General features: G+C 46.1%; 1 protein-coding gene across 1 annotated transcript; it reads right to left on the bottom strand.

The window, feature by feature from the left end:
- Positions 1–213,462: 213,462 nt before the first annotated feature.
- gsg1l (gsg1-like) lies at positions 213,463–722,257 on the bottom strand. Its single transcript, XM_041207077.1, has 5 exons — positions 721,954–722,257; positions 592,192–592,239; positions 305,957–306,109; positions 272,019–272,130; positions 213,463–213,763 (listed from the first exon to the last, which is right to left on the bottom strand). Exons 1-5 carry the CDS (start codon positions 722,255–722,257, stop codon positions 213,463–213,465), a joined length of 918 nt encoding a protein of 305 aa, XP_041063011.1.
- Positions 722,258–1,153,433: the final 431,176 nt, after the last annotated feature.

The following is a 1,153,433-nucleotide window of genomic DNA, read 5'->3' as shown; positions in this document are numbered from 1 at the left end:
ATCAGCCGAGTGTAAATAGAGCAGGTGAAAATTAAATGGGTGTAAATAGTCGGTGTGGAAATCAACTGGGTGTAAATAGACCCGGTGTAAATCGACACGTTTAAATCAACCAGATATAAATAAAATGGGTGTAAATCGACTGGGTGTAAATCAAGTGTACATGAGAGGTTTGTTAATGGATTGGGTGTAAATGTGCCAAATGTAAATGAGACGAGTGTAAATGGGCTGGTTGTAAACGTGGCAGGTGTAAGAGGGCCAGGTGTAAATGGGTCGGATGTAAATGTGTCGGGTGTAAATGAGGTGGGTGTAAATGAGGTGGGTGTAAATGAGGCGGGTGTAAATGAGGCAGGTGTAAATGAGGCGTGGGGTAAATGAGGCGGGTGTAAATGAGGCAGGTGTAAATGAGGTGGGTGTAAATGGGGCGGGTGTAAATGAGGCGGGTGTAAATGGGGCAGGTGTAAATGGGACAGGTGTAAATGGGTCGGGATGAAATAAGGCAGGAGTAAATAAGGCGGGTGTAAATGAGGCAGGAGTAAATGAGGCAGGTGTGAATGAGGCGGGTCTAAATGAGGTGGGAGTAATGAGGCGGGTCTAAATGAGGTAGGTGTAATGAGGTGGGTGTAAATGAGACAGGAGTAAATGAGGAAGTGTAAATGAGGTGGGTGTAAATGAGGCAGGAGTAAATGAGGAGGTGTAAATGAGGTGGGTGTAAATGAGGCAGGAATAAATGAGGAGGGTGTAAATGAGGTAGGTGTAAATGAAGCAGGAGTAAATGAGGCGGGTGTAAATGAGGCGGGTATAAATGTGCCTGGTGTAAATGAATTGGGTGAAAATGAGGTGAGTGTAAATGGGGCGGGGGTAAATGAGGCGGGTGAAAATGAGATGGGTGTAATTGTGCTGGGTGTAAATGAGGTGGGTGTAAATGAGATGGGTGTAATTGTGCCGGGTGTAAATCAGGTGGGTGTAAATGAGGTGGGTGTAATTGTGCGTGGTGTAAATGAGGTGGGTGTAAATGAGGTGGGTGTAATTGTGCCGGGTGTAAATCAGGTGGGTGTAAATGAGGTGGGTGTAATTGTGCCGGGTGTAAATGAGGTGGGTGTAAATGAGGCAGGTGTAAATCAGGTGGGTGTAAATGAGGCGCGTGTAAATGAAGCGGGTGTAAATGAGGCAGGAGTAAATGAGGTGGGTGTAAATGAGGTTGGTGAAAATGAGGTGGGTGTAATTGTGCCGGGTGTAAATGAGGTGGGTGTAAATGAGGTGGGTGTAAATGAGGTGGGTGTAATTGTGCGGGGTGTAAATGAGGTTGGTGTAAATGAGGTGGGTGTAATTGTGCCGGGTGTAAATCAGGTGGGTGTAAATGAGGTGGGTGTAATTGTGCCGGGTGTAAATGAGGTGGGTGTAAATGAGGTGGGTGTAATTGTGCCGGGTGTAAATGAGGTGGGTGTAAATGAGGTGGGTGTAATTGTGCCGGGTGCAAATGTCTGGGTGTAAATGAGGCAGGTGTAAATCAGGTGGGTGTAAATGAGGCACGTGTAAATGAGGCACGTGTAAATCAGGTGGGTGTAAATGAGGTGCGTGTAAATGAAGCGGGTGTAAATGAGGCATGAGTAAATGAGGTGGGTGTAAATGAGGTTGGTGAAAATGAGGTGGGTGTAATTGTGCCGGGTGTAAATGAGGTGGGTGTAAATGAGATGGGAGTAAATGAGGTGGCTGTAATTGTGCTGCGTGTAAATGAAGTGGGTGTAATTGTGCCGGGTGTAAATGAGATGGGTTTAAATGAGGTGGGTGTAAATGAGGTGGGTGTAATTGTGCCGGGTGTAAATGAGAAGGGTGTAAATGAGGTGGGTGTAATTGTGCCGGGTGTAAATGAGGCGTGTGTAAAAGATGCGGGTGCAAATGATGTGGGTGTTAATGAGGAGGGTGTAAATGGGTCGGGTTGAAATGAGGCAGGAGTAAATGAGGCGGGTGTAAATGAGACAGGAGTAAATGCGGCAGGTGTAAATGAGGCGGGCCTAAATGAGGTGGGTGTAATGATGCGGGTCTAAATGAGGTCCTTGTAAAGAGGCAGGTGTAAACGAGGCAGTAGGAAATGAGGAGGGTCTAAATGAGGTGGGTGTCAATGAGGCAGGAGTAAATGAGGCAGGTGTAAATGAGGGAGGTGTAAATGAGGCAGGAATAAATGAGGCGGCTGTAAATGAGGTAGGTGTAAATGAAGCCGGAGTAAATGAGGCGGGTGTAAATGAGGCGGGTGTAAATGTACCGGGGGTAAATGAAGTGGGTGAAAATGAGGTGAGTGTAAATGGGGCGGGTGTAAATGAGGTGGGTGTAATCATGCCGGGTGTAAATGAGGTGGTTGTAAATGAGGTGGGTGTAAATGAGGTGGGTGTAAATGAGGTGGATGTAAATGAGGTGGGTGTAAATGAGGTGGGTGTAATCATGCCGGGTGTAAATGAGGTGGTTGTAAATGAGGTGGGTGTAAATGAGGTGGGTGTAATTGTGCCGCATGTAAATGAGGTGGGTGTAAATGAGGCGGGTGCAATTGTGCTGGGTGTAAATGAGGTGAGAGAAAATGAGGCGGGTGTAATTTTGCCGGGTGTAAATGAGGTGGGTTTAATTGTGCCGGGTGTAAATGAGGTGGGTGTAAATGAGGTGGGTGTCATTGTGCCGGGTGTAAATGAGGTGGGTGTAAATGAGGTGGGTGTAATTGTGCCGGGTGTAAATGAGGTGGGTGTAATTTTGCCTGGTGCAAATGAGGTGGGTGTAAATGCGGTGGATGTAAATGAGATGTGTGTAAATGAGGCAGGTGTAAATCAGGTGGCTGTAAATGAGGCAGGTGTAAATGATGCGGGTGTAAATGAGGCGAGTGTAAATGGGGCAGGTCCAAATGGGATGGGTTGAAATGAGGCAGGAGTAAATGAGGCAGGTGTAAATGAGGCGGGTCTAAATGTGGCAGGAGTAAATGAGGCAGGTGTAATTGAGGCTGGTCTAAATGAGGTGGGTGTAATGAGGCGGGTCTAAATGAGGTGGGTGTAAATAGGCAGGTGTAAATGAGGCAGGAGAAAATAAGGAGGGTCTAAATGAGGTGGGAATCAATGAGGCAGGAGTAAATGAGGTGGGTGTAAATGAGGCAGGTGTAAATGAGGCAGGAATAAATGAGGAGGGTGTAAATGAGGTAGGTGTAAATGAAGCAGGAGTAAATGAGGCGGGTGTAAATGAGGCGGGTGTAAATGTGCCGGGTGTAAATGAAGTGGGTGTAAATAAGGTGGGTGTAATTGTGCCGGGTGTAAATGAAGTGGGTGTAAATGAGATGGGTGTAAATGTGCCGGGTGTAAATGAAGCGGGTGTAAATGAGGTGGGTGTAATTGTGCCGGGTGTAAATGAGGTGGGTGTAATTGTGCCGGGTGTAAATGAGGTGGGTGTAAATGAGGTGGGTGTAACTGTGTCGGGTGTAAATGAGGTGGGTGTAAATGAGTTGAGTGTAATTGTGCTGGGTGTAAATACGGTGGGTGAAAATGAGGTGGGTGTAATTGTGCCGGGTGTAACTGAGGTGGGTGTAAATGAGGTGGGTGTAATTGTGCTGGGTGTAAATGAGGTGGGAGTAATTGTGCTGGGTGTAAATGAGGTGGGTGAAAATGAGGTGGGTGTAATTGTGCGGGGTGTAAATGAGGTGGGTGTAAATGAGGTGGGTTTAATTGTGCCGGGTGTAAATGAGGGGGGTGTAAATGAGGTGGGTGTAAATGAGGTGGGTGTAATTGTGCCGGGTGTAAATGAGGTGGGTGAAAATGAGTTGGGTGTAATTGTGCGGGGTGTAAATGAGGTGGGTGTAAATGAGGTGGGTATAAATGAGGTGGGTGTAATTGTGCCGGGTGTAAATGAGGTGGGCGTTATTGTGTCGGGGGTAAATGAGGTGTGTGCAGATGAGGTGGTTGTAATTGTGCCGGTTGTAAATGAGGTGGGTGCAAATGCGGTGGGTGTAAATGACGTGTGTGTAAATGAGGCAGGTGTAAATCAGGTGGCTATAAATGAGGCGGGTGTAAATGAGGCGGGCTTAAATGAGGTGGGAGTAAATGAGGCGCGTGTAAATGAAGCGGGTGTAAATGAGGCAGGAGTAAATGAGGAGGGTGTAAATGTGCTGGTTTTAAAGAAGAGGGTGTAAATGAGGTGGGTGTGAATGAGGCAGGAATAAATGAGGCAGGTGTAAATGAGGCGGGTCTAAATGAGGTGGGTGTAATTGTGCCGGGTGTACCTGAAGTCGATGTAAATGAGGTGGGTGTAATTGTGCCGGGTGTAAATGAGGTGGGTGAAAATGAGGTGGGTGTAAATATGGTGGGTGTAAATGAGTTGAGTGTAATTGTGCTGGGTGTAAATGAGGTGGTTGAAAATGAGGTGGGTGTAATTCTGCCGGGTGTAAATGAGGTGGGTGTAAATGAGGCGCGTGTAAATGAAGCGGGTGTAAATGAGGCAGGAGTAAATGAAGCAGGTGTAAATGAGGCGGGTCTAAATGAGGTGGGTGTAATTGTGCGGGGTGTAAATGAAGTGGGTGTAATTGTGCCGGGTGTAAATGAGATGGGTGTAAATGAGGTGGGTGTAAATGAGGTGGGTGTAATTGTGCCGGGTGTAAATGAGATGGGTGTAAATGAGGTGGGTGTAAATGAGTTGGGTGTAATTGTGCCGGGTGTAAATGAGGCGTGTGTAAATGATGCAGGTGTAAATGATCTGGGCGTCAATGAGGCGGGTATAAATGGGTTGGGTTGAAATGAGGCAGGAGTAAATGAGGTAGGTGTAAATGAGACAGGAGTGAATGAGGCAGGTGTAAATGAGGCAGGCATAAATGAGGTGGGTATAATGATGCGGGTCTAAATGAGGTGGTTGTAAAGAGGCAGGTGTAAATGAGGCACGAGTAAATGAGGAGGGTCTAAATGAGGTGGGTGTCAATGAGGCAGGAGTAAATGAGGCAGGTGCAAATGAGGGAGGTGTAAATGAGGCAGGAATAAATGAGGAGGGTGTAAATGAGGTAGGTGTAAATGAAGCAGGAGTAAATGAGGCGGGTGTAAATGAGGCGGGTGTAAATGTGCCGGGTGTAAATGAAGTGGGTGTAAATGAGGTGAGTGTAAATGGGGCGGGTATAAATGAGGTGGGTGTAAATGAGGTGGGTGTGAATGAGGTGGGTGTAATTGTGCCACATGTAAATGAGGTGGGTGTAAATGAGATGGGTGTAATTGTGCTGGGTGTAAATGAGGTGAGTGAAAATGAAGCGGGTGTAATTGTGCCCGGTGTAAATGAGGTGGGTTTAATTGTGCATGGTGTAAATGAGGTGGGTGTAAATGAGGTGGGTTTAATTGTGCCGGGTGTAAATGAGGGGGGTGTAAATGAGGTGGGTGTAAATGAGGTGGGTGTAATTGTGCCAGGTGTAAATGAAGGGGGTGTAAATGAGGTGGGTGTAAATGTGGCGGGTGTAAATGAGGTGGGTGTAATTGTGCCGGGGGCAAATGAGATGGGTGTAAATGAGGTGGGTGTAATTGAGCTGGGTGTAATTGAAGTGGGTGTAATGGTGCCGGGTGTAAATGAGATGGGTGTAAATGAGGCGGGTGTAAATGGGTCGGGTTGAAATGAGGCAGGAGTAAATGAGGTGGGTGTAAATGAGACAGGAGTAAATGAGGCAGGAGTAAATGAGGTGGGCCTAAATGAGGTGGGTGTAATGATGCGGGTCTAAATGAGGTGGTAGTAAATAGGCAGGTGTAAATGAGGCAGGAGTAAATGAGGAGGGTCTAAATGAGTTGGGTGTCAATGAGGCAGGATTTAATGAGGCAGGTGTAAATGAGGGAGGTGTAAATGAGGCAGGAATAAATGAGGTGGGTGTAAATGAAGTGGGTGTAATTGTGCCACATGTAAATGAGGTGGGTTTAATTGTGCCGGGTGTAAATGAGGTGGGTGTAAATGCGGTGGGTTTAATTGTGCCGGGTGTAAATGAGGGGGGTGTAAAAGAGGTGGGTGTAAATGAGGTGGGTGTAATTGTGCCGGGTGTAAATGAGGTGGGTGAAAATGAGCTGGGTGTAATTGTGCGGGGTGTAAATGAGGTGGGTGTAAATGAGGTGGGTGTAAATGAGGTGGGTGTAATTGTGCCGAGTGTAAATGAGGTGGGTTTAAATGAGGTGGGTGTAAATATGGTGGGTGTAAATGAGTTGAGTGTAATTGTGCTGGGTGTAAATGAGGTGGTTGAAAATGAGGTGGGTGTAATTCTGCCGGGTGTAAATGAGGTGGTTGTAAATGAGGCGCGTGTAAATGAAGCGGGTGTAAATGAGGCAGGAGTAAATGAAGCAGGTGTAAATGAGGCGGGTCTAAATGAGGTGGGTGTAATTGTGCGGGGTGTAAATGAAGTGGGTGTAATTGTGCCGGGTGTAAATGAGATGGGTGTAAATGAGGTGGGTGTAAATGAGGTGGGTGTAATTGTGCCGGGTGTAAATGAGATGGGTGTAAATGAGGTGGGTGTAAATGAGTTGGGTGTAATTGTGCCGGGTGTAAATGAGGCGTGTGTAAATGATGCAGGTGTAAATGATCTGGGCGTCAATGAGGCGGGTATAAATGGGTTGGGTTGAAATGAGGCAGGAGTAAATGAGGTAGGTGTAAATGAGACAGGAGTGAATGAGGCAGGTGTAAATGAGGCGGGCATAAATGAGGTGGGTATAATGATGCGGGTCTAAATGAGGTGGTTGTAAAGAGGCAGGTGTAAATGAGGCACGAGTAAATGAGGAGGGTCTAAATGAGGTGGGTGTCAATGAGGCAGGAGTAAATGAGGCAGGTGCAAATGAGGGAGGTGTAAATGAGGCAGGAATAAATGAGGAGGGTGTAAATGAGGTAGGTGTAAATGAAGCAGGAGTAAATGAGGCGGGTGTAAATGAGGCGGGTGTAAATGTGCCGGGTGTAAATGAAGTGGGTGTAAATGAGGTGAGTGTAAATGGGGCGGGTATAAATGAGGTGGGTGTAAATGAGGTGGGTGTAATGGTGCCGGGTGTAAATGAGGTGGGTGTAAATGAGATGGGTGTAATTGTGCTGGGTGTAAATGAGGTGAGTGAAAATAAAGCGGGTGTAATTGTGCCCGGTGTAAATGAGGTGGGTTTAATTGTGCATGGTGTAAATGAGGGGGTGTAAATGAGGTGGGTGTAAATGAGGTGGGTGTAATTGTGCCGAGTGTAAATGAGGTGGGTTTAAATGAGGTGGGTGTATTTGTGCTGAGTGTAAATGAGGTGGGTGAAAATGAGCTGGGTGTAATTGTGCCGTGTGTAAATGAGGTGGGAGTAAAGGGGGTGGGTGTAAATGACGTGTGTGTAATTGTGCCGGGTTTAAATCAGGTGTGTGTAAATGAGGTGTGTGTAATAGTGATGGGTGTAAATGAGGTGGGTGTAAATGAGGTGGGTGTAATTGTGCCGGGTGTAAATGAGGTGGGTGTAAATGAGGTGGGTGTAATTGTGCCGGGTGTAAATGAGGTGGCTGTAAATGAGGTGGGTGTAATTGTGCTGGGTGTAAATGAGGTGGGTGTAAATGAGGCGCGTGTAAACGAGGCGGGTGTAAATCAGGTGGGCGTAAATGAGGCGCGTGTAAACGAGGCGGGTGTAAATCAGATGGGTGTAAATGAAGCGCGTGTAAATGAAGCGGGTGTTAATGAGGCAGGAGTAAATGAGGCAGGTGTAAATGAGGTGGGCGTGAATGAGGCAGGAGTAAATGAAGCAGGTGTAAATGAGGTGGGTTGAAATGAGGTGGGTGTAATTGTGCCAGGTGTAAATGAAGGGGGTGTAAATGAGGTGGGTGTAAATGGAGCGGGTGTAAATGAGGTGGGTGTAATTGTGCCGGGGGTAAATGAGATGGGTGTAAATGAGGTGGGTGTAATCGAGCTGGGTGTAAAGGAAGTGGGTGTAATGGTGCCGGGTGTAAATGAGATGGGTGTAAATGAGGCGGGTGTAAATGGGTCGGGTTGAAATGAGGCAGGAGTAAATGAGGTGGGTGTAAATGAGACAGGAGTAAATGAGGCAGGAGTAAATGAGGCGGGTCTAAATGAGGTGGGTGTAATGATGCGGTTCTAAATGAGGTGGTTGTAAAGAGGCAGGTGTAAATGAGGCAGGATTTAGTGAGTCAGGTGTAAATGAGGGAGGTGTAAATGAGGCAGGAATAAATGAGGTGGGTGTAAATGAGGTGGGTGTAATTGTGCCACATGTAAATGAGGTGGGTTTAATTGTGCCGGGTGTATATGAGGTGGGTGTAAATGAGGTGGGATTAATTGTGCCGGGTGTAAATGAGGGGGTGTAAATGAGGTGGGTGTAAATGAGGTGGGTGTAATTGTGCCGGGTGTAAATGAGGTGGGTGAAAATGAGTTGGGTGTAATTGTGCGGGGTGTAAATGAGGTGGGTGTAAATGAGGTGGGTGTAATTGTGCCGAGTGTAAATGAGGTGGGTTTAAATGAGGTGCGTGTAATTGTGCTGGGTGTAAATGAGGTGGGTGAAAATGAGCTGGGTGTAATTGTGCCGTGTGTAAATGAGGTGGGAGTAAATGAGGTGGGTGTAAATGAGGTGTGTGTAATTGTGCCCGGTTTAAATCAGGTGGGTGTAAATGAGGTGTGTGTAATTGTGATGGGTGTAAATGAGGTGGGTGTAAATGAGGTGGGTGTAATTTTGCCGGGTGTAAATGAGGTGGCTGTAAATGAGGTGGGTGTAATTGTGCTGGGTGTAAATGAGGTGGGTGTAAATGAGGCGCGTGTAAACGAGGCGGGTGTAAATCAGGTGGGCGTAAATAAGGCGCGTGTAAACAAGGCGGGTGTAAATCAGGTGGGTGTAAATGAGGCGCGTGTAAATGAAGCGGGTGTAATGAGGCAGGAGTAAATGAGGCAGGTGTAAATGAGGTGGGCGTGAATGAGGCAGGAGTAAATGAAGCAGGTGTAAATGAGGTGGGTCTAAATGAGGTGGGTGTAATTGTGCCAGGTGTAAATGAAGGGGGTGTAAATGAGGTGGGTGTAAATGTGGCGGGTGTAAATGAGGTGGGTGTAATTGTGCCGGGGGCAAATGAGATGGGTGTAAATGAGGTGGGTGTAATTGAGCTGGGTGTAATTGAAGTGGGTGTAATGGTGCCGGGTGTAAATGAGATGGGTGTAAATGAGGCGGGTGTAAATGGGTCGGGTTGAAATGAGGCAGGAGTAAATGAGGTGGGTGTAAATGAGACAGGAGTAAATGAGGCAGGAGTAAATGAGGTGGGCCTAAATGAGGTGGGTGTAATGATGCGGGTCTAAATGAGGTGGTTGTAAATAGGCAGGTGTAAATGAGGCAGGAGTAAATGAGGAGGGTCTAAATGAGTTGGGTGTCAATGAGGCAGGATTTAATGAGGCAGGTGTAAATGAGGGAGGTGTAAATGAGGCAGGAATAAATGAGGTGGGTGTAAATGAGGTGGGTGTAATTGTGCCACATGTAAATGAGGTGGGTTTAATTGTGCCGGGTGTAAATGAGGTGGGTGTAAATGCGGTGGGTGTAATTGTGCCGGGTGTAAATGAGGTGGGTGAAAATGAGCTGGGTGTAATTGTGCGGGGTGTAAATGAGGTGGGTGTAAATGAGGTGGGTGTAAATGAGGTGGGTGTAATTGTGCCGAGTGTAAATGAGGTGGGTTTAAATGAGGTGGGTGTAATTGTGCTGGGTGTAAATGAGGTGGGTGAAAATGAGCTGGGTGTAATTGTGCCGTGTGTAAATGAGGTGGGAGTAAATGAGGTGGGTGTAAATGTGGTGTGTGTAATTGTGCCAGGTTTAAATCAGGTGGGTGTAAATGAGGTGTGTGTAATAGTGATGGGTGTAAATGAGGTGGGTGTAAATGAGGTGGGTATAATTGTGCCGGGTGTAAATGAGGTGGGTGTAAATGAGGTGGGTGTAATTGTGCCGGGTGTAAATGAGGTGGCTGTAAATGAGGTGGGTGTAATTGTGCTGGGTGTAAATGAGGTGGGTGTAAATGAGGCGCGTGTAAACGAGGCGGGTGTAAATCAGGTGGGCGTAAATGAGGCGCGTGTAAACAAGGCTGGTGTAAATCAGGTGGGTGTAAATGAGGCGCGTGGAAATGAAGCGGGTGTTAATGAGGCAGGAGTAAATGAGGCAGGTGTAAATGAGGTGGGCGTGAATGAGGCAGGAGTAAATGAAGCAGGTGTAAATGAGGCGGGTCGAAATGAGGTGGGTGTAATTGTGCCAGGTGCAAATGAAGGGGGTGTAAATGAGTTGGGTGTAAATGGGGCGGGTGTAAATGAGGTGGGTGTAATTGTGCCGGGGGCAAATGAGATGGGTGTAAATGAGGTGGGTGTAATTGAGCTGGGTGTAAATGAAGTGGGTGTAATGGTGCCGGGTGTAAATGAGATGGGTGTAAATGAGGCGGGTGTAAATGGGTCGGGTTGAAATGAGGCAGGAGTAAATGAGGTGGGTGTAAATGAGACAGGAGTAAATGAGGCAGGAGTAAATGAGGCGGGCCTAAATGAGGTGGGTGTAATGATGCGGGTCTAAATGAGGTGGTTGTAAAGAGGCAGGTGTAAATGAGGCAGGAGTAAATGAGGAGGGTCTAAATGAGTTGGGTGTCAATGAGGCAGGATTTAATGAGGCAGGTGTAAATGAGGGAGGTGTAAATGAGGCAGGAATAAATGAGGTGGGTGTAAATGAGGTGAGTGTAATTGTGCCACATGTAAATGAGGTGGGTTTAATTGTGCCGGGTGTAAATGAGGTGGGTGTAAATGAGGTGGGTTTAATTGTGCCGGGTGTAAATGAGGGGGGTGTAAATGAGGTGGGTGTAAATGAGGGGGGTGTAATTGTGCCGGGTGTAAATGAGGTGGGTGAAAATGAGTTGGGTGTAAATGAGGTGGGTGTAAATGAGGTGGGTTTAAATGAGGTGGGTGTAATTGTGCTGGGTGTAAATGAGGTGGGTGAAAATGAGCTGGGTGTAATTGTGCCTTGTGTAAATGAGGTGGGAGTAAATGAGGTGGATGTTAATGAGGTGTGTGTAATTGTGCCGGGTTTAAATCAGGTGGGTGTAAATGAGGTGTGTGTAATTGTGATGGGTGTAAATGAAGCAGGAGTAAATGAGGCGGGTGTAAATGAGGCGGGTGTAAATGTGCCGGGTGTAAATGAAGTGGCTGAAAATGAGGTGAGTGTAAATGGGGCGGGTATAAGTGAGGCGGGTGTAAATGAGGTGGGTGTAAATGAGGTGGGTGTAAATGAGGCGGGTGTAAATGTGCCGGGTGTAAATGAAGTGGCTGAAAATGAGGTGAGTGTAAATGGGGCGGGTATAAGTGAGGCGGGTGTAAATGAGGTGGGTGTAAATGAGGTGGGTGTAATTGTGTCGTGTGTAAATGAGGTGGGTTTAAATGAGGTGGGTGTAATTGTGCCGTGTGTAAATGAGGTGGGAGTAAATGAGGTGGGTGTAAATGAGGTGTGTGTAATTGTGCCCGGTTTAAATCAGGTGGGTGTAAATGAGGCTTATGTAATTGTGATGGGTGTAAATGAGGTGGGTGTAAATGAGGTGGGTGTAATTGTGCCGGGTGTAAATGAGGTGGGTGTAAATGAGGTGGGTGTAATTGTGCCGGGTGTAAATGAGGTGGCTGTAAATGAGTTGAGTGTAATTGTGCTGGGTGTAAATGAGGTGGGTGAAAATGAGTTGGGTGCAATTGTGCGGGGTGTAAATGAGGTGGGTGTAAATGAGGTGGGTTTAAATGAGGTGGGTGTAATTGTGCTGGGTGTAAATGAGGTGGGTGTAAATGAGGTGGGTGTAATTGTGCCGGGTGTAAATGAGGTGGCTGTAAATGAGTTGAGTGTAATTGTGCTGGGTGTAAATGATGTGGGTGTAAATGAGGTGGGTGTAATTGTGCCGGGTGTAAATGAGGTGGGTGTAAATGAGATGGGAGTAAGTGAGGTGGGTGTTAATGAGGTGTGTGTAATTGTGCCGGGTTTAAATCAGGTGGGTGTAAATGAGGTGTGTGTGATTGTGCCGGGTGTAAATGAGGTGGGTGAAAATGAGTTGGGTGTAATTGTGCGGGGTGTAAATGAGGTGGGTGTAAATGAGGTGGGTGTAATTGTGCCGAGTGTAAATGAGGTGGGTTTAAATGAGGTGGGTGTAATTGTGCCGTGTGTAAATGAGGTGGGAGTAAATGAGGTGGGTGTAAATGAGGTGTGTGTAATTGTGCCGGGTTTAAATCAGGTGGGTGTAAATGAGGTGTGTGTAATTGTGATGGGTGTAAATGAAGCAGGAGTAAATGAGGCGGGTGTAAATGAGGCGGGTGTAAATGTGCCGGGTGTAAATGAAGTGGCTGAAAATGAGGTGAGTGTAAATGGGGCGGGTATAAGTGAGGCGGGTGTAAATGAGGTGGGTGTAAATGAGGTGGGTGTAATTGTGCCACATGTAAATGAGGTGGGTGTAAATGAGGTGGGTGTAATTGTGCTGGGTGTAAATGAGGTGAGTGAAAATGAAGCGGGTGTAATGGTGCCCAGTGTAAATGAGGTGGGTTTAATTGTGCTGGGTGTAATTGTGCCGGGTGTAAATGAGGTGGGTGAAAATGAGTTGGGTGTAATTGTGCGGGGTGTAAATGAGGTGGGTGTAAATGAGGTGGGTGTAAATGAGGTGGGTGTAATTGTGCCGAGTGTAAATGAGGTGGGTTTAAATGAGGTGGGTGTAATTGTGCCGTGTGTAAATGAGGTGGGAGTAAATGAGGTGGGTGTAAATGAGGTGTGTGTAATTGTGCCCGGTTTAAATCAGGTGGGTGTAAATGAGGTGTGTGTAATTGTGATGGGTGTAAATGAGGTGGGTGTAAATGAGGTGGGTGTAATTGTGCTGGGTGTAAATGAGGTGGGAGTAAATGAGGTGGGTGTAAATGAGGTGTGTGTAATTGTGCTGGGTTTAAATCAGGTGGGTGTAAATGAGGCTTATGTAATTGTGATGGGTGTAAATGAGGTGGGTGTAAATGAGGTGGGTGTAATTGTGCCGGGTGTAAATGAGGTGGGTGTAAATGAGGTGGGTGTAATTGTGCCGGGTGTAAATGAGGTGGCTGTAAATGAGTTGAGTGTAATTGTGCTGGGTGTAAATGAGGTGGGTGTAAAGGAGGCGCGTGTAAACGAGGCGGGTGTAAATCAGGTGGGCGTAAATGAGGTGCGTGTAAACGAGGCGGGTGTAAATCAGGTGGGTGTAAATGAGGTGCGTGTAAATGAAGCGGGTGTTAATGAGGCAGGAGTAAATGAGGCAGGTGTAAATGAGGTGGGCGTGAATGAGGCAGGAGTAAATGAAGCAGGTGTAAATGAGGCGGGTCGAAATGAGGTGGGTGTAATTGTGCCACATGTAAATGAGGTGGGTTTAATTGTGCCGGGTGTAAATGAGGTGGGTGTAAATGAGGTGGGTTTAATTGTGCCGGGTGTAAATGAGGGGGGTGTAAATGAGGTGGGTGTAAATGAGATGGGTGTAATTGTGCCGGGTGTAAATGAGGTGGGTGAAAATGAGTTGGGTGTAATTGTGCGGGGTGTAAATGAGGTGGGTGTAAATGAGGTGGGTGTAAATGAGGTGGGTGTAATTGTGCCGAGTGTAAATGAGGTGGGTTTAAATGAGGTGGGTGTAATTGTGCTGGGTGTAAATGAGGTGGGTGAAAATGAGCTGGGTGTAATTGTGCCGTGTGTAAATGAGGTGGGAGTAAATGAGGTGGGTGTAAATGAGGTGTGTGTAATTGTGCCGGTTTACATCAGGTGTGTCTAAATGAGGTGTGTGTAATTGTGATGGGTGTAAATGAGGTGGGTGTAAATGAGGTGGGTGTAAATGAGGTGGGTGTAATTGTGCCGGGTGTAAATGAGGTGGGTGAAAATGAGTTGGGTGTAATTGTGCGGGGTGTAAGTGAGGTGGGTGTAAATGAGGTGGGTGTAAATGAGGTGGGTGTAATTGTGCCGAGTGTAAATGAGGTGGGTTTAAATGAGGCTTATGTAATTGTGATGGGTGTAAATGAGGTGGGTGTAAATGAGGTGGGTGTAATTGTGCCGGGTGTAAATGAGGTGGGTGTAAATGAGGTGGGTGTAATTGTGCCGGGTGTAAATGAGGTGGCTGTAAATGAGTTGAGTGTAATTGTGCTGGGTGTAAATGAGGTGGGTGTAAATGAGGCGCGTGTAAACGAGGCGGGTGTAAATCAGGTGGGCGTAAATGAGGTGCGTGTAAACGAGGCGGGTGTAAATCAGGTGGGTGTAAATGAGGTGCGTGTAAATGAAGCGGGTGTTAATGAGGCAGGAGTAAATGAGGCAGGTGTAAATGAGGTGGGCGTGAATGAGGCAGGAGTAAATGAAGCAGGTGTAAATGAGGCGGGTCGAAATGAGGTGGGTGTAATTGTGCCACATGTAAATGAGGTGGGTTTAATTGTGCCGGGTGTAAATGAGGTGGGTGTAAATGAGGTGGGTTTAATTGTGCCGGGTGTAAATGAGGGGGGTGTAAATGAGGTGGGTGTAAATGAGATGGGTGTAATTGTGCCGGGTGTAAATGAGGTGGGTGAAAATGAGTTGGGTGTAATTGTGCGGGGTGTAAATGAGGTGGGTGTAAATGAGGTGGGTGTAAATGAGGTGGGTGTAATTGTGCCGAGTGTAAATGAGGTGGGTTTAAATGAGGTGGGTGTAATTGTGCTGGGTGTAAATGAGGTGGGTGAAAATGAGCTGGGTGTAATTGTGCCGTGTGTAAATGAGGTGGGAGTAAATGAGGTGGGTGTAAATGAGGTGTGTGTAATTGTGCCGGTTTAAATCAGGTGTGTCTAAATGAGGTGTGTGTAATTGTGATGGGTGTAAATGAGGTGGGTGTAAATGAGGTGGGTGTAAATGAGGTGGGTGTAATTGTGCCGGGTGTAAATGAGGTGGGTGAAAATGAGTTGGGTGTAATTGTGCGGGGTGTAAGTGAGGTGGGTGTAAATGAGGTGGGTGTAAATGAGGTGGGTGTAATTGTGCCGAGTGTAAATGAGGTGGGTTTAAATGAGGTGGGTGTAATTGTGCCGTGTGTAAATGAGGTGGGAGTAAATGAGGTGGGTGTAAATGAGGTGTGTGTAATTGTGCCCGGTTTAAATCAGGTGGGTGTAAATGAGGTGTGTGTAATTGTGCTGGGTGTAAATGAGGTGGGTGTAAATGAGGTGGGTGTAATTGTGCTGGGTGTAAATGAGGTGGGAGTAAATGAGGTGGGTGTAAATGAGGTGTGTGTAATTGTGCTGGGTTTAAATCAGGTGGGTGTAAATGAGGCTTATGTAATTGTGATGGGTGTAAATGAGGTGGGTGTAAATGAGGTGGGTGTAATTGTGCCGGGTGTAAATGAGGTGGGTGTAAATGAGGTGGGTGTAATTGTGCCGGGTGTAAATGAGGTGGCTGTAAATGAGTTGAGTGTAATTGTGCTGGGTGTAAATGAGGTGGGTGTAAATGAGGCGCGTGTAAACGAGGCGGGTGTAAATCAGGTGGGCGTAAATGAGGCGCGTGTAAACGAGGCGGGTGTAAATCAGGTGGGTGTAAATGAGGTGCGTGTAAATGAAGCGGGTGTTAATGAGGCAGGAGTAAATGAGGCAGGTGTAAATGAGGTGGGCGTGAATGAGGCAGGAGTAAATGAAGCAGGTGTAAATGAGGCGGGTCGAAATGAGGTGGGTGTAATTGTGCCAGGTGTAAATGAAGGGGGTGTAAATGAGGTGGGTGTAAATGGGGCGGGTGTAAATGAGGAGGGTGTAATTGTGCCGGGGGCAAATGAGATGGGTGTAAATGAAGTGGGTGTAATTGAGCTGGGTGTAAATGAAGTGGGTGTAATGGTGCCGGGTGTAAGTGAGATGGGTGTAAATGAGGCGGGTGTAAATGGGTCGGGTTGAAATGAGGCAGGAGTAAATGAGGTGGGTGTAAATGAGACAGGAGTAAATGAGGCAGGAGTAAATGAGGCGGGTCTAAATGAGGTGGGTGTAATGATGCGGGTCTAAATGAGGTGGTTGTAAAGAGGCAGGTGTAAATGAGGCAGGAGTAAATGAGGAGGGTCTAAATGAGTTGGGTGTCAATGAGGCAGGATTTAATGAGGCAGGTGTAAATGAGGGAGGTGTAAATGAGGCAGGAATAAATGAGGTGGGTGTAAATGAGGTGGGTGTAATTGTGCCACATGTAAATGAGGTGGGTTTAATTGTGCCGGGTGTAAATGAGGTGGGTGTAAATGAGGTGGGTTTAATTGTGCCGGGTGTAAATGAGGGGGGTGTAAATGAGGTGGGTGTAAATGAGGTGGGTGTAATTGTGCCGGGTGTAAATGAGGTGGGTGAAAATGAGTTGGGTGTAATTGTGTGGGGTGTAAATGAGGTGGGTGTAAATGAGGTGGGTGTAAATGAGGTGGGTGTAATTGTGCCGAGTGTAAATGAGGTGGGTTTAAATGAGGTGGGTGTAATTGTGCTGGGTGTAAATGAGGTGGGTGAAAATGAGCTGGGTGTAATTGTGCCGTGTGTAAATGAGGTGGGAGTAAATGAGGTGGGTGTAAATGAGGTGTGTGTAATTGTGCCGGTTTAATTCAGGTGTGTCTAAATGAGGTGTGTGTAATTGTGATGGGTGTAAATGAGGTGGGTGTAAATGAGGTGGGTGTAGTTGTGCCGGGTGTAAATGAGGTGGGTGTAAATGAGGTGGGTGTAATTGTGCCGGGTGTAAATGAGGTGGCTGTAAATGAGGTGGGTGTAATTGTGCTGGGTGTAAATGAGGTGGGTGTAAATGAGGCGCGTGTAAACGAGGCGGGTGTAAATCAGGTGGGCGTAAATGAGGCGCGTGTAAACAAGGCGGGTGTAAATCAGCTGGGTGTAAATGAGGCGCGTGTAAATGAAGCAGGTGTTAATGAGGCAGGAGTAAATGAGGCAGGTGTAAATGAGGTGGGCGTGAATGAGGCAGGAGTAAATGAAGCAGGTGTAAATGAGGCGGGTCGAAATGAGGTGGGTGTAATTGTGCCAGGTGTAAATGAAGGGGGTGTAAATGAGGTGGGTGTAAATGTGGCGGGTGTAAATGAGGTGGGTATAATTGTGCCGGGGGCAAATGAGATGGGTGTAAATGAGGTGGGTGTAGTTGAGCTGGGTGTAAATGAAGTGGGTGTAATGGTGCCGGGTGTAAATGAGATGGGTGTAAATGAGGCGGGTGTAAATGGGTCGGGTTGAAATGAGGCAGGAGTAAATGAGGTGGGTGTAAATGAGACAGGAGTAAATGAGGCAGGAGTAAATGAGGCGGGCCTAAATGAGGTGGGTGTAATGATGCGGGTCTAAATGAGGTGGTTGTAAAGAGGCAGGTGTAAATGAGGCAGGAGTAAATGAGGAGGGTCTAAATGAGTTGGGTGTCAATGAGGCAGGATTTAATGAGGCAGGTGTAAATGAGGGAGGTGTAAATGAGGCAGGAATAAATGAGGTGGGTGTAAATGAGGTGGGTGTAATTGTGCCACATGTAAATGAGGTGGGTTTAATTGTGCCGGGTGTAAATGAGGTGGCTGTAAATGAGGTGGGTTTAATTGTGCTGGGTGTAAATGAGGGGGGTGTAAATGAGGTGGGTGTAAATGAGGTGGGTGTAATTGTGCCGGGTGTAAATGAGGTGGGTGAAAATGAGTTGGGTGTAATTGTGCGGGGTGTAAATGAGGTGGGTGTAAATGAGGTGGGTGTAAATGAGGTGGGTGTAATTGTGCCGAGTGTAAATGAGGTGGGTTTAAATGAGGTGGGTGTAATTGTGCCGTGTGTAAATGAGGTGGGAGTAAATGAGGTGGGTGTAAATGAGGTGTGTGTAATTGTGCCCGGTTTAAATCAGGTGGGTGTAAATGAGGTGTGTGTAATTGTGATGGGTGTAAATGAGGTGGGTGTAAATGAGGTGGGTGTAATTGTGCTGGGTGTAAATGAGGTGGGAGTAAATGAGGTGGGTGTAAATGAGGTGTGTGTAATTGTGCTGGGTTTAAATCAGGTGGGTGTAAATGAGGCTTATGTAATTGTGATGGGTGTAAATGAGGTGGGTGTAAATGAGGTGGGTGTAATTGTGCCGGGTGTAAATGAGGTGGCTGTAAATGAGGTGGGTGTAATTGTGCTGGGTGTAAATGAGGTGGGTGTAAATGAGGCGCGTGTAAACGAGGCGGGTGTAAATCAGGTGGGCGTAAATGAGGCGCGTGTAAACAAGGCGGGTGTAAATCAGCTGGGTGTAAATGAGGCGCGTGTAAATGAAGCAGGTGTTAATGAGGCAGGAGTAAATGAGGCAGGTGTAAATGAGGTGGGCGTGAATGAGGCAGGAGTAAATGAAGCAGGTGTAAATGAGGCGGGTCGAAATGAGGTGGGTGTAATTGTGCCAGGTGTAAATGAAGGGGGTGTAAATGAGGTGGGTGTAAATGTGGCGGGTGTAAATGAGGTGGGTATAATTGTGCCGGGGGCAAATGAGATGGGTGTAAATGAGGTGGGTGTAATTGAGCTGGGTGTAAATGAAGTGGGTGTAATGGTGCCGGGTGTAAATGAGATGGGTGTAAATGAGGCGGGTGTAAATGGGTCGGGTTGAAATGAGGCAGGAGTAAATGAGGTGGGTGTAAATGAGACAGGAGTAAATGAGGCAGGAGTAAATGAGGCGGGCCTAAATGAGGTGGGTGTAATGATGCGGGTCTAAATGAGGTGGTTGTAAAGAGGCAGGTGTAAATGAGGCAGGAGTAAATGAGGAGGGTCTAAATGAGTTGGGTGTCAATGAGGCAGGATTTAATGAGGCAGGTGTAAATGAGGGAGGTGTAAATGAGGCAGGAATAAATGAGGTGGGTGTAAATGAGGTGGGTGTAATTGTGCCACATGTAAATGAGGTGGGTTTAATTGTGCCGGGTGTAAATGAGGTGGCTGTAAATGAGGTGGGTTTAATTGTGCTGGGTGTAAATGAGGGGGGTGTAAATGAGGTGGGTGTAAATGAGGTGGGTGTAATTGTGCCGGGTGTAAATGAGGTGGGTGAAAATGAGTTGGATGTAATTGTGCGGGGTGTAAATGAGGTGGGTGTAAATGAGGTGGGTGTAAATGAGGTGGGTGTAATTGTGCCGAGTGTAAATGAGGTGGGTTTAAATGAGGTGGGTGTAATTGTGCCGTGTGTAAATGAGGTGGGAGTAAATGAGGTGGGTGTAAATGAGGTGTGTGTAATTGTGCCCGGTTTAAATCAGGTGGGTGTAAATGAGGTGTGTGTAATTGTGATGGGTGTAAATGAGGTGGGTGTAAATGAGGTGGGTGTAATTGTGCTGGGTGTAAATGAGGTGGGAGTAAATGAGGTGGGTGTAAATGAGGTGTGTTTAATTGTGCTGGGTTTAAATCAGGTGGGTGTAAATGAGGCTTATGTAATTGTGATGGGTGTAAATGAGGTGGGTGTAAATGAGGTGGGTGTAATTGTGCCGGGTGTAAATGAGGTGGGTGTAAATGAGGTGGGTGTAATTGTGCCGGGTGTAAATGAGGTGGCTGTAAATGAGTTGAGTGTAATTGTGCTGGGTGTAAATGAGGTGGGTGTAAATGAGGCGCGTGTAAACGAGGCGGGTGTAAATCAGGTGGGCGTAAATGAGGCGCGTGTAAACGAGGCGGGTGTAAATCAGGTGGGTGTAAATGAGGTGCGTGTAAATGAAGCGGGTGTTAATGAGGCAGGAGTAAATGAGGCAGGTGTAAATGAGGTGGGCGTGAATGAGGCAGGAGTAAATGAAGCAGGTGTAAATGAGGCGGGTCTAAATGAGGTGGGTGTAATTGTGCCAGGTGTAAATGAAGGGGGTGTAAATGAGGTGGGTGTAAATGGGGCGGGTGTAAATGAGGAGGGTGTAATTGTGCCGGGGGCAAATGAGATGGGTGTAAATGAAGTGGGTGTAATTGAGCTGGGTGTAAATGAAGTGGGTGTAATGGTGCCGGGTGTTAATGAGATGTGTGTAAATGAGGCGGGTGTAAATGGGTCGGGTTGAAATGAGGCAGGAGTAAATGAGGTGGGTGTAAATGAGACAGGAGTAAATGAGGCAGGAGTAAATGAGGCGGGTCTAAATGAGGTGGGTGTAATGATGCGGGTCTAAATGAGGTGGTTGTAAAGAGGCAGGTTTAAATGAGGCAGGAGTAAATGAGGAGGGTCTAAATGAGTTGGGTGTCAATGAGGCAGGATTTAATGAGGCAGGTGTAAATGAGGGAGGTGTAAATGAGGCAGGAATAAATGAGGTGGGTGTAAATGAGGTGGGTGTAATTGTGCCACATGTAAATGAGGTGGGTTTAATTGTGCCGGGTGTAAATGAGGTGGGTGTAAATGAGGTGGGTTTAATTGTGCCGGGTGTAAATGAGGGGGGTGTAAATGAGGTGGGTGTAATTGTGCCGGGTGTAAATGAGGTGGGTGAAAATGAGTTGGGTGTAATTGTGCGGGGTGCAAATGAGGTGGGTGTAAATGAGGTGGGTGTAAATGAGGTGGGTGTAATTGTGCCGAGTGTAAATGAGGTGGGTTTAAATGAGGTGGGTGTAATTGTGCTGGGTGTAAATGAGGTGGGTGAAAATGAGCTGGGTGTAATTGTGCCGTGTGTAAATGAGGTGGGAGTAAATGAGGTGGGTGTAAATGAGTTGTGTGTAATTGTGCCGGGTTTAAATGAGGTGGGTGTAAATGAGGTGTGTGTAATTGTGATGGGTGTAAATGAGGTGGGTGTAAATGAGGTGGGTATAATTGTGCCGGGTGTAAATGAGGTGGGTGTAAATGAGGTGCGTTTAATTGTGCCGGGTGTAAATGAGGTGGCTGTAAATGAGGTGGGTGTAATTGTGCTGGGTGTAAATGAGGTGGGTGTAAATGAGGCGCGTGTAAACGAGGCGGGTGTAAATCAGGTGGGCGTAAATGAGGCGCGTGTAAACGAGGCGGGTGTAAATCAGGTGGGTGTAAATGAGGCGCGTGTAAATGAAGCGGGTGTTAATGAGGCAGTAGTAAATGAGGTAGGGGTAAATGAGGTGGGCGTGAATGAGGCAGGAGTAAATGAAGCAGGTGTAAATGAGGCGGGTCTAAATGAGGTGGTTGTAATTGTGCCAGGTGTAAATGAAGTGTGTGTAAATGAGGTGGGTGTAAATGGGGTGGGTGTAAATGAGGAGGGTGTAATTGTGCCGGGGGCAAATGAGATGGGTGTAAATGAGGTGGGTGTAATTGAGCTGGGTGTAAATGAAGTGGGTGTAATGGTGCCGAGTGTAAATGAGATGGGTGTAAATGAGGCGGGTGTAAATGGATCGGGTTGAAATGAGGCAGGAGTAAATGAGGTAGGTGTAAATGAGACAGGAGTAAATGAGGCAGGAGTAAATGAGGCGGGTCTAAATGAGGTGGGTGTAATGATGCGGGTTTAAATGAGACAGGTGTAAATGAGGGAGGTGTAAATGAGGCAGGAATAAATGAGGTGGGTGTAAATGAGGTGGGTGTAATTGTGCCACATGTAAATGATGTGGGTTTAATTGTGCCGGGTGTAAATGAGGTGGGTGTAAATGAGGTGGGTTTAATTGTGCCGGGTGTAAATGAGGGGGGTGTAAATGAGGTGGGTGTAAATGAGGTGGGTGTAATTGTGCCGGGTGTAAATGAGGTGGGTGAAAATGAGTTGGGTGTAATTGTGCGGGGTGTAAATGAGCTGGGTGTAAATGAGGTGGGTATAAATGAGGTGGGTGTAATTGTGCCGAGTGTAAATGAGTTGGGTTTAAATGAGGTGGGTGTAATTGTGCTGGGTGTAAATGAGGTGGGTGAAAATGAGCTGGGTGTAATTGTGCCGTGTGTAAATGAGGTGGGAGTAAATGAGGTGGGTGTAAATGAGGTGTGTGTAATTGTGCTGGGTTTAAATCAGGTGGGTGTAAATGAGGTGTGTGTAATTGTAATGGGTGTAAATGAGGTGGGTGTAAATGAGGTGGGTGTAATTGTGCCGGGTGTAAATGAGGTGGGTGTAAATGAAATGGGTGTAATTGTGCCGGGTGTAAATCAGGTGGGCGTAAATGAGGCGCATGTAAACGAGGCGGGTGTAAATCAGGTGGGTGTAAATGAGGCGCTTGTAAATGACGCGGGTGTTAATGAGGCAGGAGTAAATGAGGCAGGTGTAAATGAGGTGGGCGTGAATGAGGCAGGAGTAAATGAAGCAGGTGTAAATGAGGCGGGTCTAAATGAGGTGGGTGTAATTGTGCCAGGTGTAAATGAAAGGGTGTAAATGAGGTGGGTGTAAATGGGGCGGGTGTAAATGAGGTGGGTGTAATTGTGCCGGGGGCAAATGAGATGGGTGTAAATGAGGTGGGTGTAATTGAGCTGGGTGTAAATGAAGTGGGTGTAATGCTGCCGGGTGTAAATTAGATAGGTGTAAATGAGGAGGGTGTAAATGGGTCGGGTTGAAATGAGGCAGGAGTAAATGAGGTGGGTGTAAATGAGACAGGAGTAAATGAGGCAGGAGTAAATGAGGCGGGTCTAAATGAGGTGGGTGTAATGATGCGGGTCTAAATGAGGTGGTTGTAAAGAGGCAGGTGTAAATGAGGCAGGAGTAAATGAGGAGGGTCTAAATGAGTTGGGTGTCAATGAGGCAGGATTTAATGAGGCAGTTGTAAATGTGGGAGGTGTAAATGAGGCAGGATTAAATGAGGTGGGTGTAAATGAGGTGGGTGTAAATGAGGTGGGTTTAATTGTGCGGGGTGTAAATGAGGTGGGAGTAAATGAGGTGGGTTTAATTGTGCGGGGTGTAAATGAGGTGGGAGTAAATGAGGTGGGTGTAAATGAGGTGGGTGTATTTATGCCGCGTGTTAATGAGGTGGGTGAAAATGAGTTGGGTGTAATTGTGCGGGGTGTAAATGAGCTGGGTGTAAAGGAGGTGGGTGTAATTATGCCGGGTGTAAATGAGGTGTGTTTAAATGAGGTGGGTGTAATTGTGCTGTCTGAAAATGAGGTTGGTGAAAATGAGCTGGGTGTAATTGTGCCGTGTGTAAATGCGGTGGGAGTAAATGAGGAGGGTGTAAATGAGGTGTGTGTAATTGTGCCGGCTTTAAATCAGATGGGTGTAAATGAGGTGGGTGTAAATGAGGTGAGTGTAATTGTGCCGGGTGTAAATGATGTGCGTGTAAATGAGGTTCGTTTAATTGTGCCGGGTGTAAATGAGGTGGCTGTAAATGAGGTGGGTGTAATTGTGCCGGGTGTAAATGAGGTGGGTATAAATGAGTCGCGTGTAAACGAGGCGGGTGTAAATCAGGTTGGTGTAAATGAGACGCGTGTAAATGTAGCGAGTATAAATGAGGCAGGAGTAAATGAGGCAGGTGTAAATGAGGTGGGCGTAAATGAGGCAGGAGGAAATGAAGCAGGTGTAAATGCGGCGGGTCTAAATGAGGAGGGTGTAATTTTGCCGGGTGTAAATGAAGTGGGTGTAAATGATTGGGTGTAAATGGGGCGGGTGTAAATGAGGTGGGTGTAATTGTGCTGGGTGTAAATGAAGTGGGTGTAATTGTGCCGAGTGTAAATGAGAGGGGTGTAAATGAGGCGGGTGTAAATGGGTTGGTTTGAAATGAGGCAGGAGTAAATGAGGTGGGTGTAAATGAGACAGTAGTAAATGTGGCAGGGGTAAATGAGGCGGGTCTAAATGAGGTGGGTGTAATGATGCGGGTCTAAATGATGTGGTTGTAAATAGGCAGGTGTAAATGAGGCAGGAGTAAATGAGGAGCGTCTAAATGAGTTGGGTGTCAATGAGGAAGGATTAAATGAGGCAGGTGTAAATGAGGGAGGTGTAAATGAGGCAGGAATAAATGAGGAGGGTGTAAATGAGGTAGGTGTAAATGAAGCAGGAGTAAATGAGTCGGGTGTAAATGAGGCGTGTCTAAAAGTGCCGGGTGTAAATGAAGTGGGTGAAAATGAGTTGAGTGAAAATGGGGCGGGTGTAAATGAGGTGGGTGTAAATGAGGTGGGTGTAAATGAGGTGGGTGTAATTGTGCCACATGTAAATGAGGTGGGTGTAAATGAGGTGGGAGTAATTGTGCTGGGTGTAAATGAGGTGAGTGAAAATGAGGCGGGTGTAATTGTGCCCGGTGTAAATGAGGTGGGTGTAATTGTGCCGGTTGTAAATGAGGTGGGTGTAAATGAGGTGGGTTTAATTGTGCCGGGTGTAAATGAGGTGGGTGTAAATTAGGTGGATGTAAATGAGGTGGGTATAGTTGTGCCGCGTGTAAATGAGGTGTGTGTAAATGAGGTGGGTGTAAATGAGGTGGGTGTAATTGTGCCGGGTGTAAATGAGGTGGGTGTAAATGAGGGGTTGTAATTGTGCCGTGTGTAAATGAGGTGGGTGAAAAAGAGGTGGGTGTAATTGTGCGCGGCGTAAATGAGGTGGGTGTAATTGTGCCGGGTGTAAATGAGGTTGGTGTAAATGAGGTGGGTGTAATTGTGCCGGGTGTAAGTGAGGTGCGTGTAAATGAGGTGGGAGTAAATGAGGCGCGTGTAAATGAAGCGGTTGTAAATGAGGCAGGAGTAAATGAGGAGGGTGTAAATGTGCCGGTTGTAAATGAAGTGGATGTAAATGAGGTGGGTGTAAATGAGGCAGGAATAAATGAGGCAGGTGTAAATGAGGCGGGTCTAAATGAGGTGGGTGTAATTGTGCTGGGTGTACCTGAAGTGGATGTAAATGAGGTGGGTGTAATTGTGCCGGGTGTAAATTAGGTGGGTGAAAATGAGGTGGGTGTAAATGAGGTGCGTGTAAATGAGTTGAGTGTAATTGTGCTGGGTGTAAATGAGGTGGGTGAAAATGAGGTGGGTGTAATTGTGCCGGGTGAAAATGAGGTGGGTTTAAATGAGGTGGGAGTAAATGAGGTAGGTGTAAATGAAGCAGGAGGAAATGAGGAGTTGTAAATGAGGTGGGTGTAAATGAGGCAGGAGTAAATGAGGTGGGTGTAAATGAGGTGGGTGTAAATGAGGTGGGTGTAATTGTGCCACATGGAAATGAGGTGGGTGTAAATGAGGTGGGAGTAATTGTGCTGGGTGTAAATGAGGTGAGTGAAAATGATGCGGGTGTAATTGTGCCCGGTGTAAATGAGGTGGGTGTAATTGTGCCGGTTGTAAATGAGGTGGGTGTAAATGAGGTGGGTTTAATTGTGCCCGGTGTAAATGATGGGGGTGTAAATTAGGTGGTTGTAAATGAGGTGGGTGTAGTTGTGCCGCGTGTAAATGAGGTGTGTGTAAATGAGGTGGGTGTAAATGAGGTGGGTGTAATTGTGCCGGGTGTAAATGAGGTGGGTGTAAATGAGGGGTTGTAATTGTGCCGTGTGTAAATGAGGTGGGTGAAAAAGAGGTGGGTGTAATTGTGCGGGGCGTAAATGAGCTGGGTGTAATTGTGCCGGGTGTAAATGAGGTTGGTGTAAATGAGGTGGGTGTAATCGTGCCGGGTGTAAGTGAGGTGCGTGTAAATGAGGTGGGAGTAAATGAGGCGCGTGTAAATGAAGCGGTTGTAAATGAGGCAGGAGTAAATGAGGAGGGTGTAAATGTGCCGGTTGTAAATGAAGTGGATGTAAATGAGGTGGGTGTAATTGAGGCAGGAATAAATGAGGCAGGTGTAAATGAGGCGGGTCTAAATGAGGTGGGTGTAATTGTGCCGGGTGTAACTGAAGTGGATGTAAATGAGGTGGGTGTAATTGTGCCGGGTGTAAATTAGGTGGGTGAAAATGAGGTGGGTGTAAATGAGGTGGGTGTAAATGAGTTGAGTGTAATTGTGCTGGGTGTAAATGAGGTGGGTGAAAATGAGGTGGGTGTAATTGTGCCAGGTGAAAATGAGGTGGGTTTAAATGAGGTGGGAGTAAATGAGGTAGGTGCAAATGAAGCAGGAGGAAATGAGGAGTTGTAAATGAGGTGGGTGTAAATGAGGCAGGAGTAAATGAGGTGGGTGTAAATGAGGCGGGTGTAAATGAGGCAGGAATAAATGAGGCTGGTGTAAATGAGGTAGATGTAAAGGAAGCAGGAGTAAATGAGGTGGGTGTAAACGAGGTGGGTGTAATTGTGGCGGGTGTAAATGAGGTGGGTGAAAATGAGGTGGGTGAATTTCTGCCGGGTGTAAATGAGGTGGGTGTAAATGAGGTTGGTGAAAATGAGGTGGGTGTAATTGTGCCGGGTTTAAATGAGGTGGGTGTAAATGAGGTGGGTGTAAATGCGGTGGGTGTAATTGTGCTGGGTGTAAATGAGGTGGGTGTAATTGTGCTGGGTTTAAATGAGGTGGGTGAAAATGAGCTGGGTGTAATTGTGCGGGGTGTAAATGAGGTGGGTGTAAATGAGGTGGGTGTAATTGTGCCGGGTGTAAATGTGGTGGTTGTAAATGAGGCAGGTGTAAATCAAGTGGGTGTAAATGAGTCGCGTGTAAATGAGGTGTGTGTAAATCAGGTGGGTGTAAATGAGGCGCGTGTAAATGAAGCGGTTGTAAATGAGGCAGGAGTAAATGATGCAGGTGTAAATGAGGTGGGTGTAAATGAGGCGGGTGTAAATGAAGTGGGTGAAAATGTGGTGGGTGTAAATGGGGCGGGTATAAATGAGGTGGATGTAAATGAGGTGGGTGTAAATGAGGTGGGTGTAATTGTGCCACATGTAAATGAGGTGTGTGTAAATGAGGTGGGTGTAATTGTGCCGGGTGTAAATGAGGTGAGTGAAAATGAAGCAGGTGTAATTGTGGCCGGTTTAAATGAGGTGGGTGTAATTGTGCCGGGGGTAAATGAGATGGGTGTAAATGAGGTGGGTGTAATTGTGCTGGGTGTAAATGATTTGGGTGTAATTGTGCCGGGTGTAAATGAGATGGGTGTAAATGAGGCGGGTGTAAATGGGTCGGGTTGAAATGAGGCAGGAGTAAATGAGGTGGGTGTAAATGAGACAGTAGTAAATGTGGCAGGGGTAAATGAGGCGGGTCTAAATGAGGTGGGTGTAATGATGCGGGTCTAAATGATGTGGTTGTAAATAGGCAGGTGTAAATGAGGCAGGAGTAAATGAGGAGGGTCTAAAGGAGTTGGGTGTCAATGAGGAAGGATTAAATGAGGCAGGTGTAAATGAGGGAGGTGTAAATGAGGCAGGAATAAATGAGGAGGGTGTAAATGAGGTAGGTGTAAATGAAGCAGGAGTAAATGAGGCGGGTGTAAATGAGGCGGGTCTAAAAGTGCCGGGTGTAAATGAAGTGGGTGAAAATGAGTTGAGTGAAAATGGGGCGGGTGTAAATGAGGTGGGTGTAAATGAGGTGGGTGTAAATGAGGTGGGTGTAATTGTGCCGCGTGTAAATGAGGAGGGTGTAAATGAAGTGGGTGTAATTGTGCCGGGTGTAAATGAGGTGGGTGTAAATGAGGTGGGTGTAATTGTGCCGGGTGTAAGTGAGGTGGGTGTAATTGGGCCTGGGGTAAATGATGTGGGTGTAATTGTGCCGGGTGTAAATGACGTGGGTGAAAATGAGGCGGGTGTAAATGAGGTGAGTGAAAATGAGGAAGGTGTAATTGTGCCGGGTGTAAATGGGGTGGGTGTAAACGAGGTGGGTTTAATTGTGCAGGGTTTAAATGAGGTGGGTGTAAACGAGGCTGGTTTAATTCTGCCGGCTGTGAATGAGGTGCGTGTAAATGAGGTGGGTGTAAATGAGGTGGGTGTAATTGTGCCGGGTGTAAATTAGGTGGGGGAAAATGAGGTGGGTGTAATTGTGCCGGGTTTAAATGAGGTGGGTGTAAACGAGGCGGGTTTAATTGTGCCGGCTGTAAATGAGGTGCGTGTAAATGAGGTGGGTGTAAATGAGGTGGGTGTAATTGTGCCGGGTGTAAATCAGGTGGGTGTAAATGTGCCGGGTGTAAATTTGGTGGGTGTAAATGCGGTGGCTGTAACTGAGGTGTGTGTAAAGGAGGCAGGTTTAAATCAGGTGGCTGTAAATGAGGCGTGTGTAAATGAGACGGTTGTAAATGAAGCGGGTGTAAATGATGCGGGTGTAAATGAGGCGAGTGTAAATGGGGCAGGTCTAAATGGGTCGAGTTGAAATGAGGCAGGAGTAAATGAGGTGGGTGTAAATGAGGCGGGTCTAAATGAGGCAGGAGTAATTGAGGCAGGTGTAATTGAGGCGGGTCTAAATGAGGTGGGTGTAAAGAGGCAGTGTAAATGAGGCAGGAGTAAATAAGGAGGGTCTAAATGAGGTGGGATTCAATGAGGCAGGTGTAAATGAGGTGGGTGTAAATGAGGCAGGTGTAAATGAGGCAGGAGTAAATGAGGCAGGTGTAAATGAGGCGGGTGTAAATGTGCCGGGTGTAAATGAAGTGGGTGTAAATGAGGTGGGTGTAATTGTGCGGGGTGTAAATGAAGTGGGTGTAAATGAGGTGGGTGTAAATGTGCCGGGTGTAAATGAGGTGGGTGTAAATGAGGTGGGTGTAATTGTGCCGGGTGTAAATGAGGTGGGTGTAATTGTGCCAGGTGTAAATGAGGTGGGTGTAAATGAGGTGGGTGTAACTGTGCCGGGCGTAAATGAGGCGGGGGTAAATGAGTTGAGAGTAATTGTGCTGGGTGTAAATGAGGTGGGTGAAAATGAGGTGTGTGTACTTGTGCCGGGTGTAAATTTGGTTGGTGTAAATGAGGTGGGTGTAATTGTGCCGGGTTTAAATGAGGTGGGTGAAAATGAGGTGGGTGTAATTGTGCCGGGTGTAAATGAGGTGGGTGTAAATGAGGTGGGTGTAATTGTGCCGGGTGTAAATGAGGTGGGTGTAAATGAGTCCCGTGTTAATGAAGCGGGTGTAAATGAGGCAGGAGTAAATGAGGAGGGTGTAAATGTGCCGGTTGTAAATGAAGTGTGTGTATTTGAGGTGGGTGTGAATGAGGCAGTAATAATTGAGGCAGGTGTAAATTAGGCGTGTCTAAATGAGGTGGGTGTAATTGTGCGGTGTGTAACTGAAGTGGGTGGAAATGAGGTGGGTGTAATTGTGCGGGGTGTAAATGAGGTGTTTGAAAATGAGGTGGGTGTAAATGAGGTGGGTGTAAATGAGGTGGGTGTAAATGAGGTGGGTGTAATTGTGCCGCGTGTAAATGAGGAGGGTGTCAATGAGGTGGGTGTAATTGTGCCGGGTGTAAATGAGGTGGGTGTAAATGAGGTGGGTGTAATTGTGCCGGGTGTAAGTGAGGTAGGTGTAATTGGGCCTGGGGTAAATGATGTGGGTGTAATTGTGCCGGGTATAAATGACGTGGGTGAAAATGAGGCGGGTGTAAATGAGGTGAGTGAAAATGAGGAAGGTGTAATTGTGCCGGGTGTAAATGGGGTGGGTGTAAACGAGGTGGGTTTAATTGTGCAGGGTTTAAATGAGGTGGGTGTAAACGAGGCTTGTTTAATTCTGCCGGCTGTGAATGAGGTGCGTGTAAATGAGGTGGGTGTAAATGAGGTGGGTGTAATTGTGCCGGGTGTAAATTAGGTGGGGGAAAATGAGGTGGGTGTAATTGTGCCGGGTTTAAATGAGGTGGGTGTAAACGAGGCGGGTTTAATTGTGCCGGCTGTAAATGAGGTGCGTGTAAATGAGGTGGGTGTAAATGAGGTGGGTGTAATTGTGCCTGGTGTAAATCAGGTGGGTGTAAATGTGCCGGGTGTAAATTTGGTGGGTGTAAATGCGGTGGCTGTAAATGAGGTGTGTGTAAAGGAGGCAGGTTTAAATCAGGTGGCTGTAAATGAGGCGTGCGTAAATGAGACGGTTGTAAATGAAGCGGGTGTAAAGGATGCGGGTGTAAATGAGGCGAGTGTAAATGGGGCAGGTCTAAATGGGTCGAGTTGAAATGAGGCAGGAGTAAATGAGGTGGGTGTAAATGAGGCGGGTCTAAATGAGGCAGGAGTAATTGAGGCAGGTGTAATTGAGGCGGGTCTAAATGAGGTGGGTGTAAAGAGGCAGTGTAAATGAGGCAGGAGTAAATAAGGAGGGTCTAAATGAGGTGGGATTCAATGAGGCAGGTGTAAATGAGGTGGGTGTAAATGAGGCAGGTGTAAATGAGGCAGGAGTAAATGAGGCGGGTGTAAATGAGGCGGGTGTAATTGTGCCGGGTGTAAATGAAGTGGGTGTAAATGAGGTGGGTGTAATTGTGCTGGGTGTAAATGAAGTGGGTGTAAATGAGGTGGGTGTAATTGTGCCTGGTGTAAATCAGGTGGGTGTAAATGTGCCGGGTGTAAATTTGGTGGGTGTAAATGCGGTGGGTGTAAATGAGGTGTGTGTAAAGGAGGCAGGTTTAAATCAGGTGGCTGTAAATGAGGCGTGCGTAAATGAGACGGTTGTAAATGAAGCGGGTGTAAATGATGCGGGTGTAAATGAGGCGAGTGTAAATGGGGCAGGTCTAAATGGGTCGAGTTGAAATGAGGCAGGAGTAAATGAGGTGGGTGTAAATGAGGCGGGTCTAAATGAGGCAGGAGTAATTGAGGCAGGTGTAATTGAGGCGGGTCTAAATGAGGTGGGTGTAAAGAGGCAGTGTAAATGAGGCAGGAGTAAATAAGGAGGGTCTAAATGAGGTGGGATTCAATGAGGCAGGTGTAAATGAGGTGGGTGTAAATGAGGCAGGTGTAAATGAGGCAGGAGTAAATGAGGCAGGTGTAAATGAGGCGGGTGTAAATGTGCCGGGTGTAAATGAAGTGGGTGTAAATGAGGTGGGTGTAATTGTGCTGGGTGTAAATGAAGTGGGTGTAAATGAGGTGGGTGTAAATGTGCCGGGTGTAAATGAGGTGGGTGTAAATGAGGTGGGTTTAATTGTGCCGGGTGTAAATGAGGTGGGTGTAATTGTGCCAGGGGTAAATGAGGTGGGTGTAAATGAGGTGGGTGTAACTGTGCCGGGTGTAAATGAGGCGGGGGTAAATGAGTTGAGAGTAATTGTGCTGGGTGTAAATGAGGTGGGTGAAAATGAGGTGTGTGTACTTGTGCCGGGTGTAAATTTGGTTGGTGTAAATGAGGTGGGTGTAATTGTGCCGGGTGTAAACGAGGTGGGTGAAATTGTGCCGGGTGTAAATGAGGTGGGTGTAAATGAGGCAGGTGTAAATCAGGTGGCTGTAAATGATGCGGGTGTAAATGAGGCGAGTGTAAATGGGGCAGGTCTAAATGGGTCGGGATGAAATGAGGCAGGAGTAAATGAGGTGGGTGTAAATGAGGCGGGTCTAAATGAGGCAGTACTAAATGAGGCAGGTGTAGTTGAGGCGGGTCTAAATGAGGTGGGTGTAAAGAGGCAGGTGTAAATGAGGCAGGAGTAAATAAGGAGGGTCTAAATGAGGTGGGATTCAATGAGGCAGGGGTAAATGAGGCAGGAGTAAATGAGGCGGGTGTAAATGAGGCGGGTGTAAATGTGCCGGGTGTAAATGAAGTGGGTGTAAATGAGGTGGGTGTAATTGTGCTGGGTGTAAATGAAGTGGGTGTAAATGAGGTGGGTGTAAATGTGCCGGGTGTAAATGAGGTGTGTGTAAATGAGGTGGGTGTAATTGTGCCGGGTGTAAATGAGGTGGGTGTAATTGTGCCGGGTGTAAATGAGGTGGGTGTAAGTGAGGTGGGTGTAATTGTGCCGGGTGTAAATTAGGTGGGGGAAAATGAGGTGGGTGTAATTGTGCCGGGTTTAAATGAGGTGGGTGTAAACGAGGCGGGTTTAATTGTGCCGGCTGTAAATGAGGTGCGTGTAAATGAGGTGGGTGTAAATGAGGTGGGTGTAATTGTGCCTGGTGTAAATCAGGTGGGTGTAAATGTGCCGGGTGTAAATTTGGTGGGTGTAAATGCGGTGGGTGTAAATGAGGTGTGTGTAAAGGAGGCTTTAAATCAGGTGGCTGTAAATGAGGCGTGCGTAAATGAGACGGTTGTAAATGAAGTGGGTGTAAATGATGCGGGTGTAAATGAGGCGAGTGTAAATGGGGCAGGTCTAAATGGGTCGAGTTGAAATGAGGCAGGAGTAAATGAGGTGGGTGTAAATGAGGTGGGTCTAAATGAGGCAGGAGTAATTGAGGCAGGTGTAATTGAGGCGGGTCTAAATGAGGTGGGTGTAAAGAGGCAGTGTAAATGAGGCAGGAGTAAATAAGGAGGGTCTAAATGAGGTGGGATTCAATGAGGCAGGTGTAAATGAGGTGGGTGTAAATGAGGCAGGTGTAAATGAGGCAGGAGTAAATGAGGCAGGTGTAAATGAGGCGGGTGTAAATGTGCCGGGTGTAAATGAAGTGGGTGTAAATGAGGTGGGTGTAATTGTGCTGGGTGTAAATGAAGTGGGTGTAAATGAGGTGGGTGTAAATGTGCCGGGTGTAAATGAGGTGGGTGTAAATGAGGTGGGTGTAATTGTGCCGGGTGTAAATGAGGTGGGTGTAATTGTGCCAGGTGTAAATGAGGTGGGTGTAAATGAGGTGGGTGTAACTGTGCTGGGTGTAAATGAGGCGGGGGTAAATGAGTTGAGAGTAATTGTGCTGGGTGTAAATGAGGTGGGTGAAAATGAGGTGTGTGTACTTGTGCCGGGTGTAAATTTGGTTGGTGTAAATGAGGTGGGTGTAATTGTGCCGGGTGTAAATGAGGTGGGTGAAATTGTGCCGGGTGTAAATGAGGTGGGTGTAAATGAGGCAGGTGTAAATCAGGTGGCTGTAAATGATGCGGGTGTAAATGAGGCGAGTGTAAATGGGGCAGGTCTAAATGGGTCGGGATGAAATGAGGCAGGAGTAAATGAGGTGGGTGTAAATGAGGCGGGTCTAAATGAGGCAGGACTAAATGAGGCAGGTGTAGTTGAGGCGGGTCTAAATGAGGTGGGTGTAAAGAGACAGGTGTAAATGAGGCAGGAGTAAATAAGGAGGGTCTAAATGAGGTGGGATTCAATGAGGCAGGGGTAAATGAGGCAGGAGTAAATGAGGCGGGTGTAAATGAGGCGGGTGTAAATGTGCCGGGTGTAAATGAAGTGGGTGTAAATGAGGTGGGTGTAATTGTGCTGGGTGTAAATGAAGTGGGTGTAAATGAGGTGGGTGTAAATGTGCCGGGTGTAAATGAGGTGTGTGTAAATGAGGTGGGTGTAATTGTGCCGGGTGTAAATGAGGTGGGTGTAATTGTGCCGGGTGTAAATGAGGTGGGTGTAAATGAGGTGGGTGTAACTATGCCGATGTAAATGAGGTGGGGGTAAATGAGTTGAGAGTAATTGTGCTGGGTGTAAATGAGGTGGGTGAAAATGAGGTGTGTGTAATTGTGCCGGGTGTAAATTTGGTTGGTGTAAATGAGGTGGGTGTAATTGTGCCGGGTTTAAATGAGGTGGGTGAAAATGAGGTGGGCGTAATTGTGCCGGGTGTAAATGAGGTGGGTGTAAATGAGGTGGGTGTAATTGTGCCGGGTGTAAATGAGGTGGGTGAAATTGTGCCGGGTGTAAATGAGGTGGGTGTAAATGAGGCAGGTGTAAATCAGGTGGCTGTAAATGAGGCGGGTGTAAATGAGACGGGTGTAAATGAAGCGGGTGTAAATGATGCGGGTGTAAATGAGGCGAGTGTAAATGGGGCAGGTCTAAATGGGTAGGGTTGAAATGAGGCAGGAGTAAATGAGGCGGGTGTAAATGAGGCGGGTCTAAATGAGGCAGGAGTAAATGAGGCAGGTGTAATTGAGGCGGGTCTAAATGAGGTGGGTGTAAATGAGGCAGGTGTAAATGAGGCAGCAATAATTGAGGAGGGTGTAAATGAGGTAGGTGTAAATGAAGCAGGAGTAAATGAGGCGGGTGTAAATGAGGCGAATGTAAATGTGCCGGGTGTAAATGAAGTGGGTGTAAATGAGGTGGGTGTAATTGTGCCGGGTGCAAATGAAGTGGGTGTAAATGAGGTGGTTGTAATTGTGCCGGGTGTAAATGAGGTGGGTGTAATTGTGCCGGGTGTAAATGAAGTGGGTGTAAATGAGGTGGTTGTAATTGTGCCGGGTGTAAATGAGGTGGGTGTAAATGAGGTGGGTGTAATTGTGCCGGGTGTAAATGAAGTGGGTGTAAATGAGGGGTTCGTAATTGTGCCGGGTGTAAATGAGGTGGGTTTAATTGTGCCGGGTGTAAATGAGGTGGGTGTAAATGAGGTGGGTGTAACTGTGCCGGGTGTAAATGAGGTGGGTGTAAATGAGTTGAGTGTAATTGTGCTGGGTGTAAATGAGGTGGGTGTAAATGAGGTGGGTGTTATTGTGCCGTGTGTAACTGAGGTGGGTGTAAATGAGGTGGGTGTAATTGTGTTGGGTGTAAATTAGGTGGGTGTAAATCAGGTGGGTGTAAATGTGGTGGGTGTAATTGTGCTGGGTTTAAATGAGGTGTGTTTAATTGTGCTGGGTGTAAATGAGGTGGATGAAATGAGGCGGGTGAAATTGTGCAGCGTATAAATGAGGTGGGTGTAAATGAGGTGGGTGTAATTGTTCCGGGTGTAAATTAGGCGTGTCTAAATGAGGTGGGTGTAATTGTGCGGTGTGTAACTGAAGTGGGTGGAAATGAGGTGGGTGTAATTGTGCGGGGTGTAAATGAGGTGGGTGAAAATGAGGTGGGTGTAAATGAGGTGGGTGTAAATGAGGTGGGTGTAAATGAGGTGGGTGTAATTGTGCCGCGTGTAAATGAGGAGGGTGTAAATGAGGTGGGTGTAATTGTGCCGGGTGTAAATGAGGTGGGTATAAATGAGGTGGGTGTAATTGTGCCGGGTGTAAGTGAGGTGGGTGTAATTGGGCCTGGGGTAAATGATGTGGGTGTAATTGTGCCGGGTGTAAATGACGTGGGTGAAAATGAGGCGGGTGTAAATGAGGTGAGTGAAAATGAGGAAGGTGTAATTGTGCCGGGTGTAAATGGGGTGGGTGTAAACGAGGTGGGTTTAATTGTGCAGGGTTTAAATGAGGTGGGTGTAAACGAGGCTGGTTTAATTCTGCCGGCTGTGAATGAGGTGCGTGTAAATGAGGTGGGTGTAAATGAGGTGGGTGTAAATGTGCCGGGTGTAAATTAGGTGGGGGAAAATGAGGTGGGTATAATTGTGCCGGGTTTAAATGAGGTGGGTGTAAACGAGGCGGGTTTAATTGTGCCGGCTGTAAATGAGGTGCGTGTAAATGAGGTGGGTGTAAATGAGGTGGGTGTAATTGTGCCTGGTGTAAATCAGGTGGGTGTAAATGTGCCGGGTGTAAATTTGGTGGGTGTAAATGCGATGGCTGTAAATGAGGTGTGTGTAAAGGAGGCAGGTTTAAATCAGGTGGCTGTAAATGAGGCGTGCGTAAATGAGACGGTTGTAAATGAAGCGGGTGTAAAGGATGCGGGTGTAAATGAGGCGAGTGTAAATGGGGCAGGTCTAAATGGGTCGAGTTGAAATGAGGCAGGAGTAAATGAGGTGGGTGTAAATGAGGCGGGTCTAAATGAGGCAGGCGTAATTGAGGCAGGTGTAATTGAGGCGGGTCTAAATGAGGTGGGTGTAAAGAGGCAGTGTAAATGAGGCAGGAGTAAATAAGGAGGGTCTAAATGAGGTGGGATTCAATGAGGCAGGTGTAAATGAGGTGGGTGTAAATGAGGCAGGTGTAAATGAGGCAGGAGTAAATGAGGCGGGTGTAAATGAGGCGGGTGTAAATGTGCCGGGTGTAAATGAAGTGGGTGTAAATGAGGTGGGTGTAATTGTGCTGGGTGTAAATGAAGTGGGTGTAAATGAGGTGGGTGTAAATGTGCCGGGTGTAAATGAGGTGGGTGTAAATGAGGTGGGTTTAATTGTGCCGGGTGTAAATGAGGTGGGTGTAATTGTGCCAGGTGTAAATGAGGTGGGTGTAAATGAGGTGGGTGTAACTGTGCCGGGTGTAAATGAGGCGGTAGTAAATGAGTTGAGAGTAATTGTGCTGGGTGTAAATGAGGTGGGTGAAAATGAGGTGTGTGTACTTGTGCCGGGTGTAAATTTGGTTGGTGTAAATGAGGTGGGTGTAATTGTGCCGGGTGTAAATGAGGTGGGTGAAATTGTGCCGGGTGTAAATGAGGTGGGTGTAAATGAGGCAGGTGTAAATCAGGTGGCTGTAAATGATGCGGGTGTAAATGAGGCGAGTGTAAATGGGGCAGGTCTAAATGGGTCGGGATGAAATGAGGCAGGAGTAAATGAGGTGGGTGTAAATGAGGCGGGTCTAAATGAGGCAGGACTAAATGAGGCAGGTGTAGTTGAGGCGGGTCTAAATGAGGTGGGTGTAAAGAGGCAGGTATAAATGAGGCAGGAGTAAATAAGGAGGGTCTAAATGAGGTGGGATTCAATGAGGCAGGGGTAAATGAGGCAGGAGTAAATGAGGCGGGTGTAAATGAGGCGGGTGTAAATGTGCCGGGTGTAAATGAAGTGGGTGTAAATGAGGTGGGTGTAAATGTGCCGGGTGTAAATGAGGTGTGTGTAAATGAGGTGGGTGTAATTGTGCCGGGTGTAAATGAGGTGGGTGTAATTGTGCCGGGTGTAAATGAGGTGGGTGTAAATGAGGTGGGTGTAACTGTGCCGGGTGTAAATGAGGTGGGGGTAAATGAGTTGAGAGTAATTGTGCTGGGTGTAAATGAGGTGGGTGAAAATGAGGTGTGTGTAATTGTGCCGGGTGTACATTTGGTTGGTGTAAATGAGGTGGGTGTAATTGTGCCGGGTTTAAATGAGGTGGGTGAAAATGAGGTGGGCGTAATTGTGCCGGGTGTAAATGAGGTGGGTGTTAATGAGGCAGGTGTAAATCAGGTGGCTGTAAATGAGGCGGGTGTAAATGAGACAGGTGTAAATGAAGCGGGTGTAAATGATGCGGGTGTAAATGAGGCGAGTGTAAATGGGGCAGGTCTAAATGGGTAGGGTTGAAATGAGGCAGGAGTAAATGAGGCGGGTGTAAATGAGGCGGGTCTAAATGAGGCAGGAGTAAATGAGGCAGGTGTAATTGAGGCGGGTCTAAATGAGGTGGGTGTAAATGAGGCAGGTGTAAATGAGGCAGCAATAATTGAGGAGGGTGTAAATGAGGTAGGTGTAAATGAAGCAGGAGTAAATGAGGCGGGTGTAAATGAGGCGAATGTAAATGTGCCGGGTGTAAATGAAGTGGGTGTAAATGAGGTGGGTGTAATTGTGCCGGGTGCAAATGAAGTGGGTGTAAATGAGGTGGTTGTAATTGTGCCGGGTGTAAATGAGGTGGGTGTAATTGTGCCGGGTGTAAATGAAGTGGGTGTAAATGAGGTGGTTGTAATTGTGCCGGGTGTAAATGAGGTGGGTGTAAATGAGGTGGGTGTAATTGTGCCGGGTGTAAATGAAGTGGGTGTAAATGAGGGGTTTGTAATTGTGCCGGGTTTAAATGAGGTGGGTGTAATTGTGCCGGGTCTAAATGAGGTGGGTGTAAATGAGGTGGGTGTAACTGTGCCGGGTGTAAATGAGGTGGGTGTAAATGAGTTGAGTGTAATTGTGCTGGGTGTAAATGAGGTGGGTGTAAATGAGGTGGGTGTTATTGTGCCGTGTGTAACTGAGGTGGGTGTAAATGAGGTGGGTGAAATTGTGTTGGGTGTAAAATAGGTGGGTGTAAATCAGGTGGGTGTAAATGTGGTGGGTGTAATTGTGCCGGGTTTAAATGAGGTGTGTTTAATTGTGCTGGGTGTAAATGAGGTGGATGAAATGAGGCGGGTGTAATTGTGCAGCGTATAAATGAGGTGGGTGTAAATGAGGTGGGTGTAATTGTTCCGGGTGTAAATGAGGTTTGTTTAAATGAGGTGGGTGTAATTGTGCCGGGTGTAAATGAGGTGGGTGTAATTGTGCCGGGTGTAAATGAGGTGGGTGTAAATGCGTTGGGTGAAAATGACGTGTGTTAGTGAGGCAGGTGTAAATCAGGTGGCTATAAATGAGGCGGGTGTAAATGAGGCCGGCGTAAATGAGGTGGGTGTAAATGAGTCCCGTGTAAATGAAGCGGGTGTAAATGAGGCAGGAGTAAATGAGGAGGGTGTAAATGTGCCGGTTGTAAATGAAGTGTGTGTATTTGAGGTGGGTGTGAAAGAGGCAGGAATAATTGAGGCAGGTGTAAATTAGGCGTGTCTAAATGAGGTGGGTGTAATTGTGCGGTGTGTAACTGAAGTGGGTGGAAATGAGGTGGGTGTAATTGTGCGGGGTGTAAATGAGGTGTGTGTAAATGCGTTGAGTGTAATTGTGCTGGGTGTAAATGAGGTGGGTGAAAATGAGGTGGGTGTAATTGTGCCGGGTGTAAAAGAGGTGGGTGTAAATGAGTTGGGTGTAATTGTGCCGGGTGTAAATGAGGTGGGTGTAAATGAGTTGGGTGTAAATGAGGTGGGTGTAAATGGGGTGGGTGTAATTGTGCCGGGTGTAAAAGAGGTGGGTGTAAATGAGGTGGGTGTAATTATGCCGGGTGTAAATGAGGTGGGTGTAAATGAGTTGGGTGTAAATGAGGTGGGTGTAAATGGGGTGGGTGTAATTGTGCCGGTTGTAAATGAGGTAGGTGTAACGAGGAGGGTGTAATTGTGCCGGATGTAAATGAGGTTGGTGAAAATGAGGTGAGTGCAAATGGAGCGCGTGTAAATGAGGCTGGTGAAAATGAGATGGGTGTAAATGAGGCGGGTGTAAAAGAGGTGGTGTAATTGTGTCGGGTGTAAATGAGGTGAGTGTAAATGAGGTGGGTGTAATTGTGCTGGGTGTAAATGAGGTAGGTGTAAATGAGGTGGGTGTAATTGTGCCGGGTGTAAATGAGGTGGGTGTAAATGAGGTGGGTGTAATTGTGCCGGGTGTAAATGAGGTGACTGTAAATGAGGTGGGTGCAATTGTGCCGGGTGTAAATGAGGTGGGTGTAAATGAGGCGCGTATAAATGAGGCGGGTTTAAATCAGGTGGGTGTAAATGAGTCGCGTGTAAATGAGGTGTGTGTAAATCAGGTGGGTGTAAATGAGGCGCGTGTAAATGAAGCGGTTGTAAATGAGGCAGGAGTAAATGATGCAGGTGTAAATGAGGTGGGTGTAAATGTGCTGGGTGTAAATGAAGTGGGTGAAAATGAGGTGAGTGTAAATGGGGCGGGTATAAATGAGGTGGATGTAAATGAGGTGGGTGTAAATGAGGTGGGTGTAATTGTGCCACATGTAAATGAGGTGGGTGTAAATGAGATGGGTGTAATTGTGCTGGGTGTAAATGAGGTGAGTGAAATTGAAGCAGGTGTAATTGTGCCCGGTGTAAATGAGGTGGGTGTAATTGTGCCGGGGGTAAATGAGATGGGTGTAAATGAGGTGGGTGTTATTGTGCTGGGTGTAAATGATTTGGGTGTAATTGTGCCGGGTGTAAATGAGATGGGTGTAAATGAGGCGGGTGTAAATGGGTCGGGTTGAAATGAGGCAGGAGTAAATGAGGTGGGTGTAAATGAGACAGTAGTAAATGTGGCAGGGGTAAATGAGGCGGGTCTAAATGAGGTGGGTGTAATGATGCGGGTCTAAATGATGTGGTTGTAAATAGGCAGGTGTAAATGAGGCAGGAGTAAATGAGGAGGGTCTAAAGGAGTTGGGTGTCAATGAGGAAGGATTAAATGAGGCAGGTGTAAATGAGGGAGGTGTAAATGAGGCAGGAATAAATGAGGAGGGTGTAAATGAGGTAGGTGTAAATGAAGAGGAGTAAATGAGGCGGGTGTAAATGAGGCGGGTCTAAAAGTGCCGGGTGTAAATGAAGTGGGTGAAAATGAGTTGAGTGAAAATGGGGCGGGTGTAAATGAGGTGGGTGTAAATGAGGTGGGTGTAAATGAGGTGGGTGTAATTGTGCCGCGTGTAAATGAGGAGGGTGTAAATGAGGTGGGTGTAATTGTGCCGGGTGTAATGAGGTGAGTGTAAATGAGGTGGGTGTAATTGTGCCGGGTGTAAGTGAGGTGGGTGTAATTGGGCCTGGGGTAAATGATGTGGGTGTAATTGTGCCGGGTGTAAATGACGTGGGTGAAAATGAGGCGGGTGTAAATGAGGTGAGTGAAAATGAGGAAGGTGTAATTGTGCCGGGTGTAAATGGGGTGGGTTTAAACGAGGTGGGTTTAATTCTGCCGGCTATGAATGAGGTGCGTGTAAATGAGGTGGGTGTAAATGAGGTGGGTGTAATTGTGCCGGGTGTAAATTAGGTGGGGGAAAATGAGGTGGTTGTAATTGTGCCACGTTTAAATGAGGTGGGTGTAAACGAAGCGGGTTTAATTGTGCCGGCTGTAAATGAGGTGCGTGTAAAAGAGGTGGGTGTAAATGAGGTGGGTGTAATTGTGCCGGGTGTAAATCAGGTGGGTGTAAATGTGCCGGGTGTAAATGTGGTGGGTGTAAATGCGGTGGCTGTAAATGAGGTGTGTGTAAAGGAGGCAGGTTTAAATCAGGTGGCTGTAAATGAGGCATGCGTAAATGAGACGGTTGTAAATGAAGCGGGTGTAAATGATGCGGGTGTAAATGAGGCGAGTGTAAATGGGGCAGGTCTAAATGGGTCGAGTTGAAATGAGGCAGGAGTAAATGAGGTGGGTGTAAGTGAGGCGGGTCTAAATGAGGCAGGAATAAATGAGGCAGGTGTAATTGAGGCGGGTCTAAATGAGGTGGGTGTAAAGAGGCAGTGTAAATGAGGCAGGAGTAAATAAGGAGGGTCTAAATGAGGTGGGATTCAATGAGGCAGGTGTAAATGAGGTGGGTATAAATGAGGCAGGTGTAAATGAGGCAGGAGTAAATGAGGCGGGTGTAAATGAGGCGGGTGTAAATGTGCCGGGTGTAAATGAAGTGGGTGTAAATGAGGTGGGTGTAATTGTGCTGGGTGTAAATGAAGTGGGTGTAAATGAGGTGGGTGTAAATGTGCCGGGTGTAAATGAGGTGGGTGTAAATGAGGTGGGTGTAATTGTGCCGGGTGTAAATGAGGTGGGTGTAATTGTGCCGGGTGTAAATGAGGTGGGTGTAAATGAGGTGGGTGTAACTGTGCCGGGTTTAAATGAGGCGGGGGTAAATGAGTTGAGAGTAATTGTGCTGGGTGTAAATGAGGTGGGTGAAAATGAGGTGTGTGTACTTGTGCCGGGTGTAAATTTGGTTGGTGTAAATGAGGTGGGTGTAATTGTGCCGGGTTTAAATGAGGTGGGTGAAAATGAGGTGGGTGTAATTGTGCCGGGTGTAAATGAGGTGGGTGTAAATGAGGTGGGTGTAATTGTGCCGGGTGTAAATGAGGTGGGTGAAATTGTGCCGGGTGTAAATGAGGTGGGTGTAAATGAGGCAGGTGTAAATCAGGTGGCTGTAAATGATGCGGATGTAAATGAGGCGAGTGTAAATGGGGCAGGTCTAATTGGGTCGGGTTGAAATGAGGAAGGAGTAAATGAGGTGGGTGTAAATGAGGCGGGTCTAAATGAGGCAGGACTAAATGAGGCAGGTGTAATTGAGACGGGTCTAAATGAGGTGGGTGTAAAGAGGCAGGTGTAAATGAGGCAGGAGTAAATAAGGAGGGTCTAAATGAGGTGGGATTCAATGAGGCAGGGGTAAATGAGGCAGGAGTAAATGAGGCGGGTGTAAATGAGGCGGGTGTAAATGTGCCGGGTGTAAATGAAGTGGGTGTAAATGAGGTGGGTGTAATTGTGCTGGGTGTAAATGAAGTGGGTGTAAATGAGGTGGGTGTAAATGTGCCGGGTGTAAATGAGGTGTGTGTAAATGAGGTGGGTGTAATTGTGCCGGGTGTAAATGAGGTGGGTGTAATTGTGCCGGGTGTAAATGAGGTGGGTGTAAATGAGGTTGGTGTAACTGTGCTGGGTGTAAATGAGGTGGGGGTAAATGAGGCGGGTCTAAATGAGGCAGGAATAAATGAGGCAGGTGTAATTGAGGCGGGTCTAAATGAGGTGGGTGTAAAGAGGCAGTGTAAATGAGGCAGGAGTAAATAAGGAGGTTCTAAATGAGGTGGGATTCAATGAGGCAGGTGTAAATGAGGTGGGTGTAAATGAGGCAGGTGTAAATGAGGCAGGAGTAAATGAGGCGGGTGTAAATGAGGCGGGTGTAAATGTGCCGGGTGTAAATGAAGTGGCTGTAAATGAGGTGGGTGTAATTGTGCTGGGTGTAAATGAAGTGGGTGTAAATGAGGTGGGTGTAAATGAGGTGGGTGTAAATGAGGTGGGTGTAATTGTGCCAGGTGTAAATGAGGTGGGTGTAAATGAGGTGGGTGTAACTGTGCCGGGTGTAAATGAGGCGGGGGTAAATGAGTTGAGAGTAATTGTGCTGGGTGTAAATGAGTTGGGTGAAAATGAGGTGTGTGTACTTTTGCCGGGTGTAAATTTGGTTGGTGTAAATGAGGTGGGTGTAATTGTGCCGGGTTTAAATGAGGTGGGTGAAAATGAGGTGGGTGTAATTGTGCCGGGTGTGAATGAGTTGGGAGTAAATGAGGTGGGTGTAAATGAGACAGTAGTAAATGTGGCAGGGGTAAATGAGGCGGGTCTAAATGAGGTGGGTGTAATGATGCGGGTCTAAATGATGTGGTTGTAAATAGGCAGGTGTAAATGAGGCAGGAGTAAATGAGGAGGGTCTAAAGGAGTTGGGTGTCAATGAGGAAGGATTAAATGAGGCACGTGTAAATGAGGGAGGTGTAAATGAGGCAGGAATAAATGAGGAGGGTGTAAATGAGGTAGGTGTAAATGAAGCAGGAGTAAATGAGGCGGGTGTAAATGAGGCGGGTCTAAAAGTGCCGGGTGTAAATGAAGTGGGTGAAAATGAGTTGAGTGAAAATGGGGCGGGTGTAAATGAGGTGGGTGTAAATGAGGTGGGTGTAAAGGAGGCAGGTTTAAATCAGGTGGCTGTAAATGAGGCATGCGTAAATGAGACGGTTGTAAATGAAGCGGGTGTAAATGATGCGGGTGTAAATGAGGCGAGTGTAAATGGGGCAGGTCTAAATGGGTCGAGTTGAAATGAGGCAGGAGTAAATGAGGTGGGTGTAAGTGAGGCGGGTCTAAATGAGGCAGGAATAAATGAGGCAGGTGTAATTGAGGCGGGTCTAAATGAGGTGGGTGTAAAGAGGCAGTGTAAATGAGGCAGGAGTAAATAAGGAGGGTCTAAATGAGGTGGGATTCAATGAGGCAGGTGTAAATGAGGTGGGTGTAAATGAGGCAGGTGTAAATGAGGCAGGAGTAAATGAGGCGGGTGTAAATGAGGCGGGTGTAAATGTGCCGGGTGTAAATGAAGTGGGTGTAAATGAGGTGGGTGTAATTGTGCTGGGTGTAAATGAAGTGGGTGTAAATGAGGTGGGTGTAAATGTGCCGGGTGTAAATGAGGTGGGTGTAAATGAGGTGGGTGTAATTGTGCCGGGTGTAAATGAGGTGGGTGTAATTGTGCCGGGTGTAAATGAGGTGGGTGTAAATGAGGTGGGTGTAACTGTGCCGGGTGTAAATGAGGCGGGGGTAAATGAGTTGAGAGTAATTGTGCTGGGTGTAAATAAGGTGGGTGAAAATGAGGTGTGTGTACTTGTGCCGGGTGTAAATTTGGTTGGTGTAAATGAGGTGGGTGTAATTGTGCCGGGTTTAAATGAGGTGGGTGAAAATGAGGTGGGTGTAATTGTGCCGGGTGTAAATGAGGTGGGTGTAAATGAGGTGGGTGTAATTGTGCCGGGTGTAAATGAGGTGGGTGAAATTGTGCCGGGTGTAAATGAGGTGGGTGTAAATGAGGCAGGTGTAAATCAGGTGGCTGTAAATGATGCGGATGTAAATGAGGCGAGTGTAAATGGGGCAGGTCTAATTGGGTCGGGTTGAAATGAGGAAGGAGTAAATGAGGTGGGTGTAAATGAGGCGGGTCTAAATGAGGCAGGACTAAATGAGGCAGGTGTAATTGAGACGGGTCTAAATGAGGTGGGTGTAAAGAGGCAGGTGTAAATGAGGCAGGAGTAAATAAGGAGGGTCTAAATGAGGTGGGATTCAATGAGGCAGGGGTAAATGAGGCAGGAGTAAATGAGGCGGGTGTAAATGAGGCGGGTGTAAATGTGCCGGGTGTAAATGAAGTGGGTGTAAATGAGGTGGGTGTAATTGTGCTGGGTGTAAATGAAGTGGGTGTAAATGAGGTGGGTGTAAATGTGCCGGGTGTAAATGAGGTGTGTGTAAATGAGGTGGGTGTAATTGTGCCGGGTGTAAATGAGGTGGGTGTAATTGTGCCGGGTGTAAATGAGGTGGGTGTAAATGAGGTTGGTGTAACTGTGCTGGGTGTAAATGAGGTGGGGGTAAATGAGGCGGGTCTAAATGAGGCAGGAATAAATGAGGCAGGTGTAATTGAGGCGGGTCTAAATGAGGTGGGTGTAAAGAGGCAGTGTAAATGAGGCAGGAGTAAATAAGGAGGGTCTAAATGAGGTGGGATTCAATGAGGCAGGTGTAAATGAGGTGGGTGTAAATGAGGCAGGTGTAAATGAGGCAGGAGTAAATGAGGCGGGTGTAAATGAGGCGGGTGTAAATGTGCCGGGTGTAAATGAAGTGGCTGTAAATGAGGTGGGTGTAATTGTGCTGGGTGTAAATGAAGTGGGTGTAAATGAGGTGGGTGTAAATGTGCCGGGTGTAAATGAGGTGGGTGGAAATGAGGTGGGTGTAATTGTGCCGGGTGTAAATGAGGTGGGTGTAATTGTGCCAGGTGTAAATGAGGTGGGTGTAAATGAGGTGGGTGTAACTGTGCCGGGTGTAAATGAGGCGGGGGTAAGTGAGTTGAGAGTAATTGTGCTGGGTGTAAATGAGTTGGGTGAAAATGAGGTGTGTGTACTTGTGCCGGGTGTAAATTTGGTTGGTGTAAATGAGGTGGGTGTAATTGTGCCGGGTTTAAATGAGGTGGGTGAAAATGAGGTGGGTGTAATTGTGCCGGGTGTGAATGAGGTGGGTGTAAATGAGGTGGGTGTAATTGTGCCGGGTGTAAATGAGGTGTGTGAAATTGTGCCGGGTGTAAATGAGGTGGGTGTAAATGAGGCAGGTGTAAATCTGGTGGCTGTAAATGATGCGGGTGTAAATGAGGCGAGTGTAAATGGGGCAGGTCTAAATGGGTCGGGATGAAATGAGGAAGGAGTAAATGAGGTGGGTGTAAATGAGGCGGCTCTAAATGAGGCAGGACTAAATGAGGCAGGTGTAATTGAGGCGGGTCTAAATGAGGTGGGTGTAAAGAGGCAGGTGTAAATGAGGCAGGAGTAAATAAGGAGGGTCTAAATGAGGTGGGATTCAATGAGGCAGGGGTAAATGAGGCAGGAGTAAATGAGGCGGGTGTAAATGAGGCGGGTGTAAATGTGCCGGGTGTAAATGAAGTGGGTGTAAATGAGGTGGGTGTAATTGTGCTGGGTGTAAATGAAGTGGGTGTAAATGAGGTGAGTGTAAATGTGCCGGGTGTAAATGAGGTGTGTGTAAATGAGGTGGGTGTAATTGTGCCGGCTGTAAATGAGGTGGGTGTAATTGTGCCGGGTGTAAATGAGGTGGGTGTAAATGAGGTGGGTGTAACTGTGCCGGGTGTAAATGAGGTGGGGGTAAATGAGTTGAGAGTAATTGTGCTGGGTGTAAATGAGGTGGGTGAAAATGAGGTGTGTGTAATTGTGCCGGGTGTAAATTTGGTTGGTGTAAATGAGGTGGGTGTAATTGTGCCGGGTTTAAATGAGGTGGGTGAAAATGAGGTGGGCGTAATTGTGCCGGGTGTAATTGAGGTGGGTGTAAATGAGGTGGGTGTAATTGTGCCGGTTGTAAATGAGGTGGGTGAAATTGTGCCGGGTGTAAATGAGGTGGGTGTAAATGAGGCAGGTGTAAATCAGGTGGCTGTAAATGAGGCGGGTGTAAATGAGACGGGTGTAAATGAAGCGGGTGTAAATGATGCGGGTGTAAATGAGGCGAGTGTAAATGGGGCAGGTCTAAATGGGAAGGGTTGAAATGAGGCAGGAGTAAACGAGGCGGGTGTAAATGAGGCAGGTCTAAATGAGGCAGGACTAAATGAGGCAGGTGTAATTGAGGCGGGTCTAAATGAGGTGGGTGTAAATGAGGCAGGTGTAAATGAGGCAGCAATAATTGAGGAGGGTGTAAATGAGGTAGGTGTAAATGAAGCAGGAGTAAATGAGGCGGGTGTAAATGAGGCGAATGTAAATGTGCCGGGTGTAAATGAAGTGGGTGTAAATGAGGTGGGTGTAACTGTGCCGGGTGCAAATGAAGTGGGTGTAAATGAGGTGGTTGTAATTGTGCCGGGTGTAAATGAGGTGGGTGTAATTGTGCCGGGTGTAAATGAAGTGGGTGTAAATGAGGTGGTTGTAATTGTGCCGGGTGTAAATGAGGTGGGTGTAAATGAGGTGGGTGTAATTGTGCCGGGTGTAAATGAAGTGGGTGTAAATGAGGGGTTTGTAATTGTGCCGGGTGTAAATGAGGTGGGTGTAATTGTGCCGGGTGTAAGTGAGGTGGGTGTAAATGAGGTGGGTGTAACTGTGCCGGGTGTAAATGAGCTGGGTGTAAATGAGTTGAGTGTAATTGTGCTGGGTGTAAATGAGGTGGGTGAAAATGAGGTTGGTGTTATTGTGCCGGGTGTAACTGAGGTGGGTGTAAATGAGGTGGGTGTAATTGTGTTGGGTGTAATTGAGGTGGGTGTAAATCAGGTGGGTGTAAATGTGGTGGGTGTAATTGTGCCGGGTTTAAATGAGGTGTGTTTAATTGTGCTGGGTGTAAATGAGGTGGATGAAATGAGGCGGGTGTAATTGTGCAGCGTATAAATGAGGTGGGTTTAAATGAGGTGGGTGTAATTGTTCCGGGTGTAAATGAGGTTTGTTTAAATGAGGTGGGTGTAATTGTGCCGGGTGTAAATGAGGTGGGTGTAATTGTGCCGGGTGTAAATGAGGTGGGTGTAAATGCGTTGGGTGAAAATGACGTGTGTTAGTGAGGCAGGTGTAAATCAGGTGGCTATAAATGAGGCGGGTGTAAATGAGGCGGGCGTAAATGAGGTGGGTGTAAATGAGTCCCGTGTAAATGAAGCGGGTGTAAATGAGGCAGGAGTAAATGAGGAGGGTGTAAATGTGCCGGTTGTAAATGAAGTGTGTGTATTTGAGGTGGGTGTGAATGAGGCAGGAATAATTGAGGCAGGTGTAAATTAGGCGTGTCTAAATGAGGTGGGTGTAATTGTGCGGTGTGTAACTGAAGTGGGTGTAAATGAGGTGGGTGTAATTGTGCGGGGTGTAAATGAGGTTGGTGAAAATGAGGTGGGTGTAAATGAGGTGTTTGTAAATGATTTGAGTGTAATTGTGCTGGGTGTAAATGAGGTGGGTGAAAATGAGGTGGGTGTAATTGTGCCGGGTGTAAAAGAGGTGGGTGTAAATGAGGTGGGTGTAATTGTGCCGGGTGTAAATGAGGTGGGTGTAAATGGGGTGGGTGTAATTGTGCCGGTTGTAAATGAGGTGGGTGTAATGAGGAGGGTCTAATTGTGCCGGATGTAAATGAGGTTGGTGAAAATGAGGTGAGTGTAAATGGGGCGCGTGTAAATTAGGCTGGTGAAAATGAGGTGGGTGTAAATGAGGTGGGTGTAATTGTGCTGGGTGTAAATGAGGTGGGTGTAAATGAGGTGGGTGTAATTGTGCCGGGTGTAAATGAGGTGGGTGTAAATGAGGTGGGTGTAATTGTGGCGGGTGTAAATGAGGTGACTGTAAATGAGGTGGGTGCAATTGTGCCGGGTGTAAATGAGGTGGGTGTAAATGAGGCGCGTATAAATGAGGCGGGTTTAAATCAGTTGGGTGTAAATGAGTCGCGTGTAAATGATGTGTGTGTAAATCAGGTGGGTGTAAATGAGGCGCGTGTAAATGAAGCGGTTGTAAATGAGGCAGGAGTAAATGATGCAGGTGTAAATGAGGTGGGTGTAAATTTGCCGGGTGTAAATGAAGTGGGTGAAAATGAGATGAGTGTAAATGGGGCGGGTATAAATGTGGTGGATGTAAATGAGGTGGGTGTAAATGAGGTGGGTGTACTTGTTCCACATGTAAATGAGGTGGGTGTAAATGAGGTGGGTGTAATTGTGCTGGGTGTAAATGAGGTGAGTGAAAATGAAGCAGGTGTAATTGTGCCCGGTGTAAATGAGGTGGGTGTAATTGTGCCGGGGGTAAATGAGATGGGTGTAAATGAGGTGGGTGTAATTGTGCTGGGTGTAAATGATTTGGGTGTAATTGTGCCGGGTGTAAAGGAGATGGGTGTAAATGAGGCGGGTGTAAATGGGTCGGGTTGAAATGAGGCAGGAGTAAATGAGGTGGGTGTAAATGAGACAGTAGTAAATGTGGCAGGGGTAAATGAGGCGGGTCTAAATGAGGTGGGTGTAATGATGCGGGTCTAAATGATGTGGTTGTAAATAGGCAGGTGTAAATGAGGCAGGAGTAAATGAGGAGGGTCTAAAGGATTTGGGTGTCAATGAGGAAGGATTAAATGAGGCAGGTGTAAATGAGGGAGGTGTAAATGAGGCAGGAATAAACGAGGAGGGTGTAAATGAGGTAGGTGTAAATGAAGCAGGAGTAAATGAGGTGGGTGTAAATGAGGAGGGTCTAAAAGTGCCGGGTGTAAATGAAGTGGGTGAAAATGAGTTGAGTGAAAATGGGGCGGGTGTAAATGAGGTGGGTGTAAATGAGGTGGGTGTAATTGTGCCGTGTGTAAATGAGGAGGGTGTAAATGAAGTGGGTGTAATTGTGCCAGGTGTAAATGAGGTGAGTGTAAATGAGGTGGGTGTAATTGTGCCGGGTGTAAGTGAGGTGGGTGTAATTGGGCCTGGGGTAAATGATGTGGGTGTAATTGTGCCGGGTGTAAATGACGTGGGTGAAAATGAGGCTGGTGTAAATGAGGTGAGTGAAAATGAGGAAGGTGTAATTGTGCCGGGTGTAAATGGGGTGGGTGTAAACGAGGTGGGTTTAATTGTGCAGGGTTTAAATGAGGTGGGTGTAAACGAGGCTGGTTTAATTCTGCCGGCTGTGAATGAGGTGCGTGTAAATGAGGTGGGTGTGAATGAGGTGGGTGTAATTGTGCCGGGTGTAAATTAGGTGGGGGAAAATGAGGTGGGTGTAATTGTGCCGGGTTTAAATGAGGTGGGTGTAAACGAAGCGGGTTTAATTGTGCCGGCTGTAAATGAGGTGCGTGTAAATGAGGTGGGTGTAAATGAGGTGGGTGTAATTGTGCCGGGTGTAAATCAGGTGGGTGTAAATGTGCCGGGTGTAAATGTGGTGGGTGTAAATGCGGTGGCTGTAAATGAGGTGTGTGTAAAGGAGGCAGGTTTAAATCAGGTGGCTGTAAATGAGGCGTGCGTAAATGAGACGGTTGTAAATGAAGCGGGTGTAAATGATGCGGGTGTAAATGAGGCGAGTGTAAATGGGGCAGGTCTAAATGGGTCGAGTTGAAATGAGGCAGGAGTAAATGAGGTGGGTGTAAATGAGGCGGGTCTAAATGAGGCAGGAGTAAATGAGGCAGCTGTAATTGAGGCGGGTCTAAATGAGGTGGGTGTAAAGAGGCAGTGTAAATGAGGCAGGAGTAAATAAGGAGGGTCTAAATGAGGTGGGATTCAATGAGGCAGGTGTAAATGAGGTGGGTGTAAATGAGGCAGGTGTAAATGAGGCAGGAGTAAATGAGGCGGGTGTAAATGAGGCGGGAGTAAATGTGCCGGGTGTAAATGAAGTGGGTGTAAATGAGGTGGGTGTAATTGTGCCGGGTGTAAATGAGGTGGGTGTAAATGAGGTGGGTGTAATTGTGCCGGGTGTAAATGAGGTGACTGTAAATGAGGTGGGTGCAATTGTGCCGGGTGTAAATGAGGTGGGTGTAAATGAGGCGCGTATAAATGAGGCGGGTTTAAATCAGGTGGGTGTAAATGAGTCGCGTGTAAATGATGTGTGTGTAAATCAGGTGGGTGTAAATGAGGCGCGTGTAAATGAAGCGGTTGTAAATGAGGCAGGAGTAAATGATGCAGGTGTAAATGAGGTTGGTGTAAATGTGCCGTGTGTAAATGAAGTGGGTGAAAATGAGGTGAGTGTAAATGGGGCGGGTATAAATGAGGTGGATGTAAATGAGGTGGGTGTAAATGAGGTGGGTGTAATTGTGCCACATGTAAATGAGGTGGGTGTAAATGAGGTGGGTGTAATTGTGCTGGCTGTAAATGAGGTGAGTGAAAATGAAGCGGGTGTAATTGTGCCCGGTGTAAATGAGGTGGGTGTAATTGTGCCGGGGGTAAATGAGATGGGTGTAAATGAGGTGGGTGTAATTGTGCTGGGTGTAAATGATTTGGGTGTAATTGTGCCGGGTGTAAATGAGATGGGTGTAAATGAGGCGGGTGTAAATGGGTCGGGTTGAAATGAGGCAGGAGTAAATGAGGTGGGTGTAAATGAGACAGTAGTAAATGTGGCAGGGGTAAATGAGGCGGGTCTAAATGAGGTGGGTGTAATGATGTGGGTCTAAATGATGTGGTTGTAAATAGGCAGGTGTAAATGAGGTAGGAGTAAATGAGGAGGGTCTAAAGGAGTTGGGTGTCAATGAGGAAGGATTAAATGAGGCAGGTGTAAATGAGGGAGGTGTAAATGAGGCAGGAATAAATGAGGAGGGTGTAAATGAGGTAGGTGTAAATGAAGCAGGAGTAAATGAGGCGGGTGTAAATGAGGCGGGTCTAAAAGTGCCGGGTGTAAATGAAGTGGGTGAAAATGAGTTGAGTGAAAATGGGGCGGGTGTAAATGAGGTGGGTGTAAATGAGGTGGGTGTAATTGTGCCGCGTGTAAATGAGGAGGGTGTAAATGAGGTGGGTGTAATTGTGCCGGGTGTAAATGAGGTGAGTGTAAATGAGGTGGGTGTAATTGTGCCGGGTGTAAGTGAGGTGGGTGTAATTGGGCCTGGGGTAAATGATGTGGGTGTAATTGTGCCGGGTGTAAATGACGTGGGTGAAAATGAGGCGGGTGTAAATGAGGTGAGTGAAAATGAGGAAGGTGTAATTGTGCCGGGTGTAAATGGGGTGGGTGTAGACGAGGTGGGTTTAATTGTGCAGGGTTTAAATGAGGTGGGTGTAAACGAGGCTGGTTTAATTCTGCCGGCTGTGAATGAGGTGCGTGTAAATGAGGTGGGTGTAAATGAGGTGGGTGTAATTGTGCCGGGTGTAAATGAGGTGGGTGAAATTGTGCCGGGTGTAAATGAGGTGAGTGTAAATGAGGCAGGTGTAAATCAGGTGGCTGTAAATGATGCGGGTGTAAATGAGGCGAGTGTAAATGGGGCAGGTCTAAATGGGTCGGGTTGAAATGAGGCAGGAGTAAATGAGGTGGGTGTAAATGAGGCGGATCTAAATGAGGCAGGACTAAATGAGGCAGGTGTAATTGAGGCAGGTCTAAATGAGGTGGGTGTAAAGAGGCAGGTGTAAATGAGGCAGGAGTAAATAAGGAGGGTCTAAATGAGGTGGGATTCAATGAGGCAGGGGTAAATGAGGCAGGAGTAAATGAGGCGGGTGTAAATGAGGCGGGTGTAAATGTGCCGGGTGTAAATGAAGTGGGTGTAAATGAGGTGGGTGTAATTGTGCTGGGTGTAAATGAAGTGGGTGTAAATGAGGTGGGTGTAAATGTGCCGGGTGTAAATGAGGTGTGTGTAAATGAGGTGGGTGTAATTGTGCCGGGTGTAAATGAGGTGGGTGTAATTGTGCCGGGTGTAAATGAGGTGCGTGTAAATGAGGTGGGTGTAACTGTGCAGGGTGTAAATGAGGTGGGGGTAAATGAGGCGGGTCTAAATGAGGCAGGAGTAATTGAGGCAGGTGTAATTGAGGCGGGTCTAAATGAGGTGGGTGTAAAGAGGCAGTGTAAATGAGGCCGGAGTAAATAAGGAGGGTCTAAATGAGGTGGGATTCAATGAGGCAGGTGTAAATGAGGTGGGTGTAAATGAGGCAGGTGTAAATGAGGCAGGAGTAAATGAGGCGGGTGTAAATGAGGCGGGTGTAATTGTGCCGGGTGTAAATGAAGTGGGTGTAAATGAGGTGGGTGTAATTGTGCTGGGTGTAAATGAAGTGGGTGTAAATGAGGTGGGTGTAAATGTGCCGGGTGTAAATGAGGTGGGTGGAAATGAGGTGGGTGTAATTGTGCCGGGTGTAAATGAGGTGGGTGTAATTGTGCCAGGTGTAAATGAGGTGGGTGTAAATGAGGTGGGTGTAACTGTGCCGGGTGTAAATGAGGCGGGGGTAAATGAGTTGAGAGTAATTGTGCTGGGTGTAAATGAGGTGGGTGAAAATGAGGTGTGTGTACTTGTGCCGGGTGTAAATTTGGTTGGTGTAAATGAGGTGGGTGTAATTGTGCCGGATTTAAATGAGGTGGGTGAAAATGAGGTGGGTGTAATTGTGCCGGGTGTAAATGAGGTGGGTGCAAATGAGGTGGGTGTAACTGTGCGGGGTGTAAATGAGGTGGGTGTAAATGAGTTGAGTGTAATTGTGCTGGGTGTAAATGAGGTGGATGAAAATGAGGTGGGTGTTATTGTGCCGGGTGTAACTGAGGTGGGTGTAAATGAGGTGGGTGTAATTGTGATGGGTGTAAATGAGGTGGGTGTAAATCAGGTGGGTGTAAATGTGGTGGGTGTAATTGTGCCGGGTTTAAATGAGGTGGGTTTAATTGTGCTGGGTGTAAATGAGGTGGATGAAATGAGGCGGGTGTAATTGTGCAGCGTATAAATGAGGTGGTTGTAAATGAGGTGGGTGTAATTGTGCCGGGTGTAAATGAGGTGTGTTTAAATGAGGTGGGTGTAATTGTGCCGGGTGTAAATGAGGTGGGTGTAATTGTGCCGGGTGTAAATGAGTTGGGTGTAAATGCGTTGGGTGAAAATGACGTGTGTTAGTGAGGCAGGTGTAAATCAGTTGGCTATAAATGAGGCGGGTGTAAATGAGGCGGGCGTAAATGAGGTGGGTGTAAATGAGTCCCGTGTAAATGAAGCGGGTGTAAATGACGCAGGAGTAAATGAGGAGGGTGTAAATGTGCCGGTTGTAAATGAAGTGTGTGTATTTGAGGTGGGTGTGAATGAGGCAGGAATAATTGAGGCAGGTGTAAATTAGGCGTGTCTAAATGAGGTGGGTGTAATTGTGCGGGGTGTAACTGAAGTGGGTGTAAATGAGGTGGGTGTAATTGTGCGGGGTGTAAATGAGGTGGGTGAAAATGAGGTGGGTGTAAATGAGGTGTGTGTAAATGAGTTGAGTGTAATTGTGCTGGGTGTAAATGAGGTGGGTGAAAATGAGGTGGGTGTAATTGTGCCGGGTGTAAAAGAGGTGGGTGTAAATGAGGTGGGTGTAATTGTGCCGGGTGTAAATGAGGTGGGTGTAAATGAGTTGGGTGTAAATGAGGTGGGTGTAAATGGGGTGGGTGTAATTGTGCCGGTTGTAAATGAGGTGGGTGTAATGAGGAGGGTGTAATTGTGCCGGATGTAAATGAGGTTGGTGAAAATGAGGTGAGTGTAAATGGGGCGCGTGTAAATGAGGCTGGTGAAAATGAGTTGGGTGTAAATGAAGCGGGTGTAAAAGAGGTGGTGTAATTGTGCCGGGTGTAAATGAGGTGAGTGTAAATGAGGTGGGTGTAATTGTGCTGGGTGTAAATGAGGTGGGTGTAATTGTGCCGGGTGTAAATGAGGTGGGTGTAAATGAGGTGGGTGTAATTGTGCCGGGTGTAAATGAGGTTACTGTAAATGAGGTGGGTGTAATTGTGCCGGGTGTAAATGAGGTGGGTGTAAATGAGGCGCGTATAAATGAGGCGGGTTTAAATCAGGTGTGTGTAAATGAGGCGCGTGTACATGAAGCGGGTGTAAATGAGGCAGGAGTAAATGAGGCAGGTGTAAATGAGTTGGGCGTAAATGAGGCAGGTGTAAATGAAGCAGGTCTAAATGAGGCGGGTCTAAGTGAGGTGGGTGTAATTGTGCCGGGTTTAAATGAAGTGGGTGTAAATGAGGTGGGTTTAAATGGGGTGGGTGTAAATGAGGTGGGTGTAATTGTGCCGGGGGTAAATGAGATGGGTGTAAATGAGGAGGGTGTAATTGTGCTGGGTGTAAATGAAGTGGGTGTAATTGTGCCGGGTGTAAATGAGATGGGTGTAAATGAGGTGGGTGTAAATGAGATGGGAATAATTGTGCCGAGTGTAAATGAGATGGGTGTAAATGAGGTGGGTGTAAATGAGTTGGGTGTAATTGTGCCGGGTGTAAATGAGGCGTGTGTAAATGATGCGGGTGTAAATGATCTGGGTGTTAATGAGGCGGGTATAAATGGGTTGGGTTGAAATGAGGCAGGAGTAAATGAGGTGGGTGTAAATGAGACAGGAGTGAATGAGGCAGGTGTAAATGAGGTGGGCCTAAATGAGGTGGGTGTAATGATGCGGGTCTAAATGAGGTGGTTGTAAAGAGGCAGGTGTAAATGAGGCAGGAGTAAATGAGGAGGGTCTATATGAGGTGGGTGTCAATGAGGCAGGAGTAAATGAGGCAGGTGTAAATGAGGAGGGTGTAAATGAGGTAGGTGTAAATGAAGCAGGAGTAAATGAGGCGTGTGTAAATGAGGCGGGTATAATTGAAGTGGGTGAAAATGAGGTGAGTGTAAATGGGGCGGGTATAAATGAGGTGGGTGTAAATGAGGTGGGTGTAAATGAGGTGGGTGTAATTGTGCGGGGTGTAAATGAGGTGGGTGTAAATGAGCTGGGCGTAATTGTGAGGGGTGTAAATGAGGTGATTGAAAATGAAGCGGGTGTAATTGTGCCCGGTGTAAATGAGGGGGGTGTAGATGAGGTGGGTTTAATTGTGCCGGGAGTAAATGAGGTGGGTGTAAATGAGGTGGGTTTAATTGTGCCGGGTGTAAATGAGGTGTGTGTAAATGAGGTGGGTGTAAATGAGGTGGGTGTAATTGTGCGGGGTGTAAATGAGGTGTGTGTAAATGAGGTGGGTGTAAATGAGGTGGGTGTAAATGTGCCGGGTGTAAATGAGGTGGGTGTGAATGAGGTGGTTGTAATTGTTCCGAGTGTAAATGAGGTGGGTTTAAATGAGGTGGGTGTAATTGTGCTGGGTGTAAATGAGGTGGGTGGAAATGAGCTGGGTGTAATTGTTCCGGGTGTAAATGAAGTGGGTGTAAATGAGGTGGGTGTAAATGGGGCGGGGGTAAATGAGATTGGTGTAAATGAGATGGGTGTAATTGTGCCGGGTGTAAATGAGATGGGTGTAAATGAGGCGGGTGTAAATGGGTCGGGTTGAAATGAGGCAGGAGTAAATGAGGTGGGTGTAAATGAAACAGTGTGAATGTGGCAGGGGTAAATGAGGCGGGTCTAAATGAGGTGGGTGTAATGATGCGGGTCTAAATGATGTGGTTGTAAATAGGCAGGTGTAAATGAGGCAGGAGTAAATGAGGAGGGTCTAAATGAGATGGGTGTCAATGAGGAAGGATTAAATGAGGCAGGTGTAAATGAGGGAGGTGTAAATGAGGCAGGAAAAAATGAGGAGGGTGTAAATGAGGTAGGTGTAAATGAAGCAGGAGTAAATGAGGCGGGTGTAAATGAGACGGGTCAAAATGTGCCGGGTGTAAATGAAGTGGGTGAAAATGAGTTGAGTGAAAATGGGGCGGGTGTAAATGAGGTGGGTGTAAATGAGGTGGGTGTAAATGAGGTGGGTGTAATTGTGCCACATGTAAATGAGGTGGGTGTAAATGAGGTGGGAGTAATTGTGCTGGGTATAAATGAGGTGAGTGAAAATGAGGCGGGTGTAATTGTGCCCGGTGTAAATGAGGTGGGTGTAATTGTGCCGGGTGTAAATGAGGTGGGTTTAATTCTGCCGGGTGTAAATGAGGGGGTGTAAATGAGGTGGATGTAAATGAGGTGGGTGTAATTGTGCCGGGTGCAAATGAGGTGGGTGAAAATGAGGTGGGTGTAATTGTGCCGGGTGTAAATGAGGTTACTGTAAATGAGGTGGGTGTAATTGTGCCGGGTGTAAATGAGGTGGGTGTAAATGAGGCGCGTATAAATGAGGCTGGTTTAAATCAGGTGTGTGTAAATGAGGCGCGTGTAAATGAAGCGGGTGTAAATGAGGCAGGAGTAAATGAGGCAGGTGTAAATGAGTTGGGCGTAAATGAGGCAGGTGTAAATGAAGCAGGTCTAAATGAGGCGGGTCTAAGTGAGGTGGGTGTAATTGTGCCGGGTTTAAATGAAGTGGGTGTAAATGAGGTGGGTTTAAATGGGGTGGGTGTAAATGAGGTGGGTGTAATTGTGCCGGGGGTAAATGAGATGGGTGTAAATGAGGAGGGTGTAATTGTGCTGGGTGTAAATGAAGTGGGTGTAATGGTGCCGGGTGTAAATGAGATGGGTGTAAATGAGGTGGGTGTAAATGAGATGGGAATAATTGTGCCGAGTGTAAATGAGATGGGTGTAAATGAGGTGGGTGTAAATGAGTTGGGTGTAATTGTGCCGGGTGTAAATGAGGCGTGTGTAAATGATGCGGGTGTAAATGATCTGGGTGTTAATGAGGCGGGTATAAATGGGTTGGGTTGAAATGAGGCAGGAGTAAATGAGGTGGGTGTAAATGAGACAGGAGTGAATGAGGCAGGTGTAAATGAGGTGGGCCTAAATGAGGTGGGTGTAATGATGCGGGTCTAAATGAGGTGGTTGTAAAGAGGCAGGTGTAAATGAGGCAGGAGTAAATGAGGAGGGTCTATATGAGGTGGGTGTCAATGAGGCAGGAGTAAATGAGGCAGGTGTAAATGAGGGAGGTGTAAATGAGGCAGGAATAAATGAGGAGGGTGTAAATGAGGTAGGTGTAAATGAAGCAGGAGTAAATGAGGCGTGTGTAAATGAGGCGGGTATAAATGAAGTGGGAGAAAATGAGGTGAGTGTAAATGGGGCGGGTATAAATGAGGTGGGTGTAAATGAGGTGGGTGTAAATGAGGTGGGTGTAATTGTGCGGGGTGTAAATGAGGTGGGTGTAAATGAGCTGGGCGTAATTGTGAGGGGTGTAAATGAGGTGATTGAAAATGAAGCGGGTGTAATTGTGCCCGGTGTAAATGAGGGGGGTGTAAATGAGGTGGGTTTAATTGTGCCGGGAGTAAATGAGGTGGGTGTAAATGAGGTGGGTTTAATTGTGCCGGGTGTAAATGAGGTGTGTGTAAATGAGGTGGGTGTAAATGAGGTGGGTGTAATTGTGCGGGGTGTAAATGAGGTGTGTGTAAATGAGGTGGGTGTAAATGAGGTGGGTGTAATTGTGCCGGGTGTAAATGAGGTGGGTGTGAATGAGGTGGTTGTAATTGTTCCGAGTGTAAATGAGGTGGGTTTAAATGAGGTGGGTGTAATTGTGCTGGGTGTAAATGAGGTGGGTGGAAATGAGCTGGGTGTAATTGTTCCGGGTGTAAATGAAGTGGGTGTAAATGAGGTGGGTGTAAATGGGGCGGGTTTAAATGAGGTGGGTGTAATTGTGCCGGGGGTAAATGAGATTGGTGTAAATGAGATGGGTGTAATTGTGCCGGGTGTAAATGAGATGGGTGTAAATGAGGCGGGTGTAAATGGGTCGGGTTGAAATGAGGCAGGAGTAAATGAGGTGGGTGTAAATGAGACAGTGTAAATGTGGCAGGGGTAAATGAGGCGGGTCTAAATGAGGTGGGTGTAATGATGCGGGTCTAAATGATGTGGTTGTAAATAGGCAGGTGTAAATGAGGCAGGAGTAAATGAGGAGGGTCTAAATGAGATGGGTGTCAATGAGGAAGGATTAAATGAGGCAGGTGTAAATGAGGGAGGTGTAAATGAGGCTGGAAAAAATGAGGAGGGTGTAAATGAGGTAGGTGTAAATGAAGCAGGAGTAAATGAGGCGGGTGTAAATGAGACGGGTCAAAATGTGCCGGGTGTAAATGAAGTGGGTGAAAATGAGTTGAGTGAAAATGGGGCGGGTGTAAATGAGGTGGGTGTAAATGAGGTGGGTGTAAATGAGATGGGTGTAATTGTGCCACATGTAAATGAGGTGGGTGTAAATGAGGTGGGAGTAATTGTGCTGGGTGTAAATGAGGTGAGTGAAAATGAGGCGGGTGTAATTGTGCCCGGTGTAAATGAGGTGGGTGTAATTCTGCCGGGTGTAAATGAGGTGGGTTTAATTCTGCCGGGTGTAAATGAGGGGGTGTAAATGAGGTGGATGTAAATGAGGTGGGTGTAATTGTGCGGGGTGTAAATGAGGTGGGTGAAAATGAGTTGGGTGTAATTGTGCGGGGTGTAAATGAGGTGTGTGTAAATGAGGTGGGTGTAAATGAGGTGGGTGTAATTGTGCCGGGTGTAAATGAGCTGGCTGTAAATGAGGGGTTGTAATTGTGCCGGGTGTAAATGAGGTCGGTGAAAATAAGGTGGGTGTAATTCTGCGGGGCGTAAATGAGGTGGTTGTAAATGAGGAGGGTGTAAATGAGGTGGGTGTAATTGTGCCGAGTGTAAATGAGGTGGGTGTAAATGAGGTGGGTGTAATTGTGCCGGGTGTAAGTGAGGTGGGTGTAAGTGGGCCGGGGGTAAATGATGTGGGTGTAATTGTGCCGGGTGTAAATGACGTGGGTGAAAATGAGGTGGGTGTAAATGAGGTGAGTGATAATGAGGCGGGTGTAATTGTGCCGGGTGTAAATGAGGTGGGTGTAAACGAGGCTGGTTTAATTGTGCCGGCTGTAAATGAGGTGCGTGTAAATGAGGTGGGTGTAAATAAGGTGGGTGTAATTGTGCCGGTTGTAAATTAGGTGGGGGAAAATGAGGTGGGTGTAATTGTGCCGGGTTTAAATGAGGTGGGTGTAAATGAGGGGGGTGTAATTGTGCCGGTTGTAAATCAGGTGGGTGTAAATGTGCCGGGTGTAAATGTGGTGGGTCTAAATGCGGTGGCTGTAAATGAGGTGTGTGTAAATGAGGCAGGTTTAAATCAGGTGGGTGTAAATGAGGCGTGTGTAAATGAGACGGTTGTAAATGAAGTGGTTGTAAATGATACGGGTGTAAATGAGGCGAGTGTAAATGGGGCAGGTCTAAATGGGTCGGGTTGAAATGAGGCAGGAGTAAATGAGGCAGGTGTAATTGAGGCGGGTCTAAATGAGGTGGGTGTCAAGAGGCAGGTGTAAATGAGGCAGGAGAAAATAAGGAGGGTCTAAATGAGGTGGGATTCAATGAGGCAGGAGTAAATGAGGTGGTTGTAAATGAGGCAGGTGTAAATGAGGCAGGAGTAAATGAGGCGGATGTAAATGAGGCGGGTGTAAATGTGCCGGGTGTAAATGAAGTGGGTGTAAGCGAGGTGGGTGTAATTGTGCTGGGTGTAAATGAAGTGGGTGTAAATGAGGTGGGTGTAAATGTGCCGGGTGTAAATGAGGTGGGTGTAAATGAGGTGGGTGTAATTGTGCCGGGAGTAAATGAGTTGGGTGTAATTGTGCCGGGTGTAAATGAGGTGGGTGTTAATGAGGTGGGTGTAACTGTGCCGGGTGTAAATTAGGTGTGGGTAAATGGGGTGGGGGTAATTGTGCTGGGTGTAAATGAAGTGGGTGTAAATGAGATGGGTGTAAATGTGCCGGGTGTAACTGAGGTGGGTGTAAATGAGGTGGGTGTAATTGTGTTGGGTGTAGATGAGGTGGGTGTAAATCAGGTGGGTGTAAATGTGGTGGGTGTAATTGTGCCGGGTTTAAATGAGGTGGGTTTAATTGTGCTGGGTGTAAATGAGGTGGATGAAATGAGGCGGGTGTAATTGTGCAGCGTATAAATGAGGTGGGTGTAGATGAGGTGGGTGTAATTGTGCCGAGTGTAAATGAGGTTTGTTTAAATGAGGTGGGTGTAATTGTGCCGGGTGTAAATGAGGTGGGTGTAATTGTGCCGGGTGTAAATGAGGTGGGTGTAAATGCGTTGGGTGAAAATGACGTGTGTTAGTGAGGCAGGTGTAAATCAGGTGGCTATAAATGAGGCGGGTGTAAATGAGGCGGGCGTAAATGAGGTGGGTGTAAATGAGTCCCCTGTAAATGAAGCGGGTGTAAATGAGGCAGGAGTAAATGAGGAGGGTGTAAATCTGCCGGTTGTAAATGAAGTGGGTGTAAATGAGGTGGGTGTGAATGAGGCAGGAATAAATGAGGCAGGTGTAAATTAGGCGTGTCTAAATGAGGTGGGTGTAATTGTGCGGGGTGTAACTGAAGTGGGTGTAAATGAGGTGGGTGTAATTGTGCGGGGTGTAAATGAGGTGGGTGAAAATGAGGTGGGTGTAAATGAGGTGTGGGTAAATGAGTTGAGTGTAATTGTGCTGGGTGTAAATGAGGAGGGTGAAAATGAGGTGGGTGTAATTGTGCCGGGTGTAAAAGAGGTGGGTGTAAATGAGGTGGGTGTAATTGTGCCGGGTGTAAAAGAGGTGGGTGTAAATGAGGTGGGTGTAATTGTGCCGGGTGTAAATGAGGTGGGTGTAAATGAGTTGGGTGTAAATGAGGTGGGTGTAAATGGGGTGGGTGTAATTGTGCCGGTTGTAAATGAGGTGGGTGTAATGAGGATGGTGTAATTGTGCCGGATGTAAATGAGGTTGGTGTAAATGAGGTGAGTGTAAATGGGGCGCGTGTAAATGAGGCTGGTGAAAATGAGGTGGGTGTAAATGAGGCGGGTGTAAAAGAGGTGGTGAAATTGTGCCGGGTGTAAATGAGGTGAGTGTAAATGAGGTGTGTGTAATTGTGCTGGGTGTAAATGAGGTGGATGTAAATGAGGTGGGTGTAATTGTGCCGGGTGTAAATGAGGTGGGTGTAAATGAGGTGGGTGTAATTGTGCCGGGTGTAAATGAGGTGGGTGTAAATGAGGCGCGTATAAATGAGGCGGGTTTAAATCAGGTGGGTGTAAATGAGGCGCGTGTAAATGAAGCGGGTGTAAATGAGGCAGGAGTAAATGAGGCAGGTGTAAATGAGTTGGGCGTAAATGAGGCAGGTGTAAATGAAGCAGGTCTAAATGAGGTGGATGAAATGAGGCGGGTGTAATTGTGCAGCGTATAAATGAGGTGGGTGTAGATGAGGTGGGTGTAATTGTGCCGGGTGTAAATGAGGTTTGTTTAAATGAGGTGGGTGTAATTGTGCCGGGTGTAAATGAGGTGGGTGTAATTGTGCCGGGTGTAAATGAGGTGGGTGTAAATGCGTTGGGTGAAAATGACGTGTGTTAGTGAGGCAGGTGTAAATCAGGTGGCTATAAATGAGGCGGGTGTAAATGAGGCGGGCGTAAATGAGGTGGGTGTAAATGAGTCCCCTGTAAATGAAGCGGGTGTAAATGAGGCAGGAGTAAATGAGGCGGATGTAAATGAGACGGGTGTAAATGTGCCGGGTGTAAATGAAGTGGGCGTAAATGAGGTGGGTGTAATTGTGCTGGGTGTAAATGAAGTGGGTGTAAATGAGGTGGGTGTAAATGTGCCGGGTGTAAATGAGGTGGGTTTAAATGAGGTGGGTGTAATTGTGCCGGGTGTAAATGAGGTGCGTGTAATTGTGCCGGGTGTAAATGAGGTGGGTGTAAATGAGGTGGGTGTAACTGTGCCGGGTGTAAATGAGGTGGGGGTAAATGAGGTGGGTGTAATTGTGCTGGGTGTAAATGAAGTGGGTGTAAATGAGGTGGGTGTAAATGTGCCGGGCGTAAATGAGGTGGGTGTAATTGTGCCGGGTTTAAATGAGGTGGGTGAAAATGAGGTGGGTGTAATTGTGCCGGGTGTAAATGAGGTGGGTGTAAATGAGGTGGGTGTAATTGTGCCGGGTGTAAATGAGGTGGGTGAAATTGTGCCGGGTGTAAATGAGGTGGGTGTAAATGAGGCAGGTGTAAATCAGGTGGCTGTAAATGAGGCGGGTGTAAATGAGACGGGTGTAAATGAAGCGGGTGTAAATGATGCGGGTGTAAATGAGGCGGGTCTAAATGAGGCAGGAGTAAATGAGGCAGGTGTAAATGAGGCAGCAATAATTGAGGAGGGCGTAAATGAGGTAGGTGTAAATGAAGCAGGAGTAAATGATGCGGGTGTAAATGAGGCGAATGTAAATGTGCCGGGTGTAAATCAAGTGGGTGTAAATGAGGTGGGTGTAATTGTGCCGGGTGCAAATGAAGTGGGTGTAAATGAGGTGGTTGTAATTGTGCCGGGTGTAAATGAGGTGGGTGTAATTGTGCCGGGTGTAAATGAGGTGGGTGTAAATGAGGTGGTTGTAATTGTGCCGGGTGTAAATGAGGTGGGTGTAAATGAGGTGGGTGTAATTGTGCCGGGTGTAAATGAAGTGGGTGTAAATGAGGTGGTTGTAATTGTGCCGGGTGTAAATGAGGTGGGTGTAATTGTGCCGGGTGTAAATGAGGTGGGTGTAAATGAGGTGGATGTAACTGTGCCGGGTGTAAATGCGGTGGGTGTAAATGAGTTGAGTTTAATTGTGCTGAGTGTAAATGAGGTGGGTGAAAATGATGTGTGTGTTATTGTGCCGGGTGTAACTGAGGTGGTTGTAAATGAGGTGGGTGTAATTGTGGTGGGTGTAATTGTGCCGGGTTTAAATGAGGTGGGTGTAATTGTGCTGGGTGTAAATGAGGTGGGTGTAAATGAGGTGGGTGTAATTGTGCCGGGTGTAAATGAGGTGTATTTAAATGAGGTGGGTTTAATTGTGCCGGGTGTAAATGAGGTGGGTGTAATTGTGCCGGGTATAATTGAGGTGTGGGGAAATGAGATGGTTTTAATTGTGCCGGGTGTAAATGAGGTGGGTGTAAATGCGGTGGGTGAAAATGACGTGAGTGTTAATGAGGCAGGTGTAAATCAGGTGGCTATAAATGAGGCGGGTGTAAATGAGGCGGGCGTAAATGCGGTGGGTGTAAATGAGGCGCGTGTAAATGAAGCGGGTGTAAATGATGCAGGTGTAAATGAGGTGGGTGTAAATGTGCAGGTTGTAAATGAGGTGGGTGTAAATGAGTTGGGTGTAAATGAGGCAGGAATAAATGAGGCAGGTGTAAAAGAGGCGTGTCTAAATGAGGTGGGTGTAATTGTGCCGGGTGTAAATGAAGTGGGTGTAAATGAGGGGTTTGTAATTGTGCCGGGAGTAAATGAGGTGGGTGTAATTGTGCCGGGTGTAAATGAGGTGGGTGTAAATGAGGTGGGTGTAACTGTGCCGGGTGTAAATGAGGTGGGTGTAAATGAGTTGAGTGTAATTGTGCTGGGTGTAAATGAGGTGGGTGAAAATGAGGTGGGTGTTATTGTGCCGGGTGTAACTGAGGTGGGTTTAAATGAGGTGGGTGTAATTGTGTTGTCTGTAAATGAGGTGGGTGTAATTCAGGTGGGTGTAAATGTGGTGGGTGTAATTGTGCCGGGTGTAAATTAGGTGGGGAAAATGAGGTGGGTGTAATTGTGCCGGTTTTAAATGAGGTGGGTGTAAATGTGCCGGGTGTAAATGTGGTGGGTGTAAATACGGTGGCTGTAAATGAGGTGTGTGTAAATGAGGCAGGTTTAAATCAGGTGGCTGTAAAGGAGGCGTGTGTAAATGAGACGGTTGTAAATGAAGCGGGTGTAAATGATGCGGGTGCAAATGAGGCGAGTGTAAATGGGGCAGGTCTAAATGGGTCGGGTTCAAATGAGGCAGGAGTAAATGAGGTGGGTGTAAATGAGGCGGGTCTAAATGAGGCAGGAGTAAATGAGGCAGGTGTAATTGAGGCGGGTCTAAATGAGGTGGGTGTAAAGAGGCAGGTGTAAACGAGGCATGAGTAAATAAGGAGGGTCTAAATGCGGTGGGATTCAATGAGGCAGGAGTAAATGAGGTGGGAGTAAATGAGGCAGGTGTAAATGAGGCAGGAGTAAATGAGGCGGATGTAAATGAGGCGGGTGTAAATGTGCCGGCTGTAAATGAAGTGGGCGTAAATGAGGTGGGTGTAATTGTGCTGGGTGTAAATGAAGTGGGTGTAAATGAGGTGGGTGTAAATGTGCCGGGTGTAAATGAGGTGGGTGTAAATGAGGTGGGTGTAATTGTGCCGGGTGTAAATGAGGTGGGTGTAATTGTGCCGGGTGTAAATGAGGTGGGTGTAAATGAGGTGGGTGTAACTGTGCCGGGTGTAAATGAGGTGGGGGTAAATGAGGTGGGTGTAATTGTGCTGGGTGTAAATGAAGTGGGTGTAAATGAGGTGGGTGTAAATGTGCCGGGTGTAAATGAGGTGGGTGTAATTGTGCCGGGTGTAAATGAGGTGGGTGTAATTGTGCCGGGTGTAAATGAGGTGGGTGTAAATGCGGTGGGTGTAACTGTGCCGGGTGTAAATGAGGTGGGGGTAAATGAGTTGAGAGTAATTGTGCTGGGTGTAAATGAGGTGGGTGAAAATGAGGTGTGTGTAATTGTGCCGGGTGTAAATTTGATTGGTGTAAATGAGGTGGGTGTAATTGTGCCGGGTTTAAATGAGGTGGGTGAAAATGAGGTGGGTGTAATTGTGCCGGGTGTAAATGAGGTGCGTGTAAATGAGGTGGGTGTAAATGAGGTGGGTGTAATTGTGCCGGCTGTACATTAGGTGGGGGAAAATGAGGTGGGTGTAATTGTGCTGGGTGTAAATGAAGTGGGTGTAAATGAGGTGGGTGTAAATGTGCCAGGTGTAAATGAGGTGGGTGTAATTGTGCTGGGTGTAAATGAGGTGGTTGTAATTGTGCCGGGTGTAAATGAGGTGGGGGTAAATGAGTTGAGAGTAATTGTGCTGGGTGCAAATGAGGTGGGTGAAAATGAGGTGTGTGTAATTAGCCGGGTGTAAATTTGATTGGTGTAAATGAGGTGGGTGTAATTGTGCCGGGTTTAAATGAGGTGGGTGAAAATGAGGTGGGTGTAATTGTGCCGGGTGTAAATGAGGTGGGTGTAAATGAGGTGGGTGTAATTGTGCCGGGTGTAAATGAGGTGGGTGAAATTTTGCCGGGTGTAAATGAGGTGGGTGTAAATGAGGCAGGTGTAAATCAGGTGGCTGTAATTGAGGCGGGTGTAAATGAGACGGGTGTAAATGAAGCGGGTGTAAATGATGCGGGTGTAAATGAGGCGGGTCTAAATGAGGCAGGAGTAAATGAGGCAGGTGTAATTGAGGCGGGTCTAAATGAGGTGGGTGTAAATGAGGCAGGTGTAAATGAGGCAGCAATAATTGAGGAGGGCGTAAATGAGGTAGGTGTAAATGAAGCAGGAGTAAATGATGCGGGTGTAAATGAGGCGAATGTAAATGTGCCGGGTGTAAATCAAGTGGGTGTAAATGAGGTGGGTGTAATTGTGCCGGGTGCAAATGAAGTGGGTGTAAATGAGGTGGTTGTAATTGTGCCGGGTGTAAATGAGGTGGGTGTAATTGTGCCGGGTGTAAATGAGGTGGGTGTAAATGAGGTGGTTGTAATTGTGCCGGGTGTAAATGAGGTGGGTGTAAATGAGGTGGGTGTAATTGTGCCGGGTGTAAATGAAGTGGGTGTAAATGAGGTGGTTGTAATTGTGCCGGGTGTAAAAGAGGTGGGTGTAATTGTGCCGGGTGTAAATGAGGTGGGTGTAAATGAGGTGGATGTAACTGTGCCGGGTGTAAATGCGGTGGGTGTAAATGAGTTGAGTTTATTTGTGCTGAGTGTAAATGAGGTGGGTGAAAATGAGGTGTGTGTTATTGTGCCGGGTGTAACTGAGGTGGTTGTAAATGAGGTGGGTGTAATTGTGCTGGGTTTAAATGAGGTGGGTGTAAATGAGGTGTGTGTAAATGTGGTGGGTGTAATTGTGCCGGGTTTAAATGAGGTGGGTGTAATTGTGCTGGGTGTAAATGAGGTGGGTGTAAATGAGGTGGGTGTAATTGTGCCGGGTGTAAATGAGGTGTATTTAAATGAGGTGGGTTTAATTGTGCCGGGTGTAAATGAGGTGGGTGTAATTGTGCCGGGTATAAATGAGGTGTGGGGAAATGAGATGGTTGTAATTGTGCCGGGTGTAAATGAGGTAGGTGTAAATGCGGTGGGTGAAAATGACGTGAGTGTTAATGAGGCAGGTGTAAATCAGGTGGCTATAAATGAGGCGGGTGTAAATGAGGCGGGCGTAAATGCGGTGGGAGTAAATGAGGCGCGTGTAAATGAAGCGGGTGTAAATGATGCAGGAATAAATGAGTTGGGTGTAAATGTGCAGGTTGTAAATGAGGTGGGTGTAAATGAGTTGGGTGTAAATGAGGCAGGAATAAATGAGGCAGGTGTAAAAGAGGTGTGTCTAAATGAGGTGGGTGTAATTGTGCCGGGTGTAAATGAAGTGGGTGTAAATGAGGGGTTTGTAATTGTGCCGGGTGTAAATGAGGTGGGTGTAACTGTGCCGGGTGTAAATGAGGTGGGTGTAAATGAGTTGAGTGTAATTGTGCTGGGTGTAAATGAGGTGGGTGAAAATGAGGTGGGTGTTATTGTGCCGGGTGTAACTGAGGTGGGTTTAAATGAGGTGGGTGTAATTGTGTTGGCTGTAAATGAGGTGGGTGTAATTAAGGTGGGTGTAAATGTGGTGGGTGTAATTGTGCCGGTTGTAAATTAGGTGGGGAAAATGAGGTGGGTGTAATTGTGCCGGGTTTAAATGAGGTGGGTGTAAATGTGCCGGGTGTAAATGTGGTGGGTGTAAATACGGTGGCTGTAAATGAGGTGTGTGTAAATGAGGCAGGTTTAAATCAGGTGGCTGTAAAGGAGGCATGTGTAAATGAGACGGTTGTAAATGAAGCGGGTGTAAATGATGCGGGTGCAAATGAGGCGAGTGTAAATGGGGCAGGTCTAAATGGGTCGGGTTCAAATGAGGCAGGAGTAAATGAGGTGGGTGTAAATGAGGCGGGTCTAAATAAAGGCAGGAGTAAATGAGGCATGTGTAATTGAGGCGGGTCTAAATGAGGTGGGTGTAAAGAGGCAGGTGTAAACGAGGCATGAGTAAATAAGGAGGGTCTAAATGCGGTGGGATTCAATGAGGCAGGAGTAAATGAGGTGGGAGTAAATGAGGCAGGTGTAAATGAGGCAGGAGTAAATGAGGCGGATGTAAATGAGGCGGGTGTAAATGTGCCGGGTGTAAATGAAGTGGGCGTAAATGAGGTGGGTGTAATTGTGCTGGGTGTAAATGAAGTGGGTGTAAATGAGGTGGGTGTAAATGTGCCGGGTGTAAATGAGGTGGGTGTAAATGAGGTGGGTGTAATTGTGCCGGGTGTAAATGAGGTGGGTGTAATTGTGCCAGGTGTAAATGAGGTGGGTGTAAATGAGGTGGGTGTAACTGTGCCGGGTGTAAATGAGGTGGGGGTAAATGAGGTGGGTGTAATTGTGCTGGGTGTAAATGAAGTGGGTGTAAATGAGGTGGGTGTAAATGTGCCGGGTGTAAATGAGGTGGGTGTAATTGTGCCGGGTGTAAATGAGGTGGGTGTAATTGTGCCGGGTGTAAATGAGGTGGGTGTAAATGCGGTGGGTGTAACTGTGCCGGGTGTAAATGAGGTGGGGGTAAATGAGTTGAGAGTAATTGTGCTGGGTGTAAATGAGGTGGGTGAAAATGAGGTGTGTGTAATTGTGCCGGGTGTAAATTTGATTGGTGTAAATGAGGTGGGTGTAATTGTGCCGGGTTTAAATGAGGTGGGTGAAAATGAGGTGGGTGTAATTGTGCCGGGTGTAAATGAGGTGCGTGTAAATGAGGTGGGTGTAAATGAGGTGGGTGTAATTGTGCCGGCTGTACATTAGGTGGGGGAAAATGAGGTGGGTGTTGTTGTGCTGGGTGTAAATGAAGTGGGTGTAAATGAGGTGGGTGTAAATGTGCCGGGTGTAAATGAGGTGGGTGTAATTGTGCTGGGTGTAAATGAGGTGGTTGTAATTGTGCCGGGTGTAAATGAGGTGGGGGTAAATGAGTTGAGAGTAATTGTGCGGGGTGCAAATGAGGTGGGTGAAAATGAGGTGTGTGTAATTGTGCCGGGTGTAAATTTGATTGGTGTAAATGAGGTGGGTGTGATTGTGCCGGGTTTAAATGAGGTGGGTGAAAATGAGGTGGGTGTAATTGTGCCGGGTGTAAATGAGGTGGGTGTAAATGAGGTGGGTGTAATTGTGCCGGGTGTAAATGAGGTGGGTGAAATTGTGCCGGGTGTAAATGAGGTGGGTGTAAATGAGGCAGGTGTAAATCAGGTGGCTGTAAATGAGGTGGGTGTAAATGAGACGGGTGTAAATGAAGCGGGTGTAAATGATGCGGGTGTAAATGAGGCGGGTCTAAATGAGGCAGGAGTAAATGAGGCAGGTGTAATTGAGGCGGGTCTAAATGAGGTGGGTGTAAATGAGGCAGGTGTAAATGAGGCAGCAATAATTGAGGAGGGCGTAAATGAGGTAGGTGTAAATGAAGCAGGAGTAAATGATGCGGGTGTAAATGAGGCGAATGTAAATGTGCCGGGTGTAAATCAAGTGGGTGTAAATGAGGTGGGTGTAATTGTGCCGGGTGCAAATGAAGTGGGTGTAAATGAGGTGGTTGTAATTGTGCCGGGTGTAAATGAGGTGGGTGTAATTGTGCCGGGTGTAAATGAGGTGGGTGTAAATGAGGTGGTTGTAATTGTGCCGGGTGTAAATGAGGTGGGTGTAAATGAGGTGGGTGTAAATGAGGTGGGTGTAATTGTGCCGGGTGTAAATGAAGTGGGTGTAAATGAGGTGGTTGTAATTGTGCCGGGTGTAAATGAGGTGGGTGTAATTGTGCCGGGTGTAAATGAGGGGGGTGTAAATGAGGTGGATGTAACTGTGCCGGGTGTAAATGCGGTGGGTGTAAATGAGTTGAGTTTAATTGTGCTGAGTGTAAATGAGGTGGGTGAAAATGAGGTGTGTGTTATTGTGCCGGGTGTAACTGAGGTGGTTGTAAATGAGGTGGGTGTAATTGTGCTGGGTTTAAATGAGGTGGGTGTAAATGAGGTGGGTGTAAATGTGGTGGGTGTAATTGTGCCGGGTTTAAATGAGGTGGGTGTAATTGTGCTGGGTGTAAATGAGGTGGGTGTAAATGAGGTGGGTGTAATTGTGCCGGGTGTAAATGAGGTGTATTTAAATGAGGTGGGTTTAATTGTGCCGGGTGTAAATGAGGTGGGTGTAATTGTGCCGGGTATAAATGAGGTGTGGGGAAATGAGATGGTTGTAATTGTGCCGGGTGTAAATGAGGTGGGTGTAAATGCTGTGGGTGAAAATGACGTGAGTGTTAATGAGGCAGGTGTAAATCAGGTGGCTATAAATGAGGCGGGTGTAAATGAGGCGGGCGTAAATGCGGTGGGAGTAAATGAGGCGCGTGTAAATGAAGCGGGTGTAAATAATGCAGGAGTAAATGAGGTGGGTGTAAATGTGCAGGTTGTAAATGAGGTGGGTGTAAATGAGTTGGGTGTAAATGAGGCAGGAATAAATGAGGCAGGTGTAAAAGAGGTGTGTCTAAATGAGGTGGGTGTAATTGTGCCGGGTGTAAATGAAGTGGGTGTAAATGAGGGGTTTGTAATTGTGCCGGGTGTAAATGAGGTGGGTGTAATTGTGCCGGGTGTAAATGAGGTGGGTGTAAATGAGTTGAGTGTAATTGTGCTGGGTGTAAATGAGGTGGGTGAAAATGAGGTGGGTGTTATTGTGCCGGGTGTAACTGAGGTGGGTTTAAATGAGGTGGGTGTAATTGTGTTGGCTGTAAATGAGGTGGGTGTAAATGAGGTGGGTGTAATTGTGCTGGCTGTAAATGAGGTGAGTGAAAATGAAGCGGGTGTAATTGTGCCCGGTGTAAATGAGGTGGGTGTAATTGTGCCGGGGGTAAATGAGATGGGTGTAAATGAGGTGGGTGTAATTGTGCCGGGTTTAAATGAGGTGGGTGAAAATGAGGTGGGTGTAATTGTGCCGGGTGTAAATGAGGTGCGTGTAAATGAGGTGGGTGTAAATGAGGTGGGTGTAATTGTGCCGGCTGTAAATTAGGTGGGGGAAAATGAGGTGGGTGTAATTGTGCCGGGTTTAAATGAGGTGGGTGTAAATGAGGGGTGTGTAATTGTGCCAGGTGTAAATGAGGTGGGTGTAAATGTGCCGGGTGTGAATGTCGTGTGTGTAAATGCCGTGGCTGTAAATGAGGTGTGTGTAAATGAGGCAGGTTTAAATAAGGTGGCTGCAAAGGAGGCGTGTGTGAATGAGACGGTTGTAAATGAAGCGGTTGTAAATGATGCGGGTGCAAATGAGGCGAGTGTAAATGGGGCAGGTCTAAATGGGTCGGGTTCAAATGAGGCAGGTGTAAATGAGGTGGGTGTAAATGAGACGGGTCTAAATGAGGCAGGAGTAAATGAGGCAGGTGTAATTGAGGCGGGTCTAAATGAGGTGGGTGTAAAGAGACAGGTGTAAACGAGGCAGGAGTAAATAAGGAGGGTCTAAATGAGGTGGGATTCAATGAGGCAGGATTAAATGAGGCAGGAGTAAATGAGGCGGATGTAAATGAGGCGGGTGTAAATGTGCCGGGTGTAAAAGAAGTGGGCGTAAATGAGGTGGGTGTAATTGTGCTGGGTGTAAATGAAGTGGGTGTAAATGAGGTGGGTGTAAATGTGCCGGGTGTAAATCAGGTGGGTGTAAATGAGGTGGGTGTAATTGTGCCGGGTGTAAATGAGGTGGGTGTAATTGTGCCGGGTGTAAATGAGGTGGGTGTAAATGAGGTGGGTGTAACTGTGCCGGGTGTAAATGAGGTGGGGGTAAATGAGGTGGGTGTAATTGTGCTGGGTTTAAATGAAGTGGGTGTAAATGAGGTGGGTGTAAATGTGCCGGGTTTAAATGAGGTGGGTGTAATTGTGCTGGGTGTAAATGAGGTGGGTGTAATTGTGCCGGGTGTAAATGAGGTGGGTGTAAATGAGGTGGGTGTAACTGTGCCGGGTGTAAATGTGGTGGGGGTAAATGAGTTGAGAGTAATTGTGCTGGGTGCAAATGAGGTGGGTGAAAATGAGGTGTGTGTAATTGTGCCGGGTGTAAATTTGATTGGTGTAAATGAGGTGGGTGTAATTGTGCCGGGTTTAAATGAGGTGGGTGAAAATGAGGTGGGTGTAATTGTGCCGGGTGTAAATGAGGTGGGTGTAAATGAGGTGGGTGTAATTGTGCCGGGTGTAAATAAGGTGGGTGAAATTGTGCCGGGTGTAAATGAGGTGGGTGTAAATGAGGCAGGTGTAAATCAGGTGGCTTTAAATGAGACGGGTGTAAATGAGACGGGTGTAAATGAAGCGGGTGTAAATGATGCGGGTGTAAATGAGGCGGGTCTAAATGAGGCAGGAGTAAATGAGGCAGGTGTAATTGAGGCGGGTCTAAATGAGGTGGGTGTAAATGAGGCAGGTGTAAATGAGGCAGCAATAATTGAGTAGGGCGTAAATGAGGTAGGTGTAAATGAAGCAGGAGTAAATGAGGCGGGTGTAAATAAGGCGAATGTAAATTTGCCGGGTGTAAATGAAGTGCGTGTAAATGAGGTGGGTGTAATTGTGCCGGGTGCAAATGAAGTGGGTGTAAATGAGGTGGTTGTAATTGTGCCGGGTGTAAATGAGGTGGGTGTAATTGTGCCGGGTGTAAATGAGGTGGGTGTAAATGAGGTGGTTGTAATTGTGCCGGGTGTAAATGAGGTGGGTGTAAATGAGGTGGGTGTAATTGTGCCGGGTGTAAATGAAGTGGGTGTAAATGAGGTGGTTGTAATTGTGCCGGATGTAAATGAGGTGGGTGTAATTGTGCCGGGTGTAAATGATGTGGGTGTAAATGAGGTGGATGTAACTGTGCCGGGTGTAAATGCGGTGGGTGTAAATGAGTTGAGTTTAATTGTGCTGGGTGTAAATGAGGTGGGTGAAAATGAGGTGTGTGTTATTTAGCCGGGTGTAACTGAGGTGGTTGTAAATGAGGTGGGTGTAATTGTGCTGGGTGTAAATGAGGTGGGTGTAAATGAGGTGGGTGTAAATGTGGTGGGTGTAATTGTGCCGGGTTTAAATGAGGTGGGTGTAATTGTGCTGGGTGTAAATGAGGTGGGTGTAAATGAGGTGGGTGTAATTGTGCCGGGTGTAAATGAGGTGTATTTAAATGAGGTGGGTTTAATTGTGCCGGGTGTAAATGAGGTGGGTGTAATTGTGCCGGGTATAAATGAGGTGTGGGGAAATGAGATGGTTGTAATGATGCAGGAGTAAATGAGGTGGGTGTAAATGTGCAGGTTGTAAATGAAGTGCGTGTAAATGAGTTGGGTGTAAATGAGGCAGGAATAAATGAGGCAGGTGTAAAAGAGGTGTGTCTAAATGAGGTGGGTGTAATTGTGCCGGGTGTAAATGAAGTGGGTGTAAATGAGGGGTTTGTAATTGTGCCGGGTGTAAATGAGGTGGGTGTAATGGTGCCGGTTGTAAATGAGGTGGGTGTAAATGAGGTGGGTGTAACTGTGCCGGGTGTAAATGAGGTGGGTGTAAATGAGTTGAGTGTAATTGTGCTGGGTGTAAATGAGGTGGGTGAAAATGAGGTGGGTGTTATTGTGCCGGGTGTAACTGAGGTGGGTTTAAATGAGGTGGGTGTAATTGTGTTGGGTGTAAATGAGGTGGGTGTAATTCAGGTATGTGTAAATGTGGTGGGTGTAATTGTGCCGGGTTTAAATGAGGTGGGTGTAATTGTGCTGGGTGTAAATGAGGTGGATGAAATGAGGCGGGTGTAATTGTGCAGCGTATAAATGAGGTGGGTGTAAATGAGGTGGGTGTAATTGTGCCGGGTGTAAATGAGGTGTGTTTAAATGAGGTGGGTGTAATTGTGCCGGGTGTAAATGAGGTGGGTGTAATTGTGCCGGGTGTAAATGAGGTGGGTGCAAATGCGTTGGGTGAAAATGACGTGTGTTAGTGAGGCAGGTGTAAATCAGGTGGCTATAAATGAGGCGGGTGTAAATGAGGCGGGCGTAAATGAGGTGGGTGTAAATGAGTCCCGTGTAAATGAAGCGGGTGTAAATGAGGCAGGAGTAAATGAGGAGGGTGTAAATGTGCCGGTTGTAAATGAAGTGTGTGTAAATGAGGTGGGTGTGAATGAGGCAGGAATAAATGAGGCAGGTGTAAATTAGGCATGTCTAAATGAGGTGGGTGTAATTTTGCGCGGTGTAACTGAAGTGGGTGTAAATGAGGTGGGTGTAATTGTGCGGGGTGTAAATGAGGTGGGTGAAAATGAGGTGGGTGTAAATGCGGTGTGTGTAAATGAGTTGAGTGTAATTGTGCTGGGTGTAAATGAGGTGGGTGAAAATGAGGTGGGTGTAATTGTGCCGGGTGTAAAAGAGGTGGGTGTAAATGAGGTGGGTGTAATTGTGCCGGGTGTAAATGAGGTGGGTGTAAATGAGTTGGGTGTAAAGGAGGTGGGTGTAAATGGGGTGGGTGTAATTGTGCCGGTTGTAAATGAGGTGGGTGTAATGAGGAGGGTGTAATTGTGCCGGATGTAAATGAGGTTGGTGAAAATGAGGTGAGTGTAAATGGGGCGCGTGTAAATGAGGCTGGTGAAAATGAGGTGGGTGTAAATGAGGCGGGTGTAAAAGAGGTGGTGTAATTGTGCCGGGTGTAAATGAGGTGAGTGTAAATGAGGTGTGTGTAATTGTGCTGGGTGTAAATGAGGTGGGTGTAAATGAGGTGGGTGTAATTGTGCCGGGTGTAAATGAGGTGGGTGTAAATGAGGTGGGTGTAATTGTGCTGGGTGTAAATGAGGTGACTGTAAATGAGGTGGGTGTAATTGTGCCGGGTGTAAATGAGGTGGGTGTAAATGAGGCGCGTGTAAATGAGGCTGGTTGAAATCAGTTGGGTGTAAATGAGGCACATGTAAATGAAGCGGGTCTAAATGAGGCAGGAGTAAATGAGGCAGATGTAAATGAGTTGGGCGTAAATGAGGCAGGTGTAAATGAAGCAGGTCTAAATGAGGCGGGTCTAAATGAGGTGGGTGTAATTGTGCCGGGTGTAAATGAAGTGGGTGTAAATGAGGTGGGTTTAAATGGGGTGGGTGTAAATGAGGTGGGTGTAATTGTGCCGGGGGTAAATGAGATGGGTGTAAATGAGGAGGGTGTAATTGTGCTGGGTGTAAATGAAGTGGGTGTAATTGTGCCGGGTGTAAATGAGATGGCTGTAAATGAGGTGGGTGTAAATGAGATGGGTGTAATTGTGCCGAGTGTAAATAAGATGGGTGTAAATGAGGTGGGTGTAAATGAGTTGGGTGTAATTGTGCCGGGTGTAAATGAGGCGTGTGTAAATGATGCGGGTGTAAATGATCTGGGTGTTAATGAGGCGGGTATAAATGGGTTGGGTTGAAATGAGGCAGGAGTAAATGAGGTGGGTGTAAATGAGACTGGAGTGAATGAGGCAGGTGTAAATGAGGTGGGCCTAAATGAGGTGGGTGTAATGATGCGGGTCTAAATGAGGTGGTTGTAAAGAGGCAGGTGTAAATGAGGCAGGAGTAAATGAGGAGGGTCTAAATGAGGTGGGTGTCAATGAGGCAGGAGTAAATGAGGCAGGTGTAAATGAGGGAGGTGTAAATGAGGCAGGAATAAATGAGGAGGGTGTAAATGAGGTAGGTGTAAATGAAGCAGGGGTAAATGAGGCGGGTGTAAATGAGGCGGGTGTAAATGTGCCGGGTGTAAATGAAGTGGGTGAAAATGAGGTGAGTGTAAATGGGGCGGGTATAAATGAGGTGGGTGTAAATGAGGTGGGTGTAAATGAGGTGGGTGTAATTGTGCCACATGTAAATGAGGTGTGTGTAAATGAGGTGGGCGTAATTGTGCTGGGTGTAAATGAGGTGATTGAAAATGAAGCGGGTGTAATTGTGCCCGGTGTAAATGAGGGGGGTGTAAATGAGGTGGGTTTAATTGTGCCGGGAGTAAATGAGGTGGGTGTAAATGAGGTGGGTTTAATTGTGCCGGGTGTAAATGAGGGGTGTGTAAATGAGGTGGGTGTAAATGAGGTGGGTGTAATTGTGCGGGGTGTAAATGAGGTGTGTGTAAATGAGGTGGGTGTAAATGAGGTGGGTGTAATTGTGCCGGGTGTAAATGAGGTGGGTGTAAATGAGGTGGGTGTAATTGTGCCGAGTTTAAATGAGGTGGGTTTAAATGAGGTGGGTGTAATTGTGCTGGGTTTAAATGAGGTGGGTGGAAATGAGCTGGGTGTAATTGTGCCGGGTGTAAATGAAGTGGGTGTAAATGAGGTGGGTGTAAATGGGGCGGGTGTAAATGAAGTGTGTGTAATTGTGCCGGGTGTAAATGAGATGGGTGTAAATGAGGCGGGTGTAAATGGGTCGGGTTGAAATGAGGCAGGACTAAATGAGGTGGGTGTAAATGAGACAGTGTAAATGTGGCAGGGGTAAATGAGGCGGGTCTAAATGAGCTGGGTGTAATGATGCGGGTCTAAATGATGTGGTTGTAAATAGGCAGGCGTAAATGAGGCAGGAGTAAATGAGGAGGGTCTAAATGAGATGGGTGTCAATGAGGAAGGATTAAATGAGGCAGGTGTAAATGAGGGAGGTGTAAATAAGGCAGGAATAAATGAGGAGGGTGTAAATGAGGTAGGTGTAAATGAAGCAGGTGTAAATGAGGCGGGTGTAAATGAGGCGGGTCAAAATGTGCCGGGTGTAAATCAAGTGGGTGAAAATGAGTTGAGTGAAAATGGGGCGGGTGTAAATGAGGTGGGTGTAAATGAGGTGGGTGTAAATGAGGTGGGTGTAATTGTGCCACATGTAAATGAGGTGGGTGTAAATGAGGTGGGAGTAATTGTGCTGGGTGTAAATGAGGTGAGTGACAATGAGGCGGGTGTAATTGTGCCCGGTGTAAATGAGGTGGGTGTAATTGTGCCGGGTGTAAATGAGGTGGGTTTAATTGTGCCGGGTGTAAATGAGGTTGGTGAAAAAGAGGTGGGTGTAATTGTGCGGGGCGTAAATGAGGTGGGTGTAAATGAGGAGGGTGTCAATGAGGTGGGTGTAATTGTGCGGGGTGTAAATGAGGTGGGTGTAATTGGGCCGGGGGTAAATGATGTGGGTGTAATTGTGCCGGGTGTAAATGACGTGGGTGAAAATGAGGTGGGTGTAAATGAGGTGAGTGATAATGAGGCGGGTGTAATTGTGCCGGGTGTAAATGAGGTGGGTGTAAACGAGGCGGGTTTAATTGTGCCGGCTGTAAATGAGGTGCGTGTAAATGAGGTGGGTGTAAATAAGGTGGGTGTAATTGTGCCATTTGTAAATTAGGTGGGGGAAAATGAGGTGGGTGTAATTGTGCCGGGTTTAAATGAGGTGGGTGTAAATGAGGGGGGTGTAATTGTGCCGGGTGTAAATGAGGTGGGTGTAAATGTGCCGGGTGTAAATGTGGTGGGTGTAAATGCGGTGGCTGTAAATGAGGTGTGTGTAAATGTGGCGAGTTTAAATCAGGTGGGTGTAAATGAGGCGTGTGTAAATGAGACGGTTGTAAATGAAGTGGGTGTAAATGATACGGGAGTAAATGAGGCGAGTGTAAATGGGGCAGGTCTAAATGGGTCGGGTTGAAATGAGGCAGGAGTAAATGAGGCGGGTTAAATGAGGCAGGTCTAAATGAGGCAGGAGTAAATGAGGCAGGTGTAGTTGAGGTGGGTCTAAATGAGGTGGGTGTCAAGAGGCAGGTGTAAATGAGGCAGGATTAAATAAGGAGGGTCTAAATGAGGTGGGATTCAATGAGGCAGGAGTAAATGAGGTGGTTGTAAATGAGGCAGGTGTAAATGAGGCAGGAGTAAATGAGGCGGATGTAAATGAGGAGGGTGTAAATGTGCCGGGTGTAAATGAAGTGTGTGTAAACGAGGTGGGTGTAATTGTGCTGGGTGTAAATGAAGTGGGTGAAAATGAGGTGGGTGTAAATGAGGTGGGTGTAATTTTGCCGGGTGTAAATGAGGTGGGTGTAATTGTGCCGGGTGTTAATGAGGTGGGTGTAAATGAGGTGGGTGTAACTGTGCCGGGTGTAAATGAGGTGGGGGTAAATGAGGTGGGTGTAATTGTGCTGGGTGTAAATGAAGGGGGTGTAAATGAGGTGGGTGTAAATGTGCCGGGTGTAAATGAGGTGGGTGTAATTGTGCCGGGTGTAAATGAGGTGGGTGTAATTGTGCCGGGTGTAAATGAGGTGGGTGTAAATGAGGTGGGTGTAACTGTGCCAGGTGTAAATGAGGTGGGGGTAAATGAGTTGAGAGTAATTGTGCTGGGTGTAAATGAGGTGGGTGAAAATGAGGTGTGCGTAATTGTGCCGGGTGTAAATTTGGTTGGTGTAAATGAGGTGGGTGTAATTGTGCCGGGTTTAAATGAGGTGGGTGAAAATGAGGTGGGTGTAATTGAGCCGGGTTTAAATGAGGTGGGTGTAAATGAGGTGGGTGTAATTGTGCCGGGTGTAAATGAGGTGGGTGAAATTGTGCCGGGTGTAAATGAGGTGGGTGTTAATGAGGCAGGTGTAAATCAGGTGGCTGTAAATGAGGCGGGTGTAAATGAGACGGGTGTAAATGAAGCGGGTGTAAATGAGGTGAGTGTAAATGGGGCAGGTCTAAATGGGTCGGGTTGAAATGAGGCAGGAGTAAATGAGGCGGGTGTAAATGAGGCGTGTCTAAATGAGGCAGGAGTAAATGAGGCAGGTGTAATTGAGGCAGGACTAAATGAGGTGGGTGTAAATGAGGCAGGTGTAAATGAGGCAGCAATAATTGAGGAGGGCGTAAATGAGGAAGGTGTAAATGAAGCAGGAGTAAATGAGGCGGGTGTAAATGAGGCGAATGTAAATGTGCCTGGTGTAAATGAAGTGGGTGTAAATGAGGTGGGTGTAATTGTGCCGGGTGCCAATGAAGTGGGTGTAAATGAGGTGGTTGTAATTGTGCCGGGTGTAAATGAGGTGGGTGTAATTGTGCCGGGTGTAAATGTAGTGGGTGTAAATGAGGTGGTTATAATTGTGCCGGGTGTAAATGAGGTGGGTGTAAATGAGGTGGGTGTAATTGTGCCGGGTGTAAATGAAGTGGGTGTAAATGAGGTGGTTTTAATTGTGCCGGGTTTAAATGAGGTGGGTGTAATTGTGCCGGGTGTAAATGAGGTGGGTGTAAATGAGGTGGGTGTAACTGTGCCGGTTGTAAATGAGGTGGGTGTAAATGAGTTGAGTGTAATTGTGCTGGGTGTAAATGAGGTGGGTGAAAATGAGGTGGGTGTTATTGTGCCGGGTGTAACTGAGGTGGGTGTAAATGAGGTGGTTGTAATTGTGCCGGGTGTAAACGATGTGGGTTTAGTTGTGCCGGGTGTAAATGAGGTGGGTGTAAATGAGATGGGTGTAAATGAGGTGGGCATAATTGTGCCAGGTGTAAATTAGGTGGGGGAAAATGTGCCGGGTGTAAATGTGGTGGGTGTAAAAGCGGTGGCTGAAAATGAGGTGTGTGTAAATGAGGCAGTTTTAAATCAGGTGGCTGTAAATGAGGCGTGTGTAAATGAGACGGTTGTAAATGAAGTGGGTGTAAATGATGCGGGTGTAAATGAGGTGAGTGTAAATGGGGCAGGTCTAAATGGGTCGGGTTGAAATGAGGCAGGAGTAAATGAGGCGGGTGTAAAAGAGGCGTGTCTAAATGAGGCAGGAGTAAATGAGGCAGGTGTAATTGAGGCGGGTCTAAATGAGGTGGGTGTAAAGAGGCAGGTGTAAATGAGGCAGGAGTAAATAAGGAGGGTCTAAATGAGGTGGGATTCAATGGGGCAGGAGTAAATGAGGTGGGTGTAAATGAGGCAGGTGTAAATGAGGCAGGAGTAAATGAGGCGGATGTAAATGAGGCGGGTATAATTTTGCGGGGTGTAAATGAAGTGGGTGTAAATGAGGTGGGTGTAATTGTGCTGGGTGTAAATGAAGTGGGTGTAAATGAGGTGGGTGTAAATGTGCCGGGTGTAAATGAGGTGGGTGTAAATGAGGTGGGTGTAATTGTGCCGGGTGTAAATGAGGTGGGTGTAAACGAGGTGGGTTTAACTGTGCCGGGTGTAAATGAGGTGGGGGTAAATGAGGTGGGTGTAATTGTGCCGGGTGTAAATGAGGTGGGTGTAATTGTGCCGGGTGTAAATGAGGTGGGTGTAAATGAGGTGGGTGTAACTGGGCCGGGTGTAAATGAGGTGGGGGTAAATGAGTTGAGAGTAATTGTGCTGGGTGTAAATGAGCTGGGTGAAAATGAGGTGTGTGTAATTGTGCCGGGTGTAAATTTGGTTGGTGTAAGTGAGGTGGGTGTAATTGTGCCGGGTGTAAATGAGGTGGGTGAAAATGTGCCGTTTGTAAATGAGGTGGGTGTAAATGAGGCAGGTGTAAATCAGGTGGCTGTAAATGAGGCGGGTGTAAATGAGACGGGTGTAAATGAAGCGGCTGTAAATGCTGCGGGTGTAAATGAGGCGAGTGTAAATGGGGCAGGTCTAAATGGGTCGGGTTGAAATGAGGCAGGAGTAAATGAGGCGGGTGTAAAGGAGGTGGGTCTAAATGAGGCAGGAGTAAATGAGGCAGCAATAATTGAGGAGGGCGTAAATGAGGTAGGTGTAAATGAAGCAGGAGTAAATGAGGCGGGTGTAAATGAGGCGAATGTTAATGTGCCGGGTGTAAATGAAGTGGGTGTAAATGAGATGGGTATAATTGTGCCGGGTGCAAATCAAGTGGGTGTAAATGAGGTGGGTGTAATTGTGCCGGGTGTAAATGTAGTGGGTGTAAATGAGGTGGTTGTAATTGTGCCGGGTGTAAATGAGGTGGGTGTAAATGAGGTGGGTGTAATTGTGCCGGGTGTAAATGAAGTGGGTGTAAATGAGGTCGTTGTAATTGTGCTGGGTGTAAATGAGGTGGGTTTAATTGTGCCGGGTGTAAATGAGGTGGGTGTAAATGAGGTGGGTGTAACTGTGCCGGGTGTAAATGAGGTGGGTGTAAATGAGTTGAGTGTAATTGTGCTGGGTGTAAATGAGGTTGGTCAAAATGAGGTGTGTGTTATTGTGCCAGGTGCAACTGAGGTGGGTGTAAATGAGGTGGGTGTAATTGTGCTGGGTGTAAATGAGTTGGGTGTAAATCAGGTGGGTGTAAATGTGGTGGGTGTAAATGTGCCGGGTTTAAATGAGGTGGGTGTAATTGTGCTGGGTGTAAATGAGGTGTATGAAATGAGGCGGGTGTAATTGTGCGGCGTATAAATGAGGTGGGTGTAAATCAGGTGGGTGTAATTGTGCCGGGTGTAAATGAGGTGTGTTTAAATGAGGTGGGTGTAATTGTGCCGAGTGTAAATGAGGTGGGTGTAATTGTGCCGGGTATAAATGAGGTGTGGGGAAATGAGGTGGTTGTAATTGTGCCGGGTGTACACGAGGTGGGTGTAAATGCGGTGGGTGAAAATGACGTGTGTGTCAATGAGGCAGGTGTAAATCAGGTGGCTATAAATGAGGCGGGTGTAAATGAGGCGGGCGTAAATGCGGTGGGTGTAAACGAGGCGGGTTTAATTGTGCCGGCTGTAAATGAGGTGCGTGTAAATGAGGTGGGTGTAAATGAGGTGGGTGTAATTGTGCCGGGTTTAAATGAGGTGGGTGTAAATGAGGGGGGTGTAATTGTGCCGGATGTAAATGAGGTGGGTGTAAATGTGCCGCGTGTAAATGTGGTGGGTGTAAATGAGGTGGCTGTAAATGAGGTGTGTGTAAATGAGGCAGGTTTAAATCAGGTGGCTGTAAATGAGGCATGTGTAAATGAGACGGTTGTAAATGAAGCGGGTGTAAATGATGCGGGTGTAAATGTGGCGAGTGTAAATGAGGTGGGTCTAAATGGGTCTGGTTGAAATGAGGCAGGAGTAAATGAGGCGGGTGTAAATGAGGCGTGTCTAAATGAGGCAGGAGTAAATGAGACAGGTGTAACTGAGGCGGGTCTAAATGAGGTGGGTGTAAAGAAGCAGGTGTAAATGAGGCAGGAGTAAATAAGGAGGGTCTAAATGAGGTGGGATTCAATGAGGCAGGAGTAAATGAGGTGGGTGTAAATGAGGCAGGTGTAAATGAGGCAGGAGTAAATGAGGCGGATGTAAATGAGGCGGGTGTAAATGTGCCGGGTGTAAATGAAGTGGGTGTAAATGAGGTGGGTGTAATTGTGCTGGGTGTAAATGAAGTGGGTGTAAATGAGGTGGGTGTAAATGTGCTGGGTGTAAATGAAGTGGTTGTGAATGAGGTGGGTGTAATTGTGCCGGGTGCATATGAAGTGGGTGTAAATGAGGTGGTTGTAATTGTGCCGGGTGTAAATGAGGTGGGTGTAAATGAGGTGGGTGTAATTGTGCCGGGTGTAAATGAGGTGGGTGTAATTGTGCCGTGTGTAAATGAGGTGGGTGTAAATGATTTGGGTGTAACTGTGCCGGGTGTAAATGCGGTGGGTGTAAATGAGGTGGGTGTAATTGTGCTGGGTCTAAATGAGGTGGGTGTAAATGAGGTGGGTGTAATTGTGCCGGGTGTAAATGAGGTGCGTTTAAATGAGGTGGGTTTAATTGTGCCGGGTGTAAATAAGGTGGGTGTAAATGCCGTGGGTGAAAATGACGTCTGTGTTAATGAGGCAGGTGTAAATCAGGTGGCTATAAATGAGACGGGTGTAAATGAGGCGGGCGTAAATGCGGTGGGTGTAAATGTGCAGGTTGTAAATGAAGTGGGTGTAAATGAGGTGGGTGTAAATGAGGCAGGAATAAATGAGGCAGGTGTAAATGAGGCGTGTCTAAATGAGGTGGGTGTAATTGTGCGGGGTGTAACTGAAGTGGGTGTAAATGAGGTGGGTGTAATTGTGTGGGGTGTAAATGAGGTGGGTGAAAATGAGGTGGGTGTAAATGAGGTGGGTGTAATTGTGCTGGGTGTAAATGAGGTGGGTGAAAATGAGATGGGTGTAACTGTGCCGGGTGTAAAAGAGGTGGGTGTAAATGAGGTGGGTGTAATTGTGCCGGCCGTAAATGAGGTGGGTGTAAATGAGTTGGGTGTAAATGAGGTTGGTGTAAATGGGGTGGGTGTAATTGTGCCTGTTGTAAATGAGGTGGGTGTAATGAGGAGGGTGTAATTGTGCCGGATGTAAATGAGGTTGGTGAAAATGAGGTGAGTTTAAATGGGGCGCGTGTAAATGAGGCTGGTGAAAATGAGGTGGGTGTAAATGAGGCGGGTGTAAAAGAGGTGGTGTAATTGTGCCGGGTGTATATGAGGTGAGTGTAAATGAGGTGGGTGTAATTGTGCTGGGCGTAAATGAAGTGCGTGTCAATGAGTTGGGAGTAATTGTGCTGGGTGTAAATGAGGTGGGTGTCAATGAGGTGGGTGTAATTGTGCCGGGTTTAAATGAGGTGGGTGTAAATGAGGTGGGTGTAATTGTGCCGGATGTAAATGAGGTGGCTGTAAATGATGTGAGTGTAATTGTGCCAGATGTAAATGAGGTGGGTGTAAATGAGGTGGCTGTAAATGAGGTGGGTGTAAATGAGGAATGTGTAAATGAGGCAGTTTTAAATCAGGTGGCTTTAAATGGGGCGGGTGTAAATGAAGTCGGTGTAAATAAGTTGGGTGTAAATGAGGCGGGTGTAAATGAGGCGGGTGTAAATGAGGCAGGAGTAAATGAGGCAGGTGTAAAAGAGGCGGTGTAATGAGGCGGGTCTAAATGAGGTGGGTGTAAAGAGGCAGGTGTAAATAAGGCAGGAGTAAAAGAGGAGGGTCTAAATGAGGTGGGTGTCAATGAGGCAGGAGTAAATGAGGCAGGTGTAAATGAGGCAGGTTTAAATGAGGCAGGAATAAATGAGGAGGGTGTAAATGAGGTAGGTGTAAATGAAGCAGGAGTAAATGAGGCGGGTCAAAATGAGGCGGGTGTAAATGTGCCGGGTTTAAATGAATTGGGTGAAAATAAGGTGAGTGTACATGGGGCGGGTGTAAATGAGGTGGGTGAAAATGAGGTGGGTGTAATTGTGCGGGGTGTAAATGAGGTGGTTGTAAATGAGGTGGGTGTAAATGAGAAGGGTGTAATTGTGCCGGGAGTAAATGAGGTGGGTGTAAATGATCTGGGTGTAATTGTGCTGGGTATAAATGAGGTTGGTGTAATTGTACCGGGTGTAAATGAGGTGGGTGTAAATGAGGTGGGTATAATTGTGCCGGGTGTAAATAAGGTGGGTGTAAATGAGGCGGGTGTAAATGAGGCAGGTGTAAATCATTTGGCTTTAAATGAGGCGGGTGTAAATGAGGCGGGTGTAAATGAAGCGGGTGAAAATGATGCGGGTGTAAATGAGGCAAGTGTAAATGGGGCAGGTGCAAATGGCTCGGGTTGAAATGAGGAAGGAGTAACTGAGGCGTGTGTAAATGAGGCGTGTGTAAATGAGGCAGGAGTAAATGAGGCAGGTGTAAATGATGCGGGTCTAAATGAGGTGAGTGTAATGAGGCGGGTCTAAATTAGGTGGGTGTAAAGAGGCAGGTGTTAATGAGGCAGGAGTAAATGAGGAGGGTCTAAATGAGGTGGGTGTAAATGAGGCAGGTGTAAATCAGGTGGCTGTAAATGAGGCGAGTGTAAATGAGACGGGTGGAAATGAAGCGGGTGTAAATGATCCGGGTGTAAATGAGGCGAGTGTAAATGGGGCCGGTCTAAATGGGTCGGGTTGAAATGAGGCAGGAGTAAATGAGGCGGGTGTAAAGGAGGTGGGTCTAAATGAGGCAGGAGTAAATGAGGCAGGTGTAATTGAGGCGGGTCTAAATGAGGTGGGTGTAAATGAGGCAGGCATAAATGAGGCAGCAATAATTGAGGAGGGCGTAAATGAAGTAGTTGTAAATGAAGCAGGATTAAATGAGGCGGGTGTAAATGAGGCGAATGTAAATGTGCCGGGTGTAAATGAAGTGGGTGTAAATGAGGTGGGTGTAATTGTGCCGGGTGCAAATGAAGTGGGTGTAAATGAGGTGGTTGTAATTGTGCCGGGTGTAAATGAGGTGGGTGCAATTGTGCCGGGTGTAAATGTATTGGGTGTAAATGAGGTGGTTGTAATTGTGCCGGGTGTAAATGAGGTGGGTGTAATTGTGCCGGGTGTAAATGAGGTGGGCGTAATTGTGCTGGGTCTAAATGAGGTGGATAAAATGAGGCGGATGTAATTGTGTGGCGTATAAATGAGGTGGGTGTAAATCAGGTGGGTGTAATTGTGCCGGGTGTAAATGAGGTGTGTTTAAATGAGATGGGTGTAATTGTGCCGGGTGTAAATGAGGTGGGTGAAAATGCGGTGGGTGAAACTGACGTGTGTGTTAATGAGGCAGGTGTAAATCAAGTGGCTATAAAGAGGCGGGTGTAAATGAGGCGGGCGTAAATGCGGTGGGTGTAAACGAGGCGGGGTAATTGTGCCGGCTGTAAATGAGGGGCGTGTAAATGAGGTGGGTGTAAATGAGGTGGGTGTAATTGTGCCGGGTGTAAATTAGGTGGGGGAAAATGAGGTGGGTGTATTTGTGCCGGGTTTAAATGAGGTGGGTGTAAATGAGGGGGGTGTAATTGTGCCGGGTGTAAATGAGGTGGGTGTAAATGTGCCGGGTGTAAATGTGGTGGGTGTAAATACGGTGGCTGTAAATGAGGTGTGTGTAAATGAGGCAGGTTTAAATCAGGTGGCTGTAAAGCAGGCGTGTGTAGATGAGACGGTTGTAAATGAAGCGGGTGTAAATGATGCGGGTGCAAATGAGGCGAGTGTAAATGGGGCAGGTCTAAATGGGTCGGGATCAAATGAGGCAGGAGTAAATGAGGCGGGTGTAAATGAGGCGGGTCAAAATGAGGCAGGAGTAAATGAGGCAGGTGTAATTGAGGCGGGTCTAAATGAGGTGGGTGTAAAGAGGCAGGTGTAAACGAGGCAGGAGTAAATGAGGAGGGTCTAAATGAGGTGGGATTCAATGAGGCAGGATTAAATGAGGTGGGTGTAAATGAGGCAGGTGTAAATGAGGCAGGAGTAAATGAGGCGGATGTAAATGAGGCGGGTGTAAATGTGCCGGGTGTAAATGAAGTGGGCGTAAATGAGGTGGGTGTAATTGTGCTGGGTGTAAATGAATTGTGTGTAAATGAGGTGGGTGTCAATGTGCCGGGTTTAAATGAGGTGGGTGTAAATGAGGTGGGTGTAATTGTGCCGGGTGTAAATGAGGTGGGTGTAATTGTGCCGGGTGTAAATGAGGTGGGTGTAAATGAGATGGGTGTAACTGTGCCGGGTGTAAATGAGGTGGGGGTAAATGAGGTGGGTGTAATTGTGATGGGTGTAAATGAAGTGGGTGTAAATGAGGTGGGTGTAAATGTGCCGGGTGTAAATGAGGTGGGTGTAATTGTGCCGGGTGTAAATGAGGTGGGTGTAATTGTGCCGGGTGTAAATGAGGTGGGTGTAAATGAGGTGGGTGTAACTGTGCCGGGTGTAAATGAGGTGGGGGTAAATGAGTTGAGAGTAATTGTGCTGGGTGTAAATGAGGTGGGTGAAAATGAGGTGTGTGTAATTGTGCCGGGTGTAAATGAAGTGGGTGTAAATGAGGTGGGTGTAAATGTGCCGGGTTTAAATGAGGTGGGTGTAAATGAGGTGGGTGTAAATGAGGTGGGTGTAACTGTGCCGGGTGTAAATGAGGTGGGGGTAAATGAGGTGGGTGTAATTGTGCTGGGTGTAAATGAAGTGGGTGTAAATGAGGTGGGTGTAAATGTGCCGGGTGTAAATGAGGTGGGTGTAATTGTGCCGGGTGTAAATGACGTGGGTGTAATTGTGCCGGGTGTAAATGAGGTGGGTGTAAATGAGGTGGGTGTAACTGTGCTGGGTGTAAGTGAGCTGGGGGTAAATGAGTTGAGAGTAATTGTGCTGGGTGTAAATGAGGTGGGTGAAAATGAGGTGTGTGTAATTGTGCCGGGTGTAAATTTGATTGGTGTAAATGAGGTGGGTGTAATTGTGCCGGGTTTAAATGAGGTGGGTGAAAATGAGGTGGGTGTAATTGAGCCGGGTGTAAATGAGGTGGGTGTAAATGAGGTGGGTGTAATTGTGCCGGGTGTAAATGAGGTGGGTGAAATTGTGCCGGGTGTAAATGAGGTGGGTTTAAATGAGGCAGGTGTAAATCAGGTGGCTGTAAATGAGGCGGGTGTAAATGAGACGGGTGTAAATGAAGCGGGTGTAAATGATGCGGGTGTAAATGAGGCGAATGTAAATGGGGCAGGTCTAAATGGGTCGGGTTGAAATGAGGCAGGAGTAAATGAGGCGGGTGTAAATGAGGCGGGTCTAAATGAGGCAGGAGTAAATGAGGCAGGTGTAATTGAGGCGGGTCTAAATGAGGTGGGTGTAAAGAGGCAGGTGTAAATGAGGCAGGAGTAAATAAGGAGGGTCTAAATGAGGTGGGATTCAATGAGGCAGGAGTAAATGAGGTGGGTGTAAACGAGGCATGTGTAAATGAGGCAGGAGTAAATGAGGCGGATGTAAATGAGGCGGGTGTAAATGTGCCGGGTGTAAATGAAGTGGGTGTAAATGAGGTGGGTGTAATTGTGCTGGATGTAAATGAAGTGGGTGTAAATGAGATGGGTGTAAATGTGCCGGGTGTTAATGAGTTGGGTGTAAATGAGGTGGGTGTAATTGTGCCGGGTGTAAATGAGGTGGGTGTAATTGTGCCGGGTGCAAATGAGGTGGGTGTAAATGAGGTGGCTGTAACTGTGCCGGGTGTAATTGTGCTGGGTGTAAATGAAGTGGGTGTAAATGAGGTGGGTGTAAATGTGCCGGGTGTAAATGAGGTGGGTGTAATTGTGCCGGGTGTAAATGAGGTGGGTTTAAATGAGGTGGGTGTAACTGTGCCGGGTGTGAATGAAGTGGGCGTAAATGAGGTGGGTGTAATTGTGCTGGGTGTAAATGAAGTGGGTGTAAATGAGGTGGGTGTCAATGTGCCGGGTTTAAATGAGGTGGGTGTAAATGAGGTGGGTGTAATTGTGCCGGGTGTAAATGAGGTGGGTGTAATTGTGCCGGGTGTAAATGAGGTGGGTGTAAATGAGGTGGGTGTAACTGTGCCGTGTGTAAATGAGGTGGGGGTAAATGAGGTGGGTGTAATTGTGATGGGTGTAAATGAAGTGGGTGTAAATGAGGTGGGTGTAAATGTGCCGGGTGTAAATGAGGTGGGTGTAATTGTGCCGGGTGTAAATGAGGTGAGTGTAATTGTGCCGGGTGTAAATGAGGTGGGTGTAAATGAGGTGGGTGTAACTGTGCCGGGTGTAAATAAGGTGGGGGTAAATGAGTTGAGAGTAATTGTGCTGGGTGTAAATGAGGTGGTTGAAAATGAGGTGTGTGTAATTGTGCCGGGTGTAAATGAAGTGGGTGTAAATGAGGTGGGTGTAAATGTGCCGGGTTTAAATGAGGTGGGTGTAAATGAGGTGGGTGTAAATGAGGTGGGTGTAACTGTGCCGGGTGTAAATGAGGTGGGGGTAAATGAGGTGGGTGTAATTGTGCTGGGTGTAAATGAAGTGGGTGTAAATGAGGAGGGTGTAAATGTGCCGGGTGTAAATGAGGTGGGTGTAATTGTGCCGGGTGTAAATGACGTGGGTGTAATTGTGCCGGGTGTAAATGAGGTGGGTGTAAATGAGGTGGGTGTAACTGTGCCGGGTTTAAATGAGGTGGGTGAAAATGAGGTGGGTGTAATTGAGCCGGGTGTAAATGAGGTGGGTGTAAATGAGGTGGGTGTAATTGTGCCGGGTGTAAATGAGGTGGGTGAAATTGTGCCGGGTGTAAATGAGGTGGGTTTAAATGAGGCAGGTGTAAATCAGGTGGCTGTAAATGAGGCGGGTGTAAATGAGACGGGTGTAAATGAAGCGGGTGTAAATGATGCGGGTGTAAATGAGGCGAGTGTAAATGGGGCAGGTCTAAATGGGTCGGGTTGAAATGAGGCAGGAGTAAATGAGGCGGGTGTAAATGAGGCGGGTCTAAATGAGGCAGGAGTAAATGAGGCAGGTGTAATTGAGGCGGGTCTAAATGAGGTGGGTGTAAAGAGGCAGGTGTAAATGAGGCAGGAGTAAATAAGGAGGGTCTAAATGAGGTGGGATTCAATGAGGCAGGAGTAAATGAGGTGGGTGTAAACGAGGCAGTTGTAAATGAGGCAGGAGGAAATGAGGCGGATGTAAATGAGGCGGGTGTAAATGTGCCGGGTGTAAATGCATTGGGTGTAAATGAGGTGGGTGTAATTGTGCTGGATGTAAATGAAGTGGGTGTAAATGAGGTGGGTGTAAATGTGCCGGGTGTTAATGAGTTGGGTGTAAATGAGGTGGGTGTAATTGTGCCGGGTGTAAATGAGGTGGGTGTAATTGTGCCGGGTGTAAATGAAGTGGGTGTAAATGAGGTGGGTGTAAATGTGCCGGGTGTAAATGAGGTGGGTGTAATTGTGCCGGGTGTAAATGAGGTGGCTTTAAATGAGGTGGGTGTAACTGTGCCGGGTGTGAATGAGGTGGGGGTAAATGAGTTGAGAGTAATTGTGCTGGGTGTAAATGAGGTGGGTGTCAATGAGGTGGGTGTAATTGTGCCGGGTTTAAATGAGGTGGGTGTAAATGAGGTGGTTGTAATTGTGCCGGATGTAAATGAGGTGGCTGTAAATGATGTGGGTGTAATTGTGCCAGATGTAAATGAGGTGGGTGTAAATGAGGTGGCTGTAAATGAGGTGGGTGTAAATGAGGAATGTGTAAATGAGGCAGTTTTAAATCAGGTGGCTTTAAATGGGGCGGGTGTAAATGAAGTCGGTGTAAATAAGTTGGGTGTAAATGAGGCGGGTGTAAATGAGGCGGGTGTAAATCATTTGGCTTTAAATGATGCGGGTGTAAATGAGGCAAGTGTTAATGGGGCAGGTGTAAATGGCTCGGGTTGAAATGAGGAAGGAGTAATTGAGGCGTGTGTAAATGAGGCGGGTGTAAATGAGGCAGGAGTAAATGAGGCAGGTGTAAATGAGGCGGGTGTAAATGAGGTGAGTGTAATGAGGCGGGTCTAAATTAGGTGGGTGTAAAGAGGCAGGTGTTAATGAGGCAGGAGTAAATGAGGAGGGTCTAAATGAGGTGGGAGTCAACGACGCAGGAGTAAATGAGGTGGGTTTAAATGAGGCAGGTGTAAATGAGGCAGGAATAAATGAGGAGGGTGTAAATGAGGTAGGTGTAAATGAAGCAGGAGTAAATGAGACGGGTGTAAATGAGGCGGGTGTAAATGAGGCGGGTGTAAATGAGGCAAGTGTAAATGTGCCAGGTGTAAATGAAGTGGGTGTAAATGAGGTCGGTGTAAATGAGGCAGGTGTAAATCAGGTGGCTGTAAATGAGGCGAGTGTAAATGAGACGGGTGGAAATGAAGCGGGTGTAAATGATGCGGGTGTAAATGAGGCGAGTGTAAATGGGGCCGGTCTAAATGGGTCGGGTTGAAATGAGGCAGGAGTAAATGAGGCGGGTGTAAAGGAGGTGGGTCTAAATGAGGCAGGAGTAAATGAGGCAGGTGTAATTGAGGCGGGTCTAAATGAGGTGGGTGTAAATGAGGCAGGTGTAAATGAGGCAGCAATAATTGAGGAGGGCGTAAATGAGGTAGGTGTAAATAAAGCAGGAGTAAATGAGGCGGGTGTAAATGAGGCGAATGTAAATGTGCCGGGTGTAAATGAAGTGGGTGTAAATGAGGTGGGTGTAATTGTGCCGGGTGCAAATGAGGTCGGTGTAAATGAGATGGTTGTAATTGTGCCGGGTGTAAATGAGGTGGGTGTAATTGTGCCGGGTGTAAATGAGATGGTTGTAATTGTGCCGGGTGTAAATGAGGTGGTTGTAATTGTGCCAGGTGAAAATGAGGTGGGTGCAAATGAAGTGGGTGTAAATGAGATGGTTGTAATTGTGCCGGGTGTAAATGAGGTGGGTGAAAATGAGGTGGGTGTTATTGTGCCGGGTGTAACTGAGGTGGGTGTAAATGAGGTGGGTGTAATTGTGCCGGGTTTAAATGAGGTGGGTGTAATTGTGCCGGGTGTAAATGAGGTGTGTTTAAATGAGGTGGGTGTAATTGTGCCGGGTATAAAAGAGGTGTGGGGAAAAGAGGTGGTTGTAATTGTGCCGGGTGTAAATGAGGTGGGTGTAATTGTGCCGGGTGTAAATGTAGTGGGTGTAAATGAGGTGGTTGTAATTGTGCCGGGTGTAAATGAGGTGGGTGTAAATGAGGTGGGTGTAATTGTGCAGGGTGTAAATGAAGCGGGTGTAAATGAGGTGGTTGTAATTGTGCCGGGTGTAAATGAGGTGGGTGTAATTGTGCCGGGTATAAATGAGGTGGGTGTAAATGAGGTGGGTGTAACTGTGCCGGGTGTAAATGAGGTGGGTTTAAATGAGTTGAGTGTAATTGTGCTGGGTGTAAATGAGGTGGGTGAAAATGAGGTGGGTGTTATTGTGCCGGGTGTAACTGAGGTGGGTGTAAATGAGGTGGGTGCAATTGTGCCGGGTTTAAATGAGGTGGGAGTAATTGTGCTGGGTGTAAATGAGGTGGATGAAATGAGGCGGGTGTAATTGTGCGGCGTATAAATGAGGTGGGTGTAAATCTGGAGGGTGTAATTGTGCCGGGTGTAAATGAGGTGTGTTTAAATGAGGTGGGTGTAATTGTGCCGGGTGTAAATGTGGTGGGTGTAATTGTGCCGGGTATAAATGAGGTGTGGGGAAATGAGGTGGTTTTAATTGTGCCGGATGTAAATGAGGTGGGTGTAAATGCGGTGGGTGAAACTGACGTGTGTGTTAATGAGGCAGGTGTAAATCAGGTGGCTATAAGTGAGGTGGGTGTAAATGAGGTGGGTGTAATTGTGCCGGGTGTAAATTAGGTGGGGGAAAATGAAGTGGGTGTAATTGTGCCGGGTTTCAATGAGGTATGTGTAAATGAGGGGGGTGTAATTGTGCCGGGTGTAAATGAGGTGGGTGTAAATGTGCCGGGTGTAAATGTGGTGGGTGTAAATGCGGTGGCTGTAAATGAGGTGTGTGTAAATGAGGCAGGTTTAAATCAGGTGGCTGTAAATGAGGCGTGTGTAAATGAGGCGAGTGTAAATGCGGCAGGTCTAAATGGGTCGGGTTGAAATGAGGCAGGAGTAAATGAGGCGGGTGTAAATGAGGTGGGTCTAAATGAGGCAGGAGTAAATGAGGCAGGTGTAATTGAGGCGGGTCTAAATGAGGTGGGTGTAAAGAGGCAGGTGTAAATGAGGCAGGAGTAAATAAGGAGGGTCGAAATGAGGTGGGATTCAATGAGGCAGGAGTAAATGAGGTGGGTGTAAATGAGGCAGGTGTAAATGAGGCAGCAGTAAATGAGGCGGATGTAAATGAGGTGGGTGAAAATGTGCCGGGTGTTAATGAGGTGGGTGTAAATGAGGTGGGTGTAATTGTGCCGGGTGTAAATGAAGTGGGTGTAATTGTGCCGGGTGCAAATGCGGTGGATGTAAATGAGGTGGGTGTAAATGTGCCGGGTGTAAATGAGGTAGGGGTAAATGAGGTGGGTGTAATTGTGCTGGGTGTAAATGAAGTGGGTGTAAATGAGGTGGTTGTAAATGTGCCGGGTGTAAATGAGGTGGGTGTAATTGTGCCGGGTGTAAATGAGGTGGGTGTAAATGAGGAGGGTGTAACTGTGGCGGGTGTAAATGAGGTGGGGGTAAATGAGTTGAGAGTAATTGTGCTGGGTGTAAATGAGGTGGGTGAAAATCAGGTGTGTGTAATTGTGCCGGGTGTAAATTTGGTTGGTGTAAATGAGGTGGGTGTAATTTTGCCGGGTTTAAATGAGGTGGGTGAAAATGAGGTGGGTGTAATTGTGCCGGGTGTAAATGAGGTGGGTGTAAATGAGGTGGGTGTAATTGTGCCGGGTGTAAATGAGGTGGGTGAAATTGTGCCGGGTGTAAATGCGGTGGGTGTAAATGAGGCAGGTTTAAATCAGGTGGCTGTAAATGAGGCGGGTGTAAATGAGACGGGTGTAAATGAAGCGGGTGTAAATGATGCGGGTGTAAATGAGGCGAGTGTAAATGGGGCAGGTCTAAATGGGTCGGGTTGAAATGAGGCAGGAGTAAATGAGGCGGGTGTAAATGAGGCGGGTCTAAATGAGGCAGGAGTAAATGAGGCAGGTGTAATTGAGGCGGGTCTAAATGAGGTGGGTGTAAATGAGGCAGGTGTAAATGAGGCAGCAATAATTGAGGAGGGCGTAAATGAGGTAGGTGTAAATGAAGCAGGAGTAAATGAGGCAGGTGTAAATGAGGCGAATGTAAATGTGCCGGGTGTAAATGAAGTGGGTGTAAATGAGGTGGGTGTAATTGTGCCGGGTGCAAATGAAGTGGGTGTAAATGAGGTGGTTGTAATTGTGCCGGGTGTAAATGAGGTGGGTGTAATTGTGCCGGGTGTAAATGTAGTGGGTGTAAATGAGGTGGTTGTAATTGTGCCGGGTGTAAATGAGGTGGGTGTAATTGTGCCGGGTGTAAATGTAGTGGGTGTAAATGAGGTGGTTGTAATTGTGCCGGGTGTAAATGAGGTGGGCGTAAATGAGGTGGGTGTAATTGTGCCGGGTGTAAATGAAGTGGGTGTAAATGAGGTGGTTGTAATTGTGCCGGGTGTAAATGAGGTGGGTGTAATTGTGCCGGGTGTAAATGAGGTGGCTGTAAATGAGGAGGGTTTAACTGTGCCGGGTGTAAATGCGGTGGGTGTAAATGAGTTGAGTGTAATTGTGCTGGGTGTAAATGAGGTGGGTGAAAATGAGCTGTGTGTTATTGTGCCGGGTGTAACTGAGGTGGGTGTAAATGAGGTGGGTGTAATTGTGCTGGGTGTAAATGAGGTGGGTGTAAATCAGGTGGCTGTAAATGAGGCGGGTGTAAATGAGACGGGTGTAAATGAAGCGGGTGTAAATGATGCGGGTGTAAATGAGGCGAGTGTAAATGGGGCAGGTCTAAATGGGTCGGGTTGAAATGAGGCAGGAGTAAATGAGGCGGGTGTAAATGAGGCGGGTCTAAATGAGGCAGGAGTAAATGAGGCAGGTGTAATTGAGGCGGGTCTAAATGAGGTGGGTGTAAATGAGGCAGGTGTAAATGAGGCAGCAATAATTGAGGAGGGCGTAAATGAGGTAGGTGTAAATGAAGCAGGAGTAAATGAGGCGGGTGTAAATGAGGCGAATGTAAATGTGCCGGGTGTAAATGAAGTGGGTGTAAATGAGGTGGGTGTAATTGTGCCGGGTGCAAATGAAGTGGGTGTAAATGAGGTGGTTGTAATTGTGCCGGGTGTAAATGAGGTGGGTGTAATTGTGCCGGGTGTAAATGTAGTGGGTGTAAATGAGGTGGTTGTAATTGTGCCGGGTGTAAATGAGGTGGGCGTAAATGAGGTGGGTGTAATTGTGCCGGGTGTAAATGAAGTGGGTGTAAATGAGGTGGTTGTAATTGTGCCGGGTGTAAATGAGGTGGGTGTAATTGTGCCGGGTGTAAATGAGGTGGGTGTAAATGAGGTTGGTGTAACTGTGCCGGGTGTAAATGCGGTGGGTGTAAATGAGTTGAGTGTAATTGTGCTGGGTTTAAATGAGGTGGGTGAAAATGAGGTGTGTGTTATTGTGCCGGGTGTAACTGAGGTGGGTGTAAATGAGGTGGGTGTAATTGTGCTGGGTGTAAATGAGGTGGGTGTAAATGAGGTGGGTGTAAATGTGGTGGGTGTAATTGTGCCGGGTTTAAATGAGGTGGGTGTAATTGTGCCGGGTGTAAATGAGGTGGGTGTAAATGAGGTGGGTGTAATTGTGCCGGGTGTAAATGAGGTGGGTGAAATTGTGCCGGGTGTAAATGCGGTGGGTGTAAATGAGGCAGGTGTAAATCAGGTGGCTGTAAATGAGGCGGGTGTAAATGAGACGGGTGTAAATGAAGCGGGTGTAAATGATGCGGGTGTAAATGAGGCGAGTGTAAATGGGGCAGGTCTAAATGGGTCGGGTTGAAATGAGGCAGGAGTAAATGAGGCGGGTGTAAATGAGGCGGTTCTAAATGAGGCAGGAGTAAATGAGGCAGGTGTAATTGAGGCGGGTCTAAAGGAGGTGGGTGTAAATGAGGCAGGTGTAAATGAGGCAGCAATAATTGAGGAGGGCGTAAATGAGGTAGGTGTAAATGAAGCAGGAGTAAATGAGGCGGGTGTAAATGAGGCGAATGTAAATGTGCCGGGTGTAAATGAAGTGGGTGTAAATGAGGTGGTTGTAATTGTGCCGGGTGTAAATGAGGTGGGTGTAATTGTGCCGGGTGTAAATGTAGTGGGTGTAAATGAGGTGGTTGTAATTGTGCCGGGTGTAAATGAGGTGGGCGTAAATGAGGTGGGTGTAATTGTGCCGGGTGTAAATGAAGTGGGTGTAAATGAGGTGGTTGTAATTGTGCCGGGTGTAAATGAGGTGGGTGTAATTGTGCCGGGTGTAAATGAGGTGGCTGTAAATGAGGTGGGTTTAACTGTGCCGGGTGTAAATGCGGTGGGTGTAAATGAGTTGAGTGTAATTGTGCTGGGTGTAAATGAGGTGGGTGAAAATGAGCTGTGTGTTATTGTGCCGGGTGTAACTGAGGTGGGTGTAAATGAGGTGGGTGTAATTGTGCTGGGTGTAAATGAGGTGGGTGTAAATCAGGTGGGTGTAAATGTGGTGGCTGTAATTGTGCCGGGTTTAAATGAGGTGGGTGTAATTGTACTGGGTGTAAATGAGGTGGGTGTAAATGAGGTGGGTGTAATTGTGCCGGGTGTAAATGAGGTGTGTTTAAATGAGGTGGGTTTAATTGTGCCGGGTGTAAATGAGGTGGGTGTAATTTTGCCGGGTATAAATGAGGTGTGGGTAAATGAGATGGTTGTAATTGTGCCGGGTGTAAATGAGGTGGGTGTAAATGCGCTAGGTGAAAATGACGTGTGTGTTAATGAGGCAGGTGTAAATCAGGTGGCTATAAATGAGGCGGGTGTAAATGAGGCGGGCGTAAATGCGGTGGGTGTAAATGAGCCGCGTGTAAATGAAGCGGGTGTAAATGATGCAGGAGTAAATGAGGTTGGTGTAAATGTGCAGGTTGTAAATGAAGTGGGTGTAAATGAGGTGGGTGTAAATGAGGCAGGAATAAATGAGGCAGGTGTAAATGAGGCGTGTCTAAATGAGGTGGGTGTAATTGTGCGGGGTGTAACTGAAGTGGGTGTAAATGAGGTGGGTGTAATTGTGCAGGGTGTAAATGAGGTGGGTGAAAATGAGGTGGGTGTAAATGAGGTGGGTGTAAATGAGTTGAGTGTAATTGTGCTGGTTGTAAATGAGGTGTTTGAAAATGAGGTGGGTGTAATTGTGCCGGGTGTAAAAGAGGTGGGTGTAAATGAGGTGGGTGTAATAGTGCCGGCCGTAAATGAGGTGGTTGTAAATGAGTTGGGTGTAAATGAGTTGGGTGTAAATGAGGTGGGTGTAAATGGGGTGGGTGTAATTGTGCCGGTTGTAAATGAGGTGGGTGTAATGAGGAGGGTGTAATTGTGCCAGATGTAAATGAGGTTGGCGAAAATGAGGTGAGTGTAAATGGGGCGCGTGTAAATGAGGCTGGTGAAAATGAGGTGGGTGTAAATGAGGCGGGTGTAAAAGAGGTGGTGTAATTGTGCCGGGTGTATATGAGGTGAGTGTAAATGAGGTGGGTGTAATTGTGCTGGGTGTAAATGAGGTAGGTGTCAATGAGGTGGGTGTAATTGTGCTGGGTGTAAATGAGGTGGGTGTCAATGAGGTGGGTGTAATTGTGCCGGGTTTAAATGAGGTGGGTGTAAATGAGGTGGGTGTAATTGTGCCGGATGTAAATGAGGTGGCTTTAAATGATGTGGGTGTAATTGTGCCAGATGTAAATGAGGTGGGTGTAAATGAGGTGGCTGTAAATGAGGTGGATGTAAATGAGGAATGTGTAAATGAGGCAGTTTTAAATCAGGTGGCTTTAAATGGGGCGGGTGTAAATGAAGTCGGTGTAAATAAGTTGGGTGTAAATGAGGTGGGTGTAAATGAGGCAGGTGTAAATGAGGTAGGAGTAAATGAGGCAGGTGTAAAAGAGGCGGTGTAATGAGGCGGTTCTAAATGAGGTGGGTGTAAAGAGGCAGGTGTAAATAAGGCAGGTGTAAATGAGGAGGGTCTAAATGAGGTGGGTGTCAATGAGGCAGGAGTAAATGAGGCAGGTGTAAATGAGGCAGGTGTAAATGAGGCAGGAATAAATGAGGAGGGTGTAAATGAGGTAGGTGTAAATGAAGCAGGAGTAAATGAGGCGGGTCTAAATGAGGTGGGTGTAAATGTGCCGGGTGTAAATGAATTGGGTGAAAATAAGGTGAGTGTACATGGGGCGGGTGTAAATGAGGTGGGTGAAAATGAGGTGGGTGTAATTGTGCGGGGTGTAAATGAGGTGGTTGTAAATGAGGTGGGTGTAAATGAGGTGGTGTAATTGTGCCGGGAGTAAATGAGGTGGATGTAAATGATCTGGGTGTAATTGTGCCGGGATTAAATGAGGTGGGTGTAAATGAGGTGTGTGTAATTTTGCCGGGTTTAAATGAGGTGGGTGTAAATGAGGTGGGTATAATTGTGCTGGGTATAAATGAGGTTGGTGTAATTGTGCCGGGTGTAAATGAGGTGGATGTAAATGCGGTGGGTATAATTGTGCCGGGTGTAAATAAGGTGGGTGTAAATGAGGCGGGTGTAAATGAAGCAGGTGTAAAACATTTGGCTTTAAATGAGGCGGGTGTAAATGAGGCGGGTGTAAATGAAGTGGGTGAAAATGATGCGGGTGTAAATGAGGCAAGTGTAAATGGGGCAGGTGTAAATGGCTTGGGTTGAAATGAGGAAGGAGTAACTGAGGCGTGTGTAAATGAGGCGGGTGTAAATGAGGCAGGAGTAAATGAGGCAGGTGTAAATGAGGCGGGTGTAAATGAGGTGAGTGTAATGAGGCGGGTCTAAATTAGGTGGGTGTAAAGAGGCAGGTGTTAATGAGGCAGGAGTAAATGAGGAGGGTCTAAATGAGGTGGGAGTCAACGACGCAGGAGTAAATGAGGTGGGTTTAAATGAGGCAGGTGTAAATGAGGCAGGAATAAATGAGGAGGGTGTAAATGAGGTAGGTGTAAATGAAGCAGGAGTAAATGAGACGGGTGTAAATGAGGCGGGTGTAAATGAGGCGAGTGTAAATGTGCCAGGTGTAAATGAAGTGGGTGTAAATGAGGTGGGTGTAATTGTGCCGGGTGTAAATGAGGTGGGTGTAAATGAGGAGGGTTTAAATGAAGCAGGAGTAAATGAGACGGGTGTAAAAGTGCCCGGTGTAAATGAAGTGGGTGTAAATGAGGTGGGTGTAAATGAGTAGAGTGTAATTGTGCTGGGTGTAAATGAGGTGGGTGAAAATGAGGTGGGTGTAATTTTGCCGGTTGTAAAGGAGGTGGGTGAAAATGAGGTGGGTGTAATTGTGCCTGGTGTAAATGAGGTGGTTGTAAATGAGGTGGGTGTAAATGAGGTGAGTGTAATTGTGCCAGGTTTAAATGATTTGGGTGTAATTGTGCTGCGTCTAAATGAGGTGCGTGATAATGAGGTGGCTGTAATTGTGCCGGGTGTAAATGAGGTGGGTGTAAATGAGGTGGGTGTAATTGTGCCGGGTGTAAATGAGGTGGGTGTAAATGAGGTGGGTGTAATTGTGCTGGGTGTAAATGATGTTGGTGTAATTGTGCCGGGTGTAAATGAGGTGGGTGTAAATGCGGTGGGTATAATTGTGCCGGGTGTAAATAAGGTGGGTGTAAATGAGGCGGGTGTAAATGAAGCAGGTGTAAAACATTTGGCTTTAAATGAGGCGGGTGTAAATGAGGCGGGTGTAAATGAAGTGGGTGAAAATGATGCGGGTGTAAATGAGGCAAGTGTAAATGGGGCAGGTGTAAATGGCTTGGGTTGAAATGAGGAAGGAGTAACTGAGGCGTGTGTAAATGAGGCGGGTGTAAATGAGGCAGGAGTAAATGAGGCAGGTGTAAATGAGGCGGGTGTAAATGAGGTGAGTGTAATGAGGCGGGTCTAAATTAGGTGGGTGTAAAGAGGCAGGTGTTAATGAGGCAGGAGTAAATGAGGAGGGTCTAAATGAGGTGGGAGTCAACGACGCAGGAGTAAATGAGGTGGGTTTAAATGAGGCAGGTGTAAATGAGGCAGGAATAAATGAGGAGGGTGTAAATGAGGTAGGTGTAAATGAAGCAGGAGTAAATGAGACGGGTGTAAATGAGGCGGGTGTAAATGAGGCGAGTGTAAATGTGCCAGGTGTAAATGAAGTGGGTGTAAATGAGGTGGGTGTAATTGTGCCGGGTGTAAATGAGGTGGGTGTAAATGAGGAGGGTTTAAATGAAGCAGGAGTAAATGAGACGGGTGTAAATGTGCCCGGTGTAAATGAAGTGGGTGTAAATGAGGTGGGTGTAAATGAGTAGAGTGTAATTGTGCTGGGTGTAAATGAGGTGGGTGAAAATGAGGTGGGTGTAATTTTGCCGGTTGTAAAGGAGGTGGGTGAAAATGAGGTGGGTGTAATTGTGCCTGGTGTAAATGAGGTGGTTGTAAATGAGGTGGGTGTAAATGAGGTGAGTGTAATTGTGCCAGGTTTAAATGATTTGGGTGTAATTGTGCTGGGTCTAAATGAGGTGCGTGATAATGAGGTGGCTGTAATTGTGCCGGGTGTAAATGAGGTGGGTGTAAATGAGGTGGGTGTAATTGTGCCGGGTGTAAATGAGGTGGGTGTAAATGAGGTGGGTGTAATTGTGCTGGGTGTAAATGAGGTGGGTGTAAACGAGGTGGGTTTAATGGTGCCGGGTGTAAATGAGGTGGGTGTAAACGAGGCGGGTTTAATTGTGCCGGCTGTAAATGAGGTGCATGTAAATGAGGTGGGTGTAAATGAGGTGGGTGTAAATGAGGTGGGTGTAATTGTGCCGGTTGTAAATGAGGTGGGTGTAATGAGGAGGGTTTAATTGTGCCGGATGTAAATGAGGTTGGTGAAAATGAGGTCAGTGTAAATGGGGCGCGTGTAAATGAGGCTGGTGAAAATGAGGTGTGTGTAAATGAGGCGGGTGTAAAAGAGGTGGTGTAATTGTGCCGGGTGTAAATGAGGTTAGTGTAAATGAGGTGGGTGTAATTGTGCTGGGTGTAAATGAGGTGGGTGTCAATGAGGTGGGTGTAATTGTGCTGGGTGTAAATGAGGTGGGTGTCAATGAGGTGGGTGTAATTGTGCCGGGTTTAAATGAGGTGGGTGTAAATGAGGTGGGTCTAATTGTGCTGTGTGTAAATGAGGTGGGTGTAAATGAGGTGCGTGTAATTGTGCCGGATGTAAATGAGGTGGGTGTAAATGAGGTGGTTGTAAATGAGGTTGGTGTAAATGAGGAATGTGTAAATGAGGCAGTTTTAAATCAGGAGGGTGTAAATGGGGCGGGTGTAAATGAAGTGGGTGTAAATAAGGTGGGTGTAAATGAGGCGGGTGTAAATGAGACGGGTGTAAATGAGGCAGGAGGAAATGAGGCAGGTGTAAAAGAGGCGGTGTAATGAGGCGGGTCTAAATGAGGTGGGTATAAAGAGGCAGGTGTAAATGAGGCAGGAGTAAATGAGGAGGGTCTCAATGAGGTGGGTGTCAATGAGGCAGGAGTAAATGAGGCAGGTGTAAATGAGGCAGGTGTAAATGAGGCAGGAATAAATGAGGAGGGTGTAAATGAGGTAGGTGTAAATGAAGCAGGAGTAAATGAGGCGGGTCTAAATGAAACGGGTGTAAATGTGCTGGTTGTAAATGAATTGGGTGAAAATGAGGTGAGTGTACATGGGGCGGGTGTAAATGAGGAGGGTGAAAATGAGGTGGGTGTAATTGTGCAGGGTGTAAATGAGGTGGGTGTAAATGAGGTGGGTGTAATAGTGCCGGGCTTAAATGAGGTGGGTGTAAATGATCTGGGTGTAATTGTGCCGGGAGTAAATGAGGTGGGTGTAAATGAGGTGGGTGTAATTGTGCTGGGTGTAAATGAGGTGGGTGTAAATGAGGTGGGTATAATTGTGCCGGGTATAAATGTGGTGGGTGTAATTGTGCCGCGTGTAAATGAGGTGGGTGTAAATGAGGTGGGTATAATTGTGCCGGGTGTAAATAAGGTGGGTGTAAATGAGGCGGGTGTAAATGAGGCAGGTGTAAATCATTTGGCTTTAAATGAGGCGGGTGTAAATGAGGCGGGTGTAAATGAAGCGGGTCAAAATGATGCTGGTGTAAATGAGGCATTTGTAAATGGGGCAGGTGTAAATGGCTCGGGTTGAAATTAGGAAGGAGTAACTGAGGCGTGTGTAAATGAGGCGTGTGTAAATGAGGCAGGAGTAAATGAGGCAGGTGTAAATGAGGCGGGTGTAAATGAGGTGAGTGTAATGAGGCGGGTCTAAATTAGGTGGGTGAAAAGAGGCAGGTGTAAATGAGGCAGGAGTAAATGAGAAGGGTCTAAATGAGGTGGGAGTCAATGACGCAGGAGTAAATGAGGTGGGTGTAAATGAGTTGAGTGTAAATGAGGTGGATGAAATGAGGTGTGTGTAATTGTGCGGGGTATAAATGAGGTGGGTGTAAATGAGGTGGGTGTAATTGTGCCGGGCTTAAATGAGGTGTGTTTAAATGAGGTGGGTGTAATTGTGCTGGGTGTAAATGAGGTGTGTGCAAATGAGGTGGGTGTAAATGTGCCGGGTGTAAATGAAATGGGCGTAAATGAGGTGGTTGTAATTGTGCCGGGTGTAAATGAGGTGGTTGTAATTGTGCCGGGTGTAAATGAGGTGGGTGTAAATGAGGTGTGTGTAATTGTGCCGGGTGTAAATTTGTTTGGTGTAATTGAGGTGGGTGTAATTGTGCCGGGTTTAAATGAGGTGGTTGAAAATGTGTTGGGTGTAATTGTGCCGGGTGTAAATGAGGCGGGTGTAAATGAGGCGGGTCTAAATGATGCAGGAGTAAATGAGGCAGGTGTAATTGAGGTGGGTATAAATGAGGTGGGTGTAAAGAGGCAGGTGTAAATGAGGCAGGAGTAAATAAGGAGGGTCTAAATGAGGTGGGATTCAATGAGGCTGGAGTAAATGAGGCGGGTGTAAATGAGGCGGGTGTGAATGTGCCGGGTGTAAATGAAGTGGGTGTAAATGAGGTGGGTGTAATTGTGCCGGGTGTAAATGAGGTGGGTGTAAATGAGGTGGGTGTAAATGTGCCGGGCGTAAATGAGGTGGGTGTAAATGAGGTGGGTTTAATTGTGCCTGGTGTAAATGAGGTGGGTGTAATTGTGCCGGGTGTAAATGAGGTGGGTGTAAATGAGGTGGGTGTAACTGTGCCAGGTGTAGTTGAGGTGGGGGTAAATGAGTTGAGTGTAATTATGCTGGGTGGAAATGAGGTGGGTGAAAATGAGGTGTGTGTAATTGTGCCGGGTGTAAATTTGTTTGGTGTAATTGAGGTGGGTGTAATTGTGCCGGGTTTAAATGAGGTGGTTGTAAATGAGGTGGGTGTAATTGGGCCAGGTGTAAATGAGGTGGGTGTAAATGAGGTGGGTGTAATTGTGCCGGATGTAAATGAGGTGGGTGTAAATGCGGTGGCTGTAAATGATGTGTGTGTAAATGAGGCAGGTGTAAATCAGGTGGCTGTAAATGAGGCGGGTGTAAATGAGATGGGTGTAAATGAAGCGGGTGTAAATGAAGCGGGTGTAAATGAGGCGAGTGTAAATGGGGCAGGTCTAAATGGGTCGGGTTGAAATGAGGCAGGAGTAAATGAGGCGGGTGTAAATGAGGCAGGTCGAAATGATGCAGGAGTAAATGAGGCAGGTGTAAATGAGGTGGGTCGAAATGAGGTGGGTGTAAATGAGGCAGGTGTAAATGAGGCAGCAATAATTGAGGAGGGTGTAAATGAGGTAGGTGTAAATGAAGCAGGAGTAAATGAGGCGGGTGTAAATGAGGCGAATGTAAATGTGCCGGGTGTAAATGAAGTGGGTGTAAATGAGGTGGGTGTAATTGTGCCGGGTGCAAATGAAGTGGGTGTAAATGAGGTGGGTGTAAATGTGCCGGGTGTAAATGAAATGGGTCTAAATGAGGTGGTTGTAATTGTGCCGGGTGCAAATGAGGTGGGTGTAATTGTGCCGGGTGTAAATGAGGTGGGTGTAAATGAGGTGGGTGTAACTGTGCCGGGTGTAAATGCGGTGGGTGTACATGAGTTGAGTGTAATTGTGCTGGGTGTAAATGATGTGGGTGAAAATGAGGTGGGTGTAATTGTGCTGGGTGTTAATGAGGTGGGTGTCAATGAGGTGGGTGTAATTGTGCTGGGTGTAAATGAGGTGGGTGTCAATGAGGTGGGTGTAATTGTGCCGGGTTTAAATGAGGTGGGTGTAAATGAGGTGGGTCTAATTGTGCTGTGTGCAAATGAGGTGGGTGTAAATGAGGTGGGTGTAATTGTGCCGGATGGAAATGAGGTGGGTGTAAATGATGTGGGTGTAATTGTGCCAGATGTAAATGAGGTGGGTGTAAATGAGGTGGTTGTAAATGAGGTTGGTGTAAATGAGGATTGTGTAAATGAGGCAGTTTTAAATCAGGTGGCTGTAAATGGGGCGGGTGTAAATGAAGTGGGTGTAAATAAGGTGGGTGTAAATGAGGCGGGTGTAAATGAGACGGGTGTGAATGAGGCAGGAGTAAATGAGGCAGGTGTAAAAGAGGCGGTGTAATGAGGCGGGTCTAAATGAGGTGGGTATAAAGAGGCAGGTGTAAATGAGGCAGGAGTAAATGAGGAGGGTCTAAATGAGGTGGGTGTCAATGAGGCAGGAGTAAATGAGGAGGGTCTAAATGAGGTGGGTGTCAATGAGGCAGGAGTAAATGAGGCAGGTGTAAATGAGGCAGGTGTAAATGAGGCAGGAATAAATGAGGAGGGTGTAAATGAGGTAGGTGTAAATGAAGCAGGAGTAAATGAGGCGGGTCTAAATGAAACGGGTGTAAATGTGCTGGGTGTAAATGAATTGGGTGAAAATGAGGTGATTGTAAATGGGGCGGGTGTAAATGAGGAGGGTGAAAATGAGGTGGGTGTAATTGTGCGGGGTGTAAATGAGGTGGGTGTAAATGAGGTGGGTGTAATTGTGCCGGGAGTAAATGAGGCGGGTGTAAATGATCTGGGTGTAATTGTGCCGGGAGTAAATGAGGTGGGAGTAAACGAGGTGGGTGTAAATGAGGTGGGTGTAATTGTGCTGGGTGTAAATGAGGTGGGTGTAAATGAGGTGGGTATAATTGTGCCGGGTATAAATGTGGTGGGTGTAATTGTGCCGGGTGTAAATGAGGTGGGTGTAAATGAGGTGGGTATAATTGTGCCGGGTGTAAATAAGGTGGGTGTAAATGAGGCGGGTGTAAATGAGGCAGGTCTAAATCATTTGGCTTTAAATGAGGCGGGTGTAAATAAGGCAGGTGTAAATGAAGCGTGTCAAAATGATGCTGGTGTAAATGAGGCATGTGTAAATGGGGCAGGTGTAAATGGCTCGGGTTGAAATGAGGAAGGAGTAACTGAGGCGTGTGTAAATGAGGCGTGTGTAAATGAGGCAGGAGTAAATGAGGCAGGTGTAAATGAGGCAGGTGTAAATGAGGTGAGTGTAATGAGGCGGGTCTAAATTAGGTGGGTGAAAAGAGGCAGGTGTAAATGAGGCAGGAGTAAATGAAAAGGGTCTAAATGAGGTGGGAGTCAATGACGCAGGAGTAAATGAGGTGGGTGTAAATGAGTTGACTGTAATTGTGCTGGGTGTAAATGAGGTGGGTGAAAATGAGGTGGGTGTAATTGTGCCGGGTGTAACTGAGGTGTGTTTAAATGAGGTGGGTGTAATTGTGCTGGGTGTAAATGAGGTGGGTGTAAATGCGATGGGTGTAAATGTGGTGGGTGTAATTGTGCCAGGTTTAAATGAGGTGGGTGTAATTGTGCTGGGTGTAAATGAGGTGGATGAAATGAGGTGTGTGTAATTGTGCGGGGTATAAATGAGGTGCATGTAAATGAGGTGGGTGTAAATGAGGTGGGTGTAAATGAGGTGGGTGTAATTGTGCCGGTTGTAAATGAGGTGGGTGTAATGAGGAGGGTTTAATTGTGCCGGATGTAAATGAGGTTGGTGAAAATGAGGTCAGTGTAAATGGGGCGCGTGTAAATGAGGCTGGTGAAAATGAGGTGTGTGTAAATGAGGCGGGTGTAAAAGAGGTGGTGTAATTGTGCCGGGTGTAAATGAGGTGGGTGTCAATGAGATGGGTGTAATTGTGCCGGGTTTAAATGAGGTGGGTGTAAATGAGGTGGGTCTAATTGTGCTGTGTGTAAATGAGGTGGGTGTAAATGAGGTGGGTGTAATTGTGCCGGATGTAAATGAGGTGGGTGTAAATGATGTGGGTGTAATTGTGCCAGATGTAAATGAGGTGGGTGTAAATGAGGTGGTTGTAAATGAGGTTGGTGTAAATGAGGAATGTGTAAATGAGGCAGTTTTAAATCAGGTGGCTGTAAATGGGGCGGGTGTAAATGAAGTGGGTGTAAATAAGGTGGGTTTAAATGAGGCGGGTGTAAATGAGACGGGTGTAAATGAGGCAGGAGTAAATGAGGCAGGTGTAAAAGAGGCGGTGTAATGAGGCGGGTCTAAATGCGGTGGGTATAAAGAGGCAGGTGTAAATGAGGCAGGAGTAAATGAGGAGGGTCTCAATGAGGTGGGTGTCAATGAGGCAGGAGTAAATGAGGCAGGTGTAAATGAGGCAGGTGTAAATGAGGCAGGAATAAATGAGGCGGGTCTAAATGAAGCGGGTGTAAATGTGCTGGGTGTAAATGAATTGGGTGAAAATGAGGTGAGTGTACATGGGGCGGGTGTAAATGAGGAGGGTGAAAATGAGGTGGGTGTAATTGTGCGGGGTGTAAATGAGGTGGGTGTAAATGAGGTGGGTGTAATTGTGCCGGGAGTAAATGAGGCGGGTGTAAATGATCTGGGTGTAATTGTGCCGGGAGTAAATGAGGTGGGTGTAATTGTGCCGGGTGTAAATGAGGTGGGTGTAAATGAGGTGGGTATAATTGTGCCGGGTATAAATGAGGTGGGTGTAATTGTGCCGGGTGTAAATGAGGTGGGTGTAAATGAGGTGGGTATAATTGTGCCGGGTGTAAATAAGGTGGGTGTAAATGAGGTGGGTGTAAATGAGGCAGGTGTAAATCATTTGGCTTTAAATGAGGCGGGTGTAAATGAGGCGGGTGTAAATGAAGCGGGTCAAAATGATGCTGGTGTAAATGAGGCATGTGTAAATGGGGCAGGTGTAAATGGCTCGGGTTGAAATGAGGAAGGAGTAACTGAGGCGTGTGTAAATGAGGCGTGTGTAAATGAGGCAGGAGCAAATGAGGCAGGTGTAAATGAGGCGGGTGTAAATGAGGTGAGTGTAATGAGGCGGGTCTAAATTAGGTGGGTGAAAAGAGGCAGGTGTAAATGAGGCAGGAGTAAATGAGAAGGGTCTAAATGAGGTGGGAGTCAATGACGCAGGAGTAAATGAGGTGGGTGTAAATGAGTTGAGTGTAATTGTGCTTGGTGTAAATGAGGTGGGTGAAAATGAGGTGGGTGTAATTGTGCCGGGTGTAACTGAGGTGTGTGTAAATGAGGTGGGTGTAATTGTGCTGGGTGCAAATGAGGTGGGTGTAAATGCGGTGGGTGTAAATGTGGTGGGTGTAATTGTGCCAGGTTTAAATGAGGTGGGTGTAATTGTGCTGGGTGTAAATGAGGTGGATGAAATGAGGTGTGTGTAATTGTGCGGGGTATAAATGAGGTGGGTGTAAATGAGGTGGGTGTAATTGTGCCGGGCGTAAATGAGGTGTGTTTAAATGAGGTGGGTGTATTTGTGCCGGTTGTAAATGAGGTGGGTGTAATTGTGCCTGGTGTAAATGAGGTGCATGTAAATGCGGTGGATGAAAATGAAGTGTGTGTTAATGAGGCAGGTGTAAATCAGGTGGCTATAAATGAGGCGGGTGTAAATGAGGCGCGTGTAAATGAAGCGGGTGTAAATGAGGCAGGAGTAAATGAGGAGGGTGTAAATGTGCCGGTTGTAAATGAAGTGGGTGTAAATGAGGTGGGTGTAAATGAGGCAGGAATAAATGAGGCAGGTGTAAATGAGGCGTGTCTAAATGAGGTGGGTTTAATTGTGTGGGGTGTAACTGAAGTGGGTGTAAATGAGGTGGGTGTAATTGTGCAGGGTGAAAATGAGGTGGGTGAAAATGAGGTGGGTGTAAATGACGTGGGTGTAAATGAGTTGAGTGTAATTGTGCTGGTTGTAAATGAGGTGGGTGAAAATGAGGTGGGTGTAATTGTGCCAGGTGTAAAAGAGGTGGGTGTAAATGAGGTGGGTGTAATTGTGCCGGGTTTAAATGAGGTGGGTGTAAATGAGGTGGGTGTAAATGAGGTGGGTGTAATTGTGCCGGTTGTAAATGAGGTGGCTGTAATGAGGAGGGTGTAATTGTGCCGGATGTAAATGAGGTTGGTGAAAATGAGGTGAGTGTAAATGGGGCGCGTGTAAATGAGGCTGGTGAAAATGAGGTGGGTGTAAATGAGGCGGGTGTAAAAGAGGTGGTGTAATTGTGCCGGGTGTAAATGAGGTGAGTGTAAATGAGGTGGGTGTAATTGTGCTGGGTGTAAATGAGGTGGGTGTCAATGAGGTGGGTGTAATTGTGCCGGGTTTAAATGAGGTGGGTGTAATTGAGGTGGGTCTAATTGTGCTGGGTGTAAATGAGTTGGGTGTAAATGAGGTGGGTGTAGTTTTGCCGGATGTAAATGAGGTGGGTGTAAATGATGTGGGTGTAATTGTGCCAGATGTAAATGAGGTGGGTGAAAATGAGGTGGCTGTAAATGAGGTGGGTGTAAATGAGGAATGTGTAAATGAGGCAGTTTTAAATCAGGTGGCTGTAAATGGGGCGGGTGTGAATGAAGTGGGTGTAAATAAGGTGGGTGTAAATGAGGCGGGTGTAAATGAGACGGGTGTAAATGAGGCAGGAGTAAATGAGGCAGGTGTAAAAGAGGCGGTGTAATGAGGCGGGTCTAAATGAGGTGGGTGTAAAGAGGCAGGTGTAAATGAGGCAGGAGTAAATGAGGAGGGTCTAAATGAGGTGGGTGTCAATGAGGCAGGAGTAAATGAGGCAGGTGTAAATGAGGCAGGTGTAAATGAGGCAGGAATAAATGAGGAGTGTGTAAATGAGGTATGTGTAAATGAAGCAGGAGTAAATGAGGGGGTCTAAATGAGGCGGGTGTAAATGTGCCGGGTGTAAATGAATTGGGTGAAAATAAGGTGAGTGTACATGGGGCGGGTGTAAATGAGGTGGGTGAAAATGAGGTGGGTGTAATTGTGCGGGGTGTAAATGAGGTGGGTGTAAATGAGGTGGGTGTAATTGTGCCGGGAGTAAATGAGGTGGGTGTAAATGAGGTGGGTGTAATTGTGCCGGGTGTAAATGAGGTGGGTGTAAATGAGGTGGGTATAATTGTGCCGGGTATAAATGAGGTGGGTGTAATTGTGCCGGGTGTAAATGAGGTGGGTGTAAATGAGGTGGGTATAATTGTGCCGGGTGTAAATAAGGTGGGTGTAAATGAGGCGGGTGTAAATGAGGCAGGTGTAAATCATTTGGCTTTAAATGAGGCGGGTGTAAATGAGGCGGGTGTAAATGAAGCGGGTGAAAATGATGCGGGTGTAAATGAGGCAAGTGTAAATGGGGCCGGTGTAAATGGCTCGGGTTGAAATGAGGAAGGAGTAACTGAGGCGTGTGTAAATGAGGCGTGTGTAAATGAGGCAGGAGTAAATGAGGCAGGTGTAAATGAGGTGGGTGTAAATGAGGTGAGTGTAATGAGGCTGGTCTAAATTAGGTGGGTGAAAAGAGGCAGGTGTAAATGAGCAGGAGTAAATGAGAAGGGTCTAAGTGAGGTGGGAGTCAATGACGCAGGAGTAAATGAGGTGAGTTTAAATGAGGCAGGTGTAAATGAGGCAGGAATAAATGAGGAGGGTGTAAATGAGGTAGGTGTAAATGAAGCAGGAGTAAATGAGACGGGTGTAAATAAGGCGGGTGTAAATGAGGCGAGTGTAAATGTGCCAGGTGTAAATGAAGTGGGTGTAAATGAGGTGGGTGTAATTGTGCCGGGTGTAAATGAGGTGGGTGTAAATGAGGAGGGTTTAAATGAAGCAGGAGTAAATGAGGCGGGTGTAAATGTGCCAGGTGTAAATGAAGTGGGTGTAAATGAGGTGGGTGTAATTGTGCTGGGTGTAAATGAGGTGGGTCTAAATGAGGTGGGTGTAATTGTGCCGGGTGTAAATGAGGTGGGTGTAAATGAGTAGAGTGTAATTGTGCTGGGTGTAAATGAGGTGGGTGAAAATGAGGTGGGTGTAATTTTGCCGGTTCTAAAGGAGGTGGGTGAAAATGAGGTGGGTGTAATTGTGCCTGGTGTAAATGAGGTGGCTGTAAATGAGGTGGGTGTAAATGAGGTGAGTGTAACTGTGCCGGGTTTAAATGATTTGGGTGTAATTGTGCTGGGTCTAAATGAGGTGCGTGATAATGAGGTGGCTGTAATTGTGCCGGGTGTAAATGAGGTGGGTGTAAATGAGGTGGGTGTAATTGTGCCGGGTGTAAATGAGGTGTGTGTAACTGTGCCGGGTGTAAATGAGGTGGGTGTAATTGTGCCGGGTGTAAATGAGAGGGGTGTAAATAAGGTGGTTGTAATTGTGCCGGGTGTAAATGAGGTGGGTGTGAATGAGGTGTGTGTAACTGTGCCGGGTGTAAATGAGGTGGGTGTAATTGTGCCGGGTGTAAATGAGAGGGGTGTAAATAAGGTGGTTGTAATTGTGCCGGGTGTAAATGAGGTGGGTGTGAATGAGGTGAGTGTAATTGTGCCGGGTGTAAATGAGGTGGCTGTAAATGAGGCGTGTGTAAATGAGGCTGGTGTAAATGAGGTGGTTGTAAAAGATGCGCGTGTAAATGAAACGGGTTTAAATGAGGCAGGAGTAAATGAGGCAGGTGTAAATGAGGTGGGTGTAAATGAGGCAGGAGTAAAGGAGGCAGGAGTAAATGAGGCGGGTCTAAATGAGGTGGTTGTAATTTTGCGGGATGTAACTGAAGTTGGTGTAAATGAGGTGGGTGTAATTGTGCGGGGTGTAACTGAAGTGGTTGTAAATGATGTGGGTGTAATTGTGCCGGGTATAAATGAGATGGGTGTAAATGAGGTTGGTGTAAAAGAGGTGGGTGTAAATGAGGTGGGTGTAATTGTGCGGGGAGTAAATGAGGTGGGTGTAAATGAGTTGAGAGTAATTGTGCTGGGTGTAAATGAGGTGGGTGTGAATGAGGCAGGAATAAATGAGGCTGGTGTAAATGAGGTAGATGTAAATGAAGCAGGAGTAAATGAGGTGGATGTAAATGAGGCGGGTGTAAATGTGCCGGATGTAAATGAAGTTGGTGTAAATGGGGCGGGTGTAAATGAGGTGATTGTAATTGAGGTGGGGGTAAATGAGGTGGGTGTAAATGAGGTGGGTGTAATTGGGCCGGTTGTAAATGAGGTGGGTGTAAATGAGGTGGGTGTAATAGTGCCGGGTGGAAATGAGGTGGGTGTAAATGAGGTGGGTGTAAATGACGTGGGTGTAAATGAAGCAGGAGCAAATAAGGAGTTGTAAATGAGGCAGGAGTAAATGAGGTGGGTGTAAATGAGGCAGGTGTAAATGAGGCAGGAATAAATGAGGCTGGTGTAAATGAGGTAGGTGTAAATGAAGCAGGAGTAAATGAGGAGGGTGTAAGTGAGGCGAGTGTAAATGTGCCAGTTGAAAATGAAGAGGGTGTAAAAGGGACGGGTTTAAATTAGGTGAGTGTAAATGAGGTGGGTGTAAAAGAGGTGGGTGTAATTGAGGTGGGTGCAAATGAGATGGGTGTAATTTTGCCAGATGTAAATGAGGTGGGTGAAAATGAGGTGAGTGTAAAGGGGGCGCGTGTAAACGAGGTGGGTGTAAATGAGATGGGTGTAATGGTGCCGAGTGTAAATGAGGTGGATGTAAATGAGGTGGGTGTAATTGTGCTGGGTGTAAATGAGGTGGTTGAAAATGAGGTGGTTGTAATCGTGCCGGGTTTAAATGAGGTGGGTGTAAATGAGGTGGGTGTAATTCTGCCAGGTGTAAATGAGGTGGGTTTAAATGAGGTGGGTGTAATTGTGCCGGATGTACATAAGGTTACTGCAAATGAGGTGTGTGTAAATGAGGCAGGTGTAAATCGGGTGGCTGTAAATGAGGCGAGTGTAAATGAGGCGGGTGTAAATGAAGCAGGTGTAAATGATGCGGGTTTAATTGAGGCGGGTGTAAATGGGGCAGGTGTAAATGAAGCGGGTCTAAAAGAGGTGCGTGTAATGAGGCGGGTCTAAATGAGGTGGGTGTAACGAGGCAGGTGTAAATGAGGCAGGAGTAAATGAGGAGGGTCTAAATGAGGTGGTGTCAATGAGGAAGGAGTAAATGAGGCATGTGTAAATGAGGCAGGTGTAAATGAGACAGGAATAAATGAGGAGGGTGTAAATGAGGCAGGTGTAAATGAAGCAGGAGTAAATGAGGCGGGTGTAAATGTGCCGGGTGTAAATGAAGTGGGTGTAAATGAAGTGAGTGTAAATGAGGTGGGTGTAAATGAGGTGGGTGTGAATGAGGTGGGTGTAATTGTGCGAGGTGTAATTGAGGTGGGTGTAAATGAGGTGGGTGTAATTGTGCCGGATGTAAATGAGGTGGGTGTAAATGAGGTGAGTGTAAATGAGGTCAGTGAAAATGAGGCGGGCGTAATTTTGCCGGGAGTAAATGAGGTGGGTCTAAATGAGGTGGGTGCAAATGAGGTGGGTTTAATTGTGCCGGGCGTAAATGAGGTGGGTATAAATGAGGTGGGTGTAATTGTGCCGGGTGTAAATGAGGTGGGTGTAAATGAGGTGGATGTAAATGAAGTGAGTGAAAATGAGGCGGGTGTAATTGTGCCGGGTGTAAATGAGGTGGGTGTAAATGAGGTGGGTGTAAATAAGGTGAGTGAAAATGAGGCGGGTGTAATTGTGCCGGGTGTTAATGAGGTGGGTGTAGTTGTGCCGGGTGAAAATGAGATGGGTGAAATGAGATGAGTGTAATTGTGCTGGGTGTAAATGAGGTGGGTGTAAATGAGGTGGGTGTAATTGTGCCGGGTGTAAATGAGGTGGGTGTAAATGAGATGGGTGTAAATGAAGTGGGTCTAATTGTGCCGGTTTTAAATGAGGTGGGTGTAAATGAGGTGGGTGTAATTTTGACGGGTGTAAATGAGGTGGCTGTAAATGTGGTGTGTGTAAATGAGGCAGGTGTATATCAGGTGGCTTAAATGAGGTGGGTGAAAATGAGGTGGGTGTAAATGAAGCGGGTGTAAATGATGCGGGTGTAAATGGGGCGGGTCTAAATGAGGTGGGTGTGAATGAGGCAGGAGTAAATGAGGTGGGTGTAAATGTGCCGGGTGTAAATGAGGCAGGAATAAATGAGGCTGGTGTAAATGAGGTAGGTGTAAATGAAGCAGGAGTAAATGAGGAGGGTGTAAATGAGGCGAGTGTAAATGTGCCAGTTGAAAATGAAGAGGGTGTAAAAGGGACGGGTGTAAATTAGGTGAGTGTAAATGAGGTGGGTGTAAATGAGGTGGGTGTAAATGAGGTGGGTGCAAATGAGATGGGTGTAATTGTGCCAGATGTAAATGAGGTGGGTGAAAATGAGGTGAGTGTAAAGGGGGCGCGTGTAAACGAGGTGGGTGTAAATGAGATGGGTGTAATGGTGCCGAGTGTAAATGAGGTGGATGTAAATGAGGTGGGTGTAATTGTGCTGGGTGTAAATGAGGTGGTTGAAAATGAGGTGGTTGTAATCGTGCCGGGTTTAAAAGAGGTGGGTGTAAATGAGGTGGGTGTAATTCTGCCAGGTGTAAATGAGGTGGGTTTAAATGAGGTGGGTGTAATTGTGCCGGATGTAAATGAGGTTACTGCAAATGAGGTGTGTGTAAATGAGGCAGGTGTAAATCGGGTGTCTGTAAATGAGGCGAGTGTAAATGAGGCGGGTGTAAATGAAGCAGGTGTAAATGATGCGGGTGTAAATGAGGCGGGTGTAAATGGGGCAGGTGTAAATGAAGCGGGTCTAAAAGAGGTGCGTGTAATGAGGAGGGTCTAAATGAGGTGGGTGTAAAGAGGCAGGTGTAAATGAGGCAGGAGTAAATGAGGAGGGTCTAAATGAGGTGGTGTCAATGAGGAAGGAGTAAATGAGGCATGTGTAAATGAGGCAGGTGTAAATGAGACAGGAATAAATGAGGAGGGTGTAAATGAGGTAGGTGTAAATGAAGCAGGAGTAAATGAGGCGGGTGTAAATGTGCCGGGTGTAAATGAAGTGGGTGTAAATGAAGTGAGTGTAAATGAGGTGGGTGTAAATGAGGTGGGTGTAAATGAGGTGGGTGTGAATGAGGTGGGTGTAATTGTGCGAGGTGTAATTGAGGTGGGTGTAAATGAGGTGGGTGTAATTGTGCCGGGTGTAAATGAGGTGGGTGTAAATGAGGTGGGTGTAAATGAGGTCAGTGAAAATGAGGCGGGTGTAATTTTGCCGGGAGTAAATGAGGTGGGACTAAATGAGGTGGGTGCAAATGAGGTGGGTTTAATTCTGCCGGGCGTAAATGAGGTGGGTGTAAATGAGGTGGGTGTAATTGTGCCGGGTGTAAATGAGGTGGGTGTAAATGAGGTGGATGTAAATGAGGTGAGTGAAAATGAGGCGGGTGTAATTGTGCCGGGTGTAAATGAGGTGGGTGCAAATGAGGTGGGTGGAAATGAGGTGAGTGAAAATGTGGCGGGTGTAATTGTGCCGGGTGTTAATGAGATGGGTGTAGTTGTGCCGGGTGAAAATGAGATGGGTGAAAATGAGATGAGTGTAATTGTGCTGGGTGTAAATGAGGTGGGTGTAAATGAGGTGGGTGTAATTGTGCCGGGTGTAAATGAGGTGGGTGTAAATGAGATGGGTGTAAATGAAGTGGGTCTAATTGTGCCGGGTTTAAATGAGGTGGGTGTAAATGAGGTGGGTGTAATTCTGCCAGGTGTAAATGAGGTGAGTTTAAATGAGGCAGGTGTATATCAGGTGGCTTAAATGAGGTGGGTGTAAATGAGGTGGGTGTAAATGAAGCGGGTGTAAATGATGCGGGTGTAAATGGGGCGGGTCTAAATGAGGTGGGTGTGAATGAGGCAGGATTAAATGAGGTGGGTGTAAATGTGCCGGGTGTAAATGAGGTGGGTGTAAAGGAGGCGGGTGTAAATGAGGCAGGAATAAATGAGGCTGGTGTAAATGAGGTAGATGTAAATGAAGCAGGAGTAAATGAGGTGGATGTAAATGAGGCGTGTGTAAATGTGCCGAATGTAAATGAAGTTGGTGTAAAAGGAGCGGGTGTAAATGAGGTGAGTGTAAATGACGTTGGGGTAAATGAGGTGGGTGTAAATGAGGTGGGTGTAATTTTGCCAGGTGTAAATGAGGTGGGTTTAAATGAGGTGGTTGTAATTGTGCCGGATGTAACTGAGGTGGCTGTAAATGAGGTGTGTATAAATGAGGCAGGTGTAAATCGGGTGGCTGTAAATGAGGCGAGTGTAAATGAGGCGGGTGTAAATGAAGCAGGTGTAAATGAGGTGGGGGTAAATGAGGTGGGTTTAAATGAGGTTGGTGTAATTGTGCCGGTTGTAAATGAGGTGGGTGTAAATGAGGTGGTTGTAATAGTGCCGGGTGGAAATGAGGTGGGTGTAAATGAGGTGGGTGTAAATGACGTGGGTGTAAATGAAGCAGGAGCAAATGAGGAGGTGTAAATGAGGCAGGAGTAAATGAGGTGGGTGTAAATGAGGCAGGTGTAAATGAGGCAGGAATAAATGAGGCTGGTGTAAATGAGGTAGGTGTAAATGAAGCAGGAGTAAATGAGGAGGGTGTAAATGAGGCGAGTGTAAATGTGCCAGTTGAAAATGAAGAGGGTGTAAAAGGGGCGGGTGTAAATTAGGTGAGTGTAAATGAGGTGGGTGTAAATGAGGTGGGTGTAAATGAGATGGGTGTAATTGTGCCGAGTGTAAATGAGGTGGATGTAAATGAGGTGGGTGTAATTGTGCTGGGTGTAAATGAGGTGGTTGAAAATGAGGTGGTTGTAATCGTGCCGGGTTTAAATGAGGTGGGTGTAAATGAGGTGGGTGTAATTCTGCCAGGTGTAAATGAGGTGGGTTTAAATGAGGTGGGTGTAATTGTGCCGGATGTAAATGAGGTTACTGCAAATGAGGTGTGTGTAAATGAGGCAGGTGTAAATCGGGTGGCTGTAAATGAGGCGAGTGTAAATAAGGCGGGTGTAACTGAAGCAGGTGTAAATGAAGCGGGTCTAAAAGAGGTGCGTGTAATGAAGCGGGTCTAAATGAGGTGGGTGTAAATAGGCAGGTGTAAATGAGGCAGGAGTAAATGAGGAGGGTCTAAATGAGGTGGTGTCAATGAGGAAGGAGTAAATGAGGCATGTGTCAATGAGGCAGGTGTAAATGAGGCAGGAATAAATGAGGAGGGTGTAAATGAGGTAGGTGTAAATGAAGCAGGAGTAAATGAGGCGGGTGTAAATGTGCCGGGTGTAAATGAAGTGGGTGTAAATGAAGTGAGTGTAAATGAGGTGGGTGTAAATGAGGTGGGTGTGAATGAGGTGGGTGTAATTGTGCGAGGTGTAATTGAGGTGGGTGTAAATGAGATGGGTGTAATTGTGCCGGATGTAAATGAGGTGGGTGTAAATGAGGTGGGTGTAAATGAGGTCAGTGAAAATGAGGCGGGTGTAATTTTGCCGGGAGTAAACGAGGTGGGTCTAAATGAGGTGGGTGCAAATGAGGTGGGTTTAATTGTGCCGGGTGTAAATGAGGTGGGTGTAAATGAGGTGGGTGTAATTGTGCTGGGTGTAAATGAGGTGGGTGTAAATGAGGTGGATGTAAATGAGGTGAGTGAAAATGAGGTGGGTGTAATTGTGCCGGGTGTAAATGAGGTGGGTGTAAATGAGGTGGGTGTAAATGAGGTGAGTGAAAATGAGGCGGGTGTAATTGTGCCGGGTGTTAATGAGGTGGGTGTAGTTGTGCCGGGTGAAAATGAGATGGGTGAAAATGAGATGAGTGTAATTGTGCTGGGTGTAAATGAGGTGGGTGTAATTGTGCCGGGTGTAAATGAGGTGGGTGTAAATGAGATGGGTGTATATGAAGTGGGTGTAATTGTGCCGGGTTTAAATGAGGTGGGTGTAAATGAAGCAGGAGTAAATGAGGAGGGTGTAAATGAGGCGAGTGTAAATGTGCCAGTTGAAAATGAAGAGGGTGTAAAAGGGGCGGGTTTAAATTAGGTGAGTGTAAATGAGGTGGGTGTAAATGAGGTGGGTGTAAATGAGGTGGGTGTAAATGAGATGGGTGTAATTGTGCCGGATGTCAATGAGGTGGGTGAAAATGAGGTGAGTGTAAAGGGGGCGCGTGTAAACGAGGTGGGTGTAAATGAGATGGGTGTAATGGTGCCGAGTGTAAATGAGGTGGATGTAAATGAGGTGGGTGTAATTGTGCTGGGTGTAAATGAGGTGGTTGAAAATGAGGTGGTTGTAATCGTGCCGGGTGTAAATGAGGTGGGTGTAAATGAGGTGGGTGTAATTCTGCCAGGTATAAATGAGGTGGGTTTAAATGAGGTGGGTGTAATTGTGCCGGATGTAAATGAGGTTACTGCAAATGAGGTGTGTGTAAATGAGGCAGGTGTAAATCGGGTGGCTGTAAATGAGGCGAGTGTAAATGAGGCGGGTGTAAATGAAGCAGGTGTAAATGATGCGGGTGTAAATGAGGCGGGTGTAAATGGGGCAGGTGTAAATGAAGCGGGTCTAAAAGAGGTGCGTGTAATGAGGCGGGTCTAAATGAGGTGGGTGTGAAGAGGCAAGTATAAATGAGGCAGGAGTAAATGAGGAGGGTCTAAATGAGGTGGTGTCAATGAGGAAGGAGTAAATGTGGCATGTGTAAATGAGGCAGGTGTAAATGAGGCAGGAATAAATGAGGAGGGTGTAAATGAGGTAGGCGTAAATGAAGCAGGAGTAAATGAGGCGGATGTAAATGTGCCGGGTGTAAATGAAGTGGGTGTAAATAAAGTGAGTGTAAATGAGGTGGGTGTAAATGAGGTGGGTGTGAATGAGGTGGGTGTGAATGAGGTGGGTGTAATTGTGCGAGGTGTAACTGAGGTGGGTGTAAATGAGGTGGGTGTAATTGTGCCGGGTGTAAATGAGGTGGGTGTAAATGAGGTCAGTGAAAATGAGGCGGGTGTAATTTTGCCGGGAGTAAACGAGGTGGGTCTAAATGAGGTGGGTGCAAATGAGGTGGGTGTGAATGAGGTGGGTGTGAATGAGGTGGGTTTAATTGTGCCGGGTGTAAATGCGGTGGGTGTAAATGAGGTGGGTGTAATTGTGCTGGGTGTAAATGAGGTGGGTGTAAATGAGGTGGATGTAAATGAGGTGAGTGAAAATGAGGCGGGTGTAATTGTGCAGGGTGTAAATGAGGTGGGTGTAAATGAGGTGGGTGTAAATGAGGTGAGTGAAAATGAGGCGGGTGTAATTGTGCCGGGTGTTAATGAGGTAGGTGTAGTTGTGCCGGGTGAAAATGAGATGGGTGAAAATGAGATGAGTGTAAATGAAGTGGGTGTAATTGTGCCGGGTTTAAATGAGGTGGGTGTAAATGAGGTGGGTGTAAATGAGGTGGGTGTAAATGACGTGGGTGTAAATGAAGCAGGAGCAAATGAGGAGGTGTAAATGAGGCAGGAGTAAATGAGGTGGGTGTAAATGAGGCAGGTGTAAATGAGGCAGGAATAAATGAGGCTGGTGTAAATGAGGTAGGTGTAAATGAAGCAGGAGTAAATGAGGAGGGTGTAAATGAGGCGAGTGTAAATGTGCCAGTTGAAAATGAAGAGGGTGTAAAAGGGGCGGGTGTAAATTAGGTGAGTGTAAATGAGGTGGGTGTAAATGAGGTGGGTGTAAATGAGATGGGTGTAATTGTGCCGGATGTAAATGAGGTGAGTGAAAATGAGGTGAGTGTAAAGGGGGTGTGTGTAAACGAGGTGGGTGTAAATGAGATGGGTGTAATGGTGCCGAGTGTAAATGAGGTGGATGTAAATGAGGTGGGTGTAATTGTGCTGGGTGTAAATGAGGTGGTTGATAATGAGGTGGTTGTAATCGTGCCGGGTTTAAATGAGGTGGCTGTAAATGAGGTGGGTGTAATTCTGCCAGGTGTAAATGAGGTGGGTTTAAATGAGGTGGGTGTAATTGTGCCGGATGTAAATGAGGTTACTGCAAATGAGGTGTGTGTAAATGAGGCAGGTGTAAATCGGGTGGCTGTAAATGAGGCGAGTGTAAATAAGGCGGGTGTAACTGAAGCAGGTGTAAATGAAGCGGGTCTAAAAGAGGTGCGTGTAATGAAGCGGGTCTAAATGAGGTGGGTGTAAATAGGCAGGTGTAAATGAGGCAGGAGTAAATGAGGAGGGTCTAAATGAGGTGGTGTCAATGAGGAAGGAGTAAATGAGGCATGTGTCAATGAGGCAGGTGTAAATGAGGCAGGAATAAATGAGGAGGGTGTAAATGAGGTAGGTGTAAATGAAGCAGGAGTAAATGAGGCGGGTGTAAATGTGCCGGGTGTAAATGAAGTGGGTGTAAATGAAGTGAGTGTAAATGAGGTGGGTGTAAATGAGGTGGGTGTGAATGAGGTGGGTGTAATTGTGCGAGGTGTAATTGAGGTGGGTGTAAATGAGATGGGTGTAATTGTGCAGGATGTAAATGAGGTGGGTGTAAATGAGGTGGGTGTAAATGAGGTCAGTGAAAATGAGGCGGGTGTAATTTTGCCGGGAGTAAACGAGGTGGGTCTAAATGAGGTGGGTGCAAATGAGGTGGGTTTAATTGTGCCGGGTGTAAATGAGGTGGGTGTAAATGAGGTGGGTGTAATTGTGCTGGGTGTAAATGAGGTGGGTGTAAATGAGGTGGGTGTAAATGAGGTGGATGTAAATGAGGTGAGTGAAAATGAGGTGGGTGTAATTGTGCCGGGTGTAAATGAGGTGGGTGTAAATGAGGTGGGTGTAAATGAGGTGAGTGAAAATGAGGCGGGTGTAATTGTGCCGGGTGTTAATGAGGTGGGTGTAGTTGTGCCGGGTGAAAATGAGATGGGTGAAAATGAGATGAGTGTAATTGTGCTGGGTGTAAATGAGGTGGGTGTAATTGTGCCGGGTGTAAATGAGGTGGGTGTAAATGAGATGGGTGTATATGAAGTGGGTGTAATTGTGCCGGGTTTAAATGAGGTGGGTGTAAATGAAGCAGGAGTAAATGAGGAGGGTGTAAATGAGGCGAGTGTAAATGTGCCAGTTGAAAATGAAGAGGGTGTAAAAGGGGCGGGTTTAAATTAGGTGAGTGTAAATGAGGTGGGTGTAAATGAGGTGGGTGTAAATGAGGTGGGTGTAAATGAGATGGGTGTAATTGTGCCGGATGTCAATGAGGTGGGTGAAAATGAGGTGAGTGTAAAGGGGGCGCGTGTAAACGAGGTGGGTGTAAATGAGATGGGTGTAATGGTGCCGAGTGTAAATGAGGTGGATGTAAATGAGGTGGGTGTAATTGTGCTGGGTGTAAATGAGGTGGTTGAAAATGAGGTGGTTGTAATCGTGCCGGGTGTAAATGAGGTGGGTGTAAATGAGGTGGGTGTAATTCTGCCAGGTATAAATGAGGTGGGTTTAAATGAGGTGGGTGTAATTGTGCCGGATGTAAATGAGGTTACTGCAAATGAGGTGTGTGTAAATGAGGCAGGTGTAAATCGGGTGGCTGTAAATGAGGCGAGTGTAAATGAGGCGGGTGTAAATGAAGCAGGTGTAAGTGATGCGGGTGTAAATGAGGCGGGTGTAAATGGGGCAGGTGTAAATGAAGCGGGTCTAAAAGAGGTGCGTGTAATGAGGCGGGTCTAAATGAGGTGGGTGTAAAGAGGCAAGTATAAATGAGGCAGGAGTAAATGAGGAGGGTCTAAATGAGGTGGTGTCAATGAGGAAGGAGTAAATGTGGCATGTGTAAATGAGGCAGGTGTAAATGAGGCAGGAATAAATGAGGAGGGTGTAAATGAGGTAGGCATAAATGAAGCAGGAGTAAATGAGGCGGATGTAAATGTGCCGGGTGTAAATGAAGTGGGTGTAAATAAAGTGAGTGTAAATGAGGTGGGTGTAAATGAGGTGGGTGTGAATGAGGTGGGTGTGAATGAGGTGGGTGTAATTGTGCGAGGTGTAACTGAGGTGGGTGTAAATGAGGTGGGTGTAATTGTGCCGGGTGTAAATGAGGTGGGTGTAAATGAGGTCAGTGAAAATGAGGCGGGTGTAATTTTGCCGGGAGTAAACGAGGTGGGTCTAAATGAGGTGGGTGCAAATGAGGTGGGTTTAATTGTGCCGGGTGTAAATGAGGTGGGTGTAAATGAGGTGGGTGTAATTGTGCTGGGTGTAAATGAGGTGGGTGTAAATGAGGTGGATGTAAATGAGGTGAGTGAAAATGAGGCGGGTGTAATTGTGCAGGGTGTAAATGAGGTGGGTGTAAATGAGGTGGGTGTAAATGAGGTGAGTGAAAATGAGGCGGGTGTAATTGTGCCGGGTGTTAATGAGGTAGGTGTAGTTGTGCCGGGTGAAAATGAGATGGGTGAAAATGAGATGAGTGTAATTGTGCTGGGTGTAAATGAGGTGGGTGTAAATGAGGTGGGTGTAATTGTGCCGGGTGTAAATGAGGTGGGTGTAAATGAGATGGGTGTAAATGAAGTGGGTGTAATTGTGCCGGGTTTAAATGAGGTGGGTGTAAATGAGATGGGTGTAAATGAAGTGGGTGTAATTGTGCCGGGTTTAAATGAGGTGGGTGTAAATGAGGTGGGTGTAAATGAAGCGGGTGTAAATGATGCGGGTGTAAATGAGGCGGGTCTAAATGAGGTGGGTGTAATGAGGTGGGTCTAAATGAGGTGGGTGTAAAGAGGCAGTTGTCAATGAGGCAGGTGTAAATGAGGAGGGTGTAAACGAGGCGAGTGTAAATGTGCCAGTTGAAAATGAAGAGGGTGTAAAAGGGGCGGGTTTAAATTAGGTGAGTGTAAATGAGGTGGGTGTAAATGAGGTGGGTGTAAATGAGGTGGGTGTAAATGAGATGGGTGTAATTGTGCCGGATGTCAATGAGGTGGGTGAAAATGAGGTGAGTGTAAAGGGGGCGCGTGTAAACGAGGTGGGTGTAAATGAGATGGGTGTAATGGTGCCGAGTGTAAATGAGGTGGATGTAAATGAGGTGGGTGTAATTGTGCTGGGTGTAAATGAGGTGGTTGAAAATGAGGTGGTTGTAATCGTGCCGGGTGTAAATGAGGTGGGTGTAAATGAGGTGGGTGTAATTCTGCCAGGTGTAAATGAGGTGGGTTTAAATGAGGTGGGTGTAATTGTGCCGGATGTAAATGAGGTTACTGCAAATGAGGTGTGTGTAAATGAGGCAGGTGTAAATCGGGTGGCTGTAAATGAGGCGAGTGTAAATGAGGCGGGTGTAAATGAAGCAGGTGTAAATGATGCGGGTGTAAATGAGGCGGGTGTAAATGGGGCAGGTGTAAATGAAGCGGGTCTAAAAGAGGTGCGTGTAATGAGGCGGGTCTAAATGAGGTGGGTGTAAAGAGGCAAGTATAAATGAGGCAGGAGTAAATGAGGAGGGTCTAAATGAGGTGGTGTCAATGAGGAAGGAGTAAATGTGGCATGTGTAAATGAGGCAGGTGTAAATGAGGCAGGAATAAATGAGGAGGGTGTAAATGAGGTAGGCGTAAATGAAGCAGGAGTAAATGAGGCGGATGTAAATGTGCCGGGTGTAAATGAAGTGGGTGTAAATAAAGTGAGTGTAAATGAGGTGGGTGTAAATGAGGTGGGTGTGAATGAGGTGGGTGTGAATGAGGTGGGTGTAATTGTGCGAGGTGTAACTGAGGTGGGTGTAAATGAGGTGGGTGTAATTGTGCCGGGTGTAAATGAGGTGGGTGTAAATGAGGTCAGTGAAAATGAGGCGGGTGTAATTTTGCCGGGATTAAACGAGGTGGGTCTAAATGAGGTTGGTGCAAATGAGGTGGGTTTAATTGTGCCGGGTGTAAATGAGGTGGGTGTAAATGAGGTGGGTGTAATTGTGCTGGGTGTAAATGAGGTGGGTGTAAATGAGGTGGATGTAAATGAGGTGAGTGAAAATGAGGCGGGTGTAATTGTGCAGGGTGTAAATGAGGTGGGTGTAAATGAGGTGGGTGTAAATGAGGTGAGTGAAAATGAGGCAGGTGTAATTGTGCCGGGTGTTAATGAGGTAGGTGTAGTTGTGCCGGGTGAAAATGAGATGGGTGAAAATGAGATGAGTGTAATTGTGCTGGGTGTAAATGAGGTGGGTGTAAATGAGGTGGGTGTAATTGTGCCGGATGTAAATGAGGTGGGTGTAAATGAGATGGGTGTAAATGAAGTGGGTGTAATTGTGCCGGGTTTAAATGAGGTGGGTGTAAATGAGATGGGTGTAAATGAAGTGGGTGTAATTGTGCCGGGTTTAAATGAGGTGGGTGTAAATGATGCGGGTGTAAATGAGGCGGGTCTAAATGAGGTGGGTGTAATGAGGCGGGTCTAAATGAGGTGGGTGTAAAGAGGCAGTTGTCAATGAGGCAGGAGTAAATGAGGAGGGTCTAAATGAGGTGGGTGTGAATGAGGCAGGAGTAAATGAGGTGGGTGTAAATGTGCCTGGTGTAAATGAGGTGGGTGTAAAGGAGGCGGGTGTAAATGAGGCAGGAATAAATGAGGCTGGTGTAAATGAGGTAGATGTAAATGAAGCAGGAGTAAATGAGGTGGATGTGAATGAGGCGGGTGCAAATGTGCCGGATGTAAATGAAGTTGGTGTAAATGGGGCGGGTGTAAATGAGCTGAGTGTAAATGAGGTGGGGGTAAATGAGGTGGGTGTAAATGAGGTGGGTGTAATTTTGCCAGGTGTAAATGAGGTGGGTTTAAATGAGGTGGTTGTAATTGTGCCGGATGTAAATGAGGTTGCTGTAAATGAGGTGTGTGTAAATGTGGCAGGTGTAAATCGGGTGGCTGTAAATGAGGCGAGTGTAAATGAGGCGGGTGTAAATGAAGCATGTGTAAATGATGCGGGTGTAAATGAGACGGGTGTAAATGGGGCAGGTGTAAATGAGGCGGGACTAAATGAGGTGCGTGTAATGAGGCGGGTCTAAATGAGGTGGGTGTAAAGAGGCAGGTGTAAATGAGGCAGGAGTAAATGAGGAGGGTCTAAATGAGGTGGTGACAATGAGGCAGGAGTAAATGAGGCAGGTGTAAATGAGGCAGTTGTAAATGAGGCAGGAATAAATGAGGAGGGTGTAAATGAGGTAGGTGTAAATGAAGAAGGAGTAAATGAGGCGGGTGTAAATGTGCCGGGTGTAAATGAAGTGGGTGAAAATGAAGTGAGTGTAAATGAAGCGGGTGTAAATGAGGCAGGAGTAAATGAGGAGGGTGTAAATGTGCCGGTTGTAAATGAAGTGGGTGTAAATGAGGTGGGTGTAAATGAAGTGGGTGTAAATGAGGCAGGAATAAATGAGGCAGGTGTAAATGAGGCGTGTCTAAATGAGGTGGGTGTAATTGTGCGGGGTGTAACTGAAGTGGGTGTAAATGAGGTGGGTGTAATTGTGCGGGGTGTAAATGAGGTGGGTGAAAATGAGGTGGGTGTAAATGAGGTGGGTGTAAATGAGTTGAGTGTAATTGTGCTGGGTGAAAATGAGGTGGGTGTAATTGTGCCAGGTGTAAAAGAGGTGGGTGTAAATGAGGTGGGTGTAAATGAGGTGGGTGTAATTGTGCCGGTTGTAAATGAGGTGGCTGTAATGAGGAGGGTGTAATTGTGCCTGATGTAAATGAGGTTGGTGAAAATGAGGTGAGTGTAAATGGGGCGCGTGTAAATGAGGCTGGTGAAAATGAGGTGGGTGTAAATGAGGCGGGTGTAAAAGAGGTGGTGTAATTGTGCCAGGTGTAAATGAGGTGGGTGTCAATGAGGTGGGTGTAATTGTGCTGGGTGTAAATGAGGTGGGTGTCAATGAGGTGGGTGTAATTGTGCCGGGTTTAAATGAGGTGGGTATAATTGAGGTGGATCTAATTGTGCTGGGTGTAAATGAGGTGGGTATAATTGTGCCGGGTGTAAATAAGGTGGATGTAAATGAGGCGGGTGTAAATGAGGCAGGTGTAAATCATTTGGCTTTAAATGAGGCGGGTGTTAATGAGGCGGGTGTAAATGAAGCGGGTGAAAATGATACGGGTGTAAATGAGGCAAGTGTAAATGGGGCCGGTGTAAATGGCTCGGGTTGAAATGAGGAAGGAGTAACTGAGGCGTGTGTAAATGAGGCGGGTATAAATGAGGCAGGAGTAAATGTGGCAGCTGTAAATGAGGCGGGTCTAAATGAGGTGAGTGTAATGAGGCGGGTCTAAATTAGGTGGGTGAAAAGAGGCAGGTGTAAATGAGGCAGGAGTAAATGAGAAGGGTCTAAGTGAGGTGGGAGTCAATGACGCAGGAGTAAATGAGGTGGGTTTAAATGAGGCAGGTGTAAATGAGGCAGGAATAAATGAGGAGGGTGTAAATGAGGTAGGTGTAAATGAAGCAGGAGTAAATGAGACGGGTGTAAATGAGGCGGGTGTAAATGAGGCTGGTGTAAATCTGCCAGGTGTAAATGAAGTGGGTGTAAATGAGGTGGGTGTAATTGTGCCGGGTTTAAATGAGGTGGGTGTAAATGAGGAGGGTTTAAATGAAGCAGGAGTAAATGAGGCGAGTGTAAATGTGCCAGGTGTAAATGAAGTGGGTGTAAATGAGGTGGGTGTAATTGTGCTGGGTGTAAATGAGCTGGGTGTAAATGAGGTGGGTGTAATTGTGCCGGGTGTAAATGAGGTGGGTGTAAATGAGTAGAGTGTAATTGTGCTGGGTGTATATGAGGTGGGTGAAAATGAGGTGGGTGTAATTTTGCCGGTTCTAAAGGAGGTGGGTGAAAATGAGGTGGGTGTAATTGTGCCTGGTGTAAATGAGGTGGCTGTAAATGAAGTGGGTGTAAATGAGGTGGGTGTAATTGTGCTGGGTGTAAATGAGGTGTGTGTAAATGATTTGGGTGTAATTGTGCTGGGTCTAAATGAGGTGCGTGATAATGAGGTGGCTGTAATTGTGCCGGGTGTAAATGAGGTGGGTGTAAATGTGGTGGGTGTAATTATGCCGGGTGTAAATGAGGTGGGTGTAAATGAGGTGGGTGTAATTGTGCCGGGTGTAAATGAGGTGTGTGTAACTGTGCCGGGTGTAAATGAGGTGGGTGTAATTGTGCCGGGTGTAAATGAGGTGGGTGTAAATGAGGTGCGTGTAATTGTGCCAGGTGTAAATGAGGTGGCTGTAAATGAGGCGTGTGTAAATGAGGATGGTGTAAATGAGGTGGTTGTAAATGATGCGCGTGTAAATGAAACGGGTTTAAATGAGGCAGGAGTAAATGAGGCAGGTGTAAATGAGGTGGGTGTAAATGAGGCAGGTGTAAATGAGGCAGGAGTAAATGAGGCGGGTCTAAATGAGGTGGTTGTAATTTTGCGGGATGTAACTGAAGTGGGTGTAAATGAGGTGGGTGTAATTGTGCCGGGTGTAAATGAGATGGGTGTAAATGAGGTTGGTGTAAAAGAGGTGGGTGTAAATGAGGTGGGTGTAATTGTGCGGGGTGTAAATGAGTTGGGTGTAAATGAGTTGAGAGTAATTGTGCTGGGTGTAAATGAGGTGGGTGAAAATGAGGTGGGTGTAATTGTGACGGGTGTAAATGAGGTGTGTGTAACTGTGCCGGGTGTAAATGAGGTGGGTGTAATTGTGCCGGGTGTAAATGAGGTGGGTGTAAATGAGGTGCGTGTAACTGTGCCAGGTGTAAATGAGGTGGCTGTAAATGAGGCGTGTGTAAATGAGGCTGGTGTAAATGAGGTGGTTGTAAATGATGCGCGTGTAAATGAAACGGGTTTAAATGAGGCAGGAGTAAATGAGGCAGGTGTAAATGAGGTGGGTGTAAATGAGGCAGGTGTAAATGAGGCAGGAGTAAATGAGGCGGGTCTAAATGAGGTGGTTGTAATTTTGCGGGATGTAACTGAAGTGGGTGTAAATGAGGTGGGTGTAATTGTGCCGGGTGTAAATGAGATGGGTGTAAATGAGGTTGGTGTAAAAGAGGTGGGTGTAAATGAGGTGGGTGTAATTGTGCGGGGTGTAAATGAGTTGGGTGTAAATGAGTTGAGAGTAATTGTGCTGGGTGTAAATGAGGTGGGTGAAAATGAGGTGGGTGTAATTGTGCCGGGTGTAAATGAGGTTGGTGTAAATGAGGCAGGAGTAAATGAGGTGGGTGTAAAGGAGGCGGGTGTAAATGAGGCAGGAATAAATGAGGCTGGTGTAAATGAGGTAGATGTAAATGAAGCAGGAGTAAATGAGGTGGATGTAAATGAGGCGGGTGTAAATGTGCCGGATTTAAATGAAGTTGGTGTAAATAGGACGGGTGTAAATGAGGTGAGTGTAAATGAGGTGGGGGTAAATGAGGTGGGTGTAAATGAGGTGGGTGTAATTGTGCCGGTTGTAAATGAGGTGGGTGTAAATGAGGTGGGTGTAATAGTGCCGGGTGGAAATGAGGTGGGTGTAAATGAGGTGGGTGTAAATGACGTGGGTGTAAATGAAGCAGGAGCAAATGAGGAGGTGTAAATGAGGCAGGAGTAAATGAGGTGGGTGTAAATGAGGCAGGTGTAAATGAGGCAGGAATAAATGAGGCTGGTGTAAATGAGGTAGGTGTAAATGAAGCAGGAGTAAATGAGGAGGGTGTAAATGAGGCGAGTGTAAATGTGCCAGTTGAAAATGAAGAGGGTGTAAAAGGGGCGGGTGTAAATTAGGTGAGTGTAAATGAGGTGGGTGTAAATGAGGTGGGTGTAAGTGAGGTGGGTGTAAATGAGATGGGTGTAATTGTGCCGGATGTAAATGAGGTGGGTGAAAATGAGGTGAGTGTAAAGGGGGCGCGTGTAAACGAGGTGGGTGTAAATGAGATGGGTGTAATGGTGCCGAGTGTAAATGAGGTGGATGTAAATGAGGTGGGTGTAATTGTGCTGGGTGTAAATGAGGTGTGTGTAAATGAGGCAGGTGTAAATCGGGTGTCTGTAAATGAGGCGAGTGTAAATGAGGCGGGTGTAAATGAAGCAGGTGTAAATGATGCGGGTGTAAATGAGGCGGGTGTAAATGGGGCAGGTGTAAATGAAGCGGGTCTAAAAGAGGTGCGTGTAATGAGGCGGGTCTAAATGAGGTGGGTGTAAAGAGGCAGGTGTAAATGAAGCAGGAGTAAATGAGGAGGGTCTAAATGAGGTGGTGTCAATGAGGAAGGAGTAAATGAGGCATGTGTAAATGAGGCAGGGGTAAATGAGGCAGGAATAAATGAGGAGGGTGTAAATGAGGTAGGTGTAAATGAAGCAGGAGTAAATGAGGCGGGTGTAAATGTGCCGGGTGTAAATGAAGTGGGTGTAAATGAAGTGAGTGTAAATGAGGTGGGTGTTTAATGAGGTGGGTGTAAATGAGGTGGGTGTGAATGAGGTGGGTGTAATTGTGCGAGGTGTAATTGAGGTGGGTGTAAATGAGGTGGGTGTAATTGTGCCGGGTGTAAATGAGGTGGGTGTAAATGAGGTGGGTGTAAATGAGGTCAGTGAAAATGAGGCGGGTGTAATTTTGCCGGGAGTAAATGAGGTGGGTGTAAATGAGGTGTGTGTAAATGAGGCAGGTGTAAATCGGGTGGCTGTAAATGAGGCGAGTGTAAATGAGGCGGGTGTAAATGAAGCAGGTGTAAATGACGCGGGTGTAAATGAGGTGGGTTTAAATGGGGCAGGTGTAAATGAGGCGGGACTAAATGAGGTGCGTGTAATGAGGTGGGTCTAAATGAGGAGGGTGTAAAGAGGCAGGTGTAAATGAGGCAGGAGTAAATGAGGAGGGTCTAAATGAGGTGGTGACAATGAGGCAGGAGTAAATGAGGCAGGTGTAAATGAGGCAGGAATAAATGAGGAGGGTGTAAATGAGGTAGGTGTAAATGAAGAAGGAGTAAATGAGGTGGGTGTAAATGTGCCGGGTGTAAATGAAGTGGGTGTAAATGAAGTGAGTGTAAATGAGGTGGGTGTAAATGAGGTGGGTGTAAATGAGGTTGGTGTAATTGTGCGAGATGTAATTGAGGTGGTTGTAAATGATGCGGGTGTAATTGTGCCGGGTGTAAATGAGGTGGGTCTAAATGAGGTGGGTGCAAATGATGTGGGTTTAATTGTGCCGGGTGTAAATGAGGTGGGTGTAAATGAGGTGGGTGTAATTGTGCCGGGTGTAAATGAGGTGGGTGTAAATGAGGTGGATGTAAATGAGGTGAGTGAAAATGAGGCGGGTGTAATTGTGCCGGGTGTAAATGAGGTGTGTGTAAATGAGGTGGGTGTAAATGAGGTGAGTGAAAATGAGGTGGGTGTAATTGTGCCGGGTGTAAATGAGGTGGGTGTAATTGTGCCGGGTGTAAATGAGATGGGTGAAAATGAGATGAGTGTAATTGTGCTGGGTGTAAATGAGGTGGGTGTAAATGAGGTGGGTGTAATTGTGCCGGGTGTAAATGAGGTGGGTGAAAATGAGATGAGTGTAATTGTGCTGGGTGTAAATGAGGTGGGTGTAAATGAGGTGGGTGTAAATGAAGTGGGTGTAATTGTGCCGGGCTTAAATGAGGTGGGTGTAAATGAGGTGGGTGTAATTGTGCCGGGTGTAAATGAGGTGGCTGTAAATGAGGTGTGTGTAAATGAGGCAGGTGTATATCAGGTGGCTTTAAATGAGGCGGGTGTAAATGAGGCGGGTGTAAATGAGGCGGGTGTAAATGAAGCGGGTGTAAATGATGCCGGTGTAAATGAGGCGGGTCTAAATGAGGTGGGTGTAATGAGGCGGGTCTAAATGAGGTGGGTGTAAAGAGGCAGTTGTCAATGAGGCAGGAGTAAATGAGGAGGGTCTAAATGAGGTGGGTGTCAATGAGGCAGGAGTAAATGAGGTGGGTGTAAATGTGCCGTGTGTAAATGAGGTGGGTGAAAATGAAGCAGGTGTAATTGTGCCGGGTGTAAATGAGGTGGGTGTAAATGAGGTGGGTTTAATTGTGCCCGTTTTAAATGAGGTGGGTGTAAATGAGGAGGGTGTAAATGAGGTGGGTGTAATTGTGCCGGGTGTAAGTGAGTTCGGTGAAAATGAGGTGAGTGTAATTGTGCTGGGTGTAAATGAGTTGGGTGAAAATGAGGTGGGTGTAATTGTGCTGGGCGTAAATGAGGCGGGTCTAAATGAGGTGTGTGTAATGAGGCGGGTCTAAATGATGTGGGTATAAAGAGGCAGGAGTAAATGAGGAGGGTCTAAATGAGGTGGGTGTCAATGGGGCAGGAGTAAATGAGGCGCGTGTAAATGTCCCGGGTGTAAATGAAGTGGGTGAAAATGAGGTGAGTGTAAATGGGGCGGGTGTAAACCAGGTGGCTCTAAATGAGGTGGTTTTAAATGAGGTGGGTGTAATTGTACCGGGTGTAATTGCGGTGGGTGTAAATGAGGTGGGTGTAAATGAGGTGGGTGTAATTGTGCTGGGTGTAAATGAGGTGGGTGTAAATGAGGTGGGTTTAATTCTGCCCGGTGTAAATGAGGTGGGTGTAAATGAGGCAGGAGTAAATGAGGCAGGTGTAAATGAGGCTGGTCTAAATGAGCTGGGTGTAATGAGCCGGGTCGAAATGATGTGGGTGTAATGAGGCTGGTGTAAATAAGGCAGGAGAAACTGAGGAAGGTATAAATGAGGTGTGTGTAAATGAGGCAGGAGTAAATGAGGTGGGTGTAATTGTGCCGGGTGTAAATGAGGTGGGTGTAAATGAGGTGGGTGTAATTGTGCGGGGTGTCAATGAGGTGGGTCTAAATGAGGTTTGGGTGTAAATTAGGTGGGTGTTATTGTGCAGGGTGTAAATGATGCAGGTGTAAATGAGGCAGGTGTAAATGGGGCAGGTGTAAATGAGGCGGGTCTAAATGAGGTGGGTGTAATGAGGCGGGTCTAATTGAGGTGGCTATCAATGAGGCAGGAGTAAATGAGGCAGATGTAAATGAGGCTGGTGTAAATGAGGCAGGAATAAATGAGGAGGGTGTAAATGAGGTAGGTGTAAATGAAGCAGGAGTAAATGATGCGGGTGTAAATGAGGCGGGTGTAAATGTGTCGGGTATAAATGAAGTGGGTGAAAATGAGGTGAGTGTCAATGGGGCGGGTGTAAATGAGGTGGGTGTAAATGAGGTGGGTGAAAATGAGGTGAGTGTAATTGTGCCGGGTGTAAATGAGGTTGGTGTAAATGAGGTGGGTGTAATTGTGCCGGGTGTAAATGAGGTGGGTGTAAATAATGTGGGTGTAATTGGTCCGGGTGTAAATGAGGTGGTGTAATTGTGCCGGGTGTAAATGAGGTGTGTGTAAATGAGGCAGGTGTAAATAAGGTGGCTGTAAATGAGGCGGGTCTAAATGAGGCGGATGTAAATGAGGCGCCTGTAAATGAATTGGGTTTAAATGAAGCAGGAGTAAATGAGGCAGGTGTAAATGAGGCTGGAGTAAATGATTCAGGTGTAAATGAGGCAGGTGTAAATGACGCGGGTCTCTATGAGGTGGGTGTAATTGTGCGGGGTTTAAATGAAATGGGTGTACATGAGGTGGGTTTAAATGAGGTGAGTGTAATTGGGCCGAGTGTAAATGAGGTTGGTGTAAATTATTTGAGTGTAATTGTGCTGGGTGTAAATGAGGTGGGTGAAAATGAGGTGGGTGTAATTGTGCCGGGTGTAAAAGAGGTGGGTGTAAATGCGGTGGGTATAAATGAGGTAGGTTTAAATGAAGCAGGAGTAAAAGAAGTGGTGTAAATGAGGTGGGTGTAAATGAGTTGGGTGTAATTGTGCCGGTTGTAAATGAGGTGGGTGTAAATGAGGTGGGTGTAATTGTACTGGGTGTAAATGAGGTGGGTCTAAATGAGTTGGGTGTAATTGTGCCGGCTGTAAATGAGGTGAGTGAAAATGAGGTGGGTGTAATTGTGCCGGGTTTAAATGAGGTGGGTGTAAATGAGGTGGGTGTAATTGTGCCAGGTGTAAATGAGGTGGGTGTCAATGAGGTGGGTGTAAATGAGGTGGGTGTAAATGAGGCAGGTCTAAATCAGGAGGCTGTAAATGAGGCGTGTGTAAATGAGGCGGATGTAAATGAAGCGGGTGTAAATGAGGTGCTTGTAAATGAGGTGGGTGTAATTGTGCCGGATGTAAATGAGGTGGGTGAAAATGAGGTGAGTGTAAAGGGGGCGCGTGTAATGAGGTGGGTGTAAATGAGATGGGTGTAATTGTGCCGGGTGTTAAAAAGGTGGTGTAATTGTGCCGAGTGTAAATGAGATGGGTGTAAATGAGATGGGTGCAATTGTGCTGGGTGTAAATGAGGTGGGTGAAAAAGAGGTGGTTGTAATCGTGCCGGGTTTAAATGAGGTGGGTGTAAATGAGGTGGGTGTAATTCTGCCAGGTGTAAATGAGGTGGGTGTAAATGAGGCAGGTGTAAATCGGGTGGCTGTAAATGAGGCGAGTGTAAGTGAGGCGGGTGTAAATGAAGCAGGTGTAAATGATGTGGGTGTAAATGAGGCGGGTGTAAATGGGGCAGGTGTAAATGAGGCGGGTCTAAATGAGGTGCGTGTAATGAGGCGGGTCTAAATGAGGTGGGTGTATAGAGGCAGGTGTAAATGAGGCAGGAGTAAATGAGGAGGGTCTAAATGAGGTGGTGTCAATGAGGCAGGAGTAAATGAGCCAGGTGCAAATGAGGCAGGAATAAATGAGGAGGGTGTAAATGAGATAGGTGTAAATGAAGAAGGAGTAAATGAGGCGGGTGTAAATGTGCCGGGTGTAAATGAAGTGGGTGTAAATGAAGTGAGTGTAAATGAGGTGGGTGCAAATGAGGTGGGTGTAAATGAGGTGGGTGTGAATGAGGTGGGTGTAATTGTGCGAGGTGTAATTGAGGTGGGTGTAAATGACGTGGGTGTAATTGTGCCGAATGTAAGATTGGTGTATATGAGGTATGTGTAATTGTGCCATGTGTAAATGAGGTGGGTTTAAATGCGGTGGGTATAAAAGAGGTAGGTTTAAATGAAGCTGGAGTAAATGAAGTGGTGTAAATGAGGTGGCTGTAAATAAGGTGGGTGTAATTGTGCCACTTGTAAATGAGGTGGGTGTAATTGTGCTGGGTGTAAATGAGGTGGGTCTAAATGAGTTGGGTGTAATTGTGCCGGGTGTAAATGAGGTGAGTCAAAATGAGGTGGGTGTAATTGTGCCGGGTTTAAATGAGGTGGGTGTAAATGAGGTGGGTGTAATTGTGCCAGGTGTAAATGAGGTGGGTGTCAATGAGGTGGGTGCAAATGCGGTGGGTGTAAATGAGGCAGGTCTAAATCAGGAGGCTGTAAATGAGGCATGTGTAAATGAGGCGGGTGTAAATGAAGCGGGTGTAAATGAGATGGGTGTAAATGGGGCAGGTGTTAATGGGTCGGGTTGAAATGAGGCAGTCGTAAATGAGGCGGGTGTAAATGAGGCAGGAGTAAATGAGGCAGGTGTAAATGAGGCGGGTCGAAATGAGGTGGGTGTAATGAGGCATGTGTAATTAATGCAGGAGTAAATGAGGAGGGTGTAAATGGGGTGGGTGTAAATGAGGCAGGAGTAAATGAGGTGGGTGTAATTGTGCTGGGTGTAAATGAGGTGGCTGAAATTGAGGTGGGTGTAATTGTGCTGGGTGTAATTGAGGTGGGTGTAAATGAGGTGGGTGTAATTGTGCCGGTTGTAAATGAGGTGGGTTTAAATGAGGTGGGTGTAATTGTGATGCGTGTAAATGAGGTGGGTGTAAATGAGGTGGGTGTAAGTGCGCTGGGTGTAAATGAGGTGGGTGTAAATGTGATGGGTTTAATTGTGCCAGGTTTAAATGAGGTGTGTTTAAATGAGGCAGGTGTAAAGCAGGAGGCTGTAAATGAGGCGGGTGTAAATGAGGCGGGTGTAAATGAAGCTGGTGTAAATGAGATGGGTGTAAATGGGGCAGGTGTTAATGAGGCGGATCTAAAAGAGGTGGGTGTAATGAGGCGGGTTGAAATGAGCTGGGTGTAATGAGGCAGGTGTAAATAAGGCAGGTGTAAATGAGGAGGCTGTAAATGAGGTGGGTGTAATTGTGCTGGGTGTAAAAGAGGTGGAAGTAAATGAGGTGGGTTTAATTGTGCTGGTTGTAAATGAGGTGGGTGTAAATGAGGTGGGTGTAATTGTGCTGGGTGTAAATGAGGTGGGTGTAAATGAGATGGGTGTAACTGTGCCGGGTGTAAATGAGACGGATGTAAATGGAGCAGGTCTAAATGAGGCGGGTCTATATGAGGTGGGTGTAATGAGGCGGGTCTAAATGAGGTGGGTGTAAAGAGGCAGGTGTAAATGAGGCAGGAGTAAATCAGGAGGGTCTAAATGAGGTGGGTGTCAATGAGGCAGGTGTAAATGAGGCAGGTGTAAATGAGGCAGGAATAAAAGAGGATGGTGTAAATGAGGTAGGTGTAAATGAAGCAGGAGTAAATGAGACGGTTGTAAATGAGGTGGGTGTAATTGTGCTGGGTGTAAATGAGGTGGGTGTAAATGAGGTGGGTGTAATTGTGCCGGGTGAAAATGAGCTGGGTGTAAATGAGGTGGGTTAAATTGTGCCGGGTGTAAATGAGGTGGGTGTAAATGAGGTGGCTGTAAATGAGGTGGGTGTAATTGTACCGGGTGTAAATTAGTTGGGTGAAAATGAGGTGAGTGTAATTGTGCTGGGTGTAAATGAGGTGGGTGAAAATGAGGTGGGTGTAATTGTGCTGGGTGTAAATGAGGTGGGTTTAAATGAGGTGGGTGTAATTGTGCCGGGTGTAAATGAGGTGGGTGAAAATGAGGTGAGTGTAATTCTGCCGGGTGTAAATGAGGTGGGTGTAAATGAGGTGGGTGTAATTGTGCCGGGTGTAAATGAGGTGGGTGTAAATGAGGTGGGTGTAATTGTGCCGGGTGTAAATGATGTGGGTGTAAATGAGGTGGGTGTAATTGTGCTGGGTGAAAATGAGGTGGGTGTAAATGAGGTGGGTTAAATTGTGCCGGGTGTAAATGAGGTGGGTGTAAATGAGATGGGAGTAAATGAGGTGGGAGTAATTGTGCCGGGTGTAAATGAGGCAGGTGTAAATGAAGCAGGAGTAAATGAGACGGTTGTAAATGAGGTGGGTGTAATTGTGTTGGGTGTAAATGAGGTGGGTGTAAATGAGGTGGGTGTAATTGTGCTGGGTGTAAATGAGGTGGGTCTAAATGAGTTGGGTGTAATTGTGCCGGGTGTAAATGAGGTGAGTCAAAATGAGGTGGGTGTAATTGTGCCGGGTTTAAATGAGGTGGGTGTAAATGAGGTGGGTGTAATTGTGCCAGGTGTAAATGAGGTGGGTGTCAATGAGGTGGGTGCAAATGAGGTGGGTGTAAATGAGGCAGGTCTAAATCAGGAGGCTGTAAATGAGGCATGTGTAAATGAGGCGGGTGTAAATGAAGCGGGTGTAAATGAGATGGGTGTAAATGGGGCAGGTGTTAATGGGTCGGGTTGAAATGAGGCAGTCGTAAATGAGGCGGGTGTAAATGAGGCAGGAGTAAATGAGGCAGGTGTAAATGAGGCGGGTCGAAATGAGGTGGGTGTAATGAGGCATGTGTAATTAATGCAGGAGTAAATGAGGAGGGTGTAAATGGGGTGGGTGTAAATGAGGCAGGAGTAAATGAGGTGGGTGTAATTGTGCTGGGTGTAAATGAGGTGGCTGAAATTGAGGTGGGTGTAATTGTGCTGGGTGTAATTGAGGTGGGTGTAAATGAGGTGGGTGTAATTGTGCCGGTTGTAAATGAGGTGGGTTTAAATGAGGTGGGTGTAATTGTGATGCGTGTAAATGAGGTGGGTGTAAATGAGGTGGGTGTAAGTGCGGTGGGTGTAAATGAGGTGGGTGTAAATGTGGTGGGTCTAATTGAGCCTGGTGTAAATGAGGTGGGTGTGAATGTGATGGGTTTAATTGTGCCAGGTTTAAATGAGGTGTGTTTAAATGAGGCAGGTGTAAAGCAGGAGGCTGTAAATGAGGCGGGTGTAAATGAGGCGGGTGTAAATGAAGCTGGTGTAAATGAGATGGGTGTAAATGGGGCAGGTGTTAATGAGGCGGATCTAAAAGAGGTGGGTGTAATGAGGCGGGTTGAAATGAGCTGGGTGTAATGAGGCAGGTGTAAATAAGGCAGGTGTAAATGAGGAGGCTGTAAATGAGGTGGGTGTAATTGTGCTGGGTGTAAAAGAGGTGGAAGTAAATGAGGTGGGTTTAATTGTGCTGGTTGTAAATGAGGTGGGTGTAAATGAGGTGGGTGTAATTGTGCTGGGTGTAAATGAGGTGGGTGTAAATGAGATGGGTGTAACTGTGCCGGGTGTAAATGAGACGGATGTAAATGGAGCAGGTCTAAATGAGGCGGGTCTATATGAGGTGGGTGTAATGAGGCGGGTCTAAATGAGGTGGGTGTAAAGAGGCAGGTGTAAATGAGGCAGGAGTAAATCAGGAGGGTCTAAATGAGGTGGGTGTCAATGAGGCTGGTGTAAATCTGCCAGGTGTAAATGAGGCAGGTGTAAATGAGGCAGGAATAAAAGAGGATGGTGTAAATGAGGTAGGTGTAAATGAAGCAGGAGTAAATGAGACGGTTGTAAATGAGGTGGGTGTAATTGTGCTGGGTGTAAATGAGGTGGGTGTAAATGAGGTGGGTGTAATTGTGCCGGGTGAAAATGAGCTGGGTGTAAATGAGGTGGGTTAAATTGTGCCGGGTGTAAATGAGGTGGGTGTAAATGAGGTGGCTGTAAATGAGGTGGGTGTAATTGTACCGGGTGTAAATTAGTTGGGTGAAAATGAGGTGAGTGTAATTGTGCTGGGTGTAAATGAGGTGGGTGAAAATGAGGTGGGTGTAATTGTGCTGGGTGTAAATGAGGTGGGTTTAAATGAGGTGGGTGTAATTGTGCCGGGTGTAAATGAGGTGGGTGAAAATGAGGTGAGTGTAATTCTGCCGGGTGTAAATGAGGTGGGTGTAAATGAGGTGGGTGTAATTGTGCCGGGTGTAAATGAGGTGGGTGTAAATGAGGTGGGTGTAATTGTGCCGGGTGTAAATGATGTGGGTGTAAATGAGGTGGGTGTAATTGCGCTGGGTGAAAATGAGGTGGGTGTAAATGAGGTGGGTTAAATTGTGCCGGGTGTAAATGAGGTGGGTGTAAATGAGATGGGAGTAAATGAGGTGGGAGTAATTGTGCCGGGTGTAAATGAGGCAGGTGTAAATGAAGCAGGAGTAAATGAGACGGTTGTAACTGAGGTGGGTGTAATTGTGTTGGGTGTAAATGAGGTGGGTGTAAATGAGGTGGGTGTAATTGTGCCGGGTGTAAATGATGTGGGTGTAAATGAGGTGGGTGTAATTGTGCCGGATGAAAATGAGCTGGGTGTAAATGAGGTGCGTTAAATTGTGCCGGGTGTAAATGAGGTGGGTGTAAATGAGATGGGAGTAAATGAGGTGGGAGTAATTGTGCCGGGTGTAAATGAGGTGGGTGAAAATGAGGTGAGTGTAATTGTGCTGCGTGTAAATGAGTTGGGTGGAAATGAGGTGGGTGGAAATGTGCCAGTTGTAAATGAAGTGGGTGTAAATTAGGTGGGTGTAAATGAGGTGGGTGTAATTGTGCCGGGTGTAAATGAGGTGGGTTTAAATGAGGTGGGTGTAAATGAGGCGATTGTAAATGGGGCAGGTATAAATAGGTCGGGTTGAAATGAGTAAGGAGTAAATGAGGCGGGTGGAAATGAGGCGTGTGTAAATGAGGCAGGAGTAAATGAAGCAGGAGTAAATGAGGCGGGTCTAAATGAGGTGGGTGTAATGAGGCGGGTCTAAATGAGGTCGGTGTAAAGAGGCAGGTGTAAATGAGGCAGGAGTAAATGAGGAGGGTCTAAATGAGGTGGGTGTCAATGAGGCACGAATAAATGAGGTGGGTGTAAATGAGGCAGGTGTAAATGAAGCAGCATTAAATGAGGCGGGTGTAAATGTGTCGGGTGTAAATAAAGTGGGTGAAAATGAGATGAGTGTAAATGGGGCGAGTGTAAATGAGGTGGGTGTAAATGAGGTGGGTGTAACTGTGCTGGGTGTAAATGAGGTGGGTGTAAATGAGATGGATGTAATTGTGCTGGGTGTAAATGAGGTGGATGTAAATGAGGTGGGTGTAATTGTGCCGGGTGTAAATGATGCAGTTGTAAATGAGACGGATGTAAATGGGGCAGGTCTAAATGAGGCGTGTCTAAATGAGATGGGTGTAAAGACGCAGGTGTAAATGAGGCAGGAGTAAATCAGGAGGCTCTAAATGAGGTGGGTGTCAATGAGGCAGTAGTAAATGAGGCAGGTGTAAATGAGGCAGGTGTAAATGAGGCAGGAATAAATGAGGAGGGTGTAAATGAGGTGGTGTAATTGTGCTGGATGTAAATGAGGTGGGTGTAAATGAGGTGGGTGTAATTGTGCTGGGTGTAAATGATGTGGGTGTAAATGAGGTGGGTGTAATTGTGCCTGGTGAAAATGAGGTGAGTGTAAATGAGGTGGGTTAAATTGTGCCGGGTGCAAATGAGGTGGGTGTAAATCATATGGGAGTAAATGAGGTGGGAGTAATTGTGCCGGGTGTAAATGATGTGGGTGAAAATGAGGTGAGTGTAATTGTGCTGCGTGTAAATGTGTTGGGTGGAAATGAGGTGGGTGTAAATGTGCCAGTTGTAAATGAAGTGGGTGTAAATGGGGCGGGTGTAAATGAGGTGATTGTAGATGAGGTGGGTGTAAATGAGGTGGGTGTAAATGAGGTGGGTGTAAATGATGTGGGTGTAATTGTGCCGGGTGTAAATGATGTGGGTGTAAATGAGGTGGGTGTAATTGTGCCGGGTGAAAATGAGGTGGGTGTAAATGAGGTGGGTTAAATTGTGCCGGGTGTAAATGAGGAGGGTGTAAATGAGATGGGAGTAAATGAGGTGGGAGTAATTGTGCCGGGTGTAAATCAGGTGGGTGTAAATGAGGTGGGTGTAAATGAGGTGGGTGTAAATGAGGTGGGTGTAATTGTACGGGTGTAAATGAGGTGGGTGTAAATGATGTGGGTGTAATTGTGCCGGGTGTAAATGATGTGGGTGTAAATGATGTGGGTGTAATTGTGCCAGGTGTAAATGATGTGGGTGTAAATGAGGTGGGTGTAATTGTGCCGGGTGAAAATGAGGTGGGTGTAAATGAGGTGGGTTAAATTGTGCCGGGTGTAAATGAGGAGGGTGTAAATGAGATGGGAGTAAATGAGGTGGGAGTAATTGTGCCGGGTGTAAATCAGGTGGGTGTAAATGAGGTGACTGTAAATGAGGTGGGTGTAATTGTGCCAGGCGTAAATGAGGTGGGTGTTAATGAGGTGGTCGTAATTGTGCCGGGTTTAAATGAGCTGGGTGTAAATGAGGCGGGCGTAAATGAAGCAGGAGTAAATGAGGCAGGTGTAAATGAGGCGGATCTAAATGAGGTGGGTGTAATGGGCCGGGTGGAAATGAGGTGGGTGTAATGAGGCAGGTGTAAATAAGGCAGGTGTAAATGAGGAGGCCGTAAATGAGGTGGGTGTAAATGAGGCAGGAGTAAATGAGTTGGGTGTAATTGTGCCGGGTCTAAATGAGGTAGGTGTAAATTAGGTGGGTGTAATTGTGCCGCGTGTAAATGAGGTCGGTGTAAATGAGGTGGGTGTATTTCTGTCGGGTGTAAATGAGGTGGGGGAAAATGATGTGGGTAATTTTGTGCTGGGTGTAAATGAGGTGGATGTAAATGAGGTGGGTGTAATTGTGCCGGGTGGAAATGAGGTGGGTGTAAATGAGATGGGAGTAAATGAGGTGGGAGTAATTGTGCCGGGCGTAAATGAGGCAGGTGTAAATGAAGCAGGAGTAAATGAGACGGTTGTAAATGAGGTGGGTGTAAATGAGGTGGGTGTAATTGTGCCGGGTGTAAATGATGTGGGTGTAAATGAGGTGGGTGTAATTGTGCCGGGTGAAAATGAGCTGGGTGTAAATGAGGTGGGTTAAATTGTGCCGTGTGTAAATGAGGTGGGTGTAAATGAGATGGGAGTAAATGAGGTGGGAGTAATTGTGCCAGGTGTAAATGAAGTGGGGGTAAATTAGGTGGGTGTAAAGGAGGAAGGTGGAATTGTGCCGGGTGTAAATGAGGTGGGTGAAAATGAGGTGAGTGTAATTGTGCTGCGTGTAAATGTGTTGGGTGGAAATGAGGTGGGTGTAAATGTGCCAGTTGTAAATGAAGTGGGTGTAAATGGGGCGGGTGTAAATGAGGTGATTGTAGATGACGTGGGTGTAAATGAGGTGGGTGTAAATGAGGTGGGTGTAATTGTACGGGTGTAAATGAGGTGGGTGTAATTGTGCCGGGTGTAAATGATGTGGATGTAAATGAGGTGGGTGTAATTGTGCCTGGTTAAAATGAGGTGGGTGTAAATGAGGTGGATTAAATTGTGCCGGGTGTAAATGAGGAGGGTGTAAATGAGATGGGAGTAAATGAGGTGGGAGTAATAGTGCCGGGTGTAAATCAGGTGGGTGTAAATGAGGTGGGTGTAATTGTGCCGGGTGTAAATGAGGTGACTGTAAATGAGGTGGGTGTAATTGTGCCAGGCGTAAATGAGATGGGTGTAAATGAGGTGGTTGTAATTGTGCCGGGTTTAAATGAGCTGGGTGTAAATGAGGCGGGCGTAAATGAAGCAGGAGTAAATGAGGCAGGTGTAAATGAGGCGGATCTAAATGAGGTGGGTGTAATGAGCCGGGTGGAAATGAGGTGGGTGTAATGAGGCAGGTGTGAATAAGGCAGGTGTAAATGAGGAGGCCGTAAATGAGGTGGGTGTAAATGAGGCAGGAGTAAATGAGTTGGGTGTAATTGTGCCGGGTCTAAATGAGGTAGGTGTAAATTAGGTGGGTGTAATTGTGCCGCGTGTAAATGAGGTCGGTGTAAATGAGGTGGGTGTATTTCTGTCGGGTGTAAATGAGGTGGGTGTAAATGAGGTGGGTGTAATTGTGCTGGGCGTAAATGAGGTGGGTGTAAATGAGGTGGGTGTAATTGTGCCGGGTGTAAATGATGTGGGTGTAAATGGGACGGGTGTAAATGGGGCATGTGTAAATGAGGCGGGTCTAAATGAGGTAGGGGTAATCAGGCGGGTCTAAATGAGGTGGGTGTAAAGAGGATGGTGCAAATGAGGCAGGAGTAAATCAGGAGGGTCTAAATGAGGTGGGTGTCAATGAGGCAGAAGTAAATGAGGCAGGTGTAAATGAGGCAGGTGTAAATGAGGCAGGAATAAATGAGGAAGGTGTAAATGAGGTAGGTGTAAATGAAGCAGGAGTAAATGAGGCTGGTGTAAATGAGGCGGGTGTAAATGTGCCGGTTGTAAATGAAGTGGGTGAAAATGGGGCCGGTGTAAATGAGGTGAGTGTAGATGAGGTGGGTGTAAATGAGGTGGGTGTAAATGAGGTGGGTGTAATTGTGCTGTGTGTAAATGAGGTGGGTGTAAATGAGGAGGGTGTAATTGTGCCAGGTGTAAATGATGTGGGTGTAAATGAGGTGGGTGTAATTGTGCCGGGTGAAAATGAGGTGGGTGTAAATGAGGTGGGTTAAATTGTGTTGGGTGTAAATGAGGTGGGTGTAAATGAGATGGGAGTAAATGAGGTGGGAGTAATTGTGCCGGGTTTAAATGAGGTTGGTGAAAATGAGGTGAGTGTAATTGTGCTGGGTGTAAATGAGTTGGGTGAAAATGAGGTGAGTGTAATTGTGCGGGGTGTAAATGAGGTGGGTGTAAATGAGGTGGGTGTAAATAAGGTGGGTGTAATTGTGCTGGGTGTAAATGAGGCGGGTGTAAATGAGGCGGGTGTAAATGAAGCGGGTGTAAATGGGGCATGTGTTAATGGGTTGGGTTGAAATGAGGCAGTCGTAAATGAGGCGGGTGTAAATGAGGCAGGAGTAAATGAGGGAGGTGTAAATGAGTCGGGTCTAAATGAGGTGGGTGTAATGAGCCGGGTCAAAATGAGGTGGGTGTAATGAGGCAGGTGTAAATAAGGCAGGTGTAAATGGGTTGGGTGTAATTGTGCCGGGTGTAAATGAGGTGGGTGTAAATGAGGTGGGTGTATTTCTGTTGGGTGTAAATAAGGTGGGGGAAAATGTTGTGGGTATTTTTGTGCTGGGTGTAAATGTGGTGGATGTAAATGAGGTGGGTGTAATTGTGCCGGGTGTAAATGAGGTGGGTGTAAATGAGGTGGGTGTAATTGTGCTGGGTGTAAATGACGTCAGTGTAAATGAGGTAGGTTTAATTGTGCTGGGTGTAAATGAGGTGGGTGTAATTGTGCTGGGCTTAAATGAGGTGGGTGTAAATGAGGTGGGTGTAATTGTGCCGGGTGTAAATGATGCGGGTGCAAATGGGACGGGTGTAAATGGGGCAGGTGTAAATGAGGCGGGTCTAAATGAGGTGGGTGTAATGAGGCGGGTCTAAATGAGGTGGGTGTAGAGAGGCAGGTGTAACTGAGGCAAGAGTAAATCAGGAGGGTCTAAATGAGGTAGGTGTAAATGAAGCAGGAGTAAATGAGACGAGTGTAAATGAGGCGGGTGTAAATGAGGCAGGAATATATGAGGCTGGTGTAAATGAGGTTTTTGTAAATGAAGCATGAGTAAATGAGGCTGGTGTAAATGAGGCGGGTGTAAATGTGCCGGTTGTAAATGAAGTGGGTGTAAATGGGACGGGTGTAAATGAGGTGAGTGTAGATGAGGTGGGTGTAAATGAGGTGGGTGTAAATGAGGTGGGTGTAATTGTGATGGGTGTAAATGAGGTGGGTGTTAATGAGGTGGGTGTAATTGTGCCAGGTGTAAATGATGTGGGTGTAAATGAGGTGGGTGTAATTGTGCCGGGTGAAAATGAGGTGGGTGTAAATGAGGTGGGTTAAATTGTGCCCGCTGTAAATGAGGTGGGTGTAAATGAGATGGGAGTAAATGAGGAGGGAGTAATTGTGCCGGGTGTAAATGAGGTTGGTGAAAATGAGGTGAGCGTAATTGTGCTGGGTGTAAATGAGTTTGGTGAAAATGAGGTGGGTGTAGTTGTGCGGGGTGTAAATGAGGTGGGTGTAAATGAGGTAGGGGTAAATGAGGTGGGTGTAATTGTGCCGGGGGTAAATGAGGTGATTGAAAATGAGGTGAGTGTAATTGTGCTGGGTGTAAATGAGTTGTGTGAAAATGAGGTAGGTGTAAATGTGCCGGTTGTACATGAAGTGGGTGTAAATGGGGTGGGTGTAAATGAGGTGTGTGTAGATGAGCTGGGTGTAAATGAGGTGCGTGTAAATGAGGTGGGTGTAATTGTGCTGGGTGTAAATGAGGTGGGTGTAAATGAGGTGGATCTAACTGTGCCGGGTGTAAATGATGTGGGTGTAAATGAGGTGGGTGTAATTGTGCCGCGTGCAAATGAGATGGGTGTAAATGAGGTGGGTTAAATTGTGCTGGGTGTAAAAGAGGTGGATGTAAATGAGGTGGGAGTAATTGTGCCGGGTGTAAATGAGTTGGGTGAAAATGAGGTGAGTGTAATGGTGCTGGGTGTAAATGAGTTGGGTGAAAATGAGGTGGGTGTAATTGTGCGCGGTATAAATGAGGTGGGTGTAAATGAGGTGGGTGTAACTGAGGTCGGTGTAATTGTGCCGGGTGTAATTGAGGTGAGTGCAAATGAGGTGGGTGTAATTGTGCCGTGTGTAAATGAGGTGGGTGTAAATGAGGTGTTTGTAATTGTGCCGGGTTTAAATGAGGTGGGTGTAAAGAGGCAGGTGTAAATGAGGCAGGAGTAAATCAGGAGGGTCTAAATGAGGTGGATGTCAATGAGTCAGGAGTAAATGAGGCAGGTGTAAATGAGGCAGGTGTAAATGAGGCAGGAATAAATGAGGAGGGTGTAAATGAGGTAGGTGTAAATGAAGCAGGAGTAAATGAGACGGGTGTAAATGAGGCGGGTGTAAATGAGGCAGGAATATATGAGGCTGGTGTAAATGAGGTAGTTGTAAATGAAGCAGGAGTAAATGAGGCTGGTGTAAATGAGGAGGGTGTAAATGTGCCGGTTGTAAATGAACTGGGTGTAAATGGGGCAGGTGTAAATGAGGTGAGTGTAGATGAGGTCGGTGTAAATGAGGTGGGTGTAAATGAGGTGGGTGTAATTGTGCTGGGTGTAAATGAGGTGGGTGTAAATGAGGTGGGTGTAATTGTGCCGGGTGTAAATGATGTGGGTGTAAATGAGGTGGGTTTAATTGTGCTGGGTGTAAATGATGTGGGTGTAAATGAGGTGGGTGTAATTGTGCCGGGTGTAAATGAGGTGGGTGTAAATGAGATGGGAGTAAGTGAGGTGGGAGTAACTGTGCCGGGTGTAAATGAGGTGGGTGAAAATGAGGTGAGTGTAATTGTGCAGGGTGTAAATGAGGTGGGTGTAAATGAGGTGGGTGTAATTGTGCCGGGTGTAAATGATGTGGGTGTAAATGAGGTGGGTTTAATTGTGCTGGGTGTAAATGACGTGGGTGTAAATGAGGTGGGTGTAATTGTGCCGGGTGTAAATGAGGTGGGTGTAAATGAGATGGGAGTAAGTGAGGTGGGAGTAACTGTGCCGGGTGTAAATGAGGTGGGTGAAAATGAGGTGAGTGTAATTGTGCAGGGTGTAAATGAGGTGGGTGAAAATGTGGTGGGTGTAAATGTGCCGGTTGTAAATGAAGTGGGTGTAAATGGGGCGGGAATAAAAGAGGTGTGTGTAGATGAGGTGGGTGTAAATGAGGTGGGTGTAAATGAGGTGGGTGTAATTGTGCTGGGTGTAAATGAGGTGGGTGTAAATTAGGTGGGTGTAATTGTGCCGGGTGTAAATGATGTGGATGTAAATGAGGTGGGTGTAATTGTGCCGGGTGAAAATGAGGTGGTTGTAAATGAGATGGGTTTAATTGTGCTGGGCGTAAAAGAGGTGGATATAAATGAGTTGGGAGTAATTGTGCCGGGTGTAAATGAGGTGGGTGAAAAGGAGGTGATCGTAATTCTGCTGGGTGTAAATGAGTTGGGTGAAAATGAGTTGGGTGTAGTTGTGCGGGGTGTAAATGAGGTGGGTGTAAATGAGGTGGGGGTAAATGAGGTGGGTGTAATTGTGCCGGAGTTAAATGAGGCGATTGAAAATGAGGTGAGTGTAATTGTGCTGGGTGTAAATGAGTTGGGTGAAAATGAGATAGGTGTTAATGTGCCGGTTGTACAGGAAGTGGGTGTAAATGGGGCGGGTGTAAATGAGGTGTGTGTAGATGAGGTGGGTGTAAATGAGGTGGGTGCAAATGAGGTGGGTGTAATTGTGCCGTGTGTAAATGAGGTGGGTGTAAATGAGGTGTTTGTAATTGTGCCGGGTTTAAATGAGGTGGGTGTAAAGAGGCAGGTGTAAATGAGGCAGGAATAAATCAGGAGGGTCTAAATGAGGTGGGTGTCAATGAGTCAGGAGTAAATGAGGCAGGTGTAAATGTGGCAGGTGTAAATGAGGCAGGAATAAATCAGGAGGGTGTAAATGAGGTAGGTGTAAATGAAGCAGGAGTAATTGAGACGGGTGTAAATGAGGCGGGTGTAAATGAGGCAGGAATATATGAGGCTGGTGTAAATGAGGTAGTTGTAAATGAAGCAGGAGTAAATGAGGCTGGTGTAAATGAGGCGGGTGTAAATGAGGCGGATCTAAATGAGGTGGGTGTAATGAGCCGGGTGGAAATGAGGTGGGTGTAATGAGGCAGGTGTGAATAAGGCAGGTGTAAATGAGGAGGCCGTAAATGAGGTGGGTGTAAATGAGGCAGGAGTAAATGAGTTGGGTGTAATTGTGCCGGGTCTAAATGAGGTAGGTGTAAATTAGGTGGGTGTAATTGTGCCGCGTGTAAATGAGGTCGGTGTAAATGAGGTGGGTGTATTTCTGTCGGGTGTAAATGAGGTGGGTGTAAATGAGGTGGGTGTAATTGTGCTGGGTGTAAATGAGGTGGGTGTAATTGTGCTGGGCGTAAATGAGGTGGGTGTAAATGAGGTGGGTGTAATTGTGCCGGGTGTAAATGATGTGGGTGTAAATGGGACGGGTGTAAATGGGGCATGTGTAAATGAGGCGGGTCTAAATGAGGTAGGGGTAATCAGGCGGGTCTAAATGAGGTGGGTGTAAAGAGGATGGTGCAAATGAGGCAGGAGTAAATCAGGAGGGTCTAAATGAGGTGGGTGTCAATGAGGCAGAAGTAAATGAGGCAGGTGTAAATGAGGCAGGTGTAAATGAGGCAGGAATAAATGAGGAAGGTGTAAATGAGGTAGGTGTAAATGAAGCAGGAGTAAATGAGGCTGGTGTAAATGAGGCGGGTGTAAATGTGCCGGTTGTAAATGAAGTGGGTGAAAATGGGGCCGGTGTAAATGAGGTGAGTGTAGATGAGGTGGGTGTAAATGAGGTGGGTGTAAATGAGGTGGGTGTAATTGTGCTGTGTGTAAATGAGGTGGGTGTAAATGAGGAGGGTGTAATTGTGCCAGGTGTAAATGATGTGGGTGTAAATGAGGTGGGTGTAATTGTGCCGGGTGAAAATGAGGTGGGTGTAAATGAGGTGGGTTAAATTGTGTTGGGTGTAAATGAGGTGGGTGTAAATGAGATGGGAGTAAATGAGGTGGGAGTAATTGTGCCGGGTTTAAATGAGGTTGGTGAAAATGAGGTGAGTGTAATTGTGCTGGGTGTAAATGAGTTGGGTGAAAATGAGGTGAGTGTAATTGTGCGGGGTGTAAATGAGGTGGGTGTAAATGAGGTGGGTGTAAATAAGGTGGGTGTAATTGTGCTGGGTGTAAATGAGGCGGGTGTAAATGAGGCGGGTGTAAATGAAGCGGGTGTAAATGGGGCATGTGTTAATGGGTTGGGTTGAAATGAGGCAGTCGTAAATGAGGCGGGTGTAAATGAGGCAGGAGTAAATGAGGGAGGTGTAAATGAGTCGGGTCTAAATGAGGTGGGTGTAATGAGCCGGGTCAAAATGAGGTGGGTGTAATGAGGCAGGTGTAAATAAGGCAGGTGTAAATGGGTTGGGTGTAATTGTGCCGGGTGTAAATGAGGTGGGTGTAAATGAGGTGGGTGTATTTCTGTTGGGTGTAAATAAGGTGGGGGAAAATGTTGTGGGTATTTTTGTGCTGGGTGTAAATGTGGTGGATGTAAATGAGGTGGGTGTAATTGTGCCGGGTGTAAATGAGGTGGGTGTAAATGAGGTGGGTGTAATTGTGCTGGGTGTAAATGACGTCAGTGTAAATGAGGTAGGTTTAATTGTGCTGGGTGTAAATGAGGTGGGTGTAATTGTGCTGGGCTTAAATGAGGTGGGTGTAAATGAGGTGGGTGTAATTGTGCCGGGTGTAAATGATGCGGGTGCAAATGGGACGGGTGTAAATGGGGCAGGTGTAAATGAGGCGGGTCTAAATGAGGTGGGTGTAATGAGGCGGGTCTAAATGAGGTGGGTGTAGAGAGGCAGGTGTAACTGAGGCAAGAGTAAATCAGGAGGGTCTAAATGAGGTAGGTGTAAATGAAGCAGGAGTAAATGAGACGAGTGTAAATGAGGCGGGTGTAAATGAGGCAGGAATATATGAGGCTGGTGTAAATGAGGTTTTTGTAAATGAAGCATGAGTAAATGAGGCTGGTGTAAATGAGGCGGGTGTAAATGTGCCGGTTGTAAATGAAGTGGGTGTAAATGGGACGGGTGTAAATGAGGTGAGTGTAGATGAGGTGGGTGTAAATGAGGTGGGTGTAAATGAGGTGGGTGTAATTGTGATGGGTGTAAATGAGGTGGGTGTTAATGAGGTGGGTGTAATTGTGCCAGGTGTAAATGATGTGGGTGTAAATGAGGTGGGTGTAATTGTGCCGGGTGAAAATGAGGTGGGTGTAAATGAGGTGGGTTAAATTGTGCCCGCTGTAAATGAGGTGGGTGTAAATGAGATGGGAGTAAATGAGGAGGGAGTAATTGTGCCGGGTGTAAATGAGGTTGGTGAAAATGAGGTGAGCGTAATTGTGCTGGGTGTAAATGAGTTTGGTGAAAATGAGGTGGGTGTAGTTGTGCGGGGTGTAAATGAGGTGGGTGTAAATGAGGTAGGGGTAAATGAGGTGGGTGTAATTGTGCCGGGGGTAAATGAGGTGATTGAAAATGAGGTGAGTGTAATTGTGCTGGGTGTAAATGAGTTGTGTGAAAATGAGGTAGGTATAAATGTGCCGGTTGTACATGAAGTGGGTGTAAATGGGGTGGGTGTAAATGAGGTGTGTGTAGATGAGCTGGGTGTAAATGAGGTGCGTGTAAATGAGGTGGGTGTAATTGTGCTGGGTGTAAATGAGGTGGGTGTAAATGAGGTGGATCTAACTGTGCCGGGTGTAAATGATGTGGGTGTAAATGAGGTGGGTGTAATTGTGCCGCGTGCAAATGAGATGGGTGTAAATGAGGTGGGTTAAATTGTGCTGGGTGTAAAAGAGGTGGATGTAAATGAGGTGGGAGTAATTGTGCCGGGTGTAAATGAGTTGGGTGAAAATGAGGTGAGTGTAATGGTGCTGGGTGTAAATGAGTTGGGTGAAAATGAGGTGGGTGTAATTGTGCGCGGTATAAATGAGGTGGGTGTAAATGAGGTGGGTGTAACTGAGGTCGGTGTAATTGTGCCGGGTGTAATTGAGGTGAGTGCAAATGAGGTGGGTGTAATTGTGCCGTGTGTAAATGAGGTGGGTGTAAATGAGGTGTTTGTAATTGTGCCGGGTTTAAATGAGGTGGGTGTAAAGAGGCAGGTGTAAATGAGGCAGGAGTAAATCAGGAGGGTCTAAATGAGGTGGATGTCAATGAGTCAGGAGTAAATGAGGCAGGTGTAAATGAGGCAGGTGTAAATGAGGCAGGAATAAATGAGGAGGGTGTAAATGAGGTAGGTGTAAATGAAGCAGGAGTAAATGAGACGGGTGTAAATGAGGCGGGTGTAAATCAGGCAGGAATATATGAGGCTGGTGTAAATGAGGTAGTTGTAAATGAAGCAGGAGTAAATGAGGCTGGTGTAAATGAGGAGGGTGTAAATGTGCCGGTTGTAAATGAACTGGGTGTAAATGGGGCAGGTGTAAATGAGGTGAGTGTAGATGAGGTCGGTGTAAATGAGGTGGGTGTAAATGAGGTGGGTGTAATTGTGCTGGGTGTAAATGAGGTGGGTGTAAATGAGGTGGGTGTAATTGTGCCGGGTGTAAATGATGTGGGTGTAAATGAGGTGGGTTTAATTGTGCTGGGTGTAAATGATGTGGGTGTAAATGAGGTGGGTGTAATTGTGCCGGGTGTAAATGAGGTGGGTGTAAATGAGATGGGAGTAAGTGAGGTGGGAGTAACTGTGCCGGGTGTAAATGAGGTGGGTGAAAATGAGGTGAGTGTAATTGTGCAGGGTGTAAATGAGGTGGGTGTAAATGAGGTGGGTGTAATTGTGCCGGGTGTAAATGATGTGGGTGTAAATGAGGTGGGTTTAATTGTGCTGGGTGTAAATGGCGTGGGTGTAAATGAGGTGGGTGTAATTGTGCCGGGTGTAAATGAGGTGGGTGTAAATGAGATGGGAGTAAGTGAGGTGGGAGTAACTGTGCCGGGTGTAAATGAGGTGGGTGAAAATGAGGTGAGTGTAATTGTGCAGGGTGTAAATGAGGTGGGTGAAAATGTGGTGGGTGTAAATGTGCCGGTTGTAAATGAAGTGGGTGTAAATGGGGCGGGAATAAAAGAGGTGTGTGTAGATGAGGTGGGTGTAAATGAGGTGGGTGTAAATGAGGTGGGTGTAATTGTGCTGGGTGTAAATGAGGTGGGTGTAAATTAGGTGGGTGTAATTGTGCCGGGTGTAAATGATGTGGATGTAAATGAGGTGGGTGTAATTGTGCCGGGTGAAAATGAGGTGGGTGTAAATGAGATGGGTTTAATTGTGCTGGGCGTAAAAGAGGTGGATATAAATGAGTTGGGAGTAATTGTGCCGGGTGTAAATGAGGTGGGTGAAAAGGAGGTGATCGTAATTCTGCTGGGTGTAAATGAGTTGGGTGAAAATGAGTTGGGTGTAGTTGTGCGGGGTGTAAATGAGGTGGGTGTAAATGAGGTGGGGGTAAATGAGGTGGGTGTAATTGTGCCGGAGTTAAATGAGGCGATTGAAAATGAGGTGAGTGTAATTGTGCTGGGTGTAAATGAGTTGGGTGAAAATGAGATAGGTGTTAATGTGCCGGTTGTACAGGAAGTGGGTGTAAATGGGGCGGGTGTAAATGAGGTGTGTGTAGATGAGGTGGGTGTAAATGAGGTGGGTGCAAATGAGGTGGGTGTAATTGTGCCGTGTGTAAATGAGGTGGGTGTAAATGAGGTGTTTGTAATTGTGCCGGGTTTAAATGAGGTGGGTGTAAAGAGGCAGGTGTAAATGAGGCAGGAGTAAATCAGGAGGGTCTAAATGAGGTGGGTGTCAATGAGTCAGGAGTAAATGAGGCAGGTGTAAATGTGGCAGGTGTAAATGAGGCAGGAATAAATCAGGAGGGTGTAAATGAGGTAGGTGTAAATGAAGCAGGAGTAATTGAGACGGGTGTAAATGAGGCGGGTGTAAATGAGGCAGGAATATATGAGGCTGGTGTAAATGAGGTAGTTGTAAATGAAGCAGGAGTAAATGAGGCTGGTGTAAATGAGGCGGGTGTAAATGTGCCGGTTGTAAATGAACTGGGTGTAAATGGGGCAGGTGTAAATGAGGTGAGTGTAGATGAGGTCGGTGTAAATGAGGTGGGTGTAAATGAGGTGGGTGTAATTGTGCTGGGTGTAAATGAGGTGGGTGTAAATGAGGTGGGTGTAATTGTGCCGGGTGTAAATGATGTGGGTGTAAATGAGGTGGGTTTAATTGTGCTGGGTGTAAATGATGTGGGTGTAAATGAGGTGGGTGTAATTGTGCCGGGTGTAAATGAGGTGGGTGTAAATGAGATGGGAGTAAGTGAGGTGGGAGTAACTGTGCCGGGTGTAAATGAGGTGGGTGAAAATGAGGTGAGTGTAATTGTGCTGGGTGTAAATGAGTTGGGTGAAAATGTGGTGGGTGTAAATGTGCCGGTTGTAAATGAAGTGGGTGTAAATGGGGCGGGAATAAAAGAGGTGTGTGTAGATGAGGTGGGTGTAAATGAGGTGGGTGTAAATGAGGTGGGTGTAATTGTGCCGGGTGTAAATGAGGTGGGTGTAAATGAGGTGGGTGTAATTGTGCCGGGTGTAAATGATGTGGATGTAAATGAGGTGGGTGTAATTGTGCCGGGAGAAAATGAGGTGGGTGTAAATGAGGTGGGTTTAATTGTGCTGGGCGTAAAAGAGGTGGATGTAAATGAGTTGGGAGTAATTGTGCCGGGTGTAAATGAGGTGGGTGAAAAGGAGGTGATCGTAATTCTGCTGGGTGTAAATGAGTTGGGTGAAAATGAGTTGGGTGTAGTTGTGCGGGGTGTAAATGAGGTGGGTGTAAATGAGGTGGGGGTAAATGAGGTGGGTGTAATTGTGCCGGAGTTAAATGAGGCGATTGAAAATGAGGTGAGTGTAATTGTGCTGGGTGTAAATGAGTTGGGTGAAAATGAGATAGGTGTTAATGTGCCGGTTGTACAGGAAGTGGGTGTAAATGGGGCGGGTGTAAATGAGGTGTGTGTAGATGAGCTGGGTGTAAATGAGGTGGGTGCAAATGAGGTGGGTGTAATTGTGCCGTGTGTAAATGAGGTGGGTGTAAATGAGGTGTTTGTAATTGTGCCGGGTTTAAATGAGGTGGGTGTAAAGAGGCAGGTGTAAATGAGGCAGGAGTAAATCAGGAGGGTCTAAATGAGGTGGGTGTCAATGAGTCAGGAGTAAATGAGGCAGGTGTAAATGAGGCAGGTGTAAATGAGGCAGGAATAAATGAGGAGGGTGTAAATGAGGTAGGTGTAAATGAAGCAGGAGTAAATGAGACGGGTATAAATGAGGCGGGTGTAAATGAGGCAGGAATATATGAGGCTGGTGTAAATGAGGTAGTTGTAAATGAAGCAGGAGTAAATGAGGCTGGTGTAAATGAGGCGGGTGTAAATGTGCCGGTTGTAAATGAACTGGGTGTAAATGGGGCGGGTGTAAATGAGGTGAGTGTAGATGAGGTCGGTGTAAATGAGGTGGGTGTAAATGAGGTGGGTGTAATTGTGCTGGGTGTAAATGAGGTGGGTGTAAATGAGGTGGGTGTAATTGTGCCGGGTGTAAATGATGTGGGTGTAAATGAGGTGGGTTTAATTGTGCTGGGTGTAAATGATGTGGGTGTAAATGAGGTGGGTGTAATTGTGCCGGGTGTAAATGAGGTGGGTGTAAATGAGATGTGAGTAAGTGAGGTGGGAGTAACTGTGCCGGGTGTAAATGAGGTGGGTGAAAATGAGGTGAGTGTAATTGTGCTGGCTGTAAATGAGTTGGGTGAAAATGTGGTGGGTGTAAATGTGCCGGTTGTAAATGAAGTGGGTGTAAATGGGGCGGGAATAAAAGAGGTGTGTGTAGATGAGGTGGGTGTAAATGAGGTGGGTGTAAATGAGGTGGGTGTAATTGTCCTGGGTGTAAATGAGGTGGGTGTAAATTAGGTGGGTGTAATTGTGCCGGGTGTAAATGATGTGGATGTAAATGAGGTGGGTGTAATTGTGCCGGGTGAAAATGAGGTGGGTGTAAATGAGGTGGGTTTAATTGTGCTGGGCGTAAAAGAGGTGGATGTAAATGAGTTGGGAGTAATTGTGCCGGGTGTAAATGAGGTGGGTGAAAAGGAGGTGATCGTAATTCTGCTGGGTGTAAATGAGTTGGGTGAAAATGAGTTGGGTATAGTTGTGCGGGGTGTAAATGAGATGGGTGTAAATGAGGTGGGGGTAAATGAGGTGGGTGTAATTGTGCCGGAGTTAAATGAGGCGATTGAAAATGAGGTGAGTGTAATTGTGCTGGGTGTAAATGAGTTGGGTGAAAATGAGATAGGTGTTAACGTGCCGGTTGTACAGGAAGTGGGTGTAAATGGGGCGGGTGTAAATGAGGTGTGTGTAGATGAGGTGGGTGTAAATGAGGTGGGTGCAAATGAGGTGGGTGTAATTGTGCCGTGTGTAAATGAGGTGGGTGTAAATGAGGTGTTTGTAATTGTGCCGGGTTTAAATGAGGTGGGTGTAAAGAGGCAGGTGTAAATGAGGCAGGAGTAAATCAGGAGGGTCTAAATGAGGTGGGTGTCAATGAGTCAGGAGTAAATGAGGCAGGTGTAAATGAGGCAGGTGTAAATGAGGCAGGAATAAATGAGGAGGGTGTAAATGAGGTAGGTGTAAATGAAGCAGGAGTAAATGAGACGGGTGTAAATGAGGCGGGTGTAAATGAGGCAGGAATATATGAGGCTGGTGTAAATGAGGTAGTTGTAAATGAAGCAGGAGTAAATGAGGCTGGTGTAAATGAGGCGGGTGTAAATGTGCCGGTTGTAAATGAACTGGGTGTAAATGGGGCGGGTGTAAATGAGGTGAGTGTAGATGAGGTCGGTGTAAATGAGGTGGGTGTAAATGAGGTGGGTGTAATTGTGCTGGGTGTAAATGAGGTGGGTGTAAATGAGGTGGGTGTAATTGTGCTGGGTGTAAATGAGGTGGGTGTAAATGATGTGGGTGTAATTGTGCCGGGTGTAAATGATGTGGGTGTAAATGAGGTGGGTTTAATTGTGCTGGGTGTAAATGATGTGGGTGTAAATGAGGTGGGTGTAATTGTGCCGGGTGTAAATGAGGTGGGTGTAAATGAGATGGGAGTAAGTGAGGTGGGAGTAACTGTGCCGGGTGTAAATGAGGTGGGTGAAAATGAGGTGAGTGTAATTGTGCTGGGTGTAAATGAGTTGGGTGAAAATGTGGTGGGTGTAAATGTGCCGGTTGTAAATGAAGTGGGTGTAAATGGGGCGGGAATAAAAGAGGTGTGTGTAGATGAGGTGGGTGTAAATGAGGTGGGTGTAAATGAGGTGGGTGTAATTGTGCTGGGTGTAAATGAGGTGGGTGTAAATGAGGTGGGTGTAATTGTGCCGGGTGTAAATGATGTGGATGTAAATGAGGTGGGTGTAATTGTGCCGGGTGAAAATGAGGTGGGTGTAAATGAGGTGGGTTTAATTGTGCTGGGCGTAAAAGAGGTGGATGTAAATGAGTTGGGAGTAATTGTGCCGGGTGTAAATGAGGTGGGTGAAAAGGAGGTGATCGTAATTCTGCTGGGTGTAAATGAGTTGGGTGAAAATGAGTTGGGTGTAGTTGTGCGGGGTGTAAATGAGGTGGGTGTAAATGAGGTGGGGGTAAATGAGGTGGGTGTAATTGTGCCGGAGTTAAATGAGGCGATTGAAAATGAGGTGAGTGTAATTGTGCTGGGTGTAAATGAGTTGGGTGCAAATGAGATAGGTGTTAACGTGCCGGTTGTACAGGAAGTGGGTGTAAATGGGGCGGGTGTAAATGAGGTGTGTGTAGATGAGGTGGGTGTAAATGAGGTGGGTGTAAATGAGGTGGGTGTAATTGTGCTGGGTGTAAATGAGGTGGTTGTAAATGAGGTGGGTGTAATTGTGCCGGGTGTAAATGATGTGGGTGTAAATGAGGTGGGAGTAATTGTGCCGCGTGAAAATGAGGTGGGTGTAAATGAGGTGGATAAAATTGTGCTGGGTGTAAAAGAGGTGGATGTAAATGAGGTGGGAGTAATTGTGCCGTGTGTAAATGAGTTGGGTGAAAATGAGTTGGGTGTAATTGTGCGCGTTATAAATGAGGTGGGTGTAAATGAGGTGTGTGTAACTGAGGTCGGTGTAATTGTGCCGGGTGTAATTGAGGTGAGTGCAAATGAGGTGGGTGTAATTGTGCCGGGTGTAAATGTGGTGCGTGTAAATGAGGTGGGTGTAAATGAGGCAGGAGTAAATCAGGAGGGTCTAAATGAGGTGGGTGTCAATGAGGCAGGAGTAAATGAGGCAGGTGTAAATGAGGCAGGTGTAAATGAGGCAGGAATAAATGAGGAGGGTGTAAATGAGTTAGGTGTAAATGAAGCAGGAGTAAATGAGATGGGTGTAAATGAGGCGGGTGTAAATGAGATGTGAGTAAGTGAGGTGGGAGTAACTGTGCCGGGTGTAAATGAGGTGGGTGAAAATGAGGTGAGTGTAATTGTGCTGGGTGTAAATGAGTTGGGTGAAAATGTGGTGGGTGTAAATGTGCCGGTTGTAAATGAAGTGGGTGTAAATGGGGCGGGAATAAAAGAGGTGTGTGTAGATGAGGTGGGTGTAAATGAGGTGGGTGTAAATGAGGTGGGTGTAATTGTCCTGGGTGTAAATGAGGTGGGTGTAAATTAGGTGGGTGTAATTGTGCCGGGTGTAAATGATGTGGATGTAAATGAGGTGGGTGTAATTGTGCCGGGTGAAAATGAGGTGGGTGTAAATGAGGTGTGTTTAATTGTGCTGGGCGTAAAAGAGGTGGATGTAAATGAGTTGGGAGTAATTGTGCCGGGTGTAAATGAGGTGGGTGAAAAGGAGGTGATCGTAATTCTGCTGGGTGTAAATGAGTTGGGTGAAAATGAGTTGGGTATAGTTGTGCGGGGTGTAAATGAGATGGGTGTAAATGAGGTGGGGGTAAATGAGGTGGGTGTAATTGTGCCGGAGTTAAATGAGGCGATTGAAAATGAGGTGAGTGTAATTGTGCTGGGTGTAAATGAGTTGGGTGAAAATGAGATAGGTGTTAACGTGCCGGTTGTACAGGAAGTGGGTGTAAATGGGGCGGGTGTAAATGAGGTGTGTGTAGATGAGGTGGGTGTAAATGAGGTGGGTGCAAATGAGGTGGGTGTAATTGTGCCGTGTGTAAATGAGTGGGTGTAAATGAGGTGTTTGTAATTGTGCCGGGTTTAAATGAGGTGGGTGTAAAGAGGCAGGTGTAAATGAGGCAGGAGTAAATCAGGAGGGTCTAAATGAGGTGGGTGTCAATGAGTCAGGAGTAAATGAGGCAGGTGTAAATGAGGCAGGTGTAAATGAGGCAGGAATAAATGAGGAGGGTGTAAATGAGGTAGGTGTAAATGAAGCAGGAGTAAATGAGACGGGTGTAAATGAGACGGGTGTAAATGAGGCAGGAATATATGAGGCTGGTGTAAATGAGGTAGTTGTAAATGAAGCAGGAGTAAATGAGGCTGGTGTAAATGAGGCGGGTGTAAATGTGCCGGTTGTAAATGAACTGGGTGTAAATGGGGCGGGTGTAAATGAGGTGAGTGTAGATGAGGTCGGTGTAAATGAGGTGGGTGTAAATGAGGTGGGTGTAATTGTGCTGGGTGTAAATGAGGTGGGTGTAAATGAGGTGGGTGTAATTGTGCTGGGTGTAAATGAGGTGGGTGTAAATGAGGTGGGTGTAATTGTGCCGGGTGTAAATGATGTGGGTGTAAATGAGGTGGGTTTAATTGTGCTGGGTGTAAATGATGTGGGTGTAAATGAGGTGGGTGTAATTGTGCCGGGTGTAAATGAGGTGGGTGTAAATGAGATGGGAGTAAGTGAGGTGGGAGTAACTGTGCCGGGTGTAAATGAGGTGGGTGAAAATGAGGTGAGTGTAATTGTGCTGGGTGTAAATGAGTTGGGTGAAAATGTGGTGGGTGTAAATGTGCCGGTTGTAAATGAAGTGGGTGTAAATGGGGCGGGAATAAAAGAGGTGTGTGTAGATGAGGTGGGTGTAAATGAGGTGGGTGTAAATGAGGTGGGTGTAATTGTGCTGGGTGTAAATGAGGTGGGTGTAAATGAGGTGGGTGTAATTGTGCCGGGTGTAAATGATGTGGATGTAAATGAGGTGGGTGTAATTGTGCCGGGTGAAAATGAGGTGGGTGTAAATGAGGTGGGTTTAATTGTGCTGGGCGTAAAAGAGGTGGATGTAAATGAGTTGGGAGTAATTGTGCCGGGTGTAAGTGAGGTGGGTGAAAAGGAGGTGATCGTAATTCTGCTGGGTGTAAATGAGTTGGGTGAAAATGAGTTGGGTGTAGTTGTGCGGGGTGTAAATGAGGTGGGTGTAAATGAGGTGGGGGTAAATGAGGTGGGTGTAATTGTGCCGGAGTTAAATGAGGCGATTGAAAATGAGGTGAGTGTAATTGTGCTGGGTGTAAATGAGTTGGGTGCAAATGAGATAGGTGTTAACGTGCCGGTTGTACAGGAAGTGGGTGTAAATGGGGCGGGTGTAAATGAGGTGTTTGTAGATGAGGTGGGTGTAAATGAGGTGGGTGTAAATGAGGTGGGTGTAATTGTGCTGGGTGTAAATGAGGTGGTTGTAAATGAGGTGGGTGTAATTGTGCCGGGTGTAAATGATGTGGGTGTAAATGAGGTGGGAGTAATTGTGCCGCGTGAAAATGAGGTGGGTGTAAATGAGGTGGATAAAATTGTGCTGGGTGTAAAAGAGGTGGATGTAAATGAGGTGGGAGTAATTGTGCCGTGTGTAAATGAGTTGGGTGAAAATGAGTTGGGTGTAATTGTGCGCGCTATAAATGAGGTGGGTGTAAATGAGGTGTGTGTAACTGAGGTCGGTGTAATTGTGCCGGGTGTAATTGAGGTGATTGCAAATGAGGTGGGTGTAATTGTGCCGGGTGTAAATGTGGTGCGTGTAAATGAGGTGGGTGTAAATGAGGCAGGAGTAAATCAGGAGGGTCTAAATGAGGTGGGTGTCAATGAGGCAGGAGTAAATGAGGCAGGTGTAAATGAGGCAGGTGTAAATAAGGCAGGAATAAATGAGGAGGGTGTAAATGAGTTAGGTGTAAATGAAGCAGGAGTAAATGAGATGGGTGTAAATGAGGCGGGTGTAAATGAGGCAGGAATATGTGAGGCTGGTGTAAATGAGGGAGTTGTTAAAGAGGCAGGAGTAAATGAGGCTGGTGTAAATGAGGCGGGTGTAAATATGCCGGTTGTAAATGAACTGGGTGTAAATGGGGCGGGTGTAAATGAGGTGATTGTAGATGAGGTAGGTTTAAATGAGGTGGGTGTAAATGAGGTGGTTGTAATTGTGCTGTTTGTAAATGAGGTGGGTGTAAATGAGGTGGGTGTAATTGTGCCGGGTGAAAATGAGGTGGGTGTAAATGAGGTGGGTTAGTTTGTGCCGGGTGAAAATGAGGTGAGTGTAATTGTGCTGGGTGTAAATGAGTTGGGTGAAAATGAGGTGGGTGTAATTGTGCGGGGTGTAAATGAGGTGGGTGTAAATGAGGTGGGTGTAAATGAGGTGGGTGTAATTGTGCCGGGTGTAAATGAGGTGGTTGAAAATGAGGTGAGTGCAATTGTGCTGGGTTTAAATGAGTTGGGTGAAAATGAGGTGGGTGTAAATGTGCCGCTTGTAAATGAAGTGGGTGTAAATGGGGCGGGTGTAAATGAGGTGTGTGTAGATGAGGTGGGTGTAAATGAGGTGGGTGTAAATGAGATGGGTGTAATTGTGCTGGGTGTAAATGAAGTGGGTGTAAATGAGGTGGGTGTAATTGTGCCGGGTGTAAATGATGTGGATGTAAATGAGGTGGGTGTAATTGTGCCGCGTGAAAATGAGGTGGGTGTAAATGAGGTGGGTTAAATTGTGCTGGGCGTAATAGAGGTGGATGTAAATGAGTGGGGAGTAACTTGCCGGGTGTAAATGAGGTGGGTGAAAATGAGGTGAGTGTAATTGTGCTGGGTGTAAATGAGTTGGGTGAAAATGAGGTGTGTGTAATTGTGCGGGGTTTAAATGTGGTGGGTGTAAATGAGGTGGGTGTAATTGTGCCGTGTGTAAATGAGGTGGTGCAAATGAGGTGGGTGTAATTGTGCCGGGAGAAAATGAGGTGGGTGTAATTGAGGTGGGTTTAATTGTGCCGTGTTTAAATGAGGTGGATGTAAAGAGGCAGGTGTAAATGAGGCAGGAGTAAATCAGGAGGGTCTAAATGAGGTGGGTGTCAATGAGGCAGGAGTAAATGAGGCAGGTGTAAATGAGGCAGGTGTAAATGAGGCAGGAATAAATGAGGAGGGTGTAAATGAGGTTGGTGTAAATGAAGCAGGAGTAAATGAGACGGGTCTAAATGAGGCGGGTTTAAATGAGGCAGGAATATATGAGGCTGGTGTAAACGATGTAGGTGTAAATGAACCAGGAGTAAATGAGGCTGGTGTAAATGAGGCGGGTGTAAATGTGCCGGTTGTAAATGAAGTGGGTGTAAATGGGACGTGTGTAAATGAGATGAGTGTAGATGAGGTGGGTGTAAATGAAGTGGGTTTAGTTGTGCCAGTTGTAAATGAGGTGGGTGTCAATGAGATGGGTGTAAATGAGGTTTGTTTAAATGAGGCAGGTGTATAGCAGGAAGCTGTAAATGAGGCGGGTGTAAATGAGGCGGGTATAAATGAAGCGGGTGTAAATGAGATTGGTGTAAATGGGGCAGGTGTTACTGGGCAGGGTTGAAATGAGGCAGGAGTAAATGAGGCGGGTGTAAATGAAGCAGGAATAAATGAGGCAGGTGTAAATGAGGCGGATCTAAATCAGGTTGGTGTAATGAGCCGGCTCGAATTGAGGTGGGTGTAATGGGGCAGGTGTAAATAAGGCAGGTGTAAATGAGAAGGCTGTAAATGAGGTGGGTGTAAATGAGGCAGGAGTAAATGAGTTGGGTCTAATAGTGCCGGGTGTAAATGAGGTGGGTGTAAATGAGGTGGGTGTATTTCTGTCGGGTGTAAATGAGGTGGGGGAAAATGATTTGGGAATTTTTGTGTTGGGAGTAAATGAGGTGGTTGTAAATGAGGTGTGTGTAATTGTGCGGGGTGTAAATGAGGTGGGTGTAAATGAGGTGTGTGTAATTGTGCTTGGTGTAAATGAGATGCGTGTAATTGTGCTGGGCGTAAATGAGGTGGGTGTAAATGAGGTGGGTGTAATTGTGCCGTGTGTAACTGATGCGGGTGTAAATGTAACGGGTGTAAATGAGGTGGGTGTAAATGAGGTGGTTGTAATTGTGCCGTGTTTAAATAAGGTGGGCGTAAAGAGGCAGGTGTAAATGAGGCAGGAGTAAATGAGGCAGGTGTAAATGAGGCAGGTGTAAATGAGGCAGGAATAAATGAGGAGGGTGTAAATGAGGTTGGTGTAAATGAAGCAGGAGTAAATGAGACGGGTGTAAATGAGGCGGGTTTAAATGAGGCAGGAATATATGAGGCTGGTGTAAATGAGGTAGTTGTAAATGAAGTAGGAGTAAATGAGGCTGGTGTAAATGAGGCGGGTGTAAATGTGCCGCTTGTAAATGAAGTGGGTGTAAATGGGGCGTGTGTAAATGAGATGAGTGTAGTTGAGGTGGCTGTAAATGAGGCGGGTGTAAATGAAGCGGGTGTAAATGATGCTGGTGTAAATGAGGCGATTGTAAATGGGGCAAGTTTAAATGGGTCGGGTTGAAATGAGGCAGGAGTAAATGAGGCGGGAGCAAATGAGGCGTGTGTAAATGAGGCAGGAATAAATGAGGCAGGTGTAATTGAGACGGTTCTAAATGAGGTGGGTGTAATGAGGCGGGTCTAAATGAGATGGGTGTAAAGAAGCAGGTGTAAATGAGGCAGGAGTAAATGAGGAGGATCTAAATGAGGTGGGAGTCAATGAGGCAGGAGTAAATGAGGTGGGTGTAAATGAGGCAGGTGTAAATAAGGCAGGAATAAATGAGGTGGGTGTAAATGAGGTGGGTGTAATTGTGCCGGGTGTAAATGAGGTGGTTGAAAATGAGGTGAGTGTAATTGTGCTGGGTTTAAATGAGTTGGGTGAAAATGAGGTGGGTGTAAATGTGCCTGTTGTAAATGAAGTGGGTGTAAATGGGGCGGGTGTAAATGAGGTGTGTGTGGATGAGGTGGGTGTAAATGAGGTGGGTGTAAATGAAGTGGGTGTAATTGTGCTGGGTGTAAATGAGGTGGGTGTAAATGAGGTGGGTGTAATTGCGCCGGGTGTAAATGATGTGTGTGTAAATGAGGTGGGTGTAATTGTGCCGGGTGAAAATGAGGTGGGTGTAAATGAGGTGGGTTAAATTGTGCTGGGTGTAAAAGAGGTGGATGTAAATGAGGTGGGAGTTATTGTGCCGGGTGTAAATGAGGTGGGTGAAAATGAGGTGAGTGTAATTGTGCTGGGTGTAAATGGGTTGGGTGAAAATGAGGTGGGTGTAACTGTGCGGGGTTTAAATGAGGTGGGTGTAAATGAGGTGGGTGTAATTGTGTCGGTTGTAAATGAGGTGGGTGCAAATGAGATGGGTGTAATTGTGCCGGTTGTAAATGAGGTGGGTGTAAATGAGGTGGTTGTAATTATGCCGGGTTTAAATGAGGTGGGTGTAAATGAGGCGGGTGTAAATCAGGTGGCTGTAAATGAGGCGGGTGTAAATGAAGCTGGTGTAAATGATGCTGGTGTAAATGAGGCGATTGTAAATGGGGCAGGTTTAAATGGGTCGGGTTGAAATGAGGCAGGAGTAAATGAGGCGGGTGCAAATGAGGCGTGTGTAAATGAGGCAGGAATAAATGAGGCAGGTGTAATTGAGGCGGGTCTAAATGAGGTGGGTGTAATGAGGCGGGTCTAAATGAGATGGGTGTAAAGAAGCAGGTGTAAATGAGGCAGGAGTAAATGAGGAGGGTCTAAATGAGGTGGGTGTCAATGAGGCAGGAGTAAATGAGGCAGGTGTAAATGAGGCAGGTGTAAATGAGGCAGGAATAAATGAGGAGGGTGTAAATGAGGTTGGTGTAAATGAAGCAGGAGTAAATGAGACGGGTCTAAATGAGGCGGGTTTAAATGATGCAGGAATATATGAGGCTGGTGTAAATGAGGTAGGTGTAAATGAAGCAGGAGTAAATGAGGCTGGTGTAAATGAGGCGGGTGTAAATGTGCCGGTTGTAAATGAAGTGGGTGTAAATGGGGCGTGTGTAAATGAGAAGAGTGTAGATGAGATGGGTGTAAATGAAGTGGGTTGAATTGTGCCAGTTGTAAATGAGGTGGGTGTCAATGAGATGGGTGTAAATGAGGTGTGTTTAAATGAGGCGGGTATAAATGAAGCGGGTGTAAATGAGATTGGTGTAAATGGGGCAGGTGTTACTGGGTTGGGTTGAAATGAGGCAGGAGTAAATGAGGCGGGTGTAAATGAAGTAGGAATAAATGAGGCAGGTGTAAATGAGGCGGATCTAAATCAGGTTGGTGTAATGAGCCGGCTCGAATTGAGGTGGGTGTAATGAGGCAGGTGTAAATAAGGCAGGTGTAAATGAGAAGGCTGTAAATGAGGTGGGTGTAAATAAGGCAGGAGTAAATGAGTTGGGTCTAATAGTGCCGGGTGTAAATGAGGTGGGTGTAAATAAGGTGGGTGTATTTCTGTCGGGTGTAAATGAGGTGGGGGAAAATGATTTGGGTATTTTTGTGTTGGGTGTAAATGAGGTGGTTGTAAATGAGGTGGGTGTAATTGTGCTGGGCGTAAATGAGGTGGGTGTAAATGAGGTGGGTGTAATTGTGCCGTGTGTAACTGATGCGGGTGTAAATGTAACGGGTGTAAATGAGGTGGGTGTAAATGAGGTGGTTGTAATTGTGCCGTGTTTAAATAAGGTGGGCGTAAAGAGGCAGGTGTAAATGAGGCAGGAGTAAATGAGGCAGGTGTAAATGAGGCAGGTGTAAATGAGGCAGGAATAAATGAGGAGGGTGCAAATGAGGCGGATCTAAATGAGGTGGGTGCAATGAGCCGGCTCGAAATGAGGTGGGTGTAATGAGGCAGGTGTAAATAAGGCAGGTATAAATGAGGAGACTGTAAATGAGGTGGGTGTAAATGAGGCAGGAGTAAATGAGTTGGGTCTAATAGTGCCGGGTGTAAATGAGGTGGGTGTAAATGAGGTGGGTGTATTTCTGTCGGGTGTAAATGAGGTGGGGGAAAATGATGTGGGTATTTTTGTGTTGGGTGTAAATGAGGTGGTTGTAAATGAGGTGGGTGTAATTGTGTTGGGTGTAAATGAGGTGGGTGTAAATGAGGTGTGTGTAATTGTGCTGGGCATAAATGAGGTGGGTGTAAATGAGGTGGGTGTAATTGTGCCGGGTGTAACTGATGCGGGTGTAAATGTAACGGGTGTAAATGGGGCAGGTGTAAATGAGGCGGGTCTAAATGAGGTAGGGGTAATGAGGCAGGTCTAAATGAGGTGGGTGTAAAGAGGCAGGTGTAAATGAGGCAGGAGAAAATCAGGAGGGTCTAAATGAGGTGGGTGTCAATGAGGCAGGAGTAAATGAGGCAGGTGTAAATGAGGCAGGTGTAAATGAGGCAGGAATAAATGAGGAGGGTGTAAATGAGGTTGGTGTAAATGAAGCAGGAGTAAATGAGACGGGTGTAAATGAGGCGGGTGTAAATGAGGCAGGAATATATGAGGCTGGTGTAAATGAGGTAGTTGTAAATGAATCAGGAGTAAATGAGGCTGGTGTAAATGAGGCGGGTGTAAATGTGCCGGTGGTAAATGAAGTGGGTGTAAATGCGTCGGGTGTAAATGAGGTGAGTGTAGATGAGGTGGGTGTAAATGAGATGGGTGTAAATGAGGTGGGTGTAATTGTGCTGGTGTAAATGAGGTGGGTGTAAATGAGATGGGTGTAATTGTGCCGGGTGTAAATGATGTGGGTGCAAATGAGGTGGGTGTAATTGTGCTGGGTGAAAATGAGGTGGGTGTAAATGAGCTGGGTTAAATTGTGCCCGCTGTAAATGAGGTGGGTGTAAATGAGATGTTGGTAAATGAGGTGGGAGTAATTGTGCCGGGTGTAAATGAGGTGGGTGTAAATGAGGCGGGTGTAAATCAGGTGGCTGTAAATGAGGCGGGTGTAAATGAAGCGGGTGTAAATGATGCTGGTGTAAATGAGGTGATTGTAAATGGGGCAGGTTTAAATGGGTCGGGTTGAAATGAGGCAGGAGTAAATGAGGCGGGTGCAAATGAGGCGTGTGTAAATGAGGCAGGAATAAATGAGGCAGGTGTAATTGAGGCATGTCTAAATGTGGTGGGTGTAATGAGGCGGGTCTAAATGAGATGGGTGTAAAGAAGCAGGTGAAAATGAGGCAGGAGTAAATGAGGAGGGTCTAAATGAGGTGGGAGTCAATGAGGCAGGAGTAAATGAGGTGGGTGTAAATGAGGCAGGTGTAAATAAGGCAGGAATAAATGAGGTGGGTGTAAATGAGGTGGGTATTATTGTGCCGGGTGTAAAAGAGGTGGTTGAAAATGTGATGAGTGTAATTGTGCTGGGTTTAAATGAGTTGGGTGAAAATGAGATGGGTGTAATTGTGCCGGGTGTAAAATGATGTGGGTGTAAATGAGGTGGATGTAATTGTGCTGGGTGAAAATGAGGTGGTTGTAAATGAGGTGGGTTAAATTGTGCCCGCTGTAAATGAGGTGGGTGTAAATGAGATGGGAGTAAAGGAGGTGGGAGTAATTGTGCCGGGTGTAAATGAGGTGGGTGTAAATGAGGTGGGTGTAATTGTGCCGGGTGTAAATGAGGTGGTTGAAAATGAGGTGAGTGCAATTGTGCTGCGTTTAAATGAGTTGGGTGAAAATGAGGTGGGTGTAAATGTGCCGGTTGTAAATGAAGTGGGTGTAAATGGGGCGGGTGTAAATGAGGTGTGTGTGGATGAGGTGGGTGTAAATGAGGTGGGTGTAATTGTGCTGGGTGTAAATGAGGTGGGTGTAAATGAGGTGGGTGTAATTGTGCCGGGTGTAAATGATGTGTGTGTAAATGAGGTGGGTGCAATTGTGCTGGGTGAAAATGAGGTGGGTGTAAATGAGGTGGGTTAAATTGTGCTGGTGTAAAAGAGGTAGATGTAAATGAGGTGGGAGTTATTGTGCCGGGTGTAAATGAGGTGGGTGAAAATGAGGTGAGTGTAATTGTGCTGGGTGTAAATGGGTTGGGTGAAAATGAGGTGGGTGTAATTGTGCGGGGTATAAATGAGGTGGGTGTAAATGAGGTGGGTGTAATTGTGCCGGGTGTAAATGAGGTGGGTGCAAATGAGGTGGGTGTAATTGTGCCGGTTGTAAATGAGGTGGGTGTAAATGAGGTGGTTGTAATTATGCCGGGTTTAAATGAGGTGGGTGTAAATGAGGCGGGTGTAAATCAGGTGGCTGTAAATGAGACGGGTGTAAATGAAGCGGGTGTAAATGATGCTGGTGTAAATGAGGCGATTGTAAATGGGGCAGGTTTAAATGGGTCGGGTTGAAATGAGGCAGGAGTAAATGAGGCGGGTGCAAATGAGGCGTGTGTAAATGAGGCAGGAATAAATGAGGCAGGTGTAATTGAGACGGGTCTAAATGAGGTGGGTGTAATGAGGCGGGTCTAAATGAGATGGGTGTAAAGAAGCAGGTGTAAATGAGGCAGGAGTAAATGAGGAGGGTCTAAATGAGGTGGGAGTCAATGAGGCAGGAGTAAATGAGGTGGGTGTAAATGAGGCAGGTGTAAATAAGGCAGGAATAAATGAGGTGGGTGTAAATGAGGTGGGTGTAATTATGCCGGGTGTAAATGAGGTGGGTGAAAATGAGGTGAGTGTAATTGTGCTGGGTTTAAATGAGTTGGGTGAAAATGAGGTGGGTGTAAATGTGCCTGTTGTAAATGAAGTGGGTGTAAATGGGGCGGGTGTAAATGAGGTGTGTGTGGATGAGGTGGGTATAAATGAGGTGGGTGTAAATGAAGTGGGTGTAATTGTGCTGGGTGTAAATGAGGTGGGTGTAAATGAGGTGGGTTAAATTGTGCTGGGTGTAAAAGAGGTGGATGTAAATGAGGTGGGATTTATTGTGCCGGGTGTAAATGGGTTGGGTGAAAATGAGGTGGGTGTAATTGTGCGGGGTTTAAATGAGGTGGGTGTAAATGAGGTGGGTGTAATTGTGTCGGTTGTAAATGAGGTGGGTGCAAATGAGGTGGGTGTAAATGAGGTGGTTGTAATTATGCCGGGTTTAAATGAGGTGGGTGTAAATGAGGCGGGTGTAAATCAGGTGGCTGTAAATGAGGCGGGTGTAAATGAAGCGGGTGTAAATGATGCTGGTGTAAATGAGGCGATTGTAAATGGGGCAGGTTTAAATGGGTCGGGTTGAAATGAGGCAGGAGTAAATGAGGCGGGTGCAAATGAGGCGTGTGTAAATGAGGCAGGAATAAATGAGGCAGGTGTAATTGAGGCGGGTCTAAATGAGGTGGGTGTAATGAGTTGGGTCTAAATGAGATGGGTGTAAAGAAGCAGGTGTAAATGAGGCAGGAGTAAATGAGGAGGGTCTAAATGAGGTGGGTGTCAATGAGGCAGGAGTAAATGAGGCAGGTGTAAATGAGGCAGGTGTAAATGAGGCAGGAATAAATGAGGAGGGTGTAAATGAGGTTGGTGTAAATGAAGCAGGAGTAAATGAGACGGGTCTAAATGAGGCGGGTTTAAATGATGCAGGAATATATGAGGCTGGTGTAAATGAGGTAGGTGTAAATGAAGCAGGAGTAAATGAGGCTGGTGTAAATGAGGCGGGTGTAAATGTGCCGGTTGTAAATGAAGTGGGTGTAAATGGGGCGTGTGTAAATGAGATGAGTGTAGATGAGGTGGGTGTAAATGAAGTGGGTTTAATTGTGCCAGTTGTAAATGAGGTGGGTGTCAATGAGATGGGTGTAAATGAGGTGTGTTTAAATGAGGCAGGTGTATAGCAGGAAGCTGTAAATGAGGCGGGTGTAAATGAGGCGGGTATAAATGAAGTGGGTGTAAATGAGATTGGTGTAAATGGGGCAGGTGTTACTGGGTTGGGTTGAAATGAGGCAGGAGTAAATGAGGCGGGTGTAAATGAAGTAGGAATAAATGAGGCAGGTGTAAATGAGGCGGATCTAAATCAGGTTGGTGTAATGAGCCGACTCGAATTGAGGTGGGTGTAATGAGGCAGGTGTAAATAAGGCAGGTGTAAATGAGAAGGCTGTAAATGAGGTGGGTGTAAATGAGGCAGGAGTAAATGAGTTGGGTCTAATAGTGCCGGGTGTAAATGAGGTGATGTAAATGAGGTGGGGGAAAATGATTTGTGTATTTTTGTGTTGGGTGTAAATGAGGTGGTTGTAAATGAGGTGGGTGTAATTGTGCGGGGTGTAAATGAGGTGGGTGTAAATGAGGTGTGTGTAATTGTGCTGGGTGTAAATGAGATGCGTGTAATTGTGCTGGGCGTAAATGAGGTGGGTGTAAATGAGGTGGGTGTAATTGTGCCGTGTGTAACTGATGCGGGTGTAAATGTAACGGGTGTAAACGAGGTGGGTGTAAATGAGGTGGTTGTAATTGTGCCGTGTTTAAATAAGGTGGGCGTAAAGAGGCAGGTGTAAATGAGGCAGGAGTAAATGAGGCAGGTGTAAATGAGGCAGGTGTAAATGAGGCAGGAATAAATGAGGAGGGTGTAAATGAGGTTGGTGTAAATGAAGCAGGAGTAAATGAGACGGGTGTAAATGAGGCGGGTTTAAATGAGGCAGGAATATATGAGGCTGGTGTAAATGATGTAGTTGTAAATGAAACAGGAGTAAATGAGGCTGGTGTAAATGAGGCGGGTGTAAATGTGCCGGTTGTAAATGAAGTGGGTGTAAATGGGGCGTGTGTAAATGAGATGAGTGTAGTTGAGGTGGGTGTAAATGAGGTGGGTGTAAATGAGGTGGGTGTAATTGTGCTCGGTGAAAATGAGGTGGGTGTAATTGTGCCGGGTGTAAATGATGTGGGTGTAAATGAGGTGGGTGTAATTGTGCCTGGTGAAAATGAGGTGGGTGTAAATGAGGTGGGTTAAATTGTGCCGGGTGTAAATGAGGTGGGTGTAAATGAGATGGGAGTAAATGAGGTGGGAGTAATTGTGCCAAGTGTAAATGAGGTGGGTGAAAATGAGGTGAGTGTAATTGTGCTGGGTGTAAATGAGTTGGGTGAAAATGAGGTGGGTGTAATTGTGTGGGGTGTAAATGAGTTGGGTGAAAATGAGGTGGGTGTAAGTGTGCTGGGTGTAAATCAGGTGGGTGTAAATGAGGTGGGTGTAAATGAGTTGGGTGTAATTGTGCTGGGTGTACCTGAGGTAGGAGAAAATGAGGTGGGTGTAATTGTGCCGGGTGTAAATGAGGTTGGTGTGAATGAGGTGGGTTTAATTGTGCCAGTTGTAAATGAGGTGGGTGTCAATGAGATGGGTGTAAATGAGGTGTGTTTAAATTAGGCAGGTGTATAGCAGGAAGCTGTAAATGAGGCGGGTGTAAAAGAGGCGGGTATAAATGAAGCGGGTGTAAATGAGATGGGTGTAAATGGGGCAGGTGTTAGTGGGTTGGGTTGAAATGAGGCAGGAGTAAATGAGGCGGGTGCAAATGAGGCGTGTGTAAATGAGGCAGGAATAAATGAGGCAGGTGTAATTGAGGCGGGTCTAAATGAGATGGGTGTAAAGAAGCAGGTGTAAATGAGGAAGGAGTAAATGAGGAGGGTCTAAATGAGGTGGGAGTCAATGAGGCAGGAGTAAATGAGGTGGGTGTAAATGAGGCAGGTGTAAATAAGGCAGGAATAAATGAAGTGGGTGTAAATGAGGTGGGTGTAATTGTGCCGGGTGTAAAAGAGGTGGTTGAAAATGAGATGAGTGTAATTGTGCTGGGCTTAAATGAGTTGGGTGAAAATGAGATGGGTGTAAATGTGCCGATTGTAAATGAAGTGGGTGTAAATGGGGCGGGTGTAAATGAGGTGTGTGTGGATGAGGTGGGTGTAAATGAGGTGGGTGTAAATGAGGTGGGTGTAATTGTGCCGGGTGTAAATGATGTGAGTGTAAATGAGGTGGGTGTAATTGTGCCGGGTAAAAATGAGGTGGGTGTAAATGAGATGGGTTAAATTGTGCTGGGTGTAAAAGAGGTGGATGTAAATGAGGTGGGAGTTATTGTGCCGGGTGTAAATGAGTTGGGTGAAAATGAGGTGAGTGTAATTGTGCTGGGTGTAAATGGGTTGGGTGAAAATGAGGTGGGTGTAATTGTGCGGGGTATAAATGAGGTGGGTGCAAATGAGGTGGGTGTAATTGTGCCGGGTGTAAATGAGGTGGGTGCAAATGAGGTGGGTGTAATTGTGCCGGTTGTAAATGAGGTGGGTGTAAATGAGGTGGTTGTAATTATGCCGGGTTTAAATTAGGTGGGTGTAAATGAGGCGGGTGTTAATCAGGTGGCTGTAAATGAGGCGGGTGTAAATGAAGCGGGTGTAAATGATGCGGTTGTAAATGAGGCGATTGTAAATGGGGCTGGTTTAAATGGGTCGGGTTGAAATGAGGCAGGAGTAAATGAGGCGGGTGTAAATGAGGCATGTGTAAATGAGGCAGGAATAAATTAGGCAGGTGTAATTGAGGCAGGTCTAAATGAGGTGGGTGTAATGAGGCGGGTCTAAATGAGATGGGTGTAAAGAAGCAGGTGTAAATGAGGCAGGAGTAAATGAGGAGGGTCTAAATGAGGTGGGAGTCAATGAGGCAGGAGTAAATGAGGTAGGTGTAAATGAGGCAGGTGTAAATAAGGCAGGAATAAATGAGGAGGGTGTAAATGAGGTAGTTGTAAATGAAGCAGGAGTAAAGAGGCGGGTGTAAATGAGGCGGGTGTAAATGTGCCGGGTGTAAATGAAGTCGGTGTAAATGAGGTGGGTGTAAATGCGATGGGTGTAAATGAGGTGGGTGTAATTGTGCCGGGTATAATTGAGGTGGGTGTAACTGAGGTGGGTGAAAATGAGGTGGGTGTAATTTTACCGGGTGTAAATGAGGTGGGTGTAAATGCGGTGGGTGTAATTGTGCTGGGTGTAAATCTGGTGGGTGAAAATGATGCAGGTTTAATTGTACCCGGGTGTAAATGAGGTGGGTGTAAATGAGGTGGTTTAACTGTGCCGGGTGTAAATGAGGTGGGTGTAAATGAGGTGCGTGTAAATGATGTAGGTGTAATTTTGCCGGGTTTAAACGAGGTGGGTGAAAATGAGGTGGGTCTAGTTGTGCGGAGTGTAAATGAGGTGGGTGTAAATGAGTTGGGTGTAATTGTGTCGGGTGTAAATGAGGTGGGTGCAAATGAGGTGGGTGTAATTGTGCCGGGAGTAAATGAGGTGGGTGTAAATGAGTTGAGTTTAATTGTGCTGGGTGTAAATGAGGTGGGTGAAAATGAGGTGGTTGTAATTGTGCCGGGTGTAAAAGAGGTGGGTGTAAATGAGGTGGGTTTAATTGTGCCTGGTGTAAATGAGTTGGGTGTAAATGAGGTAGGTGTAAATAAAGCAGGAGTAAATGAGTAGGTGTAAATGAGGTGGGTGTAAATTTGGCAGGATTAAATGAGGTGGGTGTAAATGAGGCGGGTGTAAATGAGGCAGGAATATGTGAGGCTGGTGTAAATGAGGTAGTTGTAAATGAAGCAGGATTAAATGAGGCGGGTGTAAGTGTGTCGGTTGTAAATGAAGTGGGTGCAAATGGGGCGGGTGTAAATGAGGTGAGTGTAGATGAGGTGGGTGTAGATGAGGTGGGTGTAAATGAGGTGGGTGTAAATGACGTGGGTGTAATTGTGCCGGTTGTAAATGAGGTTGGTGTAAATGAGGTGGGTGTAATTGTGCCGGATGTAAATGAGGTGGGTGACAAATGAGGTGAGTGTAAATGGGGCGCATTTAAATGAGTTTGGTGTAAATGAGGTTGGTGTAATTGTGCCGGGTGTAAATGAGGTGGTGTAATTGTGCCGGTTGTAAATGAGGTGGGAGTAAATGAGGTGGGTGTAATTGTGCCGGGTGTAAATGAAGTCGGTGTAAATGAGGTGGGTGTAAATGCGATGGGTGTAAATGAGGTGGGTGTAATTGTGCCGGGTGTAATTGAGGTGGGTGTAACTGAGGTGGGTGAAAATGAGGTGGGTGTAATTTTACCGGGTGTAAATGAGGTGGGTGTAAATGCGGTGGGTGTAATTGTGCTGGGTGTAAATCTGGTGGGTGAAAATGATGCAGGTTTAATTGTACCCGGGTGTAAATGAGGTGGGTGTAAATGAGGTGGTTAAACTGTGCCGGGTGTAAATGAGGTGGGTGTAAATGAGGTGCGTGTAAATGATGTAGGTGTAATTTTTCCGGGTTTAAACGAGGTGGGCGAAAATGAGGTGGGTCTAGTTGTGCGGAGTGTAAATGAGGTGGGTGTAAATGAGTTGGGTGTAATTGTGTCGGGTGTAAATGAGGTGGGTGCAAATGAGGTGGGTGTAATTGTGCCGGGAGTAAATGAGGTGGGTGTAAATGAGTTGAGTTTAATTGTGCTGGGTGTAAATGAGGTGGGTGAAAATGAGGTGGTTGTAATTGTGCCGGGTGTAAAAGAGGTGGGTGTAAATGAGGTGGGTTTAATTGTGCCTGGTGTAAATGAGTTGGGTGTAAATGAGGTAGGTGTAAATAAAGCAGGAGTAAATGAGTAGGTGTAAATGAGGTGGGTGTAAATTTGGCAGGATTAAATGAGGTGGGTGTAAATGAGGTGGGTGTAAATGAGGCAGGAATATGTGAGGCTGGTGTAAATGAGGTAGTTGTAAATGAAGCAGGATTAAATGAGGCGGGTGTAAGTGTGTCGGTTGTAAATGAAGTGGGTGCAAATGGGGCGGGTGTAAATGAGGTGAGTGTAGATGAGGTGGGTGTAGATGAGGTGGGTGTAAATGAGGTGGGTGTAAATGACGTGGGTGTAATTGTGCCGGTTGTAAATGAGGTTGGTGTAAATGAGGTGGGTGTAATTGTGCCGGATGTAAATGAGGTGGGTGACAAATGAGGTGAGTGTAAATGGGGCGCATTTAAATGAGTTTGGTGTAAATGACGTTGGTGTAATTGTGCCGGGTGTAAATGAGGTGGTGTAATTGTGCCGGTTGTAAATGAGGTGGGAGTAAATGAGGTGGGTGTAATTGCGCTGGGTGTAAATGAGGTGGGTGTAAATGAGGTGGGTGGTATTGTGCTGGGTGTAAATGAGGTGGGTGTAAATGAGGTAGGTGTAATTGTGCCGGGAGTAAATGAGGTGGGTGTAAATGAGTTGAGTTTAATTGTGCTGGGTGTAAATGAGGTGGGTGAAAATGAGGTGGTTGTAATTGTGCCGGGTGTAAAAGAGGTGGGTGTAAATGAGGTAGGTGTAAATAAAGCAGGAGTAAATGAGGAGGTGTAAATGAGGTGGGTGTAAATGTGGCAGGATTAAATGAGGTGGGTGTAAATGAGGCGGGTGTAAATGAGGCAGGAATATGTGAGGCTGGTGTAAATGAGGTAGGTGTAAATGAAGCAGGATTAAATGAGGCTTGTGTAAATGAGGCGGGTGTAAGTGTGTCGGTTGTAAATGAAGTGTGTGCAAATGGGGCGTGTGTAAATGAGGTGAGTGTAGATGAGGTGGGTGTAAATGAGGTGGGTGTAAATGACGTGGGTGTAATTGTGCCGGTTGTAAATGAGGTGGGTGTAAATGACGTGGGTGTAATTGTGCCGGTTGTAAATGAGGTGGGTGTAAATGAGGTGGGTGTAATTGTGCCAGATGTAAATGAGTTGGGTGACAAATGAGGCGGGTGTAAATGAGGCGGTTTTAAATGAGGTGTGTGTAATGAGGCGTTTGTAAATGAGGTGGGTGTAATGAGGCAGGTGTAAATGAGGCAGGAGTAAATGAGGAGGATCTAAATGAGGTGGGTGTCAATGAGGCAGGATTAAATGAGGTGGGCATAAATGAGGCTGGCGTAAATGTGCCGGGTGTAAATGTGGTGAGTGTAAATGGGGCGGGTGTAAATGAGGTGGGTGTAAATGAGGTGGGTGTAAATTTGCCGGGTGTAAATGAGGTGGGTGTAAATGAGGTGGGTGTAATTGTGCCTGGTGTAAATGCGGTGGCTGTAAATGAGGTGTGTGTAAATGAGGCAGGTGTAAATCAGGAGGCTGTAAATGAGGCGATGGTAAATGAGGCGGTTGCAAATGAAGCGGGTGTAAATGAGATGTGTGTAAATGGGGCAGATGTTAATGCGTCAGGTTGAAATGAGGCAGGAGTAAATGAGGCAGGTGTAAATAAGGCAGGAGTAAATGAGGAGGGTGTAAATAAGGTGGGTGTATGTGAGGCAGGAGTAAATGAGGTGGTGTAATTGTGCGGGGTGTCAATGAGGTGGGTGTAAATGAGTTGGGAGTAATTGTGCCGTGTGTAAATGAGGTGGGTGTAAATTAGGTGGGTGTAATTGTGCCGGGTGTAAATGAGGTGCGTGTAATTGTGCCGGATGTAAATGAGGTGGTGTAATTGTGCCGGGTGTAAATGAGGTGGGTGTAAATGAGGTGGGTTTAATTGTGCCGGGTGTAAATGAGGTGGGTGTAAATGAGGTGGGTGAAAATGAGGTGGGTGTAATTGTGCGGAGAGTCAATGAGGTGGGTGTAAATGAGCTGGGTGTAAATGAGGTGGGTGTAATTGTGCTGGGTGTAAATGAGGTGGCTGTAAATGAGGTGGGTGTAATTGGGCCAGGTGTAAATGAGGTGGGTGAAAATGAGGTGGGTGTAAATGACGTGGGTGTATATGAGTTAGGTTTAAATAAAGCAGGAGTAAAAGAGGAGGTGTAAATGAGGTGGTTGTAAATGAGGCAGGAGTAAATGAGGTGGGTGTAAATGAGGCGGGTGTAAATGAGGCAGGAATATATGAGGCTGGTGTAAATGAGGTAGGTGTAAATGAAGAAGGTGTAAATGAGGCTGGTGTAAATGAGGTGGGTGTAAATGTGCCGGTTGTAAATGAAGTGGATGTAAATGGGGAGGGTGAAAATGAGGTGAGTGTAGATGAGGTGGGTGTAAATGAGGCTTGTGTAAATGAGGTTGGTGTAAATGAGGTGTGTGTAATTGTGCCGGTAGTAAATGAGGTGGGTGTAAATGAAGTGGATGTAAATGTGCTGTGTATAAATGGGGCTCGTGTAAATGAGGTGGGTGTAATTGTGCCGGGTCTAAATGAGGTGGGTGAAAATGAGGCGTGTTTAATTGTGCCGGGTGTAAATGAGGTGGGTGTAAATGAGGTGGGTGTAAATGAGCTGTGTGTAAATGAGGCAGGTGTAAATCAGAAGGCTGTAAATGAGGCGGGTGTAAATAAGGCGGGTGTAAATAAGGCGTGTGTAAATGAAGGGGGTGTAAATGAGGCAGGAGTAAATGAGGCGGGTGTAATGAGGCATTTGTAAATGAGGTGGGTGTAATGAGGCAGGTGTAAATGAGGCAGGAGTAAATGAGGAGGATCTAAATGAGGTGGGTGTCCATGAGGCAGGATTAAATGAGGTGGGCGTAAATGAGGCTGGCGTAAATGTGCTGTGTGTAAATGAAGTGGGAAAAATGTGGTGAGTTTAAATGGGGCGGGTGTAAATGAGGTGGGTGTAAATGAGGTGGGTGTAATTGTGCCAGGTGGAATTGAGGTGGGTGTAAATGAAGTGGGTGTAATTGTGCCGGATGTAAATGAGGTGGGTGTAAATGAGGTTCGTGTAATTGTGCTGGGTGTAAATGATGTGGGTGAAGATGAGGTGGGTGTCATTGTGCCGGGTGTAAATGAGGAGGTTTTAATTGTGCCGGGTGTAAATGAGGTGGGTATAAATGAGGTGGGTGTAATTGTGCCGGGTGTAAATGAGGTGGGTGAAAATGAGGTGGGTGTAAATGAGGTGAGTGTAAATGAGGTGGGTGTAAATGAGGTGGGTGTAATTGTGCCGGGTGTAAATGAGGTGAGTGTAAATGAGGTGGGTGTAATTGTGCCGGGTGTAAATGAGGTGGGTGTAAATGAGGTGGGTGTAATTGTGCCGGGTGCAAATGAGGTGGGTGAAAATGAGGTGAGTGTAATTGTGCTGGGTGTAAATGAGGTGGGTGAAAATGAGGTGGGTGTAATTGTGCAGTGTGTAAATGAGGTGGGTGTAAATGAGGTGGGTGTAATTGTGCCGGGTGTAAATGAGGTGGGTGTAAATGAGGTGGGTGTAATTGTGCCGGGTGTAAATGAGGTGAGTGTAAATGAGGTGGGTGTAATTGTGCCGGGTGTAAATGAGGTGGGTGTAAATGAGGTGGGTGTAATTGTGCCGGGTGTAAATGAGGTGGGTGAAAATGAGGTGAGTGTAATTGTGCTGGGTGTAAATGAGGTGGGTGAAAATGAGGTGGGTGTAATTGTGCAGTGTGTAAATGAGGTGGGTGTAAATGAGGTGTGTGTAATTGTGCCGGGTGTAAATGAGGTGGGTGAAAATGAGGTGGATGTAATTGTGCCGGTTGTAAATGAGGTTCGTTTAATTGTGCTGGGTGTAAATGAGGTGGGTGTAAATGAGGTGGGTGTAATTGTGCCGGGTGTAAATGAGGTGTGTGTAATTGTGCTGGGTGCAATTGAGGTGGGTGGAAATGAGGTGGGTGTAATTGTGTCGGGTGTAAATTAGGTGGGTGTAAATGAGGTGGGTGTAATTGTGCCGGGTGTAAATGAGGTTGGTGAAAATGAGGTGGGTGTAATTGTGCCGGCTGTAAATGAGGTGGCTTTAAATGAGGTGGGTGTAAATGAAGTGTGTGTAAATGAGGCAGGTGTAAATCAGGTGGCTGTAAATGAGGCGAGTGTAAATGAGGCGTGTGTAAATGAAGCGGGTGTAAATAAAGTGGGTGTAAATGAGGCGTGTGTAAATGAAGCGGGTGTAAAAGAGGCAGGAGTAAATGAGGCGGGTGTAAATGAGGCGGTTCTAAATGAGGTGGGTGTAATGAGGCATGTGTAAATGAGGTGGGTGTAATGAGGCAGGTGTAAATGAGGCATGAGTAAATGAGGAGGCTCTAAATGAGGTGGGCCTAAATGAGGCGGGTGTAAATGTGCCGGGTGTAAATGAAGTGGGTGAAAATGTGACGCGTGTAAATGGGGCGGGTCTAAATGAGGTGGGTGTAAATGAGGTAGGTGTAATTGTGCCGGGTGTAATTGAGGTGGTGTAAAAGAGGTGGGTGTAATTGTGCCGGGAGTAAATGAGGTGGGTGTAAATGAGGTGCGTGTAATTGTGCCGGGTGTAAATGAGGTGGGCGAAAATGAGGTGGGTGTAAATGAGGCAGGAATATATGAGGCTGGTGTAAATGAGGTAGGTGTAAATGAAGAAGGTGTAAATGAGGCTGGTGTAAATGAGGTGGGTGTAAATGTGCCGGTTGTAAATGAAGTGGATGTAAATGGGGAGGGTGAAAATGAGGTGAGTGTAGATGGGGTGGGTGTAAATGAGGCTTGTGTAAATGAGGTTGGTGTAAATGAGGTGTGTGTAATTGTGCCGGTAGTAAATGAGGTGGGTGTAAATGAAGTGGATGTAAATGTGCTGTGTATAAATGGGGCTCGTGTAAATGAGGTGGGTGTAATTGTGCCGGGTCTAAATGAGGTGGGTGAAAATGGGGAGTGTTTAATTGTGCCGGGTGTAAATGAGGTGGGTGTAAATGAGGTGGGTGTAAATGAGCTGTTTGTAAATGAGGCAGGTGTAAATCAGAAGGCTGTAAATGAGGCGGGTGTAAATAAGGCGGGTGTAAATAAGGCGTGTGTAAATGAAGGGGGTGTAAATGAGGCAGGAGTAAATGAGGTGGGTGTAATGAGGCATTTGTAAATGAGGTGGGTGTAATGAGGCAGGTGTAAATGAGGCAGGAGTAAATGAGGAGGATCTAAATGAGGTGGGTGTCCATGAGGCAGGATTAAATGAGGTGGGCGTAAATGAGGCTGGCGTAAATGTGCTGTGTGTAAATGAAGTGGGAAAAATGTGGTGAGTTTAAATGGGGCGGGTGTAAATGAGGTGGGTGTAAATGAGGTGGGTGTAACTGTGCCAGGTGGAATTGAGGTGGGTGTAAATGAGGTGGGTGTAATTGTGCCGGATGTAAATGAGGTGGGTGTAAATGAGGTTCGTGTAATTGTGCTGGGTGTAAATGATGTGGGTGAAGATGAGGTGGGTGTCATTGTGCCGGGTGTAAATGAGGAGGTTTCAATTGTGCCGGGTGTAAATGAGGTGGGTATAAATGAGGTGGGTGTAATTGTGCCGGGTGTAAATGAGGTGGGTGAAAATGAGGTGGGTGTAAATGAGGTGAGTGTAAATGAGGTGGGTGTAAATGAGGTGGGTGTAATTGTGCCGGGTGTAAATGAGGTGAGTGTAAATGAGGTGGGTGTAATTGTGCCGGGTGTAAATGAGGTGGGTGTAAATGAGGTGGGTGTAATTGTGCCGGGTGCAAATGAGGTGGGTGAAAATGAGGTGAGTGTAATTGTGCTGGGTGTAAATGAGGTGGGTGAAAATGAGGTGGGTGTAATTGTGCAGTGTGTAAATGAGGTGGGTGTAAATGAGGTGGGTGTAATTGTGCCGGGTGTAAATGAGGTGGGTGTAAATGAGGTGGGTGTAATTGTGCCGGGTGTAAATGAGTTGAGTGTAAATGAGGTGGGTGTAATTGTGCCGGGTGTAAATGAGGTGGGTGTAAATGAGGTGGGTGTAATTGTGCCGGGTGTAAATGAGGTGGGTGAAAATGAGGTGAGTGTAATTGTGCTGGGTGTAAATGAGGTGGGTGAAAATGAGGTGGGTGTAATTGTGCAGTGTGTAAATGAGGTGGGTGTAAATGAGGTGTGTGTAATTGTGCCGGGTGTAAATGAGGTGGGTGAAAGTGAGGTGGATGTAATTGTGCCGGGTGTAAATGAGGTTCGTTTAATTGTGCTGGGTGTAAATGAGGTGGGTGTAAATGAGGTGGGTGTAATTGTGCCGGGTGTAAATGAGGTGTGTGTAATTGTGCTGGGTGCAATTGAGGTGGGTGGAAATGAGGTGGGTGTAATTGTGTCGGGTGTAAATTAGGTGGGTGTAAATGAGGTGGGTGTAATTGTGCCGGGTGTAAATGAGGTTGGTGAAAATGAGGTGGGTGTAATTGTGCCGGCTGTAAATGAGGTGGCTTTAAATGAGGTGGGTGTAAATGAAGTGTGTGTAAATGAGGCAGGTGTAAATCAGGTGGCTGTAAATGAGGCGAGTGTAAATGAGGCGTGTGTAAATGAAGCGGGTGTAAATAAAGTGGGTGTAAATGAGGCGTGTGTAAATGAAGCGGGTGTAAAAGAGGCAGGAGTAAATGAGGCGGGTGTAAATGAGGCGGTTCTAAATGAGGTGGGTGTAATGAGGCATGTGTAAATGAGGTGGGTGTAATGAGGCAGGTGTAAATGAGGCATGAGTAAATGAGGAGGCTCTAAATGAGGTGGGCCTAAATGAGGCGGGTGTAAATGTGCCGGGTGTAAATGAAGTGGGTGAAAATGTGACGCGTGTAAATGGGGCGGGTCTAAATGAGGTGGGTGTAAATGAGGTAGGTGTAATTGTGCTGGGTGTAATTGAGGTGGTGTAAAAGAGGTGGGTGTAATTGTGCCGGGAGTAAATGAGGTGGGTGTAAATGAGGTGCGTGTAATTGTGCCGGGTGTAAATGAGGTGGGCGAAAATGAGGTGGGTGTAATTGTGCCGGGTGTAAATGAGTTTTGTTTAATTGTGCTGGGTGTAAATGAGGTGGGTGTAAATGAGGTGGGAGTAAATGAGGTGGGTGTAATTTTCTCGGGTGTAAATGAGGTGGGTGAAAATGAGGTGAGTGTAATTGTGCTGGGTGTAAATGAGGTGGGTGTAAATGAGGTGGGTGTAATTGTGCCGGGTGTAAATGAGGTGGGTGTAAATGAGGTGGTTGTAAATGAGGTGGGTGTAATTGTGCCGGGTGTAAATGAGGTGGGTGTAAATGAGGTGTGTGTAATTGTGCCGGGTGTAAATGAGGTGGGTGTAATTGTGACGTGTGTAATTGTGGCGGGTGTAAATGAGGTGGGTGTAAATGAGGTGGGTGTAATTGTGTCTGGTGTAAATGAGGTGGCTGTAAATGAGGTGTGTGTAAATGTGCCGGGTGTAAATGAAGTGGGTGAAAATGTGACGAGTGTAAATGGGGCGGGTCTAAATGAGGTGGGTGTAAATGAGGTAGGTGTAATTGTGCCGGGTGTAATTGAGGTGGTGTAAAAGAGGTGGGTGTAATTGTGCCGGGAGTAAATGAGGTGGGTGTAAATGAGGTGCGTGTAATTGTGCCGGGTGTAAATGAGGTGGGCGAAAATGAGGTGGGTGTAATTGTGCCGGGTGTAAATGAGTTTTGTTTAATTGTGCTGGGTGTAAATGAGGTGGGTGTAAATGAGGTGGGAGTAAATGAGGTGGGTGTAATTTTCTCGGGTGTAAATGAGTGGGGGAAAATGAGGTGAGTGTAATTGTGCTGGGTGTAAATGAGGTGGGTGTAAATGAGGTGGGTGTAATTGTGCCGGGTGTAAATGAGGTGGGTGTAAATGAGGTGGTTGTAAATGAGGTGGGTGTAATTGTGCCGGGTGTAAATGAGGTGGGTGTAAATGAGGTGTGTGTAATTGTGCCGGGTGTAAATGAGGTGGGTGTAATTGTGACATGTGTAATTGTGCCGGGTGTAAATGAGGTGTGTGTAAATGAGGTGGGTGTAATTGTGTCTGGTGTAAATGAGGTGGCTGTAAATGAGGTGTGTGTAAATGAGTCGGGTGTAAATGAAGCGGGTGGAAATGATGCGGGTGGAAATGAGGCAAGTGTAAATGGGTCAGGTGTAAATGGGACGGGCTGAAATGAAGCAGGAGTAAATGAGGCGGGTGTAAATAAAGCAGGAATAAATGAGGCAGGTTTAAATGAGGTGTGTCTAAATGAGGTGTGTGTAATGAGGCGGGTCTAAATGACGTGGGTGTAAAGAAGCAGGTGTAAATGAGGCAGGTCTAAATGAGGTGTGTGTAATGAGGAGGGTCTAAATGAGGTGGGTGTCAATGAGGAAGGAATAAATGAGGATAGTGTAAATGAGGTAGGTGTAAATGAAGCAGGGGTAAATGAGGCGGGTGTAAATGAGGCGGGTGTAAATGCGGTGGGTGTAAATGAGGTGGGTGTAATTGTGCCGGGTGTAAATGAGCTGGGTGTAAATGAGGTGGGTGTAATTGTGCTGGGTGTAAATGAGGTGGGTGAAAATGAAGCGGGTGTAATTGTGCCGGGTTTAAATGAGGTGGGTGTAATTGGGCCGGGTGTAAATGAGGTGGGTGTAAATGAGGTGGGTGTAAATGAGTTGAGTATAATTGTGCTGGGTTTAAATGAGGTGGGTGAAAATGGGGTGGGTGTAAATGTGCCGGGTGTAAAAGAGGTGGCTGTAAATGAGGTGGGTGTAATTGTGCCGGGTGTAAATGAGGTGGGTGTAATTGAGGTGGGTGTAAATGAGGTAGGTGTAAATGAAGCAGGAGTAAATGAGGAGGTGTAAATGAGGTGGGTGTAAATGAGGCAGGAGTAAATGAGGTGTGTGTAAATGAGGCGGATGTAAATGAGGCAGGAATATATGAGGCTGGTGTAAATGAGGTAGGTTTAAATGAAGCAGGAATAAATGAGGCTGGTGTAAATGAGGTGGGTGTAAATGTGCCGGTTGTAAATGAAGTGGATGTAAATGGGGAGGGCGAAAATGAGGTGAGTGTAGATGAGGTGGGTGTAAATGAGGTGGGTGTAAATGAGGTGGGTGTAATTGTGCCGGTTGTAAATGAGGTGGGTGTAAATGAAGTGGGTGGAATTGTGCCAGGTCTAAATGAGTTGAGTGAAAATGAGGTGTGTTTAATTGTGCCGGGTGTAAATGAGGTGGGTGTAAGTAAACTGTGTGTAAACGAGGCAGGTGTAAATCAGGAGGCTGTAAATGAGGCGGGTGTAAATAAGGCGGGTGTAAATGAGATTGGTGTAAATGAAGCGGGTTTAAATGAGATGGGTTTAAATGGGGCAGTTGTAAAAGGGTCGGGTTGAAATCAGACAGGAGTAAATGAGGCGGGTGTAAATGAGGCAGGAGTAAATGAGGCAGGAGTAAATGAGGCGGGTGTAAATGAGGCAGGAGTAAACGAGGTGGGTGTAAATGAGGCTGGTCTAAATGAGTTGGGTGTAATGAGCCAGGTCGAAATGAGGTGGGTGTAATGAAGAAGGTGTAAATTAGGCAGGAGTAAATGAGGAGGGTGTAAATGAGGTGGGTGTAAATGAGGTGGGTGTAATTGTGCCGGGTTATAATGAGGTGGGTGAAAATGAGGTGGGTGTAATTGTGCTGGGTGTAAATGAGGTGGGTGTAAATGAGGAGGGTGTAATTGTGCCGGATGTAAATGAGGTTGGTGAAAATGAGGTGGGTGTAATTGTGCCGGCTGTAAATGAGGTGGCTTTAAATGAGGTGGGTGTAAATGAGGTGTGTGTAAATGAGGCAGGTGTAAATCAGGTGGCTGTAAATGAGGCGAGTGTAAATGAGGCGTGTGTAAATGAAGCGGGTGTAAATAAAGTGGGTGTAAATGAGGCGTGTGTAAATGAAGCGGGTGTAAATGAGGCAGGAGTAAATGAGGTGGGTGAAAATGAGGCGGTTCTAAATGAGGTGGGTGTAATGAGGCATGTGTAAATGAGGTGGGTGTAATGAGGGAGGTGTAAATGAGGCAGGAGTAAATGAGGAGGCTCTAAATGAGGTGGGCCTAAATGAGACGGGTGTAAATGTGCCGGGTGCAAATGAAGTGGGTGAAAATGTGACGAGTGTAAATGGGGCAGGTCTAAATGAGGTGGGTGTAAATGAAGTGGGTGTAATTGTGCCGGGTGTAATTGAGGTGGTGTAAAAGAGGTGGGTGTAATTGTGCCGGGTGTAAATGAGGTGGGTGTAAATGAGGTGCGTGTAATTGTGCTGGGTGTAAATGATGTGGGTGAAAATGAGGTGGGTGTCATTGTGCCGGGTGTAAATGAGGTGGGTGTAAATGAGGAGGGTTTAATTGTGCCGAGTGTAAATGAGGTGGGTGTAAATGAGGTGGGTGTAATTGTGCCGGGTGTAAATGAGGTGGGTGAAAATGAGGTGAGTGTAATTGTGCTGGGTGTAAATGAGCTGGGTGAAAATGATTTGGGTGTAATTGTGCCGGGTGTAAATGAGGTGGGTGTAATTGGGCCTGGTGTAAATGAGGTGGGTGTAAATGAGGTGGGTGTAAATGAGTTGAGTATAATTGTGCTGGGTTTAAATGAGGTGGGTGAAAATGGGGTGGATGTAAATGTGCCGGGTGTAAAAGAGGTGGCTGTAAATGAGGTGGGTGTAATTGTGCCGGGTGTAAATGAGGTGGGTGTAATTGAGGTGGGTGTAAATGAGGTAGGTGTAAATGAAGCAGGAGTAAATGAGGAGGTGTAAATGAGGTGGGTGTAAATGAGGCAGTAGTAAATGAGGTGTGTGTAAATGAGGCGGATGTAAATGAGGCAGGAATATATGAGGCTGGTGTAAATGAGGTAGGTGTAAATGAAGCAGGAGTAAATGAGGCTGGTGTAAATGAGGTGGGTGTAAATGTGACGGTTGTAAATGAAGTGGATGTAAATGGGGAGGGCGAAAATGAGCTGAGTGTAGATGAGGTGGGTGTAAATGAGGTGGGTGTAAATGAGGTGGGTGTAATTGTGCCGGTTGTAAATGAGGTGGGTGTAAATGAAGTGGATGTAATTGTGCCGGGTCTAAATGAGTTGAGTGAAAATGAGGTGTGTTTAATTGTGCCGGGTGTAAATGAGGTGGGTGTAAATGAGGCAGGTGTAAATCAGGAGGCTGTAAATGAGGCGGGTGTAAATAAGGCGGGTGTAAATGAGATTGGTGTAAATGAAGCGGGTTTAAATGAGATGTGTTTAAATGGGGCAGTTGTAAATGGGTCGGGTTGAAATCAGACAGGAGTAAATGAGGCGGGTGTAAATGAGGCAGGAGTAAATGAGGCAGGAGTAAATGAGGCGGGTGTAAATGAGGCAGGAGTAAACGAGGTGGGTGTAAATGAGGCTGGTCTAAATGAGTTGGGTGTAATGAGCCAGGTCGAAATGAGGTGGGTGTAATGAGGAAGGTGTAAATTAGGCAGGAGTAAATGAGGAGGGTGTAAATGAGGTGGGTGTAAATGAGGCAGGAGTAAATGAGGTAGGTGTAATTGTGCGGGGTGTCAATGAGGTCGGAGTAAATGAGGTGGGTGTAATTGTGCCGGGTTATAATGAGGTGGGTGAAAATGTGGTGGGTGTAATTGTGCTGGGTGTAAATGAGGTGGGTGTAAATGAGGTGGGTGTAATTGTACCGGGTGTACATGAGGTTTGTTTAATTGTGCTGGGTGTAAATGAGGTGGGTGTAATTGTGCCGGATGTAAATGAGGTTGGTGAAAATGAGGCAGGTGTAATTGTGCCGGCTGTAAATGAGGTGGCTTTAAATGAGGTGGGTGTAAATGAGGTGTGTGTAAATGAGGCAGGTGTAAATCAGGTGGCTGTAAATGAGGCGAGTGTAAATGAGGCGTGTGTAAATGAAGCGGGTGTAAATAAAGTGGGTGTAAATGAGGCGTGTGTAAATGAAGCGGGTGTAAATGAGGCAGGAGTAAATGAGATGGGTGAAAATGAGGCGGTTCTAAATGAGGTGGGTGTAATGAGGCATGTGTAAATGAGGTGGGTGTAATGAGGCAGGTGTAAATGAGGCAGGAGTAAATGAGGAGGCTCTAAATGAGGTGGGCCTAAATGAGACGGGTGTAAATGTGCCGGGTGTAAATGAAGTGGGTGAAAATGTGACGAGTGTAAATGGGGCGGGTCTAAATGAGGTGGGTGTAAATGAAGTGGGTGTAATTGTGCCGGGTGTAATTGAGGTGGTGTAAAAGAGGTGGGTGTAATTGTGCCGGGTGTAAATGAGGTGGGTGTAAATGAGGTGCGTGTAATTGTGCTGGGTGTAAATGATGTGGGTGAAAATGAGGTGGGTGTCATTGTGCCGGGTGTAAATGAGGTGGGTGTAAATGAGGAGGGTTTAATTGTGCCGAGTGTAAATGAGGTGGGTGTAAATGAGGTGGGTGTAATTGTTCCGGGTGTAAATGAGGTGGGTGAAAATGAGGTGAGTGTAATTGTGCTGGGTGTAAATGAGCTGGGTGAAAATGATTTGGGTGTAATTGTGCCGGGTGTAAATGAGGTGAGTGTAATTGGGCCGGGTGTAAATGAGGTGGGTGTAAATGAGGTGGGTGTAAATGAGTTGAGTATAATTGTGCTGGGTTTAAATGAGGTGGGTGAAAATGGGGTGGGTGTAAATGTGCCGGGTGTAAAAGAGGTGGCTGTAAATGAGGTGGGTGTAATTGTGCCGGGTGTAAATGAGGTGGGTGTAATTGAGGTGGGTGTAAATGAGGTAGGTGTAAATGAAGCAGGAGTAAATGAGGAGGTGTAAATGAGGTGGGTGTAAATGAGGCAGTAGTAAATGAGGTGTGTGTAAATGAGGCGGATGTAAATGAGGCAGGAATATATGAGGCTGGTGTAAATGAGGTAGGTGTAAATGAAGCAGGAGTAAATGAGGCTGGTGTAAATGAGGTGGGTGTAAATGTGACGGTTGTAAATGAAGTGGATGTAAATGGGGAGGGCGAAAATGAGCTGAGTGTAGATGAGGTGGGTGTAAATGAGGTGGGTGTAAATGAGGTGGGTGTAATTGTGCCGGTTGTAAATGAGGTGGGTGTAAATGAAGTGGATGTAATTGTGCCGGGTCTAAATGAGTTGAGTGAAAATGAGGTGTGTTTAATTGTGCCGGGTGTAAATGAGGTGGGTGTAAATGAGGCAGGTGTAAATCAGGAGGCTGTAAATGAGGCGGGTGTAAATAAGGCGGGTGTAAATGAGATTGGTGTAAATGAAGCGGGTTTAAAAGAGATGTGTTTAAATGGGGCAGTTGTAAATGGGTCGGGTTGAAATCAGACAGGAGTAAATGAGGCGGGTGTAAATGAGGGAGGAGTAAATGAGGTGGGTGTAATGAGCCATTTCGAAATGAGGTGGGTGTAATGAGGCAGGTATAAATAAGGCAGGAGTAAATGAGGAGGGTGTAAATGAGGTGGGTGTAAATGAGGCAGGAGTAAATGAGGTGGGTGTAATTGTGTGGGGTGTCAATGAGGTGGGTGTAAATGAGGTGGGTGTAATTGTGCCGGGTTTTAATGAGGTGGGTGTAAATGAGGTGGGTTTAATTGTACCGGGTGTAGACGAGGTGGGTGAAAATGAGGTGGGTGTAATTGTGCTGGGTGCAAATGAGGTGGATGTAAATGATGTGGGTGTAATTGTGCCGGGTGTAAATGAGGTGGGTGTAAATGAGGTGGGTGTAATTGTACCGGCTGTACATGAGGTTTGTTTAATTGTGCTGGGTGTAAATGAGGTGGGTGTAATTGTGCCGGATGTAAATGAGGTTGGTGAAAATGAGGTGGGTGTAATTGTGCCGGGTGTAAATGAGGTGGCTTTAAATGAGGTGGGTGTAAATGAGGTGTGTGTAAATGAGGCAGGTGTAAATCAGGTGGCTGTAAATGAGGCGGGTGTAAATAAAGTGGGTGTAAATGAGGCGTGTGTAAATGAAGCGGGTGTAAATGAGGCAGGAGTAAATGAGGCGGGTGTAAATGAGGCGGTTCAAAATGAGGTGGGTGTAATGAGGCGAGTGTAAATGAGGCGGGTGTAATGAGGCAGGTGTAAATGAGGCAGGATTAAATGAGGTGGGCCTAAATAAGGCGGGTGTAAATGTGCCGGGTGTAAATGATGTGGGTGAAAATGTGGCAAGTGTAAATGGGGCGGGTGTAAATGAGGTGGGTGTAAATGAGGTGGGTGTAATTGTGCCGGGTGTAATTGAGGTGGGTGTAAATGAGGTGGGTGTAATTGTGCCGGGTGGAAATGAGGTGGGTGTAAATGAGGTGTGTGTAATTGCGCTGGGTGTAAATGATGTGGGTGAAAATGAGGTGGGTGTCATTGTGCCGGGTGTAAATGAGATGGGTGTAAATGAGGAGGGTTTAATTGTGCCGAGTGTAAATGAGGTGGGTGAAAATGAGGTGAGTGTAAATGGGGCGGGTGTAAATGAGGTGGGTGTAAATGAGGTGGGTGTAATTGTGCCGGGTGTAAATGAAGTGGGTGAAAATGAGGTGAGCATAATTGTGCTGGGTGTAAATGAGCTGGGTGAAAATGATTTGGGTGTAATTGTGCCGGGTGTAAATGAGGTGGGTGTAATTGGGCCGGGTGTAAATGAGGTGGGTGTAAATGAGGTGGGTGTAAATGAGTTAAGTATAATTGTGCTGGGTTTTAATGAGGTGGGTGAAAATGGGGTGGGTGTAAATGTGCCGGGTGTAAAAGAGGTGGCTGTAAATGAGGTGGGTGTAATTGTGCCGGGTGTAAATGAGGTGGGTGTAATTGAGGTGGGTGTAAATGAGGTAGGTGTAAATGAAGCAGGAGTAAATGAGGAGGTGTAAATGAGGTGGGTGTAAATGAGGCAGGAGTAAATGAGGTGTGTGTAAATGAGGCGGATGTAAATGAGGCAGGAATATATGAGGCTGGTGTAAATGAGGTAGGTGTAAATGAAGCAGGAGCAAATGAGGCTGGTGTAAATGAGGTGGGTGTAAATGTGACGGTTGTAAATGAAGTGGATGTAAATGGGGAGGGCGAAAATGAGGTGAGTGTAGATGAGGTGGGTGTAAATGAGGTGGGTGTAAATGAGGTGGGTGTAATTGTGCCGGTTGTAAATGAGGTGGGTGTAAATGAAGTGGATGTAATTGTGCCGGGTCTAAATGAGTTGAGTGAAAATGAGGTGTGTTTAATTGTGCCGGGTGTAAATGAGGTGGGTGTAAATGAGGCAGGTGTAAATCAGGAGGCTGTAAATGAGGCGGGTGTAAATAAGGCGGGTGTAAATGAGACTGGTGTAAATGAAGCGGGTTTAAATGAGATGTGTTTAAATGGGGCAGTTGTAAATGGGTCGGGTTGAAATCAGACAGGAGTAAATGAGGCGGGTGTAAATGAGAGAGGAGTAAATGAGGAGGGTGTAAATGAGGTGGGTGTAAATGAAGCAGGACTAAATGAGGCGGGTGTAAATGAGGCGTGTGTAAATGTGCCGGGTGTAAATGCAATGGGTGTAAATGAGGTGGGTGTAAATGGGGCGGGTGTAAATGAGGTGGGTGTAAATGAGGTGGGTGTAATTGTGCCGGATGTAATTGAGGTGGGTGTAAATGAGTTGGGTGAAAATGAGGTGGGTGTAATTGTGCCGGGTGTAAATGAGGCGGGTGTTAATGAGTTGAGTGTAAATGGGGCGCGTGTAAATGAGGTGGTTGTAAATGAGGTGGGTGTAATTTTGCGTGGTGTAAATGAGGTGAGTGTAATTGTGCCGGGTGTAAATGAGGTGGTTTTAAATGAGGTGGGTGTAATTGTGCCGGGTGTAAATGAGGTGGGTGAAAATGAGTTTGGTGTAATTGTGCTGGGTGTAAATGAGGTGCATGGAAATGAGGTAGGTGTAATTGTGCTGGGTGTAAATGATGCGGGTGTAAATGAGGCGGGTGTAAATGGGGCAGGTGTAAATGAGGCGGGTCTAAATGAGGTGGGTGTAATGACGCGGCTCTGAATGAGGTGGGTGTAAAGAGGCATGTGTAAATGAGGCAGGAGTAAATGAGGAGGGTCTAAATGAGGTGGTTGTCAATGAGGCAAGAGTAAATGAGGCAGGTGTAAATGAGGCAGGTGTAAAAGAGGCAGGAATAAATGAGGTTGTAAACGAGGTAGGTGTAAATGAAGCAGGAGTAAATGAGGCAGGTGAAAATGAGGCGGGTGTAAGTGCGCCGGGTGTAAATGAAGTGGGTAAAAATGAGGTGAGAGTAAATGGGGTGGGTGTAAATGAGGTGGGTGTAAATGAGGTGGGTGTAAATGAGGAAGGTGTAAATGAGGTGGGAGTAAATGAGGTGGGTGTAAATGAGGTGGGTGTAGTTTTGCCGGGTGTAAATGAGGTGGGTGTAAATGAGGTGGGTTTAATTGTGCCTGGTGTAAATGAGGTGGGTGTAAATGAGGTGGGTGTAATTGTGCCGGGTGTAAATGAGGTTGGTGTAAATGAGGTGCATGTAATTGTGCTGGGTGTAAATGAAGTGGGTGAAAATGTGACGAGTGTAAATGGGGCGGGTGTAAATGAGTTGGGTGTAAATGAGGTGGGTGTAAATGTGCCGGGTGTAATTGAGGTGGTGTAAAAGAGGTGGGTGTAATTGTGCCGGGTGTAAATGAGGTGGGTGTAAATGAGGTGCGTGTAATTGTGCTGGGTGTAAATGATGTGGGTGAAAATGAGGTGGATGTCATTGTGCCGGGTGTAAATGAGGTGGGTGTAAATGAGGTGGGTGTAATTGTGCCGGGTGTAAATGAGGTGGGTGAAAATGAGGTGAGTGTAATTTGGCTGGGTGTAAATGAGCTGGGTGAAAATGATTTGGGTGTAATTGTGCCGGGTGTAAATGAGGTGGGTGTAATTGGGCCGGGTGTAAATGAGGTGGGTGTAAATGAGGTGGTTTAAATGAGTTGAGTATAATTGTGCTGGGTTTAAATGAGGTGGGTGAAAATGGGGTGGGTGTAAATGTGCCGGGTGTAAAAGAGGTGGCTGTAAATGAGGTGGGTGTAAATGTGCCGGGTGTAAAAGAGGTGGCTGTAAATGAGGTGGGTGTAATTGTGCCGGGTGTAAATGAGGTGGGTGTAATTGAGGTGGGTGTAAATGATGTAGGTGTAAATGAAGCAGGAGTAAATGAGGAGGTGTAAATGAGGTGGGTGTAAATGAGGCAGGAGTAAATGAGGTGTGTGTAAATGAGGCGGATGTAAATGAGGCAGGAATATATGAGGCTGGTGTAAATGAGGTAGGTGTAATTGAAGCAGGAGTAAATGAGGCTGGTGTAAATGAGGTGGGTGTAAATGTGACGGTTGTAAATGAAGTGGATGTAAATGGGGAGGGCGAAAATGAGGTGAGTGTAGATGAGGTGGGTGTAAATGAGGTGGGTGTAAATGAGGTGGGTGTAAATGAGGTGGGTGTAATTGTGCCAGTTGTAAATGAGGTGGGTGTAAATGAAGTGGATGTAATTGTGCCGGGTCTAAATGAGTTGAGTGAAAATGAGGTGTGTTTAATTGTGCCGGGTGTAAATGAGGTGGGTGTAAATGAGGCAGGTGTAAATCAGGAGGCTGTAAATGAGGCGGGTGTAAATAAGGCGGGTGTAAATGAGATTGGTGTAATTGAAGCGGGTTTAAAAGAGATGTGTTTAAATGGGGCAGTTGTAAATGGGTCGGGTTGAAATCAGACAGGAGTAAATGAGGCGGTTGTAAATGAGGGAGGAGTAAATAAGGAGGGTGTAAATAAGGTGGGTGTAAATGAGGCAGGAGTAAATGAGGTGGGTGTAATGAGCCATTTCGAAATGAGGTGGGTGTAATGAGGCAGGTATAAATAAATCAGGAGTAAATGAGGAGGGTGTAAATGAGGTGGGTGTAAATGAGGCAGGAGTAAATGAGGTGGGTGTAATTGTGCGGGGTGTCAATGAGGTGGTTGTAAATGAGGTGGGTGTAATTGTGCCGGGTTTTAATGAGGTGGGTGTAAATGAGGTGGGTTTAATTGTACCGGGTGTAAACGAGGTGGGTGAAAATGAGGTGGGTGTAATTGTGCTGGGTGCAAATGAGGTGGATGTAAATGATGTGGGTGTAATTGTGCCGGGTGTAAATGAGGTGGGTGTAAATGAGGTGGGTGTAATTGTACCGGCTGTACATGAGGTTTGTTTAATTGTGCTGGGTGTAAATGAGGTGGGTGTAATTGTGCCGGGTGTAAATGAGGTGGCTTTAAATGAGGTGGGTGTAAATGAGGTGTGTGTAAATGAGGCAGGTGTAAATCAGGTGGCTGTAAATGAGGCGAGTGTAAATGAGGCGGGTGTAAATAAAGTGGGTGTAAATGAGGCGTGTGTAAATGAAGCGGGTGTAAATGAGGCAGGAGTAAATGAGGCGGGTGTAAATGAGGCGGTTCAAAATGAGGTGGGTGTAATGAGGCGAGTGTAAATGAGGTGGGTGTAATGAGGCAGGTGTAAATGAGGCAGGATTAAATGAGGTGGGCCTAAATAAGGCGGGTGTAAATGTGCCGGGTGTAAATGAGGTGGGTGAAAATGTAGCGAGTGTAAATGGGCGGGTGTAAATGAAGTGGGTGTAAATGAGGTGGGTGTAATTGTGCCGGGTGTAATTGAGGTGGGTGTAAATGAGGTGGGTGTAATTGTGCCGGGTGTAAATGAGGTGGGTGTAAATGAGGTGTGTGTAATTGTGCTGGGTGTAAATGATGTGGGTGAAAATGAGGTGGGTGTCATTGTGCCGGGTGTAAATGAGATGGGTGTAAGTGAGGAGGGTTTAATTGTGCCGAGTGTAAATGAGGTGGGTGAAAATGAGGTGAGTGTAAATGCGGCGGGTGTAAATGAGGTGGTTGTAAATGAAGTCGGTGTAATTTTGCATGGTGTAAATGAGGTGGGTGTAATTGTGCCGTTTGTAAATGAGGTGATTTTTATTGAGGTGGGTGTAATTGTGCCGGGTGTAAATGAGGTGGGTGTAAATGAGGTGGGTGTAATTGTGCCGGGTGTAAATGAGGTGGGTGAAAATGAGGTGGGTGTAATTGTGCCGGGTGTAAATGAGGTGGGTGAAAATGAGGTGGGTGTAATTGTGCGTGGTGTAAATGAGGTGGGTGTAAATGAGGTGGGTGTAAATGAGGTGGGTGTAATTGTGCCGGGTGTAAATGAGGTGGATGTAAATGAGGTGGGTGTAATTGTGCCGTGTGTAAATGAGGTGGGTGTAAATGAGATGGGTGTAATTGTGCCGGGTGTAAATGAGGTGGGTGAAAATCAGGTGGGTGTAATTGTGCCGTGTGTAAATGAGGTTTGTTTAATTGTGCTGGGTGTAAATGAGGTGCGTGTAATTGTTCCGGATGTAAGTGATGTTGGTGAAAATAAGGTGGGTGTAATTGTGCGGGGTGTAAATCAGGTGTGTGTAATTGAGGTGGGTGTCATTGTGCCGGGTGTAAATGAGATGGGTGTAAATGAGGATGGTTTAATTGTGCCGAGTGTAAATGAGGTGGGTGAAAATGAGGTGAGTGTAAATGGGGCGGGTGTAAATGAGTTGGTTGTAAATGAAGTCGGTGTAATTTTGCGTGGTGTAAATGAGGTGGGTGTAATTGTGCCGTTTGTAAATGAGGTGATTTTAATTGAGGTGGGTGTAATTGTGCCAGGTGTAAATGAGGTGGGTGTAAATGAGGTGGGTGTAATTGTGCCAGGTGTAAATGAGGTGGGTGAAAATGAGGTGAGTGTAATTGTGCTGGGTGTAAATGAGGTGGGTGAAAATGAGGTGGGTGTAATTGTGCCGGGTGTTAATGAGGTGGGTGAAAATGAGGTGGGTGTAATTGTGCGTGGTGTAAATGAGGTGGGTGTAAATGAGGTGGGTGTAAATGAGGTGGGTGTAATTGTGCCGGGTGTAAATGAGGTGGATGTAAATGAGGTGGGTGTAATTGTGCCGTGTGTAAATGAGGTGGGTGTAAATGAGGTGGGTGTAATTGTGCCGGGTGTAAATGAGGTGGGTGAAAATCAGGTGGGTGTAATTGTGCAGTGTGTAAATGAGGTTTGTTTAATTGTGCTGGGTGTAAATGAGGTGCGTGTAATTGTTCCGGATGTAAGTGATGTTGGTGAAAATAAGATGGGTGTAATTGTGCGCGGTGTAAATGAGGTGGGTGTAAATGAGGTGGGTGTAATTGTGCCGGGTGTAAATGAGGTGGGTGAAAATGAGGTGGGTGTAATTGTGCTGGGTGTAAATGAAGTGGGTGTAAATGAGGTGCGTGTAATTGTGCCGGATGTAAGTGATGTTGGTGAAAATGAGGTGGGTGTAATTGTGCTGTGTGTAAATGAGGTTGCTTTAAATGATGTGGGTGTAAATGAGGTGTGTGTAAATGAGGCAGGTGAAAATGAGGTGGCTCTAAATGAGGCGAGTGTAAATGAGGCGTGTGTAAATGAAGCTGGTGTAAATAAAGTGGGTGTAAATGAGGCGAGTGTAAATGAGGCGTGTGTAAATGAAGCTGGTGTAAATAAAGTGGGTATAAATGAGGCGGGTGTAAATGAGGCGGGTGTAAATGAAGCGGGTGTAAATGAGGCGGGTGTAAATGGGGCAGGTGTAAATAAGTCGGGTGTAAATGAGGCAGGAGTAAATGAGGCAGCTGTAAATGAGGCGGTTCTAAATGAGGTGGGTGTAATGAGGCAGGTGTAAATGTGGCAGGATTAAATGAGGAGGGTCTAAATGAGGTGGGTGTCAATGAGGCAGGAGTAAATAAGGTGGGTGTAAATGAGGCAGGTGTAAATGAAGCAGGAGTAAATGAGGCGGGTGTAAATGAGGCGGGTGTAAATGTGCCGGGTGTAAATGCAATGGGTGTAAATGAGGTGAGTGTAAATGGGGCGGGTGTAAATGAGGTGGGTGTAAATGAGGTGGGTCTAATTGTGCCGGGTGTAATTGAGGTGGGTGTAAATGAGTTGGGTGAAAATGAGGTGGGTGTAATTGTGCCGGGTGTAAATGAGGCGGTTGTTAATGAGTTGAGTGTAAATGGGGCGCGTGTAAATGAGGTGGTTGTAAATGAGGTGGGTGTAATTTTGCGTGGTGTAAATGAGGTGAGTGTAATTGTGCCGGGTGTAAATGAGGTGGTTTTAAATGAGGTGGGTGTAATTGTGCCGGGTGTAAATGAGGTGGGTGAAAATGAGGTGGGTGTAATTGTGCTGGAGGTAAATGAGGTGCATGGAAATGAGGTAGGTGTAATTGTGCTGGGTGTAAATGATGCGGGTGTAAATGAGGCGGGTGTAAATGGGGAAGGTGTAAATGAGGCGGGTCTAAATGAGGTGGGTGTAATGACGCGGCTCTGAATGAGGGGGGTGTAAAGAGGCAGGTGTAAATGAGGCAGGAGTAAATGAGGAGGGTCTAAATGAGGTGGTTGTCAATGAGGCAAGAGTAAATGAGGCAGGTGTAAATGCGGCAGGTGTAAAAGAGGCAGGAATAAATGAGGTTGTAAACGAGGTAGGTGTAAATGAAGCAGGAGTAAATGAGGCAGGTGTAAATGAGGCGGGTGTAAATGCGCCGGGCGTAAATGAAGTGGGTAAAAATGAGGTGAGAGTAAATGGGGTGGGTGTAAATGAGGTGGGTGTAAATGAGGTGGGTGTAAATGAGGAAGATGTAAATGAGGTGGGTGTAAATGAGGTGGGTGTAAATGAGGTGGGTGTAGTTGTGCCGGGTGTAATTGAGGTGGGTTTAAATGAGGTGGGTGTAAATGAGTTGGGTGTAATTTTGCCGGGTGTAAATGAGGTGGGTGTAAATGAGGTGGGTTTAATTGTGCCTGGTGTAAATGAGGTGGGTGTAAATGAGGTGGGTGTAATTGTGCCGGGTGTAAATGAGGTTGGTGTAAATGAGGTGCATGTAATTGTGCTGGGTGTAAATGATGTGGCTGAAAATGAGGTGGGTGTCATTGTGCCGGGTGTAAATGAGGTGGGTGTAAATGAGAAGGGTTTAATTGTGCCGGGTGTAAATGAGGTGGGTGAAAATGAGGTGAGTGTAAATGGGGCGAGTGTAAATGAGGTGGTTGTAAATGAAGTCGGTGTAATTTTGCGTGGTGTAAATGAGATGGGTGTAATTGTGCCGTTTGTAAATGAGGTGAGTTTAAATGAGGTGGGTGTAATTGTGCCGGGTGTAAATGAGGTGGGCGTAAATGAGGTGGTTGTAATTGTGCCGGGTGTAAATGAGGTGGGTGAAAATGAGGTGAGTGTAATTGTGCTGGGTGTAAGTGAGGTGGGTGAAAATGAGGCGGGTGTAATTGTGCGCGGTGTAAATGAGGTGGGTGTAAATGAGGTGGGTGTAAATGAGGTGGGTGTAATTGTGCCAGGTGTAAATGAGGTGGGTGTAAATGAGGTGGGTGTAATTGTGTCGGGTTTAAATGAGGTGGGTATAAATGAGGTGGGTGTAATTGTGCCGGTTGTAAATGAGGTGGGTGAAAATCAGGTGGGTGTAATTGTGCCGGGTGTAAATGAGGTTTGTTTAATTGTGCTGGGTGTAAATGAGGTGGGTGTAAATGAGGTGCGTGTAATTGTTCCGGATGTAAGTGATGTTGGTGAAAATGAGGTGGGTGTAATTGTGCCGGGTGTAAATCAGGTGGGTGTAAATGAGGTAGGTGTAATTGTGCCGGGTGTAAATGAGGTGGGTGAAAATGAGGTGGGTGTAATTGTGCCGGGTGTAAATGAGGTTTGTTTAATTGTGCTGGGTTTAAATGAGGTGGGTGTAAATGAGGTGGGTGTAATTGTGCCGTTTGTAAATGAGGTGAGTTTAAATGAGGTGGGTGTAATTGTGCCGGGTGTAAATGAGGTGGGCGTAAATGAGGTGGTTGTAATTGTGCCGGGTGTAAATGAGGTGGGTGAAAATGAGGTGTGTGTAATTGTGCTGGGTGTAAATGAGGTGGGTGAAAATGAGTTGAGTGTAATTGTGCTGGGTGTAAATGAGGTGGGTGAAAATGACGCGGGTGTAATTGTGCGAGGTGTAAATGAGGTGGGTGTAAATGAGGTGGGTGTAAATGAGGTGGGTGTAATTGTGCCGGTTGTAAATAAGGTGGGTGTAAATGAAGTGGATGTAATTTTGCCGGGTCTAAATGAGTTGAGTGAAAATGAGGTGTGTTTAATTGTGCCGGGTGTAAATGAGGTGGGTGTAAATGAGGCAGGTGTAAATCAGGAGGCTGTAAATGAGGCGGGTGTAAATAAAGCGGGTGTAAATGAGATTGGTGTAAATGAAGCGGGTTTAAATGAGATGTGTTTAAATGGGGCAGTTGTAAATGGGTCGGGTTGAAATCAGACAGGAGTAAATGAGGCGGGTGTAAATGAGGGAGGAGTAAATGAGGAGGGTGTAAATGAGGTGGGTGTAAATGAGGCAGGAGTAAATGAGGTGGGTGTAATTGTGCGGGGTGTCAATGAGGTGGGTGTAAATGAGGTGGGTGTAATTGTGCCGGGTTTTAATGAGGTGGGTGTAAATGAGGTGGGTTTAATTGTACCGGGTGTAAACGAGGTGGGTGAAAATGAGGTGGGTGTAATTGTGCTGGGTGCAAATGAGGTGGATGTAAATGATGTGGATGTAATTGTGCCGGGTGTAAATGAGGTGGGTGTAAATGAGGTGGGTGTAATTGTACCAGCTGTACATGAGGTTTGTTTAATTGTGCTGGGTGTAAATGAGTTGGGTGTAATTGTGCCGGATGTAAATGAGGTTGGTGAAAATGAGGTGGGTGTAATTGTGCCGGGTGTAAATGAGGTGGCTTTAAATGAGGTGGGTGTAAATGAGGTGTGTGTAAATGAGGCAGGTGTAAATCAGGTGGCTGTAAATGAGGCGAGTGTAAATGAGGCGGGTGTAAATAAAGTGGGTGTAAATGAGGCGTGTGTAAATGAAGCGGGTGTAAATGAGGCAGGAGTAAATGAGGCGGGTGTAAATGAGGCGGTTCAAAATGAGGTGGGTGTAATGAGGCGAGTGTAAATGAGGTGGGTGTAATGAGGCAGGTGTAAATGAGGCAGGATTAAATGAGGTGGGCCTAAATAATGCGGGTGTAAATGTGCCGGGTGTAAATGAGGTGGGTGAAAATGTAGCGAGTGTAAATGGGCGGGTGTAAATGAAGTGGGTGTAAATGAGGTGGGTGTAATTGTGCCGGGTGTAATTGAGGTGGGTGTAAATGAGGTGGGTGTAATTGTGCCGGGTGTAAATGAGGTGGGTGTAAATGAGGTGTGTGTAATTGTGCTGGGTGTAAATGATGTGGGTGAAAATGAGGTGGGTGTCATTGTGCCGGGTGTAAATGAGATGGGTGTAAATGAGGAGGGTTTAATTGTGCCGAGTGTAAATGAGGTGGGTGAAAATGAGGTGAGTGTAAATGCGGCGGGTGTAAATGAGGTGGTTGTAAATGAAGTCGGTGTAATTTTGCGTGGTGTAAATGAGGTGGGTGTAATTGTGCCGTGTGTAAATGAGGTGATTTTTATTGAGGTGGGTGTAATTGTGCCGGGTGTAAATGAGGTGGGTGTAAATGAGGTGGGTGTAATTGTGCCGGGTGTAAATGAGGTGGGTGAAAATGAGGTGGGTCTAATTGTGCCGGGAGTAAATGAGGTGGGTGAAAATGAGGTGGGTGTAATTGTGCGTGGTGTAAATGAGGTGGGTGTAAATGAGGTGGGTGTAAATGAGGTTTGTTTAATTGTGCCGGGTTTAAATGAGGTGGATGTAAATGAGGTGGGTGTAATTGTGCCGTGTGTAAATGAGGTGGGTGTAAATGAGGTGGGTGTAATTGTGCCGGGTGTAAATGAGGTGGGTGAAATTCAGGTGGGTGTAATTGTGCCGTGTGTAAATGAGGTTTGTTTAATTGTGCTGGGTGTAAATGAGGTGCGTGTAATTGTTCCGGATGTAAGTGATGTTGGTGAAAATAAGGTGGGTGTAATTGTGCGGGGTTTAAATCAGGTGGGTGTAAATGAGGTGGGTGTCATTGTGCCGGGTGTAAATGAGATGGGTGTAAATGAGGAGGGTTTAATTGTGCCGAGTGTAAATGAGGTGGGTGAAAATGAGGTGAGTGTAAATGGGGCGGGTGTAAATGAGGTGGTTGTAAATGAAGTCGGTGTAATTTTGCGTGGTGTAAATGAGGTGGGTGTAATTGTGCCGTTTGTAAATGAGGTGAATTTAATTGAGGTGGGTGTAATTGTGCCAGGTGTAAATGAGGTGGGTGTAAATGAGGTGGGTGTAATTGTGCCAGGTGTAAATGAGGTGGGTGAAAATGAGGTGAGTGTAATTGTGCTGGGTGTAAATGAGGTGGGTGAAAATGAGGTGGGTGTAATTGTGCCGGGTGTTAATGAGGTGGGTGAAAATGAGGTGGGTGTAATTGTGCGTGGTGTAAATGAGGTGGGTGTAAATGAGGTGGGTGTAATTGTGCCGGGTGTAAATGAGGTGGATGTAAATGAGGTGGGTGTAATTGTGCCGTGTGTAAATGAGGTGGGTGTAAATGAGGTGGGTGAAAATGTGGCGAGTGTAAATGGGCGGGTGTAAATGAAGTGGGTGTAAATGAGGTGGGTGTAATTGTGCTGGGTGTAATTGAGGTGGGTGTAAATGAGGTGGGTGTAATTGTGCTGGGTGTAAATGAGGTGGGTGTAAATGAGGTGTGTGTAATTGTGCTGGGTGTAAATGATGTGGGTGAAAATGAGGTGGGTGTCATTGTGCCGGGTGTAAATGAGATGGGTGTAAATGAGGAGGGTTTAATTGTGCCGAGTGTAAATGAGGTGGGTGAAAATGAGGTGAGTGTAAATGCGGCGGGTGTAAATGAGGTGGTTGTAAATGAAGTCGGTGTAATTTTGCGTGGTGTAAATGAGGTGGGTGTAATTGTGCCGTTTGTAAATGAGGTGATTTTTATTGAGGTGGGTGTAATTGTGCCGGGTGTAAATGAGGTGGGTGTAAATGAGGTGGGTGTAATTGTGCCGGGTGTAAATGAGGTGGGTGAAAATGAGGTGGGTCTAATTGTGCCGGGAGTAAATGAGGTGGGTGAAAATGAGGTGGGTGTAATTGTGCGTGGTGTAAATGAGGTGGGTGTAAATGAGGTGGGTGTAAATGAGGTTTGTTTAATTGTGCCGGGTTTAAATGAGGTGGATGTAAATGAGGTGGGTGTAATTGTGCCGTGTGTAAATGAGGTGGGTGTAAATGAGGTGGGTGTAATTGTGCCGGGTGTAAATGAGGTGGGTGAAATTCAGGTGGGTGTAATTGTGCCGTGTGTAAATGAGGTTTGTTTAATTGTGCTGGGTGTAAATGAGGTGCGTGTAATTGTTCCGGATGTAAGTGATGTTGGTGAAAATAAGGTGGGTGTAATTGTGCGGGGTTTAAATCAGGTGGGTGTAAATGAGGTGGGTGTCATTGTGCCGGGTGTAAATGAGATGGGTGTAAATGAGGAGGGTTTAATTGTGCCGAGTGTAAATGAGGTGGGTGAAAATGAGGTGAGTGTAAATGGGGCGGGTGTAAATGAGGTGGTTGTAAATGAAGTCGGTGTAATTTTGCGTGGTGTAAATGAGGTGGGTGTAATTGTGCCGTTTGTAAATGAGGTGATTTTAATTGAGGTGGGTGTAATTGTGCCAGGTGTAAATGAGGTGGGTGTAAATGAGGTGGGTGTAATTGTGCCAGGTGTAAATGAGGTGGGTGAAAATGAGGTGAGTGTAATTGTGCTGGGTGTAAATGAGGTGGGTGAAAATGAGGTGGGTGTAATTGTGCGTGGTGTAAATGAGGTGGGTGTAAATGAGGTGGGTGTAATTGTGCCGGGTGTAAATGAGGTGGATGTAAATGAGGTGGGTGTAATTGTGCCGTGTGTAAATGAGGTGGGTGTAAATGAGGTGGGTGAAAATGTGGCGAGTGTAAATGGGCGGGTGTAAATGAAGTGGGTGTAAATGAGGTGGGTGTAATTGTGCCGGGTGTAATTGAGGTGGGTGTAAATGAGGTGGGTGTAATTGTGCTGGGTGTAAATGAGGTGGGTGTAAATGAGGTGTGTGTAATTGTGCTGGGTGTAAATGATGTGGGTGAAAATGAGGTGGGTGTCATTGTGCCGGGTGTAAATGAGATGGGTGTAAATGAGGAGGGTTTAATTGTGCCGAGTGTAAATGAGGTGGGTGAAAATGAGGTGAGTGTAAATGCGGCGGGTGTAAATGAGGTGGTTGTAAATGAAGTCGGTGTAATTTTGCGTGGTGTAAATGAGGTGGGTGTAATTGTGCCGTTTGTAAATGAGGTGATTTTTATTGAGGTGGGTGTAATTGTGCCGGGTGTAAATGAGGTGGGTGTAAATGAGGTGGGTGTAATTGTGCCGGGTGTAAATGAGGTGGGTGAAAATGAGGTGGGTCTAATTGTGCCGGGAGTAAATGAGGTGGGTGAAAATGAGGTGGGTGTAATTGTGCGTGGTGTAAATGAGGTGGGTGTAAATGAGGTGGGTGTAAATGAGGTTTGTTTAATTGTGCCGGGTTTAAATGAGGTGGATGTAAATGAGGTGGGTGTAATTGTGCCGTGTGTAAATGAGGTGGGTGTAAATGAGGTGGGTGTAATTGTGCCGGGTGTAAATGAGGTGGGTGAAATTCAGGTGGGTGTAATTGTGCCGTGTGTAAATGAGGTTTGTTTAATTGTGCTGGGTGTAAATGAGGTGCGTGTAATTGTTCCGGATGTAAGTGATGTTGGTGAAAATAAGGTGGGTGTAATTGTGCGGGGTTTAAATCAGGTGGGTGTAAATGAGGTGGGTGTCATTGTGCCGGGTGTAAATGAGATGGGTGTAAATGAGGAGGGTTTAATTGTGCCGAGTGTAAATGAGGTGGGTGAAAATGAGGTGAGTGTAAATGGGGCGGGTGTAAATGAGGTGGTTGTAAATGAAGTCGGTGTAATTTTGCGTGGTGTAAATGAGGTGGGTGTAATTGTGCCGTTTGTAAATGAGGTGATTTTAATTGAGGTGGGTGTAATTGTGCCAGGTGTAAATGAGGTGGGTGTAAATGAGGTGGGTGTAATTGTGCCAGGTGTAAATGAGGTGGGTGAAAATGAGGTGAGTGTAATTGTGCTGGGTGTAAATGAGGTGGGTGAAAATGAGGTGGGTGTAATTGTGCCGGGTGTTAATGAGGTGGGTGAAAATGAGGTGGGTGTAATTGTGCGTGGTGTAAATGAGGTGGGTGTAAATGAGGTGGGTGTAATTGTGCCGGGTGTAAATGAGGTGGATGTAAATGAGGTGGGTGTAATTGTGCCGTGTGTAAATGAGGTGGGTGTAAATGAGGTGGGTGAAAATGTGGCGAGTGTAAATGGGCGGGTGTAAATGAAGTGGGTGTAAATGAGGTGGGTGTAATTGTGCCGGGTGTAATTGAGGTGGGTGTAAATGAGGTGGGTGTAATTGTGCTGGGTGTAAATGAGGTGGGTGTAAATGAGGTGTGTGTAATTGTGCTGGGTGTAAATGATGTGGGTGAAAATGAGGTGGGTGTCATTGTGCCGGGTGTAAATGAGATGGGTGTAAATGAGGAGGGTTTAATTGTGCCGAGTGTAAATGAGGTGGGTGAAAATGAGGTGAGTGTAAATGCGGCGGGTGTAAATGAGGTGGTTGTAAATGAAGTCGGTGTAATTTTGCGTGGTGTAAATGAGGTGGGTGTAATTGTGCCGTTTGTAAATGAGGTGATTTTTATTGAGGTGGGTGTAATTGTGCCGGGTGTAAATCAGGTGGGTGTAAATGAGGTGGGTGTAATTGTGCCGGGTGTAAATGAGGTGGGTGAAAATGAGGTGGGTGTAATTGTGCCGGGTGTAAATGAGGTGGGTGAAAATGAGGTGGGTGTAATTGTGCGTTGTGTAAATGAGGTGGGTGTAAATGAGGTGGGTGTAAATGAGGTTTGTTTAATTGTGCCGGGTTTAAATGAGGTGGATGTAAATGAGGTGGGTGTAATTGTGCCGTGTGTAAATGAGGTGGGTGTAAATGAGGTGGGTGTAATTGTGCCGGGTGTAAATGAGGTGGGTGAAATTCAGGTGGGTGTAATTGTGCCGTGTGTAAATGAGGGTTGTTTAATTGTGCTGGGTGTAAATGAGGTGCGTGTAATTGTTCCGGATGTAAGTGATGTTGGTGAAAATAAGGTGGGTGTAATTGTGCGGGGTGTAAATCAGGTGGGTGTAAATGAGGTGGGTGTCATTGTGCCGGGTGTAAATGAGATGGGTGTAAATGAGGAGGGTTTAATTGTGCCGAGTGTAAATGAGGTGGGTGAAAATGAGGTGAGTGTAAATGGGGCGGGTGTAAATGAGGTGGTTGTAAATGAAGTCGGTGTAATTTTGCGTGGTGTAAATGAGGTGGGTGTAATTGTGCCGTTTGTAAATGAGGGGATTTTAATTGAGGTGGGTGTAATTGTGCCGGGTGTAAATGAGGTGGGTGTAAATGAGGTGGGTGTAATTGTGCCAGGTGTAAATGAGGTGGGTGAAAATGAGGTGAGTGTAATTGTGCTGGGTGTAAATGAGGTGGGTGAAAATGAGGTGGGTGTAATTGTGCCGGGTGTTAATGAGGTGGGTGAAAATGAGGTGGGTGTAATTGTGCGTGGTGTAAATGAGGTGGGTGTAAATGAGGTGGGTGTAAATGAGGTTGGTGTAATTGTGCCGGGTGTAAATGAGGTGGATGTAAATGAGGTGGGTGTAATTGTGCCGTGTGTAAATGAGGTGGGTGTAAATGATGTGGGTGTAATTGTGCCGGGTGTAAATGAGGTGGGTAAAAATCAGGTGGGTGTAATTGTGCCGTGTGTAAATGAGGTTTGTTTAATTGTGCTGGGTGTAAATGAGGTGCGTGTAATTGTTCCGGATGTAAGTGATGTTGGTGAAAATAAGATGGGTGTAATTGTGCGCGGTGTAAATCAGGTGGGTGTAAATGAGGTGGGTGTAATTGTGCCGGGTGTAAATGAGGTGGGTGAAAATGAGGTGGGTGTAATTGTGCTGGGTGTAAATGAAGTGGGTGTAAATGAGGTGCGTGTAATTGTGCCGGATGTAAGTGATGTTGGTGAAAATGAGGTGGGTGTAATTGTGCTGTGTGTAAATGAGGTTGCTTTAAATGATGTGGGTGTAAATGAGGTGTGTGTAAATGAGGCAGGTGTAAATGAGGTGGCTCTAAATGAGGCGAGTGTAAATGAGGCGTGTGTAAATGAAGCTGGTGTAAATAAAGTGGGTGTAAATGAGGCGGGTGTAAATGAGGCGGGTGTAAATGAAGCGGGTGTAAATGAGGCGGGTGTAAATGGGGCAGGTGTAAATAAGTCGGGTGTAAATGAGGCAGGAGTAAATGAGGCAGCTGTAAATGAGGCGGTTCTAAATGAGGTGGGTGTAATGAGGCAGGTGTAAATGTGGCAGGATTAAATGAGGAGGGTCTAAATGAGGTGGGTGTCAATGAGGCAGGAGTAAATAAGGTGGGTGTAAATGAGGTAGGTGTAAATGAAGCAGGAGTAAATGAGGCGGGTGTAAATGAGGCGGGTGTAAATGTGCCGGGTGTAAATGCAATGGGTGTAAATGAGGTGAGTGTAAATGGGTCGGGTGTAAATGAGGTGGGTGTAAATGAGGTGGGTCTAATTGTGCCGGGTGTAATTGAGGTGGGTGTAAATGAGTTGGGTGAAAATGAGGTGGGTGTAATTGTGCCGGGTGTAAATGAGGCGGATGTTAATGAGTTGAGTGTAAATGGGGCGCGTGTAAATGAGGTGGTTGTAAATGAGGTGGGTGTAATTTTGCGTGGTGTAAATGAGGTGAGTGTAATTGTGCCGGGTGTAAATGAGGTGGTTTTAAATGAGGTGGGTGTAATTGTGCCGGGTGTAAATGAGGTGGGTGAAAATGAGGTGGGTGTAATTGTGCTGGGTGTAAATGAGGTGCATGGAAATGAGGTAGGTGTAATTGTGCTGGGTGTAAATGATGCGGGTGTAAATGAGGCGGGTGTAAATGGGGCAGGTGTAAATGAGGCGGGTCTAAATGAGGTGGGTGTAATGACGCGGCTCTGAATGAGGTGGGTGTAAAGAGGCAGGTGTAAATGAGGCAGGAGTAAATGAGGAGGGTCTAAATGAGGTGGTTGTCAATGAGGCAAGAGTAAATGAGGCAGGTGTAAATGCGGCAGGTGTAAAAGAGGCAGGAATAAATGAGGTTGTAAACGAGGTAGGTGTAAATGAAGCAGGAGTAAATGAGGCAGGTGTAAATGAGGCGGGTGTAAATGCGCTGGGCGTAAATGAAGTGGGTAAAAATGAGGTGAGAGTAAATGGGGTGGGTGTAAATGAGGTGGGTGTAAATGAGGTGGGTGTAAATGAGGAAGATGTAAATGAGGTGGGTGTAAATGAGGTGGGTGTAAATGAGGTGGGTGTAGTTGTGCCGGGTGTAATTGAGGTGGGTTTAAATGAGGTGGGTGTAAATGAGTTGGGTGTAATTTTGCCGGGTGTAAATGAGGTGGGTGTAAATGAGGTGGGTTTAATTGTGCCTGGTGTAAATGAGGTGGGTGTAAATGAGGTGGGTGTAATTGTGCCGGGTGTAAATGAGGTTGATGTAAATGAGGTGCATGTAATTGTGCTGGGTGTAAATGAGGTTGGTGTAAATGAGGTGCATGTAATTGTGCTGGGTGTAAATGATGTGGCTGAAAATGAGGTGGGTGTCATTGTGCCGGGTGTAAATGAGGTGGGTGTAAATGAGAAGGGTTTAATTGTGCCGGGTGTAAATGAGGTGGGTGAAAATGAGGTGAGTGTAAATGGGGCGGGTGTAAATGAGGTGGTTGTAAATGAAGTCGGTGTAATTTTGCGTGGTGTAAATGAGATGGGTGTAATTGTGCCGTTTGTAAATGAGGTGAGTTTAAATGAGGTGGGTGTAATTGTGCCGGGTGTAAATGAGGTGGGCGTAAATGAGGTGGTTGTAATTGTGCCGGGTGTAAATGAGGTGGGTGAAAATGAGGTGAGTGTAATTGTGCTGGGTGTAAATGAGGTGGGTGAAAATGAGGCGGGTGTAATTGTGCGAGGTGTAAATGAGGTGGGTGTAAATGAGGTGGGTGTAAATGAGGTGGGTGTAATTGTGCCAGGTGTAAATGAGGTGGGTGTAAATGAGGTGGGTGTAATTTTGCCGGGTTTAAATGAGGTGGGTATAAATGAGGTGGGTGTAATTGTGCCGGGTGTAAATGAGGTGGGTGAAAATCAGGTGGGTGTAATTGTGCCGGGTGTAAATGAGGTTTGTTTAATTGTGCTGGGTGTAAATGAGGTGGGTGTAAATGAGGTGCGTGTAATTGTTCCGGATGTAAGTGATGTTGGTGAAAATGAGGTGGGTGTAATTGTGCCGTTTGTAAATGAGGTGAGTTTAAATGAGGTGGGTGTAATTGTGCCGGGTGTAAATGAGGTGGGCGTAAATGAGGTGGTTGTAATTGTGCCGGGTGTAAATGAGGTGGGTGAAAATGAGTTGAGTGTAATTGTGCTGGGTGTAAATGAGGTGGGTGAAAATGAGGCGGGTGTAATTGTGCGAGGTGTAAATGAGGTGGGTTTAAATGAGTTTGGTGTAAATGAGGTGGGTGTAATTGTGCCAGGTGTAAATGAGGTGGGTGTAAATGAGGTGGGTGTAATTGTGCCGGGTTTAAATGAGGTGGGTATAAATGAGGTGGGTGTAATTGTGCCGGGTGTAAATGAGGTTTGTTTAATTGTGCTGGGTGTAAATGAGGTGGGTGTAAATGAGGTGCGTGTAATTGTTCCGGATGTAAGTGATGTTGGTGAAAATGAGGTGGGTGTAATTGTGCCGGGTGTAAATCAGGTGGGTGTAAATGAGGTAGGTGTAAATGTGCCGGGTGTAAATGAGGTGGGTGAAAATGAGGTGGGTGTAATTGTGCCGGGTGTAAATGAGGTTTGTTTAATTGTGCTGGGTTTAAATGAGGTGGGTGTAAATGAGGTGCGTGTAATTGTGCCGGATGTAAATGATGTTGGAGAAAATGAGGTGGGTGTAATTGTGCCGGGTGTAAATGAGGTTGCTTTAAATGAGGTGGGTGTAAATGAGGTGTGTGTAAATGAGGCAGGCGTAAATGAGGTGGCTGTAAATGAGGCGAGTGTAAATGAGGCGTTTGTAAATGAAGCGGGTGTAAATAAAGTGGGTGTAAATGAGGCGGGTGTAAATGAGGTGGGTGTAAATGAAGCGGGTGTAAATGAGGCAGGTGTTAATGGGGCAGGTGTAAATGAGGCGGGTGTAAATGAGGCAGGAGTAAATGAGGCAGGTGTAAATGAGGCGGGTGTAAATGTGCCGGGTGTAAATGAAGTGGGTGAAAATGAGGTGAGTGTAAATGGGGCGGGTGTAAATGAGGTGGGTTTAAATGAGGTGGGTGTAATTGTGCCGGGTGTAATTGAGGTGGGTATAAATGAGTTGGGTGAAAATGAGGTGGGTGTAATTGTGCTGGGTGTAAATGAGGTGGGTGAAAATGAGTTTGGTGTAATTGTGCTGGGTGTAAATGAGGTGCATGTAAATGAGGTAGGTGTAATTGTGCTGGGTGTAAATGAGGCAGGAGTAAATGAGGCGGGTGTAAATGAGGTGGTTGTCAATGAGGCAGGAGTAAATGAGGCAGGTGTAAATGAGGCAGGTGTAAAAGAGGCAGGAATAAATGAGGTTGTAAATGAGGTAGGTGTAAATGAAGCAGGAGTAAATGAGGCTGGTGTAAATGAGGCGGGTGTAAATGTGCCGGGTGTAAATGAAATGGGTGAAAATGAGGTCAGAGTAAATGGGGCGGGTGTAAATGAGGTGGGTGTAAATGAGGTGGGTGTAAATGAGGAAGGTGTAAATGAGGTGGGTGTAAATGAGGTGGGTGTAAATGAGGTGGGTGTAGTTGTGCCGGGTGTAATTGAGGTGGGTTTAGATGAGGTGAGTGTAAATGAGTTGGGTGTTATTTTGCTGGGTGTAAATGAGGTGGGTGTAAATGAGGTGGGTGTAATTGTGCTGGGTGTAAATGAGGTGCATGGAAATGAGGTAGGTGTAATTGTGCTGGGTGTAAATGATGCGGGTGTAAATGAGGCGGGTGTAAATGGGGCAGGTGTAAATGAGGCGGGTCTAAATGAGGTGGGTGTAATGACGCGGCTCTGAATGAGGTGGGTGTAAAGAGGCAGGTGTAAATGAGGCAGGAGTAAATGAGGAGGGTCTAAATGAGGTGGTTGTCAATGAGGCAAGAGTAAATGAGGCAGGTGTAAATGCGGCAGGTGTAAAAGAGGCAGGAATAAATGAGGTTGTAAACGAGGTAGGTGTAAATGAAGCAGGAGTAAATGAGGCAGGTGTAAATGAGGCGGGTGTAAATGCGCCGGGCGTAAATGAAGTGGGTAAAAATGAGGTGAGAGTAAATGGGGTGGGTGTAAATGAGGTGGGTGTAAATGAGGAAGGTGTAAATGAGGTGGGTGTAAATGAGGTGGGTGTAGTTGTGCCGGGTGTAATTGAGGTGGGTTTAAATGAGGTGGGTGTAAATGAGTTGGGTGTAATTTTGCCGGGTGTAAAGGAGGTGGGTGTAAATGAGGTGGGTTTAATTGTGCCTGGTGTAAATGAGGTGGGTGTAAATGAGGTGGGTGTAATTGTGCCGGGTGTAAATGAGGTTGGTGTAAATGAGGTGCATGTAATTGTGCTGGGTGTAAATGATGTGGCTGAAAATGAGGTGGGTGTCATTGTGCCGGGTGTAAATGAGGTGGGTGTAAATGAGAAGGGTTTAATTGTGCCGGGTGTAAATGAGGTGGGTGAAAATGAGGTGAGTGTAAATGGGGCGGGTGTAAATGAGGTGGTTGTAAATGAAGTCGGTGTAATTTTGCGTGGTGTAAATGAGATGGGTGTAATTGTGCCGTTTGTAAATGAGGTGAGTTTAAATGAGGTGGGTGTAATTGTGCCGGGTGTAAATGAGGTGGGCGTAAATGAGGTGGTTGTAATTGTGCCGGGTGTAAATGAGGTGGGTGAAAATGAGGTGAGTGTAATTGTGCTGGGTGTAAATGAGGTGGGTGAAAATGAGGCGGGTGTAATTGTGCGAGGTGTAAATGAGGTGGGTGTAAATGAGGTGGGTGTAAATGAGGTGGGTGTAATTGTGCCAGGTTTAAATGAGGTGGGTGTAAATGAGGTGGGTGTAATTGTGCCGGGTTAAATGAGGTGGGTATAAATGAGGTGGGCGTAATTGTGCCGGGTGTAAATGAGGTGGGTGAAAATCAGGTGGGTGTAATTGTGCCGAGTGTAAATGAGGTTTGTTTAATTGTGCTGGGTGTAAATGAGGTGGGTGTAAATGAGGTGCGTGTAATTGTTCCGGATGTAAGTGATGTTGGTGAAAATGAGGTATGTGTAATTGTGCCGGGTGTAAATCAGGTGGGTGTAAATGAGGTAGGTGTAATTGTGCCGGGTGTAAATGAGGTGGGTGAAAATGAGGTGGGTGTAATTGTGCCGGGTGTAAATGAGGTTTGTTTAATTGTGCTGGGTTTAAATGAGGTGGGTGTAAATGAGGTGCGTGTAATTGTGCCGGATGTAAATGATGTTGGTGAAAATGAGGTGGGTGTAATTGTGCCGGGTGTAAATGAGGTTGCTTTAAATGATGTGGGTGTAAATGAGGTGTGTGTAAATGAGGCAGGCGTAAATGAGGTGGCTGTAAATGAGGCGAGTTTAAATGAGGCGTTTGTAAATGAAGCGGGTGTAAGTAAAGTGGGTGTAAATGAGGCAGGTGTAAATGAGGCGGGTGTAAATGAGGCGGGTGTAAATGAGACAGGAGTAAATGAGGCAGGTGTAAATGAGGCGGGTGTAAATGTGCCGGGTGTAAATGAAGTGGGTGAAAATGAGGTGAGTGTAAATGGGGCGGGTGTAAATGAGGTGGGTTTAAATGAGGTAGATGTAATTGTGCCGGGTGTAATTGAGGTGGGTATAAATGAGTTGGGTGAAAATGAGGTGGGTGTAATTGTGCCGGGTGTAAATGAGGTGGGTGTAAATGAGTTGAGTGTAAATGGGGCAAGTGTAAATGAGGTGGTTGTAAATGAGGTGGGTGTAATTTTGCGTGGTGTAAATGAGGTGGGTGTAATTGTGCCGGTTGCAAATGAGGTGGTTTTAAATGAGGTGGGTGTAATTGTGCTGGGAGTAAATGAGGTGGGTGAAAATGAGTTTCGTGTAATTGTGCTGGGTGTAAATGAGGTGCATGTAAATGAGGTAGGTGTAATTGTGCTGGGTGTAAATGAGGCAGGTGTAAATGAGGAGGGTGTAAATGAGGTGGTTGTCAATGAGGCAGGAGTAAATGAGGCAGGTGTAAATGAGGCAGGTGTAAAAGAGGCAGGAATAAATGAGGTTGTAAATGAGGTAGGTGTAAATGAAGCAGGAGTAAATGAGGCAGCTGTAAATGAGGCGGGTGTAAATGTGCCGGGTGTAAATGAAATGGGTGAAAATGAGGTGAGAGTAAATGGGGTGGGTGTAAATGAGGTGGGTGTAAATGAGGTGGGTGTAAATGAGGAAGGTGTAAATGAGGTGGGTGTAAATGAGGTGGGTGTAAATGAGGTGGGTGTAGTTGTGCCGGGTGTAATTGAGGTGGGTTTAGATGAGGTGAGTGTAAATGAGGCGGGTGTAAATGAGGTGGTTGTAAATGAGGTGGGTGTAATTTTGCGTGGTATAAATGAGGTGGGTGAAAATGAGTTTGGTGTAATTGTGCTGGGTGTAAATGAGGTGCATGGAAATGAGGTAGGTTTAATTGTGCTGGGTGGAAATGATGCGGGTGTAAATGAGGCGGGTGTAAATGGGGCAGGTGTAAATGAGGCACGTCTAAATGAGGTGGGTGTAATGAGGCAGCTCTGAATGAGGTGGGTGTAAAGAGGCAGGCGTAAATGAGGCAGGAGTAAATGAGGAGAGTCTAAATGAGGTGGTTGTCAATGAGGCAGGAGTAAATGAGGCAGGTGTAAATGAGGCAGGTGTAAAAGAGGCAGGAATAAATGAGGCTGTAAATGAGGTAGGTGTAAATGAAGCAGGAGTAAATGAGGCAGGTGTAAATGAGGCGGGTGTAAATGCGCCGGGTGTAAATGAAGTGGGTAAAAATGAGGTGAGAGTAAATGGGGCGGGTGTAAATGAGATGGGTGTAAATGAGTTGGGTGTAAATGAGGAAGATGTAAATGAGGTGTGTGTAAATGAGGTGGGTTTAATTGTGCCTGGTGTAAATGAGGTGGGTATAAATGAGGTGCGTGTAATTGTGCCGGGTGTAAATGAGGTTGGTGTAAATGAGGTGCGTGTAATTGTGCTGGGTGTAAATGATGTGGGTGAAAATGATGTGGGTGTCATTGTGCCGGGTGTAAATGAGGTGGGTGTAAATGAGGTGGGTGTAATTGTGCCGGGTGTAAATGAGGTGGGTGTAAATGAGGTGGGTGTAATTGTGCCGGGTGTAAATGAGGTGGGTGAAAATGAGGTGGGTGTAATTGTGCCGTGTGTAAATGAGGTTTGTTTAATTGTGCTGGGTGTAAATGAGGTTGGTGTAAATGAGATGCGTGTAATTGTTCCGGACGTTAGTGATGTTGTTGAAAATGACGTGGGTGTAATTGTGCCGGGTGTAAATGAGGTGGGTGTAAATGAGGTGGGTGTAATTGTGCCGCGTGTAAATGAGGTGGGTGAAAATGAGGTGGGTGTAATTGTGCCGGGTGTAAATGAGGTTTGTTTAATTGTGCTGGGTGTAAATGAGGTGGGTGTAAATGAGGTGCTTGTAATTGTGCCGGATGTAAGTGATGTTGGTGAAAATGAGGTGGGTGTAATTGTGCCGGGTGTAAATGAGGTTGCTTTAAATGAGGTGGGTGTAAATGAGGTGTGTGTAAATGAGGCAGGTGTAAATGAGGTGGCTCTAAATGAGGCGAGTGTAAATGAGGAGTTTGTAAATGAAGCGGGTGTAAATAAAGTGGGTGTAAATGAGGCGGGTGTAAATGAGGCGGGTGTAAATGAAGCGGGTGTAAATGAGGCAGGTGTAAATGGGGCAGGTGTAAATGAGTCGGGTGTAAATGAGGCAGGAGTAAATGAGGCAGGTGTAAATGAGGCGGGTGTAAATGTGCCGGGTGTAAATGAAGTGGGTGAAAATGAGGTGAGTGTAAATGGGGCGGGTGTAAATGAGGTGGGTGTAAATGAGGTGGGTGTAATTGTGCCGGGTGTAATTGAGGTGGGTGTAAATGAGTTGGGTGAAAATGAGGTGGGTGTAATTGTGCCGGGTGTAAATGAGGTGGGTGTAAATGAGTTGAGTGTAAATGGGGCGGGTGTAAATGAGGTGGTTGTAAATGAGGTGGGTGTAATTTTGCGTGGTGTAAATGAGGTGGGTGTAATTGTGCCAGGTGTAAATGAGGTGGTTTTAAATGAGGTGGGTGTAATTGTGCCGGGTGTAAATGAGGTGGGTGAAAATGAGTTTGGTGTAATTGAGCTGGGTGTAAATGCGGTGCATGTAAATGAGGTAGGTGTAATTGTGCTGGGTGTAAATGATGCGGGTGTAAATGAGGCGGGTGTAAATGGGGCAGGTGTAAATGAGGTGGGTCTAAATGAGGTGGGTGTAATGAGGCGGCTCTAAATGAGGTGGGTGTAAAGAGGCAGGCGTAAATGAGGCAGGAGTAAATGAGGAGGGTCTAAATGACGTGGTTGTCAATGAGGCAGGAGTAAATGAGGCAGGTGTAAATGAGGCAGGTGTAAAAGAGGCAGGAATAAATGAGGTTGTAAATGAGGTAGGTGTAAATGTAGCAGGAGTAAATGAGGCAGGTGTAAATAAGGCGGGTGTAAATGTGCCGGGTGTAAATGAAGTGGGTGAAAATGAGGAAGGTGTAAATGAGGTGGGTGTAAATGAGGTGGGTGTAAATGAGGAAGGTGTAAATGAGGTGTGTGTAAATGAGGTGGGTGTAAATGAGGTGGGTGTAGTTGTGCCGGGTGTAATTGAGGTGGGTTTAAATGAGGTGGGTCTAAACGAGTTGGGTGTAATTTTGCCGGGTGTAAATGAGGTGGGTGTAAATGAGGTGGGTGTAATTGTGCTGGGTGTAAATGAGGTGAGTGAAAATGAGGCAGCTGTAATTGTGCCGGGTGAAAATGAGGTGGGTGTAAATGAGGTGGGAGTAAATGAGGTGGGTGAAAATGAGGTGAGTGCAATTATGCTGGGTGTAAATGAGACGGGTGTAAATGAGGTGGGTGTAATTGTGCCGGGTGTAAATGAGGTGGGTGTAAATGAGGTGGGTGTAATTGTGCCGGGTGTAAATGCGGTGGGTGTAAATGAGGTGGGTGTAATTGTGCCGGGTGTAAATGAGGTGGCTGTAAATGAGGTGTGTGTAAATGAGTCGGGTGTAAATGAAGCGGGTGTAAATTATGCGGTTGGAAATGAGGCGAGTGTAAATTGGTCAGGTGTAAATGGGTCGGGTTGAAATGAAGCAGGAGTAAATGAGGCGGGTGTAAATAAGGCAGGAGTAAATGAGGCAGGTTTAAATGAGGCGTGTCTAAATGAGGTGTGTGTAATGAGGCGGGTCTAAATGACGTGGGTGTAAAGAAGCAGGTGTAAATGAGGCAGGTCTAAATGAGGTGTGTGTAATGAGGAGGGTCTAAATGAGGTGGGTGTCAATGAGGAAGGAATAAATGAGGATAGTGTAAATGAGGTAGGTGTAAATGAAGCAGGAGTAAATGAGGCGGGTGTAAATGAGGCGGGTGTAAATGTGCCGGGTGTAAATGAAGTGGGTGAAAATGAGGTGATTGTAAATGGGGCGGGTGTAAATGAGCTGGGTGTAAATGCGTGGGTGTAAATGAGGTGGGTGTAATTGTGCCAGGTTTAAATGAGGTGGGTGTAAATGATGTGGGTTTAATTGTGCCTGGTGTAAATGAGGTGGGTGTAAATGAGGTGGGTGTAATTGTGCCGGGTGTAAATGAGGTGGGAGAAAATGAGGTGAGTGTAATTGTGCTGGGTGTAAATGAGCTGGGTGAAAATGGTTTGGGTGTAATTGTGCTGGGTGTAAATGAAGTGGGTATAAATGAGGTGGGTGTAATTGTGCCGGGTGTAAATGAGGTGGGTGTAAATGAGGTGGGTGTAAATGAGTTGAGTATAATTGTGCTGGGTTTAAATGAGGTGGGTGAAAATGAGGTGGGTGTAAATGTGCCGGGTGTAAAAGAGGTGGCTGTAAATGAGGTGGGTGTAATTGTGCCGGGTGTAAATGAGGTGGGTGTAATTGAGGTGGGTGTAAATGAAGTAGGTGTAAATGAAGCAGGAGTAAATGAGGAGGTGTAAATGAGGTGGGTGTAAATGAGGCAGGAGTAAATGAGGTGGGTGTAAATGAGGCGGGCGTAAATGAGGTAGGTGTAAATGAAGCAGGAGTAAATGAGGCTGGTGTAAATGAGGTGGGTGTAAATGTGCCAGTTGTAAATGAAGTGGATGTAAATGGGGAGGGTGAAAATGAGGTGAGTGTAGATGACGTGGGTGTAAATGAGGTGGGTGTAAATGAGGTGGGTGTAATTGTGCTGGTTGTAAATGAGGTGGGTGTAAATGAGGTGGGTGTAATTGTGCCGGATGTAAATGAGGTGGGTGAGAAATGAGGTGAGTGTAAATGGGGCGCATGTAAATGAGATGGGTGTAAATGAGGTGGGTATAATTGTGCTGGGTGTAAATGAGGTGCTGTAATTGTGCCGGGTGTAAATGTGGTGGGTGTAAATGAGGTTGGTGTAATTGTGCTGCGTGCAAATGAGGTGGGTGTAAATGAGGTGGGTGCAATTGTGCCGGGTGTAAATGAGGTGGGTGAAAATGAGGTGGGTGTAATTAGCCGTGTGTAAATGAGGTGGGTGCAATTGTGCCGTGTGTAAATGAGGTGCGTGTCAATGAGGTGGGTTTAATTGTGCCGGGTGTAAATGAATTGGGTGTAAATGAGGTGGTTGTAAATGAGGTGTGTGTAACTGAGGCAGGTGTAAATCAGGACGCTGTAAATGAGGCGGGTGTAAATGAGGCAGGTGTAAATCAGGACGCTGTAAATGAGGCGGGTGTAAATGATGCGGGTGTAAATGAGATGGTTGTAAATGGGGCAGTTGTAAATGGGTCGGGTTGAAATGAGACAGGAGTCAATGAGGCGGGTTTAAATGAGTCAGGAGTAAATGAGGCAGGTGTAACTGAGGCGGGTCTCAATGAGGTGGGTTCAATGAGCCGGGTCGAAATGAGGTGGGTGTAATGAGGCAGGTGTAAATAGGGCAGGAGTAAATGAGGAGGGTGTAAATGAGGTGGGTGTAAATGAGGCAGGAGTAAATGAGATAGGTGTAAATGAGGCAGGAGTAAATGAGGGGGGTGTAATTGTGCAGGGTGTCAATGAGGTGGGTGTAAATGAGGTGGGTGTAATTGTGCCGGGTGTAAATGAGGCGGGTGTAAATGAAGCGGGGGTAAATGAGGTGGGTGTAAATGAGGCAGGAGTAAATAAGGTGGGTGTAAATGAGGCAGGAGTAAATGAGGTGGGTGTAATTGTGCACGGTGTCAATGAGGTGGGTGTAAATGAGGTGGGTGTAAATGTGCCGGGTGTAAATGAGGCGGGTGTAAATGAGGCGGGTGTAAATGAAGCAGGTGTAAATGAGATGGCTGTAAATGGGGCAGTTGTAAATGGGTCGGGTTGAAATGAGACAGGAGTAAATGAGGCGGGTTTAAATGAGGCAGGAGTAAATGAGGCAGGTGTAAATGAGGCGGGTCTCAATGAGGTGGGTGTAATGAGCCGGGTCGAAATGAGGTGGGTGTAATGAGGCTGGTGTAAATAGGGCAGGAGTAAATGAGTAGGGTGTAAATGAGGTGGCTGTAATTGTGCTGGGTGTAAATGAGGTGGGTGAAAATCAGGTGGTTGTAATTTTGCTGGGTGTAAATGAGGTGGATGTAGATGAGGTTGGTGTAATTGTGCCAGGTGTAAATGAGGTGGGTGTAATTGTGCCAGGTGTAAATGAGGTGGGTGTAAATGAGGTGGGTGTAATTATGCGGGATGTAAATGAGGTTGGTGAATGTGAGGTGTGTGTAATTGTGCTGGGTGTAAATGAGGTGGGTGAAAGTGAGGTGTGTGTAATTGTGCCAGGTGTAAATGAGGTGGCTGTAAATGAGGTGGTTGTCAATGAGGCAGGAGTAAATGAGGCAGGTGTAAATGAGGCAGGTGTAAAAGAGGTAGGAATAAATGAGGTTGTAAATGAGGTAGGTGTAAATGAAGCAGGAGTAAATGAGGCAGGTGTAAATGAGGCGGGTGTAAATGTGCCGGGTGTAAATGAAATGGGTGAAAATGAGGTGAGAGTAAATGGGGCGGGTGTAAATGAGGTGGGTGTAAATGAGGTGGGTGTAAATGAGGAAGGTGTAAATGAGGTGGGTGTAAATGAGGTGGGTGTAAATGAGGTGGGTGTAGTTGTGCCGGGTGTAATTGAGGTGGGTTTAGATGAGGTGAGTGTAAATGAGTTGGGTGTAATTTTGCTGGGTGTAAATGAGGTGGGTGTAAATGAGGTGGGTGTAATTGTGCTGGGTGTAAATGAGTAGGGTGTAAATGAGGTGGGTGTAATTGTGCCGGGTGTAAATGAGGTGGGTGAAAATCAGGTGGTTGTAATTTTGCTGGGTGTAAATGAGGTGGATGTAGATGAGGTGGGTGTAATTGTGCCAGGTGTAAATGAGGTGGGTGTAATTGTGCCAGGTGTAAATGAGATGGGTGTAAATGAGGTGGGTGTAATTGTGCGGGATGTAAATGAGGTTGGTGAATGTGAGGTGTGTGTAATTGTGCTGGGTGTAAATGAGGTGGGTGAAAGTGAGGTGTGTGTAATTGTGCCGGGTGTAAATGAGGTGGCTGTAAATGAGGTGGGTGTAAATGAGGCGGGTGTAAATGAAGCGGGTGTAAATAAAGTGTGTGTAAATGAGGCGTGTGTAAATGAAGCGGGTGTAAATGATGCAGGTGTAAATGGGCGGGTGTAAATGGGGCCGTTGTAAATGAGGTGTGTGTAAATGAGGCAGGAGTAAATGAGGCATGTGTAAATGAGGTGGGTGTAATGAGGCGGGTCTAAAGGAGGTGGGTGTAATGAGGCAGGTGTAAATGATGCAGGAGTAAATGAGGAGGGTCTAAATGAGGTGGGTGTCAATGAGGCAGGAGTAAATGAGGTGGGTGTAAATGAAGCAAGTGTAAATGAAGCAGGAATAAATGAGGAGGGTGTAAATGAGGTAGGTGTAAATGAAGCAGGAGTAAATGAGGCGGGTGTAAATGTGCCGGGTGTAAATGAAGTGGGTGAAAATGAGGTGAGTGTAAATATGACGGGTGTAAATGAGGTGGGTGTAAATGAGGTGGGTGTAATTGTGCTGGGTGTAAATGAGGTGGGTGAAAATGAGTTGTGTGTAAATGGGACGGGTGTAAATGAGGTGGGTGTAAATGAGGTGGGTGTAATTGTGCCGGGTGTAAATGAGGTGGGTGTAAATGAGGTGGGTGTAATTGTGCCGGGTGTAAATGAGGTGAGTGTAAATGAGGTGGGTGTAATTGTGCCGGTTGTAAATGAGATGGGTGTAAATGAGGTGGGTGTAAATGAGGTGGGTGAAAATGAGGTGAGTGTAAATGGGACGGGTGTAAATGAGGTGGTTGTAAATGAGGTGGGTGTACTTTTGCGGGGTGTAAATGAGGTGGGTGTAATTGTGCCGGGTGTAAATGAGGTGGGTGTAAATGAGGTGGGTGTAATTGTGCCGGGTGTAAATGAGGTTGGTGTAATTGGGGCAGGTGCAAACGAGGCGGGTGTAAATTAGGCCATTTTATGACGCCGACTTTTCTGCTGTGATCCCTGTTGAGTTCTAATTGTTGAAGTCTTTTATCTCATGAAAGTACGTAGATCAATTACTGGTTGATATAAGTTACTAAGACTTTGCGACTTGCCTTCCCATTTTGTCACCATTCTTCCAATCTGATTCTGGCTGGCTAATTTTTTTGAGATTGGGGTTAAATCTTTCCCAGGTTTCTAAATACCTATTTGTTTCCAGAACAATTTTGTGTAGCCATTCTGCTCTCTGGTCACACATTGTTAAACAACATCCTTAGCGTGAAAGTTCACTGAGAAGAATATTAGTCAGGAATTTGAGTCAATTAAGCAACTGGGATAACTATTTTGAGCAAGACCAAAAAAATTGATGACCCATTAGCATCTCCAATCATTGAGTATACACCAAACTCTCTGTGTGGTTCAGAATTTCATCAACAATTTAACTAAGAGCATAAAGAAAGTTGGATGTTTATTTAAGGATCAACATTAAAAATGTTGATGTGCATTAAGCATATTGGAATGATATAATTTAGGACATACATTAATATGTTTGGTTGACAGTAATATAAATAGTATCACACTAGAATAATATGCTACAGAGCCTTATTAAAAATGTACATGTTCTTGGGTGTAAGCATTTTCTACATTGACATTGTTTCATGATTTCCCAGTGAACAAATAATTTTAAACAACAATTCAGCTGATGTACACCGACAAATAGTTCAGTCCCATCTTTTTGCTTGTTCAATGTACACGTGGAATAGACTGTTTACGGTGAACACATTGGCTGTCCTCCTATCAGGGTCAGATGGAAGTCAGTAAAAGCTGCTTTAACATTGGTCCTCGCCTAATACTTCCGGGATTTCACTCAAGTCCAATGATGTTTCTGGCATCAGTGATTTTGCTGTGCTTGTGGTAGGATCTTCAAAGACTTCAACTGAACTAGATATTGACTGAATCGATCTTTCTCGGAAATAGTTGATAGCCTCACGATCGATGAACATCTGCTCTTCTCTGAGGCTTTGCTCAAAGAGTTTCCGCTTGTGCCGGAACTCGATGACTGTTTTAGTATATGAGTTCAGTGTGGTGACAGAGGCTGCCATGCAACAAGTAAACGAGCCCCATGCGAGACTGTGGAGAGACAAAGAGTGAGAGATATAACACATTCATTTACTATTTCAAATTCTTAAGCAAATACTTCATATTTTTGGAAGGCAGTTTGAACTTAGTGACATAAAACATGTCAATTTCGTAGAAGGGAACAATTTTCCACTTTTCTATTCAGTATCAGTTAATCCCATATCATATCTGATAAAGATTGTTGCACCTTCTGCTATTTCCCAGTAAAATTCAAGTAAACTGGGTTTTAGTTCTCGTTCTGACAATTATGATCCTTATTTTGAGCCTGAGTGAGTAAAGTCAGCTTGTGTCGATTTTTAACAGAATTGCACTGTGTGTTCACTGACACTGTGTTGACGTTTCCAAAACCTATTTCATCTAGGATCTATACACCTCTCGGAGAGAGGGAACTCAAATCCCCATTGGTAACCCATCACATCCAAACATTGCTGATGTGATTGATAGTAAAGGAGAAAGCTGCAGACTGCAGGAAAATATCGATCGACTGATCAGTGGGTAAAAAAGTGACAAATGGAGCTTTTTTCATTCTTTCACAAGATGTGGGCATCATTGGCTAGGCCAGCATTTTCATTGCCCATCCATAATTGCCCTTGGGAAGGGGGTCTCAATCTAGAGAAGTATGAGATAATGATTTGCAGAGGACTAAGAGGGCAAGGGAACACACCATAAGTTGTCAGATAATGAGCAGTGTAGGAGGAGAGAAAGACCTTGGAGTGTATATCCACAGATCCCAATAGGTAGCAGGTCAGTTAAGGTTTATGGGATACTTTCCTCTATTAGCCAAGGTAGGTTATGCTAGAACTATATAAAACATTCGTTAGGCTACAGCTAGAGGAGTGCATGCAGTTCTGGTCACTGCATTACAGCAAGGATGTGATCATACTAGAGAGGTTTCAAAGGACATTTAGAAGGACATTGCCAGGAATGGAGGATTTTAGCTTTGAGGAAAGATTGGATAGGCTGGGATTGTTTGGAATAGAGGAGGCTGAGGGGAGATTTAATTGAGATGCATAAATTTATGAGGGACCTAGACAGAGTGAATAGGAAGGATTTATTTCCATTAGCAGAGCAGTCAAGAATGAATGGTCATTGATTTAAGGTAAGTGGCAAATGGATTAGAGGGGAGCTGAGGAGTAACGTATTCACCCAGAGGGTGTAAGGGGATCTGGAATTCACTGTCTGATAGGATAGTAGGTGCAGAAATACTCACTGTTTTAAAACAAAAAGCTTGGGAATGCACCTCAAACACTGCAAACTTACTGGACTGCAGACCAAGAATTGGAAAGTAGGACATGGCTCAATAGATCATTTTTAGCTGGTACAAACATGATGGGCTGAATGGCCTCCTTATCTATTGTAAATTATCTATGGGCAGAATTTTCCAGCACACCCACAGCGGGTTCCCCTGCAGAGGGGCCGGTGAGCCACTGAAAACCCTGTTCAGATTGGCGGGATCGGAAGATCCCACTGGTGTGAAGGGATGGGAGAATTCGCCCTATGTTTCTATGTTTCAATCTGGCCTGGATTCAAGCTCTGGTGACATAGGTGAATAGGTTGTGTAATATTCACCACACTCTTCCTGTTCCCAAGTACATTCTGATTGCTGTCTTTGAGTTCTACACACAAAGGGACTGCCAGCGTTCAATTTTCAGATGTAATCTTTGATAATTTCATGGAGTCACAGAAACTTGGAGCGCAGAAGGCAAACATTCTGCTTGCTTGCCTTGGATCTTTGAATGAATTGTCATGCTTAATCCCACGCCCCCATTCTAAATTAATCACTGGAATGGCAAAATGGGAAGATAAATGTAATCAGTTAGGCCTTTTTGTTCTCTGATTGTTTGCTGGTGAATTCATGTCACTATTTGCTGGGAAGTTAGTTAGAATAGGGTGCTGAGGGTGTCGTGGACAATTAGGAACAATTTGGTCAATGGTTAGTTAAAGAATCATTTCAATTGTTGATTTCTGCATGAATTTCAAAAGAGTTTTTAAAAAAGAGAATTAGTTGTAACCTTTACAAAAATGTATTTTCACTCTGCTGACTGTAAAACAGACCAAATCATTAATAAATTTCTCATGGATTCATGAAAATACAGCAGTGTTTAATTCTATTAGCTTGCTGCCTCTAGCCAACATTAACAAGGGCAAATGTAGAATAAATGCTGCAACATGAACAAACATGTTTTTGTAGCTCTCATGTTGCATCATGAAGTTGTGGATTTCAAATGTTTCCTTGCAGATTCCGGTATACTCATCCAACCAACATTATTCTGTGATGGTCAAAATGACTTTAATTCGGCAAACTGGATTTTGCCATTGATTTTAATGGAGACGGGACTATGATAATTGCTTGTTAACTGTTTAAGTTGGAGTGGTACAAAAGTCACAGGAAATTTTGGCATGGCATGTGTAAAGTAATGAACCACTCACACCAAAATTTCCAGCAGTGATGGTATGTGCTGTTCATGTAGCATTACAATGATACAACTTTCCAGCAATTTGTATTAGTCATCACTCTGGCCATTCTTTAACATTTGGATTGCAAAGTCTTTTCTTATATGGTTTAACTGGTGAAACATTAGAAGCATGAAGCAAATCGCTGAGAGAGTGAGGTGGGCAGGCAATTAGGCTCATTAAGAGCCTTGATAAGCGTAAATAATGGAGGCTGACTGGGATTTTTCAGTCGGCTTTCAGTTTCCCTACAAGACTCGGGGGGGCGTGAGGAAGGTGATGGTTGTGGAGGGGCAGGTTAACTGTGTGGAGGCAAGAGCTCAGCAGCAGCTGGGGTAGCCAGTGCTCCAGGCAGGGCCTACATACACTCCCTGTCTGTCTGGTTGTGGGTCTAGCCAAAAGTTGCTCCGTAGAAGGGTTCCACCTCCTCACTACGCACCCCCCTCGTCCCCCCCAGCACCCCACCCTCCCACCTCCCCTGCTGCACCCCTCCCCGCCCTAGTGACAGTGGTGGCCTGGATGCTTTTGGTATGTTTTAATTAACATTTTAAATAAGTGGCTGACAGGCTCCTTCTTGTTGAAATACCCTCTCAAATCACTTACCTTGTCCCGCAGCTGGGTGCACCTGTGAAAATGGAAAGCCTTTGCCTGGCCTTCCAGCTTTGAAAGCTAGCCCTTTCACTCTTAAATGCACAGAGAACCTGCTTTCCTGCTGATTGAGGGTTGTCCTGGTCAAAACCCCAGGTCAGTATCTGTTTCACCCCAGGGTGGGTTTGGATTAGGAAACAGTAATGGCTCCTGTTCCCTGGCCCCAAAGGAAATGTTAGTCCCATGTTTCAGCAAAAAAAACTGCTTCAATGTGAAAATTCAGCTCCCACAGAGGCTGTGGGCCCAGATTTCAATTTCCTGCTATAAGTGAAGAAACCGGTAAGGAGCATTGAGCAGCCTAGGTCACAGCCCTGGAAAGGATCACTGGAGGCAGCTCACAAAACAGCTGAGCAAGTTTTCAAATAAAAATATCAAATTCTAGAAACACCCAGCAGGTCTGGCAGCATCTGTGGAGAGAGAATCAGAGTTACCATTTCACATCTCTGACCTTGCACAGGTGCTACCTGATCTGCTGAGGATTTCCAGCATTTTTCTACTTATTTCAGATTTCCAGTATTTTACTTTTGGATTCGAGTAAATGTTCAACATTTATTTCCTTTTGGTTCAGGATCACTCCACTCAGGCCCACAAAAAACTCCAGTCCACTGCTTCTCTCCCTTGTTCAGGACTGATTGGCCAGACCAGTTCATACAGGAGCCAGCCAATTCTTCGCCAACTCATGGCCGGCAAGATGCAGCAGGCTGTTTGTTTACTGTCCCAGATCAACAATTCCATTTAAGTGAGGCCCATTCTGAAAAGGGCTTTGGCCTCCTAACAACGGCCGTGGGCAAGTGAGTGGAAGTTGAATGCCACTTCCAGAAGTGGTTCAATGACCTTGCAAGGGTAGCTAAGGTAAGCCAAGGCACTGGTGTCACTAAAAATCTCACATCATTGATACAGCTTTCACTTACCTCCTTAACTTTACTCTGCCAGTATCTGGGCATCAGGGAAATTCCCACTATGAAGTGCCATACTGTTATTAGAGTTGACAACAACAGGCGGCAAATGTCACGACTGAAGCCTCAAATTTAAATAAGGTGATATCTGGACAAAGTAACATCAAAGTAGGAGCACAGAAAACAGGCTTCTCAATGTTGAATTCCTGAGAGATATTCTGCTGTAGCTCACACTGCCACTTCCACTTATATAGTAGCAATGATTATCTTGGAGAAATTTGGAGAAGAAGTTAGGATCATATCGGGGGGGGGGTTAATGATTCTTTGTTCATTCTATTTAAATTCAGTGCAGTGGGCTCCTTTGATTATTCTGGTCTGATTATTTAAATGGACTGGAGGCAGTAGCCTCCATAAGGCCATGTTGCTTCAGTCGGCATCCCAAAATCAACAACATGTATATATATAAAACACCTAGAACACATTAAAATGTCCAAACACATTTTACTACAGCATAATCAGACATGAATTGACGCAAAGCCAAAGGAATGGGCATTAGAATAGATAAACTAGAATCAGATTTTAAGGAACATCTGAAAGGAAGAAAGGGAGAGATGGGCCGGGTGAGGGGTTTTGGGAGGGATCCAGAGATTAGGGTTTAAATCAAAAACAAAAATTGTTGGAAAAACTCAGCAGCTCTGACAGCAACTGTGGAGAGAAAGACAGAGTTAATGTTTCGAGTCTGTATGACTCTTCTTAGGGTTTAAATGGCTGAAGGCATTGCTCACAATGGTGGATCAAAAGTAATAATGGATGCACAAGAGGCAGAATTGGAGGAACACAGAGCTCCCTGAGGGTTGGTGAGACTGTAGATTAGAGAGACAGGAAGGAGTGAGGCCATGGGGGGGATTTGAACACAAGGGTGAGAATTTTAAAATTGAGACATCCTAGAGTCAGAATCAACCTAGCTTAGTGAGCACAGAAGGTAATGGGTGAATGAGACTTGGGGTGGAATTTTCCGTGCCCGTTGGTATCAGGTATGTTTGGCGGCGTGAGCAGACAATATGGTGAGAAGGCCAAAAATTGTTTTTTAGATGTCGTGAAACCAGTTTGTGATCAGCCGGTCAATGGCAGGCCGCATTTCCCACCATCAGACATTGGGAACCTCATTGCAATAAATCTGCATATCATTATAAGGCCTGCCCCCCGGAAGCCCCACCCCCACCAACTGGCTGGATCGCCCAGGTGTGTTTCACAACAGCACATATAAGGTGTGCACTTGGCGGGCTGCACTTTGAGGGGAACTCGGAGGTGAGTGCACAGTAACATAGCGCAGCACTCACCCGGGTTGCCTGTTGGACTTCAAGGTTGAGGTGTGTTGGGGGCTGGAGGCAAGGGCTTGCCCAGTGGTTGAGGTGAGTTGGGGGGATGGTTAAGAACTGCACTGCAGTTGATGGTAGTGCCCAAGCACATGCGGGTCAGGGGGAGGGAAGTGGCCACACATTAGGGACACCTTGTAGAAAGTGATTATTCCTCTGCAGCTCAGACAGTTGAGGAGCAGCCACATTGACATGCTTGGAGTTTTATCTACCCACTCAAGCAATGCAGATGCATGAATGTGCCACGAAGTAATCCGAAGTTTTACACCCCTCGTGCACAGGCTGCAAACTAATGAGCATTTCAGTGGACTGAAGAACAGTTGGATGACTACACATGTTGTACATTCTCCTTTCTAAAGATGGCCGTGGAGTAGTCACTGGTGGAGACGCTCACAGCCCCTTGCAATGTCATCATCTCGGTTTGGACCAGTCTCCCCCATAGTTCAAGCTAACAGTGCAGCCTTACAATGTGGGTTAGGAGAATGTCTGTGCCTGAGCTGAGAGCACAGCATGCAGTCCAGTGGGCAAGGCTGCTGCCAATCGGTCAGGTGGAGTGGGGAGGAGGTGAGTGGGGTTTCAGGCAGCCATGCAGCGCACTAAACTCTGGCCATCCAAGTGGTGGCCCGCACTCTCCAGGAAGCGTTAAGGGGCCATCACACTTAACTAAAGAGAGATTCTTAGTACACCCATGCTAACCCACGTGTCTCTCTTTCATTCTGGGGGAGGAGTACAGAAGCAGCATGGAGCCTGGTGACCTAGCTGTATGCCTCGTGATGTACAGAGAGTAAAGACGTTGGAGAAGAGAGTGACGGACGCACCTGGCTGGACAGAGGGAGGAGCATCACCCTCAGCAAGAAGGGGTGGCTGGAGCTCCCACACATACTGCTGAAGACCCACAGCGAGCCATCGCTGGTCGGTGCCTAGCTAGACGCAGGATCTATAGTCAACGTCTTTCATTCCTGCAGATGACCAAGAACCAGTGTCGCTGAAGACTGCACATGTCTAGGGAACTGGTCAGTCATAAACCAGCTACTGCAGGATTTGGTGCCACAGGGACAAGGAGGGCATCCACTGCCAGTAGCTGTGAAAGTGACTATGGTGCTCAATTTCTATGCCAGTGGCTCCTTTCAGGGCGCCACAGCTGACCTCTGTGGGATCTCACAAGCCCCACCCACAAATACATCCATGAGGTCACAGATGCCATCGTCACAAGGTGGGACACGACTTTGTGCATTTCACCTGGTACCAGGAAAGCCAGGATGCAAGAGCGATTGGATTTGCCCAGATCTCTGGATTGCCACAGGTGCAGGGTGCCATCAACTGCACTCATATGGCCTAAGATCTGAGTCGCAACCCAAAGTGAACCATGTCAACTGCAAGGGCTTCCATTCGCTGAATATGCAGCTGGTGTGCAACCACCACAAACACATCCTGCAGGTCTGCACACGGTTCCCAGGGAGTGCCCATGACTCCTACATTCTCAGTCGGTCTCAGATCCCTGACATCCACAGAGTTTGCAGTGATTACTCCTAGAGTTCAAGGGCTTCTCGCAGAGAATGTGGCTGATGACACCCGTGTAGTGGCCTCAGACTGCAGCAGAGCGACGCTATAATGAGGCTCATGCTGCAACTAGCAATTTGGTGGAGCAGACCATTGGGATGTTGGAAATGCCGTTCCGGTGCCTGGACCTGTCTGGTGCAGCCCTGCAATACAGTCTGCAGAGGGTGTCACACATTGTCGTCATCTGCTTTACAACCTGGCGCTGCAACGGAGAGAGAAGCTGGTTGAGGAGGAGATGGAGGTCTCCTCTAATGAGGAGAGTGTCAATGCGGATGAGGGTGAGGAGGTCCTTGAAGACAACGATGACAGGGATGAGGCTCTCACACTGGCTCGGGAGGCCCTCATAGTTCCGAGATTTGTGGAGGATGATGACAACATGCAGTGAGGAGACACCAGAGGTCCTCACATTGCATCTGTGAATGTTTGACTTCATCCTGGCTTATGGCAGCACGAATACCCTCTGTGATAATGCTTCTGTCATGGAGTTGCAGCAGAGACCATAATGGTCACTCAATTGCAAGAGGATGATGCTGAGATGCAGTGAGGACACTCCATAGATCTTCACATAGCCCCTGAGAATGTCCGACTCCTGTCTGGCCAAGGGCAGGTCGCTTGTGCTCTATGATCAGGGTCATATCATGGAGATGCAGCCATGAAACTTTAAATGCACCTGATCCTTTGTCCGCCTTCAGCACCTGAGCCCTTCAGGAGCACAGTGTCACTGGTCACAGATGCTGAAGAGATGGGGGCCAGCCCCACCTTAAAGGTGCTGAGAGAGAATGAGTGAACTCTGTCTGAAGGCTTAAAAAGCACTGAGGAGAGGCCCTGGACTGAGACACCTGCCTTTATCTTGTGCAGAAAGGTTTCATATCTGAACAAGGAGCCATAGGCAGGGAGACATTCTTGGGAGTTTATTGACAACAATGAACAGTTTGAACAAGTAATTAACACCTATGCCCAGGCTGTGCAAAACATCTTCTTAACTTTCCTAACCCTTTCTTGGTGCTCCCTGAATATCTAGAGTGGAGGTGGAGGCAGCCTGCTGACTGCAGCACCCTGTCTGTGATGACCTTGATGGGTGTTCTCTGGAGACCCAAGACCTGGGGGCCCTCGCCCTGCTTTCAGGGTCCTGCTGTGTAGCAGTGGCTCCCTCCTCAGCCTGTGGAGCTGGAGCTGCTGGGTTCACAGGAAGAGATGATTCTAATCAGAGTCACCTGAGTGGATGGTCCCAGGGTGTGCACCTGCTGATCCTCCTCCCTATGAGGGCCGCTGGCTAACTCTGTGAGTGGAAGGGGTAGCTGGAGTGAGATTAGGCTGCCCAGCACCCTGCTTGGGAGACCAACTATGGCGTCAGTGATGGAGTTCAGCCCACACAGCAATGCAGGAGCGACGTCCTGGACCAAGGTCTCCATGGCAGTCGCCATCCTACTAGTGTTGACCTCAGTGCATTGCAATGTCAGCGCTATCACCTCAGCCTGAAGACAGATAGACTCCTCCATCCTGCCTTGCAATCTGAGGAGTGCAGTGGACATCCCGAGTTTGCCTTTGCAGCTCCAGCAACTGTGACATGACCGAGTCCAGAGGCTCCTCATCTGACTTGGACTCAGCAAATTCCTGGCCTCCAGCAGTCCCCTGAGTGCCAGACACCTGGGAAGTCCCAGCCACCGCCTGCTGTGGATCAGACAGTGCGATGTGCTCACCAGATTGTGATCCCAAGTCCACTCTAAAGCTAGGTCCCACCAAGGTGTGTGTCTCTGCACTGGTGGAGGGTGTGGGTGAGCACTGTGATGGGACTTCAGGGAAGGTGCCTTCAGATTCCCCTTCAGAGGTTTCTTCAGGGCTTGATTGGAGGCCCTGGGTCATGGACTGCATTGGCTGTTTCCCAGATGTGTCTGCAAAAGCAAGGGGAGATAATTAGTGCATGGCAGTGGCCTGTGAAACAGGACACATCACTCACAGCATGGTTGTCTGATGGATGTTGCTGGATCCTCACTTAGTAGAGCAGCACCGACCTCACCATCAGCACAGGACCAGTCCTGGTCATCGCCGGCCAGCTCGATGGCTCTGTTATCAAAGTCCATGAGGATCTTGATTTCAGGCATTCCTCCGCTGGTCTGTGACCTCTCCCTCTTGTAGCGTGCCAGCTTGTCCTCCACAATTAGAGATGGGGTGAAATTTTCTGTCCCCACTGGCACTGAGCATGCTCGGCACCATGATCGGATTGGCAGGAAGGCCACAAACCGGTTTCACAATGTTGTGAAATCTGTTTGCAATCGCCCACTCAGCCCATCAATGGCAGGCCGTGTGTCTGGCCATTGGATGTCAGGAACCTCACTGTAATACATCTGCATTTCATTATAAGTCCAGCCTGCTGGAATCATCCCCCCCAATGCTGAATTGTCAGCCCGCATAAGTGGGCAAACACAGCAATACAGAACACGTCTTGACATGTGTGATGTGCAGGAGTCGGGACTTACCGCCAGGGCCTTGCTCGCATCGCGGAGCAGAAGATGCTGGAGCCTGACAGCAGTGACACACTGGAGGAAAATCCATGGCATGCTGGGTGTATGCTCATGGACATGGCTCTGCTGTGAAACAGCTCAGGGAAGGTGAAAGGTCACCATTGAGGGTCTGCTCACAAAGAGTGATGGTCAAGGGGGTGGAGAGGAAGGTCCAGCTGTGTTTGGGAGGGGAAGATGTACTGGGGGGTGGGAAAGGGAGGTCTTGGATCAACTGGGAGAGGAAGAGGTGTCGGGGGGTGAGGTTGGGATGGGGGAGAGAGTACAGGGAAGGCAGAGGTTAGCAGAGGAGAAGGCAGCAACTGGGGAGGTAGGTATAAGGGGGGGTGGAAGATGTAAGGGAAGGAGTTTGGAGAGGGGAGGAGTGCAGAGAGGCGAGGGAGTCTGAGAAGGAGGAAGGAGTGCGGGGAGAGGAGCGTTTGAGGGTAGAGGAAGAAGTAAGGCTGGATGAAAGAGTCGAAAGGGGGGAAGGACTAACCGGGGGTGGGGGTGGAGGCCCTCGCCCACCTCCATCCCCCCGCTCCTTCACCCTCCTCCGTACCCCCGCTCACTCGCCCTCCTCCATCCCTCCGCTCCCTCACTCTCCTCCGTCCCCTGCACGCTCGCCCTCCTCCGTCCCCCCACTCCTTTGCCCTCCTCCATCCCCTGCACGCTCGCCCCTCCGTCCCCCCACTCCCTCACCCTCCTCCATCCCCCCACTCCCTCACCCTCCTCCACCCCCCTGCTCCCTCGCCCTCCACCGTCCCACGCTCCCTCACCCTCCTCCACCCTCTGCACATTTGCCGTCCTCCGTCCCCTGTACGCTCACCCTCCTCCACCCCCCCAGTGCCTCGCCCTCCTCCATCCCCACACACAGGCAGCACTTTAGTTGGCCGGCCAGCATGAAATTGCGGTCAGGCCCTAACCATGGGCAGCAGTCAGCTTCCCAAATGCTCCCACTCACCCTCACAAAGCCTGCCTGATGAGGGCAAAATTCTGCCCATGGATGGGATGAGGACACAAGCTCAAGAGGGTATGAGCTTGATGGAGATATGAGGGTGTGTGTGAAAGTTAGTGGCGTTCTCCCTTGAGGTGTGAGATCCCTGTAGATGTCACTGGTTTGTGAGTGTGTGAGTTGAGAGTGATGAGAAGAGTGAGTTACCCTGCCAGAACAGATGAGACCATTCATTCTGTAGTGGCACTGGGTGTCTGTCCTCTTTTGCAGGGCATTGGCGCTGACCACTACTGCCAGCGCCTCCCATGATGCTGCTGCTCATCCTGCGGCCAGAGCAGGAGCAGAATGGTCAGCCTCCATAGCGTCCAGAGGGCCTCACGAAACCGAGGGTGGGAGCAGATTGCAGTCTTTTTTCCTTTCGGGGCCGTCCTGTCTTCTGTGTGTAGTCCTGGGCTGGAAGCACTGAGAGGTGTGCACGCGGCTGCACTTTAAATATGGTGTCTGGCGTGAGGAAGCAGTGAGGTGATGGTGTGGCAGATGATTGGGAGGCTGCCTGCCATTGAAACAGCATGTTTCCTGGGAATGTATAATTAACGCGGTGTGTTTAGAATGATACGATGTGAAAAGACACCATTGCGGCCGACGGGTAAAATGTCTGTGTTCCCCAACCGCTACCGCACTTAGCGCAACTCTGGGACAAATCCATCCTTGGTGTGAGATAGAAAATGGGTAACAGAGCTTTGGATAAGCTTAAGTTAAGACAGTAAGTTAGCCTGGAGACCATCGGAACAAGTGGATTTGGATGTAACAGAAACATAGGTGAGGATTTCAGCAGTAGATCAGCTGAGGTAAGGATGAGCATAGGTGATAATACACAGGTTAAATAGATGGTCTTCGTCATGGAGAGGATATGGGGTCAGAAGTTCAGCTCAGGATCTAACAGGATGCTAAGGTTGGGGGTTGTTCCTGGGACAATGACTGGGCCTGCATTCAGTGACAAAGTAATGGAATTTGTAGCAGGAACTCAAGGCAATGGCTCCCGTCTTTCAAATGGCAGGAAATTGAAAGAAATTTTGGCTCATCCAGGACTGGAGGTAGGACAATCGGTCTGACAACACAGGGACAGTGTGGTGGGGGTGGGGGTCAGGGGGGAGGAGGAGAGGCGTGAAGAGAGGTGGAGGGGAGGTAGAACTGGGTGCCATCAGATTGATGGTCTCCACCTGAACCGCTCTGGGACCAATGTTCTAGTGAAAAGGGTAAATAGGGTGGTCAACAGGACTTTAAACTAGAAAGTGGGGGGGAAGGGAAGGGTAAAACTCCAAGAAGTATGGCTAATGGGAAACAAAGCAGAAGGTTAGTTAATGTGTTGGGGGGGGTGGATTCAACTTCATGGAAAATTATGAAAAAACTGAAAAGAAAGGAGAGCCCAGGAGAGTCTATTAAAATCTCCAGGACACAAAATAGGACAGAGTGTTTGGAAAGGGCTAGGAATCTAACTTCAAGCACATCAGATAAAGGGACGACAATGAGAAAGGGGAAGGGAAATACAGGACTGAACGTGTTGTATCTGAATGCACGTAGTATACGAAATAAGGTAAATGAGCTTGTGACGCAGATTGAAATTGGCAGGTATGATGTGGGGGCATCATGGAGACATGGCTGCAAGAGGATCAGGACTGGGAGCTAAATATCCAAGGATATACATCCTATCGAAAAGATAATTGCTAATGTAACCCCCCCACCCCGTTTAAGAAGGGAGTGGGGCAAAAGACGGGAAATTACAAGCCGATTAGCCTGACCTCGGTCGTTGGTAAGATTTTAGAGTTCATTATTAAGGATGACATTTCAGAATACTTGGAAGTGCATGATAAAATGGGGCAAAATCAGCATGGTTTCATCAACGGGAGGTCATGCCTGTCAAATCTGTTAGAATTCTTTAAGGAGGTAATGAGTAGTTTAGACAAAGGAGAGCCAATGGATGTTATCTACTTGGACTTCCAGAAGGCATTTGACAAGGTGCCACACAGGATGCTGCTCAGTAAGATAAGAGCCCATGGTGTTACAGGCAAGGTACTAGCATGGATAGAAGATTGGCTGTCTGGCAGGAGGCAGAGAGTGGGGATAAGGGGGTCCTTCTCAGGATGGCGGCCGGTGGCTAGTGGAGTTCCACAGGGGTCAGTGTTGGGACCACAACTTTTCACTTTAGACGTTAATGTTCTAGATGAAGGAACTGAGGGCATTCTGGCTAAGTTTTCAGATGATACAAAGATAGGTGAAGGGACAGGTAGTATTGAGGAGGCGGGGAGGCTGCAGAAGGATTTGGACAGGTTAGGAGAATGGGCAAAGAAGTGGCAGATGGAATACAACGTGGGGAACTGTGAGGTCATGCACTTTGGTAGGAAGGATAGAGGCATAGACTATTTTCTAAATGGGGAGAGAATTCAGAAATCTAGAGTGCAAAGGGACTTAAGAGTCCTAGTCCAGGATTCTCTTAAGGTTAACTTGCAGGTTGAGTCGGTAGTTAGGAAGGCAAATGCAATGTTGGCATTTATTTTGAGAGGACTAGAATATAATAGCAGGGATGTGCTGCTGAGGCTTTATAAGGCTCTGGTCAGACCACATTTAGAATATTCTGAGCAATTTTGGGCCCCGTATCTCAGGAAGGATGTGCTGGCCCTGGAGAGGTTCCACAGGAGGTTCACGAGAATGATCCCAGGAATGAAAGGCTTTACATATGAGGAACGTTTGAGGACTCTGGGTCTATAATCGATGGAGTTTAGAAGGATGAAGGGGGATCTGATTGAAACTTACAGAATACTGAAAGGCCTGGATAGAGTGGACGTGGGGAAGATGTTTCCATTAGTAGGAGAGACCAGGACCAGAGGGCATAGCCTCAGAGTAAAGGGAAGACCTTTTAGAACAGAGATTAGGAGAAACTTCTTTAGCCAGAGAGTGGTGAATCTATGGAATTCATTACCACAGAAGGCTGTGGAGGATAGGTCATTGAGTATATTTAAGACCGAGATGGATAGTTTCTTGATTGGTAAGGGTATCAAAGGTTACAGGGCGAAGGCGGGAGAATGGGGTTGAGAAACTTATCAGCCATGATTGAATGGCGGAGCAGACTCGATGGGCCGAATGGCCTAATTTCTGCTCCTATGTCTTATGGTATGTAGAATCTGGTACTGTGTTTTCAAAGATGCTGCTGAGGCCCAGCATGTAATTGGGCAAGATAAGGAATCCAAGGTATATCGTTGAAAGACTCCTGAAGTAATATCACAGGGATGAGAAGAGAAGCCATTGCAAAAGATTCCCTGTTACAACTGGATAGGGAACAGTGAAATCAGGCTACAACATTCAAACTCATCTGGACAATAGAGAAGATGTAATAGAGGAGATTGGTGTGACTAAACAAGTAAAAGTCAGTAGGCAGGTTGAGGATGAGGAGTGATTGTTTGATTATTATTATTTTAGTGATGTATGGCAGGTCGAAAACCTGATTGGATACATTCAAACATTGGGTTATGGGAACGATGAATAAGAAGGTGGTAGTTTGCAAGGATAGAAGGATCAAAGGTGGGGATTTTGAAGAGAAGGGTGATTGTGGAAAATTTGATATGGTGAAGGACAATACCTGAGGAGAGGAGACCGTTTGCAATATCAGCTCAAACAGAGGTAGGAAAGGAAGTTGGGTGATGAATAGTTTAGTGGGAATAGGGGCAAGAAAGCAGAAGGTGGCTCTCATGCACAAGACAGTGTGTAAGATTTGAGCTGGGTTAAGGAGGTGGGGGAGGCAGAGATTTTTGCTTGGTGGGCAAAGCGGAGGGATCGTGTAGCACAGGCAGTTGAATAGATAATCTCAATCTTACTGACAACAAGCGGAGCGCCACAGAGATCAATGTTGGGGCCTCAACTACTTACATAGTAATGAATTGGATGAAGGGACTGATTGTGTTGTTGCCAAATATGCTAATAATATAAAGAAAGGTAGTAAAGCAAGTTGTGAGGAGGATACAAAGTGCCTGCGAAGGGATATAGATAGGTTAAGTATTGGGCAAAGATGTGGCAAATGGAGTACAATGTGACAAAATGTGAGGTTGTCCACTTTGGTGGGAAAAATAGAAAAGCAGGATTATATTTAAATGGAGAGAGACAGCAGAATGTTAGAAAGAAAGAAAAGAAAAGTACAGCACAGGAACAGGCCCTTCGGCCCTCCAAGCCTGCGCTGATCATATTGCCTGTCAACTAAACATTTTGCACTTCTGGGGTCCGTATCCCTCTATTCCCATCCTATTCATGTATTTGTCAAGCTGCCTCTTAAACACCACTATCGTACCTGCTTCCACTACCTCCTCTGGCAGCGAATTCCAGACATTCACTACCCACTGCGTAAAAAACTTGTCCCACACATCACCTTTATAGTTTTCTCCTCTCACCTTAAATCTACGTCCCCTAGTAATTGACTCTTCTACTCTGGGAAAAGCTTCTGACTATCTACTCTGTCCATGCCACTCATGATTTTGTAAACTATCAAGTCGCCCCTCCATCTCCATCACTCTAGTGAGAACAATCCGAGTTTCTCCAATGTCTCCTCGTAGCTAATAAGCTCCAGACCAGGCAGCATCCTGGTAAACGTCCTCTGTACCCTCTCCAATGCCTCCATATCCTTCTGGTAATGTGGTGACCAGAATTGCACGCAATATTCCAAGTGTGGCCTAACCAAGGTTCTATACAGCTGCAGCATGACTTCCCAGATTTATACTCAATACCCCTGCCAATGAAGGCAAGCATGCCATATGCCTTCCTGACTACCTTATCCACCTGCGTTGTCACTTTCAGTGACCTGTGGACCTGTACACCCAGATCTGTTGTGCAAAAGAGAGATCTGGGTGGCTTTCTACATAATCACAAAAAGTTAGTATACAGCAAGTAATTAGGAAAGCAAATAGAATGTTCGTCTTTATTGCAGGGGGAATGGAATATAAAAATAGGGAAGTCTTGCCACAACTGTACAAGACATTGGTGAGACCACACCTAGAGTACGGTGTACAGTTTTGGTCTCCTTGTTTAAGGAGTGATATATTTACATTGGAAACAGTACAGAAAGGGGTCACTAGTCTGATTCCAGGGATAAAGTGTTTATCTTCAGAGGAAAGGTTGAGCAGATTGGGCCTATACCCAATGGAGTTTAGAAGAATGAGAGGTGATCTTGTTGAAACATATAAAATTCTGAGGGGTCTTGACAGGGTAGATACTGAGAGGATGTTTCCCCTTGTGGGGGGATCTGGAACAAAGGGCCACAGTTACAAAATAAGGGGTGTCTCATTTAAGATGGAGGTGAGGAGGAATTTCTTGTGTCAGAGGGTTGTTAATCTTTCGAATTCTCTTCCACAGAGATCAGTGGAGGCTGCATCTATTCAAGGCTGAGTTAGACAGATTTTTGACCTATAAGGGAGCCAAGGGTTATGGGGCAGGCAGGAGAGTGGGGTTAAGGCCATAGTCAGCTCAGCCATGATCATATTCAATGGCAAAGCAGGCTTGAAGGACTGAATGGCCTCCTGGTGCTCGTATTTCTTATGATCTTATTATCAGGTGGCAAAGAAGGCCATTAAGCTCATCACACTTGTTGGAGGGTATGTGGAGTGGCCAGCATCTCGGGGTTTAAAGAGACAAAAATTCAGGTGAGAATCGAGCCCTGTATGTCAAAAGTCAGACGTCTTGATGAATCCAGGGCAAAATCTATTCTATCTGCTGCAGCACATAACCTTGAACACGTCAAAGTCAATTGTACCCTTCAGTTTTGAATTTTAATAGGTCTAGCATGCATTCATTGGATGAGAGATTATGTGCTTCGATTTTAATGTAGTATTTTGTGCTTCAGGTTTAATAGTATGTGGTTCCTTTTTAAAGCAATGTGTACACGCCACTCATTCAACAGCTTCCACAATCCCTCAGAGGAAAAACTGTAGGCACAAATACATCAATGTATTGCTATTTATCTTCTTAATGAATCAGGCAGGTGTTGTGCTCCAAGCATACTAATAAGGTGAATGAACAGGTTGAGGAGGTAAAGGAGCTCCTCAGACTGGCTGATGTCCAATATTCAAAGTTTGACTTTGACATTTCTGAATTCTATTTCTGTTTGTCAGTATAAGAATCACAACAAATTGAGTGCACTGTAAAATGAAGGGTAATCATAGAATAGTACAGAATGGAGGGAGACCATTTAGCCCATTGAATCTGTGTCAACTCTTTTGGAAAGCAATCCAGTTTGGCCCTTTCCTAATACTTTCCCGTAATCTCTTCCCCTTCAAGTATTTATCCAATTCCTTTTTGAAAGGTACAGCTGAATTTGTATCAAGCCTGTACCCTATCAAGTGGTGCATTTAAAATCCTAACCATTCATTGCTAAAAAGGTTTACTTATGTTGCCTTTGAATCCTTTGCTAATCACTTTAAACCTATAGCCTCTGACTATGGATTCTTCAGCCATTTGAACAATTTATTTATCTAAATCCATCATGATTTTAACATCTCTATCACAGGATCAGCTTTACAGTGAGTCAGGAGGTACAAGGCAGGAGGTTACACCACCTCCAATGCAAAGAAAATAAGAGAGTCCAAAGGGAGAGCATGAGAAGAGACTGGCAGCTAACATGAAAGGGAATCCAGGAGCATTTCATAGGCATATAAATAGTAAAAGTGTACTGAGAGGAGGTGTCGTATGACTAGGGATCAAAAAGGGGATCTACCCATGTAGACAGAGGGCATGGCTGGGGTACTAAGTGAATACTTTGTTTATTGTGACTTTTGTAGTTTCTGTTTCCTTGCTAAAGACAGATACAAAAGAGACACTGAATGGGATAAAAATTGATAAAGAGGAAGGGAGGTTGTTAATTAAAGTTGATAAATTACCAGAACCATTGGGATACTTGTGAGGAATGCTGCCTGAAATGAGGGTGAAAACTGTGTAGGCACTGGCTACAATCTTCCTATCCTCCTTCGACACAGAAGTGGTGTTAATGCTCTGGAAAAATACAAATGTTACACCTTTGTTCAAAAAAACATGTAAGGATTAACCCAGTCAGTTTAATCTCAATGGTGGGAATGCTTTAATAATCTGGGTCAAAACTAACAGTAAATTGGACAAATGTGGATTAATTAAGGAAAGTCAGCATCAACTTTTAAAGGCAAAATTGTGTTTATGTAACTTGATTGAGTTTTTGATGAGGTAACAGAGTTGGCGAAGTTGACTGGGTGACAGGAAATGCAATGTAGTAATGATCAGTTGCTTTACAGACTGGAGGAGGTAAACAGTGATGTTTTATAGGGGTCGGTGCTATGTATACAATATATATTAATGATTTGAACTTAGATATACCAGGCACAATTTCAAAATTTTCAGATGACACAAAACTTGGGAGTATTGTGAACTGTGAGGGGGATGGTGTAGAACTTTAAAAGGACATAGACAGGCTGGTAGAATGAGGAGACAAGTGGCAGATGAAATTTAATGTTGAGAATTGTGAAGTGATTTATTTTGGTAGGAAGAGTGCAGAGAGACAATATAAACTCAAGGGTACAAGTCTAAAGGGGGTTCAGGGATAGAGGGACCTGATGCACAAATCATTGAAGGGGGGAGGACATGTTGAGAAAGTGATTAAAAAGGCATACCGGATCCTGGAGTCTACAAGCTGAGTTAGAGTACAAAAAGAAGGAAGTTATGAGAAACCTGTCTCAAGCACTCGTTCAGCCTCAGCTGGAGTATTGTATCCAATTCTGGGCACTACACTGTAGGAAGGATGTGAAGGCTTTCAAGAGGATGGCAAAAGTTTTACAGGAATTGTTCCAGGGATGAGAGACTTCAGTTACATAGATAGATTGGAGAAGTTTTTCTTGGAGAAGGGGAGGTTGAGAGGAGATTTAACAGAGATATTCAAAATCATGAGGGGTCTGGACAGAGTAGATAGGGAGAAAGTGTTCCCATTGGAGGAGAGGTCATGAACCAGAGGTCATTGATTTAAGGTTAATGACAAAAGAATCATGAGGAAAAACTTCATTAGTGAGGACAGATGCAAAGTATTCATTCAGTACCTCAACTATTCCCTCTGCCTAGACAAAATGATTTATTTTTTAGTCCCTAATCAGCACTAATGTTCCTTTATATGCTCATTAAATATTTTCGGTTCCATATTATATTACCCACTATACCTTTTCTCATGCCCCATCTCTACCTTTCTCTCATAATTTTTCAATTTCCCCCTGCTTACTTTATATTCTGCCAGGCTTTCTGCTTCATTTCCTATGTGAAATTCATAAACCTCCTTTCTCTATTTTAATTTTCTTTGTTATACAGGAAGCTCCAGTTTTTGATGCTCCATCTTTCTTATGAAATTACAGAGTTTGATGAGAAGTAATTTCTATGGCTGTTCTCTGCTTGTGGTCCTTTCTTGAGATCAAATTATAGCCAGGGCCAGTGATTGGTTGTTAATATTTGGTTTTGCTTAGAAACCAGCACTTTCACTGCCTCTGGCATTCTTTGGGTGAGGTTGCATTATCTGTTAGCAAATTCCACAACCTTATTTTTATCCATTTCTGAGAGGCGAGCATTGCTGGAAAAACCAACACTTGTTGCTTAATTGTCCTTGAGACGACCATAGTAGTCAGCCACTTTTTGAACCGCACACCCATAGTGCTGTCAGCGAAGGCATTCCAGGATTTTGATCTAACGACAGTAATGGAAAGGCGATACAGTCCCAAGTCAAGATGGTGCATGATTTTGAGGAGAACTGCTGCTCTTGTCCTTCTAGGTGGTGGAGATCACAGGTTTGGAAGGCGCTGTCAAAGAAGGCTGCAGTGCATGTTGCATATTGCGCACACTGCTGCCACTGAGCACTGGTGGTGGAGTGAGTGGTGTAAATACAGGCCAGGAGGAGCAGCTAGGTGTGCTCCACCAAGCTTGACAGGGAAGCCTAGAAGTCTTAAGCCTCCCTTTCCATGCCCCACCACCACCCGCCGACCTCTAGCCAATCCCTGACACCTTCCCCACCCATCCCAACCCACTCCTGCATCCCGCACCACCATGCACCTGACTGCCAGGGATCACTCTATTCCAATTTACAAAAAGAGGCCTGATCATTAGGAACAGTCCTGACTCCATGTCGTTGAGCTCCCCACTTTTTGTAAGAAGTAATGATATACAGAGTCAAAAGATGTAAGTTTCTCCAGGTAATAAGATTCTTTCACACTCTTCCTGAGCTGACACTGAACACTGCTAGGCATGATAACAGACAAGGGTTTGTTATCTGACAAGGACATAGCGTAGAAATAGACCTTTCTGTAGGCATAGCTGGGCCTGCTAAGAGGGAGCCTCGTGATCCGCATATCTAAACAAACTGTCTGAAAACAAGTAACAAGATGTTCATCCAGGTGATAAGCGAATGAATGGTCTCATGGGGCTGGATGCTAAGATAGGAAGAGTCTGTCTTGAGTATCGATTCTGCAGTAATTGGACAATTGAATGGGCAAAAACAATTAAATGAATGATGGATGTTAGATATCGAATGGCTCCTAAAGTATGGCACACCAATAAAGTTGAGAAAGGGAAATGTAGGCAAACAAGGAAGGGGTCCAAGGAGGATCCATGCAAGCTTCAGCTTAATAACTCAGCCAGCTTGAGACATAGCAGAATTAGAGATCATCACTGAGGCTACAACAATCAAACTGTTCTGCCTCATCATCTGTCCATCCAATCCACAATCAATAAATCTTCTTACCAGTTCCAAGTCATATGTCTATATGGCCATTCTAATTATGCGTTGTATTTGAAACTTGCACCTCAAAAGCTTTAAATACTGCTAGTGACTCCTCCATCCAATTGGATAAATCTGTGACTCTTGGTCAAATCACTTTGGTTCTTGCTTTAGCCCCCCCGGCCAATAAAATCACAGATAAGGTTCCTGTATTGGTTTTCAGTGTCACAGCTGCAAGTTATAAAAAACTGAAACTTTTTCCCTTTGTACATATAAAGAGATAGCCTGTGTTTGCTGCCAAAGCGGGTGTATACGCAGTTCTACTGCTTTCACTCAGTGATGTCATTGTGAGTGATGGAGATCAGAACTCTACTTATTCCCCTAACCTCATCATGGTGCTTATTCTCTCCATTTAGTTTCTCGTCTTTTGTTTTAGGGTTTTTGGAACCAGAAAGGGCTATCTTATTCAGAACAAAATACAACACCCATTTTTGTCTGGGTAATTTCCTTTAACTTTATCTTTTTCTACACATGCACCCATTTCAGACAAGTGAGCTGGAGACATAGAGGCTGGAGACTTCAAACTCCCTTTAAAATGCAAGACAGCAGATTATCACGTTCCTGCTTCTGAAGCTGAACACAGCCACAAAGATTAAAAATGGGTTGGGAAATTGGCTGGTTCCTTTGTGGTTATGTGATCCTCCTCACCTGATTTCTCTTGATAATCTGTACCTGGATGATTCAATATGCCTAAGTTAGGAACACAAGAAATCTGCACCAAATTTTTAAAAATTCAAAGGGAATACTAAAGATATAGATCATGTTTTCTAACCTCAAATTCTGACTGGCAGTTTAAATTTGTACATCAGTTTTCCGTTGTCAGCAAGATTCATCTTTAAGGCCAGGATTTTTCAATTGGCATGTGGGGGTGGGCCTGACTCGCCATGTTTCGTTCGGTGGTGCACGTCTGACTCCGGCGCACGCCAGCAGATAAGTTAAAGGCCTATTAAGGCCATTAAGGAACTAATTAAGTTCAAATTCACACTGCCTATCCAACCTTATTGTTGGCGGGCAGGCGAAAAGGCCAAGTGGCCTTTACGTTTTTTAGGAAACCTCATCCACGACCGGGATGAGGTTTCCTAAAGCTTTTATAAATTGAATGAAAACTTCTTTTGAAAAATAAAAACATGTCCCATCTCATGTGACACAGTCACATGAGGGGACATGTTTCATTCAATTTTTGTTGCATTTATTTCTTTTTTTCAAAAGTGCTTCAATCTCCCTGAGGCAGCTCCGCACTTTTTTGCATGCATATATGAAAGCGCTGGCCCCGACTCTCCCTCCTCCCCCCATCTGCACAGGTAGCACTGAGTGCTACCACTTGCGTATTGTGCTGGGCGGGCCTTAATTGGTCCGCCCGCGCAAAATGGCAGTGCAGAGATATTTGCGGGCAGGAACTGGCTCTGCGACTTCCCCCGCACACTTCTGCCGAGCCCTCCCAGTGCAGGAAAAATTCAGGCCTAAATGTCCTGTGCATGCACAGACAGGTGTACAAGCACAGATGGGTATCGGTGGCCATCTTGCATTAGCAGGAGACACCATGAAAGAGGCAATGGTGCTAAAAAATACCTCAAAATAGACAGTGGTTCCAATGTGAAGGTAATTCGCCCTGGAGCTTAAGTCTAGACAAGTCTAAGAAATAGCATCCAAAACAGCACTGAGGTATACACTGGCAAATGCCATAATTAAATTTCAGGCACTCCAAATGTATCTCTATAACCATGTCAACAAACAAAAAGCCAGCGAACCAATACAGAGGATTTTTAAAATATAATTCATTCACAGGATGTGAATATTGCCCATCCCTAATTGTCCTTGAGAAGTGGGTGGTATGTCATCTTCTTGAATACAGCTGAATGACTTGCTAGGTCATTTCAAAAGGCAATTAAGACTCAACCACAATGGGTGGGTCTCAAGTCACATAAAGGTCAGACCAGGTGAAGACAGAAGAATTCCTCTCCTAATGGAGATTTCTGCCAAACCCAGAAGCAGATTCTAGGCAGCCATGGGGGAATGAGTGCTATGGTGGGCTGGTTAGAAGGTTCGCCTTGGTTCCATGGGATTTTGCTCCAGTTGTTTTAGTAGCTGTTAAGTCCTCCGGCCCTCAGCCCTTACAACTCCTCAGACACCCTTATGCCCCTACATACCCTGAATGGCCCATCAATGCAAACTCATGCCCTGACCCACCCATGCCTCCGCATCTCTCATGCCACCACATACCTCCATGCCACCTCCATAGCCATTCACCCAGTATCCACCATGGGCAGACCTCAAAAGCTATGAGTTGATGAAAAAAAGATGAACTTCTAACAATCTCTTACATGCACACCATGAAAGTGAAAAAAACTCCTATTCTTAAAAGGAAAGCTTTTAAATTTTTATAAAAACATAGATGTCTATTCAGCCCCCAGATCAAAGACACCTAATCCTCTAACAAGCACTTTAACCTATCAATAAATCTAAACTCAGGATGAGCTTTTGAAACTCAGACAAACATTCACAATGATAATTCAACGAAGTACCATACTGAAACTGCATGGACAGATGGTAATGTCTTTTCCTAGCCTACACCAGATGGACTGTCAATCAAAGCAGTCTAGCACCTCTCACTGACAGCTTAAACCTGCTTTTAAAAAAGGTTTAAAGAGCAGAGGAATTTAAAAAATCAGATAATGTTGCTTAAACAAACCTTTTCTACCTTTCAACAGTGTTTATGTCTACTCTATCAATTTGTGACTCCCACATTGTGGATTAAGGCCCTTGGAACATCCAAAGTGGGTTCTGTTTGAACTCAGCACTAAGTTCAACTGGCCCTGCTGTGTTGAGGTTTCCCTGGTGTGAATCAGACCTGCCCCCATCTCTCTGCTGGTAAAAATTGCATCTGTCAGAAATGAATCACAGGATCAAAGAATACTTGCAGCACAAAGGAGGCCATTTGACCTCTCATGTCTATACTGACCCTCTGAAAGAGCAATTCACCTGGTGCCACTCCCTTGCCTTTGCCCTGCAGTCATGCAAATTTTCCTTTTCTGATAATAATCAAATTATCTTTTGAAAGCCTCAGTTGAATCTGCCTCCTCCACAATCTCAGGCAGTGCATTCCAGACCCTAACCACTTGCTGCATGAACAAGATTTTCCTCATGTTGCTATTGCTTCTTTTGCCAATTACCTTAAATCTGTGCTGCCCTCTGGATCGTGATCCTTCCACCATTGGGAACAGTTTCTCCCTATCTACTCTATCCAGACCTCTCATGATTTTGAATACCTCTATCTCCTGTCTTTGGTTCACTAAACCTCTGGATTAGTCCAGTAACAGAGTCACTGTGCCACCATACCCTATAATGCGGCCTGAATATGTCTACCTGAGAAGCAACTTGTTATAATAACTTAAATCCAATAGTTCCTCAAGAGATTATGAATGGCAAAAAGTAGCAAGAATATTTACCACTTTACTCCTTTCTTCCCAATCTCTGCAATATTGCAATAGTTATAGCAAATAAATACAAACTCATTCATGACTTGTTTATACAGAAAGATCTCTGCACAGCCCAAAGGCTTGGTCAACTTTGTGCACAAGTATAATTTATATATGAATTTATATATGCAAATATCATCAACCTTTGGGAGTAGAGTTTGTGTTAAAACAGACATTCAATCACCAATTTTTCAATCTCATGTTAGAAGAATTTGACTGCTGTGTTTTCAATTCCATATTTCAATATGTAAAAGCCAATAGGATATACATTATCATATCCCCCATTGTCACCATAGCTGACAGCTTTAGGCATTTTACTTCAATATCTTTAAATATGCAATGTCAAAAAAATTGTTGAACTAAATCAAGAAGAGAATTTTTGACAAACTCTCTCCTCTCTCGTGAAATTGGTAATTCATTGGTGCACCATAATCATTCATTGGCGTTTTGTTATTCCTATTGTCTCAATAGGGATAATACTTCAAGATGATTTTATGTAGGGGAATCTCTATGGAATTTTATTTAGGCTCAAATGAATTACAATTTGGAAGAGCATTAGGTAAATAGCAGTGGAGGAAGGTGATTTAACCCATTTTAAAACAATCATTCAGAAAAAACTGCAGCATCCCATCACACTGCCAACTGCTTGCTAAACGAATCTAAGGTTTCTGTCCATACTTCCCAAGCCAGAAGGAGGTCTTGTGGTGCAATGGGTAGTGTTGCTGCCTCTGAGATGAAGGCTTTGGTTTTGAGTGCCACTCCAGTGCTTCCTAACCAAACAGGTCGATTAACAACCTACAAATGGCTACTATGGTTCCCTGCATCAACACTGACTGAATTTCAAAAGAATTTCATTAGCTTTGAAGAACTTTAGTATGTACGAGGATGCATAGAGTGCTATATAAATGCAAACTTTTTCTTCCTTTATTGGCACATTTTAATGTGGTTGATAATGAAGCAGAAAGCTGTAGACTGGAGGAGGATATTAATGGATTAGTCAGCTGGATGGTACAGTAGCCAAAAGAGTTCATTCTGGAGAAGTGTGAGGTAATGCATTTGTGGAAGACTAACAAGGCAAAGGAATCCACAATAAATGGGCAGATACTGAGAAGTGCAGAGGAACCTTGAAGTGCATGTTCACAGATCCCTGAAGGTTGCAGGACAGGTAAATAAAATGGTTAGGAAGGTATTCAGAAACCAAGGGGTAGCAAATAAGATCAGGGTGCTCATATAAGAATTCCATTTACCATTTTTCAAAGTTGCCCCTGTTTCTTCAACAAGCGCACACACACAAACAAACAATACTAACTGTAATGGTGGCATCTGATTGAGAGACTGATAAGAACCCAGATGTAAATACAATTGAAACAAGCTTGGAGTTAATTACACTTAAAGGCAAACCTATGTTATTCGTACAAGGTCATGGGTAGAGTTGCAAAGGCAATAAAAATAGTGGGGGTGTCATCTACCTTAGCACAATAGAGGCAGAAGGCCTGTTTTTACTTCAATAAAAATTGAAACTATGTATGTAGTTCCCAGATCAAAAGAAGGTGAAACCAAAGTGTAACACAAGAATAAAAGCAAAATACTGTGGATGCTGGAAATCTGACGTAAAGAATAGTTATATGGACTTGAAACATTAACTCTGTTTCTCTCTCCACAAATGCTGCCAGACCTGCTGAGTTTTTCCAGCATTTTCTACTTATATTATTATAATCAAGAGTGTTCCTTAACAGGGCCAGCAATTCTAGGAGAGAAATTTGTAACGCTTCATTAGCAATATAAATTATTCATATGGATTACAGAATCAAAGAGTAGCATGGAAGGTAAAATGATTCATTTACATCTCTGTTTGAAAGCACCCAATAGCATGGCACTATGGTATTTAAATTGGCACAGGAAAACAACAGGCATAAGCTAGCAACAAACATTTTTCTTCAAAATATCTGACACACGCAACACATACACACACACACTTCTACACACAAAAAGTCATCACCCTAAACACTCTGAAGGTTTTTCTGTAGAATATCATCAGGGATTTGATCATCTACACACCAAATGCAGGACAGTCACTGCCCTGGATGTGGTGTATGTCCTGTAATGACAGGACGGACACTGTTGAGATGCAATGGTTGAGAAAAAAAACTGAGCTAAAATAGCTAATTCCCCTAGATTATATAACCCCAACTGTAAATCCCAAACAAAAACCTGAACCTAATTCACCTAGATTATCAAATACTAACAGCAGAAACCATTTCTTAACTCCCTTCAAAGTGGCTTCAATGGCAGCAGTGGCACCAACCAGAATAACTGCACCATCTCATCCAATCATAGTTTCTGCCTCTCCCACCCTTGCTGCTCCTCCAATCATGTATTCTGTCTCTCTCATTTATGGGAGTGGCTTTTATCTCATTTGTTCCCCCCACTCATTGATTGTTTCATGGGATTTTGGGGGGCTTTTGAGATGTCATAGACAAAAGAACAAAAGAACACAGAGGTGTTGCAGGTAGTGATATTATCTAAACGAATGTGCTAATGACAAAGAGGGGGCTTTGATGAAACACAAACAGCCTTGAGTTGTGAGAACCAAGGTCTTTGTGCATATGTTTTAATTTTGATTGGATAATATAATCACAGATACCTCCTTTAGAATAATTAGTTAGCAAAATCACATGTTTATGTACTCAATAGGCTAGAGTTAGCATGGGACCGGAGTGTCGGTTACCGACTGGATGTATTCAAATGTACTCAAATGTATTATAGAATGAAGAACAAAGAAAAGTACAGCACAGGAACAGGCCCTTCAGTCCTCCAAGCCTGCGCCGATCATATTGCCTGTCAAATTAAAACATTTTGCACTTCCGGGTTCCGTATCCCTCTATTCCCATCCTATTCATGTATTTGTCAAGCTGCCTCTTAAACACTACTATCGTACCTGCTTCCACCACCTCCTCTGGCAGCGAATTCCAGACATTCACTACCCTCTGCGTAAAAAACTAGCCCCACACATCTCCTCTAAAGTTTTCACCTTTCACCTTAAATCTATGTCCCCTAGTAATTGACTCTTTCACCCTGGGAAAAAGCTTCTGACTATCTACTCTGTCCATGCCACTCATAATTTTGTAAACTTCTATCAAGTTGCCTCTCAATCTCCATCGCTCTAGTGAGAACAATCCGAGTTTCTCCAACAGCTCCACATAACTAATAACCTTCAGACCAGGCAGCATCCTGGTAAACCTCCACTGAACCCTCTCCAATGCCTCCATATCCTTCTGTTAATGTGGCGACCAGAATTGTACACAATATTCCAAGTGTGGTCTAACCAAGATTCTATACAGCTGCAGCATGACTTTCCTGCTTTTATACTCAATAACCCAGCTGATGAAAGCAAGCATGCCATATGCCTTCCTGGCTACCTTATCCACCTGCATTGCCGCTTTCAGTGACCTGTGGACCTGTACACCCAGATCCCTCTGCCCGTCAATGCACTTAACGGTTCTGCCATTTACTGTATAATTCCTACCTGTATTAGACCTTCCAAAATGCATTACCTCACGTTTGTCCGGATTAAACTCAATCTGCCATTTCTCTGCCCAAGTCTCCAACTGATCTATATCCCGTTGTATCCTTTGAGAATCCTCTTCCCTATCTGCAACTCCTCCAACCTTAGTGTCATCTGCAAACTTACTAATTAGCCCAGTTACATTTTCCTCCAAATCATTTATGTATACTACAAACAGCAAAGGTCCCAGCACTGATCCCTGCGGAACACCAGTAGTCACAGCTCCCCATTCAGAAAGAGCACCCTTCCACTGCTACCCTCTATCTTCTATGACCAAGCCAATTTTGTATCCATCTTGCCAGCTCACCTCTGATCCCGTGCGACTTTACCTTCTGTACCAGTCTGCCATGAGGGACCTTGTCAAAGGCCTTACTGAAATCCATGTATATAACATCCACTGCCCTTCCAGCGTCGATCATCTTTGTCACTTCCTCGAAAAACTCAATCAAGTTAGCGAGACATGACCTCCCCTTCACAAAACCATGCTGCCTCTCACTAATACGCCCATTTGCTTCCAAATGGTAGTAAATCCTGTCACGAAGATTCTTCTCTAATAACTTCCCTACCACTGATGTAAAGTTCACTGACATGTAATTTCCTGGATTATCCCTGCTCCCCTTCTTAAACAATGGAACAACACTGGCCATTCTCCAGTCCTCTGGGACCTCACCCATAGCCAGTGAGGATACAAAGATTTCTGTCAAGGCCACTTTTGATAAGAAAATGTACAAAAGTAATGGAGCTGGTTCTTCATTCTTAGGAATGATTGCGGCTCCCTTGCATATGCTTGAATAAAATGGATTAAAAGGAAGCCTGAGTCTCTGTGGTCGTTGCGGGATTGGAGGGTGTACCATCTTCAGAATCAAGGACCCCTGGCAAAATTGAAGTCAATGGGAATCAGGGGGAAAGCTCTCCACTGGTTGGAGTCACACTTGGCACAATGGAAGACTGAAGCAATTGTTGGAGGTCAATCATCTCAAATAAGGATGTCACTGCAGAATAAAAGCAAAATATTGTGGATATTGGAAATCTGAAATAAAAACAGAAAATGCTAGAACTAAAGAAGAGTCATACCAACTCAAAATGTTAACTCTCTTCCTCTTTCTACATCACTGCAGGGGTTCCTCAGTGTAGTGGTCTAATCTCAACAGCTCCAGGTGCTTCATCAATGACCTTCCACCACCAAAAGTTCAGAAGCGTGGATATTCACTGATGATTGAAGTGTTCAATACCATATGCAATTCCTCAGATAATGAGCACTCCGTGCCAGGATACAGCAACACCTGGTCAACATTCAGGCTTGGGCTGATAAGTAGAAAGTTACATTTATACCACACAAGTACCGGGCAATGACCATCTCCAATGAGAGAGAATCTAACTTGCTCTCTTGACATTCAATGGCATTACAATCACTAAATCCCTCACAATTAACATCCTGGGGGTTACCATAAGCTTCAGAGGGACATGTGTATCCTAGTCCATGAATCACAAAAGGTTATTATGCAGGTATAGAAAGTAATTAGGAAAGCTAATAAAATGTTATTGCTTATTGTGAGGAGAATTGATTACACAAGTGGGAAGGTTATGCTTCTGTTGTACAGGACACTGGTGAGACCACATCTGGAGTACTGTGTACAGTATTGGTCTCCTTATTTAAGGAAAGATGTAAATGCGTTAGAAGCAGTTTACCAGACTAATGCCTGGATTGGGCAGGTTGTCTTATGAGGCAAGGTTGGATGGGCTAGGCTTGTATCCGCTGGAGTTTAGCAGAGTAAAAGGTGACTTGATTGAAACCTTTAAGATCCCTGAGGGCTCTTGACAGGGTGGATATGGAGAGGATGTGGGAGAATCTAGAACTAGGGATCACTGTTTAAAAATAAGGGGTCACCCATTTAAGACAGATTAGCAGAATTTCTTTTCCCTCAGAGGATCATGAAACTTTGGAACTCTCTTCCTCAAAAGGCAGTGGAAGCAGAGTCTTTGAATATTTTTAAGGCAGAGCTAGAAAGATTCTTCATTAACAGGGAGTGAAAGGTTATTGGGGGTGGGCAGGAATGTGGGGTTGAGGTTACCTTCAGATCAGCCACAATCTTATTGAATGGCGGAGCAGCCTCAAGGGACCAAATGACCTACTCCTGCTCCTAGTTCATATGTTCATATATTCGCATATAAACACTGTGGCTACAAGAGGTCAGAGGTTGGGAGTTCTGTGGAGCGTAACTCACCTCCTGACTCCCCAAAGCCTGTCCGCCATCTACAAGGCACAAGTCAGCGGTGTGATGGAATATTCCCCACTTATGTGGATGAGTGCAGCTCCGATAACACTCAAGAAGCTCGACGTTGTCCAGGGAACTGCATCTCTCATCAAGCTGGATCAGGTTTCTCCAGATGCATGTCAGTACTATTTAAAACAATAAATAACTATGCCAATCAGCCTCCTAGGCTTGTTTGAGGACTCTTCTGATTTTGCTATGTTCTAGTGCATGACCTTCTCAGCAAGGTGTGGCACTAATTGTCAAGTAAGTGTTGTTCATGAGGGGGTTAGACAGTGCTTATATTTGAGTAAATAGCCTGTTGTTTCTGAGTGCTGATTAACTTCTATACATTCTTTTCTGGCCTATTCTTCAAATATGAAAACTGAATTCTGACACTGGGAAGAGAATTTTCTTCTGTTGCATTGCTGCCATAATAACAGTTTGACTACAGCCAATGGTAGCTCTGACTTCACAGCTGGAGGATGAGAGAGTACAAGAAGGAAAACAGTAGAGAGCAGGAGCAGCGGTGACAAGAGGAAGGAGGAGGATACACCGCAGGAGGCCATCCTCACAGCGGGTATTCATGGAGCACTTCTCTGACATTCACTTCACCAAGGAGCAATGTATGAGGCACCTCCACTTCACCATCGAGGCTACCAGCCAGCCAACAATGTCACCACCTCCAGCTGCAACTCAACTGCCAGGGCATGGGCAGCATTGCCAGTGGCTGTCTTTAATATTTATGGCATTGGCACATATTAGACTGCACCAGGTAACATCAGCAATGCATCATCGTATACATGTCCACCAAGATATCAGGGAGTTCACTGAAGCCAAAAGAAATTAGGGCAAGAGAGGGTGCAAGATACTATAGACTGAACTCACATTGACTTCTGATACCATAGACTGAACTCACATTGACTTCTATGAACCCAATCACAAACTTGGCGTGTTTATCAAACAAAAGTGATTCCACACCATTAGTTTACAGCTAGTTTGTGAGCACAGGCAGCACATTATGCAGGTCTGTGCCAGGGCAATGAAGACTCATTTATCTTGTGGTTGCTTCTGCGCCAACTTTATTCAGCCAACTGCCAAGTTATAGGCTAGCTTCTGGTGGCAAAGTTTGTCCACTCCAGACTTAGCTCATGATGCTCATTAGGAACCCAAGCATAGCTACAAGGTACATCCACAATAAGAACCAGGAACAGAATGGAAAAACAGCTGGCATGATTAAACAATGGCTCAGCTGCATGGACAGTACTGAGAGGAGCTTTGAAGCCTGAATGGGTATCTAGATTTATTGTCGCCTGCTGCATGCTCCATAAATTTAACATCATGAGATCAGCCCTTGCCATCACCTGGGCACCAAGTAGTGGAGCAAGAAGGAAGAAAGGGAGAAGAAGAAATATGAAGAAAAGAGTGAAGAGCAGGAAGAGCAGGAGAAGCATTAACAATCATTGCCCCTCACTGCCCTCAGCTGTCTCAGCTACCATAACAGCTTTCGGAGCAGGATTTATAACATGTGCCACTGTCATGTCGATGGAGATAACTGTTCAGTCTGTGTTGGACAGAATGGTCTCTGTACTCTAAGCCTTGACACAAGTTGGAGCTGGACTAATCCAAGGTTTGTGAAATTTTGCTGGCAGGGTACCCAACGTACCTAGCCTTTCCAAGTAAATGTCACCCTTCCTCAGAAGGCTGGGCCTTCGGAATCAGCATTTAAATCCTCTTCAGCAGAGTGAATACGTGATCTTGCCTTTTGGCGATCTGGCACTTGTGACGTACTATTCTCCTTCCTTAGCTCCTGTGCACTAACCACGTACAATGTGAAAATCCATCCCTTATTCTGACCTTTATTCTCAGCAGTATCTGAGTGAAGGCTTGCAAGGTGAGAAGTCTGACCACGTCTTTCTTGCACCAAATCTTCAGCACCTCAAATCAAAAAGAGGGACAAGAGTTAGCTTATAGTTTGAAGCTAGTGTGAAGAAATAGCTGATGAATAAATCTGCAGTTTGTCATGTGGACTGTGTAGGGTGAGATTGAAGTAATGAAGAAGGTGCAGAGTGAAGAAACTCACTTGATGTCTGCTCAAGTGTTGCCAGTTACTCTGCCCCAGACTGTTATTGCTAATATTAAGGGAGAGATCATGTGTAGGAGGGCTCCTCCTTTGCTGTTTACTGCTGTTGGAGTCATGGGCAGCCTTCTCCTGCAAGAAAGAAGGAAGTATGCTTGTGATAGTTTTGTGAGTTGATTAGGGAATGTATAGATCAGAGTAGTTGTTTGCTAGTTCAGAACTTGAGCAATGCTGAAAAACGAGACACTTTTTGTCAAAAATTTTCATCTTGCACTCATCAGGACAATGGTAAGAAATGCCAATGTCAAATGGCATCAAAGACATCTTGTGGGATAATGGCTACCCTGGTCAGATCATTTCACGTTGTATATCACACAAACACATGAATGGACCTAAGGCCGTCACTTTCAGCCCCGAAATGTGCCCAGTCAACCCCAGATTACCCTGGAAGGGCAAGGTGTCTCAAAAATTTGAGCAACAGGTGAAGCTAGCTATTTCACGCTGCTACAATGCAATAGCAACACGAGTGGTATTCACTACTAACAGGATGCTGCTGTCAAGCCAAAAAGATGTCCTGCCTATCACACAAATGAGTAATGTGGTATGTGAATTTCAATGCCAGTGTGATGCTAGGTATATCGGCCGTACATCCCAAAGACTGGCGGATCATATCAAACAGCATGACCCAGCCGCTGTTCACATGGGCGAGGTATAGACCGTACCCGACCAGCCCGTGCTTGCAAAACTCAAAACACAGTGCCCAACATTAGATGAGATTCCGCGATTGGTCAACGTTTGCTAAATAATCCTTAGTGTGCTAAGAATTACGCTGACAACAAATTTAAGATTGTCAGTTGGGCTTTCAACATGGTGCATTGGCCTGTACTGGAAGCTGCATGTAGTAATACACAGGGCCCTGTTCTTTGCAGACAGAACATGTACACACATTGTGCCTGTTTGAGCTAAACAAAATAAGTGACAGCCATTCACTGGTTCATGCCCCAGGATGATGTCTTGACCAATCAGAGTCAAGCGGCCTGGTTTAAATTTCAAATAATGCTAGGCAGTTAACTGTCAGTCACAATCAACCAGTGCATTCTCCATGGCAATGCCTCTACCAATCAGAGCCCACTTGCCAACCAGTCATCACTCTCTTCTAATATAGTATAAATTTGTAATTTCCCCGACATTGGTATTTTCTTGCAAATTGCCCTGATGAGTGCAAGATGAAAAGCTTCTACAAAAAATGTTCCCCTTTTCAGCAATACATATGAGAGTATAATAGCTGATATGTAGTGTGTCAGATATTTGGTATGGAGAAGTCAGGTTTACAATAGTGGTGAATGCATGAGTCAGAGGAGCAGGGGATAAAGTATGATGCCGTGATCGTAGGAAAGTCAATGGGAGCAGAAGAGGGGACTATTATGAGTACTGAGGCTGTAGGTAATTGAAATGTGGCCAGAGGGTAGCATTCTCACCTTGAAAATGGGCCATTGAGGATTTTCCTACGTTGCAGCCATGTCTTTGGAGGTATGCACCTGGAATTGACCTCCTCAATCACCCTTTCCACTGGTTCTGAACTTGATAGTTGGAGACTTTTCAACCACATAAGGGGGTGGAGGACCTCCTCCTCCTGTCCACTGCTTCCACCAGGGCCTCCAAGGCAGTTTCCAAGAATCTTGTGACTTGATCCTACAGATATTGCAGTGATTTCTCCCCTGACCTCTTGGCTGCTGCCAGAATGCTCCTCTCCTGTAAGAGGAGTTGGTTGACTTTATGTGGTGCCAGAAATACCCAAACTTCACCCCCCCAACTAGGCTTGCAAACAATGAATAGTGTAGATAATGCTGGCTGCGTATCAGACACTAATGCTGGAGTAACCAAGTCACAACCACAAACGTGGCTTTGAACTTGCAAAGAACAAGATAACAGTAAATGGTATAGTCAGCAAAGAACATTCTGGAACATTGCTATTGTGATGTTATAAAAATTTAACCTCAAACAGTTGGAATAACATCATTCACTTTAATAGAGGTAAGTTAAGATATTTGAGTCAGAAACTCTCATAACATTTAGGAAGTATTTAGATATTCTCTAGCCTCCATGGCTATGGGCCAAGCACTGGAAAATGGGATTAGCATAGTCAGATCTTTGTTGAGTGATGAGAACATGATGGGCTGAATGGCCTCCTTCTGTGCTGTAAATCTCCATGAGTTTATAAGTTAGGTTTTGTAAAATAATACTAAGCAGAAATGAAATACAGTTTAATTCTACAGCTTGAATCATATTATTCCTTGATTGGATTATCCCAGGCAATTAACCAGAATTAATGAACTGTGTTGTTTGCTGCAGATACATTTCTCAGAGAGCACGACCTTTGTCATCTTTGTTACTTAAGTCTCTACACATCATTGGTAAGCTCATCAGAATGCAGCGTTTTATGAACTGCCTAATTATTTGAGAATAATGAGTGTTATAGCATCACAATCGAGTGGTATTTGTGATGTGGATGATCAATAGAGCAGAAATCATAAATGAGGAAACATTATAAAGAATGCTGATTGTAAAACAGTGATTGAAGTAATGTTAAGCTAATAAAATATTCCATCATGTTATAAATAAGTTGCAATCTAAGATCATGCAAAAAGAACTTCAAGATTCAAGGCATTTTAAGAAATGTTATTACTAATCTTGTTAATGCTTAAAAGCATATATCTTTATTTAGCAAAGATCTTACAGTGTTCTAGGAACTAAAAGTTAGAACTTGAAATTAAAGGAGTAGCTATAAAAGACTGGAGGCATTTTTGCATCCCTACCATCCTGTTTGTGTTTAATCATAGAGCAGTAGTGGGATCAAAGTAACACTTAAGAACATAGGAACAGGAGTAGGCCATTCAACTTTCAAGCCATTCAATTAGATCACGGCTGATCTGTGTCTCAACTTCATCTACCTGCCTTGATTTTGTAACCCATTACAATTTCTCTCCCTCTCTTGGGGTAACCATAGGCTTCCTTGTGTTAGTCCATGGTTATGCTTGGCAAGGTGTTGCAACAGTTTGCCATTGCCTTCTGTAGGTTCTGCCTGTCCAGGAGACTCTTCACTCTTACAGCCAGCCATAGGCATATTGGAAAGATTTGCAAGTTGTTAATCAACCTGTTTGGTCATGTTATGAATGCACCTTCCTTGGCCATCAAGTCCCAGAATGGGACACGAACCCAGAGCTTCTGCCTCAGAGATAGGGACACTACCCACTGCACTACATGACCTCTCATAACAATCCTACTTAACAACTATCTATCAATCTCAGTTTTGAAATTTTCAATTGACTCTGAGACTGAACTGTTTTCAGTAGGAGAGAATTTTAGATTTCCATTACCCTTTGTGGAGGAATTATTTCCTGATATCCTCTCTGAACAGCCTAGCTCCAATTTAACACTTGTTCTGGCCTTTGTTCCCTCCACTAGAGGAAATTGTTTCTCTCCATCTACCCTATACATTACAGCACTTCAAATGAATATCCAAGTTTTTTTTAGATACAATGAGGGTTTCTGCCTCTGCCACCCTTTCAGGGATAGTGGATTCTAGGCTACACCATCCTGTGGATGGAAAAAAAAAAGCTCTTCAATTTCCCTCTAATCCTCCTGCCAAATAGTTTAAATTTATGCCCCCTGGTTATTGACCTCTCTGCTAAGGAAAATAGGTCCTTCCTATCCACTCTATCGATGCCACTCAATTTTTTTTACATCTCAGTTAAATCTCTCATCAGTCTCCTCTGTTCCAAACAAAACAGCCCCAGCCTATCCTAATAAAAGCAAAATACTGCGGATGTTAGAGATCTGAAACAAAAGCAGAAAATGCTGGAACAACTCAGTAGATCTGGCAGCGTGGGTGGGGTGAGAAACAGAGGCCAGGATTTTACATTGTTTGAGTGGGTTATTAGAATGCCCGACCCAACAGTGCGTGAAATTGCGCGAGAAGGCGTTGGGCGCGCATCCCAATTGGGATGCAGACCCAATGCCTTCTCGCGCAGTTTCGTGTGATATTTCATTGCACATTCGCACGCTATTTCTCTCGGAGAGTGCACGAGCCAGTCAGAAGCACACCCACTGACAATTAAACGGGCAAATAAGCCCATTAAAGAGTCAATTGAAAATGATTTTTACGTGGCCTGTCCACTTTTATGGTTAGCGGATGGGCCAATCGGCCAGGCAGCCTTCATGTTTTCACTACAACCTCAATCCAGGGATGAAATGTCCGAGGTGAAATATAATTAAAAAAGATGTCTGGGGATGTCTTGAGTTCTACTGCCAGGTGCTTCAATGTGCTGCATAGATAGTTTGCTGCATTTTTTTTCTCCCCATTTAATTTGTGCCAAAATTGGGAGAGTTGTCCCACAGGTTAGTTATACCTCACAGCCATTGTTCCAACTTCCTCCATCACCATCCCTGGGTATGTCCTGTCCCACCGGCAGGACAGTCCCAGAGGAGGTGGTGGTACAGTGGTATACAGTCAGGAGGGAGTTTCCCTGGGAGTCCTCAAAATTAACTCCAGACCCCATGAAGTCTCATGGCATCAGGTCAAATATGGCCAAGGAAATCTCCTGCTGATTAACACCTACTACATCCCCCAACCCCCACCCCCACCCACTCTCAGATAATGATTGAGTACTCCTCCACGTTGAACACCACTTGGAAGAAGCAGTGAGGTAGCAAGGGCACAGAATGCATTCTGTGTGGGAACTTCAAGGTCCATCACCAAGAGTGCCTTGGTAGCACAATCTGGTTTCTGGATACTAGCAGCTGTTAATTGGAATCCATATCGTTTCTTACTCTCTGGATTCAGCAATTTCCTTTGTTCTTTTTTAAAGCCAGACATTAAATTACCATCAGGGTTTCTACTTTTAAAACAGGCTCTGAATCAATCTATTCAGTTTTTAACTCCTGATCATTTTCTTCCACTTCTGCATGATTTTAATGTCCAAGTCTTTGAAAAATTTTCAACCGGCTAAACACCTGAATCATCCTTTAGAACAACTGAATTCACCTCATCGTGTTTAAAGTTGGGGTAAATTTTAACTTTAGGTTTGCCACCATGATTTTCTTCAATATTCTTTTCTAGGAGATGCGTATTTGACACTGTCTGCTCTGGTGCATGCAGTACATTCTTCCCTCAATCCTCATCACCTGCTTTAAGAACTTCATCCAGGTTATGTCAATGTTCAGCTAAGAAAGCTTGACTCCCCTTTTCATTTAGTTCACAAATTTTCTTAATTTGTTTTTGCTTTTCTTCTTCCAACTACACCCAAGCTTTGTTTAATTCTGTTCTAGCAAGAGTGATTGCTTCTTTGTTTTGAAGGTTTAATTTACATTCAAGAATCACAGAATCACACAGTGTAGAAGAGGCCCTTCGGCCCATCAAGTCTGCACTGACATGTGAGAAACACCTGACCAACCTACCTAACCCCATTTACCAGAACTTGGCCCATAGCCTTGAATGTTATGATGTGCCAAGTGCTCATCCAGGTACTTTTTAAAGGATGTGAGGCAACCCGCCTCCACCACCCTCCCAGGCAGTGCATTCCAGACCGTCACCACCCTCGGTAAAAAAGTTTTTCTTCACATCCCTCCTAAACCTCCTGTCCCTCATCTTGAACTTATGTCCCCTCGTGACTGACCCTTCAACTAAGAACATGTGTCTTTTCTTACAGCTCTATAGTGTCAGCATTGGACTCAACTTTTCCACTCTCTTTCAGTGTATCTTTTCCCTCTGCTTCATCAACTGGTTGCTACTTGCTTTTTTTTATTCATTCATGGGAAGTGGGCTTTGCTGACGGGGTCAGCATTTATTGCCTATCCCTTGTTGCCCTTGAGAAGATGGTGGTGAGCTGCCTTCTTGAACCGCGACAATTCATGTGGTGTAGGTACACCCCAGTGCTGTTAGGAAGGGAGTTCCAGGATTTTGACCCAATGACTGTGAAGGAACGGTAATATATTTCCAAGTCAGGATAGTGAGTGACTTGGAAGGGAACATCTAGGTGGTAGTGTTCCCATCTATGTCTTTGTCTCATTTTGCTCATACGTTTTCTGCCTTTTTAATTCAGATGGCTTTAACTCATCTCCAACTGCCATTAATTTTTCCTTTCAGCTGCATCCTCCAATGTCCCTTTAAAATTAGCAGGCGAGCTTCTGACTCATTTTATTCATCTTTAGTCACAACATTTATCCTTGCAGCAGATGTACACAAAGTCATGGATTATTTAAAGTCCCTCAGTTTTTCCCGTATGATTTCTATTAATGGGCTTCCTAAGCCACTGGGGACATCGATACCTTATCCCCAGCCAAGTTGTTTCCTAATGAGATATCAACACCTTCAATGGGTAAAGTCAAAACGACAGACACAGTAACAGGAGCAGGGACTAAACCACATTTTAAAGTAACCTTACTCAAATGAACAGGTAAACAATTTTCATCAATACCCAGAATCATTAGCTTTTCATTCAGCTAACCTTTTGGTTATCTACCAACATCAGTGACTGTGCTGATCCTGTACCTCTAAGGATAATAATCAATTTTTATGCCTCACCAGATGAACATGGGAACACTTTATCCTCAAGCAAAAAATGCCTAGCTTTCCATCTCATGATTCATCCTCCCCATGAATGTGGGGGATTCCCTACTTGTTGCAAACTTTACCCATCAGGACCTTATCACTGAAGAACACATATTGACTGGACAAATGCAATAGGCTTGGATTTTAACTTCCAGCATTCACATTCACATGCCCTTTCTTGGGACAGAAGTAGCAGCTCAATCCCCTTCACCAAACCTTTCCTCAGAACCAATCCGGGAAGCAGCTAGGTCATTACCTTCACCCCCTTCCTTAGCAGGGCTTGGCCTCTTCTTATCAGCCACCTTCCTCTCATTTCAGTTTTTCTGGAAGGTTCCAAAGTGAGGATTGTTACTAATCAAATTATGGGTTAATATATAATCATCTGCCATTACCAAAGCTTCTTGTATCTTATCAGCTTTGTGGTCTTCCAGGTGGGATCATAACCCCTAAGGGACATTATTTTTAACTTCTTCCACCGACATCTTTTCCCTGAGGTTATCGAAGGTCTATTGCATCTTCTCTGTCACTACCTCATAAACATCCAGGGTAAGTCTCTTTACTTCCTCATAATCACAGGAGTGTGCTGCTGAAAGAGGTGAGCACACCTTTAAAACCTTCCCTACCAAAATACTTTGTAGGAGCACAGTCCAATCTTCTTTCAGCTAATTCAGATTTGTGGCAATTTTCTCAAAGGACAAGATATATATCTTCACTCCCTCCTCACTAAATTCTTCACCAAATCAAAATTAAGAGGCGTTCTCTCTAAATCAGTCTTCTTCTCATCAGCTCAAGTGTGCATAATGGGAACTTATGCTCTATTTTGAGTTTTTTCATCTCTCTTTCTCTTTACCTCTTTCCTTTCTTTCCCTATTTCTCTACTTATCTCTTTTATCTCCTGCTAATTTCTCTCTTTCTAAGTCAATTTTTCTGAATTCTATTTCTTTTTCAATTCTGGCCAATTTTAATTGATCATTAACAGAACTAGCACTTTCTTCTTTGAGCTGCAGGTGCCAAGCCAATTCCTCAAGGATCCTACCCCTCTTTGCTCCTGATCCATGGGAGACTTATAAAGAAGGCAAAGGCACATGGGATACAGGGTAATTTGATAAGGTGGATTCAAAATTGGCTTAGTTGTAGGAGGCAGAGGGTGATGGCAGAAGGATGCTTTAGTGTCTGGAAGCCAGTGACCAGTGGCATACCACTGGGATCTGTGCTGGGTCCTCTATTATTTGTCATTCATATAAACAATATAGATCACTATGTGGGGGGTAGGATTGCAGATGACGCAAAGATTGGCCAGGTGGTTAACTGAGGTTGAGTGTCTTGGGCTACAGGAAGATATAGACAGGATGGTCAAATGGGCAGATAAGTGGCAGATGGAATTTAACCTTGAAAAGTGTGAGGTGATACACTTTGGAAGGAATAATTTGACAAGGAAGTATTCAATGAATGGCATGGCACTAGGAAGTTATGAGGAACAAAGGGACCTTGGCGTGTGTGTCCATAGATCTCTGAAGGCAGACAGACACGTTAGTGGGGTGGTGAAAAATGCATATGGGACACTTGCCTTTATCAGTCAAGGCACAGATTACAAAAGTAGGGAGGTCATGTTGGAGTTGTATAGAACCTTGGTGAGGCCACAGCTGGAGTACTGTGTGCAGTTCTGGTCGCCACATTATAGGAAGGATGTGATTGCACTGGAGGGGGTGCAGAGGAGATTCACCAGGATGTTGCCTGGGATGAAACATTTAAGTTATGAAGAGAGGTTGGATAGACTTGGGTTGTTTTCGTTGGAGCCGAGAAGACTGAGGGGCGACTTGATCGAGGTGTACAAGATCATGAGGGGCATGGACAGGGTGGATAGGGAGCAGCAGTTCCCTTTAGTTGAAGGGTCAGTCACAGGGGGACATAAGTTCAAGGTGAGGCGCAGGAGGTTTAGGGGGGATGTGAGAAAAAACTTTTTTACCCAGAGGGTGGTGACGGTTTGGAATGCGCTGCCTGGGAGGGTGGTAGAGATGGGTTGCCTCACATCCTTTAAAAAGTACCTGGATGAGCACTTGGAACATCATAACATTCAAGGCTATGGGCCAAGTGCTGGTAATTGGGATTAGTTAAGTAGGTCAGGTGTTTCTCATGTGTCAGTGCAGACTTGATGGGCCAAGCGGCCTCTTCTACACTGTGATTCTGTGATTCTGTGATGTTACATTAATCCCCGTGTGCTCTGCTACAGCATAAAGTCACCTTTTCTCAATTGTTTCAAGTCTCCGTGCATCTGATAGTCTCTTTCAACAAAGGTCTGAGCCTCAAAGGCACTCATGTTGATTTCGTACAATTATAAAAAAAGCAAATGTGAAATCTTGTTTCTTTAAATGCAGGAACACTCCAGTGAACCCCTTTTAAAGTCTTTGAGTTCAATCCTGATCTCAAGCCTTCAATTCTGTTACAATCCCTGTGGCAAAACTATGAGTCAAAATAACCAAATTTACAGAATGACCCCCAAATGAAGAGATTACCAACGAGATTAAATTTTTTGTAGCTTTCACTTTAAAATGAATCAGAACTAATGGAACTTGCACATGAATTAACAGGCAAGTGATACTTCAAATAAATTATACAACCACAAGCATTTTTATTATTCCCACACAAATGTGGCACTACCTGGACACACAGTTCCACAGTATGTTGGTTTTTATTCACAGAAGGTAGGTCAGGAGTCCTATCCGACAACAACTTTCATCTTCAAGTTTCATGGGTATGATTGTCATCAGCAAGGCACACTTGTACAAACTTTCTCTCCCTCAGGTCACAACATGCTGATGGTGCAGCTTTCCAGAATTCCCTTTTAACTGTCCAACCAATAGCACCATGGTTTATGGTTTGACCACTTCCAAGGAAATACACTGCTCTTTAGCTTCTCCGAGCTTTTCTAGATTTTAAAACTTTTTATCCAGCTCACATATTGCCTCCAAGAACTTCTGTCTCTTTTGCTGCCAAACAGAAAAACTTACCTCAGCCTGAGAGTGATTTGTTTCTTTACCTTCCATGAACTCTGTGTTCCTACTTCTGTCTCCATCTGTTTTCTTTTTGTGCCGACATCTGTGTGCTGATCAACGTCACTGCAGCTCCTCTGCTTGTAGCTCTTCTTTATGTCTGTAGCTCTCCATTGTGTATGCCACCCACATGGCTAATTTTTAAATTTCCTTCCTGTTGGTAATGCTTACAGGTCATGGGTTGCAGGTCACATGGTCCAATATTTTTTATCATGTAAGGAAATTACAATTAATTCCTTTGTAATCCATGCAAGCTCTTAGACGTCCTTTTCAAGATTCTTAAAATCAGTTACAGATTCCACAGTGATTAAATAAATCACAAATTTTCCTTACTGTATTGCTTCTGGGTCAAGTATGATTAGATGGAGCCAAGAAACCCCACAACAAACAGTCAGATCCAAGCTCTGTGTTCCAGCCACATCCAGTCATGAATGGTGGTGGACAATTAGACAACAAAATGGAGGAGGAGGCTCCGCAAGCGTCCCAATCCCAAATGATGTGGGGGAGACCAAAATGTCAGAGTAAAAGACAAGGTTGAAGCATGTGCAACCCTCTTCAGCCAGAAGTGTCATGTGGATGATTTAGCATGAGACAGTGGTGTAGTGGTAATGTCACTGGATGAGTAATCCAGAGGCCCAGGCTAATGCCATGGGGACATGGGTTCAAACCCCACCGCAGTAGCTGGTGGAATTTAAATTTAATTAATGAAACTGCAATTAAAGCTAGTGTCAGTATTGGTGACCATGACAATTGATTGTTTTAAAAAACCATTTGGTTCACTAATGTCCTTTAGGGAAGGGAATCTGCCATCTTTACTTGACTTGGGCTACATGTGACTTCAGACTTACAGCAATATGGTTGACTCATAACTGGCCTCTCAAATGGCCTAACAAGCCATTGAGTCAAAGGGCAATTAGGATGGACAATAAATGCAGCATCCACATCTCATGGAAGAATAAAGAAAAAAATCCATCTCAGCCCCCTCCTGGTGTTCCCACTATCACAGATGCCAGTCTTCAGCCAATTCAATTTACTCCATGCGATAGCAAGAAATGGCTGAAGGCACGGGATACTGCAAAGGCTATTGGCCCTGACAATATTCCGGCAATAACAATGATGACTTATGCTCCAGAACTTGCTGTGCCCTTATTCAAGCTATTCCAGTATAGCTACAACACTGGCATCTACCCGGCTATGTGGAAAACTGCCCAGGTATGTCCTGTAGACAAAAAGGACAAATTCAACCCAGTCAATTACCGCCTCATCAATCTACTCTCCACTATCAGTAAAGCAATGGAAGGGATCATCAACAGTGCTATCAAGCTGCACTTGCTTATCAATAACCTGCTCACTGATGCCCAGTTTGTGTTCCGCCAGTGAAACTCAGCTCCTGACCTCATTACAGTCTTGGTTCAAACATGGACAAAAGAGCTGAACTTCTGACGTGAGGTGAGAGTGACTGCCCTTAACATCAAGGTTGCATTTGACCAAGTGTGGCATCAAGGAGCCCTAGCAAAACTGGAGTCAATGGGAATCAGCTGGTTGGAGTCATAACTAGCACAAAGGAAGATGGTTGTGGTTGTTGAAGGTCAATCATCTCAGTTCCAGGACATCACCACAGGAGTCCCTCAGGGTAGTGTCCTAGGCCCAAGCATCTTCAGCTACTTTATCATGACCTTCCTTTCAGCATAAGGTCAGGAGTGGGGATGTTCACTGATGATTGCGCAATGTTCAGAATTGATTAGGAGAGCTGGTGAAGAATTGTGTGAGAGAACATGGGAAGAAAAGTCTGGAAATTAAACCTGGTGATGGAATGAAGGCACAGAACGTACAGTAAAAGAAGCAACTGTTAAAGAAACTTGGGCAGCATCAAGAATAGCAGAACAATGACTGGATACCAATGAGAGGTGGACACTGAGATGAATGAATGGAGTGAACAGAAAGGATTAAGTCAGGAACCAGTGAGTCAGAGAATCAGTGAATATTGTGAAAGTATTGAAGAAAGATGAGATTGAAATGAAATAATCATCTGTTGCGGAGAGAGAGAGGAAATGTGGTGAGGCAATTGTTGAAGATAGGATGGCCAGGAAAAGGGAGAAGAGGAAGGCCTAAGACAAGATGGAAAGTTGCGCTGATGAGAGACTTAAACACAGCAGGATTGGAAGAAGAATGTGTAACTGACAGGTGGAGATGGAGAAAGGAGAATCAAGCAGCATTGTGGTGATCCAAAGTAAAATGGGAGAAGGTGAAAGAAGAAGAAGATTGCAGAGTGTTCAGTATCACTCACAACTCCTCAGATATTGAAGCAGTCCATGTCCAAATGCAGCAAGACATGGAAAATATCCAGGTTTGGGCTAGTAGGTGACAAGTAACACTTGTGCCACACAAGGGCCAGGCAATGACCATCTCCAACAAGAGAGAATCCAACCATTGCCCTTTGATGTTCAGTGGCATTTCCATCACTGAATCCCCCACTATCAACATCCTGGGGTTACCATTGACCAGAAACTGAACTGGATTAGTCATATAAATACTGTGGTTACAAGAGCAGGTCAGAGGCTGGGAATTCCATAGTGAGTAACTCATCTCCTGACTCCCTAAAGCCTGTCCACCATCTACAAAGGCACACACGAGGAGTGTAGTGGAATACTCTCCATTCGGCTGGATGACTGCAGCTCCATGTCAGGAAGATATAATAATTCTCATAATGTTATTGGAATTTATTTTAAAATAGAGTAATAGTGGGTTGTGCCTATGTGTCTATATAGGCAAGATATTGAGGTTGGAGAGCAGGGGGCCCACTCGCTGACTTGTAAAATGGTACAGGATGATGTCGGGCAGAACTCCCCACATCATCCCACGTCTTTTCAATTTTCAGGTTGGTGGAGGTGCAGCTGAATCAGCTGTGCACCCGTCGGCCTGTCAACGGCTTATTGAGGCCATTTAAAAAGTAATTGGAGTAATTAATGGACTTGCCCATTCAACCTTAAGGTTGGTGAGCAGGCTGGGATCCCTAGCGGGCTTAAGAAAAGGCATGAAACCTCATCCACGGGTGGGATGAGGTTTCATGAGGGTTTTTCAAAATTTAATAAAAGCTTAATTAAAAGTGATGGACATGTCCCAATTCACGTGACAGTGTCACATGAAGGGTCAGGGCATTTTTGTTTTTTTATATTTCACATTTTTGAATTTGGCACTGATTTCCCTGAGGCAGCACTTAGCCTCAGGGAGATGAGTGTGCTCTTTTGTGTGCATGCATGAAAGCGTGCACTATCGGCTTAAGGAGACTCCCCCCAAGCCCGTGCAGGGAGCGCATAGCACTTCCTGGAGGATGTCACGCTAGGTGGGCCTTAATTGGCCCGCCCACGTAAATTGGTGGCACCCCCCAATTGGGGGCGCCGATTGGAGTCGCGCCCGCACACACCTGCTTCTGAACTTCCGCCCCGCCATGAGGAAAATTCTTCCTTATTTGTCTTGGCATGTGTGAGAGACTTAATTGAATTAGAGGCAACTAATCTGGATGCTTTGGTGTAAGAAGAAAAGTTAGGTTTGAAATGTTAATTAGGTAAACATGGGCAAGTTTAGAAACATAGGTGTCAAAGGACATTTGCATTTTTAAATAAAAGATCATTTCCAAAGAAGGAATGGAATGTGCCACCGAGCCAGGTGAAGTTTAGAAAGAGTGTGTTTATTTTTCACAAAGATTACTGATAAAACTTAGTGCTATGAGAGATTTTCATGGTCAGAAAGATAAAGTCCAAAGACATAGTGAAACAATGGGAATTTGCATTCAAAGGGGAAATGTATGAAGGAGCGAAGGCCATGTGCAAGGGTAGGCAGTTTAAGATCCAACAAAGGTGAAAAGTCTGCAGTCTGTATATACCAAACTGCTGGCTCCAGGGACTGAAGTTAAGAAAACTCACTTTGAGTCCAACTGTTCAGGGTTTCGTTTACTTTGCCTGGGCCTTTTAAATCGATGTGTCTTATTGTTGCCTTAAAGAAAGTGTAACTGGGAGTTAAATTAATTAGGGAATTTAGAAGTTATTATAGTAGTTATTTGTGAACATATGTATGTGCTGACAATCTTTTCTTTTATTATAAATGTTTAATTTACTTTTATAAAAACTCGTAAGACTTGGTGGTCTTATAACTGAATTCAAAGCCGCATCTCGAAACATACAAACTGAATATCAGTTGTGATAGTTGTTTCAAGTTTCCCTCTGGGATTTGAACAGCTCAGCATTTACTATCTGCTGTGTCGTAACATTCCAACAACATTAGAGAAGCAACACACCAAAAGCAGCCCGCTTGATCGGCATCCCATCCACCACCTGAGGCATTCACTCCCTCCACCACTGCCAGACAGTGGGAGCAGTGTGTACCATTTACAAGATGCACTGCAGCAACACCCCAAGGCTCCTTCAATTGCACCTTCGAAACCAGCGGTCTGTATGCCTAGAAAGACAAGGGCAGCAGATAGATGGGAACACCACCACCTGCAAGTTCCCCTCCAAGCCACTCATCATCCTGACTTGGAAATATATCGCTGTTCCTTCACTGTCACTGGGTCAAAATCCTGGAACTCCCTCCCTAACAGCAACGCGGGTGTACCTACACCACATGGACTGCAGTGGTTCAAGAAGGCGGCTCACCACCACCTTCTCAAGGGCAACTAGGGATGGACAATAAATGTTGGCTGAGCCAGCAATGACCATCTGCCCTGAAAAAATGTAAAAGCAAATATTCTGTAGACTCCTATCTGACAGATTGGTCAGCAGATGGTCGTGAACACAATAGTCAGGATGCCACAGCTGAGACCCAATGGGACAGTCTGCAGAGGTAGAAATCTCTGAACCTTTAACTGAGCTGTGGGTTGTGGTGTGCCAAGAGGATATTAGTCCTGCTAATGAAGGGAGACAAAGGGGGCTTCTTTATCAGACCTGGAGGAACATTCCTGTACCGCCTTGCTCACATGCAGTACTAAAAGGATCAGATCTTTAGCACTTAGAATGGTCTTATAATCATACTCTCCCTTGGGATATTCTGTGGGGAATCACACAGTTCAGGCCTCCCACTGTTAACGTTAAATTGCAGATAAATGTTATCAGGCTTCAGCATTTGAATGTTAATTAGGCTCCGGGCAGTCTTTTGTGGGGGGTTTCGTCAACAGCCTGATTGGTGCTTGTTAAATTTTAAAAAATGTCCAGTTATTTAATCCTAACACTTTATCTCCCCCGACCATCTCCCACACTCTGGAGGGTTAAACTGGAAGCCATGGTATTAAAATGCGCAATTTTATTTTTCAATTTTCTGATCAAACCTTAGAATGTGCTCCTAATTAGAGTACCTGAAAGAATGTTCTCTAAAATGATTAAAAAACTGCATTAATATCAATTACTCGGGATAACAAAACAAAATGACAGTTTTTCCACTCCTTGGGGCATATTTACAGGAAGACAATTTTAGATCCATTGATTTAATTGCAAAACAATTTAATCACATAGAGCTGGACATGAAACAAAGAAAATCTGGAGGGTTTCTGTCTTATAAATTCAGACAGTAAAACCTGAGGAGCTGATGCTAGTATAATTACCAAGTGTTCTTATTTTATCAGGTTTCATTGATGTCGACTGTTCTGGGATCACCCAGCAATGAAAAGTGTTGTTCAGGTCAATTAAAACAATGTTAATAAAATGCCATGTAAATGATAAATTGAGGATAAATAATTGTTTTGAAATTCTGGGCGGAGGGAAAGCTGTTAAGTCGCAATGGCACACCAGGGGTTGTGTTTATTTTGATGCCTGTTAGGTTGCAGCAAAAAGTACAGAAAACGAAGGGAGTAATATTAAAGTGTAGTCTATAAATTTTATTTTACTTTAATGTTATTGATCTAAACTACCCACACACTCCATAAAATCTTCAAAGGGTGCACATTTTCAATTAGATTGAATGCACAATTACTCAAAATTGGCAGTAATGATATCTGTGATTAGTTTTACAAGTTATGCATTTTTCCAAATTATTCAAGAATAATCATAAAGCTTATTCAATAGTTTTGCTCATTTTCCCATTGTCTCTAATGTTCATCAGACACTGCTACCTATTCCATTCCTGTTTTTTATAAAGCAGCTGTTTCCATTTCATTTGTGACCATGGACAAATATATTGCTCTACGTGTTTTTGAGCCTCAGTTTGCAGCCTGCTCGGCTATCCAACATTGCTGGAGCTGAGATTTATTTTGTTCCCTTACTTATGTCTTTTACGCAATAGAAATCAAGATAATGCTACGGGTTAGGAAGTGGTTGGTTATTCCTCATTAGAAGTGACTAGTTGGGTCCCACAAGGATCCATGTTGGGATGTCAACTATTCAGTACACAGTAGTTATTAATGATTTAGATAGTGCAGTAAAGAGCCATATATCCTAGTTTGCTGATGGCACAAAGATTGGTAGCATAGTAAGCAGTGTGGAGAGCAGGATAATATTACTAAAAGACCTTGATAGATTAACAGAGTGGATAAAACTGTGACAGATGGGTTTCAATGCGGGTATGTGTGAGGTCACCCATATTGAACCAAAAAAAAGAATAGATCTCTGCATCTTATAAATGGTGAAAGATTGGAAACAGTGGAGGTCCATAGACATTTAGGAGTCTATGTACACACATCATTAAAATGGAGCAGACAGGTGCAAACACAATCAAAATGGCACAGAGATGAAGTTTTGCTACTGTTAAACATGTAGAGTACTGTGATAAAAACAAAAAAACTGCGGATGCTGGAAATCCAAAACAAAAACAAAAACAGAATTACCTGGAAAAACTCAGCAGGTCTGGCAGCATCGGCGGAGAAGAAAAGAGTTGACGTTTCGAGTCCTCATGACCCTTCAACAGAACTTGAGTTCGAGTCCAAGAAAGAATTGAAATATAAGCTGGTTTAAGGTGTGTGTGTGGGGGGCGGAGAGAGAGAGAGAGGTGGAGTGGGGGTGTGGTTGTAGGGACAAGGCTATCACTGCTTGTTTGTCCCTACAACCAAACCCCCACTCCACCTCTCTCTCTCTCTCTCTCTCTCCGCCCCCCCCACACACACCTTAAACCAGCTTATATTTCAACTCTTTCTTGGACTCGAACTCAAGTTCTGTCGAAGGGTCATGAGGACTCGAAACGTCAACTCTTTTCTTCTCCGCCGATGCTGCCAGACCTGCTGAGTTTTTCCAGGTAATTCTGTTTTTGTTTTTGATGTAGAGTACTGTGTCCAGTTCCAGGCACTGCACCTTTGAAAGGTTATATTAATTTTGGAGGGGTGCAGTGCAGTTTCACCAGAATATTACCAGAACTACAAGGGTTTAATTATACAGAGAGAATACAGAAAGTAGGTTTGTATTACACTGAATATAGAAGATTAAGGGCTGATTTGATTGAGGTTTTTAGGATTTTGAAAATAATTGATAGGGCAAATAGAGAGAAACCTTTCTGCTGGTTGGGGCATCTCAGGCAAAAGGACTTGACCTTTAAAAAGAGCCAGGAGTGAAGTTAGAAAGCACTCCTACAAACATAAGGATCTCCCACAGAAAGCAATGGATGTTCCCTCAACCAAAAATTTCAAATTTGAGATTGATATATGTTTTGCTGGACGAGGATATAAAATGATATGGAGCCAAGACACGTGGATAGAATTAAAATACAGATCAGCCATAAACTTATTGAGTGGGGGAATAAGCCCTAGGGACTGAAAGACTTCTGTTTCAGTGTTCTATTTTCCTGTGGTCCAGAGAATGATGTTGGAGTCTTCAGGCAAGTGGACAGGCAGCAGGGGTTGGAGGTGATAGAGGGAGTCAATTCCAGGAGCCTTAGGCCCACTATAATGCTGAAATGTTGAAAGCACTTGAATAATCTCAATGGGATTCCTAATTCAGATCTCTCTCATCAGCTATATGCAACCTGTGGACACACTATTGCAAACCTTTCCCTGCCTTGCTTCCCTTCACTTTCTTTCACTCTCCCTCAATCACTACATTGAACTTTAGTACACCTCTTTCTGCTAGAACACACACACTCCACATCTGCAACTCTCCATGCTATTACTTCTCTCACTTGCCTGCACCTCTTCATCTTTCATATGTACTTTTGTATAGCCTCTCATTAGGCTAACACTTCTTTCTCACAGGACAGGTTGATGCATAATACAAAGGGGGTTGAATGCATAGGCGGAAGCAAATTCTGCGTCCATGTCCTGTCCCCACTCAAGGAGGAGATCCTGAACATTGTGGGCAGGGGACAAATCTGGCCCACAATCACTAGCCAGGGTGGAAGGTGTGTCCCACAGGGTTCTTATGTAATCCACCTTCTCCACTCCAATATCAGTCTGCACACTCTGAAGAATTATGTATCAATGCCCCAATAACTGTCGCTCTCTTCCATTTCCAATCAAGTAGCTATACAGAGCCCTGGGAAAGCCGAGGGAGAGAAGGGCAGCACAATGGAGGAAGAACAATCACTCAACTGTAGACATCAGTTCAAATGTTAGCACGCTGCATAATTCAGAGCTTTGTTAAGGTAGGTTTTCACAGGTCGGTGCATTAGCTTTAGTGCGCTAGAGTAAGAGCAAGGGAATCAGAGGGCCTAGGAAGCAGGCCACCCAAGCGAAACCTTTCATGTGAGCCCCATTGACACCAAAGAAGGTCACTTTGAAGTTATTAATGTTGGCGGGTGTAGGAATCTTAGTGAGATGGAAGCAGAGAGAGTTGTTGGTGAGGGGATAAAGTGTTCATGTGAACACGTCCTTGATTAATTGCTGGCTGACAGCTCCGGCAGATGGCGTTTTGCAGAACTGTTCCTGAGCAGTTGAGGCAGCAGAATGTCTACTTGAGAAAGCCATTGGTTTACTCAATCATATGTGGCTGTGGCTATGGTGTTTTTTCCAGGCTCAGGTTCATGACAGGACTCATGGATCCTTCAGTACACAACAGCCGTGTTCTCCAAAATGATCATGGTTTGCACTGCTCTGCACAACATTGCATAGCCATGAGGATTGGTGTTATAGAATGAGCTTTGTGCACGGCACATAAAATCCATGGGCAAAGCAGAGAAGGAGGAGGAGGAAGAGAAGGCAGACAATGAAGATAGTGTCCAAATGCCCACCATGCACACACATTTTAGTGTGGGTTGTCAGAGATTCCTGTAGAGCTGGAAGGTTTAGTTCAATGGACTGATGAAACAATCAGAGCCAACAGCTAGTCTCACTTATTACAACAGCATCCCCTCCTCCTTAAATTCTACTAGCACCCAGCAGTCCTCTAAGCAACAATCCACCCATTGCACATTGCCTCATTAGTTCCAATCAATCCATGTCTTCACATTCACCCATTGTAATTAAACAGGAAGGTTGCAAAGAATGGGCAACATGGAACAGTGGTGAGAGTGATGAATTTTCCATGATTCTAGTAAACAATGGGAATCTAACAACGTAACATTTTGCCAGATAACCATGCGTGTACACTTGGTGAATGACAAAGCTTTTCTCTTCCTTTTCCTCTTACAAGCTGTAACTCTCATTGCTTCAGCGGAGCTAGAGGCAGCTGCTCTGATTACTGAGCTGCTGTTTCTTAGTTTATTCTTTTATGGGATGTGGGTGGGCATTGCTAGCAAGGCCAGCATTTGTTATCCATTCCTAAATTGTGCTTACCCTGAGTGACTTGCTATGCCATTTCAGAGGGCATTTAAGAGTCAACCACATTGGAGTCACACGTAGGCCAGTCCAGGTAAGGATGGTAGATATCCTTCCCTAAAGGGCATTAGTGAACCAGATGGGTTTTTACAATTGATGACAGTTGTCAATGATTACCACTACTGAGACTAGCTTTATGTTCCAGGTTTATTAATTGAATTTAAATTCCATTGGCTGCCATGGTGGGATTTAAGCCCATGTCTCCAGACCATTAGCCTGGGTCCCTGGATTGCTAATACAGTGGCATTACCGCCATGCCACCATCTGCCCCTTGGCCTCTTCGGCAACCTCCTCTGGACTTTGGAGCGGTACATGCGCTGTGGCAGACTGGGCCATTGGGAGATGAGGCAATGTGTGGTCTGCTGACTCAGGGTGACAGGGGAGTGGGGAGGTGGTGAGAAAGGGGAGTGCTGTGGGTAGATTCCCAAGTCCCATGCTCCCTTTCACCAACATCCCTCTGCTAGGTCAGTGGCATATCACTCTTATCACTGAGCTGGGGAGCAGCGTAGTGCCAATCAGTGATGAGCTGCAAGGCTAAGATGTCTGTCCTCCTGTTTGAGGCATTTGATGTTTATGGTATCTAGTGTTTGGACAGCTGTGGTCAAGGCTTGCACGGAGACATTTATTGCTGTGATAGAGGCTTCATAGCGTAGGACATTCCATTCCGTGAAGACATCATCACAATGTCCTGAAACATTCATAAACCTATGTCTGAGCTTTACTCCAGTTGTGGACAGTTTGTATGGAAAGGGCCGCCAGTGCATTGTTGGTCGCCATGGTACAGCACCAATGTAGAGCTGAGCAGAGCTTGGAGAGAGCTACACCCTCCAACATGGACTCACAATTCTTGTCATTGGCACCACCTCATTGATGAGGTGCCTTTGAAGTGTGAGTCACCAGGTGAAAACCCAAATATTTGTTTATGAGGTCTCAGTGAAGTGTTAGTGTCTGAGCTGCTGCATGGTCTGCATGAGCCCCAGAACAGAATCAACTCCGCTGAGGAATCCGTGAGTCTCAACAACTACTGCAGTTCAGTCAAAGGCTCTGGCAGAGAGAAAAGATATGAAATACTAGTATTGACGTGGCAAGAATGTTATGAATATGATTGCATTTCACTTGCTGCTGAAATCAAGTCAACATGACTGCGTGCTGCATGACATGTAGGTCACTGATACTTAATTACATCATCAAATTAGCTGTAAGGTCCCAACCTCACCACCTTTTTGGCTCAGGGACACAAAAACACCACTGTTCTCCAGTGAGTCCTCCTCTGCAGCTGTCACCGTACAATCTGTGGAGGACCTCCTGAGACTTCTCTCCCTTACCCTAGTGTTCTGTGATTCTACTTTCCTGCAACAGGGCAAAGGACAGACCTATGAGTGACTGCAAATGATGCAATGCATTTGGTAAGGGTAACATCATAAAGACATTAAATTGCCTTTGGTTGAGGGATAGTGTCAAACGTGGATGGATGGAGAGGGATGGGTGGACCTGCAAAATACGTGGGTGTGAGGGGGCTAAAGAAGGCAGCAAGATGGAGTGAGGTGATTCACACTGCAGGGTATATGAATACGTGGGACAGTGCACACCTTGATTAGATCCCTAAAGGTCTTCCTGCACCAAATACAGGAGCATGGCACCACACTTCTACAGCCAGCCTCCGGGGCCATTTCCTGCTGCACCTTCTTTGTTGTAGCAGCAGGTTTCTTCCTTCTGTTGCTGGGAAGAGTATCTCTTTCTGATTCCTTGCGATGCCCAATTGCACAGCAAGTGATGCACCATTCGATCTGACCTCCTGAACCCATTACAGCACTTCTCTCTCACTTTGTGCTGCACTGTCAGATGTGCCATCTTACCCCTCAATCAAAATCACAAAAATGGATTTTCTGGTCTTATTACATTGGTGATTGTGGGAGTTTGCTGTGTGCAAATTGGCTGCTGCATTTCCTACATTATAACATTGACTACACTTCGAAAGACTTTCATTGGCTATAAAATACTTTGGGATGTCCTGTGATTGTGAAAGGTGCTATGTAAATACTGTCCTGCTTTTTCCTTGGATTAACCCATTCAATGCTTCAGTGCATGCAGGTCACAACAAGCATTGGATACTGAACCCAGATGTAATATTGTAATGAGCTGGCCCTGTTGAAATTGCACAAACTGATGTACTGAAACTCCTTGATTTCAAACCCAATATTGCAGCTGCCAATGCTCTCCCCCACCCCTTGGCATTATTATCAGAGTTGTTAACTATTTCTCCATAGTTGCTAACTGACCTGCTGAGTGTTTCCAATATGTTTTGTTTATTTTTGTAAAGATAATATAGCTGCTCTTTATCCAAATGATAAATTAATATAAATTAAATTTGAAGCACTGAAATAGCAGCTGAAACAGACCACACTTTCTCAATAAGCCTCTGAGCAGTTTGAAATGGTGAGGCAAGGATTTAATGGAGATGAGGATCATATTTAAGAAAGCTTCCTAACTGTTCCATTCATAATGTACTGCTTGGGCTTAAGAACTAACGAAAGAGGTGCTGGCATAAAACAGTTTCACTAGTCAGTGCTAAATTACTTAAGGACTCGCGATATAATATTTAAATTGGTTCCACATTTAATTTAGCAGGTCTGACAGCATCTGTGGAGAAGAATACAGTTAACATTTCGAGTCCATATGACTCTTCATCAGAACTAAGGAAATATAGAAAAGAGATGAAATATAAGCTGTTTGAGGGGGGGAGTGGGACAGGTAGAGCTGAATAGAGGGCCAGTGATAGGTGGAGGCAAAGAAGAGATGTCATAGACAAAAGGACAAAGGGGTGTTGATGGGGATTATCTAAGGAATGTGCTAATGGTGACATTAAGGGTAGAAAGCAGGATGAGCAAGTGACAGATAGCCCGAGAGGGGGTGGGGTGGGGGGAAGGGATCAAAATGGGCTAAAAGGTGGAGATAAAATGATAGATTGAAATAAATTTCAAAATAGGTGGGAAAAGAAAAATATATTAAAAAATTATAAATTATTGGAAAAGGGGGGATCAGAAAGGGGGTGGGGATGGAGGAGACAGTTCATGATCTGAAGTTGTTGAACTCAGTATTCAGTCTGGAAGGCTGTAAAGTGCCTAATCAGAAGATGAGGTGCTGTTCCTCCAGTTTGCATTGAGCTTCACTGGAACATTGCAACAGGCCATGAACTCTCTCCTCCATCCCCACCCCCTTTCCGATCCCCCTTTTTCCAATAATTTATAATTTTTAAAATATATTTTTCTTTTCCTACCTATTTTAAAATTTATTTTGATCTATCATTTTATCTCCACCTTTTAGCCCATTTCAATTCCTTCCCTCCACCCTACCCCCACTTGGACTATCTGTCACTTGTTTATCCTGCTTTCTACCCTTAATGTCACCATTAGCACATTCCTTAGATAATATCACCACCGTCAACACCTCTTTGTCCTTTTGTCAATGACATCTTTGGCAATCTCTTCTTTGTCTCCATCCATCACTGGCCCTCTATCCAGCTCTACCTGTCCCACCCCCCTCAACCAGCTTATATTTCACCTCATTTCTATATTCCCTCAGTTCTGATCAAGGGTCATACAGACTCGAAACATTAACTGTGTTCCTCTCTGCAGATGCTTTCAGACCTGCTGAGTTTTTCCAGCTATTTTTGTTTTTGTTTCAGATTTCTAGCATCCGCAGTATTTTGCTTTTATCCATGTTTAATTTAGGCAGGAGCCTGGGGTATCCCAGGATAATTGATCATGTGCAACCTATGCTAGGTTTGGGATGCTGTGGAATGGTGTTGAACCTGATAAACAATTAGTAAACTCCAAGCAGGGTCCTTCTTTAAGTATAAACATCAGGTCCTGATGAAGTCATAAGCACCTGACTGCAGTTTTAGTCAGAGGCCTGAGTCGGGGATAAATGATGGCTTTCTTGTCAGGCCAGTCCTGCATTATGGATCACAAGACACCTAGATAGTTCAAAAACAGAATTACCTGGAAAAACTCAGCAGGTCTGGCAGCATCGGCGGAGAAGAAAAGAGTTGACGTTTCGAGTCCTCATGACCCTTCGACAGAACTAGGTGAATCCCAGGAAGGGGTGAAATATAAGCTGGTTTAAGGTTGGTAGGGGGGGGTGTTGGGTTGGGGGAGAGACATGGAGGGGGGTGGTGTGGTTGTAGGCAAAAGCAGTGATAACTGGGGGCACGCGCAGCTTTGAAAAAGGGTACGGCGGTGCTGCTGGAGGGAGAGGTCGAGTGTGTTCATATGGCGGTGCATGGCACTGAGTGTGGATCTCAGGATGCGACGGGAACAGCAGTCCGAGAAACATTTTATGCCCGGAAATACCTGTAATCCTGGGTGGGTTCGAAACATGAGGGGTGGAATTTCAGTTGAATTCCACGTGGGGTAATTCGGAGACGGAGACAGTGACTGAGAAAGGAGATATGGCTGTGAAAGCGGGTTTTAGTAAACACCTTGTCAAGCACCAGGAGAGAAATGGAAAGCAATGAAGGTGAACAAGGCAAAAGAGAGATACGGAAATCTTGTCGCAGAGACGAACAGGACGTATTCAAGGAGGTAGGCATTTCTTGAAGAGCAGTGGCAGTCAATTAAACACAGTAATAAAAACAAAAAACTGCGGATGCTGGAAATCCAAAACAAAAACAGAATTACCTGGAAAAACTCAGCAGGTCTGGCAGCATCGGCAGAGAAGAAAAGAGTTGACGTTTCGAGTCCTCATGACCCTTCGACAGAACTAGGTGAATCCCAGGAAGGGGTGAAATATAAGCTGGTTTAAGGTGGGGGTGGTGGGGGGGGGGTGGATGGTGGGTTGGGTTGGGGGAGAGAAGTGGAGGAGGGTGGTGTGGTTGTAGGCAAAAGCAGTGATAACTGGGGGCACGCGCAGCTTTGAAAAAGGGTACGGCGGTGCTGCTGAAGGGAGAGATCGAGTGTGTTCATATGGCGGCTCATGGCACTGAGTGTGGATCTCAGCTGGTTTAAGGTGGTGGGTGCGGGGGGCGGGGTTGGGTGCGGGGAGAGAAGTGGAGGGGGGTGGTGTGGTTGTAGGCAAAAACAGTGATAGAAGCAGATCATCAAAAGATGTCACAGACAGCAGAACAAAAGAACACATAGGTGTCGAAGTTGGTGATATTATCTAAATGAATGTGCTAATTAAGAATGGATGGTAGGGCACTCAAGGTATAGCTCTAGTGGGGGTGGACGCAAACTGGAGGAACAAAACCTCATCTTCCGACTAGGCACTTTACAGCCTTCCGGATTGAATATTGAATTCAACAACTTTAGGTCTCGACCTCCCTCCTCCATCCCCACCCCCTTTCTGTTTCTTCCCCCTTCCTTTTGTTTTTTTCCAATAAATTATATAGATTTTTCTTTTCCCCACATATTTCCATTATTTTTAAATATATTTAAATCTTTTATGCTCCCCCACCCCCACTAGAGCTATACCTTGAGTGCCCTACCATCCATTCTTAATTAGCACATTCATTTAGATATCACCAACTTCGACACCTATGTGTTCTTTTGTTCTGCTGTCTGTGACATCTTTTGATGATCTGCTTCTATCACTGCTTTTGCCTACAACCACACCACCCCCCTCCACTTCTCTCCCCCCCCCCCCGACACCCACCACTTTAAACCAGCTTATATTTCACCCCTTCCTGGGTTTCACCTAGTTCTGTCGAAGGGTCATGAGGACTCGAAACGTCAACTCTTTTCTTCTCCGCCGATGCTGCCAGACTTGCTGAGTTTTTCCAGGTAATTCTGTTTTTGTTATCGATTTCCAGCATCCGCAGTTTTCTGTTTTTACCTAGATAGTTCCCTAGCTTTAATTCAGGTTTCCATGTGGCCTGGAGTGCTCATGGCGAAAGCCTTGCGTCTCCCGTTACATGGGTGCTCCCTCATCCCCACTGTATCCAGAACCCTTCGCTCCCATTTGCACCATAAACCCTTCCTCCCAACCATGGCACATCCCACCCTCCATTGGCCCCCAACCTTTGATCATTTCCAAAGTGGCCCTCACTCGCCCCTCACCAGCTGCCGGCAGGGGCCTTTTCCAATCAGTCAGGTCGTGGATCCAGCTGAGCTTGGTGACTTTGGGAGAACCCTCACAAACGGGAGCTGACCATTAAGGTCAGTCCCTCACTTCCCCTCCACCCCCACGTGCTGGGATTCCACAGGTTTAATTCATCTTTTAAATCAGGACTCATCTTGTTCATTTTTAATGTTGTTGGCTATTCTAGATGACTGCTATTGTCATTTACAGTTTGCCACATGAAACAAAGGCCGGATTTTCCAGCTCCTCCGCGGCGGGGCCAGGCGAGTCATTGAAATCTCCATTCATATCAGCGGGACCGGAAGATTCCACCGGTGTGAGGGGCTGGAAAAGTCCATCCAAAACTCTCCAGTGTGTTCATATTTTCTGCAAAGCAGCATATAAACTGAAAAGTCCATATGACTCTTCTCCAGAGCCCTGAAGCTACAGACTCAAAACGTTAACCCTGTTTCTCTCTCCACACAGACCTGCTGAGCTTCTCCAGCATTTTTTGTTTTTATTTCAGATTTCCAGCATCCGCGGAATTTTGCTTTTATCAACATATAAACTGACTAGTTTTGTAATTAAATTACTAGAGTAAACTGTTGCTATTCTGGCAGTAACTGCTATCAGTTTCTTTCAGACGGTTCCGATATTTTAATCATTAAGTTATTTCTGTGATTGTGCCTTGATTAACATGAGAAAGTTACAGTGAAGCAAATGCATGGTTGGATATTCTGTGTATTAAAGATGCTGAGAGGCAATAACTGTGCCACAAGGAGAAATAATAAAAACTGGGTGATGCCAGCTTTATCTGATTCATTTAGAGAATATGGTGAACCTGAAATAAATCAGTAATACTGTATATTTGGTACACAAGCAACATTTCTTTCAGCTATCTTCACTGAAATTGGAAATGATTTAAAATATGTCTATCAAAAATTATTCCATGTGGTTTTTCTGTACATAAACAATGGCTCCTTAATAACCTCCATGTCATTAATGTTACCCATGTTGGATGACCAGACAGAAATAAGTCAGGGCCAGCAGATACTGTTTCATTTCCAACACTGAATGACAAATGGAATATTATTCAAAGGACAGGAGTAATAAAAGTCAAAGACCATCGTTAAAAATGAAAAGCAATGAAATTCACAACATGAAATACATTTCGGTTACTGGGGATGAGCATCTTGATCCATAATTTGAACAATGTGAAACATGAGCAGCTTCATACCAGAATGACCAGCCGTAGTCCCAGGAGTGTGGTCTCCAGTCCTCAGGTCCAAGGCTGACTGTCACCTGGAACACCTGTGTATACATCACGTGAGCCACCATTCCTAGCAGTCCTAAGTAGAAAGAAGGAAAAGCATATTCTTGTGAAGCCAACTAAAAAACGTTTAAAATCAGTTTGTAAAATAGCACAGAGGATGCTTGTATATCCATTCACGGGATGCTTTCATCTTGGGAATGTTAGTTTTACTGCCAGGATTCAGCACTAAAAGATTGGAAACCTGTTTCATGCACAGAATTCCCCATCTCCATTTTGAATCACCTGCTCTACATCAGTCAGAGCATCAAGCAGGTTTAGGAAACAGTGCCATAATGATAATGTTACTGGACCAGTAAGCCAGAAGCCCAGGCTAATTCTCTGCAGACATCCCAGCACAGCAGCTGGTAGAATTTATATTTCATTGACTAATTAGCCTGGAATCAAAAGCTAGTCTCAGTAATGATGACCATGAAATTGCTGGATTGTAAGAACCCATCTGGATCATGGTGTACCAGAGAAAGCTGTGGGACGGGGCCTGAGTAGGACTGGAAGTAGGACAAGAAAAGTTCCGCATACCCCACAAAAAGACAGGCAGAACGAGGAACCATGCTAGTACCCATAGTAACACCTTTCATTTGGAGAAAGTGAGACGAGTTTAAGGAGAAATTGTTCAGTGAGAGAACAAGTTCAGCCAGATGAAGGAGAGTGGAGGTGGATGGGGATTATTTGGGCCTCTGATCAAGGAAGAAGTGGAGAGTCATCTGACCATCCCGGTGGGGGATGGAGATGTAGAGGGACTGGACATCCATGGTGAAGAGGAGGCGGTTAGGGCCAGGGAGCTGGGGATTGTTGAAATGATGTAGGGAGTCAGAAGATTCACTAGTGTAGGTGGGAAGAGACTGGACAAGAGGAGAAAAAATTGAGTTAAGATAGTCAGAAATAAGTTCAGTGGGGCAGGAACAGTCTAAAATGATGGGTTTACCAGGACAGTCCTGTTTGTGGATTGTTGGGAAGGAGTTAGAAGTGGGCTGTGTGGGGCTAAGGGACTATGAGTTTGATGGAGATGGAGGGAAGATCTCCAGAGGACATGAGGTCAGTGACAGTCCTGGAAACAACGGCTTAATGTTCAGTGGTGGGGTCATGGTCCAGGGTGAGGTAGGAGAAAATGCCTGAGAGTTGGCGCTCAGTGTATGTGAGGTAGAGGTCAGTATGCCAGCCAACAACATCACCACCCTTGTCAACAGGTTTGATAGCAAAATCAGGGTTAGAGTTGTGAGAATGGAGTGCGGCAAGTTCAGAGGGAGACAGGTTAGAGTGGGTGAGGGGAGCCTCCTTGAACGGAGGCCCAAAATCCCCACCACCATTCTCCTCTCTGGAGAGTAAAAGCAGAGCAGAATTTTCTGTGCCCGCTTGGCAAGAAGGTCAGAAATTGGTTTCACAATGTTGTGAAATCAGTTTGCGATCGTCTGCTCAGCCCACCAATGGCGGGCTGCATTTCCTGCCATTGGATGTCTGGAGACTCTTTGTAATACATCTGCATGTCATTATAAGGCCAGCCCACTGGAATCATCCCCCCAACACTGGATTGTCTGCCCACATTGGCATGATTGTACACTGACGTGTTTGACAACAGCATATATAAGGTGTGAAATTGGTGGGCTGCTCTTTGAGGGGACTCAGAGGCCAGTACACAGTAACTCACCCGGGTTGCCTGTTGGACTTCAAGGTTGAGGCGCATTGGGGGTTGGAGCAAGGGGTGCCCTGTGGTTGAAGGTGGTGCACAAGCACGTGCGGTGTTTGGGGGGAGGGAAGTGACTGTGCATTAGGGAAACCTTGTATAAAGTGACCATTCCTCTGCAGCTGAGACAGTTCAGGATCAGCCACATTGGTATGATTGGAGTTGGGCCTCTAGCTTATCTGCCCACACAAGCAAAGCAGAGGCATAAAAGTGCCACCAAATGCTCCAGAGCTTTTCACCCCTCGGGCAGAGACTACAAACTAACAAACATTTTAGTTGGCTGCAGAACAGTTGGATGACTGGGCACATTGTACACAGTCTTTGCTAAAGCTGGCCATGGAGCAGTCACTGGTAGAGGTGCTCACAGCCCCTTGCAATGTCATCATCCCGGTTTGGACCAGTCTCTCCCATGGTTCAAGCTAACAGTGCAGCCTTGCAGTGTGGGTTAGGAGAATGTCTGTGCCTGAGCTGAGAGCACGGCATGCAGTCCGGTGGGCAAAGCTGCTGCCAATCGAGCAGCTGGAGTGGGGCGGAGGTGGATGGGGTTTTGGGCAGCCATGTAGTGCATTAAACTCTGGTCATTCGAGTGGTGGCCAGCACTGTCCGGGGTGTATTAATGGGTCTTCAGACTTAACCAAGAGAGGTTCTTAATATACTCAAGCTAATCCACGAGTCTCTCTCTTTCATCCTGCAGGAGGAGTACATCAAGAGCATGGAGACGGTGAACTAGCTGTAAGCCTTGTGACGTACAGAGAGTGGAGATGATGGAAAAGAGTCTATAGATGCCGCCTTTTATTCCTGCAGATGACTGACAACCAGCGTCCCTGAAGATTGCGCATGTCTAAGGAACTGGTCGATCACATCTGCCAGCTGCTGCAGGATTTGGCGCCACAGGGACATGGAGGGCATCCACTGCCAGTGGCTGTGAAAGTGAAAGCGGTGCTCAATTTCTATACCTGTGGCTCCTTTCAGGGCTCCGCAGGTGACCTCTGTGGGATATCACAAGCCTCCACCCACAAATACAGCCATGAGGTCATGGATGCCATCTTCGGGAGGGCACCACAACTTTGTGCATTTCACCTGGGCCGAGAGCCAGGACGCAGGAGTGATTGGATTTGCCCAGATCACAGGTTTTACACAGGTGCAGAGTGTGATCGACTGGTCAAATCTCCATCACAACAAGAAGTCAAATATGAGAACTGCAAGGACTTCCACTCGCTGAATGTGCAGCTGGTGTGTGACCACCAAAAACGCATTCTGCAGGTCTGCGCACAGTTTCCAGGGAGTGTGCACGACTCATGCATCCTCAGTCGGTCTCTGATCCCTGACATTTTCCAGGGTCTACAGAGGCTGCAGTGATTGGCTCCTCAGGGACAACAGCTACCCACACAGGACGTAGCTGATGACACCCGTGTGGCAGCCTGACTGCAGCAAAGCGACGCTATAATGAGGCTCATGCAGCAGCTCGCAATTTGGAAATCTGAAAATGACGTTCCGGTGCCTGGACCAGTCTGGTGGAGCCCTGCCATGTTGTCCACACAGGGTGTCACACATCATCGCCTGCTGCACCCTTTACCTGGCGCTACAACGGGGTGGGGAGCTGGCTGAGGAGGATATGGAGGAGCTGCACGTCTCCTCCGATGAGGAGAATGTCAACGGTGATAAGGGTGAGGAGTCCTCGAAGGCAGCGATGACAGGGATGAAGCCCTCATACTGGCCAGATGAGGCAGGCATGCTAGATTTGTGGAGGATGGTGACGACATGCAGTGAGGTGATCCCATAGATCCTCACATTGCAACTGTGAACGTTTGACCTCAGTCTGGCTTATCGTAGTACACATACCCTCTGTGAGAATGCTCCTGACATGGAGATGCAGTGGAGACCCTAATAGTCAATCAGTTGCAGGAAGATGATGACAACAGACACTGAGGATACTCCATAAATCTTCACATAGCCTCTAAGAATGACTCCTGTCTGGCCGAGGGCAGCTCACTTGCGCTCTGTGATCAGGGTCATCTCATAGAGACACAGCCATGAAACCTTAAATGGGGAGACGATGGTTTAGTAGGATTGTCACTGGACTAGTAATCCAGAGACCCAGGGTAATGCTCTGGGTTCAAATCCTGCCATAGCAGATGGTGGAGTTTGAATTCAATAAAAATCTGGAATTAAAAGTTTAATGATGACCATGAAACCATTGTAGATTTTTAAAACCCATCTGGTTCACTAACCCCCTTTAGGGGAGGAAACCTGCTGTCCTTACCTGGTCTGGCTTACATGTGACTCCAGACCCACAGCAATGTGGTTGGCTCTTAAAATGCCCCCTGAACAAGGGCAATTGGGGTGGGCAATTTTTGCTGGCCTTGGTAGCCACTTCCCATGAATGAATTTAAAAAAATGCATCTGTTCCTTTGTCTGCCTTTAGCACCTGAGCCCTTCAGGAGCACAGTGTCACTGATCACAGATGCTGAAAAGATGGGGGCCAGCCCCACCTTAAAGATGCTGAGAGCACACAGAGAGAATGATGGAACTCTGTGACACCTGCCCACCACATTCTGGCAGCAATGACCAACGCCATTGAGGTGCAGGCATCAGTAATGTTTCCAGTGAGTGTTAAGCCGGGCTATCACTTTTCTCTGAAGGCTGGACAGAGCACAGGGAAGAGGGCCTGGACCGGGACACCTGCCTTTATCTTGTGCAGGACCCATGGTTTCACATCTGAGTGACATGAACAATGCTTATCAGAACAAGGAGCCATAGGCAGGGAGACATTCTTGGGCATTTATTTACAATAGTGAACATTATGTACAAGTGATTAACACCCATGCCCAGGCTGTGAAACTACATCTTCTTAATCTACATCTTCTACCCCTCCATGTCCTTTAGCACGGTGTGGAGGGGTTTCCTGTACGGGCTGCTGCTGTGCACCCTTCACTTCCTTGCCCTCGCCCGCTGCCCGGACACGCCCTGGTGTCCCTTGTTGCCATCCGGCGGTGGAGGTCCCCAGTGGGGGGGCCCCTATGGGAGTGTTCCCCCCTTTTCCATTGGGGACCTGGGGTGGAGGGTGTTGCACGCAGCAGCCCCATACAACCGCAGGATATGTCGGTTCACGGACTCCCAAGATACCTGCGTCTTTTGCGACCTTGTGGAGTCCGTGCACCACGTCTATGTTAATTGTTGTAGGCTGCACTCCCTTTTCAGTTATTTAAAAATCTTTTACTGTTGGTTTGTTTCCATTTCAGTCCCACCCTCCTGATCTATGGGCACCTGATGCGGAGGGGGGGCCAGGAGGGAGGGGGACCTCCTCATGAACCTGCTCCTGGGCCTGGCCGATTTGGCCATTAACAGGTCCAGGCAATGGGCTATCAAGGGGATCGTCCGACCCGACTCTCTGCCCCTCTTCCGCGGCTATGTTCCCGGTTAGGTGTCCCTGGAGAGGGAGCAGGTGGTGTCTGCTGGCATCGTTGAGGCCTCCCGAGCCTGGTGGGCACCACGGGGACTGGAGTGTTTTAACAACCCCCTTAATCACATTTTGATTTAATGTTTGTAAGTTTCCTTTATATTTTGTCTTTGTTTTTGCAGTTCCCTAATTTAGGTGCTGTGTTTAATTTGTCCCTCATTTTGTTAATTTAGTTTAATTGGTTGACCTCAAAAGAATTATATCTTCTTAACCTTTCTAAACCTGTTGCTACATCTTGGCACTCCCCAGACATCCACAGCGGAGGTGGAGATAGCCTGCTGGCTGCTACATCCTGTCTGTGATGACCTTGACAGGCATCCTCTGGAGGGCCAAGACTTGGAGGGCTCTGTCCTGCTTTTGTAATCCTGCTGTGTGGCAGTGACATCCTCCTCGGCCTGTGGAGCTGGAGCTGCTGCGGTCACAAGAAGATGGGATTCGGATGGGCCGGGCACTCCCAGAGTCACCTGGATGGATGGTCCCGGGGTGTGCACCTGCTGATCCTCCTCCCTATGGGTGCTTGAGGGCCCCTGGCTAACTCCTTGAGGAGAAGGGGAAGCTGGAGTGAGATCGAGCTGCCTGGCACCCCTCTCACTTACATAATGTTGGAGGCCAACTATGGCATCATCAATGGAGTACAGCTCATGCACCAGTGCAGGAGCAAAGTCCTGGACTAAAGTCTCCTTGGCAGCCACCATCCTGCCAGTGTTTATCTTGGTGTGTTGGCATGCTGGCGGTATCACCTGAGACTGAAGGCGGACAGACTCCTCTATTATGCCCTGCAATCTGAAGAGTCCAGCAGACATCCCTTCCTGATGTTCCCGAGCTTGCCTTTGCAGCTCCAGCAACTGTGACATGATCGAGTCCAGAGGCTCATCCTCTGACTCGGACTCAGCAAATCTCTGGCCTCCAGCCGTCCTCCAAGTGTCGGAAACCTGGGAAGTCCCTGCCCCCACCTGCTGTGGATCAGACGGCGCAATGTGCTCACCAAATTGTGATCCCGAGGCTACTCTAAAGCTAGGTCCCTGTGGGGGCGGGGGTGGTGGGTGGGGGAGTGGGTGGGATTTCCTAAACCAAGAGTGCCCTCTTTCACGCATGCGCACAAAAGAATGCACTCATCTCCCTGAGGCTAGGTGCTGCCTCAGGGAGATCGGCGCCAAATTTAAAAATGGTAACAATAGAGGAAAAAAAAATCCCCTGACATGTCCCCCATGTTGTACTGTGACATGAGATAGGACATGTCCATCACTTTCATTGACACTTTTATTAAAAATTTAAAAACCCTCATGAAACCTCATCTCGCCGGTGGATGAGGTTTCATGCTTTTTCTAATTCCCACCAGGGCTCCTGGCCTGCCAGCCAACCTTAAGGTTGGACAGGCAGGTCAATTAAGTACTTTAATTTCTTTGTCAACAGCCTCAATTGGCCATTGACAGGTCAGCAGGCCTGCAGCTGATTCCGCCCACCTGAAAATTGAAATGAGGTGCGGTAACATCAGGAGTTCCAACCGACGTCACTGCGCGTCATTTTAAGCCTCGGCGAGCGGGCCCCACCCCCCCTCGCCAACCGGGAAATCTTGGCTTTGGATAATTTACACACATGGAATGGTGAAGAGATGTGGTGGTAAAGTGGAGCTGGGTATTGTCAGCACACATGTGGAAACAGGTGTAAAGGTTGAAGGGGCTATCATTTGATGTTTATATAAACAGCTACATAGGTTGATCATGCTCTACTAATGGGGTGTGGCATCCTTCTCCCATTGGACAGAAATAGGGTAATCTTTCTACTCCATATTTCCTCCGTTGAAGCTACTAAATAGTGTGACAACCTGTGGCCTGGAAGCAGTACAGTAAGGGAAATTCGTAATTTCTCTAAAATATCTAAAATAGAATTTATAATTGTTTTTAAGAATATTTGAAAAGGACTTTTAAGAGTTTGCATCAATTGTAAAGGGATCAATTGCAATTTTCTTGGATAATAAGTAATATTGGTCCATATGACCTGGTGACCCTTGACCTGGAGGATGTATCAACAGGAAGTTAAGACACAAACACCGTGTAGTCAGACACTGCAGGGGAACAACAGGGAAGGGACATTTACAAAGAGCTCTGTGTGTAATATAATTAAAAGGGGCAGAAAGCTGAAGATGGGGTTATAATAGAGATTGAGAGTTGTAGGCAATTTTACTGCTGCTGCTGCTGCTTCAGTTTTGCCAGAGCCGACCAGGCCATTTAACAGGAATATTTAAAGGATAAGATAAAGGATTCTCTGGGGAATCTCTGCCACCAAGATTGTCATGAAACTAGCTAAGGAGGTTCTGTAGGTTTTGTCCTTTGGTTGATAGCTGTCTCTCGGGACCTCAGAGAGAATACAACTGCCAATGAGCTCAGCTCAAGGGTTGAATCAAATGAGTGGGAAAATGAGTGATCCTACGTACCAGGGACCAGGTTAGAGAGCTTTGGAATTGTGAGTGCTGCCATATGTCTGTGGGGAATGATGAGGGTGCTTGTGGTTGTGTAAAATCTATCTTTGTTGTATTGACTATTTAAAGTGAAATTTATTTTTTTATTTGAAGTATCATTTGCCTGTTTTGTGTGAAATTTTCATTTGTTTTGATACATGTTAAAGTATAAGTTACAAAAAGTGAAATATTGTTGGCAAATTCTTCATCTGGGGATTTGTTTGGTAATTTTGTTACTGTATTTTGGCTTATGGTTTCCCCACAGGGATCATAGCACCAATACCAGAGAAACTTAGCACTTTCGCAGTCTTTGTCTTCCAGTGAGCAAGCAGCCTTCACTTAAGGTTCATAATGAGTATTTCTCTTCTTTAGGCAGTTCAGATAACCAGAAACTGATGTTGGATTTGTCCAAATTGCCCACCCCCATCAGTGACTTAACTTATCAGCATCATTCATTTTGGCAGTTCACCCATCAAATATAAATATCATTTGAACCAAAACAGGTTCATACCTCCTGCTGATATCATTGGACGAGTAATTAGTCACCCCATAATCACTTTGAATCCATGTTGGGTGCAAGTAAAAAACCTCCTTTTTTTTCGTGAGCTTCAGTTACTATTTTGAGCCCTTGCACCAGAGTAGTCCAATTCTCCTCTACAGTGGGGAGATCAAACACAGATAGCACGATCACTTTGTCGGAACACCTCCGTTCAGTCCAGAGGCATGACCCTGATTTTCTAGCCACCCATCATTTTAATTCTTCAGCTTTGACTCACTTGGACCTCTTTGCCCTGAGCCACGTGCAGCTTTCGAATGAAGCTCAAAGCAAGCTCAAGAAACCTCATCTTTCGACTTGGCAGTGTGCAGCCATCTAGACTCAAAATTGAATTCAACACTTTGAGATCATAATCTCTGAGCCCATTTTGTTTCCTTTCTCTTTGATAATTTAGTTTTTTTCTCTCTTGTCTCTCTCTGTGTTTTTTCCCTTTCTTTCCCCTTTTTCTTTGCTTGAGGGTGGCAACTATTCATGATCCTGCCATTCACACCTCCTCTCAGCACATCTTTTGTTTTTTTTACTTGCCCTACTACCACTCTCTTTGGCCTTGCAACATGAATTCTTTTTCCATTTAATCTCTCCTGTCTTTCTCCCATCACAGATTTTCGCTTTTGTTTTTTTTTCTCACGGTCACCCCGTACTTGCTTAAATCCTATTTTCTAACATTTCTAACTTTTCCCAGTTCTGATGCAAGGTCATCAACCTAAAACATTAGCTCTATTTCTCTCTCCAAAGATGCTGCCAGACCTGCTGACTATTTCCAGGATTTTCTGTTTTTATTTCAGATTTCCTGCACCTGCTGTATTTTGTTTTTGTCCTATTTATCATTCCTCTTTCTTATTTTGCAGATATTTTTACTGCAAACTTTGTAAAGAACATTGTGGAGAACACCATTGCTGCCAGTCCTGTTGCTAAGATTTTCTTCATGTGTCAATAGCTATGCCGCCACAACAGAAACGTTGAAAAGAGTTGGATATTATACTGCAATAAAAATGTCAACTCTTAAAATCTTGTGGGACTGAGTCTAATTGAATTTTGAACTCTGCAAGCCTGTTGTTTGAAGAGCAGATTACTCTTTTGTACAGAATAAAATGTCACACAAAATGTTTCTCACTCACTGAGAGTGAAGAGTGATGTCTTTTGACAATCAATGCACAAGACATCTTTTGATACATGGACACCAGGAATTATATTTTATAAAGGTTTATATTAAAAAAATGCCTTCCCTTTTACATAAGCAATAAAATTGCAGTGAGATTTATATGTGAGAACAATAGATAACTCTATAGAATTTGCATATCAATGTAGTTAAAGTTTAGAGAGAATGTCATGTTATTTGTTTTCTATGTTAACATGTTATGGTATAACCAACTGTACATTGTATATTTATTGCCAAATATTGTCTATTCCTGCTTCTATCAATTGAAGTGGATTCAATCTCCACGCCAGTACATTAATATATTTAAGTTAAATAACCCCAGTTACTATGTGTAGTGAAATTGTAAAAACATTATTGTGGGATGCATTGAGATGTTTGTACATGAAGAAACCATAGTAATTCTTCCTCTTACATTCATTCAAAAAGCTAACAAAGGAGTTATCTGTCAAAAGTATATCTTTGTATATGCAGTAAAATATTTTCTTACTTTTTTATATAGAAGACTTCATTGGGAACATTAAACATTTGCAATGGATCTTAATGTAGGTCACTGAAAACTCGTTGGGGCAATGTTACAAATTTGCACTATGAGTGGGAGATTTTGAGCTCAGCTATTTGTCAAACTATGGAATAGTCAAACACATGGTTGAATTGAACATCAAGGGAAAAAAAAAGCAAGGAGCTCAATAGTGTAGAATCACACGTTATCCAGGGTATAATGTACTCCAGTGCATCTGAAGACCAAGAATTTCACAAGATTGTTTCCCTTGAGGGATTTCTGGTTGTCACAAGTAACAATCTGGCAACCAAATTTTTTAATGCCCACCTATATTTTCAAAACAAAGTACTATGATCAATCACTGTAGTAAAACGACATAACATATGCTTTAGAATTTCATTATGACATGCAAAGTAGGCAACACCTTTTGGACTTACCTTTCATACTGTGCCTGTGTGCCTGCCTCCAAACCATGGTTCACCCATGGTAAACAACCTCTCTGTGCTGGTGTGAATCTCATTACCTACATAAGTCTGCCATCCCCCATCAAAATTGTGGAAGTTCAGCAACGTTAGGACAACAGTATGTGGGCTCTTGACCTGCCCCCTTATCCCATGTTGATGATAATTTCTGGTGCCAGGAATGGGGGTGGGAATCCTAGGTTTGGGTTCCTCCCATCATAAAGCCTACCCAACACACTTTGGCCCCGTGTTGGGGCCTAACCCTTTATTTATCAAGACCAGGATCCCGTGTACTTCATTAAACCATCTTGCAATATTCAAAAAATTTAAACAGCCCCAGGTCTTGTCATTTTTGTACCCTTTAAAACTGTACCATTTAGCTCATATCTTGTGTCTGCTCGTTGCATCAGACTGTCTAGGCCGTCTTGAAGTTTAACTGTGGTTCACTCCTCAGTAACTGTGAATGCTGAAAGCCTCATGATTATTTCTATTACAAAATCCAGGTCAGTGACTTTAAGATATTTGTTTCTTTTAAACAAACTAATGGGAGTTTTTAATTCTATTGAAGTTTACTACCAAGTTTTTCTTTGCGGTTTCCTCAGCAGGTATTATGGTGCTCATTAATGATGCTCATTATTTATTATTCACAGATACTATGGCAACGTCAGTTGAGGCCTGATGAACACAGAAATCCAAACACTGGTGTCTGAATTACACCACTCATCCACTATTGTTGCAAAAGTGGCACCTTGCTGGCTCAGTTTTGAAAAGCATTGAATATACAAAGTGATTGTATTTGAATGGTAGATGCAAATTAAGCTCATCACAGAAAGTTAAACTTGTGTCTGCTATTGCCTTACATTGTGATAAATGATAATTACTTCCAAACAAACTACCTGACACTGAAAATTAAGTATTACAAGTGTAGAGTCTCTTTATTTCAGATTTTAATTATTGTTTGAGATTTCAAAATGTTATGTTTTAAAATTAGAATTGAAATCTATATATATATATATATATATACATAGTTCTTTACTTTTCCTATATCTTTTGTATCTCTCCTAATTCAGTCTTTCTTCCCCTCTCTTTATTTCTCTTTTTTACATGATTGGACAGTAAATTCTTCCTTCCTAAGCCATGCCTTGTACCCTTGCACTATTAGTTTCACAATCCTTTAATCTGATTAATATTAAGGAGACACACAGTTGCCTCACATGTTCATTCGGGTCCCAGATGCCTGATTTCCCTTCACTGAGGCTTTAACAGCTCACGTTATCAGCAGCATGGGATCGAAAAACTAAACCTAAACAAACCTAAACCTAGCATTACCACTGTGCTAAATGGGATAGGTTTCAAACAGATCTAGCAACTCAAGATCAGGAATCTATGAGGCACTATGGGCCTTCAGCAGCAGCAGAATTGTACTCGAACACAATTTGTAACCTCATGGCCCGGCATCTCCCCCACTCTACCATTATGATCAAGCTAGGCGATCAATCCTGGTTCAATGAAGAGTGCAGGAGGGCATGCCAGGAGCAGCACCAAGCATACCTAAAAATGAGATGTCAGCCTGGTGAAGCTATAACACAGGACTACTTGCATGCCAAACATCATAAGCAGCAAGTGATAGACAGAGCTAAGCGATCCCACAACCAACGGATCAGATCGAAGATCTGCAGTCCTACCGCATCCAGTCGTGAATGGTAGCGGACAATTAAACAACTCACCGAAGGAGGTGGCTCCACAAATATCCCATTTGCATCAGTGCAAAAGATAAGGCTGAAGAATTTGCTACAATCTTCTTCCAGAGTGCTGAGTAGATGATCCATTTCGGCCTCCTCCAGAGGTCTCCAACATCACAGTCTTCAATCAATTCGATTCACTCTACGTGATATCAAGAAATGGCTGAAGGCACTGGATACTGCAATATTCCGGCTAAAATACTGAAGACTTGTGCTCCAGAAATTGCCGTGCCCCTAGCCAAGCTGTTCCAGTACAGCTACAATGCTGGCATTACCTGGCTATGTGAAAAATTGCACAGGTATGTCCTGTGCACAAAAAGCAGGGCGAATCCAACCCGGCCAACTACTGCACCATCGGTCTACTTGCCACCATCAGAAAAGCAATGGAAGGGGTCATCAACAGTGCTATCTAGCAGCATTTGCTTAGCAATAACCTGCTCACTGATGCCCAGTTTGGGTTCTGTCAGGGCCGCTCAGCTCCTGACGTCGTTGAAGCCTTGGTTCAAACATGGACAAAAGAGCTGAACTCCTGAGGTGAGATGAGAGTGACTGCCCTTGACACCAAGGCAGCATTTGACAGAGTGTGGCATCAAGGAGCCCTAGCAAAACTGGAGTCAGTGGGAATGAGGGGAAAGATCTCTGCTGGTTGGAGTCATATCTAGCACAAAGGAAGATGGTTATGGTTGTTGGAGGTCAGTCATCTCAGCTTCAGGGCATCACTACAGGAGTTCCTCAGGGTAGTGTCCAAGAACCAAACATCTTCAGCTGCTTCATCAATGACATTCCTTCCATTATAAGGTCAGAAGTGGGGATGTTCACTGATGATTGCACAATGTTCAGCACCATTCGCGACTCCTTAGATACTGAAGCAGCCCATGTCCAAATGCAGCAAGACCTGGACAATATCCAGGCTTGGGCTGACAAGTGGCAAGTAACATTTACGCCACACAAGTGTCAGGCAATGACCATCTCCAACAAGAGAGATTCCAACCATTGCCCCTTTACGTTCCAGTGTTACCAGCACTGAACCCCCAATATCAACATCCCAGAGGTTGCCATTGACCAGAAACTGAGCTAGACTGGCCATATAAATACTGTGGCTACAAGAGCAGGTCAGAGGCTAGGAATCGTTCGATGAGTAACCCACCTCTTGACTGCCCAAAGCCTGTCCACCATCTGCAAGGCACAAGTCAGGAGTGTGATGGAATACTCCCCACTTTCCTGGATTAGTGCAGTTCCCATAACACACAAGAAGCTGGACACCATCCAGGACAAAGCAGGCTGCTTGATTGGCATCACATCCACAAACATTCATTCCCTCCACCACCGACGCACAGTAGCAACAGTGTGTACCATCTACAAGATGCACTGCACGAATTCACCAAGGCTCCTTAGACCGCAACTTCCAAACCCATGACTACCATCTAGAAGGACAAGGAAGGCAGATACATGAGAACACCACCATCTGGAACTCCCCTTCAAGTCACTTACCATCCAGACTTGAAAATATATCACTGTTCCTTCACTGTCGCTGGATCAAAATGCTGGAACTCCCTTCCTAACAGCACTATGGGTGTACCTACAATGCATGGACTGAAGCAGTTCTAGAAGGCAGCTCACCACATTGTATACTTTGTAACTAAGGGCGAAATTTTCCGAGCCCGTTGGGGGCAGGCGTGATAGGTGGTGTGCGCAGAAAATATGGCGGGACCTATGTTACAACAGCTGAAGGCAGGCCATGATCTTCTGCTCAGCCCCCCCGACAGCAGGCCATGTTTCCTGCCATCAGTCACAGGAGCTAATTGTAATACATTAGCATATAATTAAAAGGCCATCCCGCCAGGCTCTCGGAACCCCGCTGTATCATCCATCCACGGCAGCGGGAAAGCACGGAGACGTGTTTCACAACAGCACACAGGCAACGCGCAATTGGCGGCTTCGCTTAGGGGGAACTGAGGTGAGTGAGCAGCAGTGTTTTCCACAGCTCACCCATTGTTTAATGGGCTCGGGGTACTGGGGGGCAACTGATTCCTAGCACCACAGGCAACTGCTGAGGGGGGTGGGGGGTGACCAGGGGCAAGTGATGGTCAGTCTCAGAGGTGACTGCTGAGTTGGGGGGATGAGGGGGTTCAAGTGCTGTCCTGGTGCTGCATCCCCAACACAGGTAATCGAGTTGGGGGGGGCGGTGGTGGGCAGGGTAAGCGAGGGAAGTAGCCACGCATTAGGGACACCTGTATAAAGTGACCATGCCTCTGTAACTGAGACAGATCAGGCACAGCCACGGTGATATGACTGCGGTTGGGCACCTCGCCTGCCCACCTATTAAAACAACGCGGAGGTGCCAAAGGGCCACCAAGCGCCCCATTCCTTACCCCACTACCCCATCCCCTGGCACAGACTTCGGGTCCACTGCCACTTTATTGGACTGCGGAGCAGTTGGACTGCCCACATTGTACAATCTCCTCGCCAACAATGGCCATGTAGCAGTCACTGCTGGAGGCACTCACAGCCCCTTGCAATCTCAGCATCCCGGTTTGGACCAGTGGCCCCCATTTCACAGGCTGACAGGGCAGCCATGCAGCGCATTCATATCTGGCCATCCGAGGAGTGACCAGCACTCTACGGGAAGCCTTAAGGGTCAGTCACACAGGGCCAGGAAAGATGCTAAGTACAGCCATGCTAACCACATCTCACTCTTTCATGCTGCAGGAGGATCACATCAGGATCATGGATCCTGGTGACCTAGCTGTATGCCTGGTTGCTTACAGAGAACAAAGAAGACTGAGGAGAGAGCGACTGAGGTTCCTGGCTGCACAAAGGCAGGAGCAGCAAACTCAGGAAGAAGGGGCAGCAGGAGCTCCCGCACATACTGCCCAGGAGTGACTGTGAGCCGTGGCTAGTCGGTGCCTAGCGACACCCACATTCCTGCGGATGACTGAGAGCCAGTGTCACTGGCACATGTCTAGGGACCTGGTGGCTCACATCTGCCACTTACTGCAGGACTTTGTGCCAAGAGGACATGGAGGGCATCCACTGGCAGTGGTTGTGAAAGTGAACATGGTGCTCAATTTCTACACCAGTGGCTGCTTTCAGGGCTCCACAGGTGACCTCTGTGAGATGTCACAATCCGGCCACCCACAAATGCATCCATGAGGTCACGGATGCCATCTTCTCCATGGCAATAACTTTGTGCATTTCGCCCGGGACCGGGACAGCCAGGATGTAAGGGGCATTGGATTCACCCTGATCTCGGGATTCCCACAGGTGCAGGGTGCGATTGACTGCACTCATACGGCGCTCAGGTCTCCATTGTTACACTCGATGGACTTCACCAACCACAAGGGCTTCCACTCACTGAATGTGTAGCTGGTGTGCGACCACCAGAAACACATCCTGCAGATATGTGCACGGTTTCCAGGGAGTGCGCACGACGCCTACATCCTCAGTCGCTCGCAGATTCCTGGAGTCTTCCAGGGTCCACAGACGCTGCAGGGTTGATTCCACAGGGACAAGGGCTACCCATAGAGGCCCTGGCTGATGATATCCGTGCGGCGGCCTCAGACTGCAGCAGAGCGACGCTATTATGAGGCTCATGCAGCAGCTTACAACTTGGTGGAGCAGACCATGAGAATGCTGAAGATGTGGTTCCAGTGCCTGGACCGATCTGGTGGAGCCCTGCAATACAGTCCACAGAGGGTGTCACACATTGTCATCACCCTTTACAACCTTGCGCTGCAACAGGGAGACGATGAGGAGGAGATGGAGGAGTTGGAGGTCTCCTCGGATGAGGAGAATGCTGACAGGGATGAGGGTGAGGGAGTCCTTGGTGGTGACAATGATGGGGATAATGCTTTTGTACTGGCCGGATGAGGCAGGCATGCTCGGGAGGCCCTCATAGCTGCCAGCTTTGTGGAGGATGATGGCGACATGTGGTGAGGTGTGCCCGCAGATCCTCATATCACAGTTGTGAATGTTTGACTCCAGTCTGGCTTATGGCAGTGCCAATACCCTCTGTGAGATTGCTCCTGTCATGGAGATGCAGTGAAGGCCATAATAGTCGCTCGATTGAAGGAGGATGATGACAACATGGAGTGAGGACAATCCATAGATCTTTACATAGTCTCTGAGATGTTTGACTCCTGTCTGGCTGAGGGAAGCTCACTTGCGCTCTGTGATCAGGGCCATCTCAGAGATGCAGCCATGAAACGTTTGGCGCATCTGATGCTGTGTCCACCTTCAGCTCCTCAGCCTTTCAAGTGCTGGTGCACAGCATCACTGGTCACAGATGCTGAGGAGATGGAGGCCAGCCCCACCTTAAAGTGCTGAGAGCACACGAGAGAATGACGGAACTCTGTGAGACCTGCCCATTACATTCTGGCAGCAATGACCAGCACCATCGAGGTGCAGCCATCAGTAATGTATCCAAGGAATGTGAGGCTGGACCATCACTTTGGTCTGAAGGCCGCACAAAGCACAGGGAAGAGGCCCTGGACTGAGACACCTGCCTTTACCTTTTGCTGAAAGGTTTCACATCTGAGTGACAAGAAAACTGCTCATCAGAACAAGGAGCCACGGGCAGTGAGACATTCTTGGGAGTTTATTGACAATAGTGAACATTATGTTCAAATGATTAACACCCATGCCCAGGCTGTGCAACTAATTCTCCTTAGCTTTGCTAATCCTGCCACTTTGTCTTTGTACTCCCCGGACATCCACAGCGGAGGTGGAGCCAGCCTGCTGATTGCGATGACTTTGGCAGGTGTCCTCTAGAGGGCCGAGGCTTGGTGGGCCCTGGCCTACTTTCGGAGTACTGCTGTGTGGCAGTGGCACCCTCCTCGAGCTGTTGAGCTGGAGCTTTGGAAGTCACAGGAAGAGGGGTGTCAGATGGGCTGGTCACTCCCAGAGTCACCTGGGCAGATGGGCCCAGAGTGTGCACCTGCTGATCCTCCTCCCTATGGGTGCCCAAGGGCTCCTGGCTGACTCCGTGAGCAGAAGGGGAAGCTGGAGTGAGATCGAGCTTCTCAGCAGCCCCCTCACGATCACACTGTTGAAGGCCAACTATGACATCAGTATGAAGTTAAGCTCGTGCAGCAGTGCAGGACTGAAATCCTGGACCAAGATCTCCATGGCGGCTGCCATCCTGCCAGTGTTGACCTCGGTGCATTGTTATGCCGGTGCTATCACCTCAGTCTGAAGGCGGACGGGCTCCTCCATCGTGCCTTGCAATCTGAGGACATCCCTTCCTGATGTTCCCGAGCTTGCTTTTGCAGCTCCAGCAACAGTCTAAAGGCTCATCATCTGATTCAGATCCAGCAACACTCTAGCCTCCAGCAGTCCTCTGAGTGCCGGACACCTGGGATGTCCCTGCCCCCGCCTGCTGTGGATCAGACAGTGCGATGTGCTCACCAGATTGTGATCCCGAGGCTACTCTAAAGCTAGGTCCCACCGAGGTGTGTCTCTCTGCACTGGTGGAGGGTGTGGGTGGGCGCTGTGACGGGACTTCAGGGAAGGTGCCTCCAGATTCCTCTTCAGAGGTTTCTTCGGGGCTTGCTTGGAGGCCCTGGGTCATGGACTCCATTGGCCCCTTCCCAGATATGCCTGCGAATGCAAGTAGGGATAATTAGTGCATGGCAATGGCCTGTGAAAAAGGAGACATCACTCACAGCATTGTTGTCTGATGGATGTTGCACTGCTGGATCCTCACTTGGTAGAGCAGCACCGACCTCACTGTCAGCACAGGACCGGTATATATCCTCGCCGGCCAGCTGGATGGCTCTGTTTTCAAATTCTGTCAGAACTCTGATCTCTGGCATTCCTCCACCTGTCTGTGATCTTTCCCTCCTGTTGTGAGCCAATTTGTCCTGTATGGATAGAGATGGGGAGAGTGTTTCAGGACACTTGCCAGGCCAGATGATAAGTATGCCTGGCCTGTGTGGGTGGTGAGTGGTCCCATGGGTGGGATGAGGACAATGATGGTGTGTGTACAAGACAGTGAATGGTGATGTCCCTTGAACTGGCAGTGAGTGAGGGCCCTGTGGATGTATGATGGGTTTGTGTGTGCGTGAATTGGGAGTGATAAAAAGAGTGACTTACCCTGGCGGAATGGAAGAGATCATTCACCCTTTTGCAGCACTGAGTAGCTGTCCTCTTCTGCAGGCCATTAGTGCTGACCACCACTGCCACGACCTCCCAAGCCAGGTCTGTGACTTTGCAGCCCATCCTGCGGCCAGAGCGGGGATAGAGCACATCCCGGCAGCCTCCACAACATCCAGCAGTCGCTTGAGGGACTTGTTGTTGAAGCGGGGAGGCTGCAGTCTTTTTGCCTTTACTGGCCATGTCTCCCAGGCAGCGGTGGTGAGCTGGTGGCGATGAGCATTTTGCTGGTGGCTGCCTTTTAAAGATGGCGGTCAGTGTGATGCAACAGTGGGGTGATGGTGAGCGCGTGAATGAGAGCCTGCTTGCCATGGAAATGCTGTGTTTCATGGAAGTGAATATATAATGAGGTGGGCTCAGGAAGATACAGTGTGAAAACCCGCCATTTTCGTTAGTGAGTAGGACTCCAGCTTACCCGCCCGCCACCACACTTAGTGCAAATCTGGGAAAATTCCACCCTAATTTGTGCTCTTTCTTACGCCTCTGAGGAGCATTACAACTGAGCTCAGTACCTTGAACCAGGGAGGGAATTAAACAACCAGGGTTCTGGCTCATGCTTAGTGTTTGATAACTTGGAAAACACACATATTGTTGGTTTCAATAATCTCAGTATGCTGGTTTGCAGTTGTATGTTGTTATCTCTAATTCTTACTAGAAATGAAAGTAAATGATTGACATTTTGACCTGGACTAACTGCTGCTGTCACAAGATTTTCACATTGGTGGAATTGAAGCAATTCATCTTCATCTCACACTGACAAATCATTCTATGCAGAATGTAACAGCTCTTTGTCGGAAGGATTTTTTTTTATGATTACCAAGGTCAGCACTTGGGAATGGAACATTTACCTACCTTTCAAACTCATTATCAGCATCACACAATGTCACACACACTGTTTGTTAGACGCAGAGTAATGTTCCTCCCTATTGTTACAATATCAGGTGTGCACTCCTTAAATTGGTTAAACCCAGTCAACCTGCTGTTCTTATTGAATGAGACTACCAATTTACATTGTGATGCAGCTTTTGTATTTTGGATATTTATGTTCACCAGGGGCCATCAGGAATGAGAAAACCTCAGAATGGTGACCTCCCTTATTAGCTTGCTCAGTGTGGAACATTCACATACACTAGAGAGACCCAGGATTATATTTATGGCCTGTGTCAAGCCAACTGATTTCAGCATGCTGCTGCCCTCAATTTCATTGAGCTAAGGAAGTGAAGATCCTTTTACGACTGTTGGTCATACACTACTGCTGGACAGTGCTCAGGTTTAAAGAGGTTTGATCTTAGCTGTGATAGTCTGCAAGTGCCCCCCATAGCCAAGAACTCATTACCCAGCTTGAATTGGTAGAAGATGGAGGATAGAGGAGCGCTGTCCATATACCAGGATGAGCTATCACCTTCACGAGAAGATGAGTGAGGAAATATATAAAAGCCCTTATTTCACATAGGAATCTTACAGCCAACCCAGGCAGGAGGTATTTCATCATATCATCAATCAGCTTTGATTCAGAACAAAGTCTGGAAGAAAAATTATTTTGTTGTGGTTCACCATCTATGATTGCATTATCCCATTTTAGTTTGCAAAGCTACAAGGAATTATTCACTTAAAGCACAGGCTTTGTAGTGAATCAGGGCTGTGGTACCTGGGAATCAAACTATCACAGCTCATTAAAAAGTACCTTTAACTAATTATTTTCCAAACTAAAAATGAACCCAATTCCTGTGAACAAGGTTCTATTAAGCTGTAAAATGGAACAATAAAAAATATTGTTTTAGTGAAAAAAGAGACCTGCTGTCAAAGGTTTTCATCTTGCACTCCGGACAGATTTGCAACAATACCAAATGTAAAGGGAACAACAATTTCTACTGCATGAGAAGAGAGTGCTGATTGGTTGGCAAGTGGACTCTGATTGGTAGAGACGTTGCCTTGGAGAAATCATCATGGGACAGTTAACTTATTTTACAGTTAAGATTATTAGTCAGGCTCACAGTGTGGCTCACTTATATGTGCTAGAAGCTACATATCTTCACACACAGGGCCATGTCCTTGGCAGGCAGAAGGAGCATGTCAACACATTGTGCCTTTTTCGGCTAAACACAAGCTTGGGGGACAGCCATTCCCTGGTTCATTCCCCATGACAATGCCTTGACCAATCAGAGCCAACCTGCCTAGTGTGAATTTGAACAAAAGCTTGGCAGTTTAACTGTCCCCTGGTGCACTCTCCATGGCAATGCCTCTATCAATCACTTGCCAACCAATCAGCACTTTCATCTCTTGCAGTATAAATTGTTGCTCCCTTTCTATTGGTATTCTTGCATTTGTCCTAATGAGTGCAAGATGAAAAGCTTTCACAGCATGTCTCTTTTTTTAAGCAATGCTCAAGTTCAGTACTACCAAATGACTAAATGTTGTTTTCTATCATTTATCATTCAGTACAGACATGAGTGAGGTACTGACCTACTGAGAACTGATATCTTTAATCCTGTTTAATGCTTGAACATGTAGCAATGTTATAAACACTAATTTTAATTTTAGTTTTGATTAGTTTCAGATAGCGGAACATTTAAATGTTGATTGAAAATTAACTGACAAGTCATTTAAAGAGCTTACTGATGCCAAAATTATATTTTTCCTCTAAGTCTACATCCAAGCTGATAGAAATTCAATTTGCTTCAATTCAAAAGACATTGATAATTGCAATAGCAATTAATTAACATGTTAGTGCTGCTGTAATATTGTGTTGCATGCAGCATATTTCTGCTTCATACTAATTTCACATTCATTCGCTGGTGTGATCCAGTTGGGAGGGGTGCTGAACTTGCAAAAATTTATCTGTGAGTTGCTATCCTATGCACTGTTTCCAATGGAACTTTTTGACTTAATCCTTTAATGACTACAATAGCATTTTACATCAAAATGGTGCTTATAGTGGAGTGTTCCAGATCCCAAGAAACAGTTGACAGCTTAAAGATCAAGTTTTACAGCCCTTTTCCCAAATAATGTGAGCACGAGAAAACCACTCCTGCTTCATCTTGTCCCACAAGGAAAGTTTACAAAGAAATTATCTTTTTGGGCCTCCTCCAATCCGGATTCTCTTCCACATTCTCTTCAGTAAAGCTATGGGCATAAATCCACTGAACCTCTATTTCAGTCATGTTTTGTTCTTGGGGCATTAGCATGGTCAGTAACATCCACTAAGATTTATTCCTAGCTTTGCGGGGACCTTTACTATCTCTAAAGAAAAAGTAATCAATCCATTTCTCGGTCACTTTGCTTGGTGTGGGTAAAGTTTTCCAGAACCTTCAGTGTGACTCACATTCATTCCAAGCTTGTGAGAATATTGTTGAAGCCAAATGAGGGGAGAATAAGTGGAAATCCTGGGCTAATGTGCAAATTTCACTTGACGAAAGGCACTGCTTGACTTTTATGTTCAGACTTACAGATTTATCCTTACCTGAACCCTCTTTCCCCCTAATTAGTTTAAATCTTTGTTTACAGTCCTAGTTATTTGATTCACGAGGACACTGGCCCCAACAAGTGAAACCTGATACAGGAATTGAAGCTCCTGCCTCCCACATCACTCTTTCAGCAATATGTTTGTCCCTATGCTAATTTTGGGTGCAGCTCAGAAAGTAATCCAGAGACTATTACCTTTTGAGGTTCTTGTGAATTTGTACTCTCGTTCTTCAAACATCCACAGAAGAACCTCATTCTTGGTTCTACCTATGTTATTGGTTTCTACTGGATCCTCCCTCTCCTATTCCAAATTTGTCTCTAGCCATAAGGAGATGCCCTAAGCCCTTGCACTGGGCAGAAAACACAACCTTCAAGACTTACCACCCGCATCGCTTCCTCACACTCACCCCCAACCCCCAATCCCAAAACCATTCTAGTGTAGAACTCATGGGCGAGACTGCCTCTGCTTGGTGGGCTCAACCTGCAGTCATTTGATTGTTGTCAGCCATTTAATGTGCTCGAGGCAGTTCTTCCACCCCCATAAGGAGAAACTCTGAGAGCTGCCAGCCAATCAAATGGCTGACAAACCTCTTGTCCCAGCAGAGCTACTGGGAGTAATGGCCACAGCTGGGACTACATAATTCCAGAAGGAAGAGTTGCTAATGAAGTCCAGACTTCAGGGTAAATCCAGGTCTCACCAGGGCCAGGATGGTAGGTCCCAATGAGGCAGGAGGATGGGGGTGGGAGGCTGGTATTGTCAGGGTGGGGAGGACAGGGAACCGAAAGAATGGGGTAAGAATTACTTTGTGGGGAGCTCTGATGTGCATAGGGAGCCCAAAAAGGAGCCCTTCCATCACATCTTGCCTGGCCTCCTGTCACTTAGTGAGCTGGACATATGGTGCTAGCCTCCTACATTGTGGGTAAAATTCCAATGGCAGTGAGTGGGGGCGAGCAGACGCCAGGCATGCACATTGGCATGGTGCACAATTTTACGGGTTTGGATTTATTTTATTTTTACTTTATGAATGTTTTTAATACAGTGATTAATGATTGGGCTTGTTAAGTAAAAGTAAATGGTCGTAGAGTTGGCCAACAGCGTGAAGGCGGAAAAATCTTCAGATGCATCAGATTAATTTATCAGTGGATAAAGTGCTCTTCCACATTCAACAGTACAGAGATTCATATTTTAATGTGAGAAAGCTAATAGAACGTTATCGTTTTTTGTGAGGAGAATTGAATACAAAAGTAGGGAGGTCATGCTTCAGTTGTACAGGGCACTGGTGAGCCCACATCTGGAGTACTGTGTACAGTACTGGTCTCCTTATTTAAGAAAGGATGTAAATGTATTAGAATCAATTCAGAGAAGGATTGCTAAGCTAATACCAGGAATGGGCTGGTTATTTCACAAGGAATGGTTGGACAGGCTAGACTTGTATTTGCTGGAGTTTAGAAGAGTAAGAGATGATTTGAGTGGATGCTGACAGGATGTTTCCTCTTGTGGGGGAATCTAGAACTACGGGTAATTGTTTAAAAATAAGGGGTCACCCATTTAAGGCAGAGATGAGAAGGTTTTTTTTCTGTCAGAGGATAGTGAGTCTTTGAAACTCCTTCCTCAAAAGGCAGTGGAAGCAGAGTCGTTGAATGTTTTCAAGGCAGAGCTAGCTAGATTCTTGATAAACAATGGAGTGATGGGTTACAGGGCATAGGCAAGAAGTAAGTCAGATCAGCCATCTTATTGAATGGCGGAGAAGGCTCAAAGGGCTGAGTGGCCTACTCCTGCCCCTTGTTTATATGTTCATATGTTCACATGAATTAGACCCTATGGTTTGATATTACATTGACTGCTAGCCCTCCCATCTGTTGTGCCTTTGAAATAGATGACAAGATGGTTGACTTCTTTGATGATAGCCTGGCCATTTAAGCAGTGGAACAGATGATCATTTTTTCCACAAAAACGACTTGAATGTATTCAGTTCTGGGGTCTTTGTTTGTACATGTGTGCAATGGAATCCCATTATGAATAATTGGATGAGCTCCAAATCCCACTAATGGATTTTGTTCAGCAGGAGTTGTTGACACAGCTGTCAAGGGGACTGTGAGCTTTGTTTTGATTGACAGTTTTATTAGCACAATAGGATAGTGTTTTTGAATGGCTATTAGTTTATTTTGACCATTTAATGAACATTTCAATGGCTTTCCAATCCAATTATAGGGCTCATGATTCTGTCCATTGTGAAAACTGGTAAAAAGTAGGGATTTGGAGGGGGGCATGGGAGTATGGTGGGGGCATGGGATCTGGAGTGGCATGAGGGATTTTTGGAGTATTGGTGATGAGTAGGAGTGAGGGGAGTGAGGGTGAGAGCTAGCGTGCCTAACACAGAACTAAGTGATATCCCAGTAAATGAAGGTGGACCCTCTAACCTGTCAGCTGCAGTGTCCACCTGCCTCTATTTCTGCCTTGGGCTGGCTTTGGACGGCAGCAGCCTGATGCCACTCCACCATCAAAACAGCATGAGCAGATGCTGCCGGCTGGAGGTGGGTTAATGGTCTTGGGAAATCTTTTGTCATTCCCACCTTGGAGAAGAAAATCCAGACCAAAGTTCCATGAGTTTCAGACACTTACTGCCGAATTGATTGTCCAGGATCACTCTGCTCTCCGTGCACAGCCACCTGCCCTGCTATCCCTATCTAACCTTGTTTAATACCTTTACCTAATTTAAGTTTAATATAATTAGTTCACTTAAATCAATTAATCTAACTTTTTTATATTCACAATTGAATAAAATATTATTTATAGGTTCCTAGTTTCCACTAATCACTTAGTTATAGAGCAAAAAGATGGATCATTCATCAGCCAATCACTAACCTGCTGTCCTGTGCTGTCACCAGGTTTGGGAATTGTTTACCCATTGTACGAATTGGAAAATCTCATGCTTTTTAAAAACTGGGTAAAATTATTCTTGTTCTTTATCATTTATCATTGACCCTTACTTTATCTTAGTCCATATTTACTTATAGGTATTTATCTTTTGGTATGTTTTAAGTTTTCTTTGACATATTAGCTTACACTAAGCCCTAGAAGAGTGAAATAATTTTAAATACCGTATTTATTGCCTCAAGCTTACACAAACCACTCCAAATATTTAAGGCAAAAAGGAACATGCTGTTCACCAAATTCCCACTCGAATCAAATTCTCAACTTCCCATGCTGTTCACATTGTATTCTGTTCATGTTGTGATCGGTGGTTTAGCTCTGTGCCTCTGCTCTGTGTGATGTGGCAATTGTCATGGCAAATATATAACATCTATGTTGTATCATTGATTAAGTAAAACAAGGTCAGAAACTGTTCATCACCTTCAAGTTGGGTAGTCTGTAAATATTAGAAATTGACACATTTTGCCGCCTGATTTGCCATCACACCTTATACAGTCAAATAGATTATTACCTGAGCCACCAGCAAATTGGCATAGGGTAGATAAGAGCAGAGAGTGGAAAGTGTGGCTCAAATATTGGTGTGGGGGGAGTAGCTTTTGATTCATGAGGCACTGGCACCAGTCCTGGGGATAGAGGGAGCTGTATCATTGAGATGGTGTTCACCTGAACCGCACTATGACCAGTGTCCCGGCGATTTGTATAACATTTCAGGATACATAACATTTTGAAAAGACAGGATGAAAAGATCAGGATGTAAAATCAATATAGGTGACGATTAGGAATAGCAAGAATTAGAAAAAAAATGGTGTGAGTATTTATAGGCCCCCTAACAATAATTATACTGTTAGACATTGCATTAAACAAAAAATTATTGAAGCTTGTCACATCCATGGCTTATAATGTTGCAAAGAATAGTAGTAACTTTGAAGATTGGGAGCACTTTAGAAACCAGCAAAGGGCCAGCAAAAAGTTGATAAAAAAGGAAAAAATAAAATGAGTAAACTAGTTGAAATATAAAACAGATTGTAAGAGCTATTGCAAATATGCAAAAAGAAAGAGAGTAGCTAAAGTAAACAGTCCCTGTGAATCATTAAAAAAAAATATCGTGGGGAAAGAGGAAATGGCAGATAAATCTATTGATGTTCAGAGAGACTTGGGTGTGCTTATACAAAGAATACAGAATGTTGGCATGCAGGCATAGCAAGCAATGAAGAAGGCAAATGGCATATTCGCCTTTATTGCAAGCCAATTGAGTACAAGAACAAGGAAGTCTTGCTACAATTGTACAGGGCTTTGGTGAGACCACAGCTGGAAAACTGTGTGCAGTTTTGGTCTCCATATTTAAAAAAGGGTATACTTGCATTGGAGGTGATACTAGGTTGGTCCTTGGGATGGGAGGATTGTCCTGTGATGAGATTCTGAGTAAATTAGGTTCATGTTCTCTGGCGTTTAGGAGAATGAGAGGTAATCTCATTGAAGCATTCAAGATTCTGAAGGGGCTTGGTCAAGCAGCCAGGTCAGAAAGCAGGCAGCAAACACACTGCCCAATAAGGGAAGGTGAAACTAGAAGAGTGATACCACAACAGATTTGATGCTTCAGTGGTTGTGAGACTGAAAATAAAGAGCACAGATAAAGCACCTTCTAGTTATTGAGGTCCAAATAATATTTCTGAAGCGGGCAGCTGGATTATGAGTTCTACCCATAATAGGACTGGAATAATACTGTTTTAATTCCCTGTAAATTGTAAGTATTGAAGTGTATTAATATGCTTTAGCTGTTGAAATAATGCATTGTTGTGCACAAATTAGTGTCATCTCAGAATCTATTACAATGAAGACAATGGAGATAAGGATTGCGAGACTGTTGCTGTATTGGGGATCGGCTGGTTAATTTAGGTGGGTCAGTTGTTCCCTGTGAACTCTGGCAGCTAGGGCTCAATGCTACTCCCATTCTCGTTCTGGTCTTCCTGTGGCCTGAACTGAATAGCACCAATGATTGCTGGTCTCAGTGTTTCATCAAGAAACTGAAATCATACATTTATGCATTTTTTGGAGGGGGTCATTAATTTGATAGGTGCCATACATTGAATTGTTAAACCGTATTAGGAAAATATGATGCTGAAAGTCCAGGGGATTTATTTCCTGCAGCTATGCCGCTCCCTTGTAGGCTAGGGATATGGGATATCCATTCCTTGTTCAAGTCCTACTCAGGCCCCCTCCCACAACTCTTTCTCTGGTACATCAATGACTGCTTTGGTGTCGCTTCATGCTCTTGTCTGGACCTGGAAAAATTTATTAATTTTGCTTCCAATTTCCACCCCTCCATCAGTTTCACTGACACTTCCCTTCCCTTTCTTGACCTCTCTGTCTCAATTTCTGGTGATAGACTGTCCACCAATATTCATTACAAACCAACCAACCCCCACAGCTCCTCGACTACAGTTCCTCACACCCTGCTTCCTGTAAGGACTCCAGCCATTCTCTCAGTTCCTTCGCCTCCGTCGCATCTGTTCTGATGATGCCACTTTCAAAAACAATTCCACTGACATGTCTTCCTTCTTCCTTAACTAAGGTTTTACACCCATGGTGGTTGACAGGGCCCTCAATCGTGTCCGACCCATCTCCCGCGCTTCTGCCCTCACACATTCCTCTCCCTCCCAAAACCATGATAGGGTCTCCCTTGTCCTCACATATCATCCCACCAGCCTCTGCATTCAAAGGATCATCCTCCGCCATTACTGCCAACTCCAGCATGATGCCACCACCAAACACATCTTCCCTTCACACTCCCTGGTGGCATTTCACAGGGATCGTTCCCTCTGGGACACCCTGGTCTATTCCTCCATCACTCCCTACACCTCAACCCCCTCCCACGGCACCTTCCCATGCAACCGCAGAAGGTGCAACACCTGCCCCTTTACTTCCCCCCTCCTCACCGTCCAAGGGCCCAAACAGTCCTTTCAGGTGAGGCAGCACTTCACTTGCACTTTCCTCAATTTGGTCTACTACATTCGCTGCTCCCAATGCAGTCTCCTCTACATTGGAGAGACCAAATGCAGACTGGGTGATGAGGGCGCTGGTTCCTCCAGGGAGTGCGGACAGAGCCAAGCTTCTGGCACCACAAGCAGCCTGTCTGTACAGGAGGGGAGGAAGGGAGGAAGAGCAATAGTAATAGGGGGTTCTTCGGTCTGTCCGCAAGCATGACCCAGACCTCCCTGTCACTTGCCATTTCAACACTCCACCCTGCTCTCATGCCCACATGTCCATCTTGACTTGCTGCAATGTTCCAGTGAAGCTCAATGCAAACTGGATGAACAGCACCTCATCTTCCAATTAGGCACTTAACAGCCTTCTGGACTTAACATCGAGTTCAACAACTTCAGATCATGAACTCTCTCCTCCATCCCCACCCCCTTTCAGATCCCCCTTTTTCCTAGTAATTTAATTTTTAAAAAATATATTTTTCTTTTCCCACTTATTTCTATTATTTTTAAATTCATTTCCATCCATTGTTTTATCTCCACCTTTTAACTTATTTCAATTCCTTCCCTTTACCTCACCAACTAGGGCCATCTGTCACTTGCTCATCCTACTTTTTGCCCTTAGCAAATTTAGCACATTCCTTAGATAATATCATCACCGTCAACACCCCTTTGTCCTTTTGTCTATGACATCTTTGGCAATCTCTTCTTTGCCTCCACAAAGCACTGGCCTTCTATCCAGCTCTACCTATCCCAACCCCCTCAAACAGCTTTTTTTTCACCTCATTTCTACATTTCTTTAGTTCTGATGAAGAGTCATACAGACTCGAAACTTTAACTGTATTCCTCGCCGCAGATGCTGTCAGACTTGCTGAGATTTTCCAGATATTTTTATTTTTGTTTCAGATTTCCAGCATCCACAGTATTTTGCTTTTAACTGTAAAGAGAGTGTTCACTACCGTGCAATGAATGGATGGCGTCGTTAATGATCGGCTAGAGGGTTAACCTCTTACAGGCAGAGTCAATAATGTTACACCCAGAATACCTGAGTCTCAGCCTTATCCCATGGCTTTCTGCTGGGTTCCCACTGAATTCCAAATGGAATCTGTCCAAGCGGTTGAGGAAATTTGGCTCCTATTTGGTTCTAGCAGCTGCTGGTTTTGAAATATAATATTTTACTGACATTTCCATTTTTAGGAAATAGTGCATAAATGGGAAATATAATTACTGTGATAAAAACAAAAAACTACGGATGCTGGAAATCCAAAACAAAAACAGAATTACCTGGAAAAACTCAGCAGGTCTGGCAGCATCGGCGGAGAAGAAGAGGACTCGAAACGTCAACTCTTTTCTTCTCCGCCAATGCTTCCAGACCTGCTGAGTTTTTCCAGGTAATTCTGTTTTTGTTTTGAATATAATTACTGTTATTGTTGCATTTAATTACATAGCAAGATAGCAGATGTTGTTTCAATCCCATGTTGATTGACATATCTGCATCGATTGCCATGATTACATCATTTAATTTGATGATTTTGAGTTCCGGTTTTGAACAATTTCGTTAATTTAACTGTTTTGGTGGGAAATATTTCTAATTAATGTTAAATAGTCTGCTGCTGGTGAAAACAATTGAGTGTTGACCCCACAGGTGCCTGTGGTCCACGACATCCTGGCACAGGAAGCCCTCTTCGTGGGCTCCATAATTAGGGCTCAGTGTTGGGAGGCACATTCAGAAGGGCCGATGGATTTGGCCACCAGCCATCTTCACAGTGTGAGACCATTAATAGGAACGGTCACAATACAATGGTGTTGCCTTCAGTAGGAGGGGAGTGGCTGCCAATGCATTGGGTACAAAGTAGTGGAGATATCAGCCTCCATGTTCTGAATGCAATGACAGGCCTTCTGCTTGGGGATATATGGGCATCCAGAATTTTTGCTGGCAAACAATTAAAAGGCCTTAATTGTTACACAGCTCCAGCCTCCTGCAGTGAACCATCTCTGATTCATTAGCAGGCTCCTGACACATGCATGCCTCCCTACATGAAAATGGCCATTAATTCAGGCTTCAAACTTCTTTATTGCCTGCCCCCATGAGTGTGCAGCTGATTCCATTCACAGCTAGATCCTGGGAAATTTGCTTGGAGGCAGGAACACATCTGGGAGCTGATGTGATCGCTAAATTTCCATCTCCCTCCAAAACCATTTCCATGGTGCTGGGAAAATTCCAACCTAAATCAACATCCAAATTTGGTCTGGATTTTTGTTGCAGCATAGATGCTACATTAAGCAATTGAACTAAAGTAATGTTAGCAACAGTTATCCACAGAAACACATAATTATTTTCAATGGATAACTTTTTCTAACATTACCTGAGATTGATTCCTTAATATAGCATTGCCATTGGGATGGTGTCACTGATAGGTCAGCAGCAATCTTTTAGAGTTCAGGTGTAACCTTTTTTGCTTTGACAAATTAATTTTCCAAGTTTGATAAAGTGGGCAATCTATTCACTCTTCAGCAGTAAAATCACATCTTTCTGTTCTTCTGCTCAAACCTGTTCTTGTATCTTCTATTTTTTTTTAAATTTGAACAAGAATAGCACTATGTGAACCAAATAAGTGGATTTTGACATAATAAACAAAGACTCTAATTATCAGAGGAATGCTCCAACCTTAGCTAACTACTCAACAGCCAGAGCTTTCAACCAGAGAACCTGCTACTGACCTCGACTGGCCACAGGAAAGGTCAAATTGAACAGGAAAGTAAATGTGCAGTTGTAGTTTGTTTGGAGTTTATGTGACATGTATTTATTATTCATAGTAAATCTCCTGAAGTGCTGCTCAAAGTGAGCCAGGCAGCTTACTCTTCTGGTATGGCAGTTACAGAGAGTGTACAGTGTCATGATAAGAGTTGATTGTGGTGGTGGACTCCAGTATTAGATACGATATGGTAGTCTCTACTCGAGATGGGGTCACCTGAGCTGGGGGTTGACGGTAAGATAGCACATGTTGGAGCCTGTGTTGATAGGGTTCAGTTACTGCAGATATGTGTTCATGTTAGGAAAACATGTTATGAATAAAGTTAACTCAGCTTCAATGTCGACAGCCTGTGTGCATCATTGAAACAAAACAAAAAGGCATATAACATTCTATGTTAAAGGGCAAGTTGTTTCTTTAAGGTCCACACAAATTATTCTAAGGCCAATTAAAAATGAATTGCTGTTAGTGAAGGATATTTGATAATGTGATTATAAATCTTGACTCCACATCGGAAGAAAATAACAAGAACGGAATCTTTTTCTTCTTATGTGTACATTCTTTCGCCACTGATTGGTGACACTGACCCAATGCTGCTGGAAACCTTGCCGATGAGCACAATCTTGATCATAATCTTTTCAAAGGATATCGTTATGATGAGAGTAAATGTTGAAAGATTGTTTAGTTTGTTACGGCCAGATGAGGAGGGTGAACTGGCTCCCCTCTATTCAACCTCCTCAGTTGATCACAACAAAGGTTGAAATTTCTTTCTTACGAGAATATGCCCTTTTTCCAAATCAGCGTGTATGTTATTATTTTAAGCTGTGAGCAATAAGGAGCCAATCAAACAAAGTTTTCTTGAATCAAAGAAAGAACAAATTTATTAACCACTAAACCCAAGAAAAATAATGCTGTCATTTGGGCACACACACACGCGAGCGCACATACACGCACACACAGGTATCAACCGGAGTTAGAGTCCAATAAAACAAAGATCAAAGATTATTAGGTTAAGTGTTCTTTGATTGTTATTGAGGTGTAGATTTTAAATGCTGTGGCTGAGATTGTGCTCATCGGCAAGGTTTCCAGTAGCATTGGGTCAATGTCACCTATCAGTGGCGAAAGAATGTACACTTAAAAAAAAAGATTCAGTTCTTGCTATTTTCTTCTGATGTGGAGTCAAGATTTATAATCACATTATCAAATATCCTTCACTAACAGCAATTCATTTTTAATTGGCCTTAGAATAATTTGTGCGGACCTTAAAGAAACAACTTGCCCCTTAACATAGAATGTTGTATGCCTTGTTTTTTGTTTCATTGGATGTGATCAGATGAAGAAAAATGTTGCAGCAATTACAAGATCTTGGTTTGGTGGTAGGTTTCTGGTAGAGTTGGCTTCTTGAACTGGGTGACATGCTTAATCCAAAAGTGAGTGAGAGAGAGAGAGAGAGAGAACCTTCAGTTTGTTTCCTCTGCTGAAGACTTTCTTGAAACCACCTGTATCATTTTCAATTTCCCTCTAAGTGGCTGGGCAGCCTTGCCTTAAAATAGGTCACCCATTGTGTATTTCCAAGAAGCTTTGCGTGGGTCATTGTCACATAAACAATGAATTCATACTAAATGTAATAAAAATCTGAATAATAAGTTGTACTCTCAAAAATAGACAAACATGATGGAAATTTTATATTGCAGATTCCAGCTATGATCATTTTAGAGCACTGCACATAGTATTTCAAATGTTATGCAAGATTAATACTTTCAACTGACATTCAAGAAAAAAAAACAGTTCCTCACCTTCATTCATCACTCCACCCTTGCTTTAAAATTCCTTCATAATCTTGCTCCTCTCTATCTCTATAACCTCCTCTAGTCCCACAACCCATTGTGATCTCTGAAACTTTCCAATTCTGGCCTCTTGCTCATATCTGGTTTGCTCCACCATTGGTGGCCATGCCTTCAGATGCCTAGCCTTAACCTCCCTTCCGCAACCTTTGTTCTTCTCTAACTCTCTCTCTTCCTTTAAGGCATTCCTTAAAATGTATTTCTTTAACCAAGCTTTTGGTCATGCACCCTAATGTTGCCAAATTTTGTTAGCTCATACTCCTGTGAAATGCCTGAGGACATTCAAATACATTAACAGTGTGGTATAATTGTAAGTTGTTCTTGTTGTTGACTCTATTCATCATGTCTACTTTTGGAATTAAGTGTAGGCTGACAGATTCTGGGCAATATTACACCTCCTTATTAATCTTCTGTGTTGCTTGTTTCAGAGGGATCTTAATTATATCCACAAATTAAAATTATCTTGAGCTTCATTTCTCCAGTAGCAACTCACCTTGCCGTCCATACACTCATAACCCAAATGGTGTTAAAATCGAGACTACTGTTTAATAATTTCTTCCAGAACTTTGGAACATGACTAGACTGATTCTGCAATCTAAGTTATGAGGGTCACACAGACACACCACGGATTGGGAAAGTGTGAACCACAATCCATGATTTTCCATTTGGTTCACTGTCTATTATTTTAAAGGGGGTGGATCTATAGTCCCCCTGTCCACAGGGCTACTGGAGTTACAATCCAAGGGTTGTACATACCTTCTGGCTAATTTAACAAATCTATACAGGAGAGGCATTCCCTGCTCCAAGTTAATGTAAATAAGTTACAAAAAATGTACTTACTTTTCTATTGGCAAATTTAGGACTGCTGGATATGCCATTCTGGACCAGGAAATGCTAAGCAGATCATGCATGGAGTAGGCTTCACTAGGTTATGCTGTTTTTAGCATTGAAGACCTTCAACAGACATTAAGTTCCTGATTAACATACTCAACCAGACTATAGACAGTTTTGGGAAATTGCCCTGGATACTTGGGAATGAACAGGCACTTAGAATCATATCGGGAATTTAATCCCTAAAACTCTAATTTTTCATGCAAAACTGCAGTTCTTGGCAAGAATAACTTTCTCCCCTAAGTTTTTCTAATCTTTCGCTATAGTTCATCCTTGAGTTCGATCTTGTTGCTCTTTTCCATATTCGCTCTAATTCTTGTTTATTTTAAGCTTTAATACCAAAATTGAACATGATAGTTTACATGTGGTTTCATCGATGAACGATAGACTGCCTAGCAGAATCTCTGGAGATGGGGAGTTCATTCTCTGAGCTATATATCCCAGTGTTCCATTGGTTTTTTTAATTGCTTTTCCATAAAACCCAGATATTGAAAGCAATAAATCAACGTCACAACCAGCCCGTAAATTATGGCTCCTCACATGCAAGGAATAAACTGAGTATAGTATTGCTACACTGTTGGCTATGTATTCAATGACTGATATGTCCAGCTCCCAGAATGTCATCATTGCAGTTTGTTATTGCTTAAACACTCCCCATAATCCCAGGACATATTTGAAAAGATTTATCAATCGCTTGTATCTGCAATATTCATGTCTCTTTGACATTTCTGAAAGAAATCTTGAATGTGCCATCAGCAGAGGGATAGGCTTTAGTTTTCTATCAATTGGAGAAACTGAAATTATACATACCTGAAAGCACAGTGAAGACTGCAGCAAATGCATTCAGTTTGAGGCCATCAATCACATTACTTGAATGAAAGAGCTCCAGACACATCAGGCTGAAACCAACAACTAAAAGCACGATATATAAAACTTCAGAGATGACCGACAACCAAAGAACACCTGCAACACAGGAGACACACACTGAGAAATCATATAGAATGATAGGCTACAAGAGCAAATTTGTCGTAATCTTAGCGCAAACTGGCCATGATATGAAACATACCAACTCTCAACTATTTAATGGTAATTTAGCTGTCTGATGTGAAGCTGGATTAAAATATATGGTCACAAGATGAATTAAAGATGACTCAATATGTAGTGAAACATGAAGAGTTCTGAGAAAATGACACATTACCAAATATTGCTCAAATACTGAAAGAACTGAGTTTATAATATACCCAGTGACTTCTAAAATCTGGAAGTAAATCATGTTTTCACTCCAATGACCTTTAAACAATTCATTAAAATTACAGCTACTTCTATATTAATGATTTTTTTAATACCTGTGATATAATTGATTTTTAAAATTAAAAGCTCACTGAAGCATTAATAAGATGTAGTCTAATTCTAATTTCCAGTCTAAGGGCTCTCTCACATGTACACTGCTGTTCATTAAAGTAACAAATTACCCGAGGAAATAAAGACCAGATTTCATGTTAAAATCAATTGAATTAATCTTTTAAGACATCATTTTTGCTCTAAAATTAAAAGTGTTAGAACCTCACAATTGCCAGATTTCCCCATTCACTAACAAATGTGTATCAGGGCATGACTTCCAGCCAGTGATGGCCAAGGATGTTAACCCCATTGTGTATCCTGGGGTCAGCTGCTTCACACAACGCTGGGTGGGATAAAACTGAGATTAAACACATCAGGTGATTGTCAAACTCAGAAATGCCACGAACTGTCCAATGAGAAGCTGAAGAGAACAAGGACGAAGTGGAGGAGGAGGAGTAGGGGAAGGAGGAAGAGGAGGAGGAGGAAGCGATGCAGGAGGAAGAGGTGGAGTAGGAAGAGAAGGAAGAGGAGGAGATGGAAGAGGCGGAGAAGGAGGAACAAATGGAGGGAGAGGAGGAGAAGGAGGAGGAGGAAGAGGAGGATGAGGAGGAAGAGGATGAGGTGGAAGAGCAGGAGGAGGGAGGGGAGGTGGAAGATGTTGAGGAGGAAGAGGGGAGGAGGGAAAGGGGAGGAGGAAGAGGAGGGGAAGAGAAAGAGGTGGATGAGGAAGAAGAGCAGGAGATGGAGCAATATGAAGAAGAGGAGGAGGAAGAGGTGGAGGAGGAGGAGGAAGGGAGAAGGTATAAGAGGATAAGCTGGAGGAGGATGCAGAGGAGTAGGAGATGTGCAGGAGGAGAAAGAGGAGCAGGAAGAAGAGGAGGAAGTGGAAGATGAGGATGAGGAAGAAGAGGGGAGGGAAGAGGGGAGGAAGAAGAGTGGGAGAAAAGGAGGGGGAAGAGAAGGAAGGAGGGGAAGAGGAGGAGGGTGAAGAGGAGGAGGGAGAAGCAGAGGAGGAAAGGGAGGAGGAGGATGAGGAAGAGAGGGGAGAGTAGGAGGAAGAGTAGGAGGATGAGGAAATGGAGGAGGGGAAGAGGAGGAAGAAGAGGAGGAGGAGGAAAAGCAGGAGGAGGGAGAGGAGGAAAATAAGGAAGAGGAGGAGAATGAGGAAGAGGAGGAAGGTGATGAGGGAGAAGAGGAAGAGGAGGAGGAAGTGCAGGAGGAGGAAGAGAGGGAAAAGAGGAGGAAGAGTAGAAGGAGGAAAAGGAAGGGGAAAGGAGAAGGAAGAGGTGAAGAAGGATGAGGTGGTGAAAGAAGAAGAGGTGGAGAAGGAAGCAGAGGAAGAGGAGGTGCAGAAAGAACAGGAAGATGAAGAGGAGAAGAATGAGGAAGAAGAGGAAGAGGATGAGGGAGAAGAGGAGGAGGAGGAGTAGGAGGAAGAAGGGGAGGAAGAAGAGGTGAAGGACAGGTAGGAGGAAGAGGCGAAATAGGAAGAGGAAGGGAAGAGGAGGAGGATGACGAGGAGTTAGAGATGGACGTGGAAGAGGGTGAGGAAGAGAAGGATGAGCAGAAGGAGGAAGAAGAGGAGGAGAAGAGAAATAGGAGGAGGAAGAGGATGTGGTGGAACAGGAAGACAATGATGGGGAAGAGGAAGAGAAGGGCAGGATGAGGAGTTTGAGGTGGAACTAGAGGAGGAGGAAGGGGAGGAGATGGGAAGAAGGAACGGAATGAGGAAGAACCAGAGGAAAAAGATGAAGAAGTGTAGGAGTAAGAGGCGGAGGAGTAAACAGAGGAAGAAGAGGAGGAGATGAAAGAGGAAGAAGGAGGAAGTAAGTAAGAGTAGGGCAAAGAGGGGGAGGAAGAGGAGGTGGAAGAAGAGGAAGGAGAAGAGGAGGAGGAAGAAGGGGACAGGGAGGAAACAAGGGAGGGGGAAGAGGAGCAGTAGGAAGAGGATGAGGTGGGGGGGAGAAAGAGGAGGAAGAGGTGGAGGATTAAGGGTGGGAGGAAATGGAGGAGGAGGAAGTGGGGAGAAGTGAGGGAAAGGATGAGGAAAAGCAGGAGGAGGAAGAGGAGGATGAAATGGAGGAGGAAGAGGATGATGTAAAGGAGGAGGGGGAAGATGGGGAGTAAGAGGAGGAAGTGGAGGAGGAGGAAGAGCAGGAGGGGCAGAAGAGGAGTAAGAGGAAGAGGAGGATGAAGGACAAGAAGAAGGAGAAAGAGGAAGAGGAAGTGGTAGAGGAAATGGAGGAGGAGGATGGTGAGGAGGAAAAGAAGGAGGAAGATGAAGAGGAGGAGGAAGGAGGGGGAAGAAGTACACCAGGGAGTAGGGGAACAGGAAGTGGAAGGTATATTAACAGTAACAGTAACCTCAACCCATTCACCCATAGTCCTTACCTTTCCTCTATCAGTGACCATCACACTGCCCTCCTTCCACCAACAAAATTAATATTCCATTCAATGTTATAAATTCAGTCAACTCAACGCATACAAAAATAAACCAATCATTCATGTGCATTCCCTTAGTTCCCATCTTCTGTATGTCTCTGTCTGTCCTGGTGCTTCTACAAGGTGCCAGCTGCCCAGTGGCTGCAGCCTGGCTTGTAGAAGGTTGCTGACATTCACCTCAGGAGGCTGCAGATAAGCTTGGTGATCAACCTTGAACATTCTGGCTTCTGCATCATTTCAGCCTGGGCTTCCCACTGCCTGGGAATGGCTGCTGGCAGGGGGTCTGGGAGCAGGCTGCTGTCATCCTGATATAGGACTCAGCCAGAGCCTTAACAATCCCACTGATCCCCATCAGAGGAAAGGACCTGGTAAGAGGCCCTTTGAACATGGTATCTAAATTCAAGTCAGTAACACACAGAGCTTTGATGGAAGCTGTTTATGCTGCAATGGAAGCTGTGACATCACCTATCAGATGCTTCATCATGGTGGGTTCCACAGTTGGGGTGGAATCTTGCTGTGGTGTCAGGGGGGTTATCTGAAGGCTGGAGATCCAATCAGAGACCGGTGCTGCCTCTTCCTGGGAAGGCCCACCGAACCACAAGCTAATGGTAGGCCTTCCCCTAGAATCAAGACCCCGGGGGTGGAAGTCTCACCGACCGAGAGCTGCCAGCCAATCAGAGACAACAGCTCTTGCTTTCCAGCTAAGCCGGAAGGAAATCCCTTGGAGTTCCAAGAGTCATCCAGGCCCCAGTTAAATAAAGTGGGGGGTGTGGATTTCACAGGGTGGAGGTTGCAGGGAGAAGGGGGGCAGGGGTCCAAAAGCAAGGGGATGGGGTCGGCTCTCAGTGGGCAACCCCCTTCCTAATGTGTAGTCCCTTGATTAAGAACTCATTGCATTTGATGTTCCCCCACATGGTAACAAGCGGCCCACACAGGATCACCTGTCATACACACCGCATGGGAACAGGCCTGTTTACAGCCAGGTTAATCACAGTGGTTGCAGGATGAGGGCCTTAATGAACTCAATTGGTAGTGGACAGGCAGGTCGACCATGGGCCTTCCCACCCAGAACTTACTTCTGGTGGAGGAGGAAATGCGGCAGGGTGCAGGTACACCGCTGTCCCAGAATAAATCCCCTTCCCACCTCGAAGCTCATCGGCAGTGAGAACAGAAGATTCCACCCATGGGCTGACAGAGGCAACGACACATTCCATTTTGGAAAGAACAGACTCCAAGTTCTGTGCAAAGTCCTGGCCAAGTTGGTGCTAGATATCTCTATGTTCTTTAATATTGAGCTCAGGCTTTCTGATAGGTTATCTTCAACCATCTTCTCCCTGGCCCATTGAAATCCTCATCTGAGTCCTCTGCAGCAGAGTGCATATGTGACCTCACCATCCAGTGAGATGGTACCTGCACTAGCCTTTCCCCCCTGCCCATGCTGCCCCACCCTGGCACCTGCCCAGTTGTACCCATTACTTGTATCTCATTTTGTGCAGATTACCCCTCTATCCTATCCACGACAATGAAGGAAGTTCCACTGAGTTGAGAGCTGAAACAGTAAAATTCACTAATGGGGCAGGATTTTGAGTCCCTGTGATTGGCCCCGACTGCGAAATGCTCAGCGCTGCCAGGGTGGGGGTTGGGAGGAGGGTGAGCATTGAAGTCAGGGCATGGGGAGCGCTCACAGGAAGCTCACTGAAGGCAGAGAGCTGCCTCAGGGAGCTGAAGAATTTAAAAGCTATAAATAAAGATTTCAAGTGCCGAGAAAAGATGTCCACATGTCAGGATCAGTCACCTGAACATATGGCTGATGTAAATACTGTCCAAACATTTTTGTCTTCTTTTTAATTAATGTCAGATGAGGTTTCCTTGAAAAGGCAAAGGCCGTCTGGCTGATTCATCCAACTGCCAACCATTACATTGGACGGGCAACGAGAAATCACCGTTCATTACTATGTTAATGGCCTTAATAGGCCTCTTAATTGTTGGCAGGTGCGTTGCCGACTCTCACACGTGCCCACCGTCTGAAATATTGCACGAGTGCGCAATGACGTTGGGACGCTCGCCCGTGTCATCACACGCTCAAGCTGGTCATGCGCATGCCCGCACACTGAGCTAATGGTTCTGTCCATGGTGTTCTTCATCAGCTTCTTCCTCTTCCTGACCTGTCTGGGAAACCTCCAGTTCTCGGGCACCTAAAATGGAAAAGTGAGTAGGGTTGGGTTGTGGTGCTAAAAGAGGAGAAAGTAAGACATTCATATTTACACCATCTGCAGCTTCTCAATAAGCAGAGATTGAGGAAAGAGGGAGAAGTGAGCTGAGACAAAGAGGATTAGGTATATAGATATTCTCCTCATCAATCTCTCCATTCATGTCTGTGGCCAAGTCCTCAGCGATGTCTTGTCTATGATGTCCAGCACTTTCTCCTCAGGAGCAGGTAAAGCATACACATGTGCTGATCCTCCTCCAGTTCCTTCCTGTTACCTGTTATAACACAACACCTTATCCTGCAGGGAAAAGGGAAGTGTGTCAGCGAGTGTCCTGCAATGTAATTGGGTGATGTGGCTGCCATGGTCGAATAGCTGCCAGTGTGTGTGCGAACTGTAAATTGTGGGTGTGAGATTTGCAACAGTGCTCACTGCGTGAGAGTGAGGTATAGCTTATCAATTTAGAAGTGAGCTCCGATTGAGAGAGATTGTTGATAGGTGGGTGTGGGGAGAGTGGTGAACTGAGCCATTGATTAGGTTGTGGGCAGTTGGTAGTATATTTCATTTTTATATAAGTTTGCTCACTTTGACAACTCGTATGAAATCATTAAACTTCTTTCTGCACAGCATCCTTGTTCCTTAAGTTGCTCTCCTAACATTGACCTTCACCATTACTTATTCCCACACTACCTCCTGAGTATGTGTGTGGAGGGCAGCCTGCCCTTTACCCCTATCCCAGACACAGGATTTCTCCCCTTCTCTCCATGTCTTACAACAAGGCCTTCACTGCCAAGTCTGAAAACTTCAGTGCTAGCTCTCTGCCATATTCAGCTATTGCTCGAAGTATCTAAGATTACCTTTTGAGAAACTGCCACCATTTCTTGCAACCACAATGTACCTCTCCTTTAAGAGGTGCAGGCTGCCTTTGTGTAGTGCTACTCACTCGCAGTGCATCCAATGAACAGCACGAGCAGTACAGGGCGAATGCAACAATCATTTCAATGTGCGGGAGCACCAGTTTAATGTGTTGTCTGCAATGTAATGAACAGCTCCAAGTTGGTTATGAATTGTGATTCCCATGACTGTTTTCAGAGATTAGTCCAGAGATTATGACCCTAAAATGGCTATCGACCTTTCAAGATGTTCATACTGGCTTGGAGCAACTTTCTACATCTCAGATCCGAGGCTCTCAGATGGTAATTAAACAAAGTGTAGAATAGGGAAGAGAAAAGGCCATATCACAAAGGAAGAAACCGAGTGATGTTCTTTTGTGAGTCATCGTAATAATGCACAGACAGCATTGATGTAATGACAGCTCAGTATTTAATGTAGAGCAACAGGAACTGAGTACTGTGTGGATGTTGAAGGTAAAGGTTTTGATATGATATGATAGATTTCACTTACACCATGGATAGATTGGTGAGACAAGGCTGCTCTTTGATAGACTTAAGGCCTCTGAGAAGTATTGGCCTATGAATCTGTGAAGGTGTCCCAAATGAATTTGGATCTCAGCTGTGTAACACTAACATCCTCTGTGGTGTCTGGCATTGCCTGGGACATCCGCCGTCAGTCCTTTCCTAATAACACTGTTAGGAAGCACACAATACACTGCTTCAATTCACAAAATGTGTTATGGCACATACAGCAGTCACTCCCCAGCTTATCCAGGTAGCAGAACCTTCCTTTAAGCTGATCAATGGCTTGCTAAATGAAAATTCCTGTCTTAGCATGTGTTTCATCACAGTACTCTTCATGAGGTGTGAGAACAATAGGTCTCAGTTGGCACCCAGCAGACATACAGCCCTTTTCCCCACTGCTGAAATCCTACTAGAACATTGCATTAAAACAAAAATAAAAGCAAAATACTGTGGATGCTAGAAATCTGAAATAAAAACATAAAATGCTGGAAAAACTCAGCCGGTCTGGCAGCACCTGTGGAGAGAGAAACAAAGTTAATGTTTCGAGTCCGTATGACTCTTCAGACTGGTGGAGATGTCCCCAATACACAGGTATGGTTCTGGGGTCCTGGGTTTGAATTCCCCCCATGGCAGATGGTGGAATTTGAATTCAATAAAAATCTAGAACTAAAATCTGATGATGACCATGAAACCACTGTTGATTGGTGGAAACACCCAACTGGTTCATTAATGTCTTTTAGGGAAGGAAATCTGTCATCCTTACCTGGTCTGGCCTACATGTGATTCCAGACCCACAACAATGTTGCTGACTCTTAACTGCCCCCTGAAATGGCCTAGCAAGCCACTCGGTTCAAAGGCAGTTACGGGTGGGCAACAAACACTAGCCTAGCCAATGACACCCACATCCCATGAATGAATAAAAAAAAATCAACTGTGCCCACAATTGGTAGATGCAGATATTCAGTAATGTTAATTGCCCTCTCAGTTTCTATCCCTGTATTATCAATCCCAAGAAACCGTCAGTCATTTGGAAAGGTAATTGCATGTTCAGTCATTTTCACCTTGATCAGCAGCTCCTGGTTAATTCAATTCAATTCACTTTATTATCTGTACTTCACACGAAAATTCATTTTGGGCAACATTGCTCATTCATTAAAAAAAATTACATATAAATGAGTAAGAACAATAAAATAAAGAAAATGACCCAATCACAGAGATCTAACTTTCATTAAATATGTATTAAAAAAACTATCCCAATGCATTAAAATAGCCTGTACCAATGCCCAATTAGGAGGATACATGCAAAGGCTTAACGGATAGAAAGGATGATATCACCGTGTCTTAATTTCATGCCACATGACTTGGCCTCTGAAAGGACAGCTGTTTGATTGACTCGATATCAAACTTGTCAGGATTTCTACTGTTGCGGTTTTGGGGCAGAAGTATGCTGGATCTAAAATTGCCCAGATTGTCCAAAATTCCTGTCCGGGACAAGCCTAAAGGCTGACTCCTTCAACCAAGAAATCTGAATATCAAGATAATGGGGAAAGAACTGCTCTGGTTTCTATATATATATATATATACACACATAAATATATATAAATCATAAAAGTGTTTAAAAAGAACAGCTGAGAATTTCCACGGACGTTGTCAAATGCAATCTTCTGTTGCACCTTCATTGGGATGTTACTGGTATGCCCATGGTGTAAGAAGCTGAAAATGGCCATGAGTGTAATTTCTTAGAATCAATCTCCCCATAAAAGTACAGTCAATGTTACAGCAAGAGACCAGCGCATCAAGTGAAAATTTAAAACCTATTTATAATATCACTGCACACAGTCAGCAGAGCAATTCTCCTTTCTTCTTTGTTTTTTGAACTGTTGCTTATCAATCAATTTTCTGTACTTGCCAACGTTTCCCTAATTCTACACTTCAATATTCAAAATAAGTGCAAAATGTTTTAGTTTGACAGGCAATATGATCGGTGTAGGCTTGGAGGGCCGAAGGGCCTGTTCCTGTGCTGTACTTTTCTTTGTTCTTTAAGAAAATTGCAAACTCCTATCACTAACGCAATTGCACAGGATACATTGCAATAGCTTCCAAATACCATCTACCCAGCCTGTGAGCTCCACAGCAGGTCTTGACTTGGACCATTCCTTCTCTGTCACTGGTCAAAATTCTGGAACTTTCTGCCTAACGGCATCTTCACTACAAGGGCTGTAACTGTTCAAGACAAAGGCCCACGACAACAGAGGATGGTTAACAAATGGTATCCTTGCAAGCAGTCGCCACATCCCGGGAATCAATAGAAGAAGTTTTTGTTTGATATCATCAAATCAAACTGCATGTTTTGAAGGCAACAATGAAAATCAATAGCAACAAGATTGAAGAAAGTGAAAATGAATTTCTCAATAGAATTGTATTTTATGTAAAAACAAAGATGTGCTTAATCAGTCCAGCAAAATATGCAGCAAATACATTTTAATGAATTTGAGGTTCATGAGAAACCGGCAGCAAAACAGGGGGGAAGTAATTGTTTGCATTGTGTTTGTAGAGTGACCCAGGGTGCAAATCAAATATTTATCATTACAGGAGTGGTGTGATTGATTTCTGCCTTAGTTTATGGGTTTTGATCATTCCATTACACAACAAATCATGAATTTCAAGCAGTGGGGAGTTTGCTGTCTTTTCAAATGATCGACTAAAGCCTGAGATCTTACAAAACTCGTACACATTATATGCCAAAATGCTCAGATAGTTTTACATCTACACACACTCCAATTTCATTGTTATCTGTTATGACATATCTTAGATCCCTTTTATTGAAATCTAGAAATTATTCACATAGGAGGAAAGTCAAACAACAGCAAGTTATCAAAGGATTCTAATTTCAATCATACAGTGATTCATATTAACTTTCTGCTGGTGATTTTTCTCTGCTCAAAGCTGTCCATGACTGAGTTTTGATTTGCTTCTGTTATAACCTCTTAAAATTTCATTCTCGGTGATGTCGTACAAAAAGAAACAAAACATCAAACCATCCGTTTGGGTCAACTTGTTCATTTACACAAGCTGTTCAACCAGCTTAACCTGGGCTTTGTTTTAATTTTAAACAGTAACTTCTTGCTGAATAATGCAGCAGTCAGCAGCAAGGATGTTAAATTCAGCTGCATATATCAACCTCTCACTTTTGTCATCCCTCAGCTAATATATCAGAATTATTGACAAGTCCATGGTAAATGAGAACATTATTGACAGCCATATGGAAGGACATGAGGCCTTCACGAAATATGATGAAATTATTATAGACAGATACGACATGAAGACAGAAGTAATCAAGCAAGTCCCAATGCTTCAGTTAGACTGTAGTACCAGCCTATGTGCTATTTCCAGGGTGTGCTTCAAATCAATGTCGACCTCTGTGAGTAAATGGTCCTGAATGGCGTCGTCGTGAGCTCCACAAACTAATCGGTCCCATAGCAGATCATTGAGTGTGTCTCCGAAGTCACAGTGTTCTGTCAACTACTTTAACTTCGCTACATAGGTTGTGGTGAACTTTCCCAAGGCCCCAACTCTGGAATTAAATTGAAACCGCTGCATTATTACGATGGCTTTGGCTAGAAATGCATTTTCATGAGGTCCACTGATTCATTAAAGGAATTAGGATTGGGCACATTCGGGGCCGTCAGGCTGCGGATGAAGTAGTATGTCTTACTACCACAGGCACTCAAAAGGATGGCTTTCTGCTCCTTCTCCGCAATAATTTTGCTTGCTACGAAATATAAACAAAGGCATTGTACACATTAGCTCCAATCTTCCATAGTCGCATAGTAAGGTTGATTCTGCTGAAGAGTGGCATGACCGGTGAGGAGTCTTTTCTCTAAAGATTCGATGTGCTCATGTTAACAAGGTGAGGTGCAGTGTTGGAGATATTTTATCCTCGTTACCAAATCTAATGACTTGCTGGAGCAGACACATTTCAACAAGAAACAGATAAAATTTTTCCAGAAACCTTTTCAGGTGCTACATGCTCGATCAGGACTCTTGTCAGGAAGCCCCACTCCCAACATTGCCCACGTTTAGGGCTGATTGGCCAGACCCTCCAAGAACATCACTTGACCCTGATAGACAGCAGGAGAGGCTATACCTTCATTTACTACAGGTGCGTAGATCAATGCTGGCTGTTCTTTCCAGTTTTATTATTACTTTTCTGTAGTGGTTTGACACAACTGAGTGCCTTGCTTGGCCATTTCAGAGGACAGTTAAGAGTCAACTACACTGCTGTGATTCTGGACTCACATGTAGGCCAGACCAGGTAAGGATGGCAGATTATAAAAGCAAAGAACTGCGGATGCTGGAAATCCAAAACAAAAACAGAAACAGAAATATCTGGAAAAACTCAGCAGGTCTGGCAGCATCGGTGGAGAAGAGCACAGTTGACGTTTCTAGTCCTCATGACCCTTCAACAGAACTAAGTAAAAATAGGAAAGGGGTGAAATATAAGCTGGTTTGGGGCGGTGGGGGGGTTGTTGGGACAAGAAGCCAGTGATAGGTGGAGATAACCAAAAGATGTCACAGACAAAAGGACCACCTTCAACATCTCTTTGTCCTTTTGGACAACTGCACGTTGAAGTTGGCATGCTCGGCCGACGCCAACGTGGGTCATTTCACGCTCGAGCAGGTCAGGTGCACACCTGCCCACTGAGTGAAAATTTCTAACCATAAGATCCTGAGGTGTCTTGACAGGGTGGATGTGGAGAGGATGTTTCCTCTTGTGGGAGAATGTAGAACTAGGGATCACTGTTTAAAAATAACATTTGAAATGGAGATGGGGTGAAATTTTTTCTCTGAGGGCCGTGAATCTTTGGAATTCTTTTTCTGAAAAGATGGTGGATGCAGAGTTTTTGAATATTTTTAAGGCAGAGGTGGGTAGGTTCTTGGTGAGCAAGAGGGTGATAGGTTACCAGGGATGCAGATTTGAGGTTGCTATCAGATCAGCAATGATCTTGTTAATTGGCGGAGCAAGCTCGAGGGGCTGAATGGCCTACTCCTGCTCCTTGTTCATATGTTCAAATGTAAACACAAATACACATACACACAAATACACATTCAATCTCACAGACATACACACACACTATGCACACGCTACACAGAAACACAAATACACATTCATACACACACACAAATGTATACACACACACTTGCACACACATACACAAATGAATACTCGCACAAACACAAGTACATACACACAAACATGGATGCATACACACACACACACACATACACACACAGAAATATGCATACACATGTGCACAAACACAGATGTACATATACACACACATGCGCACATAAGCATATGTATTATGTGTATGATGACAAATAATACATAGAGGTTGCAACTGAATGTGATCTGAAACTTTTGTCTTGGTGAAACAGAAAATTTTCTTGCTATACATTTATTGTTGAAATCATAGTCATGAAATAAATAGCTGTAAAAGTCTGGGTTGCAGTTTTATTGGCTTTTTAAATAAAGAAAAATGATTCACATTTATCACTCAAGTTTGAACATTGAGTATTCACTGTGTATCGATTAATTTTCAATTATCTTCAGTATATAGTCCATGACAAACTACAGACATGGAAGAGAGAAACAAAGTTATAGCCTTTTATCAGTACCTGAAATGTTAATTCTGTTTCTCTCTCAGATTAAGTTGATTCTTTCCAGCATTTTCTGTTTTTCTTTTGGATTTCCAGTGTATGCAGTATTTTGCAAAATTGACTGCCCTCACTAGACTGTCACAACAAATTGTATGCTTATTTTTCTTCTGAAATCAATACCTTAAATATCTTGTTAATTGAATGAATTTCATGTGGAGACTGTACCCTTTCTGTAACAAATAAATTTAACAATAGGATCCCAAAATTCCACAATATTTTAACTTGTTCCACTTCATCCAAATAAAATGTTGCCATGGGTACCCTCACAGCTCCAAGTTAGGCTTGTCTTTTTGTAGGGTTTGTGGACCATTCCATGTTCCAGTCCTATGCAGACCCCCTGCCCCAACTTTTTTTCTGTTACATTGATTACTGTATCAGTGCCGCTTCCTGTTCTTGCCTAGAACTGGAAAATTTCTTCAACTTTCCTTCCAATTTCTACCTTTCTCTCAGCTTCACCTGCTCCATCTCCAATGCTTCCCTTCCTTGACTTCTCTGTCTTCATTTCTGACGATAGACTGTCTACCAATTTTCATTAAAAGCCCACTGACTCCCACAGCTACGACTACACCCCCTCGTACCTTGCTTCGTGTAAGGACACGGTTCTATTTTCTCAGTTTCTCTGTCTCCATCGCATCTGTTCTGATGATATAACCTTTCACATCAGCACTTCTGACATGTCTTACTTCTTCCCCCCCAACCCTCCTGCAGTTTTGTCCACAGTGGTTGATGGTGCCCTTAACTGTGTCTGATGCCTTTTGCACACTTCTCCTCCCACCCCTTCCCTTCCCTCCCAAAACCATGATAGGGCTCCTCTTCTCTTCACTTTCCACCCCTCCAGGTTCCGCATTCAAATGGTCATCCTCTGTAATTTCTGCCACCTCCAGCGTGATGCATCCACTGAACACATCTTCCCTTACCCTCCCCTGTCAGCTTTCCAAAGGGACCGTCCCCTCTATGACACTCTGGTCCACTCCTCAATTACCCCCAGCACTTCATCCCCTTCCCAAGGTACTTCCCCAAGCAATGGCAAGAGGTGTAAAACCTGGCCTGACTCCTTACTCTTCACTGTCCAAGGCCCCAAACACTCCTTCCAGGTGAAGCAGTGATTCACTCATACTTCTTCCAATTTAGTCTACTGCATTCACTGCTCGCAATGCGGTCCCCTCTGCACCGGGGAGACTAAACGCAGCTTTGCAGAACATCTTCACTCAGTCCATAAGCATGATCCTGAGCTTCCAGCCGCTTGCCATTTCAATTCACCAATGTTCCAGTGAAGCTCAACGCAAACTGGAGGAACAGCACCTCATCTTCCGATTAGGCACTTTACAGCCTTCCAGACTTAACATTGAGTTCAACAACTTCAGACCATGAACTCTGCCGCTGCTTTTTGATTCTGTTTTTTTTTTTGCCATGTGCCCGTCCAAATCTTCTTTTTCATGTTTTTGCTTTTAGACAGAGCAGCTCATTATTCTGCCATTCACACTTACTCCGGATCAATGTTTTGTTTCTTTACTAAAGCTATTAATATTCCCTTTGCTTTTATTCCATCTTTGTTATTTAATCTCTCCTGCCCTCTATCCAATCCCAGACCTTTCCTTTAATTCTTCCTCCCCTCCTTCAGTTTCTACTCTCTTTCAGTTCTGAAGAATAGCCAGTCATATTCAGCCCAAAATGTTAACTCTGTTTCTCTCTCCACAGATGCTGCTAGGCCCACTGAGTTTTTCTAGCACTTTCTGTTTTGATTTCAGATCTCCAGCATCTGCAGTATTTTACTTTTATTTGAGAGTTTCAGAGGGTCAGGTATGTGAGTTCCTGATGGGCATGCATTAATGCATTATCATTATTGTGGAGGAGAAGTAGCTGGTGACTCATAGACTCATAGATGTTTACAGCACCGAAAGAGGCCATTCAGTCCATAGTGTCTGCACCAGTCAACAAAGATATGGCTACACTAATCCCATTTTCCAGCACTTGGCCCATAGCTCTGGAGGCTATAGCAATGCAAGTGAATATCTAAATACTTCTTAAATGTTATAAGAGTTTCTGACTCAACCATCCTTTCAGGTAGTGAGTTCCAGACTCCCACCGCCCTCTAGGTGAAAATATTTCTCCTCAACTCCCCTCTTAGCCTTCTACCTCTTACCTTAAATCTCTGCCCCCTGGATATTGACCCCTCTACTAATGGAAAAAGCACCTTCCTATCCACCTCACCTATGTCCGCCACAATCTTACACACCTCTATCAGATTCTCTCTCAACCTTTGCTGCTCCAAGGAAAACAACCCCAGCCTATCCAATCTTTCCTCATAGCTCAGACCCTCCAGCCCAGACAGCATCCTGGTAAATCCCCTCTGCACCCTCCCTAGTGCAATCACATCCTTCCTATAATATGGTGACCAGAACTGCATGCAGTACTTCTGTTGTGACCTAATCAGCATTTTATACAGTTCCAGCATAACCTCCCTGCTCTTGTATTCCATATCTCAGCTAATAAAGGCAAGTATCCTATATGCCTTCTTAACCACATTACCTACCTGCGCTGCTACCTTCAGGGATCTATGGATATGCACACCAAGGTCCCTCAGATCTTCAGTACTTTCCAGGGTCCTACCATGCATGGTGTAATCCCTTGTTAGTCCTCTCCAACTGCATTACCTTACACATTTCCAGATTGAATTTCATTTGCCATTGCTCTGCTCACCTGACCAATCCATTGATATCCTCCTGCAGTTTACAACTATCCTCCTCACTATTTAACATCCTACCAATTTTCGTGTCATCCTCAAACTTCTTGATCTTACCTCCTACATTTGAGGCTAAGTCATTTATGAACACCACAAACAGCAAGGGCCCCAGCACTGAGCCCTGCGGAACCCCACTGGACACAGACTTCCAGTCACAGAAACATCCCTCTACCATCACCCTCTGCTTCCTGCCTCTCAGCCAATTTTGGATCCAACATGCCACTTTGCCTTGGATCCCATGGGCTCTTACTTTCTTGACCAGTCTGCCATGAGGGACCTTATCAAAAACCTTGCTAAAGGCCATGTCAACCACATCAAATGCATTACCTTCATTAACAGGAGAGGATGGATGGAAGGGAAATGAGGCAGCTAATGAGGACGATACACTTCATGATATCAACCCTGGTTTTATGTTGAGGATAATGATGAGAATAACAGTGCTCACCTTTATTATAGAATAAGTCAGACAGCAACTTCCAGAGCACTCATGTGTGAGTTAAATACGGAAGTCCAGGGGCTGTTATTTGAGTAACCCTGTTCCCCCACAAATTGCATAATCACAGTACCTTGCTAATAGACTTGAAAGTTGCATAATTTAATCACTACTTACCCAATAAATATGGTAGGGAATTTTAGGGCTGGCACATTCAGTTATAAGTGAATTTCTAAAGATGTGATCAGTCATAATTCCTGCCAAATTTAATTTTATAAGTGTGGAGTCTCATTCCTTGAGAACTTAATCTGCATTGATTTAAAATAAATTATTTTTTTTTAGTTGCCCCATTGATCTCTTTCATCTTTCTTTCCATCACTCCTTCATTTCCCAATGTTTATTTGATTTTCAGAACATGATTTAAATCTAATTCATACTTCCTCATTAGACTCTTTGGCTGGAAGCTTACTGCCTTTGAAGATCTTCTAGTATTGGGGCCAATAGCAGGCCCAAACCCTAATGGTGCTCCCTGGGCATCCACCTGTGTGATCTTACTGGTGGTAGAAAATTAAGGGGCTATCTCCAGGGCATAGGAACAGGCACACAGCTGGCCCAATGGGAGGGTCTGCGATGATGTGCAGCAGCCCCACCAGGAGATGTGGGCTCTATTGTGACAGGCAGGAAAATATGCGGGCATCTCAGGATGGAGCTACCATTAGAAGATGTATGAAGCTATTTAAATTAGTTGGCACCACAATTGGTAAGGTCATCATTGTAGAGGGAGTGAGCCTCCACAGGATGGCTGTGTGTCTGCACTTGTGCTCCTATGGCCTGAGGGGTTAAATAAAGAAGGCCTTGTTGCCACCCACCCGCAACACACCCCAACCTCCTCCCCTCTCCCACTCCCCCTCCCCTCCCCACCTCTCTGCAACAATGGCCTCCTGCCAGGGACCATCTCCAGGGATTTGCTGGGTTTCACCTGAAGTGCTGGGCCTATTTGCCACTAGGAAGATCCTGGTTGCTTCTCCAATTTGGCCCCTAATTGCCACAATAGCCAACCTGCTGCCGCTGAACAGGTAGCGGCTTCTATTGCTCACACATTTCCAGCAAGATCACTGACCAAGGTTGCAAGACGGTGACTTTTCAGGTTTCCGTTCCAGTCTTGCCTCCAGCCCCATTTCCATGGATTTCATATGATCTTGCATGTCACAGTGCAAATTCTTCAATCAGATGAGCTTTACCTTTCCCAGATCACAGACATCAGTCTAAACACTGATATATAAGAAAAACAAGGGACCTGGTGCCCCTTTTCTCCTAGCAATCAAACTTGTCACTTTCCCTTGGATTCCATGGGCTCTTACTCTACTGACTCATGTGGAACCTTGTAAAGAGTCTTTCTAAAGTCCATGTTGACTACATCAAATGCACTCCCCTTAAAAAGTTCACTCAAGGCACAACCACCCATGATAACTGTCCATGATAAATTCGTGCCTTTCTAAATGACCACTTATACTTTCCCTCTGAATGCTTTCCAATAATTGGCCAACCACCAAGGTTAGGCTCCCTGGCCTCTAATTACTCAGCATTCAAGAGGGTATTGGATGATTATTTTAAAAGAAACAATGTGTAGGGCTACAGAGAAAAGGCAAGAGATTGGCACTAAGTTAAAATACTCAGGGGGCCGGTGCAGGTACAATGGGCTGAATGGCCTCCTTCTACACTGTAACAATTCTGTGATTCTGCAAATAATGGTACAGTGTTAATTGTCCTCCTCTCCTCTAGCACCAATTCTGTACAACGTGTCAGCTACTACATAAATATATGCAACTGCACTTAGCTGTTGAAACACTTCTGTCTGTAGCTGTAAAAACCACGATCACCCTCAACCTTTATGGCACTAGGTGATCTCAGGCAGCCACAAGGAATCAGTGTAATATTACTCAGGGTGCCGCCACAAATTTACCAGGTGACTGCTTCTATAGGTTTGTAGAATACATCAGCTTGTTGCTCAGCAGTGAAAGGGGGCCAGCTAGATTAGCAGGACTGTTGCCTTTTATGAGGCGCAGGCCACTGTAGATGGCACCCATAATGCTTTGCGAGCTCAACCTTTAATGCTCTCAATGCCAACGGCTACCGTTTGCTTAAAGTCCAGACTGTGTGTGATACCATGTGTGACACCATACAACTGGAGTTGCTGGAAGTTGTCATGAAGCAAAATCCTTTGGAATTTTGGTTATCCAGAAATAGGCAAGAAAGAAAATCATATCCACAGATGTCAAGGCTCCCAACGCATTATCATGATAATTTTTGCTTTGAGTTTTCTAAACAACAGCAGAGGAATGTTCCAATGAGGCACATGTCTCTGTCAGAGTGAGTGCCATGTTAACAATTTAACAGGAACTTTGTAATAGACTCCAGTTGGTGCATAAGAACATTAGAAATAGGAGCAGGAGTAGGCCACTCAGCTCTTCAAGCCCACAGCACTATTCAATGAGATCATAGCTGATCTTCTACTTCAACACCATTTTCCTGCACTACCCTCATATCCCTTGATGTTTTTAATATGTAGAAAACTATCAATCTCAGTCTTGAGCATATTCATCTCACACACTTGTAGCTGCTGTGTCCTGCACAGGCTTGACATCCCAATAGGCAACGATATGGACTGTCCTGGGATGACACATCAATCCAGTACCCTTCCTATAATATCAAAATGCATCAGATATCTTTGTCCCTATATGAACATGCAATAATCAAACACATGATTGGATAAGGTTGCATGACATATGATCATAATCTCCATGCATTAGAAAACACAACACAAATGTGTATTCTCCTTAAACATTACAAGATGAACAGAAGCCAGCCGACTCTTCCTTCAGACTCTGACACCCCTGGATAGCTTCTGTTCTAACCCTTCACAAGGGCAACCTGAGGGACACGATAGTACGAGGTAGTTGGCTGCTGCAGTGCTATAAGAGGCTGTAATAACTCGATGGAGTGGTCAGGTTTCAACAAGAAACAGCTAAACTTTATTATAGAAAGCTTTTTCAGGTGCCACACACTTGGCCAGGACTCTCGTCAGGAAGCCCCACACCCGGATTGCCCGAGCTTAAGGCTCACTGGTCGGAGCCTTAACAGAACATCACGTGACCCGATAGGCAAAAAGGAGGGACTATACCCTCAGTTACCAAAGTACCTCCCCCTTTAGTTTTTTACAATTTCTATTAAGAGGTAAACATTGAACATGCAACAACATATACATATATACAACTTCAGGTAATTAAAGATCAAGTCTCTGAGGTGCTCTCCTTGTACAGCTAGAGGTTCCTCAACAGGATCTGGAACTGCAGCATGAGAAACATCATCGGAATGTGGCAGTTCAGGGTTTGGCAACCCTGCAAAGCCATCGGGTATGTATATTCTAGGTCGATCTGTCACCTCAGGAATTGATGGTTCGACGTTAATCACAGATGGAATAGTTGGTTGTTGGAATGTCTCTCTGGCACGAGTATGATCTACGTGCTTATGGATTATTGTATCTCCCACTTGTACTTGGAAAGATAATGGACCAGCCTCTGGGACAATGGCTCCAGGAGCCCAACAGAGAACATTGTCAAAATTTTGCACGTATACCGAGTCACGTACAGTAAATGTGCAAGCTTTGCTATGTACGTCATGGTTCAGTTTTTGATTACTCTGATTACGTGCTACCTTCCCCTCTAAATTTGGAAACACCAGGTGTAACCGTGTACGTAGGTGGTGTTTCAACTATAATTCAGACAGTGGTGAACCCGTAGCCAAATGTGGTGTTGTACAATAACTGAAAAGAAAGTGGGAAAGATGAGATTCCAGAGTGCCTTCCAATAGCTTTCTCATACCAGACTTAAAAGTTTGTACAGCCCTCTTGGCTAGGCCATTCAATGAGGAATGGTAAGAGGCTGTTTTAATATGCCTGATTCCATTTAGATCCATAAATTTCTGAAACTCAGTGTTGGTAAAAGTGGTGCCATTATCTGAAACAACAATTTCAGATAGGCCATGTATGCTGAAATTGTGATGTAGTTTCTCGATTGTTGCATTTGATTATGGCTCCTTGATTTCATATACACCCATCCATTTGGAATGTGCACCTCCAATTAACAAGAACATGGTACCCATGAATTGTCCTATGTAATCGAAATGTAATCAAACCCAAGGTCGACCAGGCCACTCCCACGGATGCAAGGGAGCTGGAACAGGCAACTACTGTTTTTGCTGACAGTGGAGACAGTGCTTGACCAAGTTTTCAACATCTCCATCAATGTCTGGCTACCTTACATAGCTTTGCACAGCATTTTCATTTTTGATATGCCCGAATGTGCACTATGGAGTTCTGTCAAGAGTAGCTCTCTGCCTTGTGGTGGGACCAACAGTCTTAACCCCCACAACAAAACCCCGTCTTAGCAGTCCAATTCCAACTGTCTGACATGGAATTGTCTCAGTTCTTCAGATACAGATAAGTTTGGTTAACTTTTAAAGTCAAAGGGCAGAATTTTCCCATCGGGCAGGTGCGATGGGCAGGCCCAGGAACGGCTGCAAATCCGACTGCCGCCCGCGATTGGGCTCCGACTGCGATTTCACACTGGTTGGCCAATTAACCAGTCAGTGTGAAACGTGCGTTAAAAGCCTCAGTGCTGCTGGGGTGGGGGCGGGAGGAGTGAAAGCGCTGAAGTGTGCACATACACACAGGGGACCGTGCACTGACTGCTCCCTGAAGGCACAGAGCTGCTTCAGGGAGCTGAAGAATTTTAAATACAAAAATAAACTTTTTACGAAAGATATAAACATGTCCCCACATGTGACTCAGTCACATGAAGAAGGACATGTAAAAGAGGATGTTAAAAATTTTACATTTTTTTAGTAACCTTTGTAAACCTCATCCCACCCCTGGATGAGGTTTTGTGAAAAATGCAAAGGCCGCCTGGTCTATTCGTCCGCTCACCAACCGAACGTTTGAATGAGCTGTGAAAAATGTAACTTAATTAATTGTTTAAGGGCCTTAATAAGCCTCTTAATTATAGGTGGGTATGCTGCCACCTCTCATGGTATTCAGAGTGAAGATATTCCACCGACTGTGCCCACCGACTGAAAGATCGCAAGGATGCACAAAGACATCAGGCGGCTTGGCCTACGGCATCACTCACTATTTCACTCCCATTTGGGTCAGGCACGCGCCCACCCATGGGACAAAAAGCTCTGTCTAAAGTCTCTGGCTTTCGATGATATGGGTCTGTTCGTCTAATTTCTAATTTGTTCAATAATAGCACTGATTCCTGCAGAACGAGAGTGTGCACAATACTGTCTGGCAATGGGAGAAGACTGAGTGCATCTAAATTTGCAATGTGTAGGCCAGGATGGTGCATAAAAGTATACTCATGCACAGATATTGTCAGAGCCCATTGTTGTATCCTTGCTGATGCTATTGGTGGGATGGCTGTGTCCTCACTGAATAAACCCATTAATGGTTTATGGTCCAACACAATGGTGAAATGGCGACCATACAGATACTGGTGGAATATCTTCACTCTGAATACCATGGAAAACCTTCCTTTTCTAGCTGGGAACAACCCTTCTCGATCGTGGAGAGGGTTCTTGAGACAAAGCCAATGGGCGTTTCAGCCCCATTTTCCATTTTATGGGATAAAACAGCTCCAACCCCATAGGGAGGGGCATCACATATTAATACCAGCTCATTTGAAGGATCGTACTGTACTAATAGACACGGTGAATGCAACAATCTTTGTGCTTTCACAAAGGCTTCTTCTTTTTCTGACAACCAAAGCCAATGGTGGCTCCTTTTCAATAACGAATGTAACGGTGCCAACAGTTTTTTTATTCATTCATGGTATTTGGGCTTCGCTGGCTGAGCCAGCATTTATTACCCATCCCTAGTTGCCCTTGAGAAGGTGGTGGTGAGCTGCCTTCTTGAACCACTGCAGTCCATATGGTGTAGGTACACCCACAGTGCTGTAAGGGAGGGAGTTCCAGTACTTTGACCCAGTGACAGTGAAGGAACGGCGATATATTTCCAAGTCAGAATGGTGAGTGACTTGGAGGGGAAATTCCAGGTGGTGGTGTTCCCATCTATTGGCTGCCCTCGTCCTTCTAGGTGGAAATGGCTGTGGGTTTGGAAGGTGCTATCTAAGGAGCCTTGGTGAATTCCTGCAGTGCATCTTGTAGATGGTACACACTGCTGCTACTGTGCATCGTTGGTGGGGGGAGTCAATGGTTGTGGATGTGGTGCCAATCATGCGGGCTGCTTTGCTTGGAGGGTGTCCAACTTCATCAATGTTTTAGGAGCTGCACTCATCCATGCAAGTGGGAAGTATTCCATCACACTCCTGACCCCTGCCTTGTAGATAGTGGACATGCTTCGGGGAGTTAGGAGATGATTGACTCATTGCACGATTCCTAGCATCTGACCTGCTCTTGTGGCTACAGTACTGATATGGCGAGTTCAGTTTCTGGACAATGCTAATCCCTGGATGTTCAAATTTAGGAATTCAGTGATGGTAATGATATTGAAAATCAAGGGCAGATAGTTGGATTCCCTTTTGTTGGAGATGATCATTGCCTGACACTTGTGTGGCGTGAATGTTACTTGCCACTTGTCAGCCCAAGCCTGGATATTGTCCAGGTATTGCTGCATTTGGACATGGACTGCTTCAGCATCACAGGAGTTGTGAATGGTGCTGAGCATTGTGCAATCAACATTAAACATTCAAACTTCTGACCTTATGACAGAAGGAAGATCATTGAAGAAGCAGCAGATTGTTGGGCTTAGGACACAGCTACTCACCTCACCATCTCCCACAGATACAGCTGCTGACCCTCAAATACTCCCGTAGATACAACTGCTGAACCTCAACATCTCCCACAGATACAGCTGTTGCCCCTCAAAAACTTCCACAGATCCAGCTGCTGACCCCCAACATCTCCCCCAGATACAGCTGCTTACCCTCACCAACTCCCACAGATACAGCAGCTGAACCTCAACATCCATCACAGATACAGCTGCTGATCTCACCATCTCCCAAAGATAAAGCAGCTGACCTCATCATCTCCCACAGATACAGCTGTTGAACCTCACCAACTCCCACAGATACAGCTGCTGACCTTCAGCATCTCCCAAAGATACAGCTGCTGACCTTACCATCTCCCACAGATACAGTCGCTTACCTCAGAATCTCTCAAAGATACAGCTGCTGACCGCACCATCTCCCATAGGTACAGCTGCTGACCTCACCCACTCCAACACATAAAGCTACTGATGTCGCTAGTTCCCACAGATACAGCTGCTGACCGCACCAGCCCCCACAGATACAGCTGCTGAACCTCAACATCTCCCACAGATACAACAGAACAGGCCATCTCCTTCAGATACGGCTGCTGACATCACCGTATCTCATAGATACAGTTGCTTACATTAGAATCTCCCACAGATACAGCTGCTGACCTCAACATCTCCCATAGGTACAGCTGTTGACCTTACCAACTCCCTCAAACAAAGCTGCTGATGTCACCATCTCCCACAGATACAGCTGCTGACTGCACCATTTCCCAGTTACAGCTGCTGACTGCACCATTCCCTTCAGATACAGCTGCTGACCGCATCATCTCTGACAGATAGAGATGCTGACCCCACCATCTCCCAAAGATACAGCTGCTGACCGCACCATCCTCCACAAATACAGCTGCTGACTGCAACATCTCGCACAGGTACAGCTGCTTACACTTTGCATCTGCCACATTTACAGCTGCTAACCACAAAATCTCCCACAGATACAGTCGCTTACCTCAGAATCTCCCACAGATACAGCTGCTGACCACATCATCTCCCATAAAGCTGCTGATGTCACCATCTCCCACAGATACAGCTGCTGACCGTGCCATCCCCCTCAGATACAGTTGCTGACCGCAACATCGCCCACAGGTACAGCTGCTGACTGCAACATCTCCCACAGATACAGCTGAACACATCAGCCACAAATACAGCTGCTGACCTCAACATCATCCACACGTAAAGGTGCTGACTGCACAATCCCCCACAGATACAGCTGCTGAATGCACCATCTCCCACAGCTAAAGCTGCTAACCTCACCATCTCTCACAGATACAGTGGCTTACCACAGAATCTCCTACAGATACAGCTGTTGAGTGCACCAGCTCCCAATGATACAGCTTCTGTCCGCACCATCTTCCACAGGTAGAGCTGTTGACCGCATCGTCTCCCACAGATACAGCTGCTGACCACACCATCTCACACAGCTACAGCTGCTGAACCTCAACATCTCCCACAGATACAGCTGAACAGGCCATCTCCTTCAGATACGGCTGCTGACATCAGCATATCCCATAGATGCAGTCGCTTAGCTTAGAATCTCCTACAGATAAAGCTGCTGACCTCAACATCTCCCATAGGTACACCTGTTGAACTTACCAACTCCCACAGATAAAGCTGCTGATGTCACCATCCCCCACAGATACAGCTGCTGAACGCACCATCTTCCACAGCTAAAGCTGCTAACCTCAACAAATCCCACAGATACAGTGGATTACCACAGAATCTCCCTCAGATACAGCTGTTGAGTGCAACAGCTCCCAATGATACAGATTCTGTCTGCACTATCTTCCACAGATACAGCTGCTGACTGCATCATCTCCCACAGATACAGCTGCTGACCGCATCATCTCCCACAAATACAGTTGCTGACCTCAACATCTCCCATAGGTACAGCTGTTGAACTTACCAACTCCCACAGATAAAGCTGCTGATGTCACTATCTCCCACAGATACAGGTGCTGACTGCACCATCTCCCAGTTACAGCGGCTGACTGCACAATTCCCCTCAGATACAGCTGCTGACTGCACCATCTCCCAAATATGCATCTGTTGAACTCACGATTTCCCCCAGATACAGCGACTTATTCTGTGCATCTGCTACAGATAAAGCTGCCTACCCTCAGCATCTCCCACAGATATAGCTGATGTCACCATCTCTCACAGACACAGCTGCTGAAAACTCATCTCCCACAGATGCAGCTGCTGACTGCACAATCGCCCACACATACAGTCGCTTACCTCAGAATTTCCCACAGATACATCAGCTGACCACACCACCTCCCATAGATACACAATCAACCACAGATACAGGTGCTGACTGCAACATCTCCCGCAGCTACAGCTGCTGACCTCACCGTCTTACACACATACAGCTGCTTGATCCGTGCATGTGCCACAGATACAGCTGAACAGGCCACCTCCTACAGATAAGGCTGCAGATATAACCATATCCCACAGATACAGTAGCTTACCTCAGAATCTCCCAAAGATACAGCTGCTAACCTCACCATCTCCCACAGATACAGCTGCTGACCACACCATCTCCTATTGACACAGCTGAAAACGACATCACCCAGAGATACAGCTGCTGACCTCAACATCTCCCACAGATAAAGGTGTTGACCACACCATATCCCACGGATAAAGCTGCTGATGTCACCATCTCCCTCAAATACAGCTGCTGATCTCAACATTTCCCACAGACACAGCTGTTGACCACAACATCTCCCACAGCTACAGACGCTTACCTCAGAATTTCCCAGAGATACTGCAGCTGACCACACTAACACCTATAGATACAGCTTCTGTCTGCACCATCTCCCACAGATACAGCTGCTGACTGCAACATCTCCCATAGATACAGCTGTTGACCGCGACATCTCCCACAACTACAGCTGCTAACCACAACATCTCCCACAGTTACAGCTGCTGACCTCAGAATCTCCCAGCAATACAGCTGCTGAGTGCAACAGCTCCCAATGATATAGGTTCTGTCCACACCATCTTCCACAGATACAGCTGCTGACTGCATCGTCTCCCACAGATACAGCTGCTGAACCTCAACATCTCCCACAGATACAGCTGAACAGGCCATCTCCTTCAGATACAGCTGCTGACATCACCAGATCCATAGATACAGTCGCTTACCTTAGAATCTCCCACAGATACAGCTGCTGACTGCACCATTGCCCAGTTACAGCTGCTGACTGCAACATCTCCCACAGATACATCTGCTGACCACACCATCTCCCACAGACACAGCTGTAGAACTTCATCATCACCCACAGATACAGATGCTGACTGCAACATATCGCACAGATACAGCTGCTTACCCTGTGCATCTCCCACATTTACAGTTGCTAACCACAAAATCTCCCACAGATACAGTCGCTTACCTCAGAATTGCCCACAGATGCAGCTGCTGATGTCACCATCTCCCACAGACACATTGCTGAACCTCATCATCTCACACAGATACAGCTGCTGACAGCAACACCTCCTACAGTCACAGCTGAAAATGACATCGCCCACAGATACAGTTGCTGACCTCAACATCTCCCACAGACAAAGGTGCTGACCGCACCATATGAAACGGATAAAGCTGCTGATGTCACCATCCCCCAAGATACAGCTGCTGACCTCAACATCTCCCACAGATAAAGGTGCTGACCGCAAAATATCCCACAGATAAACCTGCTGATGTCACCATCTCCCACAGATACAGCTTCTGTCCGCACCAACTCCCACAGGCACAGCTGCTGACTACAACATCTCCCACAGAAACAGTCGCTTATCTCAGAATTTCCCAGAGATACAGCAGCTGACCACACTATCGCCCATAGATATAGCTTCTGTCCGCACCATCTCCCACAGATACTACGGCTGACTGCAACATCTCCCATAGATACAGCTGAACACGACATCACCCACAAATACAGCTGCTGACCTCAACATCATCCATACGTAAATATGCTGACCGCACCAGAACCCACAGATAAAACTGCTGATGTCAACATCCCCCACATATACAGCTGCTGAACGCACCATCTCCCACAGCTACAGCTGCTAACCACAACATCTCTCACAATTACAGCTGCTGACCTCACCATCTCCAGTGGCTTACCTCAGAATCTGTCGCACATGCAGCTGCTGAGTGCAACAGCTCACAATGATACAGCTTCTGTCTGCACTATCTTCCACAGATACAGCTGATGACTGCATCGTCTCCCACAGATACAGCTGCTGACCACACCATCTCCCACAGCTGCAGCTACTAACCTTACCGTCTCCCACAGATACAGCTGCTGAACATCAACATCTCCCACAGATACAGATGAACAGGCCATCTCCTTCAGATATGGCTGCTGACATCACCAGATCCATAGATACATTCTCTTAACTTAGAATCTCCCACAGATACAGCTGCTGACCTCAACATATCCCAAAGGTACAGCTGTTGACCTTACCAACTCCCACAGCTAAAGCTGCTGATGTCACCATCTCCCACAGATACAGCTGCTAACCACACCATCTCCCACAGACACAGCTATTGAACTTCATCATCACCCACAGATATAGCTGCTGACTGCACCAACCTCCACAGATACAGCTGCTGATTGCAACATCTCGCACAGAGACAACTGCTTACTCTATGCATCTGCCATATTTACAGCTGCTAACCACAAAATTTCCCACAGATACAGTCGCTTACCTCAGAATCGCCTACAGATACAGCTGCTGACCTCACCATCTCCCACACATACAGCTGCTGATTTCATCATCTCCCACAGACACATCTGCTGAACCTCATTATCTCGCACAGATACAGCTGCTGACCACACCATCCCTTTCACTTACAGCTGCTCACTGCAACATCTCCCACAGATACAGCTGCTTATTTTCTGCATCTGCCAGAGATAAAGCAGCCTACCCTCAACATCGCCCACAGATATATCTGGTGACCACAAGATCTCCCACAGATATATCTGAAAACGCCATCTCCCAGAGGAACAGTTGCGGACTGCATCTTCTCCCACAGATATAGGTTCTCACGTCAACATCTCCCACAGATACCGCTGCTGACTGCAACATCTCACATAGGTACAGCTGCTGATGTCACCATCTCCCACAGACACATCTGCTCAACCTCATTATCTCGCACAAATACAGCTGCTGAATGCACCATCTCCCACAGATATAGCTGCTGACCGCACCATCCGCCTCACATACAGCTGCTCACCGCAACATCTCCCACAGATACAGCTGCTTATTCTCTGCATCTGCCAGAGATAAAGCAGCCTACACTCAACATCGCCCACAGGTATATCTGGTGACCACAAGATCTTCCACAGATATATCTGAAAACGGCATCTACCAGAGATACAGGTGCTGATAGAAATCTTCACCCACAGATAAAACTGCTGATGTCACCATCTGCCACAGACACAGCAGCCAAACCACATCAACTCCCACAGATACAGCTGCTGACTGCACCATCTCCCACACACAGCTGCTGATGCACCATCTCCCACAGTTACAGATGTTGACCGCACCATTTCCCACAGATACAGATGCCGACCAGAATATCTCGCACAGATACAGCTGCTGACTGCACCATCCCCCTCAGATACAGCTGAACACGCCAATTCCGACAGATGCAGCAGCTGCCCTCACCATCTCCCACAGATACAGTCACTTACCACAGACTCTCCCACAGATACAGCTGCTGAACTTCATCATCTCCCACAGATACAACTGCTGAACTCACCATCTCCCCCATATACAGCTGCTTATTCTGTGCATCTGCCACAGATAAATCTGCCTACTTTCAGCATCTCCAACAGATATAGCTGGAGACCACACCATCTACCTCAGATAGATCTGAAAATGCTATCTCCCAGAGATCCAGCTGCTGACCACATCATCTCCCATAGATATAGCTGCTGACCGCAGCATCTCCCACAGATACAGCTGCTGACCACATCATCTCCCACAGATATAGCTGATGAAACTCAACATCTCCCAAAGATACAGCTTCTGCCCTCTCCATCTGCCAGAGATAAACACGCTTAACTCAGAATCACCCACAAATACAGCTGCTGACCGCACCATCTCCCAAAGACACAGTTGCTGACCGCTCCATCCCCGACAGATACATCTGCTGACTGCAACAGCTTGCACTGATACAGCTGCTGATTGCAACATCTCCCACAGATACAGATGCTCACCTCAGCATCTCCCTAAGATAAATGTGCTTACTGCACCTATCCCACAGATAAAGCTGATGTCACCATCTCCCATAGATACAGCTGTTGACAGCACCATCCCCCACATATACAGGTGCTGACGCTCAGCATCTTGCAGAGATACAGCTGAACACGCCATCTCCCACAGATACAGCTGCTGACTGCACCATATCCCACAGAGAAAGCTGCTGATATCACCATCCCCCACAGATACAGCTGCGGAGCGCACCATCTCCCACAGCTACAGCTTCTAACCGCAACATCTCTCACACTTACAGCTGCTGACCTCAGAATCTCCCACACATACAGCTGCTGAGTGCAACAGCTCCCAATGATATAGCTTCTGTCCGCACCATCTTCCACAGATACAGCTGCTGCCTACATCTTGCACAGATACAGCTGCTTACTCTGTACATCTGCCATATTTACAGCTGCTAACCACAAAATCTCCCATAGATACAATCGCTTACCTCAGAATCTCCCACAGATACAGCTGCTGACCTCACCATGTCCCACAGATACAGCTGCTGATGTCACCATCTCCCACAGATACAGCTGCTGATGTTACCATCTCCCACAGACACATCTGCTCAACCTCATTATCTCGCACAGATACAGCTGCTGACCGCACCATCTACCAAAGATATAGCTGCTGACCACATGAACCCCCAGATACAGCTGCTGATTGCAACACATTGACCAGATACAGCTGCTTACTCTGTGCATCTTCCTCATTTACAGCTGCTGACCACAAAATCAACCACATTTCGTCGCTTACCTCAGAATCGCCCACAGATACAGCTGCTGACCTCACCATCTCCCACAGATACAGCTGCTGATGTCACCATCTCCCACAGACACATCTGCTCAACCTCATTATCTCGCACAGATACAGCTGCTGACTGCACCATCTCCCACAGATACAGCTGCTGACCACACCATCTCCCATGGATACAGCTGCTGACCGCACCATCCCCCTCATATTCAGCTGCTCACTGCAACATCTCCCACAGATACAGCTGCTTATTCTCTGCATCTGCCAGAGATAAAGCAGCCTACCCTCAACATCGCCCACAGATATATCTGGTGACCACAAGATGTCCCACAGATATATCTGAAAACGCCATCTCCCAGAGATACAGGTGCTGATGGAAATCTTCTCCCACAGATAAAACTGCTGATGTCACCATCTCGCAGACACAGCAGCCAAACCTCATCAACTCCCACAGATGCACCTGCTGACTGCACCATCTCCCACAGACACAGCTGCTGACCGCACCATCTGCCACACATATAGCTGCTGTGTGCAACAGCTCCCAATGATACAGCTTCTGTCCGCACCATCTTCAACAGATACAGCTGATGATTGCATCGTCTCCCACAGATACAGCTGCTGACCACACGATCTCCCAAAGATACAGCTGCTGACCGCACCATCCCCCACAGATACAGCTGCTGCCTACAACATCTCGCACAGATACAGTTGCTTACCTCAGAATCTCCCACAGATACAGCTGCTGACCTCACCATCTCCCACAGATACAGCTGCTGATGTCACCATCTCCCACAGATACAGCTGCTGATGTCACCATCTCCCACAGACACATCTGCTCAACCTCATTATCTCGCACAGATACAGCTGCTGACCGCACCATCTACCAATGATACAGCTGCTGACCACATGAACCCCCACAGATACAGCTGCTGACTGCAACAACTCGCACAGATACAGCTGCTTACTCTGTGCATCTTCCTCATTTACAGCTGCTAACCACAAAATCAACCACAGTTCGTTGCTTACCTCAGAATCGCTCACAGATACAGCTGCTGACCTCACCATCTCCCACAGACACATCTGCTCAACCTCATTATCTCGCACAGATACAGCTGCTGACCGCAACATCTCCCACAGATACAGCTGCTTATACTCTGCATCTGCCAGAGATAAAGCAGCCTACCCTCAACATCGCCCACAGATATATCTGGTGACCACAAGATCTCCCACAGATATATCTGAAAACGCCATCTCCCAGAGATACAGGTGCTGATGGAAATCTTCTCCCATAGATATAGCTGCTGATGTCACCATCTCCCAAAGACACAGCAGCCAAACCTCATCAACTCCCACAGATGCAGCTGCTGACTGCACCATCTCCCAAAGATACAGCTGCTGACCGCACCATCCCCCACAGATACAGCTGCTGCCTACAACATCTCGCACAGTTACAGCTGCTTACTCTGTGCATCTGCCACATTTACAGCTGCTAAATCTCCCATAGATACAGTTGCTTACCTCAGAATCTTCCACAGATACCGCTGCTGACCGCAGCATCTCCCACAGATACAGCTGCTGACCGCATCATCTCCCACAGATACAGCTGCTGACCGCAGCATCTCCCACAGATATAGCTGATGAAACTCAGCATCTCCCAAAGATACAGCTTCTGCCCTCTCCATCTTACAGAGATAAACATGCTTAACTCAGAATCACCCACAAATACAGCTGCTGACTGCACCATCTCCCAAAGACACAGTTGCTGACCGCTCGATCCCCCACAGATAAAGCTGCTGACTGCAACATCTCACACAGATACAGCTGCTTACTCTGTGCATCTGCCACACTTACAGTTGCTAACCACAAAATCTCCCATAGATACAGTTGCTTACCTCAGAATCTCCCACAGATACAGCTGCTGACCTCACCATCTCCCACAGATACAGCTGCTGATGTCACCATCTCCCACAGATACAGCTGCTGATGTCACCATCTCCCACAGACACATCTGCTCAACCTCATTATCTCGCACAGATACAGCTGCTGACCGCACCATCTACCAATGATACAGCTGCTGACCACATGAACCCCCACAGATACAGCTGCTGATTGCAACATATCGACCAGATACAGCTGCTTACTCTGTGCATCTTCCTCATTTACAGCTGCTAACCACAAAATCAACCACAGTTCGTTGCTTACCTCAGAATCGCCCACAGATACAGCTGCTGACCTCACCATCTCCCACAGATACAGCTGCTGATGTCACCATCTCCCACAGACACATCTGCTCAACCTCATTATCTCGCACAGATACAGCTGCTGACCACAACATCTCCCACAGATACAGCTGCTTATACTCTGCATCTGCCAGAGATAAAGCAGCCTACCCTCAACATCGCCCACAGATATATCTGGTGACCACAAGATCTCCCACAGATATATCTGAAAACGCCATCTCCCAGAGATACAGGTGCTGATGGAAATCTTCTCCCATAGATAAAACTGCTGATGTCACCATCTCACAAAGACACAGCAGCCAAACCTCATCAACTCCCACAGATGCACCTGCTGACTGCACCATCTCCCACAGACACAGCTGCTGACCGCACCATCTCCCGCAGTAACAGATGCTGACCGTACCATCTCGCACAGATACAGCTGCCGACCAGAACATCTCGCACAGATGCAGCTGCTGCCCTCACCATCCGCCACAGGTAGAGTCGCTTACCACAGACTCTCCCACAGATACAGCTACTGAACCTCATCATCTCCCACAAATACAACTGCTGAACTCACCATCTCCCCCATATACAGCTGATTATTCTGTGCATCTGTCACATAAATCTGCCTACCTTCAGCATCCCCCACAGATATGGTTGGAGACCACAGCATCTACCTCAGATATATCTGAAAACGCTATCTCCCAGAGATCCAGCTGCTGACCACATTATCTCCCACAGATATAGCTGCTGACCGCATCATCTCCCACAGATATATCTGATGAAACTCAGCATCTCCCAAAGATACAGCTTCTGCTCTCTCCATCTTACAGAGATAAACACGCTTAACTCAGAATCACCCACAAATACAGCTGCTGACCGCACCATCTCCCAAAGACACAGTTGCTGACCGCTCGATCCCCCACAGATAAAGCTGCTGACTGCAACATCTCACACTGATACAGCTGCTGACTGCAACATCTCCCACAGATACCGATGCTCACCTCAACATCTCCCTAAGATAAATGTGCTGACCGCTCCATATCCCACAGATAAAGCTGCTGATGTCACCATCTCCCAAAGATACAGCTGCTGACCGCACCATCCCCCACATATACAGCTGCTGACCCTCAGCATCTTGCACAGATACAGCTGAACACGCCATCTCCCACAGATACAGCTGCTGACTGCACCAAATCCCAGATAAAGCTGCTGATGTCACCATCCTACACAGATACAGCTGCTGAACGTACCATCTCCCACAGCTACTGCTTCTAACCACAACATCTCTCACACTTACAGCTGCTGACCTCAGAATCTCCCACACATACAGCTGCTGAGTGAAACAGCTCCCAATGATACAGCTTCTGTCCGCACTATCTTCCACAGATACAACTGATGACTGCATCATCTCCTACAGATATCAGCTGCTGACCACACCAGCTCCCACAGCTACATCTACTCACCTAACCGTCTCCCATAGATACAGCTGCTGTACATCAACATCTCCCACAGATATGGCTGAACAGGACATCTCCTTCAGATACGGCTGCTGACATCACCAGATCCATAGATACAGTCGCTTACCTTAGAATCTCCCACAGATACAGCTGCTGACCTCAACATCTCCCATAGGTACAACTGTTGACCTTACAACTCCCACAGGTAAAGCTGCTGATGTCACCAACTCCCACAGATGCAGCTGCTGACTGCACCATTGCCCAGTTACAGCTGCTGAATGCAACATCTCCCACAGATACTGCTGCTAACCGCACCATCTCCCACAGACACAGCTGTTGAAATTCATCATCACCCACAAATACAGATGCTGACCGCACCATCTCCCAAAGATACAGCTGCTGACCACATGAACACCCACAGATACAGCTGCTGATTGCAACATCTCGCACAGATACAGCTGCTTACTCTGTGCATCTTCCTCATTTACAGCTGCTAACCACAAAATCAACCACAGTTCGTCGCTTACCTCAGAATCTCCCACAGATACAGCTGCTGACTTCACCATCTCTCACAGATACAGCTGCTGATGTCACCATCTCCCACAGACACATCTGCTCAACCTCATTATCTCGCACAGATACAGCTGCTGACTGCACCATCTCCCACAGATACAACTGCTGACCGCACCATCCCCCTCACATTCAGCTGCTCACCGCAACATCTCCCACAGATACAGCTGCTTATTCTCTGCATCTGCCAGAGATAAAGCAGCCTACCCTCAACATCGCCCACAGATATATTTGGTGACCACAAGATCTCCCACAGATATATCTGAAAATGCAATCTCCCAGAGTTACAGTTGCTGATGGAAATCTTCTCCCACAGATATAGCTGCTGATGTCACCATCTCCCAAAGACATAGCAGCCGAACTTCATCATCTCCCACAGATACAGCTGCTGATGTCACCATCTCCCACAAATATAGCTGCTGACTCCACCATCTCCCACAGATACAGCTGCTGACTACACCATCTCCCACAGTTACTGCTGATGTCCGCATTATCTACCACAGATTCAGCTGTTGACCGCATCATCTACCATAGATACAGCTGAACACAACATCACCCACAGATACAGCTGCTGACCTCAACATCTCCCACAGATGCAGCTGCTGACCGCACCATCTCCCACAGATACAGCTGCTGACCGCACCATCCCCTCAGAAAATGCTGCTGAACTCACCAGCTGCCCCTGATACAGCTACTTTATCTGTTCATCAGCCACAGATAAATTTGCTTACCCTCAGCATCTCCCACAGATGTAGCTGCTGACGGCACCATCTCCCACAGTTACAGCTGCTGACCGCACGATCCCCCTCAGATACAGCTGCTGACCGCACCATCTCCCACAGTTACAGATGCTGACAGCACCATCTCCCAAAGATACAGCTGCCGACCAGAACATCTCGCACAGATACAGCTGCTGACCGCACCATCGTCCTCAGATACACTGAACACACCAACTCCCACAGATGCAGCTGTTGCCCTCACCATCTGCCACAGATAGTCGCTTACCACAGACTCTCCCACAGATACAGCTGCTGAACTTCATCATCTCCCACAGATACAACTGCTGAACTCACCATCTCCCCCATATACAGCTGTTTATTCTGTGCATCTGCCTCAGATAAAGCTGCCTACCTTCACCCTACCATCCTCCTCACATACAGCTGATCACCGCAACATCCTCCACAGATACAGCTGCTTATTCTCTGCATCTGCCAGTATCTGGTGAACAAAAGATCTCCCACAGGTATATCTGAAAACGCCATCTCCCAGAGATGCAGGTGCTGATGGAAATCTTCTCCCACAGATATAGCTGCTGATGTCACCATCTCCCACAGACACAGCAGCCAAAACTCATCAACTCCCACAGATGCACCTGCTGACTGCACCATCTCCCACAGACACACTGAACACGCTAACTCCCACAGGTGCAGCTGCTGCCCTCACCATCTTCCACAGATAGAGTCACTTACCATGGACTCTTCCACAGCTGCTGAACCTCATCATCTCCCACAGATACAACTGCTGAACTCACCATCTCCCCCATATACAGCTGCTTATTCTGTGCATCTGCCACAGATATAGCTGGTGACCACACCATCTTCCCACAGATAGATCTCAAACACCATCTCCCAGAGTTACAGCTGCTGACTGTATCTTCTCCCACAGGGATGGCCACTGATGTCATCATCTCCCACAGATACAGCTGCTTATTCTGTGCATCTGCCACAGATAAAGCTGCCTACCCTCAGCATCTCCCACAGATATAGCTGGTGACCACAAGATCTCCCACAGATATACCTGAAAATGCCAATTCCCAGAGATGCAGGTGCTGATGGAAATCTTCTCCCACAGATATAGCTGCTGATGTCACCATCTCGCAGACACAGCAGCCAAACCTCATCAACTCCCACAGATGCAGCTGCTGACCGCACCATCTCCCACAGTTACAGATGCTGACCGCACCATCTCCCACAGATACAGCTGCCGACCGGAACATCTCGCACAGATACAGCTGCTGACCGCACCATCCCCCTCACATACAGCTGAACACGCCAACTCCCACAGATGCAGCTGCTGCCCTCACCCTCTGCCACAGATACAGTCGCTTACCACAGACTCTCCCACAGATACAGCTGCTGAACCTCATCATCTCCCACAGATACAACTGGTGAACTCACCATCTCCCCCATATACAGCTGCTTATTCTGTGCATCTGCCACAGATAAATCTGCCTACCTTCAGCATCTCCAACAGATATAGCTGGAGACCTCACCATCTACCTCAGATAGATCTGAAAACGCTATCTCCCAGAGATCCAGCTGTTGACTACATCATCTCCCACAGATATAGCTGCTGACCACAGCATCTCTCACAGATACAGCTGCTGACCGCATCATCTCCCACAGATATAGCTGCTGACCGCAGCATCTCCCACAGATACAGCTGCTGACCGCATCATCTCCCACAGATATAGCTGATGAAATTCAGCATCACCCAAAGATACAGCTTCTGCCCTCTCCATCTGCCAGAGATAAAGACACTTAACTGAGAATCACCCACAAATAAAGCTGCTGACTGTACCATCTCCCACAGATATAGCTGCTGACCGCACCATCCCCCTCACAAACAGCTGATCACCGCAACATCTCCCACAGATACAGCTGCTTATTCTCAGCATCTGCCAGTATCTGGTGACCAAAAGATCTCCCACAGGTATATCTGAAAACTCATCAACTCCCACAGATGCAGCTGCTGACTGCACCATCTCCCACAGACACTGCCGCTTACAGCACCATCTCCCACAGTTACAGATGCTGACCGCACCATCTCCCACAGATACAGCTGCCGACCAGAATATCTCGCACAGATACAGCTGTTAACCCGCACCATCCCCCTTAGATACAGCTGACCACCTCAGCTCCCACAGATGCAGCTGCTGACCGCACCATCTCCCACAGACACAGCTGCTGACCAGAACATCTCGCACAGATACAGCTGGTGACCACACCAACTACCACAGATAGATCTGAAAACGCTATCTCCCAGATATCCAGCTGCTGACCACATCATCTCCTACAGATATAGCCATTGACCACAGCATCTCCCACAGATATAGCTTCTGCCCTCTCCATCAGCAACAGATAAAGACGCTTAACTCAGAATCACCCACAGATACAGTTGCTGACTGCAACATCTCGAACTGATACAGCTGCTGACTGCAACATTTCCCACAGATACAGATGCTCACCTCAACATCTCGCTAAGATAAATGTGCTGACCGCACCATATCCCACAGATAAAGCTGCTGATGTCACCATCTCCCACAGACACAGCTGTTGAACTTCATCATCACCCTAAGATACAGCTGCTGACCACACCAACCCCCACAGATACAGCTGTTGACTGCAACATCTCGCACAGATACAGCTGCTTACTCTGTGCATGCCACATTTACAGCTGCTAACCAAAAAATCTCCCACAGATACAGTCACTTACTTCAGAATCTCCCACAGATGCAGCTGCTGACCTCATTATCTCGCACAGATACAGCTGCTGACCGCAACATCTCCCACAGATACAGCTGCTGAACGCACCATCCCCCTCACATACAGCTGCTCACCACAACATCTCCCACAGATACAGCTGCTTATTCTCTGCATCTGCCAGAGATAAAGTAGCCTACCCTCAACATCGCCCACAGATATATCTGGTGACCACAAGATCTCCCATATCTGAAAACGCCATCTCCCTGAGTTAAAGGTGCTGATGGAAATCTTCTCCCACAGATAAAGCTGCTGATGTCACCATCTCCCACAGACACAGCAGCCAAACCTAATCAACTCCCACAGATACAGCTTCTGACCGCACCATCTCCCATGGATCCAGCTGAATACGACATATCCCACAGATACAGCTGCTGACCACATCATCTCCCATAGGTACAGTTGCTGACCTCACCAACTCTCACACATAAAGCTGCTGCTGTCACCATCTCCCACAGACACAGCTGCTGACTGCACTATCTCCCACAGTTACAGCTGTTGACCATACCTTTTCCCACAGTTACAGCTGCTGCCGCATCATGTCACACAGATACAGCTGCTGACCCTCAGCATCTCCCACAGATACTGCTGATGACCACATCATCTACCACAGATTCAGCTGCTGACTGCATCATCTACCATAGATACAGCTGCTGACCGCACCATCCCACGCAGATAATGCTGCTAAACTAGCCATCTGCCCCTGATACAGCTACTTTATCTGTTCATCAGCCACAGATAAATTTGCCTACCCTCAGCATCTCACACAGATATAGCTGGTGACCACAACATCTCCCACAGACAGATCTGAAAACGCCATCTCCCAGAGTAACAGCTGCTGACTGCATCTTCTCCCACAGATAAAGGTTCTCATGTCACCATCTCCCACAGATACCGCTGCTGACCACAACATCTCACATAGTAAGAGATACTGCCGGCAACGTCCCCCACAGATACAGCTGCTGACCACACCAACTCTCACAGATAAAGCTGCTGCTGTCACTATTTCCCACAGTTACAGCTGCTGACCGCACAATCCCCCTCAGATACTGCTGATGACTGCAACATCTCTTTCAGGTACAGCTGCTGACTGCACCATCTCCTTCAGATACAGCTGCTGACCGCACCATACCCCACTGATAGAGCTGCTGACAGCAACATCTCACACAGATACAGCTGCTTACTCTGTGCATCTGCCACATTTACAGCTGCTAACCACAAAATCTCCCATAGATAGTCGCTTACCTCAGAATCTCCCACAGATACAGCTGTTGACCTCACTATTTCCACAGATACAGCTGCTGATGTCACCATCTCTCACAGATACAGCTGCTGATGTCACCATCTCCCACAGACACATCTGCTCAACCTCATTATCTCGCACAAATACAGATGCTGACTGCACCATCTCCCACAGATATAGCTGCTGACCACAATATCCCCCTCACATTCAGCTGCTCACCGCAACATCTCCCACAGATACAGCTGCTTATTCTCTGCATCTGCCAGAGATAAAGCTGCCTACCCTCAACATCGCCCACAGATATATCTGGTGACCACTAGATCTCCCACAGATATATCTGAAAACGCCATCTCCCAGAAATACAGGTGCTGATGGAAATCTTCTCCCAAAGATATAGCTGCTGATGTCACCATCTCCCACAGACACAGCAGCCAAACCTCATTAACTCCCCCAGTTAGATGCTGACCGCACCATCTCCCACAGATACAGCTGCCGACCAGAACATCTTGCACAGATACAAATGCTCACCTCAACATCTCCCTAAGATAAATGTGCTGACCTCACCATATCCCACAGATAAAGCTGCTGATGTCACCATCCCCCACAGATACAGCTGCTGACCGCACCATATCCCACAGATAAAGCTGCTGATGTCACCATCTCCCAAAGGTACAGCTGCTGACCTCACCAACTCCCACAGATACAGTGGCTTCCCTCAGAATTTCCCACACATACAGCTGTTGAGTGCAACAGCTCCCAATGATACAGCTTCTGTCCGCACCATCTTCCACAGATACAGCTGCTGACCACACCATCTCCCACAGCTAGAGCTACTAACCTTACCGTCTGCTTCAGGTATGGCTGCTGACATCTCCAGATCCATTGATACAGTCGCTTAACTTAGAATCTCCCACAGATACAGCTGCTGACCATACCAACCCCCACAGATACAGCTGCTGACTGCAACATCTCACACAGATACAGCTGCTTACTCTGTGCATCTGCTACATTTACAGCTGCTAACCACAAAATCTCCCACAGATACAGTCACTTACCTCAGATTCTCCCACAGATACAGCTGCTGACCTCACCATCTCCCACAGATACAGCTGCTGACCTCACCATCTCCCACAGACACATCTGCTGAACCTCATTATCTCGCACAGTTACAGCTGCTGACCGCACCATCCCCCTCACATACAGCAGCTGACTGCATCATCTCCCACAGATACAGCTGCTGACCGCACCATCCTCCTCACATACAGCTGCTCACCGCAACATCACCCACAGATACAGCTGCTTATTCTCTGCATCTGCCAGAGATAAAGCAGCCTACCCTCAACATCGCCCACAGATATATCTGGTGACCACAAGATCTCCCACAGATATATCTGAAAACGCCTTCTCCCTGAGTTACAGGTGCTGATGGAAATCTTCTCCCAGAGATAAAACTGCTGGTGTCACCATCTCCCACAGACACAGCAGCCGAACCTCATCAACTCCCACAGATACAGGTGCTGACTGCACCATCTCCCACAGATGCAGCTGCTGACTGCACCATCTCCCACAGACACAGCAGCTGAACTTCATCAACTCCCACAGATACAGCTGCTGACTGCAACATCTCACACAGATACAGCCGCTTACTCTGTGCATCTGCCACATTTACAGCTGCTAACCACAAAATCTCCCACAGATACAGTCACTTACCTCAGATTCTCCCAGATACAGCTGCTGACCTCACCATCTCCCACAGATACAGCTGCTGACCTCACCATCTCCCACAGACACATCTGCTGAACCTCATTATCTCGCACAGATACAGCTGCTGACCGCACCATCCCCCTCACATACAGCTGCTGACTGCACCATCTCCCACAGATACAGCTGCTGACCGCACCATCCTCCTCACATACAGCTGCTCACCGCAACATCACCCACAGATACAGCTGCTTATTCTCTGCATCTGCCAGAGATAAAGCAGCCTACCCTCAACATCGTCCACAGATATATCTGGTGACCACAAGATCTCCCACAGATATATCTGAAAACGCCTTCTCCCTGAGTTACAGGTGCTGATGGAAATCTTCTCCCAGAGATAAAACTGCTGGTGTCACCATCTCCCACAGACACAGCAGCCGAACCTCATCAACTCCCACAGATACAGGTGCTGACTGCACCATCTCCCACAGATGCAGCTGCTGACTGCACCATCGCCCACAGACACAGCAGCCGAACCTCATCAACTCCCACAGATACAGCGGCTGACTGCACCATCTCCCACAGATACAGCTGCTGACTGCACCATCGCCCACAGTCACAGCAGCAGAACCTCATCAACTCCCACAGATACAGGTGCTGACTGCACCATCTCCCACAGATGCAGCTGCTGACTGCACCATCGCCCACAGACACAGCAGCCGAACCTCATCAACTCCCACAGATACAGCTGCTGACCACACCATCTCCCATAGGTACAGCTGCTGACCTCACCAACACCCACAGATAAAGCTGCTGCTGTCACCATCTCCCACAGACACAGCTGCTGACCGCACCATCTCCCACAGTTACAGCTGCTGACCATACCTTTTCCCACAGTTACAGCTGCTGACCATACCTTTTCCCACAGTTACAGCTGCTGACTGCACGATCCCCCTCAGATAAAGCTGCTGCCGCATCATGTCACACAGATACAGCTGCTGACCTCATCATCTCCCACAGATACTGCTGATGACTGCATCATCTACCACAGATTCAGCTGCTGACCACATCATCTACCATAGATACAGCTGAACACGACATCTCCTACAGTTACAGCTGCTGACCCCATCGTCCCACGCAGATAATGCTGCTAAACTCACCATCTGCCCCTGATACAGCTACTTTATCTGTTCATCAGCCATAGATAAATTTGCCTACCCTCAGCATTTCCCACAGATATAGCTGGTGACTACAACATCTCCCACAGATAGATCTGAAAACGCCATATCCCAGAGTAACAGTTGCTGACTGCATCTTCTCCCACAGATATAGCTGCTGATGTCACCATCTCCCACAGATACAGCTGCTGACCGCATCATCTCACATAGTTACAGCTACTGCTTGCACCGTCCCCCACATATACAGCTGCTGACCACACCATCTCCCATAGGTACAGCTGCTGACCTCACCAACTCCCACACATAAAGCTGCTGCTGTCACCATCTCCCACAGAAACAGCTGCTGACGGCACCATCTCACATAGTTAGAGCTGCTGCCTGGACCGTCCCCCACAGATACAGCTGCTGACCGCAACATCTCCTTCAGGCACAGCTGCTGACCGCACCATCTCCTTCCGATACAGCGGCTGACTGCACCATCCCCCACAGATAGAGCTGCTGACTGCAACATTTCGCACAGATACAACTGCTTACTCTGTGCATCTGCCACATTTACAGCTGCTAACCACAAAATCTCCCATAGATATAGTCGCTTACCTCAGAATCTCCCACAGATACAGCTGCTGACCTCACCATCTCCCACAGATACAGCTGCTGATGTCACCATCTCCCACAGATACAGCTGCTGATGTCACCATCTCCCACAGACACATCTGCTGAACCTCATTATCTTGCACAAATACAGCTGCTGACTGCACCATCTCCCACAGATATAGCTGCTGACCGCACCTTCCCCCTCACATACAGCTGTTCACTGCAACATCTCCCACAGATACAGCGGCTTATTCTCTGCATCTGCCAGAGATAAAGCAGCCTACCCTCAACGTTGCCCACCGTTATACCTAGTGACCACAAGATCTCCCACAGATGTATCTAAAAACGCCATCTCCCAGAGATACAGGTGCTGATGGAAATCTTCTCCCACAGATATAGCTGCTGACCGCACCATCTCCCACAGTTACAGCTGCTGACCGCACCATCTCCCACAGATACAGCTGCTGACCAGAACATCTCGCACAGATACAGCTGCCGACCAGAACATCTCGCACAGATACTGCTGCTGACTGCACCATCCCCCTCAGATACAGCTGAACACGCCAACTCCCACAGATGGAGCTGCTGCCCTCACCATCTGCCATAGATACAGTCGCTTACCACAGACTCTCCCACAGATACAGCTGCTGAACGTCATCATCTCCCACAGATACAACTGGTGAACTCACCATCTCCCCCATATACAGTTGCTTATTCTGTGCATCTGCCACAGATAAATCTGCCTAACTTCAGCATCCCCCACAGATATAGCTGGTGACCACACCATCTACCACAGATAGATCTGAAAACGCTATCTCCTAGAGATCCAGCTGCTGACCGCATCATCTCCCACAGATATAGCCACTGACCGCAGCATCTCCCACAGATACAGTTTCTGCCCTCTCCACCTGCCACAGATAAAGAAGCTTAACTCAGAATCACCCACAGATACATTTGGTGACTGCTCCATCCCCCACAGATACAGTTGCTGACCGCAACATCTCGCACTGATACAGCTGCTGACTGCAACATCTCCCACAGATACAGATGCTCACCTGAACAACTCCCTAAGATAAATGTGCTGACCGCACCATTTCCCACAGATAAAGCAGCTGATGTCACCATCTCCCAAAGATACAGCTGCTGACCGCACCATCCCCCACAGATACAGCTGCTGACCCTCAGAATCTCCCAGATACAGCTGCTGACCGCAACATCTCCCACAGATAAAGCTGCTGAGCGCACCATCCCCCACAGATACAGCTGCTGACCCTCAGCATCTTGCACAGATACATCTGAACACGCCATCTCCCAAAGTTACAGCTGCTGACTGCACCATCCCCCACAGATACAGCTGCTGACCGCAACATCTCCCAAATATAAAGCTGCTGAGCGCACCATCTCCCACAGATACAGTCTCTTACCTCAGAATCTCCCACAGATACAGCTGCTGACGTCACCATCTCCCACAGATACAGCTGCTGACCCTCAGAATCACCCACAGATACAGCTGCTTACCGCACCAACTCCCACAGATACAGCTGCTAACTGCAACATCTCCCACAGATAAAGCTGATGAGCGCACCATCTCCCACAGTCGCTTACCTCAGAATCTTCCACAGATGCAGCTGCTCACCTCACCATCTCCCACAGGTACAGCTGCTGACCGCACCACCACCCAGTTACAACTGTTGACCGCACAATCCCACTCAGATACAGCTACTGACTGAAACATCTCCCACAGATACAGCTGCTGATGTCACCATGCCCCACAAACACATCTGCTGAACTTCATCATCTCCCACAGATACAATTGCTGATGTCACCATCTCCCACAGATACAGCTGCTGACCACAACATCTCCCAAAGTTACAGATACTGACCACATTGTATCCCACAGATACAGCTGCTAACAAAAACATCTCCCACAGATACAGCTGAACAGGCCATCTCCTTCAGATACGGCTGCGGACATCACCATATCCATAGATACAGTCGCTTACCTCAGAATTTCCCAGAGATACAGAAGCTGACCATACTAGATAAAGCTTCTGTCCGCACCATCTCCCACAGATACAGCTGCTGACCGCAACACCTCCCATAGATACAGCTGAACGAGACATCGCTCACAAATACAGCTGCTGACCTCAGCATTATCCATATGTAAACGTACTGACCGCACCATATCCCACAGATAAAGCTGCTGATGTCACCATCCCACACAGATACAGCTGCTGAAAGCACCATCTCCCACAGCTACAGCTGCTAACCACACCAACTCCCACAGCTATAGCTACTAACCTTACCGTCTCCCACAGATACAGCTGCTGAACCTCAACATCTCCCACAGATACAGCTGAACAGGCCATCTCCTTCAGATACGGCTGCGGACATCACCATATCCATAGATACAGTCGCTTACCTTAGAATCTCTCATAGATACAGCTGCTGACCTCAACATCTCCCACAGATTCAGCTGCTAACCGCACCATCTCCCAAAGACACATCTGTTGAGCATCAACATCTCCCTCAGATACAGATGCTGACCACACCAACCCCCCACAGATACAGCTGCAGACTGCAACATCTCGCACAGATACAGCTGCTTACTCTGTGCATCTGCCATATTTCCAGCAGCTAACCACAAAATCTCTCACAGATACAGTCGCTTACCTCAGAATCTCCCACAGATACAGCTGCTGACCGCAACAACACCCACAGATACAGTCGCTTACCTCAGAATTTCCCAGAGATACAGAAGCTGACCACGATATCACCCATAGATACAGCTTCTGTCCGCACCATCTCCCACAGATACAGCTGCTGACCGCAACACCTCCTGTAGATACAGCTGAACACAACATCACCCACAAATACAGCTGCTGACCTCAACATTATCCATATGTAAACGTGCAGACTGCCCCATATCCCACAGATAAAGCTGCTGATGTCACCATCCCACACAGATACAGCTGCTGAAAGCACCATCTCCCACAACTACAGCTGCTAACCACAACATCTCCCACAGTTACAGCTGCTGACTTCACCATCTCCCACAGATACAGTGGCTTACCTCAGAATCTCCCACACATACAGCTGCTGAGTGCAACAGCTCATAATGGTACAGCTTCTGTCCGCACCATCTTCCACAGATACAGCTGCTGACCATACCAACTCCCACAGCTACAGCTACTAACATTAACGTCTCCTACAGATACAGCTGCTGAACTTCAACATCTCCCACAGATACAGCTGAACAGGCCATCTCCTTCAGATACGGCTGCTGACATCACCATATCCATAGATACAGTCGATTACCTTAGAATCTCCATAGATACAGCTGCTGACCTCAACATCTCCCATTGGTACAGCTGTTGACCTTACCAACTCCCACAGATAAAGCTGCTGATGTCACCACCTCCCACAGATTCAGCTGCTAACCGCACCATCTCCCAAAGACACAGCTGTTGAACTTCAACATCTCCCTCAGATACAGATGCTGACCACACCAACCCCCACAGATACAGCTGCTGACTGCAACATCTCGCAGAGATACAGCTGCTTATTCTGTGCATCTGCCACATTTCCAGCTGCTAACCACAAGATCTCTCACAGATACAGTCGCTTACCTCAGAATCTCTCACAGATACAGCTGCTGACCTCACCATTTCCCACAGATACAGCTGCTGATGTCACCATCTTCCACGGACACATCTGCTGAACCTCATTATCTGGCAAAGATACAGCTGCTGACTGCACCATCCCCCTCACATACAGCTGCTCACCGCGACATCTCCCACAGATACAGCTGCTTATTCTCTGCATCTGCCAGAGATAAAGCAGCCTACCCTCAACATGGCCCACAGATATATCTGGTGACCACAAGATCTCCCACAGATATATTTGAAAACGCCATCTCCAAAGTTACAGTTGCTGATGGAAGTCTTCTCCCACAGATATAGCTACTGATGTCACCATCCCCCACAGACACAGCAGCCAAACCTCATCAACTCCCACAGATACAGCTGCTGACTGCACCATCTCCCACAGATACAGCTGCTGAATGCACCATCTCCCACAGATACAGCTGCTGACTGCACCATCTCCCACAGATACAGCCGCTGAATGCACCATCTCCCACAGATACAGCTTCTGACTGCACCATCTCCCATAGATACAGCTGAACACAATATATCCCACAGATACAGCTGCTGACCACATCATCTCCCATAGGTGCAGATGCTGACCTCACCAACTCCCACACATAAAGCTGCTGCTGTCACCATCTGCCACAGATAAAGCTGCTGACCTCAACATCTCCCACAGATACAGCTGCTGACCACACCATCCCCGTCAGATATTGCTGCTGAACTCACCATCTGCACCTGATACAGCTACTTAATCTACTCATCTGCCAGAGATAAAGTTGCCTACCCTCAGCATCTCCCACAGATACAGCTAGTGACCACAACATCTCCCACAGATAGATCTGAAAATGCCATCTCCCAGATTTATAGATGCTGACCGTATTTTCTCCCTGAGATATAGCTGATGATGTCACCATCTCCCACAGACACAGCTGCTGAACCTCATCATCTCCCACAGATACAGCTGCTGACTACACCATCTCCTACAGACACAGCTGAAAACGACATCACCTACAGATACGGCTGCTGACCTCAACATCTCCCACAGATAAAGGTGCTGACCGTACCATATCCCACAAATAAACCTGCTGATGTCACCATCTCCCACAGATACAGCTGCTGACCGCAACATCTCCCGCAGATACAGTCACTTACCTCAGAATTTCCCAGAGATACAGAAGCTGACCACACTATCGCCCATAGATACAGCTGCTGACCGCAACACCTCCCGTAGATACAGCAAAACACGACATCGCCCACAAATACAGCTGCTAACCTCAGCATTATCCATATGTAAACATGCTGACCGCACCATATCCCACAGATAAAGCTGCTGATGTCACCATCCCACACAGACACAGCTGCTGAAAGCACCGTCTCCCAAAGCTACAGCTGCTAACCACAACATTTCTCACAGTTACAGCTGCTGACCTCACCATCTCCCACAGATACAGTGGCTTACCTCAGAATCTCCCACACATACAGCTGCTGAGTGCAACAGCTCACAATGATACAGCTTCTGTCCACACCATTTTCCACAGATACAGCTGCTGACCACACCAACTCCCACAACTACAGCTACTAACATTAATGTCTCCCACAGATACAGCTGCTGAACCTCAACATCTCCCACAGATACAGCTAAACAGGCCATCTCCTTCAGATACGGCTGCTGACATCACCATATCCATAGATACAGTCGATTACCTTAGAATCTCCCATAGATACAGCTGCTGACCTCAACATCTCCCATTGGTACAGCTGTTGACCTTACCAACTCCCACAGATAAAGCTGCTGATGTCACCACCTCCCACAGATACAGCTGCTGACTTCAACATCTCCTACAGATTCAGCTGCTAACCGCACCATCTCCCAAAGACACAGCTGTTGAACTTCAACATCTCCCTCAGATACAGATGCTGACCACACCAACCCCCAAAAATACAGCTGCTGACTGCAACATCTCGCACAGATGCAGCTGCTTACTCTGTACATCTGCCATATTCCCAGCTGCTAACCACAAGATCTCTCACAGATACAGTCGCTTACCTCAGAATCTCCCACAGATACAGCTGCTAACCGCACCATCTCCCACAGATACAGCTGCTGACCGCACCATCCCCCTCACATACAGCTGCTCACCGCAACATCTCCCACAGATACAGCTGCTTATTCTCTGCACCTGCCAGAGATAAAGCAGCCTACCCTCAACATTGCCTACCGTTATACCTGGTGACCACAAGATCTCCCACAGATATATTTGAAAACGCCATCTCCAAAGTTACAGGTGCTGATGGAAATCTTCTCCCAAAGATATAGCTGCTGATGTCACCATCTCCCACAGACACAGCAGCCAAACCTCATCAACTCCCACAGAAACAGCTGCTGACCGCATCATCTCCCACGGATCCAGCTGCTGAATCCACCATCTCCCACAGTTACAGCTTCTGACTGCACCATCTCCCATAGGTGCAGCTGCTGAACTCACCATATCCCACAGATACAGCTGAAAACAACATCACCCACAGATACATCAGCTGACTTCAACATCTCCCACAGACAAAGGTCTGAGCGCACCATATCTCACAGATAAAGCTGGTGATGTCACCATCCCCCACAGCTACAGCTGCTGACCTCACTGTCTGCCACAGATACCGCTGCTTAAACTGTGCATGTGCCACAGATACAGCTGAACAGGCCATCTCCTACAGATAAGGCTGCTGACATCACCATATCCCACAGATACAGTAGCTTACCTCAGAATCTCCCAATGATACAGCTGCTGACCACACCATGTCCCATAGGTACAGCTGCTGACCTCAAAAAATTGCACCGATAAAGCTGCTGATGTCAACCAATCCTACAGAAACAGCTGCTGACTGCACCATCTCCCACAGTTACATCTGCTGAACGCACCAAACCCCTGAGATACAGCTACTGAACGCAACATTTCCCACAGTTACAGCTGCTAACCGCAACATCACCCACAGATACAGTCGCTTACCTCAGAATTTCCCGCAGATATAGCAGCTGACGACACCGCCTCCAATAGATACAGCTTCAGTCTGCACCATCTCCAACAGATACAGCTGCTGACCACATCGTCTCCCACAGATACAGCTGCTGACGTCACCATCTCCCACAGATACAGCTGAACAGGCCATCTACTACAGATAAGGCTGCTGACCTCACCATCTCCCACAGATCCAGTCGCTTACCACGGAATCTCACAAAGATACAGCTGCGGACCACACCACCTCCCATAGTTACAGCAGCTGACCACACCATCTCCCATAGATACAGCTTCTGTCCGCACCATCCCCCTCACATACAGCTGCTCAACGCAACATCTCCCACAGATACAGCGGCTTATTCTCTGCATCTGCCAGAGATAAAGCAGCCTAACCTCAACATGGCCCACAGTTGTATCTGGTGAACACAAGATCTCCCACAGATATATTTGAAAACGCCATCTCCCAAAGTTACAGGTGCTGATGGAAATCTTCTCCCACAGATATAGTTGCTGATGTCACCATCTCCCACAGACACAGCATCCAAACCTCATCAACTCCCACAGATACAGCTTCTGACCGCACCATCTCCCATAGATACAGCTGAACACAATATATCCCACAGATACAGCTGCTGACCACACCATCTCCCATAGGTGCAGTTGCTGACCTCACCAACTCCCACACATAAAGCTGCTGCTGTCACCATCTGCCACAGACACAGCTGCTGACTGCACCATCTCCCACAGCTACAGCTGCTGACCATACCATCTCCCACAGTTACAGCTGCTGACCGCATGATCCCCCTTAGATACAGCTGCTGACCGCATCATGTCACACAGATACAGCTGCTGACCTTCAGCATCTCCCACAGATACTGCTGATGACCGCATCATCTACCACAGATTCAGCTGTTGACCGCATCATCTACCATAGATGCAGCTGAACACGACAAAACCCACAGATACAGCTGCTGACCTCAACATCTCCCACAGATAAATATGCTGACCGCACCATAGCTCACAGATAAAGCTGCTGATGTTACCATCTCCCACAGATACAGCTGTTGACCGCACCATCTCCCACAGATACAGCTGCTGACCACAACATCTGTCAGATATTGCTGCTGTACTCAACATCTGCACCTGATACAGCTACTTAATCTACTCATCTGCCACAGATAAAGTTGCCTACCCTCAGCATCTCCCACAGATACAGCTAGTGACAACAACATCTCCCACAGATAGATCTGAAAACGCCATCTCCCAGAGTAACAGCTGCTGACTGCATCTTCTCCCACAGATATAGGTGCTCATGTCACCATCTCTCACAGATACAGCTGCTGACCACACCATCTTCCATTGGTACAGCTGCTGACCTCACCAACTCTCACAGATAAAGCTGCTGCTGCCACCATCTCCCACAGACACAGCTGCTGACGGCACCGTCTCCCAGAGTTACAGCTGCTGACCGCACGATCCCCCTCAGATACAGCTGCTAACCACAAAATCTCCCATAGATACAGTCGCTCACCTCAGAATCTCCCACAGATACAGCTGCTGACCTCACCAGCTCCCACAGCTACAGCTGCTGACGTCACCATCTCCCACAGACACATCTGCTGAACCTCATTATCTCGCACAGATACAGCTGCTGACCACACCATCTCCCACAGATACAGCTGCTCACCGCACTTTCTCCCACACATACAGCTGCTCACCGCACCATCTCCCACAGATACAGCTGCTCACCACACCATCCCCCACACATACACCTGCTCACCGTAACATCTCCCCCAGATACAGCTGCTTATTCTCTGCATCTGCCAGAGATAATGCAGCCTACCCTCAACATCGCCCACCGATATATCTGGTGACCACAAGATCTCCAACAGATATATCTGAAAACGCCATCGCCCAGAGTCACAGGTGCTGATGGAAATCTTCTCCCACAGACACAGCTGCTGATGGCACCATCTCTCATAGTTACAGCTGCTGACCACAACATCTCCTTCAGATACAGCGGCTGACTGCATCATGTCACACAGATACAGCTGCTGACCCTCAGCATCTCCCACAGCTACAGCTGCAGCACTCACCATCTGCCACTGATACTGCTGCTGACCTCATCATTGACCACAGACAAAGGTGCTGACCACACCATTTCCCACAGATAAAGCTGCTGATGTCACCATCCTCCACATATACAGCTGCTAACCACAACATCACCTATAGTGTCAGCTGCTGACCTCACCATCTCCCACAGATACAGTGGCTTACCTCAGAATCTCCCACACATACAGCTGCTGAGTGCAACAGCTCACAATGATACAGCTTTTGTCCGCACTATCTTCCACAGATACAGCTGCTGACCGCATTGTCTCCCACAAATACAGTGGCTGACCACACCGTCTCCCACAGATACAGCTGCTGAACCTCAACATCTCCCACAGGTACAGCTAAACAGGCCTTCTCCTTCAGATACGGCTGCTGACATCACCATATCCATAGATACAGTGGCTTACCTTAGAATCTCCCACAGATACAGCTGCTGACCTCAACATCTCCCATAGGTACGGCTGTTGACCTTACCAACTCCCACAAATAAAGCTGCTGATGTCACCATCTCTCACAGATACAGCTGCAGAACTTCATCATCTCCCACAGTTACAGATGCTGACCGCACCATCTCCCAAAGATACAGCTGCTGACCACATCTCCCATAGTTACAAATGCTGACCGCATCGTCTCCCACATATACAGCTGCTTACTCTGTGCATCTGCCACAGATAGGGCTGCTAACCAAAACATCTCCTACAGATACAGTCGCTTACCTCAGAATCTCACACAGATACAGCTGCTGACCTCACCATCTCCCATAGATACAGCTGCTGACCGCACCAGCTCCCACAGATAAATCTGCTGATGTCACCATCTCCCAGATACAGCTGCTAAACCGCAACATCTCCCACAGTTACAGCTGCTGACCATGCCATCCTGCTCAGATACAGCTGGTGACCTCACCATCTCCCATAGATACAGCTGATAAGCGCAACGTCTCCCATAGATACAGCTTCTGTCCGGACGATTCCCCACAGATACAGCTGCTAAACCTCAGTATCTCCCACAGATACTGCTGAACATGCCATCTCCCACTGATACATTCGCTTACCTCAGAATCTCCCACAGATGCAGCTGCTGACCGCACCATCTCCCATAGGTACTGCTGCTGACCTCACAAACTCCCACAGATAAAGATGCTGATGTCACCATCTCCCACAGATACAGCTGCTGAACCTCATCATCTCCCCCTTATACAGCTGCTTATTCTGTGCATCTGCCACAGATAAAGGTGCCTACCCTCAGCATCTCCCACAGACACAGCTGCTGAACCTCATCATCTCACACAGATATAGCTTCTGTCCGCACTATCTCCTACAGATAAAGCGGCTGATGTCACCATCTCCCACAGATACAGTTGCTGAGCGCAGCGTCTCCCATAGATACAGTCACTTACTTCAGATTTTCCCACAGATACAGCAGCTGATAACACTTTCACCCATAGATACATCATCTATCCCCACCATCTCACACAGCTACAGCTGCTGTGTGCAACAGCACCCAATAATAGAGATGCTGAGCGCAACGTCTCCCACAGATAAAGCTGCTGATGTCAACATCTCCCACAGATGCAGCTGCTCACCTCACCATCTCCCACAGATACAGCTATTGACCTTACCAACTCCCACAGATAAAACTGCTGATGTTACCATTTCCCACAGATACAGCTGCTGACTGCACCAGCTCCCACAGATAAAGCAGCTGATGTCACCATCTCCCACAGAAACAGCTGCTCACCTCACCATCTCCCACAGATACAGCTGTTGACCTTACCAACACCCACAGATAAAGTGCTGATGTCACCATCTCCCACAGATACAGCTGCTGATGTCACCATATCCCTCAGATACAACCTATGACCTCAACATCCTCCTCAGATACAGCTGCTGATCGCAACATCTCCCACATATACAGCTGCTGACCACAACATCTCCCACTGATACAGCTGCTGACTGCATCATCTCCCACAGATACAGCGGCATACCTCAGAATCTCCCACAGGTACAACAGCTGACCTCACCATCTCCCAAAGATACAGCGGCTGACCACAACGTCTCCCACAGATAAAGCTGCAGACCTTACCGCCCTATCAGATACAGCTGCTTATGCTGTGCATGTGCCACAGGTACAGCTGCTTACCTTAGAATCTCCCACAGATGCAGCTGCTCACCTCACCATCTCCCACAGGTACAGCTGTTGAGCTTACCAACTCCCACAGATGCAGCTGCTCACTTCACCATCTCCCACAGTTTTGGTTGCTGACCGCACCATCTCCTAGTTACAGCTGCTGACCGCACTATCCCCCTCAGATACAGCTGCTGACCACAACATCTCCTACAGATACAGCTGCTGACCGCATCATCTCCCACAGACACAACTATTGAATTCACCATTTCCGCCAGATACAGCGGCTTATTCTGTGCATCTGCCACAGATAAAGCTGCCTACCCTCAGCATCTCCCACAGACACAGCTGCTGAAACTCATCATCTCACATAGTTACAGCTGCTGACTTCACCATCTCCCACAGATACAGCTGCTGACCTCACCATCTTCCACAGCTGACCACACCATCACCCACAGATACAGCTTGTCTGCAACATCTCCAACAGATACAGCGGCTGACCGCAACATCTCCCACAGTTACAGCTGCTGACCGCATCGTCTCCCACAGTTACATTTGCTAACAGCACCATCTCCCACAGTTACATCTGCTGACCGCACCAACCCCCTGAGATATAACTACTGACCACAACGTCTCCCACCGTTACAGCTGCTGATGTCACCATGCCCTACAAACACATCTGCTGAACCTCATCATCTCCCACAGATACAGCTGCTTACTCTGTGCATCTCCCACAGATACAGCGGCTAACCAAAACATCTCCCACGGATACAGCGGCGTACCTCAGAATCTCCCACAGGTACAACAGCTGACCTCACCATCTCCCATAGATACAGCTGCTGACCGCACCAGCTCCCACAGGTAAAGCTGATGTCACCATCTCCCACAGATACAACTGCTGACTGCAACATTTCCCACAGACACAGCTGCTGACCGCACCATCTCCCACAGATACAGCTGTTGAACTCACAATTTATTCTGGGCATCTGCCGCAGATGAAGCTGCCTACCCTCAGCATCTCCCACAGACACAGCTGCTGAAATTCATCATCTCATACAGTTACAGCTGCTGACCTCACCATATCCCACAGATACAGCTGAATACGACATCACCCACAGATACAGCTGCTGACCTCAAAATCTCCAACAAAGGTGCTGATCACACCATAACCACAGATAAAGCTGCTGATGTCATCATCCCCACAGATACAGCTGCTGACCACACCACCTCCCATATTTACAGCTTCTGGTCCGCACCAATTCCCACAGATAAAGCTACTGACCACACCATCTCCCATAAATACAGCTTCTGTCCGCACCAACTCCCACAGATACAGCAGCTGACCACACCATCTCCCATAGATACAGCTTCTGTCCGCACCAACTCCCACAGATACAGCAGCTGACCGCAATGTCTCCCCCATATACAGCGGCTTGTTCTATGCACCTGACACAGATAACGTTGTCTACCCTCAGCATCTCCTACAAATATGGCGGGTGACCACAACATCTCCCACAGATAGATCTGAAAACGCCATCTCCCAGAGTTATAGCCGCTGATTGTATTTTCTCCCAGAGATATAGCTGCTGATGTTACCATCTCCCACAGATACAGCTGCTGGACTTCATCATCACACACAGATACCGCTGCTGACTGCACCATCTCCCACAGATACAGCTGCTGAACCTCATCATCTCACACAGATACAGCTGCTGACAGCACCATCTCCTACAGACACAGCTGAATACGACATCTCCCACAGAGAAAGTTTCTGACTGCACCATATCCCACGGATAAAGCTGCTGACGTCAGCATCCTCCAAAGATACAGCTGCTGACCGCACCATCTCCCAAAGACACAGCTGTTGAACTTCATCATCTCCCACAGATACAGATGCTGACTGCACCATCTCCCAAAGATACAGCTGCTGACCACACCAACCCTCACAGATATAGCTGCTGACTGCAACATCTCGCACAGATACAGCTGCTTACTCTGTGCATCTGCCACTTTTACAGCTGCTAACCACAAAATCTACCACAGATACAGTCTCTTACCTCAGAATCGCCCACAGATACAGCTGTTGACCTCACCATCTCCCACAGATACAGCTGCTGATTTCACCATCTCCCACAGAAACAGCTGCTGATGTCACCATCTCCCCCAGATACATCTGCTGAACCTCATTATCTTGCACAGATACAGCTGCTGACCGCACCATCTCCCACAGATACAGCTGCTGACCGCACCATCCCCCTCACATACAGCTGCTCACCGCAACATCTCCCACGCGTACAGCTGCTTATTCTTTACATCTGCCAGAGCAAAGCCGCCTCCCCTCAACATCTCCCACAGATATATCTGAAAACGCCATCTCCCAGAGTTACAGGTGCTGATGGAAATCTTCTCCCACAGATATAGCTGCTGATGTTACCATCTCCCACAGACAGCTGAACACGACATCATCCACAGGTACAGCTGCTAACCTCAACATCTCCCACAGATACAGCTGCTTACTCGATGCAACTGCCACAGCTACAGCTGAACAGGCCATCTCCTACAGATAAGGCTGCGGACCACACCCCCTCCCGCAGTTACAGCTGCTGACCACACCATCTCCAATAGATACAGCTTCTGTCCGCACCAACTCCCACAGGCACAGCAGCTGACCGCAAAGTCTACCCCATATACAGTGGCTTGTTCTGTGCATCTGACACAGATAAAGTTGCCTACCCTCAGCATCTCCCACAGATAAAGCTGGTGACCACACCATCTTCCCACAGATAGATCTGAAAACGCCATCTCCCAGAGTTAGAGCCGCTGACTGTATTTTCTCCCAGAGATATACCTGCTGATGTCACCATCTCCCACAGACACAGCTGGTGAACCTCATCATCTCACACAGATAAAGGTGCTGACCGCACCATATCCCAGATAACCCTGCTGATGTCACCATCTCCCACAGATACAGCTTCTGACCGGCCCAACTCCCACAGGCACAGCTGTTGACCACAACATCTGCTACAGAAACAGTCGCTTACCTTAGAATTTCCCAGAGATACAGCAGCTGACCACACTATCACCCAAAGATACAGCTTCTGTCCGCACCATCTCCCACAGATACAGCTGAATAGGCCATCTCCTTGAGATGCAGCTGCTGACATCACCATATCCTTAGATACAGTCGCTTACCTTAGAATCTCCCACAGATACAGCTGATGACTTCAACATCTCCCATAGGTACGGCTGTTGACCTTACCAACTCCCACAGATAAAGCTGCTGATGTCAACATCTCCCACAGATACAGATGCTGACTGCACCAACCCCCACAGATACAGCTGCTGACTGCAACATCTCACACAGATACAGCTGCTTACTCTGTGCATCTGCCACATTTACAGCTGCTAACCACAAAATCTCCCACAGATACAGTTTCTTACCTCACAATCACCCACAGATACAGCTGCTGACCTCACCATCTTCCACAGATACAACTGCTGATTTCACCATCTCCCACAGATACAGCTGCTGATGTTACCATCTCCCACAGACAAATCTGCTCAACCTCATTATCACGCACAGATACAGCTGCTAACTGCACCATCTCCCACAGATACAGCTGCTTATTGTCTGCATCTGCCAGAGATAAAGCAGCCTACCCTCAACATCGCCCACAGATAAAGCTGGTGACTACAAGATCTCCCACAGATATATCTGAAAACGCCATCTCCCAGAGTTACAGGTGCTGATGGAAATCTTCACCCATAGATACAGCTGCTGATGTCACCATCTCCCACAGATGCAGCTGCTGACTGCACCATCTCCCATAGATACAGCTGAACACAACATATCCCACAGATACAGCTGCTGACCACACCATCTCCCATAGGTACAGCTGCTGATCTCACCATCTCCCACAGATAAAGCTGCTGCTGTCACCATCTCCCACAGAAACAGCTGCTGACCGCACCATCTCCCACAGTTACAGCTGCTGACCATACCATCACCCACAGTTACAGCTGCTGACCTCACGATCCCCCTCAGATACAGCTGCTGAACCTCAGCATCTCCCACAGATACTGCTGATGACCGCATCAACTACCATAGATTCAGCTGCTGACATCATCATCTCACACAGATACAGCTGCTAACCGCAGCATCTCCCAAAGACACAGCTGTTGAACTTCATTATCTCCCACAGATACAGATGCTGACCGCACCATCTCCCAAAGATACAGCTACTGACCGCACCATCCCCCAACGATACAGCTGCTGACTGCAATATCTCGCACAGATACAGCTGATTACTCTGTGCATCTGGCACATTTACAGCTGCTAACCACAAAATCTCCCACAGATGCAGTCTCTTACCTCAGAATCTCCCACAGATACAGCTGCTGATTTCACCATCTCCCACAGATACAGCTGCTGACCTCACCATCTCCCTCAGACAAATCTGCTCAACCTCATTATCTCGCACAGATACACCTGCTAACTGCACCATCTCCCAAAGATACAGCTGCTGACCGCACCATCCCCCTCACATACAGCTGCTCACCACAACATCTCCAACAGATACAGCTGCTTATTCTCTGCATCTGCCAGAGCTAAAGCAGCCTACCCTCAACATCACCCACAGATATATCTGGTGACCACAAAATCTCCCACAGATACAGCTGCTGACTGCACCATCTCCCGCAGATACAGCTTCTGGCCGCACCATCTCCCACAGCTACAGCTGCTGACCGCACCGTCCCCCACAGAAACAGCTGCTTAAACTGTGCATGCGCCACAGATACAGCTGAACAGGCCATCTCCTACAGATAGGGCTGCTGACATCACCATATCCCCAGATACAGTAGCTTACCTCAGAATCTCACACAAATATAGCTGCTGACCACAACATGTCCCATAGGTACAGCTGCTGACCTCACCAACTCCCACAGATAAAGCTGCTGATGTCAACATCTCCCACAGATACAGCTGCTGACCGCACCATCTCCCACAGTTACATCTGCTGAGCGCACCAAACCCCTGAGATAAAGCTTCTGACTGCAAAATCTCCCACAGTTACAGCTGCTGTCCGCAACATCACCCACAGATACAGTCGCTTATCTCAGAATTTCTCACAGATATAGCATCTGAACACACCATCTCCCATAGATACAGCTTCAGTTTGCACCATCTCCAACAGATACAGCTGCTGACCGCAACATCACCCACAGTTACAGCTGCTAACCGCATCGTCTCCCACAGATACAGCTGCTGATGTCACCACCTCCCACAGATACAGCTCCTTACCCTATGCAACTGCCACAGGTACAGCTGAACAGGCCATCTCCTACAGATAAGGCTGCTGACCTCACCATTTACCACAGTTCCAGTCGCTTCCCACAGAATCTCCCACAGATGAAGCTGTGGATCACACCACCTGCCATAGTTACAGCTGCTGTCTGCACCATCTCCCATTGATACAGCTTCTGTCCGCACCAACTCCCACAGATACAGCAGCTGACCACACCATCTCGCATAGCTGTCCGCACCAACTCCCACAGATACAGCAGCTGACCGCAATGTCTCCCCCATATGCAGCGGCTTGTTGTGTGCATCTGACACAGATAAAGTTGCCTACCCTCAGCACCTCCCACAAATATGGCTGGTGACCACAACATCTCCCACAAATAGATCTGAAAACGCCATCTCCCAGAGTTATAGCCACTGACTGTATTTTCTCCTAGAGATATAGCTGCTGATGTCACATCTCCAACAGACACAGTTGCTGAACCTCATCATCTCCAACAGACACAGCTGCTGAACCTCATCATCTCACACAGATACAGCTGGTGACCGCACCATATCCCACAGATAAAGCTGCTGATGTCACCATCTCCTACAGATACAGCTTCTGTCCGCACCAATTCCCACAGGCTCAGCTGCTGACCGCAACATCTCCCATAGGTACAGCTGAACACGACATCACCCACAAATACAGCTGCTGACCTCAACATCATCCACACGTAAAGGTGCTGACCGCACCGTATCCCACAGATAAAGCTGCAGATGTCACCATCTCCTGCAGATACAGCTACTGACCGCACCATCTCCCACAGCTACAGCTGCTAACCACAACATCTCCCACAGTGTCAGCTGCTGACCTCACCATCTCCCACAGATACAGTGGCTTACCTCAGAATGTCTCACACATACAGCTGCTGAGTGCAACAGCTCACAATGATACAGCATCTGTCCTCACCATCTTCCACAGATACAGCTATTGACCGCATCATCTCCCACAAATACAGTTGTTGACCACACCTTCTCCCACAGCTGCAACTACTAACCTTACTGTGTCCCACAGACACAGCTGCTGAACCTCAAAATCTCCCACAGATACTGCTGATGACCGCATCAACTACCATAGATTCAGCTGCTGACATCATCATCTCACACAGATACAGCTGCTAACCGCAGCATCTCCCAAAGACACAGCTGTTGAACTTCATCATCTCCCACAGATACAGATGCTGACCGCACCATCTCCCAAAGATACAGCTACTGACCGCACCATCCCCCAACGATACAGCTGCTGACTGCAATATCTCGCACAGATACAGCTGATTACTCTGTGCATCTGGCACATTTACAGCTGCTAACCACAAAATCTCCCACAGATGCAGTCTCTTACCTCAGAATCTCCCACAGATACAGCTGCTGATTTCACCATCTCCCACAGATACAGCTGCTGACCTCACCATCTCCCTCAGACAAATCTGCTCAACCTCATTATCTCGCACAGATACACCTGCTAACTGCACCATCTCCCAAAGATACAGCTGCTGACCGCACCATCCCCCTCACATACAGCTGCTCACCACAACATCCCCAACAGATACAGCTGCTTATTCTCTGCATCTGCCAGAGATAAAGCAGCCTACCCTCAACATCACCCACAGATATATCTGGTGACCACAAAATCTCTCACAGATACAGCTTCTGGCCGCACCATCTCCCACAGCTACAGCTGCTGACCGCACCGTCCCCCACAGAAACAGCTGCTTAAACTGTGCATGCGCCAGATACAGCTGAACAGGCCATCTCCTACAGATAGGGCTGCTGACATCACCATATCCCCAGATACAGTAGCTTACCTCAGAATCTCACACAAATATAGCTGCTGACCACAACATGTCCCATAGGTACAGCTGCTGACCTCACCAACTCCCACAGATAAAGCTGCTGATGTCAACATCTCCCACAGATACAGCTGCTGACCGCACCATCTCCCACAGTTACATCTGCTGAGCGCACCAAACCCCTGAGATAAAGCTTCTGACTGCAAAATCTCCCACAGTTACAGCTGCTGTCCGCAACATCACCCACAGATACAGTCGCTTATCTCAGAATTTCTCACAGATATAGCATCTCTGAACACACCATCTCCCATAGATACAGCTTCAGTTTGCACCATCTCCAACAGATACAGCTGCTGACCGCAACATCTCCCACAGTTACAGCTGCTAACCGCATCGTCTCCCACAGATACAGCTGCTGATGTCACCACCTCGCACAGATACAGCTCCTTACCCTATGCAACTGCCACAGGTACAGCTGAACAGGCCATCTCCTACAGATAAGCTGCTGACCTCACCATTTACCACAGTTCCAGTCGCTTCCCACAGAATCTCCCACAGATGAAGCTGTGGATCACACCACCTGCCATAGTTACAGCTGCTGTCTGCACCATCTCCCATTGATACAGCTTCTGTCCGCACCAACTCCCACAGATACAGCAGCTGACCACACCATCTCGCATAGCTGTCCGCACCAACTCCCACAGATACAGCAGCTGACCGCAATGTCTCCCCCATATGCAGCGGCTTGTTGTGTGCATCTGACACAGATAAAGTTGCCTACCCTCAGCACCTCCCACAAATATGGCTGGTGACCACAACATCTCCCACAAATAGATCTGAAAACGCCATCTCCCAGTGTTATAGCCACTGACTGTATTTTCTCCTAGAGATATAGCTGCTGATGTCACATCTCCAACAGACACAGTTGCTGAACCTTATCATCTCCAACAGACACAGCTGCTGAACCTCATCATCTCACACAGATACAGCTGGTGACCGCACCATATCCCACAGATAAAGCTGCTGATGTCACCATCTCCTACAGATACAGCTTCTGTCCGCACCAATTCCCACAGGCTCAGCTGCTGACCGCAACATCTCCCATAGGTACAGCTGAACACGACATCACCCACAAATACAGCTGCTGACCTCAACATCATCCACACGTAAAGGTGCTGACCGCACCGTATCCCACAGATAAAGCTGCAGATGTCACCATCTCCTGCAGATACAGCTACTGACCGCACCATCTCCCACAGCTACAGCTGCTAACCACAACATCTCCCACAGTGTCAGCTGCTGACCTCACCATCTCCCACAGATACAGTGGCTTACCTCAGAATGTCTCACACATACAGCTGCTGAGTGCAACAGCTCACAATGATACAGCATCTGTCCTCACCATCTTCCACAGATACAGCTATTGACCGCATCATCTCCCACAAATACAGTTGTTGACCACACCTTCTCCCACAGCTACAACTACTAACCTTACTGTCTCCCACAGACACAGCTGCTGAACCTCAAAATCTCCCACAGATACTGCTGGTGACTGCATCAACTACCATAGATTCAGCTGCTGACATCATCATCTCACACAGATACAGCTGCTAACCGCAGCATCTCCCAAAGACACAGCTGTTGAACTTCATCATCTCCCACAGATACAGATGCTGACCGCACCATCTCCCAAAGATACAGCTACTGACCGCACCATCCCCCAACGATACAGCTGCTGACTGCAATATCTCGCACAGATACAGCTGATTACTCTGTGCATCTGGCACATTTACAGCTGCTAACCACAAAATCTCCCACAGATGCAGTCTCTTACCTCAGAATCTCCCACAGATACAGCTGCTGATTTCACCATCTCCCACAGATACAGCTGCTGACCTCACCATCTCCCTCAGACAAATCTGCTCAACCTCATTATCTCGCACAGATACACCTGCTAACTGCACCATCTCCCAAAGATACAGCTGCTGACCGCACCATCCCCCTCACATACAGCTGCTCACCACAACATCTCCAACAGATACAGCTGCTTATTCTCTGCATCTGCCAGAGCTAAAGCAGCCTACCCTCAACATCACCCACAGATATATCTGGTGACCACAAAATCTCCCACAGATACAGCTGCTGACTGCACCATCTCCCGCAGATACAGCTTCTGGCCGCACCATCTCCCACAGCTACAGCTGCTGACCGCACCGTCCCCCACAGAAACAGCTGCTTAAACTGTGCATGCGCCACAGATACAGCTGAACAGGCCATCTCCTACAGATAGGGCTGCTGACATCACCATATCCCCAGATACAGTAGCTTACCTCAGAATCTCACACAAATATAGCTGCTGACCACAACATGTCCCATAGGTACAGCTGCTGACCTCACCAACTCCCACAGATAAAGCTGCTGATGTCAACATCTCCCACAGATACAGCTGCTGACCGCACCATCTCCCACAGTTACATCTGCTGAGCGCACCAAACCCCTGAGATAAAGCTTCTGACTGCAAAATCTCCCACAGTTACAGCTGCTGTCCGCAACATCACCCACAGATACAGTCGCTTATCTCAGAATTTCTCACAGATATAGCATCTGAACACACCATCTCCCATAGATACAGCTTCAGTTTGCACCATCTCCAACAGATACAGCTGCTGACCGCAACATCACCCACAGTTACAGCTGCTAACCGCATCGTCTCCCACAGATACAGCTGCTGATGTCACCACCTCGCACAGATACAGCCCCTTACCCTATGCAACTGCCACAGGTACAGCTGAACAGGCCATCTCCTACAGATAAGGCTGCTGACCTCACCATTTACCACAGTTCCAGTCGCTTCCCACAGAATCTCCCACAGATAAAGCTGTGGATCACACCACCTGCCATAGTTACAGCTGCTGTCTGCACCATCTCCCATTGATACAGCTTCTGTCCGCACCAACTCCCACAGATACAGCAGCTGACCACACCATCTCGCATAGCTGTCCGCACCAACTCCCACAGATACAGCAGCTGACCGCAATGTCTCCCCCATATGCAGCGGCTTGTTGTGTGCATCTGACACAGATAAAGTTGCCTACCCTCAGCACCTCCCACAAATATGGCTGGTGACCACAACATCTCCCACAAATAGATCTGAAAACACCATCTCCCAGAGTTATAGCCACTGACTGTATTTTCTCCTAGAGATATAGCTGCTGATGTCACATCTCCAACAGACACAGCTGCTGAACCTCATCATCTCCAACAGACACAGCTGCTGAACCTCATCATCTCACACAGATACAGCTGGTGACCGCACCATATCCAACAGATAAAGCTGCTGATGTCACCATCTCCTACAGATACAGCTTCTGTCCGCACCAACTCCCACAGGCTCAGCTGCTGACCGCAACATTTCCCATAGGTACAGCTGAACACGACATCACCCACAAATACAGCTGCTGACCTCAACATCATCCACACGTAAAGGTGCTGACCGCCCCAGATCCCACAGATGAAGCTGCTGATGTCACCATCCCCACAGATACAGCTGCTGAACGCATCTCCCACAGCTACAGCTGCTAACCACAACATCTCCCACAGTTACAGCTGCTGACCTCACCATTTCCCACAGATACAGTGGCTTACCTCAGAATCTCCCACACATACAGCTGCTGAGTGCAACAGCTCCCAATGATACAGCTTCTGTCCGCACCATCTTCCACAGATACAGCTGCTGACCGCATCGTCTCCCACAGATACAGCTGCTGACCACAACATCTCCCATAGCTACAGCTACTAACCATACTGTCTCCCAAGGATACAGCTGCTGAACATGAACATCTCCCACAGATACAGCTGAACAGGCCATCTCCTTGAGACACGGCTGCTGACATCACCAGATCCATAGATACAGTCGCTTACCTTAGAATCTCCCACAGATACAGTAGCTGAACTTCATCATCTCCCACAGATACAGCTGCTGACTGCACAATCTCCCAAAGATACAGCTACTGACCGCACCAAACCCCACAGATACAAATGCCTACAACATCTCGCACAGATAAAGCTGCTTACTCTGTGCATCTGCCACATTTACAGCTGCTAACCACAAAACTCCCACAGATTCAGTCTCTTACCTCAGAATCGCCCACAGATATAGCTGCTGACCTCACCATCTCCCACAGATACAGCTGCTGATGTCACCATCTCCCACAGACAAATCTGCTCAACCTCATTATCTCGCACAGATACAGCTGCTGACTGCAACATCTCCCAGCGATACAGCTGCTGACTGCATCATGTCCCATAGATACAGATGGGGACCTCACCATCTCCCACAGATACAGCTGCTGATCATCAGCATCTCCCTCAGATACAGCTGAACACGCCATCTCCCAGAGATACAGCTGCTGCCATCACCATTTTTCACAGATATAGTCAATTACCTCAGAATCTCCCACAGATAAAGCTGCTGACCTCACCAACTCCCACAATAATAGTAGTTTACCACACCATCTCCTACAGATAGAGCTGCTTACCGGACCATATCCCACAGATACAGCTGCTGAGCGCAAGATCCCCCATAGATACAGCTTTTCTCTGCACCATCCACCACGGATAAAGCTACTGACCTCACCAACTCCCACAATCACAGCCATTGACCGCACCATCTCCCATACATACAGCTGCTGACCTCACCAATTCACACAGATAAAGCTGCTGATGTCACAATCTGCCACAGATACAGCTGCCTACCGCACCATCCCCCACAGATACAGCTGCTGACAGCCACATCTCCCACAGTTACGGCTGCTGACCTCACCATCTCCCACAGATATATTGCTTACCTCAGAATCTCCCACAGATACAGCTCCAGACCACACAATCTCCCATAGATACAGCTCCGGACCACACAATCTCCCGTAGATACAGCTGCTGACCTCACCATCTCCCACAGATACAGCTGCTGAACTCACTATCTGCCCCTGATACAGCTGCTTATTCTGTGCATCTGCCATAGGTAAAGATGCCTACTCTCAGCTGCTGAAACTCATCATCTCACACAGATACAGCTGCTGACCGCAGCATGTCCCATAGATACAGCTGAAAACGACATCAACAACAGATACAGATGCTGACTTCAACATCTCCCACAGTTAATGGTGCTGACCACAACATATCCCACAGTTAAAGCTGCTGACGTCAACATCTCCCACAGATATAGCTTCTGCCCGCACCATCTCCAAAATTAATAGCTGCTGACCGCATGGTCTCCAACAGATACAGCTGCTGATGTCACCATCTCCCACAGATAAAGCTGCTGACCTCACCAACTCCCACAATCACAGCTGTTGACCACAACATCTCCACATATATAGCTGCTGACCTCACCATCTCCCAGCGATACAGCTGCTGGCCACATCATGTCCCATAGATACAGATCGTGACCTCACCATCTCCTACAGATACAGCTGCTGACCCTCAGCATCTCCCTCAGATACAGCTGAACACACCATCTCCCAGAGAAACAGCTGCTGACCATCAGCATCTCCCTCAGATACAGCTGAAAACGCCATGTCCCAGAGATACAGCTGCTGCCATCATCATCTTTCACAGTTAGAGTCAATTGCCTCAGAATCTCCCACAGATAAAGCTGCTGACCTCACCAACTCCCACAATAATAGCAGTTTACCACACCATCTCCTACAGATAGAGCTGCTTACCGGACCATATCCCACAGATACAGCTGCTGAGCGCAAGATCTCCCATAGATACAGCTTTTCTCCGCACCATCTACCACGGATACAGCTGCTGAACGGATTGTCTCCCACAGTTACAGCTGTTAACTGCACCATCTCCCAAAAGTACAGCTGCGGACCTCACCAACTACCACAGATACAGCTGCTGATGTCACCATCTCCCACAGATACGGCTGCTGACAGCCACATCTCCCACAGATACAGTTGCTGAATGCAACATCTCCCACAGTTACAGCTGCTGACCTCACCATCTCCCACAGATACATTGCTTATCTCAGAATCTCACACAGATACAGCTCCGGACCACACAATTTCCCATAGATATACCTGCTGACCTCACCATCTCCCACAGATACAGCTGCCGACTGCAACATCTCCCACAGTTACAGCTGCTGACCGCATCGTCTCCCACAGATACAGCTGCTGACCTCACCATCTCCCACAGATACAGCTGCGGAACTCACCATCTGCCCCTGATTCAACTGCTTATTCTGTGCATCTGCCACAGATCAAGGTGTCTAATCTCAGCATCGGCCACAGATACAGCTGGTGAACACACCATCTCCAATAGATATAGCTACTGATCTGAACATCTCCCACATATACAGCTTCTGTCTGCACCATCTCCCACAGATACAGCTGCTGACCACAACATCTCCCACAGTAACAGCTGCTGACTGCATCGTCTCCCACAGACGCAGCTGCTGATGTCACTATCCCCGACAGGTACAGCAGCTGACCGCACCATCCCCCACAGATACAGCTGCTGAATGCAACATCTCCCACAGTTACAGCTGTTGACCGCAACGTCTCCCACAGATACAGGTGCAGACCTCATCATCTCCCACAGACACACCTGCTGAACCTCATCATTTCGCACAGATACAGCTGCTGACCTCACCCACCCCCACAGATATAGCTGCTGAACAAACCATCTGCCACATATAGATCTGAAAATGACATTTCCAAGAGTTAAAGCTGCCAACTGTATCTTATCCTACAGATATAGCTGCTGTTGTCACCATCCTCCACAGACACAGCTGCTGAAACTCATCATCTCACACAGATACAGCTGCTGACTGCACCATCTCCCACAGATACAGCTGCTGACCTCATCGTCTCCCACAGTTACAGCTGTTGACCACACCCTCTCCCATATACAGCTGCTTACCGCACCATCTCCCACAGATACAGCTGCTGAGTGCAACATCTCCCATAGATACAGCTTTTCTCTGCACCATCTACCATGGATAAAGCTGCTGACCTCACCAACTCCCACAATCACAGCTGTTGACCACAACATCTCCCACAGATACACCTGCTGACCGCATCGTCTCCCACAGTTACAGCTGCTGACCCCATCATCTCCTACAAATACAGCTGCTGATGTCACCAACTCCACATATACAGCTGCTGACCTCAACATCTCCCAGCGATACAGCTGCTAATCGCACCATGTCCCATAGAAACAAATGGTGACCTCACAATCTCCCACAGATACAGCTGCTGACACTCAGCATCTCCCACAGATACAGCTGAACACTCCAGCTCCCACAGATACAGCTGCTGCCATCACCATCTTTCACAGATACAGACAATTACCTCAGAATCTCCCACAGATAAAACTGCTGACCTCACCAACTCCCACAATCACAGCTGATGACCACACCATCTCCCACAGATACAGCTGCTAACCGCTTCATCTCCCACTGTTACAGCTGTTGAACGCACCATCTCCCATATGTACAGCTGCTGACCTTACCAACTCCCACAGATAAAGCTGCTGATGTCACCATCTCCCACAGTTACAGTTGCTGATGTCAACATCTCCCACAGTTACCGCTGCTGACCGCATCGTCTCCCACAGATACAGATGCTGATGTCACCATCCCTGACAGGCAAAGCTGCTGACCGCACCATCCCCCAAAGATACAGCTGCTGACTGCCACATCTCCCACAGATACAGCTGCTGAATGCAACATTCTCCCACAGATACAGCTGCTGAACTCACCATCTGCCCCGATACAGCTTCTTATTCTGTGCATCTGCCACAGATAAAGGTGCCTACTCTCAGCATCTCCCGCAGGTATATCTGGTGAACACACCATATGCCACAGATAGACCTGAAAACGACATCTCCAAGAGTTACAGCTGCTAACCGTATCTTCTCCCTCAAATATAGCTGCTGGTGTCAACATCCTCCACAGACACAGCTGCTGAACCTCATCATCTCACACAGATACAGCTGCTGACCGCAGCATGTCCCATAGATACAGCTGAACATGACATCACCCACAGATACAGATGCTGACCTCAACATCTCCCACAGATAATGGTGCTGACCGCAACATATCCCACAGTTAAAGCTGCTGACGTCAACATTTCCCACAGATATAGCTGCTGCCCATACCATCTCCAAAATTAATAGCTGCTGACCGCATGGTCTCCAACAGATACAGCTGCTGATGTCACCATCTCCCACAGATAAAGCTGCTGACCTCACCAACTCCCACAATCACAGCTGTTGACCACAACATCTACACATATACAGCTGCTGACCTCACCATCCCCCAGCGATACAGCTGCTGACCACATCATGTCCCATAGATACAGATGGTGACCTCACCATCTCCCACAGATACAGCTGCTGACCATCAGCATCTCCCTCAGATACAGCTGAACACGCCATCTCCCAGAGATACAGCTGCTGCCATCATCATCTTTCACAGATACAGTCAATTGCCTCAGAATCTCCCACAGATAAAGCTGCTGACCTCACCAACTCCCACAATAATAGCAGTTTACCACACCAATTCCTACAGATAGAGCTGCTTACCGGACCATATCCCACAGATACAGCTGCTGAGCGCAAGATCTCCCATAGATACAGCTTTGCTCTGCACCATCTACCACGGATACAGCTGCTGACATCACCAACTCCCACAATCACAGCCGTTGACCACACCATCTCCCACAGATACATCTGCTGAACGGATCGACTCCCACAGTTACAGTTTTTGACCGCATCATCTCCCATACGTACAGCTGCTGACCGCCACATCTCCCACAGATACAGCTGCTGAATGCAACATCTCCCACAGTTACAGCTGCTGACCTCACCATCTCCCACAGATATATTGCTTACCTCAGAATCACCCACAGATACAGCTCCGGACCACACAATCTCCCACAGATACAGCTCCGGACCACACAATCTCCCATAGATATAGCTGCTGACCTCACCATCTCCCACAGATACAGCTGCTGACCTCACCATCTCCCAGCAATATAGCTGCTGATCGCACCATGTCCCATAGAAACAAATGGTGACCTCGCCATCTCCCACAGATACAGCTGCTGACACTCAGCATCTCCCACAGATACAGCTGAACACGCCATCTCCCACAGATACAGCTGCTGCCATCACCATCTTTCACAGATACAGTCAATTACCTCAGAATCTCCCACAGATAAAACTGCTAACCTCACCAACTCCCACAATCACAGCTGTTGACCACACCATCTCCCACAGATACAGCTGCTAACCGCATCGTCTTCCACAGTTACAGCTGTTGACCGCACCATCTCCCATACGTACAGCTGCTGACCTTACCAACTCTCACAGATAAAGCTGCTGATGTCACCATCTCCCACAGATACAGCTGCTGATGTCAATATCTCCCACAGTTACCGCTGCTGACCGCATCGTCTCCCACATAAACAGCTGCTGACCACACGATCTCCCACAGATACAGCTGCTGAACTCACCATCTGCCCCGATACAGCTGCTTATTCTGTGCATCTGCCACAGATTAAGGTGCCTACTCTCAGCATCTCCCGCAGATATATCTGGTGAACACACCATATGCCACAGATAGACCTGAAAATGACATCTCCAAGAGTTACAGCTGCTAACCGTATCTTCTCCTACAGATATAGCTGCTGGTGTCAACATCCTCCACAGACACAGCTGCTGAACCTCATCATCTCACACAGATACAGCTGCTGACCGCAGCATGTCCCATAGATACAGCTGAACATGACATCACCCACAGATACAGTTGCTGACCTCAACATCTCCCACAGTTAATGGTGCTGACCGCAACATATCCCACAGTTAAAGCTGCTGGCGTCAACATCTCCCACAGATATAGCTGCTGCCCGTACCATCTCCAAAATTAATAGCTGCTGACCGCATGGTCTCCAACAGATACAGCTGCTGATGTCACCATCTCCCACAGATGAAGCTGCTGACCTCACCAACTCCCACAATCACAGCTGTTGACCACAACATCTCCACATATATAGCTGCTGACCTCACCATCTCCCAGCGATACAGCTGCTGACCACATCATGTCCCATAGATACAGATGGTGACCTCACCATCTCCCACAGATACAGCTGCTGACACTCAGCATCTCCCTCAGATACAGCTGAACACACCATCTCCCAGAGATACAGCTTCTGACCATCAGCATCTCCCTCAGATACAGCTGAACACGCCATCTCCCAGAGATACAGCTGCTGCCATCATCATCTTTCATAGATACAGTCAATTACCACAGAATCTCCCACAGATAAAGCTGCTGACCTCACCAACTCCCACAATAATAGCAGTTTACCACACCATCTCCTACAGATAGAGATGCTTACCGGACCATATCCCACAGATACAGCTGCTGAGCGCAAGATCTCCCATAGATACAGCTTTTCTCCGCACCATCTACCACGGATACAGCTGCTGAACGGATTGTCTCCCACAGTTACAGCTTTTGACTGCACCATCTCCCATAAGTACAGCTGCTGACCTCACCAACTACCACAGATACAGCTGCTGATGTCACCATCTCCCACAGATACAGCTGCTGACAGCCACATCTCCCACAGATATATTGCTTATCTCAGAATCTCACACAGATACAGCCCCGGACCACCAATCTCCCATAGATATACCTGCTGACCTCACCATCTCCCACAGATACAGCTGCCGACTGCAACATCTCCCACAGTTACAGCTGCTGACCGCATCGTCTCCCACAGATACAGCTGCTGACCTCACCATCTCCCACAGATACAGCTGCGGAACTCACCATCTGCCCCTGATTCAACTGCTTATTCTGTGCATCTGCCACAGATCAAGGTGCCTAATCTCAACATCGGCCACAGATACAGCTGGTGAACACACCATCTCCAATAGATATAGCTACTGATCTGAACATCTCCCACATATACAGCTTCTGTCTGCACCATCTCCCACAGATACAGCTGCTGAATGCAACATTCTCCCACAGATACAGCTGCTGAACTCACCATCTGCCCCGATACAGCTTCTTATTCTGTGCATCTGCCACAGATAAAGGTGCCTACTCTCAGCATCTCCCGCAGGTATATCTGGTGAACACACCATATGCCACAGATAGACCTGAAAATGACATCTCCAAGAGTTACAGCTGCTAACCGTATCTTCTCCCTCAAATATAGCTGCTGGTGTCAACATCCTCCACAGACACAGCTGCTGAACCTCATCATCTCACACAGATACAGCTGCTGACCGCAGCATGTCCCATAGATACAGCTGAACATGACATCACCCACAGATACAGATGCTGACCTCAACATCTCCCACAGATAATGGTGCTGACCGCAACATATCCCACAGTTAAAGCTGCTGACGTCAACATTTCCCACAGATATAGCTGCTGCCCATACCATCTCCAAAATTAATAGCTGCTGACCGCATGGTCTCCAACAGATACAGCTGCTGATGTCACCATCTCCCACAGATAAAGCTGCTGACCTCACCAACTCCCACAATCACAGCTGTTGACCACAACATCTACACATATACAGCTGCTGACCTCACCATCCCCCAGCGATACAGCTGCTGACCACATCATGTCCCATAGATACAGATGGTGACCTCACCATCTCCCACAGATACAGCTGCTGACCATCAGCATCTCCCTCAGATACAGCTGAACACGCCATCTCCCAGAGATACAGCTGCTGCCATCATCATCTTTCACAGATACAGTCAATTGCCTCAGAATCTCCCACAGATAAAGCTGCTGACCTCACCAACTCCCACAATAATAGCAGTTTACCACACCAATTCCTACAGATAGAGCTGCTTACCGGACCATATCCCACAGATACAGCTGCTGAGCGCAAGATCTCCCATAGATACAGCTTTGCTCTGCACCATCTACCACGGATACAGCTGCTGACATCACCAACTCCCACAATCACAGCCGTTGACCACACCATCTCCCACAGATACATCTGCTGAACGGATCGACTCCCACAGTTACAGTTTTTGACCGCATCATCTCCCATACGTACAGCTGCTGACCGCCACATCTCCCACAGATACAGCTGCTGAATGCAACATCTCCCACAGTTACAGCTGCTGACCTCACCATCTCCCACAGATATATTGCTTACCTCAGAATCACCCACAGATACAGCTCCGGACCACACAATCTCCCACAGATACAGCTCCGGACCACACAATCTCCCATAGATATAGCTGCTGACCTCACCATCTCCCACAGATACAGCTGCTGACCTCACCATCTCCCAGCAATATAGCTGCTGATCGCACCATGTCCCATAGAAACAAATGGTGACCTCGCCATCTCCCACAGATACAGCTGCTGACACTCAGCATCTCCCACAGATACAGCTGAACACGCCATCTCCCACAGATACAGCTGCTGCCATCACCATCTTTCACAGATACAGTCAATTACCTCAGACTCTCCCATAGATAAAACTGCTAACCTCACCAACTCCCACAATCACAGCTGTTGACCACACCATCTCCCACAGATACAGCTGCTAACCGCTTCGTCTTCCACAGTTACAGCTGTTGACCGCACCATCTCCCATACGTACAGCTGCTGACCTTACCAACTCTCACAGATAAAGCTGCTGATGTCACCATCTCCCACAGATACAGCTGCTGATGTCAATATCTCCCACAGTTACCGCTGCTGACCGCATCGTCTCCCACATAAACAGCTGCTGACCCCACGATCTCCCACAGATACAGCTGCTGAACTCACCATCTGCCCCGATACAGCTGCTTATTCTGTGCATCTGCCACAGATTAAGGTGCCTACTCTCAGCATCTCCCGCAGATATATCTGGTGAACACACCATATGCCACAGATAGACCTGAAAATGACATCTCCAAGAGTTACAGCTGCTAACCGTATCTTCTCCTACAAATATAGCTGCTGGTGTCAACATCCTCCACAGACACAGCTGCTGAACCTCATCATCTCACACAGATACAGCTGCTGACCGCAGCATGTCCCATAGATACAGCTGAACATGACATCACCCACAGATACAGATGCTGACCTCAACATCTCCCACAGATAATGGTGCTGACCGCAACATATCCCACAGTTAAAGCTGCTGACGTCAACATTTCCCACAGATATAGCTGCTGCCCATACCATCTCCAAAATTAATAGCTGCTGACCGCATGGTCTCCAACAGATACAGCTGCTGATGTCACCATCTCCCACAGATAAAGCTGCTGACCTCACCAACTCCCACAATCACAGCTGTTGACCACAACATCTACACATATACAGCTGCTGACCTCACCATCCCCCAGCGATACAGCTGCTGACCACATCATGTCCCATAGATACAGATGGTGACCTCACCATCTCCCACAGATACAGCTGCTGACCATCAGCATCTCCCTCAGATACAGCTGAACACGCCATCTCCCAGAGATACAGCTGCTGCCATCATCATCTTTCACAGATACAGTCAATTGCCTCAGAATCTCCCACAGATAAAGCTGCTGACCTCACCAACTCCCACAATAATAGCAGTTTACCACACCAATTCCTACAGATAGAGCTGCTTACCGGACCATATCCCACAGATACAGCTGCTGAGCGCAAGATCTCCCATAGATACAGCTTTGCTCTGCACCATCTACCACGGATACAGCTGCTGACATCACCAACTCCCACAATCACAGCCGTTGACCACACCATCTCCCACAGATACATCTGCTGAACGGATCGACTCCCACAGTTACAGTTTTTGACCGCATCATCTCCCATACGTACAGCTGCTGACCGCCACATCTCCCACAGATACAGCTGCTGAATGCAACATCTCCCACAGTTACAGCTGCTGACCTCACCATCTCCCACAGATATATTGCTTACCTCAGAATCACCCACAGATACAGCTCCGGACCACACAATCTCCCACAGATACAGCTCCGGACCACACAATCTCCCATAGATATAGCTGCTGACCTCACCATCTCCCACAGATACAGCTGCTGACCTCACCATCTCCCAGCAATATAGCTGCTGATCGCACCATGTCCCATAGAAACAAATGGTGACCTCGCCATCTCCCACAGATACAGCTGCTGACACTCAGCATCTCCCACAGATACAGCTGAACACGCCATCTCCCACAGATACAGCTGCTGCCATCACCATCTTTCACAGATACAGTCAATTACCTCAGACTCTCCCATAGATAAAACTGCTAACCTCACCAACTCCCACAATCACAGCTGTTGACCACACCATCTCCCACAGATACAGCTGCTAACCGCTTCGTCTTCCACAGTTACAGCTGTTGACCGCACCATCTCCCATACGTACAGCTGCTGACCTTACCAACTCTCACAGATAAAGCTGCTGATGTCACCATCTCCCACAGATACAGCTGCTGATGTCAATATCTCCCACAGTTACCGCTGCTGACCGCATCGTCTCCCACATAAACAGCTGCTGACCACACGATCTCCCACAGATACAGCTGCTGAACTCACCATCTGCCCCGATACAGCTGCTTATTCTGTGCATCTGCCACAGATTAAGGTGCCTACTCTCAGCATCTCCCGCAGATATATCTGGTGAACACACCATATGCCACAGATAGACCTGAAAATGACATCTCCAAGAGTTACAGCTGCTAACCGTATCTTCTCCTACAAATATAGCTGCTGGTGTCAACATCCTCCACAGACACAGCTGCTGAACCTCATCATCTCACACAGATACAGCTGCTGACCGCAGCATGTCCCATAGATACAGCTGAACATGACATCACCCACAGATACAGTTGCTGACCTCAACATCTCCCACAGTTAATGGTGCTGACCGCAACATATCCCACAGTTAAAGCTGCTGGCGTCAACATCTCCCACAGATATAGCTGCTGCCCGTACCATCTCCAAAATTAATAGCTGCTGACCGCATGGTCTCCAACAGATACAGCTGCTGATGTCACCATCTCCCACAGATGAAGCTGCTGACCTCACCAACTCCCACAATCACAGCTGTTGACCACAACATCTCCACATATATAGCTGCTGACCTCACCATCTCCCAGCGATACAGCTGCTGACCACATCATGTCCCATAGATACAGATGGTGACCTCACCATCTCCCACAGATACAGCTGCTGACACTCAGCATCTCCCTCAGAAACAGCTGAACACACCATCTCCCAGAGATACAGCTTCTGACCATCAGCATCTCCCTCAGATACAGCTGAACACGCCATCTCCCAGAGATACAGCTGCTGCCATCATCATCTTTCATAGATACAGTCAATTACCACAGAATCTCCCACAGATAAAGCTGCTGACCTCACCAACTCCCACAATAATAGCAGTTTACCACACCATCTCCTACAGATAGAGATGCTTACCGGACCATATCCCACAGATACAGCTGCTGAGCGCAAGATCTCCCATAGATACAGCTTTTCTCCGCACCATCTACCACGGATACAGCTGCTGAACGGATTGTCTCCCACAGTTACAGCTTTTGACTGCACCATCTCCCATAAGTACAGCTGCTGACCTCACCAACTACCACAGATACAGCTGCTGATGTCACCATCTCCCACAGATACAGCTGCTGACAGCCACATCTCCCACAGATACAGTTACTGAATGCAACATCTCCCACAGTTACAGCTGCTGACCTCACCATCTCCCACAGATATATTGCTTATCTCAGAATCTCACACAGATACAGCCCCGGACCACCAATCTCCCATAGATATACCTGCTGACCTCACCATCTCCCACAGATACAGCTGCCGACTGCAACATCTCCCACAGTTACAGCTGCTGACTGCATCGTCTCCCACAGATACAGCTGCTGACCTCACCATCTCCCACAGATACAGCTGCGGAACTCACCATCTGCCCCTGATTCAACTGCTTATTCTGTGCATCTGCCACAGATCAAGGTGCCTAATCTCAACATCGGCCACAGATACAGCTGGTGAACACACCATCTCCAATAGATATAGCTACTGATCTGAACATCTCCCACATATACAGCTTCTGTCTGCACCATCTCCCACAGATACAGCTGCTGACCACAACATCTCCCACAGTAACAGCTGCTGACTGCATCGTCTCCCACAGACGCAGCTGCTGATGTCACCATTCCCGACAGGTACAGCAGCTGACCGCACCATCCCCCACAGATACAGCTGCTGACCGGCACATCTCCCACAGATACAGCTGCTGAATGCAACATCTCCCACAGTTACAGCTGTTGACCGCAACGTCTCCCACATATACAGGTGCAGACCTCATCATCTCCCAAAGACACACCTGCTGAACCTCATCATTTCGCACACATATAGCTGCTGACCTCACCCACCCCCACAGATATAGCTGCTGAACAAACCATCTGCCACATATAGATCTGAAAATGACATTTCCAAGAGTTAAAGCTGCCAACTGTATCTTATCCTACAGATATAGCTGCTGTTGTCACCATCCTCCACAGACACAACTGCTGAAACTCATCATCTCACACAGATACAGCTGCTGACTGCACCATCTCCCACAGATACAGCTGCTGACCGCATCGTCTCCCACAGTTACAGCTTTTGACCGCACCATCTCCCATAGGTACAGCTACTGACTTCACCAACTCGAACAATAACAGCTGTTGACCACACCCTCTCCCACATATACAGCTGCTTACCGGACCATCTCCCACAGATACAGCTGCTGAGCGCAACATCTCCCATAGATACAGCTTTTCTCTGCACCATCTACCACGGATAAAGCTGCTGACCTCACCAACTCCCACAATCACAGCTGTTGACCACAACATCTCCCACAGATACACCTGCTGACCGCATCGTCTCCCACAGTTACAGCTGCTGACCCCATCATCTCCTACAAATACAGCTGCTGATGTCACCAACTCCACATATACAGCTGCTGACCTCAACATTTCCCTGCGATACAGCTGCTGATCGCACCATGTCCCATAGAAACAAATTGTGACCTCACCATCTCACACAGATACAGCTGCTGACCTCACCATCTCCCAGCGACACAGCTGCTGATCGCACCATGTCCCATAGAAACAAATGGTGACCTCACCATCTCCCACAGATACAGCTGCTGACACTCAGCATCTCCCACAGATACAGCTGCTGCCATCACCATCTTTCACAGATACAGTCAATTACCTCAGAATCTCCCACAGATAAAACTGCTGACCTCACCAACTCCCACAATCACAGCTGTTGACCACACCATCTCCCACAGATACAGCTGCTAACCGCATCGTCTCCCACTGTTACAACTGTTGACCGCACCACCTCCAATACGTACAGCTGCTGACCTTACCAACTCCCACAGATAAAGCTGCTGATGTCACCATCTCCCACAGATACAGTTGCTGATGTCAACATCTCCCACACTTACCGCTGCGGACCGCATCGTCTCCGACAGATACAGATGCTGATGTCACCAACACCGACAGGCAAAGCTGCTGACCGCACCATCCCCCAAAGATACAGCTGCTGACTGCTACATCTCCCACAGATACAGCTGCTGAACTTACCATCTGCCCCGATACAGCTGCTTATTCTGTGCATCTGCCACAGATAAAGGTGCCTACTCTCAGCATCTCCCGCAGATATATCTGGTGAACACACCATATGCCACAGATAGACCTGAAAATGACATCTCCAAGAGTTACAGCTGCTAACCGTATCTTCTCCCACAAATATAGCTGCTAGTGTCAACATCCTCCACAGACACAGCTGCTGAACCTCATCATCTCACACAGATACAGCTGCTGACCGCAGCATGTCCCATAGATACAGCTGAACATGACATCACCCACAGATACAGATGCTGACCTCAACATCTCCCACAGATAATGGTGCTGACCGCAACATATCCCACAGTTAAAGCTGCTGACGTCAACATCTCCCACAGATATAGCTTCTGCCCGTACCATCTCCAAAATTAATAGCTGCTGACCGCATGGTCTCCAACAGAAACAGCTGCTGATGTCATAATCTCCCACAGATAAAGCTGCTGACCTCACCAACTCCCACAATCACAGCTGTTGACCACAACATCTACACATATACAGCTGCTGATCTCACCATCTCCCAGCGATACAGCTGCTGACCACATCATGTCCCATAGATACAGATGGTGACCTCACCATCTCCCAGCGATACAGCTGCTGACCACATCATGTCCCATAGATACAGATGGTGACCTCACCATCTCCCACAGATACAGCTGAACACGCCATCTCCCACAGATACAGCTGCTGCCATCACCATTTTTCACAGATACAGTCAATTACCTCAGAATCTCCCACAGATAAAACTGCTGACCTCACCAACTCCCACAATCACAGCTGTTGACCACACCATCTCCCACAGATACAGCTGCTAACCGCATCGTCTCCCACAGTTACAGCTGTTGACCGCACCATCTCCCAAACGTACAGCTGCTGACCTTACCAACTCCCACAGATAAAGCTGCTGATGTCACCTTCTCGCACAGATACAGCTGCTGATGTCAATATCTCCCAGTTACCGCTGCTGACCGCATCGTCTCCCACAGATACAGCTACAGACCTCACCCTCTCCAACAGATACAGCTGCTGATGTCAACAACTCACAGACACACCTGCTGAACCTCATAATTTCGCACATATACAGCTGCTGACCACACGTTCTCCCACAGATACAGCTGCTGAACTCACCATCTGCCCCGATACAGCTGCTTATTCTGTGCATCTGCCAAAGATAAAGGTGCCTACTCTCAGCATCTCCCGCAGATATATCTGGTGAACACACCATATGCCACAGATAGACCTGAAAATGACATCTCCAAGAGTTACAGCTGCTAACCGTATCTTCTCCTACAGATATAACTGCTGGTGTCAACATCCTCCACAGACACAGCTGCTGAACCTCATCATCTCACACAGATACAGCTGCTGACCGCAGCATGTCCCATAGATACAGCTGAACACGACATCACCCACAGATACAGATGCTGACCTCAAAATCTCCCACAGATAATGGTGCTGACCGCAACATATCCCACAGTTCAAGCTGCTGACGTCAACATCTCCCACGGATATAGCTGCTGCCCGTACCATCTCCCAAATTAATAGCTGCTGACCGCATGGTCCCCAACAGATACAGCTGCTGATGTCACTACCTCCCACAGATAAAGCTGCTGATCTCACCAACTCCCACAATCACAGCTGTTGACCACAACATCTCCACATATACAGCTGCTGACCTCACCATCTCCCAGCGATATAGCTGCTGACCACATCATGTCCCACAGATACAGATGGTGACCTCACCATCTCCCACAGATACAGCTGCTGAACTCACCATCTACCCTGATACAGCTGCTTATTCTGTGCATCTGCCACAGATAAAGGTGCCTACTCTCAGCATCTCCCGCAGATGTATCTGGTGAACACACCATATGCCACAGATAACCTGAAAATGACATCTCCAAGAGTTACAGCTGCTAACCGTATCTTCTCCCACAAATATAGCTGCTGATGTTAACATCCTCCACAGACACAGCTGCTGAACCTCATCATCTCCCACAGATACAGCTGCTGACCGCAGAATGTCCCATAGATACAGCTGAACACGACATCACCCACAGATATAGCTGCTGCCCGTACCATCTCCAAAATTAATAGCTGCTGACCGCATGGTCTCCAACAGATACAGCTGCTGATGTCACCATCTCCCACAGATAAAGTTGCTGACCTCACCAACTCCCACAATCACAGCTGTTGACCACAACATCTCCACATATATAGCTGCTGACCTCACCATCTCCCAGTGATACAGCTGCTGACCACATTATGTCCCATAGATACAGATGGGGACCTCACCATCTCCCACAGATACAGCTGCTGACACTCAGCATCTCCCTCAGATATAGCTGAACACGCCATCTCCCAGAGATACAGCTGCTGCCATCACCATCTTTCACAGATATAGCTAATTACCTCAGAATCTCCCACAGAAAAAGCTGCTGACCTGACCAACTCCCATAATAATAGCAGTTTACCACACCAACTCCTACAGATAGAGCTGCTTACCGGACCATATCCCACAGATACAGCTGCTAAGCGCAAGATCCCCCATAGATACAGCTTTTCTCTGCACCATCTACCACGGATAAAGCTGCTGACCTCACCAACTCCCACAATCACAGCCATTGACCACACCATCTCCCACAGATTCTGCTGCTGAACGGATCGACTCCCACAGTTACAGCTTTTGACTGCCCCATCTCCCATACGTACAGCTGCTGACCTCACCAACGCCCACAGATAAAGCTGCTGATGTCACCATCTCCCACAGATACAGCTGCTGACCGCACCATCCCCCACAGATACAGCTGCTGACAACCACCTCTCCCACAGTTACGGCTGCTGACCTCACCATCTCCCACAGATATATTGCTTACCTCAGAATCTCCCGCAGATACAGCTCCAGACCACACAATCTCCCATAGATACAGCTCCAGACCACACAATCTCCCATAGATATAGCTGCTGACCTCACCTTCTCCCACAGATACAGCTGCTGAACTCACCATCTGCCCCGATACAGCTGCTTATTCTGTGCATCTGCCATACATAAAGGTGCCTACTCTCAGCTGCTGAACCTCATCATCTCCCACAGATACAGCTGCTGAGCGCAAGATCTCCCATAGATACAGCTTTTCTCCACACCATCTACCACAGATACAGCTGCTGAACGGATTGTCTCCCACAGTTACAGCTTTTGACTGCACCATCTCCCATAGGTACAGCTGCTGACCTCACCAACTACCACAGATACAGCTGCTGATGTCACCATCTCCCACAAATCCAGCTGCTGACCGCACCATCCCCCACAGATACAGCTGCTGACAGCCACATCTCCCACAGATACAGTTGCTGAATGCAACATCTCCCACAGTTACAGCTGCTGACCTCACCATCTCCCACAGATATATTGCTTATCTCAGAATCTCACACAGATACAGCCCCGGACCACAAATCTCCCATAGATATACCTGCTGACCTCACCATCTCCCACAGATACAGCTGCCGACTGCAACATCTCCCACAGTTACAGCTGCTGACTGCATCGTCTCCCACAGATACAGCTGCTGACCTCACCATCTCCCACAGATACAGCTGCGGAACTCACCATCTGCCCCTGATTCAACTGCTTATTCTGTGCATCTGCCACAGATCAAGGTGCCTAATCTCAGCATCGGCCACAGATACAGCTGGTGAACACACCATCTCCAATAGATATAGCTACTGATCTGAACATCTCCCACATATACAGCTTCTGTCTGCACCATCTCCCACAGATACAGCTGCTGACAGCCACATCTCCCACAGATACAGTTGCTGAATGCAACATCTCCCACAGTTACAGCTGCTGACCTCACCATCTCCCACAAAAAAATTGCTTATCTCAGAATCTCACACAGATACAGCTCCGGACCATACAATCTCCCATAGATATACCTGCTGACCTCACCATCTCCCACAGATACAGCTGCTGACTGCAACATCTCCCACAGTTACAGCTGCTGACCACATCGTCTCCCACAGATACAGTTGCTGACCTCACCATCTCCCACAGATACAGCTGCTGAACTCACCATCTGCCCCTGATACAGCTGCTTATTCTGTGCATCTGCCACAGATCAAGGTGCCTACTCTCAGCATCTCCCACAGATATAGCTGGTGAACACACCATGTGCCACAGATAGACCTGAAAATGACATTTCCAAGAGTTAAAGCTGCTAACTGTATCTTCTCCCACAAATATAGCTGCTGGTGTCACCATCCCCCACAGACACAGCTGCTGAACCGCATCATCTCACACAGACACAGCTGCTGACCGCAGCATGTCCCATAGATACAGCTGAACACGACATCCCCCACAGATACAGATGCTGACCTCAACGGTTCCCACAGATAATGGTGCTGACTGCACCATATCCCACAGATAAAGCTGCTGAGGTCACCATCTCCCACAGATACAGCTGCTGTCCGCACCAACCCCCACATTAAGAGCAGCTGACCGCATCGTCTCCCAAAGATACAGCTGCTGATGTCACCATCTCCCACAGATACAGCTGCTGTCTGCACCAACCCCCACAGTAACAGCTGCTGACCGCATCGTCTCCCAAAGATACAGCTGTTGATGTCACCATCTCCCACAGATAAAGCTGCTGACCTCAACAACAATAACAACAGTTGACCACACCCTCTCCCACAGATACAGCTGCTTAATGGACAAGCTCCCACAGATACAGCTGCTGAGCGCAACATCTCCCATAGATACAGCTTTTCTCCGCACCATCAACCACGGATAAAGCTGCTGACCTCACCAACACCCAAAATCACAGCTGTTGACCACACCATCTCCCACAGATACAGCTGCTGACCGCATCGTCTCCCATACGTACAGCTGCTGACCTCACCAACTCCCACAGATAAAGCAGCTGATGTCACCAGCTCCCACAGAAACAGCGGATGAGCGCAACATCTCCCACAGATAGATCGCTTACCTCAGAATCTCCCAGATACAGCTCCTGACCATACAATCTCCCATAGATATAGCTGCTTACCCCCCGATCGCCCACAGATACAGCTGCTGACTGCAACATCTCCCACAGTTACAGCTGCTGACCGCATCGTCTCCCATAGATACAGCTGCTGACCTCACCATCGCCCACAGATACAGCTGCTGAACTAACCATCTGCCCCTGATTCAACTGCTTATTCTGTGCAGCTGCCACAGATAAAGGTGCCTAATCTCAGCATCTCCCACAGACAAAGCCGGTGAACACACCATCTCCAATAGATTTAGCTGCTGACCTGACCATCTCCCACACATACAACTTCTGCTGCACCATCTCCCACACATACAACTTCTGCTGCACCATCTCCCACAGATACAGCTGCTGACTGCAACATCTCCCACAGTAACAGCTGCTGACCACATCTTCTCCCAAACTAACAGGTGCTGACTGCATCGGTTCCCACAGCTACAGCTGCTGATGTCACCATCCCCTACAGATACAGCTGCTTATGGTTCCATCTCCCACAGATACAGCTGCTGAGCGCAACATCTCCCATAGATACAGCTTTTCTCTGCACCATCTACCACGGATAAAGCTGCTGACCTCACCAACTCCCACAATCACAGCTGTCGACCACAACATCTCCCATAGATACACCTGCTGACTGCATCGTCTCCCACAGTTACAGCTGCTGACCCCATCGTATCCCACAAATACTCCTGCTGATGTCACCATCTCCACATATACAGCTGCTGACCTCACCATCTCCCAGCGATACAGCTGCTGACCGCACCATGTCCCATAGATACAGATGGTGACCTTGCCATCTCCCACAGATACAGATGCAGACGTGCAGCATCTCCCACAGATACAGCTGAACATGCCATCACCCACAGATACAGCTGCTGCCAGCACCATTTGTCACAGATAAAGTCAATTACCTCAGAATCTCCCACAGATACAGCTGCTGTCACCATCCCCCACAGATAGAGCTGCTAACCGGTCCATCTCCCAAAGATACAGCTGCTGAGCGCAACATCTCCCATAGATACAGCTTTTCTCTGCACTATCTACCACGGATAAAGCTGCTGACTCACCAACTCCCACAATCACAGCCGTTGACCGCAACATCTCCCACAGATACAGCTGCTGACCGCATCGTCTCCCACAGTTACAGCTGCTGACCCCACCATCTCCCACAAATACAGCTGCTGATGTCACCATCTCCCACATATACAGCTGCTGACCTCACCATCTCCCAGCGATACAGCGGCTGACCGCACCATGTCCCGTAGATACAGATGGTGACCTCACCATCTCCCACAGATACAGCTGCTGCCAGCACCATTTTTCACAGATAAAGTCGATTACCTCAGAATCTCCCCCAGATAAAGCTGCTGACCTCACCAACTCCCACAGATAAAGCTGCTGATGTCACCATCTCCGACAGATACAGCTGATGAACGCAACATCTCCGAAAGATACAGCTTTTCTCCACACCATCTACCACGGATAAAGCTGCCGACCTCACCATCTCCCACAGATACAGCGGCTGACCGCATCTTCTCCCACAGTTACAGCAGCTGACCCCATCGTCTCCCACAAATACAGCTGCTGATGTCACCATCTCCACATATACAGCTGCTGAATGCAACATCTCCCACAGTTACAGCTGCTAACCTCAACGTCTCCCACAATTAGAGCTTTTGACCGCACCATCTCCCATACGTACAGCGGCTGACCTCACCAACTCCCACAGATACAGCTGCTGACCGCACCATCCCCCACAGATACAGCTGCGGACCGCCACATCTCCCACAGATACAGCTGCTGAATGCAACATCTTCCACAGTTACAGCTGCTGACCTTACCATCTCTCACAGATACATTGCTTACATCAGGATCTCCCATAGGTACAGCTCCTGACCACAGAAACTCCAATAGATATAGCGGCTGACCTCACCATCTCCCACAGATACAGCTGCTGAACTCACCATTTGCCCCTGGTCCAGCTGCTTATTCTGTGCAACTGCAATAGATAAAGGTGCCTACTCTCAGCATCTCCCACAGACAAAGCCGGTGAACACACCATCTCCAATAGATTTAGCTGCTGACCTGACCATCTCCCACACATACAACTTCTGCTGCACCATGTCCCATAGATACAGCTGCAGACCTCACCATCTCCCACAGATACAGCTGCTGACCTGACCATCTCCCACAGATACATCGCTTACGTCAGAATCTCCCACAGATACAGCTCCTGACCACACAATCTCCCATACATATAGCTGCTGACCTCACCATCTCCCACAGATACAGCTGCTGACTGCAACATCTCCCACAGTTATAGCTGAAGACCGCATAATCTCTAAAAGATACAGCTGCAGACCTCACCCTTTCCAAAGATACAGCTGCTGATGTCAACTTCTCAGAGACACACCTGCTGAACCTCATCATTTCGCACAAATAAAGGTGCTGACCGCACTATATCCCACAGATACAAATGCTGATTGCAACATCTCCCACAGATACATCTGCTGTCCGTACCATCTCCCACATTAATAGCTGCTGACCGCATGGTCTCCCACAGATACAGCTGCTGATGTCACCATCTCCCACGGAAAAAGCTGCTGACCTCAACAATTCCCACAATCACAGCTATTGACCACACCATCTCCCACAGATACAGCTGCTGACCGCATCGTCTCCCACAGTTACAGCTGCTGATCCCAACGTCTCCCAAAAATACAGCTGCTGATGTCACCATCCCCTACAGATTCGGCTGCTGACCGCCACATCTCCCACAGATACAGCTGCTGAATGCAATATTTCCAACAGTTACAGCTGCTGACCTCACCACCTCCCACAGATACATCGCTTACCTCGGAATCTCCGACAGATACGGTTCCTGACCACACAATCTCCCGTAGACGTAGCTGCTGACCTTTCCATCTCCCACAGATACAGCTGCTGACTGCAACATCTCCCACAGTTACAGCTGCTGACCGCATTGTCTCCCACAGATACAGTTGCTGACCTCACCCTCTCCCACAGGTACAGCTGCTGACCTCACCATCTGCCACAGATACACCTGCCGAACTCACCATCTGCCCCGATACAGCTGCTTGTTCTGTGCATCTGCCACAGGTAAAGGTGCCTAACCTCAGCATCTTCCAAAGACCTAGCTGGTGAACACTCCATGTGCCACAGATAGATTTGAAAATGACATTTCCAAGAGTTACAGCTGCTGACTGTATCTTCTCCCACAGATACAGCTGCTGGTGTCACCATCCCCCACAGACACAGCTGCTGAACCTCATCATCTCAAACAGATACAGCTGCTGACCGCAGCATGTCCCATGGATACAGCGGAACACGACATCACCTACAGACACAGATGCTGACCGCAACATATCCCACAGATACAGCTGCTGGCGGCACCATCTCCCACAGTAACAGCTGCTGACCGCATCGTCTCCCACAGATACAGCTGCTGATGTCACCATCTCCCACAGATAAATCTGCTGACCTCACCAACTCCCACAATAACATCTGTTGACCACACCCTCTCCCACAGAAACAGCTGCTGAACTCACCATTTGCCCCTGGTCCAGCTGCTTATTCTGTGCATCTGCCATATATAAAGCTGCCTATTTTCAGCATCTCCCACAGATATATCTGATGAACACACCATCTGCCACAGATAGATCTTAAAATGACATTTCCAAGAGTTAAAGCTGCTAACTGTATCTTCTCCCACAGATACAGCTGCTGGTATCACCATCCTCCACAGACACAAGCTGCTGAACCGCATCATCTCCCACAGATACAGCTGCTGTCGGCATCGTCTCCCACAGATATAGCTGCCGATGTCACCATCTCCCACAGATAAAGCTACTGACCTCACCAACTCCCACAATAACAGCTGTTGACCACACCCTCTCCCACAGATATAGCAGCTTACTGGACAATCTCCCACAGATACAGCTGCTAAGCGCAACATCTCCTACAGATACAGCTTTTCTACGCACCATCAACCCCGGATAAAGCTGCTGACCTCACCAACTCCCAAAATAACAGCTGTTGACCACAACATCTCCCACAGATACAGCTGCTGACCCCATCGTCTCCCACAGTTACAGCTGCTAACACCATCGTCTCCCACAAATACAGCAGCTGATGTCACCATCTCCACATCTACAGCTGCTGATCTCACCATCTCCCACTGATACAGCTGCTGACCGCACCATGACCCATAGATACAGCTGCTGACTGCCACATCTCTCACAGATACAGCTGCTGAACTCACCATCTCCCACAGATACATCGCTTACGACAGAATCTCCCACAGATACAGCTCCTGAGCACACAATCTCCCATAGATATAGCTGCTGACCTCACCATCGCCCACAGATACAGCTGCTGAGTGCAACATCTCCCACAGTTACAGCTGCTGACCGCATCGCTGCCACAGATAAAGGTGCCTACTCTCAGCATCTCCCACAGACAAAGCCGGTGAACACACCATCTCCAATAGATTTAGCTGCTGACCTGACCATCTCCCACACATACAACTTCTGCTGCACCATGTCCCATAGATCAGCTGCAGACCTCACCATCTCCCACAGATACAGCTGCTGACCTGACCATCTCCCACAGATACATCACTTACATCAGAATCTCCCACAGATACAGCTCCTGACCACACAATCTCCCATACATATAGCTGTTGACCTCACCATCTCCCACAGATACAGCTGCTGACTGCAACATCTCCCACAGTTATAGCTGAAGACCGCATCATCTCTAAAAGATACAGCTGCAGACCTCACCCTTTCCAAAGATACAGCTGCTGATGTCAACTTCTCAGAGACACACCTGCTGAACCTCATCATTTCGCACAGATAAAGATGCTGACCGCACTATATCCCACAGATACAAATGCTGATTGCAACATCTCCCACAGATACAGCTGCTGTCCGTACCATCTCCCACATTAATAGCTGCTGACCGCATGGTCTCCCACAGATACAGCTGCTGATGTCACCATCTCCCACGGAAAAAGCTGCTGACCTCAACAATTCCCACAATCACAGCTATTGACCACACCATCTCCCACAGATACAGCTGCTGACCGCATCGTCTCCCACAGTTACAGCTGCTGACCCCAACGTCTCCCAAAATTACAGCTGCTGATGTCACCATCCCCTACAGATACAGCTGCTGACCGCCACATCTCCCACAGATACAGCTGCTGAATGCAACATCTCCAACAGTTAAAGCTGCTGACCTCACAACCCCCCACAGATACATCGCTTACCTCGGAATCTCCGACAGATACAATTCCTGACCACACAATCTCCCATAGATATAGCTGCTGACCTTTCCATCTCCCACACATACAACTTCTGTCTGCACCACCTCCCAAAGATACAGCTGCTGACCGCAACATCTCCCACACTAACAGCTGCTGACCGCATCGTCTCCCACAGATACAGCTGCTGATCTCACCATCTCCCACAGATACAGCTGAACACGCCATCTCCCACAGATACAGCTGCTGCCATCACCATCTCTCACAGATATAGTCGATTACCACAGAATCTCCCACAGATACAGCTGCTGACAGCAGCGTCTCCCATACGTACAGCTGCTGACCTCACCAACTCCCACCGATAAAGCTGCTGATGTTACCATCTCCCACAGATGCAGCTGCTGACCTCACCAACTCCCACCGATAAAGCTGCTGATGTTACCATCTCCCACAGATGCAGCTGCTGACCGCACCATTCCCCACAGATACAGCTGCTGACCGCCACATATCCCACAGATACAGCTGCTGAATGCAAAATCTCCAACAGTTAAAGCTGCTGACCTCACCACCCCAATCAGATACATCGCTTACCTCAGAATCTCCCACAGATACAGCTCCAGAGCACACAATCTCCCATAAACATAGCTCCTGACATCACCATCTCCCACAGATACAGCTGCTGGCGGCACCATCTCCCACAGTAACAGCTGCTGACCACATCGTCTCCCAGAGATACAGCTGCTGAACTCACCATCTGCCCCTGATACAGCTGCTTATTCTGTGCATCAGCCACAAATAAAGGTGCCTACTCTCAGCATCTCCCACAGATACAGCTGGTGAACACACCATCTCCAATAGATATAGCTGCAGATCGCAACATCTTCCATACTAACGGCTGCTGACCGCATTGTCTCCCACAGATAAAGCTGATGTAACCATCTCCGATAGATACAGTTGCTGACCGCACGATCCCCCAAAGATACAGCTGCTGACCGCCACATTTCCCACAGATATAGCTGCTGACCACACCACCTCCCACAGATACATCGCTTACCTCAGAATCTCCCACAGATACAGTTTCTGACCACACAATCTCCAATAGATATAGCTGCGGACCTCACCATCTCCCACAGATACAGCTGCTGACCACATCATCTCCCACAGATACAGTTGCTGACCTCACCATCTGCCACAGATACAGCTGCTGACCTCACCATCTCCCACAGATACAGCTGCTGACTGCAACATCTCCCACAGATACAGCTGCTGACCTCACCATCTCCCACAGATACAGCTGCTGACTGCAACATCTCCCATGGATACAGCTGCTGACAGTCGTCTCCCACAGATACAGCTGCTGACCTCACCATCTCCCACAGATACAGCTGCTGAGCTCATTATTTCCCATAGATACAGCTGAACATGACATCACACAAAGATAAAGCTGCTGACCTCAACATATCCCACAGATTAATTTGCTGATGTCATTTACTCCCACAGATACAGCTGCTGAGCACAACATCTCCCATAGGTATAGCTTCTGTCCACAACATCTCCCACAGATACAGCTGCTGACCGCAATATCTCCCTCAGTTACAGCTGCTTACCTCATCGTCTCCCACAGATATAGCTGCTGACCGCACCATCTCCCACAGATACAGCTGCTGACCTCACTAACTCCCACAGATAAAGATGAAAATGTCACCATTAGCCACAGATATAGCTGTTGACCACATCATCCCCCTCAGATACAGCTGCTGACCGCAACATCTCCTACAGATACAGCTGCTGACTGCCACATCTCCCACAGATACAGCTGCTGACTGCAACAACTCCCACAGTTACAGCTGCTGACCACATCGTTTCCCACAGACACAGCTGAACACCCCATCTCCCACAGATACAGTTGCTGCCATCAGCATCTCTCACAGATAGTCGATTACATCAGAATCTCCCACAGATGCAGCTGCTGACCTCACCAACTCCCAGAGATAAAGCTGCTGATGTCACCATCTCCACAGATACAGCTGTTAACCACACCATCCCCCAGAGATACAGCTGCTGACCCCCACATCTCCCACAGATACATCGCTTACCTCAGAATCTCCCACAGATACAGCTCCTGTCCACACAATCTCACATAAACATAGCTGCTGACCTCACCATTTCCCACAGATACAGCTGCTGACCTAACCATCTCCCAAAGTTACAGCTGCTGACCGCATCTTTTCCCAAAGATACAGCTGATGATTTCACCATCTCCCACAGATACAGCTGCTGAACTCACCATCTGCCCCTGATACAGCTGCCTATTCTGTGCATCTGCCACAGATAAAGGTGCCTACTCTCAGCATCTGCCACAGACACAGCCAGTGAACACACCATCTCCAATAGATTTAGCTGCAGACCTGACCATCTCCCACACATACAACTTCTGTCTGCACCATCTCCCACAGATACAGCTGATGAACTCACCATCTCCCAAAGATAAAGCTGCTGACCGCATCAACACCCACAGATAGAGCTGCTGGCTGCTCCATCTCCCCCATATACAGTTGCTTGTTCTCTGCATCTCCCACATCCACAGCTGCTGACACTCAGCATCTCTCACAGATACAGTCGATTACATCAGAATCTCCCACAGATGCAGCTGCTGACCTCACCAACTCCCACAGATAAAGCTGCTGATGTCACCATCTCCCATAGATACAGCTGTTAACCACACCATTCCCCAGAGATACAGCTGTTGACCGCCACATCTCCCACAGATACAGCTGCTGACCTCACCATCTCCCACAGATACATCGCTTACCTCAGAATCTCCCAAAGATACAGCTCCTGACCACACAAGATCCCATAAACATAGCTGCTAACCTCACCACCTCCCACAGATACAGCTGCTGAACTCATCATCTGCCCCTGATACAGCTGTTTATTCTGTGCATCTGCCACAGATCAAGGTGCCTACTCTCAGCATCACACACAGATACAGCCGGTGAACACACCATCTCCAATAGATATAGTTGCTGACCTGAACATCTCCCACACATACAACTTCTGTCTGCACCATCTCCCACAGTTACAGCTGCTGACTGCCACATCTCCCACAGATACAGCTGCTGAATGCAACATTCTCCCACAGTTACAGCTGCTCACCTCAACACATCCCACAGATACATCGCTTACCTTAGAATCTCCCACAGATACATTTCCTGACCACACAATCTCCCAGATATAGCTGCTGACCGCACCATCTCCCACAAATACAGCTGCTGACTGCAACAACTCCCACAGTAACAGCTGGTGACCGCATCGTCTCCCAAAGATACAGCTGCTGAGGTCACCATCTCCCACAGATACATCTGCTGATTGCACCATTCCCCATAGATATAGCTGCTGACCGCACCATCTCCCAAAGATACAGCTGCTGACTGCAAAAACTCCCACAGTTACAGCTGCTGACCACATTGGCTCCCACAGATACAGCTGCTGACCTCACCATCTCCCACAGTTACAGCTGCTGACCGCATCATCACCCACAGATACAGCTGCTGACCTCACAATTTGCCACTGATACAGCTGCTGAACTCACCATCTCCCCCTTATACAGCTGCTTATTCTGTGCATCTGCCACAGATAAAGGTGCCTACTCTCAGTATCTCCAACAGACACAGCTGGTGAACACACCATCTCCAATAGGTTTAGCTGCTGACCTGACCATCTCCCACACATACAACTTCTTTCTGCGCCATCTCCCACAGTTACAGCTGCTGACCGCATCGTCTCACACAGATACAGCTGCTGACTTCACCATTTCCCACAGATACAGCTGCTGAACTCACCATCTGCCCTGACACAGCTGCTGAGTGCACCATCCCCCAAAGATACAGCTGCTGACCGCCACATCTCCCAGATACAGCTGCTGAATGCAACATCTCCCACAGTTACAGCGGCTCACCGCACCACCTCCCAAGGATACATTGCTTACCTCTCCCACAGATACAGTTCCTGACTACATAATCTCCCAGAGATATAGCTGCCGACCGCACCATCTCCCACACATACAGCTGCTGAACTCATCATCTGCCCCGATACAGCTGCTTATTCTGTGCATCTGCCACAGATAAAGGTGCCTACTATCAGTATCTTCCACAGACACACAGTGAACACACCATCTCCAATAGATTTAGCTGCAGATCTGACCATCTCCCAAACATACAACTTCTGTCTGCACCATCTCCCACAGATACAGCTGCTGACTGCAACAACTCCCACAGCTAGAGCTGCTGGCTGCTCCATCTCCCCCATATACAGTTGCTTGTTCTCTGCATCTCCCACATCCACAGCTGCTGACACTCAGCATCTCTCACAGATACAGTCGATTACATCAGAATCTCCCACAGATGCAGCTGCTGACCTCACCAACTCCCACAGATAAAGCTGCTGATGTCACCATCTCCCACAGATACAGCTGTTAACCACACCATTCCTCAGAGATACAGCTGCTGACCGCAACATCTCCCACAGATACAGCTGCTGACCTCACCATCTCCCACAGATACATCGCTTACCTCAGAATCTCCCACAGATACAGCTCATGACCACACAAGATCCCATAAACATAGCTGCTAACCTCACCACCTCCCACAGATACAGCTGTTGACTGCAGCATCTCCCACAGTTACAGCTGCTGAACTCACCATCTGCCCCTGATACAGCTGTTTATTCTGTGCATCTGCCACAGATCAAGGTGCCTACTCTCAGCATCTCACACAGATACAGCCGGTGAACACACCATCTCCAACAGATATAGTTGCGGACCTGAACATTCAACTTCTGTCTGCACCATCTCCCAAAGATACAGCTGCTAACTGCAACATCTCCCACAGTAACAGCTGCTGACCGCATCGTCTCTCACAGATACAGCTGCTGATGTCACCATCCCCGAAAGGTACAGCTGCTGACTGCACCATCCCCCAAAGATACAGCTGCTGACCGCCTCATCTCCCACACATACAGCTGCTGAATGCAACATTCTCCCACAGTTACAGCTGCTCACCTCACCACATCCCACAGATACATCGCTTACCTCAGAATCTCCCACAGATACAGTTCCTGACCACACAGTCTCCCACAGATACAGCTGCTGACTGCACCATTCCCCATAGATATAGCTGCTGACCGCATCATCTCCCAAAGACACAGCTGCTGACTGCAACAACTCCCACAGTTACAGCTGCTGACCTCACCATCTGCCACTGATACAGCTGCTGAACTCACCATCTCCCCCTTATACAGCTGCTTATTCTGTGCATCTGCCACAGATAAAGGTGCCTACTCTCAGCATCTCCAACAGACACAGCTGACGAACACCCCATCTCCAACAGATTTAGCTGCTGACCTGATCATCTCCCACACATACAACTTCTGTCTGCACCATCTCCCACAGATACAGTTGCTGACTGCAACATCTCCCAAAGTTACAGCTGCTGACCGCATCGTCTCCCACAGATACAGCTGCTGACTTCACCATCTCCCACAGATACAGCTGCTGAACTCACCATCTGCCCCGATACAGCTGTTTATTCTGTGCATCTGCCACAGATAAAGGTGTCTACTCTCAGCATCTCCCACAGATACATCTGCTGAAGACACCATCTCCCACAGCTACAGCTGCTGAGTGCAACATCTCCCATAGATACAGCTTTTCTCTGCACCGTCTACCACGGATAAAGCAGATAACATCACCAACTCCAACAATCACAGCTGTTGACCACACCATCTCCCACAGATACAGCTGCTGACCGCAACAACTCCCACAGATACAGCTGATGAACTCACCATCTCCCAAAGATAAAGCTGTTGACCGCATCAACACCCACAGATAGAGCTGCTGGCCGCTCCATCTCCCCCATATACAGTTGCTTGTTCTCTGCATCTCCCACATCCACAGCTGCTGACACTCAGCATCTCTCACAGATACTGTCGATTACATCAGAATCTCCCACAGATGCAGCTGCTGACCTCACCAAATCCCACAGATAGAGCTGCTGATGTCACCATCTCCCACAGATACAGCTGTTAACCACACCATTACCCAGAGATACAGCTGCTGACCCCCACATCTCCCACAGATACAGCTGCTGACCTCACCATCTCTCACAGATACATCGCTTACCTCAGAATCTGCCACAGATACAGCTCCTGACCACACAAGATCCCATAAACATAGCTGCTAACCTCACCACCTCCCACAGATACAGCTGCTGAATGCAACATCTCCCACAGTTACAGCTGCTCACCTTACCAACTCCCACAGATACATCACTTACCTCTCCCACAGATACAGTTCCTGACTACATAATCTCCCATAGATATAGCTGCTGACCACACCATCTCCCACACATACAGCTGCTGACTGCAACAACCCCCACAGTTACAGCTGCTGACTGCATGGTCTCCCACAGATACAGCTGCTGAACTCACCATCTGCCCCTGATACAGCTGTTTATTCTGTGCATCTGCCACAGATAAAGGTGCCTACTCTCAGTATCTTCCACAGAAACAGCCAGTGAACACACCATCTCCAATAGATTTAGCTGCAGACCTGACCATCTCCCACACATACAACTTCTGTCTGCACCATCTCCCACAGATACAGCTGCTGACCGCAACATCTCCCACAGTTATAGCTGCTGACCTCACCATCTCCCACAGATACATCGCTTACCTCAGAATCTCCCACAGATAAAGCTCCTGACCACACAAGATCCCATAAACATAGCTGCTAACCTCACCACCTCCCACAGATACAGCTGCTGACTGCAGCATCTCCTACAGTTACAGCTGCTGACCGCATCGTCTCCCACAAATACAGCTGCTGACCTCACCATCTCCCACAGATACAGCTGCTGAACTCACCATCTGCTCCTGATACAGCTGTTTATTCTGTGCATCTGCCACAGATCAAGGTGCCTACTCTCAGCATCTCACACAGATACAGCCGGTGAACACACCATCTCCAATAGATATAGTTGCGGACCTGAACATCTCCCACACATACAACTTCTGTCTGCACCATCTCCCACAGTTACAGCTGCTGACTGCATCGTCTCCCACAGATACAGCTGCTGATGTCACCATCCCCGACAGGTAAAGGTGCTGACCACACCATCCCCCAAAGATACCGTTGCTGACTGCCACATCTCCCACAGATACAGCTGCTGAATGCAACATTCTCCCACAGTTACAGCTGCTCACCTCACCACATCCCACAGATACATCGCTTACCTCAGAATCTCCCACAGATACAGTTCCTGACCACACAATCGCCCACAGATTTGGCTGCTGACCACACCATCTCCCACAGATACAGCAGCTGACTGCAGCAACTCCCACAGTAACAGCTGGTGACCGCATGGTATCCCAAAGATACAGCTGCTGATGTCACCATCTCCCACAGATACAGCTGCTGACTGCACCATTCCCCATAGATATAGCTGCTGACCGCACCATCTCCCAAAGATACAGCTGCTGACTGCAACAACTCCCACAGATACAGCTGCTGACCTCACCATCTCCGACAGTTACAGCTGCTGACTGCATCGTCTCCCACAGATACAGCTTCTGACTTCACCATTTGCCACTGATACAGCTGCTGAACTCACCATCTCCCCCTTACACAGCTGCTTATTCTGTGCATCTGCCACAGATAAAGGTGCCTACTCTCAGCATCTCCAACAGACACAGTGGGTGAACACACTATCTCCAATAGATTTAGCTGCTGACCTGGCCATCTCCCACACATACAACTTCTCTCTGCACCATCTCCCACAGATACAGCTGCTGACTGCAACATCTCCCACACTAACAGCTGCTGACTGCATTGTCTCACACATGAAATCATCATCTGCCCCTGATACAGCTGCTTACCCTGTGCCTACTCTCAGCATCTCCCACAGAAACATCTGCTGAAGACACCATCTCCCACAGCAACAGCTGCTGAGTGCAACATCTCGCATAGATACAGCTTTTCTCTGCACCGTCTACCACAGATAAAGCTGATAACATCACCAACTCCAACAATCACAGCTGTTGACCACACCATCTCCCACAGATATAGCTGCTGACCAGATCGTCTTCCACAGTTACAGCTTCTGACCCCATCGTCTCCCACAAATACAACTGCTGACCGCGCCATTACCCATAGATACAGCTGCTGACCTCACCATCTCCCACAGATACAGCTGAACACCCCATCTCCCACAGATACAGCTGCTGCCATCATCATCTCTCACAGATACAGTTGATTACCTCAGAATCTCCCACAGATATAGCTGCTGACTGCACCGCCTCCCATACGTACAGCTGCTGGCCTCACCAACTCCCACAGATAAAGCTGCTGATGTTACCATCTCCCACAGATACAGCTGCTGACCACACCGTTCCCCACAGATACAGCTGCTGACCGCCATATCTCAAACAGATACAACTGTTGAATGCAACATCTCCCACAGTTACAGCTGCTGACCGCAACATCTCCCACAGATACAGTCGTTACCTCAGAATCTCCTACAGATACTCCTGCTGACCACACAATCTCCCATAGATATAGCTACTGACCTCACCATTTCCCACAGAAACAGCTGCTGACTGCGACAACTCCCACAAATACAGCTCCTGACCACATCTCCCACAGTTACAGTTGCTGACCTCACCATCTCCCAAAGATAAATCTGCTGACCGCATCAATATCCACAGATAGAGCTGCGGACCGCTCCATCTCCCCCATATACAGTGGCTAGTTCTCCGCATCTCCCACAGATACAGCTGCGGACACTCAGCATCTCCCACAGGTACAGCTGAACACCACATCTCCCACAGATGCAGCTGCTGACCTCACCAACTCCCATAGATAAAGCTGCCGATGTCAACATCTACCACAGATACAGCTTTTAACCACACCATCTCCCAGAGATAAAGCTGCAGACCGCACTATCTCCCACAGATACATCGCTTACCTCAGAATCTCCCAAAGATACAGCTCCTGACCACACAATCTCCCATAAACATAGCTGCTGACCTCACCAACTCCCACAGATAAAGCTGCGGACCGCCACATCTCCCACAGATACATCGCTTAACTCAGAATCTCCCACAGATAAAGCTCCTGACCACACAAGCTCCCATAAACATAGCTGCTGACCTCACCATCTCCCACAGATACAGCTGCTGTCCTCACCATCTCCCAAAGATACAGCTGCTGAACTCACCATCTGCCCCAGCTACATCTGCTTATACTGTGCATCTGCCACAGATGAAGGTGCCTACTCTCAGCATCTCACACAGATACAGCCGGTGAACACACCATCTCCAATAGATATAGTTGCTGACCTGAACATCTCCCACACATACAACTTCTGTCTGCACCATCTCCCACAGATACAGCTGCTGCCCACAACATCTCCCACAGTAAAGCTGCTGACCGCATCGTCTCCGAAAGATACAGCTGCTGATGTCTCCATCTCCCACAGGTACAGCTACTGACCGCACCATCCCCCAAAGATACAGCAGCTGACAGCCACATCTGCCACAGATACAGCTGCTGAATGCAAAATCTCCCACAGTTACAGCTGCTCACCTCACCACCTCCCACAGATACATCGCTTACCTCAGAATCTCCCACAGATACAGTTCCTGACCACACAATCTCCCACAGATATAGCTGCTGACTGCAACAACTCCCACAGATACAGCTGCTGACGTCACCATTTGCCACTGATACAGCTGCTGAATTCACCATCTCCCCCTTATACAGCTGCTTATTCTGTGCATCTGCCACAGATAAAGGTGCCTACTCTCAGTATCTCCAACAGACACAGCTGGTGAACACACCATCTCCAATAGATTTAGCTGCTGACCTGACCATCTCCCACACATACAACTTCTCTCTGCACCATCTCCCACAGATACAGCTGCTGACTGCAACATCTCCCACGCTAACAGCTGCTGACCGCATCGTCTTACACAGATACAGCTGCTGACTTCACCATCTCCCACAGATACAGCTGCTGAAATCACAATCTGCCCCTGATACAGCTGCTTATTCTGTGCATCTGCCACAGATAAAGGTGCCTACTCTCAGCATCTCCCACATATATATCTGCTGAAGGCACCATCTCCCACAGCTACAACTGCTGAGTGCAACATCTCCCATAGATACAGCTTTTCTCTGCACCGTCTACCACGGATAAAGCTGATAACATCACCAACTACAACAATCACATCTGTTGACCACACCATCTCTGACAGATACAGCTGCTGACCGCATCGTCTCCCACTGTTACAGCTTCTGACCCCATCGTCTCCCACAAATACAACTGCTGACTGCACCATTACACATAGATACAGCTGCTGACCTCACCATCTCCCACAGATACAGCTGAACATGCCATCTCCCACAGATACAGCTGCTGCCATCATCATCTCTCACAGATACAGTTGATTACCTCGCCATCTGCCACAGATACAGCTGCTGACCTCACCAACTCCCACAGATAAAGATGAAAATGTCACCATTAGCCACAGATTTAGCTGCTGACCGCATCATCCCCCTCAGATACAGCTGCTGACCGCAACATCTCCCGCAGATACAGCTGCTGACCACCACATCTCCCACAGATACAGCTGCTGACCACATCGTTTCCCACAAATACAGCTGCTGACCTCAACATATCCCACAAATACAGCTGCTGACTGCAACATCCCCGACAGTTACAGCTGCTGACCGCATCGTCTCCCGCAGATACAGCCGGTGAACACACCAAATCCAATAGATTTAGCTGCTGACCTGAATATCTCCCACACAAACAACTTCTGTCTGCACCATCTCCCACAGATACAGCTGCTGACCGCACCATCTCCCACAGATACAGCTGCTGACCGCAACATCTCCCACAGTAACAGCTGCTGACCACAACGTCTCTCACAGATATAGCTGCTGAATGCAACATCTCCCACAGTTACAGCTGCTCACCTCACCACCTCCCGCAGATACATCGCTTACCTCTCCCACAGATACAGTTCCTGACTACATAATCTCCCAGAGATATAGCTGCTGACCACAACATCTCCAACACATACAGCTGCTGACTGCAATAACACCCACAGTTACAGCTGCTGACTGCATGGTCTCCCACAGATACAGCTGCTGAACTCACCATCTGCCCCTGATACAGCTGCTTATTCTGTGCATCTGCCACAGATAAAGGTGCCTACTCTCAGTATCTTCCACAGACACAGCCAGTGAACACACCATCTCCAATAGATTTAGCTGCAGACCTGACCATCTCCCACACATACAACTTCTGTCTGCACCATCTCCCACAGATACAGCTGCTGACCGCAAGATTTCCCACAGATAATCCTGCTGAACTCACCATCTGCATCTGATAGTTACCTAACCTGTTAAATCTGCCACAGATAAAGTTGCCTACCCTCATTATATCCCATAGATATATCTGCTGACCACAACATCTCCCACAGATAGATCTGTAAATGCCATCTCCCAGAGTTACAGCTGCTTACTGCATCTTCTCTCACAGATAAACCTGCTGATGTCACCATCTCCCACAGATACAGCTGCTGATGTCACCATCTCCCAAAGACACAGCTGCTGAACCTCATCATCTCCCAAAGATACAGGTGCTAACCGCTCCAACTCCCACAGATACAGCTGCTGTCCACATTGTCTCCCTCAGATGCAGCTGCTGATGTCAAAATGTCCTACAGATACAGCCGCTGACCTCACCACCTCCCACAGATACAGTTGCTGACTGCAAAATCTCCCACAGTTACAGATGCTGAGCACATCATCTCCCACAGATAGATCTGAAATTGCCATCTCCCAGAGTTACAGCTGCTGACGTCATCATCTCACACAGATACAGTTGCTGACTGCAAAATCTCCCACAGTTACTGCTGCTGACCACACCATCCCCCACAGATAGATCTGAAAATGCCATCTCCCAGAGTTACAGAGGCTGACGTGACCATCTCCCACAGATATAGCTGCTGATCACCACATCTCCACTAGACACAGCCGCTGAAACTCATAATCTCCCACAGATACAGTCGCTTACATCAGAATCTCCCACAGATACAGCTGCTGAACACACCGTCTCCCACAGATAAGCTGTTGATGACACAATCTCCCAAAGACACATCTGCTGAACCTCATCATCTAGCACGGATACAGCTACTGACCACACCATCTCCCACAGATACAGCAGCTGAACTCACCATCTGCCCCTGACATTGCTGCTTATTCTGTGCATCTGTCACAGATAAAGCTGCCTACCCTCATCATCTCCCATAGATATAGCTGGTGACCACTCCATCTCCCAAAGATAGATCTGAAAACGCCATCTCCCAGATTTACAGATGCTGACCGCATCATGTCACAAAGGTACAGCTGATGACCGCATCATCTACCACAGATACAGCTGCTGACCGCAACATCTCCCACAGTAACAGCTGCTGACCACAACGTCTCTCACAGATATAGCTGCTGAATGCAACATCTCCCACAGTTACAGCTGCTCACCTCACCACCTCCCGCAGATACATCGCTTACCTCTCCCACAGATACAGTTCCTGACTACATAATCTCCCAGAGATATAGCTGCTGACCACATCATCTCCAACACATACAGCTGCTGACTGCAATAACACCCACAGTTACAGCTGCTGACTGCATGGTCTCCCACAATTACAGCTGCTGAACTCACCATCTGCCCCTGATACAGCTGCTTATTCTGTGCATCTGCCACAGATAAAGGTGACTACTCTCAGTATCTTCCACAGACACAGCCAGTGAACACACCATCTCCAATAGATTTAGCTGCCGACCTGACCATCTCCCACACATACAACTTCTGTCCGCACCATCTCCCACAGATACAGCTGCTGACCGCAACAACTCCCACAGATACAGCTGATGAACTCACCATCTCCCAAAGATAAAGCTGTTGACCGCATCAACACCCACAGATAGAGCTGCTGGCCGCTCCATCTCCCCCATATACAGTTGCTTGTTCTCTGCATCTCCCACATCCACAGCTGCTGACACTCAGCATCTCTCACAGATACAGTCGATTACATCAGAATCTCCCACAGATGCAGCTGCTGACCTCACCAAATCCCACAGATAGAGCTGCTGATGTCACCATCTCCCACAGATACAGCTGTTAACCACACCATTACCCAGAGATACAGCTGCTGACCCCCACATCTCAGACATTTACAGCTGCTGACCTCACCATCTCCCACAGATACATCGCTTACCTCAGAATCTGCCACAGATACAGCTCCTGACCACACAAGATCCCATAAACATAGCTGCTAACCTCACCACCTCCCACAGATACAGCTGCTGAATGCAACATCTCCCACAGTTACAGCTGCTCACCTCACCAAATCCCACAGATACATCACTTACCTCTCCCACAGATACAGTTCCTGACTACATAATCTCCCATAGAAATAGCTGCTGACCACACCATCTCCCACACATACAGCTGCTGACTGCAACAACCCCCACAGTTACATCTGCTGACTGCATGGTCTCCCACAGATACAGCTGCTGAACACACCATCTGCCCCTGATACAGCTGCTAATTCTGTGCATCTGCCACAAATAAAGGTGCCTACTCTCAGTATCTTCCACAGACACAGCCAGTGAACACACCATCTCCAATAGATTTAGCTGCAGACCTGACCATCTCCCACACATACAACTTCTGTCTGCACCATCTCCCACAGATACAGCTGCTGACCGCAACATCTCCCACAGTTACAGCTGCTGACCTCACCAACTCCCACAGATACATCGCTTACCTCAGAATCTCCCACAGATAAAGCTCCTGACCACACAAGATCCCATAAACATAGCTGCTAACCTCACCACCTCCCACAGAGACAGCTGCTGACTGCAGCATCTCCTACAGTTACAGCTGATGACCGCATCGTCTCCCACAGATACAGCTGCTGATGTCACCATCCCCGACAGGTAAATGTGCTGACCACACCATCCCCCAAAGATACCGTTGCTGACTGCCACATCTCCCACAGATACAGCTGCTGAATGCAACATTCTCCCACAGTTACAGCTGCTCACCTCACCACATCCCACAGATACATCGCTTACCTCAGAATCTCCCACAGATACAGTTCCTGACCACACAATCGCCCACAGATATAGCTGCTGACCACACCATCTCCCACAGATACAGCAGCTGACTGCAACAACTCCCACAGTAACAGCTGGTGACCGCATGGTCTCCCAAAGATACAGCTGCTGATGTCACCATCTCCCACAGATACAGCTGCTGACTGCACCATTCCCCTTAGATATAGCTGCTGACCGCACCATCTCCCAAAGATACAGCTGCTGACTGCAACAACTCCCACAGTTACAGCTGCTGACCACATCGGCTCCCACAGATACAGCTGCTGACCTCACCATCTCCGATAGTTACAGCTGCTGACTGCATCGTCTCCCACAGATACAGCTTCTGACCTCACCATTTGCCACTGATACAGCTGCTGAACTCACCATCTCCCCCTTATACAGCTGCTTATTCTGTGCATCTGCCACAGATAAAGGTGCCTACTCTCAGCATCTCCAACAGACACAGTTGGTGAACACACTATCTCCAATAGATTTAGCTGCTGACCTGACCATCTCCCACACATACAACTTCTCTCTGCACCATCTCCCACAGATACAGCTGCTGACTGCAACATCTCCCACACTAACAGCTGCTGACCGCATCGTCTCCCACAGGTACAACTGCTGACTTCACCATCTCCCACAGATACAGCTGCTGAAATCACCATCTGCCCCGATACAGCTGCTTATTCTGTGCCTACTCTCAGCATCTCCCACAGATACATCTGCTGAAGACACCATCTCCCACAGCAACAGCTGCTGAGTGCAACATCTCGCATAGATACAGCTTTTCTCTGCACCGTCTACCACAGATAAAGCTGATAACATCACCAACTCCAACAATCACAGCTGGTGACCACACCATCTCCCACAGATATAGCTGCTGACCGCATCGTCTCCCACTGTTACAGCTTCTGACCCCATCTTCTCCCACAAATACAACTGCTGACTGCACCATTACCCATAGATACAGCTGCTGACCTCACCATCTCCCACAAATACAGCTGCTGAACACACCATCTCCCACAGATATGTTGCTGATGACACAATCTCCCAAAGACACATCCGCTGAACCTCATTATCTAGCACGGACACAGCTGCTGACCGCACCAACACCCACAGATACAGCTGCTGACCACACCATCTCCCACAGATAGATCTGAAAACGTCATCTCCCAGAGTTATAGCTGCTGACCGCATCATGTCACACAGGTACAGCTGATGACTGCATCATCTACCACAGATAGAGCTGCTTACCGCATCATCTACCATAGATACAGCTGAACACGACATCACCCACAGATACAGCTGCTGACCTCAGCATCTCCCACAGATAAATGTGCTGACCGCACCATACCCCACAGCTATAGCTGCTCATGTCACCATCTCCCACAGATACAGCTGCTGACCGCAAGATTTCCCACAGATAATCCTGCTGAACTCACCATCTGCATCTGATAGTTACCTAACCTGTTAAATCTGCCACAGATAAAGTTGCCTACCCTCATTATATCCCATAGATATATCTGCTGACCACAACATCTCCCACAGATAGATCTGTAAATGCCATCTCCCAGAGTTACAGCTGCTTACTGCATCTTCTCTCACAGATAAACCTGCTGATGTCACCATCTCCCACAGATACAGCTGCTGATGTCACCATCTCCCAAAGACACAGCTGCTGAACCTCATCATCTCCCAAAGATACAGGTGCTAACCGCTCCAACTCCCACAGATACAGCTGCTGTCCACATTGTCTCCTTCAGATACAGCTGCTGATGTCAAAATGTCCTACAGATACAGCCGCTGACCTCACCACCTCCCACAGATACAGTTGCTGACTGCAAAATCTCCCACAGTTACAGATGCTGAGCACATCATCTCCCACAGATAGATCTGAAATTGCCATCTCCCAGAGTTACAGCTGCTGACGTCATCATCTCACACAGATACAGTTGCTGACTGCAAAATCTCCCACAGTTACTGCTGCTGACCACACCATCTCCCACAGATAGATCTGAAAATGCCATCTCCCAGAGTTACAGAGGCTGACGTGACCATCTCCCACAGATATAGCTGCTGATCACCACATCTCCACTAGACACAGCCGCTGAAACTCATAATCTCCCACAGATACAGTCGCTTACATCAGAATCTCCCACAGATACAGCTGCTGAACACACCGTCTCCCACAGATAAGCTGTTGATGACACAATCTCCCAAAGACACATCTGTTGAACCTCATCATCTAGCACGGATACAGCTACTGACCACACCATCTCCCACAGATACAGCAGCTGAACTCACCATCTGCCCCTGACATTGCTGCTTATTCTGTGCATCTGTCACAGATAAAGCTGCCCACCCTCATCATCTCCCATAGATATAGCTGGTGACCACTCCATCTCCCAAAGATAGATCTGAAAACGCCATCTCCCAGATTTACAGATGCTGACCGCATCATGTCACAAAGGTACAGCTGATGACCGCATCATCTACCACAGATACAGCTGCTGACCGCATCATCTTCCAAAGATACAGCTGAAAAAGACATCACCCACTGATACAGCTGCTAACCTCACCATCTCCCACATATCTAGCTGCTGACCTCACCATCTCTCAAAGATACAGTTGCTGACCACAAAATCTCCCAGTTACAGCTGCTGACCACACCATCTCCCACAGATAGATCTGAAAATGCCATCTCCCAGAGTTACAGCTGCTGACCACACCATCTCCCACAGATATAGCTGCTGATCGCAACATCTCCCCCAGACATTGCCGCTGAACCTCATAATCTCCCACAGATAAAGACGCTTACCTCAGAATCTCCTACACATGTAGCTGGGGACCTGACTATCTCCCAAAGGTACAGCTGCTGACCGCAAAAGCTAGCACAGATACAACTGCCGACCTCACCATCTCCCACAGATACAGCTGCTGACTGCAGCATCTCTCAGTTACAGCTGCTGACCGCATCGTCTCCCACAGATGCAGCTACTGGCCTCACCATCTCCCATAGATAGAGCTGCTGACCGCACCATGACCCATAGATACAGCTGAACATGCCATCATCATCTCTCACAGATACAGTTGATTACCTCAGAGTCGCCCACAGATAGAGCTGCTGACTGCAGCGTCTCCCATATGTACAGTTGCTGACCTCACCAACTCCCACAGATAAAGCTGCTGATGTCACCATCTCCAACAGATACAGCTGCTGACCGCAACATCCAGCACAAATACAGCTGCTGACTGCATCGTCTCCCACAGATGCAGCTGATGACTGCAACATCTCCAACAGTTACAGCTGATAACCACACCATCTCCCACAGATACAGTCGCTTACATCAGAATCTCCCACAAATACAGCTGCTGAACACACCATCTCCCACAGATATGTTGCTGATGACACAATCTCCCAAAGACACATCCGCTGAACCTCATCATCTAGCACGGACACAGCTGCTGACCGCACCAACACCCACAGATACAGCTGCTGACCACACCATCTCCCACAGATAGATCTGAAAACGCCATCTCCCAGAGTTACAGCTGCTGACCGCATCATGTCACACAGGTACAGCTGATGACCGCATCATCTACCACAGATAGAGCTGCTTACCCCATCATCTACCATAGATACAGCTGAACACGACATCACCCACAGATACAGCTGCTGACCTCAGCATCTCCCACAGATAAATGTGCTGACCGCACCATACCCCACAGCTATAGCTGCTCATGTCACCATCTCCCACAGATACAGCTGCTGACCGCAAGATTGCCCACAGATAATCCTGCTGAACTCACCATCTGCATCTGATACAGCTACCTAACCTGTTAAATCGGCCACAGATAAAGTTGCCTACCCTCATTATATCCCATAGATATAGCTGCTGACCACAACATCTCCCACAGATAGATCTGTAAATGCCATCTCCCAGAGTTACAGCTGCTTACTGCATCTTCTCTCACAGATAAACCTGCTGATGTCACCATCTCCCACAGATACAGCTGCTGATGTCACCATCTCCCAAAGACACAGCTGCTGAACCTCATCATCTCCCAAAGATACAGGTGCTAACCGCTCCAACTCCCACAGATACAGCTGCTGTCCACATTGTCTCCCTCAGATACAGCTGCTGATGTCAAAATGTCCTACAGATACAGCCGCTGACCTCACCACCTCCCACAGATACAGTTGCTGACTGCAAAATCTCCCACAGTTACAGATGCTGAGCACATCATCTCCCACAGATAGATCTGAAAATGCCATCTCCCAGAGTTACAGCTGCTGACGTCATCATCTCACACAGATAGTTGCTGACTGCAAAATCTCCCACAGTTACTGCTGCTGACCACACCATCTCCCACAGATAGATCTGAAAATGCCATCTCCCAGAGTTACAGCGGCTGACGTGACCATCTCCCACAGATATAGCTGCTGATCGCCACATCTCCACTAGACACAGCCGCTGAAACTCATAATCTCCCACATATACAGTCGCTTACATCAGAATCTCCCACAGATACAGCTGCTGAACACACCGTCTCCCACAGATAAGCTGCTGATGACACAATCTCCCAAAGACACATCTGTTGAACCTCATCATCTAGCACGGATACAGTTACTGACCACACCATCTCCCACAGATACAGCAGCTGAACTCACCATCTGCCCCTGACATTGCTGCTTATTCTGTGCATCTGTCACAGATAAAGCTGCCTACCCTCATCACCTCCCATAGATATAGCTGGTGACCACTCCATCTCCCAAAGATAGATCTGAAAACGCCATCTCCCAGATTTACAGATGCTGACCGCATCATGTCACAAAGGTACAGCTGATGACCGCATCATCTACCACAGATACAGCTACTGACCCCATCATCTTCCAAAGATACAGCTGAACAAGACATCACCCACAGATACAGCTGCTGACCTCACCATCTCCCACATATCTAGCTGCTGACCTCACCATCTCTCAAAGATACAGTTGCTGACCACAAAATCTCCCACAGTTACAGCTGCTGACCACACCATCTCCCACAGATAGATCTGAAAATGCCATCTCCCAGAGTTACAGCTGCTGACCACACCATCTCCCACAGATATAGCTGCTGATCGCAACATCTCCCCCAGACATTGCCGCTGAACCTCATAATCTCCCACAGATAAAGACGCTTACCACAGAATCTCCTACACATGTAGCTGGGGACCTGACTATCTCCCAAAGGTACAGCTGCTGACCGCAAAAGCTAGCACAGATACAACTGCCGACTGCAACATCTCCCACAGGTACAGCTGCTGACTGCTACAACTGTCACAGTTACAGCTGATAGCCACACCATCTCGCACAGATACAGTCGCTTACATCAGAATCTCCCACAGATACAACTGCTGAACACACCATCTCCCACAGATAAGTTGCTGATCACACAATCTCCCAAAGACACATCTGCTGAACCTCATCATCTAGCACGGACACAGCTGCTGACTGCACCAACACCCACAGATACAGCTGCTGACCACACCATCTCCCAAAGATAGATCTGAAAACGCCATCTCCCAGATTTACAGATGCTGACTGCATCATGTCACAAAGGTACAGCTGATGACCGCATCATCTACCACAGATACAGCTGCTGACCGCATCATCTTCCAAAGATACAGCTGAACAAGACATTACCCACAGATACAGCTGCTGACCTCACCATCTCCCACATATCTAGCTGCTGACCTCACCATCTCTCAAAGATACAGTTGCTGACCACAAAATCTCCCACAGTTACAGCTGCTGACCACACCATCTCCCACAGATAGATCTGAAAATGCCATCTCCCAGAGTTACAGCTGCTGACCACACCATCTCCCACAGATATAGCTGTTGATCGCAACATCTCCCCCAGACATTGCCGCTGAACCTCATAATCTCCCACAGATAAAGACGCTTACCACAGAATCTCCTACACATGTAGCTGGGGACCTGACTATCTCCCAAAGGTACAGCTGCTGACCGCAAAAGCTAGCACAGATTCAACTGCCGACTGCAACATCTCCCACAGATACAGCTGCTGACTGCTACAACTGTCACAGTTACAGCTGATAGCCACACCATCTCGCACAGATACAGTCGCTTACATAAGAATCTCCCACAGATACAACTGCTGAACACACCATCTCCCACAGATAAGTTGCTGATCACACAATCTCCCAAAGACACATCTGCTGAACCTCATCATCTAGCACGGATACAGCTGCTGACTGCACCAACACCCACAGATACAGCTGCTGACCACACCATCTCCCAAAGATAGATCTGAAAATGCCATCTCCCAGAGTTACAGCTTTGACCGCATCATGTCAGACAGGTACAGCTGATGACCGCATCATCTAGCACAGATAGAGCTGCTGACCGCATCATCTACCATAGATACAGCTGAACACGACATCACCCACAGATACAGCTGCTGACCTCAGCATCTCCCACAGATAAATGTGCTGACCGCACCATATCACACAGCTATAGCTGCTCATGTCACCATCTCCCACAGATACAGCTGTTGACTGCAACATCTCCCACAGATAAATGTGCTGACCGCACCCTATCCCACAGCTGTAGCTGCTCATGTCACCATCTCCCACAGACACAGCTGCTGAACCTCATCATCTCCCAAAGATGCAGGTGCTGACCGCACCATCTCCCACAGATACAGTTGCTGACCGCACCATCTCCCACAGATACAGCTGCTGAACCTCATCATCTCCACACAGATACAGCTGCTGACCGCATCGTCTACCACAGATACAGATGATGAGCGCAACATCTCCCATTGATACAGCTTTTCTCCGAACAATCTACCACGGATAAAGCTGCTGACATCACCAACTCCCACAATCACAGCTGTTGACCATACCATCTCCCACAGATACAGCTGCTGACCGCATCATCTCCCACAGTTACAGCTGCTGACCCCACCGTCTCCCAGAAATACAGCCGGTGATGTCACCATCTCCACATATACAGCTGCTGACCACACCATCTCCCACAGATACAGCCGCTGACCGCACCGTGTCCCATAGATACAGCTGCTGACCTCACCATCACCCACAGATACAGTTGCTGACAATCAACATTTCTCACAGATACAGCAGAACACCACATCTCCCACAGATAAAGCTGCTGCCATCACCATCTCTCACAGGTAGAGTCGATTACATTACAATCTCCCACAAATGCAGCTGCTGACCTTACTGTCTCCCACAGATAAAGCAGCTAATGTCACCATCTCCCACAGATACAGCTGCTGACCTCACCATCTCCCACAGATACAGTAGCTTTCCTCAGAATCTCCCACAGATACAGCTGCTGAACACACCATCTCCAACAGATATGTTGCTGATGACACAATCTCCCAAAGACACATCCGCTGAACCTCATCATCTAGCACGGACATAGCTGCTGACCGCACCAGCACCCACAGATACAGCTGCTGACCACACCATCTCCCACAGATAGATCTGAAAATGCCATCTCCCAGAGTTACAGCTGCTGAACGCATCATGTCACACTGGTACAGCTGATGACCGCATCATCTACCACAGATAGAGGTGCTGACCACATCATCTACCATAGATACAGCTGAACACGACATCACCCACAGATACAGCTGCTGATGTCACCATCTCCCACAGACACAGCTGCTGAACCTCATCATCTCCCAAAGACACAGCTGCTGAACCTCATCATCTCCCAAAGATACAGGTGCTAACCGCTCCAACTCCCACAGATACAGCTGCTGTCCGCATTGTCTCCCCCAGATACAGCTGCTAATGTCACAATGTCCTACAGATACAGCTGCTGACCTCACCACCTCCCACAGATACAGTTGCTGACTGCAAAATCTCGCAAAGTTACAGCTGCTGAGCACATCATCTCCCACAGATAGATCTGAAAATGCCATCTCCCAGAGTTACAGCTGCTGACCTCATCATCTCCCACAGATATAGCTGCTGATTGCCACATCTCCCCTAGACACAGCCGCTGAACCTCATAATCTCCCACAGATAAAGTCGCTTACCTCAGAATCTCCCACAGATACAGCTGCTGACTGCACCATCTCCCAAAGACACAGCTGCTGACCGCAACTTCTAGCACAGACACAGCTGCTGACAGCAGCATCTCCCACAGATACAGCTGATGATTGCAACATCTCCCACAGTTACAGCTGATAACCACACCATCTCCCACAGATACAGTCGCTTACATCAGAATCTCCCACAGATACAGCTGCTGAACACACCATCTCCCACAGATAAGCTACTGATGACACAATCTCCCAAAGACACATCTGCTGAACCTCAGCATCTAGCATGGATACAGCTACTGACCACACCATCTCCCACAGATACAGCAACTGAACTCACCATCTGCCCCTGACATTGCTGCTTATTCTGTGCATCTGTCACAGATAAAGCTGCCTACCCTCAGCACCTCCCATAGATATAGCTGGTGACCACACCATCTCCCAAAGATAGATCTGAAAACGCCATCTCCCAGATTTACAGATGCTGACCGCATCATGTCACAAAGGTACAGCTGATGACCGCATCATCTACCACACATACAGCTGCTGACCGCATCATCTTCCATAGATACAGCTGAACAAGACATCACCTACAGATACAGCTGCTAACCTCACCATCTCCCACATATCTAGCTGCTGACCTCACCATCTCTCAAAGATACAGTTGCTGACCACAAAATCTCCCACAGTTACAGCTGCTGACCACACCATCTCCCACAGATAGATCTGAAAATGCCATCTCCCAGAGATCCAGCTGCTGACCTCATCATCTCCCACAGATATAGCTGCTGATCGCAACATCTCCCCCAGACACTGCCGCTGAACCTCATAATCTCCCACAGATAAAGACGGTTACCTCAGAATCTCCTACACATGCAGCTTGGGACCTATCTCCCAAAGATACAGCTGCTGACCGCAACATCTAGCACAAATACAGCTGCTGACTGCATCGTCTCCCACAGATACAGCTGATGACTGCAACATCTCCCACAGTTACAGCTGATAACCACACCATCTCCCACAGATACAGTTGCTTGCATCAGAATCTCCCACATGTACAGCTGCTGAACACACCATCTGCCACAGATATGTTGCGGATGACACAATCTCCCAAAGACACATCCGCTGAACCTCATCATCTAGCACGAACACAGCTGCTGACCGCACCAACACCCACAGATACAGCTGCTGACCACACCATCTCCCACAGATAGACCTGAAAACGCCATCTCCCAGAGGTACAGCTGCTGACCGCTTCATGTCACACAGGTACAGCTGATGACCGCATCATCTACCAAAAATACAGGTGCTGACCGCACCATCTCCCACAGATACAGCTGCTGTCCGCACCATCTCCCACAGACACAACTGCTGAACCTCATCATCTCCCACAGATACAGCTGCTGACCGCATCGTCTCCCACAGATACAGCTGCTGACTGCATCGTCTCCCACAGATACAGATGCTGACCACACCATTTCCCACAGCTACAGCAGCTAAACTTACCATCTCCCACAGATATAGCTGCTGATGTCAACATCTCACACAGACACAGCTACTGAATCTCATCATCTCCCACAGATGCAGATGCTGACCGCACCATCTCCCAAAGATACAGCTGCTGACCTCACCACCTCCCACAGTTACAGCTGCTGACTGCATCTTCTCTCACAGATCAAGCTGCTGATGTCACCATCTCCCACAGATACAGCTGCTGATGTCACCATCTCCCACAGACACAGCTGCTGAACCTCATCATCTCCCAAAGACACAGCTGCTGAACCTTTTCATCTCCCAAAGATACATGTGCTAACCGCTCCAACTCCCACAGATACAGCTGCTGTCCGCATTGTCTCTCTCAGATACAGCTGCTGATGTCACAATGTCCTACAGATACAGCTGCTGACCTCACCACCTCCCACAGATACAGTTGCTGACTGCAAAATCTCCCAAAGTTACAACTGCTGAGCACATCATCTCCCACAGATAGATCTGAAAATGCCATCTCCCAGAGTTACAGCTGCTGACCTCATCATCTCCCACAGATATAGCTGCTGCTCTTCACATCTCCCCTAGACACAGCCGCTGAACCTCATAATCTCCCACAGATAAAGTCGCTTACCTCAGAATCTCCCACAGATACAGCTGCTGATTGCACCATCTCCCAAAGACACAGCTGCTGACCGCAACTTCTAGCACAGACACAGCTGCTGACTGCAACATCTCCCACAGGTACAGCTGATGACTGCAACATCTCCCACAGATACAGCTGATAATCACACCATCTCCCACAGATACAGTCGCTTACATCAGAATCTCCCACAGATACAGCTGCTGATGACACAATCTCCCAAAGACACATCTGCTGAACCTCAGCATCTAGCATGGATACAGCTACTGACCACACCATCTCCCACAGAAACAGCAACTGAACTCACCATCTGCCCCTGACATTGCTGCTTATTCTGTGCATCTGTCACAGATAAAGCTGCCTACCCTCAGCACCTCCCACAGATATAGCTGGTGACCACACCATCTCCCAAAGATAGATCTGAAAACGCCATCTCCCAGATTTACAGATGCTGACCGCATCATGTCACAAAGGTACAGCTGATGACCGCATCATCTACCACAGATACAGCTGCTGACCGCATCATCTTCCATAGATACAGCTGAACAAGACATCACCCACAGATACAGCTGCTAACCTCACCATCTCCCACATATCTAGCTGCTGACCTCACCATCTCACAAAGATACAGTTGCTGACCACAAAATCTCCCCCAGTTACAGCTGCTGACCACACCATCTCCCACAGATATAGCTGCTGATCGCAACATCTCCCCCAGAAATTGCCGCTGAACCTCATAATCTCCCACAGATAAAGACGCTTACCTCAGAATCTCCTACACATGTAGCTGGGGACCTGACTATCTCACAAAGGGACAGCTGCTGAACGCAAAATCTAGCACAGATACAGCTGCCGACTGCAACATCTCCCACAGATACAGCTGCTGACTGCTACATCTGCCACAGTTACAGCAGATAACCACACCATCTCGCACAGATACAGTCGCTTACATAAGAATCTCCCACAGATACAGCTGCTGAACACACCATCTCCCACAGATAAGTTGCTGATCACACAATCTCCCAAAGACACATCTGCTGAACCTCACCATCTAGCACAGATACAGCTGCTGACCGCACCAACACCCACAGATACAGCTGCTGACCACACCATCTCCCAAAGATAGATCCGAAAATGCCATCTCCCAGAGTTACAGGTTTGACCGCATCATGTCAGACAGGTACAGCTGATGACCGCATCGTCTAGCACAGATAGAGCTGCTGATGGCATCACCTACCATAGATACAGCTGAACACGACATCACCCACAGATACAGCTGCTGACCTCAGCATCTCCCACAGATAAATGTGCTGACCGCACCATATCACACAGCTATAGCTGCTCATGTCACCATCTCCCACAGATACAGTTGTTGACCGCAACATCTCCCACAGATAAATATGCTGACCGCACCATATCCCACAGCTGTAGCTGCTCATGTCACCATCTCCCACAGACACAGCTGCTGAACCTCATCATCTCCCAAAGATACAGGTGCTGACCGCACCATCTCCCACAGACACAACTGCTGAACCTCATTATCTCCCACAGATACAGCTGCTGACCGCATCGTCTCCCACAGATACAGCTACTGACTTCATCGTCTCCAACAGATACAGCTGCTGACCGCACCATCTACCACAGATACAGATGATGAGCGCAACATCTCCCATTGATACAGCTTTTCTCCGAACGATCTACCACGGATAAAGCTGCTGACATCACCAACTCCCACAATCACACCTGTTGACCACACCATCTCCCACAGATACAGCTGCTGACCGCATCATCTCCCACAGTTACAGCTGCTGACCCCATCGTCTCCCACAGATACAGCAGCTGAACTCACCATCTGCCCCTGACATTGCTGCTTATTCTGTGCATCTGTCACAGATAAAGCTGCCTACCCTCAGAACCTCCCATAGATATAGCTGGTGACCACACCATCTCCCAAAGATAGATCTGAAAACGCCATCTCCCAGATTTACAGATGCTGACCGCATCATGTCACAAAGGTACAGCTGATGACCGCATCATCTACCACAGATACAGCTGCTGACCGCATCATCTTCCATAGATACAGCTGAACAAGACATCACCCACAGATACAGCTGCTGACCTCACCATCTCCCACATATCTAGCTGCTGACCTCACCATCTCTCAAAGATACAGTTGCTGACCACAAAATCTCCCACAGTTACAGCTGCTGACCACACCATCTCCCACAGATAGATCTGAAAATGCCATCTCCCAGAGATCCAGCTGCTGACCTCATCATCTCCCACAGATATAGCTGCTGATCGCAACATCTCCCCCAGACACTGCCGCTGAACCTCATAATCTCCCACAGATAAAGACGATTACCTCAGAATCTCCTACACATGCAGCTTGGGACCTATCTCCCAAAGATACAGCTGCTGACCGCAACATCCAGCACAAATACAGCTGCTGACTGCATCGTCTCCCACAGGTACAGCTGATGACTGCAACATCTCCCACAGTTACAGCTGATAACCACACCATCTCGCACAGATACAGTCGCTTACATCAGAATCTCCCACATGTACAGCTGCTGAACACACCATCTGCCACAGATATGTTGCTGATGACACAATCTCCCAAAGACACATCCACTGAACCTCATCATCTAGCACGGACACAGCTGCTGACCGCACCAACACCAACAGATACAGCTGCTAACCACAGCATCTCCCACAGATAGATCTGAAAACGCCATCTCCCAGAGTTACAGCTGCTGACCGCATCAAGTCACACAGGTACAGCTGATGACCGCATCATCTACCACAGATAGAGCTGCTGACTGCATCATCCACCATAGATACAACTGAACACGACATCACCCACAGATACAGCTACTGACCTCAGCATCTCCCACAGATAAATGTGCTGACCGCACCATACCCCACAGCTATAGTTGCTCATGTCACCATCTCCCACAGATACAGCTGCTGACCGCAAGATTGCCCACAAATAATCCTGCTGAACTCACCATCTGCATCTGATACAGCGACCTAACCTGTTAAATCTGCCACAGATAAAGTTGCCTACCCTCATTATATCCCATAGATATAGCTGCTGACCACAACATCTCCCACAGATAGATCTGTAAATGCCATCTCCCACAGATACAGCTGCTGATGTCACCATCTCCCACAGACACAGCTGCTGATGTCACCATCTCCCACAGACACAGCTGCTGAACCTCATCATCTCCCAAAGATGCAGGTGCTAACCGCTCCAACTCCCACAGACACAGCTGCTGTCCGCATTGTCTCCCTCAGATACAGCTGCTGATGTCACAATGTCCTACAGGTACAGCTGCTGACCTCACCACCTCCCACAGATACAGTTGCTGACTGCAAAATCTCCCACAGTTACAGCTGCTGACCACACCATCTCCCACAGATAGATCTGAAAATGCCATTTCCCTGAGTTACAGCGGCCGACGTCATCATCTCCCACAGATATAGCTGCTGATCGCCACATCTCCCCTAGACACAGCCGCTGAACCTCATAATCTCCCACAGATACAGCTGCTGAACACACCGTCTCCCACAGATAAGCTGCTGATGACACAATCTCCCAAAGACACATCTGCTGAACCTCATCATCTAGCACGGATACAGCTACTGACCGCACCATCTTCCACAGATACAGCTGCTGAACTCACCATCTGCCCCTGACATTGCTGCTTATTCTGTGCATCTGTCACAGATAAAGCTGCCTACCCTCAGCACCTCCCATAGATATAGCTGGTGACCACACCATCTCCCAAAGATTGATCAGAATACGCCATCTCCCAGATTTACAGCTGCTGACCGCATCATGTCACACAGGTACAGCTGATGACCGCATCATCTACCACAGATACAGCTGCTGACCTCAGCATCTCCCACAGATAAATGTGCTGACCGCACCATATCACACAGCTGTAGCTGCTCATGTCACCATCTCCCTCAGATACAGTTGTTGACCGCAACATCTCTCACAGATAAATGTGCTGACCGCACCATATCCCACAGGCTGTAGCTGCTCATGTTACCATCTCCCACAGACACAGCTGCTGAACCTTTTCATCTCCCAAAGATACAGGTGCTGACCGCACCATCTCCCACAGATACAGCTGCTGTCCGCATTGTCTCTCTCAGATACAGCTGCTGATGTCACAATGTCCTACAGATACAGCTGCTGACCTCACCACCTCCCACAGAAACAGTTGCTGACTGCAAAATCTCCCAAAGTTACAGCTGCTGAGCACATCATCTCCCACAGATAGATCTGAAAATGCCATCTCCCAGAGTTACAGCTGCTGACCTCATCATCTCCCACAGATAAAGTCGCTTACCTCAGTATCTCCCACAGATACAGCTGCTGACTGCACCATCTCCCAAAGACACAGCTGCTGACCGCAACTTCTAGCACAGATACAGCTGCTGACTGCAACATCTCCCACAGATACAGCTGATGATTGCAACATCTCCCACAGTTACAGCTGATAACCACACCATCTCCCACAGATACAGTCGCTTACATCAGAATCTCCCAAAGATACAGCTGCTGAACACACCATCTCCCACAGATAAGCTGCTGATGACACAATCTCCCAAAGACACATCTGCTGAACCTCAGCATCTAGCATGGATACAGCTACTGACCACACCATCTCCCACAGATACAGCAACTGAACTCACCATCTGCCCCTGACATTGCTGCTTATTCTGTGCATCTGTCACAGATAAAGCTGCCTACCCTCAGCACCTCCCATAGATATAGCTGGTGACCACACCATCTCCCAAAGATAGATCTGAAAACGCCATCTCCCAGATTTACAGATGCTGACCGCATCATGTCACAAAGGTACAGCTGATGACCGCATCATCTACCACAGATACAGCTGCTGACCGCATCATCTTCCATAGATACAGCTGAACAAAACATCACCCACAGATACAGCTGCTGACCTCACCATCTCCCACATATCTAGCTGCTGACCTCACCATCTCACAAAGATACAGTTGCTGACCACAAAATCTCCCCCAGTTACAGCTGCTGACCACACCATCTCCCACAGATATAGCTGCTGATCGCAACATCACCCCAGACATTGCCGCTGAACATCATAATCTCCCACAGATAAAGACGCTTACCTCAGAATCTCCTACACATGTAGCTGGGGACCTGACTATCTCACAAAGGGCCAGCTGCTGAACGCAAAATCTAGCACAGATACAGCTGCCGACTGCAACATCTCCCACAGATACAGCTGCTGACTGCTACATCTGCCACAGTTACAGCTGATAACCACACCATCTCGCACAGATACAGTCGCTTACATCAGAATCTCCCACAGGTACAGCTGCTGAACACACCATCTCCCACAGATAAGTTGCTGATCACACAATCTCCCAAAGACACATCTGCTGAACCTCACCATCTAGCACAGATACAGCTGCTGACCGCACCAACACCCACAGATACAGCTGCTGACCACACCATCTCCCAAAGATAGATCCGAAAATGCCATCTCCCAGAGTTACAGGTTTGACCGCATCATGTCAGACAGGTACAGCTGATGACCGCATCGTCTAGCACAGATAGAGCTGCTGACGGCATCACCTACCATTGATACAGCTGAACACGACATCACCCACAGATACAGCTGCTGACCTCAGCATCTCCCACAGATAAATGTGCTGACCGCACCATATCACACAGCTATAGCTGCTCATGTCACCATCTCCCACAGATACAGTTGTTGACCGCAACATCTCTCACAGATAAATATGCTGACCGCACCATATCCCACAGCTGTAGCTGCTCATGTCACCATCTCCCTCAGACACAGCTGCTGAACCTCATCATCTCCCAAAGATAAAGGTGCTGACCGCACCATCTCCCACAGATACAGCTGCTGACCACACCATCTCCCACAGACACAACTGCTGAACCTCATCATCTCCCACAGATACAGCTGCTGACCGCATCGTCTCCCACAGATACAGCTACTGACTGCATCGTCTCCCCCAGATACAGATGATGAGCGCAACATCTCCCATTGATACAGCTTTTCTCCGAACGATCTACCATGGATAAAGCTGCTGACATCACCAACTCCCACAATCACACCTGTTGACCACACCATCTCCCACAGATACAGCTGCTGACCGCATCATCTCCCACAGTTACAGCTGCTGACCCCATCGTCACCCACAGATACAGCAGCTGAACTCACCATCTGCCCCTGACATTGCTGCTTATTCTGTGCATCTGTCACAGATAAAGCTGCCTACCCTCAGCACCTCCCATAGATATAGCTGGTGACCACACCATCTCCCAAAGATAGATCTGAAAACGCCATCTCCCAGATTTACAGATGCTGACCGCATCATGTCACAAAGGTACAGCTGATGACCGCATCATCTACCACAGATACAGCTGCTGACCGCATCATCTTCCATAGATACAGCTGAACAAGACATCACCCACAGATACAGCTGCTGACATCACCATCTCCCACATATCTAGCTGCTGACCTCACCATCTCTCAAAGATACAGTTGCTGACCACAAAATCTCCCACAGTTATAGCTGCTGACCACACCATCCCTCACAGATAGATCTGAAAATGCCATCTCCCAGAGATCCAGCTGCTGACCTCATCATCTCCCACAGATATAGCTGCTGATCGCAACATCTCCCCCAGACACTGCCGCTGAACCTCATAATCTCCCACAGATAAAGACGATTACCTCAGAATCTCCTACACATGCAGCTTGGGACCTATCTCCCAAAAATACAGCTGCTGACCGCAACATCTAGCACAAATACAGCTGCTGACTGCATCGTCTCCCACAGATACAGCTGATGACTGCAACATCTCCAACAGTTACAGCTGATAACCACACCATCTCCCACAGATACAGTTGCTTGCATCAGAATCTCCCACATGTACAGCTGCTGAACACACCATCTGCCACAGATATGTTGCTGATGACACAATCTCCCAAAGACACATCCGCTGAACCTCATCATCTAGCACGAACACAGCTGCTGACCGCACCAACACCCACAGATACAGCTGCTGACCACACCATCTCCCACAGATAGATCTGAAAACGCCATCTCCCAGAGTTACAGCTGCTGACCGCATCAAGTCACACAGGTACAGCTGATGACAGCATCATCTACCACAGATAGAGCTGCTGACTGCATCATCTACCATAGATACAGCTGAACACGACATCACCCACAGATACAGCTGCTGACCTCGGCATCTCCCACAGATAAATGCGCTGACCGCACCATACCCCTCAGCTATAGCTGCTCATGTCACCATCACCCACAGATACAGCTGCTGACCGCAAGATTGCCCACAAATAATCCTGCTGAACTCACCATCTGCATCTGACACAGCGACCTAACCTGTTAAATCTGCCACAGATAAAGTTGCCTACCCTCATTATATCCCATAGATATAGCTGCTGACCACAACATCTCCCACAGATAGATCTGTAAATGCCATCTCCCACAGATACAGCTGCTGATGTCACCAACTCCCACAGACACAGCTGCTGAACCTCATCATCTCCCAAAGATACATGTGCTAACCTCTCCAACTCCCACAGATACAGCTGCTGTCCGTATTGTCTCCCTCAGATACAGCTGCTGATGTCACAATGTCCTACAGGTACAGCTGCTGACCTCACCACCTCCCACAGATACAGTTGCTGACTGCAAAATCTCCCACAGTTACAGTTGCTGAGCACATCATCTCCCACAGATAGATCTGAAAATGCCATCTCCCAGAGTTACAGCTGCTGACCTCATCATCTCCCACAGATACAGTTGCTGACTGCAAAATCTCCCACAGTTACAGCTGCTGACCACACCATCTCCCACAGATAGATCTGAAAATGCCATTTCCCAGAGTTACAGCGGCTGACGTCATCATCTCCCACAGATATAGCTGCTGATCGCCACATCTCCCCTAGACACAGCCGCTGAACCTCATAATCTCCCACAGATAAAGTCGCTTAGCTCAGAATCTCCCGCAGATACAGCTGCTGACTGCACCATCTCCCAACGATACAGCTGCTGTCTGCAACATCTCCCACAGTTACAGCTGATAACCACACCATCTCCCACAGATACAGTCGCTCACATCAGAATCTCCCACAGATACAGCTGCTGAACACACCATCTCCCACAGATAAACTGCTGATGATACAATCTCCCAAAGACACATCTGCTGAACCTCATCATCTAGCACGGATACAGCTACTGACCGCACCATCTTCCACAGATACAGCTGCTGAACTCACCATCTGCCCCTGACATTGCTGCTTATTCTGTGCATCTGTCACAGATAAAGCTGCCTACCCTCAGCACCTCCCATAGATATAGCTGGTGACCACACCATCTCCCAAAGATTGATCTGAAAATGCCAGCTCCCAGATTTACAGCTGCTGACCGCATCATGTCACACAGGTACAGCTGATGACCGCATCATCTACCACAGATACAGCTGCTGACCTCAGCATCTCCCACAGATAAATGTGCTGACTGCACCATATCACACAGCTGTAGCTGCTCATGTCACCATCTCCCACAGATACAGTTGTTGACCGCAACATCTCTCACAGATAAATGTGCTGACCGCACCATATCCCACAGGCTGTAGCTGCTCATGTTACCATCTCCCACAGACACAGCTGCTGAACCTTATCATCTCCCAAAGATACAGGTGCTGACCGCACCATCTCCCACAGATACAGCTGCTGTCCGCACCATCTCCCACAGACACAACTGCTGAACCTCATCATCTCCCACAGATACAGCTGCTGACTGCATCGTCTCCCACAGATTCAGATGCTGACCACACCATTTCCCACAGCTACAGCAGCTAAACTTACCATCTCCCACAGATATAGCTGCTGATGTCAACATCTCACACAGACACAGCTGCTGAATCTCATCATCTCCCACAGTTGCAGATGCTGACCGCACCATCTCCCAAAGATATAGCTGCTGACCTCACCACCTCCCACAGTTACAGCTGCTGACTGTATCTACTCCCACAGATAAAGCTGGTGATGTCACCATCTCCTACAAAAGAAGCTGCTGAACATCATCATCTCACACAGATACACCCACTGACCGCACTATCGCCCACAGATACAGATTCTTGCCACAAAATCTCCCAAAATCTTTTGTCTGCACCAACTCCAACAGATACAGCTGCTGACCACAACATCTCTCACGGTTACTGCGGCTGACTTCAGCATCTCCCACAGATAAGCTGCCGAGCCCAACATCTTCCAAAGATACAACTTCTGTCCGCACCATCTCCCAGATACAGCTGCTGACCGCATTGTCTCCCTCAGATACAGCTGCTGACCTCACCACCTCGCACAGATACAGTTGCTGACTGCAAAATCTCCCACATTTACAGCTGCTGACCACACCATCTCCCACAGATAGATTTAAAAATGTCATCTCCCAGATTTACAGCTGCTGACCTCATCATCTCCCACAGATATAGCTGCTGATCGCAACATCTCCCCCAGACACAGCCGATGAACCTCATAACCTCCCACAGATACAGTCGTTACCTCAGAATCTCCCACAGATACAGCTGCTGACTGCACCATCTCCCAAAGATACAGCTGCTGACCGCAACATCTAGCACAGATACAGCTGTTGACTGCAACATCTCCCACAGATACAGCTGCTGACTGCAACATCTCCCACAGATACAGCTGATAACCACACCATCTCCCACAGATACAGTCGCTTACATCAGAATCTCCCACAGGTACAGCTGCTGAACACACCATCTCCCACAGATAAGCTGCTGATGACACAATCTCCCAAAGACACATCTGCTGAACTTCATCATCTAGCACGGATACAGCTGCCGACCGCACCATCTCCCACAGATACAGCTGCTGAACTCACCATCTGCCCCTGACACAGCAGCTTATTCTGTGCATCTGTCTCAGATAAAGATGCTTAACCTCAGCACCTCCCACAGATATAGCTGGTAACCACAATATCTCCCAAAGATAGATTGAAAACGCCATCTCCCAGAGTTACAGCTGCTGACCGCATCATGTCACACAGGTACAGCTGATGACCACATCATCTACCACAGATACAGCTGCTGACCTCACCATCTCCCACATATCTCGCTGCCCACCTCACCATCTCCCACAGATACATTTGCTGACCGCAAAATCTCCCACAGTTACAACTGCTGGCCACACCAACTCCCACAGATTGATCTGAATACGCCATCTCCCAGAGTTACAGCCGCTGAACCTCATAATTCTCCACAGATAAAGACGCTTACCTCAGAATCTCTCACAGATACAGCTGCAGACCTGAGCATCTCCCAAAGATACAGCTGCTGACCAAACTATCCCCCACAGATACAGCTGCTGACCGCAACATCTAGCACAAATACAGCTGCTGACTGCAACATCTCCCACAGATACAGCTGCTGACTGCAACATGCCACAGTTACAGCTGATAATCACACCATCTCCCACAGATACAGTCGCTTACATCAGAATCTCCCTCATATACAGCTGCTGAACACACCATCAACCACAGATAAGTTGCTGATGACACAATCTCCCAAAGACACATCTGCTGAACCTCATTATCTAGCACGGATACAGCTGCTGACCGCACCATCTCCCACAGATACAGCTGCTGAACTCACCATCTGCCCCTGACACAGCTGCTTATTCTGTGCATCTGTCTCAGATAAAGCTACTTACCCTCAGCACCTCCCACAGATATAGCCGATGACGACGATATCTCCCAAAGATAGATTGAAAACGCCATCTCCCAGAGTTACAGCTGCTGACCGCATCATGTCACAAAGATACAGCTGATGACCACATCATATACCACAGATATAGCTGCTGACCGCTTCATCTTCCATAGATACAACTGAACAAGACATCACCCACAGATACAGCTGCTGACCTCACCATCTCCCACAGATACAGCTGCTGACCGCAAAATCTCCCACAGTTACAACTGCTGGCCACACCATCTCCCACAGATAGATCTGAAAACGCAATCTCCCAGAGTTACAGCCGTTGAACCTCATAATCTCCCACAGATAAAGACGCTTACCTCAGAATCTCCCACCGATACAGCTGCGGACCTTATCATCTCCCAAAGATACAGTTGCTGACCACACGATCCCCCACAGATTCAGCTGCTGACCGCAACATCTAGCACAAATACAGCTGCTGACTGCAACATCTCCCACAGATACAGCTGCTGACTGCAACATCTGCCACAGTAACAGCTGATAACCACACCATCTCCCACAGATACAGTCGCTTACATCAGAATCTCCCACAGATATAGCTGCTGAACACACTTTCCCCCACAGATAAACTGCTGATGATACAATCTCCGAAAGACACATCTGCTGAACCTCATCATCTAGCACGGATACAGCTACTGACCGCACCATCTCCCACAGATACAGCAGCTGAACTCACCATCTGCCCCTGACATTGCTGCTTATTCTGTGCATCTGTCACAGATAAAGCTGCCTACCCTCAGCACCTCCTATAGATATAGCTGGTGATCACACCATCTCCCAAAGATTGATCTGAAAACGCCATCTCCCAGAGTTACAGCTGCTGCCGCATCATGTCACACAGGTACAGCTGATGACCGCATCATCTACCACAGATACAGCTGCTGACCGCATCATCTTCCATAGATACAGCTGAAAAAGACATCACCCACAGATACAGCTGCTGACCTCACCATCTACCACATATCTAGCTGCTGACCTCACCATCTCCCACAGAAACATTTGCTGACCGCAAAATCTCCCCCAGTTACAGCTGCTGACCACACCAGCTCCCACAGATTGATCTGAAAATGGCATCTCCCAGAGTTACAGCCGCTGAACCTCATAATCTCCCACAGATAAAGACGCTTTCATCAGAATCTCCCACAGATACAGCTGCAGACCTGACCATCTCCCAAAGATACAGCTGCTGACCAAACTATCCCCCACAGATACAGCTGCTGACCACAACATCTAGCACAAATACAGCTGCTGACTGCAACATCTCCCACAGATACAGCTGCTGACTGCAACATCTAGCACAAATACAGCTGCTGACTGCAACATCTCCCACAGATACAGCTGCTGACTGCAACATCTGCCACAGTTACAACTGATAATCACAACATCTCCCACAGATACAGTCGCTTACATCAGAATCTCCCACAGATACAGCTGCTGAACACACCATCTCCCACAGATAAGCTGCTGATGACACAATCTCCCAAAGACACATCTGCTGAACCTCATCATCTAGCACGGATACAGCTGCCGACCGCACCATCTCCCACAGATACAGCTGCTGAACTCACCATCTGCTCGACACAGCTGCTTATTCTGTGCATCTGTCACAGATAAAGCTGCTTACCCTCAGCACCTCCCACAGATATAGCTGGTGACCACACCATCTCCCAAAGATAGATCTGAAAACGCCATCTCCCGGAGTTACAGCTGCTGACCGCATCATGTCACACAGGTAAAGCTGATGACCGCATCATCTACCATAGATACAGCTGCTGACCGCATCATCTTCCATAGATACAGCTGAACAAGTCATCACCCACAGATACAGCTGCTGACCTCACCATCTCCCACATATCTAGCTGCTGACCTCACCATCTCTCAAAGATACAGTTGCTGACCACAAAATCTCCCACAGTTACAGCTGCTGACCACACCATCTCCCACAGATACAGTTGCTGACCGCAAAATCTCCCACAGTCACAGCTGCTGACCACACCATCTCCCACAGATAGATCTAAAAATGCCATCTCCCAGAGTTACAGCTGCTGACCTCATCATCTCCCACAGATATAGCTGCTAATCGCAACATCTCCCCCAGACATTGTCACTGAACCTCAAAATCTCCCACAGATAAGGACGCTTACCTCAGAATCTCCTACACATGCATCTGCGGACCTGACCATCTCCCAAAGTTACAGCTGCTGACAGCAAAATCTAGCACAGATACAGCTGCCGACTGCAACGTCTCCCACAGATACAGTCACTTACATCAGAATCTCCCTAAGATATAGCTGCTGAACACACCAAATTCCACAGATAAGTTGCTGATGACACAATCTCCCAAAGAAACATCTGCTAAACCTCATCATCTAGCACGAACACAGCTGCTGACCGCACCAACACCCACAGATACAGCTGCTAACCACACCATCTCCCAAAGATTGATCTGAAAATGCCACCTCCCAGAGTTACAGCTGCTGACTGCATCAAGTCACACAGGTACAGCTGATGACCGCATCATCTACCACAGATAGAGCTGCTGACCGCATCATCTACCATAGATACAGCTGAACACGACATCACCCACAGATACAGCTGCTGACCTCAGCATCTCCCACAGCTAAATGTGCTGACCCCACCATATCCCACAGCTATAGCTGCTCATGTCACCATCTCCCACAGATACAGTTGCTGACCCCAACATCGCCCAAGGATAATGCTGCTGAACTCACCTTCTTCCCCTGATACAGCTACCTAATCTGTTCATCTGCCACAGATAAAGTTGCCTACCCTCATTATATCCCATAGATATAGCTGGTGTCCACAACATCTCCCACAGATAGATCTGAAAACGCCATCTCCCAGAGTTACAGCTGCTGACTGCATTTCTCTCACAGATACAGCTGCTGAACCTGATCATCTCCCACAGATACAGCTGCTGACCGCATCATCTCCCACAGATACAGCTGCTGACCGCACCATCTCCCACAGATACAGCTGTTGACCTCACGAACTCCCACAGATAAAGCTGAAAATGTCACCATTTGCCACAGATATAGCTGCTGACCGCATCGTCACCCGCAGATACAGCTGCTGACCGCAACATCTCCTACACATACAGCTGCTGACCACAACATCTCCCACGGTTACTGCGGCTGACTTCAGCATCTCCCACAGATACAGCTGCCGAGCCCAACATCTTCCAAAGATACAGCTTCTGTCCGCACCATCTCCCAGATACAGTTGCTGATCGCATTGTCTCCCTCAGATACAGCTGCTGACCTCACCACCTCCCACAGATACAGTTGCTGACTGCAAAATCTCCCACATTTAAAGCTGCTGACCACACCATCTCCCACAGATAGATTTAAAAACGTCATCCCCCAGAGTTACAGCTGCTGACCTCATCATCTCCCACAGATATAGCTGCTGATCGCAACATCTCCCCCAGACACAGCCGCTGAACCTCATAATCGCCCACAGATACAGTCGTTACCTCAGAATCTCCCACAGATACAGTTGTTACCTCAGAATCTCCCACAGATACAGCTGCTGACTGCAACATCTCCCACAGATACAGCTGTTGACTGCAACATCTCCCACAGTTACAGCTGATAACCACACCATCTCCCACAGATACAGTCGCTTACATCAGAATCTCCCACAGGTACAGCTGCTGAACACACCATCTCCCACAGATAAGCTGCTGATGACACAATCTCCCAAAGACACACCTGCTGAACCTCATCATCTAGCACGGATACAGCTGCCGACCGCAACTTCTCCCACAGATGCAGCAGCTGAACTCACCATCTGCCCCTGACACAGCTGCTTATTCTGTGCATCTGTCTCAGAGAAAGCTGCTTACCCTCAGCACCTCCCATAGATATAGCTGGTGACCACAATATCTCCCAAAGATAGATTGAAAATGCCATCTTCCAGAGTTACAGCTGCTGACCGCATCATGTCACACAGGTACAGCTGATGACCACATCATCTACCACAGATACAGCTGTTGACCTCACCATCTCCCACAGATACATTTACTGACCGCAAAATCTCCCACAGTTACAGCTGCTGGCCACACCAACTCCCACAGATTGATCTGAAAACGCCATCTCCCAGAGTTACAGCCGCTGAACCTCATAATATCCCACAGATAAAGACGCTTATGTCAGACTCTCCCACAGATGCAGCTGCAGACCTGAGCATCTCCCAAAGATACAGCTGCTGACCAAACTATCCCCACAGATACAGCTGCTGACCGCAACATCTAGCACAAATACAGCTGCTGACTGCAACATCTCCCACAGATACAGCTGCTGATGACACAATCTCCCAAAGACACATCTGCTGAACCTCATCATCTAGCACGGATACAGATGCTGACTGCACCATCTCCCACAGATACAGCTGCTGAACTCACCATCTGCCCCTGACACAGTTGCTTATTATGTGCATCTGCCACAGATAAGGCTGCCTACCCTCAGCACCTCCCACAGATATAGCTGGTGACCACACCATCTCACAAAGATAGATCTGAAAACGCCATCTCCCACAGTTACAGCTGCTGACTGCACCATCTAACACAGATACAGTCGTTTACCTCAGAATTTCCCAGAGATACGGCAGCTGACCACACCATCACCCACAGATGCAGCTTTTGTCCACACCATCTCCCACAGATACAGCTTCTGTCCGCAACATCTCACACAGATACAGCTGCTGACTGCAACATTTCCCACAGATAGAGCTGCCTACCCTCAGCATCTACCATCTCCCACAGATAGATCTGAAAACGCCATCTCCCAGACTTACTGCTGCTGACTGCATCTTCTCCCACAGATCTAGCTGCTGATGTCACCATCTCCCACAGACACAGCTGCTGAACCTCATCATCTCCCAAAGATACAACTGCAGACCGCATCAACTCCCACAGATATAGCTGCTGACCGCACCATCTCGCACAGATACAGCTGCTGACCTCACCATCTCCATCAGATACAGCTGCTGATCACATCTTCTCCCAGAGCTATAGCTGCTGACCTCAACATCATCCACACATAAAAGGTGCTGACCGCACCATCGCGCACAGATACAGCTGTTGGCTGCATCATCTCCCACAGATACAGCTGCTGAACTCACCATCTCGCCCAGATACAGCGGCTTATTCTGTGCATCTGCCACAGATAACGCTGCTTACCTTCTGCAACTCCCACAGATATAGTTGGTGACCACAACATCTCCAACAGATAGATCTGAAAACGCCATCTCCCACAGTTACAGCTGCTGACTGTATCTTCTCTCGCAGATAAAGCTGGTGATGTCACCAGCTCCCACAAAAACAGCTGCTGAAACTCATCATCTCTCACAGATACAGCCGCTGACCGCACCATCGCCCACAGATAGAGATGCTTACGACAATATCTCCCATAGATACAGCTCTGTCCGCACCAACTCCCATCGATACAGCAGCTGACTGCAACAACTACCACAGATACAGATGCTGACCGCTACATCTCCAACAGTTACAGCTGCTGACTGCTGACTGCAAGTTCTCCCACAGTTACAGCTGCTGACCGCACCAACAAACACAGATACAGTCGCTTACCTCAGAATTTCCCAGAGAAAAGGCAGCTGTCCACACCATCACCCACAAATGCAGCTTTTGTCCACACCATCTCCCACAGATACAGCTTCTGTCTGCACAATCTACCACAGATACAGCTGCTGACCGCAACAGCTCCCACAGATACAGCTGCTGACTGCAACATCTTGCACAGATACAGCTGCTGACTGCAACATTTCCCACAGATACAGCTGCTAACCGCATCATTTTCCAAATATACAGCTGCTGCCCTCTCAATCTCCCACAGATAAAGACACTTACCTCATAACCTCCCACAGATACAGCTGCTGACTGCACTATGCCCCACAGATACAGTGCTGACCGCTACATCTAGCACAGATACAGCTGCTAACATTACCATCTCCCACAGATAAAGCTGCTGATGTCACCATCTCCTACACACAGCTGCTGAACCTCACCATCTCCTACAGATACAGTCGCTTACCTCAGAATCTCCCACAGAGACAGCTGCTGAACACACCATCTCCAAAAGATACAGCTGAACAGGCCATCTCACACAGATATAGCCACTGACTGCACTATCGCCTACAGATACTAATGCTTACCACAAAATCTCCCATAGATACAGCTTTTGTCTGCACCAACTCCCACCAATACAGCAGCTTACTGCAACAACATCCATAGATACAGATACTAATCGCTACTTCTCCCAAAGTTACAGCTGCTGACTGCATCATCTCCCACAGTTACAGCTGCTGAGCGCACCATCTCCCACAGCTACAGTCGCTTACCTCAGAACTTCCCAGAGATACAGCAGCTAACCATACCTTCACTCACAGATGAAGCTTCTGTCCGCATCATCTCCCACAGATACAGCTGCTGACCTCACCATCTCCCAAAGATTCAGCGGCTAGTTCTCTGCATCTCCCACAGATACAGCTGCCTACCCTCAGCATCTCCCACAGATACAGCTGGTGACCACACCATCTCCCAAAGGTAGATCTGAAAATGCCAACTCCCAGAGTTACAGCTGCTGACTGCATCTTCTCCCACAGATCTAGCTGCTGGTGTCACCATCTCCCACAGATACAGCTGCTGAACCTCATCATCTCACACAGATACAACTGCTGACCGCACCAACTCCCACAGATACAGCTGCTGACCTCACCATCTCCATCGGATACAGCTGCTGATCACATCTTCTCCCACAGCTATAGCTGCTGACATCAACATCATTCACACATAAAGGTGCTGACCGCACCATATCCCACAGATAAAGCTGCTGATGTCACCATCTCCCACAGATACAGCTGCTGAACTCACCATCTCGCCCAGATACAGCGGCTTATTCTGTGCATCTGCCACAGAGAAGGCTGCCTACCATCTGCAACTCCCACAGATATAACTGGTGACCACAACATCTCCAACAGATAGATCTGAAAACTCCAGCTGCTGACTGTATCTTCTCCCGCATATAAAGCTGGTGATGTCACCAGCTCCCACAAAAACAGCTGCTGAAACTCATCATCTCTCATAGATACAGCCGCTGACCGTACCATCGCCCACAGACAGAGATGCTTACGACAATATCTCCCATAGATACAGCTGCTGTCCGCACCAACTCCCATCAATACAGCAGCTGACTTCAACAACTACCACAGATACAGCTGCTGACAGCACCATCTACCACAGATGCAGTCGCTTACCTCAGAATTTCCCAGAGATACGGCAGCTGACCACACCATCACCCACAAATGCAGCTTTTGTCCACACCATCTCCCACAGATACAGCTTCTGTCTGCACAATCTACCACAGATACAGCTGCTGACCGCAACAGCTCCCACAGATACAGCTGCTGACTGCAACATCTTGCACAGATACAGCTGCTGACTGCAACATTTCCCACAGATACAGCTGCTAACCGCACCATCTCCCTCAATACAGCTGCTGACTGCAACATTTCCCACAGATACAGCTGCTGACCACACCATCTCCCACAGTTACAGCTGCTGACTGCAACATCTCCCACAGATACAGCTGCTGACCGCATCATTTCCCAAATATACAGCTGCTGCCCTCTTAATCTCCCACAAATAGACACTTACCTCATAACCTCCCACAGATACAGCTGCTGACCAAATCATTTCCTAAAGATACAGCTGCTGACCGCAACATCTCCCACAGATACAGCTGCTGACTGTAACATCTCCAACACAGCTTCTGTCCGCACCATCTCCCATGGATACAGCTGCTGACCGCAACATCTCCCACTGATATTACTGTTGAACACACCATCTCCCACAGACACTGCTGCTGATCGCAATGTCTCCCACGGTAACAACTGTTGACCGCATCGTCTCGCACGGACACAGGTGCTGACCTCACCATCTCCCACAGACATTGCTGAACCTCATCATTTCGCACAGATACAGCTGGTGACCGCAGCATCTCCACAGATACTGCTGCTGACCGCATCATTTCCCAAATATACAGCTGCTGCCCTCGCCATCTCCCACAGATAAAGACGCTAACCTCAGAATCTCCCAAAGATACAGCTGTTGACCACACCATCTCCCACAGATAGATCTGAAAACGCCACCTCCCAGACTTACAGTTGCTGACCTCATCATATCCCACAGATCTTGCTGCTGATGTCACCATCTCCTACAGATACATCTGGTGACAGCAACATCGCACATAGTTACAGTTGCTGACCGTACCATCACCCATAATACAAATACTGACCGCAACATCTCCCACAGATACAGCTGCTGAACTCACCAACTCGCCCAGGTACAGCGGCTTATTCTGTGCATCTGTCACAGATAAGGCTGCCTACCCTCTGCAACTCCCACAGATATAACTGGTGACCACAACATCTTCAACAGATAGATCTGAAAACGCCATCTCCCAGAGTTACAGCTGCTGACTGCAAATTCTCTCACAGATAAAGCTGCTGATGTCATCATCTCCCACAAAAGCAGCTGCTGAACATCATCATCTCACACAGATACAGAAGCTTACTACGAAATCTCCCAAAATCTTTTGTCTGCACCAACTCCAACAGATACAGCTGCTGACCGCACCATCTCCCACAGATACAGTCGCTTAACTCCAAAATTCCCAGAGATACAGCAGCTGACCACACCATCACCCACAGATACAGCTTCTGTCCGTACCATCTCCCAAAGATACAGCTGCTAACCTTACCATCTTCCACAGATAAAGCTGCTGATGTCACCATCTCCTAGACACAGCTGCTGAACCTCACCATCTTCCACAGATACAGTCGCTTACCTCAGAATCTCCCACAGAGACAGCTGCTGAACACACCATCTCCAAAAGGTACAGCTGAACAGGCCATCTCACACAGATATAGCCGCTGACCGCACTATCACCCACAGATACTGATGCTTACCACAAAATCTCCCATAGATACAGCTTTTGTCTGCACCAACTCCCACCGATACAGCAGCTGACTGCAACAACACCCAAAGATACAGATTCTGATCGCTACATCTCCCAAAGTTACAGCTGGTGACTGCATCATCTCCCACAGTTACAGCTGCTGAGCGCACCATCTCCCACAGCTACAGTCGCTTACCTTAGAACTTCCCAGAGATACAGCAGCTGACCACACCTTCACCCACAGATAAAGCTTCTGTCCGCATCATCTCCCACAGAAACAGTTGCTGACCACACCATTTCCCACAGCTACAGCAGCTAAACTTACCATCTCGCACAGATACAGTTGCTGATGTCAACATCTCACACAGACACAGCTGCTGAACCTCATCATCTCCCACAGATACAGATGCTGACCGCACCATCTCCCAAAAATACAGCTGCTGACCGCACCATCACCCACAGATAGATCTGAAAACGCCACCTCCCAGAGTTACATTTGCTGACCTCATCATCTCCCACAGATATAGCTGCTGATGTCACCATCTCCCACAGATACAGCTGCTGACCGCACCATCACCCATAATACAAATGCTGACCGCAACATCTCCCACAGATACAGCTGCTGAACTCACCAACTTGCCCAGGTACAGCGGCTTAATCTGTGCATCTGCCACAGATAAGGCAGCCTACCCTCTGCAACTCCCACAGATATAGCTGGTAACCACAACTTCTCCAACAGATAGATCTGAAAACGCCATCTCCCACAGTTACAGCTGCTGACTGTATCTTCTCCCGCAGATAAAGCTGGTGATGTCACCATCTCCTACAAAAGCAGCTGCTGAACATCATCATCTCACACAGATACACCCACTGACCGCACTATTGCCCACAGATACAGATGCTTCCCACAAAATCTCCCAAAATCTTTTGTCTGCACCAACTCCAACAGATACAGCTGCTGACCACACCATCTCCCACAGATACAGTCTCTTACCTCAGAAATTCCAAGAGATACAGCAGCTGACCACACCGTCACCCACAGATAAAGCTTCTGTCCATACCATCGCCCAAAGATACAGCTGCTAACATTACCATCTCCCACAGATAAAGCTGCTGATGTCACCATCTCCTAGACACAGCTGCTGAACCTCACCATCTCCCACAGATACAGTCGCTTACCTCAGAATCTCCCACAGAGACAGCTGCTGCACACACAATCTCCAAAAGATACAGCTGAACAGGCCATCTCACACAGATATAGCCGCTGACCGCATTATCGCCCACAGATACTGATGCTTACCACAAAATCTCCCATAGATACAGCTTTTGTCTGCACCAACTCCCACCGATACAGCAGCTGACTGCAACAACTCCCAAAGATACAGATGCTGACCGCTACATCTCCCAAAGTTACAGCTGGTGACTGCATCATCTCCCACAGTTATAGCTGCTAAGCGTACCATCTCCCACAGATAAAGCTTCTGTCTGCATCATCTCCCACAGAAAGAGTTGCTGACCACACCATTTCCAACAGCTACAGCAGCTAAACTTACCATCTCCCACAGATACAGCTGCTGATGTCAACATTTCACACAGACACAGCTGCTGAACCTCATCATCTCCCATAGATGCAGCTGCTGACCGCAACATCTCCCACAGATACAGCTGCTGACCACAACATCTCCCACAGATACAGCTGCTGACCACAACTTCTCCCAGATACAGCTGCTGATCTCACCATCTCCCCCATATACAGCTGCTTATTCTGTGCATCTGCCACAGGTAAAGGTGCCTACCCTCACCATCTCCCACAGACATAGCCGCTGAACCTCATAATCTCCCACAGATACAGCTGCTGACTGCATCGTCTCCCACAGATACAGCTGCTGACCTTACCATCTCCCACAGACTTTGCTGCTGACCGCATCGTCTCCCACAGATACAACTGCTGACCTCACCATCTCCCACAGACATTGCTGCTGACCACAACATCTCCCAGAGTTACAGCTGCTGACTGCATCGTCTCCCACAGATACAGCTGCTGCTGTCAACATCTCACACAGACACATCAGCTGAACCTCATCATTTCGCACAGATGCAGCTGCTGACTGCACCATGTCCCATAGATACAGTTGCTGACACTCAGCATCTCCCACAGATACAGCCGAACACACCGTCTACCACAGATACAGCTGCTGCCATCACCATCTCTCACAGATACTGTCGATTACCTTAGAATCTCCCACAGATAAAGCTGCTGACCGCATCTTCTCCCACAGATACAGCTGCTGACCTCACCATCTCCCATAGATACAGCTGCTGACCTCACCATCTCCCAAAGATTCAGTGGCTTGTTCTCTGCAACTCCCACAGATATAGCTGCCTACCCTCAGCAGCTCCCACAGATATAGCTGGTGACCACACCATCTCCCAAAGGTAGATCTGAAAACACCAACTCCCAGAGTTACAGTTGCTGACTGCATCTTCTCCCACAGATAAAGCTGCTGATCTCACCATCTCCCACAGACACAGCTGCTGAACATCATCATCTCCCAAAGACATAACTGCTGACCGCATCAACTCCCACAGATATAGCTGCCGACCGCACATGTCGCACAGATACACCATCTCCGTCAGATACAGCTGCTGATCACATCATCTCCCACAGTTATATCTGCTGACATCAACATCATCCACACATAAAGGTGCTGACTGCATCATCTCCCACAGATACAGTTGCTGAACTCACCATCTCGCCCAGATACAGCAACTTATTCTGCGCATCTGTCACAGATAAGGCTGCTTACCCTCTGCAACCCCCACAGATATAGTTGGTGACCACAACATCTCCAACAGATAGTTCTGAAAACGCCACCTCCCAGAGTTACATTTGCTGACCTCATCATCTCCCACAGATATAGCTGCTGATATCACCATCTCCCACAGATACACTTGCTGACCGCACCATCACCCATAATACAAATGCTGACCGCAACATCTCCCACAGATACAGCTGCTGAACTCACCAACTCGCCCAGGTACAGCAGCTTATTCTGTGCATCTGCCACAGAAAAGGCTGCCTACCCTCTGCAACTCCCACAAATATAAATGGTGACCACAACATCTCCAACAGATAGATCTGAAAACGCCATCTCCCACAGTTACAGCTGCTGACTGTATCTTCTCCCGCAGATAAAGCTGGTGATGTCACCATCTCCTACAAAAGCAGCTGCTGAACATCATCATCTCACACAGATACACCCACTGACCGCACTATCGCCCACAGATACAGATGCTTCCCACAAAATCTCCCAAAATCTTTTGTCTGCACCAACTCCAACAGATACAGCTGCTGACCACACCATCTCCCACAGATACAGTCGCTTACCTCAGAAATTCCCAGAGATACAGCAGCTGACCACACCGTCACCCCCAGATAAAGCTTCTGTCCGTACCATCTCCCAAAGATACAGCTGCTAACATTACCATCTCCCACAGATAAAGCTGCTGATGTCACCATCTCCTAGACACAGCTGCTGAACCTCACCATCTCCCACAGATACAGTCGCTTACCTCAGAATCTCCCACAGAGACAGCTGCTGCACACACAATCTCCAAAAGATACAGCTGAACAGGCCATCTCACACAGATATAGCCGCTGACCGCATTATCGCCCACAGATACTGATGCTTACCACAAAATCTCCCATAGATACAGCTTTTGTCTGCACCAACTCCCACCGATACAGCAGCTGACTGCAACAACTCCCAAAGATACAGATGCTGACCGCTACATCTCCCAAAGTTACAGCTGGTGACTGCATCATCTCCCACAGTTATAGCTGCTAAGCGCACCATCTCCCACAGACACAGCTTCTGTCTGCATCATCTCCCACAGAAAGAGTTGCTGACCACATCATTTCCAACAGCTACAGCAGCTAAACTTACCATCTCCCACAGATACAGCTGCTGATGTCAACATTTCACACAGACACAGCTGCTGAACCTCATCATCTCCCATAGATGCAGTTGCTGACCGCAACATCTCCCACAGATACAGCTGCTGACCACAACATCTCCCACAGATACAGCTGCTGACCACAACTTCTCCCAGATACAGCTGCTGATCTCACCATCACCCCCATATGCAGCTGCTTATTCTGTGCATCTGCCACAGATAAAGGTGCCTACCCTCAGCATCTCCCACAGATATTGCTGGTGATCACACCATCTCCCACAGATAGATCTGAACGCACCATCTCCCACAAATACAGCTTCTGTCCGCACCATCTCCCATAGACATAGCCGCTGAGCCTCATAATCTCCCACAGATAAAGCTGCTGACCTCAACATCTCCCACAGACATTGCTGCTGACCGCAACATCTCCCACAGATACAGCTGCTGACCGCATCGTCTCCCACAGATACAGCAGCTGCTGTCAACATCTCACACAGACACATCTGCTGAACCTCATCATTTCGCACAGATGCAGCTGCTGAATGCATCGTCTCCTACAAATGCAGCTGCTGACCGCACCATGTCCCATAGATACAGCTGCTGACACTCAGCATCTCCCACAGATACAGCTGAACACACCATCTACCACAGATACAGCTGCTGCCATCACCATCTCTCACAGATACTGTCGATTACCTTAGAATCTCCCACAGATATAGCTGCTAACCGCACCATCTCCCACAGATAAAGCTGCTGACCGCATCTTCTCCCACAGATACAGCTGCTGACCTCACCATCTCCCATAGATACAGCTGCTGACCTCACCATCTCCCAAAGATTCAGCGGCTTGTTCTCTGCAACTCCCACAGTTTTAGCTGCCTACCCTCAGCATCTCCCACAGATATAGCTGGTGACCACACCATCTCCCAAAGGTAGATCTGAAAACACCAACTCCCAGAGTTACAGTTGCTGACTGCATCTTCTCCCACAGATAAAGCTGCTGATCTCACCATCTCCCACAGACACAGCTGCTGAACATCATCATCTCCCAAAGACATAACTGCTGACCGCATCAACTCCCACAGATATAGCTGCTGACCGCAAATCTCGCACAGATACACCATCTCCGTCAGATACAGCTGCTGATCACATCATCTCTCACAGCTATATCTGCTGACATCAACATCATCCACACATAAAGGTGCTGACTGCATCATCTCCCACAGATACAGTTGCTGAACTCACCATCTCGCCCAGATACAGCGGCTTATTCTGTGCATCTGTCACAGATAAGGCTGCTTACCCTCTGCAACTCCCACAGATATAGTTGGTGACCACAACATCTCCAACAGATAGATCTGAAAACGACATCTCCCACAGATACAGCTGCTGACCGCACCGTCACCCATAATACAAATGCTGACCGCAATAGCTCCCACAGATACAGCTGCTGAACTCACCAACTCGCCTAGGTACAGCAGCTTATTCTGTGCATCTGCCACAGATAAGGCTGCCTACCCTCTGCAACTCCCACAGATATAGCTGGTGACCACAACATCTCCAACAGATAGATCTGAAAACGCCATCTCCCACAGTTACAGCTGCTGACTGTATCTTCTCCCGCAGATAAAGCTGGTGATGTCACCATCTCCTACAAAAGCAGCTGCTGAACATCATCATCTCACACAGATACACCCACTGACCGCACTGTCGCCCACAGATACAGATGCTTCCCACAAAATCTCCCAAAATCTTTTGTCTGCACCAACTCCAACAGATACAGCTGCTGACCACACCATCTCCCACAGATACAGTCGCTTACCTCAGAAATTCCAAGAGATACAGCAGCTGACCACACCGTCACCCCCAGATAAAGCTTCTGTCCGTACCATCTCCCAAAGATACAGCTGCTAACATTACCATCTCCCACAGATAAAGCTGCTGATGTCACCATCTCCTAGACACAGCTGCTGAACCTCACCATCTCCCACAGATACAGTCGCTTACCTCAGAATCTCCCACAGAGACAGCTGCTGCACACACAATCTCCAAAAGATACAGCTGAACAGCCCATCTCACACAGATATAGCTGCTGACCGCATTATCACCCACAGATACTGATGCTTACCACAAAATCTCCCATAGATACAGCTTTTGTCTGCACCAACTCCCACCGATACAGCAGCTGACTGCAACAACTCCCAAAGATACAGATGCTGACCGCTACATCTCCCAAAGTTACAGCTGGTGACTGCATCATCTCCCACAGAAACAGTTGCTGACCACACCATTTCCAACAGCTACAGCAGCTAAACTTACCATCTCCCACAGATACAGCTGCTGATGTCAACATTTCACACAGACACAGCTGCTGAACCTCATCATCTCCCATAGATGCAGCTGCTGACCGCAACATCTCCCACAGATACAGCTGCTGACCGCAACATCTCCCACAGATACAGCTGCTGCCATCACCATCTCTCACAGATACTGTCGATTACCTTAGAATCTCCCACAGATATAGCTGCTAACCGCACCATCTCCCACAGATAAAGCTGCTGACCGCATCTTCTCCCACAGATACAGCTGCTGACCTCACCATCTCCCATAGATACAGCTGCTGACCTCACCATCTCCCAAAGATTCAGTGGCTTGTTCTCTGCAACTCCCACAGATATAGCTGCCTACCCTTAGCAGCTCCCACAGATATAGCTGGTGACCACACCATCTCCCAAAGGTAGATCTGAAAACGCCAACTCCCAGAGTTACAGTTGCTGACTGCATCTTCTCCCACAGATAAAGCTGCTGATCTCACCATCTCCCACAGACACAGCTGCTGGACCTCATCATCGCCCAAAGACATAACTGCTGACCGCATCAACTCCCACAGATATAGCTGCTGACCGCACATCTCGCACAGATACACCATCTCCGTCAGATACAGCAGCTGATCACATCATCTCCCACAGCTATATCTGCTGACATCAACATCATCTACACATAAAGGTGCTAACTGCATCATCTCCCACAGATACAGTTGCTGAACTCACCATCTCGCCCAGATACAACGGCTTATTCTGTGCATCTGTCACAGATAAGGCTGCTTAACCTCTGCAACTCCCATAGATAAAGTTGGTGACCACAACATCTCCAACAGATAGATCTGAAAACGCCACCTCCCAGAGTTACATTTGCTGACCGCATCAACTCCCACAGATATAGCTGCTGACTGTAGCATCTCGCACAGATACAGCTGCTGACCTCACCATCTCCATCAGATACAGCTGCTGATCACATCTTCTCCCAGAGATATAGCTGCTGACCTCAACATCATCCACACATAAAGGTGCTGACTGCACCATCTCGCACAGATACAGCTGTTGGCTGCATCATCTCCCACAGATACAGCTGCTGACCACTACATCTCCCACAGACACATCTGCTGACCACAGCTTCACCCGCACATACAGCTGCTGACATCTGCAACTCCCTACTTTACAGCTGCTGACCACACCATCTTCCAGAGGTGCAGCTGCTGACCGCACCAACCCCAACATATACAGATGCTGACCCTCATCATCTCTGACAGATACAGCTACTGACCTCACCATATCCCACAGATACAGCTGCTGACCTCACCATGTCCCACAGATACAGCTGCTGACCTCAACATCTCCCATAGATGCAGCTGTGACCTCAAAATCTCCGACAGATACAGCTGCTGACCGCACCATCTCCCACTGATGCAGCTGCGGACCACAACACCTCCCACAGACACAGCTGCTTACCACACCATCTCACAGACACAGCGATGGCCATAATATCTCCCTCACATGGAGCTGCTGACCTCTGCAACTCCCAAATTTACAGCTGCTGACCACACCATCTCCCAGAGGTACAGATGCTGACCGCACCATCCCCAACATACACAGATGCTGACCTCACCATCTCCCACAGATACAGCTGCTGACCACACCATCTCCCACAGTTACAGTTGCTGACCGTACCATCTCCTACAATTACAGTTGCTGACCGCATCATCTGCCACAAATAAAGGTGCTGATGTCACCATCTCCCACAGGTACAGCTGCTGACCGCATCATCTCTCACAGATACAGCTGCTGATCACAACATCTCTCACAGATACAGCTGCTGACCACACCATCTCCCACAGGTACAGCTGCTGACCGCATCATCTCCCACTGATGCAGCTGCGGACCACAACACCTCCCACAGACACAGCTGCTTACCACACCATCTCACAGACACAGCGATGGCCATAATATCTCCCTCACATGGAGCTGCTGACCTCTGCAACTCCCAAATTTACAGCTGCTGACCACACCATCTCCCAGAGGTACAGATGCTGACCGCACCATCCCCAACATACACAGATGCTGACCTCACCATCTCCCACAGATACAGCTGCTGACCACACCATCTCCCACAGTTACAGTTGCTGACCGTACCATCTCCTACAATTACAGTTGCTGACCGCATCATCTGCCACAAATAAAGGTGCTGATGTCACCATCTCCCACAGGTACAGCTGCTGACCGCATCATCTCTCACAGATACAGCTGCTGATCACAACATCTCTCACAGATACAGCTGCTGACCACACCATCTCCCACAGGTACAGCTGCTGACCGCATCATCTCTCACAGATACAGCTGCTGATCGCAACATCTCCCACAGGTACAGCTGCTGACCGCATCATCTCTCACAGATACATCTGCTGATCGCAACATCTCTCACAGATACAGCTGCTGACCGCATCATCTCCCACAGATAAAGCTGCTAACGGCAACATCTCCTTCAGATACAGCTGCTGACCGCAACATCTCTCACAGATACAGCTGCTGATCACACAATATCCCACAGATACAGTTGCTGACCTCGACAGCTCCCACGGATACAGCTGCTGACCACAACATCTCCCATAGACGCATTTGCTTACCAAACCATCTCCCACACACACAGCTGCTGACCACACCATCTCACTCAAAAACAGCTGCTGACCTCTGCAACTCCCAACTTTACAGCTGCTGACCACACCATCCCCAACATATATAGATGCTGGTCTCAACATCTCCCACAGATACAGATGCTGACCCTCAGCATCTCCCATAGATACAGCTGCTGACCTCACCATCTCCAACGGATACAGCTGCTGACCGCACCATCTCCCAGAGACACAGCAGCTGACCACACCATCTCTCTCACAAACAGCTGCTGACCTCTGCAACTCCCAAATTTACAGCTGCTGACCACACCATCCTCCACAGTTACAGCTGCTATACACTCCATTTCCCACCGATGTCGCTGCTGACCACACCATTTGCCTATCATACAGCTGCTGACCTCTGCAACTCCCAACTGTAAAGCTGCTGACCACACCATCTCCCAGAGGTACAGAGGCTGACCGCACCTCCAGAACATGCACAGATGCTGACCCTCATCTTCTCCCACAGATACAGCTGCTGGTCGCATCATCTCCCATAGTTACAGCTGCTGACCGCACCATCTCCCACAGGTACAGGTTCTGACCGCAACATCTCCAATAGATACAGCTGCTGACCGCACCATCTTCACTAGATACAGCAGCTGACCACAACATCTCCCACAGATACAGCTGCTGACCACATCATCTCCCACACATACAGCTGCAGACCACAACATCTCCCACATATCCAGCTGTTCCCCTTAGCACCTCCGACAGCTACTGCTGCTGACCGCACCATCTCCCACAGATACAGCTGCTGACAACTGCAACTCCCAGCAATACAGCTGCTGACCGCACCATCCCCAAAATTTACAGATGCTGACCCTCATCATTTCCGACAGATTCAGCTGCTGACCGCACCATCTCCCACAGATAAAGCTGCTGACCACAACATTTCCCACAGATACAGCAGTTGACCACACCATCTCCCGCACATACAGCTGCTGGCATCTGAACTCCCAACTTTACAGCTGCTGACCACACCATTTCCCAGAGGTGCAGCTGCTGACTGCACCATCCCCATCATATAAGGATGCTGACCCTCATCATCTCCCACAGATACAGCTGCTGATCATATCATCTCCCACACATGCAGCTGCTGCCCACACCATCTCACAGACACAGCTGCTGACCACAATATCTCCCTCACATAGAGCTGCTGACCTCTGCAACTCCCAAATTTACAGTTGCTGACCACACCATCTCCCAGAGGTACAGACGCTGACTGCACCATCTCCAATATACACAGATGCTGACCTCACCGTCTACCACAGAAACAGCTGCTGACCGCACCATCTCCCACGGTTACAGCTGCTGACCGCACCTTCTCCCACAGTTACAGTTGCTGACCGCACCATCTCCCACAGATGCAGCTGCTGTCCGCACCATTCCCACATTTACAGCTGCTGACCGCACCATCTCCCAAAGATACAACTGCTGACCACACCACCGCACACAGACACAGTTGCAGACCACACCATCTCCCACAGATGCACCTGCTGACCACTACATCTCCAACAGATGCAGCTGCTTACCACACTGTCACCCTCATATACAGCAGCTGACCTCTGCAACCCACAAATTTACAGCTGCTGACCACACCATTCCCCACAGTTACAGATGCTGAACGCACCATCTTCCGCCGATGCAGCTGCTGACCACCTCATCTCCCATATATACAGATGTTGACCCTCATCACCTCCCACAGATACAGCTGCTGACTATACTATCTCCCACAGATACAGCTGCTGACCTCACCATCCCCACAGATACAGCTGCTGACCTCACCATCTCCCACAGATACAGCTGCTGACCTCAACATCTCCCACAGATACAGCTGCTGACCTCACCATCTCCCACAGATACAGCTGCTGACCTCACCATCTCCCACAGATACAGCTGCAGACATTACCATCCCCCACAGATACAGCTGCTGACCCTCAACATCTCCCACAGATACAGCTGCTGACCTCACTTACTCCCACAGATCACAGAATCATACATTGCAGAAGAGTCCCTTCAGCCCATTGAGTCTGCACCGACACATTAGAAACACCTGACCTACTTACCTAATCCCATTTATCAGCTCTTGGCCCATAGCCTTGAATGTTATGATGTGCCAAGTTCTCATCCAGGTATTTTTTAAAGGATGTTAGGCAACCCGCCTCCACCAGCCTCTCAGACCATCACCTCCCTCTGGGTAAAACAGCTTTTCCAAACATCCCCTCTAAGCCTTCTGCCCCTCACCTTGAACTAATGTCCCCTCGTGACTGACCCTTCAACTAAGGGGAACAGCTGCTCCCTATCCACCCTGTCCATGCCCCTCATGATCTTGTACACCTCGATCAGGTCACCCCTCAGTCTTCTCTGCTCCAACAAAAACAACCCAATTCTATCCAACCTCTCTTCATAACTTTAATGTTTCATCCCAGGCAACATCCTGGTGAACCTCCTCTGCAACCCCTCCAGTGCAGTCACATCCTTCCTATAATGTGGCGACCAGAACTGCACACAGTACTCCAGCTGTGGCCTCATCAAGGTTCTATACAACTCCAACATGACCTCCCTACTTTTGTAATCTCTGCCCCGTTTGATCAAGGCAAGTATCCCATATGCCTTTTTCATCACCCCATTAACATGCCCTCCGCCTTCAGAGATCTATGGACACACACGCCAATGTCCCCTTGTTCCTCAGAACTTCCTAGTGTCATGCCGTTCATTGAATACTTCCTTGTCAAATTACTCATTCCAAAGTGTATCACCTCACACTTTTCAGGGTTAAATTCCATCTGCCACTTATCTGCCCATTTTACCATCCTGTCTATATCTTCCTGTAGCCCAAGACACTCAACCTCATTGTTAACCACCTGGCCAATCTTTGTGTCATCCACAAATTTACTAATCCTAACCCCCACACATTCATCTATGTTGTTTCTATAAATGACAAACAGTAGGGGACCCGGCATAGATCCCTGTGGTATGCCATGGGACATTGGTTTCCAGTCACTAAAGCATCCTTCTGTCATCACCCTCTGTCTTCTACAACTAAACCGATTTTGAATCCACCTTATCAAATTACCCTGTATCCCATGTGCATTTGCCTACTTTATAAGTCTCCCATGTGGGACCTTGTTAAAGGCTTTGCTGAAATTTATTTAAACTACACCAACTGCACTACCCTCATCTACACACCTGGTCACCTCCTCAAAAAATTTAATCGAATTTGTTAGGCATGACCTCCCTCTGACAAAACCATGCTGACTATCCCTGATCAAATCTTGCCTTTCCAAGTGGAGATAGATTCTCTCCTTCAGAATTTTCCCCAATAGTTTCCCTACCACTGACATGAGACTCACTAGCCTGTAGTTCCCTGGCTTATCTCTACAACCCTTCTTAAATAGTGGACCCACATTAGCTATTTCCAATCCTCTGCTACCTCTCCCGTGACCAGAGAGGGATTAAAAATCTGGGTCAGAACCCCTGCGATCTCCTCCCTTGCCTCCCTCAGTAGTCTGGGACACAAAACACAGAATTACAGAATCATAGAATCACAGAATCACAGAGCAGAAGAGGCCCTTCGGCCCATCGAGTCTGCACCGACACATGAGAAACACCTGACTGACCTACCTAATCCCATTTATCAGCACTTGGCCCATAGCCTTGAATGTTATGACGTGCCAAGTGCTCATCCAGGTAATTTTTAAACGATGTGAGTCAATCCGCCTCTACCACCCTCCCAGGCAGTGCATTCCAGATCTGAAGATTTGTCCACTTTTAAGCCTGCCAACGCCTCCAATACCTTGTCACTCCCCATATCAATTTGCTCAAGAACCTCGCAGTCTCTCTCCCCAAGTTCAAAATCTTCATCCTCCTCCTCTTGGGTGAAGATGGACGTGAAGTATTTATTCAACACTCTAGTGATGTCCTCTGGCTCCACCCATAGATCCCTTATGGGCCCTAATCTTTCCCTGGTTACCCTCTTCCCATTGATATATTTACAGAATATCTTGGGATTTTCCCTACTTTTACCAGCCAGAGCTTTCTCATATCCCTTCTTTGCTCTCCTAATTACTTTCTTAAGCCCCAATTACAGCTGCTGACACTCACCATCTCCCACAGTTACAGCTGCTGACCACACCATCTTCCACAGGTACAGCTGCTGACCTCACCATCTCCCACAGTTGCAGCTGCTGACCTCACCATCTCCCACAGATACAGCTGCTGAACTCACCATCTCACACAGATACAGCTGCTGACCACAACATCTTCCACAGATACAGCTGCTGACCTCACCATCCCCCACAGATACAGCTGCTGAACTCACCATCTCACACAGATACAGCTGCTGACCACACCATCTTCCACAGATACAGCTGCTGACCTCACCATCCCCCACAGATACAGCTGCTGAACTCACCATCTCACACAGATACAGCTGCTGACCTCACCATCTTCCACAGATACAGTTGCTGAACTCACCATCTCCCACCAATACAGATTCTTACCGCACCATCTCTCACAAATACAGCTGCTGACTGCATCATCTATCCCAGATACAGCTGCTGACTGCACCATCTCCCACAGATACAGCTGCTGACCACACCATCTCCCGCCAATACAGATTCTGACCGCACCATCTCCCACAGATACAGCAGTTTGTTACCTTGCTGACCTTTTTTGTGTTGCAGATGCCCTCTGTTCCCCTGCTTCTTATGCAATATTTGCAGGAGAAATTTGGGCACAACGATGATGTGAATTCAAGAAAGCCCATCAATTGTAGGCTACCTCACAGATGTAATTTCCATGATTAAGTTTAGAGGACTGTTATAATGCTAGAAGGGTTTTTAATATTCTGCACACATCTCATAGATTTTCAGGGAGATGGTGGTACATATGGCAGGAATTTCATCCCTTTTTTCTCATTTTGCCTCCTTATATTCAGGAGAAATTCCATGGAAAGTTTATATTCACATACAAGCAGAGTTTTTATCAAATTGGTAGTAATAGTTATGGCAGGAGAAATGCCTGATCTAAAGTGTAAAATCCCAAATTAGGTGACCCTCGCATCCAGAATGCAATGCAGCTGTTAGTTTTATTGGGTGAAGAGGGCGCTGATGCCCAATGCGCTCATATAGGGATAGACAAGTGGACAGCATATTATCTTGTGTAAAACAAAAACAAAAACAGAATTACCTGGAAAAACTCAGCAGGTCTGGCAGCATCGGCGAAGAAGAAAAGAGTTGACATTTCGAGTCCTCATGACCCTTCGACAGAACTTGAGTTCGAGTCCAAGAAAGAGTTGATATATATTCTATATATATTTCAACTCTTTCTTGGACTCGAACTCAAGTTCTGTCGAAGGGTCATGAGGACTCGAAACGTCAACTCTTTTCTTCTCCGCCGATGCTGCCAGACCTGCTGAGTTTTTCCAGGTAATTCTGTTTTTGTTTTTGTTTTGGATTTCCAGCATCCACAGTTTTTTTGTTTTTATATTATCTTGTGTGTCTGGTCAGGCCAATAAATCTATTTGCAGCTAGCTTCCTCCACGTTGTTTCCTCCCACAAAGACCCAGCTGTCAATCCTTCCATTGCTGAAATTTTCAGACGGAGTGTTTCTGAATGGCTTTGGACATTGTTTTTTTGGTGATATTTTGCTATTTCATTCTTAGTTCTTTGGCTGTCCGCTCCAGATACTCCAGTGAAAGACAATGTTGAAAAGTGGGGCAAAAGTCACACATGGAATAATAGAATCATTGAATGATGCAGCATGTAGAAGGAGGCAATTCATCTCATCATGTCTTTGTCAGTGTTTTGAGCACTCCTCTGTTCTTTCTACATAGTAACGCAGTCTCACCTTCTTTTAAATATTTATCCCATTCCCTTTCGGTAGATGCTATTAATTCTGCTTCCACCACTTTCAGGCAGTGCATTCCAGATCATAACAACTCATTACATAAATAAAAATTCTCCACGTTGGTCTTCTGGTTCTTTTGTTTATTATCTTGTATCCAAGTCCTCTAGTTACCGAACATTCTGCCACTGGAAAAATAGTTTATCCCTAATTACTTTGTCAAGCCCTCTCATTATTTTGATCACCTACATTAAATTTCTCCTCAACCTGTTTTGAGGAGAACAATCCCAGCTTCTATAGTTTCTTCACCTATCCAAAGTCCTTGATCCCTGGTACCAGTTTAATAAATCTCTTTTTCACTCTCTGCAGTGATTTCACATCTTTCCTACAGCATGTTGCCCAGAATTATAGACAATGGGTGGAATTTTCCCAGATTTGCACCAAGTGTGGTGGCGGGCGGGTAAGCTGGAGTACTACTCGCTAATGAAAATGGCGGGTTTTCACGCTGTATCTTCCCAAGGCCACCTCATTATATATTCACTCCCGCAAAACGCGCTGTTTCCATGGCGAGCAGGATCTCATTCACCCGCTCACCATCACCCCACTGTTACATCATGCCGGCCGCCATCTTTAAAAGGCAGCCGCCAGCAAAATGCTCACCGCCATCAGCTCACCACCGTTGCCTGGGAGACATGGCCAGCAAAGGCAAAAAGACTGCAGCCTCCCCGCTTCAACAATAAGTCCCTCAAGCAACTGTTGGATGCTGTGGAGGCCGCCAGGATGTGCTCTATCCCCGCTCTGGCCGCAGGGTGGGCAGCAATGTCACCAACCTGGCTTGGGAGGCAGTGGTAGCGGTGGTCAGCGTAAACACCCTGCAGAGGAGGACAGCCACCCAGTGCTGCAAAAGGGTGAATGATCTCCTCCGTTCCTCCTGGGTAAGTCACTCTTTTCATCACTCCCAACTCACACATTCACAAACCCATCACACATCCACAGGGCCCTCACTCACTGCCAGTTCAAGGGACATCACCATTCACTCTTTCACATTCACTGTCATTGTCCTCATCCCGTCCATGGTACCACTCACCACCCACACAGGCCAGGCATCCTTATCATCTGGCCCGGCAGGCATCCTGATACACTCTCCGCATCTCTATCCATGCAGGACAAGCTGGTTCACAACAAGAGGGAGAGGTCACAGACAGGTAGAGGGATGCCAGAGATCAAAGTTCTGACAGAATTTGAAAACCGAGCCACCCAGCTGGCCGGCGATGACCAGGACCGGTCCTGTACTGACAGTGAGGTCGGTGCTGCTCTACCAAGTGAGGATCCAGCAGTGCAACATCCATCAGACAACCATGCTGTGAGTGATGTGTCCTGTTTCACAGGCCACTGCCACGCACTAATTATCTCTCCCTGGTTTTGCAGGCACATCTGGGAAACAGCCAATTGAGTCCATGACCCAGGCCCTCCAAGCAAGCCCCGAAGAAACCTTTGAAGAGGAATCTGAAGGTAACCTCCCTGAACTCCCATCACAGCGCTCACCCACACCCTCTACCAGCACAGAGACACACACCTCGGTAGGATCTAGCTTTAGAATAGCCTCAGGATCACAATCTGGTGAGCACATTGCACTGTCTGATCCACAGCAGGCAGCAGCAGGGACTTCCCAGGTCTCCGGCACTCCGGGGACTGATGGAGGCCAGAACGTTGCTGAGTCCGAGTCAGATGATGAGCCTCTGAACTCGGTCATGTCACAGTTGCTGGAGCTGCAAAGGCAAACTCGGGAACTTCAGGAAGGGATGTCCACTGCACTCCTCAGATTGCAAGGCATGATGGAGGAGGCCGTCCACCTTCTGTCTGAGGTGATAGCGCTGGCATTCCAACACACTGAGGGCAACACTGGTAGAATGGTGGCTGCCATGGAGACCTCGGATCAGGACGTCGCTCCTACGCTGCTGCAAGGACTGAACTCCATTGATGATGCCATCGTTGGCCTCCAACAGTCTGTACACAAGAGAGGTGCTGGGCAGTTCAATCTCACTTCAACTAACCCTTCCGCTCACAGATTCAGCCAGGGGCCCTCGGGCACCCATAGGGAGGAGGATCAGCAGGTGCACACTCCAGGCCCATCCATCCAGGTGACTCTGGCAGTGACTGGCCCATCCGAATCCCATCTTCCTGTGACCACTGCAGATCCAGCTCCACAGGCCAAGGAGGGTGCCACTGCCACACAGCAGGATCCCGAAAGCAGGCCGGGGCTTTCCAAGTCTCGGCCCTCCAGAGGATGCCCGCCAAAGTCATCACAGGCAGGGTGTCACAGTCAGCAGGATGCCTCCATCTCCATTGTGGATATCCATGGAGCACTGAGACGTAGGGACAGGGTTAGGAAAGTTAGGGCATGGGTGTTGATCACTTATACATACTGTTCATTATTGTCAATAAACTCCCAAGAAAGTCTCCCTGCCAATGGCTCCTTGTTCTGATGAGCAGTGTTCATGTCAGTCCGATGTGAAACCTTTCTGTACAAGATAAAGGCAGGTGTCTTAGTCCAGGGCCTCTTCCCTGTGCTCTGTGCAGCCTTCAGACCTCAGTGAAGGTCCAACCTCACACCCTGGAAACATTACTGACTCCTGCTCCTCAGCGGATCTGGTCATTGCTGCCAGAATGTAGTGGGCAGGCGTCACAGAGTTCTCTCATTCTCTCTGTTTACCCCTCTTTAAGGTGGGGCTGGTCCCCATCACACCAGCACCTGCAACCAGTGATGCTGTGCACCAGCTCCTGAAGGGCTGAGGTCATCAGATGCGTCTAAAGTTTCAAGACTGCATCTCTGAGATGGTCCTGATCACAGAGCGCAAGCGAGTTGCCGTTGGCCATACAGGAGTCAGACATTCACAGAGGCTATCTGAAGATCTATGGAGTGTCCTCACTGCTTGTTGTCATCATCCTCCTCCGAAGGAGCGACTATTAGGGCCTCCACTGCGTCTCCATGACAGGAGCATTCTCACAGAGGGTATTGGCGCTGCCATAAGCCAGACTGGAGCCAAACTTTCACAACTGCAATGTAAGGATCTACGGGGACATCTCACTGCATGTCATCATCATCCTCCACAAATCTGGCAGCTATGAGGACCTCCTGAGCATGCCTGCCTCATCTGGCCAGTGTAAGGGCCTCATCCCCATCATCATCACCATTGAGGACCTCTTCACCCTCATCCCCGTCAGCGTTCTCCTCATCGGAGGAGACCTCCAGCTCCTCCATCTCCTCCTCAGCCAGCTGCACTCCCCATTGCAGCACCAGGTTGTAAAGGGTGCAACAGACAATGACGATGCGTGACACCCTCTGTGGACTGTATTGCAGGGCTCCATCAGACTGGTCCAGACACTGGAATCTCATCTTCAACATCCCGATGGTCTGCTGCACCAAATTGTGAGCTGCAGAATGAGCCTCATTCTAGCATTGCTCTGCTGCAGTCTGAGGCCGCCGCACGGGTATAATTAGCCACGGCCTCTGCAGGTAGCCCTTGTCCCTGAGGAGCCAATCACTGCAGCCTCTGTGGACCTTGAAAGACTCCAGGGATCTGCAAGCAACTGAGGATACAGGTGTCCTGCGCGCTCCCTGGAAAACGTGCGCATATCTGCAGGATGTGTTTCTGGTGGTCGCACACCAGCTACACATTCAGTGAGTGGAAGCCCTTGTGGTTGGTGAAGTCCATCGAGTGTAACAATGGAGACCTGAGCACCATATGAGTGCAGTCAATCGCACCCTGCACCTGTGGGAATCCCGAGATCAGGGCGAATCCAATGCCCCTTGCTTCCTGACTGTTTCGGTCCTGGGCGAAATGCACAAAGTTGTTGTCATGGAGAAGGTGGCGTCCATGACCTCATGGATGTATTTGTGGGTGGCCGGATTGTGAAACCCCACAGAGGTCACCTGTGGAGCCCTGAAAGGAGAAATTGAGCAACATGTTCACTTTCACAGCCACTGCCAGTGGATGCCCTCCATGTCCTCTTGGCACCAAGTCCTGCAGTAAGTGGCAGACGTGAGCCACCAGGTCCCTAGTCATGCGCAGTTGTCAATGACACTGGTTCTCAGTCATCTGCAGGAATGTGGATGTTGCCAGGTGCCAACCAGCCACGGCTCACTGTCACTCCTGGGCAGTATGTGCGGGAGCCCCTGCTGCCCCTTCTTCCTGAGTTGCTGCTTCTGCCTTTGTGCAGCCAGGAGCTCTCTCTTCAGTCTTCTATGGCCTCTGTAGGCCATCAGGCATACAGCTAGGCCACCAGGATCCATGAACCTGTTCTGGTCCTCCTGCAGCATGAAAGAGAGAGAGAGACGTGGTTACCATGGCTGTACTTAGCACCTTTCCTGGCCCTATGTGACTGCCCCTTAACACTTCCCGGAGAGTGCTGGTCACTCCTCGGATGGCCAGATATGAGTGCGCTGCATGGCTGCCCTGTCAGCTGTGACATGGGGGCCACTGGTCCAAACCAGGATGCTGAGATTGCAAGGGGCTGTGAGCGCCTCCAGCAGTGACTGCTACATGGCCAGTGTTGGTGAGGAGATTGTACAACGTGTGCAGACCAACTGCTCCGCGGTCCAGTAAAGTGGTTGCAGACTCACAGCCTGTGCTGGGGGGGGGTAGGAGGGCAGGGTGGGGAAGGGGTAAGTCTGGAGCACTTGGTAGCCCTTTGGCGCCTCTGCGTTGTTTGCATGGGCGGGCAGGTTAGGAGCCTAACCCCAGTCATATCACAGTGGCTGTGACCGATCTGTCTCAGTTACAGAGGCATGATCAGCTTATACAGGTGTTCCTAATGCGTGGCCGCTTCCCTCGCTTACCCTGCCCCCCACCTCAATTGCCTGTGTGCAGGAAGCAGGACTAGGGCAGCACTCGCAGCCCCCCCCACCAAGCTCGGCTGTCACCTCCAAGGCTGGCCAGCACTTGCACCCGGACAAAGCCCGCACCCCCTTCAACAGTTGTCTGTGAGGCCAGACATCAGTTTCCCCCACCTCCGTGGCACCCCTGGGGCCTGTAAACAGTGGGTGAGCTGTGGAAAACACTGCTGCTCACTCACCTCAGTTCCCCCTAAGCGAAGCCGCCAAGTGCACGTTGCCTGTGTGCTGTTGTGAAACACGTCTCCGTGCTTTCCCGCCGACGTGGATGGACGATACAGCGGGGTTCCGAGAGCCTGGTGGGATGGCCTTTTAATTATATGCTAATGTATTACAATTAGCTCCTGTGACTGATGGCAGGAAACGCGGCCCGCTGTCGGCGGGCTGAACAGAAGATTGTGACCTTTTGTCACGAAGTGGGTCCCACCATTTTTTCCATGCACACCACCTATCACACCCACCGCCAGCGGGATCAGAAAATTCCGCCCAATGCCCCAGCTGAGGCCTAAGCAGTGATTTATAAATGTGCACTTTTACATCCCTACTTTTGCACTCTATGCCTCTATTTGAAAAACCGAGGAACCCAAATACTTTATCTTTGACAATCTTATCAACTTGTCATGATTTGTGTATACAAATGCCCTAACCTCTCAGTTCCTACATTAACTTTAACATTGTAACTTTATGTCATATTGCCTCTCTTCATTCTTCCTACCAAAATGCATCACTTTGCACTTCTCTGCCTAAACATAATCTCCTATTTGTCTGCCTATTTTACCATTGTGTCCATGTCATAAGATCATAAGAAATAGGAGCAGGAGTAGACCAGGCCACACAATCCATCGAGCCTGCTTCACTATTCAATACGGTCATGGCTGATCTTCAGCTTCAGCTCCACTTCCCTGCCAGCTCGCTACACCCCTTAATTGTCTGAGAGACCAAAAGCCTGTATCCCAGCCTTAAATATATTCAATGCCTTCTTTTATCCTCCACACTATTTACTGACTTTGATATCATTGCAAACTTTGAAACTATGTCCTTTAAACCCAAGTCCAAGGTAGTAACATACATCAAAAATAGCAATGGTCATAACACCAATTCCCAGGCCACCTCTGTCTGAAAACAGCTGTTCACTGCTTTCTGTCTCAGCCCATTTTGTTTCCATGCTGCCACTGTCCTTTAATCTTATGGGCTTCAATTTTGCTAACAAGTCTATTATATGGTACTTTATCAAACAGTTTCTATGTCTATTATGTGGTACTTCATTAAAACTGGGCCATTAGGTGCAGCTACTTGGCAGTCAGCTCACTGAGCCAAGCATTTTTTAACTTCTTTAATGTTCATCTAGCCTTTCTGCTGTCTGCAGCCAGAATTGGCTTTTTAAAGGATGCACATTACTCTTGTTTGATATGTAATTTGCACTGGTAAACCAAGAGGACTAGAGGAAAAGGAATAGGCCATTTAGCCCCTCAAGCCTGTCCACTATTCAGTTAGGCCATATCTGATTTGTACCTCACCTCCCTTCAGCTGCTTTTGAATATCCTTTAATGTTACCTAGAAAAAAATTGGTTCACTGAGTCTTTAAAGTTTTTGTTGATTTAGCATCCACAACCTTAACAGGAGATTTCGACAACCAATTCTGTGAGGGAATGTTTCCTGATTTCATTCCAGAATGACCTAGTTCGAATCTTAAGCTTGTGCCCCTTTGACTCGCTGAGCAGAGGAAATGGATTCTCTTTATTTATTCTCTTGAAGCTTTTTATAATTTGAACACCTTAACTAGATTTGCCCTTTGCAGTTCAGAGAAACTAAGTCCCGTTTACTCAACCTCTTAAGTTCATTATTTTACCCTGGCATTATTCTGCTGAATCTGTTTGGCATTCACACAAAGGCCAATCTTTCCTCAAATATGGTGCTCAGGCTGAATGCCGTTATCCAGATGGAGTTTGACCATATCTATATTAACGAAGAAACTTATTTTTCTTTGTATCCCAGTTCCCTTGAGACAAATCTTCTAAGCTTCCTGAGACAGCACCTTCCAAACCGATGACCAATACTGTTTAGAAGGATGAGGGCAGCAGAGAGGTGGGAACACCACCACCTAGAAGTTCCCCTCCAAGTCACTCATCATCCTGACTTGGAAACATATCACCGTTCCTTCACTGTCGCTGGGTCAAAACTGTGGAACTCCCTTCCTAACAGCACTGGGGGTGTACCTACACCACATGGACTGCAGCAGTTCAAGAAAGCAGCTCACCACCACCTTCTCAAGGGCAACTAGGGATGGACAATAAATGCTGGCCCAGCCAGTGAAGCCCACATCCTATGAAATTTTTTTTTTAAAATCCAAAAGCCTTTTTGTGCCTATCAACAAGCTTTCAGTGATTTGTACACTGCATACCCAAATCTCTTTGTTCCTCCAGTTTCTAGTTGGTCACCAGTTAGGAAATGTTTTGTTTTGTCTTTCCTTGATACAAAGTGGATGGCCACTCACTTAATCCATTGTACCTTTCTGTTCTCATCTGAGCTACTTGTTGTGCCTCCCATGCTAATGTTGTCTGCAAACTGGGATATATTACTCTCTGGGGTTATTTTGGCCAAAGGGTGAAAACTGGTGATGTCTTAATAAGACATATCTGTTTGAAAGTATGGATTTTGCACTCAATTTTGGTCCCAATTGCTGATTATCGTAATTTTAAACTACAGTTGCAGGTAATTGAGGGGGATACCCAGTTCAATGACTCCAAATTGGAAACAATGGTGAGAAATGTGGAATCCAAGGGAGAAACAATCTTTCTGCAGTCAAGCAGACAGCTCTCAAGGATAACCCTGTGAAGACAGGGGCAGCAGCTGGCTGGAGAGGTAAATTCATAGAAACTATCTCCTCAGATATGGCAGCAGTGCCAGAAAATGTTTAATGACCTCGCATGTGTGGTCAAGTTTCATGAATTCATCTTTACATGACATCTCATAATCACAACTCCACCAACCTCTGACACTGCTCGGTGCATCATACCTCATCACTCACCTAGCAACACTCCCTGGCTCCCATCTAATATTCATGTACTCCACCTCACCCTCGGATACCTACTAATGCTGTCAGCCTCATCCTCACCTTCCACTGCCTCCACACACTTCCAGCTACTCAGCTATGACAGACACATCACCAAACACAGTGCAACACAATGACTGACATTCTGTCCCCTCTCTTGCTGGTAAAGGTAATAATAGACGAGAAGGAGAAGTGGCAAAGGCATCACATGCCTTCAGTCATGGAGAGCGTGGTTTCCAGTGCCACAGAGGCTGTGTGGAATGATGGTAGGTGAGTGCCGCATGCCCAACCACAGCTTCACTCTAAGATTTAGTATGAAGCAGAAACTGCAGGTAGTGACCATACAGTTCCTGCTTTCCCCACCAATCCTCTCTCACCCCAATGGTTCCAATCATCTTCTTGATCACCTATCACTGCCACATTCAGAGCTCCAACACGTACAAGAGCAGGAGGAAAAGCATCACTCGGTTGTAAAGAGGGGACACCAGTTCAATGCACGCTATTTTACAATGTATGGATATTTCAATGAGCTGTCCCAGCAAATTATTAGAGGTCAGAGTGACAGGTCAGAGTGGCTGGTCAGAGTGAGAGGTCAGAGTGGCTGGTCAGAAAGACAGGTCACAGTGAATGTTCAGAGTGGCTGGTCAAAGTGAAGGGTTCGAACGGCGGAGTGGGGGGTCAGAGTGACAGGTCAGAGTGACAGGTCACAGTGGCAGGTCAGAGTGGCAGGTCAGAGTGGGAAATCAAATGGGAGGTCAGGATGGCTGGTCAGAGTTGCAGGTCAGAGTGGCAGGTGAGAGTGAAAGGTCACAGTGGGTGGTCAGAGTGGCAGGTTAGAGTACTGGTCAGGGTGACAAGTCAGAGTGGCTGGTCAGAGTGTCTGGACAGAGTGAAAAGTCAGAGTGGCAGGTCAGACTGACTGGACAGAGTGACAGGTCAAAATGACAGGTCAGACTGACTGGTCAGAGTGGATGGTCACAGTGGTAGGTCAGAGTGGCTGGTCAGAGTGAAAGATCAGAGGGACAGGTCAAAGTGACAGGTCAGAGTGGCTGGTCACAGTGGTAGGTCAGAGTGGCTGGTCAGAGTGACAGGTCAGAGTGACAGGTCAGAGTGACAGGTCAGTGTGACAGGTCAGAGTGAGAGGTCGGAGTGGATGGTTAGAGTGGATGGTCAGAGTGGATGCTCAGAGTGGATATTCAGAGCGGCTGGTCCGATTGTCTGGTAAGACTGGCTGGTAAGAGTGGCAGGCCAGAGAGACAGGTCAGAGTAACAGATCAGAGGGACAGGTCAAAGTGACTGGTCAGGTCAGAGTGGCTGGTCAGAGTCGCAGATCAAAGTGACTGGTCAGAGTGGCAGGTCAAACTTGCTGGTCAGGGTGACAGGTCACAGGGACTGGTCAGGGTCGCAGGTCAGATTGACAGGTCAGAGTGGCAGGTCAGACTGGGTGTCAGATTGACAGGTCAGAGTGGCAGGTCAGAGAGGCAGGAGAGACTGGTAGGTCAGAGTGACAGGTCAGAGAGGCAGGAGAGACTGGCAGGTCAGAGTGACAGGTCAGAGTGACAGGTCAGAGTGGCAGGTCTGAGTGGCTGGTCAGAGTGAGAGGTCAGAGTGGCTGGTCAGCATGACAGGTCAGTGTGAGAGGTCAGAGTGACAGCTCAGAGTAACAGGTCAGAGGGACAGATCAAAGTGACTGGTCAGGTCAGAGTGGCTGGTCAGAGGAGCAGATCAAAGTGACTGGTCAGAGTGGCAGGTCACACTTGCTGGTCGGCTTGCCAGGTCACAGGGGCTGGTCAGGGTCGCAGGTCAGATTGACAGGTCAGAGTGGCAGGTCAGAGTGACAGGTCAGAGAGACAGGTCAGAGAGGCAGGAGAGAGTGACAGGTCAGAGTGACAAGTCAGAGTGGCAGGTCAGAGTGGCAGGTCAGAGTGACAGGTCAGAGTGACAGGTCAGAGAGGCAGGAGAGAGTGACAGATCAGAGTGACAGGTCTGAATGACAGGTCAGAGTGGCAGGTCAGAGTGACAGGTCAGAGTGGCAGGTCAAGGTGACAAGTCAGAGTGAGAGGTCAGAGTGGCTGGTCAGAGTGGATGGTCAGCGTGACAGGTCAGCGTGAGAGGTCAGAGTGACAGGTCAGAGTGACAGGTCAGAGTGAGAGGTCAAAGTGACAGGTCAGAGTGACGATTCATAGTGGCAGTTGAGAGTGGCAGGTCAGAGTGACAGGTCAGAGTGGTTGGACAGATTGGCTGGTCAGAGCGGCTGGTCAGAGTGGCTGGTCAGAGTGGCTGGTCAGGGTGACAGGTCAGAGTGGATGGACAGATTGGCTGGTCAGAGAGGCTGGTCAGAGTGGCTGGTCAGAGTGGCTGGTCAGGGTGACAAGTCAGAGTGACAGGTCAGAGTGGCAGGTCACAGTGACCGGTCAGAGAGGCTGGTCAGAAAGACAGGTCACAGTGGCTGGTCAGAGTGGCTGGTCAGAGTGGTAGGTCAGAGCGACAGGTCAGAGTGGCTGGTGGGGATGACAGGTCAGAGTGACAGGTCAGAATGACAGGTCAGAGGGTCAGGTCAGAGTAGCTGTTCAGAGTTGGGTGTCAGAGTGGGAGGTCAGACTGACAGGTCATAGTAATAGGTCAGAGTAGGAAATCAAATGGGAGATCAGGATGGCTGGTCAGAGTTGCAGGTCATAGTGGGAGGTGAGAGTGAAAGGTCAGAGTGACTGGTGAGAGTGAAAGGTCACAGTGGCTGGTCAGAGTGGCAGGTCAGAATACTGGTCAGGGTGACAGGTCAGAGTGGCTGGTTAAAGTGGCTGGTCAGAGTGACAGGTTAGAGTGAAAGGTTAGAGCGTTTGGTCAGAGTGGCTGGTCAGAGTGACAGGTCAAAGTGACAGGTCAGACTGACTGGTCAGAGTGACAGGTCAGAGTGACAGGTCAGTGTGACAGGTCAGATTGACAGGTCAGTGTGACAGGTCAAAGTGGCTGGTCAGAGCGACAGGTCAGAGAGAAAGTTCAAAGTGGCAGGTCAAAGTGCTGATCAGATGGGAGGTCAGAGTGTCTGGTCAGAGTTGAACGTCAGAGCGACAGGTCAGAGTGACAGGCCAGAGTGACAGGTCAGAGTGACAGGTTAGAGAGGCTGGTCAGCATGAGAGGTCAGAGAGACAGGTCAGAGTGACAGGTCAGTGTGACAGGTCAGAGTGACAGGTTAGAGAGGCTGGTCAGCGTGAGAGGTCAGAGTGACAGGTCAGTGTGACAGGTCAGTGTGACAGGTCAGAGTGAGAGGTTAGAGTGACAGGTCAGTGTGAGAGGTCAGAGAGGCTGGTCAGAGTGGCTGGTCAGAGTGACAGGCCAGCGTGACAGGTCAGATTGACAGATCAGTGTGACAGGTCAGAGTGAGAGGTCAGAGTGAGAGGTCAGAGTGACTGGTCAGATTGTCTGGTCAGCGTGACAGGTCAGAGTGAGAGGTCAGAGCGACAGGTCAGAGTGACAGGTCAGAGTGTCTGGTCAGAGTGACAGGACACAGTGGCAGGTCAGAGTGAATGGTCAAAGTGGCTGGTCCGATTGGCAGGACAGACTGGCTGGTCAGAGTGGCTGGTCAGAGTGGCTGGCCAGAGGGACAGGTCAGAGGGAGAGGTCAGAGTGGCTGGTCAGGGTGGCAGGTCAGAGGGTCAGGTCAAAGTGACTGGTAAGGTCAGAATGGCTGGTAAGAGTGGTAGATCAAAGTGAATGGGCAGGTCAGAGTGGCTGGTCAGAGTGGCAGAGCAAAATGACCGGTCAGACTTGAAGGTCACAGTGGCTGGTCAGACTGACAGGTCATAGTGATAGGTCAGAGTGGGAAATCAAATGGGAGATCAGGATGGCTGGTCAGAGTTGCAGGTCATAGTGGGAGGTGAGAGTGAAAGGTCAGAGTGACTGGTTAGAGGGAAAGGTCACAGTGTCTGGTCAGAGTGGCAGGTCAGAATACTGGTCAGGGTGACAGGTCAGAGTGGCTGGTCAAAGAGACAGGTCAGACTGACTGGTCAGAGTGACAGGTCAGTGTGACAGGTCAGAGTGACAGGTCAGAGTGACAGGTCAGAGGGACAGGTCAGAGGGACAGGTCAGAGTGGCTGCTCAGAGTGACAGGTCAAAGAGACAGGTCAGACTGACTGGTCAGAGTGACAGGTCAGTGTGACAGGTCAGAGTGACAGGTCAGTGTGACAGGTCCGAGTGACAGGTCAGAATGACAGGTCAGGTTGACAGGTCAGGGAGACAGGTCAGAGAGAGAGGTCACAGTGGAGGTTCAGGGTTGCAGGTCAGAATCACAGGTCAGAGTGGCAGGTCAGACTGGCTGTCGGAATGACAGGTCAGAGTGCTGATCAGATGGGGGGTCAGGCTGGCTGTACAGAGTGGCAGGTCAGAGTGACAGGTCAGAGAGGCTGGTCAGAGTGGCTGGTCAGAACGATAGGTCAGAGAGACAGTTCAGAATGAATGGTCAGAGTGACAGGTCAGAGTGGCTGGTCAGAGTGAGAGGTCAGAGTGGCTGGTCGGAAAGACAGGTCACAGTGAATGTTCAGAGTGGCTGGTCAAAGCGAAGGGTTCGAACGGCAGGTCAGAGTGGCAGGGCAGAGAGTCAGGTCAGAGTAGCAGTTCAGAGTGGGGGGTCAGCGTGAGAGGTCAGAGTGACAGATCAGAGTGACTGGTGAGAGTGGCTGGTCACACTGGCTGGTCGGTGTGACAGGTCATAGTGGCTGATCAGGGTTTCAGTTCATAATGACAGGTCAGAGTGGCTGGTCAGAGTGACAGGTCAGAGCGAGAGGTCAGTTGACAGGTCAGATAGACAGGTCAGCGCAAGAGGTCAGAGTGAGAGGTCAGAGTGAGGTCAGCATGACAGGTCAGAATGGCAGGTCAGTACGACAGGTCAGAGTGACAGGTCAGGGTGACAGGTCAGAGTGGCTGGTCAGATTGGCTGGTCAGAGTGGCTGGTCAGAGTGGCTGGTCAGATTGGCTGGTCAGTGTGACAGGTCAGAGTGGCAGGTCACAGTGACTTGTCAGAGAGGCTGGTCAGAGTGGTAGGTCAGAGGGACAGGTCAGAGTGGCTGGTGGGGATGAGAGGTCTGTGTGACAGGTCAGAATGACAGATCAGAGGGTCAGGTCAGAGTCGCTGTTAAGAGTGGAAAGTCAGAGTGTGAGGTTAGAGTGATAGGTCAAAGTGACAGGTCAGAGTGGGAAATCAAATGGGAGATCAGGGTGGCTGGTCAGAGTTACAGGTCAGAGTGGGAGGTGAGAGTGAAAGGACACGGTGACTGATGAGAGTTAAAGGTCACAGTGGCTGGTCAGAGTGGCTGGTCAGAGTGACAGGTCAGTGTGGCTGGTCAGAGTGGCTGGTCAGAGTGACAGGTTAGAGTGAAAGGTTAGAGTGTTTGTTCAGAGTGGCTGGTCAGAGTGACAGGTCAATGTGACAGGTCAGACTGACTGGTCAGAATGACAGGTCAGTGTGACAGATCAGAGTGACAGGTCAGTGTGACAGGTCAGTGTGACAGGTCAGTGTGGCTGGTCAGAGCGACAGGTCAGTGTGACAGGTCAGTGTGACAGGTCAGAGTGGCTGGTCAGAGCGACAGGTCAGAGTGACAGGTCAGAGTGGCTGGTCAGAGCGACAGGTCAGAGTGACAGGTCAGAGAGAAAGTTCAGAGTGGCAGGTCAGAGCGACAGGTCAGAGCGGCTGGTCAGAGTGGCTTGTCAGAGTGACAGGTCAGAGTGCTGGTCAGAGTGGCTGGTCAGAGTGGCAGGTCAGAGTGTCAGTTCAGAGTGGCTGGTCAGAGTGGCTGGTCAGAGTGGCAGGTCAGAGTGTCAGTTCAGAGTGGCTGGTCAGAGTGGCTGGTCAGAGTGGCTGGTCAGAGTGGCAGGTCAGAGTGACAGGTCAGGGTGGCTGGTCAGCGTGACAGGTCAGGGTGGCTGGTCAGAGTGACAGACACAGTGGCAGGACAGAGTGACAGGTCAGAGTGACAGGTCAGAGTGAGAGGTCAGATTGAGAGGTCAGAGCGACAGGTCACAGCGGCTGATCAGATGGGAGGTCAGATTGACAGGTCAGAGTTGAAGGTCAGAGTGGCAGGTCAAAGTGAATGGTCAGAGGGGATGGTCACAGTGGCAGATCAGAGTGGCTGGTCAGAGTGGCTGGTCAGAGGGACAGGTCAGGGTGGCTGGTCAGAGTGGCACGTCAGAGGGACAGGTCAAAGTGAATGTTAAGGTCAGAGTGGCTGGTCAGAGTGGCAGAGCAAATTGACCGGTCAGAGTGTCAGGTCACAGTTGCTGGTCAGAATTACAGGTCAGGGTGACAGGTCAGGGTGACAGGTCAGAGAGACATTTCAGAGAGACAGGTCAGACTGACAGGTAAGAGTGAGAGGTCAGAGTGACAGGTCAGAGTGACAGGTCAAAGCGGCAGGTCACAGTGCATGGTCAGAGTGGCTGGTCAGAGTGGCAGGTCAGAGGGACAGGTCAAAGTGAATGTTAAGGTCACAGTGGCTGGTCAGAGTGGCAGAGCAAAGTGACCAGTCAGAGTGTTAGGTCACAGTGTCTGGTCAGAATGACAGGTCAGGATGCCAGGTCAGAGTGACAGGTCAGAGTGACAGGTCAGGGTGACAGGTCAGAATGACAGGTCAGAATGACAGGTCACGGTGACAGGTCAGGGTGTCAGGTCAGTGTGACAGGTCAGAGAGATATGTCAGAGTGGCTGGTCAGAGTGACAGGTCAGAGTGGCTGGTCAGAGTGACAAGGCATTGTGGCAGGTTAGAGCGACAGGTCAGAGTGGCTGGTAAGATTGACAGGTCCGGGTGTCTGGTCAGACTGACAGATCAGAGTGAATGGTCACAGTGGCGGTCACAGTGGCAGGTCACAGTGCATGGTCAGAGTGGCTGGTCAGAGTGACAGTTCAGAGTGGCTGGTCAGAGTGGCTGGTCAGAGTGACAGGTCAGGGTGGCTGGTCAGCGTGACAGGTCAGGTTGGCTGATCAGAGTGACAGGACACAGTGGCAGGTCAGAGTGAGACGTCAGATTGATAGGTCAGAGTGGCTGGTCAGAGTGACAGGTCAGGGTGGCTGGTCAGAGTGACAGGTCACAGTGGCAGGACAGTGACAGGTCAGAGTGAATGGTCAGAGTGAGAGGTCAGATTGAGAGGTCAGAGCGACAGGTGAGAGTGACAGGTCACAGCGGCTGATCAGATGGGAGGTCAGATTGGCAGGTCAGAGTTGAAGGTCAGAGTGGCAGGTCAAAGTGAATGGTCAGAGGGGATGGTCACAGTGGCAGATCAGAGTGGCTGGTCAGAGTGACACGTCAGAGGGACAGGTCAAAGTGAATGTTAAGGTCAGAGTGGCTGGTCAGAGTGGCAGAGCAAATTGTCAAAGTGAATGTTAAGGTCAGAGTGTCAGGTCACAGTGGCTGGTCAGAATTACAGGTCAGGGTGACAGGTCAGGGTGACAGGTCAGAGAGACAGGTCAGACTGACAGGTAAGAGTGAGAGGTCAGAGTGACAGGTCAGAGTGACAGGTCAAAGCGGCAGGTCACAGTGCATGGTCAGAGTGGCTGGTCAGAGTGGCAGGTCAGAGGGACAGGTCAAAGTGAATGGTAAGGTCACAGTGGCTGGTCAGAGTGGCAGAGCAAAGTGACCAGTCAGAGTGTTAGGTCACAGTGTCTGGTCAGAATGACAGGTCAGGATGCCAGGTCAGAGTGACAGGTCAGAGTGACAGGTCAGGGTGACAGTTCAGAACGACAGGTCACGGTGACAGGTCAGGGTGTCAGGTCAGGGTGACAGGTCAGAGAGATATGTCAGAGTGGCTGGTCAGAGTGACAGGTCAGAGTGTCTGGTCAGAGTGACAAGGCATCGTGGCAGGTTAGAGCGACAGGTCAGAGTGGCTGGTAAGATTGACAGGTCCGGGTGTCTGGTCAGACTGACAGGTCAGAGTGAGAGGTCAGAGTGGCTGGTCAGAGTGACAGGTCACAGTCGCAGGTCACAGTGACAGGTCAGAGGGGCTGGTCAGAATGACAGGTCAAGGTGTCTGGTCAGAGTGACCGGTCACAGTGAGAGGTCAGAGTGAGAGGTCACATCGACAGGTCAGAGTGACAGGTCAGAGTGGCTGATCAGATGGGAGTTCAAACTGGTTGGTGAGAGTTGAAGGTCAGAGTGGCAGGTCAGAGTGCATGGTCAGAGTGGCAGGTCAGAGTGAATGGTCAGAGTGGCAGGTGAGAGTGAATGGTCAGAGTGGCTGTTCAGAGTGAATGATCAGAGTGAATGGTCAGAGTGGCTGGTCAGAGTGGCAGAGCAAAGTAACCGGTCAGAGTGTCAGGTCACAGAGACTGGCCAGAATGACAGCTTAGTATGACAGGTCAGGGTGACCGGTCAGGGTGACAGGTGACGGTGACAGGTCAGGGTGACTGGTCAGAGTGAGAGGTCAGAGAGAGAGGTCAGGGTGCCAGGTCAGAGTGACAGGTCAGGGTGGCTGGTCAGGGTGGCTGGTCAGAGTGACAGGTCAGGGTGGCTGGTCAGAGTGACAGTCAGAGTTGCAGGTCAGGTTGGCTGGTCAGAGTGACAGGACAGGGTGACAGGTCAGAGTGAGAGGTCAGATTGAGAGGCCAGAGCGACAGGTCAGAGTGACAGGTCACAGTGGCAGGACAGAGTGACAGGTCAGAGTGACAGGACAGAGTGACAGGTCAGAGTGACAGGTCAGAGTGACAGGTCAGAGCGACAGGTCAGAGTGAGGTCAGATTGAGAGGCCAGAGCGACAGGTCAGAGTGACAGGTCACAGTGGCAGGACAGAGTGACAGGTGTCAGTTACAGGTCAGACTGAGAGGTCAGATTGAGAGGTCAGAGTGACAGTCAGAGTGACAGGTCAGAGCGACAGGTCAGAGTGAGGTCAGATTGAGAGGCCAGAGCGACAGGTCAGAGTGACAGGTCACAGTGGCAGGACAGAGTGACAGGTGTCAGTTACAGGTCAGACTGAGAGGTCAGATTGAGAGGTCAGAGTGACAGTCAGAGTGACAGGTCAGAGAGACAGTTCAGAGTGACAGGTCAGTGTGGCTGGACAGAGTTGAAGGCCAGATTAACAGGTCAGAGAGGCAGGTCAGAGTGGCTGGTCAGAGTGACAGGTCAGAGTGGCTGGTCAGAGTGACAGGTCAGAGTGACAGGTCAGATTGAGAGGTCAGAGCGACAGGTCAGAGTGACGGGTCACAGCGGCTGATCAGATGGGAGGTCAGATTGGCAGGTTGGAGTTGAAGGTCAGAGTGGCAGGTCAGAGTGAATGGTCACAGAGGCGGTCACAGTGGCAGGTCACAGTGCATGGTCAGAGTGGCAGGTCAGAGAGGATGGTCAGAGTGGCAGGTCAGAGTGGCACGTCAGAGTGGCTGGTCAGAGTGGCAGGTCAGAGTGAATGATCAGAGTGAATGGTCAGAGTGGCTGGTCAGAGTGGCAGAGCAAAGTAACCGGTCAGAGTGTCAGGTCACAGAGACTGGCCAGAATGACAGCTTAGTATGACAGGTCAGGGTGACCGGTCAGGGTGACAGGTGACGGTGACAGGTCAGGGTGACTGGTCAGAGTGAGAGGTCAGAGAGAGAGGTCAGGGTGCCAGGTCAGAGTGACAGGTCAGGGTGGCTGGTCAGGGTGGCTGGTCAGAGTGACAGGTCAGGGTGGCTGGTCAGAGTGACAGTCAGAGTTGCAGGTCAGGTTGGCTGGTCAGAGTGACAGGACAGGGTGACAGGTCAGAGTGAGAGGTCAGATTGAGAGGCCAGAGCGACAGGTCAGAGTGACAGGTCACAGTGGCAGGACAGAGTGACAGGTCAGAGTGACAGGACAGAGTGACAGGTCAGAGTGACAGGTCAGAGTGACAGGTCAGAGCGACAGGTCAGAGTGAGGTCAGATTGAGAGGCCAGAGCGACAGGTCAGAGTGACAGGTCACAGTGGCAGGACAGAGTGACAGGTGTCAGTTACAGGTCAGACTGAGAGGTCAGATTGAGAGGTCAGAGTGACAGTCAGAGTGACAGGTCAGAGCGACAGGTCAGAGTGAGGTCAGATTGAGAGGCCAGAGCGACAGGTCAGAGTGACAGGTCACAGTGGCAGGACAGAGTGACAGGTGTCAGTTACAGGTCAGACTGAGAGGTCAGATTGAGAGGTCAGAGTGACAGTCAGAGTGACAGGTCAGAGAGACAGTTCAGAGTGACAGGTCAGTGTGGCTGGACAGAGTTGAAGGCCAGATTAACAGGTCAGAGAGGCAGGTCAGAGTGGCTGGTCAGAGTGACAGGTCAGAGTGGCTGGTCAGAGTGACAGGTCAGAGTGACAGGTCAGATTGAGAGGTCAGAGCGACAGGTCAGAGTGACGGGTCACAGCGGCTGATCAGATGGGAGGTCAGATTGGCAGGTCGGAGTTGAAGGTCAGAGTGGCAGGTCAGAGTGAATGGTCACAGAGGCGGTCACAGTGGCAGGTCACAGTGCATGGTCAGAGTGGCAGGTCAGAGAGGATGGTCAGAGTGGCAGGTCACAGTGGCACGTCAGAGTGGCTGGTCAGAGTGGCAGGTCAGAGTGAATGTTAAGGTCAGAGTGGCTGGTCAGAGTGGCTGGTCAGAGTGGCAGATCAATGTGACTGATCAGGTCAGAGTGGCTGGTCAGAGTGGCAGAGCAAAGTGACCGGTCAGAGTGTCAGGTCAGAGTGGCTGGTCAGAATGACAGTTCAGGGTGCCAGATCAAACTGACAGTTCAGAGTGAGAGGTCAGAGTGACAGGTCAGAGTGACAGGTCAAAGCGGCAGGTCACAGTGCATGGTCAGAGTGGCTGGTCAGAGTGGCAGGTCAGAGGGACAGGTCAAAGTGAATGGTAAGGTCACAGTGGCTGGTCAGAGTGGCAGAGCAAAGTGACCAGTCAGAGTGTTAGGTCACAGTGTCTGGTCAGAATGACAGGTCAGGATGCCAGGTCAGAGTGACAGGTCAGAGTGACAGGTCAGGGTGTCAGGTCAGAGAGATATATCAGAGTGGCTGGTCAGAGTGACAGGTCAGAGTGTCTGGTCAGAGTGACAAGGCATTGTGGCAGGTCAGAGTGACAGGTCAGAGTGGCTGGTAAGATTGACAGGTCCAGGTGTCTGGTCAGACTGACAGGTCAGAGTGAGAGGTCAGAGTGGCTGGTCAGAGTGACAGGTCAGAGTGACTGATCAGACGGGAGGTCAGACTGGCTGGTCAGAGTCGAAGGTCAGAGTGGATGGTCAGAGTGGATGGTCAGTGTGGATGGTCGGAGTGGATGGTCGGAGTATCAGGTCAGAGTGGTTGGTCAGAGTGGCAGGTCAGACTGAATGGTCAGAATGTCTGGTCAGAGTGAATGGTCAGAGTGAATGGTCAGAGTGGCTGGTCAGGGTGGCTGGTCAGAGTGACAGGTCAGGGTGGCTGGTCAGAGTGACAGTCAGAGTGACAGGTCAGAGTGGCTGATCAGATGGGAGTTCAGACTGGCTGGTGAGAGTTGAAGGTCAGAGTGGCAGGTCAGAGTGCATGGTCAGAGTGGCAGGTCAGAGTGAATGGTCAGAGTGGCAGGTGAGAGCGAATGGTCAGAGTGGCTGGTCAGTATGAATGGTCAGAGTGGCTGGTCAGAGTGGCAAGTCAGAGTGAATGATCAGAGTGAATGGTCAGAGTGGCAGAGCAAAGTAACCGGTCAGAGTGTCAGGTCACAGAGACTGGTCAGAATGATAGGTTAGTATGACAGGTCAGGGTGACAGGTCAGGGTGACAGGTGACGGTGACAGGTGACGGTGACAGGTCGGGGTGACAGGTCAGAGAGACATTTCCGAGGGACAGGTCAGGATGACAGGTCAGAGTGACAGGTCAGAGTGGCTGGTCAGAGTGACAGGTCAGCGAGGCTGGTCAGAATGACAGGTCAGAGTGATATGTTCAGAGTGACAGGTCAGAGTGACTGATCAGACGGGAGGTCAGACTGGCTGGTCAGAGTTGAAGGTCAGAGTGGCAGGTCAGAGTGGATGGTCAGAGTGGATGGTCAGAGTGGATGGTCGGAGTGGATGGTCGGAGTATCAGGTCAGAGTGGTTGGTCAGAGTGGCAGGTCAGACTGAATGGTCAGAATGTCTGGTCAGAGTGAATGGTCAGAGTGGCTGGTCAGAGTGGCTGGTCAGGGTGGCTGGTCAGAGTGACAGTCAAAGTGACAGGTCAGGGTGGCTGATCAGAGTGACAGGACAGAGTGACAGGACAGAGTGACAGGTCAGAGTGACATTCAGAGTGACAGGTCAGGGTGGCTGGTCAGGGTGGCTGGTCAGAGTGACAGGTCAGGGTGGCTGGTCAGAGTGACAGTCAGAGTGACAGGTCAGGGTGGCTGATCAGAGTGACAGGACAGAGTGACAGGTCAGAGTGAGAGGTCAGATTGAGAGGCCAGAGCGACAGGTCAGAGTGACAGGTCACAGTGGCAGGACAGAGTGACAGGTGTCAGTTACAGGTCAGACTGAGAGGTCAGATTGAGAAGTCAGAGCGACAGTCAGAGTGACAGGTCAGAGAGACAGTTCAGAGTGACAGGTCAGTGTGGCTGGACAGAGTTGAAGGCCAGATTAACAGGTCAGAGAGGCAGGTCAGAGTAGCTGGTCAGAGTGACAGGTCAGAGTGGCTGGTCAGAGTGACAGGTCAGATTGAGAGGTCAGAGCGACAGGTCAGAGTGACGGGTCACAGCGGCTGATCAGATGGGAGGTCAGATTGGCAGGTCGGAGTTGAAGGTCAGAGTGGCAGGTCAGAGTGAATGGTCACAGTGGCGGTCACAGTGGCACGTCAGAGTGGCTGGTCAGAGTGGCAGTTCAAAGTGAATGTTAAGGTCAGAGTGGCTGGTCAGAATGGCTGGTCAGAGTGGCAGATCAATGTGACTGATCAGGTCAGAGTGGCTGGTCAGAGTGGCAGAGCAAAGTGACCGGTCAGAGTGGCTGGTCAGAATGACAGTTCAGGGTGCCAGGTCAGAGTGACAGGTCAGAGTGACAAGTCAGAGTGGCTGGTCAGACTGGCTGGTCAGAGTTGAAGGTCAGAGTGGCAGGTCAAAGTGGAAGTTTAGAGTGGCAGTTCAGAGTGAAAGGTCAGAATGGCTGGTCAGAGTGAATGGTCAGAGTGAATGGTCAGAGTGGCTGGTCAGGGTGGCTGGTCAGAGTGACAGGTCAGGTGGCTGGTCACAGTGACAGGTCAGAGTGACTGTCAGATTGACAGGTCAGAGAGGCAGGACAGAGTGACAGGTCAGAGGGGCTGGTCAGAGTGACAGGTCACAGTGGCAGGACAGAGTGACAGGTCAGAGTGACAGGTCAGAGTGACAGGTCAGAGTGAGAGGTCAGATTGTGAGGTCAGAGCGACAGGTCAGAGTGACAGGTCACAGCGGCTGATCAGATGGCAGGTCAGAGTTGAAGTTCAGAGTGGCTGGTCAGAGTGAATGGTCAGAGTGGCAGGTCACAGAGGCAGGTCAGTGTGGCTGGACAGAGTGGCAGGTCAGAGGGACAGGTCAAAGTGAATGGTAAGGTCAGAGTGGCTGGTCAGATTCACAGATCAAAGTGACTGATCAGGTCAGAGTGGCTAGTCAGGGTGGCAGAGCAAAGTGACCGGACAGAGTGTCAGGTCAGTGTGGCTGAACTGAGTTGAAGGCCAGATTAACAGGTCAGAGAGGCAGGTCAGAGTGGCTGGTCAGAGTGACAGGTCAGAGTGGCTGGTCAGAGTGACAGGTCAGAGTGACAGGTCAGAGTGACAGGTCAGATTGAGAGGTCAGAGCGACAGGTCAGAGTGACGGGTCACAGCGGCTGATCAGTTGGGAGGTCAGATTGGCAGGTCGGAGTTGAAGGTCAGAGTGGCAGGTCAGAGTGAATGGTCACAGAGGCGGTCACAGTGGCAGGTCACAGTGCATGGTCAGAGTGGCAGGTCAGAGAGGATGGTCAGAGTGGCAGGTCACAGTGGCACATCAGAGTGGCTGGTCAGAGTGGCAGGTCAGAGTGAATGTTAAGGTCAGAGTGGCTGGTCAGAGTGGCTGGTCAGAGTGGCAGATCAATGTGACTGATCAGGTCAGAGTGGCTGGACAGAGTGGCAGAGCAAAGTGACCGGTCAGAGTGGCTGGTCAGAATGACAGTTCAGGGTGCCAGGTCAGAGTGACAGGTCAGAGTGAGAGGTCACGGTTAAAGGTCAGGGTGACAGGTCAGGGTGACAGGTCAGGGTGACAGGTCAGAGTGACAGGTCAGAGTGGCTGGTCAGACTGGCTGGTCAGAGTTTAAGGTCAGAGTGGCAGGTCAGAGTGGAAGGTTAGAGTGGCAGGTCGGACTGAAAGGTCAGAATGGCTGGTCAGAGTGAATGGTCAGAGTGAATGGTCAGAGTGGCTGGTCAGGGTGACTGGTCAGGGTGACTGGTCAGAGTGACAGGTCAGGTGGCTGGTCAGAGTGACAGGTCACAGTGACAGGTCAGAGTGACAGGTCAGAGTGGCTGGACAGAGTTGAAGGCCAGATTGACAGGTCAGAGAGGCATGTCACAGTGACAGGTCAGAGGAGCTGGTCAGAGTGACAGGTCACAGTGGCAGGACAGAATGACAGGTCAGAGTGAATGGTCAGAGGGAGAGGTCAGATTGAGAGGTCAGAGCGACAGGTCAGAGTGACAGGTCACAGCGGCTGATCAGATGGCAGGTCAGAGTTGAAGTTCAGAGTGGCTGGTCAGAGTGAATGGTCAGAGTGGCAGGTCACAGAGGCAGGTCAGAATGACAGGTCAGGGTGCCAGGACAGAGTGACAGGTCAGAGTGAACGGTCAGAGTGACAGGTCAGAGTGACAGGTCAGAGTGACAGGTCAGAGTGACAGGTCATGGAGACAGGTCAGGATGTCAGGTCAGGGTGACAGGTCAGAAAGATATGTCAGAGTGGCTGGTCAGAGTGACAGGTCAGAGTGACTGGTCAGATGGGAGTTCAGGCTGGCTGGTCAGAGTGGATGGTCAGAGTGGATGGTCACATTGGATTATCAGAGTGGCAGGTCAGAGTGAATGGTCAGACTGGCAGGTCAGAGTGACAGGTCAAAGTGACTGGTAAGGTCAAAGTGACTGGTAAGGTCAGAGTGACTGGTCAGAGTGCAGGTCACACTTGCTGGTCTGGGTGACAGGTCACAGTGGATGGTCAGGGTCGCAGGTCAGATTGACAGGTCAGAGTGGCTGGTCAGAGTGGCTGGTCAAATTGACAGTTCAGATTGGCTGGTCAGAGTGCCGGTCAGAATGACAGTTCACAGTGGCATGTCAGGGTGACAGGTCAGGGTGAGAGGTCACAGTGGCGGGCCACGGTTGCAGGTCAGATTCACAGGTCAGAGTGGCTGGTCATAATGACAGGTTAGAGTGCCTTGTCAGAGTAACAGGTCAATGGGACTGGTCAAAGTGACTGGTAAGGTCAGAGTGGCTGGTCAGAGTGGCAGATCACAGTGACTGGTCAGAGTGGCTGGTCACACTGGCTGGTCGGGGTGACAGGTCATATTGGCTGATCAGGGTTGATGGTCAGTGTGGATGGTCAGAGTGGCTGTTCAGAGTGGTAGGTCAGAGGGACAGGTAAAATTGACTGGTCAGGTTAGAGTGGCTGGTCAGAGTGGCTGGTCAGAGTGGCAGGTCAGAGTGGCTGGTCAGAGTGGCAGGTCAGAGTGGCAGGTCAGAGTGGCAGGTCAGAGAGGCAGGTCAGAGTGATAGGTCAGGGAGGCTGGTCAGAGAGGCAGGTCAGAGAGGCTGGTCAGAAAGACAGGACACAGTGGATGTTCAGAGTGGCAGGTCAAAGCCACAGGTTCGAGCGGCAGGTCAGAGGGTCAGGTCAGATGGTCAGGTCAGAGTGAATGATCAGAGTGGCAGGTCAGTGTGACAGGTCAGAGTGAGAGTCATATTGACAGATCAGAGTGGCAGGTCAGAGTGGCTGGTCAAGTGGAAGGTCAGAGTGCATAGTCAGAGTGGCTGGTCAGTTGATAGGTCAGATTGGCTTGTCAGATTGGTTGGACAACATGATATGTCAGAGTGGCTGGTCAGAGTGACAGGTTAGATTGGCTGGTCAGATTGGCTGGTCAGAGTGGCTGGCCAGAGTGGCTGGTCAGCATGAGAGGTCAGAGTGACAGGTCAGAGTGACTGGTGAGAGTGGCTGGTCACACTGGCTGGTCGGTGTGACAGGTCATAGTGGCTGATCAGGGTTTCAGTTCATAATGACAGGTCAGAGTGGCTGGTCAGAGTGACAGGTCAGAGCGAGAGGTCAGTGTGACAGGTCAGATAGACAGGTCAGAGCGAGAGGTCAGAGTGAGAGGTCAGAGTGAGGTCAGCGTGACAGGTCAGAGTGGCAGGTCAGTGTGACAGGTCAGAGTGACAGGTCTGAGTGACAGGTCAGAGTGACGATTCATAGTGGCAGTTGAGAGTGTCAGGTCAGAGTGACACGTCAGGGTGACAGGTCAGAGTGGCTGGTCAGATAGGGAGGTCAGAGTGGCTGGTCAGATTGGCTGGTCAGTGTGACAGGTGAGAATGACAGGTCAGAGTGGCAGGTCACAGTGACTGGTCAGAGAGGCTGGTCAGAAAGACAGGTCACAGTGGCTGGTCAGATTGGCTGGTCAGTGTGACAGGTCAGAGTGACAGGTCAGAGTGGCAGGTCACAGTGACTGGTCAGAGAGGCTGGTCAGAAAGACAGGTCAGAGTGGCTGGTCAGAGTGGCTGGTCAGAGTGACAGGTTAGAGTGAAAGGTTAGAGTGTTTGTTCAGAGTAGCTGGTCAGAGTGACAGGTCAGTGTGGCTGGTCAGAGTGGCTGGTCAGAGTGACAGGTTAGAGTGAAAGGTCAGTGTGACAGGTCAGAGTGGCTGGTCAGAGGGACAGGTCAGTGTGACAGGTCAGTGTGACAGGTCAGAGCGGCTGGTCAGAGCGACAGGTCAGTGTGACGGGTCAGTGTGACAGGTCAGTGTGACGGGTCAGAGTGTTAGGTCAGAGTGACAGGTCAGAGTGGCTGGTCAGAGCGACAGGTCAGAGTGACAGGTCACAGAGAAAGTTCAGAGTGACAGGTCAGAGCGGCTGGTCAGAGTGGCTGGTCAGAGTGGCTGGTCAGAGTGGCTTGTCAGAGTGACAGGTCAGAGTGTGTGGTCAGAGTGGCTCGTCAGAGTAACAGTGCAGAGTGGCTGGTCAGAGTGACAGTTCAGAGTGGCTGGTCAGAGTGGCTGGTCAGAGTGGCTGGTCAGAGGGACAGGTCAGGGTTGCTGGTCAGCGTGACAGGTCAGGGTGGCTGGTCAGAGTGACAGGTCACAGTGGCAGGTCAGAGTGAGACGTCGGAGTGACAGGTCAGAGTGACAGGTCAGAGAGACAGGTCAGAGTAGCCGGACAGATTTGAAGGTCAGATTGACAGGTCAGAGTGGCTGGTCAGAGTGACAGGTCAGGGTGGCTGGTTAGAGTGACAGGTCACAGTGGCAGGACAGAGTGACAGGACAGAGTGACAGGTCACAGCGGCTGATTGGCAGGTCAGGGATGAAGGTCAAAGTGGCAGGTCAGAGTGAAAGGTCAGAGGGGATGGTCACAGTGGCAGATCAGAGTGGCTGGTCAGAGTGGCAGGTCAGGGTGGCTGGTCAGAGTGACAGGTCACAGTGGCAGGTCAGAGTGAGACGTCAGAGTGAGACGTCAGAGTGACAGGTCAGAGTGACGATTCATAGTGGCAGTTGAGAGTGTCAGGTCAGAGTGACTGGTCAGATGGGAGTTCAGGCTGGCTGGTCAGATAGGCTGGTCAGAGTGGCTGGTCAGATTGGCTGGTCAGTGTGACAGGTCAGAGTGACAGGTCAGAGTGGCAGGTCACAGTGACTGGTCAGAGAGGCTGGTCAGAAAGACAGGTCACAGTGGCTGGTCAGAGTGGCTGGTCAGAGTGGTAGGTCAGAGGGACAGGTCAGAGTGGCTGGTGGGGATGAGAGGTCTGTGTGACAGGTCAGAATGACAGGTCAGAGGGTCAGGTCAGAGTCGCTGTTCAGATTGGAGAGTCAGAGTGTGAGTTCAGTGTGATAGGTCAAAGTGACAGGTCAGAGTGGGAAATCAAATGGGAAATCAGGATGGCTGGTCAGAGTGACAGGTCAGTGTGACAGGTCAGTGTGACAGGTCAGAGTGGCTGGTCAGAGCGACAGGTCAGTGTGACAGGTCAGTGTGACAGGTCAGAGTGGCTGGTCAGAGCGACAGGTCAGTGTGACAGGTCAGTATGACAGGTCAGAGTGTTAGGTCAGAGTGGCTGGTCAGAGCGACAGGTCAGAGTGACAGGTCAGAGAGAAGGTTCAGAGTGGCAGGTCAGAGCGACAGGTCAGAGCGGCTGGTCAGATTGGCTGGTCAGAGTGGCACAGCAAATTGACCGGTCAGAGTGTCAGGTCACAGTGGCTGGTCAGAATTACAGGTCATGGTGACAGGTCAGGGTGAAAGGTCAGGGAGACATTTCAGAGGGACAGGTCAGAGTGACAAGTCAGAGTGACAGGTCAGAGAGACAGGTCAGAGAGACAGGTCAGAATGACAGGTCAGATTGACAGGTCAGAGTGACAGGTCAAAGCGGCAGGTCACAGTGCATGGTCAGAGTGGCTGGTCAGAGTGGCAGGTCAGAGGGACAGGTCAAAGTGAATGGTAAGGTCACAGTGGCTGGTCAGAATGACAGGTCAGGATGCCAGGTCAGAGTGACAGGTCAGAGTGACAGGTCAGAATGACAGGTCAGAATGACAGGTCAGAATGACAGGTCACGGTGACAGGTCAGGGTGTCAGATCAGGGTGACAGGTCAGAGAGATATGTCAGAGTGGCTGGTTAGAGTGACAAGGCATCGTGGCAGGTCAGAGTGACAGGTCAGAGTGGCTGGTAAGATTGACAGGTCCGGGAGTCTGGTCAGACTGATAGGTCAGAGTGAGAGGTCAGAGTGGCTGGTCAGAGTGACAGGTCACAGTCGCAGGTCACAGTGACAGGTCAGAGGGGCTGGTCAGAATGACAGGTCAAGATGTCTGGTCAGAGTGACAGGTCAGAGTGACAGTTCAGAGTGGCTGATCAGATGGGAGTTCAGACAGGTTGGTGAGAGTTGAAGGTCAGAGTGGCAGGTCAGAGTGCATGGTCAGAGTGGCAGGTCAGAGTGAATGGTCAGAATGGCAGGTGAGAGTGAATGGTCAGAGTGGCTGGTCAGAGTGGCAGAGCAAAGTAACCGGTCAGAGTGTCAGGTCACAGTGACTGGTCAGAATGACAGATTAGTATGACAGGTCAGGGTGACAGGTCAGGGTGACAGGTGACGGTGACAGGTGACGGTGACAGGTCAGGGTGACTGGTCAGGGAGACATTTCCGAGGGACAGGTCAGGGTGACAGGTCAGGGTGACAGGTCAGAGTGACAGGTCAGAGTGGCTGGTCAGAGAGGCTGGTCAAAAATACAGGTCACAGTGGATGTTCAGAGTGGCTGGTCAAAGCGGCAGGTCAGAGTGGAATGTCAGAGTAGCAGGTCAGAGTGGATGGTCAGAGTGGATGGTCAGAGTGAATGGTCGATGTGGATGGTCGGAGTATCAGGTCAGAGTGTTTGGTCAGAGTGGCAGGTCAGACTGAATGGTCAGAATGTCTGGTCAGAGTGACTGGTCAGAGTGGCTGGTCAGAGTGGCTGGTCAGGGTGGCTGGTCAGGGTGGCTGGTCAGGGTGGCTGGTCAGAGTGACAGTCAGAGTGACAGGTCATGTTGGCTGGTCAGAGTGACAGGACAGAGTGACAGATCAGAGTGAGAGGTTAGATTGAGAGGCCAGAGCGACAGGTCAGAGTGACAGGTCACAGTGGCAGGACAGAGTGACAGGTGTCAGTTACAGGTCAGACTGAGATGTCAGATTGAGAGGTCAGAGTGACAGTCAGAGTGACAGGTCAGAGAGACAGTTCAGAGTGACAGGTCAGTGTGGCTGGACAGAGTTGAAGGCCAGATTAACAGGTCAGAGAGGCAGGTCAGAGTGGCTGGTCAGAGTAACAGGTAAGAGTGGCTGGTCAGAGTGCCAGGTCAGAGTGACAGGTCAGATTGAGAGGTCAGAGCGACAGGTCAGAGTGACGGGTCACAGCGGCTGATCAGATGGGAGGTCAGATTGGCAGGTCGGAGTTGAAGAGTTGAAGGTCAGAGTGGCAGGTCAGAGTGAATGGTCACAGTGGCGGTCACAGTGGCAGGTCACAGTGCATGGTCAGAGTGGCAGGTCAGAGAGGATGGTCAGAGTGGCAGGTCACAGTGGCACGTCAGAGTGGCTGGTCAGAGTGGCAGGTCAGAGTGAATGTTAAGGTCAGAGTGGCTGGTCAGAGTGGCTGGTCAGAGTGGCAGATCAATGTGACTGATCAGGTCAGAGTGGCTGGACAGAGTGGCAGAGCAAAGTGACCGGTCAGAGTGGCTGGTCAGAATGACAGTTCAGGGTACCAGGTCAGAGTGACAGGTCAGAGTGAGAGGTCACGGTGAAAGGTCAGGGTGACAGGTCAGAATGGCTGGTCAGATTGGCTGGTCAGAGTTGAAGGTCAGAGTGGCAGGTCAGAGTGGAAGGTTAGAGTGGCAGGTCAGACTGAAAGGTCAGAATGGCTGGTCAGAGTGAATGGTCAGAGTGGCTGGTCAGAGCGACAGGTCAGAGTGACAGGTCACAGAGAAAGTTCAGAGTGACAGGTCAGAGCGGCTGGTCAGAGTGGCTGGTCAGAGTGGCTGGTCAGAGTGGCTTGTCAGAGCGACAGGTCAGAGTGTGTGGTCAGAGTGGCTGGTCAGAGTAACAGTGCAGAGTGGCTGGTCAGAGTGACAGTTCAGAGTGGCTGGTCAGAGTGGCTGGTCAGAGTGGCTGGTCAGAGGGACAGGTCAGGGTTGCTGGTCAGCGTGACAGGTCAGGGTGGCTGGTCAGAGTGACAGGTCACAGTGGCAGGTCAGAGTGAGACGTCGGAGTGACAGGTCAGAGTGACAGGTCAGAGAGACAGGTCAGAGTGGCCGGACAGATTTGAAGGTCAGATTGACAGGTCAGAGTGGCTGGTCAGAGTGACAGGTCAGGGTGGCTGGTTAGAGTGACAGGTCACAGTGGCAGGACAGAGTGACAGGACAGAGTGACAGGTCACAGCGGCTGATTGGCAGGTCAGGGATGAAGGTCAAAGTGGCAGGTCAGAGTGAAAGGTCAGAGGGGATGGTCACAGTGGCAGATCAGAGTGGCTGGTCAGAGTGGCAGGTCAGGGTGGCTGGTCAGAGTGACAGGTCACAGTGGCAGGTCAGAGTGAGACGTCAGAGTGAGACGTCAGAGTGACAGGTCAGAGTGACGATTCATAGTGGCAGTTGAGAGTGTCAGGTCAGAGTGACTGGTCAGATGGGAGTTCAGGCTGGCTGGTCAGATAGGCTGGTCAGAGTGGCTGGTCAGATTGGCTGGTCAGTGTGACAGGTCAGAGTGACAGGTCAGAGTGGCAGGTCACAGTGACTGGTCAGAGAGGCTGGTCAGAAAGACAGGTCACAGTGGCTGGTCAGAGTGGCTGGTCAGAGTGGTAGGTCAGAGGGACAGGTCAGAGTGGCTGGTGGGGATGAGAGGTCTGTGTGACAGGTCAGAATGACAGGTCAGAGGGTCAGGTCAGAGTCGCTGTTCAGATTGGAGAGTCAGAGTGTGAGTTCAGTGTGATAGGTCAAAGTGACAGGTCAGAGTGGGAAATCAAATGGGAAATCAGGATGGCTGGTCAGAGTGACAGGTCAGTGTGACAGGTCAGTGTGACAGGTCAGAGTGGCTGGTCAGAGCGACAGGTCAGTGTGACAGGTCAGTGTGACAGGTCAGAGTGGCTGGTCAGAGCGACAGGTCAGTGTGACAGGTCAGTATGACAGGTCAGAGTGTTAGGTCAGAGTGGCTGGTCAGAGCGACAGGTCAGAGTGACAGGTCAGAGAGAAGGTTCAGAGTGGCAGGTCAGAGCGACAGGTCAGAGCGGCTGGTCAGATTGGCTGGTCAGAGTGGCACAGCAAATTGACCGGTCAGAGTGTCAGGTCACAGTGGCTGGTCAGAATTACAGGTCATGGTGACAGGTCAGGGTGAAAGGTCAGGGAGACATTTCAGAGGGACAGGTCAGAGTGACAAGTCAGAGTGACAGGTCAGAGAGACAGGTCAGAGAGACAGGTCAGAATGACAGGTCAGATTGACAGGTCAGAGTGACAGGTCAAAGCGGCAGGTCACAGTGCATGGTCAGAGTGGCTGGTCAGAGTGGCAGGTCAGAGGGACAGGTCAAAGTGAATGGTAAGGTCACAGTGGCTGGTCAGAATGACAGGTCAGGATGCCAGGTCAGAGTGACAGGTCAGAGTGACAGGTCAGAATGACAGGTCAGAATGACAGGTCAGAATGACAGGTCACGGTGACAGGTCAGGGTGTCAGATCAGGGTGACAGGTCAGAGAGATATGTCAGAGTGGCTGGTTAGAGTGACAAGGCATCGTGGCAGGTCAGAGTGACAGGTCAGAGTGGCTGGTAAGATTGACAGGTCCGGGAGTCTGGTCAGACTGATAGGTCAGAGTGAGAGGTCAGAGTGGCTGGTCAGAGTGACAGGTCACAGTCGCAGGTCACAGTGACAGGTCAGAGGGGCTGGTCAGAATGACAGGTCAAGATGTCTGGTCAGAGTGACAGGTCAGAGTGACAGTTCAGAGTGGCTGATCAGATGGGAGTTCAGACAGGTTGGTGAGAGTTGAAGGTCAGAGTGGCAGGTCAGAGTGCATGGTCAGAGTGGCAGGTCAGAGTGAATGGTCAGAATGGCAGGTGAGAGTGAATGGTCAGAGTGGCTGGTCAGAGTGGCAGAGCAAAGTAACCGGTCAGAGTGTCAGGTCACAGTGACTGGTCAGAATGACAGATTAGTATGACAGGTCAGGGTGACAGGTCAGGGTGACAGGTGACGGTGACAGGTGACGGTGACAGGTCAGGGTGACTGGTCAGGGAGACATTTCCGAGGGACAGGTCAGGGTGACAGGTCAGGGTGACAGGTCAGAGTGACAGGTCAGAGTGGCTGGTCAGAGAGGCTGGTCAAAAATACAGGTCACAGTGGATGTTCAGAGTGGCTGGTCAAAGCGGCAGGTCAGAGTGGAATGTCAGAGTAGCAGGTCAGAGTGGACGGTCAGAGTGGATGGTCAGAGTGAATGGTCGATGTGGATGGTCGGAGTATCAGGTCAGAGTGTTTGGTCAGAGTGGCAGGTCAGACTGAATGGTCAGAATGTCTGGTCAGAGTGAATGGTCAGAGTGGCTGGTCAGAGTGGCTGGTCAGGGTGGCTGGTCAGGGTGGCTGGTCAGGGTGGCTGGTCAGAGTGACAGTCAGAGTGACAGGTCATGTTGGCTGGTCAGAGTGACAGGACAGAGTGACAGATCAGAGTGAGAGGTTAGATTGAGAGGCCAGAGCGACAGGTCAGAGTGACAGGTCACAGTGGCAGGACAGAGTGACAGGTGTCAGTAGGTCAGATGAGGTCAGAGTGGCAGGTCAGAGTGAGTGACAGGTCAGTGAAGGTCAGGGCAGGTGTGAGGTCACAGTGAGGTCAGAGTGGCAGGTCAGAGAGATGGTCAGAGTGGCAGGTCACAGTAACAGGTCAGGTCAGAGTGCAGGTCAGAGTGGCTGGTCAGAGTCAGTCAGACAGGTCAGAGTAGGTCAGAGTGGCTGGTCAGAGTCAGAGTGTCAGAGTGACAGGTCAGTCAGTGACAGGTCAGAGTCAAGTGTCAGAGTGACAGTTCAGAGTGGATCAGATGGGAGGTCAGACAGGTTGGTCAGAGTTGAAGGTCAGAGTGGCAGGTCAGAGTGCATGGTCAGAGTGGCAGGTCAGAGTGAATGGTCAGAATGGCAGGTGAGAGTGAATGGTCAGAGTGGCTGGTCAGAGTGGCAGAGCAAAGTAACCGGTCAGAGTGTCAGGTCACAGTGACTGGTCAGAATGACAGATTAGTATGACAGGTCAGGGTGACAACAGGTCAGACTGAGATGTCAGATTGAGAGGTCAGAGTGACAGTCAGAGTGACAGGTCAGAGAGACAGTTCAGAGTGACAGGTCAGTGTGGCTGGACAGAGTTGAAGGCCAGATTAACAGGTCAGAGAGGCAGGTCAGAGTGGCTGGTCAGAGTAACAGGTAAGAGTGGCTGGTCAGAGTGCCAGGTCAGAGTGACAGGTCAGATTGAGAGGTCAGAGCGACAGGTCAGAGTGACGGGTCACAGCGGCTGATCAGATGGGAGGTCAGATTGGCAGGTCGGAGTTGAAGAGTTGAAGGTCAGAGTGGCAGGTCAGAGTGAATGGTCACAGTGGCGGTCACAGTGGCAGGTCACAGTGCATGGTCAGAGTGGCAGGTCAGAGAGGATGGTCAGAGTGGCAGGTCACAGTGGCACGTCAGAGTGGCTGGTCAGAGTGGCAGGTCAGAGTGAATGTTAAGGTCAGAGTGGCTGGTCAGAGTGGCTGGTCAGAGTGGCAGATCAATGTGACTGATCAGGTCAGAGTGGCTGGACAGAGTGGCAGAGCAAAGTGACCGGTCAGAGTGGCTGGTCAGAATGACAGTTCAGGGTACCAGGTCAGAGTGACAGGTCAGAGTGAGAGGTCACGGTGAAAGGTCAGGGTGACAGGTCAGAATGGCTGGTCAGATTGGCTGGTCAGAGTTGAAGGTCAGAGTGGCAGGTCAGAGTGGAAGGTTAGAGTGGCAGGTCAGACTGAAAGGTCAGAATGGCTGGTCAGAGTGAATGGTCAGAGTGAATGGTCAGAGTGGCTGGTCAGGGTGACTGGTCAGAGTGACAGGTCAGGTGGCTGGTCAGAGTGACAGGTCACAGTGGCAGGTCACAGTGACAGGTCAGAGTGACAGTCAGAGTGACAGGTCAGAGTGGCTGGACAGAGTTGAAGGCCAGATTGACAGGTCAGAGAGGCAGGTCAGATTGACAGGTCAGAGAGGCTGGTCAGAGTGACAGGTCACAGTGTCAGGACAGAGTGACAGGTCAGAGTGACAGGTCAGAGTGAGAGGTCAGATTGTGAGGTCAGAGCGACAGGTCAGAGTGACAGGTCACAGCGGCTGATCAGATGGCAGGTCAGAGTTGAAGTTCAGAGTGGCTGGTCAGAGTGAATGGTCAGAGTGGCAGGTCACAGAGGCAGGTCAGTGTGGCTGGACAGAGTGGCAGGTCAGAGGGACAGGTCAAGGTAAATGGTAAGGTCAGAGTGGCTGGTCAGATTCGCAGATCAAAGTGACTGATCAGGTCAGAGTGGCTAGTCAGGATGGCAGAGCAAAGTGACCGGTCAGAGTGTCAGGTCACAGTGTCTGGTCAGAATAACAGGTCAGGGTGCCAGGTCAGAGTGACAGGACAGAGTGACAGGTCAGAGTGACAGGTCAGAGTGACAGGACAGAGTGACAGGTCAGAGTGACAGGTCAGGGTGACAGATCAGAGTGACAGGTCATGGTGACAGGTCAGGGTGTCAGGTCAGGGTGACAGGTCAGAAAGATATGTCAGAGTGGCTGGTCAGAGTGACAGGTCAGAGTGACTGGTCAGATGGGAGTTCAGACTGGCTGGTCAGAGTGGATGGTCAGAGTGGATGGTCAGATTGGATGGTCAGATTGGATTATCAGAGTGGCAGGTCAGAGTGAAAGGTCAGACTGGCTGGTCAGAGTGGAAGGTCAGAGTGACATTTCAAAGTTACTGGTAAGGTCAAAGTGACTGGTATGGTCAGAGTGACTGGTCAGATTGCAGGTCACACTTGCTGGTCGGGGTGACAGGTCACAGTGGCTCGTCAGTGCCGCATGTCTAATTGACAGGTCACAGTGGCTGGTCAGAGGGGCAGAGCAAAGTGACCGGTCAGAGTGTCAGGTCACAGTGGCTGGTCAGAATGACAGGTCAAGATGTCCGATCAGAGAGACAGGTGAGAATGACAGGTGAGAATGACAGGTCACGGTGACAGGTCAGGGTGACAGGTCAGGGTGACAGATCAGAGTGACAGGTCAGAGTGGCTGGTCAGCGAGGCTGGTCAGAGAGGCTGGTCAAAAATACAGGTCACAGTGGATGTTCAGAGTGGCTGGTCAAAGCGGCAGGTCAGAGTGGAATGTCAGAGTGTCACGTCTGAGTGGTTGGTCAGAGTGGCAGGTCAGAGTGGAAGGTCAGAGTGGCTGGTCAGAGTGGCAGGTCAGAGTGGATGGTCAGAGTGGATGGTCAGAGTGGATGGTCAGAGTGGATGGCCGGAGTGGATGGTCGGAGTATCAGGTCAGAGTGGTTGGTCAGAGTGGCAGGTCAGTCAGAATGGTCAGAATGTCTGGTCAGAGTGGCTGGTCAGAGTGGCTGGTCAGAGTGGCTGGTCAGAGTGACAGGTCAGTGTGGATGGTCAGAGTGGATGTTCAGATTGGCTGGTCGGAATGTCTGGTCAGAGTGAATGGTCAGAGTGGCTGGTCAGAGTGGCAGGTCAGAGTGGCTGGTCAGGGTGGCTGGTCAGGGTGGCTGGTCAGAGTGGCTGGTCAGAGTGACAGTCAGAGTGACAGGTCAGAGTGGCTGATCAGAGTGACAGGACAGAGTGACAGGTCAGAGTGAGGTCAGATTGAGATGCCAGAGCAACAGGTCAGAGTGACAGGTCACAGTGGCAGGACAGAGTGACAGGTCACAGTGGCAGGACAGAGTGACAGGTGTCTGTTACAGATCAGACTGAGATGTCAGATTGAGAGGTCAGAGTGACAGTCAGAGTGACAGGTCAGAGAGACAGTTCAGAGTGACAGGTCAGTGTGGCTGGACAGAGTTGAAGGCCAGATTAACAGGTCAGAGAGGCTGGTCAGAGTGACAGGTCAGAGTGACGGGTCACAGCAGCTGATCAGATGGGAGGTCAGATTGGCAGGTGGGAGTTGAAGGTCAGAGTGGCAGGTCGGAGTGACTGGTCACAGTGGCGGTCACAGTGGCAGGTCACAGTGCATGGTCAGAGTGGCAGGTCAGAGAGGATGGTCAGAGTGGCAGGTCACAGTGGCACGTCAGAGTGGCTGGTCAGAGTGGCAGGTCAGAGTGAATGTTAAGGTCAGTGTGGCTGGTCAGAGTGGCTGGTCAGTGTGGCAGATCAATGTGACTGATCAGGTCAGAGTGGCTGGTCAGAGTGGCAGAGCAAAGTGACCGGTCAGAGTGGCTGGTCAGAATGACAGTTCAGGGTGCCAGGTCAGAGTGACAGGTCAGAGTGAGAGGTCACGGTGAAAGGTCAGGGTGACAGGTCAGAATGGCTGGTCAGACTGGCTGGTCAGAGTTGAAGGTCAGAGTGGCAGGTCAGAGTGGAAGGTTAGAGTGGCAGGTCAGACTGAAAGGTCAGAATGGCTGGTCAGAGTGAATGGTCAGAGTGAATGGTCAGAGTGGCTGGTCAGGGTGACTGGTCAGAGTGACAGGTCAGGTGGCTGGTCAGAGTGACAGGTCACAGTGGCAGGTCACAGTGACAGGTCAGAGTGACAGTCAGAGTGACAGGTCAGAGTGGCTGGACAGAGTTGAAGGCCAGATTGACAGGTCAGAGAGGCAGGTCAGAGTGACAGGTCAGAGGGGCTGGTCAGAGTGACAGGTCACAGTGGCAGGTCAGAGTGACAGGTCAGAGTGAGAGGTCAGATTGTGAGGTCAGAGCGACAGGTCAGAGTGACAGGTCACAGCGGCTGATCAGATGGCAGGTCAGATTTGAAGTTCAGAGTGGCTGGTCAGAGTGAATGGTCAGAGTGGCAGGTCACAAAGGCAGGTCAGTGTGGCTGGACAGAGTGGCAGGTCAGAGGGACAGGTCAAAGTGAATGGTAAGGTCAGAGTGGCTGGTCAGATTCGCAGATCAAAGTGACTGATCAGGTCAGAGTGGCTAGTCAGGATGGCAGAGCAAAGTGACCGGTCAGAGTGTCAGGTCACAGTGTCTGGTCAGAATGACAGGTCAGAGTGACAGGACAGAGTGACAGGTCAGAGTGACAGGTCATGGTGACAGGTCAGGATGTCAGGTCAGGGTGACAGGTCAGAAAGATATGTCAGAGTGGCTGGTCAGAGTGACAGGTCAGAGTGACTTGTCAGATGGGAGTTCAGACTGGCTGGTCAGAGTGGATGGTCAGAGTGGATGGTCAGATTGGATGGTCAGATTGGATTATCAGTGTGGCAGGTCAGAGTGAAAGGTCAGACTGGCTGGTCAGAGTGGAAGGTCAGAGTGACATTTCAAAGTTACTGGTAAGGTCAAAGTGACTGGTATGGTCAGAGTGACTGGTCAGAGTGCAGGTCACACTTGCTGGTCGGGGTGACAGGTCACAGTGGCTGGTCAGGGTCGCATGTCTAATTGACAGGTCACAGTGGCTGGTCAGAGGGGCAGAGCAAAGTGACCGGTCAGAGTGTCAGGTCACAGTGGCTGGTCAGAATGACAGGTCAAGATGTCCGATCAGAGAGACAGGTGAGAATGACAGGTGAGAATGACAGGTCACGGTGACAGGTCAGGGTGACAGGTCAGGGTGACAGATCAGAGTGACAGGTCAGAGTGGCTGGTCAGCGAGGCTGGTCAGAGAGGCTGGTCAAAAATACAGGTCACAGTGGATGTTCAGAGTGGCTGGTCAAAGCGGCAGGTCAGAGTGGAATGTCAGAGTGTCACGTCTGAGTGGTTGGTCAGAGTGGCAGGTCAGAGTGGAAGGTCAGAGTGGCTGGTCAGAGTGGCAGGTCAGAGTGGATGGTCAGAGTGGATGGTCAGAGTGGATGGTCAGAGTGGATGGCCGGAGTGGATGGTCGGAGTATCAGGTCAGAGTGGTTGGTCAGAGTGGCAGGTCACAGTGGCTGGTCAGAATGACAGGTCAAGATGCCAGATCAGAGAGACAGGTGAGAATGACATGTCACGGTGAAATGTCAGGGTGACAGGTCAGGGTGACAGGTCAGAGTGACAGGTCAGAGTGACAGGTCAGAGTGGCTGGTCAGAGAGGCTGGTCAGAGAGGCTGGTCAGAAATAGAGGTCACAGTGGATGTTCAGAGTGGCTGGTCAAAGCGGCAGGTCAGAGTGGAATGTCAGAGTGTCACGTCTGAGTGGTTGGTCAGAGTGGCAGGTCAGAGTGGCTGGTCAGAGTGGCATGTCAGAGCGGATGGTCAGAGTGGATGGTCAGAGTGGATGGTCAGAGTGGATGGTCGGAGTATCAGGTCAGAGTGGTTGGTCAGAGTGGCAGGTCAGACTGAATGGTCAGAATGTCTGGTCAGAGTGAATGGTCAGAGTGGCTGGTCAGAGTGGCTGGTCAGAGTGGCTGGTCAGGGTGGCTGGTCAGGGTGGCTGGTCAGAGTGACAGGTCAGGGTTGCTGGTCAGAGTGACAGTCAGAGTGACAGGTCAGGGTGGCTGATCAGAGTGACAGGACAGAGTGACAGGTCAGAGTAAGAGGTCAGATTGAGAGGCCAGAGAGACAGGTCAGAGTGACAGGTCACAGTGGCAGGACAGAGTGACAGGTGTCAGTTACAGGTCAGACTGAGAGGTCAGATTGATAGGTCAGAGTGACAGTCAGAGTGACAGGTCAGAGAGACAGTTCAGAGTGACAGGTCAGTGTGGCTGGACAGAGTTGAAGGCCAGATTAACAGGTCAGAGAGGCAGGTCAGAGCGGCTGGTCAGAGTGACAGGTCAGAGTGCCTGGTCAGAGTGACAGGTCAGAGTGACAGGTCAGAGTGACAGGTCAGATTGAGAGGTCAGAGCGACAGGTCAGAGTGACGCGTCACAGCGGCTGATCAGATGGGCGGTCAGATTGGCAGGTCGGAGTTGAAGGTCAGAGTGGCAGGTCAGAGTGAATGGTCACAGTGGCGGTCACAGTGGCACGTCAGAGTGGCTGGTCAGAGTGGCAGGTCAGAGTCAATGTTAAGGTCAGAGTGGCTGGTCAGAGTGGCAGATCAATGTGACTGATCAGGTCAGAGTGGCTGGTCAGAGTGGCAGAGCAAAGTGACCGGTCAGAGTGGCTGGTCAGAATGACAGTTCAGGGTACCAGGTCAGAGTGACAGGTCAGAGTGAGAGGTCACGGTGAAAGGTCAGGGTGACAGGTCAGAGTGACAGGTCAGAGTGGCTGGTCAAACTGGCTGGTCAGAGTTGAAGGTCTGAGTGGCAGGTCAGAGTGGATGGTTAGAGTGGCAGTTCAGGCTGAAAGGTCAGAATGGCTGGTCAGAGTGAATGGTCAGAGTGAATGGTCAGAGTGGCTGGTCAGGGTGACTGGTCAGAGTGACAGGTCACAGTGGCAGGTCACAGTGACAGGTCAGAGTGACAGTCAGAGTGACAGGTCAGTGTGGCTGGTCAGAGTGACAGGTCACAGTGGCAGGACAGAGTGACAGGTCAGAGTGAATGGTCAGAGGGAGAGGTCAGAGCGACAGGTCAGAGCGACAGGTCAGAGTGACAGGTCACATCGGCTGATCAGATGGCAGGTCAGAGTTGAAGTTCAGAGTGGCTGGTCAGAGTGAATGGTCAGAGAGGCTGGTCACAGAGGCAGGTCAGTGTGGCTGGACAGAGTGGCAGGTCAGAGGGACAGGTCAAAGTGAATGGTAAGGTCAGAGTGGCTGGTCAGATTCGCAGATCAAAGTGACTGGTCAGGTCAGAGATGCTAGTCGGGGTGGCAGAGCAAAGTGACCGGTCAGAGTGTCAGGTCACAGTGTCTGGTCAGAATGACAGGTCAGAGTGACAGGACAGAGTGATAGGTCAGAGTGACAGGTCATGGTGACAGGTCAGGATGTCAGGTCAGGGTGACAGGTCAGAAAGATATGTCAGAGTGGCTGGTCAGAGTGACAGGTCAGAGTGACTGGTCAGATGGGAGTTCAGACTGGCTGGTCAGAGTGGATGGTCAGAGTGGATGGTCAGATTGGATGGTCATATTGGATTATCAGAGTGGCAGGTCAGAGTGAAAGGTCAGACTGGCTGGTCAGAGTGACAGGTCAAAGTGACTGGTAAGGTCAAAGTGACTGGTAAGGTCAGAGTGACTGGTCAGAGTGCAGGTCACACTTGCTGGTCTGGGTGACAGGTCACAGTGGATGGTCAGGGTCGCAGGTCAGATTGACAGGTCAGAGTGGCTGGTCAGAGTGGCTGGTCAAATTGACAGTTCAGATTGGCTGGTCAGAGTGCCGGTCAGAATGACAGTTCACAGTGGCATGTCAGGGTGACAGGTCAGGGTGAGAGGTCACAGTGGCGGGCCACGGTTGCAGGTCAGATTCACAGGTCAGAGTGGCTGGTCATAATGACAGGATAGAGTGCCTTGTCAGAGTAACAGGTCAATGGGACTGGTCAAAGTGACTGGTAAGGTCAGAGTGGCTGGTCAGAGTGGCAGATCACAGTGACTGGTCAGAGTGGCTGGTCACACTGGCTGGTCGGGGTGACAGGTCATATTGGCTGATCAGGGTTGATGGTCAGTGTGGATGGTCAGAGTGGCTGTTCAGAGTGGCTGGTCAGAGTGGCTGGTCAGAGTGGCTGGTCAGAGTGACGATTCATAGTGGCATTTGAGAGTGTCAGGTCAGAGTGACTGGTCAGATGGGAGTTCAGGCTGGCTGGTCAGATAGGCTGGTCAGAGTGGCTGATCAGTTTGGCTGGTCAGTGTGACAGGTCAGGGTGACAGGTCAGAGTGGCAGGTCACAGTGACTGGTCAGAGAGGCTGGTCAGAAAGACAGGTCACAGTGGCTGGTCAGAGTGGTAGATCAGAGGGACAGGTCAGAGTGGCTGGTGGGGATGAGAGGTCTGTGTGACAGGTCAGAATAACAGGTCAGAGGGTCAGGTCAGAGTCGCTGTTCAGAGTGGAGAGTCAGAGTGTGAGTTCAGTGTGATAGGTCAAAGTGACAGGTCAGAGTGGGAAATCAAATGGGAGATCAGGATGGCTGGTCAGAGTGACAGGTCAGTGTGACAGGTCAGTGTGACAGGTCAGAGTGGCTGGTCAGAGCGACAGGTCAGTGTGACAGGTCAGTGTGACAGGTCAGAGTGTTAGGTCAGAGTGACAGGTCAGAGCGGCTAGTCAGAGCGACAGGTCAGAGCGGCTGGTCAGATTGGCTGGTCAGAGTGGCACAGCAAATTGACCGGTCAGAGTGTCAGGTCACAGTGGCTGGTCAGAATTACAGGTCACGGTGACAGGTCAGGGTGACAGGTCAGAGAGACATTTCAGAGGGACAGGTCAGAGTGACAAGTCAGAGTGACAGGTTAGATTGGCTGGTCAGAATGGCTCGTCAGAGTGACAAGACAGATTGGCTGGTCAGAGTGGCTGGTCAGAGTGGCTGGCCAGAGTGGCTGGCCAGAGTGGCAGGTCAGAGTGGCAGGTCAGAGTGGCTGGTCAGAGTGGCTGGTCAGAGTGACAGGTCAGAGTGGCTGGTCAGAGTGATAGGTCAGAGTGGCTGGTCAGAGTGGCTGGTCAGAGTGACAGGTTAGAGTGAAAGGTTAGAGTGTTTGTTCAGAGTAGCTGGTCAGAGTGACATGTCAAAGTGACAGGTCAGACTGACTGGTCAGAGTGACAGGTCAAAGTGACAGGTCAGACTGACTGGTCAGAGTGACAGGTCAGAGCGAGAGGTCAGAGTGTTAGGTCAGAGTGACAGGTCAGAGCGGCTAGTCAGAGCGACAGGTCAGAGCGGCTGGTCAGATTGGCTGGTCAGAGTGGCACAGCAAATTGACCGGTCAGAGTGTCAGGTCACAGTGGCTGGTCAGAATTACAGGTCACGGTGACAGGTCAGGGTGACAGGTCAGAGAGACATTTCAGAAGGACAGGTCAGAGTGACAGGTCAGAGTGACAGGTCAAAGTGACAGGTCAGACTGACTGGTCAGAGTGACAGGTCAGAGTGGCAGGTCAGTGTGACAGGTCAGAGTGACAGGTCTGAGTGACAGGTCAGAGTGGCTGGTCAGAGAGAAAGTTCAGAGTGGCAGGTCAGAGCGACAGGTCAGAGCGGCTGGTCAGAGTGGCTGGTCAGAGTGGCTTGTCAGAGTGACAGGTCAGAGTGGCTTGTCAGAGTGGCTGGTCAGAGTGACAGTGCAGAGTGGCTGGTCAGAGTGACAGTTCAGAGTGGCTAGTCAGAGTGGCTGGTCAGAGTGGCTGGTCAGAGTGACAGTTCAGAGTGGCTGGTCAGAGTGGCTGGTCAGAGTGGCTGGTCAGAGTGGCTGGTCAGAGTGACAGGTCAGGGTGGCTGGTCAGCGTGACAGGTCAGGGTGGCTGGTCAGAGTGACAGGTCACAGTGGCAGGTCAGAGTGAGACGTCAGAGTGACAGGTCAGAGTGACAGGTCAGAGAGACAGGTCAGAGTGGCTGGACAGAGTTGAAGGTCAGATTGACAGGTCAGAGTGGCTGGTCAGAGTGACAGGTCAGGGTGGTTGGTCAGAGTGACAGGTCACAGTGGCAGGACAGAGTGACAGGTCAGAGTGACAGGTCAGATTGAGAGGTCAGAGTGACAGGTCACAGCGGCTGATCAGATGGGAGGTCAGATTGGCAGGTCAGAGTTGAAGGTCAAAGTGGCAGGTCAGAGTGAATGGTCAGAGGGGATGGTCACAGTGGCAGATCAGAGTGGCTGGTCAGAGTGGCAGGTCAGGGTGGCTGGTCAGAGTGACAGGTCACAGTGGCAGGTCAGAGTGAGACGTCAGAGTGACAGGTCAGAGTGAGACGTCAGAGTGACAGGTCAGAGTGACGATTCATAGTGGCAGTTGAGAGTGTCAGGTCAGAGTGACTGGTCAGATGGGAGTTCAGGCTGGCTGGTCAGATAGGCTGGTCAGAGTGGCTGATCAGTTTGGCTGGTCAGTGTGACAGGTCAGGGTGACAGGTCAGAGTGGCAGGTCACAGTGACTGGTCAGAGAGGCTGGTCAGAAAGACAGGCCACAGTGGCTGGTCAGAGTGGCTGGTCAGAGTGGTAGATCAGAGGGACAGGTCAGAGTGGCTGGTGGGGATGAGAGGTCTGTGTGACAGGTCAGAATAACAGGTCAGAGGGTCAGGTCAGAGTCGCTGTTCAGAGTGGAGAGTCAGAGTGTGAGTTCAGTGTGATAGGTCAAAGTGACAGGTCAGAGTGGGAAATCAAATGGGAGATCAGGATGGCTGGTCAGAGTGACAGGTCAGTGTGACAGGTCAGTGTGACAGGTCAGAGTGGCTGGTCAGAGCGACAGGTCAGTGTGACAGGTCAGTGTGACAGGTCAGAGTGGCTGGTCAGAGCGACAGGTCAGAGTGACAGGTCAGAGTGGCTGGTCAGAGTGACAGGTCAGTGTGACAGGTCAGAGTGATAGGTCAGAGTGACACGTCAGAGTGGCTGGTCAGAGCGACAGGTCAGAGTGACAGGTCAGAGAGAAAGTTCCGAGTGGCAGGTCAGAGCGACAGGTAAGAGCGGCTAGTCAGAGTGGCTGGTCAGAGTGGCTGGTCAGAGTGGCTTGTCAGAGTGACAGGTCAGAGTGACAGGTCAGAGAGAAAGTTCAGAGTGGCAGGTCAGAGCGACAGGTCAGAGCGGCTGGTCAGATTGGCTGGTCAGAGTGGCATAGCAAATTGACCGGTCAGTGTGACAGGTCACAGTGGCTGGTCAGAATTACAGGTCACGGTGACAGGTCAGGGTGACAGGTCAGAGAGACATTTCAGAGGGACAGGTCAGAGTGACAGGTCAGAGTGACAGGTCAGAGAGACAGGTCAGACTGACAGGTCAGAGTGACAGGTCAGAGTGACAGGTCAAAGCGGCAGGTCACAGTGCATGGTCAGAGTGGCTGGTCAGAGTGGCAGGTCAGAGGGACAGGTCAAAGTGAATGGTAAGGTCACAGTGGCTGGTCAGAATGACAGGTCAGGATGCCAGGTCAGAGTGACAGGTCAGAGTGACAGGTCAGGGTGACAGGTCAGGGTGACAGGTCAGAATGACAGGTCAGAATGACAGGTCACGGTGACAGGTCAGGGTGTCAAGTCAGGGTGACAGGTCAGAGAGATATGTCAGAGTGGCTGGTCAGAGTGACAAGGCATCGTGGCAGGTCAGAGTGACAGGTCAGAGTGGCTGGTAAGATTGACAAGTCCGGGTGTCTGGTCAGACTGACAGGTCAGAGTGAGAGGTCAGAGTGGCTGGTCAGAGTGACAGGTCACAGTAGCAGGTCACAGTGATAGGTCAGAGGGGCTGGTCAGAATGACAGGTCAAGGTGTCTGGTCAGAGTGACCGGTCAAACTGAGTGGTCAGAGTGAGAGGTCAGATCGACAGGTCAGAGTGACAGGTCAGAGTGACAGTTCAGAGTGGCTGATCAGATGGGAGTTCAGACAGGTTGGTGAGAGTTGAAGGTCAGAGTGGCAGGTCAGAGTGCATGGTCAGAGTGGCAGGTCAGAGTGAATGGTTAGAGTGGCAGGTGAGAGTGAATGGTCAGAGTGGCTGGTCAGATTGAATGATCAAAGTGGCTGGTCAGAGTGGCAGAGCAAAGTAACCGGTCAGAGTGTCAGGTCACAGAGACTGGTCAGAATGACAGGTTAGTATGACAGGTCAGGGTGACAGGTCAGGGTGACAGGTCAGGGTGACAGGTGACGGTGACAGGTCAGGGTGACTGGTCAGAGAGACATTTCCGAGGGACAGGTCAGGGTGACAGGTCAGAGTGACAGGTCAGAGTGACAGGTCAGAGTGACAGGTCAGCGAGGCTGTCAGAATGACAGGTCAGAGTGATATGTTCAGAGTGACAGGTCAGAGTGACTGATCAGACGGGAGGTCAGAGTGGCTGGTCAGAGTTGAAGGTCAGATTTGCAGGTCAGAGTGGATGGTCAGAGTGGATGGTCAGAGTATCAGGTCAGAGTGGATGGTCAGAGTGGCAGGTCAGACTGAATGGTCAGAATGTCTGGTCAGAGTGAATGGTCAGAGTGGCTGGTCAGGGTGGCTGGTCAGGGTGGATGGTCAGGGTGACAGTCAGAGTGACAGGTCAGTGTGGCTGGTCAGAGTGACAGGACAGAGTGACAGGTCAGAGTGAGAGGTCAGATTGAGAGGCCAGAGCGGCAGGTCAGAGTGACAGGTCACAGTGGCAGGACAGAGTGACAGGTGTCAGTGACAGGTCAGACTGAGAGGTCAGATTGATAGGTCAGAGTGACAGTCAGAGTGACAGGTCAGAGAGACAGTTCAGAGTGACAGGTCAGTGTGGCTGGACAGAGTTGAAGGCCAGATTAACAGGACAGAGAGGCTGGTCAGAGTGACAGGTCAGAGTGACAGGTCAGATTGAGAGGTCAGAGCGACAGGTCAGAGTGACGGGTCACAGCGGCTGATCAGATGGGAGGTCAGATTGGCAGGTCGGAGTTGAAGGTCAGAGTGGCAGGTCAGAGTGAATGGTCACAGAGGCGGTCACAGTGGCATGTCACAGTGCATGGTCAGAGTGGCAGGTCAGAGAGGATGGTCAGAGTGGCAGGTCACAGTGGCACGTCAGAGTGGCTGGTCAGAGTGAATGTTAAGTTCAGAGTGGCTGGTCAGAGTGGCTGGTCAGAGTGGCAGATCAATGTGACTGATCAGGTCAGAGTGGCTGCTCAGAATGGCAGAGCAAAGTGACCGGTCAGAGTGTCAGGTCAGAGTGGCTGGTCAGAATGACAGTTCAGGGTACCAGGTCAGAGTGACAGGTCAGAATGAGAGGTCACGGTGAAAGGTCAGGGTGACAGGTCAGAATGGCTGGTCAGACTGGCTGGTCAGAGTGGCAGGTCAGAGTGGCAGGTCAGGGTGACAGTGAGAGTGACAGGTCAGAGTAGCTGGACAGAGTTGAAGGCCAGATTGACAGGTCAGAGAGGCAGGTCAGATTGACAGGTCAGAGGGGCTGGTCAGAGTGACAGGTCACAGTGGCAGGACAGAGTGACAGGTCAGAGTGACAGGTCAGAGTGACAGGTCAGTGTGAGAGGTCAGATTGTGAGGTCAGAGCGACAGGTCAGAGTGACAGGTCACAGCAGCTGATCAGATGGCAGGTCAGAGTTGAGGTTCAGAGTGGCTGGTCAGAGTGAATGGTCAGAGTGACTGGTCAGGGTGACAGGTCAGGGTGACTGGTCAGAGTGACAGGTCAGGTGGCTGGTCAGAGTGACAGGTCACAGTGACAGGTCAGAGTGACAGGTCAGAGTGACAGGTCAGAGTGACAGGTCAGAGTGGCTGGACAGAGTTGAAGGCCAGATTGACAGGTCAGAGAGGCAGGTCAGAGTGACAGGTCAGAGTGGCTGGTCAGAGTGACAGGTCACAGTGGCAGGACAGAGTGACAGGTCAGAGTGACAGGTCAGAGTGACAGGTCAGAGTGAGAGGTCAGAGTGACAGGTCAGATTGTGAGGTCAGAGCGACAGGTCAGAGTGACAGATCACAGCGGCTGATCAGATGGCAGGTCAGAGTTGAAGTTCAGAGTGGCTGGTCAGAGTGAATGGTCAGAGTGGCAGGTCACAGAGGCAGGTCAGTGTGGCTGGACAGAGTGGCAGGTCAGAGTGACAGGTCAAAGTGAATGGTAAGGTCAGAGTGGCTGGTCAGATTCGCAGATCAAAGTGACTGATCAGGTCAGAGTGGCTAGTCAGGGTGGCAGAGCAAAGTGACCGGTCAGAGTGTCAGGTCACAGTGTCTGGTCAGAATAACAGGTCAGGGTGCCAGGACAGAGTGACAGGTCAGGGTGTCAGGTCAGGATGTCAGGTCAGGGTGACAGGTCAGAAAGATATGTCAGAGTGGCTCGTCAGAGTGACAGGTCAGAGTGACTGGTCAGATGGGAGTTCAGGCTGGCTGGTCAGAGTGGATGGTCAGATTGGATGGTCAGATTGGATGGTCAGATTGGATTATCAGAGTGGCAGGTCAGAGTGAAAGGTCAGAGTGAAAGGTCAGACTGGCTGGTCAGAGTGACATTTCAAAGTTACTGGTAAGGTCAGAGTGACTGGTAAGGTCAGAGTGACTGGTCAGAGTGCAGGTCACACTTGCTGGTCGGGGTGACAGGTCACAGTGGCTGGTCAGGGTCGCATGGCAGATTGACAGGTCACAGTGGCTGGTCAGAGGGGCAGAGCAAAGTTACCGGTCAGAGTGTCAGGTCACAGTGGCTGGTCAGAATGACAGGTCAAGGTGTCAGATCAGAGAGACAGGTGAGAATGACAGGTGAGAATGACAGGTCACGGTGACAGGTCAGGGTGACAGGTCAGGGTGGCTGGTCAGAGAGGCTGGTCAGAGAGGCTGGTCAGAAATACAGGTCACAGTGGATGTTCAGAGTGGCTGGTCAAAGCGGCAGGTCAGAGTGGAATGTCAGAGTGTCACGTCTGAGTGGCTGGTCAGAGTGGCTGGTCAGAGTGGCAAATCAGAGTGGCTGGTCAGAGTGGCTGGTCAGGGTGGCTGGTCAGAGTGGCTGGTCAGAGTGGATGGTCAGAGTGGATGGTCAGATTGGATTATCAGGGTGGATGGTCAGAGTGGATGTCCAGATTGGCAGGTCAGAGTGGCAGGTCAGAGTGGCAGGTCAGAGTGGATGGTCAGAGTGGATGGTCAGATTGGATTATCAGGGTGGATGGTCAGAGTGGATGTCCAGATTGGCAGGTCAGAGTGGCAGGTCAGAGTGGATGGTCAGAGTGGATGCTCAGAGTGACAGGTCAGAATGGATGGTCAGATTGGATTATCAGGGTGGATGGTCAGAGTGGATGTTCACATTGGCTGGTCAGAATGTCTGGTCAGAGTGAATGGTCAGAGTGGCTGGTCAGAGTGGCTGGTCAGAGTGGCAGGACAGAGTGACAGGTGTCAGTTACAGGTCAGACTGAGAGGTCAGATTGAGAGGTCAGAGTGACAGTCAGAGTGACAGGTCAGAGAGACAATTCAGAGTGACAGGTCAGTGTGGCTGGACAGAGTTGAAGGCCAGATTAACAGGTCAGAGAGGCTGGTCAGAGTGATAGGTCAGAGTGACAGGTCAGATTGAGAGGTCAGAGCGACAGGTCAGAGTGACGGGTCACAGCGGCTGATCAGGTGGGAGGTCAGATTGGCAAGTCGGAGTTGAAGGTCAGAGTGGCAGGTCAGAGTGAATGGTCACAGTGGCGGTCACAGTGGCAGGTCACAGTGCATGTTCAGAGTGGCAGGTCAGAGAGGATGGTCAGAGTGGCAGGTCACAGTGGCACGTCAGAGTGGCTGGTCAGAGTGGCTGGTCAGAGTGGCAGATCAATGTGACTGATCAGGTCAGAGTGGCTGGTCAGAATGGCAGAGCAAAGTGACCGGTCAGAGTGTCAGGTCACAGTGGCAGGTCAGAGTGACAGGTCAGGGTGACTGGTCAGAGTGACAGGTCAGGTGACTGGTCAGAGTGACAGGTCAGGTGGCTGGTCAGAGTGACAGGTCAGAGTGACTGTCAGATTGACAGGCCAGAGAGGCAGGTCAGAGTGACAGGTCAGAGGGGCTGGTCAGAGTGACAGGTCACAGTGGCAGGACAGAGTGACAGGTCAGAGTGACAGGTCAGAGTGACAGGTCAGAGTGAGAGGTCAGATTGTGAGGTCAGAGCGACAGGTCAGAGTGACAGGTCACAGCAGCTGATCAGATGGCAGGTCAGAGTTGAAGTTCAGAGTGGCTGGTCAGAGTGAATGGTCAGAGTGGCTGATCAGGGTGACTGGTCAGGGTGACTGGTCAGAGTGACAGGTCAGGTGGCTGGTCAGAGTGACAGGTCACAGTGACAGGTCAGAGTGACAGGTCAGAGTGACAGGTCAGAGTGGCTGGACAGAGTTGAAGGCCAGATTGACAGGTCAGAGAGGCAGGTCAGAGTGACAGGTCAGAGGGGCAGGTCAGAGTGACAGGTCAGAGGGGCAGGTCAGAGTGACAGGTCACAGTGGCAGGACAGAGTGACAGGTCAGAGTGACAGGACAGAGTGACAGGTCAGAGTGAGAGATCAGAGTGACAGGTCAGATTGTGAGGTCAGAGCGACAGGTCAGAGTGACAGGTCACAGCGGCTGATCAGATGGCAGGTCAGAGTTGAAGTTCAGAGTGGCTGGTCAGAGTGAATGGTCAGAGTGGCAGGTCACAGAGGCAGGTCAGTGTGGCTGGACAGAGTGGCAGGTCAGAGGGACACGTCAAAGTGAATGATAAGGTCAGAGTGGCTGGTCAGATTCGCAGATCAAAGTGACTGATCAGGTCAGAGTGGCTAGTCAGGGTGGCAGAGCAAAGTGACCGGTCAGATTGTCAGGTCACAGTGTCTGGTCAGAATAACAGGTCAGGGTGCCAGGACAGAGTGACAGGTCAGAGTGACAGGACAGAGTGACAGGTCAGAGTGACAGGTCAGGGTGTCAGGTCAGGGTGACAGGTCAGAAAGATATGTCAGAGTGGCTCGTCAGAGTGACAGGTCAGAGTGACTGGTCAGATGGGAGTTCAGGCTGGCTGGTCAGAGTGGATGGTCAGATTGGATGGTCAGATTGGATGGTCAGATTGGATTATCAGAGTGGCAGGTCAGAGTGAAAGGTCAGACTGGCTGGTCAGAGTGGAAGGTCAGAGTGACATTTCAAAGTTACTGGTAAGGTCAGAGTGACTGGTAAGGTCAGAGTGACTGTTCAGAGTGCAGGTCACACTTGCTGGTCGGGGTGACAGGTCACAGTGGCTGGTCAGGGTCGCATGTCAGATTGACAGGTCACAGTGGCTGGTCAGAGGGGCAGAGCAAAGTGACCGGTCAGAGTGTCAGGTCACAGTGGCTGGTCAGAATGACAGGTCAAGATGTCCGATCAGAGAGACAGGTGAGAATGATAGGTGAGAATGACAGGTCACGGTGACAGGTCAGGGTGACAGGTCAGGGTGACAGGTCAAAGTGACAGGTCAGAGTGGCTGGTCAGAGAGGCTGGTCAGAGAGGCTGGTCAGAGTGGAATGTCAGAGTGTCACGTCTGAGTGGCTGGTCAGAGTGGCAAATCAGAGTGGCTGGTCAGAGTGGCTGGTCAGAGTGGATGGTCAGATTGGATTATTTGGGTGGATGGTCAGAGTGGATGTCCAGATTGGCAGGTCAGAGTGGCAGGTCAGAGTGGATGGTCAGAGTGGATGCTCAGAGTGACAGGTCAGAATGGATGGTCAGATTGGATTATCAGGGTGGATGGTCAGAGTGGATGTTCACATTGGCTGGTCAGAATGTCTGGTCAGAGTGAATGGTCAGAGTGGCTGGTCAGAGTGGCTGGTCAGAGTGGCAGGACAGAGTGACAGGTGTCAGTTACAGGTCAGACTGAGAGGTCAGATTGAGAGGTCAGAGTGACAGTCAGAGTGACAGGTCAGAGAGACAATTCAGAGTGACAGGTCAGTGTGGCTGGACAGAGTTGAAGGCCAGATTAACAGGTCAGAGAGGCTGGTCAGAGTGACAGGTCAGAGTGACAGGTCAGATTGAGAGGTCAGAGCGACAGGTCAGAGTGACGGGTCACAGCGGCTGATCAGATGGGAGGTCAGATTGGCAGGTGGGAGTTGAAGGTCAGAGTGGCAGGTCGGGGTGAATGGTCACAGTGGCGGTCACAGTGGCATGTCACAGTGCATGGTCAGAGTGGCAGGTCAGAGAGGATGGTCAGAGTGGCAGGTCACAGTGGCATGTCAGAGTGGCTGGTCAGAGTGGCAGGTCAAAGTGAATGTTAAGGTCAGAGTGGCTGGTCAGAGTGGCTGGTCAGAGTGGCAGATCAATGTGACTGATCAGGTCAGAGTGGCTGCTCAGAATGGCAGAGCAAAGTGACCGGTCAGAGTATCAGGTCACAGTGGCTGGTCAGAATGACAGTTCAGGGTGCCAGGTCAGAGTGACAGGTCAGAGTGAGCGGTCACGGTGAAAGGTCAGGGTGACAGGTCAGAGTGGGTGGTCAGACTGGCTGGTCAGAGTTGAAGGTCAGAGTGGCAGGTCAGAGTGGAAGGTTAGAGTGGCAGGTCAGACTGAAAGGTCAGAATGGCTGGTCAGAGTGAATGGTCAGAGTGGCTGGTCAGGGTGGCTGTTCAGGGTGGCTGGTCAGGGTGGCTGGTCAGAGTGACAGGACAGAGTGACAGGTCAGAGTGACAGGTCACAGTGGCAGGACAGAGTGACAAGTGTCAGTTACAGGTCAGACTGTGAGGTCAGATTGAGAGGTCAGAGTGACAGTCAGAGTGACAGGTCAGAGAGACAATTCAGAGTGACAGGTCAGTGTGGCTGGACAGAGTTGAAGGCCAGATTAACAGGTCAGAGAGGCTGGTCAGAGTGATAAGTCAGAGTGACAGGTCAGATTGAGAGGTCAGAGCGACAGGTCAGAGTGACGGGTCACAGCGGCTGATCAGGTGGGAGGTCAGATTGGCAAGTCGGAGTTGAAGGTCAGAGTGGCAGGTCAGAGTGAATGGTCACAGTGGCGGTCACAGTGGCAGGTCACAGTGCATGTTCAGAGTGGCAGGTCAGAGAGGATGGTCAGAGTGGCAGGTCACAGTGGCACGTCAGAGTGGCTGGTCAGAGTGGCTGGTCAGAGTGGCAGATCAATGTGACTGATCAAGTCAGAGTGGCTGGTCAGAATGGCAGAGCAAAGTGACCGGTCAGAGTGTCAGGTCACAGTGGCAGGTCAGAGTGACAGGTCAGGGTGACTGGTCAGAGTGACAGGTCAGGTGACTGGTCAGAGTGACAGGTCAGGTGGCTGGTCAGAGTGACAGGTCAGAGTGACTGTCAGATTGACAGGTCAGAGAGGCAGGTCAGAGTGACAGGTCAGAGGGGCTGGTCAGAGTGACAGGTCACAGTGGCAGGACAGAGTGACAGGTCAGAGTGACAGGTCAGAGTGACAGGTCAGAGTGAGAGGTCAGATTGTGAGGTCAGAGCGACAGGTCAGAGTGACAGGTCACAGCAGCTGATCAGATGGCAGGTCAGAGTTGAAGTTCAGAGTGGCTGGTCAGAGTGAATGGTCAGAGTGGCTGATCAGGGTGACTGGTCAGGGTGACTGGTCAGAGTGACAGGTCAGGTGGCTGGTCAGAGTGACAGGTCACAGTGACAGGTCAGAGTGACAGGTCAGAGTGACAGGTCAGAGTGGCTGGACAGAGTTGAAGGCCAGATTGACAGGTCAGAGAGGCAGGTCAGAGTGACAGGTCAGAGGGGCAGGTCAGAGTGACAGGTCACAGTGGCAGGACAGAGTGACAGGTCAGAGTGACAGGACAGAGTGACAGGTCAGAGTGAGAGATCAGAGTGACAGGTCAGATTGTGAGGTCAGAGCGACAGGTCAGAGTGACAGGTCACAGCGGCTGATCAGATGGCAGGTCAGAGTTGAAGTTCAGAGTGGCTGGTCAGAGTGAATGGTCAGAGTGGCAGGTCACAGAGGCAGGTCAGTGTGGCTGGACAGAGTGGCAGGTCAGAGGGACACGTCAAAGTGAATGATAAGGTCAGAGTGGCTGGTCAGATTCGCAGATCAAAGTGACTGATCAGGTCAGAGTGGCTAGTCAGGGTGGCAGAGCAAAGTGACCGGTCAGAGTGTCAGGTCACAGTGTCTGGTCAGAATAACAGGTCAGGGTGCCAGGACAGAGTGACAGGTCAGAGTGACAGGACAGAGTGACAGGTCAGAGTGACAGGTCAGGGTGTCAGGTCAGGGTGACAGGTCAGAAAGATATGTCAGAGTGGCTCGTCAGAGTGACAGGTCAGAGTGACTGGTCAGATGGGAGTTCAGGCTGGCTGGTCAGAGTGGATGGTCAGATTGGATGGTCAGATTGGATGGTCAGATTGGATTATCAGAGTGGCAGGTCAGAGTGAAAGGTCAGACTGGCTGGTCAGAGTGGAAGGTCAGAGTGACATTTCAAAGTTACTGGTAAGGTCAGAGTGACTGGTAAGGTCAGAGTGACTGTTCAGAGTGCAGGTCACACTTGCTGGTCGGGGTGACAGGTCACAGTGGCTGGTCAGGGTCGCATGTCAGATTGACAGGTCACAGTGGCTGGTCAGAGGGGCAGAGCAAAGTGACCGGTCAGAGTGTCAGGTCACAGTGGCTGGTCAGAATGACAGGTCAAGATGTCCGATCAGAGAGACAGGTGAGAATGATAGGTGAGAATGACAGGTCACGGTGACAGGTCAGGGTGACAGGTCAGGGTGACAGGTCAAAGTGACAGGTCAGAGTGGCTGGTCAGAGAGGCTGGTCAGAGAGGCTGGTCAGAGTGGAATGTCAGAGTGTCACGTCTGAGTGGCTGGTCAGAGTGGCAAATCAGAGTGGCTGGTCAGAGTGGCTGGTCAGAGTGGATGGTCAGATTGGATTATTTGGGTGGATGGTCAGAGTGGATGTCCAGATTGGCAGGTCAGAGTGGCAGGTCAGAGTGGATGGTCAGAGTGGATGCTCAGAGTGACAGGTCAGAATGGATGGTCAGATTGGATTATCAGGGTGGATGGTCAGAGTGGATGTTCACATTGGCTGGTCAGAATGTCTGGTCAGAGTGAATGGTCAGAGTGGCTGGTCAGAGTGGCTGGTCAGAGTGGCAGGACAGAGTGACAGGTGTCAGTTACAGGTCAGACTGAGAGGTCAGATTGAGAGGTCAGAGTGACAGTCAGAGTGACAGGTCAGAGAGACAATTCAGAGTGACAGGTCAGTGTGGCTGGACAGAGTTGAAGGCCAGATTAACAGGTCAGAGAGGCTGGTCAGAGTGACAGGTCAGAGTGACAGGTCAGATTGAGAGGTCAGAGCGACAGGTCAGAGTGACGGGTCACAGCGGCTGATCAGATGGGAGGTCAGATTGGCAGGTGGGAGTTGAAGGTCAGAGTGGCAGGTCGGGGTGAATGGTCACAGTGGCGGTCACAGTGGCATGTCACAGTGCATGGTCAGAGTGGCAGGTCAGAGAGGATGGTCAGAGTGGCAGGTCACAGTGGCATGTCAGAGTGGCTGGTCAGAGTGGCAGGTCAAAGTGAATGTTAAGGTCAGAGTGGCTGGTCAGAGTGGCTGGTCAGAGTGGCAGATCAATGTGACTGATCAGGTCAGAGTGGCTGCTCAGAATGGCAGAGCAAAGTGACCGGTCAGAGTATCAGGTCACAGTGGCTGGTCAGAATGACAGTTCAGGGTGCCAGGTCAGAGTGACAGGTCAGAGTGAGCGGTCACGGTGAAAGGTCAGGGTGACAGGTCAGAGTGGGTGGTCAGACTGGCTGGTTAGAGTTGAAGGTCAGAGTGGCAGGTCAGAGTGGAAGGTTAGAGTGGCAGGTCAGACTGAAAGGTCAGAATGGCTGGTCAGAGTGAATGGTCAGAGTGGCTGGTCAGGGTGGCTGTTCAGGGTGGCTGGTCAGGGTGGCTGGTCAGAGTGACAGGACAGAGTGACAGGTCAGAGTGACAGGTAACAGTGGCAGGACAGAGTGACAGGTGTCAGTTACAGGTCAGACTGTGAGGTCAGATTGAGAGGTCAGAGTGACAGTCAGAGTGACAGGTCAGAGAGACAATTCAGAGTGACAGGTCAGTGTGGCTGGACAGAGTTGAAGGCCAGATTAACAGGTCAGAGAGGCTGGTCAGAGTGATAAGTCAGAGTGACAGGTCAGATTGAGAGGTCAGAGCGACAGGTCAGAGTGACGGGTCACAGCGGCTGATCAGGTGGGAGGTCAGATTGGCAAGTCGGAGTTGAAGGTCAGAGTGGCAGGTCAGAGTGAATGGTCACAGTGGCGGTCACAGTGGCAGGTCACAGTGCATGTTCAGAGTGGCAGGTCAGAGAGGATGGTCAGAGTGGCAGGTCACAGTGGCACGTCAGAGTGGCTGGTCAGAGTGGCTGGTCAGAGTGGCAGATCAATGTGACTGATCAGGTCAGAGTGGCTGGTCAGAATGGCAGAGCAAAGTGACCGGTCAGAGTGTCAGGTCACAGTGGCAGGTCAGAGTGACAGGTCAGGGTGACTGGTCAGAGTGACAGGTCAGGTGACTGGTCAGAGTGACAGGTCAGGTGGCTGGTCAGAGTGACAGGTCAGAGTGACTGTCAGATTGACAGGTCAGAGAGGCAGGTCAGAGTGACAGGTCAGAGGGGCTGGTCAGAGTGACAGGTCACAGTGGCAGGACAGAGTGACAGGTCAGAGTGACAGGTCAGAGTGACAGGTCAGAGTGAGAGGTCAGATTGTGAGGTCAGAGCGACAGGTCAGAGTGACAGGTCACAGCAGCTGATCAGATGGCAGGTCAGAGTTGAAGTTCAGAGTGGCTGGTCAGAGTGAATGGTCAGAGTGGCTGATCAGGGTGACTGGTCAGGGTGACTGGTCAGAGTGACAGGTCAGGTGGCTGGTCAGAGTGACAGGTCACAGTGACAGGTCAGAGTGACAGGTCAGAGTGACAGGTCAGAGTGGCTGGACAGAGTTGAAGGCCAGATTGACAGGTCAGAGAGGCAGGTCAGAGTGACAGGTCAGAGGGGCAGGTCAGAGTGACAGGTCACAGTGGCAGGACAGAGTGACAGGTCAGAGTGACAGGACAGAGTGACAGGTCAGAGTGAGAGATCAGAGTGACAGGTCAGATTGTGAGGTCAGAGCGACAGGTCAGAGTGACAGGTCACAGCGGCTGATCAGATGGCAGGTCAGAGTTGAAGTTCAGAGTGGCTGGTCAGAGTGAATGGTCAGAGTGGCAGGTCACAGAGGCAGGTCAGTGTGGCTGGACAGAGTGGCAGGTCAGAGGGACACGTCAAAGTGAATGATAAGGTCAGAGTGGCTGGTCAGATTCGCAGATCAAAGTGACTGATCAGGTCAGAGTGGCTAGTCAGGGTGGCAGAGCAAAGTGACCGGTCAGAGTGTCAGGTCACAGTGTCTGGTCAGAATAACAGGTCAGGGTGCCAGGACAGAGTGACAGGTCAGAGTGACAGGACAGAGTGACAGGTCAGAGTGACAGGTCAGGGTGTCAGGTCAGGGTGACAGGTCAGAAAGATATGTCAGAGTGGCTCGTCAGAGTGACAGGTCAGAGTGACTGGTCAGATGGGAGTTCAGGCTGGCTGGTCAGAGTGGATGGTCAGATTGGATGGTCAGATTGGATGGTCAGATTGGATTATCAGAGTGGCAGGTCAGAGTGAAAGGTCAGAGTGAAAGGTCAGAGTGGAAGGTCAGAGTGACATTTCAAAGTTACTGGTAAGGTCAGAGTGACTGGTAAGGTCAGAGTGACTGTTCAGAGTGCAGGTCACACTTGCTGGTCGGGGTGACAGGTCACAGTGGCTGGTCAGGGTCGCATGTCAGATTGACAGGTCACAGTGGCTGGTCAGAGGGGCAGAGCAAAGTGACCGGTCAGAGTGTCAGGTCACAGTGGCTGGTCAGAATGACAGGTCAAGATGTCCGATCAGAGAGACAGGTGAGAATGATAGGTGAGAATGACAGGTCACGGTGACAGGTCAGGGTGACAGGTCAGGGTGACAGGTCAAAGTGACAGGTCAGAGTGGCTGGTCAGAGAGGCTGGTCAGAGAGGCTGGTCAGAGTGGAATGTCAGAGTGTCACGTCTGAGTGGCTGGTCAGAGTGGCTGGTCAGAGTGGATGGTCAGATTGGATTATTTGGGTGGATGGTCAGAGTGGATGTCCAGATTGGCAGGTCAGAGTGGCAGGTCAGAGTGGATGGTCAGAGTGGATGCTCAGAGTGACAGGTCAGAATGGATGGTCAGATTGGATTATCAGGGTGGATGGTCAGAGTGGATGTTCACATTGGCTGGTCAGAATGTCTGGTCAGAGTGAATGGTCAGAGTGGCTGGTCAGAGTGGCTGGTCAGAGTGGCAGGACAGAGTGACAGGTGTCAGTTACAGGTCAGACTGAGAGGTCAGATTGAGAGGTCAGAGTGACAGTCAGAGTGACAGGTCAGAGAGACAATTCAGAGTGACAGGTCAGTGTGGCTGGACAGAGTTGAAGGCCAGATTAACAGGTCAGAGAGGCTGGTCAGAGTGACAGGTCAGAGTGACAGGTCAGATTGAGAGGTCAGAGCGACAGGTCAGAGTGACGGGTCACAGCGGCTGATCAGATGGGAGGTCAGATTGGCAGGTGGGAGTTGAAGGTCAGAGTGGCAGGTCGGAGTGAATGGTCACAGTGGCGGTCACAGTGGCATGTCACAGTGCATGGTCAGAGTGGCAGGTCAGAGAGGATGGTCAGAGTGGCAGGTCACAGTGGCATGTCAGAGTGGCTGGTCAGAGTGGCAGGTCAAAGTGAATGTTAAGGTCAGAGTGGCTGGTCAGAGTGGCTGGTCAGAGTGGCAGATCAATGTGACTGATCAGGTCAGAGTGGCTGCTCAGAATGGCAGAGCAAAGTGACCGGTCAGAGTATCAGGTCACAGTGGCTGGTCAGAATGACAGTTCAGGGTGCCAGGTCAGAGTGACAGGTCAGAGTGAGCGGTCACGGTGAAAGGTCAGGGTGACAGGTCAGAGTGGCTGGTCAGACTGGCTGGTCAGAGTTGAAGGTCAGAGTGGCAGGTCAGAGTGGAAGGTTAGAGTGGCAGGTCAGACTGAAAGGTCAGAATGGCTGGTAAGAGTGAATGGTCAGAGTGAATGGTCAGAGTGGCTGGTCAGAGTGACTGGTCAGAGTGACAGGTCAGGTGGCTGGTCAGAGTGGCAGGTCACAGTGGCAGGTCACAGTGACAGGTCAGAGTGACAGTCAGAGTGACAGGTCAGAGTGGCTGGACAGAGTTGAAGGCCAGATTGACAGGTCAGAGAGGCAGGTCAGAGTGACAGGTCACAGTGGCAGGTCACAGTGACAGGTCAGAGTGACGGTCAGAGTGACAGGTCAGAGTGGCTGGACAGAGTTGAAGGCCAGATTGACAGGTCAGAGAGGCAGGTCAGAGTGACAGGTCAGAGGGGCTGGTCAGATTGGCTGGTCAGAGTGGCAGGACAGAGTGACAGGTGTCAGTTACAGGTCAGACTGAGAGGTCAGATTGAGAGGTCAGAGTGACAGTCAGAGTGACAGGTCAGAGAGACAATTCAGAGTGACACGTCAGTGTGGCTGGACAGAGTTGAAGGCCAGATTAACAGGTCAGAGAGGCTGGTCAGAGTGACAGGTCAGAGTGACAGGTCAGATTGAGAGGTCAGAGCGACAGGTCAGAGTGACGGGTCACAGCGGCTGATCAGATGGGAGGTCAGATTGGCAGTTGGGAGTTGAAGGTCAGAGTGGCAGGTCGGAGTGAATGGTCACAGTGGCGGTCACAGTGGCATGTCACAGTGCATGGTCAGAGTGGCAGGTCAGAGAGGATGGTCAGAGTGGCAGGTCACAGTGGCACGTCAGAGTGGCTGGTCAGAGTGGCTGGTCAGAGTGGCAGATCAATGTGACTGATCAGGTCAGAGTGGCTGGTCAGAATGGCAGAGCAAAGTGACCGGTCAGAGTGTCAGGTCACAGTGGCAGGTCAGAGTGACAGGTCAGGGTGACTGGTCAGAGTGACAGGTCAGGGTGACTGGTCAGAGTGACAGGTCAGGTGACTGGTCAGAGTGACAGGTCAGGTGGCTGGTCAGAGTGACAGGTCAGAGTGACTGTCAGATTGACAGGTCAGAGAGGCAGGTCAGAGTGACAGGTCAGAGAGGCTGGTCAGAGTGACAGGTCACAGTGGCAGGACAGAGTGACAGGTCGGAGTGACAGGTCAGAGTGACAGGTCAGAGTGAGAGGTCAGATTGTGAGGTCAGAGCGACAGGTCAGAGTGACAGGTCACAGCAGCTGATCAGATGGCAGGTCAGAGTTGAAGTTCAGAGTGGCTGGTCAGAGTGAATGGTCAGAGTGGCTGGTCAGGGTGACTGGTCAGGGTGACTGGTCAGAGTGACAGGTCAGGTGGCTGGTCAGAGTGACAGGTCACAGTGACAGGTCAGAGTTGAAGGCCAGATTGACAGGTCAGAGAGGCAGGTCAGAGTGACAGGTCAGAGAGGCAGGTCAGAGTGACAGGTCACAGTGGCAGGACAGAGTGACAGGTCAGAGTGACAGGACAGAGTGACAGGTCAGAGTGAGAGATCAGAGTGACAGGTCAGATTGTGAGGTCAGAGCGACAGGTCAGAGTGACAGGTCACAGCGGCTGATCAGATGGCAGGTCAGAGTTGAAGTTCAGAGTGGCTGGTCAGAGTGAATGGTCAGAGTGGCAGGTCACAGAGGCAGGTCAGTGTGGCTGGACAGAGTGGCAGGTCAGAGGGACACGTCAAAGTGAATGATAAGGTCAGAGTGGCTGGTCAGATTCACAGATCAAAGTGACTGATCAGGTCAGAGTGGCTAGTCAGGGTGGCAGAGCAAAGTGACCGGTCAGAGTGTCAGCTCACAGTGTCTGGTCAGAATAACAGGTCAGGGTGCCAGGACAGAGTGACAGGTCAGAGTGACAGGACAGAGTGACAGGTCAGAGTGACAGATCAGAGTGACAGGTCATGGTGACAGGTCAGGGTGTCAGGTCAGGGTGACAGGTCAGAAAGATATGTCAGAGTGGCTCGTCAGAGTGACAGGTCAGAGTGACTGGTCAGATGGGAGTTCAGGCTGGCTGGTCAGAGTGGATGGTCAGATTGGATGGTCAGATTGGATGGTCAGATTGGATTATCAGATTGGCAGGTCAGAGTGAAAGGTCAGACTGGCTGGTCAGAGTGGAAGGTCAGAGTGACATTTCAAAGTTACTGGTAAGGTCAGAGTGACTGGTAAGGTCAGAGTGACTGTTCAGAGTGCAGGTCACACTTGCTGGTCGGGGTGACAGGTCACAGTGGCTGGTCAGGGTCGCATGTCAGATTGACAGGTCACAGTGGCTGGTCAGAGGGGCAGAGCAAAGTGACCGGTCAGAGTGTCAGGTCACAGTGGCTGGTCAGAATGACAGGTCAAGATGTCCGATCAGAGAGACAGGTGAGAATGACAGGTGAGAATGACAGGTCACGGTGACAGGTCAGGGTGACAGGTCAGGGTGACAGGTCAAAGTGACATGTCAGAGTGGCTGGTCAGAGAGGCTGGTCAGAGAGGCTGGTCAGAAATACAGGTCACAGTGGATGTTCAGAGTGGCTGGTCAAAGCGGCAGGTCAGAGTGGAATGTCAGAGTGTCACGTCTGAGTGGCTGGTCAGAGTGGCAAATCAGAGTGGCTGGTTAGAGTGGCTGGTCAGAGTGGATGGTCAGATTGGATTATTTGGGTGGATGGTCAGAGTGGATGTCCAGATTGGCAGGTCAGAGTGGCAGGTCAGAGTGGATGGTCAGAGTGGATGGTCAGAGTGGATGGTCAGAGTGGATGCTCAGAGTGACAGGTCAGAATGGATGGTCAGATTGGATTATCAGGGTGGATGGTCAGAGTGGATGTTCACATTGGCTGGTCAGAATGTCTGGTCAGAGTGAATGGTCAGAGTGGCTGGTCAGAGTGGCTGGTCAGAGTGGCAGGACAGAGTGACAGGTGTCAGTTACAGGTCAGACTGAGAGGTCAGATTGAGAGGTCAGAGTGACAGTCAGAGTGACAGGTCAGAGAGACAATTCAGAGTTACAGGTCAGTGTGGCTGGACAGAGTTGAAGGCCAGATTAACAGGTCAGAGAGGCTGGTCAGAGTGACAGGTCAGAGTGACAGGTCAGATTGAGAGGTCAGAGCGACAGGTCAGAGTGACGGGTCACAGCGGCTGATCAGATGGGAGGTCAGATTGGCAGGTGGGAGTTGAAGGTCAGAGTGGCAGGTCGGAGTGAATGGTCACAGTGGCGGTCACAGTGGCATGTCACAGTGCATGGTCAGAGTGGCAGGTCAGAGAGGATGGTCAGAGTGGCAGGTCACAGTGGCATGTCAGAGTGGCTGGTCAGAGTGGCAGGTCAAAGTGAATGTTAAGGTCAGAGTGGCTGGTCAGAGTGGCTGGTCAGAGTGGCAGATCAATGTGACTGATCAGGTCAGAGTGGCTGCTCAGAATGGCAGAGCAAAGTGACCGGTCAGAGTATCAGGTCACAGTGGCTGGTCAGAATGACAGTTCAGGGTGCCAGGTCAGAGTGACAGGTCAGAGTGAGCGGTCACGGTGAAAGGTCAGGGTGACAGGTCAGAGTGGCTGGTCAGACTGGCTGGTCAGAGTTGAAGGTCAGAGTGGCAGGTCAGAGTGGAAGGTTAGAGTGGCAGGTCAGACTGAAAGGTCAGAATGGCTGGTCAGAGTGAATGGTCAGAGTGAATGGTCAGAGTGGCTGGTCAGAGTGACTGGTCAGAGTGACAGGTCAGGTGGCTGGTCAGAGTGGCAGGTCACAGTGGCAGGTCACAGTGACAGGTCAGAGTGACAGTCAGAGTGACAGGTCAGAGTGGCCGGACAGAGTTGAAGGCCAGATTGACAGGTCAGAGAGGCAGGTCAGAGTGACAGGTCACAGTGGCAGGTCACAGTGACAGGTCAGAGTGACAGTCAGAGTGACAGGTCAGAGTGGCTGGACAGAGTTGAAGGCCAGATTGACAGGTCAGAGAGGCAGGTCAGAGTGACAGGTCAGAGGGGCTGGTCAGAGTGACAGGTCACAGTGGCAGGACAGAGTGACAGGTCAGAGTGACAGGTCAGAGTGACAGGTCAGAGTGAGAGGTCAGATTGAGAGGTCAGAGCGACAGGTCAGAGTGACAGGTCACAGCGGCTGATCAGATGGCAGGTCAGAGTTGAAGTTCAGAGTGGCTGGTCAGAGTGAATGGTCAGAGTGGCAGGTCACAGAGGCAGGTCAGTGTGGCTGGACAGAGTGGCAGGTCAGAGGGACAGGTCAAAGTGAATGGTAAGGTCAGAGTGGCTGGTCAGATTCGCAGATCAAAGTGAATGGTAAGGTCAGAGTGGCTGGTCAGATTCGCAGATCAAAGTGAATGGTAAGGTCAGAGTGGCTGGTCAGATTGGCAGATCAAAGTGACTGATCAGGTCAGAATGGCTGGTCAGAGTGGCAGAGCAAAGTGACCGGTCAGAGTGGCAGGTCACACTGTCTGGTCAGAATGACAGGTCAAGATGCCAGATCAGAGAGACAGGTCACAGTGACAGGTCAGGGTGACAGGTCAGAGAGACATTTCAGAGTGACAGGTCAGAGTACAGGTCTGAGAGACAGCTCAGAGTGGCAGGTCGGAGTGACAGGTCAGAGGGGTTGGTCAGAGTGACGGATCCGGGTGACTGGTCAGACTGACAGGTCAGAGTGAGAGGTCAGTGTGACAACTCAGAGTGAGAGGTCAGAGTAAGCAGTCAGAGCAATAGGTCAGTGTGAGAGGGCAGAGTGACAGGTCAGAGTGGCTGATCAGATGGGAGTTCAGGCTGGCTGGTGAGAGTTGAAGGTCAGAGTGGCAGATCAGAGTGAATGGTCAGAGTGGCAGGTCAGAGTGCATGGTCTGTGTGGCTGGGCAGAGTAGCAGAGCAAAGTGACCAGTCAGAATGTCAGGTCACAGTGGCTGGTCAGAATGACAGGTCAGGGTGCCAGGTCAGAGTGACAGGTCAGGGTGACAGGTCAGGGTGACAGGTCAGGGTGACAGGTCAGAGGGACAGGTCAGAGGGACAGGTCAGAGTGACAAGACAGAGTGGCTGGTCAGAGTTACAGGTCATGGAGGCTGGTCAGAGTGAGATGTCAGAGTGAGAGGTCAGAGCAACAGGTCAGAGTGAGAGGTCAGAGTGACAGCTCAGAGTGGCTGATCAGATGGGAGGTCAGTGTGGCTGGTCAGAGTTGAAGGTCAGAGTGGCAGGTCAGAGTGGAAGGTTAGAGTGGCAGGTCAGACTGAAAGGTCAGAATGGCTGGTCAGAGTGAATGGTCAGAGTGAATGGTCAGAGTGGCTGGTCAGAGTGACTGGTCAGAGTGACAGGTCAGGTGGCTGGTCAGAGTGGCAGGTCACAGTGGCAGGTCACAGTGACAGGTCAGAGTGACAGTCAGAGTGACAGGTCAGAGTGGCCGGACAGAGTTGAAGGCCAGATTGACAGGTCAGAGAGGCAGGTCAGAGTGACAGGTCACAGTGGCAGGTCACAGTGACAGGTCAGAGTGACAGTCAGAGTGACAGGTCAGAGTGGCTGGACAGAGTTGAAGGCCAGATTGACAGGTCAGAGAGGCAGGTCAGAGTGACAGGTCAGAGGGGCTGGTCAGAGTGACAGGTCACAGTGGCAGGACAGAGTGACAGGTCAGAGTGACAGGTCAGAGTGACAGGTCAGAGTGAGAGGTCAGATTGAGAGGTCAGAGGGACAGGTCAGAGTGACAGGTCACAGCGGCTGATCAGATGGCAGGTCAGAGTTGAAGTTCAGAGTGGCTGGTCAGAGTGAATGGTCAGAGTGGCAGGTCACAGAGGCAGGTCAGTGTGGCTGGACAGAGTGGCAGGTCAGAGGGACAGGTCAAAGTGAATGGTAAGGTCAGAGTGGCTGGTCAGATTCGCAGATCAAAGTGAATGGTAAGGTCAGAGTGGCTGGTCAGATTCGCAGATCAAAGTGAATGGTAAGGTCAGAGTGGCTGGTCAGATTGGCAGATCAAAGTGACTGATCAGGTCAGAATGGCTGGTCAGAGTGGCAGAGCAAAGTGACCGGTCAGAGTGGCAGGTCACACTGTCTGGTCAGAATGACAGGTCAAGATGCCAGATCAGAGAGACAGGTCACAGTGACAGGTCAGGGTGACAGGTCAGAGAGACATTTCAGAGTGACAGGTCAGAGTACAGGTCTGAGAGACAGCTCAGAGTGGCAGGTCGGAGTGACAGGTCAGAGGGGTTGGTCAGAGTGACGGATCCGGGTGACTGGTCAGACTGACAGGTCAGAGTGAGAGGTCAGAGTGACAACTCAGAGTGAGAGGTCAGAGTAAGCAGTCAGAGCGATAGGTCAGTGTGAGAGGGCAGAGTGACAGGTCAGAGTGGCTGATCAGATGGGAGTTCAGGCTGGCTGGTGAGAGTTGAAGGTCAGAGTGGCAGATCAGAGTGAATGGTCAGAGTGGCAGGTCAGAGTGCATGGTCTGTGTGGCTGGGCAGAGTAGCAGAGCAAAGTGACCAGTCAGAATGTCAGGTCACAGTGGCTGGTCAGAATGACAGGTCAGGGTGCCAGGTCAGAGTGACAGGTCAGGGTGACAGGTCAGGGTGACAGGTCAGAGGGACAGGTCAGAGGGACAGGTCAGAGTGACAAGACAGAGTGGCTGGTCAGAGTTACAGGTCATGGAGGCTGGTCAGAGTGAGATGTCAGAGTGAGAGGTCAGAGCAACAGGTCAGAGTGAGAGGTCAGAGTGACAGCTCAGAGTGGCTGATCAGATGGGAGGTCAGTGTGGCTGGTCAGAGTTGAAGGTCAGAGTGGCAGGTCAGAGTGAATGATCAGAGTGGATGGTCAGAGTGGATGGTCAGAGTGGATGGTCAGAGTGGCAGGTCAGAGTGAATGGCCAGAGTGAATGGACAGAGTGGCAGGTCACAGTGACAGGTCAGAGTGGATGGTCAGAGTGGCAGGTCAGAGTGAATGGTCAGTTTGGAAGCTCAGTGTGGAGGGTCAGAGCGGCTGGTCAGAGTGAATGGGCAGAGTGGATGGTCAGAGTGGCAGGTCAGACTGGGTGGCCAGAGTGGCAGGTCAGAAGGACAAGTCAAAGTGACTGGTAAGGTCAGAGTGGCTGGTTAGAGTGGCAGATCAAAGTGACTGGTCAGGTCAGATTGGTTGGTCAGAGTGGCAGAACAAAGTGACTGGTCAGATGGCAGATAACAGTGGCTGGTCTGAATGACAGGTCAAGATGCCAGATCAGAGAGACAGGTCAGAATGACAGGTCACAGTGACAGGTCAGAGTGACAGGTCAGAGTGACAGGTCAGAGAGGCTGGTCAGAGACGCTGGTCAGAAATACAGGTCACAGTGGATGTTCAGAGTGGCTGGTCAAAGCGGCAGGTCAGAGTGGAATGTCAGAGTGTCACGTCTGAGTGGCTGGTCAGAGTGGCTGGTCAGAGTGGCATGTCACACTTGCTGGTCAGGGTGACAGGTCACAGTGGCTGGTCAGGGTCGCAGGTCAGATTGACAGGTCAGAGTGGCTGGTCAGAGTGGCTGGTCAAAGTGACAGTTCAGATTGGCTGGTCAGAGTGGCTGGTCAGAATGACAGGTCACAGTGGCAGGTCAGGGTGACAGGTCAGGGTGAGTGGTCACAGTGGCGGGTCAGGTTTGCAGGTCAGATTCACAGGTCAAAGTGGCAGGTCAGAGTGGCAGGTCAGGGTGACAGGTCAGAGTGGCTGGTCATAATGACAGGTTAGAGTGCCTTGTCAGAGTAACAGGGGGAAGGGACAGGTCAAAGTGACTGGTAAGGTCAAAGTGGCTGGTCAGAGTGACATATCACAGTGACTGGTCAGAGTGGCTGGTCACACTGGCTGGTCGGGGTGACAGGTCATATTGGCTGATCAGGGTAGATGGTCAGTGTGGATGGTCAGAGTGGCTGTTCAGAGTGGCAGGTCAGAGTGACAGATCAAAGTGACTGGTCAGAGTGGCTGGTCACACTGGCTGGTCGGGGTGACAGGTCATATTGGCTGATCAGGGTAGATGGTCAGTGTGGATGGTCAGAGTGGCTGTTCAGAGTGGCAGGTCAGAGGGGCAGGTAAAAGTGACTGGTCAGGTTAGAGTGGCTGGTCAGAGAGGCTGGTCAAAGTGGCAGGTCACAGTGATAGGTCAGGGAGACTGGTCAGACTGGCTGGTCAGAGAGGCAGGTCAAAGCGACAGGATCGAGCAGCAGGTCAGAGTGGAAGGTCAGATGGTCAGGTCAGAGGGTCAGGTTAGAGTGGTTGGTCACAGTAGCAGATCAAAGTGACTAGTCAGGTCAGAATGACAGGGCAGAGTGACATTTGAGAGTGACAGGTCAGAGTGACAGGTCAGAGTGACAGGTCAGAGTGACAGGTCACGGTGACAGGTCAGAGTGACAGGTCACGGTGACAGGTCAGAGTGACTGGACACGGTGACAGGTCAGAGTGACAGGTCAGAGTGACAGGTCAGAGTGACAGGTCAGAATGACATTTGAGAGTGACAGGTCAGAGTGGCAGTTCAGAGTGAAAAGTCAGACTGGCTGGTCAGAGTGGCAGGTCAGAGTGAATGGTCAGAGTGGATGGTCACAGTGGCAGGTCAGAGTGGCAGGTCAGATTGGCAGGTCTGAGTGAAAGGTCAGAGTGGCTGGCCAGAGTGGCAAGGTCATGTGAATAGTCAGAGTGGCAAGGTCATGTGAATAGTCAGAGTGGCAGGTCACAGTGGCAGGTCTGAGTTTATGGTCAGATTGGCAGGTCAGAGTGGAGGGTCAGAGCGGCTGGTCAGAGTGAATGGGCAGAGTGGATGGTCAGAGTGAATGGTCAGACTGGCTGGTCAGAGTGGCAGATCAAAGTGACTGGTCAGGTCAGAGTGGTTGGTCAGAGTGGCAGAGCAAAGTGACCGGTCAGAGTGGCAGGTCACAGTGTCTAGTCTGAATGACAGGTCAAGATGCCAGAACAGAGAGACAGGTCAGAATGACAGGTCAGGGTGACAGGTCAGGGTGACAGGTCAGAGTGACAAGACAGAGTGGCTGGTCAGAGTTACAGGTCATGGAGGCTGGTCAGAGTGAGATGTCAGAGTGAGAGGCCAGAGCAACAGGTCAGAGTGAGAGGTCAGAGTGACAGCTCAGAGTGGCTGATCAGATGGGAGATCAGTGTGGCTGGTCAGAGTGGATGGTCAGAGTGGCAGGTCAGAGTGGCAGGTCAGAGTAGATGGCCAGAGTGGATGGCCAGAGTGGCTGGCCAAAGTGGCTGGCCAGAGCGGCAAGGTCATGTGAATGGTCAGAGTGGCAGGTCACAGTGGCAGGTCTGAGTTTATGGTGAGATTGGCAGGTCAGACTGGAGGGTCAGAGCGGCTGGTCAGAGTGCATGGTCAGACTGGCAGGTCAGAGTGGCAGGTCAGAGGGACAGGTCAAAGTGACTGGCTGGTCAGAGTGGCAGGTCAGAGTGGCAGATCAAAGTGACTGGTCAGGTCAGAGTGGCTGGTCAGAGTGGCAGAGCAAAGTGACCGGTCAGAGTGGCAGGTCAGTGTCTGGTCTGAATGACAGGTCAAGATGCCAGAACAGAGAGACAGGTCAGGGTGACAGGTCAGGGTGACAGGTCAGAATGACAGGTCAGAGTGACAGGTCAGAGTGACAGGTCAGAGTGACAGGTCAGAGTGGCTGGTCAGAGTGGCTGGTCAGAGTGAATGGTCAGAAAGACAGGTCACAGTGGATGTTCAGAGAGGCTGGCCAAAGCGGCAGGTCAGAGTGGAATGTCAGAGGCTCACGTCTGAATGGCTGGTCAGAGTGGATGGTCAGAGTGAATGGGCAGAGTGGCAGGTCAGTGTGGCAGGTCAGCGGGACAGGTCAAAGTGACTGGTAAGGTCAAAGTGACTGGTAAGGTCAGAGTGGCTGGTCAGAGTGACAGGTCAGAGTGAGAGGTCAAAGTGAGAGGTCAGAGCGACAGGTCAGAGCGTTGGGTCAGAGTGAGAGGTCAGAGTGACTGGTCAAAGTGGCTGATCAGATGGGAGGTCAGACTGGCAGGTCAGATTTGAAGGTCAGATTGACAGGTCAGTGTGGTTGGTCAGAATGGATGGTCAGAGTGGCTGGTCAGAGTGGCAGGTCAGAGTGAATGGTCAGAGTGGCCGGTCAGAGTGAATGGTCAGAGTGAATGGTCAGAGTGAATGATCAGAGTGAATGGTCACGGTGGCTGGTCAGAGTGAATCGTCAGACTGGCTGGTCAGAGTGGCTGGTCAGAGTGGATGGCCAGAGTGGCTGGTCAGAGTAACAGGTCAGAGGGACTGGTCAAAGTGGCTGGTAAGGTCAGAGTGGCTGGTCAGAGTGGATGACCAGAGTGAGAGGTCAAAGTGAGAGGTCAGAGCAACAGGTCAGAGCGTTGGGTCAGAGTGAGAGGTCAGAGTGACTGGTCAAAGTGGCTGATCAGATGGGAGGTCAGACTGGCAGGTCAGATTTGAAGGTCAGATTGACAGGTGAGAGTGGCTGGTCAGAATGGTTGCTCAGAGTGAATGGTCAGAGTGGCAGGTCAGAGTGGCTGGTCAGAGTGGCAGGTCAGAGTGAATGGTCAGAGTGGCTGGTCAGAGTGGCTGGTCAGAGTGGCTGGTCAGAATGACAGGTCACAGTGGCAGGTCAGGGTGACAGGTCAGGGTGAGTGGTCACAGTGGCGGGTCAGGTTTGCAGGTCAGATTCACAGGTCAAAGTGGCAGGTCAGAGTGGCAGGTCAGGGTGACAGGTCAGAGTGGCTGGTCATAATGACAGGTTAGAGTGCCTTGTCAGAGTAACAGGGGGAAGGGACAGGTCAAAGTGACTGGTAAGGTCAAAGTGGCTGGTCAGAGTGACATATCACAGTGACTGGTCAGAGTGGCTGGTCACACTGGCTGGTCGGGGTGACAGGTCATATTGGCTGATCAGGGTAGATGGTCAGTGTGGATGGTCAGAGTGGCTGTTCAGAGTGGCAGGTCAGAGTGACAGATCAAAGTGACTGGTCAGAGTGGCTGGTCACACTGGCTGGTCGGGGTGACAGGTCATATTGGCTGATCAGGGTAGATGGTCAGTGTGGATGGTCAGAGTGGCTGTTCAGAGTGGCAGGTCAGAGGGGCAGGTAAAAGTGACTGGTCAGGTTAGAGTGGCTGGTCAGAGAGGCTGGTCAAAGTGGCAGGTCACAGTGATAGGTCAGGGAGACTGGTCAGACTGGCTGGTCAGAGAGGCAGGTCAAAGCGACAGGATCGAGCAGCAGGTCAGAGTGGAAGGTCAGATGGTCAGGTCAGAGGGTCAGATTAGAGTGGTTGGTCACAGTAGCAGATCAAAGTGACTAGTCAGGTCAGAATGACAGGGCAGAGTGGCATTTGAGAGTGACAGGTCAGAGTGACAGGTCAGAGTGACAGGTCAGAGTGACAGGTCACGATGACAGGTCAGAGTGACAGGTCACGGTGACAGGTCAGAGTGACAGGACACGGTGACAGGTCAGAGTGACAGGTCAGAGTGACAGGTCAGAGTGACAGGTCAGAATGACATTTGAGAGTGACAGGTCAGAGTGGCAGTTCAGAGTGAAAAGTCAGACTGGCTGGTCAGAGTGGCAGGTCAGAGTGAATGGTCAGAGTGGATGGTCACAGTGGCAGGTCAGAGTGGCAGGTCAGATTGGCAGGTCTGAGTGAAAGGTCAGAGTGGCTGGCCAGAGTGGCAAGGTCATGTGAATGGTCAGAGTGGCAGGTCACAGTGGCAGGTCTGAGTTTATGGTCAGATTGGCAGGTCAGAGTGGAGGGTCAGAGTGGAGGGTCAGAGCGGCTGGTCAGAGTGAATGGGCAGAGTGGGTGGTCAGAGTGAATGGTCAGACTGGCTGGTCAGAGTGGCAGATCAAAGTGACTGGTCAGGTCAGAGTGGTTGGTCAGAGTGGCAGAGCAAAGTGACCGGTCAGAGTGGCAGGTCACAGTGTCTAGTCTGAATGACAGGTCAAGATGCCAGAACAGAGAGACAGGTCAGAATGACAGGTCAGGGTGACAGGTCAGGGTGACAGGTCAGAGTGACAAGACAGAGTGGCTGGTCAGAGTTACAGGTCATGGAGGCTGGTCAGAGTGAGATGTCAGAGTGAGAGGCCAGAGCAACAGGTCAGAGTGAGAGGTCAGAGTGACAGCTCAGAGTGGCTGATCAGATGGGAGATCAGTGTGGCTGGTCAGAGTTGAAGGTCAGAGTGGCAGGTCAGAGTGAATGATCGGAGTGGATGTTCAGAGTGGATGGTCAGAATGGATGGTCAGAGTGGCAGGTCAGAGTGGCAGGTCAGAGTGGATGGCCAGAGTGGATGGTCAGAGTGGCTGGCCGAAGTGGCTGGCCAGAGCGGCAAGGTCATGTGAATGGTCAGAGTGGCAGGTCACAGTGGCAGGTCTGAGTTTATGGTCAGATTGGCAGGTCAGACTGGAGGGTCAGAGCGGCTGGTCAGAGTGAATGGGCAGAGTGGATGGTCAGAGTGAATGGTCAGACTGGCAGGTCAGAGTGGCAGGTCAGAGGGACAGGTCAAAGTGACTGGCTGGTCAGAGTGGCAGGTCAGAGTGGCAGATCAAAGTGACTGGTCAGGTCAGAGTGGCTGGTCAGAGTGGCAGAACAAAGTGACCGGTCAGAGTGGCAGGTCAGTGTCTGGTCTGAATGACAGGTCAAGATGCCAGAACAGAGAGACAGGTCAGGGTGACAGGTCAGGGTGACAGGTCAGAATGACAGGTCAGAATGACAGGTCAGGGTGACAGGTCAGAGTGACAGGTCAGAGTGACAGATCAGAGTGGCTGGTCAGAGAGGCTGGTCAGAGTGAATGGTCAGAAAGACAGGTCACAGTGGATGTTCAGAGAGGCTGGCCAAAGCGGCAGGTCAGAGTGGAATGTCAGAGGCTCACGTCTGAATGGCTGGTCAGAGTGGATGGTCAGAGTGAATGGGCAGAGTGGCAGGTCAGTGTGGCAGGTCAGCGGGACAGGTCAAAGTGACTGGTAAGGTCAAAGTGACTGGTAAGGTCAGAGTGGCTGGTCAGAGTGACAGGTCAGAGTGAGAGGTCAAAGTGAGAGGTCAGAGCGACAGGTCAGAGCGTTGGGTCAGAGTGAGAGGTCAGAGTGACTGGTCAAAGTGGCTGATCAGATGGGAGGTCAGACTGGCAGGTCAGATTTGAAGGTCAGATTGACAGGTCAGTGTGGCTGGTCAGAATGGATGGTCAGAGTGGCTGGTCAGAGTGGCAGGTCAGAGTGAATGGTCAGAGTGGCCGGTCAGAGTGAATGGTCAGAGTGAATGGTCAGAGTGAATGATCAGAGTGAATGGTCACGGTGGCTGGTCAGAGTGAATCGTCAGACTGGCTGGTCAGAGTGGCTGGTCAGAGTGGATGGCCAGAGTGGCTGGTCAGAGTAACAGGTCAGAGGGACTGGTCAAAGTGGCTGGTAAGGTCAGAGTGGCTGGTCAGAGTGGATGACCAGAGTGAGAGGTCAAAGTGAGAGGTCAGAGCAACAGGTCAGAGTGTCGGGTCAGAGTGAGAGGTCAGAGTGACTGGTCAAAGTGGCTGATCAGATGGGAGGTCAGACTGGCAGGTCAGATTTGAAGGTCAGATTGACAGGTGAGAGTGGCTGGTCAGAATGGTTGCTCAGAGTGAATGGTCAGAGTGGCAGGTCAGAGTGGCTGGTCAGAGTGGCAGGTCAGAGTGAATGGTCAGAGTGGCTGGTCAGAGTGGCTGGTCAGAGTGGCTGGTCAGAGTGGCTGGTCAGAGTGAATGGCCAGAGTGTCATGTCACGGTGGCTGGTCAGAGTGAAATGTCAGACTGGCTGGTCAGAGTGGCAGGTCAGAGTGGCTGGCCAGAGTGGAAGGTCAGAGGGACAGGTCAAAGTGACTGGTAAGGTCAGAGTGGCTGGTCAGAGTGGCTGACCAGAGTGGCAGGTCAGAGGGACTGGTCAAAGTGGCTGGTAAGGTCAGAGTGGCTGGTAAGGTCAGAGTGGCTGGCCAGAGTGGCAGGTCAGAAGGACTGGTCAAAGCGGCTGGTAAGTTCAGAGTGGCTGGTCAGAGTGGCAGGCCAGAGTGGCAGGTCAGAGGGACAGGTCAAGGTGACTGGTCAGGTCAGAGTGGCTGGTCAGAGTGGCAGAGCAAAGTGACTGGTCAGAGTGGCAGGTCACAGTGGCTGGTCAGAGAGACAGGTCATGGTGCCAGATCAGAGTGACAGGTCAGACTGGCTGTTCAGAGTGGCAGGTCAGAGTGAATGGTCAGAGTGGCAGGTCACAGTGGCTGGTCAGAGTGGCAGGTCATGTGAATGGTCAGAGTGGCAGGTCACAGTGGCAGGTCTGAGTTTATGGTCAGATTGGCAGGTCAGAGTGGAGGGTCAGAGCGGCTGGTCAGAGTGAATGGGCAGAGTGGATGGTCAGAGTGAATGGTCAGACTGGCTGGTCAGAGTGGCAGGTCAGAGGGACAGGTCAAAGTGACTGCTAAGGTCAGAGAGGCTGGTCAGAGTGGCAGATCAAAGTGACTGGTCAGGTCAGACTGGCTGGTCAGTGTGGCAAAGCAAAGTGACCGGTCAGAGTGTCAGGTCACAGTGGCTGGTCTGAATGACAGGTCAAGATGCCAGATCAGAGAGACAGGCCAGAATGACAGGTCAGAGTGACAAGTCAGGGTGACAGGTCAGGGCGACAGGACAGAGTGACAGTTCAGAGTGGCTGGTCAGAGAGGCTGGTCAGAGAGGCTGGTCAGAAATACAGGTCACAGTGGATGTTCAGAGTGGCTGGTCAAAGCGGCAGGTCAGAGTGGAATGTCAGAGGGTCACATCTGAGTGGCTGGTCAGAGTGACAGGTCAGAGTGGATGGTCAGAGTGGCTGGTCAGAGTGGCTGGCCAAAGTGGCAGGTCAGAGGGACTGGTCAAAGAGGCTGGTAAGGTCAGAGGGGCTGGTCAGAGTGGCAGATCAAAGTGACTGGTCAGAGTGTCAGGTCACAGTGGCTGGTCAGAATGACAGGTCAGGGTGCCAGATCAGAGTGACAGGTCAGAGTGACAAGTCACGGTGACAGGTCAGAGTGACCGGTCAGGGTGACAGATCAGGGTGACAGGTCAGAGTGACAGGTCAGAGTGACAGGTCAGAGTGACATGTGAGAGGGACAGGTCAGGGTGACAGGTCAGACTGGCAGGTCGGAGTGGCAGGTCAGAGTGAAAGGTCAGACTGGCTGGTGTAGAGGCAGGTCAGAGAGGCTGGTCAGAAAGACAGGTCACAGTGAATGTTCAGAGTGGCTGGTCAAAGTGACAGGTTCGAGCGGCAGGTCAGAGTGGAAGGTCAGAGGGTCAGGTCTGAGTGGTTGATCAGAGTGGCAGGTCAGAGTGGCAGGTCAGAGTGGCTGGTCAGATTGGCTGGCCAGAGTGGCTGGTCAGAGTGGCTGGCCAGAGGGACAGGTCAAAGTGACTGGTAAGGTCAGAGTGGCTGGTCAGAGTGGCAGATCAAAGTGACTGGTCAGGTCAAAGTGACTGGTCAGGTCAGAGTGGCTGGTCAGAGTGGCAGGTCACAGTGGCTGGTCAGAATGACAGGTCAGGGTGCCAGGTCAGAGTGACAGGTCAGAGAGACAGGTCAGAGTGACAGGTCAGAGTGACAGATCAGAGTGGATGGTCAGAGTGACAGGAGGAGAGGCTGGTCAGAGTGACAGGTCAGGGTGCCCTGGTCAGAGTGACAGGTCACAGTGGCAGGTCAGATTGACAGGTCAGTGTGAGAGGTCAGAGTGAAAGGTCAGAGTGGCTGGTCAGAGTGACAGGTTAGAGTGGCTGGTCACAGAGGCAGGTCAGAGTGATTGGCCACAGTGGCAGGTCAGGGGGACAGGTCAAAGTGACAGGTAAGGTCAGAGTGGCTGGTCAGAGTGGCAGATCAAAGTGACCGGTCAGAGTAGCAGGTCACAGTGGCTGGTCAGAATGACAGGTCAGGGTGCCAGGTCAGAGTGACAGATCACAGTGACAGGTCAGAGTGAGAGGTCGGAGTGACAGGTCAAAGTGGCTGATCAGGTGGGAGGTCAGACTGGCAGGTCAGAGTTGAATGTCATATTGACAGGTCAGAGTGGCTGGTCAGAGTGAATGGTCAGAGTGAATGGTCAGAGTGGCAGGTCACAGTGGCAGGTCAGAGTGGCTGCTCAGATTGAATGGTCAGAGTGATCGGTCAGAGTAAATAATCAGAGTGGATGGCCAGGGTGGCTGGTCATTGTGATAGGTCACAGTGGCAGTTCAGAGTGGATGGTCAGATTGTCATGTAATGATGGCTGGTCAGAGTGAAGGTCAGAGTGGCTGATCAGAGTGACAGGTCAGGGTGGCTGGTCAGAGTGACAGGTCACAGTGGCAGGTCAGAGTGACAGGTAAGAGTGAGAGTTCAAAGTGAGAGCTCAAAGTGAGAGCTCAGAGCAACAGGTCAGAGTAACAGGTCAGAGTGATAGGTCAAAGTCGCTGATCAGATGGGAAGTCAGATTGACAGGTCAGAGTGGCTCGTCAGAATGAATGTTCAGAGTGAATGGTCAGAGTGAATGGTCAGAGTGGGAGGTCACAGAGGAGGTCACAGTGGCTGGTCAGAGTGGCTGCTCAGAGCGAATGGTCAGAGAGTATGGTCAGATTGGCAGGTCAGAGTGGATGGTCAGAGCGGCTGGTCAGAGTGAATGGTCAGAGTGAATGGTAAGATTGATTGGTCAGATTGGCTGGTCAGAGTGGCAGGTCAGAGTGGCTGGTAAAGTCAGAGTGGCCGGTCAGAGAGGCAGGTCACAGTGGCTGGTCCGAATGACAGGTCAAGGTGCCGAATCCGTGTGACAGGTCAGAATGACAGGTCAGAGTGACAGGTCAGGGTGACAGGTCATAGTGACAGGTCAGAGTGACAGGTCAGAGTGACAGTTCAGAGTGACAGGTCAGAGAGGCAGGTCAGAGAGGCTGGTCAGAAATACAGGTCACAGTGGATGTCCAGAGTGGCTGATCAAAGCGACAGGTTCGAGTGGTAGGTCAGAGTGGAAGGTCAGAGTGGCTGGTCAGAGTGGTGGGTCAGAGTGGCTGGTCAGAGTGGTGGGTCAGAGTGGTGTTTCAGAGTGGCTGGTCAGAGTGACAGGTCAGAGTGGCTGGTCAGAGTGGCTGGTCAGAGTGGCGGGTCAGAGTGGATGGTCAGACTTGAAGGCCAGAGGGGCTGATCAGAGTGACAGGTCACAGTGGATGGTCAGAGTGGATTATCAGAGTCGCTGGTATGAGTGGCAGGTCAGAGTGACAGGTCAGAGTGGCTGGTCAGGGTGGCTGGTCAGGGTGGCTGGTCAGGGTGGCTGGTCAGAGAGACAGGTCAGGGTTGCTGGTCAGAGTGAGAGGTCAGAGTGAGAGGTCAGAGCGACAGGTCAGAGTGAGAGGTCAGAGTGACAGGTCAGAGTGAGAGGTCAGAGTGAGAGGTCAGAGCGAGAGGTCAGAGTGAGAGATCAGAGTGACAGGTCAGAGTGGCTGATCAGATGGGATGTCAGACAAGCTGGTCAGAGTGGTTGGTCAGAGTGGCAGGTCAGAGTAAATGGTCAGAGTGGCAGGTCACTGTGGCAGGACAGAGTGGATGGTCAGAGTGGCAGGTCAGAGTGGATCGTCAAAGTGGCAGTTCAGAGCGAATGGTCAAAGTGAATGGTAAGGGTGGCTGATCAGAGTGGCTGGTCAGAGTGGCTGGCCAGAGTGGCTGGTCAGAGTGAATGGTCAGAGTGGCTGGACAGAGTGCCAGGTCAAGAGTGGCTGGTCAGATTGACAGGTCAGGGTGGCTGGTCAGAGTGACATGTCACAGTGGTAGGTCAGAGTGACAGGTCAGATTGAGAGGTAAGAGTGGCTGGTCAGAGTGACAGGTCAGGGTGGCTGGTCAGAGTGACAGGTCACAGTGGTAGGTCAGAATGGCTGGCCAGAGACGCAGGTCAGAGGGACAGGTCAAAGTGACTGGTAAGGTCAGAGTGGCTGGTCAGAGTGGCAGATCAAAGTGACTGGTCAGAGTGGCAGGTCGCAGTGGCAGGTCAGAGTGACAGGTCAGAGTGGCTGGTCAGAGTAGTTTGTCAGAGAGACAGGTCAGGGTGTCTGGTCAGAGTGGCAGGTCAGGGTGAGAGGTCAGAGTGAGAGGTCAGAGCGACAGGTCAGAGTGAGAGGTCAGAGTGACAGGTCAGAGTGAGAGGTCAGAGTGACAGGTCAGGGTGGCTGGTCAGAGTGACAGGTCAGAGTGAGAGGTCAGAGTGAGACGTCAGAGCGAGAGGTCAGAGTGAGAGATCAGAGTGACAGGTCAGAGTGGCTGATCAGATGGGATGTCAGACAAGCTGGTCAGAGAAGTAGGTCAGAGTGGCAGGTCAGAGTGAATGGTCAGAGTGGTTGGTCAGAGTGAATGGTCAGAGTGAATGGTCAGAGTGGCAGGTCACTGTGGCAGGACAGAGTGGATGGTCAGAGTGGCAGGGCAGAGTAGATGGTCAAATTGGCAGTTCAGAGCTAATGGTCAAAGTGAATGGTAAGGGTGGCTGATCAGAGTGGCTGGTCAGAGTGGCTGGCCAGAGTGGCTGGTCAGAGTGAATGGTCAGAGTGGCAGGTCAAGAGTGGCAGGTCAAGAGTGGCTGGTCAGAGTGACAGGTCACAGTGGTAGGTCAGAGTGACAGGTCAGAGTGACAGGTCAGATTGAGAGGTCAGAGTGACAGGACACAATGGCAGGTCAGAGTGACAGGTCAGAGTGACAGGTCAGATTGAGAGGTCAGAGTGACAGGACACAGTGGCAGGTCAGAGTGACAGGTCAGAGTGGCAGGTCACTGTGGCTGGTCAGAGTGACAGGTCACAGTGGTAGGTCAGAGTGACAGGTCAGAGTGAGAGGTCAGAGTGACAGGTCAGAATGAGATGTCAGAGTGACAGGTCAGTGTGACAGGTCAGAGTGACATTTCAGAGTGACAGGTCAGATTGAGAGGTCAGAGTGACAGGTCACAGTGGTAGGTCAGAGTGACATTTCAGAGTGACAGGTCAGATTGAGAGGTCAGAGTGACAGGTCACAGTGGTAGGTCAGAGTGACAGGTCAGAGTGACAGGTCAGATTGAGAGGTCAGAGTGACAGGTCACAGTGGTAGGTCAGAGTGACAGGTCAGAGTGACAGGTCAGATTGAGAGGTCAGAGTGACAGGACACAGTGGCAGGTCAGAGTGACAGGTCAGAGTGGCAGGTCACTGTGGCAGGTCAGAGTGACAGGTCAGAGTGAGAGGTCAGATTGAAAGGTCAGAGTGACAGGTCAGAGCGACAGGTCAGAGTGACAGGTCAGAGTGACAGGTCAGAGAGGATGATCAGATGGGAGGTCAGATTGGCAGGTCAGAGTTGAAGGTCAGAGTGGCAGGTCAGAGTGAATCGTCAGGATGGATGGTCAGAGTGGCTGGTCAGAGTGGCAGGTCAGAGTGACTGGTCAGAGTGAATGATCAGAGTGGCAAGTCAGAGGGACAGGTCAAAGTGACTGGTAAGGTCAGAGTGGCTGGTCAGAGTGGCAGATCAAAGTGACAGGTCAGAGTGGCTGGTCAGAGAGACAGGTCAGGATGTCTGGTCAGAGTGACAGGTCTGGATGAGAGGTCAGAGTGGGAGGTCAAAGCGACAGGTCAGATGGGATGTCAGATGGTTGGTCAGAGTAGAAGGTCAGCGTGGCAGGTCAGAGTGGCTGGTCAGAGGGAATGGTCAGAGTGAATGGTCAGAGTGGCAGGTCAGAGTGGCAGGACAGAGTGGATGGTCAGAGTGGATGGTCAGAGTGGCAGTTCAGAGCGAATGGTCAAAGTGAATGGTAAGGGTGGCTGATAAGTGTGGCTGGTCAGAGTGGCAGGTCAAGAGTGGTAGGTCAGAGTGACAGGTCAGAGTGACAGGTCAGAGTGGATGGTCAGAGTGGCTGGTGAGAGTGACAGGTCACATTGGCATGTCAGAGCGACAGGTCAGAGTGAGAGGTCAGATTGAGAGGTCAGAGCGGTTGATCAGATGGGAGATCAGATTGGCAGGTCAGAGTTGAAGTTCAGAGTGGCAGGTCAGAGTGAATCATCAGAATGGATGGTCAGGGTGACAGGTCAGAGTGACAGGTCAGAGTGACTGGTCAGAGTGACTGGTCAGAGTGACAGGTCAGAGTGACAGTTCAGAGTGACAGGTCAGAGAGGCAGGTCAGAGAGGCTGGGCAGAAATACAGGGTACGGTGGATGTTCTGAGTGGCTGATCAAAGCGACGGTTCGAGCGGCTGGTCAGAGTGCCAGGTCAGAGTGGCTGGTCAGAGTGGCTGGTCAGAGTGGCTGGTCAGAGTGGCTGGTCAGACTTGAAGGCCAGAGAGGCTGATAAGAGTGACAGGTCACAGTGGATGGTCAGAGTGGATTATCAGAGTGGCTGGTCAGAGAGGCAGGTCAGAGAGGCTGGTCAAAAATACAGGTCACAGTGGATGTTCAGAGTGGCTGAGCAAAGCGACAGGTTCGAGTGGCAGGTCAGAGTGGAAGGTCAGAGTGGCTGGTCAGAGTGGTGGGTCAGAGTGGTGGGTCAGAGTGGCTGGTCAGAGTGGCTGGTCAGAGTGACAGGACAGAGTGGATGGTCAGAGTGGATTATCAGAGTGACTGGTGAGAGTGGCTGGTCAGAGTGGCTGGTCAGAGTGGTAGGTCAGAGTGGCAGGTCAGAGTGACTGGCCAGAGTGACAGGTCAGACTGACAGGTCAGAGTGGCAGGTCCGAGTGGCAGGTCAGAGTGAAAGGTCAGACTGGCTGGTCTGAGTGGCAGGTCAGAGGGACAGGTCAAAGTGATTCGTAAGGTCAGAGTGGCTTGTCTGAGTGGCCGGTCAAATTGACAGGTCAGATTAACTGGTCTGAGTGGCCTGTCAGAGTGACAGGTCAGAGAGGCAGGTCAGAGTGAGAGGTCAGATTGAGAGGTCAGAGCGACAGGTCAGAGTGAGAGGTCAGAGTGACAGGTCAGAGCGGCTGATCAGATAGGAGGTCAGATTGGCAGGTCAGAGTTGAAGGTCAGAGTGGCAGGTCAGAGTGAATCTTCAGAGTGGCTGGTCAGAGTGGATGGTCAAAGTGCCTGGTCAGAGTGAATGGTCAGATTGGCAGGTCACAGTGGCAGGTCAGAGTGAATGATCAGAGTGGCTGGTCAGAGTGGCAGGTCAAGAGTGGCTGGTCAGAGTGACAGGTCAGGGTGGCTGGTCAGAGTGACAGGTCAGAGTGACTGTCAGATTGACAGGTCAGAGAGGCAGGTCAGAGTGACAGGTCAGAGGGGCTGGTCAGAGTGACAGGTCACAGTGGCAGGACAGAGTGACAGGTCAGAGTGACAGGTCAGAGTGACAGGTCAGAGTGAGAGGTCAGATTGTGAGGTCAGAGCGACAGGTCAGAGTGACAGGTCACAGCAGCTGATCAGATGGCAGGTCAGAGTTGAAGTTCAGAGTGGCTGGTCAGAGTGAATGGTCAGAGTGGCTGATCAGGGTGACTGGTCAGGGTGACTGGTCAGAGTGACAGGTCAGAGTGAGAGGTCAGAGCGAGAGGTCAGATTGGCAGGTCAGAGTTGAAGGTCAGAGTGGCAGGTCAGAGTGAATCGTCAGAGTGGCTGGTCAGAGTGGATGGTCAAAGTGGCTGGTCAAAGTGAATGGTCAGAGTGGCAGGTCACTGTGGCAGGACAGAGTGGATGGTCAATGTGGCAGTTCAGAGCGAATGGTCAAAGTGAATGGTAAGGGTGGCTGATCAGAGCAGCTGGTCAGAGTGGCTGGCCAGAGTGGCTGGTCAGAGTGAATGGTCAGAGTGGCTGGCCAGAGTGGCTGGTCAGAGTGAATGGTCAGAGTGGCTGGTCAGAGTGACAGGTCACAGTGGTCGGTCAGAGTGACAGGTCAGAGTGACAGGTCAGAGTGACAGGTCAGAGTGAGAGGTCGAAGTGAGAGGTCAGAGCGACAGGTCAGAGCGTTGGGTCAGAGTGACTAGTCAAAGTGGCTGATCAGATGGGAGGTCAGACTGGCAGGTCAGATTTGAAGGTCAGATTGACAGGTCAGTGTGGCTGGTCAGAGTGAATGGTCAGAGTGAATGGTCAGAGTGAATGATCAGAGTGAATGGTCACGGTGGCTGGTCAGAGTGAATCGTCAGACTGGCTGGTCAGAGTGGCAGGTCAGAGTGAATGGTCAGAGTGGCTGGTCAGAGTGAATGGTCAGAGTGAATGGTCAGAGTGAATGATCAGAGTGAATGGTCAGAGTGAATGGTCAGAGTGAATGATCAGAGTGAATGGTCACGGTGGCTGATCAGAGTGAATTGTCACACTGGCTGGTCAGAGTGAACGGTCAGAGTGGCCGGTCAGAGTGAATGGTCAGAGTGAATGGTCAGAGTGAATGATCAGAGTGAATGGTCACGGTGGCTGGTCAGAGTGAATCGTCAGACTGGCTGGTCAGAGTGGCAGGTCAGAGTGGCTGGCCAAAGTGGCAGGTCAGAGGGACTGGTCAAAGTGGCTGGTAAGGTCAGAGTGGCTGGTCAGAGTGGCAGGTCAGAGTGTCTGGCCAGAATGGCAGGTCAGAGGGACAGGTCAAAGTGACTGGTCAGGTCAAAGTGACTGGTCAGGTCAGAGTGGCTGGCCAGAGTGTCAGTGCAACCTGACCGGTCAGAGTAGCAGGTCACAGTGGCTGGTCAGAATGACAGTTCAGGGTGCCAGGTCAGAGTGACAGGTCACAGTGACAGGTCAGATTGACAGGTCAGAGGGACAGGTCAGTGTGAGAGGACAGAGTGAAAGGTCAGAGTGAAAGGTCAGAGTGAGAGGTCAGATTGAGAGGTCAAAGTGACAGGTCAGAGCGGCTGATCAGATGGGAGGTCAGAGTGAATGGTCAGAGTGGCAGGTCAGAGTGGATGGTCAAAGCGGCAGGTCAGAGTGGAATGTCAGAGGGTCACGTCTGAGTGGCTGGTCAGAGTGGATGGTCTGAGTGGCTGGTCAGAGTGGCTGGACAGAGTGGCTGGACAGCGCGGCTGGACAGAGGGACAGTTCAAAGTGACTGATAAGGTCAGAGTGGCTGGTCAGAGTGTCAGATCAAAGTGATTGGTAAGGTCAGACTGGCTGGTCAGAGTGGCAGAGGCAAGTGACCGGTCAGAGTGGCAGGTCACAGTGGCAGGTCAGAATGACAGGTCAGAGTAGCTGGTCAGAGTGAATGGTCAGAGTGAATGGTCAGAGTGACAGGTCAGAGTAGCTGGTCAGAGTGACAGGTCAGAGTGGCTGCTGAGAGTGAATGGTCAGAGTGAATGGTCAGAGTGAATGGTCACTACTGAATAATCAGAGTGATGGTCAGGGTGGCTGGTCATTGTGATAGGTCACAGTGGCAGTTCAGAGCGGATGGTCAGAGTTTCATGTCATGGTGGCTGATCAGAGTGAAGGTCAGAGTGGCTGGGTGACAGGTTAGAGTGGCTGGTCAGAGTGGCTGGTCACAGTGGCAGGTCAGAGTGGCAGGTCAGGGGGACAGGTCAAAGTGACTGCTAAGGACAGAGTGGCTGGTCAGAGTGGCAGATCAAAGTGACTGGTCAGGTCAGACTGGCTGGTCAGAGTGGCAGAGCAAAGTGACCGGTCAGAGTGTCAGGTCACAGTGGCTGGTCTGAATGACAGGTCAAGATGCCAGATCAGAGAGACAGGCCAGAATGACAGGTCAGGGTGACAGGACAGGGTGACAGGTCAGAGTGACAGGTCAGAGTGACAGGTCAGAGTGACAGTTCAGAGTGGCTGGTCAGAGAGGCTGGTCAGAAATACAGGTCACAGTGGATGTTCAGAGTGGCTGGTCAAAGCGGCAGGTCAGAGTGGAATGTCAGAGGGTCACATCTGAGTGGCTGGTCAGAGTGACAGGTCAGAGTGAATGGTCAGAGTGGCTAGTCAGAGTGGCTGGTCAGAGTGGCTGGTCAAAGTGGCTGGTAAGCTCAGAGGGGCTGGTCAGAGTGGCAGATCAAAGTGACTGGTCAGAGTGTCAGGTCACAGTGGCTGGTCAGAATGACAGGTCAGGGTGCCAGATCAGAGTGACAGGTCAGAGTAACAAGTCACGGTGACAGGTCAGAATGACTGGTCAGGGTGACAGATCAGGGTGACAGGTCAGGGTGACAGGTCAGAGTGACATGTGAGAGGGACAGGTCAGGGTGACAGGTCAGACTGGCAGGTCAGAGTGGCAGGTCAGAGTGCAAGGTCAGATTGGCTGGTGTAGAGGCAGGTCAGAGAGGCTGGTCAGAAAGACAGGTCACAGTGAATGTTCAGAGTGACTGGTCAAAGTGGCAGGTTCGAGCGGCAGGTAAGAGTGGAAGGTCAGAGGGTCAGGTCTGAGTGGTTGATCAGAGTGGCAGGTCAGAGTGGCTGGTCAGATTGGCTGGCCAGAGTGGCTGGCCAGAGGGACAGGTCAAAGTGACTGGCAAGGTCAGAGTGGCTGGTCAGAGTGGAAGAGAAAAGTGACCGGTCAGACTGGCAGGTCAGAGTAGCTGGTCAGAGTGAAGGTCAGAGTGGCTGATCAGAGTGACAGGTCAGGGTGGCTGGTCAGAGTGACAGGTCATAGTGACAGGTCAGATTGACAGGTCAGAGGAACAGGTCAGTGTGAGAGGTCAGAGTGAAAGGTCAGAGTGACAGGTCAGAGCAGCTGATCAGATGGGAGGTCAGAGTGAATGGTCAGAGTGGCAGGTCAGAGTGGATGGTCAAAGCGGCAGGTCAGAGTGGAATGTCAGAGGGTCACGTCTGAGTGGCTGGTCAGAGTGGATGGTCAGAGTGGCTGGTCAGAGTGGCAGGTCAGAGTGGATGGTCAGAGTGGCTGGACAGAGTGTCAGATCAAAGTGATTGGTAAGGTCACAGTGGCAGGTCAGAATGACAGGTCAGAGTAGCTGGTCAGAGTGGATGGTCAGAGTGAATGGTCAGAGTGACAGGTCAGAGTAGCTGGTCAGAGTGACAGGTCAGAGTGGCTGCTGAGAGTGAATGGTCAGAGTGAATGGTCAGACTGAATAATCAGAGTGGATGGTCAGGGTGGCTGGTCATTGTGATAGGTCACAGTGGCAGTTCAGAGCGGATGGTCAGAGTTTCATGTCATGGTGGCTGATCAGAGTGAAGGTCAGAGTGGCTGGGTGACAGGTTAGAGTGGCTGGTCAGAGTGGCTGGTCACAGTGGCAGGTCAGAGTGGCAGGTCAGGGGGACAGGTCAAAGTGACTGCTAAGGACAGAGTGGCTGGTCAGAGTGGCAGATCAAAGTGACTGGTCAGGTCAGACTGGCTGGTCAGAGTGGCAGAGCAAAGTGACCGGTCAGAGTGTCAGGTCACAGTGGCTGGTCTGAATGACAGGTCAAGATGCCAGATCAGAGAGACAGGCCAGAATGACAGGTCAGGGTGACAGGACAGGGTGACAGGTCAGAGTGACAGGTCAGAGTGACAGGTCAGAGTGACAGTTCAGAGTGGCTGGTCAGAGAGGCTGGTCAGAAATACAGGTCACAGTGGATGTTCAGAGTGGCTGGTCAAAGCGGCAGGTCAGAGTGGAATGTCAGAGGGTCACATCTGAGTGGCTGGTCAGAGTGACAGGTCAGAGTGAATGGTCAGAGTGGCTAGTCAGAGTGGCTGGTCAGAGTGGCTGGTCAAAGTGGCTGGTAAGCTCAGAGGGGCTGGTCAGAGTGGCAGATCAAAGTGACTGGTCAGAGTGTCAGGTCACAGTGGCTGGTCAGAATGACAGGTCAGGGTGCCAGATCAGAGTGACAGGTCAGAGTAACAAGTCACGGTGACAGGTCAGAATGACTGGTCAGGGTGACAGATCAGGGTGACAGGTCAGGGTGACAGGTCAGAGTGACATGTGAGAGGGACAGGTCAGGGTGACAGGTCAGACTGGCAGGTCAGAGTGGCAGGTCAGAGTGCAAGGTCAGATTGGCTGGTGTAGAGGCAGGTCAGAGAGGCTGGTCAGAAAGACAGGTCACAGTGAATGTTCAGAGTGACTGGTCAAAGTGGCAGGTTCGAGCGGCAGGTAAGAGTGGAAGGTCAGAGGGTCAGGTCTGAGTGGTTGATCAGAGTGGCAGGTCAGAGTGGCTGGTCAGATTGGCTGGCCAGAGTGGCTGGCCAGAGGGACAGGTCAAAGTGACTGGCAAGGTCAGAGTGGCTGGTCAGAGTGGAAGAGAAAAGTGACCGGTCAGACTGGCAGGTCAGAGTAGCTGGTCAGAGTGAAGGTCAGAGTGGCTGATCAGAGTGACAGGTCAGGGTGGCTGGTCAGAGTGACAGGTCATAGTGACAGGTCAGATTGACAGGTCAGAGGAACAGGTCAGTGTGAGAGGTCAGAGTGAAAGGTCAGAGTGACAGGTCAGAGCAGCTGATCAGATGGGAGGTCAGAGTGAATGGTCAGAGTGGCAGGTCAGAGTGGATGGTCAAAGCGGCAGGTCAGAGTGGAATGTCAGAGGGTCACGTCTGAGTGGCTGGTCAGAGTGGATGGTCAGAGTGGCTGGTCAGAGTGGCAGGTCAGAGTGGATGGTCAGAGTGGCTGGACAGAGTGTCAGATCAAAGTGATTGGTAAGGTCACAGTGGCAGGTCAGAATGACAGGTCAGAGTAGCTGGTCAGAGTGGATGGTCAGAGTGAATGGTCAGAGTGACAGGTCAGAGTAGCTGGTCAGAGTGACAGGTCAGAGTGGCTGCTGAGAGTGAATGGTCAGAGTGAATGGTCAGACTGAATAATCAGAGTGGATGGTCAGGGTGGCTGGTCATTGTGATAGGTCACAGTGGCAGTTCAGAGCGGATGGTCAGAGTTTCATGTCATGGTGGCTGATCAGAGTGAAGGTCAGAGTGGCTGGGTGACAGGTTAGAGTGGCTGGTCAGAGTGGCTGGTCACAGTGGCAGGTCAGAGTGGCAGGTCAGGGGGACAGGTCAAAGTGACTGCTAAGGACAGAGTGGCTGGTCAGAGTGGCAGATCAAAGTGACTGGTCAGGTCAGACTGGCTGGTCAGAGTGGCAGAGCAAAGTGACCGGTCAGAGTGTCAGGTCACAGTGGCTGGTCTGAATGACAGGTCAAGATGCCAGATCAGAGAGACAGGCCAGAATGACAGGTCAGGGTGACAGGACAGGGTGACAGGTCAGAGTGACAGGTCAGAGTGACAGGTCAGAGTGACAGTTCAGAGTGGCTGGTCAGAGAGGCTGGTCAGAAATACAGGTCACAGTGGATGTTCAGAGTGGCTGGTCAAAGCGGCAGGTCAGAGTGGAATGTCAGAGGGTCACATCTGAGTGGCTGGTCAGAGTGACAGGTCAGAGTGAATGGTCAGAGTGGCTAGTCAGAGTGGCTGGTCAGAGTGGCTGGTCAAAGTGGCTGGTAAGCTCAGAGGGGCTGGTCAGAGTGGCAGATCAAAGTGACTGGTCAGAGTGTCAGGTCACAGTGGCTGGTCAGAATGACAGGTCAGGGTGCCAGATCAGAGTGACAGGTCAGAGTAACAAGTCACGGTGACAGGTCAGAATGACTGGTCAGGGTGACAGATCAGGGTGACAGGTCAGGGTGACAGGTCAGAGTGACATGTGAGAGGGACAGGTCAGGGTGACAGGTCAGACTGGCAGGTCAGAGTGGCAGGTCAGAGTGCAAGGTCAGATTGGCTGGTGTAGAGGCAGGTCAGAGAGGCTGGTCAGAAAGACAGGTCACAGTGAATGTTCAGAGTGACTGGTCAAAGTGGCAGGTTCGAGCGGCAGGTAAGAGTGGAAGGTCAGAGGGTCAGGTCTGAGTGGTTGATCAGAGTGGCAGGTCAGAGTGGCTGGTCAGATTGGCTGGCCAGAGTGGCTGGCCAGAGGGACAGGTCAAAGTGACTGGCAAGGTCAGAGTGGCTGGTCAGAGTGGAAGAGAAAAGTGACCGGTCAGACTGGCAGGTCAGAGTAGCTGGTCAGAGTGAAGGTCAGAGTGGCTGATCAGAGTGACAGGTCAGGGTGGCTGGTCAGAGTGACAGGTCATAGTGACAGGTCAGATTGACAGGTCAGAGGAACAGGTCAGTGTGAGAGGTCAGAGTGAAAGGTCAGAGTGACAGGTCAGAGCAGCTGATCAGATGGGAGGTCAGAGTGAATGGTCAGAGTGGCAGGTCAGAGTGGATGGTCAAAGCGGCAGGTCAGAGTGGAATGTCAGAGGGTCACGTCTGAGTGGCTGGTCAGAGTGGATGGTCAGAGTGGCTGGTCAGAGTGGCAGGTCAGAGTGGATGGTCAGAGTGGCTGGACAGAGTGTCAGATCAAAGTGATTGGTAAGGTCACAGTGGCAGGTCAGAATGACAGGTCAGAGTAGCTGGTCAGAGTGGATGGTCAGAGTGAATGGTCAGAGTGACAGGTCAGAGTAGCTGGTCAGAGTGACAGGTCAGAGTGGCTGCTGAGAGTGAATGGTCAGAGTGAATGGTCAGACTGAATAATCAGAGTGGATGGTCAGGGTGGCTGGTCATTGTGATAGGTCGCAGTGGCAGTTCAGAGCGGATGGTCAGAGTTTCATGTCATGGTGGCTGATCAGAGTGAAGGTCAGAGTGGCTGGGTGACAGGTTAGAGTGGCTGGTCAGAGTGGCTGGTCACAGTGGCAGGTCAGAGTGGCAGGTCAGGGGGACAGGTCAAAGTGACTGCTAAGGACAGAGTGGCTGGTCAGAGTGGCAGATCAAAGTGACTGGTCAGGTCAGACTGGCTGGTCAGAGTGGCAGAGCAAAGTGACCGGTCAGAGTGTCAGGTCACAGTGGCTGGTCTGAATGACAGGTCAAGATGCCAGATCAGAGAGACAGGCCAGAATGACAGGTCAGGGTGACAGGACAGGGTGACAGGTCAGAGTGACAGGTCAGAGTGACAGGTCAGAGTGACAGTTCAGAGTGGCTGGTCAGAGAGGCTGGTCAGAAATACAGGTCACAGTGGATGTTCAGAGTGGCTGGTCAAAGCGGCAGGTCAGAGTGGAATGTCAGAGGGTCACATCTGAGTGGCTGGTCAGAGTGACAGGTCAGAGTGAATGGTCAGAGTGGCTAGTCAGAGTGGCTGGTCAGAGTGGCTGGTCAAAGTGGCTGGTAAGCTCAGAGGGGCTGGTCAGAGTGGCAGATCAAAGTGACTGGTCAGAGTGTCAGGTCACAGTGGCTGGTCAGAATGACAGGTCAGGGTGCCAGATCAGAGTGACAGGTCAGAGTAACAAGTCACGGTGACAGGTCAGAATGACTGGTCAGGGTGACAGATCAGGGTGACAGGTCAGGGTGACAGGTCAGAGTGACATGTGAGAGGGACAGGTCAGGGTGACAGGTCAGACTGGCAGGTCAGAGTGGCAGGTCAGAGTGCAAGGTCAGATTGGCTGGTGTAGAGGCAGGTCAGAGAGGCTGGTCAGAAAGACAGGTCACAGTGAATGTTCAGAGTGACTGGTCAAAGTGGCAGGTTCGAGCGGCAGGTAAGAGTGGAAGGTCAGAGGGTCAGGTCTGAGTGGTTGATCAGAGTGGCAGGTCAGAGTGGCTGGTCAGATTGGCTGGCCAGAGTGGCTGGCCAGAGGGACAGGTCAAAGTGACTGGCAAGGTCAGAGTGGCTGGTCAGAGTGGAAGAGAAAAGTGACCGGTCAGACTGGCAGGTCAGAGTAGCTGGTCAGAGTGAAGGTCAGAGTGGCTGATCAGAGTGACAGGTCAGGGTGGCTGGTCAGAGTGACAGGTCATAGTGACAGGTCAGATTGACAGGTCAGAGGAACAGGTCAGTGTGAGAGGTCAGAGTGAAAGGTCAGAGTGACAGGTCAGAGCAGCTGATCAGATGGGAGGTCAGAGTGAATGGTCAGAGTGGCAGGTCAGAGTGGATGGTCAAAGCGGCAGGTCAGAGTGGAATGTCAGAGGGTCACGTCTGAGTGGCTGGTCAGAGTGGATGGTCAGAGTGGCTGGTCAGAGTGGCAGGTCAGAGTGGATGGTCAGAGTGGCTGGACAGAGTGTCAGATCAAAGTGATTGGTAAGGTCACAGTGGCAGGTCAGAATGACAGGTCAGAGTAGCTGGTCAGAGTGGATGGTCAGAGTGAATGGTCAGAGTGACAGGTCAGAGTAGCTGGTCAGAGTGACAGGTCAGAGTGGCTGCTGAGAGTGAATGGTCAGAGTGAATGGTCAGACTGAATAATCAGAGTGGATGGTCAGGGTGGCTGGTCATTGTGATAGGTCACAGTGGCAGTTCAGAGCGGATGGTCAGAGTTTCATGTCATGGTGGCTGATCAGAGTGAAGGTCAGAGTGGCTGGGTGACAGGTTAGAGTGGCTGGTCAGAGTGGCTGGTCACAGTGGCAGGTCAGAGTGGCAGGTCAGGGGGACAGGTCAAAGTGACTGCTAAGGACAGAGTGGCTGGTCAGAGTGGCAGATCAAAGTGACTGGTCAGGTCAGACTGGCTGGTCAGAGTGGCAGAGCAAAGTGACCGGTCAGAGTGTCAGGTCACAGTGGCTGGTCTGAATGACAGGTCAAGATGCCAGATCAGAGAGACAGGCCAGAATGACAGGTCAGGGTGACAGGCCAGAATGACAGGTCAGAGTGACAGTTCAGAGTGGCTGGTCAGAGAGGCTGGTCAGAAATAAAGGTCACAGTGGATGTTCAGAGTGGCTGGTCAAAGCGGCAGGTCAGAGTGGAATGTCAGAGGGTCACATCTGAGTGGCTGGTCAGAGTGACAGGTCAGAGGGGCTGGTCAGAGTGGCAGATCAAAGTGACTGGTCAGAGTGTCAGGTCACAGTGGCTGGTCAGAATGACAGGTCAGGGTGCCAGATCAGAGTGACAGGTCAGAGTGACAAGTCACGGTGACAGGTCAGAGTGACCGGTCAGGGTGACAGATCAGGGTGACAGGTCAGAGTGACAGGTCAGAGTGACATGTGAGAAGGACAGGTCAGGGTGACAGGTCAGGGTGACAGGTCAGACTGGCAGGTCAGAGTGGCAGGTCAGAGTGAAAGGTCAGACTGGCTGGTGTAGAGGCAGGTCAGAGAGGCTGGTCGGAAAGACAGGTCACAGTGAATGTTCAGAGTGGCTGGTCAAAGTGACAGGTTCGAGCGGCAGGTCAGAGTGGTAGGTCAGAGGGTCAGGTCTGAGTGGTTGATCAGAGTGGCAGGTCACAGTGGCTGGTCAGATTGGCTGGCCAGAGTGGCTGGCCAGAGGGACAGGTCAAAGTGACTGGCAAGGTCAGAGTGGCTGGTCAGAGTGGAAGAGAAAAGTGACCGGTCAGACTGGCAGGTCAGAGTAGCTGGTCAGAGTGACAGGTCAGAGTGGCTGCTGAGAGTCAATGGTCAGAGTGAATGGTCAGACTGAATAATCAGAGTGGATGGTCAGAGTGACAGGTTAGAGTGGCTGGTCACAGTGGCTGGTCACAGTGGCAGGTCAGAGTTGCTGGCCAGAGTGGCAGGTCAGGGGGACAGGTCATAGTGACTGCTAAGGTCAGAGTGGCTGGTCAGAGTGGCAGATCAAAGTGACTGGTCAGGTCAAAGTGACTGGTCAGGTCAGAGTGGCTGGTCAGAGTGGCAGTGCAAAGTGACCGGTCAGAGTAGCAGGTCACAGTGGCTGGTCAGAATGACAGGTCAGGGTGCCAGGTTAGAGTGACAGATCACAGTGACAGGTCAGATTGACAGGTCAGAGTGACAGGTCAGAGCGACAGGTCAGAGTGAGAGGTCGGAGTGACTGGTCAAAGTGGCTGATCAGGTGGGAGGTCAGACTGGCAGTTCAGAGTTGAAGGTCATATTGACAGGTCAGAGTGGCTGGTCAGAGTGAATGGTCAGAGTGGCAGGTCACAGTGGCAGGTCAGAGTGACAGGTCAGAGTGGCTGCTCAGAGTGAATGGTCAGAGTGATCGGTCAGAGTGAATAATCAGAGTGGATGGCCAGGGTGGCTGGTCATTGTGATAGGTCACAGTGGCAGTTCAGAGTGGATGGTCAGATTGTCATGTAATGATGGCTGGTCAGAGTGAAGGTCAGAGTGGCTGATCAGAGTGACAGGTCAGGGTGGCTGGTCAGAGTGACAGGTCATAGTGACAGGTCAGATTGACAGGTCAGAGGGACAGGTCAGTGTGAGAGGTCAGAGTGAAAGGTCAGAGTGAGAGGTCAGATTGAGAGGTCAGAGTGACAGGTCAGAGCGGCTGATCAGATGGGAGGTCAGAGTGAATGGTCAGAGTGGCAGGTCAGAGTGGATGGTCAAAGCGGCAGGTCAGAGTGGAATGTCAGAGGGTCACGTCTGAGTGGCTGGTCAGAGTGGATGGTCAGAGTGACAGGTCAGAGTGGATGGACAAAGCGGCAGGTCAGAGTGGAATGTCAGAGGGTCACGTCTGAGTGGCTGGTCAGAGTGGATGGTCAGAGTGGCTGGTCAGAGTGGCAGGTCAGAGTGGATGGTCAGAGTGGATGGTCAGAGTGGCTGGACTGAGTGGCTGGACAGAGTGGCTGGACAGAGGGACAGTTCAAAGTGACTGATAAGGTCAGAGTGGCTGGTCAGAGTGTCAGATCAAAGTGATTGGTAAGGTCAGAGTGGCTGGTCAGAGTGGCAGAGGCAAGTGACCGGTCAGAGTGGCAGGTCACAGTGGCAGGTCAGAGTGACAGGTCAGAGTAGCTGGTCAGAGTGACAGGTCAGAGTGGCTGCTGAGAGTGAATGGTCAGAGTGAATGGTCAGACTGAATAATCAGAGTGATGGTCAGGGTGGCTGGTCATTGTGATAGGTCACAGTGGCAGTTCAGAGCGGATGGTCAGAGTTTCATGTCATGGTGGCTGATCAGAGTGAAGGTTAGAGTGGCTGGTCAGAGTGGCTGGTCACAGTGGCAGGTCATAGTGGCAGGTCAGAGTGGCAGGTCAGGGGGACAGGTCAAAGTGACTGCTAAGGTCAGAGTGGCTGGTCAGAGTGGCAGATCAAAGTGACTGGTCAGGTCAGACTGGCTGGTCAGAGTGGCAGAGCAAAGTGACCGGTAAGAGTGTCAGGTCACAGTGGCTGGTCTGAATGACAGGTCAAGATGCCAGATCAGAGAGACAGGCCAGAATGACAGGTCAGAGTGACAGGTCAGAGTGACAGTTCAGAGTGGCTGGTCAGAGAGGCTGGTCAGAAATACAGGTCACAGTGGATGTTCAGAGTGGCTGGTCAAAGCGGCAGGTCAGAGTGGAATGTCAGAGGGTCACATCTGAGTGGCTGGTCAGAGTGACAGGTCAGAGTGGATGGTCAGAGTGGCTGGTCAGAGTGGCTGGCCAAAGTGGCAGGTCAGAGGGACTGGTCAAAATGGCTGGTAAGGTCAGAGTGGCTGGTCAGAGTGGCAGATCAAAGTGACTGGTCAGAGTGTCAGGTCACAGTGGCTGGTCAGAATGACAGGTCAGGGTGCCTGATCAGAGTGACAGGTCAGAGTGACAAGTCACGGTGACAGGTCAGAGTGACCGGTCAGAGTGACAGGTCAGGGTGACAGATCAGGGTGACAGGTCAGAGTGACAGGTCAGAGTGACATGTGAGAGGGACAGGTCAGGGTGACAGGTCAGACTGGCAGGCCAGAGTGGCAGGTCAGAGTGAAAGGTCAGATTGGCTGGTGTAGAGGCAGGTCAGAGAGGCTGGTCGGAAAGACAGGTCACAGTGAATGTTCAGAGTGGCTGGTCAAAGTGACAGGTTCGAGCGGCAGGTCAGAGTGGAAGGTCAGAGGGTCAGGTCTGAGTGGTTGATCAGAGTGGCAGGTCAGAGTGGCTGGTCAGATTGGCTGGCCAGTGTGGCTGGCCAGAGGGACAGGTCAAAGTGACTGGTAAGGTCAGAGTGGCTGGTCAGAGTGACAGAGAAAAGTGACCGGTCAGACTGGCAGGTCAGAGTAGCTGGTCAGAGTGACAGGTCAGAATGGCTGCTGAGAGTGAATGGTCAGAGTGAATGGTCAGACTGAATAATCAGAGTGGATGGTCAGGGTGGCTGGTCATTGTGGTAGGCCACAGTGGCAGTTCAGAGAGGATGGTCAGAGTTTCATGTCATGGTGGCTGATCAGAGTGAAGGTCAGAGTGGCTGGTCAGAGTGACAGGTTAGAGTGGCTGGTCAGAGTGGCTGGTCACAGTGGCAGGTCAGAGGGACAGGTCAAAGTGACTGGTCAGGTCAAAGTGACTGGTCAGGTCAGAGTGGCTGGCCAGAGTGGCAGGTCAGGGGGACAGGTCAAAGTGACTGCTAAGGTCAGAGTGCCTGGTCAGAGTGGCAGATCAAAGTGACTGGTCAGGTCAAAGTGACTGGTCAGGTCAGAGTAGCAGGTCACAGTGGCTGGTCTGAATGACAGGTCAAGATGCCAGATCAGAGAGACAGGCCAGAATGACAGGTCAGAGTGACAGGTCAGAGTGACAGGTCAGAGTGACAGTTCAGAGTGGCTGGTCAGAGAGGCTGGTCAGAAATACAGGTCACAGTGGATGTTCAGAGTGGCTGGTCAAAGCGGCAGGTCAGAGTGGAATGTCAGAGGGTCACATCTGAGTGGCTGGTCAGAATGACAGGTCAAAGTGGATGGTCAGAGTGGCTGGTCAGAGTGGCCGGCCAAAGTGGCAGGTCAGAGGGACTGGTCAAAGTGGCAGATCAAAGTGACTGGTCAGAGTGTCAGGTCACAGTGGCTGGTCAGAATGACAGGTCAGGGTGCCAGATCAGAGTGACAGGTCAGAGTGACAAGTCACGGTGACAGGTCAGAGTGACCGGTCAGGGTGACAGATCAGGGTGACAGGTCAGAGTGACAGGTCAGAGTGACAGGTCAGAGTGACATGTGAGAGGGACAGGTCAGGGTGACAGGTCAGACTGGCAGGTCAGAGTGGCAGGTCAGAGTGAAAGGTCAGACTGGCTGGTGTAGAGGCAGGTCAGAGAGGCTGGTCGGAAAGACAGGTCACAGTGAATGTTCAGAGCGGCTGGTCAAAGTGACAGGTTCGAGCGGCAGGTCAGAGTGGAAGGTCAGAGGGTCAGGTCTGAGTGGTTGATCAGAGTGGCAGGTCAGAGTGGCTGGTCAGATCGGCTGGCCAGAGTGGCTGGCCAGAGGGACAGGTCAAAGTGACTGGTAAGGTCAGAGTGGCTGGTCAGAGTGACAGAGAAAAGTGACCGGTCAGACTGGCAGGTCAGAGTAGCTGGTCAGAGTGACAGGTCAGAGTGGCTGCTGAGAGTCAATGGTCAGAGTGAATGGTCAGACTGAATAATCAGAGTGGATGGTCAGAGTGACAGGTTAGAGTGGCTGGTCACAGTGGTTGGTCACAGTGGCAGGTCAGAGTTGCTGGCCAGAGTGGCAGGTCAGGGGGACAGGTCAAAGTGACTGCTAAGGTCAGAGTGGCTGGTCAGAGTGGCAGATCAAAGTGACTGGTCAGGTCAAAGTGACTGGTCAGGTCAGAGAGGCTGGTCAGAGTGGCAGTGCAAAGTGACCGGTCAGAGTAGCAGGTCACAGTGGCTGGTCAGAATGACAGGTCAGGGTGCCAGGTTAGAGTGACAGATCACAGTGACAGGTCAGATTGACAGGTCAGAGCGACAGGTCAGAGCGACAGGTCAGAGTGAGAGGTCGGAGTGACTGGTCAAAGTGGCTGATCAGGTGGGAGGTCAGACTGGCAGTTCAGAGTTGAAGGTCATATTGACAGGTCAGAGTGGCTGGTCAGAGTGAATGGTCAGAGTGATCCGTCAGAGTGAATAATCAGAGTGGATGACCAGGGTGGCTGGTCATTGTGATAGGTCACAGTGGTAGGTCAGAGTGGCTGGCCAGAGAGGCAGGTCAGAGGGACAGGTCAAAGTGACTGGTCAGAGTGAATGATCAGAGTGGCTGGTTAGTGTGGCAGGTCCAGAGTGGCTGGTCAGAGTGACAGGTCAGGGTGGCTGGTCAGAGTGACAGGTCACAGTGGTAGGTCAGAGTGGCTGGCCAGAGAGGCAGGTCAGAGGGACAGGTCAAAGTGACTGGTAAGGTCAGAGTGGCTGGTCAAAGTGGCAGATCAAAGTGACTGGTCAGAGTGGCAGGTCACAGTGGCAGGTCAGAGTGACAGGTCACAGTGGCTGGTCAGAGTGGCTGGTCAGAGTGGCTGGTCAGAGAGACAGGTCAGGGTGTCTGGTCAGTGTGACAGGTCAGGGTGAGAGGTCAGAATGAGAGGTCAGAGCGATAGGTCAGAGTGAGAGGTCAGAGCGACAGGTCAGAGTGAGAGGTCAGAGCGAGAGGTCAGAGTGAGAGATCAGAGTGACAGGTCAGAGTGGCTGATCAAATGGGATGTCAGAGAGGCTGGTGAGAGAAGAAGGTCAGAGTGGCAGGTCAGAGTGAATGTTCAGAGTGGTTGGTCAGAGTGGCAGGTCAGAGTGGCTGGCCAGAGTGGCTGGTCAGAGTGACAGGTCAGGGTGGCTGGTCAGAGTGACAGGTCACAGTGGTAGGTCAGAGTGACAGGTCACAGTGGCAGGTCAGAGTGGCAGGTCAGAGTGACAGGTCAGATTGAGAGGTCAGAGTGACAGGTCAGAGTGACAGGTCAGATTGAGAGGTCAGAATGACATGTCAGAGTGACAGGTCAGAGTGACAGGTCAGATTGAGAGGTCAGAATGACATGTCAGAGTGACAGGTCAGAGTGACAGGTCAGAGTGACAATTCAGATTGAGAGGTCAGAGTGACTGATCAGATGGGAGATCAGATTGGCAGGTCAGAGGGACAGGTCAAAGTGACAGGTCAGAGTGGCTGGTCAGAGTGACAGGTCAGGGTGAGAGGTCAGACTGGGAGGTCAGGGTGGCTGGTCAGAGTGACAGGTCACAGTGGTAGGTCAGAGTGACAGGTCAGAGTGACAGGTCAGAGTGGCAGGTCAGAGTGGATAGTCAGAGTGGCTGGTGAGAGTGACAGGTCACATTGGCAGGTCAGAGTGACAGGTCAGAGTGAGAGGTCAGATTGAGAGGTCAGAGCGACAGGTCAGAGTTAGAGGTCAGAGTGAGAGGTCAGAGCAGTTGATCAGATGGGAGATCAGATTGGCAGTTCAGAGGTGAAGGTCAGAGTGGCAGGTCAGAGTGAATCGTCAGAATGGATGGTCAGGGTGACAGGTCAGAGTGACTGGTCAGAATGACTGGTCAGAGTGACAGGTCAGAGTGACAGTTCAGAGTGACTGGTCAGAGTGACAGGTCAGAGTGACAGTTCAGAGAGGCAGGTCAGAGAGGCAGGTCAGAGAGGCTGGGCAAAAATACAGGTCACGGTGGATGTTCTGAGTGGCTGATCAAAACGACAGGTTCGAGCGGCAGGTCAGTGTGGAAGGTCAGACGGTCAGGTCTGAGTGGCTGGTCAGAGTGGCAGGTCAGAGTGGCTGGTCAGAGTGGCTGGTCAGAGTGGCTGTTCCGACTTGAAGGCCAGAGAGGCTGATCAGAGTGACAGGTCACAGTGGATGGTCAGAGTGGATGGTCAGACTGGCAGGCCAGAGTGGCAGGTCAGAGTGAAAGGTCAGATTGGCTGGTGTAGAGGCAGGTCAGAGAGGCTGGTCGGAAAGACAGGTCACAGTGAATGTTCAGAGTGGCTGGTCAAAGTGACAGGTTCGAGCGGCAGGTCAAAGTGGAAGGTCAGAGGGTCAGGTCTGAGTGGTTGATCAGAGTGGCAGGTCAGAGTGGCTGGTCAGATTGGCTGGCCAGTGTGGCTGGCCAGAGGGACAGGTCAAAGTGACTGGTAAGGTCAGAGTGGCTGGTCAGAGTGACAGAGAAAAGTGACCGGTCAGACTGGCAGGTCAGAGTAGCTGGTCAGAGTGACAGGTCAGAATGGCTGCTGAGAGTGAATGGTCAGAGTGAATGGTCAGACTGAATAATCAGAGTGGATGGTCAGGGTGGCTGGTCATTGTGGTAGGCCACAGTGGCAGTTCAGAGAGGATGGTCAGAGTTTCATGTCATGGTGGCTGATCAGAGTGAAGGTCAGAGTGGCTGGTCAGAGTGACAGGTTAGAGTGGCTGGTCAGAGTGGCTGGTCACAGTGGCAGGTCAGAGGGACAGGTCAAAGTGACTGGTCAGGTCAAAGTGACTGGTCAGGTCAGAGTGGCTGGCCAGAGTGGCAGGTCAGGGGGACAGGTCAAAGTGACTGCTAAGGTCAGAGTGCCTGGTCAGAGTGGCAGATCAAAGTGACTGGTCAGGTCAAAGTGACTGGTCAGGTCAGAGTAGCAGGTCACAGTGGCTGGTCTGAATGACAGGTCAAGATGCCAGATCAGAGAGACAGGCCAGAATGACAGGTCAGAGTGACAGGTCAGAGTGACAGGTCAGAGTGACAGTTCAGAGTGGCTGGTCAGAGAGGCTGGTCAGAAATACAGGTCACAGTGGATGTTCAGAGTGGCTGGTCAAAGCGGCAGGTCAGAGTGGAATGTCAGAGGGTCACATCTGAGTGGCTGGTCAGAATGACAGGTCAAAGTGGATGGTCAGAGTGGCTGGTCAGAGTGGCCGGCCAAAGTGGCAGGTCAGAGGGACTGGTCAAAGTGGCAGATCAAAGTGACTGGTCAGAGTGTCAGGTCACAGTGGCTGGTCAGAATGACAGGTCAGGGTGCCAGATCAGAGTGACAGGTCAGAGTGACAAGTCACGGTGACAGGTCAGAGTGACCGGTCAGGGTGACAGATCAGGGTGACAGGTCAGAGTGACAGGTCAGAGTGACAGGTCAGAGTGACATGTGAGAGGGACAGGTCAGGGTGACAGGTCAGACTGGCAGGTCAGAGTGGCAGGTCAGAGTGAAAGGTCAGACTGGCTGGTGTAGAGGCAGGTCAGAGAGGCTGGTCGGAAAGACAGGTCACAGTGAATGTTCAGAGCGGCTGGTCAAAGTGACAGGTTCGAGCGGCAGGTCAGAGTGGAAGGTCAGAGGGTCAGGTCTGAGTGGTTGATCAGAGTGGCAGGTCAGAGTGGCTGGTCAGATCGGCTGGCCAGAGTGGCTGGCCAGAGGGACAGGTCAAAGTGACTGGTAAGGTCAGAGTGGCTGGTCAGAGTGACAGAGAAAAGTGACCGGTCAGACTGGCAGGTCAGAGTAGCTGGTCAGAGTGACAGGTCAGAGTGGCTGCTGAGAGTCAATGGTCAGAGTGAATGGTCAGACTGAATAATCAGAGTGGATGGTCAGAGTGACAGGTTAGAGTGGCTGGTCACAGTGGCTGGTCACAGTGGCAGGTCAGAGTTGCTGGCCAGAGTGGCAGGTCAGGGGGACAGGTCAAAGTGACTGCTAAGGTCAGAGTGGCTGGTCAGAGTGGCAGATCAAAGTGACTGGTCAGGTCAAAGTGACTGGTCAGGTCAGAGAGGCTGGTCAGAGTGGCAGTGCAAAGTGACCGGTCAGAGTAGCAGGTCACAGTGGCTGGTCAGAATGACAGGTCAGGGTGCCAGGTTAGAGTGACAGATCACAGTGACAGGTCAGATTGACAGGTCAGAGCGACAGGTCAGAGCGACAGGTCAGAGTGAGAGGTCGGAGTGACTGGTCAAAGTGGCTGATCAGGTGGGAGGTCAGACTGGCAGTTCAGAGTTGAAGGTCATATTGACAGGTCAGAGTGGCTGGTCAGAGTGAATGGTCAGAGTGATCCGTCAGAGTGAATAATCAGAGTGGATGACCAGGGTGGCTGGTCATTGTGATAGGTCACAGTGGTAGGTCAGAGTGGCTGGCCAGAGAGGCAGGTCAGAGGGACAGGTCAAAGTGACTGGTCAGAGTGAATGATCAGAGTGGCTGGTTAGTGTGGCAGGTCCAGAGTGGCTGGTCAGAGTGACAGGTCAGGGTGGCTGGTCAGAGTGACAGGTCACAGTGGTAGGTCAGAGTGGCTGGCCAGAGAGGCAGGTCAGAGGGACAGGTCAAAGTGACTGGTAAGGTCAGAGTGGCTGGTCAAAGTGGCAGATCAAAGTGACTGGTCAGAGTGGCAGGTCACAGTGGCAGGTCAGAGTGACAGGTCACAGTGGCTGGTCAGAGTGGCTGGTCAGAGTGGCTGGTCAGAGAGACAGGTCAGGGTGTCTGGTCAGTGTGACAGGTCAGGGTGAGAGGTCAGAATGAGAGGTCAGAGCGATAGGTCAGAGTGAGAGGTCAGAGCGACAGGTCAGAGTGAGAGGTCAGAGCGAGAGGTCAGAGTGAGAGATCAGAGTGACAGGTCAGAGTGGCTGATCAAATGGGATGTCAGAGAGGCTGGTGAGAGAAGAAGGTCAGAGTGGCAGGTCAGAGTGAATGTTCAGAGTGGTTGGTCAGAGTGGCAGGTCAGAGTGGCTGGCCAGAGTGGCTGGTCAGAGTGACAGGTCAGGGTGGCTGGTCAGAGTGACAGGTCACAGTGGTAGGTCAGAGTGACAGGTCACAGTGGCAGGTCAGAGTGGCAGGTCAGAGTGACAGGTCAGATTGAGAGGTCAGAGTGACAGGTCAGAGTGACAGGTCAGATTGAGAGGTCAGAATGACATGTCAGAGTGACAGGTCAGAGTGACAGGTCAGATTGAGAGGTCAGAATGACATGTCAGAGTGACAGGTCAGAGTGACAGGTCAGAGTGACAATTCAGATTGAGAGGTCAGAGTGACTGATCAGATGGGAGATCAGATTGGCAGGTCAGAGGGACAGGTCAAAGTGACAGGTCAGAGTGGCTGGTCAGAGTGACAGGTCAGGGTGAGAGGTCAGACTGGGAGGTCAGGGTGGCTGGTCAGAGTGACAGGTCACAGTGGTAGGTCAGAGTGACAGGTCAGAGTGACAGGTCAGAGTGGCAGGTCAGAGTGGATAGTCAGAGTGGCTGGTGAGAGTGACAGGTCACATTGGCAGGTCAGAGTGACAGGTCAGAGTGAGAGGTCAGATTGAGAGGTCAGAGCGACAGGTCAGAGTTAGAGGTCAGAGTGAGAGGTCAGAGCAGTTGATCAGATGGGAGATCAGATTGGCAGTTCAGAGGTGAAGGTCAGAGTGGCAGGTCAGAGTGAATCGTCAGAATGGATGGTCAGGGTGACAGGTCAGAGTGACTGGTCAGAATGACTGGTCAGAGTGACAGGTCAGAGTGACAGTTCAGAGTGACTGGTCAGAGTGACAGGTCAGAGTGACAGTTCAGAGAGGCAGGTCAGAGAGGCAGGTCAGAGAGGCTGGGCAAAAATACAGGTCACGGTGGATGTTCTGAGTGGCTGATCAAAACGACAGGTTCGAGCGGCAGGTCAGTGTGGAAGGTCAGACGGTCAGGTCTGAGTGGCTGGTCAGAGTGAATGGTCAGAGTGGCAGGTCACAGTGGCAGGTCAGAGTGACAGGTCAGAGTGGCTGCTCAGAGTGAATGGTCAGAGTGATCGGTCAGAGTGAATAATCAGAGTGGATGGCCAGGGTGGCTGGTCATTGTGATAGGTCACAGTGGCAGTTCAGAGTGGATGGTCAGATTGTCATGTAATGATGGCTGGTCAGAGTGAAGGTCAGAGTGGCTGATCAGAGTGACAGGTCAGGGTGGCTGGTCAGAGTGACAGGTCATAGTGACAGGTCAGATTGACAGGTCAGAGGGACAGGTCAGTGTGAGAGGTCAGAGTGAAAGGTCAGAGTGAGAGGTCAGATTGAGAGGTCAGAGTGACAGGTCAGAGCGGCTGATCAGATGGGAGGTCAGAGTGAATGGTCAGAGTGGCAGGTCAGAGTGGATGGTCAAAGCGGCAGGTCAGAGTGGAATGTCAGAGGGTCACGTCTGAGTGGCTGGTCAGAGTGGATGGTCAGAGTGACAGGTCAGAGTGGATGGACAAAGCGGCAGGTCAGAGTGGAATGTCAGAGGGTCACGTCTGAGTGGCTGGTCAGAGTGGATGGTCAGAGTGGCTGGTCAGAGTGGCAGGTCAGAGTGGATGGTCAGAGTGGATGGTCAGAGTGGCTGGACTGAGTGGCTGGACAGAGTGGCTGGACAGAGGGACAGTTCAAAGTGACTGATAAGGTCAGAGTGGCTGGTCAGAGTGTCAGATCAAAGTGATTGGTAAGGTCAGAGTGGCTGGTCAGAGTGGCAGAGGCAAGTGACCGGTCAGAGTGGCAGGTCACAGTGGCAGGTCAGAGTGACAGGTCAGAGTAGCTGGTCAGAGTGACAGGTCAGAGTGGCTGCTGAGAGTGAATGGTCAGAGTGAATGGTCAGACTGAATAATCAGAGTGATGGTCAGGGTGGCTGGTCATTGTGATAGGTCACAGTGGCAGTTCAGAGCGGATGGTCAGAGTTTCATGTCATGGTGGCTGATCAGAGTGAAGGTTAGAGTGGCTGGTCAGAGTGGCTGGTCACAGTGGCAGGTCATAGTGGCAGGTCAGAGTGGCAGGTCAGGGGGACAGGTCAAAGTGACTGCTAAGGTCAGAGTGGCTGGTCAGAGTGGCAGATCAAAGTGACTGGTCAGGTCAGACTGGCTGGTCAGAGTGGCAGAGCAAAGTGACCGGTAAGAGTGTCAGGTCACAGTGGCTGGTCTGAATGACAGGTCAAGATGCCAGATCAGAGAGACAGGCCAGAATGACAGGTCAGAGTGACAGGTCAGAGTGACAGTTCAGAGTGGCTGGTCAGAGAGGCTGGTCAGAAATACAGGTCACAGTGGATGTTCAGAGTGGCTGGTCAAAGCGGCAGGTCAGAGTGGAATGTCAGAGGGTCACATCTGAGTGGCTGGTCAGAGTGACAGGTCAGAGTGGATGGTCAGAGTGGCTGGTCAGAGTGGCTGGCCAAAGTGGCAGGTCAGAGGGACTGGTCAAAATGGCTGGTAAGGTCAGAGTGGCTGGTCAGAGTGGCAGATCAAAGTGACTGGTCAGAGTGTCAGGTCACAGTGGCTGGTCAGAATGACAGGTCAGGGTGCCTGATCAGAGTGACAGGTCAGAGTGACAAGTCACGGTGACAGGTCAGAGTGACCGGTCAGAGTGACAGGTCAGGGTGACAGATCAGGGTGACAGGTCAGAGTGACAGGTCAGAGTGACATGTGAGAGGGACAGGTCAGGGTGACAGGTCAGACTGGCAGGCCAGAGTGGCAGGTCAGAGTGAAAGGTCAGATTGGCTGGTGTAGAGGCAGGTCAGAGAGGCTGGTCGGAAAGACAGGTCACAGTGAATGTTCAGAGTGGCTGGTCAAAGTGACAGGTTCGAGCGGCAGGTCAGAGTGGAAGGTCAGAGGGTCAGGTCTGAGTGGTTGATCAGAGTGGCAGGTCAGAGTGGCTGGTCAGATTGGCTGGCCAGTGTGGCTGGCCAGAGGGACAGGTCAAAGTGACTGGTAAGGTCAGAGTGGCTGGTCAGAGTGACAGAGAAAAGTGACCGGTCAGACTGGCAGGTCAGAGTAGCTGGTCAGAGTGACAGGTCAGAATGGCTGCTGAGAGTGAATGGTCAGAGTGAATGGTCAGACTGAATAATCAGAGTGGATGGTCAGGGTGGCTGGTCATTGTGGTAGGCCACAGTGGCAGTTCAGAGAGGATGGTCAGAGTTTCATGTCATGGTGGCTGATCAGAGTGAAGGTCAGAGTGGCTGGTCAGAGTGACAGGTTAGAGTGGCTGGTCAGAGTGGCTGGTCACAGTGGCAGGTCAGAGGGACAGGTCAAAGTGACTGGTCAGGTCAAAGTGACTGGTCAGGTCAGAGTGGCTGGCCAGAGTGGCAGGTCAGGGGGACAGGTCAAAGTGACTGCTAAGGTCAGAGTGCCTGGTCAGAGTGGCAGATCAAAGTGACTGGTCAGGTCAAAGTGACTGGTCAGGTCAGAGTAGCAGGTCACAGTGGCTGGTCTGAATGACAGGTCAAGATGCCAGATCAGAGAGACAGGCCAGAATGACAGGTCAGAGTGACAGGTCAGAGTGACAGGTCAGAGTGACAGTTCAGAGTGGCTGGTCAGAGAGGCTGGTCAGAAATACAGGTCACAGTGGATGTTCAGAGTGGCTGGTCAAAGCGGCAGGTCAGAGTGGAATGTCAGAGGGTCACATCTGAGTGGCTGGTCAGAATGACAGGTCAAAGTGGATGGTCAGAGTGGCTGGTCAGAGTGGCCGGCCAAAGTGGCAGGTCAGAGGGACTGGTCAAAGTGGCAGATCAAAGTGACTGGTCAGAGTGTCAGGTCACAGTGGCTGGTCAGAATGACAGGTCAGGGTGCCAGATCAGAGTGACAGGTCAGAGTGACAAGTCACGGTGACAGGTCAGAGTGACCGGTCAGGGTGACAGATCAGGGTGACAGGTCAGAGTGACAGGTCAGAGTGACAGGTCAGAGTGACATGTGAGAGGGACAGGTCAGGGTGACAGGTCAGACTGGCAGGTCAGAGTGGCAGGTCAGAGTGAAAGGTCAGACTGGCTGGTGTAGAGGCAGGTCAGAGAGGCTGGTCGGAAAGACAGGTCACAGTGAATGTTCAGAGCGGCTGGTCAAAGTGACAGGTTCGAGCGGCAGGTCAGAGTGGAAGGTCAGAGGGTCAGGTCTGAGTGGTTGATCAGAGTGGCAGGTCAGAGTGGCTGGTCAGATCGGCTGGCCAGAGTGGCTGGCCAGAGGGACAGGTCAAAGTGACTGGTAAGGTCAGAGTGGCTGGTCAGAGTGACAGAGAAAAGTGACCGGTCAGACTGGCAGGTCAGAGTAGCTGGTCAGAGTGACAGGTCAGAGTGGCTGCTGAGAGTCAATGGTCAGAGTGAATGGTCAGACTGAATAATCAGAGTGGATGGTCAGAGTGACAGGTTAGAGTGGCTGGTCACAGTGGCTGGTCACAGTGGCAGGTCAGAGTTGCTGGCCAGAGTGGCAGGTCAGGGGGACAGGTCAAAGTGACTGCTAAGGTCAGAGTGGCTGGTCAGAGTGGCAGATCAAAGTGACTGGTCAGGTCAAAGTGACTGGTCAGGTCAGAGAGGCTGGTCAGAGTGGCAGTGCAAAGTGACCGGTCAGAGTAGCAGGTCACAGTGGCTGGTCAGAATGACAGGTCAGGGTGCCAGGTTAGAGTGACAGATCACAGTGACAGGTCAGATTGACAGGTCAGAGCGACAGGTCAGAGCGACAGGTCAGAGTGAGAGGTCGGAGTGACTGGTCAAAGTGGCTGATCAGGTGGGAGGTCAGACTGGCAGTTCAGAGTTGAAGGTCATATTGACAGGTCAGAGTGGCTGGTCAGAGTGAATGGTCAGAGTGATCCGTCAGAGTGAATAATCAGAGTGGATGACCAGGGTGGCTGGTCATTGTGATAGGTCACAGTGGTAGGTCAGAGTGGCTGGCCAGAGAGGCAGGTCAGAGGGACAGGTCAAAGTGACTGGTCAGAGTGAATGATCAGAGTGGCTGGTTAGTGTGGCAGGTCCAGAGTGGCTGGTCAGAGTGACAGGTCAGGGTGGCTGGTCAGAGTGACAGGTCACAGTGGTAGGTCAGAGTGGCTGGCCAGAGAGGCAGGTCAGAGGGACAGGTCAAAGTGACTGGTAAGGTCAGAGTGGCTGGTCAAAGTGGCAGATCAAAGTGACTGGTCAGAGTGGCAGGTCACAGTGGCAGGTCAGAGTGACAGGTCACAGTGGCTGGTCAGAGTGGCTGGTCAGAGTGGCTGGTCAGAGAGACAGGTCAGGGTGTCTGGTCAGTGTGACAGGTCAGGGTGAGAGGTCAGAATGAGAGGTCAGAGCGATAGGTCAGAGTGAGAGGTCAGAGCGACAGGTCAGAGTGAGAGGTCAGAGCGAGAGGTCAGAGTGAGAGATCAGAGTGACAGGTCAGAGTGGCTGATCAAATGGGATGTCAGAGAGGCTGGTGAGAGAAGAAGGTCAGAGTGGCAGGTCAGAGTGAATGTTCAGAGTGGTTGGTCAGAGTGGCAGGTCAGAGTGGCTGGCCAGAGTGGCTGGTCAGAGTGACAGGTCAGGGTGGCTGGTCAGAGTGACAGGTCACAGTGGTAGGTCAGAGTGACAGGTCACAGTGGCAGGTCAGAGTGGCAGGTCAGAGTGACAGGTCAGATTGAGAGGTCAGAGTGACAGGTCAGAGTGACAGGTCAGATTGAGAGGTCAGAATGACATGTCAGAGTGACAGGTCAGAGTGACAGGTCAGATTGAGAGGTCAGAATGACATGTCAGAGTGACAGGTCAGAGTGACAGGTCAGAGTGACAATTCAGATTGAGAGGTCAGAGTGACTGATCAGATGGGAGATCAGATTGGCAGGTCAGAGGGACAGGTCAAAGTGACAGGTCAGAGTGGCTGGTCAGAGTGACAGGTCAGGGTGAGAGGTCAGACTGGGAGGTCAGGGTGGCTGGTCAGAGTGACAGGTCACAGTGGTAGGTCAGAGTGACAGGTCAGAGTGACAGGTCAGAGTGGCAGGTCAGAGTGGATAGTCAGAGTGGCTGGTGAGAGTGACAGGTCACATTGGCAGGTCAGAGTGACAGGTCAGAGTGAGAGGTCAGATTGAGAGGTCAGAGCGACAGGTCAGAGTTAGAGGTCAGAGTGAGAGGTCAGAGCAGTTGATCAGATGGGAGATCAGATTGGCAGTTCAGAGGTGAAGGTCAGAGTGGCAGGTCAGAGTGAATCGTCAGAATGGATGGTCAGGGTGACAGGTCAGAGTGACTGGTCAGAATGACTGGTCAGAGTGACAGGTCAGAGTGACAGTTCAGAGTGACTGGTCAGAGTGACAGGTCAGAGTGACAGTTCAGAGAGGCAGGTCAGAGAGGCAGGTCAGAGAGGCTGGGCAAAAATACAGGTCACGGTGGATGTTCTGAGTGGCTGATCAAAACGACAGGTTCGAGCGGCAGGTCAGTGTGGAAGGTCAGACGGTCAGGTCTGAGTGGCTGGTCAGAGTGGCAGGTCAGAGTGGCTGGTCAGAGTGGCTGGTCAGAGTGGCTGTTCCGACTTGAAGGCCAGAGAGGCTGATCAGAGTGACAGGTCACAGTGGATGGTCAGAGTGGATGGTCAGACTGACAGGTCAGAGTGGCAGGTCCGAGTGGCAGGTCAGAGTGAAAGGTCAGACAGGCTGGTCAGAGTGTCAGGTCAGAGGGACAGGTCAAAGTGACTGGTAAGGTCAGAGTGGCTTGTCTGAGTGGCCGGTCCAAGCGACAGGTCAGATTAACTGGTCAGAGTGGCCTGTCATAGTGACAGGTCAGAGAGGCAGGTCAGAGTGAGAGGTCAGATTGAGAGGTCAGAGCGACAGGTCAGAGTGAGAGGTCAGAGCGACAGGTCAGATTGAGAGGTCAGAGCGACAAGTCAGAGTGACAGGTCAGAGTGACGGGTCAGAGCGGCTGATCAGATGGGAGGTCAGATTGGCAGGTCAGAGTTGAAGGTCAGAGTGGCAGGTCAGAGTGTATCGTCAGAATGGATGGTCAGAGTGGCTGGTCAGAGTGGATGGTCAAAGTGGCTGGTCAGAGTGAATGGTCAGATTGGCAGGTCACAGTGGCAGGTCAGAGTGAATGATCAGAGTGGCAGGTCAGAGGGACAGGTCAAAGTGACTGGTAAGGTCAGAGTGGCTGGTCAGAGTGGCAGATCAAAGTAACAGGTCAGAGTGGCTGGTCAGAGAGACAGGTCAGGGTGTCTGGTCAGAGTGACAGGTCAGGGTGAGAGGTCAGAGTGGGAGGTCAGAGTGACAGGTCAGAGTGAGAGGCAGAGTGAAAGGTCAGGGTGGCTGGTCAGAGTGACAGGTCAGAGTGAGAGGTCAGAGTGAGAGATCAGATGGGATGTCAGACTGGCTGGTCAGAGTAGAAGGTCAAAGTGGTTGGTCAGAGTGGATGGTCAGAGTGGATGGTCAGAGTGGCAGTTCAGAGCGAATGGTCAAAGTGAATGGTAAGGGTGGCTGATCAGAGTGGCTGGTCAGAGGGGCTGGCAAGTGTGGCTGGTCAGAGTGAATGGTCAGAGTGGCTGGTCAGAGTGGCAGGTCAAAAGTGGTTGGTCAGAGTGACAGGTCAGAGTGACAGGTCAGAGCGACAGGTCAGAGTGGCAGGTCAGGGTGAGAGGTCAGAGTGGGAGGTCAGAGTGACAGGTCAGAGTGAGAGGCAGAGTGAAAGGTCAGGGTGGCTGGTCAGAGTGACAGGTCAGAGTGAGAGGTCAGAGTGAGAGATCAGATGGGATGTCAGACTGGCTGGTCAGAGTAGAAGGTCAGAGTGGTTGGTCAGAGTGGATGGTCAGAGTGGATGGTCAGAGTGGCAGTTCAGAGCGAATGGTCAAAGTGAATGGTAAGGGTGGCTGATCAGAGTGGCTGGTCAGAGGGGCTGGCAAGAGTGGCTGGTCAGAGTGAATGGTCAGAGTGGCTGGTCAGAGTGGCAGGTCAAAAGTGGTTGGTCAGAGTGACAGGTCAGAGTGACAGGTCAGAGCGACAGGTCAGAGTGGCAGGTCAGAGTGGCAGGTCAGAGTGGATGGTCAAAGTGGCTGGTGAGAGTGACAGGTCACATTAGCAGGTCAGAGTGACAGGTCAGAGTGAGAGGTCAGATTGAGAGGTCAGAGCGACAGGTCAGAGTTAGAGGTCAGAGTGAGAGGTCAGAGTGGCTGATCAGATGGGAGATCAGATTGGCAGTTCAGAGTTGAAGGTCAGAGTGGCAGGTCAGAGTGAATCGTCAGAATGGATGGTCAGGGTGACAGGTCAGAGTGACAGGTCAGAGTGACTGGTCAGTGTGACTGGTCAGAGTGACAGTTCAGAGTGACAGGTCAGAGAGGCAGGTCAGAGAGGCTGGGCAGAAATACAGGTCACAGTGGATGTTCTGAGTGGCTGATCAAAGCGACAGGTTCGAGCGGCAGGTCAGAGAGGAAGGTCAGACGGTCAGGTCTGAGTGGCTGGTCAGAGTGGCTGGTCAGAGTGGCTGGTCAGAGTGGCTGGTCCGACTTGAAGGTCAGAGAGGCTGATCAGAGTGACAGGTCACAGTGGATGGTCAGAGTGGATTATCAGAGTGGCTGGTCAGAGTGAGAGGTCAGATTGATAGGTCAGAGCGACAGGTCAGACTGAGAGGTCAGAGTGACAGGTCAGAGCGGCTGATCAGATGGGAGGTCAGATTGGCAGGTCAGTGTTGAAGGTCAGAGTGGCAGGTCAGAGTGTATCGTCAGAATGGATGGTCAGAGTGGCTGGTCAGAGTGGATGGTCAAAGTGGCTGGTCAGAGTGGATGGTCAGATTGGCAGGTCACAGTGGCAGGTCAGAGTGGCAGGTCAGAGTGGCAGGTCAGAGGGACAGGTCAAAGTGACTGGTAAGGTCAGAGTGGCTGGTCAGAGTGGCAGATCAAAGTGACAGGTCAGAGTGGCTGGTCAGAGAGACAGGTCAGGGTGTCTGGTCAGACTGACAGGTCAGGGTGAGAGGTCAGAGTGGGAGGTCAGAGTGACAGGTCAGAGTGAGAGGCAGAGTGACAGGTCAGGGTGGCTGGTCAGAGTGACAGGTCAAGTGTGGTTGGTCAGAGTGACAGGTCAGGGTGGCTGGTCAGAGTGACAGGTCACAGTGGTAGGTCAGAGTGACAGGTCAGAGTGACAGGTCAGGGCGACAGGTCAGAGTGGCAGGTCAGAGTGGCTGGTGAGAGTGACAGGTCACACTGGCAGGTCAGAGTGACAGGTCAGAGTGAGAGGTCAGAGTTAGAGGTCAGAGTGAGAGGTCAGAGCGGCTGATCAGATGGGAGATCAGATTGGCAGTTCAGAGTTGAAGGTCAGAGTGGCAGGTCAGAGTGAATCGTCAGAATGGATGGTCAGGGTGACAGGTCAGAGTGACTGGTCAGAGTGACAGGTCAGAGTGACAGGTCAGAGTGACAGTTCAGAGTGACAGGTCAGAGAGGCAGGTCAGAGAGGCTGGGCAGAAATACAGGTCACTGTGGATGTTCTGAGTGGCTGATCAAAGCGACAGGTTCGAGCGGCAGGTCAGAGTGCAAGGTCAAAGTCGCTGGTCAGAGAGAATGGTCAGAATGGATGGTCAGAATGGATGGTCAGAGTGGCTGGTCAGAGTGAATGGTCAGAGTGGATGGTCAGAGTGGCTGGTTAGAGTTGCTGGTCAGAGAGGCAGGTCAGAGTGAATGGTCAGAGGGGCTGGTCAGAATGAATGGTGAGAGTGGCTGGTCAGTGTGACTGGTCAGAGTGGCAGGCCAGAGGGGCTGGTCAGAGTGGATGGTCAGAGCGGCTGGTTAGAGTGAATTGGCATTGTGGCTGGTCAGAGTGGCTGGCCAGAGTGGCTGGTCAGAGTGGATGGCCAGAGAGGCTGGTCAGAGTGGCAGGCCACATTGGCTGGTCGGGCTGACAGGTCACAGTGGCTGGTCAGGGTCGCAGGTCACAGTGGCTGGTCAGGGTCGCAAGTCAGATTGACAGGTCGGATTGACAGGTCAGAGTGGCAGGTCAGAGTTATTGGTCAGAGTTATTGGTCAGAGTGGCAGGTCAGAGTCGCTGGTCAGAGCGAATGGTCAGAGTGGATGGTCAGAGTGGCTGGTCAGAGCGAATGGTCAGTGTGAATGGTCAGAGTGGCAGATCAAAGTGACTGGTCAGGTCAGTGTGGCTGGACAGAGCAGCAGCTCAAAGTGACTGCTCAGAGTGGCAGGTCGCACTGGCTGGTCGGGGTGACGGGTCACAGTGGCTGGACTTGGTCACAGGTCAGATTGTCAGGTCAGAGTGGCAGGTCAGAATGGCTGGTCAGAGAGAATGATCAGAATGGATGATCAGAGTGGCTGGTCAGAGTGAATGGTCAGAGTGGATGTTCAGAGAGGCTGGTTAGAGTGGCTGGTCAGAGTGGCACGTCAAAGTGGCAGGCCAGATTGGCTGGTCAGAATGAATGGTGAGAGTGGCTGGTCAGCGTGGCAGGCCAAAGTGGCAGGCCAGATTGGCTGGTCAGAGTGGCAGGTCAGAGTGAATGGTCAGCGTGGCTGGTCAGAGTGGATGGTCAGAGTGAATGGTCAGAGTGGCAGGTCACAGTGGCAGGTCAGATTGGATGGTCAGATTGGCAGGTCAGAGTAAATTGGCAGAGGGGCTGGTCAGAGTGAATGGTCAGAGAGGATGTTCAGAGAGGCTGGTTAGAGTGGCTGGTCAGAGTGGCAGGTCACAGTGGCTGGTCGGGCTGACAGGTCACAGTGGCTGGTCAGGGTCGCAGGTCAGAGTGGCTGGTCAGGGTCGCAGGTCAGATTGACAGGTCAGAGTGGCAGGTCAGAGTGGCAGGTCAGAGTTATTGGTCAGATTGGCAGGTCAGAGTCGCTGGTCAGAGCGAATGGTCAGAGTGGCTGGCCAGAGTGGCTAGTCACAGGGGCAGGTCAGAGTGAATGGTCAGAATGGCAGGTCCAGTGGCAGGTCAGATTGGATGGTCAGATTGGCAGGTCAGAGTGGATTGTCAGAGTGGCAGATCAGAGTGAATGGTTAGAGGGGCTGGTCAGAGAGGTTGGTCAGAGTGGATGGCCAGAGTGGCTAGTCACAGGGGCAGGTCAGAGTGAATGGTCAGAGTTGCAGGCCACACCGGCAGGTCATAGTGGATGGTCAGAGCGGCTGGTCAGAGTGAATGGTCAGTGTGGCTGGTCAGAGTGTCTGGCCAGAGGGTTAGCCAGAGTGGCAGGTCAGAGTGAATGGTCAGAGTGGCAGATCAAAGTGAATGGTCACAGTGGTAGGTCAGAGTGGATGGTCAGAGTGGCAGGTCAGAGTTGCTGGCCAGAGTTGCTGGTCAGAGAGGCTGGTCAGAGTAGCAGCTCAAAGTGACTGGTCAGGTCAGTGTGGCTGGTCAGAGTGGATGGTCAGATTGGCAGGTCAGAGTGGATGGTCAGAGTGGCAGGTCAGAGCGGCTGGCCAGAGTGGCTGGTCAGAGCGGCTGGTCAGAGTAGCTGCTCAAAGTGACTGGTCAGAGTGGCAGGTCGCACTGGCTGGTCGGGGTGACGGGTCACAGTGGCTGGACTTGGTCACAGGTCAGATTGTCAGGTCAGAGTGGCAGGTCAGAATGGCTGGTCAGAGAGAATGATCAGAATGGATGATCAGAGTGGCTGGTCAGAGTGAATGGTCAGAGTGGATGTTCAGAGAGGCTGGTTAGAGTGGCTGGTCAGAGTGGCAGGTCAGAGTGAGAGGCCAGAGTGGCTGATCAGATGGGAGGTCAGACAGGCTGGTCAGAGAAGAAGATCAGAGTGGCAGGTCAGAGTGAATGGTCAGCGTGGCTGGTCAGAGTGGATGGCCAGATTGGCTGGTCAGAGTGGCAGGTCAGAGTGAATGGTCAGAGTGAATGTTCAGAGAGGCTGGTCAGAGGGGCTGGTCAGAGTGGCTGGTCAGAGTGAATGGTCAGAGGGGCTGGTCAGAATGAATGGTGAGAGTGGCTGGTCAGCGTGGCTGGTCAGAGTGGATGGCCAGATTGGCTGGTCAGAGTGGCAGGTCAGAGTGAATGGTCAGCGTGGCTGGTCAGTGTGGCAGGTCAGATTGGATGGTCAGATTGGCAGGTCAGAGTAAATTGGCAGAGGGGCTGGTCAGAGTGAATGGTCAGAATAGCTGGTCTGAGTGGCTGGCCAGAGGGGCTGGTCAGAGTGGCTGGTCAGAGTGGCTGGTCAGAGTGGCTGGTCCGATTGGCAGCTCAGAATGGCTGGTCAGATTGGATGGTCAGAGCGGCTGGTCAGAGTGGCTGGCAGAGTGGATGGCGAGAGTGGCTGGTCACAGTGGCATCTAAGAACGAATGGTCAGAGTGGCAGGTCACAGTGGCAGGTCATAGTGGATGGTCAGAGCAGCTGGTCAGAGTGAATGGTCAGTGTGGCTGGTCCGAGTGGCTGGCCCGAGTGGCTGGCCAGAGTGGCTGGTCAGAGTGGAAAGTCAGAGTGACTGGTAAGGTCAGAGTGGCTGGTCAGAGTAACAGGTTGGAGGGACAGGTCAAAGTGACTGTTAAGGTCAGAGAGGCTGGTCAGAGTGGCAGATCAAAGAGACTGGTCAGGTCAGTGTGGCTGGTCAGTGTAGCAGCTCTATGTGACAGGTCAGAGTGGCAGGTCACACTGGCTGTTCGGGGTGACAGGTCACACTGGCTGGTCAGGGTCGCAGGTCAGATTGACAGGTCAGAGTGGCAGGTCTGAGTCGCTGGTCAGAGCGAATGGTCAGAGTGGATGGTCAGAGTGGCTGGTCAGAGTGAATGGTCAGAGTGGATGGTCAGAGCAGCTGGTCCGAGTGAATGATCAGAGCGGATGGTTAGAGTGGCTGGTCAGAGTAGATGGTCAGAGTGAATGGTCAGAGTGGCAGGTCACAGTGGCAGGTCAGATTGGATGGTCAGATTGGCAGGTCAGAGTAAATTGGCAGAGGGGCTGGTCAGAGTGAATGGTCAGAGAGGATGTTCAGAGAGGCTGGTTAGAGTGGCTGGTCAGAGTGGCAGGTCACAGTGGCTGGTCGGGCTGACAGGTCACAGTGGCTGGTCAGGGTCGCAGGTCAGAGTGGCTGGTCAGGGTCGCAGGTCAGATTGACAGGTCAGAGTGGCAGGTCAGAGTGGCAGGTCAGAGTTATTGGTCAGATTGGCAGGTCAGAGTCGCTGGTCAGAGCGAATGGTCAGAGTGGCTGGCCAGAGTGGCTAGTCACAGGGGCAGGTCAGAGTGAATGGTCAGAATGGCAGGTCCAGTGGCAGGTCAGATTGGATGGTCAGATTGGCAGGTCAGAGTGGATTGTCAGAGTGGCAGATCAGAGTGAATGGTTAGAGGGGCTGGTCAGAGAGGTTGGTCAGAGTGGATGGCCAGAGTGGCTAGTCACAGGGGCAGGTCAGAGTGAATGGTCAGAGTTGCAGGCCACACCGGCAGGTCATAGTGGATGGTCAGAGCGGCTGGTCAGAGTGAATGGTCAGTGTGGCTGGTCAGAGTGTCTGGCCAGAGGGTTAGCCAGAGTGGCAGGTCAGAGTGAATGGTCAGAGTGGCAGATCAAAGTGAATGGTCACAGTGGTAGGTCAGAGTGGATGGTCAGAGTGGCAGGTCAGAGTTGCTGGCCAGAGTTGCTGGTCAGAGAGGCTGGTCAGAGTAGCAGCTCAAAGTGACTGGTCAGGTCAGTGTGGCTGGTCAGAGTGGATGGTCAGATTGGCAGGTCAGAGTGGATGGTCAGAGTGGCAGGTCAGAGCGGCTGGCCAGAGTGGCTGGTCAGAGCGGCTGGTCAGAGTAGCTGCTCAAAGTGACTGGTCAGAGTGGCAGGTCGCACTGGCTGGTCGGGGTGACGGGTCACAGTGGCTGGACTTGGTCACAGGTCAGATTGTCAGGTCAGAGTGGCAGGTCAGAATGGCTGGTCAGAGAGAATGATCAGAATGGATGATCAGAGTGGCTGGTCAGAGTGAATGGTCAGAGTGGATGTTCAGAGAGGCTGGTTAGAGTGGCTGGTCAGAGTGGCAGGTCAGAGTGAGAGGCCAGAGTGGCTGATCAGATGGGAGGTCAGACAGGCTGGTCAGAGAAGAAGATCAGAGTGGCAGGTCAGAGTGAATGGTCAGCGTGGCTGGTCAGAGTGGATGGCCAGATTGGCTGGTCAGAGTGGCAGGTCAGAGTGAATGGTCAGAGTGAATGTTCAGAGAGGCTGGTCAGAGGGGCTGGTCAGAGTGGCTGGTCAGAGTGAATGGTCAGAGGGGCTGGTCAGAATGAATGGTGAGAGTGGCTGGTCAGCGTGGCTGGTCAGAGTGGATGGCCAGATTGGCTGGTCAGAGTGGCAGGTCAGAGTGAATGGTCAGCGTGGCTGGTCAGTGTGGCAGGTCAGATTGGATGGTCAGATTGGCAGGTCAGAGTAAATTGGCAGAGGGGCTGGTCAGAGTGAATGGTCAGAATAGCTGGTCTGAGTGGCTGGCCAGAGGGGCTGGTCAGAGTGGCTGGTCAGAGTGGCTGGTCAGAGTGGCTGGTCCGATTGGCAGCTCAGAATGGCTGGTCAGATTGGATGGTCAGAGCGGCTGGTCAGAGTGGCTGGCAGAGTGGATGGCGAGAGTGGCTGGTCACAGTGGCATCTAAGAACGAATGGTCAGAGTGGCAGGTCACAGTGGCAGGTCATAGTGGATGGTCAGAGCAGCTGGTCAGAGTGAATGGTCAGTGTGGCTGGTCCGAGTGGCTGGCCCGAGTGGCTGGCCAGAGTGGCTGGTCAGAGTGGAAAGTCAGAGTGACTGGTAAGGTCAGAGTGGCTGGTCAGAGTAACAGGTTGGAGGGACAGGTCAAAGTGACTGTTAAGGTCAGAGAGGCTGGTCAGAGTGGCAGATCAAAGAGACTGGTCAGGTCAGTGTGGCTGGTCAGTGTAGCAGCTCTATGTGACAGGTCAGAGTGGCAGGTCACACTGGCTGTTCGGGGTGACAGGTCACACTGGCTGGTCAGGGTCGCAGGTCAGATTGACAGGTCAGAGTGGCAGGTCTGAGTCGCTGGTCAGAGCGAATGGTCAGAGTGGATGGTCAGAGTGGCTGGTCAGAGTGAATGGTCAGAGTGGATGGTCAGAGCAGCTGGTCCGAGTGAATGATCAGAGCGGATGGTTAGAGTGGCTGGTCAGAGTAGATGGTCAGAGTGGCTGGTCAGAGTGGTTGGTCAGAGTGGCAGGTCACAGTGGCAGGGCAGATTGGATGGTCAGATTGGCAGGTCAGAGTGGATGGTCAGAGTGGCAGGTCAGAGCGGCTGGCCAGAGTGGCTGGTCAGAGTGGCTGGTCAGTGTGAATGGTCAGAGTGGCAGATCAAAGTGACTGGTCAGGTCAGTGTGGCTGGTCAGAGCAGCAGCTCAAAGTGACTGGTCAGAGTGGCAGGTCGCACTGGCTGGTCGGGGTGACGGGTCACAGTGGCTGGACTTGGTCACAGGTCAGATTGTCAGGTCAGAGTGGCAGGTCAGAATGGCTGGTCAGAGAGAATGATCAGAATGGATGATCAGAGTGGCTGGTCAGAGTGAATGGTCAGAGTGGATGTTCAGAGAGGCTGGTTAGAGTGGCTGGTCAGAGTGGCAGGTCAGAGTGAGAGGCCAGAGTGGCTGATCAGATGGGAGGTCAGACAGGCTGGTCAGAGAAGAAGATCAGAGTGGCAGGTCAGAGTGAATGGTCAGCGTGGCTGGTCAGAGTGGATGGCCAGATTGGCTGGTCAGAGTGGCAGGTCAGAGTGAATGGTCAGAGTGAATGTTCAGAGAGGCTGGTCAGAGGGGCTGGTCAGAGTGGCTGGTCAGAGTGAATGGTCAGAGGGGCTGGTCAGAATGAATGGTGAGAGTGGCTGGTCAGCGTGGCTGGTCAGAGTGGATGGCCAGATTGGCTGGTCAGAGTGGCAGGTCAGAGTGAATGGTCAGCGTGGCTGGTCAGTGTGGCAGGTCAGATTGGATGGTCAGATTGGCAGGTCAGAGTAAATTGGCAGAGGGGCTGGTCAGAGTGAATGGTCAGAATAGCTGGTCTGAGTGGCTGGTCAGAGTGGCTGGTCAGAGTGGCTGGTCCGATTGGCAGCTCAGAATGGCTGGTCAGATTGGATGGTCAGAGCGGCTGGTCAGAGTGGCTGGCAGAGTGGATGGCGAGAGTGGCTGGTCACAGTGGCATCTAAGAACGAATGGTCAGAGTGGCAGGTCACAGTGGCAGGTCATAGTGGATGGTCAGAGCAGCTGGTCAGAGTGAATGGTCAGTGTGGCTGGTCCGAGTGGCTGGCCCGAGTGGCTGGCCAGAGTGGCTGGTCAGAGTGGAAAGTCAGAGTGACTGGTAAGGTCAGAGTGGCTGGTCAGAGTAACAGGTTGGAGGGACAGGTCAAAGTGACTGTTAAGGTCAGAGAGGCTGGTCAGAGTGGCAGATCAAAGAGACTGGTCAGGTCAGTGTGGCTGGTCAGTGTAGCAGCTCTATGTGACAGGTCAGAGTGGCAGGTCACACTGGCTGTTCGGGGTGACAGGTCACACTGGCTGGTCAGGGTCGCAGGTCAGATTGACAGGTCAGAGTGGCAGGTCTGAGTCGCTGGTCAGAGCGAATGGTCAGAGTGGATGGTCAGAGTGGCTGGTCAGAGTGAATGGTCAGAGTGGATGGTCAGAGCAGCTGGTCCGAGTGAATGATCAGAGCGGATGGTTAGAGTGGCTGGTCAGAGTAGATGGTCAGAGTGGCTGGTCAGAGTGGTTGGTCAGAGTGGCAGGTCACAGTGGCAGGGCAGATTGGATGGTCAGATTGGCAGGTCAGAGTGGATGGTCAGAGTGGCAGGTCAGAGCAGCTGGCCAGAGTGGCTGGGCAGAGTGGCTGGTCAGTGTGAATGGTCAGAGTGGCAGATCAAAGTGACTGGTCAGGTCAGTGTGGCTGGTCAGAGCAGCAGCTCAAAGTGACTGGTCAGAGTGGCAGGTCGCACTGGCTGGTCGGGGTGACGGGTCACAGTGGCTGGACTTGGTCACAGGTCAGATTGTCAGGTCAGAGTGGCAGGTCAGAATGGCTGGTCAGAGAGAATGATCAGAATGGATGATCAGAGTGGCTGGTCAGAGTGAATGGTCAGAGTGGATGTTCAGAGAGGCTGGTTAGAGTAGCTGGTAAGAGTGGCAGGTCAAAGTGAGAGGCCAGAGTGGCTGATCAGATGGGAGGTCAGACAGGCTGGTCAGAGAAGAAGATCAGAGTGGCAGGTCACAGTGGCAGGTCAGATTGGATGGTCAGATTGGCAGGTCAGAGTAAATTGGCAGAGGGGCTGGTCAGAGTGAATGGTCAGAGTGAATGTTCAGAGAGGCTGGTTAGAGTGGCAGGTCAGAGTGAATGGTCAGAGGGGCTGGTCAGAATGAATGGTGAGAGTGGCTGGTCAGCGTGGCTGGTCAGAGTGGATGGCCAGATTGGCTGGTCAGAGTGGCAGGTCAGAGTGAATGGTCAGCGTGGCTGGTCAGTGTGGCAGGTCAGATTGGATGGTCATATTGGCAGGTCAGAGTAAATTGGCAGAGGGGCTGGTCAGAGTGAATGGTCAGAGTAGCTGGTCTGAGTGGCTGGCCAGAGTGGCTGGTCAGAGTGGCTGGTCAGAGTGGCTGGTCAAAGTGGCTGGTCCGATTGGCAGCTCAGAATGGCTGGTCAGATTGGATGGTCAGAGCGGCTGGTCAGAGTGGCAGGTCAGAGTGGCTGGTCAGAGTGAATGCTCAGAGTGGGCGGACACAGTGGCAGGTCAGAGTGTTTGGTCAGATTGGCAGGTCAGAGTGGATGGTCAGAACGGGTGGTGAGAGTGAATGGTCAGAGTGGATGTTCAGAGTGAATGGTCAGACTGGCTGGTCAGGGTGGCTGGCCCGAGTGGCTGGCCAGAGTGGCTGGTCAGAGTGGAAAGTCAGAGTGACTGGTCAGGTCAGTGTGGCTGGTCAGAGTAACAGGTTGGAGGGACAGGTCAAAGTGACTGTTAAGGTCAGAGAGGCTGGTCAGAGTGGCAGATCAAAGAGACTGGTCAGGTCAGTGTGGCTGGTCAGAGTAGCAGCTCTATGTGACAGGTCAGAGTGGCAGGTCACACTGGCTGTTCGGGGTGACAGGTCACAGTGGCTGGTCAGGGTCGCAGGTCAGATTGACAGGTCAGAGTGGCAGGTCTGAGTCGCTGGTCAGGGCGAATGGTCAGAGTGGATAGTCAGGGTGGCTGGTCAGAGTGAATGGTCAGAGTGGATGGTCAGAGCAGCTGGTCCAAGTGAATGGTCAGAGCGGATGGTTAGAGTGGCTGGTCAGAGTAGATGGTCAGAGTGGCTGGTCAGAGTGGTTGGTCAGAGTGGCAGGTCACAGTGGCAGGTCAGATTGGATGGTCAGATTGGCAGGTCAGAGTGGATGGTCAGAGTGGCAGGTCACAGTGGCAGGTCAGATTGGATGGTCAGATTGGCAGGTCAGAGTGGATGGTCAGAGTGGCAGGTCAGAGCGGCTGGCCAGAGTGGCTGGTCAGAGTGGCTGGTCAGAGTTAATGGTCAGAGTGGCAGATCAAAGTGACTGGTCAGGTCAGTGTGGCTGGTCAGAGCAGCAGCTCAAAGTGACTGCTCAGAGTGGCAGGTCGCACTGGCTGGTCGGGGTGACGGGTCACAGTGGCTGGACAGGGTCGCAGGTCAGATTGTCAGGTCAGAGTGGCAGGTCAGAATGGCTTGTCAGAATGATTGGTCAGAGTGGCAGGTCAGAGTGAATGGTCAGAGGGGCTGGTCAGAATGAATGGTGAGAGTGGCTGGTCAGTGTGACTGGTCAGAGTGGCAGGCCAGATTGGCTGGTCAGAGTGGCAGGTCACAGTGGCAGGTCAGATTGGATGGTCAGATTGGCAGGTCAGAGTGGATGGTCAGAGTGGCAGGTCACAGTGGCAGGTCAGATTGGATGGTCAGATTGGCAGGTCAGATTGGATGGTCAGATTGGCAGGTCAGAGTGGATGGTCAGAGTGGCAGGTCACAGTGGCAGGTCAGAGTGGCTGGTCAGAGTGGCAGGCCAGAGTGGCAGGTCAGAGTGGCAGGTCAGAGTGGCTAGCCAAAGTGGCTGGTCAGTGTGGCAGGTCACACTGGCTGGTCGGGGTTGCAGGTCATTTTGACAGGTCAGAGTGGCAGGTCAGAATCGCTGGTCAGATTTATTGGTCAGATTGGCAGGTCAGAGTCGCTGGTCAGAGCGAATGGTCAGAGCGGATGGTCAGAGTGGCTGGTCAGAGTGACCGGTCAGAGTGACAGGTCAGAGTGACAGTTCAGAGTGACAGGTCAGAGAGGCAGGTCAGAGAGGCTGGGCAGAAATACAGGTCACTGTGGATGTTCTGAGTGGCTGATCAAAGCGACAGGTTCGAGCGGCAGGTCAGAGTGGAAGGTCAAAGTCGCTGGTCAGAGAGAATGGTCAGAATGGATGGTCAGAATGGATGGTCAGAGTGGCTGGTCAGAGTGAATGGTCAGAGTGGATGGTCAGAGTGGCTGGTTAGAGTTGCTGGTCAGAGAGGCAGGTCAGAGTGAATGGTCAGAGGGGCTGGTCAGAATGAATGGTGAGAGTGGCTGGTCAGTGTGACTGGTCAGAGTGGCAGGCCAGAGGGGCTGGTCAGAGTGGATGGTCAGAGCGGCTGGTTAGAGTGAATTGGCATTGTGGCTGGTCAGAGTGGCTGGCCAGAGTGGCTGGTCAGAGTGGCTGGCCACATTGGCTGGTCAGAGTGGCAGGTCACAGTGGCAGGTCAGATTGGATGGTCAGATTGGCAGGTCAGAGTGGATGGTCAGAGTGGCAGGTCACAGTGGCAGGTCAGATTGGATGGTCAGAGTGGCAGGTCAGATTGGATGGTCAGATTGGCAGGTCAGCGTGGATGGTCAGAGTGGCAGGCCAGAGTGGCAGGTCAGAGTGGCAGGTCAGAGTGGCTGGCCAAAGTGGCTGGTCAGTGTGGCAGGTCACACTGGCTGGTCGGGGTTGCAGGTCATTTTGACAGGTCAGAGTGGCAGGTCAGAATCGCTGGTCAGATTTATTGGTCAGACTGGCAGTCAGAGTCGCTGGTCAGAGCGAATGGTCAGAGCGAATGGTCAGAGTGGCTGGTCAGAGTGAATGGTCAGAGTGGATGGTCAGAGCGGCTGGTCAAAGCGAATGGTCAGAGCGGATGGTCAGAGTGGCTGGTCAGAGTAGATGGTCAGAGTGGCTGGCCAGTGTGGCTGGTGAGAGTGGCAGGTCACAGTGGCAGGTCAAATTGGATGGTCAGATTGGCAGATCAGAATGGATGATCAGAATGAATGGATAGAGGGGCTTGTCAGAGTGGCTGGTCAGAGTGGCTGGTCTGATTGGATGGCCAGAGTGGCTGGTCACAGTGGCATGTTAGAGTGAATGGTCAGAGTGGCAGGTCACAGCGGCAGGTCATAGTGGATTGTCAGAGTGGCTGGTCAGAGTGGCTGACCAGAGTGGCAGGTCAGAGTGGCTGGTCAGAGTGAATGCTCAGAGTGGGCGGACACAGTGGCAGGTCAGAGTGTTTGGTCAGATTGGCAGGTCAGAGTGGATGGTCAGAATGGGTGGTGAGAGTGAATGGTCAGAGTGGATGTTCAGAGTGAATGGTCAGACTGGCTGGTCAGGGTGGCAGGTCAGAGTGGCTGGTCAGAGTGAGAGCCATAGTGAGAGGTCAGAGTGAGAGATCAGAGAGACAGGTCAGAGTGGCTGATCAGATTGGAGGTCACACTGGCTGGACAGAGTTGAAGGTCAGAGAGGCAGGTCAGTTTGAATGGTCATTTTGAATGGTCAGAGTGGATGGTCAGAGTGGATGGTCAGAGTGGCAGGTCAGAGTGGCTGGTCAGAAAGACATCACAGTGGATGTTCTGAGTGGCTGGTCAAAGTGACATGTTGGAGTGGCAGGTCAGAGTGGCTGGTCAGAGTGGCAGGTCAGAGTGGCTGGTCAGAGTAACAGGTTGGAGGGACAGGTCAAAGTGACTGGTAAGGTCAGAGATGCTGGTCAGAGTGGCACGTCAAAGTGACTGCTCAGGGTGGCAGGTCACATCTGCTGGTCGGGGTGACAGGTCAGAGTGGATGGTCAGAGTGGCAGGTCTGATTGGCTGGTCAAAGTGACAGGTCACAGTGACAGGCCAGAGACAGGTCGGAATGACAGTTCACAGTGGATGTTCTGAGTGGCTGGTCAAAGCGACAGGTTCAAGTGGCTGGTCAGAGTGGCTGGTCAGCGTGGCTGGTCAGAGTGTCTGGTCCGATTTGCAGGTCAGAGTAGCAGGTCAGAGTGACAGGTCAGAGTGGCAGATCAGAGTGACTGGTCAGGTCAGTGTGGCTGGTCAGAGTAGCAGCTCTATGTGACAGGTCAGAGTGGCAGGTCACACTGGCTGGTTGGGGTGACAGGTCACAGTGGCTGGTCAGGTTCGCAGGTCAGATTTACTGGTCAGAGTGCATCGTCAGAGTGGCTGATCCGAGTGATTGGTCAGATTGGCAGGTCAGAGTCGCTGGTCAGAGCGGATGGTCAGAGTGAATGGTCAGAGTGAATGGTCAGAGTGAATGGTCAGAGTGGATGGTCAAAGCGGCTAGTCAGAGTGGCAGGTCAGAGTGGCTGGTCAGAGTGGCAGGTCAGAGTGGCAGGTCAGAGTGGCAGGTCGGAGGGAGAGGTCAAAGTGACTGGTAAGGTCAGAGTGGCAGGTCAGAGTGGCAGATCAAAGTGACTGGTCAGAGTGGCAGGACAGAGTGACTAGTCAGAGTGGCAGGTCACACTTGCTGGTCAGGGTGACAGGTTAGAGTGGCTGGTCAGAGTGACAGATCACAGTGACAGGGCAGAGAGGCTGGTCAGAACGACAGGTCACAGTGGATGTTCCGAGTGGCTGGTCAAAGCGACAGGTTCAAGTGGATGGTCAGAGTGGCTGGTCAGCATGGCTGGTCAGAGTGTCTGGTCCGATTTGCAGGTCAGAGTAGCTGGTCAGAGTGACAGGTCACAGTGGCAGGTCAGAGTGACAGGTCAGAGTGGCTGGTCCGATTGGCAGCTCAGAGTGGCTGGACAGAGTGGAAAGTCAGAGTGACTGGTAAGGTCAGAGTGGCTGGTCAGAGTGGCAGATCAAAGTGACTGGTAAGGTCAGTGTGGCTGGTCAGAGTAGCAGCTCTATGTGACAGGTCAGAGTGGCAGGTCACACTGGCTGTTCGGGGTGACAGGTCACACTGGCTGGTCAGGGTCGCAGGTCAGATTGACAGGTCAGAGTGGCAGGTCTGAGTCGCTGGTCAGAGCGAATGGTCAGAGTGGATGGTCAGAGCGGCTGGTCAGAGTGAATGGTCAGAGTGGATGGTCAGAGCAGCTGGTCAGAGTGAAAGGTCAGAGTGGATGGTCAGAGTGGCTGGTCAGAGTAGATGGTCAGAGTGGCTGGTCAGAGTGGCTGGTCCGATTTGCAGGTCAGAGAAGCTGGTCAGAGTGACAGGTCACAGTGGCAGATCAGAGTGACAGGTCAGAGGGGCTGGTCAGAGTGGCTGGTCAAAGTGACTGGTAAGGTCAGAGTGGATGGTCAGAGTAACAGGTTGGAGGGACAGGTCAAAGTGACTGGTAAGGTCAGAGTGGCAGATCAAAGTGACTGGTCAGGTCAGTGTGGCTGGTCAGAGTAGCAGCTCAAAGTGACTGGTCAGAGTGGCAGGTCACACTGGCTGGTCGGGGTGACAGGTCACAGTGGCTGGTCAGGGTCGCAGGTCAGATTTACTGGTCAGAGTGGCAGATCAGAGTGGCTGGTCCGAGTGATTGGTCAGAGTGGCAGGTCAGAGTCGCTGGTCAGAGCGAATGGTCAGAGTGGCTGGTCAGAGTGAATGGTCAGAGTGAAAGGTCAGAGTGGATGGTCAGAGCGGCTGTTCAGAGTGAATGGTCAGTGTGGATGGTCAGAGTAGCTGGTCAGAGTGGCTGGCCAGAGTAGCTGGCCAGAGTAGCTGGCCAGAGTGGCAGGTCATTGTGAATGGTCAGAGTGGCAGATCAGAGTGAATGGTCAGAGTGGCAGGTCACAGTGGCAGGTCAGAGTGGATTGTCAGAGTGGCTGGTCAGCGTGGCTGGTCAGAGTGTCTGGTCCGATTTGCAGGTCAGAGTAGCTGGTCAGAGTGACAGGTCAGAGTGGCTGGTCCGATTGACAGCTCAGAATGGCTGGTCAGAGTGGATCGTCAGAGTGGCAGGTCAGAGTGGAAAGTCAGAGTGACTGGTCCGGTCAGTGTGGCTGGTCAGAGTGACAGGTTGGAGGGACAGGTCAAAGTGACTGTTAAGGTCAGAGAGGCTGGTCAGAGTGGCAGATCAAAGAGACTGGTCAGGTCAGTGTGGCTGGTCAGTGTAGCAGCTCTATGTGACAGGTCAGAATGGCAGGTCACACTGGCTGTTCGGGGTGACAGGTCACAGTGGCTGGTCAGGGTCGCAGGTCAGATTGACAGGTCAGAGTGGCAGGTCAGAGTCGCTGGTCAGAGCGAATGGTCAGAGTGGATGGTCAGAGTGGCTGGTCAGAGTAGATGGTCAGAGTGGCTGGTCAGAGTGGCAGGTCAGAGTGATAGGTCAGAGTGGCAGGTCACATTGGATGGTCACAGTGGCAGGTCAGATTGGATGGTCAGATTGGCAGGTCAGAGTGGATGGTCAGAGTGGCAGGTTAGAGTGGCTGGCCAGAGTGGCTGGTCAGAGTGAATGGTCAGAGTGAGTGGTCAGAGTGGCAGGTCACAGTGGCAGGTCAGAGTGAATGATTAGAGGCGCTGGTCAGAGTGTATGGTCAGAGTGGCTGGTCAGAGTGGCTGGCCAGAGTGGCTGGTCAGAGTTGCTGGTCAGAGTTGCTGGTCAGAGTGACAGGTCACAGTGGCAGGTCAGAGTGAATGGTCAGAGTGGCAGATCACAGTGAATGGGCAGAGTGGCTGGTCAGAGTGGATTGTCAGAGTGGCTGGCCAGAGTGGCTGGTCAGAGTGGCAGGTCACAGTGGTTGGTCAGATTGGCTGGCCAGAGTGGCTGGTCAGTGTGACAGGTCACAGTGGTTGGTCAGATTGGCTGGCCAGAGTGGCTGGTCAGTGCGACAGGTCACAGTGGCTAGTCAGAGTGGCTGGCCAGAGTGTTTGGTCAGATTGACAGGTCAGAGTGGATGCAGAGCGGGTGGTCAGAGTGAATGGTCAGAGTGGATGGTCAGAGTGAATGATCAGACTGGCTGGTCAGAGTGGCAGGTCAGAGTGACAGGTCAGAGTGACAGGTCAGAGTGGCTGGTCAGAGTGACAGGTCAGAGTGACAGGTCAGAGAGACAGGTCAGAGTGGCTGGTCAGAGTGAATGATCAGACTGGCTGGTCAGAGTGACAGGTCAGAGTGACAGGTCAGAGTGTCTGGTCAGAGTGACAGGTCAGAGTGACAGGTCAGAGTGGCAGGTCAGAGTGGCTGGTCAGAGTGAGAGGTCAGAGTGAGAGGTCAGAGTGAGAGGTCAGAGTGAGAGGTCAGAGTAAGCATTCAGAGCGACAGGTCAGAGAGAGATGACAGAGAGACAGGTCAGAGTGGCTGATCAGATTGGAGGTCAGAGTGGCAGGTCAGTTTGAATGCTCAGAGTGGCAGGTCAGAGTGGCACGTCAGAGTGGATGGTCAGAGAGGCAGGACAGAGTGGCTGGTCAGAGTGACCGGTCACAGTGACAGGTCAGAGAAGCTGGTCAGAAAGACATCACAGTGGATGTTCTGAGTGGCTGGTCAAAGTGACATGTTGGAGCGGCAGGTCAGAGGGTCAGGTCAGAGTGGCTGGTCAGAGTAACAGGTCGGAGGGACAGGTCAAAGTGACTGGTAAGGTCAGAGTTGCTGGTCAGAGTGGCAGATCAAAGTGACTGGTCAGAGTGGCAGGTCACAATTGCTGGTCAGGGTGACAGGTCAGAATGACAGGCCAGAGAGGCTGGTCAGAATGACAGGTCACAGTGGATGTTCTGCGTAGCTGGTCAAAGCGACCGGTTCGAGTGGATGTTCTGAGTGGCTGGTCAGCGTGGCTGGTCAGAGTGTCTGCTCCGATTTGCAGGTCAGAGTAGCTGGTCAGAGTGACAGGTCACAGTGGCAGGTCAGAGTGGCTGTTCAGAGTGGCTGGTCCGATTGGCAGCTCAGAATGGCTGGTCAGAGTGGATGGTCAGAGTGGATGGTCAGAGTGGATGGTCAGAGTGGCAGGTCAGAGTGGCAGGTCAGAGTGGCAGGTCAGAGTGACTGGTAAGGTCAGAGTGGCTGGTCAGAGTGGCTGGTCAGAGCAGCTGGTCAGAGTGAATGGTCAGAGTGGCTGGTCCGAGTGGCTGGCCAGAGTGGCTGGCCAGAGTGACTGTTCAAAGTGGAAGGTCAGTGTGAATGGTCAGAGCGGCTGTTCAGAGTGAATGGTCAGTGTGGATGGTCAGAGTAGCTGGTCAGAGTGGCAGGTCTTTGTGAATGGTCAGAGTGGCAGGTCAGAGTGGCAGGTCATTGTGGATGGTCAGAGTGGCAGGTCAGAGTGGATTGTTAGAGTGGCTGATCAGAGTGGCTGGTCAGAGTGGCAGGTCAGAGTGGCAGGTCAGAGTGGCAGGTCAGAGAGGATGGTAAGAGCGGGTTGTCAGAGTGGATGGTCAGAGTGAATGGTCAGCCTGGCTGGTCAGAGTGACAGTTCAGAGTGACAGGTCAGAGTGACAGGTCAGAGTGGCAGGTCAAAGTGAGAGGTCAGAGTGACAGGTCAGAATGACAGGTCAGAGTGACAGGTCAGAGTGACAGGTCAGATTGGCTGGTCAGAATGAGAGGTCAGAGTGAGAGGTCAGAGTAAGCAGTCAGAGCGACAGGTCAGAGTGAGAGGTCAGTGAGACATGTCAGAGTGGCTGATCAGATTGGAGGTCAGACTGGCTGTTCAGAGTTGAAGGTCAGAGTGGCAGGTCAGTTTGAATGGTCAGAGTGGATGGTCAGAGTGGATTGTCAGAGTGGCAGGTCAGAGTGGATGGTCAGAATGGCAGGTCTGAGTGGCTGGTCAGAGTGACAGGCCAGAGAGGCTGGTCAGAAAGACATGTCACAGTGGATGTTCTGAGTGGATGGTCAAAGCGACAGGTTCAAGTGGCTGGTCAGAGTGATTGGTCAGAGTGGCAGGTCAGAGTGGATGGTCAGAATGGCAGGTCTGAGTGGCTGGTCAGAGTGACCGGTCACAGTGACAGGTCAGAGTGGATGGTCAGCGTGGCTGGTCAGAGTGGCAGGCCAGAGTGTCTGGTCAGATTGGCAGGTCAGAGTGACAGGTCAGAGTGAGAGGTCAGAGTGACAGGTCAGAGTGGCTGATCAGATTGGAGGTCAGAGTGGCTGTTCAGAGTGACTGGTCACAGTGACAGGTCAGAGAAGCTGGTCAGAAAGACAGATCACAGTGGATGTTCTGAGTGGTTGGTCAAAGCGACAGGTTCTACCGGCAGGTCAGAGGGTCAGGTCAGAGTGGCAGGACAGAGTGTCTGGTCAGAGTAACAGGTCGGAGGGACAGGTCATTGTGACTGGTAAGGTGAGAGTGGCTGGTCAGAGTGGCAGGTCAGGGTGATGGGTCAGAGTGACGGGTCAGAGAGGCAGGTGAGAGAGAGAGGTGAAAGTGTCAGGTCAGAATGACAGGTCAGCGTGACAGGTCAGGGTGACAGATCAGGGTGACAGGTCAGAGTGGCTGGTCAGAGTGGCTGGTCAGAGTGGCTGGTCAGAGTGACAAGTCAGAGTGACAGGTCAGATTGACAGGTGAGATTGGCTGGTCCGACTGGTTGGACAGTGTGACAGGTCAGAGTTGCTGTTCAGAGTGGCTGGTTAAAGCAACATGTTCGAGCAGCAGGTCAGAGTGGCAGAACAAAGTGACTGGTCAGGTCAGAGTGGCTGGTCAGAGTGGCAGATCAAAGTGACTGCTCAGAGTGTCAGGTCACAGTGTCTAGTCGGGTTGCCAGGTCAGATGGCTGGTCAGTGTGACAGGTCAGAGTGGCAGGTCAGAGTGGCAGGTCAGAGTAGCTGGTCAGAGTGGCTGGTCAGAGTGGCAGGTGAGATTGGGAGGTCAGAGTGACAGGTCAGATGAGAGGTCAGAGTGACTGTTCAGACTTGCAGGTCAGAGTGACAGGTCAGAGTGACAAGTGAGAGAGGCTGGTCAGAGTGGCAAGTCAGTTGAGAGGTCAGAGTGACAGGTCAGGGTCACAGGTCAGGGTGCCAGGTCAGTTGAGAGGTCAGACTGGCTTATCAGATGAGATGTCAGAGTGGCAGGTCAGAGTGAGAGGTCAGAGAGGCAGGTGAGAGTGGCTGGTCAGAGTGACTGGACAGATTGACAGGTCAGAGTGGCAGGTCAGATTGATAGGTCAGAGTGGCTGGTCATATTGGTTGGTCAGAGTAGCTGGTCAGAGTGGCTGGTCAGGGTGATGGGTCAGAGTGACGGGTCAGAGAGGCAGGTGAGAAAGAGAGGTGAAAGTGTCAGGTCAGAGTGACAGGTCAGCGTGACAGGTCAGGGTGACAGATCAGGGTGACAGGTCAGAGTGGCTGGTCAGAGTGGCTGGTCAGAGTGACAAGTCAGAGTGACAGGTCAGAGTGACAGGTCAGATTGACCGGTCAGATTGACAGGTGAGATTGGCTGGTCCGACTGGTTGGACAGTGTGACAGGTCAGAGTTGCTGTTCAGAGTGGCTGGTTAAAGCGACATGTTCGAGCGGCAGGTCAGAGTGGCAGAACAAAGTGACTGGTCAGGTCAGAGTGGCTGGTCAGAGTGGCAGATCAAAGTGACTGGTCAGAGTGTCAGGTCACAGTGTCTAGTCGGGTTGCCAGGTCAGATGGCTGGTCAGTGTGACAGGTCAGAGTGGCAGGTCAGAGTGGCAGGTCAGAGTAGCTGGTTAGAGTGGCTGGTCAGAGTGGCAGGTGAGATTGGGAGATCAGAGTGACAGGTCAGATGAGAGATCAGAGTGACTGTTCAGACTTGCAGGTCAGAGTGACAGGTCAGAGTGACAAGTGAGAGAGGCTGGTCAGAGTGGCAAGTCAGTTGAGAGGTCAGAGTGACAGGTCAGGGTCACAGGTCAGGGTGCCAGGTCAGTTGAGAGGTCAGACTGGCTTATCGGATGAGATGTCAGAGTGGCAGGTCAGAGTGAGAGGTCAGAGAGGCAGGTGAGAGTGGCTGGTCAGAGTGACTGGACAGATTGACAGGTCAGAGTGGCAGGTCAGATTGATAGGTCAGAGTGGCGGGTCACATTGGCAGGTCAGAGTGGCTGGTCAGAGTGGCAGGTCAGAGTGGCTGGTCAGAGAGGCAGTTCAGAGTGCCAGGTCAGATGAGAGGTCAGAGTGACTGTTCAGACTTGCAGGTCAGAGTGACAGGTCAGATTGACAGGACAGAGAGGCTGGTCAGAGTGGCAGGTCAGAGTAGCAGGTCAGAGTGACAGGTCAGAGTGAGAGGTCAGAGTGACAGGTCAGAGTGACAGGACAGAGAGGCAGGTGAGAGTGGCTGGTCAGAGTGGCTGGTCAGAGTGGCAGTTCAGAGTGGCAGGTCAGATGAGAGCTCAGAGTGGCAGGTAAGGGTAACAGGTCAGGGTGACAGGTCAGATTCGCTGGTCAGATTGGCTGGAACAGTGTGACAGGTCAGAGTGGCTGGTCAGAGTGACAGGTCAGATTGGCTGGTCAGAGTGGCTGGTCAGAGTGGCTGGTTAGAACTAGAAGTCAGAGTGGCTGTCAGAGTGGCTGGTCAAAGTGACAGGCCAGAGAGGCTGGTCAGAAAGACATGTCACAGTGGATGTTCTGAGTGGATGGTCAAAGTGACAGGTTCAAGTGGCTGGTCAGAGTGATTGGTCAGAGTGGCTGGTCAGATTGGTTGGTCAGAATGGCTGGTCAGAATGGCTGGTCAGAGTGGCTGGTCCGACTTGCAGGTCAGAGTAGCTGGTCAGAGTGACAGGTCGTAGTGACAGGTCAGAGTGAAAGGTCAGAGTTGCTGGTCCGATTGGCAGCTCAGAGTGGCTGGTCAGAATGGATGGTCAGAGTGGCAGGTCAGAGTAGGAGGTCAGAGTGACTGGTAAGGTCAGAGTGGCTGGTCAGAATAACAGGTTGGAGGGACAGGTCAAAGTGACTGGTAAGGTCAGAGAGGCTGGTCAGAGTAGCAGCTCTATGTGACAGGTCAGAGTGGCAGGTCACACTGGCTGTTCGGGGTGACAGGTCACACTGGCTGGTCAGGGTCGCAGGTCAGATTGACAGGTCAGAGTGGCAGGTCTGAGTCGCTGGTCAGAGCGAATGGTCAGAGTGGATGGTCAGAGTGGCTGGTCAGAGTGAATGGTCAGAGTGGATGGTCAGAGCAGCTGGTCAGAGTGTCTGGTCAGAGTGTCTGGTCCAACTTGCAGGTCAGAGTAGATGGTCAGAGTGACAGGTCGTAGTGGCAGGTCAGAGTGAAAGGTCAGAGTTGCTGGTCCAATTGGCAGCTCAGAGTGGATGGTCAGAGTGGATGGTCAGAGTGGATGGTCAGAGTGGATGGTCAGAGTGACTGGTAAGGTCAGAATGGCAGGTCAGAGTGGCAGGTTTTGGGGGCAGGTCAAAGTGACTGGTAAGGTCAGAGAGGCTGGTCAGAGTAGCAGCTCAAAGTGACTGGACAGAGTGGAAGGTCACACTGGCTGGTCGGGACGACAGGTCACAGTGGCTGGTCAGGGTCGCAGGTCAGATTGACAGGACAGAGTGGCAGGTCAGAGTGGCTTGTCAGATTGATTGGTCAGAGAGAGTGGTCAGAGTGTCTGGTCAGAGTCACTGGTCAGAGTCACTGGTCAGAGCAGATGGTCAGAGTGGATGGTCAGAGTGGCTGGCCAGAGTGGCTGGTCAGAGTGACAGGTCAGAGTGACAGGTCAGAGTGAATGGTCACAGTGGCAGGTCACAGTGGCAGGTCAGTTTGAATGGTCAGATTGGCAGGTCAGAGTGGCAGGTCAGAGTGAATGGTCTGAGGGACTGGTCAGAGTGGCAGGTCAGAGTGGATGGTCAGAGCGGCTGGTCAGAGTGAATAGTCAGAGTGGCTGGTCTGAGTGACTGGCCAGAGTGGCTGGTTAGAGTGGCTGGTCAGTGTGAATTGTCAGAGTGGCAGGTCAGATTGGCAGGTCATAGTGAATGGTCAGAGTGGCAGATCAGAGTGGCTGGTCAGAGTAACAGGTTGGAGGGACAGGTCAAAGAGACTGGTAAGGTCAGAGAGGCCGGTCAGAGTGGCAGATCAAAGTGACTGGTCAGGTCAGTGCGGCTGGTCAGAGTGGCTGGTCAGAGTGACCGGTCACAGTGACAGGTCAGAGAAACTTGTCAGAAAGACAGATCACAGTGGATGTTCTGAGTGGCTGGTCAAAGTGACATGTTGGAGCGGCAGGTCGGAGGGTCAGGTCAGAGTGGCTGGTCAGAGTAACTGGTCGGAGGGACAGGTCAAAGTGACTGGTAAGGTCAGAGTGGCTGGTCAGAGTGGCAGATCAAAGTGACTGGTCAGAGTGGCAGGTCACACTTGCTGGTCGGGGTGACAGGTCAGAGTGTCAGATCAGGGTCGCAGATCAGATTGACAGATCAGAGTGGCAGGTCAGCGTGGCTGGTCAGAGTGAATGGTCAGGGTGACAGGTCAGGGTGAGAGGTCACAGTGGCGGGTGTGGGTTGCAGGTCAGATTCACAGGTCAGGGTGACAGGCCAGAGTGGCTGGTCAGAGTGGATGGTCAGAGTGGCTGGTCAGAGTGACTGGACAGATTGACAGGTTAGAGTGACAGGTCAGATTGACAGGTCACATTGACAGGTATGATTAGCTGGTCATATTGGCTGGTCAGAGTGACAGGTCACAGTGGCTGGTCAGAGTGGCAGGTCAGATGAGAGGTCAGAGTACTGTTCAGACTTGCAGGTCAGAGTGACTGGTAAGAGTGACAGGTCAGGGTGACAGGTCAGAGTGACAGGTCAGAGTGACAGGTCAGATGCACTGGTCAGATTCGCTGGTCAGATGGCTGGAACAGTGTGACAGGTCAGATTGGCTGGTCAGAGTGGCTGGTCAGATTGGCTGGTCTGAGTGGCTGGTCAGACTGGCTGGTTAGAACTAGAAGTCAGAGTGGCTGTCAGAGTGGCTGGTCTGAGTGACAGGTCAGAGTGGCTGGTCAGAGTGACAGGTCACAGTGACAGGCCAGAGAGGCTGGTCAGAAAGACATGTCACAGTGGATGTTCTGAGTGGTTGGTCAAAGCGACAGGTTCGAGTGGCTGGTCAGAGTGGCTGGTCAGAGTGATTGGTCAGAATGGCTGGTCAGAGTGGCTGGTCAGAGTGTCTGGTCAGAGTGTCTGGTCAGAGTGTCTGGTCCGACTTGCAGGTCAGAGTAGCTGGTCAGAGTGACAGGTCGTAGTGGCAGGTCAGAGTGAAAGGTCAGAGTTGCTGGTCCAATTGGCAGCTCAGAGTGGCTGGTCAGAATGGATGGTCAGAATGGCAGGTCAGAGTGGCAGGTCAGAGTGACTGGTTTTGGGGGCAGGTCAAAGTGACTGGTAAGGTCAGAGAGGCTGGTCAGAGTAGCAGATCAAAGTGACTGGACAGAGTGGAAGGTCACACTGGCTCGTCAGATTGACAGGACAGAGTGGCAGGTCAGAGTGGCTTGTCAGAGTGATTGGTCAGAGTGAGTGGTCAGAGTGTCTGGTCAGAGTCACTGGTCAGAGCGGATGGTCAGAGTGGATGGTCAGAGTGGATGGTCAGAGTGAATGGTCAGAGTGGATGGCCAGAGCGGCTGGTCAGAGCGAATGGTCAGAGCGAATGGTCAGAGTGGCTGGTCAGAGTGGATGGTCAGAGTGGCTGGCCAGAGTGGCTGGTCAGAGTGACAGGTCAGAGTGAATGGTCACAGTGACAGGTCACAGTGGGAGGTCAGAGTCGCAGGTCATATTGGCAGGAAAGAGTGGCAGGTCAGATTGGCAGATCCGATTGGCAGGTCAGTGAGACAGGTCAGAGTGGCTGGTCTGAGTGGCAGGTCAGCAGGACAGGTCAGAGTGGCAGGTCAGAGTAGCAGGTCAGAGTAGCAGGACCGAGTGGCTGGTCCGAGTGGCTGATTTGAGTGGCAGGTCAGCAGGACAGCTCAGAGTGGCAGGTCAGAGTAGCAGGTCAGAGTAGCAGGACCGAGTGGCTGGTCCGAGTGGCTGATTTGAGTGGCAGGTCAGCAGGACAGGTCAGAGTGGCTGGTCAGAGTGGCAGGTGAGAGTGGCAGGTCAGAGTAGCAGGTCAGAGTAGCAGGTCAGAGTGGCTGGTCCGAGTGCCAGGTCAGGGTGGGAGGTCAGAATGACAGGTCACAGTGGCAGATCAAGGTGACAGGTCAGGGTGACAGGTCAGGGTGACAGGTCACAGTGGCTGGTCAGAGTGACAGCTCACAGCCAATGGTCAGAGTTGTTTGTCAGAGTGACAAGTCCGAGTGGCAGGTCAGAGTGGGAGGTCAGAGTGACAGGTCAGAGTGATTCGTCAGAGTGGCTGGACAGATTGGCAGGTCAAAGTAGAAGGTCAGATTGACAGTGGCAGGTCAGAGTGACAGGTCAGACTGGTTGTCAGTGTGACAGGTCAGAGTAGCAGGTCAGAGTGGCTGGTCAGGGTGATAGTTCAGAGTGACAGGTCAGAGTGACAGGTCAGTTGAGAGGTCAGACTGGCTTATCAGATGAGAAGTCAGAGTGGCAGGTCAGAGTGAGAGGTCAGAGTGGCAGTTCAGAATGGCAGGTCAGATGAGAGGTCAGAGTGGCAGGTCAGGGTGACAGGTCAGGGTGACAGGTCAGGATGACAGGTCAGGGTGACAGGTCACATTGGCAGGTCAGGATTGCAGGTATGATTCACAGCTCAGAGTGGCAGGAAAGAGTGGCAGGTCAGAGTGGCTGGTCAGGGTGGCTGGTCAGGGTGGCTGGTCAGGATGACAGGTCAGAGTGACAGGTCAGAGTGACTGGTAAGAGTGAGAGGTCAGAGTGACAGGTCAGAGTGACAGGTCAGAGTGACAGGTCAGAGTGACAGGTAGGAGTGACAGGTAGGAGTGACAGGTCAGATTCGCTGGTCAGATTCGCTGGTCAGATTGGCTGGAACAGTGTGACAGGTCAGAGTGGCTGGTCAGAGTGACAGGTCAGATTGGCTGGTCAGAGTGGCTGGTCAGAGTGGCTGGTCTGAGTGACAGGTCAGAGTGGCTGGTCAGAGTGACAGGTCACAGTGACAGGCCAGAGAGGCTGGTCAGAAAGACATGTCACAGTGGATGTTCTGAGTGGCTGGTCAAAGCGACAAGTTCGAGTGGCTGGTCAGAGTGGCTGGTCAGAGTGATTGGTCAGAATGGCTGGTCAGAGTGTCTGGTCAGAGTGTCTGGTCCGACTTGCAGGTCAGAGTAGCTGGTCAGTGTGACAGGTCGTAGTGACAGGTCAGAGTGAAAGGTCAGAGTTGCTGGTCCAATTGGCAGCTCAGAGTGGATGGTCAGAGTGGATGGTCAGAGTGGGAAGTCAGAGTGACTGGTAAGGTCAGAGTGGCAGGTCAGAGTGGCAAGTTTTGGGGGCAGTTCAAAGTGACTGGTAAGGTCAGAGAGGCTGGTCAGAGTAGCAGCTCAAAGTGACTGGACAGAGTGGAAGGTCACACTGGCTGGTCAGGATGACAGGTCACAGTGGCTGGTCAGGGTCACAGGTCAGATTGACAGAACAGAGTGACAGGTCAGAGTGGCTTGTCAGAGTGAGTGGTCAGAGTGTCTGGTCAGAGTCACTGGTCAGAGCGGATGGTCAGAGTGGATGGTCAGAGTGGCTGGTCAGAGCGGATGGTTAGAGTGACAGGTCAGAGTGAGATGTCAGAGTGGCTGGTCAGAGTGACAGGTCAGAGTGACAGGTCAGAGTGACAGGTCCGAGTGGCAGGTCAGTGAGACAGGTCAGAGTGGCTGGTCTGAGTGGCAGGTCAGAGTGACAGATCAGAGCGGCTGGTCAGAGTGGCAGGTGAGAGTTGCAGGTCAGAGTAGCAGGTCAGAGTAGCAGGTCAGAGTGGCTGGTCCGAATGACAGGTCAGGGTGACAGGTCAGGGTGACAGGTCAGAGTGGCAGGTCAGAGTGCCAGGTCAGGGTGACAGGTCAGGGTGACAGGTCAGGGTGACAGGTCAGGGTGACAGGTCACAGTGGCTGGTCACAGTGGCTGGTCAGAGTGACAGCTCACAGCCGATGGTCAGAGTGGTTTGTCAGAGTGACAAGTCCGAGTGGCAGGTCAGAGTGGGAGGTCAGAGTGACAGGTCAGAGTGGTTCGTCAGAGTGGCTGGACAGATTGGCAGGTCAAAGCAGAAGGTCAGATTGACAGTGGCAGGTCAGAGTGACAGGTCAGACTGGTTGTCAGTGTGACAGGTCAGAGTAGCAGATCAGAGTGGCTGGTCAGAGTGATAGTTCAGAGAGACAGGTCAGAGTGACAGGTCAGAGGGACAGGTCAGAGTGATAGTTCCAAGTGGCTGGTTAGAGTTTTTGGTCAGATCAGCTTGTCAGAGTGGTTGGTCAGAGTGGCTGGTCATATTGGCTGGTCAAAGTGGCAGATCAAAGGGTCAGGTCACAGTGGCTGGTCAGATCGACAGATCAAAGTAGCTGGTCAAGATGAGAGGTCACAGTGGCAGTTCAGAATGGCAGGTCACAGTTGCTGGTCAGAATGGCAGGTCAGATTGGCAGGTCCGAGTGGCAGGTCAGTGAGACAGGTCAGAGTGGCTGGTCTGAGTGGCAGGTCAGCAGGACAGGAGAGCGTGGCTGAATGGAGCGACAGGTCAGAGTGGCGGGTCAGAGTGGCAGGTCAGGGTGACAGGTCAGGGTGACAGGTCAGTGTGACAGGTCAGCGTGTCCGTTCAGAGTGGCAGGTCAGATTGGCAGGACAGAGTGGCAGGTCAGTGAGACAGTTCAGAGTGGCTGGTCTGAGTGGCAGGTCAACAGGACAGGTCAGAGTGACAGGTCAGATTGGCTGGTCAGAGTGGCTGGTCAGAGTGGCTGGTCAGAGTGGCTGGTCAGAGTGGCTGGTCAGAGTGGCTGGTTAGAACTAGAAGTCAGAGTGGCTGTCAGAGTGGCTGGTCTGAGTGACAGGTCAGAGTGGCTGGTCAGAGTGACAGGTCACAGTGACAGGCCAGAGAGGCTGGTCAGAAAGACATGTCACAGTGGATGTTCTGAGTGGTTGGTCAAAGCGACAGGTTCGAGTGGCTGGTCAGAGTGGCTGGTCAGAGTGATTGGTCAGAATGGCTGGTCAGAGTGGCTGGTCAGAGTGTCTGGTCAGAGTGTCTGGTCAGAGTGTCTGGTCCGACTTGCAGGTCAGAGTAGCTGGTCAGAGTGACAGGTCGTAGTGGCAGGTCAGAGTGAAAGGTCAGAGTTGCTGGTCCAATTGGCAGCTCAGAGTGGCTGGTCAGAATGGATGGTCAGAATGGCAGGTCAGAGTGGCAGGTCAGAGTGACTGGTTTTGGGGGCAGGTCAAAGTGACTGGTAAGGTCAGAGAGGCTGGTCAGAGTAGCAGATCAAAGTGACTGGACAGAGTGGAAGGTCACACTGGCTGGTCGGGACGACAGGTCACAGTGGCTGGTCAGGGTCGCAGGTCAGATTGACAGGCCAGAGAGGCTGGTCAGAAAGACATGTCACAGTGGATGTTCTGAGTGGCTGGTCAAAGCGACAGGTTCGAGTGGCTGGTCAGAGTGATTGGTCAGAATGGCTGGTCAGAGTGTCTGGTCCGACTTGCAGGTCAGAGTAGATGGTCAGAGTGACAGGTCGTAGTGGCAGGTCAGAGTGAAAGGTCAGAGTTGCTGGTCCAATTGGCAGCTCAGAGTGGATGGTCAGAGTGGCAGGTCAGAGTGGAAGGTCAGAGTGACTGGTAAGGTCAGAGTGGCAGGTCAGAGTGGCTGGTTTTGGGGGGCAGGTCAAAGTGACTGGCAAGGTCAGAGAGACTGGTCAGAGTAGCAGCTCAAAGTGACTGGACAGAGTGGAAGGTCACACTGGCTGGTCAGGATGACAGGTCACAGTGGCTGGTCAGGGTCGCAGGTCAGATTGACAGGACAGAGTGGCAGGTCAGTGTGGCTTGTCAGATTGATTGGTCAGAGAGAGTGGTCAGAGTGTCTGGTCAGAGTCACTGGTCAGAACGAATGGTCAGAGTGGATGGTCAGAGCGGCTGGTCAGAGCGAATGGTCAGAGTGGATGGTCAGAGTGGCTGGTCAGAGTGGATGGTCAGAGTGGATGGCCAGAGTGGCTGGTCAGAGTGACAGGTCAGAGTGAGAGGCCAGAGTGGCTGGTCAGAGTGACAGGTCAGAGTGAATGGTCACAGTGACAGGTCATAGTGGGAGGTCAGAGTCGCAGGTCATATTGGCAGGACAGAGTGGCAGGTCAGATTGGCAGGTCTGAGTGGCAGGTCAGTGAGACAGGTCAGAGTGGCTGGTCTGAGTGGCAGGTCAGCAGGACAGGTCAGAGTGGCAGGTCAGAGTAGCAGGTCAGAGTAGCAGGACCGAGTGGCTGGTCCGAGTGGTTGATCTGAGTGGCAGGTCAGCAGGACAGGTCAGAGTGGCAGGTCAGAGTGGCAGGTCAGAGTGGCAGGTCAGAGTGACAGATCAGAGTGGCAGGTCAGAGTAGCAGGTCAGAGTAGCAGGTCAGAGTGGCTGGTCAGAGTGGCTGGTCTGAGTGGCAGGTCAGCAGGACAGGTCAGAGCGGCTGGTCAGAGTGGCAGGTGAGAGTGGCTGGTCAGAGTAGCAGGTCAGATAGCAGGTCAGAGTGGCTGGTCCGAGTGCCAGGTCAGGGTGGGAGGTCAGAATGTAAGGTCAGAATGACAGGTCAGAGTGGCTGGTCAGAGTGACAGCTCACAGCCGATGGTCAGAGTGGTTTGTCAGAGTGACAAGTCCGAGTGGCAGGTCAGTGTGGGAGGTCAGATTGACAGGTCAGAGTGGTTCGTCAGAGTGGCTGGACAGATTGGCAGGTCAATGTAGAAGGTCAGATTGACAGTGGCAGGTCAGAGTGACAGGTCAGACTGGTTGTTAGTGTGACAGGTCAGAGTAGCAGATCAGAGTGGCTGGTCAGGTTGATAGTTCAGAGTGACAGGTCAGAGTGACAGGTCAGAGGGACAGGTCAGAGGGACAGGTCAGAGTGATAGTTCCAAGTGGCTGGTTAGAGTTTTTGGTCAGATCAGCTTGTCAGAGTGGTTGGTCAGAGTGGCTGGTCATATTGGCTGGTCACAGTGGCAGATCAAAGGGTCAGGTCACAGTGGCTGGTCAGATTGACAGGTCAAAGTAGCTGGTCAAGATGACAGGTCACTGTGGCAGTTCAGAGTGGCAGGTCACAGTGGCTGGTCAGAATGGCAGGTCAGATTGGCAGGTCCGAGTGGCAGGTCAGTGAGACAGGTCAGAGTTCCTGGTCTGAGTGGGAGGTCAGCAGGACAGGAGAGCGTGCCTGAATGGAGCGACAGGTCAGAGTGGCAGGTCAGGGTGGCAGGTCAGGGTTACAGGTCAGGGTGACAGGTCTGATTGGCAGGACAGAGTGGCAGGTCAGTGAGACAGTTCAGAGTGGCTGGTCTGAGTGGCAGGTCAACAGGACAGGTCAGAGTGACAGGTCAGAGCGGCTGGTCAGAATGGCAGTAGAGAGTGACAGGTCAGAGTAGCAGGTCAGTGTGGCTGGTCCGTGTGGCAGGTCTCAGTGGCAGGTCAGTGTGGCCGGTCACAGTTGCTGGATAGAGTGATAGGTCAGTGTAGCTGGACAAAGTGGCTGGACAGAGTGGCGGGTCAGAGTAGAAGGTCAGATTGACTGGTCACAGTGGCAGGTCAGAGTGGACGGTCACAGTGGCTGGTCAGAGTGACAGGTCACAGCCGATGGTCAGAGTGGTTTGTCAGAGTGACAAGTCCGAGTGGCAGTTCAGAGTGGGAGGTAAGAGTGTCAGGTCACAGTGGCTGTTCAGAGTGACAGGTCAGAGTAGCTGGACAAAGTGGCTGGACAGAGTGGCGGTTCAGAGTGGCTAGTCAGAGTGGAAGATCAGATTGTTGGTCACAGTGGCTGGTCAGAGTGAAAGGTCAGTTTGACAGGCAAGAGTCGGTGGTTCGAGCGACAGGTCGAGTGGCTGGGCTGGGTGACAGGTCACAGTGAAAGGTCACAGTGGCTGGTCAGAGTGGCTGGTCAGATTGGCAGGTCAGAGTGGCAGGTCAGCAGGACAGGTCAAAGTGGCTAGTCAGATTGACAGGTCACAGTGGCTGGTCAGTGTGACAGGTCAGAGCGGCTGGTCAGAGAGACAGGTCAGAGCAGCTGGTCAGAGTGCCTGGTCCGAGTGGCAGGTCAGGTTGGGATGTCAGAATGACAGGTGAGTGTGGCTGGTCAGAGTGGCTGGTCAGAGTGACAGGTCAGAGTGACAGGTCACAATGCCTGTTCAGAGTGACAGGTCACAATGCCTGTTCAGAGTGACAGGTCACAGTGGCTGGTCAGAGAGGCAGGTCAGAGTGGCCTGGTCAGAGTGGCTGGTCAGGGCAGGTCAGAGCGGCTGGTCAAGGTGAAAGGTCACAGTGGCTGGTCAGAATGACAGCTTAGAGTGGCTGGCGAGAGAGGCTGGTCAGAGTGATAGGTCAGTTTGACAGGCAAGAGTGGGCGTTTCAAGCGACAGGTCGAGTGGCAGGGCTGGGTGACAGGTCACAGTGAAAGGTCACAGTGGCTGGTCAGAGTGGCAGGTCAGTGTGGCTGGTCAGATTGGCAGGTCCGAGTGGCAGGTCAGTTAGACAGGTCAGAGTGGTTGGTCTGAGTGGCGGGTCAGAGTGGCATGTCAGAGTGACAGGTCAATTTGACAGGTAAGAGTAGGTGGTTCGAGCGACAGGTCGAGTGTCAGGGCTGGGTGACAGGTCACAGTGAAAGGTCTCAATTGCTGGGCAGAGTGGCAGGTCAGAGTGGCTGGTCTGAGTGGCAGGTCAGACTGGTTGTCAGAGTGGCTGGTCAGGGTGACAGTTCAGAGTGGCTGGTCAGAGTGGCTGGTCAGAGTGGCTGGTCAGAGTGGCTGGTCAGGGTGACAGGTCAGAGAGGCTGGTCAAGGGTAAAGGTCACAGTGGCTGGACAGAATGACAGGTCACATGGCTGGTCAGTGTGACAGGTCAGTTTGATTCAAGCGACAGGTCGAGTGGCAAGCCTGGGTGACAGGTCACAGTGAAAGGTCACAGTGGCTGGTCAGAGAGACTGGTCAGAGTGGCAGGTCAGAGTGGCAGGTCAGGGTGGCAGTCAGGGTGGTTGGACAGAGTGGCTGGACAGAGTGGCTGGACAGAGTGGCTGGTCAGGGTGACAGGTCAGAGAGGCTGGTCAAGCTGACAGGTCACAGTGGCTGGACAGAATGACAGGTCACATGGCTGGTCAGAGTAACAGGTCAGTTTGACAGGCAAAAGTAGGTGGTTCGAGCGACAAGTCGAGTGGCAGGGCTGGGTGACAGGTCACAGTGAAAGGTCACAGTGCCTGGTCAGAGTGGCAGGTCAGATTGGCAGGTCCAAGTGGCAGGTCCGAGTAGCAGGTCCGAGTGGCAGGTCCGAGTGGCAGGTCAGTTAGGCAGGTCAGAGTGGTTGGTCTGAGTGGCAGGTCAGCAGAACAGGTTAGAGTGGCTGGTCAGATTGAGAGGTCAGAGTGGCAGGTCAGAGCGGTTGGTCTGAGTGGCAGGTCAAAGTGGCATGTCAGAGTGACAGGTAAGAGTAGGTGGTTCGAGCGACAGGTCGAGTGGCAGGGCTGAGTGACAGGTCACAGTTGCTGGTCAGAGTGGCTGGTCAGAGTAGCAGGTCAGAGTGGCAGGTCAAAATGGCAGGTCAGGGTGACAGTTCAGAGTGGCTGGTCAGAGTGGCAGGTCAGAGCGGCTGTTCAGAGTGCCTGGTCTAGTGGCAGGTCAGGTTGGGAGGTCAGAATGACAGGTGAGAGTGGCGGGTCACGGTGGCAGGTCAGGGTGACCGATCAGAGTGGCGGGTCAGAGTGGCTGGTCAGAGCGGCTGGTCAGAGTAGCTGGTCAGGGTGACTGGTCAGAGTAGATGGTCAGATTGACTGGTCACAGTGGCAGGTCAGAGTGACAGGTCAGAGTAGCAGGTCACAGTGGCTGGTCAGGGTGACAGTTCAGAGTGGCTGGTCAGAGTGGCTGGTCAGAGTGGCTGATCAGAGTGGCTGGTCAGAGTGACAGGTCAGAGTGACAGGTCAGAGCGGCTGGTCAGAGTGGCTGGTCAGAGTGGCTGGTCAGAGTGGCTGGTCAGAGTGACAGGTCAGAGTGACAGGTCAGAGCGGCTGGTCAGAGTGGCTGGTCAGGGTGACTGTTCAGAGTGCCTGGTCCGAGTGGCAGGTCAGGTTGGAGGTCAGAATGACAGGTGAGAGTGGCTGATCAGAGTGGCTGGTCAGACTGGCTGGTCAGAGTGGCTGGTCAGACTGACAGGTCAGAGTGACAGGTCAGAGTGGCTGGTCAAGGTGAAAGGGCAGAGTTGCAGGTCAGAATGCTAAGTCAGTGTCGCAGATCAGGGTGACAGGTCACAGTGGCTCGTCAGTATGACAGGTCAGAGTGGCAGGTCAAGGAGGCGGGACAGAGTGGCGGGTCAGAGTGACAGCTCAGAATGACTGGTGAGGATATTTACCCATTGCTACAAATCAGACTTTGAAATTTGAAACTTGTATGAACTTCACTGGTGAAAGTGTAGAACAGCATCAAAATCCATTAAACTGGTATTAGATACTCATATTGCAGCACCTTCATCAGTATCTCTACTGAGATTGGTTTGTCTTTCCTTGTGGTCTTAAATTGTTAGTGGAGATTTTAACTCATTCAGGGTGACCCACACAGGATGGAAGTAATCTTAGTAATAGACAATTCTTTGGTTCTTTACTATCGTGTAACTTTACTACGCTAAGATGTATAACTTCCACCGCTTTGACGGTTTCATCATGAGTTATCATGGTAAAAGATTGATTCCATTAGGCTAAGGAGCCAGGCTACCATAATTTTCATTTATTTGCATTAGATTACTTTAGTAGGAGGCACTGCAGATTGGGACAGGACCCAGAAACAGTAGGGAAGGTCTCAGTTGCATGAGAGCTGCAAGATATTGCTAGGGCAGGACCTGGCCCCTCATGCCCTCCAATAAGGTCACTTGTGATTTACTATTAATTGTGCATGTGCCCATTTTTATTACTGGACCTTCCCCTGACCCTGTGAGTTGTGGGGTCTCGGGTGGGGCCATTTTGATTTGAAGGTGGAGTTCACCCCCATGGATTTTTGATGGATTCCCTTGAGAGCGAGCTAGAGAGAGCCTCTCAACATAGGAAGTCTCCCCACAGTCCCAGGCTCTTACACCAATGGTGTTCAGGTGTACAAAGGCTCGGCCCCCATAAAGCTATCTAGAAATTCACCATAATCGAGCCATTTTCACAGCTCTTCTTGTAGTTCGGTTAAATTTTAGAAGGAGTATTCTTGAAGATGCAGGGACATTTGACCTGATAGGCTCTTTATAAATTCATCTTTGGAAATCTGGACATTTTTGCCTTATCTTCACTTCTTAAAATTCTTGAAATGACCACACCAAACTTATTATACATCAAGTGTAGATTGCAGTTTGCATTTTGAGTTTTGAATTCACGCTGCATCAACAGAATATTCTTGCGCATTTCAATGAGGTTCCTCAGGCTCTGAAATTAAACTGTGAGATACCAGTGTCCAAATATTCAATGTCTTTAACTGAAATTGCTCTTTTCACTTATCCCCACAGAAAAGCTTAATCCCTCCACTGAGAAAGCAGGAAGAACAATTTCAGTCAAATTTGTTAGATGTTTATGATTATATGATAATGACCCAGATTTGTTATCAGCGGTGAAACATGAGCATTCAATGCTAACCTTGAAGAAGATTGCCTGTTAAAATTAAACAGGAATTTTCCCTTATACAGACACCAGTTTAAACCTGGTGCCAAGTTAAGGGAGTCTCCAGCCATGCTGCAGCAGTGATGTCAGCAAGCATGGGTGACCAATTACATTGAAGCATTCACTCACAACAAACCAAGAAGTTACAAACATTGGAAAACCTCCACTTTTAATTAAATTTTTAGGTAGCAAAATGCATGTAATTGTAATAAGATTGAACCTAAACTAAAGATAAACAAACTCTCACAAAAATATGTTTTTAAAAATATGTAGTTTGCTTTATCATTTGGAAAAAATTCTGACATTCTACTAATATAAAATTAGCTTTTTAAGGTCAGGTAGTAATAGTAATTATGGCGTTAATACACCATTACAAACCCATTAGACCTCATTCAACAAGTTGCAACTTTTTCCAGGGTTTTCACAGTTAGCCTCAGTGTGTAAGTTTTCTTTCATCTATTCATGATTACAATGGGAACTTCAGTCTTTGGGAAACTCTACAGCATCCTGGGTAAGAGCATACACTTACTGAAGTTATGTAATTTTTATGACCACTAGGTATCTCAAAGTACAACCAATGAAGGACTTTGTTTTGAAGTCTAGTAATGGTTGTCATGTAGGAAACTCAGCAGCTAATATGTGCACAGGAAGCTCCCACAAACAGCAATGTGATATAATGATGAGATTATCTGTTTTTGTGGTGTTGATTGAGGGATAAATGTTGGCCAGGGCACTGGGGAGAGCTCCCCTGCTCATCTTTGAAATAGCATCATGGGATTCTTTACACCCACCCATGCAGGCCTTTTGGATGAGACCTTAAACCAAACACCTCCAACTGTGCAGCACTCTCTCAGTACTGTACAGGAGTGTCAGCCAAGATTTTTGTGCTCAAGCCCTTGAACCCAGAACCTTGTAATTCAGGGCTGAGGGTGATACCAACGGAGCCATGGCTGACACCCTGGATTCTCAGTATGTCTAAACTCCCAAAGTTGCAGACAGTTCCAATGGAGTAATGATGGCGAACGCTGTTAGTTTCACTGTCATTTTCACAACCAAATCGAGGCCTGTATCTTACAGAATAATTTTAGGGCCTTAATACTAAATTTTTCTCACTGATAGTTCAGTTCAAAGTTTTCTTGACTTTACATTTCATATAATAAAAGCAAAGTACTGCAGATGCTGGAGATCTGAAATAAAAACAGAGGGCAGGATTTTATGGCTCTTCCTGCCCGGTGGGATTTTCGGGTCCCATCATAGTCAGTGGACTTTTGAAAGGCCCATTGCATTTTCTGGCCTGTCCCCACCGCAATGGGGCCACAAAATTCCGCCCAGAAAGTTCTGGAAAAACCTAGGTCTGGCAGCATCTGTAGAGAGAGAAATAGAGGTAACATTTTGAGTCCAATGTGACTCTTCTTTGGAAATCACTTCAGTTCTGAAGAAAAGTCATATTGGGCTTGAAATGTTAACTCTGTTTCTCTCTCCACAGATGCTGCCAGACCTGCTGGGTTTTTCCAAAACTTTCCGTTTTCATTTACTTGTTACATGTTGTTAGTTGCATACATGGTATTGTTCAAGGTGAGTGTTGAATGTATAAATAGTTTAGCGATGTGTGAAACATTTTCCTTAAATCAAGTTAATTTCTAGTTTCAATTAAAAGGTTAGACCTCTGAGTGTGGAATTTTCTGTTCTGTTTTGTTACTCACTTCTCTCAGACGCAGGAGCCAGATCAATAAAATTCCGGCACTTTTCACCTAAAACAAGAAAAGCTAGAATTATTTCATTTACATTGACTTTAATGAGATCTAAGCATAGACTTTCACCACCTTACACATCTCATGGAGCTGACTCTCCTGACTGCCTGGGAAATATCCAATCCTGAGGAAAGATAGAGAATAGAAATATATCAAAGCTGCAACACAGAAAATGGCTATTTCCCCAAGCATTCCATGTCAGGATTCACCTTCGATACAAGTGAAAAGTTCTGTGATCAGGGAAAGGAAATGTGTGTTTTTTTTTTAAGGACTTCATCCCTTAAATGTAACCCTGAGAATTCCGGAGCATTCTTGGGGGTGGAAAACTTGAATATGTCTCATACCGTGCAAATGAAGTGGGGGGTGGAGGAGTGGGGCTGGATGTTTGCCAGCTTTCCTGTCTTAACTTCCTCTTACTGCAGCCTTCTGATGTCCAGGTCCAAGGCACCCTTTCATGCTGGCATTAGATAAGAGGGGGCTTAGCTGTGGACCCAAGATGACTCCAAAATGTATACCAGTTCTTTGACCCTATTGGTCTTCTGTTTGCAGGTCTGCAGCTGAGATTGGTGCTGACCTCTACAACTTGATGCTGACCTTCAATTTCTTCTGTACTGAGAACCTACCAGGAGCATGCAATGGCCTAGGACAGCAACTGCAACCTCCCCCGAGCTTGGACGGATGAGTATTTGTCTTCTCAAGCACTTGGTAGTGGAATATCAGGCACAATAACGCATTGGCCTATGGGGCCTTTGATTCTCCACCAAAATAAGGTCCCACTAGGGGTAGTGAGCTGCATCCTCTCAAAGGAGCTCAACCTCCCTGTCCCCACCTCCATTGGAACAAGAATTTCCAAGCAACACTGCAGATTTGCACACAGGAGAGCAGTGATCCAGCCTTCTCTGTTGTGGTAGGTGTCTAATGGATTAGGGGGTCGAGGGGCAGATTGTCCATGGGTTGTGGAGTGGCCATAAACATTTTTCATGTCCTCAACCCTGAGGCAGGGCCAAAGCAGTAAACCCTATTCACTTTAAAAATGCCAAGTTGCAGCACCTAACAATTCAACATATTGACATGAAATTTCAGAAGCACTGTTTTGCCTTTAACCTGTTCCAAATAGCAGGTATGGGGTCATTTCAATATTAGAGGGTCACTTATGCTATCAAAGTGCTACTGAACACTCACCCAGATATTCAGCAATAGTTCACAATGGCAACATGGCACTCTCGGTGGGTAGATTGAGGGTGGTAACAGGTTGTGCATCCACATCTATCAATTTTAAATGATGCTACTCAATTGAAATGCTGATGATATCTACATAAAAACAAAAAAACTGCGGATGCTGGAAATCCAAAACAAAAACAGAATTATCTGGAAAAACTCAGCAGGTCTGGCAGCATCGGCGGAGAAGAAAAGAGTTGACGTTTCGAGTCCTCATGACCCTTCGACAGAACTTGAGTTCGAGTCCAAGAAAGAGTTGAAATATAAGCTGGTTTAAGGTGTGTGGGGGGGGGGGGGGGAGGCGGGGGGGGGGGGGGGGGCGGAGAGAGAGAGAGAGAAGTGGAAGGCGGGGTATGGTTGTAGGGACAAACAAGCAGTGATAGAAGCAGATCATCAAAAGGTGTCAACAACAATAAAACAAAAGCCCAACGCAAACTGGAGGAACAACACCTCATCTTCTGACTGGGCACTTTACAGCCTTCCGGACTGAATATTGAATTCAACAACTTTATGTCGTGAGCTCCCTCCCCCATCCCCACACCCTTTCTGTTTCCCCCTTCCTTTTTTTTCCAATAAATTATATAGATTTTTCTTTTTCCACCTATTTCCATTATTTTTACTATCCATTCTTAATTAGCACATTCGTTTAGATAATATCACCAACTTTAACACCTATGTGTTCTTTTGTTCTATTGTTGTTGACATCTTTTGATGATCTGCTTCTATCACTGCTTGTTTGTCCCTACAACCACACCCCCCTCCACTTCTGTCTCTCTCTCTCCGCCCCCCCCACACACCTTAAACCAGCTTATATTTCAACTCTTTCTTGGACTCGAACTCAAGTTCTGTCGAAGGGTCATGAGGGCTTGAAACGTCAACTCTTTTCTTCTCCGCCGATGCTGCCAGACCTGCTGAGTTTTTCCAGGTAATTCTGTTTTTGTTGCTGATGATATCTGATCAGTTTCTCTTTAATTGATTGCCAGTTGCTTGTGTCACTGGCGGGACCAGAATTGAGGAGGCTGGGCCTGTATTTTCTGGAGTCTAGAAGAATGGGAGGTGGTCTCATTTTGTATGTACAAAATTCTTACAGGGCTCAATAGGGTAGGTGCAGGAAGGATGTTTCCCCTGGCTGGGGGGTCTAGAACCAGAGACAAAGTCTCAGAATAAGAGGTAGGCCATTTAAGACTGAGATGAGGAAGAATTTCTTCAGACAGAGGGTGGTGAATCTTTGGAATTCGCAACCCCAGAGAGCTGTGGAGGCTCGGTCATTGAGTATGTTTGAAGTAAAGGTCGATATGTTTAGCGATACCAATAATATCAAAGGATATAGGAATAGTGCAGGAAAGTGGTGTTGAAGAAGATAATCAGCCATGATCCAGTTAAATGGAATTTCTCATGTCGTCCAAATTGATAGAAACCTGATGAAAATGATTTCTGACTTAAATCCCTGTCCCTCTCCTCCCTCTCTGTTTTAATTATGCCCTTCAGAATCCCGTAAATTTTAGGGTTATTTATTGTAGAGAGCTTAAGCAAATGCAGAAACACAATTCAACTGTCTAACATTTTAAAAAATAAGTGTTTTGGTCCATTAGGCATCTGACTCATGCTTAACAATCCTCAAAATATTGAGAAATCCACATAGGTGCAATTTTTAGCTTGCTCAATATGTCGCACACCCTACCCAAATTCCGAGAATTTGGTGGGGGTTAATAGCTTTCAGAGATTACAGACCATCAGTTGTGTTCTCGGGTTTAGCCAACTGAAACAAACAACAAACCTCCTGCTGTCTGTCTAGCCAGAAGCACCTATGCAAATCGATGTTGGTTTACAGGATTATCTGGAAATGCGCAGGAAGAATCCTGGCTTCCAGTCTCCCACTCCAGGAGCTCAGGTCTATCCTTAACTATGTCACAGAATACTCCGATACTCCCTGACTCAGTTATCACAACATCACGTCCAGCATAGAGGTCTGTATCAGTTCCAATATCTTATCACCAAGTACATCATTTAGGAAATATTAACAAGTGACTGATATGATAAAACATAACTTCTACACTACTAAAGCAGATAGAGATTCTTAGTAATTGCTGACTGCACCTGGTTTCGGTTAAGTTATTTCTTTTTAGGAAGATGTCTTCTTTTATGGGATCTTAAGGAAAATAAAATGGTTATTTCAAAATTACTGCTGATATGAGCTTTCCCTGTTTAATCTGGATGTGAAGTATGTCAGCCATTGTTAAACTGCTAAACTGCTAATCTTCGTCTAAAAAGCAAGAAATACTCACTACTTTCATGCAATAGAAAAAGACTAAGGGCAGAATTTGCCATGCCCATTGGCATCAGGTGTCGTGGCGAGCATGAGTAGACAATATGGCACGGAGATCAAAAATTGGTTTCGCGACATCGTGAAACCAATTTGAGATTGTCTGCTCTGCTCATCAATGGCGGGCTGCCTTTTCCACCACTGGACATCAGGAACCTCATTTTAATTCCTCTGCATATTATTATAAGCAGAGCTCGCAGGAATCATCCCCCACATCACACTTACTGCCCACGTTGGGGGGGAATGATGGTGTCAGGGGGGTGGTTGGGACAGGGGGAGGGAGAGCAGATAGAGGAGGGTTAAAGGGGGAGAATTCGGCAACTGGGGAGTTATGTGTAATGGAGGAGGAAGGTGTAAGGAAAGGAATTAGGAGGGGGGACGGAGTTCAGAGGGGGAAGTACCTTGAGGGGAGGAAGGAGTCTGTGGGGAGGAAGGAGTTTGTAACGGGGAAAGAGTCCAGGGGGAGGAAAGAGTAAGGGTGGAGGAAGGAGTAAGGACGGAGGAAGGAGTCAGCAGAGGGTGGGGAAGAAATAAGGGGGTGGGAATATCCAGATGACCGTGTAAGGGAGGGGTCTGTGGAGTTGATGACTGCCTTCTGGAGAGTGAAATAAGAGTGGGTGTGGTGGGAGGCAATGTGAGCATAAGAGAGGGCAGAATGAGGTGGTTGGGTGAGGGTGTGATGGTAACGGTAGAAGGGACGGTGAAGGTAGTTGGTGGGAACTCGGAGGCAGACACAGACCTTGGAAGTGGGAAGGAGGAGGTCATGGAGGTCAATGTGGATGAGGGTGGGATTCTCGGGAATGGAGGAAATATACACGTTCACTTGGACATCTCAGAAAGACAAGGGTTCTGGCTGGTAGGTAAGGGTAGGGAGCTGGAAAATTGAAAGTGAAAGGACCCTTGTGTTGGGCATGAACAGCTACTGCATGGGAATGTGATCAGTGAATGGATTGGGATGCAGGTCAACTCAGATAGACAACTGAAAGCAAACCTCAACAGGCAGTATTTGAAATCCTTGAGAGATTGAGGTGAGTGTGATGCAGGAAGGATCCACATGCTTGGGATAGGCTTGTACAAGGCTCCAACAGGCCCTGTCACACACACACATCTCCCTCCAGAATCACTCATGGGCCAGCCGCGTGCAGCTGAACTGCTAGTGGGGGGTTAGGGAAATGCAGGGGGAGGACTCGTGAAGCCGGTCAATGAAACTGAAAGACATCATTATACATCATTCAGTGAAAGTGAATACATTTTCTGATTATAAAGTGACAAAATGTGTCCACCTGTTCAACTATTTGTGATCAGAGATTCTTAACACTTCCAAGCCTACCATTTCTTGTAGGTGCTGCCCTGACATCCGCAGCAGGGGTGGAGACAGCCTGTGCAATGGTTGGCCCTGATGCCTCTGATAACTTTGATGTGGGTCCTCTAGAGAGCTGAAGCCTCAAGGACCCCAGCTTTCTCTGGCTGTCCTCCTGTGGACCAGCTGCTCCCTCTGCAGTGACAAAGAATGAGGTTGAGGGGGTCACAGGCAAAGGGGAATCAGAGGAAGAGGACAGCTTCTGATATTCCTGAGTGGATGACCCAGGGGTGTCCAGCTGCCCCTCCTCCTCTCTTCGGCTGTCCAAGGGCCCAGGCCTGACTCCATGACTGGAAGGAGCAGCTGTAGGAACATCAAGATGCCCCGTTTTCCTCTCACATCACCACTGCCGGAACTCACTCATGGCTCCCGCAATGCGTGCATCTCCACATTCTGCTGGACCAGGGTCTCTATGACGTCCACATCCTTCCCAAGGGGACCTCCATATGCGTACATGTGAACACCACTTCATCAGAGAGCAGCCAGATGCATTCCTCCAATTCGCGTGCCACTCTGTTGAGGGTATTCAACAGCTCTGTGTGATGTTCCCACGCCTTTTGCTGACTCTCCAGGATGTCTTCTTGGCTGGAGGTGAGGACCTGCATGGAGCTGAGGGACTGGCTGGCTGAGGGTGTTGGTCACTTGGCAGATCTCCCTGTGAACCAAAGTAGAGATAATTAGTACATGACAAAGCAGGAGAGAGCACTCACAGTTGCATTGAGAGAGGGATGATGTGGTGCAGGATCCTCATGTGGGTGTTACCGCCGACCTCACCATCACCGCAGGCAGCGTTCACGTCCTCACCAATCAGCGTGATGGCACACTCCTCAAAGTGAGTGGGGAGCCCAACGTGGACCACTCCACTCCCATTCTGGGACCTCTCCTTACTGTTGTGAGCCAGTTTCTCCTGCGTGAAAACAGATGGAGCGACTGTGAGCAGGACACATGGCACTGTGTGGAATGTTTGAGTGGTGAGTGGAGCCATAGACAGAGTGAGGACACGAGCTTCAGAGTGTATGAGCCTGATGGAGATGTGAGGGTGTGTGTGAGAGTTAGTGGTGTTGTCCCTTGAGGTGTGAGATCCCTGTGGAGGTGTGATGGACTTGTGAGTGTGTGAGTTGAGAGTGATGAGAAAAGTGACTTACATTTATCCTCTTTCTGCGTTGGGTGGTTGTCCCCTTTTGCAGGGCATTGGTGCTGACCACTGCTGCCACTGCCTCCCATGCTGGATTGGTGACCTTGCTTGCTGGTCTTCGCCCAAAGCGGGGGACAGGGCTTCACAGCGGGCCTCCACTGCATCCAAAAGGAGCTTGAGGTCGCACCATTGAACCAGAGAACAGCAATCTTTTTGCCTTTCGAGGCCATCCTGTCTTCCATGCAGCAGTCCTGGGCTGGAAGCACTGAGAGGTGTGCGCATGGCTGTACTTTAAATGTGGCGTGATGAAGTGGTGAGGTGATGGCGTGGCGGGCAAATCAAAGGCTGCCCGCCAGCAAAACAAGGTGTTTCCCAGGAATGTGAGATTAATAAGGCGGGATTGGGATGATATGACGTGGAAACCCGCCATTGCTGCCAGTGGTTAAAACCTTTTTCCTGCCCACTAACACAAATCTGGGATGATTCTGCCCGAAGGTTTTCCTCAGAAGGGATTTAGGAAATAAATATGTTTTAAATCAAAGGGGGCTGACAGAGATTTACGTGCTATTGCAATCATGTGTGCACATTTTCTTTATTCATTCATGGGATGTGGGCTTCACTGGCTGGTCCAGCATTTATTGCCCATCCCTAATTTCCCTTGAGAAGGTGCTGGTGAGCTTCCTTCTTGAACCACTGCAGTCCATGTGGTGTAGGGACACCCACAGTGCTGTTAGGAAGGGAGTTCCAGGGTTTTGACCCAGTGATAGTGAAGGAGGAGCGATATGTTTCAAGTCAAGATGGTGAGTGACTTAGAGGGGAACTTCTAGGTGGTGGTGTTCCCATCTGTCTGAGGCCCTTGCCCTACTAGATGTTAAAAATCATGGATTTGGAAGGTGTTGTCCAAGGAGCCTTGGTGAGTTCCTGCAGTGCATCTTGTAGATGGTACACACTGCTGCTACTGTGCGTCAGTGGTGGAGGGAATGAATGTTTATGGATGGGGTGCCAATCAAGCAGGCTGCTTTGTCCTGGATGGTGTCAAGCTTCTTGAATGTTGTGGGAGATGCACTCATCCAGGCAAGTGGGGAGTATTCCATCACAGTCCAGACTTGTGCCTTGTAGATGGTGGACAGGCTTTGGGGAGTCAGGAGGTGCATTACTCATCACATGATTCCTAGCCTCTGACCTGCTCTTGTAGCTATAGTATTTATATGGCTAGTCCAGTTCATTTTCTGGTCAATGGTAACCCCCTGGATGTTGTTAGTGGGGGATTCAGTGATGGTAATGTCATTGGACATCAACGGTCAATGGCTGGATTCTCTCTTCCTGGAGATGGTCACTGCCTGACACTTGTGTGGCGTGAATGTTACTTGCCACTTGTCAGCCCAAGCCTGGATATTGTCCAGGTCTTGCTGCATTTGGACAGGGACTGCTTCAGTATCTGAGACGCTGCAAATGGTGCTGAACATTGTGCAATCATCAGCAAACATCCCCACTTCTGACCTTATGATGGAAGGAAGGTCATTGATGAAGCAGCTGAAGATGGTTGGACTGAGGACATTACCCTGAGGAACTCCTGCAGTGATGTCCTGGAACTGAGATGACTAACCTCCAACAACCACAGCCATCTTCCTTTGTGATAGGTATGACTCCAACTAGCAGAGAGTTTTTCCCCTGATCCCCATTGACTCCAGTTTTGCTGGGGCTCCTTGATGCCACATTCGGTCAAATGCTGTCTTGATGTCAAGTGCAGTTACTCGTACCTCACCTCGGGAGTTCAGCTCTTTTGTCCATGTTTGAACCAAGGCTGTAATGAGGTCAGGAGCTGAGTGGCCCTGGCAGCACCCAAACTGAGCATCAGAGAGCAGGTTATACATAAGCAAGTGCCACTTGATAGCACTGTTGATGACCCTTTCCATTACTTTACTGATGATCGAAAGCAGACTGATTGGGTGTTAGCTGGCCGGGTTGGATTTGTCCTGTGTTTAGTACACAGCTTGGCTAGGGGCGTGGCAAGTTCTGCAACACAAGTCATCAGTAGTATTACACGAATATTGTCATGGCCCATAGCCTTTACAGTATCCAGTGCCTTCAGCTATTTATTGATATCACGTGGAGTGAATCAAATTGGCTGAAGACTGGCATCTGTGTTGCTGTGGAGTCCTGGAGGAGGCTGAGCTGGATCATCCACTCGGTACTTCTGGCTGAAGATTGGAGCAAATGCTTCAGCCTTATCTTTTGCACTGCTGTGCTGGGCTGCTTCATCATTGAGGATGGGGATATTTGTGGAGTCTCCTCCTCCAGTGTGTTGTTTAATTGTCCACTAGCATTCCTGACTGGATGTGGCAGGACTGCAGAGCTTAGATCTGCTCCATTTGTTATGGGGTCACTTAGCTCTGTCTATCACTTGCTGCTTATGCTGTTTAGCATGTGAGTAGTTCTGTGTTATAGCTTCACCAGGTAGACACCTCATTTTTAGGTATGCCTGGTGCTGCTCCTGGCATGCCCTCCTGCACTCTTCATTGAACCAGGGTTGATCCCCTGGCTTGATGGTAATGGTAGAGTTGGGGATATGCCAGGCCATGAGGTTACAGATTGTGCTCGAGTACAATTCTGCTGCTGCTGATGGCCCACAGCACCTCATGGATGCCCAGTCTTTGGTTGCTGGATCTGTTCGAAATCTATCCCATTTAGCACGGTGGTAGTGCCACACAACACGATGGAGGGTATTCTCAATGTGAATGCGGGACTTTGTCTCCAGAATGGCTGTGTGGATGTCACTCCTGCTGATACGGTCATTGGCAGATGCATCTGCAGCAGGCAGGTTGATGAGGATGAGGTCAAGTATGTTTTTCTCTCTTATTGGTTCCCTCCCCATCTGCCACAGACCCAGCCTAGGACTCGGCTGGCTCGATCAGTACTGGTGCTACCGAGCCACCCTTGGTGATGGACATTGAAGTTCCCCACGATGTCACTGGGGGATTTGTGCCTTTGTGTGGGAGTGTATATGGGTGTTGTTCATTCAGTTGTGTTTTATATGTCTCTCGATTTTCATATTTGTTGGCTTCAATGGACAGATGTAGAATGGGCAGCTGCATCGATACTGTCCATAAAACACTATTGCCCAAAGCCAGACCTGTCACCGGTAGGTCAGGATGATCCTTCTTTCTGAGAATAGTTGTTGGAGACCTATGCCCCATGGGTGGGAGCTGGGGGGCTGGCGGGGAGGTTGGTGTTAAGGATTTTAGCCATGTCGGGGCAATTAAGTTCACCTCTTTGGCCAACTTGTCCCACTATGTGGAGGGATGTTGCCTTGGGGACATTCTGCATGCTCCCAGCAACCATAGTGGATGAAATTCTCACCTGCTGCTACTTATTGACTGAAGAAAACCCTCTAAAGTTGCAACGAATTTGGGTGCCCTGTATGCAGCTCTTGCAAACATTTCATATTTTTCTTGCTGGCTGCAGCCGAGCTCCACTTTCTCTTTCCTTTGGAGGCTCATGTCAGCGATACCTGAATTGCAGCTCACTGTACAGCCAATAGCAATGCGGCTAGTGCTGGCTGTGCACCTATCCCATTACGATGAAATCTAACACCAATTTCTCACGGGTGCTCGAATCACATGAGCATGTGCGGCATACACCTTGTGAGCTGTACACCCGTGTTCAGATGGGATCAGATCTCTAGACCTTGGATACTGATAATATACTTATAATGTATAATGAGGAATCTTGTTCTCTTTGGAGAAGATTGGTAGTACTCAGGCTATTGCTACAGGTAATTTATCTGTATAACTTCAGACAAAAGAAATATTTTATTGCTGCTCCCACTTGGTCATTGACTGGTGGAAGCTACTGCTTAAAAATGCCTTACAAATAATAATCAGATATTTGAATCCTGACAACAGTGCGAGTGTGAAAATTAGACAGTTGAAAAGTGAATGCCTCAATGAGGTGTAATAAGATCTTCGAGCTATTTTATCAAAGCTATCTTTTACAGCAGCAGTTATATAGTGACATTTACTCTATCACTTCAATAGTATTAATTCTCTGCACCGTAATCATCACACATTTCTGAGAAATATATCACTTTTAAGCTAGATATATGCTTTAACCATTATAACAAAACTTCACTATTTAAAGAGCATTTGGAGGATCAGAATTATAAATCTAATGGTGTCACATACGTATTTAAAGAACAGCCCAAGGTCGCAATGTAGAAATGTAAGTATAAGAAATAGCATTGGGAAGAGCCAAAAGTAAAACAATAAAATCTCTTTCTCAGCAGCCCTCACTGGCTGCAATTATTCCACGTGGATTTGAACTGAAATTCCACCCTTTGGGCTTCAGATCTGCTGACAATTACTGCTATCTCCTAGATGTTCCTCAAATCTCTGCTCTTGCCACATCTTAGGATCCACAGTCACACTCTCGACCTTTCTCTTCAGCAGCACTGACTCACTTTATCCCAAAGCTGTCCTGAGCCATTGTTCGAATTCCTTCTTTGCCTTATCCAGCAATTTAACAAAGATCCTTATTTATCCCTTTCAGACCACAGACTTCATGACCTCTTGGGTGCCAGTGCCTCTCTGGAGCCTTCTAGCTCTTCCCTTTCCTCTGACCCCCATCCCTCCTTCCAGTCTCAACCTTTGTTGTTGCTTTCACTAACCTCTCTGGTTTGCTCCTCCTTGACCCTGGATGATCAGTCCTCAGCAAAGGCCTCAAGTTCATCCTTATACAGCCCCATCTCCATAGATTTTGAGTGTGGCACGATGCTGAGTTCTCCTTCTAACACCTTTGCTTTCATTCTCACTTCTTTGGCCAAGAAATTCCCCACACACTCGTGCGGTGGCTGGAGTCACCATGGCGCATCTGTGAGGCTGAGACCTATGTGGATAGTAAGTTCGGAGGGGTGGTCACACTACAGATTAGGAGGCTGGAGGCAGAAAGGGAATGGGTGACCGCCAGGCAGTCTAAGAGAACTAGGCAGATTGTGCAGGAGTCCCCTGGGTCCCAGTCATCAATCAATTCTCTGTTTTGGAACTGGTGAGTCCGTTCGTTCCTCAGAAGAAAGCAGTCAGGGCCAAGTTTGTGACACCATAGGTGGCTCTGCTGTACAGCAGAGGAGGAAGAAGAAGGGAAGAGCAGTAATGATAGGGGATTCATTTGTTAGGGGAGCAGACAGGCGTTTCTGTGGCTGTGGGTGTGACTTCAGGTTGGTATGTTGCCTCCCTGGTGCCAGGGTCAAGGATGTCATGGAGTAATGGCAGGACATTCTTCTGGGGAAGGATGATCAGCCAGAAGTCATGGTTGGTCCATGTTGGTACCAATAACTTAGGTAGGAAAGGGATGAGATCCTGAAAGCAGATTTTAGGGAGCTAGGAAGGAATTTGAAAAGCAGGACCTCAAAAGCAGTAATCTCAGGATTACTCCCAGTCCCACATGCAAATGAGCATAGAAATAAGAGAATTCAGCGAATAAACACATGGCTGGAAATCTGGTGTCGGAGGGAGGACATGAGATTTCTGAGGCATTGGGACTGGTTTTGGGGAAAGTGGGTTCTGTACAATCTGGATGGTCTACACCTGAACAGGACTGGGATGAATATCCTCACGGGAGGTTCACTCGTGCTGTTGGGGGTGGGGGCTGTGTTTAAACTAGACTGACAGGGGGGGTGGGAACCTGAGGACAAATTCAGAGCAGGGAACGGGAGATGGAGAATTAGTGAGTGACTCTGAAAGATGGAAGCAGCACAGATTGAAGAGTGTACAGCACAGGAATTTGGCAGTGTTAAAAAGTATTTTCTATAAAAATATCTTGAAGAATATTAAGGTGGATAAGTCCCCAGGGCCAGATGGGATCTACCCCAGAGTATTGAGGGAGGCAAGGGAGGAGATTGCTGGGGCCTTGACAGAAATCTTTGTATCTTCACTGGCTACGGGTGAGGTCCCTGAGGACTACGGGATCATAGGTGAGCTGGCAAGATGGATACAGAATTGGCTTAGTCATAGAAGACAGAGGGTAGCAGTGGAAGGGTGCTTTTCTGAATGGAGAGCTGTGACTATGGAGTTCCGCAGAGATCAGTGCTGGGACCTTTGCTGTTTGTAGTATACATAAATGATTTGGAGGAAAATGTAACTGGGCTAATTAGTATGTTTGCAGTTGACACTAAGGTTGGAGGAGTTGCAGATAGTGAAGAGGATTGTCAAAGGATACAACGGGATATATGTCGGGTCAGAAGCTTTTTCCCAGGGTGGAAGAGTTAATTACTAGGGGACATAGATTTAAGATGAGAGGAGAAAACTTTAGAGGAGATGTGCGGGGCAGGTTTTTTATGCAGAGGGTAGTGAGTGTCTGGAATTTGCTGCCAAAGGAGGTGGTGGAAGCAGGAACGATAGTGGTGTTTAAGAGGCAGCTTGACAAATACATGAATAGGATGGGAATAGAGGGATTTGGACCCCGGAAGTGTAAAATGTTTTAATTGACGGGCAATATGATTGGCGCAGGCTTGGAGGGCTGAAGGGCCTGCTACTGTGCTGTACTTTTCTTTGTTCTTTGTATTACATATATACAAATGCAAGGAGTATAGAAAATAAAGCCATTGAGCTGAGGGCACAGACGTGGCAGCATGATATCATCGCTATATCTTGGCTTAGAGAGTGGCAAAAATTGCAACTCAGCATCCTTGGATTAAAGATGTTTCAGGCAGGATAGAGAGGGGGTTAAAAAAGGTCAGGGTGTAGCATTATTGGGTAAAGAATCAATTACCGCTGTGAGGAGGGATGATATACTAAATGAATCATCAAATGAGGCCACATGGGTTGAGCTCAGGAATAAAAAAGGGGCAGCCACATTACTAGGAGTGTACTAAAGCCCCCAAATAGCGGAAGGGAGTTAGACGAACAAATATGTAGGAAAATTGCTGAGTGCAAAAACCATAGGACAGTAACAGTTGGAGACTTCAACTAATTCAAAATCAATTAGGATATAAAGAGTGTGAAGAGCACAGAGAGCACAAAATTCTTGAATTGCATTCAAGAGAATTTAGCCAGCCCAATGAGAGGGTGCGCAATTCTTGACTTAGTCTTAGGAAATGAAGCTGAGCAAGTGGATGAAGTAGCAGTGGGGGGACCATTTTGGAGATAGTGACCATAATAGTTGGATTTAGCATCATTATGGAAAAGGACAAAGATAGAACAGGAGTAAAAGTTCTAAATTGGGGGAAGACAAATTTTACAAAGTTGAGAGGTGAAGTGGCGAGAGTGGTCTGGATACAGCTATTAGAAAGTAAAACTGTGTCAAATCAGTGGGAGGCATTCAAAGGTGAGATTCTACGAGCACAGTGTAGACATGTTCCCACAAAGAAAAATGGTGGTACTTCCAAATCTAGAGCCCCCTCGTTATCCAGAAGCATACAGGCCAAGATAAAGCAGAACAAGAAAGTTATGGCAGTCACAAAAGACTTAATACTGTAGAAAGCCTAGGAGGAGTATAGAAAGTACAGGAGTGAAGTAAAAATGGAAATTAAGAAAGCAGAGAGGATATGAAAATATATTGGCAGGTAAAATCAAAGAAAACCCAAGCCAGTACATTAAGAGCAAGAGAATAACTAATAAAAGATAGGGCCTATCAGAGATGTACATGGTAACTTGTGTGTTGATGCTGAAGATGTGGGCAGGATTCTCAATGAGTGGTTTGTTGCTGTCTTCACTAAGGAAAGGGATGATGCAGACATACTAGTTAATGAAAAGGAGTGTGAAACATTAGATACAATAAGCATAGTGAAAGAGGAAGTACTGGAGCGACTGACATCCTTGAAGGTGGATTAAACACCAGGGCCAGATGGATTGTATCCCAGGCTGTTAATGGAAGCCAGGGAGGAAATAATGGATGCTCTGAGGATCATTTTCCAATCCTCACTAGATACAGGCGATGTCCCATAGGATTGGAGGTCTGTGAACGTTGTAGCATTATCTTAGAAGTGTGAGAGGGATAGACCAAATAATTATAGGCCGGTCAGTTTGACTTCGGTGGTGGGAAAATTATTGGAAATAATTCTGAGAGACATGATAAACTGTCACTTAGAAAGGCAAGGATTGATCAGGGATAATCAGCATGGTTTTGTTAGGAGAAGATCATGTCTTGATAAGTTAGTCAAATTTTTTGAGGAAGTAACAATGAGGATTGATAATGTAGTGGATGTTGTCTATGTGGATTTTAGTAAGGCACCTGACAAGGTCCCACATGTCAAATTGGTCAGAAAAGTGAGATCCCATGGGATACAGGGGAAAGTGACAAGTTGGATCCAAAATTGGCTCAGTGACAGAACAAAAAAAGTGATTGTTGATGGATGTTTTTGCGAATGGAAAGCAGTTTCTAGTGGCATTCACAGGGCTCAGTGTTGGGGCCCTTGCTGCTTGTTGTATATGTTAATGATGTGGACTAAAATGCGGGAGACATGATTGGGGAATTTGCTGATGACACAAAAATTTGCCATGTGGTTGACAGTGAAGAGTATAGCTGTTTTCTTTTCCAGAATGATATCAATGGTTTGGTTGAGTGGGTGGAAAAGTGGCAGATGGAATTCAATCCAGAAAAATGTGAGGAAACATATTTGGGGAGAGCAAACAGAGCAAGGGAATACACAATAGTGGGAGGTTATTGGGAGGGGTTGAGGAAGTGAGAGATCTTGGAGTGCATGTTCAAGGGTCCCTGAAGGTGGCATGACAGGTGGATAAGGTGGTAAAGAAAGCATATGGAATGCTTCCTTTATTGAATGAGGTATTGAATACGAAAGCAGAGATGTAATGATGGAACGGTATAAAACACTGGTTAGGCCACAGCTGGAATTTTGTTCTGGTCACCACATTACAGGAAGACCATAATTGGCCCAGAGAAAGTACAGAGGAGATTTACAAGAATGTTGCCAGGGCTTGAAAATTGCAGCTATGAGGAGAGATTGGATAGGCTGGGGTTGTTTTCCTTAGAACAGAGGAGGCTGAGGGGTGACCTAATTGAAATGTACAAAATTATGAGGGGCCTAGATAGGGTAGACAGGGAAGTTTTGTTTCCCCTAGCTGAGAGGTCAATTACCAGGAGGCACAGATTTAAGGGGATTCATAGAAGGATTAGGGGGGACATGAGGAAAAACATTTTCATCAGAGGGTGGTGGGTGTCTGGAATTCATTGCCTAAATTGTTGGTTGAAGCTGAAACGCTCAACTCCTTTAAAAGGTACCTGGATCTGTATCTGAAACGCTGTAACCTGCGAGGCTACGGACCAGGGGCTGGAAAGTGGGATTAAAATGAGCGGCTGGTTTGTTTTTTTTCTCTTTTTTGGCTGACACAGACATGACGGGCTGAATGATCTCTTTCTGCAGTGTAACTTTTCTATGGTTCTTTGAAATCATTCCTATCTTCTGCTATCTATTCTTTGTTGTCTTTTGGATTCCAAATGTTGCTAATATCACGCTTTAAGCTTGGAAAGATGAGAGCTCTTTGTGTTTAATATTTGCCATGCTGCCTTGTACAATACAAGGACTGGTTTCAATTGGTTCTGTTATACATCACATGACTCTCTAATGCAGCCATGAAAAGTGACTCCCTAGAAGACTTACACGTAACAGTTAGTCCCTAGCTAATTAGTTCCTAGCTCTTTACAATATTTACAGTTAATACAAAGATATCATACACCTTAACCTATCACAGACCTTCTGTTTTGCTCTTCCCTGCCCTCCCCCACTTCCTTGTTCCTGAACTTGTTTAAAGCTGTTACACCTGTACCATTTACAGTTCTGACTAAAAACCACAGATGTCAAACATTACATGCAATTTAATGCCCTCCCCAAAAGCATGTTTGGTGGCGGGAGTGGAGAATTTAATCAGGTGGGAGGGTGGTGGGTGGGGACCCTGATATCTTCCTGCCTCTTCCTGAATTAAGTCTGGGGTGGGGAGGCTCCTGGAAGGACTTCCTGCCCTGCCACCAATTGGTGCCCTTAGGTGGGTAATTAATGCCCACTTAAGGGCCTCATCCCACTGCCCTGGTATTCACCTGGCAGTGGGTAGAGGAGTCACTATTTGGGAAGCCCAAGAAACAAACCATGCGGTGTTTGCTTGGGAGCTTGCAGGATCAGTGCCCAATCAAGGGACCTGGCATCAGGAAGGGGGGGACCCGCTTACAGCCAATTCCTTGTCCTTGCTACTGAACCTCCTCCCCACCTCCCTGTGACTCCCATCCCACCATCACTCACCTGGTGATCCTGGGCCTCGGGTGGGTGCATTACCAGCAGCTACCACAACTCCTACTGATACTGCCTGTAATAAACAGCTGCTGGCTGATTGGCTGGCAGCTTTCGGGGTGGGACTTCCAGTCTTGGAGGGTCTTTGATGCCAGGGAGAGCCTGTTGTTACCTAGTTAAGCTGGTGAGCTTCCCAAAAAGAGGCAAAGCGGGGCACTCGCTGGCTCTCCAGTCAATGGGCGAGACCCCTGTCACCTCCTTAAGTACCATCCATTCACTCTGTTTCTCTCTCCACAGATTCTGCTAGACCTGCTGCGTATTTCCAGCACTTTCTGTTTTTATTTCAGATTTCCACAGCATTTTGCCTTTTTGGCCAGTCTTTGTCTTTCAGGTGATGAGTGTCCTGGCATACTTTTCTAGCATTTTGTTTTACCTCACAATGTCAGAGCTGGGTAGTAGAAATCAGATACTGCAGGTGGACAAACAAAAAATTGATGGTAATACTTAGTAGGTCAGGCAGCATCTGGGGACACATTGAGTGACAGAATTCAGTTTTCCACAGCACCCTGGCTGTTTCACTCCTAAATCACCTTGCTCTCATTTTATGATGATGTCCTCTTGTTCTGGATGCTCCTCCCAGAGGAAATCTACCCTACTGAATCCCTTTATCATTTTAAAAACCTTGATTAGGTTTCTCAATCTTCTAAACTCAGGAGAATACAAGCTAATCTGCCCTCATAATTCAGCCCTGGGACCAGTGCTGAATCTCTGCTGTACTCTTTCCAAGGCCAGTATATCTTTCCTGAGGTTTGGTATTTAAGGTTAAACACAGTTGAAGTCTGACTGAAGCTCTGTACAAGCGAAGCATCACTTCCTCATTTTTTAAATTCAAAAATCTTAGTTTCTTTATCATCTGCACAGCCCTGTATCACTTCATTACAGCCCAGCTCTAGCAAGTCTTGCCATCCCCAACTTTCCTTCTCTCTCTCCTTCAAACACAGCAATACCCTTTCAGGCACCCTGTACTGCTCACACTTGGACACTCCACACCTGCTGCTGTCCTCAAAGTACAGGGTCTCCTTAAACACAAAGGCTACAAATACTTTCTATTGCCACACAAACTAAACAGTGCTTCCACAGGCATCTTCTCATCATACCAATTCCAAAATGAGCACTCTACACATTTTGGGCATTAGAACATAAGAAATAGGAGCAGGAGTAGACCATTCAGCTCATCAAGCCTGCTCCACCATTCAATACAATCATGGCTGATCTTGGGCTTCAACTCCATTTTTCGCCTGCTCCCCATATCCCTTATTTCCCTGAGATATCATAAATCTGCCTATCCCAGCCTTAAATATATTCAACGATGGAGCATCCACAACAATCTAGGGTAGAGAATTCCAAAGATTCACAGCCCTCTGAGTGAAGAAATTTCCCCTCATCTCAGCCCCAAATGATCAGGTCCTTTCCTAAGACTATGCCCCTGTGTTTTGGATTCCCCGACCAGGGTAAACAATCCCTCAGTGTCCACCCTATCAATCACCTTCAGAACTTTGTAGGTTTCAGTGAGATCACCTCTCATTCTTCTAAACGCCAGAGAATATAAGCCCAGCTTACTCAGCCTCTCATCATAGGAAAACCCCCATTTCCCAGGGACCAATCTAGTGAACCTTTGTTGTACTGCCTCTGTTGTATGTTGTTTTTGTTAGAGGAAGAGGTTCAGAGCGTAGGGTGGGAGATTTTGGGGTCATTCACCTGCTGCACCATGTGGTGTTGCTGTGGTTGTCTAAGGAAGAGATTCAGAGGCATAGAGCAGGTTTTCGTGCCACATCGTCCCAATTCCACATCATTAATCACGCAAACCCGGGAAACACGCCGTTTTGATGGTGGGCGGGCTCTCTTTCGCCCACCACACCATCACTTTGCTGCCTCCTCACATCAGGCACCATATTTAAAGTGCAGCCACGGGCACACCTCTCAATGCTTCCTGCCCAGGACTACTGCAGAGAAGACATGGCCCCGAAAGCCAAGAAGCCTGCAGACACTTGGTTTAATGACCTATCTCTCGAGCGCCTTTTAGATGCATTGGAGGCCCACCATGATGTCCTCTATCCCGGTCTGGCTGTAAGACAGGCAGCAACACCACCAATCCAGCATAGGATGAAGTGGCAGTGGTGGTCAACGCCAATGCCCTGCAAAAGGGGACAGCCACCCAGTGCTGCAACAGGGTGAATGATCTCCTCTGTTCCGCCAGTGTAAGTCACTCTTATTATCGCTCTCAACTCACATACTCACATCCACAGGAAGCTCACACCTCAAGGGACAACATCACTGACTCACACACACCCTCACATCTTCATCAGGCACAAAACCTCTGGAGCTTTCTTCCTCATTCTATTCATGGCTCACTCATCACAGAGACATTCCACACAGTGCCATGTGTCCTGCTCACACTCTCTCCATCTGTTTCCAAGCAGGAGAAGCTGTCTCACATCAGCAGGGAGAGGTCCAAGACCAAGGGTGGAGTGGCCACCCACTTTGAGGAGTGTGCCATCGTGCTGACTGGTGAGGACATGGACCATGCCCGTGTGATGGTGAGGTCGGCAGTGAACACTCACATGAAGATCCTGCACTACATCATCCCTGTCAACACAACTATGAGTGCTCTCTCTCCTGCTTTTGACTCTGCTGTCATGCACTAATTATCTCTACTTAGGTTCACAGGGAGCTCTGCCAAGCAACTGACACCCTAAACCAGCTAGTTCCCTCAGCTCCATCCACATCCTCACCTCTGGCCAAGCAGACACCTCCTCCATTGAAGAGCTGGAAATAAGCAGCCTGGAAGACCCGTCACAGCGCTTACCCACCCCCTGCACCAGTGCAGAGACATGCACCTCGGTGGGACCGAGATCTAGAGCAGGCTCGGGTTTACAATCTGGTAGTCACTGAACGGACACATGTCCGCTGCAAGAAGAAGAAGGTTCAGCCAACCTCCCGGGCACTCGGAGGGCTGCTGGGGAAGAGGCATCTATGAGGTCCGAGTCAGATGATGAGCCTCTGGATTCAGCCGTCCAACTCATCGTGGAGAGTCTACAGAAGATAGGGGAACAGCTCGCAGAGCTTTTGGGAGCCCTCAGCAAAGTGGCACGTGAGTTGGAGGAGTGCATCTGCCTGCTCTCTGATGAGGTGGTGCCCACACATACATGTATGGAAGTCTCCACGGGGAGGATATTGGATGCCATGGAGACCTTGGTCCAGTAGAATGTGGAGATATGCGCAGACCTGCGATCCACCATGGGAACCTTGGGTGAGTTCCTGCAGTGGTAACTTGAGGGGGAAACGGGGCACCTCGATGTCCCTCCAAAGGGAGGAAAAGCTGCTGCTAGACACTCCCAGATTATCCACTCAGGAATCTCAGAGGCTGTCCACTCCCTCTGAGTCCCCTTTGCCTGTGGCCCCCTTAACCTCTTCCTCTGTCACCACAGAAAGAGCAGCTGGTCCACAGGAAGGCAGCCAAAACAAACCTAAGGCCTCGGCTCTCCAGAGGATCCACACCAAAGGCATCAGAGGCAACATGGCTAGCCATTGCACAGGTTGTTTCCACCCTTGCTGCGAATGTCAGGGCAGCACCTATAAGTCTAAGGCATTCAAAAGTGAAGAAATTCTGACCACAGGTGGTTGCACGGGTGAACACAATTTGTCACTTTACAATCTGAGAAAAGATTCACTTCCACTGAATAATCTATAATGATGTCTTTCATCTTCATTGACAGGCTTTGCAAGTCCTCCCACTGCATTCCCCCCCCACCACAATCAGCAGTTCAGCTGCACGCGGCTGGCCCATGAGTGATTCTGGAGGGAGGAGTGTATGTGTGGGGGTGCCTTTCGGAGGCTCGTGTAAGTCTCTCCCATACACACGGATCCTTCGCGTATCACACTCATCTCAACATCCCGAGCATTTTCAATGCTGCCTGCTAAGGTTCGCTTTCAATCAATCATCTGAGCTGACCTGCATTGCTGCCCATCCACTGATCACACTCCCATGCAGCACCTAGAACCATAAAAAAGTTATGGAGCAGAAAGAGGCCATTTAACCCATCGTGTCTGTGCCAGCCAAAAAAGAGAAGAAAGAAACCAGCTGCTCATTTTAATCCCACTTTCCAGCCCCTAGTCCGTAGCCTCGCAGGTTACAGCGCTTCAGATGCAGATCCAGGTACCGTTTAAATGATTTGAGTGTTTCAGCCTCAACCACTAGTTTAGACAGTGAATTCCAGAAGCCCACCACCCTCTGCGTGAAAAAGATTTTCCTCATGTCCTCTTTAATCCTTCTACCAATCACATTAAATCTATGCCCCCTGATAATTGACCCTCAGCTAGGGGAAACAACTCTTTACTGTCCACCCTATCTAGGCCCCTCATAACCTGATCCCGCCCACCACAACTCTTGTCTCACTTTCAACTTGGACAGTATGAACTTGATTCAGTTTTCTGACTGCTCCCACATCCTTTCCCCTCCCTCAGTCACCCGTTTCCTTTGCCCCATCACTGTCGACACCCCCAGCATCATCTTCCACTTTCCCTCTGTAACCTACCAGCCACAGCCCTTTTCTTTCAGGGATGCCTAGGTGAACGTAGATGTTCCCTTTCTTCCCGAAAATCCCACCCATCTCCACATTGACCTCTCCCATCTCCTCCTTCCCACCCCCAGTCCCTACCAACCACTTCCATCGTCCCTTCCACCGATACCTTCTGTTGAGTTCATGAATACCTCCGGGGGAGTGAACTGAGGATGCGCATGGTATGAGGGAATGGTGAGAATGACCGAGGGTGGAATGAGGCAGTAGAGTGAGAGGTTACCCTCGATCATTTTCACCATTCCCTCATATCATATACATCCTCAGTTCGCTACCCCAGAGGCATTCATGGATCGACAGGGCCCTCCCTTACCTATTCACCTGCAAATGGCCCCCTCCAGACCACTTCCCCACTCTGGACTCCTGTTTGACAAAGTTATTAGAGTTTTTTGAGGACATAACACATCCACAATCTCTATCACTCTCTCTCTTAGAACCCTAGGGTGTAGGCCATTGGGTCCCAGGGATTTGTCAGATTTTAGTCCCTTACATTTTTCCAATACTTTATCTCTGTTGATATTAATTTCCCTCAGTTTTTCACTCTTTCTTACACCTAAGTTGTCATCTATTTTTGATATGGAGCTTTTGTCTTCTACTATGAAGAAAGACACAAAATATTTGTTCAATGCCACTGCCATTTCCTTATTCCCCACGATATTTTCTCCTGTCACTGCTTCTAGGGAACCAACATTTACTTTAGCTACTTTCTCCCTTTTTATTTTCATATAAAAGCCCTTACAATCTGTTTTTATATTCCTGGCTAGTTTACTCTCATAATTCCTTTTCTCCCTTTTTATCAACTTTTTTGTGGCTCTTTGCTGGTTTTTAAAACATTCTCAATTCTCAGACTTGCTGCTGTTCTTTGCAACATTGTAAGCTTTTAATCTAAATCCTTAACTTCTTGAGTGAGTCACGGATAGGTCTCTCTTCCTGAGCTTTTGTTCTTCAATGGGGTGTATTTTTGTTGAATCTTTTTGAATTGTTTCTTTAAATATTTTCCTCTGTTCATTTCCCTCCATACCTTTACCCAATTAACCTTAGCCAGTTTCCCCCTCATACTTATATAATTGGCTTTGTTTAAGTTTAAGGTTATTGTTTGTGATTGGAATTTGTCACTTTCAAATATAACATGGAACTGAATGGTATTATGGTCATTATTTCCCAGTGGATCTTTGACTATGACATTATTAATTAACCCTGCTTCATTACACAATACTAGATCTAAGATTACTTTATCCCGAGCCAGTTCCATTATGTACTGCTTCAAGAAACTGTCACAAAAATATTCTACAAACTTATCTTCTAGACCATTCTTGCCAATTTGATTGCCCCAGTCTATATGAAGATTAAAGCCCCCACAATTATTACATTTCCTTTGATACAGGCTCCTTTAGTATCTTGTTTAACGTTCTGTCCAATGGTATAACTACTGTTATGGGGCCTATAAACTACTCCCACCAGCGTTTTCTGATTCTTGTTATTCCATAATCTCCACCCATACTGATTCTACTTCATGATCTTCAGAAGCCAGATCCTTCCTCACTTATGTCCTTACTATAAGGGCTACTCCACCTCCTTTCCCATTCTGCCTGCCTTTCCAAAATATTGTGTACCCTGGAATATTTATTTCAAAATGTTGGTCACATTGTAACCATGTTTATGTAATGGTGACTACGTCTAAATAAATTACCTCTATTTGTGCCACAGTTCATCTATCTCATTGCAGATGCTTCGTACATTCAGATAAAGAATCTTTAATCTAATTTTTTTACTTCTATTCCCTGCAATGACCTTAATTGCTGATGTCAATGTTTTGTTAACTCTCTGTCCCTTCCTGTCAGACTCTGCTTGTCTTTGCCCACATCGCTAAATTGTTCCAATACATTAACCTTTCTCTTTGGATTTCTAAATCTCCCTTCAACTGAATCCTCCTCCAACTTCGTTAGTCTAAATCCTTGTCCACAGCCCAGTTAAACGATTGGCCAGGACACTGGTCCCAGCCCAGTTCAAGTGGAATAGCTCTATCTTCCCTGAGTACTGATGCCAGTGCCTCATGCATCAAGACCCCTTCTCCCCACACCAATCTTTGAGCCAAACAGATTCTCTAATCTGTTTAACACTATGCTAATTGGTCCATGGCTCAGGTAACAATCCAGATATTATTACCTTTGATGTTCTATGTTTTAATTTGGTCCCTCACTCCCCAGATTCTCTTAGCAGATCATCATTCCTGGTTCTACCTATGTAGTTGGTTCCTACATGGTTCATGACAACTGGGTCCTCTCCCTCCCACCCCAAGCTCATCTCCAGCCATGAGGTGATGTCCTTAACCCTGGCATTGAGCAGGCAACATAAATTTGGAGCTCTCAGGTGCAGCTGCAGAGAACAGTATCACAGAATTCTTACTGTGTAGAAGGAGGCCATTCAGCCCTTCATGTCTGCACTGGCTCTCTGAACATTTTAACTTATTGCCATTCTCTTACCTTTTCCCCATAACCCTGCACATTTTTTCTATTACAAAATCATCCATTGCCCTCTTGAGTGCCTCAATTGAACCTGCCTTCCAGGCAGTGCATCCCAAACCCTAACTACTCGCTGTGTGAAAAAGTCTTTTCTCACCTTGCATTTGCTTCTTTTGGAAAACACTTTAAAACTGTGCCCTCTGTTTCTCGATCCTTTTCTAAGTGGGAACAGTTTGTCCCTATCTACTCTGTCCAAAGTATCTATCGCTCTGACTATGGCTGTCTCCTATCGCTACCACATTCCCAGACTTGAATGGAATCCTTCACTGTGGTGTCATAGTCAGTCCGCTCATCCACCTTGCAGCCTTCTCCTCATCCACACAGGTAACAAGTACCTCATAGCTGTTGACAAAATTAGGGACTGAGGCTCCTCCATCACTACCTGCTGGGTCTCTATAACTGCCTGACCTGCAGTTACACCCTCCTATCCCTGACCACTGACCAACTCTGAAGTTCTGCCTATCCCAAGGAGTGTGACCACCTCAGAGGGTCTCAGGGTCTGCACCAACTAATTAACCACACAGGAGCAAGGACAGGGGGAAAGGATGCACATGACCCATTTCTGCTGGGGGTGAACTGGAGTCCTAGCTTTGCTATAGTCAGCCCAGGCGAGTATGTCCAATACTGAGTCAATGAAAGAATTCTGATGTGAGTGGATATTGCAATATGGCCTTTCAGGGAACCTTCACAGCACAACAAACAGTGTGGTGGAGTCTACAGCCAATCTCCGCAGTGTCATTGTGCAATGCATTGAGAACAATGTATATGGCATAGAGCAAATTGGTAAGGATTCCAGTAATAATGAAGCCCGTGGTTACAGCTGTGAAAGTTCCAATGAAGCTCAGCCTACCACTCCAACTTTGACCTGCACTATTTCCATAAGCCTCCGCAATTTGCTTGAAAGAAAGGGATAGTTTTCTGTGGTGTTACAGCCCTCCTGCTGCTTTCTTTACTACAGATCAAGATCACAAAAAAAATTAGCTGGTCATTATCACTTTGCTTGTTGTGGGATTTTGCTGTGTGCAAATTGGCTGCCATGCTTCCTACATTATAACAGTGAATACACTTCAAAAGTATTTCATTGGCTTAATGTGCTACAGGGCATCCTGTGGTTATGAAAGGTGCTATATAAATGCAAAGCTTTATTTTTTTAGATCAGTGTGAATGCTAAGGCACATCCCCATATGTGTGAGAATGTCACTGTCTGTCACTGTGCTGTCTCAGGATGACAACACTCCTGTTCCCCAGGCAAACCATCAGCCAATAATACCTAAGGCCAGGAAGTCAGCTAGGGCACACTGCCCAGCAGTATCTGAGACTCTGCAACTTGCAGCTGGGCCCTCTCCGGACCAAGGTTCCTTCAACTGAGAGGAAAAGCGGGTGTGTGCGTGGTTAAAATCGCCCTGTGGGACCCACCCAATAAGGCCCAACTCTCCTCTCGTAAGTTCTCATTTTTACCAGTGCCAATGGCATTACCGTTTGTGTTTGTCATTTTTATTGAGCTGAAAACTTCTTTCTAACCCCATCTTTGCCCTGCCTTCGCTTCACCATTACTTTCTTATTTATTTACTGGAAGGACTGACAGTAAGAGGCCAGAGTGTTGCACAAGAGGCACAATAGTGCCCACATATTATACCAGGTAATATCGGCAGAGGTGCTCCTACCTTGCCTGAGTAGGAGCAGCAGCCTAGAGAAAATAGATATGGTACAGTCAGCCACACTGATACCTTCTTTGGATACCATCTCTGGTCAGTGCATGAACCCTCCTCCCCCTCTCATTCCTACCACTAGCATGTGATCATCTAGAGAGACCGATCAGTGCACTCTAAATTATAAACCCCACACTCACTGCACCAGAAAAGCGCAGCTTACAAACATTCAAAAGAACAATTCAGTACAATCAAAATATTAATGGCCTTTGTTTTATGGCGGGAGGACTATTTCCAACTTCCCTGGCCTGTGTCCTTTCAGCCGGATGTACAGACATTGGAATGTGTAGCTGAGAACCCACAGTCTCTGATGCTTTCTTGAGAGAGAGAGAGCAACCACATGAATGCATTCTAATCATGTCACTGGTACTGGACAAAGTCAGTAATTTGAGAAATCAGACCTAATGGTACCAATTAAATGAACAAAACACTGTGAGATGCTTAACTGCAAACCAGCTGCTCTCCTTTCAAGGTTGAATGTTTTCTGGCATATGAGTGATGATGCATAAAGTAATGGAGTTGGCATTGACTACCCTGGCCATCTCTTACCAGTGCTGCTATGCTGATTATCTCTGGGGTTTACCCCTCTCAGAAGCGAGCAATCTTTCTTCAGTTTAACTTCAGTCAGAAGTACAACAACAACTTGCATTTATATAGCACCTTCAATATAGTAAAATGTGCCAGGTGCTTCACAGGAGCATTAGAAAACAAAGTCCAACACTGAGCCATTTCAGAAGATATTAGGTCAGATGACCCAAAGCTTGTTCAAGATTGTAAGGAGTGTCTTAAAGGATGAGAGGTAGAGAGGCGGAGCGGTTTGGTGGGGGAAGACCGGGGCTTTGTGCCAAGGCAGCTGGAGGCACAGCCACCAATGCTGCAGCAATTAAGATCAGGGCTGCTCAAGAGGCCAGAATTCGAGAAGCATAGGAGTCTTGGAGGGTTGTGGGGCTGGCGGAGATTACTCAGATATGGAGGGATATAAAAACAAGGATGAGAATTTTAAAATCAAGATTTTGCTAGACTGGGGACCAAAAAGCTCAGTGAGCACAGGGGTGATCGATGAACAGTACTTGGCATGAGTAAGCACATGGGCAGCAGAATTTTGGATGACCTCAAGTTTATGTCAAATGAAAGATATCAGGCCCAGCATGAGAACATTGGAATAGTCAAGACTGGTGTGATGGAATGTGCGGTTTGTGGGGTCTGAGAGGGAGCATGATCCAGTATCGGTAACTAGCTGGCTTCCCAGACCAAGCAGCAAAAGGTGGAGTCTGTGGGGACAGTCGAATATCCAGACAATGGGCCAAGGAAGAACTGGCTCATTTCCTGGACTGGTGTTTAGCCCAAATGCTTATGTGATCATGGAGGGAACAGTGGCAGATTAGTGCCTGATTACTGCACATTACTGCTTGGTGGCAAAAAATGATATTGAAGAGGGAAAGCTGCTGTCCTTTGCTCTGAGGTCAGCAGTGCTCAGCCAACAATCAGTGACCCCCTGGGGAAAGAAGAGGAACCAGCTGTTGATCAACTTTATGGCAGACAACATATTGGCCAAACCTCTGGAAAGGTGCGAAATGGGCCTCACGTGATCTGGACTCATGGTAGGAATGACCCTCATGTGACCTGGGATCAAGGCGGAAATGGGCCTCATGTCACCCAGGGTAACGGTTTTTCTACACCAAAACGTATAACTTCACATTTATTTACGTTATACTGCATCTGCCATGTGTTTGCCCCCACATACACAGCTTGTCTAAATTGCCCTGAAGCCTCCTTGCATCCTCCTCACAAACCCTGCCCAGTTTTGAGTCTCATGTAAGGCCCATTTCCACCACAGCTCTGGGGTGACGTGACATGACGTGCGTCATGTGACCTGGGGTCGTGGTGAAAGTGGGTCTCACATGACCCAGGGTCATTGCAGAAATGGGCCTCACGTGACCTGGGGTCATGGTGAAAGTGGGCCTCACGTGACCTGGAGTCATGGTAGAAATGGTACTCATGTAACTGGGTTTTTGAGGGAAAAGGCACAGTTCGAAGGAGAACTCGAAGGCTGGATCCAGGATGGGTGATCAAAAAAATAAGGTTGCTGCCATTCAGAACATTTTCAGTGGATTCTGAGGGGGCAGTCACTCCCAACCCGCTTCCTAGGGATCTCATCCAAGATGATCCTGCCAGGGGAACAATGTTTTCTCCCTTCAAAGACAATCTTACTTCTTCTGAAGCTTCTGTCTCTCCAGCCCGAGTCCTTTAGGCCCCCTCCCATCTGCTGCATTGCTGTTCATTTAAACCATGCAAGGCTCTGACATGGTCCCCATCACTCCCTACCACTCCATGCCCTTCCCCCGCCAACTCCTTTATGGCCTGTGTCAAATGTTGCAGGGTTTGTAATATTCCAGTTATTTGCATCTACAAGTACATGTATTAGCCTCTTAATTGGTCTTAATTGGAGCGGAGTTTCCATCTTATTTTCCATCTTGTGTAAAATGCAACTTGAGGGTGATGACACAACATTTTTCACTTCCCCTTCTCCGAGGATGCCTGTCCTTCGAAGTACATTTCTGGCTAAGGTCTTTGTTCACTGTGGCCTCTGTGAGAAGCGTTCTGCTGCTAGTATAAGTGCATTTTCTGAAGGCATTGTAAAGTTTAAGGACAATGCCATTGTATTATGAGAGGACATGTAGCACCATGGAAAAACGTGCTTTCATGTACAGCAAACAATATTTAGTTTAACAGGACATTGCTGAGACTGGACAAGGGTTGGAAGTGGTATTGTATCCAAGGGGTGAGTCATGAGTCTCTCTTCTTCTTAATTTAGTCCAAGGAACTCAATCTCAAAATTTATTGGCTGTGTGAAAATAAAAAAGTTCAGCTAACAAGTAGGCCTGTAAAAAAAAATTTGGGAACCTGTAGAAAGACCAGTGAAGTGGGATGCCAGGAGTTCAAATTGGATAAAAGGAGGGTTATAGGTTACAGGAGAAAAAAACTGAAACTTAGTGGAAAGACACTAAAGTGTTTAGATGAACGGAGAGAGCTAGGAATTCAAACAAATATCCCCACAGTGATATGTGCTAGAAAAAAGTTAACAAAACTAATAGAGACTTGGAACTTAAGAGAATGCAGCAGTAGAGCACTAATGATAAATGTGGTATAAAATTTCAGTTAGGCAACAGTTAGGACACTGATTGGAACATAGAAAACTGCATTGTAGAAAGGAATTAAAGCCAAAAAGAGATTGATCATGATGATGTCAGGGACAATAAACGATCGTTATGAGTAGAGTTTTGAACTATTTGCACTGGGGCTGAAAGCACTATGAAAAGATTTGAGAGAGCTTTTTATAATCTTGAAGTATTTTAATGGAGTGAACGGAAAAGACAATTTCATCTGGTTGACGAGTCAGTGAAAAGGGTTGAAAATTACCACTAAGAATAAAAGATTAGGAGAAACATGTTTACACTAAGATTGTTGGAATGTGCGTTGCTTTGGCACAGTATTTGGTTGAGACAGAGACTATTACAGCTTTTAAGGGAAAATTGGATAAATGTTTGAAGTAGATGATGATAAAAGTCTATGTAGAACAGTAGGATTAGTTTTCGCATCGTTCAGCAAAGGACCAGCAATGAAATGATCGACCAAATAACTAACTCCCTTCTGTACTATAAAGCTCAATGCTTCTAGCAACCCTGAATATCTATTGTGTGCTAGCATGAATATTAATAAGTGCAAATGATGACAAATGGGACATGATTTTACCGTGTCATTACCCTCTCATCTGGGTCATGCACTGACTGAAAAATGGACAGGGACTCCTGCTGTCTGACAGAAAGTATAAAAGAGACCAGGGCAAACAATGGGTGGAGATCAATTGTAACAGATCACTGTGCCACAGCCCAATGACGTCCATGTTATTAGTGCCACAGAAACATCTGGATGCCAGCAGAAAATCTGGACTTGTGCCAAATTTTTTTGGGCAGAAGCCAGAAAGGACAAAATTTGAAGCGTAATGCGAATTTTAATGTTTCAGCTGTGAAAGGCTAGTACTTAATTAAAGCATTGATAAAAACTTCAAAGCTGAGGGGACTGAAGATTGTCTCACTTCAGGAAATCATCTGCTTAAGGGGGTCAGAGCTATCTCATTCAAAAAGATCCCCAGAGGAGTGGAGTGTAGTAAGTAGACCTGTCAATCAATTTCATGTATGATCATTCGTCCAATCCTGATGAATTAAATGATATCAAAAATATATGAAATATAGTGATAATTTTATTAGACAACTAGGATTCAATCTAATGAACAGTGTGATATATTGAGAAATGCATTTGGTGGATCTTTGCTAGGGTGGACTAAAATAGAAGAAGGAGTCATCTAAAATAGACACATTAACGCAGAAACTTGACCAGTAAAGTCAAGTCTTGAAGTTTCCTTCATAGGGACAATCAGTCACTGTGCCCAAAGCCGTCTCCTTTTTGTGAAATTGTGCCCAAGTATCCTCACTAATTATTGTAACCTTGTGCGTATAACTTTGTGAATCGCAGCTATCTGCAGGCATGGCAGACATAGATTTGGGACAAGGTCAATGGTCTATCAAAGTGATAGGATGTTGGGGGTGGGGTGAGAGCTCTAAAGTGAAGAAACTATTCCTTAAGGCTGAGACTGAAGACTGCAAGGTAAACAATGCATAAGTCTCCATCCTGCAGATTGTAAAATTAACAAATTTAAGTTGCTCTGCAGAGAGGTTGAACTAAATCTAATTTTCTCCTTCTCACAGATGAGCACCTCTGGCGGACCCCAAAACTAGGCTGCATAGTGGAGGCCAGGCCTGCAATTCTGCAGACATGGAAATTCAGGGCCTGTTGAATAAAGTGGAGGGAAGACATTGCCAACTCATCAGCTAATCAACATTAAAGTAGACATGTACAGTGAGGAGAAAGACATGGGCTAAGTTAGCAGAGATGCGGAATGTCTTCTCAATCATGCCTAGGATAGCAGAGCCGGACCAGAAAAAGTTAAATGACCTAGGAAGGTAAGAAACACAAGATGTAATGATTTTCTCCAATGCCTAATATTGTGGAAATACTCACGCAGAACAAGTTAATTGGTGAACTGTCGATATCCTCTGCCACCCAACCCCCCACCCCCTCCACCCCCACCTCCCTATCACAATAGGCCCTCCTACAAATATTCCAAACATGTAAGTCCTTTGCACTTTTGTGGGTCAAGAATGTGGCCAATTGCTTTGAGTTGGTAAAGTGTGGGGAAGCAAGAGTGGCTCTCCTAGGACATTGAACAATTATGGCCTCAGTGGAGGCTGTGGAGGGTGGGAGGAGTCTACAGCTAAGCAATTACCTGCCTACTGGCTACTTATCAATGTTACAGTGGCAGGACAATGGCATACATTGGCCACCCCCAAGAACTTCCTCCTTACCATGTAGCATCTTAACAGTGGCAAGGGCACCACTCTCACTCTAACTCTTTGATTTTCTATACACAGGTCACAAGGCAAATCAAGGCAGCTGCTTCAGAGGAGGAGGGAGACAAAGCAAAGGGGATGGAGGAGAGGGCAAGGTGTGGGAAAGTGAGACAGAGAAGCCTCTGGAACAGATGGAAAGAGAGGACTCTGGCATTGTTAAAGAGCTTGTACACTGAACCTCCAGAGAACGGATATTCAGGGGTCCACAACTCCACTCCAACCTGGGAGGGCAGCCTCCGAACAGGTTACTTCTGTTCCTAATTTCCTGTTTGTGCCACCTCCAAGAAGAGTCAGAACCTGCCCACTCACCTCAACCAGGCACTACTGTGAGCACAGTGATTCAGGTTAGCTGCCAACTGCCTGATTCCTGAATGGAGAGGGACAAACTTGGAGGAAGTGGTGAAGCAGATGAACAGATACTGGTCAGAAAGCAGCTAATCAATTGATCCTTCTGATTTCAAAGGCCGCAGGCATGAACATAGGAACAGGAGGAGGCCATTCATTCTCTTGAGCCTGTTCCATCATTCAATGAGTTCATGGTTGACCTGTGTCCTAATGCATCCATCCAACTTGGTTTCATATGCTCTTGGAAAGCAAACATGTAGCAATCTTAGATTTCAAAGTTTCTATTGTGCTAGCATTTACTACCTTTTGTGAGGAGGAGCTCAGCACTTCTAACACCCTTTGTGTATCAAAGTGTTTCCTAAATTCTCTCTTGAATATTCTCTCCCTAATGAATCTGTGATGCCTAGTGATAGAGCATCATAATGACGTGAGGATATTAGGCTTCATTAATGAGGACAATCTTGCCAATCTGGCCTCAGAGTCTGCTGGTAAAGATCAGTGACAGCATTGTACATGCTTCAGCACACCATCCACCAACTGGCCACATCTAGCAGATCTCCTGTTTGGGAACAAGGATGTTAAAGTCCCCTGCTTAATGGAAAAACAGGTCTACAGCACATCAGACCAGCACCCATTCCCATTACGCCATAGTGGCTTGATAGTCAGTGTCGGGGTTGCTGACTGATGCACCGTCTAGGGGTGGAGACCTTGAGGTGCCTTGAGACTAAATTAATGGACAAAATAAAGGAAAGCCAGATTTGTTCAAGACAAGCCATGATTGGCTAACCTGATTAAGCTTTTTGATGAGGTACCAGAGAGGGTGGATAATGAGGGCATTGCAGATATTGTGTATTTGAACTTTCAAAAAGCGTTTGAGAAAGTACCACATATTAGACTTATTAGTAAAATAGAAGCCTACGGGATAAAAGAGGCAGCAGCATGGATAAAAACATAGGGAAGGAATAGGAAATAGAGATGTCATGTTTGGCTGTTTTTTTTGGACCGGATGGAGGTTTACAGTTATGTTCCTTAGGGTTCAGTACAAACACTCCTGTGTTTGATACGTGTTAATGACACAGTGCAATTTTTAAATTTATAGAAGACCCAAAACATGAAAGTGAAGAATATAATGACAGATTTCAAAGGACACAGATAGGCTGGTGGAGCGGTTGAACACTTAGCAAATGAAATTCAAGACAGGAAAGTGTGACGTGATACATTTTGATAGGAAGGATGAGAGATAATACCAGTTAATGGCACAATTTTAAAGAGGTTCTATTTTGATGAATTAAATTGGGAGGAAGCCCATGTGCAGCAATAACATTAGCAGAGACACTGTGGGCCAAATGATCCTTTTTAGGCTGTAAAATTTGATGTAATCCTACTTAAAATGTTCTATTTCTTATTTACAATTTGCAATAAATGTTGCTTAAATTTGCTAAATCTGTGCCTGAGGCTTTTTCTGCTTGCAGCCTCTGGTGGTGAGCACTGTTAGGGGTGAGCTGATTGATGAACAGACCAAACCACCAGTTGATTTCTGACAGCCTTGTCCCATCATATCCATGCCTATGTGCCGTGTCTGCTCCAGCTCCCACCGCACAGGATCTTCAAGCTGCATCAGCTCCTCTTTCTGCTTGTTGAAGTATACACCCTAAGTTATGTAACTATAGAGATGTACTGCTGAGAGGCTTTTCTAGTTGAACAACAAACTTTATTTACAGAGCTGCTGGATTAGCTGCAGGCCCATAACAAAGCCACAATACGCACTCTAGACTAGGAAAACTCCATCTTGTATAAGCTTCCCCATGATTGGTGCTGATTGGCTGTTCTGACCACGTGACCCTTCATCAGTAAGGCTAGCATTAAAGTAACAATCACCAGATCCCTTCCCCTTTAATTCCACATTTTACATTCCTTATTTACACAAATTACTTTATGCAGGTAAATAGATAACAATATCAAAAATCTTAGTGTGGTAATCTGAGGTGCAATAACACTCAGAAATAATCACACTGGCACTTTGTTATGAATTCAGGTTATACACTTATATACCCAGTAACTGCAAATCAAGTTGTTGAGGAGGTTTTCTGTTCTGGGTAGAGTGGTATAATTCTATAGCATGAGGCTCTCCTGCAGGAACGACACTAACAGGAACTGCGATAATGGGTACCTCTTTTGGCACAGGAAGCTCATCACTATGTGATTCAATGGAGATATCAGTTATGTCTATGGCAGGTTGATCAGGTACTTTGGTGCTTATGGGTTCAATAACATTCCTTGGTGGCAACACTGACTGTGGAAACATCTCCCTGCTCCTCAGGTAATCCACATGTTTACGAATGATCTGGCCATCCATGTCTACTTGGTATGAAAGGGGTCCAGTCTCACAGACAGTAATTCATGAGATTCAACTAGGAGCGCTCCCGAAGTTTCTTCCACCAGAAATTTCAGGGCCTGTACTTTGCAAATCATGGCTTGTTTTTTGATTACCTTGGTTCTTCTCTACTTTCACTGGCAATTTTGATGACGAAGCATCATAAGCAGTTCTGCTAGTGGAACTCTCATTGTTGTATTTGGAGTCTTGCGGTAGCTAATAAGGAAGCTGAGATTTTGGTTTCCAAGATTCCTCCTGACAACCTTTTAGTCCTAACTTGAAAATTGGATGGGATTCTTGGCTAGTCCGTTTGATGCCGGGTGGTAAGGTGCAGTTCAGATGTGTTTAATGCCATTTAGATTGGTGAAGCACTTGTCAATATTACTGATACAATGACTTCGGGCAATCTGTGAGTCAAAAAGCATTGGCATAACATCCCGATGGTAGCATGTGATGTAGGTGATGTCACCACAAAAATCTCCATCCATTTTGAGTGTGTGGTGATTATGAGTAAAAACACTGTGCCTTGGAATGGACTCACGAAGTCTATATGGATCAACACCCATGGCCGACCAGGCCATTCCCAAGGATGCAGTGGGGCTGTGGCTGGCAACTTTTGTTGCAGTTGGCACTGTTGACTGTGCTTGACTAACTTCCCAATATCTGCATCTATACCAGGCCACCACACGTAACTCAGCGAGCATTTTCATCTTAGAAATACCAGGATGTGTACTGTGTAATTTGTTTGGAGCATTTCCCCCTGCCTGGCACAGGAACAATAATGCTTGCTCCCTAGAGTATGATGCTGTCCTGACAACTCAATTCATATTTGTGGGTAAAAAATGGTTCAATTTCCTCTGAGATTGACTCATTTAACCACCCTGTGAGCACCTAGTCTCTCACTTTGGACAGAAGCGGATCTTGATTGGTCCAGTTCCTGGGCGATGGGTCTAAAAAATTCAATGCAAGGACAATTCCTTGGGATACAGGAGTACACAAGGTGCTTTCTTGCAAGGGTAAGCGGCTAAGGGCATCCCTTTTCACTATGTGTATCCCATTTGGGTGCTTGAAGGTGCATTCATAGGTGGACAGAATTAACGCCCATCGCTGAATTCCTGCTGAGGCTATTAGCGGGATAGCCTTGTCCTCTTTCAAAAGGTCCAAAAGCGGTTTATGATCAGGGATGATAGCAAAGTACTTTCAACTCTGAAGACTATTGACAGTCCTTCCTTCTCAAGCTGCAAATAACTTTTTTTGGCCAATGAGAGGGTTCTTGACATGTAACCTATTGGCATTTCCATGCCATCGTCCATTTCATGGGACAACACTGCACCAATACCATGTGGACAGGCATCACAGGTCCATATCAATTCTTTAGATGGGTCGAAGTGGATTAACAAGGTTGAGGAATGCAGCAGTTTTTTTACTCTGTTGAAGGCTGCCTCCTGTGGAGCCTTCCAGTACCAACAACAGTGTTTCCTCAGCAGTCTGTGCAAGGCAGCCAGTATAGTTGATAAGTTGGGTAAACATCGCCCATAGTAGTTTACCATCCTTAAAAACTACCAGGGACAAAAATAAAATACTGCAGATGCTGGAAATCTGAAATAAAAACAGAAAATGCTGGAAAAAATATGACTCTTCTTCTTATGGTCTTGAAACATTAACTCTGTTTCTCTCTTCACAGGTGCTGCCAGACCTGCTGAGTTTTCCCAGCATTTTCTGTTTTTAACCACTGACAAAAACTACCAAGGAGAGAACAGCTCAGAGTGAAGCAACAGCTGACAATGAGCCAAGGACCTACCTCTGTTCAGAGCAGACATGAAGGAAGGTATAAATCATTTCCGTGAATCTGCACTGCACCTACTCAGTCAGTATAACATTCCTGAGGCGTAATGCCCAGAACTGAATGCAATTATTTCAGGTGTGGCCTAGCCAGAGCTTTATATAATTGCAGTATAACTCTCAACCCATTGTATTCAAGACTGTATTTGATGAAAGCTAACATTTTTTTAGCCTTTTTAATGTTTTTGTGTAGCTGTCCACTAGTCTTAATGATTTCTGTAGATGAACATTTAAATCTTTCTCCACAGTTCTCCATTTAGGGAAATGTTCTGATCTCCCTTTTTTCAGTTACAAACTGGATTCCCTCACACTTCCCTTGCAGAATTCCAACTGCATAGTTTTATTCTCTCACTTCATCTATCACTTTCCAACTTCCTGTTTCCATCTATTTATGGTGCCACCTGACTTAATGTCATCAGTAAATTTGAATTTATCATTCTTTATTCCTTAATTGAAGTCATTTATAAATCTAGTGAAAGGCTGAGGCCATACCACAAGTCACTTACTGCTAATTCTCCTTGAACTGTCTCCTAACTCCCAACCAATACCTTACACAGTAAGTTGCCTCCAATTCTTTTCACTTTAATTTTGTTAACAGTCTGCTGTATGTAATGTTATCGAATGCCTTCTGGAAGTCCAGAAAAAATAACATCCATAGACTCTTCCATATCGACTACATTAGTGACCTCAAACAATTCATCTAGGTTCATTAGACATAATTTACCCTTTACCACTCAATACTGGCTCTCTCTGATCATTTTATCACAAGTACATAGTCACTTTGTCCCAATGACTCACCCCCACAACAGAAATTAGATTCAGTAATTTCTCTCTCCCGCCCTTCTTAAATAATGGAGCACATTTGGCTATTTTCCAAACCAAGGGCCAGTTGCAGAATCTAGAGAGCTTTGGAAGATCATGGTTAGTTCTTTTGTAATTTTGGGTGGAAAGCAGCATATCCTGGAGATTTATCCATCTTTAACCTCATGTTTTCTCCATTGCTTTTTGTCACTTATATTTAAGTTAGTAAAATCCAACCCTTAATTTATTTTTCTATTTGCTAATACACCAGTGCCTTATCTTCTTCCTCTGCTGTGAAGACTGATACAAATTCATTGTTTAACAGGTCTTCAATTCCCTTATTTAAAATCACGTTTTCAGACGTGTTTCTCTTTAAGGAATCCACCCCTAAGCCACAGCCTCCTGAGTGCCTATACATTCACTACAAGGATACATGCAAATGAGATATGAAGATGGCAGACATTGAAACTGACAACTGGGAGTCAATTGTTGATGGCCGTGACCTCTGGTGGTGACTGTTTGGAAGAACATTGGAGAGATGAGCAGAAATGCTCCTCAGCTGGATGAGAAGTGGTCCCAGAGAAAACAGAGGCCAGTGAGTCGTGTACCTTCCCAGCCCACTGTCCTCTTCTGCAGCAAATGCGACAGAGACTGCCATGCCAGAGTGGGGGTCCTGAGCCACACCAGGTGCGTTTAACAGAGACTTGACCACCACAGCACAAACCATCATTTAACGAGATGGAAGTTGCCAATGTACATAAAAGTCTGAATTCTACCCGGGGAGTTTCTACAGCCTTGCACATCCTTTCTGAAAACCCATCATTCTACTACTTATTTAAGAACTAATTTGAAATTAACACAATTAACAGTCGCACAAATTCAATTACTACAACTGCTCTTACATAAAGAGCCAGATTATCTTCTATTTGACCATCGAAATTACAGGTGAAATCTCCTCATCTTAGTTTTTCTGATGTCGGCACCATTTTTGGGTTGTGAACCCAATCACCTCAGGAACAAGCCTCCTGGTTACTCTTTACTAGAGCAGACAATGGATCAACGTTCATGCACCCCCCCCAACCTCCACCACCACCCCCCACACCCCCCCCCCACCCCGCCACCCCACCACCCCCCGACTCACAAGTAACCAGGCGTTTCGGGGCAGCTAATGATCCTACCAGCAGAATGAATTCCAAGAGAAAATTAAAGGACTCCAAAAGAGCCCCCTTGTGGAATCCAAGTCCAGAACTGCCAGTCTCAACATTGAGCAGCCCTCTGGCTTTATGGCAATGGGGCATGCTCTCCGATTCTTACAACTTGATGTTGTGAGACTGTCGGCTGCCAAGCACGCATTGATACCAATTGCTTACAAGAGACCCATATTAGAACTGAAGAAGCAGGTTGCTATTACATTGTGCTACTCTCTTCATGCTAAACACGGCCATGCCAGCTATGCCTGATATAACATTGCTGATGCAGCCACCCTGTCATCAATCATATCCTGTGACACATTTTGGGTCCACGGTTTCCATATCATAAACACATACAAGCTTCTAAGTGGCAGCTGCGAACAGCAGGCCTTGCTAATACTGCCCCAGCCAGCTACCTACATGGGAGGCTTCAACAGTCACCACACCGACTGGGGTTATTCAACACCAGACAGGGATGGTGAACAGCTGCTAGAGTGGGCTTCCAGAAACACCCTCACCCGATCACAGAATCACAGAATCACACAGTGCAGAAGCCCTTCGGCCCATCGAGTCTCACTGACACGTGAGAAACACCTGACCTACTTACTTAATCCCATTTACCAGCACTTGGCCCATAGCCTTGAATGTTATGATGTGCCAAATGCTCATCCAGGTTCTTTTTAAAGGATGTGAGGCAACCCACCTCCACCACCCTCCCAGGCAGTGCATTCCAGACCATTACCACCCTCTGGGTAAAAATGTTTTTCCTCACATCCCCCCTAAACCTCCTGCCCCTCACCTTGAACTTATGCCCCCTTGTGACTGACCCTTCTACTAAGGGGAACAGCTGCTCCCTACCCACCCTGTCCATGCCCCTCATAATCTTGTACACCTCGATCAGGTCACCCCTCAGTCTTCTCTGCTCCAACGAAAGCAACCCACGTCTATCCAACCTCTCTTCATAACTTAAATGTTTCATCCCAGGCAACATCCTGGTGAATCTCCTCTGCATCCCCTCCAGTGCAATCACATCCTTCCTATAATGTGGCGACCAGAACCGCACACAGTACTCCAGCTGTGGCCTCACCAAGGTTCCACACAACTCCAACATGACCTCCTTGCTTTTGTAATCTATGCCTCGATTGATAAAGGCAAGTGTCCCATATGCATTTTTCACTACCCCAGTAACATGTTCCTCCACCTTCAGAGATCTATGGACACACACGCCAAGGTCCCTTTGTTCCTCAGAACTTCTTAGTGTCATGCCGTTCATTGAATACTTCCTTGTCAAATTACTCCTTCAGTGATGCACAACCCCAAGCAACAAGGTGCATCCCATTCAGCTAGATAGGGTCAGAAACCCTCACCTGACCTGTGATGGGCCAGTTCCTTTGATGGTCACCTCCAACCAGCCTAGTCCTGGATGATTTCCCACAGAGTCAAACAGGCCATCGCTCAACTATAGTGGCCTTTGCCTTCCAGTCATCAACAGAGCAAAGATGGAGCTTCAGTGAAGCAGATTGGCCAAAATACAGTAAAACCTTGGACCGCATCATTATATCTAAATGAATTCATAATTTACCTCTCAAGGAATCATATAGATGCTTTAGTGTGCCACCCACAAACCTGCTTGCACAGCAAACCCTCATGGCTATCGACCCATCCACATCCCATGTCTTGATGCAGAGATTGCAGCACTCTTAAAGAAATATGAATCATCCTGTGACTCTGATATAGCAGTCCATAGAACCATAGAAATGTTTTGGTGCAGGAAGAGGTCATTCAGTCCATCATGTCTGTGCCAGCCAGAAAAATTTGAAAAAGAAACTAGCCGCTCATTTTAATCCCACTTTCCAGCCCCTGGTCTGTAGCCTCGCGGGTTACAGTGCTTCAGATGCAGATCCAGGTACCGTTTAAATGATTTGAGCGTTTCAGCCTCAACCACCAGTTTAGACAGTGAATTCCAGAAGCCCACCACCCTCTGAGTGAAAAAGGTTTTCCTCATGTCCCCTCTAATCCTTCTACCAATCATATTAAATCTATGCCCCTGCTAAATGACTCCTCAGCTAGGGGAAATAGGTCTTCTATGTCTACCCTATCTATGCCCCTCATAATTTTATACACCTTGATTAGTTCACCCCCCAGCCTCCTCTGTTCTAAGGAAAACAACCCCAGTCTATCAAATCTTTCCTCATAGCTGCAATTTTCAAGCCCTGGCAACATTCTTGTAAATCTCCTCTGGACTCTCTCCAGAGCTATTATGTCCTTCCTGTAATGTGGTGACCAGAACTGTGCACACAATTCCAGCTGTGGCCTAACCAGTGTTTTGTACAACTCCAGCATTATATCCCTGCCTTTGTATTCCATACCTCGTCCAATAAAGGAAAGCATTCCATATGCTTTCTTTACCACCTTATCCACCTGTTATGCCACCTTCAGGGACCTGCGGACATACACTTGAAGGTTTCCCACTTCCTCAACCTCTATCAATAATCTCCCATTATTGGTTATTCGCAAGCTTTGTATGCCCACTCCAAATGCATTACCTCACACTTTTCTGGATTGAATTCCTCATTGAATTGCTCAATGATGTACATCACACCAGATAGGAAGAAAGGAGAGCAGGGCTTAATTTTACTTGTTCCATACAGAAGTGCTGGAGCCTGATTCACCATCATGAAGCAGCCCAAAAATCACCTACACTAAATCACCCATCATTCACCCTGAATCAGGTTGTCAGTCACCTGCTCCATGTAGCAAGGACACTCGTTGGAAAAGAAAATAAATCACATCACCTCTAAAGCACTGAAAAAACAGCGGCAGCAACATGCAAAACACAGCAACCCTGATCCTTTTTGCATTCCCGGGATGTGGGCTTTGCTGGTTGGGCCAGCATTTATTGCCCATCCCTAGTTGCCTTTGAGAAGGTGGTGGTGAGCTGCCTTCTTGAACTGCTGTAGCCCATGTGGTGTAGGTACACCCACAGTGCTGTTAGGGAGGGAGTTCCAGGATTTTGACTCAGCGACAGTGAAGGAATGGCGATATATTTCCTAGTCAGGATGGTGAGTGGCTTGGAGGGGAACATCCAGGTGGTGGTGTTCCCATGTGTCTGTTGCCCTTGTCCTTTTAGATGGTAGCAGCCATGGCTTTGGAAGGTGCTGTCCAAGGAGCCTTGGTGAATTCCTGCAGTGCATCTTGTAGATGGTACACACTGCTGCTACTGTGCGTTGGTGGTGGAGGGACTGAATGTTTGTGGCTGGTGTGCAAATCAAGTGGGCTGCTTTGTCCTGGATGGTGCCAAGCTTCTTGAGTGTTGTGGGAGCTGCATTCACCCAGGCAAGTGGAGAGTATTCAATCACACTCCTGACCTGTGTCTTGTAGATGGCAGACAGGCTTTGGGGAGTCAGGGGGTGAGTTACTCGTTGCACGATTCCTAGCCTCTGACCTGCTCTTGTAGCCATCATATTTATATGGCTAATCCAGTTCAGTTTCTGGACAATGGTAACCCAGGATGTTGATTGTGGGGGATTTAGGTCTGGTAAAGTCATTGAACGTCAAGAGGTGATGGTTAGATTCTCTCTTTTGGAGATGATCATTACCTGGCACTTGTGTGGCACAAATGTTACTTGCCACTTGTCAGCCCAAGCCTGGATATTGTCCAGGTCTTGCTGCATTTGGACATGGACTGCTTCAGTATCTGAGGAGTTGCAAATGGTGCTGAACATTGTGCAATCATCAGCGAGCATCCTCACTTCTGACCTTATGATGGAAGGAAGGTCATTGATGAAGCAGCTGAAGATGGTTGGGCCTAGGACACTATCCTGAGGAACTCCTGCAGTGATGTCCTGGAGCTGGAGATGACTGACCTCCAACAACCACAATCATCTTCTTTTGTGCTAGGAATGACTCCAACCAGCAGAGAGTTTTCCCCCTGATTCCCATTGACTCCAGTTTCGCTATTGCTCCTTGATGCCACACTCAGCCAAATGCTGCCTTGATCTCAAGGGCAGTCACTCTCACCTCACTTGGGAGTTCAGCTCTTTTTTCCATGCTTAACCCAAGGCTGTAATGAGGTCAGGAGCTGAGTGGCCTTGACGGAATCCAAACTGAGCGTCAATCAGCAGGTTATTGCTAAGCAAGTACCACTTGATAGCACTGTTGATGACCCCTTCCATCACTTTACTGATGATGAAGAGGAGACTGATGGGGCGGTAATTGGCTAGGTTGGATTTGTCCTGCTTTTTGTGTGCAGGACATACCTGGGAAATTTTCCACATAGCCAGGTAGCTGTAGCTGCACTGGAACAGCTTGGCTAGGGGCCCAGCAAGTTCTGGAGCACAAGTCGGAATATTGATATTCAAGCTCACAGAATTGGAGAAAGCATTAAGAGGCCTGAAATGTGGCAAAGCAGCGGGGTATGACCAAATTGTCCTAGAATTCCTGAAACAACTTGGCCCCTGTGCTTTTGTCTGGCTGATTCAGTTCTACACAAGAATCATCAGCTCAAACCCACTATTGAACATGGCGTATGGAAAAATCATTGTCACAGAATCACAGCATCACAAATTGCAGAAGAGACCCTTCGGCCCATCGAGTCTGCACCGACACGTGAGAAACACCTGACCAACCTACCTAATCCCATTTACCAGCACTTGGCCCATAGCATTGAATGTTATGACATGTCAAGTGCTCATCCAGGTACTTTTTAAAGGATGTGAGGCAACCCGCCTACCACCTCCCAGGCAGCCCATTCCAGACTGTCACTGCCTTCTGGGTAAAAAAGCCTTTCCTCACATCCCCCCTAAACCTCCTGTCCCTCACCTTGAACTTATGTCCCCTCGTGACTGGCCCTTCAACTAAAGGGAACAGCTGCTCCCTATCCACCCTGTCCCTGCCCCTCATGATCTTGTATGCCTTGATCAGGTCGCCCCTCAGTCTTCTCTGCTCCAACGAAAACAACCCAAGTCTATCCTAACTCTCTTCATAACTTAAATGTTTCATCCCAGGCAACATCCTGCTAAATCTCTTCTGTATGCCCTCCAATGCAATTACATCCTTCCTATAATGTGGTGACCAGAACTGCACACAGTACTCTAGCTATGGCCTTAACAAGGCTCTACACAACTCCAACAAGACCTCCCTACTTTTGTAATCTAAAAGTGTCCCATACGCCTTTTTCACCACCCCACTAACATGTCCCTCAACCTCAGAGATCTACGACACACATGGCAAGGTCCCTTTTTGCCTCAGAACTTCCTAGTGTCATGCCAATCATTGAATACTTCCTTGTCAAATTACTCATTCCAAAGTGTATCACCTCACACTTTTCAGGGTTAAATTCCATCTGCCACTTATCTGCCCATTTGACCACCCCATCTATATCTTCCTGTAGCTCAAGACAATCAACCTCACTGTTAACCACCCGGCCAATCTTTGTGTCATCTGCAAACTTACTAATCCTACCCCCCACATAGTCATCTATGTTGTTTATATAAATGACGAATAATAGGGGACCCAGCACAGATCCCTGTGGTACGCCACTGGACACAGTCTTCTAGTCACTAAAGCAGCCTTCTGTTATCACCCTCTGTCTCCTACAACTAAGTCAATTTTGAATCCACCTTATCAAATTACCCTGTATCCCATGTGCATTTGCCTTCTTTATAAGTCTCCCATGTGGGACCTTGTCAAAGGCTTTGCCGAAATCCATATAAACTACATCAACTGCACCACCCTCATCTACACACCTGGTCACCTCCTCAAAAAATCCAATCAAATTTGTTAGGTATGACCTCCTTCTGACAAAGCCATGCTGACTATCCCTGATCAAACCTTGCCTCTCCAAGTGGAGAATAGATTCTCTCCTTCAGAACTTTCTCCAATAGTTTCCCTACCACTGACATGAGACTCCCTGATCTGTAGTTCCCTGGCTTATATCTACAACCCTTCTTTGTCATTCCAAACCTGGAAATGATCTCAAACTGGTGGCCAGCTATCAACCAATTTCATTATTTTCTGCATGCTTTAAGATCTTTGAGAGTCCTGCAACGTATATCGCCAGAAGTCGAGACCATGTTTAATGTCAACCAACCTGGTTTCTGTTAGGGGTGCAGCACATGTGATCAAGTTCTGGCACTCACCACCTACATTGAAAATGGCTGCAAAAGAACCTGAAGACAGGGACAGTATTACTGGATTTTCCAGCTGTCTATGATACAGTGTGGCAAACTGGCCTGCTCTTAAAGCTGGCCAACAGCAAAGGTCAAAACTAGAAAAAATCTTCACACCAAACTCGCTGGATCTAGGTGAGGTGCAGCTGCCATAGCACTCCAGACCTCAGCACTTTCCCTATCAGACTCCACAGCAGAGTACTTGCACCTGTCTAGCAAAGGTAATCACACACACATTTTGTTGACTCTCAACTGAATGCAAGAATGCGCATCATAACTGGAACCCTCCATTCAACCAGCATCACCCCCTTCCCCTTCCCCCCAGCTCCCTATCCTCACAAACATAATTCCCCACACATCTGTCGACTGCCAGAAACCACAAGCTGGTTGAAATTGTTGTAATATGTCTTTAAGGGATAGCAGCAGGCCATCACTTTAAGGGAAGTGTGTCATTATGATTCAGCTTCAGTTTCACTTTGGCTTGGAGCCGAGCAAACACACGCACACACACACACACACACACACAATTTTCTGCAGCTCTGACATCCTCAAGCTTTCCATTCATGTATATCTATTCTCATGTGCCTTAAATGAATAAATGAACCCACAGTGTTTGCACAATCCCTTAGGAGTGGTTGGAGCCTTTATAGCATTAAAACACACATGACAGAAATCTTCCATGCTGTACCTCACTTACCACTCCATGATGACCTGTTCAACCCACCTACTGCCCATCTTCTATCTCAATGCCCCACATGGAGCACGCTCCCTGAGCAAGATCTACCAGCAGATGTCCTCTGGATTAAGGAATGCAAAACACAGGAAGTCACTAACAAGTTCCATGTGACAAATCCCCATCTGTCAAATGACAGGATTTGAACTACCTTGGTGAGAGTGGTCATTGCTAAACAGGACAGGCCAGGACCCATGTGCAGCCAACCTCCACTGCTCAGAACAAATCCCTCATGCACTTGTGGAGAGATGCAAACAATGCTACACATTCCCAAGCAGTGTCCCCTCTGCAGAATAAACAGTGGACTAATCACCTCAATCTCAACAAATGAGGAGGCTATCATATGACTTCAGGGATTCTCGTTTGCTAAATAACTAAGAACATAAGAATTAGGAGCAGGAGTAGACCACTCGGCCCTTCGAGCCTGCTCCACTATTCAGTACGATCATGGCTGATCTGATTGTGGTCTCAACACCACATGCACTTCACATAACCTTTGACTCCCTTGCTAGTCACAAATCTATCTTCTTTGGCCTTAGAAACATTCAATGACCCTGTTTCTACCACTCTCCGGGGAAGATATTCCCACGGACTCACGATCCTCAGAAAAAAAAAATCCTCATCTCCACCTTAAATTGGTGACCCCTTATTTTTAAACTGTGACCTGGTTCTAGTCTCTCCCACAAGGGAAAACATCCTCTCAGCATCTACCCTGTCAAACCCACTCAGGATCTTTTGTTTCAATAAGATCACCTGTCATTCTCCTAAACTCCAATGGATACAGACCCAGCCTGCCATAAGACCATAAGACAGAAGAGCAGAAGTTAGGCCATTCGGCCCATTGAGTCTGCTCTGCCATTCAATCATGACTGATAGGTTTCTCAATCCCATTCTCCCACCTTCTCCCCGTAACCTTTGATCCCCTTACCAATTAAGAATCTCGATCTTAAATACACTCAATAAATAAACTGCCCAACCTTTTCTGATAGGATAACCCCTTTAATTCAAGAATCAGTAAAGTGAACCTTTTCAGAACTGCTTCTAACCATTTATAACAAAAACAGAATTACCTGGAAAAACTCAGCAGGTCTGGCAGCATCAGCGGAGAAGAAAAGAGTTGACGTTTCAAGTCCTCATGACCCTTCAACAGAACTAGGTGAATCCAAGGAAGGAGTGAAATATAAGCTGGTTTAAGGTGGGTATGTGTGTGGGTGGGGGGGGGGAGTTTGGGTGGGGGAAGAGAAGTGGAGGTGGTGTGTGGTTGTAGGGACAAGCAAGCAGTAATAGAAGCAGATCATCAAAACATGTCACAGGCAACAGAACAAAAGAACACATAGGTGATGAAGTTGGTGATATATATCTAAACGAATGTGCTAATTAAGAATGGATGGTTGGGGAATTAAGGTATAGCTCTAGTGGGGGTGGGGGGAGCATAAAAGATTTAAAAATATTTAAAAATAATGGAAATAGGTGGGAAAAGAAAAACCTATATAATTTATTGGAAAAAACAAAAGGAAGGGGGAAGAAACAGAAAGGGGGTGGGGATGGAGGAGGGAGTTCAGGACCTAAAGTTGTTGAATTCAATATTCAGTCCGGAAGGCTGTAAAGTGCCTAGTCGGAAGATGAGGTGTTGTTCCTCCAGTTTGCGTTGGGCTTCACTGGAACAATGCAGCAAGCCAAGGACAGACATGTGGGCAAGAGAGCAGGGTGGAGTGTTAAAATGGCAAGCGACAGGGAGGTTTGGGTCATTCTTGTGGACAGACCACAGGTGTTCTGTAACACGGTCGCCCAGTTTATGTTTGGTCTCTCCAATGTAGAGGAGACCACATTGGGAGCAACGAATACAGTAGACTAAGTTGGGGGAAATGCAAGTGAAATGCTGCTTCACTTGAAAGGAGTGTTTGGGCCCTTGGACGGTGAGGAGAGAGGAAGTGAAGGGGCAGGTGTTGCATCTTTTGTGTGGGCATGGGGTGTGCCATAGGTGGGGGTTGAGGAGTAGGGGGTGATGGAGGAGTGGACCAGGGTGTCCCGGAGGGAACAATCCCTACGAAATGCCAACGGGGGGGTGAAGGGAAGATGTGTTTGGTGGTGGCATCATGCTGGAGTTGGCGGAAATGGCGGAGGATGATCCTTTGAATGCGGAGGCTGGTGGAGTGATAAGTGAGGACAAGGGGGACCCTATCATATTTCTACGAGGGAGAAGGCATGAGGGAGGATGCGCGGGAGATGGGCCGGACACGGTTGAGGGCCCTGTCAACGACCGTGGGTGGAAAGCCTCGGTTAAGGAAGAAGGAGGACATGTCAGAGGAACTGTTTTTGAAGGTAGCATCATCAGAACAGATGCGACGGAGGCGAAGGAACTGAGAGAATGGGATGGAGTCCTTACAGGAAGCGGGATGTGAGGAGCTTTAGTCAAGGTAGCTGTGGGAGTCCGTAGCCTTGTAATGGATATTGGTGGACAGTCTATCACCAGAGATTGAGACAGAAAGCTCAAGGAAGGGAAGGGAAGTGTCAGAGATAGACCACGTGAAAATGATGGAGGGGTGGAGATTGGAAGCAAAATTAATAAATTTTTCCAAGCCCGACAAGAGCATGAAGCAGCACCGAAGTAATCATCGAAGAAAGACTTGTGGAAGGGGGCCGGAGTAGGACTGGAACAAGGAATGTTCCATATACCCCATAAAGAGACAGGCATAGCTGGGGCCCATGCGGGTACCCATAGCCACACCTTTTATTTTCGACTCCCACAGCTACCTTGACTACAGCTGCTCACAGCTCGCTTCCTGTAAGGACTCATCCCACTGTCTCTGTTCCTTCGCCTCCGTCGCATCTGTTCCGATGATGCTACCTTCAAAAACAATTCCTCTGACATGTCCTCCTTCTTCTTTAACCGAGGTTTTCCACCCACGGTCGTGGACAGGGCCCTCAATTGTGTCCGGCCCATCTCCCGCGCATCCACCCTCATGCCTTCTCCTCCCTCCCAGAAACATGATAGGGTCCCCCTTGTCCTCACTTATCACCCCACCAGCCTCCGCATTCAAAGGATCATCCTCCGCCAACTCCAGCATGATGCCACCACCAAACACATCTTCCCTTCACCCCCCGTCGACATTCCGTAGGGATCGTTCCCTCCAGGACACCCTGGTCCACTCCTCCATCATCCTCTACACCTCAACACCCACCTATGGCACCACCCCATGCCCACGCAAAAGATGTAACACCTGCCCCTTCACTTCCTCTCTCCTCACCGTCCAAGGGCCCAAACACTCCTTTCAAGTGAAGCAGCATTTCACTTGCATTTCCCCCAACTTAGTCCACTGTATTCATTGCTCCCAATGTGGTCTCCTCTACATTGGAGAGACCAAACATAAACTGGGCGACCGCTTTGCAGAACACCTGTGGTCTGTCCACAAGAATGACCCAAACCTCCCTGTCGCTTGCCATTTTAACACTCCACCCTGCTCTCTTGCCCACATGTCTGTCCTTGGCTTGCTGCATTGTTCCAGTGAAGCCCAACGCAAACTGGAGGAACAACACCTCATCTTCCGACTAGGCACTTTACAGCCTTCCGGACTGAATATTGAATTCAACAACTTTAGGTCCTGAACTCCCTCCTCCATCCCCACCCCCTTTCTGTTTCTTCCCCCTTCCTTTTGTTTTTTCCAATAAATTATATAGGTTTTTCTTTTCCCACCTATTTCCATTATTTTTAAATATTTTTAAATCTTTTATGCTCCCCCCACCCCCACTAGAGCTATACCTTAATTCCCCAACCATCCATTCTTAATTAGCACATTCGTTTAGATATATATCACCAACTTCAACACCTATGCGTTCTTTTGTTCTGTTGTCTGTGACATCTTTTGATGATCTGCTTCTATTACTGCTTGCTTGTCCTTACAACATCCCCCCCTCCACTTCTCTCCCCCCACCCCCCAAACCTCCCCCACCTACACACATACCCACCTTAAACCAGCTTATATGTCACCCCTTCCTTGGATTCACCTAGTTCTGTTGAAGACTCAAAAAATCAACTCTTTTCTTCTCCGCCGATGCTGCCAGACCTGCTGAGTTTTTCCAGGTAATTCTGTTTTTGTTTTGGATTTCCAGCATCCGCAGTTTTTTGTTTTTATCTAACCATTTATATCCTGTCTTAAATAAGGAGACCAAAACTGTACACAGTAGTCCAGATGTGATCTCACTAACACTCTGTCCAACTATTGCAAAACATTCCTACTTTTATATTCCATCCTCTTGCAATAAACAACAACATTCCATTTGCTTTCCTAATCACTTGCTGTACTTGAATACTAACTTCTTGTGATTCATGTACTGGACAACCAGATCCCCCTGTACCTCAGAGTTCTGCAATCTCCCTCCATTTAAATCATCATCTGCTTTTCTATTCTTCCTGCCAAAGTGGACAAGTTCACATTTTCCCACATTATACTCCATCTGCCAAATTTTTGCCCGCTCACTTAACCTGTTTATGCCCTTTTTCAGACTCCTTATGTCCTCTTCACAACTTACTTTCCTGTCTTTGTTTCATTAGCAAATTTAGCAAATGTACATTTATACTTCACTCAAGTCATTGATATAAATTGTAAATAGTTGAGTGTCCAGCACTGATCCCTGTGGCACTCCACTGTTTACATTTTGCCAACCTGAATATGACCCATTTATTTTTCCTCTTTGTTTCCTGTTAGCTAACCAATCCTCCATCCATGTTACTCCCTACACCATGAGTTCTTACTTTGTGTAGAAATATATAACTACAAACACTCAAACCTCTCTGCTTTCTCTCCTTGCAGGAGAAAAGAGACTTGGTCAGAGGTAAAGAGATGGGGTTGGGAGAAACTGGGTGGGTGGACCTCCAATGACAGGCACAGTTTCAGTTACTGGGAATATGTACTCCCCTGCTCCACTGGGAAGGACGTCCTATCACAGAAGGATGTGGGTGTTAGCAGTGACCTGCCATGAGAGCCTGAGCCTCCTGAGACACATGCTCAGACATGTCCAGACAGTTGGCCCTCTGTCTGTGGACCTGTTGATGGGGATTCTTGCCCTGTGGAGGGGCATGCAGCTGAGGAGAAGGAAGCTGGTGTTGCTGATGGTGTTGTTCCTGCTGCTGCTGGAGCTACTGGTGACAGTAAGCCCCATGCCCTTGACCCTGAGTAGACGATAAAGTTGCTCTAAAGGAAGTGCAACAGAAGGTGGGTTAAGTGAAGGTGGGTAAAGTGCTGCCCTCCAGACAGTTGGCAATCACCTGTCAAGCAGTGCTAACTATCTCTGACAGAATTGCCTCTCATCTGGCCACATTTGCAGCTCTTCAGTGTAACTTATCAAAATCTTCTTTGTTTGTCAGCTTTACTGAGGTAATCCCTTCCACTGTGCTTTCATCCCCTCCAACCTCCCAGCTTGCAGACACAGTGTGAGGCAGCCCTGCTTTTTGGGAAAGAGAGAATCCAGAAGCAAAATCCTTCTTAATTGTCTTCTTAAGGACTTCAATCACCCTCCCACCTCAGCAGCAGCGATTCACAGTTTCAGTCCTAATCCACCTATGGGAAAGACAGAAGGAGATGGAGAACACTGAGATACCAGGCCAATTGTTAGACAAGCTCCCAAGTCTGATTGTGGAGAAGACTCTGAGACTAGGATACTTTGGTAGGGATTGGTTATTGCAGAGGTCACTTCCCCACTCTAACAACCTCTGCCCCAGTGCTTTTCTTTTGATGAAACCAATTAAACTAAATTCAAAAAAATGAGGGACAAAACAAGATGCAGCCCCTTAAAGGGACAATGCAAGTTAAAAGTCAAACATTAAAGAAACCTTACAAATATTAAACCAAAATGTGATCAAAGGGATTTATAAAGCACCACAGTCCCCATAGTGCATGGAAAGCCACTATCATACCAGTTGTCACTGCATGCTCCCTCTCTAGGGACACTCAACCATGAACATATCCACAAAGGAGAGGCAGTTCCAGCCAGCCAGCCAGCCAGCCAGCCAGCCAGCCAGCCAGCCAGCCAGCCAGCCAGCCAGCCAGCCAGCCAGCCAGCCAGCCAGCCAGCCAGCCAGCCAGGCTTCTGCACCAGTGCTGGCTAGCTCTTCTTCATATATACATCTGAGTATAATTAACCAATCACTACCCAACATCTGTTAACCTTATTGCCTTAAATTACTCAGTATATAACATCCTTCAACAGGACCTATTAGATACTAACACCAGTGGCATTTTTTTTTGTTGCAATTTTCCCAACCCTCCTGCCTCAAAACCCACCTCCACTGACCCGGGAAAATTGTTCTCTATATCTTACTATCAACTTATAGTAGTTAAAAAGCTAAGACCAATTATATTGTACTATATATGTTACCCTGTGTTCAAGAATCAGCATCTATTGATTGGAATTTGTGGCTATTTTGTAGTACTTGCATCATAAAACATAATATTTCACCTCTGTCTTAACTTGACAGCTTGGCTCAGTGTCACTGTTGCTGCTGAGCAAGAGAGCTGTGGATTCAGGTCTGATGGCAAATAACATAGTGTAAGATATAACTGCAGTGTAGTATTGATGGAATGCTGCATTGTTGGATGTACATTTTTTAAATCCAAGGTAGCAGAATAGCCACACCTCATGCATCCTGTCCAATTTTTCTAGCAATCAACACCCATGAGAGGGTAAGCAGATGGGATGTGTATGGGTGGCAGATGCTCTATGATCACTTTCCACTCATGTCAAAAGTTAAAAACTTCTCCCAAACTCACTAGAGGATGTCTTTGAGGGGCAGAAAGATACAAAATAAATTGTTTCTTTTTGATATGCTCATCATGCTATTTACAGAATGGGAGCAATGAAGCATATAAGATGGCAACTGTTGGATGACTTCCAGCTCCTGATTTTTTTCATTCATTCACAGGATGTGGGTTTCACTGGCTGGACCAGCATTTATTGCTCATTCCTAATTACCCTTGAGAAGATGGTGGTGAGCCGCCTTCCTAAACCACCACAGCTGTCCGTGTGGTGTGGTGTAGGTACGTAGGTGACTTTGTAGTGAATATAACTAAGTGGCTGGCTTGTAAGATCATTTCAGAGTCATTGCTGTGGGTCTGAAGTCACTTGTAGGCCATACCGGGTAGGAACAGCAGATTTCCTTCCCTGCAGGGCATTAGTGAACCAGGTGGGTTTTTACAATTGACAATGGTTTTGTGATCATCATCAGACTTATAATTCCAGATTTTTATTGAATTCAAATTCCACCATGTGCCATCATGGGATTTGAATCTGGGTCTATTACCTTGGTCACTAGATTACTAGTCCAGTGACAATACCACTACACCAACATTGCAGTGGTTAAAATAACCGATTGAATATTATACTTGGAGAGCATAATTGCAAATTAAGCTGCCTATTTTGAAAAAGCTAATACTAATTATGCGATGTTACATTCTATTAAAATATAAATCAGTTGAGTATTGTACTCCTGTTTCATAATTCACGGAATAATGAAAGTGACAACAATCGAACATGAGGTAGAGATTTTTGTGAGAGTATCATGTGCATTACTGATTGATTAATAGCTGCAGTTGCACCTTTGCCCTTCAGTGATGTCAGCAAACATAAATTAAAATGTACATAAAAAAGGAACAATTAATTTAGGTTCAGCTGCTGACTTTCACTTCTGAAGTTTCTTCATAAATGTAAAATTATTGTAGGGCACAACAAAAAATCAGGACAATATGGGATGAATATAATCTTAAACTTACTTTGTGGCACCAAAAATTAATGTTTTTAGTTTAAAAGTTGTTACAATTTATAATATTAAGATATAAATATCTGGAATTGCAAATTTCCTGCTCATGAAATGAAAGTTTCCAAGCATAGAAATGGGTATTTACTTTTCAAACAGGTTTTGATGGTGATATATTTAGAAAATGGCTTTATGTGGGAAATCAATGTAGTTTATTGCTGATCCCATAGCAACAACAATTCTCAGAGTAAACACAATTTGCTAATAGTTTCCAGATATATCTTTAGTGTAGGCTATTTATCCTATTTTTTTCTTCTTGGCATCCCTATTAATGACTATTATCTGTAGGCTGTTCTGTTTAATTGCTCTGAACATAAAGGTCCAATTATTCAACCTGCAGCCTACCTACCCTGCATTCATGGATAACTTTCAGAGAGATTCCCAGGCTGTGGCAATCTAAACACAAGCTTTTTTAACCCTGTGTGTTTGTCATCAATGAAATTCAGGAAACCGTTGAAAACACTGTTTGACTAATAGATATAATCCTGCATTATGCATGCCTGCTGATGTACCTCATGGTACATCAGTGAAAGTGAAGCAGCACTTCACTTGCACCTCCTTCAATTTGGTCTACTGCATTCCCAATGCATTCTCCTCTACATTGGAGAGACCAAATGCAGACTGGGTGACCACTTTATGGAACACCTTCGGTCTGTCCGCAAGCATGACCCAGGTCTTCCTGTCGCTTGCCATTTCAACATACCATCCTGCTCTCATGCTCACATGTCTGTCCTTAGCCTGCTGTATTGTTCCAGTGAAGCCCAACGCAAACTGGGGGAACAGCACCTCATCTTCCGATTAGGCACTTTACAGCCTTCCGGACTTAACATTGAGTTCAACAACTTCACACCATGAGCTTTCTCCTCCATTTTCCCCCCTCTTTAATCCAATTAATTTTTTAAAATTTATTTATTCTTTGTTTCTTGTTATCATTTTTCCCCAAACTCGCCACCACACCCACCCCCTCCAGGGCCATCTTGTTTTTATGTTGCTCTTTCACAAAGCATTGACCTTTATTTTGTTATTAACACATTCTGCTATCTTACCTTTATGTCACTATCAGCACCTTCTTTAGTCTTTAACACTATCTTTAGCACTCCCTTTGTCTTTGTCAATATCTTCTGAGCTCCCACTTATCCCTAACCTTCTATTTTGCTCCACCTGCTCAATCCCCTCTCAAATAGTATAAAATCCATCACATTTCTAATTCTCTTTAGCTCTGAAGAAGGGTCATACAGACACAAAACATTAACTCTATTTCTCTCTCCACAGAGGCTGCCATACCTGCTGAGTTTTCCCAGCATTTTCTGTTTTTATTTCAGATTTCCAGTATCCAAAGTATTTTGCTTTTGCCTTTATATCTGCTTTGGTTTAGATTTTAACCCTAGCATTCCTAATGTTGCCAAGAAATACTATGACCAAAGACTGTCTGTTGTTATTGAGACACTTCACCTCACACAGTGAGGATAATAAATAATTTAACCTGATCAAAAACTGTGGAAATATTGGCAGTTATTTTAACACAAACTTGTGATGTTGAAAAATGTGCACTTACAAAATCAAAACGCATTCTGCTTTATATACCCTTTTTATTTTTTCTATTTTGTTTCATCCAATTTATTTTATGTTATTGTCATATTCTGTATTTCCTTTCTCCCTCTTCCCAATTTGCTCCCTTCCTATGGCAGAGACTTCACTGGATTTGGTTGCCTGCTGGTTTTCTCAGCCTACCATCCAAGTGACTATGTGATCTCAGAGGTGAAGGAAGGTTCCTTAACAAGCGTTTCAGCTTTGTCCACACAGAACATCAGCTGCAGCAGAAATCACCAGATATTATTCAGTTGCAGGGGTCCTGATTATTTCCCCTCCCCAGCCCAAAGATATGATGACCAATAGCAACAATTCCATTATTTCCCTGGCTGGTGTTACTGTAATCAGCATCGATCAGGGGTAAAAGCTGGTTTTCTTTGTTTGTCACCATTCTGTATCTTCCCAATTTATTTTTCACTCATTTTAAATGTTCTGTTTTTAAATGCTTGCCTTTGCTTCCAATAATACACTGCATTTTCTCAGCACTAAAATCCATCTCAGTTAAAAATGTTTGGAAACTATTTTTTTCAGCCTTACATTAGTAAGTTTGGCTTTACTGTAACACTCAAAACTTTGACATAATTTCCAAAAATAAGAATTTAAGTGGATATAATGAAATGAGTTACTGTATAGAAAGTATTCAGGAGTGATTAATATATGTCTGCACTTAATTGTACTCCCTTCCTCCAAGGCTTACATGTTGCACTTCTGCTTAATTTTTCAGCAGTTTGGCCTTTTTATTTATTTTCACTAGTCCTGTTAGTATCATAAAATCAATCCTCACGAGCATCAATATATATCACAGTGGCTAATTGGATCACAATATTCCATTTGAAAATGCATTGAAAATCCCTGTGTCAGGTTTCAAGTATAGCAAACCTGATTATAAAACTGCCAACAGTTAACTGGAGTACGTGTTATATCTGTACAGTGATCGTTTTTTTTAACGAAATACTTGCGTTTTTCTCAACCACTGGACATCTCAAAGCACTCTACAGCCAATGAAGTACTTTTGAAGTGTAGTCACTGTTGTGATATAGGAACCACAAGGCCAAATTATGCACAGCAAGCTCCCTTCAAACAGCAATGTGTTAATGACCAGTTAATCTGTTTTTTGTGATGTTGATTGAGGTTTGAATACTGTCCAGTACACTGGGGATAATCTCCTGTTCTTCTTCCAAATTGCGCCATGGGATATTTTACACTTACTTAAGGTAGCAGCTGAAACCTCTGTAACATCTCATCCAAAAATCAACACCTCCAACAGTGCAGCACTCCCGCGATACTGCATTAGAGTGTCTGTCTTGATTTTTGTGCTCACATCTGTTAGCAGTTAAACATGCAACTCTAGTATAGCATGCTGAGGGTCAATATAAAAATACTGGATAAATCTACAAGCAGTTTCAGGCTCTCTCTATTGAGCAATGCTGTGCTGTTGGCTGAAGCTTAGTCAATAGACATGTTTGTAGGGCAATGGGTTAATGAATATATTAATGAGACCATAATGATATTAATGATGTAACTGTGACATCAGTAGTCAGATGACTGGGAGGCTCCAAAAGAGCTAGACACAGAAGTCTGTATCCTGAATACCAAGTGCTTACCCTGAGGACTCTGTAATTGGTTCTCAATAAATTGTTTGAAGTTAAATTGTATGAATTATCTAAAGTCTGTCAAAGGGAAGTAAAGCCTCATCAAGGTTCAATAGACGAGAAAGCATGGGAAGCATGAAAGCATATGGTAAGCCTGAGAATTGGGAGCATTTTCAAATTCTGAAAAGGAGGACCAAGAAAAGATTTTAAAAAGGAATATAGAATATGAGTAAAATAGCAAGAAACATAAAAACAGACTGTAAAAGCTTCTATAGGCATGTAAAAAGAAAAAGATTAGCAAAAACAAGTATGGTCCATTGCAAGTTGAGTCAGGACAATTTATAATGGGAATAAGTAAATGGCAGAGAAACTAAACAAATACTTTCAGCCTGTCTTCAAAGAGGAAAATAGTAAAAAAAAACCCTCCAGAAATAATGGAGAATCAAGGGACTAGTGTAAATGAGGAATTACAAGATATTAATTGTTGTAGGGTGGCCAAGTTGTACTATTAACGCTAGAGCTGATCTGCAGACACTTCTTGAGTGGAAACAGTAAGTTTATTTACAATATACTCAGCAGCAACTACCCATGTGCTTTCAACTCCAACTCTAATTCTGCACTGCCTGATGAGGTAGCCCACACTACTCTCCTATTGGTTACTACAGATCATGTGATCTTGCCTAACAAATATTATTCTTAAAGGTACATTACACTAAATAAAACCATAATTACTACTTTAATATTAGTAAAAAAAATACTAGCGAAATTAATGGGACCTAAAGAGAAATGCAGTGGCAGATGTTTAAGGGGACATTTCAGAATACACAGAATATATATATTCCAATTAGAAAGAAAAATTCCAAGGGGAGGACTCACTTTCTGTGGTTAACTAAAGAAGTTAAAGATAGTATCAAAGTTAAAGAAAAAGCATATAATTGTGCAAAGATGGGTAGGAGGTCAGAAGATTGGACAGTATATAAAAAACAGCAAAAAATGACTAAATTATGAATAAAGAAGGAAAAAATTAGGTTACAAGAGAAAACTAGTTAGAAATATAAAGACAGATAGTAAGAATTAACAAAGTGGTGTTGGTCCTATAGAAAGTGATTCTGGGGAATTAATAACAGAAAATAAAGAGATGGCAGATGAATTGAACCAATAGTTTGCATCAGTCTTCACTATAAAGGATACAAGTAACATCCCAGAAATAGTTGTAAATCAGGAATTGGAAGGCAGGTAGGAACTCAAGAAAAGTACAATCACTGGGGAAGTGGTACTTAGCAAATTGTTGGAGCTGTGGGCTGAAAAGTCCCCGGGTCCTGATGGACTTCATCCTAGGGTCTTAAAAGAAGTGACTAGTGAGATAGTTGATGCAGTGATACATTTTCCAAAATTCTCCACATTTGGGAACGGTTCCATTAGATTGGAAAATAGTGAAAGTAACCCCTTTATTCAAAGAGGAAGGGAGACAAAAAGTAGGAAATTACAGGCCAATTAGCTTAACAACTGTTATAGGGGAAATGTTGGATGTTATTATTAAAGATGTTATAGCAGGGCAAAGTTCACGGTTTTGTGAAAAAGCAATCATGTTTGACTGATTTATTGGAGTTCTTTGAGGAATTAACATGTGCAGTCTTTAAGGGAAACTGGTGGATGTACTGTACTTAGATTTCCAGAATGCACTTGATTAGGTGCCACGTCAAAGGTTATTGCAGAAAATAAAAGTTCATGGTAAAGGGGGTAACATATTGGCATGGATAGAAGATTGGCTGGCTAACAGAAAACTGAGAGTAGGCATAAATGTGTCATTTTCTGGTTAACAGGATGTAACGAGTGGTGTGCCACAGGGATCAGTGCTGGCCCTCAACTTTTTACAAGTTATAATAAATGACTTGGATGAAGGGACCAAATGTATGGTTGCTAAACTTGTTGATGACACAAAGATAGGTAGGAAAGTAAGATGTGAAGAGGACATAAGGAGGCTACAAAGGGGTATAGATAGGTTAAGTGAGTGGGCAAAGATCTAGCAAATGGTGCATAATGTGTGAAAATGTGAAATTGTCCATTTTGGAAGGATGAATAAAAAAGAAGCATATTATCTACATGTTGAGAGATTGCAGAGCTCTAAGATTTAGAGGGATCTGGGTGTCCTAGTGTATGAATCGCAAAAGTACAACAAGTAATTAGGAAAGCAATAGAATGTTTTTATTTATTGTGAGGGGAATTCAACACACAAGTAGGGAGGTTATGCTTCAGTTATACAAGGCATTGGTGAGACCGCATCTGGAGTATTGTGTATAGTATTGGTCTCCTTATTTAAGGAAGGACGTGAATGTATTGGAAGCAGTTCAGAGAAGGTTTACTGGACTAATACCAGGCATGGACAGGTTGTCTTATGAGAAAAGGTTGGACAGACTAGGCTTGTATCCATTGGAGTTTTGAAGAGTAAAAGCGACTTGATTGAAACATATAAGATCCTGAGGGGACTTGACAGGGTGGATGTGGAGAGGATGTTTCCTCTTGTGGGAGAATCTAGAACTAGGGGTCACTGTTTAAAAATAATGGGTTGCCCATTTGAAACAGAGATGAGGAGAAATTCTTTTTTCTCAGAGTCATGAGTCTTTGGAACTCTCTTCCTCAAAAGGCAGTGGAAGCAGAGTCATTGAATATCTTTTATCGCCGATTCTTTATACACAAAGAGGTTAAAGGCTATCACGATAGGCGGGAACGTGGAGTTGAAGTTACAATCAGATCAGCCATGATCTTATTGAATGGCAGGGAAGATTTGAGGAGCTGAGTGACCTACTCGTGCTTCTAATTAATTCATATAAATTCCCTGGACCAGATGATCTACATCCCAAAGTGTTAAAAGAGGTAGCTCTAGAGATAGTGGATGCAATGGTGGTCATCTTTCAAAATCTATAAACTCTGGAATGGTTCCTGAAGATTGAAAGGCAACAAATATAATCCCACTATTTAAGAAGGGAGGGAGAGAGAAAATGGGGAACTACAGACCTGTTAGCTTGACATCAGTAGTGCTGAAACTGCTAGAAAACTGCTAGAATAAAGGATAAGTGGACACAAATAATAATGGTAGGACTGGGCAGAGTCAACATGGATTTATGAAAGGAAAATCATGTTCAACAAACCTATTGGAGGTTTTGAGGATATAAGTAGCAGAATAAATAAGGGGAAGCTGGTGGATGTGGTATATTTAAATTTTCAGAAAGCTTTTTATAAAGTCCCACGCAAGAGATCAGTAAAAACAGTTTGAGCACGTGGGATTGGGGAATATATTGGCATAGATTGAGAACTGGTTAATGGACAGAAAACAGAAAGTAGAAGAAATGGGTCATTTTCAGGTTAGCAGGCAGTAACTATTGGGGTCCCACAAGGATCAGTACTTGGGCCCCAGCTATTCACAATCTATGTGAATGATTTAGATGTGGGGGTTAACTGTAATATTTCCAAGTTTGCAGATGACACAAAACTAGGTGAAAGTGTGAGTTGTGATGAGGATGCAAAGAAGCTTTGAGGGTTTGGAGAATTTAGGCAAGTGTGCAAAAATTTGAGAGATGGAATAAAATGTGGAGAAATGTGAGGATATCCACTTTGGTAGGAAAAACAGAAATACAGAGTATTCCTTAAATGGTGAGAGGCTGGGAAGTGTTGAACTTCAATGGGATTTGGATGTCCTTCTTCATGAGCCACTGAAAGCTAACATGCAGGTACAGCAAGCAATTAAGAAGGTAAATGGTATGTTGGCCTTTATTACAAGAGGATTTGAGTATAGGAGTAAAGATATCTTACTGCAATTGTACAGATCCTTGGGGAGACCGCACCTGGAGTATTGTATGTACTATTGGTCACCTTACCTAAGGAAAGATATACTTGCCATAGAGCGAGTGCAACAAAGGTTCATCAAACTAATGCTTGGCTTGGAGGGAAATTCCTATGAGGAAAGGTTAAACTGTCTGGGCCTTTATTCTCTGGAGTTTAGAAGAATGAGAGATGATCTCATTCAAACATACAAAATTCTTACAGAGCTTGACAGGGTAGATGCAGGAATGAGATTTCCTCTGGCTGGGAGGTGGTTCTAGAACCAGGGACATAGTCTCAGAATAAGGAGCAGGTCATTTAGCGCCAAGCTGAGGAGATATTTCTTCACTCAGAGGGTGGTGAATCTTTAGAATTCTCTGCCCCAGAGGGGTGGCGAGGCTCAGTTGTTGAGTATGTTCTACACTGAGGTTGATAGATTTCTACATATTAAAAACATCAAGGAGTACAGGGATTGTGCAGGAACATAATGTTGAAGTAGAAGATCAGCCATGATCTCATTGAATGGCGGAGAGGTTTCAAAGGGCTGAATGGCTTCCTCCTATCTCTTATGTTCTTAATAGTTAAACGTCACTAAAGCTCGTCTACAACATTGAAACAATGTTAGCAGGCAGTAGTAAAGAAGGTGAGTATTGTAGGGCAAAGTAAATTTAAACACTTAATTTAACCCATTAAAATTATCCACAAATTACTGAAACCTCACCGTAATGGCTGCTTTCCATTGCAATACTCCTCAATCTCATTTTTCATTCCCCAATACCAACATTCAATTTAAGAGCAATCAATCACCCTTCACTCCTTTAGCAGATCAAATAATTGTGTCTGACAACAGGCCCCTCTTGTTGTCAATTTGCATGTCTGCTAGCCCCCTCCACACTCTCTGCCCATGTATCTGCCCCCTCCACACTCTCTGCCCATGTGTCTGCCCCCCCCACCCACACACTGTCTGCCCATGTGTCTGCCCCGTCCACACTCTCTGCCCATGTGTCTGACCCCCCCCCACCCACACACTCTCTGCCCGTGTGTCTGCCCCACGACCCACACATTCTCTGCCCATGTGTCTGCCACCCCCCCACACATTCTCTGCCCGTGTGTCTGCACTGCCCCTCCACACAATCTCTGCCCGTGTGTCTGCACTGCCCCTCCACACACACTCTGCCCATGTGTCTGCCCCCCCACACTCTCTGCCCACGTGTCTGCCACCCCCCCCAGACACACTCTTTACCCGTGTGTAGGCCCCCCCCACACACACTCTCTGCCCATGTGTCGGCCCCCCACCGACACACTCTCTGCCCGTGTGTTTGCCCCCCCACACACACTCTCTGCCCATGTGTCTGCCCCCCCACACACACTCTCTGCCCATGTGTCTGCACCCCCCAACACACACTCTCTGCCCGTGTGTCTGCCCCCCCCATACACTCTCTGCCCATGTGTCTGTCCCCCCACCCCACACACTCTCTGCCCGTGCATCTGCCCTCCCCACACACTCTCTGCCTGTGTGGCTGCCCGCCCCAAACACTCTCTGCCTGTGTGTCTGCCCGCCCCAAACACTCTCTGCCCGTGTGTCTGCCCCACCACCCACACACTCTCTGCCCATGTGTCTGCACTGCCCCTCCACACACTCTCTGCCCGTGTGTCTGCCCCCCAACACTCTCTGCCCATGTGTCTGCCACCCCCCCCAGACACACTCTCTGCCCGTGTGTCGGCACCCCCCCCACACACACTCTCTGCCCATGTGTCGGCACCCCCCCCACACACACTCTCTGCCCGTGTGTCTGCACCGCGCCCCCACACACTCTCTGCCCATGTGTCGGACCACCCCCAACACACTCTCTGCCCGAGTGCTGGCCCCATCCACACACACTCTGCCCATGTGTCTCCAATCCCCCCACACGCACTCTCTGCCCGTGTGTTGGCCCCACACCCACACACTCTCTGCCCATGTGTCTGCCCCCTCCACACCCTCGACCCATGTGTCTGCCCTCCACCCACACACTCTGCCCATGTGTCGGCACCCCCCCCACACACACTCTCTGCCCGTGTGTCTGCACCGCGCCCCCACACACTCTCTGCCCATGTGTCGGACCACCCCCAACACACTCTCTGCCCGAGTGCTGGCCCCATCCACACACACTCTGCCCATGTGTCTCCAATCCCCCCACACGCACTCTCTGCCCGTGTGTTGGCCCCACACCCACACACTCTCTGCCCATGTGTCTGCCCCCTCCACACCCTCGACCCATGTGTCTGCCCTCCACCCACACACTCTGCCCATGTGTCGGCCCCCCACCCACACACTCTCTGCCCGTGTGTCTGCCCCTCCACCTCACACACTCTCTGCCCGTGTGTCCGTCCCCCCCAAACACTCTCTGCCCGTGTGTCTGCCCTCCCCACACACTCTATGCCTGTGTGTCTGCCCGCCCCAAACACTCACTGCCCGTGTATCTGCCTACCCCACACACTCTCTGCCTGTGTGTCTGCCCCCCCCCACACACTCTCTGCCCGTGCGTCTGCCCCCTCCACACACTCTCTGCCCGTGTGTCTGCCCCACCCACATATACTATGCCCTTTTGTCTGCCCCTGCCCCACACACTCTCTGCCCATGTGTCTGAGCCCCCCACACACTCTCTGCCCATGTGTCTGACCCCCCCCCACACACTCTCTGCCCGTGTATCTGCCACCCCTACACACTCTCTGCCCATGTATCTGCCCCCCCCACATTCACTCTCTGACCTTTTGTCTGCACCCGCCCCATACATTCTCTGCCCGTGTGTCTGCCGCCCCCACACATTATCTGCCCGTGTGTCTGCAACCCCCCCCACACACACTCTCTGCCCGTGTGTCTGCAACCCCACCCACACACACTCTCTGCCTTTTTGTCTGCCCCCGCCCCACACATTCTCTGCCCGTGTGTCTGCCCCCCCCACACACTTACTCTCTGCTTGTGCGTCTGCCCCCCGCACCCCACACACTCTCTGCCCGTGTGTCTGCACCCCCCCCAACACACACTCTCCGCCCGTGTGATGGCACCCCACCACCGATGGACATTCTCTGCCCATGTGTCTGCACTCCCCCCACACACACTCTCTGCCCGTGTATCGGCACCCCCCCACACACTCTCTGCCCGTGTGTCTGACCCCCCCACACTCTCTGCCCGTGTGTCTGCCCCCCAACCACACACTCTCTGACCATGTGTTGGCCTCCCACCCCACACACACTCTCTGCCCGTGTATCTGCCCCCCCCACACATTCTCTGCCCATGTGTCCGACACCCCCACACTCTGCCCATGTGTCTGCCCCTCAACCACACACTCTTTGCCCATGTGTTGGCACCCCCCACACACACATTCTGCCCGTGTATCTGCCCCCCCCACACACTCACTCTCTGCCCGCGTGTCTGCCCCCCCACGTACACACTCTCTGCCCCTGCGTTTGACCCCCCGCACCCCACACACTCTCTGCCCATGTGTATGCCCCCCCACACCCCACGCACTCTCTGCCAGTGTGACGGCCCCCCCCACAACACACTCTCTGCCCGTGTGTCGGCGCTCCCACTCACACGGTCTCTGCCCGTGTGTCAGCGCCCCCCCACACACACTCTCTGTCCGTGTGTCTGATCGCCCCCCACACACTCTGCCCGTGTGTCTGCCCCCCAACCACACACTCTCTGCCCCTGTGTTGGCCTCCCACCCCACACACACTCTCGGCCTGTGTATCTGCCCCCCCGCCACACACACTCTGCCGTGTATCTGCCCCACCACACACTCACTCCCTGCCCGTGCATCTGCCCCCCATGCACCCCACATACTCTCTGCCCGTGTATCTGCCTCCCCCACACACTCTCTGCCCGTGCGTCTGCCCCCCTACCCCACACACTCTCTGCCCATGCATCTGCTCCCCCACCCCACACACTCTCTGCCCGTCTGTCTGCCCGCCCCAAACACTCTCTGCCCGTGTGTCTGCCCCACCCACACACTCTCTGCCCATGTGTCTGCCCCCCCCACACACTCTCTGCCCGTGTGTCTGCCCCACCCACCCACACACTCTCTGCCCATGTATCTGCCCCCTCCACACTCTCTGCCCGTGTGTCTGCCCCCCCACCACACACAATCTCTGCACGTGTGTCTGCCCCCCACCACACACTCTCTGCCCATGCATCTGCTCCCCCAGCCCGCACACTCTCTGGCCGTCTGTCTGCCCGCCCCAAACACTCTCTGCCCATGCGTCTGCCCCCCTACCCCACATACTCACTGCCCATGCATCTGCTCCCCCACCCCACACACTCTCTGCCCGTCTGTCTGCCCGCCCCAAACACTCTCTGCCCGTGTGTCTGCCCCACCACCCACACATTCTCTGCCCGTGTGTCTGCCAGCCCCCCACACACTCTCTGCCCGTGTGTCTGCAATGCCCCTCCACACACTCTCTGCCCATGTGTCTGCCCCCCCACCCCACACACTCTGCCCGTGTGTCTGCCCCCCCACCCCACACACTCTCTGCCCATGTGTCTGCCCCCCCCACATACTCTCTGCTCTTTTGTCTGCCCCTGCCCCACACACTCTCTGCCCGTGTGTCTGCACCCACCCCCCCACACACTGTCTGCCCGTGTTCTTGCCTCCCCCACACACTCTCTGCCCATGCGTCTGCCCCCCTACCCCACACACTCTCTGCCCGTGTGTCTGCCCCCCTACCCCACACACTCTCTGCCCGTGTCTGCCCTCCCCACATACTCTCTGCCCATGTGCCTGACCGCCCCACACACACGCTCTGCCCGTGTGTCTGACCCCCCCCACACATACTCTCTGCCCGTGTGTCGGCAACCCGCCCCAACACACACTCTGCCTGTGTGTCTGCTCCCCACCCACACACTCTCTGCCCATGTGTCTGCTCCCCACCCACACACTCTCTGCCCGTGTGTCGGGCCCCCCCCACACACTCTCTGCCCGTGTGTCTGCCCCACCACCCACACATTCTCTGCCCGTATGTCTGCCACCGCCCCACACACTCTCTGCCCGTGTGTCTGCACTGCCCCTCCACACACTCTCTGCCCATGTGTCTGCCCCCCCCACACTCTCTGCCCGTGTGTCTGCCCCCCCACACACACTCTCTGCCCGTGTGTCTGCCCCCCCCACACACACTCTCTGCCCGTGTGTCTGGACCCTCATACACTCTCTGCCCATGTGTCTGCCCCCCCACCCCACACACTCTGCCCGTGTGTCTGCCCCCCCACACACACTCTCTGCCCGTGTGTCTGCCCCCCCACACACACTCTCTGCCCGTGTGTCTGCCCCCCCACACATTCACTCCCTGCCCGTCCATCGGCCCCCATGCACCCCACATACTCTCTGCCTGTGTCTGCCCCCCCAACACACTCTCTGCCCCTGTGTCTGCACCCCCCCCCGACACACTCTCTACCCGTGTGTCGGCACCCCACACAGACAATCTCTGCCTGTGTTTCCCCCCCCTCCACAAACTTTCTGCCCGTGCGTCTGCCCCCCCACCCCACACACTCTCTGCCCGTGTGTCTGACCACCCCACACACACTCTCTGCCCGTGTGTCTGACCCCCCCACAAATACTCTCTGCCCGTGTGTCGGCAACCCCCCAACACACACTCTGCCTGTGTGTCTCCTCCCCACCCACACACTCTCTGCCCATGTGTCGGGCCCCCCCCCCCACACATTCTCTGCCCGTGTGTCTGCCCCACCACCCACACATTCTCTGCCCGTGTGTCTGCCACACCCCCACACACTCTCAGCCCGTGTGTCGGCACCCCCTCCCACACACTCTGCCCATGTATCTGCCCCCCCACCACACACTCACTCTCTGCCCGTGCGTCTGCTCGCCCCGTACCCCATACACTCGGCCAGTGTGTCTGCCCCACCCCCCGACAACGCACACTCTCTGCCCGTGTGTCTGCATTGCCCCTCCACACACTCTCTGCCCATGTGTCTGCACTGCCCCTCCACACACTCTCTGCCCATGTGTCTGCATTGCCCCTCCACACACTCTCTGCCCATGTGTCTGCACTGCCCCTCCACACACTCTCTGCCCATGTGTCTGCCCTCCCCCCAGACACACTCTCTACCTGTGTGTCGGCCCCCCCCACACACACTCTCTGCTCGTGTGTCTGCACTGCCCCCCCACACACTCTCTGCCCGTGTGTCGGACCTCCTCCAACACACTCTCTGCCCGAGTGCCGGCCCCATACACACACTCTCTGCCCGTGTGTCTGCAAACCCCCACACACACCCCCTGCCCGTGTGTCGGCCCCCCACCCAGACACTCTCTGCCCATGTGTCTGCCCCCTCCACACCCTCTACCCATATGTCTGCCCCCCACCCACACACTCTCTGCCTGTGTGTCGGCCCCCCACCGACACACTCTCTGCCCGTGTGTTTGCCCCCCCACACACACTCTCTGCCCATGTGTCTGCACCCCCCAACACACACTCTCTGCCCGTGTGTCTGCCCCCCCCATACACTCTCTGCCCATGTGTCTGCCCCCCTACCCCACACACTCTCTGCCCGTGCATCTGCACCCCCCACCCCACACACTCTCTGCCCGTGTCTGCCCCCCCCACATACTCTCTGCCCGTGTGTCTGACCGCCCCACACACACGCTCTGCCCCTGTGTCTGACCCCCCCCACACATACTCTCTGCCCGTGTGTCGGCCCCTCCCCCACACACTCTCTGCCCGTGCGTCTGCCCCCCTACCCCACACACTCTCTGCCCATGCATCTGCTCCCCCATCCCACACACTCTCTGCCCGTCTGTCTGCCCGCCCCAAACACTCTCTGCCCGTGTGTCTGCCCCACCCACACACTCTCTGCCCGTGTGTCTGCCCCCCCACACACTCTCTGCCCGTGTGTCTGCCCCACCCACCCACACACTCTCTGCCCATGTATCTGCCCCCTCCACACTCTCTGCCCGTGTGTCTGCCCCCCCACCACACACAATCTCTGCACGTGTGTCTGCCCCCCACCACACACTCTCTGCCCATGCATCTGCTCCCCCACCCCGCACACTCTCTGGCCGTCTGTCTGCCCGCCACAAACACTCTCTGCCCGTGCGTCTGCCCCCCTACCCCACACACTCTCTGCCCATGCATCTGCTCCCCCACCCCACACACTCTCTGCCCGTCTGTCTGCCCGCCCCAAACACTCTCTGCCCGTGTGTCTGCCCCACCACCCACACATTCTCTGCCCGTGTGTCTGCCAGCCCCCCACACACTCTCTGCCCGTGTGTCTGCAATGCCCCTCCACACACTCTCTGCCCATGTGTCTGCCCCCTCCACACCCTCTCCCCGTGTGTCTGCCCCCCCACACACACTCTCTGCCCGTGTGTCTGCCCCCCCCACACACACTCTCTGCCCGTGTGTCTGGACCCTCATACACTCTCTGCCCATGTGTCTGCACCCCCACCCCACACACTCTGCCCGTGTGTCTGCCCCCCCACACACACTCTCTGCCCGTGTGTCTGCCCCCCCACACATTCACTCCCTGCCCGTGCATCGGCCCCCATGCACCCCACATACTCTCTGCCCGTGTCTGTCCCCCCCAACACACTCTCTGCCCCTGTGTCTGCCCCCCCCACACACTCTCTGCCCGTGTGTCGGCACCCCACACAGACAATCTCTGCCTGTGTGTCTCCTCCCCACCCACACACTCTCTGCCCATGTGTCGGGCACCCCCCCACACATTCTCTGCCCGTGTGTCTGCCACACTCCCACAAACTCTCTGCCTGTGTATCTGCCCCCCCCACACACTCACTCCCTGCCGATGCATCTGCCTCCCATGCACCCCACATACTCTCTGCCTGTGTCAGTAGCCCCCCCAACACACTCTCTGCCCGTGTGTTTGCCCCCCCCACACACTCTCTGCCTGTGTGTCGGCACCCCCTCCCACACACTCTGCCCATCTATCTGCCCCCCCACCACACACTCACTCTCTGCCCGTGCGTCTGCTCGCCCCGCACCCCATACACTCGGCCAGTGTGTCTGCCCCACCCCCCGACAACGCACACTCTCTGCCCATGTGTCGTCCCCACCCCACACACTCTCTGCCCGTGTGTCGGCCCCCGCCCCACAGACACTCTCTTCCCGTGTGTCTGCCTCCCCCACAGACAATCTCTGCCTGTGTGTCTGCCCCCCCCAGACACTTTCTGCCCATGTTTCGGCCCGCCCACACACTGCCCATGTATCTGCACCCCCCACACACCCCACGCACTCTCTGTCCATGTGTCTGCCCCCCCACACCACACAATCTCTGCCCATATGTCTGCCTCCCCATACACTCTCTGCCCATGTGTCTGCCCCCCACCCCACACACTCTCTGCCCATATGTCTGCCCCCCCACACACTCTCTGCCCATGTGTCTGCCCCCCACACCCCACGCACTCTCTGCCCGTGTGTCTGCCCCCCCACATACTCTCTGCCTGTGTGTCGGCCCCCCCCACGCATACTCTCTGCCCGTGTGTCTGCACCCCCCACACACACACTCTCTGCCCATATGTCGCACCCCCCAACCCCACACACTCTCTGCCCGTGTCTGCCCCCCCCCCCACATACTCCCTGCCAATGTGTCTGCCCCTCCCACACACTGCACACTCTCTGCCCATGCCTTGGCCCCCCACCCCACACACTCTCTGCCTGTGTGTCGGCACCTCCTACCCCACACACTCTCTGCCCGTGTCTCCCCCGCCCACATATTCTCTGCCCGTGTGTCTAACACCCCCACACACTCTCTGCCCATGTGTCTGACCCCCCCACACATATTCTCTGCCCTTGTGTCGGCAACCCCCCCAACACAGACTCTGCCTGTGTGTCTGCCCCTCCCACACACTCTCTGCCCGTGTGTCTGCACTGCCCCTCCACACACTCTCTGCCCATGTGTCTGCCCCCTCCACACCCTCTCCCCATGTGTCTGCCCCCCACCCCCACACTCTGTGCCCATGTGTCTGCCCCCTCCACACTCTCTCCCCATGTGGTCTGCCCCCCACCCACACACTCTCTGCCCATGTGTCTGCCCCCCCACACACGCTCTCTGCCCATGTATCTGCCCCCTCACACACACTCTCTGCCCGTGTGTCTGCCCCCCAACACACTCAATCCCTGCCCGTGCATCTGCCCCCCATGCACCCCACATACTCTCTGCCCGTGTCTGCCCCCCCAACACACTCTCTTCCCGTGTGTCTGCCCCCCCTATAGACACTCTCTGCCTGTGTGTCTGCCCCCCCCCAGTCACTTTCTGCCCATGTGTCGGCACCCCCACACACTGCCCGTGTATCTGCCCCCCCCCACACACTCACTGCCCTCGTGTCTGGCCCCGCCCCACACACTCTCTGCCCGTGTGTCTGACCCCCACACCCCACACACTCTCTGTCCATGTGTCTGCCCCCCCACACCACACACACTCTGCCCATATGTCTGCCCCCCCATACACTCTCTGCCAATGTGTCTGCCCCCCACACCCCATGCACTCTCTGCCCGTGTGTCTGCCCCACCCACATATACTCTGCCCTTTTGTCTGCCCCCGCCCCACACACTCTCTGCCCATGTGTCTGAGCCCCCCACACACTCTCTGCCCGTGTGTCTGCCCCACCCACATATACTCTGCCCTTTTGTCTGCCCCCGCCCCACACACTCTCTGCCCGTGTGTCTGACCCCCCCACACACTCTCTGCCCATGTGTCTGAGCCCCCCACACACTCTCTGCCAGTGCGTCTGCCCCACCCCCACTCCATGCACTCTTTGCCTATGTGTCTGCCATACCCACACACACTCTGCCCGTGTGTCCGCCCCCCCACACACACACTCTGCCCGTGTGTCCGCCCCCCCACACACTCTCTGCCCGTGTGTCGGCACCCCCCCCAACCACACACACTCTCTGCCCGTGTCTGCCCTCTCCCCACATACTCTCTGCCCGTGTGTCTGCCCCCCAACACACTCTCTGCCGGTGTATCTGCCCTCCACCAACACTCACTCTCTGCCCATGCGTCTGCACCCCTACACACTCACTCTCTGCCCGTGTGTCTGCCCCCCCCCATACACTCTCCGCCCATGTGTCTGAGCCCCCCACACACTCTCTGCCAGTGCGTCTGCCTCACCCCCACTCCATGCACTCTTTGCCTATGTGTCTGCCATACCCACACACACTCTGCCCGTGTGTCCGCCCCCCCACACACACACTCTGCCCGTGTGTCCGCCCCCCCACACACTCTCTGCCCGTGTGTCGGCACCCCCCCCAACCACACACACTCTCTGCCCGTGTCTGCCCTCTCCCCACATACTCTCTGCCCGTGTGTCTGCCCCCCAACACACTCTCTGCCGGTGTATCTGCCCTCCACCAACACTCACTCTCTGCCCATGCGTCTGCACCCCTACACACTCACTCTCTGCCCGTGTGTCTGCCCCCCCCCATACACTCTCCGCCCATGTGTCAGCACCCCCCACACACTCTCTGCCCATGTGTTGGCCCCCCCCGACACATACTCTCTGCCCATGTGTCAGCAGCCCCCCCACACACTCTCTGCCGGTGCGTCTGCCCCCACCACACACACTTTCTGCCCGTTTATCTGGCCCCCCACACACTTACTCTCTGCTCGTGCGTCTGCCCCCCGCACCCCACACACTCTCTGCCCGTGTGTCTGCACCACCCCCCCACACACACTCTCTGCCCATGTGTTGGCCCCCCACACACACTCCGCCCGTGGGACGGCACCCCAGCACCCACGGACATTCTCTGCCCGTGTGTCTGCACCTCTCCCAAACACACTCTCTGCCCATGTATCGGCACTCCCCCACACACACTCTGTCCGCGTGTCTGACCCCCCCCACACTCTCTGCCCGTGTGTCTGCCCCCCAACCACACACTCTCTGACCATGTGTTGGCCTCCCACCCCACACACACTCTCTGCCCGTGTATCTGCCCCCCTCCCACACACTCACTGCCCTCGTGTCTGACCCCGCCGCACACACTCTCTGCCCGTGTGTATGCACCCTCCCATACCCCACACACTTTCTGTCCATGTGTCTGCCCCCCCACGCCACACACTCTCTGCCCATATGTCTGCCCTGGCACACACTCTCTGCCCACGTGTCTGCCCCACACACCCCATGCACTCTCTGCCCGTGTGTCTGCCCCCCCACACACTCTCTGCCCGTGTGTCTGCACCCCCCACACACACACTCTCTGCCCATGTGTCGACCCCCCCAACCCCACACACTCTCTGCCCGTGTCTGCCCCCCCCCCCCAGTTAGTCTCTGCAATGTGTCTGCCCCCCCCCCCACACACCGCACACTCTCTGCTCATGTGTTGGCCCCCCACCCCACACAGTCTCTGCCCATGTGTCGGCACCCCCTACCCCACACACTCTCTGCCCGTGTCTGCCCCCCCACATACTCTCTGCCCGTGTGTCTGACAACCCACACACTCTCTGCACGTGTGTCTGACCCCCCCACACATACTCTCTGCCCGTATGTCGGCAACCCCCCCAACACACACTCTGCCTGTGTGTCTCCTCCCCACCCACACACTCTCTGCCCGTGTGTCTGCCCCACCACCCACACATTCTCTGCCCGTGTGTCTGCCACGCCCCCACACACTCTCTGCCCGTGTATCTGCCCCCTCCTCACCCTCTACGCATGTGTCTGCCCCCCACCCACACACTCTCTGCCCATGTGTTGGCCCCCCACATACACTCCGCCCGTGGGACGGCACCCCAGCACCCACGGACATTCTCTGCCCGTGTGTCTGCACCTCTCCCAAACACACTCTCTGCCCATGTATCGGCACCCCCCCACACTCACTCTGTCCGCGTGTCTGACCCCCCCACACTCTCTGCCCGTGTGTCTGCCCCCCAACCACACACTCTCTGACCATGTGTTGGCCTCCCACCCCACACACACTCTCTGCCCGTGTATCTGGCCCCCTCCCACACACTCACTGCCCTCGTGTCTGACCCCGCTGCACACACTCTCTGCCCGTGTGTATGCACCCTCCCATACCCCACACACTTTCTGTCCATGTGTCTGCCCCCCCACGCCACACACTCTCTGCCCATATGTCTGCCCTGGCACACACTCTCTGCCCACGTGTCTGCCCCACACACCCCATGCACTCTCTGCCCGTGTGTCTGCCCCCCCACATATTCTCTGCCCGTGTGTCGGCTCCCCCCACACATACTCTATGCCCGTGTGTCGGCCCCCCCACACACTCTCTGCCCGTGTGTCTGCACCCCCCACACACACACTCTCTGCCCATGTGTTGGCACCCCCTACCCCACACACTCTCTGCCCGTGTCTGCCCCCCCACATACTCTCTGCCCGTGTGTCTGACACCCCCACACACTCTCTGCCCGTGTGTCTGACCCTCCCACACATACTCTCTGCCCGTATGTCGACAACCCCCCCAACACACACTCTGCCTGTGTGTCTGCAAACCCCCCCACACATACTCTGCCTGTGTGTCTGCCCCTCCCACACACTCTCTGCACGTGTGTCTGCCCCCCCCCCCACCACTCTCTGCCAGTGTGTCTGCCCCACCCAACCACACACTCTCTGCCCATGTATCTGCCCCCTCCATGCTCTCTGCCCATGTGTCTGCCCCCCCCACCCACACACTCTCTGCCTATGTGTCTGCCCCCTCCACACTCTCTACCCATGTATCTGCTCCCCACCCACACACTCTCTGCCTGTGTGTCTGCCCCACCATCCACACATTCTCTGCCCGTATGTCTGCCACCCCCCACACACTCTCTGCCCGTGTGTCTGCACTGCCCCTCAACACACTCTCTGCCCATGCGTCTGTCCCCTCCACACCCTCTCCCCATGTGTCTGCCCCCCACCCCCACACTCTGTGCCCATGTGTCTGCCCTCTCCACACCCTCTCCCCATGTGGTCTGCCCCCCACCCACACACTCTCTGCCCATGTGTCTGCCCCCCCACACACGCTCTCTGCCCATGTGTCTGCCCCCTCACACACACTGTCTGCCCGTGTGTCTGCCCCCCAACACACTCACTCTCTGCCCGTGCATCTGCCCCCCATGCACCCCACATACTCTTTGCCCGTGTCTGCCCCCCAACACACTCTCTTCCCGTGTGTCTGCCCGACCTACAGACACTCTCTGCCTGTGTGTCTGCCCCCCCCACACACTCCCTGCCCGTGTGTCTGCCCCCCCACCCCAAACACTCTCTGCCCGTGTGTCTGCCCCCCCCACATACTCTCTGCTCTTTTGTCTGCCCCTGCCCCACAGACTCTCTGCCCGTGTGCCTGATTCTCCCTCACACTCTCTGCCCGTGTATCGGCACCCCCCACACACTCTCTGTCCGTGTGTCCGACCGCCCCACACTCTCTGCCCGTGTGTCTGCCCCCCAACCACACACTCTCTGACCATGTGTTGGCCTCCCACCCCACACACACTCTCTGCCCGTGTATCTGCCCCCCCACACACTCACTCCCTGCCCGTGAATCTGCCCCCATGCACCCCACATACTCTCTGCCCATGTCTGCCCCTCCCCAACACACTCTCTGCCCGTGTGTCTGCCCCCCCAACACACACTCTGCCCATATGTCGGCACCCCCCACAGACACTCTCTTCCCGTGTGTCTGCCCCGCCCCAGACACTTTCTGCCCATGTGTCGGTCCCCCCACACACTGCCCGTGTATCTGCCCCCCTCCCACACACTCACTGCCCTCGTTTCTGACCCCGCCCCACACACTCTCTGCCCGTGTGTCTGCAACCCCCACACCCCACACACTTTCTGTTCATGTGTCTGCCCCCCACACCCCACATACTCTCTGCCCATATGTCTGCCCCCCCGCACACTCTCTGCCCATGTGTCTGACCCCACACCCCACGCACTCTCTGCCCGTGTGTCTGCCCCCCCCACATACTCTCTGCCCGTGTGTCGGCCCCCCCCACACATACTCTCCGCCCGTGTGTCGGCCCCCCCACACACTCTCTGCCCGTGTGTCGGCACCCCCCCCAACCCCACACACTCTCTGCCCGTGTCTGCCCCCCCCCCCACATACTCTCTCCCCGTGTGTCTGCATCCCCCACACACACACTCTCTGCCCATGTGTCGCCCCCCCCCCCAACCCCACATACTCTCTGCCAATGTGTCTGCACCCCCCCCACACACCGCACAATCTGTGCCGATGTGTTGGCCCCCCACCCCACACACTCTCTGCCCATGTGTCAGCATCCCCTACCCCACACACTCTCTGCCCGTGTCAGCCCCCCCCATACACTCTCTGCCCGTGTGTCTGACCCCCCCCCACACACTCTCTGCCCGTGTGTCTGTACCCCCCCCACACACTCTCTGCCCGTGTGTTGGCCTCCCACCCCACACACTCTCTGCCCGTGAGTCAGCCCTCCCCACACACTCTCTGCCTGTGTGTCTGCCCCCCACACACACACACCCTGCCCAAGTGTCGCCCCCCCACCCCTCCCCAATACACTCTCTGCCCATGTGTCGGCCAGCTCCCGGTTGTAGTGTGACTTTGTTGCCCATTTGTAATAGAGTTGATCTGCAGGCAACTTTCGAAGTGGAAACATTAGATTTATTTACAATACAACAGCAACTACACGGCCAGGATTTTCCCCTCGGCGATTTGGGGGCGGTGCCTGCTCGCCGAGGGGAAAATGATGTGGGATAACATGGGGAGGAACACCCGACATCATCCTGGGCCATTTAAATATTAAGGAAGGCGGGGCACAGCGAAATCAGCTGTCCGCCCGCCGACCTGTCAATGGCCAATTGAGCCCATTGACAGTCTAGTTAAGGTACTTAAAGACCTGTCCGGCCAACCTTAAGGCTGGTGGGCAGGCCAGGAGCCCCAGCGGGCTTCTGATAATACATGAAACCTCATCCACTGGCGGGATGAGGTTTCATGTCCGTTTTGTAAAAACGTAATAAAGTTTGTGTGTTCTTTATTAACATGTCCCATCTTGTGTGACATTGTCACATGAGGGGGACTTGTTAATAACTTTTTAATGTTTCTATTTTGAAAGTTTTGACCACTGTCAGTATTCTCCCCAAGACAGGATTTTGCCCCTTCACAGATGGGGAAGCCCACCGCGCCCCCCCTCCGCCCCCACCACCCCCCCGCTCCCCCCCCCTCCCCCACCCCGCACAGGGAGCACATAGCGCTTCTCGTCGGGCAGGCCACACTCAAAAAGGCGGCGGGGCCCGTTACAGTGGCCGGGGTCAGCTGCCCGCCGCCATTCGAGGGCAAAATTCTGCCCCACGTGTGCTTTCAACTCCATCTCTATCACTACACTGACTATGGTGCTGCTAACACATTGGGTTACACAGTTCATGTGATCTTACATCACAGGACTATTCTTACAGGTACAGTCGCACATTTAACAAAACCATAATCACTATGCACCTCCCCCCCCCCCCACCCTCCCCATCCCCGACACTCTCTGCTCCTGCTTGCATCTTTAAATGGCTGTGAAAATTCTAAACTTTTCTTGGCAATCCAGTTCAAACAACTTTAAAGCACCATTCCTACTGAATCCCCCTTGCTGCACCCAGCCCACTAACCACCCCCACCCGCATAAGCAGCATTTTTTGCCCCTGGTCGGTTTCGCTCCTTCCCAGCCTCTCTGCAGCAATTCAGCCACATCCTGATCTCATGAAGCTAGAAACCTCCTGGTTCTATTCCCTCCAACAGTGAGCAGCTGCCCCAGCTGCTTGGCACCAGGTGCACACTACGTAGCTTTTCACCCCCTCCTCTGAAACCTTTTTGCCCTGATCCCCCTTCTTCTAAACAGCATTTTCACCACTGCTACCTTCTAATGATCAGCCTTAGACCCCCTGGTGTTGTCCACACTTGCCCCTCTCCATGAGCAACAATGGGGAAATTAGCCTGATCTCTGACTGAATAGGCCCACTCTAACCTGCCTCTTTCAATTATGTAGGAAATTTTCATTCCCCCCCAAAGGCCTTCAAAGGTGTTCCCCATCCCTCCCAACACTAACCATCCAAACATGTTCTGCCTGTTCCCCCTTCTGTCCCTCTCCTATTCTCTCTTTCCACTGATCACTGCAATCACTTCCCCACTGCCCTTCATCCTTCCATTCCTCACCATCATCCTCAGCCTTCCTTCTCTTCCTCTCCCATCCCCTGTCTTTCCTGTCCACCAGCAGTCTGGGAAGAGCGTCCTGCAGTCAGCATCGCGGTGAAGCATTCTGGGAAGTATGTCCTGTAGTCAGTTCTCATTGAAAATAACAAGAGTGATACCACAAGACAGCACAAGAGAGCGGTGGAGAGATCGGAACCAGTGTGAGTGCGGAGAAGCTTCAAAAGGTGATGTCAGCAGAAAGGTAGTGGGTAAGTGTTTTCCTCCAGTTCTTGCTTTAGTTTAAAATAGATTAAGCTAAGGAAAGGTAAGTATTCTAGTTTTTATTGAAAGTACATAAATAATTTAACAGTTTTTTACTGTATTTAACTTAAAGTAAGGGTTTTTTTTTTCAACTAGAGGCATGGCAGGGCAGCTCAGTTCTGTGTCACGTACTGCCTGCTAGATGCTCCTTTCGCTCTGACTGACCACATGTGCAGGAAGTGCCACCAGCTGCAGTTACATGAGCTCCGGGTTTTGGAAGGCCGATTTTAATAAGATCAGATATGATTTGGCCAGAATGGGCTGGGAGCAGCTACTTTTAGGTAAATATGCATCAGAGCAGTGGGACTCATTCAGGAAGGAAATAGGGAGATTACAGGGCCAATTAATTCCAGTAAAGACAAAGGGTGGGACCAACAAGGGTTATACAGGTCTGGATAAAGAGAAAAAGGGAAGCTTATGGCAGATACCGAGGCCACAAAACAGTGGAAGCCCTAGAGAGGTATAGTTGTGTAGGGGGGAACTTAAAAAGGAAATTAGGAGAGCAAAAAGGTGGAATGCAAAAACATTGGCAGGTAAAATAAAGGAAAATCCAAAGTTATTTTACAAGTACATTAGAAGTAAGAGGATAACTAGAGAAAGAGTAGGGCCCATTAAGGACCATAGTGGTAATTTGTGTGTGGAGCTGGAAGATGTAGGTAGGGTTCTAAATGAATACTTTGTGTCGGTGTTCACAAGTGAGAGGGATGACAGGGGTATGGAAATCAGGCAGAAGGACTGTGATATAATTAAAGAAATTAGCATAGAAAGGGAGGAGGTTCTAAATGGTCTGGCAGACTTAAAAGTAGATAAATCTCCAGATCCGGATGAAATGAATCCCAGGCTTTGAGTGAGGCAAGGGAGGAGGTGGCAGGGGTGCTGGTAATAATTTTCAATACCTCTCTGGCCACAGGAGAGGTGCCAGAGGACTGGAGGACAGCCAATGTGGTTATTCAAGACGGGAGGAAGGGATAAACCAGGGAACTATGGGCCAGTCAGTCTAACCTCAGTTTTGGGGAAACTATTGGAAGCAATTCTGAGGGACAGAATTAATCTACACTTGGAGAGGCAGGGATTAATCAAGGGCGGTCAACATGGTTTTGTTAAGGGGAGGTCATGTCTGACCAATTTGATTGAGTTTTTCAAAGAGGTGACCAGGTGTGTAGATGAAGGCAATACATTTGAGATAGTCTACTTGGACCTCAGTAAGAATTTTGATAAAGTCCCATATGGGAGACTGATCATGAAGGTAAGAGCATATGGGATCCAAGGCAATTTGGCAAACTGGATCCAGAATTGGCTGAGTGGCAGGAAGCAGAGAGTGATGGTCGAGGGCTGTTTTTGTGACTGGATGCCTGTGTCCAGTGAGGTTCCACAGGGATCGGTGTTGGGTTCCTTGTTGTTTGTGGTATATATAAACAACTTAGACTTGAATGTAAGAGGGTTGATCAGTAAGTTCGCGGATGACACGAAAATTGGTGGGGTGGTAAATAGTGAGGAGGATCGGCTCAGGCTTGGAGGGCTGAAGGGCCTGTTCCTGTGCTGTACTTTTCATTGTTCTTGTCCTTTGATGGCCTTAGATTACAGGAAGATATAGACGGGCTTGTCAGCTGGGCTGATAAGTGGCAAATGGAATTTAATCCGGATAAGCGTGAGATGATGCACTTGGGCATGATAAACAAGTCACGGGAATGCACGATGAATGGTAGGGCCCTGGGAAGTACCCAGGGATCAGAGGGATCTTGGTGTGCATGTCCACCAGTCCCTTAAGGTAGCGGGACAGGTAGATAAGGTGGTTAAGAAGGCATATAGGAGACTTGCCTTTATTAGCCAAGGCATAGTATATAAGAGCAGGGAGGTTATGCTGGAACTGTATAAAATGCTGGTTAGGCCACAGTTAGAGTATTGCATGCAGTTCTGGAATCTGCATTATGGGAAGGATGCGATTGTACTAGAGAGAGTGCAGAGGAGATTTACCAGGATGTTGCCTGTGCTGGAGAGTTTTAGTTATGAGGCGAGATTGGATTGACTAGGGTTATTTTCCCTGGAGCAGAGGAAATTGAGGGGGGACATGATTGAGGTGTAGAAAATTATGAGGGGCATAGATAGGGTAGACAGGAAGGAACTTTTCCCCTTGGTAGAGGGATCGATAACCAGTGGGCATAGATTTAAGGTAAGGGGCAGGAGGTTTAGAGGGAATGTGAGGAAGAATTTTTTCACCCAGATGGTGGTGGGAATCTAGAACTCACTGCCTGAAAGGGTGGTAGAGGCAGAAACCCTCATAACATTTAAGAAGTATTTGGATGTGCACTTGCGATGCCATGACCTACAGGGCTCCGGGGCCTAGTGCTGGAAAATGGGATTAGAATAGTTAGGCAATTGTTTGACCAGTGCAGTCTCAATGGGCCAAAGGGTCTATTTCTGTGCAGTAGTCCTCTATGACTCCTTTTCAAACCTCTTCCTCTATTTCCTCCCTGTTCTCATGGTTCTCCGCCATGACTGCTCCTCTTCATTCCTTGTTCCTTCTTCTTCCCTTCTTATTGAAATGTACAAGATTCTGAGGGGGCTTGACAGTGTAGATGTTGAGAAGATGTTTCCAACAATGGGGGAATCTCGAACTCGGAGACATAGTTCCAGAATGAGAGGACACTCATTTAAAACTGAGATGCAAAGGAATTTCTTCTATCAGGAGGTAGTGAATGTCTGGAATTCTCTACCCCAGAGAGTTGTGGAGGCTAGATCACTAAAAGAGAAAGTAGATTTTTTAAATACTGGGGAGTTGAGGACTGGGACAGATCAGCCATGATCTTAATGAATGGCGGGGCAGGCTTGAGGAGCCAAATGGCCTACTCCTGCTCCTATTTCTCATGTTCTTCTCCCCATCCACCTCCCCACATTCTCCATTCCACCCCTTCCTCATCTCCTCATCTCCCTCTTTCTCTCCCTCGATCTTTCACTCCTTCTTCTTCCCTCCCACTCTCCTCAGTTCTCTGTCTTAATCTGATCTTCCACTTTTTATAGCTGATTTCACATTGGATTCAATGACACTTCCTGTCCCCTCAATAACAGTTCTTCAGTCTGATTGGTTAAGGAGATACACAGTTGTTTGTACAGGTCCCAGATGCCTGACAGAGGGCAGTGCCCTTTATTGGGTAGTTGGTTGACAGGACCAATCAGTGCAACAGTCAATAGACAGTCTGTGCGCAGGAGCAAGTGGAATGAACAACAGCCACCACTTGTTCATCACCAGCTGCATCATCATCCCATTAATTTCACTCTGTCTTAATCCAATCTACACCAAAGACATGCTACAGCACCAAGAAACATTCCTGAATTTACTGTATTTACCGGTCTCCTTCAAGACATCCTTCCTATAATTTCATTCAATTTTTACATCATTAAACTCATTAATATCATCGCTTTCTCTCAAAGTCCTGCTTACTTGCTTACATCATTCTGTGATTCAATGCTTTTTTCTTTCTCTTACTGCTGCATAATGATGTCCAATGATTATTTTGTTATTTGCCATCAGTGCTATAACAACAACGAAATTGATAGGGTATGCATCGACAAAGGGACCACAGGTTTCAGGGCTGAACCAAATGGAGTTAAGATACAGGTCAGCTTGCATCTCACTTAATGGTCGAACAAGAACAAAGGCCTGAATGGCCTACTCACAGAATCTGTAGGTCACAAAATAAAGCTATTGAGTAGGGCTGGATGAATCTACCTTACAGAACAGGGTCAAAGCTTGTACAAATTTATACATCAAGGAGTTCAGCCATCAATCGGGTTGCCAATCCTCGAGGATTGGCCTGGAGTCTCCAGGAATTGAAAATCAATCTCCAGGATACTGCTGCGTGCAAATCTGGGGAAAAACTTATCAGGGCATTAAAAAGGATTATAAAAACAAAAAAACTGCGGATGCTGGAAATCCAAAACAAAAACAGAATTACCTGGAAAAACTCAGCAGGTCTGGCAGCATCAGCGGAGAAGAAAAGAGTTGACGTTTCGAGTCCTCATGAACCTTCGACAGAACTTGAGTGAGTCCAAGAAAGGGGTGAAATATAAACTGGTTTAAGGTGTGTGGGTGGTGGGGGGAGGTTTTGGATTGGTTTTTATTTCATTTTCTTTGAACATTTCTCTTTGCCAGATATAAAGATATTGAAAATGAGGAGGGAAAAAAGGCTGTTTGACCAACAGTCAAACATCATTCAATTGGGTGATGAGTCTTTTTGCTTTCCAATTTTGTAGGAAGGCCACAAGGATGGAGCGTGACGACAAGTCATCTGATGAAACTCCAGGAATACATTTAATCACGGTTAGCAGTCAATATAGAAATTGTTGAAAAAAGAGACAAGCTATCAAAGCTTTTCACCTTGTATTCATCAGGATTGCAAGAAGTTTCCAGCTGTAATGGGGAACACAATTTATACTGCATAAGAGAGTGCTGACTGGTTGGCAGATGGACTCTGATTGGTGGAGCCGTTGCCATGGAGAATTGTGTGAGGTGTAATGCACCTTTAAGAGGCCGTGAGCAGATTGATCATGTGACTGTAAGACCCAATGTCTGTGTAGCACGGGCAGGTTAATGTTAGTCTAGAGTAGGGTCTGGCTGGCGAAACACACGTCACATTAATGCTCTGTTGTTCGTGTAAATAGATAGCATGTGCTTCATTTCATATTGGCCTCTGTGTCTGCCGTATATTGTAATTGACTCGCCTCGACAGATAAGTGTACAACCAGTTCGCGAGCAAAGTGACCCCATAGTAAAACATAACAACTGGCGATGTGGCAAAACACGACCAGTCGATGACACCAAGGAAAGCAGTGAAAACTCAACTGTAATGAATCAGCCACACCTGCAGGCCAATTGTAAATACATTACAATTGTAAACGCTCACCATGGTCAAAGTTATCTCCCTCCAGTACGCCACAACTTAGCCGCATTGAACTGTTTGATCAGACAACCACAATATATTGAATGCCTCACATTTTTCTTTTTGGCCAATGATATTTCGGGGGAGGAGAAGAGGTGAGCGATCCTCTTATCAACGTATGGCAGTAAAACACGTGGCCCAATTCATACTCTGACAGCACCCAATGCTCCAGATTCCAAGAGCTTTGATGAGTTGGTGAATCTAGCGAAAGGCCACTTCCAACCGAAATCCTCGGTAACAACGCAGCATTTTAAATTTAATTTGAGGTGTCATGCCCCTGGAGAGACAGTCACTGGTTATGTAGCAGCCTTAAAACAATTGACAGAGCACTGAGAGTTCGGAACGGTGATTAACGACATGTTAAGAGACCGATTAGTGTGTGGGATTAATGAAGGCGCCATTCAAAAAAGGTTACTGTCTGAGAATAATTTGGATTTCAGCAAAGTCCTGGAGTTGGCGCTCGCAATGGAGAGCACAGTCAGGGATTCAGAGGAAATCAAGGGAGCACAAAATGATGCTGTTCTTCATGTCGGGAGGGAGGCACCGGTTAGAAATGGCGCAATGGGCACATTATGTGATATTGTAAAGAAAGATTGAGACAAAACTTCAAAAAAGGCAAAATCGTGAATTTTTTATAATGGAGGAGCCAGAAGAAACAGATTCAGATATTTACTTGCTACACAATTTAAAAATGGGTAAAACAGAGCCAATCTACGTGACAGTGGAAGTCAACAGAAAACCCATCTGAATAGAGGTGGACACAGGCACATCCACAACAATCATAGGGGAACACACGTTTCAGTGTCTCAATGGAGGAGGCCACTCACTAAAGCTGGAGAACTCAGATGCCAGACTAAAGACATATACTGGTGAAAATGCGTGAAAGATATATGCAAGATCCCAGTACAATATAGAAGCCAGTCTGCTAATCTACCCCTAATAGTGATAGCAGGCAGAGGTCCAAGTCTCCTCAGAAGAAACAGGTTGAGAAGGATTAATCTGGAGATATTACTGAGATCTTAATCAGAAGCAGGAGATGTTGCTATTGGAAAAAGGAACATGTAAAGACTCAACAAAAGGAACTCGTAGAGCTGATGCTTCAGGACAGAGATTGAGTTGAAGTCAGTAATCTCCAAAAAGAAAAAGACAACCTGCTGAAGGTCTTTTGCATATTGCAAGATTCCCTCAAATCCTAATTTGTACCAGTAAAAAGGTATTAGGAAGAACAGAAAGAATTCTGCATATCACTGACTGAGATAAAGAATCATTTAGCCGAGGAAGCACAATGTTTGATTCCCCAGGAAACAACTAACAATTTTTTTTATTCATTCACAGGATGTGGGCTTTGCTGGCTGGGTCAACATTTATTGTGCATCCCCAATTGCCCTTGAGAAAGTGGTGGTGAGCTGCCTTCTTGAACCGCTGCAGTCCATGTGGTGTAGGTACATCCACAGTGCTGTTAAGCGATTTCCAGGATTTTGACTCAGCGACAGTGAAGGAATGGTGATATATTTCCAAGTCAGGATGGTGAGTGACTTGGAGGGGAACATCCAGGTGATGGTGTTCCCATCTATCTGCTACTCTTGTCCTTCTAGATGGTAGTGGGAGTGGCCTTGGTGAATTCCTGCAGTGCATCTTGTAGATGGTACACACTGCTACTACTGTGCATTGGTGGTGGAGGGAGTGAATGTTTGTGGATGTGGTGCCAATCAAGCGGGCAGCTTTGTCCTGGACGGTGTCGAGCTTCTTGAGTGTTGTGGGAGCTGCACTCATCCAGGCAAGTGGGGATTATTCCATCACACTCCTGACTTGTGCCTTTTAGATAGTGAACAGGCTTTGGGGAGTCAGGAGGTGGGTCACTCACCGCACAAATATAGAAAAGAAATGGGAGAGCTGAAGAACCAGCTATGTGGAAAGCAAGAAACGAGACCCCTGAGTTTTCAAAGGAGTTGACAAGGTGAGTGAATGCTGGAAGACTCAACCACCGAGTTCACTCAAGTTGAGCTCATACCTGAGCCTAGTCTAGCCAATAGGGAAGTTGAAGAGGAAGCAGAGATTAAAGTCAACGCTGCCAAGGAGAAAATTCATCAAAAGGAGATATGTAGGGAGAGAGAGCAAAACCACTAACAAGGACCGAAATTTTTTTTAACACAACAGGAGGCTGATCATTTTGTGTTGCATTTAGCCTTGCCCAACATCCTAATTCTCAGAACCTACTTGACAGTTGACCTTCATATTGTTGAACTAGGAGGGAAGGGGCAGCAGGAGTGCTGATGATTGGGCCCAAAAGAGTGTGAAAACTTTCCCGTTGAAGTCTACAACACAGGTAGAAGGAAATTCTCTTGCTTTAGGAGTACCTGTAGGATCTGTTGAGCCTGCGAGAGTATAAGAGGCAAACTTACAGACTCCTACTGGGGAGCCTAGTGGAGAGATAACTCCTGAGAGGGAGGCCTCAGATAAACCATCGGAAGTCGTAGAACTAAGATGATCGACATGTTTGGAAAAGCCCCCTGAGACTGAATTTGTAAATAGTTCATTTTTGGAAATAGTGAATGAATTGTAAAATATACTTTAAAGGGGGAGGGATATGGTAATCTGCGTTGTAATACACCTTTTAGAGGATGTGAGCAGATTGACCACGTGACTGTAAGACCCAAAAGCTGTGTAGCACGGGCTACCAGGTTAATGTTAGTCTAGAGTAGGGTCTGGCTGGAGAAGCACACATCATGTTAATGCTCTGTTGTTTGTGTAAATAAATAGTATGTGGTATTTTATAATGGTCTCTGTGTCTGCAGTATATCTAATCAACTCACCTGCCAACAAATAACAGGTTCGCTAGCAAAGCGACCCCATAGTAAAACATAACAAGAATGCAGCATGGAACAATTAACTGGGCAGCTAGGTGAGAAATGTGCAGCTCCTAACTAAGGTAAATAAAAAGCAGAATAGTGGCAATCCGACTATGATTGCCACTCCGTGGAAGTTCTGCCCCATTAATTCTGTTTTTCTCTCTCCACAGATGCTGCCAGACCTGCTGAGCTTTTCTAGCATTGTCTGTTTTGATATCAGACCTCCAGCATTTACAGTATTTTACTTTTGCACAGAATAGTGATAGAGGGAATTTAATTACCCAAATATCAATTGAGATAATGGTACAGTAAAAGAGGGGGTGGAATTTCTGTAAAGTGCTCAGGAGAAATTCCTTGATTAGTATGTTCTTGATCCAACTAGGAGGAAGGCATTGCTGGATATGGTGCTGGGGAACAAGCTGGATCAAATGGATCAAGTATCCATGTGGGAAACAATTGACTAAGACTAATCATCATTTCATAATGTTTAGATTAGTAATGGAGAAGAGCAAGGAGCACCCTAATACAGAACTTCTAAACTGGAAGTGAGCTAATTTCATTGGGAGGAGACGGGATCCAGCCAGAGTAAAACAGAACCAGAGACTGACAGGGAAAAGTGTAATGGAACAATCGGTGATCTTTAAGGAGGAGATGCTTCAGGTACAGACAGGTACATTCCAACAATGATTAATGTCAGGGGAAGCAAAACCAGGGCTCCTTGGATAATGAGGGAGATAGAGGTTATGATGAAATGAAACAAGAGGGTGTATGATGCATGTCAGGTGAATTCTTCAAGCAAGAACCAGGCAAATTCAATAGGTCCAGAGGAGAAGAGGGAAATGCGACTGGCAAAGAAGGAATCTGAGAATAGAATGGCAGTTCACATTACAGAAAATCCAAAGATCTTCTACCAGCATGTAAATATTAAGCAGGTAGTGAGAGATGGAGTGGGGATAATTAAGTGCAAAGAGGGTGATATGTACTTAGGGCAAGACTAGAACGCTTAATGAGCACCTTGTATCGGTGTTTACTAAGGAAGAGGAATCTGATAAAATATCAGTTGAAGTGGAGTTGGTAGAGGTAATGGTTGGGGTGAAAATCAAAAGGTAGCATATACTGCTTAAAGTAGATAAGTCACCTGGTCCAGATGGCTTTAATCCTAGGTTTCTAAAGGAAGTGTGTGTGGAGCTAGCAGAACGGCTTGCTTAATCTTCCAATCTCCCCAGGAATGGGGGAGTGTCAGAAGAATGGAGAATGTCAAGTGTGACACCCTTTTCAAGAAAGGGTGTTAGGTCATTCCGAGTAACTACAGGCTGGTCAGTTTAACATCAGAGGTGGGTAAGGTTTTAGGAACAATAATCAGGGGAAAAATTAATAGACACTAGGAGAGGTTTCAGTTATTCAGGTGAGCCGGCATGGATTTGTAAATGTCAGATCGTTCTTGACGAATCTAATTGAATTTTTTGATGAAGTAACAGAGAAGGTTGATGAAAGAATGCAGTGGATGTTGACAATATGGATTTTAAGAAAGCATTTGACAAAGTGACACATAAAAGGCAACATAGACTTATGGCACAATTCCAAAAAGTGCGCAGGGACAGAGGGACCTGGGGCTGTTTGTGCTTAGATCTTTGAAGGTAGTAGGACACTGAGTGTTTAGCAAAGCACGTGGGATCTTGGGCTTCAGAAATAGTGGCATTGAGTACAAAAGCAGGGATCTTTATAAAGCTCTGGTTAAGAGTTTTATGCATATTCAAAATATTGCATCCAGCTCTGGTCAGCACACTTTAGGAAGGAAGTGAAGGTCCTTGAGAGGGTGCAGGGGAGATTTACCAGAATGGTTCCGGGGATGAGGGATTTTCGCTACAAGGTTTGGTTGGAACAGCTGGGGTTGTTCTGCTTGGAGAAAAGGAGACTGAGGGGAGATTTGAAAGAGTGTACAAGATAATGACAAGTTTAAATAATGTAAACAAAGAAAAAACTTTTTCCTTAGGGAATAGTACAAGGATGTTGGATCCCTTGGTTTGTTGAGGCTAAAGGATCCAGGTTGTCCGCTTGTTTCAGGGTGACTGAGTTGATAACAAGACACAGAGAAGATCTTTAGACCGTTCTTAGAAGAAACACATTCTGTTTATTTACAGAATAGCAGCTACACTTGTGTGCTCACAACTCAAAACTCTGTTTTTACTCTTCTAACTGACTAACTCAAGACTTCTCTACAGAGTTAGCCCATGGCTACTCTGCTATTGGATATCAAGATCAGGTGATGTTATATTACAACATTTGTGTTAAAGGTATATTACATTTCAAATTACTACATCCCTCCCCCTTTACTCAGAAATACATTTTTCAATTTAAAAAAGTTATTTACACAGATCAATAATTTACAAACTCAGTCTTTCTTGGGGGTTTTCTTATGGGTGTAGAATGTCTCAGCTCTACAGCTCCTGATGTCTGATTCAGAACATTCCTCACTGTAGTCACCTGAGCATCTGGTTCCTCAGTAGGTACCTGCAAATCTGTTTCTTCGACTCTTTCAGGTACAGTCGACCTTTCAGGCACATCTGTACTTTCAGCAGGAGATGTTGATTCAGTTTCTGGGTATTTTGTTTCTCCTCTTCTTATATGATCCACATGTCTTATTATTCAATCTTCCACTTTCACATGGTAGGAAAGAGGTCCTGTTACTGCACTTATTTCACAAATCACCCATGTTGGTCCTTCTCTAAAATTTTTCACAAATATTTTCTCTCCTACATCAAACATTCTGTCATGACTGGGACAGTTACATCCAATTTTATGACTTTCCTGACTTCTTTCCACCTTTCCCTCCCCCCAAGTTTGGCATAATTAGGCTCAATCCCGATCGGAGATGGTGCTTCATCAACAATTCAGCAGGTGTGACGCCTATTGTCGTATGAGGGGTGGTTCTATAATGGAAAAGAAAACATGCTAATTTAGTCACTATAGAATCTCCAGACAATTTCTTCATACCAGATTTGAAGGTCTGAATTGCTATCTCAGCCAGTCTATTTGAAGAAGGGCAGTATGGTGTTGTTTTGACCTGAATAATGCCATTGAGGCTTATAAATTGGTTAGATTTGGCACTTGCGAATACTGTTCCATTGTCTGATACGAGCACATCAGGTAGTCTGTTAATTGCAAAACTTTGTCGCAACTTGTCTATTGTAGCGGAAGATGTCGGCGACTTCACTTCGTATACGTCCATCCATCGTGAATGAACGTTGACCATAGGTAGAAACATTGTTCCCATTAAAGGTCCCACATAGCCAATGTGTAGTCATACCCATAGTCTCCCTGGCCACTTCCAGGGGTGTAAAGGGGCCGTTACAGGTAATTTTTGTACTTGTTGACACTGCATACAACTTTTCATTGAGCTTTTTATTTCTCCATCCACTCCTGGCTACTTGTTATTGCCTTCATTTTGGAAATTCCGGCATGTGCACTGTGAAGTTCAGATAACAAAAGCTTTCGTCATTTTGGAGAAACAATCACTCAAGCTCCCCACAATAAAATACCATCCTGGCTGGTTATCTCATATCTTCTCTGGAAACGCGGTTTCATTTAATAAGATTCTTGTTTTTGTGACCAAGAAGAACTTGATTTTGCACTTTGGATAAGACTGGGCTTCGATTTGTCCAATCTTTAATCTAGCAGATATCGGTGATGAGTCTAGGAAGTTCAATTACAAAAATTGTTGAGGAATTGTAACATCCTCATCTTTTACTTGCATGGGCAAATGACTGAGCGCATCTGTGTTTGCAATTTGACTACGGGTCTATGAATGAAAGTATACTCATACACTGTCAAGATCAATGTCCATCTTTGTACTCTTGCTGATGTTATAAGGGGTATAGCCTTGTCTTTACCAAATAGTCCTAATAATGGCTTGTGGTCCATTTTGATTGTAAAATGACGATCCTGTACATATTGATGAAACTTCTTAACACTGAAAATGATTGCCAGGCTGCCTTTTTCTATTTGAGAATACCTTTTTTCTGCAATACCGAGTGTTCTTGACACACATCCTATAGGTCATTCTGTTCCATCATCCATTCAATGGGAAAGCACAGCTCCCACTCCATAGGGAGATGTGTCACACATTAATATCAACTCTTTTTTTGGGTCAAAATGTACTAGAAGGGTGGATGATTGTAACAACCATTTCACTTTTACAACAGCTTCTTCTTGTTGTGTGTGCCATGACCATCTCTGGTTTTTCTTATGCAAGGAGTACAATGATGTCAGTTCTGTCAACAAATTGGGCAAGGAGCATTAATTGATCAACTGCAAGAATGATTTCAGTTTGGATGTATTCTTTGGCTCTGGGAATTCTCTAATAGCTTTCACCTTTTCTTCAACTGGATGTAGGCCTTGTGAATCTACCTTGTGACTGAGATAAGTTGCCTCCTTCGCTTGGAATGTGCACTTTCCTTTTTTTAACCTCACTCCAACCTGCGAAAAACGTTTTAAAACTTCTTCCAAGCTCATCAAATGTTCCTTTTCAGTGAGTCCAGTCACAAGAATGTAATCCAAATAAACTACAACATGGGAAATCCCATGGTTCCATGGTTCTTCGGAATATGATGCAAGCTGAAGATATGTCAAAAGGTAAACAGATGGATTGGTACATTCCCTTTGTGTGTATTAATGGTGACAACCTTCCGGGAGGCCTTCTCTAAGTCCAACTGTTGGTAGGCATGACTCATACCTAACTTCATGTAGGTAGTTCCACCTGCTAGTTTAGCGTATAAGTCTTCAATTTTTGGTATGCGGTGTCTGTCCAATTTTGCCACTTAATTGACTGTTAATTTGTAGTCCCCACATATTCAAATGCTTCAGTCAGGTTTGAGAACAGGTTCAATTGATGCTGCCCAGTTTGAAAACAGCAATAGTTGTGTCACTCCCACTTTTTCTAATCTGTCCAGTTCGGCGTCCATAAGGTCTTGCCTTCATGAACCTGGGTGTAGCCTCTGGATCTACATAAATTTTTGCTTGTAGCCCCTCAATCTTTCCAAGTTTGTCCTTGAAAACTGAAACATATTTTTGTAGTAGCTCTGACAGCCCCATTAGTTTTCAGTTGGAAGATTTCAGTCCATACCAATTTAATTTCTTTCAGCCAGTTTCATCTGAGGAGACTAGGTCTCTCGCCTGCTACTTCCATCAAGGATAATCTCACTGTTTGAGCTCTGTAGTGTAATGTGACTTTACATGTGCCCTTGACTTGTATGTCTTCTCCCTTGTAAGTTTTTAATTTGTCATCGGTTTCTTCTAAATTCATCTTACGTCTCTATGATTCAGGTATTTAAAAGTTTGTTCATCAATCACCATAATGGCTGCTTCGGTATCTGCCTCCATTCTGACAGGCCTCCCATTCATTCTCATGGTTACATAGATAGGCTCTGTTTTTCCTACCTTTAAATTATATAATGAATAGATATCAGAATCTGTTACTTCAGGCTTTTCAATGCTATTAATCTCATTAGGTTTTGCGTTTGTCTAAAAGTCTGCCTGATTCTATCTTTACAATGTCTCATGAGGTGTCTATTTCGATGACAGAAGAAACATTCGATTTTTTAAACTGTGGTTCATTACAAGGTTGTCTGCTTCTAACTCTGTTACCATGATCCCGTTGCCCCCACCACCCCCTCCCACCAATCCCAAACTCCCACAATGCCCATTGGTTTGCCACCAGATAGCTCTCTCCAGCCAGTTAAACCATACCCCACCCCCATCCCAACCCTGGCACAATGGCTGGGGGGCGGGGAGGGTGGTAGGATATAGCCTATGGATCGGTGTGCCAGCCTACAGCGCATAACTTCATGCCGGCCCACATCTGTGCCCACCCTCATTGTGGTGTAAAGATTCAGCTGTCTGTCCTTCAAAGTTGCAAAGGTTACTATCAGACAATTGATGATATTTTTCAAACATCCACAACATTGCTCTAAATGAGAAACATGCTTCCCTCCAATTTTATTACAAACAATTGACAAAAGGACAAAGAGGTGTTGATGGTCGTGATATTAGCTACTGCATTCACTGCTCCCAATGCGGTTTCCTCTACATTGGAGAGACCAAACGCAGATTGGGTGATCGCTTTGCGGAACACCTTCGGTCTGTCTGCAAGCATGACCCAGAACTCCCTGTCGCTTGCCATTTCAACACTTCACCCTGCTTTCATGGCCATATGTCTGTCCTTGACTTGCTGCAATGTTCCAGTGAAGCTCAACGCAAACTGGAGGAACAGCACCTCATCTTCCAACTAGGCACTTTACAGCCTTCCGGACTGAATATTGAGTCCAACAATTTTAGATCGTGAACCCTCTCCTCCATGCCCACCCCCTTTCCGATCCTCCTTTTTCCAATAATTTATATAGATTTTTCTTTTCCCACCTCTTTCCATTATTTTTAAATGTATTTCGATCCATTGTTTTATCTCTACCTTTTAGCCTATTTCGATCCCTTCCCCCCACCCCAACCCCGGTAGGGCTATCTGTACCTTGCTTGTCTTGCTTTCTACCCTTAATGTCACCTATTAGCACATTCCTTAGCTAATATCACCACCGTCAACACCTCTTTGTTCTTTTGTCTATTACATCTTTTGGTTATCTCCACCTATCACTGGCCCTCTATCCAGCTCTACTTGACCCACCCCCCCACTTAAACCAGCTTATATTTCACCTCTCTTCTATTTTTACTTAGTTCTGTTGAAGAGTCATATGGACTCGAAATGTTAACTGTGTTCCTCTCCGCAGATGCTGCCAGACCTGCTGAGTTTTTCCAGGTATTTTTATTTTTGTTTTTGTTTTGGATTTTAAACTGTTTTGTGGAGCAGGTGGATCAAGAGAGGTCAGGGAAAAGTGGGAGCTAAGGTGAGATTGACAAAGATGTTTAGATGCAAGACAAATGGAGTGTTAATGATAGTGGTAAAGACTAAATAAGGTGCTGATAGTGGCATAAAGCTAAAATAGCAGAATGTGTTAATAACAGAACAAAGGTCAGCACTCTGTGAAAGAACAACATTGAAACCAGTGGCAGATGGCCCTATGGGAATGGTGTGGGGTGGTGGATATTGGTTGTGGAGAAAGGATAAAAAAAATTAAAAATGGAAAAATTAAAAATCAATTATTTACATACATACAAACAAACATATGAATTAGGAGCAGGAGTAGGCCACTCAACCCTCAAGCCATGACTGATTCTGATTGTAACCTCAACCTCACATTCTTACCTATCCCTGATAACCTTCCAACCCCATATTAAACAAGAATCTACGGAGCTCTTTCTTAAAAATAGTCAAAGACTCTGGAATTCTCTTCCTGAAAAGGCGGTAGAAGCAAAGACTCATGACCCTCAGAGAAAAAAACTCTCCTCATCTCTGTCTTAAATGAGCGACCCATATTTTTAAACAGTGACCCCTAGTTCTAGATTCTCCCACAATAGGAAACATCCTCTCCACATCCACCATGTTAAGAACCTTCAGGATCTTGTATGTTTCAATCAAGTCGCCTCTTACTCTTCTAAACTCCAGCAGATACAAGCCTAGCCTGTCCAACCTTTCCTCATAAGACAATCCATCCATTCCTGGTATTAGTCTGGTAAACCTTCTCTGAACAGCTTCTAACATATTTACATCTTTGTTAAATAAGGAAACCAATGCTGTACACAATCCTCCAGATGTGATCTCACCAGTGTCCTGCACGACTGAAGCATAACCTCTCTACTCTTATAATCAATTCCCCTCAAAATAAATGATAACTTTCTATTAGCTTTCTTAATTACCTGCTATACCTGCATACTAACCTTTAGTGATTCATGCACTGGGACACTCAGATCCCTCTGAACCTCAGAGCTCTGCAACGTCTCACCATTTAGATAATATGCTTCTTTTTTATTCTTCCTGCCAAAATGGACAATTTCACATTTTCCTACATTATACTCCATTTGCCAGATCTTTGCCCACCCACCTAACCTATGTCCCTTTGTAGCCTCTTTATGTCCTCTTCACAATTTACTTTCCGACCTATCTTTGCGTCATCAGCAAATTTAGCAACAATTCCTTCAGTCCCTTCCTCCATATCATTTATATAAATTGTAAAAAGTTGAGGTCCCAGCACTGATCTCTGTGGCACACCACTCGTCACATCCTGCTTTACCATCCTGACGTAGTCAATAGAGTTTAGAATGACTCATCGCATCTTAACGACCCCATCTCCGCCAGAAGGAGCTGTAAAATTCCAGCCCATGAGTCTTCTGGAATCCTGACCCAGTAACGATGAAGGAATGCCAATATGCACGTTGGAGTCAGGATGGCGCATAATTTGGAGAGGGACTGGTGTTTCAATGTGTCTGCTGCACATGTCCTTTTAGGAGGCAGAGATCCCTGATTTTGGAAGTGCTAGAAAAGCCTTATTGAGTTACTATAGTGTATGTGTGCAGGAATTGGATATTTAATCCAGTGGATGGGCTGCCAATTAAATGGGCTGCTCTGTTCTGGATACTGTTGAGCCTCTGTGTTTTGTCGAGTCACACGGCAGAATTTTAAGGTCGGCAGGAGGGCGCGATTGGCAAATCCGGGAAATGGACCATCAACTGCAAATGGCCCCGGACCGCGATTTTAGTCTGGGTGGCCAATTAATGGGCAGTCAGCGTGAAGTGAACGCTGAGATGCTCAGCGCTGCTCGGGTGGGGACAGGAGGAGGATGGGCAGTGACGTAAGCGTGGGTGCGGGTGAGCACAGAATTAAAGCTTCCTGCTGCCTCAGGGAGCTGAAGACAAAAACGTCCAAGCATCACAAACAGTCACCTGAACATATACATTTTAAAAATTCTGTCCATAGATTTTTAGTTTTTTTTATTTAATAATGGAAATCTCATCCTGCCCTTGGTTGAAAAATGCAAAGGCTGCCTGGCCAATTCGCTATCGCCAACCGTGAGGTTGGGCCAACCACAAAAAATTGGGGACAATTAGAACTTTAATGGGCTTAATTGCCCTCTTAACAGTGGACGTACTCATGACTTTTGCGTGTGCCCGCTGACCGTGAGCATGGGGTGATGTCAGGATGTTTGCCCAACATCATCACACGCTATTTTATGCTTAAGCGGCTCAGGTGCACGCCTGCACACCGACCTGAAAATTCTGCCCATAGTATCAGTTTTACAGCAGGGGAAAGAGGGCCTTCAACCCATTGTGTCAGTGCCTGTCATCAAGCCCCGACATACTCTAATCCCATTTTCCAGCACTTGGCCCGGAGCCCTGTATGCTATGACATTTCAAGTGTTCATCTAAATATTTCTTAAATGTTGTGGGGTTTTCTGTCTCAAAAACAGCCTTCGACCCTCTGCCTCCTGCCACTATGTCAATTTTGGAGCCAATTTGCCAAATTGCCCTGGATCCGATGGGCTCTTACCTTCTTAACCAGTCTCACATGAGGCATCTTCTCACAAGCCTTACTGAAGTCCATGTGGACTACATCAATTGCACTACCCTCATCTACGCACCTAGGACAGGATCTTCCGGTCGGTGAACGGGGGCAGGGCCCGCTCGCCAACATGTAAAATGATGCGGGATGATGTCAGGTAGAATTCCCGATGTCACCCCACGTCATTTCCAATTTCAGGTCAGTGGGGACACAGCCAAATCAGCTGTGCGCCCGCCAACCTGTCAAAGGCCTGTTGAGGCCATTTAAAAACTAATAAACATCATTAATGGACCTGCCTGTCCAATCTTAGGGTTGGCAGACAGGCCAGGATCCCTAGCGGGCTTAAGAAAAAGCATGAAACCTCATCCATGGGCGGGATGAGGTTTCTTGAGGGTTTTAAAATATTTAATAAAGGTTTGATTAAAAGTGATGGACATGTCCTAACTCGTGTGACAGTGTCACATGATGGGACATGTCAGGGAAATTTTGATACCATTTCTTTAATATTTTAAAATTTGGAGCAGATTTCCCTGAGGCAGCACTTAGTCTCAGGGAGATCAGTGGGTTTTTTTATACGCATGTGCGAAAGAGCGCACTCCCGGCTGAGGGAATCCTCCCCCGCCTGCACAGGGAGCACTCCTGCATTTCTCCCCACCAACGGGGGGGATAAATTTTCCCCTGGTCACTTCCTTCAAAAATGTAATCAATTTGTTAGACATGGTCTTCCCCTGACAAAGCCATGCTGACTATCCTTGGTTAATCCCTACCTCTCCAAGTGGAGATTAATCCTGTCCCTCACAATTTTTCTAATAGTTTTCCTACCACTGATGTAAGACTTACTGGCCTATAGTTCTCTGATTTATCCCTACCACCCTTCTTGAATAATGGTATCACATTAGCTGTCCTCCAGAACTTTGGCACCTCTCCTGTGGCCAGAGAGGATTTGAAAATTGGTGTCAGAGCCGCTGCAATCTCCTTCCTTGCCTCACAGAGCAGCCTGGGATACACCTCATCTGGGCCTGGGGATTTATCCACTTTTAAGCCTGTTAAAACCACAAATACCTCCTCCCTCTCAATGCTAATTTGTTAAAGTATACCACAGTCCCTCTCCCTGATTTCTATATCTACATCGTCCTTCCCTATAGTGAGTACAGATGCAAAGTACTCATTTAAAACCTCACCTACATGTTCTGGCTCCTCACACTGATTGCCACTTTTATCCCCAATGGGCCCTCCTTTTCTCCTGGTTATCCTCTTGCTCCTAATATACTTATCAAATACCTTTGGATTTTCCTTTATTTTACCCACCAGTGATTTTTCATGCCCCCTCTTCGCTCTCCTAATTTCTTTTTTAAGTAACCCCCTGCACTTTCTATACTCCTCTAGGACTTCCGCTATTTTGAGCCCTCGGTATCTACCATAAGCTTCCCCTTTTTTCCTTGTCCAATCCTGTACATTCCTTGACATCTAAAATTCTCTAGACTTGTTGGTCCCACCCTTCACCTTTACAGGAACATGTTGGCCCTGAGCTCTCAATATTTCCTTTTGAATGATTCCTATTGCTCTGATGTAGATTTTCCTACAAGTAGCTGCCCCCAGTCCACTTTGGCCAGATTCTGTCTTATCATATTAAAATCGGCCTTCCCCCAAATTCAGAACCTTTATTTCTGGTCCATCTTTGTTGTTTCCCGTAACTACCTTAAACTTTACTGAGTTATGGTCACTATCACCAAAATGGTCCCCACTGATACTTCTACCACTTTCCCAGATTCATTCCCTCCGATTAGGTCCAGTGCCACCCCTTCTCCTGTAGGACTTTCCATGTGCTGGCTCAAAGAACTCTCATGAATACATTTTAAGAATTCCGCCCCCTCTCAGCCATTCCAGTTAATATTGGGGAAGTTGAAATCCCCTACTAGTAATACCCTCCCAGTACACTCCCAATATTGTAATTGCCCCCTTTTTAAGTTCTACCAACATGGCCTTATTTGAGGAACCTGCTAAGATATCAGCCCTCCTTATTGCAGTAATTGATTTCTTGATCAATATTGCGACACCACCTCCTCTTTTACACAACCCCCAAACCCCATCTCGCCTGAAGATTCTATACCCCAGAATGATGATCTGCCAGTCCTGCCCCTCCCTCAACCATGTCTCCATGATAGCAATGATTTGTTAATCAACACCCTCAATTCATCTGCCATACTTGCAAGACTCCTTGCATTAAAATAAATGCCATCCAGCCTTGCCATGCTCCCTTGTGCCTTAATTTGACTATATACGCTCTGCCTTCCAGCCTGATTTGGTTTCTCTTCTACAATTGTCTGTACATCACCCGTACCATACCTGTATCCCATCCCCCTGCCAAATTTGTTTAAACTCCCACTAACAGCACTAGCAAACCACCCTCAGCATGGATGTTGGTCCAGGTCCAGTTCAGGTTCAAGCTGTCGGACTTATACAGGCCCCACCTTCCCCAAAAGTGGACCTAGTGATCCAGGAATCTAAAGCTTTCCCTCCTGCACCAACACTTCAGCCACATACTCTTTGCTTTTGTGCTGACATCACTTTTGTCAGCCTTTTTGAATTCAGGCGGGTTTCCTGTTGGGGTTCCTGTTGGGGTCCCTGTTGAGGTTAGCTGCTGCTCTGACTGGCTCGATCTGGGCCTTGACCCTCAGACTTTTATTGAGGAGCTCCACTGGCACCGTTCACTCTGAGTTTCGCTCTGCTCCACCCCCACTGCTGACTGGCTCCAATTGGAGCTGCACTCATCCAGCATCACACTGTGATCAATTCTGTTGAAGGGTCATGAGGATTCGAAACGTCAACTTTTTTCTTCTCTGCCAATGCTGCCAGACATGCTGAGTTTTTCCAGGTAATTCTGTTTCTGTTTTGGATTTCCAGCATCCGCAGTTTTTTGTTTTTAACACTGTGATGGAGTGTGTATTCCTTCACAGTCCTGATTTCTGCTCTATCTGCCTATTCCTATACTCACTAATGTGTGACACCGGGAGTAATACAAATTATAATCTTTTAGATCCTGCTTTTTAATCTGCTACCTAGCTCCATAAATTCTTGTTGCAGGACCTCATCCCTCTTTCTACTTATGTTGTTGGTACCAATGTGTACCATGATCTCTGACTGTTTCCCCTTCCCCTTCAGAATGCCCTGCAGCCGTTCAATGACATCCTTGACCCTGGTTCCAAGAAGGCAACACACCATCCTGGAGTCACATCTGCGGCTGCAGAAATGCCCATCTGTACCCCTCACTATTGAGTCTCCTACCACTATTGCTCTTCCTCTCTTTCTCCTCCCCCCTTTGGAGCTGGGCTCTGGCTGCAATCCCCAGAGGAACCATCAGTCTCAGTTTTTTCCAACACAGAAAAGCTGTCCTTTAGTGAGATGTACTCTGGGGCTTTCCTAACTACCAGACTGCCTCCCTTCTTCTGACTGGTGGTTACCCTCTCCCTCTCTGACTTCACTTCCTTAAGCTGCGGAGTGACCACATTTAAAAACCTGCTATCCACGTACCCCTCAGCCTCGCAGATGCACTGCTGTGTCTCCAGCTGATGCTCAAGCTCCGAAACCTATTGGTCAGGCCGATGGCACTTCCCGCACACGTGGTCACCCAGACTGCGAGGAGTGTATACGAATTCCCACATACTGCAGGCCGGACAACGCACGGCACTGAGCTCCCCTCCTATACCTTTAGTTAAAATATTCTTACCCTAAATTTAAGCCAAGTAGAAAATTATTTAAATGTCATTCTGTAAAAAAAACGCTAGAACTCTTACATTTCCTTAATGCATTTTTAAAACGGGGGAGAAACAACTTACCCACTACTACCAATCAGCTCTTTGCTTTTGCGCTGACATCACTTTTGTCAGCCTTTTTGAATTCAGGCGGGTTTCCTGTTGGGGTCCCTGTTGAGGTTAGCTGCTGCTCTGACTGGCTCGATCTGGGCCTTGACCCTCGGACTTTTATTGAGGAGCTCCACTGGCACCGTTCACTCTGAGTTTCGCTCTGCTCCACCCCCACTGCTGACTGGCTCCAATTGGAGCTGCACTCATCCAGCATCACACTGTGATCAATTCTGTTGAAGGGTCATGAGGATTCGAAACGTCAACTTTTTTCTTCTCTGCCGATGCTGCCAGACATGCTGAGTTTTTCCAGGTAATTCTGTTTCTGTTTTGGATTTCCAGCATCAACAGTTTTTTGTTTTTAACACTGTGATGGAGTGTGTATTCCATCACAGTCCTGATTTCTGCATTGTTGGTGACAGAGAGGGGCTTTTGGGAGTCAGCAGGTGAGCCGCTTAGTTTACACGGATCCTTGATCAGCGCCTTACTCAGTCAATTGCTATCTTTCCTCCTTTAAGGCACCCCTTAAAAGCCTACCTCTGATCAAGCATTTGGTCATCTGACCTTAATCAACAGTTGTGTCTCAGTGTCAAATGTCACTTTGTAATGCTTCTTTAAAGCATTGAGGGATGTTTAATTATGTTCAGGGTGCCAGATAAATACAAATTGCTGTGATTTAATGGGAAATCACTCTGATCTCAAATTCAGCTCATGTCCACATTTGGATCTAGGCTGCAATGATGTCCGATTCTGGTGGAACACAAACATAATGATTTCCTTTTGTCCTTAGAGATAAAAAAATATTCTTTGAAGTATTAGTGAGAGATAACTTGGCGCAGTTCTGTTTATACAGCTGAAATTTAGCACAAAAAATAAACATTTTTAATAAGACAGTCTAGTGCTCCACCGATTTAGTGATCCCTCTGTGGATCACCACCTTGATGTGCTGGAGAGGCTTGTGCACACTGACAATCCCTTGTGCGATGCCGTCAGGAGCTCCTTGCTCCTGGTAGGAACATCCTGTCGAGGGAGGTGCCAGACAAAGTGTGGGCCAAAAGGTCCTCAATGGTAGAAAAGGTGAAGTAAGACTGTGCGTCTCATCAGCTGCAATGGAAAGGTGGGCCCAGTCATTGTGGTTCAAAAAGGCCCTGAAATCTGACCTCCAACCTGTCAAGATCATGTAGAAAATTACAGCACCCCCAAAGTACCCACATTAAACAAAGTCATGCCCAGGCTTCCACCAGGGTTCATGTGCCAAGGCCTGTGGTGATGGAGAACCGGTGAGGGGGCAGGGCTGTGAACCTGGGAGCCCCTAGTAAAGAATCTGTACATAGGCGACAATTGTACGAAGATTGTTGGACACCCTTGTTGGGACAGAGGTGTCTTTGGGCAGCAGCCTCTGTGACTGAGCAGTCCTCTTCAGGATACACTCTGCTCACCTCATATGGGGAGGGGGCTAGAAAAGGTACCCTAAAAATAGCTGTCTCACTTCCTCCTGGCTGGAGAACCACATCCTGCAGAATCACCAGCTTTGTGGTTAAAGAAAGAAAACTTACAACTTGGAATGTTGGAACACACATGGATAATCTCAAAAGTGACCATTCAGTATCACATGAAGTATCAAGACTCCAAACTGACACCACTGCCCTCTGAGACATGCCTTCCTGGGGAGGGGCAGCTGAGGAACAAGCAGGAGGATATGGTTGCCAGCAGTACAGATGGTATATTGTTGTCACTGGTGTCCAGTGCACTCATCCATTTACTGATGGCACATGGTATGAATAGAATTAGCTGAAATCTGGTATTTTTATATTCAATAGTTTAATTGATCTGCATTTGATTATGTTATTCTGTTCACTGATTTGTGTTTTGGACATGATGCTTAAGCCTGCAGGTGGAGCTAGAGAGCTAATGAAACAAAAAATCTAGAGAGAAAGAACAGCGTTCTGAGATATTTTAAAGTATTATAAATAAATATGTTGTGAATTTAGAACTAGTGTCATCTCTGCATTGCTCAGAGGTAAATAAGACATCTAAGATGTACAGTAAACTGGCAAATACACAACAGGTATTTGAGATGATGGGTTCTTGGTTGAATGCCAAAGAGAATCATCTACCTGGCATCTCTGACTGAAGACAGTTACAAGTATTTCAGCCTTGTATTTTCCACTCTCATACTCTATTCTCCAGCTTGCAATGAACAATTTACTGGTTGGTATATGTTAACTTCCAATTACATGGTAAATAACTGCTCATTTTGCAGTTACATGATAAATGAAAACACACCTTTTTCAATAAGTGGCAATGATTCCATGCTAGCAAAAAATCTCTCTTTATAACAAGTAATTTTGAAGCAATTGATAAAACTAAGTGACAGTTTTTTGTGGTAGGTAATCTGAAACCATCACATAAATAAACACGGAATATAAATAGAAGCTACAATCTAACCAGATAATATTGAATATCTTATTCATTTTTGAATATCTTTCTTTATCTCTCCCACTCCTGAAGCAGATTCCATCAGTAGCTTCAAGTACAAAACTATCAATAGACATTTTTCATTTGTAAGCTTAATTAATGAGTGTCAGGGGAGCATTCTGACTGTAAGTACATCACAGCTGAGCCTGACTGTGTCCTCCTGCAATGGCTGCTTTTGGATCCTAGGCTTAGCGTCTGACCAGATAACTATTTTGGACAGGGAGGCAACACGCCTATTATATTTTAGCAAATCTAAAAAACAAAATACTCTTTCAAGTTACATTGCCAAAACATACTCAGAGATTGCATCAGAGCTTTTCTGCTGGAAATAAGCTAACATATTAAACTTAATCAAAACTGTGTGTCTGATACAACTTGAGCATGATTTAAAGACAAGTTGTTAAGCCAAAAATAATTTTGTCCTATCTCATGAAGCTTTTATTTGATTTCTGCATTTTTAAAATTTTTATTGTTATTACAAAATGGAATAAAATTACAATTCTCTTTTGAATCATATTAAAACAAATACTTAAATCTCTGCAACAACAGGTTTGGTGAACTGTGTAATCTGTAGGTAGGGGTGCATCGTTCCAATCGTCACCTGATTTGTACTCATGCAGATAAAATGCTGAGACAAACAAAGGACTCTCATATTGTCAAAACACTCAGACACATCCATTATTCGGTATTATATTTACAAAAGCTCTCCTTTTTGTTCCAAAAGCAAAATTCTGCACATGCTGAAAATCTGAAATAAAAACAGAAAATGCTGGGAATACTCAGCTGCTCAGACAGCATCTGTGGAGAGTCGGGCTGACAGCAACGGTATTCAAAAAGTGGTGGGCAAGAATCAATTCTGGATTCCTGCCTCCATTCCTTTTTCCGGCAATTTTCGCCAAGTGGGATAAGGGTGCAGGTAACAAGCCTACACACAGCACTCCCGTCCTTGCTGAATCCATTGCAGGGATGGGTAATTCCAACCCCCACAATTCTGGTGGCACCCCTTCTGTAAGTAGACATGGTTCATGGACTTTCAGAAGCATCATTAGTCACAGAAGAACCCCAGACTTGAGTCATCAACCAAAAAAAGCAGGCAAACAACATTCCCATTAAAATCCATTGGCCTAGCTACCTTCTCATATAAAGTATCAATCAATCACAGCCATTCATAGTACAACTGTCAGAAGCTTTTATCCACTTCACACCTCTTTATCTTGTATAAATAAACACAGAGGCGTCAAAAAATGATTCAAAGAAACAGCAGGTTATTGCAAAGTAACAGAAATGTCAAACAGCTTTCATAACACACTGCAGCTCTATAAATTTTGTTTGTTGAGACCCAAATGCATTAGCCATTCTTGGAGTTCAGCCAAGTATTTGTAATGAGGCCAACTCTTCAGCCTGCTTAAGTTTCTACACTTGCCTCCCTTGAATAAAAATGTGGCTCCTTAACGAAGTTGGGTTTGCAGACTCAGGAACCTTCCTGACTCCTGATATCCGTCTCCTTCAAAAATCCAGCCCAGTTTTCCAGGTTGATGACCTTTGCTGAAACATTAACAACTCTGTTCCTCTCTCCACAGATGTTTCCAGACCCACTGAGTATTTCTCACATGTTCTGTTTTTATTTATTTGTTCTGTTGCCTTCTTCATGGTGAATTTCTAATAATGCATCAGAAGATTTGAATGCATGAGCAAGAAATCCACTTGTAATGAAGAACAGTGAGATTACAGTGCCAACATTACAACATTTTACAGGGAAATACAAACACCATGCAATGCAACAAGATGAAAATTGCAGATATGTAACTTTGTAAACAAAAGTCAGAATGAATAAGGAACCTGTTGCTGGAAAATTATGCCCATAGTGTAAATAATGGGAATATAGAGGAAGGCTAGAGACAATGGAGAAAGAAAGAAGAATGCAGAGATTGGAATAATCAGAGGTAGAGGGGGTGGGTAGGGGACAAGAATAGTGAGTAACAAAGAAAAAACAAGGAGAAAGGAAGGGAGAGGCATTGTTTTCAGTAGCTTTTCTGACCCAGTTAAGATGGATGTGTGGGAGAACCCCTGCAGGACTCCATCCCAGTGTGTCCCTGATTTTTCCCTGGGGCAGCAGAGAGAGAGTTGAGAGAGACGGGTGGGGGCAGGGGAGAGAGAGAGGTGGGAAGGGGTGGCTAATTGGTCGTTAAAATGCTTGATTCAGGATCTCCATCCCTCAGGGACAGGAAGAACCACCTCAGAGAGCTGCTATCCAATCAGATGGCTTGTAGCTCTGTCATCGATGTTGGGACCCTTGCTTTTCCTGATCTAGATTAATGACCTGGACCTTGGTGCACAGGGCACAATTTCAAAACTGCACGTGATACAAAACTCAGAAGCATTGTGAACTGTGAGGAGGATGGTGTAGAATTTCAAAAGGACATAGACAAGTTGGTGGAATGGGCAGATGAAAGTCAATGCGGAGAAGTGTGAAGTGGTTCATTTTGATAGAAAGAAGATGGAGAGACAATATAAAGTAAAGGGCACAATTCTAAAGGGAGTGCAGGAGTAGAGAGACCTAGGTGTATATATGCATAAAACATTGATGGTTGCAGGATGGGTTGAGAGTGTGGTGTGGTAATCTGAGGCGCAATACACCTTTCAGAGAATGTGAGCAGATTGACCACATGATTGTATTACCCAATGGCTGTGTAGCGCAGGCTACATTGTTAATCAGTAGCTTTAGAGTGGGGTTTGGTTTGAGAAGACACATGCATTGGTGTCCATTACTTATGTTAATAAACAGCATGTGCTCCATCTTACAATGGTCTCTTCATCTGCATCATCTTGATTACCAACTCACATCAGTAGATAGGCGTGCAACCATTTTTCACTGAGCAAAGTGAAGGAACATAACACGTGGTTAATAAAGCATATAAAGTCTAGGATATTGTCAATAGGTATAGTGAGTACAAAGCCAAGGAAGTTGTAATAAACCTGCAAAACACATTGTTCGGCCTCAACTGGAGTATTGTGTCCAGTTCTGGGCACAACACTTTCAGAAAGATGTGGAGGCATCAGAGAGAGTGCAGGAAAGATTTACAAGAATGGTTCCAGGGATGAGGAGCTTCAGTTATGTAGATAGATTGGAGGCATTAGGGCTATTTCCCAAGGAGAAGAGAAAGTTGAGAGGAGATTGGACAGAGGTATTCAAAATCATGAGGGGCCTGGACAGACTAGATAGGGAAAAACTGTTCCCAATAGTGGAATGATCGAAAACCAGAGGGCACAGATTTAAGCTAATTGGCAAAAGAAGAAATTGAGACATGAGGAAGAACATTTTCATGCAGTGAACGGTTAGGATCTGGAATGCGCTGCCTGAGAGTGAGGTGGAGGCAGGTTCAAAAGGGAATTGGATCATTATCTGAAAAGGAAGAATGTGCAGGGCTATGGGGAAAAGACAGGCAAAGGGCACAAAGTGAATTGTTCCCTCAGAGAGCCAATACAGACATGATGGGCCAAATGGCCTACTTGTGTGCTATAACAATTCTGTGCTCCCAGTCCCAGCAGGAACCACACATGAGCAGTGACCACTGCTGGGACTACAGGTTTTGGAGATCATCGCTGGAGCTTGGCTCCAGGGTAAGTGGGGAGGGGGGAGGGATTTTGCCAGTATCATATTCACTGGCCCCAGCAAGAAGGTGAGGGCTGGGTTTGAGAGGCCAAGGGGAGGATAAAAAGAGAAGTGTAAAGTTGGGGGCTTGCTCCCGATGGCTCCAGGGGTCCACAGAGTAGGTTCCCTCCAACCCCCACTTTGCCCAACAGCAGCAACTAACGTTGTTGGGCTTCCCACAGGGCACGGGCCTGCCCCTACCATGGGTAAAATAGTTGGCACAGGTCAGGTGCAGATGGACGGCGCAAAGGCCACAGGCTGAATTTTATGAGCCACTGCCCACCCCCCCACCACCACCCACCATCACTTTCAAACATGCCAGTGGGGAAGCCTAAAGTCCAGCCAAGGGGGAAGAATTAAATTCTGCCCCTTATTTTTTTTTGGAAATAAACCTCTGTCACTAACTCATGTTTCTTGAAATGCTATAAATATTTCAAATGGAATGTTGTGACCCACTTACCATTTTAATTTATAGATGGATTAAACTCAATTGAGATATTCTTTTGCAAGTGTACCCTCTGTCTTTGTAAATGAGGCACAATAAAGTAGTATATGAATCTGGGCTGATTTCAATCCCCTTATCTTACTCACTAACTCCAAAATATTGCATCATTGTGAAACTGGAACATTGTAACTCATATAAAATGAGGTCTTCATATCACATATAGCTTTCAGCTTTTGAAGATGATTTACATTAATTAAATATTCTAATCAGACCTAATTTACATTTACAGGTCATCAAACGTTTCCCTGGGATGCAAAAGCTCTATATCTTGACTTTATGAAACATCAAACTTAAATAGGCACAGTAAACTAGACTTTAAAATATGATTAAAATACAATTCAATGTTTAAGAAACAATTGTTTAAATATAACCTTAAAACATTATTGTTAAGGAGGGAATGTGTTTTGGGCATACAACCAATGATAGTATTATGTTTTGAAATTGCACTGATACACGTAAAAAGCGTTTTATGAGGTGGATTTAGCAGTTAGTAATAACATCCCAAGTTCATTCTCAAAATAGCTAATTGAGTTTCGTCATGGTTTTTTTTTCCTATTCAAATCTGTTATAACATCAATACAACATTTTTCACACACGACAAATCGTGTTTGCCACATACAATTTGAAAAAAATGTAAGTTTAATTTATTCAAAGATGTTCAGTAAGTGCAATTCTAAAGTGTAATTTACTGCAAATTGAATGTTTTGAAATTTATAGAATATTAAGAAATGCTCACCAGTAAAAATAAATTCATGAATCCTTTCAAGTGTGAGAAATTATTTCATAATTCATTTCTGAAGAGAGATGAGGCTTTCTGGACAGATATAACATTAATAAGCATCACGTGTTCTAATTTGTCTGCAATTTTTGCCCAAATAACAAGAATAATTTGATATTAAAACCTTACAAACTTCTCTAAAGGAAAATGAATGTTACACAGTGGATTTGTAAGTCATACAAATTAATTCCTGCTAAAGTGCTTACTTTCAGATTTCCAAAGGTAATGAATTGTCATAAACAACATATCTTAAAGAATTGTTGACATTTAGAAGTGCCATGTCCTTTTTTAATACTTACACATGCTATTTTTCCAAGATAAACCTTTCTTTGACACTACCTCATTCTTACTGAAATGTTACAAGCATTTTTGACACTTCTGACAGTGGAGATATGAAAAATCGTTTTCAAACTGTTTACTTGAAAATTGTAGATATTTCCATTTCCATTATCATCACTAAACATTGTTATTCTTATTGTATCTTCAATCAACTGCAGAAAACTCAGTGAAATATGTCACTAAAAATAATGCAACAGGTAGTCTGTCTACAGTCTGAACATGGTTTGGCACAGGTCATATACATAAGTTAAAATAAACAAATTACTACACTCTGTGGACAAGCACGTCGATTAAAAAATGTATTGGCATTTGTTGTATGAAATTCTCAACACTGACTTTAGCAAACTTAGGAGCCTACGTTTAAAGGGAAATAATCCAACCTTCAGAATTGGGGTTACACCATGAAGGTCACACTATGCTTCTCCAACAGCAACAATTGGATTTATATAGCATCTTTAACACAGTAAAGCATTCCAAACACTTCACAGCAACATTATTGTATAAGGCATGACACCAAATCAAATAAGGAAATATGAGGCCAGGTGACCAAAAGCTTTGTCACAGAGATATTTTTTAAAAGAGTGTCTTAATGGAAAAGACGGAAGGGAAGACATGGAGAGATTTAGAAAGGGAACTGCAGCACTTATGGTTCAAGCAGCTCAAAACTTGTAAGGAGGTTGAAGGAAGTTAGGTATGCATAAGAGATCTGCGTTGGAGGAATATAACTCTGAGGGTTGTCAGAATTATATAGATAGAGAGGAGCGAAGCCATGGAGGAACTTTAACACAAGAATAAAGCTTTAAATTGGAGATTTTGCTGAACCATTGTACATCAGACAGCACAGAGATAATATATGAGTGGGATTTGGTGTGAATTAGAATGGCAGTGGAGTTTTGATGACAGCTTAGTAGATAAACAGACCATGTGGTATTGACATGGAGCCACACAAGTCTCGCCTGATTTCTGATATACATCCAAAGGTTGCTGATCTTGGTGATACTGAAGATGATAAAATTGTTTTCAGGGTCCCACACTGGGGAGAGACAAAAGGGACCAAGATTCTCTCTCTTAATTGCAAAACAGAGGTCCCTACTGCAATGTTTAAGTCTGCAACTGTCATAGAATCATGGTGCAGAAGGAGGCCATTCAGCCCATTGTGCCTACGCCGGCTCTCCGAATGAGCATTATGACTCAGTGCTATGCTCCTGCCTTTTCCCCGTAACCCTGCACATTGTTTCTATTTAAATAATCATCTAATGCCCTCTTGAATACCACAATTGAACCTGTCTCCATCACACTTCCAGGCAGTGCATTCCAAACCTCAACTACTCACTGTGTGAAAAAATATTTTCTCACCTCACATTTGCCTCTTTTACAAAACACTTTAAAACTGTGCCCTTTCATTCTTGACCCTTTTACAAGCAGGAACAGTTGCTCCCTATCGACTCTGTCCAGTCCGCTCATAATTTTGAATATCTCTATTAAATCTCCTGTTAGCCTTCTCTCCAAGGACAACAGTCCCAACTTCTCCAATCTATCTTCATAACTGAAGTTTCTCATCCCTGGAACCATTTTTCCTAAACCTCTTCTGTACTGTTTCCAATACGTTCACATCCTTCCTAAAGTGTGGTGCCCAGAACTGTGTACACAAATCCAGCTGAGGTCTAAGTAGTGTCCTATACAAGTTCAGCATAACCTCCTTGCTCTTATACTCTATGCCTCTATTAATAAAGCCTAGGATACAGTATGTTTTATTAACTGCTCTTTTCACCTGTCCTGCCACCTGTATTGACCTATGTACATATACACCCAGGGCTCTGTGCTCCTGCACACCCCTTTTGAGTTGTACCCTTTATTTTATATTGTTTGTCCATGTTCTTCCTACCAGAATGAATCACCTCACACTTCTCCATATTGAACTTCATCTCCACCTATCTGCCCACTCCACCAACTTGTCTATGCCCTTCTGAAGTTTGACACAGTCCTTCTCACAGTTTACAATACTTCCAGATTTTGTATCATATGCAAACTTTGAAATTGTCCCCTGCACAGCAAGGTCTAGATCATTTATATACATCAGGAAAAGCATTGGTCCCAATACTGACCCCTGGGGAACTCCACTACAAATCTTCCTTCAGCCCAAAAAATATCCATTAACCATTACTCGCTGTTTCCTATCACTCAGCCAATTTTATATCCATGTTGCTACTATACCTTTTATTCCATGAGCTATAAATCTTTTGACAAGTCTGTTGTATCATATGCCTTTTGGAAGCCCATGTATATTACATCAACAGTATTACCCTCATTAACCTTCTCTGTTAACCTACAAAAAAGTCCAGCAAGTTAGTTAAACATGATCTTCCCTTAAGAAATCCATGCTGGCTCTTCCTAATCAACCCACATTTTTCCATGTGACTATTAATTCTATCCCAAACAATTGTCTCTAGAATCTTCCCCACCATTGAAATTAAACTGACTGGTCTGTAATTGCTGGGCTTATCCTTACCACCTTTTTTGAACAAGAGCAGAATGTTTGCAATTCTCCAATCCTCTGCCACCTCCCTCTGAGTCTAGGGGAAGATTAAAAGATTATTGCCAGTGCCTCTGCAATTTCCATTCTCATTTCCTTCAATATCCTTTGATGCATCTCATCCAGTCCTGGTGCCTTGTCAACTTCAAGTATTGACAGCTTATCCAATACCTCCTTATCAATTTTAAATCTTTCTAGTGACAGTTGCCTTCTCTGTCACTATGACCTGGGTAGAATCTTCTTCCTTGGTAAAGGAAGATGCAAAGAATTCATTAACACCTCAGCCATGCCCCCTGCCTTCATGTGTAAATCTCCTTTTTGGTCCCTAATCTGCCCGATCCTCTTTTTTACCACCCTCTTACTGTTTATGTGCTGATAAACGGGGATCCCAAATACTTCTGTGTTGGCTGCAAGTCTTTTCTCATAACCCCTTTTTGCTTCTTCACCTCTCCCCTGAACCATGTGTATGCTGCTTGGTTCTCAATTGTATTTTCTACCTGACACCTGTCATAAGCACTGTCAAGTAAGGAGTTAAAGATCTAATTTAGCCGTAGCTTTTCCCAAATTTCAGTAACACTAATATCCTGCTGAATGTCAAACCAGAATATAGAGCCACAGTTCCAATCCCTGCTGGATGGACTGGGATTTGGATGCTGCATCTTCTGACTTCAAGGTGGAAATGCTACCACTAAACCAAAGGCTGGGACGAGATAGGGAAATTTTGCTGAACCCCATGCAAGCACTTCCAGGACAATCGGCAAAACTGGGAATAAATATAAAATCATATTTAATTGAGTCCAATGAAGTTAAAAGTCCTAGATCTTTGTGCAGTCGATTTTTTATTCTCTCCTCTTTGGTACTTTGCTAACTTATTAGCAACGCTCCACTTTCACACCCTACATTTTGCCAATTGTCCTCCAAACACATATTGAGGGTTCTGGATTGGTGGATGGAAATTGAGGTAATTGAATGGCCAGAATGATTGGTTAATGTAAAAGCGATATCAAAAACTCTAAGCAATGAAAATGTTAATGCTAAAAGAAGCATTTCAACAAAGAAACTTGGTATAGTTTGTATTTCAAATGGACCCCTGCTTACCTTAGACTGCATCGCAGACAACAGAGTAATTTGTCTTTCAAAGGGTCTATCAAGTGTAAGTATTTTGGTTAGGTGTCACTGGGCAGGATTTTCCTATGGATTTCAGGAGCCCAGGTTAGAGCAAATGGGGGTCACATGACTGCCCTTGCTGGGAGCCAGACCAGGTGAGCTATTTTTCCAGATGTAACCTCCCAGTTTCCACCTCTGGGAACATTGCCCTGTTATGGATGGTGGTCAGGCAGCTGTAAAGCTTCAGCAGCCCCACTGCTGAGGCAGGTCTGAGAACACTAGGGCACCTCTAAATGGCGGCTCCATCAGAGGGCTAAAAATAAGTTAACATTTCAGAGGGAAGGAGGTTGCCTGCCTGCAGAATGGAAGCAATGCCCTCGGGGGTAACTGTGGTGGCTGCCTTTCATTCCTGCAGCTCCATACAGCCTCCAGCCATCTTAGTTGCCTCCCCACATGGTGGGAGACGGTTGAGGTGGGGGGTGGGGGGGAGCTGATCAGCGATTGGAAAAATGCCAGCAAACCTGAAAAATCACCCCTAACTGGGCATTGGCAAGTAAATTGGTGCCCACTTCTGTAGAAAGTTTAGGAGAACTGTATCCTAGACCGTCTCTGGGAAACGTTTCTGGGAAACTTCCCTGGGAACAGGAATGTATTGGTGAGATGTCCTGACCCAGCTCCACACTGTTATCCCTTTCCTCACATGCCCACACTCCCAAACCCATTCTCAAGGAGCTAGGAAAAATCAGCCCAATGAGAATGATAGACTTTCCTCAAGGTTCCAATGTAACTCAAAGACTGCCTTTCTCATGGCATTGCAGGTGGAACAACATTCAGCCAAAGTGTATTTGTAGAAGAGAAAAGAAACAGCAGCAGTTCACAATGCTACTTTTTAAGCATTCATTGAGCTTGCCAAGTGTTTGCACCTGAGACTTCAAATGGGTTTCATTGAATTTGAAATGCGTACAAAATATTAAACCTTAGAGTGGAAGCCAGACTCTAACCTAAAACTCAGAGTTAAGAACATTTTGCATGTTTACTCAGAAAATATTCCTGTGATTATATCTTAAGTGTTACTTTCCTGCATTTACTAACACACAAAATAATTTCTGCTGATCACTAGGTTACAAAAAAGCTTCTATATCCCAGAAACAGTATAAATAACTTCTAGTACCGAACAGGTTAAAATAAATTCGACAATCTACTCAAAGTTGGAGATTGTCTTTTTAATGTTTACTTCTCAAGCTGATGTTAATTTCTACATTCAGAATTTTTTATCTTTGATGGAGCTCATCAGGCTGTCGACTATAGTCAATAAATTCATTTTCATTCATTTAATTCGGAAAGAAATAAATGTGTTTTCACAATGGAAATCCATTTCCTCATTAAGGTGATTAGTTTTACAAGTGAAATATTTAGAAACATATTTTTGAGTGATAAAAACTGCATAAAAATAGAACCAACTGTAATTATTGGGTTGATAGATTTTTAATGAGGCACTTACATGTTAAAAGTGTTAGCGTTCCTCTTCACTATTGAGACTCGGCAGCATTCCTTTCTAACAAACATTCCTGCCACTTCAAGGACAGGGTATGTAAAGCTTCTTAAATATAGGAACCAATAAAAATTTTACTAATTGTTTCTGAAAATTGGTGTTAAGGTCCCTGCTCTTCCTGATATTTATTAATGATTTACACCTTGGGTACAAGGGCATAATTTAAAAGCTTGCAGATGATACAAAACTTGGAAGCAGTGTGCACTGTGAGGAGGATAGCGTAGAACTTCAAAAGGATATAGAGAAGTTGGGGGAATGGACAGACAAATGGCAGATGAAATTTAATGCAGAGAAGTGTGAAATGATTCATTTTGGTAGGAAGAACATAGAGAGACAATAAAGAGGGTACAACTCTAAAAAGGGGGTGCAGGAGCTGAAGAAGAGTCATACCGACTTGAAACGTTAACTCCATTTCTCTCTCCAAAGTTGCTGTCAGACCAGAGTTTTTCCAGCATTTTCTGTTTTTAGTTCAGACTTCTAGCATCCACAATATTTTGCTTTTATCTTAGAGGTTAAGTTGAACTTGTCCCTAGTTCGGCCTCAGTTGGAGTGTTGCAACCAGCTCTGGGCACCACACTTTAGGAGGAATGTGAAAACATTGGAGAGAGTGCGGAAAAGGTTCACGAGAATTGTTCCAGGGATGAGGAACTTCAGTTATGATGACAGATTGGAGAAGCTGGGACTGCTCTCCTTGGAGAAAAGAACGCTGAGAGGAGATTTGATAGAAGTATTCAGGATCATGAGGGGTTGTGAAAGGATCAAGAACAAGGAGGCACAGGTTTAAAGTAATTGGCAAAAGAAGAAGTGATATGAAAAAAGAATCTTTTTCACAAAGAGAGTGATTAGGCTCTGGAATGCACTGCCTGGGAGGGTGGTGGAGGCAGGTTCAATTGAAGCATTCAGAAGGGAATTAGACTATTATCTGAAAAGGAAGAATGTACAGGGCTATGGGGAGAAGGTGGGAAAATGGCATTAAGGGAATTGCTAATTTGGAGAGCTGGTGCAGACACAATGGGCTGAATAGCCTCCTGCTACACTGTAACAATTCTCTGATTCTATGTTTGAACCCTTCCAATCTGCTCCTGCCACAGTACCAGAACAGTTTTAAAAAAGTCACAAATGACATTCTTCGAAACTGTGACAAAGAAAAACTTTCCCTCTTTGTCCTTCTTGACCTGTCTGCAGCCTTTTACATGGTTGACTACACCATCCTCCTCCAACCTGCCTCTACTGTTGTCCAGCTGGGTGGGCCTGCTCTCACTTGGTTCCATTCTTATCTATCTAATCATAATCAGAGAATCACCTATAATGGTTTCTCTTCCTGCTCCCGTGCTCTGGTATCCCTCAAGGATCCATCATTTCCACTCTTTCTTCCTTATCTCCTCGCTGCCTCTCAAAAGTAACAGCATTAGTTTTCACATGTACAGTGACAACACCCAGAACAACCTCTCCACCACCCCTCTCAACCGCTCCACCATCACCCGATTATCAGGCTGCTTACCCAACATCCAATACCGGATGAGCAGAAATTTCATCTAATTAATATTGGGAAGACTCAAGCCATTGTTTTCAGTCCCTGCTTCAAACTCTGTTCTATAGCTACTGTCTCTATCCCTTTCCCCAGCAACAGCCTGAGACTAAACCAGATTAGTCACAACCTTGGTGTCACATTTGATCCTTGAGATGAGTTTTCAACCTCATGTCTGCTCTTACACTTAAGACCTCCTATTTCCAACTCAGTAACATCGGCTCGACTTTGCCCATCTCAGCTGCTCTGCTACTGAAACCTGAAGAATCCTGCTATGGATACCATGACGTAGGCTCCAGATCCAGACCCTACTATATATCTCCCCACAAGTCTTTATTCCCACGGAGATAGAGTTACTTAATTTACTTCAAGTCTTACATTGTTACGAGTCTTATGCACTTACCCTATTATTACAACCTTAATGCTATTCTAACATTATTGCTTTAACATTAACAACATTCTCACTACCCAATCTCCCCCCTTAAAGTTTTTGAAGTGAGAGGTTCAGCCAGTCTGGGTGCCTTATAACTCTTTCACATCTTGTTCGCCATTCTGTCAGGAGAGTGTTGCTTGTTCTTGTTGTTGACTCAGAGGTTGTACTGGCATTTGGGTATGGTTCCATCCATTTCTCCCATTGCTTGATGTTAAATCACACCTGGTTGGCTGTGCATGGCTGCTGTTACTCTTGATCGTTTCTTGCAGGATGGATGAAAATGATATTTGTCTACTTGGTGGTGACTTTTCTTCTTTTTCCATTCGGGCCGTTGGGAAGCTCTCTGAGGCTGAGGAAGTGTGTTCCTGTGGCTAGAAGATGATTGAGTAGTATGCTCACCTCTGTTTTTTGTTGTTGATGGTGCGAGATTGTTACCAGGTTCCAGCATCCCTTTAAGTTCTGGCACCCTGGCTTGAAGTTGCTGTGTGTGCCCAGTGGTTGGTGTATCTACCCTGTACCACCATCATAATTGGAAGTAGAGACTCCTCAGTCTATTGATCCTTCTCTGATACCACTTCCACTGGAGGAACAAGGGAAATCTCATTGGTGGGAGGTTGGCCTGACCATTGGGAACTTTCCAGGATCTGGAATGATGAACAAGCTGCTCCGCAAAAAAGAGAAATCACAGGTGAAATCAGAATATACTTTAGCTGTTACACTCTCTTAGTAAATTTGGCTGTCCCCAATATTTTATTGGATCTCAGGTGACATAAACGTCAAAGGATTTTAAAACATCATCAAATTTGTCAAATGACTCATTGCTAGCTTGTCATGCAGTGATGTCATCTGCAATTGGCCCAATCAATTAAAAAGTGTATTGACTTGTCCTGCTTCTGATTTTTTATTTAGGCCTGTAGCAATCTTTTCCTCCAGGGACTCCAATTCTGTGACTGGTCTGGGCTATAGGTGAGTCCCAACGGAGCTGGAAGTGTGGAAATGTGATCCTTTTTGAAGATTTTTAAAATTGCAAGTACAGCTTTAAGAGATTATTGGCTTCCAAGATGGTGTTGCCGGTCACTACCAAACAATGGATCTTCCCACGCTTGCCAGTTTTTGGTGGGTTTTCCAAAATGGTGGCAGCGTGCTTCTGCCTGAAGAAGAAGGGTCCACCATGGCTGCAAGGGTCAGCTGGCTGCCAACTTAATTTAATCAGCGGTATCATGGTGCGAGTTGGGATGTGTAGAAAAGAACTGCAGACTTGCTGTTTAGGAAATCAGATGGTCACGAGGTACCTGAAGCAGACAATTTGTTTTTCTCTCTTTGCCGAACACGGGAGCCATGTTGAGATTTGGAGTCTGGAATCGAGATTAGCGATGGGTTTCTTTCAAATGACGCTTCCGACTGGATGAGTGAATGAAAAGGGGCTTCTCAGGACTGGCTGGCCTAGAATTTAAAATATTTTATCTCAGCCTTACAGGCTGTGAGCTCTGCTTGTTGGAGCTGGACTTCCAAGGGAGATTCAGTGGAGTCTTTTGCTGGAGTAAAACTTCTTTTTGCTTCCAGGCTGTCTCTCACTCTGGAGCTTTGTTGTTTCTGGTGAACTTTCTCTGCATCTGTAGCTTTAGTTGGGAGTTTGTTTTAATTCCGAATTTGTTGAAGGTTTTTTTTTGCATTCTTGTAAGGATAAGGGTTTTTGATTTGGATGCTGCCACCATGAAGAATCCTGCTTCAGACACCATGAAATAAGCTTTGCAATTGTGAGTATATTAACAGCAAGTCTTTGTCAACAACTCATAACCAAACAAATATATACAGTCGAAGGTACAGGTATGGAGCTGACTCCATCCTAGGTCTTCACACATCTCTGCCCATCTCTGGGCTGACCCTGGGTCAAGTGCCTTCTTACATCACCATGTGGGTGGTACTGTACTCAGTCCCAGACCCAACTATTCCAAAACCCTCTTTCATGCTTCTGTTATCTCTAGGCTTCACTATTCCAATGTACTCCTGGCTGGTCTCCCACATTCTATGCTTCATAAACTCGAGGTCACCCCAAAATCCATGTCCTATTTCCTATCACTCCTGTGCTCACTAACTGACTCTTGGTTAAGCAATGCCTTTATTTTAAAATTCTCAACCTTGTTGTGAAATCCCTGTTTAGCCTCACCCCTCCCTGTCTCTGTAATCTCCTCCAACTCCCTACCCCCACCTGTGCTCCATCTCTTCTGGTCGCTTGAGCAGTCCCAATTTTAATAGATCCACCATTAGTGGCTGTGCCTTCAGCAGTCTGGGCGCTAAGCTCTGGAATTCCCTCTCTAAACCTCTCCACCTCACTTTATTCCTTTAAGATATTATTGGAAGTGTTTTGGGTCATCCATCCTAATGTCTTCTTATGTTTGACAAGGTGAAGTACCTTGGGATGTTTTAGTATGATGTTATATAGATGTAAGTCATTGTTACTGTTGTTGTGCCGTCTCTCTGCAGGGGCACACCCAATTCAATTAGCCAAGAGAACCTAGGTGCAGTGTGTTACAAGCCTTAGGAATGCATATTGTGGAAGTTTAATCAGCTAATATCTTAGACTTAACTAGAGGAAGAGTACAAGAACAATAGTAATCCATTCACCCCCTCAAGCCTGTCCTACCATTTAATTAGGTCATGACGAATCTGTAAACTAACAATATTAACCAGCTTTCACAACCCTCTAGGGAAGAGTGATCATAGCATGCTAGAATTTCAAGTTCAGTTTGAGATCAAGAAACTTGAGTCTCACACTAGTGTTCTGCAATTAAACAAAGGTAACTACATAATCAAAACGGCAGATTTGGCTCTAGTGGACTGGGCTGGAAGACTACAAAGTAGGGCAGTTGATGAACAGTGGCAAATATTTAAGGTGATATTCAATTCCTCCCAAGTAAAATAAATTCCAAAGAGGAAGAAGGATGGTAAGAGGGGGAGAAAGCATCCATGGCTAAGCAAGGACGTTAAAGATAACAAAGGCAAAAGCTAAGGCATACCAAATTGCAAAAGTCAGTGGCAGGCTGGAATATTGAGAAACTTTTAAAGATCAGCAAAGGGTTACTAAAAAAAATAATAAAAAGAGCAGAAATGAAAGAAAACGAATTCAAAATGTAAACACTGATAGCAAAAGCTTCTACAAGTATATAAAAAGGAAAGAGAGTAGCTAAAGTGAATGTTGGTCCCTTGGAGAATGAGACTGGGGAGTTAATAGTGGGGAACACAGAAATGGCTGAGATGCTTAATCAATATTTTGCCTCAGTTTTCACAGTGGAGGACACCAGTACCACCCCAATAGTAACAGGTTGTGCAGAGGATATAGAGAAGGAGAAACTTAGAACAATCACCATCAATAGAGAAAAAGTACTGAGCTAACTATTGGGATTAAAGAGTGACAAGTCCCCAAGGCCTGATGGCCAACATCCCAGGGTCTTAAAGGAAGTGGCCCCAGAGATAATGGATGCATTGGCTATAATATTCCAAAATTTCCTGGATTCTGGGAAGGTTCCAGTGGATTGGCAAAATGCTAATATAACACCCTTATTCAAAAAGGGGGGGTGGGGGGGAGGCAGAAGGCAGGAAACTATAGACCAGTTGGTTTAACGTCTGTCATTGGGAAATTATTGGAATCCATTATTAAGGAAGTAGTAATGGGGCATTTGGAAAGTCAAAATGCAATCCATCAGAGTCAGCATGGTTTGATGAAGAGTAAATTGTGTTTGACTAATTTGCTAGAGTTCTTTGAAGATGTGGCAAGCCAAGTGGATAATGAAGATCCTGTTGATGTAGCATATCTGGACTTCTAGAAGGCCTTTGATAAGGTGCAGCACAAAAGATTAATACACAAGATAAGATCATACAGAGTTAGGGGTAATATATTAGCTTGGATAGAGGATTGGCTAACCAAGAAGCAGAGAGTCGGGATAAATAAGTCTTTTTCTGGATGGCAAGCTGTAACTAGTGGGGTGCCACAGGGTCGGTCCTTGGGCCCCAGCTATTTATAATCTATATTAATGGCTTGGATTCAGGGATAGAGGGTACTGTAGCTAAATTTGTAGAAGACACCAAAATAGGTGGGAAAGGAAGTTGCAATGAAATAAGAAATTTACAAATGGATATGGACAGGTTAGGCGAATGGGCCAAAATTTGGCAGATGGAGTTTAAACATGGATAAGTGTGAGGTTATCCATTTTGGTTGGAAGAATAAAGAGGGGACTTATTATTTAAATGGAGAGAAACTTCAGAATGCTTCAGTGCAGAGGGATCTGGGTGTCCTTATGCATGAATCGCTGAAAGCTAGTATGCAGGTACAGCAGGTAATAAGGAAGGCAAATAGAATTTTGGCATTTATTGCTAAAGGAATAGAGTATAAAAATAGGGAAGTGTTGTTGCAACTGTACAAGGCATTGGTGAGACTGCACCTGGAGTACTGTGCACGGTTTTGGTCCCTTTACTTGAGGAAGGATGTAGTTGCATTGGAGGCGGTTCAGAGGAGGTTCACTAGATTTATTCCAGAGATACAGGGCTTGTCTTATGAGGAGAGATTGAGCAGTTTAGGTCTATACTCGCTAGAGTTTAGAAGGATGAGAGGAGATCTAATTGAGGTTTGTAAGATGCTAAAGGGGATAGACAGAGTAGACGATCAGCAGATGTTTTCCCTTTTGGGGCATTCTAGAATGAGAGGCCATAGTTTTAGGTTAAGGGGTGGTGGATTTAAATCAGAGATGAGGAGGAATTACTTTTCTCAAAGGCTCATGAATCTGTGAAATTCATTACCTCAGAGTGCAGTGGATGCCGGGACGCTGAATAAATTTAAAGAGAGATAGACGGATTTTTAATTAGTAACTGGTTGAAAGCTTATGAGAGAGGGCGGGAAATTGAAGTTGAGGCCGAAATGAGATCAGCCATGATCATATTGAATGGCGGGGCAGACTCGAGGGGCTAAATTGCCTCCTCCTGCTCCTGATTCTTATGTGCTTATGTTACTATGACTTCCATCTTCAGAATGCATCTCCAGTTCTGCAGCACTTGGTATCTAAGTTCTCCCTGCTTCCTTTCTGAAATAGAGGAGTGATGTTTGCAATTTCCAATCCAAAGGCAATCTGGTTCTCAATTCTGGAGAGGATTGTAAAATTTTGAATCTACATGTCCCTCTTAAAACCTTGTGCTTGAATCCATCAGGTTCAGGAGCTCTGTCTACCTTAAGACCCCTCCTTTCTCCATTCAATAAAACGTTATTGAATCTTATAATCTTTATTTTTAGGCTCCCTTGTACCATTGGTATTTTTTTCTCTCTCTCCACTGTGAATACGAATACACAAAATTCACTTAACAAAGTAACTATTTTCATATTGTCCATTATAGTGTCACCTGCATCCAACTTCAATGGACCAACACCTCTTTCTCTTAATAATCTCTTAATTTGCGAAAACTGTTACTGTTCATCAACCAATGAACTGTTCAGTTCAGTTTATTTCTCATTTGCTTTACTCGAATTCAAAACTATTGTTGAATTAAAGAAGGTGCTGTGGGCCATCAGCCGCAGCAGAATTATATTCAACCACGATCTGTAATCTCATGGCCTGACATATCCCCCACCCTACCATTACCACCAAACTAGGGGTTCAATAAGAGTGCAGGAGCAGCACCAGGCATAACTAAAAATGAGTTGTCAACCTGGTGAGCTACACAACAGGACAGCTCGCGTGCTAAACAGAGGAAGAAGCATGCAATATACAGAACTAAGCGATCCCACAATCAATGGATTATATCAAAGCTCTGCAGATCTGCCACATCCAGCCATGAATATTGGTGGACAGTTAAACAACTCACTGGAGGAGGCAGCTCCACAAATATCCCCATCCTCAGTGATGGAGGAGCCCAGCACATCAGTGTAAAGGATAAGGCCGAAGCATTTGCTACAATCTTCAGCCAGAAGTGTGGAGTATATAATTCACCTCAGCCTCCTCCTGAGGTCCCCAACAAATGCCAGTCTTCAGTCAATTCAATTCACTCCACATGATATCAAGAAATGGCTGATGGCACTGGATATCACGAGGGCTATGGGCCTCAACAACATTCTGGCAATGGTGCTGAAGACTTGTGTTCCATAACTAGTTGCACATCTAGCCAAGCTGTTCCAGTACAGCTACAACACTGGCATCTCTACAGCAATATACAAAATTGCCCAGGTATGTCCTGTCCATAATAAAAAGGACAAATCCAATCCAGCCAATTGCTGCTCCATCAGTCTAGTCTCGATTATCAGCAAAGCGATGGAATGTGTCATCGACAGTGCTTTCAAGCTGCACTCACTCAGCAATAACTTGCTCACTGGTGCTCAGTTTGGGTTCCGACAGGGTCACTTAGGCCCTGTTCTGATGATGAGTCATATTAGACTTGAAACATTAACTCTGTTTCTCTCTACAGATGCTGCCAGAGCTTCAGTTTTTCCAGAATTTTCTGAATTTATTTCACTCAGCCCCTGTCTTCATTACAGCCTTGGTCCAAACATGGAGAAAAGGCAAATTAACTCAAGAAGAGAGATGAGAGTGACATCAAGGCAGCATTTAGGAGCCATATAAATACTGTGGCCGCAAGAGCAGGTAAGAGGCTAGGAATCCTGTGGCAAGTAACTCACCTCCTGACTCCTCAAAGCCTGTCCACCATCTACAAGGCACAAGTCAGGAGTGTGATGGAATACTGCCCACTTGCCTGGATGAATGCAGCTCCCACAACACTCAAGAAGCTTGACACCATCCAGGACAAAGCAGCCCCGCTTGATTGGCACCCCATCCAGCAAACATTCACTCCCTCCACCACTGATGAACAGTAGCAGCAGCAATGTGTATCATCTACAAGATGCACTGCAGGAATTCAACAAGGCTCCTTCAACAGCTCCTAACAAACCCACAACCTCTGCCACCTCAAAATACAAAGGCAAAACATGCTTGGGAACACATGGCTTAACCAGTGATGCCCAAATTCCAAATTAAATAAAAACCCATTAACTATCTAGACTTGGAAATATATTGTCGTTCCTTCACTGTCACTGGGTCAAAATCCTGGCACTCCTTCCCTAACAGCACTGTGGGTGTACCTACACCACATGGACTGCACCAGTTCAAGACGGCAGCTCACTACCACCTTCTCAGGGGCAATTAGGGATGGGCAATAAATGCTGGCCCAGCCAGTGACACCCACATCTCGTGAATGAATTTTTAAAAACTTCTTTCTTCATGCAAAATCTGGTATCAAATCAAACATATTAGCGTTAAAATTTACAAGATGTTCCTTTCTTGTCAGGTTGGTTTGATACTTAACATTATATCTAGCATGGTCTGTTCCCTTGATAATTCTAAAACTCTCAAATATATTCACTAAATTCATTGCTTTAATCACTTTACAGAATCACAATCACAGAATCACACAGTGCAGAAGAGGCCCTTTGGCCCGTCGAGTCTGCACCAACACGTGAGAAACACCAGACCGACCTACCTAATCCCATTTACCAGCACTTGGCCCATAACCCTGAATGTTATGACATGCCAAGTGCTCATCCAGGTGCTTTTTAAAGGATGTGAGGCAACCCGATCATCACCACCCTCTGGGTAAAAAAGTTTTTCCTCACATCTCCCCTAAACCTCCTGCCCCTCACCTTGAACTTAAGTCCCCTTGTGACTGACCCTTCAACTAAGGGGAACAGCTGCTCCCTATCCAATCTGTCCATGCCCCTCATAATCTTGTACATCTCAATCAGGTCGCCCCTCAGTCTTCTCTGCTCCAACGAAAACAACCCAAGCCTATCCAAAACAAAAACAGAATTACCTGGAAAAACTCAGCAGGTCTGGCAGCATCGGCGGAGAAGAAAAGAGTTGACGTTTCGAGTCCTCATGACCCTTCGACAGAACTTGCGTTCGAGGACTCGAACGCAAGTTCTGTCGAAGGGTCATGAGGACTCGAAACGTCAACTCTTTTCTTCTCCGCCGATGCTGCCAGACCTGCTGAGTTTTTCCAGGTAATTCTGTTTTTGTTTTGGATTTTCAGCATCCGCAGTTTTTTTGTTTTTAACCAAGCCTATCCAACCTCTGTTCATAACTTAAATGTTTCATCCCAGGCAACATCCTAGTGAATCTCCTCTTCACCCCCTCCAGTGCAATCACATCCTTCCTATAATGTGGCGACCAGAACTGCACACAGTACTCCAGCTGTGGCCTCACCAAGGTTCTATACGACTCCAACATGACTTCCCTACTTTTTAAATCTATGCCTCGATTGATAAAGCCAGGTGTTCCATATGCCTTTTTCACCACCCCACTAACAAGCCCCTCCACCTTCAGAGATCTATGGACACACAGGCCAAGGTCCCTTTGTTCCTCAGCACTTCCTAGTGCCATGCCGTTCATTGGAGGGAGTAATTTGACAAGGAAATATTCAAAGTGTATCACCTCACACTTTTCAGGGTTAAGTTCCATCTGCCAGTTACCTGCCCATTTGACCATCCTGTCTATATCTTCCTGTAGCCCAAGACACTCAACCTCACTGTTAACCACCCGGCCAATCTTTGTGTCATCTATGACTTTAGCCATCCTGCTTCTCTTAGGGAAGCAATGTAGTAAGAATTAAAATCTCCCATTAAAACTAGTGTTTGAGGTATGTGTTTCTCCTCAATTTCTGAATGTATCCATCCCATTGCTATTTCATTTCTATATGAACATGGGTTGGTAACTCCTAGCATAGGCTTGCTTCCTATGCTGTTGCTTAACTCTAACCCTAGTAAAATAGTCCCTTATAATTCAAAAGTCTAAACTAATGCTCCAGTGACATAGTTCAAATCTCACCATGGCAGCTGAGGGAATTCAAATTCAATTAATTAATACATCTGGAATTAAAAAGCTAGTGTTAAAATAATGATCATAAAACTACTGGCTCATTGTAAAAAAAAAACAATTTGGTTCCCTAATGTTCTTTAGGGAAGGAAATCTGCCATCTTTACCTGTTCTGGCCAAAATGTAACTCCAGATCCACACCATGTGATTGACTCTTAACCATCCTCTGAAATGGCCGAGCAAGCCACTTATGGAAGTCTCTTACCCAGAGTACATTCTGTACCTTTGCTGCACTCAGTGCTTCTTCCATCTGCCAGATTGTGTGCGTGGCAGGTGGTGAGGACACTAACAAGAGGGAAAAAACCTATTTAACCTCATCCTCGCTGATCTATCTATCATAGATGCAACTGTCCTTCTGCACAGAAGTCCCATCTTCACACTGAGGATACCCTCCATTGTGTTGTGTGACACTGCCATCATACTAAATGGGATTGATTTTGACAGATCTGGCAGCTTAAGACTGGGTATTGTTATGATCTCCACAGAGACTGTTACATTTAAAGAGAAATTCAAACACCCAGTTAAATAATGAAAGAATGAATCCACATGAATCCATGGTTTAAAACAAATTAATTTTGCTATATAAGAATCAACTAAAACAAACACCACTCAGTGAACCCTGTCTTAGGTAATTACTTTATACTTTACATCAAAAAGCACAACAAAATACAAGCACAGACATTGTAAACTACAACCTTGAACTGAACCCTCGCTTTTCTACTATGACTCTCCCCTTACCACCACCTCCACCACCAGGGAGTCCTTGGTTACTTATCAGTTCCTTGCAGGTTGCCCATTTTCTTGGGACCAACTTCAAACTTTTCTATAGTTGCCTTGTGAGGCTTGGGCTGTTTCATATCAAGCTTCATCTTCATTCACAATTTTTGCACATAGACTTAAACAGAAAATTAGAAACACTCTGGTTTCTAATAGCTCTATTCTCTGGCTTCATGGGTGCTTTACAGCTCCTGGCAAAACTTTCTCTCTCTGCCTGATTCCAAGATGACCTGCTTGTTTTCACTATGAGCATTACTTTAGATATCTCCCTCTAACTCCAAGCTAGGCAAATCTTCCAGCCTCCTTTGCCTCACCAAGTGTGAGCTCGCACCTGCATTCTTTGCAATGAATGATAAGGTTAGCATTTTCTCTGCTTAAGGTGCAGCCTGACAAACATCTATCTCTTTTGCTCCCTTGATGCTCAGCAAGGTGCAAACTGTACAAGACCAAAGCTGAACTGTCTGCCTGTTCTGTAACTGAACTGTTGGTTTCTGTGAACAAACACACAAAGATGAATTAAAACAAAGGAACCACTCTAACACCCACAGCCTATGTCCCATGGCAAAGTGCCATATCTGGGATGCTCCTAATGGAAACCTTTTACCTTCAAAACAACCCCTTGATTCTGTGACCCACATGAATAATGTATCTCTCTAATGAAGTTGATGGTCATCTTTCCAGACTTGCTGGTTCAACCAAGAAACCCTTTGCTTACAATGATGTTTCTAACATCTTTTTCTAAAACTACATGACTAATTTAAACCACTTATGAAGGCAACTGTAGACATCTTGTCTCTACGGAGAGCTCATAAATGGGTAAGCCATTGTTTAACTCTATTATTAAATAAACATCAGTTAAGCTTTGAACTGTAATTACCCCAGGTCTTCTGAATTGCACTTACTTCAGGGTTATGTATCAGTTTCTCAATCAGATGTTTCTATTTATCTTATATTTAACACACTAATTCCTAAAACCAAACGTTATTTTCCACAACATATGAATTACGAAAATAGATATACGCAACAATATCTATGAGACACTGTGAGCCATCAACAGCAGAATTGTATTCATTTACAATCTGTAACCTCATAGCCCAACATATCCCTCACTCTACCATCACTATCAAGCTGGGGATCAACCCTGGCTCAATGAGAAGTGCAGGGGCGCACCAGGCATTGCCAAAAATGAGGTTCCAACCCAGTGAAGCTACAACATAGAGCTACATGTGTGACAAACATGAGAAGAAACATGCCATAGACAAAGTTAAGTGACACCATAAAAAAAAAGATGAGATCTAAGCTAAGCAGCCATGCAACATCTATTCGTGAACAGTAGTAGACTATCAAACAATTAACTGGTGGAGGAGGAGGCTTGAAAAACATTCACTTCCACAAAAGATGGGGGAGCCCAGCATATCAGTGCAAAAGACAAGGCTGAAGAATTTACAACCACCTTCAGCTCAAAGTGCCAAATGGATGATCCATCTCTGCTTCATCCAGAGGCCCCCAGCATCACGGATGCCAGTCTTCAGCCAATTTGATTCACTCCGTGTGATATCAAGAAACAACTGGATACTGCAAAGGCTGTGGGCCCTGACAATATTCCGGCAATAGTACTGAAGACTTGTGCCCCAGAACTTTCCGCGCCTCCAGCCAAGCTGTTCCAGTGCAGCTACAACACTGGCATCTACCCGGCTAAGTGGAAAATTGCCCAGATATGTCCTGTACTCAAAAAACAGGACAAATCCAACCCGGCCAATTACCACTCTTTCAGTCTACTCTCCATCATCAGCAAAGTGATGGAAAATCTTGTCAGCAGTGCTATCAAATGGTACTTACTCATCAATAACCTGTGCACTGATGTCCAGTTTGGGTTCTGCCAGCACCACTCCACTCCAGATCTTAATAATGCCGTGGCCCAAGCATGGACGGAAAAGCTGAATTTCAGAGGTGAGGTGAGAGAACTTGATGTTAAGGCGGCATTTTACTGCCTGTGGTATCAAGGAGTCTGAGCAAAACTGAAGTCAATGGGAATCGGGTTGGAGTGGCACCTAGCACATAGGAAGATGTTTGTTGGAGGTCAAACATCTGTCCCAGCATGTTGCTGCAGGAGTTTGTCAGGGCTTTTTTTTAACAACAATCAATGATAGTTTCATGGTCACCGTTACTGAGATTTGAACCCATGTCCCCAGAGGATTAGCCTGGGTCACTAGTTCAGTGACATTACCACCACACTACCATCTCCCTACTAAGGAAACAGAGAGATGGATGTATCTGTGCACATATTACTGAAGATAGCAGGGCAGGTTGCAAAAGTGGTTTAATTAGCCTAACTTTACATTCTTTGTACATATTCTTGCAGCATATAGGAAGGATTTTTCAAGCTTATTAACAACCTCCTTTGAGTGAAATGAATGCTCCCACTGCAGCCAACAAGTACTGAAAGGAGGCTTAAACTCAGGGCCATGTAGCTCATAGGCATGAGTTCTACCAACAGAGCCACTCAGAGGGCAGTACCCTCAGCCCAATTAACTTTAGCTGTTTCATTAATGACATTCCTTCCTGTCAGAAGGTCAAAAATAGGAATGTGCATTGTCACAACAGTGGGTTATAGCCCTGAATTATTTACAATCAGATATAACTCTTGGGTCGAAAGGGATCAAAGGATATGGGGAGAAAATGGCAGCAGGCTATTGAGTTGGATGATCAGCCATGATCATAATGAATGATAGAGCAGGCTCGAAGGGCCAAATGGCCTACTCCTGCTCCTAGTTTCTATGTTTATATCTTGAACTGCAGCATTTCAAGAAGGCAACTCACCACCTCCTTCTCAAGGGCAATTAGAAAAGGGCAATAAATGTTGGTCCAGCCAGCGATACCCAAATCCTAAAATTGAATAATAAAAAAAATCTAACTTGCCTTCCACTACATGAAAGAATGATAAGTGAGTTTTTGACTTATCATAGCAAACAATTTTTATCACTTAGTCCACAACGCACCCAGACATGAGGTGAGGAAAACCCCTGTGGTGGAAAGGGTTGAAAAGCAAAGGTCCAAAATCACCTTTTTCCTCTCAAGCATACTACACTTAGCATGTAACATCTCAAATTACTCACAGACTAGATCCCAAAACATTACTCCCTAAAAGAAATCAGACTAATTTTACAATTGAATGAATTGTTTTCACCCTATCCTTAGGGAGCTTATTCCATAGATTTATCAACTCCTCACTGAAATATTAATATTGCCCGCTTCTTTGGGAGGAGCCCTACCCCTGTTCAATGGTCCCCATCACCCATTTCCAATATTCCTCCTCCAGCTGGGCCCCTCCCTCTGACCTCTCACCTGCTTTTGATCTTTTTGTTGTGAACTCTTAGCATGACATCAGCCACCTCAATTTCTCTGCTCCCCTCACTCACCCTCTCTAACCTGTTTACCTCTGAACTTGCTGCACTCAGTTCTCTCAGGTCTAACCCTGACATGGTTACCAAACCTGCTGACAAGGGCAGTGCTGTTGTTGTCAGGTGAACAGACTTTGCAGAGGTCGAATATCAACTCTCCAATGCTTCCTCCTACCTCCCCCTGGACCATGAACCAACACCAAACTTTGTTCCAGAACAGTCACTGAGCTCATCTCCTCCGAAGATCTTCCCTCCATGGCTTTCTACCTTATAGTCCTCCAACTCCACACAGCTCACTTCTACCTCCTTCCCAAGATCCAAAAGCAGCACTACCCTGGTCAACCCATCGTTTCAGCCTGTTCCCGGCCCACTGAGCTGATTTCTTCCTGCCTTGACTCTATTCTTTGTTCCCTTGTCCAGCCTCCCCCTGACAACATCTATGACTCTTCCGATGCCCTCTGTCACTTCAACAGTTTCCAATTTCTTGGCTCTTTACCATGAATATCCAATCTCTCCCCAACTGCATCCCCTGCCAGAACAATCTGGAGCTCTTCGCTTCTTCCTTGAATGGAGGCCCAACCAGTTTTCATCAACCAACACTCTCCTCTGCCTAGCTGAACTTGTTCCCTTACTGAACAATTTCTCCTTTAATGCATCTCACTTCCATCAAATAAAAGGAGTCACTATGGGTACCCGTATGGGTTCTAGCTAAGCTTGCCTTTTTGTAGGATATCTCAAACAATCATTGTTCCATTCCTACTTGGGGCCCCCACCCTCAACTCTTTTTCCAGTACATTGATGACTATATTGGTGAAGTGTCCTGCAAAACTTCAACTTTGCTTCCAAATTCTACCCTTCTCTCAGTTTCACATGGTCCATCAGGGCTATGGACCAAGTGCTGGAAAATGGGACTTGAATAAGTAGGTGCTTGATGACTGACGTGGACACGATGGGCCAAAGGGCCTGTTTCTGCGCTGTATAACTATCTCTGACTTTTCTCTTCCCTTCATTGACTTCTCTGTCTCCATTTCTGGCAATAGGCTATTAGTACTCATTATAAGCCCACAGACTTCCATAGCTATCTTGATTACACTTACTCACACCCTATACCCCCATCTTTCAGCATTCTGACGAGACCATTCCCTCCATGATACCCTGCTCCACTCCTTAGTCATCCCCAATACCCATCCCTTTCCTACAGGATCTTTCCATGCAAGTGAAGGAGATGTAACGCCTGTCCTTTAACCTCATCCCTCCTTACTGCCCAAGGTACCAAACACTCCTTCCAGGTGAAGCAGCGATTTGCGATTTTTAAATCTTTCAATTTAGTCTACTGCATTTACTGCTCACAGTGTGGTCTCTTCTGCAATGGGAAGGCCAAACACAGATTGGATGACTGCTTTTGGGGAACATCTGCAAACATAACTCAGAGCTTCCTGTGGTCTGCCATTTTAATTCTGGATCTTGCTCTCACATTGACATCTCTGTCTTCAGTTTACTGCAATGTTCCAGTGAAGCTCAATGGAAGTTTGAGGGAACAGCATCTAATCTTTCGATTAGGCACTTCACAACCTCCTGGACTCAACATTTGAGTTCAACAACTTCAGACCAGAAACTCTGCCCCATCTCTTTCCTTTTCTTTGCTTGTTTTTTTTTTGTTTCTTTCAGACGGTAACACTCCTGCTCCAGGTTCATCTTATGTTTCTTTTCTTGCCCCCTCACCATTCCCTTTGGCCCTGGAAGGCTAACTCCTCTGTTTTTCAATCTCTCCTGTCTTCTACCCTCTCACAGACCTCCTTTACCTTTGTCCCACTCACTGCTTAAATCCTATTACATCTGGAACTTGTTCCAGTTCTGATGAAAGGTCACAGACCTGAAACATTAACTGTTTCCCTCTCTATACAGATGCTGCCTAATCTGCTGAGTTTTTTTTCTCAGCATTTTCTATTTTTATTTCACATTTCCAGCATCTGCAGTATTTGACTTTTCTATTAACATTGGGCTCTATTTTAACTCATACATGAGTTAAAATCAGGCCCAATTCTGCAAATTAGTTTTGAAATTTCCTCTTTCCAAGCTCAGACTGTGTTCTGCTGGTTCGGACTAGGTGAAATAGCTTGTCAGGGTTATACTTCCTACTTCTTTTAGAACCCTGGAAACAACACATGACTTGATTTTCAGAATTATATTCTTTATTTTTATCCTGCTTGTTTTATTTCTTCTGCCATACACCTTTGTGAATGTGGGACCTGTAGAACTCTCATTTCTTCCAGTTTCTCCATTTATCCAGCTATAATGCAGTGTGACAAATCCCAATTCTGGGTGACAGAAAAATCACTGCACTATATCATTAACCCAGGGAATCTGTTCAATTATACATCATCCCCTGAAGTATTGAGTACCTGCCTGCCTCAGGTATTAAATTACCATATCTGCCATTGAGGGTTCAATTCAAATGTCCCAGCACTTAAAAGACATGTCAACTTGATACCAAGCCAACCACAAATATATTCCAATAAATACCCCCATGCTGAAGAGGTAAGGCAAACACACAAATTTGGATTTGAGCCTTCCTATGATAGATACATGGAACTCCTGCAGTCAACTGGGTTGGCAGCACAGCTTCTCATATAGCATAGTGCATTATCAGATTCAACCCTATCTATGTTACAGACATCAAGCATGCATCGTGAAATAGTGGTCCCACCAACTGGAGCTTTGAAACTCCCACTATAAAGACTCCTCACTGCAAACAAGAGGGAAATTGCCACCTGTGAAATCATTTTGACAAACCTTTCCTTTGGTTTTTATATACATCAAATATCTCTGAGGAAAAAATAATCACATCTTGTGCAAACTGATTCACTAAAGTTTACAAAGATTCTTAATAGCTCCCAAACAGAGTTATTTTCTACAGAAGCTGCTTCTTATTGTTCCAGAGACAAAGATTACATTAAGGTTTCAGCAGCCTTTAGAAGAAGTCAAAGTGCGATGGGTATATGAGAACATCTTTATGCTCTAAGCCTAATAATTCCAAAGATGACAATTTTTCCAGTTTTTAATATTCAAAGCCAAGTTCTTTATATTGCAATCATATCTCTGTATTCCTGCTCTTTAGAAAATGCGCACAGCTATCTGAACAAGTCAGCCGAGTATCTAATGGTGAAAGACAACCACTTAGTGAGACTACCACGAAATAAAGGTCCAGCTAACATTTATTTTTATTTATTCATAGATGTGGGCATCACCGGCTTAGCCAACATTTATTGCCCATCCCTAGTCACCCTTGAGAAGATGGTGGTGAGCTGCCTTCTTGAACCGCTGCAGTCCATGTGGTGTAGGTACACCCACAGTGCTGTTAGGGAGGGAGTTCCAGGATTTTGACCCAGTGACAGTGAAGGAACGGCGATATATTTTCAAGTCAGGATGGTGAGTGGTTTGGAGGGGAACTTCCAGGTGGTGGCTTTCCCATGTGCCTGCTGCCCTTGTCCTTTGAGGTTTTGGGTTTGGAGGGTGCTGTCAAAGGAGCTTTGGTGAGTTGCTGCAGTGCATCAACTGCACTCTGCTGCCACTGTGTGTCAGTGTGGAAGGAGTGAATGTTGAAGGTAGTGGATGAAAAACCAATCAAGTGGGCTGCTGTACTCATCTAAGAAAGTGAAGAATTTTCCATCATACTCCTGAACTGTGCCTTGGAGATGGTAGAGAGGCTTTGGGGAGATAGGTGATGAGTTACTCAATACAGAATACCCAACTCCTGACCTATTCTTGTAGTCACAGTATTTAAGTGGTTGGTCCAGTTAAGTTTCTGGTCAAAAGTAATGTCCAGGATATTGATAAAAGGGGATTCAGCAATGGTAATGCCAATGGAAGGTTCAATTCTTTCTTGCATGAAATGATCACTGTCTAGCACTTGTGTGGTTTGCATGTTACTTGCTATTTACCAAGCCTGAAAGTTGTTCAGGTCTTGCTGCATGTTGACACAGACTGCTCCAATATTTGAAGACTTGTGAATGGCACTGAACATTGTGCAATCTTCAGTAAGCATCCGCGTTTCTGACCATATTTTGGAGGGAAAGTTATTGATGAAGCAACTGAAGATGGATACTGTCCTGAGGAACTCCTGCAGTGATGTTGTGGGGCTGAGGTGATTGGCCTCCAACAACCACAACCATCTTCCTTTGTGCTAGGTATGACTCCAACCAGTGATGGTGGGGTCTCAGGTGGAGGTCGAGATGGATCATCCACAAATGCTTCAGCCTTATTTTTACACTCTCACTCTGGGTCCGCCATCATTCAGGATGGGGATGTGTGTGGAGCTTCCTCTTCCTCTTAGTTCTTTCATTTCCCACCACCATAAGAAGGAGGAATCTCCAGTAGAAAACCTCTCTCTATCCTGGGCAAGAACAGAAAAAAATCACTCATTTGCTTTTCAAACAACATGGCCCTAACAACTGGAAAATCATTCCTCTAGTTCAGCTCCTGTATGAGGGAGGAGAGAATGCAGGTGTATCAGAGTTTATGTTAAATGAAAAATACAAGTATTTTGTGCCAGACCGGAATTTCTATCTGAATTTATTTTCTAATGAATGTGGGAGGTAGAAAATACTAAATTTGTAAATCCAAAATCCAAATCTAAATAAAACATCAAATTAACAGAATGATCACCAATCCGTTTTGCTCTATTCAGTCACATAAACTTTCTGCTAATTGAACAAAATGTGCAGGAAAGCCCAATGTATTTGCAATTCAGAAAATCTCATCTCTGCAAACACCAGAGTTGTGATTCAATCAACTGTTCAACAAAACACAATTAATTAAATATCTACTAGCAAATTAAATCAGTAACTGTCCAGACCACAAACATTCCTTCAGTAAAGCAGCAGGCCAGGTAAAAAGTTAAGTGCTGTTGCTTAATCCAAGTTTGCATTTCTCAAGAGCTCGAAATTGTGATTAGAATTAATTATTTTTTGCAGTTTGAGACAATTGGAGATTTAATCACGGTGTTCTCATACTGCTGTGTTCTGGTCCTCACTCCCAAACTGAAAACTAATGGCAACCTCATGGGAACATGCACTAACACAGCCAATATTCAACACACTTACTTTTCTAGTTCACATTAGGATTCCATGTCAAACCAGCATTTCGGACAGAGCGTAAGACATCTGTACAAAGAAGAAGCGTGCCTGCAGTTGAAAGGTCTATTTTGACTATTTATCCAACAATTCAATTTCTGTTGCTTTTAACTGAAAACAATAAACCGGGTTGGCACGGAGACAAAATATTACCCGACAAGCGGAACAGACTTTACACTGGCTGATGAGGAGGAGCCGAGAGCTGAGCGCTTATTAGCACACTCACCGATACCATTTATATTTTCTTCACAGGAATACCAAATGCCCGTGTGGAAGTAGCGGAACAGGAATTTGTCGTCTCCAGTATCCCAGCTGTAATGGACCTGGTTGGATGTGGTGCTGTTCACGTTGCCGCCGGTGCCGTTAAAGTTGATGCAGTTTAATTTAATCTCCTTGTCACAGTTTGGTTTGGGCACTTTCTGTGTTCCCTCACACCAGTATGTAGTAATGAAAGCAGTTGTGGAGAAAAAGAGAGCCAACAAGTTTAAGCTCACCGCCAGCATGGCTCTACATTTTCTGGTGGTTTTCATTGTAACGTCAAGTGACTGTTTACCGACTACTTTCCCGTGTTGTGAGCGAGCCTTCACGGCCAGAACCTCTGACAAAATAAACAGCTACTTTCCCAGTCCTGCACAGGAGCCTGGAAAACCAATCAATGCCACCAGTTCATCGCTTCACTCTGGGTCGAATCCTCTTCTCCAAGGTGTCCGGACTGGGAGTGTTCCTGAGCAGTCAGGTATCTGTCCCAGATTGAATGAGGAATGAAGGTAGCAGACTGGGAAAGACTGTGCGTCCACACGGCTGGAGAGACAGCATCATCTTCAGCAGCACACACGGTGCAGTGGGACTAGTGCCGCCCTGTGACAGTCACCTGGTGGTGTGCACGATTCTCCGGCAGCGTTTACTAACTCCATCCAGACCCTGCTGCCCAAGTGCCCCCTGTACTCTGCAGCACGTCTAACACGCACTTTGCCGAAATAAATCATTTTTATTCTAAATAACTATGTGACATCTTGTTATAAATATATATAGAGAGATTGATCTAACTCACAGCTCATTTTGGATGCATCGGGCATTTTATGAGAGTGAGAGATTTTTAGACGAAATGATTTGCCAAATTACCTCTCAGTCAATAAAATCATTTGAATTGTAGGGGGAGAAACAGAAACGGAGTGAATATATTGGTAGAAAAATAATTAGGCTCTGAGTCTGTTTTTCAAAGCAGCTGTAAGTACAAGTGGGCCATTATTTAAACAAGTGTAAGTTTGTCTTATAGAACACCACCTCTCTCCCGGCCTGTCTCACTGTCACTTTGAGGCTGTTGGGGAAATAAATCAATCCTAGGTGAATATTTGCCTCACAAACATTCAATCTTCCTTTCTAAGTAAATATGTTACAATTAAGAGTTTGGAAATGAGGGAATGCACCATTAGTTAATGCTGATTATCCCAGTGAGAATTACTATATAAATATTTAGCAGTTTTTACTATTCAGTGATCAGATATGATAACATTCTGTGTGAGTTTTGGGCCATTCCGCAATTGGGTGTCTTTGATGGGGTTACATGTTATGTGATATCGTTTGTCTGGATGGTGAGAATTTACAAATGGAAGGGTCTGTGGGTTTGGCTCCGGGTCTGGGCTTAAACCCAGGGAAATGTTAACACATCAAACAGCGAGCTGGCTCCACCTCACAAACTTCCACTTTTCACTTGAACAGATGAGACGGTGTGTGTATGCCGGAGGCCCCAGGGGACAGGCGGGTTTATTACCCAATTAAAGCAATAGTCTTCAACTTGACATGTCGGCTCGCCCCGTTTCCTAGTCTTTCCGAAAGTTACAGTGAAAGCAAAGTGAGAATACAAGAAGGGCAACTGAGGGGCTGAATCAATCACATTGAAATCCTGTCACAAATACTCATTACTGTGTGCAGCTGCTTTCTTACCTGCTGATGAGAATGGACTTGTTCGCGGTAAATTTCCTGAGAGTTTTCTGCCTACACTTTAGGTGTTTGCTCTATGAGAACGAACAATGTTTTTCCTGATTTAGACTGGACATCAGGTGAAGACCAAGGTAACCAGTGGCACCAGCAGCCTGCTGCTCGCACAGCCATAGCTGCACTGGAGAGAACGACCCGGCAGAGAGAGGAGAGCGACATAGATAAAGTTGCTCTGGAGAGAGTACAGAGGAGATTTACAGGAATGTTGCCAGGGCTTGAAAATTGCAGCTATGAAAAAAGATTGTACAGGCTGGTGTTGTTTTCCTTCGAACAGAGGAGACTGAGGGGTGACATAACTGAGGTGTACAAAAATCATGAGCCTAGATAGGGTGGACAGTAAAGATTTGTTTCCCGTAGTTGAGGGGTCAATTATCAGGGGGCATAGATTTAAGGGGATTGGAAGAAGGATTAGAGGGGACATGAGGAAAACCCTTTTCACTCAGAGGGTGGTGGGTGTCTGGAATTCAATGTCTAAACTGGTGGTTGAGGCTGAAATGCTCAAATCATTTAAATGGCACTTGGATCTGCATCTGAAGCACTGTAATCTGCGAGGCTACAGACCAGGGGCTGGGAAGTGGGATTAAAATGAGCGGCTAGTTTTTCTTTTCTCTTTTTGGTCAGCGCAGATATGATGGGCTGAATGGCCTCTTTCTGCACTGTATCTTTTCTATGGTTCTATAGGTCCAACAGAGAGATGCAGCTCACAGAAGGCAGAACCCACAGAACTCGATCTACAGGCAGAGACTGAATTTCCTCAATATGTCTGAACACCGGTGTCCCAGGAGGATAAGGGGTCCGTTAGGTGATGTCAAATATCTGCAGCCTCCTATAGGAGGACTGCTGCCTTTTGGACCAGGTGGTAACACATTACCAGTGTCTGTCAAAGTCACAACCATCCTCAACTGTTTTACCTCTGAATCATTCCAGGGTTCTGTTGGAGAAATATGCAGGATCTCCCAGACAGTGGGCCATAAACATATAAGACACGTAACTGATGGGCTGTTTGTCAACTTCAACTGTGATGATGCAAATCAGAATGAGCGGGTTTGTGACTCCCACTGGCTTCCCACAGATACAGGGCATCATCACCTGCCCACATGTGGCAATCCAGGCACCCCTCAAATCACCCAGGGAATATTCATCAATCCTTCCACTCCATCAATGTGCAGCTGGTGTACAGACACAAGATGATATTTCTGTAAATGTGTGGGAGATTCCCGAGGAGCTGCCATAATGCTTTCATTCTGAGGCACTCCCTGATCTCTTCAGACCTGCAAGTGGAGTTAGGGGATGCTTGCTGGGCAACAAGAGATGCCCACTGCATGCTTAGATCATTGACACCCATCAGAAACCAATCAGAAGTCCAATAGTGCTGCAATGTATACTAAATCACCATTAGGAGTTTGCTGGAACCAGCTACCAACATACTGAAGACACACTTCAGGTCCCTGGCCAGATCTGAAGATTCTCTTCAGTACACACTAGCCAGGATCTCTAGAATGATCACAGTTTGCTGTGGCCTGCACAACATTGCACAGCAGTGGGGATTGGATCTATAGGAGGAAAAAGAGAAAAACCTCAAATCATCCCCATATGATGTACCATGTCACAAGGAAATCCAAACACTGGTTTCCTTCTCTCCTCACAACCAGTGCCTTAAAGTCATAGAGATGTCAGCTTAGTACAGCACAGAAGGAGATGATTCAACCCTCTGAGTCTGTGCCAGCTATTGTTTTTTTAATATATAGACTATTTTAATTTATCTTAATCCTTAAGTAAGCTTAATTTCAGATTAACTCAATAAAATAAATGTTTAGGTTCAAAAAAGACATAACGATAAGGCAAGACAGACCCTCAAGTAGTAAATTAAAAGGGAAAGTTTATTTTGAAAAGGAAAAAAGTATATTTAACAACACAAGATAGTGTTAAAGCTTCAAATCGAGTGGTCAGGTCACTGACGAGTGAAGGACGCGCCTAGCTAGCAAAGATGTTGCTCAAAGCCTTTACCTTTACCCCTAAATTATCAACTCCTCATCTCAGACCATGCCTGCGTAATTTCATAACTGGTTAATTTAATTGTTGTTTGTTTTAATTGAAAATGGACTGCCTACATACACCATCCCTTGAAAGTACTATGTTTCTTTTGTTATCTGACTTTGCACAATTGTCTATTTGGTCATGGTTTTTGCTGAGCTCAGCACAACATATCTGATTGATATGCTCCAAAGCAGACATATCAAAACAGTGCTTAAACTTTTAACGTTTTAAAACTAGCTTTAGCATAACTAATTGATTGATTACTATTTCTTTAATTACAGCTTAATTGAGGTATACTATTTGGTCAATCATCTGTTTCTGGCTGGTTTCTAATCATGTAATAACCCTAATTAACACATGAGAGTGATTATAAAGTACAGAACACAAAATGGCTTCTTATCTCAGTGTTAGCACAAAATGGTGTTTTGACCTTTGTAGCTTATGACAATGAATACAACATAAAATTAATCTAAAAATGGTTGAGTTACACTAAAATCTAGTACCCAGGCTTCATTTACACAGCTCTCTGTAGAGCAATCCAGTCAGCTCCATTCTGCTGCTCTACCCCTTAGACCTGCAAGTTTATTTCTCTCAAGTGCCTAACTCTTTCCTTTTGAAATAACTGACACCTGAAGCCAATCAACTACCCCTTCAACTGCACCCCCTCCCCATTGTCTCCATCAATTCATGTCCTTACATTCATCATCAGACTAATTAGTAGGTCACTTACTGTCAGCACCCAAGAAAGGGAACAGGGAATTAATGAAATAGAATAATATTATGTAAACTAAATAAAGGACAAAAACATTTGAGAACATTTCCTTCGATCCACATGTGCAAACAATTGTGTAACTACAATGTTTTTCTCCACCGCCACCTTCCGTGCTACATCAACCCCTTTGATCACATTTTGGTTTAATGTTTGTAAGTTTCCTTTGAATTTTGTCTTTTGTTTTTGCAGTTTCCCTTTAAGGGGCTGCTTTTCACTTTGTCCCTGATTTTGTTAATTCAGTTTAATTGGTTGTGATCTGAAAGAGCTAAAAAGCTTTTCTCTTCCTTTTCCTACCACTCCTATATGCTGTGGCCCCTGTAGCTTCAGCAGAAGTAGAGACAGGCTGCTCAGATCCTCCTGGCCAATGTTCACTGGGTTTTGGAGCTTTTGAGGGTCCCAGCAAAAACTGCTTCACCTGTACCTGTACTGGGACAGATCCAGTCATCAGGAGGTGAGGCAGTGTGTGGCTCACTGACTGAGAGGCGGCCAGGGGTGAGAAGTGGAAGTGTTTTGAGAGAAGTTCCTTTTTCCATTTCCCATTTTACCATCATTCCTCTCATGGCCCAGCCTCACTTCACTGCTATCATTGTGCTGGTGAAGACAATGCTGTAGATAAATGTGATTGGCTCTGTAAGGCCAAGGTTAAGATATCTGTTGTTATATTGAAGATGAAGACATGTTAGCATCCAGAGTCTAAATGATGGTGTTGAAGATCTGCACAGATTCATTTGATTGAAATGTATGATGATCTTTGGGGCTTGTCACTATGTCCATGGGAGGAAGACATCATTATCTCAGTGGCTTGTAACACCACCTCACCATGAGAGGGGAAGCTCTGTCAGTGCATCACCCATTCTCTGCTGTCAATGATTCTCCTTTTCATCGATGGCCCCCAGGATACGGTATCCGTGTCCAGTTGAGAGGAACTCAGAGAAGGTTGTGTGCTCCAACAAGGACTCTCCACTGCTGTCCCTGCCTCTACCATCTGCTGTTGCTTCCTCCTGAAGTGCAAGTCACCAGGTGAAAATGCAACAATCACCCTAACTGGTGCATGGTCTGCATGAGTCCTTTGATGGTTCACCCTTAGAATAATTCCTTAACAATAACACTTCTACACTAACAAGATTATATAAACACCTGTGCAGCCTTACTATGTGAAAATGAACTCCTTGCTACATCTCTCATATCTGTAGATGTGGTGGCAGAGGGATGCTGCTCTGTCTGCTCTATGGCTGCTAATGACAGTGGTGGGTATTCCCTGGCAGACCCAAGCCAGGATGGGCCAGGAAATTCAGGCTCTCCTGTATCAGCGCTGGATCCTCCTGTGTTGCCACTGCTGCTGGGTGAGTTTGTGGCATTAGCAGAGATTGGGAAGTTCCTGACAACACTCAGAACGCCTTGAGAAGAATCCTCAAGTGTGCCAGGCTGCATCTCCCCAAGTCCCTTGGTGAAACATGGCAGTGTCTGCTTCCCGGTAACTGACATGCACCTGGAGGGGTTTCTAGGGGAATCGGCAACCTCTCAGTGGTCCACTGCTGCAATGAGCTCATGGCGCCAGTGATGGTCTTCAGGGCTGCCCTGACACCAGTCATCCACTATGTGGTCTCCTGGCCTGTCTCTTCAAGGCTGTCACTCCATCTCCATGGGAGAAATGATGCTGCCTCCCACCTGAGACATGGCAGGGATAATGCTCTGGAAGGATTCCTCCATTACCTGCACATGTCTGCTCATAGCCTGAGGCAGTTCCGCCAGATTCTCCCCATTCGTCTCTGCAACTCCAACAGGCGGAGTGTGACCTTCATCAGAGGCCCTTCATCAGGTGGGGCTGCAGTAGGGGGCTGCCCTCCAACAGCCCTCCGACTGCCAGTGGCCTCACCTGTCACTGCCTCTCCCATCTGCGTCAGCGTGACTGTGCAGTGCTTACCAGAGTGTGACACCAGGTTGGCACATGATTGACTCCCTACCAATGTGAGTGTATCTGTGCTGCTGCTGGGTGCAGGGGACAGGTGTGATGCTGCACCTTCGGAGACACCCGGACTGTCACCCTCCAAGGTGGCATCAGGTGGAACATATAGGGGCTGGTCACAAATCTCTATGGCAGTCGACCCTTCAAATGTAGAATGAAATCAGTTACCAGAGTGATGATGTAAATGTCCATTGCCATTTATGGATGCAGCAGGCTGTCATAGTAGCCAGCGATGATGCTCTTCACTGACAGGATGGTGTTTCCGACAACTCCTCATCCGTGAATCCACAATGGCTCCCCAGGCTCTCCCCTGTGGTAGAATCCATGGGTGAACCACCATCGATGGGAGAGCTGCAACAAGCAATCAAACAGATGATAAACACCAAAGCCTGCGGCCCTGATGGTATTCCAGCCGAGGTCTTCAAAGCTGATGGGCTTTTGCTCACATCAAGATTCCGTTCACTCATCCTATGGATTTAGAGGGAAAAGAGCTCCCTCTGACTTCAGGAATATAACAGTTGTAACTCTCTTCAGGAAGGGAGATAATTCACGCTGTGGAAGCGATAGAGGTATTTCTCACTTGTCCACAGTAGGGGAAATGCTGACACATATTCTCCAGAATGGCCTATGTCCTGTGGCTGAGAAAATTCTCCCAGAGACACAGTGAGGCCTTAGACCTTCCAGAGAAAGAAAAATGTCAAGAACAACACCAGGAACTCGTCAATGCATTTCTCGAGCAGACCAAAGCATTTGACTTAGTAAATTGCAAGGCTCTGTGGAATGTGCTCCAGAAATTTGGATGTCCAAGAAGCTTAATCATGATTCTGCAACTGCTTCATGATAATATGAAGCCTTCACAATCCGGACGGGGTCAAGCAAGGCTGTGTGCTAGCCCCCATACTATTTACAATCTACCTGACAGTGGCTATCCACCTCATCCAAGATCAACTGCCCTCTGGTATGAGTATTAAGTACCATCTAGGTAGAAAACTCTTTAACTTCAGTCACCTCCATGCCAAAACTAAATTGATTAATATGGACATACATGATCTACATTTTGCGAATGACTGCAGTGTTGTCACCCACTCTGCACCAGCTTTGCAAGTCACTCCTGATCTCTTCAATTCTGTGTACAAGAAACTCAGCCTGTCCCTGAATGTTACCAAAACAAATCTCAATTTTAACCCACACCTGATCAGCCAAATATTCCACCTTTCATACATGTTAAAGGAGAGAGTCTGGAATATGTTGAACATTTCCCACACCATGGTATCCACCTCTCTCAAAAGGCCACCGTTAACAAGGAGATTCAACATCGGATCAGCTGTGCCAGCTCAGCCTTCTACAAACTACGGCAGCGAGTGTTTGACAACAAAAACCTCCACAAGTCAACAAAATTCTAGTGTACAGAGCAGTTGTTGTCACCAAACTCCTGTACTGCAGTGAGACCTGGACTGTGTATCATTGACACATAAGAGCACTAGAGAAATTCCATCAGCAATGCTGCATCCTCCAGATTCATGGGAGGACCATCAAACAAATGTTACTGTCCTTCTTGAAGCCAACTCCAGAAGCATTGAGGCAGAACTCCTGCAAAATCAACCTCAGTGGACAAGAAACAGTTTCCAGATGGCCAAAATTTGTCTCTCTCACCAGGTCGTGTCCTCTCAACTCAAATGGCCAATGTTCCAGTGGAGGACAAAAAAAACCCTCAAAGATGCTCTGAAGATCTCCTTGAAGCGTGGCAGCACTTACATTAATGACTGGGGGGAGCTTGTTACCAATGCTTCAAAATGGTGAGAACTTGTCCATCAAGCTGTATCACGCTTTGAATCATGACGTCTTTATATTCCAAAATATGATATTGGCCATTTTCCAGGGCCTTCAAGGGGTCATTTACCACATGGATGATGTATTGGTTCATGCTAGGATTGTGAAGGAAGATGACAAGAGACTCACAGCAGCTTTCGAGTGCCTGCAGGAATGATGCTGAATGAGAAATGTGAGCCCTCTGAAACATCAATTCAGTTCATGGGCATGTTGCTAACAATAAAGGCTTCATGGCAGGCCCACAGAAAACTAAAGCTATTATCAAGTTCCCAACCCCATCCTCAAACACAGAACACCAGTGATTCCTGGGGATGGTGAACCAGCAAATTTACCAAATTTGGCAAAGGTCACAGAAACTTTTAGGCATGGGCTTGAGAAAGGCCAGGCCTGGTGCTGGGACTCACATCAAGAGCAAGCATTCACTTGCATCAAAACGATGCTGCTCTCCACTGACATTCTGGCTAATTATGACCCACTACCACAGCAGCGGAAGCTTAGTCCACAAGTGTGGGAGCGGCCCTATTCCAGGAACAACTGGATGGAAGTCACCAACTTGTTTACTGTGCTTCCAGAGGGCTGTCGGACATGAAGACGAGATACCTGTCAAAGAAAAGGAAGCCCTTACAGTCACGTGGGCATGCCAGAAGTTTTCAGACTATATCATGGGCTTCAAAGTCACAATCGAAACAGACCATAAGCCACTAGTCTCATTATTCATGAGAAGAAGCTGATAAAGATGCCTCGCAAAATACAGAGGTTCCACCTAGGCCTCATGAGGCTCATCTATGAGACAATATACGTCCAATGGCAGACGCACTTTCGAGGGCCAAGGTGGGCCTTGAACAAAACAGGGGTCAATCTCATTGAAGAGCTGGAAGCATACTCCCAATTGACAAGGAGACACCTGCCTGTGATGTCAAATATGCTCCAACAGATTCACCAGGAACAAATTCAGGATGAGGAGTTGTTTTTATTTGTTCATGGGATGTGGGCATCACTGGCTAGGCCAGCATTTATTACCAACAACAGCAATGTCATCTGCTAATCAGATGCATCCTGGAATTTCACACATGATGTGGTACACACACTGTTGGAAAAGAATTGGATTACGGAAAGCCTGAATGGTACTAAACAGTATCTCCCAAACAGAACATGGAAGGTTGTTAATTCCTGAGAGATCTTTTCCAAATGTACCAACCAGTGTCCATTTTTACTGTCACAGAATCACAGAATTGTTATGGTGTAGAAGGAGGCCATTCGGCCCATCATTTCAAGTTTGGATAAAAAATTAGCATTTGCAAATTTGGGGTTTAGTTCCTCCAGTATGATGATTTTATGTGGGCATCATTTCCACGCTGCATTCAGCTGCCTTGGGTTAAACAAAAACCCAAAGGTCAAGATCCATCTTTTTTGATGGCACGTTTAATGGAGCTACAAAATTGGTGTGATGCTGGACTTATGGATAATGTCATCTTTTTCCATCTTATCCAGGTCTACTTTCAGCTTCTGGAAATGGATGCTACACTTATGCAGAGGATCAATGGAAGGAATAGTGTCTGTGCATCAATGTAATACTACATCTCCTTTGAAACTTCCAATCCTGTCAAACCTATCAGGGTACAATGATGTTAGGTCAGCTACAGAGATAATAGGGTTGTCCTTGTGTTCTGTTGGCTTCGCCATTGTCAATACAATAAATGGTAACCAAAGTTAGGTCTCTGCACACCAGTAGGCCTGCAATCACTGGACCTGTGGATCCACTATATAGGATACCTAGGATAACCATAGTGAGTTGTTGTAGCAACATTTAAATGTGATGGTTCTCAGGGACAGAATCTCTGAATCATTTTAGGCTGTGAACCTACAATAAGCCATCACTTTCCACTTCTCCACGTACATGTTTTTCAGGATGCAAAGTGGGAGAATGTTAGCACTTGCACCCCCTATATCAATTTTTACCAACAATTTATTTTGCCCAGGCTTCTGTGGGCTACAATGTGAATAGCGGAAAAGGCTTTGGATGGTACAAAGGTGTCAATACATTCTGTGCTGTTGACTGTATGGAATACTTGCTCACTGTGTGTGTGTGTTGATGCTCTGCTCATCCTCATCATCTAACCTTGCAGTTTGGCTGGTTATTCTGTTTATTTGTTCTTTGTGATATTTGTGCGCTCCCTGTGTTTGTTGGAATGCTGTATCTGTCTGTGTCCTGTCATGGTGTCGAGCCATCTGTTTTGACTTTGGCTTCCTGCATAGTTACTTCCAGTGCCCTCTGGTGCCATATGCCTTGTATATCCTGTGGAAAGCTGGACAATTTGTCGGTGAGTGTATGACTGCAGGTTTATTTGAATTTGCTGCTGTGCCAAAGGTGGATGTAGTACACAGAGCTTCTGTCTACCCAGAAGGTTTGCTTCATGCTTGCATTCACTTTTTAGCAATGTTTTCGAGCTATAACCTTTGGGTTTTTTTACAAAAGATCCTTTAGACATGCTTAAAAAGGGGTGGATCTTCAATAGGGGTGGAAGCTTCAGTAGGGGTGGAAGCTGTCGCAAATTCAATGATTTGACCATCCAGTTCTGCCTCTGAAAAGTCCCAATCACTCCTCTTATCTCTGCAGCAGTTCATAATCTGATCTGTCATCTCCTTGGGTTACTGCCTGAAATACATAAATCCAAGACTGTGTATGCAAAAATTAATATGCGAATATGCAAAAATTAGGTTTAACTCTTAACTAATTTTTCCGTATTAACCATAACTTGCATGGGTCTTTGAGGTTGTATGCTGACAGTCCTGATGTGTTCTGTCTGTGGGCACCTTTGTTTCTTATCTTGATCTGTTGTTAGTTCTGGTACAAAGACAGCCTGGTCCAGAAAATAAAGTTCTATTTATTACCTGAGCAAATTGAACTCAGTAAGGGGTCTGTTACCTTCCAATTCAGGCATGGAAATTCTGTACACATTCTGTCAGCATTCACAGGACAATCAATGACATTAAATAATCCTGGAACTCTCTTCCTAACAGCACTGTAGGTGTACCTATACCACATGGAGGACATTGCAGGGTCGACAGGCTCATACTGCCCATGTACCAAATATTCACTATGTACCGGACCCATGAACCCTTTTGTAATAATGGCATGTGAGGAACTGTTAAAAAAAAACAGCCATTCACAAACCTGTTTTGAAGAGAATTTAAAAAAAAAAATCATTAATGGGATGTGGGCTTTGCTGGTTAGGTCAGCATTTATTGTCCATCACTAATTGCCCTTGAGAAGGTGGTGGTGGGCTGCCTTCTTGAACTGCTGCCGTCCATGTGGTGTAGGTACAGCCACAGCGCTGTTAGGAAGGGAGTTCCAGGAATTTGACACAGCGACAGTGCAGGAACAGCGATATATTTCCAAGTCAGGATGATGAGTGACTTGGAGGGGAATTTCCAGGCGGTAGTGTTCCCATCTATCTGCTGCCCTTGTCCTTCTAGATTGCAGTGGTCATGGATTTGGAAGGTGCTGTCGAAGGAGCCTTGGTAAGTTCCTGCAGGGCATCTTGTAGATGGTACACACTGCTGCTACTGTGCATCGGTGATGGAGGGAGTGAATTTTTGTAGATGGGGTGCCAATGAAGTGGGCTGCTTTGTCCTGGATAGTGTCGAGCTTATTGAGTGTTGTGGGAGCTGCACTCATCCAGGCAAGTGGAGAGTATTCCATCACACTCCTGACTTGTGCTTGTAGATGGTGAACAGGCTTTGGGGATTCAGAAGGTGAGTTACTCACTGCAGGATTCCTAGCCTCTGACCTGCTGTTATAGGCACAGTATTTATATGGCTAGTCCAGTTCAGTTTCTGGGCAATGATAATCCCCATTCAGTGATGGTAATGCCTTTGAATGTCAAGTGGTGATGGTTGGATTCTCTCTTGTTGGAGGTGGTCATTGCTAAGCATTTGTGTGGCATGGATATTACTTGCCACTTGTCAGTCCAAGCCTGGGTTTTGTCTGGACTGTGCCGTAGTCACTCCTACCAATACTGTCATGGGCAGATGCATCTGCAGCAGGCAGGTTGTTGAGGATGAAGACAAATATGTTTTTCTCTCTTGTTGATTCCCTCACTGATGCCACAGACCCAGTCTAGCACCTATGTCCTTTAGGACTTGGCCAGCTCGGTCAGTAGTGGGGCTACCGAGTCACTCTTGGTGATGGATGTTGAATTCCCCCACCCAAAGTACATTCTGTGCCCATGTCACCCTCAATGCTTCCTCCAAGTGATGTTCAACATGGATGAGCACTGATTCATAAGCTGAGGGGGTGATGGTACATAGTAATCAGCAGAAGGTTTCCTTGCCCATGTTTGACCTTATGCCAAGAGACTTCATGTGGCCTGGAGTCGATGTTGAGGGCTCTCAGGGAATGCCCTGCTGACTGTATACCACTGTGCTGCCACCTCTGCTGGGTCTGTCCTGCCAGTGGGACAGAACATACCCAGGGATCCTGATAGTGATGTCTGGGACATGATCTATAAGGTATAAATCTGTGAGTATGACTATGCAGGCTTTTGCTTGACTAGTCTGTGAGACAGCTCTCCCAATTTAGGCATAAGCCCCCAAACATTTGTAAGGAGGACTTTGCAGCGTCGACAGGCTCCTACTGCCCTTTAAATTTGTTAATCGATGGACCATTAAAGTATCAATGTTAAAGTATTCAAAAACTTCACATCTCTTGATCTTGTGACATTGCCCAAAGTGAATACAGAAAAAAATAATGAATTATAACCACATAAAGATGTCAATCAAGCAAAGCTAACTATTCTCTCCAGCTGTCAAAACATCTCCCGTCCAGATAATCCTTGTTTGAATCTGGGCCTACAGCCTTGCTTCACTGATAAAACAAACCAGAAGAAATAATTTTTATTGGATAATGAGTTGATAACAAGAAGAAATAAATTTAAAGGAAATGCTGTGAGATTTGTTTGTTTTTCTGTAGCCGGCTGTTTAGATCTGAATTATCTGACCAGAAGCTGTTGGAAGAAAATATCTGAAGTGTTTTGATAGATAAGTGGATAAATCTTTGAAAAATAAAAGATTCTGGGGGAATGTAGTGGACTGGGTCCCATGGAAATCATTTTCAGAGAACTGGAAAGGAATTGTTGAGCCAAAGTTGCTAGGGTTTCATGATATTATGATTCTACAAACAAATGTTTCATTTCCCACATGCTGCTGCTCTCCTGTCCATTGTTAATGAGTTTAAACAGATGTCAGCTTTGCTTGAAGCTTTGACAATTCAACATCCAGTTTCCTTCAAAGGTTTTTTTGTGACCTTTTAACTCAACAGATTGCATGCAGTGAGATTTTGCAAATTGTATGTGCTCATATTGAAAGCTTGGGTCAGTTGGTTGTGAGGTAATAATATCTATTTCATTTCTCGACTTTTAAGAAAGGCCTTGAAATAAAAACATAAAAACTTCAATAAAAATGTTAAAGGCTGCTGTTGCAAAAGGTTATACCGTTGGTATATTTTTGGAATGTATCTTTAATTTAGTCTAAAATGTGAAGGGGTTCATGTGACCTGTTCTGAATTCTGCTGGTAGTAAACTCGGGTGGTTTGATTACTAAAGATTGAAGGGGGCGTGGCGGGGGGGTGGGGAGGCTGCGGTTGCAGGGGAGGTTGCAGGTTGTTTTACTGGGAAGAAGTTGCAAGGTATTTACACATGTAAACAATGGCTGACACATCTGTGCTGACAGTGGATAGACTGCTATTATCCAAAGTTCCAGAGGGGCATTAAGAAGATCAAGGTTTATAAATGGTTATACTTTGACTGTCTATTTAGTATTACAATAGGATAGACTAGGAAGTCTAAAGGATAGCTAATTAGCATTTCTACCAGGATACAAGACCTATGTGATTCATATTGCCATGGAAGTGGGCTTTGAGAGAGGAAGGGTACATAGGAAGCCATTTGCAGGATTGCATTACGTACTTTCCAAAGATATTCCTGAAACTCAGGCAAATCAGTCTGTTAGAATGCAAGGGATAGAGGGAAAGAGAGCAGTTGGATGCAGACAGTGTTTATGATTTATTATGTAGTAAATGCAGGTGGGAGATTTTGCTAGGATTGAAAAAACTAACAAATTCCTGTGAATTTAGAATGAAGCTGGAAGATTTACCTAGTTTGGGCTTGAGGGAGGATCTGCAGGAAAAACTCACCATAAAAGATAATTCTGAGGTTAAACGTTCCCAGATTAGGAAAGATAAAGAATATAATTAAATACTTGGGAGCTGAGAATCACTTTAGAACCAAAAGAGTTAATGGTTTACATGCTGGACAGAGTGAAGTACAACCATAGTTTGGGATTTTCCATTGTGGTAAAAGTAAAAGGGGGAAATTCTGTTCTGTAGCTTAACGTATGAGTTGCCTAAAACAGTGTTTATTCTTTGCTGCTTTTAGTTTGTTTGTTACAGTAAAGGTTTTAAATATGAAATCTTGTCATGCCATCCTTTTAGCTATTCATTGGATGTTAGATTCTTGATAAAGGTTGCTGGTCTTTGGAGATCTTAACACCACAAAGGATGGGTAAATTTACTTAAGTTATGGCAATATATTTTTAACATTTTTAATTTGCTTAATAATTCATTTTTAATGCTATAAATGCCAATTAATTTCTTTTGGTTTTCTGATTGAATTATATTCTCCCAGTTTAAGCAAGTAGCATTTTAGTAATTATGTATAATTTTTTAACAGAAGCTTGGAATTGCTTTAAGGAACTAATGAACAAAAAGGATCAAGACTTTCCATTTGTTGGTGAGCTTAGGGCTTTCAAGTACATAACAAATCATATTTAATCATTTAGAAAAAGTTTGCCTACTCTCGAACTCTATAAAACCATGGAGTTCGTGACAATAAAAGATTATATTTTAAATAGCCTAATGAATATTTATAATAACATTAGTGCGATAAAAAAAAACAATTGCATCTAGTCTGTTATCTTTTACTTCAAATATTGGAAGATAGAGTATTCCGCATTCAGTATAAAACATTGTCTTTAATTTGTTAACTGATTGCTTGGTTCCTATCTTTGACATTTGTGTTCATTTAGAAACAGATCCATCAATGTTTGAGCCAAGGCTTGGTCCTCAGTTTTATTGGAGCAATTCTACAAAATGCTTTCAGCCTGAGGAATGCAGTAAAATCATTTCACCCATAGATGACCCTTTGACTGCCATGGGAAGAAGTGTAAAATGCAGGACAATAAAAATTGGCAATGATTCACGACTCTGCCTCCATGAATTATATGACAGCTGGGTTTGTAAGTTTTTATAGTGATGCACCCCATGCAGGGACCAAAAATACTGAGAAATTAAAGCTCAAGTTGTATTTTGTCAAATATTCTGTATTTAGATTAAAACTTCAACAAGCTGTTGGGTGGAATCTTGTGGAGGCGGTAAGGGTCTCATCACCAGCTGGAGAGCCGGTGAGAGCCTCACACTACCCCTTCTCGTGAAGGCTCACTGCACCTTGTTCCACTCAGGCATCGGACCCCGGGGCAGAAATTCTGTCCAATGAGAGTTGCTGCCCAATCAGAGACTAACAGTTCTATTGGACGGCAGTGCCACAGAACTGGCTGCTGCCAATATGACACCCACCCGAGGCCTCGGATCATTGCTGAATCCCAGGCCACAGGTGAATGATGATGGGAGGGGATCATGGAGTTGAGGGTTGGGGGGAGGGGGTTCGGCAGCAAGGGCAAGAGTGGCTCTCAGTGGGCACCCCACTTCCTGATGCTGGGTCCCCTGATCAGGCACTGAGTGCTTGTGAACCACAAGCAGTCCTGCATGTTTGTTTAAACCAGCTTATATTTCACCTCTCTTCTATTTTTCCTTAGTTCTGTTGAAGAGTCATACGGGCTCGAAATGTTAATTGTATTCCTCTCCGCAGATGCTGAGTTTTTCCAGGTATTTTTATTTCTGCTTGTTTGTTTGTTATGCTGCCAGCATTGTGAGCCCTCCCACCACTCCAACACCAACCCCCCCAACCCCCGCATGCCACTGTGTTCGTACCAGCGATAGTGGGATGAGGCCCTTAAGTGGCCATTAATTGCCCACTCTGGGCCTCAGTTGTGGAAGGGAAGGCTATCCCGCCATGGTCTTAAATGGGGTGGGGGGTGGGAGGGGGAGGTGGAAATGGGGTGGGGACCGCACCCACCAATTCCCCAGCTGATTAATTACCCTCCACTGAGGAGGGCACAACATTCCATCCAATTTGTCCTTTCTAGGCTTATGTTCAAAGTGATTGTTTCCAATGTGAAATTAGGGGCCGAATTCTGTTGAAGCACTGAGTGTCCAGAGGGCATGACTGAAGGTGTGCGGAACATCCACTGGGAGGTGGGACAGCTGGCCACACAAAAACTTATGCTGACCAGCCAGTTAGCTATTCATTGTCCAGGGGCCTGGCCAATTGTGTGGCAGGGGTGGGCAGGAAATGACCAACCAGAGGTCTGGGTACCATATTTAAATGGCAGCTGGACAGGCATCCAATCTCTCCAACCCAGCAGCATCATTCTACCCGTCTCAGGTATGGATTATGACCTTGAGCTATTGCCACTTCTGCCCACCCGTGGCTCCAGATCATTTTGCTGTCATCCCATACCAAAGTGGACACATGTGCCAATGCAGAGAACGAGTGGCTCCACAGTTATGCGACACCTCTCTGTAGGTTCTTCTCCAGACTGTTTGGGAATGCCAGGGGGGTCTTTGCTTCCAAGTGATGGCAGCTAGGGGGCCTCCCACCTGATCAAGAAGGCCGGGACAGACGTCGCAGTTGTGATTAGGAGCCATTAGATCCACAAACGAAACTGGGTCCAATGCCATAAAAGGGACAATGACATATTTTGTTCTGCAAGGGCAAGTGGCATGGTGCACTCACTGCAAAGTGGCACTCATGATGACATCAAACAGTGAAAATGTGTGGGTGGAGAGGTATGCCAGGCAGGAGTTTGGTTTCTAATCCTCAGCACCAGATGTAACATGTGGTCTGAATATGTGAAATTTAATTCATTCCCAACAGTGGATGCAGTACCCACCCTTTCTCTGTTGGGCAGCTATGCCCTCACCTACCGGGCACCAGAGCTCAATGTTACAGCTCAGCCTCTTCTCCCTTAGTCCAAAAAAGTTCCCCACACAAGGAAAGCAGCTCCTTCTCACTCCAAATCCACCAGGAAGACTACCTTGTCTACTGCATGCCACCTTTGACCTGTTGTGAATCTCAAGACATGGCTTTTCATTTACGCGATTTAATCACAGAGTACAATTTAATCTGGTGACCATGGGCAGAATTTTCCGGCTGGCGTGCGGGTGGTGGAGCCCACACGTCAGCACTTAAAATATCACACAAGCGTACCTTCGTCAGCACGCGGCATCGCAATATTTCAGTCGGTGGGAGCGCACAGCAGTGGGACGTGCGCCCGCCATTAATTAAAGGCTTCATTAATTAAAGGCCAATTGTCGAGGATTTTGAGGGGCCTGTGTGAACTTCAGGTCGGTGCATGGGCCCAACGGGCAGGCGGGTAGGAGATTTTTAAATAAAACTCATGCACTGGCGGGATATGTGGACTCAGAGGGGTTGTTCATATTTTACACAAAGTTTTAATTGCTGAAAGTGTTTAAAAGTTACCTGTGTGATTGTTGGCAGTTCACACCGATTCCCAAGAGCTTCCTGTGTACTTTGAAACCAGTCAGCAGACAGTAATCTTTCTCGGGCCTGCAGCTTTCTGGAGGCCTCCATTTTGCCTGGGGGTATGGGTTCTGACCTCTCCAGTGGAGGCAGCTCCTCTGAGGATGAAGGGAGAGCTAGAATAAGGAGGAGGCCAGGACTGGACAATCAGCCTCCAGGGGAGCCACCTTTGGGAGGCCAGGCGCAGGCACAAGGGGCACAGGGCCAAGAGGTTGTCCAAGGTGCAAGAGGCCTCAGAAGACACCATTATCCTGCTGCCAGGGTATACAGGTGGTGAAGCAGCTACCTCAATATGACTGAGGTGCAGTGCCGAAGGAGGCTCCGACTCTCAAGGGAGACAGTCAACTATACCTGTCAGATGATTGGCCCTGAGATCTCCCCTAACTGTGTAGGAGGACACCCCATGCCAGTGGCTCAGAAGCTCACAGTTGCCCTCCACTTCTTTGCCTCTGGTTCCTTCCAGGGCTTGGCGGGTGATCTTTGCGGTGTCTCCCAATCAGCTGTTCACACTTGTGTCAAGCAGGTTGCAGACGCTCTGTTCAGACGGTACTGACCTTCTTCCACTTCCGCTGCGACCAGGCAAGTCAGGCACAGTGAGCCAGAGGCTTTGCGGCCATTGCTGGCTTCCCCTGCGTCCAGGGTGCTATAGACTGTACACATGTGGCCATCAAGGCACCAGCATGTGAGCCCAGTGCCTTCGTCAACAGGAAGGGCTTCTACTCCATGAACGTGCAGATAGTGTGTGATCACAGGTTGCTGATTCTACAAGTCTGTGCAAGGTACCCAGGCAGCTCCCACAACCCCTACACCCTCAGACACTCCCAGATGCCGGGGCTCTTCAGTGCTCCAGCCCGGCTGGCTGGTTGGCTGCTGGGTGACAAGGGCTATGCCCTGTGAAGGTGGCTCATGCCGCCAGTATGCCATCGAAGAACAGATGCTGAGTAGTGGTACAATAGGAGCCGTGGCACAACAAGGGCTGTGGTGGAGAGAGCAATCAGTCTTCTCAAGATGCGCTTCCATTGCCTGGACCACTCAGGGGATGGACTCCAGTGCCCCCCAGATTGCATCTTTCTGATAGTGGTAGTCTGCTGCGGCCTGCACAATCTTGCGTAGTTGACGACGAAGATCTTGACACCCTGGATGAGGCTGTACACGATGAATCCAGCAGTGCCTCAGAGGATGAGAAAGCACGATGATGAGGGGCAGAACAACGACCCGCGTTTATATCAAGGAGGCAGGGACACCCGGGACAATGTAATCCAAAGAAACTTCAGCTAGCTCCACACACATGGATCAGCAGGAACAGCATTGCCTGGAACTTCCACACGTGGCACATCTTCCACATTATCAGCTGGAACTAAGGGCTTAGTACAGAAACATCAACGTCCACTCAAACAAAAATGATATGTCTGTGAAAAAGACAAATGCAGCACAAAGGAAACACCCTCAGCCTGGTCAGAAAAGTGGACTTTATTATGCCCAAAATATAACAGAAACGTCTCCATTGCAAACATAAGTATATTTTTTCCTATTCTAAGGCCAACACAAAATCACCAGTGACATACCTGTTGAGTGCCTAACGTGCCTTATGCTTATGTTTCTGGGTGCTGCATCTAGGTGCCGCCCCATCGCTCAGAGTGGCTTGTGAGACAGCCTGCTGACTCTGCTGTCCTGTTGGCCTTGATGACCTTGGTGGGCATCCTCTGGCTCGTGGAGCCTGTGATGGCCCTGCCTGGGAGGGAGTGGCCATTTCCAGAACTGGCACCTCCCCAGTTGTTGCAGCCTCAACGGAAGCAACACTGATTGGCAGAGGGGTGGAGGAGCTGCTGCCCTCATCCGGAGCACCCTGAGAAGAGCTTGCAGTGATGACAGGCAGCTGCTGTGCCAAAGTGAGGTCTCTTTCGACCTCCCTGCTCACCGCAGATGCATGGGCACCGAGTGCCAATGCTTGGTGCCCACAATATCTCCCACAACGGGAATGACCAACCGTGGCCAGTACTGCTGTGAGGGCTTGCAGGTCAGAGCGTATCCCAATCAGAAGATTCTCCATCCGATTGAACCCCCTCTTCATGAGAGTCATCAACCTCTCAGTGGAGGAAGCGTGAAGCTCTGCCCTGAGGTTCATGCCTTCACGTGCACTCTGCCTGGACTCCTCCATTGCGGAGAGCAACTGAACCATTCCCTCATGCAACCCTGCCAGATGCAAATGTGCTTCCTGCCCCCTGTCCTGCAGCTGCTGCAATGGGGACAACTCCAGAGGCACGTCATCAGTGCCGGACTCAGCATGTGCCTCGTCCCCTGCAGCCCTCCAGTTGCTGGTGCCATCGGCACTCAATGTCCGTGCCATCTCCTCCAGCGATTGTGAAGTGCCCTCTCCACTGTGAACTGGGACACTAGCCAACGGTAAAGTCCCCACCAAGGTGTGTGTCTGCGCTGGTGCCTGGCTGGCTGAAATGATGTGCCGCAAGTTGCACGTCTTGGGCCTCAGCTGTGGAGGGGGGTCTGCGGTATCTATGGGTGCGGCCATTTGGTGGTGATGCTGAAATTAACAACAAGGACAGTGCATCAGTTAGCAGTTATTCACTTCAACCTTTCATCCCTTTCGCCCCCCCAGCCTCATAAGTTGCTCACCCTTCAAGACCCTAAGGATACGAACATTGGTGGGGTGGAAAAGAGTCAGGACGAGCCCCAACCATTAAACGCACATGCAGACAGGCTGGTCAATTGCCTCATGAATACCACTTGGATTGTTATGAACCATAGGAGTGGGGAGAGTGCAGAGGTACCTGACCTGGATGCATTGTGGCCTGGATAGTTGTGGGGCTGAGGAAACATCGCAAACAGTTTGCCGTGGATCACAGGAGATTGAGAGGTCACATTATTGGCCTTCATTCCGTAAGGAGGGGCATAGACCAGATGGGCAGAAAGTAACATTTCCCCTTGGTGCAGGGATGAGTAACATGGTGGCATTTATTTAAGTTGAGGGCCATAAGGTTCACAGCTGAGGTGCTGAGGACCTTTTGGACAGAGTAATGTGGGGCGCACTGGCTGAAAGGGTGGTGGAGGTCCCAAACCCCCTCAGATGAAATAAGTCTTTGGCTGTGCAGCAGCGATCCAATGGCATGTTAGACAATGGTGATAATGGTCACAAATGGGATACAGTGACTTTGGAAGGTGGTGGAGACATGATTCCTCAAGGGGACGAGGGTCCCTCCTGTAAGACCCACACGTCAGAGTGTCTCAGTCAGTGAATGAGCAGTGTTTCAGCATTAACGATTGTAGCAACCATTAATGGTTTGGATGGTGGGTAGACAGAGTGGATGGGACTGTGGACCTCAAATGCCTGGCCGCTGGACCCCAGCCTCGCCACCCCCAGCCACCCTGGCCTCCTGCCTCCTGCCCAGCTCCATGGCCTTCTCCTCAAAGGGTGTGAGGCGCTGGAGGAGGGCACGCCCACCTCCAGTCCTCTGGCGCTCCCGCTGATTGTGTTCAGTTTTTGCCTGCAGAACAGAGAAGAGGATTTATTGGGGTTGATCACTCATGTACTCTGCATGCGTACGCTGCACCCCCACCACAGTAACCCATCTGAGGCCTCCAGCGGCTCCTGTCCACACTACTGGTGATGAGTCTCCAGAAGATATTATGGCTGCTCCCAACCCTCTCCCCCAATAGCCACCTTGGACACATTCAGCATCCATCACTTTGAATAACACACAGCTCTTAGCGCCCATGGCAAGGAGGCGCAACTAGGTGTGGTACCAAGGCCAGCAGATGGCACCATCTCATCACCAGCAATAAGACATGTGTTGGAGTTCTGAGTATATGTCGTGTGGCCTCCCCTGCAGGTTGCCTCAGACTACTCAAATGCCACAAACACGAACACATGATGCGGGGAGAACCCTTCTCCTCAACCACTAAGGTTGATGTAAGCTTCGTCAGTACCCATTTACCCACCCAGCGTGTGCCAAATGCCCAATGCAGTAAAGACAGCAAGGCATGGTGGAGGGGCTAAATGGCTAAGGCTGCCTTCTGGGTCAAATGGCCAAGGTCGACATGATACTCACCCTTCCAGTGCGCAGAAAATCATTGAATCTCTTGCGGCACTGGGTGCCTGTGCGCCGACATCATCATGGGCGCTTACAGCCTCACCCACCTCCTCCCATTCCTGGCTGGTGACATGGGGGGCCCTCCTCCTCCCATCCTCCCGATACAATATATCCCAATGGCTGGACACATCTTGGAGGACGACAGTGAGGCATGCATCGGAGAAGCGAGGGGCACAGTGGCCCACTGCACCCCCCCCCACCCCCGCCACCCCCCCCCACCCCCCCACCCCAACTGGCCTCTCCTACAGCCTGCCCCCTCCTCCTGCTCATGCTCCTGTCCTGTAGCTGCCTCTCTCTCTCTCCCCAAGTGGCCATGGTGTACTACCTCAAGCAGCCTGCATGGCCACTCTTTATACAGACTGAGCACGCCTGCCTCCGCGACTATTTTCCCATTCTCCATGGGAGTCGTTAACCTGCTGGTTGGGCCTTAATTGGCCCGTCCACAGAAATTGGCAGCAGGGCCCGTTTCACCAACGGCTGCCTGCCCACCGCCGAGTGATCGGGCCCACCCACCCATCAAGGGCAAAATTCTGGCCCATGTGTTTGAATGCGTAAACGTGACATGCTAATGTGCTAAAAATAGGTTCACACTACCTGCCATTTGGAAGCCTTTAATCCACCAATTTAATTCCCAACTTTCGCCCTGCCTTCAGACAGCTGGCATTTGCCTCCCGGACAATTAACTGCCCTCACCCACCTCTTTTCCCACTCCAGGAATCAGCATTGGATTGCAGTGTAGATTTTTAAAAATATTGACTTTTACAATCTTTTTGGAGTTGAGAAATGTTGTAGCTTGGGAGTCTGGAATTTTAAAAAATACAGCAGGAGAAGCTGAACAATTGCTCTGATCCAAAGTGTGATCCTTACCTTTACAGCTTTGTAGTTAAAACTGTCACTATTGACAACTTTGTGTAGCTTTCAACTTGTGAACACTGAAATAATTCACGCCCATAGACAGCAAGACCTGGACAAGACCTGTGGCAAATAACATTCATACAAGTGTCAGACAATGGCATCTCCAACAAGAGAGAGTCTAACCTTCAACCCTTGATGTTCAATGGCATTACCATCACTGAATCCCCCACTATCAACATCCTGGGGGTTACCATTGACCAGAAACTGAACTGGACTAGCCATATCAATACTGCGGTTACAAGAGCAGGTCAGAGGCTGGGAATTCTATGGAGTGTAACTCATCTTCTGGCTCCCCAAAGCCTGTCCACCAACTACAAGGCACACGTCAGGAGTGTGTTGGAATGCTCCCCAATTGCCTGGATGAGTGCAGTTCCCACAAGACTCAAGGAGCTTGACATCATCCAGAACAAAGCACCCCGTTCACCATCTTCAATATTCATTCCTTCCACCATTTATACATAGTAGCAAGAGGTGTGCACCATCTACAAGATGCACTGCAGCAACTCACCAAGGCTCCTTCGATATCGCCTTCTAAATCCTCAACCACTATCATTTAGAAGGACAAGGGAAGCAAATAGATGGGAATACCACCACCTGGAAGTTCCCCTCGAAGTCACTCAATGTCCAGACTTGGAAATATATCGCCGTTCCTTCAGTGTTGCTGGGTCACAATCCTGGAACTCCCTCCCTAACAGCACTGTGGGTGTACCTACACCAAATAGACTGCAGCGGTTCAAGAAGGCAGCTCACCACCACCTTCTCAAGGGCAACTAAGGATGGGCAATACATGCTGGCCCAGCCAGCGAAGCCCACATCCTGTGAATGAGTGAAAAAAACTTAATTTGATCTAAAATCTGTATCATTCAGTTCCTGTGAATAGTTAATGCTGAAAATGATAAATTATAATACAGAATTCACAGCAATAATTGGAATAATTCCAATCATATTAAAATAATTTCACTGCAGAAATGTCACCTCAGCACCTAAAAGATTTTGATTGCAAAACAATTCCAACCATATACTCATTACCATTTTTCTAATGAGATCACATACTGATTTTCTAAAAATTTGAACTTGAGAAATTTGGTGGTTGGATGGAACCCAGACAAGACTATATATCTTGTAAGTTGCTCTTTGCTATTTTAATTAATGATGTTGTGTGTGTTGGGGGCACAATCTGCAAATTTGCAACTAATATTAAAAGCTCTGAGGGTGTCAGGGCTCTGAACTGCACTCAACAATTTTGCCTGGTTGTTAACGTGTAAGGAGATTATGTAGAAAATGGTTTAACTTGGATAAGTACAATGTTATGCATGTGAACAAGGCGCATGCTCCACATTCATACATCCTTCAGGAAAAAACTTTAAAAAAGGTGGAGAAAGGAAGTTGTCTGGGCATTCTGGTACATAGATCTCTAAAGGTATACAAGCAGCGCCACGAAGTTATTACTAGAGAGAATAGTATATCGTAGTGCATTCACAGAATAACTGATTCTAATATGAAAAGCACTGTTTGGTCCCTGCACAAGATTTTGATCAGGCTTCACCAGAATACAGTGTTCACTTTTGGTCTCACATGGCAGATGATATTGAAGCTTTGAACAAAGTCCAGAGGAGGACTGTTAGATTAATTTGAAGTATACATTCAATTCTACTTGACTATTCCAACATACTCATTGCTGTTCTCTCATGTTCTACCCTTCATAAATTTGAAGTCATCCAAACCTCTACTACCCATGTCTTAACTTCCCTTCGGGAAGAGCAGTTGGAGAGGTGGACTTGCAGGAGGTAAATGGAGCTGGGAGAGAATAAATACAGCCCAGGAGCACAACCTACATCACTCAACTTGGGGAAGAGCAATCGGAGAGGTGGAATTTCGGGAAGGACAGTCGGAGAGGCGGAATTTTGGGAAGGGCAGTCGGAGAGGGGGAACTTCAGGAAGAGCAGTTGGAGAGGTGGAACTTCGGGAAGAGCATTCGGAGAGGTGGGACTTCGGGAAGAGCATTCGGAGAGGTGGGACTTCGGGAACAGCAGTCGAAAGACAGAACTTCGGGAAGATCAGTCGGAGGGGCCGAACTTGGGGAAGACCAGCCTGGGAGACGGAACTTCGGGAAGAGCCGTTGGAGAGTTGGGACTTCGGGAAGAGTAAACGGAGAGCGGAACTTCGGGGAGAGCAGTCTGGGAGGTGGAACTTTGGGAAGAGCAGGCGGAGAGGCGGGACTTTGGGAAGAACCATTGGAGAGGCAGGACTTCGGGAAGAGCAGTCGGAGAGGGAGATGTTTGGGAAGAGCAGTCGGAGAGGGGGTAGATTGGGAAGAGCAGTCGGAGAGGCGGGACTTCGGGAAGAGCAGGCGGAGAGGCGGGACTTCGGGAAGAACCATCAGAGAGGCAAGACTTCGGGAAGAGCAGTCGGAGAGGGGGAAGTTCGGGAAGAGCAGTCGGAGAGGGGGAAGTTCGGGAAGAGCAGTTGGAGAGGCGGAACTTCGGGAAGAGCAGTCAGAGAGGTGGAAGTTCGGGAAGAGCAGTCGGAGAGGCGGAAGTTCGGGAAGAGCAATCGGAGAGGGGGAAGTTCGGGAAGAGCAGTCGGAGAGGGGGAAGTTCGGGAAGAGCAGTCGGAGAGGCGGAAGTTCGGGAAGAGCAGTCGGAGAGGCGGAAGTTCGGGAAGAGCAATTGGAGAGGCGCGCCCCCTGCCAGCTGCTCGGAACCGGCTGGCACTGAGTTCGAAAGGAGAGTGATAGAAAACAAATTGTGACATCACAGGAAAGAAGCAAATTTGATTGATTGATGAAGAATTTAACTGTTAGGTGAGCATCGGGTGAGTGTCTAGTAAATGTTTCAGATTTATTCTACTCCTAATCACAGAATCACAGTGCAGAAGAGGCACTTTGGCCCATTGAGTCTGCACCGACACGTGAGAAACACCTGACCTACCTACCTAATCCCATTTACCAGCCCTTGGCCCAAAGCCTTGAATGCTATGACATGCCAAGTGCTCATCCAAGTACTTTTTAAAGTATGTGAGGCAACCAGCCTCCACCACCCTCCCAGGCAGTGTATTCCAGACCGTCATCACTTTCTGGGTTAAAAAACGTTTTTCCTCACATTCCCCCTAAACCACCTGCCCCTCACCTTTAACTTATATCCCCTTGTGACTGACCCTTCGACTTAGGGGAACAGCTGCTCCCTATCCACCATGTTCATGCCCCTCATAATCTTGTACATCTCAATCAGGTCGCCCCTCAGTCTTCTCTGCTCCAATGAAAACAACCCAAGTCTATCCAACCTCTCTTCATAACTTAAATGTTTCATCCCAAGCAACATCCTGGTGAATCTCCTCGGCAAACCCTCCAGTGCAATCACATCCTTCCTATAATGTGGCGACCAGAACTGCACACAGTACTCTAGCTGTGGCCTCACCAAGGTTCTGTATGACTCCAACATGACTTCCCTACTTTTGTAATCTATGCCTCGATTGATAAAGGCAAATGTCCCATATGCCTTTTTCACCACCCCACTAACATGCCCCTCCACATTCAGAGATCTATGGACACACAGGCCAAGGTCCCTTTGTTCCTTAGAACTTCATAGTGCTATGCAGTTCATTGAATACTTCCTTGTCAAATTACTCCTTCCAAAGTGTATCACCTCACACTTTTCAGGGTTAAATTCCATGTGCAACTTATCTGCCCATTTGACCATCTTCCTGTAGCCCAAGAAACTCAATCTCACTGTTACCCACCTGGCCAATCTTTGTGTATTCCACAAACTTACTAATCCTACCCCCCACATAGTCATCTATGTTGTTTATATAAATGACAAATAATAGGGGACCGAGCACAGATCCCTGTGGTACGCAACCGGACACTGGCTTCCAGTCACTAAAGCAGCCTTCTGCCATCACCCTCTGTCTCCTACAACTAAGCCAGTTTTGAATCCACCTTATCAAATGACCCTGTATCCCATGTGCATTTGCCTTCTTTATAAGTCTCCCATTTGGGACCTTGTCAAAGGCTTTGCTGAAATCCATATAACCTACATTAACTGCACCACCCTCATCTACACAGCTGGTCACATCCTCAAAAAATTCAATCAAATTTGTTTCCCTACCACTGACATGAGACTCACTGATCTGTAGTTCCCTGGCTTATCTCTACAACACTTCTTAAATAGCGGAACCACATTAGCTGTTCTCCAGTCCTCTGGCACCTCCCCCTTGGCCAGAGCGGAATTAAAAATTTTGGTCAGAGCCCCTGCAATCTCCTCCCTTGCCTTGCTCAGCAGACTGATACACAAATCATCCAGACCTGGATATTTGTCCACTATTAAGCCTGCCAACACCTCCAATGCCCTGTCACTCCCTATATCAATTTGCTCAAGAACCTCGCAGTATCTCTCCCCAAGTTCCATACTTTCATCCTCATTCTCTTGGGTGAAGACAGACGTGAAATATTCATTCAACACTCTACCGATGTCCTCTGGCTCCACCTATAGACTGCCACCTTGGTCCCTAATGGGCCCTACTCTTTCCCTGTTTATCCTCTTCCCAATGATATACTTATAGAATATCTTGGGATTTTCCCTACTTTTACCAGCCAGAGCTTTCGCATATCCCTTCTTTGCTCTCCTAATTGTTGTCTTAAGCTCCACTCTGCACTTTCTGTACTCCACTAATGCCTCCACTGATTTGTTTCCCTTGTACCTGCTAAAAGCAGGTTTAAGGTTTAAAATAAACGTTTAAAATAAAGTAGGAAATGTACTTTTTGGTAAGGTTTATTAAGTAGGGCCAAATATAATAATTTTCTACTTCGATGAAACAGCAAGAGTTTGGGTCTTAAAAGATCGAAAGTTAAGGAGGTAAAACAGCGAGTGCTCAGGGGATAAAACAGCAAGAATTTGGGGGAAAAAACAGTGAGCGTTCACGTGATAAAACAGTGAGAATGTGAGAATTCAAGAGATAAAACAATGAGAATTCAAGGGATAGAAAAGCGAGAGTTCAGGAGATAAAACATCGAGAGTTCAGGGGATAAAACATCGAGACTTCGGGGGACAAAACATCGAGACTTCGGGGGATAAAACAGCGAGATTTCGGGGGATAAAACAGCGAGTGTTCAGGGGATAAAACTACGAGAGTCCAGGGGATAAAACAGCGAGGGTCCAGGGGATAAAACAACGAGAGTCCAGGGGATAAAACAGCGAGAGCCCAGGGGATAAAACAGCGAGCATCCAGGGAATAAAACAGCGAGAGTCCAGGGGATAAAACCGCGAGAGTCTAGGGGATAAAACAGCGAGAGTTCAGAAATAAAACAGTGAGATATCGGGGGATAAAACAGTGAAAGATCAGGGGATAGAAAAGTGAGAGTCCAGGGGATAAAACAGCGAGAGTCCAGGGGATAATACAGCGAGAGGTCAGGGGATAAAGCAACGAGAGGTCAGAAATAAAGCAGCGAGATATCGGGGGATAAAACAACAAGAGTTCAGGGGATAAAACAGCGAGAGTTCACGGGATAAAACAGCGAGAGTTCAGGGGATAACACAGCGAGAGTTCAGGAATAAAGCAGCGAGATATCGGGGGATAAAACAGCGAGAGTTCAGGGGATAAAACAGCGAGAGGTCAGGGGATAAAACAGTGAGGGTTCAGGTGATAAAACAGTGAGAGTTCTGGTGATAAAACATCAAGAGTTCGGGGGATAAAACAGCAATAATTCTGGAGAAAAAAACAGAGAGAGTTTGAGAGATAAAACAGTGAGAGTTCAGAAGATAAAACAATGAGAATTCAGGAGATAAAACAGTGAGAATTTGGGAGATAAAACAGCAAGAGTTTGGGACATAAAACAGCAAGAGCTCAGGGGAAAAATCAGCCAGAATTCTGGAGAAAAATCAGTGAGAGTTTGGGAGATAAAATAGCGAGAGTTCTGGAGAAAACTCAGCAAGAGCTTGGGAGATATAAGAGTGAGAGTTCAGGGATAAAACATTGAGAGTTTGTGAGATAAAACAGCAAGGGTTCTGGAAAAAAATCAGTGGGAGTTCAGAAGATAAAACAGTGAGAGCTTGGGAGATAAAATAGCGAGGGTTCTGGAGAAAAATCAGCCAGAGTGCAGAAGATAAAACAGTTAGAATTCCGAGGATAAAACAGCGAGAATTCAGGGGATAAAACAGCGAGAGCTCAGGGGTAAAGCAGCGAAAGCTTGGGAGATAAAACAGCGAGAGATCAAGGGATAAAACAGTGAGGGTTTGGGAGATAAAACAGCGATGGTTCTGGAGAAAAATCAGCGGGCGTTCAGAGGATAAAACAGAGAGAGCATGGGAGATAAAACAGCGAGGGTTCTGGAGAAAAATCATCGAGAGTTCGGGGATAAAGCAGAGAGAATTGAGCGGATAAAACAGTGAGAGTTTAGGCGATAAAACAGGGAGGGTTCTGGAGAAAACAAAGCGAGAGTCTGACAGATATTACAGCGAGAGTTCAGAAGATAAAACAACAAGAGTTCAGGAGATAAAACAGTGAGAATTTGGGAGATAAAACAGCAAGAGCTCAGGGGCAAAATCAGCAAGAATTCTGCAGAAAAATCAGTGGGAGAGTTTGGGAGACAAAACAACGGGAGTTCTGGAGAAAACTCAGCAAGAGCTTGGGAGATAAAAGAGTGAGAGTTCAGGGGATAAAACATTGAGAGTTTGTGAGATAAACCAGCAAGGGTTCTGGAGAAAAATCAGCAGGAGTTCAGAAGATAATACAGCGAGAGCTTGGGAGATTAAATAGCGAGGGTTCTGGAGAAAAATCAGCAAGAGTGCAGAGGATAAAACAATGAGAATTCCGGGGATAAAAGAGCGAGAATTCAGGGGATAAAACAGCGAGAGCTCAGGGGTAAAGCAGCGAAAGCTTGGGAGATAAAACAGCGAGAGTTCAGGGGATAAAACAGCGATGGTTTGGGAGATAAAACAGCGATGGTTCTGGAGAAAGATCAGCGGGCGCTCAGAGGATAAAACAGCGAAAGCGTGGGAGATAAAACAGCGAGGGTTCTGGAGAAAGTTCAGCGAGAGTTCAGGGGATAAAACAGCGAGAATTGAGCAGATAAAACAGTGAGAGTTTGGGAGATAAAACAGCGAGGGTTCTGGAGAAAAAAAAGTGAGAGTTTGACAGATAAAACAGCGAGAGTTCAGGAGATAAAACAGTGAGAGTTCAGGAGATAAAATAGTGACAATTCGGCAGTTAAAACATCAAGAGTTCAGGAGATAAAAAAAAACAAGCGAGAGTTCAGAGGATGAAATAGCGAGAGCTTGGGAGAATAAACAACGAGAGTTCAGAGGATAAAACAGCGAGAGCTTGGGAGGTAAAACAGCTAGGGTTCTGGAGAAAAATGAGCCAGAGTTCAGGACTAAAACAGCGAGAATTCAGGGGATGAAACAGTGAGAGTTCAGGGGATAAAACAGTGAGAGCTCAGGGGATACAAAAGCGGGAGAGTTCAGGGGTAAAGAAGAGAAAGCTCAGAAGATAAAACAATGAGATTTCAGGGGATAAAGCAGTGAGAGTTGGGGAGATAAAATATCCAGCGTTCTGGAGAAAAATCAGCGAGAGTTCAGGGGATAAAACAGCGAGAGTTTTTGAGATAAAACAGCGAGGGTTCTGGAGAAAAATCAGCATGAGTTCAGAGGATAAAACAGCAAGAGTTTGCGATATACAACAGCAAGGGCTCAGGAGACAAATCAGCGAGAGTTCAGGGGATAAAACAGCGAGAATTCAGGGGATAAAACAGTGAGAGTTCAGGGGATAAAACAAGAAGAGCTCAGGAGAAAAGTCAGCAAGAATTCTGGAGAAAATGCAGCGAGAGTTCAGGGGATAAAACAACGCGGATTCAGGGGATAAAACAGCGAGAATTCAGGGAATAAAACAGCGAGGGCACTGGAGATAAAACAGCAGGAGTTGGAGAGATAAAAGAGCGAGACTTCAGGAGATAAAACAGTGAGAGTTCCGGAGATCAAACTGAGAATTCGGTAGTTAAAACAGCAAGAGTTCAGGAGATAAATCAGGAAGAATTCTGGAGAAAAAACAGCGAGAGTTTGGAAGATATAATATCGAGAGGGCAGGAGATAAATCAGCGAGAGTTCAGGGGATAAAACAGCGAGAATTCAGGGGATAAAACAGATAGAGCACAGGCTAAAATAGCGAGGGTTCTGGAGCAAAACCAGCAAGAGTCAGAGGATAAAACAGCAAGAGTTTGGGCGATAAAACAGCGAGGGTTCTGGAGAAAAATCAGCAAGATTTCAGAAGATAAAACAGCAAGAGTTTGGGAGATAAAACAGCGAGGGTTCTGGAGAAAAATCAGCGGGCATTCAGAAGATAAAACAGCGAGAGCTTGGGAGATAAAACAGTGAGGGTTCTGGAGAAAAACTAGCGAGAGTTTGACAGATAAAACAGCTGGAGTTCAGGAGATAAAACAGTGAGAGTTCAGGAGATAAAACAGCGAGGGCTCTGGAGAAAAAACAGCGAGAGTTTGACAGATAAAACAGCGAGATTTCAAGAGATAAAACCGTGAGAGTTCAGGAGATAAAATAGTGACAATTCGGGAGTTAAAACTGCAAGAGTTCAGCAGATAAGACTGGAAGAGTTCAGGAGATAAAACAGCAACAGCACAGGAGAAAAATCACAAAAATTCTGGAGAAAAAACAGGGAGAGTTTAGGATATAAAACAATGAGAGTTCTGGAGAAAAATCAGCGAGAATTCTGGAGAAAAAACAGCGAGAGTTTGGGAGATAAAACAGTGAGAGATCAGGAGATAAAACAGTAAGAATTTGGGGGATAAAACTGTGAGGGTTCTGGACACAAATCAGCGAGAGTTCAGAGGATAAAACAGTGAGAGCTTGGGAGATAAAACAGCAAGATTTCAGAGGATGAAACAGCGATAGCTTGGGAGATAAAACAGCTAGGGTTCTGGAGAAAAATCAGCCAGGGTTCAAGGGATAAAACAGCGAGAATTCAGGGGATAAAACAACGAGAGCTCAGGGGTAAAGCAGCAAAAGCTTGGGAGATAAAACAGCGAGAGTTCAGGCGATAAAACAGCGAGGGTTTGGGAGAAAAAACAGCGAAGGTTCTGGAGAAAAATCAATGGGCATTCAGAGGATAAAACAGAGGGAGCATGGTAGATAAAACAGCGAGTGTTCCGGAGAAAAATCTTCGAGAGTTCAAGGGATAAAACAGCGAGAATTGAGGGGATGAAACAGTGAGAGTTTGGGCTATAAAACAGCGAGGGTGCTGGAGAAAACACAGCGAGAGTTTGACAGATAAAATAGCGAGAGTTCAGGAGATAAAACAGTGAGAGTTCAGGAGATAAAATAGTGACAATTAGGCAGTTAAAACAACAAGAGTTCAGGAGATAAAACAGCAAGAGCTCAGAAGAAAAATCACTGAGAATTCTGGAGAAAAAACAGCGAGAGTTTGGGAGATAAAACAGTGAGAGATCAGGAGATAAAACAATGAGAATTCGGGAGATAAAACAGTGAGGTTTCTGGTGAAAGATCAGCGACAGTTCAGAGGATGAAACAGCGAGAGCTTGGGAGAATAAACTGCGAGTGTTCAGAGGATAAAACAGCGAGAGCTTGGGAGGTAAAACAGCTAGGGTTCAGGAGAAAAATCAGCCAGAGTCCAAGGGATAAAACAGCGAGAGTCGAGGGGATAAATCAGCGAGAGTCCAGGGGATAAAACAGCGAGAGTCCAGGGGATAAAACAGCGAGAGTCTAGGGGATAAAACAGCGAGAGTTTAGAAATAAAGCAGTGAGATATCGGGGGATAAAGCAGCGAAAATTCAGGGGATAAAAAAGCCGGAGTTCAGGGGATAAAACAGCAAGAGTCGAGGAGATAAAACAGCGAGAGTCCACCGGATAATACAGCGAGAGATAAGGGGATAAAACGGACGAGAGGTCAGAAATAAAGCAGCGAGATATCGGTGAATGAAACAGCGACAGTTCAGGGGATAAAACAGCGAGAGTTCAGGGGATAAAACAGCAAGAGTTCAGGGGCTAACACAGCGAGAGTTCAGGAGTAAAGCAGCGAGATATCGGGGGATGAAACAGCGAGAGTTCAGGGGATAAAACAGCAAGAGTTCATGGAATATAAGAGTGAGGGTTCAGGCGATAAAACAGTGAGAGTTCTGATGATAAAACATCAAGAGTTCGCGGGATAAAGCAACAAGAATTCTGGAGAAAAAACAGTGAGAGTTTGAGAGATAAAACAGCGAGAGTTCAGAAGATAAAACAACGAGAGTTCAGGAGCTAAAACAGTGAGAATTTGGGAGATAAAACAGCAAGAGTTTGGGACATAAAACAGCAAGAGCTCAGGGGAAAAATCAGCAAGAATTCTGGAGAAAAATCAATGAGAGTTTGGGAGATAAAACAGCAAGAGTTCTGGAGAAAACTCAGCAAGAGCTTGGGAGATAAAAGAGTGAGAGTTCAGGGGATAAAACATTGAGAGTTTGTGAGATAAACCAAAAAGGGTTCTGGAGAAAAATCAGCGGGAGTTCAGAAGATAAAACAGCGAGAGCTTGGGAGATTAATTAGCAAGGGTTCTGCAGGGAAATCAGCAAGAGTGCAGAGGATAAAACAGTGAGAATTCCGGGGATAAAACTTTGACAGTTCAGGGGAGAAAACAACAAGAGCTCAGGAGAAAAGTCAGCAAGAATTCTGGAGAAAATGCAGCGAGAGTTTAGGGGATAAAACAGCGATAATTCAGAGGATATAACAGCGAGAATTCAGGGGATAAAACAGAGAGGGTTCTGGAGATAAAACAGTGAGAGTTTGAGAGATTAATGAGCGAGATTTAAGGATATAAAACAGTGAGAATTTGGGAGATAAAACAGTGAGGTTTCTGGTGAAAGATCAGCGAGAGTTCAGAGGATGAAACAGCGAGAGCTTGGGAGAATAAACAGCGAGAGTTCAGCGGATAAAACAGCGAGAGCTTGGGAGGTAAAATAGCTAGGGTTCTGGAGAAAAATCAGCCAGAGTCCAGGGGATAAAACAGCGAGAGCCCAGGGGATAAAACAGTGAGCATCCAGGTGAGAAAACAGCGAGAGTCCAGGGGATAAAACAACGAGAGTCCAGGGGATAAAACAGCGAGGGTCCAGGGGATAATACAGCGAGAGTTCAGGGGATAAAACAGCGAGAGGTCAGAAATAAAGCAGCGAGATATTGGGGGATAAAACAGAGAGAGTTCAGAGGATAAAACAGCGAGAGTTTGGGAGATAAAACAGTGAGAGTTCAGGAGATAAAATAGTGAAAATTCGGGAGTTAAAATTGCAAGAGTTCAGCAGATAAAACTGGAAGAGTTCAGGAGATAAAACAGCAAAAGCTCAGGAGAAAAATCACCAAAATTCTGGAGAAAAAACAGCGTGAGTTTAGGAGATAACACAGTGAGAGTTCAGGAGAAAAATTAGCGAGAATTCTGGAGAAAAAACAGCGCGAGTTTGGGAGATAAAACAGTGAGAGATCAGGAGATAAAACAGTAAGAATTTGGGAGATAAAACAGCTAGGGATCTGGAGAAAAATCAGCCAGAGTTCAGGGGATAAAACAGCGAGAATTCAGGGGATAAAACAGCGAGAGCACAGGGGTAAAGCAGCGAAAGCTTGGGAGATAAAACAGTGAGAGTTCAGGGGATAAAACAGCGAGGGTTCGGGATGAAAATTAGCGAGAGTTTGACAGATAAAACAGCGAGAGTTCAGGAGATAAAACAGTGAGAGTTCAGGAGATGAAACTGCGAGGGTTCTGGAGAAAAAACAGCGAGAGTTTGACAGATAAAACAGCGAGATTTCAGGAGATAAAACAGTGAGGGTTCAGGAGATAAAATAGTGACAATTCGGGAGCTAAAACTGCAAGAGTTCAGCAGATAAAACTGGAAGAGTTCAGAGGATAAAACAGCAAAAGCTCAGGAGAAATATCACCAAAATTCTGGAGAAAAAACAGCGAGAGTTTTGGAGATAAAACAGTGAGAGTTCAGGAGAAAAATCAGCGAGAATTCTGGAGAAAAAACAGCGAGAGTTTGGGAGATAAAACAGTGAAAGATCAGGAGATAAAACAGTAAGAATTTGGGAGATAATACTGTGAGGGTTCTGGACAAAAATCAGCGAGAGTTCAGAGGATAAAACAGCGAGAGTTTGGGAGATAAAACAGCAAGAGTTCAGAGGACAAAACAGCGAGAGCTTGGGAGATAAAACAGCTAGGTATCTGGAGAAAAATCAGCCAGAGTTCAGTGGATAAAACAGCGAGAATTCAGGGGATAAAACAGCGAGAGCTCAGGGGTAAAGCAGCGAAAGCTTGGGAGATAAAACAGCGAGAGTTCAGGGGATAAAACAGCGAGGGTTTGGGAGAAAAAACAGCGATGGTTCTGGAGAAAAATCAATGGGTGTTCAGAGGATAAAACAGAGAAAGCGTGGGCGATAAAACAGCGAGGGTTCTGGAGAAAACAAAGCGAGAGTTTGAAAGATAAAACAGTGAGAGTTCAGGAGATAAAATAGTCACAATTAGGCAGTTAAAACAACAAGAGTTCAGGAGATTAAACAGCAAGAGCTCAGGAGGAAAATTAGCAAGAATTCTGGAAAAAAAACAGCTAGAGATTTGGAGATAAAACAGCAAGAGCTCAGGAGAAAAATTACTGAGAATTCTGGAGTAAAAAACAGCGAGAGTTTGGGAGATAAAACAGTGAGAGATCGGGAGGTAAAAGAGTGAGAATTTGGGAGACAAAACAGTGAGGTTGCTGGTGAAAGATCAGCGAGAGTTCAGAGGATGAAACAGCGAGAGCTTGGGAGAATAAACAGCGAGTGTTCAGAGGATAAAACAGCGAGAGCTTGGGAGGTAAAACAGCTAGGGTTCTGGAGAAAAATCAGCCAGAGTCCAGGGGATAAAACAGCGAGAGCCCAGGGGATAAAACAGCGAGCATCCAGGTGAGAAAACAACGAGAGTCCAGGGGATAAAACAGCGAGAGTCCAGGGGATAAAACAGCGAGGGAACAGGGGATAATACAGCGGGAGTTAAGAGGATAAAACAGCGAGAGTCCAGGGGATAAAACAGCGAGAGTCCAGGGGATAAAACAACGAGAGTCTAGGGGATAAAACAGCGAGAGTCCAGGGGAAAAAACAGCGAGGGTCCAGGGGATAATACAGCGAGAGTTCAGGGGACAAATCAGCGAGAGGTCAGAAATAAAGCAGCAAGATATTGGGGGATAAAACAGAGAGAGTTCAGAGGATAAAACAGCGAGAGCTCAGGGGATAAAACAGCAAGAATTCAGGGGATAACACAACGAGAGTTCAGGAGTAAAGCAGCGAGATATCGGGGGATAAAACAGTGAGAGTTCAGGGGATAAAACAGCAAGAGTTCAGGGAATAAAAGAGTGAGGGTTCAGGCGATAAAACAGTGAGAGTTCTGGTGATAAAACATCAAGAGTTCGCGGGATAAAGCAGCAAGGATTCTGGAGAAAAAACAGTGAGAGTTTGAGAGATAAAACAGCGAGAGTTCAGAAGATAAAACAACGAGAGTTCAGGAGATAGAACGGTGAGAATTTGGGAGATAAAACAGCAAGAGTTTGGGACATAAAACAGCAGGAGCTCAGGGGAAAAATCAACAAGAATTCTGGAGAAAAATCAGTGAGAGTTTGGGAGATAAAACAGCGAGAGTTCTGGAGAAAACTCAGCAAGAGCTTGGGAGATAAAAGAGTGAGAGTTCAGGGGATAAAACATTGAGAGTTTGTGAGATAAACCAAAAAGGGTTCTGGAGAAAAATCAGCGGGAGTTCAGAAGATAAAACAGCGAGAGCTTGGGAGATTAATTAGCAAGGGTTCTGCAGGGAAATCAGCAAGAGTGCAGAGGATAAAACAGTGAGAATTCCGGGGATAAAACTTTGACAGTTCAGGGGAGAAAACAACAAGAGCTCAGGAGAAAAGTCAGCAAGAATTCTGGAGAAAATGCAGCGAGAGTTTAGGGGATAAAACAGCGATAATTCAGAGGATATAACAGCGAGAATTCAGGGGATAAAACAGAGAGGGTTCTGGAGATAAAACAGTGAGAGTTTGAGAGATTAATGAGCGAGATTTAAGGATATAAAACAGTGAGAATTTGGGAGATAAAACAGTGAGGTTTCTGGTGAAAGATCAGCGAGAGTTCAGAGGATGAAACAGCGAGAGCTTGGGAGAATAAACAGCGAGAGTTCAGCGGATAAAACAGCGAGAGCTTGGGAGGTAAAATAGCTAGGGTTCTGGAGAAAAATCAGCCAGAGTCCAGGGGATAAAACAGCGAGAGCCCAGGGGATAAAACAGTGAGCATCCAGGTGAGAAAACAGCGAGAGTCCAGGGGATAAAACAACGAGAGTCCAGGGGATAAAACAGCGAGGGTCCAGGGGATAATACAGCGAGAGTTCAGGGGATAAAACAGCGAGAGGTCAGAAATAAAGCAGCGAGATATTGGGGGATAAAACAGAGAGAGTTCAGAGGATAAAACAGCGAGAGTTTGGGAGATAAAACAGTGAGAGTTCAGGAGATAAAATAGTGACAATTCGGGAGTTAAAATTGCAAGAGTTCAGCAGATAAAACTGGAAGAGTTCAGGAGATAAAACAGCAAAAGCTCAGGAGAAAAATCACCAAAATTCTGGAGAAAAAACAGCGTGAGTTTAGGAGATAACACAGTGAGAGTTCAGGAGAAAAATTAGCGAGAATTCTGGAGAAAAAACAGCGCGAGTTTGGGAGATAAAACAGTGAGAGATCAGGAGATAAAACAGTAAGAATTTGGGAGATAAAACAGCTAGGGATCTGGAGAAAAATCAGCCAGAGTTCAGGGGATAAAACAGCGAGAATTCAGGGGATAAAACAGCGAGAGCACAGGGGTAAAGCAGCGAAAGCTTGGGAGATAAAACAGTGAGAGTTCAGGGGATAAAACAGCGAGGGTTTGGGAGAAAAAGCAGTGATGGTTCAGGAGAAAAATAAGTGGGCGTTCAGACAATAAAACAGAGAAACCGTGGGAGATAAAACAGCGAGGGTTCCAGAGAAAAGTCATCGGGAGTTCAGAGGATAAAACAACGAGAGTTCAGGGGATAAAACAGCGAGAGCAGGGGCTAAAATAGCGAGGGTTCTGGAGCAAAACAAGCAAGAGTTCAGAGGATAAGACAGCAAGAGTTCGGGTGATAAAACAGCGAGGGTTCTGGAGAAAAATCAGCAAGATTTCAGAAGATAAAACAGCAAGAGTTTGGGAGATAAAACATCGAGGGTTCTGGAGAAAAATCAGGCAGCGTTCAGAGGATAAAACAACGAGAACTTGGGAGATAAAACAGCGAGGGTTCGGGATGAAAATTAGCGAGAGTTTGACAGATAAAACAGCGAGAGTTCAGGAGATAAAACAATGAGAGTTCAGGAGATAAAACTGCGAGGGTTCTGGAGAAAAAACAGCGAGAGTTTGACAGATAAATCAGCGAGATTTCAGGAGATAAAACAGTGAGGGTTCAGGAGATAAAATAGTGACAATTCGGGAGCTAAAACTGCAAGAGTTCAGCAGATAAAACTGGAAGAGTTCAGAGGATAAAACAGCAAAAGCTCAGGAGAAATATCACCAAAATTCTGGAGAAAAAACAGCGAGAGTTTTGGAGATAAAACAGTGAGAGTTCAGGAGAAAAATCAGCGAGAATTCTGGAGAAAAAACAGCGAGAGTTTGGGAGATAAAACAGGGAGAGATCAGGAGATAAAACAGTAAGAATCTGGGAGATAAAACTGTGAGGGTTCTGGACAAAAATCAGCGAGAGTTCAGAGGATAAAACAGCGAGAGTTCAGGAGAAAAATCAGCGAGAATTCTGGAGAAAAAACAGCGAGAGTTTGGGAGATAAAACAGGGAGAGATCAGGAGATAAAACAGTAAGAATCTGGGAGATAAAACTGTGAGGGTTCTGGACAAAAATCAGCGAGAGTTCAGAGGATAAAACAGCGAGAGTTTGGGAGATAAAACAGCAAGAGTTCAGAGGACAAAACAGCGAGAGCTTGGGAGATTAAACAGCTAGGTATCTGGAGAAAAATCAGCCAGAGTTCAGGGGATAAAACGGCGAGAATTCAGGGGATAAAACAGCGAGAGCTCGGGGTAAAGCAGCGAAAGCTTGGGAGATAAAACAGCGAGAGTTCAGGGGATAAAACAGCGAGGGTTTGGGAGAAAAAACAGCGATGGTTCTGGAGAAAAATCAATGGGTGTTCAGAGGATAAAACAGAGAAAGCGTGGGCGATAAAACAGCGAGGATTCTGGAGGAAACAAAGCGAGAGTTTGAAAGATAAAACAGTGAGAGTTCAGGAGATAAAATAGTCACAATTAGGCAGTTAAAACAACAAGAGTTCAGGAGATTAAACAGCAAGAGCTCAGGAGGAAAATTAGCAAGAATTCTGGAAAAAAAAACAGCTAGAGATTTGGAGATAAAACAGCAAGAGCTCAGGAGAAAAATTACTGAGAATTCTGGAGTAAAAAACAGCGAGAGTTTGGGAGATAAAACAGTGAGAGATCGGGAGGTAAAAGAGTGAGAATTAGGGAGACAAAACAGTGAGGTTGCTGGTGAAAGATCAGCGAGAGTTCAGAGGATGAAACAGCGAGAGCTTGGGAGAATAAACAGCGAGTGTTCAGAGGATAAAACAGCGAGAGCTTGGGAGGTAAAACAGCTAGGGTTCTGGAGAAAAATCAGCCAGAGTCCAGGGGATAAAACAGCGAGAGCCCAAAAGATAAAACAGCGAGCATCCAGGTGAGAAAACAACGAGAGTCCAGGGGATAAAACAGCGAGAGTCCAGGGGATAAAACAGCGAGGGTCCAGGGGATAATACAGCGAGAGTTCAGAGGATAAAACAGCGAGAGTCCAGGGGATAAAACAGCGAGGGTCCAGGGGATAATACAGCGAGAGTTCAGAGGATAAAACAGCGAGAGTCCAGGGGATAAAACAGCAAGAGTCCAGGGGATAAAACAACGAGAGTCTAGGGGATAAAACAGCGAGAGTCCAGGGGATAAAACAGCCAGGGTCCAGGGGATAATACAGCAAGAGTTCAGGGGATAAATCAGCGAGAGGTCAGAAATAAAGCAGCAAGATATAGGGGGATAAAACAGAGAGAGTTCAGAGGATAAAACAGCGAGAGCTCAGGGGATAAAACAGCAAGAATTCAGGGGATAAATCAGCGAGAGTTCAGGAGTAAAGCAGCGAGATATCGGGGGATAAAACAGTGAGAGTTCAGGGGATAAAACAGCAAGAGTTCAGGGAATAAAAGAGTGAGGGTTCAGGCGATAAAACAGTGAGAGTTCTGGTGATAAAACATCAAGAGTTTGCGGGATAAAGCAGCAAGAATTCTGGAGAAAAAACAGTGAGAGTTTGAGAGATAAAACAGCGAGAGTTCAGAAGATAAAACAACGAGAGTTCAGGAGATAGAACGGTGAGAATTTGGGAGATAAAACAGCAAGAGTTTGGGACATAAAACAGCAGGAGCTCAGGGGAAAAATCAACAAGAATTCTGGAGAAAAATCAGTGAGAGTTTGGGAGATAAAACAGCGAGAGTTCTGGAGAAAACTCAGCAAGAGCTTGGGAGATAAAAGAGTGAGAGTTCAGGGGATAAAACATTGAGAGTTTGTGAGATAAACCAGCAAGGGTTCTGGAGAAAAATCAGCGGGAGTTCAGAAGATAAAACAGCGGGAGCTTGGGAGATTAATTAGCGAGGTTTCTGCAGAGAAATCAGCAAGAGTGCAGAGGATAAAACAGTGAGAATTCCGGGGATAAAACTTTGACAGTTCAGGGGAGAAAACAACAAGAACTCAGGAGAAAAGTCAGCAAGAATTCTGGAGAAAATGCAGCGAGAGTTTAGGGGATAAAACAGCGAGAATTCAGAGGATATAACAGCGAGAATTCAGGGGATAAAACAGAGAGGGTTCTGGAGATAAAACAGTGAGAGTTTGAGAGATTAATGAGCGAGATTTAAGGATATAAAACAGTGAGAATTTGGGAGATAAAACAGTGAGGTTTCTGGTGAAAGATCAGCGAGAGTTCAGAGGATGAAACAGCGAGAGCTTGGGAGAATAAACAACGAGAGTTCAGCGGATAAAACAGCGAGAGCTTGGGAGGTAAAACAGCTAGGGCTCTGGAGAAAAATCAGCCAGAGTCCAGGGGATAAAACAGCGAGAGCCCAGGGGATAAAACAGCGAGCATCCAGGTGAGAAAACAGCGAGAGTCCAGGGGATAAAACAACGAGAGTCCAGGGGATAAAACAGCGAGGGTCCAGGGGATAATACAGCGAGAGTTCAGGGGATAAAACAGCGAGAGGTCAGAAATCAAGCAGCGAGATATTGGGGGATAAAACAGAGCGAGTTCAGAGGATAAAACAGCGAGAGTTTGGGAGATAAAACAGTGAGAGTTCAGGAGATAAAATAGTGACAATTCGGGAGTTAAAATTGCAAGAGTTCATCAGATAAAACTGGAAGAGTTCAGGAGATAAAACAGCAAAAGCTCAGGAGAAATATCACCAAAATTCTGGAGAAAAAACAGCGTGAGTTTAGGAGATAACACAGTGAGAGTTCAGGAGAAAGATTAGCGAGAATTCTGGAGAAAAAACAGCGCGAGTTTGGGAGATAAAACAGTGAGAGATCAGGAGATAAAACAGTAAGAATTTGGGAGATAAAACAGCTAGGGATCTGGAGAAAAATCAGCCAGAGTTCAGGGGATAAAACAGCGAGAATTCAGGGGATAAAACAGCGAGAGCACAGGGGTAAAGCAGCGAAAGCTTGGGAGATAAAGCAGTGAGAGTTCAGGGGATAAAACAGCGAGGGTTTGGGAGAAAAAGCAGTGATGGTTCAGGAGAAAAATAAGTGGGCGTTCAGACAATAAAACAGAGAAACCGTGGGAGATAAAACAGCGAGGGTTCCAGAGAAAAGTCATCGGGAGTTCAGAGGATAAAACAACGAGAGTTCAGGGGATAAAACAGCGAGAGCAGGGGCTAAAATAGCGAGGGTTCTGGAGCAAAACAAGCAAGAGTTCAGAGGATAAGACAGCAAGAGTTCGGGTGATAAAACAGCGAGGGTTCTGGAGAAAAATCAGCAAGATTTCAGAAGATAAAACAGCAAGAGTTTGGGAGATAAAACATCGAGGGTTCTGGAGAAAAATCAGGCAGTGTTCAGAGGATAAAACAACGAGAACTTGGGAGATAAAACAGCGAGGGTTCGGGATGAAAATTAGCGAGAGTTTGACAGATAAAACAGCGAGAGTTCAGGAGATAAAACAGTGAGAGTTCAGGAGATAAAACTGCGAGGGTTCTGGAGAAAAAACAGCGAGAGTTTGACAGATAAAACAGCGAGAGTTCAGGAGATAAAACAGTGAGGGTTCAGGAGATAAAATAGTGACAATTCTGGAGCTAAAACTGCAAGAGTTCAGCAGATAAAACTGGAAGAGTTCAGAGGATAAAACAGCAAAAGCTCAGGAGAAATATCACCAAAATTCTGGAGAAAAAACAGCGAGAGTTTTGGAGATAAAACAGTGAGAGTTCAGGAGAAAAATCAGCGAGAATTCTGGAGAAAAAACAGCGAGAGTTTGGGAGATAAAACAGGGAGAGATCAGGAGATAAAACAGTAAGAATCTGGGAGATAAAACTGTGAGGGTTCTGGACAAAAATCAGCGAGAGTTCAGAGGATAAAACAGCGAGAGTTTGGGAGATAAAACAGCAAGAGTTCAGAGGACAAAACAGCGAGAGCTTGGGAGATTAAACAGCTAGGTATCTGGAGAAAAATCAGCCAGAGTTCAGGGGATAAAACGGCGAGAATTCAGGGGATAAAACAGCAAGAGCTCGGGGTAAAGCAGCGAAAGCTTGGGAGATAAAACAGCGAGAGTTCAGGGGATAAAACAGCGAGGGTTTGGGAGAAAAATCAGCGATGGTTCTGGAGAAAAATCAATGGGTGTTCAGAGGATAAAACAGAGAAAGCGTGGGCGATAAAACAGCGAGGATTCTGGAGAAAACAAAGCGAGAGTTTGAAAGATAAAACAGTGAGAGTTCAGGAGATAAAATAGTCACAATTAGGCAGTTAAAACAACAAGAGTTCAGGAGATTAAACAGCAAGAGCTCAGGAGGAAAATTAGCAAGAATTCTGGAAAAACAAACAGCTAGAGATTTGGAGATAAAACAGCAAGAGCTCAGGAGAAAAATTACTGAGAATTCTGGAGTAAAAAACAGCGAGAGTTTGGGAGATAAAACAGTGAGAGATCGGGAGGTAAAAGAGTGAGAATTAGGGAGACAAAACAGTGAGGTTGCTGGTGAAAGATCAGCGAGAGTTCAGAGGATGAAACAGCGAGAGCTTGGGAGAATAAACAGCGAGTGTTCAGAGGATAAAACAGCGAGAGCTTGGGAGGTAAAACAGCTAGGGTTCTGGAGAAAAATCAGCCAGAGTCCAGGGGATAAAACAGCGAGAGCCCAAAAGATAAAACAGCGAGCATCCAGGTGAGAAAACAACGAGAGTCCAGGGGATAAAACAGCGAGAGTCCAGGGGATAAAACAGCGAGGGTCCAGGGGATAATACAGCGAGAGTTCAGAGGATAAAACAGCGAGAGTCCAGGGGATAAAACAGCGAGGGTCCAGGGGATAATACAGCGAGAGTTCAGAGGATAAAACAGCGAGAGTCCAGGGGATAAAACAGCAAGAGTCCAGGGGATAAAACAACGAGAGTCTAGGGGATAAAACAGCGAGAGTCCAGGGGATAAAACAGCCAGGGTCCAGGGGATAATACAGCAAGAGTTCAGGGGATAAATCAGCGAGAGGTCAGAAATAAAGCAGCAAGATATAGGGGGATAAAACAGAGAGAGTTCAGAGGATAAAACAGCGAGAGCTCAGGGGATAAAACAGCAAGAATTCAGGGGATAAATCAGCGAGAGTTCAGGAGTAAAGCAGCGAGATATCGGGGGATAAAACAGTGAGAGTTCAGGGGATAAAACAGCAAGAGTTCAGGGAATAAAAGAGTGAGGGTTCAGGCGATAAAACAGTGAGAGTTCTGGTGATAAAACATCAAGAGTTTGCGGGATAAAGCAGCAAGAATTCTGGAGAAAAAACAGTGAGAGTTTGAGAGATAAAACAGCGAGAGTTCAGAAGATAAAACAACGAGAGTTCAGGAGATAGAACGGTGAGAATTTGGGAGATAAAACAGCAAGAGTTTGGGACATAAAACAGCAGGAGCTCAGGGGAAAAATCAACAAGAATTCTGGAGAAAAATCAGTGAGAGTTTGGGAGATAAAACAGCGAGAGTTCTGGAGAAAACTCAGCAAGAGCTTGGGAGATAAAAGAGTGAGAGTTCAGGGGATAAAACATTGAGAGTTTGTGAGATAAACCAGCAAGGGTTCTGGAGAAAAATCAGCGGGAGTTCAGAAGATAAAACAGCGGGAGCTTGGGAGATTAATTAGCGAGGTTTCTGCAGAGAAATCAGCAAGAGTGCAGAGGATAAAACAGTGAGAATTCCGGGGATAAAACTTTGACAGTTCAGGGGAGAAAACAACAAGAACTCAGGAGAAAAGTCAGCAAGAATTCTGGAGAAAATGCAGCGAGAGTTTAGGGGATAAAACAGCGAGAATTCAGAGGATATAACAGCGAGAATTCAGGGGATAAAACAGAGAGGGTTCTGGAGATAAAACAGTGAGAGTTTGAGAGATTAATGAGCGAGATTTAAGGATATAAAACAGTGAGAATTTGGGAGATAAAACAGTGAGGTTTCTGGTGAAAGATCAGCGAGAGTTCAGAGGATGAAACAGCGAGAGCTTGGGAGAATAAACAACGAGAGTTCAGCGGATAAAACAGCGAGAGCTTGGGAGGTAAAACAGCTAGGGCTCTGGAGAAAAATCAGCCAGAGTCCAGGGGATAAAACAGCGAGAGCCCAGGGGATAAAACAGCGAGCATCCAGGTGAGAAAACAGCGAGAGTCCAGGGGATAAAACAACGAGAGTCCAGGGGATAAAACAGCGAGGGTCCAGGGGATAATACAGCGAGAGTTCAGGGGATAAAACAGCGAGAGGTCAGAAATCAAGCAGCGAGATATTGGGGGATAAAACAGAGCGAGTTCAGAGGATAAAACAGCGAGAGTTTGGGAGATAAAACAGTGAGAGTTCAGGAGATAAAATAGTGACAATTCGGGAGTTAAAATTGCAAGAGTTCATCAGATAAAACTGGAAGAGTTCAGGAGATAAAACAGCAAAAGCTCAGGAGAAATATCACCAAAATTCTGGAGAAAAAACAGCGTGAGTTTAGGAGATAACACAGTGAGAGTTCAGGAGAAAGATTAGCGAGAATTCTGGAGAAAAAACAGCGCGAGTTTGGGAGATAAAACAGTGAGAGATCAGGAGATAAAACAGTAAGAATTTGGGAGATAAAACAGCTAGGGATCTGGAGAAAAATCAGCCAGAGTTCAGGGGATAAAACAGCGAGAATTCAGGGGATAAAACAGCGAGAGCACAGGGGTAAAGCAGCGAAAGCTTGGGAGATAAAGCAGTGAGAGTTCAGGGGATAAAACAGCGAGGGTTTGGGAGAAAAAGCAGTGATGGTTCAGGAGAAAAATAAGTGGGCGTTCAGACAATAAAACAGAGAAACCGTGGGAGATAAAACAGCGAGGGTTCCAGAGAAAAGTCATCGAGAGTTCAGAGGATAAAACAACGAGAGTTCAGGGGATAAAACAGCGAGAGCAGGGGCTAAAATAGCGAGGGTTCTGGAGCAAAACAAGCAAGAGTTCAGAGGATAAGACAGCAAGAGTTCGGGTGATAAAACAGCGAGGGTTCTGGAGAAAAATCAGCAAGATTTCAGAAGATAAAACAGCAAGAGTTTGGGAGATAAAACATCGAGGGTTCTGGAGAAAAATCAGGCAGTGTTCAGAGGATAAAACAACGAGAACTTGGGAGATAAAACAGCGAGGGTTCGGGATGAAAATTAGCGAGAGTTTGACAGATAAAACAGCGAGAGTTCAGGAGATAAAACAGTGAGAGTTCAGGAGATAAAACTGCGAGGGTTCTGGAGAAAAAACAGCGAGAGTTTGACAGATAAAACAGCGAGAGTTCAGGAGATAAAACAGTGAGGGTTCAGGAGATAAAATAGTGACAATTCTGGAGCTAAAACTGCAAGAGTTCAGCAGATAAAACTGGAAGAGTTCAGAGGATAAAACAGCAAAAGCTCAGGAGAAATATCACCAAAATTCTGGAGAAAAAACAGCGAGAGTTTTGGAGATAAAACAGTGAGAGTTCAGGAGAAAAATCAGCGAGAATTCTGGAGAAAAAACAGCGAGAGTTTGGGAGATAAAACAGGGAGAGATCAGGAGATAAAACAGTAAGAATCTGGGAGATAAAACTGTGAGGGTTCTGGACAAAAATCAGCGAGAGTTCAGAGGATAAAACAGCGAGAGTTTGGGAGATAAAACAGCAAGAGTTCAGAGGACAAAACAGCGAGAGCTTGGGAGATTAAACAGCTAGGTATCTGGAGAAAAATCAGCCAGAGTTCAGGGGATAAAACGGCGAGAATTCAGGGGATAAAACAGCAAGAGCTCGGGGTAAAGCAGCGAAAGCTTGGGAGATAAAACAGCGAGAGTTCAGGGGATAAAACAGCGAGGGTTTGGGAGAAAAATCAGCGATGGTTCTGGAGAAAAATCAATGGGTGTTCAGAGGATAAAACAGAGAAAGCGTGGGCGATAAAACAGCGAGGATTCTGGAGAAAACAAAGCGAGAGTTTGAAAGATAAAACAGTGAGAGTTCAGGAGATAAAATAGTCACAATTAGGCAGTTAAAACAACAAGAGTTCAGGAGATTAAACAGCAAGAGCTCAGGAGGAAAATTAGCAAGAATTCTGGAAAAACAAACAGCTAGAGATTTGGAGATAAAACAGCAAGAGCTCAGGAGAAAAATTACTGAGAATTCTGGAGTAAAAAACAGCGAGAGTTTGGGAGATAAAACAGTGAGAGATCGGGAGGTAAAAAAGTGAGAATTAGGGAGACAAAACAGTGAGGTTGCTGGTGAAAGATCAGCGAGAGTTCAGAGGATGAAACAGCGAGAGCTTGGGAGAATAAACAGCGAGTGTTCAGAGGATAAAACAGCGAGAGCTTGGGAGGTAAAACAGCTAGGGTTCTGGAGAAAAATCAGCCAGAGTCCAGGGGATAAAACAGCGAGAGCCCAAAAGATAAAACAGCGAGCATCCAGGTGAGAAAACAACGAGAGTCCAGGGGATAAAACAGCGAGAGTCCAGGGGATAAAACAGCGAGGGTCCAGGGGATAATACAGCGAGAGTTCAGGGGATAAAACAGCGAGAGTCCAGGGGATAAAACAGCGAGGGTCCAGGGGATAATACAGCGAGAGTTCAGAGGATAAAACAGCGAGAGTCCAGGGGATAAAACAGCGAGAGTCCAGGGGATAAAACAACGAAAGTCTAGGGGATAAAACAGCGAGAGTCCAGGGGATAAAACAGCCAGGGTCCAGTGGATAATACAGCAAGAGTTCAGGGGATAAATCAGCGAGAGGTCAGAAATAAAGCAGCAAGATATAGGGGGATAAAACAGAGAGAGTTCAGAGGATAAAACAGCGAGAGCTCAGGGGATAAAACAGCAAGAATTCAGGGGATAACACAGCGAGAGTTCAGGAGTAAAGCAGCGAGATATCGGGGGATAAAACAGTGAGAGTTCAGGGGATAAAACAGCAAGAGTTCAGGGAATAAAAGAGTGAGGGTTCAGGCGATAAAACAGTGAGAGTTCTGGTGATAAAACATCAAGAGTTTGCGGGATAAAGCAGCAAGAATTCTGGAGAAAAAACAGTGAGAGTTTGAGAGATAAAACAGCGAGAGTTCAGAAGATAAAACAACGAGAGTTCAGGAGATAGAACGGTGAGAATTTGGGAGATAAAACAGCAAGAGTTTGGGACATAAAACAGCAGGAGCTCAGGGGAAAAATCAACAAGAATTCTGGAGAAAAATCAGTGAGAGTTTGGGAGATAAAACAGCGAGAGTTCTGGAGAAAACTCAGCAAGAGCTTGGGAGATAAAAGAGTGAGAGTTCAGGGGATAAAACATTGAGAGTTTGTGAGATAAACCAGCAAGGGTTCTGGAGAAAAATCAGCGGGAGTTCAGAAGATAAAACAGCGGGAGCTTGGGAGATTAATTAGCGAGGGTTCTGCAGAGAAATCAGCAAGAGTGCAGAGGATAAAACAGTGAGAATTCCGGGGATAAAACTTTGACAGTTCAGGGGAGAAAACAACAAGAACTCAGGAGAAAAGTCAGCAAGAATTCTGGAGAAAATGCAGCGAGAGTTTAGGGGATAAAACAGCGAGAATTCAGAGGATATAACAGCGAGAATTCAGGGGATAAAACAGAGAGGGTTCTGGAGATAAAACAGTGAGAGTTTGAGAGATTAATGAGCGAGATTTAAGGATATAAAACAGTGAGAATTTGGGAGATAAAACAGTGAGGTTTCTGGTAAAAGATCAGCGAGAGTTCAGAGGATGAAACAGCGAGAGCTTGGGAGAATAAACAACGAGAGTTCAGCGGATAAAACAGCGAGAGCTTGGGAGGTAAAACAGCTAGGGCTCTGGAGAAAAATCAGCCAGAGTCCAGGGGATAAAACAGCGAGAGCCCAGGGGATAAAACAGCGAGCATCCAGGTGAGAAAACAGCGAGAGTCCAGGGGATAAAACAACGAGAGTCCAGGGGATAAAACAGCGAGGGTCCAGGGGATAATACAGCGAGAGTTCAGGGGATAAAACAGCGAGAGGTCAGAAATAAAGCAGCGAGATATTGGGGGATAAAACAGAGAGAGTTCAGAGGATAAAACAGCGAGAGTTTGGGAGATAAAACAGTGAGAGTTCAGGAGATAAAATAGTGACAATTCGGGAGTTCAAATTGCAAGAGTTCAGCAGATAAAACTGGAAGAGTTCAGGAGATAAAACAGCAAAAGCTCAGGAGAAAAATCACCAAAATTCTGGAGAAAAAACAGCGTGAGTTTAGGAGATAACACAGTGAGAGTTCAGGAGAAAAATTAGCGAGAATTCTGGAGAAAAAACAGCGCGAGTTTGGGAGATAAAACAGTGAGAGATCAGGAGATAAAACAGTAAGAATTTGGGAGATAAAACAGCTAGGGATCTGGAGAAAAATCAGCCAGAGTTCAGGGGATAAAACAACGAGAATTCAGGGGATAAAACAGCGAGAGCACAGGGGTAAAGCAGCGAAAGCTTGGGAGATAAAACAGTGAGAGTTCAGGGGATAAAACAGCGAGGGTTTGGGAGAAAAAGCAGTGATGGTTCAGGAGAAAAATAAGTGGGCGTTCAGACAATAAAACAGAGAAACCGTGGGAGATAAAACAGCGAGGGTTCCAGAGAAAAGTCATCGGGAGTTCAGAGGATAAAACAACGAGAGTTCAGGGGATAAAACAGCGAGAGCAGGGGCTAAAATAGCGAGGGTTCTGGAGCAAAACAAGCAAGAGTTCAGAGGATAAGACAGCAAGAGTTCGGGTGATAAAACAGCGAGGGTTCTGGAGAAAAATCAGGCAGCGTTCAGAGGATAAAACAACGAGAACTTGGGAGATAAAACAGCGAGGGTTCGGGATGAAAATTAGCGAGAGTTTGACAGATAAAACAGCGAGAGTTCAGGAGATAAAACAGTGAGAGTTCAGGAGATAAAACTGCGAGGGTTCTGGAGAAAAAACAGCGAGAGTTTGACAGATAAATCAGCGAGATTTCAGGAGATAAAACAGTGAGGGTTCAGGAGATAAAATAGTGACAATTCGGGAGCTAAAACTGCAAGAGTTCAGCAGATAAAACTGGAAGAGTTCAGAGGATAAAACAGCAAAAGCTCAGGAGAAATATCACCAAAATTCTGGAGAAAAAACAGCGAGAGTTTTGGAGATAAAACAGTGAGAGTTCAGGAGAAAAATCAGCGAGAATTCTGGAGAAAAAACAGCGAGAGTTTGGGAGATAAAACAGGGAGAGATCAGGAGATAAAACAGTAAGAATCTGGGAGATAAAACTGTGAGGGTTCTGGACAAAAATCAGCGAGAGTTCAGAGGATAAAACAGCGAGAGTTTGGGAGATAAAACAGCAAGAGTTCAGAGGACAAAACAGCGAGAGCTTGGGAGATTAAACAGCTAGGTATCTGGAGAAAAATCAGCCAGAGTTCAGGGGATAAAACGGCGAGAATTCAGGGGATAAAACAGCAAGAGCTCGGGGTAAAGCAGCGAAAGCTTGGGAGATAAAACAGCGAGAGTTCAGGGGATAAAACAGCGAGGGTTTGGGAGAAAAAACAGCGATGGTTCTGGAGAAAAATCAATGGGTGTTCAGAGGATAAAACAGAGAAAGCGTGGGCGATAAAACAGCGAGGATTCTGGAGAAAACAAAGCGAGAGTTTGAAAGATAAAACAGTGAGAGTTCAGGAGATAAAATAGTCACAATTAGGCAGTTAAAACAACAAGAGTTCAGGAGATTAAACAGCAAGAGCTCAGGAGGAAAATTAGCAAGAATTCTGGAAAAACAAACAGCTAGAGATTTGGAGATAAAACAGCAAGAGCTCAGGAGAAAAATTACTGAGAATTCTGGAGTAAAAAACAGCGAGAGTTTGGGAGATAAAACAGTGAGAGATCGGGAGGTAAAAGAGTGAGAATTAGGGAGACAAAACAGTGAGGTTGCTGGTGAAAGATCAGCGAGAGTTCAGAGGATGAAACAGCGAGAGCTTGGGAGAATAAACAGCGAGTGTTCAGAGGATAAAACAGCGAGAGCTTGGGAGGTAAAACAGCTAGGGTTCTGGAGAAAAATCAGCCAGAGTCCAGGGGATAAAACAGCGAGAGCCCAAAAGATAAAACAGCGAGCATCCAGGTGAGAAAACAACGAGAGTCCAGGGGATAAAACAGCGAGAGTCCAGGGGATAAAACAGCGAGGGTCCAGGGGATAATACAGCGAGAGTTCAGGGGATAAAACAGCGAGAGTCCAGGGGATAAAACAGCGAGGGTCCAGGGGATAATACAGCGAGAGTTCAGAGGATAAAACAGCGAGAGTCCAGGGGATAAAACAGCGAGAGTCCAGGGGATAAAACAACGAGAGTCTAGGGGATAAAACAGCGAGAGTCCAGGGGATAAAACAGCCAGGGTCCAGGGGATAATACAGCAAGAGTTCAGGGGATAAATCAGCGAGAGGTCAGAAATAAAGCAGCAAGATATAGGGGGATAAAACAGAGAGAGTTCAGAGGATAAAACAGCGAGAGCTCAGGGGATAAAACAGCAAGAATTCAGGGGATAACACAGCGAGAGTTCAGGAGTAAAGCAGCGAGATATCGGGGGATAAAACAGTGAGAGTTCAGGGGATAAAACAGCAAGAGTTCAGGGAATAAAAGAGTGAGGGTTCAGGCGATAAAACAGTGAGAGTTCTGGTGATAAAACATCAAGAGTTTGCGGGATAAAGCAGCAAGAATTCTGGAGAAAAAACAGTGAGAGTTTGAGAGATAAAACAGCGAGAGTTCAGAAGATAAAACAACGAGAGTTCAGGAGATAGAACGGTGAGAATTTGGGAGATAAAACAGCAAGAGTTTGGGACATAAAACAGCAGGAGCTCAGGGGAAAAATCAACAAGAATTCTGGAGAAAAATCAGTGAGAGTTTGGGAGATAAAACAGCGAGAGTTCTGGAGAAAACTCAGCAAGAGCATGGGAGATAAAAGAGTGAGAGTTCAGGGGATAAAACATTGAGAGTTTGTGAGATAAACCAGCAAGGGTTCTGGAGAAAAATCAGCGGGAGTTCAGAAGATAAAACAGCGAGAGCTTGGGAGATTAATTAGCGAGGGTTCTGCAGAGAAATCAGCAAGAGTGCAGAGGATAAAACAGTGAGAGTTCCGGGGATAAAACTTTGACAGTTCAGGGGAGAAAACAACAAGAGCTCAGGAGAAAAGTCAGCAAGAATTCTGGAGAAAATGCAGCGAGAGTTTAGGGGATAAAACAGCGAGAGGTCAGAAATAAAGCAGCGAGATATTGGGGGATAAAACAGAGAGAGTTCAGAGGATAAAACAGCGAGAGTTTGGGAGATAAAACAGTGAGAGTTCAGGAGTTAAAATAGTCACAATTAGGCAGTTAAAACAACAAGAGTTCAGGAGATTAAACAGCAAGAGCTCAGGAGGAAAATTAGCAAGAATTCTGGAAAAAAAACAGCTAGAGATTTGGAGATAAAACAGCAAGAGCTCAGGAGAAAAATTACTGAGAATTCTGGAGTAAAAAACAGCGAGAGTTTGGGAGAAAAAACAGTGAGAGATCGGGAGGTAAAAGAGTGAGAATTTGGGAGACAAAACAGTGAGGTTGCTGGTGAAAGATCAGCGAGAGTTCAGAGGATGAAACAGCGAGAGCTTGGGAGAATAAACAGCGAGTGTTCAGAGGATAAAACAGCGAGAGCTTGGGAGGTAAAACAGCTAGGGTTCTGGAGAAAAATCAGCCAGAGTCCAGGGGATAAAACAGCGAGAGCCCAGGGGATAAAACAGCGAGCATCCAGGTGAGAAAACAACGAGAGTCCAGGGGATAAAACAGCGAGAGTCCAGGGGATAAAACAGCGAGGGTCCAGGGGATAATACAGCGAGAGTTCAGAGGATAAAACAGCGAGAGTCCACGGGATAAAACAACGAGAGTCTAGGGGATAAAACAGCGAGAGTCCAGGGGAAAAAACAGCGAGGGTCCAGGGGATAATACAGCGAGAGTTCAGGGGACAAATCAGCGAGAGGTCAGAAATAAAGCAGCAAGATATTGGGGGATAAAACAGAGAGAGTTCAGAGGATAAAACAGCGAGAGCTCAGGGGATAAAACAGCAAGAATTCAGGGGATAACACAGCGAGAGTTCAGGAGTAAAGCAGCGAGATATCGGGGGATAAAACAGTGAGAGTTCAGGGGATAAAACAGCAAGAGTTCAGGGAATAAAAGAGTGAGGGTTCAGGCGATAAAACAGTGAGAGCTCTGGTGATAAAACAACAAGAGTTTGCGGGATAAAGCAGCAAGAATTCTGGAGAAAAAACAGTGAGAGTTTGAGAGATAAAACAGCGAGAGTTCAGAAGATAAAACAACGAGAGTTCAGGAGATAGAACGGTGAGAATTTGGGAGATAAAACAGCAAGAGTTTGGGACATAAAACAGCAGGAGCTCAGGGGAAAAATCAACAAGAATTCTGGAGAAAAATCAGTGAGAGTTTGGGAGATAAAACAGCGAGAGTTCTGGAGAAAACTCAGCAAGAGCTTGGGAGATAAAAGAGTGAGAGTTCAGGGGATAAAACATTGAGAGTTTGTGAGATAAACCAGCAAGGGTTCTGGAGAAAAATCAGCGGGAGTTCAGAAGATAAAACAGCGAGAGCTTGGGAGATTAATTAGCGAGGGTTCTGCAGAGAAATCAGCAAGAGTGCAGAGGATAAAACAGTGAGAATTCCGGGGATAAAACTTTGACAGTTCAGGGGAGAAAACAACAAGAACTCAGGAGAAAAGTCAGCAAGAATTCTGGAGAAAATGCAGCGAGAGTTTAGGGGATAAAACAGCCATAATTCAGAGGATATAACAGCGAGAATTCAGGGGATAAAACAGAGAGGGTTCTGGAGATAAAACAGTGAGAGTTTGAGAGATTAATGAGCGAGATTTAAGGATATAAAACAGTGAGAATTTGGGAGATAAAACAGTGAGGTTTCTGGTGAAAGATCAGCGAGAGTTCAGAGGATGAAACAGCGAGAGCTTGGGAGAATAAACAACGAGAGTTCAGCGGATAAAACAGCGAGAGCTTGGGAGGTAAAACAGCTAGGGCTCTGGAGAAAAATCAGCCAGAGTCCAGGGGATAAAACAGCGAGAGCCCAGGGGATAAAACAGCGAGCATCCAGGTGAGAAAACAGCGAGAGTCCAGGGGATAAAACAACGAGAGTCCAGGGGATAAAACAGCGAGGGTCCAGGGGATAATACAGCGAGAGTTCAGGGGATAAAACAGCGAGAGGTCAGAAATAAAGCAGCGAGATATTGGGGGATAAAACAGAGAGAGTTCAGAGGATAAAACAGCGAGAGTTTGGGAGATAAAACAGTGAGAGTTCAGGAGATAAAATAGTGACAATTCGGGAGTTAAAATTGCAAGAGTTCAGCAGATAAAACTGGAAGAGTTCAGGAGATAAAACAGCAAAAGCTCAGGAGAAAAATCACCAAAATTCTGGAGAAAAAACAGCGTGAGTTTAGGAGATAACACAGTGAGAGTTCAGGAGAAAAATTAGCGAGAATTCTGGAGAAAAAACAGCGCGAGTTTGGGAGATAAAACAGTGAGAGATCAGGAGATAAAACAGTAAGAATTTGGGAGATAAAACAGCTAGGGATCTGGAGAAAAATCAGCCAGAGTTCAGGGGATAAAACCGCGAGAATTCAGGGGATAAAACAGCGAGAGCACAGGGGTAAAGCAGCGAAAGCTTGGGAGATAAAACAGTGAGAGTTCAGGGGATAAAACAGCGAGGGTTTGGGAGAAAAAGCAGTGATGGTTCAGGAGAAAAATAAGTGGGCGTTCAGACAATAAAACAGAGAATCCGTGGGAGATAAAACAGCGAGGGTTCCAGAGAAAAGTCATCGGGAGTTCAGAGGATAAAACAACGAGAGTTCAGGGGATAAAACAGCGAGAGCAGGGGCTAAAATAGCGAGGGTTCTGGAGCAAAACAAGCAAGAGTTCAGAGGATAAGACAGCAAGAGTTCGGGTGATAAAACAGCGAGGGTTCTGGAGAAAAATCAGCAAGATTTCAGAAGATAAAACAGCAAGAGTTTGGGAGATAAAACATCGAGGGTTCTGGAGAAAAATCAGGCAGCGTTCAGAGGATAAAACAACGAGAACTTGGGAGATAAAACAGCGAGGGTTCGGGATGAAAATTAGCGAGAGTTTGACAGATAAAACAGCGAGAGTTCAGGAGATAAAACAGTGAGAGTTCAGGAGATAAAACTGCGAGGGTTCTGGAGAAAAAACAGCGAGAGTTTGACAGATAAATCAGCGAGATTTCAGGAGATAAAACAGTGAGGGTTCAGGAGATAAAATAATGACAATTTGGGAGCTAAAACTGCAAGAGTTCAGCAGATAAAACTGGAAGAGTTCAGAGGATAAAACAGCAAAAGCTCAGGAGAAATATCACCAAAATTCTGGAGAAAAAACAGCGAGAGTTTTGGAGATAAAACAGTGAGAGTTCAGGAGAAAAATCAGTGAGAATTCTGGAGAAAAAACAGCGAGAGTTTGGGAGATAAAACAGTGAGAGATCAGGAGATAAAACAGTAAGAATTTGGGAGATAAAACTGTGAGGGTTCTGGACAAAAATCAGCGAGAGTTCAGAGGATAAAACAGCGAGAGTTTGGGAGATAAAACAGCAAGAGTTCAGAGGACAAAACAGCGAGAGCTTGGGAGATTAAACAGCTAGGTATCTGGAGAAAAATCAGCCAGAGTTCAGGGGATAAAACGGCGAGAATTCAGGGGATAAAACAGCGAGAGCTCGGGGTAAAGCAGCGAAAGCTTGGGAGATAAAACAGCGAGAGTTCAGGGGATAAAACAGCGAGGGTTTGGGAGAAAAAACAGCGATGGTTCTGGAGAAAAATCAATGGGTGTTCAGAGGATAAAACAGAGAAAGCGTGGGCGATAAAACAGCGAGGATTCTGGAGAAAACAAAGCGAGAGTTTGAAAGATAAAACAGTGAGAGTTCAGGAGATAAAATAGTCACAATTAGGCAGTTAAAACAACAAGAGTTCAGGAGATTAAACAGCAAGAGCTCAGGAGGAAAATTAGCAAGAATTCTGGAAAAAAAAACAGCTAGAGATTTGGAGATAAAACAGCAAGAGCTCAGGAGAAAAATTACTGAGAATTCTGGAGTAAAAAACAGCGAGAGTCTGGGAGATAAAACAGTGAGAGATCGGGAGGTAAAAGAGTGAGAATTAGGGAGACAAAACAGTGAGGTTGCTGGTGAAAGATCAGCGAGAGTTCAGAGGATGAAACAGCGAGAGCTTGGGAGAATAAACAGCGAGTGTTCAGAGGATAAAACAGCGAGAGCTTGGGAGGTAAAACAGCTAGGGTTCTGGAGAAAAATCAGCCAGAGTCCAGGGGATAAAACAGCGAGAGCCCAAAAGATAAAACAGCGAGCATCCAGGTGAGAAAACAACGAGAGTCCAGGGGATAAAACAGCGAGAGTCCAGGGGATAAAACAGCGAGGGTCCAGGGGATAATACAGCGAGAGTTCAGAGGATAAAACAGCGAGAGTCCAGGGGATAAAACAGCGAGAGTCCAGGGGATAAAACAACGAGAGTCTAGGGGATAAAACAGCGAGAGTCCAGGGGATATAACAGCCAGGGTCCAGGGGATAATACAGCAAGAGTTCAGGGGATAAATCAGCGAGAGGTCAGAAATAAAGCAGCAAGATATAGGGGAATAAAACAGAGAGAGTTCAGAGGATAAAACAGCGAGAGCTCAGGGGATAAAACAGCAAGAATTCAGGGGATAACACAGCGAGAGTTCAGGAGTAAAGCAGCGAGATATCGGGGGATAAACAGTGAGAGTTCAGGGGATAAAACAGCAAGAGTTCAGGGAATAAAAGAGTGAGGGTTCAGGCGATAAAACAGTGAGAGTTCTGGTGATAAAACATCAAGAGTTTGCGGGATAAAGCAGCAAGAATTCTGGAGAAAAAACAGTGAGAGTTTGAGAGATAAAACAGCGAGAGTTCAGAAGATAAAACAACGAGAGTTCAGGAGATAGAACGGTGAGAATTTGGGAGATAAAACAGCAAGAGTTTGGGACATAAAACAGCAGGAGCTCAGGGGAAAAATCAACAAGAATTCTGGAGAAAAATCAGTGAGAGTTTGGGAGATAAAACAGCGAGAGTTCTGGAGAAAACTCAGCAAGAGCTTGGGAGATAAAAGAGTGAGAGTTCAGGGGATAAAACATTGAGAGTTTGTGAGATAAACCAGCAAGGGTTCTGGAGAAAAATAAGCGGGAGTTCAGAAGATAAAACAGCGAGAGCTTGGGAGATTAATTAGCGAGGGTTCTGCAGAGAAATCAGCAAGAGTGCAGAGGATAAAACAGTGAGAATTCCGGGGATAAAACTTTGACAGTTCAGGAGAGAAAACAACAAGAGCTCAGGAGAAAAGTCAGCAAGAATTCTGGAGAAAATGCAGCGAGAGTTTAGGGGATAAAACAGCGAGAATTCAGAGGATATAACAGCGAGAATTCAGGGGATAAAACAGAGAGGGTGCTGGAGATAAAACAGTGAGAGTTTGAGAGATTAATGAGCGAGATTTAAGGATATAAAACAGTGAGAATTTGGGAGATAAAACAGTGAGGTTTCTGGTGAAAGATCAGCGAGAGTTCAGAGGATGAAACAGCGAGAGCTTGGGAGAATAAACAGCGAGAGTTCAGCGGATAAAACAGCGAGAGCTTGGGAGGTAAAACAGATAGGGTTCTGGAGAAAAATCAGCCAGAGTCCAGGGGATAAAACAGCGAGAGCGCGGGGATAAAACAGCGAGCATCCAGGTGAGAAAACAACGAGAGTCCAGGGGATAAAACAACGAGAGTCCAGGGGATAAAACAGTGAGGGTCCAGGGGATAATACAGCGAGAGTTCAGGGGATAAAACAGCGAGAGGTCAGAAATAAAGCAGCGAGATATTGGGGGATAAAACAGAGAGAGTTCAGAGGATAAAACAGCGAGAGTTTGGGAGATAAAACAGTGAGAGTTCAGGAGTTAAAATAGTCACAATTAGGCAGTTAAAACAACAAGAGTTCAGGAGATTAAACAGCAAGAGCTCAGGAGGAAAATTAGCAAGAATTCTGGAAAAAAAACAGCTAGAGATTTGGAGATAAAACAGCAAGAGCTCAGGAGAAAAATTACTGAGAATTCTGGAGTAAAAAACAGCGAGAGTATGGGAGATAAAACAGTGAGAGATCGGGAGGTAAAAGAGTGAGAATTTGGGAGACAAAACAGTGAGGTTGCTGGTGAAAGATCAGCGAGAGTTCAGAGGATGAAACAGCGAGAGCTTGGGAGAATAAACAGCGAGTGTTCAGAGGATAAAACAGCGAGAGCTTGGGAGGTAAAACAGCTAGGGTTCTGGAGAAAAATCAGCCAGAGTCCAGGGGATAAAACAGCGAGAGCCCAGGGGATAAAACAGCGAGCATCCAGGTGAGAAAACAACGAGAGTCCAGGGGATAAAACAGCGAGAGTCCAGGGGATAAAACAGCGAGGGTCCAGGGGATAATACAGCGAGAGTTCAGAGGATAAAACAGCGAGAGTCCACGGGATAAAACAACGAGAGTCTAGGGGATAAAACAACGAGAGTCCAGGGGATAAAACAGTGAGGGTCCAGGGAAAATACAGCGAGAGTTCAGGGGATAAAACAGCGAGAGGTCAGAAATAAAGCAGCGAGATATTGGGGGATAAAACAGAGAGAGTTCAGAGGATAAAACAGCGAGAGTTTGGGAGATAAAACAGTGAGAGTTCAGGAGTTAAAATAGTCACAATTAGGCAGTTAAAACAACAAGAGTTCAGGAGATTAAACAGCAAGAGCTCAGGAGGAAAATTAGCAAGAATTCTGGAAAAAAAACAGCTAGAGATTTGGAGATAAAACAGCAAGAGCTCCGGGGAAAAATTACTGAGAATTCTGGAGTAAAAAACAGCGAGTGTTTGGGAGATAAAACAGTGAGAGATCGGGAGGTAAAAGAGTGAGAATTTGGGAGACAAAACAGTGAGGTTGCTGGTGAAAGATCAGCGAGAGTTCAGAGGATGAAACAGCGAGAGCTTGGGAGAATAAACAGCGAGTGTTCAGAGGATAAAACAGCGAGAGCTTGGGAGGTAAAACAGCTAGGGTTCTGGAGAAAAATCAGCCAGAGTCCAGGGGATAAAACAGCGAGAGCCCAGGGGATAAAACAGCGAGCATCCAGGTGAGAAAACAACGAGAGTCCAGGGGATAAAACAGCGAGAGTCCAGGGGATAAAACAGCGAGGGTCCAGGGGATAAAACAGCGAGAGTCCAGGGGATAAAACAACGAGAGTCTAGGGGAAAAAACAGCGAGAGTCCAGGGAAAAAACAGCCAGGGTCCAGGGGATAATACAGCGAGAGTTCAGGGGACAAATCAGCGAGAGGTCAGAAATAAAGCAGCAAGATATTGGGGGATAAAACAGAGAGAATTCAGAGGATAAAACAGCGAGAGCTCAGGGGATAAAACAGCAAGAATTCAGGGGATAACACAGCGAGAGTTCAGGAGTAAAGCAGCGAGATATCGGGGGATAAAACAGTGAGAGTTCAGGGGATAAAACAGCAAGAGTTCAGGGAATAAAAGAGTGAGGGTTCAGGCGATAAAACAGTGAGAGTTCTGGTGATAAAACATCAAGAGTTCGCGGGATAAAGCAGCAAGAATTCTGGAGAAAAAAACAGTGAGAGTTTGAGAGATAAAACAGCGAGAGTTCAGAAGATAAAACAACGAGAGTTCAGGAGATAGAACGGTGAGAATTTGGGAGATAAAACAGCAAGAGTTTGGGACATAAAACAGCAGGAGCTCAGGGGAAAAATCAACAAGAATTCTGGAGAAAAATCAGTGAGAGTTTGGGAGATAAAACAGCGAGAGTTCTGGAGAAAACTCAGCAAGAGCTTGGGAGATAAAAGAGTGAGAGTTCAGGGGATAAAACATTGAGAGTTTGTGAGATAAACCAGCAAGGGTTCTGGAGAAAAATCAGCGGGAGTTCAGAAGATAAAACAGCGAGAGCTTGGGAGATTAATTAGCGAGGGTTCTGCAGAGAAATCAGCAAGAGTGCAGAGGATAAAACAGTGAGAATTCCGGGGATAAAACTTTGACAGTTCAGGGGAGAAAACAACAAGAGCTCAGGAGAAAAGTCAGCAAGAATTCTGGAGAAAATGCAGCGAGAGTTTAGGGGATAAAACAGCGAGAATTCAGAGGATACAACAGCGAGAATTCAGGGGATAAAACAGAGAGGGTTCTGGAGATAAAACAGTGAGAGTTTGAGAGATTAAAGAGCGAGATTTAAGGATATAAAACAGTGAGAATTTGGGAGATAAAACAGTGAGGTTTCTGGTGAAAGATCAGCGAGAGTTCAGAGGATGAAACAGCGAGAGCTTGGGAGAATAAACAACGAGAGTTCAGCGGATAAAACAGCGAGAGCTTGGGAGGTAAAACAGCTAGGGCTCTGGAGAAAAATCAGCGAGAGTCCAGGGGATAAAACAGCGAGAGCCCAGGGGATAAAACAGCGAGCATCCAGGTGAGAAAACAGCGAGAGTCCAGGGGATAAAACAACGAGAGTCCAGGGGATAAAACAGCGAGGGTCCAGGGGATAATACAGCGAGAGTTCAGGGGATAAAACAGCGAGAGGTCAGAAATAAAGCAGCGAGATATTGGGGGATAAAACAGAGAGAGTTCAGAGGATAAAACAGCGAGAGTTTGGGAGATAAAACAGTGAGAGTTCAGGAGATAAAATAGTGACAATTCGGGAGTTCAAATTGCAAGAGTTCAGCAGATAAAACTGGAAGAGTTCAGGAGATAAAACAGCAAAAGCTCAGGAGAAAAATCACCAAAATTCTGGAGAAAAAACAGCATGAGTTTAGGAGATAACACAGTGAGAGTTCAGGAGAAAAATTAGCGAGAATTCTGGAGAAAAAACAGCGCGAGTTTGGGAGATAAAACAGTGAGAGATCAGGAGATAAAACAGTAAGAATTTGGGAGATAAAACAGCTAGGGATCTGGAGAAAAATCAGCCAGAGTTCAGGGGATAAAACAGCGAGAATTCAGGGGATAAAACAGCGAGAGCACAGGGGTAAAGCAGCGAAAGCTTGGGAGATAAAACAGTGAGAGTTCAGGGGATAAAACAGCGAGGGTTTGGGAGAAAAAGCAGCGATGGTTCAGGAGAAAAATAAATGGGCGTTCAGACAATAAAACAGAGAAACCGTGGGAGATAAAACAGCGAGGGTTCCAGAGAAAAGTCATCGGGAGTTCAGAGGATAAAACAACGAGAGTTCAGGGGATAAAACAGCGAGAGCAGGGGCTAAAATAGCGAGGGTTCTGGAGCAAAACAAGCAAGAGTTCAGAGGATAAAACAGCAAGAGTTCGGGTGATAAAACAGCGAGGGTTCTGGAGAAAAATCAACAAGATTTCAGAAGATAAAACAGCAAGAGTTTGGGAGATAAAACATCGAGGGTTCTGGAGAAAAATCAGGCAGCGTTCAGAGGATAAAACAACGAGAACTTGGGAGATAAAACAGCGAGGGTTCGGGATGAAAATTAGCGAGAGTTTGACAGATAAAACAGCGAGAGTTCAGGAGATAAAACAGTGAGAGTTCAGGAGATAAAACTGCGAGGGTTCTGGAGAAAAAACAGCGAGAGTTTGACAGATAAATCAGCGAGATTTCAGGAGATAAAACAGTGAGGGTTCAGGAGATAAAATAGTGACAATTCGGGAGCTAAAACTGCAAGAGTTCAGCAGATAAAACTGGAAGAGTTCAGAGGATAAAACAGCAAAAGCTCAGGAGAAATATCACCAAAATTCTGCAGAAAAAACAGCGAGAGTGTTGGAGATAAAACAGTGAGAGTTCAGGAGAAAAATCAGCGAGAATTCTGGAGAAAAAACAGCGAGAGTTTGGGAGATAAAACAGTGAGAGATCAGGAGATAAAACAGTAAGAATTTGGGAGATAAAACTGTGAGGGTTCTGGACAAAAATCAGCGAGAGTTCAGAGGATAAAACAGCGAGAGTTTGGGAGATAAAACAGCAAGAGTTCAGAGGACAAAACAGCGAGAGCTTGGGAGATAAAACAGCTAGGTATCTGGAGAAAAATCAGCCAGAGTTCAGGGGATAAAACGGCGAGAATTCAGGGGATAAAACAGCGAGAGCTCGGGGTAAAGCAGCGAAAGCTTGGGAGATAAAACAGCGAGAGTTCAGGGGATAAAACAGCGAGGGTTTGGGAGAAAAAACAGCGATGGTTCTGGAGAAAAATCAATGGGTGTTCAGAGGATAAAACAGAGAAAGCGTGGGCGATAAAACAGCGAGGATTCTGGAGAAAACAAAGGGAGAGTTTGAAAGATAAAACAGTGAGAGTTCAGGATATAAAATAGTCACAATTAGGCAGTTAAAACAACAAGAGTTCAGGAGATTAAACAGCAAGAGCTCAGGAGGAAAATTAGCAAGAATTCTGGAAAAAAAAACAGCTAGAGATTTGGAGATAAAACAGCAAGAGCTCAGGAGAAAAATTACTGAGAATTCTGGAGTAAAAAACAGCGAGAGTTTGGGAGATAAAACAGTGAGAGATCGGGAGGTAAAAGAGTGAGAATTTGGGAGACAAAACAGTGAGGTTGCTGGTGAAAGATCAGCGAGAGTTCAGAGGATGAAACAGCGAGAGCTTGGGAGAATAAACAGCGAGTGTTCAGAGGATAAAACAGCGAGAGCTTGGGAGGTAAAACAGCTAGGGTTCTGGAGAAAAATCAGCCTGAGTCCAGGGGATAAAACAGCGAGAGCCCGGGGATAAAACAGCGAGCATCCAGGCGAGAAAACAACGAGAGTCCAGGGGATAAAACAGCGAGAGTCCAGGGGATAAAACAGCGAGAGTCCAGGGGATAAAACAGCCAGGGTCCAGGGGATAATACAGCAAGAGTTCAGGGGATAAATCAGCGAGAGGTCAGAAATAAAGCAGCAAGATATAGGGGGATAAAACAGAGAGAGTTCAGAGGATAAAACAGCGAGAGCTCAGGGGATAAAACAGCAAGAATTCAGGGGATAACACAGCGAGAGTTCAGGAGTAAAGCAGCGAGATATCGGGGGATAAAACAGTGAGAGTTCAGGGGATAAAACAGCAAGAGTTCAGGGAATAAAAGAGTGAGGGTTCAGGCGATAAAACAGTGAGAGTTCTGGTGATAAAACATCAAGAGTTCAGGGATAAAGCAGCAAGAATTCTGGAGAAAAAACAGTGAGAGTTTGAGAGATAAAACAACGAGAGTTCAGAAGATAAAACAACGAGAGTTCAGGAGATAGAACGGTGAGAATTTGGGAGATAAAACAGCAAGAGTTTGGGACATAAAACAGCAGGAGCTCAGGGGAAAAATCAACAAGAATTCTGGAGAAAAATCAGTGAGAGTTTGGGAGATAAAACAGCGAGAGTTCTGGAGAAAACTCAGCAAGAGCTTGGGAGATAAAAGAGTGAGAGTTCAGGGGATAAAACATTGAGAGTTTGTGAGATAAACCAGCAAGGGTTCTGGAGAAAAATCAGCGGGAGTTCAGAAGATAAAACAGCGAGAGCTTGGGAGATTAATTAGCGAGGGTTCTGCAGAGAAATCAGCAAGAGTGCAGAGGATAAAACAGTGAGAATTCCGGGGATAAAACTTTGACAGTTCAAGGGAGAAAACAACAAGAGCTCAGGAGAAAAGTCAGCAAGAATTCTGGAGAAAATGCAGCGAGAGTTTAGGGGATAAAACAGCGAGAATTCAGAGGGTATAACAGCGAGAATTCAGGGGATAAAACAGAGAGGGTTCTGGAGATAAAACAGTGAGAGTTTGAGAGATTAATGAGCGAGATTTAAGGATATAAAACAGTGAGAATTTGGGAGATAAAACAGTGAGGTTTCTGGTGAAAGATCAGCGAGAGTTCAGAGGATGAAACAGCGAGAGCTTGGGAGAATAAACAGCGAGAGTTCAGCGGATAAAACAGCGAGATCTTGGGAGGTAAAACAGATAGGGTTCTGGAGAAAAATCAGCCAGAGTCCAGGGGATAAAACAGCGAGAGCCCGGGGATAAAACAGCGAGCATCCAGGTGAGAAAACAACGAGAGTCCAGGGGATAAAACAACGAGAGTCCAGGGGATAAAACAGCGAGGGTCCAGGGGATAATACAGCGAGAGTTCAGGGGATAAAACAGCGAGAGGTCAGAAATAAAGCAGCGAGATATTGGGGGATAAAACAGAGAGAGTTCAGAGGATAAAAAGCGAGAGTTTGGGAGATAAAACAGTGAGAGTTCAGGAGATAAAATAGTGACAATTCGGGAGTTCAAATTGCAAGAGTTCAGCAGATAAAACTGGAAGAGTTCAGGAGATAAAACAGCAAAAGCTCAGGAGAAAAATCACCAAAATTCTGGAGAAAAAACAGCGTGAGTTTAGGAGATAACACAGTGAGAGTTTAGGAGAAAAATTAGCGAGTATTCTGGAGAAAAAACAGCGTGAGTTTGGGAGATAAAACAGTGAGAGATCAGGAGATAAAACAGTAAGAATTTGGGAGATAAAACAGCTAGGGATCTGGAGAAAAGTCAGCCAGAGTTCAGGGGATAAAACAGCGAGAATTCAGGGGATAAAACAGCGAGAGCACAGGGGTAAAGCAGCGAAAGCTTGGGAGATAAAACAGTGAGAGTTCAGGGGATAAAACAGCGAGGGTTTGGGAGAAAAAGCAGCGATGGATCAGGAGAAAAATAAGTGGGTGTTCAGACATTAAAACAGAGAAACCGTGGGAGATAAAACAGCGAGGGTTCCAGAGAAAAGTCATCGAGAGTTCAGGGGATAAAACAACGAGAGTTCAGGGGATAAAACAGCGAGAGCAGGGGCTAAGATAGCGAGGGTTCTGGAGCAAAACAATCAATAGTTCAGAGGATAAAACAGCAAGAGTTCGGGTGATAAAACAGCGAGGGTTCTGGAGAAAAATCAGCAAGATTTCAGAAGATAAAACAGCAAGAGTTTGGGAGATAAAACATCGAGGGTTCTGGAGAAAAATCAGGCAGTGTTCAGAGGATAAAACAACGAGAACTTGGGAGATAAAACAGCGAGGGTTCGGGATGAAAATTAGCGAGAGTTTGACAGATAAAACAGCGAGAGTTCAGGAGATAAAACAGTGAGAGTTCAGGAGATAAAACTGCGAGGGTTCTGGAGAAAAAACAGCGAGAGTTTGACAGATAAATCAGCGAGATTTCAGGAGATAAAACAGTGAGGGTTCAGGAGATAAAATAGTGACAATTCGGGAGCTAAAACTGCAAGAGTTCAGCAGATAAAACTGGAAGAGTTCAGAGGATAAAACAGCAAAAGCTCAGGAGAAATATCACCAAAATTCTGGAGAAAAAACAGCGAGAGTTTGGGAGATAAAACAGTGAGAGTTCAGGAGAAAAATCAGCGAGAATTCTGGAGAAAAAACAGCGAGAGTTTGGGAGATAAAACAGTGAGAGATCAGGAGATAAAACAGTAAGAATTTGGGAGATAAAACTGTGAGGGTTCTGGACAACAATCAGCGAGAGTTCAGAGGATAAAACAGCGAGAGTTTGGGAGATAAAACAGCAAGATTTCAGAGGACAAAACAGCGAGAGCTTGGGAGATAAAACAGCTAGGTATCTGGAGAAAAATCAGCCAGAGTTCAGGGGATAAAACGGCGAGAATTCAGGGGATAAAACAGCGAGAGCTCAGGGGTAAAGCAGCGAAAGCTTGGGAGATAAAACAGCGAGAGTTCAGGGGATAAAACAACGAGGGTTTGGGAGAAAAAACAGCGATGGTTCTGGAGAAAAATCAATGGGCGTTCAGAGGATAAAACAGAGAAAGCGTGGGCGATAAAACAGCGAGGGTTCTGGAGAAAACAAAGCGAGAGTTTGAAAGATAAAACAGTGAGAGTTCAGGAGATAAAATAGTCACAATTAGGCAGTTAAAACAACAAGAGTTCAGGAGATTAAACAGCAAGAGCTCAGGAGGAAAATTAGCAAGAATTCTGGAAAAAAAAGCAGCTAGAGATTTGGAGATAAAACAGCAAGAGCTCAGGAGAAGAATTACTGAGAATTCTGGAGTAAAAAACAGCGAGAGTTTGGGAGATAAAACAGTGAGAGATCGGGAGGTAAAAGAGTGAGAATTTGGGAGACAAAACAGTGAGGTTGCTGGTGAAAGATCCGCGAGAGTTCAGAGGATGAAACAGCGAGAGCTTGGGAGAATAAACAGCGAGTGTTCAGAGGATAAAACAGCGAGAGCTTGGGAGGTAAAACAGCTAGGGTTCTGGAGAAAAATCAGCCAGAGTCCAGGGGATAAAACAGCGAGAGCCCAGGGGATAAAACAGCGAGCATCCAGGTGAGAAAACAACGAGAGTCCAGGGGATAAAACAGCGAGAGTCCAGGGGATACTACAGCGAGAGTTCAGAGGATAAAACAGCGAGAGTCCAGGGGATAAAACAGCGAGAGTCCAGGGGATAAAACAACGAGAGTCTAGGGGATAAAACAGCGAGAGTCCAGGGGATAAAACAGCGAGGGTCCAGGGGATAATACAGCGAGAGTTCAGGGGATAAATCAGCGAGAGGTCAGAAATAAAGCAGCAAGATATTGGGGGATAAAACAGAGAGAATTCAGAGGATAAAACAGCGAGAGCTCAGGGGATAAAACAGCAAGAATTCAGGGGATAACACAGCGAGAGTTCAGGAGTAAAGCAGCGAGATATCGGGGGATAAAACAGTGAGAGTTCAGGGGATAAAACAGCAAGAGTTCAGGGAATAAAAGAGTGAGGGTTCAGGCGATAAAACAGTGAGAGGTCTGGTGATAAAACATCAAGAGTTTGCGGGATAAAGCAGCAAGAATTCTGGAGAAAAAACAGTGAGAGTTTGAGAGATAAAACAGCGAGAGTTCAGAAGATAAAACAACGAGAGTTCAGGAGATAGAACGGTGAGAATTTGGGAGATGAAACAGCAAGAGTTTGGGACATAAAACAGCAAGAGCTCAGGGGAAAAATCAACAAGAATTCTGGAGAAAAATCAGTGAGAGTTTGGGAGATAAAACAGCGAGAGTTCTGGAGAAAACACAGCAAGAGCTTGGGAGATAAAAGAGTGAGAGTTCAGGGGATAATACATTGAGAGTTTGTGAGATAAACCAGCAAGGGTTCTGGAGAAAAATCAGCGGGAGTTCAGAAGATAAAACAGCGAGAGCTTGGGAGATTAATTAGCGAGGGTTCTGCAGAGAAATCAGCAAGAGTGCAGAGGATAAAACAGTGAGAATTCCGGGGATAAAACTTTGACAGTTCAGGGGAGAAAACAACAAGAGCTCAGGAGAAAAGTCAGCAAGAATTCTGGAGAAAATGCAGCGAGAGTGTAGGGGATAAAACAGCGAGAATTCAGAGGATATAACAGTGAGAATTCAGGGGATAAAACAGAGAGGGTTCTGGAGATAAAACAGTGAGAGTTTGAGAGATTAATGAGCGAGATTTAAGGATATAAAACAGTGAGAATTTGGGAGATAAAACAGTGAGGTTTCTGGTGAAAGATCAGCGAGAGTTCAGAGGATGAAACAGCGAGAGCTTGGGAGAATAAACAGTGAGTGTTCAGAGGATAAAACAGCGAGAGCTTGGGAGGTAAAACAGCTAGGGTTCTGGAGAAAAATCAGCCAGAGTCCAGGGGATAAAACAGCGAGAGCCCAGGGGATAAAAGAGCGAGCATCCAGGTGAGAAAACAACGAGAGTCCAGGGGATAAAACAGCGAGAGTCCAGGGGATAAAACAGCGAGGGTCCAGGGGATAATACAGCGAGAGTTCAGGGGATAAAACAGCGAGAGTCCAGGGGATAAAACAGCGAGGGTCCAGGGGATAATACAGCGAGAGTTCAGAGGATAAAACAGCGAGAGTCCAGGGGATAAAACAGCGAGAGTCCCAGGGGATAAAACAACGAGAGTCTAGGAGATAAAACAGCGAGAGTCCAGGGGATAAAACAGCGAGGGTCCAGGGGATAAAACAGCGAGAGTTCAGGGGATAAATCAGCGAGAGGTCAGAAAAAAAGCAGCAAGATATTGGGGGATAAAACAGAGAGAATTCAGAGGATAAAACAGCGAGAGCTCAGGGGATAAAACAGCAAGAATTCAGGTATAGCACAGCGAGAGTTCAGGAGTAAAGCAGCGAGATATCGGGGGATAAAACAGTGAGAGTTCAGGGGATAAAACAGCAAGAGTTCAGGGAATAAAAGAGTGAGGGTTCAGGCGATAAAACAGTGAGAGTTCTGGTGATAAAACATCAAGAGTTCGCGGGATAAAGCAGCAAGAATTCTGGAGAAAAAAACAGTGAGAGTTTGAGAGATAAAACAGCGAGAGTTCAGAAGATAAAACAACGAGAGTTCAGGAGATAGAACGGTGAGAATTTGGGAGATAAAACAGCAAGAGTTTGGGACATAAAACAGCAGGAGCTCAGGGGAAAAATCAACAAGAATTCTGGAGAAAAATCAGTGAGAGTTTGGGAGATAAAACAGCGAGAGGTCTGGAGAAAACACAGCAAGAGCTTGGGAGATAAAAGAGTGAGAGTTCAGGGGATAAAACATTGAGAGTTTGTGAGATAAACCAGCAAGGGTTCTGGAGAAAAATCAGCGGGAGTTCAGAAGATAAAACAGCGAGAGCTTGGGAGATTAATTAGCGAGGGTTCTGCAGAGAAATCAGCAAGAGTGCAGAGGATAAAACAGTGAGAATTCCAGGGATAAAACTTTGACAGTTCAGGGGAGAAAACAACAAGAGCTCAGGAGAAAAGTCAGCAAGAATTCTGGAGAAAATGCAGCGAGAGTTTAGGGGATAAAACAGCGAGAATTCAGAGGATATAACAGTGAGAATTCAGGGGATAAATCAGAGAGGGTTCTGGCGATAAAACAGTGAGAGTTTGAGAGATTAATGAGCGAGATTTAAGGATATAAAACAGTGAGAATTTGGGAGATAAAACAGTGAGGTTTCTGGTGAAAGATCAGCGAGAGTTCAGAGGATGAAACAGCGTGAGCTTGGGAGAATAAACAGTGAGTGTTCAGAGGATAAAACAGCGAGAGCTTGGGAGGTAAAACAGCTAGGGCTCTGGAGAAAGATCAGCCAGAGTCCAGGGGATAAAACAGCGAGAGCCCAGGGGATAAAACAGCGAGCATCCAGGTGAGAAAACAACGAGAGTCCAGGGGATAAAACAGCGAGAGTCCAGGGGATAAAACAGCGAGGGTCCAGGGGATAATACAGCGAGAGTTCAGGGGATAAAACAGCGAGAGTCCAGGGGATAAAACAGCGAGGGTCCAGGGGATAATACAGCGAGAGTTCAGAGGATAATACAGCGAGAGTTCAGGGGATAAAACAGCGAGAGGTCAGAAATAAAGCAGCGAGATATTGGGGGATAAAACAGAGAGAGTTCAGAGGATAAAACAGCGAGAGTTTGGGAGCTAAAACAGTGAGAGTTCAGGAGATAAAATAGTGACAATTCTGGAGTTAAAATTGCAAGAGTTCAGCAGATAAAACTGGAAGAGTTCAGGAGATAAAGCAGCAAAAGCTCAGGAGAAAAATCACCAAAATTCTGGAGAAAAAACAGTTTGAGTTTAGGAGATAACATTTTGAGAGTTCAGGAGAAAAATTAGCGAGAATTCTGGAGAAAAAAACAGCGTGAGTTTGGGAGATAAAACAGTGAGAGATCAGGAGATAAAACAGTAAGGATTTGGGAGATAAAACAGCTAGGCATCTGGTGAAAAATCAGCCAGAGTTCAGGGGATAAAACAGCGAGAATTCAGGGGATAAAACAGCGAGAGCACAGGGGTAAAGCAGCGAAAGCTTGGGAGATAAAACAGTGAGAGTTCAGGGGATGAAACAGCGAGGGTTTGGGAGAAAAAGCAGCGATGGCTCAGGAGAAAAATAAGTGGGCGTTCAGACAATAAAACAGAGAAACCGTGGGAGATAAAACAGCGAGGGTTCCGGAGAAAAGTCATCGAGAGTTCAGGGGATAAAACAACGAGAGTTCAGGGGATAAAACAGCGAGAGCAGGGGCTAAAATAGCGAGGGTTCTGGAGCAAAACAAGCAAGAGTTCAGAGGATAAAACAGCAAGAGTTCGGGTGATAAAACAGCGAGTGTTCTGGAGAAAAATCAGCAAGATTTCAGAAGATAAAACAGCAAGAGTTTGGGAGATAAAACATCGAGGGTTCTGGAGAAAAATCAGGCAGCGTTCAGAGGATAAAACAACGAGAACTTGGGAGATAAAACAGCGAGGGTTCGGGAGAAAAATTAGCGAGAGTTTGACAGATAAAACAGCGAGAGTTCAGGAGATAAAACAGTGAGAGTTCAGGAGATAAAAGAGCGAGGGTTCTGGAGAAAAAACTCGAGAGTTTGACAGATAAAACAGCGAGATTTCAGGAGATAAAACAGTGAGGGTTCAGGAGATAAAATAGTGACAATTCGGGAGCTAAAACTGCAAGAGTTCAGCAGATAAAACTGGAAGAGTTCAGAGGATAAAACAGCAAAAGCTCAGGAGAAATATCACCAAAATTCTGGAGAAAAAAACAGCGAGAGTTTTGGAGATAAAACAGTGAGAGTTCAGGAGAAAAATCAGTGAGAATTCTGGAGAAAAAACAGCGAGAGTTTGGGAGATAAAACAGCAAGAGTTCAGAGGACAAAACAGCGAGAGCTTGGGAGATTAAACAGCTAGGTATCTGGAGAAAAATCAGCCAGAGTTCAGGGGATAAAACGGCGAGAATTGAGGGGATAAAACAGCGAGAGCTGAGGGGTAAAGCAGCGAAAGCTTATGAGATAAAACAGCGAGAGTTCAGGGGATAAAACAGCGAGGGTTTGGGAGAAAAAACAGCGATGGTTCTGGAGAAAAATCAATGGGTGTTCAGAGGATAAAACAGAGAAAGCGTGGGCGATAAAACAGCGAGGGTTCTGGAGAAAACAAAGCGAGAGTTTGAAAGATAAAACAGTGAGAGTTCAGGAGATAAAATAGTCACAATTAGGCAGTTAAAACAACAAGAGTTCAGGAGATTAAACAGCAAGAGCTCAGGAGGAAAATTAGCACGAATTCTCGAAAAAAAACAGCTTGAGATTTGGAGATAAAACAGCAAGAGCTCAGGAGAAAAATTACTGAGAATTCTGGAGTAAAAAACAGGGAGAGTTTGGGAGATAAAACAGTGAGAGATCAGGAGGTAAAAGAGTGAGAATTTTGGAGACAAAACAGTGAGGCTGCTGGTGAAAGATCAGCGAGAGTTCAGAGGATGAAACAGCGAGAGCTTGGGAGAATAAACAGCGAGTGTTCAGAGGATAAAACAGCGAGAGCTTGGGAGGTAAAACAGATAGGGTTCTGGAGAAAAATCAGCCAGAGTCCAGGGGATAAAACAGCGAGAGCCCAGGGGATAAAACAGCGAGCATCCAGGTGAGAAAACAACGAGAGTCCAGGGGATAAAACAGCGAGAGTCCAGGGGATAAAACAGCGAGGGTCCAGGGGATAATACAGCGAGAGTTCAGGGGATAAAACAGCAAGAGTCCAGGGGATAAAACAGCGAGGGTCCAGGGGATAATACAGCGAGAGTTCAGAGGATAAAACAGCGAGAGTCCAGGGGATAAAACAGCGCGAGTCCAGGGGATAAAACAACGAGAGTCTAGGGGATAAAACAGCGAGAGTCCAGGGGATAAAACAGCGAGGGTCCAGGGGATAATACAGCGAGGTTTCAGGGGATAAATCAGCGAGAGGTCAGAAATAAAGCAGCAAGATATTGGGGGATAAAACAGCGAGAGCTCAGGGGATAAAACAGCAAGAATTCAGGGGATAACACAGCGAGAGTTCAGGAGTAAAGCAGCGAGATATCGGGGGATAAAACAGTGAGAGTTCAGGGGATAAAACAGCAAGAGTTCAGGGAATAAAAGAGTGAGGGTTCAGGCGATAAAACAGTGAGAGTTCTGGTGATAAAACATCAAGAGTTCGCGGGATAAAGCAGCAAGAATTCTGGAGAAATACAGTGAGAGTTTGAGAGATAAAACAGTTAGAGTTCAGAAGATAAATCAACGAGAGTTCAGGAGATAGAACGGTGAGAATTTGGGAGATAAAACAGCAAGAGTTTTGGACATAAAACAGCAGGGGCTCAGGGGAAAAATCAGCAAGAATTCTGGAGAAAAATCAGTGAGAGTTTGGGAGATAAAACAGCGAGAGTTCTGGAGAAAACTCAGCAAGAGCTTGGGAGATAAAAGAGTGAGAGTTCAGGGGATAAAACATTGAGATTTTGTGAGATAAACCAGCAAGGGTTCTGGAGAAAAATCAGCGGGAGTTCAGAAGATAAAACAGCGAGAGCTTGGGAGATTAATTAGCGAGGGTTCTGCAGAGAAATCAGCAAGAGTGCAGAGGATAAAACAGGGAGAATTCCGGGGATAAAACTTTGACAGTTCAGGGGAGAAAACAACAAGAGCTCAGGAGAAAAGTCAGCAAGAATTCTGGAGAAAATGCAGCGAGAGTTTAGGGGATAAAACAGTGAGAATTCAGACGATATAACAGCGAGAAGTCAGGGGATAAAACAGAGAGGGTTCTGGAGATAAAACAGTGAGAGTTTGAGAGATTAATGAGCGAGATTTAAGGATATAAAACAGTGAGAATTTTGGAGATAAAACAGTGAGGTTTCTGGTGAAAGATCAGCGAGAGTTCAGAGGATGAAACAGCGAGAGCTTGGGAGAATAAACAGCGAGAGTTCAGCGGATAAAACAGCGAGAGCTTGGGAGGTAAAACAGCTAGGGTTCTGTAGAAAAATCAGCCAGAGTCCAGGGGATAAAACAACGAGAGCCGGGGATAAAACAGCGAGCATCCAGGGGAGAAAACAACGAGAGTTCAGGGGATAAAACAGAGAGAGTCCAGGGGATAAAACAGCGGGAGTCCAGGGGATGAAACAACGAGAGTCCAGGGGATAATACAGCGAGAGTTCAGGGGATAAAACAGCAAGAATTTAGGGGATAACACAGCGAGATTTCAGGAGTAAAGCAGCGAGATATCGGGGGATAAAACAGCGAGAGTTCAGGGGATAAAACAGCAAGAGTTCAGGGAATAAAAGAGTGAGGGTTCAGGCGATAAAACAGTGAGAGTTCTGGTGATAAAACATCAAGAGTTCGCGGGATAAAGCAGCAAGAATTCTGGAGAACAAAACAGTGAGAGTTTGAGAGATAAAACAGCGAGAGTTCAGAAGAGAAAACAACGAGAGTTCAGGAGATAAAACAGTGAGAATTTGGGAGTTAAAACTGCAAGAGTTTGGGACATAAAACAGCAAGAGCTCAGGGGAAAAATCAAGAAGAATTCTGGAGAAAAATCAGTGAGAGTTTGGGAGATAAAACAGTGAGAGTTCTGGAGAAAACTCAGCAAGAGCTTGGGAGATAAAAGAGTGAGAGTTCAGGGGATAAAACATTGAGAGTTTGTGAGATAAACCAGCAAGAGTTCTGGAGAAAAATCAGCGGGAGTTCAGAACATAAAACAGCGAGAGCTTGGGAGATTAATTAGCGAGGGTTCTGCAGAGAAATCAGCAAGAGTGCAGAGGATAAAACAGTGAGAATTCCGGGGATAAAACAGAGAGGGTTCTGGAGATAAAACAGCGAGGGTTTGAGAGATTAATGTGCGAGATTTAAGGAGATAAAACAGTGAGAGTTTAGGAGATAAAACTGAGAATTCGGGAGTTACAGCAGCAAGAGTTCAGGATATAAAACAGTAAGAGCTCAGGAGAAAAATCAGGAAGAATTCAGGAGAAAAAGCAGTGAGAGTTTGATAGATAAAACATCGAGAGTGCAGGAGATAAAACAACGAGAGTTCAGGGGATAAAACTGCGAGAGGTCAGGGGATAAAACTGCGATAGCAGGGGCTAAAATAGCGGGGGTTCTGGAGCAAACTAGCAAGAGTTCAGAGTATAAAACAGTCAGAGTTTGGGAGATAAAACAGCGAGGGTTCTGGGGAAAAATCAGCAGGAGTTCAGAGGATAAAACAGCGAGACCTTGGGAGATAAAACAGCTAGGGTTCTGGAGAAAAATCAGCCAGAGTTCAGGGGATAAAACAGCAAGAATTCAGGGGATAAAACAGCGAGAGCTCAGGGGTAAAGCAGCGAAAGCGTGGGAGATAAAACAGCGAGAGTTCAGGGGAAAAAACAGCGAGAGTTTAGGAGATAAAACAATGAGAGTTCAGGCGATAAAATAGTGACAATTTGGGAGTTAAAACTTTAAGGGTTCAGCAGATAAAACTGGAAGAGTTCAGGAGATAAAACAGCAAAAGCTCAGGAGAAAAATCACCAAAATTCTGGAGAAAAAACAGCAAGAGTTTAGGAGAAAAATCAGCGAGAATTCTGGAGAAAAACCAGCGAGAGTTTGGGAGATAAAACAGTGAGCGATCTGGAGATAAAACAGTAAGAATCTATGAGATAAAACTGTGAGGGTTCTGGACAAAAATCCGCGAGAGTTCAGAGGATAAAATAGCGAGAGCTTGGGAGATAAAACAGCTAGGGTTCTGGAGAAAAATCAGCTAGAGTTCACTGGATAAAACAGCGAGAATTCAGGGGATGAAACAGATAGAGCTCAGGGGTAAAGCAGCGAAATCTTGGGGGATAAAATAGCGAGATTTCAGGGGATAAAACAGCGAGGGATTGGGAGAAAAAGCAGCGATGGTTCTGGAGAAAAATAAGTGGGATTTCGGAAAATAAAACAGAGAGAGGGTGGGAGATAAAACAGCGAGGGTTCCGGAGAAAAGTCATCGAGAGTTCAGGGGATAAAACAGCGAGAATTGAGGGGATAAAACAGTGAGAGTTTGGGCGATAAAACAGTGAGGGTTCTGGAGAAAACAAAGCGAGAGTTTGTCAGATAAAACAGCGAGAGTTCAGGAGATAAAACAGTGAGAGTTCAGGAGATAAAATAGTGACAATTATGCAGTTAAAACAACAAGAGTTCAGGAAAATAAACAGCAAGAGCTCAGGAGAAAAATCAGCAAGAATTCTGGAGAAAAAACAGCTAGAGGTTTGGAGATAAAACAGTAAGAGCTCAGGAGAAAAATCACCGATAATTCTGGAGAAAAAACAGCGAGAGTTTGGGAGATAAAACAGTGAGAGATCAGGAGATAAAACAGTGAGAATTTGGGAGACAAAACAGTGAGGTTTCTGGTGAAAGATCAGCGAGAGTTCAGAGGATGTAAAATCGAGAGCTTGGGAGAATAAACAGCGATAGTTCAGAGGATAAAACAGCGAGAGCTTGGGAGGTAAAACAGCTAGGGTTCTGGAGAAAAATCAGCCAGAGTCCAGGGGATAAAACAGCGAGAGCCCCGGGGATAAAACAGCGAGCATCCAGGGGAGAAAACAACGAGAGTCCAGGGTATAAAACAGCAGGAGTCCCAGGGATAAAACAACAAGAGTCTAGGGGATAAAACAGCGAGAGTCCAGGGCATAAAACAGCGAGGGCCCAGGGGATAATACAGCGAGAGTTAAGGGGATAAAACAGCGAGAGGTCAGCAATAAAGCAGCGAGATATTGGGGGATAAAACAGAGGGAGTTCAGAGGATAAAACAGCGAGAGTTCAGGGGATAAAACAGCTAGGGATCTGGAGAAAAATCAGCCAGAGTTCAGGGGATAAAACAGCGAGAATTCAGGGGATAAAACAGCGAGAGCTCAGGGGTAAAGCAGCGAAAGCTTGGGAGAGAAAACAGCGAGAGTTCAGGGGATAAAACAGCGAGGGTTTGGGAGAAAAAGCAGCGATGGTTCAGGAGAAAAATAAGTGGGCGTTCAGACAATAAAACAGAGAAACCGTGGGAGATAAAACAGCGAGGGTTCCGGAGAAAAGTCATCGAGAGTTCAGGGGATAAAACAACGAGAGTTCAGGGGATAAAACAGCGAAAGCAGGGGCTAAAATAGCGAGGGATCTGGAGCAAAACAAGCAAGAGTTCAGAGGATAAAACAGCAAGAGTTCGGGTGATAAAACAGCGAGGGTTCTGGAGAAAAATCAGCAAGATTTCAGAAGATAAAACAGCAAGAGTTTGGGAGATAAAACATCAAGGGTTCTGGAGATAAATCAGGCAGCATTCAGAGGATAAAACAACGAGAACTTGGGAGATAAAACAGCGAGGCTTCGGGAGAAAAATTAGCGAGAGTTTGACAGATAAAACAGCGAGAGTTCAGGAGATAAAACAGTGAGAGTTCAGGAGATAAAACAGCGAGGGTTCTGGAGAAAAAACAGCGAGAGTTTGACAGATAAAACAGCGAGATTTCAGGAGATAAGACAGTGAGAGTTCAGTAGATAAAATAGTGACAATTCGGGAGTTAAAACTGCAAGAGTTCAGCAGATAAAACTGGAAGAGTTCAGAGGATAAAACAGCAAAAGCTCAGGAGAAATATCACCAAAATTCTGGAGAAAAAACATCGAGAGTTTTGGAGATAAAACAGTGAGAGTTCAGGAGAAAAATCAGCGAGAATTCTGGAGAAAAAACAGCGAAAGTTTGGGAGATAAAACAGTGAGAGATCAGGAGATAAAATACTAAGAATTTGGGAGATAAAACAGTGAGGGTTCTGGACAAAAATCAGCGAGAGTTCAGATGGTAAAACAGCGAGAGCTTGGGAGATAAAACAGCAAGAGTTCAGAGGACAAAACAGCAAGAGCTTGGGAGATAAAACAGCTAGGTATCTGGAGAAAAATCAGCCAGAGTTCAGGGGATAAAACGGCGAGAATTCAGGGGATAAAACAGCGAGAGCTCACGGGTAAAGCAGCGAAAGCTTGGGAGATAAAACAGCGAGAGTTCAGGGGATAAAACAGCGAGGGTTCCGAAGAAAAGTCATCGAGAGTTCAGGGGACAAAACAGCGAGAATTGAGGGGATGAAACAGTGAGAGTTTGGGAGATAAAATAGCGATGGTTCTGGAGAAAACAAAGTGAGAGTTTGACAGATAAAACAGCGAGAGTTCAGGAGTTAAAATAGCGAGAGTTCAGGAGATAAAACATTGAGAGTTCAGGAGATAAAATAGTGACAATTATGCAGTTAAAATAACAAGAGTTCAGGAAATTAAACAGCCAGAGCTCAGGAGAAAAATCAGCAAGAATTCTGCAGAAAAAACAGCTAGAGTTTTGCAGATAAAACAGCAAGAGCTCAGGAGAAAAATCAACGATAATTCTGGACAAAAAACAGTGAGAATTTGGGAGACAAAATAGTGAGGTTTCTGGTGAAAAATCAGCGAGAGTTCAGAGGATGAAACAGCGAGAGCTTGGGAGAATAAACAGCGATATTTCAGAGGATAAAACAGCGAGACCTTGGGAGGTAAAACAGCTAGGGCTCTGGAGTAAAATCAGCCAGAGTACAGGGGATAAAACAACGAGAGCCCAGGGGATAAAACAGCGAGCATCCAGGGGAGAAAACAACGAGAGTCCAGGGGATAGAACAGCGAAGTTTAGAAATACAGCAGTGAGATATCGGGGGATAAAACAGCAAGAGTTCAGGGGATAAAAAAGCGAGAGTTCAGGGGATAAAACAGCGAGAGTCGAGGGGATAAAACAGCGCGAGTCCAGTGGATAAAACAGCGAGAGTCCAGGGGACAAAACAGAGAGGGTCCAGGGGATAATACAGCGAGAGCAAAGGGGCATAAAACAGCGAGAGGTCAGAAATAAAGCAGCGAGATATCGGGGGATAAAACAACAAGAGTTCAGGGTATAAAACAGCAAGAGTTCAGGGAATAAAAGAGTGTGGGTCCAGGCGATAAAACAGTGAGAGTTCTGGTGATAAAACATCAAGAGTTCGCGGGATAAAGCAGCAAGAATTCTGGAGAAAAAACAGTGAGAGTTTGAGAGATAAAACAGTGAGAGATCAGATTATAAAACAACGAGAGTTCAGGAGATAAAACAGTGAGAATTTTGGAGATAAAACAGCAAGAGTTTGGGACGGTAAACAGCAAGAGCTCAGGGGAAAAATCAGCAAGGATTCTGGAGAAAGATCAGTGAGAGTTTGGGAGATAAAACAGCGAGAGTTCTGGAGAAAACTTAGCAAGAGCTTGGGAGATAAAAGAGTGAGAGTTCAGGGGATAAAACATTGAGAGTTTGTGAGATAAACCAGCAAGGGTTCTGGAGAAAAATCATTGGGAGTTCAGAAGATAAAACAGCGAGAGCTTTGGAGATAAAATAGCGAGGGTTCTGCAGAAAAATCAGCAAGAGTGCAGAGGATAAAACAGTGAGAATTCCAGGGATAAAACAGTGAGAGTTCAGGGGATAAAACAACAAGAGCTGAGGAGAAAAGTCAGCAAGAATTCTGGAGAAAATGCAGCGAAAGTTCGGGGATAAAACAGCGAGAATTCAGGGGATAAAACAGCGAGAATTCAGGGGATAAATCAGCGAGGTTTTGGGAGATAAAAAAGCGATGGTTCTGGTGAAAAATCAGCGGGCGTTCAGAGGATAAAAGAGCGAAAGCGTGAGAGATAAAACAGCGAGGGCTCTGGAGAAAAATCATCGAGAGTTCAGGGGATAAAACAGCGAGAATTGAGCGGATAAAACACTGAGAGTTTGGGAGATAAAACAGCGAGGGTTCTGGTGAAAGAAAAGTGAGAGTTTGACAGATAAAACAGCGGGAGTTCAGGAGATAAAGCAGTGAGAGTTCAGGAGATAAAATAGTGACAATTCGGCAGTTAAAACATCAAGAGTTCAGGAGATAAAAAAAAACAAGAGTTCAGGAGACAAAACAGCAAGAGCTCAGGCGAAAAAACATTGAGAATTCTGGAGGAAAAACAGCGAGAGTTTGGGAGATAAAACAGTAAGAGAACAGGAGATAATACAATGTGATTTTGAGAGATAAAACAGCGAGGTTTCTGGTGAAAAATCAGCGAGAGTTCAGAGGATGAAACAGCGAGAGCTTGGGAGAATAAACAGCGAGAGTTCAGAGGATAAAACAGCGAGAGCTTGGGAGGTAAAACAGCTAGGGTTCTGGAGAAAAATCAGCCAGAGTTCAGGGGTAAAACAGCGAGAATTCAGGGGGTACAAAAGCAGAGTTCAGGGGTAAAGCAGAGAAAGCTCAGAAGATAAAACAATGAGATTACAGGGGTAAAGCAGTGAGAGTTGGGGAGATAAAATATCCAGCGTTTTGGAGAAAAATCAGCGATGAGTTCAGAGGATAAAACAGCAAGAGCTCAGGAGAAAAATTACTGAGAATTCTGGAGAAAAAACAGCGAGAGTTTGGGAGAGAAAACAGTGAGAGATCAGGAGATAAAACAGTGAGAATTTGGGAGACAAAACAATGCGGTTTCTGGTGAAAGATCAGCGAGAGTTCAGAGGATGAAACAGCGAGAGCTTAGGAGATAAAATAACGAGGGTTATGCAGAAAAATCATCAAGAGTGCAGGTATAAAACAGATAGAATTCTGGGGATAAAACAGTGAGAATTCAGGGGATAAAACAGCGAAGGTCTGGGAGAAAAAACAGCGATGATTCTGGAGGAAAATCAGCGGGCGTTCAGAGGATAAAACAGAGGGAGCTTGGGAGATAAAACAGCGAGGGTTCCGGAGAAAAATCATCGAGAGTTCAGGGGATAAAACAATGAGAATTGAGGGGATAAAACAGTGAGAGTTTAGGCGATAAAACAGCCAGGGATCTGGAGAAAACAAAGCGAGAGTTTGACAGATAAAACAGCGAGAGTTCAGGAGATAAAACAGTGAGAGTTCAGGAGATAAAATAGTGACAATTATGCTGTTAAAACAACAAGAGTTCAGGAGATAAAACAGCATGAGCTCAGGAGTAAAATCACTGAGAATTCTGCAGAAAAAACAGCGAGAGTTTGGGAGATAAAACATTGAGGGATCAGGAGTTAAAACAGTGAGAATTCGGGAGATAAAACAGTGAGGTTTCTGGTGAAAGATCAGCAAGAGTTCAGAGGATGAAACAGCGAGAGCTTGGGAGATAAAATAGCGAGGGTTCTGCAGAAAAGTCAGCAAGAGTGCAGAGGTTAAAACAATGAGCATTCCGGGGATAAAACAGCAAGAATTCAGGGGATAAAACAACGAGAGCTCAGGGGTAAAGCAGAGAAAGCTAGGGAGATAAAACAGCGAGAGTTCAGGGGATAAAACAGCGAGGGTTTGGTAGAAAAAGCAGCGATGGTTCTGGAGAAAAATCACCGGCGCTCAGAGGATAAAACAGTGAAAGCGTGGGATATAAAACAGCGATGGTTCTGGAGAAAAATCATCGAGAGTTCAGGGGATAAAACAGCGAGAATTGAGCGGATAAAACAGTGAGAGTTCAGGAGATAAAACAGTGAGAGTTCAGGAGATAAAATAGTGACAATTCGGCAGTTAAAACAGCAAGAGTTCAGGAGATAAATAAACAAGAGTTCCGGAGATAAAACAGCAAGCGCTCAGGAGAAAAATCAATGAGAATTCTGGAGAAAGAACAGCGAGAGTTTGGGAGATAAAACAGTGAGAGATCAGGAGATAAATCAGTGAGAATTCGGGAGATAAAACAGTGAGGTTTCTGGTGAAAAATCAGCGACAGCTCAGAGGATGAAACAGCGAGAGCTTGGGAGAATAAACAGCGAGAGTTCAGAGGATAAAACAGCGAGAGCTTTGGAGGTAAAACAGCCAGGGTTCTGGAGAAAAATCAGTCAGAGTTCAGGGGTAAAACAGCGAGAATTCAGGGGAGAAAACAGCGAGAGTCCAGGGGATAAAACAGTGAGAGTCCAGGGGATAAAACAGCGAGAGTCCAGGGGATAAAAAAGCGAGAGTCTAGGGGATAAAACAGCGAGAGTTTAGAAATAAAGCAGTGAGATATCGGGGGATAAAACAGCGAAAGTTCAGGGGATAAAAACGCGAGAGTTCAGGGGATAGAACAGCGAGAGTCAAGGGGACAAAACAGCGAGAGTCCCGTGGATAAAACAGCAAGAGTCCAGGGGATAAAACAGCCAGGGTCCAGGGGATAATACAGCGAGAGATAAGGGGATAAAACAGCGAGAGGTCAGAAATAAAGCAGCGAGATATCAGGGGATAAAACAGCGAGTGTTCAGGGGATAAAACAGCGAGAGTTCAGGGGATAACAAAGCGAGAGTTCAGGAGTAAAGCAGCGCGATATCGGGGGCTAAAACAGCGAGAGTTCAGGGGATAAAAGAGTGAGGGTTCAGGCGATAAAACAGTGAGAGTTCTGGTGATAAAACATCAAGAGTTCGAAGGATAGCACAGCAAGAATTCTAGAGAAAGAAATAGAGAGAGTTTGAGAGATAAAACAGCGAGAGTTCAGAAGATAAAACAACGAGAGTTCAGGAGATAAAACAGTGAGAGTTTGGGAGATAAAACAGCGAGAGTTCTGGAGAAAACTCAGCAAGAGCTTGGGAGATAAAAGAGTGAGAGTTCAGGGGATAAAACATTGAGAGTTTGTGAGATAAACCAGCAAGGGTTCTGGAGGAAAATGCGCGGGAGTTCAGAAGATAAAACAGCGAGAGCATGGGAGATGAAATAGTGAGGGTTCTGGAGAAAAATCAGCAAGAGTACAGACGATGAAACAGTGAGAATTCCGGGGATAAAACAGCGAGAATTCAGGGGATAAAACAGCGAGAGTTCAGGGGTAAAGCAGCGAAAGCTTGGGAGATAAAACAGTGAGAGTCCAGGGGATAAAACAGCGAGGGTTTGGGAGATAAAACAGCGAGGGTTCTGGAGAAAAATAATCGAGAGTTCAGGGGATAACACAGCGAGAATTGAGTGGATAAAACAGTGAGAGTTTGGGAGATAAAACAGCAAGGGTTCTGGAGAAAACAAAGCGAGAGTTTGACAGATAAAACAGCGAGAGTTCAGGAGATAAAATAGCGAGAGTTCAGGAGATAAAACAGTGAGAGTTCAGGAGATAAAACAGTGACAATTATGCTGTTAAAACAACAAGAGTTCAGGAGATAAAACAGCATGAGCTCAGTAGTAAAATCACTGAGAATTCTTGGAGAAAAAACAAAAAGAGTTTGGGAAAAAAAAAAAGCGAGAATTCTGGAGAAAAAACAGCGAGAGTTTGGGAGATAAAACAGTGAGAGATCAGGAGATAAAACAGTAAGAATTTGGGAGATAAAACTGTGAGGGTTCTGAAGAAAAATCACCGGCGCTCAGAGGATAAAACAGTGAAAGAGTGGGATATAAAACAGCGATGGTTCTGGAGAAAAATCATCGAGAGTTCAGGGGATAAAAAAGCGAGAATTGAGCGGATACAACAGTGAGAGTTCAGGAGATAAAACAGTGAGAGTTCAGGAGATAAAATAGTGACAATTCGGCAGTTAAAACAGCAAGAGCTCAGGAGATAAATAAACAAGAGTTCCGGAGATAAAACAGCAAGCGCTCAGGAGAAAAATCAGTGAGAATTCTGGAGAAGGAACAGCGAGAGTTTGGGAGATAAAACAGTGAGAGATCAGGAGATAAATCAGTGAGAATTCGGGAGATAAAACAGCGAGGTTTTTGGTGAAAAATCAGCGACAGTTCAGAGGATGAAACAGCGAGAGCTTGGGAGAATAAACAGCGAGAGTTCAGAGGATAAAACAACGAGAGCTTGGGAGGTAAAACAGCTAGGGTTCTGGAGAAAAATCAGTCAGAGTTCAGGGGTAAAACAGCGAGAATGCAGGGGAGAAAACAGCGAGAGTCCAGGGGATAAAAAAGCGAGAGTCTAGGGGATAAAACAGCGAGAGTTTAGAAATAAAGCAGTGAGATATCGGGGGATAAAACAGCGAAAGTTCAGGGGATAAAAACGCGAGAGTTCAGGGGATAGAACAGCGAGAGTCGAGGGGATAAAACAGCGAGAGTCCCATGGATAAAACAGCAAGAGTCCAGGGGATAAAACAGCCAGGGTCCAGGGGATAATACAGCGAGAGATAAGGGGATAAAACAGCGAGACGTCAGAAATAAAGCAGCGAGATATCAGGGGATAAAACAGCGAGTGTTCAGGGGATAAAACAGCGTGAGTTCAGGGGATAACAAAGCGAGAGTTCAGGAGTAAAGCAGCGCGATATCGGGGGATAAAACAGTGTGAGTTCAGGGGATAAAACAGCAAGAGTTCAGGGAATAAAAGAGTGAGGGTTCAGGCGATAAAACAGTGAGAGTTCTGGTGATAAAACATCAAGAGTTCGAAGGATAGAACAGCAAGAATTCTAGAGAAAGAAATAGAGAGAGTTTGAGAGATAAAACAGCGAGAGTTCAGAAGATAAAACAACGAGAGTTCAGGAGATAAAACAGTGAGAGTTTGGGAGATAAAACAGCGAGAGTTCTGGAGAAAACTCAGCAAGAGCTTGGGAGATAAAAGAGTGAGAGTTCAGGGGATAAAACATTGAGAGTTTGTGAGATAAACCAGCAAGGGTTCTGGAGAAAAATGCGCGGGAGTTCAGAAGATAAAACAGCGAGAGCATGGGAGATGAAATAGTGAGGGTTCTGGAGAAGAATCAGCAAGAGTACAGAGGATGAAACAGTGAGAATTCCGGGGATAAAACAGCAAGAATTCAGGGGATAAAACAGCGAGAGTTCAGGGGTAAAGCAGCGAAAGCTTGGGAAATAAAACAGTGAGAGTTCAGGGGATAAAACAGCGAGGGTTTGGGAGATAAAACAGCGAGGGTTCTGGAGAAAACAAAGCGAGAGTTTGACAGATAAAACAGCGAGAGTTCAGGAGATAAAATAGCGAGAGTTCAGGAGATAAAACAGTGAGAGTTCAGGAGATAAAATAGTGACAATTATGCTGTTAAAACAACAAGAGTTCAGGAGATAAAACAGCATGAGCTCAGGAGTAAAATCACTGAGAATTCTTGGAGAAAAAACAACAAGAGTTTGGGAAAAAAAACAGCGAGAATTCTGGAGAAAAAACACCGAGAGTTTGGGAGATAAAACAGTGAGAGATCAGGAGATAAAACAGTAAGAATTTGGGAGATAAAACTGTGAGGGTTCTGGACAAAAATCAGCGAGAGTTCAGATGGTAAAACAGCGAGAGCTTGGGAGATCAAACAGCAAGAGTTCAGAGGACAAAAGAGCGAGAGCTTGGGAGATAAAACAGCTAGGTATCTGGAGAAAAATCAGTCAGAGTTCAGGGGGTAAAACAGCGAGATTTCAGGGGATAAAACAGCGAGAGCTCAGGGGTAAAGCAGCGAAAGCTTGGGAGATAAAACAGTGAGAGGTCAGGGGATAAAAGAGCGAGGGTTTGGGAGAAAAAACAGCGATGGTTCTGGAGAAAAATCAATGCGTGTTCAGATGATAAAACAGAGAGAATGTGGGAGATAAAACAGCAAGGGTTCTGGAGAAAAGTCATCGAGAGTTCAGGGGATAAAACAGCGAGAGTTCAGGAGATAAAACAGTGAGAGTTTGGGCGATAAAACAGCGAGGATTCTGGAGAAACAAAACGAGAGTTTGACAAGATAAAACAGCGAGTGTTCAGGAGATAAAATAGCGAGAGTTCAGGAGATAAAACAGTGAGAGTTCAGGAGATATAATAGTGACAATTAGGCAGTTAAAACAACAAGAATTCAGGAGATTAAACAGCAAGAGCTCAGGAGAAAGATAGCAAGAATTCTGGAGAAAAAACAGCGAGAGTTTTGAAGATAAAACAGCAAGAGCTCAGGAGAAAAATCACCGAGAATTCTGGAGAAAAAACAGTGAGAGCTTGGGAGAGAAAACAGTGAGAGATCAGGAGATATAACAGTGAGAATTTGGGAGACAAAACAATGCGGTTTCTGGTGAAAGATCAGCGAGAGTTCAGAGGATGAAACAGCGAGAGCTTGGGAGATAAAATAGCGAGGATTCTGCAGAAAAATCATCAAGAGTGCAGGTATAAAACATTGAGAATTCTGGGGATAAAACAGCGAGAATTCAGGGGATAAAACAGCGAGAACTCAGTGGTAAAACAGTGAAATCTAGGCAGAAAAAACAGCGAAAGTTCAGGGGATAATAAAAGAGTGAAGGTCTGGGAGAAAAAACAGCGATGGTTCTGGAGGAAAATCAGCGGGTGTTCAGAGGATAAAACAGAGGGAGCTTGGGAGATAAAACAGCGAGGGTTCCAGAGAAAAATCATCGAGAGTTCAGGGGATAAAACAGCGAGAATTGAGGGGATAAAACAGTGATAGTTTAGGCGATAAAACAGCGAGGGTTCTGGAGAAAACAAAGCGAGAGTTTGACAGATAAAATAGCGAGAGTTCAGGAGATAAAACAGTGAGAGTTCAGGAGATAAAATAGTGACAATTATGCTGTTAAAACAACAAGAGTTCAGGAGATAAAACAGCATGAGCTCAGGAGTAAAATCACTGAGAATTCTGGAGAAAAAACAGCGAGAGCTTGGGAGAGAAAACAGTGAGAGATCAGGAGTTAAAACAGTGAGAATTTGGGAGACAAAACAAAGCGGTTTCTGGTTAAAGATCAGCGAGAGTTCAGAGGATGAAACAGCGAGAGCTTGGGAGATAAAATAGCGAAGGGTCTGCAGAAAAATCATCAAGAGTGCAGATATAAAACAGTGAGAATTCTGGGGATAAAACAGCGAGAATTCAGGGGATAAAACAGCGAGAACTCAGGGGTAAAGCAGCGAAAGCTAGGGAGATAAATCAGCGAGAGTTCAGGGGATAATAAAACAGCGAAGGTTTGGGAGAAAAAACAGCGATGGTTCTGGAGGAAAATCAGCGGGCGTTCAGAGGATAAAACAGAGGGAGCTTGGGAGAAAAAACAGCGAGGGTTCCGGAGAAAAATCTTCGAGAGTTCAGGGGGTAAAACAGCGAGAATTGAGGGGATAAAACAGTGAGAGTTTGGGCGATAAAACAGCGAGGGTTCTGGAGAAAACAAAACGAGAGTTTGACAGATAAAATAGCGAGAGTTCAGGAGATAAAACAGTGAGAGTTCAGGAGATAAAATAGTGACAATTATGCTGTTAAAACAACAAGAGTTCAGGAGATTAAACAGCAAGAGCTCAGGTGAAAGATCATCAAGAATTCTGGAGAAAAAACAGCGAGAGTTTTGGAGATAAAACAGCAAGAGCTCAGGAGAAAAATCACCGAGAATTCTGGAGAAAAACCAGCAAGAGTTTGGGAGAGAAAACAGTAAGAGATCAGGAGATAAAACAGTGAGAATTTGGGAGACAAAACAATGCGGTTTCTGGTGAAAGATCAGCGAGAGTTCAGAGGATGAAACAGTGAGAATTCCGGGGATAAAACAGCAAGAATTCAGGGGATAAAACAGCGAGAGTTCAGGGGTAAAGCAGCGAAAGCTTGGGAAATAAAACAGTGAGAGTTCAGGGGATAAAACAGCGAGGGTTTGGGAAATAAAACAGCGAGGGTTCTGGAGAAAACAAAGCGAGAGTTTGACAGATAAAACAGCGAGAGTTCAGGAGATAAAATAGCGAGAGTTCAGGAGATAAAACAGTGAGAGTTCAGGAGATAAAATAGTGACAATTATGCTGTTTAAAACAACAAGAGTTCAGGAGATAAAACAGCATGAGCTCAGGAGTAAAATCACTGAGAATTCTTGGAGAAAAAACAACAAGAGTTTGGGAAAAAAAAACAGCGAGATTTCTGGAGAAAAACAGCGAGTGTTTGGGAGATAAAACAGTGAGAGATCAGGAGATAAAACAGTAAGAATTTGGGAGATAAAACTGTGAGGGTTCTGGACAAAAATCAGCGAGAGTTCAGATGGTAAAACAGCGAGAGCTTGGGAGATCAAACAGCTAGAGTTCAGAGGACAAAACAGCGAGAGCTTGGGAGATAAAACAGCTAGGTATCTGGAGAAAAATCAGCCAGAGTTCAGGGGGTAAAACAGCGAGATTTCAGGGATAAAACAGCGAGAGCTCAGGGGTAAAGCAGCGAAAGCTTGGGAGATAAAACAGTGAGAGGTCAGGGGATAAAAGAGCGAGGGTTTGGGAGAAAAAACAGCGATGGTTCTGGAGAAAAATCAATGGGTGTTCAGATGATAAAACAGAGAGAGTGTGGGAGATAAAACAGCAAGGGTTCTGGAGAAAAGTCATCGAGAGTTCAGGGGATAAAACAGCGAGAGTTCAGGAGATAAAACAGTGAGAGTTCAGGAGATAAAATAGTGACAATTAGGCAGTTAAAACAACAAGAATTCAGGAGATTAAACAGCAAGAGCTCAGGAGAAAGATAGCAAGAATTCTGGAGAAAAAACAGCGAGAGTTTTGGAGATAAAACAGCAAGAGCTCAGGAGAAAAATCACCGAGAATTCTGGAGAAAAAACAGTGAGAGCTTGGGAGAGAAAACAGTGAGAGATCAGGAGATAAAACAGTGAGAATTTGGGAGACAAAGCAATGTGGTTTCTGGTGAAAGATCAGCGAGAGTTCAGAGGATGAAACAGCGAGAGCTTGGGAGATAAAATAGCGAGGGTTCTGCAGAAAAATCATCAAGAGTGCAGGTATAAAACATTGAGAATTCTGGGGATAAAACAGCGAGAATTCAGGGGATAAAACAGTGAGAACTCAGTGGTAAAACAGCGAAATCTAGGCAGAAAAAACAGCGAAAGTTCAGGGGATAATAAAACAGTGAAGGTTTGGGAGAAAAAACAGCGATGGTTCTGGAGGAAAATCAGCGGGCGTTCAGAGGATAAAACAGAGGGAGCTTGGGAGATAAAACAGCGAGGGTTCCAGAGAAAAATCATCGAGAGTTCAGGGGATAAAACAGCGAGAATTGAGGGGATAAAACAGTGATAGTTTAGGCGATAAAACAGCGAGGGTTCTGGAGAAAAAAAAGCGAGAGTTTGACAGATAAAATAGCGAGAGTTCAGGAGATAAAACAGTGAGAGTTCAGGAGATAAAATAGTGACAATTATGCTGTTAAAATAACAAGAGTTCAGGAGATAAAACAGCATGAGCTCAGGAGTAAAATCACTGAGAATTCTGGAGAAAAAACAGCGAGAGCTTGGGAGAGAAAACAGTGAGAGATCAGGAGTTAAAACAGTGAGAATTTGGGAGACAAAACAAAGCGGTTTCTGGTGAAAGATCAGCGAGAGTTCAGAGGATGAAACAGCGAGAGCTTGGGAGATAAAATAGCGAGGGGTCTGCAGAAAAATCATCAAGAATGCAGATATAAAACAGTGAGAATTCTGGGGATAAAACAGCGAGAATTCAGGGGATAAAACAGCGAGAACTCAGCGGTAAAGCAGCGAAAGCTAGGGAGATAAATCAGCGAGAGTTCAGGGGATAATAAAACAGCGAAGGTTTGGGAGAAAAAACAGCGATGGTTCTGGAGGAAAATCAGCGGGCGTTCAGAGGATAAAACAGAGGGAGCTTGGGAGAAAAAACAGCGAGGGTTCCGGAGAAAAATCTTCGAGAGTTCAGGGGGTAAAACAGCGAGAATTGAGGGGATAAAACAGTGAGAGTTTGGGCGATAAAACAGCGAGGGTTCTGGAGAAAACAAAACGAGAGTTTGACAGATAAAATAGCGAGAGTTCAGGAGATAAAACAGTGAGAGTTCAGGAGATAAAATAGTGACAATTATGCTGTTAAAACAACAAGAGTTCAGGAGATTAAACAGCAAGAGCTCAGGTGAAAGATCAGCAAGAATTCTGGAGAAAAAACAGCGAAAGTTTTGGAGATAAAACAGAAAGAGCTCAGGAGAAAAATCACCGAGAATTCTGGAGAAAAACCAGCAAGAGTTTGGGAGAGAAAACAGTAAGAGATCAGGAGATAAAACAGTGAGAATTTGGGAGACAAAACAATGCGGTTTCTGGTGAAAGATCAGCGAGAGTTCAGAGGATGAAACAGTGAGAATTCCGGGGATAAAACAGCAAGAATTCAGGGGATAAAACAGCGAGAGTTCAGGGGTAAAGCAGCGAAAGCTTGGGAAATAAAACAGTGAGAGTTCAGGGGATAAAACAGCGAGGGTTTGGGAAATAAAACAGCGAGGGTTCTGGAGAAAGCAAAGTGAGAGTTTGACAGATAAAACAGCGAGAGTTCAGGAGATAAAATAGCGAGAGTTCAGGAGATAAAACAGTGAGAGTTCAGGAGATAAAATAGTGACAATTATGCTGTTAAAACAACAAGAGTTCAGGAGATAAAACAGCATGAGCTCAGGAGTAAAATCACTGAGAATTCTTGGAGAAAAAACAACAAGAGTTTGGGAAAAAAAACAGCGAGAATTCTGGAGAAAAAACAGCGAGAGTTTGGGAGATAAAACAGTGAGAGATCAGGAGATAAAACAGTAAGAATTTGGGAGATAAAACTGTGAGGGTTCTGGACAAAAATCAGCGAGAGTTCAGATGGTAAAACAGCGACAGCTTGGGAGATCAAACAGCAAGAGTTCAGAGGACAAAACAGCGAGAGCTTGGGAGATAAAACAGCTAGGTATCTGGAGAAAAATCAGCCAGAGTTCAGGGGGTAAAACAGCGAGATTTCAGGGGATAAAACAGCGAGAGCTCACGGGTAAAGCAGCGAAAGCTTGGGAGATAAAAAAGTGAGAGGTCAGGGGATAAAAGAGCGAGGGTTTGGGAGAAAAAACAGCGATGGTTCTGGAGAAAAATCAATGGGTGTTCAGATGATAAAACAGAGAGAGTGTGGGAGATAAAACAGCAAGGGTTCTGGAGAAAAGTCATCGAGAGTTCAGGGGATAAAACAGCGAGAGTTCAGGAGATAAAACAGTGAGGGTTTGGGCGATAAAACTGCGAGGATTCTGGAGAAAACAAAACGAGAGTTTGACAGATAAAACAGCGAGTGTTCAGGAGATAAAATAGCGAGAGTTCAGGAGATAAAACAGTGAGAGTTCAGGAGATAAAATAGTGACAAATAGGCAGTTAAAACAACAAGAATTCAGGAGATTAAACAGCAAGAGCTCAGGAGAAAGATAGCAAGAATTCTGGAGAAAAAACAGCGAGAGTTTTGGAGATAAAACAGCAAGAGCTCAGGAGAAAAATCACCGAGAATTCTGGAGAAAAAACAGTGAGAGCTTGGGAGAGAAAACAGTGAGAGATCAGGAGATAAAACAGTGAGAATTTGGGAGACAAAACAATGCGGTTTCTGGTGAAAGATCAGCGAGAGTTCAGGGGATAAAACAGCGAGAGCTTGGAGATAAAATAGCGAGGGTTCTGCAGAAAAATCATCAAGAGTGCAGGTATAAAACATTGAGAATTCTGGGGATAAAACAGCGAGAATTCAGGGGATAAAACAGCGAGAACTCAGTGGTAAAACAGCGAAATCTAGGCAGAAAAAACAGCGAAAGTTCAGGGGATAATAAAACAGTGAAGGTTTGGGAGAAAAAACAGCGATGGTTCTGGAGGAAAATCAGCGGGCGTTCAGAGGATAAAACAGAAGGAGCTTGGGAGATAAAACAGCGAGGGTCCCAGAGAAAAATCATCGAGAGTTCAGGGGATAAAACAGCGAGAATTGAGGGGATAAAACAGTGATAGTTTAGGCGATAAAACAGCGAGGGTTCTGGAGAAAACAAAGCGAGAGTTTGACAGATAAAATAGCGAGAGTTCAGGAGATAAAACAGTGAGAGTTCAGGAGATAAAATAGTGACAATTATGCTGTTAAAACAACAAGAGTTCAGGAGATAAAACAGCATGAGCTCAGGAGTAAAATCACTGAGAATTCTGGAGAAAAAACAGCGAGAGCTTGGGAGAGAAAACAGTGAGAGATCAGGAGTTAAAACAGTGAGAATTTGGGAGACAAAACAAAGCGGTTTCTGGTGAAAGATCAGCGAGAGTTCAGAGGATGAAACAGCGAGAGCTTGGGAGATAAAATAGCGAGGGGTCTGCAGAAAAATCATCAAGAGTGCAGATATAAAACAGTGAGAATTCTGGGGATAAAACAGCGAGAATTCAGGGGATAAAACAGCGAGAACTCAGGGGTAAAGCAGCGAAAGCTAGGGAGATAAATCAGCGAGAGTTCAGGGGATAATAAAAGAGCGAAGGTTTGGGAGAAAAAACAGCGATGTTTCTGGAGGAAAATCAGCGGGCGTTCAGAGGATAAAACAGAGGGAGCTTGGGAGAAAAAACAGCGAGGGTTCCGGAGAAAAATCTTCGAGAGTTCAGGGGGTAAAACAGCGAGAATTGAGGGGATAAAACAGTGAGAGTTTGGGCGATAAAACAGCGAGGGTTCTGGAGAAAACAAAACGAGAGTTTGACAGATAAAATAGCGAGAGTTCAGGAGATAAAACAATGAGAGTTCAGGAGATAAAATAGTGACAATTATGCTGTTAAAACAACAAGAGTTCAGGAGATTAAACAGCAAGAGCTCAGGTGAAAGATCAGCAAGAATTCTGGAGAAAAAACAGCGAGAGTTTTGGAGATAAAACAGCAAGAGCTCAGGAGAAAAATCACCGAGAATTCTGGAGAAAAGCCAGCAAGAGTTTGGGAGAGAAAACAGTAAGAGATCAGGAGATAAAACAGTGAGAATTTGGGAGACAAAACAATGCGGTTTCTGGTGAAAGATCAGCGAGAGTTCAGAGGATGAAACAGTGAGAATTCCGGGGATAAAACAGCAAGAATTCAGGGGATAAAACAGCGAGAGTTCAGGGGTAAAGCAGCGAAAGCTTGGGAAATAAAACAGTGAGAGTTCAGGGGATAAAACAGCGAGGGTTTGGGAGATAAAACAGCGAGGGTTCTGGAGAAAACAAAGCGAGAGTTTGACAGATAAAACAGCGAGAGTTCAGGAGATAAAATAGCGAGAGTTCAGGAGATAAAACAGTGAGAGTTCAGGAGATAAAATAGTGACAATTATGCTGTTAAAACAACAAGAGTTCAGGAGATAAAACAGCATGAGCTCAGGAGTAAAATCACTGAGAATTCTTGGAGAAAAAACAACAAGAGTTTGGGAAAAAAAACAGCGAGAATTCTGGAGAAAAAACAGCGAGAGTTTGGGAGATAAAACAGTGAGAGATCAGGAGATAAAACAGTAAGAATTTGGGAGATAAAACTGTGAGGGTTCTGGACAAAAATCAGCGAGAGTTCAGATGGTAAAACAGCGAGAGCTTGGGAGATAAAACAGCTAGGTATCTGGAGAAAAATCAGCCAGAGTTCAGGGGGTAAAACAGCGAGATTTCAGGGGATAAAACAGCGAGAGCTCAGGGGTAAAGCAGCGAAAGCTTGGGAGATAAAACAGTGAGAGGTCAGGGGATAAAAGAGCGAGGGTTTGGGAGAAAAAACAGCGATGGTTCTGGAGAAAAATCAATGGGTGTTCAGATGATAAAACAGAGAGAGTGTGGGAGATAAAACAGCAAGGGTTCTGGAGAAAAGTCATCGAGAGTTCAGGGGATAAAACAGCGAGAGTTCAGGAGATAAAACAGTGAGAGTTTGGGCGATAAAACAGCGAGGATTCTGGAGAAAACAAAACGAGAGTTTGACAGATAAAACAGCGAGTGTTCAGGAGATAAAATAGCGAGAGTTCAGGAGATAAAACAGTGAGAGTTCAGGAGATAAAATAGTGACAATTAGGCAGTTAAAACAACAAGAATTAAGGAGATTAAACAGCAAGAGCTCAGGAGAAAGATAGCAAGAATTCTGGAGAAAAAACAGCGAGAGTTTTGGAGATAAAACAGCAAGAGCTCAGGAGAAAAATCACCGAGAATTCTGGAGAAAAAACAGCGAGAGTTTTGGAGATAAAACAGCAAGAGCTCAGGAGAAAAATCACCGAGAATTCTGGAGAAAAACCAGCAAGAGTTTGGGAGAGAAAACAGTAAGAGATCAGGAGATAAAACAGTGAGAATTTGGGAGACAAAACAATGCGGTTTCTGGTGAAAGATCAGCGAGAGTTCAGAGGATGAAACAGTGAGAATTCCGGGCATAAAACAGCAAGAATTCAGGGGATAAAACAGCGAGAGTTCAGGGGTAAAGCAGCGAAAGCTTGGGAAATAAAACAGTGAGAGTTCAGGGGATAAAACAGCGAGGGTTTGGGAGATAAAACAGCGAGGGTTCTGGAGAAAACAAAGCGAGAGTTTGACAGATAAAACAGCGAGAGTTCAGGAGATAAAATAGCGAGAGTTCAGGAGATAAAACAGTGAGAGTTCAGGAGATAAAATAGTGACAATTATGCTGTTAAAACAACAAGAGTTCAGGAGATAAAACAGCATGAGCTCAGGAGTAAAATCACTGAGAATTCTTGGAGAAAAAACAACAAGAGTTTGGGAAAAAAAACAGCGAGAATTCTGGAGAAAAAACAGCGAGAGTTTGGGAGATAAAACAGTGAGAGATCAGGAGATAAAACAGTAAGAATTTGGGAGATAAAACTGTGAGGGTTCTGGACAAAAATCAGCGAGAGTTCAGATGGTAAAACAGCGAGAGCTTGGGAGATCAAACAGCAAGAGTTCAGAGGACAAAACAGCGAGAGCTTGGGAGATAAAACAGCTAGGTATCTGGAGAAAAATCAGCCAGAGTTCAGGGGGGTAAAACAGCGAGATTTCAGGGGATAAAACAGCGAGAGCTCAGGGGTAAAGCAGCGAAAGCTTGGGAGATAAAACAGTGAGAGGTCAGGGGATAAAAGAGCGAGGGTTTGGGAGAAAAAACAGCGATGGTTCTGGAGAAAAATCAATGGGTGTTCAGATGATAAAACAGAGAGAGTGTGGGAGATAAAACAGCAAGGGTTCTGGAGAAAAGTCATCGAGAGTTCAGGGGATAAAACAGCGAGAGTTCAGGAGATAAAACAGTGAGAGTTTGGGCGATAAAACTGCGAGGATTCTGGAGAAAACAAAACGAGAGTTTGACAGATAAAACAGCGAGTGTTCAGGAGATAAAATAGCGAGAGTTCAGGAGATAAAACAGTGAGAGTTCAGGAGATAAAATAGTGACAATTAGGCAGTTAAAACAACAAGAATTCAGGAGATTAAACAGCAAGAGCTCAGGAGAAAGATCAGCAAGAATTCTGGAGAAAAAACAGCGAGAGTTTTGGAGATAAAACAGCAAGAGCTCAGGAGAAAAATCACCGAGAATTCTGGAGAAAAAACAGTGAGAGCTTGGGAGAGAAAACAGTGAGAGATCAGGAGATAAAACAGTGAGAATTTGGGAGACAAAACAAGGCGGTTTCTGGTGAAAGATCAGCGAGAGTTCAGAGGATGAAACAGCGAGAGCTTGGGAGATAAAATAGCGAGGGTTCTGCAGAAAAATCATCAAGAGTGCAGGTATAAAACATTGAGAATTCTGGGGATAAAACAGCGAGAATTCAGGGGATAAAACAGCGAGAACTCAGTGGTAAAACAGCGAAATCTAGGCAGAAAAAACAGCGAAAGTTCAGGGATAATAAAACAGTGAAGGTTTGGGAGAAAAAAACAGCGATGGTTCTGGAGGAAAATCAGCGGGCGTTCAGAGGATAAAACAGAAGGAGCTTGGGAGATAAAACAGCGAGGGTCCAGAGAAAAATCATCGAGAGTTCAGGGGATAAAACAGCGAGAATTGAGGGGATAAAACAGTGATAGTTTAGGCGATAAAACAGCGAGGGTTCTGGAGAAAACAAAGCGAGAGTTTGACAGATAAAATAGCGAGAGTTCAGGAGATAAAACAGTGAGAGTTCAGGAGATAAAATAGTGACAATTATGCTGTTAAAACAACAAGAGTTCAGGAGATAAAACAGCATGAGCTCAGGAGTAAAATCACTGAGAATTCTGGAGAAAAAACAGCGAGAGCTTGGGAGAGAAAACAGTGAGAGATCAGGAGTTAAAACAGTGAGAATTTGGGAGACAAAACAAAGCGGTTTCTGGTGAAAGATCAGCGAGAGTTCAGAGGATGAAACAGCGAGAGCTTGGGAGATAAAATAGCGAAAAAAACAGCGAGGGTTCCGGAAGAAAAAAATCTTCGAGAGTTCAGGGGGTAAAACAGCGAGAATTGAGGGGATAAAACGACAGTGAGAGTTTGGGCGATAAAACAGCGAGGGTTCTGGAGAAAACAAAACGAGAGTTTGACAGATAAAATAGTGAGAGTTCAGGAGATAAAACAGTGAGAGTTCAGGAGATAAAATAGTGACAATTATGCTGTTAAAACAACAAGAGTTCAGGAGATTAAACAGCAAGAGCTCAGGTGAAAGATCATCAAGAATTCTGGAGAAAAAACAGCGAGAGTTTTGGAGATAAAACAGCAAGAGCTCAGGAGAAAAATCACCGAGAATTCTGGAGAAAAACCAGCAAGAGTTTGGGAGAGAAAACAGTAAGAGATCAGGAGATAAAACAGTGAGAATTTGGGAGACAAAACAATGCGGTTTCTGGTGAAAGATCAGCGAGAGTTCAGAGGATGAAACAGTGAGAATTCCGGGCATAAAACAGCAAGAATTCAGGGGATAAAACAGCGAGAGTTCAGGGGTAAAGCAGCGAAAGCTTGGGAAATAAAACAGTGAGAGTTCAGGGGATAAAACAGCGAGGGTTTGTTAGATAAAACAGCGAGGGTTCTGGAGAAAACAAAGCGAGAGTTTGACAGATAAAACAGCGAGAGTTCAGGAGATAAAATAGCGAGAGTTCAGGAGATAAAACAGTGAGAGTTCAGGAGATAAAATAGTGACAATTATGCTGTTAAAACAACAAGAGTTCAGGAGATAAAACAGCATGAGCTCAGGAGTAAAATCACTGAGAATTCTTGGAGAAAAAACAACAAGAGTTTGGGAAAAAAAACAGCGAGAATTCTGGAGAAAAAACAGCGAGAGTTTGGGAGATAAAACAGTGAGAGATCAGGAGATAAAACAGTAAGAATTTGGGAGATAAAACTGTGAGGGTTCTGGACAAAAATCAGCGAGAGTTCAGATGGTAAAACAGCGAGAGCTTGGGAGATCAAACAGCAAGAGTTCAGAGGACAAAACAGCGAGAGCTTGGGAGATAAAACAGCTAGGTATCTGGAGAAAAATCAGCCAGAGTTCAGGGGGTAAAACAGCGAGATTTCAGGGGATAAAACAGCGAGAGCTCAGGGGTAAAGCAGCGAAAGCTTGGGAGATAAAACAGTGAGAGGTCAGGGGATAAAAGAGCGAGGGTTTGGGAGAAAAAACAGCGATGGTTCTGGAGAAAAATCAATGGGTGTTCAGATGATAAAACAGAGAGAGTGTGGGAGATAAAACAGCAAGGGTTCTGGAGAAAAGTCATCGAGAGTTCAGGGGATAAAACAGCGAGAGTTCAGGAGATAAAACAGTGAGAGTTTGGGCGATAAAACAGCGAGGATTCTGGAGAAAACAAAACGAGAGTTTGACAGATAAAACAGCGAGTGTTCAGGAGATAAAATAGCGAGAGTTCAGGAGATAAAACAGTGAGAGTTCAGGAGATAAAATAGTGACAATTAGGCAGTTAAAACAACAAGAATTCAGGAGATTAAACAGCAAGAGCTCAGGAGAAAGATAGCAAGAATTCTGGAGAAAAAACAGCGAGAGTTTTGGAGATAAAACAGCAAGAGCTCAGGAGAAAAATCACCGAGAATTCTGGAGAAAAAACAGTGAGAGCTTGGGAGAGAAAACAGTGAGAGATCAGGAGATAAAACAGTGAGAATTTGGGAGACAAAACAATGCGGTTTCTGGTGAAAGATCAGCGAGAGTTCAGAGGATGAAACACCGAGAGCTTGGGAGATAAAATAGCGAGGGTTCTGCAGAAAAATCATCAAGAGTGCAGGTATAAAACATTGAGAATTCTGGGGATAAAACAGCGAGAATTCAGGGGATAAAACAGCGAGAACTCAGTGGTAAAACAGCGAAATCTAGGCAGAAAAAACAGCGAAAGTTCAGGGGATAATAAAACAGTGAAGGTTTGGGAGAAAAAGCAGCGATGGTTCTGGAGGAAAATCAGCGGGCGTTCAGAGGATAAAACAGAGGGAGCTTGGGAGATAAAACAGCGAGGGTTCCAGAGAAAAATCATCGAGAGTTCAGGGGATAAAACAGCGAGAATTGAGGGGATAAAACAGTGATAGTTTAGGCGATAAAACAGCGAGGGTTCTGGAGAAAACAAAGCGAGAGTTTGACAGATAAAATAGCGAGAGTTCAGGAGATAAAACAGTGAGAGTTCAGGAGATAAAATAGTGACACTTATGCTGTTAAAACAACAAGAGTTCAGGAGATAAAACAGCATGAGCTCAGGAGTAAAATCACTGAGAATTCTGGAGAAAAAACAGCGAGAGCTTGGGAGAGAAAACAGTGAGAGATCAGGAGTTAAAACAGTGAGAATTTGGGAGACAAAACAAAGCGGTTTCTGGTGAAAGATCAGCGAGAGTTCAGAGGATGAAACAGCGAGAGCTTGGGAGATAAAATAGCGAGGGGTCTGCAGAAAAATCATCAAGAGTGCAGATATAAAACAGTGAGAATTCTGGGGATAAAACAGCGAGAATTCAGGGGATAAAACAGCGAGAACTCAGGGGTAAAGCAGCGAAAACTAGGGAGATAAATCAGCGAGAGTTCAGGGGATAATAAAAGAGCGAAGGTTTGGGAGAAAAAACAGCGATGGTTCTGGAGGAAAATCAGCGGGCGTTCAGAGGATAAAACAGAGGGAGCTTGGGAGAAAAAACAGCGAGGGTTCCGGAGAAAAATCTTCGAGAGTTCAGGGGGTAAAACAGCGAGAATTGAGGGGATAAAACAGTGAGAGTTTGGGCGATAAAACAGCGAGGGTTCTGGAGAAAACAAAACGAGAGTTTGACAGATAAAATAGCGAGAGTTCAGGAGATAAAACAGTGAGAGTTCAGGAGATAAAATAGTGACAATTATGCTGTTAAAACAACAAGAGTTCAGGAGATTAAACAGCAAGAGCTCAGGTGAAAGATCATCAAGAATTCTGGAGAAAAAACAGCGAGAGTTTTGGAGATAAAACAGCAAGAGCTCAGGAGAAAAATCACCGAGAATTCTGGAGAAAAACCAGCAAGAGTTTGGGAGAGAAAACAGTAAGAGATCAGGAGATAAAACAGTGAGAATTTGGGAGACAAAACAATGCGGTTTCTGGTGAAAGATCAGCGAGAGTTCAGAGGATGAAACAGTGAGAATTCCGGGGATAAAACAGCAAGAATTCAGGGGATAAAACAGCGAGAGTTCAGGGGTAAAGCAGCGAAAGCTTGGGAAATAAAACAGTGAGAGTTCAGGGGATAAAACAGCGAGGGTTTGGGAAATAAAACTGCGAGGGTTCTGGAGAAAACAAAGCGAGAGTTTGACAGATAAAACAGCGAGAGTTCAGGAGATAAAATAGCGAGAGTTCAGGAGATAAAACAGTGAGAGTTCAGGAGATAAAATAGTGACAATTATGCTGTTAAAACAACAAGAGTTCAGGAGATAAAACAGCATGGGCTCAGGAGTAAAATCACTGAGAATTCTTGGAGAAAAAACAACAAGAGTTTTGGAAAAAAAACAGCGAGAATTCTGGAGAAAAAATAGCGAGAGTTTGGGAGATAAAACAGTGAGAGATCAGGAGATAAAACAGTAAGAATTTGGGAGATAAAACTGTGAGGGTTCTGGACAAAAATCAGCGAGAGTTCAGATGGTAAAACAGCGAGAGCTTGGGAGATCAAACAGCAAGAGTTCAGAGGACAAAACAGCGAGAGCTTGGGAGATAAAACAGCTAGGTATCTGGAGAAAAATCAGCCAGAGTTCAGGGGGTAAAACAGCGAGATTTCAGGGGATAAAACAGCGAGAGCTCAGGGGTAAAGCAGCGAAAGCTTGGGAGATAAAACAGTGAGAGGTCAGGGGATAAAAGAGCGAGGGTTTGGGAGAAAAAACAGCGATGGTTCTGGAGAAAAATCAATGCGTGTTCAGATGATAAAACAGAGAGAGTGTGGGAGATAAAACAGCAAGGGTTCTGGAGAAAAGTCATCGAGAGTTCAGGGGATAAAACAGCGAGAGTTCAGGAGATAAAACAGTGAGAGTTTGGGCGATAAAACAGCGAGGATTCTGGAGAAAACAAAACGAGAGTTTGACAGATAAAACAGCGAGTGTTCAGGAGATAAAATAGCGAGAGTTCAGGAGATAAAACAGTGAGAGTTCAGGAGATAAAATAGTGACAATTAGGCAGTTAAAACAACAAGAATTCAGGAGATTAAACAGCAAGAGCTCAGGAGAAAGATAGCAAGAATTCTGGAGAAAAAAACAGCGAGAGTTTTGGAGATAAAACAGCAAGAGCTCAGGAGAAAAATCACCGAGAATTCTGGAGAAAAAACAGTGAGAGCTTGGGAGAGAAAACAGTGAGAGATCAGGAGATAAAACAGTGAGAATTTGGGAGACAAAACAATGCGGTTTCTGGTGAAAGATCAACGAGAGTTCAGAGGATGAAACAGCAAGAGCTTGGGAGATAAAATAGCGAGGGTTCTGCAGAAAAATCATCAAGAGTGCAGGTATAAAACATTGAGAATTCTGGGGATAAAACAGCGAGAATTCAGGGGATAAAACAGCGAGAACTCAGTGGTAAAACAGCGAAATCTAGGCAGAAAAAACAGCGAAAGTTCAGGGGATAATAAAACAGTGAAGGTTTGGGAGAAAAAGCAGCGATGGTTCTGGAGGAAAATCAGCGGGCGTTCAGAGGATAAAACAGAGGGAGCTTGGGAGATAAAACAGCGAGGGTTCCAGAGAAAAATCATCGAGAGTTCAGGGGATAAAACAGCGAGAATTGAGGGGATAAAACAGTGATAGTTTAGGCGATAAAACAGCGAGGGTTCTGGAGAAAACAAAGCGAGAGTTTGACAGATAAAATAGCGAGAGTTCAGGAGATAAAACAGTGAGAGTTCAGGAGATAAAATAGTGACAATTATGCTGTTAAAACAACAAGAGTTCAGGAGATAAAACAGCATGAGCTCAGGAGTAAAATCACTGAGAATTCTGGAGAAAAAACAGCGAGAGCTTGGGAGAGAAAACAGTGAGAGATCAGGAGTTAAAACAGTGAGAATTTGGGAGACAAAACAAAGCGGTTTCTGGTGAAAGATCAGCGAGAGTTCAGAGGATGAAACAGCGAGAGCTTGGGAGATAAAATAGCGAGGGGTCTGCAGAAAAATCATCAAGAGTGCAGATATAAAACAGTGAGAATTCTGGGGATAAAACAGCGAGAATTCAGGGGATAAAACAACGAGAACTCAGGGGTAAAGCAGCGAAAGCTAGGGAGATAAATCAGCGAGAGTTCAGGGGATAATAAAAGAGCGAAGGTTTGGGAGAAAAAACAGCGATGGTTCTGGAGGAAAATCAGCGGGCGTTCAGAGGATAAAACAGAGGGAGCTTGGGAGAAAAAACAGCGAGGGTTCCGGAGAAAAATCTTCGAGAGTTCAGGGGGTAAAACAGCGAGAATTGAGGGGATAAAACAGTGAGAGTTTGGGCGATAAAACAGCGAGGGTTCTGGAGAAAACAAAACGAGAGTTTGACAGATAAAATAGTGAGAGTTCAGGAGATAAAACAGTGAGAGTTCAGGAGATAAAATAGTGACAATTATGCTGTTAAAACAACAAGAGTTCAGGAGATTAAACAGCAAGAGCTCAGGTGAAAGATCATCAAGAATTCTGGAGAAAAAACAGCGAGAGTTTTGGAGATAAAACAGCAAGAGCTCAGGAGAAAAATCACCGAGAATTCTGGAGAAAAACCAGCAAGAGTTTGGGAGAGAAAACAGTAAGAGATCAGGAGATAAAACAGTGAGAATTTGGGAGACAAAACAATGCGGTTTCTGGTGAAAGATCAGCGAGAGTTCAGAGGATGAAACAGTGAGAATTCCGGGGATAAAACAGCAAGAATTCAGGGGATAAAACAGCGAGAGTTCAGGGGTAAAGCAGCGAAATCTTGGGAAATAAAACAGTGAGAGTTCAGGGGATAAAACAGCGAGGGTTTGTTAGATAAAACAGCGAGGGTTCTGGAGAAAACAAAGCGAGAGTTTGACAGATAAAACAGCGAGAGTTCAGGAGATAAAATAGCGAGAGTTCAGGAGATAAAACAGTGAGAGTTCAGGAGATAAAATAGTGACAATTATGCTGTTAAAACAACAAGAGTTCAGGAGATAAAACAGCATGAGCTCAGGAGTAAAATCACTGAGAATTCTTGGAGAAAAAACAACAAGAGTTTGGGAAAAAAAAACAGCGAGAATTCTGGAGAAAAAACAGCGAGAGTTTGGGAGATAAAACAGTGAGAGATCAGGAGATAAAACAGTAAGAATTTGGGAGATAAAACTGTGAGGGTTCTGGACAAAAATCAGCGAGAGTTCATTTGTTAAAACAGTGAGAGCTTGGGAGATCAAACAGCAAGAGTTCAGAGGACAAAACAGCGAGAGCTTGGGAGATAAAACAGCTAGGTATCTGGAGAAAAATCAGCCAGAGTTCAGGGGGTAAAACAGCGAGATTTCAGGGGATAAAACAGCGAGAGCTCAGGGGTAAAGCAGCGAAAGCTTGGGAGATAAAACAGTGAGAGGTCAGGGGATAAAAGAGCGAGGGTTTGGGAGAAAAAACAGCGATGGTTCTGGAGAAAAATCAATGCGTGTTCAGATGATAAAACAGAGAGAGTGTGGGAGATAAAACAGCAAGGGTTCTGGAGAAAAGTCATCGAGAGTTCAGGGGATAAAACAGCGAGAGTTCAGGAGATAAAACAGTGAGAGTTTGGGCGATAAAACAGCGAGGATTCTGGAGAAAACAAAACGAGAGTTTGACAGATAAAACAGCGAGTGTTCAGGAGATAAAATAGCGAGAGTTCAGGAGATAAAACAGTGAGAGTTCAGGAGATAAAATAGTGACAATTAGGCAGTTAAAACAACAAGAATTCAGGAGATTAAACAGCAAGAGCTCAGGAGAAAGATAGCAAGAATTCTGGAGAAAAAACAGCGAGAGTTTTGGAGATAAAACAGCAAGAGCTCAGGAGAAAAATCACCGAGAATTCTGGAGAAAAAACAGTGAGAGCTTGGGAGAGAAAACAGTGAGAGATCAGGAGATAAAACAGTGAGAATTTGGGAGACAAAACAATGCGGTTTCTGGTGAAAGATCAGCGAGAGTTCAGAGGATGAAACAGCGAGAGCTTGGGAGATAAAATAGCGAGGGTTCTGCAGAAAAATCATCAAGAGTGCAGGTATAAAACATTGAGAATTCTGGGGATAAAACAGCGAGAATTCAGGGGATAAAACAGCGAGAACTCAGTGGTAAAACAGCGAAATCTAGGCAGAAAAAACAGCGAAAGTTCAGGGGATAATAAAACAGTGAAGGTTTGGGAGAAAAAGCAGCGATGGTTCTGGAGGAAAATCAGCGGGCGTTCAGAGGATAAAACAGAGGGAGCTTGGGAGATAAAACAGCGAGGGTTCCAGAGAAAAATCATCGAGAGTTCAGGGGATAAAACAGCGAGAATTGAGGGGATAAAACAGTGATAGTTTAGGCGATAAAACAGCGAGGGTTCTGGAGAAAACAAAGCGAGAGTTTGACAGATAAAATAGCGAGAGTTCAGGAGATAAAACAGTGAGAGTTCAGGAGATATAATAGTGACAATTATGCTGTTAAAACAACAAGAGTTCAGGAGATAAAACAGCATGAGCTCAGGAGTAAAATCACTGAGAATTCTGGAGAAAAAACAGCGAGAGCTTGGGAGAGAAAACAGTGAGAGATCAGGAGTTAAAACAGTGAGAATTTGGGAGACAAAACAAAGCGGTTTCTGGTGAAAGATCAGCGAGAGTTCAGAGGATGAAACAGCGAGAGCTTGGGAGATAAAATAGCGAGGGGTCTGCAGAAAAATCATCAAGAGTGCAGATATAAAACAGTGAGAATTCTGGGGATAAAACAGTGAGAATTCAGGGGATAAAACAGCGAGAACTCAGGGGTAAAGCAGCGAAAGCTAGGGAGATAAATCAGCGAGAGTTCAGGGGATAATAAAAGAGCGAAGGTTTGGGAGAAAAAACAGCGATGGTTCTGGAGGAAAATCAGCGGGCGTTCAGAGGATAAAACAGAGGGAGCTTGGGAGAAAAAACAGCGAGGGTTCCGGAGAAAAATCTTCGAGAGTTCAGGGGGTAAAACAGCGAGAATTGAGGGGATAAAACAGTGAGAGTTTGGGCGATAAAACAGCGAGGGTTCTGGAGAAAACAAAACGAGAGTTTGACAGATAAAATAGCGAGAGTTCAGGAGATAAAACAGTGAGAGTTCAGGAGATAAAATAGTGACAATTATGCTGTTAAAACAACAAGAGTTCAGGAGATTAAACAGCAAGAGCTCAGGTGAAAGATCATCAAGAATTCTGGAGAAAAAACAGCGAGAGTTTTGGAGATAAAACAGCAAGAGCTCAGGAGAAAAATCACCGAGAATTCTGGAGAAAAACCAGCAAGAGTTTGGGAGAGAAAACAGTAAGAGATCAGGAGATAAAACAGTGAGAATTTGGGAGACAAAACAATGCGGTTTCTGGTGAAAGATCAGCGAGAGTTCAGAGGATGAAACAGTGAGAATTCCGGGGATAAAACAGCAAGAATTCAGGGGATAAAACAACGAGAGTTCAGGGGTAAAGCAGCGAAAGCTTGGGAAATAAAACAGTGAGAGTTCAGGGGATAAAACAGCGAGGGTTTGGGAGATAAAACAGCGAGGGTTCTGGAGAAAACAAAGCGAGAGTTTGACAAATAAAACAGCGAGAGTTCAGGAGATAAAATAGCGAGAGTTCAGGAGATAAAACAGTGAGAGTTCAGGAGATAAAATAGTGACAATTATGCTGTTAAAACAACAAGAGTTCAGGAGATAAAACAGCATGGGCTCAGGAGTAAAATCACTGAGAATTCTTGGAGAAAAAACAACAAGAGTTTTGGAAAAAAAACAGCGAGAATTCTGGAGAAAAAATAGCGAGAGTTTGGGAGATAAAACAGTGAGAGATCAGGAGATAAAACAGTAAGAATTTGGGAGATAAAACTGTGAGGGTTCTGGACAAAAATCAGCGAGAGTTCAGATGGTAAAACAGCGAGAGCTTGGGAGATCAAACAGCAAGAGTTCAGAGGACAAAACAGCGAGAGCTTGGGAGATAAAACAGCTAGGTATCTGGAGAAAAATCAGCCAGAGTTCAGGGGGTAAAACAGCGAGATTTCAGGGGATAAAACAGCGAGAGCTCAGGGGTAAAGCAGCGAAAGCTTGGGAGATAAAACAGTGAGAGGTCAGGGGATAAAAGAGCGAGGGTTTGGGAGAAAAAACAGCGATGGTTCTGGAGAAAAATCAATGCGTGTTCAGATGATAAAACAGAGAGAGTGTGGGAGATAAAACAGCAAGGGTTCTGGAGAAAAGTCATCGAGAGTTCAGGGGATAAAACAGCGAGAGTTCAGGAGATAAAACAGTGAGAGTTTGGGCGATAAAACAGCGAGGATTCTGGAGAAAACAAAACGAGAGTTTGACAGATAAAACAGCGAGTGTTCAGGAGATAAAATAGCGAGAGTTCAGGAGATAAAACAGTGAGAGTTCAGGAGATAAAATAGTGACAATTAGGCAGTTAAAACAACAAGAATTCAGGAGATTAAACAGCAAGAGCTCAGGAGAAAGATAGCAAGAATTCTGGAGAAAAAAACAGCGAGAGTTTTGGAGATAAAACAGCAAGAGCTCAGGAGAAAAATCACCGAGAATTCTGGAGAAAAAACAGTGAGAGCTTGGGAGAGAAAACAGTGAGAGATCAGGAGATAAAACAGTGAGAATTTGGGAGACAAAACAATGCGGTTTCTGGTGAAAGATCAACGAGAGTTCAGAGGATGAAACAGCAAGAGCTTGGGAGATAAAATAGCGAGGGTTCTGCAGAAAAATCATCAAGAGTGCAGGTATAAAACATTGAGAATTCTGGGGATAAAACAGCGAGAATTCAGGGGATAAAACAGCGAGAACTCAGTGGTAAAACAGCGAAATCTAGGCAGAAAAAACAGCGAAAGTTCAGGGGATAATAAAACAGTGAAGGTTTGGGAGAAAAAGCAGCGATGGTTCTGGAGGAAAATCAGCGGGCGTTCAGAGGATAAAACAGAGGGAGCTTGGGAGATAAAACAGCGAGGGTTCCAGAGAAAAATCATCGAGAGTTCAGGGGATAAAACAGCGAGAATTGAGGGGATAAAACAGTGATAGTTTAGGCGATAAAACAGCGAGGGTTCTGGAGAAAACAAAGCGAGAGTTTGACAGATAAAATAGCGAGAGTTCAGGAGATAAAACAGTGAGAGTTCAGGAGATAAAATAGTGACAATTATGCTGTTAAAACAACAAGAGTTCAGGAGATAAAACAGCATGAGCTCAGGAGTAAAATCACTGAGAATTCTGGAGAAAAAACAGCGAGAGCTTGGGAGAGAAAACAGTGAGAGATCAGGAGTTAAAACAGTGAGAATTTGGGAGACAAAACAAAGCGGTTTCTGGTGAAAGATCAGCGAGAGTTCAGAGGATGAAACAGCGAGAGCTTGGGAGATAAAATAGCGAGGGGTCTGCAGAAAAATCATCAAGAGTGCAGATATAAAACAGTGAGAATTCTGGGGATAAAACAGCGAGAATTCAGGGGATAAAACAACGAGAACTCAGGGGTAAAGCAGCGAAAGCTAGGGAGATAAATCAGCGAGAGTTCAGGGGATAATAAAAGAGCGAAGGTTTGGGAGAAAAAACAGCGATGGTTCTGGAGGAAAATCAGCGGGCGTTCAGAGGATAAAACAGAGGGAGCTTGGGAGAAAAAACAGCGAGGGTTCCGGAGAAAAATCTTCGAGAGTTCAGGGGGTAAAACAGCGAGAATTGAGGGGATAAAACAGTGAGAGTTTGGGCGATAAAACAGCGAGGGTTCTGGAGAAAACAAAACGAGAGTTTGACAGATAAAATAGTGAGAGTTCAGGAGATAAAACAGTGAGAGTTCAGGAGATAAAATAGTGACAATTATGCTGTTAAAACAACAAGAGTTCAGGAGATTAAACAGCAAGAGCTCAGGTGAAAGATCATCAAGAATTCTGGAGAAAAAACAGCGAGAGTTTTGGAGATAAAACAGCAAGAGCTCAGGAGAAAAATCACCGAGAATTCTGGAGAAAAACCAGCAAGAGTTTGGGAGAGAAAACAGTAAGAGATCAGGAGATAAAACAGTGAGAATTTGGGAGACAAAACAATGCGGTTTCTGGTGAAAGATCAGCGAGAGTTCAGAGGATGAAACAGTGAGAATTCCGGGGATAAAACAGCAAGAATTCAGGGGATAAAACAGCGAGAGTTCAGGGGTAAAGCAGCGAAATCTTGGGAAATAAAACAGTGAGAGTTCAGGGGATAAAACAGCGAGGGTTTGTTAGATAAAACAGCGAGGGTTCTGGAGAAAACAAAGCGAGAGTTTGACAGATAAAACAGCGAGAGTTCAGGAGATAAAATAGCGAGAGTTCAGGAGATAAAACAGTGAGAGTTCAGGAGATAAAATAGTGACAATTATGCTGTTAAAACAACAAGAGTTCAGGAGATAAAACAGCATGAGCTCAGGAGTAAAATCACTGAGAATTCTTGGAGAAAAAACAACAAGAGTTTGGGAAAAAAAACAGCGAGAATTCTGGAGAAAAAACAGCGAGAGTTTGGGAGATAAAACAGTGAGAGATCAGGAGATAAAACAGTAAGAATTTGGGAGATAAAACTGTGAGGGTTCTGGACAAAAATCAGCGAGAGTTCATTTGTTAAAACAGTGAGAGCTTGGGAGATCAAACAGCAAGAGTTCAGAGGACAAAACAGCGAGAGCTTGGGAGATAAAACAGCTAGGTATCTGGAGAAAAATCAGCCAGAGTTCAGGGGGTAAAACAGCGAGATTTCAGGGGATAAAACAGCGAGAGCTCAGGGGTAAAGCAGCGAAAGCTTGGGAGATAAAACAGTGAGAGGTCAGGGGATAAAAGAGCGAGGGTTTGGGAGAAAAAACAGCGATGGTTCTGGAGAAAAATCAATGCGTGTTCAGATGATAAAACAGAGAGAGTGTGGGAGATAAAACAGCAAGGGTTCTGGAGAAAAGTCATCGAGAGTTCAGGGGATAAAACAGCGAGAGTTCAGGAGATAAAACAGTGAGAGTTTGGGCGATAAAACAGCGAGGATTCTGGAGAAAACAAAACGAGAGTTTGACAGATAAAACAGCGAGTGTTCAGGAGATAAAATAGCGAGAGTTCAGGAGATAAAACAGTGAGAGTTCAGGAGATAAAATAGTGACAATTAGGCAGTTAAAACAACAAGAATTCAGGAGATTAAACAGCAAGAGCTCAGGAGAAAGATAGCAAGAATTCTGGAGAAAAAACAGCGAGAGTTTTGGAGATAAAACAGCAAGAGCTCAGGAGAAAAATCACCGAGAATTCTGGAGAAAAAACAGTGAGAGCTTGGGAGAGAAAACAGTGAGAGATCAGGAGATAAAACAGTGAGAATTTGGGAGACAAAACAATGCGGTTTCTGGTGAAAGATCAGCGAGAGTTCAGAGGATGAAACAGCGAGAGCTTGGGAGATAAAATAGCGAGGGTTCTGCAGAAAAATCATCAAGAGTGCAGGTATAAAACATTGAGAATTCTGGGGATAAAACAGCGAGAATTCAGGGGATAAAACAGCGAGAACTCAGTGGTAAAACAGCGAAATCTAGGCAGAAAAAACAGCGAAAGTTCAGGGGATAATAAAACAGTGAAGGTTTGGGAGAAAAAGCAACGATGGTTCTGGAGGAAAATCAGCGGGCGTTCAGAGGATAAAACAGAGGGAGCTTGGGAGATAAAACAGCGAGGGTTCCAGAGAAAAATCATCGAGAGTTCAGGGGATAAAACAGCGAGAATTGAGGGGATAAAACAGTGATAGTTTAGGCGATAAAACAGCGAGGGTTCTGGAGAAAACAAAGCGAGAGTTTGACAGATAAAATAGCGAGAGTTCAGGAGATAAAACAGTGAGAGTTCAGGAGATATAATAGTGACAATTATGCTGTTAAAACAACAAGAGTTCAGGAGATAAAACAGCATGAGCTCAGGAGTAAAATCACTGAGAATTCTGGAGAAAAAACAGCGAGAGCTTGGGAGAGAAAACAGTGAGAGATCAGGAGTTAAAACAGTGAGAATTTGGGAGACAAAACAAAGCGGTTTCTGGTGAAAGATCAGCGAGAGTTCAGAGGATGAAACAGCGAGAGCTTGGGAGATAAAATAGCGAGGGGTCTGCAGAAAAATCATCAAGAGTGCAGATATAAAACAGTGAGAATTCTGGGGATAAAACAGTGAGAATTCAGGGGATAAAACAGCGAGAACTCAGGGGTAAAGCAGCGAAAGCTAGGGAGATAAATCAGCGAGAGTTCAGGGGATAATAAAAGAGCGAAGGTTTGGGAGAAAAAACAGCGATGGTTCTGGAGGAAAATCAGCGGGCGTTCAGAGGATAAAACAGAGGGAGCTTGGGAGAAAAAACAGCGAGGGTTCCGGAGAAAAATCTTCGAGAGTTCAGGGGGTAAAACAGCGAGAATTGAGGGGATAAAACAGTGAGAGTTTGGGCGATAAAACAGCGAGGGTTCTGGAGAAAACAAAACGAGAGTTTGACAGATAAAATAGCGAGAGTTCAGGAGATAAAACAGTGAGAGTTCAGGAGATAAAATAGTGACAATTATGCTGTTAAAACAACAAGAGTTCAGGAGATTAAACAGCAAGAGCTCAGGTGAAAGATCATCAAGAATTCTGGAGAAAAAACAGCGAGAGTTTTGGAGATAAAACAGCAAGAGCTCAGGAGAAAAATCACCGAGAATTCTGGAGAAAAACCAGCAAGAGTTTGGGAGAGAAAACAGTAAGAGATCAGGAGATAAAACAGTGAGAATTTGGGAGACAAAACAATGCGGTTTCTGGTGAAAGATCAGCGAGAGTTCAGAGGATGAAACAGTGAGAATTCCGGGGATAAAACAGCAAGAATTCAGGGGATAAAACAACGAGAGTTCAGGGGTAAAGCAGCGAAAGCTTGGGAAATAAAACAGTGAGAGTTCAGGGGATAAAACAGCGAGGGTTTGGGAGATAAAACAGCGAGGGTTCTGGAGAAAACAAAGCGAGAGTTTGACAAATAAAACAGCGAGAGTTCAGGAGATAAAATAGCGAGAGTTCAGGAGATAAAACAGTGAGAGTTCAGGAGATAAAATAGTGACAATTATGCTGTTAAAACAACAAGAGTTCAGGAGATAAAACAGCATGAGCTCAGGAGTAAAATCACTGAGAATTCTTGGAGAAAAAACAACAAGAGTTTGGGAAAAAAAAACAGCGAGAATTCTGGAGAAAAAACAGCGAGAGTTTGGGAGATAAAACAGTGAGAGATCAGGAGATAAAACAGTAAGAATTTGGGAGATAAAACTGTGAGGGTTCTGGACAAAAATCAGCGAGAGTTCAGATGGTAAAACAGCGAGAGCTTGGGAGATCAAACAGCAAGAGTTCAGAGGACAAAACAGCGAGAGCTTGGGAGATAAAACAGCTAGGTATCTGGAGAAAAATCAGCCAGAGTTCAGGGGGTAAAACAGCGAGATTTCAGGGGATAAAACAGCGAGAGCTCAGGGGTAAAGCAGCGAAAGCTTGGGAGATAAAACAGTGAGAGGTCAGGGGATAAAAGAGCGAGGGTTTGGGAGAAAAAACAGCGATGGTTCTGGAGAAAAATCAATGGGTGTTCAGATGATAAAACAGAGAGAGTGTGGGAGAAAAAACAGCAAGGGTTCTGGAGAAAAGTCATCGAGAGTTCAGGGGATAAAACAGCGAGAGTTCAGGAGATAAAACAGTGAGAGTTTGGGCGATAAAACAGCGAGGATTCTGGAGAAAACAAAACGAGAGTTTGACAGATAAAACAGCGAGCGTTCAGGAGATAAAATAGCGAGAGTTCAGGAGATAAAACAGTGAGAGTTCAGGAGATAAAATAGTGACAATTAGGCAGTTAAAACAACAAGAATTAAGGAGATTAAACAGCAAGAGCTCAGGAGAAAGATAGCAAGAATTCTGGAGAAAAAACAGCGAGAGTTTTGGAGATAAAACAGCAAGAGCTCAGGAGAAAAATCACCGAGAATTCTGGAGAAAAAACAGTGAGAGCTTGGGAGAGAAAACAGTGAGAGATCAGGAGATAAAACAGTGAGAATTTGGGAGACAAAACAATGCGGTTTCTGGTGAAAGATCAGCGAGAGTTCAGAGGATGAAACAGCGAGAGCTTGGGAGATAAAATAGCGAGGGTTCTGCAGAAAAATCATCAAGAGTGCAGGTATAAAACATTGAGAATTCTGGGGATAAAACAGCGAGAATTCAGGGGATAAAACAGCGAGAACTCAGTGGTAAAACAGCGAAATCTAGGCAGAAAAAACAGCGAAAGTTCAGGGGATAATAAAACAGTGAAGGTTTGGGAGAAAAAACAGCGATGGTTCTGGAGGAAAATCAGCGGGCGTTCAGAGGATAAAACAGAGGGAGCTTGGGAGATAAAACAGCGAGGGTTCCAGAGAAAAATCATCGAGAGTTCAGGCGATAAAACAGCGAGAATTGAGGGGATAAAACAGTGATAGTTTAGGCGATAAAACAGCGAGGGTTCTGGAGAAAACAAAGCGAGAGTTTGACAGATAAAATAGCGAGAGTTCAGGAGATAAAACAGTGAGAGTTCAGGAGATAAAATAGTGACAATTATGCTGTTAAAACAACAAGAGTTCAGGAGATAAAACAGCATGAGCTCAGGAGTAAAATCACTGAGAATTCTGGAGAAAAAACAGCGAGAGCTTGGGAGAGAAAACAGTGAGAGATCAGGAGTTAAAACAGTGAGAATTTGGGAGACAAAACAAAGCGGTTTCTGGTGAAAGATCAGCGAGAGTTCAGAGGATGAAACAGCGAGAGCTTGGGAGATAAAATAGCGAGGGGTCTGCAGAAAAATCATCAAGAGTGCAGATATAAAACAGTGAGAATTCTGGGGATAAAACAGTGAGAATTCAGGGGATAAAACAGCGAGAACTCAGGGGTAAAGCAGCGAAAGCTAGGGAGATAAATCAGCGAGAGTTCAGGGGATAATAAAAGAGCGAAGGTTTGGGAGAAAAAACAGCGATGGTTCTGGAGGAAAATCAGCGGGCGTTCAGAGGATAAAACAGAGGGAGCTTGGGAGAAAAAACAGCGAGGGTTCCGGAGAAAAATCTTCGAGAGTTCAGGGGGTAAAACAGCGAGAATTGAGGGGATAAAACAGTGAGAGTTTGGGCGATAAAACAGCGAGGGTTCTGGAGAAAACAAAACGAGAGTTTGACAGATAAAATAGCGAGAGTTCAGGAGATAAAACAGTGAGAGTTCAGGAGATAAAATAGTGACAATTATGCTGTTAAAACAACAAGAGTTCAGGAGATTAAACAGCAAGAGCTCAGGTGAAAGATCATCAAGAATTCTGGAGAAAAAACAGCGAGAGTTTTGGAGATAAAACAGCAAGAGCTCAGGAGAAAAATCACCGAGAATTCTGGAGAAAAACCAGCAAGAGTTTGGGAGAGAAAACAGTAAGAGATCAGGAGATAAAACAGTGAGAATTTGGGAGACAAAACAATGCGGTTTCTGGTGAAAGATCAGCGAGAGTTCAGAGGATGAAACAGTGAGAATTCCGGGGATAAAACAGCAAGAATTCAGGGGATAAAACAGCGAGAGTTCAGGGGTAAAGCAGCGAAAGCTTGGGAAATAAAACAGTGAGAGTTCAGGGGATAAAACAGCGAGGTTTTGGGAGATAAAACAGCGAGGGTTCTGGAGAAAACAAAGCGAGAGTTTGACAGATAAAACAGCGAGAGTTCAGGAGATAAAATAGCGAGAGTTCAGGAGATAAAACAGTGAGAGTTCAGGAGATAAAATAGTGACAATTATGCTGTTAAAACAACAAGAGTTCAGGAGATAAAACAGCATGAGCTCAGGAGTAAAATCACTGAGAATTCTTGGAGAAAAAACAACAAGAGTTTGGGGAAAAAAACAGCGAGAATTCTGGAGAAAAAACAGCGAGAGTTTGGGAGATAAAACAGTGAGAGATCAGGAGATAAAACAGTAAGAATTTGGGTGATAAAACTGTGAGGCTTCTGGACAAAAATCAGCGAGAGTTCAGATGGTAAAACAGCGAGAGCTTGGGAGATCAAACAGCAAGAGTTCAAAGGACAAAACAGCGAGAGCTTGGGAGATAAAACAGCTAGCGATCTGGAGAAAAATCAGCCAGAGTTCAGGGGGTAAAACAGCGAGATTTCAGGGGATAAAACAGCGAGAGCTCAGGGGTAAAGCAGCGAAAGCTTGGGAGATAAAACAGTGAGAGGTCAGGGGATAAAAGAGCGAGGGTTTGGGAGAAAAAACAGCGATGGTTCTGGAGAAAAATCAATGGGTGTTCAGATGATAAACAGAGAGAGTGTGGGAGAAAAAACAGCAAGGGTTCTGGAGAAAAGTCATCGAGAGTTCAGGGGATAAAACAGTGAGAGTTTGGGCGATAAAACAGCGAGGATTCTGGAGAAAACAAAACGAGAGTTTGACAGATAAAACAGCGAGCGTTCAGGAGATAAAATAGCGAGAGTTCAGGAGATAAAACAGTGAGAGTTCAGGAGATAAAATAGTGACAATTAGGCAGTTAAAACAACAAGAATTCAGGAGATTAAACAGCAAGAGCTCAGGAGAAAGATAGCAAGAATTCTGGAGAAAAAACAGCGAGAGTTTTGGAGATAAAACATCAAGAGCTCAGGAGAAAAATCACCGAGAATTCTGGAGAAAAAACAGTGAGAGCTTGGGAGAGAAAACAGTGAGAGATCAGGAGATAAAACAGTGAGAATTTGGGAGACAAAACAATGCGGTTTCTGGTGAAAGATCAGCGAGAGTTCAGAGGATGAAACAGCGAGAGCTTGGGAGATAAAATAGCGAGGGTTCTGCAGAAAAATCATCAAGAGTGCAGGTATAAAACATTGAGAATTCTGGGGATAAAACAGCGAGAATTCAGGGGATAAAACAGCGAGAACTCAGTGGTAAAACAGCGAAATCTAGGCAGAAAAAACAGCGAAAGTTCAGGGGATAACAAAACAGTGAAGGTTTGGGAGAAAAAACAGCGATGGTTCTGGAGGAAAATCAGCGGGCGTTCAGAGGATAAAACAGAGGGAGCTTGGGAGATAAAACAGCGAGGGTTCCAGAGAAAAATCATCGAGAGTTCAGGGGATAAAACAGCGAGAATTGAGGGGATAAAACAGTGATAGTTTAGGCGATAAAACAGCGAGGGTTCTGGAGAAAACAAAGCGAGAGTTTGACAGATAAAATAGCGAGAGTTCAGGAGATAAAACAGTGAGAGTTCAGGAGATAAAATAGTGACAATTATGCTGTTAAAACAACAAGAGTTCAGGAGATAAAACAGCATGAGCTCAGGAGTAAAATCACTGAGAATTCTGGAGAAAAAACAGCGAGAGCTTGGGAGAGAAAACAGTGAGAGATCAGGAGTTAAAACAGTGAGAATTTGGGAGACAAAACAAAGCGGTTTCTGGTGAAAGATCAGCGAGAGTTCAGAGGATGAAACAGCGAGAGCTTGGGAGATAAAATAGCGAGGGGTCTGCAGAAAAATCATCAAGAGTGCAGATATAAAACAGTGAGAATTCTGGGGATAAAACAGCGAGAATTCAGAGGATAAATCAGCGAGAACTCAGGGGTAAAGCAGCGAAAGCTAGGGAGATAAATCAGCGAGAGTTCAGGGGATAATAAAAGAGCGAAGGTTTGGGAGAAAAAACAGCGATGGTTCTGGAGCAAAATCAGCGGGCGTTCAGAGGATAAAACAGAGGGAGCTTGGGAGAAAAAACAGCGAGGGTTCCGGAGAAAAATCTTCGAGAGTTCAGGGGGTAAAACAGCGAGAATTGAGGGGATAAAACAGTGAGAGTTTGGGCGATAAAACAGCGAGGGTTCTGGAGAAAACAAAACGAGAGTTTGACAGATAAAATAGCGAGAGTTCAGGAGATAAAACAGTGAGAGTTCAGGAGATAAAATAGTGACAATTATGCTGTTAAAACAACAAGAGTTCAGGAGATTAAACAGCAAGAGCTCAGGTGAAAGATCAGCAAGAATTCTGGAGAAAAAACAGCGAGAGTTTTGGAGATAAAACAGCAAGAGCTCAGGAGAAAAATCACCGAGAATTCTGGAGAAAAACCAGCAAGAGTGTGGGAGAGAAAACAGTAAGAGATCAGGAGATAAAACAGTGAGAATTTGGGAGACAAAACAATGCGGTTTCTGGTGAAAGATCCGCGAGAGTTCAGAGGATGAAACAGTGAGAGCTTGGGAGATAAAATAGCGAGGGTTCTGCAGAAAAATCATCAAGAGTGCAGATATAAAACAGTGAGAATTCTGGGATAAAACAGCGAGAATTCAGGGGATAAAACAGCGAGAACTCAGGGGTAAAACAGCGAAAGCTAGGCAGATAAATCAGCGAGAGTTCAGGGGATAATAAAACAGCGAAGGTTTGGGAGAAAAAACAGCGATGGTTCTGGAGGAAAATCAGCGGGCGTTCAGAGGATAAAACAGAGGGAGCTTGGGAGATAAAACAGCTAGCGATCTGGAGAAAAATCAGCCAGAGTTCAGGGGGTAAAACAGTGAGATTTCAGGGGATAAAACAGCGAGAGCTCAGGGGTAAAGCAGCGAAAGCTTGGGAGATAAAACAGTGAGAGGTCAGGGGATAAAAGAGCGAGGGTTTGGGAGAAAAAACAGCGATGGTTCTGGAGAAAAATCAATGGGTGTTCAGATGATAAAACAGAGAGAGTGTGGGAGATAAAACAGCAAGGGTTCTGGAGAAAAGTCATCGAGAGTTCAGGGGATAAAACAGCGAGAGTTCAGGAGATAAAACAGTGAGAGTTTGGGCGATAAAACAGCGAGGATTCTGGAGAAAACAAAACGAGAGTTTGACAGATAAAACAGCGAGTGTTCAGGAGATAAAATAGCGAGAGTTCAGGAGATAAAACAGTGAGAGTTCAGGAGATAAAATAGTGACAATTAGGCAGTTAAAACAACAAGAATTCAGGAGATTAAACAGCAAGAGCTCAGGAGAAAGATAGCAAGAATTCTGGAGAAAAAACAGCGAGAGTTTTGGAGATAAAACAGCAAGAGCTCAGGAGAAAAATCACCGAGAATTCTGGAGAAAAAACAGTGAGAGCTTGGGAGAGAAAACAGTGAGAGATCAGGAGATAAAACAGTGAGAATTTGGGAGACAAAACAATGCGGTTTCTGGTGAAAGATCAGCGAGAGTTCAGAGGATGAAACAGCGAGAGCTTGGGAGATAAAATAGCGAGGGTTCTGCAGAAAAATCATCAAGAGTGCAGGTATAAAACATTGAGAATTCTGGGGATAAAACAGCGAGAATTCAGGGGATAAAACAGCGAGAACTCAGTGGTAAAACAGCGAAATCTAGGCAGAAAAAACAGCGAAAGTTCAGGGGATAATAAAACAGTGAAGGTTTGGGAGAAAAAACAGCGATGGTTCTGGAGGAAAATCAGCGGGCGTTCAGAGGATAAAACAGAGGGAGCTTGGGAGATAAAACAGCGAGGGTTCCAGAGAAAAATCATCGAGAGTTCAGGGGATAAAACAGCGAGAATTGAGGGGATAAAACAGTCATAGTTTAGGCGATAAAACAGCGAGGGTTCTGGAGAAAGCAAAGCGAGAGTTTGACAGATAAAATAGCGAGAGTTCAGGAGATAAAACAGTGAGAGTTCAGGAGATAAAATAGTGACAATTATGCTGTAAAAACAACAAGAGTTCAGGAGATAAAACAGCATGAGCTCAGGAGTAAAATCACTGAGAATTCTGGAGAAAAAACAGCGAGAGCTTGGGAGAGAAAACAGTGAGAGATCAGGAGTTAAAACAGTGAGAATTTGGGAGACAAAACAAAGCGGTTTCTTGTGAAAGATCAGCGAGAGTTCAGAGGATGAAACAGCGAGAGCTTGGGAGATAAAATAGCGAGGGGTCTGCAGAAAAATCATCAAGAGTGCAGATATAAAACAGTGAGAATTCTGGGGATAAAACAGCGAGAATTCAGGGGATAAAACAGCGAGAACTCAGGGGTAAAGCAGCAAAAGCTAGGGAGATAAATCAGCGAGAGTTCAGGGGATAATAAAAGAGCGAAGGTTTGGGAGAAAAAACAGCGATGGTTCTGGAGGAAAATCAGCGGGCGTTCAGAGGATAAAACAGAGGGAGCTTGGGAGAAAAAACAGCGAGGGTTCCGGAGAAAAATCTTCGAGAGTTCAGGGGGTAAAACAGCGAGAATTGAGGGGATAAAACAGTGAGAGTTTGGGCGATAAAACAGCGAGGGTTCTGGAGAAAACAAAACGAGAGTTTGACAGATAAAATAGCGAGAGTTCAGGAGATAAAACAGTGAGAGTTCAGGAGATAAAATAGTGACAATTATGCTGTTAAAACAACAAGAGTTCAGGAGATTAAACAGCAAGAGCTCAGGTGAAAGATCAGCAAGAATTCTGGAGAAAAAACACTGAGACTTTTGGAGATAAAACAGCAAGAGCTCAGGAGAAAAATCACCGAGAATTCTGGAGAAAATCCAGCAAGAGTGTGGGAGAGAAAACAGTAAGAGATCAGGAGATAAAACAGTGAGAATTTGGGAGACAAAACAATGCGGTTTCTGGTGAAAGATCCGCGAGAGTTCAGAGGATGAAACAGTGAGAGCTTGGGAGATAAAATAGCGAGGGTTCTGCAGAAAAATCATCAAGAGTGCAGATATAAAACAGTGAAAATTCTGGGGATAAAACAGCGAGAATTCAGGGGATAAAACAGCGAGAACTCAGGGGTAAAACAGCGAAAGCTAGGCAGATAACTCAGCGAGAGTTCAGGGGATAATAAAACAGCGAAGGTTTGGGAGAAAAAACAGCGATGGTTCTGGAGGAAAATCAGCGGGCGTTCAGAGGATAAAACAGAGGGAGCTTGGGAGATAAAACAGCTAGCGATCTGGAGAAAAAGCAGCCAGAGTTCAGGGGGTAAAACAGCGAGATTTCAGGGGATAAAACAGCGAGAGCTCAGGGGTAAAGCAGCGAAAGCTTGGGAGATAAAACAGTGAGAGGTCAGGAGATAAAACAGTAAGAATTTGGGTGATAAAACTGTGAGGGTTCTGGACAAAAATCAGCGAGTGTTCAGATGGTAAAACAGCGAGAGCTTGGGAGATCAAACAGCAAGAGTTCAAAGGACAAAACAGCGAGAGCTTGGGAGATAAAACAGCTAGCGATCTGGAGAAAAATCAGCCAGAGTTCAGGGGGTAAAACAGCGAGATTTCAGGGGATAAAACAGCGAGAGCTCAGGGGTAAAGCAGCGAAAGCTTGGGAGATAAAACAGTGAGAGGTCAGGGGATAAAAGAGCGAGGGTTTGGGAGAAAAAACAGCGATGGTTCTGGAGAAAAATCAATGGGTGTTCAGATGATAAAACAGAGAGAGTGTGGGAGAAAAAACAGCAAGGGTTCTGGAGAAAAGTCATCGAGAGTTCAGGGGATAAAACAGTGAGAGTTTGGGCGATAAAACAGCGAGGATTCTGGAGAAAACAAAACGAGAGTTTGACAGATAAAACAGCGAGCGTTCAGGAGATAAAATAGCGAGAGTTCAGGAGATAAAACAGTGAGAGTTCAGGAGATAAAATAGTGACAATTAGGCAGTTAAAACAACAAGAATTCAGGAGATTAAACAGCAAGAGCTCAGGAGAAAGATAGCAAGAATTCTGGAGAAAAAACAGCGAGAGTTTTTGGAGATAAAACATCAAGAGCTCAGGAGAAAAATCACCGAGAATTCTGGAGAAAAAACAGTGAGAGCTTGGGAGAGAAAACAGTGAGAGATCAGGAGATAAAACAGTGAGAATTTGGGAGACAAAACAATGCGGTTTCTGGTGAAAGATCAGCGAGAGTTCAGAGGATGAAACAGCGAGAGCTTGGGAGATAAAATAGCGAGGGTTCTGCAGAAAAATCATCAAGAGTGCAGGTATAAAACATTGAGAATTCTGGGGATAAAACAGCGAGAATTCAGGGGATAAAACAGCGAGAACTCAGTGGTAAAACAGCGAAATCTAGGCAGAAAAAACAGCGAAAGTTCAGGGGATAACAAAACAGTGAAGGTTTGGGAGAAAAAACAGCGATGGTTCTGGAGGAAAATCAGCGGGCGTTCAGAGGATAAAACAGAGGGAGCTTGGGAGATAAAACAGCGAGGGTTCCAGAGAAAAATCATCGAGAGTTCAGGGGATAAAACAGCGAGAATTGAGGGGATAAAACAGTGATAGTTTAGGCGATAAAACAGCGAGGGTTCTGGAGAAAACAAAGCGAGAGTTTGACAGATAAAATAGCGAGAGTTCAGGAGATAAAACAGTGAGAGTTCAGGAGATAAAATAGTGACAATTATGCTGTTAAAACAACAAGAGTTCAGGAGATAAAACAGCATGAGCTCAGGAGTAAAATCACTGAGAATTCTGGAGAAAAAACAGCGAGAGCTTGGGAGAGAAAACAGTGAGAGATCAGGAGTTAAAACAGTGAGAATTTGGGAGACAAAACAAAGCGGTTTCTGGTGAAAGATCAGCGAGAGTTCAGAGGATGAAACAGCGAGAGCTTGGGAGATAAAATAGCGAGGGGTCTGCAGAAAAATCATCAAGAGTGCAGATATAAAACAGTGAGAATTCTGGGGATAAAACAGCGAGAATTCAGAGGATAAAACAGCGAGAACTCAGGGGTAAAGCAGCGAAAGCTAGGGAGATAAATCAGCGAGAGTTCAGGGGATAATAAAAGAGCGAAGGTTTGGGAGAAAAAACAGCGATGGTTCTGGAGCAAAATCAGCGGGCGTTCAGAGGATAAAACAGAGGGAGCTTGGGAGATAAAACAGCTAGCGATCTGGAGAAAAATCAGCCAGAGTTCAGGGGGTAAAACAGTGAGATTTCAGGGGATAAAACAGCGAGAGCTCAGGGGTAAAGCAGCGAAAGCTTGGGAGATAAAACAGTGAGAGGTCAGGGGATAAAAGAGCGAGGGTTTGGGAGAAAAAACAGCGATGGTTCTGGAGAAAAATCAATGGGTGTTCAGATGATAAAACAGAGAGAGTGTGGGAGATAAAACAGCAAGGGTTCTGGAGAAAAGTCATCGAGAGTTCAGGGGATAAAACAGCGAGAGTTCAGGAGATAAAACAGTGAGAGTTTGGGCGATAAAACAGCGAGGATTCTGGAGAAAACAAAACGAGAGTTTGACAGATAAAACAGCGAGTGTTCAGGAGATAAAATAGCGAGAGTTCAGGAGATAAAACAGTGAGAGTTCAGGAGATAAAATAGTGACAATTAGGCAGTTAAAACAACAAGAATTCAGGAGATTAAACAGCAAGAGCTCAGGAGAAAGATAGCAAGAATTCTGGAGAAAAAACAGCGAGAGTTTTGGAGATAAAACAGCATGAGCTCAGGAGAAAAATCACCGAGAATTCTGGAGAAAAAACAGTGAGAGCTTGGGAGAGAAAACAGTGAGATATCAGGAGATAAAACAGTGAGAATTTGGGAGACAAAACAATGCGGTTTCTGGTGAAAGATCAGCGAGAGTTCAGAGGATGAAACAGCGAGAGCTTGGGAGATAAAATAGCGAGGGTTCTGCAGAAAAATCATCAAGAGTGCAGGTATAAAACATTGAGAATTCTGGGGATAAAACAGCGAGAATTCAGGGGATAAAACAGCGAGAACTCAGTGGTAAAACAGCGAAATCTAGGCAGAAAAAACAGCGAAAGTTCAGGGGATAATAAAACAGTGAAGGTTTGGGAGAAAAAACAGCGATGGTTCTGGAGGAAAATCAGCGGGCGTTCAGAGGATAAAACAGAGGGAGCTTGGGAGATAAAACAGCGAGGGTTCCAGAGAAAAATCATCGAGAGTTCAGGGGATAAAACAGCGAGAATTGAGGGGATAAAACAGTCATAGTTTAGGCGATAAAACAGCGAGGGTTCTGGAGAAAGCAAAGCGAGAGTTTGACAGATAAAATAGCGAGAGTTCAGGAGATAAAACAGTGAGAGTTCAGGAGATAAAATAGTGACAATTATGCTGTTAAAACAACAAGAGTTCAGGAGATAAAACAGCATGAGCTCAGGAGTAAAATCACTGAGAATTCTGGAGAAAAAACAGCGAGAGCTTGGGAGAGAAAACAGTGAGAGATCAGGAGTTAAAACAGTGAGAATTTGGGAGACAAAACAAAGCGGTTTCTTGTGAAAGATCAGCGAGAGTTCAGAGGATGAAACAGCGAGAGCTTGGGAGATAAAATAGCGAGGGGTCTGCAGAAAAATCATCAAGAGTGCAGATATAAAACAGTGAGAATTCTGGGGATAAAACAGCGAGAATTCAGGGGATAAAACAGCGAGAACTCAGGGGTAAAGCAGCAAAAGCTAGGGAGATAAATCAGCGAGAGTTCAGGGGATAATAAAAGAGCGAAGGTTTGGGAGAAAAAACAGCGATGGTTCTGGAGGAAAATCAGCGGGCGTTCAGAGGATAAAACAGAGGGAGCTTGGGAGAAAAAACAGCGAGGGTTCCGGAGAAAAATCTTCGAGAGTTCAGGGGGTAAAACAGCGAGAATTGAGGGGATAAAACAGTGAGAGTTTGGGCGATAAAGCAGCGAGGGTTCTGGAGAAAACAAAACGAGAGTTTGACAGATAAAATAGCGAGAGTTCAGGAGATAAAACAGTGAGAGTTCAGGAGATAAAATAGTGACAATTATGCTGTTAAAACAACAAGAGTTCAGGAGATTAAACAGCAAGAGCTCAGGCGAAAGATCAGCAAGAATTCTGGAGAAAAAACACTGAGACTTTTGGAGATAAAACAGCAAGAGCTCAGGAGAAAAATCACCGAGAATTCTGGAGAAAATCCAGCAAGAGTGTGGGAGAGAAAACAGTAAGAGATCAGGAGATAAAACAGTGAGAATTTGGGAGACAAAACAATGCGGTTTCTGGTGAAAGATCCGCGAGAGTTCAGAGGATGAAACAGTGAGAGCTTGGGAGATAAAATAGCGAGGGTTCTGCAGAAAAATCATCAAGAGTGCAGATATAAAACAGTGAAAATTCTGGGGATAAAACAGCGAGAATTCAGGGGATAAACAGCGAGAACTCAGGGGTAAAACAGCGAAAGCTAGGCAGATAACTCAGCGAGAGTTCAGGGGATAATAAAACAGCGAAGGTTTGGGAGAAAAAACAGCGATGGTTCTGGAGGAAAATCAGCGGGCGTTCAGAGGATAAAACAGAGGGAGCTTGGGAGATAAAACAGCTAGCGATCTGGAGAAAAATCAGCCAGAGTTCAGGGGGTAAAACAGCGAGATTTCAGGGGATAAAACAGCGAGAGCTCAGGGGTAAAGCAGCGAAAGCTTGGGAGATAAAACAGTGAGAGGTCGGGGATAAAAGAGCGAGGGTTTGGGAGAAAAAACAGCGATGGTTCTGGAGAAAAATCAATGGGTGTTCAGATGATAAAACAGAGAGAGTGTGGGAGATAAAACAGCAAGGGTTCTGGAGAAAAGTCATCGAGAGTTCAGGGGATAAAACAGCGAGAGTTCAGGAGATAAAACAGTGAGAGTTTGGGCGATAAAACAGCGAGGATTCTGGAGAAAACAAAACGAGAGTTTGACAGATAAAACAGCGGGCGTTCAGGAGATAAAATAGCGAGAGTTCAGGAGATAAAACAGTGAGAGTTCAGGAGATAAAATAGTGACAATTAGGCAGTTAAAACAACAAGAATTCAGGAGATTAAACAACAAGAGCTCAGGAGAAAGATCAGCAAGAATTCTGGAGAAAAAACAGCGAGAGTTTTGGAGATAAAACAGCAAGAGCTCAGGAGAAAAATCACCAAGAATTCTGGAGAAAAAACAGTGAGAGCTTGGGAGAGAAAACAGTGAGAGATCAGGAGATAAAACAGTGAGAATTTGGGAGACAAAACAATGCGGTTTCTGGTGAAAGATCAGCGAGAGTTCAGAGGATGAAACAGCGAGAGCTTGGGAGATAAAATAGCGAGGGTTCTGCAGAAAAATCATCAAGAGTGCAGGTATAAAACATTGAGAATTCTGGGGATAAAACAGCGAGAACTCAGTGGTAAAACAGCGAAATCTAGGCAGAAAAAACAGCGAAAGTTCAGGGGATAACAAAACAGTGAAGGTTTGGGAGAAAAAACAGCGATGGTTCTGGAGGAAAATCAGCGGGCGTTCAGAGGATAAAACAGAGGGAGCTTGGGAGATAAAACAGCGAGGGTTCCAGAGAAAAATCATCGAGAGTTCAGGGGATAAAACAGCGAGAATTGAGGGGATAAAACAGTGATAGTTTAGGCGATAAAACAGCGAGGGTTCTGGAGAAAACAAAGCGAGAGTTTGACAGATAAAATAGCGAGAGTTCAGGAGATAAAACAGTGAGAGTTCAGGAGATAAAATAGTGACAATTATGCTGTTAAAACAACAAGAGTTCAGGAGATTAAACAGCAAGAGCTCAGGTGAAAGATCAGCAAGAATTCTGGAGAAAAAACAGCGAGAGTTTTGGAGATAAAACAGCAAGAGCTCAGGAGAAAAATCACCGAGAATTCTGGAGAAAAACCAGCAAGAGTGTGGGAGAGAAAACAGTAAGAGATCAGGAGATAAAACAGTGAGAATTTGGGAGACAAAACAATGCGGTTTCTGGTGAAAGATCCGCGAGAGTTCAGAGGATGAAACAGTGAGAGCTTGGGAGATAAAATAGCGAGGGTTCTGCAGAAAAATCATCAAGAGTGCAGATATAAAACAGTGAGAATTCTGGGGATAAAACAGCGAGAATTCAGGGGATAAAACAGCGAGAACTCAGGGGTAAAACAGCGAAAGCTAGGCAGATAAATCAGCGAGAGTTCAGGGATAATAAAACAGCGAAGGTTTGGGAGAAAAAACAGCGATGGTTCTGGAGGAAAATCAGCGGGCGTTCAGAGGATAAAACAGAGGGAGCTTGGGAGATAAAACAGCTAGCGATCTGGAGAAAAATCAGCCAGAGTTCAGGGGGTAAAACAGTGAGATTTCAGGGGATAAAACAGCGAGAGCTCAGGGGTAAAGCAGCGAAAGCTTGGGAGATAAAACAGTGAGAGGTCAGGGGATAAAAGAGCGAGGGTTTGGGAGAAAAAACAGCGATGGTTCTGGAGAAAAATCAATGGGTGTTCAGATGATAAAACAGAGAGAGTGTGGGAGATAAAACAGCAAGGGTCCTGGAGAAAAGTCATCGAGAGTTCAGGGGATAAAACAGCGAGAGTTCAGGAGATAAAACAGTGAGAGTTTGGGCGATAAAACAGCGAGGATTCTGGAGAAAACAAAACGAGAGTTTGACAGATAAAACAGCGAGTGTTCAGGAGATAAAATAGCGAGAGTTCAGGAGATAAAACAGTGAGAGTTCAGGAGATAAAATAGTGACAATTAGGCAGTTAAAACAACAAGAATTCAGGAGATTAAACAGCAAGAGCTCAGGAGAAAGATAGCAAGAATTCTGGAGAAAAAACAGCGAGAGTTTTGGAGATAAAACAGCAAGAGCTCAGGAGAAAAATCACCGAGAATTCTGGAGAAAAAACAGTGAGAGCTTGGGAGAGAAAACAGTGAGAGATCAGGAGATAAAACAGTGAGAATTTGGGAGACAAAACAATGCGGTTTCTGGTGAAAGATCAGCGAGAGTTCAGAGGATGAAACAGCGAGAGCTTGGGAGATAAAATAGCGAGGGTTCTGCAGAAAAATCATCAAGAGTGCAGGTATAAAACATTGAGAATTCTGGGGATAAAACAGCGAGAATTCAGGGGATAAAACAGCGAGAACTCAGTGGTAAAACAGCGAAATCTAGGCAGAAAAAACAGCGAAAGTTCAGGGGATAATAAAACAGTGAAGGTTTGGGAGAAAAAACAGCGATGGTTCTGGAGGAAAATCAGCGGGCGTTCAGAGGATAAAACAGAGGGAGCTTGGGAGATAAAACAGCGAGGGTTCCAGAGAAAAATCATCGAGAGTTCAGGGGATAAAACAGCGAGAATTGAGGGGATAAAACAGTCATAGTTTAGGCGATAAAACAGCGAGGGTTCTGGAGAAAGCAAAGCGAGAGATTGACAGATAAAATAGCGAGAGTTCAGGAGATAAAACAGTGAGAGTTCAGGAGATAAAATAGTGACAATTATGCTGTTAAAACAACAAGAGTTCAGGAGATAAAACAGCATGAGCTCAGGAGTAAAATCACTGAGAATTCTGGAGAAAAAACAGCGAGAGCTTGGGAGAGAAAACAGTGAGAGATCAGGAGTTAAAACAGTGAGAATTTGGGAGACAAAACAAAGCGGTTTCTTGTGAAAGATCAGCGAGAGTTCAGAGGATGAAACAGCGAGAGCTTGGGAGATAAAATAGCGAGGGGTCTGCAGAAAAATCATCAAGAGTGCAGATATAAAACAGTGAGAATTCTGGGGATAAAACAGCGAGAATTCAGGGGATAAAACAGCGAGAACTCAGGGGTAAAGCAGCGAAAGCTAGGGAGATAAATCAGCGAGAGTTCAGGGGATAATAAAAGAGCGAAGGTTTGGGAGAAAAAACAGCGATGGTTCTGGAGCAAAATCAGCGGGCGTTCAGAGGATAAAACAGAGGGAGCTTGGGAGAAAAAACAGCGAGGGTTCCGGAGAAAAATCTTCGAGAGTTCAGGGGGTAAAACAGCGAGAATTGAGGGGATAAAACAGTGAGAGTTTGGGCGATAAAACAGCGAGGGTTCTGGAGAAAACAAAACGAGAGTTTGACAGATAAAATAGCGAGAGTTCAGGAGATAAAACAGTGAGAGTTCAGGAGATAAAATAGTGACAATTATGCTGTTAAAACAACAAGAGTTCAGGAGATTAAACAGCAAGAGCTCAGGTGAAAGATCAGCAAGAATTCTGGAGAAAAAACAGCGAGAGTTTTGGAGATAAAACAGCAAGAGCTCAGGAGAAAAATCACCGAGAATTCTGGAGAAAAACCAGCAAGAGTGTGGGAGAGAAAACAGTAAGAGATCAGGAGATAAAACAGTGAGAATTTGGGAGACAAAACAATGCGGTTTCTGGTGAAAGATCCGCGAGAGTTCAGAGGATGAAACAGTGAGAGCTTGGGAGATAAAATAGCGAGGGTTCTGCAGAAAAATCATCAAGAGTGCAGATATAAAACAGTGAGAATTCTGGGGATAAAACAGCGAGAATTCAGGGGATAAAACAGCGAGAACTCAGGGGTAAAACAGCGAAAGCTAGGCAGATAACTCAGCGAGAGTTCAGGGGATAATAAAACAGCGAAGGTTTGTGAGAAAAAACAGCGAGGGATCTGGAGAAAGATCACCGGGAGTTCAGAGGATAAAGCAGCGAGAGCTTGGAGATAAAACAGCTAGAATTCCACATAAAAATCAGACACAGTTAAGGGGATAAAACAGCGAGAGCTCATGGGATAAAACAGTAAGAGTTCAGGGGTAAAGCAGTGAAAGTTCGGGAGATAAAACAGTGAGAGGTCAGGGGATAAAAGAGCGAGGGTTTGGGAGAAAAAACAGCGATGGTTCTGGAGAAAAATCAATGGGTGTTCAGATGATAAAACAGAGAGAGTGTGGGAGATAAAACAGCAAGGGTTCTGGAGAAAAGTCATCGAGAGTTCAGGGGATAAAACAGCGAGAGTTCAGGAGATAAAACAGTGAGAGTTTGGGCGATAAAACAGCGAGGATTCTGGAGAAAACAAAACGAGAGTTTGACAGATAAAACAGCGAGTGTTCAGGAGATAAAATAGCGAGAGTTCAGGAGATAAAACAGTGAGAGTTCAGGAGATAAAATAGTGACAATTAGGCAGTTAAAACAACAAGAATTCAGGAGATTAAACAGCAAGAGCTCAGGAGAAAGATAGCAAGAATTCTGGAGAAAAAACAGCGAGAGTTTTGGAGATAAAACAGCAAGAGCTCAGGAGAAAAATCACCGAGAATTCTGGAGAAAAAACAGTGAGAGCTTGGGAGAGAAAACAGTGAGAGATCAGGAGATAAAACAGTGAGAATTTGGGAGACAAAACAATGCGGTTTCTGGTGAAAGATCAGCGAGAGTTCAGAGGATGAAACAGCGAGAGCTTGGGAGATAAAATAGCGAGGGTTCTGCAGAAAAATCATCAAGAGTGCAGGTATAAAACAGTGAGAATTCTGGGGATAAAACAGCGAGAATTCAGGGGATAAAACAGCGAGAACTCAGTGGTAAAACAGCGAAATCTAGGCAGAAAAATCAGCGAGAGTTCAGGGGATAATAAAACAGTGAAGGTTTGGGAGAAAAAACAGCGATGGTTCTGGAGGAAAATCAGCGGGCGTTCAGAGGATAAAACAGAGGGCAGCTTGGGAGATAAAACAGCGAGGGTTCCAGAGAAAAATCATCGAGAGTTCAGGGGATAAAACAGCGAGAATTGAGGGGATAAAACAGTCATAGTTTAGGCGATAAAACAGCGAGGGTTCTGGAGAAAAGCAAAGCGAGAGTTTGACAGATAAAATAGCGAGAGTTCAGGAGATAAAACAGTGAGAGTTCAGGAGATAAAATAGTGACAATTATGCTGTTAAAACAACAAGAGTTCAGGAGATAAAACAGCATGAGCTCAGGAGTAAAATCACTGAGAATTCTGGAGAAAAAACAGCGAGAGCTTGGGAGAGAAAACAGTGAGAGATCAGGAGTTAAAACAGTGAGAATTTGGGAGACAAAACAAAGCGGTTTCTTGTGAAAGATCAGCGAGAGTTCAGAGGATGAAACAGCGAGAGCTTGGGAGATAAAATAGCGAGGGGTCTGCAGAAAAATCATCAAGAGTGCAGATATAAAACAGTGAGAATTCTGGGGATAAAACAGCGAGAATTCAGGGGATAAAACAGCGAGAACTCAGGGGTAAAGCAGCGAAAGCTAGGGAGATAAATCAGCGAGAGTTCAGGGGATAATAAAAGAGCGAAGGTTTGGGAGAAAAAACAGCGATGGTTCTGGAGGAAAATCAGCGGGCGTTCAGAGGATAAAACAGAGGGAGCTTGGGAGAAAAAACAGCGAGGGTTCCGGAGAAAAATCTTCGAGAGTTCAGGGGGTAAAACAGCGAGAATTGAGGGGATAAAACAGTGAGAGTTTGGGCGATAAAGCAGCGAGGGTTCTGGAGAAAACAAAACGAGAGTTTGACAGATAAAATAGCGAGAGTTCAGGAGATAAAACAGTGAGAGTTCAGGAGATAAAATAGGGACAATTATGCTGTTAAAACAACAAGAGTTCAGGAGATTAAACAGCAAGAGCTCAGGAGAAAAATCAGCAAGAATTCTTCAGAAAGAACAGCGCGACTTTTGGAGATAAAACAGCAAGAGCTCAGGAGAAAAATCACCGAGAATTCTGGAGAAAATCCAGCAAGAGTGTGGGAGAGAAAACAGTAAGAGATCAGGAGATAAAACAGTGAGAATTTGGGAGACAAAACAATGCGGTTTCTGGTGAAAGATCCGCGAGAGTTCAGAGGATGAAACAGTGAGAGCTTGGGAGATAAAATAGCGAGGGTTCTGCAGAAAAATCATCAAGAGTGCAGATATAAAACAGTGAAAATTCTGGGGATAAAACAGCGAGAATTCAGGGGATAAAACAGCGAGAACTCAGGGGTAAAACAGCGAAAGCTAGGCAGATAACTCAGCGAGAGTTCAGGGGATAATAAAACAGCGAAGGTTTGGGAGAAAAAACAGCGATGGTTCTGGAGGAAAATCAGCGGGCGTTCAGAGGATAAAACAGAGGGAGCTTGGGAGATAAAACAGCTAGCGATCTGGAGAAAAATCAGCCAGAGTTCAGGGGGTAAAACAGCGAGATTTCAGGGGATAAAACAGCGAGAGCTCAGGGGTAAAGCAGCGAAAGCTTGGGAGATAAAACAGTGAGAGGTCAGGGGATAAAAGAGCGAGGGTTTGGGAGAAAAAACAGCGATGGTTCTGGAGAAAAATCAATGGGTGTTCAGATGATAAAACAGAGAGAGTGTGGGAGATAAAACAGCAAGGGTTCTGGAGAAAAGTCATCGAGAGTTCAGGGGATAAAACAGCGAGAGTTCAGGAGATAAAACAGTGAGAGTTTGGGCGATAAAACAGCGAGGATTCTGGAGAAAACAAAACGAGAGTTTGACAGATAAAACAGCGGGCGTTCAGGAGATAAAATAGCGAGAGTTCAGGAGATAAAACAGTGAGAGTTCAGGAGATAAAATAGTGACAATTAGGCAGTTAAAACAACAAGAATTCAGGAGATTAAACAACAAGAGCTCAGGAGAAAGATCAGCAAGAATTCTGGAGAAAAAACAGCGAGAGTTTTGGAGATAAAACAGCAAGAGCTCAGGAGAAAAATCACCAAGAATTCTGGAGAAAAACAGTGAGAGCTTGGGAGAGAAAACAGTGAGAGATCAGGAGATGAAACAGTGAGAATTTGGGAGACAAATCAATGCGGTTTCTGGTGAAAGATCAGCGAGAGTTCAGAGGATGAAACAGTGAGAGCTTGGGAGATAAAATAGCGAGGGTTCTGCAGAAAAATCATCAAGAGTGCAGGTATAAAACAGTGAGAATTCTGGGGATAAAACAGCGAGAATTCAGGGGATAAAACAGCGAGAAAATAAGTGGTAAAACAGCGAAAGCTAGGCAGAAAAATCAGCGAAAGTTCAGGGGATAATAAAACAGCGAAGGTTTGGGAGAAAAAACAGCGATGGTTCTGGAGGAAAATCAGCGGGCGTTCAGAGGATAAAACAGAGGCAGCTTGGGAGATAAAACAGCGAGGGTTCCAGAGAAATATCATCGAGAGTTCAGGGGATAAAACAGCGAGAATTGAGGGGATAAAACAGTGATGAGTTTAGGCGATAAAACAGCGAGGGTTCTGGAGAAAACAAAGCGAGAGTTTGACAGATAAAATAGCGAGAGTTCAGGAGATAAAACAGTGAGAGTTCAGGAGATAAAATAGTGACAATTATGCTGTTAAAACAACAAGAGTTCAGGAGATAAAACAGCATGAGCTCAGGAGTAAAATCACTGAGAATTCTGGAGAAAAAAGAGCGAGAGCTTGGGAGAGAAAACAGTGAGAGATCAGGAGTTGAAACAGTGAGAGTTCAGGAGATAAAATAGTGACAATTATGCTGTTAAAACAACAAGAGTTAGGAGATTAAACAGCAAGAGCTCAGGAGAAAGATCAGCAAGAATTCTGGAGAAAAAACAGCGAGAGTTTTGGAGATAAAACAGCAAGAGCTCAGGAGAAAAATCATCGAGAATTCTGGAGAAAAACCAGCGAGAGTTTGGGAGAGAAAACAGTAAGAGATCAGGAGATAAAACAGTGAGAATTTGGGAGACAAAACAATGCGGTTTCTGTGAAAGATCAGCGAGAGTTCAGAGGATGAAACAGCGAGAGCTTGGGAGATAAAATAGCGAGGGGTCTGCAGAAAAATCATCAAGAGTGCAGATATAAAACAGTGAGAATTCTGGGGATAAAACAGCGAGAATTCAGGGGATAAAACAGCGAGAACTCAGGGGTAAAGCAGCGAAAGCTAGGGAGATAAATCAGCGAGAGTTCAGGGGATAATAAAAGAGCGAAGGTTTGGGAGAAAAAACAGCGATGGTTCTGGAGGAAAATCAGCGGGCGTTCAGAGGATAAAACAGAGGGAGCTTGGGAGAAAAAACAGCGAGGGTTCCGGAGAAAAATCTTCGAGAGTTCAGGGGGTAAAACAGCGAGAATTGAGGGGATAAAACAGTGAGAGTTTGGGCGATAAAACAGCGAGGGTTCTGGAGAAAACAAAACGAGAGTTTGACAGATAAAATAGCGAGAGTTCAGGAGATAAAACAGTGAGAGTTCAGGAGATAAAATAGTGACAATTATGCTGTTAAAACAACAAGAGTTAGGAGATTAAACAGCAAGAGCTCAGGAGAAAGATCAGCAAGAATTCTGGAGAAAAAACAGCGAGAGTTTTGGAGATAAAACAGCAAGAGCTCAGGAGAAAAATCACCGAGAATTCTGGAGAAAAACCAGCAAGAGTGTGGGAGAGAAAACAGTAAGAGATCAGGAGATAAAACAGTGAGAATTTGGGAGACAAAACAATGCAGTTTCTGGTGAAAGATCCGCGAGAGTTCAGAGGATGAAACAGTGAGAGCTTGGGAGATAAAATAGTGAGGGTTCTGCAGAAAAATCATCAAGAGTGCAGATATAAAACAGTGAGAATTCTGGGGATAAAACAGCGAGAATTCAGGGGATAAAACAGCGAGAACTCAGGGGTAAAACAGCGAAAGCTAGGCAGATAAATCAGCGAGAGTTCAGGGGATAATAAAACAGCGAAGGTTTGGGAGAAAAAACAGCGATGGTTCTGGAGGAAAATCAGCGGGCGTTCAGAGGATAAAACAGAGGGAGCTTGGGAGATAAAACAGCTAGCGATCTGGAGAAAAATCAGCCAGAGTTCAGGGGGTAAAACAGCGAGATTTCAGGGGATAGAACAGCGAGAGCTCAGGGGTAAAGCAGCGAAAGCTTGGGAGATAAAACAGTGAGAGGTCAGGGGATAAAAGAGCGAGGGTTTGGGAGAAAAAACAGCGATGGTTCTGGAGAAAAATCAATGGGTGTTCAGATGATAAAACAGAGAGAGTGTGGGAGATAAAACAGCAAGGGTTCTGGAGAAAAGTCATCGAGAGTTCAGGGGATAAAACAGCGAGAGTTCAGGAGATAAAACAGTGAGAGTTTGGGCGATAAAACAGCGAGGATTCTGGAGAAAACAAAACGAGAGTTTGACAGATAAAACAGCGGGCGTTCAGGAGATAAAATAGCGAGAGTTCAGGAGATAAAACAGTGAGAGTTCAGGAGATAAAATAGTGACAATTAGGCAGTTAAAACAACAAGAATTCAGGAGATTAAACAACAAGAGCTCAGGAGAAAGATCAGCAAGAATTCTGGAGAAAAAACAGCGAGAGTTTTGGAGATAAAACAGCAAGAGCTCAGGAGAAAAATCACCAAGAATTCTGGAGAAAAAACAGTGAGAGCTTGGGAGAGAAAACAGTGAGAGATCAGGAGATGAAACAGTGAGAATTTGGGAGACAAATCAATGCGGTTTCTGGTGAAAGATCAGCGAGAGTTCAGAGGATGAAACAGTGAGAGCTTGGGAGATAAAATAGCGAGGGTTCTGCAGAAAAATCATCAAGAGTGCAGGTATAAAACAGTGAGAATTCTGGGGATAAAACAGCGAGAATTCAGGGGATAAAACAGCGAGAAAATAAGTGGTAAAACAGCGAAAGCTAGGCAGAAAAATCAGCGAAAGTTCAGGGGATAATAAAACAGCGAAGGTTTGGGAGAAAAAACAGCGATGGTTCTGGAGGAAAATCAGCGGGCGTTCAGAGGATAAAACAGAGGCAGCTTGGGAGATAAAACAGCGAGGGTTCCAGAGAAATATCATCGAGAGTTCAGGGGATAAAACAGCGAGAATTGAGGGGATAAAACAGTGAGAGTTTAGGCGATAAAACAGCGAGGGTTCTGGAGAAAACAAAGCGAGAGTTTGACAGATAAAATAGCGAGAGTTCAGGAGATAAAACAGTGAGAGTTCAGGAGATAAAATAGTGACAATTATGCTGTTAAAACAACAAGAGTTCAGGAGATAAAACAGCATGAGCTCAGGAGTAAAATCACTGAGAATTCTGGAGAAAAAAGAGCGAGAGCTTGGGAGAGAAAACAGTGAGAGATCAGGAGTTGAAACAGTGAGAGTTCAGGAGATAAAATAGTGACAATTATGCTGTTAAAACAACAAGAGTTAGGAGATTAAACAGCAAGAGCTCAGGAGAAAGATCAGCAAGAATTCTGGAGAAAAAACAGCGAGAGTTTTGGAGATAAAACAGCAAGAGCTCAGGAGAAAAATCATCGAGAATTCTGGAGAAAAACCAGCGAGAGTTTGGGAGAGAAAACAGTAAGAGATCAGGAGATAAAACAGTGAGAATTTGGGAGACAAAACAATGCGGTTTCTGGTGAAAGATCAGCGAGAGTTCAGAGGATGAAACAGCGAGAGCTTGGGAGATAAAATAGCGAGGGGTCTGCAGAAAAATCATCAAGAGTGCAGATATAAAACAGTGAGAATTCTGGGGATAAAACAGCGAGAATTCAGGGGATAAAACAGCGAGAACTCAGGGGTAAAGCAGCGAAAGCTAGGGAGATAAATCAGCGAGAGTTCAGGGGATAATAAAAGAGCGAAGGTTTGGGAGAAAAAACAGCGATGGTTCTGGAGGAAAATCAGCGGGCGTTCAGAGGATAAAACAGAGGGAGCTTGGGAGAAAAAACAGCGAGGGTTCCGGAGAAAAATCTTCGAGAGTTCAGGGGGTAAAACAGCGAGAATTGAGGGGATAAAACAGTGAGAGTTTGGGCGATAAAACAGCGAGGGTTCTGGAGAAAACAAAACGAGAGTTTGACAGATAAAATAGCGAGAGTTCAGGAGATAAAACAGTGAGAGTTCAGGAGATAAAATAGTGACAATTATGCTGTTAAAACAACAAGAGTTAGGAGATTAAACAGCAAGAGCTCAGGAGAAAGATCAGCAAGAATTCTGGAGAAAAAACAGCGAGAGTTTTGGAGATAAAACAGCAAGAGCTCAGGAGAAAAATCACCGAGAATTCTGGAGAAAAACCAGCAAGAGTGTGGGAGAGAAAACAGTAAGAGATCAGGAGATAAAACAGTGAGAATTTGGGAGACAAAACAATGCGGTTTCTGGTGAAAGATCCGCGAGAGTTCAGAGGATGAAACAGTGAGAGCTTGGGAGATAAAATAGTGAGGGTTCTGCAGAAAAATCATCAAGAGTGCAGATATAAAACAGTGAGAATTCTGGGGATAAAACAGCGAGAATTCAGGGGATAAAACAGCGAGAACTCAGGGGTAAAACAGCGAAAGCTAGGCAGATAAATCAGCGAGAGTTCAGGGGATAATAAAACAGCGAAGGTTTGGGAGAAAAAACAGCGATGGTTCTGGAGGAAAATCAGCGGGCGTTCAGAGGATAAAACAGAGGGAGCTTGGGAGATAAAACAGCTAGCGATCTGGAGAAAAATCAGCCAGAGTTCAGGGGGTAAAACAGCGAGATTTCAGGGGATAGAACAGCGAGAGCTCAGGGGTAAAGCAGCGAAAGCTTGGGAGATAAAACAGTGAGAGGTCAGGGGATAAAAGAGCGAGGGTTTGGGAGAAAAAACAGCGATGGTTCTGGAGAAAAATCAATGGGTGTTCAGATGATAAAACAGAGAGAGTGTGGGAGATAAAACAGCAAGGGTTCTGGAGAAAAGTCATCGAGAGTTCAGGGGATAAAACAGCGAGAGTTCAGGAGATAAAACAGTGAGAGTTTGGGCGATAAAACAGCGAGGATTCTGGAGAAAACAAAACGAGAGTTTGACAGATAAAACAGCGGGCGTTCAGGAGATAAAATAGCGAGAGTTCAGGAGATAAAACAGTGAGAGTTCAGGAGATAAAATAGTGACAATTAGGCAGTCAAAACAACAAGAATTCAGGAGATTAAACAACAAGAGCTCAGGAGAAAGATCAGCAAGAATTCTGGAGAAAAAACAGCGAGAGTTTTGGAGATAAAACAGCAAGAGCTCAGGAGAAAAATCACCAAGAATTCTGGAGAAAAAACAGTGAGAGCTTGGGAGAGAAAACAGTGAGAGATCAGGAGATGAAACAGTGAGAATTTGGGAGACAAATCAATGCGGTTTCTGGTGAAAGATCAGCGAGAGTTCAGAGGATGAAACAGTGAGAGCTTGGGAGATAAAATAGCGAGGGTTCTGCAGAAAAATCATCAAGAGTGCAGGTATAAAACAGTGAGAATTCTGGGGATAAAACAGCGAGAATTCAGGGGATAAAACAGCGAGAAAATAAGTGGTAAAACAGCGAAAGCTAGGCAGAAAAATCAGCGAAAGTTCAGGGGATAATAAAACAGCGAAGGTTTGGGAGAAAAAACAGCGATGGTTCTGGAGGAAAATCAGCGGGCGTTCAGAGGATAAAACAGAGGCAGCTTGGGAGATAAAACAGCGAGGGTTCCAGAGAAATATCATCGAGAGTTCAGGGGATAAAACAGCGAGAATTGAGGGGATAAAACAGTGAGAGTTTAGGCGATAAAACAGCGAGGGTTCTGGAGAAAACAAAGCGAGAGTTTGACAGATAAAATAGCGAGAGTTCAGGAGATAAAACAGTGAGAGTTCAGGAGATAAAATAGTGACAATTATGCTGTTAAAACAACAAGAGTTCAGGAGATAAAACAGCATGAGCTCAGGAGTAAAATCACTGAGAATTCTGGAGAAAAAAGAGCGAGAGCTTGGGAGAGAAAACAGTGAGAGATCAGGAGTTGAAACAGTGAGAGTTCAGGAGATAAAATAGTGACAATTATGCTGTTAAAACAACAAGAGTTAGGAGATTAAACAGCAAGAGCTCAGGAGAAAGATCAGCAAGAATTCTGGAGAAAAAACAGCGAGAGTTTTGGAGATAAAACAGCAAGAGCTCAGGAGAAAAATCATCGAGAATTCTGGAGAAAAACCAGCGAGAGTTTGGGAGAGAAAACAGTAAGAGATCAGGAGATAAAACAGTGAGAATTTGGGAGACAAAACAATGCGGTTTCTGGTGAAAGATCAGCGAGAGTTCAGAGGATGAAACAGCGAGAGCTTGGGAGTTAAAATAGCGAGGGGTCTGCAGAAAAATCATCAAGAGTGCAGATATAAAACAGTGAGAATTCTGGGGATAAAACAGCGAGAATTCAGGGGATAAAACAGCGAGAACTCAGGGGTAAAGCAGCGAAAGCTAGGGAGATAAATCAGCGAGAGTTCAGGGGATAATAAAAGAGCGAAGGTTTGGGAGAAAAAACAGCGATGGTTCTGGAGGAAAATCAGCGGGCGTTCAGAGGATAAAACAGAGGGAGCTTGGGAGAAAAAACAGCGAGGGTTCCGGAGAAAAATCTTCGAGAGTTCAGGGGGTAAAACAGCGAGAATTGAGGGGATAAAACAGTGAGAGTTTGGGCGATAAAACAGCGAGGGTTCTGGAGAAAACAAAACGAGAGTTTGACAGATAAAATAGCGAGAGTTCAGGAGATAAAACAGTGAGAGTTCAGGAGATAAAATAGTGACAATTATGCTGTTAAAACAACAAGAGTTAGGAGATTAAACAGCAAGAGCTCAGGAGAAAGATCAGCAAGAATTCTGGAGAAAAAACAGCGAGAGTTTTGGAGATAAAACAGCAAGAGCTCAGGAGAAAAATCACCGAGAATTCTGGAGAAAAACCAGCAAGAGTGTGGGAGAGAAAACAGTAAGAGATCAGGAGATAAAACAGTGAGAATTTGGGAGACAAAACAATGCGGTTTCTGGTGAAAGATCCGCGAGAGTTCAGAGGATGAAACAGTGAGAGCTTGGGAGATAAAATAGCGAGGGTTCTGCAGAAAAATCATCAAGAGTGCAGATATAAAACAGTGAGAATTCTGGGGATAAAACAGCGAGAATTCAGGGGATAAAACAGCGAGAACTCAGGGGTAAAACAGCGAAAGCTAGGCAGATAAATCAGCGAGAGTTCAGGGGATAATAAAACAGCGAAGGTTTGGGAGAAAAAACAGCGATGGTTCTGGAGGAAAATCAGCGGGCGTTCAGAGGATAAAACAGAGGGAGCTTGGGAGATAAAACAGCTAGCGATCTGGAGAAAAATCAGCCAGAGTTCAGGGGGTAAAACAGCGAGATTTCAGGGGATAGAACAGCGAGAGCTCAGGGGTAAAGCAGCGAAAGCTTGGGAGATAAAACAGTGAGAGGTCAGGGGATAAAAGAGCGAGGGTTTGGGAGAAAAAACAGCGATGGTTCTGGAGAAAAATCAATGGGTGTTCAGATGATAAAACAGAGAGAGTGTGGGAGATAAAACAGCAAGGGTTCTGGAGAAAAGTCATCGAGAGTTCAGGGGATAAAACAGCGAGAGTTCAGGAGATAAAACAGTGAGAGTTTGGGCGATAAAACAGCGAGGATTCTGGAGAAAACAAAACGAGAGTTTGACAGATAAAACAGCGGGCGTTCAGGAGATAAAATAGCGAGAGTTCAGGAGATAAAACAGTGAGAGTTCAGGAGATAAAATAGTGACAATTAGGCAGTTAAAACAACAAGAATTCAGGAGATTAAACAACAAGAGCTCAGGAGAAAGATCAGCAAGAATTCTGGAGAAAAAACAGCGAGAGTTTTGGAGATAAAACAGCAAGAGCTCAGGAGAAAAATCACCAAGAATTCTGGAGAAAAAACAGTGAGAGCTTGGGAGAGAAAACAGTGAGAGATCAGGAGATGAAACAGTGAGAATTTGGGAGACAAATCAATGCGGTTTCTGGTGAAAGATCAGCGAGAGTTCAGAGGATGAAACAGTGAGAGCTTGGGAGATAAAATAGCGAGGGTTCTGCAGAAAAATCATCAAGAGTGCAGGTATAAAACAGTGAGAATTCTGGGGATAAAACAGCGAGAATTCAGGGGATAAAACAGCGAGAAAATAAGTGGTAAAACAGCGAAAGCTAGGCAGAAAAATCAGCGAAAGTTCAGGGGATAATAAAACAGCGAAGGTTTGGGAGAAAAAACAGCGATGGTTCTGGAGGAAAATCAGCGGGCGTTCAGAGGATAAAACAGAGGCAGCTTGGGAGATAAAACAGCGAGGGTTCCAGAGAAATATCATCGAGAGTTCAGGGGATAAAACAGCGAGAATTGAGGGGATAAAACAGTGAGAGTTTAGGCGATAAAACAGCGAGGGTTCTGGAGAAAACAAAGCGAGAGTTTGACAGATAAAATAGCGAGAGTTCAGGAGATAAAACAGTGAGAGTTCAGGAGATAAAATAGTGACAATTATGCTGTTAAAACAACAAGAGTTCAGGAGATAAAACAGCATGAGCTCAGGAGTAAAATCACTGAGAATTCTGGAGAAAAAAGAGCGAGAGCTTGGGAGAGAAAACAGTGAGAGATCAGGAGTTGAAACAGTGAGAGTTCAGGAGATAAAATAGTGACAATTATGCTGTTAAAACAACAAGAGTTAGGAGATTAAACAGCAAGAGCTCAGGAGAAAGATCAGCAAGAATTCTGGAGAAAAAACAGCGAGAGTTTTGGAGATAAAACAGCAAGAGCTCAGGAGAAAAATCATCGAGAATTCTGGAGAAAAACCAGCGAGAGTTTGGGAGAGAAAACAGTAAGAGATCAGGAGATAAAACAGTGAGAATTTGGGAGACAAAACAATGCGGTTTCTGGTGAAAGATCAGCGAGAGTTCAGAGGATGAAACAGCGAGAGCTTGGGAGATAAAATAGCGAGGGGTCTGCAGAAAAATCATCAAGAGTGCAGATATAAAACAGTGAGAATTCTGGGGATAAAACAGCGAGAATTCAGGGGATAAAACAGCGAGAACTCAGGGGTAAAGCAGCGAAAGCTAGGGAGATAAATCAGCGAGAGTTCAGGGGATAATAAAAGAGCGAAGGTTTGGGAGAAAAAACAGCGATGGTTCTGGAGGAAAATCAGCGGGCGTTCAGAGGATAAAACAGAGGGAGCTTGGGAGAAAAAACAGCGAGGGTTCCGGAGAAAAATCTTCGAGAGTTCAGGGGGTAAAACAGCGAGAATTGAGGGGATAAAACAGTGAGAGTTTGGGCGATAAAACAGCGAGGGTTCTGGAGAAAACAAAACGAGAGTTTGACAGATAAAATAGCGAGAGTTCAGGAGATAAAACAGTGAGAGTTCAGGAGATAAAATAGTGACAATTATGCTGTTAAAACAACAAGAGTTAGGAGATTAAACAGCAAGAGCTCAGAGAAAGATCAGCAAGAATTCTGGAGAAAAAACAGCGAGAGTTTTGGAGATAAAACAGCAAGAGCTCAGGAGAAAAATCACCGAGAATTCTGGAGAAAAACCAGCAAGAGTGTGGGAGAGAAAACAGTAAGAGATCAGGAGATAAAACAGTGAGAATTTGGGAGACAAAACAATGCGGTTTCTGGTGAAAGATCCGCGAGAGTTCAGAGGATGAAACAGTGAGAGCTTGGGTTCTGCAGAAAAATCATCAAGAGTGCAGATATAAAACAGTGAGAATTCTGGGGATAAAACAGCGAGAATTCAGGGGATAAAACAGCGAGAACTCAGGGGTAAAACAGCGAAAGCTAGGCAGATAAATCAGCGAGAGTTCAGGGGATAATAAAACAGCGAAGGTTTGGGAGAAAAAACAGCGATGGTTCTGGAGGAAAATCAGCGGGCGTTCAGAGGATAAAACAGAGGGAGCTTGGGAGATAAAACAGCTAGCGAGCTGGAGAAAAATCAGCCAGAGTTCAGGGGGTAAAACAGCGAGATTTCAGGGGATAGAACAGCGAGAGCTCAGGGGTAAAGCAGCGAAAGCTTGGGAGATAAAACAGTGAGAGGTCAGGGGATAAAAGAGCGAGGGTTTGGGAGAAAAAACAGCGATGGTTCTGGAGAAAAATCAATGGGTGTTCAGATGATAAAACAGAGAGAGTGTGGGAGATAAAACAGCAAGGGTTCTGGAGAAAAGTCATCGAGAGTTCGGGGATAAAACAGCGAGAGTTCAGGAGATAAAACAGTGAGAGTTTGGGCGATAAAACAGCGAGGATTCTGGAGAAAACAAAACGAGAGTTTGACAGATAAAACAGCGGGCGTTCAGGAGATAAAATAGCGAGAGTTCAGGAGATAAAACAGTGAGAGTTCAGGAGATAAAATAGTGACAATTAGGCAGTTAAAACAACAAGAATTCAGGAGATTAAACAACAAGAGCTCAGGAGAAAGATCAGCAAGAATTCTGGAGAAAAAACAGCGAGAGTTTTGGAGATAAAACAGCAAGAGCTCAGGAGAAAAATCACCAAGAATTCTGGAGAAAAAACAGTGAGAGCTTGGGAGAGAAAACAGTGAGAGATCAGGAGATGAAACAGTGAGAATTTGGGAGACAAATCAATGCGGTTTCTGGTGAAAGATCAGCGAGAGTTCAGAGGATGAAACAGTGAGAGCTTGGGAGATAAAATAGCGAGGGTTCTGCAGAAAAATCATCAAGAGTGCAGGTATAAAACAGTGAGAATTCTGGGGATAAAACAGCGAGAATTCAGGGGATAAAACAGCGAGAAAATAAGTGGTAAAACAGCGAAAGCTAGGCAGAAAAATCAGCGAAAGTTCAGGGGATAATAAAACAGCGAAGGTTTGGGAGAAAAAACAGCGATGGTTCTGGAGGAAAATCAGCGGGCGTTCAGAGGATAAAACAGAGGCAGCTTGGGAGATAAAACAGCGAGGGTTCCAGAGAAATATCATCGAGAGTTCAGGGGATAAAACAGCGAGAATTGAGGGGATAAAACAGTGAGAGTTTAGGCGATAAAACAGCGAGGGTTCTGGAGAAAACAAAGCGAGAGTTTGACAGATAAAATAGCGAGAGTTCAGGAGATAAAACAGTGAGAGTTCAGGAGATAAAAATAGTGACAATTATGCTGTTAAAACAACAAGAGTTCAGGAGATAAAACAGCATGAGCTCAGGAGTAAAATCACTGAGAATTCTGGAGAAAAAAGAGCGAGAGCTTGGGAGAGAAAACAGTGAGAGATCAGGAGTTGAAACAGTGAGAGTTCAGGAGATAAAATAGTGACAATTATGCTGTTAAAACAACAAGAGTTAGGAGATTAAACAGCAAGAGCTCAGGAGAAAGATCAGCAAGAATTCTGGAGAAAAAACAGCGAGAGTTTTGGAGATAAAACAGCAAGAGCTCAGGAGAAAAATCATCGAGAATTCTGGAGAAAAACCAGCGAGAGTTTGGGAGAGAAAACAGTAAGAGATCAGGAGATAAAACAGTGAGAATTTGGGAGACAAAACAATGCGGTTTCTGGTGAAAGATCAGCGAGAGTTCAGAGGATGAAACAGCGAGAGCTTGGGAGATAAAATAGCGAGGGGTCTGCAGAAAAATCATCAAGAGTGCAGATATAAAACAGTGAGAATTCTGGGGATAAAACAGCGAGAATTCAGGGGATAAAACAGCGAGAACTCAGGGGTAAAGCAGCGAAAGCTAGGGAGATAAATCAGCGAGAGTTCAGGGGATAATAAAAGAGCGAAGGTTTGGGAGAAAAAACAGCGATGGTTCTGGAGGAAAATCAGCGGGCGTTCAGAGGATAAAACAGAGGGAGCTTGGGAGAAAAAACAGCGAGGGTTCCGGAGAAAAATCTTCGAGAGTTCAGGGGGTAAAACAGCGAGAATTGAGGGGATAAAACAGTGAGAGTTTGGGCGATAAAACAGCGAGGGTTCTGGAGAAAACAAAACGAGAGTTTGACAGATAAAATAGCGAGAGTTCAGGAGATAAAACAGTGAGAGTTCAGGAGATAAAATAGTGACAATTATGCTGTTAAAACAACAAGAGTTAGGAGATTAAACAGCAAGAGCTCAGGAGAAAGATCAGCAAGAATTCTGGAGAAAAAACAGCGAGAGTTTTGGAGATAAAACAGCAAGAGCTCAGGAGAAAAATCACCGAGAATTCTGGAGAAAAACCAGCAAGAGTGTGGGAGAGAAAACAGTAAGAGATCAGGAGATAAAACAGTGAGAATTTGGGAGACAAAACAATGCGGTTTCTGGTGAAAGATCCGCGAGAGTTCAGAGGATGAAACAGTGAGAGCTTGGGAGATAAAATAGCGAGGGTTCTGCAGAAAAATCATCAAGAGTGCAGATATAAAACAGTGAGAATTCTGGGGATAAAACAGCGAGAATTCAGGGGATAAAACAGCGAGAACTCAGGGGTAAAACAGCGAAAGCTAGGCAGATAAATCAGCGAGAGTTCAGGGGATAATAAAACAGCGAAGGTTTGGGAGAAAAAACAGCGATGGTTCTGGAGGAAAATCAGCGGGCGTTCAGAGGATAAAACAGAGGGAGCTTGGGAGATAAAACAGCTAGCGATCTGGAGAAAAATCAGCCAGAGTTCAGGGGGTAAAACAGCGAGATTTCAGGGGATAAAACAGCGAGAGCTCAGGGGTAAAGCAGTGAAAGCTTGGGAGATAAAACAGTGAGAGGTCAGGGGATAAAAGAGCGAGGGTTTGGGAGAAAAAACAGCGATGGTTCTGGAGAAAAATCAATGGGTGTTCAGATGATAAAACAGAGAGAGTGTGGGAGATAAAACAGCAAGGGTTCTGGAGAAAAGTCATCGAGAGTTCAGGGGATAAAACAGCGAGAGTTCAGGAGATAAAACAGTGAGAGTTTGGGCGATAAAACAGCGAGGATTCTGGAGAAAACAAAACGAGAGTTTGACAGATAAAACAGCGGGCGTTCAGGAGATAAAATAGCGAGAGTTCAGGAGATAAAACAGTGAGAGTTCAGGAGATAAAATAGTGACAATTAGGCAGTTAAAACAACAAGAATTCAGGAGATTAAACAGCAAGAGCTCAGGAGAAAGATCAGCAAGAATTCTGGAGAAAAAACAGCGAGAGTTTTGGAGATAAAACAGCAAGAGCTCAGGAGAAAAATCACCGAGAATTCTGGAGAAAAAACAGTGAGAGCTTGGGAGAGAAAACAGTGAGAGATCAGGAGATGAAACAGTGAGAATTTGGGAGACAAATCAATGCGGTTTCTGGTGAAAGATCTGCGAGAGTTCAGAGGATGAAACAGTGAGAGCTTGGGAGATAAAATAGCGAGGGTTCTGCAGAAAAATCATCAAGAGTGCAGGTATAAAACAGTGAGAATTCTGGGGATAAAACAGCGAGAATTCAGGGGATAAAACAGCGAGAAAATAAGTGGTAAAACAGCGAAAGCTAGGCAGAAAAATCAGCGAATTTTCAGGGGATAATAAAACAGCGAAGGTTTGGGAGAAAAAACAGCGATGGTTCTGGAGGAAAATCAGCGGGCATTCAGAGGATAAAACAGAGGCAGCTTGGGAGATAAAACAGCGAGGGTTCCAGAGAAACATCATCGAGAGTTCAGGGGATAAAACAGCGAGAATTGAGGGGATAAAACAGTGAGAGTTTAGGCGATAAAACAGCGAGGGTTCTGGAGAAAACAAAGCGAGAGTTTGACAGATAAAATAGCGAGAGTTCAGGAGATAAAACAGTGAGAGTTCAGGAGATAAAATAGTGACAATTATGCTGTTAAAACAACAAGAGTTCAGGAGATAAAACAGCATGAGCTCAGGAGTAAAATCACTGAGAATTCTGGAGAAAAAAGAGCGAGAGCTTGGGAGAGAAAACAGTGAGAGATCAGGAGTTGAAACAGTGAGAGTTCAGGAGATAAAATAGTGACAATTATGCTGTTAAAACAACAAGAGTTAGGAGATTAAACAGCAAGAGCTCAGGAGAAAGATCAGCAAGAATTCTGGAGAAAAAACAGCGAGAGTTTTGGAGATAAAACAGCAAGAGCTCAGGAGAAAAATCACCGAGAATTCTGGAGAAAAACCAGCGAGAGTTTGGGAGAGAAAACAGTAAGAGATCAGGAGATAAAACAGTGAGAATTTGGGAGACAAAACAATGCGGTTTCTGGTGAAGGATCAGCGAGAGTTCAGAGGATGAAACAGTGAGAGCTTTGGAGAAAAAATAGCGAAGGTTCTGCAGAAAAATCATCAAGAGTGCAGATATAAAACAGTGAGAATTCTGGGGATAAAACAGCGAGAATTCAGGGGATAAAACAGCGAGAACTCAGGGGTAAGACAGCGAAAGCTAGGCAGATAAATCAGCGAGAGTTCAGGGGATAATAAAACAGCGAAGGTTTGGGAGAAAAAACAGCGATGGTTCTGGAGGAAAACCAGCGGGTGTTCAGAGGATAAAACAGAGGGAGCTTGGGAGATAAAACAGCGAGGGTTCCGGAGAAAAATCTTCGAGAGTTCGGGGGTAAAACAGCGAGAATTGAGGGGATAAAACAGTGAGAGTTTGGGCGATAAAACAGCGAGGGTTCTGGAGAAAACAAAGCGAGAGTTTGACAGATAAAACAGCGAGAGTTCAGGAGATAAAACAGTGAGAGTTCAGGAGATAAAATAGTGACAATTATGCTTTTAAAACAACAAGAGATCAGGGGATAAAACAGCATGAGCTCAGGCGTAAAATCACTGAGAATTCTGGAGAAAAAACAGCGAGAGTTTGGGAGATAAAGCAGTGAGAGATCAGGAGATAAATCAGTGAGAATTCCGGGGATAAAACAGCTAGAATTCAGGGGATAAAACAGCGAGAGCTCAGGGGTAAAGCAGCGAAAGCTAGGGAGATAAAACAGCGAGAGTTCAGGGATAAAACAGCGAGGGTTTGGGAGAAAACGCAGCAATGGTTCTAGAGAAAAATCACCGGGTGCTCAGAGGATAACACAGTGAAAGTGTGGGATATAAAACAGCGATGGTTCTGGAGAAAAATCATCGAGAGCTCAGGGGATAAAACAGCGAGAATTGAGCGGATAAAACAGTGAGAGTTCAGGAGATAAAACAGTGAGATTTCAGGAGATAAAATAGTGACAATTCGGCAGTTAAAACAGCAAGAGTTCAGGAGATAAAAAAAAAAAACAAGAGTTCCGGAGATAAAACAGCAAGAGCTCAGGAGAAAAATCAATGAGAATTCTGGAGAAAGAACAGCGAGAGATCAGGAGATGAAACAGTGAGAATTCGGGAGATAAAACAGTGAGGTTTCTGGTGAAAGATCAGCAAGAGTTCAGAGGATGAAACAGCGAGTGCTTGGGAGAATAAATAGCGTGGGTTCAGAGGATAAAACAGCGAGAGCTTGGGAGGTTAAACAGCTAGGGTTCTGGAGAAAAATCAGCCAGAGTCCAGGGGTTAAAACAGCGAGAGCCCAGGGGATAAAACAGCGAGCACCCAGCAGAGAAAACAGCGAGAGTCTGGGGGATATAACAGCGAGAGTCCAGGGGATAAAACAGCGAGAGTCCAGGGGATGAAAGTGCGAGAGTCTAGGGGATAAAACAGCGCGAGTTTAGAAATAAAGCAGTGAGTTATCGGGGGATAAAACAGCGAAAATTTGGCAGATAAAAAAGCGAGAGTTCAGGGGATAAAACAGCGAGAGTCGAGGGGATAAAACACCGAGAGTCCAGTGGATAAAAGAGCGAGAGTCCAGGGGATAAAACAGCGAGGGTCCAGGGGATAATACAGCGAGAAAATAAGTGGTAAAACAGCGAAAGCTAGGCAGAAAAATCAGCGAAAGTTCAGGGGATAATAAAACAGCGAAGGTTTGGGAAAAAAAACAGCGATGGTTCTGGAGGAAAATCAGCGGGCGTTCAGAGGATAAAACAGAGGGAGCTTGGGAGATAAAACAGCGAGGGTTCCAGAGAAACATCATCGAGAGTTCAGGGGATAAAACAGCGAGAATTGAGGGGATAAAACAGTGAGAGTTTAGGCGATAAAACAGTGAGGGTTCTGGAGAAAACAAATCGAGAGTTTGACAGATAAAATAGCGAGAGTTCAGGAGATAAAACAGTGAGAGTTCAGGAGATAAAATAGTGACAATTATGCTGTTAAAACAACAAGAGTTCAGGAGATAAAACAGCATGAGCTCAGGAGTAAAATCACTGAGAATTCTGGAGAAAAAACAGCGAGAGCTTGGGAGAGAAAACAGTGAGAGATCAGGAGTTAAAACAGTGAGAATTTGGGAGACAAAACAAAGCGGTTTCTGGTGAAAGATCAGCGAGAGTTCAGAGGATGAAACAGCGAGAGCTTGGGAGATAAAATAGCGAAGGGGTCTGCAGAAAAATCATCAAGAGTGCAGATATAAAACAGTGAGAATTCTGGGGATAAAACAGCGAGAATTCAGGGGATAAAACAGCGAGAACTCAGGGGTAAAGCAGCGAAAGCTAGGGAGATAAATCAGCGAGAGTTCAGGGGATAATAAAACAGCGAAGGTTTGGGAGAAATAACAGCGATGGTTCTGGAGGAAAATCAGCGGGCGTTCAGAGGATAAAACAGAGGGAGCTTGGGAGAAAAAAACAGCGAGGGTTCCGGAGAAAAATCTTCGAGAGTTCGGGGATAAAACAGCGAGAATTGAGGGGATAAAACAGTGAGAGTTTGGGCGATAAAACAGCGAGGGTTCTGGAGAAAGCAAAGCGAGAGTTTGACAGATAAAATAGCGAGAGTTCAGGAGATAAAACAGTGAGAGTTCAGGAGATAAAATAGTGACAATTATGCTGTTAAAACAACAAGAGTTCAGGAGATAAAACAGCATGAGCTCAGGAGTAAAATCACTGAGAATTCTGGAGAAAAAACAGCGAGAGTTTGGGAGAAAAAACAGCGAGAATTCTGGAGAAAAAGCAGCGAGATTTTGGGAGATAAAACAGTGAGAGATCAGGAGATAAAACAGTAAGAATTTGGGAGATAAAACTGTGAGGGTTCTGGACAAATATCAGCGAGGGTTCAGAAGGTAAAACAGCGAGAGCTTGGGAGATAAAACAGCAAGGATTCAGAGGACAAAACAGCGAGAGCTTGGGAGATAAAACAGCTATCGATCTGGAGAAAAATCAGCCAGAGTTCAGGGGATAAAACAATGAGAATTCAGGGGATAAAACAGCGAGAGCTCAGGGGTAAAGCAGCGAAAGCTTGAGAGACAAAACAGCGAAAGTTCAGGGGATAAAAGAGCGATGGTTTGGGAGAAAAAACAGCGATGGTTCTGGAGAAAAATCATTGGGTGTTCCGATGATAAAACAGAGAAAGCGTGGGAGATAAAACAGCGAGGGTTCCGGAGAAAAGTCATCGAGAGTTCAGGGGATAAAACAGCGAGAATTGAGGGGATAAATCAGTGAGAGTTTGGGCGATAAAACAGCGAGGGTTCTGGAGAAAACAAAGCGAGAGTTTGACAGATAAAATAGCGAGAGTTCAGGAGATAAAATAGCGAGAGTTCAGGAGATAAAACAGTGAGAGTTCAGGAGATAAAATAGTGACAATTATGCTGTTAAAACAACAAGAGTTCAGGAGATAAAACAGCATGAGCTCAGGAGTAAAATCACAGAGAATTCTTGGAGAAAAAACAGTGAGAGTTTGGGAGAAAAAATAGCGAGAATTCTGGAGAAAAAACAGCGAGATTTTGGGAGATAAAACAGTGAGAGATCAGGAGATAAAACAGTAAGAATTTGGGAGATAAAACTGTGAGGGTTCTGGACAAATATCAGCGAGGGTTCAGAAGGTAAAACAGCGAGAGCTTGGGAGATAAAACAGCAAGGATTCAGAGGACAAAACAGCGAGAGCTTGGGAGATAAAACAGCTATCGATCTGGAGAAAAATCAGCCAGAGTTCAGGGGATAAAACAATGAGAATTCAGGGGATAAAACAGCGAGAGCTCAGGGGTAAAGCAGCGAAAGCTTGAGAGACAAAACAGCGAAAGTTCAGGGGATAAAAGAGCGATGGTTTGGGAGAAAAAACAGCGATGGTTCTGGAGAAAAATCATTGGGTGTTCCGATGATAAAACAGAGAAAGCGTGGGAGATGAAACAGCGAGGGTTCCGGAGAAAAGTCATCGAGAGTTCAGGGGATAAAACAGCGAGAATTGAGGGGATAAATCAGTGAGAGTTTGGGCGATAAAACAGCGAGGGTTCTGGAGAAAACAAAGCGAGAGTTTGACAGATAAAATAGCGAGAGTTCAGGAGATAAAATAGCGAGAGTTCAGGAGATAAAACAGTGAGAGTTCAGGAGATAAAATAGTGACAATTATGCTGTTAAAACAACAAGAGTTCAGGAGATAAAACAGCATGAGCTCAGGAGTAAAATCACTGAGAATTCTTGGAGAAAAAACAGTGAGAGTTTGGGAGAAAAAATAGCGAGAATTCTGGAGAAAAAACAGCGAGATTTTGGGAGATAAAACAGTGAGAGATCAGGAGATAAAACAGTAAGAATTTGGGAGATAAAACTGTGAGGGGTCTGGACAAAAATCAGCGAGGGTTCAGATGGTAAAACAGCGAGAGCTTGGGAGATAAAACAGCAAGAGTTCAGAGGACAAAACAGCGAGAGCTTGGGAGATAAAACAGCTAGCGATCTGGAGAAAAATCAGCCAGAGTTCAGGGGATAAAACAGCGAGAATTCAGGGGATAAAACAGTGACAATTCAGGGGATAAAACAGTGAGAGATCAGGGGATAAAACAACGATAGTTTGAGAGATGAAAGAGCGAGATTTCAGGAGATAAAACAATGAGAGTTCAGGAGATAAAACTGAGAATTCGGGAGTTAAAACAGCAAGAGTTCAGGAGATAAAACAGTGAGAGTTCAGGAGATAAAACAGCGAGGGTTCTGGAGAAAAAACTGCGAGAGTTTGGCAGATAAAACATCGAAAGCGCAGGAGATAAAACAACGAGAGTTCAGGGGATAAAACAGCGAGAGTTCAGGGGATAAAACAGCGACAGCACGGGCTAAATTAGCGAGGGTTCTGGAGCAAAACCAGCAAGAGTTCAGAGGATAAAACAGCAAGAGTTTGGGCGATAAAACAGCGAGGGTTCTGGAGAAAAATCAGCAATATTTCAGAAGATAAAACAGCAAGAGTTTGGGAGATAAAACAGCGAGGGTTCTGGACAAAAATCAGCGGGCATTCAGAGGATAAAACAGCGAGAGCTTGGGAGATAAAACAGCGAAGGTTCTGGAGAAAAATTAGCGAGAGTTTGACAGATTAAAGAGCGGGAGTTCAGGAGATAAAACAGTGAGAGTTCAGGAGATAAAACAGCGAGGGTTCTGGAGAAAGAACAGCGAGACTTTGACAGGAAAAGCAGCGAGAGTTCAGGAGATAAAACAGTGAGAGTTCAGGAGATAAAATAGTGACAATTCGGAAGGTAAAACTGCAAGAATTCAGCAGATAAAACTGGAAGAGTTCAGGAGATAAAACAGCAAAAGCTCTGGAGAAAAATCACCAAAATTCTGGAGAAAAAACAGCGAGAGGTTAGGAGATAAAACAGTGAGAGTTCAGGAGAAAAATCAGCGAGAATTCTGGCAAAAAAACAGCGAGAGTTTGCGAGATAAAACAGTGAGATATCATGAGATAAAACAGTAAGAATTTGGGAGATAAAATTGTGAGGGTTCTGGACAAAAATCAGCCAGGGTTCAGAGGATAAAACAGCGAAAGCTTGGGACAGAAAACAGCAAGTGTTCAGAGGACACAGCAGCGAGAGCTTGGGAGATAAAACAGCTAGCGTTCTGGAGAAAAATCAGCCAGAGTTCAGGGGATAAAACAGCGAAAATCCAGGGGATAAAACAGCGAGAGCTCAGGGGTAAAGCAGCGAAAGCTTGGGAGATAAAACAGCGAGATTTCAGGGGATAAAACAGCGAGGGTTTGGGAGAAAAAACAGCGATTGTTTTGGAGAAAAATCATCGAGAGTTCAGGGGATAAAACAGCGAGAATTGAGGGGATGAAACAGTGAGAGTTTAAGCGATAAAACAGCGTGGGTTCTGGAGAAAACAAAGCGAGAGTTTGACAGATAAAATAGCGAGAGTTCAGGAGATAAAACAGTGAGAGTTCAGGAGATAAAATAGTGACAATTATGCTGTTAAAACAACAAGAGTTCAGGAGATAAAACAGCAATAGCTCAAGAGAAAAATCACTGAGAATTCTGGAGAAAAAAGAGCGAGAGTTTGGGAGATAAAACAGTGAGAGATCAGGAGTTGAAACAGTGAGAATTCGGGAGATAAAACAGTGAGGTTTCTGGTGAAAGATCAGCAAGAGTTCAGAGGATGAAACAGCGAGAGCTTGGGAGGTAAAACAGCTAGGGTTCTGGAGAAAAATCAGCCAAAGTCCAGGGGATAAAACAGCGAGAGCCCAGGGAATAAAACAGCGAGCATCCAGGGGAAAAAACAGCGAGAGTCCAGGGGATAAAACAGGGAGAGTCCAGGGGATAAAAGAGCGAGAGTCTAGGGGATAAAACAGCGAGAGTTTAGAAATAAAGCAGTGAGATATCGGGGGATAAAACAACGAAAGTTCAGGGGATAAAAAAAGCGAGAGTTCAGGGGATAAAACAGCGAGAGTCGAGGGGATAAAACAGCGAGAGTCCAGCGGACAAAAGAGCAAGAGTCCAGGGGATAAAACAGCGAGGGTCCAGGAGATAATACAGCGAGAGATAAGGGGATAAAACAGCGAAAGGTCAGAAATAAAGCAGCGAGATATCGGGGGATAAAACAACGAGAGTTCAGGAGATAAAGCAGTGAGAGTTCAGGAGATAAAACAGCGAGGGTTCTGGAGAAAGAACAGCGAGACTTTGACAGGAAAAGCAGCGAGAGTTCAGGAGGTAAAACAGTGAGAGTTCAGGAGATAAAATAATGACAATTCAGAAGGTAAAACTGCAAGAGGTCAGCAGATAAAACTGAAAGAGTTCAGGAGATAAAACAGCAAAAGCTCTGGAGAAAAATGACCAAAATACTGGAGAAAAAACCGCGAGAGGTTAGGAGATAAAACAGTGAGAGTTCAGGAGAAAAATCAGCGAGAATTCTGGAGAAAAAACAGCGAGAGTTTGCGAGATAAAACAGTGAGATATCATGAGATAAAACAGTAAGAATTTGGGAGATAAAAATGTGAGGGTTCTGGTCAAAAATCAGCCAGGGTTCAGAGGATAAAACAGTGAGAGCTTGGGACAGAAAACAGCAAGAGATCAGAGGACAAAACAGCGAGAGCTTGGGAGATAAAACAGCTAGGGTTCTGGAGAAAAATCAGCCAGAGTTCAGGGGATAAAACAGCGAAAATTCAGGGGATAAAACAGCGAGAGCTCAGGGGTAAAATAGCGAAAGCTTGGGAGATAAAACAGCGAGATTTCAGGGGATAAAACAGCGAGGGTTTGGGAGAAAAAACAACGATTGTTCTGGAGAAAAATCATCGGGAGTTCAGGGGATAAAACAGCGAGAATTGAGGGGATAAAACAGTGAGAGTTTAGGCGATAAAACAGCATTGGTTCTGGAGAAAACAAAGCGAGAGTTTGACAGATAAAACAGCGAGAGTTCAGGAGATAAAACAGTGAGAGTTCAGGAGATAAAATAGTGACAATTAGGCAGTTAAACAACAAGAGTTCAGGAGATAAAACAGTAATAGCTCAAGAGAAAAATCACTGAGAATTCTGGAGAAAAAAGAGCGAGAGTTTGGGAGATAAAGCAGTGAGAGATCAGGAGATGAAACAGTGAGAATTCGGGAGATAAAACAGTGAGGTTTCTGGTGAAAGATCAGCAAGAGTTCAGAGGATGAAACAGCGAGAGCTTGGGAGAACAAACAGCGTGGGTTCAGAGGATAAAACATCCAGAGCTTGGGAGGTAAAACAGCTAGGGTTCTGGAGAAAAATCAGCCAGAGTCCAGGGGATAAAACAGCGAGAGCCCAGGGGATAAAACAGTGAGAGTCCGGGGATAAAACAGTGAGTGTCCAGGGGATATACCAGCGAGAGTCAAGGGGATAAAACAGCGAGAGTCTAGGGGATAAAACAGCGAGAGTTTAGAAATAAAGCAGTGAGATATCGGGGGATAAAACAGCGAAAGTTCAGGGGACAAAACAGCGAGAGCTTGGGAGATAAAACAGCTAGGGTTCTGGAGAAAAATTAGCCAGAGTTCAGGGGATAAAACAGCGAAAATTCAGGGGATAAAACAGCGAGAGCTCAGGGGTAAAACAGCGAAAGCTTGGGAGATAAAACAGCGAGATTTCAGGGGATAAAACAGCGAGGGTTTGGGAGAAAAAACAACGATTGTTCTGGAGAAAAATCATCGAGAGTTCAGGGGATAAAACAGCGAGAATTGAGGGGATATAACAGTGAGAGTTTAGGTGATAAAACAGCATTGGTTCTGGAGAAAACAAAGCGAGAGTTTGACAGATAAAACAGCGAGAGTTCAGGAGATAAAACAGTGAGAGTTCAGGAGATAAAATAGTGAAAATTAGGCAGTTAAACAACAAGAGTTCAGGAGATAAAACAGTAATAGCTCAAGAGAAAAATCACTCAGAATTCTGGAGAAAAAAGAGAGAGAGTTTGGGAGATAAAGCAGTGAGAGATCAGGAGATGAAACAGTGAGAATTCGGGAGATAAAACAGTGATGTTTCTGGTGAAAGATCAGCAAGAGTTCAGAGGATGAAACAGCGAGAGCTTGGGAGAACAAACAGCGTGGGTTCAGAGGATAAAACAGCCAGAGCTTGGGAGGTAAAACAGCTAGGGTTCTGGAGAAAAATCAGCCAAAGTCCAGGGGATAAAACAGCGAGAGCCCAGGGAATAAAACAGCGAGCATCCAGGGGAAAAAACAGCGAGAGTCCAGGGGATAAAACAGGGAGAGTCCAGGGGATAAAAGAGCGAGAGTCTAGGGGATAAAACAGCAAGAGTTTAGAAATAAAGCAGTGAGATATCGGGGGATAAAACAACGAAAGTTCAGGGGATAAAAAAAGCGAGAGTTCAGGGGATAAAACAGCGAGAGTCGAGGGGATAAAACAGCGAGAGTCCAGCGGACAAAAGAGCAAGAGTCCAGGGGATAAAACAGCGAGGGTCCAGGAGATAATACAGCGAGAGATAAGGGGATAAAACAGCGAAAGGTCAGAAATAAAGCAGCGAGATATCGGGGGATAAAACAACGAGAGTTCAGGAGATAAAGCAGTGAGAGTTCAGGAGATAAAACAGCGAGGGTTCTGGAGAAAGAACAGCGAGACTTTGACAGGAAAAGCAGCGAGAGTTCAGGAGGTAAAACAGTGAGAGTTCAGGAGATAAAATAATGACAATTCAGAAGGTAAAACTGCAAGAGGTCAGCAGATAAAACTGAAAGAGTTCAGGAGATAAAACAGCAAAAGCTCTGGAGAAAAATGACCAAAATACTGGAGAAAAAACCGCGAGAGGTTAGGAGATAAAACAGTGAGAGTTCAGGAGAAAAATCAGCGAGAATTCTGGAGAAAAAACAGCGAGAGTTTGCGAGATAAAACAGTGAGATATCATGAGATAAAACAGTAAGAATTTGGGAGATAAAAATGTGAGGGTTCTGGTCAAAAATCAGCCAGGGTTCAGAGGATAAAACAGTGAGAGCTTGGGACAGAAAACAGCAAGAGATCAGAGGACAAAACAGCGAGAGCTTGGGAGATAAAACAGCTAGGGTTCTGGAGAAAAATCAGCCAGAGTTCAGGGGATAAAACAGCGAAAATTCAGGGGATAAAACAGCGAGAGCTCAGGGGTAAAACAGCGAAAGCTTGGGAGATAAAACAGCGAGATTTCAGGGGATAAAACAGCGAGGGTTTGGGAGAAAAAACAACGATTGTTCTGGAGAAAAATCATCGGGAGTTCAGGGGATAAAACAGCGAGAATTGAGGGGATAAAACAGTGAGAGTTTAGGCGATAAAACAGCATTGGTTCTGGAGAAAACAAAGCGAGAGTTTGACAGATAAAACAGCGAGAGTTCAGGAGATAAAACAGTGAGAGTTCAGGAGATAAAATAGTGACAATTAGGCAGTTAAACAACAAGAGTTCAGGAGATAAAACAGTAATAGCTCAAGAGAAAAATCACTGAGAATTCTGGAGAAAAAAGAGCGAGAGTTTGGGAGATAAAGCAGTGAGAGATCAGGAGATGAAACAGTGAGAATTCGGGAGATAAAACAGTGAGGTTTCTGGTGAAAGATCAGCAAGAGTTCAGAGGATGAAACAGCGAGAGCTTGGGAGAACAAACAGCGTGGGTTCAGAGGATAAAACATCCAGAGCTTGGGAGGTAAAACAGCTAGGGTTCTGGAGAAAAATCAGCCAGAGTCCAGGGGATAAAACAGCGAGAGCCCAGGGGATAAAACAGTGAGAGTCCGGGGATAAAACAGTGAGTGTCCAGGGGATATACCAGCGAGAGTCAAGGGGATAAAACAGCGAGAGTCTAGGGGATAAAACAGCGAGAGTTTAGAAATAAAGCAGTGAGATATCGGGGGATAAAACAGCGAAAGTTCAGGGGACAAAACAGCGAGAGCTTGGGAGATAAAACAGCTAGGGTTCTGGAGAAAAATTAGCCAGAGTTCAGGGGATAAAACAGCGAAAATTCAGGGGATAAAACAGCGAGAGCTCAGGGGTAAAACAGCGAAAGCTTGGGAGATAAAACAGCGAGATTTCAGGGGATAAAACAGCGAGGGTTTGGGAGAAAAAACAACGATTGTTCTGGAGAAAAATCATCGAGAGTTCAGGGGATAAAACAGCGAGAATTGAGGGGATATAACAGTGAGAGTTTAGGTGATAAAACAGCATTGGTTCTGGAGAAAACAAAGCGAGAGTTTGACAGATAAAACAGCGAGAGTTCAGGAGATAAAACAGTGAGAGTTCAGGAGATAAAATAGTGAAAATTAGGCAGTTAAACAACAAGAGTTCAGGAGATAAAACAGTAATAGCTCAAGAGAAAAATCACTCAGAATTCTGGAGAAAAAAGAGAGAGAGTTTGGGAGATAAAGCAGTGAGAGATCAGGAGATGAAACAGTGAGAATTCGGGAGATAAAACAGTGATGTTTCTGGTGAAAGATCAGCAAGAGTTCAGAGGATGAAACAGCGAGAGCTTGGGAGAACAAACAGCGTGGGTTCAGAGGATAAAACAGCCAGAGCTTGGGAGGTAAAACAGCTAGGGTTCTGGAGAAAAATCAGCCAAAGTCCAGGGGATAAAACAGCGAGAGCCCAGGGAATAAAACAGCGAGCATCCAGGGGAAAAAACAGCGAGAGTCCAGGGGATAAAACAGGGAGAGTCCAGGGGATAAAAGAGCGAGAGTCTAGGGGATAAAACAGCAAGAGTTTAGAAATAAAGCAGTGAGATATCGGGGGATAAAACAACGAAAGTTCAGGGGATAAAAAAAGCGAGAGTTCAGGGGATAAAACAGCGAGAGTCGAGGGGATAAAACAGCGAGAGTCCAGCGGACAAAAGAGCAAGAGTCCAGGGGATAAAACAGCGAGGGTCCAGGAGATAATACAGCGAGAGATAAGGGGATAAAACAGCGAAAGGTCAGAAATAAAGCAGCGAGATATCGGGGGATAAAACAACGAGAGTTCAGGAGATAAAGCAGTGAGAGTTCAGGAGATAAAACAGCGAGGGTTCTGGAGAAAGAACAGCGAGACTTTGACAGGAAAAGCAGCGAGAGTTCAGGAGGTAAAACAGTGAGAGTTCAGGAGATAAAATAATGACAATTCAGAAGGTAAAACTGCAAGAGGTCAGCAGATAAAACTGAAAGAGTTCAGGAGATAAAACAGCAAAAGCTCTGGAGAAAAATGACCAAAATACTGGAGAAAAAACCGCGAGAGGTTAGGAGATAAAACAGTGAGAGTTCAGGAGAAAAATCAGCGAGAATTCTGGAGAAAAAACAGCGAGAGTTTGCGAGATAAAACAGTGAGATATCATGAGATAAAACAGTAAGAATTTGGGAGATAAAAATGTGAGGGTTCTGGTCAAAAATCAGCCAGGGTTCAGAGGATAAAACAGTGAGAGCTTGGGACAGAAAACAGCAAGAGATCAGAGGACAAAACAGCGAGAGCTTGGGAGATAAAACAGCTAGGGTTCTGGAGAAAAATCAGCCAGAGTTCAGGGGATAAAACAGCGAAAATTCAGGGGATAAAACAGCGAGAGCTCAGGGGTAAAACAGCGAAAGCTTGGGAGATAAAACAGCGAGATTTCAGGGGATAAAACAGCGAGGGTTTGGGAGAAAAAACAACGATTGTTCTGGAGAAAAATCATCGGGAGTTCAGGGGATAAAACAGCGAGAATTGAGGGGATAAAACAGTGAGAGTTTAGGCGATAAAACAGCATTGGTTCTGGAGAAAACAAAGCGAGAGTTTGACAGATAAAACAGCGAGAGTTCAGGAGATAAAACAGTGAGAGTTCAGGAGATAAAATAGTGACAATTAGGCAGTTAAACAACAAGAGTTCAGGAGATAAAACAGTAATAGCTCAAGAGAAAAATCACTGAGAATTCTGGAGAAAAAAGAGCGAGAGTTTGGGAGATAAAGCAGTGAGAGATCAGGAGATGAAACAGTGAGAATTCGGGAGATAAAACAGTGAGGTTTCTGGTGAAAGATCAGCAAGAGTTCAGAGGATGAAACAGCGAGAGCTTGGGAGAACAAACAGCGTGGGCTCAGAGGATAAAACATCCAGAGCTTGGGAGGTAAAACAGCTAGGGTTCTGGAGAAAAATCAGCCAGAGTCCAGGGGATAAAACAGCGAGAGCCCAGGGGATAAAACAGTGAGAGTCCGGGGATAAAACAGTGAGTGTCCAGGGGATATACCAGCGAGAGTCAAGGGGATAAAACAGCGAGAGTCTAGGGGATAAAACAGCGAGAGTTTAGAAATAAAGCAGTGAGATATCGGGGGATAAAACAGCGAAAGTTCAGGGGACAAAACAGCGAGAGCTTGGGAGATAAAACAGCTAGGGTTCTGGAGAAAAATTAGCCAGAGTTCAGGGGATAAAACAGCGAAAATTCAGGGGATAAAACAGCGAGAGCTCAGGGGTAAAACAGCGAAAGCTTGGGAGATAAAACAGCGAGATTTCAGGGGATAAAAAAGCGAGGGTTTGGGAGAAAAAACAACGATTGTTCTGGAGAAAAATCATCGAGAGTTCAGGGGATAAAACAGCGAGAATTGAGGGGATATAACAGTGAGAGTTTAGGTGATAAAACAGCATTGGTTCTGGAGAAAACAAAGCGAGAGTTTGACAGATAAAACAGCGAGAGTTCAGGAGATAAAACAGTGAGAGTTCAGGAGATAAAATAGTGAAAATTAGGCAGTTAAACAACAAGAGTTCAGGAGATAAAACAGTAATAGCTCAAGAGAAAAATCACTCAGAATTCTGGAGAAAAAAGAGAGAGAGTTTGGGAGATAAAGCAGTGAGAGATCAGGAGATGAAACAGTGAGAATTCGGGAGATAAAACAGTGATGTTTCTGGTGAAAGATCAGCAAGAGTTCAGAGGATGAAACAGCGAGAGCTTGGGAGAACAAACAGCGTGGGTTCAGAGGATAAAACAGCCAGAGCTTGGGAGGTAAAACAGCTAGGGTTCTGGAGAAAAATCAGCCAGAGTCCAGGGGATAAAACAGCGAGAGCCCAGTGGATAAAACAGCGAGCATTCAGGGGAAGAAACAGCGAGAGTCCGGGGGATAAAACAGGGAGAGTCCAGGGGATAAAAGTGCGAGAGTCTAGGGGATAAAACAGCGAGAGTTTAGAAATAAAGCAGTGAGATATCGGGGGATAAAACAGCGAAAGTTCAGGGGATAAAAAAGCGAGAGTTCAGGGGATAAAACAGTGAGAGTCGAGGGGATAAAACAGCGAGAGTCCAGCGGATAAAAGAGCGAGAGTCCAGGGGATAAAACAGCGAGGGTCCAGGAGATAATACAGCGAGAGATAAGGGGATAAAACAGCGAGAGGTCAGAAATAAAGCAGCGAGATATCGGGGGATAAAACAGCGAGAGTTCAGAAGATAAAACAACAAGAGTTCAGGAGATAAAACAGTGAGAATTTGGGAGATAAAATAGTGACAATTCGGCAGTTAAAACATCAAGAGTTCAGGAGATAAAAAGAAAAACAAGAGTTCTGGAGATAAAACAGCAAGATCTCAGGAGAAAGATCACTGAGAATTCTGGAGAAAAAAGAGCGAGAGTTTGGGAGATAAAACAGTGAGAGATCAGAAGATAAAACACTGAGAATTCGGGAGATAAAACAGCAAGGTTTCTGGTGAAAAATCAGCGAGAGTTCAGAGGATGAAACAGCGAGAGCTTGGGAGAATAAACAGCAAGAGTTCAGAGGATAAAACAGCGAGAGCTTGGGAAGTAAAACAGCTAGGGTTCTGGAGAAAAATCAGCCAGAGTTCAGGGGTAAAACAGCGTGAATTCAGGGGAGAAAACAATGAGAGTCCGGGGATAAAACAGTGAGTGTCCAGGGGATATACCAGCGAGAGTCCAGGGGATAAAACAGCGAGAGTCTAGGGGATAAAACAGCGAGAGCTTAGAAATAAAGCAGTGAGATATCGGGGGATAAAACAGCGAAAGTTCAGGGGATAAAAACGCAAGAGTTCAGGGGATAAAACACCGAGAGTCGAGGGGATAAAACAGCGAGAGTCCCGTGGATAAAACAGCGAGAGACCAGGGGATAAAACAGCGAGGGTCCAAGGGAAAATACAGCGAGAGATAAGGGAATAAAACAGCGAGAGGTCAGAAATAAAGCAGCGAGATAGCGGGGGATAAATCAACGAGAGTTCAGGGGACAAAACAGCAAGAGTTCAGGGGATAACACAGCGAGAGTTCCGGAGAAAAGCAGTGCAATATCGGGGGTTAAAACAGCGAGAGTACAGGGGATAAAACAGCGAGGGTCCAGGGGATAATACGGCGAGAGATAAGGGGATAAAACAGCGAGAGATCAGAAATAAAGCAGCGAGATATCGGGGGTAAAACAGCGAGAGTTCGGGCATAAAACAGCGAGAGTTCAGGAGATAAAACAGCAAGAGTTCAGGGGATAAAACAGCGAGAGTTCAGGAGTAAAGCAGCGCGATATCAGGGGATAAAACAGCGAGAGATCAGGGGATAAAACAGCAAGAGTTCAGGGAATAAAAGAGTGAGGGTTCAGGCGATAAAACAGTAAGAGTTCTGGTGATAAAACATCTAGAGTTTGGGGGATAAAACAGCAAGAATTCTGGAGAAAGAAATAGTGAGAGCTTGAGAGATAAAACAGCGAGAGTTCAGAAGACAAAACAACGAGAGTTCAGGAGATAAAACAGTGAGAATTTGGGAGATAAAACAGCAAGAGTTTGGGACATAAAACAGCAAGAGCTCAGGGGAAAAATCAGCAAGAATTCTGGGGAAAATCAATGAGAGTTTGGGAGATAAAACAGCGAGAGTTCTGGAGAAAACTCAGCAAGAGCTTGGGAGATAAAAGAGTGAGAGTTCAGGGGATAAAGCATTGAGAGTTTGTGAGATAAACCAGCAAGGTTTCTGGAGAAAAATCAACGGGAGTTCAGAAGATAAAACAGCGAGAGCAAGGGAGATAAAATAGCGAGGGTTCTGGAGAAAAATAGCAAGAGTGCAGAGGATAAATCAGTGAGAATTCCGGGGATAAAACTTTGAGAATTCAGGGGATAAAACAGCGAGAGCTCAGGGGTAAAGAAGCGAGGGTTTGGGAGATAAAACAGCGATGGTTCTGGAGAAAAATCAGTGGGCGTTCAGAGGATAATGCAGCGAAAGTCTGGGAGATAAAACAGCGAGGGTTCTGGAGAAAAATAATCGAGAGTTCAGGGGATAAAACAGCGAGAAGTGAGGGGATAAAACAGTGAGAGTTTGGGAGATTAAACTGCGAGGGTTCTGTAAAAAGAAAACAGAGAGTTTGACAGATGAAACAGCGAGAGTTCAGGAGATAAAACAGAGAGAGTTCAGGAGATAACATAGTGACAATTCGGCAGTTAAATCATCAAGAGTTCAGGAGATAAAAAAACAAGAGTTCCGGAGATAAAACAGCAAGAGCTCAGGAGAAAAATCACTGAGAGTTCTGGAGAAAAAACAGTGAGAGTTTGGGAGATAAAACAATGAGTGATCAGGAGATAAAACAGTGAGAATTCGGGAGATAAAACAGCGAGGTTTCTGGTGAAAAATCAGCGAGAGTTCAGAGGATGAAACAGTGAGAGCTTGGGAGAATAAACAGCGAGAGTTCAGAGGATAAAACAGCGAGAGCTTGGGAGGTAAAACAGCTAGGGTTCTGGAGAAAAATCAGCCAGAGTTCAGGGGATAAAACAGTGAGAGATCAGGGGATACAAAAGTGGGACTTCAGGGGTAAAGCAGAGAAAGCTCAGAAGATAAAACAATGAGATTTCAGGGGATGAAGCAGTGAGAGTTGGGGAGTTAAAATATCCAGCATTCGGGAGAAAAATCAGCGAGATTCCAGGGGATAAAACAGCGAGTGTGTTTGAGATAAAACAGCAAGGGTTCTGGAGAAAAATCAGCATGAGTTCAGAGGATAAATCAGCAAGAGATCAGGGGATAAATCAGCAAGAGTCGAGGGGATAAAACAGCGAGACTCCAGCGGATAAAACAGCGAGAGTCCAGGGGATAAAACAGCGAGGGTCCAGGGGATTAATACAGCGAGAGATAAGGGCATAAAACAGCGAGAGGTCAGAAATAAAGCAGCGACATATCGGGGGATGAAACAGCGAGAGTTCAGGGGATAAAACAGCGAGAGTTCAGGGGATAAAACAGCAAGAGTTCAGGGGATAACACAGTGAGAGTTCAGGAGTAAAGCTGCGAGATATCGGGGGATAAAACAGTGAGGGTTCGGGGATAAAACAGCAAGAGTTCAGGGAATAAAACAGTGAGGGTTCAGACGATAAAACAGTGAGAGTTCTGGTGATAAAACAACAAGAGTTCGCGGAATAAAGCAGCAAGAATTCTGGAGAAAAAAACAGTGAGAGTTTGTGAGATGAAACAGCGAGAGTTCAGAAGAGAAAACAACGAGAGATCAGGAGCTACAACAGTGAGAATGTGGGAGATAAAACAGCAAGAGCTTGGGACATAAAAGAGCAAGAGCTCAGGGGAAAAATCAGCAAGAATTCTGGAGAAAAATCAGTGAGAGTTTGGGAGATAAAACAGCGAGAGTTCTGGAGAAAACTCAGCAAGAGCTTGGGAGATAAAAGAGTGAGAGTTCAGGGGATAAAACACTGAGAGTTTGTGAGATAAACCAGCAAGGGTTCTGGAGAAAAATCAGCGGGAGTTCAGAAGATAAAACAGCGAGAGCTTGGGAGATAAAAAAGCGAGGGTTCTGCAGAAAAATCAGCATGAGTGCAGAGGATAAAACAGTGAGAATTCCGGGGATAAAACAGAGAAATTTCAGGGGATAAAACTGCGAGAGCTCAGGGGTAAAGCAGCGAAAGCTTGGGAGATAAAACAGCAAGAGTTCAGGGGATAAAACAGCGAGGGTTTCGGAGATAAGACAGCGATGGTTCTGGAGAAAAATCAGCGAGAGTTTGACAGATAAAACAGCGAGAGTTCAGGGGACAAAACAGCGAGGGTTTGGGAGAAAAAACAGTGAGGGTTCTGGAGAAAAGTTATTGGGTGTTCAGAGGATAAAACAGAGGGAGCGTGGGAGATAAAACAGCGAGGGTTCTGGAGAAAAATTATTAGAGTTCATGGAATAAAACAGCGAGAGTTGTGGGGATAAAACAGTGAGAGTTTGGGCGATAAAACAGCGAGGCTTCTGGAGAAAACACAGCGAGAGTTTGACAGATAAAACAGCGAGAGTTCAGCAGATAAAACAGTGAGTTTTCAGGAGATAAAATAGTGACAATTAGGCAGTTAAAACAACAAGAGTTCAGGAGATAAAAAAGCAAGAGCTCAGGAGAAAAATTACTGAGAATTCTGGAGAAAAAACAGCGAGAGTTTGGGAGAGAAAACAGTAAGAGATCAGGAGATAAAACAGTGAGAATTCGGGAGATAAAACAGCGAGGTTTCTGGTGAAAAATCAGCGAGAGTTCAGAGGATGAAACAGCGAGAGCTTGGGAGAATAAACAGCGAGAGTTCAGAGGATAAAACAGCGAGAGCTTGGGAGGTAAAACAGCTAGGGTTCTGGAGAAAAATCAACCAGAGTTCAGGGGTAAAACAGCGAGAATTCACAGGCTGAAACAATGAGAGTTCAGTGGATAAAACTGTGAGAGATCAGGGGATACAAAAGCGGGACTTCAGGGGTAAAGCAGAGAAAGCTCAGAAGATAAAACAATGAGATTTCAGGGGATGAAGCAGTGAGAGTTGGGGAGATAACATATCCAGCATTCGGGAGAAAAATCAGCGAGATTCCAGGGGTTAAAACAGCGAGTGTTTTTGAGATAAAACATCAAAGGTTCTGGAGAAAAATCAGCATGAGTTCAGAGGATAAAACAGCAAGAGATCAAGGGATAAATCAGCAAGATTCGAGGGGATAAAACAGCGAGACTCCAGCAGATAAAACAGCGAGAGTCCAGGGGATAAAACAGCGAGGGTCCAGGGGATAATACAGCGAGAGATAAGGGCATAAAACAGCGAGAGGTCAGAAATAAAGCAGCGACATATCGGGGGATGAAACAGCGAGAGTTCAGGGGATAAAACAGCGAGAGTTCAGGGGATAAAACAGCAAGAGTTCAGGGGATAACACAGTGAGAGTTCAGGAGTAAAGCTGCGAGATATCGGGGGATAAAACAGTGAGGGTTCGGGGATAAAACAGCAAAAGTTCAGGGAATAAAACAGTGAGGTTTCAGACGATAAAACAGTGAGAGTTCTGGTGATAAAACATGAAGAGTTCGCGGGATAAAGCAGCAAGAATTCTGGAGAAAAAACAGTGAGAGTTTGAGAGATAAAACAGCGAGAGTTCAGAAGAGAAAACAACGAGAGTTCAGGAGCTACAACAGTGAGAATGTGGGAGATAAGACAGCAAGAGTTTGGGACATAAAAGAGCAAGAGCTCAGGGGAAAAATCAACAAGAATTCTGGAGAAAAATCAGTGAGAGTTTGGGAGATAAAACATCGAGAGTTCTGGAGAAAACTCAGCAAGAGCTTGGGAGATAAAAGAGTGAGAGTTCAGGGGATAAAACACTGAGAGTTTGTGAGATAAACCAGCAAGGGTTCTGGAGAAAAATCAGCGGGAGTACTGAAGATAAAACAGCAAGAGCTTGGGAGATAAAATAGCGAGGGTTCTGCAGAAAAATCAGCATGAGTGCAGAGGATAAAACAGTGAGAATTCCGGGGATAAAACAGGGAAATTTCAGGGGATAAAACTGCGAGAGCTCAGGGGTAAAGCAGCGAAAGCTTGGGAGATAAAACATCAAGAGTTCAGGGGATACAACAGCGAGGTTTTGGGAGATAAAACAGCGATGGTTCTGGAGAAAAATCAGCGAGCGTTTGACAGATAAAACAGCGAGAGTTCAGGGGACAAAACAGCGAGGGTTTGGGAGAAAGAACAGCGAGGGTTCTGGAGAAAAGTTATTGGGTGTTCAGAGGATAAAACAGAGGGAGCGTGGGAGATAAAACAGCGAGGGGTCCGGAGAAAAATCATTAGAGTTCAGGGGATAAAACAGCGAGAGTTGTGGGGATAAAACAGTGAGAGTTTGGGCGATAAAACAGCGAGGCTTCTGGAGAAAACACAGCGAGAGTTTGACAGACAAAACAGCGAGAGTTCAGCAGATAAAACAGTGAGTTTTCAGGAGATAAAATAGTGACAATTAGGCAGTTAAAACAACAAGAGTTCAGGAGATAAAACAGCAAGAGCTCAGGAGAAAAATTACTGAGAATTCTGGAGAAAAAACAGCGAGAGTTTGGGAGACAAAACAGTGAGAGATCAGGAGATAAAACAGTGAGAATTCGGGAGATAAAACAGTGAGGTTTCTGGTGAAAGATCAGCGAGAGTTCAGAGGATGAAACAGCGAGAGCTTGGGCGAATAAACTGCGAGGGTTCTAAGGATAAAACAGCCAGAGCTTGGGAGGTAAAACAGCTAGGGTTCAGGAGAAAAATCAGCCAGAGTCCAGGGGATAAAACAGCGAGCATCCAGGGGAGAAAACAGCGAGAGTCCAGGGGATAAAACAGCGAGAGTCCAGGGGATAAAACAGCGAGATTCCAGGGGCTAAAACAGCGAGAGTCTAGTGGATAAAACAGCGAGAGTTTAGAAATAAAGCAGTGAGATATCGGGGGATAAAAGTGCGAAAGTTCAGGGGATAAAAAAACGAGAGTTCAGGGGATAAAACAGCAAGAGTCGAGGGGATAAAACAGCGAGAGTCCAGCGGATAAAACAGCGAGAGTCCAGGGGATAAAACATCGAGGGTCCAGGGGATAATACAGCGAGAGATAAGGGCATAAAACAGCGAGTGGTCAGAAATAAAGCAGCGAGATATCGGGGATTGAAACAGCGAGAGTTCACGGGATAAAGCAGCGAGAGTTCAGGGGATTAAACAGCAAGAGTTCAGGGGATAACACAGCGAGAGTTCAGGAGTGAAGCAGCGAGATATTGGGGGATAAAACAGCGAGGGTTCGGGGAATAAAACAGTGAGGTTTCAGGCGATAAAACAGTGAGAGTTCTGGTGATAAAACATCAAGAGTTCGCGGGATAAAGCAGCAAGAATTCTGGAGAAAAAAACAGTGAGAGTTTGAGAGATAAAACAGCTAGAGTTCAGAAGAGAAAACAACGAGAGTTCAGGAGCTAAAATGGTGAGAATGTGGGAGATAAAACAGCAAGAGTTTGGGACATAAAAGAGCAAGAGCTCAGGGGAAAAATCAACAAGAATTCTGGAGAAAAATCAATGAGAGTTTAGGAGATAAAACAGCGAGAGTTCTGGAGAAAACTCCGCAAGAGCTTGGGAGATAAAAGAGTGAGAGTTCAGGGGATAAAACATGGAGAGTTTGTGAGATAAAACAGCAAGGGTTCTGGAGAAAAATCAACGGGAGTTCAGAAGATAAAACAGCGAGAGCTTGGCAGATAAAATAGCGAGGATTCTGCAGAAAACTCAGCAAGAGTGCAGAGGATAAAACAGTGAGAATTCCGGGGATAAAACAGGGAAAAGTCAGGGGATAAAACAGCGAAAGAACAGGGGTAAAGCAGCGAAAGCTTGGGAGATATAAATGCAAGAGTTCAGGGGATAGAACAGCGTGGGTTTGGGAGATAAAACAGCGATGGGTCTGGAGAAAATTCAGCGGGCGTTCAGAGGATAAAACAGCGAACGCGTGGGAGATAAAACAGCGAGGGTTCTGGAGGAAAATCATCGAGAGTTCAGGGGATAAAACAGTGAGAATTGAAAGGATAAAACAGTGAGAGCTTGGGAGATAAAACAGCGAGGGTTCTGGAGAAAAAAAAGCGAGAGTTTGACAGATAACACAGCGAGAGTTGAGGAGATAAAACGGTGAGAGTTCAGGAGATAAAATAGTGACAATTCGGCAGTTAAAACATCAAGAGTTCAGGAGATAAAAAAAACAAGAGTTCCAGAAATAAAACAGCAAGAGCTCAAGAGAAAAATCACTGAGAGTTCTGGAGTAAAAACAGCGAGAGGTTGGGAGATGAAACAGTGAGAAATCAGGAGATAAAACAGTGTGAATTCGGGAGATAAAACAGCGAGGTTTCTGGTGAAAAATCAGCGAGAGTTCAGAGGATGAAACAGCGAGAGCTTGGGCGATAAAACAGCAAGAGTTCAGAGGACAAAAGAGCGAGAGCTTGGGAGATAAAACAGCTAGATTTCTGGAGAGATATCAGCCAGGGTTCAAGGGATAAAACAGCGAGAATTTAGGGGATAAAACAGCAAGAGCTCAGGGGTAAAGCAGCGAAAGCTTGGGAGATAAAATAGCGAGACTTCAGGGGATAAAACAGAGAGGGCTTGGGAGAAAATACAGCGATGGTTCTGGAGAAAAATCAATGGGTGTTCAGAGGATAAATCAGTGAGAGGTTGGGTGATAAAACAGCGAGGGTTCTGGAGAAAACAAAACGAGAGTTTGACAGATAAAACAGCGAGATTTCAGGAGATAAAACAGTGAGAGTTCAGGGGATAAAATAGTGACAACTAGGCAGTTAAAACAACAAGAGTTCAGGAGATTAAACTGCAAGAGCTCAGGAGAAAAATCAGCAAGACTTCTGGAGAAAAAACTGCGAGAGTTTGGGAGATAAAACAGTGAAAGATCAGGAGATAAAACAGTGAGAATTTGGGAGATAAAACAGTGAGGTTTCTGGTGAAAGATCAGCGAGAGTTCAGAGGATGAAACAGCACAAGATTGGGAGAATAAACAGCGAGAGTTCAGAGGATAAAACAGCGAGATCTTGGGAGGTAAAACAGCTAAGGTTCTGGAGAAAAATCAGCCAGAGTCCAGGGGATAAAACAGCAAGAGCCCAGGGGATAAAATAGCGACCATCCAGGGGAGAAAACAGCGAGAGCCTAGGGGAAAAAACAGCGAGAGTTTAGAAATAAAGCAGTGAGATATCGGGGGATAAAACAGTGAAAGATCAGGGATAAAAAAAGCGAGACTTCACGGGATAAAACAGCGAGAGTCGAGTGGATAAAACAGCAAGATTCCAGCGTATAAAACAGCGAGAGTTTAGCGGATAAAACAGCAAGAGGTCAGAAATAAAGCAGCGAGATATCGGGGATGAAACAGCGAGAGTTCAGGTGATAAAACAGCGAGGGTTCAGCGGATTAAACAGCAAGAGTTCAGGGGATAACACAGCGAGAGTTCAGGAGTAAAGCAGCGAGATATCGGGGGATAAAACAGCGAGAGTTCAGGGGATAAAACAGCAAGAGTTCAGGGAATAAAAGAGTGAGGGTTCAGGCGATTAAAAAGTAAGAGTTCTGGTGATAAAACTTCAAGAGTTCGTGGGATAAAGCAGCAAGAATTCTGGAGAAAAAAACAGTGGGAGTTTGAGAGATAAAACAACGAGGTTCTGGTGAAAAAATAGCAAGAGTTTGCAGATAAAGCAGCGAGAGTTCAGGAGATAAAACAGTGAGAGTTCAGGAGATAAAATAGTGACAATTCGGCAGTTAAAACATCAAGAGTTCAGGAGATAAAAAAAATAAGAGTTCTGGAGATAAAACAGCAAGAGCTCAGGAGAAAAATCACGGAGAATTCTGGAGAAAACACAGCAAGGGTTTGGGAGATAAAACAGTGAGAGATCAGGAGATAAATCAGTGAGAATTCGGGAGATAAAACAGTTTGAGAGATAAAACAGCGAGGTTTCTGGTGAAAAACCAGCGAGAGTTCAGAGGATGAAACAGCGAGAGCTTGGGAGAATAAACAGCGAGAGTTCAGAGGAAAAAACAGCGAGAGCTGGGGAGGTAAAACAACTAGTTTTCTGGAGAAAAATCAGCCAGAGATCAGGGGATAAAACAGCAAGAATTCAGGGGATGAAACAGTGAGAGTTCAGGGGATAAAGCAGCAAGAGTTCAGGGGTAAAGCAGCGAAAACTTGGGTGATAAAACAGAGAGAGTTCAGGGGATAAAACAACGAGAGTTCAGGGGATAACACAGCGAGAGTTCAGCAGTAAAGCAGCGAGATATCGGGGGATAAAACAGTGAGGGTTCAGGCGATAAAACAGTGAGAGTTCTGGTGATAAAACATCAAGAGTTCGTGGGATAAAACAGCAAGAATTCTGGAGAAAAAAACAGTGAGAGTTTGAGAGATAAAATACCGAGAGTTCAGAAGATAAACCAACGAGAGTTCAGGAGATAAAAGAGTGAGAATTTGGGAGATAAAGCATCAATAGTTTGGGACATAAGACAGCAAGAGCTCAGGGGAAAAATCAGCAAGAATGCTGGAGAAAAATCATTCAGAGTTTGGGAGAGAAAACAGCGAGAGTTCTGGAGAAAAATCAGAAAGAGCTGGAAGATAAAAGAGTGAGAGTTCAGGGGATAAAACAGTGAGAGTCTGTGAGATAAAACAGCGACAATTCTGGAGAAAAATCAGAAAGAGCTTGGAAGAAAAAGGAGTGAGAGTTCAGGAGATAAAACAGTGAGAGTTCAGGAGATAAAATATTGACAATTCGGAAGTTAAAACATCAAGAGTTCAGGAGATAAAACAGCAAGAGTTCAGGAGATAAAACAGCTCGAGCTCAGGAGAAAAATCAGCAAGAATTCTGGAGAAAAAACAGCGAAAGTTAGGGAGATAAAACAGCAAGAGCTCAGGAGAAAAATCACCAAGAATTCTGGAGATAAAAAAAGAGCTTGGGAGATAAAAGAGTGAGAGTTCAGGGAATAAAACAGTGAGAGTTTGTGAGATAAAACAGCAAGGGTTCTGGAGAAAAATCAGCAAAAGTGCAGAGTTTAAAACAGAGAGAATTCCGGGGATAAAACAGCGAAAGCTCAGGGGTAAAGCAGCGAAAGCTTAGGAGATAAAACAGCTAGAGTTCAGGGGATAAAACAGTGAGGGTTTGGGAAAAAAAACAGCGATGGTTCTGGAGAAAAATCAGGGGGCGTTCAGAGGATAAAACAGAGAGAGCGTGGGAGATAAAACTGCGAGGGTTCTGCAGAAAAATCATCCAGAGTTCAGGGGATAAAACAGCGAGAATTGAGGGGCTAAAACAGTGAGAGATTGGGCGATAAAACAGCGAGGGTTCTGGAGAAAACAAAGCGAGAGTTTGACAGATAAAACAGTGAGATTTCAGGAGATAAAACAGTGAGAGTTCAGGAGATAAAATAGTGACAATTCGGCAGTTAAAACAACAAGTGGTCAAGGGGATTAAACAGGAAGAGTGCAGGAGAAAATTCAGCAAGAATTGTGGAGAAAAAACAGCGAGAGTTTTGGAGATAAAACAGCAAGAGCTCAGGAAAAAAATCACCGAGAATTCTGGAGAAAAAACAGCGAGAATTTGGAAGATAAAACAGTGAGAAATCAGGAGATAAAACAGTGAGAAATCAGGAGATAAAACCGTGAGGTTTCTGGTGAAAGATCAGCGAAAGTTCAGAGGATAAACCAACGAGAGCTTGGGAGGTAAAACAGCTAGGGTTCTGGAGAAAAATCAGCCAGAGTTCAGTGGATAAAACAGCGAGAATTCAGGGGATGAAACATTGAGAGTTTAGAAATAAAACAGTGAAATATCGGGGGATAAAGCAGCGAAAGTTCAGGGGATAAAAAAGCGAGAGTTCAGGGGATAAAGCAGCCAGAGTCGAGGGGATAAAACAGCGCGGGTCCAGGGGGTAATACAGTGAGAGTTCAGGGGATAAAACAGCGAGAGGTCCGAAATAAAGAAGCAAGATATCAGGGGAAAAAACAACGAGAGTTCAGGGGATAACACAGCCAGAGTTCAGGGGATAAAACAGCAAGAGTTCAGGGGATAAAACAGCAATAGTTCAGGGAATAAAAGAGTGAGGGTTCTGGTGATAAAACATCAAGAGTTCGGGTGATAAACCAGCAATAATTCTGGAGAAAAAAAACAGTGAGAGTTTGAGAGATAAAACAGCGAGAGTTCAGAAGATAAAACAACGAGAGTTCAGGAGATAAAACAACGAGAGTTGAGGAGATAAAACAGTAAGAATTTGGGAGATAAAACAGCAAGAGTTTGGGACATAAAACAGCAAGAGCTCAGGGGAAATATCAGCAAGAATTGTGGAGAAAAATCAGTGAGAGTTTGTGAGATAAAGCAGCAAGAGTTATGGAGAAAACACAGCAAGAGCTTTGGAGATAAAAGAGTGAGAGTTCAGGGGATAAAACAGTGAGAGCTTGTGAGATAAAACAGCAAGGGTTCTGGAGAAAAATCAACGGGAGTTCAGAAGATAAAACAGCGAGTGCTTGGGAGATAAAATAGAGAGGGTGCTGGAGAAAAGTCAGCAAGAGTGCAGAGGATAAAACAGTGAGAATTCTGGGGATAAAACAGCGAGAACTCAGGGGATAAAAGAGCGAGAGCTCAGGGGTAAAGCAGCGAAAGCTTGGGATATAAAACAGCGAGAGTTCAGGGGATAAAACAGCGAGGGTTTGGGAGAAAAAACAGCGATGGTTCTGGGGAAAAATCAGTGGGCGTTCAGAGAATAAAACAGAGAGAGCATGTGAGATAAAACTGCGAGGGTTCTGGAGAAAAATCGTCGAGAGTTCAGGGGATAAAACAGCAAGAATTGAGGGGATAAAACAGTGAGAGTTGGGCGATAAAACAGAGAGGGTTCTGGAGAAAACAAAGCGAGAGTTTGTCAGATAAAACATCGAGAGTTCAGGTGATAAAACAGTGAGAGTTCAGGAGATAAAATATTGACAATTCAGAAGTTAAAACATCAAGAGTTCAGGAGATAAAACAACAAGTGTTCAGGAGATAAAACAGCAAGAGCGCAGGAGAAAAATCAGCAAGAATTCTGGAGAAAAAACAGCGAGAGTTTGGGAGATAAAACCGCAAGAGCTCAGGAGAAAAAACAGCGAGAATTCTGGAGAAAAAACAGTGAGAGTTTGGGAGATAAAACACTGAGAGTTCAGGAGATAAAACAGTGAGGTTTCTGGTGAAAGATCAGCGAGAGTTCAGAGGATGAAACAGCGAGAGCTTGGGAGAATAAACAGCGAGAGTTCAGAGGATAAAACAGCGAGAGCTTGGGAAGTAAAGCAGCTTGGGTTCGGGAGAAAAATCTGCCAGAGGTCTGGGGATAAAACACCGAGAATTCAGGGGATGAAACAGCGAGAGTTCAGGGGATAAAAGAGCGAGAGCTTGGGAGATAAAATAGTGCGGGTTCTGGAGAAAAATCAGCAGAGTGCCGAGGACAAAACAGTGAGAATTCTATGGATAAAAGAGCGACAATTCAGGGGTTAAAACAGGAAGAGCTCAGGGGTAAAGCAGCGAAAACTTGGGTGATAAAACAACGAAAGTTCAGCTGATAAAACAGCGAGAGTTCAGGGGATAAAACAACGCGAGTTCAGGGGATAACACAGCGAGAGTTCAGCGGTAAAGCAGCGAGATATCGGGGGATAAAACAGTGAGAGTTCAGAGAATAAAACAGTGAGGGTTCTGGTGATAAAACATCAAGAGTTCGGGGGATAAAACAGCAAGAATTCTGGAGAAAAAAACAGTGAGAGTTTGAGAGATAAAACAGCGAGAGATCAGATTATAAAACAACGAGAGTTCAGGAGATAAAACAGTGAGAATTTGGGAGATAAAACAGCAATAGTTTGGGACAAAAACAGCAAGAGCTCAGGGGAAAAATCAGCAAGAATTCTGGAGAAAAATCATTCAGAGTTTGGGAGAGAAAACAGCGAGAGTTCTGGAGAAAAATCAGAAAGAGCTGGAAGATAAAAGAGTGAGAGTTCAGGGGATAAAACAGTGAGAGTTTGTGAGATAAAATAGTGACAATTCGGAAGTTAAAACATCAAGAGGTCAGGAGTTAAAACAACAAGAGTTCAGGAGATAAAACAGCACGAGCTCAGGAGAAAAATCAGCAAGAATTCTGGAGAAAAAAACAGCGAGAGTATTGGAGATAAAACAGCAAGAGCACAGGAGAAAAATCACCGAGAATTCTGGAAGAAAAAAAAGAGCTTGGGAGATAAAAGAGTGAGAGTTCAGGGGATAAAACAGTGAGAGTTTGTGAGATAAAACAGCAAGGGTTCTGGAGAAAAATCAGCAGGAGTTCAGAAGATAAAAGAGCGAGAGCTTGGGAGATAAAATAGTGAGGGTTCTGGAGAAAAATCAGCAAGAGTGCAGAGTTTAAAACAGTGAGAATTCCGGGGATAAAACAGTGAGCATTCAGGGGATAAAACAGCGAAAGCTCAGGGGTAAAGCAGTGAATGCTTGGGAGATAAAACAGGGAGAGTTCAGGGGATAAAACAGCGATGGTTCTGGAGAAAAATCAGTGGGCGTTCAGAAGATAAAACAGAGAGAGCGTGGGAGATAAAACTGCGTGGGTTCTGCAGAAAAATCATCGAGAGTTCAGGGGATAAAACAACGAGAATTGAGGGGCTAAAACAGTGAGAGATTGGGCGATAAAACAGCGAGGGTTCTGGAGAAAACAAAGCGAGAGTTTGACAGATAAAACAATGAGAGTTCACGAGATAAAACAGTGAGAGTTCAGGAGATAAAATAGTGACCATTCGGCAGTTAAAACAACAAGTGTTCAGGAGATTAAACAGCAAGAGTTCAGGAGAAAAATCAGCAAGAATTCTGGAGAAAAAACAGCGAGAGTTTTGGAGATAAAACAGCAAGAGCTCAGGAGAAAAATCACCGAGAATTCTGGAGAAAAAACAGCGAGAGTTTGGGAGATAAAACAGTGAGAAATCGGGAGATAAAAAGGTGAGGTTTCTGGTGAAAGAGCAGCGAGAGTTCAGAGGATAAACCAACGAGAGCTTGGGAGGTAAAACAGCTAGGGTTCTGGAGAAAAATCAGCCAGAGTTCAAGGGATAAAACAGTGAGATTTCAGGGGATGAAACAGTGAGAGTTTAGAAATAAAGCAGTGAGATATCGGGGGATAGAACAGCGAAAGTTCAGGGGATAAAAAAGCGAGAGTTCAGGGGATAAAGCAGCCCGAGTCGACGGGATAAAACAGCGAGAGTTCATTTGATAAAACAGCGAGAGTCCAGGGGATAAAACAGTGCGGGTCCAGGGGATAATACAGAGAGAGGTCAGGGGATAAAACAGCGAGAGGTCAGAAATAAAGCAGCGAGATATCGGGGCATAAAACAACGAGAGTTCAGGGGATAAAACAGCGAGAGTTCAGGGGATAAAACAGCGAGAGTTCAGGAGTAAAGCAGCGAGATATCGGGGGATAAAACAGTGAGATTTCAGGGAATAAAACAGCAAGAGTTCAGGGAATAAAAGAGTGAGGGTTCAGGCGATAAAACAGTGAGAGTTCTGGTGATAAAACATCAAGAGTTCGGGGGATAAAACAGCAATAATTCTGGAGAAAAAAACAGTGAGAGTTTGAGAGATAAAACAGCGAGAGTTCAGAAGATAAAACAACGAGAGTTCAGGAGATAAAACAGTGAGTATTTGGGAGAAAAAACAGCAAGAGTTTGGGACATAAAACAGCAAGAGCTCAATGGAAAAATCAGCAAGAATTCTGGAGAATAATCAGTTAGAGTTTGTGAGATAAAGCAGCAAGAGTTATGGAGAAAACTCAGCAAGAGCTTTGGAGATAAAAGATTGAGAGTTCAGGGGATAAATCAGTGAGAGTTTGTGAGATAAATCAGCTAGGGTTCTGGAGAATAATCAGCGGGAGTTCAGAAGATAAAACAGCGAGCGCTTGGGAGATAAAATAGCGAGGGTGCTGGAGAAAAGTCAGCAAGAGTGCAGAGGATAAAACAGTGAGAATTCTGGGGATAAAACAGCGAGAACTCAGGGGATAAAACAGCGAGAGCTCAGGGGTAAAGCAGCGAAAGCGTGGGAGATAAAACAGCGAGAGTTCAGGGGATAAAAAAGCGAGGGTTTGGGAGACAAAACAGCGATGGTTCTGGGGAAAAATCAATGGGCGTTCAGAGAATAAAACAGAGAGAGCGTGGGAGATAAAACAGAGAGGGTTCTGGAGAAAAATCATCGAGAGTTCAGGGGATAAAACAGCAATTGAGGGGATTAAACAGTGAGAGTTGGGCGATAAAACAGAGAGGGTTCTGGAGAAAACAAAGCGAGAATTTATCAGATAAAACAGCGAGAGTTCAGGAGATAAAACAGTGAGAGTTCAGGAGATAAAAGAGTGACAATTCGGCAGTTAAAACATCAAGAATTCAGGAGATAAAACAACAAGTGTTCAGGAGATAAAACAGCAAGAGCGCAGGAGAAAAATCAGCAAGAATTCTGGAGAAAAATCGGTGAGAGTTTTTGAGATAAAGCGGCAAGAGTTATGGAGAAAACTCAGCAAGAGCTTTGGAGATCAAAGAGTGAGAGTTCAGGGGAAAAACAGTGAGAGTTTGTGGGCTAAATCAGCAAGGGTTCTGGAGAAAAATCAATGGGAGTTCAGAAGATAAAACAGCGAGCGCTTGGGAGATAAAATAGCGAGGGTGCTGGAGAAAAGTCAGCAAGAGTGCAGAGGATAAAACCTTGAGAATTCTGGGGATAAAACAGCGAGAACTCAGGGGATAAAACAGCGAGAGCTCAGGGGTAAAGCAGCGAAAGCTTGGGAGATAAAACAGCGAGAGTTCAGGGGATAAAACAGCGAGGGTTTGGGAGAACAAACAGCGATGGTTTGGGGAAAAATCAGAGGGCGTTCAGAGAATAAAACAGAGAGAGCGTGGGAGATAAAACAGCGAGGGTTCTGGAGAAAAATCATCGAGAGTTCAGGGGATAAAACAGCAAGAATTGAGGGGATAAAACAGTGAGAGTTGGGCGATAAAACAGAGAGGGTTCTGGAGAAAACAAAGCGAGAGTTTGTCAGATAAAACAGCGAGAGTTCAGGAGATATAACAGTGAGAGTTCAGGAGATAAAATAGTGACAATTCGGCAGTTAAATCATCAAGAGTTCCGGAGATAAAACAGCAAGAGCTCAGGAGAAAAATCACTGAGAGTTCTGGAGAAAAAACAGCGAGAGTTTAGGAGATAAAACAATGAGTGATCAGGATATAAAACAGTGAGAATTCGGGAGATAAAACAGCGAGGTTTCTGGTGAAAAATCAGCGAGAGTTCAGAGGATGAAACAGTGAGAGCTTGGGAGAATAAACAGCGAGAGTTCAGAGGATAAAACAGCGAGAGCTTGGGAGGTAAAGCAGCTAGGGTTCTGGAGAAAAATCAGCCAGAGTTCAGGGGATAAAACATCGAGAATTCAGGGAATGAAACAGTGAGAGTTCAGGGGATAAAACAGCGAGAGCTTAGGGGTTACAACAGCGAGAGTTCAGGGGTAAAGCAGCAAAAGCTCAGAAGATAAAACAATGAGATTTCAGGGGATAAAGCAGTGAGAGTCGGGGAGATAAAATATCCAGCGTTCTGGAGAAAAATCAGCGAGAGTTCAGGGGATAAAACAGCGAGAGTTTGTGACATAAAACAGTGAGGTTCTGTAGAGAAACCAGCAAGAGTTCAGAGGATAAAACAGCAAGAGTTTGGGATATACAACAGCAAGGTTTCTGGACAAAAGTCAGCGAGAGTTGAGGAGATAAAACAGTGAGAATTCAGGGGATAAAACAGTGAGAGTTCAGGGATAAAACAGCAAGATCTCAGGAGAAAAGTCAGCAAGAATTCTGGAGAAAAAGCAGCGAGAGTTCAGGGGATAAAACTTCGAGAATTCAGGGGATAAAACAGCGAGAATTCAGGGGAAAATGCAGCGAGGGTTCTGGAGAAAAAACAGCAAGAGTTTGAGAGATAAAAGAGCGAGAGTTCAGGAGTTAAAACAATAGGAGTTCAGGAGATAAAACTGAGAATTCGGGAGTTAAAACACCAAGAGTTCAGGAGAAAAATCAGGAAGAATTCTGGAGTAAGAACAGGGAGAGTTTGGGAGATAAAACAACGATAGTGCAGGAGATAAAACAGCGAAAATTTCAGGGGATAAAACAGCGAGTGTTCAGGGGATATAACAGCAAGAGCAAGGGATAAAATAGCTAGGGATCTGGAGAAAAATCAGCAAGAGGTCAGAGGATAAAACAGCAAGAGTTTGGGCGATAAAACAGCGAAGGTTCTGGAGAAAAATCAGCGTGAGTAAATGCGGTAAAACAGCGAGAATTCAGCAGATAAAACAGCTAGAATTCAGGGGATAAAATAGCGAGGGTACTGGAGAAAAAACAATGACAGTTTGGTAGAAAAAACTGTGAGAGATCCGGAGATAAAACAGTGAGAATTCGGGAGATTAAACCAGGAGTGTTCTGGAGAAAGATCAGACAGATTTCAGGGAATAAAACAGCGAGAATTCAGGGGATGAAACAGTGAGAGTTCAGGGGATAAAACAGCGAAAGGTCAGGGGTTAAAAAACTGAGAGTTGAGGGGATAAAACAGCGAGAGTTCAGGGGATAAAAAAGCGAGAGTCCAGGGGATAAAACAGCGAGATTCCAGGGGATAAAACAACAAGAGTCCAGGGGATAATACTGCGAGAGATCAGGGGACAAAACAGTGAGAGGTCAGAAATAAAGCAGCGAGATATCGGGGGATAAAACATCGATAGTTCAGGGGATGAAACAGCGAGAGTTCAGGGGATAAAACAGCGAGAGTTCAGGGGATAACACAGAGAGAGTTCAGGAGTAAAGCAGCGAGATATCGGGGGATAAAACAGCGAGAGTTCAGGGGATAAAACAGCGAGAGTTCAGGGGATAAAACAGTGAGGGTTCAGGCGATAAAACAGTGAGAGTTCTGGTGATAAAACATCAAGAGTTCGCGGGATAAAACAGCAATAATTCTGGAGAAAAAAACAGTGAGAGTTTGTGAGATAAAACAGCGAGAGTTCAGAAGATAAAACAATGAGAGTTCAGGAGATAAAACAGTGAGATTTTGCGAGATAAAACAGCAAGAGTTTGGGACATAAAACAGCAAGAGCTCAGGGGGAAAATCAGCAAGAATTGTGGAGAAAAATCAGTGAGAGTTTGGATAGAAAGAACAGCGAGAGTTCTGGATAAAAATCAGCAAGAGCTTGGGAGATAAAAGAGTGAGAGTTCAGGGGACAAAACAGTGAGAGTTTGTGAAATAAAACAGCAAGGGTTCTGGAGAAAAATCAGCGGGAGTTCGGAAGATAAAACAGCGAGAGCTCAGGGGTAAAGCAGCGAAAACTTGTGAGATAAAACAGCTAGAGTTCAGGGTGTAAAACAGCGAGGGTTTGGGAGAAAAAACAGCGATGGTTCTGGAGAAAAATCAGTGGGAGTTCAGAGGATAAAACAGAGAAAGCGTGGGAGATAAAACTGCGAGGGTTCTGCAGAAAAATCATCGAGAGTTCAGGGGATAAAACAGCGAGAATTGAGGGGATAAAACTGTGAGAGAGTGGGCGATAAAACAGCGAGGGTTCTGGAGAAAACAAAGCGAGAGTTTGACAGATAAAACAGTGAGAGTTAAGGAAATAAAACAGTGAGAGTTCAGGAGATAAAATAGTGACAATTCGGCAGTTAAAACAACAATTGTTCAGGAGATTAAACAGCAAGAGTTCAGGAGAAAAATCAGCAAGAATTCTGGAGAAAAAACAGCGAGAGTTTTGGAGATAAAACAGCAAGAGCTCAGGAGAAAAATCACCGAGAATTCTGGAGAAAAAACAGCGAGAGTTTGGGAGATACAACAGTGAGAAATCAGGAGATAAAACAGTGAGGTTTCTGGTAAAAGATCAGCGAGAATTCAGAGGATAAACCAACGAGAGCTTGGGAGGTAAAACAGCTAGGGTTCTGGAGAAACATCAGCCAGAGTTCAGGGGATAAAACAGCGAGAATTCAGGGGATGAAACAGTGAGAGTTCAGGGGATAAAACAGCGAGAGCTCACGGGATACAATAGCGAGAGGTCAGGGGTAAAGCAGCGAATGCTCAGAAGATAAAACAATGAGATTTCAGGGGATAAACAGTGAGAGTTGGGGAGATAAAATATCCAGCGTTCTGGAGAAAAATCAGCGAGAGTTCAGGGGATAAAACAGCGAGAGTTTGTGAGATAAAACAGCGAGGGTTCTGCAGAAAAATCAGCAAGAGTGCAGAGGATAAAACAGTGAGAATTCCGGGGACAAAACAGGGAAAATTCAACGGATAAAACAGCGAGAGCTCAGGGGTAAAGCAGCGAAAGCTTGGGAGATAAAACAGCGAGAGTTCAGGGGATAAAACAGCGAGGGTTTGGAGAAAAAACAGCGAAGGTTCTGGAGAAAAATCATTGGGCGTTCAGAGGATAAAACAGAGGAAGCGTGGGAGATAAAACAGCGAGGGTTCCGGAGAAAAATCATTAGAGTTCAGGGGATAAAACAGCGAGAATTGAGAGGATAAAACAGTGAGAGTTCAGGGGATAAAACAGCGAGGGTTCTGGAGAAAAAGAAGCGAGAGTTTGACAGATAACAAAGCGAGAGTTGAGGAGATAAAACAGTGAGAGTTCAGGAGATAAAAAAAACAAGAGTTCCGGAAATAAAACAGCAAGAGCTCAGGAGAAAAATCACTGAGATTTCTGGAGAAAAAACAGCGAGATTTTGGGAGATGAGACAGTGAGAGATCAGTAGATAAAACACTGAGAATGCGGGAGACAAAACAGCGAGGTTTCTGGTGAAAAATCAGCGAGAGTTCAGAGGATGAAACAGCGAGAACTTGGGAGAATAAACAGCGAGAGTTTGGGAGAGAAAGCATCGAGAGTGCAGGAGATAAAACAGCGAGAGTTCAGGAGATAAAACAGCAAGAGTTCAGGGGATAAAACAGCGAGAGTTCAGGAGTAAAGCAGCGAGATATCAGGGGATAAAACTGCGAGGGTTCGGGGTTAAAACAGCAAGAGTTCAGGGAATAAAACAGTGAGGGTTCAGGCAATAAAACAGTGAGAGTTCTGGTGATAAAACATCAAGAGTTCGCGGGATAAAGCAGCAAGAATTCTGGAGAAAAAAACAGTGAGAGTTTGAGAGATAAAACAGCGAGAGTTCAGAAGAGAAAACAATGAGAGTTCAGGAGCTAAAACAGTGAGAATTTGGGAGATAAAACAGCAAGAGTTTGGGACATCAAACAGCAAGAACTCAGGGGAAAAATCAGCAAGATTTCTGGAGAAAACTCAATGAGAGTTTGGGAGATAAAACAGCGAGAGTTCTGGAGAAAACTCAGCAAGAGCTTGGGAGATAAAAGAGTGAGAGTTCAGGGGATAAAACACTGAGAGTTTGTGAGATAAATCAGCAAGGGTTCTGGAGAAAAATCAGCGGGAGTTCGGAAGATAAAACAGCGAGAGTTGGGAGTTTAAATAGCGAGGGTTCTGCAGAAAAATCAGCAAGAGTGCAGAGGATAAAACAGTGAGAATTCCGGGGATAAAACAGGGAAAATGCAGCAGATAAAACTGCGAGAGCTCAGGGGTCAAGCAGCGAAAGCTTGGAAGATAAAACAGCGATGGTTCTGGAGAAAAATCAGCGGGCGTTCAGAGGATAAAACACTGAACGCGTGGGAGATAATACAGCGTGGGTTCTGGAGAAAAATCATCGAGAGTTCAGGGGGATAAAACAGTGAGAATTGAGAGGATAAAACAGTGAGAGTTTAAGAAATAAAACAGCGAGGGTTCTGGAGAAAAAAAAGCGAGAGTTTGACAGATAACACAGCGAGAGTTGAGGAGATAAAACAGTGAGAGTTCAGGAGATAAAATAGTGACAATTCGGCAGTTAAAACATCAAGAGTTCAGAAGATAAAAAAAACAAGAGTTCCGGAAATAAAACAGCAAGAGCTCAGGAGAAAAATCATTGAGAGTTCTGGAGAAAAAACAGCGAGAGTTTGGGAGATGAAACAGTGAGAGATCAGGAGATAAATCAGTGAGAATTCGGGAGGTAGAACAGCGAGGTTTCTGGTGAAAAATCAGTGAGAGTTCAGAGGATGAAACAGCGAGAGCTTGGGAGTATAAACAGCGAGAGTTCAGAGGATAAAACAGCGAGAGCTTGGGAGGTAAAACACTAGAGTTCTGGAGAAAAATCAGCCAGAGTTCAGGGGTAAAACAGCAAGAAGTCAGGGGATGAAACAGTGAGAGTTCAGGGGATAAAACTGCGAGAGCTCAGGGGATACAACAGCGAGAGTTTTTGAGACAAAACAGCGAGGGTTCTGGAGAAAAATCAGCATGAGTTCAGAGGATAAATCAGCAAGAGTTTGCGCTATACAACAGCAAGGGTTCTGGAGACAAATCAGTGATAGTTCAGGGGTTAAAACAGAGAGGGTTCTGGAGATAAAACAGCGAGAGTTTGAGAGATAAAAGAGCGAGATTTCAGGAGATAATACAGTGAGAGTTCAGGAGATAAAACTGAGTATTCGGGAGTTAAAACAGCAAGAGTTCAGGAGATAATACAGTAAGAGCTCAGGAGAAAAATCAGGAAGAATTCTGGAGAAAAAACAGCGAGAGTTTGGGAGATAAAACATCGAGAGTGCAGGAGATAAAGCAGCGAGAGTTCAGGGGATAAAATGGCGAGAGTTCAGGGGATAAAACAGCGAGAGCACAGGCTAAAATAGCGAGGGTTCTGGAGCTAAACCGGCACGAGTTCAGAGGATAAAACAGCAAGAGTTCGGGCGATAAAACAGCGAGGGTTCTGGAGAAAAATCAGCAAGATTTCAGAAGATAAATCAGCAAGAGTTTGGGATATAAAACAGCGAGGGTTCTGGAGAAAAATCAGCTGGCGTTCAGAGGATAAAACAGCGAGAGCTTGGGAGAAAAAACAGCGAGAGTTCAGGAGATAAAACATTGAGAGTTCAGAAGATAAAACAGCGAGGGTTCTGGAGAAAAAACAGCGAGAGTTTGACAGATAAAACAGCGAGATTTCAGGAGATAAACCAGTGAGAGTTCAGGAGATAAAATAGTGACAATTTGGGAGTTAAAACTGCAAGAGTTCAGCAGATAAAATTGGAAGAGTTCAGGAGATAAAACAGCAAAAGCTCTGGAGAAAAATCACTAAAATTCTGGAGACAAAACAGGGAGAGATTAGGAGATAAAACAGAGAGAGTTCAAGTGAAAAATCAGCGAGAATTCTGGAGAAAAAAGCAGCGAGAGTTTGGGAGACAAAACAGTGAGAGATCAGGAGATAAAACAGTAAGAATTTGGGAGATAAAACTGTGAGGGTTCTGGACAAAAATCAGCGAGAGTTCAGAGGATAAAACAGCGAGAGCTTGGGAGATAAAACAGCTAGGGTTCTGGAGAAAAATAGCCAGGTTTCAAGGGATAAAACAGCGAGAATTCAGGGGATAAAACAGCGAAAGCTCAGGGGTAAAGCAGCGAAAGCTTGGGAGATAAAACAGCGAGAGTTCAGGGGATAAAACAGCGAGGGTTTGGAGAAAAAACAGCGAAGGTTCTGGAGAAAAATCATTGGGCGTTCAGAGGATAAAACAGAGGGAGCGTGGGAGATAAAACAGCGAGGGTTCCGGAGAAAAATCATTAGAGTTCAGGGGATAAAACAGCGAGAATTGAGAGGATAAAACAGCGAGAGCTGGGGAGATAAAACAGCGAGTGCTCTGGAGAAAAAGAAGCGAGAGTTTGACAGATAACAAAGCGAGAGTTGAGGAGAAAAAAAAGTGACAGTTCAGGAGATAAAATAGTGACAATTCGGCAGTTAAAACATCACGAGTTCAGGTGATAAAAAACAGGAGTTCCTGCAATAAAACAGCAAGAGCTCAGGAGAAAAATCACTCAGATTTCTGGAGTAAAAATAGCGAGAGTTTGGGAGATGAAACATTGAGAGATCAGGAGATAAAACAGTGAGAATGCAGGAGACAAAACAGCGAGGTTTCTGGTGAAAAATCAGCGAGAGTTCAGAGGATGAAACAGCGAGAACTTGGGAGAATAAACAGCGAGAGTTTGGGAGAGAAAACATCGAGAGTGCAGGAGATAAAACAGCGAGAGTTCAGGGGATAAAACAGCGAGAGTTCAGGGGATAAAACTGCGAGAGTTCAGGGGATAAAACAGCAAGAGTTCAGGGGATAACACAGCGAGAGTTCAGGAGTAAAGCAGCGTGATATCAGGGGATAAGACAGCGAGGGTTGGCGGATAAAACAGCAAGAGTTCAGGGAATAAAACAGTGAGGGTTCAGATGATAAAACAGTAAGAGTTCTGGTGATAAAACATCAAGAGTTCGCGGGATAAAGCAGCCAGAATTCTGGAGAAAAAAACAGTGAGAGTTTGAGAGATAAAACAGCGAGAGTTCAGAAGAGAAAACAATGAGAGTTCAGGAGCTAAAACAGTGAGAATTTGGGAGATAAAACAGCAAGAGTTTGAGACATAAAACATCAAGAGCTCAGGGGAAATATCAGCAAGAATTCTGGAGAAAAATCAATGAGAGTTTGGGAGATAAAACTGCGAGAGTTCTGGAGAAAACTCAGCAAGAGCTTGGGAGATAAAAGATTGAGAGTTCAGGGGATAAAACATTGAGAGTTTGTGAGATAAACCAGCAAGGGTTCTGGAGAAAAATCTACGGGAGTTCAGAAGATAAAACAGAGAGAGCTTGGGAGATAAAATAGCGATGGTTCTGCAGAAAAATCAGCAAGAGTGCAGAGGATAAAACAGTGAGAATTCTGTGGATAAAACAGGGAAAATTCAGCGGATAAAACTGCGAGAGCTCAGGGGTAAAGCAGCGAAAGCTTGGGAGATAAAACAGCAAGAGTTCAGGGGATAAAACAGTGAGGGTTTGGGAGATAAAACAGCGAGGGTTCTGGAGAAATAAAAGTGAGAGTTTGACAGATAACACAGCGAGAGTTGAGGAGATAAAACAGTGAGAGTTCAGGAGATAAAATAGTGACAATTCGGCAGTTAAAACATTAGGAGTTCAGGAGATAAAAAAAGACAGGAGTTCCGGAAATAAAACAGCAAGAGGTCAGGAGAAAAATCATTGAGAGTTCTGGAGAAAAACCAGCGAGAGTTTGGGAGATGAAACAGTGAGAGATCAGGAGATAAAACAGTGAGAATTCGGGAGATAAAACACCGAGGTTTCTGGTGAAATATCAGCGAGCGTTCAGAGGATGAAACAGCGAGAGCTTGGGAGAATAAACAGCGAGAGTTCAGGGGATAAAACAGCGAGAGCACAGGCTAAAATAGCGAGGGATCTGGAGCTAAACCAGCAAGAGTTCAGAGGATAAAACAGCAAGAGTTTGGGCGATAAAACAGCGAGGGTTCTGGAGAAAAATCAGCAAGATTTCAGAAGATAAAACTGCAAGAGTTTGGGATATAAAACAGCGAGGGTTCTGGAATAAAATCAGCGGGCGTTCAGAGGATAAAACAGCAAGAGCTTGGGAGATAAAACAGCGAGGGTTCTGGAGAAAAACTAGCGAGACTTTGACAGATAAAACAGTGAGAGTTCAGGAAATAAAACAGTGAGAGTTCAAGAGATAAAACAGCGAGGGTTCTGGAGAAAAAACAGCGAGAGTTTGACAGATAAAACAGCGAGATTTCAGGAGATAAAACAGTGGGAGTTCAGCAGATAAAATAGTGACAATTCGGGAGTTAAAACTGCAAGAGTTCAGCAGATAAAATTGGAAGAGTTCAGGAGATAAAACAACAAAAACTCTGGAGAAAAATCACCAAAATTCTGGAGACAAAACAGGGAGAGATTAGGAGATAAAACAGAGAGAGTTCAAGTGAAAAATCAGCGAGAATTCTGGAGAAAAAAGCAGCGAGAGTTTGGGAGACAAAACAGTGAGAGATCAGGAGATAAAACAGTAAGAATTTGGGAGATAAAACTGTGAGGGTTCTGGACAAAAATCAGCGAGAGTTCAGAGGATAAAACAGCGAGAGCTTGGGAGATAAAACAGCTAGGGTTCTGGAGAAAAATAGCCAGGTTTCAAGGGATAAAACAGCGAGAATTCAGGGAATAAAACAGCGAAAGCTCAGGGGTAAAGCAGCGAAAGCTTGGGAGATAAAACAGCGAGAGTTCAGGGGATAAAACAGCGAGGGTTTGGAGAAAAAACAGCGAAGGTTCTGGAGAAAAATCATTGGGCGTTCAGAGGATAAAACAGAGGGAGCGTGGGAGATAAAACAGCGAGGGTTCCGGAGAAAAATCATTAGAGTTCAGGGGATAAAACAGCGAGAATTGAGAGGATAAAACAGTGAGAGCTTGGGAGATAAAACAGCGAGGGTTCTGGAGAAAAAGAAGCGAGAGTTTGACAGATAACAAAGCGAGAGTTGAGGAGAAAAAAAAGTGACAGTTCAGGAGATAAAATAGTGACAATTCGGCAGTTAAAACATCACGAGTTCAGGTGATAAAAAACAGGAGTTCCTGCAATAAAACAGCAAGAGCTCAGGAGAAAAATCACTCAGATTTCTGGAGTAAAAATAGCGAGAGTTTGGGAGATGAAACATTGAGAGATCAGGAGATAAAACAGTGAGAATGCAGGAGACAAAACAGCGAGGTTTCTGGTGAAAAATCAGCGAGAGTTCAGAGGATGAAACAGCGAGAACTTGGGAGAATAAACAGCGAGAGTTTGGGAGAGAAAACATCGAGAGTGCAGGAGATAAAACAGCGAGAGTTCAGGCGATAAAACAGCGAGAGTTCAGGGGATAAAACAGCAAGAGTTCAGGGGATAACACAGCGAGAGTTCAGGAGTAAAGCAGCGTGATATCAGGGGATAAGACAGCGAGGGTTGGCGGATAAAACAGCAAGAGTTCAGGGAATAAAACAGTGAGGGTTCAGATGATAAAACAGTAAGAGTTCTGGTGATAAAACATCAAGAGTTCGCGGGATAAAGCAGCAAGAATTCTGGAGAAAAAAACAGTGAGAGTTTGAGAGATAAAACAGCGAGAGTTCAGAAGAGAAAACAATGAGAGTTCAGGAGCTAAAACAGTGAGAATTTGGGAGATAAAACAGCAAGAGTTTGAGACATAAAACAGCAAGAGCTCAGGGGAAATATCAGCAAGAATTCTGGAGAAAAATCAATGAGAGTTTGGGAGATAAAACTGCGAGAGTTCTGGAGAAAACTCAGCAAGAGCTTGGGAGATAAAAGATTGAGAGTTCAGGGGATAAAACATTGAGAGTTTGTGAGATAAACCAGCAAGGGTTCTGGAGAAAAATCAACGGGAGTTCAGAAGATAAAACAGAGAGAGCTTGGGAGATAAAATAGCGATGGTTCTGCAGAAAAATCAGCAAGAGTGCAGAGGATAAAACAGTGAGAATTCTGTGGATAAAACAGGGAAAATTCAGCGGATAAAACTGCGAGAGCTCAGGGGTAAAGCAGCGAAAGCTTGGGAGATAAAACAGCAAGAGTTCAGGGGATAAAACAGTGAGGGCTTGGGAGATAAAACAGCGAGGGTTCTGGAGAAAAAAAAGTGAGAGTTTGACAGATAACACAGCGAGAGTTGAGGAGATAAAACAGTGAGAGTTCAGGAGATAAAATAGTGACAATTCGGCAGTTAAAACATCAAGAGTTCAGGAGATAAAAAAAGACAGGAGTTCCGGAAATAAAACAGCAAGAGGTCAGGAGAAAAATCATTGAGAGTTCTGGAGAAAAACCAGCGAGAGTTTGGGAGATGAAACAGTGAGAGATCAGGAGATAAAACAGTGAGAATTCGGGAGATAAAACAGCGAGGTTTCTGGTGTAATATCAGCGAGCGTTCAGAGGATGAAACAGCGAGAGCTTGGGAGAATAAACAGCGAGAGTTCAGGGGATAAAACAGCGAGAGCACAGGCTAAAATAGCGAGGGATCTGGAGCTAAACCAGCAAGAGTTCAGAGGATAAAACAGCAAGAGTTTGGGCGATAAAACAGCGAGGGTTCTGGAGAAAAATCAGCAAGATTTCAGAAGATAAAACTGCAAGAGTTTGGGATATAAAACAGCGAGGGTTCTGGAATAAAATCAGCGGGCGTTCAGAGGATAAAACAGCAAGAGCTTGGGAGATAAAACAGCGAGGGTTCTGGAGAAAAACTAGCGAGACTTTGACAGATAAAACAGTGAGAGTTCAGGAAATAAAAGAGTGAGAGTTCAAGAGATAAAACAGCGAGGGTTCTGGAGAAAAAACAGCGAGAGTTTGACAGATAAAACAGCGAGATTTCAGGAGATAAAACAGTGGGAGTTCAGCAGATAAAATAGTGACAATTCGGGAGTTAAAACTGCAAGAGTTCAGCAGATAAAATTGGAAGAGTTCAGGAGATAAAACAACAAAAACTCTGGAGAAAAATCACCAAAATTCTGGAGACAAAACAGGGAGAGATTAGGAGATAAAACAGAGAGAGTTCAAGTGAAAAATCAGCGAGAATTCTGGAGAAAAAAGCAGCGAGAGTTTGGGAGACAAAACAGTGAGAGATCAGGAGATAAAACAGTAAGAATTTGGGAGATAAAACTGTGAGGGTTCTGGACAAAAATCAGCGAGAGTTCAGAGGATAAAACAGCGAGAGCTTGGGAGATAAAACAGCTAGGGTTCTGGAGAAAAATAGCCAGGTTTCAAGGGATAAAACAGCGAGAATTCAGGGGATAAAACAGCGAAAGCTCAGGGGTAAAGCAGCGAAAGCTTGGGAGATAAAACAGCGAGAGTTCAGGGGATAAAACAGCGAGGGTTTGGAGAAAAAACAGCGAAGGTTCTGGAGAAAAATCATTGGGCGTTCAGAGGATAAAACAGAGGGAGCGTGGGAGATAAAACAGCGAGGGTTCCGGAGAAAAATCATTAGAGTTCAGGGGATAAAACAGCGAGAATTGAGAGGATAAAACAGTGAGAGCTTGGGAGATAAAACAGCGAGGGTTCTGGAGAAAAAGAAGCGAGAGTTTGACAGATAACAAAGCGAGAGTTGAGGAGAAAAAAAAGTGACAGTTCAGGAGATAAAATAGTGACAATTCGGCAGTTAAAACATCACGAGTTCAGGTGATAAAAAACAGGAGTTCCTGCAATAAAACAGCAAGAGCTCAGGAGAAAAATCACTCAGATTTCTGGAGTAAAAATAGCGAGAGTTTGGGAGATGAAACATTGAGAGATCAGGAGATAAAACAGTGAGAATGCAGGAGACAAAACAGCGAGGTTTCTGGTGAAAAATCAGCGAGAGTTCAGAGGATGAAACAGCGAGAACTTGGGAGAATAAACAGCGAGAGTTTGGGAGAGAAAACATCGAGAGTGCAGGAGATAAAACAGCGAGAGTTCAGGCGATAAAACAGCGAGAGTTCAGGGGATAAAACAGCAAGAGTTCAGGGGATAACACAGCGAGAGTTCAGGAGTAAAGCAGCGTGATATCAGGGGATAAGACAGCGAGGGTTGGCGGATAAAACAGCAAGAGTTCAGGGAATAAAACAGTGAGGGTTCAGATGATAAAACAGTAAGAGTTCTGGTGATAAAACATCAAGAGTTCGCGGGATAAAGCAGCAAGAATTCTGGAGAAAAAAACAGTGAGAGTTTGAGAGATAAAACAGCGAGAGTTCAGAAGAGAAAACAATGAGAGTTCAGGAGCTAAAACAGTGAGAATTTGGGAGATAAAACAGCAAGAGTTTGAGACATAAAACAGCAAGAGCTCAGGGGAAATATCAGCAAGAATTCTGGAGAAAAATCAATGAGAGTTTGGGAGATAAAACTGCGAGAGTTCTGGAGAAAACTCAGCAAGAGCTTGGGAGATAAAAGATTGAGAGTTCAGGGGATAAAACATTGAGAGTTTGTGAGATAAACCAGCAAGGGTTCTGGAGAAAAATCAACGGGAGTTCAGAAGATAAAACAGAGAGAGCTTGGGAGATAAAATAGCGATGGTTCTGCAGAAAAATCAGCAAGAGTGCAGAGGATAAAACAGTGAGAATTCTGTGGATAAAACAGGGAAAATTCAGCGGATAAAACTGCGAGAGCTCAGGGGTAAAGTAGCGAAAGCTTGGGAGATAAAACAGCAAGAGTTCAGGGGATAAAACAGTGAGGGCTTGGGAGATAAAACAGCGAGGGTTCTGGAGAAAAAAAAGTGAGAGTTTGACAGATAACACAGCGAGAGTTGAGGAGATAAAACAGTGAGAGTTCAGGAGATAAAATAGTGACAATTCGGCAGTTAAAACATCAAGAGTTCAGGAGATAAAAAAAGACAGGAGTTCCGGAAATAAAACAGCAAGAGGTCAGGAGAAAAATCATTGAGAGTTCTGGAGAAAAACCAGCGAGAGTTTGGGAGATGAAACAGTGAGAGATCAGGAGATAAAACAGTGAGAATTCGGGAGATAAAACAGCGAGGTTTCTGGTGTAATATCAGCGAGCGTTCAGAGGATGAAACAGCGAGAGCTTGGGAGAATAAACAGCGAGAGTTCAGGGGATAAAACAGCGAGAGCACAGGCTAAAATAGCGAGGGATCTGGAGCTAAACCAGCAAGAGTTCAGAGGATAAAACAGCAAGAGTTTGGGCGATAAAACAGCGAGGGTTCTGGAGAAAAATCAGCAAGATTTCAGAAGATAAAACTGCAAGAGTTTGGGATATAAAACAGCGAGGGTTCTGGAATAAAATCAGCGGGCGTTCAGAGGATAAAACAGCAAGAGCTTGGGAGATAAAACAGCGAGGGTTCTGGAGAAAAACTAGCGAGACTTTGACAGATAAAACAGTGAGAGTTCAGGAAATAAAAGAGTGAGAGTTCAAGAGATAAAACAGCGAGGGTTCTGGAGAAAAAACAGCGAGAGTTTGACAGATAAAACAGCGAGATTTCAGGAGATAAAACAGTGGGAGTTCAGCAGATAAAATAGTGACAATTCGGGAGTTAAAACTGCAAGAGTTCAGCAGATAAAATTGGAAGAGTTCAGGAGATAAAACAACAAAAACTCTGGAGAAAAATCACCAAAATTCTGGAGACAAAACAGGGAGAGATTAGGAGATAAAACAGAGAGAGTTCAAGTGAAAAATCAGCGAGAATTCTGGAGAAAAAAGCAGCGAGAGTTTGGGAGACAAAACAGTGAGAGATCAGGAGATAAAACATTAAGAATTTGGGAGATAAAACTGTGAGGGTTCTGGACAAAAATCAGCGAGAGTTCAGAGGATAAAACAGCGAGAGCTTGGGAGATAAAACAGCTAGGGTTCTGGAGAAAAATAGCCAGGTTTCAAGGGATAAAACAGCGAGAATTCAGGGGATAAAACAGCGAAAGCTCAGGGGTAAAGCAGCGAAAGCTTGGGAGATAAAACAGCGAGAGTTCAGGGGATAAAACAGCGAGGGTTTGGAGAAAAAACAGCGAAGGTTCTGGAGAAAAATCATTGGGCGTTCAGAGGATAAAACAGAGGGAGCGTGGGAGATAAAACAGCGAGGGTTCCGGAGAAAAATCATTAGAGTTCAGGGGATAAAACAGCGAGAATTGAGAGGATAAAACAGTGAGAGCTTGGGAGATAAAACAGCGAGGGTTCTGGAGAAAAAGAAGCGAGAGTTTGACAGATAACAAAGCGAGAGTTGAGGAGAAAAAAAAGTGACAGTTCAGGAGATAAAATAGTGACAATTCGGCAGTTAAAACATCACGAGTTCAGGTGATAAAAAACAGGAGTTCCTGCAATAAAACAGCAAGAGCTCAGGAGAAAAATCACTCAGATTTCTGGAGTAAAAATAGCGAGAGTTTGGGAGATGAAACATTGAGAGATCAGGAGATAAAACAGTGAGAATGCAGGAGACAAAACAGCGAGGTTTCTGGTGAAAAATCAGCGAGAGTTCAGAGGATGAAACAGCGAGAACTTGGGAGAATAAACAGCGAGAGTTTGGGAGAGAAAACATCGAGAGTGCAGGAGATAAAACAGCGAGAGTTCAGGCGATAAAACAGCGAGAGTTCAGGGGATAAAACAGCAAGAGTTCAGGGGATAACACAGCGAGAGTTCAGGAGTAAAGCAGCGTGATATCAGGGGATAAGACAGCGAGGGTTGGCGGATAAAACAGCAAGAGTTCAGGGAATAAAACAGTGAGGGTTCAGATGATAAAACAGTAAGAGTTCTGGTGATAAAACATCAAGAGTTCGCGGGATAAAGCAGCAAGAATTCTGGAGAAAAAAACAGTGAGAGTTTGAGAGATAAAACAGCGAGAGTTCAGAAGAGAAAACAATGAGAGTTCAGGAGCTAAAACAGTGAGAATTTGGGAGATAAAACAGCAAGAGTTTGAGACATAAAACAGCAAGAGCTCAGGGGAAATATCAGCAAGAATTCTGGAGAAAAATCAATGAGAGTTTGGGAGATAAAACTGCGAGAGTTCTGGAGAAAACTCAGCAAGAGCTTGGGAGATAAAAGATTGAGAGTTCAGGGGATAAAACATTGAGAGTTTGTGAGATAAACCAGCAAGGGTTCTGGAGAAAAATCAACGGGAGTTCAGAAGATAAAACAGAGAGAGCTTGGGAGATAAAATAGCGAGGGTTCTGCAGAAAAATCAGCAAGAGTGCAGAGGATAAAACAGTGAGAATTCTGTGGATAAAACAGGGAAAATTCAGCGGATAAAACTGCGAGAGCTCAGGGGTAAAGCAGCGAAAGCTTGGGAGATAAAACAGCAAGAGTTCAGGGGATAAAACAGTGAGGGTTTGGGAGATAAAACAGCGAGGGTTCTGGAGAAAAAAAAGTGAGAGTTTGACAGATAACACAGCGAGAGTTGAGGAGATAAAACAGTGAGAGTTCAGGAGATAAAATAGTGACAATTCGGCAGTTAAAACATCAAGAGTTCAGGAGATAAAAAAAGACAGGAGTTCCGGAAATAAAACAGCAAGAGGTCAGGAGAAAAATCATTGAGAGTTCTGGAGAAAAACCAGCGAGAGTTTGGGAGATGAAACAGTGAGAGATCAGGAGATAAAACAGTGAGAATTCGGGAGATAAAACACCGAGGTTTCTGGTGAAATATCAGCGAGCGTTCAGAGGATGAAACAGCGAGAGCTTGGGAGAATAAACAGCGAGAGTTCAGAGGATAAAACAGCGAGAGCTTGGGAGGTAAAACACTAGGGTTCTGGAGAAAAATCAGCCAGAGTTCAGGGGTAAAACAGCAAGAATTCAGGGGATGAAACAGTGAGAGTTCAGGGGATAAAACTGCGAGAGCTCAGGGGATACAACAGCGAGAGTTTTTGAGACAAAACAGCGAGGGTTCTGGAGAAAAATCAGCATGAGTTCAGAGGATAAAAAAGCAAGAGTTTGCGCTATACAACAGCAAGGGTTCTGGAGAAAAATCAGTGATAGTTCAGGGGATAAAACAGCGAGAATTCAGGGTATAAAACAGTGAGAGTTCAGGGGATAAAACAACAAGAGCTCAGGAGAAAAGTCAGCAAGAATTCTGGAGAAAATGCAGCGAGAGTTCGGGGATAAAACAGCGAGAATTCAGGGGATAAAACAGCGAGAATTCAGGGAATAAAACAGAGAGGGTTCTGGAGATAAAACAGCGAGAGGTTGAGAGATAAAAGAGCGAGATTTCAGGAGATAATACAGTGAGAGTTCAGGAGATAAAACTGAGAATTCGGCAGTTAAAACAGCAAGAGTTCAGGAGATAATACAGTAAGCGCTCAGGAGAAAAATCAGGAAGAATTCTGGAGAAAAAACAGCGAGAGTTTGGGAGATAAAACATCGAGAGTGCAGGAGATAAAGCAGCGAGAGTTCAGGAGATAAAACAGCAATAGTTCAGAGGATAAAACAGCAAGAGTTTGGGCGATAAAACAGCGAGGTTTCAGAGGATAAAACAGCGAGAGCTTGGGAGGTAAAACACTAGGGTTCTGGAGAAGAATCAGCCAGAGTTCAGAGGATGAAACAGCGAGAGTTTGGGAGAATTAGCAGTGAGAGTTCAGGGGATAAAACAGCGAGAGCTCAGGGGATACAAAAGCGAGAGTTCAGTGGTAAAGCAGAGAAAGCTCAGATGATAAAACAATGAGATTTCCGGGGAGAAAGCAGTGAGAGTTGGGAGATAAAAATATCCAGCGTTCTGGAGAAAAATCAGCGAGAGTTCAGGGGATAAAACAGCGAGAGTTCTTGAGACAAAACAGCGAGGGCTCTGGAGAAAAATCAGCATGAGTTCAGAGGATAAAAAAGCAAGAGTTTGCGCTCTACAACAGCAAGGGTTCTGGAGACAAATCAGTGAGAGTTCAGGGGATAAAACAGCGAGAATTCAGAGGATAAAACAGTGAGAGTTCAGGGGATAAAACAACAAGATCTCAGGACAAAGGTCAGCAAGAAGTCTGGAGAAAATGCAGCGAGAGTTCAGGGGATAAAACAGCGAGAATTCAGGGGATAAAACAGCGAGAATTCAGGGAATAAAACAGAGAGGGTTCTGGAGATAAAACAGCGAGAGTTTGAGAGATAAAAAAACGAGATTTCAGGAGACAATACAGTGAGAGTTCAGGAGATAAAACTGAGAATTCGGGAGTTAAAAGAGCAAGAGTTCAGGAGATAATACAGTAAGAGCTCAGGAGAAAAATCAGGAAGAATTCTGGAGAAAAAACAGCGAGAGTTTGGGAGATAAAACATCGAGAGTGCAGGAGATAAAGCAGCGAGAGTTCAGGGGATAAAATGGCGAGAGTTCAGGGGATAAAACAGCGAGAGCACAGGCTAAAATAGCGAGGGTTCTGGAGCTAAACCGGCACGAGTTCAGAGGATAAAACAGCAAGAGTTCGGGCGATAAAACAGCGAGGGTTCTGGAGAAAAATCAGCAAGATTTCAGAAGATAAATCAGCAAGAGTTTGGGATATAAAACAGCGAGGGTTCTGGAGAAAAATCAGCTGGCGTTCAGAGGATAAAACAGCGAGAGCTTGGGAGAAAAAACAGCGAGAGTTCAGGAGATAAAACATTGAGAGTTCAGAAGATAAAACAGCGAGGGTTCTGGAGAAAAAACAGCGAGAGTTTGACAGATAAAACAGCGAGATTTCAGGAGATAAACCAGTGAGAGTTCAGGAGATAAAATAGTGACAATTTGGGAGTTAAAACTGCAAGAGTTCAGCAGATAAAATTGGAAGAGTTCAGGAGATAAAACAGCAAAAGCTCTGGAGAAAAATCACTAAAATTCTGGAGAAAACACAGGGAGAGTTTAGGAGAAAAAACAATGAGAGTTCAGGAGAAAAATCAGCGGGAATTCTGGAGAAAAAAAACAGCGAGAGTTTGGGAGATAAAACAGTGAGAGATCAGGAGATAAAACATTAAGAATTTGGGAGATAAAACTGTGAGGGTTCTGGACAAAAATCAGCGAGAGTTCAGAGGATAAAACAGCGAGAGCTTGGGAGATAAAACAGCTAGGGTTCTGGAGAAAAATCAGCCAGGGTTCAGGGGATAAAACAGCGAGAATTCAGGGGATAAAACAGCGAGAGCTCAGGGGTAAAGCAGCGAAAGCTTGGGAGATAAAACAGTGAGACTTCAGGGGATAAAACAGCGAGGTTTTGGGAGAAAAAACCGCGAAGGTTCTGGAGAAAAATCATTGGGCATTCAGAGGATAAAACAGAGGGAGCTTGGGAGATAAAACAGTGAGGGTTCCGGAGAAAAATCTTTAGAGTTCAGGGGATAAAACAGCGAGAGTTGAGGGGATAAAACAATGAGAGTTTGGGCGATAAAACAGCGAGGCTTCTGGAGAAAACACAGCGAGAGTTTGACAGATAAAACAGCGAGAGATCAGCAGATAAAACAGTGAGTTTTCAGGAGATAAAATAGTGACAATTAGGCAGTTAAAACAACAAGAGTTCAGGAGATAAAACAGCAAGAGCTCAGGAGAAAAATTACTGCGACTTCTGGAGAAAAAACAGCAATAGTTTGGGAGACAAAACAATGAGAGATCAGGAGATAAAACAGTGAGAATTCGGGAGATAAAACAGTGAGGTTTCTGGTGAAAGATCAGCGAGAGTTCAGAGGATGAAACAGCGAGAGCTTGGGCGGATAAACTGCGAGGGTTCAGAGGATAAAACAGCGAGAGCTTGGGAGGTAAAACAGCTAGGGTTCTGGAGAAAAATCAGCCAGAGTCCAGGGGATAAAACAGCGAGCATCCAGGGGATAAAACAGCGAGAGTCCAGGGGATAAAACAGCGAGAGTCCAGGAGATAAAACAGCGAGAGTCTAGTGGATAAAACAGCAAGAATTTAGAAATAAAACAGTGAGATATCGGGGGATAAAACAGCGAAAGTTCAGCGGATAAAAAAGCGAGTGTTCAGGGGATAAAACAGCAAGAGTCGAGGGGATAAAACAGCGAGAGTCCAGCGGATAAAACAGCGAAAGGTCAGAAATAAAGCAGCGAGATATCGGGGGGGGGGGAACAGCGAGAGTTCAGGGGATAAAACAGCGAGAGTTTAGGAGTAAAGCTGCGAGATATCTTGGGATAAAACAGCGAGGGTTCGGGGATAAAACAGCAAGAGTTCAGGGAATAAAACAGTGAGGGTTCAGGTGATAAAACAGTGAGAGTTCTGGTGATAAAACATCAAGAGTTCGCGGGATAAAGCAGCAAGAATTCTGGAGAAAAAAACAGTGAGAGTTTGAGAGATAAAACAGCGAGAGTTCAGAAGAGAAAACAATGAGAGTTCAGGAGCTAAAACAGTGAGAATTTGGGAGATAAAATAGCAAGAGTTTGGGACATAAAACAGCAAGAGCTCAGGGGAAATATCAGCAAGATTTCTGGAGAAAAATCAATGAGAGTTTGGGAGATAAAACAGCGAGAGTTCTGGAGAAAACTCAGCAAGAGCTTGGGAGATACAAGAGTGAGAGTTCAGGGGATAAAACATTGAGAGTTTGTGAGATAAACCAGCAAGGGTTCTGGAGAAAAATCAGCGGGAGTTCAGAAGATAAAACAGCGAGAGCTTGGGAGTTAAAATAGCGAGGGTTCTGCAGAAAAATCAGCTGGAGTGCAGAGGATAAAACAGTGAGAATTCTGTGGATAAAACAGGGAAAATTCAGGGGAGAAAACTGCGAGAGCTTAGGGGTAAAGCAGCGAAAGCTTGGGAGATAAAACAGCAAGAGTTCAGGGGACAAAACAGTGAGGGTTTGGGAGATAAAACAGCGATGGTGCTGGAGAAAAATCAGCGGGCGTTCAGAGGATAAAACAGCGAACGCGTGGGAGATAAAACAGCGAGGGTTCTGGAGAAAAATCATCGAGAGTTCAGGGGATAAAACAGCGCAAATTGAGAGGATAAAACAGTGAGAGCTTGGGAGATAAAACAGCGAGGGTTCTGGAGAAAAAAAAGCGAGAGTTTGACAGATAACACAGTGAGAGTTGAGGAGATAAAACAGTGAGAGTTCAGGAGATAAAATAGTGACAATTCGGCAGTAAAAACATCAAGAGTTCAGGAGATAAAAAAAATGCGTTCCGGAAATAAGACAGAAGAGCTCAGGAGAAAAATCACTGAGAGTTCTGGAGAAAAAAACAGCGAGAGTTTGGGAGATGAAACAGTGAGAGATCAGGAGATAAAACAGTGAGAATTCTGGAGATAAAACAGCGAGGTTTCTGGTGAAAAATCAGCGAGAGTTCAGAGGATGAAACAGCGAGAGCTTGGGAGAATGAAAAGCGAGAGTTTGGTAGAGAAAACATCGAGAGTGCAGGAGTTAAAACAGCGAGAGTTCAGGGGATAAAACAGCGAGAGTTCGTGGATAAAACAGTGAGAGCAGGGGCTAAAATAAGGGGTGTTCTGGATCAAAACCAGCTAGAGTTCAGAAGATAAAACAGTAAGAGCTTGGGAGATAAAACAGCGAGGGTTTGGAGAAAAACTAGCGAGACTTTGACAGATAAAACAGCGGGAGTTCAGGAGATAAAACAGTGAGAGTTCAGGAGATAAAACAGCGAGGTTTCTGGAGAAAAAACAGCGAGAGTTTGACAGAAATAACAGCGAGATTTCAGGAGATAAACCAGAGAGAGTTCAGGAGATAAAATAGTGACAATTCGGGAGTTAAAACTGCAAGATTTCAGCAGAAAAAATTGGAAGAATTCAGAAGATGAAACAGCAAAAGCTCTGGAGAAAAATCACCAAAATTCTGGAGAAAAAACTGGGAGAGTTTAGGAGATAAAACAGTAAGAGTTCAGGATAAATATCAGCGAGAATTCAGGAGAAAAAACAGCGAGAGTTTGGGAGATAAATCAGTGAGCGATCATGAGATAAAACAGTAAGAATTTGGGAGATGAAACTGTGAGGGTTCTGGACAAAAATCAGCGAGAGTTCAGAGGATAAAACAGCGAGAGCTTGGGAGATAAAACAGCAAGAGTTCAGAGGACAAAACAGCGAGAGCTTGGGAGATAAAACAGCTAGGGTTCTGGAGAAAAATCAGCCAGGTTTCAAGGGATAAAACAGCGAGAATTCAGGGGATAAAACAGCGAGAGCTCAGGGGTAAAGCAGCGAAAGCTTGGGAGATAAAACAGTGAGACTTCAGGGGATAAAACAGCGAGGGTTTGGGAGAAAAAACAGCGAAGGTTCTGGAGAAAAATCAATGGGTGTTCAGAGGATAAAACAGAGGGAGCATGGTAGATAAAACAGCGAGCATCCAGGGGACAAAACAGCGAGAGTCCATGGGATAAAACAGCGAGAGTCCAGGAGATAAAACAGCGAGAGTCTAGTGGATAAAACAGCGAGAATTTAGAAATAAAGCAGTGAGATATCGGGGGATAAAACAGCGAAAGTTCAGGGGATTAAAAAGCGAGAGTTCAGGGGATAAAACAGCAAGAGTCGAGGGGATAAAACAGCGAGAGTCCAGCGGATAAAACAGCGAGAGTCCAGGGGAAAAAACAGCGAGGGTCCAGGGGATAATACAGCGAGAGATAAGGGGATAAAACAGCGAGAGGTCAGAAATAAAGCAGCGAGATATTTCGGGGTGAAACAGCGAGAGTTCAGGGGATAAAACAGCGAGAGTTCAGGAGTAAAGCTGCGAGATATCTGGGGATAAAACAGCGAGGGTTCGGGGATAAAACAGCAAGAGTTCAGGGAATAAAACAGTGAGGCTTCAGGCGATAAAACAGTGAGAGTTCTGGTGATAAAACATCAAGAGTTCACGGGATAAAGCAGCAAGAATTCTGGAGAAAAAAACAGTGAGAGTTTGAGAGATAAAACAGCGGGAGTTCAGAAGAGAAAACAATGAGAGTTCAGGAGCTAAAACAGTGAGAATTTGGGAGATAAAACAGCAAGAGTTTGGGACATAAAACAGCAAGAGCTCAGGGGAAAAATCAGCAAGATTTCTGGAGAAAAATCAATGAGAGTTTGGGAGATAAAACAGCGAGAGTTCTGGAGAAAACTCAGCAAGAGCTTGGGAGATACAAGATTGAGAGTTCAGGGGATAAACCATTGATAGTTTGTGAGATAAACCAGCAAGGGTTCTGGAGAAAAATCAGCGGGAGTTCAGAAGATAAAACAGCGAGAGCTTGGGAAATAAAATAGCGAGGGTTCTGCAGAAAAATCAGCAACAGTGCAGAGGATAAAACAGTGAGAATTCTGTGGATAAAACAGGAAAAATTCAGGGGATAAAACAACGAGAGCTCAGGGGTAAAGCAGCGAAAGCTTGGGAGATAAAACAGCGAGAGTTCAGGGGACAAAACAGTGAGGGTTTGGGAGATAAAACAGCGATGGTTCTGGAGAAAAATCAGCGGGCGTTCAGAGGATGAAACAGCGAACGCGTGGGAGATAAAACAGCGAGGGTTCTGGAGAAAAATCATCGAGAGTTCAGGGGATAAAACAGCGCAAATTGAGAGGATAAAACAGTGAGAGCTTGGGAGATAAAACAGCGAGGGTTCTGGAGAATAAAAAGCGAGAGTTTGACAGATAACACAGCGAGAGTTGAGGAGATAAAACAGTGAGAGTTCAGGAGATAAAATAGTGACAATTCGGCAGTTAAAACATCAAGAGTGCAAGGGATAAAACAGTCAGAGTTCAGGAGATAAAACAGCGAGGGTTCTGGAGAAAAAAACAGCGAGAGTTTGACAGAAATAACAGCGAGAATTCACGAGATAAACCAGTGAGAGTTCAGGAGATAAAATAGTGACAATTCGGGAGTTAAAACTGCACGGGTTCAGCAGAAAAAATTGGAAGAGTTCAGGAGATGAAACAGCAAAAGCTCTGGAGAAAAATCACCAAAATTCTGGAGAAAAAAACAGGGAGAGTTTAGGAGATAAAACAGTGAGAGTTCAAGAGAAAAATCAGCGAGAATTCAGGAGAAATAAAAAACGAGAGTTTGGGAGATAAAACAGTAAGAGTTCTGGAGAAAACTCAGCAAGAGCTTGGGAGATAAAAGAGTGAGAGTTCAGGGGATAAAACATTGAGAGTTTGTGAGATAAACCAGCAAGGGTTCTGGAGAAAAATCAGCGGGAGTTCAGAAGATAAAACAGCGAGAGGTTGGGAAATAAAATAGCGAGGGTTCTGCAGAAAAATCAGCGGGCGTTCAGAGGATAAAACAGCGAACGCGTGGGAGATAAAACAGCGAGGGTTCTGGAGAAAAATCATCGAGAGATCAGGGGATAAAACAGCGCGAATTGAGAGGATAAAACAGTGAGAGCTTGGGAGATAAAACAGCGAGGGTTCTGGAGAACAAAACAGCGAGAGTTTGACAGATAACACAGCGAGAGTTGAGGAGATAAAACAGTGAGAGTTCAGGAGATAAAATAGTGACAATTCGGCAGTTAAAACATCAAGAGTTCGGGAGATAAAAGAGTGAGAGTTCAGGTGATAAAACAGCGAGGGTTCTGGAGAAAAAAGCAGCGAGAGTTTGACAGAAATAACAGCGAGATTTCAGGAGATAAACCAGTGAGAATTCAGGAGATAAAATAGTGACAATTCGGGAGTTAAAACTGCAAGAGTTCAGCAGAAAAAATTGGAAGAGTTCAGGAGATGAAACAGCAAAAGCTCTGGAGAAAAATCACCAAAACTCTGGAGAAAAAACAGGGAGAGTTTAGGAGATAAAACAGTGAGAGTTCAGGAGAAAAATCAGCGAGAATTCAGGAGAAAAAAACAGCGAGAGTTTGGGAGATAAAACAGTGCGAGATCATGAGATAAAACAGTAAGAATTTGGGAGATAAAACTGTGAGGGTTCTGGACAAAAATCAGCGAGAGTTCAGAGGATAAAACAGCGAGAGCTTGGGAGATAAAACAGCAAGAGTTCAGAGGACAAAACAGCGAGAGCTTGGGAGATAAAACAGCTAGGGTTCTGGAGAAAAATCAGCCAGGGTTCAAGGGATAAAACAGCGAGAATTCAGGGGATAAAACAGCGAGAGCTCAGGGGTAAAGCAGCGAAAGCTTGGGAGATAAAACTGTGAGACTTCAGGGGATAAAACAGCGAGGGTTTGGGAGAAAAAGCAGCGATGGTTCTGGAGAAAAATCATTGGGCGTTCAGAGGATAAAACAAAGGGAGCGTGGGAGATGAAACAGCGAGGGTTCCGGAGAAAAATCATTAGAGTTCAGGGGATAAAACGGCTAGAGTTGAGGGGATAAAACAGTGAGAGTTTTGGCGATAAAACAGCGAGGCTTCTGGAGAAAACACAGCGAGAGTTTGACAGATAAAACCGCGAGAGTTCAGGGGATAAAACAGCGAGGGTTTGGGAGAAAAACCAGCTAAGGTTCTGGAGAAAAATCATTGGGCGTTCAGAGGAAAAAACAGAGGGAGTGTGGGAGATAAAACAGCGAGGGTTCCGGAGAAAAATCATGAGAGTTGAGGGGATAAAACAGCGAGAGTTGAGGGGATAAAACAGTGAGAGTTCAGGGGATAAAACAACGAGGCTTCTGGAGAAAACACAGTGAGAGTTTGACAGATAAAACAGCGAGAGTTCAGGGGAGAAAACAGCGAGGGTTTGGGAGAAAAAACAGCGAAGGTCCTGCAGAAAAATCATTGGGCGTTCAGAGGATAAAACAAAGGGAGCGTGGGAGATAAAACAGCGAGGGTTCCGGAGAAAAATCATTAGAGTTGAGGGGATAAAACAGCGAGAGTTGAGGGGATAAAACAGTGATAGTTTGGGCAATAAAACAGCGAGGCTTCTGGAGAAAACACAGCGAGAGTTTGACAGATAAAACAGCGAGAGTTCAGCAGATAAAACATTGAGTTTTCAGGAGATAAAATAGTGACAGTTAGGCAGTTAAAACAACAAGAGTTCAGGAGATAAAACAGCAAGAGCTCAGGAGAAAAATTACTGAGAATTCTCGAGAAAAAACAGTGATAGTTTGGGAGACAAAACAGTGAGAGATCAGGAGATAAAACAGTGAGAATTCGGGAGATAAAACAGCGAGGTTTCTGGTGAAAGATCAGCGAGAGTTCAGAGGATGAAACAGCGAGAGCTTGGGCGAATAACCTGCGAGGGTACAGAGGATAAAACAGCGAGAGCTTGGGAGGTAAAACAGCTAGGGTTCAGGATGAAAATCAGCGAGAATCCAAGGGATAAAACAGCGAGTATCCAGGGAATAAAACAGCGTGAGATAAGGGGATAGAACAGCGAGATGTCAGAAATAAAGCAGCGAGATATCGGGGGATGAAACAGCGAGAGTTCAGGGGATAAAACAGCAAGAGTTCAGGGGATAACACAGCGAGAGTTCAGGAGTAAAGCAGCGAGATATCGGGGGATAAAAGAGCGAGGGTTCGGGTATAAAACAGCAAGAGTTCAGGGAATAAAACAGTGAGGGTTCAGGCGATAAAACAGCGAGGGTTCTGGAGAAAAATCATCGAGAGTTCAGGGGATAAAACAGCGAGAATTGAGAATATAAAACAGTGAGAGCTTGGGAGATAAAACTGCGAGGGTTCTGGAGGAAAAAAAGTGAGAGTTTGACAGATAACACAGCGAGAGTTGAGGAGATAAAACAGTGAGAGTTCAGGAGATAAAATAGTGACAATTCGGCAGTTAAAACATCAAGAGTTCAGGAGATAAAAAAAAAACAAGAGTTCCGGATATAAGACAGAAGACCTCTAGAGAAGAATCACTGAGAGTTCTGGAGAAAAAACTGCGAGAGTTTGGGAGATGAAACAGTGAGAGATCAGGAGATAAAACAGTGAGAATTCGGGAGATAAAACATCGAGGTTTCTTGTGAAAAATCAGCGATAGTTCAGAGAATGAAACAGCGAAAGCTTGGGAGATAAAACAGCAAGAGTTCAGGGGATAAAACAGCGAGGCTTTGGGAGATAAAACAGCGATGGTTCTGGAGAAAAATCAGTGGGCGTTCAGAGGATAAAACAGCGAACGCGTGGGAGATAAAACAGTGAAGGTTCAGGAGAAAAATCATCGAGAGTTCAGGGGATAAAACAGCGAGATCTTGGGAGAATGAACAGCGAGAGTTTGGGAGAGAAAACATCGAGAGTGCAGGAGTTATAACAGCGAGGGTTCGGGGATAAAACAGCAAGAGTTCAGGGAATAAAACAGTGAGGGTTCAGGAGATAAAACAGTGAGAGTTCTGGTGATAAAACATCAAGAGTTCGCGGGATAAAGCATCAAGAATTCTGGAAAAAAACACAGTGAGAGTTTGAGAGATGAAACAGCGAGAGTTCAGAAGAGAAAACAACGAGAATTCAGGAGCTAAAACAGTGAGAATTTGGGAGATAAAACGTCAAGAGTTTGGGACATAAAACAGCAAGAGCTCGGGGAAAAATCAGCAAGAATTCTGGAGAAAAATCAGTGAGAGTTTGGGAGATAAAACAGCAAGAGTGCTGGAGAAAACTCAGCAAGAGCTTGGGAGATAAAAGAGTGAGAGTTCAGGGGATAAAAAATTGAAAGTTTGTGAGATAAACCAGCAAGGGTTCTGGAGAAAAATCAGCGGGAGTTCAGAAGATAAAACAGCGAGAGGTTGGGAAGTAAAATAGCGAGGGTTCTGCAGAAAAATCAGCGGGCGTTCAGAGGATAAAACAGCGAACGCGTGGGAGATAAAACAGCGAGGGTTCTGGAGAAAAATCATCGAGAGTTCAGGGGATAAAACAGCGCAAATTGAGAGGATAAATCAGTGAGAGCTTGGGAGATAAAACAGCGAGGGTTCTGGAGAAAAAAAAGCGAGAGTTTGACAGATAACACAGCGAGAGTTGAGGAGATAAAACAGTGAGAGTTCAGGAGATAAAATAGTGACAATTCGGCAGTTAAAACATCAAGAGTGCAAGGGATAAAACAGTGAGAGTTCAGGAGATAAAACAGCGAGGGTTCTGGAGAAAAAAACAGCGAGAGCTTGACAGAAATAACAGCGAGAATTCACGAGATAAACCAGTGAGAGTTCAGGAGATAAAATAGTGACAATTCGGGAGTTAAAACTGCACGGGTTCAGCAGAAAAAATTGGAAGAGTTCAGGAGATGAAACAGCAAAAGCTCTGGAGAAAAATCACCAAAATTCTGGAGAAAAAACAGGGAGAGTTTAGGAGATAAAACAGTGAGAGTTCAGGAGAAAAATCAGCGAGAATTCCGGAGAAATAAAAAACGAGAGTTTGGGAGATAAAAAAGTAAGAGTTCTGGAGAAAACTCAGCAAGAGCTTGGGAGATAAAAGAGTGAGAGTTCAGGGGATAAAACATTGAGAGTTTGTGAGATAAACCAGCAAGGGTTCTGGAGAAAAATCAGCGGGAGTTCAGAAGATAAAACAGCGAGAGGTTGGGAAATAAAATAGCGAGGGTTCTGCAGAAAAATCAGCGGGCGTTCAGAGGATAAAACAGCGAATGCGTGGGAGATAAAACAGCGAGGGTTCTGGAGAAAAATCATCGAGAGTTCAGGGGATAAAACAGCGCGAATTGAGAGGATAAAACAGTGAGAGCTTGGGAGATAAAACAGCGAGGGTTCTGGAGAAAAAAACAGCGAGAGTTTGACAGATAACACAGCGAGAGTTGAGGAGATAAAACAGTGAGAGTTCAGGAGATAAAATAGTGACAATTCGGCAGTTAAAACATCAAGAGTTCGGGAGATAAAAAAGTGAGAGTACAGGTGATAAAACAGCGAGGGTTCTGGAGAAAAAAGCAGCGAGAGTTTGACAGAAATAACAGCGAGATTTCAGGAGATAAACCAGTGAGAGTTCAGGAGATAAAATAGTGACATTTCGGGAGTTAAAACTGCAAGAGTTCAGCAGAAAAAATTGGAAGAGTTCAGGAGATGAAACAGCAAAATCTCTGGAGAAAAATCACCAAAATTCTGGAGAAAAAACAGGGAGAGTTTAGGAGATAAAACAGTGAGAGTTCAGGAGAAAAATCAGCGAGAATTCAGGAGAAAAAAACAGCGAGAGTTTGGGAGATAAAACAGTGTGAGATCATGAGATAAAACAGTAAGAATTTGGGAGATAAAACTGTGAGGGTTCTGGACAAAAATCAGCGAGAGTTCAGAGGATAAAACAGCGAGAGCTTGGGAGATAAAATAGCAAGAGTTCAGAGGACAAAACAGCGAGAGCTTGGGAGGTAAAACAGCTAGGGTTCTGGAGAAAAATCAGCCAGGGTTCAAGGGATAAAACAGCGAGAATTCCGGGGATAAAACAGCGAGAGCTCAGGGGTAAAGAAGCGAAAGCTTGGGAGATAAAACAGTGAGACTTCAGGGGATAAAACAGCGAGGGTTTGGGAGAAAAAGCAGCGATGGTTCTGGAGAAAAATCATTGGGTGTTCAGAGGATAAAACAGAGGGAGCGTGGGAGATGAAACAGCGAGGGTTCCGGAGAAAAATCATTAGAGTTCAGGGGATAAAACGGCTAGAGTTGAGGGGATAAAACAGTGAGAGTTTTGGCGATAAAACAGCGAGGCTTCTGGAGAAAACACAGCGAGAGTTTGACAGATAAAACCGCGAGAGTTCAGGTGATAAAACAGCGAGGGTTTGGGAGAAAAACCAGCTAAGGTTCTGGAGAAAAATCATTGGGCGTTCAGAGGAAAAAACAGAGGGAGTGTGGGAGATAAAACAGCGAGGGTTCCGGAGAAAAATCATGAGAGTTGAGGGGATAAAACAGCGAGAGTTGAGGGGATAAAACAGTGAGAGTTCAGGGGATAAAACAACGAGGCTTCTGGAGAAAACACAGTGAGAGTTTGACAGATAAAACAGCGAGAGTTCAGGGGAGAAAACAGCGAGGGTTTGGGAGAAAAAACAGCGAAGGTCCTGCAGAAAAATCATTGGGCGTTCAGAGGATAAAACAGAGGGAGCGTGGGAGATAAAACAGCGAGGGTTCCGGAGAAAAATCATGAGAGTTGAGGGGATAAAACAGCGAGAGTTGAGGGGATAAAACAGTGAGAGTTCAGGGGATAAAACAACGAGGCTTCTGGAGAAAACACAGTGAGAGTTTGACAGATAAAACAGCGAGAGTTCAGGGGAGAAAACAGCGAGGGTTTGGGAGAAAAAACAGCGAAGGTCCTGCAGAAAAATCATTGGGCGTTCAGAGGATAAAACAGAGGGAGCGTGGGAGATAAAACAGCGAGGGTTCCGGAGAAAAATCATTAGAGTTGAGGGGATAAAACAGCGAGAGTTGAGGGGATAAAACAGTGAGAGTTTGGGCAATAAAACAGCGAGGCTTCTGGAGAAAACACAGCGAGAGTTTGACAGATAAAACAGCGAGAGTTCAGCATATAAAACATTGAGTTTTCAGGAGATAAAATAGTGACAGTTAGGCAGTTAAAACAACAAGAGTTCAGGAGATAAAACAGCAAGAGCTCAGGAGAAAAATTACTGAGAATTCTCGAGAAAAAACAGTGATAGTTTGGGAGACAAAACAGTGAGAGATCAGGAGATAAAACAGTGAGAATTCGGGAGATAAAACAGCGAGGTTTCTGGTGAAAGATCAGCGAGAGTTCAGAGGATGAAACAGCGAGAGCTTGGGCGAATAACCTGCGAGGGTACAGAGGATAAAACAGCGAGAGCTTGGGAGGTAAAACAGCTAGGGTTCAGGATGAAAATCAGCGAGAATCCAAGGGATAAAACAGCGAGTATCCAGGGAATAAAACAGCGTGAGATAAGGGGATAGAACAGCGAGATGTCAGAAATAAAGCAGCGAGATATCGGGGGATGAAACAGCGAGAGTTCAGGGGATAAAACAGCAAGAGTTCAGGGGATAACACAGCGAGAGTTCAGGAGTAAAGGAGCGAGATATCGGGGGATAAAACAGCGAGGGTTCGGGTATAAAACAGCAAGAGTTCAGGGAATAAAACAGTGAGGGTTCAGGCGATAAAACAGCGAGGGTTCTGGAGAAAAATCATCGAGAGTTCAGGGGATAAAACAACGAGAATTGAGAATATAAAACAGTGAGAGCTTGAGAGATAAAACTGCGAGGGGTCTGGAGAAAAAAAAAGTGAGAGTTTGACAGATAACACAGCGAGAGTTGAGGAGATAAAACAGTGAGAGTTCAGGAGATAAAATAGTGACAATTCGGCAGTTAAAACATCAAGAGTTCAGGAGATAAAAAAAACAAGAGTTCCGTATATAAGACAGAAGACCTCTAGAGAAAAATCACTGAGAGTTCTGGAGAAAAAACAACGAGAGTTTGGGAGATGAAACAGTGAGAGATCAGGAGATAAAACAGTGAGAATTCGGGAGATAAAACATCGAGGTTTCTGGTGAAAAATCAGCGATAGTTCAGAGAATGAAACAGCGAAAGCTTGAGAGATAAAACAGCAAGAGTTCAGGTGATAAAACAGCGAGGCTTTGGGAGATAAAACAGCGATGGTTCTGGAAAAAAATCAGTGGGCGTTCAGAGGATAAAACAGCGAACGCGTGGGAGATAAAACAGTGAAGGTTCAGGAGAAAAATCATCGAGAGTTCAGGGGATAAAACAGCGAGATCTTGGGAGAATGAACAGCGAGAGTTTGGGAGAGAAAACATCGAGAGTGCAGGAGTTATAACAGCGAGGGTTCGGGGATAAAACAGCAAGAGTTCAGGGAATAAAACAGTGAGGGTTCAGGAGATAAAACAGTGAGAGTTCTGGTGATAAAACATCAAGAGTTCGCGGGATAAAGCATCAAGAATTATGGAAAAAAACACAGTGAGAGTTTGAGAGATGAAACAGCGAGAGTTCAGAAGAGAAAACAACGAGAATTCAGGAGCTAAAACAGTGAGAATTTGGGAGATAAAACATCAAGAGTTTGGGACATAAAACAGCAAGAGCTCGGGGAAAAATCAGCAAGAATTCTGGAGAAAAATCAGTGAGAGTTTGGGAGATAAAACAGCAAGAGTGCTGGAGAAAACTCAGCAAGAGCTTGGGAGATAAAAGAGTGAGAGTTCAGGGGATAAAAAATTGAAAGTTTGTGAGATAAACCAGCAAGGGTTCTGGAGAAAAATCAGCGGGAGTTCAGAAGATAAAACAGCGAGAGGTTGGGAAGTAAAATAGCGAGGGTTCTGCAGAAAAATCAGCGGGCGTTCAGAGGATAAAACAGCGAACGTGTGGGAGATAAAACAGCGAGGGTTCTGGAGAAAAATCATCGAGAGTTCAGGGGATAAAACAGCGCAAATTGAGAGGATAAAACAGTGAGAGCTTGGGAGATAAAACAGCGAGGGTTCTGGAGAAAAAAAAGCGAGAGTTTGACAGATAACACAGCGAGAGTTGAGGAGATAAAACAGTGAGAGTTCAGGAGATAAAATAGTGACAATTCGGCAGTTAAAACATCAAGAGTGCAAGGGATAAAACAGTGAGAGTTCAGGAGATAAAACAGCGAGGGTTCTGGAGAAAAAAACAGCGAGAGCTTGACAGAAATAACAGCGAGAATTCACGAGATAAACCAGTGAGAGTTCAGGAGATAAAATAGTGACAATTCGGGAGTTAAAACTGCACGGGTTCAGCAGAAAAAATTGGAAGAGTTCAGGAGATGAAACAGCAAAAGCTCTGGAGAAAAATCACCAAAATTCTGGAGAAAAAACAGGGAGAGTTTAGGAGATAAAACAGTGAGAGTTCAGGAGAAAAATCAGCGAGAATTCCGGAGAAATAAAAAACGAGAGTTTGGGAGATAAAACAGTAAGAGTTCTGGAGAAAACTCAGCAAGAGCTTGGGAGATAAAAGAGTGAGAGTTCAGGGGATAAAACATTGAGAGTTTGTGAGATAAACCAGCAAGGGTTCTGGAGAAAAATCAGCGGGAGTTCAGAAGATAAAACAGCGAGAGGTTGGGAAATAAAATAGCGAGGGTTCTGCAGAAAAATCAGCGGGCGTTCAGAGGATAAAACAGCGAACGCGTGGGAGATAAAACAGCGAGGGTTCTGGAGAAAAATCATCGAGAGTTCAGGGGATAAAACAGCGCAAATTGAGAGGATAAAACAGTGAGAGCTTGGGAGATAAAACAGCGAGGGTTCTGGAGAAAAAAACAGCGAGAGTTTGACAGATAACACAGCGAGAGTTGAGGAGATTAAACAGTGAGAGTTCAGGAGATAAAATAGTGACAATTCGGCAGTTAAAACATCAAGAGTTCGGGAGATAAAAGAGTGAGAGTTCAGGTGATAAAACAGCGAGGGTTCTGGAGAAAAAAGCAGCGAGAGTTTGACAGAAATAACAGCGAGATTTCAGGAGATAAACCAGTGAGAGTTCAGGAGATAAAATAGTGACATTTCGGGAGTTAAAACTGCAAGAGTTCAGCAGAAAAAATTGGAAGAGTTCAGGAGATGAAACAGCAAAAGCTCTGGAGAAAAATCACCAAAATTCTGAAGAAAAAACAGGGAGAGTTTAGGAGATAAAACAGTGAGAGTTCAGGAGAAAAATCAGCGAGAATTCAGGAGAAAAAAACACCGAGAGTTTGGGAGATAAAACAGTGTGAGATCATGAGATAAAACAGTAAGAATTTGGGAGATAAAACTGTGAGGGTTCTGGACAAAAATCAGCGAGAGTTCAGAGGATAAAACAGCGAGAGCTTGGGAGATAAAACAGCAAGAGTTCAGAGGACAAAACAGCGAGAGCTTGGGAGGTAAAACAGCTAGGGTTCTGGAGAAAAATCAGCCAGGGTTCAAGGGATAAAACAGCGAGAATTCAGGGGATAAAACAGCGAGAGCTCAGGGGTAAAGCAGCGAAAGCTTGGGAGATAAAACAGTGAGACTTCAGGGGATAAAACAGCGAGGGTTTGGGAGAAAAAGCAGCGATGGTTCTGGAGAAAAATCATTGGGTGTTCAGAGGATAAAACAGAGGGAGCGTGGGAGATGAAACAGCGAGGGTTCCGGAGAAAAATCATTAGAGTTCAGGGGATAAAACGGCTAGAGTTGAGGGGATAAAACAGTGAGAGTTTTGGCGATAAAACAGCGAGGCTTCTGGAGAAAACAGCGAGAGTTTGACAGATAAAACCGCGAGAGTTCAGGTGATAAAACAGCGAGGGTTTGGGAGAAAAACCAGCTAAGGTTCTGGAGAAAAATCATTGGGCGTTCAGAGGAAAAAACAGAGGGAGTGTGGGAGATAAAACAGCGAGGGTTCCGGAGAAAAATCATGAGAGTTGAGGGGATAAAACAGCGAGAGTTGAGGGGATAAAACAGTGAGAGTTCAGGGGATAAAACAACGAGGCTACTGGAGAAAACACAGTGAGAGTTTGACAGATAAAACAGCGAGAGTTCAGGGGAGAAAACAGCGAGGGTTTGGGAGAAAAAACAGCGAAGGTCCTGCAGAAAAATCATTGGGCGTTCAGAGGATAAAACAGAGGGAGCGTGGGAGATAAAACAGCGAGGGTTCCGGAGAAAAATCATTAGAGTTGAGGGGATAAAACAGCGAGAGTTGAGGGGATAAAACAGTGAGAGTTTGGGCAATAAAACAGCGAGGCTTCTGGAGAAAACACAGCGAGAGTTTGACAGATAAAACAGCGAGAGTTAAGCAGATAAAACATTGAGTTTTCAGGAGATAAAATATTGACAGTTAGGCCGTTAAAACAACAAGAGTTCAGGAGATAAAACAGCAAGAGCTCAGGAGAAAAATTACTGAGAATTCTCGAGAAAAAACAGTGATAGTTTGGGAGACAAAACAGTGAGAGATCAGGAGATAAAACAGTGAGAATTCGGGAGATAAAACAGCGAGGTTTCTGGTGAAAGATCAGCGAGAGTTCAGAGGATGAAACAGCGAGAGCTTGGGCGAATAACCTGCGAGGGTACAGAGGATAAAACAGCGAGAGCTTGGGAGGTAAAACAGCTAGGGTTCAGGATGAAAATCAGCGAGAATCCAAGGGATAAAACAGCGAGTATCCAGGGAATAAAACAGCGTGAGATAAGGGGATAGAACAGCGAGATGTCAGAAATAAAGCAGCGAGATATCGGGGGATGAAACAGCGAGAGTTCAGGGGATAAAACAGCAAGAGTTCAGGGGATAACACAGCGAGAGTTCAGGAGTAAAGCAGCGAGATATCGGGGGATAAAAGAGCGAGGGTTCGGGTATAAAACAGCAAGAGTTCAGGGAATAAAACAGTGAGGGTTCAGGCGATAAAACAGCGAGGGTTCTGGAGAAAAATCATCGAGAGTTCAGGGGATAAAACAGCGAGAATTGAGAGTATAAAACAGTGAGAGCTTGGGAGATAAAACTGCGAGGGTTCTGGAGAAAAAAAAAAGTGAGAGTTTGACAGATAACACAGCGAGAGTTGAGGAGATAAAACAGTGAGAGTTCAGGAGATAAAATAGTGACAATTCGGCAGTTAAAACATCAAGAGTTCAGGAGATAAAAAAAACAAGAGTTCCGGATATAAGACAGAAGACCTCAGGAGAAAAATCACTGAGAGTTCTGGAGAAAAAACAGCGAGAGTTTGGGAGATGAAACAGTGAGAGATCAGGAGATAAAACAGTGAGAATTCGGGAGATAAAACATCGAGGTTTCTGGTGAAAAATCAGCGATAGTTCAGAGAATGAAACAGCGAAAGCTTGGGAGATAAAACAGCAAGAGTTCAGGGGATAAAACAGCGAGGCTTTGGGAGATAAAACAGCGATGGTTCTGGAGAAAAATCAGTGGGCGTTCAGAGGATAAAACAGCGAATGCGTGGGAGATAAAACAGTGAAGGTTCAGGAGAAAAATCATCGAGAGTTCAGGGGATAAAACAGCGAGATCTTGGGCGAATGAACAGCGAGAGTTTGGGAGAGAAAACATCGAGAGTGCAGGAGTTATAACAGCGAGGGTTCGGGGATAAAACAGCAAGAGTTCAGGGAATAAAACAGTGAGGGTTCAGGAGATAAAACAGTGAGAGTTCTGGTGATAAAACATCAAGAGTTCGCGGGATAAAGCATCAAGAATTCTGGAAAAAAACACAGTGAGAGTTTGAGAGATGAAACAGCGAGAGTTCAGAAGAGAAAACAACGAGAATTCAGGAGCTAAAACAGTGAGAATTTGGGAGATAAAACATCAAGAGTTTGGGACATAAAACAGCAAGAGCTCGGGGAAAAATCAGCAAGAATTCTGGAGAAAAATCAGTGAGAGTTTGGGAGATAAAACAGTGAGAGATCAGGAGATAAAACAGTGAGAATTCGGGAGATAAAACATCGAGGTTTCTGGTGAAAAATCAGCGATAGTTCAGAGAATGAAACAGCGAAAGCTTGGGAGATAAAACAGCAAGAGTTCAGGGGATAAAACAGCGAGGCTTTGGGAGATAAAACAGCGATGGTTCTGGAGAAAAATCATTGGGCGTTCAGAGGATAAAACAGCGAATGCGTGGGAGATAAAACAGTGAAGGTTCAGGAGAAAAATCATCGAGAGTTCAGGGGATAAAACAGCGAGATCTTGGGCGAATGAACAGCGAGAGTTTGGGAGAGAAAACATCGAGAGTGCAGGAGTTATAACAGCGAGGGTTCGGGGATAAAACAGCAAGAGTTCAGGGAATAAAACAGTGAGGGTTCAGGAGATAAAACAGTGAGAGTTCTGGTGATAAAACATCAAGAGTTCGCGGGATAAAGCATCAAGAATTCTGGAAAAAAACACAGTGAGAGTTTGAGAGATGAAACAGCGAGAGTTCAGAAGAGAAAACAACGAGAATTCAGGAGCTAAAACAGTGAGAATTTGGGAGATAAAACATCAAGAGTTTGGGACATAAAACAGCAAGAGCTCGGGGAAAAATCAGCAAGAATTCTGGAGAAAAATCAGTGAGAGTTTGGGAGATAAAACAGCAAGAGTGCTGGAGAAAACTCAGCAAGAGCTTGGGAGATAAAAGAGTGAGAGTTCAGGGGATAAAAAATTGAGAGTTTGTGAGATAAACCAGGAAGGGTTCTGTAGAAAAATCAGCGGGAGTTCAGAAGATAAAACAGCGAGAGGTTGGGAAGTAAAATAGCGAGGGTTCTGCAGAAAAATCAGCGGGCGTTCAGAGGATAAAACAGCGAACGCGTGGGAGATAAAACAGCTGGGTTCTGGTGAAAAATCATCGAGAGTTCAGGGTATAAAACAGCGCAAATTGAGAGGATAAAACAGTGAGAGCTTGGGAGATAAAACAGCGAGGGTTCTGGAGAAAAAAAAGCGAGAGTTTGACAGATAACACAGCGAGAGTTGAGGAGATAAAACAGTGAGAGTTCAGGAGATAAAATAGTGACAATTCGGCAGTTAAAACATCAAGAGTGCAAGGGATAAAACAGTGAGTGTTTAGGAGATAAAACAGCGAGGGTTCGGGAGAAAAAAACAGCGAGAGCTTGACAGAAATAACAGCGAGAATTCACGAGATAAACCAGTGAGAGTTCAGGAGATAAAATAGTGACAATTCGGGAGTTAAAACTGCACGGGTTCAGCAGAAAAAATTGGAAGAGTTCAGGAGATGAAACAGCAAAAGCTCTGGAGAAAAATCACCAAAATTCTGGAGAAAAAACAGGGAGAGTTTAGGAGATAAAACAGTGAGAGTTCAGGAGAAAAATCAGCGAGAATTCCGGAGAAATAAAAAACTAGAGTTTGGGAGATAAAACAGTAAGAGTTCTGGAGAAAACTCAGCAAGAGCTTGGGAGATAAAAGAGTGAGAGTTCAGGGGATAAAACATTGAGAGTTTGTGAGATAAACCAGCAAGGGTTCTGGAGAAAAATCAGCGGGAGTTCACAAGATAAAACAGCGAGAGGTTGGGAAATAAAATAGCGAGGGTTCTGCAGAAAAATCAGCGGGCGTTCAGAGGATAAAACAGCGAACGCGTGGGAGATAAAACAGCGAGGGTTCTGGAGAAAAATCATCGAGAGTTCAGGGGATAAAACAGCGCGAATTGAGAGGATAAAACAGTGAGAGCTTGGGAGATAAAACAGCGAGGGTTCTGGAGAAAAAAACAGCGAGAGTTTGACAGATAACACAGCGAGAGTTGAGGAGATAAAACAGTGAGAGTTCAGGAGATAAAATAGTGACAATTCGGCAGTTAAAACATCAAGAGTTCGGGAGATAAAAGAGTGAGAGTTCAGGTGATAAAACAGCGAGGGTTCTGGAGAAAAAAGCAACGAGAGTTTGACAGAAATAACAGCGAGATTTCAGGAGATAAACCAGTGAGAGTTCAGGAGATAAAATAGTGACATTTCGGGAGTTAAAACTGCAAGAGTTCAGCAGAAAAAATTGGAAAAGTTCAGGAGATGAAACAGCAAAAGCTCTGGAGAAAAATCACCAAAATTCTGGAGAAGAAACAGGGAGAGTTTAGGAGATAAAACAGTGAGAGTTCAGGAGAAAAATCAGCGAGAATTCAGGAGAAAAAAACAGCGAGAGTTTGGGAGATAAAACAGTGCGAGATCATGAGATAAAACAGTAAGAATTTGGGAGATAAAACTGTGAGGGTTCTGGACAAAAATCAGCGAGAGTTCAGAGGATAAAACAGCGAGAGCTTGGGAGATAAAACAGCTAGGGTTCTGGAGAAAAATCAGCCAGGGTTCAAGGGATAAAACAGCGAGAATTAAGGGGATAAAACCGCGAGAGCTCAGGGGTAAAGCAGTGAAAGCTTGGGAGATAAAACAGTGAGACTTCAGGGGATAAAACAGCGAGGGTTTGGGAGAAAAAGCAGCGATGGTTCTGGAGAAAAATCATTGGGTGTTCAGAGGATAAAACAGAGGGAGCGTGGGAGATGAAACAGCGAGGGTTCCGGAGAAAAATCATTAGAGTTCAGGGGATAAAACGGCTAGAGTTGAGGGGATAAAACAGTGAGAGTTTTGGCGATAAAACAGCGAGGCTTCTGGAGAAAACACAGCGAGAGTTTGACAGATAAAGCCGCGAGAGTTCAGGTGATAAAACAGCGAGGGTTTGGGAGAAAAACCAGCTAAGGTTCTGGAGAAAAATCATTGGGCGTTCAGAGGAAAAAACAGAGGGAGTGTGGGAGATAAAACAGCGAGGGTTCCGGAGAAAAATCATGAGAGTTGAGGGGATAAAACAGCGAGAGTTGAGGGGATAAAACAGTGAGAGTTCAGGGGATAAAACAACGAGGCTTCTGGAGAAAACACAGTGAGAGTTTGACAGATAAAACAGCGAGAGTTCTGGGAAAAAACAGCGAGGGTTTGGGAGAAAAAACAGCGAAGGTCCTGCAGAAAAATCATTGGGCGTTCAGAGGATAAAACAGAGGGAGCGTGGGAGATAAAACAGCGAGGGTTCCGGAGAAAAATCATTAGAGTTGAGGGGATAAAACAACGAGAGTTGAGGGGATAAAACAGTGATAGTTTGGGCAATAAAACAGCGAGGCTTCTGGAGAAAACACAGCGAGAGTTTGACAGATAAAACAGCGAGAGTTCAGCAGATAAAACATTGAGTTTTCAGGAGATAAAATAGTGACAGTTAGGCAGTTAAAACAACAAGAGTTCAGGAGATAAAACAGCAAGAGCTCAGGAGAAAAATTACTGAGAATTCTCGAGAAAAAACAGTGATATTTTGGGAGACAAAACAGTGAGAGATCAGGAGATAAAACAGTGAGAATTCGGGAGATAAAACAGCGAGGTTTCTGGTGAAAGATCAGCGAGAGTTCAGAGGATGAAACAGCGAGAGCTTGGGCGAATAACCTGCGAGGGTACAGAGGATAAAACAGCGAGAGCTTGGGAGGTAAAACAGCTAGGGTTCAGGATGAAAATCAGCGAGAATCCAAGGGATAAAACAGCGAGTATCCAGGGAATAAAACAGCGTGAGATAAGGGGATAGAACAGCGAGATGTCAGAAATAAAGCAGCGAGATATCGGGGGATGAAACAGCGAGAGTTCAGGGGATAAAACAGCAAGAGTTCAGGGGATAACACAGCGAGAGTTCAGGAGTAAAGCAGCGAGATATCGGGGGATAAAAGAGCGAGGGTTCGGGTATAAAACAGCAAGAGTTCAGGGAATAAAACAGTGAGGGTTCAGGCGATAAAACAGCGAGGGTTCTGGAGAAAAATCATCGAGAGTTCAGGGGATAAAACAGCGAGAATTGAGAGTATAAAACAGTGAGAGCTTGGGAGATAAAACTGCGAGGGTTCTGGAGAAAAAAAAAGTGAGAGTTTGACAGATAACACAGCGAGAGTTGAGGAGATAAAACAGTGAGAGTTCAGGAGATAAAATAGTGACAATTCGGCAGTTAAAACATCAAGAGTTCAGGAGATAAAAAAAACAAGAGTTCCGGATATAAGACAGAAGACCTCAGGAGAAAAATCACTGAGAGTTCTGGAGAAAAAACAGCGAGAGTTTGGGAGATGAAACAGTGAGAGAACAGGAGATAAAACAGTGAGAATTCGGGAGATAAAACATCGAGGTTTCTGGTGAAAAATCAGCGATAGTTCAGAGAATGAAACAGCGAAAGCTTGGGAGATAAAACAGCAAGAGTTCAGGGGATAAAACAGCGAGGCTTTGGGAGATAAAACAGCGATGGTTCTGGAGAAAAATCAGTGGGCGTTCAGAGGATAAAACAGCGAACGCGTGGGAGATAAAACAGTGAAGGTTCAGGAGAAAAATCATCGAGAGTTCAGGGGATAAAACAGCGAGATCTTGGGCGAATGAACAGCGAGAGTTTGGGAGAGAAAACATCGAGAGTGCAGGAGTTATAACAGCGAGGGTTCGGGGATAAAACAGCAAGAGTTCAGGGAATAAAACAGTGAGGGTTCAGGAGATAAAACAGTGAGAGTTCTGGTGATAAAACATCAAGAGTTCGCGGGATAAAGCATCAAGAATTCTGGAAAAAAACACAGTGAGAGTTTGAGAGATGAAACAGCGAGAGTTCAGAAGAGAAAACAACGAGAATTCAGGAGCTAAAACAGTGAGAATTCAGGAGATAAAACATCAAGAGTTTGGGACATAAAACAGCAAGAGCTCGGGGAAAAATCAGCAAGAATTCTGGAGAAAAATCAGTGAGAGTTTGGGAGATAAAACAGCAAGAGTGCTGGAGAAAACTCAGCAAGAGCTTGGGAGATAAAAGAGTGAGAGTTCAGGGGATAAAAAATTGAGAGTTTGTGAGATATACCAGCAAGGGTTCTGGAGAAAAATCAGCGGGAGTTCAGAAGATAAAACAGCGAGAGGTTGGGAAATAAAATAGCGAGGGTTCTGCAGAAAAATCAGCGGGCGTTCAGAGGATAAAACAGCGAAAGCGTGGAAGATAAAACAGCGAGGGTTCTGGAGAAAAATCATCGAGAGTTCAGGGGATAAAACAGCGCGAATTGAGAGCATAAAACAGTGAGAGCTTGGGAGCTAAAACAGCGAGGGTTCTGGAGAAAAAAAAGTGAGAGTTTGACAGATAACACAGCGAGAGTTGAGGAGATAAAACAGTGAGAGTTCAGGAGATAAAATAATGACAATTCGGCAGTTAAAACATCAAGAGTTCGGGAGATAAAACAGTGAGAGTTCAGGTGATAAAACAGCGAGGGTTCTGGAGAAAAAAACAGCGAGAGTCTGACAGAAATAACAGCGAGATTTCAGGAGATAAACCAGTGAGAGTTCAGGAGATAAAATAGTGACAATTCGGGAGTTAAAACTGCAAGAGTTCAGCAGAAAAAATTGGAAGAGTTCAGGAGATGAAACAGCAAAAGCTCTGGAGAAAAATCACCAAAATTCTGGAGAAAAAACAGGGAGAGTTTAGGAGATAAAACAGTGAGAGTTCAGGAGAAAAATCAGCGAGAATTCAGGAGAAAAAAACAGCGAGAGTTTGGGAGATAAAACAGTGCGAGATCATGAGTTAAAACAGTAAGAATTAGGGAGATAAAACTCTGAGGGTTCTGCACAAAAATCAGCGAGAGTTCAGAGGATAAAAAAGCGAGAGCATGGGAGATAAAACAGCAAGAGTTCAGAGGACAAAACAGCGAGAGCATGGGAGATAAAACAGCTAGGGTTCTGGAGAAAAATCAGCCAGGTTTCAAGGGATAAAACAGCGAGAATTAAGGGGATAAAACAGCGAGAGCTCAGGGGTAAAGCAGTGAAAGCTTGGGAGATAAAACAGTGAGACTTCAGGGGATAAAACAGCGAGGGTTTGGGAGAAAAGGCAGCGATGGTTCTGGAGAAAAATCATTGGGTGTTCAGAGGATAAAACAGAGGGAGCGTGGGAGATGAAACAGCGAGGGTTCCGGAGAAAAATCATTAGAGTTCAGGGGATAAAACGGCTAGAGCTGAGGGGATAAAACAGTGAGAGTTTTGGCGATAAAACAGCGAGGCTTCTGGAGAAAACACTGCGAGAGTTTGACATATAAAACCGCGAGAGTTCAGGTGATAAAACAGCGAGGGTTTGGGAGAAAAACCAGCTAAGGTTCTGGAGAAAAATCATTGGGCGTTCAGAGGAAAAAACAGAGGGAGTGTGGGAGATAAAACAGCGAGGGTTCCGGAGAAAAATCATGAGAGTTGAGGGGATAAAACAGCGAGAGTTGAGGGGATAAAACAGTGAGAGTTCAGGGGATAAAACAACGAGGCTTCTGGAGAAAACACAGTGAGAGTTTGACAGATAAAACAGCGAGAGTTCAGGGGACAAAACAGCGAGGGTTTGGGAGAAAAAACAGCGAAGGTCCTGCAGAAAAATCATTGGGCGTTCAGAGGATAAAACAGAGGGAGCGTGGGAGATAAAACAGCGAGGGTTCCGGAGAAAAATCATTAGAGTTGAGGGGATAAAACAACGAGAGTTGAGGGGATAAAACAGTGATAGTTTGGGCAATAAAACAGCGAGGCTTCTGGAGAAAACACAGCGAGAGTTTGACAGATAAAACAGCGAGAGTTCAGCAGATAAAACATTGAGTTTTCAGGAGATAAAATAGTGACAGTTAGGCAGTTAAAACAACAAGAGTTCAGGAGATAAAACAGCAAGAGCTCAGGAGAAAAATTACTGAGAATTCTCGAGAAAAAACAGTGATAGTTTGGGAGACAAAACAGTGAGAGATCAGGAGATAAAACAGTGAGAATTCGGGAGATAAAACAGCGAGGTTTCTGGTGAAAGATCAGCGAGAGTTCAGAGGATGAAACAGCGAGAGCTTGGGCGAATAACCTGCGAGGGTACAGAGGATAAAACAGCGAGAGCTTGGGAGGTAAAACAGCTAGGGTTCAGGATGAAAATCAGCGAGAATCCAAGGGATAAAACAGCGAGTATCCAGGGAATAAAACAGCGTGAGATAAGGGGATAGAACAGCGAGATGTCAGAAATAAAGCAGCGAGATATCGGGGGATGAAACAGCGAGAGTTCAGGGGATAAAACAGCAAGAGTTCAGGGGATAACACAGCGAGAGTTCAGGAGTAAAGCAGCGAGATATCGGGGGATAAAAGAGCGAGGGTTCGGGTATAAAACAGCAAGAGTTCAGGGAATAAAACAGTGAGGGTTCAGGCGATAAAACAGCGAGGGTTCTGGAGAAAAATCATCGAGAGTTCAGGGGATAAAACAGCGAGAATTGAGAGTATAAAACAGTGAGAGCTTGGGAGATAAAACTGCGAGGGTTCTGGAGAAAAAAAAAGTGAGAGTTTGACAGATAACACAGCGAGAGTTGAGGAGATAAAACAGTGAGAGTTCAGGAGATAAAATAGTGACAATTCGGCAGTTAAAACATCAAGAGTTCAGGAGATAAAAAAAACAAGAGTTCCGGATATAAGACAGAAGACCTCAGGAGAAAAATCACTGAGAGTTCTGGAGAAAAAACAGCGAGAGTTTGGGAGATGAAACAGTGAGAGATCAGGAGATAAAACAGTGAGAATTCGGGAGATAAAACATCGAGGTTTCTGGTGAAAAATCAGCGATAGTTCAGAGAATGAAACAGCGAAAGCTTGGGAGATAAAACAGCAAGAGTTCAGGGGATAAAACAGCGAGGCTTTGGGAGATAAAACAGCGATGGTTCTGGAGAAAAATCAGTGGGCGTTCAGAGGATAAAACAGCGAACGCGTGGGAGATAAAACAGTGAAGGTTCAGGAGAAAAATCATCGAGAGTTCAGGGGATAAAACAGCGAGATCTTGGGCGAATGAACAGCGAGAGTTTGGGAGAGAAAACATCGAGAGTGCAGGAGTTATAACAGCGAGGGTTCGGGGATAAAACAGCAAGAGTTCAGGGAATAAAACAGTGAGGGTTCAGGAGATAAAACAGTGAGAGTTCTGGTGATAAAACATCAAGAGTTCGCGGGATAAAGCATCAAGAATTCTGGAAAAAAACACAGTGAGAGTTTGAGAGATGAAACAGCGGGAGTTCAGAAGAGAAAACAACGAGAATTCAGGAGCTAAAACAGTGAGAATTTGGGAGATAAAACATCAAGAGTTTGGGACATAAAACAGCAAGAGCTCGGGGAAAAATCAGCAAGAATTCTGGAGAAAAATCAGTGAGAGTTTGGGAGATAAAACAGCAAGAGTGCTGGGGAAAACTCAGCAAGAGCTTGGGAGATAAAAGAGTGAGAGTTCAGGGGATAAAAAATTGAGAGTTTGTGAGATAAACCAGCAAGGGTTCTGGAGAAAAATCAGCGGGAGTTCAGAAGATAAAACAGCGAGAGGTTGGGAAATAAAATAGCGAGGGTTCTGCAGAAAAATCAGCGGGCGTTCAGAGGATAAAACAGCGAAAGCGTGGAAGATAAAACAGCGAGGGTTCTGGAGAAAAATCATCGAGAGTTCAGGGGATAAAACAGCGCGAATTGAGAGCATAAAACAGTGAGAGCTTGGGAGCTAAAACAGCGAGGGTTCTGGAGAAAAAAAAGTGAGAGTTTGACAGATAACACAGCGAGAGTTGAGGAGATAAAACAGTGAGAGTTCAGGAGATAAAATAATGACAATTCGGCAGTTAAAACATCAAGAGTTCGGGAGATAAAACAGTGAGAGTTCAGGTGATAAAACAGCGAGGGTTCTGGAGAAAAAAACAGCGAGAGTCTGACAGAAATAACAGCGAGATTTCAGGAGATAAACCAGTGAGAGTTCAGGAGATAAAATAGTGACAATTCGGGAGTTAAAACTGCAAGAGTTCAGCAGAAAAAATTGGAAGAGTTCAGGAGATGAAACAGCAAAAGCTCTGGAGAAAAATCACCAAAATTCTGGAGAAAAAACAGGGAGAGGTTAGGAGATAAAACAGTGAGAGTTCAGGAGAAAAATCAGCGAGAATTCAGGAGAAAAAAACAGCGAGAGTTTGGGAGATAAAACAGTGCGAGATCATGAGTTAAAACAGTAAGAATTAGGGAGATAAAACTCTGAGGGTTCTGCACAAAAATCAGCGAGAGTTCAGAGGATAAAAAAGCGAAAGCTTGGGAGATAAAACAGCAAGAGTTCAGAGGACAAAACAGCGAGAGCATGGGAGATAAAACAGCTAGGGTTCTGGAGAAAAATCAGCCAGGGTTCAAGGGATAAAACAGCTAGAATTCAGGGTATAACACAGCGAGAGCTCAGGGGTAAAGCAGCGAAAGCTTGGGAGATAAAACAGTGAGACTTCAGGGGATAAAACAGCGAGGGTTTGAGAGAAAAATCAGCGATGTTTCTGGAGAAAAATCATTGGGCGTTCAGAGGATAAAACAGAGGAAGCGTGGGAGATAAAACAGCGAGTGTTCCGGAGAAAAATCTTTAGTGTTCAGGGGATAAAACGGCTAGAGTTGAGGGAATAAAACAGTGAGAGTTTTGGCGATAAAACAGCGAGGCTTCTGGAGAAAACACAGCGAGAGTTTGACAGATAAAACAGCGAGAGATCAGCAGATAAAACATTGAGTTTTCAGGAGATAAAATAGTGACAATTAGTTAGTTAAAACAACAAGAGTTCAGGATATAAAACAGCAAGAGCTCAGGAGAAAAATTACTGAGAATTCTGGAGTAAAAACAGCGATAGTTTGGAAGACAAAACAATGAGAGATCAGGAGATAAAACAGTGAGAATTCGGGAGTTAAAACAGTGAGGTTTCTGGTGAAAGATCAGCGAGAGTTCAGAGGATGAAACAGCGAGAGCTTGGGCGAATAAACTGCAAGGGTTCAGAGGATAAAACAGTGAGAGCTTGGGAGGTAAAACAGCTAGGGTTCAGGAGAAAAATCAGCCAGAGTCCAGGGGATAAAACAGCGAGCATCCAGGGGATAAAACAGCGAGAGTCCAGGGGATAAAGCAGCGAGAGTCCAAGGGATAAAACAGCGAGAGTCCAGGAGACAAAACAGCGAGAGCCTAGGGGTAAAACAGCGAGAGTTTAGAAATAAAGCAGTGAGATATCGGGGGATAAAACAGCGAAAGTTCAGGGGATAAAAAAGCGAGAGTTCAGGGTATAAAACAGCAAGAGTCGAGGGGATAAAACAGCGAGAGTCCAGCGGATAAAACTGCAAGAGTCCAGGGGAAAAAACAGCGAGGGTCCAGGGGATAATACAGCGAGAGATAAGGGGATAAAACAGCGAGAGGTCAGAAATAAAGCAGCGAGATATCGGGGGTGAAACAGCGAGAATTCAGGGGATAAAACAGCGAGAGATCAGGGGTTAAAACAGCAAGAGTTCAGGGAATAAAACAGTGAGGGTTCAGGCGATAAAACAGTGAGAGTTCTGGTGATAAAACATCAAGAGTTCGCGGGATAAAGCAGCAAAAATTCTGGAGAAAAAAGCAGTGAGAGTTTGAGAGATGAAACAGCGAGAGTTCAGAAGAGAAAACAATGAGAGTTCAGGAGCTAAAACAGTGAGAATTTGGGAGATAAAACAGCACGAGTTTGGGACATAAAACAGCAAGAGCTCAGGGGAAAAATCAGCAAGATTTCTGGAGAACAATCAGTGAGAATTTGGGAGATAAAACAGCGAGAGATCTGGAGAAAACTCAGCAAGAGCTTGGGAGATAAAAGAGTGAGAGTTCAGGGGATAAAACATTGAGAGTTTGTGAGATAAACCAGCAAGGGTTCTGGAGAAAAATCAGCGGGAGTTCAGAAGATAAAACAGCGAGAGGTTGGGAAATAAAATAGCGAGGGTTCTGCAGAAAAATCAGCGGGCGTTCAGAGGATAAAACAGCGAACGCGTGGGAGATAAAACAGCGAGGGTTCTGGAGAAAAATCATCGAGAGTTCAGGGGATAAAACAGCGCGAATTGAGAGCATAAAACAGTGAGAGCTTGGGAGATAAAACAGCGAGGGTTCTGGAGAAAAAAAAAGCGAGAGTTTGACAGATAACACAGCGAGAGTTGAGGAGATAAAACAGTGAGAGTTCAGGAGATAAAATAGTGACAATTCGGCAGTTAAAACATCAAGAGTGCAGGGGATAAAACAGTGAGAGTTCAGGTGATAAAACAGCAAGGATTCTGGAGAAAAAAACAGCGAGAGTTTGACAGAAATAACAGCGAGATTTCAGGAGATAAACCAGTGAGAGTTCAGGAGATAAGTAAGTGACAATTCGGGAGTTAAAACTGCAAGAGTTCAGCAGAAACAATTGGAAGAGTTCAGGAGATGAAACAGCAAAAGCTCTGGAGAAAAATCACCAAAATTCTGGAGAAAAAACAGGGAGAGTTTAGGAGATAAAACAGCGAGAGTTTGGGAGATAAAACAGTGCGAGATCATGAGTTAAAACAGTAAGAATTTGGGAGATAAAACTGTGAGGGTTCTGGACAAAAATCAGCGAGAGTTCAGAGGATAAAACAGCGAGAGCTTGGGAGATAAAACAGCAAGAGTTCAGAGGACAGAACAGCGAGAGCATGGGAGATAAAACAGCTAGGGTTCTGGAGAAAAATCAGCCAGGGTTCAAGGGATAAAACAGCGTGAATTCAGGGGATAAAACAGCGATAGCTCTGGGGTAAAGCAGCGAAAGCTTGGGAGATAAAACAGTGAGACTTCAGGGGATAAAACACCGAGGGTTTGGGATAAAAAACAGCGATGGTTCTGGAGAAAAATCATTGGGCGTTCAGAGGATAAAACAGAGGGAGCGTGGGAGATAAAACAGCGAGTGTTCCGGAGAAAAATCTTTAGTGTTCAGGGGATGAAACGGCTAGAGTTGAGGGAATAAAACAGTGAGAGTTTTGGCGATAAAACAGCGAGGCTTCTGGAGAGAACACAGCGAGAGTTTGACAGATAAAACAGCGAGAGATCAGCAGATAAAACATTGAGTTTTCAGGAGATAAAATAGTGACAATTAGTTAGTTAAAACAACAAGAGTTCAGGATATAAAACAGCAAGAGCTCAGGAGAAAAATTACTGAGAAGTCTGGAGTAAAAACAGCGATAGTTCGGAAGACAAAACAATGAGAGATCAGGAGATAAAACAGTGAGAATTCGGGAGTTAAAACAGTGAGGTTTCTGGTGAAAGATCAGCGAGAGTTCAGAGGATGAAACAGCGAGAGCTTGGGCGAATAAACTGCGAGGATTCAGAAAATAAAACAGCGAGAGCTTGGGAGGTAAAACAGCTAGGGTTCAGGAGAAAAATCAGCCAGAGTCCAGGGGATAAAACAGCGAGCATCCAGGGGTTAAAACAGCGAGAGTCCAGGGGATAAAACAGCGAGAGTCCAACGGATAAAACAGCGAGAGTCCAGGAGACAAAACAGCGAGAGCCTAGGGGATAAAACAGCGAGAGTTTAGAAATAAAGCAGTGAGATATCGGGGGATAAAACAGCGAAAGTTCAGGTGATAAAAAAGCGAGAGTTCAGGGGATAAAACAGCAAGAGTCGAGGGGATAAAACAGCGAGAGTCCAGCGGATAAAACTGCAAGAGTCCAGGGGAAAAAACAGCGAGGGTCCAGGGGATAATACAGCGAGAGATAAGGGGATAAAACAGCGAGAGGTCAGAAATCAAGCAGCGAGATATCGGGGGTGAAACAGCGAGAATTCAGGGGATAAAACAGCGAGAGTTCAGGGGATAAAACAGCAAGAGTTCAGGGGATAACACAGCGAGAGTTCAGGAGTAAAGCTGCGCGATATCTGGGGATAAAACAGCGAGGGTTCGGGGATAAAACAGCAAGAGTTCAGGGAATAAAACAGTGAGAGTTCAGGCGATAAAACAGTGAGAGTTCTGGTGATAAAACATCAAGAGTTTGCGGGATAAAGCAGCAAAAATTCTGGAGAAAAAAAGCAGTGAGAGTTTGAGAGATGAAACAGCGAGAGTTCAGAAGAGAAAACAATGAGAGTTCAGGAGCTAAAACACTGAGAATTTGGGAGATAAAACAGCGAGAGTTTGGGACATAAAACAGCAAGAGCTCAGGGGAAAAATCAGCAAGATTTCTGGAGAAAAATCAGTGAGAATTTGGGAGATAAAACAGCGAGAGATCTGGAGAAAACTCAGCAAGAGCTTGGGAGATAAAAGAGTGAGAGTTCAGGGGATAAAACATTGAGAGTTTGTGAGATAAACCAGCAAGGGTTCTGGAGAAAAATCAGCGGGAGTTCAGAAGATAAAACAGCGAGAGGTTGGGAAATAAAATAGCGAGGGTTCTGCAGAAAAATCAGCGGGCGTTCAGAGGATAAAACAGCGAACGCGTGGGAGATAAAACAGCAAGGGTTCTGGAGAAAAATCATCGAGAGTTCAGGGGATAAAACAGCGAGGGTTCTGGAGAAAAAAAAAGCGAGAGTTTGACAGATAACACAGCGAGAGCTGAGGAGATAAAACAGTGAGAGTTCAGGAGATAAAGTAGTTACAATTCGGCAGTTAAAACATCAAGAGTGCAGGGGATAAAACAGTGAGAGTTCAGGTGATAAAACAGCGAGGGTTCTGCAGAAAAAAACAGCGAGAGTTTGACAGAAATAACAGCGAGATTTCAGGAGATAAACCAGTGAGAGTTCAGGAGATAAAATAGTGACAATTCGGGAGTTAAAACTGCAAGAGGTCAGCAGAAAAAATTGGAAGAGTTCAGGAGATGAAACAGCAAAAGCTCTGGAGAAAAATCACCAAAATTCTGGAGAAAAAACAGGGAGAGTTTAGGAGATAAAACAGTGAGAGTTCAGGAGAAAAATCAGCGAGAATTCAGGAGAAAAAAACAGCGAGAGTTTGTGAGATAAAACAGCAAGGGTTCTGGAGAAAAATCAGCGGGAGTTCAGAAGATAAAACAGCGAGAGGTTGGGAAATAAAATAGCGAGGGTTCTGCAGAAAAATCAGCGGGCGTTCAGAGGATAAAACAGCGAACGCGTGGGAGATAAAACAGCGAGGGTTCTGGAGAAAAATCATCGCGAGTTCAGGGGATAAAACAGCGCGAATTGAGAGGATAAAATAGTGAGAGCTTGGGAGATAAAACAGCGAGGGTTCTGGAGAAAAAAAAGCGAGAGTTTGACAGATAACACAGCGAGAGTTGAGGAGATAAAACAGTGAGAGTTCAGGAGATAAAATAGTGACAATTCGGCAGTTAAAACATCAAGAGTTCGGGAGAAAAAATTGGAAGAGTTCAGGAGATGAAACAGCAAAAGCTCTGGAGAAAAATCACCAAAATTCTGGAGAAAAAACAGGGAGAGTTTAGGAGATAAAACAGTGAGAGTTCAGGAGAAAATTCAGCGAGAATTCAGGAGAAAAAAACAGCGAGAGTTTGGGAGATAAAACAGTGCGAGATCATGAGTTAAAATAGTAAGAATTTGGGAGATAAAACTGTGAGGGTTCTGGACAAAAATCAGCGAGAGTTCAGAGGATAAAACAGCGAGAGCTTGGGAGATAAAACAGCAAGAGTTCAGAGGACAAAACAGCGAGAGCTTGGGAGATAAAACAGCTAGGGTTCTGGAGAAAAATCAGCCAGGGTTCAAGGGATAAAACAGCGAGAATTCAGGGGATAAAACAGCGAGAGCTCAGGGCTAAAGCAGCGAAAGCTTGGGAGAAAAAAACAGTGAGACTTCAGGGGATAAAACAGCGAGGGTTTGGGAGAAAAAACAGCGATGGTTCTGGAGAAAAATCATTGGGCGCTCAGAGGATAAAACAGAGGGAGCGTGGGAGATGAAACAGCGAGGGTTCCGGAGAAAAATCATTAGAGTTCAGGGGATAAAACGGCAAGAGTTGAGGGGATAAAACAGTGAGAGTTTTGGCGATAAAACAGCGAGGCTTCTGGAGAAAGCACATCGAGAGTTTGACAGATAAAACCGCGAGAGTTCAGGTGATAAAACAGCGAGGGTTTGGGAGAAAAACCAGCCACGGTTCTGGAGAAAAATCATTGGGCATTCAGAGGAAAAAACAGAGGGAGTGTTGGAGATAAAACAGCGAGGGTTCCGGAGAAAAATCATGAGTGTTGAGGGGATAAAACAGCGAGAGTTGAAGGGATAAAACAGTGAGAGTTCAGGGGATAAAACATGAGGCTTCTGGAGAAAACACAGCGAGAGTTTGACAGATAAAACAGCGAGAGCTCAGGGGACAAAACAGCGAGGGTTTGGGAGAAAAAACAGGGAAGGTCCTGCAGAAAAATCATTGGGCGCTCAGAGGATAAAACAGAGGGAGCGTGCGAGATAAAACAGCGAGGGTTCCGGAGAAAAATCATGAGAGTTGAGGGGATAAAACAGCGAGAGTTTAGGGGATAAAACAGTGAGAGTTTGGGCGATAAAACAGCGAGGCTTCTGGAGAAAACACAGCGAGAGTTTGACAGATAAAACAGCGAGAGTTCAGGGGACAAAAGAGCGAGGGTTTGAGAGAAAAAACAGCGAAGGTCCTGCAGAAAAATCATTGGGCGTTCAGAGGATAAAACAGAGGGAGCGTGGGAGACAAAACAGCGAGGGTTCTGGAGAAAAATCATTAGAGTTGAGGGGATAAAACAGCGAGAGTTGAGGGGATAAAACAGTGAGAGTTTGGGCAATAAAACAGCGAGGCTTCTGGAGAAAACACAGCGAGAGTTTGACAGATAAAACAGCGAGAGTTCAGCAGATAAAACATTGAGTTTTCAGGAGATAAAATAGTGACAGTTAGGCAGTTAAAACAACAAGAGTTCAGGAGATAAAACAGCAAGAGCTCAGGAGAAAAATTACTGAGAATTCTCGAGAAAAATCAGCGAGACCTTTGGAGATAAAACAGTGAGAGTTCAGGAGATAAAACAGTGAGAATTCGGGAGATAAAACAGCGAGGTTTCTGGTGAAAGATCAGCATGAGTTCAGAGGATAAAACAGCGAGAGCTTGGGAGGTAAAACAGCTAGGGTTCAGGATGAAAATCAGCGAGAATCCAAGGGATAAAACAGCGAGTAACCAGGGAATAAAACAGCGTGAGATAAGGGGATAGAACAGCGAGAAGTCAGAAATAAAGCAGCGAGATATCGGGGGATGAAACAACGAGAGTTCAGGGGATAAAACAGCAAGAGTTCAGGGTATAACACAGCGAGAGTTCAGGAGTAAAGCAGCGAGATATCGGGGGATAAAACAGCGAGGGTTCGTGCATAAAACAGCAAGAGTTCAGGGAATAAAACAGTGAGGGTTCAGGCGATAAAACAGCGAGGGTTCTGGAGAAAAATCATCGAGAGTTCAGGGGATAGAACAGCGAGAATTGAGAGGATAAAACAGTGAGAGCTTGGGAGATAAAACAGCGAAGGTTCTGGAGAAAAAAAAGTGAGAGTTTGACAGATAACACAGCGAGAGTTGAGGAGATAAAACAGTGAGAGTTCAGGAGATAAAATAGTGACAATTCGGCAGTTAAAACATCAAGAGTTCAGGAGATAAAAAAAACAAGAGTTCCGGATATAAGACAGAAGACCTCAGGAGAAAAATCACTGAGAGTTCTGGAGAAAAAACAGCAAGAGTTTGGGAGATGAAACACTGAGAGAACAGAAGATAAAACAGTGAGAATTCGGGAGATAAAACATCGAGGTTTCTGGTGAAAAATCAGCGATAGTTCAGAGGATGAAACAGCGAAAGCTTGGGAGATAAAACAGCAAGAGTTCAGAGGATAAAACAGCGAGGGTTTGGGAGATAAAACAGCGATGGTTCTGGAGAAAAATCAGTGGGCGTTCAGAGGATAAAACAGCGAACGCGTGGGAGATAAAACAGCGAAGGTTCAGGAGAAATATCATCGAGAGTTCAGGGGATAAAACAGCGAGAATTGAGAGGATAAAACAGAGAGAGCTTGGGAGATAAAACAGCAAGGGTTCTGTAGAATAAAAAGCGAGAGTTTGACAGATAACACAGCGAGAGTTGAGGAGATAAAACAGTGAGAGTTGAGGAGATAAAATAGTGACAATTCGGCAGTTAAAACATCAAGAGTTCTGGAGATAAAAAAACAAGAGTTCCGGAAATAGGACAGAAGAGCTCAGGAGAAAAACCACTGAGAGTTCTGGAGAAAAAACAGCGAGAGTTTGGGAGATGAAACAGTGAGAGATCAGGAGATAAAACAGTGAGAATTCGGGAGATAAAACAGCGAGGTTTCTGGTGAAAAATCAGCGAGAGTTCAGAGGATGAAACAGAGAAAGCTTGGGAGAATGAACAGCGAGAGTTTGGGAGAGAAAACATCGAGATGCAGGAGTTAAAACAGCGAGGGTTCGGGGATAAAACAGCAAGAGTTCAGGGAATAAAACAGTGAGGGTTCAGGAGATAAAACAGTGAGAGTTCTGGTGATAAAACATCAAGAGTTCGCGGGATAAAGCATCAAGAATTCTGGAAAAAAAAACAGTGAGAGTTTGAGAGATGAAACAGCGAGAGTTCGGAAGAGAAAACAATGAGAGTTCAGGAGCTAAAACAGTGAGAATTTGGGAGATAAAACAGCAAGAGTTATGGACATAAAACAGTAAGAGCTCAGGGGAAAAATCAGCAAGAGTTCTGGAGAAAAATTAGTGAGAGTTTGGGAGATAAAACAGCAAGAGTTCTGGAGAAAACTCAGCAAGAGCTTGGGAGATAAAAGAGTGAGAGTTCAGGGCATAAAACATTGAAAGTTTGTGAGATAAACCAGCAAGGGTGCTGGAGAAAAATCAGCGGGAGTTCAGAAGATAAAACAGCGAGAGGTTGGGAAATAAAATAGCGAGGGTTCTGCAGAAAAATCAGCGGGCATTCAGAGGATAAAACAGTGAACGCGTGGGAGATAAAACAGCGAGGGTTCTGGAGAAAAATCATCGAGAGTTCAGGGGATAAAACAGCGCGAATTGAGAGGATAAAACAGTGAGAGCTTGGGAGATAAAACAGCGAGGGTTCTGGAGAAAAAAAAGCGAGAGTTTGACAGATAACACAGCGAGAGTTGAGGAGATAAAACAGTGAGAGTTCAGGAGATAAAATAGTGACAATTCGGCAGTTAAAACATCAAGAGTTCAGGAGATAAAAGAGTGAGAGTTCAGGTGATAAAACAGCGAGGGTTCTGGAGAAAAAAACAGCGAGAGTTTGACAGAAATAACAGCGAGATTTCAGGAGATAAACCAGTGAGAGTTCAGGAGATAAAATAGTGACAATTCGGGAGTTAAAACTGCAAGAGTTCAGCAGAAAAAATTGGAAGAGTTCAGGAGATGAAACAGCAAAAGCTCTGGAGAAAAATCACCAAAATTCTGGAGAAAAAACAGGGAGAGTTTAGGAGATAAAACAGTGAGCGTTCAGGAGAAAAATCAGCGAGAATTCAGGAGAAAAAACAGCGAGAGTTTGGGAGATAAAACAGTGCGAGATCATGAGTTAAAACAGTACGAATTTGGGAGATAAAACTGTGAGGGTGCTGGACAAAAATCAGCGAGAGTTCAGAGGATAAAACAGCTAGAGCTTGGTAGATAAAACAGCAAGAGTTCAGAGGACAAAACAGCGAGAGCTTGGGAGATAAAACAGCTAGGGTTCTGGAGAAAAATCAGCCAGGGTTCAAGGGATAAAACAGCGAGAATTCAGGGGATAAAACAGCGAGAGCTCAGGGGTAAAGCAGCGAAAGCTTGGGAGATAAAACAGTGAGACTTCAGGGGATAAAACAGCGAGGGTTTGGGAGAAAAAGCAGCGATGGTTCTGGAGAAAAATCATTGGGTGTTCAGAGGATAAAACAGAGGGAGCGTGGGAGATGAAACAGCGAGGGTTCCGGAGAAAAATCATTAGAGTTCAGGGGATAAAACGGCTAGAGTTGAGGGGATAAAACAGTGAGAGTTTTGGCGATAAAACAGCGAGGCTTCTGGAGAAAACACAGCGAGAGTTTGACAGATAAAACCGCGAGAGTTCAGGTGATAAAACAGCGAGGGTTTGGGAGAAAAACCAGCTAAGGTTCTGGAGAAAAATCATTGGGCGTTCAGAGGAAAAAACAGAGGGAGTGTGGGAGATAAAACAGCGAGGGTTCCGGAGAAAAATCATGAGAGTTGAGGGGATAAAACAGCGAGAGTTGAGGGGATAAAACAGTGAGAGTTCAGGGGATAAAACAACGAGGCTTCTGGAGAAAACACAGTGAGAGTTTGACAGATAAAACAGCGAGAGTTCAGGGGAGAAAACAGCGAGGGTTTGGGAGAAAAAACAGCGAAGGTCCTGCAGAAAAATCATTGGGCGCTCAGAGGATAAAACAGAGGGAGCGTGGGAGATAAAACAGCGAGGGTTCCGGAGAAAAATCATTAGAGTTGAGGGGATAAAACAGCGAGAGTTGAGGGGATAAAACAGTGAGAGTTTGGGCAATAAAACAGCGAGGCTTCTGGAGAAAACACAGCGAGAGTTTGACAGATAAAACAGCGAGAGTTCAGCAGATAAAACATTGAGTTTTCAGGAGATAAAATAGTGACAGTTAGGCAGTTAAAACAACAAGAGTTCAGGAGATAAAACAGCAAGAGCTCAGGAGAAAAATTACTGAGAATTCTCGAGAAAAAACAGTGATAGTTTGGGAGACAAAACAGTGAGAGATCAGGAGATAAAACAGTGAGAATTCGGGAGATAAAACAGCGAGGTTTCTGGTGAAAGATCAGCGAGAGTTCAGAGGATGAAACAGCGAGAGCTTGGGCGAATAACCTGCGAGGGTACAGAGGATAAAACAGCGAGAGCTTGGGAGGTAAAACAGCTAGGGTTCAGGATGAAAATCAGCGAGAATCCAAGGGATAAAACAGCGAGTAACCAGGGAATAAAACAGCGTGAGATAAGGGGATAGAACAGCGAGAGGTCAGAAATAAAGCAGCGAGATATCGGGGGATGAAACAGCGAGAGTTCAGGGGATAAAACAGCAAGAGTTCAGGGTATAACACAGCGAGAGTTCAGGAGTAAAGCAGCGAGATATCGGGGGATAAAACAGCGAGGGTTCGTGCATAAAACAGCAAGAGTTCAGGGAATAAAACAGTGAGGGTTCAGGCGATAAAACAGCGATGGTTCTGGAGAAAAATCAGCGAGAGTTCAGGGGATAAAACAGCGAGAATTGAGAGGATAAAACAGTGAGAGCTTGGGAGATAAAACAGCGAAGGTTCTGGAGAAAAAAAAGTGAGAGTTTGACAGATAACACAGCGAGAGTTGAGGAGATAAAACAGTGAGAGTTCAGGAGATAAAATAGTGACAATTCGGCAGTTAAAACATCAAGAGTTCAGGAGATAAAAAAAACAAGAGTTCCGGATATAAGACAGAAGACCTCAGGAGAAAAATCACTGAGAGTTCTGGAGAAAAAACAGCGAGAGTTTGGGAGATGAAACACTGAGAGAACAGGAGATAAAACAGTGAGAATTCGGGAGATAAAACATCGAGGTTTCTGGTGAAAAATCAGCGATAGTTCAGAGGATGAAACAGCGAAAGCTCTGGAGAAAAATCACCAAAATTCTGGAGAAAAAACAGGGAGAGTTTAGGAGATAAAACAGTGAGCGTTCAGGAGAAAAATCAGCGAGAATTCAGGAGAAAAAACAGCGAGAGTTTGGGAGATAAAACAGTGCGAGATCATGAGTTAAAACAGTACGAATTTGGGAGATAAAACTGTGAGGGTGCTGGACAAAAATCAGCGAGAGTTCAGAGGATAAAACAGCTAGAGCTTGGTAGATAAAACAGCAAGAGTTCAGAGGACAAAACAGCGAGAGCTTGGGAGATAAAACAGCTAGGGTTCTGGAGAAAAATCAGCCAGGGTTCAAGGGATAAAACAGCGAGAATTCAGGGGATAAAACAGCGAGAGCTCAGGGGTAAAGCAGCGAAAGCTTGGGAGATAAAACAGTGAGACTTCAGGGGATAAAACAGCGAGGGTTTGGGAGAAAAAGCAGCGATGGTTCTGGAGAAAAATCATTGGGTGTTCAGAGGATAAAACAGAGGGAGCGTGGGAGATGAAACAGCGAGGGTTCCGGAGAAAAAGTCATTAGAGTTCAGGGGATAAAACGGCTAGAGTTGAGGGGATAAAACAGTGAGAGTTTTGGCGATAAAACAGCGAGGCTTCTGGAGAAAACACAGCGAGAGTTTGACAGATAAAACCGCGAGAGTTCAGGTGATAAAACAGCGAGGGTTTGGGAGAAAAACCAGCTAAGGTTCTGGAGAAAAATCATTGGGCGTTCAGAGGAAAAAACAGAGGGAGTGTGGGAGATAAAACAGCGAGGGTTCCGGAGAAAAATCATGAGAGTTGAGGGGATAAAACAGCGAGAGTTGAGGGGATAAAACAGTGAGAGTTCAGGGGATAAAACAACGAGGCTTCTGGAGAAAACACAGTGAGAGTTTGACAGATAAAACAGCGAGAGTTCAGGGGAGAAAACAGCGAGGGTTTGGGAGAAAAAACAGCGAAGGTCCTGCAGAAAAATCATTGGGCGCTCAGAGGATAAAACAGAGGGAGCGTGGGAGATAAAACAGCGAGGGTTCCGGAGAAAAATCATTAGAGTTGAGGGGATAAAACAGCGAGAGTTGAGGGGATAAAACAGTGAGAGTTTGGGCAATAAAACAGCGAGGCTTCTGGAGAAAACACAGCGAGAGTTTGACAGATAAAACAGCGAGAGTTCAGCAGATAAAACATTGAGTTTTCAGGAGATAAAATAGTGACAGTTAGGCAGTTAAAACAACAAGAGTTCAGGAGATAAAACAGCAAGAGCTCAGGAGAAAAATTACTGAGAATTCTCGAGAAAAAACAGTGATAGTTTGGGAGACAAAACAGTGAGAGATCAGGAGATAAAACAGTGAGAATTCGGGAGATAAAACAGCGAGGTTTCTGGTGAAAGATCAGCGAGAGTTCAGAGGATGAAACAGCGAGAGCTTGGGCGAATAACCTGCGAGGGTACAGAGGATAAAACAGCGAGAGCTTGGGAGGTAAAACAGCTAGGGTTCAGGATGAAAATCAGCGAGAATCCAAGGGATAAAACAGCGAGTAACCAGGGAATAAAACAGCGTGAGATAAGGGGATAGAACAGCGAGAGGTCAGAAATAAAGCAGCGAGATATCGGGGGATGAAACAGCGAGAGTTCAGGGGATAAAACAGCAAGAGTTCAGGGTATAACACAGCGAGAGTTCAGGAGTAAAGCAGCGAGATATCGGGGGATAAAACAGCGAGGGTTCGTGCATAAAACAGCAAGAGTTCAGGGAATAAAACAGTGAGGGTTCAGGCGATAAAACAGCGATGGTTCTGGAGAAAAATCAGCGAGAGTTCGGGGATAAAACGGTGAGAATTCAGGGGATAAAACAGGGAGAGCTTGGGAGATAAAACAGCGAAGGTTCTGGAGAAAAAAAAGTGAGAGTTTGACAGATAACACAGCGAGAGTTGAGGAGATAAAACAGTGAGAGTTCAGGAGATAAAATAGTGACAATTCGGCAGTTAAAACATCAAGAGTTCAGGAGATAAAAAAAACAAGAGTTCCGGATATAAGACAGAAGACCTCAGGAGAAAAATCACTGAGAGTTCTGGAGAAAAAACAGCAAGAGTTTGGGAGATGAAACACTGAGAGAACAGGAGATAAAACAGTGAGAATTCGGGAGATAAAACATCGAGGTTTCTGGTGAAAAATCAGCGATAGTTCAGAGGATGAAACAGCGAAAGCTTGGGAGATAAAACAGCAAGAGTTCAGAGGATAAAACAGCGAGGGTTTGGGAGATAAAACAGCGATGGTTCTGGAGAAAAATCAGTGGGCGTTCAGAGGATAAAACAGCGAACGCGTGGGAGATAAAACAGCGAAGGTTCAGGAGAAATATCATCGAGAGTTCAGGGGATAAAACAGCGAGAATTGAGCGGATAAAACAGAGAGAGCTTGGGAGATAAAACAGCAAGGGTTCTGTAGAATAAAAAGCGAGAGTTTGACAGATAACACAGCGAGAGTTGAGGAGATAAAACAGTGAGAGTTGAGGAGATAAAATAGTGACAATTCGGCAGTTAAAACATCAAGAGTTCTGGAGATAAAAAAACAAGAGTTCCGGAAATAGGACAGAAGAGCTCAGGAGAAAAACCACTGAGAGTTCTGGAGAAAAAACAGCGAGAGTTTGGGAGATGAAACAGTGAGAGATCAGGAGATAAAACAGTGAGAATTCGGGAGATAAAACAGCGAGGTTTCTGGTGAAAAATCAGCGAGAGTTCAGAGGATGAAACAGAGAAAGCTTGGGAGAATGAACAGCGAGAGTTTGGGAGAGAAAACATCGAGATGCAGGAGTTAAAACAGCGAGGGTTCGGGGATAAAACAGCAAGAGTTCAGGGAATAAAACAGTGAGGGTTCAGGCGATAAAACAATGAGAGTTCTGGTGATAAAACATCAAGAGTTCGCGGGATAAAGCATCAAGAATTCTGGAAAAAAAAACAGTGAGAGTTTGAGAGATGAAACAGCGAGAGTTCGGAAGAGAAAAGAACGAGAGTTCAGGAGCTAAAACAGTGAGAATTTGGGAGATAAAGCAGCAAGAGTTATGGACATAAAACAGTAAGAGCTCAGGGGAAAAATCAGCAAGAGTTCTGGAGAAAAATTAGTGAGAGTTTGGGAGATAAAACAGCAAGAGTTCTGGAGAAAACTCAGCAAGAGCTTGGGAGATAAAAGAGTGAGAGTTCAGGGCATAAAACATTGAAAGTTTGTGAGATAAACCAGCAAGGGTGCTGGAGAAAAATCAGCGGGAGTTCAGAAGATAAAACAGCGAGAGGTTGGGAAATAAAATAGCGAGGGTTCTGCAGAAAAATCAGCGGGCATTCAGAGGATAAAACAGTGAACGCGTGGGAGATAAAACAGCGAGGGTTCTGGAGAAAAATCATCGAGAGTTCAGGGGATAAAACAGCGCGAATTGAGAGGATAAAACATTGAGAGCTTGGGAGATAAAACAGCGAGGGTTCTGGAGAAAAAAAAGCGAGAGTTTGACAGATAACACAGCGAGAGTTGAGGAGATAAAACAGTGAGAGTTCAGGAGATAAAATAGTGACAATTCGGCAGTTAAAACATCAAGAGTTCAGGAGATAAAACAGTCAGAGTTCAGGTGATAAAACAGCGAGGGTTCTGGAGAAAAAAACAGCGAGAGTTTGACAGAAATAACAGCGAGATTTCAGGAGATAAACCAGTGAGAGTTCAGGAGATAAAATAGTGACAATTCGGGAGTTAAAACTGCAAGAGTTCAGCAGAAAAAATTGGAAGAGTTCAGGAGATGAAACAGCAAAAGCTCTGGAGAAAAATCACCAAAATTCTGGAGAAAAAACAGGGAGAGTTTAGGAGATAAAACAGTGAGCGTTCAGGAGAAAAATCAGCGAGAATTCAGGAGAAAAAAACAGCGAGAGTTTGGGAGATAAAACAGTGCGAGATCATGAGTTAAAACAGTACGAATTTGGGAGATAAAACTGTGAGGGTGCTGGACAAAAATCAGCGAGAGTTCAGAGGATAAAACAGCTAGAGCTTGGTAGATAAAACAGCAAGATTTCAGAGGACAAAACAGCGAGAGCTTGGGAGATAAAGCAGCTAGGGTTCTGGAGAAAAATCAGCCAGGGTTCAAGGGATAAAACAGCGAGAATTCAGGGGATAAAACAGCGAGAGCTCAGGGGTAAAGCAGCGAAAGCTTGGGAGATAAAACATTGAGACTTCAGGGGATAAAACAGCGAGGGTTTGGGAGAAAAAACAGCGATGGTTCTGGAGAAAAATCATTGGGCGTTCAGAGGATAAAACAGAGGGAGCGTGGGAGATGAAACAGCGAGGGTTCCGGAGAAAAATCATTAGAGTTCAAAGTATAAAACGGCTAGAGTTGAGGGGATAAAACACTGAGAGTTGTGGCGATAAAACAGCGAGGCTTCTGGAGAAAACACAGCGAGAGTTTGACAGATAAAACAGCGAGTGTTCAGGGGACTAAACAGCGAGGGTTTGGGAGAAAAAACAGCGAAGGTCCTGCAGAAAAATCATTGGGCTTTCAGAGGATAAAACAGAGGGAGTGTGGGAGATAAAACAGCGAGGGTTCCGGAGAAAAATCATGAGAGTTGAGGGGGTAAAACAGCGAGAGTTGAGGGGATAAAACAGTGAGAGTTCAGGGGATAAAACAACGAGGCTTCTGGAGAAAACACAGCGAGAGTTTGACAGATAAAACAGCGAGAGCTCAGGGGACAAAACAGCGAGGGTTTGGGAGAAAAAACAGCGAAGGTCCTGCAGAAAAATCATTGGGCGTTCAGAGGATAAAACAGAGGGAGCGTGGGAGATAAAACAGCGAGGGTTCCGGAGAAAAATCATTAGAGTTGAGGGGATAAAACAGCGAGAGTTGAGGGGATAAAACAGTGAGAGTTTGGGCGATAAAACAGTGAGGCTTCTGGAGAAAACACAGCGAGAGTTTGACAGATAAAACAGCGAGAGTTCAGGGGACAAAACAGCGAGGGTTTGGGAGAAAAAACAGCGAAGGTCCTGCAGAAAAATCATTGGGCGTTCAGAGGATAAAACAGAGGGAGCGTGGGAGACAAAACAGCGAGGGTTCCGGAGAAAAATCATTAGAGTTGAGGGGATAAAACAGCGAGAGTTGAGGGGATAAAACAGTGAGAGTTTGGGCAATAAAACAGCGAGGCTTCTGGAGAAAGCACAGCGAGAGTTTGACAGATAAAACAGCGAGAGTTCAGCAGATAAAACATTGAGTTTTCAGGAGATAAAATAGTGACAGTTAGGCAGTTAAAACAACAAGAGTTCAGGAGATAAAACAGCAAGAGCTCAGGAAAAAAATACTGAGAATTCTCGAGAAAAAACAGTGATAGTTTGGGAGACAAAACAGTGAGAGATCAGGAGATAAAACAGTGAGAATTCGGGAGATAAAACAGCGAGGTTTCTGGTGAAAGATCAGCGAGAGTTCAGAGGATGAAACAGCGAGAGCTTGGGCGAATAACCTGCGAGGGTACAGAGGATAAAACAGCGAGAGCTTGGGAGGTAAAACAGCTAGGGTTCAGGATGAAAATCAGCGAGAATCCAAGGGATAAAACAGCGAGTAACCAGGGAATAAAACAGCGTGAGATAAGGGGATAGAACAGCGAGAGGTCAGAAATAAAGCAGCGAGATATCGGGGGATGAAACAGCGAGAGTTCAGGGGATAAAACAGCAAGAGTTCAGGGTATAACACAGCGAGAGTTCAGGAGTAAAGCAGCGAGATATCGGGGGATAAAACAGCGAGGGTTCGTGGATAAAACAGCAAGAGTTCAGGGAATAAAACAGTGAGGGTTCAGGCGATAAAACAGCGAGGGTTCTGGAGAAAAATCAGCGAGAGTTCAGGGGATAAAACAGCGAGAATTGAGAGGATAAAACAGTGAGAGCTTGGGAGATAAAACAGCGAAGGTTCTGGAGAAAAAAAAAGTGAGAGTTTGACAGATAACACAGCGAGAGTTGAGGAGATAAAACAGTGAGAGTTCAGGAGATAAAATAGTGACAGTTCGGCAGTTAAAACATCAAGAGTTCAGGAGATAAAAAAAACAAGAGTTCCGGATATAAGACAGAAGACCTCAGGAGAAAAATCACTGAGAGTTCTGGAGAAAAAAGCAGCAAGAGTTTGGGAGATGAAACACTGAGAGAACAGGAGATAAAACAGTGAGAATTCGGGAGATAAAACATCGAGGTTTCTGGTGAAAAATCAGCGATAGTTCAGAGGATGAAACAGTGAAAGCTTGGGAGATAAAACAGCAAGAGTTCAGAGGATAAAACAGCGAGGGTTTGGGAGATAAAACAGCGATGGTTCTGGAGAAAAATCAGTGGGCGTTCAGAGGATAAAACAGCGAACGCGTGGGAGATAAAACAGCGAAGGTTCAGGAGAAATATCATCGAGAGTTCGGGGATAAAACAGCGAGAATTGAGAGGATAAAACAGTGAGAGCTTGGGAGATAAAACAGCAAGGGTTCTGTAGAATAAAAAGCGAGAGTTTGACAGATAACACAGCGAGAGTTGAGGAGATAAAACAGTGAGAGTTGAGGAGATAAAATAGTGACAATTCGGCAGTTAAAACATCCAGAGTTCTGGAGATAAAAAAACAAGAGTTCCGGAAATAGGACAGAAGAGCTCAGGAGAAAAATCACTGAGAGTTCTGGAGAAAAAACAGCGAGAGTTTGGGAGATGAAACAGTGAGAGATCAGGAGATAAAACAGTGAGAATTCGGGAGATAAAACAGCGAGGTTTCTGGTGAAAAATCAGTGAGAGTTCAGAGGATGAAACAGCGAGAGCTTGGGAGAATGAACAGCGAGAGTTTGTGGGAGAAAACATCGAGAGTGCAGGAGTTAAAACAGCGAGGGTTCGGGGATAAAACAGCAAGAGTTCAGGGAATAAAACAGTGAGGGTTCAGGAGATAAAACAGTGAGAGTTCTGGTTATAAAACATCAAGAGTTCGCGGGATAAAGCATCAAGAATTCTGGAAAAAAAACAGTGAGAGTTTGAGAGATGAAACAGCGAGAGTTCAGAAGAGAAAACAACGAGAGTTCAGGAGCTAAAACAGTGAGAATTTGGAAGATAAAACAGCAAGAGTTATGGACATAAAATAGTAAGAGCTCAGGGGAAAAATCAGCAAGAGTTCTGGAGAAAAATCAGTGAGAGTTTCGGAGATAAAACAGCAAGAGTTCTGGAGAAAACTCAGCAAGAGCTTGGGAGATAAAAGAGTGAGAGTTCAGGACATAAAACATTGAAAGTTTGTGAGATAAACCAGCAAGGGTGCTGGAGAAAAATCAGCGGGAGTTCAGAAGATAAAACAGCGAGAGGTTGGGAAATAAAATAGCGAGGGTTCTGCAGAAAAATCAGCGGGCGTTCAGAGGATAAAACAGTGAATGCGTGGGAGATAAAACAGCGAGCGTTCTGGAGAAAAATCATCGAGAGTTCAAGGGATAAAACAGCGCGAATTGAGAGGATAAAACAATGAGAGCTTGGGAGATAAAACAGCGAGGGTTCTGGAGAAAAAAAAGCGAGAGTTTGACAGATAACACAGCGAGAGTTGAGGAGATAAAACAGTGAGAATTCAGGAGATAAAATAGTGACAATTCGCAGTTAAAACATCAAGAGTTCAGGAGATAAAACAGTGAGAGTTCAGGTGATAAAACAGCGAGGGTTCTGGAGAAAAAAACAGCGAGAGTTTGACAGAAATAACAGCGAGATTTCAGGAGATAAACCAGTGAGAGTTCAGGAGATAAAATAGAGACAATTCGGGAGTTAAAACTGCAAGAGTTCAGCAGAAAAAATTGGAAGAGTTCAGGAGATGAAACAGCAAAAGCTCTGGAGAAAAATCACCAAAATTCTGGAGAAAAAACAGGGAGAGTTTAGGAGATAAAACAGTGAGAGTTCAGGAGAAAAATCAGCGAGAATTCAGGAGAAAAAAACAGCGAGGGTTTGGGAGATAAAACAGTGCGAGATCATGAGTTAAAACAGTACGAATTTGGGAGATAAAACTGTGAGGGTTCTGGACAAAAATCAGCGAGAGTTCAGAGGATAAAACAGCGAGAGCTTGGGAGATAAAACAGCAAGAGTTCTGAGGACAAAACAGCGAGAGCATGGGAGATAAAACAGCTAGGGTTCTGGAGAAAAATGAGCCAGGGTTCAAGGGATAAAACAGCGAGAATTCAGGGGATAAAACAGCGAGAGCTCAGGGGTAAAGCAGCGAAAGCTTGGGAGATAAAACAGTGAGACTTCAGGGGATAAAACAGCGAGGGTTTGGGAGAAAAAACAGCGATGGTTCTGGAGAAAAATCATTGGGCGTTCAGAGGATAAAACAGAGGGAGCGTGGGAGATGAAACAGCGAGGGTTCCGGAGAAAAATCATTAGAGTTCAAAGGATAAAACAACAAGAGTTGAGGGGATAAAACAGTGAGAGTTTTGGCGATAAAACAGCGAGGCTTCTGGAGAAAACACAGCGAGAGTTTGACAGATAAAACAGCGAGTGTTCAGGGGACAAAACAGCGAGGGTTTGGGAGAAAAAACAGCGAAGGTCCTGCAGAAAAATCATTGGGCGTTCAGAGGATAAAACAGAGGGAGTGTGGGAGATAAAACAGCGAGGGTTCCGGAGAAAAATCATGAGAGTTGAGGGGGTAAAACAGCGAGAGTTGAGGGGATAAAACAGTGAGAGTTCAGGGGATAAAACATCGAGGCTTCTGGAGAAAACACAGCGAGAGTTTGACAGATAAAACAGCGAGAGCTCAGGGGACAAAACAGCGAGGGTTTGGGAGAAAAAACAGCGAAGGTCCTGCAGAAAAATCATTGGGCGTTCAGAGGATAAAACAGAGGGAGCGTGCGAGATAACACAGCGAGGGTTCCGGAGAAAAATCATTAGAGTTGAGGGGATAAAACAGCGAGAGTTGAGGGGATAAAACAGTGAGAGTTTGGGCGATAAAACAGCGAGGCTTCTGGAGAAAACACAGCGAGAGTTTGACAGATAAAACAGCGAGAGTTCAGGGGACAAAACAGCGAGGGTTTGGGAGAAAAAACAGCGAAGGTCCTGCAGAAAAATCATTGGGCGTTCAGAGGATAAAACAGAGGGAGCGTGGGAGACAAAACAGCGAGGGTTCCGGAGAAAAATCATTAGAGTTGAGGGGATAAAACAGCGAGAGTTGAGGGGATAAAACAGTGAGAGTTTGGGCGATAAAACAGCGAGGCTTCTGGAGAAAACACAGCGAGAGTTTGACAGATAAAACAGCGAGTGTTCAGGGGACAAAACAGCGAGGATTTGGGAGAAAAAACAGCGAAGGTCCTGCAGAAAAATCATTGGGCGTTCAGAGGATAAAACAGAGGGAGCGTGGGAGATAAAACAGCGAGGGTTCCAGAGAAAAATCATTAGAGTTGAGGGGATAAAACAGTGAGAGTTGAGGGGATAAAACGGTGAGAGTTTGGGCAATAAAACAGCGAGGCTTCTGGAGAAAACACAGCGTGAGTTTGACAGATAAAACAGCGAAAGTTCAGCAGATAAAACATTGAGTTTTCAGGAGATAAAATAGTGACAGTTAGGCAGTTAAAACAACAAGAGTTCAGGAGATAAAACAGCAAGAGCTCAGGAAAAAATTACTGAGAATTCTCGAGAAAAAACAATGATAGTTTGGGAGACAAAACAGTGAGAGATCAGGAGATAAAACAGTAAGAATTCGGGAGATAAAACAGCGAGGGTTCTGGAGAAATAAAAGCGAGAGTTTGACAGATAACACAGCGAGAGTTGAGGAGATAAAACAGTGAGAGTTCAGGAGATAAAATAGTGACAATTCGGCAGTTAAAACATCAAGAGTTCAGGAGATAAAAGAGTGAGAGTTCAGGTGATAAAACAGCGAGGGTTCTGGAGAAAAAAACAGCGAGAGTTTGACAGAAATAACAGCGAGATTTCAGGAGAAAAACCAGTGAGAGTTCAGGAGATAAAATAGTGACAATTCGGGAGTTAAAACTGCAAGAGTTCAGCAGAAAAAATTGGAAGAGTTCAGGAGATGAAACAGCAAAAGCTCCGGAGAAAAATCACCAAAATTGTGGAGAAAAAACAGGGAGAGTTTAGGAGATAAAACAGTGAGCGTTAAGGAGAAAAATCAGCGAGAATTCAGGAGAAAAAAACAGCGAGAGTTTGGGAGATAAAACAGTGCGAGATCATGAGTTAAAACAGTAAGAATTTGGGAGATAAAACTGTGAGGGTTCTGGACAAAAATCAGCGAGAGTTCAGAGGATAAAACAGCGAGAGCTTGGGAGATAAAACAGCAAGAGTTCAGAGGACAAAACAGCGAGAGCTTGGGAGATAAAACAGCTAGGGTTCTGGAGAAAAATGAGCCAGGGTTCAAGGGATAGAACAGCGAGAATTCAGGGGATAAAACAGCGAGAGCTCAGGGGTAAAGCAGCGAAAGCTTGGGAGATAAAACAGTGAGACTTCAGGGGATAAAACAGCGAGGGTTTGGGAGAAAAAGCAGCGATGGTTCTGGAGAAAAATCATTGGGCGTTCAGAGGATAAAACAGAGGGAGCGTGGGAGATGAAACAGCGAGGGTTCCGGAGAAAAATCATTAGAGTTCAAAGGATAAAACGGCAAGAGTTGAGGGGATAAAACAGTGAGAGTTTTGGCGATAAAACAGCGAGGCTTCTGGAGAAAACACAGCGAGAGTTTGACAGATAAAACCGCGGGAGTTCAGGGGATAAAACAGCGAGGGTTTGGGAGAAAAACCAGCTAAGGTTCTGGAGAAAAATCATTGGGCGTTCAGAGGATAAAACAGAGGGAGTGTGGGAGATAAAACAGCGAGGGTTCCGGAGAAAAATCATGAGAGTTGAGGGGGTAAAACAGCGAGAGTTGAGGGGAAAAAACAGTGAGAGTTCAGGGGATAAAACAGCGAGGCTTCTGGAGAAAACACAGCGAGAGCTTGACAGATAAAACAGCGAGAGTTCAGGGGACAAAACAGCGAGTGTTTGGGAGAAAAAACAGCGAATGTCCTGCAGAAAAATCATTGGGCGTTCAGAGGATAAAACAGAGGGAGTGTGGGAGATAAAACAGCGAGGGTTCCGGAGAAAAATCATGAGAGTTGAGGGGGTAAAACAGCGAGAGTTGAGGGGATAAAACAGTGAGAGTTCAGGGGATAAAACATCGAGGCTTCTGGAGAAAACACAGCGAGAGTTTGACAGATAAAACAGCGAGAGCTCAGGGGACAAAACAGCGAGGGTTTGGGAGAAAAAACAGCGAAGGTCCTGCAGAAAAATCATTGGGCGTTCAGAGGATAAAACAGAGGGAGCGTGCGAGATAACACAGCGAGGGTTCCGGAGAAAAATCATTAGAGTTGAGGGGATAAAACAGCGAGAGTTGAGGGGATAAAACAGTGAGAGTTTGGGCGATAAAACAGCGAGGCTTCTGGAGAAAACACAGCGAGAGTTTGACAGATAAAACAGCGAGAGTTCAGGGGACAAAACAGCGAGGGTTTGGGAGAAAAAACAGCGAAGGTCCTGCAGAAAAATCATTGGGCGTTCAGAGGATAAAACAGAGGGAGCGTGGGAGACAAAACAGCGAGGGTTCCGGAGAAAAATCATTAGAGTTGAGGGGATAAAACAGCGAGAGTTGAGGGGATAAAACAGTGAGAGTTTGGGCGATAAAACAGCGAGGCTTCTGGAGAAAACACAGCGAGAGTTTGACAGATAAAACAGCGAGTGTTCAGGGGACAAAACAGCGAGGATTTGGGAGAAAAAACAGCGAAGGTCCTGCAGAAAAATCATTGGGCGTTCAGAGGATAAAACAGAGGGAGCGTGGGAGATAAAACAGCGAGGGTTCTGGAGAAAACACAGCGTGAGTTTGACAGATAAAACAGCGAAAGTTCAACAGATAAAACATTGAGTTTTCAGGAGATAAAATAGTGACAGTTAGGCAGTTAAAACAACAAGAGTTCAGGAGATAAAACAGCAAGAGCTCAGGAAAAAATTACTGAGAATTCTCGAGAAAAAACAATGATAGTTTGGGAGAGAAAACAGTGAGAGATCAGGAGATAAAACAGTAAGAATTCGGGAGATAAAACAGCGAGGGTTCTGGAGAAATAAAAGCGAGAGTTTGACAGATAACACAGCGAGAGTTGAGGAGATAAAACAGTGAGAGTTCAGGAGATAAAATAGTGACAATTCGGCAGTTAAAACATCAAGAGTTCAGGAGATAAAAGAGTGAGAGTTCAGGTGATAAAACAGCGAGGGTTCTGGAGAAAAAAACAGCGAGAGTTTGACAGAAATAACAGCGAGATTTCAGGAGATAAACCAGTGAGAGTTCAGGAGATAAAATAGTGACAATTCGGGAGTTAAAACTGCAAGAGTTCAGCAGAAAAAATTGGAAGAGTTCAGGAGATGAAACAGCAAAAGCTCCGGAGAAAAATCACCAAAATTCTGGAGAAAAAACAGGGAGAGTTTAGGAGATAAAACAGTGAGCGTTCAGGAGAAAAATCAGCGAGAATTCAGGAGAAAAAAACAGCGAGAGTTTGGGAGATAAAACAGTGCGAGATCATGAGTTAAAACAGTAAGAATTTGGGAGATAAAACTGTGAGGGTTCTGGACAAAAATCAGCGAGAGTTCAGAGGATAAAACAGCGAGAGCTTGGGAGATAAAACAGCAAGAGTTCAGAGGACAAAACAGCGAGAGCTTGGGAGATAAAACAGCTAGGGTTCTGGAGAAAAATGAGCCAGGGTTCAAGGGATAAAACAGCGAGAATTCAGGGGATAAAGCAGCGAGAGCTCAGGGGTAAAGCAGCGAAAGCTTGGGAGATAAAACAGTGAGACTTCAGGCGATAAAACAGCGAGGGTTTGGGAGAAAAAACAGCGATGGTTCTGGAGAAAAATCATTGGGCGTTCAGAGGATAAAACAGAGGGAGCGTGGGAGATGAAACAGCGAGGGTTCCGGAGAAAAATCATTAGAGTTCAAAGGATAAAACGGCAAGAGTTGAGGGGATAAAACAGTGAGAGTTTTGGCGATAAAACAGCGAGGCTTCTGGAGAAAACACAGCGAGAGTTTGACAGATAAAACCGCGAGAGTTCAGGGGATAAAACAGCGAGGGTTTGGGAGAAAAACCAGCTAAGGTTCTGGAGAAAAATCATTGGGCGTTCAGAGGATAAAACAGAGGGAGCGTGGGAGATAAAACAGCGAGGGTTCTGGAGAAAACACAGCGTGAGTTTGACAGATAAAACAGCGAAAGTTCAGCAGATAAAACATTGAGTTTTCAGGAGATAAAATAGTGACAGTTAGGCAGTTAAAACAACAAGAGTTCAGGAGATAAAACAGCAAGAGCTCAGGAAAAAATTACTGAGAATTCTCGAGAAAAAACAATGATAGTTTGGGAGAGAAAACAGTGAGAGATCAGGAGATAAAACAGTAAGAATTCGGGAGATAAAACAGCGAGGGTTCTGGAGAAATAAAAGCGAGAGTTTGACAGATAACACAGCGAGAGTTGAGGAGATAAAACAGTGAGAGTTCAGGAGATAAAATAGTGACAATTCGGCAGTTAAAACATCAAGAGTTCAGGAGATAAAAGAGTGAGAGTTCAGGTGATAAAACAGCGAGGGTTCTGGAGAAAAAAACAGCGAGAGTTTGACAGAAATAACAGCGAGATTTCAGGAGATAAACCAGTGAGAGTTCAGGAGATAAAATAGTGACAATTCGGGAGTTAAAACTGCAAGAGTTCAGCAGAAAAAATTGGAAGAGTTCAGGAGATGAAACAGCAAAAGCTCCGGAGAAAAATCACCAAAATTCTGGAGAAAAAACAGGGAGAGTTTAGGAGATAAAACAGTGAGCGTTCAGGAGAAAAATCAGCGAGAATTCAGGAGAAAAAAACAGCGAGAGTTTGGGAGATAAAACAGTGCGAGATCATGAGTTAAAACAGTAAGAATTTGGGAGATAAAACTGTGAGGGTTCTGGACAAAAATCAGCGAGAGTTCAGAGGATAAAACAGCGAGAGCTTGGGAGATAAAACAGCAAGAGTTCAGAGGACAAAACAGCGAGAGCTTGGGAGATAAAACAGCTAGGGTTCTGGAGAAAAATGAGCCAGGGTTCAAGGGATAAAACAGCGAGAATTCAGGGGATAAAACAGCGAGAGCTCAGGGGTAAAGCAGCGAAAGCTTGGGAGATAAAACAGTGAGACTTCAGGCGATAAAACAGCGAGGGTTTGGGAGAAAAAACAGCGATGGTTCTGGAGAAAAATCATTGGGCGTTCAGAGGATAAAACAGAGGGAGCGTGGGAGATGAAACAGCGAGGGTTCCGGAGAAAAATCATTAGAGTTCAAAGGATAAAACGGCAAGAGTTGAGGGGATAAAACAGTGAGAGTTTTGGCGATAAAACAGCGAGGCTTCTGGAGAAAACACAGCGAGAGTTTGACAGATAAAACCGCGAGAGTTCAGGGGATAAAACAGCGAGGGTTTGGGAGAAAAACCAGCTAAGGTTCTGGAGAAAAATCATTGGGCGTTCAGAGGATAAAACAGAGGGAGTGTGGGAGATAAAACAGCGAGGGTTCCGGAGAAAAATCATGAGAGTTGAGGGGGTAAAACAGCGAGAGTTGAGGGGAAAAAACAGTGAGAGTTCAGGGGATAAAACAGCGAGGCTTCTGGAGAAAACACAGCGAGAGCTTGACAGATAAAACAGCGAGAGTTCAGGGGACAAAACAGCGAGTGTTTGGGAGAAAAAACAGCGAAGGTCCTGCAGAAAAATCATTGGGCGTTCAGAGGATAAAACAGAGGGAGCGTGGGAGATAAAACAGTGAGGGTTCCGGAGAAAAATCATTAGAGTTGAGGGGATAAAACAGCGAGAGTTGAGCGGATAAAACAGTAAGAGTTTTGGCGATAAAACAGCGAGGCTTCTGGAGAAAACACAGCGAGAGTTTGACAGATAAAACAGCGAGTGTTCAGGGGACAAAACAGCGAGGGTTTGGGAGAAAAAGCAGCGAAGGTCCTGCAGAAAAATCATTGGGCGTTCAGAGGATAAAACAGAGGGAGCGTGGGAGATAAAACAGCGAGGGTTCCAGGGAAAAATCATTAGAGTTGAGGGGATAAAACAGTGAGAGTTGAGGGGGTAAAACAGTGAGAGTTTGGGCAATAAAACAGCGAGGCTTCTGGAGAAAACACAGCGTGAGTTTGACAGATAAAACAGCGAAAGTTCAGCAGATAAAACATTGAGTTTTCAGGAGATAAAATAGTGACAGTTAGGCAGTTAAAACAACAAGAGTTCAGGAGATAAAACAGCAAGAGCTCAGGAAAAAATTACTGAGAATTCTCGAGAAAAAACAGTGATAGTTTGGGAGACAAAACAGTGAGAGATCAGGAGATAAAACAGTAAGAATTCGGGAGATAAAACAGCGAGGGTTCTGGAGAAAAAAAAGCGAGAGTTTGACAGATAACACAGCGAGAGCTGAGGAGATAAAACAGTGAGAGTTCAGGAGATAAAATAGTGACAATTCGGCAGTTAAAACATCAAGAGTTCAGGAGATAAAACAGTGAGAGTTCAGGTGATAAAACAGCGAAGGTGCTGGAGAAAAAAACAGCGAGAGTTTGACAGAAATAACAGCGAGATTTCAGGAGATAAACCAGTGAGAGTTCAGGAGATAAAATAGTGACAATTCGGGAGTTAAAACTGCAAGAGTTCAGCAGAAAAAAATGGAAGAGTTCAGGAGATGAAACAGCAAAAGCTCTGGAGAAAAATCACCAAAATTCTGGAGAAAAAACAGGGAGAGTTTAGGAGATAAAACAGTGAGAGTTCAGGAGAAAAATCAGCGAGAATTCAGGAGAAAAAAATAGCGAGAGTTTGGGAGATAAAACAGTGTGAGATCATGAGATAAAACAGTAAGAATTTGGGAGATAAAACTGTGAGGGTTCTGGACAAAAATCAGCGAGAGTTCAGAGGATAAAACAGCGAGAGCTTGGGAGATAAAACAGCAGGAGTTCAGAGGACAAAACAGCGAGAGCTTGGGAGATAAAACAGCTAGGGTTCTGGAGAAAAATCAGCCAGGGTTCAAGGGATAAAACAGCGAGAATTCAGGGGATAAAACAGCGAGAGCTCAGGGCTAAAGCAGCGAAAGCTTGGGAGATAAAACAGTGAGACTTCAGGGGATAAAACAGCGAGGGTTTGGGAGAAAAAACAGCGATGGTTCTGGAGAAAAATCATTGGGCGTTCAGAGGATAAAACAGAGGGAGCGTGGGAGATGAAACAGCGAGGCTTCCGGAGAAAAATCATTAGAGTTCAGGGGATAAAACGGCTAGAGTTGAGGGGATAACACAGCGAGAGTTCAGGAGTAAAGCAGCGAGATATCGGGGGATAAAACAGCGAGGGTTCGGGGATAAAACAGCAAGAGTTCAGGGAATAAAACAGTGAGGGTTCAGGCGATAAAACAGTCAGAGTTCTGGTGATAAAACATCAAAAGTTCGCGGGATAAAGCAGCAAGAATGCTGGAGAAAAAAACAGTGAGAGTTTGAGAGATGAAACAGCGAGAGTTCAGAAGAGCAAACAACGAGAGTTCAGGCGCGAAAACAGTGAGAATTTGGGAGATAAAACAGCAAGAGTTTGGGACATAAAACAGCAAGAGCTCAGGGGAAAAATCAGCAAGAATTCTGGAGAAAAATCAGTGAGAGTTTGGGAGATAAAAGAGTGAGAGTTCAGGGGATAAAACATTGAGAGTTTGTGAGATAAACCTGAAAGGGTTCTGGAGAAAAATCAGTGGGAGTTCAGAAGATAAAACAGCGAGAGCTTGGGAAATAAAATAGCGTGGGTTCTGCAGAAAAATCAGCTAGAGCGCAGAGCATATAACAGTGAGAATTGCGGGGATAAAACAGGGAAAATTCAGGGGATAAAACAGCGAGAGCTCAGGGGTAAAGCAGCGAAAGCTTGGGAGATAGAACAGCAAGAGTTCAGGGGATAAAACAGTGAGGGTTTGGGAGATAACACAGCGATGGTTCTGGAGAAAAATCAGCGGGCGTTCAGAGGAAAAAACAGCGAACACGTGGGAGATAAAACAGCGAGGGTTCTGGAGAAAAATCATCGAGAGTTCAGGGGATAAAACAGCGAGAATTGAGAGGATAAAACAGCGAGGGTTCTGGAGAATAAAAAGCGAGAGTTTGACAGATAACACAGCGAGAGTTGAGGAGATAAAACAGTGAGAGTTCAGGAGATAAAATAGTGACAATTCGGCAGTTAAAACATCAAGAGTTCAGGAGATAAAAAAAACAAGAGTTCCGGATATAAGACAGAAGACCTCAAAGAAAAATCACTGAGAGTTCTGGAGAAAAAACAGCGAGAGTTTGGGAGATGAAACAGTGAGAGATCAGGAGATAAAACAGTGAGAATTCTGGAGATAAAACAGCGAGGTTTCTGGTGAAAAATCAGCGACAGTTCAGAGGATGAAACAGCGAAAGCTTGGGAGAATGAACAGCGAGAGTTTGGGAGAGAAAACATCGAGAGTGCAGGAGTTAAAACAGCGAGGGTTCGGGGATAAAACAGCAAGTGTTCAGGGAATAAAACAGTGAGGGTTCAGGCGGTAAAACACTGAGAGTTCTGGTGATAAAACATCAAGAGTTCGCGGGATAAAGCATCAAGAATTCTGAAAAAAAAAACAGTGAGAGTTTGAGAGATGAAACAGCGAGAGTTCAGAAGAGAAAACAACGAGAGTTCAGGAGCTAAAACAGTGAGAATTTGGGAGATAAAACAGCAAGAGTTATGGACATAAAACAGCAAGAGCTCAGGGGAAAAATCAGCAAGAATTCTGGAGAAAAATCAGTGAGAGTTTGGGAGATAAAACAGCAAGAGTTCTGGAGAAAACTCAGCATGAGCTTGGGAGATAAAAGAGTGAGAGTTCAGGGGATAAAACATTGAGAGTTTGTGAGATAAACCAGCAAGGGTTCTGGAGAAAAATCAGCGGGCGTTCAGAAGATAAAACAGCGAGAGGTTGGGAAATAAAATAACGAGGGTTCTGCAGAAAAATCAGCGGGCGTTCAGAGGATAAAACAGCGAACGCGTGGGAGATAAAACAGCGAGGGTTCTGGAGAAAAATCATCGAGAGTTCAGGGGATAAAACAGTGCGAATTGAGAGGATAAAACAGTGAGAGCTTGGGAGATAAAACAGCGAGGGTTCTGGAGAAAAAAAAAGCGAGAGTTTGACAGATAACACAGCGAGAGTTGAGGAGATAAAACAGTGAGAGTTCAGGAGATAAAATAGTGACAATTCGGCAGTTAAAACATCAAGAGTTCAGGAGATAAAAGAGTGAGAGTTCAGTGATAAAACAGCGAGGGTTCTGGAGAAAAAAACAGCGAGAGTTTGACAGAAATAACAGCGAGATTTCAGGAGATAAACCAGTGAGAGTTCAGGAGATAAAATAGTGACAATTCGGGAGTTAAAACTGCAAGAGTTCAGCAGAAAAAATTGGAAGAGTTCAGGAGATGAAACAGCAAAAGCTCTGGAGAAAAATCACCAAAATTCTGGAGAAAAAACAGGGAGAGTTTAGGAGATAAAACAGTGAGAGTTCAGGAGAAAAATCAGCGAGAATTCAGGAGAAAAAAACAGCGAGAGTTTGGGAGATAAAACAGTGAGAGATCATGAGATAAAACAATAAGAATTTGGGAGATAAAACTGTGAGGGTTCTGGACAAAAATCAGCGAGAGTTCAGAGGAAAAAACAGCGAGAGCTTGGGAGATAAAACAGCAGGAGCTCAGAGGACAAAACAGCGAGAGCTTGGGAGATAAAACAGCTCGGGTTGTGGAGAAAAATCAGCCAGGGTTCAAGGGATAAAACAGCGAGAATTCAGGGGATAAAACAGTGAGAGCTCAGGGCTAAAGCAGCGAAAGCTTGGGAGATAAAACAGTGAGACTTCAGAGGATAAAACAGCGAGGGTTTGGAAGAAAAAACAGCGATGGTTCTGGAGAAAAATCATTGGGCGTTCAGAGGATAAAACAGAGGGAGCGTGGGAGATGAAACAGCGAGGGTTCCGGAGAAAAATCATTAGAGTTCAGGGGATAAAACGGCTAGAGTTGAGGGGATAAAACAGTGAGAGTTTTGGCGATAAAACAGCGAGGCTTCTGGAGAAAACACAGCGAGAGTTTGACAGAAAAAACCGCGAGAGTTCAGGGGATAAAACAGCGAGGGTTTGGGTAAAAACCAGCTAAGGTGCTGGAGAAAAATCATTGGGCGTTCAGAGGATAAAACAGAGGGAGTGTGGGAGATAAAACAGCGAGGGTTCCAGAGAAAAATCATTAGAGTTGAGGGGATAAAACAGTGAGAGTTGAGGGGATAAAACAGTGAGAGTTTGGGCAATAAAACAGCGAGGCTTCTGGAGAAAACACAGCGTGAGTTTGACAGATAAAACAGTGAAAGTTCAGCAGATAAAACATTGAGTTTTCAGGAGATAAAATAGTGACAGTTAGGCAGTTAAAACAACAAGAGTTCAGGAGATAAAACAGCAAGAGCTCAGGAAAAAATTACTGAGAATTCTCGAGAAAAAACAGTGATAGTTTGGGAGACAAAACAGTGAGAGATCAGGAGATAAAACAGTAAGAATTCGGGAGATAAAACAGCGAGGGTTCTGGAGAAAAAAAAGCGAGAGTTTGTCAGATAACACAGCGAGAGTTGAGGAGATAAAACAGTGAGAGTTCAGGAGATAAAATAGTGACAATTTGGCAGTTAAAACATCAAGAGTTCAGGAGATAAAACAGTGAGAGTTCAGGTGATAAAACAGCGAGGGTTCTGGAGAAAAAAACAGCGAGAGTTTGACAGAAATAACAGCGAGATTTCAGGAGATAAACCAGTGAGAGTTCAGGAGATAAAATAGTGACAATTCGGGAGTTAAAACTGCAAGAGTTCAGCAGAAAAAATTGGAAGAGTTCAGGAGATGAAACAGCAAAAGCTCTGGAGAAAAATCACCAAAATTCTGGAGAAAAAACAGGGAGAGTTTAGGAGATAAAACAGTGAGAGTTCAGGAGAAAAATCAGCGAGAATTCAGGAGAAAAAAACAGCGAGAGTTTGGGAGATAAAACAGTGAGAGATCATGAGATAAAACAGTAAGAATTTGGGAGATAAAACTGTGAGGGTTCTGGACAAAAATCAGCGAGAGTTCAGAGGATAAAACAGCGAGAGCTTGGGAGATAAAACAGCAGGAGTTCAGAGGACAAAACAGCGAGAGCTTGGGAGATAAAACAGCTAGGGTTCTGGAGAAAAATCAGCCAGGGTTCAAGGGATAAAACAGCGAGAATTCAGGGGATAAAACAGCGAGAGCTCAGGGGTAAAGCAGCGAAAGCTTGGGAGATAAAACAGTGAGACTTCAGGGGATAAAACAGCGAGGGTTTGGGAGAAAAAACAGCGATGGTTCTGGAGAAAAATCATTGGGCGTTCAGAGGATAAAACAGAGGGAGCGTGGGAGATGAAACAGCGAGGGTTCCGGAGAAAAATCATTAGAGTTCAGGGGATAAAACGGCTAGAGTTGAGGGGATAAAACAGTGAGAGTTTTGGCTACAAAACAGCGAGGCTTCTGGAGAAAACACAGCGAGAGTTTGACAGAAAAAACCGCGAGAGTTCAGGGGATAAAACAGCGAGGATTTGGGTAAAAACCAGCTAAGGTGCTGGAGAAAAATCATTGGGCGTTCAGAGGATAAAACAGAGGGAGTGTGGGAGATAAAACAGCGAGGGTTCCAGTGAAAAATCATTAGAGTTGAGGGGATAAAACAGTGAGAGTTGAGGGGGTAAAACAGTGAGAGTTTTGGCGATAAAACAGCGAGGCTTCTGGAGAAAACACTGCGAGAGTTTGACAGAAAAAACCGCGAGAGTTCAGGGGATAAAACAGCGAGGGTTTGGGTAAAAACCAGCTAAGGTGCTGGAGAAAAATCATTGGGCGTTCAGAGGATAAAACAGAGGGAGTGTGGGAGATAAAACAGCGAGGGTTCCAGAGAAAAATCATTAGAGTTGAGGGGATAAAACAGTGAGAGTTGAGGGGATAAAACAGTGAGAGTTTGGGCAATAAAACAGCGAGGCTTCTGGAGAAAACACAGCGTGAGTTTGACAGATAAAACAGTGAAAGTTCAGCAGATAAAACATTGAGTTTTCAGGAGATAAAATAGTGACAGTTAGGCAGTTAAAACAACAAGAGTTCAGGAGATAAAACAGCAAGAGCTCAGGAAAAAATTACTGAGAATTCTCGAGAAAAAACAGTGATAGTTTGGGAGACAAAACAGTGAGAGATCAGGAGATAAAAGAGTAAGAATTCGGGAGATAAAACAGCGAGGGTTCTGGAGAAAAAAAAGCGAGAGTTTGACAGATAACACAGCGAGAGTTGAGGAGATAAAACAGTGAGAGTTCAGGAGATAAAATAGTGACAATTTGGCAGTTAAAACATCAAGAGTTCAGGAGATAAAACAGTGAGAGTTCAGGTGATAAAACAGCGAGGGTTCTGGAGAAAAAAACAGCGAGAGTTTGACAGAAATAACAGCGAGATTTCAGGAGATAAACCAGTGAGAGTTCAGGAGATAAAATAGTGACAATTCGGGAGTTAAAACTGCAAGAGTTCAGCAGAAAAAATTGGAAGAGTTCAGGAGATGAAACAGCAAAAGCTCTGGAGAAAAATCACCAAAATTCTGGAGAAAAAACAGGGAGAGTTTAGGAGATAAAACAGTGAGAGTTCAGGAGAAAAATCAGCGAGAATTCAGGAGAAAAAAAACAGCGAGAGTTTGGGAGATAAAACAGTGAGAGATCATGAGATAAAACAGTAAGAATTTGGGAGATAAAACTGTGAGGGTTCTGGACAAAAATCAGCGAGAGTTCAGAGGATAAAACAGCGAGAGCTTGGGAGATAAAACAGCAGGAGTTCAGAGGACAAAACAGCGAGAGCTTGGGAGATAAAACAGCTAGGGTTCTGGAGAAAAATCAGCCAGGGTTCAAGGGATAAAACAGCGAGAATTCAGGGGATAAAACAGCGAGAGCTCAGGGGTAAAGCAGCGAAAGCTTGGGAGATAAAACAGTGAGACTTCAGGGGATAAAACAGCGAGGGTTTGGGAGAAAAAACAGCGATGGTTCTGGAGAAAAATCATTGGGCGTTCAGAGGATAAAACAGAGGGAGCGTGGGAGATGAAACAGCGAGGGTTCCGGAGAAAAATCATTAGAGTTCAGGGGATAAAACGGCTAGAGTTGAGGGGATAAAACAGTGAGAGTTTTGGCGATAAAACAGCGAGGCTTCTGGAGAAAACACAGCGAGAGTTTGACAGAAAAAACCGCGAGAGTTCAGGGGATAAAACAGCGAGGGTTTGGGTAAAAACCAGCTAAGGTGCTGGAGAAAAATCATTGGGCGTTCAGAGGATAAAACAGAGGGAGTGTGGGAGATAAAACAGCGAGGGTTCCAGTGAAAAATCATTAGAGTTGAGGGGATAAAACAGTGAGAGTTGAGGGGGTAAAACAGTGAGAGTTTTGGCGATAAAACAGCGAGGCTTCTGGAGAAAACACTGCGAGAGTTTGACAGAAAAAACCGCGAGAGTTCAGGGGATAAAACAGCGAGGGTTTGGGTAAAAACCAGCTAAGGTGCTGGAGAAAAATCATTGGGCGTTCAGAGGATAAAACAGAGGGAGTGTGGGAGATAAAACAGCGAGGGTTCCAGAGAAAAATCATTAGAGTTGAGGGGATAAAACAGTGAGAGTTGAGGGGATAAAACAGTGAGAGTTTGGGCAATAAAACAGCGAGGCTTCTGGAGAAAACACAGCGTGAGTTTGACAGATAAAACAGTGAAAGTTCAGCAGATAAAACATTGAGTTTTCAGGAGATAAAATAGTGACAGTTAGGCAGTTAAAACAACAAGAGTTCAGGAGATAAAACAGCAAGAGCTCAGGAAAAAATTACTGAGAATTCTCGAGAAAAAACAGTGATAGTTTGGGAGACAAAACAGTGAGAGATCAGGAGATAAAACAGTAAGAATTCGGGAGATAAAACAGCGAGGGTTCTGGAGAAAAAAAAGCGAGAGTTTGACAGATAACACAGCGAGAGTTGAGGAGATAAAACAGTGAGAGTTCAGGAGATAAAATAGTGACAATTTGGCAGTTAAAACATCAAGAGTTCAGGAGATAAAACAGTGAGAGTTCAGGTGATAAAACAGCGAGGGTTCTGGAGAAAAAAACAGCGAGAGTTTGACAGAAATAACAGCGAGATTTCAGGAGATAAACCAGTGAGAGTTCAGGAGATAAAATAGTGACAATTCGGGAGTTAAAACTGCAAGAGTTCAGCAGAAAAAATTGGAAGAGTTCAGGAGATGAAACAGCAAAAGCTCTGGAGAAAAATCACCAAAATTCTGGAGAAAAAACAGGGAGAGTTTAGGAGATAAAACAGTGAGAGTTCAGGAGAAAAATCAGCGAGAATTCAGGAGAAAAAAACAGCGAGAGTTTGGGAGATAAAACAGTGAGAGTTCAGGAGATAAAACAGTGAGAATTTGTGAGATAAAACAGCGAGGGTACTGGTCAAAAATCAGCGGGAGTTCAGAGGATAAAACAGCAAGAACTTGGCAGATAAAACAGCAAGGGTTCAGAGGATAAAACAGCGAGAGCTTGGGAGATAAAACAGCTAGGGTTCTGTAGAAAAATCAGCGAGAGTTCAGGGAATAAAACAGCGAGAATTCAGGGGATAAAACAGCGAGAGCTCAGGGGTAAAGCAGCGAAAGCTTGGGAGATAAAACAGTGAGACTTCAGGGGATAAAACAGCGAGGGTTTGGGAGAAAAAACAGCGATGGTTCTGGAGAAAAATCATTGGGCGTTCAGAGGATAAAACAGAGGGAGCGTGGGAGATGAAACAGCGAGGGTTCCGGAGAAAAATCATTAGAGTTCAGGGGATAAAACGGCTAGAGTTGAGGGGATAACACAGCGAGAGTTCAGGAGTAAAGCAGCGAGATATCGGGGGATAAAACAGCGAGGGTTCGGGGATAAAACAGCAAGAGTTCAGGGAATAAAACAGTGAGGGTTCAGGCGATAAAACAGTCAGAGTTCTGGTGATAAAACATCAAAAGTTTGCGGGATAAAGCAGCAAGAATGCTGGAGAAAAAAACAGTGAGAGTTTGAGAGATGAAACAGCGAGAGTTCAGAAGAGCAAACAACGAGAGTTCAGGCTCGAAAACAGTGAGAATTTGGGAGATAAAACAGCAAGAGTTTGGGACATAAAACAGCAAGAGCTCAGGGGAAAAATCGGCAAGAATTCTGGAGAAAAATCAGTGAGAGTTTGGGAGATAAAAGAGTGAGAGTTCAGGGGATAAAACATTGAGAGTTTGTGAGATAAACCTGCAAGGGTTCTGGAGAAAAATCAGTGGGAGTTCAGAAGATAAAACAGCGAGAGCTTGGGAAATAAAATAGCGAGGGTTCTGCAGAAAAATCAGCTAGATTGCAGAGCATAAAACAGTGAGAATTGCGGGGATAAAACAGGGAAAATTCAGGGGATAAAACAGCGAGAGCTCAGGGGTAAAGCAGCGAAAGCTTGGGAGATAAAACAGCAAGAGTTCAGGGGATAAAACAGTGAGGGTTTGGGAGATAAAACAGCGAGGGTTCTGGAGAAAAATCATCGAGAGTTCAGGGGATAAAACAGCGAGAATTGAGAGGATAAAACAGTGAGAGCTTGGGAGATAAAACAGCGAGGGTTCTGGAGAATAAAAAGCGAGAGTTTGACAGATAACACAGCGAGAGTTGAGGAGATAAAACAGTGAGAGTTCAGGAGATAAAATAGTGACAATTCGGCAGTTAAAACATCAAGAGTTCAGGAGATAAAAAAAAACAAGAGTTCCGGATATAAGACAGAAGACCTCAGGAGAAAAATCACTGAGAGTTCTGGAGAAAAAACAGCGAGAGTTTGGGAGATGAAACAGTGAGAGATCAGGAGATAAAACAGTGAGAATTCTGGAGATAAAACAGCGAGGTTTCTGGTGAAAAATCAGCGAGAGTTCAGAGGATGAAACAGCGAAAGCTTGGGAGAATGAACAGCGAGAGTTTGGGAGAGAAAACATCGAGAGTGCAGGAGTTGAAACAGCGAGGGTTCGGGGATAAAACAGCAAGTGTTCAGGGAATAAAACAGTGAGGGTTCAGGCGATAAAACACTGAGAGTTCTGGTGATAAACCATCAAGAGTTCGCGGGATAAAGCATCAAGAATTCTGAAAAAAAAACAGTGAGAGTTTGAGAGATGAAACAGCGAGAGTTCAGAAGAGAAAACAACGAGAGTTCAGGAGCTAAAACAGTGAGAATTTGGGAGATAAAACAGCAAGAGTTATGGAAATAAAACAGCTAGAGCTCAGGGGAAAAATCAGCAAGAATTCTGGAGAAAAATCAGTGAGAGTTTGGGAGATAAAACAGCAAGAGCTCTGGAGAAAACTCAGCAAGAGCTTGGGAGATAAAAGAGTGAGAGTTCAGGGGATAAAACATTGAGAGTTTGTGAGATAAACCAGCAAGGGTTCTGGAGAAAAATCAGCGGGCGTTCAGAAGATAAAACAGCGAGAGGTTGGGAAATAAAATAACGAGGGTTCTGCAGAAAAATCAGCGGGCGTTCAGAGGATAAAACAGCGAACGCGTGGGAGATAAAACAGCGAGGGTTCTGGAGAAAAATCATCGAGAGTTCAGGGGATAAAACCATGCGAATTGAGAGGATAAAACAGTGAGAGCTTGGGAGATAAAACAGCGAAGGTTCTGGAGAAAAAAAAGCGAGAGTTTGACAGATAACACAGCGAGAGTTGAGGAGATAAAACAGTGAGAGTTCAGGAGATAAAATAGTGACAATTCGGCAGTTAAAACATCAAGAGTTCAGGAGATAAAAGAGTGAGAGTTCAGGTGATAAAACAGCGATGGTTCTGGAGAAAAAAACAGCGAGAGTTTGACAGAAATAACAGCGAGATTTCAGGAGATAAACCAGTGAGAGTTCAGGAGATAAAATAGTGACAATTCGGGAGTTAAAACTGCAAGAGTTCTGCAGAAAAAATTGGAAGAGTTCAGGAGATGAAACAGCAAAAGCTCTGGAGAAAAATCACCAAAATTCTGGAGAAAAAACAGGGAGAGTTTAGGAGATAAAACAGTGAGAGTTCAGGAGAAAAATCAGCGAGAATTCAGGAGAAAAAAACAGCGAGAGTTTGGGAGATAAAAGAGTGAGAGATCATGAGATAAAACAGTAAGAATTTGGGCGATTAAACTGTGAGGTTTCTGGACAAAAATCAGCGAGAGTTCAGAGGACAAAACAGCGAGAGCTTGGGAGATAAAACAGCTAGGGTTCTGGAGAAAAATCAGCCAGGGTTCAAGGGATAAAACAGCGAGAATTCAGGGGATAAAACAGCGAGAGCTCAGGGGTAAAGCAGCGAAAGCTTGGGAGATAAAACAGTGAGACTTCAGAGGATAAAACAGCGAGGGTTTGGGAGAAAAAACAGCGAAGGTCCTGCAGAAAAATCATTGGGCGTTCAGAGGATAAAACAGAGGGAGCGTGGGAGATAAAACAGCGAGGGTTCCGGAGAAAAATCATTAGAGTTGAGGGGATAAAACAGCGAGAGTTGAGGGGATAAAACAGTGAGAGTTTGGGCAATAAAACAGCGAGGCTTCTGGAGAAAACACAGCGCGAGTTTGACAGATAAAACAGCGAGAGTTCAGCAGATAAAACATTGAGTTTTCAGGAGATAAAATAGTGACAGTTAGGCAGTTAAAACAACAAGAGTTCAGGAGATAAAACAGCAAGAGCTCAGGAGAAAAATTACTGAGAATTCTGGAGAAAAAACAGTGATAGTTTGGGAGACAAAACAGTGAGAGATCAGGAGATAAAACAGTAAGAATTCGGGAGATAAAACAGCGAGGTTTCTGGTGAAAGATCAGCGAGAGTTCAGAGGATGAAACAGCGAGAGCTTGGGCGAATAAACTGCGAGGGTACAGAGGATAAAACTTCGAGAGCTTGGGAGGTAAAACAGCTAGGGTTCAGGATGAAAATCAGCGAGAATCCAAGGGATAAAACAGCGAGTATCCAGGGAATAAAACAGCGTGAGATAAGGGGATAGAACAGCGAGAGGTCAGAAATAAAGCAGCGAGATATCGGGGGATGAAACAGCGAGAGTTCAGGGGATAAAACAGCAAGCGTTCAGGGGATAACACAGCGAGAGTTCAGGAGTAAAGCAGCGAGATATTGGGGGATAAAACAGCGAGGGTTCGGGTATAAAACAGCAAGAGTTCAGGGAATAAAACAGTGAGGGTTCAGGCGATAAAACAGTGAGAGTTCTGGTGATAAAACATCAAAAGTTCGCGGGATAAAGCAGCAAGAATGCTGGAGAAAAAAACAGTGAGAGTTTGAGACATGAAACAGCGAGAGTTCAGAAGATCAAACAGCGAGAGTTCAGAAGCGAAAACAGTGAGAATTTGGGAGATAAAACAGCAAGAGTTTGGGACATAAAACAGCAAGAGCTCAGGGGAAAAATCAGCAAGAATTCTGGAGAAAGATCAGTGAGAGTTTGGGAGATAAAAGAGTGAGAGTTCAGGGGATAAAACATTGAGAGTTTGTGAGATAAACCTGCAAGGGTTCTGGAGAAAAATCAGCGTGAGTTCAGAAGATAAAACAGCGAGAGCTTGGGAAATAAAATAGCGAGGGTTCTGCAGAAAAATCAGCTAGAGTGCAGAGGATAAAACAGTGAGAATTGCGGGGATAAAACAGGGAAAATTCAGGGGATAAAACAGCGAGAGCTCAGGGGTAAAGCAGCGAAAGCTTGGGAGATAAAACAGCAAGAGTTCAGGGGATAAAACAGTGAGGGTTTGGGAGTTAACACAGCGATGGTTCTGTAAAAAAAATCAGCGGGCCTTCAGAGGATAAAACAGCGAACACGTGGGAGATAAAACAGTGAGGGTTCTGGAGAAAAATCATCAAGAGTTCAGGGGATAAAACAGCGAGAATTGAGAGGACAAAACAGTGAGAGCTTGGGAGATAAAACAGCGAGGGTTCTGGAGAAAAAAAAGCGAGAGTTTGACTAGTAACACAGCGAGAGTTGAGGAGATAAAACAGTGAGAGTTCAGGAGATAAAATAGTGACAATTCGGCAGTTAAAACATCAAGAGTTCAGGAGATAAAAAAAACAAGAGTTCCGGATATAAGACAGAAGACCTCAGGAGAAAAATCACTGAGAGATCTGGAGAAAAAACAGCGAGAGTTTGGGAGATGAAACAGTGAGAGATCAGGAGATAAAACAGTGAGAATTCGGGAGATAAAACAGCGAGGTTTCTGGTGAAAAATCAGCGAGAGTTCAGAGGATGAAACAGCGAAAGCTTGGGAGATAAAACAGCGATGGTTCTGGAGAAAAATCATTGGGCGTTCAGAGGATAAAACAGTGAACGCGTGGGAGATAAAACAGCGAAGGTTCAGGAGAAAAATCATCGAGAGTTCAGGGTATAAAACATCGAGAATTGAGAGGATAAAACAGTGAGAGCTTGGGAGATAAAACAGCAAGGGTTCTGGAGAATTAAAAGCGAGAGTTTGACAGATAACACAGCGAGAGTTGAGGAGATAAAACAGTGAGAGTTCAGGAGATAAAATAGTGACAATTCGGCAGTTAAAACATCAAGAGTTCAGGAGATAAAAAAAACAAGAGTTCCAGAAATAGGACAGAAGAGCTCAGGAGAAAAATCACTGTGAGTTCTGGAGAAAAAACAGCGAGAGTTTGGGAGATGAAACAGTGAGAGATCAGGAGATAAAACAGTGAGAATTCGGGAGATAAAACAGCGAGGTTTCTGGTGAAAAATTAGGGAGAGTTCAGAGGATGAAACAGCGAAAGCTTGGGAGAATGAACAGCGAGAGTTTGGGAGAGAAAACATCGAGAGTGCAGGAGTTAAAACAGCGAGGGTTCGGGGATAAAACAGCAAGATTTCAGGGAATAAAACAGTGAGGGTTCAGGCGATAAAACAGTGAGAGTTCTGGTGATAAAACATCAAGAGTTCGCGGGATAAAGCATCAAGAATTCTGGAAAAAAAAACAGTGAGAGTTTGAGAGATGAAACAGCGAGACTTCAGAAGAGAAAACAACAAGAGTTCAGGAGCTAAAACAGTGAGAATTTGGGAGATAAAACAGCAAGAGTTTGGGACATAAAACAGCAAGAGCTCAGGGGAAAAATCAGCAAGAATTCTGGAGAAAAATCAGTGACAGTTTGGGAGATAAAACAGCAAGAGTTCTGGAGTAAACTCAGCAAGAGCCTGGGAGGTAAAAGAGTGAGAGTTCAGGGGATAAAACATTGAGCGTTTGTGTGATAAACCAGCAAGGGTTCTGGAGAAAAATCAGCGGGAGTTCAGAAGATAAAACAGCGAGGGCTTGGGAGATAAAACAGCAAGAGATCAGGGGATAAAACAGCGAGGGTTTGGGAGATAAAACAGTGATGGTTCTGGAGAAAAATCAGTGGACGTTCAGAGGATAAAACAGCGAACGCGTGGGAGATAAAACAGCGAAGGTTCAGGAGAAAAATCATCGAGAGTTAAGGGGATAAAACATCGAGAATTGAGAGGATAAAACAGTGAGAGCTTGGGAGATAAAACAGCAAGGGTTCTGGTGAATAAAAAGCGAGATTTTGACAGATAACACAGCGAGAGTTGAGGAGATAAAACAGTGAGAGATCAGGAGATAAAATAGTGACAATTCGGCAGTTAAAACATCAAGAGTTCAGGAGATAAAAAAACAAGAGTTCCGGAAATAGGACAGAAGAGCTGAGGAGAAAAATCACTGAGAGTTCTGGAGAAAAAACAGCGAGATTTTGGGAGATGAAACAATGAGAGATCAGGAGAAAAAACTGTGAGAACTCGGGAGATAAAACAGCGAGGTTTCTGGTGAAAAATCAGCGAGAGTTCAGAGGATGAAACAGCGAGAGCTTGGGAGAATGAACAGCAGAGTTTGGGAGAGAAAACATCGAGAGTGCAGGAGTTAAAACAGCGAGGGTTCGGGGAAAAAACAGCAAGAGTTCAGGGAATAAAACAGTGAGGGTTCAGGCGATAAAACAGTGACAGTTCTGGTGACAAAACATCAAGAGTTGGCGGGATAAAGCATCAAGAATTCTGGAAAAAAAAACAGTGAGAGTTTGAGAGATGAAACAGCGAGAGTTCAGAAGAGAAAACAACGAGAGTTCAGGAGCTAAAACAGTGAGAATTTGGGAGATAAAACAGCAAGAGCTTGGGACATAAAACAGCAAGAACTCAGGGGAAAAATCAGCAAGAATTCTGGAGAAAAATCAATGAGAGTTTGGGAGATAAAACAGCAAGAGTTCTGGAGAAAACTCAGCAAGAGCTTGGGAGATAAAAGAGTGAGAGTTCAGGGGATAAAACATTGAGAGTTTGTGAGATAAACCAGCAAGGGTTCTGGAGAAAAATCAGCGGGAGTTCAGAAGATAAAACAGCGAGAGCTTGGGAGATAAAACAGCAAGAGTTCGGGGATAAAACAGCGAGGGTTTGGGAAATAAAACAGTGGTGGTTCTGGAGAAAAATCAGTGGACGTTCAGAGGATAAAACAGCGAACGCGTGGGAGATAAAACAGCGAAGGTTCAGGAGAAAAATCATCGAGAGTTCAGGGGATAAAACATCGAGAATTGAGAGGATAAAACAGTGAGAGCTTGGGAGATAAAACAGCAAGGGTTCTGGTGAATAAAAAGCGAGAGTTTGACAGATAACACAGCGAGAGTTGAGGAGATAAAACAGTGAGAGTTCAGGAGATAAAATAGTGACAATTCGGCAGTTAAAACATCAAGAGTTCAGGAGATAAAAAAACAAGAGCTCCGGAAATAGGACAGAAGAGCTGAGGAGAAAAATCACTGAGAGTTCTGGAGAAAAAACAGCGAGATTTTGGGAGATGAAACAATGAGAGATCAGGAGATAAAACTGTGAGAACTCGGGAGATAAAACAGCGAGGTTTCTGGTGAAAAATCAGCGATAGTTCAAAGGATGAAACAGCAAGAGCTTGGGAGAATGAACAGCAGAGTTTGGGAGAGAAAACATCGAGAGTGCAGGAGTTAAAAAAGCGAGAGTTCAGGGGATAAAACAGCGAGAGTTCGTGGATAAAACAGTGAGAGCACGGGATAAAATTGGGAGGGTTCTGGTTCAAAACCAGCAAGAATTCAGAAGATAAAACAGCAAGAGCTTGGGGGATAAAACAGCGAGGGTTCTGGAGAAAAACTAGCGAGACTTTGACAGATAAAACAGCGGAAGTTCAGGAGATAAAACAGTGAGAGTTCAGGAGATAAAATAGTGACAATTCGGGAGTTAAAACTGCAAGAGTTCAGCAGAAAAAAGTGGAAGAGTTCAGGAGATGAAACAGCAAAAGCTCTGGAGAAAAATCACCAAAATTCTGGAGAAGAAACAGGGAGAGTTTAGGAGATAAAACAGTGAGAGTTCAGGAGAAAAATCAGCGAGAATTCAGGAGAAATAAACAGCGAGAGTTTGGGAGATAAAACAGTGAGAGATCAGGAGATAATACAGTACGAATTTGGGAGATAAAACTGTGAGGGTTCTGGACAAAAATCAGCGAGAGTTCAGAGGATAAAACAGCGAGAGCTTGGGAGATAAAACAGCAGGAGTTCAGAGGACAAAACAGCGAGAGCTTGGGAGATAAAACAGCTAGGGTTCTGGAGAAAAATCAGCCAGGGTTCAAGGGATAAAACAGCGAGAATTCAGGGGATAAAACAGCGAGAGCTCAGGGGTAAAGCAGCGAAAGTTTGGGAGATAAAACAGTGAGACTTCAGGGGATAAAACAGCGAGGGTTTGGGAGAAAACACAGCGAAGGTTCTGGAGAAAAATCATTGGGCGTTCAGAGGATAAAACAGAGGGAGCGTGGGAGATGAAACAGCGAGGGTTCCGGAGAAAAAATCATTTGAGTTCAGGGGATAAAACAGCGAGAGTTGAGGGGATAAAACAGTGAGAGTTTGGGCGATAAAACAGCGAGGCTTCTGGAGAAAACACAGCGAGAGTTTGACAGAAAAAACCGCGAGATTTCAGGCGATAAAACAGCGAGGGTTTGGGAGAAATACCAGCTAAGGTTCTGGAGAAAAATCATTGGGCGTTCAGAGGATAAAACAGAGGGAGTGTGGGAGATAAAACAGCGAGTGCTCCAGAGAAAAATCATTAGAGTTGAGGGGATAAAACAGCAAGAGTTGAGGGGATAAAACAGCGTGAGTTCTGGGGACAAAACAGCGAGGGTTTGGGTGAAAAAACAGCGTAGGTCCTGCAGAAAAATCATTGGGCGTTCAGAGGATAAAACAAAGGGAGCGTGGGAGATAAAACAGCGAGGGTTCCACAGAAAAATCATTAGAGTTGAGGGGATAAAACAGCGAGAGTTGAGGGGTTAAAACAGTGAGAGTTTGGGCGATAAAACAGCGAGGCTTCTGGAGAAAACACAGCGAGAGTTTGACAGATAAAACAGCGAGAGTTCAGCAGATAAAAGAGTGAGTTTTCAAGAGATAAAATAGTGACAGTTAGGCAGTTAAAACAACAATAGTCCAGGAGATAAAACATCAGGAGCTCAGGAGAAAAATTACTGAGAATTCTCGAGAAAAAACCGTGATAGTTGGGAGACAAAACAGTGAGAGATCAGGAGATAAAACAGTGAGAATTCGGGAGAGAAAACAGTGAGGTTTCTGCTGAAAGATCAGCGAGAGTTCAGAGGATGAAACAGCGAAAGCTTGGGCGAATAAACTGCGAGGGTTCAGAGGATAAAACTTCGAGAGCTTGGGAGGTAAAACAGCTACTGTTCAGGAGAAAAATCAGCGAGAATATAGGGGATAAAACAACGAGTATCCAGGGGCTAAAAGAGCGTGAGATAAGGGGATAAAACAGCGAGAGGTCAGAAATAAAGCAGCGAGATATTGGGGGATGAAACAGCGAGAGGTCAGGGGATGAAACAGCAAGAGTTCAGGGGATAACACAGCGAGAGTTCAGGAGTAAAGCAGCGAGATATCGGGGGATAAAACAGCGAGGGTTCGGGGATAAAACAGCAAGAGTTCAGGGAATAAAACAGTGAGGGTTCAGGCGATAAAACAGTGAGAGCTCTGGTGATAAAACATCAAGAGTTCGTGGGATAAAGCATCAAGAATTCTGGAAAAAAAAACAGTGAGAGTTTGACAGATGAAACAGCGAGACTTCAGAAGAGAAAACAACGAGAGTTCAGGAGCTAAAACAGTGAGAATTTGGGAGATAAAACAGCAAGAGTTTGGGACATAAAACAGCAAGAGCTCAGGGGAAAAATCAGCAAGAATTCTGGAGAAAAATCAGTGACAGTTTGGGAGATAAAACAGCAAGAGTTCTGGAGAAAACTCAGCAAGAGCTTGGGAGATAAAAGAGTGAGAGTTCAGGGGATAAAACATTGAGAGTTTGTGAGATAAACCAGCAAGGGTTCTGGAGAAAAATCAGCGGGAGTTCAGAAGATAAAACAGCGAGGGCTTGGGAGATAAAACAGCAAGAGTTCAGGGGATAAAACAGCGAGGGTTTGGGAGATAAAACAGCGATGATTCTGGAGAAAAATCAGTGGGCGTTCAGAGGATAAAACAGCGAACGCTTGGGAGATAAAACAGCGAGGATTCAGGAGAAAAATCATCGAGAGTTCAGGGTATAAAACAGCGAGAATTGAGAGGATAAAACAGTGAGAGCTTGGGAGATAAAACAGCGAGGGTTCTGGGGAAAAAAAAGCGAGAGTTTGTCAGATAACACAGCGACAGTTGAGGAGATAAAACAGTGACAATTCGGCAGTTAAAACATCAAGAGTTCAGGAGATAAAAAAACAAGAGTTCCGGAAATAGGACAGAAGAGCTCAGGAGAAAAATCACTGAGAGTTCTGGAGAAAAAACAGCGAGAGTTTGGGAGATGAAAGAGTTAGAGATCAGGAGATAAAACACTGAGAATTTGGGAGATAAAACAGCGAGGTTTCCGGTGAAAAGTCAGCGAGAGTTCAGAGGATGAAAAAGCGAGAGCTTTGGAGCTAAAATAGCGAGGGTTCTGCAGAAAAATCAGCAAGAGTGCAGAGGATAAAACAGTGAGAATTCCGGGGATAAAACAGGGAAAATTCAGGGGATAAAACACCGAGAGCTCAGGGGTAAAGCAGCGAAAGCTTGGGAGATAAAACAGCCAGAGTTCAGGGGATAAAACAGCGAGGGTTTGGGAGATAAAACAGCGAGGTTTCTGTTGGAAAATCAGCGAGAGTTCAGAGGATGAAACAGCGAGAGCTTGGGAGAATGAACAGCGAGAGTTTGGGAGAGAAAACATCGAGAGTGCAGCAGTTAAAACAGCGAGAGTTCAGGGGACAAAACAGCGAGAGTTCGTGGATAAAACAGTGAGAGCACGGGCTAAAATAGGGAGGGTTCTGGAGCAAAACCAGCGAGAGTTCAGAAGATAAAACAGCAAGAGCTTGGGCGATAAAACAGCGAGGGTTTTGGAGAAAAACTAGTGAGACTTTGACAGATAAAACAGCGGGAGTTCAGGAGATAAAACAGCGAGAGTTCAGGAGATAAAACAGAGAGGGTTCTGGAGAAAAAACAGCGAGAGTTTGACAGAAATAACAGCGAGGTTCCTGGATATAATACAGCGAGAGATAACGGGATAAAACAGCAAGAGGTCAGAAATAAAGCAGCGAGATATCGGGGGATGAAACAGCGACAGTTCAGGGGATAAAACAGCAAGAGTTCAGGGGATAACACAGCGAGAGTTCAGGAGTAAAGCAGCGAGATATCGGGGGATAAAACAGCGAGGGTTCGGGTATAAAACAGCAAGAGTTCAGGGAATATAACAGTGAGGGTTCAGGCGATAAAACAGTGAGAGGTCTGGTGATAAGAAATCAAGAGTTCGCGGGATAAAGCAGCAAGAATGCTGGAGAAAAAAACAGTGAGAGTTTGAGAGATAAAACAGCGAGAGTTCAGAAGAGCAAACAACGAGAGTTCAGGAGCTAAAACAGTGAGAATTTGGGAGATAAAACAGCAAGAGTTTGAAACATAAAACAGCAAGAGCTCAGGGGAAAAATCAGCAAGAATTCTGGAGAAAAATCAGTGAGATTATCGGAGATAAAGCAGCAAGGGTTCTGGAGAAAACTCAGCAAGTGCTTGGGAGATAAAAGAGTGAGAGATCAGGGGATAAAACATTGAGAGTTTGTGAGATAAACCAGCAAGGGTTCTGGAGAAAAATCAGCGGGAGTACAGATGATAAAACAGCGAGAGCTTTGGAGATAAAATAGCGAGGGTTCTGCAGAAAAATCAGCAAGAGTGCAGAGGATAAAACAGTGAGAATTCCGGGGATAAAACAGGGAAAATTCAGGGGATAAAACACCGAGAGCTCAGAGGTAAAGCAGCGAAAGCTTGGGAGATAAAACAGCCAGAGTTCAGGGGATAAAACAGCGAGGGTTTGAGAGATAAAATAGCGAGGTTTCTGGTGGAAAATCAGCGAGAGTTCAGAGGATGAAACAGCGAGAGCTTGGGAGAATGAACAGCGAGAGTTTGGGAGAGAAAACATCGAGAGTGCAGGAGTTAAAACAGCGAGAGTTCAGGGGACAAAACAGCGAGAGTTCGTGGATAAAACAGTGAGAGCACGGGCTAAAATAGGGAGGGTTCTGGAGCAAAACCAGCGAGAGTTCAGAAGATAAAACAGCAAGAGCTTGGGAGATAAAACAGCGAGGGATTTGGAGAAAAGCTAGTGAGACTTTGACAGATAAAACAGCGGGAGTTCAGGAGATAAAACAGTGAGAGTTCAGGAGATAAAACAGCGATGGTTCTGGAGAAAAAACAGCGAGAGTTTGACAGAAATAACAGCGAGATTTCAGGAGATAAACCAGTGAGAGTTCAGGAGATAAAGTAGTGACAATTCGGGAGTTAAAACTCCAAGAGTTCATCAGAAAAAAGTGGAAGAGTTCAGGAGATGAAACAGCAAAAGCTCTGGAGAAAAATCACTAAAATTCTGGAGAAAAAACAGGGAGAGTTTAGGAGATAAAACAGCGAGAATTCAGGAGAAAAAAACAGCGAGAGTTTGGGAGATAAAACAGTGAGAGATCAGGAGATAAAACAGTAAGAATTTGGGAGATAAAACTGTGAGTGTTGTGGACAAAAAGCAATGAGAGTTCAGAGGATAAAACAGCGAGAATTCAGGGGATAAAACAGCGAGAGCTCAGCTGTAAAGCAGCGAAAGCTTGGGAGATAAAACATTGAGACTGCAGGGGATAAAACAGCGTGGGTTTGGGAGAAAAAACAGCGAAGGTTCAGGAGAAAAATCATTGGGCGTTCAGAGGATAAAACAGAGGGAGCTTGGGAGATAAAACAGCGAGGGTTCCGGAGAAAAATCATTAGAGTTGAGGGGATAAAACAGCGAGAGTTGAGGGGATAAAACAGTGAGAGATTGGGCGATAAAACAGCGAGGCTTCTGGAGAAAACACAGCGAGAGTTTGACAGATAAAACCGCGAGAGTTCAGGGGATAAAACAGTGAGGGTTTGGGAGAAAAAACAGCAAAGTTTCTGGAGAAAAATCATTGGGTGTTCAGAGGATAAAACAGAGGGAGCATGGGAGATAAAACAGCGAGAGCTCCGCAGAAAAATCATTAGAGGTGAGGGGATAAAACAGCGAGATTTGAGGGGGTAAAACAATGAGAGTTTGTGCGATAAAACAGCGAGGCTTCTGGAGGAAACACAGCGAGAGTTTGCCAGATAAAACAGCGAGAGTTCAGGGGACAAAACAGCGAGGGTTTGGGAGAAAAAACAGCGAAGTTTCTGCAGAAAAATCATTGGGCGTTCAGAGGATAAAACAGAGGGAGCGTGGGAGATAATACAGCGAGGGTTCTGGAGAAAAGTCATTAGATTTGAGCGAATAAAACAGCGAGAGTTGAGGGGATAAAACAGTGAGCGTTTGGGCGATAAAACAGCGAGGCTTCTGGAGAAAACACAGCGAGAGTTTGACAGATAAAACAGCGAGAGTTCAGCAGATAAAACATTGAGTTTTTAGGAGATAAAATAGTGACAGTTAGGCAGTTAAAACAACAAGAGTTCAGGAGATAAAACAGCAAGAGCTCAGGAGAAAAATTACTGAGAATTCTGGAGAAAAATCAGCGATAGTTTGGGAGACAAAACAGTGAGAGATCAGGAGATAAAACAGTGAGAACTCGGGAGAGAAAACAATGAGGTTTCTGGTGAAAGATCAGCGAGAGTTCAGAGGATGAAACAGTGAGAGCTTGGGCGAATAAACTGCGAGGGTACAGAGGATAAAACAGCGAGAAATGGGAGGTAAAACAGCTAGGGTTCAGGAGGAAAATCAGCTAGAGTCCAGGGGATAAAACAGTGAGAGTCCAGGGGATAAAACAGCGAGAGTCCAGGGGATAAAACAGCGAGAGTCTAGTGGATAAAACAGCGAAAGTTTAGAAATAAAGCAGTGAGATATCGGGGGATACAACAGCGAAAGTTCAGGGGATAAAAAAGCGAGAGTTCAGGGGATAAAACAGCAAGAGTCGAGGGGATAAAACAGCGAGAGTCCAGCGGATAAAACAGCGAGAGTCCAGGGGGTAAAACAGTGAGGTTCCAGGGGATAATACAGCGAGAGATACCGGGATAAAACAGCGAGAGGTCAGAAGTAAAGCAGCGAGATATCGGGGGATGAAACAGCGAGAGTTCAGGGGATAAAACAGCAAGAGTTCAGGGGATAACACAGCGAGAGTTCAGGAGTAAAGCAGCGAGATATCGGGGGATAAAACAGCGAGGGTTCGGGTATAAAACAGCAAGAGTTCAGGGAATATAACAGTGAGGGTTCAGGCGATAAAACAGTGAGAGGTCTGGTGATAAGACATCAAGAGTTCGCGGGAAAAAGCAGCAAGAATGCTGGAGAAAAAAACAGTGAGAGTTTGAGAGATAAAACAGCGAGAGTTCAGAAGAGCAAACAACGAGAGTTCAGGAGCTAAAACAGTGAGAATTTGGGAGATAAAACAGCAAGAGTTTGGAACATAAAACAGCAAGAGCTCAGGGGAAAAATCAGCAAGAATTCTGGAGAAAAATCAGTGAGATTATGGGAGATAAAGCAGCAAGGGTTCTGGAGAAAACTCAGCAAGTGCTTGCGAGATAAAAGAGTGAGAGTTCAGGGGATAAAACATTGAGAGTTTGTGAGATAAACCAGCAAGGGTTCTGGAGAAAAATCAGCGGGAGTTCAGATGATAAAACAGCGAGAGCTTTGGAGATAAAATAGCGAGGGTTCTGCAGAAAAATCAGCAAGAGTGCAGAGGATAAAACAGTGAGAATTCCGGGGATAAAACAGGGAAAATTCAGGGGATAAAACACCGAGAGCTCAGGGGTAAAGCAGCGGAAGCTTGGGAGATAAAACAGCCAGAGTTCAGGGGATAAAACAGCGACGGTTTGGGAGATAAAATAGCGAGGTTTCTGGTGGAAAATCAGCGAGAGTTCAGAGGATGAAACAGCTAGAGCTTGGGAGAATGAACAGCGAGAGTTTGGGAGAGAAAACATCGAGAGTGCAGGAGTTAAAACAGCGAGAGTTCTGGGGACAAAACAGCGAGAGTTCGTGGATAAAACAGTGAGAGCACGGGCTAAAATAGGGAGGGTTCTGGAGCAAAACCAGCGAGAGTTCAGAAGATAAAACAACAAGAGCTTGGGAGATAAAACAGCGAGGGTTTTGGAGAAAAGCTAGTGAGACTTTGACAGATAAAACAGCGGGAGTTCAGGAGATAAAAGAGTGAGAGTTCAGGAGATAAAACAGCGAGGGTTCTGGAGAAAAAACAGCGAGAGTTTGACAGAAATAACAGCGAGATTTCGGGAGATAAACCAGTCAGAGTTCAGGAGATAAAGTAGTGACAATTCGGGAGTTAAATCTCCAAGAGTTCATCAGAAAAAAGTGGAAGAGTTCAGGAGATGAAACAGCAAAAGCTCTGGAGAAAAATCACTAAAATTCTGGAGAAAAAACAGGGAGAGTTTAGGAGATAAAACAGCGAGAATTCAGGAGAAAAAAACAGCGAGAGTTTGGGAGATAAAACAGTGAGAGATCAGGAGATAAAACAGTAAGAATTTGGGAGATAAAACTGTGAGTGTTCTGGACAAAAATCAATGAGAGTTCAGAGGATAAAACAGCGAGAATTCAGGGGATAAAACAGCGAGAGCAAAGCTGTAAAGCAGCGACAGCTTGGCAGATAAAACATTGAGACTTCAGGGGATAAAACAGCGTGGGTTTGGGAGAAAAAACAGCGAAGGTTCTGGAGAAAAATCATTGGGCGTTCAGAGGATAAAACAGAGGGAGCGTGGGAGATAAAACAGCGAGGGTTCCGGAGAAAAATCATTAGAGTTGAGGGGATAAAACAGTGAGAGTTGAGGGGATAAAACAGTGAGAGATTGGGCGATAAAACAGCGAGGCTTCTGGAGAAAACACAGCGAGAGTTTGACAGAGAGAACCGCGAGAGTTCAGGGGATAAAACAGTGAGGGTTTGGGAGAAAAAACAGCAAAGGTTCTGGAGAAAAATCATTGGGCGTTCAGAGGATAAAACAGAGGGAGCATGGGAGATAAAACAGCGAGAGCTCCGGAGAAAAATCATTAGAGGTGAGGGGATAAAACAGCGAGATTTGAGGGGGTAAAACAATGAGAGTTTGTGCGATAAAACAGCGAGGCTTCTGGTGGAAACACAGCGAGAGTTTGCCAGATAAAACGGCGAGAGTTCAGGGGACAAAACAGCGAGGGTTTGGGAGAAAAAACAGCGAAGGTTCTGCAGAAAAATCATTGGGCGTTCAGAGGATAAAACAGAGGGAGCGTGGGAGATAATACAGCGAGGGTTCTGGAGAAAAGTCATTAGAGTTGAGGGAATAAAACAGCGAGAGTTGAGGGGATAAAACAGTGAGCGTTTGGGCGATAAAACAGCGAGGCTTCTGGAGAAAACACAGCGAGAGTTTGACAGATAAAACAGCGAGAGTTCAGCAGATAAAGCAGTGAGTTTTTAGGAGATAAAATAGTGACAGGCAGTTAAAACAACAAGAGTTCAGGAGATAAAACATCAAGAGCTCAGGAGAAAAATTACTGAGAATTCTGGAGAAAAATCAGCGATAGTTTGGGAGACAAAACAGTGAGAGATCAGGAGATAAAACAGTGAGAACTCGGGAGAGAAAACAGTGAGGTTTCTGGTGAAAGATCAGCGAGAGTTCAGAGGATGAAACAGTGAGAGCTTGGGCGAATAAACTGCGAGGGTACAGAGGATAAAACAGCGAGAAATGGGAGGTAAAACAGCTAGGGTTCAGGAGGAAAATCAGCTAGAGACCAGGGGATAAAACAGTGAGAGTCCAGGGGATAAAACAGCGAGAGTCCAGGGGATATAACAGCGAGAGTCTAGTGGATAAAACAGCGAGAGTTTAGAAATAAAGCAGTGAGATATCGGGGGATACAACAGCGAAAGTTCAGGGGATAAAAAAGCGAGAGTTCAGGGGATAAAACAGCAAGAGTCGAGGGGATAAAACAGAGAGAGTCCAGCGGATAAAACAGCGAGAGTCCAGGGGATAAAACAGCGAGGTTCCAGGGGATAATACAGCGAGAGATAACGGAATAAAACAGCGAGAGGTCAGAAATAAAGCAGTGAGATATCGGGTATGAAACAGGGAGAGTTCAGGGGATAAAACAGCGAGAGTTCAGGGGATAACACAGCGAGAGTTCAGGAGTAAAGCAGCGAGATATCGGGGGATAAAACAGCGAGGGTTCGGGGATAAAACAGCAAGAGTTCAGGGAATAAAACAGTGAGGGTTCAGGCGATAAAACAGTGAGAGTTCTGGTGATAAGACATCAAGAGTTCGCGGGATAAAGCAGCAAGAATGCTAGAGACAAAAACAGTGAGAGTTTGAGAGATAAACCGCGAGAGTTCACAAGAGCAAACAACGAGAGTTCAGGAGCTAAAACAGTGAGAATTTGGGAGATAAAACAGCAAGAGTTTGGAACATAAAGCAGCAAGAGCTCAGGGGAAAAATCAGCAAGAATTCTGGAGAAAAATCAGTGAGAGTTTGGGAGATAAAGCAGCAAGAGTTCTGGAGAAAACTCAGCAAGTGCTTGGGAGATAAAAGAGTGAAAGTTCAGGGGATAAAACATTGAGAGTTTGTGAGATAAACCAGCAAGTGCTCTGGAGAAAAATGAGCGGGAGTTCAGATGATAAAACAGCGAGAGCTTTGGAGATAAAATAGCGAGGGTTCTGCAGAAAAAAAACAGCAAGAGTGCAGAGGATAAAACAGTGAGAATTCCGGGGATAAAACAGGGAAAATTCAGGGGATAAAACACTGAGAGCTCAGGGGTAAAGCAGCGAAAGCTTGGGAGATAGAACAGCCAGAGTTCAGGGGATAAAACAGCGAGTGTTTGGGAGATAAAACAGCGATGGTTCTGGAGAAAAATCAGCGAGAGTTCAGAGGATGAAACAGCGAGAGCTTGGGAGAATGAACAGCGAGAGTTTGGGAGAGAAAACATCGAGAGTGCAGGAGTTAAAACAGCGCGAGTTCAGGAAACAAAACAGCGAGAGTTCGTGGATAAAACAGTGAGAGCACGGGCTAAAATAGGGAGGGTTCTGGAGCAAATCCAGCGAGAGTTCAGAAGATAAAACAGCAAGAGCTTGGGAGATAAAACAGCGAGGGTTTTGGAGAAAAACTAGTGAGACTTTGACAGATAAAACAGCGGGAGTTCAGGAGATAAAACAGTGAGAGTTCAGGAGATAAAACAGAGAGGGTTCTGGAGAAAAAAACAGCGAGAGTTTGACAGAAATAACAGCGAGATTTCAGGAGATAAACCAGTGAGAGTTCAGGAGATAAAGTAGTGACAATTCGGGAGTTAAAACTCCAAGAGTTCATCAGAAAAAAGTGGAAGAGTTCAGGAGATGAAACAGCAAAAGCTCTGGAGAAAAATCACTAAAATTCTGGAGAAAAAACAGGGAGAGTTTAGCAGATAAAACAGCGAGAATTCAGGAGAAAAAAACAGCGAGAGTTTGGGAGATAAAACAGTGAGAGATCAGGAGATAAAACAGTAAGAATTTGGGAGATAAAACTGTGAGTGTTCTGGACAAAATCAATGAGAGTTCAGAGGATAAAACAGCGAGAATTCAGGGGATAAAACAGCGAGAGCTCAGCTGTAAAGCAGCGAAAGCTTGGGAGATGAAACAGTGAGACTTCAGGGGATAAAACAGCGTGGGTTTGGGAGAAAAAACAGCGAAGGTTCTGGAGAAAAATCATTGGGCGTTCAGAGGATAAAACAGAGGGAGCGTGGGAGATAAAACAGCGAGGGTTCTGGAGAAAAATCATTAGAGTTGAAGGGATAAAACAGCGAGAGTTGAGGGGATAAAACAGTGCGAGATTGGGCGATAAAACAGCGAGGCTTCTGGAGAAAACACAGCGAGAGTTTGACAGATAAAAACGCGAGAGTTCAGGGGATAAAACAGCGAGGGTTTCGGAGAAAAAACAGCAAAGGTTCTGGAGAAAATTCATTGGGCGTTCAGAGGATAAAACAGAGGGAGCGTGGGAGATAAAACAGCGAGGGTTCCGGAGAAAAATCATTAGAGTTGAGGGGATAAAACAGCGAGAGTTGAGGGGATAACACAGTGAGGGTTTGGGAGATAAAACAGCGACGTTTCTGGTGGAAAATCAGCGAGAGTTCAGAGGATGAAACAGCGAGAGCTTGGGAGAATGAACAGCGAGAGTTTGGGAGAGAAAACATCGAGAGTGCAGCCGTTAAAACAGCGAGAGTTCAGGGGACAAAACAGCGAGAGTTCGTGGATAAAACCGTGAGAGCACGGGCTAAAATAGGGAGGGTTCTGGAGCAAAATGAGCGAGAGTTCAGAAGATAAAACAGCAAGAGCTTGGGAGATAAAACTGCGAGGCTTTTGGAGAAAAACTAGTGAGACTTTGACAGATAAAACAACGGGAGTTCAGGAGATAAAACAGTGAGAGTTCAGGAGATAAAACAGAGAGGGTTCTGGAGAAAAAACAGCGAGAGTTTGACAGAAATAACATCGAGGTTCCTGGATATAATACAGCGAGAGATAACGGGATAAAACAGCTTGAGGTCAGAAATAAAGCAGCGAGATATCGGGGGATGAAACAGCGAGAGTTCAGGGGATAAAGCAGCAAGAGTTCAGGGAATAACACAGCGAGATTTCAGGAGTAAAGCAGCGAGATATCGGGGGATAAAACAGCGAGGGTTCGGGCATAAAACAGCAAGAGTTCAGGGAATATAACAGTGAGGGTTCAGGCGATAAAACAGTGAGAGGTCTGGTGATAAGACATCAAGAGTTCGAGGGATAAAGCAGCAAGAATGCTGGAGAAAAAAACAGTGAGAGTTTGAGAGATAAAACAGCGAGAGTTCAGAAGAGCAAACAACGAGAGTTCAGGAGCTAAAACAGTGAGAATTTGGAAGATAAAACAGCAAGAGTTTGGAACATAAAACAGCAAGAGCTCAGGGGAAAAATCAGCAAGAATTCTGGAGAAAAATCAGTGAGATTTTGGGAGATAAAGCAGCAAGGGTTCTGGAGAAAACTCAGCAAGTGCTTGCGAGATAAAAGAGTGAGAGTTCAGGGGATAAAACATTGAGAGTTTGTGAGATAAACCAGCAAGGGTTCTGGAGAAAAATCAGCGGGAGTTCAGATGATAAAACAGCGAGAGCTTTGGAGATAAAATAGCGAGGGTTCTGCAGAAAAATCTGCAAGAGTGCAGAGGATAAAACGGTGAGAATTCCGGGGATAAAACAGGGAAAATTCAAGGGATAAAACACCGAGAGCACAGGGGTAAAGCAGCGAAAGCTTGGGAGATAAAAAAGCCAGAGTTCAGGGGATAAAACACAGCGAGGGTTTGGGAGATAAAACACCGAGGTTTCTGGTGGAGAATCAGGGAGAGTTCAGAGGATGAAACAGCGAGAGCTTGGGAGAATGAACAGCGAGAGTTTGGGAGAGAAAACATCAAGAGCTCAGGAGAAAAATTACTGAGAATTCTGGAGAAAAAACAGCTATAGTTTGGGAGACAAAACAGTGAGAGGTCAGGATATAAAACAGTGAGAATTCGGGAGAGAAAACAGTGAGGTTTCTGGTGAAAGATCAGCGAGAGTTCAGAGGATGAAACAGTGAGAGCTTGGGCGAATAAACTGCGAGGGTACAGAGGATAAAACAGCGAGAAATGGGAGGTAAAACAGCTAGGGTTCAGGAGGAAAATCAGCTAGAGTCCGGGAGAGAAAACATCGAGAGTGCAGGAGTTAAAACAGCGAGAGTTCAGGGAACAAAACAGCGAGAGTTCGTGGATAAAACAGTGAGAGCACGGGCTAAAATAGGGAGGGTTCTGGAGCAAAACCAACGAGAGTTCAGAAGATAAAACAGCAAGAGCTTGGGAGATAAAACAGCGAGGGCTTTGGAGAAAAACTAGTGAGACTTTGACAGATAAAACAGCGGGAGTTCAGGAGATAAAACAGTGAGAGTTCAGGAGATAAAACAGAGAGGGTTCTGGAGGAAAAAACAGCGAGAGTTTGACAGAAATAACAGCGAGATTTCAGGAGATAAACCAGTGAGAGTTCAGGAGATAAAGTAGTGACAATTCGGGAGTTAAAACTCCAAGAGTTCATCAGAAAAAAGTGGAAGAGTTCAGGAGATGAAACAGCAAAAGCTCTGGAGAAAAATCACTAAAATTCTGGAGAAAAAACAGGGAGAGTTTAGGAGATAAAACAGCGAGAATTCAGGAGAAAAAAACAGCGAGAGTTTGGGAGATAAAACAGTGAGAGATCAGGAGATAAAACAGTAAGAATTTGGGAGATAAAACTGTGAGTGTTCTGGACAAAAATCAATGAGAGTTCAGAGGATAAAACAGCGAGAAATCAGGGGATAAAACAGCGAGAGCTCAGCTGTAAAGCAGCGAAAGTTTGGGAGATAAAACAGTGAGACTTCAGGGGATAAAACAGCGTGGGTTTGGGAGAAAAAACAGCGAAGGTTCTGGAGAAAAATCATTGGGCGTTCAGAGGATAAAACAGAGGGAGCATGGGAGATAAAACAGCGAGAGCTCCGGAGAAAAATCATTAGAGATGAGGGGATAAAACAGCGAGATTAGAGGGGATAAAACAATGAGAGTTTGTGCGATAAAACAGCGAGGCTTCTGGAGGAAACACAGCGAGAGTTTGCCAGATAAAACAGCGAGAGTTCAGGGGACAAAACAGCGAGGGTTTGGGAGAAAAAACAGCGAAGGTTCTGCTGAAAAATCATTGGGCGTTCAGAGGATAAAACAGAGGGAGTGTGGGAGATAATACAGCGAGGGTTCCGGAGAAAAGTCATTAGAGTTGAGGGGATAAAACAGCGAGAGTTGAGGGGATAAAACAGTGAGCGTTTGGGCGATAAAACAGTGAGGCTTCTGGAGAAAACACAGCGAGAGTTTGACAGATAAAACAGCGAGAGTTCAGCAGATAAAGCAGTGAGTTTTCAGGAGATAAAATAGTGACAGTTAGGCAGTTAAAACAACAAGAGTTCAGGAGATAAAACAGCAAGAGCTCAGGAGAAAAATTACTGAGAATTCTGGAGAAAAATCAGCGATAGTTTGGGAGACAAAACAGTGAGAGACCAGGAGATAAAACAGTGAGAACTCGGGAGAGAAAACAGTGAGGTTTCTGGTGAAAGATCAGCGAGAGTTCAGAGGATGAAACAGTGAGAGCTTGGGCGAATAAACTGCGAGGGTACAGAGGATAAAACAGCGAGAAATGGGAGGTAAAACAGCTAGGGTTCAGGAGGAAAATCAGCTAGAGTCCAGGGGATAAAACAGCGAGAGTCCAGGGGATAAAACAGCGAGAGTCTAGTGGATAAAACAGCGAGAGTTTAGCAATAAAGCAGTGAGATATCGGGGGATACAACAGCGAAAGTTCAGGGGATAAAAAAGCGAGAGTTCAGGGGATAAAACAGCAAGAGTCGAGGGGATAAAACAGCGAGAGTCCAGAGGATAAAACAGCGAGAGTCCAGGGGATAAAACAGCGAGGTTCCAGGGGATAATACAGCGAGAGATAACGGGATAAAACAGCGAGAGGTCAGAAATAAAGCAGCGAGATATCGGGGGATGAAACAGCGAGAGTTCAGGGGATAAAACAACGAGAGTTCAGGGGATAACACAGCGAGAGTTCACGAGTAAAGCAGCGAGATATCGGGGGATAAAACAGCGAGGGTTCGGGGATAAAACAGCAAGAGTTCAGGGATTAAAACAGTGAGGGTTCAGGCGATAAAACAGTGAGAGTTCTGTTGATAAGACATCAAGAGTTCGCGGGATAAAGCAGCAAGAATGCTGGTCACAAAAACAGTGAGAGTTTGAGAGATAAAACAGCGAGAGTTCAGAAGAGCAAACAAGGAGAGTTCAGGAGCTAAAACAGTGAGAATTTGGGAGATAAAACAGCAAGAGTTTGGAACATAAAACAGCAAGAGCTCAGGGGAAAAATCAGCAAGAATTGTGGAGAAAAATCAGTGAGAGTTTGGGAGATAAAGCAGCAAGAGTTCTGGAGAAAACTCAGCCAGTGCTTGGGAGATAAAAGAGTGAGAGTTCAGGGGATAAAACATTGAGAGTTTGTGAGATAAACCAGCAAGTGTTCTGGAGAAAAATCAGCGGGAGTTCAGATGATAAAACAGCGAGAGCTTTGGAGATAAAATAGCGAGGGTTCTGCAGAAAAATCAGCAAGACTGCAGAGGATAAAACAGTGAGAATTCCGGGGATAAAACAGGGAAAATTCAGGGGATAAAACTGCGAGAGCTCAGGGGTAAAGCAGCGAAAGCTTGGGAGATAAAACAGCCAGAGTTCAGGTGAAAAAACAGCGAGGGTTTGGGAGATAAAACAGCGATGGTTCTGGAGAAAAATCAGCGTGCGTTCAGAGGATAAAACAGCGAATGCGTGGGAGATAAAACAGCGAGGGTCTGGAGAAAAAAAAGCGAGAGTTTGACAGATAACACAGCGAGAGTTGAGGAGATAAAACAGTGAGATTTCAGGAGATAAAATAGTGACAATTCGGCAGTTGAAACATCAAGCGCTCAGGAGATAAAAAAAACAAGAGTTCCGGAAATAAAACAGCAAGAGCTCAGGAGAAAAATCACTGAGAGTTCTGGAGAAAAAAACAGCGAGAGTTTGGGAGATGAAACAGTGAGAGATCAGGAGATAAAACAATGAGAATTCGGGAAATAAAACAGGGAGGTTTCTGGTGAAAAATCAGCGAGAGTTCAGAGGATAAAACAGCTAGAGCTTGGGAGGTAAAACACAAGGATTCTGGAGAAAAATCAGCCAGAGTTCAGGGCTAAAACAGCAAGAATTCAGGGGATGAAACAGTGAGAGTTCAGAGGATAAAACAGCGAGAGCTCAGGGGATACAAAAGCGAGAGATCAGGGGTAAAGCAGAGAAAGCTCAGATGATAAAACAATGAGATTGCAGGGGATAAAGCAGTGAGAGTTGGGAGATAAAATATCCAGCGTTCTTGAGAAAAATCAGCGAGAGTTCAGGGGATAAAACAGCGAGAGTTTTTGAGAAAAAACAGCGAGGGTTCTGTAGAAAAACCAGCATGAGTTCACAGGATAAAACAGCAAGAGTTTGCACTGTACAACAGCAAGGGTTCTGGAGACAAATCAGTGAGAGTTCAGGGAATTAAACAGCAAGAATTCAGGGGATAAAGCAGTGAGAGTTCAGGGGATAAAACAACAAGAGCTCAGGAGAAAAGTCAGCAAGAATTCTGGAGAAAATGCAACGAGAGTTCAGGGGATAAAACAGCAAGAGTTCAGGGGATAAAACAGCGAGAGTTCAGGAGTAAAGCAGCGAGATATTGGGGGATAAAACAGCGAGGGTTCGGGGATAAAACAGCAAGAGTTCATGGAATAAAACAGTGAGGGTTCAGGCGATAAAACAGTGAGAGTTCTGGTGATAAGACATCAAGAGTTCGCGGGATAAAGCAGCAAGAATGCTGGAGACAAAAACAGTGAGAGTTTGAGAGATAAAACAGCGAGAGTTCAGAAGAGCAAACAAGTAGAGTTCAGGAGCTAAAACAGTGAGAATTTGGGAGATAAAACAGCAAGAGTTTGGAACATAAAACAGCAAGAGCTCAGGGGAAAAATCATCAAGAATTCTGGGGAAAAATCAGAGAGAGTTTGGGAGATAAAGCAGCAAGAGTTCTGGAGAAAACTCAGCAAGTGCTTGGGAGATAAAAGAGTGAGAGTTCAGGGGATAAAACATTGAGAGTTTGTGAGATAAACCAGCAAGGGTTCTGGAGAAAAATCAGCGGGAGTTCAGATGTTAAAACAGCGAGAGCTTTGGAGATAAAATAGCGAGGGTTCTGCAGAAAAATCAGCAAGAGTGCAGAGGATAAAACAGTGAGAAATCCGGGGATAAAACAGGGAAAATTCAGGGGATAAAACACCGAGAGCTCAGGGGTAAAGCAGCGAAAGCTTGGGAGATAAAACAGCAAGAGTTCAGGGGATAAAACAGCGAGGGTTTGGGAGATAAAACAGCGATGGTTCTGGAGAAAAATCAGCGTGCGTTCAGAGGATAAAACAGCGAATACGTGGGAGATAAAACAGCGAGGGTTCTGGAGAAAAAAGAGCGAGAGTTTGACATATAACACAGCGAGAGTTTTGGAGATAAAACAGTGAGAGTTCAGGAGATAAAATAGTGACAATTCGGCAGTTAAAACATCAAGAGTTCAGGAGATAAAAAAACAAGAGTTCCGGAAATAAAACACCAAGAGCTCAGGAGAAAAATCACTGAGAGTTCTGGAGAAAAAAACAGCGAGAGTTTGGGAGATGAAACAGTGAGAGATCAGGAGATAAATCAATGAGAATTCGGGAAATAAAACAGAGTAGTTTCTGGTGAAAAATCAGCGAGAGTTCAGAGGATGAAACAGCGAGAGCTTGGGAGAATAAACAGCGCGAGTTCAGAGGATAAAACAGCTAGAGCTTGGGAGGTAAAACACAAGGATTCTGGAGAAAAATCAGCCAGAGTTCAGGGGTAAAACAGCAAGAATTTAGGGGATGAAACAGTGAGAGTTCAGGGGATAAAACAGCGAGATCTCAGGGGATACAAAAGCGAGAGAACAGGGGTAAAGCAGAGAAAGCTCAGATGATAAAACAATGAGATTGCAGGGGATAAAGCAGTGAGAGTTGGGAGATAAAATATCCAGCGTACTTGAGAAAAATCAGCGAGAGTTCAGGGGATAAAACAGCGAGAGTTTTTGAGAAAAAAACAGCGAGGGTTTTGGAGAATAATCAGCATGAGTTCAGAGGATAAAACAGCAAGAGTTTGCGCTGTACAACAGCAAGAGTTCTGTAGACAAATCAGTGAGAGTTCAGGGAATTAAACAGCGAGAATTCAGGGGATAAAGCAGTGAGAGTTCATGGGATAAAACAACAAGAGCTCAGGACAAAAGTGAGCAAGAATTCTGCAGAAAATGCAACGAGAGTTCAGGGGATAAAACAGCGAGAATTCAGGGGATAAAACAGCGAGAATTCAGGGAATAAAACAGAGAGGGTTCTGGAGATAAACAGCGAGAGTTTGAGAGATAAAAGAGCGAGATTTCGGGAGATAATACAGTGAGAGTTCAGGAGATAAAACTGAGAATTCGGCAGTGAAAACAGCAAGAGTTCAGGAGATAATACAGTAAGAGCTCAGGACAAAAATCAGGAAGAATTCAGGAGAAAAAACAGCGAGGGTTTGGGAGATAAAACATCGAGAGTGCAGGAGATAAAGCAGCGAGTATTCAGGGGATAAATTAGCAAGGGTTCTGGAGCAAAACCAGCAAGAGTTCAGAGGATAAAACAGCAAGAGTTTGGGCGATAAAACAGCGAGGGTTCTGGAGAAAAATCAGCAACATTTCAGAAGATAAAACTGCAAGATTTTGGGATATAAAACAGCGAGGGTTCTGGAGCAAAATCAGCGGGCGTTCAGAGGATAAAACAGCGAGAGCTTGGGAGATAAAACAGCCAGGGTTCTGGAGAAAAACTAGCGAGACTTTGACAGATAAAACAAAGGGAGTTCAGGAGATAATACAGTGAGAGTTCAGGAGATAAAACAGCGAGGGTTCTGGGGAAAAAACAGCGAGAGTTTGACAGATAAAACAGCGAGATTTCAGGCTATAAAAGACTGAGAGTTCAGGAGATAAAATAGTGACAATTCGGGAGTTAAAACTGCAAGAGTTCAGCAGATAAAATTGGAAGTGTTCAGGAGATAAAACAGCAAAAGCTCTGGAGAAAAATCACCAAAATTCTGGAGAAAAAACAGGGAGAGTTTAGGAGATAAAACAGTGAGAGTTCAGGAGAAAAATCAGCGAGCATTCTGGAGAAAAAAACAGCGAGAGTTTGGGAGATAAAACAGTGAGAGATCAGGAGATAAAACAGTAAGAATTTGGGAGATAAAACTGTGAGGGTTCTGGGCAAAAATCAGCCAGAGTTCAGAGGATAAAACAGCGAGAGCTTGGGAGATAAAACAGCTAGGGTTCTGGAGAAAAATCAGCCATGGTTCAAGGGATAAAACAGCGAGAAATCAGGGGATAAAACATCGAGAGCTCAGGGGTAAAGCAGCGAAAGCCTGGGAGATTAAACAGCGATACTTCAGGGGATAAAACAGCGAGGGTTTGGGAGAAAAAACAGCGAAGGTTCTGGAGAAAAATCATTGGGTGTTCAGAGGATAAAACAGAGGGAGCGTGGGAGATAAAACAGCGAGGGTTCCGGAGAAAAATCAGCCATGGTTCAAGGGATAAAACAGCGAGAAATCAGGGGATAAAACATCGAGAGCTCAGGGGTAAAGCAGCGAAAGCCTGGGAGATTAAACAGCGATACTTCAGGGGATAAAACAGCGAGGGTTTGGGAGAAAAAACAGCGAAGGTTCTGGAGAAAAATCATTGGGTGTTCAGAGGATAAAACAGAGGGAGTTTGAGAGATAAAACAGCGAGAGTTCAGAAGAGCAAACAAGGAGAGTTCAGGAGCTAAAACAGTGAGAATTTGGGAGATAAAACAGCAAGAGTTTGGAACATAAAACAGCAAGAGCTCAGGGGAAAAATCAGCAAGAATTGTGGAGAAAAATCAGTGAGAGTTTGGGAGATAAAGCAGCAAGAGTTCTGGAGAAAACTCAGCCAGTGCTTGGGAGATAAAAGAGTGAGAGTTCAGGGGATAAAACATTGAGAGTTTGTGAGATAAACCAGCAAGTGTTCTGGAGAAAAATCAGCGGGAGTTCAGATGATAAAACAGCGAGAGCTTTGGAGATAAAATAGCGAGGGTTCTGCAGAAAAATCAGCAAGACTGCAGAGGATAAAACAGTGAGAATTCCGGGGATAAAACAGGGAAAATTCAGGGGATAAAACTGCGAGAGCTCAGGGGTAAAGCAGCGAAAGCTTGGGAGATAAAACAGCCAGAGTTCAGGTGAAAAAACAGCGAGGGTTTGGGAGATAAAACAGCGATGGTTCTGGAGAAAAATCAGCGTGCGTTCAGAGGATAAAACAGCGAATGCGTGGGAGATAAAACAGCGAGGGTCTGGAGAAAAAAAAGCGAGAGTTTGACAGATAACACAGCGAGAGTTGAGGAGATAAAACAGTGAGATTTCAGGAGATAAAATAGTGACAATTCGGCAGTTGAAACATCAAGCGCTCAGGAGATAAAAAAAACAAGAGTTCCGGAAATAAAACAGCAAGAGCTCAGGAGAAAAATCACTGAGAGTTCTGGAGAAAAAAACAGCGAGAGTTTGGGAGATGAAACAGTGAGAGATCAGGAGATAAAACAATGAGAATTCGGGAAATAAAACAGGGAGGTTTCTGGTGAAAAATCAGCGAGAGTTCAGAGGATAAAACAGCTAGAGCTTGGGAGGTAAAACACAAGGATTCTGGAGAAAAATCAGCCAGAGTTCAGGGCTAAAACAGCAAGAATTCAGGGGATGAAACAGTGAGAGTTCAGAGGATAAAACAGCGAGAGCTCAGGGGATACAAAAGCGAGAGATCAGGGGTAAAGCAGAGAAAGCTCAGATGATAAAACAATGAGATTGCAGGGGATAAAGCAGTGAGAGTTGGGAGATAAAATATCCAGCGTTCTTGAGAAAAATCAGCGAGAGTTCAGGGGATAAAACAGCGAGAGTTTTTGAGAAAAAACAGCGAGGGTTCTGTAGAAAAACCAGCATGAGTTCACAGGATAAAACAGCAAGAGTTTGCACTGTACAACAGCAAGGGTTCTGGAGACAAATCAGTGAGAGTTCAGGGAATTAAACAGCAAGAATTCAGGGGATAAAGCAGTGAGAGTTCAGGGGATAAAACAACAAGAGCTCAGGAGAAAAGTCAGCAAGAATTCTGGAGAAAATGCAACGAGAGTTCAGGGGATAAAACAGCAAGAGTTCAGGGGATAAAACAGCGAGAGTTCAGGAGCAAAGCAGCGAGATATTGGGGGATAAAACAGCGAGGGTTCGGGGATAAAACAGCAAGAGTTGATGGAATAAAACAGTGAGGGTTCAGGCGATAAAACAGTGAGAGTTCTGGTGATAAGACATCAAGAGTTCGTGGGATAAAGCAGCAAGAATGCTGGAGACAAAAACAGTGAGAGTTTGAGAGATAAAACAGCGAGAGTTCAGAAGAGCAAACAAGTAGAGTTCAGGAGCTAAAACAGTGAGAATTTGGGAGATAAAACAGCAAGAGTTTGGAACATAAAACAGCAAGAGCTCAGGGGAAAAATCATCAAGAATTCTGGGGAAAAATCAGAGAGAGTTTGGGAGATAAAGCAGCAAGAGTTCTGGAGAAAACTCAGCAAGTGCTTGGGAGATAAAAGAGTGAGAGTTCAGGGGATAAAACATTGAGAGTTTGTGAGATAAACCAGCAAGGGTTCTGGAGAAAAATCAGCGGGAGTTCAGATGTTAAAACAGCGAGAGCTTTGGAGATAAAATAGCGAGGGTTCTGCAGAAAAATCAGCAAGAGTGCAGAGGATAAAACAGTGAGAAATCCGGGGATAAAACAGGGAAAATTCAGGGGATAAAACACCGAGAGCTCAGGGGTAAAGCAGCGAAAGCTTGGGAGATAAAACAGCAAGAGTTCAGGGGATAAAACAGCGAGGGTTTGGGAGATAAAACAGCGATGGTTCTGGAGAAAAATCAGCGTGCGTTCAGAGGATAAAACAGCGAATACGTGGGAGATAAAACAGCGAGGGTTCTGGAGAAAAAAGAGCGAGAGTTTGACATATAACACAGCGAGAGTTTTGGAGATAAAACAGTGAGAGTTCAGGAGATAAAATAGTGACAATTCGGCAGTTAAAACATCAAGAGTTCAGGAGATAAAAAAACAAGAGTTCCGGAAATAAAACACCAAGAGCTCAGGAGAAAAATCACTGAGAGTTCTGGAGAAAAAAACAGCGAGAGTTTGGGAGATGAAACAGTGAGAGATCAGGAGATAAATCAATGAGAATTCGGGAAATAAAACAGAGTAGTTTCTGGTGAAAAATCAGCGAGAGTTCAGAGGATGAAACAGCGAGAGCTTGGGAGAATAAACAGCGCGAGTTCAGAGGATAAAACAGCTAGAGCTTGGGAGGTAAAACACAAGGATTCTGGAGAAAAATCAGCCAGAGTTCAGGGGTAAAACAGCAAGTATTTAGGGGATGAAACAGTGAGAGTTCAGGGGATAAAACAGCGAGATCTCAGGGGATACAAAAGCGAGAGAACAGGGGTAAAGCAGAGAAAGCTCAGATGATAAAACAATGAGATTGCAGGGGATAAAGCAGTGAGAGTTGGGAGATAAAATATCCAGCGTACTTGAGAAAAATCAGCGAGAGTTCAGGGGATAAAACAGCGAGAGTTTTTGAGAAAAAAACAGCGAGGGTTTTGGAGAATAATCAGCATGAGTTCAGAGGATAAAACAGCAAGAGTTTGCGCTGTACAACAGCAAGAGTTCTGTAGACAAATCAGTGAGAGTTCAGGGAATTAAACAGCGAGAATTCAGGGGATAAAGCAGTGAGAGTTCATGGGATAAAACAACAAGAGCTCAGGACAAAAGTGAGCAAGAATTCTGCAGAAAATGCAACGAGAGTTCAGGGGATAAAACAGCGAGAATTCAGGGGATAAAACAGCGAGAATTCAGGGAATAAAACAGAGAGGGTTCTGGAGATAAACAGCGAGAGTTTGAGAGATAAAAGAGCGAGATTTCGGGAGATAATACAGTGAGAGTTCAGGAGATAAAACTGAGAATTCGGCAGTGAAAACAGCAAGAGTTCAGGAGATAATACAGTAAGAGCTCAGGACAAAAATCAGGAAGAATTCAGGAGAAAAAACAGCGAGGGTTTGGGAGATAAAACATCGAGAGTGCAGGAGATAAAGCAGCGAGTATTCAGGGGATAAATTAGCAAGGGTTCTGGAGCAAAACCAGCAAGAGTTCAGAGGATAAAACAGCAAGAGTTTGGGCGATAAAACAGCGAGGGTTCTGGAGAAAAATCAGCAACATTTCAGAAGATAAAACTGCAAGATTTTGGGATATAAAACAGCGAGGGTTCTGGAGCAAAATCAGCGGGCGTTCAGAGGATAAAACAGCGAGAGCTTGGGAGATAAAACAGCCAGGGTTCTGGAGAAAAACTAGCGAGACTTTGACAGATAAAACAAAGGGAGTTCAGGAGATAATACAGTGAGAGTTCAGGAGATAAAACAGCGAGGGTTCTGGGGAAAAAACAGCGAGAGTTTGACAGATAAAACAGCGAGATTTCAGGCTATAAAAGACTGAGAGTTCAGGAGATAAAATAGTGACAATTCGGGAGTTAAAACTGCAAGAGTTCAGCAGATAAAATTGGAAGTGTTCAGGAGATAAAACAGCAAAAGCTCTGGAGAAAAATCACCAAAATTCTGGAGAAAAAACAGGGAGAGTTTAGGAGATAAAACAGTGAGAGTTCAGGAGAAAAATCAGCGAGCATTCTGGAGAAAAAAACAGCGAGAGTTTGGGAGATAAAACAGTGAGAGATCAGGAGATAAAACAGTAAGAATTTGGGAGATAAAACTGTGAGGGCTCTGGGCAAAAATCAGCCAGAGTTCAGAGGATAAAACAGCGAGAGCTTGGGAGATAAAACAGCTAGGGTTCTGGAGAAAAATCAGCCATGGTTCAAGGGATAAAACAGCGAGAAATCAGGGGATAAAACATCGAGAGCTCAGGGGTAAAGCAGCGAAAGCCTGGGAGATTAAACAGCGATACTTCAGGGGATAAAACAGCGAGGGTTTGGGAGAAAAAACAGCGAAGGTTCTGGAGAAAAATCATTGGGTGTTCAGAGGATAAAACAGAGGGAGCGTGGGAGATAAAACAGCGAGGGTTCCGGAGAAAAATCATTAGAGTTGAGGGGATAAAACAGCGAGAGTTGAGGGGATAAAAAAGTGAGAGTTTGGGCAATAAAACAGCGAGGCTTCTGCAGAAAACTGAGCGAGAGTTTGACAGATAAAACAGCGAGAGTTCAGCAGATAAAACAGTGAGTTTTCAGGAGATAAAATAGTGACAATTAGTCAGTTAAAACAACAAGAGTTCAGGAGATAAAACAGCAAGAGCTCAGGAGAAAACCTACTGAGAATTCTGGAAAAAAAAACAGCGATAGTTTGGGAGACAAAACAATGAGAGATCAGGAGATTAAACAGTGAGAATTCGGTAGATAAAACTGAGGTTTCTGGTGAAAGATCAGCAAGAGTTCAGAGGATGAAACAGCGAGAGCTTGGGCGAATAAACTGCGAGGGTTCAGAGGATAAAATGGCGAAAGCTTGGGAGGTAAAACAGCTAGGGTTCAGGAGAAAAATCAGCCAGAGTCCAGGGGATAAAACAGTGAACATCCAGGGGAGAAAACAGCGAGAGTCCAGGGGATAAAACAGCGAGAGTCTAGAAGAAAAAACAGTGAGAGTTTAGAAATAAAGCAGTGAGATATCGGGGGATAAAACAGCGAAAGTTCAGCGGATAAAAAAGTGAGAGTTCAGGGGATAAAACAGCAAGAGTCGAGGGGATAAAACAGCGAGAGATAAGGGGATAAAACAGCGAGAGGTCAGGGGCTAAAACAACAAGAGTTTAGGGGATAACACAGCGAGAGTTCAGGAGTAAAGCAGCGAGATATCGGGGGATAAAACAGCGAGGGTTCGGGGATAAAACAGCAAGAGTTCAGGGAATAAAACAGTGAGGGTTCAGGCGATAAAACAGTGAGAGTTCTGGTGATAAAACATCAAGAGTTCGCGGGATAAAGCATCAAGAATTCTGGAAAAAAAAACAGTGAGAGTTTGAGAGATGAAACAGCGAGAGTTCAGAAGAGAAAACAACGAAAGTTCAGGAGCTAAAACAGTGAGACTTTGGGAGATAAAACAGCAAGAGTTTGGGACATAAAACAGCAAGAGCTCAGCGGAAAAATCAGCAAGAATTCTGGAGAACAATCCGTGAGAGTTTTGGAGATAAAACAGCAAGAGTTCTGGAGAAAACTCAGCAAGAGCTTGGGAGATAAAACATCAATAGTTCAGGGGATAAAACAGCGAGGGATTGGGAGATAAAACAGCGATGGTTCTGGAGAAAAATCCGAGGGCGTTCAGAGGATAAAACAGCGAAAGCGTGGGAGATAAAACAGCGAGGGTTCAGGAGAAAAATCATCGAGAGTTCAGGGGATAAAACAGCGAGAATTGAGAGGATAAAACAGTGAGAGCTTGGGAGATAAAACAGCGAGGGTTCAGGAGAAAAAAAAGCGAGAGTTTGTCAGATAACACAGCGAGAGTTGAGGAGTAAAGCAGCGAGATATCGGGGTTAAAACAGCGAGGGTTCGGGGATAAAACAGCAAGAGTTCATGGAATAAAACAGTGAGGGTTCAGGCGATAAAACAGTGAGAGTTCTGGTGATAAAACATCAAGAGAACGCGGGATAAAGCAGCAAGAATGCTGGAGAAAAAAACAGTGAGAGTTTGAGAGATAAAACAGCGAGAGTTCAGAAGAGCAAACAACGAGAGTTCAGGAGCGAAAACAGTGAGAATTTGGGAGATAAAACAGCAAGAGTTTGGGACATAAAACAGAAAGAGCTCAGGGGAAAAATCAGCAAGAATTCTGGAGAAACATCAGTGAGAGTTTGGGAGATAAAGCAGCGAGAGTTCTGGAGAAAACTCAGCAAGAGCTTGGGAGATAAAAGAGTGAGAATTCAGGGGATAAAACATTGAGAGTTTGTGAGATAAACCAGCAAGGGTTCTGGAAAAAAATCAGTGAGAGTTCAGATGATAAAACAGTGAGAGCTTTGGGAGATAAAATAGCAAGGGTTCTGCAGAAAAATCAGCAAGAGTGCAGAGGATAAAACAGTGAGAATATCAGTGATAAAACAGGGATAATTCAGGGGATAAAACTGCGAGAGCTCAGGGGTAAAGCAGCGAAAGCTTGGGAGATAAAACAGCAAGAGTTCAGGGGATAAAACAGCGAGGGTTTGGGAGATAAAACAGCGATGGTTCTGGAGAAAACTCAGTGGGCATTCAGAGGATAAAGCAGCGAAAGCGTGGGAGATAAAACAGCGAGGGTTCTGGAGAAAAAAGAGCGTGAGTTTGACAGATAACAGCGAGAGTTGAGGAGATAAAACAGTGAGAGTCCAGGAGATAAAATAGTGACAATTCGGCAGTTAAAACATCAAGAGTTCAGGAGATAAAAAACGAGAGTTCAGGGGATAAAACAGCAAGAGCTCAGGAGAAAAATCAGTGAGAGTTCTGGAGAAAAAAACAGCGAGAGTTTGTGAGATGAAACAGTGAGAGATCTGGAGATAAAACAGTGAGAATTCGGGAGATAAAACAGCGAGGTTTCTGGTGAAAAATCAGCGAGAGTTCAGAGGATGAAACAGCAAGAGCTTGGGAGAATAAACAGCGAGAGTTCAGAGGATAAAACAGCTAGAGCTTAGGAGGTAAAACACAAGGCTTCTGGAGAAAAATCAGCCAGAGTTCAGGGGTAAAACAGCAAGAATTCAGGGGATGAAACAGTGAGAGTTCAGGGGATAAAACAGCGAGAGCTCACGGGATACAAAAGCGAGAGATCAGGGGTAAAGCAGAGAAAGCTCAGATGATAAAACAATGAGATTGCAGGGAATAAAGCAGTGAGAGTTGGGAGATAAAATATCCAGCGTTCTGGAGAAAAATCAGCGAGAGTTCAGGGGATAAAACAGCGAGAGTTTTTGAGACAAAACAGCGATGGTTCTGGAGAAAAATCAGCATGAGTTCAGAGGATAAAACAGCAAGAGATCAGGAGAAAAGTCAGCTGGAATTCTGGAGAAAATGCATCGAGAGTTCAGGGGATCAAACAGCGAGAATTCAGGGGATAAAACAGCAAGAGTTTGCGCTGTACAACAGCAAGGGTTCTGGAGACAAATCAGTGAGAGTTCAGGGAATAAAACAGCGAGAATTCAGGGGATAAAACAGTGAGAGTTCAGGGGATAAAACAACAAGAGCTCAGGAGAAACGTCACCAAGAATTCTGGAGAAAATGCAACGAGAGTTCAGGGGATAAAACAGCGAGAATTCAGGGGATAAAACAGCAAGAGTTTGCGCTGTACAACAGCAAGGGTTCTGGAGACAAATCAGTGAGAGTTCAGGGAATAAAACAGCGAGAATTCAGGAGATAAAACAGTGAGAGTTCAGGGGATAAAACAACAAGAGCTCAGGAGAAAAGTCAGCAAGAATTCTGGAGAAAATGCAACGAGAGTTCAGGGGATAAAACAGTGAGAATTCAGGGGATAAAACAGCGAGAATTCAGGGAATAAAACAGAGAGGGTTCTGGAGATAAAACAGCGAGAGTTTGAGAGATAAAAGAGCGAGATTTCGGGAGATAATACAGTGAGAGTTCAGGAGATAAAACTGAGAATTCTGCAGTGAATAGAGCAAGAGTTCAGGAGATAATACATTAAGAGCTCAGGACAAAAATCAGGAAGAATTCAGGAGAAAAAACAGCGAGGGTTTGGGAGATAAAACATCGAGAGTGCAGGAGATAAAGCAACGAGTGTTCAGGGGATAAATTAGCAAGGGTTCTGGAGCAAAACCAGCAAGAGTTCAGAGGATTAAACAGCAAGAGTTTGGGCGATAAAACAGCGAGGGTTCTGGAGAAAAATCAGCAAGATTTCAGAAGATAGAACTGCAAGATTTTGGGATATAAAACACCGAGGGTTCTGGAGAAAAATCAGCGGACATTCAGAGGATAAAACAGCGAGAGCTTGGGAGATAAAACAGCCAGGGTTCTGGAGAAAAACTAGCGAGACTTTGACAGATAAAACAGAGGGAGTTCAGGAGATAAAACAGTGAGAGTTCAGGAGATAAAACAGCGAGTGTTCTGGAGAAAAAACAGCGAGAGTTTGACAGATAAAACAGCGAGATTTCAGGAGATAAAAGACTGAGAGTTCAGGAGATAAAATAGTGACAATTCGGGAGTTAAAACTGCAAGAGATCAGCAGATAAAATTGGAAGAGATCAGGAGATAAAACAGCAAAAGCTCTGGAGAAAAAACAACAAAATTCTGGAGAAAAAACAGGAAGAGTTTAGGAGATAAAAAAGTGAGAGTTCAGGAGAAAAATCAGCGAGAATTCTGGAGAAAAAAACAGCGAGAGTTTGGGAGATAAAACAGTGAGAGATCAGGAGATAAAACAATAAGAATTTGGGAGATAAAACTGTGAGGGTTCTGGACAAAAATCAGCGAGAGTTCAGAGGATAAAACAGCGAGAGCTTGGGAGATTACACAGCGAGGGTTCTGGAGAAAAATCAGCCAGGGTTCAAGGGATAAAACAGCGAGAAATCAGGGGATAAAACATCGAGAGCTCAGGGGTAAAGCAGCGAAAGTTTGAGAGATTAAACAGCGATACTTCAGGGGATAAAACAGCGAGGGTTTGGGAGAAAAAACAGCGAAGGTTCTGCAGAAAAAACATTGGCCGTTCAGAGGCTAAAACAGAGGGAGCGTGGGAGATAAAACAGCGAGGGTTCCGGAGCAAAATCATTAGAGTACAGGGGATAAAACAGCGAGAGTTGAGGGTATAAAACATGGAGAGTTTGGGCGATAAAACAGAGAGGCTTCTGCAGAAAACACAGCGAGAGTTTGACAGATAAAACAGCGAGAGTTCAGCAGATAAAACAGTGAGTTTTCAGGAGATAAAATAGTGACAATTAGGCAGTTAAAACAACAAGAGTTCAGGAGATAAAACAGCAAGAGCTCAGGAGAAAAAATGCTGAGAATTCTGGAGAAAAAACAGCGATAGTTTGGGAGACAAAACAATGAGAGATCAGGAGATTGAACAGTGAGAATTCGGGAGATAAAACAGTGAGGTTTCTGGTGAAAGATCAGCAAGAGTTCAGAGGATGAAACAGTGGGAGCTTGGGCGAATAAACTGCGAGGGTTCAGAGGATAGAACAGCGAGAGCTTGGGAGGTAAAACAGCTAGGGTTCAGGAAAAAAATCAGCCAGAGTCCAGGGGATAAAACAGCGAACATCCAGCGGAGAAAACAGCGAGAGTCCGGGGATAAAACAGCGAGAGTCCAGGGGATAAAACAGCGAGAGTCTAGTAGATAAAACAGTGAGAGTTTAGAAATAAAGCAGTGAGATATCGGGGGATAAAACAGCGCAAGTTCAGGGGATAAAAAAGTGAGAGTTCAGGGGATAAAACAGCAAGAGTCGAGGGGATAAAACAGCGAGAGTCCAGCGGATAAAACAGAGAGAATCCATGGGATAAAGCTGCGAGGGTCCAGGGGATAATACAGCGAGAGATAAGGGGATAAAACAGCAAGAGTTCAGGGGATAACACAGCGAGAGTTCAGGAGTAAAGCAGCGAGATATCGGGGGATAAAACAGCGAGTGTTCGGGGATTAAACAGCAAGAGTTCAGGGAATAAAACAGTGAGGGTTCAGGCAATAAAAAAGTAAGAGTTCTGGTGATAAAACATCAAGAGTTCGCGGGATAAAGCATCAAGGATTCTGGAAAAAAAAACCGTGAGAGTTTGAGAGATGTAACAGCGAGAGTTCAGAAGAGAAAACAACGAAAGTTCAGGAGCGAAAACAGTGAGAATTTGGGAGATAAAACAGCAAGAGTTTGGGACATAAAACAGCTAGAGCTCAGGGGAAAAATCAGCAAGAATTCTGGAGAAAAATCAGTGAGAGTTTGGGAGATAAAACAGCAAGAGTTCTGGAGAAAACTCGCGAGAATTCAGGAGAAAAAAACAGCGAGAGTTTGGGAGATAAAGCAGTGAGAGATCATGAGATAAAACAGTAAGAATTTGGGAGATAAAACAGCAAGAGTTTGGAACATAAAACAGCAAGAGCTCAGGGGAAAAATCAGCAAGAATTCAGGAGAAAAAACAGGGAGAGTTTAGGAGATAAAACAGTGAGAGTTCAGGAGAAAACCAGCGAGAATTCAGGAGAAAAAAACAGCGAGAGTTTGGGAGATAAAACAGTGAGAGATCATGAGATAAAACAGTAAGAATTTGGGAGATAAAACCGTGAGGGTTCTGGACAAAAATTAGCGAGAGTTCAGAGGACAAAACAGCGAGAGCTTGGGAGATAAAACAGCTAGGGTTCTGGAGAAAAATCAGCCAGGGTTCAAGGGATAAAACAGCGAGAATTCAGGCGATAAAACAACGAGAGCTCAGGGGTAAAGCAGCGAAAGCTTGGGAGATTAAACATCGAGAGTTCAGGGGATAAAACAGCGAGGGTTTGGGAGAAAAAACAGCGAAGTTTCTGGAGAAAAATCATTGGGCGTTCAGAGGCTAAAAAGGAGGGAGCGTGGGAGATAAAACAGCGAGGGCTCAGGAGAAAAATCATTATAGTTCAGGGGATAAAACAGCGAGAGTTGAGGGGATAAAACAGTGAGAGTTTTGGCGATTGAACAGCGAGGCTTCTGGAGAAAACACAGCGAGAGTTTGACAGATAAAACAGCGAGAGTTCAGGGGATAAAACAGCGAGGGATTGGGAGAAAAAACAGCGAAGGTTCTGGAGAAAAATCATTGGGCGTTCAGAGGATAAAACAGAGGGATCGTGGAAGATAAAACAGCGAGGTATCTGGAGAAATATCATTTGAGTTGAGGGGATAAAACAGCGAGAGTTGAGGGGATAAAACAGTGAGAGTTTGTGCGATAAAACAGTGAGGATTCTGGAGAAAACACAGTGAGAGTTTGACAGATAAAACAGCGAGAGTTCAGGGGACAAAACAGCGATGGTTTGGGAGAAAAAACAGCAAATGTTCTGGAGAAAAATCATTGGGCGTTCAGAGGATAAAACAGAGGAAGCGTGGGACATAAAACAGCGAGGGTTCCGGAGAAAAATCATTAGAGTTGAGGGGATAAAATAGCGAGAGTTGAGGGGATAAAACAGTGAGAGTTTGGGCGATAAAACAGCGAGGCTTCTGGAGAAAACACAGCGAGAGTTTGACAGATAAAACAGCGAGAGTTCAGCAGATAAAACAGTGAGTTTTCAGGAGATAAAATAGTGACAGTAAGGCATTTAAAACAACAAGAGTTCAGGAGATAAAACAGCACGAGCTCAGGAGAAAAATTACTGAGAATTCTGGAGAAAAAACAGCGATAGTTTGGGAGACAAAACAGTGAGAGATCAGGAGATAAAACAGTGAGAATTCGGGAGATAAAACAGTGAGGTTTCTGGTGAAAGATCAGCGAGATTTCAGAGGATGAAACAGTGAGAGCTTGGGCGAATAAACTGCGACGGTACAGAGGATAAAACAGCGAGAGCTTGGGACGTAAAACAGCAAGGGTTCAGGAGAAAAATCAGCAAGAGTCCAAGGGATAAAACAGCGAGCATCCAGGTGATAAAACAGCGAGAGTCTAGTGGATAAAACAGCGAGAGTTTAGAAATAAAAAAGTGAGATATCGGGGGATAAAACAGCGAAAGTTCAGGGGGATAAAAAAGCGAGTGTTCAGGGGATAAAACAGCAAAGTTGAGGTGGATAAAACAGCGAGAGTCCAGCGGATAAAACAGCGAGAGTCCAGGGGATAAAACAGCGAGGGTCCAGGGGTTAATACAGCGAGAGATAAGGGGATAAAACAGCGAGAATTCAGAAATAAAGCAGCAAGATATCGGGGGATGAAACAGCGCGAGTTCAGGGGATAAAACAGCGAGAGTTCAGGGGATAAAACAGCAAGAGTTCAGGGGATAACACAGCGAAATTTCAGGAGTAAAGCAGCGAGATATCGGGGGATAAAACAGCGAGGGTTCGGGGATAAAACAGCAAGAGTTTAGGGAATAAAACAGTGAGAGTTCACGCGATAAAACAGTGAGAGTTCTGGTGATAAAACATCAAGAGATCGCGGGATGAAGCAGCAAGAATTCTGGAAAAAAAAACAGCGAGAGTTTGGCAGATAAAACAGTGAGAGATCAGGAGATAAAACAGTAAGAATTTGGGAGATAAAACTGTGAGGGTTCTGGACAAAAATCAGCGAGAGTTCAGAGGATAAAACAGCGAGAGCTTGGGAGATAAAACAACGAGGGTTCTGGAGATAAACTAGCGAGACTTTGACAGATAAAACAGCGAGAGTTCAGGAGATAAAACAATGAGAGTTCAGGAGATAAAACAGCGAGGGGTTTGGAGAAAAAGCAGCGAGAGTTTGACAGATAAAACAGCGAGATTTCAGGAGATAAAACAGTGAGAGTTCAGGAGATAAAATAGTGATTATTCGGGAGTTAAAACTCCAAGAGTTCAGCAGATAAAATTTGATGAGTTCAGGAGATAAAACAGCAAAAGCACTGGAGAAAAATCACCAAAATTCTGGAGTAAAAACAGGAAGAGTTTAGGAGATAAAACAGTGAGAGTTCAGGAGAAAAATCAGCGAGAAATCTGGAGTAAAAAACAGCGAGAGTTTGGGAGATAAAACAGTGAGAGATCAGGAGATAAAACAGTAAGAATTTGGGTGGTAAAACTGTGAGGGTTCTGGACAAAAATCAGCGAGAGTTCAGAGGATAAAACAGCGAGATTTTGGGAGATAAAACAGCAAGAGCTCAGGAGAAAAATCAGTGAGAGTTCTGGAGAAAAAAACAGCGAGAGTTTGTGAGATGAAACAGTGAGAGATCTGGAGATAAAACAGTGAGAATTCGGGAGATAAAACAGCGAGGTTTCTGGTGAAAAATCAGCGAGAGTTCAGAGGATGAAACAGCAAGAGCTTGGGAGAATAAACAGCGAGAGTTCAGAGGATAAAACAGCTAGAGCTTAGGAGGTAAAACACAAGGCTTCTGGAGAAAAATCAGCCAGAGTTCAGGGGTAAAACAGCAAGAATTCAGGGGATGAAACAGTGAGAGTTCAGGGGATAAAACAGCGAGAGCTCACGGGATACAAAAGCGAGAGATCAGGGGTAAAGCAGAGAAAGCTCAGATGATAAAACAATGAGATTGCAGGGAATAAAGCAGTGAGAGTTGGGAGATAAAATATCCAGCGTTCTGGAGAAAAATCAGCGAGAGTTCAGGGGATAAAACAGCGAGAGTTTTTGAGACAAAACAGCGATGGTTCTGGAGAAAAATCAGCATGAGTTCAGAGGATAAAACAGCAAGAGATCAGGAGAAAAGTCAGCTGGAATTCTGGAGAAAATGCAACGAGAGTTCAGGGGATCAAACAGCGAGAATTCAGGGGATAAAACAGCAAGAGTTTGCGCTGTACAACAGCAAGGGTTCTGGAGACAAATCAGTGAGAGTTCAGGGAATAAAACAGCGAGAATTCAGGGGATAAAACAGTGAGAGTTCAGGGGATAAAACAACAAGAGCTCAGGAGAAACGTCACCAAGAATTCTGGAGAAAATGCAACGAGAGTTCAGGGGATAAAACAGCGAGAATTCAGGGGATAAAACAGCAAGAGTTTGCGCTGTACAACAGCAAGGGTTCTGGAGACAAATCAGTGAGAGTTCAGGGAATAAAACAGCGAGAATTCAGGAGATAAAACAGTGAGAGTTCAGGGGATAAAACAACAAGAGCTCAGGAGAAAAGTCAGCAAGAATTCTGGAGAAAATGCAACGAGAGTTCAGGGGATAAAACAGTGAGAATTCAGGGGATAAAACAGCGAGAATTCAGGGAATAAAACAGAGAGGGTTCTGGAGATAAAACAGCGAGAGTTTGAGAGATAAAAGAGCGAGATTTCGGGAGATAATACAGTGAGAGTTCAGGAGATAAAACTGAGAATTCTGCAGTGAATAGAGCAAGAGTTCAGGAGATAATACATTAAGAGCTCAGGACAAAAATCAGGAAGAATTCAGGAGAAAAAACAGCGAGGGTTTGGGAGATAAAACATCGAGAGTGCAGGAGATAAAGCAACGAGTGTTCAGGGGATAAATTAGCAAGGGTTCTGGAGCAAAACCAGCAAGAGTTCAGAGGATTAAACAGCAAGAGTTTGGGCGATAAAACAGCGAGGGTTCTGGAGAAAAATCAGCAAGATTTCAGAAGATAGAACTGCAAGATTTTGGGATATAAAACACCGAGGGTTCTGGAGAAAAATCAGCGGACATTCAGAGGATAAAACAGCGAGAGCTTGGGAGATAAAACAGCCAGGGTTCTGGAGAAAAACTAGCGAGACTTTGACAGATAAAACAGAGGGAGTTCAGGAGATAAAACAGTGAGAGTTCAGGAGATAAAACAGCGAGTGTTCTGGAGAAAAAACAGCGAGAGTTTGACAGATAAAACAGCGAGATTTCAGGAGATAAAAGACTGAGAGTTCAGGAGATAAAATAGTGACAATTCGGGAGTTAAAACTGCAAGAGATCAGCAGATAAAATTGGAAGAGATCAGGAGATAAAACAGCAAAAGCTCTGGAGAAAAAACAACAAAATTCTGGAGAAAAAACAGGAAGAGTTTAGGAGATAAAAAGTGAGAGTTCAGGAGAAAAATCAGCGAGAATTCTGGAGAAAAAAACAGCGAGAGTTTGGGAGATAAAACAGTGAGAGATCAGGAGATAAAACAATAAGAATTTGGGAGATAAAACTGTGAGGGTTCTGGACAAAAATCAGCGAGAGTTCAGAGGATAAAACAGCGAGAGCTTGGGAGATTACACAGCGAGGGTTCTGGAGAAAAATCAGCCAGGGTTCAAGGGATAAAACAGCGAGAAATCAGGGGATAAAACATCGAGAGCTCAGGGGTAAAGCAGCGAAAGTTTGAGAGATTAAACAGCGATACTTCAGGGGATAAAACAGCGAGGGTTTGGGAGAAAAAACAGCGAAGGTTCTGCAGAAAAAACATTGGCCGTTCAGAGGCTAAAACAGAGGGAACGTGGGAGATAAAACAGCGAGGGTTCCGGAGCAAAATCATTAGAGTACAGGGGATAAAACAGCGAGAGTTGAGGGTATAAAACATGGAGAGTTTGGGCGATAAAACAGAGAGGCTTCTGCAGAAAACACAGCGAGAGTTTGACAGATAAAACAGCGAGAGTTCAGCAGATAAAACAGTGAGTTTTCAGGAGATAAAATAGTGACAATTAGGCAGTTAAAACAACAAGAGTTCAGGAGATAAAACAGCAAGAGCTCAGGAGAAAAAATACTGAGAATTCTGGAGAAAAAACAGCGATAGTTTGGGAGACAAAACAATGAGAGATCAGGAGATTGAACAGTGAGAATTCGGGAGATAAAACAGTGAGGTTTCTGGTGAAAGATCAGCAAGAGTTCAGAGGATGAAACAGTGGGAGCTTGGGCGAATAAACTGCGAGGGTTCAGAGGATAGAACAGCGAGAGCTTGGGAGGTAAAACAGCTAGGGTTCAGGAAAAAAATCAGCCAGAGTCCAGGGGATAAAACAGCGAACATCCAGCGGAGAAAACAGCGAGAGTCCGGGGATAAAACAGCGAGAGTCCAGGGGATAAAACAGCGAGAGTCTAGTAGATAAAACAGTGAGAGTTTAGAAATAAAGCAGTGAGATATCGGGGGATAAAACAGCGCAAGTTCAGGGGATAAAAAAGTGAGAGTTCAGGGGATAAAACAGCAAGAGTCGAGGGGATAAAACAGCGAGAGTCCAGCGGATAAAACAGAGAGAATCCATGGGATAAAGCTGCGAGGGTCCAGGGGATAATACAGCGAGAGATAAGGGGATAAAACAGCAAGAGTTCAGGGGATAACACAGCGAGAGTTCAGGAGTAAAGCAGCGAGATATCGGGGGATAAAACAGCGAGGGTTCGGGGATTAAACAGCAAGAGTTCAGGGAATAAAACAGTGAGGGTTCAGGCAATAAAAAAGTAAGAGTTCTGGTGATAAAACATCAAGAGTTCGCGGGATAAAGCATCAAGGATTCTGGAAAAAAAAAACCGTGAGAGTTTGAGAGATGTAACAGCGAGAGTTCAGAAGAGAAAACAACGAAAGTTCAGGAGCGAAAACAGTGAGAATTTGGGAGATAAAACAGCAAGAGTTTGGGACATAAAACAGCTAGAGCTCAGGGGAAAAATCAGCAAGAATTCTGGAGAAAAATCAGTGAGAGTTTGGGAGATAAAACAGCAAGAGTTCTGGAGAAAACTCGCGAGAATTCAGGAGAAAAAAACAGCGAGAGTTTGGGAGATAAAGCAGTGAGAGATCATGAGATAAAACAGTAAGAATTTGGGAGATAAAACAGCAAGAGTTTGGAACATAAAACAGCAAGAGCTCAGGGGAAAAATCAGCAAGAATTCAGGAGAAAAAACAGGGAGAGTTTAGGAGATAAAACAGTGAGAGTTCAGGAGAAAACCAGCGAGAATTCAGGAGAAAAAAACAGCGAGAGTTTGGGAGATAAAACAGTGAGAGATCATGAGATAAAACAGTAAGAATTTGGGAGATAAAACCGTGAGGGTTCTGGACAAAAATTAGCGAGAGTTCAGAGGACAAAACAGCGAGAGCTTGGGAGATAAAACAGCTAGGGTTCTGGAGAAAAATCAGCCAGGGTTCAAGGGATAAAACAGCGAGAATTCAGGCGATAAAACAACGAGAGCTCAGGGGTAAAGCAGCGAAAGCTTGGGAGATTAAACATCGAGAGTTCAGGGGATAAAACAGCGAGGGTTTGGGAGAAAAAACAGCGAAGTTTCTGGAGAAAAATCATTGGGCGTTCAGAGGCTAAAAAGGAGGGAGCGTGGGAGATAAAACAGCGAGGGCTCAGGAGAAAAATCATTATAGTTCAGGGGATAAAACAGCGAGAGTTGAGGGGATAAAACAGTGAGAGTTTTGGCGATTGAACAGCGAGGCTTCTGGAGAAAACACAGCGAGAGTTTGACAGATAAAACAGCGAGAGTTCAGGGGATAAAACAGCGAGGGATTGGGAGAAAAAACAGCGAAGGTTCTGGAGAAAAATCATTGGGCGTTCAGAGGATAAAACAGAGGGATCGTGGAAGATAAAACAGCGAGGTATCTGGAGAAATATCATTTGAGTTGAGGGGATAAAACAGCGAGAGTTGAGGGGATAAAACAGTGAGAGTTTGTGCGATAAAACAGTGAGGATTCTGGAGAAAACACAGTGAGAGTTTGACAGATAAAACAGCGAGAGTTCAGGGGACAAAACAGCGATGGTTTGGGAGAAAAAACAGCAAATGTTCTGGAGAAAAATCATTGGGCGTTCAGAGGATAAAACAGAGGAAGCGTGGGACATAAAACAGCGAGGGTTCCGGAGAAAAATCATTAGAGTTGAGGGGATAAAATAGCGAGAGTTGAGGGGATAAAACAGTGAGAGTTTGGGCGATAAAACAGCGAGGCTTCTGGAGAAAACACAGCGAGAGTTTGACAGATAAAACAGCGAGAGTTCAGCAGATAAAACAGTGAGTTTTCAGGAGATAAAATAGTGACAGTAAGGCATTTAAAACAACAAGAGTTCAGGAGATAAAACAGCACGAGCTCAGGAGAAAAATTACTGAGAATTCTGGAGAAAAAACAGCGATAGTTTGGGAGACAAAACAGTGAGAGATCAGGAGATAAAACAGTGAGAATTCGGGAGATAAAACAGTGAGGTTTCTGGTGAAAGATCAGCGAGATTTCAGAGGATGAAACAGTGAGAGCTTGGGCGAATAAACTGCGACGGTACAGAGGATAAAACAGCGAGAGCTTGGGACGTAAAACAGCAAGGGTTCAGGAGAAAAATCAGCAAGAGTCCAAGGGATAAAACAGCGAGCATCCAGGTGATAAAACAGCGAGAGTCTAGTGGATAAAACAGCGAGAGTTTAGAAATAAAAAAGTGAGATATCGGGGGATAAAACAGCGAAAGTTCAGGGGGATAAAAAAGCGAGTGTTCAGGGGATAAAACAGCAAAGTTGAGGTGGATAAAACAGCGAGAGTCCAGCGGATAAAACAGCGAGAGTCCAGGGGATAAAACAGCGAGGGTCCAGGGGTTAATACAGCGAGAGATAAGGGGATAAAACAGCGAGAATTCAGAAATAAAGCAGCAAGATATCGGGGGATGAAACAGCGCGAGTTCAGGGGATAAAACAGCGAGAGTTCAGGGGATAAAACAGCAAGAGTTCAGGGGATAACACAGCGAAATTTCAGGAGTAAAGCAGCGAGATATCGGGGGATAAAACAGCGAGGGTTCGGGGATAAAACAGCAAGAGTTTAGGGAATAAAACAGTGAGAGTTCACGCGATAAAACAGTGAGAGTTCTGGTGATAAAACATCAAGAGATCGCGGGATGAAGCAGCAAGAATTCTGGAAAAAAAAACAGCGAGAGTTTGGCAGATAAAACAGTGAGAGATCAGGAGATAAAACAGTAAGAATTTGGGAGATAAAACTGTGAGGGTTCTGGACAAAAATCAGCGAGAGTTCAGAGGATAAAACAGCGAGAGCTTGGGAGATAAAACAACGAGGGTTCTGGAGATAAACTAGCGAGACTTTGACAGATAAAACAGCGAGAGTTCAGGAGATAAAACAATGAGAGTTCAGGAGATAAAACAGCGAGGGGTTTGGAGAAAAAGCAGCGAGAGTTTGACAGATAAAACAGCGAGATTTCAGGAGATAAAACAGTGAGAGTTCAGGAGATAAAATAGTGATTATTCGGGAGTTAAAACTCCAAGAGTTCAGCAGATAAAATTTGATGAGTTCAGGAGATAAAACAGCAAAAGCACTGGAGAAAAATCACCAAAATTCTGGAGTAAAAACAGGAAGAGTTTAGGAGATAAAACAGTGAGAGTTCAGGAGAAAAATCAGCGAGAAATCTGGAGTAAAAAACAGCGAGAGTTTGGGAGATAAAACAGTGAGAGATCAGGAGATAAAACAGTAAGAATTTGGGTGGTAAAACTGTGAGGGTTCTGGACAAAAATCAGCGAGAGTTCAGAGGATAAAACAGCGAGATTTTGGGAGATAAAACAGCAAGAGCTCAGGAGAAAAATCAGTGAGAGTTCTGGAGAAAAAAACAGCGAGAGTTTGTGAGATGAAACAGTGAGAGATCTGGAGATAAAACAGTGAGAATTCGGGAGATAAAACAGCGAGGTTTCTGGTGAAAAATCAGCGAGAGTTCAGAGGATGAAACAGCAAGAGCTTGGGAGAATAAACAGCGAGAGTTCAGAGGATAAAACAGCTAGAGCTTAGGAGGTAAAACACAAGGCTTCTGGAGAAAAATCAGCCAGAGTTCAGGGGTAAAACAGCAAGAATTCAGGGGATGAAACAGTGAGAGTTCAGGGGATAAAACAGCGAGAGCTCACGGGATACAAAAGCGAGAGATCAGGGGTAAAGCAGAGAAAGCTCAGATGATAAAACAATGAGATTGCAGGGAATAAAGCAGTGAGAGTTGGGAGATAAAATATCCAGCGTTCTGGAGAAAAATCAGCGAGAGTTCAGGGGATAAAACAGCGAGAGTTTTTGAGACAAAACAGCGATGGTTCTGGAGAAAAATCAGCATGAGTTCAGAGGATAAAACAGCAAGAGATCAGGAGAAAAGTCAGCTGGAATTCTGGAGAAAATGCAACGAGAGTTCAGGGGATCAAACAGCGAGAATTCAGGGGATAAAACAGCAAGAGTTTGCGCTGTACAACAGCAAGGGTTCTGGAGACAAATCAGTGAGAGTTCAGGGAATAAAACAGCGAGAATTCAGGGGATAAAACAGTGAGAGTTCAGGGGATAAAACAACAAGAGCTCAGGAGAAACGTCACCAAGAATTCTGGAGAAAATGCAACGAGAGTTCAGGGGATAAAACAGCGAGAATTCAGGGGATAAAACAGCAAGAGTTTGCGCTGTACAACAGCAAGGGTTCTGGAGACAAATCAGTGAGAGTTCAGGGAATAAAACAGCGAGAATTCAGGAGATAAAACAGTGAGAGTTCAGGGGATAAAACAACAAGAGCTCAGGAGAAAAGTCAGCAAGAATTCTGGAGAAAATGCAACGAGAGTTCAGGGGATAAAACAGTGAGAATTCAGGGGATAAAACAGCGAGAATTCAGGGAATAAAACAGAGAGGGTTCTGGAGATAAAACAGCGAGAGTTTGAGAGATAAAAGAGCGAGATTTCGGGAGATAATACAGTGAGAGTTCAGGAGATAAAACTGAGAATTCTGCAGTGAATAGAGCAAGAGTTCAGGAGATAATACATTAAGAGCTCAGGACAAAAATCAGGAAGAATTCAGGAGAAAAAACAGCGAGGGTTTGGGAGATAAAACATCGAGAGTGCAGGAGATAAAGCAACGAGTGTTCAGGGGATAAATTAGCAAGGGTTCTGGAGCAAAACCAGCAAGAGTTCAGAGGATTAAACAGCAAGAGTTTGGGCGATAAAACAGCGAGGGTTCTGGAGAAAAATCAGCAAGATTTCAGAAGATAGAACTGCAAGATTTTGGGATATAAAACACCGAGGGTTCTGGAGAAAAATCAGCGGACATTCAGAGGATAAAACAGCGAGAGCTTGGGAGATAAAACAGCCAGGGTTCTGGAGAAAAACTAGCGAGACTTTGACAGATAAAACAGAGGGAGTTCAGGAGATAAAACAGTGAGAGTTCAGGAGATAAAACAGCGAGTGTTCTGGAGAAAAAACAGCGAGAGTTTGACAGATAAAACAGCGAGATTTCAGGAGATAAAAGACTGAGAGTTCAGGAGATAAAATAGTGACAATTCGGGAGTTAAAACTGCAAGAGATCAGCAGATAAAATTGGAAGAGATCAGGAGATAAAACAGCAAAAGCTCTGGAGAAAAAACAACAAAATTCTGGAGAAAAAACAGGAAGAGTTTAGGAGATAAAAAAGTGAGAGTTCAGGAGAAAAATCAGCGAGAATTCTGGAGAAAAAAACAGCGAGAGTTTGGGAGATAAAACAGTGAGAGATCAGGAGATAAAACAATAAGAATTTGGGAGATAAAACTGTGAGGGTTCTGGACAAAAATCAGCGAGAGTTCAGAGGATAAAACAGCGAGAGCTTGGGAGATTACACAGCGAGGGTTCTGGAGAAAAATCAGCCAGGGTTCAAGGGATAAAACAGCGAGAAATCAGGGGATAAAACATCGAGAGCTCAGGGGTAAAGCAGCGAAAGTTTGAGAGATTAAACAGCGATACTTCAGGGGATAAAACAGCGAGGGTTTGGGAGAAAAAACAGCGAAGGTTCTGCAGAAAAAACATTGGCCGTTCAGAGGCTAAAACAGAGGGAACGTGGGAGATAAAACAGCGAGGGTTCCGGAGCAAAATCATTAGAGTACAGGGGATAAAACAGCGAGAGTTGAGGGTATAAAACATGGAGAGTTTGGGCGATAAAACAGAGAGGCTTCTGCAGAAAACACAGCGAGAGTTTGACAGATAAAACAGCGAGAGTTCAGCAGATAAAACAGTGAGTTTTCAGGAGATAAAATAGTGACAATTAGGCAGTTAAAACAACAAGAGTTCAGGAGATAAAACAGCAAGAGCTCAGGAGAAAAAATACTGAGAATTCTGGAGAAAAAACAGCGATAGTTTGGGAGACAAAACAATGAGAGATCAGGAGATTGAACAGTGAGAATTCGGGAGATAAAACAGTGAGGTTTCTGGTGAAAGATCAGCAAGAGTTCAGAGGATGAAACAGTGGGAGCTTGGGCGAATAAACTGCGAGGGTTCAGAGGATAGAACAGCGAGAGCTTGGGAGGTAAAACAGCTAGGGTTCAGGAAAAAAATCAGCCAGAGTCCAGGGGATAAAACAGCGAACATCCAGCGGAGAAAACAGCGAGAGTCCGGGGATAAAACAGCGAGAGTCCAGGGGATAAAACAGCGAGAGTCTAGTAGATAAAACAGTGAGAGTTTAGAAATAAAGCAGTGAGATATCGGGGGATAAAACAGCGCAAGTTCAGGGGATAAAAAAGTGAGAGTTCAGGGGATAAAACAGCAAGAGTCGAGGGGATAAAACAGCGAGAGTCCAGCGGATAAAACAGAGAGAATCCATGGGATAAAGCTGCGAGGGTCCAGGGGATAATACAGCGAGAGATAAGGGGATAAAACAGCAAGAGTTCAGGGGATAACACAGCGAGAGTTCAGGAGTAAAGCAGCGAGATATCGGGGGATAAAACAGCGAGGGTTCGGGGATTAAACAGCAAGAGTTCAGGGAATAAAACAGTGAGGGTTCAGGCAATAAAAAAGTAAGAGTTCTGGTGATAAAACATCAAGAGTTCGCGGGATAAAGCATCAAGGATTCTGGAAAAAAAAACCGTGAGAGTTTGAGAGATGTAACAGCGAGAGTTCAGAAGAGAAAACAACGAAAGTTCAGGAGCGAAAACAGTGAGAATTTGGGAGATAAAACAGCAAGAGTTTGGGACATAAAACAGCTAGAGCTCAGGGGAAAAATCAGCAAGAATTCTGGAGAAAAATCAGTGAGAGTTTGGGAGATAAAACAGCAAGAGTTCTGGAGAAAACTCGCGAGAATTCAGGAGAAAAAAACAGCGAGAGTTTGGGAGATAAAGCAGTGAGAGATCATGAGATAAAACAGTAAGAATTTGGGAGATAAAACAGCAAGAGTTTGGAACATAAAACAGCAAGAGCTCAGGGGAAAAATCAGCAAGAATTCAGGAGAAAAAACAGGGAGAGTTTAGGAGATAAAACAGTGAGAGTTCAGGAGAAAACCAGCGAGAATTCAGGAGAAAAAAACAGCGAGAGTTTGGGAGATAAAACAGTGAGAGATCATGAGATAAAACAGTAAGAATTTGGGAGATAAAACCGTGAGGGTTCTGGACAAAAATTAGCGAGAGTTCAGAGGACAAAACAGCGAGAGCTTGGGAGATAAAACAGCTAGGGTTCTGGAGAAAAATCAGCCAGGGTTCAAGGGATAAAACAGCGAGAATTCAGGCGATAAAACAACGAGAGCTCAGGGGTAAAGCAGCGAAAGCTTGGGAGATTAAACATCGAGAGTTCAGGGGATAAAACAGCGAGGGTTTGGGAGAAAAAACAGCGAAGTTTCTGGAGAAAAATCATTGGGCGTTCAGAGGCTAAAAAGGAGGGAGCGTGGGAGATAAAACAGCGAGGGCTCAGGAGAAAAATCATTATAGTTCAGGGGATAAAACAGCGAGAGTTGAGGGGATAAAACAGTGAGAGTTTTGGCGATTGAACAGCGAGGCTTCTGGAGAAAACACAGCGAGAGTTTGACAGATAAAACAGCGAGAGTTCAGGGGATAAAACAGCGAGGGATTGGGAGAAAAAACAGCGAAGGTTCTGGAGAAAAATCATTGGGCGTTCAGAGGATAAAACAGAGGGATCGTGGAAGATAAAACAGCGAGGTATCTGGAGAAATATCATTTGAGTTGAGGGGATAAAACAGCGAGAGTTGAGGGGATAAAACAGTGAGAGTTTGTGCGATAAAACAGTGAGGATTCTGGAGAAAACACAGTGAGAGTTTGACAGATAAAACAGCGAGAGTTCAGGGGACAAAACAGCGATGGTTTGGGAGAAAAAACAGCAAATGTTCTGGAGAAAAATCATTGGGCGTTCAGAGGATAAAACAGAGGAAGCGTGGGACATAAAACAGCGAGGGTTCCGGAGAAAAATCATTAGAGTTGAGGGGATAAAATAGCGAGAGTTGAGGGGATAAAACAGTGAGAGTTTGGGCGATAAAACAGCGAGGCTTCTGGAGAAAACACAGCGAGAGTTTGACAGATAAAACAGCGAGAGTTCAGCAGATAAAACAGTGAGTTTTCAGGAGATAAAATAGTGACAGTAAGGCATTTAAAACAACAAGAGTTCAGGAGATAAAACAGCACGAGCTCAGGAGAAAAATTACTGAGAATTCTGGAGAAAAAACAGCGATAGTTTGGGAGACAAAACAGTGAGAGATCAGGAGATAAAACAGTGAGAATTCGGGAGATAAAACAGTGAGGTTTCTGGTGAAAGATCAGCGAGATTTCAGAGGATGAAACAGTGAGAGCTTGGGCGAATAAACTGCGACGGTACAGAGGATAAAACAGCGAGAGCTTGGGACGTAAAACAGCAAGGGTTCAGGAGAAAAATCAGCAAGAGTCCAAGGGATAAAACAGCGAGCATCCAGGTGATAAAACAGCGAGAGTCTAGTGGATAAAACAGCGAGAGTTTAGAAATAAAAAAGTGAGATATCGGGGGATAAAACAGCGAAAGTTCAGGGGGATAAAAAAGCGAGTGTTCAGGGGATAAAACAGCAAAGTTGAGGTGGATAAAACAGCGAGAGTCCAGCGGATAAAACAGCGAGAGTCCAGGGGATAAAACAGCGAGGGTCCAGGGGTTAATACAGCGAGAGATAAGGGGATAAAACAGCGAGAATTCAGAAATAAAGCAGCAAGATATCGGGGGATGAAACAGCGCGAGTTCAGGGGATAAAACAGCGAGAGTTCAGGGGATAAAACAGCAAGAGTTCAGGGGATAACACAGCGAAATTTCAGGAGTAAAGCAGCGAGATATCGGGGGATAAAACAGCGAGGGTTCGGGGATAAAACAGCAAGAGTTTAGGGAATAAAACAGTGAGAGTTCACGCGATAAAACAGTGAGAGTTCTGGTGATAAAACATCAAGAGGTCGCGGGATGAAGCAGCAAGAATTCTGGAAAAAAAAACAGCGAGAGTTTGGCAGATAAAACAGTGAGAGATCAGGAGATAAAACAGTAAGAATTTGGGAGATAAAACTGTGAGGGTTCTGGACAAAAATCAGCGAGAGTTCAGAGGATAAAACAGCGAGAGCTTGGGAGATAAAACAACGAGGGTTCTGGAGATAAACTAGCGAGACTTTGACAGATAAAACAGCGAGAGTTCAGGAGATAAAACAATGAGAGTTCAGGAGATAAAACAGCGAGGGGTTTGGAGAAAAAGCAGCGAGAGTTTGACAGATAAAACAGCGAGATTTCAGGAGATAAAACAGTGAGAGTTCAGGAGATAAAATAGTGATTATTCGGGAGTTAAAACTCCAAGAGTTCAGCAGATAAAATTTGATGAGTTCAGGAGATAAAACAGCAAAAGCACTGGAGAAAAATCACCAAAATTCTGGAGTAAAAACAGGAAGAGTTTAGGAGATAAAACAGTGAGAGTTCAGGAGAAAAATCAGCGAGAAATCTGGAGTAAAAAACAGCGAGAGTTTGGGAGATAAAACAGTGAGAGATCAGGAGATAAAACAGTAAGAATTTGGGTGGTAAAACTGTGAGGGTTCTGGACAAAAATCAGCGAGAGTTCAGAGGATAAAACAGCGAGATTTTGGGAGATAAAACAGCAAGAGCTCAGGAGAAAAATCAGTGAGAGTTCTGGAGAAAAAAACAGCGAGAGTTTGTGAGATGAAACAGTGAGAGATCTGGAGATAAAACAGTGAGAATTCGGGAGATACAACAGCAAGGGTTCTGGAGAGAAATCAGCGAGAGTACAGGGGATAAAGTTGCGAGAGCTAGGGAGATATAACAGCGAGAGTTCAGAGGATAAGACAGCGAGAGCTTGGGAGATAATACAGCAAGGGTTCTGGAGAAAAATCGGCCAGAGTTCAGGGGTAAAACAGCAAGAATTCAGGGGATGAAACAGTGAGAGTTCAGGGGATAAAACAGCGAGAGCTCACGGGATACAAAAGCGAGAGATCAGGGGTAAAGCAGAGAAAGCTCAGATGATAAAACAATGAGATTGCAGGGAATAAAGCAGTGAGAGTTGGGAGATAAAATATCCAGCGTTCTGGAGAAAAATCAGCGAGAGTTCAGGGGATAAAACAGCGAGAGTTTTTGAGACAAAACAGCGATGGTTCTGGAGAAAAATCAGCATGAGTTCAGAGGATAAAACAGCAAGAGATCAGGAGAAAAGTCAGCTGGAATTCTGGAGAAAATGCAACGAGAGTTCAGGGGATCAAACAGCGAGAATTCAGGGGATAAAACAGCAAGAGTTTGCGCTGTACAACAGCAAGGGTTCTGGAGACAAATCAGTGAGAGTTCAGGGAATAAAACAGCGAGAATTCAGGGGATAAAACAGTGAGAGTTCAGGGGATAAAACAACAAGAGCTCAGGAGAAACGTCACCAAGAATTCTGGAGAAAATGCAACGAGAGTTCAGGGGATAAAACAGCGAGAATTCAGGGGATAAAACAGCAAGAGTTTGCGCTGTACAACAGCAAGGGTTCTGGAGACAAATCAGTGAGAGTTCAGGGAATAAAACAGCGAGAATTCAGGAGATAAAACAGTGAGAGTTCAGGGGATAAAACAACAAGAGCTCAGGAGAAAAGTCAGCAAGAATTCTGGAGAAAATGCAACGAGAGTTCAGGGGATAAAACAGTGAGAATTCAGGGGATAAAACAGCGAGAATTCAGGGAATAAAACAGAGAGGGTTCTGGAGATAAAACAGCGAGAGTTTGAGAGATAAAAGAGCGAGATTTCGGGAGATAATACAGTGAGAGTTCAGGAGATAAAACTGAGAATTCTGCAGTGAATAGAGCAAGAGTTCAGGAGATAATACATTAAGAGCTCAGGACAAAAATCAGGAAGAATTCAGGAGAAAAAACAGCGAGGGTTTGGGAGATAAAACATCGAGAGTGCAGGAGATAAAGCAACGAGTGTTCAGGGGATAAATTAGCAAGGGTTCTGGAGCAAAACCAGCAAGAGTTCAGAGGATTAAACAGCAAGAGTTTGGGCGATAAAACAGCGAGGGTTCTGGAGAAAAATCAGCAAGATTTCAGAAGATAGAACTGCAAGATTTTGGGATATAAAACACCGAGGGTTCTGGAGAAAAATCAGCGGACATTCAGAGGATAAAACAGCGAGAGCTTGGGAGATAAAACAGCCAGGGTTCTGGAGAAAAACTAGCGAGACTTTGACAGATAAAACAGAGGGAGTTCAGGAGATAAAACAGTGAGAGTTCAGGAGATAAAACAGCGAGTGTTCTGGAGAAAAAACAGCGAGAGTTTGACAGATAAAACAGCGAGATTTCAGGAGATAAAAGACTGAGAGTTCAGGAGATAAAATAGTGACAATTCGGGAGTTAAAACTGCAAGAGATCAGCAGATAAAATTGGAAGAGATCAGGAGATAAAACAGCAAAAGCTCTGGAGAAAAAACAACAAAATTCTGGAGAAAAAACAGGAAGAGTTTAGGAGATAAAAAAGTGAGAGTTCAGGAGAAAAATCAGCGAGAATTCTGGAGAAAAAAACAGCGAGAGTTTGGGAGATAAAACAGTGAGAGATCAGGAGATAAAACAATAAGAATTTGGGAGATAAAACTGTGAGGGTTCTGGACAAAAATCAGCGAGAGTTCAGAGGATAAAACAGCGAGAGCTTGGGAGATTACACAGCGAGGGTTCTGGAGAAAAATCAGCCAGGGTTCAAGGGATAAAACAGCGAGAAATCAGGGGATAAAACATCGAGAGCTCAGGGGTAAAGCAGCGAAAGTTTGAGAGATTAAACAGCGATACTTCAGGGGATAAAACAGCGAGGGTTTGGGAGAAAAAACAGCGAAGGTTCTGCAGAAAAAACATTGGCCGTTCAGAGGCTAAAACAGAGGGAGCGTGGGAGATAAAACAGCGAGGGTTCCGGAGCAAAATCATTAGAGTACAGGGGATAAAACAGCGAGAGTTGAGGGTATAAAACATGGAGAGTTTGGGCGATAAAACAGAGAGGCTTCTGCAGAAAACACAGCGAGAGTTTGACAGATAAAACAGCGAGAGTTCAGCAGATAAAACAGTGAGTTTTCAGGAGATAAAATAGTGACAATTAGGCAGTTAAAACAACAAGAGTTCAGGAGATAAAACAGCAAGAGCTCAGGAGAAAAAATACTGAGAATTCTGGAGAAAAAACAGCGATAGTTTGGGAGACAAAACAATGAGAGATCAGGAGATTGAACAGTGAGAATTCGGGAGATAAAACAGTGAGGTTTCTGGTGAAAGATCAGCAAGAGTTCAGAGGATGAAACAGTGGGAGCTTGGGCGAATAAACTGCGAGGGTTCAGAGGATAGAACAGCGAGAGCTTGGGAGGTAAAACAGCTAGGGTTCAGGAAAAAAATCAGCCAGAGTCCAGGGGATAAAACAGCGAACATCCAGCGGAGAAAACAGCGAGAGTCCGGGGATAAAACAGCGAGAGTCCAGGGGATAAAACAGCGAGAGTCTAGTAGATAAAACAGTGAGAGTTTAGAAATAAAGCAGTGAGATATCGGGGGATAAAACAGCGCAAGTTCAGGGGATAAAAAAGTGAGAGTTCAGGGGATAAAACAGCAAGAGTCGAGGGGATAAAACAGCGAGAGTCCAGCGGATAAAACAGAGAGAATCCATGGGATAAAGCTGCGAGGGTCCAGGGGATAATACAGCGAGAGATAAGGGGATAAAACAGCAAGAGTTCAGGGGATAACACAGCGAGAGTTCAGGAGTAAAGCAGCGAGATATCGGGGGATAAAACAGCGAGGGTTCGGGGATTAAACAGCAAGAGTTCAGGGAATAAAACAGTGAGGGTTCAGGCAATAAAAAAGTAAGAGTTCTGGTGATAAAACATCAAGAGTTCGCGGGATAAAGCATCAAGGATTCTGGAAAAAAAACCGTGAGAGTTTGAGAGATGTAACAGCGAGAGTTCAGAAGAGAAAACAACGAAAGTTCAGGAGCGAAAACAGTGAGAATTTGGGAGATAAAACAGCAAGAGTTTGGGACATAAAACAGCTAGAGCTCAGGGGAAAAATCAGCAAGAATTCTGGAGAAAAATCAGTGAGAGTTTGGGAGATAAAACAGCAAGAGTTCTGGAGAAAACTCGCGAGAATTCAGGAGAAAAAAACAGCGAGAGTTTGGGAGATAAAGCAGTGAGAGATCATGAGATAAAACAGTAAGAATTTGGGAGATAAAACAGCAAGAGTTTGGAACATAAAACAGCAAGAGCTCAGGGGAAAAATCAGCAAGAATTCAGGAGAAAAAACAGGGAGAGTTTAGGAGATAAAACAGTGAGAGTTCAGGAGAAAACCAGCGAGAATTCAGGAGAAAAAAACAGCGAGAGTTTGGGAGATAAAACAGTGAGAGATCATGAGATAAAACAGTAAGAATTTGGGAGATAAAACCGTGAGGGTTCTGGACAAAAATTAGCGAGAGTTCAGAGGACAAAACAGCGAGAGCTTGGGAGATAAAACAGCTAGGGTTCTGGAGAAAAATCAGCCAGGGTTCAAGGGATAAAACAGCGAGAATTCAGGCGATAAAACAACGAGAGCTCAGGGGTAAAGCAGCGAAAGCTTGGGAGATTAAACATCGAGAGTTCAGGGGATAAAACAGCGAGGGTTTGGGAGAAAAAACAGCGAAGTTTCTGGAGAAAAATCATTGGGCGTTCAGAGGCTAAAAAGGAGGGAGCGTGGGAGATAAAACAGCGAGGGCTCAGGAGAAAAATCATTATAGTTCAGGGGATAAAACAGCGAGAGTTGAGGGGATAAAACAGTGAGAGCTTGGGAGATAAAACAGCGAGGGTTCAGGAGAAAAAAAAGCGAGAGTTTGTCAGATAACACAGCGAGAGTTGAGGAGTAAAGCAGCGAGATATCGGGGTTAAAACAGCGAGGGTTCGGGGATAAAACAGCAAGAGTTCATGGAATAAAACAGTGAGGGTTCAGGCGATAAAACAGTGAGAGTTCTGGTGATAAAACATCAAGAGAACGCGGGATAAAGCAGCAAGAATGCTGGAGAAAAAAACAGTGAGAGTTTGAGAGATAAAACAGCGAGAGTTCAGAAGAGCAAACAACGAGAGTTCAGGAGCGAAAACAGTGAGAATTTGGGAGATAAAACAGCAAGAGTTTGGGACATAAAACAGAAAGAGCTCAGGGGAAAAATCAGCAAGAATTCTGGAGAAACATCAGTGAGAGTTTGGGAGATAAAGCAGCGAGAGTTCTGGAGAAAACTCAGCAAGAGCTTGGGAGATAAAAGAGTGAGAATTCAGGGGATAAAACATTGAGAGTTTGTGAGATAAAGCAGCAAGGGTTCTGGAAAAAAATCAGTGAGAGTTCAGATGATAAAACAGTGAGAGCTTTGGGAGATAAAATAGCAAGGGTTCTGCAGAAAAATCAGCAAGAGTGCAGAGGATAAAACAGTGAGAATATCAGTGATAAAACAGGGATAATTCAGGGGATAAAACTGCGAGAGCTCAGGGGTAAAGCAGCGAAAGCTTGGGAGATAAAACAGCAATAGTTCAGGGGATAAAACAGTGAGGGTTTTGGAGATAAAACAGCGATGGTTCTGGAGAAAAATCAGCGGGCGTTCAGAGGATAAAACAGCGAACGCATGGGAGATAAAACAGCGAGGGTTCTGGAGAAAAATCATCGACAGTTCAGTGGATAAAACAGCGCGAATTGAAAGGATAAAACAGTGAGAGCTTGGGAGATAAAACTGCGAGGGTTCTGGAGAAAAAAAAGCGAGAGTTTGACAGATAACACAGCGAGAGTTGAGGAGATAAAACAGAGAGCGTTCAGGAGATAAAATAGTGACAATTCGGCAGTTAAAACATCAAGAGTTCACGAGATAAAAAAACAAGAGTTACGGAAATAAAACAGCAAGAGCTCCGGAGAAAAATCACTGAGAGTTCCGGTGAAAAAACAGCGAGGGTTTGGGAGATGAAACATTGAGAGATCAGGAGATAAAACAGTGAGAATTCGGGAGATAAAACAGCGAGGTTTCTGGTGAAAAATCAGCGAGAGTTCAGAGGATGAAACAGCGAGAGCTTGGGAGAATAAACAGCGAGAGTTTGGGAGAGAAACCTTCGAGGGTGCACGAGTTAAAACAGCGAGAGTTCAGGGGATAAAACAGCGAGAGTTCGTGGATAAAACAGTGAGAGCACGGGCTAAAATAGGGAGGGTTCTGGAGCAAAACCAGCAAGAGTTCAGAAGATAAAACAGCAAGAGTTTGGGAGATAAAACAGCGAGGGTTCTGGAGAAAAATCATAGGGCGTTCAGAGGATAAAACAGCGAGAGCTTGGGAGATAAAACAGCGAGGGTTCTGGAGAAAAATTAGCGAGAGTTTGACTGATAAAACAGCGAGAGTTCAGGAGATAAAACAGTGAGAGTTCAGGTGATAAAACAGCGAATGTTCCGGAGAAAGAACAGCGAGAATTAGACAGATAAAACAGCGAAAGTTCAGGAGATAAAACAGGGAGAGTTCAGGAGATAAAATAGTGACAATTCAGTAGTTCAAACTGCAAGAGTTCAGCAGATAAATCTGGAAGAGTGGAGGAGATAAAACAGCAAAAGCTCAGGAGAAAAATCACCAAAATTCTGGAGAAAAAACAGCGAGAGTTTTGGAGATAAAACAGTGAGAGTTCAGGATAAAAATCAGCGAGAATTCTGGAGATAAAACGGTGAAGGTTCTGGACAAAAATCTGCGAGAGTTCGGAGCATAAAACAGCGAGAGCTTGGGAGATAAAGCAGCAAGAGTTCAGAGGACAAAACAGCGAGAGCTTGGGAGATAAAACAGCTAGGGTTCTGAAGAAAAATCAGCCAGAGTTCAAAGGATAAATCAGCGAGAATTCAGGGGATAAAAGAGCGAGAGCTCAGGGGTAAAGCAGCGAAAGCTTGGGAGATAAAACAGCGAGATTTCAGGGGGTAAAGCAGTGAGAGTTGGGGAGATAAAATATCCAGCGTTCTGGAGAAAAATCGGTGAGAGTTCAGGGGATAAAACAGCGAGAGTTTTTGAGACAAAACAGCGAGGGTTCTGGAGAAATATCAGCATGAGTTCAGAGGATAAAACAGCTAGAGTTTGCGCTATACAACAGGAAGCGTTCTGGAGACAAATCAGTGAGAGTTCAGGGAATAAAACAGCGAGAATTCAGCGGATAAAAGAGTGAGAGTTCAGGGGATAAAACAACAAGAGCTCAGGAGAAAAGTCAGCAAGAATTCTGAAGAAAATGCAGCGAAAGTTCAGGGGATAAAACAGCGAGAATTCAGGGGATAAAACAGCGAGAATTCAGGGAATGAAACAGAGAGGGTTCTGGAGATAAAACAGCGAGAGTTTGAGAGATAAAAGAGCGAGATTTCAGGAGATAATACAGTGAGAGTTCAGGAGATAAAACTGAGAATTCGGGAGTTAAAACAGCAAGAGTTCAGGAGATAAAACAATAAGAGCTCAGGAGAAAAATCAGGAAGAATTCTGGAGAAAAAACAGCGAGAGTTTGGGAGATAAAACATCGAGAGTGCAGGAGTTAAAACAGCAAGAGTTCAGGGGATAAAACAGCGAGAGTTCGTGGATAAGACAGTGAGAGTACGGTCTAAAACAGGGAGGGTTCTGGAGCAAAACAAGCAAGAGTTCAGAAGATAAAACAGCTAGAGTTTGGGCCATAAAATAGCGAGGGTTCTGGAGAAAAATTAGCGCGTATTGAGAGGATAAAACAGCGAGATTTTGGGAGATAAAACAGCAAAGGTTTTGGAGAAAAATTAGCGAGAGTTTGACAGATAATAAAGCGAGAGTTCAGGAGATAAAACAGTGAGAGTTCAGGAGATAAAACAGCGAAGGTTCTGGAGATAAAATAGTGACAATTCGGGAGTTAAAACTGCAAGAGTTCAGCAGATAAAACTGGAAGAGTTGAGGAGATAAAACAGCAAAAGCTGTGGAGAAAAATCACCAAAATTCTGGAGAAAAAACAGCGAGAGTTTGGGAGATAAAACAATGAGATTTCAGGAGAAAAATCAGCGAGAATTCTGGAGAAAAAACAGAGAGAGTTTGGGAGATAAAACAGTGAGAGATCAGGAGATAAAACAGTAAGAACTTAGGAGATAAAACTGTGAGGGTTCTGGACAAAAATCAGCGAGAGTTCAGAGGATAAAACAGCGAGAGCTTCGGAGATAAAACAGCAAGAGTTCAGAGAAAAAACAGCGAGAGCTTGGGAGATAAAACAGCTAGGGTTCTGGAGAAAAATCAGCCAGAGTTCAAAAGATAAAACAACGAGAATTCAGGGGATAAAACAGCGAGAGCTCAGGGGTAAAGCAGCGAAAGCTTGGGAGATAAAACAGCGAGAGTTCAGGGGATAAAACAGCGAGGGTTTGGGAGCAAAAACGGCGATGGTCCTGGAGAAAAATCAGTGCGTGTTCAGAGGATAAAACAGAGAGAGCGTGGGAGATAAAACAGCGAGGGTTCTGGAGAAAAGTCATCGAGAGTTCAGGGGATAAAACAGCGAGAATTGAGGTAATAAAACAGTGAGAGTTTGGGTGATAAAACAGCGAGGGTTCTTGAGGAAACAAAGCAGAGTTTGTCAGATAAATCAGCGAGAGTTCAGGAGATAAAACAGTGAGAGTTCAGGAGATAAAGTAATGACAATTAGGCATTAAAACATCAAGAGCTCAGCAGGAAAATCAGCAAGAATTCTGGAGAAAAAACAGCGAGAATTTGGGAGATAAAACAGTGAGAGATCAGGAGATAAAACTATGAGAATTTGGGAGATAAAACAATGAGGTTTCTGGTGAAAGATCAGCGAGAGTTCAGAGGATGAATCAGCGAGAGCTTGGGAGAATAAACAGCGATAGTTCAGAGGATAAAACAGTGAGAGATTGGGAGGTAAAAAAGCTAGGGTTCTGGAGAAAAAACAGCCAGAGTCCAGGGGATAAAACAGCGAGAGTCCAGGGGATAAAACAACGAGAGTCTAGGTGATAAAATAGCGAGAGTTTAGAAATAAAGCAGTGAGATATCGGGGGATAAAACAGCAAAAGTTCATGGGATAATAAAGCGAGAGTTCAGGGGATGAAACAGCGAGAGTCGAGGGGACAAAACAGCGAGAGTACAGCGGATAAAACAGCGAGAGTCCAGGGGATAAAACAGCGAGGGTCCAAGGGATAATACAGCGAGAGATAAGGCGATAAAACAGCGAGAGGTCAGAAATAAAGCATCGAGATGTTGGGCAATAAAACAGTGAGAGTTCAGAGGATAAAACAGCGAGAGTTCAGGGGATAAAACAGCAAGAGTTCAGGGGATAACACAGCGAGAGGTCAGGAGTAAAGCAGCGAGATATCGGGGGATAAAACAGCGAGAGTTCAGGGAATAAAACAGCAAGAGTTCAGGGAATAAAAGAGTGAGGGTTCAGGCGATAAAACAGTGAGAGTTCTGGGGATAAAACATCAAGAGTTGAATGGATAAAGCAGCAAGAATTCTGGAGAAAAATTCAGTGAGAGTTTGAGAGATAAAACAGCGAGAGTTCAGAAGATAAAACAACGAGAGTTCAGGTGATAAAACAGTGAGAATTTGGGAGATAAAACAGCAAGAATTTGGAACATAAAACAGCAAGAGCTCAGGGAAAAAATCAGCAAGAATTCTGGAGAAAAATCAGTGAGAGTTTGGGAGATAAAACAGCGAGAGTTCTGGAGAAAACTCAGCAAGAGCTTGGGAGATAAAAGAGTGAGAGTTCAGGGGATAAAACATTGAGAGTTTGTGAGATAAACCAGCAAGGGTTCTGGAGAAAAATCAGCGGGAGTTCAGAAGATAAAACAGCGAGAGCTTGGGAAATAAAATAGCGAGGGTTCTGCAGAAAAATCAGCAAGAGTGCAGAGGATCAAACGGTGAGAATTCCGGGGATAAAACATTGAGAGTTCAGGGGAGAAAACAACAAGAGCTCAGGAGAAAAGTCAGTAAGAATTCTGGAGAAAATGCAGCGAGGTTTCAGGGGATAAAACAGCGAGAATTCAGGCGATAAAACAGCGAGAATTCAGGGAATAATACAGAGAGGTTTCTGGGGATAAAACAGCGAGAGTTTGAAAGATAAAAGAGCGAGATTTCAGGAGATAAAACAGTGAGAGTTCAGGAGATAAAACTGAGAATTCGGGAGTTACAACAGCAAGAGTTCAGGAGATAAAACAGTAAGAGCTCAGGAGGAAAATGAGGAAGAATTCTGGAGAAAAAACAGCGAGAGTTTGGGAAATAAAACATCGAGAGTGCAGGAGGTAAAACAGCGAGTGTTCAGGGGATAAAACTGCGAGAGTTCAGGGGATAAAACAGCATGACGTTGGGCAATAAAACAGCGAGGGTTCTGGAGAAAAATCAGCAGGCGTTCAGAGGATAAAACAGCGAGAGCTGGGGAGATATAACAGCGAGGGTTCAGGAGAAAAATTAGCGAGAGTTTGACAGATAAAACAGCGAGAGTTCAGGAGATAAAACAGTGAGAGTTCAGGAGATAAAATAGTGACAATTAGGGTGTTATAACTGCAAGAATTCAGCAGATAAAAGTGGAAGAGCTCAGGAGATAAAACAGCAAAAGCTCAGGAGAAAAATCACCAAAATTCTGGAGAAAAAACTTCGAGAGTTTAGGAGATAAAACAATGAGAGTTCAGGAGAAAAACCAGCGAGAATTCTGGAGAAAAAACAACGAGAGTTTGGGAGATAAAACAGTGAGAGATCAGGAGATAAATCAGTAAGAATTTGGGAGATAAAACTGTGAGGGTTCTGGACAAAAATCAGCGAGAGTTCAGAGCATAAAACAGCGAGAGCTTGGGAGATAAAACAGTGAGAGTTCAGAGGATAAAACAGCGAGAGCTTGGGAGATAAAACAGCTAGGGTTCTGGAGAAAAATCAGCCAGAGTTCAGGGGATAAAACAACGAGAATTCAGGGGATAAAACAGCAAGAGCTCAGGGGTAAAGAGGCGAAAGCTTGGGACATAAAACATCGAGAGTTCAGGGGATAAAACAGCGAGGGTTTGGGAGATAAAACAGCGAGGGTTCTGGAGAAAAGTCATCGAGAGTTCAGGGGATAAAACAGCGAGAATTGAGGGGATAAAACAATGAGAGTTTGGGCGATAAAACAGAGAGGGTTCTTGAGAAAACAAAGCGAGAGTTTGTCAGATAACACAGCGAGAGATCAGGAGATAAAAATCAATGAGAGTTCAGGAGATAAAGTAGTGACAATTCGGCAGTTAAAACAGCAAGAGCTCAGCAGAAAAATCAGCAAGAATTCTGGAGAAAAAACAACGAGAGTTTGGGAGATAAAAGAGTGAGAGATCAGGAGATAAAACAGTGAGAATTTGGGAGATAAAACAGTGAGATTTCTGGTGAAAGATCAGCGAGAGTTCAGAGGATGAAACAGCAAGAGTTTGGAAGGTAAAACAGCTCGGGTTCTGGAGAGAAATCAGCCAGAGTCCAGGGGATAAAACAGCAAGAGCCCAGGGGATAAAACAGCGAGCATCCAGGGGAGAAAACAGCGAGAGTCCAGGGGATAAAACAGCGAGAGTCAAGGGGATAAAACAGCAAGAGTCCAGGGGATAAAACAACGAGAGTCTAGGGGATAAAACAGCGAGATTTTAGAAATAAAGCAGTGAGATATCGGGCGATAAAACAGCAAATGTTCATGGGATAAAAAAGCGAGAGTTCAGGGGATAAAACAGTGAGAGTCGAGGGGATCAACCAGCGAGAGTCCAGTGGATAAAACAGCGAGAGTCCAGGGGATAAAACAGCAATGGTCCAGGGGATAATACAGCGAGAGATAAGGGGATAAAACTGCGAGAGGTCAGAAATAAAGCAGTGAGATATTGGGGGATAAAACAGTGAGAGTTCAGAGGATAAAACAGCGAGAGTTCAGGGGATAAAACAGCAAGAGTTCATGGGATAAAACAGCAAGAATTCAGGGGATAACACAGCGAGAGTTCAGGAGTAAAGCAGCGAGATATCGGGGGATAAAACAGCGAGAGTTCAGGGTATAATACAGCAAGAGTTCAGGGAATAAAAGAGTGAGGGATCAGGCGATAAAACAGTGAGCTTTCGGTGGATAAAACATTAAGAGTTCACGGGATAAAGCAGCAAGAATTCTGGAGAAAAAAACAGTGAGATTTTGAGAGATAAAACAGCGAGAGTTCAGAAGATAAACAACGAGAGTTCAGGAGATAGAACAGTGAGAATTTGGGAGATAAAACAGCAAGAGTTTGGGACATAAAACAGCAAGAGCTCAGGGGAAAAACCAGCAAGAATTCTGGAGAAAAAGCAGTGAGAGTTTGGGAGATAAAACAGCGAAGTTCTGGAGAAAACTCAGCAAGAGCTTGGGAGATAAAAGAGTGAGAGTTCAGGGGATAAAAGAATGAGAGTTTGTGAGATAAACCAGCAAGGGTTGTGGAGACAAATCAGCGGGAATTCAGAAGAGAAAACAGCGGGAGCTTGTGAGATAAAATTGCGAGGGTTCTGCAGAAAAATCAGCAAGATGCAGAGGATCAAACAGTGAGAATTCCGGGGATAAAACATTGAGAGTTCAGGAGATAAAACAGCAAATGCTCAGGAGAAAAATCACCAAAATTCAGGAGAAAAAACAGCGAGAGTTTAGGAGATAAAACACTGAGAGTTCAGGAGAAAAATCAGCGAGAATTCAGGAGATAAAACAGGAAGAATTTGGGAGATAAAACTGTGAGGGTTCTGGACAAAAATCAGCGAGAGTTCAGAGGATAAAACAGCTAGAATAAACAGCGATTGTTCAGAGGATAAAACAGCGAGAGCTTGGGAGGTAAAGCAGCTAGGGTTCTGGAGAAAAATCAACCAGAGTCCAGGGGATAAAACAGCGAGAGTTCAGGGGATAAAACAGCAAGAGTCGAGGGGATAAAACAGCGAGAGTCCAGCGGTTAAAACAGCGAGAGTCCAGGGGACAAAAGAGCGAGGGTCCAGGGGATAATACAGCGAGAGATAAGGGGATAAAACAGCGAGAGGTCAGAAATAAAGCAGCGAGATATCGGGGATAAAACAGCGAGAGTTCAGGGGATAAAACAGAGAGAGTTCACGGGATAAAACAGCAAGAGTTCAGGGGATAATACAGCGAGTGTTCAGGAGTAAAGCAGTGAGATATCGGGGGATAAAACAGCGAGAGTTCAGGGGATAAAACAGCAAAAGTTCAGGGAATAAAACATTGAGGGTTCAGGCGATAAAACAGTGAGAGTTCAGGGGATAAAACATCAAGAGTTCGCGGAATGAAGCAGCAAGAATTCTGGAGAAAAAACAGTGAGAGTTTGAGAGATAACACAGCGAGAGTTCAGAAGAGAAAATAACGAGAGTTCAGGAGATAAAACAGTGAGAATTTGGGAGATAAAACAGCAAGAGTTTGGGACATAAAACAGCAAGAGCTCAGGGCAAAAATCAGCAAGAATTCTGGAGAAAAATCAGTGAGCGTTTGGGAGATAAAACAGCGAGAGTTCTGGAGAAAACTCAGCAAGAGCTTGGGAGATAAAAGAGTGAGAGTTCAGGGGATAAAACATTGAGAGTTTGTGAGATAAACCAGCAAGAGTCCTGGAGACAAATCAGCCGGAGTTCAGAAGATAAAACAGCGAGAGCTTGGGAGTTAAAATAGCGAGGGTTCTGAAGAAAAATCAGCAAGAGTGCAGAGGATAAAACAGTGAGAATTCCAAGGATAATACAGTGAGAGTTCAGGGGATGAAACAACAAGAGCTCAGGTGAAAAGCTAGAAAGAATTCTGGAGAAAATGCAGCGAGAGTTCAGGGGATAAAACAACGAGAATGCAGGGGATAAAACAGCGAGAATTCAGGGGAAAAAAAGCGAGGGTTTGGGAGATAAAACAGCGATGGTTCTGGGGAAAAATCAGCGGTTGTTCAGAGGATGAAACAGCGCAAGCGTGAGAGATAAAATAGCGAGGGCTCTGGAGAAAAATCATCGAGAGTTCAGGGGATAAAACAGCGAGAATTGAGTGGAAAAAAAAGTGAGAGTTTGGGAGATAATACAGCGAGGGTTCTGGAGAAAAAAAAATGCGAGAGTTTGACAGATAAAGCAGCCAGAGTTCAGGAGATAAAGCAGTGAGAGTTCAGGAATTAAAATAGTACCAATTCGGCAGTTAAAACATCAAGAGTTCAAGAGATAAAAAAACAAGAGTTCCGGAGACAAAACAGCAAGAGCTCAGGAGAAAAAACTCTGAGAATTCTGGAGAAAAAACAGCGAGAGTTTAGGAGATAAAACAGTGAGAGATCAGGAGATAAAACTGAGATTTCGGGAGATAAAACAGCGAGGTTTCTGGTGAAAAATCAGCGAGAGTTCAGAGGATGAAACAGCGAGAGCTTGGGAGAATAAACAGCGAGAGTTCAGAGGATAAAACAGCGAGAGCTTTGGAGTTAAAACAGCTAGGGTTCTGGAGAAAAATCCGCCAGAGTTCAGGGGTAAAAAAGCGAGAATTCAGGGATGAAACAGTGAGAGTTCAGTGGATAAAACAGCGAGAGCTCAGGGGATACAAAAGCGAGAGTTCAGGGGTAAAGCAGAGAAAGCTCAGAGGATAAAAGAATGAGATTTTAGGGGATAAAGCAGTGAGAGTTGGGGAGATAAAATATCCAGCGTTGTGGAGAAAAATCAGCGAGAGTTCAGGGGATAAAACAGCGAGAGTTTTTGAGACAAAACAGCGAGGGTTCAGGTGAAAAAGCAGCATGAGTTCAGAGGATAAAACAGCAAGAGTTCGCGATATACAACAGCAAGGTTTCTGGAGACAAATCAGCGAGAGTTCAGGGGATAAAATAGTGAGAATTCAGGGGATAAAACACTGAGAGTTCAGGGAATAAAACAGAGAGGGTTCTGGAGATAAAACAGCGAGAGTTTGAGCGATAAAAGAGCGAGATTTCAGGAGATAAAACTGAGAATTCGGGAGTTAAAACAGCAAGAGTTCAGGAGACAAAACATTAAGAGCTCAGGAGAAAAATCAGGAAGAATTCTGTAGAAAAAAACAGCAAGAATTTGGGAGATAAAACATCGAGAGTGCAGGAGATAAAACAGCGAGAGTTCAGGGGATAAAACAGCTAGAGTTCAGGGGATACATCAGCGAGAGCACGGTCTAAAATTACGAGGGTTCTGGAGCAAAACCATCAAGAGTTCAGAGGATAAAACAGCAAGAGTTTGGGCGATAAAACAGCGAGGGTTCTGGAGAAAAATCAGCAAGATTTCAGAAGATAAAACAGCAAGAGTTTGGGAGATAAAACAGCGAGGATTCTGGAGAAAAATCAGCGTGCATTCCGAGGATAAAACAGCGAGAGCTTGGGAGATAAAACAGCGAGGTTTCTGGAGAAAAATTAGCGAGAGTTTGACAGATAAAACAGCGAGAGTTCAGGAGATAAAACAGTGAGAGTTCAGGAGATAAAACAGCGAGAGTTCAGGGGACAAAACAGCGAGAGCACGGACTAAAATAACGAGGTTTCTGGAGCAAAATCAGCAAAAGTTCAGAGGATTAAACAGCAAGAGTTTGGGCGATAAAACTGCGAGGGTTCTGGAGAAAAACAGCAAGATTTCAGAAGAGAAAACAACAAGAGTTTGGGAGATAAAACAGCGAGGATTCTGGAGAAAAATCAGCGTGCATTCAGAGGATAAAACAGCGAGAGCTTGGGAGATAAAACAGCGAGTGTTCTGGAGAAAAATTAGCGAGAGTTTGACAGATAAAACAGCGAGAGTACAGGAGATAAAACAGTAAGAGTTCAGGAGATAAAACAACGAAGGTTCTGGAGAAAAAACAGCGAATGTTTGACAGATAAAACAGCGAGAGTTCAGGAGATAAAACAGTGAGAGTTCAGGTGATAAAATAGTGACAATTCAGGAGTTAAAACTGCAAGAGTTCAGCAGATAAACCTGGAAGAGTTCAGGAGATAAAACAGCAAAAGCTCATGAGTAAAATCACCAAAATTCTGGAGAAAAAACAGCGAGAGTTTGGGAGATAAAACAGTGAGAGATCAGGCGATAAAACAGAAAGAATTTGGGAGATAAAACTGTGAGGGTTCTGGACAAAAATCAGCGAGAGTTCAGAGGATAAAACAGCGAGAGCTTGGGAGATAAAACAGCATGAGTTCAGAGGACAAACCAGCGAGAGCTTGGGAGATAAAACAGCTAGGGTTCTGGAGAAAAATCAGGCAGAGTTCGGGGGATAAAACAGCGAGAATTCAGGGGATAAAACAGCGAGAGCTCAGGGGTAAAGCAGCGAAAGCTTGGGAGATAAAACAGCGAGAGTTCAGGGGATAAAACAGCGAGGGTTTGGGAGAAAATACAGCGATGGTTCAGGAGAAAAATCAATGGGTGTTCAGAGGATAAAACAGAGAGAGCGTGGGAGGTAAAACAGCGAGTGTTCCGGAGAAAAGTCATCGAGATTTCAGGGGATAAAACAGCGAGAATTGGGGGAATGAAACACTGAGAGGTTCTGGAGAAAAATCAGCAAGACTTCAGAAGATAAAGCAGCAAGAGTTTGGGAGATAAAACAGCGAGGATTCTGGAGAAAAATCAGCGTGCATTCAGAGGATAAACCAGCGAGAGCTTGGGAGATAAAACAGCGAGGGTTCTGGAGAAAACTTGCGAGAGTTTGACAGATAAAACAGCGAGAGTTCAGGAGATAAAACAGTGAGAGTTCAGGAGATAAAACAGTGAGTGTTCAGGAGATAAAACATCGAGATTTCAGGGGATAAAACAGCGAGAGCACGAGCTAAAATAGCGAGGGTTCTGCAGCAAAACCAGCAAGAGTTCAGAGGATAAAACAGCAAGAGCTTGGTCGACAAAACAGCGAGGGTTCTGGAGAAAAACCGGCAAGATTTCAGAAGATAAAAGAGCAAGAGTTTGGGAGATAAAACAGAGAGGATTCTGGAGAAAAATCAGCGTGCATTCAGAGGATAAAACAGCGAGAGCTTGGGAGATAAAACAGCGAGGGTTCTGGAGAAAAATTAGCGTGATTTTGACAGATAAAACAGCGAGAGTACAGGAGATAAAACAGTGAGAGTTCAGGAGATAAAACAACGAAGGTTCTGGAGAAAAAACAGCGATACTTTGACAGATAAAACAGCGAGAGTTCAGAAGATAAAACAGTGAGATTTCAGGAGATAAAATAGTGACAATTCAGGAGTTAAAACTGCAAGAATTTAGCAGATAAAACTGGAAGAGTTCAGGAGATAAAACAGCAAAAGCTCAGTAGAAAAATCACGACATTCTGGAGAAAAAACAGCGAGAGTTTAGGAGGTAAAACAGTGAGAGTTCAGGAGAAAGATCAGCGAAAATTCTGGAGAAAAAACAGCGAGAGTTTGGGAGATAAAACATTGAGAGATCTGGCTATAAAACAGAAAGAATTTGGGAGATAAAACTGTGAGGGTTCTGGACAAAAATCAGCGAGAGTTCAGAGGATAAAACAGCGAGAGCTTGGGAGATAAAACAGCAAGAGTTCTGAGGACAAAACAGCGAGAGCTTGGGACATAAAACAGCTAGGGTTCTGGAGAAAAATCAGGCAGAGTTCAGGGGATAAAACAGCGAGAATTCAGGGGATAAAACAGCGAGAGCTCAGGGGTAAAGCAACGAAAGCTTGGGAGATAAAACAGCGAGAGTTCAGGGGATAAAACAGCGAAGGTTTGGGAGAAAATACTGCGATGGTTCAGGAGAAAAATCATTGGGTATTCAGAGGATAAAACAGAGAGAGCGTGGGAGGTAAAACAGCGAGGGCTCCGGAGAAAATTCATCGAAAGTTCAGGGGATAAAACAGCGAGAATTGGGGGGATAAAACAGTGAGTGGTTGTGCGATAAAACAGCGAGGGTTCTGGAGAAAACAAAACGAGTGTTTGACAGATAAAACAGCGAGATTTCAGGAGATAAAACAGTGAGAGTTCAGGGGATAAAATAGTGACAACTAGGCAGTTAAAACAACAAGAGTTCAGGAGATTAAACTGCAAGAGCTCAGGAGAAAAATCAGCAAGAATTCTGGAGAAAAAACAGCGAGAGTTTTGGAGATAAAGCAGCAAGAGCTCAGGAGAAAAATCACCGAGACTTCTGGAGAAAAAACTGCGAGAGTTTAGGAGATAAAACAGGGAGAGATCAGGAGATAAAACAGTGAGAATTTGGGAGATAAAGCAGTGAGGTTTCAGGTGAAAGTTCAACGAGAGTACAGAGGATGAAACAGCACGAGATTGGGAGAATAAACAGCGAGAGTTCAGAGGATAAAACAGCGAGAGCTTGGGAGGTAAAACAGCTAGGGTTGTGGAGAAAAATCAGCCAGAGTCCAGGGGATAAAACAGCGTGAGCCCAGGGGATAAAATAGCGAGCATCCAGGGGAGAAAACACCGTGAGTCTAGGGGAAAAAAACAGCGAGAGTTTAGAAATAAAGCAGTGAGATATTGGGGGATAAAACAGTGAAAGTTCAGGGATAAAAAAAGCGAGACCTCAGGGGATAAAACAGCGAGAGTTGAGTGGATAAAACAGCGAGAGTCCAGCATATAAAACAGTGAGAGTTCAGCGGATAAAACAGCAAGAGGTCAGAAATAAAGCAGCGAGATATCGGGGATGAAACAGCGAGAGTTCAGGTGATAAAACAGCGAGAGTTCAGGGGATTAAACAGTAAGTGTTCAGCACATAACACAGTGAGAGCTCAGGAGTAAAGCAGCGAGATATCGGGGGATAAAACAGCGAGAGTCCAGGGGATAAAACAGCAAGAGTTCAGGGAATAAAAGAGTGAGGGTTCAGGCGATTAAACTGTAAGAGTTCTGGTGATAAAACATCAAGAGTTCGTGGGATAAAGCAGCAAGAATGCTGGAGAAAAAAACAGTGGGAGTTTGAGAGATAAAACAGCGAGGTTCTGGTGAAAAAATAGCGAGAGTTTGACAGATAAAACAGCGAGAGTTCAGGAGATAAAACCGTGAGAGTTCAGGAGATAAAATAGTAACAATTCGGCAGTTAAAACATCAAGAGTTCAGGAGATAAAACAAGAAGTGTTCAGGAGATAAAACAGCAAGAGTGCAGGAGAAAAACCAGCAAGAATTCGGGAGCAAAAACAGCGAAAGTTTGGGAGATAAAACCGCTAGAGCTCAGGAGAAAAAAACACCGAGAATTCTGGAGAAAAAAAAGCGAGCGCTTGGGAGATAAAACAGTGAGAGATCAGGAGATAAAACAATGAAGTTTCTGGTGGAAGATCAGCGAGAGTTCAGAGGATGAAACAGCGAGAGCTTGAGAGAATAAACAGCGAGAGTTCAGGGGATTAAAAAGCGAGAGCTTGGGAGGTAAAGCAGCTAGGGTTCTGGAGAAAAATCAGCCAGAGTTCAGGGGATAAATCATCGAGAATTCAGGGGATGAAACAGTGAGAGTTCAGGGGATAAAACAGCGAGAGCTTAGGGGTTACAACAGCGAGAGTTCAGGGGTAAAGCAGCAAAAGCTCAGAAGATAAAACAATGAGATTTCAGGGGATAAAGCAGTGAGAGTTGGGGAGATAAAAATCCAGCGTTCTGGAGAAAAATCAGCGAGAGTTCATGGGATAGAACAGCGAGAGTTTGTGACATAAAACAGTGAGGTTCTGGAGAAAAACCAACAAGAGTTCAGAGGATAAAACAGCAAGAGTTTGGGATATACAACAGCAAGGTTTCTGGAGAAAAGTCAGCGAGAGTTGAGCGGATGAAACAGTGAGAATTCAGGGGATAAAACAGCGAGAATTCAGGGGAAAATACAGCGAGGGTTCTGAAGAAAAAACAGCAAGAGTTTGAGAGATAAAAGAGCGAGAGTTCAGGGGTTAAAACAATAGGAGTTCAGGAGATAAAACTGAGAATTTGGGAGTTAAAATACCAAGAGTTCAGGAGATAAAACAGCAAGAGCTCAGGAGAAAAATCAGGAAGAATTCTGGAGCAAAAACAGGGAGAGTTTGGGAGATAAAACAACGATAGTGCAGGAGATAAAACAGCGAGAATTTCAGGGGATAAAACAGCGAGTGTTCAGGGGATAAAACGGCAAGAGCAAGGGCTAAAATAGCTAGGGATCTGGAGAAAAATCAGCAAGAGGTCAGAGGATAAAACAGCAAGAGTTTGTGCGATAAACCAGCGAAGGTTCTGGAGAAAAATCAGCGTGAGTAAATGGGATAAAACAACGAGAATTCAGCAGATAAAACAACTAGAATTCAGGGGATAAACTAGCGAGGGTACTGGAGAAAAGACAATGAGAGTTTTGTAGAAAAAAACTGTGAGAGGTCCGGAGATAAAACAGTGAGAATTCGGGAGATAAAACGGGAAGGGTTCTGGAGAAAGATCAGACCGATTTCAGGGAATAAAACAGCGAGAATTCAGGGGATGAAACAGTGAGAGTTGAGGGGATAAAACAGCAAAAGATCAGGGGATAAAAAAGTGAGAGTTGAGGGGATAAAACAGCGAGAGTTGAGGGGATAAAACAGCGTGAGTCCAGGGGATAAAACAGCGAGATTCCAGGGGATAAAACAACAAGAGTTCAGGGGATAATACTGCGAGAGATCAGGGGACAAAACAGGGAGAGGTCAGAAATAAAGCAGCGAGATATCGGGGGATAAAACATTGATAGTTCAGGGGATGAAACAGCGAGAGTTCAGGGGTAAAACAGCGAGAGTTCAGGGGATAACACAGAGAGAGTTCAGGAGTAAAGCAGCGAGATATCAGAGGATAAAACAGCGAGAGTTCAGGGGATAAAGCAGCGAGAGTTCAGGGGATAAAACAGTGAGGGTTCAGGCGATAAAACAGTGAGAGTTCTGGTGATAAAACATCAAGAGTTCGCGGGATAAAACAGCAATAATTCTGGAGTAAAAAAATGAGAGTTTGTGAGATAAAACAGCGAGAGTTCAGAAGATAAAACAACGAGAGTTCAGGAGATAAAACAGTGAGAATTTGGGAGATAAAACAGCAACAGTTTGGGACAAAGAACAGCAAGAGCTCAGGGGGAAAATCAGCAAGAATTCTGGAGAAAAATCAGTGAGAGTTTGGATAGAAAGAACAGCGAGAGTTCCGGATAAAAATCAGCAAGAGCTTGGGAGATAAAAGAGTGAGAGTTCTGGTGATAAAACAGTGAGAGTTTGTGAGATAAAACAGCAAGGGTTCTGGAGAAAAATCAGCGGGAGTTTGGAAGATAAAACAGCGAGAGCTTGGGAGATAAAATAGCGAGCATTCTGGAGAAAAATCAGCAAAAGTGCAGAGTTTAAAACAGTGAGAATTCCGGGGATAGAACAGTGAGCATTCAGGGGATAAAACAGTGAAAGCTCAGTGGTAAAGCAGCAAAAGCTTGGGAGATAAAACAGCTAGAGTTAAGGGGATAAAACAGCGAGGGTTTGGGAGAAAAAACAGCGATGGTACTGGCAAAAAATCAGTGGGCATTCACAGGATAAAACAGAGAGAGTGTGGGAGATAAAACTGCGAGGGTTCTGCAGAAAAATCATCCAGAGTTCAGGGGATGAAACAGCGAGAATTGAGGGGCTGAAACAGTGAGAGATTGGGCGATAAAACAGCGAGGGTTCTGGAGAAAACAAAGCGAGAGTTTGACAGATAAAACAGTGAGAGTTCAGGAGATAAAACAGTGAGAGTTCAGGCGATAAAATAGTGACCATTCGGCAGTTAAAACAACAAGTGTTCAGGAGATTAAACAGCAAGAGTTCAGGAGAAAATTCAGCAAGAATTGTGGAGAAAAAACAGCGAGCGTTTTGGAGAGAAAACAGCAAGAGCTCAGGAGCAAAATCACCGAGAATTCTGGAGAAAAAACAGTGAGAGTTTGGGAGATAAAACAGTGAAAGATCAGGAGATAAAACAGTGAGAAATTTGGAGATAAAACAGTGAGGTTTCTGGTGAAAGATCAGCGAGACTTCAGAGGATAAACCAACGAGAGCTTGGGAGGTAAAACAGCTAGGGTTCTGGAGAAAAAGCAGCCAGTGTTCAGTGGATAAAACAGTGAGAATTCAGGGGATGAAACAGTGAGAGTTTAGAACTAAAGCAGTGAGATATGGGGGGGATAAAACAGCGAAAGGTCAGGGGATAAAAAAGCGAGAGTACAGGGGATAAAGCAGCCAGAGTCGAGGGGATAAAACAGCGAGAGTCCATTTGATAAAACAGCGAGAGTCCAGGGGATAAAACAGCGCGGGTCCAGGGGATAATACAGCGAGAGGTCAGGGGATAAAACAGCGAGAGGTCAGAAATAAAGCAGCGAGATATCGGGGGATAAAACAGCGAGAGTTCAGGGGATAACACAGCGAGAGTTCAGGGGATAAAACAGCAAGAGTTCAGGGAATAAAAGAGTGAGGGTTCAGGCGATACAACAGTGAGAGTTCTGGTGATAAAACATCAAGAGTTCAGGGGATAAAACAGCAATAATTCTGGAGAAAAAAACAGTGAGAGTTTGAGAGATAAAACAGCGAGAGTTCAGAAGATAAAACAACGAGAGTTCAGGAGATAAAACAACGAGAGTTCAGGAGATAAAACAGTGAGAATTTGGGAGATAAAACAGCAAGAGTTTGGGACATAAAACAGCAAGAGCTCAGGGGAAATATCGGCAAGAATTGTGGAGAAAAATCAGTGAGAGTTTGTGAGATAAAGCAGCAAGAGTTATGGAGAAAACTCAGCAAGAGCTTGGGAGATAAAACAGTGAGAGTTTGTGAGATAAAACAGCAAGGGTTCTGGAGAAAAATCAGCGGGAGTTCAGAAGATAAAACAGCGAGCGCTTGGGAGATAAAATAGCGAGGGTGCTGGAGAAATGTCAGCAAGAGTGCAGAGGATAAAACAGTGAGAATTCCGGGGATAAAACTGCGAGAACTCAGGGGATAAAACAGCGAGAGCTCAGGGGTAAAGCAGCTAAAGCTTGGGAGATAAAACAGCGAGAGTTCAGGGGATAAAACAGCGAGAGTTTGGGAGAAAAAACAGCGTTGGTTCTGGGGAAAAATCAGTGGGCATTCAGAGGATAAAACAAAGAGAGCGTGGGAGATAAAACTGCGAGGGTTCTGCAGAAAAATCATTCAGAGTTCAGGGGATAAAACAGCGAGAATTGAGGGGCTAAAACAGTGAGAGATTGGGTGATAAAACAGCGAGGGCTCTGGAGAAAACAAAGCGAGAGTTTGACAGATAAAACAGTGAGAGTTCAGGAGATAAAACAGTGAGAGTTCAGGAGATAAAATAGTGACAATTCGGCAGTTAAAATAACAAGTGTTCAGGAGATTAAACAGCAAGAGTTCAGGAGAAAAATCAGCAAGAATTATGGAAAAAAAACAGCGAGAGTTTTGGAGATAAAACCGCAAGACTCAGGAGAAAAAACACCGAGAATTCTGGAGGAAAAACAGTGAGAGTTTGGGAGATAAAACAGTGAGAGTTCAGGAGATAAAACAGTGAGGTTTCTGGTGAAAGATCAGGAAGAATTCTGGTGTAAAAACAGGGAGAGTTTGGGAGATAAAACAACGAGAGTGCAGGAGATAAAACAGCGAGAATTTCAGGGGATAAAACAGCGAATGTTCAGGGGATAAAACAGCAAGAGCAAGGGCTAAAATAGCTAGGGATCTGGAGAAAAATCAGCAAGAGGTCAGAGGATAAAACAGCAAGAGTTTGTGTAATGAAACAGCGAAGGTTCTGGAGAAAAATCAGCGTAAGTAAATGGGATAAAACAGCGAGAATTCAGCAGATAAAACAACTAGAATTCAGGGGATACAATAGCGAGGGTACTGGAGAAAAAACAATGAGAGTTTTGTAGAAAAGAACTGTGAGAGATCCAGAGATAAAACAGTGAGAATCCAGGAGATAAAACGGGGAGGGGTCTGGAGAAAGATCAGACAGATTTCAGGGAATAAAACAGCAAGAATTCAGGGGATGAAACATTGAGAGTTGAGGGGATAAAACAGCGAGAGTTGAGGGGATAAAACAGCGAGAGTCCGGGGGATAAAACAGCGAGATTCCAGGGGATAAAACAGCGAGAGTCCATGGGATAATACTGCGAGAGATCAGGGGACAAAACAGTGAGAGGTCAGAAATAAAGCAGCGAGATATCGGGGGATAAAACATTGATAGTTCAGGGGATGAAACAGCGAGAGTTCAGGGGATAAAACAGCGAGAGTTCAGAGGATAACACAGAGAGAGTTCAGGAGTAAAGCAGCGAGATATTGGAGGATTAAACAGCGAGAGTTCAGGGGATAAAGCAGCGAGAGAACAGGGGATAAAACAGTGAGGGTTCAGGCGATAAAACAGTGAGAGTTCTGGCGATAAAACATTAAGAGTTCGCGGGATAAAACAGCAATAATTCTGGAGAAAAAAAAATGAAAGTTTGTGAGATAAAACAGCGAGAGTTCAGAAGATAAAACAACGAGAGTTCAGGAGATAAAACAGTGAGAATTTGGGAGATAAAACAGCAAGAGTTTGGGACATAAAACAGCAAGAGCTCAGGGGGAAAATCAGCAAGAATTCTGGAGAAAAATCAGTGAGAGTTTGGATAGAAAGAACAGCGAGAGTTCCGGATAAAAATCAGCAAGAGCTTGGGAGATAAAAGAGTGAGAGTTCAGGGGATAAAACAGTGAGAGATTGGGCGATAAAACAGCGAGGGTTCTGGAGAAAACAAAGCGAGAGTTTGACAGATAAAACAGTGAGAGTTCAGGAGATAAAACAGTGAGAGTTCAGGCGATAAAATAGTGACAATTCGGCAGTTAAAACATCAAGAGTTCAGGAGATAAAACAACAATGTTCAGGAGAAAAAAAAACAGCGAGAGCACAGGAGAAAAATCAACAAGAATTCTGGAGAAAAAACAGCGAGAGTTTGGGAGATAAAACCGCAAGAGCTCCGGAGAAAAAAACACCGAGAATTCTGGAGAAAAAACAGCGAGAGTTTGGGAGATAAAACAGTGAGAGTTCAGGAGATAAAACAATGATGTTTCTGGTGAAAGATCAGTGAGAGTTCAGAGGATGAAACAGCGAGAGCTTGGGAGAATAAACAGCGAGAGTTCAGCGGATTAAACAGTGAGAGCTTGGGAGGTAAAGCAGCTAGGGTTCTGGAGAAAAATCAGCCAGAGTTCAGGGGATAAAACATCGAGAATTCAGGGGATGAAACAGTGACAGTTCAGGGGATAAAACAGCGAGAGCTTAGAGGTTACAACAGCGAGAGTTCAGGGGTAAAGCAGCAAAAGCTCAGAAGATAAAACAATGAGATTTCAGGGGATAAAGCAGTGAGAGTTGGGGAGATAAAATATCCAGCGTTCTAGAGAAAAATCAGCGAAAGTTCAGGGGATAAAACAGCGAGAGTTTGTGACGTAAAACAGTGAGGTTCTGGAGAAAAAACAGCAAGAGTTCAGAGGATAAAACAGCAAGAGTTTGGGATATACAACAGCAAGGTTTCTGGAGAAAAGTCAGCGAGAGTTGAGGGGGTAAAACAGTGACAATTCAGGGGATAAAACAGTGAAAGTTCAGGGGATAAAACAACAAGAGCTCAGGAGAAAAGTCAGCAAGAATTCAGGAGAAAAAGCAGTAGAGTTCAGCGATAAAACAGCGAGAATTCAGGGGATAAAACAGTGAGAGATCAGGGGTAAAACAACAAGAGCTCAGGAGAAAAGTCAGCAAGAATTCTGGAGAAAAAACAGCGAGGGTTGAGGGGATAAAACTTCGAGAATTCAGGGGATAAAACAGCGAGAATTCAGGGGAAAATACAGCGAGGGTTCTGGAGAAAAAAACAGCAAAAGTTTGCGAGATAACAGAGCGAGAGTTCAGGAGATAAAACAATAGGAGTTCAGGAGATAAAACTGAGAATTCAGGAGTTAAAACACCAAGAGTTCAGGAGATAAAACAGCAAGAGCTCAGGCGAAAAATCAGGAAGAATTCTGGAGTAAAAACAGGGAGAGTTTGGGAGATAAAACAACGAGAGTGCAGGAGATAAAACAGCGAGAATTTCAGGGGATAAAACAGCGAGTGTTCAGGGGTTAAAATAGCAAGACCAAGGGCTAAAATAGCTAGGGATCTGGAGAAAAATCAGCAAGAGGTCAGAGGATAAAACAGCAAGAGTTTGGGCGCTAAAACAGCAAAGGTTCTGGAGAAACATCAGCGCGAGTAAATGGGATAAAACAGCGAGAATTCAGCAGATAAAATAGCTAGAATTCAGGGGATAAAATAGCGAGGGTACTGGAGAAAAGACAATGAGAGTTTGGTAGAAAAAACTGTGAGAGATCCGGAGATAAAACAGTGAGAATTCGGGAGATAAAACCGGCAGGGGTCTGGAGAAAGATCAGACCGATTTCAGGGAATAAAACAGCGAAAATTCAGGGGATAAAACAGCGAAAGGTCAGGGGATAAAAAAGTGAGAGTTGAGGGTATAAAACAGTGAGAGTTGAGGGGCTAAAACAGCGAGAGTCCAGGGGATAAAACAGCGAGATTCCAGGGGATAAAACAGCGAGAGTCCAGGGGATAATACTGCGAGAGATCAGGGGACAAAACAGTGAGAGGTCAGAAATAAAGCAGCGAGTTATCGGGGGATAAAACATCGATAGTTCAGGGGATGAAACAGCGAGAGTTCAGGGGATACAACAGCGAGAGTTCAGGGGATAACACAGAGAGAGTTCAGGTGTAAAGAAGCGGGATATCGGAGGATAAAACAGCGAGAGTTCAGGGGATAAAGCAGCGAGAGTTCAGGGGATAAAACAGTGAGGGTTCAGGCGATAAAACAGTGAGAGTTCTGGTGACAAAACATCAAGTGTTCGCTGGATCAAACAGCAATAATTCTGGAGAAAAAAAAAATGAGAGTTTGTGAGATAAAACAGCGAGAGTTCAGAAGATAAAACACCGAGAGTTCAGGAGTTAAAACAGTGGGAATTTGGGAGATAAAACAGCAAGAGTTTGGGACATAAAACAACAAGTGCTCAGGGGAAAAATCAGCAAGATTCTGGAGAAAAATCAGTGACAGTTTGGATAGAAAGAGCAGCGAAAGTTCAGGATAAAAATCAGCAAGAGCTTGGGAGATAAAAGAGTGAGAGTTCAGGGGATAAAACAGTGAGAGTTTGTGAGATAAAACAGCAAGGGTTCTGGAGAAAAATCAGCGGGAGTTCGGAAGATAAAACAGCGTGAGCTTGGGAGATAAAATAGCGAGGGTTCTGCAGAAAAATCAGCAAAAGTGCAGAGTTTAAAACAGTGAGAATTCCTGGGATAAAACAGCGAGCATTCAGGGGATAAAACAGCGAGAGCTCAGGGGTAAAGCAGCAAAAGCTTGGTGATAAAACAGCTAGAGTTCAGGGGATAAAACAGCGAGGGTTTGTGAGAAAAAACAGCGATGCTTCTGGAGAAAAATCAGTGGGCGTTCAGAGGATAAAACAGAGAGAGCGTGGGAGATAAAACTGCGAGGGTTCTGCAGAAAAATCATCGAGAGTTCAGGGCATAAAACAGCGAGAATTGAGGGGCTAAAGCAGTGAGAGATTGGGTGATAAAACAGCGAGGGTTCTGGAGAAAACAAAGCGAGAGTTTGACAGATAAAACAGTGAGAGTTCAGGAGATAAAACAGTGAGAGTTCAGGAGATAAAATAGTGACAATTCGGCAGTTAAAACAACAAGTGTTCAGGAGATTAAACAGCAATAGTTCAGGAGAAAAATCAGCAAGAATTCTGGAGAAAAAACAGCGAGAGTTTTGGAGATGAAACAGCAAGAGCTCAGGAGAAAAATCACCGAGAATTCTGCAGAAAAAACAGCGAGAGTTTGGGAGATAAAACAATGAGAAATCGGGAGATAAAACAGTGAGGTTTCTGGTAAAATATCAGCGAGAGTTCAGAGGATAAACCAACGAGAGCTTGGGAGGTAAAACAGCTAGGTTTCAGGAGAAAAATCAGCCAGAGTTCAGGGGATAAAACAGCGAGAATTCAGGGGATGAAACAGTGAGAGTTTAGAAATAAAGCAATGAGATAGCGGGGGATAAAACAGCGAAAGTTCAGGGGATAAAAAAGTAAGAGTTCAGGGCATAAAGCGGACGGAGTCGAGGAGATAAAACAGCGAGAGTTCATTTGATAAAACTGCGAGAGTCCAGGGGATAAAACATCGAGGGTCCTGGGGATAATACAGCGAGAGATCAGGGGATAAAACAGCAAGAGGTCAGAAATAAAGCAGCGAGATATCGGGGGATAAAACAGCGAGAGTTCAGGGGATGAAACAGCAAGAGTTCAGGGGATAACACAGCGAGAGTTCAGGAGTAAAGCAGCGAAAACTTGGGAGATAAAACAGCGAGAGTTCAGGGGATAAAACAGCAAGGGTTTGGGAGAAAAAACAGCGATGGTTTGGGGAAAAATCAGTGGGCGTTCAAAGAATAAAACAGAGAGAGCTTGGGAGATAAAACAGTGAGTGTTCTGGAGAAAAATCTTCGAGAGTTCAGGGGATAAAACAGCAAGAATTGAGGGGATAAAACAGTGAGAGTTGGGCGATAAAACAGAGAGGGTTCTGGAGAAAACAAAGCGAGAGTTGGTCAGATAAAACAGCGAGAGTTCAGGAGATAAAACCGTGAGAGTTCAGGAGATAAAATGGTGACAATTCGGCAGTTAAAACATCAAGAGTTCAGGAGATAAAACAACAAAAGTGTTCAGGAGATAAAACAGCAAGAGCGCAGGAGAAAAATCAGCAAGCATTCTGGAGAAAAAAACAGCGAGAGTTTGGGAGATAAAACCGCAAGAGCTCAGGAGAAAAAACACCGAGAATTCTGGAGAAAAAACAGTGAGAGTTTGGGAGATAAAACAGTGAGAGTTCAGGAGCTAAAACAGTGAGGTTTCTGGTGAAAGATCACGAAGAATTCTGGAGTAAAAACAGCAGAGTTTGGGAGATAAAACAACGAGAGAGCAGGAGATAAAACAGCGAGAATTTCAGGGGATAAAACAGCGAGTGTTCAGGGGATAAAACAGCAAGAGCAAGGGCTAAAATAGCTAGGGATCTGGAGAAAAATCAGCAAGAGGTCAGAGGATAAAACAACAGGAGTTTGGGCGATAAAACAGTGAAGGTTCTGGAGAAAAATCAGCGTGAGTAAATGGGATAAAACAGCGAGAATTCAGCAGATAAAACAGCTAGAATTCAGGGGATAAAATAGCGAGGGTACTGGAGAAAAAACAATGAGAGTTTTGTAGAAAAAAACTGTGAGAGATCCAGAGATAAAACAGTGAGAATTCAGGAGATAAAACGGGAAGGGTTCTGGAGAAAGATCAGACAGATTTCAGGGAATAAAACAGCGAGAATTCAGGGAATGAAACATTGAGAGTTGAGGGGATAAAACAGCGAGAGTTGAGGGGATAAAACAGCGAGAGTCCAGGGGATAAAAGAGCGAGATTCCAGGGGATAAAACAACAAGAGTGCAGGGGATAATACTGCGAGAGATCAGGGGACAAAACAGTGAGAGGTCAGAAATAAAGCAGCGAGATATCGGGGGATAAAACATTGATAGTTCAGGGGATGAAACAGCGAGAGTTCAGGGGATAAAACAGCGAGAGTTCAGAGGATAACACAGAGAGAGTTCAGGAGTAAAGCAGCGAGATATCGGAGGATAAAACAGCGAGAGTTCAGGGGATAAAGCAGCGAGAGAACAGGGGATAAAACAGTGAGGGTTCAGGCGATAAAACAGTGAGAGTTCTGGTGATAAAACATCAAGAGTTCGCGGGATAAAACAGCAATAATTCTGGAGAGAAAAAAAAAAATGAAAGTTTGTGAGATAAAACAGCGAGAGTTCAGAAGATAAAACAACGAGTGTTCAGGCGATAAAACAGTGAGAATTTGGGAGATAAAACAGCAAGAGTTTGGGACATAAAACAGCAAGAGCTCAGGGGGAAAATCGGCAAGAATTCTGGAGAAAAATCAGTGAGAATTTGGATAGAAAGAACAGCAAGAGTTCTGGATAAAAATCAGCAAGAGCTTGGGAGATAAAACAGTGAGAGTTCAGGAGAAAAATCAGCGGGAGTTTGGAATGAGAATTCCTGGGATAAAACAGTGAGCATTCAGGGGATAAAACAGCGAAAGCTCAGGGGTAAAGCAGCAAAAGCTTGGGAGATAAAACAGCTAGAGTTCAGGGGATAAAACAGCGAGGGTTTAGGAGAAAAAACAGCGATGCTTCTGGAGAAAAATCAGTGGGCGTTCAGAGGATAAAACAGAGAGAGCGTGGGAGATAAAACTGCGAGGGTTCTGCAGAAAAATCATCGAGAGTTCAGGGCATAAAACAGCGAGAATTGAGGGGCTAAAACAGTGAGAGATTGGGCGATAAAACAGCGAGGGTTCTGGAGAAAACAAAGCGAGAGTTTGAAAGATAAAACAGTGAGAGTTCAGGAGATAAAACAGTGAGAGTTCAGGCGATAAAATAGTGACAATTCGTCAATTAAAACAACAAGTGTGCAGGAGATTAAACAGCAAGAGTTCAGGAGAAAAATCAGCAAGAATTCTGTTGAAAAAACAGCGAGAGTTTTGGAGATGAAACAGCAAGAGCTCAGGAGAAAAATCGCCGAGAATTCTGCAGAGAAAACAGCGAGAGTTTGGGAGATAAAACAGCGAGAAATCGGGAGATAAAGCAGTGAGGTTTCTGGCAAAAGATCAGCGACAGTACAGAGGATAAACCAACGAGAGCTTGGGAGGTAAAACAGCTAGGGTTCTGGAGAAAAATCAGCCAGAGTTCAGGGGATAAAACATCGAGAATTCAGGGGATGAAACAGTGAGAGTTTAGAAATAAAGCAGTGTGATATCGGGGGATAAAACAGCGAAAGTTCAGGGGATAAAAAAGTAAGAGTTCAGGGGATAAAGCAGCCAGAGTCGAGGAGATAAAACAGCGAGAGTTCATTTGATAAAACATCGAGAGTCCAGTTGATAAAACAGCGAGGGTCCAGGGGATAATACAGCGAGAGATCAGGGGATAAAACAGCGAGAGATCAGAAATAAAGCAGCGAGATATCCGGGGATAACACAGCGAGTTTTCAGGGGATAAAACAGCAAGAGTTCAGGGAATAAAACAGTGAGGGTTCAGGTGATAAAACAGTGAGAATTCTGGTGATAAAACATGAAGAGTTCGGGGGATAAAACAGCAATAATTCTGGAGAAAAAAACAGTTTGAGTTTGAGAGATAAAACAGGGAGAGTTCAGAAGATAAAACAACGAGAGTTCAGGAGATAAAACACTGAGAATTTGGGAGAAAAAACAGCAAGAGTTTTGGACATAAAACAGCAAGAGCTCAGGGGAAAAATCAGCAAGAATTCTGGAGAAAAATCAGTGACAGTTTGGGAGATAAAACAGCGAGAGTTCTGGATAAAAATCAGCAAGAGCTTGGGAGATAAAAGAGTGAGAGTTCAGGGGATAAAACAGTGAGAGTTTGTGAGATAAAACAGCAAGGGTTCTGGAGAAAAATCAGCGGGAGTTTGGAAGATAAAACAGCGTGAGCTTGGGAGATAAAATAGCGAGGGTTCTGCAGAAAAATCAGCAAAAGTGCAGAGTTTAAAACAGTGAGAATTCCTGGGATAAAACAGCGAGCATTCAGGGGATAAAACAGCGAGAGCTCAGGGGTAAAGCAGCAAAAGCTTGGTGATAAAACAGCTAGAGTTCAGGGGATAAAACAGCGAGGGTTTGTGAGAAAAAACAGCGATGCTTCTGGAGAAAAATCAGTGGGCGTTCAGAGGATAAAACAGAGAGAGCGTGGGAGATAAAACTGCGAGGGTTCTGCAGAAAAATCATCGAGAGTTCAGGGCATAAAACAGCGAGAATTGAGGGGCTAAAGCAGTGAGAGATTGGGTGATAAAACAGCGAGGGTTCTGGAGAAAACAAAGCGAGAGTTTGACAGATAAAACAGTGAGAGTTCAGGAGATAAAACAGTGAGAGTTCAGGAGATAAAATAGTGACAATTCGGCAGTTAAAACAACAAGTGTTCAGGAGATTAAACAGCAATAGTTCAGGAGAAAAATCAGCAAGAATTCTGGAGAAAAAACAGCGAGAGTTTTGGAGATGAAACAGCAAGAGCTCAGGAGAAAAATCACCGAGAATTCTGCAGAAAAAACAGCGAGAGTTTGGGAGATAAAACAATGAGAAATCGGGAGATAAAACAGTGAGGTTTCTGGTAAAAGATCAGCGAGAGTTCAGAGGATAAACCAACGAGAGCTTGGGAGGTAAAACAGCTATGTTTCAGGAGAAAAATCAGCCAGAGTTCAGGGGATAAAACAGCGAGAATTCAGGGGATGAAACAGTGAGAGTTTAGAAATAAAGCAATGAGATAGCGGGGGATAAAACAGCGAAAGTTCAGGGGATAAAAAAGTAAGAGTTCAGGGCATAAAGCGGACGGAGTCGAGGAGATAAAACAGCGAGAGTTCATTTGATAAAACTGCGAGAGTCCAGGGGATAAAACATCGAGGGTCCTGGGGATAATACAGCGAGAGATCAGGGGATAAAACAGCAAGAGGTCAGAAATAAAGCAGCGAGATATCGGGGGATAAAACAGCGAGAGTTCAGGGGATGAAACAGCAAGAGTTCAGGGGATAACACAGCGAGAGTTCAGGAGTAAAGCAGCGAAAGCTTGGGAGATAAAACAGCGAGAGTTCAGGGGATAAAACAGCAAGGGTTTGGGAGAAAAAACAGCGATGGTTTGGGGAAAAATCAGTGGGCGTTCAAAGAATAAAACAGAGAGAGCTTGAGAGATAAAACAGCGAGTGTTCTGGAGAAAAATCTTCGAGAGTTCAGGGGATAAAACAGCAAGAATTGAGGGGATAAAACAGTGAGAGTTGGGCGATAAAACAGAGAGGGTTCTGGAGAAAACAAAGCGAGAGTTGGTCAGATAAAACAGCGAGAGTTCAGGAGATAAAACCGTGAGAGTTCAGGAGATAAAATGGTGACAATTCGGCAGTTAAAACATCAAGAGTTCAGGAGATAAAACAACAAGTGTTCAGGAGATAAAACAGCAAGAGCGCAGGAGAAAAATCAGCAAGCATTCTGGAGAAAAAAACAGCGAGAGTTTGGGAGATAAAACCGCAAGAGCTCAGGAGAAAAAACACCGAGAATTCTGGAGAAAAAACAGTGAGAGTTTGGGAGATAAAACAGTGAGAGTTCAGGAGCTAAAACAGTGAGGTTTCTGGTGAAAGATCACGAAGAATTCTGGAGTAAAAACAGCAGAGTTTGGGAGATAAAACAACGAGAGAGCAGGAGATAAAACAGCGAGAATTTCAGGGGATAAAACAGCGAGTGTTCAGGGGATAAAACAGCAAGAGCAAGGGCTAAAATAGCTAGGGATCTGGAGAAAAATCAGCAAGAGGTCAGAGGATAAAACAACAGGAGTTTGGGCGATAAAACAGTGAAGGTTCTGGAGAAAAATCAGCGTGAGTAAATGGGATAAAACAGCGAGAATTCAGCAGATAAAACAGCTAGAATTCAGGGGATAAAATAGCGAGGGTACTGGAGAAAAAACAATGAGAGTTTTGTAGAAAAAAACTGTGAGAGATCCAGAGATAAAACAGTGAGAATTCAGGAGATAAAACGGGAAGGGTTCTGGAGAAAGATCAGACAGATTTCAGGGAATAAAACAGCGAGAATTCAGGGAATGAAACATTGAGAGTTGAGGGGATAAAACAGCGAGAGTTGAGGGGATAAAACAGCGAGAGTCCAGGGGATAAAAGAGCGAGATTCCAGGGGATAAAACAACAAGAGTGCAGGGGATAATACTGCGAGAGATCAGGGGACAAAACAGTGAGAGGTGAGAAATAAAGCAGCGAGATATCGGGGGATAAAACATTGATAGTTCAGGGGATGAAACAGCGAGAGTTCAGGGGATAAAACAGCGAGAGTTCAGAGGATAACACAGAGAGAGTTCAGGAGTAAAGCAGCGAGATATCGGAGGATAAAACAGCGAGAGTTCAGGGGATAAAGCAGCGAGAGAACAGGGGATAAAACAGTGAGGGTTCAGGCGATAAAACAGTGAGAGTTCTGGTGATAAAACATCAAGAGTTCGCGGGATAAAACAGCAATAATTCTGGAGAGAAAAAAAAAATGAAAGTTTGTGAGATAAAACAGCGAGAGTTCAGAAGATAAAACAACGAGTGTTCAGGCGATAAAACAGTGAGAATTTGGGAGATAAAACAGCAAGAGTTTGGGACATAAAACAGCAAGAGCTCAGGGGGAAAATCGGCAAGAATTCTGGAGAAAAATCAGTGAGAATTTGGATAGAAAGAACAGCAAGAGTTCTGGATAAAAATCAGCAAGAGCTTGGGAGATAAAACAGTGAGAGTTCAGGAGAAAAATCAGCGGGAGTTTGGAATGAGAATTCCTGGGATAAAACAGTGAGCATTCAGGGGATAAAACAGCGAAAGCTCAGGGGTAAAGCAGCAAAAGCTTGGGAGATAAAACAGCTAGAGTTCAGGGGATAAAACAGCGAGGGTTTAGGAGAAAAAACAGCGATGCTTCTGGAGAAAAATCAGTGGGCGTTCAGAGGATAAAACAGAGAGAGCGTGGGAGATAAAACTGCGAGGGTTCTGCAGAAAAATCATCGAGAGTTCAGGGCATAAAACAGCGAGAATTGAGGGGCTAAAACAGTGAGAGATTGGGCGATAAAACAGCGAGGGTTCTGGAGAAAACAAAGCGAGAGTTTGAAAGATAAAACAGTGAGAGTTCAGGAGATAAAACAGTGAGAGTTCAGGCGATAAAATAGTGACAATTCGTCAATTAAAACAACAAGTGTGCAGGAGATTAAACAGCAAGAGTTCAGGAGAAAAATCAGCAAGAATTCTGTTGAAAAAACAGCGAGAGTTTTGGAGATGAAACAGCAAGAGCTCAGGAGAAAAATCGCCGAGAATTCTGCAGAGAAAACAGCGAGAGTTTGGGAGATAAAACAGCGAGAAATCGGGAGATAAAGCAGTGAGGTTTCTGGCAAAAGATCAGCGACAGTACAGAGGATAAACCAACGAGAGCTTGGGAGGTAAAACAGCTAGGGTTCTGGAGAAAAATCAGCCAGAGTTCAGGGGATAAAACATCGAGAATTCAGGGGATGAAACAGTGAGAGTTTAGAAATAAAGCAGTGTGATATCGGGGGATAAAACAGCGAAAGTTCAGGGGATAAAAAAGTAAGAGTTCAGGGGATAAAGCAGCCAGAGTCGAGGAGATAAAACAGCGAGAGTTCATTTGATAAAACATCGAGAGTCCAGTTGATAAAACAGCGAGGGTCCAGGGGATAATACAGCGAGAGATCAGGGGATAAAACAGCGAGAGATCAGAAATAAAGCAGCGAGATATCCGGGGATAACACAGCGAGTTTTCAGGGGATAAAACAGCAAGAGTTCAGGGAATAAAACAGTGAGGGTTCAGGTGATAAAACAGTGAGAATTCTGGTGATAAAACATGAAGAGTTCGGGGGATAAAACAGCAATAATTCTGGAGAAAAAAACAGTTTGAGTTTGAGAGATAAAACAGGGAGAGTTCAGAAGATAAAACAACGAGAGTTCAGGAGATAAAACACTGAGAATTTGGGAGAAAAAACAGCAAGAGTTTTGGACATAAAACAGCAAGAGCTCAGGGGAAAAATCAGCAAGAATTCTGGAGAAAAATCAGTGACAGTTTGGGAGATAAAACAGCGAGAGTTCTGGATAAAAATCAGCAAGAGCTTGGGAGATAAAAGAGTGAGAGTTCAGGGGATAAAACAGTGAGAGTTTGTGAGATAAAACAGCAAGGGTTCTGGAGAAAAATCAGCGGGAGTTTGGAAGATAAAACAGCGAGAGCTTGGGAGATAAAATAGCGAGGGTTCTGGAGAAAAATCAGCTAAGTGCAGAGTTTAAAACAGTGAGAATTCCTGGGATAAAACAGTGAGCATTCAGGGGATAAAACAGCGAAAGCTCAGGGGTAAAGCAGCAAAAGCTTGGGAGATAAAACAGCTAGAGTTCAGGGGATAAAACAGCGAGGGTTTGGGAGTAAAAACAGCGATGCTTCTGGAGAAAAATCAGTGGGCGTTCAGAGGATAAAACAGAGAGAGCGTGGGAGATAAAACTGCGAGGGTTCTGCAGAAAAATCATCGAGAGTTCAGGGCATAAAACAGCGAGAATTGAGGGGCTAAAACAGTGAGAGATTGGGCGATAAAACAGCGAGGGTTCTGGAGAAAACAAAGCGAGAGTTTGAAAGATAAAACAGTGAGAGTTCAGGAGATAAAACAGTGAGAGTTCAGGCGATAAAATAAATAGTGACAATTCGGCAATTAAAACAACAAGTGTGCAGGAGATTAAACAGCAAGAGTTCAGGAGAAAAATCAGCAAGAATTCTGTTGAAAAAACAGCGAGAGTTTTGGAGATGAAACAGCAAGAGCTCAGGAGAAAAATCACCGAGAATTCTGCAGAAAAAACAGCGAGAGTTTGGGAGATAAAATAGCGAGAAATCGGGAGATAAAGCAGTGAGGTTTCTGGCAAAAGTTCAGCGAGAGTTCAGAGGATAAACCAACGAGAGCTTGGGAGGTAAAACAGCTAGGGTACTGGAGAAAAATCAGCCAGAGTTCAGGGGATAAAACATCGAGAATTCAGGGGATGAAACAGTGAGAGCTTAGAAATAAACCAGTGTGATATCGGGGGATAAAACAGCGAAAGTTCAGGGGATAAAAAAGTAAGAGTTCAAGGGATAAAGCAGCCAGAGTCGAGGAGATAAACAGCGAGAGTTCATTTGATAAAACAGCGAGAGTCCAGGGGATAAAACAGCGAGGGTCCAGGGGATAATACAGCGAGAGATCAGGGGATAAAACAGCGAGAGGTCAGAAATAAAGCAGCGAGATATCCGGGGATAACACAGCGAGTTTTCAGGGGATAAAACAGCAAGAGTTCAGGGAATAAAACAGTGAGGGTTCAGGTGATAAAACAGTGAGAGTTCTGGTGATAAAACATGAAGAGTTCGGGGGATAAAACAGCAATTATTCTGGAGAAAAAAACAGTTTGAGTTAGAGAGATAAAACAGGGAGAGTTCAGAAGATAAAACAACGAGAGTTCAGGAGATAAAACAGTGAGAATTTGGGAGAAAAAACAGCAAGAGTTTGGGACATAAAACAGCAAGCGCTCAGGGGAACAATCAGCAAGAATTCTGGAGAAAAATCGGTGAGAGTTTTTGAGATAAAACATCAAGAGTTATGGAGAAAACACAGCAAGAGCTTGGGAGATAAAAGAGTGACAGTTCAGGGGATAAAACAGTGTGAGTTTGTGAGATAAAACAGCAAAGGTTCTGGAGAAAAATCAGCGGGAGTTCAGAAGATAAAACAGCGAGCGCTTGGGAGATAAAATAGCAAGGGTGCTGGAGAAAAGTCAGCAAGAGTGCAGAGGATAAAACAGTGAGAATTCCGGGGATAAAACAGCGAGAACTCAGAGGATAAAACAGCGTGAGCTCAGGGGTAAAGCAGCGAAAGCTTGGGAGATAAAACAGCGAGAGTTCAGGGGATAAAACAGCAAGGGTTTGGGAGAAAAAAACAGCGATGGTTTGGGGAAAAATCAGTGGGCGTTCAAAGAATAAAACAGAGAGAGCGTGGGAGATAAAACAGCGAGGGTTCTGGAGAAAAATCATCGAGAGTTCAGGGGATAAAACAGCAAGAATTGAGGGGATAAAACAGTGAGAGTTGGGCGATAAAACAGAGAGGGTTCTGGAGATAACAAAGCGAGAGTTTGTCAGATAAAACAGCGAGAGTTCAGGAGATAAAACCGTGAGAGTTTAGGAGATAAAATAGTGACAATTCGGCAGTTAAAACATCACGAGTTCAGGAGATAAAACAACAAGTGTTCAGGAGATAAAACAGCAAGAGCGCAGGAGAAAAATCAGCAAGCATTCTGGAGAAAAAACAGCGAGAGTTTGGGAGATAAAACCGCAAGAGCTCAGGAGAAAAAACACCGAGAATTCTGGAGAAAAAACAGTGAGAGTTTGGGAGATAAAACAGTGAGAGTTCAGGAGATAAAAAAGTGAGGTTTCTGGTGAAAGATCAGGAAGAATTCTGGAGTAAAAACAGGGAGAGTTTGGGAGATAAAACAACGAGAGTGCAGGAGATAAAACAGCGAGAATTTCAGGGGATAAAACAGCGAGTGTTCAGGGGATAAAACAGCAAGAGCAAGGGCTAAAATAGCTAGGGATCTGGAGAAAAATCAGCAAGAGGTCAGAGGATAAAACAGCAAGAGTTTGGGCGATAAAACAGCGAAGGTTCTGGATAAAAATCAGCGTGAGTAAATGGCCTAAAACAGCGAGAATTCAGCAGATAAAACAGCTAGAATTCAGGGGATAAAATAGCGAGGGTACTGGAGAAAAAATAATGAGAGTTTTGTAGAAAAAAACTGTGAGAGATCCAGAGATAAAACAGTGAGAATTCAGGAGATAAAACGGGAAGGGTTCTGGAGAAAGATCAGACAGATTTCAGGGAATAAAACAGCGAGAATTCAGGGGATGAAACATTGAGAGTTGAGGGGATAAAACAGCGAGAGTTGAGGTGATAAAACAGCGAGAGTCCAGGGGATAAAACAGCGAGATTCCAGGGGATAAAACAACAAGAGTCCAGGGGATAATACTGCGAGAGATCAGGGGACAAAACAGTGAGAGGTGAGAAATAAAGCAGCGAGATATCGGGGGATAAAACATTCATAGTTCAGGGGATGAAACAGCGAGAGTTCAGGGGATAAAACAGCGAGAGTTCAGAGGATAACACAGAGAGAGTTCAGGAGTAAAGCAGCGAGATATCGGAGGATAAAACAGCGAGAGTTCAGGGGATAAAGCAGCGAGAGAACAGGGGATAAAACAGTGAGGGTTCAGTAGATAAAACAGTGAGAGTTTTGGTGATAAAACATCAAGAGTTCGCGGGATAAAACAGCAATAATTCTGGAGAAAAAAAATGAAAGTTTGTGAGATAAAACAGCGAGAGTTCAGAAGATAAACAACGAGAGTTCAGGAGATAAAACAGTGAGAATTTGGGAGATAAAACAGCAAGAGTTTGGGACATAAAACAGCAAGAGCTCAGGGGGAAAATCAGCAAGAATTCTGGAGAAAAATCAGTGAGAGTTTGGATAGAAGGAACAGCGAGAGTTCTGGATAAAAATCAGCAAGAGCTTGGGAGATAAAAGAGTGAGAGTTCAGGGGATAAAAGAGTGAGAGTTTGTGAGATAAATCAGCAAGGGTTCTGGAGAAAAATCAGCGGGAGTTCGGAAGATAAAAAAGCGCGAGCTTGGGAGATAAAATAGCGAGGGTTCTGGAGAAAAATCAGCAAAAGTGCAGTGTTTAAAACAGTGAGAATTCCTGGGATAAAACGGTGAGCATTCAGGGGATAAAACAGCGAAAGCTCAGGGGTAAAGCAGCAAAAGCTTGGGAGATAAAACAGCTAGAGTTCAGGGGATAAAACAGCGAGGGTTTGGGAGTAAAAACAGCGATGCTTCTGGAGAAAAATCAGTGGGCGTTCAGAGGATAAAACAGAGAGAGCGTGGGAGATAAAACTGCGAGGGTTCTGCAGAAAAATCATCGAGAGTTCAGGGCATAAAACAGCGAGAATTGAGGGGCTAAAACAATGAGAGATTGGGCGATAAAACAGCGAGGGTTCTGGAGAAAACAAAGCGAGAGTTTTAGAGATAAAACAGTGAGAGTTCAGGAGATAAAACAGTGAGAGTTCAGGCGATAAAATAGTGACAATTTGGCAGTTAAAACAACAAGTGTTCAGGAGATTAAACAGCAAGAGTTCAGGAGAAAAATCAGCAAGAATTCTGGAGAAAAAACAGCGAGACTTTTGGAGATGAAACAGCAAGAGCTCAGGAGAAAAATCACCGAGAATTCTGTAGAAATAGCAGCGAGAGTTTGGGAGATAAAACAGCGAGAAATCGGGAGATAAAACAGTGAGGTTTCTGGTAAAAGATCAGCGAGAGTTCAGAGGATAAACCAACGAGAGCTTGGGAGGTAAAACAGCTAGGGTTCTGGAGAAAAATCAGCCAGAGTTCAGGGGATAAAACAGCGAGAATTCAGGGGATGAAACAGTGAGAGTTTAGAAATAAAGCAATGAGAGAGCGGGGGACAAAAGAGCGAAAGTTCAGGGGATAAAAAAGTAAGAGTTCAGGGCATAAAGCGGCCCGAGTCGAGGAGATAAAACAGCGAGAGTTCATTTGATAAAACTGCGAGAGTCCAGGGGATAAAACATCGAGGGTCCCGGGGATAATACAGCGAGAGATCAGGGGATAAAACAGCAAGAGGTCAGAAATAAAGCAGCGAGATATCGGGGGATAAAACAGCGAGAGTTCAGGGGATGAAACAGCAAGAGTTCAGGGGATAACACAGCGAGAGTTCAGGAGTAAAGCAGCGAGATATCAGGGGATAAAACAGCGATAGTTCAGGGGATAAAACATCAAGAGTTCAGGGAATAAAACAGTGAGGGTTCAGGCGATAAAACAGTGAGAGTTCTGGTGATAAAACATCAAGATTTCAGGGGATAAAAAAGCAAGTATTCTGGAGAAAATAACAGGAAGAGTTTGAGAGATAAAACAGCGAGAGTTCGGAAGATAAAACAACGAGAGTTCAGGAGATAAAACAGTGAGAATTTGGGTGAAAAAACAGCAAGAGTTTGGGACATAAAACAGCAAGAGCTCAGGGGAAAAATCAGCAAGAATTCTGGAGAAAAATCAGTGAGAGTTTGTGAGATAAAACAGCAAGAGTTATGGAGAAAACTCAGCAAGAGCTTGGGAGATAAAAGAGTGAGAGTTCAGGGGATAAAACAGTGTGAGTTTGTAAGATAAGACAGCAAAGGTTCTGGAGAAAAATCAGCGGGATTTCAGAAGATAAAACAGCGAGCGCTTGGGAGATAAAATAGCAAGGGTGCTGGGGAAAAGTCAGCAAGAGTGCAGAGGATAAAACAGTGAGAATTCCGGGGATAAAACAGCGAGAACTCAGAGGATAAAACAGCGTGAGCTCAGGGGTAAAGCAGCGAAAGCTTGGGAGATAAAACAGCGAGAGTTCAGGGGATAAAACAGCAAGGGTTTGGGAGAAAAAACAGCGATGGTTTGGGGAAAAATCAGTGGGCGTTCAAAGAATAAAACAGAGAGAGCTTGGGAGATAAAACAGCGAGTGTTCTGGAGAAAAATCTTCGAGAGTTCAGGGGATAAAACAGCAAGAATTGAGGGGATAAAACAGTGAGAGTTGGGCGATAAAACAGAGAGGGTTCTGGAGAAAACAAAGCGAGAGTTGGTCAGATAAAACAGCGAGAGTTCAGGAGATAAAACGGTGAGAGTTCAGGAGATAAAATGGTGACAATTCGGCAGTTAAAACATCAAGAGTTCAGGAGATAAAACAACAAGTGTTCAGGAGATAAAACAGCAAGAGCGCAGGAGAAAAATCAGCAAGCATTCTGGACAAAAAAACAGCGAGAGTTTGGGAGATAAAACCGCAAGAGCTCAGGGGAAAAAACACCGAGAATTCTGGAGAAAAAACAGTGAGAGTTTGGGAGATAAAACAGTGAGAGTTCAGGAGATAAAACAGTGAGGTTTCTGGTGAAAGATCAGGAAGAATTCTGGAGTAAAAACAGCAGAGTTTGGGAGATAAAACAACGAGAGTGCAGGAGATAAAACAGCGAGAAATTCAGGGGATAAAACAGCGAGTGTTCAGGGGATAAAACAGCAAGAGCAAGGGCTAAAATAGCTAGGGATCTGGAGAAAAATCAGCAAGAGGTCAGAGGATAAAACAACAGGAGTTTGGGCGATAAAACAGTGAAGGTTCTGGAGAAAAATCAGCGTGAGTAAATGGGATAAAACAGCGAGAATTCAGCAGATAAAACAGCTAGAATTCAGGGGATAAAATAGCGAGGGTACTGGAGAAAAAACAATGAGAGTTTTGTAGAAACAAACTGTGAGAGATCCAGAGATAAAACAGTGAGAATTCAGGAGATAAAACGGGAAGGGTTCTGGAGAAAGATCAGACAGATTTCAGGGAATAAAACAGCGAGAATTCAGGGAATGAAACATTGAGAGTTGAGGGGATAAAACAGCGAGAGTTGAGGGGATAAAACAGCGAGACTCCAGGGGATAAAAGAGCGAGATTCCAGGGGATAAAACAACAAGAGTCCAGGGGATAATACTGCGAGAGATCAGGGGACAAAACAGTGAGAGGTCAGAAATAAAGCAGCGAGATATCGGGGGATAAAACATTGATAATTCAGGGGATGAAACAGCGAGAGTTCAGGGGATAAAACAGCGAGAGTTCAGAGGATAACACAGAGAGAGTTCAGGAGTAAAGCAGCGAGATATCGGAGGATAAAACAGCGAGAGTTCAGGGGATAAAGCAGCGAGAGAACAGGGGATAAAACAGTGAGGGTTCAGGCGATAAAACAGTGAGAGTTCTGGTGATAAAACATCAAGAGTTCGCGGGATAAAACAGCAATAATTCTGGAGAGAAAAAAAATGAAAGTTTGTGAGATAAAACAGCGAGAGTTCAGAAGATAAAACAACGAGTGTTCAGGCGATAAAACAGTGAGAATCTGGGAGATAAAACAGCAAGAGTTTGGGACATAAAACAGCAAGAGCTCAGGGGGAAAATCAGCAAGAATTCTGGAGAAAAATCAGTGAGAGTTTGGATAGAAAGAACAGCAAGAGTTCTGGATAAAAATCAGCAAGAGCTTGGGAGATAAAAGAGTGAGAGTTCAGGGGATAAAACAGTGAGAGTTTGTGAGATAAATCAGCAAGGGTTCTGGAGAAAAATCAGCGGGAGTTCGGAAGATAAAACAGCGAGAGCTTGGGAGATAAAATAGCGAGGGTTCTGGAGAAAAATCAGCAAAAGTGCAGAGTTTAAAGCAGTGAGAATTCCTGGGATAAAAGAGTGAGCATTCAGGGGATAAAACAGCGAAAGCTCAGGGGTAAAGCAGCAAAAGCTTGGGAGATAAAACAGCTAGAGTTCAGGGGATAAAACAGCGAGGGTTTGGGAGAAAAAACAGCGATGCTTCTGGAGAAAAATCAGTGGGCGTTCAGAGGATAAAACAGAGAGAGCGTGGGAGATAAAACTGCGAGGGTTCTGCAGAAAAATCATCGAGAGTTCAGGGCATAAAACAGCGAGAATTGAGGGGCTAAAACAGTGAGAGATTGGGCGATAAAACAGCGAGGGTTCTGGAGAAAACAAAGCGAGAGTTTGAAAGATAAAACAGTGAGAGTTCAGGAGATAAAACAGTGAGAGTTCAGGCGATAAAATAGTGACAATTCGGCAATTAAAACAACAAGTGTGCAGGAGATTAAACAGCAAGAGTTCAGGAGAAAAATCAGCAAGAATTCTGTTGAAAAAACAGCGAGAGTTTTGGAGATGAAACAGCAAGAGCTCAGGAGAAAAATCACCGAGAATTCTGCAGAAAAAACAGCGAGAGTTTGGGAGATAAAACAGCGAGAAATCGGGAGATAAAGCAGTGAGGTTTCTGGCAAAAGATCAGCGAGAGTTCAGAGGATAAACCAACGAGAGCTTGGGAGGTAAAACAGCTAGGGTTCTGGAGAAAAATCAGCCAGAGTTCAGGGGATAAAACATCGAGAATTCAGGGGACGAAACAGTGAGAGTTTAGAAATAAAGCAGTGTGATATCGGGGGATAAAACAGCGAAAGTTCAGGGGATAAAAAAGTAAGAGTTCAGGAGATAAAGCAGCCAGAGTCGAGGAGATAAAAGAGCGAGAGTTCATTTGATAAAACATCGAGAGTCCAGGGGATAAAACAGCGAGGGTCCAGGGGATAATACAGCGAGAGATCAGGGGATAAAACAGCGAGAGATCAGAAATAAAGCAGCGAGATATCCGGGGATAACACAGCGAGTTTTCAGGGGATAAAACAGCAAGAGTTCAGGGAATAAAACAGTGAGGGTTCAGGTGATAAAACAGTGAGAATTCTGGTGATAAAACATGAAGAGTTCGGGGGATAAAACAGCAATAATTCTGGAGAAAAAAACAGTTTGAGTTTGAGAGATAAAACAGGGAGAGTTCAGAAGATAAAACAACGAGAGTTCAGGAGATAAAACAGTGAGAATTTGGGAGAAAAAACAGAAAGAGTTTTGAACATAAAACAGCAAGAGCTCAGGGGAAAAATCAGCAAGAATTCTGGAGAAATATCAGTGACAGTTTGGGAGATAAAACAGCGAGAGTTCTGGATAAAAATCAGCAAGAGCTTGGGAGATAAAAGAGTGAGAGTTCAGGGGATAAAAGAGTGAGAGTTTGTGAGATAAAACAGCAAGGGTTCTGGAGAAAAATCAGCGGGAGTTTGGAAGATAAAACAGCGAGAGCTTGGGAGATAAAATAGCGAGGGTTCTGGAGAAAAATCAGCTAAGTGAAGAGTTTAAAACAGTGAGAATTCCTGGGATAAAACAGTGAGCATTCAGGGGATAAAACAGCGAAAGCTCAGGGGTAAAGCAGCAAAAGCTTGGGAGATAAAACAGCTAGAGTTCATGGGATAAAACAGCGAGGGTTTGGGAGAAAAAACAGCGATGCTTCTGGAGAAAAATCAGTGGGCGTTCAGAGGATAAAACAGAGAGAGCGTGGGAGATAAAACTGCGAGGGTTCTGCAGAAAAATCATCGAGAGTTCAGGGCATAAAACAGCGAGAATTGAGGGGCTAAAACAGTGAGAGATTGGGCGATAAAACAGCGAGGGTTCTGGAGAAAACAAAGCGAGAGTTTGAAAGATAAAACAGTGAGAGTTCAGGAGATAAAACACTGAGAGTACAGGCGATAAAATAGTGACAATTCGGCAATTAAAACAACAAGTGTGCAGGAGATTAAACAGCAAGAGTTCAGGAGAAAAATCAGCAAGAATTCTGTTGAAAAATTAGCGAGAGTTTTGGAGATGAAACAGCAAGAGCTCAGGAGAAAAATCACCGAGAATTCTGCAGAAAAAACAGCGAGAGTTTGGGAGATAAAATAGCGAGAAATCGGGAGATAAAGCAGTGAGGTTTCTGGCAAAAGATCAGCGAGAGTTCAGAGGATAAACCAACGAGAGCTTGGGAGGTAAAACAGCTAGCGTACTGGAGAAAAAAAAGCCAGAGTTCAGGGGATAAAACATCGAGAATTCAGGGGATGAAACAGTGAGAGTTTAGAAATAAACCAGTGTGATATCGGGGGATAAAACAGCGAAAGTTCAGGGGATAAAAAAGTAAGAGTTCAGGGGATAAAGCAGCCAGAGTCGAGGAGATAAACAGCGAGAGTTCATTTGATAAAACAGCGAGAGTCCAGGGGATAAAACAGCGAGGGTCCAGGGGATAATACAGCGAGAGATCAGGGGATAAAACAGCGAGAGGTCAGAAATAAAGCAGCGAGATATCCGGGGATAACACAGCGAGTTTTCAGGGGATAAAACAGCAAGAGTTCAGGGAATAAAACAGTGCGGGTTCAGGTGATAAAACAGTGAGAGTTCTGGTGATAAAACATCAAGAGTTCGGGGGATAAAACAGCAATAATTCTGGAGAAAATAACAGTTTGAGTTAGAGAGATAAAACAGGGAGAGTTCAGAAAATAAAACAACGAGAGTTCAGGAGATAAAACAGTGAGAATTTGGGAGAAAAAACAGCAATAGTTTGGGACATAAAACAGCAAGAGCTCAGGGGAAAAATCAGCAAGAATTCTGGAGAAAAATCAGTGAGAGTTTTTGAGATAAAACATCAAGAGTTATGGAGAAAACACAGCAAGAGCTTGGGAGATAAAAGAGTGACAGTTCAGGGGATAAAACAGTGTGAGTTTGTGAGATAAAACAGCAAAGGCTCTGGAGAAAAATCAGCGGGAGTTCAGAAGATAAAACAGCGAGCGCTTGGGAGATAAAATAGCAAGGGTGCTGGAGAAAAGTCAGCAAGAGTGCAGAGGATAAAACAGTGAGAATTCCGGGGATAAAACAGCGAGAACTCAGAGGATAAAACAGCGTGAGATCAGGGGTAAAGCAGCGAAAGCTTGGGAGATAAAACAGCGAGAGTTCAGGGGATAAAACAGCAAGGTTTGGGAGAAAAAACAGCGATGGTTTGGGGAAAAATCAGTGGGCGTTCAAAGAATAAAACAGAGAGAACGTGGGAGATAAAACAGCGAGGGTTCTGGAGAAAAATCATCGAGAGTTCAGGGGATAAAACAGCAAGAATTGAGGGGATAAAACAGTGAGAGTTGGGCGATAAAACAGAGAGGGTTCTGGAGATAACAAAGCGAGAGTTTGAAAGATAAAACAGTGAGAGTTCAGGAGATAAAACACTGAGAGTTCAGGCGATAAAATAGTGACAATTCGGCAATTAAAACAACAAGTGTGCAGGAGATTAAACAGCAAGAGTTCAGGAGAAAAATCAGCAAGAATTCTGTTGAAAAAACAGCGAGAGTTTTGGAGATGAAACAGCAAGAGCTCAGGAGAAAAATCACCGAGAATTCTGCAGAAAAAACAGCGAGAGTTTGGGAGATAAAATAGCGAGAAATCGGGAGATAAAGCAGTGAGGTTTCTGGCAAAAGATCAGCGAGAGTTCAGAGGATAAACCAACGAGAGCTTGGGAGGTAAAACAGCTAGCGTACTGGAGAAAAATCAGCCAGAGTTCAGGGGATAAAACATCGAGAATTCAGGGGATGAAACAGTGAGAGTTTAGAAATAAACCAGTGTGATATCGGGGGATAAAACAGCGAAAGTTCAGGGGATAAAAAAGTAAGAGTTCAGGGGATAAAGCAGCCAGAGTCGAGGAGATAAACAGCGAGAGTTCATTTGATAAAACAGCGAGAGTCCAGGGGATAAAACAGCGAGGGTCCAGGGGATAATACGGCGATAGATCAGGGGATAAAACAGCGAGAGGTCAGAAATAAAGCAGCGAGATATCCGGGGATAACACAGCGAGTTTTCAGGGGATAAAACAGCAAGAGTTCAGGGAATAAAACAGTGCGGGTTCAGGTGATAAAACAGTGAGAGTTCTGGTGATAAAACATCAAGAGTTCGGGGGATAAAACAGCAATAATTCTGGAGAAAATAACAGTTTGAGTTAGAGAGATAAAACAGGGAGAGTTCAGAAAATAAAACAACGAGAGTTCAGGAGATAAAACAGTGAGAATTTGGGAGAAAAAACAGCAATAGTTTGGGACATAAAACAGCAAGAGCTCAGGGGAAAAATCAGCAAGAATTCTGGAGAAAAATCAGTGAGAGTTTTTGAGATAAAACATCAAGAGTTATGGAGAAAACACAGCAAGAGCTTGGGAGATAAAAGAGTGACAGTTCAGGGGATAAAACAGTGTGAGTTTGTGAGATAAAACAGCAAAGGCTCTGGAGAAAAATCAGCGGGAGTTCAGAAGATAAAACAGCGAGCGCTTGGGAGATAAAATAGCAAGGGTGCTGGAGAAAAGTCAGCAAGAGTGCAGAGGATAAAACAGTGAGAATTCCGGGGATAAAACAGCGAGAACTCAGAGGATAAAACAGCGTGAGCTCAGGGGTAAAGCAGCGAAAGCTTGGGAGATAAAACAGCGAGAGTTCAGGGGATAAAACAGCAAGGGTTTGGGAGAAAAAACAGCGATGGTTTGGGGAAAAATCAGTGGGCGTTCAAAGAATAAAACAGAGAGAGCGTGGGAGATAAAACAGCGAGGGTTCTGGAGAAACATCATCGAGAGTTCAGGGGATAAAACAGCAAGAATTGAGGGGATAAAACAGTGAGAGTTGGGCGATAAAACAGAGAGGGTTCTGGAGATAACAAAGCGAGAGTTTGTCAGATAAAACAGCGAGAGTTCAGGAGATAAAACCGTGAGAGTTTAGGAGATAAAATAGTGACAATTCGGCAGTTAAAACATCACGAGTTCAGGAGATAAAACAACAAGTGTTCAGGAGATAAAACAGCAAGAGCGCAGGAGAAAAATCAGCAAGCATTCTGGAGAAAAAAAAGCGAGAGTTTGGGAGATAAAACCGCAAGAGCTCAGGAGAAAAAACACCGAGAATTCTGGAGAACAAACAGTGAGAGTTTGGGAGATAAAACAGTGAGAGTTCAGGAGATAAAACAGTGAGGTTTCTGGTGAAAGATCAGGAAGAATTCTGGAGTAAAAACAGGGAGAGTTTGGGAGATAAAACAACGAGAGTGCAGGAGATAAAACAGCGAGAATTTCAGGGGATAAAACAGCGAGTGTTCAGGGTATAAAACAGTAAGAGCAAGGGCTAAAATAGCTAGGGATCTGGAGAAAAATCAGCAAGAGGTCAGAGGATAAAACAGCAAGAGTTTGGGCGATAAAACAGCGAAGGTTCTGGAGAAAAATCAGCGTGAGTAAATGGGATAAAACAGCGAGAATTCAGCAGATAAAACAGCTAGAATTCAGGGGATAAAATAGCGAGGGTACTGGAGAAAAAATAATGAGAGTTTTGTAGAAAATAACTGTGAGAGATCCAGAGATAAAACAGTGAGAATTCAGGAGATAAAACGGGAAGGGTTCTGGAGAAAGATCAGACAGATTTCAGGGAATAAAACAGCGAGAATTCACGGGATGAAACATTGAGAGTTGAGGGGATAAAACAGCGAGAGTTGAGGTGATAAAACAGCGAGAGTCCAGGGGATAAAACAGTGAGATTCCAGGGGATAAAACAACAAGTGTCCAGGGGATAATACTGCGAGAGATCAGGGGACAAAAGAGTGAGAGGTGAGAAATAAAGCAGCGAGATATCGGGGGATAAAACATTGATAGTTCAGGGGATGAAACAGCGAGAGTTCAGGGGATAAAACAGCGAGAGTTCAGAGGATAACACAGAGAGAGTTCAGGAGTAAAGCAGCGAGATATCGGAGGATAAAACAGCGAGAGTTCAGGGGATAAAGCAGCGAGAGAACAGGGGATAAAACAGTGAGGGTTCAGGCGATAAAACAGTGAGAGTTTTGGTGATAAAACATCAAGAGTTCGCGGGATAAAACAGCAATAATTCTGGAGAAAAAAAATGAAAGTTTGTGAGATAAAACAGCGAGAGTTCAGAAGATAAACAACGAGAGTTCAGGAGATAAAACAGTGAGAATTTGGGAGATAAAACAGCAAGAGTTTGGGACATAAAACAGCAAGAGCTCAGGGGGAAAATCAGCAAGAATTCTGGAGAAAAATCAGTGAGAGTTTGGATAGAAGGAACAGCGAGAGTTCTGGATAAAAATCAGCAAGAGCTTGGGAGATAAAAGAGTGAGAGTTCAGGGGATAAAAGAGTGAGAGTTTGTGAGATAAATCAGCAAGGGTTCTGGAGAAAAATCAGCGGGAGTTCGGAAGATAAAACAGTTTGGGAGATAAAATAGCGAGAAATCGGGAGATAAAGCAGTGAGGTTTCTGGCAAAAGATCAGCGAGAGTTCAGAGGATAAACCAACGAGAGCTTGGGAGGTAAAACAGCTAGCGTACTGGAGAAAAATCAGCCAGAGTTCAGGGGATAAAACATCGAGAATTCAGAGGATGAAACAGTGAGAGTTTAGAAATAAACCAGTGTGATATCGGGGGATAAAACAGCGAAAGTTCAGGGGATAAAAAAGTAAGAGTTCAGGGGATAAAGCAGCCAGAGTCGAGGAGATAAACAGCGAGAGTTCATTTGATAAAACAGCGAGAGTCCAGGGGATAAAACAGCGAGGGTCCAGGGGATAATACGGCGATAGATCAGGGGATAAAACAGCGAGAGGTCAGAAATAAAGCAGCGAGATATCCGGGGATAACACAGCGAGTTTTCAGGGGATAAAACAGCAAGAGTTCAGGGAATAAAACAGTGCGGGTTCAGGTGATAAAACAGTGAGAGTTCTGGTGATAAAACATCAAGAGTTCGGGGGATAAAACAGCAATAATTCTGGAGAAAATAACAGTTTGAGTTAGAGAGATAAAACAGGGAGAGTTCAGAAAATAAAACAACGAGAGTTCAGGAGATAAAACAGTGAGAATTTGGGAGAAAAAAAACAATAGTTTGGGACATAAAACAGCAAGAGCTCAGGGGAAAAATCAGCAAGAATTCTGGAGAAAAATCAGTGAGAGTTTTTGAGATAAAACATCAAGAGTTATGGAGAAAACACAGCAAGAGCTTGGGAGATAAAAGAGTGACAGTTCAGGGGATAAAACAGTGTGAGTTTGTGAGATAAAACAGCAAAGGCTCTGGAGAAAAATCAGCGGGAGTTCAGAAGATAAAACAGCGAGCGCTTGGGAGATAAAATAGCAAGGGTGCTGGAGAAAAGTCAGCAAGAGTGCAGAGGATAAAACAGTGAGAATTCCGGGGATAAAACAGCGAGAACTCAGAGGATAAAACAGCGTGAGCTCAGGGGTAAAGCAGCGAAAGCTTGGGAGATAAAACAGCGAGAGTTCAGGGGATAAAACAGCAAGGGTTTGGGAGAAAAAACAGCGATGGTTTGGGGAAAAATCAGTGGGCGTTCAAAGAATAAAACAGAGAGAGCGTGGGAGATAAAACAGCGAGGGTTCTGGAGAAACATCATCGAGAGTTCAGGGGATAAAACAGCAAGAATTGAGGGGATAAAACAGTGAGAGTTGGGCGATAAAACAGAGAGGGTTCTGGAGATAACAAAGCGAGAGTTTGTCAGATAAAACAGCGAGAGTTCAGGAGATAAAACCGTGAGAGTTTAGGAGATAAAATAGTGACAATTCGGCAGTTAAAACATCACGAGTTCAGGAGATAAAACAACAAGTGTTCAGGAGATAAAACAGCAAGAGCGCAGGAGAAAAATCAGCAAGCATTCTGGAGAAAAAAAAGCGAGAGTTTGGGAGATAAAACCGCAAGAGCTCAGGAGAAAAAACACCGAGAATTCTGGAGAACAAACAGTGAGAGTTTGGGAGATAAAACAGTGAGAGTTCAGGAGATAAAACAGTGAGGTTTCTGGTGAAAGATCAGGAAGAATTCTGGAGTAAAAACAGGGAGATTTTGGGAGATAAAACAACGAGAGTGCAGGAGATAAAACAGCGAGAATTTCAGGGGATAAAACAGCGAGTGTTCAGGGTATAAAACAGTAAGAGCAAGGGCTAAAATAGCTAGGGATCTGGAGAAAAATCAGCAAGAGGTCAGAGGATAAAACAGCAAGAGTTTGGGCGATAAAACAGCGAAGGTTCTGGAGAAAAATCAGCGTGAGTAAATGGGATAAAACAGCGAGAATTCAGCAGATAAAACAGCTAGAATTCAGGGGATAAAATAGCGAGGGTACTGGAGAAAAAATAATGAGAGTTTTGTAGAAAATAACTGTGAGAGATCCAGAGATAAAACAGTGAGAATTCAGGAGATAAAACGGGAAGGGTTCTGGAGAAAGATCAGACAGATTTCAGGGAATAAAACAGCGAGAATTCACGGGATGAAACATTGAGAGTTGAGGGGATAAAACAGCGAGAGTTGAGGTGATAAAACAGCGAGAGTCCAGGGGATAAAACAGTGAGATTCCAGGGGATAAAACAACAAGTGTCCAGGGGATAATACTGCGAGAGATCAGGGGACAAAAGAGTGAGAGGTGAGAAATAAAGCAGCGAGATATCGGGGGATAAAACATCGATAGTTCAGGGGATGAAACAGCGAGAGTTCAGGGGATAAAACAGCGAGAGTTCAGAGGATAACACAGAGAGAGTTCAGGAGTAAAGCAGCGAGATATCGGAGGATAAAACAGCGAGAGTTCAGGGGATAAAGCAGCGAGAGAACAGGGGATAAAACAGTGAGGGTTCAGGCGATAAAACAGTGAGAGTTTTGGTGATAAAACATCAAGAGTTCGCGGGATAAAACAGCAATAATTCTGGAGAAAAAAAATGAAAGTTTGTGAGATAAAACAGCGAGAGTTCAGAAGATAAAACAACGAGAGTTCAGGAGATAAAACAGTGAGAATTTGGGAGATAAAACAGCAAGAGTTTGGGACATAAAACAGCAAGAGCTCAGGGGGAAAATCAGCAAGAATTCTGGAGAAAAATCAGTGAGAGTTTGGATAGAAGGAACAGCGAGAGTTCTGGATAAAAATAGGCAAGAGCTTGGGAGATAAAAGAGTGAGAGTTCAGGGGATAAAAGAGTGAGAGTTTGTGAGATATATCAGCAAGGGTTCTGGAGAAAAATCAGCGGGAGTTCGGAAGATAAAACAGCTTGGGAGATAAAACAGCGAGGGTTCTGGAGAAAAATCAGCAAAAGTGCAGAGTTTAAAACAGTGAGAATTCCTGGGATAAAACGGTGAGCATTCAGGGGATAAAACAGCGAAAGCTCAGGGGTAAAGCAGCAAAAGCTTGGGAGATAAAACAGCTAGAGTTCAGGGGATAAAACAGCGAGGGTTTGGGAGTAAAAACAGCGATGCTTCTGGAGAAAAATCAGTGGGCGTTCAGAGGATAAAACAGAGAGAGCGTGGGAGATAAAACTGCGAGGGTTCTGCAGAAAAATCATCGAGAGTTCAGGGCATAAAACAGCGAGAATTGAGGGGCTAAAACAATGAGAGATTGGGCGATAAAACAGCGAGGGTTCTGGAGAAAACAAAGCGGGAGTTTGAGAGATAAAACAGTGAGAGTTCAGGAGATAAAACAGTGAGAGTTCAGGCGATAAAATAGTGACAATTTGGCAGTTAAAACAACAAGTGTTCAGGAGATTAAACAGCAAGAGTTCAGGAGAAAAATCAGCAAGAATTCTGGAGCAAAAACAGCGAGAGTTTTGGAGATGAAACAGCAAGAGCTCAGGAGAAAAATCACCGAGAATTCTGTAGAAATAGCAGCGAGAGTTTGGGAGATAAAACAGCGAGAAATCGGGAGATAAAACAGTGAGGTTTCTGGTAAAAGATCAGCGAGAGTTCAGAGGATAAACCAACGATAGCTTGGGAGGTAAAACAGCTAGGGTTCTGGAGAAAAATCAGCCAGAGTTCAGGGGATAAAACAGCGAGAATTCAGGGGATGAAACAGTGAGAGTTTAGAAATAAAGCAGTGAGATATCGGGGGATAAAACAGCGAAAGTTCAGGGGATAAAAAAACGAGAGTTCAGGGGATAAAGCAGCCAGAGTCGAGGAGATAAAACAGCGAGAGTTCATTTGATAAAACAGCGAGAGTCCAGGGGATAAAACAGCGAGGGTCCAGGGGATAATACAGCGAGAGATCAGGGGATAAAACAGCGAGAGGTCAGAAATAAAGCAGCGAGATATCGGGGGATAAAACAGCGAGAGTTCAGGGGATAAAACAGCAAGAGTTCAGGGGATAACACAGCGAGAGTTCAGGGGATAAAACAGTGAGAATTCTGGTGATAAAACATGAAGAGTTCGGGGGATAAAACAGCAATTATTCTGGAGAAAAAAACAGTTTGAGTTTGAGAGATAAAACAGGGAAGTTCAGAAGATAAAACAACGAGAGTTCAGGAGATAAAACAGTGAGAATTTGGGAGAAAAAACAGCAAGAGTTTTGGACATAAAACAGCAAGAGCTCAGGGGAAAAATCAGCAAGAATTCTGGAGAAAAGTCAGTGACAGTTTGGGAGATGAAACAGCGAGAGTTCTGGATAAAAATCAGCAAGAGCTTGGGAGATAAAAGAGTGAGAGTTCAGGGGATAAAACAGTGAGAGTTTGTGAGATAAAACAGCAAGGGTTCTGGAGAAAAATCAGCAAGAATTCTGTTGAAAAAACAGCGAGAGTTTTGGAGATGAAACACCAAGAGCTCAGGAGAAAAATCACCGAGAATTCTGCAGAAAAAACAGCGAGAGTTTGGGAGATAAAACAGCGAGAAATCGGGAGATAAAGCAGTGAGGTTTCTGGCAAAAGATCAGCGAGAGTTCAGAGGATAAACCAACGAGAGCTTGGGAGGTAAAACAGCTAGGGTTCTGGAGAAAAATCAGCCAGAGTTCAGGGGATAAAACATCGAGAATTCAGGGGATGAAACAGTGAGAGTTTAGAAATAAAGCAGTGTGATATCGGGGGATAAAACAGCGAAAGTTCAGGGGATAAAAAAGTAAGAGTTCAGGAGATAAAGCAGCCAGAGTCGAGGAGATAAAACAGCGAGAGTTCATTTGATAAAACATCGAGAGTCCAGGGGATAAAACAGCGAGGGTCCAGGGGATAATACAGCGAGAGATCAGGGGATAAAACAGCGAGAGATCAGAAATAAAGCAGCGAGATATCCGGGGATAACACAGCGAGTTTTCAGGGGATAAAACAGCAAGAGTTCAGGGAATAAAAGAGTGAGGGTTCAGGTGATAAAACAGTGAGAATTCTGGTGATAAAACATGAAGAGTTCGGGGGATAAAACAGCAATAATTCTGGAGAAAAAAACAGTTTGAGTTTGAGAGATAAAACAGGGAGAGTTCAGAAGATAAAACAACGAGAGTTCAGGAGATAAAACAGTGAGAATTTGGGAGAAAAAACAGCAAGAGTTTTGAACATAAAACAGCAAGAGCTCAGGGGAAAAATCAGCAAGAATTCTGGAGAAATATCAGTGACAGTTTGGGAGATAAAACAGCGAGAGTTCTGGATAAAAATCAGCAAGAGCTTGGGAGATAAAAGAGTGAGAGTTCAGGGGATAAAAGAGTGAGAGTTTGTGAGATAAAACAGCAAGGGTTCTGGAGAAAAATCAGCGGGAGTTTGGAAGATAAAACAGCGAGAGCTTGGGAGATAAAATAGCGAGGGTTCTGGAGAAAAATCAGCTAAGTGAAGAGTTTAAAACAGTGAGAATTCCTGGGATAAAACAGTGAGCATTCAGGGGATAAAACAGCGAAAGCTCAGGGGTAAAGCAGCAAAAGCTTGGGAGATAAAACAGCTAGAGTTCATGGGATAAAACAGCGAGGGTTTGGGAGAAAAAACAGCGATGCTTCTGGAGAAAAATCAGTGGGCGTTCAGAGGATAAAACAGAGAGAGCGTGGGAGATAAAACTGCGAGGGTTCTGCAGAAAAATCATCGAGAGTTCAGGGCATAAAACAGCGAGAATTGAGGGGCTAAAACAGTGAGAGATTGGGCGATAAAACAGCGAGGGTTCTGGAGAAAACAAAGCGAGAGTTTGAAAGATAAAACCGTGAGAGTTCAGGAGATAAAACAGTGAGAGTTCAGGCGATAAAATAGTGACAATTCGGCAATTAAAACATCAAGTGTGCAGGAGATTAAACAGCAAGAGTTCAGGAGAAAAATCAGCAAGAATTCTGTTGAAAAAACAGCGAGAGTTTTGGAGATGAAACAGCAAGAGCTCAGGAGAAAAATCACCGAGAATTCTGCAGAAAAAACAGCGAGAGTTTGGGAGATAAAATAGCGAGAAATCGGGAGATAAAGCAGTGAGGTTTCTGGCAAAAGATCAGCGAGAGTTCAGAGGATAAACCAACGAGAGCTTGGGAGGTAAAACAGCTAGCGTACTGGAGAAAAATCAGCCAGAGTTCAGGGGATAAAACATCGAGAATTCAGGGGATGAAACAGTGAGAGTTTAGAAATAAACCAGTGTGATATCGGGGGATAAAACAGCGAAAGTTCAGGGGATAAAAAAGTAAGAGTTCAGGGGATAAAGCAGCCAGAGTCGAGGAGATAAACAGCGAGAGTTCATTTGATAAAACAGCGAGAGTCCAGGGGATAAAACAGCGAGGGTCCAGGGGATAATACAGCGAGAGATCAGGGGATAAAACAGCGAGAGGTCAGAAATAAAGCAGCGAGATATCCGGGGATAACACAGCGAGTTTTCAGGGGATAAAACAGCAAGAGTTCAGGGAATAAAACAGTGCGGGTTCAGGTGATAAAACAGTGAGAGTTCTGGTGATAAAACATCAAGAGTTCGGGGGATAAAACAGCAATAATTCTGGAGAAAATAACAGTTTGAGTTAGAGAGATAAAACAGGGAGAGTTCAGAAAATAAAACAACGAGAGTTCAGGAGATAAAACAGTGAGAATTTGGGAGAAAAAACAGCAAGAGTTTGGGACATAAAACAGCAAGAGCTCAGGGGAAAAATCAGCAAGAATTCTGGAGAAAAATCAGTGAGAGTTTTTGAGATAAAACATCAAGAGTTATGGAGAAAACACAGCAAGATCTTGGGAGATAAAAGAGTGACAGTTCAGGGGATAAAACAGTGTGAGTTTGTGAGATAAAACAGCAAAGGCTCTGGAGAAAAGTCAGCGGGAGGTCAGAAGATAAAACAGCGAGCGCTTGGGAGATAAAATAGCAAGGGTGCTGGAGAAAAGTCAGCAAGAGTGCAGAGGATAAAACAGTGAGAATTCCGGGGATAAAACAGCGAGAACTCAGAGGATAAAACAGCGTGAGCTCAGGGGTAAAGCAGCGAAAGCTTGGGAGATAAAACAGCGAGAGTTCAGGGGATAAAACAGCAAGGGTTTGGGAGAAAAAACAGCGATGGTTTGGGGAAAAATCAGTGGGCGTTCAAAGAATAAAACAGAGAGAGCGTGGGAGATAAAACAGCGAGGGTTCTGGAGAAAAATCATCGAGAGTTCAGGGGATAAAACAGCAAGAATTGAGGGGATAAAACAGTGAGAGTTGGGCGATAAAACAGTCAGGGTTCTGGAGATAACAAAGCGAGAGTTTGTCAGATAAAACAGCGAGAGTTCAGGAGATAAAACCGTGAGAGTTTAGGAGATAAAATAGTGACAATTCGGCAGTTAAAACATCACGAGTTCAGGAGATAAAACAACAAGTGTTCAGGAGATAAAACAGCAAGAGCGCAGGAGAAAAATCAGCAAGCATTCTGGAGAAAAAACAGCGAGAGTTTGGGAGATAAAACAGCGAGAGTTCTGGATAAAAATCAGCAAGAGCTTGGGAGTTAAAAGAGTGAGAGTTCAGGGGATAAAACAGTGAGAGTTTGTGAGATAAAACAGCAAGGGTTCTGGAGAAAAATCAGCGGGTGTTTGGAAGATAAAACAGCGAGAGCTTGGGAGATAAAATAGCGTGGGTTCTGGAGAAAAATCAGCTAAGTGAAGAGTTTAAAACAGTGAGAATTCCTGGGATAAAACAGTGAGCATTCAGGGGATAAAACAGCGAAAGCTCAGGGGTAAAGCAGCAAAAGCTTGGGAGATAAAACAGCTAGAGTTCATGGGATAAAACAGCGAGGGTTTGGGAGAAAAAACAGCGATGCTTCTGGAGAAAAATCAGTGGGCGTTCAGAGGATAAAACAGAGAGAGCGTGGGAGATAAAACTGCGAGGGTTCTGCAGAAAAATCATCGAGAGTTCAGGGCATAAAACAGCGAGAATTGAGGGGCTAAAACAGTGAGAGATTGGGCGATAAAACAGCGAGGGTTCTGGAGAAAACAAAGCGAGAGTTTGAAAGATAAAACAGTGAGAGTTCAGGAGATAAAACACTGAGAGTTCAGGCGATAAAATAGTGACAATTCGGCAATTAAAACAACAAGTGTGCAGGAGATTAAACAGCAAGAGTTCAGGAGAAAAATCAGCAAGAATTCTGTTGAAAAAACAGCGAGAGTTTTGGAGATGAAACAGCAAGAGCTCAGGAGAAAAATCACCGAGAATTCTGCAGAAAAAACAGCGAGAGTTTGGGAGATAAAATAGCGAGAAATCGGGAGATAAAGCAATGAGGATTCTGGCAAAAGATCAGCGAGAGTTCAGAGGATAAACCAACGAGAGCTTGGGAGGTAAAACAGCTAGCGTACTGGAGAAAAATCAGCCAGAGTTCAGGGGATAAAACATCGAGAATTCAGGGGATGAAACAGTGAGAGTTTAGAAATAAACCAGTGTGATATCGGGGGATAAAACAGCGAAAGTTCAGGGGATAAAAAAACGAGAGTTCAGGGGATAAAGCAGCCAGAGTCGAGGAGATAAAACAGCGAGAGTTCATTTGATAAAACAGCGAGAGTCCAGGGGATAAAACAGCGAGGGTCCAGGGGATAATACAGCGAGAGATCAGGGGATAAAACAGCGAGAGGTCAGAAATAAAGCAGCGAGATATCGGGGGATAAAACAGCGAGAGTTCAGGGGATAAAACAGCAAGAGTTCAGGGGATAACACAGCGAGAGTTCAGGGGATAAAACAGTGAGAATTCTGGTGATAAAACATGAAGAGTTCGGGGGATAAAACAGCAATTATTCTGGAGAAAAAAACAGTTTGAGTTTGAGAGATAAAACAGGGAAGTTCAGAAGATAAAACAACGAGAGTTCAGGAGATAAAACAGTGAGAATTTGGGAGAAAAAACAGCAAGAGTTTTGGACATAAAACAGCAAGAGCTCAGGGGAAAAATCAGCAAGAATTCTGGAGAAAAGTCAGTGACAGTTTGGGAGATGAAACAGCGAGAGTTCTGGATAAAAATCAGCAAGAGCTTGGGAGATAAAAGAGTGAGAGTTCAGGGGATAAAACAGTGAGAGTTTGTGAGATAAAATAGCAAGGGTTCTGGAGAAAAATCAGCAAGAATTCTGTTGAAAAAACAGCGAGAGTTTTGGAGATGAAACACCAAGAGCTCAGGAGAAAAATCACCGAGAATTCTGCAGAAAAAACAGCGAGAGTTTGGGAGATAAAACAGCGAGAAATCGGGAGATAAAGCAGTGAGGTTTCTGGCAAAAGATCAGCGAGAGTTCAGAGGATAAACCAACGAGAGCTTGGGAGGTAAAACAGCTAGGGTTCTGGAGAAAAATCAGCCAGAGTTCAGGGGATAAAACATCGAGAATTCAGGGGATGAAACAGTGAGAGTTTAGAAATAAAGCAGTGTGATATCGGGGGATAAAACAGCGAAAGTTCAGGGGATAAAAAAGTAAGAGTTCAGGAGATAAAGCAGCCAGAGTCGAGGAGATAAAACAGCGAGAGTTCATTTGATAAAACATCGAGAGTCCAGGGGATAAAACAGCGAGGGTCCAGGGGATAATACAGCGAGAGATCAGGGGATAAAACAGCGAGAGATCAGAAATAAAGCAGCGAGATATCCGGGGATAACACAGCGAGTTTTCAGGGGATAAAACAGCAAGAGTTCAGGGAATAAAACAGTGAGGGTTCAGGTGATAAAACAGTGAGAATTCTGGTGATAAAACATGAAGAGTTCGGGGGATAAAACAGCAATAATTCTGGAGAAAAAAACAGTTTGAGTTTGAGAGATAAAACAGGGAGAGTTCAGAAGATAAAACAACGAGAGTTCAGGAGATAAAACAGTGAGAATTTGGGAGAAAAAACAGCAAGAGTTTTGAACATAAAACAGCAAGAGCTCAGGGGAAAAATCAGCAAGAATTCTGGAGAAATATCAGTGACAGTTTGGGAGATAAAACAGCGAGAGTTCTGGATAAAAATCAGCAAGAGCTTGGGAGATAAAAGAGTGAGAGTTCAGGGGATAAAACAGTGAGAGTTTGTGAGATAAAACAGCAAGGGTTCTGGAGAAAAATCAGCGGGAGTTTGGAAGATAAAACAGCGAGAGCTTGGGAGATAAAATAGCGAGGGTTCTGGAGAAAAATCAGCTAAGTGAAGAGTTTAAAACAGTGAGAATTCCTGGGATAAAACAGTGAGCATTCAGGGGATAAAACAGCGAAAGCTCAGGGGTAAAGCAGCAAAAGCTTGGGAGATAAAACAGCTAGAGTTCATGGGATAAAACAGCGAGGGTTTGGGAGAAAAAACAGCGATGCTTCTGGAGAAAAATCAGTGGGCGTTCAGAGGATAAAACAGAGAGAGCGTGGGAGATAAAACTGCGAGGGTTCTGCAGAAAAATCATCGAGAGTTCAGGGCATAAAACAGCGAGAATTGAGGGGCTAAAACAGTGAGAGATTGGGCGATAAAACAGCGAGGGTTCTGGAGAAAACAAAGCGAGAGTTTGAAAGATAAAACCGTGAGAGTTCAGGAGATAAAACAGTGAGAGTTCAGGCGATAAAATAGTGACAATTCGGCAATTAAAACATCAAGTGTGCAGGAGATTAAACAGCAAGAGTTCAGGAGAAAAATCAGCAAGAATTCTGTTGAAAAAACAGCGAGAGTTTTGGAGATGAAACAGCAAGAGCTCAGGAGAAAAATCACCGAGAATTCTGCAGAAAAAACAGCGAGAGTTTGGGAGATAAAATAGCGAGAAATCGGGAGATAAAGCAGTGAGGTTTCTGGCAAAAGATCAGCGAGAGTTCAGAGGATAAACCAACGAGAGCTTGGGAGGTAAAACAGCTAGCGTACTGGAGAAAAATCAGCCAGAGTTCAGGGGATAAAACATCGAGAATTCAGGGGATGAAACAGTGAGAGTTTAGAAATAAACCAGTGTGATATCGGGGGATAAAACAGCGAAAGTTCAGGGGATAAAAAAGTAAGAGTTCAGGGGATAAAGCAGCCAGAGTCGAGGAGATAAACAGCGAGAGTTCATTTGATAAAACAGCGAGAGTCCAGGGGATAAAACAGCGAGGGTCCAGGGGATAATACAGCGAGAGATCAGGGGATAAAACAGCGAGAGGTCAGAAATAAAGCAGCGAGATATCCGGGGATAACACAGCGAGTTTTCAGGGGATAAAACAGCAAGAGTTCAGGGAATAAAACAGTGCGGGTTCAGGTGATAAAACAGTGAGAGTTCTGGTGATAAAACATCAAGAGTTCGGGGGATAAAACAGCAATAATTCTGGAGAAAATAACAGTTTGAGTTAGAGAGATAAAACAGGGAGAGTTCAGAAAATAAAACAACGAGAGTTCAGGAGATAAAACAGTGAGAATTTGGGAGAAAAAACAGCAAGAGTTTGGGACATAAAACAGCAAGAGCTCAGGGGAAAAATCAGCAAGAATTCTGGAGAAAAATCAGTGAGAGTTTTTGAGATAAAACATCAAGAGTTATGGAGAAAACACAGCAAGATCTTGGGAGATAAAAGAGTGACAGTTCAGGGGATAAAACAGTGTGAGTTTGTGAGATAAAACAGCAAAGGCTCTGGAGAAAAATCAGCGGGAGGTCAGAAGATAAAACAGCGAGCGCTTGGGAGATAAAATAGCAAGGGTGCTGGAGAAAAGTCAGCAAGAGTGCAGAGGATAAAACAGTGAGAATTCCGGGGATAAAACAGCGAGAACTCAGAGGATAAAACAGCGTGAGCTCAGGGGTAAAGCAGCGAAAGCTTGGGAGATAAAACAGCGAGAGTTCAGGGGATAAAACAGCAAGGGTTTGGGAGAAAAAACAGCGATGGTTTGGGGAAAAATCAGTGGGCGTTCAAAGAATAAAACAGAGAGAGCGTGGGAGATAAAACAGCGAGGGTTCTGGAGAAAAATCATCGAGAGTTCAGGGGATAAAACAGCAAGAATTGAGGGGATAAAACAGTGAGAGTTGGGCGATAAAACAGAGAGGGTTCTGGAGATAACAAAGCGAGAGTTTGTCAGATAAAACAGCGAGAGTTCAGGAGATAAAACCGTGAGAGTTTAGGAGATAAAATAGTGACAATTCGGCAGTTAAAACATCACGAGTTCAGGAGATAAAACAACAAGTGTTCAGGAGATAAAACAGCAAGAGCGCAGGAGAAAAATCAGCAAGCATTCTGGAGAAAAAACAGCGAGAGTTTGGGAGATAAAACAGCGAGAGTTCTGGATAAAAATCAGCAAGAGCTTGGGAGTTAAAAGAGTGAGAGTTCAGGGGATAAAACAGTGAGAGTTTGTGAGATAAAACAGCAAGGGTTCTGGAGAAAAATCAGCGGGTGTTTGGAAGATAAAACAGCGAGAGCTTGGGAGATAAAATAGCGTGGGTTCTGGAGAAAAATCAGCTAAGTGAAGAGTTTAAAACAGTGAGAATTCCTGGGATAAAACAGTGAGCATTCAGGGGATAAAACAGCGAAAGCTCAGGGGTAAAGCAGCAAAAGCTTGGGAGATAAAACAGCTAGAGTTCATGGGATAAAACAGCGAGGGTTTGGGAGAAAAAACAGCGATGCTTCTGGAGAAAAATCAGTGGGCGTTCAGAGGATAAAACAGAGAGAGCGTGGGAGATAAAACTGCGAGGGTTCTGCAGAAAATCATCGAGAGTTCAGGGCATAAAACAGCGAGAATTGAGGGGCTAAAACAGTGAGAGATTGGGCGATAAAACAGCGAGGGTTCTGGAGAAAACAAAGCGAGAGTTTGAAAGATAAAACAGTGAGAGGTCAGGAGATAAAACACTGAGAGTTCAGGCGATAAAATAGTGACAATTCGGCAATTAAAACAACAAGTGTGCAGGAGATTAAACAGCAAGAGTTCAGGAGAAAAATCAGCAAGAATTCTGTTGAAAAAACAGCGAGAGTTTTGGAGATGAAACAGCAAGAGCTCAGGAGAAAAATCACCGAGAATTCTGCAGAAAAAACAGCGAGAGTTTGGGAGATAAAATAGCGAGAAATCGGGAGATAAAGCAATGAGGTTTCTGGCAAAAGATCAGCGAGAGTTCAGAGGATAAACCAACGAGAGCTTGGGAGGTAAAACAGCTAGCGTACTGGAGAAAAATCAGCCAGAGTTCAGGGGATAAAACATCGAGAATTCAGGGGATGAAACAGTGAGAGTTTAGAAATAAACCAGTGTGATATCGGGGGATAAAACAGCGAAAGTTCAGGGGATAAAAAAGTAAGAGTTCAGGGGATAAAGCAGCCAGAGTCGAGGAGATAAACAGCGAGAGTTCATTTGATAAAACAGCGAGAGTCCAGGGGATAAAACAGCGAGGGTCCAGGGGATAATACAGCGAGAGATCAGGGGATAAAACAGCGAGAGGTCAGAAATAAAGCAGCGAGATATCCGGGGATAACACAGCGAGTTTTCAGGGGATAAAACAGCAAGAGTTCAGGGAATAAAACAGTGCGGGTTCAGGTGATAAAACAGTGAGAGTTCTGGTGATAAAACATCAAGAGTTCGGGGATAAAACAGCAATAATTCTGGAGAAAATAACAGTTTGAGTTAGAGAGATAAAACAGGGAGAGTTCAGAAGATAAAACAACGAGAGTTCAGGAGATAAAACAGTGAGAATTTGGGAGAAAAAACAGCAAGAGTTTGGGACATAAAACAGCAAGAGCTCAGGGGAAAAATCAGCAAGAATTCTGGAGAAAAATCAGTGAGAGTTTTTGAGATAAAACATCAAGAGTTATGGAGAAAACACAGCAAGAGCTTGGGAGATAAAAGAGTGACAGTTCAGGGGAAAACAGTGTGAGTTTGTGAGATAAAACAGCAAAGGTTCTGGAGAAAAATCAGCGGGAGTTCAGAAGATAAAACAGCGAGCGCTTGGGAGATAAAATAGCAAGGGTGCTGGAGAAAAGTCAGCAAGAGTGCAGAGGATAAAACAGTGAGAATTCCGGGGATAAAACAGCGAGAACTCAGAGGATAAAACAGCGTGAGCTCAGGGGTAAAGCAGCGAAAGCTTGGGAGATAAAACAGCGAGAGTTCAGGGGATAAAACAGCAAGGGTTTGGGAGAAAAAACAGCGATGGTTTGGGGAAAAATCAGTGGGCGTTCAAAGAATAAAACAGAGAGAGCGTGGGAGATAAAACAGCGAGGGTTCTGGAGAAAAATCATCGAGAGTTCAGGGGATAAAACAGCAAGAATTGAGGGGATAAAACAGTGAGAGTTGGGCGATAAAACAGAGAGGGTTCTGGAGATAACAAAGCGAGAGTTTGTCAGATAAAACAGCGAGAGTTCAGGAGATAAAACCGTGAGAGTTTAGGAGATAAAATAGTGACAATTCGGCAGTTAAAACATCACGAGTTCAGGAGATAAAACAACAAGTGTTCAGGAGATAAAACAGCAAGAGCGCAGGAGAAAAATCAGCAAGCATTCTGGAGAAAAAAAAGCGAGAGTTTGGGAGATAAAACCGCAAGAGCTCAGGAGAAAAAACACCGAGAATTCTGGAGAACAAACAGTGAGAGTTTGGGAGATAAAACAGTGAGAGTTCAGGAGATAAAACAGTGAGGCTTCTGGTGAAAGATCAGGAAGAATTCTGGAGTAAAAACAGGGAGAGTTTGGGAGATAAAACAACGAGAGTGCAGGAGATAAAACAGCGAGAATTTCAGGGGATAAAACAGCGAGTGTTCAGGGTATAAAACAGTAAGAGCAAGGGCTAAAATAGCTAGGGATCTGGAGAAAAATCAGCAAGAGGTCAGAGGATAAAACAGCAAGAGTTTGGGCGATAAAACAGCGAAGGTTCTGGAGAAAAATCAGCGTGAGTAAATGGGATAAAACAGCGAGAATTCAGCAGATAAAACAGCTAGAATTCAGGGGATAAAATAGCGAGGGTACTGGAGAAAAAATAATGAGAGTTTTGTAGAAAAAAACTGTGAGAGATCCAGAGATAAAACAGTGAGAATTCAGGAGATAAAACGGGAAGGGTTCTGGAGAAAGATCAGACAGATTTCAGGGAATAAAACAGCGAGAATTCAGGGGATGAAACATTGAGAGTTGAGGGGATAAAACAGCGAGAGTTGAGGTCATAAAACAGCGAGAGTCCAGGGGATAAAACAGCGAGATTCCAGGGGATAAAACAACAAGAGTCCAGGGGATAATACTGCGAGAGATCAGGGGACAAAACAGTGAGAGGTGAGAAATAAAGCAGCGAGATATCGGGGGATAAAACATTGATAGTTCAGGGGATGAAACAGCGAGAGTTCAGGGGATAAAACAGCGAGAGTTCAGAGGATAACACAGAGAGAGTTCAGGAGTAAAGCAGCGAGATATCGGAGGATAAAACAGCGAGAGTTCAGGGGATAAAGCAGCGAGAGAACAGGGGATAAAACAGTGAGGGTTCAGGCGATAAAACAGTGAGAGTTTTGGTGATAAAACATCAAGAGTTTGCGGGATAAAACAGCAATAATTCTGGAGAAAAAAAATGAAAGTTTGTGAGATAAAACAGCGAGAGTTCAGAAGATAAAACAACGAGAGTTCAGGAGATAAAACAGTGAGAATTTGGGAGATAAAACAGCAAGAGTTTGGGACATAAAACAGCAAGAGCTCAGGGGGAAAATCAGCAAGAATTCTGGAGAAAAATCAGTGAGAGTTTGGATAGAAGGAACAGCGAGAGTTCTGGATAAAAATAGGCAAGAGCTTCGGAGATAAAAGAGTGAGAGTTCAGGGGATAAAAGAGCGAGAGTTTGTGAGATAAATCAGCAAGGGTTCTGGAGAAAAATCAGCGGGAGTTCGGAAGATAAAACAGCTTGGGAGATAAAACAGCGAGGGTTCTGGAGAAAAATCAGCAAAAGTGCAGAGTTTAAAACAGTGAGAATTCCTGGGATAAAACGGTGAGCATTCAGGGGATAAAACAGCGAAAGCTCAGGGGTAAAGCAGCAAAAGCTTGGGAGATAAAACAGCTAGAGTTCAGGGGATAAAACAGCGAGGGTTTGGGAGTAAAAACAGCGATGCTTCTGGAGAAAAATCAGTGGGCGTTCAGAGGATAAAACAGAGAGAGCGTGGGAGATAAAACTGCGAGGGTTCTGCAGAAAAATCATCGAGAGTTCAGGGCATAAAACAGCGAGAATTGAGGGGCTAAAACAATGAGAGATTGGGCGATAAAACAGCGAGGGTTCTGGAGAAAACAAAGCGGGAGTTTGAGAGATAAAACAGTGAGAGTTCAGGAGATAAAACAGTGAGAGTTCAGGCGATAAAATAGTGACAATTTGGCAGTTAAAACAACAAGTGTTCAGGAGATTAAACAGCAAGAGTTCAGGAGAAAAATCAGCAAGAATTCTGGAGAAAAAACAGCGAGAGTTTTGGAGATGAAACAGCAAGAGCTCAGGAGAAAAATCACCGAGAATTCTGTAGAAATAGCAGCGAGAGTTTGGGAGATAAAACAGCGAGAAATCGGGAGATAAAACAGTGAGGTTTCTGGTAAAAGATCAGCGAGAGTTCAGAGGATAAACCAACGAGAGCTTGGGAGGTAAAACAGCTAGGGTTCTGGAGAAAAATCAGCCAGAGTTCAGGGGATAAAACAGCGAGAATTCAGGGGATGAAACAGTGAGAGTTTAGAAATAAAGCAGTGAGATATTGGGGGATAAAACAGCGAAAGTTCAGGGGATAAAAAAACGAGAGTTCAGGGGATAAAGCAGCCAGAGTCGAGGAGATAAAACAGCGAGAGTTCATTTGATAAAACAGCGAGAGTCCAGGGGATAAAACAGCGAGGGTCCAGGGGATAATACAGCGAGAGATCAGGGGATAAAACAGCGAGAGGTCAGAAATAAAGCAGCGAGATATCGGGGGATAAAACAGCGAGAGTTCAGGGGATAAAACAGCAAGAGTTCAGCGGATAACACAGCGAGAGTCCAGGGGATAAAACAGCAAGAGTTCAGGGTATAACACAGCGAGATTTCAGGAGTAAAGCAGCGAGATATCGGGGGATAAAACAGCGATAGTTCAGGGGATAAAACAGCAAGAGTTCAGGGAATAAAACAGTGAGGGTTCAGGCGATAAAACAGTGAGAGTTCTGGTGATAAAACATCAAGATTTCGGGGGATAAAACAGCTAGAATTCTGGAGAAAAAAACAGCAAGAGTTTGAGAGATAAAACAGCGAGAGTTCAGAAGAAAAAACAACGAGAGTTCAGGAGATAAAAAAGTGGGAATTTGGGTGATTAAACAGCAAGAGTTTGAGACATAAAACAGCAAGAGTTCAAGGGAAAAATCAGCAAGAATTCTGGAGAACAATCATTGAGAGTTTGTGAGATAAAACAGCAAGAGTTATGGAGAAAACTCAGCAAGAGCTTGGGAGATAAAAGAGTGAGAGTTCAGGGGATAGAACAGTGAGAGTTTGCGAGATTAAACAGCAAGGGCTCTGGAGAAAAATCAGTGGGAGTTCAGAAGATAAAACAGCGAGCGCCTGGGATATAAAATAGTGAAGGTTCTGGAGAAAAGTCAGCAAGAGTGCAGAGGATAAAACAAAGGGAATTCCGGGGATAAAACCGCGAGAATTCATGGGATAAAACAACGAGAGCTCAATGGTAAAGCAGTGAAAGCTTGGGAGATAAAACATCAAGTTTCAGAAGATAAATCAGCAAGAGTTCAGGAGATAAAACAGCACGAGCTCAGGAGAAAAATCAGCAAGAATTCTGGAGAAAAAAACAGCGAGAGTTTGGGAGATAAAACAGCAGATCTCAGGAGAAAAGTCACCGAGAATTCTGGAGAAAAAAAAAGAGTTTGGGAGATAAAAGAGTGAGAGTTCAGGGGATTAAACAGTGAAAGTTTGTGAGATAAAACAGCAAGGGTTCTGGAGAAAAATCAGTGGGAGTTCAGAAGATAAAACAGCGAGAGCTCGGGAGATAAAATAGCGAGGGTTCTGGAGAAAATCAGCAAAAGTGCAGAGTTTAAAAAAGTGAGAATTCCGGGAATGAAACACTGAGCATTCAGGGGATAAAACAGCGAAAGCTCAGGGTAAAGCAGCGAAAGCTTGGGAGATAAAACAGCGAGAGTTCAGGGGATAAAACAGCGAGGATTTGGGAGAAAAAACAGCGATGGTTCTGGAGAAAAACCAGTGGGCGTTCAGAGGATAAAACAGAGAGAGCGTGGGCGGTAAAACTGCGAGGGTTCTGCAGAAAAATCATCGAGAGTTCAGGGGATAAAACAACGAGAATTGAGGGGCTAAAACAGTTAGAGATTGGGCGATAAAACAGCGAGGGTTCTGGAGAAAACAAAGCGAGAGTTTGACAGATAAAACAGTGAGAGTTCAGGAGATAAAACAGTGAGAGTTCAGGAGATAAAGTAGTGACAATTCGGCAGTTAAAACAACAATTGTTCAGGAGATTAAACAGCAAGAGTTCAGTAGAAAAATCAGCAAGAATTCTGGAGAAAAAAACAGCAAGAGCTTTGGAGATAAAACAGCAAGAGCTCAGGAAAAAAATCACCGAGAATTCTGGAGAAAAAACAGCGAGCGTTTGGGAGAAAAAACAGTGAGAAATCGGGAGATAAAAAGGTCAGGTTTGTGGTGAGAGAGCAGCGAGAGTTCAGAGGATAAACCAACGAGAGCTTGGGAGGTAAAACAGCTAGGGTTCTGGAGAAAAATCAGCCAGAGTTCAGGGGATAAAACAGCGAGAATTCAGGGGATGAAACAGTGAGAGTTTAGAAATAAAGCAGTGAGATATCGGGGGATAAAACAGCGGAAGTTCAGGGGATAAAAAAGCGAGAGTTCAGGGGATAAAGCAGCAAGAGTCGAAGGGATAAAACCGCGAGAGTCCATTTGATAAAACAGCGAGAGTCCAGGGGATAAAACAACACGGGTCCAGGGGATAATACAGCGAGAGGTCAGGGGATAAAACAGCGAGAGGTCAGAAATAAAGCAGCGAGATATCAGGGGATAATACAGCGAGAGGTCAGGGGATAATACAGCGAGAGGTCAGAAATAAAGCAGCGAGATATCGGGGGATAAAACAACAAGAGTTCAGGGGATAAAATAGCGAGAGTTCAGGGGATAAAAGAGCGAGAGTTCAGGAGTAAAGCAGCGAGATATCGGGGAATGAAAGAGTGAGGGTTCAGGTGATAAAACAGTGAGAGTTCTGGTGATAAAACATCAAGAGTTCGGGGGATAAAACAGCAATAATTCTGGAGAAAAAAAACAGTTTGAGTTTGAGAGATAAAACAGGGAGAGATCAGAAGATAAAACAACGAGAGTTCAGGAGATAAAACAGTGAGAATTTGGGAGAAAAAACAGCAAGAGTTTGGGACATAAAACAGCAAGAGCTCAGGGGAAAAATCAGCAAGAATTCTGGAGAAAAATCATTGAGAGTTTGTGAGATAAAGCGGCAAGAGTTATGGAGAAAACTCAGCAAGAGCTTGGGAGATAAAAGAGTGAGAGTTCAGGGGATAAAACAGTGAGAGTTTGTGAGATAAAACAGCAATGGTTCTGGAGAGAAATCAGCGGGAGTTCAGAAGATAAAACAGCGAGCGCTTGGGAGATAAAATAGCCAGGGTGCTGGAGAAAAGTCAGCAAGAGTGCAGAGGATAAAACAGAGTGAATTCCGGGGATAAAACAGCGAGAACTCAGAGGATAAAACAGCGAGAGCTCAGTGGTAAAGCAGCGAAAGCTTGGGAGATAAAACAGCGAGAGTTCAGGGGATGAAACATCGAGGGTTTGGGAGAAAAAACAGCGATGGTTTGCGGAAAAATCAGTGGGTGTTCAGAGAATAAAACAGAGAGACCGTGCGAGATAAAACAGCGAGGGTTCTGGAGAAAAATCATCGAAAGTTCAGGGGATAAAACAGCAAGAATTGAGGGGATAAAACACTGAGAGTTGGGCGATAAAACAGAGAGGGTTCTGGAGAACACAAAGCGAGAGTTTGTCAGATAAAACAGCGAGAGTTCAGGAGATAAAGCAGTGAGAGTTCAGGAGATTTAATAGTGACAATTCGGCAGTTAAAACATCAAGAGTTCAGGAGATAAAACAAGAAGTGTTCAGGAGAAAAAAACAGCGAGAGCACAGGAGAAAAATCAGCAAGAATTCTGAAGAAAAAACAGCGAGAGTTTGGGAGATAAAACCACAATAGCTCAGGAGAAAAAAACACCGAGAATTCTGGAGAAAAAACAGCGAGAGTTTGGGAGATAAAACAGTGAGAGTTCAGGAGATAAAACAATGATGTTTCTGGTGAAAGATCAGTGAGAGTTCAGAGGATGAAACAGCGAGAGCTTGGGAGAACAAACAGCGAGAGTTCAGTGGATTAAACAGCGAGAGCTTGGGAGGTAAAGCAGCTAGGGTTCTGGAGAAAAATCAACCAGAGTTCAGGGGATGAAACAGTGACAGTTCAGGGGATAAAACAGCGAGAGCTTAGAGGTTACAACAGCGAGAGTTCAGGGGTAAAGCAGCAAAAGCTCAGAAGACAAAACAAAGAGATTTCAGGTGATAAAGCAGTGAGAGTTGGGGAGATAAAATATCCAGCGTTCTGGAGAAAAATCAGCGAAAGTTCAGGGGATAAAACAGCGAGAGTTTGTGACATAAAACAGTGAGATTCTGGAGAAAAACCAGCAAGAGTTCAGTGGATAAAACAGCAAGATTTTGGGATATACAACAGCAAGGTTTCTAGAGAAAAGTCAGCGAGAGTTGAGGGGGTAAAACAGTGACAATTCAGGGGATAAAACAGTGAGAGTTCAGGGGATAAAACAACAAGAGCTCAGGAGAAAAGACAGCAAGAATTCAGGAGAAAAAGCAATAGAGTTCAGGGATAAAACAGCGAGAATTCAGGGGATAAAACAGTGAGAGATCAGCGGTAAAACAACAAGAGCTCAGGAGAAAAGTCAGCAAGAATTCTGGAGAAAAAGCAGCGAGGGTTGAGGGGATAAAACTTCGAGAATTCAGGGGATAAAACAGTGAGCATTCAGGGGAAAATACAGCGAGGGTTCTGGAGAAAAAAACAGCAAAAGTTTGACAGATAAAAGAGCGAGAGTTCAGGAGTTAAAACAATAGGAGTTCAGGAGATAAAACTGAGAATTCGGGAGTTAAAACACCAAGAGTTCAGGAGATAAAACAGCAAGAGCTCAGGAGAAAAATCAGGAAGAATTCTGGCGTAAAAACAGGGAGAGTTTGGGAGATAAAACAACGAGAGTGCAGGAGATAAAACAGCGAGAATTTCAGGGGATAAAACAGCGAGTGCTCAGGGGATAAAACAGCAAGAGCAAGGGCTAAAATAGCTAGGGAACTGGAGAAAAATCAGCAAGAGGTCAGAGGATAAAACAGCAAGAGTTTGGGCACTAAAGCAGCGAAAGTTCTGGAGAAAAATCAGCGTGAGTAAATGGGATAAAACAGCGAGAATTCAGCAGATAAAATAGCTAGAATTCAGGGGATAAAATAGCGAGGGTACTGGAGAAAAAACAATGAGAGTTTGGTAGAAAAAACTGTGAGAGATCCGGAGATAAAACAGTGAGAATTCGGGAGATATAACCGGGAGGGGTCTGGAGAAAGATCAGACCGATTTCAGGGAATAAAACAGTGAGAATTCAGGGGATAAAACAGCGAAAGGTCAGGGGATAAAAAAGTGAGAGTTGAGGGGATAAAACAGCGAGAGTTGAGGGGCCAAAACAGCGAGAGTCCAGGGGATAAAACAGCGAGATTCCAGGGGATAAAACAGCGAGAGTCCAGGGGATAATACTGCGAGAGATCAGGGGTCAAAACAGTGAGAGGTCAGAAATAAAGCAGCGAGTTATCGGGGGATAAAACATCGATAGTTCAGGGGATGAAACAGCGAGAGTTAAGGGGATAAAACAGCGAGAGTTCAGGGGATAACACAGAGAGAGTTCAGGAGTAAAGCAGCGAGATATCGGAGGATAAAACAGCGAGAGTTCAGGGGATAAAGCAGCGAGAGAACAGGGGATAAAACAGTGAGGGGTCAGGCGATAAAACAGTGAGAGTTCTGGTGATAAAACATTAAGTGTTCGCGGGATAAAACAGCAATAATTCTGGAGAAAAAAAAAAAGAGTTTGTGAGATAAAACAGCGAGAGTTCAGAAGATAAAACAACGAGAGTTCAGGAGATAAAACACTGAGAATTTGGGAGATAAAACAGCAAGAGTTTGGGACATAAAACAGCAAGCGCTCAGGGGAAAAATCAGCAACAATTCTGGAGAAAAATCAGTGAGAGTTTGGATAGAAGGAACAGCGAGAGTTCTGGATAAAAATCAGCAAGAGCTTGGGAGATATAAGAGTGAGAGTTCAGGGGATAAAACAGTGAGAGTTTGTGAGATAAAACAGCAGGTGTTCTGGAGAAAAATCAGCGGGAGTTCGGAAGATGAAACAGCGAGAGCTTGGGAGATAAAATAGCAAGGGTTCTAGAGAAAAATCAGCAAAAGTGCAGAGTTTAAAACAGTGAGAGTTCCTGGGATAAAACAGCGAGCATTCAGGGGATAAAACAGCGAGAGCTCAGGGGTAAAGCAGCGAAAGCTTGGTGATAAAACAGCTAGAGTTCAGGGGATAAAACAGCGAGGGTTTGTGAGAAAAAACAGCGATGATTCTGGAGAAAAATCAGTGGGCGTTCAGAGGATAAAACAGAGAGAGCGTGGGAGATATAACTGCGAGGGTTCTGCAGAAAAATCATCGAGAGTTCAGGGCATAAAACAGCGAGAATTGAGGGGCTAAAGCTGTGAGTGATTGGGCGATAAAACAGCGAGGGTTCTGGAGAAAACAAAGCGAGAGTTTGACAGATAAAACAGTGAGAGTTCAGGAGATAAAACAGTGAGAGTTCAGGAGATAAAATAGTGACAATTCGGCAGTTAAAACAACAAGTGTTCAGGAGATTAAAGAGCAAGAGCCCAGGAGAAAAATCAGCAAGAATTCTGGAGAAAAAACAGCGAGAGTTTTGGAGATGAAACAGCAAGAGCTCAGGAGAAAAATCACCGAGAAATCTGGAGAAAAAACAGCAAGAGTTTGGGAGATAAAACACTGAGAAATCGGGAGATAAAACAGTGAGGTTTCTGGTAAAAAGATCGGCGAGAGTTCAGAGGATAAACCAACGAGAGCTTGGGAGGTAAAACAGCTAGGGTTCTGGTGAAAAATCAGCCAGCGTTCAGGGGATAAAACAGCAAGAATTCAGGGGATGAAACAGTGAGAGATTAGAAATAAAGCAGTGAGATATCGTGGGATAAAACAGCGAAAGTTCAGGGGATAAAAAAGTAAGAGTTCAGGGGATAAAGCGGCCCGAGTCGAGGAGATAAAACAGCGAGAGTTCATTTGATAAAACAGCGAGAGTCCAGGGGATAAAACATCGAGGGTCCAGGGGATAATACAGCGAGAGATCAGGGGATAAAACAGCAAGAGGTCAGAAATAAAACAGTGAGATATCGGGGGATAAAAGAGCGAGAGTTCAGGGGATAAAACAGCAAGAGTTCAGGGGATAACACAGCGAGAGTTCAGCAGTAAAGCAGCGACATATCCGGGGATAAAACAGCGATAGTTCAGGGGATAAAACATCAAGAGTTCAGGGAATAAAACAGTGAGGGTTCAGGCGATAAAACAGTGAGAGGTCTGGTGATAAAACATCAAGATTTCGGGAGATAAAACAGCAAGAATTCTGGAGAAAATAACAGGAAGAGTTTGAGAGCTAAAACAGCGAGAGTTCAGAAGATAAAACAACGAGAGTTCAGGAGAAAAAACAGTGGGAATTTGGGTGATTAAACAGCAAGAGTTTGGGACATCAAACAGCAAGAGCTCAGGGGAAAAATCAGCAAGAATTCTGGAGAAACATCAGTGAGAGTTTGTGAGGTAAAACAGCAAGAGTTTGGGCGCTAAAACAGCGAAGGTTCTGGAGAAAAATCAGCGTGAGTAAATGGGATAAAACAGCGAGAATTCAGCAGATAAAATAGCTAGAATTCAGGGGATAAAATAGCGAGGGTACTGGAGAAAAGACTATGAGAGTTTGGTAAAAAAAACTGTGAGTGATCCGGAGATAAAATAGTGAGAATTCGGGAGATAAAACCGGGAGGGGTCTGGAGAAAGATCAGACCGATTTCAGGGAATAAAACAGCGAGAATTCAGGGGATAAAACAGCGAAAGTTCAGGGGATAAAAAAGTGAGAGTTGAGGGGATAAAACAGCGAGAGTTGAGGGGCTAAAACAGCGAGAGTCCAGGGGATAAAACAGCGAGATTCCAGGGGATAAAACAGCGAGAGTCCAGGGGATAATACTGCGAGAGATCAGGGGACAAAACAGTGAGAGGTCAGAAATAAAGCAGCGAGTTATCGGGGGATAAAACATTGATAGTTCAGGGGATGAAACAGCGAGAGTTAAGGGGATAAAACAGCGAGAGTTCAGGGGATAACACAGAGAGCGTTCAGGAGTAAAGCAGCGAGGTATCAGAGGATAAAATAGCGAGAGTTCAGGGGATAAAGCAGCGAGAGAACAGGGGATAAAACAATGAGGGTTCAGGCGATATAACAGTGAGAGTATTGGTGATAAAACATCAAGTGTTCGCGGGATAAAACAGCAATAATCCTGGAGAAAAAAAAATCAGAGTTCGTGAGATAAAACAGCGCGAGTTCAGAAGATAAAACAACGAGAGTTCAGGAGATAAAACAGTGAGAATTTGGGAGATAAAACAGCAAGATTTTGGGACATAAAACAGCAAGAGCTCAGGGGAAAAATCAGCAAGAATTCTGGAGAAAAATCAGTGAGAGTTTGGCTACAAAGAACAGCGAGAGTTCAGGATAAAAATCAGCAAGAGCTTGGGAGATAAAAGAGTGAGAGTTCAGGGGATAAAACAGTGAGAGTTTGTGAGATAAAACAGCAGGGGTTCTGGAGAAAAATCAGCGGGAGTTCGGAAGATAAAACAGCGAGAGCTTGGGAGATAAAATAGAGAGGGTTCTGGAGAAAAATCAGCAAAAGTGCAGTGTTTAAAACAGTGAGAATTCCTGGGATAAAACAGCGAGCATTCAGGGGATAAAACAGCGAGAGCTCAGGGGTAAAGCAGCGAAAGCTTGGTGATAAAACAGCTAGAGTTCAGGGGATAAAACAGCGATGGTTTGTGAGAAAAGACAGCGATGCTTCTGGAGAAAAATCAGTGGGCGTTCAGAGGATAAAACAGAGAGAGCGTGGGAGATAAAACTGCGAGGGTTCTGCAGAAAAATCATCGAGAGTTCAGGGCATAAAACAGCGAGAATTGAGGGGCTAAAGCTGTGAGAGATTGGGTGATAAAACAGCGAGGGTTCTGGAGAAAACAAAGCGAGAGTTTGACAGATAAAACAGTGAGAGTTCAGGAGATAAAACAGTGAGAGTTCAGGAGATAAAATAGTGACAATTCGGCAGTTAAAACAACAAGTGTTCAGGAGATTAAACAGCAAGAGCTCAGGAGAAAAATCAGCAAGAATTCTGGAGAAAAAACAGCGAGAGCTTTGGAGGTGAAACAGCAAGAGCTCAGGAGAAAAATCACCGAGAATTCTGGAGAAAAAACAGCGAGAGTTTGGGAGATAAAACACTGAGAAATCGGGAGATAAAACAGTGAGGTTTCTGGTAAAAGATCGGCGAGAGTTCAGAGGATAAACCAACGAGAGCTTGGGAGGTAAAACAGCTAGGGTTCTTCAGAAAAATCAGCCAGCGTTCAGGGGATAAAACAGCGAGAATTCAGGGGATGAAACAGTGAGAGTTTAGAAATAAAGCAGTGAGATATCGTGGGATAAAACAGCGAAAGTTCAGGGGATAAAAAAGTAAGAGTTCAGGGGATAAGGCGGCCCGAGTCGAGGAGATAAAACAGCGAGAGTTCATTTGATAAAACAGCGAGAGTCCAGGGGATAAAACATCGAGGGTCCAGGGGATAATACAGCGAGAGATCAGGGGATAAAACAGCAAGAGGTCAGAAATAAAACAGTGAGATATCGGGGGATAAAAGAGCGAGAGTTCAGGGGATAAAACAGCAAGAGTTCAGGGGATAACACAGCGAGAGTTCAGCAGTAAAGCAGCGACATATCCGGGGATAAAACAGCGATAGTTCAGGGGATAAAACATCAAGAGTTCAGGGAATAAAACAGTGAGGGTTCAGGCGATAAAACAGTGAGAGGTCTGGTGATAAAACATCAAGATTTCGGGAGATAAAACAGCAAGAATTCTGGAGAAAATAACAGGAAGAGTTTGAGAGATAAAACAGCGAGAGTTCAGAAGATAAAACAACGAGAGTTCAGGAGAAAAAACAGTGGGAATTTGGGTGATTAAACAGCAAGAGTTTGGGACATCAAACAGCAAGAGCTCAGGGGAAAAATCAGCAAGAATTCTGGAGAAACATCAGTGAGAGTTTGTGAGGTAAAACAGCAAGAGTTTGGGCGCTAAAACAGCGAAGGTTCTGGAGAAAAATCAGCGTGAGTAAATGGGATAAAACAGCGAGAATTCAGCAGATAAAATAGCTAGAATTCAGGGGATAAAATAGCGAGGGTACTGGAGAAAAGACTATGAGAGTTTGGTAAAAAAAACTGTGAGTGATCCGGAGATAAAATAGTGAGAATTCGGGAGATAAAACCGGGAGGGGTCTGGAGAAAGATCAGACCGATTTCAGGGAATAAAACAGCGAGAATTCAGGGGATAAAACAGCGAAAGCTCAGGGGATAAAAAAGTGAGAGTTGAGGGGATAAAACAGCGAGAGTTGAGGGGCTAAAACAGCGAGAGTCCAGGGGATAAAACAGCGAGATTCCAGGGGATAAAACAGCGAGAGTCCAGGGGATAATACTGCGAGAGATCAGGGGACAAAACAGTGAGAGGTCAGAAATAAAGCAGCGAGTTATCGGGGGATAAAACATTGATAGTTCAGGGGATGAAACAGCGAGAGTTAAGGGGATAAAACAGCGAGAGTTCAGGGGATAACACAGAGAGCGTTCAGGAGTAAAGCAGCGAGATATCAGAGGATAAAATAGCGAGAGTTCAGGGATAAAGCAGCGAGAGAACAGGGGATAAAACAATGAGGGTTCAGGCGATATAACAGTGAGAGTATTGGTGATAAAACATCAAGTGTTCGCGGGATAAAACAGCAATAATCCTGGAGAAAAAAAAATCAGAGTTCGTGAGATAAAACAGCGAGAGTTCAGAAGATAAAACAACGAGAGTTCAGGAGATAAAACAGTGAGAATTTGGGAGATAAAACAGCAAGATTTTGGGACATAAAACAGCAAGAGCTCAGGGGAAAAATCAGCAAGAATTCTGGAGAAAAATCAGTGAGAGTTTGGCTACAAAGAACAGCGAGAGTTCAGGATAAAAATCAGCAAGAGCTTGGGAGATAAAAGAGTGAGAGTTCAGGGGATAAAACAGTGAGAGTTTGTGAGATAAAACAGCAGGGGTTCTGGAGAAAAATCAGCGGGAGTTCGGAAGATAAAACAGCGAGAGCTTGGGAGATAAAATAGAGAGGGTTCTGGAGAAAAATCAGCAAAAGTGCAGTGTTTAAAACAGTGAGAATTCCTGGGATAAAACAGCGAGCATTCAGGGGATAAAACAGCGAGAGCTCAGGGGTAAAGCAGCGAAAGCTTGGTGATAAAACAGCTAGAGTTCAGGGGATAAAACAGCGATGGTTTGTGAGAAAAGACAGCGATGCTTCTGGAGAAAAATCAGTGGGCGTTCAGAGGATAAAACAGAGAGAGCGTGGGAGATAAAACTGCGAGGGTTCTGCAGAAAAATCATCGAGAGTTCAGGGCATAAAACAGCGAGAATTGAGGGGCTAAAGCTGTGAGAGATTGGGTGATAAACAGCGAGGGTTCTGGAGAAAACAAAGCGAGAGTTTGACAGATAAAACAGTGAGAGTTCAGGAGATAAACAGTGAGAGTTCAGGAGATAAAATAGTGACAATTCGGCAGTTAAAACAACAAGTGTTCAGGAGATTAAACAGCAAGAGCTCAGGAGAAAAATCAGCAAGAATTCTGGAGAAAAAACAGCGAGAGCTTTGGAGGTGAAACAGCAAGAGCTCAGGAGAAAAATCACCGAGAATTCTGGAGAAAAAACAGCGAGAGTTTGGGAGATAAAACACTGAGAAATCGGGAGATAAAACAGTGAGGTTTCTGGTAAAAGATCGGCGAGAGTTCAGAGGATAAACCAACGAGAGCTTGGGAGGTAAAACAGCTAGGGTTCTTCAGAAAAATCAGCCAGCGTTCAGGGGATAAAACAGCGAGAATTCAGGGGATGAAACAGTGAGAGTTTAGAAATAAAGCAGTGAGATATCGTGGGATAAAACAGCGAAAGTTCAGGGGATAAAAAAGTAAGAGTTCAGGGGATAAGGCGGCCCGAGTCGAGGAGATAAAACAGCGAGAGTTCATTTGATAAAACAGCGAGAGTCCAGGGGATAAAACATCGAGGGTCCAGGGGATAATACAGCGAGAGATCAGGGGATAAAACAGCAAGAGGTCAGAAATAAAACAGTGAGATATCGGGGGATAAAAGAGCGAGAGTTCAGGGGATAAAACAGCAAGAGTTCAGGGGATAACACAGCGAGAGTTCAGCAGTAAAGCAGCGACATATCCGGGGATAAAACAGCGATAGTTCAGGGGATAAAACATCAAGAGTTCAGGGAATAAAACAGTGAGGGTTCAGGCGATAAAACAGTGAGAGGTCTGGTGATAAAACATCAAGATTTCGGGAGATAAAACAGCAAGAATTCTGGAGAAAATAACAGGAAGAGTTTGAGAGATAAAACAGCGAGAGTTCAGAAGATAAAACAACGAGAGTTCAGGAGAAAAAACAGTGGGAATTTGGGTGATTAAACAGCAAGAGTTTGGGACATCAAACAGCAAGAGCTCAGGGGAAAAATCAGCAAGAATTCTGGAGAAACATCAGTGAGAGTTTGTGAGGTAAAACAGCAAGAGTTTGGGCGCTAAAACAGCGAAGGTTCTGGAGAAAAATCAGCGTGAGTAAATGGGATAAAACAGCGAGAATTCAGCAGATAAAATAGCTAGAATTCAGGGGATAAAATAGCGAGGGTACTGGAGAAAAGACTATGAGAGTTTGGTAAAAAAAACTGTGAGTGATCCGGAGATAAAATAGTGAGAATTCGGGAGATAAAACCGGGAGGGGTCTGGAGAAAGATCAGACCGATTTCAGGGAATAAAACAGCGAGAATTCAGGGGATAAAACAGCGAAAGCTCAGGGGATAAAAAAGTGAGAGTTGAGGGGATAAAACAGCGAGAGTTGAGGGGCTAAAACAGCGAGAGTCCAGGGGATAAAACAGCGAGATTCCAGGGGATAAAACAGCGAGAGTCCAGGGGATAATACTGCGAGAGATCAGGGGACAAAACAGTGAGAGGTCAGAAATAAAGCAGCGAGTTATCGGGGGATAAAACATTGATAGTTCAGGGGATGAAACAGCGAGAGTTAAGTGGATAAAACAGCGAGAGTTCAGGGGATAACACAGAGAGCGTTCAGGAGTAAAGCAGCGAGATATCAGAGGATAAAATAGCGAGAGTTCAGGGGATAAAGCAGCGAGAGAACAGGGGATAAAACAATGAGGGTTCAGGCGATATAACAGTGAGAGTATTGGTGATAAAACATCAAGTGTTCGCGGGATAAAACAGCAATAATCCTGGAGAAAAAAAATTCAGAGTTCGTGAGATAAAACAGCGAGAGTTCAGAAGATAAAACAACGAGAGTTCAGGAGATAAAACAGTGAGAATTTGGGAGATAAAACAGCAAGATTTTGGGACATAAAACAGCAAGAGCTCAGGGGAAAAATCAGCAAGAATTCTGGAGAAAAATCAGTGAGAGTTTGGCTACAAAGAACAGCGAGAGTTCAGGATAAAAATCAGCAAGAGCTTGGGAGATAAAAGAGTGAGAGTTCAGGGGATAAAACAGTGAGAGTTTGTGAGATATTCAGCAGGGGTTCTGGAGAAAAATCAGCGGGAGTTCGGAAGATAAAACAGCGAGAGCTTGGGAGATAAAATAGAGAGGGTTCTGGAGAAAAATCAGCAAAAGTGCAGTGTTTAAAACAGTGAGAATTCCTGGGATAAAACAGCGAGCATTCAGGGGATAAAACAGCGAGAGCTCAGGGGTAAAGCAGCGAAAGCTTGGTGATAAAACAGCTAGAGTTCAGGGGATAAAACAGCGAGGGTTTGTGAGAAAAGACAGCGATGCTTCTGGAGAAAAATCAGTGGGCGTTCAGAGGATAAAACAGAGAGAGCATGGGAGATAAAACTGCGAGGGTTCTGCAGAAAAATCATCGAGAGTTCAGGGCATAAAACAGCGAGAATTGAGGGGCTAAAGCTGTGAGAGATTGGGTGATAAAACAGCGAGGGTTCTGGAGAAAACAAAGCGAGAGTTTGACAGATAAAACAGTGAGAGTTCAGGAGATAAAACAGTGAGAGTTCAGGAGATAAAATAGTGACAATTCGGCAGTTAAAACAACAAGTGTTCAGGAGATTAAACAGCAAGAGCTCAGGAGAAAAATCAGCAAGAATTCTGGAGAAAAAACAGCGAGAGCTTTGGAGGTGAAACAGCAAGAGCTCAGGAGAAAAATCACCGAGAATTCTGGAGAAAAAACAGCGAGAGTTTGGGAGATAAAACACTGAGAAATCGGGAGATAAAACAGTGAGGTTTCTGGTAAAAGATCGGCGAGAGTTCAGAGGATAAACCAACGAGAGCTTGGGAGGTAAAACAGCTAGGGTTCTGGAGAAAAATCAGCCAGCGTTCAGGGGATAAAACAGCGAGAATTCAGGGGATGAAACAGTGAGAGTTTAGAAATAAAGCAGTGAGATATCGTGGGATAAAACAGCGAAAGTTCAGGGGATAAAAAAAGTAAGAGTTCAGGGGATAAAGCGGCCCGAGTCGAGGAGATAAAACAGCGAGAGTTCATTTGATAAAACAGCGAGAGTCCAGGGGATAAAACATCGAGGGTCCAGGGGATAATACAGCGAGAGATCAGGGATAAAACAGCAAGAGGTCAGAAATAAAGCAGTGAGATGTCGGGGGATAAAAGAGCGAGAGTTCAGGGGATAAAACAGCAAGAGTTCAGGGGATAACACAGCGAGAGTTCAGGAGTAAAGCAGCGAGATATCCGGGGATATAACAGCGATAGTTCAGGGGATAAAACAGCAAGAGTTCAGGGAATAAAACAGTGAGGGTTCAGGCGATAAAACAGTGAGAGTTCTGGTTATAAAACATCAAGATTTCGGGGGATAAAACAGCAAGAATTCTGGAGAAAATAACAGGAAGAGTTTGAGAGATAAAACAGCGAGAGTTCAGAAGATAAAACAACGAGAGTTCAGGAGATAAAACAGTGGGAATTTGGGTGATTAAACAGCAAGAGTTTGGGACATCAAACAGCAAGAGCTCAGGGGAAAAATGAGCAAGAATTCTGGAGAAACATCAGTGAGAGTTTGTGAGGTAAAACAGCAAGAGTTTGGGCGCTAAAACAGCGAAGGTTCTGGAGAAAAATCAGCGTGAGTAAATGGGATAAAACAGCGAGAATTCAGCAGATAAAATAGCTAGAATTCAGGGGATAAAATAGCGAGGGTACTGGAGAAAAGACTATGAGAGTTTGGTAAAAAAAACTGTGAGTGATCCGGAGATAAAATAGTGAGAATTCGGGAGATAAAACCGGGAGGGGTCTGGAGAAAGATCAGACCGATTTCAGGGAATAAAACAGCGAGAATTCAGGGGATAAAACAGCGAAAGGTCAGGGGATAAAAAAGTGAGAGTTGAGGGGATAAAACAGCGAGAGTTGAGGGGCTAAAACAGCGAGAGTCCAGGGGATAAAACAGCGAGATTCCAGGGGATAAAACAGCGAGAGTCCAGGGGATAATACTGCGAGAGATCAGGGGACAAAACAGTGAGAGGTCAGAAATAAAGCAGCGAGTTATCGGGGGATAAAACATTGATAGTTCAGGGGATGAAACAGCGAGAGTTAAGGGGATAAAACAGCGAGAGTTCAGGGGATAACACAGAGAGCGTTCAGGAGTAAAGCAGCGAGATATCAGAGGATAAAATAGCGAGAGTTCAGGGGATAAAGCAGCGAGAGAACAGGGGATAAAACAATGAGGGTTCAGGCGATATAACAGTGAGAGTATTGGTGATAAAACATCAAGTGTTCGCGGGATAAAACAGCAATAATCCTGGAGAAAAAAAAATCAGAGTTCGTGAGATAAAACAGCGAGAGTTCAGAAGATAAAACAACGAGAGTTCAGGTGATAAAACAGTGAGAATTTGGGAGATAAAACAGCAAGATTTTGGGACATAAAACAGCAAGAGCTCAGGGGAAAAATCAGCAAGAATTCTGGAGAAAAATCAGTGAGAGTTTGGCTACAAAGAACAGCGAGAGTTCAGGATAAAAATCAGCAAGAGCTTGGGAGATAAAAGAGTGAGAGTTCAGGGGATAAAACAGTGAGAGTTTGTGAGATAAAACAGCAGGGGTTCTGGAGAAAAATCAGCGGGAGTTCGGAAGATAAAACAGCGAGAGATTGGGAGATAAAATAGAGAGGGTTCTGGAGAAAAATCAGCAAAAGTGCAGTGTTTAAAACAGTGAGAATTCCTGGGATAAAACAGCGAGCATTCAGGGGATAAAACAGCGAGAGCTCAGGGGTAAAGCAGCGAAAGCTTGGTGATAAAACAGCTAGAGTTCAGGGGATAAAACAGCGAGGGTTTGTGAGAAAAGACAGCGATGCTTCTGGAGAAAAATCAGTGGGCGTTCAGAGGATAAAACAGAGAGAGCGTGGGAGATAAAACTGCGAGGGTTCTGCAGAAAAATCATCGAGAGTTCAGGGCATAAAACAGCGAGAATTGAGGGGCTAAAGCTGTGAGAGATTGGGTGATAAAACAGCGAGGGTTCTGGAGAAAACAAAGCGAGAGTTTGACAGATAAAACAGTGAGAGTTCAGGAGATAAAACAGTGAGAGTTCAGGAGATAAAATAGTGACAATTCGGCAGTTAAAACAACAAGTGTTCAGGAGATTAAACAGCAAGAGCTCAGGAGAAAAATCAGCAAGAATTCTGGAGAAAAAACAGCGAGAGCTTTGGAGGTGAAACAGCAAGAGCTCAGGAGAAAAATCACCGAGAATTCTGGAGAAAAAACAGCGAGAGTTTGGGAGATAAAACACTGAGAAATCGGGAGATAAAACAGTGAGGTTTCTGGTAAAAGATCGGCGAGAGTTCAGAGGATAAACCAACGAGAGCTTGGGAGGTAAAACAGCTAGGGTTCTGGAGAAAAATCAGCCAGCGTTCAGGGGATAAAACAGCGAGAATTCAGGGGATGAAACAGTGAGAGTTTAGAAATAAAGCAGTGAGATATCGTGGGATAAAACAGCGAAAGTTCAGGGGATAAAAAAGTAAGAGTTCAGGGGATAAAGCGGCCCGAGTCGAGGAGATAAAACAGCGAGAGTTCATTTGATAAAACAGCGAGAGTCCAGGGGATAAAACATCGAGGGTCCAGGGGATAATACAGCGAGAGATCAGGGGATAAAACAGCAAGAGGTCAGAAATAAAGCAGTGAGATGTCGGGGGATAAAAGAGCGAGAGTTCAGGGGATAAAACAGCAAGAGTTCAGGGGATAACACAGCGAGAGTTCAGGAGTAAAGCAGCGAGATATCCGGGGATATAACAGCGATAGTTCAGGGGATAAAACAGCAAGAGTTCAGGGAATAAAACAGTGAGGGTTCAGGCGATAAAACAGTGAGAGTTCTGGTTATAAAACATCAAGATTTCGGGGGATAAAACAGCAAGAATTCTGGAGAAAATAACAGGAAGAGTTTGAGAGATAAAACAGCGAGAGTTCAGAAGATAAAACAACGAGAGTTCAGGAGATAAAACAGTGGGAATTTGGGTGATTAAACAGCAAGAGTTTGGGACATCAAACAGCAAGAGCTCAGGGGAAAAATGAGCAAGAATTCTGGAGAAAAATCAGTGAGAGTTTGTGAGATAAAACAGCAAGAGTTATGAAGAAAACTCAGCAAGAGCTTGGGAGATAAAAGAGTGAGAGTTCAGGGGATAGAACAGTGAGAGTTTGCGAGATAAAACAGCAAGGGTTCTGGAGAAAAATCAGCGGGAGTTCAGAAGATAAAACAGCGAGCGCTTGGGAGATAAAATAGCGAAGGTTCTGGAGAAAAGTCAGCAAGATTGCAGAGGATAAAACAATGGGAACTCCGGGGATAAAAACGCGAGAATTCAGGGGATAAAACAGCGAGAGCTCATGGGTAAAGCAATGAAAGCTTGGGAGATAAAACAGCGAGAGTTCAGGGGATAGAACAGCAAGGGTTTGGGAGATAAAACAGCAAGGGTTCTGGAGAAAAATCAGCGGGAGTTCAGAAGATAAAACAGCGACTGCTTGGGAGATAAAATAGCCAGGGTGCTGGAGAAAAGTCAGCAAGAGTGCAGAGGATAAAACAGTGAGAATTCCAGGGATAAAACAGCGAAATTTCAGGGGATAAAAAAGTAAGAGTTCAGGGGATAAAGTGGCCCGAGTCGAGGAGATAAAACAGCGAGAGTTCATTTGATAAAACAGCGAGAGTTCAGGGGATAATACAGCGAGGGTCCAGGGGATAATATAGCCAGGGATCAGGGGATAAAACAGCAAGAGTTCAGAAATAAAGCAGCGAGATATCGGGGGATAAAACAGCGAGAGTTCAGGGGATAAAACAGCAAGAGTTCAGGGGACAACACAGCGAGAGTTCAGGAGTAAAGCAGCGAGATATCCGGGGATAAAACAGCGATAGTTCAGGGGATAAAACAGCAAGAGTTCAGGGAATAAAACAGTGAGGGTACAGGCGATAAAACAGTGAGAGATCTGGTGATAAAACATCAAGATTTCGGGGGGAAAAAAAGCAAGAATTCTGGAGAAAATAACTGGAAGAGTTTGAGAGATAAAACAGCGAGAGTTTCAGAAGATAAAACAATGAGAGTTCAGGAGATAAAACAGTGGAACTTTGGGTGATTAAACAGCAAGAGTTTGGGACATCAAACAGCAAGAGCTCAGGGGAAAAATCAGCAAGAATTCTGGAGAAAAATCATTGAGAGTTTGTGAGATAAAACAGCAAGAGTTATGGAGAAAAATCAGCAAGAGCTTGGGAGATAAAAGAGTGAGAGTTCAGGGGATACGACAGTGAGAGTTTGCGAGATAAAACTGCAAGGGATCTGGAGAAAAATCAGCGGGAGTTCAGAAGATAAAACAGCGAGTGCTTGGAAGATAAAATAGCGAGTGTTCTGGAGAAAAGTCAGCAAGAGTGCAGAGGATAAAACAATGGGAATTCCGGGGATAAAAACGCGAGAATTCAGGGGATAAAACAGCGAGAGCTCAGGGGTAAGGAAGTGAAAGCTTGGGAGATAAAACAGCGAGAGTTCAGGGGATAAAACAGCGAGGGTTTGGGAGAAAAAACAGCAAGGGTTTGGGGAAATATCAGTGGGCGCTCAGAGAATAAAACGGAGAGAGCGTGGGAGATAAAACAGCGAGGGTTCTGGAGAAAAATCATCGAGAGTTCAGGGGATAAAACAGGAAGAATTGAGGGGATAAAACAGTGAGAGTTGGGCGATAAAACAGAGAGGGTTCTGGAGAAAACAAAGCGAGAGTTAGTCAGATAAAACAGCGAGAGTTCAGGAGATAAAACAGTGACAGTTCAGGAGATAAAATAGTGACAATTCGGCAGTTAAAACATCAAGAGTTCAGGCGATAAAAAAAGAAGTGTTCAGGAGATAAAACAGCAAGAGCGCAGGAGAAAAATCAGCAAGAATTCTGTAGAAAAATCAGCGAGAGTTCGGGAGATAAAACCTCAAGAGCTCAGGAGAAAAAAACACCGAGAATTCTGGAGAAAAAACAGCGTGAGTTTGGGAGATAAAACAGTGAGAGTTCAGGAGATAAAACAATGAGGTTTCTGGTGAAAGATCAGCTAGAGTTCAGAGGATGAAACAGCGAGAGCTTGGGAGAATAAACAGCGAGAGTTCAGAGGATAAAACAGCGAAAGCTTGGGAGGTAAAGCAGCTAGGGTTCTGGAGAAAAATCAGCCAGAGTTCAGGGGATAAAACAGCGAGAATTCAGGGGATGAAACAGTGACAGTTGAGAGGATAAAACAGCGAGAGCTTAGGGGTTACAACAGCGAGAGTTCAAGGGTAAAGCAGCAAAAGCTCAGAAGAAAAAAACAATGAGATTTCAGGTGATAAAGCAGTGAGAGTTGGGGAGATAAAATATCCAGCGTTCTGGAGAAAAATCAGCGAAAGTTCAGGGGATAAAACAGCGAGAGTTTGTGACATAAAGCAGTGAGGTTCTGGAGAAAAACCAGCAAGAGTTCAGAGGATAAAACAGCAAGAGTTTGGGATATACAACAGCAAGGATTCTGGAGAAAAGTCAGCGAGAGTTGAGGGGATAAAACAGTGAGAATTCAGGGGATAAAACAGTGAGAATTCAGGGGATAAAACAGTGAGAGTTCAGGGGATAAAACAACAAGAGCTCAGGAGAAAAGTCAGCAAGAATTCAGGAGAAAAAGCAGTAGAGTTCAGCGATAAAACAGCGAGAATTCAGGGGATAAAACAGTGAGAGATCAGGGGTAAAACAACAAGAGCTCAGGCGAAAAGTCAGCAAGAATACTGGAGAAAAAGCAGCGAGGGTTCAGGGGATTAAACATCGATAATTCAGGGGATAAAACAGCGAGAAATCAGGGGAAAATACAGCGAGGGTTCTGGAGAAAAAACAGCAAGCGTTTGGGCGATAAAACAACGAAGGTTCTGGAGAATAATCAGCGTGAGTAAATGGGATAAAACAGCGAGAATTCAGCAGATAAAACAGATCGAATTCAGGGGATAAAATAGCGAGGGTACTGGAGAAAAAACAATGAGAGTTTGGTAGAAAAAATTGTGAGAGATCCGGAGATAAAACAGTGAGAATTCAGGAGATAAAACCGGGAGAATTCTGGAGAAAGTTCAGACCGATTTCAGGGGATAAACAAGCGAGAATTCACGGGATAAAACAGCGAAAGGTCAGGGGATAAAAAAGTGAGAGTTGAGGGGATAAAACAGCGAGAGTTGAGGGCCTAAAACAGCGAGAGTCCAGGGGATAAAACAGCGAGATTCCAGGGGATAAAACAGCGAGAGTCCAGGGGATAATACAGCGAGAGATCAGGGGACAAAACAGTGAGAGGTCAGAAATAAAGCAGCGAGTTATCGGGGATAAAACATCGATAGTTCAGGGGATGAAACAGCGAGTGTTCAGGGGGTAAAACAGCGAGAGTTCAGGGGATAAAACAGTGAGGGTTCAGGCGATAAAACAGTGAGAGTTCTGGTGATAAAACATCAAGAGTTCGTGGGATAAAACAACAATTATTCTGGAGAAAAAAACAGTGAGAATTTGTGAGATAAAACAGCGAGAGTTCAGAAGATAAAACAACGAGAGTTCGGAGATAAAACAGTGAGAATTTGGGAGATTAAACAGCAAGAGTTTGGGACATAAAACAGCAAGAGGTCAGGGGGAAAATCAGCAAGAATTCTGGAGAAAAATCAGTGAGAGTTTGGATAGAAAGAACAGCGCGAGATCTGGATAAAAATCAGCAAGAGCTTGGGAGATAAAAGAATGAGAGTTCAGGGGATAGAACAGTTAGAGTTTGCGAGATAAAACAGCAAGGGTTCTGGAGAAAAATCAGCGGGAGTTCGGAAGATAAAACAGCGATAGCTTGGGAGATAAAATAGCGAGGGTTCTGGAGAAAAATCAGCAAAAGTGCAGAGTTTAAAACAGTGAGAATTCCTGGTATAAAACAGCGAGCATTCAGGGGATAAAACAGCGAGAGCTCAGGGGTAAAGCAGCGAAAGCTTGGGAGATAAAACAGCGAGAGTTCAGGGGATAAAACAGCGAGTGTTTGTGAGAAAAAACAGCGATGCTTCTGGAGAAAAATCAGTGGGCGTTCAGAGGATAAAACAGAGAGAGCGTGGGAGATAAAACTGCGAGGGTTCTGCAGAAAAATCATCGAGAGTTCAGGGCATAAAACAGCGAGAATTGAGGGGCTAAAACATTGAGAGATTGGGCGATAAAACAGCGAGGGTTCTGGAGAAAACAAAGCGAGAATTTGACAGATAAAACAGCGAGAGTTCAGGGGATAAAACAGCAAGCGTTCAGGGGATAACACAGCGAGAGTTCAGGAGTAAAGCAGCGAGATATCGGGGGATAAAACAGCGATAGTTCAGGGGATAAAACAGCAAGAGTTCAGGGAATAAAACAGTGAGGGTTCAGGCGATAAAACAGTGAGAGTTCTGGTGATAAAACATCAAGATTTCGGGGGATAAAACAGCAAGAATTCTGGAGAAAAAAAAAACAGCAAGTGTTTGAGAGATAAAACAGCGAGAGTTCAGAAGATAAAACAACAAGAGTTCAGGAGATAAAACACTGGGAATTTGGGAGATAAAACAGCAAGAGTTAGGGACATAAAACAGCAAGAGCTCAGGGGAAAAATCAGCAAGAATTCTGGAGAAAAATCAGTGAGAGTTTGTGAGATAAAACAGCAAGAGTTATGGAGAAAAATCAGCAAGAGCTTGGGAGATAAAAGAGTGAGAGTTCAGGGGATAGAACAGTGAGAGTTTGCGAGATAAAACAGCAAGGAGTTCAGAAGATAAAACAGTGAGCGCTTTGGAGATAAAATAGCGAGGCTTCTGGAGAAAAGTCAGCAAGAGTGCAGAGGATAAAACAATGGGAATTCCGGGGATAAAAACGCGAGAATTCAGGGGATAAAACAGCGAGAGCTCAGGGGTAAAGCAGTGAAAGCTTGGGAGATAAAACAGCGAGAGTTCAGGGGATAAAACAGCGAGGGTTTGGGAGAAAAAACAGCGATGGTTCTGGAGAAAAATCAGTGGGAATTCAGAGGATAAAACAGAGAGAGCATGGGAGATAAAACAGCGAGGGTTCTGGAGAAAAATCATCGAGAGTTCAGGGGATAAATCAGCAAGAATATAGGGGATAAAACAGTGAGAGCTTGGGCGAAAAAACAGCGAGGGTTCTGGAGATAACAAAGCGATAGTTTGACAGATAAAACAGCGATAGTTCAGGAGATAAAACAGTGAGAGTTCAGGAGATAAAATAGTGTCAGTTCAGCAGTTAAAACAAAAAGTGTTCAGAAGATTAAACAGCAAGAGCTCAGGAGAAAAATCAGCAAAAATTCTGGAGAAAAACCAGCGAGAGTTTTGGAGATGAAACAGCAAGAGCTCAGGAGAAAAATCACCGAGAATTCTGGAGAAAAAACAGCGCGAGTTTGGGAGATAAAACAGTGAGAAATCGGGAGATAAAACAGTGAGGTTTCTGGTAAAAGATCAGCGAGAGTTCAGAGGATAAACCAACGAGAGCTTGGGAGGTAAAACAGCTCGGGCTCTGGAGAAAAATCAGCCAGAGTTCAGGGGATAAAACAGCGAGAATTCAGGGGATGAAACAGTGAGAGTTTAGAAAAAAAGCAGTGAGATATCGGGGGATAAAACAGCGAAAGTTCAGGGGATAAAAAAGTGAAAGTTCAGGGGATAAAGCAGCCCGAGTCGAGGAGATAAAACAGCGAGAGTTCATTTGATAAAACAGCGAGAGTCCAGGGGATAAAACAGCGAGGGTCCAGGGGATAATACAGCGAGAGGTCAGGGGATAAAACAGCGAGAGGTCACAAATAAAGCAGCGAGATATCGGGGGATAAAACAGCGAGAGTTCAGGGGATAAAACAGCGAGAGTTCAGGGGATAAAAAAGCAAGAGATCAGGGGATAAAACAGCAAGAGTTCAGGGAATAAAACAGTGAGGGTTCAGGCGATAAAACAGTGAGAGGTCTGGTGATAAAACATCAAGAGTTCGGGGGATAAAACAGCAAGAATTCTGGAGAAAAAAAACAGCAAGAGTTTGAGAGATAAAACAGCAAGAGTTCAGAAGATAAAACAACGAGAGTTCAGGAGATAAAACAGTGGGGATTTGGGAGATAAAACAGCAAGAGTTTGGGACATAAAACAGCAAGAGCTCAGGGGAAAAATCAGCAAGAATTCTGGAGAAAAATCAGTGAGAGTTTGTGAGATAAAACAGCAAGAGTTATGGAGAAAACTCAGCAAGAGCTTGGGAGATAAAATAGTGAGAGTTCAGGGGATAGAACAGTGAGAGTTTGCGAGATAAAACAGCAAGGAGTTCAGAAGATAAAACAATGAGCGCTTTGGAGATAAAATAGCGAGTGTTCTGGAGAAAAGTCAGCAAGAGTGCAGAGGATAAAACAATGGGAATTCCGGGGATAAAACGCGAGAATTCAGGGGATAAAACAGCGAGAGCTCAGGGGTAAAGCAGTGAAAGCTTGGGAGATAAAACAGCGAGAGTTCAGGGGATAAAACAGTGAGGGTTTGGGAGAAAAAACAGCGATGGTTCTGGAGAAAAATCAGTGGGAATTCAGAGGATAAAACAGAGAGAGCATGGGAGATAAAACAGCGAGGGTTCTGGAGAAAAATCATCGAGAGTTCAGGGGATAAATCAACAAGAATTGAGGGGATAAATCAGTGAGAGTTTGGGCGATAAAACAGCGAGGGTTCTGGAGAAAACAAAGCGAGAGTTTGACAGATAAAACAGCGATAGTTCAGGAGATAAAACAGTGAGAGTTCAGGAGATAAAATAGTGACAGTTCAGCAGTTAAAACAAAAAGTGTTCAGAAGATTAAACAGCAAGAGCTCAGGAGAAAAATCAGCAAAAATTCTGGAGAAAAACCAGCGAGAGTTTTGGAGATAAAACAGCAAGAGCTCAGGAGTAAAATCACCGAGAATTCTGGAGTAAAACAGCGAGAGTCTTTGAGATAAAACAGTGGGAGATCAGGAGATAAAACAGTAAGAATTCGGGAGATAAAACGATGAGCTTTCTGGTGAAAGGTCAGCGAGAGTTCAGAGGATGAAAAAGCGAGAGCTTGGGAGAATAAACAGTGAGAGTTCAGAGGATTCAACAGCGAGAGCTTGGGAGGTAAAACAGCTAGGGTTCTGGAGAAAAATCAGCCAGAGTTCTGGGGATAAAACAGCGAGAGCCCAGGGGATGAAACAACGAGCATCCAGGGGAGAAAACAGCGAGAGTTGGGGAGATATAATATCCAGCGTTCTGGAGAAAAAACAGCGAGAGTTCAGGGGATAAAACAGCGAGAGCTTGGTAGGTGAAGCAGCTAGGGTTCTGGCGAAAAATCAGCCAGAGTTCAGGGGATAAAACAGCGAGAATTCAGGGGATGAAACAGTGAGAGTTCAGGGGATAAAACAGCGAGAGCTCACGGGATACAACAGCGAGAGGTCAGGGGTAAAGCAGCGAATGCTCAGAAGATAAAACAATGAGATTTCAGGGGATAAAACAGTGAGAGTTGGGGAGATAAAATATCCAGCGTTCTGGAGAAAAATCAGCGAGAGTTCAGGGGATAAAACAGCGAGAGTTTGTGAGATAAAACAGCGAGGGTTCTGGAGAAAAACCAGCAAGAGTTCAGAGGATAAAACAGCAAGAGTTTGGGATATACAACAGCAAGGTTTCAGGCGAAAAATCAGCGAGAGTTCAGTGGATAAAACAATGAGAGTTCAGGGGATAAAACAAAAAGAGCTCAGGAGAAAAGTCAGCAAGAATTCTGGAGAAAAAGCAGCGTGAGTTCAGGGGTTAAAACAGCGAGAATTCAGGGGATAAAACGGCGAGAATTCAGGGGATAAAACATCGAGGGTTCTGGAGATAAAACAGCAAGAGTTTGAGAGATAAAAGAGCGAGAGTTCAGGAGATAAAACAATGAGAGTTCAGGAGATATAACTGAGAAGTCCGGAGTTAAAACAGCAAGAGCTCAGGAGATAAAACAGCAAGAGCTCAGGAGAAAAATCAGGAAGAATTCTGGAGAAAAAACAAGGAGAGTTTGGGAGATAAAACAATGAGAGTGCAGGAGATAGAACAGCGAGAGTTCAGGTGATAAAACAGCGAGTGTTCAGGGGATAAAACAGCGAGAGCACGGGCTATAATAGCTAGGGATCTGGAGAAAAATCAGCAAGAGTTCAGAGGATAAAACAGCAAGAGTTTGGGCGATAAAACAGCGAAGGTTCTGGAGAAAAATCAGCGTGAGTAAATGGGACAAAACAGCGAGAATTCAGCAGATAAAACAGCTAGAATTCAGGGGATAAAAGAGCGAGGGTACTGGAGAAAAAGCAATGAGAGTTTGGTAGAAAACTGTGAGAGATCTGGAGATAAAAAAATGAGAATTCGGGAGATAAAACTGGGAGGGTTGTGGACAAAGATCAGCGGGAGATCAGAGGATAAAACAGTGAGAGCTTGGGAGATAAAAAAAGCGAGAGTTCAGAGGATAAAACAGCGAGAGCTTGGGAGATAAAACAGCGAGGGTTTTGGAGAAAAATCAGCGAGATTTCAGGGAATAAAACAGCGAGAATTCAGGGGATGAAACCGTGAGAGTTCAGGTGATAAAACAGCGAGGATACAGGGGATAATACAGCGAAGGGTCAGGGGATAAAACAGCGAGAGGTGAGAAATAAAGCAGCGAGATATCGGGGGATAAAAGAGCGAGAGTTCAGGGGATAAAACAGCGAGAGTTCAGTGGATAAAACAACAAAAGTTCAGGGGATAAAAAAGTGAGAGTTGAGGGGATAAAACAGCGAGAGGTGAGGGGATAAAATAGCGAGATTCCAGGGGATAAAACAGCGAGAGTCCAGGGGATAATACTGCGAGACATCATGGGATAAAACAACGAGAGGGCAGAATAAAGCAGTGAGATATCGGCGGAAAAAGCAGCGAGATTGCAGGGAATAAAACTGCGAGAATTCAGGGGATGAAACAGCGAGAATTCAGGGGATAAAACAGCGAGGGTTCTGGAGATAAAACAGCAAGAGTTTGAGAGATAAAAGAGCGAGAGTTCAGGCGATAAAACCATGAGAGTTCAGGAGATAAAACTGAGAAGTTTGGAGTTAAAACAGCAAGAGTTCAGGAGATAAAACAGCAAGAGCTCAGGAGAAAATTCAAGAAGAATTCTGGAGAAAAAAAAGGGTTAGTTTGGGAGATAAAACAGCCAGAGTGCAGGAGATAAAACAGCAAGAGTTCAGGGGATAAAACAGCGAGTGTTCAGGGGTTAAAACAGCGAGAGCACGGGCTAAAATAGCTAGGGATCTGGAGAAAAATCAGCAAGACTTCAGAGGATAAAATAGCAAGAGTTTGGGCGATAAAACAGCGAAGGTTCTGGAGAAAAATCAGCTTGAGTAAATGGGATAAACAGCGAGAATTCAGCAGATAAAACAACTAGAATTCAGGGGTTAAAATAGCGAGGGTACTGGAGAAAAAACAATGAGAATTTGGTAGAAAAAACTGTGAGAGATCCGGAGATAAAACAGTGAGAATTCGGGAGATAAAACCGTGAGGGTACTGGAGAAAGATCAGCGGGAGATCAGAGGATAAAACAGTGAGAGCTTGGGAGATAAAACAGCGAAAGTTCAGAGGATAAAACTCGAGAGCTAGGGAGATAAAACAGCGAGGGTTGTGGAGAAAAATCAGTCAGTTTTGAGGGAATAAAACAGCGAGAATTCAGGAAATAAAACACTGACAGTTTAGGGGATAAAACAGCGAGGATTCAGGGGATAATACAGCGAGAGGTCAGGAGATAAATCAGCGAGAGGTCAGAAATAAAGCAGCGAGATATCGGGGGATAAAAGAGCAAGAGTCCAGGGGATAAAACAGCGAGAGTTCAGGGGATAAAACAGCGAGAGGTGAGAAATAAAGCAGCGAGATATCGGGGGATAAAAGAGCGAGAGTTCAGGGTATAAAACAGCGAGAGTTCAGGGGATAAAACAGCGAAAGTCCAGGGTATAATACTGTGAGAGATCAGTGGATAAAACAGCGAGAGGTCAGAATAAAGCAGCGAGATATTGGGGGATAAAACAGCGAGAGTTCAGGGAATAATACAGCGAGAATTCAGGGGATGAAACAGCGAGAATTCAGGGGATAAAACAGCGAGGGTTCTGGAGATAAAACAGCAAGAGTTTGAGAGAAAAAAGAGCGAGAGTTCAGGAGATAAAACAATGAGAGTTCAGGAGATAAAACTGAGAATTCGGGAGTTAAAACACCAAGAGTTCAGGAGATAAAACAGCAAGAGCTCAGGAGAAAAATCAGGAAGAATTCTGCAGAAAAAAAAAAGAATTTGGGAGATAAAACAACGAGAGTGCAGGAGTTAAAACAGCGAGAGTGCAGAGGATAAAACAGCGAGTGTTCAGGGGATAAAACAGCGAGTGTTCAGGGGATAAAACAGCGAGAGCACGGGCTATAATAGCTAGGGATCTGGAGAAAAATCAGCAAGAGTTCAGAGGATAAAAGAGCAAGAGTTTGGGCGATAATTCAGCGAAGGTTCTGGAGAAAAATCTGCGTGAGTAAATGGGACAAAACAGCGAGAATTCAGCAGATAAAACAGCTAGAATTCAGGGGATAAAAGAGCGAGGGTACTGGAAAAAAAAACAATGAGAGTTTGGTAGAAAAAACTGTGAGAGATCCGGAGATAAAGAAATGAGAATTCGGGAGATAAAACCGGGAGGGTTGTGAAGAAAGATCAGCGGGAGATCAGAGGATAAAACAGTGAGAGCTTGAGTGATAAAACAGCGAGAGTTAAGAGGATAAAACAGCGAGAGCTTGGGAGATAAAACAGCGAGGGTTTTGGATAAAAATCAGCCATATTTCAGGGAATAAAACAGCGAAAATTCAGGGGATGAAGCCGTGAGAGTTCAGGTGATAAAGCAGCGAGGATACAGGGGATAATACAGCCAAGGGTCAGGGGATAAAACAGCGAGAGGTGAGAAATAAAGCAGCGAGATATCGGGGGATAAAAGACCGAGAGTTCAGGGGATAAAACAGCGAGAGTTCAGTGGATAAAACAGCAAAAGTTCAGGGGATAAAAAAGTGAGAGTTGAGGGGATAAAACAGCGAGAGTTGAGGGGATAAAATAGTGAGATTCCAGGGGATAAAACAGCGAGAGTCCAGGGGATAATACTGCGAGACATCACGGGATAAAACAACGAGAGGGCAGAATAAAGCAGTGAGATATCGGCGGAAAGAGCAGCGAGAGTGCAGGGAATAAAACTGCGAGAATTCAGGGGATGAAACAGCGAGAACTCAGGGGATAAAACAGCGAGGGTTCTGGAGATAAAACAGCAAGAGTTTGAGAGACAAAAGAGTGAGGGTTCAGGCGATAAAACAATGAGAGATCAGGAGATAAAACTGAGAAGTTTGGAGTTAAAACAGCAAGAGTTCAGGAGATAAAACAGCAAGAGCTCAGGAGAAAAATCAGGAAGAATTCTGGAGAAAAAACAGGTAGAGTTTGGGAGATAAAACAACGAGAGTGCAGGAGATAAAGCAGCGAGAGTTCAGGGGATAAAACAACGAGTGTTCAGGGGATAAAACAGCGAAAGCACGGGCTAAAATAGCTAGGGATCTGGAGAAAAATCAGCAAGAGTTCAGAGGATAAAATAGCAAGGGTTTGGGTGATAAAACAGCGAAGGTTCTGGAGAAAAATCAGCTTGAGTAAATGGGATAAACAGCGAGAATTCAGCAGATAAAACAACTAGAATTCAGGGAATAAAATAGCGAGGGTACTGGAGAAAAAACAATGAGAATTTGGTAGAAAAAACTGTGAGAGATCCGGAGATAAAACAGTGAGAATTCGGGAGATAAAACTGTGAGGGTACTGGAGAAAGATCAGTGGGAGATCAGAGGATAAAACAGTGAGAGCTTGGGAGATAAAACAGCGAAAGTTCAGAGGATAAAACTCGAGAGCTAGGGAGATAAAACAGCGAGGGTTCTGGCGAAAAATCAGCCAGTTTTCATGGAATAAAACAGCGAGAATTCAGGAAATGAAACTTCGAGAGTTTAGGGGATAAAACAGCGAGGATTCAGGGGATAATACAGCAAGAGGTCAGGGGATAAATCAGCGAGAGGTCAGAAATAATGCAGCGAGATATCGGGGGATAAAAGAGCAAGAGTTCAGGGGATAAAACAGCGAGAGTTCAGGGGATAAAACAGCGAGAGGTGAGAAATAAAGCAGCGAGATATCGGGGGATAAAAGAGCGAGAGTTCAGGGGATAAAACAGCGAGAGTTCAGTGGATAAAACAGCGAGTGTTCAGGGGATAAAACAGCGAGAGCACGGGCTAAAATAGCTAGGGATCTGGAGAAAAATCAGCAAGAGTTCAGAGGATAAAATAGCAAGAGTTTGGGCGATAAAACAGCGAAGGTTCTGGAGAAAAATCAGCTTGAGTAAATGGGATAAACAGCGAGAATTCAGCAGATAAAACAACTAGAATTCAGGGGATAAAATAGCGAGGGTACTGGAGAAAAAACAATGAGAATTTGGTAGAAAAAACTGTGAGAGATCCGGAGATAAAACAGTGAGAATTCGGGAGATAAAGCCGTGAGGGTAATGGAGAAAGATCAGCGGGAGATCAGAGGATAAAACAGTGAGAGCTTGGGAGATTAAACAGCGAAAGTTCAGAGGATAAAACTCGAGAGCTAGGGAGATAAAACAGCGAGGGTTCTGGAGAAAAATCAGCCAGTTTTCAGGGAATAAAACAGCGAGAATTCAGGAAATGAAACACTGAGAGTTTAGGGGATAAAACAGCGAGGATTCAGGGGATAATACAGCGAGAGGTCAGGAGATAAATCAGCGAGAGGTCAGAAATAAAGCAGCGAGATATCGGGGGATAAAAGAGCAAGAGTTCAGGGGATAAAACAGCGAGAGTTCAGGGGATAAAACAGCGAGAGGTGACAAATAAAGCAGTGAGATATCGGGGGATAAAAGAGCGAGTGTTCAGGGTATAAAACAGCGAGAGTTCAGTGGATAAAACAACGAGTATTCAGGGGATAAAACAACGAGAGCATGGGCTAAAATAGCTAGGGATCTGGAGAAAAATCAGCAAGAGTTCAGAGGATAAAATAGCAAGAGTTTGGGCGATAAAACAGCGAAGGTTCTGGAGAAAAATCAGCTTGAGTAAATGGGATAAACAGCGAGAATTCAGCAGATAAAACAACTAGAATTCAGGGGATAAAATAGCGAGGGTACTGGAGAAAAAACAATGAGAATTTGGTAGAAAAAACTGTGAGAGATCCGGAGATAAAACAGTGAGAATTCGGGAGATAAAACTGTGAGGGTACTGGAGAAAGATCAGTGGGAGATCAGAGGATAAAACAGTGAGAGCTTGGGAGATAAAACAGCGAAAGTTCAGAGGATAAAACTCGAGAGCTAGGGAGATAAAACAGCGAGGGTTCTGGCGAAAAATCAGCCAGTTTTCATGGAATAAAACAGCGAGAATTCAGGAAATGAAACTTTGAGAGTTTAGGGGATAAAACAGCGAGGATTCAGGGGATAATACAGAAAGAGGTCAGGGGATAAATCAGCGAGAGGTCAGAAATAATGCAGCGAGATATCGGGGGATAAACGAGCAAGAGTTCAGGGGATAAAACAGCGAGAGTTCAGGGGATAAAACAGCGAGAGGTGAGAAATAAAGCAGCGAGATATCGGGGGATAAAAGAGCGAGAGTTCAGGGGATAAAACAGCGAGAGTTCAGTGGATAAAACAGCGAGTGTTCAGGGGATAAAACAGCGAGAGCACGGGCTAAAATAGCTAGGGATCTGGAGAAAAATCAGCAAGAGTTCAGAGGATAAAATAGCAAGAGTTTGGGCGATAAAACAGCGAAGGTTCTGGAGAAAAATCAGCTTGAGTAAATGGGATAAACAGCGAGAATTCAGCAGATAAAACAACTAGAATTCAGGGGATAAAATAGCGAGGGTACTGGAGAAAAAACAATGAGAATTTGGTAGAAAAAACTGTGAGAGATCCGGAGATAAAACAGTGAGAATTCGGGAGATAAAGCCGTGAGGGTAATGGAGAAAGATCAGCGGGAGATCAGAGGATAAAACAGTGAGAGCTTGGGAGATTAAACAGCGAAAGTTCAGAGGATAAAACTCGAGAGCTAGGGAGATAAAACAGCGAGGGTTCTGGAGAAAAATCAGCCAGTTTTCAGGGAATAAAACAGCGAGAATTCAGGAAATGAAACCCTGAGAGTTTAGGGGATAAAACAGCGAGGATTCAGGGGATAATACAGCGAGAGGTCAGGAGATAAATCAGCGAGAGGTCAGAAATAAAGCAGCGAGATATCGGGGGATAAAAGAGCAAGAGTTCAGGGGATAAAACAGCGAGAGTTCAGGGGATAAAACAGCGAGAGGTGAGAAATAAAGCAGTGAGATATCGGGGGATAAAAGAGCGAGTGTTCAGGGTATAAAACAGCGAGAGTTCAGTGGATAAAACAAAGAGTATTCAGGGGATAAAACAACGAGAGCATGGGCTAAAATAGCTAGGGATCTGGAGAAAAATCAGCAAGAGTTCAGAGGATAAAATAGCAAGAGTTTGGGCGATAAAACAGCGAAGGTTCTGGAGAAAAATCAGCTTGAGTAAATGGGATAAACAGCGAGAATTCAGCAGATAAAACAACTAGAATTCAGGGGATAAAATAGCGAGGGTACTGGAGAAAAAACAATGAGAATTTGGTAGAAAAAACTGTGAGAGATCCGGAGATAAAACAGTGAGAATTCGGGAGATAAAACCGTGAGGGTGCTGGAGAAAGATCAGCGGGAGATCAGAGGATAAAACAGTGAGAGCTTGGGAGATAAAACAGCGAAAGTTCAGAGGATAAAACTCGAAAGCTAAGGCCATAAAACAGCGAGGGTTCTGGAGAAAAATCAGCCAGTTTTCAGGGAATAAAACTGTGAGAATTCAGGAAATGAAACACTGAGAGTTTAGGGGATAAAACAGTGAGGATTCAGGGGATAAATCAGCGAGAGGTCAGAAATAAATCAGCGAGATATCGGGGGATAAAAGAGCCAGAGCTCAGGGGATAAAACAGCGAGAGGTGAGAAATAAAGCAGCGAGATATCGGGGGATAAAAGACCGAGAGTTCAGGGGATAAAACAGTGAGAGTTCAGGGGATAAAACAGCGAAAGTCCAGGGTATAATACTGTGAGAGATCAGGCGATAAAACAGCGAGAGTTCAGGGAAAAAAACAGCGAGAGTTCAGGGGATAAAACAGCGAGAGGTGAGAAATGAAGCAGCGAGATATCGGGGGATAAAAGAGCGAGAGCTCAGGGGATAAAACAGCGAGAGGTCAGAATAAAGAAGCGAGATATCGGGGGTTAAAAGAGCAAGAGTTCAGGGGAAAAAACAGCGAGAGTTCAGGGGATAAAACAGCGAGAGGTGAGAAATAAAGCAGCGAGATATCGGGGGATAAAAGAGCGAGAGTTCAGGGGATAAAACAGCTTGAGTTCAGGGGATAAAACAGCGAAAGTGCAGGGTATAATACTGTGAGAGATCAAGGGATAAAACAGCGAGAGGTCAGAATAAAGCAGCGAGATATCGGGGGATAAAACAGCGAGAGTTCAGGGAATAAAACAGCAAGAATTCAGGGGATGAAACAGCGAGAATTCAGGGGATAAAACAGCGAGGGTTCTGGAGATAAAACAGCAAGAGTTTGAGAGATAAAAGAGCGAGGGTTCAGGAGATAAAACAATGAGAGTTCAGGAGATAAAACTGAGAAGTCGGGAGTTAAAACACCAAGAGTTCAGGAGATAAAACAGCAAGAGCTCAGGAGAAAAATCAGGAAGAATTCTGGAGAAAACACAGGGAGAGTTTGGGAGATAAAACAACGAGAGTGCAGGAGATAAAACAGCAAGAGTTCAGGGGATAAAACAGCGAGAGGTGAGAAATAAAGCAGCGAGATATCGGGGGATAAAAGAGCGAGAGTTCAGGGGATAAAACAGCGTGAGTTCAGGGGATAAAACAGCGAAAGTCCAGGGTATAATACTGTGAGAGATCAGGGGATAAAACAGCGAGAGGTCAGAATAAAGCAGCGAGATATCGGGGGATAAACCAGCGAGTGTTCAGGGAATAAAACAGCGAGAATTCAGGGGATGAAACAGCGAGAATTCAGGGGATAAAACAGCGAGGGTTCTGGAGATAAAACAGCAAGAGTTTGAGAGATAAAAGAGCGAGAGTTCAGGAGATAAAACAATGAGAGTTCAGGAGATAAAACTGAGAAGTCGGGAGTTAAAACACCAAGAGTTCAGGAGTTAAAACAGCAAGAGCTCAGGAGAAAAATCAGGAAGAATTCTGGAGAAAAAACAGGGAGAGTTTGGGAGATAAAACAACGAGAGTGCAGGAGATAAAACAGCGAGAGTTCAGGGGATAAAACAGCGAGTGTTCAGGGGATAAAACAGCGAGAGCACGGTCTAAAATAGCTAGGGATCTGGAGAAAAATCAGCAAGAGTTCAGAGGATAAAATAGCAAGAGTTTGGGCGATAAAACAGCGAAATTTCTGGAGAAAAATCAGCTTGTGTAAATGGGATAAACAGCGAGAATTCAGCAGATAAAACAACTAGAATTCAGGGGATAAAATAGCGAGGGTACTGGAGAAAAAACAATGAGAGTTTGGTAGAAAAAACTGTGAGAGATCCGGAGATAAAACAGTTAGAATTCGGGAGATAAAACTGTGAGGGTACTGGAGAAAGATCAGTGGGAGATCAGAGGATAAAACAGTGAGAGCTTGGGAGATAAAACAGCGAAAGTTCAGAGGATAAAACTCGAGAGCTAGGGAGATAAAACAGCGAGGGTTCTGGAGAAAAATCAGCGAGATTTCAGAGAATAAAACAGCGAGAATTCAGGAAATGAAACAATGAGAGTTTAGGGGATAAAACAGCGAGGATTCAGGGGATAATACAGCGAGAGGTCAGGGGATAAATCAGCGAGAGGTCAGAAATAAAGCAGCGAGATATCGGGGATAAAAGAGCAAGAGTTCAGGGGATAAAACAGCCAGAGTTCAGGGGATAAAACAGCGAGAGGTGAGAAATAAAGCAGCGAGATATTGGGGGATAAAAGAGCGAGAGTTCAGGTAATAAAACAGCGAGAGTTTGTGAGATAAAACAGTGAGGGTGCTGGAGAATAATCAGCCAGCGTTCAGAGGATAAAACGGCAAGAGTTTGGGATATACAACTGCAATGGCTCTGGAGAGAAATCAGTGAGAGTTCGGGGATAAAACAGCGAAAATTCAGGGGAGAAAACAATGAGAATTCAGGAGATAAAGCAGTGAGAACTTGTGAGATAAAACAGCAAGGGTTCTGGAGAAAAATCAGCAAGAGTCCGGAGGATAAAACAGTGAGAATTCAGGGGATAAAACAGCAAGAGCTCAATGGGTCAAGCAGCGAAAAAGTGGGGGATAAAACAGTGAGAGTTCAGATGATAAATCATCGAGACTTCAGGGGATAAAACAACGAGAGCTCAGGGTATAACAGAGCGAGAGTCCACGAGTAAAGCAGCGTGATATTTTGGGATGAAACAGCCAGAGTTCAGGGGATAAAACAGTGAGGGTTCAGGCGATAAAACAGTGAGAGTTCTGGTGATAAAACATCAAGAGTTTGGGGATAAAACAGCAAGAATTCTGGAGAAAGAAACAGTGAGAGTTTGAGAGATAAAACAACGAAAGTTCAGGAGATAAAACAGTGAGAATTTGGGAGAAAAAACATCAAGAGTTTGGGACATAAAACAGCAAGAGCTCGGGGGAAAAATCAACAAGAATTCTGGAGAAAAATCAGCGAGGGTTTGGGAGATAAAACAGCGAGAGTTCTGGATAAAAATCAGCAAGAGCTTGGGAGATAAAAGAGTGAGAGTTCAGGGGATAAAACAGTGAGAGTTTGTGAGATAAAACAGCAAGAGTTCTGGAGGAAAATCAGGGGGAGTTCAGAGGATAAAACAGCGAGAGCTTGGGAGATAAAATAGCGAGTGGTCAGGAGAAAAATCAGCAAGAGTGCAGAGGATAAAACAGTGAGAATTCCGGGGATAAAACAGCGAGCATTCAGGGGATAAAACAGCGAGAGCTCAGGGGTAAAGCAGCGAAAGGTTGGGAGATAAAACAGCGAGAGCTCAGGGGTAAAGCAGCGAAAGGTTGGGAGATAAAACAGCAAGAATTCTGGAGAAAGATCAGAGGGCATTCAGAGGATAAAACAGCGAGAGCATGGGAGACAAAACATTGAGGGTTCTGGAGAAAAATCATCGAGAGTACAGGGGATAAAACAGCGAGAATTGAGGGGATAAAACAGTGAGAGTTTAGGACAAAAAACAGCGAGACTTCAGGAGATAAAACAGTGAAATTTCAGGAGTTAAAATAGTGACAATTCGGAAGTTAAAAGATCAAAAGTTCAGGAGATAAAACAACAAGAGTTCAGGAGATAAAACAGCAAGAGCTCAGTAGAAAAATCAGCAGGAATTCTGGAGAAAAAACAGCGGGAGTTTGGGAGATAAAATAGCAAGAGCTCAGGAGAAAACTCACCGAGAATTCTGGAGAAAAAGCAGCGAGTATTTGGGAGATAAAATAGTGAGAGATCAGGAGATAAAACAGTGAGAATTCGGGAGATAAAACAGTGAACTTTCTGGTGAAAGATCAGCGAGAGTTCAGAGGATGAAACGGCGAGAGCTTGGGAGAATAAACAGCGAGAGTTCAGAGGATGAAACAGCGAGAGCTTGGGAGGTAAAACAGCTAGGGTTCTGGAGAAAAATCAGCCAGAGTTCAGGGGATAAAACAGCGAGAATTGAGGGGAAAAAACAGTGAGAGTTCAAGGGATAAAACAGTGAGAGCTCAGGGGATACAACAGCGAGAGTTCAGGCGTAAAGCAGCAATAACTCAGAAGATAAAACAGTGAGATTTCAGGGGATGAAGCAGTGAGAGATAGGGAGATAAAATATCCAGCGTTCTGGAGAAAAATCAGCGAGAGTTCAGGGGATAAAACAGCGAGAGTTTGTGAGATAAAACAGCGAGGCCTCTGGAGAAAAACCAGCAAGAGCTCAGAGGATAAAAGAGCAAGAGTTTGGGATATACAACAGCAAGGTTTCTGGAGAAAAATCAGCGAGAGTTCAGGGGATAAAACAACGAGAATTCAGGGGATAAAACAGTGAGGGTTCAGGGGATAAAACAACAAGAGCTCAGGAGAAAAGTCAGCAAGAATCTGGAGAAAAAGCAACGAGAGTTCAGGGGAAAAACAGCGAGTGTTCTGGAGATAAAACAGCAAGAGTTTGAGAGATAAAAGAGCGAGAGTTCAGGCGAAAAAACAATGAGAGTTCAGGAGATAAAACTGAGAAGTCGGGAGTTAAAAGAGCAACAGGCCAGGAGATTAAACAGCAAGGGCTCAGGAGAAAAATCAGGAAGAATTCTGGAGAAAAAACAGGGTTAGTTTGGGAAATAAAACAGCCAGAGTGCAGGAGATAAAACAGCAAGAGTTCAGGGGATAAAACAGCAAGTGTTCAGGGGATAAAACAGCGAGAGCACTGGCTAAAATAGCTAGGGATCTGGAGAAAAATCAGCAAGAGTTCAGAGGATAAAACAGCAAGAGTTTGGGCAATGAAACAGCGAAGGTTCTGGAGAAAAATCTGCGTAAGTAAATGGGATAAAGCAGTGAGAATTCAGCAGATAAAACAGCTAGAATTCAGGGGATAAAATAGCGAGGGTACTGGAGAAAAAAACAATGAGAGTTTGGTAGAAAAAACTGTGAGAGATCCGGAGATAAAACAGTGAGAATTCGGGAGATAAAACCGGGAGGGTACTGGAGAAAGATCAGCGGGAGATCAGAGGATAAAACAGTGAGAGCTTGGGAGATAAAACAGCGAGAGTACAGAGGATAAAACAGCGAGCGCTTGGGCATAAAAAAGCGAGGGTTCTGGAGAAAAATCAGCCAGATTTCAGGGAATAAAACAGCGAGAATTCAGGGGATGAAACAGTGAGAGTTCAGGGGATAAAACAGCGAGGATTCAGGGGATAATACTGCGAGAGGTCAGGGGATAAAACAGCAAGAAGTCAGAAATAAAGTAGCGAGATATCGGGGGATAAAACAGCTAGAGTTCAGGGGATAAAACAGCGAGAGTTCAGGGGACAAAACAGCGAAAGTTCAGGGGATAAAACAGCGAGAGCACAGGCTAAAATAGCCAGGGTCTGGAGAAAAATCAGCAAGAGTTCAGAGGATAAAACAGCATGGATTTGGGAGATAAGACAGCGAGGGTTCTGGAGAAAAATCAGCAAGATTTCAGATGATAAAACAGCAAGAGTTTGGGAGATAAAACAGCGAGGGTTCTGGAGAAAAATTAGCGAGAGTTTGACAGATAAAACAGCGTGAGTTCAGCAGATAAAACAGTGAGAGTTCAGGAAATAAAATAGTGACAATTCGGGAGTTAAAACAGCAAGAGTTCAGGAGATAAAATTGCATGAGTTCAGTGGATAAAACAGCAAAAGCTCAGGAGAAAAATCACCAAAATTCTGGAGAAAAAAACAGCGAGAGTTTGGGAGATAAAAAAGTGAGAGTTCAGGAGAAAAACGAAGAGAATTCTGGAGAAAAAACAGCGAGAGTTTGGGAGTTAAAAAAATGAGAGATCAGGAGATAAAACAGTGAGAATTCGGGAGAAAAAACTTTGAGGGTTCTGGACAAAAATCAGCGAGAGTTCAGAGGATAAAACAGTGAGAGTTCAGGAGATAAAACAGTGAGAATTTGGGAGATAAAACAGCAAGGATTTGGGACATAAAACAGCAAGAGCTCAGGGGAAAAATCAGCAAGAGTTCTGGAGAAAAATCAGCAAGAGCTTGGGAGATAAAATAGTGAGATTTCAGGGGATAAAACAGTGAGAGTTTGTGAGATAAAACAGCAAGAGTTCTGGAGAAAAATCAGCAGGAGTTCAGAAGATAAAACAGCGAGAGCTTGGGAGATAAAATAGCGAGGGTTCTGGAGAATAATCAGCAAGAGTGCAGAGGATAAAACAATGAGAATTCCGTGGAGAAAACATCGAGAATTCAGGGGATAAAACAGCGAGAGCTCAGGGGTAAAGCAGCGAAAGCTTGGGAGATAAAATAGCGAGAGTTCAGGGGATAAAACGGTGAGGGTTTGAGAGATACAACAGCGATGGTTCTGGCGAAAAATCAGAGGGGGTTCAGGGGATAAAACAGCGGGAATACAGCTGATGAAACAGTGAGAGTTCAGGGGATAAAACAGCGAGAGCACAGGGGATAAAACTGCGAGAGTTCAGTGGTAAAGCAGCAAAAGCTCAGAAGGTAAAACAATGAGATTTCAGGGGATAACGCAGTGAGAGTTGGGGAGTTAAAATATCCAGCGTTCTGGAGAAAAATCAGCGAGAGTTCAGGGGATAAAACAGGGAGAGTTTGTGAGATAAAATAGCGAGGGTTCTGGAGAAAAATCAGCAAGAGTGCAGAGGATAAAACAACAAGAGTTTGGGAGATAAGACAGCGAGGGTTCTGCAGAAAAATCAGCAAGATTTCAGAAGATAAAACAGCAAGAGTTTGGGAGATAAAACAGCGCGCATTCTGGAGCAAAATCAGCGAGAGTTCAGGGGATAAAACATTGAGAGTTTGTGAGATAAAACAGCGATGGTTCTGGAGAAAAATCAGAGGGCGTTCAGCGCAAAAAACAACGAGAATTCAGGGGATAAAACAGCGAGAATTCAGGGGATAAAACAGCGAGGGTTCTGGAGATAAAACAGCGAGAGTTTGAGAGATAAAAGAGCGAAATTTCAGGAGTTAAATCTGCAAGAGTTCAGGAGATAAAACATTAAGAGCCCTGGAGAAAAATCAGGAAGAATTCTGGAGAAAAAACAGCGAGAGTTTAAGAGATAAAACATCGAGAGTGCAGGAGATAAAACAGCGAGAGATCAGTGGATAAAACTGCGATAGTTCAGGGGATAAAACAGCGAGAGCGCGGGCTAAAATAGCGAGCATTCTGGCGCAAAACCAGAAAGAGTTCAGAGGAAAAAACAGCAAGAGTTTGGGCGATAAAACAGCGTGGGTTCTGGAGCAAAATCAGCAAGATTTCAGAAGATAAAACAGCAAGAGTTTGGGAGATAAAACAGCGAGGGTTCTGGAGAAAAATTCAGCGGGTGTTCAGAGAATAAAACAGCGAGAAGCCAGGGGATAAAACAATGAGAGTTCAGGGGATAAAACAACAAGAGTTCAGGAGAAAAGTCAAAAAGAACTCTGGAGAAAAAGCAGCGAGAGTTCAGGGGATAAAACAGCGAGAATTCAGGGGATAAAACAGCGAAGGTTCTGGAGATAAAATAGCAAGAGTTTGAGAGATAAAAGAGCGAGATTTCAGGAGATAAAACAATGAGAGTTCACGAGATAAATCTGAGAATTCGGGAGTTAAACCAACAAGAGTTCAGGAGATTAAACAGCAAGAGCTCAGGCGAAAAATCAGGAAGAATTCTGGAGTAAAAAAAGGGTTAGTTTCGGAGATAAAACAGCGAGAGTGCAGGAGATAAAACAACAAGAGTTCAGGGGATAAAACAACGAGTGTTCAGGGGATAAAACAGCGAGAGCACGTGCTAAAATAGCTAGGGATCTGGAGAAAAATCAACAAGAGTTCAGAGGAGAAAACAGCAAGAGTTTGGGCGTTTAAACAGCTAAGGTTCTGGAGAAAAATCAGCGTGAGTAAATGGGATAAAACAGCGAGAATTCAGGAGATAAAACAACTAGAATTCAGGGGATAACATAGCGAGGATAATGGAGAAAAAACAATGAGAGTTTGGTAGAAAAACAGTGAGAGATCCGGAGATAAAACAGTGAGAATTCGGGAGATAAAACCGCGAGGGTTCTGGAGATAAAACAGCAAGAGTTTGAGAGATAAAAGAGCGTGAGTTCAGGAGGTAAAACAATGAGAGTTCAGGAGATAAATTTGAGAATTCGTGAGTTAAAACAGCAAGAGTCAGTAGATTAAACAGCAAGAGCTCAGGCGAAAAATCAGGAAGAATTCTGGAGAAAAAACAGGGTTAATTTGGGAGATAAAACAGCGAGAGTGCAGGAGATAAAACAGCAAGTGTTCAGGGAATAAAACAGCGATTGTTCTGCGGATAGAACAGCGAGAGGACGGGCTAAAATAGCTAGGGATCTGGAGAAAATTCAAATAGAGTTCAGAGAATAGAACAGCAAGTGTTTGGGCAATAAATCAGCGAAGGTTCTGGAGAAAAATCAGCGTTAGTAAATGGGATAAAACAGCGAGAAATCAGCAGATAAAACAGCTAGAATTCAGGGGATAAAATAGCGAGGGTACTGGAGAAAAAACAATGAGAGTTTGGTAGAAAAAACTGTGACACATCCGGAGATAAAACAGTGTGAATTCGGGAGATAAAACCGCGAGGGTTGTGGAGAAAGATCAGCGGGAGATCAGAGGATAAAACAGCGAGAGCTTGGGAGATAAAACAGCGAGAGTTCAGAGGATAAAATAGTGAGAGCTAGGGAGATAAAACAGCGAGGGTTCTGGAGAAAAATCAGCAAGAGTTCAGAGGATAAAACAGCAAAAGTTTACAATATACAACTGCAAGGGTTCCGGAGACAAATCAGCGAAAGTTCAGGGGATAAAAACAGCGATAGTTCAGGGGATAAAACAGCGAGAGTTCAGGGGATAAAACAGCGAGAGCACAGCCTAAAATAGCCAGGGCTCTGGAGCAAAAGCAACAAGAGTTCAGAGGATAAAACAGATGGAATTTGGGAGATAAGACAGCGAGGGTTCTGGAGAAAAATCAGCGGGCGTTCAGAGGATAAAACAGCGAGAGATTGGGAGATAAAACAGCGAGGGTTCTGGAGAGAAATTAGCGAGAGTTTGACAGATAACACAGAGACAGTTCAGGAGATAAAGCAATGAGAGTTCAGGAGATAAAACAGTGTCAATTCGGGATTTAAAACAGCATGAGTTCAGGAGATAAAACTGGAAGAGATCAGGAGATAAAACAGCAAAAGCTCTGGAGGAAAATCACCAAAATTCTGGAGAAAAAACAGCGAGAGTTTGGGAGATAAAACAGTGAGAGTTCAGGAGAAAAAGGACCGAGAATTCTGGAGAAAAAACAGCGAGGGTTTGGGAGGTAAAACAATGAGAGATCAGGAGATAAAACAGTTAGAATTTGGGAGATAAATCTTTGAGGGTTCTGGACAAAAATCAGCGAGAGTTCAGAGGATAAAAGAGTGGGAGTTCAGGAGATAAAACAGTGAGTGTTCAGAAGATAAAACAGCGAGAGTTCAGGGGATAAAAGAGCTAGAGCACCGGCTAAAATAGCGAGGGTTCTGGAGAAAAATCAGCAAGAGTGCAGAGGATAAAACAGCAAGAGTTTGGGAGATAAGACAGCGAGGGTTCTGGAGAAAAATCAGCAAGATTTCAGAAGATAAAACAGCAGGAGTTTGGGAGATAAAACAGCGAGGGTTCTGGAGAAAAATCAGCGCACGTTCAGAGGATAAAACATTGAGAGCTTGGGAGATAAAACAGCGAGGGTTCTGGAGGAAAATTAGCGAGAGTTTGACAGATAAAACAGCGAGTGTTCAGGAGATAAAACAGTGAGAGTTCAGGAGATAAAATAGTGACAATTCGGGAGTTAAAACAGCAAGTGTTCAGAAGATAAAACTGCAAGAGTTCAGGAGATAAAACAGCAAAAGCTCAGGAGAAAAATCACCAAAATTCTGGAGAAAAAACAGAGAGAGTTTGGGAGGTAAAAAGAATGAGAGATCAGTAGATAAAACGGTGAGAATTCGGGAGATAAAACTTTGAGGGTTCTGGACAATAATCAGCGAGAGTTCAGAGGATAAAACAGGGAGAGTTCAGGAGATAAAACAGTGAGAATATGGGAGATAAAACAGCAAGAGTTTGGGACATGAAACAGCAAGAGCTCAGGGGAAAAATCAGCAAGCATTTGGAGAAAAATCAGCAAGAGGTTGGGAGATAAAATAGTGAGAGTTCAGGGGATAAAACAGTGAGAGTTTGTGAAATAAAACAGCAAGAGTTCTGGAGAATAATAAGCGGGAGTTCAGAGGATAAAACAGCGAGAGCTTGGGAGATAAAATAGCGAGGGTTCTGGAGAAAAATTAGCAAGAGTGCAGAGGATAAAACAGTGAGAATTCCGGGGATAAAAGAGCGAGAATTCAGGGGATAAAACAGCGTGAGTTCAGGGGTAAAGCAGCGAAAGCTTGGGAGATAAAACAGCGAGAGTTCAGGGGATAAAACAGTGAGAGTTCAGGAGATAATATAGTGACAATTCGGAAGTTAAAACATCAAGAGTTCAGGAGATAAAACAGCTTGAGCACAGGTGAAAAATCAGCAAGAATTCTGGAGAAAAAACACCGAGAGTTGGGGAGATAAAACAATGAGAGTTCAGGAGATAAAACAGTGAGAATTCGGGAGATAAAACAGTGAGATTTCTGGTGAAAGATCAGCGAGAGTTCAGAGGATGAAAGAGCGAGAGCTTGGGAGAATAAACAGCGAGAGTTCAGAGGATAAAACAGCGAGAGCTTGGGAGGAAAAACATCTAGGGTTTTGGAGAAAAAACAGCCAGAGTTCAGGGGATAAAACAGCGATAATTCAGGGGATGAAACAGTGAGAGTTCAAGGGATAAAACAGCGAGAGTTCAGAGGTAAAGCACCAAAAGCTCAGAAGATAAAACAACGAGATTTCAGGGGATAAAGCACTGAGAGTTGGGGAGTTAAAATATCCAGCGTTCTGGAGAAAAATCAGCAACAGGTCAGGGGATAAAACAGCGAGAGTTTGTGAGATAAAACAGCGAGGGTTCTGGAGAAAAACCAGCAAGAGTTCAGAGAATAAAACAGCAAGAGTCTGGGATATACAACAGCAAGGTTTCTGGAGAAAAATCAGCGAGAGTTCAGGGGATAAAACAGCAAGATTCTGGGGAGAAAGCAATGAGAGATCGGGGGATATAACACCAAGAGCCAGGAGAAAAGGCAGCAAGAATTCTGGAGAAAAAGCAGCGAGAGTTCAGGGGATAAAACAGCGAAAATTCAGGGGATAAAACAGTCAGAATTTATGGGATAAAACAGCGAGGGTTCTGCAGATAAAACAGCATGAGTTTGAGAGATAAAAGAGCGAGAGTTCAGGAGATTAAACACTGAGAGTTCAGGAGATAAAACTGAGAATTCGGGAGATAAAGCAGCAAGAGCTCAGGAGAAAAATCAGGGAGAATTCTGGAGAAAAAAACAGGGAGAGTTTGGGAGATAAAACAGCGAGAGTGCAGGAGATAAAACTTCGAGAGTTCAGGGATAAAACAGCGAGTGTTCAGGGGATAAAACGGAGAGAGCACGGGCTAAAATAGCTAAGGATCTGGGGAAAAATTAGCAAGAGTTCAGAGGATAAAACAGCAAGAGTTTGGGCGATAAAACAGCGAAGGTTCTGGAGAAAAATCAGCGTGCGTAAATGGGATAAAACAGCGAGAATTCAGCAGATAAAACAACTAGAATTCAGGGGATAAAATAGCGAGTGTACTGGATTTAAAACAATGAGAGTTTGGGAGAAACAACTGTGAGAGATCCGGAGATAAAACAGTGAGAATTCGGGAGATAAAAGCGCGAGGGTTGTGGAGAAAGATCAGCGGGAGATCAGAGGATAAAACAGCGAGAGCTTGGGAGATGAAACAGCGAGAGTTCAGAGGATGAAACAGCGAGAGCTTGGGAGAATAATCAACGAGAGTTCAGGGGTAAAGCAGCAAAAGATCAGAAGATAAAAAATATTAGATTTCAGGGGATAAAGCAGTGGGAGTTGGGGAGTTAAAATATCCAGCGTTCTGGAGGAAAATCAGCGAGAGTTCAGGGGATAAAACAGCGAGTGTTTGTGAGATAAAACAGTGAAGTTACTGGAGAAAAACCAGCAAGAGTTCAGAGGATAAAACAGCAAGAGTTTGGGATATACAACAGCAAGGGTTCTGGAGACAAATCAGCGAGAGTTCAGGGGATAAAGCAGCGTGAATACAGGGGATAAAACAGTGAGAGTTCAGGGGATAAAACAACAAGAGCTCAGGAGAAAAGTCAGCAGGAATTCTGGAGAAAATGCAGCGAGACTTCAGGGGATGAAACAGCGGGAATTCAGGCGATAAAACAACGAGAATTCAGGGGATAAAACAGCGAGGGTTCCGGAGATAAAAATGCGAGAGTTTGAGAGATAAAAGAGTGAGAGTTCAGGAGATAAAACAGTGAGATTTCAGGAGATAAAACTGAGAATTCGGGAGTTAAAACAGCAAGAGTTCAAGAGATAAAACAGCAAGAGCTCCGGAGAAAAATCAGGAAGTATTCTGGAGAAAAATCAGGGAGAGTTTGGGAGATTAAACAGCGAGAGTGCAGGAGGTAAAAAAGCGAGAGTTCAGGGAATAAAACAGCGAGAGTTCAGGGGATAAAAGAGCTGGAGCACCGGCTAAAATAGCGAGGGTTCTGGAGCAAAATCAGCAAGATTTCAGGGGATAAAACAGCAAGAGTTTGGGAGATAAGACAGTGAGGGTCCTGAAGAAAAATCAGCGGGCGATCAGAGGATAAAGCAGCGAGAGCTTTGGAGATAAACAGCGAGGGTTCTGGAGGAAAATTAGCGAGAGTTTGACAGATAAAACAGAGAGAGTTCAGGAGATAAAACAATGAGAGTCCAGGAGATAAAATAGTGACAATTCGGGAGTTAAAAAAGCAAGTGTTCAGGAGATAAAACTGCAAGAGCTCAGGAGATAAAACAGCAAAAGCTCAGGAGAAAAATCACCAGAATTCTGGAGAAAAAACAGCTAGAGTTTGGGAGATAAAACACTGAGAGTTCAGGAGAAAAACGACCTAGAATTCTGGAGAAAAAACAGCGAGAGTTTGGGAGGTAAAACAATGAGAGATCAGGAGATAAAAGAGTTAGAATTTGGGAGATAAAACTTTCAGGGTTCTGGACAAAAATCAGCGAGAGTTCATAGGATAAAACAGTGAGAGTTCAGGAGATAAAACAGAGAGAATTTGGGAGAAAAAACAGCAAGAGTTTGGGACGTAAAACCGCAAGACCTCAGGGGAAAAATCAGCAAGAATTCTGGTGAAAAATCAGCGAGGGTTTGGGAGATAAAACAGCGAGAGTTCTGGAGAAAAATCAGCAAGAGCTTGGGAGATAAAAGAATGAGAGTTCAGGGGAAAAAAAAAAGTGAGAGTTTGTGAGATAAAACAGCAAGAGTTCTGGAGAAAAATGAACGGGAGTTTATAGGATAAAACAGCGAGAGCTTGGGATATAAAATAGCGAGGGTTCTGGAGAAAAATCAGTAAGAGTGCAGAGGATAAAACAGTGAGAATTCCGGGGATAAAAGAGCGAGAATTCAGGGGATAAAACAGCGAGAGCTCAGGGGTAAAGCAGCGAAAGCTTGGGAGATAAAACGTCGAGAGTTCCGGGGATAAAACAGTGAGGGTTTGGGAGATAAAACAGCCCTGGTTCTGGAGAAAAATCAGAGGGCGTTCAGAGGATAAAACAGCAAGAGCATGGGAGATAAAACAGCGAGGGTTCTGGAAAATAATTATCGAGAGTTCAGGGGATAAAACAGCGAGAATTGAGGGGATAAAACAGTGAGAGATTTGGAGACAAAACAGCGAGCGTTCAGGAGATAAAACAATGAGAGTTCAGGAGATAAAATAGTGACAATTCGGAAATTAAAAGATCAAGAGTTCAGGAGATAAAACAACAAGAGTTCAGGAGATAAAACAGCAAGAGCTCAGGAGAAAACTCACCGTGAATTCTGGAGAAAAAACAGCGAGATTTTGGGAGATAAAACAGTGAGAGATCAGGAGAAAAAAGACTGAGAATTCGGGACATAAAGCAGCGAGGTCTCTGGTGAAAGATCAGCGAGAGTTCAGAGGATGAAACAGCGAGAGCTTGGGAGAATAAACAGCGAGAGTTCAGGGGTAAAGCAGCAAAAGCTCAGACGATAAAAAAATGAGATTTCAGGGGATAAAGCAGTGAGAGTTGGGGAGTTAAAATATCCAGCGTTCTGGAGAAAAATCAGCGAGAGTTTAGGGGATAAAACAGCGAGAGTTTGTGAGATAAAACAGCGAGAGTTCTGGAGAAAAACCAGCAAGATTTTGGGATATACTATAGCAAGGTTTCTGGAGAAAAATCAGCGAGAGTTCAGGGGATAAAACAGAGAGAATTCAGGGGATAAAACAGTGAGAGATCAGGGGATAAAACAACACGAGCTCAGGAGAAAATTCAGCAAGAATTCTGGAGAAAAAGCAGCGAGAGTTCAGGGGTAAAACAGCGAGAATTCAGGGGATAAAACAGCGAGAATTCAGGGGATAAAACAGCGAGGGTTCTGGAGATAAAACAGTGAGAGTTTGCTAGATAAAAGAGCGAGATTTCAGAAGTTAAATCAGCAAGAGTTCAGGAGAAAATACAGTAAGAGCTCAGGAGAAAAGTCAGGAAGAATTCTGGAGAAAAAAACAGCGAGAGTTTGGGAGATAAAACATCGAGAGTGCAGGACATAAAACAGTGAGAGTTCAGGGATAAAACAGCGAGAGTTCAGGGTATAAAACAGCGAGAGCACGGGCTAAAATAGCGAGGGTTCTGGTGCAAACCAGCAAGAGTTCAGAGGATAAAACAGCAAGAGTTTGGGCGATAAAACAGCGAGGGTTCTGGAGCATAATCAGCAAGATTTCAGAAGATAAAACAGCAAGAGTTTGGGAGAGAAAACAGCGAGGGTTTTGGAGAAAAATAAGCGGGCGTTCAGAGGATAAAACAGCGAGAAGTCAGGGGATAAAACAGTGAGAGTTCAGGGGATAAAACAACAAGAGCTCAGGAGAAAAGTCAGCAAGAATTCTGGACAAAATGCAGCGAGAGTTCAGGGGATAAAACAGAGAGAATTGAGGGAATAAAACAGCGATGGTTCTGGAGATAAAACAGCAAGAGTTTGAAAGATAAATGAGTGAGTGTTCAGGAGATAAAACAATGAGAGTTCAGGAGATAAAACTGAGAATACGGGAGTTAAAACACCTATCGTTCAGGAGATAAAACAGCAAGAGATCAGGAGAACAATCAGTAAGAATTCTGGAGAAAAAAGAGGGTTAGTTTGGGTGAAAAAACAGCGAGAGTGCAGGAGATAAAACAGCGAGAGTTTGGGGGATAAAACAGCAAGTGTTCAGGGGATAAAACAGCGAGACTTCAGAGGATAAAACAGCGATGGTTCTGGAGATAAAACAGCAAGAGTTTGAGAGATAAATGAGCGAGAGTTCAGGAGATAAAACAATGAGAGTTCAGGAGATAAAACTGAGAATTCTGGAGTTAAAACAGCAAGCATTCACGAGATCAAACAGCAAGAGCTCAAGGGAAAAATCAGGAAGAAGTCTGGAGAAAAAAACAGTGTTAGTTTGGGAGATAAAACAGTGAGAGTGCAGGAGGTAAATAAGCAAGAGTTCAGGAGATAAAACAGTAAGAGCTCAGGAGAAAAATCAGGAAAAATTTTTGGAGAAAAAACAGCGAGAGTGTGGGAGATAAAACATTGAGAGTGCAGGAGATAAATAGCGAGAGATCAGGGGATAAAACAGCGAGAGATAAGCGGATAAAACAGCGAGAGCACGGGCTAAAATAGCGAGGGTCCTGGAGCAAAACCAGCAAGAGTTCAGAGGATAAAACAGCTAGAGTTTGGGCGAAAAAAGCAGCGAGGGTTCTGGAGCATAATCAGCAAGATTTCAGGAGATAAAACAGCAAGAGTTTGGGAGATAAAACAGCGAGGGTTCTGTAGAAAAATCAGCGTGCGTTCAGAGGATAAAACAGTGAGAAGTCAGGGGATAAAACAGTGCGAGTTCAGGGGATAAAACAACAAGAGCTCAGGAGAAAAGTCAGCAAGAATTCTGCAGAAAACGCCGCGAGAGTTCAGGGGATAAATCAGCGAGAATTCAGGGGATAAAACAGCAAGGGTTCTGGAGATAAAACAGCAAGAGTGTGAGAGGTAAAACAGCGAGAGTTCAGGAGATAAAACAATGAGAGTTCAGGAGATATAACTGAGACTTCGGGAGTTAAAACAGCAAGAGTTCAAGAGATTAAACAGCAAGAGCTCAGGCGAAAAATCAGGAAGAATTCTGGAGAAAAAACAGGGTTACTTTGTGATATAAAACAGCGAGAGTGCAGGAGATAAAACAGCAGGAGTTCAGGGGATAAAACAGCGAGTGTTCAGGGCATAAAACAGCGAGAGCATGGACTAAAATAGCTAGGGATCTGGAGAAAATTCAAAAAGAGTTCAGAGGATAAAACAGCAAGAGTTTGGGCAATAAAACAGCGAAGGTTCTGGAGAAAAATCAGCGTGAGTAAATGGGATAAAACAGCGATAATTCAGCAGATAAAACAAGTAGAATTCAGGGGATAAAATAACGAGGGTACTGGAGAAAAAAACAAATGGAGTTTGGTAGAAAAAACTGTGAGAAATCCGGAGATAAAACAGTTAGAATTCGGGAGATAAAATCGCGATGGTTGTGGAGAAAGATCAGCGGGACATCGGAGGATAAAACAGCGAGAGCTTGGGAGATAAAACAGCGTGAGTTCAGAGGATAAAACAGCATGAGTTTGGAATATACAACAGCAAGGATTCTGGAGACACATCAGCGAAAGTTCAGGGGTTAAAACAGCGAGGTTTCAGGGGATAAAACAGCGAGAGTTCGGGGATAAAACAGCGAGAGCAAAGGCTAAAATAACAAGGGTTCTGGAGCAAAATCAGCAAGAGTTCATAGGATAAAACAGCAAGAGATTGGGAGATAAGACGGCGAGGGTTCTGGAGAAAAATCAGCATGATTTCAGAAGATAAAACAGCAAGAGTTTGGGAGATAAGACAGCGAGGGTTCTGGTGAAAAATCAGCGGGCGTTCAGAGGATAAAACAGTGAGAGCTTGGGAGATAAAACAGCGAGGGTTCTGGAGAAAAATTAGCGAGAGTTTGACAGATAAAACAGCGAGAGTTCAGGAGATAAAACAATGAGAGTTCAGGAGATAAAATAGTGACAATTCGGGAGTTAAGACAGCAAGAGTTGAGGAGATAAAACTGCAAGAGTTCAGGAGATAAAACAGCAAAAGCTCAGGAGAAAAATCACCAGAATTCTGGAGAAAAAAAAGCGAGAGTTTGGTGGATAAAACAGTGAGAGTTCAGGAGAAAAGTGACCGAGAATTCTGGAGAAAAAACAGTGAGAGTTTGGGAAGTATAACAATGAGAGATCAGGAGATAAAACAGTAGGAATTCGGGAAATAAAACTTTGAGGATTCTGGACAAAAATCAGCGAGAGTTCAGAGGATAAAACAATGAGAATTTGGGAGAAAAAACAGGTAGAGTTTGGGACATAAAACCGCAAGACCTCAGGGGAAAAATCAGCAAGAATTCTTGAGAAAATTCAGCGAGGGTTTGGGAGATAAAAGAATGAGAGTTCTTGGGATAAAAAAGTGAGAGTTTGTGAGATAAAACAGCAAGAGTTCTGGAGAAAAATCAGCGGGAGTTCAGAGGATAAAACAGCGAGAGCTTGGGAGATAAAATAGCGAGGGTTCTGGAGAAAAATCAGCAAGAGTGCAGAGGATAAAACAGCAAGAGTTTGGGAGATAAAACAGCGAGGGTTCTGGAGAAAAATCAGCGGGCGTTCAGAGGATAAAACAGTGAGAGCTTGGGAGATAAAACAGCGAGGGTTCTGGAGGAAAATTAGCGAGAGTTTGACAGATAAAACAGCGAGAGATCAGGAGATAAAACACTGAGAGTTCAGAAGATAAAATAGTGACAATTCGGGAGTTAACACAGCAAGAGTTCAGGAAATAAAACTGCAAGAGTTCAGGAGATAAAACAGCAAAAGCTCAGGAGAAAAATCACCAAAATTCTGGAGAAAAAACAGCGAGAGTTTGGGAGATAAAACAATGAGAGTTCAGGAGAAAAACGACCGAGAATTCTGGAGAAAAAACAGTGAGAGTTTTGGAGGTAAAAGAATGAGAGATCAGGAGATAAAAGAGTTAGAATGCAGGAGATAAAACTTTGAGGGTTCTGGACAAACGTCAGCGAGAGTTCAGAGGATAAAACTTTGAGAGTTCAGGAGATAAAACTGAGAATTCGGGAGTTAAAACAGCAAGAGTTCAAGAGATTAAACAGCAAGAGCTCAGGCGAAAAATCAGGAAGAATTCTGGAGAAAAAACAGGGTTACTTTGTGATATAAAACAGCGAGAGTGCAGGAGATAAAACAGCAGGAGTTCAGGGGATAAAACAGCGAGTGTTCAGGGCATAAAACAGCGAGAGCATGGACTAAAATAGCTAGGGATCTGGAGAAAATTCAAAAAGAGTTCAGAGGATAAAACAGCAAGAGTTTGGGCAATAAAACAGCGAAGGTTCTGGAGAAAAATCAGCGTGAGTAAATGGGATAAAACAGCGATAATTCAGCAGATAAAACAAGTAGAATTCAGGGGATAAAATAACGAGGGCACTGGAGAAAAAACAAATGGAGTTTGGTAGAAAAAACTGTGAGAAATCCGGAGATAAAACAGTTAGAATTCGGGAGATAAAATCGCGATGGTTGTGGAGAAAGATCAGCGGGACATCGGAGGATAAAACAGCGAGAGCTTGGGAGATAAAACAGCGTGAGTTCAGAGGATAAAACAGCATGAGTTTGGAATATACAACAGCAAGGATTCTGGAGACACATCAGCGAAAGTTCAGGGGTTAAAACAGCGAGGGTTCAGGGGATAAAACAGCGAGAGTTCGGGGATAAAACAGCGAGAGCAAAGGCTAAAATAACAAGGGTTCTGGAGCAAAATCAGCAAGAGTTCATAGGATAAAACAGCAAGAGATTGGGAGATAAGATGGCGAGGGTTCTGGAGAAAAATCAGCATGATTTCAGAAGATAAAACAGCAAGAGTTTGGGAGATAAGACAGCGAGGGTTCTGGTGAAAAATCAGCGGGCGTTCAGAGGATAAAACAGTGAGAGCTTGGGAGATAAAACAGCGAGGGTTCTGGAGAAAAATTAGCGAGAGTTTGACAGATAAAACAGCGAGAGTTCAGGAGATAAAACAATGAGAGTTCAGGAGATAAAATAGTGACAATTCGGTAGTTAAGACAGCAAGAGTTGAGGAGATAAAACTGCAAGAGTTCAGGAGATAAAACAGCAAAAGCTCAGGAGAAAAATCACCAGAATTCTGGAGAAAAAAAAGCGAGAGTTTGGTGGATAAAACAGTGAGAGTTCAGGAGAAAAGTGACCGAGAATTCTGGAGAAAAAACAGTGAGAGTTTGGGAAGTATAACAATGAGAGATCAGGAGATAAAACAGTAGGAATTCGGGAAATAAAACTTTGAGGATTCTGGACAAAAATCAGCGAGAGTTCAGAGGATAAAACAATGAGAATTTGGGAGAAAAAACAGGTAGAGTTTGGGACATAAAACCGCAAGACCTCAGGGGAAAAATCAGCAAGAATTCTTGAGAAAATTCAGCGAGGGTTTGGGAGATAAAAGAATGAGAGTTCTTGGGATAAAAAAGTGAGAGTTTGTGAGATAAAACAGCAAGAGTTCTGGAGAAAAATCAGCCGGGGTTCAGAGGATAAAACAGCGAGAGCTTGGGAGATAAAATAGCGAGGGTTCTGGAGAACAATCAGCAAGAGTGCAGAGGATAAAACAGCAAGAGTTTGGGAGATAAAACAGCGAGGGTTCTGGAGAAAAATCAGCGGGCGTTCAGAGGATAAAACAGTGAGAGCTTGGGAGATAAAACAGCGAGGGTTCTGGAGGACAATTAGCGAGAGTTTGACAGATAAAACAGCGAGAGATCAGGAGATAAAACACTGAGAGTTCAGAAGATAAAATAGTGACAATTCGGGAGTTAACACAGCAAGAGTTCAGGAAATAAAACTGCAAGAGTTCAGGAGATAAAACAGCAAAAGCTCAGGAGAAAAATCACCAAAATTCTGGAGAAAAAACAGCGAGAGTTTGGGAGATAAAACAATGAGAGTTCAGGAGAAAAACGACCGAGAATTCTGGAGAAAAAACAGTGAGAGTTTTGGAGGTAAAAGAATGAGAGATCAGGAGATAAAAGAGTTAGAATGCAGGAGATAAAACTTTGAGGGTTCTGGACAAACGTCAGCGAGAGTTCAGAAGATAAAACTTTGAGAGTTCAGGGGATAAAACAGTGAGAGTTCAGAAGATAAAACGACGAGAGTTCAGGAGATAAAACAGAGAGAATTTGGGAGAAAAAACAGCAAGAGTTTGGGACTTAAAACCGCAAGACCTCAGGGGAAAAATCAGCAAGAATTCTGGAGAAAAATCAGCGAGGGTTTGGGAGATAAAACAGCGAGAGTTCTGGAGAAAAATCAGCAAGAGCTTGGGAGATAAAAGAATGAGAGTTTAGGGGATAAAACAGTGAGAGTTTGTGAGATAAAACAGCAAGAGTTCTGGAAAATAATCAGCGGGAGTTCAGAGGATAAAACAGCGAGAGCTTGGGATATAAAATATCGAGGGTTCTGGAGAAAAATCAGCAAGAGTGCAGAGGATAAAACAGTGAGAATTCTGGGGATATAACAGCGAGATTTCAGGGGATAAAAGAGCGAGAGCTCAGGGGTAAAGCAGCAAACCCTTGGGAGTTAGAACAGCGAGAGTCCAGGGGATAAAACAGTGAGGGTTTGGGAGATGAAACAGCGATGGTTCTAGAGAAAAATCAGAGGGCGTTCAGACGATAAAACAGGGAGCATTGAGGGAATAAAACAATGGAGACAAAACAGCGAGAGTTCAGGAGATATAACAGTGAGAGTTCAGGAGATAAAATAGTGACAATTCGGAAGCTAAAACATCAAGAGTTCAGGAGCTAAAACAACAAGAGTTCAGGAGATAAAACAGCAAGAGCTCAGGAGAAAAATCAGCAAGAATTCTGGAGAAAAAACAGCGAGAGTTTGGGAGACAAAACAGTGAGAGATCAGGAGATAAAACACTGAGAATTCGGGAGATAAAACAGTGAGGTCTCTGTTGAAAGATCAGCGAGAGTTCAGAGGATGAAACTGCGAGAGCTTGGGAAAATAAACCGCGAGAGTTCAGAGCATAAAACAGCGAGAGCTTGGGAGGTAAGCCATATAGGGTTCTGGAGAAAAATCAGCCAGAGTTCAGGGGATAAAACAGCGAGAAGACAGGGGGTGAAACAGTGAGAGTTCAGGGGATAAAACTGCGCGAGCTCAGGGGATACAACAGCGAGAGTTCAGGCGTAAAGCAGCAAAAGCTCAGAAGATAAAACAATGAGATTTCAGGGGATAAAGCAGTGAGAGTTGGAGAGTTAAAATATCCAGCGTTCTGGAGAAAAATCAGCGAGAGGTCGGGTATAAAACAGCGAGAGTTTGTGAGATAAAACAGCGAGGGTTCAGCAGAAAAACCAGCAAGAGTTCAGAGGATAAAACAGCAAATGTTTGGAATATACAACAGCAAGGTTTCTGGAGAATAATCAGCGAGAGTTCAGAGGATAAAACAGCGAGAATTCAGAGGATAAAACAGTGAGATATCAGGGGATAAAACAACAAGAGCTCAAGAGAAAAGTCAGCAAGAATTCTGGAGAAAAAACAGCGAAACTTTCAGGGGATAAAACAGCGAGAATTCAGGGGATAAAACAGCGAGAATTCAGGGGATAAAACAGCGAGGGTTCTGGAGATAAAACAGCAGGAGTTTGAGAGATAAAAGAGCGAGAGTTCAGGAGATAAAACAGTGAGAGTTCAGGAGATAAAACTGATGATTCGGGGGACAAAACAGCAAGAGCTGAGGAGAAAAATCAGGAAGAATTCTGGAGAAAAAACAGGGAGAGTTTGGGAGATAAAACAGCGAGAGTGCAGGAGATAAAACAGCGAGAGCTCAGGGGATAAAACAGCGAGATCACGGGCTAAAATTGCTAGGGATCTGGAGAAAAATCAGCAGGAGTTCAGAGGATAAAACAGCAAGAGTTTGGGCGATAAAACAGCGAAGGTTCTGGAGAAGAATCAGCGTGAGTAAATGGGATAAAACAGCGAGAATTCAGCAGATAAAACAACTAGAATTCAGGGGATAAAATAGCGAGGGTACTGGAGAAAAAACAATGAGAGTTTAGGAGAAACAACTGTGAGAGATCCGGAGATAAAACAGCGAGGGCTCTGGAGAAAAATCAGCAATAGTTCAGAGGATAAAACAGCAAGAGTTTGTTATATACAACAGCAAGGTTTTGGGAGACAAATTAGCGAGAGTTCAGGGGATAAAACAGCGAGAATTCATGGGATAAAAAAGTGAGAGTTCAGGGGATAAAACAACAAGCGCTCAGGAGAAAGTTCAGCATGAATTCTGGGGAAAATGCAGCGAGACATCAGGGGATAAAACAGCGAGAATTCAGAGGATAAAACAGCGAGAATTCAGGGGATAAAACAGCGAGTGTTCTGGAAATAAAACAGCGAGAGTTGGAGAGATAAAAGAGCGAGAGTTCAGGGGATAAAACAATGAGAGTTCAGGAGATAAAACTGAAAATTCGGGAGTTAAAACAGAAAGAGTTCAGGAGATAAAACAACAAGAGCTCAGGAGAAAAATCAGGAAGAATTCTGGAGAAAAAACAGGGAGAGTTTGGGAGATAAAGCAACGAGAGTGCAGGAGATAAAACAGCAAGAGTTCAGGGGATAAAACAGCTAGAGTTCAGGGATAAAACAGCTAGAGCACAGGCTAAAATAGCGAGGGTTCTGCAGCAAAATCAGCAAGAGTTCAGAGGATAAAACAGCAAGAGTTTGGGCAATAAAACAGCGAAGGTTCTGGAGAAAAATCAGCGTGAATAAATGGGATAAAACAGCGAGAATTCAACAGATAAAACAGCTATAATTCAGGGATAAATTAGCGAGGGTACTGGAGAAAAAACAATGAGAGTTTGGGAGAAACAACTGTGAGAGATCCGCAAATAAAACAGTGAGAATTCGGAAGATGAAACCGCGAGGGTTGTGGAGAAAGATCAGCGGGAGATCAGAGGATAAAACAGTGAGAACTTGGGAGATAAAACAGCGAGAGTTCAGAGGATAAAACGGTGAGAGCTTGGAAGATAAAACAGCGAGGGTTCTGGAGGAAAATCAGCAAGAGTTCAGAGGATAAAAAAGCAAGAGTTTGGGATATACAACAGCAAGGGTTCTGGAGACAAATCAGCGAGAGTTCAGGGGATAAAACAGCGAGAAGTCAGGGGATAAAACAGTGAGAGTTCAGGGGATAAAACAACAAGAGCTTAGGAGAAAGGTCAGCATGAATTCTGGAGAAAATGCAGCGAGAGTTCAGAAGTTAAAACAACGAGAATTCAGGGGATAAAACAGCGAGTGTTCTGGAGATAAAACAGCGAGAGTTTGAGAGATAAAAGCGAGAGAGTTCAGGAGATAAAACAGTGAGATTTCAGGAGATAAAACAGCAAGAGCTCAGGAGAAAAATAAGGAAGAATTCTGGAGAAAAAACAGGGACAGTTTGGGAGAAAAAACAGGGAGAGTTTGGGAGATAAAACAACGAGAGTGCAGGAGATAAAACAGCAAAAGTTCAGGGGATAAAACAACTAGAGTTCAGGGGATAAAACAGCTAGAGCACAGGCTAAAACAGCAAGGGTTCTGGAGCAAAATCAGCAACAGTTCAGAGGATAAAACAACAAGAGTTTGGGAGATAAGACAGCGAGGGTTCTGGAGAAAAATCAGCAAGATTCCAGAAGATAAAACAGCAAGAGCTTCTGAGATAAAACAGCGAGGGTTCTGGAGAAAAATTAGCGAGAGTTTGAGAGATAAAACTGCGAGAGTTCAGGAGATAAAACAATGAGAGTTCAGGAGATAAAATAGTGACAATTCGGGAGTTAAAACAGCAAGAGTTCAGGAGATAAAACTGCAAGAGTTCAGGAGATAAAACAGCAAAAGCTCAGGAGAAAAATCACCAAAATTCTGGAGAAAAAAACAGCGAGAGTTTGGGAGATGACACATTGAGAGTTCAGGAGAAAAGTGACCGAGAATTCTGGAGAAAAAACAGCGAGAGTTTGGGAGGTAAAACAACGAGAGATCAGGAGATAAAAGAGTTATAATTCCGGTGATAAAACTTTGAGGGTTCTGGACAAAAATCAGCGAGAGTTCAGAGGATAAATCTTTGAGAGTTCAGGAGATAAAACAGTGAGAGTTCAGAAGATAAAACAACGAGAGATCAGGAGATAAAACAGAGAGAATTTGGGAGAAAAAACAGCAAGAATTTGGGACATGAAACCGCAAGAACTCAGGGGAAAAATCAGCAAAAATTCTGGAGAAAAATCAGCGAGGCTTTGGGAGATAAAACAGCGAGAGTTCTGGAGAAAAATTAGCAAGAGTTTGGTAGATAAAAGAATGAGAGTTCAGGGGATAGAAAAGTGAGAGTTTGTGAGATAAAACAGCAAGAGTTCTGGAGAAAAATCAGCGGGAGTTCAGATGATAAAACAGGGAGAGCTTGGGAGATAAAATAGCGAGGGTTCCAGGGAAAAATCAGCAAGAATGCAGAGGATAAATCAATTAGAATTCCGTGGATAAAACAGCGAGAATTAAGGGGATAAAACAGCGAGAGCTCAGGGGTAAAGCAGCGAACGCTTGGGAGATAAAACAGGGAGAGTTCAGGGGATAAAACAGTAAGGGTTGGGGAGATAAAACAGCCCTGGTTCTGGAGAAAAATCATCAAGAGTTCAGGGGATAAAACAGTGTGTGTTCAGGAGATGAAATGGTGTCAATTCGGAAGTTAAAACATCTAGAGTTCAGGAGATAAAACAACAAGAGTTCAGGAGATAATACAGCAAGATCTCAGGAGAAAAATCAGCAAGAATTATGGAGAAACAACAGCGAGATTTTGGGAGATAAAACAGTGAGAGATCAGGAGATAAAACAGTGATAATTCGGGAGATAAAACAGCAAGGTTTCTGGTGTAAGATCAGCGAGAGTTCAGAGGATGAAACAGCGAGAACTTGGAGAATAAGCAGCGAGAGTTCAGAGGATAAAACAGCGAAAGCTCAAGGGATACAACACGAGAGTTCAGGGGTAAAGCAGCGAAAGCTCGGAAGATAAAACAATGAGATTTCAGGGGATAAAGCAGTGAGAGTTGGGGAGATAAAATAGCCAGCGTTCTGGAGAAAAATCAGCGAGATTTCAGGGGATAATACAGCGAGTGTTTGTAGATCAAACAGCGAGGGTTCTGGAGAAAAGCCAACAAGAGTTCAGAGGATAAAACAGCAAGAGTTTGGGCGATAAAACAGTGAAGGTTCTGGAGAAAAATCAGCGTAAGTAAATGGGATAAAACAGCGAGAATTGAGCAGATAAAACAGCTAGAAGACAGGGAATAAAATAGTGAAAGTACTGGAGATAAAACAATTGGAGTTTGGGAGAAAGAACTTTGAGAGATCCGGAGATAAAACAGTGAGAATTCGGGAGATAAAACTGCGAGGGTTGTCGAGAAAGATCAGCGGGAGATCAGAATATAAAACAGCGAGAGCTTGGAGATAAAACAGCGAGAGCTCAGAGGATAAAACAGCGAGAGATTGGGTGATAAAACAGCGAGTGTTCTGGAGAAAAATCAGCAAGAGTTCAGAGGATAAAACAGCAAGAGTTTGGGATATACAACAGCAAAGGTTCTGGAGACAAATCAGCGAGAGTTCAGGGGATAAAACAGCGAAAATTCAGGAGATTAAACAGTGAAAGTTCAGGGGATAAAACAACAAGAGCTCAGGAGAAAAGTCAGCAAGAATTCTGGAGAAAATGCAGCGAGACTTCAAGGGATAAAACAGCGAGAATTCAGGGATAAAACAGCGAGAATACAGGGGATAAAACAGCGTGGGTTCTGGAGATAATACAACGAGAGTTTGAGAGATAAAAGTGCGAGAGTTCAGGAGATAAAACAATGAGATTTCAGGAGATAAAACTGAGAATTCGGGAGTTAAAAAAGCAAGAGTTCAGGAGATAAAACAGCAAGAGCTTACGAGAAAAATCAGGAAGAATTCTGGAAAAAATAAACAGGGAGAGTTTGGGAGATAAAACAGCGAGAGTGCAGGAGATAAAACAGCGAGAATTCAGGGGATAAAACAACAAGAGTTCAGGGGATTAAACAGCTAGAGCACAGGCTAAAATTGCGAGGGTTCTGGATCAAAATCAGCAAGAGTTCAGAGGATAAAACAGCAAGAGTTTTGGAGATAAGACAGCGAGGGTGCTGGAGAAAAATCAGCAAGATTTCAGAGGATAAAACAGCGAAAGCTTGGGAGATAAAACAGCGAGGGTTCTGGAGAAAAAATAGCAAGAGTTTGATGGATAAAACAGCCAGAGTTCAGGAGATAAAACAGTGAGAGTTCAGGTGATAAAATAGTGACAAATCGTGAGTTAAAACATTAAGAGTTCAGAAGATAAAACTACAAGAGTTCAGGAGATAAAATAGCAAAAGCTCAGGAGAAAAATCACCAAACTTCTGGCGAAAACACAGCGAGAGGTTGGGAGATTAAACAGTGAGAGTTCAGGAGAAAAACGACCGAGAATTCTGGAGAAAAAACAGCAAGAGTTTAGGAGGTAAAACGGTGAGAGATCAGGAGATAAAACAGTGAGAATTCAGGAGATACAACTTTGAAGGTTCTGGACAAAAAACAGCAAGAGTTCAGAGGACAAAACAACGAGAGCTTGGGAGATAAAACATCCAGGTTTCTGGAGAAAAATCAGCGAGTGTTCAGGGAATAAAACAGTGAGAGTTTGAGAGATAAAACAGCGAGGGTTCTGGAGATAAATCAGCGAGAGTTCAGGGGATAAAACAGCGAGAATTCAGGGGAAAAACAGTGAGAATTCAGGGGATAAACCAGTGAGAATTTGTGAGATAAAATTTCAAGGGTTCTGGAGAAAAATCACCGGGAGTTCAGAGGATAAAAAAGCGAGAGCTTGGGAGATAAAATAGCGAGGGTTCTGGAGAAAAAACAGCGAGAGTGCTGAGGATAAAACAATAAGAATTCCAGGGAGAAAACAGCGAGGATTCAGGGGATAAAACAACAAGAGCTCAGGGGTAAAGCAGCGAAAACCTGGGAGATAAAACAGCGAGAGTTCAGATGATAAAACAGCGAGAGTTCAGGGGATAAAACAACGAGAGTTCAGGGGATAACAAAGCGAGAGTACAGGAGTAAAGCAGTGAGATATCGGGAGATAAAACAGCGAGAGTTCAGGGGATAAAACAGTGAGGGTTCAGGCGATAAAACAGTGATAATTCGGGAGTTAAAACAGCAAAAGTTCAGAATATAAAACAGCAAGAGTTCAGGTGATCAAACAGCAAGAGCTCAGGAGAAAAATCAGCAAGAACTTTGGAGAAAGAAACAGCGAGAGGTTGGGAGATAAAACAGTGAGATTTCAAGAGAAAAATCAGCGAGAATTCTGGAGAAAAAACCGCGAGAGCTTGGGAGATAAAACAGCAAGAGTTCAGGGGATAAAACAGCGACATTTCAGGGGATAAAGCAATGAAAGTTCAGGGGATAAAACAGCAAGAGCTCAGGAGAAAAATCAGCAAGAATTCTGGAGAAAAAACAACGAGAGTTTGGGAAATAAAACAGTGAGAGATCAGGAGATAAAACAATGAGATTTCAGGGCATAAAGCAGTGAGAGTTGTGGAAATAAAATATCCAGCGTTCTGGAGAAAAATCAGCGAGAGTTCAGGGGATAAAACAGCGAGAGTTTGTGAGATAAAGCAGCGAGGGTTCTGGAGAAAAACCAACAAGAGTTCAGAGGATAAAACAGCAAGAGTTTGGGATATACAACAGCAAGGTTTCTGGAGAAAAAATCAGCGAGAGTTCAGGGGATAAAACAACGAGCATTCAGGGGATAAAAGACTGAGAGTTCAGGGGATAAAACAGCAAGGGTTCTGGAGATAAAACAGCAAGGGTTCTGGAGATAAAACAGCAGGAGTTTGGGAGATAAAACAGCGAGAGTGCAGGAGATAAAACAGAGTTCAGGGGATAAAACAGCGTGAGTTCAGGGGATAAAACAGCGAGAGCACAGAAGAAAAATCAGGAAGAATTCTGGAGAAAAAACAGGGAGAGTTTGGGAGATAAAACAGCGAGAGTGCAGTAGATAAAACAGCGAGAGATCAGGGGATAAAACAGCGAGAGTTCAGGGGATAAAACAGCGAGAGCACAGGCTAAAATAGCGTGGGTTCTGGAGCAAAATCAGCAAGAGAATAGATCAGCAAGAGTTTGGGAGATATGATAGCGAGGGTTCTGGAGAAAAATCAGCAAGATTCCAGAAGATAAAGCAGCAAGAGTTTGGTAGATAAAACAGCGAGGGTTGTGGAGAAAAATCAGAGGGCGTTCAGAGGATAAAACTGTGAGAGCATGGGATATAAAACAGCGAGGGTTCCGGAGAAAAATAATCGAGAGTTCAGGGGATAAAAGAGCGAGAATTGAGGGGATAAAATAGTGAGAGTTTGGTAGACAAAACAGCGAGAGATCAGGAGATAAAACAGAGAGAGTTGAGGAGATAAAATAGTGACAATTTGGAAGTTAAAACATCAAGAGTTCAGTAGATAAAACAACAAGAGTTCAGGAGATAAAACAGGAAGAGCTCAGGAGAAAAATCAGCAAGAATTATGGAGAAAAAACAGCGAGAGTTTGGGAAATAAAACAGTGAGAGATCAGGAGATAAAACAATGAGATTTCAGGGCATAAAGCAGTGAGAGTTGTGGAAATAAAATATCCAGCGTTCTGGAGAAAAATCAACGAGAATTCAGGGGATAAAACAGCGAGAGTTTGTGAGATAAAACAGCGAGGGTTCTGGAGAAAAACCAACTAGAGTTCAGAGGATAAAACAGCAAGAGTTTGGGATATACAACAGCAAGGATTCTGGAGAAAAAATCAGCGAGAGTTCAGGGGATAAAACAACGAGCATTCAGGGGATAAAAGACTGAGAGTTAAGCGGATAAAACAGCAAGGGTTCTGGAGATAAAACAGCAAGGGTTCCGGAGATAAAACAGCAAGAGTTTGGGAGATAAAACAGCGAGAGTGCAGGAGATAAAACAGAGAGAGTTCAGGGGATAAAACAGCGTGAGTTCAGGGGATAAAACAGCGAGAGCACAGGAGAAAAATCAGGAAGAATTCTGGAGAAAAAACAGGGAGAGTTTGGGAGATAAAACAGCGAGACTGCAGGAGATAAAACAGCGAGAGTTCAGGGGATAAAACAGCGAGAGCACAGGCTAAAATAGCGTGGGTTCTGGAGCAAAATCAGCAAGAGTTCAGAGGATAAAACAGCAAGAGTTTGGGAGATATGATAGCGAGGGTTCTGGAGAAAAATCAGAGGGCGTTCAGAGGATAAAACTGCGAGAGCATGGGAGATAAAACAGCGAGGGTTTCGGAGAAAAATAATCGAGAGTTCAGGGGATAAAAGAGCGAGAATTGAGGGGATAAAATAGTGAGAGTTTGGGAGACAAAACAGCGAGAGTTCAGGAGAGAAAACAGAGAGAGTTGAGGAGATAAATAGTGACAATTTGGAAGTTAAAACATCAAGAGTTCAGTAGATAAAACAACAAGAGTTCAGGAGATAAAACAGGAAGAGCTCAGGAGAAAAATCAGCAAGAATTCTGGAGAAAAAACAGCGAGAGTTTGGGAAATAAAACAGTGAGAGATCAGGAGATAAAACAATGAGATTTCAGGGCATAAAGCAGTGAGAGTTGTGGAAATAAAATATCCAGCGTTCTGGAGAAAAATCAGCGAGAGTTCAGGGGATAAAACAGCGAGAATTTGTGAGATAAAACAGCGAGGGTTCTGGAGAAAAAACAACTAGAGTTCAGAGGATAAAACAGCAAGAGTTTGGGATATACAACAGCAAGGTTTCTGGAGAAAAAATCAGCGAGAGTTCAGGGGATAAAACAACGAGCATTCAGGGGATAAAAGACTGAGAGTTAAGGGGATAAAACAGCAAGGGTTCTGGAGATAAAACAGCAAGGGTTCTGGAGATAAAACAGCAAGAGTTTGGGAGATAAAACAGCGAGAGTGCAGGAGATAAAACAGAGAGAGTTCCGGGGATAAAACAGCGTGAGTTCAGGGGATAAAACAGCGAGAGCACAGGAGAAAAATCAGGAAGAATTCTGGAGAAAAACAGGGAGAGTTTGGGAGATAAAACAGCGAGAGTGCGGGAGATAAAACAGCGAGAGTTCAGGGGATAAAACAGCGAGAGTTCAGGGGATAAAACAGCGAGAGCACAGGCTAAAATAGCGTGGGTTCTGG

The sequence above is a fragment of the Carcharodon carcharias genome, chromosome 15 (genome assembly GCF_017639515.1).
Source record: "Carcharodon carcharias isolate sCarCar2 chromosome 15, sCarCar2.pri, whole genome shotgun sequence".
In the NCBI taxonomy this organism is placed as follows: Eukaryota; Metazoa; Chordata; class Chondrichthyes; order Lamniformes; family Lamnidae; genus Carcharodon; species Carcharodon carcharias.
The sequence above is the reverse complement of the archived record's forward strand: the minus strand, read 5'-3'. Positions and strand labels throughout refer to the sequence as shown.

Coding starts and splice junctions, on each gene's coding strand:
- gsg1l (XM_041207077.1), bottom strand. CDS start 722,257: ATGAAAACCACCAGAAAATGTAGAGCCATGCTGGCGGTGAGCTTAAAC. Junction 306,110..592,191: donor GGCTCCTGCGTCTGAGAGAA/GTGAGTAACAAA, acceptor CCTGTGTTGCAG/GTGTTCTTTGGTTGTCGGTC. Junction 272,131..305,956: donor AGTCTTCACTGTGCTTTCAG/GTATGTATAATT, acceptor CTTTCTACTTAG/GACTGCTAGGAATGGTGGCT.